At 46.0% G+C, this 1,134,668-nt stretch overlaps 41 protein-coding genes and 3 long non-coding RNA genes across 68 annotated transcripts; 28 read left to right on the forward strand and 16 right to left on the reverse strand.

The window, feature by feature from the left end:
* Positions 1–4,903: 4,903 nt before the first annotated feature.
* Positions 4,904–8,095, forward strand: LOC131556899 (interleukin-8-like). Its single transcript, XM_058803818.1, has 4 exons — positions 4,904–5,061; positions 5,850–5,985; positions 6,738–6,821; positions 7,386–8,095. The coding sequence occupies exons 1-4, from the start codon at positions 5,001–5,003 to the stop codon at positions 7,414–7,416; spliced, it is 312 nt and encodes a 103-aa protein (XP_058659801.1). The 5' UTR covers positions 4,904–5,000; the 3' UTR covers positions 7,417–8,095.
* Positions 8,096–17,720: 9,625 nt separating this feature from the next.
* Positions 17,721–19,382, forward strand: LOC131557198 (interleukin-8-like). The gene is made up of 4 exons (XM_058804259.1): positions 17,721–17,788; positions 17,928–18,054; positions 18,143–18,226; positions 18,580–19,382. Exons 1-4 carry the CDS (start codon positions 17,734–17,736, stop codon positions 18,596–18,598), a joined length of 285 nt encoding a protein of 94 aa, XP_058660242.1. The 5' UTR covers positions 17,721–17,733; the 3' UTR covers positions 18,599–19,382.
* Positions 19,383–24,934: 5,552 nt separating this feature from the next.
* MTHFD2L (methylenetetrahydrofolate dehydrogenase (NADP+ dependent) 2 like) lies at positions 24,935–50,247 on the forward strand. Of its 3 annotated transcripts, none has more exons than XM_058803412.1 (8): positions 24,935–25,068; positions 27,348–27,532; positions 27,827–27,949; positions 32,525–32,677; positions 33,384–33,491; positions 37,142–37,234; positions 41,212–41,337; positions 48,653–50,247. In XM_058803412.1, exons 1-8 carry the CDS (start codon positions 24,935–24,937, stop codon positions 48,763–48,765), a joined length of 1,035 nt encoding a protein of 344 aa, XP_058659395.1. In that variant the 3' UTR covers positions 48,766–50,247. The 3 variants fall into 3 exon arrangements, with proteins under 3 accessions (XP_058659395.1, XP_058659396.1, XP_058659397.1); XM_058803413.1 differs by lacking the exon at positions 24,935–25,068 and adding an exon at positions 26,607–26,790; XM_058803414.1 differs by lacking the exon at positions 24,935–25,068 and adding an exon at positions 27,024–27,044.
* Positions 50,248–52,038: 1,791 nt separating this feature from the next.
* On the forward strand, positions 52,039–59,880 carry EPGN (epithelial mitogen). Of its 2 annotated transcripts, none has more exons than XM_058803415.1 (5): positions 52,039–52,436; positions 52,937–53,026; positions 57,375–57,495; positions 58,222–58,374; positions 58,659–59,880. In XM_058803415.1, exons 1-5 carry the CDS (start codon positions 52,400–52,402, stop codon positions 58,711–58,713), a joined length of 456 nt encoding a protein of 151 aa, XP_058659398.1. In that variant the 5' UTR covers positions 52,039–52,399; the 3' UTR covers positions 58,714–59,880. The 2 variants fall into 2 exon arrangements, with proteins under 2 accessions (XP_058659398.1, XP_058659399.1); XM_058803416.1 differs by having other exon boundaries at positions 57,378–57,495.
* An 18,254-nt stretch (positions 59,881–78,134) lies between these two features.
* On the forward strand, positions 78,135–85,904 carry EREG (epiregulin). The gene is made up of 5 exons (XM_058804194.1): positions 78,135–78,251; positions 83,616–83,699; positions 83,846–83,969; positions 84,534–84,680; positions 85,544–85,904. Exons 1-5 carry the CDS (start codon positions 78,206–78,208, stop codon positions 85,602–85,604), a joined length of 462 nt encoding a protein of 153 aa, XP_058660177.1. The 5' UTR covers positions 78,135–78,205; the 3' UTR covers positions 85,605–85,904.
* Positions 85,905–100,326: 14,422 nt separating this feature from the next.
* AREG (amphiregulin) lies at positions 100,327–107,993 on the forward strand. The gene is made up of 6 exons (XM_058804087.1): positions 100,327–100,456; positions 100,635–100,811; positions 103,408–103,591; positions 104,043–104,201; positions 105,715–105,817; positions 106,732–107,993. The coding sequence occupies exons 1-5, from the start codon at positions 100,414–100,416 to the stop codon at positions 105,800–105,802; spliced, it is 651 nt and encodes a 216-aa protein (XP_058660070.1). The 5' UTR covers positions 100,327–100,413; the 3' UTR covers positions 105,803–105,817; positions 106,732–107,993.
* Positions 107,994–168,695: 60,702 nt separating this feature from the next.
* On the reverse strand, positions 168,696–193,952 carry USO1 (USO1 vesicle transport factor). 5 transcript variants are annotated; one of them, XM_058803524.1, is made up of 25 exons: positions 193,533–193,952; positions 191,804–191,890; positions 191,619–191,683; positions 188,272–188,351; positions 185,049–185,149; positions 184,054–184,156; positions 183,845–183,900; positions 183,525–183,645; positions 182,081–182,259; positions 181,506–181,646; positions 180,654–180,742; positions 180,011–180,165; positions 179,563–179,774; positions 178,821–178,841; positions 177,059–177,169; positions 175,680–175,798; positions 175,292–175,473; positions 174,315–174,436; positions 173,585–173,723; positions 172,749–172,912; positions 172,440–172,529; positions 171,622–171,708; positions 170,173–170,271; positions 169,525–169,740; positions 168,696–169,141 (listed from the first exon to the last, which is right to left on the reverse strand). In XM_058803524.1, the coding sequence occupies exons 3-25, from the start codon at positions 191,651–191,653 to the stop codon at positions 169,034–169,036; spliced, it is 2,730 nt and encodes a 909-aa protein (XP_058659507.1). In that variant the 5' UTR covers positions 191,654–191,683; positions 191,804–191,890; positions 193,533–193,952; the 3' UTR covers positions 168,696–169,033. The 5 variants fall into 5 exon arrangements, with proteins under 5 accessions (XP_058659507.1, XP_058659504.1, XP_058659503.1 ...); XM_058803521.1 differs by lacking the exon at positions 193,533–193,952 and adding an exon at positions 192,126–192,330 and having other exon boundaries at positions 179,563–179,768; XM_058803520.1 differs by lacking the exon at positions 193,533–193,952 and adding an exon at positions 192,126–192,329.
* Positions 193,953–194,125: 173 nt separating this feature from the next.
* On the forward strand, positions 194,126–217,036 carry G3BP2 (G3BP stress granule assembly factor 2). Of its 3 annotated transcripts, XM_058804401.1 has the most exons (12): positions 194,126–194,321; positions 200,995–201,113; positions 203,129–203,210; positions 203,834–204,007; positions 204,950–205,040; positions 205,968–206,070; positions 207,603–207,783; positions 208,747–208,845; positions 212,574–212,676; positions 212,936–213,064; positions 213,249–213,367; positions 214,128–217,036. In XM_058804401.1, exons 2-12 carry the CDS (start codon positions 201,019–201,021, stop codon positions 214,395–214,397), a joined length of 1,446 nt encoding a protein of 481 aa, XP_058660384.1. In that variant the 5' UTR covers positions 194,126–194,321; positions 200,995–201,018; the 3' UTR covers positions 214,398–217,036. The 3 variants fall into 3 exon arrangements, with proteins under 3 accessions (XP_058660384.1, XP_058660385.1, XP_058660386.1); XM_058804402.1 differs by lacking the exon at positions 208,747–208,845; XM_058804403.1 differs by lacking the exon at positions 203,834–204,007.
* Positions 217,037–221,373: 4,337 nt separating this feature from the next.
* On the forward strand, positions 221,374–228,168 carry LOC131557303 (uncharacterized). The gene is made up of 3 exons (XR_009274726.1): positions 221,374–221,972; positions 222,179–222,263; positions 222,378–228,168. It is a non-coding gene; the product is annotated as an uncharacterized LOC131557303 (long non-coding RNA).
* On the reverse strand, positions 225,114–501,099 carry ANK2 (ankyrin 2). The gene is made up of 52 exons (XM_058804381.1): positions 500,921–501,099; positions 344,032–344,133; positions 336,942–337,040; positions 336,328–336,426; positions 323,499–323,597; positions 320,192–320,377; positions 319,720–319,743; positions 317,777–317,875; positions 316,514–316,612; positions 308,302–308,400; positions 307,479–307,676; positions 304,554–304,652; positions 304,282–304,380; positions 301,746–301,844; positions 301,334–301,531; positions 298,302–298,400; positions 297,681–297,779; positions 296,137–296,334; positions 295,034–295,132; positions 294,827–294,925; positions 292,122–292,220; positions 289,825–289,923; positions 284,555–284,627; positions 283,063–283,143; positions 277,813–277,957; positions 273,405–273,492; positions 272,000–272,103; positions 268,555–268,596; positions 267,618–267,653; positions 261,518–261,742; positions 260,035–260,133; positions 258,664–258,818; positions 257,714–257,925; positions 256,696–256,900; positions 255,927–256,023; positions 253,517–253,745; positions 252,086–252,211; positions 251,160–251,282; positions 250,337–250,366; positions 248,331–248,352; positions 240,105–245,846; positions 238,640–238,714; positions 238,120–238,251; positions 237,601–237,747; positions 236,228–236,507; positions 234,254–234,533; positions 232,705–232,797; positions 232,201–232,284; positions 230,991–231,155; positions 229,785–229,967; positions 228,812–228,903; positions 225,114–227,327 (listed from the first exon to the last, which is right to left on the reverse strand). Exons 1-52 carry the CDS (start codon positions 500,990–500,992, stop codon positions 227,144–227,146), a joined length of 12,012 nt encoding a protein of 4,003 aa, XP_058660364.1. The 5' UTR covers positions 500,993–501,099; the 3' UTR covers positions 225,114–227,143.
* Positions 501,100–511,447: 10,348 nt separating this feature from the next.
* LARP7 (La ribonucleoprotein 7, transcriptional regulator) lies at positions 511,448–533,750 on the reverse strand. Of its 3 annotated transcripts, none has more exons than XM_058803769.1 (13): positions 533,644–533,750; positions 530,045–530,253; positions 528,994–529,094; positions 528,803–528,886; positions 526,013–526,177; positions 525,420–525,528; positions 524,565–524,939; positions 523,890–524,019; positions 521,304–521,452; positions 520,326–520,444; positions 517,755–517,914; positions 515,707–515,798; positions 511,448–511,777 (listed from the first exon to the last, which is right to left on the reverse strand). In XM_058803769.1, exons 2-13 carry the CDS (start codon positions 530,250–530,252, stop codon positions 511,697–511,699), a joined length of 1,773 nt encoding a protein of 590 aa, XP_058659752.1. In that variant the 5' UTR covers position 530,253; positions 533,644–533,750; the 3' UTR covers positions 511,448–511,696. The 3 variants fall into 3 exon arrangements, with proteins under 3 accessions (XP_058659752.1, XP_058659751.1, XP_058659750.1); XM_058803768.1 differs by lacking the exon at positions 533,644–533,750 and adding an exon at positions 533,302–533,386 and having other exon boundaries at positions 523,890–524,016; XM_058803767.1 differs by lacking the exon at positions 533,644–533,750 and adding an exon at positions 533,302–533,386.
* A 443-nt stretch (positions 533,751–534,193) lies between these two features.
* ZGRF1 (zinc finger GRF-type containing 1) lies at positions 534,194–551,288 on the forward strand. The gene is made up of 29 exons (XM_058803937.1): positions 534,194–534,342; positions 535,075–535,190; positions 535,300–535,380; positions 535,495–535,551; positions 536,003–536,188; positions 536,627–538,691; positions 538,992–539,074; positions 539,733–539,831; positions 540,162–540,335; positions 540,598–540,703; positions 540,782–540,882; positions 541,091–541,235; positions 542,597–543,252; positions 544,309–544,447; positions 544,829–545,013; positions 545,131–545,318; positions 545,817–545,956; positions 546,034–546,180; positions 546,778–546,892; positions 547,001–547,254; positions 547,721–547,880; positions 548,473–548,550; positions 548,680–548,827; positions 549,098–549,225; positions 549,487–549,610; positions 549,857–550,033; positions 550,149–550,283; positions 550,383–550,644; positions 551,061–551,288. The coding sequence occupies exons 2-29, from the start codon at positions 535,170–535,172 to the stop codon at positions 551,174–551,176; spliced, it is 6,270 nt and encodes a 2,089-aa protein (XP_058659920.1). The 5' UTR covers positions 534,194–534,342; positions 535,075–535,169; the 3' UTR covers positions 551,177–551,288.
* A 5,208-nt stretch (positions 551,289–556,496) lies between these two features.
* NEUROG2 (neurogenin 2) lies at positions 556,497–557,186 on the forward strand. The gene has a single exon (XM_058803954.1). The coding sequence runs from the start codon at positions 556,497–556,499 to the stop codon at positions 557,184–557,186; it is 690 nt and encodes a 229-aa protein (XP_058659937.1).
* Positions 557,187–562,554: 5,368 nt separating this feature from the next.
* Positions 562,555–583,021, reverse strand: ALPK1 (alpha kinase 1). Its single transcript, XM_058803953.1, has 14 exons — positions 582,904–583,021; positions 579,673–579,827; positions 572,306–572,504; positions 571,385–571,444; positions 570,664–570,750; positions 569,891–569,967; positions 568,849–568,944; positions 568,360–568,464; positions 565,996–567,997; positions 565,598–565,751; positions 564,948–565,110; positions 564,671–564,857; positions 564,208–564,411; positions 562,555–562,770 (listed from the first exon to the last, which is right to left on the reverse strand). Exons 1-13 carry the CDS (start codon positions 583,019–583,021, stop codon positions 564,218–564,220), a joined length of 3,597 nt encoding a protein of 1,198 aa, XP_058659936.1. The 3' UTR covers positions 562,555–562,770; positions 564,208–564,217.
* An 11,995-nt stretch (positions 583,022–595,016) lies between these two features.
* On the forward strand, positions 595,017–598,484 carry TIFA (TRAF interacting protein with forkhead associated domain). Its single transcript, XM_058804158.1, has 2 exons — positions 595,017–595,296; positions 597,065–598,484. The coding sequence occupies exons 1-2, from the start codon at positions 595,031–595,033 to the stop codon at positions 597,678–597,680; spliced, it is 882 nt and encodes a 293-aa protein (XP_058660141.1). The 5' UTR covers positions 595,017–595,030; the 3' UTR covers positions 597,681–598,484.
* A 250-nt stretch (positions 598,485–598,734) lies between these two features.
* Positions 598,735–612,908, reverse strand: AP1AR (adaptor related protein complex 1 associated regulatory protein). 3 transcript variants are annotated; one of them, XM_058803496.1, is made up of 10 exons: positions 612,744–612,908; positions 609,990–610,038; positions 609,345–609,371; positions 608,864–608,889; positions 608,358–608,454; positions 607,541–607,639; positions 605,638–605,702; positions 604,651–604,724; positions 603,760–603,888; positions 598,735–601,552 (listed from the first exon to the last, which is right to left on the reverse strand). In XM_058803496.1, exons 1-10 carry the CDS (start codon positions 612,818–612,820, stop codon positions 601,302–601,304), a joined length of 894 nt encoding a protein of 297 aa, XP_058659479.1. In that variant the 5' UTR covers positions 612,821–612,908; the 3' UTR covers positions 598,735–601,301. The 3 variants fall into 3 exon arrangements, with proteins under 3 accessions (XP_058659479.1, XP_058659478.1, XP_058659480.1); XM_058803495.1 differs by lacking the exon at positions 612,744–612,908 and adding an exon at positions 612,467–612,628; XM_058803497.1 differs by lacking the exon at positions 607,541–607,639.
* A 1,196-nt stretch (positions 612,909–614,104) lies between these two features.
* Positions 614,105–622,524, forward strand: CDKL2 (cyclin dependent kinase like 2). The gene is made up of 13 exons (XM_058803480.1): positions 614,105–614,370; positions 616,257–616,451; positions 616,718–616,896; positions 617,021–617,133; positions 617,290–617,429; positions 617,699–617,787; positions 618,304–618,430; positions 619,058–619,329; positions 619,503–619,593; positions 620,412–620,496; positions 620,612–620,718; positions 621,024–621,116; positions 621,584–622,524. Exons 1-12 carry the CDS (start codon positions 614,203–614,205, stop codon positions 621,081–621,083), a joined length of 1,626 nt encoding a protein of 541 aa, XP_058659463.1. The 5' UTR covers positions 614,105–614,202; the 3' UTR covers positions 621,084–621,116; positions 621,584–622,524.
* A 203-nt stretch (positions 622,525–622,727) lies between these two features.
* RCHY1 (ring finger and CHY zinc finger domain containing 1) lies at positions 622,728–627,442 on the forward strand. Its single transcript, XM_058804314.1, has 10 exons — positions 622,728–622,980; positions 623,354–623,616; positions 623,718–623,837; positions 624,483–624,598; positions 624,663–624,741; positions 624,997–625,041; positions 625,147–625,205; positions 625,535–625,561; positions 625,862–625,982; positions 626,197–627,442. Exons 1-10 carry the CDS (start codon positions 622,728–622,730, stop codon positions 626,323–626,325), a joined length of 1,212 nt encoding a protein of 403 aa, XP_058660297.1. The 3' UTR covers positions 626,326–627,442.
* A 3,297-nt stretch (positions 627,443–630,739) lies between these two features.
* PARM1 (prostate androgen-regulated mucin-like protein 1) lies at positions 630,740–641,516 on the reverse strand. The gene is made up of 7 exons (XM_058804315.1): positions 641,416–641,516; positions 640,174–640,301; positions 639,920–640,076; positions 639,766–639,869; positions 632,375–633,040; positions 631,593–631,671; positions 630,740–631,069 (listed from the first exon to the last, which is right to left on the reverse strand). Exons 1-7 carry the CDS (start codon positions 641,514–641,516, stop codon positions 630,985–630,987), a joined length of 1,320 nt encoding a protein of 439 aa, XP_058660298.1. The 3' UTR covers positions 630,740–630,984.
* A 909-nt stretch (positions 641,517–642,425) lies between these two features.
* On the forward strand, positions 642,426–647,708 carry BTC (betacellulin). Its single transcript, XM_058804143.1, has 6 exons — positions 642,426–642,526; positions 645,155–645,250; positions 645,501–645,618; positions 645,755–645,901; positions 646,199–646,306; positions 646,400–647,708. The coding sequence occupies exons 1-5, from the start codon at positions 642,454–642,456 to the stop codon at positions 646,302–646,304; spliced, it is 540 nt and encodes a 179-aa protein (XP_058660126.1). The 5' UTR covers positions 642,426–642,453; the 3' UTR covers positions 646,305–646,306; positions 646,400–647,708.
* Positions 647,709–649,437: 1,729 nt separating this feature from the next.
* GC (GC vitamin D binding protein) lies at positions 649,438–653,930 on the reverse strand. Its single transcript, XM_058804031.1, has 12 exons — positions 653,822–653,930; positions 652,629–652,698; positions 652,062–652,194; positions 651,764–651,975; positions 651,452–651,584; positions 651,278–651,372; positions 650,915–651,044; positions 650,622–650,824; positions 650,221–650,353; positions 650,038–650,135; positions 649,765–649,891; positions 649,438–649,686 (listed from the first exon to the last, which is right to left on the reverse strand). Exons 1-12 carry the CDS (start codon positions 653,928–653,930, stop codon positions 649,633–649,635), a joined length of 1,497 nt encoding a protein of 498 aa, XP_058660014.1. The 3' UTR covers positions 649,438–649,632.
* Positions 652,055–655,198, forward strand: LOC131557036 (uncharacterized). The gene is made up of 4 exons (XR_009274676.1): positions 652,055–652,220; positions 652,585–652,724; positions 652,844–652,973; positions 654,472–655,198. It is a non-coding gene; the product is annotated as an uncharacterized LOC131557036 (long non-coding RNA).
* A 2,572-nt stretch (positions 655,199–657,770) lies between these two features.
* Positions 657,771–660,470, forward strand: DCTN6 (dynactin subunit 6). The gene is made up of 7 exons (XM_058803873.1): positions 657,771–658,033; positions 658,168–658,232; positions 658,328–658,433; positions 658,988–659,076; positions 659,273–659,320; positions 659,409–659,551; positions 659,643–660,470. The coding sequence occupies exons 1-7, from the start codon at positions 658,011–658,013 to the stop codon at positions 659,739–659,741; spliced, it is 573 nt and encodes a 190-aa protein (XP_058659856.1). The 5' UTR covers positions 657,771–658,010; the 3' UTR covers positions 659,742–660,470.
* Positions 660,471–661,976: 1,506 nt separating this feature from the next.
* RBPMS (RNA binding protein, mRNA processing factor) lies at positions 661,977–675,477 on the forward strand. Its single transcript, XM_058803614.1, has 9 exons — positions 661,977–662,073; positions 667,964–668,041; positions 668,241–668,279; positions 668,388–668,450; positions 669,174–669,324; positions 669,933–670,063; positions 671,753–671,822; positions 673,104–673,209; positions 673,807–675,477. Exons 1-7 carry the CDS (start codon positions 662,011–662,013, stop codon positions 671,813–671,815), a joined length of 588 nt encoding a protein of 195 aa, XP_058659597.1. The 5' UTR covers positions 661,977–662,010; the 3' UTR covers positions 671,816–671,822; positions 673,104–673,209; positions 673,807–675,477.
* A 6,791-nt stretch (positions 675,478–682,268) lies between these two features.
* Positions 682,269–702,885, reverse strand: GTF2E2 (general transcription factor IIE subunit 2). Its single transcript, XM_058803684.1, has 8 exons — positions 702,832–702,885; positions 702,100–702,266; positions 692,677–692,768; positions 692,176–692,283; positions 691,443–691,625; positions 690,896–690,989; positions 683,800–683,915; positions 682,269–683,147 (listed from the first exon to the last, which is right to left on the reverse strand). Exons 2-8 carry the CDS (start codon positions 702,260–702,262, stop codon positions 683,028–683,030), a joined length of 876 nt encoding a protein of 291 aa, XP_058659667.1. The 5' UTR covers positions 702,263–702,266; positions 702,832–702,885; the 3' UTR covers positions 682,269–683,027.
* SMIM18 (small integral membrane protein 18) lies at positions 694,360–698,080 on the forward strand. The gene is made up of 2 exons (XM_058803685.1): positions 694,360–694,412; positions 697,524–698,080. The coding sequence occupies exon 2, from the start codon at positions 697,574–697,576 to the stop codon at positions 697,868–697,870; it is 297 nt and encodes a 98-aa protein (XP_058659668.1). The 5' UTR covers positions 694,360–694,412; positions 697,524–697,573; the 3' UTR covers positions 697,871–698,080.
* A 109-nt stretch (positions 702,886–702,994) lies between the features above and the next one.
* On the reverse strand, positions 702,995–731,505 carry WRN (WRN RecQ like helicase). The gene is made up of 35 exons (XM_058803266.1): positions 731,388–731,505; positions 730,878–730,980; positions 730,038–730,153; positions 728,962–729,107; positions 726,121–726,269; positions 724,196–724,345; positions 722,618–722,690; positions 721,590–721,698; positions 720,914–721,319; positions 720,693–720,773; positions 720,219–720,357; positions 719,399–719,474; positions 718,909–718,976; positions 718,629–718,737; positions 717,053–717,121; positions 716,475–716,557; positions 715,887–715,993; positions 715,001–715,188; positions 714,716–714,893; positions 714,014–714,195; positions 713,247–713,348; positions 712,795–712,887; positions 711,304–711,445; positions 710,374–710,547; positions 710,199–710,293; positions 709,866–709,941; positions 709,640–709,713; positions 708,831–708,909; positions 708,409–708,521; positions 708,119–708,233; positions 707,427–707,552; positions 706,414–706,576; positions 705,762–705,976; positions 704,004–704,144; positions 702,995–703,321 (listed from the first exon to the last, which is right to left on the reverse strand). Exons 2-35 carry the CDS (start codon positions 730,965–730,967, stop codon positions 703,199–703,201), a joined length of 4,350 nt encoding a protein of 1,449 aa, XP_058659249.1. The 5' UTR covers positions 730,968–730,980; positions 731,388–731,505; the 3' UTR covers positions 702,995–703,198.
* A 330-nt stretch (positions 731,506–731,835) lies between these two features.
* Positions 731,836–753,473, forward strand: PURG (purine rich element binding protein G). Of its 2 annotated transcripts, XM_058803712.1 has the most exons (3): positions 731,836–731,892; positions 732,815–733,658; positions 752,893–753,473. In XM_058803712.1, exons 2-3 carry the CDS (start codon positions 732,828–732,830, stop codon positions 753,157–753,159), a joined length of 1,098 nt encoding a protein of 365 aa, XP_058659695.1. In that variant the 5' UTR covers positions 731,836–731,892; positions 732,815–732,827; the 3' UTR covers positions 753,160–753,473. The 2 variants fall into 2 exon arrangements, with proteins under 2 accessions (XP_058659695.1, XP_058659696.1); XM_058803713.1 differs by lacking the exon at positions 752,893–753,473 and having other exon boundaries at positions 732,815–733,940.
* A 3,492-nt stretch (positions 753,474–756,965) lies between these two features.
* Positions 756,966–765,275, forward strand: PPP2CB (protein phosphatase 2 catalytic subunit beta). Its single transcript, XM_058804417.1, has 7 exons — positions 756,966–757,205; positions 761,477–761,686; positions 761,860–762,033; positions 762,246–762,335; positions 762,956–763,117; positions 763,929–764,047; positions 764,523–765,275. The coding sequence occupies exons 1-7, from the start codon at positions 757,104–757,106 to the stop codon at positions 764,593–764,595; spliced, it is 930 nt and encodes a 309-aa protein (XP_058660400.1). The 5' UTR covers positions 756,966–757,103; the 3' UTR covers positions 764,596–765,275.
* A 66-nt stretch (positions 765,276–765,341) lies between these two features.
* On the forward strand, positions 765,342–769,938 carry GSR (glutathione-disulfide reductase). 2 transcript variants are annotated; one of them, XM_058803616.1, is made up of 13 exons: positions 765,342–765,499; positions 766,245–766,271; positions 766,507–766,595; positions 767,036–767,105; positions 767,249–767,396; positions 767,513–767,567; positions 767,653–767,752; positions 768,193–768,279; positions 768,467–768,628; positions 768,731–768,842; positions 768,924–769,055; positions 769,225–769,358; positions 769,481–769,936. In XM_058803616.1, the coding sequence occupies exons 1-13, from the start codon at positions 765,371–765,373 to the stop codon at positions 769,628–769,630; spliced, it is 1,395 nt and encodes a 464-aa protein (XP_058659599.1). In that variant the 5' UTR covers positions 765,342–765,370; the 3' UTR covers positions 769,631–769,936. The 2 variants fall into 2 exon arrangements, with proteins under 2 accessions (XP_058659599.1, XP_058659600.1); XM_058803617.1 differs by lacking the exons at positions 768,193–768,279; positions 768,467–768,628 and having other exon boundaries at positions 769,481–769,938.
* A 5,282-nt stretch (positions 769,939–775,220) lies between these two features.
* On the forward strand, positions 775,221–777,255 carry LOC131557170 (uncharacterized). The gene is made up of 3 exons (XR_009274698.1): positions 775,221–775,663; positions 776,276–776,480; positions 777,196–777,255. It is a non-coding gene; the product is annotated as an uncharacterized LOC131557170 (long non-coding RNA).
* A 5,593-nt stretch (positions 777,256–782,848) lies between these two features.
* SLC4A4 (solute carrier family 4 member 4) lies at positions 782,849–908,835 on the reverse strand. 3 transcript variants are annotated; one of them, XM_058803472.1, is made up of 26 exons: positions 908,720–908,835; positions 880,082–880,155; positions 868,825–869,004; positions 836,461–836,596; positions 832,619–832,779; positions 829,977–830,156; positions 823,170–823,246; positions 817,508–817,665; positions 813,016–813,103; positions 811,717–811,871; positions 811,335–811,448; positions 809,779–809,953; positions 807,908–808,041; positions 804,631–804,902; positions 802,450–802,520; positions 801,933–802,121; positions 800,826–800,939; positions 800,307–800,468; positions 798,365–798,543; positions 797,677–797,749; positions 794,240–794,308; positions 792,827–793,000; positions 790,769–790,930; positions 788,229–788,325; positions 786,329–786,408; positions 782,849–785,595 (listed from the first exon to the last, which is right to left on the reverse strand). In XM_058803472.1, exons 1-25 carry the CDS (start codon positions 908,800–908,802, stop codon positions 786,365–786,367), a joined length of 3,321 nt encoding a protein of 1,106 aa, XP_058659455.1. In that variant the 5' UTR covers positions 908,803–908,835; the 3' UTR covers positions 782,849–785,595; positions 786,329–786,364. The 3 variants fall into 3 exon arrangements, with proteins under 3 accessions (XP_058659455.1, XP_058659456.1, XP_058659458.1); XM_058803473.1 differs by lacking the exon at positions 908,720–908,835 and adding an exon at positions 898,332–898,612; XM_058803475.1 differs by lacking the exons at positions 836,461–836,596; positions 908,720–908,835 and having other exon boundaries at positions 880,082–880,123.
* A 25,402-nt stretch (positions 908,836–934,237) lies between these two features.
* Positions 934,238–940,962, reverse strand: DCK (deoxycytidine kinase). Its single transcript, XM_058803874.1, has 7 exons — positions 940,808–940,962; positions 940,016–940,134; positions 939,401–939,594; positions 938,622–938,769; positions 937,628–937,743; positions 937,065–937,164; positions 934,238–935,452 (listed from the first exon to the last, which is right to left on the reverse strand). The coding sequence occupies exons 1-7, from the start codon at positions 940,875–940,877 to the stop codon at positions 935,426–935,428; spliced, it is 774 nt and encodes a 257-aa protein (XP_058659857.1). The 5' UTR covers positions 940,878–940,962; the 3' UTR covers positions 934,238–935,425.
* Positions 940,963–943,836: 2,874 nt separating this feature from the next.
* Positions 943,837–965,651, reverse strand: MOB1B (MOB kinase activator 1B). The gene is made up of 6 exons (XM_058803317.1): positions 965,440–965,651; positions 951,322–951,488; positions 948,753–948,846; positions 947,585–947,718; positions 946,315–946,478; positions 943,837–946,036 (listed from the first exon to the last, which is right to left on the reverse strand). Exons 1-6 carry the CDS (start codon positions 965,646–965,648, stop codon positions 945,959–945,961), a joined length of 846 nt encoding a protein of 281 aa, XP_058659300.1. The 5' UTR covers positions 965,649–965,651; the 3' UTR covers positions 943,837–945,958.
* A 4,136-nt stretch (positions 965,652–969,787) lies between these two features.
* On the forward strand, positions 969,788–977,038 carry GRSF1 (G-rich RNA sequence binding factor 1). Of its 2 annotated transcripts, none has more exons than XM_058803246.1 (10): positions 969,788–969,968; positions 970,061–970,205; positions 970,859–971,014; positions 971,317–971,457; positions 972,025–972,154; positions 973,856–974,016; positions 974,142–974,269; positions 974,816–974,951; positions 975,166–975,238; positions 975,920–977,038. In XM_058803246.1, exons 1-9 carry the CDS (start codon positions 969,798–969,800, stop codon positions 975,222–975,224), a joined length of 1,227 nt encoding a protein of 408 aa, XP_058659229.1. In that variant the 5' UTR covers positions 969,788–969,797; the 3' UTR covers positions 975,225–975,238; positions 975,920–977,038. The 2 variants fall into 2 exon arrangements, with proteins under 2 accessions (XP_058659229.1, XP_058659228.1); XM_058803245.1 differs by having other exon boundaries at positions 975,166–975,243; positions 975,920–977,029.
* RUFY3 (RUN and FYVE domain containing 3) lies at positions 975,954–1,006,871 on the reverse strand. 5 transcript variants are annotated; one of them, XM_058803239.1, is made up of 18 exons: positions 1,006,641–1,006,871; positions 990,406–990,579; positions 989,586–989,703; positions 988,001–988,102; positions 987,775–987,898; positions 987,510–987,571; positions 987,359–987,424; positions 987,186–987,255; positions 986,176–986,268; positions 985,655–985,735; positions 985,083–985,250; positions 984,266–984,363; positions 981,563–981,682; positions 980,403–980,505; positions 979,654–979,730; positions 978,696–978,723; positions 978,361–978,435; positions 975,954–978,054 (listed from the first exon to the last, which is right to left on the reverse strand). In XM_058803239.1, exons 1-18 carry the CDS (start codon positions 1,006,849–1,006,851, stop codon positions 977,911–977,913), a joined length of 1,914 nt encoding a protein of 637 aa, XP_058659222.1. In that variant the 5' UTR covers positions 1,006,852–1,006,871; the 3' UTR covers positions 975,954–977,910. The 5 variants fall into 5 exon arrangements, with proteins under 5 accessions (XP_058659222.1, XP_058659223.1, XP_058659225.1 ...); XM_058803240.1 differs by lacking the exon at positions 1,006,641–1,006,871 and adding an exon at positions 1,000,950–1,001,559; XM_058803242.1 differs by lacking the exons at positions 975,954–978,054; positions 978,361–978,435; positions 978,696–978,723; ... (2 more) ...; positions 981,563–981,682; positions 1,006,641–1,006,871 and adding exons at positions 981,868–983,922; positions 993,984–994,037; positions 1,000,950–1,001,559.
* Positions 1,006,872–1,010,359: 3,488 nt separating this feature from the next.
* On the reverse strand, positions 1,010,360–1,012,061 carry UTP3 (UTP3 small subunit processome component). The gene has a single exon (XM_058803796.1). The coding sequence runs from the start codon at positions 1,012,029–1,012,031 to the stop codon at positions 1,010,412–1,010,414; it is 1,620 nt and encodes a 539-aa protein (XP_058659779.1). The 5' UTR covers positions 1,012,032–1,012,061; the 3' UTR covers positions 1,010,360–1,010,411.
* A 3,805-nt stretch (positions 1,012,062–1,015,866) lies between these two features.
* JCHAIN (joining chain of multimeric IgA and IgM) lies at positions 1,015,867–1,021,120 on the forward strand. The gene is made up of 4 exons (XM_058803701.1): positions 1,015,867–1,015,989; positions 1,018,410–1,018,545; positions 1,019,728–1,019,808; positions 1,020,021–1,021,120. Exons 1-4 carry the CDS (start codon positions 1,015,926–1,015,928, stop codon positions 1,020,220–1,020,222), a joined length of 483 nt encoding a protein of 160 aa, XP_058659684.1. The 5' UTR covers positions 1,015,867–1,015,925; the 3' UTR covers positions 1,020,223–1,021,120.
* A 3,753-nt stretch (positions 1,021,121–1,024,873) lies between these two features.
* On the forward strand, positions 1,024,874–1,037,476 carry SDAD1 (SDA1 domain containing 1). Its single transcript, XM_058803443.1, has 22 exons — positions 1,024,874–1,025,006; positions 1,025,096–1,025,200; positions 1,025,351–1,025,449; positions 1,025,559–1,025,669; positions 1,026,190–1,026,261; positions 1,026,351–1,026,451; positions 1,026,722–1,026,779; positions 1,027,642–1,027,716; positions 1,028,086–1,028,187; positions 1,028,419–1,028,488; positions 1,028,884–1,028,987; positions 1,029,641–1,029,698; positions 1,030,232–1,030,290; positions 1,030,602–1,030,678; positions 1,030,995–1,031,092; positions 1,031,490–1,031,566; positions 1,031,925–1,032,057; positions 1,032,954–1,033,051; positions 1,033,517–1,033,713; positions 1,034,215–1,034,299; positions 1,034,696–1,034,857; positions 1,036,375–1,037,476. Exons 1-22 carry the CDS (start codon positions 1,024,917–1,024,919, stop codon positions 1,036,423–1,036,425), a joined length of 2,082 nt encoding a protein of 693 aa, XP_058659426.1. The 5' UTR covers positions 1,024,874–1,024,916; the 3' UTR covers positions 1,036,426–1,037,476.
* Positions 1,037,477–1,038,227: 751 nt separating this feature from the next.
* NAAA (N-acylethanolamine acid amidase) lies at positions 1,038,228–1,047,194 on the forward strand. The gene is made up of 11 exons (XM_058803841.1): positions 1,038,228–1,038,429; positions 1,038,564–1,038,728; positions 1,040,239–1,040,365; positions 1,041,115–1,041,205; positions 1,042,947–1,043,023; positions 1,043,477–1,043,649; positions 1,043,960–1,044,022; positions 1,044,571–1,044,637; positions 1,045,123–1,045,151; positions 1,046,036–1,046,132; positions 1,046,875–1,047,194. The coding sequence occupies exons 1-10, from the start codon at positions 1,038,260–1,038,262 to the stop codon at positions 1,046,109–1,046,111; spliced, it is 1,038 nt and encodes a 345-aa protein (XP_058659824.1). The 5' UTR covers positions 1,038,228–1,038,259; the 3' UTR covers positions 1,046,112–1,046,132; positions 1,046,875–1,047,194.
* A 6,026-nt stretch (positions 1,047,195–1,053,220) lies between these two features.
* On the forward strand, positions 1,053,221–1,066,395 carry PPEF2 (protein phosphatase with EF-hand domain 2). The gene is made up of 16 exons (XM_058803283.1): positions 1,053,221–1,053,281; positions 1,056,394–1,056,521; positions 1,057,062–1,057,119; positions 1,057,607–1,057,782; positions 1,058,802–1,058,916; positions 1,059,754–1,059,800; positions 1,060,202–1,060,368; positions 1,060,452–1,060,488; positions 1,060,573–1,060,722; positions 1,061,399–1,061,719; positions 1,062,456–1,062,641; positions 1,063,264–1,063,406; positions 1,063,926–1,064,032; positions 1,064,954–1,065,117; positions 1,065,670–1,065,757; positions 1,065,988–1,066,395. Exons 1-16 carry the CDS (start codon positions 1,053,221–1,053,223, stop codon positions 1,066,167–1,066,169), a joined length of 2,130 nt encoding a protein of 709 aa, XP_058659266.1. The 3' UTR covers positions 1,066,170–1,066,395.
* Positions 1,066,396–1,067,672: 1,277 nt separating this feature from the next.
* Positions 1,067,673–1,079,723, reverse strand: NUP54 (nucleoporin 54). 2 transcript variants are annotated; one of them, XM_058803285.1, is made up of 13 exons: positions 1,079,567–1,079,723; positions 1,077,849–1,078,010; positions 1,075,812–1,075,895; positions 1,075,566–1,075,709; positions 1,074,699–1,074,928; positions 1,072,444–1,072,631; positions 1,071,796–1,071,992; positions 1,070,975–1,071,029; positions 1,070,301–1,070,394; positions 1,069,725–1,069,832; positions 1,069,236–1,069,355; positions 1,068,786–1,068,896; positions 1,067,673–1,068,457 (listed from the first exon to the last, which is right to left on the reverse strand). In XM_058803285.1, exons 1-13 carry the CDS (start codon positions 1,079,616–1,079,618, stop codon positions 1,068,329–1,068,331), a joined length of 1,674 nt encoding a protein of 557 aa, XP_058659268.1. In that variant the 5' UTR covers positions 1,079,619–1,079,723; the 3' UTR covers positions 1,067,673–1,068,328. The 2 variants fall into 2 exon arrangements, with proteins under 2 accessions (XP_058659268.1, XP_058659267.1); XM_058803284.1 differs by lacking the exon at positions 1,077,849–1,078,010 and having other exon boundaries at positions 1,079,567–1,079,716.
* A 953-nt stretch (positions 1,079,724–1,080,676) lies between these two features.
* On the reverse strand, positions 1,080,677–1,097,584 carry SCARB2 (scavenger receptor class B member 2). Of its 2 annotated transcripts, XM_058803568.1 has the most exons (13): positions 1,097,418–1,097,584; positions 1,092,495–1,092,652; positions 1,089,080–1,089,227; positions 1,087,906–1,088,094; positions 1,087,205–1,087,296; positions 1,086,846–1,086,965; positions 1,085,876–1,086,054; positions 1,085,593–1,085,711; positions 1,084,874–1,084,947; positions 1,084,047–1,084,098; positions 1,083,306–1,083,464; positions 1,083,079–1,083,149; positions 1,080,677–1,082,040 (listed from the first exon to the last, which is right to left on the reverse strand). In XM_058803568.1, exons 1-12 carry the CDS (start codon positions 1,097,532–1,097,534, stop codon positions 1,083,120–1,083,122), a joined length of 1,437 nt encoding a protein of 478 aa, XP_058659551.1. In that variant the 5' UTR covers positions 1,097,535–1,097,584; the 3' UTR covers positions 1,080,677–1,082,040; positions 1,083,079–1,083,119. The 2 variants fall into 2 exon arrangements, with proteins under 2 accessions (XP_058659551.1, XP_058659550.1); XM_058803567.1 differs by lacking the exon at positions 1,083,079–1,083,149.
* An 11,401-nt stretch (positions 1,097,585–1,108,985) lies between these two features.
* STBD1 (starch binding domain 1) lies at positions 1,108,986–1,110,580 on the forward strand. Its single transcript, XM_058804078.1, has 2 exons — positions 1,108,986–1,109,223; positions 1,109,334–1,110,580. Exons 1-2 carry the CDS (start codon positions 1,108,986–1,108,988, stop codon positions 1,110,134–1,110,136), a joined length of 1,041 nt encoding a protein of 346 aa, XP_058660061.1. The 3' UTR covers positions 1,110,137–1,110,580.
* Positions 1,110,581–1,134,668: the final 24,088 nt, after the last annotated feature.

Genomic DNA, 1,134,668 nt, shown 5'->3' on the forward strand with positions numbered 1-1,134,668 from the left:
AGTCACTGTAAGCCTCAGGGTAAAGACTGCGAGCTCAGGGCTTTCAGAAGGGAGCAGCTAAAAATAGAGACACTACATAAAACTCTTGTTACTTCTGTTTGTTGTGCTGCAGTTTTCACTCACAGACAGGAAGATGCAGGCAGAAAGACACACATACACATATATACCAAGAGAAGTTTAGAAGTCATCTTTCCAAAGAAAAAACCCACATTATTTACTTCAATATAACAGAAAATATTAGGTCAATATTTTTCTCTCATGTTAGTTCACAGATTAGTCTGAGTTGGAAGGAACCCAGAAGGATCATCAAGTCCAGCTCTTATGTGAAAGTCCAATATGGGGATTGAACCAGTGACCTTAGCATCATGTTCTATCTGACACCCTAACAGACCACATTTTTTGTTATATAAAAGGATTTTGCAGCTTACATATTTATTCTGTGGTGCTTTTCCAGGGTCACGGTGAATGGTTATATGGCTTAACATTAATGTTGATGTGTCAATTCCCATTGATTTATTGTTAATTTTTTCTACAGTCAAAAAGATGTTTTGTCTTAGTGACTTGCTTCACACTGTTTATGGCTGGCCATATAAATCTGATTTCTGAGGTAGAAAGCGCTGAAGTGCAGATTCTAGCAGCGTTCATCAGACTAGGCACACATGGTGAGAGTGATGGAGGACTCAAAAATGCCATGAGTGCCCTGTGGGGGTCAGTTTTGTTAGCCCCAGGGTGGGCGGTGGGGTTTGAAGTTTGACCCCCAGCAGCCCCCTTGTGGAAGCAGCTTAGGACTCAGATGTGAATCCATGAGCTGACTGAACACCTCCACTGTTCCTTCCTGCAGCTGCACCACCAGGCTTTGGTGAGCAGCAAGGTTTTACCTGTCCATCAGCCTGAGATCCATTGGATCATCAAAGTTACATATTACAGCTTTTACACCAAACAGATCTCAGTAATGAGAGTCAGAGATGAGGGTGTGATGTGTGTTATGGCCACTGACCACCTCTAATTTAATCAAAAGTTCCTGGCACAAACTTCTTCAAGCTCACCATGTGTTTCCTCCTGCCACTTCCCGGTCCTACTTGCATGGTCAGAAAATGCCTCTGGCCAAGCTGATGAGGGGCAGATGCAAGATAAGCAATAAATGCAGCCTTATAGGGCAGGTAAAGCCCAGGTGGTGGTGCCTAACAATTCTCTAGGTGGACTTAGTATCTCTTCTGTTCATAGCACATAGATAAATTTTATTTGTAGTAGGTATATTTGTTAATATTTTCTAGTATTTTATGTTAACACTACAGGTGATACTAATGCATCCTTTTCTTGTATTACTTTACACCTTATATTAATATTTTCAATGCATTTTCATGTTGAGTTAGAGCAAATTAAGCGTTTCATGGAATGCACAACAATTTTTTAAGTGGAAGTTACAATACAGAATTGAATCTTTTCAAGCACAGCTGAAACACATATCAAAAATGAATATGCAGTAACATACTACTGTTTTTATAAATACATACATTAAAAGGCAAATCAACCTAAAAGCTGTGCTGCTACTTTGTGATTCCAGAGCTATTCAGGAAAGTCCAGCACTTGCTGTGATCTGACTAAGGCTACATAACCATCTATATTTAAACATTGAAGTTTGAAAAAACTCCACAAGCTGTCCTAAACCTTTCTCCTTTCCTTGCTATCACTTCCCCCATAGCAATTCTGATGTCTAGCAGATATTTTGCTTTTTGGGTGTCTGTTCCCTAACCATTGCCTCATTGCAGACTTCCACAAGTGTTTGCACAACACTGGGCACAGCTTCTGAGCAGCGGAAGCGATTGTTTCCCAGCTCCTGTATTTGTCCCTTCAACCCTCTGCAGCTCAAGTAGAATGGCAGCTGAATGCCAAGGCCCTTGAGGACAAAGGAGGTAGTTTCAGAGGCCAGAGTGAGATTTTCCCTGGGTACAAGTGTAGCTGGAACAGAGGACACACAGGAGGCAGGAGTTGACAGACCAGCTGAAACCTCATTGCAGCAAAAGCTTGGCTCCTGGGCCTCTGGGTCTGTTTGCACAACTTCTCAAGGGAGAGGATGGAATTTGCCTAAAACAAGACAGACTCTTAACTTTCTCAGGGCAAATTTATCAGCTCAGGAGCTGGAGCATTCCTCTGGACCTGGAGCAACTCAAACAGTTATGGACTGAAGCTCAGCCTCAGTACACCAGAATCCCCCTTAGTGTGTCCCTTGTGCAGGGGCATCCTTTGCTACATGCAAAGACTAACGGGTCCCAGTCAAGATCCTAAAGATGCCCTTTTGACTTTTGTGCTTATTAGATAAGCTGATGAGTCACAACAAACCACTAGTTTCCATCCTGCAACATGGGGAACACAAGCTATATCCTGCCTTAGTACATAGGCACGGGAGGTATTTGCTTCCTTTTCAGCAGTCTTTCAGTAGTCAGACTGTTGTGTAAGCGCTGTTTTGTTCCCTGCCAGCGTGGTTTTTCAGGGTTTAGCCTGGAAGGAAGGTTTCTGCTCACGGCAGTATCAGCTCACTCAGTGACGCCATCCTTCCAAAGGAGCAGCAATTCCATTTGCACAAGTCATCTCTGATGGCTGGCAGGGAAATGAGCTGCCACAATCCCATAATGGATTTGCAGTTGCCATGACAAAAGCCTGGATGAGATCCTGGGCACAGTGCTGAAGGGATGTAGGGAGAGCTTGGGCAAAACATGGCACTCCCAGAAACACAGCCTAGGAGTGCCTGGCCTTTGGGCTCGATCTCATGCCTCAACGTTTTCATACCTCAGATTGTCTCTCTTACTCCCCCTTCACACAGTCCCAGTGAAACTGCAACTTTGGTGAAAAAGTGCAGGGATTTATATTCCATTACAAACATCTTGCTCTTTTAGACAGACACTCACTCTTAGTTCAGGGCAGGGCTTATCATAGGTGGAGCAGGCTCTTGGCTTCAGTTCTGCCCTGGGGATTTCTGCAGATCCGTTACTGCCACATGCAGGAAATAGCTGAGCCTGGTGGTCATGAGCACAAGCACTCACTGATTTCACTTGGGGATTTGAAGGGGAATTCTCTTTCATTTCCTCAGATATTGATAACATTTCAGCACACATCAAAATTATATAATAAGGCTGCAAGTAGTAACTAAGAAAAGTGTGATCTCAAATCAAATGTTAATTTAACCTCTGTGTGTATGCATACATATGTGGAGACGCAGAGAGAACTCAAAGAAAAAAAAAACAGCAAAACCTTCCAAGTAAACTGGTTAAAACTCCAACATCTACAATCTGGCACCAGTGAAACCACACAACATATACATCATAACAACATCAGCAATAAAATACAACCCTAAGTTCCTAGCAAAACGCTCTCCTGATTCACATCTTCAGAGAAGTAAATGTATTTTTCATTGAAGTTGTCTAAGAGACACAGCTAAGGAGCAGCACTATCAGGAGTCAGTATCTTTTGTCAACTTAATAGTCAGTAAGAGTTAGGAGAGACAAAGATGCTGGATCTTTTTCTGGCATAGCCCATGCAGTGATCGGAAACAAATTAATTTTTTATTACAAAGTTCCTCTTATCAAGTTAATGATAAGTGGTACTGGAAACTACAATAAATTATGGGCAAACAAACATTCTTACTGTAAATAAACTGCAATGCTTTACATGCTAAAGACGATTGAGTTTTTATGACGGCCCCGGATCTGGGGAGAAGTGCCTCATTCAATCCACAGATCCCAAAACCACAAAGCTTTGAGTCTTAAGACTACAAGCAGCAAAAGTCATCATGTCAAAAGGACGGTGTTTTTACTGCACGGAAACAGAAGGCTTTCTCCCAATCACACACATTCCAACTGGGTTTGAAAATACAGATCTTAATACAAGTAAAAGCTCAGCATTTGACCCCATCCTCCCTTGGAATTGTCTCCCTTGCAAACTATTATCCCCAGCCACAGCAAAGAGAAGCTCAGCATTCATACAACAAGGATCCCCAACAGAAAACTCTGTACAGTGTCATAGCTCTCATTCTTGTGTCCCTTTACTAGGACCTAGGGTTGCTGTCACTGAAAAGATTTCAGAAAATACTTATTAAATATGTCTGGAATTATGGAGGAAACAAAATCAGCTGTGTTCAGCAGGTCATGCTGTTTAGCTTGCATATAAAACTTCCTCTGTTTATCATCCATTAACACATGTAACAGGAAAAGTAGAGGCATGATTTTCAAATCCATTCAGAATTGAGCATCTGCTTCCAGCAGAAAGCTTTGAATACTGCAGCATTTATTAGACACAAAGAATTAGTGATAAATTTACTTTGAACCATGCCCCTTGAACAGAGGAAGAAAATAACTAAAATATTTTATGTCAAAATAGTGTTGAGGTAAAATCATGACTCAGTAAAGAGCTTCTCAGTAATTTCAGCACTGCCTGAATTCCACTCTGGTGGCTTGTATCAGGTAAGCAGAAGCTGTCACCATAAGTGGGAATAAGAAATTCAGTATCTCAAGTATAGACCTGATACATCTACAAAGAACAGTTATAACCCAGAAGAAAATAATAATAAGTGACAATCTATTATTATTATATTATATATTATAATATTATTTTGATAAATGTAACTGAAACCATTCTAAAGTTGCATTATTAAATAAGGATATGCTTTAGAAAAAGCACAAAGTTTACAAGTCTACCAAAATAATTGGAATGTGTGACTATCATAGACATATTTTAATAAATTAATGTATTGTATTAATTGTATTTGCAGAATAATTCCTCGTCATCTAGGAAGAAGTTTCACAATAGTCATGTGACTCATTTTTACTGCATTTGGGAAATTCCTCTAACGCAATCTCTGTGCCAGCAGAGTACAGAGGCTGGGCACAAAACGGTATATAAGCAGGAATCAACAGTCCCCACACACAGCAGGAATCAACAACCCTTTGGGACTCCAGCTCGCAGAACCAGACCTAAACAGGCCAGCAAAAAGCTCCTGTCCAACCATGAACAGCAAACTCGTAGCTGTCCTGGCTCTTTTCCTGATCTCAGCAGCTGTGTCTCAAGGTAAGTAAAGCTTCCCAAAGTTCCCCTGGCTGCAGTTTTGCCGAGGCATCGACTGAGATGCTTGTCCTTGCAGGGTACCTTTCTATTTGTCTCACTAAGTTAGTCTCTTTTGAGAGATTTTCAGCACCTCTCTTCAGTCAGAAATCTACCATGTAGACCTCAGACTGAAGAGTTACTGACATCTTGTGGGAAATAATATTAAGGGTGCAACTTGCATTTGCTTTATTTCTGTTTCTATTGAAGTGTATAACCTAGAAACAGGTTCTTCTGTGGCTAGAGACAGATTTTTGTTCTGGAGTGCTTTAATGTTTCTCTCCCTTCCCACACAAATAACAGTTTATCATCTCATATTTGTTGCTTAGTGACCATGCTGCCTCAAGCAAGTAATACATAGTTGGAAAGGGAGAGCAAACGATTTGAACATAGAACATGGGAAAACCTCCAAGTAATGACCAAATCTAGGGCTCTGTCTTCTGCAGAGTGGCCAAGATTTTTTATCCAGATATTAAAACAATGCAATTAACCATACTGTGCAGTCAGTATGGTTAGTAACTGCAAAATATGTGGGTTCATTCTTAAAAGATTAATTAATTTAGTTTCCAATGTAGTTGGGCATCAGTTCCCCTGGAACCCAAGTAACCCTCCCCATAAGATGAGGATTTAGGCAGCTTGGACAAATGCAGTGTTTTAACTGAGAATGTTGTTACAATAGAGCAGCTGTGCTTTACGTCTGATACGTGGACCATAGGAGCACCTGCCAAACCCCAATGTGCCTTTTGTGCTCACAGGGAGGACCCTGGCAAGGATGGGAACCGAGCTGCGGTGCCAGTGCATAGCCACTCATTCCGGGTTAATTCCCCCAAAGTCCATTCAGGATGTGAAGCTGACACAGAGCGGCCCCCACTGCAAGAACGTTGAAGTCATGTAAGTAGCTCTGCAAGAGGTTCCCTCCCCTTCCCCTGCACTGCTGCCACTGCTGCTGGGCTTTCAGGCTTCACAGGCACCACAGTCAGCATGCTGACCTCATGCAGCCAGACTTGGCTTTTATTTTGGGAGGGATAGTTTTAAGTGAAACACCCTGTTTTTCACCATCACTATGACCTTACATATTGCTGAACTGACCTTTGTTCAGCTGTCAGGGACATATGAAATATTTCTAGTAGTAGAATGTGAATTCCATGGACTTGTCAGCTCTTAGTATACAAGGTAATGATGTAGTTTGAATCCTGCATTTATTAGGCAGGCAGACTCAAGGAGAAAAACTGAATTCCAGTAAGCAGATTTAGGGAAACAGTGAACCAGCCTAACCTGGTCTGAACAGCGCAAAGGAACTAAAATGTTAAAATTTTTATTCTGCTCAAACAAACCTTTTCACCACTGGAGGTTTCAATAATTGTGTAAGAAAGCTTTAGTAACATAAATACATCTGAAACAGGTATTCATATATAGAGGGAAAGATTTTTGGGAATGCGTGTCTGCTTTGAGAGCAGACACAGAGACTCACAGCTCTGGATGGTTCTGGTCTCTTCAGTTGTATAAAGCAAAACAGCCAAATCTAACCTGGAGTAGCTGGGATTAATTGATACTATCTGATCTAAAAATGCAAGATTACATTCTGTGAGTAAAATAAATCCATATAGTAATTTCCTGACTTTTCTTTATTCCCTGTTTTGCAGAGCTACTCTGAAAAATGGCAAAGAGGTGTGCTTGGAGCCCACTGCTCCCTGGGTGCAGCTGATTGTAAAGGCAATTATGGCCAGGTAAGTCCCATTACCTTTCTGTCTGGGCAGCTGAGTGGCAAACCTCCCAGAAAACGCCAGTTTGTAGGATTCTATGGTGATACTTCCCATTCTTTCTTAACCAGATTTAAAGAACAGAGAAGCTTCCTGCTTAACTATAGAATCAGTCTTAGTTTTTCTGGCTGTGCTTCAGGGTCCTTGCTCAAGCTGATATGTCAGTACTAAACCTCTGACTACCAGCAACTCTGTCTGCAGGGAAGCACAGAAGTGTTTTTCTCCCTTTGAAAAAATAAGGCTTAAAAAAAGTCATCTTCCCCTTACTTAGTTGCTATTTTTAAGCTAGTGAGGTTCTTGCTGTCAGGAACTCCAGAAGCTTGTGCTGCAGAGCTTTCCCAGGTGTACACCAGGCATGCACACAGTGGGATTTCAGTAGTTGCTTTCGAAACATCAACTTTATTCTCCCTGTGCTTCAAGATAGCACAAAGAATGGGAAAGAGACTCCGCACCCTAAACTGTTTGTGCTATGCTAAGCAGTGGTAACTTGAACCTTCTTTTAAATTATCCTCTTCTCTCACCTCTTAACAGGGCTCAAAAAAATTCTGACTCTCCTCTCTAAGAAACGCCAGCACAGAAAAAATCTGGGAACTGCTTCTGCTCGTTAGTCAAGAGAAATATTTGGGAAGAGCGTCATTGAAGCAGTGTACAATCTTCCACATGCTGCACCCGTGTTATGATGTCAATGCTGGATGGTTTTATTTATTTATCTATTTATTTAACTCTGTGTATTTAAGGAAGTCTCACTTTGGTCAGTGTTGTCCATGGGACATGCTGCCCTGACACTGAAGGAAAAGTGGTTTGCTGAAGGACATGGAGAACCCTCGGCAGCCACTTGAGCCAAACATATGCAGTGAGGTGCAATGCACCTGCAGCACAGCTTACTCACACTAAGCCTGATCATTTTGCTATTTCACCAGCAAACTGATGAATCCTCCTGCTCCCCTGGAGCGCACCAGTATGTTGTGTCAACAACAGCTTCCTGAACCACAGTCAGCCTGTGGCCAGACTGTGAACTGTAATGTCTCACTTGAAAAACCTAACATACAGAATGTGTAACGCTCTATTTGGTATTTATGGATTGTGATTTCCGTGGTATTTATAAATGTATTTATTGAGCAGTTTCTATATAAGAAAGAGAAGTTATAATTTATTTAATTTTTACTGGATTTTTCATTCCTGCTATCTGTTTGTGGAGAAATATTCACAATCTCATTACTCTGTACTTGATTATATGTCTAATTAGCTACTCCATCAGCTAATGGAAAAAACTGTATTTTACATACCTAGAGTTTGATTATGAGAGTGTAATTATTCCCAAAAATGTACTATTAAAAGTTTTAAATAAAAAAAAAAAAATTGTTTTCTGCTTGATCTTTTAAATCTTCATTTGCTTTATTTGAAAATTCTACTTTATTTTTGCCAGCCTGATTTCTGAAACTTAAATGAAAATTTTTAAGTCCATGGTGCCATAACTTTCCCTGTTATGGAAGCCTAGCACTCCTGACTACACTAACACAGACTCTTAAGGTGGGCTAAGTAGCTCACTCTCCTCTCTTCAGGCTGTTCCCAATCCATGGGGACTAGTGGGCTCTAGGGCAAGGCCCCTTCTTTAATTCCCTTGCAGATAAAAGTTTTACTCCCAGATGCCTAAACACCACTAAGTGTCCACTTCAACCTCACACTTGTAACTACTACAACAAAAGGCCCCTATCTGACCATCAAAACAGGGATTTGCCACCTTTACTTTGGGTATACAAAGAGCAAGCACTTGTCCTGGTGTAACAACTGCTTCCTGTTCTGGTCCCTGATATGCAGTGTGCTGAGCACGTGACTCTTCCCTCTCTTAAAAACTTCCCAGAAGGAAACAGGGAATAAGAGAGAAAGGGCATAAGTTTAAAGACTATTGTTTATAACTAGAGTATAACTGGTTTTTTTGAGGGATGTACACTCTTATCTCACTTTTATCTATAATCTAGATAGTAGTAAAACAGCAGAGAGATTTTTGCTGGGTAACTTTGTGATCATAAAATAAGACAGCTGTCTCTGGCTTGTTTTTTCTTGAAGACCCTTCTCAGTAAGCTTGATGCCATTCCTCTCCTTCACCATTGTTATTTTGGCATCAGCCAGAAGAGTTCTGCCACTTTAAACAATGTGTCCTGTGGCCCTCCAGCTATCAGGCCATGCCGAAGCCACGGGGGAGAAGTGCACACTTTGGAGACATGCAGAGCCTTCAGTCAGTGTCTGTCTGGGTACATGTGCATGTGTAACACAGCAGGCAGCTGGCCAGCAGGTGATTAAGGGTCAGATGTTTGCACCACAGGGAATGGATGGACCATTTCCCTGCAGCTAACTACATGCTCTTGTCCATCTCCTCCTTTTCCCAATCCCATGAAAGTTTCTGCTCCCCTCGGTCACTTCATTTAGCATTTAACTGTCTTTCTACAAGACTGTCAGAAGACCATTCCACTTTCCAGCTGCTGTGTGCATTCATCACCTCCCTTTCATTTCAGTGCCTTCCATGTTATGAAATGCAGCAGAGGTGTTTACATATCCTTTCTGTCCTCTGCTATTCTCTTGGCCCCTTTACTTCACCTTCCCTTCAAACCACTTTTATTTTCTTCTTGCACCAACAGGTTAATTTGGGGGGTAAGAGAAGTGGCAACTATCAACTGACCAAGCCATGACCTCCTGTCATTTCTCTTTCCTCAAACTCCCCTTCCAATGCCTGGTTGCTGGAGGTCTGCTCTTGTATGAAGAAGTGCAATTTGTCCCCTTAAGTGTCTATGATTGCTGTCCTTGCAATAATGGAAGTATATTTCTCTCAAATGTATAAACACTGCAGACTATAGAGGAAGTCATGAGAAGAAATACTGGAAAGTCCCTGAAAAATACTCCTAACTCTTCCTTAGAAGTACAGAGAATGCAAACATGAGTTTCTCGGCCCCAATGTCTCTGTCTGTGCTGAATATTGGCTAACATAAACATAATGTTGGCTAACATAAACATCCTGGTTTTGTGTTAGGTGACAAATGTGCTTAACTTGCTTTTGGTTATGGACTGCTTCCCATTCTAAAATGATTGTTTTTCTTATGCTCTTATCACTTAACAAGGGAAAAACCCATTTTTCCAGGAAAATTATGCATAGGATGGACTTAAATTGCAGATTTGTTTCAGGAATTTATTCTTGTTTATGACAAGATATCATGAGCAACTCTACAGGAAATGGATCCTTTGGAAATTACACAAACTGCCATGGAAACTTTGGGATCAGCAAATAGGCATTTTGTTTCTGAGTGCACAGGTGAAACAAGAATTTTGCCACCTATAAAAATAAGCCTGAGATCTCTGCTGTTGGAAAATGTCATGAAAAATGACTTTTATATTACCTGCAGTTAAATTACTTTTAGTAACAATCATTGGTGTCAGTCAGTGCAAAGACTACTTCACAATCCCTGTGGAATTCTGGAGAGGGAGATTCTGTGGAAGAATCAGGAAGGTTATAGGTATAACCAGGCTCACTGATACTGTTTCCTGTGCCCTTTCATGAAACAGGCAGCAGTGTGACGTCTCTACAAGCTTCTGTGGGCAGATTTCAACATAGCTATGCTGAATAACTTTTCATCACTAACAAATGTCATTTATTTTAACAAGCATCAACCTCTGATACACCCAATTATCTTATTCCATGGAATTTCAAATTCATGAGGTACGTGATCAACACTTTTTTGAAAGAAAAGGGTTGCACTAGGTTTCCCAGAACCCATCTCCACTGACTCAGCCAAGAACTCTAGCAGAAAAGTGAAGCTAAGACTGCACCACCCAAAGTGCACATTGGCAACTCCAGTATCAGTCTGTCCATTTCTCCTATTCCTTACTAGAGGACAGGTGAACTTGGGAAAATTTTAATATTTTTTATCTTTTGCAGAAAACTTTTTGATACATAGACACCTTATAAAAATCTGTGGAAATAAGTTCTTAGGCAAGTGGCTTGAGAACATATTCGAATCAACTTACCTGCAAAAGAGCCTTCAGTTTTCGAGAAGGAGAGTTAAGCAGCTTTTCTGACTCAGCTAAATACAAAAATAATTTTTAAGCATGAAGTAACATTCTTGCTGCACTCCTAAGATTCAAAATTTCTAGCTTTTTCCTTGAAATAATTTTCCAGAATGATGAAAGTTTCATAGCTCATAAGAGAAGCAAATTAATAAGTCCACTCTCTTAGCCTGATTGTTTTATTAAAGACATATATAATGTTTGCACTGAGATAAGGAGACTTCTAAAATACTGACAATTCTTTTCCTCTTCTGTTTTCAAGGTCACACTTTTTACAAGTTTGCAATCAGACAGGAGAATCAGAATTCAGCTGTTGTGCTAAAGCCAAAATGTTAATAAAATTGCAAAAGCTTAAGGCACCATTTCTGTGTGAAGTGTGTCAAAGCATCAGCGGCAGATTTTATGAAGAGTGAGACAGGACATGTGAATGAGAGCATGGACCACATGGGCTTCTTTTTTACTTGACGCAGAACTTCTTGAAGGAATGAGAATGTGTGCAAAAAGTACAGGAGAAGCAAGATATACTAAGCCCAGAAAAGGACCAATGAGCTGAACTTGGAACACCCCCCGCATTTTCTTGCTATTACTGAAAAGTAAGAGTTTGTCCATGCAGGTGTCAGACCTTTGTGTGAAAGGAACTTAGTAACTCAATACAAACAGTGAAGAGCAAATGACTTGTCAAAAATCCTGACTCTGAAAGCTTTGTGTTTGACTTATCAATAACCAATGAAGGAATGCACAGCCACCCAGCTCGTTCATTGCTGAGCCAGACATTGCCAGTAATAAAGCAAATAAATCTAGATTTGCTGACTTACTGCACCCCTGTAGTCAAAAATTCCATCAGTTCCTCATTTTTTTCTGCTTTCTTCTCTGTTTGGTGCTTGCCTCTGAGAGCAAAGCCCATGATCCTGCAAAGGAGAAGCAATTGACGTAAGCACTGCTCACCCTGAGCACAATCTCAATGAGAAGAGCCAAAGAAAACAGGCTCTGCTGTAGCTGGTTCGTGTTCAACACTGCAGCTTCACCCACTCCTTGTTACCACCAAGCAAAACCCAAGAGGTTTTTGCATACACCAGTCTCACCAAGGTCAGCAGGAGACTCAGCTGAGGAAGGAACATGGGAAAGAGCTGTCAATCCACCTGCACACACCTGACCTGTTGGCGAGCCAAATGCTGCAGTCATTTGCATGTTGAAAAGTTCTCACAATACTATTCCTGCTTAGAGGAAAGGATGAGGGAGAGCATGCAAGGTCTTCTGATACTAAAATAACCATTAAAAAAAGAAGAAAATGCATGAAAAGTACCTTGTGCGGTTTGTTTCAAATGGTGTGTACCAGGAATACAAGCCAGAGCATCCAGATGGAAAGGCTGCTGGTGGAACAGTGCTCCCTTAGAAAAATGAAGATTTGAACAAACCAAAAAAACCTCATTAGAAGGCAATGATTTTGTCAAATTCAAGCTTGTTTTCAAGAGCTAAGGGCAAAGTTCATCTAAATTAAACTAATCTTAGCTCACATCAAAATAATATTTGAAGCTAAGCGAAATTAGCATTTTCAGTCAATGTCTTGATCAATTTCATTTTATGGGGACTTTCACTGTCTAGAAGAAAACCAAAGGTAAAGATGCTGCATTTCAATGAAATCAAATGTTGCTTTTTTTCAGTAGCCAGTTTTTCATGGAATGCTCCTAGCTTGCTTATTCTCTTGCCACCTCAGTTTACTCCTGACAGCAGCACTCACTAGCAATTTTAATTTCTTACTTCTTAAGAAAGAAAAAATGCTTTCCTCATGTTTGTTGCCACAGCTTTTAGCACAATGTCTTGGCATAGTCCTGTACCCTGCATGTACTGAAGCAATTCGGAATCACACTATCTGGAAATTTTAAAAAAGGAAGGGAAAAAAGAAAGAAAGACAAGATAATGGGGAAGAAAACCATTGACAGTAAACTCAGTGGTGATCACATTTACCAAGAATGTTACCTGTGTGTTTCCTCCAAACATCTCCTTCTCTAAACACCTCCCTATAACAAGCTGAAAGGATGCATGTCCCTCTTGCTGCTTTGTAGGCCATTTTGGATAATTCAGTAACAATTAAGCAAATTCATTGGTATTATTTTTCCTTCCTTCCAACAAATAGCAGCCATTTTTTGTTGCCAGGAACAATCTAATTCATTTTACTACAGAGTCCAAGTACTCTGGAGACTAAACCTGCACATGGCACCCAAAGGGCTGTAAGGAAGCATTCCCTGAGATGGCAGCTTCAGTGTCACCTAGGGTGCAAGTCAAGTATGACTTCTTCATTTTTCCTTCATTGCAACACAAGCATCGAAAGTAACAGACAGGACTGAAGTCTGAGGGTCATGAGAGAAGACTTCAAATATTTTGTGATTATTCCAAAGAGTGTTCCCATTTTCTTGTGGTCAGATGTCTCGTGTCACTGTTTTCCCAAGTGATGCCATCACTTTAACCAAAAGACCACAACTATTCAAAGCACACTCCCAAAAATTACTCAGCTCCACTGAGTCCAAAAACTGAAATTGCCTCAAGCCATGTTGGGGGGAATGTTGATTCTGGGACCATGGATTGGGGTTTTTTGGGTTGAATAGCTCATTTTTTAAGCGACTCATACTTTCTTTACTTGCAACTCTCTGCAGATGGAGCAAATTTTATTGTATTTATTTCCAAACAGATAATTTCTAAGTTGACTGAAATCTTTGTTATGAAGTTCACACAGATCCAAGGACAAAAGCCTGCAGGCAATTCGTAGGATGAAGAGCGTTTTCTGCTCCAGGTAAGGCCAAGAGGAGCTCTTTCTGTCTTTCAGAAGCTGTGATGACCTCAAAGGCTTATCAACTGAACAACTCTGTGGGGATGGAAGGAGTCACACAGTTGTAATCTTTGTCCAGGATCATGCCTGCCACTAAAAAGCCAGGAGATTTTTCCCCCTCAGCAGAGGTAAGATCAAATTGCCTAAAGAGTTGGATCCCAAACTCAAAATAAAGCCCCTCTTGTCTCCTTATATGTTAGGTGTAAAATACCAGAACCAGCGAATCCACCACCAGTCACTCACTTTTTGGGAATTGTTGTGTGTCCAGGAGTCCCACTTAGTAAGGTGACAGTGAAACCACAGTCTCTGCAGTCCCATCAATGATCTCAGAAAAGGTCAGCTGGCACCTGAAACTGAAAAACAGAAATGATGGCCAAACACATGGATTTCAGAGCCAACAGGTTCTGTTTGCCAAGGTAATGCCTGAGTAATACAAACACATTCCTTTCAGCTAGCAACAGTGTGTGTGTGTGTGTATGTTCACGCTCTGATTCCCAGCAGTGGGCACAGGTGAAAAATCTCTAACTCTGGTGAAGGGAAAAAAACCCCTGAGGGCTCCTGAATGTTAAATATAGGTGAAGATGCAGGAAGGCAGGCAGGAAGATACTGAGCATCATTTGCTATAGATAATTTTTTCAAATGTGAATTTTCACATCTCAAAAGGTATTACAGAAAGGAGCACACAAAAACATGTGATGTGGGCCCCAATGCAGCTGGCAAAATGGAGCTGGGGTTATCCATGACACAAGGTGAACACCAGGACACTTCTATCTCTTACATCTTCTGGTATTATTTTCAAGGGCCTATGGACTGGAAACATTTCAAAACTTGAGAAAAACACAGGGAAATTGAAGGAAATAAAACATCTGATAGATATAAAACTTACCTTGCACAAAACTGTAGCTTGAAATTTGGTTTCTGCCTCCAGCAAATATGTTTGTACTTCATGACAGAGCTGGATTCACAGGAGGAGTTATAGGTGCTAGGGTGCAGCACCTCATATAGACAGGGAATACTATGAAACATACTGCTATAGGTAAAAAAGGTAACATAATGAAGATGAGAGGATATCAGCAGTCCATACCCTCTGACTTCAGTCTGTACTAGGTAGCAGTGACTCGACATTTTACAGATCAGAACATTTTGTTATTCCTAATAAAAACCTTGGAGGAAATAAGACTGCTCCTTCAGAGATTGGCCATGTTAAATGGTTTCTAGGCCATGATCAAAGTTGACCTTAGTCTTATATCTGGGACACCTCCTCCAAGGTAATTCTCGTGCACTTAGGAGAAGTTCTCACTTGTTGAAGTGAGACATCTCTTGTTTAATTGTCTTGTAGCTCTCCTGGGCCTCCTGCCAGTGAATGGCTCCCACTACAGGTGCCAATCCAAATAAATACCTGCTGTGGAAAGGCACACAGCCAAAGTCTGAAACAAAGGAGTCAAATCATTTCCTGCATGTAATGAATTAAGGACTGGATAATGTGAAGGCAATTGAGCCATAAGGTTTATTGTCTTTATGTACCTATTCAGGGCTTGCCTGAGCTGGGAGTGCTTTCTGTGTCCCAGTAACCCCAAGACCCAGGATAAGAACACTGAGAGATTTCACAGAATCACAGAATCCTGGCGTATCTTCACACAGCAGCTTCTGCTAAAGAGCTGGGTGAGTTGAACGGGAACTTCAGTGAGGCAAATACAAACCTTGTGGTGAGCTCTGTCCCAGCTACACTGACACCACAACTTAAAATAACTAATTTAAACTTAATCCAAAATTACCTTCAAGGTCTCTTTCCAATTCAAGCCATTTCATGACTCTATTTGTTCCACCTGCACTCAGTGCATGGCAAACATCTATAATGAAAGAGGGCAGCAGGCAGGGAAAAACTCAGCTTTCTGAAGTGATGCTGTCTGTTCCCTATCTTTTCTGTACTTGCTAAAGGCATTTTGTCAAAGGTGGTGAAGGGAAACAGGGCAAAGGTTACAATTGAAGAGAATTACTCTGCAGCTCAGCTTTGTTGCTGCTGTCATCTAGACTGAAGAGATCTTACTCACATTTCCCCACAGAAGGGAGCTAGAAGCAATCTGAAGTCTGCAGGTACAAAGCCTTGCTCAGGCAGATGGTCTTGCATGTTGAAATAGCTCCAGAGACACCCATTTCCCTTGTTCCAGGCCTGTTTGTGCAAGCCCTGAGTCAGAGGACCAGGCTCTGTACCATCTGCTGCACCACAGCATGTCCATGACTTGACTGCTGCTCTCAGGGAGAGCTGGCCGCAGAGTTTCACACATTGCTGCCCTGTGTCTAAAAACAGCTTCACACTCCAGACCCCAGGAGACATCTGGAATTTCCTCAGCAGTAACCACTGTGGAATGAGGCTGATGGGTCAGTTCTTGTTAGCAGTCATGCAAGCATAAAGCCAAGTGCTGTCACGTAAGCTGTCCTTACTCGTGTACTGTCCAAGAGCAGTGTGTAATCTGACTGCGCACGAGTGACAATGAGGGATCTGGATCTGCCAAGGATAATTGCAATGACCCGGAGCAGATTGTGCACCTTCCTACGTGCTTGTTGCCTCAGTTTGCTGCAGCTGGGCAAATCCTTCTTGCTGCAAAGAACATGGCACTTCCTTGGGACAACCATATGGGGAACTCCCAGTCCAAGGCTTGTGTGGCTGTAACCTGGAGGGAATGATGATTCCACCTCCATCATCTCAAGGGATCTCAGTGAAGGTTTCTAATTAGTGGCTGCCCCTAAGCTGACCATGTAGCTTCCTTTTAAGACCAAGCTAAAAGCCAGATGCTCCCAAGGATGTCGTTACCAAACTGCATCTGGATAGGGGTCCAAACTAGTCATTAGATATTTCCTGATAACATGGGTCAATCACCATTTGCTTGTGACATAAAATCTTCCTGCAGGGCTGATCTCCTGAGGGACTAAGCCAGTAGCTGTATGAAACAGCTGAGCTGTAGATCATGGAGCCCAGGAATGAGAGTCTTTGTGTCCCATCAGCTTGCTATCTCCTTAATCCCTTTTCAGGACTGCTTTATACACTGTATCTTATCTGGTTTGGGTCCTGACTTGGTTTTGTTCTCAGACAGTTCATCTAATCTAAGGCATTCAGGCAAATGGGGCAAGACACACGGCTGCCTGATCCTGGAACAAATTGATTTGCTGAACCCCACTCATGCTCACAAAAGTCTGTGCAAGAAAATAGATTTGCTAAAAAAAAAAATCATCCAAAACCAAACCAACCCAAAACCAAGACAAATAAAGTGCAATATTCTATTTTGTACTAAAACTTATTACAAAAGAAAGTGTGCTTACCATAACTGATCTAAACCTGTGTGTAAATAAAATGTAGAAAACCTGTATCTCGTTTTCATTAAAAGCTCATAGGAAACTATCATTTTGCTTCTTTATAACTGAACTCAGCAAAATGCCTTGACAGGAATGAAGATAGTGACCTCTGTATGTGAAGGAGTGGAACAGAAGGCTGTCAGTAGTAGAGTGTATATATGGAAATCCGAGGAAAAAAGGGTTTTCAAAAACTAGGTGAATGAAGGGGTGCTCAGGAGAACAATGCCCACTGAGTAAGAGTGCGTGGTTGCACATGGTTCGGCAGCAAGGCAACCTCCAGAACCCAAATTCCCCTTTGGCGCAGCACCCTGCACCCTGCAAGCTAACGGAGAGCCCCCACAAAAAGCCGCCGCTCCTTTCGGAGAATGGGGTCCCAGCAGACGCTGGGCGGTTCTCGGGACGGTGCAGTGCCACACTTCCCTCGCTCCCGGACCTAAAGCAGCCGCTGTGCCGGGAACGGCCGCTCTTCTCTCTCCGCCCTGCTCCTTTAGCTGCACACACCCACCGGTGGAAAGGGGCCAACGGGGCACTGCCCTCTGGCTACACTCCGGGAAATTCCCCGGCAGCTCCCGGCCGGGAATAAAAGCACGGGAGTGAAAGGGGGCCGCCTCGCCGGCTCCTGCACCCTCTCCGCCGCCAGCACCAGCCATGAACCCGCACCTCTCTCTCCTCCTCCTCCTGGCCGCCGCCGCTCTGTGCCAGGGTAAGCGACCGAGCCGCGGTTACCCATCCGTCCGCGGCCGGGCCTCGGCAGGGGTGCGCGGGGGGCCGGGCCCGTCCGGGGGCCGGGGGTTTCGGGGGACCCCGGAGCCGAGGCTCAGAAGGCTCCTCTCGCCTGCCAGGTGCGCCGCTGGCCGGGGAGCTGCGCTGCCGCTGCGTGCGGACCGTGTCCGAGATGATCCCGCCGCGGCGCCTGGCCCGCCTGGAGTTCCTCGCCGAGGGGCCGCACTGCGCAGTGCCCGAGGTCATGTAAGTGCCCGGCCCCGACCCCGACCCCGACCCCGGCCCCGGCCCCGGCCCCGGCCCCGGCCTCACCCCCTCCCTGTCTCGCCCGCAGAGCCACGACGAAGCAGGGACTGACGATCTGTCTGGACCCCGTTGCTCCCTGGGTCAAGCTCCTGGTCACCAGGATCCTCCGTAGGTACGTGCCGGGCCAGCTGTCACCAGAGCTTGGGACCAAACTTACCTTCTTAAACACAAGAATAACGAGCCACATTCTGTTATTGATTCCTGTAAGGAAATCTGGTTAGTTACTCCAAAAATATGTCCAGAAAGTGGCTTCTGTGCTGGGGAAGAGACAACCCAGCAGGCTGTCAGGGAGAGTATCCACAACAAATGCCTGATTAATTGCAAATCTAGCCACAGTGCGTTCCATCATCACCATCAGGCATCTTTTCCACACATCCTATGGGATTTATTATCTGGTGTATGCAAAAAAAAACTTATGGAAAAACTTCCTGGCGGGTTTTACAATTTGAATTCTGCCTATTGCAGTTCAGCCAACAAGCTGTGAGTGAGGAAAGGAACACCTCGGAATGAAGTTACCTGTTTGCCACAAGATCCCAGGAAACAGATGCTGTGAGGACACAATAGCTCAACTCTCTAGTTTTGATGGATTTGTAGATCAGATGTTCTATGTTTCATTCCCTCTCCTCATAGTTGTTATTGCCTAATCCTCTGTATGGTTTTATTGACTGAGACAAAATGATTGAATCCATTTGATAAGACAGTGGAAGCTTTGCTGGACACCTCTCAGCAGCCTTCTCAGAACTTGCTCCACCTTTGTGCAAACTCCTTCTTACCAAATTCTGTTTGCCAATAAATTCCTATAAAATATTAATATCTGAAAAGAAGATGAATGCATCATGAAGATGATTTTGTAAACGTCTGCAGAGAGTGTGACAGGAGAGGTTTGAATGGATTGTGCTGATATCCTTGCATCAGGAATAACAAGAGTGCTGGCTGGCACTTAACATTGCAGTGCCTGTCCAGGATTACATGGGAATAAAACCTGGTTCAGGCAAGAATGTTTTGCTGAATCTCTTTTTCCTACTCCAACTCTCCAGCCTCTAATACAGAATGCCTTGGACCTTTTTGCACAATGTGCTGTCTAATGAAATCACAAATTTTGCCCCTGAAGTCTTTTTCCCCTATTCAATACTTAGAAGGATTTAATAATTTCTATGAAATTGTGGGGGTTTGTGCCATGACTGGTTTGGGTTTTAACCAGATAATGTTGAGGTTGGTTAGCTGGTTTGTTTTTAAATGAGTTTACATTACAATATTTGGTATTTATTTACAAGATCTAAAGGAACAGTAAATGTTCTGGAGAGACTTAGACATTTTATGTCTACTTGTATGACACAGTGTCATGACTCATAAAGAATAACTAATATTCATTATTCTGCTTTGGAAAATTGTATGTAAAGAGGTGGATTTCTCATGATAATGTAGTGAAATATATAATGCAATAAAAATGTTTTCCTGTTGAAAAACATCCCGGGTTTTTGTGAATTCCATGTTAACTGGAGCTGTGTACCTGTGTCAGTTGGGCCAGTGGGATGCAGGGAAGCAGCAACCTCTGTGTACCCTGGGATTCCTGGACACACCTGCAGACCAGCTCTCTCTGAAGTGTCAGGGGCACTTTGTGCCAAGCAAACGTGTTTCTATATTCAGAGGCACATTACTTGAACCCTCTGATGTGAAGCTGATCTGAACTGCTGGTATGAAGAGACATTAACCCCAGGATGGATGGATGGAACCCAGGCACACCCCTGCAATCTGCAGGAATTTCCATTCTTGCTATTCTCCAGCCCACCTTGAAGTGGGCTGTGTTTAAAGTTAAACGCATTTTGCTGGGTGGGAAGGAGTTAACAGTGTTTGCTATGGTAGGAAACAGTAAAAGTTTGCAACAGTAAATTTGTTTCCAGAAGAGAAATGGTTCGGGTCCCAGCTGTAACAAGGATCTCTGGCTCTTCTGAAAGCCAAGAATCCCCTTGTCTGGATTCCTCAGTGCACATTTCCAGGACAAACAATCTCTTCTGTCACTAGGTACATGGTACTTGTTTAGTGACAAATCTAGTGAAATGAAATGAAATGAAATGAAATGAAATGAAATCCACATGAAATCCACATGAAATCCACATGAAATTCGACAAAACCTTATCTGAAAGCACACCCACATCGTGGCCTTGCTGACATGGGGCAGTCATGAGTGTTCTCCTGTGACACCTGAGGAAAGCTGGCTCATCCCCAGAACACGGGACAGACAAATGAAGGTAATGGAAATCTGTCTCCTTTACACACCTATGAGTGGAGAGCATGAAATGTTCTTCTGTTTCCTTGTGAATTTCCTTGCACATTTTTTTCCTTGCAAAAATAAAAAGGTGATTTTTTTCCCCTGCCATTTAAAGGTGACCTGAGACTGTTGCTCCCTCTTCAGAACCTTGAGAAAGTCCTGCCTGCCCTGGCCACCTCTCAGCAAACTCCAGTGTGTCTGCACACATGATGGCTTTCCCCCAGGGAATGGTGTCTGTCTGAAATGACCACATTGCCCTGTTACACCATGTCTGTCTCAGGAACAGCCCGGACAGCTTCACTTTACCAGAGCAGCAGACATTTGACAAAATCCCAGGGCAGATTTTTCACCTTCCCTGCCTAGTACACACCAAAGACCGTGACTAAAATACTAACAATAACCAGATTCTTTCAAAAACTGAAAAGTATAATTTACCAGCAGCAATAGATGCCTATTTAATATGCTCTTTTTGAAAGCCATGGCTCAGTAAAAACTTCTATACTTCTTCCCTTGTGCTCTGTGTCATATGTTTTTCTTCAGATGCAAGTTAATCAACTAAAACAGCAATGGAAGTATCTTGTGCAACTCTGGAATGTACTTTCAGCAGGAAAGTACATTGCCCAAGAAAAAATGCTAGTAAAACAGGACACATCAAAAGCCTCCCAGGTTTTTAAAGTCCTCATGAGGTCCGAGAATTGTTATCATCCGTTCTTTGAAATTGTCAAGATGGTAAGCATGAATAAAGTTAATCTTCACAGCACCCTAAGGCATTCACATAAGTGCCTGTAGATAAGTCAAATGTACAAAGTCACAGTAAGCCTATCATTGCAACTTAAAACTATGTTTTACACTTGAAATTGTTTGGGTTTTTGTTTTGTTTTTGTTTTGGTTGGCTGGTTTGGGTTTTTTGGTTGTTTGTATGTTTTTCGTCCTGGAATTGAAAAGAGAGTTTGGTTTCCATGTAAATTTCCAGCTTTGAGTAAATAGCATATTTTGTACTAACTGGTAATGAGCTTGATGAACTGAAAACACTTATAAAATATTTGAAGGAATGACTAGAAAATTACTTAGTTCTCAATAGCTGCAGACCATAGAGTCAAATGCTTTCTTGGAGAAAATAAACATGCTTACTCTGCAAGGGTAAAATTATGAAAATCAAAAATTATGATTGTCACCATCTGAATAACATGTCAGTCGTTTGTAAAGACCTCTCTAGGAAGGCAGGAAAAGTCCTTGAAAAGTATATTCCATTTAACATCAAAAATAGAGGAACACTTCTGCAAAAACCCAGCCAAACACCTTGTTCCGTGGACCTGAGCTCACTATTCTCTTCCATACAAAAACAGCACACTCAGAAGCTATCACCCTCCAAGACAGCAACAATTATTATAGAGCTTGGGGGTTTTCACCACTACTATTTGATTAAAGCGGCTGAACACATTTCAAATGAAGGCGCTACACTTAAAGGGTTTCAACAGAAATAAAAAGCAGATTCTTCTGCCCTCTGCAGAAACGGCTTGTCACGAAAAGGAAATAGCAGACAGGTTTTCTCAAAGCTCCCCTACGGACTGCGGAGATTTACCTTAAGGATGAGCTTCTCCCGCCCTCAGCTCCGCCCACCCCTCAGCCCCGCCCGTCCCTCAGCATCTCCCGTCCCTCAGCCGCCACCTGGATCTCTCGGTCTGTCCCCAAGCGACGTCGCTTCCACCTGTGGGGTCCGGCCGACATGGCTGCGGCCTCCTCAGGGCTCCTCATCCCGCTCCACGCTGCTGCTCCCGGCCTGGGCGCCGCTGAGGGGCTGGCGAACCTTCCTTCGCCTTCCTCCCGGCGCCCCGGGCCAGCTGCAGCGCCAGCAGCGCCCCTCGCAGCGCCGCCAGGTACGCGGCGCCCACCGGGGAGGTTTCCTGCTCGCTCCTTCCTCCTCACCCTCCTCGTCCCCCTCACGCTGAGGCGGAAAGCCCGCGGCGGGCAAAAAGGGCGGGAAACGCCTGAGGGGACGGCGAGGAGCATTTGATCAGCGTTTGGTGAGGGGACCGAACGTGGCACAAATGTCCTGGTTTTACTTTCAGAAGACGCAAAAGTTCAACCAGGGAAAGGTAGAGACTTTCAAATTTCAGGCACAAACTTTGTGCTGTTAAAAAAAACCCCAAAACCAAAACCGAAAAAACCAACCAGATTCAAAGAGTCGGTAGCTCTGCAGGTGTGGGACATTAATGCTACAGCGTGTCTAATTCCCACGAAGAATATGGTAATATTGCGAAGGTATAGAAGGGAATACCAACAATATGTGCATAACTCTTTGGAGTTTATGCAACTTTCAAGAGGCTTTGGAAAAATACACTTTCAATAAGGAAAATGCCACGATCTTAGAGAGGCTTATATAGGTGACATCAGCAATGCAACACGTTTGCTGAACTTTTAATATGAAAAGCACATTGAAAATTGTGACCTGACATAAATTTTCTGGGGCTTTTTTTAGTTATGTGACTGACATGGAGAGAAGTTAGTTTCTGGGATTGTCTACAAATGAGTGTTATCCCAAATCTTTAAATCATCTGGTGAGTGATCTATCAGAACCAAAGTCAGTTGAAGAATGGTTTGGCAAGTGACAAGAGGACAGACATAACAGGTATGGGGATTGCTGTGAACTTCGGTGTGGGTTTGATTTGTTTTAAATTCACAAAGACATCTTTTGTTGACTTCAGTAGCAGCGCTAATTTCATCTGCATACCCAAGTAAAAAAAAAAAATAAAGTGCTGGGTTTGTTTTGATGATTTGTTATCAGAGAAAAAGAACTTTAATGTGTGATTTTCTTCCCCCTCCCCCCCTTTAATAGAATAAGCTTTAAGGTGAGATCCTCATGAAGATCCCCTTACCACACAGAATTTGTAATGCATGCTTAGACTACACACTAGAATTCTTGGCAACATCTGTAATTCTTAATCATTCTTATAGAATAACCCAAAAGACAAGTTAAACCAAGTTATGTCAATCCAGCTTAAGAGAAGCTGAAAATCCCTGTTCTCTTGCCTAATGATGAAAACCAGTGAAAAAGTCAAAATAGCACACACTTCTGCAAATATCTGACAGAATTTGGAGACTGTCACTATATAGAAAGAATTGTTACTACTTCTAGTAGGAATAGTTATTATTGTCTATAACTTATTTTGTAATATGGAAACTGCTATTTCAGATAAATCGTATTGTTTCTACTTGAAAACAAGCATGAAAAATGGGTCTAAATGATCCAGTAATATTTGTGAATGGCATTATTAATGTTTATCGCTGTTTTTTCTGTTATTACTTTCTAAAATTATTGCTTTTCTAATGCTATTTTCACTGTTATTACTTTGTAAAAGCAGTACCAGAACCTTTGTGCCGCGTTCGGTCCCCTCACCAAACGCTGATCAAATGCTCCTCGCCGTCCCCTCAGGCGTTTCCCGCCCTTTTTGCCCGCCGCGCGCTTTCCGCCTCAGCGTGAGGGGGACGAGGAGGGTGAGGAGGAAGGAGCGAGCAGGAAACCTCCCCGGTGGGCGCCGCGTACCTGGCGGCGCTGCGAGGGGCGCTGCTGGCGCTGCAGCCGGCCCGGGGCGCCGGGAGGAAGGCGAAGGAAGGTTCGCCAGCCCCTCAGCGGCGCCCAGGCCGGGAGCAGCAGCGTGGAGCGGGATGAGGAGCCCTGAGGAGGCCGCAGCCATGTCGGCCGGACCCCACAGGTGGAAGCGGGGTCGCAACCGCGGGACGAGGGGAAGGGCCGGGACAAGCAGCCGAAGCGGGTGAGCGGTGGACGGGAGATGCTGAGGGACGGGCGGTGCTGAGGGGTGGGCGGACAATGGCGTGTTTTTATCCAGGGTATAATTTGATAAGAATAATATTTTAGAAAGGGCAAGCCATTAAAACCCAGCATGCACATTGTCTGTGGAAGCACCTGAGCCACAATGCTTTTGGAAACATTTAACTTGTCAGAATCCTTGCCAGGACCATAGCAGAATATGAAGCCTCACTAAGTTGACACATCCTTCCAAAGCTTTTCCCAGCTTTATAAAGGAATTTTCCCGCTGTCAGTAAGCTGGTGGGAGTGCTGTTATTTTGGCATGCTTTTTAAATGCTATTTCAGATCTTGGTTTGTTTGCTCCTTCCGCTCTGCACAGGCGATTTTTTTACTATAAAATCTGCCATTGAACATGACAGAAGTCACCAATATGCAAGCTGCAAGCGATTCCCTGAGTTTTCCCCTCAGAAAACACGGGGGTGCGGGGAATAACTATAAGGGGCAGCAGCGATGCTTGTCCGTGGAGCTCTGTGTCTACCCAACCCAAATTGCGACGGGAACAGCAGCTCACGGGAGCCAAAGGCTGCAGCCAAGCCCATGTTTGGGGCATCTTTTGCGCGGCTGCTGCTGTACCCTGAGGCTCCAAATCCCTGTCACGCAGATTCCTCAGCTCCCGCCGTCCCCGAGCTCCGCCCGCTCTGGCCGCGATCCCGGTGCCGGCGGTGGCCCCGCCTGCCGTCGCTTGGTTGCGGCGCCGCTTCCGTCGGTGGGGACCGACCGAAATGGCGGCGGCCGCCACAGCCTTGTCCCTCTCCTCCACCTCCTCTGCCGCGCTGCTGCGCCCGGGCTGGGCACCCCTGAGGCGGTGGCGAGCCCTCGCTCGCAGCGCCGGCAGCTTTCCCCGCAGCGCCGCCAGGTACCTTGCACCGATCGGGTCTTTTTCCTCGTCATTCTCCTTCCTCCCTCTTTCTCATCCTCCTCATCCTCGTACCCCTCATGGCGCGGCGGGTCCAAAGGGCGGGAAACGCCTGAGGGATCAGCGGGCTCGGGCCCCCCGCGAACGCCCTTCGGGACGGATGCCCTCCGATCCCCGCTGAGTTCCGCGGTTCTTCCCGGGGAAACGGGGAAGAAGCAGCGGGAGAGCGGGGGGCGAGCGGGCCGTGGCCCTGGCCTTGGTGATACATTGGGGATTTAAGCGGTGCCCTTGAACTTGAAGAAACCCCTCGCGATGTGACCTTCCTGCCCCCTCCCTGAGGGGAGTCTGCGAGTTTGCTTGCTCCTGATACCTTAAAGAGCCTGTCAGGGGATTTATACAGAATTGCCGTGTATGTTCATCATTTAGTGGCAAACAGGGCATGCTTTGTAGCACTGGGGATCGGTGTCCTGACAACACTCACCCCCTGCATTTAATTTATTGTGCTGTCTGCAAATGGATTCTGGTGTTGGTTTTGCAGCACTGCAGCTCTGAGCTCTTGCCTGGGTCTGCGTGGGAGGGTCTGTTTGAGCTCCTGCTTATGAACCTTTTCATGAACATGTAATTGTGTTAAGAACTGTCTGAAAACTGACTAGAGGTTCAGCACGTCACAAGTGCCAATGCTGAGAGCACTGTCTTTGTGATTTCAAGAATGAAAAGATCAGTGAGCTGAACAGCCATTGAAATAAGCATCTGACCCTTGAATGTTCTGTGTATTGAGTATTGATTCTGTCAGTTTTGGGAGAAACAGCTGTATTTCTGGACCAGTGCATATTCTACTTCTGTGCTACGTTGCTAGGAACTGTTTTTTCCAGTTCTGCAAAACGTAGATGTCCCTGCACCCCAGGTTTTTATGGGGTGTGGGACATGTCCTGTTGTGATGCTAGATGCGATCTCAGGCTTCTGGAGTACAAATTGATCTAAAATAGCAGTGCAGATCTTAGTTTGTGTCATGGCCTGCAAGTCACCGGGTTCATAAACAAGAAGAATTTTCTGTGGTAAATCCATGGTGGGTTCAGAGTAAGAGCATCCCTGGGTGGATGGGATAACAGTGGGACAGGATGGTGCAGTGACACATATTAAGTCTGTCATTTTAACTTGGTCATGAAATCTGTCACAAATCTATATTAAACCTGTCGTTTGCCAACACCTGGTCAATGTTTTAATGTGTGTAAAATTTACAATAATAATTATTCATGACTTAGTTTCAATGTCTTGAATAGCCTGCTGCAGTGTAAGCTTTCTGTACAGGCAGTGATTTATTTGTTCATGCAGTTCTTGTGTGATATAGCCATCAAAGGACTTATCTAGGTTCTAAACCTAAGAAGCATCAACATATTTCAGTATTTGCTATTTTTATATTTTACAGATGTGAGAAGTGCTATGTACTGACTCCTTTCCCATCAGCTATGAAGTATGAGAACTACATCTTTGAGGCTTGGACAAAAAATTGTGAAAATAATGCTACGTCAAATCAATTTTTAGGGAAATTTGAGGAGGGAAATGGGTAAAGTAAAACTTAAGGGAGTAAGACCATCCTCATATTTTATTCCAAAACGCAGGAATTCATGTACATTTATATGGCTGGCTCTGTGTGTTGGGAAATGAGTTGTGGATGGTGAGCTTCTCTTCCAAGTGCACTGATGGCACATCCACACTCTTCAGGTAAGAGAGTGGATGTGGGCACACAGTTTGTGGAATTGGGAGTGGGGCTGTGGCTGAGCCTCATCCCCAATGGGCTCCAGCTGTGAGCAGCAGGTGATGGTAACGAGCCATGGAGTGCCCAGGGGCACTGACCAATCACCACAGGGAGCAGAGGGCACACAGGTGCAGTGCATAAACAAGAGGGTGTAAAAGGTTGAACAAGAAAGAGCAGAGGCTTGCAGCCTTCTGGAGTTGTGTGCTGTTACTCTGTGTAGGTAAGGGCATGGAGTCATCTGAAGAGCTATGGTGTCACTGTGTATGGATGAGTGCTGAAAGCCTTCTGAAATTGTATGGTGATACTTTGTGTGTTGTGGTCATCTCAACTGTGACAAGTGGGAAAGCACTTCTTGTCCCGGGTAGATTTGTAGTGTTTTAGTGTTTTTGAAGTAATAATTGAAGTACCACTACATGAATCAAAACATTTGGGAGTGTTGAAAATGGTAGAGTACACACTTGAATGTGCCTTCTTCCTGATGCAATTTTAGCCCTAAGTACTGTGTACCTTTTTATCTTTGTAGTGATGAAGCAGCTGTTATCTCAGGGACGAGGCTTGCACACCAGGTTTTGAAAGAAGTTCGAAGGGACGTGGAAATGTGGATATCTGCTGGCAACCAGAGGCCTCACCTCACTGTCATATTGGTAGGAGACAATCCAGCCAGTCACATCTATGTCAGGAACAAGATAAAGGCAGCTGCAGCTGTGGGTATGTCATATGAGTGTTCCTTTAGTAAGCTTTAAAGAGAAAAAAATAAAGCAGGAGGAATCCCCTTAGTGTCTTAATTTTGCACCAATTTCTTCCACATGTTTTCTGATGCACCTAAGGAATTGCATGGATGTATGGAGAAAGTAGTTTTAATGTGATTTGAATGGGTGCTGAAAGTTTCATTTTGTGTTTGGAGACAGTTCTTAAGAATCAGACTGATTTTTGGACTAAATGACTAAGCTGATCACTCTGTATTCTTATTCTGATGTGTCCTCTGTCTTTTGTTTTTATCAGGCATTTCTAGTGAGATCATACTGAGGCCTAAAGACATTTCACAGGAAGAGCTCTTGGATATGACAGCAAAACTCAACAAGGATTCCAGAGTTAGTGGCTTATTAGTTCAGCTGCCTCTCCCAGGTGTGTGACATCTTTGTCCCACTCCTCATATTACATAGTCCATTTAAGAGGAAAGAGTTGAATAGTTTTGGGTTGCAAGTGTACCTTAGGGCCATAAGAAAGTCTTGAAAGAGGATCTGCATAAGGAAGGGTAGGGTGAGGTGTTTTTTGTTGAGTATGCAGCTCATTTTAAAGAAAATACTGCCATATGTAATACTTGTCTTTTTTTAATGATCTATCACAGGGGTGTTTCAAGGCATTTCACTTAATTTATCCAGTTTAATCTTCTTTATTTTTTTGCGATTGTTGCACTGATTTGCCTTGAATTTTATGCTTTCATTCTCTATATCATGCAGCATTATGATATATAGCAGGTGATGCTATAGCCTTTCTCATAGCGATTCCAGGTTTTGCCTTAAACATTCAACATTTGTTTTCATTGTTGGCCCTAATGTTCCAGGTGAGCATTGTGCTAAAAAGCCTTGACTAAATTTTTGGGGTTTTATTTACCTTCTTTTAATTTATAATAAAATATCACTGAAATATCCCTGGGGAGTAGTTGGCCAAGTGGTATTTTTGCAGGGATGAAACTTGCAGAGAAATAAAGAACTAAACTGAAAATGTTTTTTATCTATAAAACAGCCAAACTGAGCGTTATGAAGGAAAAAATGCTTTGGCTGTATTTGTAATAAACAGCAGTGCTCATGGTGAGGAGGGTTTGCACTTGGCGGTACACGAAAGCTGCCCAAAATGCGCCATGTAGTGAAATAAGTTCGCCACAAGGTGGGAGAATAACACAAATCAGGAGCCACGTCCTGGCCTTCAAGGTAGGAGCTGATGGAATGTGGACAGTTTCCTTTGGAGGAGCATCTTTCCCAGTGACAGAGATTTGCAGCAGCAGGTGATGTATTTACCAGAGTTTAATTGCAGCCATGAGAACTGTAGAAGATGAAGCACCAGCAGCTTGGGGATGGGATTCATCCTGTCTGATGCCTGTAGCAAAGGAAGCAGGCTTGTACACTGGATTCCCAGTGTTCCCTAAAAATGAGAGGTGTCATGTGTCTTGCTGGTGAGGGTACTCAGGGGAATGGCTAGGTACCACTCATAGAAATGCATTTATCAGGAGAATCAGGTTGCTAAAGTCTGCTTTCATCAGTGCACAGTTCAGAACTTCTTTTAGTCTCAAAATATAGTGAGTTTAAACCTGGTCAATGTGAGGAAAGAAAAAAGCATGATGATAATTCTAGCTGTGTCAGTTGAACTGTTTGATGCTTCTGTGCTGAAATGCTCAAGTCCTTAAGTAAGGATTAATCCTAAAATTGTTTGGAGATTCCTGCCCAGTGACACAATAACTACATGAAGATTAATTAGCCTCCCTCCAACCTATCACACAGGCATAGCTGTTGCTTGTGGTAGGAAAAGCTTTAGAACAATTTAATCCATAGCAGAACTTTGTCAATATTGCAGTGTCTGTATAGTAAAGTAAAATGTGCAATTTGTCATGAACTGGAAATATTCAGTAAGCTCTTGCTGTGTTAAGTAGTTTTTTTTTTTCTTGAAGGAACTTAATAAACTAAAGGGTTAAAAGCTAAGTTAGCTCGTTTTCCAAATTTTATCTTTATAGTGACTAAGATGTAATGGAAGGAGACAATGCTCAGAAGTTGTGAAAACTGTCAGTGGAGGCTGCTTATTCCAGAACTGAGGTTGTGGTGTGGGGTTTGGGACTTTTTTGCAATAAACTACATAAGGTGTGGCTTTTGATCAATTTTGGGTTAAAAAAGGAATCAGAAATAGCTTTGTTCTGTTGCACTATTGTAAGCTGGGGCAATTTAACTTTGAGGATTGTAATCTTTGCCTCAGGAGAAATTCTTTTCTGTGCACTTTTGAGTGCATTTCTTGTGATAGTTTTCTAGAAATTTTCCTTTTTTATTGGTTTGAGTTGCCTGGGAGAGGGCCACAAAATATTAATGTATTTGGGACAGAAGATGAAAATCCATGCAGTATTTTTTTCAAATGCCTTTTGTGCTATGTTATTATTTTCAATACTCTTCCCTTTTGAAAAGCAGCCTTTATTTTCCATGTCCTAGCACCAGAGGCAGTTGTTGTGTAAATAGGAGTTTCTCTGTGGGCAAATGCTTGGCCAGTGATGCCCAGTGTAGTCCTGCAAGTTCAGCCAAAAAGGGAGAGGAGGAGTGCAGGGAGTAACTTGGCATGGGGAGTGGCTTGTAATGACAGCAAGGAAATTTGTATGGGTATCAGCTCATGTTTTATGAGACTGACAGTAAGATAATTAAGAAATTATTTTGTTCCTCTGGAAATTAAGGCATGTGGGAGCTTCTTCTCTGGCTCACAGCTCACTTGTCCCCAGCTGTGCAGCAGCATTTCCTCCCAGTACTGTAAACCCTGTTCTGGAATTCTGCAAATCAATTTTGAGTGTTGAAAATATCCATGTAAGGCATGATTTTTTTTTCCCTTTAACATAATTGTGTCCATTATCTGTCAGGTTTTGGGAAGCTAAAGACAGACTGTGTGGAGGAGGTGTTTTTCAGAGCAGTGTTCTGCTCATCCTAGGCACAAGGAAAAAGCATGGCTGCCAAGTTTGTGTTGGAAGAACAACTGACTTGCTTAAGGGTAACAAGTTCTTTTGCAAAAGTCATTTAATAGGTTACTCCAAGTTTCTTCCTTGGTTTTGTTTTCCTTTTTAATTCCCAAGTTGACATGAAAACAGGGTTATGGTTGCTTTCAGTCTCTGTGAGGCAAGTTTCAGTTCTGGGAGACTCTTTCATCAATGTACTTAATATCTTAATTTCTGCAGTCTTTTCTCATTAGGATTCAAAAGCAAACTTGCTCTCATCATAAAGTGGAGAATTAAACTGTAAATCTTAGCAGCCTGGTTTATCTGTGGGGGTTTTCTAATTGGAAATCTTACAACAGGAGATTAGTATGGTTTAAGTTCTACAGCATGCTTATCTTTTAATTATCTACCTCCTTTTAATGGAAAACCACAAAACCCTACTAAATTAAAACATCCTGTTTAGGTCTTTAAAATATTTTACTGGCAACATCTGAATTTCCTTGTTGATGCTTATTTTCCTTTATTTGGTTTTTTTAAACCTCCTGTAGTGCGCTCTGACTTGGACACTGGGACATTTTGCCACACAGTTGCAGGATTCTGTTCAGGTTGTGAGTCATGTAAGGGATGCAAAAAGCAATTGCTCTGAGATGGAAATGATAAACCCTCAGCCTACTTGTCAGGTTTAGGGGAAAGTACTTTGGTTCACTCTTGCTGGTGCTGGGGAGGAACAACCAAATTCCCAGGAGGTTCAGTAACAAACTGGTCATTAACTCATAGAGGGTCAGTGGCTCTCGCCCCATCTACCTGCTCTGGGGTTCAGCTTGCCTTTCTCCCCGACAAAAGCTTTCAGCAGGTCTGGGTTACTGCAGGCCCTGGGTCAGTCAGTGCCATTATGGGGCTCTCAGCAGGCCTTGGGTCAGTCATTAAGCCCAGTTTGCTTTTTGGATTAGTATGGGATGTTTTGTGGAGCTGTTCCTCTGTGGTGTTATGTATTCCAGGTTTATGCTTGGGTTTGTAACTCTGCAGGAAGAGCTCTGGCAAACACTTTTTTTCCATAATCAGTACTAATGTTTATGCTGTGTAAGCTTTAAGCAGTTACAGAACTGTCTTGTATCAGTGCAAATGAAAAATATTTAGTATGAGTACATATGAATACAAAATTTGTGCAGGCAATGCCATTCAAGCCATATTTAATGTTTTGAGATCACCAATATCAAACAGTTTGGTGTCTTCTTGGTTTTTTTCATGAAGTACACTATGTTTTGGTCCTACTGATGAACAGTTGACTAAAAAAAAGCATTGTTGGAATAGGAAAGCTAGACCTTCAAAGTTCTTCAGCTTGAGATTTCCATTGATTTGTTTAAAAATTAGCTCATGTGTCCTCTGTGGGCTTAGAAACCAGAAAAATGCATGTAACTGTTCTCCTGTGGTTTGCTGGGTATTGTACTCATATTGCTGTTATTATATTTCTAGAGTCCCATACCTTATGAGCAGTTCTTCTCAGCAGTGTTGTTTGTTCCTTCACAGTCAGGGCTCCTCCAAGGCTCTCCCTGATTGGAAAGCCCACCCCCTTTTATCCCAGTTGCCTTCATGAGCCACAGCTGCTGCCCAGTTAAGGACATCACAGCTGTAGCTCATTTAGAACAACTAGGATTGGGGCACAGCCACTTACATAGTACATATATTTTACAAGGACTCCTACTACAGTTGGACTTTTTGAGTCATTCCATGTTTTAAGAATTCTATGTTGCAGAAATGACTTCCTTGAATATTTCCTCTAATAGTTACTGTCCTCATTCTCAGCTGCATACTGGGTCTGTTGTATCAACACTGTAACAAATGGCTTAACCTAATCTTCAGTAAAGTGTTTGTTTGAAAAGGTAAAGCTGCCTTTAGGGGCAGTGTAGCTGGTTCAATCAAGAGCAGTAATTGATTACCCTGGCCAGGTTCTGGGCTGTGATGATGCATTGATGGCACCTGACAAGGGAAGGAGCTGTAGCTGAGGGCTGTGTGTCTCCTAGATCACATAGATGAGCGGACAGTCTGCAATGCCATCGCCCCTGAGAAGGATGTGGATGGGTTCCATATCATGAACATTGGGCGGCTGTGTCTGGATCAGCCTTCCATAATCCCTGCCACCGCTGCTGCTGTCTGGGAGATCATCAAACGGACAGGTAAGAGACTCTCCTCTCCTGGAACTCTTCTTGTCCTGGGAGGTGACCAAGGGATCAACTCAGGTGTGAGCTAAAAGGTCAGGGTTCTCTAAATGCGTTGGGCTGATTGAAGAACGAACATTTAGAGTATTAATCTGAATAAGGAGCTGCCAAGTAGATGGCAACTTGTGCCATTAGCACAGCTATTATTTAAGTGTAGACAGTAGTATTTGGTGGAACACTTCAGTAACTTTCTGGGTTTTGTAGTTTTGCAGGAAATTTTTGGTGCTGTTGTTGTTCTATTTGTCAAATAAAAGATGGGATGTGTAAGCTCTTGTAGAGAAAGGAGAAAAACAAGAACCAAAAATGGGAGCACTTAATTCAGTACTGGAAGGGGGAAAAATGCATATGTTTTCAATAGTTGTAATTTTTTATTTACAATGTACATGTCCTTACTGGTAGACATTCTGTTGTGGCTGGACTGAGGAAATTAAGTCCTTGCTAAGGGTGATTCAGGTACCCTGAATGAGCTCTCAGTTTTCTTTCTCTGAGGTGAAAGCTGAAAGTTTTGTGGATTCATCCCTCAAATTCAGCCTTGTGGATTTTCAAGTTGTGTTGATGTCAGCAATCCACAACCATAAATAATTCTGTTGTGGGGATTGAGAAGAAGGGTTTAGATATATCAAAATACTGGAAAATAATTTTTTACTCTTTTTTCCCCTGCAAGGAATACAAACATTTGGAAAAAATGTTCTTGTAGCTGGAAGATCCAAAAATGTTGGAATGCCTATTTCAATGCTTTTACATACTGATGGAGAGCATGAAAGGCCTGGAGGTAAGTCCAGGAATGTTATCCCAATGTTTTCATTTGTGAAGTCCTGAAAATAAAGCTGGCTAGAGGACTCAGATTTAAGAGCAAGCTTTCCACACTTTTGAATACTTTTGACCAGACCAAGAAAATAAATTTGCTCACACATTTCCTGCCTTATTCTCAGGAGAGCAGTTTCTGGACTTGACTTTTTCTGGTGTTAAGTTATCACTTCTTCCTCCATTTGAAACAGCTACTATTTCAAGTGATCCTTGAGCGAAGCCTTGAAGAGCTGCAGAGGCTCCCGTGATGTTTTTACAATGTAGCTGTTTATATGCTTTACCCTCATGCTTGTTCAATATTGATTTTGTTGGTCATGCACCAGTGAGCACACATGTACACATATGCCTACATGTACACACACAGATTTAAGTATGAATAAACAAAAAATTGTGGCATGACCCTTGAGTTGTGCTATGTCAGTGAGGTGTTGCTTATAAAAGTACCTGAATGACCAACCAAGGAACTCTACAGCGTGAGTACCATGATTACTTGTTGGCCTGGGGGATGTTTCTGCAGTGCAGTTTATATCGCCCTGGAAATTGAGTGCTGTGGTGGAAATATTTTTAAGGAATCCTAATTACAGAAGCCTACATGTGCTGCTATAATGGTGCTGTAGAAATTAAAACAAATATAGCTTAGATAGAATGCTGCCCTTTTGCTGCTTCATTTTGATGTTAGAAACTGCTGTGGTGGTATCCACAAATGAGGTGAACGTGGACATTTAATTCCAGGCCTGTTTAATTGGAGCGGAGTGAAATCTGTTATTAATATAATAAAACACTAAAAGCTTTATACTAATCATAGAGTTGTTTTTTCCATTCAGCCTCTGTGGGAAAGTTGCTATTTGGAACTTCTCTCAGTGCCTGGATTGTAATTACCATTGCTGCATAGTTCTGGTCTCATCCTCATTCCCACGGAAATTAGTAGCATTTTTGCCATTTGCTGCAAATATTGGGTGACATTTGTTCTTGGCAGTGCAGCTGATGTTTGAAGTAGGCTTGGTAGAACACGAGGTCATGTTACGAACTACTTACACATTTCCCACCTGGAAATGAGGGGACCTAGTGACCTGTGATGCTTTCAGCAGCTTGTTGCAAAACCCTCAGCAGCTGCATGGGCAGTTTCTAGCTGTAACTAAATACTGTTTGCAGCTTCCAGCTTTTGAGTGGATTGGATCCACGGCTCAGTTTTGTTGTCTTGTATCCTGGCTTTCTAGTTCCTGTTTGACTGTCTGGTAGTGCAGCTTGTTTTGGGGGGTCAGTCCATGAGATTTTTGTGGTGCTTCATGGTCTTCTGCCAAAGTTGTGGTTCCTGATATGTCAGAAGACTTTGATTGAAACCCTGCTTGTGGGCATTGCCAGTGGTTCTAGATGTGTCACATATTTGGTGCAGGGACAGAAGAATCTTCATAGTCCCTTGCTGACACTGGAGCCTGGATACAGAAAGCGTTAACTCATGGAAGTTCTTTGCCTAATCTGAAGAAATGGATTTATTTCTCAGGTAGTTTCATAGTTTTCCAGTCTGCTGAGTGCTGGCACACAATATAGAACAGCTGGCAATGAGAAAACAAAAGAATGTGTATTCCTCTGATAATGAGCTGGCATTAAGTGTCTATGTGCTGTGTATATGATGGTAAATAATTCTGTATTTGGGGTAATCTGGTGGAGTTTTCCTCCCTGACTCACAGATGGGGCTCTCCTTGAAGTTCATCTTCTGCATTTGGGTTTAATTTCTGCTTTGAGCAGTGAGAAATTGGCCTGGATGGCATGTGAAAAGGAAGGGGGGGCCAGGCCATGGTTTCAGCTTTTTTTCCTTTTTTGAAACTCGGGAGGATAGGGACTAGAGAAGAACTACAGTAAGATGCTGAAAAAACTTTCTCAGGTTATCAGTCAAGAAAGAGGTTTTTTCATCAACTGGGCTGATTTGATTAATTTTTTTACAATTAAGAAATGATGCAAGGGGTGGGTATACATGGTACTACTTTTTGTTGTGCATTTTGGCTGGTTTTCTTCCTAGATTATGAACAAAAATTACAAGTTGGGGACTGTCATAATTTGTGACGTTTCATATGTAGATGCACTCATGTCCTGCAGGTGGCAATATCTGATCAGATGGAAAAGCTATGTGAACCCTTTCCAAAATAGATACTGTTCTGTGTAGGCAGGTCAAGAGACTATCTCTGTTTTGTAAGCTAGGGAATTGGCTTGGGAGTATGATGTGGAATCTTAATTGTTAAATATATTCCTCTTCTTTCAGCAGAAGTAGCAGTGTAAAAGTAGTTGTTTATTTTCTGTTTGGGCATGATCACAAATAAATGGAAAACCTCCCCTTTCTGAGGTGTCTGTAAGCTTCTGGACTGCTATTCTCAAGGTAGGGGCTTTTTTCCCCCCCCCCTTTTTTCTCCTTTCATTTTTGGTAGTGAAGGCAGTTGCTTGGTTTCAGGAGCTGACTACAGACACATTAAAACTTTACAGACAAATTAGCACCAATTTTATTCCTCAGAGATAACCTTGTAACTTTGGCTTTTATCCATTGGTTTTTCTCAACCTTTATGCTGAGTCATGATTGTGGTTTTGGGTGAGACATACTACTTTTGCTTAAAGCAGATATTGGAAGACTTCTCTATTTTTTTCAGCCTGTACTTTTCTGTTTTTGTCATCTGCAAATATTTTGATCTGCTTGTCTTTGAGGAGATAATGTGCACTGCAGAGCCTGAAGAAGAGGCATAAAAAATGAGGGGAGAGAGCAGTGAAGCCAGGGCACAGAAAGGTTGAAGATGAGATGCCTGAGAGAGATAATGAGAGGCACAGACTAGACCAGTCAGACACATTCCAAAGGAAGCAGATGTGATGGTCATGTCTGAGAAGGCAAAAGGCTTCAGTTTAATTGCAAATAACATAACCTAGGTGTCTGTGATGAGTGGAAGGCAGAGATTGGGGGTATGTAACACCTGAACACTGCAGTAAAAATAATTACAGAAAGGGTTGGCAGCAGTCTTCTTGGAGAGCTGTTCTCTCTGCTGCTTGCTTGGGCAGCCTTCAAGGGAATACCACACTGCTGTTGGATGCAGTATGAGCCTTTGGACCCTCTCCCTGTGACTGCTGATGTTGTGGTCTCTCCTCAGTGTCTCCATCAAACATCACAAGGGTTTTCATGTCTTAGCAGGAGAGTTTATTATGTGTGCTTCTTGTCCTTCTACTGATGGTCTTGTGTTGAAGTTTTTGTGTGTGGCAAACAGCTGAGGCATGTGGCACCCTCTACACACTGACCTTGGTAAAACACACTGGCTTCTGTGCTGGGTTTGTTTTGTGGAGTTCCACTGAATGTAACAAAGCCATGGAAGGTTTTCCCTTCCCATGGAAGGGAGTTGAGCCCACAGTATATAAATGAATTCATCCTGTGAGACCTTTTAAGAACAAATGTTTTTTCATATGTGTGAGCAGCAAGTCTTGTGAGTGTTCTGCCTATGCTGATATAAAAGTCACATCCCAAGACAAATCTGATCTGTTCTGTTGTTAATGTACCAAAGTAAATAATTTGCGCCTGAGGGTAAATGCTGTGCTTTTTATAGTATTTTACATCTGACAATTCATTGCTTTTCTCTTCTGTTTCAGGTGATGCTACAGTGACCATTACTCACAGATACACCCCAAAAGAGCAGCTCAAGATCCATACACAGCTTGCTGACATAGTAATAGTTGCTGCAGGTAATGCTGGTTGGTGCTGATGCTCCAATTGCAGTATTTCAAACCTTCCGAAAAGAGGACTTTGCAGTCTGTGTCTGTGGCACTGGCTGTTTCACACTTCACTGAATAATCAGTGCTTGCTGAGGGTGTTGCAGTAGGTAGGATTTCTCCCTGTAGGAAGAGCAAGTGATTTGGCTCTTTGTTCTTGCCCTTCACATTTGCAGACTCATAAACTGCTTCTTGTCACATGTGACACCTTTCCCTTAGGGAGACTTTGGAGTGAACTCAACATTGGGAACCAGTCAGTGCATAGTTTATACAGGTGTAATTATGTAAATTAAAACATTCTCTGTGCCATGGAAAAATCATGAGTCATTTAAATTTTGACAGGAGGGTTTCTTTAAATCAGCTGGAGCCTGCATTCATAAACCCACAGTATCATTCCACCACTGTTAGAATTAAGGCCAACCTTGCCAAATTAACTGGAGGTTTGGGTAAATGTTAGTAATGGCTGGGGCTTTTTTTTCTTTTACAATTATCATGTCAAGAGAAAGACAATGGTAATTGCCTAGAGGAAGGGGACTGAAAGAGCAGTGTCTGTACTCTTAAAGCAACATAAACTGAAATACTTGGGGTTTAACTAATCTGTCCCAAAGAAACAAAAGGAACTCTGCTTCTAAGTGGCCTTTATTTGTTTACAGGTATTTGAAGTAGAATACAAATTAATTTAAAAAAAATCAAGTGACCCAACTTAGTATGACCTTGGTAAAATTCTGGGTCCCTTTGCAGCTCAGGGGTATTATCCTTCTCTTGTACTGTTTTGTTGGACTACAAGAGGATTGTCTTTCCTCTTTTCTGCTCCCTTTCCCCCTCTTTCTCATCCTGAAGACCCAAGACTTCCTTATGTATTTTCTAGATGAAAATAGATGGACAGGTACCTGTCTAAAGCTTGTCACTTCATGTTGAAGTGAGATGCCCTTGCCTTCAGGATTTAACTTCGCTGGCAGGCCAGGATCAAGAAACAACTTATTTATCCCACATCTAATTGTTCAACTGTGGGCCTGACCAGAATTCACCACTGTGAATAAAAGACAGCAATGGTGTGCTAACTGGAAATAAACCAGTGGCATTTCATCCAAATTCAATGCTTCCAGTTTAATCATTGCTTCTGATTTCTGTGCTGAACATGGTTTGTCATTGTTTATGCTTGGAGTTAAATGGTCTGGTAGCCATTCAGCCACGTTTACCTTTCACATTATTTTCCTTCTATAATTTGTAACAGGAGCATGATACAACACTCATTACACAACTTGAGATATACTTGGAATGATGAAAAAACCTGGGGCTAGGTTGTGCAAACAGGACTCAGCCCTCCCTGGTGTGTGCTCTGGGGAAAGTTGTGTTTTAGAAAGGTGGAATCACTTCAAGCTTCCTTTTATTACATGAGAACTGTGCACATTTTACCTCTGGGATCACACACTCCCTGGAAATGGGTGATCTGTTGAGTAAGTGTTACCTTTCTTGCAACTTGTACCTTGCCAGGTTGGAACAGCTGCTTTTACAGGCCACTGCAGAATATGTGCAGAAGAAGAGAGCTTTTTTTGTGTGTGCCTGCATTGGAAGACCAAGGTTCCTTTTCCTGTGTGGTACTTTTGCAAGAGCCATCTGCATCCTGGCTCCTGATTGGTGACTTGTTGCAGTGAGTCCCTTCTGATCTGGTGCTCCACATCTGAGTGCTTTCGTGTTCACTTGCATTCATGGTTTTGGTGGTACTTCAAATCAGGTGCTTCTTTTCTCTTACTCCTGAAAGTAAGAAGATCTGGCTCTGTGTGCTGTCTCATTTGCCCCCAGGCTTGGGGCACCAATTTTCCTGATTTGGATTGTAACTATCCATGCAGTTGATTCCTTCTTATTCCTACCCAACTCCTTGCATCTTAAATTCCAACAGGCGGCTCTTGTCCAGCCTGCCCCTCCCTAAAATTTCTTTCAATACCACACAGCTTTTGGATTTCTATCTAAGGCATTGTTTCCTGTTAAGCACACCTGACACTTTGTATCTCGCCACAGGTGTTACCTCTCTTGGCCTGCACTCCCTGCCTGTACAGACATCCCATGGAATCTGTTCTTTTTGCCATCAGCCCAGCCCCATGGCAGCAGTGCAAGTGCAGCTTTACCCAGCAGCACTCCTAGAGCCACCTCAGGACAGGCAAGGCTGTGATGGAAGCAGCAGGACTCTGGAGCCAGTCAGCTTGCTGCTCCTGCTCTCTGGGCTTTCCAGTCTGCTGAGAGAAACAGGGCTCATCTGCCTGCCACGTTTTGGAGGGGGGATAAACAGGGAAAGTAGTGACTGTGTCAAATTCCAGATGAACTTCTGCTTGGACTGCTTGTGCTGTCCCTCAGGACATGATCTGTGGTCTTCTTGTGTCAGAAGTGCTGGTTGATCAGACCTTTTATTCTGGGCAGCTTCCTTGGAAATTCACAGTTCTTGCACCTAAACTCAGATTAGGTAGGGCCTTGTTTTTCCTTTGTTTAAAATGTGATTCATCATTTTCTGCAAAAATTGCCAATGAAAAGTTTTTCCATATTCTTCAGTGAGTGCATTTTAGGAAAACCTACCCTAATGTTTATCCTTTCCTACTTGGTATGTAAAGCAGGCTTAAGTAGCTAGATATGCTCATTTGGTTTGGGGGTTAGTTCATTTGTTGCTATTAAGTATTTGGCTTATTATCAAACCATTTTACAAAGCATGTAACTGTGCAGCTTCCATTAATATACTTGCAGCCCTATCACACACAGATCATTTACCCCCATAAGGCTGAAGCATTATCCAATTACCAGCCAGGTTACCATGGATTACATCAGATTGGGATGAAGGAGATGCAGTCAGATGTTATCAAACAGGGTAGGAAAGAGTTTGAGATCTTGGCTTGCTCAACATGAGAAGCAGAGTTTCAAGCAAGTATCTTATGGGGGAGTGAGAAATGGAGAGCAAGGAGTGTCCTGGTACTGTCTGTATCCAAATGACTGTGTCAGTGCTTCAGCACTGCACATGGAGCCAGAGCCTTGTACACCAGCCCTTCCCTCCAAAAAACTGCAGTTTCAACCTATATGGATTTGATTTCTTTTCCTTTTTGCCTTCTCCCCACCTGAGAGAAAGCTGCTTTGATGGGGAGAGGGGAGTTCAGACTGTCTTTTTGGAGGTAGTTTAACATTGCTTTCAGAACAAAAAGCTGATGGCATTGCTCAAGAAGCAAGGTGAGTTGTAATATTTAGTTTGGAAATTCCCACTACTGAAAGTTGGAGGTTGCACGGTAGGGAAGAAATTCCTGACAGGAGTCATAGGGCCATGGATATATTTCATTAGCTAGACTTTGAAGTGACCTTTTAGGTTTTCTGGGTCCCCACTGAAGCACATATTTGTGATGAATATCAAGAAGCTTCACATTTAAATGTGCTGGAGAAAAATGGTGCATATGAAAAAAGATGAGGTGGTTTGTTGTGGCTCTTTCAGGTGGAATTTTTCAATAGCCAAATACTCCTACTCCAGGACCCCACACAGAGATGAAGAAGCCCATAAAGTTTGCAGTGCCCAGGGTGGGTCTCCCAGGACAAGTGCAGAAGCCTCCCAAATTGCTGTAAAGAGCAAGAAATGGTCTGTTGTCCCTGTGGAAGATCAGTGTTGTCTGCTGGGATTACTGTAACAGTTGAAATTGCCTACTGATTGAGTGTGTTTCTTGACCCAAAACAAATCCCATGGCACAACTTCTGATGGGATGTTTTTTGTGGGTTTTTTTTCCTCTTTACTCTAGTAGTAGTTACAAACAGTGTGCAATTGATAAATAGTTGTGTTCAGTGTGGGGTGTACCAAGAAATATTCAGTGTTGTAGATTTCTATTCTGTGCATGCATAGCTGTGCATGCACACCCCTTGATATCATTCAAAAGTGATAACTTCAGGTTGCCTGGCCAGGGTAGTGAAATGTGTGTTTATGATTCCAGGTATCCCAAAGTTGATTACAGCTGATATGGTCAAAGAAGGTGCAACTGTGATTGATGTAGGCATCAACCATATCCATGATCCTCTTACAGGAAAAACCAAATTAGTTGGTGATGTGGACTTTGAAGGTTAGTGAAACACACTTTATATAAATCCATTGGATAAATATATTGAAGCTCATAGCATTCACTCATGGTAAATTTTTGGACTAGGCAGTGTTTCATATAAGACTGTTTTCAGGAATTTTTTTATAATGTGTTTACTTAAATAAGAACAAAAATCTATCTGCTATTAAGAAATTGCTTGTTAGTTAGGAGACAAAGTGTCACTTTTAATTACAGGTACTAGCAACCCCTAAGAGACACAGATGAGCTCTTTGACACTGGTGTAGAAGGTGCTTGTGTCCAGTTCCTTTAATCTTTTGAGTTTGTGGAATGTTTGAAAAGTAATCAATGAAAACAATTTCTGCTCTTTTTCAAGCATAGGGTCTCCTGCTGTTCATAGCAACTGTTATTAAACCACAGCTTCTTAAAGCCTCCTTTTGTTCTCCTCCTCTACACTTGTCTGTGAAAATGATAACTTGGCTTTAGAAATATGCTTTATGCTAAAGTTTAATGTGTGCTCGTCTAAAGTGCTTAACATCTTAGTCCAGGCAAGCCTAACAGATAAATTGTTGTTACATATTGATCTTTTTATGTTTAACTTGTTGCAGAGCAAGTTCACAATGTAACTTGATTAAATATCTCTGCTCTGGAGGAGCTCCAGACTGGAATAGCAGGATTGTTGTACTTATTGGCGGGGTTGAGTGTGGGAAGCTTAGACAGCATTTACCCACATTATTAATGGTTCTCAACAGTTCCTTGTTTTGATAAGTATGAAAATCACCACAGGTTTTTTTCCACAGTTATTAACATCTTGGCTGGCATAATGTTTCAAAGCTTAATTATATTCAGAATGGTTTTAGCCAGCTGTGTGTATTTCTAATTACATCGCTCCCTTAGTTCCCTGCTGCTTTTATTCATCATGCATGTTACCTGTCTGTTAAAGTCTGTGAAATTACCTGCATGAGTATAGCTGAGCGACTGTCTTGGAATGTGTTTGGAAATGTGTAACTGGATGTGTGCAACAGGGCTCCAGGAAAAAAAACCTTTTGGAGGACAGCTTGAAAAAAAAAATTCCCCCTTATCCTGCCTGGATTTCTGGTATCACAAAGAAAAGGTTCTATTTTCTGTTTTCAGAGCTGAACTAAAGTACAGACAGTTTCCAGGTATTTGGTTAGCTTTAGCAGGTAGGGGAGTACAAAAGCTGTAACTTTGGGAACGTTTCACGTGAACCTGCATCCTTCTTGTTTATCTTTCTTCAAACACGGGACCTTGTGCCTGCAATAAAGGTGTAGATTCAGTGGCAAGGCCATGATTCAGAGTTTCAGCAATGTGCTGTATCTGTCTCATCATGTCTGCTGTGGGTTGTTCTTGAGATTTCACCTGGGGGGAGGGAAGATCCAAAAAAGAGGGAGGAACTTCAGCTTGGATTATGCCACTGCAGTTACAAGTAGCATTTCTCTGTGCATTGCCAAAGGGAAGCTGTTGTTGGTTCATTGGTATCGGTGAAAGTTTCACTGAATCTTTAACAACAACAAAAATCATCCCAGTGTATACAGTTCTGAAGACTAGCAAGTACTTGATCTGGCAGTTAGGAAATGGAACAAGCCAGCAAGTTTGTGTAGCAAATAATTTTATCCTTTTCCCCTGTTTGATCACTTGGCTGGAACTCTATTTAAGCCTGAGTGGAAATGGATTTTGCAGGTTGAGGCTAGGCACATAAATGGCTGTATTGAGATGTGGCCCCTGTGTAACATCACATAGCCCACCAGTATGTATTGTCTCTTCATCCACTTCAGGAGAAAAATCCAGCTGTGGAGAGAGAGAGAGGTTTAAGTGGGCAATCAGAGTTCAAACTTCGTTTACAAAAACTAGAGGGAAATGTCTTCCTTCACCAGGTCATCTGGCTGAAATGTTCCTGTAGTGGAAATTAATTTTCTTAGGTGGGTGGAAGGTGTTTTGATTCAGTTGCTTATCTTGCAAGTACTTGGATCCCATCTTCTAATCTCTGCAAGGTAGGTGAGAGAGTTAAGTTTATTTTTATCTTTTTAACAACAAAAGGATGCATTTAATTTCTTTTCTGTGTCTTTCATTGTTAAATTCAATGTACACATTTGTGAAATTAACAGAATGCCTTTAGTAAGCAGTATTTGTGATTTCCTATTTTCCCACGTGTCCTCTTTATTTTGACACTCCAAACTGTGTGCACATCAAAAACCAGTTGTTGTTTGGTCCAGAATAGTTTACTGTGCAGTTCCCAGGTATCTAAAAGAGCAAGACAGAAGAACACTGTGCATGTGGAGGTCAGATGCAAAGCACTGAGATATCCAGCCTGATACTGCAGGGATAAATGGAACTGCATGTGCTACTCTTCATGTAAAACTACCACAGCGTATGGAGAATCCCTGCTTATGTTAAGAATTCTATGCTCTGGGGAGTGGCTGTCCTCCCTTGTGGAGGCATCAGGAAGAAGAGTGAAGTGCCAGGAATGAGGAGAAGCAATGGCATTTTAGCTGCTTTTGGGCAGCAAGTTTCAGTTACAGAAAGGGAGATCTGTTTCTCTGAGCAGCCTAGTGCATGTGTGGGTGCACTTGGCCCTGTTTTATACGCTTTTGTTGCCACAACTATAATGCCAAGGGAGGAGGAGGGCTACAAGGACCAGGAACATGAAATAAAGCAACAACTTACCCAGAAGATTTAGCTGAAACAGCTCTTTTGGGTGGAGCATCATTTCCAGGAGTAACTGGTAGAGCAGGCTACTAACACGCTGCAGTAGTGGTTCACCTTTGCAAGTGGAACTGGAAATACCAATGAAACTGAAGATGCTTGTATTTCTTTACAATTCCTTCCAGATTTTTGACAAACAGCAGTGCTGATTGTTAGGTCTTGATTAGATGCCTATGTAGAAAAGGTATCCTTTGTGTGAGATTTTTTTTAGGTGATGCAGTTGTGATGTGAGTGGAGGGCTTTACACATGAGAACTGTTTTTTCTGACTGGACAGTGTGAAAGATTGTGGAGAATTGGTCCCACCATGAGCAGGGAGGGATTGCCAGTGCTGAAGAGCAGAAGAGGGAGCTCCAACAGGTGATTGATGTGGTCTGAGGTGATGGGCCTATATTATGCGTTTTCCCTGAATAGGATTACCCACCATAATCTTCAAATCCAATTAATTGGTGGAAGTGGTGGTCCTCAGGTGTGCCTTGGCAGCAGTATGCAGGAAACCTGGCCTCTGTGACAGCCACTGCATCTGACGGTGTTTGCTGCCTCTCCGCGTTCATTGCAGTACCTGCCTGGCTACAGGCTGCTCCTGACTCCTTGAATCTTTTCCAAACTAGCTCCCTGTGCAGCTTTCCCAAACAGTGGTCACGGAAACAGAATGTGCATGTTCCAGGTGCTTTTGCTGTAACTTTAGTTAGTTCCTTTCTCAGTTGATTTCAAAGATCTGGCATTTATTTTGCCATGGAGAAGAGCCCAGTCTGTGTGATCACATCACCACATCGCTGCCCTGCAGACCTTAGGGGACCCGTTGCCTGTTTTGCTCCATGACTGCAAGGAATGAATCAGAAGGTTGGTGTTAGGCTGTGACAGAAGCCAGAAGGCTGCTGGCTAACTGGGGTCAGTGAGCTGCTGCATGGCCTGTCAAGGTTCTCCTGCACAGAAGAGGGTCTTGTTCAGCAGTGTCACTGACACACACTGTTGGAATTCCAGCACTGCACTGGAATTCCTTAGTTTTCCTTTATATTGCAGTTAAAATAGCTACAATAAGAGAAACAAGGATGAGAAAAAGCAGGAACTCTGAGAAATGGGGTAGATGCTCGCTGGTTGGTGTCACACAGTGCATAGTGAGAAGAATCCCAGAACATGTGGAGCAGAACATGGGATATCTAGTGTGGCTGCTGAGCATGTGATTTCACACTTGGGCAGTGCTGCAGGGATCTGGTGTAGCTTTACAGGGACTCGTAAAGCCGTGTGGAAACAGTGCTTAGGCAGGAATTACTCTGCATCACTTAATGCAGATGCACAGGACCCAGAACTGCCTTCAGGTTGAGACTTGCCATTGGTTTGTGTGATTAACCCTATTAGGTGTCTGATGTCCTCAGCTTTAAAGGAACCTAGGAATGAAGGGCTGTCTCCAAAGCAGTGGATCCTGTTTTTCAAGGAAACAATCTACATTTCATTTCTTCTGAAGAATCAAAGGAAGATTTCAAGGTTCTACAGAAGCTGCAAAACAGCAGCTCCTCCCCCATAGGTGTCTGATTTGCGTTTTCCAGATTGTCAGGGGAAGGCCTGGGAGACCAGGGCCCATCTGGAGAAAGCAGGAGAAAAGCTGTGGACTTTTTTACTTTGAAGTAACTGAAAGTTACTTCATTCCTGAGAAGCAGAAGCAGGACCTGATGGAACTGACAGCACACTAGCTTGCCTGCCTACATGAGATCAGTCACACATTTACGTGGTGTCTGAGAACTGTGCTTGGGCCTATTTCACTTGACCAGGAAAGTCTATTGACGTTTTTGAGGCCAAGCTATCTTCCCCCTTTGGTTGCTGGCATTCATCTGGAAAATTGCACTCACCATATCTGTATTTACTCTTACCAATGGAAACTCATCAGATGGCAATTTCCCCAGCACAGACACCTGTGTGTTCCAAAATCTGGATCAGCTTTTGTGCATGAGCTATCTGGGTGGTTTTATGCTAACTGACAAGAAATTTGGCTTCTGCCACGCCCCTCCACAAGGATTTCCATAATGGTATAATATGGGCAGAGGAATTCCCCAACAACTTGGGAAAACAGTGCACTGTGTGTTTCCTGCTGGGTAGGGTTACTAACACCACAGGCAATGTGTGCTGTACCTGATAGTGACCTGACAGGCATTGAAAGCCTTTCTTGAGGAAAGACAAGGTCTGGTTGTGGGTTGTCCTCTTTGTAGGTCAGGTGGGAGTAGTTTGAATAACACCACAAAAAAGGGTAGGTAACATTGCCATGAAAACCGTCATATTTCAGTTTAAAGTGCCTACAGTATTTTCTGTGTGAATGGCTGTGTTTTCTTCAGATGCAGGTACATTTCAATAATTATGACATTAATCTGAAAACTCATAGTAACTGTATTAACTCTAAGCACCATTCTGAAATGGTATGTACTTCAAAATAGTATTACTATTAAAAAGGTTAATTGTTTGTGTTTGAGAATATTGAGAAGTAACTGTCATATGATATCTTAATTAAATTTGTTGAATTTTACATCTGAAGAAAAACCACATTGTAGCCTGATTGCCTTTCCATATATTTTAAGAGTATATCTGGTGGTGCCAGTCAACAGGGCAATTAAAACCTTCCTGATTGTATTTACCGGCTCTCCTCAATGAGGGTTGATCTTCTGTTCTTTAATTCAGTGAGATATTTGCTGTTAACTTGGCAAATGCTCTCAGGAGTTCCCTGCCATAGGGGACGTTCAGACAGCATTTTATTAATTTCATTTATGTCTGGCTCCTCAAATCTAGTGAATATCATTTCCCAAAACCCCCAGTGTCCAATTTTTCAAATTCTTTTGTAATATTTTTTGAGACCTTATTCCTGACAGTTGAGCACCACATAGATTCCAGAGATTCAAGATAAATGCACTAAAAGCAGTAGCAAGTGATCTTGTTTGTTCCAAAGCCAGGTGCCTAGTTTTCAGTCTCTTAACATCTTCTGATAGGCAGGCAGAGTCTGATCTGTAGGGACTTCAGTGAAATTGAATGTGTTTCTGTCAGTTATGCTGGTTTAGGTGTCTCCTGTGTGTGAGTCTTTGAAAAAGCAAAGCTTCTCTAAGTGGGGAATGATTTACCAAGAACTTATTACTAAGCAAGCCAATAAAGCCCCAAACTAACAAACAAAAAACCTCTCATGGTGGTGCCCTAAAAAAACCCTGACTCTCAGTATTAACAAGGTGAGCTCCTACAAAGTTGAGCAGAATTCCATTGCCAACAGCCTGTAATTCTGATCAATGGCATTTTGCACAGTAGATAAGAAGATCAAGCCAGGATTTATTCCTGTGTTGTATGAATTCCTCATACAAACAGGTTAACTTAAATGTACTCAAAGTGTACACTGAATTTCAATAGTCTAACATGACTAATGGTTGGAGCTACTTCGGTAAGATTTTCCTTTGTGATACTTCACAAAGAACCTGCTCCTTTGCATCCTGGTTTAACCTAGGCACCCTAGTAAAACTGATCTTTAAAAATGTCTTTTCTGGAGGAACTGAGTGTTTATGGCTGAAATTGCAATGGGAATTCTGCCACTAGAATTGTTTTTTTTTTTTTTCTTGACGTAAACTCTTGTCCTTGTCTATAGTGTGAATCAGAAAAACAAATCAAACAGAAAATTGTACACTCTCTCTCTCCAGTTTTCTTTCCATGATCTCAGGGTGTCTTTATAGCTTGTGGTGTAGGAGAACAGATTATGGGACTGAGGGAGTGGGGCTGTGGCTGAGTCTCATCCCTAATGGGGTGCAGCTGTGTAAAACAGGTGAACATCATTAAAGGAAAATGAGCAGGGAATGCTGAGGTGCATTGACCAATCAAAAAGGAGTAAAAGGCCACACAGGTGTTGTACATGTGAGAAGCAGGGTAGAAAAGGTTGTACTGGGGAGTTTAAAAATGCTGATGCTTGAAACCATTTGTGGTGTTGGTTGTGTGCCCTCTGTCACGTGGGGGACAGAGGCTGACTAGGTGACTTGGCTGCTGCTCTGCTGTGGATGGCAGTAGTTCCAGCAATCTCCTGCTCTGCGTGCTGCTCCTCAGGAACACAGAATTGGGGGGGGGGGGGGTCACCTCCTTACCTACAGAATGGCGTCCCCAGCTTCCATAGCCCTCCTGGATATTGGAGGTGCGGTGTCCCAGCTGACAGATGGGGGTGATGCACATCCATGCTGCTCTCCTGGGCTCATCCTGACCACCTGTCACACAGATGTTCCTGGGACAGCTGGTCAGCTGTGTCACATGGGCAGAAATTGCCCCTTACCAAAAGAATTCCTTGGGATTAACGTTCCATCTGTCTGAGCACAGGCTGTGTGAGTGCCTGTGCTGCCATGGGGAGAGGGCAAGGTGCTGCAGGTAGATCAGCTGGAACAGGTTGTGCAGCCCTGGCCCAGAACTAGCCCTGGGTGATACATTCGCATTAGGAGAAGAACCTTGCAGCCCCGATGCTGGCCCCGTTCCATCCCTGCCTTGGCTGCAGTCAAGCTTCTGCCCTGGCTGGTCCCTTCCCTTCAGTACCTGCCAGTCACAGCCCTTCCTGCATATGTGGGAAAAAAGGTTTGGAAGTGTTCTTAGTCAATGCCTTTTTCTCTTTTCTCTTAGAAGTGAAGAAGAAGGCTGCCTTTATCACTCCGGTGCCGGGAGGGGTAGGACCTATGACTGTTGCAATGCTTCTGAAGAACACACTCCTGGTCGCTAAAAAGCTCATTTACTAGAGCAAATGGGTTACCTTGGAAGAAGAATCTGGGTTGTTCTATTTATTGATACACAAAACACTTATTTTTTACTATAAATATATTTATTTCTACCTTGTATTTATTTTTACATGTCAGGTATGTTAAATCTGATGGTTTATAAAATGTTCAGATACTTTGTCTTTCCTCCTACTGACTTATTGTGAGCAAAATCGACTTGGAGAATGCAGCCTACATGGGTATGTTGGTGGTGGTGGCCAATTATGTGTTGGAGAATGAAGAATGAAGCATAAATTACAACTTCACCTATGTATTGAGGCAGTTATCAAGGTCCTGTAAACACTTGGGACCTGTTCAAACAATATAAAAACTAAGACATGCTAAATATCTTTCAAATACATGGTTTGGGTTCTGAGGTCACTAAGCACTCTGGATGTAGTTCAGGGTCTTTAAATACTTTTTTTGAACGAGTAGAGCCAGCAGTGGCCAGGCAGCAATGTTGACATGAATGCAAAGGTTCAGTAAATGTTTTAAAAGAGTCAAGCTTGAATGCTGGTGAAATTCTGACTTGAAACATCTGCAAGAGGTAAGCGTGAATAAGTAGCTAGAATTGAGACTGGAGTTATTTTTTTTCTATGTCTGGGCAAATTGCTTTGGTGCCTAATACTGCCATCTCATAAAAACCCCTCAAACCTGGCCAGTTGATTGGGCTGAATTTGATTGAAATTGAACGGAATGGAATGAAATTTATTGGAATTGAATGGAATGTAGTTAAAACTTCTCTACATGTACAACATATATGTGTGGCAGGAGATGAAGAGGAGGAGAAAACCAAAGCTTTATCCCTCATGAAATATTTGTGTTAGAACTTTAAGCCATTTAATTATTCTCTTATTTTTCAAAACTGCATAAAGAGGGCTTTTTTTAAATCCAGGTTGTAAGCCTTGCCTTCAATGGCCACAGTATTTTGCTGGTTAGAGAAGAGCACATGGGATGAGATCAGCATGCCTCTATTCCCAAAGCTGTTTCTTGGATGGATCTAGAACAGTTACTGCTGAGATGCCAGTTCAGCTGAATGTGTGCATGGTGACGTTCCCACTGAAGGCACTGGTAGACAGTTAGGATGTCTACATCTGCACCAGGATTACTGATTTATTTTCATCAGGAGCCATAGGTGTTTGCTATTGGGCTATAGTTAACTTGGAAGGGGAAGGAAAAAGACTGTGGTTAAGTTCCCTTGCTGTTAAAGGGGAAAATGCCTTTACTGTGATAAGTCAAGGTGGAGCATCCTTTCCATGCTCACTGTTCTTGTGATGGATGTTGAGTTTGCTCTAGCACAGTGTTTGCACATATTTGACAGGATTATTGCTAAATATACAATGCCAATGGTGCAGATGCTTGTCTTTTTAAATGTAGGTGGTAATATAAATTTATGTGGTAATGTAAGTGGTAGGAGGATGAAGGCACTTATGGAGACTGTACTTGGACTCATCAACCCATGTCTGAAAGATGGAATAAAACTTGTTTACTGTTACCTTGGTCTTGCTGGAGGCTGTTGATGTGGTTTGGGGCATGGTTGTGTTCTTCCTTTGTTTATTGTGTTCAATCATTGCTGTGTCCATCTGTTTGCACTGCTGTTTGTTTTCTTTGGTTTAACTGTGATCATCTCTGTGATTTTTGTCAGAGTAGCCATTTAAGGCATGGTGCTTGTATTCCTTGAGTGAGCCTGCCTGTGTCATGCCCTCCAAGCAGGTCACTGTGCATGGTAAGCCTTTCCCTTGATCCCATGGGAGCTGGATTAGCATTACAGCACAGCCTGTGGGGCCTGGGCTTGGCTCCACTACATGCTGTCTGCAGAGCTGCTGGAGGCTTCCATGAGAGTGCTCTCTGCTGGGAGAACATCCAGAGGGAAGGGCCCATTAGACAACCCAGAAAGCAGGCTGGTGTGCCTGACCTGGTCAAGGTTTGTCCAAGGACAAACACCCTGCGGCAGGACGGAGCACAGCCTTGCCCATTGCAGCCTTGTCCCAGGCCTACCGCACCCGCTGTGCTGCCTCATGACAAAGCCTGCCCTTGGATTCAGGTCAGATTAAGCTGCCATTGTGCAGCTGAATGTTGAAAGCAAGGCTCACCAACCTCATCCCTGCTTCGGACTGATAGTAGAGGTTATCCAGGTAGGCATAAACACTCCTGTCCGTCCAGGGAGTGTGCAAGTCGCACTCAATCAGTGTGCAGGCATGCAGTAATTCAGGATAGCAAAGGAAGGGAAAAACCTCCTGGAATGCAGTCCATGAGCAGGAAAGGGCATAATTAAAATATGCATAACTAGCTTGTGTTTTTCCCTGAACATGTGAAGTGGTTGGATGTAGTCCTACAGATCACTGAGGAGAATGCCATGGAGAGGGAGGATGTGAGCTGATTGGAGTTACCAAGGCACTTATTAAAAGGCTTTGGGTTTTAAAATCTAAAAATTGTGAAATGTCTTTGCTGCTTGGAGCTCACAGTTGAGGAAGTGAGAGTTGTTGCTGAGGTGAGCCATGTACCGCTCCTTTGGTCAGTCAGGTTGTGGATGTCTCAGTGTGTTACTGAACTGGGATTTTCCAATTAACTGCTCTAGTCTGGGCACATCAGTACCCTTCACAGAGACCAGTCCTACTTGTCCCAATCTGCCTGTGACCAAGGAAGCTGTACAGTGTTTGGAGTTGTGGAGAGTGGTTTAGTACAAGAAGCATGTTTGACAGTTCTGTTCTAGAGACCCTGCAAACACTATGTAACAAGTATGAGTGTTTGCATTAAGCACAGTCACTTCTTGGGGAGGTGGAGATGGGCTTTTGTGGCAGAAATGAAGGGCTCTGCTGCTATGGGAGGCAGCAGTTTACCTGCTCTTTCAGCCTGTGTCGCTGCTTGTGCCTGGCCAGGTCTGGACTTGTGCCCTGCAGCTCTAGCCAGCAATCCCAGGCCTGGCACCGGCCAGTGGGCTGCCTGGCTTCCCGGGCTGTGCACAGCCAGGCTGAGTGGAAAGTGATTAGCACAGCCCTCGGGCTTGCAGGGCCTGGGATCAAAGGCCTCCCGCTGGCAGCCACTGATGAAGAACACCATCCATTATCTTTGTGCCTGATCGCTTCCTAATCTCGGCACTAGCTGTTCCCGCAGTTCCTCTTCTGGATGGCAGGGACTGAGAGATGGGAGGAACAGGGGAGCAGAGCAGGGACTGGTGTCTGCACTTGAATTCCAGTGTAGCATCCTGAGGGTGAATATCCTTCTGGAAGTAATAAAAGACCTGTATTATGAGGAGAAAAAACCACCACACTTGCAGTTGTGTTTTGTTTGGCTCACCTTTGGCTGTTTTTTTTGTTCTTCTGCACTGTCAGATTCTGGGTCTCGCTCTAAAACTGCACCTTTATGCCCACAGGTAATAGGAAACCAGGGTTTCAAAAGAAAATCTGATGCCATTGCAAGATAATAGCAGTTTCCTAAATAAATGTGTGGTTGCCCTGGGGGTTAGGTTGTTACCAGATGCACCTTTTCTTGATTGGTGAGAACAGGAGATGACGCTTCCTGGAGTATAAGTGCAAGAGAAAACACGGGAGCACAGATAAGCACAGCAAGCAAGCCACCTGGAAAGAAGACCTGAGAAGGTGTTAAAGCAGCTGCCATGGCGTTTGGAATGCTAATCTATATTTTGCTGAAAGGTAGGTTTGGAAGAGGCTTTTCTGTGTTGTGAGGTGCCAGGGTTTGTTAAACAGAAACAAAGCCTTTCTCCTTCTGAGATAGGTGGTGGGGTGGGAGGTGTGCAGAGATGTAGGAAGCAGAGCTACTTCAGCCATTTGAAACCTGGATGAAATTTTAACTGATGGGGTGTAATTTAGACTCTGAAAATAAGCTGCTTGAACTGGTAAATAGGTGTAAGGTTGTACTATGCTACATGTATCTATGCTGTAAATTGTGCAGGATAATAGAATGGAAAATAGGATGAATTTGTGTTTTGGGACATTTGCAAGCCATCATTTGTTGTCCCACAATCATAATTATGCTGTGTTAAAAGGAAGTTTGAGGCAAGAGTGTTTTAAATGAATTGTTATTATATTGCTGCCTTCTCTGGGGTTTGTATGAAGTGCTTTCTGGGTGAAATGAACCTTGAATAGATACACTGAGTTTTCTGTTCCAGTAAGCATCTATTTGCATTACACAGCAATGGGGGCACTGAGTGAAGAGTCCGCTATTACTGCTTCATCCCTCAGCACGGACTTACGGATTAATTGGACAAAAAACAATGCTGAAGGTATTCGTTTTTTGTTCTGTTTGTCTCTGTTAATCTGTCAACTGGGGGAAAAACCCAACCAACAAAATAAAACTTCCACCAAAATCTGTGATGCTCCATCCCTTGGACACTGTGGGATTTGTGAGACAAGCTGATTTCTTCATGGAGCCTTTGAAGCCTCTCTGGAGTAAGGGCTGCCACCCAGCTGGGATAGGCTCAGCAATGAGCAGCTGAAGGATCATTGAACTCAAGTTTAGTCATGATTTGAAGGATACATTTTAAGGCTGATGTCCAATTTCTGTTACTTTCACCTGGTGCTTGGTTTCTGTCTGTCCTCAGCACGCACCTGAATGCGCGGAAGTGAGAAGGAACAGGCACAACGTCAAGCAATGCCTGTCATGAGTTGTTACTCAGTAGTTTCTGTCTTTGTTGCAGTTTTGCTTTTGGCTGTCTGGGCTTTCATCTGAGTGCTGGCTCTCTCTTCTTCCTTTCTCTTTCCTGACTGAAATGTGAACTCAGGCTCTTTTACCTGCCAACCTCTGAGAGCAGAGCAGTGTTTATCCTGCCAGCTGCATTGATGTTACCTGAGATGCTGGTGATGTCATTGCTTTTGGAGAGCTGTGCCACCTGGGAATGAGGTTTTGGCAGGTCAGTAAAGGAGGAGAGGAATCTAACTGCGATACTTTTTAGTGTCTCTGTACTTTGAAAGGCATATAAACCTGCATACAAATAATCTGTCAATTCTAAGTCATCACAGGACGTCTTCCAAGCCTTTTTTAGTAGATCCATAAGCTTTTTATTATGTTCTCATAACAAGTCCAGCTGTTTTGTTTTCATTTCTGATCTCTTGTAGTGGCAGAGTGTGACATATACATTCATCCACACACATACTTTATGTGTGGGTTCCTTATACATATGCACATAAAATATGGATACACACACTTGTATGCATGTGAAATAGGTAAGGTGTTGGGTTTTGACCACAGTACTTTGGTTTATCAGTGCAGCACTGTGGTCTGGTTTAGTCTGTGACATGATTCTTGCTGAGCTGCCTACAGCAAACAGGAGGATAATGAAGTGGAAATACCCTGTGGCTTGTTAAGTGCCCTGTTAGTGTTGTTTCTAGAAAGCAGGAGCAATGGGTCATGTTTCAACAAAGAGGAGGCATATTTACAGGGTCACAGCCATGTCTGCAGTAGTCTGTGAACCTTTGTTGCAGCTGGAGCTGTGGTAGTCAACTGGACACCAGCATTTTCCTTTAAGAGAATTCCACTCAAATGTAGTAAAGGAGGCTCTGGAGCTGGGACTGAGCCCTTCCCTGCCTCCTCCTTCCCACTGCCTTTCCTCCCTGATGCACCATACTTGTGGACTGAGCTGTCATGGTCTAACTGGCTGACTCCTTTTGTTGCCAGTCTGTTAGTTTTGGCAAGCCCAGGCTTCCAAGTACCTGTAACCCTGATTTCATGTCAGGTCTTGCCAGGTGCATCTCTTTGAATGACTCAGTTGCAGGCAGCTGTCAAGTGCTTACATGGCATGTTTCTCTCTCCTCATGTGACATGAAAGGGCACATGGACCTGTTTATTCAACAGCTTGTTTAGGATCTAGGCGGGCAGTATGATAGGAATTAACATAATGCTCTGGGGCAGGCTAGGAAATCATCCTTTTTGTTTTTGAGACTCATTCTTTCAGAGGTAATTTGTGCTTTTGCAATGTCAAAATAATTAGCTCACGGAATTTTTGTGTGTAGACTTAATAGGTGATGTTACCCACAATGGACCAAGCTGTTCCTCCTGACAGCGAAGAAGGAATGTGCTGGTCTGTGGCAAGTGCTTTCTAGGCAGGCTGCTGCTCTGGGCTGACCTGGCTTTCTAATGACACTGGCACTCAGGGAAAGGGGTTCCTGTGCCTGTGCAAAGCCAGGTTTCCTGCAGGTGTGGGTAGGTGGAAGTCTGCCACCTCTCGGCAGAGCTAGCATGAGCAAGGAGAGATTTTGGGATGTGGCAATCCATCTGGTCAAAGTTGGGGTAGAGGTGGCTGGGGATTTTGTGCCTCTGGGGTGTGAATTTGTACCTTCCTCATGTTTATTTTCTTTCTTCCCCTCGTGGAAGAAATGGAAATGAAAGGCTAAACCTGTGCAAAAGACACCTTCTCAGGGCCTAGGAGAAGAGCAGTACTTTGGGCAGTGGGAAATGCTGGCTGAAGTCTCCCATTGAAGGATATTTTTAGTGGTTTTCCAGTGCACTTTGTGCTGAAATGGTGATTCAAAACAGTTGGTGCCTGAGTGTTTGAGGAGGCTCCTGGAAAAAGCGTGCATGCGCCATTATCTGTTTTCTGAAACTCTTCTGTGGAGCTTAGGTAGCTGTTCTGCAGGTACTTTAGACCTAACCAGAGTGGGCTGTTGAGAGTCTCTGGCACCCTGGATCTCCTTGGCATGCTGAGCCCTGCAGCTCTGCTGCCCACATGCTTTCCTTTGTGCTTTCCTCATCAGAGAGCAGTGTACAGTTCTCCTGTGCAGCCAGTAGGGTCATCCATCTCTTGCCCCAAAATCTATCTTTTCATCCTGAAAACTGCCGTTTCTTAACTCCTTCCTTAAGTCTGTCCCACTAAGGCCTGGTCCTTGGCTGACTCTGCTCTTAGCCAACAAGCCTGTCTCCAGAGATTGTCAGCAGCCTTCCCAGAAGCAGCCCAAAAAGACCCAGAGCTGGACACTAAACTCCTGTTTAGCCAGCACCAACTTTCTCACTTGCATTGTGTGAAGAGAAACTTGGGGGTAACTTTTTCTCTGTGGAAGGATGGCTAAGATGCCCTTTTCTCAGCCATTAGAAGTTCATTCTGAAACAAGGGATGCTTCTCCCACCTCTGTAGCTTTTCTGAGGAAGTGCAGTGAGCCAAGGTGTCATTTTTTCAAGCAGACCTGAATTGTCACTTGTTCTCTCTAGGTCTCATGCTAAGCTGGGAGTCTGGTTACTCTCTCAGCTTTGAGAGACACTGTTCTCAAAGGAATTGTTAGATCTGAGTGTCAGTGATAGCATCATGCCTTTTGGGTGTCCAAAGCACATCATTCACAGCTCAAGCTGAGCTGCTCTAGTGAGAACAGCTGTTTGCCATTGCTTGTCGCCTCGGATAAAGCTGTAGAGAGGAGAAAGGAAAAAAACCTCAAAAACTACTTAGAGGAGCACACAAAGGAGGTTCCTGCAGTTAGATGGTTCAGACTGGAATTTGGGAATTTAGGGGATTGGTGCTGTTAATCCTGAAAAGTGTGTGGTGGGCTCACAAGTTGTCCTCAAGGAGGCTTAAGGCTTGTGTGTGTGGCAATGATTCCATGATTGTACCATCTTCAGACCCTGATTCCGCGCTTAGTCAGAAAGGAAGGGTTCTGCTTGCTGTACCTTTGAGTCACCTTTGTTGGGTAGACCTTGTCACCTTGCTGCAAGATGTTATTTTTGTTGTGGTCGTAACTGAAAGCTGCTGTTGACATGCCCTCTGTTAGGAAATCACCTTCAGCTGTCACTGATGCAGTCCCCTGAAATAGCAAGTCATTGCTTGGACACCCCACCCCACTAGTGATTCCTGGAACTGGGTAGAGAGACCAGTTGGAACAGATGCCTGCAGTGATGGCAAAGCTTTGGAGCTTTCTCCTCACCTGCTGCACCCCTGTTCCTGTGACTTCTTTATTCCCATTTGAACCACTGTGAATAAGGAAATAAGATAGTGTTTTCTGTGTGAGAAGTGTGCTTGCTGACCCAGTTGTGTAGAATTCAGCACAAGTTCACAACCTTGCTGGCCATGGACTGTGCTTTTGCACAGCTAAACCAACCAGGCAGTCTTGGCACCTTAAAACTATCCTGGGACACTCAGCTAACATTGAACCATGGAGAAGGGAGGGGAGGGAGGAGTCCCACCATTCATCTTCACCCAGAGCTGATAGGCAGGAGCACCAGAAGTGCAATAGTTTGTCTTGGGACAAGGAAAAATTAGCTATTAATTGAATCCAGCCTGGGAAGGATACTGAGAGTAATTCAGTGCTCTCCTTGTGTCCTAAACCCCTGTTATTACTGGGGAAGTTTTTCTGATTGCATTGCAGATTGGATAGTGCTGATGTTACCCTGTGTGAATCTCCCATAGTAATTTCTGTACATGTTGCTCAAGAGCAGATGATTTATTTGCAGTTAGTGCTTTCTCAAAGCTGTGCTGGACTGTCTGGGAAGCTTGCTCTGTTCAGTGCTTGACTGAACCAGCTCACGGGACACCACACAGTAAATTGACATACAAAGTGTTTGCTGCACGTTGTCTGTTCTGCTCCGGGTGTGAAAATATGTTCAAACAATATTCTGTCCTAAAAGTAACATGACTTTGTTCTGTTTCACAGTAGATTATTCAGAGCAGCCAAAGCTCTTGAAGCTGATGCAGACCTGCCTTGAGGAGCACCACAGCTATTGTATCAATGGGCTCTGCGCCTTCCACAGTGAGCTGAGGAAGCCCATATGCAAGTAAGGAATGCTACCTGTTATACTCTTCTTCAAAAATGGCACTGGCATTGATTATTCATGTGCTGCATGTGCAGCTTCACAGTGCCAGTCAGATATTTGCAGGATTAAACTTTGTCACAGACCTGAGTGCTGTGGTGTTTCAGGACTGCAAACAAGGCTGCAGTACTGTGCTAGTGGAAAACTGAGGAAGGGAGAGGGGGAATTCACAGCTTTGTAGGTCACTGCAATGGTGGCATCTCAAATCACAGCTGATACTGGAATTAGTAGTAGAGGAATCAATAGATGTTCACAGTGAGTATTAAGAAGGGAACAGCACCTTCCAACATATCAGCTCTAACTGCCTTATTCCACAACTCCATACCAACCAGAACCATGATGTCCTTATAGTTCTCTAGGATGCTTAGTGCGCAGCCTTGGCCTCTAGAGACATAACAGCAGCTGAGGATCTGCAGAGCATCGTGCTCTTGGTCTGCACCCTGCACAACCAGGGGATGTTTAGACTGTGTTGCTGCTGTGACTGCGGTACTCAAGTGAGCTTTAACCTAGATAAACTGGGACAACTGGTAGTCTTGGTGGAGGCAAGAGGTTCTTAGTGAGCAGCAGGTTCAGCCCCTCCTTGTTTAGACTTTTTGTGATATGTTAGAAACTGATGGAAACTAATGTTTCATTTTCTATTTCAAATACACAAGCTCTGAATGATTTTTGCGTGATGTATTTATTTTGTAGGTGCCTTGCTGGTTATAATGGAGAGAGGTGTGAACATTTAACACTAAATTCATATGCACATAATTCTTATGAGCGCTACATTGCTGTGGGGATTGGGATTGGAATACTGACCAGTGGAATACTCGCCATCATCTACTGCTATGTAAGAAAGAGGTATGGGAAATCTGGAGTCTTCTGATTACATTGATCTGAATTTCAGTGGGCAGAGTTTTAGGGGCACTGGGATTGTGTCCTCACCTGCTACTAATCTGTGGTGTGATTTTCAAGGAACTAACTCTCTATACTTCTGATTTCTGATCTACCAGTGGTGCAGTTGTCTGAACTGTGGGGCTCCTCTGGGCTACCCAAGTGAGTTAGGGGACTAGATTTTGCTTCTGTGCAGGCTGCTGCAGTTTCAGGTTTGGCTGATGCAAATCACATGCTGGTATCTGCTTCAGATGCAGGAAACTGCAATCCCCCTACAAGGTGTGTGTGGGTGAGACGGCGCTGTGAAGCCCTATGCTGGAGCTCTCACCGGTTTGCCTGCTGAGGAGGAAGGCCCCCGCGCCATGGGACAGGTGCCCCAGCCTTGCTGAGGAGATGAGCCCGAGGAAACGGCGGAGGAGCGTGCCAAGGGAACTCCTGCAGCACTGACAGGCTCTGGGTGTGGTTGAAGAAAGACTTCCTCTCTTGGGTGAGGGTGGATGGTCCCCAGGCCCAAGCAGCTGAGGACACTGCAGGCATCTCAGCACTGTCCTGTGCCTAGTGTTTGCTCTGGGGGAAGGACTGGTTGGTTTTAGCTGTTTTCAGTCATTTCAAGCACTCGTACAGTGTTCTGCTTTGGTCTTTCGTGTGTTCTGTTTGGTTTTGTTTTCTTATTTTTTCTCCTCTGGAGGATAAGCACCACCTCCCTCATAGTGGAGCTGTATTCTGGACATCATGTGCTGACCACTAACCATTTGGGTTCTGATTTTGTTGTCTGCTGGCTGTGTGTGGATAAACAGTCCTCTCCCAACCCAATGGTTACCCTTGGTGGGCTGGGCCACGTATGGGCTTCTGGTGCCATAAAGGACAACAAATGTTTTGGACTGAGGAAAGTGTCTGGTTCTCAAAACCATTCTTAAATTAAAATATAGAGACTAGGCCATTCTCCTGGAAAATCAGACCATGACACCTCTGGGCATGGCATGTTCTTATTGTTTTCATAAGCAAAGCAACAGGATGCCTTTCTCAAAATGGATTGTGGAGTGTGATTGTGACAAAGAACTGTCTGCTTCCCAAACATCCTACAGCAGGTCCTCAGTTCTGTGGAATTTCAGGCAGAACATTGCCTTGCCGCACCCTAATTCCTGCACAAGACTTGAATTCCTAGAGAAGCTGGAATTTTGATATGAAACTTCACTACAGTTTTTCCCAGGAAACAGACTTTCTCCATTCCATTTGCACATTATGGGGACATTGTAACCACTCAAATAAAAAATTATTTTAGGGATTCAGTTCCACCCTGGACTAACAGATTGCATATCGGATGCTTGGTTCCATTCATCTTATCTACAAAGAGTTGGTAAGGTACAAAGATTTGGTTCAAGGAAAAGGGAAGAAAATTGGTTCTGAAGATGATGGCACTAACTGGGATGTCTCACAGACAGCTGGAGTGTTTGCCATGCTGATGTGACTAGAGATGGCTTTCAGACATTTTCATTTCAGCTGTTGCACATTGTAGACTCATCTGCTGTGCTCAGCCATCTACCAGCGAAAGGCAATTGGTACTTTGAAGTCTTGTGGAGTCATATTGGCTCCAAAATTCAGGTGCCCTGCTGAAAGCTCAGCTTTTTGGTTATGTGAGTTAATTTTTACAAGAGGGATGCATGTTTTTGGTTGAAAAAACCTGTGTATTTGTGAGACTACAGTGACAATGCGGAAATGTGTATGAAAGGTGGGGTTTGAAAGGGTAAAGGTGCGTGTGGCTTGTCAACGGTCTGAAGTTCAGGGGCTTCTCATGTAGGCATCCTCATCAGTAGCTGAGCCATCTTGGCTCTGTGATACCAGTGAATAAAACAGCACATCACACACTGCTTGGAATCCCGTGTAACAGAGGGAGCAAGCAGCATATGCACACACAAAAAGGATTGCTGGTGAGAAGTGGATGGACACCACTCCTCTGCACATTGACACCATTGTATTCATCCCTCAGCCTTTTTGTCTTCATCTCCAGTCAAATCTTCAAATCTTTGCACTGCTTCCTTTTTTCCATTCTTCTAACCTTTTCTTAGGTTCCACTGCTGGGTAACTTGTGCTCGTGACTATCTTCAAGTCAGCTTTTAGTAGTGGCCCTATCATTTTGTGTCACACATATGTGGTGAGAGGACAATTAGGTATAAATTAGTCTGCACATCCTCACAAATGAAAACACCCTTCACCCATCTCACATGGAAATGGAAGATGTGCATGTCATTAGGAAAACACAGGTGAGAGATCCTGCTTGTTGGTCTCAGGAGAAAATGGTGGATATTTTCTCAGCTGAATATCCAAAGGATGAAAAGCCTCAAGGTTTTTGTCACATGAGTGAATCTGCCTCTCCCCAGTGAGTTGTCTCTTGTGCTCACACTGCTGGTGTTGGATTCACTTCCCAAGGACCAACCCCTCTCCTTTGCAGAGGCTGTCTTGGAGCAGACACGCACCCTACAGAACTGCCTCAGGGGGTCTGTGCACTTGGCACACAAGTTCTAAGGGCATGAGTTGGAACATCTGGACTTCACCTTGCCCAAGGAGTACGTACTGTTGGAGAGATGCATTTTGATTGCACGTTCTCTTACTGATGTTTGTTACACCTTTTGTGTACCAGAGGCCATGCAGGTGCCCTGCAATATGTGCAAGTGCCTTTTCACTGGTTTTACTCATTGCAGTGAGCCATTTTGTACCTACAGCAACATACTCTGATTTTTTTCAGGTTTGGTTACTCGTAAGTGAAAAGGAAGGTCTACTTAAGGGCCACAATTCAGCAGGAGACTACATAGTGAAATGTTTTTCTAGTTGTCTTTCAGGCCCAAGGAGGCTTTGGAAGTGAGAGTTTGCTGGTATTTTTTTGCTAGTGGAAGGTGAAGCACCAGGTAAGCCTGTGCAATGCAAAATGAGACTTGGTGTCAGGACAGCATGAGAATAAAATAGAAAGATGATGATGGGAAGAAGGCAAGGCAGGAAGGAAAAGAAGGTGCTTGCTTTATTTTAGTTCTCTTTTTTCCAAGTGGAGTCATGGCTTCCAGCAGAGTGTTCCTCACCCCCTGGGTGCTGTGTGCCCACCCTGCAGAAGCACAGCCTCAGAGCAGGCCCCAGCTGTGTGTGAGGCATGGCTGCCTGACTGACTCACGGTGCACTTGGGCTGAGGGAATCTGCATGGCCTCACATTGCTGCAGGGAGTCAGCCCTGCTGAGCCCTTCCTTGATAAGTGACAGATGCTGCCAGCCTGGAATGGTATGCTGCTGCTTACGGTGCTGAATTTCCTGCAGAACTGGCCTGTCAGAGGATCAGGATCATCTTTCCTAGCTCATTTATCAGGCTCACTTCTCTTTGTGTAGTGGCATAATTAAGAGAGTCATAAGCTTCTTCTTCCCTTTCCAGCTGCACGTGCCAAAAACTGTCATTTCAAGAGGAGCTTCTGCTTTATGTGACTTTTAGGTAGGGCTGCTTCAGCTGTGGGAGGCAGCAGCTTAGCAGGGGCGGCAAACTAGAGACATCAAAGACCAGGATATTCCTTTCTCAAGGACAGAGCACTTGCCCTGTGAATGATCCAGGCTGGTGGAACCACACTGGCTTTTGCTGCAGCATATCTCTCACGCTGGGTTGCCCTTAAGCTACCCAGCCCTGAACCTGCTCCACTGGCATCTGCAGCCACTGTGCAGGTGTGCTGGGCTGCCACTGGAACATCTTCCCTGCTTTCAGCTCCCATTTTCTGCTCAGCTGTGTGGGTGGCCTACAAGTTTCCCTGATTCCAGCAAGGTCTGTTGCAAACACTGAGATGTAAGCCTGGGGACAAGATGGCTTTAAAGACATTTGATTTGGTTTTGGAGGGAAGTGTAAGGAGTTGAATTGATGCTCTGAGTGCACAGTGTCCCTGTCCCTCCTGCTGGCTGGGGCACGCTGGTGGCTGGCACACAGGTAAGAGACAGTTTTCCTTGGAGGTTTTCTGTTATTCTTAGTAGCCCACAGTATATTTGGAAAATGACACGCCAGGGTTTGTTCTCCATCCCACTTACAGTAAAAGTACAAATCTCATTGGTGCTGCTGCAGCAGTGCAACCCTGTACTAAGAACCAGCTGTGAAACTAATCGCTTCTAAGTGACTCTCAACTTCATGCAAAAAAAACCCAAAACAAAACTGAACCCTCCCCCAAAGAACTCACTCCAACTCTCCCCTCCACCTCCAACAAAACCCCAAAACCAAAATCAAACCCAAAAAATCATATTCCTCTTGGCAGAAGAGCTTTGTAATTCTTTGTACCTGTTATATGTTTTGTTTCATTTCTGGTCCATGAAATACACTGTAGCATCCCACAAGGAGAAGGCTAATTTGGTAAGGCAATTGATTTCATAATTAAGTTCAGAATAACTCCTGTCGCCCCCGAAGGTTGCAGTTCTTAATGGATTGCCTTTAGACCATCCCTAGGAAGCAAGGCTTTGAGAATGATGTTCATTATTCTTCTGTGAGTTCTTTTAAGAAATGGTGCTTGGGTAGATCAGTAACACAGTAAGTGTTAAGAGACAGGAAAGATGGGTCAGATTTGGTAACATGCAAGTTTGAGGGCAAACAGCTAGAATTTCTTTCTGAATATTCATTTCAGTTCTCTCTTGTGTGATATGAGTGCAGATTTACTATTTGTGTTTTAACTTTTAGAGCTATCCTGAAAAGTATCATGGCAAAGTGTAAGTGTTAGAGAGCAGACAATGTGCATGATAAATAATCTGAAGGATTCCGATTCAGTCAGCTCCAGCCTTGTCAGAGGCAGGGTCTTCATAGCCCTGCTGATTTCAGTGAATGCTGGCACGGAACCCAGAGCTGGCTGCTCCCTGGTCTGTGTGTCACAGAGCTCTGGTGTGGCTGCTCTTACCTGTCCTGAGCCTTGCTTGGAGAAGGGAAACGCCTGTAGAGGTCCCTATTGTACTGCAAATCCAGGAAACCGCTTGGGACTCCTCCTTTATGACCCAGTTGAGGAACAAAGGCAAAAAAGTGCAGGTACTCATTAAAATCTCAGTGTAAGTAGTCATTAATTATCATGACAGCAATAAAATCTTGTACTGTGACTAGACTTGGGGCTGCTCCTACTCTCCCTGAACTGAGTGGAAGGGAGAGCAGGTTCTGTGAGCAGCAGACCTGGCCGAGCTGGAGGAGGTGTGGATGAGAGGGGACTGTTCACTGGGCTGCTCTGCGAGCTCTGCTACTCCGGGCCCTTTGGCTCTTGGCTGTGCAGGGAAGAGCTCCCTCCCTCTCTGTGGCTGCCAGGGTTGGGAGCTGGGGCACAGGCTGGGTTTGGTTGAGAGCAGGGTTTGACTTGGTATAAAGCCCATGGCCTGTGGGTAAGCAAGCCTCTAAATGAGAGGTTGCTTGAGTCAAATTAAAATTCTAATTCCGTTTTTCATAAGTATAAACATAAAAATAGCCCATGAGACACAGTTTCAACAGACAAATTAGGGTTAAAACTGCTCTAAATGCTTATTCTCTGGAGCAGTTTGGGATGAGCTGAACTTGGTAGTTGAGGTATGTCTTGCATAGCCATTCTGGGGGAATTTTCCATTTGATGATTTGGGGGTTTTGCCCCATTGTGGAATTAGGGCCATCTGTGAATGGTCACCTGCCTTAGCTCTGGGCTCAGTTTTCTAGTTCATAAAAAGGTTAAAGGTACCCAAAGGCGAGGTTTTGATTCCATGTCTAAGGCCAAGTCACTTAAATGCTAATTTTTAATCAAAACTTCTTGTTGAATTTATCTGGTTGGTATTGGCAAGGAAGTTTCCTTGTATAGATTCCCCAGTGCCATTTCTTTGCCTTTCTATGAAGGTGTTTTGTCCTTTAATAAGCAGAAACACAGTTTACTGCATTTTCAATACCTGATATTCAAATGCCAGCTGTGTTTCCTGGCTAGGACTGAGCAAAATGTGGCATGGCAGCATTGCCCCTGTTATGCTCTTTGCATAAATCTGTTATGCTCTTTGCCCTTTTTATAATTGTTATTCAGGGTTTTTGGGGGGCACAGGGAATGCAAGAACCTTCCTTTTTCCTCCTTCTCCAAGGCTGTTGTGCAGAGAGGCCTCTCCACAGCTCCCTCTGGCAAACAGCACAGCCAGGCTCGAGACACCAGAGGACAGGGCTGAGCTTTGCAGGAATGTCTGAGTAACTTGGGCAAAGCTAATTTGTTTGACATCACTTCAGTACGTAAGGCTGTCTGTTTGTGTCCCATTGTTATGGCAAATCCCGCGATGGATGGAATTTTATTGACTCGTGCTGGCTGCTCGGCAGAGCCCGGCAGCGGGTTTGGCCGGAAGCACTGTTCCTGGAGCTGCCTTAATAGGTGCCAACACTGAATTCAGGGGCTGTGTGGCAATGTAGGGGGATAGAATATAAGAAAATAGGGTAGAAAGTAATTTTACCCCTAAGGAGTTGCAGCTGGGCTAATTAGCAAAGACCAGGAGCAGGCCTGACTTTAACAGGCCACAGCTGTAACCAGTGAGAAGAAGAGTCTATAAAAGAGTGGGGTGGCTGGTTGAGAAGGGAATTGGAGTAAGGTGGTCACTTTGTGAAGAAGAAAGAGTCAGTGCTCTGAGGAGCAGCCCATGAGAAAGCACCAAGAAGGTCTGAAACTTTTGTGATAAGGAGACAACAGTATGGAACCCCTGCAGTAAGATGACCACACAGCCACAGCGGGGCCTCGCAGGGAGCTGTGGCAGCCTCGCCACAGGGAGGACCCGAGCGCTTCTCCTGAGTGCATCCCTGGTCTGCCGCCTCTGGGCAGGATGAGTCAGGAACACGGGCTGGGAGAGGGACCTTCGCTTATAGGCCGTGCCAGAACATGCAAGATGGGGCTGACAATTTTCTGCTTTTCCTCATATTTTTAAGTGGCTAGGGCATTGCATGTTCATGGGCGTTTCTTGGAGGGATGCTCTTCCGACAGGCAAACTCAATGAGGGCCTCCAAGTGACCTTGTCTGTGTGATTCTTGGAAACTCAGCATCTCAGGTACCAAGTTTTTGGGTGCAAGTCTATGTAGTTCTGACACAGTAGTTCAGGAGCTTAATCTGCCTTGTGTCTCAGGATGGATGACTGCTACACTGCCCTTTCAGGTCGTCCAGGTTTGCCAAAGCAAACCAATGCCCTGGAACACAGGCAGGACTCCCAAGGAGCTGAAAGAGGAAATTCTCCTGCCCTTTCCCCTTGCCTTGTTAATGCTTCTCTTGACTTTGGTGTCGTGTTCACAACATGTCTTGTGCAAATAGATATGAAAGTTCTCCCTCAGGCACTTCTCAGCCGTCTCCTGAATTCCTTTCTCCATCACTAACAACGTTTTCCATCAAGATTACAGCAGGAAAAAAATGTTCTCTATGGGCTAGGTGCTCCCCTTTGCATGAAAAGTGTGTGCAGGAGCCAAGAAACACCCGGAGTTTCTTCCTGATTGTTCCCAGAAAGAATGGAGAGTGACGCAGTGGAAGGGCACGACCTTACACCAACACACACACTCCAAGACCTGCACAGAAGTGTCCATGACCTCAGCACGACAGTGAGGAATTTGGGGTGCCCTGACCCAGTTGGGTGTCCCCTTGCATTCCTCCCTGACCTTTTCCTTCTGGCCCAGCAGAGTTCCTTTCAGGGTCATCCTTCCTGGTCTACCCAAAAGAGGTGCCTCCCAGGCAGGAGGAGGTGTCCTTGTGTAATTCAGGTGCCACATCCAAACTTGCAGCCTGAAAGGACTTCAAAAGGTTTGTAAAGGTGATTCCTAGTAAGGGTTGGTTTGATTCCTTTTTAAACAATGAAGCATTTGTGAAATGTACTGGTGGAATGGCTCCACTGAAGGCTTTTCAAGACAATCATAAAGTAGGGCTCTGTGATTTTCCCAGTCAGTTCTGGCCTAACTCCAAGCCCTGCTGCAGGCTGTAATAAAGCATTTGTTGCCTTCAGAGGGTGCAGACTCAGGCTACTTGCACTGCCTTCAGTCTACAGGTATTTAGGTGTTTATGACTTTTGAGTGCTGTGGGATTCTTAAAAATTCCTATTTGTTTGTGGTGATTTCTTGAGTGAGAAGCACCATGATAATCAAGAACAAGGTGAGAGATACAAGCCAAGATGACAACAGTAAGACAACAGTAACAGCATGTACTCTGAATGCTACTTGAAGGTTAGAAACCCTGGGTGCGGGAGGAAACTCAGGGGCACTTGGTCCCAGTGTGTGTGTGTACATAGGCACATTTTGGGTAAAGCCTCTTCAAGTCCTGGTCTGCCACGAGGTTTCTGGGGACTGTGCATTGTCCATAATTTCAGTGAATTGAAGTGAGACTGTTTCTGTCAATACAAGTAGTCCTGTGTATGTGCATTGAAAGAAAACATGACACAGATGGGAAACTAGTTCCCTTTGTCTTCCAAACATTGGAGTACATTTGTTTAGGATTGTGCATTGCTTCATTATTTGCACATCCTTCCTTCAGCACTTAAGCTGTGTGCTGAATTCCTATTATGCCAAAGGATATTTTCTGTGATCAGTGTCCAGGTGACATGGAAAAGCATGGTCAAATATTGACCGGAAGTGCTCTCTATGTGTCTGATAAAAAATCTCAGACTTTAATGTGCATACCATACCTTGTGCTGATGAGGAGCTGAGGCTCTGCCCTAGTAGATATCAGGTGCTTCTGTAATGTTGAACAAGTTAGTCTTTATTTCTCATAAGAATAATCTTTGTTGACCCAGAGCTTGGGTTCATGCAGATCAGTACATATGCAGAAAGCCCTGCAGAAAGCATTCCGTTGTCCTTCAAAGAACTCGGGGAAACCCAAATCCCACCACTGTGGGGTAGAGTTGGAGCCCCTGTGCCCCCTGCCCTGTCGTTCCTGTGGCCCATGGAAGGTTTGGAGTGGGGGGCTCTGCCCTGGCACAGGGGGCAGGTCCGTATGCAAAAGGTGCAGATCAGGGCCTGCTCAATCTTCTTATTCTGCACCAGAGCTTTTGTCCAGCCCTATCCACACTGAAATTCCCCTAGGGTCTATGGTCCTGTGCAGAATGCAAAAATGATAATTGATAGAAATTAAAATTAATATAAATAAGACAAATTACACTTCCATGTGATTTAATGCAAGCCACTGCCAGAGAAGTACAAGCAGAGCTTTCCACATATCACCAAGAGTGAGATGGTGCAAAAGCAGCTTGATCTGCTTCAGGTGGCCTGTTAGTTCAGAGGCTGGACTGAATGTGGTTCCTATCTCTTGTAAAGCAAGAAGCTAGCTGGGCGCCAGGTAGGAGCAAACACGGATTTAGCCAGTGCTAAGGGTGAGCAAAGGGAATAGCATGGATTGCTGGGCTGAGCCTGCCGTGCAGAGGTTCTGACCTGTCCTGGAGGAAGGACACCCAGGGGACAGCAGTCATGGCATGAGAATATAATGACCTGATGGTTTTCCACACCTGAATTTCTCTCTGTGGTCACATTTAACTTTGCCTTCTGCAGTATGGATCAGGACTGCAGCATCAGCAAGAGGAGCCTGGGAGGCAGCAGTGCTGCTCTGGCTCAGCATCCACAGAAGAAGTGATCCATGAGAAGGGCAGGAGTGGAGCACAGGGACAGAGGTAGGAGTCCCTACCTCTGCACGTGTTAGATAAGTTGCAGACCCTGTGCTTGCCTCCCTGCTGCCATCACACAAATATCCAGATAACTACAAGGATGCCACGGGGATGAAAGTGTTACAGCCTTTGGAGGTAGTTCAGAGATGCTGGGGCATGGTAAACCAGCACTTAGTCCATACCTAACATTTTGCATCTGTAGATGAAAATGCAGCTTTGCTCCCAGTGTGACCTCTGGGGGAAGCAGACAATGTTGCAGTAGCCAGCTGAAATTATCCAGCTGAAATGATCCAAAGCCTCCCTCGGCCTGTCACGCCACAGAGAAAGCGGAGCCTTCTCTGCCTCTGCTTTTGCTCCTTGCCTCTTTCAGCCCTGCCATCCATAAACAACTGGGGGGAGTTTCGGGTGTTACTAATTTTAATAAAGTGGTTTTAGGAATGTTTTGCCTCTCCAGAGCTTTCATAACATACAGTAATAGAGGCTTTTGGCAGGAGCAGTAAAGCCAATTGCTCCCACCCTCCCTTAGCATGTGGTAAGCTGTGTGTGTCCTGGCAGCCACGTGACTGAAAGTCGGAGCACAGTGCAGCACCTGGGAAACTGGGAATGCCCTTGTGGAACACACAGGCTGCCTGTCCTGCACACAAGCACCAACCTGTGCTCTCCTACACTTGCTGGGCCCACGACCTCTGCCAACTGGCGCACTTCTCTGGAACTGCTTATTTTGGAGATGATGGGGACTGTTCTGTCACTGGGGATGCACATCCTTGCACCATGTTTTACTCTAAGCCTTAATTTTCTTTGCTTTTGAGGGCTTGCATCAGACTGTCAGGCACTATTGAACAGAGGCATTTGTGTTTATCTGCCTACCTGGTGAGGGGAAGGTAAGCAATCTTTATGCTTCAAATGCCTCTCATATCTCCCCAAGGGCATTTAGTTATCTGGCTCCTTGGCTGTAGGTACACTTGTAGTGGGTGTAAGTTACAGCTTCCTCCTGCTCTATCTGCAAAGCAATCTGGATCCCAGCTGAGTTCATAGTGCAGTATGAAGTGATATACCTTAGAACAAGTGGGGTCAGGACTTGACATTGCTTCCTTTGCCCCTTGTTTTAAATAAAACCAGTTCCTGATGATTTCCTTTCCAGTGAACGTCTATTGCAGGTGCGGCTGTTGCTGTCCCAGTGGTGCTAATGATGGGTTAAAGGGGTGTAACACAGGCCTGACATTTGCAGGTGACAGTAGGGATGTCACCAGAGCAGTCTGTGCCACTCACAGGAGCAGAGAAGAAAATGGTGTCCCTCTGGGAAGGTTTTGGGAACGCCACTGAGGTTATGCTGGGAATCAGACTGAAATGAGACTGGTTCTGGTTTTTTCTGGCTTGTGACATAGCATTAAAAGTCTTGTCCTTTTAGCCAAAGTCAGGGGGAAGTAGCTGAATGCTTTGCTGGCATCTGATCTGATGCTACCATGATTGTAGCCTGGAGTTACAGTTCTTCAAGGTGCTTGTTTTTGTAGCTGGGGATGTCCTGTCAGACTTCTTGGCATCAGCATACTCCCAGTAGTGGGTTGTTCACATGCGAATGAGTGGTGACTAAACTTGGTGCTTCTGCTTCTACACCAAGAGTTCAAGTAGTTCTTGCTCTTCTGTTTTCTTCCAAGCTGGAGCTTCCCTCTGCATGAAAGCAATTCCTCCATCCCTCAGAGCTGGCTACCCAGTTTGTCAAATATGAGCCAACCAGGAGAGGTGTGCCTTGCTTTTAATAAAGTATTTGACTGACAGGGAACTTTGAGCTTCTCTCTAGCTCTGCTAGGAGGTTCTGTCCTGAGATGCACTGCCAAAACAAAAGAGTTAGGTGTTATGATTCTTTTTGAAAGCTATATTTGGATTTACTGCAGAAAATTTACAGATTAGAGACAGGTATCTAATTATTGACCATCAAAAAAACCCATTTTGCAACACTGAAGAAACTCACAAGAAAATTTAGGTTTTTCTCTGTGTGTCACTTTCTTTGTTTAGCTGGAATGGATTGTTTATATGAAAGAAAAAGAACCCCTACCTTGAGGTAAAATGTAGCAGCAAGCATTCCACCAGTGTAACTCCTGGCTTTCTCTACCTGAGTGAGAGCTACACAGCATAAGCCTGTGGGAAATAATGCCAACAGTAATGTATCATTCCTTTGACTTAAAATTCCCCAGAAAGCGCTCTCCAAGTGCACCAGCTCTACAAACAACTTGTAGAAGCCACGAGGTAGAAGTCCTGGTATGTACCATGAGAGGCAATGCGTGGTCAGTAGGGGTTGTGCAACGTTACCAGTGAAGCCATAGGGGAGAGAGGCAGACTCGCTGCAGACAGGCATGCATCAGCAGCTGAGGGGCTTCTGACAGGATATTTACAAATGGGTGATATCCTGTTTATGGGAGCCATGTAAACAATCGAAGGCCGTTGCCCAGGGGCTCCACTGTTACTCAGACGTGCGTAAAAGGCAGTTCTGACATGAGCAGCGCAGCGGGTGCTGCGATGGTGTGGCACGGCCATCAAAGCTGCTGTGCTGTAATTAAACATGCTCAGCAATGCACAGCACGTTGCATAAGGTGCAGTGTGAGATGCTGGGAAAGGGCTTGCAGAGAGACCTCTGGTTTAGTTTAGTTAACCTGTGCGCCCTTTAAAGTGGCTGCTTTGGAAAGATGGGTAATGAGCTTTGTGTACTGTAGCTCTTCCTGGAAATCTCTCTCCTGGTTCACAAAGGGGACTGTTACGGGAACAAAACGAGGGGGAAGGGTTGAGGAGGCAGGGTGGAGACAGAAGAGCAGAGCTGTGTTCTGGACAGGCTCTCAGGTCTGGCATGTTTCACCTGAGACAGACCTTCTGTGCTGGCTTAATGGGCTTCAGGCTGATGTCAGGCTGCTTGTGTGATGGATTTGGAGGTTTAGACAGGGAGGCTTAATCTGGGTGTGGAGCTGGAAAGGGAGTGTGTGATGCTTGAGGGGGTGACCTCGGCTGTAGGCACGCTGCAACTCAGAGGCCAAAAGTGTCTCATCCTGAGCATCTGATGTGCAGCCTCACAAAAAAGGGGTTCTCAGGGATGTCTGTTGAAAATCCTCTAGAGGAACTATTGTTGTTCAGAAGCTTAATGAGGTTCAGAGACCAAATTTGTGGTTGGCAGCCTTGGCCAATTCATCCTTCTTCCCTAGCCCTTCATTTCCTCTCTGAAGGACACAGACCCTGCCTGCAGGAGAATCAATCAAGAACTGCCAGCCATAGCTCAGTGCTGTTGCTAATTTAATAGCATCACTGATCTAATTGAGCCCAGCCCTGGCCTTTGTCCTGTCCCACTTGATTTACACGCATGCGCTCCCGGTGTCATAAAGGAAATCTCCTGCCTCTCTTAAATAACACTAAGCTGCAGGAACGAGGACGAGGGGGTGGATGTGTAGATACCACATCAAGGAGTTATGTGGGAAGTGGCACAGTCAACCACTGCCACCTCCCCCCCAGGACATCCCATGGCAGATTCCTGCCTTGTCCTATCTCCTACTTGCACCTCAAACAACCAGCACCCCCTGTACGCGTGGATGGAGAGACAGACAAGTTCCCTGGGGCTGGGGCCTTCGCCTCCACTTGGCCTTTGGGCAAACCCAGAGCTCCTTGCTGAGAGAGCAGAGAAACATGCAGGCACTGAACACCTTTTATTTTGCTTTTTGGTGTGGGAGGAATCCAGGCTGCACTCTTGAGATAGGTTGGAAAACAGCCAGCTCTGACCAGAGAACTGGGGTCTGTCTCCTTTCCTGGTAGCTGACAGCAGCCTGACCTGCATAAATGAGAGAAAAAATCAGCACTGTAGGCAGATGTTTCCACCTGTGCAGGAGCTCTCCCTGCCCTTCTCAGCCCCACAGAGGCCTACAGTCCTTCCCTGTGGCTTCCAGTCAGTACCCAGTTGGTTAATCCGTTTCTTCTGTGTGTAACCTAGGAACGGTGTCCAGGGAGACTTGGATACCTGAGATGATGTTCAGACCATTGATGGGAGGAGAGGGTGACTAGATGATTTCACGTAGTCTTGGTCATTCCCAAACCAAACCCCAGAGGTTTCCACATACCATGTGACTCCTGGACTCTCAAGAGTTGGTGGTATTGAATTCATTGGAGATCAAAGAATATGGATTTTATAGCAGTTTGAGCCCAGTGAGGGAAAACACCGAATGGAAATGTCTTGTTGGGTGTTGCTATGTCAAGGTATTCCTGATCAGCTTCTTTCCCTTCTACCTGCATCTGCCCGCAGGCAGAGAGCATAATATCCAGCCTGGCTCCCAGCTGATGTGAGCTGGAGGGATTATTTTTGCTGGAGTTGTAGGAGATCTTCATTGGGGGCCACAGTGTCCTAGTTTGAAACATGACTACAGCAATGATTTGGGCACCTGTGTTTATGGGCTCCCTAGGGCAGATTGTCTCATCACCTCTGCATGACAACAGCCGGCACAATAAAGGCCTGATCCTCACAGCCTTTTTTTTTTTTCCTTTTTGTTTTTTTTTTTTTTTTTTGTCACTTCAGTAACAGTAATGATTAACAGTAATTATCAGAACAGTAGTGGGAGTGTCCCATAATGCTAGTGGATGGGGGAATTCCAATAAGTGCATCTGCTACAGTGCTTAGTGCTGGTTACCAGGCCAAACAAATACACCAGAGACCTGTGGCTCTTTCCTAGATTTGGTTTCTGGAACATGTGCTGGCTGAGCTGGTTTCAGGTGGATTGCTATTTACTCCATCATCCTTAATGACACATTGCTTCTGCCAGGGTGCCCCAGCTCCCGTGTGCATGGCTGGCGTGCAGGTGACAGTCACTGCTGTGCTGCAGCCAAAACGTGGAGTCTGTGGACAGCTGAAGTGCCAGTGGTGGAGCAGGGCCTGGGGTGAGTCACAGCTCGGTGCTGCTTTGGATTCAGCAGGCCCAGCGCAGGCAGGGAACAGCCTGCTAGTCAGCCCTTCCTCTGCTCATATATGCTTGAGGTCTAACAGCAAAATATTTATCAAGGGCCAAAATAAACTTGCCAAAGGGATTGAAGCCAATGCAGCTGAGGCCTGTGACAGCCAGGCTTCCCAGATGGAGCAGTGAAGAGTCAGGGTCTCTACTTATGGTGTGTGTGCAGCACATATTGCTCAGGCTTTAGCACAGGCCTTAGAGGCTGGTGCTGTGTTTCAGCAGGTGTGCGCTTCTCATTGACAGTGTCTTCCTCTTGTCTTCCCCAGGCTGGCACCAGCTGTCCTGATAGGAGGTGCAGGAGAGGCATGGAAGGTCGAGATGGAGAGCCCACAGCTAGGAGAGACTGCTGTGCAGATAACCTGAGAGCAGCTGGTGAGTTCCCTGTTGCAGTGGGCTTGCTATCATTTCACTGTCCTGAGGGGGATGTCCGTCTCTGGGCAGAGCCATCGGGTGGGTGGGCCATGTGGTCATCCACCAGGGGCATCCTGCCATGTAGGAATTTCATTTCTACTGGCCACTGATCAGAGGCATGAATGATGCTCCCCTGTGTGCACATGGTGACTTGTCAGAGAAGGCAGTCTTCACCTCTGCATGTGTTCTGCCTCTCAGTGGTTAATCCTTGTCCTGGAGAACAAGAAATTCTGTGGAAGAGATGACTTAATAAACTCAAAAGAGCTGCTGATGGACAGAACAGTACACAGGACTCATGGGTAAGGGGCTGGTGTTCTCCCAGCTTGCTTGCTCCCCTTTGTTTCAGGCTTTGTTCTTCTATTATTCTGTTCTATGTAATTGTTGTAAACAGTTCAGCCAAAACAAGGAGAAACAATTAATATATATAGGGACAGTGATATGGGGGGGACTTGGCTTGATACCACTCTCAGCAAGGGCATGGGTTTGTTTATCACCAAGTAAAGGCAGAAACCATGGAAAGACTCCACAAATTAGAAAGGCTTCAACCCCTCAGAGGCTAAGAAATCACTCAGCATGGAGCACTGGGCTGTAATTAGGAAAGGGAAATCACCAGCTGAGCATTAAGAAGCTCTTGCTGTCCGTGAGATGTGTTGAGGCATTTAGGATTTGCCCAGGGGAGAGTAATGGCAAAGTCATACAAGCCAGGAGAATGAAGTTTTAAAAACTGCCCTTTAGGGAGGAATGCAGCATGAACTGGGAGACCTGTCTCCCTTTTCAATGCCATCTTCTGAGATGGATGAGAATTAGCTGCTTGGGTGTTTTTTTTCCTTTCTTTTTTAAATTGCTGGTTAATGCTGACCCAAGAAGTTGGTAAAGAAGTCAGTGAATTTGGGGAATTGTTCTTTATTTTTAATAGCACAACATCTTAGTTGTCCGGTAACTTTGACCTTGTGCTGTGTTTACAGGAAGAGGCATTGGCCACTTTCAGCCCTGGGTGCAGAATTTGAACTCTCATAGTTTATAGGAGAGAGTGGTTGTTTAATTCATCCCTTGCATTCACGGCAAATTTGAATCTGACCTTTAAACGGAGTAATTTGGCTCAAGGTTTTTCTCTACTCCATTTCCTCCAGCCAGTTGCGTCTACGTATTCCAGTTAAAAATACTTTCCCTTCTTAGGGCATTTGTCCTAAGGGCATGTTCCCATGAGTCTCGAGATTTTTACCATTTATGATTTTCACAAAATCATGGAACCTTTTGGGTTGGAAAGGCTCTCTAAGATCACTGAGTCCAACCATTCCCCCCAGCACTGCAAAGCTCACCGCTGAAGAGTGATTTCAATTGCACATCTACTTGCCTTTTATATCCCTTTGGGAACTTTATATTAACCTTGTATAGTTCAAATGAAAGTGCTGTCAAGATTGAAGTGCATTCCAGTTGATGTCTGACCTTCTGAGAGTATTTCTTGAGCATCTCTCATTTTGTGCAATGAAAGCTTGCTCTATGTAAGTCTGCTAACAGATGTACTGACTTGTGCACTCATGCTGTTTGAAAAATTCTGGATGATTTTCCCAAGAATTTACAAAATTGCTGCTCTTTGTTACTTTGTGTGGAACAGTGGTGAGTGCATCAGTGCAAGGCTAGGAATGATTTTCTTTCCATTGCAAAAGTACTTTCTAGCAAGAAAATATGTTGATTCTGCAAATTTGTCTTGTTTTCAGGAGATGAAACCGAGGCAGATCCATGCCCACAGCAGCAATGCATAAAACCAGGTACAAACCCTACAGAAGGCAGCTAAAGTAAGTGGTACAGACACTCACCATGTATGGTTTTAAGTATGTAAAAACGCACAGATAAAGTTTTTACATTTTAAATTGCTGTGAACACATGTATTCTTCTACAGCGAGTCACCACAGAAAAATATACATTTCATCTGTGTTTTTTCCTCTTTAAATCAAAAAGGGCATGTTGTTCATAGAAAGCGCAGTGCCTCATCACTGATGGATACACTGACAGACAACGCTCAGTCAGTACCCGGGAAATGATCACTGCTGTGAATCTGCTGCTCTGTCCCAGAGGGGGAGGTGAATGCTTGAGACATAGCAAGAACTGAGACAAGCTGAAACAAGGACTTCAGCTGAGCCTCTGTACTTTGTAAAGAGAGATTTCTTTTAAAGGTGGTTATTAAGGCAGTGCAAGGTAATAAAAGCAAGCAACTCTTTCGCACAAATTCTTGAGGTACTTCCTCATATCCTTGTTACACTTGGTAAAGAAAAAAATCCCCAAATGTCAAAGCATTCAGGGGTGGTGAATGCACCCCACACTGGTGGGGTGCCAAAGGGCACAGATCCTGGGGTGCCTTGCCCTGGGTGTGGCAGTTCACCCCGGCAGGAATTGAGGCCAGCATCAGCGGCGATGCACCCGTGATGCTCTGTTGCCCAACCAGCGCTGCCTCCCAGCATTGCACAGACTTGTCGCTCCTACTGGCACCTGTGGGATGCAACGAGCCTGCCTTACAATGACCCCATTGATGCTGCAAGGCCTCTTGGAAAACTGGCTCTTAAGGTGCGTGCCAGCCTTACCCCAGGAGGCATCCTCCACGTGGAGGAGGGGAAAGCCGCACGCGGGGATGCTGGATGCGAAATCAGGCGCTGTGAAACAAAGCACATTACAGAAAGGTGGGACAAAGATGTGTCCGTGATACTTGTTTTCCACATATTCAGATCTGAAAGAGGAAATTCCAATGAATTGCTCCAATTGTGTCAGCGTTACTTGGTATCTGGGTACCGGTACAGGACTATAATTAAATGTTGCCCTTCAGAGGATAAATCATGCAGGAATTTAAGGGTAAAATTAATTATAAAGTGGAAGTTCTTTTGTGATGCTGCTTTTTAAGACATCTGTAAGCCCACACACAGAAACAGGTTGCTAATAATTGCAATTCCTTCCTTTACTCATTATGATCCCTGAAAGAGCAGACAATAAAATCCTTAATAAGGGGGAACAGCACAAATTAAGGAAGCAACAAAAACAGTCATGCGGCATCAAAAAAGACACCATCTACATGGCATGACTCATTAGAGGGGAAAAAAGGGGACTTAGAAAAAGATTCCAACTGTATCATGAACCACTTGCTGGGGAGGGCATCCTTCTAAATGCTACTTTCACACTGAGCTTTATTACTTTATCTTGCCAACTCTCATACCACTTAGGTAATTAATAAGTGGTGCTGACACACAATTCTGTAGCAACACACTGCCTTTTTTCACTTCAGCATCTCCATGCCACTGTAGACCTAAGAAAATGATCCGAAAATAAGGAGTATTATTAGTTAGTACCAGATCTATTGCAACCCCCTGAATGAATGTCTTCACTCCTTAGAACTGCATTCTGAACACAGAGTTGTGAAATATGGAATTCTGCAGTGTCCAGTATGTCTGGATTCTGCAGTATCTGCAGTATATCTTCTACAGTTACCTCTCTTCAATACTAGTATCAATAACTGCTTATAAAACAGAGAAACTAGGGACACTTGAGTTACCAGCTGGTGCAGTGCAGCCCAGTGTCAATTCTCGGATTCCTTTCAATGTGAGATAGGCTTATCAGTGCCACAATAAACTGGGTATCGATGTGCCTTTATGGAGAGCGGTAAGGCAGGGAAAGATGATTTCTCCTTTAAAAGGAAAAGGAGTAAACCATCATTGCTCTCAGCAGCTTGTTGAGATGAAACACACTTCACATTTTAGGCAAATGCATGCAGTAGGGATTTGGTGGATGGGATCCCTCGCTCATCTGATGGTGGGATGTAACTGCTGAATGAGGTTTTGCCTAATATAGCAACAGAGTGCGTGGGCTTCAACAGGATGCTTGAAAGGAATTTTTTAAAAAGTAGCTGTTGGCTGCTCTTTCAAGGATCTTATAACTGATAGAGATGTTGCTTCCAGGAACTGCCTGGGCTGTGGTGAGCCAGGGGCTTGAGGGGGAACATGGCATACACATCCCCTGAGCTCAAGACCATTGTGGCCAGCCCAGGTGCCAGGTGAGGTGCTGGCATTCCTGGTACCTGTGCTGTAACCTAATAAGCCATTTCTGCCCCTAGCTCCAGGATTCCCTGGCAGCTGCTGAGGGTCACTTCAGAAATGCCAGGAGGTGGGAGATTCGCCCAGCAAGTTCCCAGCTGCCCACCCTGGGGTGTTTCCCAACCCTTGGTTTAGGCACAGGTGCTGTTCATGGCAATGCAATGGCCCAGTGGTCCCTTGTGTGCTGGCAGGGGCTACCTGGGCAGCTGGCTCTGGGTCTGCAGGGCCTCTTTCCATTGAACATCACGTGGATGGATGCTTTGAAAGCAAGCAGAGGCAGCGGTCCTGAGGTTGTGCCGTAGGCATCCACAGCCCCGGGAAGTCAGCGCATGGGCTAGACTGCTCAGAGGGCTCGGGTAATTTTACGGCCCCAGGTACTATTTGCAGTGCTACTTGCTGGAACCAGGGACACCTAATGTACCCGGGCACCAGCCGACGGCTGGAGTGGGCAGAGCTGCCCCCTGCTCCGGGCAAATGGCTGGGACAAACCGGGCCGGGGGTGCTGTCGCTGCCCACTGTCGGGGCACGGCCCGCGGGCAGAGCAGGGGGCGGCCGGGGGCGGGGGGCAGGAAGCGCCGAGGCCGAGCCGAGCCGCCGGGCCCCGCCTCTGCGTGGGCACATAAAACTGCTGCCGGCCGGTCGGGCGATTGCACACCGCTGCGCCGCTCCTGCCGCCGCCGCCTCCTTTCCTGCCGCCTCCTTTCCTGCCGCCTCCTCTGCTCCCCGGGCACCGAGGGCGATGGACGCCGGCTGCCTGTGGGCCCGCAGCCTGCTGCTCTTCCTCGGTAAGCGGCGAGGTCCCCGTTCCCGCGGGCAAGGGCTGGGAGGGCATCGGGTGCTGCGTCCTGGGGCATTCTCTGGCTGCTGGAATATCTGCGTCAGAACATAACGTTCAGGTTGCCTTCAGGTGAGGCTGATGGGTTTCTCTCCGAGATGAAGTCCCGGGCACTGACAGGTGTACCCGGGTGGATTGTATGAGCTGAGGAGTGGAGCACACAGCACACTTTGTGGTGTGTTCTTACAGGATGTTTTGTTGCTTATGCGATGCCCAGGTGTGTCCTGTGACTGAGTGAAGGTGGACATTCTTTCCCTTCTCACCAGCTCTGCTCTCAGTGCAGTCTTTTCCCTTTCACCTTAACCTGTCCTGTTTGTAACCTGGTCCTGCTGCCTTCTCCCGGGCCATGCTCTGGGTGAGTTCAGTGGGTGAATCCTCACAGCAGCAGAGACTTCCTGATCATAACAAAACAGGTTGTGGCCTCCTTCTGCTTGACACTTCTCCACCTCCTCGCTGTGAGTGTGTTACTCCATTGTATGACATAAGCTACCTGAAAGTCTTAAGTGAACACGTGTATCCTTAGAGCATCAAGAGTCCTGGGGCCTGGGTGTGCTGTGATGCAAGAGCTGATCCTTGTCACACACCTTCATGGGGTGCTGGCAGTGACAGGTGATGACTGCTGAGAGCTGACCCTGCTGGGCAACTTGAGCTCTGTGGGCAGCAGGTCCTGAGACCTGGCACACTCACACCTTGCTTTAATAACAAAGCATGTTCTTGCATTCAGGATGTTGGGCTCGAGGTCATAGTTGATGGACAAACTCAGTTCTCAACACTTCTCTTTTGGGACAGATGTTTTCCTCACCTTCTGAGCCCACTGCAGTATGAGCTTGTGTCTTTCCTCTTAGCTGGGTCTTTCCATAACAATTGATGGAGCGGGTGCTGCACAGCATCTCACTTGTCAGGACAGCAGGCTAAACGTCTTGTAGTCTGTGAGTCAGCCGTGCTTTGCACAAAAATGACACTGGTAGGAACTGGTATGTCTTCATGGATCTATATATGAATTTCTTTGTTTCCGGGGCAGGCACAACATCTAATAGTAAGGGATGGGTTAGTCATAGCTAGGTGCCATCATAACAACTGCTATGAGCACTTTACTGCCTTCCCCTCCCAGGGCAGGACTGTAAGCAGAACTTGATGCTTCTGGGAAGACTGGAACTGGTGTTATGCCAGACTGGAGGAGGTTCCCTGCTGAATGGCTGAAGCCCTACTGAAGTGACAGTCTCCTTGCCAGGTTCATTTCCTGGCTATTGTGGGCTTGGAGACAGCAGCAAGGGAGTGGTGAGATAGAGATGTCTCTCACTCCTAAGGGGACACGGTGCTATGCCAGCCACATGTGGATGTGGTGATGGTGGGGACAAGCTGGGGACCTGCCTTTTGTGGGACTTGTTGCAGGAGCCTCGGCACTGATCCCCTTGTGCTCCCTGTAATGCCCACTCAGAGGGGAAGGCAGGAGTTGGACCTCGGACTCACTGGACAGTTCCAGGACCTGCTGTCCTTATGTTTTCCTGTGTCACATTCTTCTGGCTCTCAGCAAACTGGCTCAGCATAAAGACTGCTGCATCTGAGGATGGGGCAAGTGTTAGTGGCCGATGTGTCTGGCTGAAAGTCATAAGGGATTGCTGCTTTTGTGGCATAGGGACCTCACCCCCATGCAGGAGTTGGGAAGCAGTGTGGCTGAGGCACAGGGGCAGCACCTGAGTAAGATCAGTGGTGTGCAGGTCTCCAGAGGGATGGGAGCACTACTGGGATGATGGGGTGCACATGACTGCATTATCTCTGCCCAAGGGTAAGTCCTGGCACGATGCTGAAGATGATCCTCTGGGCCTGTAGCAGTTTTGGAGCACCAGTCTTCCCATGATAGACTGGTGTTTCCAGGGCTGCCTTAGAGCTGCTGTGACCTGATCCTGGACATCCACAGCTGTGAGTCTGTGGCTCTGGAATTAAACAGTGGTAGTAGGGATGCTCACAAAGCCAGTGGGACAGACTGGGTAGCTTCCATGTTCCCGCTTAGTTTGCCCTAAGAAGACAGAAGACAGTTAAGACATCCCCTGGATGTCCAAAATCAAGTGGTAGGGATGCAGCTTGGTCTGTCTTTGCAGTTAAAAAGGGCTGAGATCTTTCAGGTGTGTGTCGCCTGGGCACCTCTGCTTTGGAAGTGCAGCCCATGGGGAGGGTATAGGTGCTGCTGCTGTGGCAGAGAGACCATAGAGATGCCAAATGGGAGGTAGCACCATTCAGGTGAATTAGTACAGGACTGGCAATCTCAGTGACAGACAAAGGCAACTCAAATAATGATTGAGCTCTCAGAAACTTGACAGTTCCCCAAGTGTAAATCCTCCACAGAGCAGTCCTCAGTTGAGTGTATCTTGCCTGTGCATCCTTCATCCTTAGCAGTCATCCTGCCACTGGAAACTACAGCTGGCTCACAGTGGGCAAACTGATGATTAAGCCTTGTAGGTAATCTCTGATGGAGGTTGCAGGAAGTGAAGGCATTTGGTCACTGGCCCTTATTTTCCTTTCTTCCCTCATGGAAGGACAAGTAAGCAGCAGCATTATTCCTGTTCCAGTGAGTGCTGTCAGTGTGAACCTTGCAGGAATACCTGTGAAGCTGGATGGGATTATGATGTAGGAATACAACTTGTAACACTCACATTACTGCAAGACACAGATGAAAATCCACCACCTAATTACTCTTATCTTGTACCCTGTGTTTACTTAATGAACAGTGAAGGAATAAAAATATAACCTCTCCCAGGTGCTGTGTTTAGTATGCATCATCTGATAAATATCCTGGGAAAGGCTCTCCTTTGCCAGTGCTGTGTGCGGATCCCTTATCCTCCCGGTGATGTCAGAGGGGAAATATGTGCACGGGGGAAAGGGCAAAACAGAGCAGTGCAGAACAGGAAGAACTTTGCCCAAAAGCAGCAAATACTGCTGGGTGTCAGCAAATATCCACACCTGCAGTCCAGCCTTTCCGGCCCTGGAGTCTGCAGTCAGGTGAAGGAGGCACCTGCACATGGCTGGGACTGGGAAAGCCCTTGGGCAGTGTTGGAGGAGGAGGTTATTTTTAATTTGTGCCCCATAGATGTCTGAGTTGTAGCCTTTAACTGGAAAGCCATGCTCCTTTCTGGAGCCAAGAGGAGAACTAACCTGTCTCTTCCATGGATCTTTTGGTTGGAGTTTTCTTAGATATGAAAGCCAGGTTCTGCTAAGTCTCCAACTGAGAACTCCAGCTTAAAAAGCAGATGCTGGGGTTATGCCCAGGTCAAGGAAGTGAGCAAACTGTGACAGAAATGTGTAGGCTGCATGAGATCCTCAGCTGGCTTAATCCATCTGCTTGACAAGTGGGTATCTCAGATACCTCTGGCAGGTGTAGCCTTGACTTTTTTTCATTTCTGTCCTTAATTCTTTCTGTGACATGATGTGTCCTTAGTCGGACACTGCTGTCTTGTACCATAGCTCCTCCCTTACAAGGGAGCAGCTTAGTCCATGGAGCACTCCTCAAATGTCCCCCTAGTCCCTGGGAAGAAGAACTGGCTCGCTAAATCTTTTTCCAGCATCTTTTGGGACCCCACATCCCTGGGCTGCCTGTCTGATAGCTGGTGACTCTCCTTTCACACACTTGAACTTATGTTTTAGCAACTCAGATGGGCCTCACAGAAATGTTAAACTGCTGCTGCTGAGGCAATCTACTCCGAGCACACTGCTACTTAAAAAAAGAAAATCCCACCCTGAAAGTAAACTTGCATGTCCTGCCCCATTGGAGGGAAAGGCAGGTCCTGCTGAGTCATGCCAGTAGGCATAGGAGTCTCCAGCTGGTATAGGTGCTGGCATCATGGACCTGTTACTGTTGCTCTGGCTCTGAGGGACCTGGGCTTTGTTCTTTCTTCTAGAGCTTGGTGGAAATCTGGTTTATTAACTTTGCAGAGGGAGGTAAGAAGGCGGAATGATGTTTTTAAAAATGCAAACACAGGAAGAAGCCCCATCCCTCTTAGATATTCCTGCTGCTTTGGTGTGTAGCTGGAATGAAGGATAAAGGAAGCCTACCTATCACCCAGAAGTAGATGAGGTGCCGGAAACCCATAAATTACCACTGCTAGATTTAACCCTGAGATGTAATGACACTTTCTAATAACTGGAGTTGAATTAGAATGATCGGGAAATTATGGAGGCACACTCCCTCCATTAGACATGCATGACCTGACAAGTTAATAGAGGCAAACAGCCCAAAGACACAAATTACAGACTTCCGTGGAATGGGGCTGATGACTAAGCAGTTCATGAGCAGGTTAATTTGTGACCACAGCAGGAGTTTTAGCCAGGTGGATTTCATGGCCAGCCGGGTCAGACATTCACTATTCCTCATGGACTCACTGTAAAACTACAGGCACCTGGGCTGGCTTTCCAATCCTGCTTGCAAATGTTTATTTAACTACTGGAATAGCTGAAAGCTGTGCCTGTTTCTTCTGGTGTTCTGCTAGGTAACAGTGGCCCAGGGTCATAAAGTGGTCAGTAACCTCTCCAAGCCCATGGGCAGATGAGGAGTGTTTGGTATCTCATGTTAGTGGCTTTGCAAGCGGGCCTTTCAGCAAGGAACTTGCAAAGGAGTGTCAGTGCAGGAACTGTCCAGCCCTTCAGCTGTCTTCAGCAAGGAGAGGGCTGAGCAAGTTATTTGCTGGTAAAGAGCAGCTTTTGTGTTAAGCCTACCCGGAGCAGTTTGTGGTCTCTGAAGCCAGTGGTGGGGTGCTGAGCCTGGCTCAGCACTGACCTGGTGTGCTGAGTCACCAGCTGCACTGACTTGCAGATTCCTAGGAAATTCTCTTCCTGTGGGCTGTTGTGAGTCAAGGATATCTTGATTTTGATCAGCAAAAGGACTCCTCCTGTGATGAGTGCTGGACTGTCATGCCTAATTGTGGAAGCCTGGCTATTGCCCTTGCACAGGTGGCATGCCAGACCAGTCAGAAACCTAACACAATCATCAAATGGCCTAATTCCTGCCTCTCCCCATAATCTCTCCAAGCCTGTTCCTGCCCAGTTTCACTCACAGTGTGGGCGAGAGGTGGTCACAGACACCAGGTTTCTGTTGAATCTTTTTGTTCTGCCTTATAAGTTTGCATTTAAGAGATGTTTCTTTCGGCTGCTTTATATAATGTAGGCAGCACATCACTCAGACCTGTAGTTTTTCAGCTTTCAACTACAGGTCTTTCCTACCATGATGAGAAGCTTCTGTTCTTCTTGCATTAATTACTACAGCAGCTTAAACAATTAACTCAAAATGCATCTAGTTTTGACTGTTGTTTTTATTGTCTTTTAGGTTACCTATTGCAAGCAGTCCTGGGCACAACAGTGATCCCGTTATGTGGGCCTGGTGAAATGGAGAACTGCACAACAGCACTCAGTAAGTACTTCACAGCTCTGTGTAAATACCAGGCCTTTGGTTCCCATCTTCCTTGGGCTGGCAGCCTCACTGAGGTGCCCTTGGGAGTCATTTTTCTCTGAGCAGCATTGCCCACATCCTGAGGCGCTAACAAAATATCTTTGCAGTCCAGACAGAGAACAGCCCACGTGTGGCCCAAGTTGGGATAACAAGATGCAAGCCTGAAATGAAGGACTACTGCTTCCATGGGCAGTGTGTGTACATCATGGACTTGGATGAGCACTACTGCAGGTATGGACAGGCCCCACTCATCCTGCAGGTCTCCCTGGGGTGGGCTTTGAGGTGGACTTTGCTCTGGCTGCCATTGACACTTAGCTGAAACAGCAATCCAGCCAAGTATTAAATGCTCACAAGAAAGTGAAGAGGAGCACCACGTCTGTAATGCTCAGCTGCATTTAAAGCAGTGTTAAGCACATGTGCTGCCTCCAGTGATCTCTGTGAGAGTCTCAGACACCTGAAATTAGTGACCAACCCAGCTTAGACTTGGGACATTCTTTCTGATGTGCTTCCCTGTCCATTTGTATTTATACTAGTATGAGATCCAGAGCTCAGGCACAGCACCAAGGTCTCTCCTTTGATCCAACCTATGAAATAAAGATGCTTTAGGCATTTTTAGGGGTATTGCTCATTTACCTGAACAATTTGCAGTCGTCTCTAGGGCCACGTGGCCTTGAGTTACATCAGTTTAAGTGTTTGGTCCCTGAGGAAACAGCTGGCCAGCAACCTGGGATGCTCTGTGAGCTGCTGAGGTGTAACTCCTGTGCCACATGTGTGACTATGCCTCTGTCCCCTCAGGTGTGACGTGGGTTTCTCAGGGGTGCGCTGCGTGCACTCGGAGCTGGTGCAGCAGCCCCTCAGCAAGGAGTACGTGGCGCTGACCGTCATCGTGGTCCTGCTCTTCCTCGGTGCCCTCTCCCTCGCCGCCTACTACGTCTGCAGAAGGTGAGACTTGTGCTCCTGGTGGCTCAGGAGGCTGGCTAGCTGGGGGTGGCAGGCATCCTCTGAGCCCCCCGTGTAGCCTGGAGCAGCTCACTCTCTGGGCAGTTGCACACACAGCCCTGCTCAGCTGCGCCTGAGGCGCTCAGGGCAGGCAGCGTGCTGGCAGTGTGGCACAGGCCAGGCTGCAGGCCAGGCAGCAGCACTCCCAGTGCCTGTTCACCCTCACTCTGGGGCTCTGTAGGCTGGTTCCTATCTGGCTTAGAGGGTGTGTTGAGCTCAAGGAGAGAGCAGACAGGGAGTAGGGAAATTCTAGTTCTTTCATTGGTAATGCCATTCCCTCAGACATCAGGGGCAGAAGAGCAGTTGAATTTCTATTAGCTGATTTGTTGATCTGGTAGGTTATTGTGAGTGTGACATCATGAGCACTATCTTATCAGCTTTACTATGGGGGACAATACTCTTCTCCATGAACAGATCCAAAGCAGCAAGAATCCTTCTCCAGCCTAAAAACTAATGGTAAGCATTTGTCAGAGAGCTGAGGAGATGGAACAAGTCCAGAAGGAGAGCTCAGCTTCCCAGATCTGGTAGGCAGCTAGATGGTAACCAGCAGGATTTCTCAAAGACAAGCCTAGTACCAGCAGGAAGACTTTAATGCAGATGCGGAATTGTCAGTGAAGAGTTGAGAAAGGAGACTGCATTTAAGTGAAGTCAGACCTGGAAATGAGCACAGACAGAGAGAGCCCAGCTGCTAGAGATTTTAAACAAATGTGAGGAGCTGGTACAGCTTTTTTCCTTTGCCCCTACTCCCCATCACTCCCCAAAAGCAACTGGCTTTCCAGAACTGACATTTCTGTCTTCTACTCCAGGTACCGCAGCAAGAGGAGACAGACAAACGCCAGTGAATACAAGGAAGTTGGTGCCCTATAGGAGAAGCTGTGGCTTCCTGCAGTGTTCAGTTCATCTGGATGGACTCACCACCTACACGTCTATTTAAATGTTATTTTTGTTAATAATATTTACAATATTTATAACCTTTAAAAAATTTCAATTGTTTGGTGATTCAATAAGCATAGGTCAAGCATTTTATGTTCAGTGTTTTATTTTTTTATTAAATATTTCCTAAAGGGAATCCCACCTAGGTGGTTCTTTGGGATAGAGATATATTTTTATAAAAACTCATCTTCTTGCTCTGGAGAGAAGAATTTTATATTTATTCTTGTGAATATACTCAAAGCAATTGTATTCCTTGAAATAAAACTTCTAGACAAAGCCAAAATGTCTGCTGATTCCAGCGAGTGGTGGTGGATGGAGTTACTTCTAGCTGGCTGACCCTTGCTGGGCATGTTCCCCAGGGCTCAGTCCTGGGACCGGTCCTGTTCCATATCTTCATCAACAAATCCCCATGAAAGGAAGGATATTGAGAGCCTGGAGCATATCCAGGGAAGGGAGGTGGGGAAGGGTCTGGAGCACACTTCTGGGGAAGAGCAGCTGAAGGAGCTGGGGGAGCTAAGCCTGGAGAAAAGGAGGCTCTGGAGGGAACCTTCCATCTCTCCACAACTCCCTGGCAGCAGGGGTGGGTCAGGGGATCTGTTTCCAGGGAACAGGGACAGGACAAAAGAAAATGGCCTGGGGAGGTACTGATTTACCCCAATATCCAATCAGTACCTCTCCAAGCTCTGCCTGGGGAGGTAGTGATTGGATATTGGGGTAAATTTCTTCTCTCTAAGAGCTGTCCAGTCCTGGCAGAGACTGCACAGGGCAGTGGTGGAGGCCCCATCCCTGGAGAGGTTTAACAGACACAGTGATGTGGCTCCTGGGGAGATGGGTTATTTGGTGGGTTTGGCAATGCTGGATTAATGCTTGGACCCTGTGATGTCAGAGTGAAACCCAGCGTGGCTTGACTGAGCAGTGTCTTAGAGGCCTCAGCAGTTATTCTTGGAGAGAGAAACCACAGTGCTATTAATGATTGTGTCAATTCACCTTAGTTCCAATGGATAGTTTTAACTGGCACAGCTGTAGGAAGTCTCAGAGGACAGCTCCTAGTGCAGCATATCCAACATGGACTGCATGACAGCAGCAGGGATCTTGTCTCATCCATACCCTCAGGAAGGGTGTGCTGTCTGCATTTTGGATTTCAGCAGGGAGGCACAAGCCTGATGAGTAGCACAGTAGCACAAGCTGATAAGCCTCTGTAGCTGAGCACATGAACATGTGGCAGCTCAGGGTGTGAGTGTAGCTACAGCAGGACACCTGCTTTGGAACCAGCATAAGTCCTCTCCATAGAGTTTCTGCCACAGCATCCATTGTACAGCTTGGAGCAGGGCAAGGAAAATTTTTGAGTTTGGCCATAAATATTTTGTTGGCCTAAAACAGTAATCAAGTAGCCTGCTGAGGTTTAGCTGAAGAACCCTAGGTGTTGGCTCTCTGTGAACAGGAAGGATTCCTGCAGCACCTGAATCATCCCTGCTAATCCCATCCCTTCTCACACTTTCAGAAGATGTGAGAAAAAGCCCAACCTTTACATCATTCCTGGTCACTGCCAGACATCCGGGCAGGCTGTTTTGGTGGGTGTGAGATGGGTGATCCCTTGGTTTATGCAACAGTGGGTTATCCTGTAGGGATTATGCTCGCCCTGCTGGGTCTGTGCAGGTAGCCTGTGGCTACCTTCTGCCACCTCCTGAGGTGACCTAAGTGCTCATTGTTGGTGGTGCTACAGGGCTGTCTTGGCCCAGCCCAGTCCAGGTCAGTCAGTGGTTAAGATGAGTTTGGTTTGTGCAAAGTTTTCCCTGCTCCTTCTAGACCCTCAGCATTGAACTAGAAGAGGATTGTTGGTCATTCCCGGTTAACTGGGTTAACTCACAGGGCCCTCATTAGCTGCCCTTCAGCTTTTCACTTCCTCTCTCCTTCTCCTGTAATCCAGTTGTGACACAGGAACCTGTTCTACTGCCTAACTGGTGACAGCTAATGGCAATCCCAGCCACAGCCTCGTTGTTACACAGCCTTTCCCAGTGGGAAGATGCGGCAAAAATCGATTCTTGGAGCCTCCTTCCATTCTTGCTGTGACCCAGTTAGGATATGTGGTGACACATCCTTTCCCCTTGAGGCTTCCCTGCCTGCCTGTGAACTACTCTGGCCTGTCCCTGTTGATCCTCCAGAAACTTTTCCTGGACTCCTGGAGAGGCTCAGCCCAGAGGCCTGGCCCCCAAACACTGACCTTTTTGCTCCTCTGCTCCGCTTGGCAGGAGAATCCCAGAAGGGGACCTGAGCAGCCCCTGGAGCTGCAAATCAATCTTTCTCAAACCCACACACCCCTTGCTGCTCTTGCAGAAGGTTACAAGTGCAGTAACAGCAGCAGCCTGGCATTTATTGTGCCCTATACTTTCGTCAGACACATCTAACAGGAGCAGTGATGTGGGATCTCATCACCTCAGGACTGATGTGCAGAGTGACCGAGACCGCCCTTGGGGGGCTCGGGAGTCCTGGAATATTGACAGAAGTGTCTGGTGGCTGGACTCTGATCCTGCACGGGAGACGACACCTGTATGAGGATGGGAGGATTTCACTGGGGTAAATGGTGAAGGGATAAGTTAATTAGAGTGTAAGACACAGGGTTTAGGATTTCTGTACAGGGGGGTCTAAAGAAGTAAGATGGAGGAATTGGGGCATGTCCTGTCCTTCTTCTTCTTCTTCTTGGCCTCCATCTTCTGTGGTGATGTTGGCACTTTGGGATTGGTTATTACTAAAAGTGCACTGGTTAATAAGGGTAAAAGGTATTGGGGAAAATTGATAAATATTGTATACGTAATTTTGAGTATAAAGATAGGTGACCGCCCCGGGGGCTCGCAGTGTGCTCATGGCTGGCTGCTGTGCAGACCTCTGTCGGGCCGAGAGAAAATCTTTTAGATAAACAACTAATAAACACCGAGACCGAGAAAAAAAAACCTGAAGCCTCTTCTCGTCCTTTGAAGCACGGGCTGTCCAAGGCCACCCCGGGCCTTTCCAGGTTATTTAAACAGCCAAGAAACCGACAAGTGGCTCGACAAGTGGCTCGAACCGACAAGTGGCTGGGTGGGCTCGAACCACCAACCTTTCGGTTAATTTCAGGCCTGTGTAGGATTTGTTTGGAGTTTTTTATCTGTCATGACTTTCAGCTGACTGTCCTGATCTGGCTTGGGCTTTCTCCACCTATCCTATTGTTCATCCGACTCCCAGCCCCTAGCAGCCCTTCCAGTACCTGTGTTTTTCTCACTCCTGCACATGATTGAGAAACTGCAGAACTTAGGGCCACATACCTGCTTGCCATCTCAACAGCTTGTGCTGGCTGGACGGAGATTGCCGGTCCAGCAACCACACAGCCGGGTCCTGGGGACACACCCCAAATAATTTGCCTCTGAGAATGAGCCTCCCTCATTCTTTCCATGGTTTCTGCTGGCACCACCTCTGTCCCTCTGGTGCAGCTCTTCCTCACCTGCACCACCCACTGTCAGAGTCACCTTTGGCTGCCTCTTTCCTGCAGTGAGAGCACCCGTGGTGTGTCTCCCGGGTGGCCCTGCCAAAGCCTTCCTGACACAATGGCTTTGCCTGCTGCATGAGTATTACAGGCCAGGCCAGTTTTTCCCTGCCTGTGACAAACTAATTCACAGCACAGGGAGTGTGGGAGGGTGGAAAGGGACTAGAGGCTGGTGCTGGAGAAACCCAGCTGATGACCTATCATCACACAGGTGGGTGACAGGTGGCCATCAGCCTGTCCTCAGGGTCACCAGCAAGTCACTGTGCAGGGTTTCTGCCCAGGACATTTGTTCTGGCAGCTCTCTGGAAGACTGAGCAACCGCAGCTCCCATAGCTGCAGGGGGGCTCCATTTGACATCTCCCATCCTTTTCAAACCTGTCTCATCCCAGATTTGCCCTCTTTGTAACCCTGCCCTGGGATTCCTGCCCACAAGACTGTATGTTTTATCTGAAACTCATTCCAGCCTCTTGCAATTCAGGCAAATGCCAGCTGATGCTTGTTTTCAGGCCTGGGGCTGTCTGACCTAGAAAGCAACAGCAGCAACTCCTTCCTGGTGTCCTGTGGAAGGATTGTGCTCGTGTGAAGGCTCACTGTAAACCCTCCAAAATGCTCTGGCTTTGTGCAGATGTCACTGGTGTTGCTTCCCCTGGTCACCACATGGCTGACTTGTTTTAAGAGAGCATTAGAGGAAAGACCTTTCCAAAAGCAGCCACCAACCACAGAACTGCAGAGATCAGAGTGTGAGTCCTCACAGCAACGTAAGCCGCCCACCACCTCATCACTTCTTGAGGGACAAACGCGTGCAGTGCCTGTGCCGTGCCGAGGCACCAGAGGTGGAACTGCCATTGGCACGGTGTCTCTGGCTGCTCGAGCGTTCCAAAGCCCCCCTGCAGGGCTCTCTGCAGCTGCAGCCCACGGGGCAGAGCTGTGCTCAGCTCCAGAGCCGAGCCTGCTGCCTCCAAGGCTGCTGCCCTGGCGTGCCTGCCGGCTTGGGCAATCCCGCAGCGGCTCTCCTGGGAGTGCGTCAGCCGCGGAGCTCAGGAAGCCTCGCTGAGTGTCCCGCTTACATCACACAGGCGGGGGGCGCTCGGACAAATGGTCCTTGCCCTCGCTGAGGCAAGCCTGGGATTGCACAGCGCATCTGGCACCTCGTCCCGGGGCTGCTCGTGAGAAGGGCAGGGATGGGGCTCAGGGAGGAGAGAGGAGCTTAAGTGGGCTGGGAAGACTCACGGGTCATGTACTCATCGCATATCTGACCCGGGTCAGTGGCAGTCATCCTTTGTGTCTGCACTGAAGAAAGGATGGGTGGATAGACCAATGAACGGATGGGAGAAGGGAAGAAAGGACGGACGTAAGGAAGGATAGATGGAAGGTGTTTCATCAGTAAATGTAGAACTTTAGTCTTGCACAAATAGACATCATTATTTTAATAAAGCCAGTGCCAAACCTAAATTACCCCAACACTCCCATGATATAATCCCATCCTATATGATTAAAAGATTTCCCAGCAAACTTGGAGATTAAGAAAGCTGATCAAAAAATATTGAGAAATCTCTGTGCCCTACCCTGATGGCTGCTAGTCTGATCCTTCTGACCCTGTCACCAGAGGGCTTCAGCCTCTTGAAAATTCAGCTAGAATTTAGGAAATGAGATACGGTAGTGAACAGACACCAGGCAGAATTTGGAACCCCCGTTTGTCCATGGATATTTGTTCCCAATGGTCCTGTGACAGTGGCTCTTTCTGGTCTGGTTTGTTGGGCTTGTTATTGATGGCCTTCATTATAATGGGAAGCTGAGGAAGTTCGAAAAGCCACATGAAGAGGAAGAGACATCAGTTCAGTTGCCTCTCCCAGAGCTGCTGGCATTTGTGCGGTACAGGGAAATGGAGGCTAATTTAGGAAAGAAAACTGGCTGATGGGAGTGGATATCCAGATTCACACAACAACAGGGGAATAAGCCTTCAGATCACTGCTGAGAGGGGGACAATGGAAACCTGAATGAGGAGTTGTAATAAGAGGACAGAAAATCAGAGAATAGAGTTGCAGTGAGAGCAAGAAAGGATGGTGAGGGTTTTGACAGCAAAAAGGATATAGAAGCCAAGTCTGGAGGAACCAGGACTCAGTACATCACAAAATCAGAGCACCTGTGACCTCCCAGACACATGGAGCTCACTGGGGGTCAGCTCCTCCAGCCCCTGGGAATGCTCAGCAGGAGGAGTGGAGCATTTAAAGGGGGAAGGGTAAATATCACAAATCAATCTAGTAATCAGTTTCAGGGTTGTTTCTTCTCCCAGCACATTCACCTATTGATTTAGATTTCCTTTCTGCTGTGATAACTGAGCTTGGGTATTTCATTCCAGCTGCTTCATCACTGGTCAAAACTTGGTTTTTCCCAACTCGGCCAGGTTGTTTTGTTTCAGTGAATTCGTATCAAACAGACGAGGAAAAAAATCTGTCTATCAGCTGGTGTTCCTGACAGGTTCGGCGTCCTGTGGCGTTCCTAGCGCTGCTTTCGTTCCCATCTAGTGGCCACCTGGAAGATTACACTCCCTGATCCCCAGCTCTTGGCGGGAGCGTCATCCCGTGCTGGCCGCCGTGAGGCTCGGGCATCGGGACGGAGGAAGGTGGGGGCACAGCCTCCCTGCCTTGTTTTATGGCAGGCCATGGGAGAGTAAGCTGGGAAATTTCCTGGAGAAAAGCAGTGGTTTATTCTCATCCTAAAAAAGGCAGAGAACGTTCTGAGATTAGGAATACTGATATTTTTGTGTGCATCCACAAAAGGGTGGAAATAAGGGAAATTATGGTGAAAATCATTTGCATTTTCTTAATGCAAAATTTGGAGCACCTCCACCCCCAACATGGATAAAATAATAATATTTCTAGCATAATGGGTTTTGGATTAGAAATGGAAGCTGGAAAACCACACTTCCCAAAGGGGCACATGCATGGCCTTGGTCAGTCCTGGTCTTAAATGCAGAGTTTCTTTGGAAAGTTGTCACCTATACCTGGAGTGATTAAGCACTAATGCAAGTCTCAGTTTCCTGACATTTTTGGCAAAGTGTCCCTATCTTTGCAAAGCAAAGGTGAGCATCAGCTGTCTCAGAGCTGTGCAGCCACCGAGAGCATTTGTCAGCCTCATCCCTGACTTCTGCAGGAGTCCTGAGCTCAGCCTGCCTTTGGCAGAGGCTGGAAGCCATGCCGAGGTCTGTGATGGATTTTATTCACCTCACAGCTGCCCTTCCTGCAAATTCATCACCTTCCAAAGAAGCTGCTCAGGCTCACGGTCTGAGAATGCAGGAGTCACCACCATGCCCTGCCAGGGTTTGGGCAGTGAGCTCAGCCAGCCTTGACACACTGAGCCCACCGACGGACACCTGGATCTCTGACTGCCACAGTGCTCGTCTGGCAGTTGTGGTGGCAAGGAAATGCAGCTTGTGTCTCTCCTGGCAAGGAAATGCATCTTGTGTCTCTCCTGGCATGGGCTTTGACCCAGCTCAGAGAAGGCTGGCCCCTGGCCTCCCCTCTCTGATGCTTTGTCTGTCTGTCTCCTTTGCAGGTTTCTGCCCCTGGCACAGCATGGAGCAGAGGTCAGGAGCTGAGGAGAAGCTGCCTTTGTGTCCCACTTGCCACACCAGAGGTCTGGGATGGCCTGGTGGGAACCAGCCAGTCTGGCAGTGCCACAGAGCACAGCAGCAGTGAGGTGGGTACAGCCCACAGGCACAGTCCTTCAGGCTGAAAAACCTCTGGGAGCCTGCACTGGCTTCTGAGGAAGGGCTGCAGGGATACCCCCAGGGCTATGGGCACAGGCACGCTGGGAGGATAAGGACCCTGTGCTCGGCAGTGGGACTGGGACAGAGCCAGCATACCTCCCTTTTGTGGAGGCATTTTAAGATTGAGCATAAGGCTGCTTTTTGAAGGCCAAGAGAGCCCTCAGCAGCTCTCCTCCTCTCAGTTTCTTCCAAACCAAAGTGTTTACTTCCTCTGTGGCTTCACATGTAGTGCCTAACACCTATGAAATGAAGAATTTGCCATTCACAGGGATCAGGATAATTGAAATGTGATTCTTATGTTGTCACTGTAGGACCACTTCTGAATTTTCGTACAGTCTTATGCATTTTTTTCAGTTCAGCTCCTTTTAAGGGGTTTTATTTTATTTGCCACCACTCTGCTAATGGGAGGGAAAAATGGCTGTCTGGCTGCAATGCTTATTTTGTGCATGTTAAGATAATTTGTCTTTAAATCCTGGGCTCTGGTCCAGAGGGGCAGAATGTGCCTCCTGCAGTCGGGCTTGGGCGGACCCAAACATGCCAGGATGGCATCATGGCGTGCCAGTGTAACCTGGGCCCTGTCCAAGGCCTTCAAGAATAGGGTTTTTCCTGCATGGAGGCAAACCCACCTACAGGAGGAAATGAGCCTGTGCCTAGGAAACCTCCTTGGCAGCATGAGTGTGCAATCTTTATGCAAATGAGCCCTTACTCACGCGGTGTCTCAGCAGCCCCATCCTGGGAACACGCTGGCCCCACGCTGCCAGGACACACGTGACACACGGGCGACATGGGGATCAGGTGACACGTGGAGAAAGGGGGCACCAGGTGCTCTCCCTGCTCATGTTCTGCTGACAAAGGGAAGTAGTTTCCAAAGCCCTCACTGAGCTGCCATGAACACTCCAGCTGCCAGGACTGACTGATTCCAGCAGCACCTTTCTCCTTTGCCAAGTTTCATGCCCCTCTGCTGGCACCCTGGCACGGTTCAAGGCAGCTGGAGTCATGAGGGCACAGCACTGGCAAACGCAGGCACCACCAGCAAACAATGGGATTTCCAAGGGAGCATAACTAACATGCCTGTGAAATGGAGTGTTCTCCTGAGCTTCTTTGCTTGCTCATGGCCTGTGAAAAAAATCAAAATCCAGAGTGATCTACGTAATCCTTGTTGTGCGTAGGAAGCCTTGCCTGGCCTTTGTGCTAGGGAAAAAACTTAGCTATGGCAAAGGTGAGAGGAAAGGAGTTGCTAATTGCTGTAGGCTTCTCCTGTGATTCATTCTTTCTCCACATACCAAATGACTTCAAATAGGTGAAGAAAAGTCACCACCTGATGCACCCAGTGGGAAGGCACTAGGAAGATCTCAAAGCAAAAAGGCTAAGACTGAAGCTGCACTTCCAGGAGAAAATTCCCAAACAATCCTCACATGTCCTTTATTTCTCTGCTGCTCTGGACATAACTGGAAATAATGTGCAATGCAGGGGGAAAACATCACAGCCTCTGTCATGTGCTCCCAGTCCTTACGTGGGGTTGCATTCCCCAAAACAGGCAGTACTCTATAATTTGCTCACAGGGTCTGTGCTCTCAAATGAGCTGTGATAGACATCTCCCAGGTGACTTCATACCCCAAGGTGAGGAAAGGGACATAACAAACTCAGTCAGAATCCCTGCTGCAGCTCCCATCAGCACCAACACGCTTTAAGTCAGCCAGAGTTCCACGGCCAAGACCCTTAAAGGCAGGCCCAGGTTGTTGCCACTCCATCTCTACCACCAGACAGTGGCAGTTTGCTTTGGGGAGGCTTCTCTTAATTTGGAGGTTTGTGCTCTGACTCTTTTTCAGCTCAGTCTCTAAGACACTGGGCCAGACCACCTCTATTTTCCCAAGTATAGGCATCATTTTTCAAGCAGCCACCCTGCCCACATAACTACACTTGGTCTCCAAGTCAGTGCATCCTGGGATTGAGCTGGGAGATCTCCCAACTCAATGAACAGTTGTCACACAGCTTCTGCTACCTTGAACACGCTTCACATTTTAACATGTTTTTCTCTTCTTTTTAGAATGGGGACCTCTTGAGCCCGTGCAGAGTGATCCAGTGGTTCCATGCACCTTTGGGAGGTGCTGAGCTGGGTGCTCTCCTCTGCCAGGCACTGTTCTGTGCTGCAGTATGGAGATGTTAGAGACATGACTGGATGATTTTCCTCATCTAACAATGGTGTGGTAAGCTGAATATGTACAATAATGTGCACTGCAGGTGGAGCACTATCATTCTGAAGGTGAAGGGCTACAGTAATGTTGTCAGGTAAATGCGTGTAGGCACTGGCCACAGCAGCTGAGCCTCTGTGTCCTTAGAGATTCCTATCTAAAGCACCTTGCCCCTTCTGTCCAGGGGTGCCAGCAGGGTGGCTTTGCCCTGGGGTACCACTGGGGAGCCTGGCTTGGGCTGCATGTGGGGATAGCCACGAGCCTGCCCTCTTCAGAGAGTCCTGGGACAATCCTGCCAATTGCCTCAGGGAAATAGAAGGAAGGGCAGCAATTTTCAGTGCAGCATGGCAGGATGTGGTATTTTAGAGAAGAAGATTGCTAGCTGAGGGGCAGCTCCCCATTCTAGTGTAAATCCAGTATTGCCTCATCCATGTCCCGGCTTCAGGCCCTTAAAATTACTGCTGGGGTCAGGATGTGCCCCCAAGCATTTACAGGCTGAGCTATTGCACAAAAACGAGTGGGTGAGTGCTGGAGGATGTGTTTGGTCAAAGGAGAGCTGTTCAGTGCACACTGTGTGAAAAACAGCAGCTGAAGCCCAGGACAGTGTGCTAACAGCAGACAACTTCCCAAAAATCTTCCTAGCAGGCATCGGGATGGCTGTCCTGGGCAGGCTTGCAGCACCCCTGAAGCAAAACCACGCTGGGCATGTCCTGCTGAACTCTGCCTAGTGCCAGTGAGAGGCAGTGACTGCAGCCACAGCATGGCACAGGGCATTTTGCAAATGATCAGGCTGTGCTCCCCACTGCCTGCCTTTCAGGAAAGCCTGTGGAAAGCAAGTGTAAAGCCCCACTGCTGTCATTTGGTAGCATCACACTCCGTAGCACTGCTGCGTGTTTCATCAGATTAAGCAAGGGTGCTCTGGGTCCCTGGAGTTGATGTTGTCTGCCTGATTTTCAGGAGGGACCTGAAAAAGGCACCATTTTTCCATTTGTATTAATATAAGTGACAGAAAATTCCACAAAATCTTGTCTTCATAGGGCCAGCAGATTCTGTTCTTTTTGTTTTTTCTTCTTAGACATGCTCCAAAAGACATGCTCAAATGTGAAGGAAAATACAGAGCACTGGGCAGACTTTCCTGGGAGAACAGTGCATAAATTCTCCCCTTTCTGGACATGTTTTGCAACCCCTGCTTCAGTCAGGTCTCCAGGGAAGGAGGGGAGCACAGGGAGAAGTCACCATCTTAGGAATAGGATTCTTTGCTGAGAGCTTTCTCGGCAGGGAGGCACAGCCACCTCAACGCCTGCATGTCTCAGAGGTCAACAAACTCCACCAATATCCAGAAAGGCAATATCCAGGCCTTTCCCTCCCTTTCTCCCCAACACCCTGGCTATGCACTTGCATGCTCTTTATTAGAGCAATCTTGATTTACATCAGCAGGAGCCGGAGTCACACATGCCTCACTTCAAAGCTCCCTCCCTGCCTGTGAGGGAGCTGCTGATAGCAGCAGATAGTGGTGTCTGAAGCTCACAAGTGAAGTGAAAGTCTGGTGAGCTTCCCAGACAGACACCACTCTGGTTTGAGTCATTACCCTTTTCCACCTGTTCTCAGCTGGATGGATGAGAAAGGATAACTCATGTTCAAATACCAGGTCAGCTCTGCCCACCCCTGCAAAATAAACATTTGATGTCAGTGAAGAACATTAATGGGATGGTATTTCAGGTACTCCCTTTCCCTTCACGCATTTCTCAGGGGTTTTATCAAAAGTAAAGAGAGTGAATAAGATCCCAGCAGGCACTCAGACTCTCCTGGAAGCAATGATATGCCAAGGACAAGGCCCAGCAGCTGTCAGCATGGGCGGCACTGCTCCTCCACAAGCCCATGCCTATGCCCTGGATTATCATGGCACAGCTGGGAAGTGATGGCTGTGTGCTGGCACCCCCTGTTCCACAAACAAGGACAGGGATCCGAGGGACAAAGAGATGTCACCACCAATGTCACCTGCACTGGGTGCTGCCAGGTGCTGTCTGAGCCCAATCAGTGCTGAAAGTCTTCAAAATGATTGTCAAGGCCCAGGGAGGACTGGCCAGGCTCCTGAGCCCATCTTGTCTCCCTTCACTGCCAGCCTATGGAAAACCAGGTCTGGCTCAGGGCAGGTGCCAAGAACTGTGCTGAACATGCAGCCCCTTGCATAGATTCCCTGCTCATCTGTAAGCTGAACCCACTGGGGCTCACCAGCCTTTGGGGCAGCTCTCTGTCCCCTGGGACGAGCCCCATGGAACAGCCAGGGCAAGGACTCTCTGAGCAGCAGCTCCAGCCTGGGTGTCCTGCCAGAGAACCCCTGGTGCTGCCGGGAGCGAGCGGTGGCTCAGTAGGTGGCACTCTGCATCCACAGGAAACCAGCGCCTTCCCAAAGGGGAGCCCTGCCCTTGCAGCCCCAGCAACTCAGCCCCAGGCCCTGCTGCAGTGGGGCAGCCCAGGGGGCTTGCCCACTGCAGCCCCCTTAAGGCTTCTCCTCCTTGCACCATGCCTGGCGATACCTTCTGGAAGTTCATCCTGGGGACAGAATCCAAATGTCCTTCCAGCCCTGGAAGAGAGCAGTGGCCAGGCTTAGTGCCTTTTTCCTCACAGCACACAGAAAAGCTGGGGCTTGTGGCAGATCCCATCCAGAATGTCCTGAAATGTGTGGCTCTGGAGGATGTTCTCTCCAAGAAACAGCCAAGCAGGGCTTGGCCAGGCAGCTGCCATTTGGGAAGTGCTCCCCTGATGTCCCTACCAGAACCTCTCCATGAGTAACTGGGTGCCCATCACCATCTTGCTGCACTTTCTGGACTCTGAGGAGTTGTGCTGGTTGATGCCAGGCCGCCCCTTCTTCTTCAAGGTCACAGGGAGGACTAGCAGGAGGAAGCTGATGAAATGACCAATTCAAATCATGGCAAGCCAAATTCCTGGCTGCTGGCCGTCAGTGAGATAGAGCTATCAGCTGGAGACTGGAGAAGAGAGAGAACATGGTGAGTCAGCTGCTGGATATGCAGTGTTTGGTCTCTAAACAGAGCAGGTAACACGGGCAATTGCACTTGGGATGGGACATGCAACCTTTCCCCCCCCTCCCCACTAAGCCTCCTCCAATTGCTCAGCAATTTGCCAAGTGCAGCAAACGGGGCAGGAGTGTTCAGTGCTCAGTATATTTCTCAGACTGGACTTAAAAAAATTATTTAAATGTTTCCAGTGAACCTCTGATTTAAAAAAAATGGGAGAAATATTTTGTTTTAACAGCTGAAGAAAAGAAAAATTTGTGGGGGGAGCTGTGGTGCCTGGCTGAGGAAGCCAGCCTTGAGCAGAGCAGGAGGGAGGATTCCTGGCTGACAAACCTTTCTTTTGCCATTCTCAAATCACCAACCCCATGTTTCATCAGAAGAAACTCCAAACCTCAAAGTCTCTGCCTCTGGAGAAACTCCCCTCACATGCAAAAGATCACAGAGTGAACTCCAGGCACTGAGACTTACGGAGGTCTTGCAGGAAGGGAACTCCAGTCCAAGGGGGAAAGGAGGAGCCCTCTGAAGCCCCTGGCTGTCCCCCAAATAGCCCAGGACCTGCTTGTTGACTGCCTGCAGAGCTCTCTGACATGGGGTTGCAGTAATGAGTGGGATTTGTCTTTTCTCTGCTGTCCCTCTGAGGACAGGCAGCGAAGGGGAAACATGACAAAACCCCCAGAAGTAAAGCTGTCAGCTCCTGCTCACTGTTTCAGACAGTTTCAATTGCACAAAAGGGCTGTCAAAGGTTTGCTGGAGCTATCTGTGTCAGCATAACATCTGAGTGACTGATTCAGCATCTTCTTTTCCAGACCTCTTGCGCATTGCTTCTCAGGATTGGCATGGCATGGCAAAAACACCAGGAGCCACATATCATGTGTGCCCATCGAAGAAGGGAAAAGGTTCAGTGACCGAACCACTTTGACCCCTGCCACCTTGAGCAAAGGCTCCATCAGCTTCCTGAGCCGTGAGTAACATGCTGTCCTCTTTCAGTTAAAAGTCCAAATCCTCCTTTCCCAGTGGAGCATTGCCACCAGCTGCCCTCCTAGCTTGCTGTGCTGTGGGACCGGAGCAGGGGGACACCACTCCCTTCATCCTCGACCCTCTGGGCTTCTCTGGGTTCTCATGCTGTCCCAGTTCTTCTCCTCTCAAAGCAGCAGCTCCCGCTACAACTACCTGAAAGGAGGTCGTAGTGATGTGGAGCACCCAGTCTCTTCTGCTGTGCCTGCAGTGAGAGTACGAGAGGAAATGGCCTTAAGAGGAGACAAGGGAGATTCGGATTAGATACTAGAAAAATGGTTTTTTGCTGTTTGGGTGCTCAGGCACTGGGATAGGTTGCCCAGGGATATGGTGGACTCACCATCCCTGGAGGTGTTCAAGACGCATCTGGATCTGGTGCTGGGCAATGTGGTTCAGGGTTTTAGGGGTTACAGTGGCAGTGCTGCATTGAGGTTGGACTCGGTGGTCTTACAGGTGTCTTCCAACCTTGATAATTCTGGGATTCTTCAGCAGGTGCTACAACAGCCCGGAGAGGTGGCCATGAGGAGGTGCCCTCCAGGGAGCTCTCCGAGGCAGCCGTGAGTCGCAGTGCCCCCGAGGAGCACATTTGTCCCTGCCCGGTGGGTGCCACCGCTTACTCAGCCCTTACTCATCCCCGCTCAGGGAGACGTAGCTAGCTAGGCGGAGAGGGGGGGGAAGGGGGGGGGGGTTGATGACCGGGTTTATCGCTGGAAAACACTCCTGTGGGAGATGCGGGGACAGCAAGGAGCAGACAGGTGTGTCCGCAATAACCCGGCTCGCTCCCGACTCGCGGGATCCAGGTTGCCCAGGGAGGCTGCGGGTACCCGATCCCTAGAGGTGTTCCAGGCCAGGCTGGTTGGACGGGGCTTGGAGCAACATGGTCTTTTAGAAGATCCCCTTGTCCATGGCAGGGGGTGGAACGAGGTGGTACTCAATGTCCCTTGCAACGAAAAAGCAGTGGGAGATTGTATGCTTCTATCGCTCTGGGACTCCGTCATTCTGTGATTCTGGGATTCCACGATCCCGCCCCGCTCGGCCCCGCCCCTCTTACGTCGCTCACGTCCGCGCCCCCAGCTCCAGGCGCCCATAAAGTGGACGGCGGCGGCAGGCGGCTCCTCATGGAGAGCTGCGCGCCGCCGGCACCTGTTGTGCTACGGCGACTCCTTTTGCCCCGTTCTCTCTGTATCTCTGTCGCCTCCCGCCGCGAGTACGGACGATGAGGGCCCTGGTGCTGATGGCCGCGCTGGCCGTGCTGGCAGGTGCGTGAGGGACGGGACGGGGGAGATCGGGACTCGGCCGAGCCCGCGCTCGCGCCTGAGGCGGGGGACTCGCGCCGCGGCCGTGGGCGGGAAAGCGCTGAGTCGAGTGAGGGACTCCGCGCTCGGTGGCGACCCCTCTGCCCCCCTGCTCACTGCGCTGTTTGCCCTCCTTCAAAAGCGAACCGTGCGGCCGCCGGGTCGTCGCCCAACGCCACGGAGCCGCAGCGGCACGAGGAGCGGGAGGCCGGGAGCCGTGAGGGCGAGCCCGTGCCGGGTCCTGACTATGAGGAGGATGAGGAGGAGTATGAGGAGGCGCCGCCCGTTCACCAGTACATCGTGGACGACTTGATCCGAGGTGAGTCGGCGGCTCTGGGATCTTGCAACTTGAGAGTCCCAACTTACGCCTTTTCTTTCCTGTACACACTGATGTGCTTAGCTCGTGGAGTATGGAGCAAAAACGTGCTTGTGCTTGAAGCTGCTGCTTTAGAAATAGCTGTCGGGGTGGAAACCTAGCTTGAATGTGCCCAGGGTGAGTGGAAGCTGCAGGCCAGCCGGTAGCTTACTGTGCATAGCTTTATTTCCTGATAAACCTCACAGGATGACTGGGGTCAGATGGTGACCACCTCCTTAGTGTAGAACTATCAGTGGAGATTTAGGTGCTGTTTGGCCCTAAAGGTTTGTTTTACATCAAGTTGTTGGTCTTGCTGCAAGAATTTTTCTGGATAATTTCTGATGGTGGCCTATTTGGGTTGGAGTCAACTGAAATTTTGTTGGGAAAGCAGGCACTTAAATCCTTTAAGTAGCCACAGGAAAGTTTGCTAAACATCTTTAGGCCAGTGCTTCACTGTCAATAGGTATTGGGTGTATTTATTGTAATTTGCCTGCTTGCTGAGCTGTGAGGAGATCTGAACAGTCTGCCTTACTGTGGGAACGGGAGCATTTTGTTGGTTCTGGGCTGAGTGTAGTTGCAGTACAAGCCAGGTATCTGCAAGTGATTTGAACCTCAGTAGGTGTGAGTAGGCTGGTCCTGTTGCCTCCGGGGTGGATCTGACTACTGATTTTCCTGCAGAAGCACCCTGAGACTTGAATGTGACTAAAGGACCTATTAAATTAGGTGGGACCATGCTCATTGTGGTCACTTGAGGGAACTGGTGGACTTGTGCTTAAGTTTCCTGTGAAGATCTCTGGGGGAAACGCGCCTGTCGGTGTTGTCAAGCAGTTTAGCCTGTCAAACTACTGGCTTGATGACTGAAGTGCTGTCTTAACTGCACAGAAACTAGACTTGTTACCTAAGGTGGTTGGTTTGTAGACCAGCTCTTCTGCTTGGCGTGAGGTTTATCTGTGGCTAAACCTTGAAGCTGTTATGATTCAGCTGCGGATGGCTTTCCTGGCCGTGCAGCCTGCAGACAGGGACACCGAGATCGAGCTGACAAGCTGAGCCTGGGAGAGGGAGGGAGGGAAGTGGCCTCAATTATGAAAGCGCGAACCTAAAGATCAAGTCAGACGGGACAGAACAGGGGCCTTTGACTGTCAGCAGTGAGCTCACACTGCCAGGCACAGGAAACCTTGCTGCAGGAGCTGTGTACCTCGTTTACATATTAATATAGCTCATACGGTTTTAATCAGACTTCTGGTTGCTGAAGGCATTTTTGCTTTTAAGTAACTTCAAGCCAGGCTTGTTGCTCTAGAAGTGAAAATGATCAGCTGTCTAGACAACAGTGAGCTACACCTTGTTTCTTTGAATGGGCTCTCAGCACCAGAAATACAGGGTTAGGAAGTAGTTAGATCCAGTTGTGCCCTATTGTGGTGATTGCCTGTATGCATAGAACTGTGGGTAAAATATTAATCACCCAAAAATGATTTTCATCAGGTCTTCAGAGCACAAGAGCAAAACTGGAGCTTGTTGTAAATAGCTTTGCTGTTTCCTAGGGCCTATTTAAATCCCTGGGGTAACTGTTACTCCTGAGCAGCAGTGTTGCGCTGCCAGGGCCGCTTTAGGGCTAGCAGTGCAGGGGGCGGGCTCTTGCTGCGCCAAGTTATTTCAAACTAGTGCTGTTGAACTCGGATTGCTGCATGGGGCTGCTCTGGAGCTTCTGATCCTCAGTCAGTGGCTGGTCTGCTCTCCTCAGTGAAAGGAACCTGTTTGCCCTTGCCTCAATTCAAGGGCTACTAAGTCACCAGGATTTTAAACCACACTCTTCTAGAGGTTTGTGTTAATTGAGATAATGAGGGGCAGCAGTAAGCGGCAGAGTAAATAGGCTGAGTGTCGCGGACTCTGGCCTTCACTCCTTCCCTGCGCTCAGCATCTCTCCCAAAGCAGGAGAACTGGAAAGGAGTGCTCTCCTTCTGAAGACAGCACTGCAGGTTGTTTAGGAGAAACAAGTATGCCAACCGGGACTGCAAGCTGCTTTGCCTCGGCAAGTGCCCAGGACTATGTAGCGAGTTCCAGTGCCTTTCATCACCGATGCAAATGGAGAGTTTAGAGAAATGGAGCTATTAACCTTGTACCTGTGCCCATGTAACACTAGAGCATGGCTGGGCTCAGCATGAACTCCCTGTTCTTTACAGGCCTTTGCTTGAAACTGTGCTGTTACTCTCAAGTGTCTTATGAAATGTTTCATAGCACAGCAAGTGCTATGAAATGCTGCAGTCCTGCATCTCTGCTGCTCTTCATCTTTGGTGGCTCTTGGCTCATCTGCTTCTTCTGGCTCTGGTCTGCATGGCACAGGACTTAAGTGTAGCAGAGTTGTGCTTCAATGTGCTGCTGAGCTTGCTGCCTTTGTGCTGGGTGTGAGATGCCCAGCAGCATTCTCGCTTGCATCCTGTGCTTCCTGGTCACAGATTCTCCTGTGGTGGTGGTCCTCCTGGCTCTCATCAAATTCTTTAATTCAATTTTCTCAGAATTGTGCTTTCTAGCACTTTTACACCAAGGCGTCATGTCCTTTTTTCAGTGGAACCTGTGGTTAAACCCAAGCCAGCAAAGAGGGGGGGAGAGAAGAATGCTGGCAAATCAAGAAGGAAGAAGAACAGAGGGAAAAACAAGAAGAAAGGGACTCCCTGTGAAATGGAATACAAAAACTTTTGCATCCATGGAGAATGCATTTACCTAGAACATCTCCAGATGGTGACCTGCAAGTAAGTTACTTATAGCTTGTGAGTTAGGTGTCAGTGCCATGAGCCAGTGGCATCCGAGGGCTCAGAGGAAAAATCAGGTATCAGTTTGGTATAGGTCCATCTCCTGCAGTATTTTGACTGAGAATCCTTCTGCCATGTAGATTAAGTGATGATGGAATCTGAGATGCATAACAAGCCACTGAACTCATCAGTTGGTCATAAACTCAAACCAAAAGAATGAAAAGGCGTGTCTTTCTGGAACATCACACCCAAACTAATCTCGACTTGTTGAAATGCTGACAAACCTTGTGCTAGAGCAGTGACTGCATTTCACGAACCTGCTCTGAAGTGAGCACCTTGAGATTCATGGGAAACTCAGAAGATGTCTAAGTCAGGTTTGAGTATGTGTGGGTGTCCTTAGCTCCAGACAGCACAGGAGCTGATAAGAACTTGTGTTAATATTTACTTGCAGGTGTCATCAGGATTTTTTTGGTGAGCGCTGTGGTGAGCAGTTCATGAAGACTCAAAGGAAGAATGATGTGGCAGACTACTCAAAGACTGTGCTGGTAGTGGTAGCTGTGCTGCTCTCGAGCATCAGCTTCATTACTGTACTTATCATTGTGATAGTGCAGTAAGTATTATCCTCTTTGGTGTCTGTCTTCCTTAAGTGTGAGCAGGGCCTGTGCCCAATAACACCTGAATGTGCATGGCTCATCCGAGTTACCTCTGTGAAAAGCAGCTGGAAAGGATGGGTTCTTATCCCAGCTTGGGTATGTCTGGAGGGTAGAAGCAAGGTCCGTGACCCTTACATTGTAAACCAAGAGCCTTCCTGCTCTTGCTACAGCCAGGGTAGTTAGAGTGCTGCAGAGCAACAGCAGGAAGCCCAGGAGGAACATTAATGCTGACACAGGACTGCGTTCCCTAATCCTGGTGGAGAAACCTGCAAGCAGCCATGTGATAGCCTAGTGCATGGCTGTTAGCCAACAGCTGCATGCACAGGTGGAGGGTACGAGATGGTGCTCTGAGAGTCCATTTGTTAATGGATGTTGCTGGGCTTAAATGCCGGCACTTGGAGGGGAAGCAAGTGGGGAGGCAAATGCTGCTGGTCCCAAATTCTGCTTGCTGTTAATAGGAAGGAAGCACTATTTCAGCTGAACCAGCCCCTGCAGTTCAGTGTGGTGGGTTGTCATAATCTGGAGTCCTGGTGAGAATTAATTCAAAGAGCTTTTCTTGGTACCTGTTTCAAACCATATAACAAACAGAAATACTGAAACAGTCCTGCAGTTCTCTTACTGCTGCTCCAGCACTGTTAGGGCCTGGGATGTTATAGTAACTCCAAGGTTCAGTCTAATTTTAGATCTAGATGAAGCACATTATCTGAGTTGGGTACGTGCTGTACCTTTTTCTGCAACTCAGGAAACAAGGTATGCTTTGTCATTTCAGTGTTGCTTCATATTTAACTCTGAACTGGAGGAATGCTGGGATGAACACTTGTTCTCTGAACACTGCCCCATTCCTTGCTGCTAGGAGAGGTAACCAGTTCTGTAGTGCTCTAAGAGCAAATGATTATTGGTAGTTGATGAAGTGCATTTGCTTCATGTTCTGAACTCTCACAAGGTGAATGCACGCTAATCTGTACCCTCATCCAGAGAAGCTGCTGGGAGTAGTCACTAAAAAACACTGGAGAAATCAGTAAGGGACTTCCTTATTATGTATTCAAGAGACAGGGACTAGATTTGAAGCCTGCAGGGCTCTGCTGTGGAGTGGAGGAAGGCAGTGTGGTCTCTGCAGATATAAGTTCAAGCCACTAGGAAATCTGTCACCCAGAATGTCTCCTGTTGCTTTGCTCAGTCCCAGCAATAACCTCTCTTCATCTTGCTCCCTAATCTGGTTTAAGTCAAGAAGCTCAGTCTCTGTGAGGCACAAGTGTTGACATCTAGTTCAGAGATTCTGTGATTTTACCAGCAGATACTGCTTGATGCTGAATGCTTAAAAACTTGTCTTGCTTGAAACTCCCTGGTGCCAAGGAGTTGCTTGAGGACTCACAGAACATGAGTCCAAATGCTGCAGAGGATAGGGAAGCTGGTGACAACCGGATGTGCATCAGGGTTCAAAATTATCTCTAACATGCCATAATTCCACAGGGTCAGGAAAAAGTGTCCTCAGTATGAAGAGAAAGAAGAAAGGAAAAAACTGCGACAAGAAAACAGAAATGGCAATGTTGGTGTGTAAATGGGGAGAAAGCAGGTATGAATGCTGACTTCAAACACCTCTCAGTCCTTCCAGGCTGTATGGGAATTGCATGCTTGTTTTGCAAAGCTAGTGTTTGCTTTTCGTGCTCCAAGTGTCTTGAAACACATAAGTTACATGTGAGCAGCTGGCTTGGTTTTCTGGTTTCTCAAAACCACCTTGAATTGTACAAGTTGTTCAACAGCTCTGTTAAATTTCTGGCCGTGTTAAAGACCAAGTGAGGATGGGAAGCTGTACTGAGATAAGTGGAGCTATGAAGAGGAAGTCCTGAGTATCTGGAAAGAGGCAGATGTAGTGCAGGAAACAGTGGTAGACTTCAGTCATGGAAGATGGTACTAGAGCATCATCACCTCTTAGAAGAAAAGTACTGAGCATTTTCATATCTTTCCTGCAAGGAGAGTTTCAGGAAGTTTCTGGTGCTCAGAAGCTGTGGACCAAAAGGAAGCTGCGAGTTCTGTGAGCACCACAGCCTCTCAGTCAAGTTGCATACTGTCACAGCAACTGAGGCCCAAAGCTCCTTGGCATGTGTGGATTGCTTCTGGGAGTGATCTAGTGGATTTTACTGGGCAGGCAAGTTGGTCTTTTCTGAGGCCAGGCGTAAGTAACAGCAGACTCAAGGACCATTACTGGAAAGGAGTTACACTATGAGCTGAGGAGGAAGCCTTACAAGATAGTCCTGCAAAATTCCAGCCGACTTGTCAAGTTTTGCTTTGCCACATGTCGGCTAGCTTTGTCCAGTGACAGTTGGAGGGTTTTGCTCAAAGCTTTCTTGAAGCTGAAGAGTATCTGGCAGTGCCCTCAGGCGTGGGCACATCCTTAGCTGCCTGCTTTGCTTGGTGGTTTGCCATGGTGCTAGCACAGGGTGCTTGTGTCTCGGGTGCTGATTAATGTGCCTGGTCTGCCTGTTACAGAGCAATTCTGAAGTGGCCATGGCCAAGCTGCGGGGTACCTCTGGCTACCTGTCACATCCACCTGGACACTGTGGGCTGGAGCTGTTGCCACTAAGCCCTGATTCATCCAGAGAGAGGCTGCTGCCAGGAGATGTCAACAGGCCACTTGCTGCTGAATCACTTGCTGAGGACACCAGTTATTACTGCATCTTGGCACAACGATGTGGAAGGAGCTGGCTTGTTGGGGGACAGTACCTGCTGTCAAGACCTGCTGGAGACTACTGCTACTAAGCCTCCTCTCTCCATGCTAGAGCTCCAGTCTTGGCTGTTGTGTGGATGGACTTTGTTCTCTTAGCAATTCTCCTTTGGCAGCTCTAACTCTAAGGGGGAGAACCTGTTGCTGCTTTCAGGACTGGATGGAAGGGAGGATATTCCCTTCCTTCCCTCTACAAAAGTGAGAAAGGGAAAGAGGTTGGGATGGCTTTTCTCCCTAGACCTCAGTGGATGAAAAACCTAATTCTGTTGTCACTGTGCTCCCTGTCCATATTGGCTTCCAAGAGCTTCATCTGTAGTTGTGACTTGCAGGGCGTTGGTGACAGATCTTTGTCAGCCACACCTGGGCTCTGTTGCTGTGTGTGTGGAAGTAATCCCTCCGAGCTGTGTGGGACTCATGGTGTGAGTGGAGCTATCCATTTGCGTGTGTGCTAGCCCGAGTTCAGATTTGTCTCCTAGGATGCTGAGACAGTGGATGCAAGACCTGAAGGTTTGCATCTAAAGGAAAAGATCCGTGCTCCAACCAACTGATAAGGCTGGATCCATCTCTTCTAAACACAAAGCTACTTCTGTTAAACAGATACTTGTTGCTGCTTTAAGCAGTGCTTAAATATAAAAGACATCAGATCTCATCAGTTTAACTTGACTACTAAGAACCCTTTCCTTTGAAGAATTTAATTCAGGCACTGATGCTTTGCAAGCAGTTGTCTCTTGTGCTCTACGTTCAGGTGTGAAGAACTCATCTTACCTCAGTCTTTTCTGACCCAGGTGTCCTTGGTTTCTTAACTGTCCATGCAGTTTTGAGCACAGAATATTATTTGAGTTCAGTTTCTTCTTGGAAGAGTGTTTGTGTTCTATATAAACAGAGCAGAAATCTTCTGGTAGCAGAGAAACAGCATTAATTGTCAAGTTGTATCTGTAAATGTGTAAATATTTATTATTGTATTTAATATTTAATGTTTCCATAACAAACTTATTTATTTTATAATTAAACTTTTTACATAACCTAATCATGGTAAGATTTTTTTTCTTGCTCTCAGGAATACATGTAAACACTTGAAATTAGAGCTTGGTTTCTCCTCAAAGCAAGAATTTCAACACTTGGGAGCACAAAGTACTGCTGTGAGGAACTGCAGCCATGTGTCAGGCATGGGCTTGGTGCCCTTACAAGAGTGCAAACTGTTTGTAAACAAAATGTACAAATGCAAGTACCTGTTTGGGTAAGAAATCCATTTCATTCAGCTACAAGGGATCTTCTAGTTCCTGAATTATTGTGAGGCTAAGTCAGCTGTCTCCTTGGCAGCCAAACTTCAAACTGACATTTGAGCAGATGTAGCCCTTTGCACTTGAGTCAAGAGCTGGAATATTGAATGGCAAGAGCCTTTCATCTCTGCAGAGAGAATTTGGACAGCAGCTTGAAACCTGGTCTTAAATGAGGAAAAGCAGCATAGCCTCAGGCCAGTTACTCCCTGAGCAGAAAGGGAGCCTTGGCCTCCACTGTCCGCTTGGAATTTCTTCTCTTCCTTGGTGTTTATTAGTCCAGCTATGTATTAATGTTCCCTCTAAGCACTTGTAGCAGTGAGCTGGGGTCTTAAGTTCAGAGTTGCCTAAATAAAAAGTTTCAAGGAGGAGAGTTTGGCTTTATACAGTTAAAAAGAAGGGGATGGAGAAGATGGTTTTGGGGCCCTTTTTTCATAAGCATCTTCAACAGGTGTTGATGGCTGGGACTTAGCTCTGCTTCAAGTTGAAGAAAAGCCCCAGCCATCAGTTTTAATTAGGATGCAGGTGGTGTATCCAGGATAGGACTAGGGCTCAGTCCTGCCTGGAGTTGCTGAGGTGCCTTGGCCTTCTGAGCTCACCAGGGAGTTCTCAGGCTCTGAGAGCAGCCTGTTTGGTATGTAGCTGAGGTACAGGTAAGGTATTGCAACACCTCTTGGGAAGATTGCAAGACTTTGTTCCAGGGAACTTGCTTCATTACCAAAGTAAACAGCATTTCTCCAAGTGGCTTTTCCACAGACATTTGCTATTAGAGCTCTGGCAAGAAAAGGTGTTTCTGTCAGTCATGCCAAGATTTTTTTGCTTTGGAGTAAACAAGCTTGATCTCAGTGGTAACCAAGCCATGGCCTAGTGAGACTGGGGATGGATAACTCCCTTTTAAGAGCCATTAGACTCTTTTCTAGAAACTTTTCTCTCTCTGGTCACCATTTTGGGGAAAGTTAGAAGCTTTTTACTTGTTAAGCTATATTAGCACTAGTGTGGGAAACAGCTGTTCTCCCTCTTTCCTGCCCAGCTTCTAAGCCTGACAGGAGTGAAGCTACCAGTGTAAGTTGTAGATTCCATCTGTTGTGTATTTTTAATACCCTGATTACTGAGTGGGCTGAAGAGTATTTTCTGAAAGTAAGGAGCTGGGAACTGGAGAGGCAACAGCAGAGGTCAGACTTCATAGAAGACTTTATCCTCTAAGGATTTAGGTTACAGGTTTTCTGGGAGGTTGTGCAGCCAGCAACTCTACTGTAGAGTTCTTGTTTGTGCTTTGCCCTTGGTCAGTCTCATCCAGCACTGCTGTAGCTCTTGCTAGCAGAGCTTTGCTGTGCCTGAGAGATGATGCTGTCTCATGCAGGGCAGGGAGCTGCCAATGTTCCCTGTGGTGGCTTGTTGAGCACTCAGAACTGCTTTCTGTGTTTGGGGAACTGAGGGCAATCTCACTGTCCATGGATGGCATGGGTAATTATAAATCCAGAACTGACGTATGTAAGAAAGTAAAAATTCCCTTCATTATGCTTTAATCAATTACAAGTTCTGGCCAGCAACTATGTGTTTTTTCTACTATGGCCCTGGCTAATAACAGCCTGCTACAAGCTTCTGAATAGAAGTGTGATGCACAAGCACCATCCAGACCTGCAGTGTCCAGTGGGTTGGTTACTTAAAAGAACCCACGATAAATGGGTGGAGCTGTGTGTCTGGAAGTCTCTTGCTGTCCAAGGATGCTGTACTTGTGTGACAAGAATATCTGATTTGCTCCAAGGCAAGGGCAAAGATAATTTTTACTGTTGATCCTGCACAGCCAGGTCTAGTCTTCAGGACATACATCATCTGGCTTTTGACCTCCTCCCCTCACTGTGGAGTTACCTTGGTTTCACTGAGAATGCATGGATTTCTGGTCGCTCGTCTTATTAATAAGTAATGCCTCCAGGTTTTTCTTGGCCTTCCATTGACAATGCTTCTTTGAGAGGAGCACATCTGTGTCCTTCTCACTTGTAGCTGCTTCAGGTAGGACCTGAGGGAGGAGCCTGATGTGCTTGCACAATTTTCTGCACACAGGGCTGATTTGGCAAGGTATTTTTGATATCCAGATCAGTATCCAGGGATAATGTGATGGTCATGCCTTGTTGCACAATTGCTTTGTCTCTCCTGAACGTTTTGTTCTCTGTGACTATTGTAGAAAGAACGATAGCTTATCAGGGTGTTATCTATTGTGTACTTAATGGAGCTTTTGAATATTTGCAGTTGTCTCTGACCAGGGAGCTTCCTGTCTGCTTCTGGACTTGGCTTCCCTCCTCCCGCCCACCTCCCAAGATGCCCCTTTTCTCTCAGAGCAGTAGCAGGGGTTAGTATGAACTTAAGAAGTTTTCCTTGGTAAATTCAGATGTACATGGACGTCTGAAAAGGTGTTTGGACTGTCAGTAATGCCAGGTAGCTGTGCAGTGGTTTGCTTCACCCACATTTGAGTTGTTTGATGCCATTTCCAATAACTGTTGTAAAGGTTTGAGCCCTTAAAAGACTCGGGGTGTTCTTGTAGTAAGTATATTGCTACAAGTATAGGACTACTGATGCCTCAGTAAACTCCCTGAGCAAGCACGCCTGAAAGCAAAGCTGTGAGCTGGGACAGGTGCTTGTCTGTCTTTGGAGGGGATTTTTGATGTGCTAACAGTGTGTTGTGCTTCAGAGAACAGTGCTGCACTCACCTGGCTCTTGAGGCGTTCTTGGATAGGGAGCCATGGCTGTGTGTCCTTGGTGACTGCTGCATGCAGAGAGTGAGCATGTGCAAGGAGCATGTGCAAGGAGCAAGGGCTGCTTTTTGCTGTTGCTCTTGGACTGTTCACATGGGACAGATCAGTGGGCAGAAGGGTCAGACAGTCCTTAGTAAGCAAACCTAGCTGCCTTCTCATTTTGTGAGTAAAGATGTGCATACCTATCGTTCCTCTGCTGGTTACACCTTTCCTGAGCCAGTAATCCTCGTTTCCTGCAGGTCTGGCTTTGTCTGTGACTTGGGAGTTGCTCAGCTGAGGCAGCTACACCTGAGAGATTCAGAGGGAAACAACTTTTGTTTGCTTTCTCTAGAGGCCCACAGCCAAGCAAGCAGGATTTGTACCTTCTTCAGCCAAAGAAGACCTCAGAGGTAGCACATTCTAAGTCCTAAGTAGGGAAATTATTTCAAAGTGCCTTTTCCTAGTAAGGACTGTCAGTGCATCTTTTTTGAGGAAGAACAGTTTTCATTTATAATTTTTTGTGTCATTAAGGTGTATCTTTTTGCATATGGTTCAGAAAACCAGTTGTCAGCTCAGCATTTTTTGACTGAAATAATGCAGTCTGCTCTCTTTGTATATTGGGACAAAAAGCAAAGCTAAATAGCCTGGGAGTCTGATCTAATCCAGCATTTCCAATATGTCTTAACCCAGATATGATACCCTCATTCCAGCACCATGCACCCAAAGTCAGACTGTCATCACTTCTAACTGCATTTGAGTTCCTGCCTTTTGATGCTTTGTTCCAGACCTTGGAAAATAGTTTCCTTCTTTGGGTGCTTTTTCCTTACACTGCTGCAGTGAATTTGTATTTGGGCATCAGACGGCAGTCGGAGGCTGGATTGGTTTGTGGGTGGTGCTGGAAACCTGCTGTTCTTGCAGAGGATAAAAAAGTGCTGCTGATGTTGTGCCATTAGTTAGATTCTTTTTGCTTAGGAAAGGAAATATTTTCAGCACTGCAGGTAACAAGTTTAAAAAAAAACCCAGAAACAGAAATTACTTTTAGAAGTTTAAAGTGAGGAATATATTTTAAAATGTTTCTGTTACAACATCCACAGCTCTTGTCAGTGCAGGGTCATGTGGGGGGATAGAGTGTAAGAAAATATTGCAGAAGGTAGTCTCACACCTGAGGAGTTGCAGCTGTACTAACCACCAAACATTAGGAACTGGCCTGCCCTTAATAGGCCACAGCTGTGTCCAGTAAGAAGACAAGTGCTACAAAAGATGGGTTAGCTGGTTGTGAAGTGAGTTGGAGTTTGTTGGCTGTGCTGTGAAGAAGAAGGAGTCAGTGCTGTGGGAAGCTGCCTGTGAGAAATCACCAAGAAGGTATGGGAGCTTTGCAATATGATGACAACGGGGTCATAGCATCTCAGCAAAATCTCAGACAGGCCAATGTCTTGTCAGGTCTCCCTTCCTCTCCTTGCATCCCTGCTGGGGATGGTAATGTGAATTGTTGGTGGTTGAATAGGGGCTGAACCTGGTAGCTGTCCCAGGTTAAACACATAAGACCACCCTTTTCTTGCCTTGTTTGCCCTCATGTTTCTAAGTAGTGTCATTTGTGTTCAGAAATTATTGGAGGTGCACACAGCAAATGCAGGTAAAGAGTTTCAGATGAAACTTGTAAGTGTAATTTAGGTAGGTACAGTGTTCGTGTGGCTCCCATTGATACTTGTCTGCATTACTTTCAGACTGTATCTGGCTCCTTGCAGTTAAAAGGCACTTGCCTACCTCATGCCTGGGGATGATTACTGTTGGGGATGAAAGGCAGACACCTCCTGGGTGGAGCAGAGCACAGCCAAACCAAACCAGGGCTTAGGGCAACAAATGTTCTGTCAGGTCTTGGTCCCCCTCATTTATGATGAAAGCTTTTCAAAGACACGCGCAGTAGTGACGTGTGTCGGTCCTGTGGTGTTCCAGGGAAGTACTATAGCATGTTGCCTGGTAAAGACAGCAGCAGTTGGGTTTTCAGCTGGTAAGAGGAGTGAGGTGGAAGGATAGGGTAGCAGGGTCGAGCAAAGTGGGCCAGAATCGGGACAGGGTTTGAGCCCCTTCTCTCCTACCACAGGCATAGCAAGGAACACTAAGGCCTATTGAGGCGTATTAAGGAATGACCCCTGTGCTAAGTGCACATCAAAGTGCCAGGGCATAGCAGTTCCAGGGCCTTTGGCAGGCTCAGCAGGAAGCCTCTCTTCCCTTTCTGCACCAGGGGAGAGACTAGAGGGAAAGCTGATACAGTGCTGTGTCAGGGATCAAGCCAGAAACCATTCACAGACCTTTGGGGAGGTTGCCTTAGCAGCAACAGGAAGAAAATGATCCCCTTAGCTTGCCCGCACACTCATTTTTCTCGGTCACATTTACAGTCTTACAAGGTTATGAGACCTGACATAGCAAAGATGTGGTGCTGTTAGCTATGTAGCCATGCCTTTACAAGATAAAATTAAGATTTGAAAGAAGACATGATGTCCGTAGACAAAAATGCTCATTGGTTTTTCAAGCCTCTAATTAGGTACCCAGAAACTGCTTTTGTAGGTGCAGGCTTGGTGACAGTATCTGCAAAAAGATAGATGGTGGAATTTTGTATTTGGGAAGGTCTTTCTGCTTATAGTGGAAGACAGGCAATGACTGATTTTATGCTTGGTCCTTGGTTTTCTATTAAAAAAGAAAAAGGAAAAGAGAACATTAGCACTTCTCATCTGTTCTGTGTCCATCCCAGCAATGCAGACTGGAATTGAACTGGTTTTTCTCTGGGCTGACACAATTTACATAAGAAATCACTTACTGCAATGCTAATGAGCAACTAGTGCAAGACTCAACAATGCTGTCTGTTAGCAAAACTGTCACAGGAGCAGTGGGTACAGGGGTTGAACAGTGATGGTGGGGTGCTTGGTCATCGTCAGCCCTATCTCACCTGGGTCCTAGGAACATCAGCTGGGTTTTGTAATGGATTTAGTGGGAACTAAAGGAAAACAGCATGTTCAGAGGATCCCATCTTTTTGCTGGGGTCTGAAAAGTTCTGCTTTAAGACATGACTAAAGCATTTCATAATTCTTTTTGTTGAGATGATCTTGGCTTGTGCCAAAAGGATTTTTCATTCAGAAGGAATCCATAGGTAACTGAGACCTTGTTGGTGCCTCGAGAATATTGTTTGAGCACATGGCTTGAGTTTGCATCCTTCTCTCTGCTGAAACCTCATTTCTGGTTTTATCTGGTTCTGTGTGTACTAAACAGTGTTCACTGTTAAGCTGTTTCATCTTCAGGATGTGTTTCAGTCCCTGTTCTGGTGCAGAGCATGTGACATAAAGCTGTTATACATTGAATCCTGAGTGGGAGTAGAGTGAGTGTTGCCACTGAAATAACTCTGCTTTTCTGTCTCACGCCAGTGTTGCACAAGAGTCTCCAAACGAATCCCACTCAGACATCCCAAGCAATTGCACTATGGTTCAACACTATGATTCAACATCCATGGCCTTGCTGGTGCTGGGGAGATGCTCCACAGAATGGTAAACGCACAGCAGAACAAGGCAGCCTTCTTGGGAGGAGACAATTAATAACAACATGATCTTCATCAAGTGTTCCCACCTTTAATGAAGGTGGAAAGCCTCTTGTCCCCTTGCTCACATTTCATCACAGCCATCCCCTGGGCTCGGTGTGCAAGCCAGTCTGGAGGGAGCTCTTTGGAAAGCAGCCAGCTGGTCCGCCAGGAGATTGGATCCATTGCATCAGCATGGGAGCAGGAATGCTCCCAGGGCTGGCAGCACCTGGCCTAACTGGTTTTCCAAAGCTCCTCCCATAAGAGCTCCTGAAAGGACATCTACTTACCTCACCAAAACCTGGATGATCTGACCATTGTGGAAGTAGAGCAGCTGTTACCTGGCAAAAGCAGAGAAGGTGAACCTTTCCCTGGGCTCCCAAGCTGAGGACAGCATGAAGTGATAAGTGAAACAGCACAAAAGGGCTGTCAAGCCGTACTGCCTTAACTGTAGACTGTCACAGACTAGTATCTATCAAAACAAGGATGAGCCAGGCCCTTGTTTAGTAGAAGATTAGATCAGTTGGTCTGTGGTGATTAACAGCTGATGCTGCAGATAATTTTATGGAAAGCACTCCAGCCTTTTAGAAGGGCTGTCTCGGACCGACTGCTTTGTGCGGGGTTATCAGTGCTCATGACTTTACTGTGAACCTTTCTATCAGCCATGGTGCTTCAGTGAGGAAACAGTTGTAGCTTTTGGTCTTTTATATGAACAATGTTTTGGTGTGAAGCTTTGTGGTAGCTTGAAGTTTTGGGTTTTTTTACTTGTCCTTGTGCATGTCAGGTCTGAGTGTGTACAGTTGCCTGGTATTGTGAGGCGCTCCCTTCAGGGGCCAGTCCCTGAGATGCTTTTTTACACAAAGGACTGGCTTATTTACACAAAGGACATGGAGGCATGGCCTGGGAACCTGAAGTTTCATGTACCTCTTTGGAGCAAGGGCATTGATGGCCCCTAGGACCAGTAGGGATGGAGGTGATGGAGTTCAGTGTATGACCTAAATATTATTATAAAGACTTCAGAAAATAGCAAGACTTAACTTTATTTCCTCTCCTAATTTTGAGTCAGTGTCATGATTTGGGGGATCTGTCTGCCAGCTGTAGTGTGGCTTAAGCTGGGAACCAGGGATCATGAGTGAGAAGTCAGCAACAGCAGCAAAGTTTCCGTCTCTCATCTAGGCAGCACAGGAGCAGGATATGGGCTGACATTCCAGCCCAGCTGATATCTTGTGCTTTGAAGGAAGTAGGACAGGCAGCAGACAAACCCTCAGGCCTGTTTATGAAATATTCCTGTACAGTAGCTCCCAAAGTGAGGTGCAGGGAGACTCACAGTTACCAGGGGAGAGGGGAGCAGGAAGCAGGGCTTGAGGGGAGGCTCTTAACTAAAGCCACGACCTATGCAAAAAGAAGCCTGACAATTCCTTGTTCACCCCCCTACCTCACTAATGACTGCTGGAAATGCTCACTCCAATGCAAAGCATCTGGGATGACTTTGTAGCACTGTAGAGAGCAGTGATTAAACAGATGGTATCACCCACAAGCATGGCTGAGCGTGGCTTGTACATGTCTTGGGGAGAAACAGGATATGCCACACAAGAGAGTGCTTTGCATTGGCTTGCTGTGCCCACACACCTTCTGCATGACCTGGTGTGGCGTGTCTGCCGGGCTCACATGGCTCACTGCAGCACAGAGGCATGACTACTGCCACTGGGGGCACCAAGCATGGAGACACTGGGCATGAAAGATGCACTGGAGGTGGTTTTCTCTCTGCTGGGAAGGTTTCAGCCTGCTTAGATTGTAGCCTCCTGGTATCTCTTGTTCTTCTTTCTGTCTCTCTCTGTGGACACTGTGTGTATGTATAGCTGTTCCCCCCAATACACGTGCCCTGTGTTTCCTAAGGAACCCTGACCTTCTGCTTTCTCTTCCCTAAGAAGCTGAGATTGTTGATACTTGACACTTCTAATGATTCTTTTTCTCAGCACCCCTGGTCAGATCTATGAAGTGTGCTATACTCTCCCAGAGAATCAGAGCAGCTGAGTGGGGAATTCATCCTTGACACAAAGACCTGATGCTTGCAGGATATCTCATGAGCCTCAGGTCTGTTAGCACGTGATTAATTTGTGGCCATTGAGAGTCCTGTTAGTGTAACAGCACTGCTCTCATGTCCTGGCTCAACTGCAATGGGGTGATGATGCCTCTCCAGGACCTCTTTACTGTCTCCTTCAGGATAGTGCTCTCTAAGCTATTCCTGGCTTTTTATCCAAAGCTGTGTGCTTTTGGATGTTGTGGTGAGGCATGTTTGGCTGGAGGTCCCAGCAAGGTGTAGGCAGTGTCTTGCGGTGTCTGAGACTTCTCCCCGTGGAGCCTTTCTTGAAGAGGTTGAGCAACCAAGACCTGCAACAGGAGTGCTTTGTGACCTCCTTTCAAAGCTGTAGGAAACCAGCAGCAGGGCAATGACCATTGCCTCGTGCTTCTGTCAGTCTGCATGGCTCCATGGTGCTCATGGAATTTATAACTTCCAGTGCATAAACCAGTACTAATCTCTCCCCTCTAAGCAGTATTAGGCTGATCAATTATTGAGGCTTAAAGGTTTTTCCAACAGAATCAGAAAATACTAGGAGTACAGGAGTTTGTCTGGAGATTTGACCCTGCTCTGCATAGCCTCCCAGAAAGGTTTCTATCTTCTTTTGGCCAGGTGAGAGCCATATTCTCTGTTAGTGACATGCCTTCCATGCAGAACTGTTCCTTCTCCACCTCCCAGCAGATGAGGTGTGAGCTGCAGTGTACAAAGGAGGCACTGAGCCAGGCTTGGGAAGCCGACCTCCCTGTTCGTATTGTCTTCCTGATGCAATCCTTCCTCCCAGTGCTGCTGCAACCAGAGTATGGCTGCCTGCTGGTCTGAGCTGTATTCATTACAAAGGCCCAGCTGCCTGAGTTGAGTCCCCAGAAGAGAGAGCCCAGGTGAAGGTCTCAGTCAGCTCTCCTGCAGCCCTGTGGGATTTTTGGTGAGTCACTGGAAAATGGGAGGTAAAGGGAATTTGCTCTGAGAAATGCCATGCAGTCATCTATTCCTAGCCTGCCGCTGTGGGTTTGTTTCTCTCTGTGCTACCAGGACAATGTGTTGAGGCTCTGCAACTGGTTCGCACCCATCCACTATTTCAGGATCTAGGTGTATCTACTTAGTAGCAAAAATTTATATAGGTTAATTCCCACACTCCCAATGAATGAATCATTAAGGGAACAAAGAAAGGTGCCTCCTTTAAAGTATCACTGCCACCTGCATTATGAACATACGCCCAGGTTTGCCTGTATGTGTTTAACCCCTTATCAGAGCAAGTAAGTGACAGTCAGCTCTGGCACTGGCTGCACCCCTGTCATAGATGGCCAGGAGGAAACCTGTTCTTGCACTTGGAAGTGATGTGCAAAATGCAAAAGAAAGCTGAAAAAAATCCTCAAACGCCCATGTAGGGATGTTTGAGTATGAAACTACACCTGCCCAGAGATATGTCCCACCTCCTGAATGCTTTCCAGACATACTGAGGAGGAGGGGGGATACCCTGCATCTGCTTAGCATCTGCTGAAACTGAGCTGGAAATTTGTCCCTCCCACTAGGAAAGTCTGAAAGCCTCCTTGATAGTAACTGATGAGTACTTGCAGGGGTGTAGCTGATGGTCCATGCCAAAGGATGCAGTAGCTTCCCAGTAGAGCAAATTGTTTCCTCCTGGATGCAAGTAAGAACAGCATCCCTTTCAGCTGAGAGCTGCATTTTGGCTCGAGCTGCAAGGGGGAGGAAGGGGGACTGCTCTATCTCCTGTCTGTTTTTCCCACTTGGTTGGGTTGTCAGTGTACAGTCTGAAAGAGGTGTGCCCCAAGGATTCGAAAGGAGATAAGCCACTGAACTCTATTAGCACATGAAAGAAAAAACGGTGGGAGCTTCCAAAGGATGGCAAAGATTCAAAACTTGCTCACAGAAGCAAATAGTTGTGGATGATTAGTGCAGCACACTCCTCCAGCTGGAGGCGTGGCAGTGTAGCATGAAATGAGAACGGAGAACAAAGTGATTAATGCTACTGCCATTCTTAGTAAGGAATCCTATTTTTAAGACGGATTGGCTTGGAATATGCATGGCTTTAAAATCAAAGAGCCACTGAAAGGAGAACTCCAGAAAAAGGCACCAGCTGCAGGGATCAAAGTACGGATGACCCTGAGACACACAATGGCAGATGCTGAATGGTGTAGGCCCTTTGGTCCAGTGCTCTGTACTGGTGCTGTGCCATTCCCCTTCCTTTCAGGCACTATTAGGGGTGGGATCCTGGGCTTCTCTTTTGGCCTCAGTATTGTGCTTCTAAGGGACTCCAGCACTCAAATGAGAGCCACATAAATAAAACAGGTACTGTCTCTCACAGTGACTCAGAAACTGATAGTTTGGCTGATGGTTTGTATGTGTGTTGCAGACATGGCTGTGATTTCTGAAGAACTAGTGCCCTGACTCACCTGTAGGACATCTAGAAATCCTGGGCAAATATCCAGACACCTGAAATTCTGCGTGGACACCATTTTGCAGCAGAAGAGGAGGAACAAACTGGAAACCCTGGGAATCAGTGGCACCTACTGTGCTCTAGCTGCTCGGACTGTTTCACTTTGCTTCAGTTAATCTAGAAGTGACTTTTCCTCTTCTGCTTTTCATAGTCCTTTAGCATAAATAACAAAAAAAAAAAATCTCTTTCCAATGTCATATTGAAGCATGTCTGAGATCCAAGGCACCTCTCAGAATGGCCTTTGCTGCAAGAGCCTCTGTTTGGATGTTGAAGGTAGGGGGATCTCAGAGGTGGTTGGGTATCACTCTGGAAAGTCTGTGGTGGAAAGGGATGGGCTTGGGGTCTTCTTGTTTGGTTTTCCCTTTGCTGTACAATATTAGCAGTACCATTTGGGTTTTCTCTTCTTTTCCAGTTTTGGGACATGGCACAAAATTAGAAATGGCAGCTACAAGACCTGTAGGGAGCAGAGCCGGTGTGCTGTGCTGCTCAGGGTTAGCAGCAAGGACCCCAAGTGACCTCCCTGCTGTCAGCACACGTGGCTGAGGGAGACAGTGAAGTTCACGTGAGAAGGTTCAGGTATGTGAAACAATGGGTGTGATCTGAAGGCTTCTGTGTTTGTTTTGAGGCATAATGTTTGTGTTGTTTGTCTTTTATGATTAGCACATAATCTCACATGGGGAGACTGCAGGGGAAATTCTGCCCTAGGATCAGCAGTGAGGGTTATTGGTAAAGTACCCGGTTTAGTAAAGTAACTGTGGCTGCTGGTCTGACTGTGATTACAGGTGAGAGGCTTTTTGGGAACCATGCTGCTTTCCTTTCATCTGATCACAATGGCTGTCTAGCACATCTGGGAAGTTAGTCCAGGGAAAAAGAAATGTTGCAGTAAGGTCTAATTTCAGTCTTTTCAATACTAAATCTTGTAATTATTTTTTAAATTATCAGGTTTTAAATGTTATTTTTCATTTCCTGTAAATGGAAAAAACAATCAGTCACAGAGTTATTTGTTCTGAACAAAAGATAACATTTTGTTTGACCTGGAGTTTTGTGTTTGGAAGTGTTTTCACTTGGCTGAGGTCACAAGAGAATAACTACTGTGAGATGAGAGTTCTCCAGGATGCCTGGTGGGGACAGGGAATCCATGTATGTGTATGCAGGTTCCTGCCTGCTTGGCCTCTGCTCTGCAAATTAATGAAGATATCTTTGTTTGCAGTGAGGTGACTTAGGTGCCTGGCTTTGTCCTTGCTGCTTACCCACCCAAACACACCTCAAAGTACAATGCAAGGGACTATAAATAGTTTGGGATCCTTTAAGGCAAAATACAGGTGCAGCGTAACCACTTTGTTTGGTCCAAGTTTCATGGATGACAGCAGGAGTCCTACTGAAATCTACACTTGGTTTTCCAAAGCCAGGAACACACCCTGAAGTCACTAATTGTAGTGTTTCCCCATTGATCTCCACAGGGCAGAGTTGGGCCCATGCTGAAGACTTCTGAAAATGCTGCTCTGCAGTTGTGGATCTGGTGCCATCACCTCCTGTGAACTCACTGATGTCTCACCACTGTAAGAGACAGCAAGATCTGGCAGCTCTGCTCACCTCCAGTGTAAGTGCTTAACAGATACCCATTGGAAACAAGTGTTCAGCATGGCTGCAGAAGGGGCCCCATGCTCTTACTAACAAATATTGGCAACATTTCATGAAGTCCTTGTTCTCTGTGGGGGATGGAGGGGAATACAGGTAGTTAACTGCACTCACATTTGGACACTTTGCAGCCTACTGCAGCCTCATGTTTGTTTGTTCTTTGTTTCCCCTGTGGTGTGTCTGTGTGCAAATCCCTGGGGTTTTATGATGTACTCCAGGAATGTGGAGAGTGAGAGGACCAAGCCCAGCTAGGAGGACCAGAGCAGTTTGTAATGAGCTCTTGGTTTCAGCAGGAGACAGTGAGGACCTGCCATGAGTTTGGGTGTGGAGGAAATATACAAGACTCTGAGCCAGGGCTGGGTGCCACTGAAAAGTAGGGAAAGCAGAAGTAGAGTTGGTATGGTCTTGGTGAAGCCACCTGACGAGTCCATCTGAGGTGGAGCAAAAACAAGCATTGTAAGGCCAGCCCACAGAAAAGGAAGGAGTAAGGTAGTGGAGAGGTGGAGATGGCAGAGATGGGCAGAGTTAGGAATGATGCCTCTGACTGCCAGTGCAAGGCTGCTCTCGTGCAGCCCAGAAGCTGGGCTTTTGTGCTGGCTTGAACTTAGGAAGTGGAAGGAGAAGGTGTTTTGTGCACAAGCAAGCTCCATCTGTATATGCCAAAGCATTCAGTTTATGCTGTACTAACCTGGATATGTCAATGTTGCTGAGGTGCTGCCTGACCATCCTCTGCTCTAAGGGTTAAACTATGCAGCCAGGCTTTTTTTGACAGTACTGCAAACAGACAGCTGTGAGTGGTCTGAATGTCTTGCAAGAAGGACATCAAAGGCTCTGTGTCAGCCCAGCTTCAGGTGGAAATAAGGCCTTGGTCCTGGTTAAGCAAAGCCATTTGATTGGGCTCAAACTAACCCCAAACAAATATTCTGGGAACATTAACATATTGTGAGGCAGTGAAGCAGTTGTTTGACTTCCTTTTCTTCTCTCCCTCCCTTGTCTATATGCAAAAGAAGATCTTACTCAGAAGAAAGGAATGAGGAAAGTGTAAGCCAGGATCTCCTAATATTAATGACAGGGCCCATCGTATAGAAAGACTCATGCTTTTCCATTGGAGAGGTTGTGTGGGTCTTGGAAGAATGAGTTAGTAATTGGGGCTGGGGCTAGGCAAAGAATGAGCTGTGAAACCCTCAGCCCCTTTGCACGTGAATGGGAAGAACCCAAAACTTTTCCTAAGTTATTGAAATGTGTTGTGAAGTGAGAGGCCATTCAGAGTGTGGGTGATGGAGCAGGCAGGCTGTGGAATCCTGTTTAAATGCAAGTCTGTGTACAGGAATTTGGCTCCCTGGGACCTACCTGAGCTGTGCAGGTAGGTACACTTTGCTGAAGTTACTTGCAAGTAATGTGTGGGTTTTGTTGCTGTTTTACTTTCCCAATCCCAGTAGATTCTGTGTTGGCCAAGGACTCTGCAGTTGTCCAGGTTTTAGGCTATTTTCTCTTTCTGAATCTGAAATCTGTCTGCAAGGAATTTGCATGCAGTAGCACCTCTGTATCTCAGGATGCCTGCATGCACTCTCCCTCACCTATCTGCACACATGGCTTGTCTGTGTCACAAGCTGAACCTGGGGATGGAAAGGCCCTGTGTGTCCTGTAACAGCATGGACACTTTCCTGCCCTGTCATGCTTCTGCTCCTCTGCCAAGATGCTGGCCTTGCTTACAGAGCATGAGCAGGGAGGTGTGTGGGGACTGGTCAGCCTCACCCCTCCAGAACAGCCCCCAGGAGCCTGGCAGAGCTGTTGCTAGCTCCAGTGAACAAAATCAGGAACAGGTCCCTGGGTTCCTTTATCCTGTCCTTACTGAGATATTTCAGGCATGCATGATATAATGACAGTGTGCTGCAGCCCAAAGGTGTGGTGGAAAATCTGGTTAAGCATGCTGGCTGAGCTGCTCTGTGGATCCTCAGCTGGGACATGCTGTAAGGCACAGCTCAGCACTGTTAGCACAGGAAAGACAAGAGCTGCTCCTGTTTCACTTCAGCCTGAAGAAACCGCATTTTTCCATTTTGATTTTTCCATCAGCTCTTGCATCACTACGTAAGTGCTTGCCTGTGTGTTTGTATTTCTAGCTGTTAGGTGCTATTTCATATTTTTACTAAGATCATCTCTTGAAGGCCCATTTATACAGATCCACATGTCTCCTTCAGATGCAGCTTTTGGAGTCAAGTCATTCTCTTTCAGCTGCACTGCCTCTCTAGGCACAGACTGCTGTGTCTCACTCACCCCAACCTGACACACTTCAGTGCAAGTCAATATTAAGCCAGGTTTTCCCACAGCAGTACATGCTTTATGTGGCTTCCTATCCTCTCTGACCCAAGGCACCTGACCACAGCAGTCATAGGGTCCCCAAAATCACATGTTCCCATGCTGTACCTTGCAGAGGGATTGGCAGGGCTCAGTCAGAAATGTTGCCCTCCAAGGTGTATTAGGGATGATGGAGTTCAGAGAGGGGAATGAGGACTTGCCATGTTATTCAGTTAAAGCAAAGTCCAGCAGAAAATCCAATGGCTTAGTTTGCTCTGTTGGGTAAAAGTTCAGAAAGGGAAAAAACCTGTTTTCTTTTTCCAAACTCATCAGTTTGTGATTTTTGTGGAAGAATGACTTGTGAATCTGCAGAACTGCATTTGCAATGACAGCTGCTAAAACTTAAGGATTTTACATTTATAACCACTAAGAATTTCTGAACAGAGGAGAATAAGCAAAACAGAGAGAAGCTGAACGTTACAGCCTTCGTGCCTTGCAGTCTGACCTGGGGACTGTTTCCTTTCATAATGGCTGCAAGTGCAGCGTGGTTTGGTGTTTGATTTGGGCGAGGGAGTGAGGCCAGCTGTGCCAGAGACACACCTGCCCCCGTTCCTGCTGCCTGCCCTCTGCTGTCTGGCAGCTGGGGGCTCATTCCCAGAGGGCATGACGGAGGTGCATGGCATCCCCGCAGACAGGGCTGAGTGGGGAGATCAGAGATCAGAGCCAACTCAGATAAAGATCACAGGTAGAGCTGACTCCAATAACTTCTTTAGACTTCTTCTAAAGACTGCTGGGTCTCTGAGGCGCTGTGTTTTTGGGCTGCTCCCCCATCTCGGAGTGAGAAATCCAAGCATCCTCTCTCCTGGCACTTGGAAGGAGTGCTTCTTGTTCATGCTTGTGATTTTCCACGCACAAAAACCTTCTGGAGGAGGGGAAGCACAACTGCCAGGCCCACTGGCTGGCATAGGTTTTATTACTCCTTTCGGCTTCCTTGTTGCCTCAGTTTCTGTGCCTGCAAAATGAGATTAATCATCTTTGTCCTGTAAGCTCTTTCCTGGAAGAGGAAAAGGATGAGAGTGCAGAGAGGTGTTGGTGCTGGAGTAACACACCTGCTGTGCAGCAAGGATGCAGTTACTCCCAGAGGCTGTGCTGGGACACAGGAGTAGATTCCCTGTGCTGCCAGATGCTGGTTTCATATCCATACCCTAAGAACTACCCCTTTTGCTCTCTTGCCCTAGGAGGACTGTCTCCCCCTTTGTAAACACACCTAAGTGCTTGCACGGGAGAATGGCCCACATCAGCATTCCTGACTGTGTGATCTTTCTTTGGATTTGCCTTAATATTTCTTTACCTTCCTCTTCTTGAGAACTCAGGGCTCTTTTCACCTGGGCACTGTGAGCAGTTCATGCAGAGGTGTTCATGCTCTTTATTCTTGCTTGTCTTTACTTAAGCCACCAGAGTGAACACTTGCATGGGTGACAGGAAAAGGGAAATACAGTACCCAAGCTAGCAAATGAGGCTTGGAGGAGGACAAATAGCCCCACTTGTTGTAGTTCTGAATGCACACAGGCCGATCTGTGTTAGGGCAGCATTACCTGGTACTGGGAATCAAATGTTGGCAGGTGGAGCACACCAAAGGCAAGCCTCAGAAAGCCCCAAGAAACCCTGTTTTAGTCAAAGGGCTTTGGCTCAGGCCTGACTGCAGCATGTGGCAGGAACTTAGAGCAGGAAAGGCCAAGGCCAGCTGTGCTGTGTACAGCCCAAGGTTTGCCTGTACTTGTACCTGGGCAGAAGTTTCTACTAACGTGAGCAGCAGGGAGGTGATTAGTGGTACCAGCCTTTGGCTAGAGTCAAGTAGAACAAAACCCCAGGGTCTTCTTCTGGATTATGTGCAAACAGGGACATTTTCCTGAGCTTAGGTATTTGGAGCTAGGAATGTGCTTTTAAATAAGCCACTCAATACACAATTCAGTGACTTCAGCTATAAAAACTTGATTGAGAACTCTGAAACTGTGGTATAACTCTTAGAAATTTGCTTGTGTGATGATTACAGGAGTGGCCAGACTGATGGACGTCTGCTCCTTTGTATTCTGTTCTGGAAGTCACAGTTCTTCCATCATGACAACCATTTCTATAGCAGTGCATAAATGAGAGCTTCTAGATTCATGTTAAAAGGGAAGGGTATGAACATGCAGGCTTTTTACAACAAATCCTGTGAAACAAGCCCTCTGAGCAACCACTGGTAGAGCAGACACACAGAAGGGTGGTTTCACAACCAGGAGCTGCATTCGTAGCTTAGGAGCAGATAAATTCTAATCTATTGAGATAGATTTTCAGATCTGTTGAGGCCTTTTGTGGGTCTGCCAAGCCAGATCATTGAAGTTACTCTCTAACCACATTCTTGTATCCTAGTGCTGATGATCTGGCTGTTTCAGGCATGGGAGTTGTTCAGAAAAATATCTCATTTTGGGTCGGTTTCTTTTAGTTGAAATTTCACTGAGGGAACAATTTATATGTGACTCCATGTCACTTAACTCATCATACAATGCCCCAGTACAGGGGAAAGGTCCGTGTGCCGCTTGTGACAAGAGCTTCATTGTGTGTTATTTGCAGATGGCCAGGCACAGAAACTTTGCTGTTGTTTAATTCTAAACTTTGGGTCACTGCTTCCTCTATGTAGTCTTTACTAGGCTTAGTAAACATCATAAAATCACAGAATGGTTTCGGGTGGAAGGGGCCTTGAAGACCATCCAGTTCCAATTCCCTGCCTTGAACAGTGACGCTCCCTCTTGCCCTGTCACTCCATGCTCTCATCCAAAGTCCCTTTTCTCCCCTCTTGGAGCCCTTGTAGGTGCTGGAAGGTCTCCCTGCAGACTTAAATCCTATATCACTAGGAGGAATAGTTATTAAAATCAATAATTGGATTATTATAGCCTCAACAACATGAATTATACTTGCGCATGGAACACCAGTGTCATATTTACATACAAATGAATTTATGTTGTTTATATTGTGTTGTTATTTACTGTGAGCAGTGATAATTGCTAGGCTGGGCTGAAGCTGTGTGGGTCATTTTGAGCCTGGATTCTGGAGGAGGTGAGCCTGCACGAGTGTATTATCTGTCTCATCGTTTATCAGTCTCCTCTTTAATAACTTTTTAAGGCATTGACTAATTTCATCTACATTTGACACAGGGGCAGAGGTTTTTGTGGTGGGGAGATTAAGGGACAAAGGACAGAGGCACTTGGTGAGCTAGAACTCATTAATTCTTCTGCTCAAAAAACAGCTTGTTTGGAATTAACTTCAGGAAATGCTCTTTCACTGGATCTAAACCTTCCTGCAATTATATGGTGATTATCACAACATTTTACTGAAATCCTGGGGATCTTTCTGTTTCAGCTTGCTGGACAGGGATGTTTGTGTTTACCTTCCAAAGCATGTTTTCACTTAGATGTTTGTTAAGTTGTGAGACACCAAATCAGATGAAAATTGATGAGCTGCTTCAGAGAGGAGAGTTGTGAGAGTTGTGCTCTGAGGTATTAGAGGAGGAACATAGGAAGGACATCTAGTCTAGTCCTCAGGATAGTGCAGCCACACAAACTCAATTTTGTCTTTAGAAACTGCTGATGCTGACGGCTGTTTGTAGTTAGACAGAACTTGTATGGGCGCCATCCCTCCAGATCAAATGCAATATTCCTCATTGTCACTTTGGAAGGTGCAGGTATTCCCAGAGCGGTGCTGCAGAGCTACTCCCTGCAGTGGCTGTTGGGGCTGAGCTGCAGGATGGTGCCATCCCTGCCCTGCCCTCCCAGGTGTGGAACCAGCCCTTCCCAAGGCTGGGACCTTGGCATGGACAGGCCAGCTGGAGTGAGATGCCTCTGGATGTGAGTAGGGTAGCCAGAATACAGCAGTTCATGCTTGCAGCCCCAAGGAGGAGGTTCAGGTCACATTGCAGAGCAGTTTCTCATCTCAGGACCATGCAGTTGTCCATGGCCATTAGCATGACAGCAGCCAATCATATCTCTAGACCTTTTCCCTTTCTGTAACTCTATAAATTCCCAAATAAATATGCCAACACTGTGGCACTCATGAAGTGGAAACTGAACAGAAATAATGTGAAGTACTTGCTTTTGAATGCCAGCATGACACATTTGGAATAATTTCATGCAGCTTCTATGTGAAGTCCAGTTAGTGTTGGTCGCTGCACAAATATCAGGTGTGTATCTGCAGAGGATAAGGCAGGGGTTTAACTTCACGTGGCGGGAGCAGTCCACCCTTGAGAGAGCACTGCTCACAAAGTGACAAGAGTCACCACATCCTCCTGTGGGAGCAGCAGAGTCAGTTATGCTCAGATGCTGCTTGTGCAAAACTGCTCTCAAGGCAGGAGTGGAGTGAAACTTTTCCTGTGATCCCACTGCAAATGAAGAAGGATCTACATGGTCACTCCCTGCAAGCTTGTAGCCTTTTGTTTCTCAGTCAAGTCCATGTAGCCTCTTTTCCTCCTACTGGATGTGGAAACTCTAATCCTTCTGTAGAATCCTTTATCTCTCTGGCTGTAGATGGGTCAGATAAATAAGATAGTTTTGACCAGAATAACTGTAGTGAATAAGGTAACACATCTAACAAAAAGACTTCTTTCATGAAAACCTTTCTGCACACACCTGACATAGGGCCAAATCACTTTGTTAGAAGGCCCATGACAGTGCACTGGATGGTTCAAGTTGATTTTGTTCTTTCAAATTCAAAACGTAAACTCACTTCACACTTTTTCTTTATAGCTGAGTGTCCTTGTTTCAATTTCTAGTATAAATAGCAGAAGACCAGAAAAAATTCAAAATGAGGCCAAATTACATAAGGGGAGGAAAGCAAAAGAGGGGAAAACAATAATTTAAAAAAAACCACCTTATTTTCTTTCCATGAAAATATTTCAGTGAATTGCTTTTCCCCAACACTGATGTGTTCCCCATGATGTGAGGCTGAAGGAGGGAAGATATGTTTTACAGGTAAAAATTATGTGAAATAAGTTTTATAAGTAAAATTTATGTTAAATAGTTATTCTTTAATAACTTGCTGCTGCTATTTTTGTGGGCTTCTCAAAGAGGAGATTTGAATGGGGACCTGTAACTAAATGAAATCCTCCCAGAAGTGAGCCTTTGCCTTGTACTTCTCATCAGCCTAATTCCAAGGAGTGTGAAGTCTGTTATTTGACATTGCCTCGAAGGCAAAGTTTTATGCCAAATTTGAAATAAAAGTCTGTGATCTGTATTTCCTCCTTTTCATTAGGAATAGGGAATATGCAAATGAAACAGACCTTCCTGTTTCCAATCTTCCAGCAAGTGCATGTTTCAGTTTGTCTTCCTCTCCCATTGCAAGAGGGGGAAAAAAAAAAGATGCACTTGAAAAAAGATAGATACTTGCCTTCATATTATGTCTGCAAGAATAAGAATGGAACATGTCTGGACATGAGAGGGTCTTAGCCAGAGCTTTGATTCACAAGTCGGAGCACTGTGTATTGGGACAGCTGTTGTTATTCCTGCCTGAGCTCCCAGCTCCAGCCCTCAGAGGATCCTGCCTCTGCTGCAGGGGTGTCTCGCTTGGTCACAGAGCAGCTGAACTGCCACACTTTGTAGCCAGAGTAGCACCCTGCTGGTTTCACCGACCTTACAGTGTGACCAGAGGCACAGGACCTTCATTAGTGTCGCATCTGCAGCTCATGAATAGCCCCCTCAGACTTCCAGTAGACACAGCTATTCTAGTTACACCAGGTGAGTATCTGGTGCTGGGTGGCCCACCAGCTACCATGAGGAACTATGCAGAAATTAGTTGGTGTAACTCCTAGTGGAAGATGAGATTGTGAGAGAGTCAGTGTTCTCAGCTGTCTGCTTCTTCACCACTGTTGAAGGCACACCATCGTGCTAGGCCTTTATTTTGGAGGTGGGATACCAGTTGTAGTTCTCCTGGGTAAAGGCAAAGTGCTTGGACACTCAAGGTCTAAGCTGAGCTGCCTGGTTTTTGGAGTGTACAGAGACAGAAACATGAAGCATGATTGAGGGGGCCAGCCTTGCAAGAGAAAAGCAGCACCAAATGTGACCAGGCCTTGTGATTGTCACAGCCACAGAAGTGGTGAGGATCTCTCTACAGGGTGCCCTGCAGCAGCGGAGGATCAGCAGGGCCTCTCAGTGCTTTCAGGAGGAACCATAACTGATGTGCTGCCTCTTGGTTTTATTTTCTCTTGCAGCCATCCTTTGTCACAATCCTGAGCTGCAGAGTTTCTAAGGTGATGTGGCCAAGCCCCGTGGGGTCCCTGCCAGGCTCTGGCCTTGGTGGCACATCAGCTATCACCTTGCAGTGGGTCCCACTGCAGTGTGTCCCGCAGTGCTCCTGTCCTCCACAGTGCCCTGGGGCAGGCATGCCAGGGGCTGCCAGGCCCAGGATAGCTGCTGCTGCTGCTTCATGCCTGTCCCAAACTCCAGTGGGATGTCTGAGCTGCCCAGCCAGCTCCCTGTCAGGCCGTGCATTTTGGTGCAGCCATCAGCAGTAGCATGGCTAATAGGCTGCTGGTTAAATGGCTGTAATTAGGCTTCAAAGTAACCATTATGATGAAAGGGGGAAATCTTACATTCCTCTCCACTCTATCATTTCAGGGTGTCTGGCAGCACCCCAGAAAGACAAAAGTGCATCACTTGATACCACCAGAGCTACCCGTTTGCAAGGAATGCCTCACCTTTGCTTTATGAAGACCCTTTTTTCCAGGAAAAAAAAATACATTCACTTGTGAACTCAGTACTCTATTCTCTCCATTCCTGTGGGTTTTTATCTACCCCGTGTGTAAGCACTTTGCAAATATTTGACTGGAAATTATGAGAGATAAGACAGGTCTGCCCTTGCTGCAGCTGGCAAGCACCTAGCAAGCAGAATAGGAACTGCAGGGATACATTTCAGCCTATCATATCCTAGAATGAGTATGGTGTTTACTGAGAGACTGCCTCTTCTATTTGTGCATTGATCCACTTCAAATTGTATTTGAATATCTGAAATGCTGGCATTAGTTTATTACACTGCTCCTCTTTGTCCCACTTTCCATGTTTCAGACACTGGGTTGTGCAGGAGAAATGATAAAGGTGATGCTGCTGGTGTCAAATGCCAGCATGGGTTCAGCACTGTCTTATTCCAGAAAATGACCTCTCCCTTACTGAGCCTTTCTGCTCTGGGAGGAGAGCAGGCTGGAGAGTCCCAAGTGCAGTCCTCTGCACTGTGCTGTTTGTTCCAGCTCCATTTTGGAGCATATTAGCAGTTTCCATCGTCCTCCTAATTGCACTGCCATAAAACATCCTTCTTACTCATGAAGCAGAATACCTAGATCCACCTTCTTACCTCCTGGCTAATTACTGTCATTATCTGGCTAGACAAACTTGTCATGAGATTAGAATCTCCTCACAAAACAGGGTCATCTCAGGAAGTTCTTGCTATCCGGTTTTGTGTAAATCAGTCACCTCTGCAGCTGAACAGCAGCTTGGATTGTTGAGAATTCACACGCTCCCAGGAGGGGAGCAGAGGAGCATTTCCACACAGGAGATGCTTCAAAAGAAGCTGGGTGTTCCTACTGACATCAGTGGGGCAAGCCTACGCCCACTCTCTTGCACCTGCTCAAGGAGTTATCCTTTAAAGACACTGAAAAGAACTAACCACTTGCAGTAATTGCATTGCCTGGATGGATCACTGCTGTAATAAAGTTGTTATATTCTACTTAGTGTATCCTTCACCCCTGTGTGTTGGCCGTTCACCTCACCTTAACTCCGTAGCAAGCCTCAACATGGACAGAGTCCAGGAAGAAGCCACAAATCAGGCTGGTCATCTTCTTGTGTTTTTTAAGGCTTCAGGAAATTCCAGCTGAAGATGCCAAAATAAAATAAATTCAAATCCCCATTTAAAACAGAAACTGAGCTTAGTGTTGTAGGCACTGGATGCTTTGCCCTCAGCTCTGCAGGGTTTTTCTGCAGAGGCTCTTGGGGCTGGCTGTTTCCAGGCGTGGGGAATGTAGGTCTCCTTGTGCTTAGGCAACTGGAGAGCCAAGCACCTCTTACCCAATGCCCTTCCTACGTAGGTGAGCACAGCAGGAATCCTTGCTCCCATAAACCTCTGATGACTTCACTTTGCACACTAGCCCACACAGGGCCTGCCATGCCAGAGAGTGCTGTCACCAATGCACTAAATAACTGTACTGCATTTTAACAGGCCTGTGGCAGCAAGGAAACCTGTGTTACCCCAGCAGTACTCCCCAATGGAAATGTGTGCAGTTATAGGTGACTGTAACCCTGGCTACAGTTAAACAAAACACTCCCTTCCTCAGCTATTGTAGCAACTTAAATTGCAGGTGGGTCTGGCTGTCTGTAGGCCTGTGATGCTCCAGTGATTCTCCTTCTCATTCTCTAGTGAGAAACACACAGCTTTGGTGTAAGTTCTCTCATTTTCCATGTGAATGTGTCTTGAGGCCTTGCTGCAATCCACCCTTCAAGTGGTACCCTGCAGACTGAACCAATGAGATGGTTCTTGAGCTTTTCTGAGCCCTCCACCCCTATGATAGCTGTGTATTTGGCAAGTCTTATTGAAAAACTCAGAGACGCTGCTCCATGTAGTACAGACTAAACTGAGGCTGGTAACACACTAAGCTTAAAACCAAACCCATTCCTTCCTTTCAGTGTCCGAGTTTGCTGCATTTCTGCAGGACCACTGCAAGGCTGTGCAGATGGACATTCAGAAAAGGGGTAAGTGCACACATTCTTAGTGAGAAACCCTCAGCAATTCTGGTTCTTTTCTTTGCACAGCAGGGCAGGAGAGCAGCCAGATCCTCAGGGCAGCAATTGGTTGCCTTAATCCTTCCTCTTCCTACAGTTTCCTGCTTCACTTACACACTATTGTCCCATTTCAACGGATATTGAAGCTGGGATGCTGCAGACAGTAGTGCTCTCCTCTGATTCATCCTTGGAGCAGGCCCTGTCCTGTGTAGGAAAGGAGGCAAAACCACAGTTTTATCTGTGTGTGTAATGAGTCTGTTTCATAATATATTCACACAGGACAGCCAAATGAGGGCTGTACAGACATGCTATTTCCAAAGGGTACCCAAATAAATGAAATTTTCTTGCTCTTTAAGGGCCCTATTTGGACAGATTTGTGAACAGCCAGTTCTGGGGTGAGTCTAGGGTATGCTTGGCAGTCCGTACAGCTTGGGAATGAACACTATGGGTGAGGGTGCTTGTGTCAGACTGGTGAGCCATTCCTCAAGTAGTCATACCTTTGTCTGGCAGTGCTGTGAATTGTCCCAGAGGGACAGAACTGAAAAAGCCTGGACACTAGTCAAAGGATGTGTCAGGATAAATTTGGTCCACCCTATAAAAGACTTCTTCCAAACCACTTGTTCTTAAATCTAGCCTGGATCGTATCAGCTGTAGCAGATGTTCCTCTAGGTTAATCTCAGTTAATATCACTTTTTCACACTGTAGTAACTGGTCTCCAATGTACTACCAAATGTGCTGGTACAGCTGAGTGAGAACAACACATTCTAGGCAACAGGTGGTGGCTGCAAGGATTGCCAGTCAGCCCTCAAGAAAATGTCCTTGGTGAGGTGCAGACTGAGGCCTGAGCTGCCTCCTGTTCCTGCTGAGGACATGTTTATCTGCAGACTGTTAAGGCAGCAGGAGCCATTTCTACATCTCCTCTCCTGTTGAGGTGCTTCTGCTGTGTGAGATTTGAGAGAGGCTCAGGGTCACTCCCCAGGGTAACTTGTTAGAGCAAGCTGTGCCATGTTCCCTCAAACCAGGGCCACATGTATCTGAAGTGTTCCCCTCAGCTCAGTGATAGTGGAGAGGAACAGTTGGACTGGGAGACGGTCTCCTGAGAATGCCACGTCTGTGAAAGGAGCGGAATGGTCCTGTCCTGTGGTGAGCAGGGACAGTGCTGGCTGTCCTGCTCCTGGCAGCTCTGTTGGGCTCTGGAGGTAGAGAGGTAAAATAGACCACTGGGCACCTATGGGTAAGGGCAGCTCCAGCAGAAGAGTCTGAGGGGAGAGAAAAGGACCCAGTTCACAGGCCACTGATCTGGGCACCTGCCTGAGATAAAGCACTGCTTCCAAATCTTGTTCTGCTCGTTTTGGGTCTCAAGTGTTTCATCTCTCCCAGAGCCACCTCTCAGTGTCATGGAGCTGCTGACCTCCCAGGCTGTGGTGCCTTTCCTCTGTGTGACCTCCAGCTCTTCTGTTGATACAGTGATACCATCAGAGGGGCCAGGGTTTCAGTGCTGGCTTCTGCAGTGTGTTGCAACTCCCAGCACCTGTGGGCTGTCAGGGCAGCAAGGGCAGCTATTTCATCCTGACAGGGAGGAAGAGGCCCTTGAACAGTGCACCCAGGGAACGATTAAACAAAGATTTGGCATCTCTGCTTAGCCATGAGGGGAGACAAAACCATGAATTTTAGTCTCCCATCCTTCTTTAGACTTCTGCTAGCAACATCTCTTATTCCCTCTAATTAGCTTAGGATGGTGAAGGAGGTAGAGTAAGTGCCTGGTGCTCCAAGATGCTTCAAAGTGACCTTTGTCAGAAACCTCCGACCTGTCCAGCAGTCTCCATATTCTCCATATTGTATCTCATGATCCACACAGCTCTGTGACCATTTGGGAAGTCTGGCGGAGCATAAACAAAACATATTGATATACATAGCAACCAAAACCACCTGTCAGATCAACATGTGGGTTTTGCATTGAATATGTAGAATAAATTAGACATCAGACTTGTGGTGCTGGGTGCAAAGTACTCAGGGTATCAATGAAGCTTCCTAGATGTCTGTAATAATCTTGGCTGTGACATAGCAATAAAGAGAAAAAGAGATCTGGCATTACTTCATGTATGTTTGTTTGTGCAGAGGTCTCTACTGGCCTTCCAGTGAAAACAAAGCAGTTTCTTTTGTTTGCACACCTCACATTTTGTGGATAAATGAGTCATTTTAGGGTTTGCTTGTTTTGTTCAACAAATGCAAAGTAAAAGCACTCTCTAATTCCCTCCTACCTTTCTGGCTGAGCAGGCTCATGCTCACCTGAGAGCCACGAGACCTTGACAGGAAGGTTGCACCCTTCAGCTGCCTTTGCTCCTTCTCTATTGACTCTCGCCGAGGAATCGCTGCCTTCTGCCAGGACCTTTTGGATTTGTGCTGGGAAGCAGCGCCCCAGCACAGCCAGCCTGGTACTGCACCTCCTGCATTTCTTGCTTGTCCTGCGCACTGCAGGACCTGCTTCCCCGCAGAAAAACCTCTGTGGGTGTTTTCCCTCCTGCCAGCGGGACCTTCTTACTGCAGTAGTGAAGTGACTGAGCCGTGCTGAGTGCTGCAGGGCTGCAGCACCCGCAGCTGCCCCCGTGGCCACGGCACAACGTCCCTGTGAATGTGCGGATTGTTTTGTCCTTCAGCAGGTAAGGGAAGCAGCAGCGAGTCCCCTCCTCTCACTGATGAGGCTTCTCTGCTGCATCGAGCTGTTCAAGTAGGACAGGCATTGCAGGTCCTTCACAAAGCTCCTGTGGCTGATTTGTGGCAGAAAGCTCTTCCCTCACTCCCATTTCTCTTGCTGCTGTGGTAAAGAACAGCTTTGCTTTCCAGCACTGCCTCACATAAAACACTTGAGGGTCTTATGAGGTTTTCTTGGTTTTGGAATGCTACTTCCTTGTCCTGTCTGGAGGATTTCAAGTTTTGCCCTGGGGCAAGCAATCTCCATGTGCACTTTCCTCCCTCTCTTATCACTTCCTAAAGCGAGGCCCATCTCTGCAAACCCATGGGACAGTGATGGGGAGCAAGGGATGAGGAAGAGTTAATGTCACTGACGTAAAACCAAGTGTCTTTCAGTGTTTATTTAGTATTTCACAAACTATAAACCGCTCTGTAGGGGTGCTGGAAACAGAGATAAATTAGTAACTTAACAAAGATCCTTGTTGATTTTGGTGGGTCTGTGAGAGCCCTCTTCTGCACAGGAAGCCGTGTTGCCACACAGCAGGTAGCAGCTCTCCCCTGGGCTGGACATGGGTGTCGTGTGTACCATGGATCATTTCTGGTAATGGCCTCTCCAGTGCAGAGACAGTGGTCAAATGTTTATTAGTTTATGTATCCAGAACCAAGCACATTCCAATGACAAGGTCACATGCCTTTATAGTGATCTGCAGTACTTGAAATCCAAGATACACTAAGTTGAAAAATAAAGAAGGATCCAATGAACAAAGAAAAACTTGCAACCCTTAGGAAACACTTCTGGGGCTGTGCCCACCTGTTTGGGACAATGTATTCTCTCTATTTGTTGTCAGTCCACGATCCTGCCAAGCTTTCTGGTACCTGGAAACATGTTTTCTGGTGAAAAACATCACATCCTAAAACCTCACTGTTAACTCCTAACTATGATGAAATGTAGTTACACCCTGTTGCTGAAAGGCAAAGAAAAGGAGCCATCTCTTCAAGCCCAGGTCTAATACAGAAAACCTCTGTGGCCCAGAAGATGGTGTATAGGTTTAAGAAAGGAAAATAATTAGGAAAAAAGAGAAAACAGAAACAATAGCATTACATTCACACCACTATGTCCTCTAGACTTTGATGATCTGTCTTTGAATTCTTTCAGGTAGGTTTTGAACCAGTTTATACTTTTGATTTTCACTTTGGGCAGTGGCAAATGGTGGACAAAAAAGGTGAAAAAATGCTGGCTCCAGTGACCTCTTTCAGGCAGCAGCCTCAGAACACATCACTGGATGAAACAGCTCTTCCATTTCACACTTGCAGTCTCATAAATACAGTTATTTTTTGCCTACTTCTTGTATTACAGGACAAACTGAAAAATCATTCCCTCTTCACATTCTTTGCTTCACTGCAGATCCCCAGCATGTTCCCTTCAGTTGCTTCTTTTCACGTGAAAGGGGCCTCATCTCTCCTGCTGCTACAGCCATTTAAAATGTGTCACCTTTGAGTTCCCTAGTTCTGAAGGTAAAAAAGAGCAATGGGATGGGTAAGACTGCAAGTGGATTCAAGATAGTACCCCATTATCAAAGCACATTGTGGCACAACTGGGTTTTCTTAATACCTTCTATTTTCCTCCTGGCCTTTTGTACCTCTGCAGGACACTGTGAAGGAGGAGGGAGACTTATGCTGCACCATGCTACACAGTTCTAGGGAGGTCTTTGGGGTTTACTGCCACAGTCTGATGAAACTGCAAAGGAAGAACAGGCAAAGCTTTGGCAGCTTGGAGAACAGCAGTATCTAAGGGCAGAGGGAATTCTGTTCTAGGAAGACATTTGGGTGAAGTTCACAAAGAGGAGGAGTTAAAAACTGAATGAAGCCTCTTTGGTTTGGGCTAAGGTAGGGGCTGAGCACAAGAGCTTGAATGGGAATCAAAAGCTCAGGTGTACCTCAGGCTCCTCCAGAGGCCTTGAGTAAAAGCTGCCCTCCCAAACTGTCCTGTCTAGACTATTGCTGCCAGAGCACAGCTTGGGCCAAAGAGTAAGGAGTCAGGACTCTCAAATCACAAGTTACATTTGCATTTCTTTGCTTGTAAATGAAGTGTATTTGATAGGAAATTTCTAGGACAACAAGCATGGCTGTCTTACAGCACAGTGTAACTAAACCCTCATACTCAGAAATCACAAGTAAAGCCCTTGAAAAACCCGTAGGCTTGGTATAAACTTGATGTAATATGGTATCTCAGACTAAATATTTTGCACTGCATTTATTTGCTAATCCTTCTGAATTCAGGGGTCAAACAGTTCAATATCTTTCTATCTTTCTGAAACCCTGTGGGCTACCAAGGTATTTCCCTTCTCTTTCTTTCCTTCCTTAAAATGAGAAGTGGTAGTCTCATATAATTGCTGGAGTTGCAGCTGTAAAAAGGGGGAATTGTCACTAAGAGCACTGTCACCATAGCCAGTGACGCTACAGACTGTTTTCTAGGAAGTGCTGGACTAGGCCCTTCTTCATCCTTCTGGGGAACATAATTCCTCTTTCTGATTTTGTTTCATGACACTTCTCTTTTGTGTCTGGAGCCTGTGTTTCCCACCCCCCCTGAAGCTGATAACAGTGTCAGCCTGAGATGTGGGGAGCAGCAGTAGGCACCAAGCAGTTCAGCAGGCACCCCAGTCTGTGTTCACTAGCTCTGTCTTCTCTGGCACGAGGATGGATCCTTTCCTAAGGGCATCCCTTTAGGCTGCCACATGGATGTACTTTAACCCAGTGTCATTCCTGTCATTATGATACAAGCCTTCAGCCCAATACCCAGGGCAAGCATGTGTCTGTCCAGGGTTCCTTCTCTGGAGCAAATGAAGCTGCAGACCCACCTCCATCCCAGGGAGATGTCACCCTCTGGGAAGGTGACATCTGAAGCTTCCCTGGTCATTCAGACAGCTGTCTTGCTGTTTCTGACCCCTCCCCAGCCCCACAGCATGAGGAGTTTGTTTCCAGTTCCTCTCTGTAGCAGAGAGACTTTGAGGAGCACGAGGTGGGATGTGTTCTGTTGTCACACATGCCCAGCACCTTCTGCAAATGGGCAGTGAGAAACTCAGAACAAAACCAAGGGCCTGAGGCTGGTTTCTCTGCAGACAGACAGACCTGCAGTCTTGCAGAGCAAAACTCTTCTCCCTGTCCTCTCAGTCAAACCCGAGCTTCCTCACTCAGCTCAAACTTTGCTTTGTACAGTCAGAGTGACCTCTCACCCAGGGCTTGCCTGCCCAATTTGTAAGCCCTTTAATAATGGTAATCCTTTATCCTGCTTTGCACATCAAAACACATGCAGGCTCCTCCCAAACAAGAGAACTTGGCAGATGAGCCTTGGGTAAAAAGCCCAGTAATTTATACAAATTATGCTGTTCAAAGGTGTCATTTCTCTTTCTCCTTAGCAGAAGGAAAAGATTTCTTCCCATCCCAATGTTACAGAAGCAGTGTTTATAATTAATCACTGCAGTATTAGGTTTATCTAGGCACAAGACCACTCTGCTGTGGATGTACCATTTACTGAGGGTGCAGCTGGCAAAGCCTCAGTGTCCCAGTGCCTCTCTGAGACCAGGGCCTAGAGAGAGGGTCTGGGTCACCTTTTCCCTTGCTGCAGCATTGCCTGTGGTTGTCTGCACTGCATCATGGCCCTTTGTAAGTGCTGTGTTTTGTTGCTCTCCAAAGGGAGCTCGTGCTTCCTGTGATTATAGAGCATCTCACACAAGAAGTCTCTGATCTGAGCTGAGGATTATCTAGGTGTCTGTGGCAAATACTTCAGGGAGAAAATGAAATCATTGTAATGTGTTCCAGCTTCTCTAAGAGGTGATGGCTTCTGGTATCATTGTGGAGGGGGGCAGTGAGCTTGTACACTTGGCATGAACCACAAATAATGTTTCTGAGAGCTTCTTCACTCCTGGGAGCGCAGGAGATGCAGGCAGAGCAGGCAGTGGATGTGCTGTACCCTGCCCAGAATGGGGATGGATTGTCACTGCAAACATGTGGACCTTGCTGCTCCATCCATTGACACAGCTTGTCACTGCCACAGAGAAGCTGCTGGCATCTTTTAGACCTATGTAAATTCTGGTGTTAATGAATTCAGCAGCTTCCTCTTGAAAACCTTTATTGGGTGACTTTCACACTGCCCCCACAGAGCCCTGTTCCTTGAAGTCAATGGGAGATCTGGGTGTGGTGAAAAGTCAAGATCAGACCTGTAAATCAGATGATAAAGAGAAGTGAATCAGTAGGAAATGCTTTTGAGTAGCAACATATTCCTCTCCCATCAATTAAAAGTGCAGGGAATGGCCCAGAAAGAGCTTCCCTCTGACATGTAAGGGACTGCATTTCAACAGCATAATGTTCTAATGGGGCTTTCTGGTAGGCTGGGGACATAAAAGCACATTTGTGCCAAATATGTTGTTCAGCCCATCTTGTCAAATCCATTTCTGAAGAAGGATATACAAATCTGTGTGGTTCTTGCCAGGATTCATTGAGACCACCTTGTGCAGTCTTCACATATCCTGTGGCAGAGCCCAGTCCCTGGCAAACTGACGTGCTACGTGCCATGGCCCAAAAATGTTTGATGTGGCAATACAGACTCAGCTCTAGGAAACATATTCTGCTGGGTCCAAATCCCTTAGGTACTCTGAAAGCCTCCCTTATTCACTGGCCCCTCCTGAAACATCTGTGGCAGCTCACTGTGAAATTATGTGCCACTTCTGTCCTCTTGGTTGCTGAGTTTATTTAATTAATGTTATTCCAACTTTCTTCCTGACTTTCTTCTTCCTTCATTGTTTCATAAGCCAGTGGTACCTAGCCTTCTGTGGGTCATAAGTCATCAAAAGGTTGCCTCTGACATCATTGCAAATAAAATTAAAATGCATTAAAACAAGCCTGTGCATGTACAGAGCCCAAGTGCAGAGACAGAAAGGGCAAAGGAAGGTGCCAGCTTTCAGTGCTGGCAGCTGCAGTGCTCCTGGTGCCATGCTGAGGTGAGCTGTGGGGGCAGAGGGTGACCCTTGGCTTGGTCCCCAGAGCATGAGGTGGACTTCCACAAAAACACAGACTGGGAAATGCATTTGCCAGCACTGGACATCACCACTCCCACTGTCTGTGCTCATAGCATTTCCTGAGGTACTCCCTTGCCCCTGCATCGTGGCTCTGCTTCTGCCACCACCCCATCCTGGCACTTTCAGTGCTTCTGGGGCAGTGCTGGGAGCTGAGTGCCTTTTCCTGAGCTGTTTTGTCCTGTTGCTTCAACCTCGAACAACAGCAGAGCTAATAAAAGAACTTTTGAGTGCTCTGCAGATGGAACATGTCATAGTGGGAAAATCAATCCACAGATCTGCTCTTTGATGGTATCTAGCTGCAGGCAGATGCTTTCATGTGAAGCAGCATCTTCCCAGACAGATTATTTCCTTGCTCACATTGTGTACAGACGTGCAACTCCTGGCATAAGCAGCTTTGCGCTGCAGCACTTTTCTAAACACAGCCAGGAGTTTCTTTCTCATGCAGGCCCTTCCCTTTAGGAGAGTTTTGGAATGGCCCAAAGAGAAAACAGGCTGGCTGTGCATCTGACTAGGTAAATGTAGGCCCAGGAATAACAAGTGGCAATGCAGCAGGGGATCACAGGAGAGCTACAGGCCCCCCTCCAGTCAGCCTCAGCACAGTGCACAAATATCTGGCATGTCCAGTTGCTCAGAAGAAAAGGCAGGAAGTTGGTCTGTCAGCATTTCCATCTCATTTCCTCAACATTTTTAAAGTGGAAAAAAAAAGTACAGGCATCTCCATGGCAAGGAGCAAAACTATAAGGATCAGCTGGGAGCTCTCTTCAGACAGCTGTGCAGAAATGGTCTGGAGTTCTCAGCAGATGAGACACACATTGAAACATGTTGTGATACTTTGTTCTATTACTCAGTTATTGCATTTGTACCTAGAAACAGCATGAAACTCCCAACAGGCCAAGTGTCCCACATGGCAAACTTTAAAGAACCTCCATAAACAGAAAAAAGGCTCCCTTTATCCGTACACTTCTCATATTGCACACTGAAACCACAATAAACCCAACCTGTGAACTTGTTACATTTTTACTTGTAAAATTTTACATATGGGGCAGGTGTTTCTTTTTAGTGAGATTGTGTTTGGTGTCCAATAACTGAAACTAGAAATAGTAAATTGCTGCCTAATCTAACCTTGCATGACTCAGGTGCTTTCTTCCAAGTCTGTATGGTTTTTATCTCCATGTCAATTATTGACTGGTAACAGCTTTCCACAAGACAACTTCTAGCCAGGTCCAGGGTGAGCACAGGAAAATGCAGTGCAGTGTGAGGTCTTGTGAACTTTGAGACATGAGCTCACACAACCTTTTGGAGCACCTCCCCACCCCTTCTGCTCTTGTAACGCCCTCCTTCCCACCCATAGTTGTCCTAAACAAACCTTGTGGCAATATGAGAAGTCATGTATTTACATGGAAAAGCAGCACTGGAATAGTGCCAGTGTGTTCTGCCTTTGGCAGGAAAAGCAAGTGGGTTTTGTCCTTTAAAAAATAAAAAGTAATTTCTTTTTTTAACTTTTGTGCCCTATTTTACACCTCACAACATGTTTTTCTCTCTCCCTTGCAACCCACAGCCTCAGAAGCTGGCTTCCATCAGGCAGGGCCACTGTGTCTTTGCTGAGTTCTGGCTCTGCTACACATCATGCATGAGAAGGATGGCTAAAGAAAGACAGGCAGAATGAAATTTCACTCAAAGCAGTTCATTCAGTCATCCCCGGATTTCCCTGTAAGTCTTGCTTAGATTTACTATTTGGCAAATCTGGTTGTGGGGCACAGCACTATCTATCTATCTATCTATCTATCTATCTATCTATCTATCTATCTATCCATTTTTTCTACACAGCACTTCAGTGACTTCCTCATAGCAGATTGGTTTCTTATTTGTTCTGCTGTTCATTCTTCCAAAGTGCAGAAAGGTCATTCTGCCTCAGATCTCAGAGTTAATGGCAGACAAAAGGAAGTGGGTGTGAAGTAGCTCATATGTACACTGTGAAAATCTGGTGCCCTTTCTATTTATAGCCCTGCTCGAACTTTCATTCATTTAGTTGCTATTTTGGTATGGCAAACATTCCATCTCCTGGGGAAAGTACGTTAGCAGTGCACGTGAGCAGGAGGGAAAACACATTGGTCATGCAGGCAAATATTGAAAGGCCTGGAAACCAGTGCCATTCCCAGAAAGCACATAGAACCAAAGTGATCCTGGAGGGAAGCTCATTCATTCAGCTGACAGGCACAGCAGTGCTTTGAGGTAAACCCAAACCTCTTATTGACCTCATGTCTTTTATTCCATTTTAAATCCAAGGAATTGGTAATGTATCTCTTCTCAGTGGTAGAGGTTTGATGAAAGGAACACCCTTGGTCACTAATCCTCTGCTCTGCTTTCTGGGTAGAGAGCTGGCTGATGAACACTAAAAAACCTCAGTGGGGCTTTCTAGTGCTGGCCAAGGGAGTTTCCTCAGCTGGGTAGGGTCTTACATCTGTCTGTTACAGAAATGTTTTGTTCTCACCTCCTTTTCTCTTTTTTATCTAACATGAGTTGTACCTACCAATACAGACTTTGTGCACAAAGTCAAATGAAGCCCTTTGTGGATTTCACTGATGTACAAACCTGCCGATTGTGTAAACAGTCTGGCCACTGGCTTCAATTAAAGCAAACTGATGAAGGAAAGTTCTGGGCATGGCCAGGTGTAGGCTATACTTTGAGATCTTCCATGAGGCACTTGTGCAAGGAGGCAGAATGAAGGTTCACTATGAATTGGGAGTGCTTGGTGTGACAGCCTTCTTGTGGAAGGCTCTTAATAGTCAATAATTGACATTGAGATAAAAACCAATAAATATGTGTATTGATACCTGGGGATACTGGGGACACAGATGGAAATGGTATTTACTTCAAGCTATTAGGTGTTTAATAAAAAAGAAGTTGGATACACTCAGTGTATTTGAGCCAGAGGAGCTGCTTTCTGTTTAGCGAGGATATCCCAGTCATTCCATGGGACAGAACAGCTATGCTCGGTTCCCATGACCACTGGAAACAGTGAAGCCACGAGTCTCATGTTGAAGAAAATGGAGAACCCATTACTTTGACCTCATTCTAATTGCAGGTGAGTTTGTCTGAGGAGGTGGAAGGTCTTCCAGTAGATGGAATAATAAAAGAGAATTTCCTTAGTCCTTCTCTGAATTCGGTTTGCAGAAGCAAAGAATTTTGCAATCTTGTTGTTCAACAGGCACGGTGCTTTCCCTCTGTTCTGGGGTTAAGATCTGAGGGCAGCAGCAAGCACCAAGGAGAGTCCTGTGACTATGAAGGAAGATGTGTGTATTGATACTGACATCTCCTCTGGCTTGAGTAATCCTGGACGTGGGGCGAGGTCATTCACACTTTCATGTGCTAGCCAGCAAGCTGGATTCTCACACCCTTATCTATTATACTGGCTAAGGCGTGCTCTGTTTTCTCTTCTATCTGCATAACCAGGTGTTGAGCAACTGGAATGTCATTCCAGAAATTCTGACTGCCTTGGGTGTGTGCTCCTCGCAGGAATAACTTCTGGGAATCACTTTGTAGGGCCAAACAATATGATTTTCGAAAATGATGTTACTGTGCAGTGTGACTTTAAATGAATTATATAATTTACCAAGCACCATCCCTCTATTGCAGAGTAGCAGACTTCTCTGCCTGCTGTTTCAGAGGGTGATCCAGCTCCCAGGATGTGGATATGATGAATATGTGTGCTATTCACATAGTTATAATGTTTATTCATACTGCCTATATGTGCCAGCAGGGAATTGATATTTATTTCATATTTTCTGTTGTTTTAAATTTGCAGCCCCACATCTTCTAAATTCAGCCTCATTATTCATTTCACCCAGTTACAATCAGGACACATTCCCAAAGGAAGTGACACTGCAGAAGGCACAGAAACTGGGAGGAAGCAACCTTTAACACAGCCAAACACTATTTGCTATGGCTCTGGGCAAAACCCTGGCCTCCAGAGCAAAAGGATGGTGGCAGTAAGAGCAGGAAGGCTTGGCAAGCTGGGGAGCCACCTCCTGATGAGCCCTGATTTCAGGGGCACATGTGTGGCAGAATCCCCTGCAAGGTCCACAGTCAAGGCAGGCTCTGCTACAGTGGAGGGCAGGATAAATCCCACATCCCTCTGGGCACCACAGTGTCATCAGAGCCAAAGAATCCCCTGCAAGGTCCACAGTCAAGGCAGGCTCTGCCAGAGTGGAGGGCAGGATAAATCCCACATCCCTCTGGGCACCACAGTGGTATCAGAGCCCCCCAGACAGGGGGAAGGTAGGGAGCAGCCAAGTCTGTGTTGTGTGTAGTTGCTGCACTGTGTTGAGCTGGCACGGTCAGCTCAAGGGTCAAGACACAGACAAGTGTCTCCTGACACACTTCTGTGTCCCAGCCACACCTTTGCTGGCAGTAGAAAGCTGATTGCTATAGAAACTCAGGGCTAAATCCTGCTTGTGCATACAGAGCTCCACTGGCTGTTACCTGATGGCCCTGGGATACAGCTGGCCTTGGATTTGAACTGTGGTGCAAAGATCCTTTATCAAAAGTCAGTCAAGGGCATTTCAGTGAGGCTCTGGCAGAGGGGGAGAAAGAGAGCCTTAAGAAGACATATTAACATTCTCATAGCAAGCCAGCTATGGATGAGACAGCTGCTCTGGGTGATGGGAACTGACCAAAGCTGCAGAATATGAAAGAAGGCAGCTCTGCACCTGTATGCAGCACACCAGGCTATAGCAGTTTTTGTAAAGGTTGAGGTTTCCATTGTATCTCCATGCTTTGGGGCTCCCTGAGGGTTTGAAGACATTGTGCTATCCTTGATACTTGAACTCCCTTTCAGTTAGATGCAGTGACTGACCGAGGCCCTTCTGGACATCTCCTGACGTTTTGCTCCTGAGGTTTTGCACAGAGAGCAATGACAAGGTGAGCTCACCTTTCCAGACCGTGGCTGCTCATGCAGCATGTAAGCAGAGAATTGGCAGCACAACTTTTTGATATCTGGAAATTTGGCCTCTCCAGAGCATTTATAATCAAAGATAAATTCAGCTGGAGTGGCAAGGAAAGCTGCCCATTAAAAACTTTTCCTGGCAATGGTACCTTGTGTAGCTGGGATATGTTCTTAGCTGCACAACCACATTTCAACTGTGCATTATGCAACTGCTATTAGCATTAATGAGTTACAAGGCTCATATACTGATACTGTTCCTAGAAACAGCCTGCACAGGGATGCACTCCTTTAGATTAATTTGGGGAGTTAGATGGAGCAGAGGCCCTGTGTACTTTGGTTCTCTGGTGGATACCTGGATCCAAACCCAGAAAAGGATTCTGGTCTTCAGCTCTTGTTTTCAAAAGTAAAAAATAAAGCTGCCTCTGGAGTAAAATTTGGGTTCTGGTTAGGAATAATATCTCCCAGATGCTTGTGATATCCAGCCTGATATAAGGATCAAGGGGACAAAAGCAACTATTTAAAACTTACTAACTAAAAATCAAAATAAAATTAGTCCCCAGACCATGAAGATAACCTACCATGGAAACCTTATTAAATTCTTATTTTGAGTAAAATGAAAATTACTGTCAAATACTAATACTTCTGATACTGGTATATTGAAAATACACTTAGAAGAAGGCAGAAAGATCTGCAGGGGCTCTGAGTGCAGCTTTACCCGTCTCTAATCGATCACTCAAGTCAAGAAATTAGCATTGATTTCTAGTGACTGAATTTCTTACTTGTGTTTGGGCTAGCACAGTACGCCTCAGTTATCTGGGGCTGGCAGGCATGAGGTTTGGGTCTCAGGTTTGTGTTGTCTCTCCAGAGGCTGTGCTTGCTCTCACCAAGGACTTTGTGCATGTCCAGACTGGGCAGTGATGCAGCCATGGACTTAGCACACAAACTAGTACTGACTTCACTGGTGCAAAACACAAACCCCCTCAATTACCCATGGAAAATCCTGGCCAAGGCTTAAGATTTGTGATCTGCTCGGATGTGGCTCCTCCTACGGTGTTGCCTGGCACCTGTGCAGGGCTGCCTTGGGAGCCTGGAGGAGCACAGGGAGAAGATGGTAGGTGCAGTTGAAAGGCAACCGGATCAAAGGCGAGTGATTAGCATCAGGACAGTGTGTGTGAGCACAGCCTTGCCCTGGGTGGCACCCAGAGGTGGGTCACTCCTTTGTTTGCACGCAGCCTGTGCCTGAGGGTCAGCCTGTGCATGGGGCACACAGTGAACAGGCACACACAGGAGCCCAGGCCAGCCCCGTGGCTGGGACCAGCAAGATGCCACTGGAGATTCCCAGGATGCTCTGGGCCAGACACGAGAGCAGGAGATAGAAGCTAGGGTTCTCAAGCATGTAAACAGCAGAAACCACAGAACAGCCGCACTTGCTCTGGAAAATGAGACTGCACTTTTGGGGCCAACAGCTGGCGAGATGCTCCAGCTTGAAAGGCAGTGACTCAAAGCCAGTACCAGCCTGGGATTTGCCGTCTTGCATCGAGAAGCCACGACATCCTCACAGCTGTCAGAGAGAGGTGCTGAGGAGAAAATTGCCCCATTGTCTGCATGCCAGGCTGCAGTGCTGAGCCTAATGCTGATCTGTGGATATGGATCAGGAAGAGCTTGGGTAAACTATTCCAGAGTAAACTGGGAACAAGGAAGAAGTCTGCAGACTTCATTCATGCGTTCTCACGGTGTTTTGCAAGCCTGAGCATTCCTGTTTCATAGCCAGACGGCAGAAGCACGTTTAGCTGCGTACACATAACTTGATCTGTGCCACCCAAGGACCCTGGGCTCTTTTGGGATGTCTGTAGAGATTTAAGGAAGAAGGAATAGCCAGGGGAGTCTTTGAAACACCAGAGCAGGTTAGGCACTCAGGGGTTCACAAAAGGCTGTCTGCCACATCATGCTAAGAGGAAACTCCCTGAGTCGATCCACTGCTTCTTGCTGTTCCCCTTGGGTTAGGAGAAACATCTTCCAAAAGTCATGCTGTAAGCATGGCCCCTCAGGTCTGCCTTTCTCCAATGACCTGCTTTAGGCCCTGAGGTGATAGTAGTCTTTCCAGATAGATATTTAGCTGTTATTATAAATGTGTTGTTGGCCTTAGCCACATTCTGCCACTTGGTGTCACCAACTGCCCTGCTTTAGGGGGGTCAGTGCTGGACCACTGCAAGGATGGAGGGAACTCTGCCCTTCGTCACCACCTTCCCCAAAGCTGATTGCCAAAGCATTTAGTGGACACCCCACAATTTCCATACCTGGCACTCAGTGTGAGGAGCCTATTCTGAGTTGCAGCTTTGAGTTTTTCAACCTGTGGTGGCAATAGAGGGATCCCAGGCAAATCCTACCACCCCTGTTAACTTCAGGCAGCTCTTCACAGAAGTCTCTTCCCTAAACCCTGCCCATTTCTTGAATGCATGGTCTAGCAGTATCACCACTTTGGGGCCTGAGCAAAGGCCCTTGGTTAAATAGCAGATGTCCTGTGACTAAGCAATCAGCTGCAATTTTGGAGTGAAAGTGTTTTAAAGATTAGGACATGTTTGACTACACGGAACAAAGACAAGTGTCTCCTCACTCATGGACTTAGCACTTACTGAGCTGCATGTGACAAATTCTTTTGCTTTGTGTCTCTTGTTTTCTCTTTCATGGTAATAACTGGGCATGAGCTTGTGGGTTTCCTTGTTTGTTTTTAAAGGCAGTGGATGGAGCAAAAAAAGGCAATGGCAAAAGCTTTCAGTTTAGGAGGTCTGAGCCTATTGGTTTAGCTCTGAATAAGGGGATTATAGTGTCAGAAACATGGGGAAACCCTGTTCTGGTAGATCTTGTACACATTCCTTCAGACTTGTTTTGGCATCTCTCCAAAAACAATGATAAATTATGTAAGATGCTGTGAGAGAATGGCAGGAGCATGAGTATACATCTGCCTTTGGGTGAGAGGGGAAAATATGCTTGCTATTTCTTTCAAGCTCACTCAGAGGGAGGAAAAAGGCAAGTGGGCATAACGCCAAATACTAAGGCAGGTGTTGTCAGTATCCACTGAGGAAACCAGGGTGCTTTCTCTTATTAGCAGGGGCTCCTCCTCTCATTTTCAGCTTGACAGTACCTGAAACTGTAAGAGCTCTGGGAAAGCAGTCCAGTATCATAGCTCAAAACAACAGTGCTTAGGAACACCTTGGGTTTGCAGGGATGCAAAGGCCGAGGCTAGGATCAGCTGGGCCATTCCAGCTGTACCACATCAAGAGGCTTCCGCCCCCTCACTCAGCCCTATCCTACTCAGATGGCGGATGCTGGTCCTCACCAAACTGTTCCCTTGGGGCTGGTCCCTGTTCTTGGCTCTAGGAGGAGGCAGGCTGAAATCAGCAATTTCCTTCACAGTCAGGAGCCTGTCTCACCTCTTCTGTGGTCAGATCCCACTCCCCTAGTTTCTCCTTCCACCTTCCTCAGAGAGTGAATGTTGACTTGCATGGTGAAGGTGTTTCCCTCTTTGTGGGCTTGTGAGTTATATCCACATAAAACTCTGCTGGGTTCTGTTTTTTGCCCAACCTGTCTCTGTCCCAAAACACAACTCTCATGGGTTCCATTTTCATCCCTGTACCAAATTTGCTCCCTAAAAATAGGGAAAGACTAAAGACTACACTGCTCCCTCTTGCTTACCCTATGAATGAGCAGTGATTCTGCTGATCCACATCTCTTCCAAATTGCCAAACCCATTCATTTTGTCTTTTTAATTGCATTGGTTATGCACAGAGATCCTTTGGAGCACACTATAGTCAGACAGGCAGTACCTCCTGGGCTGTCAGCTGCAGCCAACCCACCTCTCAGTTGTCCAGGAGGTCAGTGTGCTCTGTGCCCAGCGATCCCCCAGCACCTTTCTCAGGGTGACAGATCTCTGCAAAGCCAAGGTGAAGACTGCCACCTACTGAGTCCCCAGAGCTGCTCTGGGGACACCTGGCTGTGCCTTTGAGGTTTCCCAGCTGGCACACTCCTGGAGGGAAAGATCTCAGTCAGGGTCCCTTGGATCTGAAGTTTTCACAAGTGGCATCAATCTCTTTGACTGTATTTTTATTTAGACTTATTGTGTTTGGATAGCAGGATTTTGGGATGAGTTTACTCAATGCAGTGTTTTCTTTTAATGAAGAATCACCTTAAAAAGCAACCCAAGGGTGTTTCTCTATATTACCTGTTCATAGCATAGGACTCCCCCAGGAACTATTGAAAACTGCTGCTGCTGGGAACAACTAAATTGGGTTTGGTGCCTGTCCATTCAGTGGGTAAATATAGGGTGGGTGAACATGGTGTTAATTTCTACAGGTAATTCAGTACTTCAGAGCCCACTGAAATAATAAAAAAAATGACTTCAAGGGATGGACTGACTGTGTTTAGCAGCAGAGATTTAGCAACAGAAGACTAATAGGAGTGGCACTAGAGGCCAGATTTACTAGAATCACATTCTTAAAGCAATTAAGATCCGATTGTATAATGAATGAATTGGAGATCACCACAAAGCTGCAAGTTTCCCACCCTTGATTCAAGTTGCAAAGACCTGGGATCATCTGATTTAGGCATCTGTTGCAAGTACAATTTCTCGTGCTGCTGCTGGGAGGATGATGATAAGGGAACAAAGCTGCAGAGTGAATTAATTAATGGAAGTTGGCAGTGGGTGGGGAGGTTTGGAGGCCACAGAGTTCTCTGGCTACCTTTTGCAGGGCTCCTGTTGCTCTGGAATGTGCTCCTGGCTGATGCTCTGAGGTGGGATCAGCTTTGATGTGCAGTCACAGGCCTGCTCACAGCCAGTGAGTGTGTTAGTGCTCCCCTGTCAGGCTTGGTGGCAGCAGCAATTAAACCCCATTTCTGTAGGAGAGAGCCTGGAAATGAGAGAAGCCAACACCCCAAAATCTGGGTGACATGGCCAGCACTGGGCTCATGGGGTGCCTGGAAGGGTCTTGGTCTGCAGCTCACATTCATGGGGGAACACACCCCAATGCTCTTTGTGTTAACATAACGTGTTGAGAAAAAGATTGTTTTCCTTGTTCTCTCCAGTGCCCATTTTTAATCAATGATTGAGTATGCCCAGATGAGTTTTAGATTCAGATGAATGGGAAGTTTAGTGTGACTAGCTGCTGACACAGGCAAGGCTGCAGAGCTCTGAGTGACAGCACTGAAAGGGACTGATAGTGAGGTACTGCCTTCAAAAACTTCAAACACATCCCTTTATCACAGTGTGATTCAAGGCATCATTCAGCAAGTTGCTACTGGTGTAACTTATCATTTGAATACCAAGCACATTCCAATAACTGCCTCTGAAACAGGAGAACACATTTCTCAATATTGGTCAATGTTACATCCTTCCCCTTTTGAACAGATGGGAGAGCTTTTTTGCTTAGCAGAGGTGATAGTCATGGGATCCTCTGCAAGTTCAGGGAATTAGCAGCAGTGTCTAGCAAAAAGAGATCGGCATTTAAATATGTGCCTAGTTGTTTAGAAAAAGAAACATGGAATATTTGCAAAAGCTCCAGCAGTCCAGTGAGGAGTCTGGAGTTCCAGAGGCAGAGGGGAGCCACGAAAACTGCTTCCTCATGAGTGCATATGGACTGGTTTACTCCCTGCTCCCTTGCAGAGCAGTCTCCTTGGATTCAAAGCTGAACTGACCAGAGAGGGAGCCACATTGGATGGAACTGCAAGCTCACTTCAGAGAGCCTGCAGGCTCCAGCTCTAGACACCAATCCAGAGGAAACCTGGGCTCATGAGTTCCTGAGGAGCAAGTCCTTTAAACAGGCATGGAGGGACAGACAGACAGTAAAGCAGATAAGAAAATTGTAGGATAAAGCCTTTCTAAAGCTCAGCCCATGCTTCCTTCATTCTTGCTCTGATCCCAGTGTTTATGCAAACAGGGTGATAAGGCCCAAGAAGCTGAACCAGTTGGCAGTTGCCATGAGCAGCTGTCAGTGCCCTGTCTGAGGGCACCCCTGCTGTCAGGGGGAAGGTCAGTGTGAAACCAAGGGCTGCTCTCACACACCTGGCCTGTGCTGGCTGCACCAACCAGAGGCAAAGCCAGTGGAACTTTTCTGGTCACCTGTTTTATTTACAAAGCTCAGGCAGCTCATCTCAGCTGCAAAGCACTGCTGAAAGAATTAAAGCGAGCATTTAGCTACAGCTTTCTGTTATGGACCACACCAGGCATGTAAAAAGATAAATGACTCAAAATGTTATCCAACTAGCAACACCTGGAAGTCCTTGGTTTGGAAAAGTTTGGAAAAGTTTGGAAAAGCACCTTGGAAAAGTTTGCATGGATTGTGCATCCATGTAGTTAATGCTATGCTAAATATTTTATCTCCTGCTCCAGTTAAAATTTAGTGATGCCTGGAATAAAGCTGCCTGCACATCTCAGCAAAGCTGCTTCAAACATGGCCATCAAGTCCTCTGCACCCAAGGCCTGCAAAGCGTTTAGAAGTAGAGGCTTGCCAGCTGCAAAGGCTCTAGAAGTAGATTGGTGTGAGGTACTTCACCAAGCAGCATTAGCTCTCCAGTGCTTGTCTGGAGAAGGTACTGGAGCCTTGCTTGCTCCTGCTGACATACATGGAAACCCTTGAATTCCTGGAGCTTGCCAGTAGAGGCAGATGTTCTGGATCAAGGCTCTTGTCTGTTCTTCTTGTCCTTCCGATTTGTGAAGAGCAGAAATCAGCAGCATTCAAACTATGTATTTGGTGGGCGTAAAGGAATGACTCATTAGCTTAATGGAGAGTTATCTGGGCAATAAATGCATGAATAAGGATTGTGACAGTGAGTCACTGATTGTATGCCTTGGTAGAACAGATGCAGGTACCATTTTGCTAGGGATTGGTGTAGGGCAGAGTTCAAGATGGGTTCTGGGGAAGTAGGATGCTGTTTTCAGAGCTTACCTAAAGACTTAAACTGTAAAAAAGTTGTCAAGCTTCACTGGAATCACACTTCCCAAACAGGGTCAGTCTCGCTGGATGGAAGGTCCTTGGAGCTGCTTAGTTAGGTGTGCCCTGTAGGGACCATCTGCAGGATCCCACAAAGAAAGCCCAATCTTGTCCAAAGCATGTCCAAAACAGAACCAGCTTCCATCAGACCCTCGCTGCTCAACCCTGTGTGAGCTTCAGAGCCTGGCACGAAGCTGAGAGTGGCTGTGCTTTGGTGTTGCCATAAGTCTGTCGGCACTGCCAGGACCTGTAGCCTCTGCCACAGCCCTTGAGCGTTCCTGGGCTCTGCCCCTCGTGCCTGTGGCACCGCTGCACCTAAAGCTTGTATGTGGTCCCACAGCTGAGGGAAGGTGCATCCCTGAAGGGATCTGGGCAGGGATCTTCATCTGGGGGTTAGAGCTGACATTTTGGTTCAGGAAGATCTTTTGTACCTCATCTTGAACAACTATTAACTTCACATCACAGCCTCAGTAGGGGCTCTTGGGGTGACACACAGTTTTGGTGTCTGTTCTGAGGGAAGAGGTTTGGAGAGGAGGGCTCTGCATGCCTGGTGAGGTGCCTCAGTTGAAATGTTTAGCAGTCATAAGATCCTAAGTTATTAGTTGCTCTTTAAAGCTCTGGCCTGGAATTTCTGATGGATGGTAGATGCCCAAAAGTGAAATTGCTCTTTTGATCAAATGAATCCTCCCGGTGTGTGAGAGAGTTACAAAACTTCATTGGCACCATTACACAACAAACAATTGCAGCTGGTTTGGGGAGAAGAGTTTCCACCCTGAACTATGGTCTGTACCACTGCTCCACTCACGTTTTTCTAGGGACAGAACTGGATTTGCAGATGCTTCTCTATGTGAGGCCGTACAGTAGTGGGGGCTGCAGCTGACCGGGCTGAGTTTGTGGGCCTTCTGAGAAGAGGGCAACCAAACCTGATGATGCAGATGTGGATGTAGCACTTCAGTCCTGTAAGGTTACTTTGTATTTCTTCCCTCAGGCTCACAGCTGACTTGTAGAACCCCATGTGTAGCCAGTACCATGGGCCGGGATGTCTCCTGCCCCGGTGCTGTTATCCAGAATCACTGTGCTCCCCACATCAACCCCATATCATTTATGGACATCCTTCCCGCCATTCCCATTGGTGCAGAGACATCTCCTGGGAGGATGATCTCCCCCAGAGCCCCGAGCTGCCTGAGTGCCAGCAGGGAATGAGCAGTCACACCATCTCCGTGTTTGATGTGGCTCGCGTCCCCAGGCCAGCCAAATTCCCACCCGCCACAGCTTGGGAGTAACAGGACAAACAAGCAGCACCACACGGCAGCCCTGGTGTTTTGACACCAGGGAGCTGGAGGAGTTCACAGTGGAAAAACAAACAGCACCAGTTGGAAAAAATACTTTTGCCCTCTGTCTAACAGCTCTGGAAAAGGCCTCTGTCAGTCCAAAGGGCCACAAGGGTGTTAGGCCTTGGTGATTGCATGGAATCATATATGGCCTCCTGATGACAGGGCACAGCAGTCCAGGGGCACATTGCTCAACCCTCTTGGCATCTGTCTAGATCTGGAGTGGCTCCTTTTCTAGGGCAGACTTGCCAAGGGTATCTAGCAAGGAAATGGCCACGCTAATATGGGTTATTGGAGTGAATGCCTTCAATCCAACCTCAAAATGCAGGTCAGCATCTACAGACAGCAGTCCTGTAAATTGTGATGTTAGTGTAAATATCTAATAAGCAAACTTTGCATGCAGACAGTTTGATTGTTCCCCTCTGTGCCACATCCATGCAACATCCGGGGAGATCAAGGAGCACTTTTCATAGAGGACTTAATAAGTATTTTTGTGTAGGAATACAGGACTGGAAAGTAATTCAGTGCATCAAGTCCAGGCACTGGCATGGCAAACTAACACCTTATGTAATCCAGTTAATTAATTTATCACACTCCAGTTTCCAGCACTTAGTTTCCTGCCCCAGCTTCCCTGGCTGAAGGATCACATCAGGTTGTCAGTATGCATCCCTGCTGAGTGCCTGCACTCCTCTTACTCTCTGTTTGACTGGATTTGAACACAAGTTTGGTCCTTAACATATTTCACATCACCTTGCTGGTTTATTATGGACTCATAATAAACTTCAGAAAATTTGAGCTTAAGAGTTTGGAAATCCCTTCAGGAAAAAAACCAAACAAATAAAGCAAAACTGTACAGGCCACAGCAGCCTGTAAAATTTGACACTCATGCTTATCAGAAATTGTATTCCAGTTCTTCATTCTGTTTTTGTATTAAACTCATACTTCAGAAATGAAAAAAGACTCATAGCAAAAAATGAAAATCATTAATTTCTACCAAGCCAACAGTTGGTGAAGGTGAAACAGTTTCTGGCTGTTGTGGTATTTTGCATGAGGCTGTGCCATAAACAATCTCTGAGTGACAGTAGCCACCAACAAGAACCTGCAATGTACATATATATTAATGTAAAATAAGCTTTTCCTTGTCCCCTGGGATTGTGAGCCTGAAAGCTCAGTAAATGTTGTTCTTATTTAGAATTTTGAGTATAAGAGTAATGATTCCCCTGAACAGTCCTGCTCTCCTCTCCAGATCTGATTTTCTAGCTGCTTTATGTCTGTCTTTCATGATGGTCCCTTGTCCCCTTTGTTTGGCAGATCATGAGCTAATTGTCTGTAAGATGCTTGGTACTGAGAACACAAAGTACATGAAATGCCTTTTTTTTTTTGGCAATTATTTGGGAAATAAATATCCTCAAAGCAACAGTGATAACATCAGTAGACTGCTAGGGAGCAACAGCATGTGATGTCTGCCACGGGGCTGGTTGTGAGTCAGGGTACAGCTCTCCTGAAAGTCCCTGCAGAGGTCCCCACTCCCCCCCACAAGGGTCAGACCAGATGTTTAGTTCTTTTCTGAAAGAGCAAGACCAAGGAGTGTTTTGTGAGGAAGGAGCAACGCAGGGACAAGGTATTTGTTTGTGCACACAGCTGCAGAGACACGTGCTGGCAGAAGTAATTACAGGTTCACATGCAGCTGCTGCTCAAGTGGGCATTTTCCACTCAGGTTAGGACTTCCTTGGGAGATCCAGCATGGGTCCAGCAGACAGTCTCCCATCTGCAGACAATCCCATTTCATTCACCCCTCTGCCCTTTCTCATGTGCCACAGAGAGGCCAGGAGAAGGAGAGGGAGAAGCAGAGAGAGGGAGAGGGGCTGCTTGTGTTGTGAGCATGTCCCAAAATCTTTAGCAAGCCTCAATAACTTCAGGCTTCTCTTGCTGTCAGTCAGGCCCCTCTTCACTGAGGTTGGTGGGCACACAGCAGCCCTGCAGTAGCAGATGCAAAATAAAAATCAGGGCCCAAGTCTGAGGATTAGTGCCCTTCCCAGAGGGGGAAAAAAAAAGAGCTCTCCCTGTGCTACGCCCTTCCTTTCCAACCTCTCCCCTAAAACCAGGTTACCCAATTCCAGTATGATTTACCTCACAACTGCCACTTTGCAATGCTTTCCTCCTGTCATCCTTGTCTACCCGTCACTATTAACCACTCTGTCACATGCCTTGCATTGCATGACTTAATCATTTGAGACTTTGGACTCAATTTACATATATAAACAAATAAAGAAATACACACCTGCAGTGGCTGTGGCCAGCTGGCAACTGCTGAGCAGTAGCTAAATTCCTAGATCATGACATTGAACAGGGACACAGATGGGACTTGCATTAAGTGCTCCTCACTGAGAGCCATTGGCAGCATCCAGTGCTTTGCTCCCTGTAGTCCTTCTCTCACTAAATCCAAATCCAGCCAGGTCTGTGCCTTTCTGTGCAAGAAGTTTGCATCTGCTCCAACACACAGCCCAGGAAGTCCAGCCAGGAGTGAGGGAGTGGTTGGGAATCTCTATGCAGGAGCTGAGATGCAGCTGGGTCCTGGTCACACACACAGGTAGCACACCAGGCCTGGTCCTCAAACCTCTCTGTCTCCATCTGACACCTTGCAGTGGGAAAGAAGAATTGCAAGGGCATGATGAGGGAACAGATTGATGTCAAACCCTGACTTCCTGTAAATAATGAGCAAACCTCCCTTTGCCTTGTGCATGTGAGCAAAAGATGGAAGCCTTCATACAGCTTATCACTGCTGTGAGCACTGCCAAACATCCTGATATTTTAGTTTCATGTGAAAATGTCAAAGCTTAGCTCTCATCTTGAAAATTTTGGCAAAAATAGTTCTTGATATTACAGACCCCAGCTAAAGGTGGCTCAGAGAAACCCAAAAATTCTGGGTACCTATTGCCCTGACAGAATCCACACATTTCTTCCTTTAAGTCCTACTGGAAAGAAGAATTTATTCAAAGCCCTGCTTTGTCTCTCAGGCACATTAAATACTCAGCTCTCCCTGTTGAGGGATTTTGGATAGGACATGTGAGGAACTAAGGTTAATAAATGGTCAAACATGGTTTTAACAGTTAACATTTCTTGGCATTGTGTGAAAACCATTGGTAGCTCCTGTGTCAGGAATGAGAATGCCCACATGTTGTAAGTCAGGCATGTGTTTAAACACTTGAGTCAATTAAAACTCCAGGGCAGCACAAGTTTCATTAATAATGATCCAGTGTTTCACCACAGGATACTCTAATTGTTCCTCGTGGGGATCCCAGGCACAGAAGATTAACCTTTTAAGAAGCTCAAATGATAACTTTCAAAGCACTACTCAAAATGATAATGAATTGCCTGTTCATCTTGTAGACTTTGATGACAGCAACCAAAACAATGTACTTTGGGTAGCTGGTTTGGGGGGCAGACTTCCCCTGGATTACAACAAATTTTTGGATAACAATTTATCACGGTCTAATATGTCATGATACATCACTTTTCCAATTCAATATTCATAAGACCCTTGGGAACTTTGCAACCCAATAATTAAGCCTCTCTTCTCTGTTGGGAAATAAGCAGATAGGAGCAGCACAGCCTCTCAGCATAAGCCAGGAAAAACCCAGATGATTGATGTGATTTGAGAAGTCCCATGTTTAGATGGCCTTGGTGCCTAGTCCCAGGAGGCAGCTTGGAACTTTATCCAATGTGGGCCTCCTTGCCACGTGATAACTGTGCAGGAGGCACTGCCTGTGGAATTAAAACAACAAATTAAAGCAACAGAGATCACCCAGAGAGATCAAGGCTGTGTCAGAGACACCTGAGGAACACTTTGTAAGTCAGGATTTGTTCTCTTCACCTAACCCAGAGCCACCCTGGCCTTCTCTCCACACTCTGCCCCTTGTGGCTCAAACACCTTTAGCCAGAAACCATGCAGGACAGATGTCTGGAGCCAGTGTGCAACCACACAGGAGACCAGTGTGTGGAACCCATGGAGCACTCACCGATCCATGGCACCAAGAGAACACTTGGTGTAGCAACAGCTGGAGCTTAGCAACTTAGCAAAGTCATTACCTCTTTCCAAAATTCATGATAAGCACATGATAGAAGCAGATAGGAGCCTATGTGACAGAAAGCAGATGAGACAGATGCAGTCTAGGTGAAGGGTGCTCATGGGATATACTCAGAGGGGCTGGCAAATGGTCCCCTTTCCATGTGCTGGTCAGCCCTGGTTTCCATGGGCCATGTCACCCTGAAGGAAGAGGCCTTCCTGTCCAGCCCTCTCTAGGATCTGTCTTTATGGGTGGGCAAGGCCAGGAGCAGTTGAATCAGAAGCTGTCTCTAGAGCACTTGGGCTGCATCCAGCGGAGGAGCAGCTGCCTGCTGGGTGCTCATAATGGGAGGGGCAGCCCCTGGAAGCGGCAGCAGCAGCACCTCAGCATGTCAGCACAAAGCAGCTGGGCACCTGGCTCTGTTGACTCACCGTGACAGCAAACTGCCCTTCTGCCCTGAGAGCCGCTGTGGGGACTAGGCCCCAAAGGCTGTCCCCAGGGCCACCCTGCCTGCTGCCATCCCTGCCGGCAGGAGGCAAGAGCCTGCATGGAGCCAAGCGCTGCACGGAGCTCTGCCTGGGCTGGGGCTGCCGCACCAGAGCAGAGACGTTATCCCGAGGCAGGGTAAAGCTGGACAGAAAGTCAGCATTACATACAGATCCAAAGATAACAAAGCTCAGATTTCCATCGATTTGCTTTGCCACATCATTCGCAGAAGCACTTTGATCTCCAGTCATCTGTTGCTATAATTACTGAGTGATGCTTGATGCAAACACACTTCCCACCACGGCTGGGTCACTGCAGCGAGGGCTCCCTTGCTCGAGCACTGACCCAATCCTGTGTTGCCATCCTTCTCTCCTCAAACGGCTCCACACTCAGGGACTTCTTTTCTTTGGAGGTCAGAACTTGCTGACTGGCAGTCAGTTAGCTCTCTGCCATGTGTATAAAGCAGTCACCATGGGAAGAGGCTCTGGTACGAGGACAGGCTGTAGGGGAAGAGCTCGTCGCGGGCAGACAAGATGCTGAGCTGTGCCTGGGGGTAGCTCAGGATCAGACAGTTGGGGTGCTTATCTGTAGATGATCGCTTCTACCTTTGATGTTCCCTGGCTGCTGTTTGGACAAGCCCATTGGGGAGCTGTTCCAGAAAAGCCACTCCACTTTACGGTTTTAGCAGAGTAAGGCAGGATCTGATCCTTGCTGTAAACATGCCTTCAATAAAACAGGTGCATTTTATCTTCTGCAGTTCCCTGCCTCCAGCAGCCAGGTCAGTCCTGTGTGCCTCCAGCTGCTCCCTCTGCTCCGTCTGCTCCCTCTGCCTGTGTATGGCATTCCAGGGACAGGCCACAGCTTGCCCTAGGTTCCTTTGATGCTGCCTGTGCAGGCTGCTGAGGACAAAATGCTGCTTCATGGAAAAGGGAGAAGGGAAATCACTGGGAGCAGGCATGACAAGAGAAAAAGCCCTTAACCTCATGAGGACAAGAGGGAAAGGAGGGACTTTAAAGATGGTGTCTCCCCTGAACTTGCTTGCAGGCATGCAGGGGCAACTGGGATGCCACTGCCTTCCTCTAGGCCAGTGGGTGACATCCCACTCATTTTAAGTGAGAAGCTGCCTTGGTCCTACGTGAGCTTTCTACCCTTTCTTTCTTTTCATGCCAGTAGCAGGAATGACCTCAGAGGCCCTGAGTCATGGACAGCCACATCAGCCCAAACCTGTGCCCTCTGGTCTTTAAAAAACTCTTCCTAGAGCAGGTCTCTCATCCATATTTAAAGGCCAGTTGAAGCTAGTGAGCTATTGCCAGTTGGACAGGACTTTTTATTGCTTTACCAGTTTGCACTTTACCAGATCAGTGATTTCCATTTTCACTTACTTGTCCTTCTCATGCACGGAGTTCCTCTTGCTCCTGCAGCAGTTACAGTCAGCTTCCCTATCTTAGCAATTGCCACATGGTGATTTGACTTAAACAATTAACGTAACAAGTAGAGCACACAGGAAATGAAAGGAGAAAATATTTATGAGAAATGGAATTTTTGAGGAACAGCCACTTAGTGAAGTTTGACTCAGATGCTCTGCTTGGAGGCTCTTTTGCTTATATGTCACAATTTCTTAGGCAGGGGATGGAGTGATTTCCTTGTACATGTAACTCTAGATTCTTTATAATACTACCACAGAAGGGGGTCAGATAGGAATGCTGACTTTGAAAGGCTAAGATTTCAGGAGCTGAAGATTAGTGTGGGAAGTTCCAAGTTAACCTTTGCTGTTGCAGTGGTGATACAAATTTAAACAAGAGGAGACTTTTCCAGGTTTCTTTTGCAATGGATCAAAATCTGACTGGCTTGTTCCAGTAGGTCACAGTCGAAAAAGCCTGCAGTTTGTCCCAGGCCTCCAGACATCCTTGACATCCTCAGCCCTGAAAACCAGTGGTGCCCAGGCTGGGTGCATCTGCTCATCAGCCAGCCTTTTGGCTTCCCAACCACACTCCTGTGCAGAGCATTCTCCCTCTTTCTTGCCTTCAGTTTTCCTTTACAGAGGGACTGCTCCCTTACCCTTATCATAACTCCAAAAGATACCTGTAATTTTCATTGATTTCTTTGTGTTGAAATTTGTTTGCACAGTTATGTTTATTACCATCCCATACGCAATACATCATTACTTCCTTTTGACAAAAAAGGTATTGTCACCATTGTCAAATTGAAACACACATGTTATGGCAACAAAGCAATTGCATTGAGACAACATGTTCTTTGGGATTCCTCTTCTATTGGAAATTGACACTCTGGAGTTTTGCTCCTACCCAGCCATGGAAAAAGCTACAAAGTACTGCTGACTGAAAAGAGTCTCAAGTGACTATTGATACAAATCATTCCCTAGATAATGGGAGGTACTTTCTGGAAGGAAGAAACACCTGAGAGCTCTCATACCTGAGCATAACTCAGTGTTAGCATCACTGAACTACTGAGGCATTCCAGGCTATATCTTACCTCTGTCCCATCAGCCTGGTTACCATCTCCTGGGTGGGAATGCAAGTGGAAAAGTACTGCCGAAGTGGACTTCCCTCACCTCCTCCTCAACAGCCAATGACAACTATCCTGCATTTCCCAAGCATGCCTGGTATACTGCATTTCCCAAGCATCCTCTGTGCTAGGGAGGGACCTCTAAGATGTCTGCAATAGATGGAGCTGATAACGTGTGCCCACGGCACCTAGGAGGAGTAGGTCACACAAGGCATGGCTCAAGATGGCAGCACCAGGAATTCTGTCACATCTGGTTGATCCACCTTGATTGCAGAAAGGATCTAAGCATCTATAAATAGTTAAAGTCACCTGTCCCCTTGTGAAGGACTGGAAGGAATACTGGGGTTCAGAAAACAAGCAATTATGTGCCAAGAGGAAATTGCCCAAATATCTGCAGTGCATTGTTGCTTTTCTTAAGTTAAGCTTCACGGTGCATCAGTTTCAGAGGGTCAATCATATTTCCAAAAGACACATGTTTCTGAATTGCACTGTGTGTCCAGTTAAACCAGGATGTGTCCTGAAATCTAAGCCTGACCCTGGGGAATATGGTGGCTACAGGGACAGCAGGTCAGGAGCCCCTGGGTGTCCTCCCTAAGGCCTGATTTTCCTTGCCTGTGGTTGCTGCTGTGCCCTGGGAAGCAGCACAGCTTTCTCAGGCTGCCAAGCCTCATGCAGCTTGTAGTGGTCCTGCTTCTGGAAGGAGTCATACTGAGTGGGAAAGAGGTGATAAGCAGCCCACTCTGAGCCCCTGCCTGCAGCCTTCTTGTATTTCTTGAGGCTTTTCTGGTAGGAAACAAAGGGAAGAGAAGCCCACCTGTGGGGAGAGTCCTGATGTCAGGAAGGAAGTGATTAGATGGTGACATTCAGAGCTCCCACTCGTAGCCAGCCCTTCCCTACCAAAAGGAAGTGCTCCTGCTTTGAAGTTTATTTGGAAAGCTTTAAAAATACTTACTAATTGAGGAACACTTTGCAATGTAAATATGCTCCCTTGGTACACTAAGAATTAGATAACAAACTCATAGCTCTTTCAGGAGCATAGCTTGTCACTGCCAGAGCCTCCCTCAAAAGCCTTGGGTTATCCTTTTCCCTTCATTGACACTGAATGGTTTCTGAGCTGAAATAATGCCATGTGGAAGTGTGTATGCTGGGTGTCCCTCTGACCAGTTTAGTGTCCCATCTCTAGCACCAGTCAAAGAACTCCACAGTTCACCCAGCACAGTCTGCCTTTGCCAGCAGACAGTTAAAATGAGTTCCCATTTCCCAACAAAAGCATCCCTGTGGATCCAAGGAGTTGCTGGCTATTGTTGTTATCTTATTGTATTTCATATTTCTGGAGTCCCATCTTAAAGTCCATACCTTCTTGCTGGTCCTATTATGCAGCTCCTCTCTGCAGCACAGTTCCTCATGGCTTCCACAGGGGCTCCTTCTGGGCTCTCGACCCACCCCTTTTATCCCAGTTATCTTTGCAAGCCACAGCTGCTGCCCAACTAAGGACTTCACAGCTGTGGCTCATTTAGAATAGCTGGGACCCACTTATCCAACACATAGATCTTACAGGGACTCTCTCCACAGCTGGCCAGTGGTGTGACAAGGTCCTTCCCTGCTGTATTGGAGGGCCTAGCTGAGGGAGCTGGTGCTGCTCTGGAGCTGGGAGCCATGGCAGTGTCTCCATGAGGACATGGAGGTCACGTAGCACAACAAACCCTAATGGAGCCGTGTGCTAGATGGGAGAAGGTCAATAAACCACAAAATGGAAGTGATGGATTGTTTCTGCAAGATAAATATGTGTGGAGTTGGCTGGAGCCAGTGTGACCTAATGGGGGCATGCTGGGGCAGGAGAAGGGTGGGAATCGGAAAATCAAAAATTGACTAGTCAAAGTAATGAGTGGGGTTCAGAAAAGCTGTGCTGCTCAAGCAGAGATTCAGGCCTAGTGAAATGGCATGCCAGGGAGAAAAGCATGGACCTGTTGTCCCAACCAGCTTCCTCCTTGTGAGCCTTGTCCATATTTGCCTTATCTATAAAATACCCACCTCTAGGTGTTGCCCTGTAATCTTTCCACAGGGAAAGAAGTGAAATCTTGGATCTCTGTGGAGGAATAGTAAAGGTGGGAGCAAACATGTTTTATGTAAGCAGCAGTCCTTGATGCATCCCACTCTGGTTCTAGCAATAAATTTAACCTTCCTTGCAGCACATGGACTTAATTCCCTTAGCACATTCCTCAGCCAGTCCAGAGTGCCCTGTGTCAGACTGTGACCCAGCTATAGAGAGAGGCTGGATGGCAGCAGGGCTCCTCTTTGATGCTTGCGTCATGCTGCAGTGACTCAGGGCGTCAGGAGCAGGTCTGCAGAGAGCCTACTCCTCAGAGGAAACCGGTGGCAGGAGATAGCAAGGGCTGGTTCTTCACTCATTTGATAATGCCACTGTGGAACTAAGAATGAACGTAATTCACATCCAGTCATTTGCAAATAATCAATCTAAAGTAAATCGTCCAGTTGCTTTTCCTTCAGGTGTAGACAGCTTCCAGGTCCTGGCTGGGTGGGGGATTTCCTGTCTGCATTTGGTTTGTACCTTTTCCAAGGCCTGCGGTTTGCCAGCTGGTTTGTGCCTCCCATTAACACCTGCTGCATGTTTAACTCATTTCTAATTGTATGACCGGGGGAGTGAGGCCTACCTCTGCAACTGGCAGGATTTGTCCTGGCAGCTGAGTCTGTCTGTGCCTTCCTCTGCCTGCTGTGAGGCCAGAGGTTTGCTCAGTTTTGTTTTGCCAAAAATTACCTTGAGAATATAGAAAGGGAAACCAAATAGAAAGAAAGGGAGCAACATGGAAGCACAGCTTCCAAGTTTTCTCTGTTCAGCTGCCAGCAAGCCATGCAGAGCCGTGCATTCCTCTTGAGTTTTCTTTGCCCTTTGGTCTCTTGGTCTGTCACATTTTTGAGAGAGAAGCCATCTGAAATGGGGATTTTCATGGCTTTCTTTCTTTCCTGAGGAGTCTGGCAGAGGGGACTGCACATTAGGAGGGGCTTTGGGAAACAGCTGCTCTCATTCTCTCATCTTCTCAGAAGTGGACGAATGTGCTACATCGTCCATCCTGTTATCCTGACACTTCATTTGGGACATTCTTCTGGGAAATACAGCCAAAATAAATATAAAAATCTGCAAGTAACAAGTATTTGTAGACAGGTTAAACAGTGTGTACCTGGGAAGCAAATATTTGGGCTAATGTCCTGTTGCATTCCCAAGCACAAGGGAAGAGGGAATATGACAGTCACGTTATCTGCTGAATCAGAAGTCTGCTCCTCTGATGAGGAGCTGGGAGCACCACCAGGAACATTCAAACAGGAGTTGAAGGTTGAAGAAAACTTCTGCATAGCCGCCCCATTGTAAAAGCCGAAATGCAAGGGTAAAAGCAGAAATGGGGTGAAATTTCTCCCTTGTTCTTCTCTGCCCTCTGTTGAGGTCAAAGCAGGAGATTTCTGGAGCAAAGGGCAGAGTGACTCAAGTGTACATGAAACATTGCCGGGAAATTGTCTCAAGTCCCACAGTAGTGACATCAGAGCACTTCACCCCGACCATGGGCCCAGCTCAGGCACTCACACGCTCTGTGTGCTGGGCAGGGGCACTCGACTTTGGGTGGCCAGGTCAGGATTGTAGGGATGATGCAACCAGCCTCAAAGTGCACAACCAGTACTCAGCTTCGGCTAAAGGGCGCCTGACAGAGCTGCACTAAGGCCAGACACTGCAGAGCACACGATAAAGGAGGGCAAGTGGCAGTCCCTGTGGCTGCCTGTTTCCCTCTCACAGGAAGGGGAGCATCTTGCTGGGTGCTGCCAGCATGAGCAGGGAGCAATGGGGTGCCTGCAGCTGAGGGTGCTCAGAGCAGAAGCCTTGCATTACTTGCCTCACAATTGCCCCCATGGTTCCCAGTGGAGCACATAGCGTGTGAGATAACATCAGCTGCAGACAGATGATGACAAGGGGAGTGTAGGTGTCTGAGAGATTTAAAGAAAACAACAGAGAAAGTTTGTTCTTATCCAAGCGGATTTCCTGGAGCGATGAGTGAGCCTGGCATGTTTCCACTCTACCTTTGGCATATGCCTGTACATCTGGCAGGCTGACACAACCTCATTCATTTCTAGTGAGAAAGGAGCAGTTGCCCTTAAAAGTACTGTGTTAGAGCCTGCTCTGTCCCTGCCTCTGCTGCAGCAGCCCCTGGTCTTGTGCCCCCTCCAGGGCAGCTCAGTGGGCGGGAGCAGGGAAGAAGTAACCTCCATGGGAGCATCTTGCTGCTGTCACCTTGGTATGCCCTGCCTGCCATCTTCACTTGCTGCTTTGGGCCTAAACTGTCTCCTACCACAAGCAGATCCAGTAAGTCAGACCCTTGGTAACCCCTCATATTCCTGTGCTCATTTGTGGCTGTGAGAGGCCACACAAGCCTTTTGCCCTTTTGCTCATCACCAGGCATCCTAATAGGTCTTCTTTGCTTTAGCCACCTCGGAAAATGGTTTTCCTTTGTTTTAAATAAACTTATGTCCTGACACTGAGCCAGCTGCTAGAACTATTTTAGGATGAGGATTACCAGGATTAGATAGGAAGAGAGTAAGTTGTATTATAGCTGTTTGCTGACAGCTCTGTTTAAAACCAAAAGCAGCCATCTAGTTCGCTTGGAAACCATTCCATTCATGTAACCTCTGCATCCCAAGGCTTTCATTCCAGCCTGCAGCCGCCTGGGTTTGATCCATCCGTGAGTAAAGCCTGACACCTGGTGGCCGCACTCGAGCTTGGCAAACTAGGACCCCTGGTAGCAAACCGTTCCCAGGGTCAGTGGCAGGTGGTGATGGATACAGAGACATGCCAGGGGATAAACAGGGGCTAAATAATTACCTTGGCAGCTTTCTGCCTCCTAGCTGCACTCATGTCCCCGAGCCACTGGGAGGAGAATGCAACCTGGGGCAAACCTGCTGGCCTGGTCTCAGTTTAGGGAATCTGGGGTCAGCATGATTGAGAAGGGCACCAGCACCAGCTCTGTCTTTGGCCCCAGCATGGCTCCAGTGCAGAGCCAAGAAGCCCAAAAACAATCTGGTTTCCTGATGTGGATGCTGAACTTGCCTTCCTCAGGATCATCACATGGCTCCCTGCTGTAAGACAGGGTGTTTAGAATTTCCTGCCTTGCCTATAGCCCTGCTGCACCTGACAAACTGTCAGGGAAGCTCTGGGAGTCCTCTTTGGTGGTGGAACTCAGATGAGAGCCTTCCCACTCTGTGTAGTCCTCTTGTGCTGTCTTGGATGCCCTCAAGCACCCCTGAGTTGCAGGGAGTGCAGAGCCAGGCCCATACCCGTGCTGCTCTGCTCATTTTCATCGGGACATTTCGAGGCACAGCCAGGGACTCACACAAAAGCCAGGCTGTCCTGCCCTTGTGTAAATGAAGGCACAGCAAGAGGGGAGTCAGCAATGGCTCGTTCCTGCAGTGTGGGGCTGCTGCTGTGAGCTGTGTGCTCAGTGCCAGCCCTGGCCATTGGGAAGCACGTCTGTCTGTCTGTCACGTAGAGAGATAGGATCTGGCTGCAGGGGCTGCACCTGCTGACACGGCTGGGGTCCCACTGTGCTGTGCCTCAGGTCTCACTGTGAGCAGGGCTCATTCATTTCCTTTGGTGCTGAACTCATCTGTCACTGCTGTCCCAGGGTTGCTGTGAGGCCACTCTGTAACACTGACCCCAGAGCACGTTTTTTCTCAAGGACCTTCCTGTGTGTAGAGGCAGCAGCCCGAAGAGCCACATCCCTTCTTGACTGGCACTGCTGATTGCAGCATTTCCCTGCAGGCAGGAGGGCTGGCTGCCCTGGGGTCTGCTACAGCAGTGCTGCCTGCCAGCAGTGGTAATGACCCCTGACTGCCCCTCCTTGCCCAGCAGTGACACTGGGAGCCTCAAGGCACAACACTGCACCAATGGTATTTTCAGCCTTGGCCTGACCTTCACATCAGCCTCAGCTGATGCCATTGCAAAGCCATTGCATCACCATCTGCTCCCAGTAGGATGTCCTTTATCAAGAACAGTGTCATGAGGTTATTAGTGTCTTATAGAAGTGATAAGACATGATCACAAGCTTGTTCAGACCCAGTTCTTGTTTCTGAAAGGTCATTTCAAATAAATGTCATGTTCTAGCACCTGCTTCATGGAGAAAAGGAGCTGGATATGTACAGTAAAATCCAGAGCCTGCACAGCAGAGTTATAAAATTTGCAAAAAGCAGCTTGGAAGTACCACAACTATATGTCTAGTGACAGATTCACCACCTGCCTCCACAGAGAGGCCCTGTGGGTTTTCAGAAGTCATTTTAGCTGGCTCAGCATACCAGGTGATCACAGAGACTGGAGCTGTAGGAACCACTTCCCCACAGCCATTTCTGCAAAGGGACACATTGAGGCTGTTCCATGCTGTGTGTTCCAGCAATGCCACACAGGTGTGAGGTACAAATGGATCCAGTGACATGGTAGCCACATCTTCAGGAGCAGCTGAGAGGGGCAGGCAGCTAATGAGCAATCTATTCACAGCAGAACTTGGCTTTAGACGCAAAGTGCAAACCTGGCCCCTCACAGGGGCTCTGCTCTTGTTTGGTGGCAGCTGTCCTTCTGCTGCTGTCCATCTGCACATAAATGCACAAAGCTGGGGTAACCCAATCAGCATGCTATTTAAAGGAGGTGCTGCTTGCTGAACACTTGGGCACTCATGAGGAACAGCAGGAAAGGTCCTGATTCTCCTCCAGCTCTCTTAGGGGCTAAGGGAGGAACCCTGCAAAGGGACAATGGCAAATGACACTGCAGGGGTACAGGGGCCCCTCACCTATCCCAGGAGGTGTTTGCCAGCATTAAATCCCCCTCAACCACCACTCATGGCACTGACAGCTGTCCCAAGGGCTGTTGTGGATAGCTGTGTTCTACAGACCCCCACACCTGCCTCACCCAGTGCCACACAGGCCAGGGCTGATTGGCTGGCAACCAGTTTCCCCCTCAATTAGTCTCCAGTCTCTCCCCATTCAACCTTCTTCTCATTCCTATGGTTTAAAGAAGGGGAGACAATCTTTCTAGTAAAGTATTCACAAAAAGAACTATCTCTTAGGCTTGTATGCACTGCTGAGCCCTTTGTCAAAAATAAATTCTAGGAAAAACTTCACACAAATAAAGAGGGTTTGGAAGTTTATGAGCTTGCAGGAGACCAGCAGCTGGCAGAAGCCAGTAACACAGGTCAGGTAACACGGGTCAGGCTGCTTTTGCTTTCCTGAAATCCCTTTTTTGCAAACAACTGGTCCAGAAAACTGTGTAGCATCTGTCTTAAAGAAATGAGAAAGCCCTCCCATGTTCAGACTGAGCAGCACAGGACTGCTCCTGGAAACCCATCATGGAAAGGGTGGATGTGAAGGGACTGCACTGCCTGGTCTGGAGATGCTGCTTAGGCCCCAGCTGTGCTGTTGGGCACACCCACATCACTTACTTGCTCCTGCTCTTCTCTCCTGGTGCTCTCTGCAGCTCAGCACCTCCTACTGTTTCTCTGTATGTGAGCACACACACCAAGCAAAGGAGAAATCTGTGATGGATTTCCCTTCCTGCTGACAGCAGCTGCTTGCTTTGACAGAGACCCTGTGCAAGGGATCTGAACACTGTACAGAGTGTGAAAAAGGCCCCTGTGTTCATGATAGCCCAGTCACAAAAGGACAAGAAAAGACTCCAAAGAACTAAGAATAAATCTGCTTTGCATGACACAGCCAAGAATGCAGACAAGTGAATACCTCCCTTTGACAGTAATACAGTTATGACCAGACATGTCTCCTATGAGCAGGAAGACAGACCACTAGGATGGTGCAATAAAATAATGCACAGAACAGGTTTTCTAATTGGGAAAGGCATTTAGAACAGGCTTTTTTACAACCGGTTTCAAACCAGTTAGTCTGTCTCCTGCACTCCCTACCCCCCACCTCATTATCTCTTCCTTCCTTATGATTTTAAACATTTTGAAGTTGCATCCAAAAGGAAGAACTTCCTAAGCATAACACCGCAGAGGACGGCAACAAAAACTTCATTGCAGAGTGCCATCTGGACCAGAGTCCAGGTCTGGCTGCCAGATAAGCCAGTGCCCTAGAGGTAAGGCCAAAGCAGCACTCACATGCCTTTTGCTTTGTAAACAGTACGTGGTGGATTGTCATTGCCTTCATCTATCAGCGTAGACTGATTGTAGATGCTCTTACACATATTAAAATGTATGCAGTTAAGTTAGGATAAGAGAATTAAATAAGGACAAAGTAGACATTCTCTTTATTACCAAAAAGAAAAAAAAAAAGAATTTGATGCATTTACCATTGTGTTTTCTTTTAAAATTTCATCTTTTATTTACTCATAAAGAGCCAATAAGTTATATAAATCATAGTTTTCATTTCCTTACTGAAGTAGTCAATAAGATTTTAACTTGGATTTATACTGACTCAGTAGCACTAGCTCAAGTGTACTAGTCTTGGTTTTCCACAGCAATTGTTCACCCCAAGGCTGTATCTCCTGCACAGCTTCCAATGAAACCTCTGCCACGGTGCTAGCAGAGCTCTGGTGGCTCCCCAGGAGGAGCCAAGTGCAGCCAGGGCAGTGTCCAGGCACACACCTGTGTGCAGGGCCCCTGGACCCCCAGAGCCAGACCCTGGGCTGGCACAGGCCACACCAACCCTTGTGCCTCCCACTGCTCTTGAGAGGAGGCCACAAACCACACTGAAGCTCCATGCAGAAGGCAGGAGGAATGACTCCATGTGAGAGATGTTAAACCAAATACTTCTGTATTTAATTATGTTAAGAGCTCAAGGAAGTTAAAACCATAGACAAATGCACAGAACCGTCAATGACAATGAACCAAGGCAGTAACATTGTCATTCCCTGCTTGAAACAGTGTGTGAAGCAACTTCTAAACAAGTACAACCTGGGGTATTCATGTAGAACTGAAACTGTGATTTCTGTTTGCTTTACCTAGTACAAAGGATTTTCCAACACTTGAGTAACTTAGAACTAGGCCCATGGTTGTCATTTCCCCATCTGCTTCCCATAAGCAGATGTTTTCCTTTGTACACCAGTAATAGACTTCTCCCCAAAAACAATGCAATCTAGTTTTCTTGGTAACACACCGCAGCATTCTCATCTTGTTCCTCTTCATCTCCATCCTCATCTTCATCCCCCTGATCTCCAGATTCAGTATCATCTTCATCTTCAACCTGAAATACAAGATCTATTGTGAGCAGTAATACCCCTTATTCTGATCCAACCTATTGAAGGCAAGACACATGCTGAGTGCAAATAAGCTTAAAGATAACCTAAACCAACAATGCCACATCAATTAATGCTTATTAAATGCGACTGTCGTCTTACCATGTCCATAGTTCTTTACTTCTCTGCTGAAGAGAGAAGTGGCTGACCACTGGGAACAACAGGCAGTGGTCAGCTTTCTCTGATGGCTGCCAGTAGTAGTTGATAAAGTAACTGATGGATTTAACTTGCCTCTATAGAAAGGGGCATCCCCAGACTTTGTGGATTGAGGATTACCATGCCCAGGCCTGTCTCAGACCCAAGAACTTCCCAGGTCCATTCCTTGGCTTACCGCTACACCAAAGTCCTTCAGTTTCATCTTCTGTGCAGATATTTTCTGATCCTGGTCAGCCAACAGCACTAGGAGATCATCCTGTTCTTTTTTGGATTCTGCAACTTCTCGCTCCAGCCTACTGTTCTTGTCTTGCAATATAGCAACTGTGCTAGTGGATGAGTCCAGCTGCTGCTTCAGTGATTCGTTCTCCTCAGAAAGGGCCTTGACTTGACTCTGGCAACAGGGGAAATCCCACATCACAATACAAGCACAGGTAAAAGCTGAAGCCCTGTATCCTTCAAACACATCCTGTACACAACCTTCAGCAGCTCCAGCTGACCATTGGTTCCTGTGGCCTTGTTCCCATACACACACATCCTTACACAAGCTACTATAGCTTGGATAAAGCAGGAACAAATATTAACAGTGGTTACTGAACTGTCTCTGTCACAGTAAAGCTACACCCTACACTGTCCTTATCAAGGCCTTAAAGACAGACAAATTTTGATTTCCCATGTGAAAAATGAAGGAGACATCCAGCTTCCCTACCAGAGCCTGAGGATGCTGATGAAACAAACCACTTGCCCCAGCCCTGGCTACTGCAGAGGCCTCCTAATGCAAGGCTGAGTATCCAATGGCCGGGTTTGGTGCTCACCCATTACCCACCTTCAGCTCTTTGATTTCTTGCTCTAGTCGTGCCTCCAATTCTGAGCTCATAGCTGCTGGTGCACCACTGTCTCCTAACATGGGATCTGCAGCTGTGTTCTGTGGACAAGGAATTCTCTCTCAGTGTTGCACATATTAAGAAAGCAAGCTGGGACATCACAGAGTCAGTTTCTTAGAAGCATATTCTCTTTTTACAGCATAGCCAAGGTATGGTGATGACATACACCCCATGCTGCAAGGCATCAGCAAACAGATCTGTGCTTCCTCGGGTCTCAGACCCATACACACATGTACACCCCAACAAGAAGACAAAGCAAAACCTTTATTTCCTAGTAGCTGCACTTGAAAGACTTGGAGTTTTTTTTCCTAGGCAGATCCTATTACAGGCAATCCACCTTTGATAGTATTCAAGTGCCACAGAAGTCTTTTTATTAGGCTAAACATCCAATTTATTAGGCTGAAGTTGCAGTTCTTTGTATAAGGCTACTAAAAATATCAAGTTTCATCTCAGCCAGCCCTACACAAAGTCATTTACAAAATGCAGCAGCTGCCTGTCAGCTACAACTGCCACATGGCACAAATTTGAGACCAATGCCTCCCAGTTGGAGCACACTTAAGCCAGTCCTCTAAGGAAGGCAGCAGTAGGATGTAGGATGGCCATGAGGTGGCCTGACAGCTGGAGGGACACCAGGACACACCTCTGCCTCCAAAGGCACTGTCACAAGCACACATGGGCAGCACATGAGCAATGGCATCTTCCCTCCCAGCAGCTGAGTCTGCCTCTCCCAGACCCTGTGTACATTGAACACTTGTTTGTCAGCTGCTTCTAGGCCCCTCTTCCTGCAGCAGGATTTAGCTGTTAGCTCTGCCATGGAACTGTCTGGGGAACACCTTCAGACAACTTGTTCAGGCTCTGCAGCCCAACATTCCCTTTCTAAAGCAGTTTATCAGTTTTGAAGACAGACAGATTTACATCACAAGGCTTTACTGCCTCATCAGTTCAGTTCACAGCCAAAAAACCTCTGCAGCATTTGGAGGCCTGCACAGACAGATGTCCCTATCATCTGCCCTTCAACTAGACATCAACCTTCATATTACTATCCTCAACTGCTTGTAAGAATAATGATCTCTCTCATGTGTATGGTATCACAGTCGTGTCTCACAAAGGCTATTACTTTAATTAGAGCTTAAGCTTGGAACAGCCAGTAGTTTATAATTGTTTAAACTAGTGCCATCAGAGAGAACTAACTTAACTAAAAGTTCTCTCTATGCTCATGAAGGATTTGTCTGGGTAACTCATAAATTAATTTGAAACACTGTTGGAATCATTTGCTGATGTGTGCACTTAAAAGGAGCTTTGTTTAGGAAAGTAGCTACAGACAGTAGCAGGAAGGCAGGTCTTGAAGATTTAGGTCCCATAGACAGAAGAAAGAACTAATTCACCAGTACCATCACTTGCAGCTTTTGATTCTCCATCTGAAGCTTGGATATTTCCGCAGCCTGTAGCTGTAACTGACTCCTGAGCATTTCTAACTCCTTTGGGAAACAGAGACAAAACTTCTCACTTAATTTGATAAAACAACATATTCACATGAAATTTTCCTAAGGTGAAATGCTCCCAGACTAACTGCTTCACACGAGGAAATGTAACAGGAAAGGTGCCTCAGTGAGACCACAACAGCTTTTCCCTTAATTGACAAGGCTCGACCGCAACTGTCCACTCTGCTTTTCCAGCCCCTCTTCTGTGGAATGGCCAGCAAGGCACTGTCTGAGCCTCAGTCACTTCTGTAAAGGTGTTTCACACCACTTGCACTGCCATTGGTGTCCTCTGCACTGCCCCTCTCAGTGCACAAACCCATGGTGCCTGGGTAATCCAGGCACCATTAGTTCTCCAAACAGAGGAACTCCAACAGGTATTTCTTGAGCAACAGCTACCTTAAAGAACTGAAGGTCCAGTTCTTTATTCTGTGCTGTACATCTAATACATCTAACCTCATATCAACATTAAAACATACATTCTGTACTGGTTAAAACCATTTTGCAAGTCAGTGCAAGTATCTTCTGCTGGCTCAAACCTGCTTAGTGAAAACAACCAATTAATTTTTAGATGCATAAACTTGATGCTTCAAGATTAGGATCATCACAAAGATGTCTGATGAAAAACAGGAACACATTCAGGAATCAATGTTCTTCCCTGAACACTAGAGGTCTCTTCCCAACCCAAGCCACCACCCCTGTTCAGCTGCACTGAAATACCACAGGTTCACCTTCTGTAGCTCATTACTGTGCTCCAAGCCACCAAATCTGCTGGTCTGTAAAGACTGCTCTGTAGCTCCCATCTCTAACTGGGAAGAATTCTGAAAGAAAAATGGGGAAAAATCAGCTTTAGTACTAGAATTCTAAATGTAGTCATGTTGGCAAAAAAGTCATAGCTGTTCTTGTATTACCAAACTCCCAGCAGAGGAGCTACAAGCAGGCTGAGCAATGCACATCAAAGCTCTCTACTGAGAGCAGCTGGTTGTGTCCTCTGAGGTGAGTGCAGAAGCAGCTCTCACCAGTGCAAATGCAGCACTTACCAATTTTTCTATCACTGAATCCTTTTCCTTTAACTGCCCTTGCAGCAGCTCATGCTTGTTTTTCCACTCTTCCAGTTCCTCTTTCAACTTGCTCACTTCTTCTGTCTGAATGCCATTCATTTGCAATGTGTCACCATGGGAATTATGATGCTGGGTGTCCTTTCCTAAACAGCAAGAGGTTACAACCAAAGTCAGACAAGCAGTTCCATAACTTGGTTTCCAGGAGACCAATCAAAGTAGTTGTTAGCCATCCTGCTCCTGCCCCACAAGCCCTTCTTGCCATTCCTTCAGCTATGTGTGTCACCTTGCTGCTTCAGCCATTCTTTTCATCAAAAATAATGGCATGGACAAACTCTGAAGGTGACTGATTCATGTTTTTAATCATAAGTAATGATGAAGGCCATTTGGGTATTTTTAATCATGTCATGTATACCTTATCAGGCATTTTGACCCTGGGATAAGGAGAACATACTGCCCTGATTTACACACTAAATTAGCAATTTCTCTAGTGACAGTAACAGGCTTCATCTTGCACAGATGCACACATCAGCCAGACCATCTTCCCCAGCTCATGCTTGCATTCCAGACCCAAACTTCAGCCTACTCCAGGGCCCATCTGGTCATGTTCTGAACCTGGACAGGCAGTAACTGCTTTGGATTGACTTGCCCCGAGGCAGAGGCAGCCTCTGCCAGCAGCTCCCTGGCAGCCAGCAGTTCTCACAGCAAGGGTCAGCTCATACACCTGCAAGGCTGTCTCTGCTGGAGCTCTGCTGCAGTTTGCCAGAAGCCACATCTCTGCACAAGCATGATTTTATATTGTCACTCATGCAGCCCACCTAGCTGTACTTTGAGGAGATTGTACTGGTCCTTATGCTGTTGGATCTGGGACACTTGCTGTGTGACTGTAGCCTGGAGCTGTTCATTCTGAGATGTTAATGTGCTGATTCGCTGCTTTAGTTCTTCAAGCTCCTGGTCCTGTGAAAGAAAAGAGGCACCATACTAGATACATACAGTAATCATATATATAGTTATACTAGTAACTCTTGAATACAATTCTGTCAGGAAGGTGAAGGAAAGCACCAAAACCTGAGTTCCACCACTCAGTACTGCCCAGCAAAGCCCCCTGCAAACCTAGCAAACTATGCCAGAAAAAACACCTGGCAAAGACAGCAGCAGCCTATCACACCAATAACAGGAGGAAAAATGGAGAGGTGGGAAGGTGGCTGATTGTAATTTTTATCTAGCATACCAAAGCCTGCATTTGTTTTGTCTACTACTTCAGGAGTCTTGAAAGAAATCATGGTAACTACACGTGACATGTTCAGTAAAGCCTTTGGTAGTTCCAAAGCATCCTTAATGCCTCATGTACCCCATGCTCTGATCTCTGAACACAGAGCACCTGCCTCAGTTTCCCATTTGCAGTTTAAATTCATTAGCTTTGTTCCTCTACTTCTTCATCTAAGCTGCAGAAACCACACAAGTTAACTACCCCTGGAAAAAGGTTTTGAGAGTCCAATCCCAGCAGGTATAGCCAAACTTGAGGCACATGTCTGTGCTCCCTCTTACCTGTTCTCTAATGACTTTTTTGTAGTGAGTCACAATGTTGTCATGCTGTTCCAATGTCTTCTTGACCTCCTCTTCCTTTTTATCTTCCTCACTGGACTTGTAAATTGCTTTACTTATGACACCTGTCAAAAACAGTTTCTTTCAGCTAGAGCTCAGTTCACATCTTTGTCCTCAAACCAGTCTCACAGTGTGAGGTCACTGCATTACAAACTCAGCCTGCACATTGAAACAGGGATTGTCACAAAGGCTTAACAGAAATGGTGACTTTATTGCAGTGTGCACATTTACTGCTTTTCTCTGTCCCATATAAGTAAATGGGTGTTTTGAGTAATTCCTAAGAAAAACAGCTGTGCTCTACTTGCACTATGGCTCCACTACAGCTGCAGCCCAAATCATTCTGCAAGTAAGTTAAAGACTTAGTCTGCAAGAGCAACATGCAGATGAAATTGCTTGGGCAAATCCATCTTGACCACTGCTGCTTTAAGGATTTTTCTTTCTCTAGACTGATTTAAGTTGAGATGAATATTAATAAACAGGACACAAGTGAGATGTTAGATTGATGACAATCGTGAAGCACACACTAAAGCAAGTGTCCATTTCCTAACAAGCCAAGAATTTCAGCATTGATTTATCAATTAGAAACAGCAACTGTTTGGATTATGTACTTCAACAAATGAAGTTCCTATGACCATGGAATGTGCTCAGTACTTTAGTTTCTGTGTGAGCACAGGTCAACACCTCTAGGCCAGTGTGCTAACTCACAAAATCTATTGATCATCATTTCACTGAAGAATACCAGGTAATCCAGTTAGAGTATTTTCACTTAACACTTTAACTGCAACTTGGTTATATGATTACTTACAGCTATTACCACAACCTCTGGTGTTATCACACTACTTTCAGGAGTAACACAACATGGTGGGTAGCTCATCCATCAGTACATGATAAAACCTAGAGAAATGAGGATAACATCTCACCTTCCAATTCCTTCACCAGCTTTGTAAATTCATGGTCAAACATCATGTGGTCTGGACTAGAGAAACTAGGCTGTGGTTTCTGAGCAGCTCTGGAATAAAGTTCATGCTTGCTAATGAAGCCAAGCTTCTCAATGAAGTTCTCCCTGCCAATCCTCTTCTCAATCAGCTGCTTCAGTTTCTCTCTACAAGGAACAGACAAATCAATGCCAGTGCAACAACAAGACAAGAAGAGAAGAGAACCCATCATTGTATCAAGGTGAGTTCTACAAAGAACTCATCTGTCTCAAGTCTTAATCCCCCTGCTGTCACCCTTCAAAGCCTCTTGAACCACCATGTGCCTTTCACAGAACCTTTACCTGCAGTCCTGTTACTTCTCCATCATACTTACTTCCTGTAATTCTCAAGGGAATTGTCATTGTAGTAGATGGAAATGCCAAGCAAAAGCGCACACAGGCCTTGGACAAGCTGCTCCTCTTCCCCAAGGTTTTCAGCTATCTGCCCTGTGAGCTGGAACTCTTGATAAGGATATTGGAGATAGTTCATAATCACAACACATGTAACATTTCTCCCTGTACACACTCCCTTTTATTTACACACCAACCCAAGCTTTGTTAGGAAGCAAGACAAAAGAGCTGACAAAACCCTTGCAAAGTTAACTCCTCTTTTGAAAGACTCCGGTGATCAGTGGTTTCCAATAAATTTCTCAGTAGCTGTCTGTTTAGCCTGAGAGATTTACTTGTTCCAGAGCACACTTGCAGTGTAGATAAAGGTGGCAGTTTAGCCTTACGTGCTCATGCACTTGACTAGTTTTTCCCTGAAAAGTAAGCAGGGAAGTTAACGGAAGTACAAAGCATTCTCCTTGCCTCTTGAGTGTAAGTTTAATTCACACTAATAACACCAACAGGCTTGTTGCACTGAGAACTCATTTAGCTGGCAGACTGAGACTGTTTTCCACACTGCTTTGGTATGTGCATCTTACACACAAGTCAGTGTACACAGAGGACTGGCAGCTAAAGGCTGATTTGGTCTCTTGGCCCAGGGCATTTTCTGTTTTGCAGAACCCCCACAAAGTGACCTAGACAAACCTTTAAGCTGACCATGAATAACCCAGCTCTGGCTAAGCAGGGGTTCTGTCAGTTTCTCGGCTGTTTTGATGACCCGGGAAGGCTCGGGATGGCCTTGGGCAGCCCGCGCACCAAAGGACGAGAAGAGGCTTCAGGTTTTTTCTCGGTCTTCAGTGTTTATTAGTTTTTTATCTAAAAGATTTTCTCTCAGCCCGACAGAGGTCTGCACAGCAAGCCAGCCATGAGCACACTGAGAGCCCCCGGGGCGGTCACTTATCTTTATACTCAAAACTACGTATACAATATTTACCTATTTTCCCCAATACCTTTTACCCTTATTGACCAGTGCACTTTTAGTAATAACCAATCCCAAAGTGCCAACATCACCACAGAAGATGGAGGCCAAGAAGAAGAAGAAGAAGGACAGGACACGCCCCAATTCCTCCATCTTACTTCTCTAGACCCCCCTGTACAGAAATCTTAAACCCTGTGTTTCACACTCTAACTTATCCCTTCACCATTTATCCCAGTGAAATCCTCCCATCCTCATACAGGTGTCATCTCGCGTGTCCAGCCACCAGACACTTCTGGCAACATTCCAGGACCTCCAAGCCCCCCAAGGGTGGTCTTGGTGACTCGGCACATCAGTCCTGAGGTGCTGAGATCCCACAGGGTTCCACTCTGCCAGCAGGCCAAAGGATACAAAAGGCACATTGGCTGGGTTGTGAAGGAAGTGGGTGACAGCAATGGAGCAGTTGCTCAGCCACGTACAAAGCAACATCAGCAGTCCAACTCTGGTCTGTACTTTGCTGCCCTGTGAAGAATAAACACCCCTGTCATTACCTTTCCACAGAGAGGACTAAAATACAAACCCAAGCTGTATTGGATCAGAACTCACCTACTTCCACCTTATTTTTTCCATAAACTGCAAGTCATGTCTTTCTAAACACCTGTTTGTTAGTTATACTGAACAGCTTTAATGCTTGGATAAAACAAGGATCAAACCAGTCACATTGAACTGTTCTCAGAGCAAACCAGCAAGCCGCACAGGTGTGAAATATTACTCAATGCAAATCAGCACCAATATAAAACCATAACCTGTTAGTTTTGCATTTTTAATACAGGGGTGACATGAAGGAACAAGGTGCACATTTAGTCATACAAGGATTCCCTGGAAGATGCATCATCAAGACCTAGCCTGCTGACTTTAAAACTGCCAGGTGTTCCTAGTATTATTTTGAATACAAGAAGAATAGTCCTGTAATGGCCTTTGGTTCAGACTATATGTACATTAAGCCAGCACAGCAAACGCTAACTGCAGCCTTTTATTTATCCTAGACAGACAAAATCAGTTTTCATCTCTAAATCAGCTGTTACCAATTGTGTCTCAGCTGCAGGTATTTGGGCCCAGCTGAGCGCACCCATTTCTTCCAACAGTCAACATTCAGATGGCAACCAAGGAAAGTGTTCCCTCCCCCACTTACACACACCGGCTCTAGCTGTCCCAGCAGGATTTGCCAGCCCATGCACACTGGGAATAACCCCTGTAACTGGCAGTGGCCCTATGGCACATGGCTGTACCTCAACCTTCTCCAGCCTTGCTACCTGTGGCCCTTCCTTCTTGAGAAACACAGAGCTTTGTTTCTGCAACCCACCACTTCAGCATACCCATATGCTGGAAGCAGCTGCAAACCACATTTATTCTACAGCCTGCCTGCTGTTCAGAGGTCAAACTGATGTGCTCTGCCAAGGATTTTCACAGAGCCCTAAACATCCTCTCTAAAAAATCAACTGTGTTCTAGACATACCATGATAATAACACCTACTCTGACAGATGACAGCCCCCCATGGTTACTGTTCCACAGTTCAGAGCTAGTAACAACACTGACCTGTGACCAACACGGTAAAATAACATTTCCACAGCAGAAATACTTGCTTTTTGTGCTGCCAATAACGAACTCAGCTGTGTTTTAATAAACAGCCTGGAAACCAAACAGCTCTGCAGGGATCACGTGCTCATAACGAGATCCCTGCTATTCACAATTAGGCAGGCTAAATGGTTTTTCCTCCAGCATCAGGACATCAGCAGCATATGCCCACTTCTGATGGTACCCTTGTTTACTACAGGCCCTTCAGGAAACACTGTTTCTAACAGTTTTAGTTTTCCTTAGAAGGAACCCCACCTATTATGTGAGCAGATGGTCCATTAGTGTGACCCCCCAGGAAAGAAAGCACCAGTGCTGCCCAAGGTACACATCCCATAGTTTTGTGAGTACCCCCAGAGATTCCCCTGGAGGCACCAAGAGTTTGTTATGCCAGGGAAAACCCAAACCACTGCAACACAAAGCTGTAAGTGGAAACACATCAAAAAGCAGTTAAAGAAATTCTCCCCAGCAGACCCCAGACAAGAGGGAAAGGCCTGCTTTTGGCAGGAAAACGCACAAGCTGTGCCAAAAAATACATACCCGTCTGTCGATCTTATCACCCTGCAAGTTACACACAGATTACTTGAGAACCTTCCAGTGCAACATTTCAGACACATCCCCCCATACCCAAGTCCCTTTTGTCATGTAGTGCTGAAGAATCACAAGCATTTCTACTGACTCAAATTTACCTTACACAAAAATTCCAGAAACAGGATAAAAATGAATACTGGCTATTTTTAGCTACAGCAGGAGAAAAGTCATAGGATCAAGTTCAAAACTCCAGTGTTACTTTCACCTGCAAAGAAGTCTAATTGCCACCAGAGTTAGCCTGCTAGCAGGGAGCTGGTTTTCTCCCTGAGTGGTTCTAACACAGGTTAATGTCACAAGGAGGCACGGGCCATTATGTCACTTAACATTTCCCAAGCCAGGTATTAACATACTGAACAAGCTCAGAAAAGTTTTATCTTTGCATAGCAAACCCAACCATCAATACATGACAGCCTGTTTTTTTCATGATGTTTCCAATTAGCAGGTTCAGGGTAAACACCAAACAGGCACTACTTCAGTAAAAAACATGAGTAGGGATTCTGCCAGTTAAACTTGGTTTGAAGGACAAGGCTAAGACCTGGATGCTTTGGCACCACCTAAGAACAGGCAGCATCAAGGAGTAATGTGATGGAAAAGTAAGATTTGCTGCTAGCTGTGTGCCTGCCATGCCATGCCCTGCCCACGAGTGCCCCTGTGCCTGTCCCCGGAGCTGCAGTGGGCAGCGGTGCAGTACCTGCGAGAGGATGTTGGTGCACTGCTGCAGCAGCGACACGGGCGGGTTGCCGATGCTGGTGGCCAGCTGCACGCGCAGCAGCTGCTCCTTGAGCGTGCCGTTCTCCTGCAGGGCGTGGGCCAGCGCCACGGCTGCACACCAGTTGGACAGCGAGTCTGTGGAGAAGAGGCCCCCGCACAGCAGCTGGCCCGCTGACACAGAGTTACCTGTAGCTACCAGAACGGCCAAGAGGAACAAGGGGGGTTAACACAAGCCACAGAAAATATTTCAGACAATACAGCTAAAACACAGAAAAACCTAACTAGTGACATTTTAGACAAATCTAAGCCAAGTCACCCTGCCCAGACCAGTCACTGAACAGCAGATAAATAATCCCTCATGAGACACCAGGTGGTGAATGAACAGGTGCTAGCTCAGAACCCCGTGCAGAGATGCTGCCCTGGCCTACCGTCAATAGTGGATGGCAGGAGCGTGGAGACGATTTCTCCTTGTCCTTTTTGGTTTTTGTACAGAAAGCACTGGAAGCAGTAGAGAACAGCACAGCGCAGCACGAAGGGCTGCCTCTCATTCACCATGGACATCAGCAGCACTACTATGGCAGGCCTGTGGGACAGCAAGGAAAAGCTGAGAACTGCACTGAGACTGAAAACAGCTGCAGGTACATAATACGGATCTACTTCATGGATAAGGAAAGCTACTGGGGCCTACCACTACACCTATTACTATTTCAAACAAGGATATTAAAACCCAAGGTGTTATATGTTTTCAATTATTTATACACAAAATAAGAGATTGATTATTCATTTCCCTTTCTTTAGACTGTCCTCTGGCTGACAGCAACAGCAGCTCATCCTGATGAAGGATTTTTCGGTCATTGTTAATTTGTTTTTCAGGTGCCACACAACATCAGTTGTAGGCCTCATCTCTCTGCAAACACACCCAACACCTTAATGCTGTAGCCAACACACCCTATATGAACCTGAAGCCGTTACTCCAGATCATAATTCCAAGTGTGGAATTAAAGAAATCTTCTGGAATCCCATACCACTACCTTATCCTCTAACAAAGTTAAAACACTTTTCTTCCTCTACCTTGGTGGATTAGAAGGTGCATTTACAGAGGCAAAGTAGTCTTGATTTGTCTGGCATCCTCGGATGACCTCTGACACAGTATTAATGGTCTGGGGAAAGGGCAGAGAAGAAAGGTAAATTCATGTTTAATCTGAGCCATGGTCTACTACCTAGAGCTTTCAACACTACTCCAGTTTACCCTGACAGTTCAGTACTGAAAAGCACATACAAAGTCTCAGCTCAGAGACTTAAGTAAAACCAGTGTGCACAAAATCAAGGCATTTAATAGCTGTAAGAGATGCTGAGCAAAGCTTAAGGGACACAAAGCTCAGTCACCTCCAGCTTAACTTTGTATGCCAGATCAGTTTTTCTATGACAGCAAAATAACAGCTAAACTGCACATCTCTAACAAGTGAAAAGCTGAAGCCTTTTAAGAAATTATCAACTGCAATAGAGGCGTCCACACTCCACACTCAATTGAAGCACATGGATTTATCAAGGGAAAAATCCCTCACCCTACATTGCTAGCAGGGCTTTCTAGAAGCTAAAATCCCTCATTACTGGTAACCTATCAAATTAGAATATCTGTAGACTCTCCCAAAAAATTAAAACAGCAATAAACCCACCCCCCAAACCAGGAAAAGTCATTCACCAATTCAGCTGCTCTGGGAAATGCTGAAATCTAAAGAAAAAAAAAGGCAAACCCAAATCCTTCCTGGTTGCAGGACACCAGAAATTCAACGTAAATGACTCTTCATTTAGGCTGCCCACAAAGGAAGCTGACACCTCTGGCATATGAAAGAGGTACTTAGCAAATACTGAGTGAGCCTCTGCAGCAGCTGCTGATCCCTCCCTCCCCTCCAGTCCCCTTACTTCCGTGAGGATGTCAGCAGGAACACCGGTGGCCATGAGGATGGTGCAGAGCTGCTGCAGGAGCCCACAGTGGAACATGGCCTTCTGGCAGCTGCTGGTGGCACCAGGAGGGTTCGTGGGGGACACCAGGACCCGCACCAGCTGCAGAGAAGGAAACATGTCAGGGCCATGTGAACAGAGCCTGGCACCTTCTGAAGGCAAAACCTAACTTATTTGGGGTTTCACTGTCAAACAGAATTGCTTCTAAAAATGGACACTGGAGACAATGAACAGAATGCTTATTTTATTGCTACCTATGGCTGCTTGGCTTTCAGCTTTATACCAGGGAATTCTTTACATAGAACACCCCTAATTATGTTCTTAATTTAAATCTGTTACATTGCAAGTGACATCAAGTTATGCGACATGTCAGCCATCACACACTCACCTGTGACAGGGCTTATGCTGAAAGCAGCACAGCTCCAGAGCACTGGTAGCTAATTCTGAGCTGAACACCTGGATCTCACAGTTGTGACAGTGACACAGCACTGCACAAGAGCTGACAGTGGTAATTAGAAGCTGTAACAGCACCTTACCTGCAGCATCAGGTGAAGATTAGTGACCTTCTGTGCAGACCACCCACAGTTGTCATCTCCAACCTCAAACCAAGGCTTCATACGCTGGATGTAGGAACCTTCCTTGAAGAAATTCTGATTGGAATTATTGTTCTTCAACAAGTTTTGCAACAGGAGGAGACAGTCTTCTACTACAATGCCTGAGGAGACAAAGTATCACATGGTGAATCAAAATACACCACATGGAAACAAATTAGTTTGTCCATACGCTGAGGGTGTTCTAGACAGAACAGAGCACACATTTCTGAACTCTTCACTCTTAACACACATTAGGCTTAGATCAATAACTATGAACCTTGTGAACCCATACCTGTTTTTCTTCCCCAAGTCCAAAGTAAATTCCCAAAGCATGTACAGCTCATATCAGTTAAGTGGGTAAATGGGAACAACTGCCAACAAAACCTCACCATCATTATGTGTGCCCAGGTTCACCTGTTCTAGAATCAGACTACACTGCCCCTATGAAATGTACTCAAAGTTTGTCCTGAACTCCATTGTGATTCCAAGGCAGCACCTCCTTCAGGCTCACATATTCATTCTCTACGATTACTGGCTACCATCTTCAACTTATTTCTAATCTACTTTTTAGTTTTCAAATTACACTCATATGAAGGCTCCTCCCATCAGAGGAACACAAGTGGCAGGGGGAAAGCAGAGAAGTCTTAGCACACAGGAATTTACATAACAAGTCTCCTAAAAATATTACCTGCCTAAAAATAGCAGCTTGAAATCAAAAGTTTTCTGAACACTCCCATGCCAGCATACCTAGAATAATACAGCTGGGAGAGAAGCAGTAACTGCTCCTGCAGCCCACAGAAAGGTCATGGAACAGCAACCTGTCATGCTACTGAAATAGACTGTAGTAAATGCATCACATATTGCTAGTAAAAAAACCAAGTCCTCAGGTGCTGAAATGTTTTTTTCTCCTTTTTAAAATTATTTTCTCCTCCCAACAGGTGACTGACTCCTCAAAAAGCTGACCAGAAAACTGAAGTTGTTGGTGCAGCTGAAGGAACTGAGCAAGCTGTTACTTCCAGCCACTCCAAGCATCCAAGGATCTCGTGGGAAGAATGCAGATGCTTAACTGGGTAAGTGACAAATGCAGCACACACACGTGACACTGCCATTCCAGGCAGATACAGGCACAAGCCCAGGTCAAGCAAGAGCCACTAACTCCTGCACCCTCAGAGGAGTGACCTGGTGTTTTAAACAAGTACACTAGCTTTTCAAAAGACACTGAAACACAGCTACCTGGTCAATCTGGTCTTGCTTATTTTGTTACAAGCAGTCTGCAAGTTGTGATCCTTTTACCCACTGAGCAAGCTTTAACCACCCCTAAGGTAAGCCTGGCAACATCAGCTCACAGTTGCAGAAAGACAAGATTAAGTCTTAGATTCTGCTGTACCTCCATCGCTGTTTCCTTCCTCTGTTATGATATCCAGAAGCCTCTCAAAGGCATTTTCAAAGGCAACAATCTTTTGTATGGCCGCATTGCTTTTGGTCAACTGCTGTAACAACAGGACTCCCTTGACAGGTGGAGGAGAAAAGAAATCAAACCTGGGTTTTAATAGAATTCCATTGCTTTTCACAAGTCCCAGCTGCTGTGAGGATGCTGAATCAGCAGCATCATCCTCAGCCAGGATCAGAGGCACACCCCCCATGGGCAGCAGCTCCTCAGGCACTGACACTGAGGATGCCAGGGCCCTGCAGAGCCCCTGCACTCACATCATTGCGGATCACCTCCCTGGAGTCTGCCAGCAAATCCATCAGGCGGGACACACCTGCAAGGAACCATTTCTAAATATACACAGGAAAGGGTGCAGCTTTTCCAGGCTGAGGTCTTCAGGACACCTTGCTTGAGACCCCTCCAGGCCTCTGCCATGCCTGCTGAGCATCAAGCTCTGAATCAATCAGCAGTGGATTCAAGCACTCACCCATGGGGCTGACCAGAATGATCTGCTGCACTTGAGGCCCCTGCTGCTTTAACAGAGATGTCAGCAGCTTCACTCCAGGCCAGCGAACATGGAAATCAAATTCCTGAAAGGATAGGAAGGAGCACATTAGGTAACCAACTCCTCAGTATTTAACTCAGATACACTGGCACTTCCTTCATACTGCTCAAAGCATGACATGGGTTCCACACAGGAAAAGTAGAATATCATGTTTCTTACTGAAGTTGGACTACAAAGCAAAGGGAAAAAAAGAAGAGAGTATTGTATTGTTCTCTCTCAAACACAATCGTGTTCTTAGTTTGGGAACAAAAATTTTAACAGCTCCAAGTAAAAAGCAGTCCATCAGGACAAACCCACTGGAAAATAAGTCAAGTATCATGCTGCTGGAAAGCAGTTATCCTTTCCACTTGAACTGCATCTCAGACATAACTGTGTCCTGATGCTTTAATCATCATCTGAAAAGTAGTTGTTGTGCAAGGGACAACCACTGCTGTTTGGGGAGCAGTAACTTTTATTCCTTCTAATTAAGTAACTAAACCCCTTTCTCAAGTAACAGTATGAGAGAACATGGCCACAAGGTGCACCAGGGCAAGTTTAGATTAGCTATTCAAGGAAATTTCAAAAGGTGGTTGGGCATTCCAAAGACTGACCAGAGCAGCAGTGGAGTCATCCCTGGAAGTGTTCAGGAATCGTGAATGTGGCACTTTGGGACACAGCTTAGCAGTGAACATAGTGATGCTGGGTTAGCAGTTAGACTATGATCCTGGAGGTATTTTCCAACCTAAATGGTTCTGTGATTCTCCTCCATGTCCCCCTGCTTTAAAAGCTGCACCAGTGGTGTTCATCCGGGTCACTCCTGACTCACCTCCAGCCCCACCTTGACTGAATGCTGGCACACCTCACCCCTGACACCAGCTTCACCAGGACAAAACCATGGCTCTCTACATTAGCAGCCTCAACATGACTCAGTTACTCACCTCCACCAGAGTCAACAGCAGAGTGACATTTTCTTGCTGTTTAATGAAAATCTCTGTGAACTGACTTCCCAAATCATCCACTTGTTTTGCTGAGTTTTCTTCTGTAACAGTAAAAACCAACATATTGCAACACAACTAGAACAACATCAGCAGCTGTGATTTTTATTCTTACTAAAATAAGGCCATGGTTGACCAGAAAATTTTCAGTCACTGTTATAAATGTTAATTGAATTATTCTCAAAACAAACACCAAAATAAGCTTTTCACAAAACAAAACCCCTACATTATTCTAAATGTAGCTTTTGAATCTCAGCAGTTACATTCCCATATAGCTCCACTAAGCCAAGACAGCAGCCCTTCATGAGTACCTACACTGATAGGCAAAAGCAAAGTCCATGTCACACCAAGAGCCTTGAAGGGTAAGGAATATAAATATCTAAAGCTAACTGGCCCAAACATCTTACTCTATTGGGTTTAGCAATAGAAAAAGACCTGAACATCAGGAAGGGAAAAGAAGAGTCACCCAAGCATCACAGCCTCTCAGTCTAGGAATCTGAATTGATTTTGAATGTGCCAGAATTGAGTGCCATCCCATTCTTCACCCTCCAGTTACATAGAATTGGGCTAGCACATGAGTTGTCTTACAGATTTCTTTCATGCATCACTTGCATGAACAAAAAACAAAGGCTAAAGTATCCACAAAAATCAACAAACCCCATGCAAGCAACATCTCTGTACCACTGCTATTTTTCTAGGCTGAGTGACAATTTACATAACTGCTCCACAAAATAGGGGCATGTAGGTACTACTGGTTGACATAATTAAGCTGAAAAACTGAGCAGGAGCAATTCTAACTCAAAGGGAAAGTGTTGGTTTTAATAGAAAGAAACAGAAAAACAGTAAAGCAATTCAATTTCTGACTTGGGATTTTCTCCTCCAAAACCCACTCTGCTTTAAATTTCTGGCTGTAGAAATTACAATATATTACAAAAACAGTTAAAAGGAAAGATTGACCATGTGCAAGAATAGCTCTAGCCCAGGCTGCCAGCACCTAACAGGACCTAAGTCCTAGTGTGACCTGCCTGAAGCTGAGGGTCTTAACTCTAGGCCATTCCTGAACTAACACATTCATTTACAGAAATCAAGGTTAACAACTCCACACAAGTTCAGCTCCTGTACTTGCTGCTGTAGAATAACTCAGCCGGGAATCACAGAAGGATTGCACATCCTGTAGCTGGATGCAGGCCAAGGAGAGTCCAGAAAACCTAAACATTTTGACATCAAAATTCAGCCAAAATACTTGACTTTGACTTTTCCATGAGCTGAACATCCTTGTCCCACCCTCAGCTGCAAACAGCAAGTGTTTCAATCTTGCTGCCAGCTGCTGCCCTTGCACAAGCTCCAGTGCTAAGGCAACCCCTGAGCAGCACACACAACTTGCACAGCCTCTCTCAGGCTGTAGTTGGTTTCCCTTACTCCAGCTCAGGATTCTTCTATGAAAGGGCCAAATCACATTTCCTCTGTTCAAGTATTTCTTCTAGTAGGTTTAATAAAAAACTAAACAGCAAAGGCAAACTATTTTCCACTTACACCAGAGATCTTGCAACCAGCCTTCTACCCCTAATAGTTCCTTAAATCTATACAATCCCAGGGCTATCTCCAATGAAGCCAGCAGCTTCATCTAGTAAGATCAGATCAATTCACTACCAAGCAGCACAGCAGACTAGAATTTAGTTTAAAAAATAAAATCAGTTTCAAAAAGAGAACATGCAAAGCATTAGTGGTAACCTAGGGTGGAAGTGAATATTGTGAATATTTTAACATGCATTGCTTAAAAGAGACACTGTGAAGGATGCTCCCATGCAGCTGATGCACTGGTGTCCAGCTCCAGGGCAAACAAACTCTCTTCACCAACTTAGGTCTCCTAGAATCCTACCAGTCTGGGGCTGCACACGTTCCACATCCTTACCAGGAATTTACCGTCACTGCAGTCTCTGGGGATCTGCTGGCATTCAACATGCCAAACCACAGGAGAAGTCAAATTGGAAACACACTTGAGCTCCAAAGAGTAAGGATAGAGCAGAAGGCAAATGCCTTCCTTCCCTGAGCTCCAGTGCAAGCTCCTACAGTGTCCTTTTTAAACAGCAGCAAGTGTTACCAGCAGGAGCAGTGACTAGGGCTAAAACTAAGTGCCATATTATACAAGTAAAGGTTCTTTTACCTTCAGAGTCATCTGGCAGTGCAGATAAAATAAAAAGAAACAAGAGACAGGTTTACCAGTTGAACAGCTTTCCACGCAGCACAACCAATTACAGCATAAGCTCAGGTTTGCAAAGCAGCCATCCCAGCTTCCTACAGCAGCTGGACTCCTGTGGGAAGTTCTTAGGGAAGGGGTCAAACTGAGGCACCCCAATAACCCTCACAACCCTGGTCATCTCTCACACAACTCCAACTGGACAAGTTTGAGCTCTTTGGAAAAACCTGCCAACACTTTCCTCCAGTCCATGATCAAGGCCTCTACCACAAACATGAATTCACCAGTGCTATGAAACCCTGATCTTGTTCTAAAACTTTTAAATCAAGATGGGGAACTGGAGGAACATGGAAAAGAAAGCCAAGCACAATTTGAAACATGGCTTAAAATAACATTCATTGGCCTTGGAGACCAGTTTAATAGCCTTCAAAAAAATCAAACAGGTAGGAGTGGCATGGATTTTCACAGCCCAGCAGTACAAAGACAAGTAGAATCTTTTTAAGTCTTTTTATCCACTGCCACAGCAGGGTTGAAAAAGGTTTTCACACTTATATGTGGCACCTTACTGCAGGTACCTGAGATTTCACATCTCAAAATCCTTGTTAAATCAGGAGATGGTAATGTCTCATTTGGCAGTAACACCCAGAACTGTCCTTTCCCAACAGCAGAGGATTTGATTCTTGATTTACAAACTAGAAAAAAAGTTACCCCACTCCAACCTGGCTCCTATTCAGAGAACAGTCTTTTTTAATTTATAAGCAAGAGATTCACTGTTACTTTAGTGCAAGCTGCTTACAAGATCTTTAGTGTTAACTTAAGAGCTATATACAATAACAGAGCAGGTCTAGGTGAGCATTAGTAAATCAGTTTTACAGCTGATAACTTGAACAAAGCACCAAAGAAAGCAGTGCCACAGTTAAATACTACTATTAGCCACAGTTAAATACTACTATTACTACAAGGGCTTACCTTGCTCCTCCTCTTCTAGGTCATTGGATATGACATTGTAGAGTGTGTCCAAAGCATAGCCAATTATTTCAGAATCTGAACTGCAAATGAAAGAACCACTTGTCTTTAATGACTTATTTCCATCTGCTCTTACAACATTGCTCTCCTGCCAGGCAGTTCCCCTTGCAGCACTAGGCCAAGTAAGCAGCACAGATTTATTGCAGCACCACATAACCATGAGCTACCTGCTCCCTGAACAGGGTCAAGCTCCTTTTACCAGTTCCATTCCCTCAGGTGAGTCTCAGAAGTCTGGTGAAACCAGATGACCACAGGACTCTTCACTGTAGTTGCATCTTTAATTTTCCAAGTCACTCCCTCCAGCCTGCTCCTGTTCCAGCAGAAACCCCTAGGAATACTTCAAACTTGCCACAAGAACACCCAGTGAAGATGCAGACAAGCTTCAGCATTTCCCAGGTGGGACCCTCCCTGCTACACTGTCAGACAGAACCAGAGCCAGACCTCAGAGCTGCAGGGAATACAGCTGTGAATTCTGACAAACAGGCAGCCTCTGTGTCACCAAACCCACTAAAGCTAATTATTACAGGGTTTTGAGCTCCAGCATGCCCAGGAGTGCAGGGAAGCCCAAAGCATTAGTTCACCTGCTCACACCCAGATGTCTCTCAGGAAATACCTGTTCCTTCTGCATTACCAAGGCTGAACCATCTCTAAACCCTACGCTACAACCAAGACAGCACAAAATATAACTATATCATCATTTCTGCTACTTGCTTTCTTGCTCTTAAAACAAAAGAAAATGAAATCAGTTGGTTTAAAAAAAAGGGAAAATCAAGGCTAAAACCACAGAGAAAGGTGTATCCAAGTGCAGAAGGACACACCTCACAGCATTTTCATGACTCTATCAAGCACCTGAAAAGAAGACTGAAAAAAAGTCTCTCACTCCAGCTTCTAAGTACTTACTCACACTGATCTCCAAGGCATTCCAAGTAAGGCCTCCACAGCAGAGATGTATGAGCATTTCATGAGGCTGCTAGGCTGGTTTATAGCAGAGGCCTGAACAACCACCTACCCTCTTAGTCCATGGAAGCAGCCTCATCCAGCAGGTATGACCACACCTCCAGCCTGCTCATGCTTTCCCTTCACTGCCCTTTTTGTTCTTCAACACACTACCACAAAGTCTACACTTCCCTTTTCAGAGAAATTAAACAGATCACACCTGAAAACACACAGAAAGCCTTCCTTGGAAAGCTGAAAAGCAAGGCTGCAGCTTGGTGGGTTAACATCTCTGGATAGGGAAATGACAGCAGCTCCAAAAGAATAAACACATTTAACATACACATGATTAAAAGCAGGCCTTGTTTCTCTGCTTGAAAGACAGCACAAAATGAGGACAGCAGCATCCCACCTCTGCTGTTCACTGCCTTGCCACCATCTGCTGTTCAGCACATCCCATTGATTATTCTGTTAATGCTGAACTGCCCAGCTCTTACTGTACAGTAAAAACCATTCAAGAAACAAGACTTCCCAGGCATCCATGAGAGGCAGCCTTTGTGCAAGGCAACATTCCAGCACAAGGCACCTCTCTTCCTAAGCAGCTGCAGGGCAAAATCCAAAAAACACAACAGGCCGAAAAGAGCATTTTCCCCTTCTGCAGAAAACTTCAGGGCATTTCAGGTGGACATTGGAAAGGTTCAAAGATCAGACCTATGGGTACACACCAAAACAGCAGCCTCTGTCACACCAGCAGCCTCCCACACTACGGGACAGCTGAGCCTGTGACTCACTTATTAACCACTGAATCAGTTCAACTGGTCTGGATTGCCATTGAGAGAGTCCAGGAAACCTCACCTCTACCATTACTGACAGCAAACAGTACCAGGAACTCCAACAAGTAACACTGCACTGATCATACACAGAGACTACAACTCTGTCTCCAAGCAGCCACAGCAACCAAAAACTGTCCCAGCTCCTGTGCTGCCCCACCAAACACACAATAGCAAATGACTCCAGCAATACCCCAAAGCCAGCATTTCTTCAGCTGAAAACTCAAAAAAAAACCCCATCTATTTAGTTATTTCCTTTCAACTGCAGCCTGAGTCACACAAAATGTGCACAGAACCCCAGCACACAATTTCTAAATTATCAATTGGAGCCCCAAAAGCACTGAAAAGCCTCAAGTTCCTGTCCTTCTCAACAGGATCAGTACAGCCCCACCTCCCCTCTCAAAGTTCAAATCTGCCCTCAGAGCAGATAAGTGGATGAAAGTAGGCTCCTTAACCTAGTTTTTTTAAGGGCTTTCCCTCCACATCCATGACAGCTACTCCTATAACCTTCCCTTTCACTGTTTACACCAGGTCAGACATTCAATTTTAACTAGCCAGCCCACAGAAAAGCAATAACAGGGACTTGCCTAGACAGCAGCCTCAGACCTTCCTCCTAGCTGGCATAACTGGCCAGGCAAGAAAGGCCTTCATCAGCAGAGTTTCACATCCTAGATCCATAACTGGGGCAGGAGGCCTTGCAGACACTGAACTGCAGCTTTCCTAATTCTCCTCAGCACTGCCATCAAAGGACATGCTCCTCCTTCCAGTGGATGCACAGCTAGGTATTCACAGGCTCACAACTGGCTCATACAAACTGACCAGCCTGATGTTCAAATCCACACTGAATGACTATCCCCATACATCTGCCTACCTATATACCAAGTATGTGCAGTATTTGAGGCTTAAATCCAAGGACTGCAACCAGGTTCCACAGTACAACATGTGGGCACTGTCAGCAGTGATTGCAAGGATGGATGACAAAGACATTCCAAGCACTGGTTGTCTAAGTATTAAATTCCAGTCCACACATCGCACTCAGACTCATGCCATCTGCCCCAGCCTCAGAGTCCTGCTCTCCCATTTGCCTGAACCCAACTTGTTTTTTAACACACATGAGCAAAACCACACCCCTGGTGACTTGACTATTTTTCTTTTAATTCTATCTAGCTCACCTTTTGCCCAACAACAGCTTGATCTGGGTTATTCCAAACAGTGCATTAAGTTAACAGGATCTGTTTGGACTCACCTCTCTGGAGTAGTGCAAACATAGCCCTAAGAAGCATTAAGACACACTTTGGTAGCACCTTCACTTTCTGTCCTTCATCCTGGTTCCTGGAATTCTGTTCTTTTTACCTCCAAACAATCTCTGAGGACATGGACCAGCATAAAAAGCCAAGGTGGCAGAGGAGTTGTCAGAAAGCCACCTCCCTCCCAGCTCTGTCAGTACAGGGCAGCAGGTGTACATATGCTGCGTCAGCAGCACAGCAGGGTCAGGCCAGCAGCGCAGAGCAGCTGCAGGATGCTTACCGGTCTGTCTGGAGAACGTGGATCAGGTGTTCCATAGCCTGGATGCCCACCTCCAGCCGGTATTTCTGTTCGGAAAACAGACAGACGCTTAATGGTCGAGCCCAAACACCGAACAAAGCCTTTTTAACAGCACCTGACAAAGCTACTTCAAATTCACGCTGCTGCTGAGGAAGTTGGCCACGTACCTTGGATAAAGACTTGAGAGCACGTACGGCATCCCTCCGGTCATCCAGCAACGTGGACGAAGCGACTCGGTCACAGAGCTTCTGGATCTGGAAGGATAGGCATAACACACACACACGGGATAAGCCGGGGGGGTGCAGGGGAATCCCCCGGCACCCGCCTGCGGCCCGGGCCGCACGGCAGAGCGGCTCCGGCCCCGACCGGCACCGGGCACTACCCGGGCCTGTCAGCGGCAGCATCGCAGGCGCCGGCCACAGGGCGGCCCCGGCCGGGGCTGTCGCGGCCGCCCGGCCCTGCCCCAGCCCGGCCGCGTCCCCCGCTCACCGTGTCGGCTCCCGAGGGCTGCGGGCCGGCGCTGGGGCCGCCCATGACGCCCCGCAAGAAGTTCATGGCGGCTCGGGCGGCCGGCGCTGCCGCTCCCCCCGCCGAAGGAAGCGGCCGCCGCGCCTGCGCTGCCACGTGGCGCGGCAGGGCCGGGGCGGGGCCCGCTTCGGGGGCACGCGAGCCGGGCCCGCCGCGTTCCGCGCTCTACGCGATCGGGATCGGGCCCACGGCGCCGCTCGCCTTCCTCCTCAGGCCCGAACAGCCCCGAACCGCCCCGAACCGCGGGGCAGCGCGCAGCGAACAGTACATCCGCACGGGCTGGGGGCGTTAAGCAGACCGAGAATAAAAAAAGCACACAACTTTAACACAGCTCCCCCCGCGTCTGTGCATCCACAACAACCCCTAAGCAAACGCTGCGGCTTGGAACTCCGAAATTGCTTTCATTTCTAATGAAGAAACAGCAAGGGAATAGCTACCCTTAACTATAAGAAGAGAAGGTCCAAGCACTACTCAAACTGAGTCACCTCAGTGAGAATCAGAAGCTTACCTAAATAAGACTGATGTTTCAAGTCCAAGAGCACCACGAAGTTCTTAAATTGCTTCTAGATGCTGAATGCCCCCATTAGATGCTACTGCAACATATTTGGAATTCCTGCTGAGGAGCAACAGCCAAGGACCAGAACCTCAAACCCTTCAGGCACTGTACCCACATACCAGCTGCCAGTCTGACGGTACCCTCCTCATAGTTTCTGGTAGGGTTTGGCAGTGCTTGGCTTATTCTACATATCCAGCCAAAGCAATTTTACTTGCAGCCACAGCACATGGGCACAGAAAGTGCCAATACCATCAATTCATTTCATTCCAGGGAGACAAGCCCTCTCACATGACAGTTTAAATCAAGAGCTTTGAGGATTTAATTTTCCTTATCAACTACAGAATGAAATTAACCACCCAGCACGTGGTCCAGAGAGTTTTTAATTTGTTGGGCAACAAATAGCCCTTCAGTCAGGTTTGGTCACCAAATAACGAGGCACCTATAGCAACCATAGCCATGTCAGCAGTTTCCAGATGCAAAGGAGGGAAGCTCCAGCCTGCAGTCACCACACAGCCCCAGCTTCACTGAGCACAGTCACGCATGCCCGAGCTGTGCATCCCTGACTGCTTGCCTGCCCAGCAGCACGCCAGTGCTACAAAGCCCAGCTGGAGCTCACTCACAACAGCCCTTGTAAAGGCCCAGATGCTCCTAGACCTCATTGCCCACCAGCTGCAAAACAAGGCAGAGAAAAGAAAAAAAGTCTTCCTCCTAAACTGAAGGTGTTGAGATATTCAGAGGTTAGGAATGGTTCCTCCCCTTCCCCACAGTGAGGATTCCAGGCCCATTCTGGGCAGACACACAGCAGAACTCACCTGATATGTTCAAGTTGCCATAGCAAGATTCTGGTCCTTGGCAAGTAAACAGGAAACGACCAACACCAGGTTCCTCCACAAGCCAGAATTTATTTCAGTATTTGCATCCTCACATACACAACCCCAAGAAACAAAGTGACCTGCTTCCAAAAGCGATGTCTGACACACTCAAACTGTCCTCTTGGAGATGCAATACACTCCAAGGGACAAATTCTGCTACCCAGTAAAGGAATTATCTGGTATTCAACCTGCAACCACGGATAGTTCTTTATTCCAGCACAACTCGAAAGCGTTTCTATTTCCACGAGAAGCTGTAAAGTTCTAACTGAAGGACGCTCGAGAACAGGCACAGCAGGAGCAAAGAGCGGAGCCGGCCCTGCCCGCGGCCCCGCTTCCGCCGCCGCTGCTCGCGCACTTTGGGACCACTTCCATCCCGGCCATGGTAAATATGCGCGAGCCCCTGACGTCACCGCGCCAGCCCGCCGCTGATTGGCGAAGAGCGCCGGGGGACGCCCCGCCCTTCCCGTGGCTACCCCGCCCGCCTCCCGGATCTGCGCAGGCGCGCGCGCGCACGCAGGCACGCACGGGAGCCGCGGTCGCCCGCCCTCCCCCGCCCGCCCGCCCGGCTGTGACACCGCCGCCGCCGCCGCGCCCGGCTCGCCCTGTGCTGCCCGCGCCGCGGGACGCGCCGCCCGAGGGACACGCTCGCCGCGCCCGGCTCCGCGCTGCTCCCGGCGGCGTGGGCGAAAACGCGCCCCGGCCCCGCGCCCCGAGACTTTTGTCCCTTAGGTGAGCGGCGTGGGGGGCGGGGGCAGGGTAGGCCCCGGCGCGGGCTGTGTTTGTGTGCGGGGCGGGGACGGCCGTTCAGCGGCCCTGAGGGAGCGGCGCGTGAGGGGCTGAGGGCAGCGGCGGGAGCGGCGCGCGCCGGGCTGAGGGCAGCGGCGGGAACGGCGCTGGGGCGCTGAGGCGGGCAGCGCCCTGGGGCCCGGCTTTGCCCTTCGCTGCCCGCCCCGGCCGCGGGCTCCCGGCTCGGCTCGGAGCGGGGGGGAGGCGGCTTTTGTTCACCGTCACCTTGGCGGCTCTTCCGCCTCGCCCCGGGCGGCGCGGGGAGGCCGGGGAAAAGCGCCCCCAAGCCCCGCGTTACGCGATGCTGGCTGTGATGCTGGGCCCTGCGGGCGCCGCTTCCTGTCTCATTTCATGGATCGATCCCTGTGCAGGGGCCTCCAGAGGTACGCGGGATTTGGCATAGGCAGGGTGCTGCTGCGCCGGCCTCGGTCGTGCTGCTGACGCTCCCTTAGCTCCCCACCCTCTGTTCCGCGGGCCCCTCAGTTCTACAAGTTAGCACAGCCGTGGCAACCTGGTTGTGAGGGCTGCCCCAGCTCTGCAGACCTCACCTTTCTGCGCTTCCCCTTTCCTCAGTCGTAACCCGGGCTGCTCTGTTTGCACATGGAGTGATATTGCAGAAGTTGTTGTGAGCTCCTTTTATTCTGCAGAGCTGGATACCTTGAGTAGATCTTTTCTGAGCTGCTCTCGTTTGTCACCTGAGTTGAGCTCTTTGGGTTCTCAGGCTTCTGCCGCCCACCTCGGAGGTCACCGCAGTTGCAGTGTGGGTGCCCAGCAGCATCTCCACAACAAATCTTTTAAATCCCTTGGGTAGCTGGGTGAGCCTGGATCTTGATCTTGGTTCCAGCGACCACTGCATAAGAGGAATATCACAGGAGGGAAGGAGAGCATATGACATTATTGTTAGTTTCAACCAGACAGTCTCAGTCAGTTGTATGGATGTTGTTTTTGTGGCCTTCCATGCTGGTTTGGCAGCTCCGAAGCCTTTCTGTGTGTTCTTCAGCTGAGTGCGCAAATGATCTGCATTTCTTCCTGCAGAAAGAAGTGTAAAGATGCCCAAGGTACTTGGGAAGAGTTGAGAAGTAGTGGAAGTTATATCGCTCTATACCCAAGTTCTGAATGTAACATGGCTCTGTTACTGTAGCACTGCAAGCGAGCATAGGATTTGTCAGCTTGGATTGGGAGCTGAGAAGTGGTTGCTGACAAACTGGTGTTGCTTTACTTCTGGCCTTGACTTCTCGTGCGGGAGGCATTTCTGCGTCCATTGTGGGTGTGGGTACAGGGCCATGCCTCCCCTAGAAAGCTTGTCATTCCTTCTTGTGAACCCTGGTTGCCTCGATGTCAGAAACATCATCTTGGTTTGCCTTTGGAAGTGTTCTTAGAATCGTCTGCTTGGCAGATGTGGGGTTGCTGTGTGAGATTATGATCTGTATTTGGTGATTTTTTCATAAATCTTTTCTCTGAAAACTGGCTTTAACTGAAGAGAAAACCAAATGTCCATCAACCATGTAACTGCTGATGTCAATAGGAGTGTTTCTGAATGTAAAGGAATATGGAACTGAGGATTCAAATTCAGCATCTATTCTCATGCTTAAGGTTATTTCACAGCACTGAAAATACAGTGAGGAACCACCGTACCTTAAAGCACAGTGTTGCATTTGAGTCTTCTGCTGTGGTAGTTGTAGCGCTGGATGCCGCTGCTTTTGAGAGCGTTTAACAAATAAAGAATGTGTTGCAACTCAAGTAGCATGAGAAGATGGGTATGTCAGACTAATAGATGTATCTGATGAGACACTAGGAGAAAGGCACTGAAGCTGGTCTTGGGTGGTGACACAGAAGTGGAAAGGCTCCCCCAGAGCAGATCACTGTTGTTATTGCTCTTTGGGTGGGGCTTGGCCCTTTTGGGCCAATTTTGTGCAGCTAAATGGCCCAGAGGATGGTGCCCTGTGACAGCTGTGTGCCTAAGATACAGGGTGCTGTTAAACTCCTCCCAAAAGCCCAAGCACAAACCAAAACTAAAGCAGCCTCTGAGGAGAGCTTGCTTGGAGAGAGCTGCATGCTGTGCCTTCAGCTCAGCCAGTTCAGGATGCAGCACAGAGGCAAAGGAGATCATGAAGCAAAGGGACTCTGGTAGGTGACACAGGGCTCCTGGTCCTTGCTGCAGATGGAGGATGCTCTGGGTGCTGACTTGCAGAGCATGGCACAGGGGTGGTACTGGCAGTACTGGGGTGTGCTCTGGGACTTCTCATTGCCCTTGCAGGATATTTCCCGTGCAGTTTGTGCTGCTTTGCCTGTCCATGGACACCTGCCAGGGCAGTGTGTGGGATGCCCTGCCTTGGGCCTGCTGGGCCATGGGTTTGGAATTTCAGCTTTGTTCCAGGCGTGGCACCCATGGCTTCTCAGAGGTGCACTTATGGATTGCAGGAGCAAGCGCGCCCTGCATGGCATTAGATTTTGCTTGTCTGCTTGTAAGAAATGCAGATTGAAACTGCTGATCTGGGTTCAGGACAAACGTGTCCAGGATTGTGAAAGCTGCTATCCCCTTCCCTTCTGTTGTCCTTCAGCTCCAGAGGTGTGCCAGGTGGCACCGAGTCCCTTGTGCCTTTGCTTAGTGTGCCTGCTGTGTAGGGAACATCTTCCTGATTTGCAAGAACATTTTTCTCAAATTTATTTTCATTTTAAGTGGTGTATTCAAACCTGATTAACGACTTGGACAAGAGTTGCAAGCTTATAGATGTACAAACAAGCCATGCTGTTGCTGATATCTGTAAAATGATAGCTTGGTGTCTGTGTGCCTGTAGTTATGAACAAATTGATCTATGGATGACTAGTTCAGAAGATGAAGTTTGCTTGCCAATAAAACAAAATTTTGTTTGCTTATATATTTTTTTTAAAAACAACTGGTGAAGCCCAAAGCTCTCTGGCAAAGCTTAGAAGTTTCTCTTGATGGAGGTTATGTTCAAGTTGAGGTGATACTTTCTTCAGCTACTGTTAAAATTCAGTTCAGCTTTGTTCTGGTTTGTTTTCTGTTTCTTTTGCCCAAGTGCAAACTAATGGATGACGATTTGAATTTGGTTTCTCCTTGTTTTTTTTTCATTCAGTTAAACAAGAGACAAACACAGCTTAATAAAGTTTTGTGTATAAAGCTGATTACAGGTTGAATGATTTTGCATGCTCTTGCTGGAGTGTGGACTTGAGAAGTGATTGTAGTTGATTCTCACGTGCTCCAACACAATTGTCTCTGTGTGGGCTGTACCTCATCCCGTCAGCCCTCAGCAGTTTCACCTTGTTGCAAAGGCTGATTCCTTGCTTTATTTGTCATGGCCATTGGAAGGTGTTAGGTGAATTTCAGTATTGTGCAGTTGTTCTTTGGAGGAAATTATCTTTTCTGCTTCTGTTTTTTGCTTATTTTTGCCTGCATATAGCAAATAATTCCTTTCTGTGCCAGATCTCTCATTGTTTTTGTTCTCCTGAAAGAAATCCTGCCTGTAGGCTGAAGTTATTGTTATAAACTTGAGTCACACCAGTTGAAGTGGCAAGGAGTGCTTCACTGGCGTGTGTGTGTGTGTTCTTTAGTTTTGGAATCAAGTTCCTCACCTCTGGGCCTTGGGAAGAAAGAGATTCCATGTTGCATTGTGCCTTTCAGCTCGTGAGTGTACTGCAAAATATTTTGTGTGGCTCCTGATTCTCCTTGGTTGAGGAAAGCACTGGAAATCCAGTGTGCCTTCCTGGTAACAGAGGAATCAGAAGTAGTGCCTGAGGTGGAAATGAAACCTTGTCCATGAGTTATTATGTCAGCTGGATGTAGGTAGGAGTGCCTGTGGCTGAGCAGCAGCTGCCTGGCTGTTCCTGGTACCCTGTCCAGGTGGCTTATGGTTTTTGGCCATTGTGCAGGGATTATTTTAACAGGACAGTTGTACCATAAGGGAGCCAGCAGATAAGTGTAATTGATTTCTGGTGGGTACCACCTCAGTGCTGGGATCTCAGACTAAGAACAGTATTTTGTTTCTGGCTAGTATGTACCTGAGTGCCTTGAGCCATAAGTTCTCATCTCTCAATGGCTGCTCAGGCTGATATAAGAGTGTGGCTCATGACATTCAGCTGAGAAGAGCACTCAGAGTCTTCTTTCTTAGTTTGTTGTTCACTGACTCTTAAGTGTGTGCTGGTGGAAACTGGAAGTGGAGCTTTTATAGTGTTGCTATCAATGGGACTTCCCTTGGTATCTGGCAATCCATGGACATACTGTTCCTTGTAAATCTGGCCTGTTTGAATTGCTGATGCTCATGCCCTGACTTTGGGCTTAAATTTCACTGGTGTGTTTACCTCCAAACCCTTTGGGCCTGCTAAGGCTGGGGTCCTTGACTTCAAGGAGGTGCTGTACTAACTGGGACATGTGGAGATTTTAATCTTTGGAAAGCCTGGTTTCATGGCACCCATGTTGCTAGCAAGGAGTACCTCTGATTTTATTTCACTGCCTTTTAATGACCTGGGAGACCCAAAGAGTTCGTTAAGGCTCTGCTATCCCTATTGAGATCTTTCAGGAAATAATGAGAGGAAATAACACTGAGACCAGTGAAGGATTGTACTGAGACATCCTCTAAAACTGAGTGATGGTGTCACGTGTGTCAAGCACCGTGGTGCTGTCACGTGAAATGTGGAAGAGGTGCTTGGTGAGCAAATAGGACAGCTTCCAATGAAGGCAAGATGCAGTGGGATACAGATCTCCTGTAGTGGAATGGCTTGTCACAGATTATTATGTTTTGTACCCTGAGACATTTTCAGTCTTCATTGAGGAATGCCAGAAATTTGTTAACAAGTATGCTTTGCTTCTTGCTATATTCATAAGAACGTGTGGTGGCCATCATCTGCTTTTCAACAGGTTCTTCAGAATGTCCTGATGAGGCTCCATCTTTGTGTATTCTCCCAGGTGCTCAGGGTGTAGATCCTGTCACCAATTTTGTGTTCATCATCTGCCTGTGAGACAAGGAACTAAAAAAAAGGATACTCTCACCTGTAGAATGTGGGAGATGTCCTTGTTTTTTAAGGCTGGTTTCTAAGTAGAATTCTTAGAATTCATATTTTGCTTTCTTTCCTTTCCTCCTGCTTTGGAAAAAAAACAAACTCCAGTGTTTTGGTTAGTTCATTTCAGGGTGGTTTTTTATCTTTTCAAAGCACCTGTTCTGTAAGGGATTTGTATCCATGCACGTTGACATGTCTGTGTCTCATTAGCATAATTACTTCCTCTGGGGCTTCCTGTGAGGCAAAACTAATGCTGTGTTCCAGAGTTTTGGTGACTTATATCTAAGGGTTTGTTTAAAACCCCTGTATTATGGTAGGATTTTGGATAACCCTGTCATCTGGAGGTTCAAGACTTGTGTTTCAGGCCTTGCCTTGTGCATTACCTGCATGTTTTTGAGACTTGTTTCAGGTGTGATTCCTGACTAACTGTATTTGGGGCTGTTTCTTGGTATTGTCTTGTGGCTTGGATTACTGACTTGAGGTAATTTGGGTTGTCCATGAAGTGTAAACTATTGGAGCCAAGTATGTGGGCTTTTTTCTCCAGAGTTCAGTTATGATGCAGGATCTGACTTGTTCATGGCATTGTTCCTGTGTGTCTTCTGCCTTTATTAGAGGCCCTTCCTAAGCTGAGGTTCTTCTCCCAGTTTCACTTCATGTGCTTTATGTGCTGTCTGTCTGTAACTGCAAAGTCTTTTGTTTGGCCCTTGGTTCAGATTGATGGGTCAAGGTTATTTTGGTTAAAAGGCAAAAATCTTACTCTAGGATTACCTCCCAAGTTGGAAACTTGGGTTTTTGACTTGGTCTTCTTTGCCTGTTTCCTTGCATACACAGTAATTTTTGGAGAGAGAAAGTAGATTAGGCATCTGTGTGAGAACTGGAGGGAATTTCGTGATCACAGACAGTGATAGTCTTAAGTGAGCTGGCAAAAGCAACATGTTGGGTACTGGCAAGCCATTAAAAAGTGTTTTAGAGTACTGAGGATTATTTTATGACATGGATGATCTGTAGGACAGTATGGATAAGTAGGAGCATAGCAGGTGGAAGCACGTGGCCCCCTGGAAGTCCTTTCCAACTTAGGAGATGCTATGACAAAAGTGAAATGCAGTTGGGTTGGACAACCAGTACCTAAGTCTTCGGTCATCTCTGGGGCACTGAGGTTTCCCTTCCCTGTCCTCATGGAGTGTGGGTCCAGCCCACATGGTTACTTCATATTGGTACTCTGGCTTCATCTCACAGATGTGACAGTAACCTTCTGAAGCAGAGCTACCAGCTGCCTTAAGTAAGTGTGTTCCTGTTTGCTTTGCAGGGCTGTTGAACTGAGCTTTGAAAACATTCATCAGCCAAAGGGATAAGTAAATGGTGCAGGAGATTTTAACAGGGTTTTTGTTTGTTCATTTCAGGGTGGTGAATAGACTGAAATTTTATTGTTTTTCCAAAAGAGGTGGGAGAAGCTGTCCTGAATTGGTTGAGTATTTTCTAGTGAATTAAGGCCCTGTATGCATAACTGTTTCAATCCTAATATCACAATGTTCATCCTTTTATGGGGAAGTTGTGATTCATGGGGGTGCCTTCCAAGTAACATGAATGTTTTCGCTTCCAGCGTTTGACACTGAGTACCAAAGAAATGGTGATGGAGAAGCCAAGTCCCCTGCTCGTAGGGCGGGAGTTTGTGAGACAGTACTACACCCTGCTAAACAAAGCTCCTGACTTCTTGCACAGGTAACACTTGCACTCACCAAGTGATAATGTTTGGGAACAAAAGCGTGTCCTGATTGATGTGAATCACACATTTGTTTCTGAGGATGGGAGAAAAGAAACCTGGCTAACTTCTGGGCTGTTGGAAAACTCTTTCATCTTACTGCTAACTCCCTAGGCTCTAGAACCAAGTCAGATCATGTGGATGTGGGGCATGTTATCAGGTTATTTCTTCTGTGGAAAAGTGTGCTGCTTCTGAGGGGATAAAATGGTAATGTGGACAGGTGGCAGAAATGCCTGTGGAGGATGGATAGATACTCTTGAGCATCTGCCCTGGTGCTGCAGGTTTTACTCTCTGCTCAGGGACATTCTCTGTCCACTTGAGAGGTGGCACAAGTGTCATTCACAACAGCAGCTGTGGAATTTCTCTTAACTACCTCTGCAGAGAAGAGTCCAAGAGGTTTTGATTTGGTTTGGTTTAATCTTACTCAGTTCTGGAGCTGCTTGTGTGAAATGTTTTTTAGCCCCTTGCAGTCCCTGCCACCGCTGCCCCTTTCTTCTGTTCAGGCTCAGATATGGATATTTGCCTTTGTGTTTTTTGGCTGCACCTTTCTTCTGAGTTATATCCTCCAGGGAGGGCGTCCTATGCTTCCTCTTTATCTTGCTGTTAGTCTCAACAGCAGCTTGCTCTCTGCCACAGAAAGATTTGGGTTTCCCTGTGGTCCTGGTGCTTGATGTGCTCTTTGCAGCAGTGAGGGATTTAGGGCAACAAGTGCTATTGTTTCATCCTACTAAAAGCTTGAGAAGAGCACAGAGGATCCTGTTGCTGGTCATTATCTAAAGCTTGCACAGGCCTCAGAAGCAGCAGAGATCAGTTGGCCCTCTGAAGGGGTGTTACTCGATGTGGTGAAAGCCTGTTGCATTTCAGTTGAATTTGTAGGGCTTTTCTGGCCCCTTGACCAGAAGTCTTTAATTCCATTTAATTGGGGGCTCTGCCACCCAGAGACTTTGAGCAGTTCCTTAAAAACTAGTTGAAACTCTTGGTCCCCTGTGAAGGCCCTTGGTAAGAGCTGCTGACTTTCAGAGAGATTGCTGTGGCATTTAGAGGGAAATGTTTTAGAGGAAAGATGTTTTCCTATCTGCTTGTGCTCTGCTTCAGCTAAGTTTCTGTATTTCCTTGCTGTTAGGAAGTGCTGGACCATGCTCAAAGTCATGATTTTGTGGTTGGTACGAAAGAAAACAATCTAATATTTCCCAGAATCTTTCCTGGACATAGTCAAGGGAGTAAAAGTCTCGGGTTTTTATTTCCACAATAGTAGGACTAAAAAGAGTTTCTAAGTTCAGTAGAACAAACCATTGTTGCCACTCTTGTGTGACACTGAGTTCATCAAGGTACTTCATGACAGCTTTATTTCCTATAAGCCATACAAGGGTGGATAATAAAGGTGCATATTAGCATCGGTACCTCACGGCTACCACCCCAAGGCAAAGCATGCTCCTAAATAAAAACACAGGGTGATACAATGTTTCTTTCTATTAATATAAATGTACTGAAAATATAAAACATTTGTCACGTGCTTTATAAGCTGACAGTAATAATCCAAATCAAATCAGACAATTGTAGGCTCAAAATGTGGAAATGGAATGAAAGTGCCAAAGGATCTCTGAAATATCTGAAAAATACTGGGAGTGAGTGTACAGAGTTAAATGTCAAAGCCATTCTCTCAGTGCTGGCCAAGGATGTGCAGAGAAGAGCATTCGGAGGAGTGGCAGGAGGGTGGTACCTTGCAGGGCAAGGCAGGGGCTTCTGAGGGTGAGGAACCTTCCAGCCAAAGTGGCCACCTTCCTTAAAGGAAGCAAGCCAAAGGTTGAGGTTGATGTAAGAGTTTGCAGCTACACCTGTTAAGTTTATTTGTTCTGGAGCCTCTTGAATCTGTGAAATTTGTGAAGTACTGAGCTCTACAACTTTTGGCTAAAATTCTTTTTGGATTTGGTTCTATCTTTTCACTTCTGTGATTTTTACATCTCTTTGCTTGCAGGTTTTATGGCAGGAATTCTTCTTATGTTCATGGAGGACTGGATGCCAGTGGGAAACCACAAGAAGCAGTGTACGGTCAAGCTGTGAGTATTAAAATTTGTCCTGTAATCCTTGTTAATGTTCAGAATAAACAAGGTTTTTTCTTCACCAGTGACTTTGACTTTCTTGCCTGGTGAGTAATGGATTGTGATACTGTTTCTTGTTCAGAGACAGATAGGAATTTGTTAGCTTGAGGCATTTTGTTTGCTTATTTCTGCCTTCAGTGGCAGTTGTCTTTGATTCTTCAGCTTTGCATCTGGGCTACAGAATACACCTTTAGGATGGGAAACAAAATTGAGATGTCCTGATAGATTTGGGCTACAAATGTATCTTGTTTCAGTTAGCAGTAGTTCCTCAGGAAAGGACTGATCTTTGCGAGTTTCATTCATTCTTGTGTGAGCAGAGTTTTGTTGAAGTGGAACATAACTATGTGAAGAAATGGTTTGACTACTCTGATAAATAGTTGAATCCTAGTGAAAAAGTTCAGATTTGAAGTTGAGAGAGCTCAGGAAGACTGTTCTCAGTGAAAGACGCTTGTTGATTCCTGTATGTATGTTTTGAGCCTCAGAGGAGTGCTCTTTTGGGGTTAGTTGAGACTCAGCGAGGTAGAAGGTGTAAAGCTCTGTACAAAATTCAGTGCAGCTGAACTGTGTCTGTCTGTTTGTAGGAGATCCACAAGAAGGTGATGTCCCTGCAGTTCAGTGAGTGCCACACCAAGATCCGTCACGTGGATGCCCACGCCACTCTGAGCGATGGCGTGGTCGTGCAGGTCATGGGAGAGCTGTCCAACAACGGGCAGCCCATGAGGAAGTTCATGCAGACTTTTGTGCTTGCTCCAGAAGTAAGGATATGTGAGATTGTGTCACACTTCAGATAATGGTGGAAAAATCTGACCTCACCTGTAGCTACCATTTGTCATACTGGGACAGAAAATAGGATAGGCTTTAAAAATAAATAGGATCTGTATCTAAAAAAAATAGGATCTGGCTTTCAAACTTGGTCTGGAGAGTACCATTAAATCTGTCACAGTGTGTGAGTGCAGAGAAACTAGTGTATTGGACCCATCCTGAGCTGTTTTATTTCCTTGGACTTGAAATGTTACAGCAGTAATACAAAGAAAATTGAAGCTTGCATTTGGGAGCTGCCATTGGCACAAATAATTTCTTTGAAAAACAAGATTCAGCTCTGTAGATCAAATCTCTGCTGTAGTGGTGTAGTTTCATGTCTAATGGCAAAGGGGAGTATGGGATGCACAAGTTACTGCTCACATTTAGCTCTTGGTGAGAGCAAAGCTGTGCACAGGTAGAAGGTGTCTTGTGTTCTTTCTGCTTCTTTCCCCCTGCTGCATCACGAACTAATGTGTGGTTGGAGAGTAATGTTTTAGGTTCATGTTGAATTTCTTCATTGTTTCCCTGCACAGTGCTGTAAGAGTATGGCCACCCTGTGGAAGTTCAGGGTTTTCATTGCAAAGTTTTTGTAGTAAAGACAATTGAAATTCCTCAATAAAATTCAGGGGCTGTACACTTAGTTAAAATCTATGATTGCTGTGACTTAGCAGAATTAGCAGATTTTATTCTGCTTCAGACTTCCTTTTTCAGTTGGGCAGAAGCTATTGTTCAATTGTGTGCCTAGAGAAAAAGAAAACAGCTCAGAAAATAACTTCAGTGACATAGTCCTATTGCATAATGTCAGTGTGTACCCCAAAACTTAGGTCTGTGGTCCGTCCTTGGGTTGTCTGCTGATACTCCATGTATGCTAACCACTGCATGTTCCTCTTTTACAGGGATCTGTTCCAAACAAGTTCTATGTCCATAATGATATCTTCAGATACGAAGATGAAGTATTTGGGGATTCAGAAGGAGAACTTGATGAAGGTGAGAAGGACTCGTGTGTAGGGTTTGTGTCATTCTTGTTCCTCTCTCTGTGTGCAGAGCTGCCAGAAGTGTTTGTGGAGATGTTGGAATGCAAACTGTGTTGCCTGCTGTGGAGCACAGAGGTGGTGTTACTGAAGTTCTGTGGTCCAAAATGTTCTGGAAAATGAAGTCCTGTAGTAGTGCTGTGTTCCCTGAAGGGCTGAACTGGCTCACAGAGGGTGAGGCTTGACAGAGAATCGAAGCAGTGAGCAGCAGGACTTCTGCTGCCATAGCTGCAGCAGGCACACTTGTGTTCTGTGGTCAGTCAAATTTGTGTGCAATTTGAAGAAAAGTCTTTACTGGTTTTCAGGTATGACACATAGTTCATTTTCATGTCATCCTCCCACTCAGTAATTCATTGCTACTTTAGGGCTGAAATGGACCCGAGTTGGGCTTTTTCCCCTCTGTTCAATGAGACACAGCAAATTACAGTGTAGCCAGAACATGTGTACAGGTATTCACTGGGTGGTTTCTCGAGTTTGTTCATCTCATTTCTGTGGAACAAAGCATTTTAGGCAATCATCCTTGTATTTGAGCTTCATCTTCTTAGTCTGAGGCACTGAGATTTATGAGGTAATAGTGCAATTTTTCTCTTTCACTGCCACCATATGAAAAGCACCTGCTGATTTAAAAGAGCCCCAAACCTCTTCCCTGAACTTCCTAGCAGTAATATGCCTCTGGCTTCCTCTTTTTGTGTAAATCATAAACAGCCCAGCCTCTTGACTGAGAGGCAGCCTCTTCCATTCTTTTTTTGCAGCTCACTTTACCATGTTTTGTTGGTGAAGCTTTATTTTGATTGCTGCTAACTTAATATGCTTTTATTTTACTGCGGCTTGTGTATGCATGTGGAGATCCATAAGAGATGACAGGTTGGTTTTTTTGTGTCAGAATCTGAGGAAGAGGTGGAAGAAGAGCAGGAGGAAAGACAACCATCACCTGAACCTGTGCAAGAGAATGCAAGCAGTACTTATTATGAAAACCATCCTGTAACGTAAGAAGTCCTTTTTATTATATGAAGTTGCTTTCTTAATAAAAACCACAGACAGAATTGCTTTGGCTTTAGGTTCTGTATGTGATTTAACTGGTTGTTTAGGAAAATTCACTTAGCTTGATAGGGATCTGTGTTAACATTACATCATTTTGAGACATTCCTTCTTTATTGAAGAGAAGAAATGGGGTATTCTTTAATGTTTGTTAGTTATTTTCACTTCTGGTCTCAAAAGTGAGATGAAAAGGGAGCCACCCCCATGTATGTACAAACTTAATGGAATCTTTGTAATCCAGACTTGGAACAGAAGGTTTGGTATGATGTGACTTAGGTCACAGGTACGTTAACAAAAGGATGGTTGATGAAACACAGGCTAGTTTGGGTTGGAAGGGACCTTAAAGGTCATCTAGTCCAACTCCTTGCACTGAGCAGGGATATTTTGATATGTTACTCAGATTTGGGGATCACTTGGAGCTGAGAGAAGGATGTACTTTTTGAAAGCCTGCTGTTCATCTTTCTTGGAAAAATAGGTCTTTGTCCTGAGTGTGTGCAAATCTAAGCCAGATCAAAGAAAAAAATGTATTTATGGTTTTGTAAGAAAAATACAACCAAATAACTGCCCACAAATACAAAGAAACAAACAAAACCAAACCCTGTGCTTTTTATGAAACATAGGAGTGGTGTAAGGACGGCCAGATCTGACTTTCTGGTTCCCCTATTAAAAAAACATGTATGGCATCACTAGACAATACCTGCTGAGTGCATCAGTGGTAATACTAAACACAAGTCATTTAATGCTTCTCATGAGAAATATGATGGAAAAGTGGTGGGATTCTGGCAGGGGTTTGCTCAGGATAATGCAGTAAGTTTTGGGTGCCTGAGGGCACAAAGTCAGGTCTTGTTTTGGGGTTACTGTGTCATTTGGAAAGGGGCTGTAAAGGCATTGATCATCATAGAGTCACTTGGGCAGTGGTGGCCTGCAGCTGGAGCTGCATAGACAGAGGTGACTGGAGATAAGATAGCATTCTGGGTGGCTGGAGAGAGGAGATGTTCAGATCCCCTACCTTTCAACCACGCAGAGCACAGAAGTTGTTGCATATGATTTTCTGTAAATGGGACTCACAGCTGCTTTGGTAAGGAAGCTGTGTAGCATTTTGGTAAAGGAACAGTAGGTTTCATTCCAGAATTGGCTTTGTTTATGTGTGTAGCTTAATCGTCCATTGGTCCTCACTGTGTTCTTTTAGAAGCAGTGGTGCTTGAGTTGAGCACCTCTTCTCCAGGGTTAAAAGGCTGTGTGATTCTCTGCAGAGAACTGTAGAAATGTCTTTGCTTCAGTGGAAGTAAAATTTGGTTTTGTACCCAGCAGGGGAGTACAGCTTCACTTCCCACTGTATTGTATACGTACAGACCCCGTTGTAGCAAATGGAGACACAGCGATCTTTTTCATAGCAGGGCTGTTGCTATAGCACAGCTTACATAATGTGACAAAATGCAAAGCAATTGATAAGCTCATCAAATGCCTTTGGCTATTGTAGCAATGGGATAGAGGAGGCACTGGAAGAATCTTCTCATGAACCTGAGCCAGAATTGGAATCTGAAACAAAAGCTGAGGAGCTGAAAGCTGAAGTGGAAGAAAAGACCCTTGAGGAACTAGAAGAGAAATCTCCATCTCCACCTCCTGTAGAACCTGTTTCACTACCGCAAGAACCACCAAAGGTTAGTTACAGGTCACATCTGTGCTACTAAGTGCAGATGAAAACTGGATGGGCCTTTAAACTTTGCCTTTTTGGGTGCCTAAACTGATACCTCTCTTTAGTGTCATGCTGTATGAACAACTGGGCTTGACCTTTGAACTTGTAAAAATGTGAAGTTTCACTAAAATAGAAATGTTATTTTTAAGTGCTGCTCATCACCTATGGTAGATGTTAAGCTCTTCTTGTAAAGTGTGTGTGTGGGTATATGCATGTGTAGACATTTTTAATTGTGCAGTTAACATGTTAAGAAAACACTTGTGGCTACCACTGCCAAAAATCTCATACAATGGGAACCGCTGCTCTTTCCTTGAAAATACATGGAACACACTGATGCTTGTGGAATTGCTGCAGCCTAGGTTCAAAACCAATGTGGGGGCACTGAGTGTCTCCTGGAGGCAGAATGCCTAATCTTAGAAACCAGAGTGCACACGGTGCATCCTTTGGTCTCTGGTGTGGTTAACCCTGCGGGCTTGCAGAGTGCTGGTATCAGCCAGGGAGAGCTGGAGACAGGTCATTTTCTAGCTCCAGCATGTCTCCCATATTTTTTTCCAGTCCTTTTTCTCTTCTCCATTTTTGATTGTAACTTCAGGCATCCGCTCCCTTTCTTCATGCAAAAGACACTGAACACTACAGGGTTTTCAGCCCTAGGTTTGGTTACATGATGGAAAGCAGTTGTCTGGGAGTGCTGAGGGCACTGGGCTCACTCAAGTAGCGATGGTGGGCACGGTACACACTTGTTCCATACCATTGGAATCCACAGACAGCTGGGACTGCAGACCCTTCTGTACCTCCATTGTATGCTTGCACAACCATTATTTAATAGTCAGATATGAACCAAAAGTGTGTTTTTAGCAGCCAAGTTTCCCTGTAGGAATGTCAGTGGTTTGCCGTGATTAGTAGCCTAGGTTTGTTGCATTTCCTGCAGGCTTTCTCTTGGGCTTCAGTGACCAGTAAAAACCTGCCTCCTAGTGGTACTGTTTCTTCCTCTGGAATTCCACCCCATGTTAAAGCACCAGTCTCACAGGTAACCCATCTGTGAACACCTTGGATTGTCTCATTACTTCTGCAAACTGCTTCAGTTTTTTAAATTAACAGATCAACTTGTTTGACTTAAATTGCACAAATTAATTGTGTGTTAAATGTTAATGCACTCACCTCCTTGTCACAAGTAAAGCCACGAACGTGTAACTGGTGGAACTTTGGGTGATGGTAATGTTAAAATCTGGCCTTGTGGAAACAGGAAATCACTCTTAACTTAATGTAACTTAATGGCTTGGTTTAAAGGGGAAACACCAATTCCCAACAAAATGTTATTTTTCTGAAGTGCGTTTGAAAAGGGCATTGGTGGAAGTGGCCCAGCAGTAAAAAGAGAGTGCATCATTTCTGAGGTGCAAGATTGCCTTGTAAGGCTAACATCCACAGGACTATGCTGGATTTCATTATCCATGAATAATCAGCTTATCACAGAACCCTGTACCAACTTATGACTGTGTGAGGAATGGAAGGATTCTCATTTCCTTGCCTGGACAATGCTATCTTCCCATTCCTAGGTTGACTGGGTGAGGAGGGAAAAGAGGAGAGCGAGTTTGACCCAGTGGCAACTCATGTCCTGCTCATGCCAAGGTGGTGTGAGACCTTCTGAGACTCTCAATTCAGCTTCCTCCATCTGTATGAAAGTGCTCAAACCAGAAAATATGTCCTTGACCCCGTGCATTGACAGGGTGTGCTGGAGTGCTGTATCTTGAGTTGCTCCTGTCCACCCTTTGTGTGAGGCTGCAATTTTCAGTAGAATAGCTGTGTTGCTGCAGCTGTTCCTCTGGTTTCTTCTCAATTTTGTGGTAACAGAGATCTCTGTCTAGGACTAGCCTTCATGCTTTAAATGCATGTTAAAAAGGAAACAGGGAAGAAAAAGAGAAAAATGTAAGAAAATTAACCAAAAAAACCCAACACCCTATGTGGTGTTGCTTCTGGTCTGCTGGGACTATCAAGGACATCAAATAAAGGCTATGGAATGATTTGGGAAGTCTGCTGTCTTCAACAGCTTTGAATACCTAGGTGGTATTTAACCTGTAAAAACTGGGTTTTCTAGTGCAGGATAGATTTTCCTTACAAAAAGCCAAAATTGGTTTTAATTTATTTGCCACAGAAAAGGTGGATGATTGTAATGTGGCTGCAAAAATAATTTCAAGTGATCTGTCCAAGAGAGCAGGAGATAGTTTATAGATGTCCCCTTAAACTCCTCTGTGTTGCCTCTGTTGCTTGTTGGGCTTTGTGCCTTTTGATTTCTCTGTCTTTGACTTTGTGTTTTAAGTAATGGTGTGTGGAAGTTTCTGAACAATACTGACATGGCAGGAATTTCAGCTCTTCTGTAGCTGGAATTAGTCAGTTCTGAGCTCCTTTTCTTGAAAATATTTTAGACACAGTGTGTAGAAGTCGGGTAGAAAAGGCACCTGAACAAGGAGTTGCAAATCAGTAGCAGCTTTTTCCTATTTTCAGGGATCCATTAGTGCCAGACACTGTGCATGTAAACAAGGACAGAAGATGCCCTGGTGGGTGGGTGAGTGGCTCCTTTGAGATGCTGTTGTAGCTGGTGTCAGTGGTGTTACAGAGAAATAACTGCTCTGCTCACTCTTTTCTCTGCATCACTCCAGTTTCCCCCCCCTCTGCACTATTAAGTTAAAAATACAGCCCCTGTAGTGTTAACTCCTCAAAGGACTGCACATGGGCTGTTCTGGATACAAACTGGTTCAGGGCTGTTTCCTTACAGCTGTGGAGTAAAACAGGTCAGCATTTCTTGCTCTTTTTCTAATTGTAGATTATTAGAAATCAGCCTGCCTGCATTGATAAACTAGAACTTTTCCTTATAGCATTTTCAGTTACTTTTACTTCCCATTTTTATTACTGCATTGTTTGTCATAGAGCTGCAGAGGGGCAGGGGTAGGCAGGGCCTGATTCTTGTCTTTTGGGGAGAGTCCCTTCCCCTCCCCATGTGAGCTCCTGAAATGAAGAGACAAAGCCACCTTTCTTTAATGGCTGTCAAAGCTCTGCTAGGCTGAAGTTTGTGGCATTCTTGGCTCCTGTGGTAATTGGGGTTTCTTGAACTCCTTACTCAGTGTCCTTCCATCCACTCTGCTTGCTGGGACATGCTGGAAGATGTAAGTTGCAACGAGCTGCTGCTTGGGCTGCAAATGGTAGCCCTGATCTTGTGGTGCTGCCAGTTGTGGCAGTGTTTTGGGGAGCAGAGTTCTGTGCAAGGGCTTTCCTCTTGAGGCACTGAGGCAGCCTTTTTCTGTGGAAAAGGATGGGACTCCTTAGAAAACAACCAGAGAGATCAGCTGTTTGTGTGCTGGCTGAGAAGATCAGTGGCACACAAAGCAGGCAGGTTCAAGGTTGCTGTTATACTTGGGATTTAACAGCAGGACATCAGTGACTTAGCAGGAGTTTAAGCCTGATAGCCATGAGTATCCAAGAAATGGGGCTCTGAAGGTATCAAGTTTTGCTCTTGAGGTGTAATTTATGATGTCCTCAGGATATATAAGTGAAAGATGGCGGAGGAGCTCCAGTAACTCTCAAAATAGAAGGGAGCAAGATTTAACAGAAAGACTGATTTTCCAAGCTTGTTCTTAAAAAGTGATCCTAGAAGTGTTGTAAGGACAGACTAATGCCTACCTGCATGGAGCACAAGTGACAGGAGGGCTAAGACATTTGTTGGGTGTGTAACACTTGCATGTTGCATGTGAAATCCAGGTTTTTTTCCCCTGGGAAGTGCTCTATCTGGAGCTGCCAGCTGTCCTGAGTCCTTAAAGGAAAATAAGGGAGATGTTTAATATAAACTACTTCTCCCCAGCAGTCTGGGCCTATAGCTGTTCACCTTGTGTTTAATCTTACTTGCAGGCTACTTGTGTATTTTTGTGCTCCTGAGGATAATTTTGTTTTTTGAGATAAGAACCCAGCAAACCAGCAGCTGCTTAACTGTTGTACAGAAATGGAATTTAAAAAATGTTGGGAATTGCTTCAGTGACCAGTAGTCTGCATAGAAACATTTTTATTGTTCTGTCTATTTTTCATAAAGTAAATTTTTAGCTTGCAAAAAATGGGAATGGGTGTTCTAGTACCTGAATATGAAGGGTGTACTTTGAGCATCATGGTCCTGACATCAGGAAAGGTGAATCAGGTCCTAAGAGGTAGTCTGTAGAAACTAATTTCAGGAAATACTTCCAGGGGCTTTTGTTCTCCTCCTTCTTTTTGGTAGTTTTCATACAGCTGTTCTGCACTGGAGGGAAATAATTCCTTGGGGACTTAGACAGAACTTTGATATGTCTGTCTCTTTGTGTTCATCTTGGACTACTTCCTAATCCATGAAGTTTGAGCTTGGCTTGAGGAAGCTTAATGCCCTCTACAATTTAAGTCAGGCTGAGGGATTTGTGAATAATGGAACATTGGGGTCTCAATGCCCTGTCAAACATTCCCCTTAGCCGTGTTTTGGGGAGATGCTCTGATTGAGAGATGTTTGCTTTGCACCTTTTAACAGTGATAAATGAACACTGCAGTCCTGGATTGGTACAGAGGAATTTAGACAGGTGAAAAAAACACTCCCAAACACATTGACACCGATGTCTATCTTCCAGAGTTTGTTTTGTGCATGCCACTTACCCATGTCTTGTGTTGTGGGGGTTTTTGTGAGTTTGGGGTTTTTGTTGTTTTTTTTTTTTACCAGCTCAGTGTTAAATAATGCACATTCTCCTCTTTTAGCCAAGAGTGGAAACTAAACCTGAAGCTCAGTCTCAGCCTCCTCGCGTTCGTGAGCAGCGTCCCAGGGAAAGACCGGGCTTTCCACCACGAGGACCTCGGCCAGGTAACGTGGATGAGCTTGTGTGACTGCTTGGGAAGAGTGAAGGAGAGCTGTCTGCTGAGGCCTTGTGTGTACCTGTGTCTGCCTGGCTGATCGTGAACTGCCTGTGCCTGCTGCCTTCAGCCAGAAATGAGGGAGCATGATTTGGAGTCCAGGCTGGCTGGAGGGAATATGCTTGTTGCTGCCCCTAGATGTGTTCATTCAGGTTTACACACATCTTTTAACCTCCGTGGTTTTACCTTCCTCTTTGTGTTGATGGTAGGAAGGGGAGACATGGAGCAGAACGAGTCGGATAATCGTCGGATAATTCGCTATCCAGACAGCCACCAGCTCTTTGTTGGGAACTTGCCACACGATATTGATGAGAGTGAACTGAAAGAGTTCTTCATGAGTAAGTAGTGATTCCAGCTGCGGGGACTAGGATGGAAAGCTGGGTTAAAAAGTCAGGTAACACTGATTTGGACTACATGGGTAAGCTGTGACATAGAGCCACACTACAGATGTCTGGAACAAGCAGAGGGTAGAGCTGGCACTGTGAGTTTTCATAAAGTGTCTCTTCCCTTGTGTTTCTCCAGGCTTTGGAAATGTGGTAGAACTTCGCATAAATACTAAGGGAGTGGGAGGAAAACTGCCTAATTTTGGTTTCGTGGTGTTTGACGATTCTGAGCCGGTCCAGCGAATTTTAGTTGCAAAAGTAAGTATTGGCGTTGGGTACTGAGTATCCCCTTCCAGGGATGGACCAAAAGGCCTAAACCTAAACAAGTATTCTGGGCCATCCTAGTTTGCATTACTATTGGCTCTGGCATTCAAAAACAGCTCAAAGAAAAACAGTTTTGGCATAGCCATTCTGTCAGGAATGCTGTGTAGCTTTAAAAGCTTTGCCAGTGTTCCTCAAACTGCACCATGTAGAATTTGGTGTTTTTACCTCTACACAAGTGCTCCATACAGAGCTCAGAACTTACTTTTAGAGAACCTTTAGCTGAAATTGGAACAGGTAACCTTTCAAAGAGCATCACATGGATCTCTGAATTCTGCACCCTGGGGTTGAGAGGAGGGAGCAGGGTTACTTGCAGTTTTGCTTTGAGGAGCTGGAGGGGAGAAAGCAGCGGTTTTCATTTCCATGGTGTGGGAGTGAGACCTAGTAGAGCAATTCTTCAGGAACTTGGACCCTGAAGTGGAAAGACTAAAGCTGGCAGTGAAGAGGCTAAAGACAACGCTGCTTCTGCTTGAGACTAGCCCTTTAATTCTTTGGCTGCCTGAGTGAATGTAAGAATGGCATTCCACAGGGCTAAGGCTGCATGCTGCAGGGAACCCCGAATGGGTCGTGTTTGAGTTGGGCATGCACATGCAGGAGGGCTGGTGCCCACAGCCAGTGCAGAGCGTTCATGTGCCTTGCATGGAAGGGGCTTAGTGCCATGGTGACTAACGTGTGCCTGACCGCTTTTCCCCACAAGCCCATAATGTTCCGCGGGGAGGTGCGCCTGAACGTGGAAGAGAAAAAAACCAGAGCCGCTCGCGAGCGGGAGACGCGCGGCGGCGACGAGCGCAGGGATCTCCGCCGCAATGAGAGAGGCCCGGGGGGGCCCCGCGGGATAGTGGGCGGCGGCATGATGCGGGACCGGGACGGAAGAGGACCTCCTCCACGGGGTGGCATGGCACAGAAACTTGGCTCTGGACGAGGAACCGGGCAGATGGAAGGCCGTTTCACTGGACAGCGTCGCTGAAAGTCTCCACTGTGGGCAGACAGTCGTGGCAGTGGTACATTACCCATCGTGTTTGCATTCTTGTTAATTTTTTTTTTAGCTTTGGAATGTGACACAGCCCTTCTGATCATTTCTTAGATGTGAAAACATCCTTTGGTTTCCAGTTTAAATTGAGGTGGACATTTTTTCCCCAGTTTCACAACAGGAATCACACTCTTAATTTATAAATGTATACGTGGAGAATTGAAGACTAAAAAATAAAGAAAAAAGAAAAAGAAACAAAAGAAAAGAAAAGACCAGTTAACTATCTGCAACAGAATTTGAACTAAAGGACATGCCCAGTAGAATTCAGGTCCTTTCAGTCAAAAACCCTCTGCTGCACATTTTGTGTAAGTGTTACCGTTTCTGCCTACTACTGTTGGAAACACAAATAGTGCAATTTGTGCAATTGGAGAAGCTTGCCTTTTTTTTTTCCTTCTTAGAACACTCGGCTCCAAACAAACTCGTGTTTACGCACTCATCAAAATGCACTAATGGGTCCTCTGAACTCATTTATACTGACAGCTGCAGGAGGCATCGGAGGGAAAACCTTCATCCTCTTACTCAGAATAGCTTGGGGAACGATGCGGGCATCTGCTCTGCTTGCTGTGACCAACCTCTGTACACACACAAACCTTAATAAGACTACACCTTTGTTCCAGAAGGAGTCCAGTTAGCTGTAACCAGAACCCAGAGTTTCCAAGTCGTAGCCCTGAGTATGCAACAAGTTTGATAGCTCACATCAGATTTTTCTATCTGCCCCTCTTCAGTGCAGGGATGGCTGCTCAACACACTCCTCCTTCCCCTTCCCCCTTCGAGAAGCGTTGTACAGTGAAACTTGTCTTGACTGTATTTGAGTTCTCTGGTAATGTAATAAGCATGATGGTGCCTTCTATGAATACATCATTCCAGTCTTGCTGGTGATTTTGTACAGTATAGTGTATGAAGTACTGTGCTGCAAAGCCAAGCGGCTGCAAAGCATTTAAATAATTGGAAAATTGTATTTAAAAAATTGCAGTATCTTTCAATGAGTAAACGTTGCTAAAATGATCATCCACCTTGCTCTTCAATTAACAAGTTTGCCTGGTTTTTTTGCAGTGGGGGGGAAGGGAGGATGAAGGCATCCAAGTTGTCTTTCAGGTTGTCTCTTTTCTTTAATCAGTGTCAGAGTTAAAGCAAGTGGAGTTCTAATCTCTCTTGGACCTGAATTTCAGAAGTCAGTTGAGAATGGTGGACGCTTCTGGCCAGCTCATAATGGGTAGACCTAAGCATCCTTTGTGAGGGTGAGCTTATCAAACGGGGATACTGCAATTTTCAGAGAACTAAACAGCAGCTCTTACGTTCTTGCATTTTCCAGTTGCACTTTTTTAAAAACTTGTACTCATTTTGCACGTAACTCTCAGCTGATGTTGATGCTGACGTGGCTCTGGCCCTATGGATAGAAAGGAGGCTCTTGTGCAGTGTGACCGGTGGGTTCTCTGTGGAGAGGTGTGGGTGGCTGATGTCCCACGTTGCCACAAGCCGCCGCTGCAGCAGGCAGTGCGGGCAGGCCCAGTGCGGCCCCTGTGCTGAGCCATGGCTCCGGGCTCAGAGCAATCGCGTGTCTGTGCGTGCGGCCAGGCAAAGGTGGCACCGCCAACAGCTGCTGCTGAACGTGGAAGGCTTCAAGCTAAAGAAGAGAGGCAATTTCAGCAAAAGCAGGGAGGACATCCTGGCAGTCTGGCTCTGGATTATGCAATAATTTGCTGGTTTGGAGTAATGTGGAGGATTTTGCTCATTTTTTCTGATATGCTAGGCAAGGGGAAGTGGCTTCTGTGTCTGTTCTCTCCCAGACTTGAGGTCTTCTGTGTTCCATGGTAAGTCTTGCACTATTTTCATACACTTTCCTTTCTGGGACACATTTCTAGCAATTGGCATTTTCATATTTCAGTTTTTTTGTTGAAGGTCTTGCCATTTCAGCTGTTACCTGGAAATCTGTAGTACTTGAACTGCTTGCCACACAACTCCACTCCTTAGGTTTGAAGCCCTCGGACAAATTGCTGTCATCAGTTAGCAATTTGCCACCAGTGTGGTTTGTGTAGCCTGGAGGTTCTTTTTTCCTTTTGTAATGCTGTGGTGTTCTGCTGCCACCTAATTCATTTGTATGGCAAATGGCACTGGAAATAATTGACAACAGAAACGGAGTAGTAAAAAGAGCTCCTGAGCCATTCTGCTTTTTGGCTTGCTTCTTGTTTGAGTGACACGAACCATTGGAACATCATCCAGAGAAGTTTACATGGTGATAGCTCACCTGCTGTACTGTGGACTCTTACGTGTTCTTGACCCTCTCAATAGTAAATGTACCTCTTAGAGCAAAGGAAGGGATTCACTGACCATAAATGTTAGTCGCTGATTTGTGAATGGTGGGAGTATTTTGTCATTACGGTTCTACTTCAACAAACTTGGCTGACCATCTTGACTTTAGTAGGTATTCGAGACAGTGGATTACCATCTTTATTGCTGTAACTTGTCGAGCATTATATGCTACTAGATTCTAGTTTCATTGTTGCAGGTGGAAAGTATTTTTACTTTTAAGTTTCCATTCTGAATGTGTTTTGACTAAACATGCCAATAAACTACTGATGTCTGCAGCATTTATCCATGTCCCTAATTCTCTTGCATGCAGGTGGCTGTAGAGCCCTGGCACCCCTCACTCACAGAAAAGATTGTAAGAGCATCGTTGCTGACCTGGCCGGGGACAGTGGCAAGCTGCAGCAGCCCAGCACCGTGTGCTTTCAAGTGTTTGACTTCTGTGGTTTCTTTCACCTTGGGGGGTGTGTGTGTGTGGCCCAGGGAGGCTGTGAGCTCCTCTGGGACTCCTCCCAGACGTGTCCCAGCCAGGATTCCTCCACACCCTGCCAGGCTGCAGCATCTGGCTGCAGGATACAGCTTAAACGGTTATTGCAGTGGTGCTGGGAGGAATGTGAGCTGAGCTGTCTTTAAAAAAACAGACTAGAGTTGCTTACTCTCCACTGTAGTGTCATTGAGTTTTGATGGTGCAGAAGTGATTGCCCCCAATTTCCTGGTTTTTTACTTCTTGTGTTTGTTGGCAGTTACCCAAAAAGCTTGGTAAAAGGGTTATTTTTGCACTGTTCATAGATAAGGTGTGGCTGAATCATGGAATCTCTGAAGTTCCTGGTAGTTGCTGTTGGCTGTGTCTTGTTGAGGGCATGTCTTGCCTGTAATATTTCCTGATGAAAGGCAGTTAGGAAGTGACTGAAAAGTAATACAGTCTTGTGAGCTGGAATGCTGGAATGAAAAACCTGGATCCTGTAGAAGTCCCAGAGTCGCCAAAAACTCAGAGGAGCACTCTCCACAGCTACAAGATGTGCTGATCTCCAGAGATCTCCAGAGCCAGCAATGAGGGCCTGCAGCTTTCAGACCTTGGTGCCTTGAGTTGTGAGATAAATTGTGCTAGTTCATGTTATCTGGGGCTGAGGGCAAGGGCAGGAGATAATGGTGTCTCAAACTCCACAGGGTCATCCAGGACCTGCTTTCGTGCCACGAAGTCTTGTGTATTTCAGATTGTTCAAGAGCACCTTCCATCAGCATCGGAGCTGGCGTGACGGCCTTAGTGCAGGTAAGAGAGAAAATGCCAGGCCAGCTGAGGGATGTCACACAGCAGTGACCTGCTGGGTGCTGCACAGGCCTCTGTCACTGTCACACAGCAGTGACCTGCTGGGTGCTGCACAGGCCTCACCCATTCCCTGGCAGTGCCCACGCTCTGGTACATTTACAAAGCCCAGTGCTTGCACAGCAGCCTTTGCAGTACAGTGACTGCTGGGCTTTTACATGTCATGGAGAACTCCAGCTTGGAATGGTGATTTTTTGGACATGGTAAAGGAAGATAACAGGCTGCCTGATAATCCTTGGGAAAGCCATTGATGTCTGCTTAAAGCTTGGCTTCTTGCAAGGAGAAGAAAAGCAGATTAGGAAGTCATTTTCCCTTTGGTTTGTGCTCTGCCTGCTGTTCCCCGGGCCTGAGCTGAAAGGAGACATCTTGGTAACAGTGGTGCAGCGCTTGCTGTTCCCTGAGAAGGGTGGGAACTGTGGGAAGTGCATTGTGTGTGTGTAGGAATTAAAGCTGAGAGCAGCTCTTGCAGACACAATGTTCCTCTTAGCTGCCTTGTTGCAGTAGGGGCTTCATTGCATGCCTGTCCCTTACTCTGGAATCCCTGAGTGCCCTGAGAGGTGACGCTGAGTCGTTAATCCAGAACTGGTCCAGCGGGACACCAAGGAGTGGGAGTTCCCTGCCCTCAGGAGCCCATATTGCCCCGCAGCCCTCACAGCCAGCAAGTCCCAAAGTGCAGCTACACAAGGGCTGCTCTGGGCAGTGTGTGGTCACATTTGTCCTAAGGGACCAAGGACACACATTTGGCTGTTGTGTGACCTCCTGGTCACTGTGCCCTGCCAGAAGCCAGTAAGGAGTGGGTGTGCTCTGCCTGGAGCACATATGAGGGGTGTCTGTCTGGGATAGAGTGGGTCATTGTGGGATCAGGACCAAGTCCCTTCACTGGCTCAGACCACTCCTCAGCAAAGAGGAAAAACACGAGCCTGTCAGGGCACGTGCAGAGCGCAGCAACTCTGCCAGAGCCTCTCCTGGAGCATCACAGGGGCAGCAAGAGCTGCTGATGTTTCCCCGAGAAGGAGCACTTGGACTTTGCCTGGCATGTCGGCCTCTGCTGATCTGCAGGCAGGCATTGCTGTGCTGGGGGCAGAGGAGGCTGCTCTGTGCAAAGCTGGCTCAGTGCCCCCGTGCTGCCCCAGGCCTCTGGCTCCATCGACCTGCTTACAGGAAGGAATAAAGATTCTGCAGGTAAGCATCGACCAAGGATCGGGTTCCTGTGCAATAAAACATGCTGCAGAATGAGCCTCTTCATCACAGCGGGCTGCAGGCTGTGACACCCGTGTGTTGCTGCTGGGTTCCGGACAGGAACTGGTCTGGTGTGAAATGCGGCTCGGCTGCCCCCTCTCCACGCCGGGCCTCTGACAGCAGCGGCCGTTCGGGAACGGGGAAGAGCTGGGATCGCTTCTTACCGGGAATGATCAGGGACCAAACCTGGCTGCCGTGTGGGTGACACGGGTCCCGTTCCGGGAGCGGGCAGGGCCCTACAGGGACACAGGGAGCCGTAGCTCGGGAAGCGCCGCCGTGGGGCCGCAGCACCGGCTCGGCTGCGTTGGGATGCGCTCGGGGGCCGCTGCCTGCAGTACCGGGGCGCGTCCCGCAGGGGGCGCCTCGGCGGGGGCTGCGGGGCGGGGCCGGGGCGGAGCGCCGGGGGCGAGCCCCGCCCGGGGCCGGAGCCGTGCGCGCCCCGTGGCCTTTTCTGGGAGGGCGGCGGGGCCCTGGTTTGGCAGCGCCTCGGGGAGACGGGCACGGTCCCCGCGGCCGTGACTGGGCTGTAACGGGGAGCCGGACGCTGCCCGGCCGTGAGGTCGGGGCTGGCTGCTGGCAAAGGGGCCGGGGTCCCCGCCCTTTCCGGGCTGCGCTGTGCGCTTGGGGAGACCTTTGGGTGTCTGCGGGCATGGACGGGGCGTTCCGGAGCTCGGGCCCAGGGTGAGTACGTGCTCTCCCAACTCGGGGCTGTCCCGAACTGCGGTTCCCAGCCGAGGGCAGGAGCAGCCGTGCCGGGGCTGTGTCGGGAGCTCAGGGCTGCCCCGGCCTGGGCCTATCCCGCGGCAAAGTGTGACATGGCAGAGAAGGGAGTCAAGGGTGCTCTGGAACTTGGAACCTACACCAGTGTTTTCCAAACATACTCGCAGGGGTTCAGCTCCGGGGAAGCTGCAGAGAAGGCTGCCCGGCACTGCTCCCAAAATGGACCCTCCCCGAATGGGGTCTCGCAGAGGATGGAGCAATTGCAGCCACCCGGTCATTGCTGTGAAATTCGGTCAGTCTGGGGAAGGCTTTCCTGACTGTCCCTGTGTCCGAGCCAGCTGTGCCTTGTCCAGCGGCCCTGCCTGGGCAGCCGGCTCGGCACAGCTGGGTCCCTGCTCCCAGGCTCACCGGAGGGAGGCAGAGCCACCAAAGGAAGGGGCAGGTGCGGCCTGCAGCCACGGCAGGAGGAGGGAGAGGAGGCAAAGCCTCTGCACCCGCCCTGGGCCCAGGAGAAGCTTCTGAGAGGCAGCGGGGGCTCGTGTTTGTCCAGAAAGCTCAGGAGCTCCAGGGAGGCTCAGGGGGGTGCCCCGGGAAAAGGAAAGGGGGCAGGTGAGGGTGCACAGGGGTCGGCTGCAGTCCTTAGAAGCAGAGTCTGCTTTCACCACTGCGTTGTGCTGCCTGCAGGGACTTGTGGTGTGCATCGGGAGCTCCTGCTGGGGCAAAAGCTTTGTTTTCCAAGGGGCAAAGCTGCAGCCTCTTCCTCACCAGGGACTGCCTCCATACAGGAAGCAGCACAGGGGACTGGCCGAGGGGCTCAGCCTGGGCACGGCCCCAGCAGGAGCAGCCCTGGGCACACTGGCACAGGAGGATGAGCCCAGGTGAGGAGCACGGCCCCAGCGTGGCACCAAGAGAGGCTGGCACAGGAGGATGAGCCCAGGTGAGTGCTCTGACCTGGGCAGCGAGGGAAGGAGAACGAGAATAGGGGAGCAGAGGGGTAGGTTAGGGCAGGTGGGGAGAGGTCGGGGTGCGCAGGGCAGCAGGGAACGGGGCTGGGGGGAAGGCAGGGTGGAGGAAGGAGCAGGACTGAGGGCAGGTGGGGAGAGACGGGGAGGGGGAGTGGGCGGGGGAAAGCGGAGCAGGGAAAAGGGGAGAGGATCAAGGTGGGATTGGGGCTGGGATCGGGACCGGCATCGCCGCGGGCGGTAAAAGCCACTCCGGGACAGGCGCTGCCGCTCCGGCTGCGGCCGGCGCAGGGCTGGGTCCTGCCGGGGCTCCAGGCATGCTCCGGCTGCGGCAGCAAGGAACCGGTGCTGTGCCAGTGCCATGCCCGCCAGGAGGACGACGCTTCCCCGGAGCAGCCTCTGGATCGCGGCCGGAAGCGGGAAGGACACGGACACCGCCCGTCCGGGCCCCGGGACCCCATCGGTATCGCCGCCCGCCCCGCGGGGCGCCCCCTGGCGGACACGGCGCCGCCCCGCAGCGCCCCCGGCCCGGTAACCCCGGGGGACACCGAGCCCCCCCGGCCCGGTAACCCCACGAGCACCGCGCTCCCCTATGAGCCACAGCGCCCGCAGCCCCTTCTCCGTGCCCGCACCCCCGGGGCTGCAGCGCCCCGGCCGGGAGCAGTCGCTCTGGGACGGCCGCTGGGGCCGGGGCGTTGCTGCTCCCGCTCCCATTGTGCCTGGTGTGGGACTGGAGCCACAGGGAAACGCGAGGGAAAAACCCCCAGTGTTAAAAAACCAGTGCCAACTGTTTGCTCTTTATTTCCAGAGCCGTGAGGATCATCGAGTCAAATGCTGAGAAGTGACCGGCCCAGCTGCACATCGAACACAGAATTTTGGCCTTGCAGCACCCTGATCCAAACACCTGGGCCAATCCCAGGGTTGTTCCAAAGGTCCTGTGTGGGATGGGAATGACTGCTGCCAGTAAGAGACCTCCTCTACAAATGCAGCTCCTTCCCTTCTGCTAATGCTGCTTTACACACCAGCCCCTGCAATGGCTGTAGGGCAGAACTGGCTGGCACTCACCTGTCAGCACCAAACTCTTCCCCATAACCCTGATTGTTCTGCCCTTTCCAGGATTTACCCAGCAGCTGTAAATGTGCTCACGCAATGTTCCTTTGTTTCCCCAGGAAGAAGCGAACAAGACAAGTCCTGAGGGTTGCCCTGCTCCGTGGGGAAGTTCTTCTGGAGAGTGGCAGGGAGCGTTTCCTGCAGGTGAGCGTTGCCAGGCCAAAGCGCCGGTGGCTGCTGAGGCCGGGGCTGTTTCTGGGCCCAGAGGCCTCGGTGTCTCCTGCTCGCTGCCAGCCGTGCTCCTTGGTGTTCCCTCAGGGTGTCCCAGCTGGCTGGGAGCACAGGGCAGGAGGAGCCAGAAGCTCCTGAAGGCATCAGCCCCTCGTGTCCGTGGGATCTGCAGGAGGAGCTGTGCCTGCACCGTGGCTCCTGGGCCAGGGGCTGCTCTGAGCAGGCACGTGGAAATGCTCCAGCCCACACAGAGCACCAGGAGCCCAGAAGAAACCCAAGGAGCAGCTGGCATTACCTGGGAATGGAGGCAGGGCGCCCGTTTGCACAGGGGCTCACGCAGCAATTCCCGGTTCAGAGCTCCCACACAGCTGCCAGCTATGTCCCAGCCACCCCAAATCCCTTCCCTCCTGCCCAGCCTGAGGCCACCATCCATCAGCAGCATTGAAGCCAAGGCAATCTTTCCCCACAGACATTAAATCCCAGGCAGTAGCCCTCAGAGATAGCTGAAAATCAGTGGGATGGAGTTTGGAATTTTTCAGGGATCCAGCTGCAAGTGCACAAGTGGTGGAAAGCTTTCACGGGTAGGTCCCACTGGAGGTGTGCTGAAGACAGAGATGTGCATCCCTTTCCTGAGAGAAAAGAATCTGTAGAGGCCACTGCTGAGGCTCTGAAAGGAGCTGAGCTTCTGCAGGGAGAGATGAGTTGCCTGCTCTGTGTCACTCCTGGCCTTCCATAATGCTGCTTTTCCCTTACAGGATCAAATAACCCCTTGGAGCATTGTGCTGTTGAGCACATTTCACCAAGAATCAATTCATTTATATACTTACAATTCATTTTTATCCTTCTCCTAAGTGTCTGATTGTATGGATCACATTTTTCTTCTCATTCAGATACTCAAGGCCCAAATTCTTAGGGTCCTAGAGCTTATGGTGGCATTTATATGTCCCCTCCAGGGCAGAGGCGGTGGCATTTCAGCAGCATTGGAGGAAACAATAGAGTCTCTGATTTGAGGGGCCAAACCCTCTTTCATGCTTGGCTCACACATTTACCAAACTATGCTAGGCTTAACGGGAATTAAGGGGGCTAAACTTTCATTTGATTGTCGAGGACATCCGAATGTCTTTCTGGCATACAGGGGCTTTGGAAAAACGAATCCGGATGAGAGGGCCATGGAACGTGATGGAGTATCAAACCACCATCTGATTTGGACTATGAGCTCTGCCTGTGCCTGTGTAAGGCAATATAAACAAGTCAATAGCTGTTTGGGAGATGCTGAAATTCTGGAAAGATTCTTCCCTGTGCAGTTTTTTGGAGGGTGTGTTTTCTAATTTGGAATTTGATCCCTCTGAAACTGTCATTCTCAGCCCCATGGGCAAAACCTTGGTCCTAGCCAGTACACATGTCCTTACAAGTGAAGAATCTGAATGTACTGGGAATGCAGAGTCAGCCTCTGAGTTGATGCTGCCCTAGCTTTTAAGAAACCGCAGGATGCTGGCTGACAGAGCCCATCTCCAACAAGAGGATGGTCAGTCAGCTAAAAAGCTGCAGAGTGTCTGTAGGACTGTTACCTGGAAGCTGTGCTCGCCCTGGTCTGTGCACAGGTTCTAACCAGGGCAGGAGCAGACACAGTTTCAGGCATGAAATGCTATGCCTAAAGTTGTTGCAGAAACACGAACCGAGCTGAGAATGGCCGACTCTAACAGGTGAAGCAATGAGCTGTGGTTTCAGTGCTGTGTCTCCACAGCCCTACAGTGTGCACATAGAATGAAGGTTACTCCTCACCCCCTTCCAGTACATCAGAAATGTGTTTGCTCATAGCCCACCTTACTCCCTTTACCTGCAGAGGCCCAAATAACTCCCCCCATGCTCGATGGGCTCCTTGATGTATAATCCTCTCCTGATGGCAGAGGTGGGAACCAGAGCTGGCAGGGGGAGCAGAATGGGACTGAGCTATGGGTGCTGCCGCAGCTGAGGACAGGGTTGGGCCTGGCAAGACAAGCCAGCTCTTTGTAGGGGACTGGAAAACACGGCAAACGCTGAGAGCAGAAGCTGCTCTTTCTGGTGTTGTCACTTCACTGACAAGAATCACAGCCAGTGACTTCTTTACCAGATCTTTTGAGACCTGACAACTGTTGTAGCTTCAGGTGGTTCTCAAATGCTGCTTCTTGTGCCAATTGCAGAGTCAGACCTGGGATATGGTGAAGGTTTTAAGGTGCAGGTGAAGCCATTTGGACTTATTTCTTTAGGGAAATCTCCTGGATTTGGAAGTTGCCCGCTATCAAAGGCCTGAAGTTATAGGCTGTACTGTGTGGAGTATATGGCTTATAGCTACAAAATCCACAGGTAATCCATGGCATGACCTGTCAGCAGAGAATTCAGTCTGTCTTTGTTTTCCAGCTGATTCGTCAACTTAAAGTTCACTTCTTCTCACAGTATTCAAGTTCTCTGATAACACAGCAAAAAATCAAAATAAGAGGTGAATAACCATTATGCTGTTACACAGAACATCATCTGCACGGCAAATAACACAACAGAAATGCATTTCTTGAGAACCCCATCCTTGAAGACCCTCCTGTGCTGTCTCTGACAGTCAGGACTTGTTTATACACAGTTGTCTGTCATTGCAAAAGGAGGAGGAAGAGAGGAAAGAGCATCTTTTGGCTTAGGTGGTGCCCTTGACGAGGCGTCACTGGGTCTGTGACGAGCAAGCAAGCTGGGCACAGAGGGACTGTGACTCTGATGGTGCCACTGAGGTCCCCGCGCGGGCACCATCCCTCATCCCACCATGCCAGCAGTAAAAGCAAGCAAGCCACCATTGCTACATTTAACACTTGTACATTTTTATTTAGTTAAATCAGCCATTGTACACATTGCAGCTATGTATTGTTAGTGTTGTATCTTTTTAATTTTTAACTAATACATGCCCTCATAGATATATTCAATTAGTGTTATCACCATGGGAACAAGATGCTGATTCGTCAACTTAAAATTTACTTCTTCTCACAGTATTCAAGTTCTCTGATAACACAGCAAAAAATCAAAATAAGAGGTGAATAACCATTATGCTGTTACACAGAACATCATCTGCACCGCAAATAACACAACAGAAATGCATTTCTTGAGAACCCCATCCTTGAAGACCCTCCTGTGCTGTCTCTGACAGTCAGGAAGCCATGATGCGCTGTGAGATGTTTCATCAGGGGTCTCATTCGATTTGGCTGCCAAAACACTTTTTTCTTCAAGTTTCTTTTCTTGCCTGCCCAAAAAGTGTCAGCACGGCACCTATTGGTTCTGCCCACAGGAAGCCAGAACCCCAGAGGTGTTTTCATGCTTTTGGCATTGTTACCTTAATGAGGAAGTGCCCTTGTTCTGAGCACTGAGTGAGTCATTGAAAAAAAAAAACAAAACCAAAGAACCCTATAATTGTAGAAGGCCAGATAAGCTTGGACAAAGGATTGCTCCTAGAAGAGAGGGTTGGTTTTACTCTGGTGCTGAGTCTACTATTAAAAAAATGAGATAGCTGTTTAAAAGCATTAAGTTGGTATGTTTGTGTGTATGCGTGTTATGCTAAAACCCTACAGAGCTTCCTCCACTAAATATTAAGGTATAGAACATCCAAAACATCAGATCCTTACGTTCCCTGTGTGGAAAATAAAAGTGCAGACATGCTAATGTGGTTTTCAGAGGGTCAATTTAGAAATATATATATAATATATAGTTACATAACAAAATATGAACAGAAACTGGCTGCTGAGGATTGTGAGCACTTGTTCTTTAAAAAACACTTAGAAGATAAAAACTGCTCGCTCAGTGCTAAGAGGGCCAAGAAGCTGACATGGTTCTAGGAGGGTTCGGTTTTGACCTTCAAATGCCACATGCGTGTATCGGCTAAGAGGCAATCTCGATAAAACACGGTGAATTAATTATTCTCCTTGTATAGTGGGTAAGTCTTTGTCCCGTAGTTATCTACAGTGCAGTGGCCTGCAGGAAGCACCCCCAGTTGGTCAGTGAGGTCGGCTAAGCAGTGATGGAAATGGGAAACTATCAGAGTTAGGATTGTTTAATACACCCTGCCACAGGTCCAGATCTATAGGCTTGAATACCATATGTGAACATGCCGCAGGTAGAGCTGCTAGCAACTTGGGTACCTAGTGGGGAAGTTTTCTTTCTTTTTCTTTTGGAAATGTTGCAGTGGCTGTGTGAAGGTGACTGCACAATTAATGGCCACAGTCAGCTGTGATTCACGTGAACAGCTGCTTTTTGCCTGACTCGCACAGCCTTTGCCTAGACCGGATCTCTAAACAGTAACTCTTAGTACTCGGTAGCTCTGCGGCGCTTCCTCCTGGGCCAGTCAGCGTCTGTGGTCCGGGTGGTGCCATTCCGTGATCTGTTGCCATTCTGCAGGGTCACTGCACCTCAAAACCCACGATGCCCATGGGCAGTGAGTGTTCTGCAGTCTTGTGAGTTCAAATACTCTGCTATTTACAGTTTACACATCAACTCCTTTGTACGGTGCATGTACACAGTCAGTGGAAGAGGCCTGTCGATGAAGTCTGCTTGGCAAGGGCCGTGTCGGTAAGCGAGCGCCAGAGCAAAGGGACAGGGACAAGTGGTGACACTGACAGGGCGCCAGCATGGCGGATAAATCATCCTGCCTGAAGGATGCTATCTTTGGTCACAAATTAGCATACAGGGTGAAAAATCATAACAGCACAAAACGCAGCTTGGGATGGGGAGAAATGAAGTCACTGCAGCTGCAGAGGTAGGAGCGGCAGTGACGGCTCTGCTACCCAGGGACGGTGACGGCTGCATATGGGAGGGGTCACGTGGCGCTGTGCAGGGGCGGCAGCTTCTCACTTGGCCTCCTGTGTCCAGTCCTCTTGGCAGAAGTGCCTAAGAAGCTGCTGGAGGTCATGCTGGAGGTCATCCCTGGGGAGCGCTTCTGGGGTGTCTTCCAGCTCTTCTATGTGAACATGTTTTCCATAGCGGTCCTTCATCACAGTCCTCTTCTGTGTGCTGGCTTTACTTAGTATTGTCCTGGAACCAAAAAAAATGAGACCTGACTTAGAAAGGCCACGGTTCTGGAGGTCTGAGAGAATCATGGTTTTCAGGCTTTTCCAAGGCAGAGTTACACATGGCGGAGAGAAGGCACAGCAAGGTTTAATTATGATGCAATAGTCAGCTCCTATGGATTTTTATCCTTTTTATTTTATATATTCTCTGTATTCTTTACACATCTGTTTGTAGTCCATTATTATAACCTAGCTTCAGTATTTTCTTCGGCAGAAAGAAAAAAACAAATTCCAGGACCCCTATGCTATCTTGGTATTCCTTAGAAACCAAGGTTGAAATCAGATCTTTGAGATATCTTTTTATCAACAAAGCTGAGTCCTCATCCAAGGAGGGGTGGATTTAGAAGGTACTAGAGCTGGGGCATTACTTCATTGGGTGTGCTTTTAGTTGGGGACTCTTGTCAGGTACGGTAATTTGCAAAATCAATAAAAACATGCATCATGCAGGGTGTGCATCCTTAGCATTTTCCAGCTGAGGATCCCTATATAAAGGTAACCCTGTTTACCAGCCTGTGTCTGCCTCTTATTTCTAGAACCAGAGAGAAAGGCATCCAAGGGCATGGAGAATGGATGATGGATGCAGAGTGAAGGATAGATGCACGGAGAATGAAGGGTGGATGTATGAAGCATGGATGACAACTGGAGAAAGGTTGATGAATGAAAGGAGACTGAAGAATGATGATTGGAGAGGGAGTGGATGGAGAGTGGATGAGCAATGTATGTATAGATGGATGAATGCTAATTAAAATTAGCAAATCAATAAAGACTGTACATGTGTTGTTCCGGGTGCGCATCATTGGCATTTTCTACCTGAGGGAAAGTGCACTTAAGGATCCTTACATAAAGGTACCCCTGTTTACCACCTTGTGTCTGCCTCTTATTTCTAGAACTAGAGAGAAAAGCCTCCAAGTGCATGGAGAATGGGTGGGTGGGTGGGTGGATGGATGGATGGATGGATGGATGGATGGATGGATGGATGGAGAGTTGGAGCATGATTGGATGCATGTATGGAGAATGGATGACGAATGAATGAGGAATGGATGTATTGAGAGTTGGATGATGATTGAAAGGCTGTATGGAGAGTGGATGATGAATGAGGAATGAAGGTTGCATGGATGGAGGGTGGATGATGAATGGAGAGTGCATGATGATATTTATTGATCTCTAGCTATTCTCCAGCCATTCATTCATTCTCCATTCAATTAGAATTATGCTACTTTGCTAAACTTAGAAACTGTAGAAAATAAAGACCAGCCTTTGTATTAACCCCTGTACCCATGTTGTGTGCAAAGTGCTTTATTTCAGTGTTCTGTATGCCGTTGCCACTGCCAGGTTAGTCATTGCTTTAGTACCACTGCAAGTAAAGCTTAGCAGGCACTCACTGCAATCCACTCCTGTGATTGGGTTAATTTGTTTGCAGTAATACTTCATCAGCTTGCCAAGCCAAACCTTTTAATTACTGATCCATCATTTTTCTTGATTTCTTTCTCTACCAAAGCAGGGACTTGCACTGTCATGTGGTGACCTGTATAGCTCAAAGCCTCCAATGAAAACATAAACCTTAAATTAAAACACCCCCAAAACACCTGGAGCTCTTCCTACCTTAGTCCTTCATATTCACACAGCCCAATGCTGAGAAAATGCTGAACAGGCACCTGTAAGAAGCAACTGCATCCTTTCAAGCATCCCTCCCTCCTGCAGACACATGACAGACAGTGTCTCCTAGGGGGCAGTTTCATTTCAGTAATGATTGTACCAAAGCATGTTGCAGTAGTTGCTCCAGATGTGTGGATTTACTGAGACAGTTGCTGGGCGCTAAGTGCTCCTTCCCAAGCAGTCTCTTTGAACTTTTACCAGACAGCTCTTGCCCCTTGTTTGGCCTCTGTGAGAAAAAGAGGACCAGGCTTCTGGTCTGGATTCCTGGTCACAAAACCCAAAAATGCATACCCACGTCACCTATTGCTGCACAGCTTTTATCTATTTATCTGTTTTTAAGTATTTATTTCAACTTCTAAGACATGCTAATAAAGGGGACGAGAGACAGGATGGAGGGGAGGAACACATCCATTTACCCAGGGTGGGGGCTTAACTGTAGCCACTTCTGCAATAACCTCCACAGTGATAACACAGGAATGAACTTTAACTGCACTCACACTCAAGACTTCTAAGAATGTCCCACAAAGCCTCCATGATGTTTTCTTTTTGTCTTAGCAAGTGCCTTTGCTAATTCTGCAATGCCAGCTTTCACTACACATTGTTTATAGATGCATATTTTTGTAACACTGCTGAGTATAAGAACAGAGTTACCCTCAGCTTAGGACTGCTGAGCCACTGGCTGTGGTCCTTCCAGGAGAACAGACATTGTCCCTGGGGCTGTGGCCACACTTGCTGTACTGCTGTAATATATAAAAGTTGTTTTTACCTTTTCAAAGTCCTCTTTGGCTGATGGAAGATCAGAAGCCAGGCTGGCATCCCCCAGGTGTTTCTCCGTCCTCTCTCCATGCACTACAGTGGTCTTTATGACCTTGCTGACTTTCCGGCCCTCCACTGGCTCAGACTGGAATTTGGAGGCACTAGAGAGAATGGCAGGTTCAGACAGGGTCACCTGCAAGGTTAGAAAACACAAGTGAGATGGAGATGAATTCCACACTTCATGATGTGCACTGGCCAAATTAACTGCTGTGTCTAGGAGCTCCACAGGGTAAAGTGTAGATCTGCTAAGGTCAGCTTACTGGAAAGAAAAAGAAAAAAAAAAAAACAGGAAAAAGAAAAAAAGGGGGGAAAATGAAAAAGGAAAATAGAAAACAGGACAAAAGAAAAAATAACAAAAGAATAGGAAAAAAGAATAAAGAAAAGAAAAGAGGAAAAAGGAAAAAATAAAAAATTAAAAGGAAGTAATGTAAAAAGAAAATAGGAAAAAAGAAAAAAGGTAAATAGAAGAAGGAAAACAATAAAAAGAATTAAAAAAACAAGAAAAGAAACCAGGAAAAAAGCAAAATATAAAAAAAGGAAAAATAAAAAAATGAAAAGAGGGGAAAAGAAAAAGGAAAAATAGGAAAAAAGAAAAAGAAAAATTAAAAAAGGGAAAAGAGTAAAAAAGGAAAAAAATACATAAGAAAAAAATCTTAAAAAAGAAAACAGAAAATAGAAAAAAGGGGGGAAAAAAAATCAAGGCTTTTCTTTCTTGTTACTTTACTCCTAAAGAATTACTTCTGATGAGTAATTCCTGCAAGCAAAAGTATCCGTGATGTTTTTTACAATTCCAATAACTGCTTGCTGCACCTTGCTTTTGGCCCAGCATTGCTGAAAGCACACCCATTGCCAGCTTGTGGCCCTCCCTCACAACTTGGTTGTGCTGATCCAATTGCCTGTAGGGCCAGACAGTGAAGTACAGCAGGAAGGCACTTATCTTTTCAGACTGTATGTAATTACCTGGCTCTAAAACAGTTTTTCTTTAAATCACAGATGTTTTTAGCCTCTTCAAAGCAAGAAAAGACCAGCAAGGTAAACTTACTGCAGCTATGGGGTTCTAGGACTGAGTGGCAGAATGAGCACGCTAAGCTGCAGTGGTTAAGAACCCTGCTGGGGTGGTGCTGCTCTGTGCCACGGCAGGCAAAGCACACCCTACCTCTGAGTGCTCACTGTCACTCTTCAGCACAACTCGCTTCACCACTTTGGAATAACCATCTCCCTCTTCCACAGAGACAGGGGCTTGCGGTGCTCCCTGCATTAGCACTTCCTCTTTTTCCATGCCATCTGGAGCAACGTACCGCCGGATGATCTTCCGAGTCACCTGAAGGAATGGAGTTTAGTCCCCAAAGATGTAGCAGTAAAATATTCCTCTTTGTTCTACTCATTTGAGTAGTATTCGTCCAAATGCTACTCAAAGGGCATTTTGTCCTGCATGACAAAGAACCTGTGTAGATGGTTCTGTGTTCTATTCCTCATCTCCTACTCAAGAGAGTCATCTGGTGCTAAAGCTCTCGAGGCACTGGCTGGCCAAAGCAAGAAGAGAATTACAGGGTCAAGATGTGAAATTGCTCAGGAGAATGGGTGTGCATCCCTCTGTGGATGACCCAAATCTCTGTGTGGCACAGTTCAAGGCACAGACCTATCTGTAAGAATCGTCACACTCGCCTCTGTGCAATGAGACCAAGGAATCTTCCCCCAGTGAGAGGGGAATCTTTGGCTGGGGTGGTTTATTATTCTACCAGGAACTAAACAGGTTCCAGAGACAGCCTATCCAGCTGAAGGGGTGTGATGTCTTCCCAGAAGACAGAAGATGGAGTTTGCCACCATCCCTGCTCAGCCAAGTCCTAGACCTGGAGCACCAAGTTGTCAGGTAAAGAAAAGAGCACAGAAGTTCCCCTTTCACTTTCATGCTGTGCAGAATTCGTTCTTCTAAGCATGATCTGATTTTGAAGATCTAGACTCTGGGTTTATCTGACTTTTACAGACCCAGCCTTCCATTGCTTTCATCAAGACAAGCAAACAAACATCTCAGATAAGACTGCAGTGGAGTGGATTTTTGGTGGGGTTTTAAAAAAAGAAATAAACAACTTCTTACTAAAATATGTGGATCTATGCAGAATTTTCCTTGGCTTTAAATGAAAGTTAAAATACATCCTGTTAGGTTGTACACTGTAACAGAACAATTTTGAGAATCTAAATTATTGTTCAAACTTTGGTATCTCTCATGAGATGAAATTCTCATTCCTTCCACTCTCTACTCTTCAAATCATGCCCCTTCATAGCAGAAAGTCCGGCATTTCTGTAGATGTTTTTTTCTTCCTTTTACAGGGAAGAAAGAAGCTAGCAGAGGGCAGAACTGACAATACCTTCTTTACCACTGTGTGGCCATGTTCATCTGTGTACTGCTCTTCTGTGACTGTTTCTGGTGGCATTTCAGGCATACTATCAGCCTGTATGACAAAGAAAAAAGCTCTGTGAAGCAAGACCTTCATGTGGGTCTTGAAATAAGTCACTTCAACGTCAGTTAATTGGTTAGGGAATGGAAAAAACCCAGCAACGTTAGGGGAAAAAAACTATTCTGCAAATAAATCCTTAGAAAGGCATGCACAGAAAAGTGATGCCACAGCATCACAAAGATAAATTATATTGTTATAACAGCCTTGTTGTTTTCGGGGCTGACAAGCCTTCATCTTATCTTCCTCTTACCGAGGCATCTAGGGAGTTTAGAGAGGGGTTAGCAGTGTTACTGTAATCATAACGTTTATCCAGTGGAGATGCATTATTTGGGAGCATCCCAGCTTGAGGTGCAACACAAACTCAGGCCTAAGGCAGCACAGGCACATTCAGTGCAGTCCTCGAACACTCGGTACCTGAATGATCACCCGGCGCCGAATGACTCTGGTAGTGACCATCTCGTCCTCATCCGAGCTGAGCTCCAGCCCACCTAACTCCTCTGCTAACTCCTAGGGGAAGCATGGAAGCAAGATCTGTCTGTGGCACTAGCAGTGGCTACAGCTTCTGTCTTCCTACACCAGCTCTGCAATTCCTACATTTTGCATATGCTTGGTGGGTTAATTACACAGAAAAATATACAAAAGCCTTTTAATCCTGAGGGGGAAGTACAGAGGGCAGGGTACAGACAGCAGGACTGAACAGTTTTGACAAGAGGACAGTGTAGCAGTAGCCTCAGAAAGATCAGGAAAAATTAGTAACAAGTGCTGAACTTGTCTATCCTGCATAAGGAAGAATTAGAAGTTTAAACAAACACCTTGGATGGCAAAGAGAGGCAGGAAAGAATCCACTGGGAAATAGCTGTAGTATAAAAATATAAAAGGGAAAATAAATAAGGGGAGGTGGTGGTACCAGCTGCTGTTGTTGTTTCACTTCAGTGAAAGAATCAGAAGGAAAAAGCAGTACATTATTTTGAGGACAGCTTTCCTCCAGCTGTACTGAGCCCTGCTGTAGATACCCTTTCAATCATCTGATACACTTGAAATTCCACCTTTCCCCGAGATCCCAGAGGCAGAGCAATGAAACCCTTCATTCTAGAGGTGATACTTTTGGTCACATAGTAGCCAAGAGAGAAGGCCTTGTTTCTAACAAACACAAAGGTGAAACAATTTCTGCTTCAGTACAGCTGCGCCTTCTCTGCTCTAACTTGGCTTATAAAGCTAATTTCCTACCCAAGGATGCCTTCTTCTTTTCTTCCACTTAGAATGGGCAAAGCAAGCTGTTTATTCTTAAATCTTCATCTGCCAGGGAACTTTAGTTCTCCACTAAAAGTCATATGGTTTCTTTCTTTCCTTGCTGGTGGATGTCTTCCCCTCTCTGAATGCTGCCATGAAGTCCCTTGTCTCATACAACCCAAGACCTACCCTGTACAGTTTTTGATATCCTCTTCACTCTTCTGTCTCTGTATCTCTTTACTTCCTGTATGCTACACAAACACCATTCTTCCAGTACATCCTTAGTACTCTGCAATGCACAGCTGCTGTCTCTTTTCTGTCTCACCGACTTTAGAGACCTTTCACACCATTTCTGATGCTGCTCTGGGCTAGCCTTGCCTTTCTTTTTGAGCTTTACTGGTATCACTTTGTTCGCATTACATCTGTTTTGGTTCATTTCTGCCCCTGTTACTGACACTCTTTCAGGCACTGATGGAACTGTCATAGGCCAAAGGACAAAGAGGGGTAGAGCAGAACCAGAATTACCAGCCTAGACTTTGGGATCTGGGGTTTGCTTCAACTTCGAAAATCTCAGGAGAAAAGCTTTTACCTGAACCTTTAAACCACAGAGGGAAGGAGGAAAAACTCAGTGCCAGACGCAAATTAATTACAAATATTCTTATCTTAAAGAATCAGCGAGTCATAAAAGTTAGTTTATTGGATCAATTACATTGAGGCAAAGTTGTTGACTTACCTTTTCTAAAGATTCCTCTTCAAAGCCCCTTCCAGACTTCTCCATTTGCTCCTCAGTGGACTCCACAATCACGAGACTAGATCTCCTTGGACAGAGGCTTTCCTGGTGGAGCTGGGGGTCCTCAGGCTCTTGGATGATGGGGGAGTCCCCTCTCTGCACTGGGGAGGGAGGCTGAGGGGGGCCTCTCTGAGCCTCTCCCTTGGCCGTGCTTGAGTGCGCAGATTTTCCGCTCGCTGCTTTTCCAGCTCCCACGGACTGCTCTGTTCCTGGAGTTGTGGCACTGTGAATTACAGGTCCAAGTGAGTTATTAGTGTGCAGTGCTTCATAATTTCCAGCAATGGAACATTAGGCAGTGACTTCATATTGTTATGTTACCTGTTGTTTGGCAAAGTCTAGAAATAACTGATATTCCTTGACAGGAACTACAGAGCAGTCTGTCTGGGAATGCCACCCATCTTCCTGAGCAAATCTCCAAATGGATATCCAACCCTTCCATGCAAGTCTGCAAAACCTGGTATTTGTAAAGTATTTCAGAGAGCTTTGCTTTCACTTTTGCCCTCACATCTCTACATACTACCATTTAGGTTTTTTTGTGGGAGAGCCTGGATTGCTAGAGAAGGATGTGAGGCACCTACAACACTGAGCACAAGCTGTGCAGCTGCAAAGTGGAAAAAACAACTTTCATGTAGAATTCTGGAGCTTTAGCAAGCAGAAATTTAGTAGAGGTTCAGGTTTTCTTTGTAATGGCATTTTTATGGTTGAGCCTGATTCATGGTTAATCGCTGCCCCAAGTCAGTTGAACTTATTATTATATTAGTTACTATGTAACACATTTATAAAGGAAATACATTAATTCCAGCAAATGTACATTCAATATTGTATATTTCCTCTTGGAGCATGTTCCTTACATGTTCCTATTTAAATCTACCCTGATTTTCCACCTAGTTATAATCAGACCTGCAGTGTAGTGAAATTTCCCTGTCTTCATTACTCTCATGTAGTGTTGGCACTATTGTCTCAAAGTATTCTCTGTTCCTCAAAGAAATTAATTTCCTGATGCAAATCCTTAGGGAGCATTGGTATTTTTGCCTAACATTGCAACAGAAGATTTCCTAGATGGTATTTTCTCCCACAATCTCTCCCAGCACATCCTGAGCAAAGGAATCCCCCTAAGTCCATGTGGTTGACTCAGCTGTCCTTTGAGTGCTGGGAGCTGCATCTCCGCATCAAAGCTAATCACCTCCAGGAAAATCACTTCTTTGAGTAGGGATTCTTGGTATTTTGCTGGCTTATTAATACCTGACTCTACCCTGCAAAGAGGTCTCAGCATGGGCACATAATCAGGGAAGCTGTGGAGAAATAAACATGATCTATTTCAAATTCCATTCCAAATGACACCAACCCCACTGACAGCCCCACCTCAGAATTCAAGTTTTTGCTGCACAGGTCTTCTGTGTGTACTCTATCACGTGTTATTCCTGTAAGTACTTGTGTCTTGCCTCTGTAACACTTTGTTTCTGCTCCTTTGGCCATCTGAAATGCACTTTTAGAAGTCCAGTTCTTAAGAGGTAGTTATGAGTTTTGTAAGTAATGATTAAATTGAAAAAAATTGCCTCCATTGAAAAAGCCATCCAGAATCTGAAGAAAGATTTTGATTACTTTCATTAATATGTCATCACTTGTCATCCAAGACATGAGTACTGAACATATACATAAAACCCCCTTCACTTCTCTACTAACCTGAATTTCTTTCCTATGTACCAGACACAGTTATTGCTTTGTGCTCACAGTGACGGACTGACTTTCTCCCCTCAGCCTTAAGGCTTCCTCCTCATGGATTAAAAAGTGAAAACCACAACTGGAGGAAAATTCTAGTGTGTTTGTAAGTTTCAAAGGCAACTGTAAAATCCTCTCATTACACAGAGAAAAGAGAACCTGTTCCCTATGGCTTCATCCTGCTCTTTTGGCACTTACAAATATTCCTGTTGTGAAGCAGATGGTTTCCCTGGCACATCTTGGGGTTTCCCTGAGAATTCAGCTTCTACTTGTTCCTTGTGTGCTTGCCTCAGAAGCTCAGCCATGGACACTTCGGCCTCGCTCCTGGGAGTACTGTCCTGGAATGGGGAATAACTGACAGACACGTCTTCCTCAGAGACCAGAGGGGGGTGCTCGGTTGGCTCGCCATCCTTAGATAGTCTCTGCTGCTCCTGCTTGTGTCTCGAGCTGTACACTTCCTCTTGCAGTGCTGAAAACCCTTGCCAAGACAGAGAGATGAGAAATATCCTTACAAGTCTGACCAGAATGCAGAGGTCCTTCCCGTCCTCCATGCGCATTGGAAATTCCCAGACACAACACGTGACCTGAAGTTCCTGAACACCTTGAGTGGGGGGGCACCTGGCCTCTAGGAGTAGCCCAAGGCATGCCAGATTGCCACTACTATAGCCAGATTTGGACAGAAACAGGCAAAATAACATTTACCCAGGAATTTACCTCAATTTACCCAGATTTTAGTGACTTTTCCCTCCATATCCGTTATTTATCTGCTTCTGGAAAAATTAACTGTACAAAAAAAGATGAAAACGCTTCATAGAGGGCTAGGTGGAAGAAGCAGCTCATTTATGTACAATAGTCACTGGAAACCTAGTGAACTCTGAAGAACAAATTGGGGGGAAATTACAAAGCTTGTATTGAATTTGAGCAGGACAGAGAGGTTAATATTCTAAAACCAGTGATATGAGAATGCTAATTGTAACAAACAGCCCTCTAGTCCTACATTCTCTTCAAGACTGGGACTTTTGCAGCTGTCTGATATGCTTCAGTATTGAGTTAGGCACCCAAAAGTGTCACTTCTGGAAAAGAGGATCTTAAACCAAATAATTTGGAGGTGTTTCTTTAGTTTGTAACCACTGGATCTAATCCACTGAACTTCCAAACTTAAGAAATGCAATAGCATCCTAACAGAATTACAATATCCTGGATACTCAAATCCAAAGGGATTTTCTATCAAAGCACAGAGTAGTTTCCATTTTTAATATCTTGGTCAAATTCTAATGCTACCTTCTGAACTTTCATGAAAGCACTCGTATAAGCAAAAAAACTAAACCCCAAGGTAAACGGGGCAAACGTTGCTGGCCACAGTGTTTACTTCTGAAGAAAGCTCAGGTCTTCTACCCAGTGAAATGTGACCCTTGTGATGCCATGCTTGCATCCATATACACTGTCCATGCCTTCAAAATGGGATTCCAGTGCTCTGTCATGAGAGCAGACAGATAAGCCTGGGCCAACACTTCAGAGCAGAGCGCTGCTTGGAGAGGTACCCTAGGCAGTTTGGGTCAGGAGCCACTTACCTTCACTGTGGTCCAAAGCCAAGGACTGCTCCGTGTCTGCGTAGGTGCGCGTGCCGTGGCCCTGCACGGGGTCTATGCCGCTGGTCTCCATCAGGTGAACAATGTCCATGCGGTTGATTTTTGTGAGACATTGGGTCAGGTTGGTATCTGTGCCATTGGAAGGACACCATGCAGCTCAGTTAAGAATCAAGCACACTTCCTCCCTTCTCCATAGGAAGGACATATACAGGAGACTGCCCGGTGTCATATATAAATTATAGATACATTTAGAAGCAGTGCTATGTAAAATCTAAAAAGAACCAAATGGCAGCCTATAAAAACTAGCACTTTGGGTTTTTTCCTTTTAACAAATTTGTTGAGTTACTGTGTTATACAGACAAGACTAGAAACAACATTGAGTACAATCCATGGTCATTCTTTCTGTAGTCTAAATTTTCCCCAAATTTTCTTTGTGATTACAACACACCTGTCACCTCAGCTAGCAGACTGGAGACAGTTACACACAATAACGAGACAAACCTGTTGCATGTTTCCCATCCCTTTCAAGCCAGTATTTGAGGAGTGCATGGCTTTGGTCTTGAAGAGAATTGGGATTTTCAATTCGGATCTGGTGAATTTGCTCCTCTGTGAAGTCCAGTTCTCTTGCTAGCTCTGAAAAAGAAATCCATCTCTGTAATGAGGTCTGCTAATACCACTACTACTCCCCTGGTCTAACTTCATTCAAAGAAAAGTAAAAGCCTGTGAAGTACCTGAGAAAACCAAAACCTGAGAAAACATTTCCATCTCATTCCATGTTACTTTCACTTGTCCCCGCTACCATTTGCTGCCTCAAGTCTATTAAATGCACCATATTAAAGTGACCGTTCAGAGCAGGTTCCTTTGGTGTCCATTTAGGATTCTTGGTATCCCAAACAAAATAAGCTTCTGAAATATTTTTCTAAAATATCTTTAGTTAATCAGAAAATCATCCAAAATAAACATGAGAGGAGTGTGGACCATTCCCCTCCCTTCTCTCTGGAGCAGAAAGTGTGCACTTTACCTGTCCAGCTGAATCCAAGATGATCTGCAATGTGGGCCAGTCTTTCCTCTGTTTTTTCCTGATCATCCTGTTGATCTAAAGGTCAAAGAGAGCTGAAAGTTGCCTTTTGCAAGTTAAAAAACATTTCTATAGGAGAGAGAGCCCAAGAAGGGAAAGCACTGCTTTTTCCTAGCTGCTGTGCCTAAATGCGGACAGACTGCGTATTTCAAGTGAAGCTTGTAAATCCCTAGGTTCAAAATGAAGCCAAAAAGCTTGGTTTTTTGAAAAGCATAGGACTATCTAGTTTTTCTATTTGGAAATCAGATGTTCATGTGAAAACCTAATCTAGGACTGAAGTACCTACTATGCCTATTTTGGCCGGGCATTTTACTCTAAAACATCTTTGTAAAGTCCAGCTGAAGACTTTGACTAAGTCAAGAGCTATAGTTTTTCATGCCTCCTTAGTAAATGCCAGGGTTGAAGAATTCATAGGGACCAGTGCTTCTGATCATGTTCTTTGTGTTGTAAGGCAAGTTTAGCTCAATCAGTCCATACAGCATGTCAGATTATAGTCTGTATTTGCGAGACTGTTAATTTTAGTGTCTTTGACCCTTTGGACAGGGAGTGAGACAAAATACCAACAACGAAGGCAAGGAAAAATCAGATGGTCATTCATCAGTCCTCATTCACTTCACTAATGGTGAGAATGACAGCTCCTCCCATCCCCAAAGCCAATTTTAGGATGGTGGAATTTGAGTTTTGATTTTCCCTGAATGCACATGTGAACTGTGACACCTCTGAATCAGGAAATTGCTTAGGGTTCGAGATATGCACATGTCATTCCGGCTCCTGATTTCCATTAGGGCTGCTCACTACTAGCACACAAGTAGGCGAGAGGAAAACCAAGCACCAGAGAATGTGTACTAAAATAGTTATTGGTGACTCAGAGTTTTCCTCAGACACAGACTCTCAACAAAAAGGAACATAAAAAGCTTCATTATTTAAAACTCCTGCAGTTCTCATTGTGTACCAACTCAAAAGTCTATAAATTTGCCTGTCTCACTTTCAATTGATGCCTAAGCATTTCATTATTAGTAGAAGTTAATAGCTAGTAGGGTTAATAGGGCCAGGGAAAGTCAAAAGCCAAAACGTGCATGACCTAAGCAATCAGTTTAATGACAAAACCATACATATCTCTAGAAGTGTTTTTGCTTATTAAGATAACACTTCCCATAAGTATTTATGGTTTGCAATCTTGAGATCGTTTCACAGACAAGAACACAGACACAAGACAAAAAAAACCAAATACAGCTCACAAGGGAAAAAAAAGCACAACTAACCACCAAAAGCTGAAAAGAAAATGCCACACGCATTACACCAGTGCACAAACGCGCACACACACACATACACACCAAAGAAAACAAAGAACAAAAGATTTTAATTCATGACATGCGTCGCACAGGGAATCCCAGTCGTTGGCAAATACCTTCAGCACGGTCATGGACATTTTCATCAGGGATACGTTCAATCTGAGTCTCTACAGACTCATCCCAAATGGGTCTGATGTCAAAGATGTCTTCAGGAACTGACTGCTGATTCTCACTGGATGGCACATTTTCAATAACTGAAACTTCTAGGGCACTACTGCTTTCATCATCTGAAACTAATTCTTGTTCTCTCTCTGACTGCGTGAGTCTTTCCACTAATTTAGACGCTTCATCACTAATTTCTTCAAAAAACTCTATGGAGTTTTTGTAAAGATCAAAAAAATTGTCCTTACTCTCTTTTGTGGGACTAAAAGCACTGCGGGAGCCTGTAGTGCTTCTGCTTTTAACTGGCAATCGTGAAGAAAATACCTTCGATCTTGCTGCTGTTGCCTCATCTGAGTCTAGCTCAAACTTCATCTCACTCTCCCTCTCCCTGGCCTCTGCCTCTGCCTCAGCATAACTCCTAGCTTTGATGGAACGTTTGGTCTTTGTGTCCACGGGACTAATGGCATCAGATTCAGATTTACTGCGGCTGTCTGGCTTTGCAGGGACTGCACTTGTCACGTCGAGCACTTTGGGTGACTCTGGCTTGCGGACGGATGTGTCTGCGTGTGAGTGTTGTGGTTCAGCTTTTGGGAAAGTGGATTTCACAGGAATTTTAGACTTTGGTTTTGCTTGGTCATCTTTTCCTTCACACTGCGAACTGTCCAGGAAGTCATCTGGGAAAAGGCTCTCATTTTCCGATTGTTGCGAGGATTGCAATGCGGCAGCAGCTGTTCTTACAGGGATTTTGGATTTGCTTTCACAAGAAGGCACACTCTCCATTAGAGCAGTGGGGATTTCAATCACAGATCTCTGTTCCTCTGGGGAAGAGTCTGGGCATTCCTCACCCTGTTCAGAACTAACTAATCGAGTGACTTTAGAAAAATCTAATTCATCTTCTACCGCACACTGCTCGGGAGAGATGGGGCAAGGCACCTGACTGCTATCAACCGTGTCAGTCTCCATTCTGGAGAGGGGCTCAGCTTCAGAGGCAGCAATTTCTTTCTTTGGTGATTTTGAAGAAGCTGAAATACCCATTTTAATTGGAATTCTGGATTTAAGATCTGCTTTTGCAGAGCCTGTGCTGGCACCTTCACCCATCATTTCTTCAGATCTATCACTAGACTCAGGTGATGGGGGTGAATATTTCAATGCATCTTGTTCTTGTATATCTGACTCCTCTGACTCTGACGGTGCAAATGGGTCCACTGACCCCTTCAGCTTTGAAGATTCCACCTCTGCTGCTTCTTTCACTTCTTCACATAAAGAAACTTCTTCCTGAGGCTCCTGCCCCACCTGGAAGAAGTGAAAGCTTTCATCTGGGTAGTTTCTTTTGGTCATGTCAATGGCTCCACTTCTAGTCATCTCAAACAACTTGCCTTCCTGAAAAAGAAAAGGATTTTGTTCACTGAGTGGTGTCCCTTCTTCGGTGGGTGTCCTGGCTGGTGTCGTGTCAGGGGTTGTGCCTTGGGATCGCCTGTCTACCATCAACCCAAATATCTTCTGTTCCTCTTCTTTCACCCGAGCTTCAAAAGCTTCATCGTCTTCACGTATTTCACTCCACATGTCAGAATCCACATCGGTTCTGGTGATGACAACCTGACCCACAAATTTCTCTGTTTCATCTCTTATATCCTCAAGGGCAGATTCAGATATTTTTGCTGATTCTGAGGTTGGAGACCCTTGTGATATTGTCTGAAATCCATCCTCTGTTTTGGGCTCTATTTCCATGTACACTTCCTCTGAAGAGCAATATTCATTGCCCATGTCTCTGCTAAGTAGAACTTCACCAGTCTGATCTTTCTCTTCTGCAATAGAATAGGTTTCCCTAGATAGCAGACTTCTACCAGATCCTACTTCAGTTTCAGTGTCAATGAAGAAATGTCCAGAAGACACATTTTCGTAAGGGCTCACTATATACGGAGCACTACCATCAGCAGCATCTGCTGCACAGCTGTCAAGTTCCCCTGTGTCAGTGGTTAGGGATGAATACTCTGGCAAGGGCTCCTCAGCATGAGCAGCCCTGTGAGATGTCTCACAACCTGTATCTGTTTTTCCCAAATCCCTTGCCGAAGCACAATGGTCAGTGGTGTAACCTTCGACCAGTTTGCCATCACATGGGACAGAGTACTCGGTGGTACTGTGTCCATGAGAAAGACCATCTGCCTCTTCTGACACAGCTTCCATAGAAATGAGATCACTGCGTGGTAACAGGGCCGCAGGCTTGACACCTTTGTCAGTAGCATCACACTGCCCCATTGTTAGTGAAGACTCAGTGTGAACCTCTTCTTGACAACTGCCACCGACAGAGTGACAGGGAGTAGACCCAGATCGTGTGACCGGGCCGTTGGGACTGACCATCTCACAGTCACCTGTACCATCACAACATTTGGATTCTGCACTTTCTGCTGATGCACAACCATTGGAAGGACAAGTGCCCATGGAAGGCTTACAGCTGCGCCCAAGGATAAGCAGCTCCTCTTTGTCACCTTTGCCCGGTGCTTTAACCTCACCTATCCCGACAGAGCATGGCTGGGAATCAATGGGTTGGAAACCTGCTTCGTCAGGGCTAGAGCTGGAGTCAATACTAGGTGGTAATGGTGAGGGTGGCTGTACTCGGATCACAGGCTCCATTAAGAGGCCAGAGTCGGCTTCTTTTTTGAGCCGAGTCAATTCTGGCTCGCTTTCTGAAGAGGAAGAATTCTTTCTAGATTCAGCAGCAGGTGTCACCACCATGGGTATGCCTTTTTCTACTACAGTAGTCTGCTCTGATGCTTCAGCCTCCCGTGAGGCTTCTGAATTGGCAACCACAGAAGATTCATCTTGTTTACAACTCCTTTTATAATCTCTCTTCTGTTTTGCTTCTTGCTCCAATTCATCAAACATTTTTATTTTGGTCACCATTTTAAACATCTCTTCTTCAGGGGTGAATCTCTTCTTCGGTTCACTTTCTGAATCGTCCTCTGGTTCTTCGTTGACTTCAGGGATGGTGGCTGACTTTGGTATGTCTGCCATTTTAGGTGTGATTTCATAGCTAATTTCTTCTGAACTAGGAGTTTCAGGGGAAACAGGGCTTTTCCCTGAACTCTCCATGAGGGATGTTTGCTCCAGGCTGTCATCATCGGCACTTCCCTCAGGGTCACGGAGAATCCTGGAACGCACCGATGCCAGCTCTGGGCAGGCTTCTGCTTTGCTATGAGCAGACGGAAGAGGACCCTGCCCCAAAATACAAGCCTTCACTGTTGGTTCTACGGGGCTGCTTTCAAGGGAATCGCGGCAGGGGGACTCTTTCATAGGACTGGGCTCCAAAGAGTCGGGCGTTTTGTGTGATGAGTTATCTTCTAGCACTGGGCTTGCTTCCAGGGAGTCTTTATGACTTATAGTCAAAGAGTCATCTGCAACTGGGCTAAAGCCTTCACTATCATGGCTAGCAAGTGCAAGTTCCAATTTCTGGGGACTTCTAACTGTAAGACGGCGTTCACAGGCTACATCTTTTTCTTTCTCTAAAGCAGTGTCATGTGTTTCAGAAGACTTAGTGAAATGTGCAGTGGTTCTGGATTCTTTATCCCTGCTAATATCTTTCACAATGGAAGCTGAGCTACTTTCTTTAAGTTTATCAGCCTCTTCTTCAGAGGCTGGAGGTACATGCTCTTCTGATAAATGGTCAGAATGAGACTCACAAGTCTCAGTAACAGCATCTAGCTGCCTCTCGGTAATACCTTTTTCATCTTCCTTTGAGGAGACTTCCTTCGTAGAACACGTTTCTGCTGTTGTGTGTACTTGAGCTGCTCCTTTAGCGTCTTCAATTTGCCCATCAGTTTTCTTTGGTGAGAATGAAAGGCTCTCTGGGCTCGTTTCAGGGGTCTCTGCCAGACCCTCATGCTTGTAACTTTCCTCTGAGCTGATCTGAGGGGTTCCATCAAGTAGGCTGCCTGGAGAGTCAGCCACACCTTCGTGTTTAAGGCTCTCTGAGCTCCCATCGAGAGCAGCACTTTGCAGAGAAAGAGCAGGAAGGAATCCATCTTTCCCATACTCTGTGGGAAAAGCAGCACCAAAAGGACTGGTCAGTACTTGCTCCAAGTTAACCTCTCCCTCCTCTGTCACTGAGAGATGTCGGAACTGTTGGTATTTGTCATTATCCTCCAGTTCTTCTTTAATGACATCAGAAAAGTCTGTTGAGGTTTTCCTGTCAGGGCTGATCTGGAAGTCAAGATCCCCCTGATCATCAGAAGTCCTGCCTTTCCCAGCTGCCGTTTCTTTGGCACTTTCAGCAATCATTACCGGAGGGAGAGTTTGGGTTGGCTTTTTGCTGCTCTGCTCTTTTACTTGGTCTTTGCCACTAGCTTTTTTGGCAGTTTCGATGGTGGAAACTTGAGTTTTTCCTTTCTTTGATTGTGGCTCTTTCTCTGCTTTTGACACCAAGCTTGGTTTGTCCTTCTGTTTGTCTGTCTTGAGATTTGACACTCGCTTAGTTTCACTCTGCAAAGGAATTGTTTTCTTGCGGGGAGTTTCCTTCTCAGGGGCCTGTTGCTTCTGCTTGACAGATTTGTGTTCAAAGAGTCCAGAAATATTCTTGGACGGGTCTTGCCCTGACTGGAAGGCTTTCATTAGCTCCCGAACTGACATGGTCTCTTCAAGTCTCTCTGTCTTAGAAGAAGGTGAGACAGGTGGCTGGGCTTTTTGTGCTACTGGCTTTTTGACTTGCACTGATTTTTTAGGTGCCTTTTCGGCAGGGCCTTCTTTTGCCTGAACTCTGACAGGCAGTTTTGAGCGTACTTTTTGCTCATCTTCCACTCGTTTCTGAAGAGCTTTCACTTTATCCTTTATTGAGCCAATGGGAGTTTCCTCAATAACAGGGGACACAGCTTTAGGCTCCGGAGTGCCTGTAACCTTTAGGCCAGGCTCCCCAGCCAGTGCCTCATCTGCAGTGAGCTTAGGCAGTCTCAGTTTCTCTCCGCTGCTGAGTACCTTGCCTTCCTTCGGCTTTGGCTTTTCTCGTAGTTTTGGCCTAAGGGGCTTTTTAACTTCCGAGGCTGCCTTCTGTTGCTCTTGCGAGGTTGGTTTCCCAGTTTTTGGAGATTCTTTTCCTTTTTTTTCAGAATCCCTACTTACTGTTACAGCTTTGATTTTCTCTTCTACTACCTCCTTTTGTAAGGCCCGTGGCTGTCCCTCATGAAGAGAAACGTCTGTTTTCAAATCCTCTGCTAGGTAATCCACCGCTCCTGTCATGTCTAGCTCCCCTTTTTTTGTTGTCCTTTTGTCTACCCCAACTTCTCTGTGGCTTGGCTCTGTGACTTCTGATGGAGCATTTCTCCTGGCCTCTTCAATTTCTTCATCACTGACAATGATCCATTCTTCTTCTAGGGCTTCTTGTCTGGAAAGGGACTTCTGCAAAACATGTTCTTCTCTCGTGTAGGATCCGCCTCTCAGAATTTCATTTACTTTTTCTAAGTCCTCTTTCACTCTTTCAACTATTTCAAAAGGTTCTCCTGGCTCTTCTTCAGTGGACTTTTCAAGATCTTTCACCTTAATGGAGCCTGATTTATCAGAAGGGTCACTTGTCAGGATGGCAGTCATTTTGATCAGATCTTGTTTCATCTCAGAAACTTCAGACAACAGGTCTGGACTGGCTAGTACAGGGACTTCATTAACCAGATGGCTTTTCAGGACAGATGTTTCTGTAGATTCTGTCTCGTCATCTTTGATGCGAATGAAAAACATTGAAAGTAAAATGGAAATCAAAAATAGAGATTGGAAAATGTAATCAGGACTGAAAATGACAGTCTTTGGCTGTAGTGGTGGGAAGGTCAACAAAATGGGCTGGGAATGGTGGATCCACAAGATCTGAGGGTACAAGAGCAAAGCAAAGCTAACAGGGGGTGGAAAAAAAAAAAAACTGAAAAGGAAAATGGCAGGAAATAACTTGCTTCACTTTATCTCTAGAGCACAACCACACATACAGTATCAAAGCTGGAACAAACCAAACCAGGACACCACTAAAAAAAACCCAAAACAACAACAACAAAATTTCAAATCAAAACCAGAAGAAACACAGTGAAGTTACACAAAGAGAGGCATCTCAAGATTGTTCAGATGTTACAGATCAATGTTCAAATAAAAAGAAAAACAAGAAAAAAAGGGGAAAGCATTAGAACTGATTCAAAGTCGATTTCCTCTAAGAGAAAGCCAGTGTTAGCAAACTGTCAGAATAACATTGGGTTAACAGTTTTGTTTTTCTTAATGACCAAAATAAAAAGCAAGAAGTAATTCTGCAGTAATCTAAAATATGATCAAATATGTGGAGATCTGAATCAGCTGCAAACCGGCATTTCATCTAAGGGGATTTCACACCTACACAATGAAACAAACAGGCTTTTGTTTTAAGAGGCATGATCCTTTCCTTGGAACATCCTCATTGACAACTAATGAACTGACTGAGGAAAGAGAAGACAGAGAAGAAAAGGAGAGATAATAAGAAAAAACTGTGAATCAACTTAGAAGTGATTTCAGAGTTTTAAAAAATGTAATGTATGGCAACCCAAAGTCACAGACAGTCACACTAGACACATACGTACAATTCATGTAAGGCAAGTTATTTCCATGCAAAGCAAAGGTGTTGCAAATGCTGCTGGGTATGTAGCTTAGGTTATTAACAAGAGCTCTAAAAATTATTCATATAAATTAAAGGTACATGAAAATACTGTAAACATACTGTGGTGAAATATTTGTCTAATCTGGCAATCAATATACAGGAAGGTGGCTGCAGATAATTCCCATTATGCCATAACTGCCTGTTGGTAGTATTTCATTTCAGCAAGGACTAGCAGAAAATGGATTTTGAACAGAACAAAACACTGGAGAACTGAAGCAAGTTACAAACAGAACACAATACTTAGGAATCACAGATGGACATTTTTCCTTTAAAGGTAGCATGTCACATGGAACTGCACATTTCAGCACCCCAGAAAGTCAAAGAACTAATGCAAATAAAGAGACCTTAAGCAACACATAATTAGCTGTCTTTATTTGTAAAAAAGATCCATTTTGCTACGCTGTTCTCCTGAGTGTAACGAACATTAAATATTTGTGCTGCACATTAATTAGAGCCAGATTGCTGCAGGGTATTGTGGTGCTGAAAATGTGGTCTTTTGGTGCTGCTGCTTTACAATGAATGGTCTGGTGCATGCTGAAATGCCAGCCAGTAATTTTGTAAATTTTTAGTATGTACTTTCATAAATATCAAATGTATGACTCTTTCACTGGCCAATAATTGAGTTAATCAGCCTGAAGCAATGCAACTCCAGCGGGAAATAAATTGCAAGTGCTATCCAGACAGTGTGTGGCTGGAGCAGGAACACTGCCTGGCAGAGCGGGCAGTGAGGAAGTGGCAGGAGGACAATGCAAGACACTGCACTTTAACTGCAGAGGAGGCAAGATGTTGCACTCCAAACTGGAAACAAGTCAGATGTCATGCTTTTCCTGAACAGATCCAATAAATGGCTGCATTTGGAAGCAGCTCTCATTAGAGACACTCCTGTGTGTGTTGAGATTCATTTGATTTGCCTCTCCCATAAAGGAGATACTTGTGAACCCCTCGCCCATGGTCTCATGGTCACAGCCTGATTGGGCGTGTACAGAGGGTGTTTGTGCTGTGCCAAGCTGTCAGGTCAGATTTCCAGCCATATTTCACCACAGTAAAGGATGGGGCAAGGGAGGGAGGGTTAAACAGGCTGATTCCTTTGGACAGTATCACTTTTTGGCATGGCTGTATTCCATGAGATTAACAAAATAGATTGGAGTCCTCATTAGGTTTTCATTAAAAGTGATACTGTCATTTGTCTCAAATATGAGGCAAGAATGTGTGTCAACAAACGGAAAGAACAAAAAAAACGGAGGGATGAGCATTCATTCAAGCAAAATAGCAATAGCAGGTTCACTAGGGATGTCAAAGGAAAGTAAAGGCTTAGATGAACGGTTTTTAACTGTATTACTTGTTAATTTACATGTTAATTGTATTGAATTGGATAGCTGCTGAGATATTAAATTGGTTTTCATTATGTATTTAAAGTATTGATGTTATTAGCAATAGCAGTTAAAACTTAGCTTTTTCATGCTTATCTTTACTCTTAACATCTCTCATACAAATTGCATTATAACATTCTCAAAGAAAAAAAAAATCTTACTTTTTTCTGAAGTCATATCAACCTGGAAGAGGAAAAATCAGGAGATTTAAAACTTCAAATACAATTGCCGTACAGAAGCCACAGATGAAATGCTAGGTGTATAGAGATGCATGGACTTAAATGGAACCAAGAATGCATATAAATAACAGTAAAAGCAGTAAAATAACAGTCAAAATAACAGTAAAAGTTAATTTATTTTGGGTCTCTAGTACCAAGAAAATGGTTACTTCACTATAGTTATGGTCAACAGTAGATGCTAAATGTTGCAGTGTATTTTCTTTAAATGCTCTTAGCAAGCATAGAGGACCTAAACTTTTGCATTACCAGGTGTGTAGTTACATTGCTCTTAATTTATTTCTTTCTGTCTAAAGTAAAATAGTGAAGGCATTTGGTCCATCTGGAAGGCAATCAGTAGGTTTCATGCATTGCGTTTCCTTGGACACATTCATTCTGAGCGCATGAACTGCATTTTTGCCTCTGTGCTCAGTGATGATGAAATGCAGGTGCACCAATGAGGGCAGAACTGCCCAAGGCATGACATGGGGCTGGATGCCACTAATGGCTATTGATACCTTTAATGGAAGCTGTGATGGCCCTCACAGGCCTCTTTTTTGATTTTTCAGAATTATGTGGGTACATCAAAAAACCTATACAATTTTTCTGTTATTCAAAAGATAACACAGTCTTTGTCAAAAAAGAATTGAACAGAACACAATATCAGACCATGAAAATTGAAGAAGCAAATTTTTGAGGTAGCTTTGTAATTTCAGTTTATTTCAGTTCTGCTAGCATTTGTCCACACCAGTACATGTTGTTTAAATTTGGCTTTGGAAAAATTTGCAAACTCAGAAGTAGCATTAAAGCTTTAATTTCCTATACAAACTTGTGGTAGGAATAGGACAACTGTGAAGAATGCAAATCAGCTGTGCAGTACTGCTGGTACAAGATACCATACATGGTAAAACCCCCAAGGTTTTAGTAAGTGCTGAAAGGGTTTACAGAGTTCAAACTATTCTTTATAAAAATAAATACAATATGCTGTCTCAGTCAAGATGTTAGAAACCCTTGCCTTTCCATGAGCTGACACTGAACAGAAGGAAATCCCTGGCCATACGTGCGTGTTCATACATGCCTGGCAATCCTTTAGGCTCACATAATTACAACTCACAGCCAGCAGTGTGTGTAACATATCTGTAATAGCCTGAATTCCTCTGATGCACACATTGTCCTACATTGCCTACCCTGCATCTCTAACATGCCCTAGCTTCCCTCACTTTCAGTTCTTCCAGATCAGTCCAGATTTATGTCAGCATACTAATTAATATTATTAACATATAAATTAATGAAGTCAACAAAAATACTTTAAAAAGCTTATAGCCATCAATGAGCTTGTCTTTTTGTGCTTTAGTTTCCTATGAAAATAGAAGTCATATTTACCATAGGAGTGGTAAATATTTTTGTAATGATAATAGAGAACTGCAAGCCATGCCACAGAGCTGCTGAATCTGTTGTGCAGTGCATGGGAAAGATGTCCATCATCTTTGGGGAGCTGGCTAATCTCACAGTGTTCCCAACAGCTGAACACCATCAAAATGTGAGGGCGCTTTTCTAACATTCCTCATCCGTGTAGGGGTCACAGCTTAAGGAACATCTCTAAGCACCAGACCAGGCTGGGAGCTCAGGGTGGAGCTGATACAATTTAGTTAGTGCTAAAGATGAACATTCTAAACCTTTACTTGTTACTTCTGGGTTAACACTGATTTTGTACTGGATGTCCATCACCCAGCTCAGTAAAGTGTAATATCCATCTACTGGATATTATAAATGGAGAAGACTGGCCATCTTAACATAGGCAAAATTCAAGTCTGCCCATTCCCAAAGTGAGTCTGTGCAAGGCCCTCTTTGCTGTGTCTGTAGCACTGAGCTAAGGTCAGTTCTGAGTTGTGCCTGTTAGTTGTGTTTGAGCAACGTGTGTAGGCAAGAACATGCTGATTTAGCAACATTACCTCTTCTGGTTCTGGATCTGAATCTGATTCCTTTTGGTCCCAAAGCACCATGCAAAAAGAGAAAGGGGAAACAGAGCAGGCAAAAGGCAATTTTTTTTCAGAAGAGAATAGGAAAAAGTAACTTCCCACAACATTTAACAGAAAAGAGGAAAATGCAGCACATTTCTGCAGTTGACTTCTTATGACAAAAAGCAGCAAAACTGAATTGTCAATTTAAACACAAAAGGCTACAGAACCAAGCAAAATACAAACTGAAAAGTTAGATGTCTAGTGATCCTTTTTTGTACCAAAACTTTAAATGTATACATGCTTTTTTACCTATAAATTAGCATATATAAACACTTAAAATATTCAAGAACTATTACCATTTCAAGTCACAAAAATGTTGAGTTGCTTTGCTTAAAAATTTTGCTAAAATGCTATAATAAAGATTTACTATATTCTAAAAGTGCTGAGAAGAAAATGATCATCATTTTGGGCAAATACATCTCTAAAAGGCATGCAGCTTCTAATCCAACCAGGAAAGGAAAAAACCCCTAGTGTTTTCAGAGAATAAACATAAACTGACACTTTCTAAGGAAACAAGCGTTTACTCTCTGAGGGCACTCCCACTCAACTCTTCTGAGATCTCAAGAAATACCTGATGATGTCTCCCAACACTGGCATTAGGAGTACCAAACTCAAGACACCAAAAGCCCTTGCATGGAATTTTTTCCTTTTTCAAGCCCCTGCCCACAAAGCTTTACCCCTGTTTTGCCCTACTCCTCATTTCTTGTTTGCATGATAATGCTGATGTCTGCAGCTGGGTATAATTTCACAGTACCTTTGTGTAAATGGGTAAAGTGATGTTTAAATTACATATGGCTTGATGAACGAGGCCTCTGGTAGATTTTGGCTCCTTCATGAACGATAATCGTCCGCAGGGCTCTTGAGTGCTATCTCGGACCTGGCACAGGAAAAAGAAACACATTTAACCTGCTGCTCTGCTGTGTGACCTACTTGTGTTTCCCAAAAACTGTTCAGCAGGAGGGACCAGATGGGGAGAAAAAGTCCACTGAGGCAAAAATAATGTGTTTTCACTTTTCCCCCTCTGTTGTTTGTAAATGCACATATGGATGTGTTTGTGTATTCAATATATATTGAATGTTGTTGGTAGAAAATTCAGCAGGGTGAGCAATCTGCAAAGCCAAAGGAAGGCAGTGGCACAGATAAAGGTGTAAATTAAAATAAGCTTACAAAATATTGCTGGTAAGGAGGGAGAAGGTTTAAAATTTGTCTAGCAGCACACAGCAAAAACAACACAGTGACAGTGGGTTGATTTTCTCCACTTACTGGAAGTTTCCATTCATAAATCATTTCTCTATGAGTGTTATTTATATAACAGTAATAGTTTTCTTCTTTGTAGTGGGAATTCCTGGGTAGAAGGAAAAGTCTGTGGAAGAGGTTTCCAGTGCTCTCTAATCTACCTCTCAGAAGAGGTGGTGATGGTGCCTCAGTGACAGCAGCCCTTCTGACCACAGTGGGTTAATACATTACTTAATTTGAGAGGAATGAAGGGTTTTTACTTTGGCTTTTATTTTACAAATTTTCCTACTCATAAAAAAAAGTTTTTTAAGTGGAATAGTACAGGGATAAAATTAGGTTCCAGTTGTGAATTTATATAAATTAAGTAGTTTGGCTTTCCTTTGTTCACAAAAAATATGGTGAAGCGATAACTTGAAATATCCAAAAAGGAGCCAGCAATATTACCTTAACAAACAGAGGAAGTCTATTTTCTTTGAAGGCAAAGAAACTGAATATATGGTGCTGCCCACTCTTTGTGAGTGGCACTAGATTGCCAAAGCAGTCAACGTAGATGGGTTTTCCTTCTAACACCTGTTGGAAAGGAAAAAAAGCAAACAGTTAATTAATCCTTGGGAGGTGATTGGGATTGCTTCTTGCTCTACAACAGTACAAATCAGTTTCTGGAATTGTTGGGACTTGTCAGCATTTGCAAGATTTGTTATGTACAGTGACCTAGAATGTGTGGAAACATATCCGATTATTAAATTCCAAAGCAACCAGATTGCTAATTTAATAACAATAGTGCAGTACTTTAAATGACAACAGTATATTACTCAGTGTCATAAATCCAGGGAAACTTTTAAATCTAGATTTTAGTTTTGATTTTTGATTGACTCCAATTTTAGCATACTTTGCTAACCTGGCCTCATCACCACAGTCAAATAATTATTCTCTTCAGCTGTCAGAACTCAGAGTGTGTGCCTACTGAGTCCATTTATTTCAGCTGGATATGCAGAGGCCTAAGAGCTTTTGAAAGGCAGACTTCAGGTAAATATCTCTCTGAAATCTCTCTATAATGGCACTGCTTGTATCTTCAGATCGCTTATTGTTATGGCCCCTCCACATGGTTGAATATCAGATCAGCAGTTTGGGAAATGTTCCATTCAAACTGCAAATCGATTTGTGGCTCATCCTTACTTCCCAGAAATTCAGCCTTGTCATTCAGTTTGATAAGCTCATATTTTATCTTGCTGATCTGCACAAGAGATACCTGTCAGAGCTTCAGGAGCAGCTAGGACAGTTCTTTTAAAGGTGGGATTCTCATGGAAAAGAGACAGAACTAAGCAGCATGTGCCACGTAAGTTAAAACACCTTCAATTTGTCATCCTTTGAAGGAAGCTGACAGAGTCAGAAAAACTGCATGTAGCGGGCAGTTTGCTGAATTCCACATAGGAAAGCTTTTGCCTGCTCAGCAACAGATTTAATGTAATTTTATTTTCATAAAGCAGAATATTAATCAAACCTGTTACTTGAACTTCTTGGTATGTGAATGTGCTGACAAACAGTGATCTCTGTCAGCTGCCTTTCTGGTTAGTGATGTGCATTGATGGGGTTGTTGGAAGTCAGGATTTAGACACCATTTTTGGCTCCATCCCTCTCCCTTTAGCCCTGTGGGCTGAGTTTGTCTTTGCCCTCTGGGAATAGGATTTCCTCACTACTTTTTCCTTACACCTGACAAATGTCCAAGTTTCCATCTTATCATGGCTGCTGATACTGCATCATGACAGTACTTGTTGACAGATTATTTTTCAGTCCTTGTGGCATATAGAAGGTGGAAAATACTAGTTCAAAAGCAGACAGTAGAAAATGGAGAAAACTTAAAGTCTTGTACAGTACCTCTACATCCCTGCTTCTGGCAACTTCAGCAAAGTTTTCTTGTTGTTCTAGAGTTTTATCAACCTTGTCATCTGTCATGCAGAAACATCTTAACCGAGCTTCAATGGGATCATGAGATTTGGCAAACACCACAAATTTGGCCATGTAGGGGACACAGATAATTTCTCTGTATACTTGGGAAGCAAAAGTAACAGATTCTTGTGTCTGACGACAGTCTATCAACCAAAATCTGTAAAAGAAAATGAAGAGTTGAGCCATCAGCAGAGAAGGTTTTAAGAAAGGAAATTCTGTGTTTTCCCATCCTGGCAGCACTAGCTGGCAACCAGAGCAATGGGAGATAACAAGTCAGAGGAGAAAAAAAGAATTGTCACTTTTGGTTTTTGTCTCCCACCCAACTTAAAGGAAATAGCAGCCAATTCCTTACATACAACAGCAAAACCTGAGGTCTTCAGGTGAACATAAATTACTTTGTCCACTGTGCAAAGCTGCATGCAAAATAAGAAACTATTCCTATGTGAATTTAGTCACCAAGCATTTTCCAAGGAGTAACACGTCCTGCCTTCTTTCCCAGCTACCACTTGAGTTTCTCTGGAGCTGATGCCATTTCTATTCAATAAAATCCACTGTGTGGGTGGAAAGCTCAAGTTTCCCAGCTGGCGGATGAAGGCGGAAGTCAGGAGGGGTCAGAGACAGCTCAAAAGCTGCTCTGATCCGTAGGGATGTTATTCCTCACGGTGGATTACGTGGCATTAGAACCCCAAAGCACACCTTTGGAGTGTGGCTTACTCATCTGCAGCTGAATAGCAGCAAATTCCATGCTGTGCTCATCTTAAGAATACTTAACAAACACACTGCCCAAAACCCCAGGCTGCTGACATTCGCAAGAGGGAAAGCATGTGTGCCACAGAAAGGCTCTGCATACTGATCCTTTCCTTTTCCTGTGTGGGAGAACTATGCTGCGCTGGGCTACAACTGGAGAGGCCACATCCTCTGAGAAACCACCAGATGCCTCAGTGATTTGCTGTCAAACACCAGGGGCTAAAAGGCCCCAACAGATATTAAGTCTTTTAAAAGCTGCAGCTCAGGAAATGGAAAACAAACATTGTGCCTCCAAGTCTTCAGTGTAATTCACATGGCAAGTATATCTCTTTCCCAAGCTCGTCTTGGACAGAATTAGTTTTATGAACGGTAAAATTGTTGTCCATCATTAATGCTTAACTAGACATTAAAAAATTACTGTGAATAGCTAAGAATCAGAAATCAGATGAAAAATCCCCTTTTTAAACTGTACCAGCATTTCAAATCATGTTTGGGGCAAAGTAGATACTTGAACATTCATTTGGATTAAAATGAAGAGGCAGAATCCATTAAAATCTCTACATGGAACCCTGCCTGTATCACAGAACATGAACACCAGTGATCAATTTTCCTGTCATCATCAGGATTAAGAAAGATCTACTAGAAATATGAATTGTAAGACTATACAGTGTCTGGCTATCACATGTAGTCCCCTGCTGTTGGGGACTTGACAGTTTTAGGGATCTGGACCTCTCAAACTCTGTCTTGTTTCCACAGGGGGTTTTTAAATCAGCCTTTAATTCCTGCCTTTGCACAGACATCTGCAGCAGCACTGAGCAGAATGCACTGTAAGATCCCCCTCTTGTGGCTACTTCTGCTACAGTGGAAAGCTCAGTTACCCCCAACAGAAATGTGCATCAGCAAACAGCAGGGGGAAAACAGCCCGTTCTGAACTGAGAAAGGATAAAAAAACTAATACTGTATTTCACCTAATGTTAATCTGGAGGTTGGACTGCATTTTAACACTGAATACACTATTTCAATAAATAACAAACCTAATTAGCAGCAATAACTGCCCCAGATACTGAATGTTTGCATCATGAGCAAGTTATCCATGATTTTTTTAACTGTTTGCTGGAATACACAGCCTGGACAAAATATTTTGTCACAGACTGCATCTCCTGTTACAGAGGAGGAGATTTTGGGGCATTTCTGTGATATGCATCATGAACACAAACTAAAATACATACCTACATTCATTTATATTACTCTTTTTTTTTAAATGAAAATCTGTTTTCAGTAAGAGAGCAGTTAAATCTCATTACAAGAACAGATGTATGGAAGAGAGGCTTCTAGACCCCAGTTTGGCACACCTAAAGTCCCTTTCTGCCTGACTTCTCAGTTTTGGATATTCCAGAAGCAATTTCTCTTACAAGATGTATGTGTAAGGTACCCAAATAAGGGATTTCTGTTTACATGGAAATTTGAATAATAATCAATCTCTCTGTTCGTTCTACTCTCCAAACCAAAATCATTTAACAAAAATATTTGTGGAAGAAAGGCATGTATTTGAGAGTATTCCTGTAGAAGTCCTGTTTGGTTGTGTAGGTACCTGGCAGACACATTTGTCGTGAAGGAAACACATTCGTTAACAAAGGTCAGTGGTGTTGTCCCAGTGATGTCTTCCCATTGGGCAGGAGTAGTTCCTCCTGAAATGATAAAAGTTTGAAAATAAAATCAAAACCATGCACATCTGCAACTTTTTTGCTTCTAAGAAATTCTTTACAGTTTTTAATTGCTGTGAAAAAAGTAATAATCCCGGATATACTTTCTCCTTGGATCTACAGTCTTCCACTAATGCTAGCAGGACTGGATAGGCTTACCCTGAAAATACCAAGTATCCAAATGATTTTTAAGTGCTGAGCCCTGTAGCACAGCATTAAATTAAATTAAATTAAATTAATTAAATTAAACACTTGCGGCTCATTTCTGTCTCTTAAGGGAGACTGAAGGAGATGCTAATCACTTGGGAGCCATGGCAAGTCAAGTGTTTAACTCCAGTATTTTCCTCCTAAGCTGCAACAGTAAGCCTGCACTACTCTTACTTTGTCAGGCAGAGGTATGTTGGTTCTCAAGAAGCAAAGTGTAAGGAAAATGCAAAAAAATCACCAAACCCCAAGTCTGTGATTATATTACACATGTCTTGTTAGTGCAAACAACAACTGTTATTTCTGGTATAAAGGAATTGTTTGGAAAGTAGCATATTTTCATAGCTTCTCGCCCCATCCAGCTTCCCCTGGGTGTAATCAGTTCAGCCTTTGCAGCCCCAGGGCCTGACAGTTTCAGGAAGATCAAGCAGGGCTCCAGGACTGGCATCCCACCTGTTATGCTGCACAGTAACCTCAGCGTGGGCGTGTCGCCTCCGTAGCCGTTCATGAGCCCCTCGCTGGAGGCCTTGGGCACGGGAATTGTCATCGTGATGGGCTTGTGGAACTTCCTTCTCCTGGGCTCCAGCGTGACTATGGGACTGAAGGTAGCCTTGTTGCCCAAAATCTTCTTGGTAAGTTCAGTGTGCATAGGTTGTGCCTTTCCAAAGCAACAGGAGATAACAGAACAGTTACTTGAAAACAGTTTAATGATGTGTAGAGAACTGGGTCTGTATACTGCCCACAAACCCCTCACCTTTTCAAACAGCACAATTTCCTATGAAAATCCGCAGACAGAAGAACTGATGGCCAGTGAGAAGGGGAGACCTCACTTTTTTAACTTTCCCATGCCTGCCTCTTCTTCCGATCTCTTTTCTTTTTGCTTATCAGATTTTTACAGCATTAATTTAAATTCACTTAACCACTAGCAAATGATAACCTGGTTACTCCGGCTGTTTCATGGTGCTATTCAGCTAGTTCCAGGATTTAAACAACCACAGTTTCCCGGAAGAAGTAAATCATGGATGCATGCAGCAGCAGGACAGGATGGAGATAGAGGAAAGACTTCCCTCTCTGTGGGAAGTGAATTGTTATACTAGTTCATTCATACTGAAAATCTGTACATTTAATAACAGTTTAGCATGTTTAATTATTGCAGCACTTTGTACTTCTTTGATGCCTTTCATAACAAGTATTTAGGAATTTCTATGACCTGACACTAATATCATCATAATCACCAAAATTTCTTCCCAAAGTTATATAGACAGTTAATAGACAAGACTCTGAACTAACTGGAAAACCCAAAGCTTTACCACTTGCTTTGATTCTGCATGGAATTTTTTCTTTTATTACTTTTACTGTAAGTGTTGTAGGTAATGCACAACACGACAAGCTGGATGTGCTGGTTGTCCATCCAAAAACGGTGATTTGTCACCAAAAATAAAACCAAAACTCTGTGCATGCTTCAGTGTACCTGGAGGCCAACGCGAATTCGCTTGGTGAGCGCCCCTTCTGGGAAGACAGCCTGCACCTGTGGGACCACAGTGCTGCTGAGCACACCTCCCTCGGGCCCGATGAGGTTGCTGTCCTGCTTGATGCGGGACACCACTGCGAAGTACTGGGGGAAATCCCGCGTGATGATGCGGCAGATCCGCTTCTTCTCAAGCTCCTCTGGAGTGTCAAGCACTGAGGGCAGAAGAACAGAATTTCACAAAAACAATACAGCCACCTTCAAAATGCACTCAAGCTTTTCACAGTTTTGGGCAACTTAGGCAAAGAATTTTGTCTAGAAATAATGGGAAAAGGAAACACACCCCTGTGTTCAGCTAAACCAGAGCAATCAAGACAGAACAGACAGATAGACGAAGACAGCAAACAGAGGACATTGGCAACACCTCCAAAATCATCAGCTAAACAAGCAAAAGGATTGGTTGCAGCCCCTTCTCTCTCACCTATGTCCTGAAGTAGCATCAATGAAACAAAACTTCAAAACACTATCAAAATATGGGTTCAGTTTTAATGCTGTGAGTTGTCTTGTTTACTTTGGGATTTGTGAAGTTTTTTGCAAAAAAACCCAAAACAAATTAATAACAACTTTTGCAGCTCCTAGACAGCCCAAGGCCATTGTGTTCTCTCAAAAAGCAAGAGTACCCATGACTGACATTTCCTCCCACACATGGGAGCTGCTCTGAAAGGATCAGTATGATAATTGCCTTGTTTTGGAAAGTTGTTTGCTGTGGAAGCTTTTTGTTTAACACTATGAGAAAGTACAGGAGAAAACACAAGTCTGGAGTCTATTGTCAGCTTCATGAAGGGAGACATCCTGCCCCACTGCTTCAGCAAGGGAAGTGAGCACCATGGTAAAAGCTGCTACACCCAGGGTACAGAAGGAACACAGGAGCAGGGTAAGGAACCACTGGATACCTTCATCCATCCCATTCAGGATTTCATTCAGTTCATCCTCGGTGTATTCACAGAAATGCTCCTTCCAGCTGTCCCCGTTCTCGCTGCGCAGGATCACCAGCTCTCTCTCCTTGCCACGCAGGGCAGCAAAATGGGGAATCTCCACAATCACGGGCCTGGCACAGCAACACAGCGCATTAAATGCACACAGGAGAGAGGAAAAACAGGATTAACAGCAACTCTATTCAGTCTGCTACAAAGTGACCTGGAATTCTACCTATTTAGCTGGAATACTTTGGCAAAATCCTAAACTATGTGGTCACTAACACAGACTAGATTGTTACAGGGACCCAGTAAGTGCTGAAGGACAGATGAGAAAGTGCATTCACCTCTTTCCACAGTGTGAATGAGATTTGGTAAGATAATAGTGCTTATCTGGAAATTTGGTGATTGTTTTTGCAAATCCATTAAAAACTCATGCTCATTTTATTTGTCACTACTGTCTGGGTTAACCTGTGCAACTTCATTTCAAAGAGAATCTACTGTAATGTATAGGAACAGTGGGACAAATTCTGATCTCACTTATACTGGTGCAAATCAGAATAATTTCATTGCAATTCAGAGGCAATTGTGTCCTGTGCCAATTTCACTTTGTAATTCTATATATTCCAATGAATTTATTCCTGATTCACACCCTGGGAGAGATATAGAAAGTCTGAGGAAATTGATTGGGTTACTATTGCAGTATAAGAGATAAGAATTTGCCTTGTTGCCTTAGAAGTCAACATCTGCACCAGCATATGCACTCATATATATATATATATATGTACACGCACATATACAACACATATGTGTACATATAATATATCTGTATTGAGATATACATATACATACATACTCTTAGAAATAAGAGAGAATATATAAAGATATTTGTAGATACACTTCTCTAATTAGACAACTCACACAGGTTACCAGGTATGTAGTAAATGCCATGTGTTCTATCACACTGGTGGTATCCAACATAAAATTTATTGATTGATCAGTCCTTGATATAAAAAAAAAGAGTTTAAAATTTACAGTAGATTCTTTTTTTTTTTGTGGTCCCAATCCAGGTTGCTTTGCTACAGACATCAAGCACAGAACTAGGAAGATTTCATGCCAAAACAAAAATGAAGGCCACAGTACTTGAAGAAAAAGATACAAACATACCACCAAAACAAAACCACAAACCACAAAGGTTGGAAAATGGTCCACTAAGGGTTAAGTGTACAAAATTTCAAATGATAGAAAGGGACAATATCATGGGCATAATGACATAAAAAAATCATATTGCAGAAGGAGGAGAAGAATGGGGAGGTCAGCATCCATCAATTTGTTTCAAGTCTCTCCTACCCAAGGAATTTGGTCCCAGGAGGCCCCAGCTGAAGGATTCGGCTGACCAAGCTTTCTCCCTCATTAAGTGGGGGAGGAGCCGTAGGCAGATGAAGTTTACTGAGTACATCCAAAGCAGCAGTGAAAGAAAGAACATAAATAAACTTTATGTATTTTTTGTGCCAGAACGCCAGTGCCACTGTCTGGTCCACAGAGTGGAATTAGGCTGTACACTGAATAAGGTTCCGTCCTAGCCACGACAATTTGGTGACCCAAATCAGAAAATCAGATTTGTTAATTTAGGATCTTTTCTTTCTCATGGGGGTTTTGGCCGTGTACTCAATGAGAGCAGGATCTGGACCTTAGAATGCACCCCTGCAAACAGTACAGTGAATTTTTGATCTCACTGCCAGCACAACACCTTGGAAAAGGCTTCCAGGAAGGGCACAAAGATCTGAGAATGAGTAAACTACACTACATGCCTGTCTTGCAGGGGAGACACTCTCATCAGATAGGGAAACCATTAAAAAAGAATGGGAGACATACTTAAAATCCATTTGTGTGTGACAAAGATAATGGGAAGACTGAATGTGACAGCACAGTATTTCTTCTGCTTTTTAGATTTCTTTCTCCTTCTTTTTAAAAATGATCAAGATGTGAAAAGAATAAGTGGTAGCACTAACAAAGATGGTGATTCTGATGACTGCCTGTTATAAATGGATTTTAAAGCAACTGAGTTGTTTCCAAATGGATTTAAACTATTGGTGTGTCCAGCCACTTTTTTTACAGGTTCTGAATGAAGTTTTCTACTGCATTAGAAGGGGTTCCTTCAGTCATCCACTTTTGGATGTCACAGTTGATAGGGCAGAATAGCTGGTGAAACAAATTTTCAAAAGTGCAGAAAACTGCCGCTTTCAGCCAAATATTGCTAAAGTGAGCTCAGTAGCAGACACAAATCTGATCTTTCTATGGGCTTTTCAGGGTGGGAAGGAAGAAATGGCCAAGAAAATCCAGAGTTGTCCTATTGTTTAATCTACCAATTTCAACACCAGAAAAATCAACAGCACTGTGCTTCCATTATAGTCCAAATTTCTGATACCACAACACAAGACTAAAATAAACTCCTGGACCTTGTGTTGTGTAGGTAGCAGGCTTCACATTTGGGGGTTAGATCAGCACAGTGCTATTAATTTTTTAAGTATAGCATGAGCTGCCATTTTTGGCTGCAAAAGTCTTTTCCCACTCTAATATCACAACACTGAGCAACAATTATATCCAAGGAAGCATATTAACCATGTTTGAAATACCTGTGTTGAAGAAAAAAGGTGTAAAAGCTTTGAGACTCATTCCCTGCCAGCTGCCCTGCATTTCACACAACTGCTGTTTGTTACCATGTGCTACAGAGATCCTGTCCAGCTCAGCTTTGCCAAAGGAACCATTTCAGTGCAAGGCAAACACACAAAGAGGCTGAAGGTTTCCCTTCGGGCCACGCGGCCCCCCTTACCCAAGGAACTGAGCCCCAGAGGGTCCCACTTCGATGAGGCGGCTGGCCAGCCCTTCTCCCTCCACCATGGGCGGCATGGTGGCCAGCCTGTGGCGCTTCACCAGGCGGCACGTCACGCGTGTCGGCGCCGTGCACTTGCGTGGGGGGATGATGATGCGCAGCCCGTTGTGCCGGCAGCCCCGCATGGCACCGCCGCGAGCGTCCACCATGAAACTCACCAGGAAGCTGCAAAATCAGGGCAGACAGTGAGACCCAGAGCACACCACCAGCTCCCTCGGTTACGTCCCACATACGTACAAACGTATGTTAATAGAGCTCTTGCTCAAGAGGTACAATGAGAAAAAGCCTTTCTCCCATGGGAAGCACCACATCATGCTGAGTTCACTATTAATTAAACTGGCAACTGCTATCCAACAGTTCTTGACAGAAAGTCTTATGTCACAGGGCTGCTGTTGGTAAAACACCAGCAGACGTTAATAAATGTGAACACGTGTACCTATTGCAAAGTGCAAATGTCACTACTCTGTACCTGCGAGAAGCTGTATTTAAAGTTGGCACTCTTTAAATACTTCACAAGTAAATATTATTTATGAGTCAAAAATAAAAAGTCAATTCTAATTGGATGGCTCAGGTTTTTTAGTTTTTTGGGTTTTTTTAAGATTCTCAATATAATTTTCTAGATATTTGATAAACTATAATTTCTTAGAAAAATGGGTTTGGATATTAAAAAAATAATCAAATTTCATTCTGGAATTCATAGTCCATCAGTGGGGTTATCACCAATTTATATAAACAAACCCCAGCATGTTGTTATGGTTTGAAGGCAAATTTGGGGTTTGGTCAGATGAGAAGAGCGAGGGTCACTATATAAAAGGTTTATTTATGGATTTTGGGTTTTCTGTGTTACCTTGCACAGCAATATATTGGGAAAACCTAGAGATGCAGAAAGCCATCTACAGGGAGCTTACTTCTAGCACAAGGTAAATAATTGATTCCTTTTTTTTTAAGAGGGATAAAAACATTTCATTTTGTTTGGAACTTCTCTTGTGCTGAATTCTTTGTAGCTCCACATATACCAACAGGTTGATATTGGGGACATTCTTCTGCACCTGGGAAAGGTGTAGAACTACTTCCAATTTTTTTTTTTTTTTTTTACTGTCTGATTACAGGATCATGCCTGGTGTGAGATGGTAATGTCAGGTTGCTGGAAGTGAAAATAAGAGTAGATGAGACAGAACGGTGTCAGGCCTACTTCTAGTCACTAATAAAGAACCAGCACAATGGGGAGTCGCAGAAATGCTACTGAAGGACCTGCAATAGAGAAAAGCCCTTATAACAGGAGTAACAAACACAGGGATTTTTTCACTGCCCCCTTGACCGTTCTGTGCAACAAACATTGCATCCATTCATTGTCCACACAGCTACAAGAATTCCACATGCTGTAAAAACACAACACTCGACACACCGTGCAGGTCAGAGATGGACGATGGGAAGGAGCCACAAGTGCCAGTCGGAAGCACACCATGCACCACGGATGCCAGTCTGTCTCACACATGCAGGCTCCTAGTCTACTGCCATTCAGATACCTCTAGGCTTTGCTTAGGGTAAAACTCTGGGTAGAGTACAACCATTAGCTCATTCCTTAGAGGTTGGTGTTTCTGTGGTTTTAACAAGGGGGAAAAAAAGAAAATGAAAACATTTTACAGCTTCGATTGTCTGGGGATTTGTTGAGAAAAATGGGAGCTTCCTTCACAAAATACATTCTTTGTACATATTAGAGCACAGATGAAAGAAGAGCTTAAGAAACACTAAATGCTCAATTGTTGCACTAATGCTCTTGGCTTGTGCTGCAATTGCCCCTGAAGTACACGAAGCAGTGTTATCAAAACAGTTCTGTGTGATGTTTCAGAGAACGTGTCCAAGTCTCCAGTACAATGGGTGTGTTTGAGGCAGTCAATGACACTGCTGGAAGAAGAGTTTCTCATTTTAAAGCTACTGCTAAGAGCAACACAAACACTCCCCCACAACTCCCAGAAGCTAATGAGAGCTCTGACTGAATTACAGCAGCATTCACATTCCTCATTGTGCAAGCTGTCATAAACACACTATTTAGGATTAAGTTGTTTTCATTATCGACATAATACTCAGGATTGCATTCTTTAACACCAGGATCACCTTTTTTTTGCTGTCCATCGCTAAAATATTAGTGCTGGGTCACCTGCTGTCCCAGGTTCTCCTTAGCTTATCTCCCTGCTTGCCTCGGTAACGTCAAACCCACTGTTCACTGCTAGAACACAGACAAACCAAAGGGGAGCATCCAAACCAAGTGATCTCCCTTCTGGCCCTTGTGGGTTCTTTTTTTAGTATGGTTGCAACTCCTTCTTTCAGTTTGAGTTTACTGAATGTGCCTGGTGGGTCAGTAAATCCATCACAAAGTCTATGTCACTTCAGCCCTCTCCACTGGAACAACCACAGCTCCAAGGAGTGGAAAAACCGGCAGAGGTAAATCTCACTGGGAGGTGGACACAAAGATAACAAAGAAACAGTGCTAGGATAAAACCAGTAGGATATTATCAAGATTATCTGTAAAAAGAGCTGTTTCTATCATAAAGAAGAACTAAGGTTGTTATTCAGACAGCACAGAAAGATTAGTGCCAATTATCACATTAACTATGGAAGAGCCAGTTCCCAAACCCAGCCATAGAATTCTATGGAATTGCTGGAAAAGGGATTTTGGAGAACTAGCATGAATATAAGTGCAAAGGAAAGAAACTGAAGGGGAACATTTCTGAGCTTTAAGTCTGTACCATAAAATCCTGGAAGGACAGAGCACCGACACAGGCTTTGCAAACACAGAATGTAAAAATACATCTTTTTCCACTATACCACTCTTCTTCTTTCCCACCTTTTTACTACATTTATTTTTTCATCCACTTATTTAATCCAATTTTTTTCATCTTTTTTTTTTTTTTTAATCAGCACATTTCACATAATTTTGGCTATACAAGAGAGTGAAACAAATAATTCATAAGAAAGCTTTCTCTGAATCACAGCAGCCTCTTATTCTGCCTATTTGCTACATAATAGGGCATCTGGATGGGGCCACTGCTGTTCCAGGACCGGAAAAGCCTTTGCCTTTTGAAGGAGTGTGTCTATCAATACACAAATAATTCACACAAAACTACTGCATGACATAAAACATGCTTTCTGAAGTGGGCATTTAGGAAAGTGAAAAAATTGTATGACTAATATAGAGTAAATGTAAAATTCAAACTAATTATTTTGTTGCCCACGCACACAGATATTATTTTTCCTCTTCCACCTCTGTTACCAAGTGTTGTTAAGTGACGTGACTGAGAGAGGAAGAGATTGCACTCAACAAAAAAAGATTAGCAGGGATAAACGGCAGATGAAGCCATCACTCTGGGAAGTGATACTTTATCATATTAAATTCCCATGGCCAAAAAGAAGCTAGTGCATAACACTAGCCCATGAATAACCCTAACATTCTATATACTCCCCAAAGCTAAGGAACAAACTCGGACCTTACTCCATGTTCCAGCTGCATGGAACACTACTACAGCACTATCAGCCACATACATACAGGGAATAAAGGGGAGAGGGATCATTAAAGAGAAACACAGATGGCAGAGAAGAGTTCAAAGGGGGGGGAAGAAGGAAAAACCCAGTTACTAAAAGGGATTAAATGAACTTAAAATTAAGTGATGACTCAAAGTCAAAGCAGATTGCAGGTTAAAGCTGCATCTTTCTCAGTACTAAGACAGCCTTTGAGTAAGGTTCATTTTTAGTTTTAAAAGTTCTGTTAGAAATGAGGCATGACACAAACATGTGACCCAGGCAGTCTTGAAAGTTGGATCAATACTGAGGTGGTACTACAATATAAAAGCCAGATCAGGGAAACAAATCAGGTTTGGGGAAATCATCACCTTCTCTCTTTTAAAGAGAATGAAGGGAAAATCAAAATTATTTTTGTAAAGAAAAAATAAAGTACAAAAGCAATTCTCTCATAGGAATCAGTTACAGACTGCAGGGGAGTCTATACACGCTTCAGTTAAACACAAAGCAGTCAGCTCAAGCATCATCCATTCTTTCTCAATTTAGCAACCTTAGTCATAAATTAGAGAGGCCATGTCATCCTCTTCAATTTTAGAGCAATTAAGAGCTACATGCTTGCCATATGAAAGATATATCGAATAACACTGGCTGTCTTGGCCTTGTGGTGGAGTACACACACAGAAGGCCCCTAGTCCTAAATCCTTCAGGCTGTTTCCACACCTTCTACAGGGAGCAGAGCAAGAAGCTGTTGGGGCTTCTACTTGATCAAAACACAGAAAAAATATATGCATTGGCTAGAATGGGCAAAAAGTTGGGGTGTATTTTCATGAAATATTTGTATTTTTGATCTGAGCCTGAGTTATTCCTTTTGCTGCTTTTATTAATATGGAAATAACTTGGGTTTTTTCTGTACCTATCCTCATGTGAAAGATAACAGCAGGAAGAACAAAGACTGGAAACTGAATGTGTCAGTGCTGGAGGGGGTGAAGGAAGCCACTTGTGTGCTTTGTGAGGAGTCCCTGTTGCATCAAGGGCTTGGCAGAGGCAGAGTTTCAGGTGGCCGTGACCGCAAGCGTGGGGGCACTCGTTCTGCAGAGTCACCAGGACAGCCATGCAAACCCAGCAGGTCAGGGGCTTTCTAGGACAGGCAACAGCTCTTGGAACACACAGAACCAAACTAGACAAAGTCTCCAGCACCACTCTCATACTCTGGGCTCGGGTAGGGTTCTCTTCCCAAGCAGCTGGGCAGGCACACATGCGCTCGGCAGATAGCAGGGAACAAAGCTCCAACCAGAGCACACCCGGTGTAGACACAGTGAAAAACTTCTCAGCACACATTATGTCCATTTATCAAAGAAACTGGGAAACAAGGAGATAGCAGCATTCAGTGTTAGTCGCAGTGTGAAGAAGCAGAAACAAACAATCAGGGTGCTTCAGCCATCGGAAAGTGTTCAGCAGGAGAAGGAAGCCGGAGAGAGGCTGAAAACTCAGAAAAAAGGCCTTGATCCAGCTCCCACTGAAGTCAACAGCAAAGTCATTCAACTACCTCAGAGTGCTTTCCAGCAGGCTGTAACTATGCCATCCAGAAACAAGGCAAAATTCACATTCCAGGAGGACAAAAAACATGATCCTAACATAGGAAACCTCTACTATATTAACTTCTGACATCACTCTTCACTGCATTAGTCAGCTGCTGAGAAATTCAGTGACATGACCTAAAAGGATGAGTCTGTAGTTTGGGGGTTTAATTGGCCACTTTACAATTTTGCAGAGCTTAATATTTAAGGCAATTTTCACCTTTCTAGGGTTAGGCTGAAGAAAGTAAACAGGTACTGTGCCAATTAACATTTATTTTGCCAAGGGAAGATAACCTCCTTTGGGATGGTTCAGCTTCAGGTGTCCTGTGCAGAATGTAATGTGCCAGTGGTTCAAGCACTGACTGACCATCACACAAAAAATATGGGTAGTATGAAAAATAAGATATACTAAGGTGGGCTGTTAATCTACTAGTTCAAATACAGTGGTACAGTTTGGAAAATGCGGCTAAGAGAGTGGCTCTGCAATATTTTTTACACAGACAAGTGAGATAAAAAGCCCACTTACTAATATAATAATTTAATAATTACAGTGGTTTGTGTTGAATTATCTGGGGAGGGACTACTTCTTTAAATATGAAAATTAAACCATGCCACCCATAAAGAAAAGCTATGGTTAAATACATCAATGGTTAAAACAAGCTAGGATGGTATAAGGAACTTTGTTAAGACTTTTTGCAGTGGGCTTATTAACAATTCCAGAATTGTTTTGTTATAGATGCCAAAGCAGATGGGAGAAAGTGGACACTTACTGTAAAAGAGAAGTCATGCTACATATAACTATTACTGCTGGTTAGATTTATTTTTTTCTCTTGGCTAATGGGCACTAACAAAACACTAAAGCATCCTGAAGTGAGGTAAGAGGGGAGGACAAATAGGGTGGGTGAGAAGTGCAATGTAATAAAGAAAGAAATTATGCAGAAGTTCACCTGCTGTTGTCAAGATCAAGACATGGAGAAGAGCATCTGCAATAGAATAGATGGTTTAACATCAAAAAGGAACAGAAAGGGGGGAAAAAAAAGAATGAGTTAAATGAAATACTGAAATACTGGAAAAATGAAACAGATTTCTAAAACAAACACATGAACATATACATATATATGCATATTCCTCACAGGTGGGAAGGTTGAAGTGAGTATGGAAAATAAGCCTAAGTAAACAGCCTCAGTTCCAAGAGGCCACTACCTGTACAGCAGTGAAACTGGAGGGATCTGCTTTCTCTATGGACACCCTGACACTTCAAGCCAGACGCCTAAAATGCACAGTTGGATTCCAAGTAAAACTCTCAGAGGCAGAGAAGGGGAGATGCTGCTTGGTTTAGGTATCCACATCTAAAATGTGGACTGTGGGATACCAAAGGCTAAGGCACCCAAGGTAATTCCAGCCAGCACTCCTGATAGCACAATAAATCATGTTTGTCTTTCCTTAAAATCCTCTATCAATATATTGTCCTCTACTTCCTTCCATTTCAACATGTTTCTTGTCCTCCTTTTGTTCTACAAAATGACAAATTTCAAACTCTCATTTTGACCTGTTTAGGCCCTCAGTAATCACTTAATGTCACATGGACAATTAGTTTTCCAACTTCCCTTTTTATTTTATGGATCTCCATTGCCATTTTCTTCCATTAACATGCTTTGCTATTAATGAAACACTCTCACTCTTTTTCCTCATTGTAACTTTCTGAACAAAGGCCATAAAGCTGCAGCATAATTTGAAATCACGTAGACTTTCAGATTTAAGAAATGACTATCAGCTGGTCGCTGCCAGGTCCTGTTTCCATAACGATTTCCAGGAAATCAACCTCACATTGGGAAAAATATATTATGGATTCAAAATACAACACTTGAAAGATATTTTGTTTACCTTGTTAGCAAGGATCCAGCCTCCTTTTTTGCAGACATGCAGCTAAGAATGATAATTCACATTATTTATCACAGTACGAGCTGCCCAATCCCTCATCTTTTCATAGATGGAAACAATGACTTCCAGCAAGATAAACTCACTAATAGTATCCCAACTGTGTCATTTATTTCAAGATATAAGTAATGACACACTGTGTTCATCCATTAGTCAAACAGGGACTTCTTCAGCAAATTATATAAAAGAAATCAGGATTTTTCATGAAACAGGAGCATTACAGTGAGTCAGAGTTGGAAAACCTGCAGAGCTGCTGTGTATTTGCTCTAGAACACAATACCAAGTTCATATCATAGCATGGACCCAAAGCTCCTTCCTCACAGTGCCATGATCCTGACAACACATCAGATTTGCTCTCTTATCTACTGTGACTCTACACAACTGTCAGGAAAATTCTTAGAAATATAATCTATACAAATAATTCCACTGTATCACCAGAACACAGCTAAGAAAACAATATAGTTTTGCACACCACTGATATTTCAAAAATCTTACAGTCACTCTTATCTTCACCATTCATGTATATTCTTATGGAAGATAAAAATATGGTACTGACGAGCAATATCTAAATGCTGCAAATCTTTCACTTCAGTGATTTTTTTTTTTTTTTTTGCATAAAAAAAATACACAGGTTCTTCCACAATAGGATATTGTGTGGTATGAGACTAAAACTGTGAAGCATATTTGCATTTATGTAGGCACTAGTTCTGTCTCTCACATTACAGCAGGAAATTATAAATGACATCCCATAACTTCAGCAGTAAAGTCATACAACTCTATCTTATTGGATGTTCAGCATCCAAACTTTTTGGCATACTCAGAGATCCTTAACTTTGCTCAACACTTAAGATCAAGTAGTTCTATGAGAAGAAGAAAATCTGATTTGCTTGAAAGGGAGTTTAAGTGCAGGAATTAATACTTTTTTCTTCAGCTGAAGTTGGAAAATATCTGGAAACTGTCAGCTGCATAAAATGTTGAGATTTTGAGCTCCACAAGAGTGTTATCTCTTAGGAGAGAAATATTTTTGGGTTTCAAAATGTTTGCAAAAAACTCTGACCAAAGAACTTACTTTTTCATCCTTCCTGATGAAATTATCAACATATTGAATGAACAGTTATATTTAAAAGTTAAACGGATGGTTAAAAACTTTTCCCTTCTGAAACTTCAGACATGGCAGAAGATTCAGGTAGTTATGCAAAGGTTGTAATATGTGCCTGTGACGTTCCACATTGAGAGAATCATTCCCTATGAATTTATCCCTTTGCCTGGGGGTGTTACACTGTGATCCACAGGAGCACTTCCCTACAATGGGAGATCTGTAAGAACCCTACAGCAATTTGGGCTTCACCACTGGAGTGGTGCAGGGAGAAAAGTGCAGTTTGTCTCCTCAGATTGTACAGAACACTAACTTACCACATCTGTGACAAATAAATTACCACCCAATACTGCGCTGATGTGTTATTTCTCAAAAACACCATCTGAAATCAATACATTTTCAGTGTCTTGAGCGAAACCAAGGCCACACCCTTGCATAGGACCACTGATAGTGTTTATCTAGGATTTCTTTCAAAATTCTACTAGTTTCCTTTCGTGATAGATAACTACTATTTCACTGCATGCCCTAAATGTCAGCCTGCTGCTGAGTCATAAGAAGCCACTAACAGTGTGTGTCTGCATGTGGAGAGGAGTGTGGCTGACAACAGGGTTCTGAATCACAAATACATTTGTTGTTCCAGCAGAGTGAGTGAGGCAATCATGAACTTCTGCAACTGTTCCAATTTAAAGGAAGGTCTTAGAAGCAAAACTCTAGTAGTCAATGTACTTTTCTAAGAAAACATATGCACCCCAACAGTTTATGACTCAGACCAATCTCAACAAGATAAAAATGAAGTGTTGTACAGTCTTTTTCAAAGGCTGAGAAATTGTTATCAAAGCTTTCTTTCTTACGATATTTAGTGTCAGTTTAGTGCCTATATATAAAAGAAGAACATAATTTGACTTAAAATTCACTATTTCATGCAAGGCTGCAGAGAGTGTTGCTCCTATCAAAATCAGATATTTTATCCCACCACTAGCATCCTGGTCATCTCAAAGATGGGAATATCACTCATACTTTTTAAAAGAAAACCACAAAATAATTGCACATCCAATAAATAAGTGCCACTCTTCTAGAAAGTACTTAGTTCATCCTCAGCAATCACAGGAAAGACCGACCTTTCAGAAAGGGCAAATTAATACATCCTTTGGAAAAATCTGTAAGCTTTCTAGGGTTAGAATAAAGCACCAAAGCAATTTTAAAGCTTTCATACCAAAATATATATAAACAGACACACACTTTACATATTAGGCATTTTCATGTCATCTGTTAGTTTTGGAGCTCATGAGAAGAAAATCCAAGGAGTGCTGGTCACAGATAACTATCCTACAATCAGCTAACAGACAGTATTCTCATCTATGTCACATGAGTCAATCTGGCAATGTTGTCCCTCCTCTAGATCAGGACTGCCTGTCATTCCAAATGGGACTCCAGTGCTAGTTTTTAAAAATACAGACTGTAAGATAATAGCAAACTCATTTGAGATTGACAAAAATAATCTTTCCCCTTGTGCTGTTCAGACATGCTGTGTACACAGCCCACAGAGATTAAATGCTTTTTGATTACTCCACTTTATTCTGAATTCATCTGCACATTCCCCATCCAATCTGATGGCAGGACACAAATGTAGAATTCAGTGTGAAGACTGAAATTACTTAAAACACAGTAAGGAAGAGCATTTAAAACAAATGCAGTCACAGATTTTAAGGCCAGCTGGGATAAGGTTTGTAAATATGATCTTGGCTGGGCCTGCATTTTGACCTGTGTTATGCCATGACAGTGATTTTGTCTAAATGCAAATGCTTACAAGGAGTCAGTTGGACATGAGGACAGTGCTCAAATACGTGCAAAGCACGTGATGTTTATGTTGCTTGTCTATTCATGTAATTTAGAAGGCAAACACTGGAGCTGGTGCTCACCTCAACTACTCCACCAGCACAGTAAGTGCTGACCATCTGGAGTGATTAAGCACTTGGTGTCAATTATTATTAACACTGAAAGGCATTGTACTTATGTCTCAATAAAATGCACAGAAATGCCTGTGTGTATGTGTCATTTATCACATTCATTCCCCTTGAGCTTGACTGAGGGCCCACTGACTTGCAGTGATTTCAGTGAATAGTCTTGGTACTCGGCCTTGCTTGGTTGTCAGCTTAAAAGATCATAACAATTTATTGGCAGCTCCAGGAGGCAATGAATTAAAATACAGCTCCTAGTTAAACATTAGTTGAAGCTTGAGCCACTGCAGGTACTCTGTTTCTCATTTTGTAGTGTAATGCTAATTGATGCACTCACCCTGAATGAATAGGGCTGGAAGAAAGAGCCACATTGTCCAAGATTTCAGGGCCCAAGCTTAAGCGATATGAATTCCTTTCAGCTTCTTTGGCCAGAGTTGTTACCTTGGGAAGAAAAATAACCCCATTTTACTGCAATGAAATCCATTATTGAACAAAAAAAAAAATGTATTTTGCATAGTAATGCCTAAAGCATTTAAACATTTTCTTTTAAAACAAAGGAGTACTAATAGTATTAAGATACTAGAAACCTTTATGGTAACACTTAATATTTCCCTAAAGTAATCCTATGTTAGTGGTCTCAGTGAAAGAATGCTGTGATTTCACTAAGAAGGCATTTCCTAAATCTTTTCTTTTTTAACTACAAGCATGTTTCAAGACAGTAGTTTTTAGGACAATGGCTATGAGTTCATTACATCCCCTGAATGTGTAGCACGATGTCTATTAGCAACATTCAAACATCAGTTAAAATAGAGAACATTAACAACACAGTCCCTGTGCTACATTCACACAGTGTATTCATCTTTTTTGGAATAGACTTCAATACTGCACATCACAGTACGCCATTAAATATGCCTAGAAAATAGAGATGTTTGTATACAAATGAACCAAGCAGTCTACACCACCCAGTCTCATCAGAACAATTTGCAGAGCAGCCTTTCTCTGTTCTCTGATCTCCGCAGGCAAGGAGGGGCTCAGAGAGGTTTACTCATGTAAACCTGTGTTTTCATGAGTTTTAGTCATGTAAACCTGGGTTGACTATACAATGCTTTTATCTCCAATCGTCTTGTTCTGTTTATGCTGGATAATAAGTTTTGCACCCTTAAGACTTGTTCCAGAGAGTGAAGGGGGAGAGAAGAAGCAGCAGTTTGTTTTCAGACACTGCACTCACTCCTCCACATTCCTGTTCCTGGACTGTGCTGTCTGCAGATGGACAGACAGCAGGACGGATGTCTCCTTTGCTTTTAGTTAGTTTAGCTAGCTGAGGCAAAGAAGTTCCCTGGACTGAAGGGGTTTTTTTATCTTTTTCCTTTTTCTTTGGACCTGTTCAAACCTGCTCTGGACTGAACACCAGCAGAGCACCGGCAGCTGCACCTGTGGCCCACCGGGGCAGGCCTGGGCCACGACATTTCCAGCACCGGAGGGACTGATCAGAGACTGAGCGAGCTGAGCTGTAACCTGGGGAGGGGACTTTCTCAATTGGTCATCTCTTTTGGAGCAGCCAGGGGTTTTATTGATTAATATTGTTTAGGTTTTATTGTTTAATAAACAGTTTTTTTCCACTTTTCTCCAAGGAGATATTTTCTCCCAGACCAGTTGGGGGGAGGGGCCGATTGAATCTGCTTTCCTGGAGGAGCCCCTTTAGGGGTTCTCTTCCAAATTTGCCCTGAACCAGGACAACTCACCTGCTGGTTGGGGATGAGCACGGTGTCATCGATCATGGCGCTGTCGCGCAGGTAGGAGGCGTGGCTCAGCGTGTGGGACCTGTCGGAACTGAAGGACCGCAGGCTGGGAGGTTGGTAGGGTGCCAGAGCAATGCATCAGCAGCACACAGGATGTTGCAAAGGTGCCATGACAGATCAAGTGGGAGAATGAGAAAAGCGTGCTATTAGCAACACCATGCAGCTTCCAGGGGCAGCAGAGCACAGTCAAGGGAAACACAGCTTTGCAGACCTGTGTTGTTGTCTGACCACAGGCCACAAAGCCTTTGCACTGACCTATTTGCTTCCAAATGCAAAACCTAGAGATTAATCTAGATATACTCACAAATCCTTTTGATTTGGCTTTGTGGCATGATGATTTCCTCATAACAAAGAGCATTCATTTCTGTTAAGGCTCTTTGGAGAACTTCGCTGCTGCATCACACAAGCAAACAACTGTGGAAAACCAGTCTGCTACCATCCTTAAGAAAAGCTGGAATGACTCTTTCTGAAGCTTTGTTGGGACCTACTCCCTCCCCTTCAAGCAGTAAGCCTGACATTGTCCCCTGGAAGGTACACACAGCAAGGCGAAGTGTGGCCAGCCACAAGCTCCCGTGTAAAACAGACCCTTCTTCTGAATGCCAACAGCATCTGCAGGGAGACAGCCCCAGTGTGAGCACCGACCTCACTGTAAGTACACACGGCTCTACAGAGCACTGGTTGCTGTAGCAATAAGAGGTGCAAGGCAGTAAATAAGCTGCTTCCAAGCACTGGCTCAGAATGTAGCCACAGTATCCAGCAGTGAAAAGCAAAAAAAAAATCGACAAATACAACACCACAGAAGGACATATTGAGGTAAATGGGGTTTCTGCTACCAAATAGCATGAGTTTTCTCCTTGTTATGTTCACTAGCTGCAGTATGACAACAGTGATTTTTAAAACCAGATCATCCACCTTCAGATGTTGTGCGTGTACTCTGTGATGTTGATGTAGACCTTGAGGAATATCACATTTCTAACTGAAGGAAGCAGTTTTGCATTCCTGGCTTACACATCCGTGAGCAGTGCTCATAATGACTAACATGCTGGATCAGAACAATGGGCCATTTATCCAGATGCACTGAGTTCTAAGGGATAATTCATTTTCAGCAGTTAGCAATAAAAGTCACCGGTTCATTACAGACATGAGTTTCAAATGCTTTAAGTGCATATAATCTGATTCAGACCACAGCCTTTTTTAACAATAGTTACGTGCACTCAGTAATTTTTGATCCATTTATAGAAGCAAATGGTTATCTTATTTTTATTAGAAATGTATGACATTGAAGAACAATCAGTGCTGTTTATCATTAGCTTATACCAGTGGCCTGTTCAGCATCCCAGGTGGACTGTACAAAACTGGAAGCAAAGACAGACTTCAGAAAGACTTGAGAAAAAAGCAAACCAAAATTTAACACTTTTTCTTTGATTGAGGAACAAGCCTCAGTAGCAGACCCCATTTGCCATCATTATCCTGTGTTCATTTCCATATTTGACACTTCCAGAACCACTCTGCTGAGCCATGCAATGCTTGTGAGAGAGTCACCATCCAAGTTGTAGGTTCTGCTATTCAGCTAACACCACGTCCTGGATAGACACCGAGTGAAGGGAAGCCTGAATTGCATTTGGCTGGTTATCCCTATGGTGATCCTGTCCATCCTCACTGCTACTACCACCACTACAAGTAGCCCAGTGCTAACCACAGTGTGGTACCTGTACATCAGCTCTAATAAATACAAAAGGGAGCTGGGCTTTATCTGGAGAGAAGATAGGCACATTCATTACTGAGTTCTGCAGGTAGCTACAATAAAATTACATATTCTGATATAATATATAATTATATTTAAATTCCCTGCTACACTCAATTTCAAAAGTAGAGCTCAGATGGCACTGCCCCATCTGTGCACTGGGCCAGCTCAATGAAGAGCAAACCAGGAGTTAAAAGGTATGTGCTGCTCAGACTTAGGAATAAAGGTATTGATTGAAATGACAGTCCCCTTGAGCAAGGGATTTATTGTTTATTATTGCCATAAGTATTCTGGGATTCTATGAAACATAAAAAAGCCTACCTAAAGCAGACACAAGACCAGCACTTAAATGCAGATCCTTCTTGAATGTGTTTGATAAATCTCATGTCTGAAGGCTTGTGGGACCAAAAGCACTCAGGCCCAGAGACAGAACTGTGGAACCCAGGAATGCTGCAAAGCTCCTGAACCTAAGACTGTGCCTTGCCTGTGTGCACAGGCACACATCACTCACCTCTAAGCCCCAAATAGGGCCCTGGTGGTATCCAGAAATTAAGACTAGCATCCCCAATGCCAAGTTTCTACTCTGCCTCACTGACAGACTTGCAATGCACACTCACTTCCCAGCCTAGACAGAGACCTAATGAGCTCCAGACCAGTTCAGCATATCTCTTGTTTAGATCCCAGTCTATATTTGCATATGTTCTTTCAGAAGCTGAGAAAAAACCCTGGGGTCACTGAACACTGTAAAAATGGACCTCAAAAATGTTTCTCAACAGCAGCATGGTTCCTTTGGTTCTCCAACTCAATTTTCTACATACAGCAGGCCTCCAAAGTAGATGAACAGAGACAGGTGCCATAGGAGGAGATAGAGACAGCAGGTGTTCATGCTATGTAATACCTACCTGGGCATGATGCTAATGAAAGCATATGGAAAAGAAAAATGAAGGGGAGAGAGAAATAAAATAAATAGGGAAGATGGTTACAAATGAAAAATACATGTTTGTAAATCAAACTGTTTAATGTATAAGATCATATGAGTCTAGAGTGCTAATACCATCTTGCTTTACTGAATTTTCTGAAAAACCTAAGTCATTATAATGCAATGAAAACCACATTCAAAGGAAATGCAAAACAACTGAAGCAGCCTCGGTGAAAATTCTTAAAATCAGTAACCTGAAGTAACCTGACAGAAAATGAGATCATGGAGTTAGAAAGATGTCCTTCTTTCATTATTTCTCCCTTTAGAATTTTGCTGCATTTCAGTATAATTTTGCTTGACACAGGACTTGAAATAATTTTCATAAAATATAAATGAAACCATATCAGTGACATGTCACTGAGAATCTACTGAAATCCACTGAAAAGACTTAAAAGATAAAATATTCTAAATGGGAGCCTAACTTAAACTGGGGTAACACTTGCCTGCACAATCATTTCTATACAACATCTTAAAACCTAAAAAACTCCCAAACATTGTTACCATTGAGAGAATGAAAGCTTTTGATTTTAGGCATTCTGATGTAGTGCATAGACTTCCTCTGAGAGTCAAAAAGCTACACAGTCACTTTGTCTTCAGTGGACTCAGTGTCTAAAAACCAACAGAGATTCCAGGCTTGCAGGACCTGAATGATGGGATTTACACATGCTGTGAGGCAAACCAAACTGTTTCCTGACATCTTTTGTCCCAGGAGCAATTCCCAGCCTACTCAAGTAAACAGAACGGATCCTACTGATTCCACCGAGCTTCAGAAATGCTGCCAGGATAACAACCAAGACTGGAAAATGAGGTAGCTTCAAAACTCTGTTGCCAAGGTTTCAACTTTTTTCCTTTTCTTCCCTTTAGTGCACCCCAGTTCTAAAGGCAGTGAGTTTGGAGACATTGCTGATTTCACCCAGGAATGCCTGGGTGGCTATTCTGAACTAGAACTGTGGGGGTTAATCTGCCAGCTTGAGCCTACACTTATGCACTTATGCTCACTAATGAAGTCTTTCCTTTTGGGAAGGGAACTCCATATTTTTTGTAGAATATAACAACACTCAAAAAAAAAAAAAAAAAAAGAAAAAGAAAATTAAATCAAAGCTGCATGCATTATTACTCCACAAAGAGATCTAGGCTTAAGTTCAACTTTTTAGATATAGGCAAATCAGTACATTGTCTGGACTGAACAAACTAATGTTTCTATTATTATTATTATTATAGTTGTGTCAGTAGAAGGGCAAGTATTCTGTGTCCTGCTAATTCAACCATGAGGAACCAGAAAGAGTGGAGGTTCTTGCAGACAATACACTCACTGCCAGCCCAGTGCAGAATGACTCATTCCATTGCTCCTTTCCTGGTACCTTGAGCCAGCAAAGCACTCCAAAAAGTCAGCTCACTTGATGCTCAAAGCCCCTGTCCACCCATCCCCTGCTTGTGGCAGCAGGAGATGGGGGTGACCACCCCTTCCTCCTGCCAAGTGGTGACTGCCATGCTGCTACAGTGAGTGAACAAATGCTGAGCAGCATACCAAGCAGAGAAATACCCCACAGAGGGATTTCACACACTTAGAGCAAAACGAGTTCTCATGCAGAAGTAGCATGAGAAAAGTTCCATATCCAGGCAAGTACCTGTCTGAGCGTCCTCCTTCCAAGCTGTACCTCAGGTAGTTCATTCCATCTAAGAACTGGCTGCTTGGCAAAGAGTCATCTCCCAGCTCCCGGAGGTCTTCTGGCCTAAGGTACTCCCCTCCATCTCCTGTCATTGTGTCATCACCTGCAAATCAACCCACAAGCCATAAGTACACACACAAGTTTGATTCCATTGGCACCTCAGGATCTAACAGCTCGATGGCACAATGAACAGGAAGGCATTTTCCACTCAAGAAACACTGCAAACCACAAGCAATTAATGTATTTAATCAAGCTGGCACATCAAGCAAGATATTTTGAAAAGTAAAATTAAAATCAAGGTGATTAATCAATTAGATTTCATACATTTCTTGCTGTTGCACACACTGGCAAGGAGCACGCTTCTTTGCTATGCTCTAAAGTGTGGTCTTTCTGTTCTTCAATCCATTTCAGTTTTCTGGGCACAGCTATGCTGCATCCCAGCCTGACAGTTTATGTTAAATATCACCACCTATTTGATTGTAATCTACATGTATTCAGACAAAAACTGCCTTATGCCTTATAGTTGCAAAGGTTAACTGAAACTCTCTTCTATCCAATCTTCACATCATACAAGGCTCTGTCACCCATATTCCAAGATCTCTCTGTAATCAGCAACAAAATCCATGTTTCTAGAACATGGCAACATCCAGAAACTGGAAATAAGCTCACTTGCATAGATGGGAATGATCATAATTCATAATGAATCCCAGGCTAAGTGATCATTTGTTATCTGACACAGTAACCTTTATCCATATACTCTGAATAATGAAATTTAATACTTTTTTTTTTAGGTCCAGCATTCTTTTCCCCAGGAAATTCTGTCTATATGAAGTCACAGTTTGCTTTTCCCCAGCAGACTAACAAAACAGATTCCATTGCCAAGCAATGTGTAGATGTTTCTTTTCATTCCCACTTGCAAGACGCTTCCTCTCCACAGTTTCTGCCTGGATATTTCCGTCATTTTCCCTCTGGTAAATCACTGCAGTGTGAGCCTGCCAGAGGCTTGGTAACCCACAGAGCCACACAACACGACCCCAGGCCACCAAGAGCTTCATGCCTTCTCATTTGCTGGGCTGTGTGGGCAAACTGAGGCTCATCTTGATACTTATTTTCACAAAGCAAATCAAGCTATTTTTTCTAGATGACTTTTCAGCTAAGAAATAAATAATTTATTATTTATCATCTAAAACTAAGTAAACTTTGGAGGGTTTAAGATTTTTATGCACACACAAATATTATATATAAAAATGAGTCTCGAATCTTTTCAGTATAACAACAAAAACTCTTGAAAATTCCATCAACCCACATTAAGAGGGAGAAACTGGGCACAGTTTCACAGAAAACAATAAAATGCATTTAATCACTAAATGTTTCCTGTCTTCTGACAGACGATGCCTCCTGTTTCCTGGGAATGTCACATTAAAAAGCACAGGGCTTAGTGAAAACTTGGAAGATATTAAGGCAATGCTGTTAATCAAACAGTAAAGAGAATTTCAAGTTATATTTCAAATAAACTAGATAATGATAATCATACCAGATATTCCATTTATAATAGAAACAAAGGCAAAACCTTTACCACTTTCATCACGCCCACAACTTAAAAAAAAACCAAAAACAAATCCAAAGTCTAGTCTGATTTCAGCTTTGGCCTCTCATCTGAGAGATGTCAATAGTGGGGCTAAGTCACAGTGTTTGATGTGATGGGACATCTGCAAACAGTAACCAGACCATGCACAGATATCTCAGAACAGCCAGCAGGGACTGAGGGAACTCCCCCCACAGCCTGTGCCCTCCATCTTCCTGTCCTGAGATGAATGCCCCAAAACCACAGCACCTCCTAGCATATGGAGAGAAAAAATAGGTGTTGAACTCTAAATGATTGCATGTTCAGCTGACCAAGGGCTTCCTGACACAGCAGATCTCACCAGATGGTTGCTTTGTGGCAATACTGGAGCTGCCCTTTTTCATCATGCCAGAAACAACCCGTCTGCCATCTCATTCCCCATCAAATTAGTGCCAGGAACATTTCCACCACTTACCAACCACTTTGTGACAAATATAACCCTTGACATTGATGGTTTGCATGCTCCGTGGTTTGCAGTGGCCATCTATGAATTTGCAAAATTGCAAAATACAACTGCTGCATGAGAACTGTTCTGGAATTTTTTTCTCACAAAATATAGAGTAAATACAGAGAAAACTTTAAAATAAAATAATAAAGGAAAGGGAGCTGTGTCAAACTGCCAGAAATGGCTTTTAATAGATGTTTTTAAAGCCAGATACAGTTATAATGGTTTGCCAAAATTATTGTTTTCTCTGCAGCATGCAGATAAGTCTAAAGCTCATCACAGAAGCGCTGCAGATGGAGAGAGGACAACTATGGCAATAACAATTTTTATGGAATATATATTCCATAACTGCAGAGTTTCTCTGACGTTTTGTTTGGACACTTTCAACTCCCCGAGTCAATCCTCTGTTTAGTGGCCCACACTAGAAGCTTCCCTGGATTATAGCTTAACTAATGCTTTAACTTTGTTTCTTTTTAGGCAGCCAGAAAAGTGGGGTTTCACATATGGTTTCAGGTATTGATACATGACTTAAAATTTATCATCATGCCAGCTGTTGGGAGCTCAGGGCAGCACTCAGAATGGCATAAAGTGAAGCAAATTTCCAAAGAAGCGCATTTCTACTCCCAAGGACCTCTGGGGAGGGAGAGACACCTTGATTTTGTTTTCTTGCCTATTAACCCATTGCAAAAAGAATTCCAGTTCTTGACCTTGGTATTTAGGAAGTTGCTGAGTTGGATCTAGGTAAGAAACAATAAAATAACAAACTACCCCTACATCCTTAAGCCACCAAGACTTTGCTTGTGTAAATCAGCATCCTGTGGCTACATTTTATACTACTGGATACAAAGTGCTTTATTTAGAAGGTGAATTAACTCAGCGGTGCTATTCTAAATTTACTGTGTTTCAATGTGTAGCAACAGCAACCTAAGTCTATTAAGAACAATTCCTGTCTGCAACTTTAACTTCCAGGTTTAATTAAGGGAATTAAATTTTCCACTAATTCAGGTGCTTCTTCAGAGGAATTATGTGTGTGCATAACAACAGTGGATTCTGCCTAGACTTAGCTGCTCATTTCTCACACATATGCAGCAGCATTAGCTACTCCAAGGCCATGTGTGGGGGCACTCAGGAAATTTGTTGTTGTATTTCAGCACTGTGTGGGATTTTCTTTCTTATTAGAAATCTGATGCAGCCAGATATAGGATCAGCTATGAACTGCTTCCTGGAATCCAAGGTCACTACGATGCAGTAGTTTACCGACACCTTGTTCATGAGCTCTTTGCACATGACAACCTTTGTCCGTCCCTTCTCTGCAATTGCAGTGTCAGCACTAATTACAGTTTGGTGCAAGTCAACTTTTCTGGTTGCCATCTCAGGCCATGCTGCTCCTGACAGTGGTGTTTCACCCTCTACTTCCGCCTTTCTATTCTCTTCTGCCTGCAAAAGTTGTCTGGCTAGAAAATAACTTGTCAGGACAAACAGATTCATTTTCAGACAGATCAGTTCTCTGGGCTGGGTCACCACATGGTGAAATGTTTGTCCTGCAAGCATGGAGGATGTGGGCTAGCATGGCTGGAGCTTGACAACTTCTGCAGCAGCCAGAACTTTGTCTCAAGCAGACACTGAAACAACAACTTTTGAAAATTAATTGGTGATGAGGAGGCTCAAAAAGAAACAAGTGAGATCTCTTGACCATCCTGCTTTACTGGATGTATTCTCTCTCTATAGCACTACACTTACTGTGCTATCTCCCATGGGAGTCTCAAAGATGAACCACGGTTGGTTTGTGCAGCTCTTCTGGCACAAAAAAAAAGGCATGGAATGGATACAGAGGTGCATATTAATATATGGGGAAATAAGAAAGAAACAAGGCTCCTGCCTTTTCTATATTTTCTTCTGTGTTTACACAAACTCAGCCCTGATAAAATATTTGCTTGCACTTAACTTCACTAATTCTGTAGACTTCATTAAAATACATTTCACAAGAGGCTTTGCAGTAATTTCCCTTTACTGCATAAAGGATCTCTCAGGTGCAAAATGCTTCTTTTGTGGTGACAGGTTTAAAGCAACTGAACTTAGCAGCAATACAGCCAATGCTGATGCAAAGATAAAACCTACAGAGTTTTTAGTGCAACTTTATCCACACTGAGCATTTCTGCTGGCACGGGTACATGTTGCACAAACCACATCTGTAGTGCAATCCCCATATGCAGGGATTCAATGCCATTTTAAATAAAAAATATACTGTGATTCTGTTCAAAAAGAAAGATTATGCAGGTAACATAAAAAGTAAAGAATTCTGAATAAAACTTCAGTAGATAAACAAAAAAGGGTGCAAGAAAATTGAAGATGAATTAGTGGCACTCTGTCCATTCAAGATATTTTAAAATAGGTTACCCAGAGCAGGACCTTCCACACCAAGCTGAGCTATCTGACAGATAATTGTCTTTTATTTTATACTGCTCAGACTGTATGTTAACTTTGTTTTAGGAATACAAATGCTATATTAACAACATGACAGCATACAATTATGCAACATAACAATTTTCCAAGCAAAATGCAAAGTACTTATCATCGGTGATGAACATGCTCCACTATGGGATCTGAAATACTTTGCTCAAGTACTCTTGTGTTCAACTTGATAATTATATTAATACAGCTGGCAGGTTTGCAGCAGCACATGGATTTATTTCAGAACATATTGAGTTACTTCAAAGAACACAGTACCACAGAAACCTTACTGCTAGCCTCTTGTGAAGCTACCCCACCCCTAAATGGTTCATCCTCACTATAAAACAAGTTCTGGAGCCTTCCTGTCCCCAGCTATTTAAAGTTACTGTGACAAGCACCATCCACATTAGGAGTGCTTGCGATGAATGTTAATTCAAAGCACAGGAGAGCATTACTCATGCAGGACAGCCCCTTCAAGTTCTGCCAACACACTCAAGATATAGGTAATAAATCTGAGATTTTCTGGCTTCCCTTCTTCCTCCCACCTTCATGAAACACACAGTCAACCACACTTCAAAAGTAACAGAGAGAAGCAGTGTTAGATACCCAAATTCTGCAAACATGTGTAGTTACTACACGAAAAAATAACAGTCTCAGTCAGACAAAAGAGAAAGTCAGTAGGTCTTACTCCATGAACTCCTGCTAACAGCACCTGTGCCACTACATGCTTCCCCATCACTGAAGGGTTCCTCATCAGAGTGTTTAAAGGCTGTACAACACACAAATTGGTTTGAGAAAAAGGAACACACTGGATTGATCCAGTAGAAGCAGTAAGACATACTAGGCTTAGTGAATTTAAAGATCAATGGTAGATCAAAAGACTGGGAGAAAAGTAAACAAGGTGAACATAAGGCAATAAGCTGTTTAAAGGTGATTCAATATAATAATTACACAAGCAGTTGAATGCTTCTTAATCAGAGACAAAGTAGCAAAATAATTTCACTGGTCATGATGCAGCAGAAAATAATTGATTTTGAATCACACTTGATTGTTTTTGTATTTTAAAGCAAAAAGTTGCATCTGGAGCCTAAGCATCATATTTTCTCAAGAGTGTAACTCATTTATCAGCATAATTCCCATTTCTAAAAGCAATACAAGCACTTATAATTAATGGATGCCATTAACTTCATGCACCATTTAGAACCACAAGTGCATCTGTTTTCTTTGTAAAAGAAAAGTACCAACCCTGTAAGCTGAGTTTCCAAATTCCCAGGACTTCTGGAAACTACTCACTCCACAAATTATTTGTGTGAAATAATAACAATCACCATAAAATGGCACACATGGATTATTGTAATATTGACACTCTCAGGCGTAAAAAGGAACATAGAAAATCCTTCCAACTGCATTTTTATTTATTAATATTGCTAAAATTTCTAAATGGAGTAAACCCAACCTTTTCTAAGGGTTTGCAAGTGACTAAAATTTCTAAGAAGTCACTTGCCAACCCTTAGAAAAGGGTGGGTTTAGTCCATTTCTGCAATTCTGAGCTGTATAAAAGTGTGATACCTTATCACTGCTCCCAGAAGGTCAGAGAAATTCCTAAGTTAAGAGGTGGGATGCACCTCCTATCTGTGTGTGCAAAGGCCTTTGAAACCCAAGGGCTGAACTTATTGTGTGTTGTCACCTTGTATCACACCCTGTGTGTCCCTGAGCTCCCCTGCGTCAAAAACTCCCTCCAGGGAATGCTCTCCTCACCCTCCACCTTATGCATCTTCCACAAATGTTTCCAATTAGGCAGAACTCTTGGATATTTCTATCTGATACAAGTGGCACAGATCCAAAATATTTACTGCTCAGACTCCTCTTTATGGGAGGGTCAAAGCCAACTTTGGGACAGCTCTACAGTGAAATTGTAAAGCCTGCAGCTGGGAAATGGTCTCATTTGCCAATTTGGTTCAGATAAGCTTTTTCTGGAAAATACATAGGGGTCCAGGATTTTACTTGGTTTCAAATTTTGGCATCTTTTATTTAAAAATGCCATGATGATTACATCATTTAAAAGAGAGGTTCATTACAGGCACAACAAAATGAAGATGTGAGAGTATTCAAGCAGCTTCTTGAGCCTATAGAACAGGTTACATAGATGATATGGAAGAGGAATTTACCAAATCACTCACCTTCTTCATCTGACACATCCAGGACCTCAGTCATTGTCTCGGGTACATTTAGCTTGTGCTTCTCTGTTACAGTCTGCAAAGATAGAATCATCAGTCAGGGGAGCAAAGTCTACAGCAGGGCATTTTCAACAGACAGCAGTGGGACATGCTGAAGCATTTCATCACGTTTCCCCTTCTCCTAACTTGCTTTTTCATCTTTATTCCAGAAACTCCTATTCTCAGTGCTGCATAAGGTAACATTTCTTCTGGTAGAAGAGTACAAAAACATAAGATAATGAGCTGGTCAGAGAAATAAAATTTATTTATAAATGGTGCATGTAGAACAATTCAGCTCAATGTTTCCAAGATGATTTTAAAATGAATTAGGTAATGTCTACAGAAGAGCTTGAGAAAGTTGTATGGGGCATATGGAAATTATTAAATTGTAAAACATTTGGAAATGAAGTTATGATGTGAAATTCCTCAACTAAAAAAAGATGTGAAGGATTTACACAGATCACTTGAAACATTTCTTCCCCCTCTCCAGAAAAAGGTGACTACAGTGCATATTAATTATATCCTTTTCATAAATCGTGTATATTCCCCCAAGCACGTACACATCAGAGGGGAAAAAAAAAAGTTGCTTGAAGATTCTGAAACATCTTGTGCACCTAAAAGTACAAAATATTGTGAATCAAAGCAAGTACGGACTGAGGAATAGTGGGGGGATTCTGGTTAGACATAAGAGTAGGAAAACACTGGAAGTTTGTTGGGGTTTTTAAAATATAATTTTATCTTATGTGAGCATAAGGATAGGTAGGATGGTGGAGGCTGATGACTGTATTTGGATAGGCCATATGGCTAGGGAATGTACATGGATAGTATTATGCTTTCTAGACATAGCAGGGCTGAGATTAGGTGGGTTCAGTAGAAGGTTAGGCCTGGGCTACTTAGGGTGAAGGCTGAGTAGAAGCTTAGGCAGAGGTAGGACAAAGAAAGTTGTAGGGTGGGAGCTATAATTTGTGGAGTCAAAATCAACCATCTTAGTTAGACTAACTTTCTGTTATTCTGCTCATTCTAATCCGCCTTGAATTCATTTGTAGACTAGTCCTAGGGTAAGGAGGAGGATGAGTGAGGTTCAGGCTAGGGTGCTGAATTAAGAATGGATCTTTTTATCATCTAGATTCGTACTGCAGAAGGAGATGAAGAACATAACAAGAGGAACTACAGGAAGTGCAAGTTGTCTGGAGGGAACTCTTCAGTGTGCTAGGATACAGGGGACAAAATGCCAAGGGCTTCAAAAGGAGCAGTGCTCAGAACTACCTTGGTCACAACCAAAAGGTAGCCATTTCCCTAGCTCCTCCCAGTGAACTGGGGAGCTGCGGAGGGCAGCTGGCACACGGCCCTTCAGGAAGTGCGGGAGCACAGCGTCCCTGTGGCACGGAGAGCAGTGCCAGGAGGCCACGTGTCCCCCTGAGCAACCCCGCTGAGGCAGCGCTCCCTCCCTGCTGCACACACCGCCTATCGGGCATACACTAACATCACGTGCAAAGGAGCCAAAGGTTTCATGGGAGGAATCATGAAACCAGCCAAACCCTGAGTCCCTTATGCAATATTCTTTTGGGAAAATGCCTGCTGATATCAAGCACTGAAGTCAATATCAGCTTTTGTTGCACAAAACTTACTAGTTATTTCCTGATCTTGTTACGTACTTCTCTGTTTCTAACAAACTGAAAAAGCTTTCTCGTTTATTGTAAAATACTGCACTTTAATAAATAACTAAGTTACCAACTGTGTAATTACTTCGGAAATTAGTTTTCAAAGTCTGCTTTACGTTTCTGAAATCTATTTAACTCTGACAGCAGTTCCAGTTTACCCTCCTGAGGTACAGGGAAAGAACAATGCCCTTTGCCTCAACTGGCAATCCTAATTAGGCTCCTAAATTCACTCTTCCCCATGAGTAAAAACAACTCATTATTTCTGTTGCAGCAGAACACATGTTCAGGTTTGCAAATTAGTTTATATTCACCAAATGGCTCCACCACCAGGACTGACTTTTCCCCCGTATTCCCATGGCTTTCCTGGGATAGAAATGTCAGGCAGCAGTAGGGTGACAAGGCCAGTGATGACAGATGGGGAGGTGCTGTCATTCAGGTGGCACTGACTTTGTCTCCTCAACACCAGAATTAACAACTGAGTTGAACAATCAGCTAAGTAAAAGCACAAACTGCAGGTAGAGAAGATCACTGTCCACCTTTTTATCTCTCAGGTAATCAAGGTTTATGGACTACTACATCCATCTATTTTTCACTCAGGACTTTATAGGCCTCCATATAAAAATCTGGTCTCTAAGGCTTGCAGATATTATTATCTATTTACATAAAAGTGAGGATACTTTACTAACTTCCTGGCTTTCTCAGCAGTAAGAAAAAAAAATTCTTCATAATTTGACAATTGAAACAAAATTTGGAAAAGAGATTCAAAAGAGTGTGCATGCATATGCACATTACAGAACAAAAAATATTCATTGCCAATTTTGGAACACTGAACTCTGTAAGAAACATTAATTCTAATCCCAACAACTTCTGTTGGGAATTAATATTTTTAAAGGAACTTCTAGTGTGACATTAGAATTTTTTTAATTGATAGCACATCAAATTCTCTCAAAATGTAAAATCTATATCTAGCCCCATGAATGGTCCACATGGAAGTTTGCTCAGTGTGTATTTCTCAAACTCCCTATGTTTAGTGGGAATACCATGATGGAGTTTACTTAAGGCTTCTGTATTTGAGCCTTTCATTGTAAGGCCAGATTTCACTGGGTGGCATAGAATAATTCCAATATATAATTCAGGTATGTAAACCCATATATGCTTTCAGGGATGACTTAGTCAGAGCAGCATACTGCAAACAACCTGAAAGCTCCTCATATATTCATCTGTCCACAGGAAGGCTGTGCTTGTTTGTATAAATGGCCCCAAACTTAATTGCATAGCAAACCTCTGAAAACCCAGTTTATTCTCATTTCCTATTGCCCTTTAATCTTTCAGTAAAAAATGTGCACTTTATTCTCCCTATTGCTACATATTCATGTGGCTCCCCTAATAAGAGCATTAATGCAAGTAAGAGGAAGGTTTGTTCCAAGATAGAGCAAAGAAAGGCTTTGGCACTGGAGATCTTTTCCTCATCTTGAGCGGCAGTGACTTGAATATCAATCACACATGGGGCTGTGTACCATCCTCATGCAGGGCTCAGCCCAGCCTCACAGGATGAGGTAGCCATGGTGACAGCACCTTCTCTCAGGCTCAGCACTGCCCTCAGCCCTGGCCACACCAACCCCACCATCTGGGGAACCTGACTGCAGGGAGCACCTGCTATCAGCCTTCCTTTGCAGGACTTGTTCTATGTTGTGTTTAATCAACATCCCCCCCAAAACACCACCATTCCATACATCCCCCTAAGGTACAAGGGTTAGATGTGTTCCTAGCTGGAGAATGTGAGTTATGGAGGGCTCCCACCTGACTTTCCAAGTGTGCAGACACAGATCAAGATTTCAGATTTCTCTTCTGTGCGAGCACTAAAGGCCAACCCTGCAAGTACGTTTCAGTACTTGATTCAGTCCTAAACCCCAGACATCAGGGACCTGGTAGAAAATAACATTAATCCTCAATGTTTAAAGAAATATGTATCCAAAGTTAATAGCTCACATGTGTCCTTTTGTTGTGCAATTCCTATTATTTCAAATATCTAACACCTACATAAGACAAGGTCCAAGGCTGCACAGTGAAACATAGTGGAAAAGAGCAATAAATTAAAAACCTGTGCTAGGACACAACACAGAATATGTGACAAAGGTATCCTCTCAAGCTTAAAAATATAAGAACTAAAGTTTCTCAAAAAAATTTCCCTAGGTTTTATTTTCCTAAACTTCTGGTTAGATACCCATGTGTTTATGCACATACATATGTGATGTGCTGTAGGATTAAACAAGAACGTGAAGTAATAACAACAGAGACACACAGTCTTTATTAAGAGACTTCTGGAATTACTCCGGAATTCCTCTTCCAAACCTGACTCAGCCTGATCTTTGCAGGTCATTAAAAAATTATGACTTATTCTATTTGTAACCTTATGCCATGTTATCTTTATTGCATCTTTCTTCGTTCATATCAAGTGGGATTTGCTGTCAGCATGCAACAAAATCAAAATTATATTTCCATTTCTTTACAAGTGATTTTGGACTTCTCCTCTTCTAATCCTCTCCATGACTGAGTAGTGGCATCTTTTTAGTAATCTACAGATTTTTACAGCTCTGAGCCCCTAAATGTCATCTAGAGCTGATGGGGTTTCTAGACTGTTAATCTTGCATAAAAAAAAAAAGCACCAAATCAAATAAAATGAAAAAGCATCACCTTACAGCAGTATTTCAAGATAAATGCAGTAATCAAGACAAATAAAATCTAATTTCTTAAATTATGCACTATTTCTAATGTTCTCCCTTACTACCCGCTATGGCATTTGTAGATGGGAGGTAAAAGTGCAAGAAGAGAAAACCTTCTCCTCTCAGGGTGTCCAAATAGATCAGCTTTTCCTGGCTTAAAGCTGCAGTACCACCTTGCTGATTTTCAGCACACACCGTTGACCAGCCCTGATGTCAAAATACAGACTCCAAGAGTGTGGAGCACTGAGAGAACTGAGCCTATAAGGAAAGATTCCTATGCATTTTGGAAAACAGGATCTGTTTGAACTGGAAGTGACTTAAGTAAGAAGATGATGGATGTGATTCACAGCCATCCAGTGAGCATCCATGGCTCAGCTCCAGGCCATGGCTGGTGTGGTCCAAACGTAGAGATGCTGCAAGGATTGAGTCTCAGGATGTGTCAAAAGTGTGGAGATGTAAGGCCAGATGGGAAAGGAGAGGTGAAAAGCCCAACAGAGAAATGGCAGGATCTAAACAACAGCACAAAAACTTCAGGAAAGTTTGGGTTTGCAGCTCAGACCCAGGTCTAGAAACAAGCTTCACTCTGAATTGTTGTTTTCCATCGGTGTGCACACAGATTTTGCTCGCTAGCTCAGGGGAGCCCATTGCCGTGCACACACTTCCACATGCTCATAAGATACGCTCAAAGCACTGTAGCAAAAATGCAACAGAAAGGGAAGGGGAGGGGGGGGAGCTAAAACTCCCCAAACAAAACAGAAAAGGAAAGAGGTGCACAGAGAGCCTGAGGGAAGAGCAGAAAGACAACACTCTGAGTAAAGAAGAGCCACATCTGAATGCATGTGCGACTCACAGTTGTGGTGGTGGTGATCTCCTCTGTGACAACCTTCAGCGTATCGACCACAGAAATGTATCCCAGGCGCCTGGCGATGGCTAAGGCTGTGTTACCATTCTGCAGGGAACAGAGAGGGGGAGAGCGCTGAGAGAGAGGGAGGATTGTGATGTGAACCAATGAGATCACTCTCCACGCTGCATGAGCCAGCATTTCCATCCAAAACAAGGCACAGCCTAGGAAAATCACGGCTTTTTACCGTTACATCTGACTCTGTCTTTGTAACTTCTTTAAGACTATAGCCCCAATTGCCATGGTAACACAACACACTCACATCTGCCAGCGATTCCAAATACTACAGCGCTGTATGGTTTAACCCTTCAGGGCTCACATTGCACTATGCAGCCTGCTTGCCTGCATAAGTCTGGGGGTTATTTTGCAGAAACACTCTTCTAGAAAGTAAAAAGTATTTCAACTTTTTACAGTTTCACTTCCCAGTTGAAACTGTTACACCTTGACCAGGTATAATTGCTTATCTGGGGAATACAAAATTCCAGCTGTGATGTCCACATATACTCCTATTCCTTCACACGACAAGAATGTACTTCCATTAACAGTTCACAAAAGTTAATGATTTAACAAATACAAGTCACAAAAGGCTTGGGGGTGAAGAATATAGTTCCATTTAAATACATTTATTTGCAGTTTGACTATTCATAACATGTCATTTATCAAAAGGACGTTAAAATAATTTAGCAAGAGTTTAAGCCTATTTATCCCCATTTCATCTCCTGGAACACTGGCAGTCCACAGTCCCATGTCACTGAGCTCGGGGAGGGGAGGAAGGAATGTGTTCCATGGTTCTTTGTAAAGAGTTCTACACAGAATTGCTCCATGCTCTTTTGCACTGAACCAAGGGACAACAGGCTGGTCTCCTGCGGAATCATGGACTGTCACTGTACCACTCTTTCCACAGAAGTGATTGCTCTTGTGACCCCACTGCACCATGTGCAGGATTTATCAGCCTGAGGGCTCTCTCTTCTTCAGCAACAACTTCAGTTATCTATAATTTAAACTCTTCTGTATTAGTCCAGCTCAGCCACCCTGAAGCAACACTGAGTTTGTGGATTAGCACAAATGAACACAAAATGAACAGATTAGCATCTTCACAGCACAAATAATTTGACTGTTACTTCACTTGCACATTAGTTGCTCATCCACCACTCCCATATCTCCCTGCCGTATGTCTCAGGTTGAAATTTTCTTTTATCTCAAGCCAGAGGTTGCTCTGTGTGGACAAGGACAGCTCAAGTAGGTGAGGAAGCAGCCAACTGTGCAGCAAAGACACACCCCTAAGGCTGCTTGGACTTGGATTAGGCCTTGGCATGACAGCCCCAGTGTGAGGACTGAAATCAAGTCAAGAAACCCTCAGCTAAACACCCCAAGCAGTGGGAATGTTTAACTGAGCAGCCCCAGAAGTTGACTGCAGTGGTCTCTCACTTGATGATCCAGTGCACAAACTGGGATTTTGGATAACTTTCACACAAGATTACTCCACATGATTGTTCCAGAATCAAACATGGTGCCAGTGCTGATTTAAGCACACACACTAAAGGCTCAGGGAAAACTGATCCACTCTAGGGAATGACAAGAGTTTTGGACACTCTGGGAGTGTTCTAACGATTACTCAATTAGAGGTGACTAGTAACAACATCAACATGAAATAGGACAGTCGCGTTCCTGGCTGGCTGACTGCAGAGAATGAGCTGTGCCAGGAGCTATTGACACTCTTTGAGGAGGTATTAACTTCACTGAGTTCATTGAGGTGAACTCACTAAGAACCTGAAATCAATTCAGTGGACAGAGGGACAGAAATCTGTGTCTAAAAAAAAAAAAAAAAAAAAAAAAAAAAAAAAAAACCAACCAAACAAAACAAAACAAAACCTCAAAAAAACACCACCAGGTTCTGAACTCCCCTTGATTTTTAAGGAAAACTGCAGCAGATACCAATTTCCAGAGAGAAGTGTTGAGGCGAAGGGAAAGTGAAAGTGAACAAGCCTGGCACAGAAGCTATGGCCAGCCAGATCCTGCAGCTCAGAAATCTGCTTCTCTGCCTCACGTTTAGCTTAGGGCACAGCTAGGTCAGACGTGACTACCTTAAGAGGATAGGGAAGAGCAGAGGAAATTACATTTCCACATATGACAACCAGCTGTGTGAGGAATACTTTCACCAAAATAACAGCCTGCTCTCGAGCCCTAAGGAAGGCAAGAAAAGAACTGTCCAGGGAAGCAAGTTTGCAGTGGCAGGTCAGCCTTACCGTGGTGATGGCGTTGGGCTTGGCCCCGTGCTGCAGCAGAACGTTGATGATGTGAGTGTGGCCTTGCTGAGCAGCCTGGTGCAGAGGGGTGTACCCATTCTGTTATCCATGGCGGTGACAGCAAAAGCAAACAAAGAACAAGAGCCAATCATTAGCTCAGACATTTCACTTTGCTCCGTTCTGCTCCTTTTGAGATATTTCAAACATAAATTGTGACACAATTGACCCAAAAATAATAAACCTTCAGTAATAATAATTCTCCTTCCCCAGAATAATGGAAATATCAAGGAAGGTAATCTTCTTTTTCAAAAATAATTTCTCTCACAATAAAGGAAATCCATGAAAAGACATTTCTCCCGTATTTTCTAAATCGGAGGAAGGAACAGTGAGGAACAACAAAGTTAAAAGGGGCAGGTTGAGGGCATAGAATCATTGCTGAGGCAGAGAACATTCCTCTTCCTCTCACATCCTAGTTTTCAACAGAGGGCCCAAGGTTTGCCTTTAAAATATCTGAGTCTATTAAAAAAACACCTCATTTTTAACAGCAGTGATTAAAGCCTGTTTGCTTTTTAAAAGGCTAAAAACATATACCTATTACAGATGTCAATCCAGTTTAGCTTCACTTTGCCTCCAAGAGGCTGGACCAAGATGTAATTACACTTAGGAATTTGTACCGCATGTCTGCCTTAATCAACAGTCTTAGTTCAAGATACTCATCTGCTCCAGTGGTTTGTTCTCGTGTCACACAATACAGAAACATAACCAAAGTGTGCTTAAGCTGGCTGATCTGAGATGGTATTGTGTGAGTCCAGTCAGGCAATTGATTTACAAAATTATTCGCAATTGGATTTGAAAGCAGGCAGAGAAGGAACTGGAAGAAAACCTTGGGTTGATCACACTGTACACTTAGGTAAAGCCTGGGGCAGGCTCTGAAAACATGCTGAGAGAGTTATCTCTGCTGCAAACAAACAGATGCCAGTAATGCTTTGCACTGCTGATTAGAAGGTGATCATCCAGAACTGTTACAGTTCTTATACTGACAACGCATACAGTTCTTATATGTGTGGACTGCTAAAACTACTGCTTCCTGTAGGTTCTAGTGGAAAGCAGATTCACCACCTTTGCTTGAATAGTGTAGTCCTTCAAAAAGAGAAGCCATGTGTTCCTTGCACCAAGCATTGTGCAGGCTTTCTCTAGTGAAAGCCCAAGCTGCAACAGGCGTTATTCATTCTTTAACATGCCTATCCTGAATCCAGGATTTATTCTTTAAACTGAGTCCACAACACCAGCTGACAGATTGCCAGTATTTTTAGTGGTCCCTAGGTGTGGAGATTGTGGAGAACTGCTTCCTGATACAAACTTGCTGACTAAATGAAACTATTCTAAATAAGTAAAATACCTGGGTGAATGGATTCATAATCTGTCCCAGCGGTCCTTTAAACAAAAAGAGAGACCTAATCCTAAAGACACAATTTTGTCTCTCCCTTGAGTTAGCCTCCAAATACCTCAGCTGAATGTCTTGGCAGCTACAGTTTGGATCCCACTAGTGTCTGCTTTATTAATTCTCTCACTAGCTGTTTTTCTAGCAGTGTTGCCTGTCCTTTTGGAATCCCTGAGTTTAGCCCATTGATTTTGGGTGATCCCATGAGGGATGGGCCAGAATCTTTAATTAATTTACTTGGATTTTTCTTACCACATTGAGTTGTGACCACAGTGACAAAATAATGCTACTTTGAGAACTGAATAATCCCATAGGTCCCAGCTGGGGACAGGGGAGTTGACCAGAGGAACAAGCAAACTACAAACCCGTGATTTGGATGGGATTTTAAAGACACTCTCAGTGGGCTGCTTCCTGTTGGTCCCAAGACATCCCCCTGAATCCAGCAGCCAGAAATTGCCTGAAGTCAGCATTAACCAAGCTGGAGCCCTACAGTTCCTGAGTTAGCCTTTTCTTTCTGATAAGGGTGACGTGATGATTTCTGGGATGCAACACACCGTTGCTGCCATTAGAACCTTTCTTTGTATTCTCAGCAGTTACACAGCTTTTACTACAAAATGCATCCCATTCAGCTGGTGTGCCCACCAGTTTATCCCTGGAGAAACTGTTGAAGTCAGTGGGCTTTGTTCTGACTTTGGCTTTAGGCAGTCAGGCCCATTTCAGTGTATCTGGTCAGATTTCAGCATAGCCAGATTCCCCTCAGAAAACCCCAAACTTTCCTTGAGTAAACCACATTCCCTTACCACAGCTGCTTCCTCTCCCAGAGTCATCCCACCCACACACTGAACAGCGGTAACTCTTCCCACTCTTCTCCCAGCATATTGGAGAGAACTGGCATCACCCTGAAAGTGTCTGAATTGTTACCTGCTATTTGGCAGCACAGTGGTATTACAGTGCTGTAAACCATGTGGTTTAAAATGAGATCAGGAACCAACTTTAATTTGTTAGTTTGCAAGTAATAAGAAAAAGAAAAACCAATGAAATGGATTGTCTGTGTTGTTTTAACAGAGTTATCTGGCTTTTCTTTCCTGAACACCACACCATGAGATGGAGCAGACAGAGGGCATTCCATTACAGCTACTACACGTTGATACCTCCCATGCCATGGTTTGAGCTCCCAAGGGTAAAAACACGTATGTCATGTAGGAGTGCTGTGTTATCATGTTCAGAATAAAGAGCAAAAGCAAAGCAATGGAAAATTCTTTACCTTTGTTTTAGCATTGACATTTGCTCCGTGCTTGAGGAGAAAATTCACCATTTTGATGTTTCCATAGTGACAGGCCACAATTAAAGGTGTATAACCAAGCTACAGGAGGAGAACAAAGAAGTAAAACTGCAAGCTCAGTGGAACATTCCTTGGACAAGGGTAAGCACCCTTTGGCACGCTGGAGACAGCAGCCACTCTGTGATTTACCTTTGTCTGAGCATCCTGGTTCGCACCGTGTTTGGTGAGTATCTCGGCTACATTCACTTTATCCTCTTGAGCTGCAAGGTGTAAGGATGTCAGTCCAGCCTGGAGATGGAATATAACAGGTAAGTAAACTAACAGATAAAAGTAAGAATAAAACCCTACTTTACATAAGGAAAAATCTAGACTTCCCCACCTCTTCATCTTTAAAACATGATCAGATCCTAACTGTAGCTTTTGAGTATGGGTGGTGGTTTTAAACAAAGTAGAGTCAATGTTGCTCCTGTTCCAGCTGACAAACAGCTCCAAACCAATTACATCACCACAACCATAGAGGAAAACTTTAAGGCATGAATGCTCAAGATTTGCTACAATAATGTAATTTGGGAAGCTGAGAATCACATTAATAAAAAGTGCTTCCCACTCTTCAGACAGAAAGAGGAACCTTGACAGCTGCAGGCACAAGCCAGATGAAGACATTAACTCCAGAAATAGATCCCATTCAAATGCCAGGGAAAAGGATTCAGCCTTTAACTGACAGCTCACTGGGATCACATGCAGTGCTTTCCTGTGAACAAAGCACTGAACAAATTTTGTAGAAGAAATTAAAATCTCCTTGTTTCTATTAGCAGAATATAGTTACTCCATGCAAGGAGATACCAGAGTCTTCTATTCTAACTTGAGCAGAAGCTGCCGGCTTTTCACCTGCATAAGTAAGATTTGCAAATATCCCTAGATAAACCAGTGACCCATGAAGATTTATGGTAATGGTTTGGGTTTTTTTTTTTTTTTTTATGACCTTGTTTTCTGTACAAAAGCTGTTAGGCACAACAATTGAAAAAAATTTGGAAAGGTCTCCCATAGAATTTTTCTTAGTCTACTCCAGTAATATGATTGTTTTCTTATTTGCCAGAGAAAGTAAATTTCTTCACTTACCACTGAAGGATAACAACATGCAGAAAAGAGCCTTTGCAGGTAAGAGAACTGAATTATTTCAGACCAGAGCTCTCGGGTTTCTAGTACAGGTTGTTAAACCCACCCACGGACGCAAACATTGCATCTTACTGGATACTCCCACCCATAGTACTTTGTTTCCAATTGTGAGTTACCTTTGTTGCCACATGGATGTTGGATCCTTTCTCCAAAAGTAAAGTCACCATGTCAGTGTGACCTTCCTGGGAGGCCAAATGAAGGGGGGTGACTCCCTGCTTGGTCAAAATGTTGGTCTCAGCCCCGTAGTTCAACAGAGTGGTAGCTATCTGCATCTGGTTTTTCTTGGCAGCGATATGGAGAGGGGTGTATCCATTCTGACACCAGGCAGGAAAAAAAGGGAAAATAAAGTTACCACAACAGCCATGTAAGCCTAAGAAGTCAGGCACCATAAACCAGTATTATTTGATGCTATGCCTGTTATTAGAGATGAGAGTTCATTAAATTTTCAAGGCCAGACATGTCCCACATGGCCCTGCTGTTGTGTTGCTTTGTCCATCTGTTATTTTCGCTGCCTAAACCAGAACAAAGCCAGCCCTCACCAGGATGGGCAGGACTGTTCCACCAATACCTTCAAATTAGTCCAAGTTCGACACCTACATTTTGTACAACCAATGTTGCAAATAATCCCTTTTGAACAGTGAGTGACATTGCCCATGATGACTGATGGGTGCACACCCTTCATCACATTATGCTTTTTTAGAGCACATGAGTAGAGATGTGTTTGCATATGAAATTTTGATACGCATGTCAGTCACAGGCTGGAAACAGCAATGGGGTGGAATGGTTTTGTGATTAATTCAATCATTTAAGCATAGAAGAATGGCACTTTTCTGGCAATAAGACAACTTCCTAATTGCTTTATAACACATCGTGAGGGGAAAATGCCAGGTGCTAGCACACAGGTACTGTGGGGGATGCTTGCTTGGGTTGTCCTGTGGCTCTTTTGCTGTGTTTTTTTAAGTTTCCCAAACTATCCTGCTTCCCATGCACTGCCATGGAAACTACATTCCCAATACAATCCCTGAGCATTTACCGAAAGCCTGTAGATCAGCAGCTTTGCACAGGGCAGGACACTATCTGCTGTTGCACCTATCTGGTCACCATTTTCCCCTTATAGCAGCTTTTGCTTTACACAGCAATAGCACAACACCACTCCTAACCCTGGAATGATCTGTGTGCATGGTCAGAATGCACAATTCTAAAGTTCTTGCTAATATTATGTAATAGTGAGGTGACTTCCAACTGCAACCAAAGCTTTAACAGAGCTGAGTCCCCTCAGGGCTCCCCAGTGTCCCTTCAGAGCTCCCCTCACCTGCACAGTGATACCACACCAACACTCCTAACGCCGGAATAAAATGCTTAATGTCATTGCTAACATTGCACAATAGTGAAGTGACTTCCAGCTGTGACTAAAACTCTGGTGGGACTGACTCCCCTCAGCGCCAGGGCTCCCCTCAGGGCTGCCCTCACCGACGCAGCGATACCGCGACGCCAGTGAAATTAATTCGAAATTAACTCCCCTTGTGCTCATTCCCCGTCTGCCTGGCCAGAATATACATTTTTTACGCCGTTGCTACCGCTGCGCAGTGATAAATGGCCCGGCGGCCTCGTCGGGGCCGGCTCCCCCCGGGCTCCCCTCACGGCGGGCGGGCGGGCTCACCTTGGCGGTGGCGTGAGGCGAGGCGCCCTTCTCCAGCAGCAGCAGCGCCACCTTCTGGTTGTCGTAGTGCGCCGCCACGTGCAGCGGGGTCAGGCCGTTCTGCAAGGGCGGGGACGGCGTTAGCGCGTTACGGGACACGGGGACACGGGCCGGAGGGGACACGGGGGCGGTGGGACGGAAGGGTTGGGGGGAGCAAGGGACAGAGGGGACGGGGGAGAGGCAGTGGGGATGGACAGCAAGGGCATGGCAAGCAGGTGACTGTTAGTGGGGAGAAGCAGCGCACCAGGCAAACCACAGTGGCAGCTGCTGGCTTTCATCACCCACACCAGGGGATGTGGGGCTTTGTCCCTATGTTTATCCATTGGGAATTTAGGTAGCTTGATGGAACCCGTGCTTCCTGAGCCAAAGACACACATCTGCCCTCAGAGCAGCCATGCACCCTCGTGCCATGGACCCAAACTCAGCGTGCTGGGTAGCAGCAGTCAGCCACCATCCAGGGGAGACACAATCCCAACAAAGCCACAGCCACCATGCAAAAGAAGCTGCAGCCTTCTTAGGGTGCATATTTCACACAGTTCTTCCTTAAGGAAAGGCTTCTGACTTTTTCTTCCCCAGCAGTACCTTGCCAGCAGAATCAGGACAGGCACGGCGCTGCAGCAGGAGCTTTGCCACTTCTAGGCTCCCATATTTGGCTGCCACATGCAACGGTGTGAATCCCTTCTGAAAAATTCCAGGAGATAAAACACAGATGTTTGTGTTAAAGGTCATGCTGACATCTCATGTCTAAGAACTATGTGTTAAGCACCTGCTCTTCAACCTCAGAATTGATAACTGAACCTAGAAAGAGCAGCCTCTCTTGAAAGCAATTCGAGAAGCACAAAATACAAGAAAATACTTTCCCTTTTATTATTCTTCCCTACTTATGTGCTCTTAGGCTGGCAGACATTTTATCTGATTTTAGCAACACACACTGCATGGGGGCAATGAAGGCACTTCTTCAAATTTACACCCAAAACCAGCTGCATCTTTTTTCGTTCCATGATGACAGCTTTACAAGTATTTCTTGCATCAGTCATTGCCAGTAACAATGAAACACCAATAAAATTGATTAGATAAATCCTCCAAACTCTAATTCCCTTCCTCCAGAAGGGTTAGGTGAAAAATATTTTGCACTTGCATTTGTGTATTCATACAGTCACAAAGTTCTACTGAAGCTAAAACGAGCCCTTTGCTTTGCCTGTTTTAATTAAAAATTTGGTAAGGAAAGCTCATGGATGTATGACAGTAGGTGGCAGCCTGCACCGCTGCCTGACAGTAATTTTGGGAAGCTGCAATGACCTAATTGCCTGGCACATAAGTCATGTTTAATGTTTATTATCATTATCATTTAGTTCCATTAATCCCACCTCAGAGTTTATATTGGGTAATCTCAAACATTTTCAGTTCACAAATCACAAGTCTATAAAGATATTATCTAGTGGGCTCCATCTTCTCCTATTCATAATTATAGAATGTTCCTGCAATACTAATTGCCATCAAGCAATATGGGAAATTAGGAAAGTATTTAGTGTATTTTTAGCCATTCTAATGTGATTTAACAGCTGGATAAAAGGAGAACAGCAAGCCCTTCCAGTAATCCATGGATCATAATTTGAAAATTGCTGGTTTAGTCTTTTAAACCCTGGAAGACACGTCGTTGTTCATAAACATGTTTTAAGCTCCAACTGTAAAACCAAGGGTACTTTTATAAATAGCGAAAATTACGTGATTCTCACTTTAAATTTGGAAAAGATATCTTGATATATCATTCTCTTCACAGCTATCTACTATCTTACATATTCATCTCTCTGTTAGTAATCTATTGGTACCGTTTTTGGCTAAAAAACTCACTAGTGATTCTGGAGAGCAATTATTTCACAATTCCAGACAAAATGGCCTGTTGTGTCACATGACATCTCATTTTAGAACCACTGAAAATAGATCCAGCATTCGATGAGACTGGGCAGATGATGACTTCTGTGTTTTAGGAACATTCCTTTCAGCTAGAACAGGGCAGAATTATTCTGCTATTTAAGTTAATAAGGTATTGAAGAATAAAAGGAGACCTGTTCATAAAAAATATATTATTGCCATTCCCGTTTCTTTTTTGGAAATTCTGCCAAAAAAAAGCTGTGCCTTTAAGGGAAAGGGAGAAACAAGGACATTTTAAACCTGCCTTTGGCTTCAGTGGCAACCAAACCCAATTTTAGATTACAGCAAAGTTGAAATTTGATTAGTGTGGTGGTTTGACCAGGAAGAAGTGGGAATTCTGGGATGTTGTGGTCAAACCAATGGGTGCTTGGATTTTTATATTGGCACCTGGTGTAGCCAGTGGGTTTTTGGACACACCTCTGAGAACACACAGGGGTTAAAAGCAGAGCTTCGGCCCTGGGAGGCTCTCTTGGGACTTTGAGGGACGGAGGTCGGATCTCCCTTCCCCTGTCCAGCTGCTGCTGCTGGGCGGGGGAGGGGCAGCCATGTGGTAGGCTTGGGCCTGGACAGAGATGGGGGGTGAGGAGGCCCTGGAGGATGGAAGGGTGGAGGAGCCCCAAGAGACAGCAGCCATCCCCCCCGCCCCCCCCCCCCTTGGAGACAGAGAGAGAGAGAGAGAGAGTGCAGCCTGTGTCGTTATCTTGAAACTCAGTAAACATGTGCTGGCAGCAGGCAGCCCGGCTGAGGAGATGGGGGAGTGCAGCCAGGAGTCCGGCCGCCTGGAGGAGTTTTTAACCCTTTTTGGACAATGAAAACCTTACAGAACATTAACCCTTCCTAGATGAGTGATAAGAGTGGAGGAGGACGAAGGAAATGAACGAGTGATGGAGGTCTGGACCAGAGAGAGAGTGAGAGATGTTGAAAGAATGGAGAAGATGGAGTGGCATTTTATGCTGGACTCTTTTGTGTAGCCATGGACAGAGCCATGTTTCCGTGTGATACAGAGACTGAGTCCAGGGGGAGAAATGTCCCAGTGCCAAAGAAGATTCGGTGTGGGTACCCCTCGGCCCCAGGGGGTATATAAAATATGGGGGGGACAGATGTCCCAAGGGTGAGAAGGTGAGATACTGTGCTTTTCTGGAACTGGACAAAGCATCCTTAAAAAGACAACCCTGGAAGCAGTCCTGATCCCTGTTCGGTGATGAGAGCACCGGAACAAGGACGGAAAAGGCCACCACGACACATGGAAGGACTCCCTCTCCTCTTGAGGAACTGGAAGTTTGAGCAATCTAAAGAGTGGTGTTGGACCCAGAACTGGTGATTTTGGAGGATGTATTGTATTGGGAATTTAGGGGGGAGGAGGGGGAGAGTGTTTTTTGTGAGGTTTTCATTTTCCTCGTGTTTTCTTTTTTTCTTTTGTGTGTAGTTTAGTAATTGTTTGTGTGTAGTTTAGTTAATAAACTTTTCTTTATGTTTAAGCTGGAGCCTGCTTTGCTTGTTCCTGGTCACATCTCACAGCAGACACCGGGGAGAAGGTGTACTCATGGGGGCTCTGGCTTTGCCAGGCCAAAACCATAACAATTAACTTGTGATACGTCACTCCAGCCTACTGGATTGTTGCCGATCAAATAAGAAGACAACAAAAGGGCCCAAAGTGCTTCAGTTCCTCAGTTTAGCCTTACCTTGGTGGACATGGAGTGCGAGGCGCCGGCCTCAAGGAGCACGGAGGCGACATCGAGCTGCCCCTCGCGGGCAGAGATGTGCAGCGGGGTGTAGCCGTTGGTGGTGGCGGCGTCGGGGTGTGCCATGTGCTGCAGCAGCAGCTGCACGATCTCCGTCTTGCCCAGGCGGGAGGCGATGTGCAGCGGGGTCTGTTCTTCCTACAACTCAAATCGAGTGGGTCGTTAGTGCTAGCGAGCCACCCTGAGCCCAGCATCCTCCTGGGTCCCCACACACATTCCTATGCATTTCTCTTGCAGAGTCATAGGAAGCGATAGCAGAAAAAATGGAGTAATGGAGGAGAAGAGGGTGGTGAATGATTCCTTCAGCTGTGGTTTTAAAAGGAAAAGAAAACACTATAAGCAGAACACCTACCCTGGCTCGGGCATCCACCAGGGCCCCATTCCTCAGGAGGCAGCGAACCACTTCCACCTGCCCGGCACGTGCTGCCATGTGCAATGCAGTTTCTCCACGCTGCAGGAAAGCAAAAGCATTTCAGTGTCCTAAACTTCCATGAAGAAAGATCATTGCCAGCTCCAGTCCCAACCATGACAGCTGGTGCTGAGACCCATCCTTCTGCCAGCTGAGACTCTGGCTTCTGCCACAGGGCAGGGTGTAAATACATGTGGCTGTACCTGGAATGCCTTGGTTTGCCATCTGGACAATCCAAGACTCAAGCACTAAGAGACAGAATGAAAATCCTGGCTTAGGAAAAATTCTGTCAGATAGACTTGCCCTGGTCACATATGCCCCTCAGCTTTCTACATAACAGAGCATCAGCTTGTGTGCTGCACAGGAGATGAGAGTACACTGAGCTGTGTCTCTCTAGGGATTGCACAGCACAGGAGACTCAAGATGGAAGAGGATAATTTTCCAGATGGTCCCCTCCTGCACACTGTGTGGAGCTGGCAGCATTAAGAGGCATGAGCCTCTTGCAATGGCTGAGCACAACTCAGCCAGCACACGGAATGTGTAAAATCTGTACTCAGCAGTGTGGCTCTGTCTCCAGGCTGTGGAATCGATCTTGTTTCAAGCCTTTTGTAGCTCTCAGAATTTGAAGGATAAGAAATATTGGAAAGCATTTTCAGATCAGGAATATTCAAAGCATTTACTTTTTGCATAGGTCTTCAAAAAAAACACTGAAATGAGGATTCCTTGAGGACAGCATTCCTAGTTTAATTGGGCTCTGTCCTTTGAGTGCAGTGTCCCAAAGTGGACTGAAATGGTCCCTGGGCAGCTCACCAGCACCTGGTGCATCAGGTCTTGGGACAGCTCTGCAACCTGAAGCTCTATTCATCTCACGTTATATCATGAGAACACAGCAGGACCCATCATTTCCTTGTGTTACTTGTTCATAATTCTAACACCAGAGCTGGAGAATATTATGTTGTAAGGCCTTTCTCCCCTTGACTACCACTTAAACTGCAACTGCCAAAATGAGCACCCGAGTCAAGACCTTTTACATCAGAACAGGGAATCATGTCCTCTTGTCCTCATCTAGATGAGGGAAAGAAGTAGCTTTAGCTTGCCTGCTAATAGGGATTTTTACTTACTACAAACCCTCTTCACCAGGAGCTGACTTATCTTGTCATTCTTAAATTAACATTGTATTACCAGCTGTGATTAGTAGGTATGCAAGAAAAAAATCCCACAGCCCTAGCTAAAAATCTTAATCATTCCATCTATATATAAAGTTTATTACCTGAAGAATAAGCTGTTTAATATGTGAAAATACTCTAAAGATCAAATTTCTGCAATGACCCTTTTTGGTTGAATTAGCAAAGCAATTTAGGTTTTGGAAACAGTAATTCAACAGGGAAACTCAGCTTACCAAGTGAAAGCCAAGACACCTGTGTAGCAGAAATTGGAAAGTGTTAAACTTTGCACACAAATGCCTGATAACACAATATTTTTAACTGCTTCCACAAGGATTTTGTGTTGGTTTTTTATTATCAATAAAGTTCTTACATAAGGATTGCTTCCATAATAAAGTATGGAAAGTCTATTTAAATGATTCACATTAACAATTCTGCACGCTAACCATTTCACTGGGTTGCATCTAAGATTTTTCTAGCTGAGAAAAAATAATGAGTACCAGGATTACTAAATTTTTGTTGTTTTTGCTGCTGGGAACACTTACCTATAACCTTATGTACTGAAAAAAGCTGCTTCCCAAGTACAGCAAGGTCCTAAGTTGAATAACAAGGTGGTCCTAAGTTGAATATTTGTTTACGCTGACAAATTCAAACAGTAAAATATCTTACGAAATACATCTCAGAAAATGATAATGTTGTTTTTGTTAGTTCATTTTTTTTCCCCCCTATTTTTGGTAACTAGGCTGTTGGTATACAAACATTGATTTCTATGGTAAGTCAGGTTCTGCATTTTGTGTTACTTCCCAAAGGTCACATTTTCCAGATTTAATCACCGATTCCTGGAATTTCCTGTCTAAGAAGAACATCCTGAGTTTTCCAGGTTTGTTTTTTGTTTAATCATTGGGGTTTTAAGCATTTCATACTCTTTCACTGACAGGAATGACACAATTTCATGGCAGCCAGTGAAGTCATGCAGGCAGAAATTAGAGCCATTTGGACTTGAATTTCATCCTTCAGAACAGAAACACAGACTTTGTGGGATTTGGCTTATAATCCATTTTGGATGGTTTTGGTGTGCTTTGTCTGTTTCTAAGGAAAACTTTACCTACTTAAGCATTGTTGCAGATCGCATGAAACCAGAGATGGCTTGTTACACATGCAGTCATCGCTTTCCCCTCTTCACTAAAAGTGCTACAATAACTTGCACTAATATTCAACAACGTGCCATTAAAATGTGACCCTTGGGCTGAGCTACACAGTAACCAGGGACTTTCTGAGGGTCCTGAGCAGAAGGTTCTAGTGAAAGCCATACTCACAATGTTAGTGACATCAGGAGAGGCTCCGTTCTGCAGCAGGAGGAGGACTATGTTCAAGTGGCCCATAAATGCAGCCACGTGTATTGGTGTGAGGCCCGACTGCGAAACAAAGCAAGAGCAGTTTTACTCCTCTGCACGGCTCAAGGGATGGGCTTCTTCATTCAAATCAAACATGTAGGAAAGTGAGGTGGGACAGGAGAGACAGGAGGAAGAAAGCAAAAAAGGAGAGACAGAGAAGGAGTGTTTCTGCAGGACATGAAACATTTTGCTACCTCTGTTATAGCCTGGATTGAAGCCCCATATTTCACCAGGAGTTCCATGACTTTGATGCGATTTTTCTTGCAGGCAATGTGCAGTGGAGTAAAACCATTCTGTGCAAAAGACAGTGGTGTTAGTCAGAAACATGCAGCTACACTTCCCACACAGCTCCATGCTGCCACACCGGGAGCACAAGGGTTAGGCTACCACAAGTAGCTGTTCTTTAAGCACAACAGGTTATGGATAACAGACATCTTCCACTATCTGAGGCACAACAAAGCAGTGCTGCTGCTTTCTTCCCAGGCCTGGGAGAGAAAGGAACCCTCCAACTCCAGACTTCACATACAGACACATCTGTACTGCCTGCCAACTGCACGTATGTATGTGTGTGTGTGTGTACTTCCTGGGGCTGCACACACGTCTGTGAGGAGAACTCCCAGTGCTTCCCAAGACTGCCTAACACAAGGGAAATGGAAGAAATTACGGTGAACACTTCAGAATCAGCACCTTTACAAAGCATTTCCTGTTCCTCCCTAGGAGAATTGTGGAAGGTTTGGGTTGGAAAAGCCCATCTTGTTCCACCTCCTACCATGTGCAGGGACACCTTCCACTATGCCAGGTTGCTCCAAGCCCCATCCAACCTGTCCCTGGAGATTTCTACCGATGGGGCCACCACAGATTCGCTGAGCAACCTGTGCCAGGCCCTCCCCATCCTCAGAAGGGAGAATTTCTCCCTAATCTCTAACCCAAATCTACTCTCTTTCAGTTTGAAGCCACTTAAACTGAGAAAAAGAGAGGAACAGAGTGCTTATTACAGGTTCCCCCTTAATCTGTCATTTTACTTGAAATCTAAGGACCTGTGTGTATTTATTTTTACATTTATACCCTAAGCTATAATATCCATGTGTGTGTATGTTCTGATGTGCCTTAAATAAAGAACTACCCCTTGAGCTGTGGTATCATGATAGTCTGATGACAGTTAATGCAGGTTAAGTGTGTCTCTGAAGCTGAACCAACACATTATTTACCACATGTGAACAGTTTAGTGAAAAGCACAAGTAACATTTTTTAGATAATGTTGAAAAATTGGTAAATTTTCTAATGAAGAGCATCAGTATTGCCAAACAATCAACCAGTAGTAACCAGAACCTTGCAGTGAGATCTTAGTTTATGGGAAAAGATAATCATGTAACAATTGTTCTACAGGCTGCTTCTGTTAAAGGAATGTTAATCACTAGTTCATTTGAAGGTGCTTTAAAGCATAAAGACATTAAAAAAGCTGAGAACTCACATAGTGCTTGTATCCCCAAAGCATTTTGCAAACATTAACAATTTTTTAAAGTAGCTGAAAAAGCATTCTTTATAATATTTATTCCATCGCTGAACTCTGCTGAATATGATTAACTGTTTCTCTGATTTCTAAAGAAATAATCAAAACCATTTGATATTTTACCTCCCATACATCTCTCAATATATTTCACAGGGAGTTTTACTGTTTCAGAAGTTTCCATATTTTTCACTGAATTTCATTGCCTCAGTTGATTTAATTTTGCTACTTCGATTTAAGTGAGGAACAGTTTGACAGGGGAGGGGAGAAGGCAGAAAAAAAATCAATCACTAACAGAAATTATGAGCTTCATTTAATATATTAAACACTATCAACAAGCCAAAGGCGACAAGTCCCTGATGGGAGAGAGAAAATGGGGGGGGTAGTGGGGAGAGAAAATGAGTTTGGTGGGAAGGGAGCAGAGGCAGCAGCCTGAGGGTGTTCTCCTTTTGTTTCAGATGTTTCACAGGGAGGGAGGCATGGAGGGAGGGGAACAGAAGATATATTTCTGGTCATGGAAAGAAAGAAAGAAGACGTAGGGGGTATTTGTGAGTAGCTGGGCAAAGTGCAGGTAATCAGAAGACTGGCAAGAAAAACAAGCAAGGATAAAAACAGCGTCAACAAAAATCACCCAAGTGAGCACGGCACTGAAAAAAGCAAAGCAAAGGAAGTATAAGAGGAGGAAGCCAAAGGAGCTATGGGATTTGTGGGTATGGAAAGGCCAAGAAAAATGAGGGGGCAGAAGAAGACGGTATCAGTTCCAAGGAAGCAAAGGACAGGGAGAGCCTACACAGAAAAACAATGGGTCCTAGTGTGGGCAGGAAGCTGGGGAAGGCTGAGTGCCCACACTAGGTGGGGTTCTTTAGAGGCCCCCAGTGCAGCTTGGCCATGGCAGAACTCTGGCCACACAGGAAAACCTCAAGTGTTCACAAACTCCTTCTCTTCCTGACAGAGTGCAATATGTTGGTACATGAACTCCCAGCCAGCTAACAGTGCCTAGTAGAGAAAATTGTAATCTTGTCCGGCTTTGGATACATTAAAGACTCCAAATGTTTCCAGAGTCAAATGTGATGTTTTCCTCACTGTTAGGGGCAATGGTTTGATCAGTGAGTAAAAGGAATCATACCTGCTGTCCTGTAAGCATAAGAACTGTTTTTTGGAAAGAAAAATGGCACCTAATAGAGGAAACTGTCATCATTTGATAAATGCAGAAATATTAGCTTTCCAATATGTTTTGTCTATGCCAATTAACTTACTAATTCAGTTGAAAGTCCAGAAATTGTGTATTCTATCACCCGGTATGGAAAACTGAGCCATTAATTCATTAAAACACCAATGTATACATCAACATCAGCCAGAACCTGCTCTGATTTTAGGGACTCTGCAGAGCTTCCATACCTGACATACCATACCATACAGCCACTTGCCAAGGGGTGTGTTCCATGACCAGGCCTAGGCACACAAGGCACACGACTGGTAACCAGCAAGTGTGACACCCCTGTGGCTACTGCATCTACTTAAGGCTGTGGAGTTTGCTGACAGTTCTCACTCAACTTTCCTGGCAAGAGCTACCAGGCAGCTTTGTTCCATGACCCATGTGGGACAGCTTTACCAGGGCACGGGCGTTGGGGTTGGCTCTCTTGTCCAGCAGGAGCTTGGTGACACGGTAGTGACCGCAGTGAGCGGCCACGTGCAGAGCAGTCAGGTAGTCCAGTGTCACATCATCCACAGGAGCCTTGTGCTGCAGCAGGTGCTTGACACATTCCACATGGTCCCCCTGGGCTGCCATGTGGAGTGGGGAGAGTCCATTCTGTGACAGAACAGAACAGCAGCTTCAGTAATCCCCACTTAGACTGTGGTACATGTAAGAAGGACATTTTTTGTTGTGAGGTGCTGCTCAGTGGGCTCTGCTATTATACAAATATCTTCCCATCATTAGTTTCACCAAAGAGACAGAACTTGTTGCAAATGCATTTATTTTAGATGTATGTTTTCCAGATGTGAGGAAGAAGACACTGAAATAATTTTCCTACTCTGAAATAGTTGGAAAAAATAATTAGGAGAAACTGTCCTCATTATTGTATGTGATGGGTCAGAAAATGTGTACCAGGAATCACCTCTCAGGAGTGACTGACCCAGCTTTCACATCTCTGTGTACTACAGGCTCAGGAAGCAGCACAAGGGAAGTGCTGGCAGTAGCACTCCACATCTTGTGTTTAGTCTGATACTAGAGAGACGGGCAAGCAAGTGTATGGTTTTCATGCATTTGGAAAGGATTATGTAAGCAAACCTTATTTTGGATCATTCTTCCCATTAATACATCTCCTTTGGGAGGACAGTAACATTGCTGTCTTCCTCCTTGTCCTCTCAGGGACACTGTAAGCTCTGTGGAAGGTTACAGAGGTGTCCTATACTCTGACAGAGCCCATACACACCTTGGTCCGTGCGAGCAGGGGGGCACCTCGCTCCAGGAGCAGCTCCACAACCTGGTCGTGGCCACTTCGTGCTGCACAGTGCAGTGGGGTGAGTCCATCCTTCAAGGAAAAGGAGAGAAAACAAATGAACACATCCTCAGTTATTTGTCCTGGCACTCTGGGGAACAGCCTGCCAGGAATACAGCCCCACACATGAGAAAAAGCTCCTTTTTTGACTCCTAACTGCAGCTGGCTCCACAGTGTGAAGTTTCATCCCTGTTCTTGCTTGCACCAGTAAAGGACACTCTAAGGTTACTGTTTGAGGGAGAAAGCTCATTGTGTGCTGAAATCTCTTCTCAAAGGATAATGTGAGGGTGCACTGCCTCCTCCCCTCCCTGGCCACTGCATGGCTTTGATACAGCATTGCCTCTCCCTGGGTTGAGGGTGCTCCATGAACCAACCCATGTCCTTGGATTGCTTTTGATGCAGGGATGAAACAGGTGATGTTCATACCAGAAAATTTGCTCCAGAATTTTCTTTTGCTTTTAAACAGGCATCAATATAAAGAAGATTTTAAAACAAGAGAAAAAGAGACAAACATAACCAAATCTTTCACTTCTGAGATTTAGGGGTGAACACAGAGCTAACAATTCTTTTCTAAAATTGCTGTCACACCACCAACTCCACAAGAGTTTTTTCCATTGCAGAACACCATTCTGTATCAAAAGACTCACTCAGGGTACTATTAATGATCACAGCAGTAGTAGCAAAAGATATGTTCATGAACTATTTGGATGGGAGAATGAATTCTAGCTAGCTTTTGTATAGTTTGGACTTAATGCAGAAAAATAAATATGAGGCTGGAAAAATGGTTATGAAAGAATATTAGTGCTGAATGACAGAAAAAAGGTAACACATAGGATATGAAAATCCAAGTTTTCATCTCCTCAGCCCTCAGCATTGTTCAAGCACACACTCAGAGATGTCATCAGCATTCACTCAACAGAGGTGGCTTTACCAAGGTGAAACAGCAATGTTTTTAATTGCAAGAAAAGCCTTCTCCTTTTGAGACATGCCACTCATCTTGTGTGACATCTACATTGTTATTCCAAGGATCCCATTGAGGAATCAAGAAACAGCTTGATTAAAAGGATAATATGCAGGTCTGAATTCCACAGAGGCTAAAAAAGTAGCAAAACTGCCAAAACATGGCACTAAGGATGAGTTGGTGACCCTGCTTCATACACAGATGGACTGTTTACCTTGTTGGGGGTTTGGAGGAAACCAGCATTACTACACTTTTAAATTAAAAGTAGCTCTAGACTACACAGTGCCATTGCAACTGCAAGCTCATTGTGGCAAACCCTTCCCTATAACACCCTACAAAAGGCAGTTCCAAGAAGCAGAGCGTCTCTCATGCCCAGTTTCCAAAGCACAAAGCCTTTTCCAAGTGAGCAGCACCACAAAGCTCCACAGCTGCAAGGGGCTGAAGTCTGCAGGAAGAATTTTTCTCCCTTACTTATCTCCTTTTTCCAGAGGCTTTTGTGACACACTGACAGGGTTAGGTGTGCCTGGGTGCTCACTGTGTCAGAGGCATTCCTAAATCCCACAGAAGGTTTGCACTGAAATTACACAGGTGAAAGATCAAACCCAAAAACAGAATTCATGGCCTTCAGCACTGATAGATGGGGTCAGTGAGAAGAATTATGTGGAAATAATTTACTTTTTTTTATGCACTGAAACTTCAGAGTCCTCTGAGCCCAGTCTTTTTATGACCAACTGAGGTATGCTATCTCATTACCAGAGGGATTCCTACAGATAACTCCCACTGGCATTACAAAGGTAAGAATATATCCCAAATGCATTTCTAGGGAAGGTATTTATCTGGTATTTCTTTCCAGTTTCTGGCCTCTTGTGCTCTACATTTTTAATCAATGTGGGAGGCTCACTTTCTTTATTTGCGTGGTGGCTTTGATGTTACTCTATTTAGTAAAACAACAAAAAAAGAAAAATTGCATGAATCCTTGAACAAAAGTAGGACAAATCCCAAGAGGGAGAAAAAGAAGAAAAATATAAGCTAAGAAGTGCATCAACTCCTCAAGAATGTCTGGCTAAAACAAAAAAACTCTATATAACTTCAAACAATGATTTCTTCTTTGTTCTTATCTACAATTCCCTTTCAAAGCAGAGATAGAATTTTGCTATCCTACTCTACTCTGCCATAGGTGTTTTGAGGACCTCCTACAGAACCCTCTTCCCTTTCCTCTTTCTGCTGTGATGAAAACATCATGTATTGTTGCCATTATATTGCAAGAATTCTATTGTCACTATATTGCAAAGGTTCCACATTGCTAGAGTTTGGTACCTCCTTGATGTTTCTGATAGGCAGCTCCTCTCAGCACTGACTCTTCCTTCTTCTTACAGCAACCAACTCCAGATCCCCTCAACCAACCAACCCACTCTTTTATAACTCTCTTCTTATTATTGGCTATAGCTCTGGCTTGTTAAAGTCAGGCCTGCTCCTAATCTTTAATAATTAACCTGGCTGCAACTCTTTAGGGGATAAGATTACTTTCTATACTACCTTTATTTACTTATATTCTATCCCCCTACAATGTATATTTAAAAATTATTGTATATTTAATACTTCTAATTCTTTTGCTAATATCTTTTGTTTAAAAATGAGGGAGATTTCAAAGAGAAAGCTGTTGTAGTAGCAGAATCGGTAAAGAAAACAATGCAGACAAGCTGACATGAGCCAACATGAAGAGACACACTGGCGTACCAAATAAATCCTTTTTTGCACCATTACCTATTTGCCATGAGCCTCAGTGCTCTCAAAGTGGCTTCAGGAGCTGGCCTAAGTACTTTGTCAGTCATTCCTTTGCTAATTGAAGGACACAGAGTGACCAACACATCAGGCACATCACTTGACAGGACATCCATCTCTGGATCAGAGGGACACAGACTTTGAAGCACAAATAATGGATATCCCATCAACACAAAGGCTGCCATGTCAGGAGACAAGAAATTCAGAAATTTGATGTTTAGAGAAGTTTAACAATTATCTCCTTGCCCTGGATTGTGTGGAATGAAGAGTTAAATGTTTGTATCTTCCCACTGACATCCCACACCTGGTACTCTGCTGTTCCCAAATGTGGTACTCTCCTAACACACTCTGTGATGTAACCAACAGCTGGGTCACCCTGAGAAATGGCAATGCAATCCCCTCTGTGTGCATGGAAGGCAGGAAATTCCATCAATCCTAATTCTCTTTCAAATACTTCTCAAAATATGAGGAAAACTTGTGCTTTTTTTTTCCTTGAAAATCAATCACTGGTCATTTTTAACCTGCAGAATTAATTCTGAAGGCTGTGCATGACTCCTAACTGTAGGGCTTCCAAAGATGAATTATTTGGTCATTTCACAAATGTTTTCTTTCAGCTTAGCAGAGACACAGAGACAAAAAGAAGCTGTGCTTATGAGGGATTTTTAATGGGAAATGATGTGGGCAGCAGATTCACAGGACAGTTGCTCACATTCAGCGCTCATTCAACCAAAAACTATAAATAGAAATGAGCATCAAAGGCCAAATTATCAACGAATTATTCTAAACTGCAGTTGTATGTTCTCATTTTCATAAGGGTGAAGTAAAGTTTTAGTATTTCATATGTCAAATATGCAAAATTGTCTAAATTTTCTTGACAAATAATGGGACTTTAATTTGTTCATTTTTCATTATGACTAAACCTAATCTCTTTAAAAATGAACAAGGCGAGCCTCCCTCTTGCTTTAAGCTCTTGCCATAATTAAACATGCTGTAAAGTATTCCTCCAGGTCACCATTCACAGCACAAACTTGAAAAATACAGCAAAAAATATACCATGTGCTTGCTTGAATATTAAGATAATAACATAAGTAACTCCAAATAACCGTCATTTTCTAGATAACTTGCTTACACAATTCATACAATACACCTTCCCACTCCCTTGTAAACATTATATGGAGCCACTAATTTTTTTATAGGAAATATCTGCATTGTGATTAGATATTTATAATCTGACAGAGCTTTAGGAACAGCAAAAGCTGACAATGAATTATTAGTGCTCTGTGCATGTAAGAAGATGAGGAGAAAATGTCACAGCAGCATTACTGCAGGAACAAACACTGTACAGAGCACAATGCCAGGGCAGGGCCAGGATCCTGCTGCAGTGGTTACCATGTGGAAATAGCAGAGCCAAGCCTATTTTGTCAGGACACAGATGTACAAAAGAAGATTTATTAGTAATAATATTTCAGTAGGTTTCCAGAAGGAGTGTTAAGGGGTGTCTGAAGCACATTTCCCACAAAAAAAAAACCCCAAACCAACCAAATCTGAGTTGTGCTGCCCAGTTTCCTTCCTTTTGTTTTCCTATTCACATGAGTGACCTGCCACTCCTCTGAGCTCCAGCTGAGCTCCTCCTTTCTGTGGCCCTTCTCCAACCCCAATGGTGCACCAGACCTTGTCCCACCACTGCCATGCCTATCCCTGCTCCAGCTGCCATGCTGCGGGCACACAGCACACTTACTGCCCCACACAATAATTTTGCCCTTCCAAGACCGGATGCTCTCCTTCATTCCCTGGATTTTATTCAACTGTAAATATTCAGGATGAAAACCTGCAGGAGGAGACTTAAGAAAAGTCCCAGAGCAACAAAAATCCAATTTCAATGTTGGCAAGATTGAATAGGAAGACGACAAAGTGTGTGACAGCTTCAGTGGTTGAGACAGGTGACAGTGTTCCTCCCCCTCTGAAGGGTGTTTCCTTACTCCCACAAAAATGGAAATTCCAGTAAGGCGATAAAAGCCTGTGAATTAAACAGCATTTTAAAAGAAAAAAAGCATGCAAAACCAAAACAATCTCATATTCTTGTTTTTTTTCCCCATACAATCTATAGAGAGAAATGATAGAGATAACACAAAAGCTGCATTCAGAAAGGATATTCCTAAAACCTTGTAATAGCCAGCAACATTTCCACATTCTGAAGGTGCACACTCTTATGATTCTATTATATGAAGACTCCATTTTATAGAAATACATGAATTTTGGCCATGCTAAAATTGCTTTTAAATTCTGACAATAATTCCCTGTAAGAATCCTTAGTGTGTTCCAGGAAGACTGTAAATGCTGTGGCCCTGGCACTGTGCTTCCTTCCCTCAAAGTGAGAACTGGGAATTGCCATGCTACCCTTGACCACCTGGCAGTGAATTAAGCATAAATTAAACTTTCCACCATCTTTCAGAGAACACACTTCTGCACAATTTCTCTGACTCCCTAACTCTAATCATCAGGATCTGCATGAGTTAGAATTTTGGTCAAATACTAAAATTTTAAATAAAATGATGCCACTTAAATTGTTACTAATGTAAGAAAATGTAAAGATAACATAGGATTGAGTAAAATTTTGAATATGAAATATTTTAGGATAGGTAATTTTACTCATTAATTATTTCATGAACAAAAGTCCAGAGAAGGCTTGTATGTAAATGGAAGTTGCAAAACATATAACAGATATTATATAATAATATATGTTAAAATAATATTTTAGTATTTTATGATAATATAATAATTATCTACTGTTACAGATTATATTTTGTTATAATATTATAATAATATTTCTAACAGATAGTAGTAATAAAAGTATCCTATTATTTTAAGAATGGAGTTTCCATTTCTGCTTTGGATGTAATATAAAAGATATTAAATTTCACATTTTAAAAACTTAGGACTTGATTGAGAAAAATGGTATGACTTGCAAAAAAAAAAAGTAAAATATTATTTTAAAATATGTACCGTGTCAAGAGATTTACCACTATGTCTACATTTTTATGGCTTTGTGAGAAATGAGATAAAATTTCAGCAAACACATTCTGAAATGTATAGAAAATAAAAATACTAATTTCGGCAGAAAGCAGAGCTTTCCTTTGACATGCTGCATTAACTATGGAACAGCAGGACAAATGCATCATTTACTCCTTTTGAGGAATAGACATTTTAATTTATATTTTTAGGCAACACAGGGGCTCCTAAAGAATCACTCTAATGGAAGATTTTCAAACATAGAAAGCTTTCACAGATTAACTTTGCAAACCTGAAGTACTGAATATCATCTGCAATCCCCTAAAATAAGCTTTTGCATCTTAATTTATGCAGCGTCAGATTTCATGTAACAAAGCAAGCTAAAAATAAACAGAACGAAAGCAGCGAGGGCTCCTTTAACTAAAGGGTGTATTTTGATGCGGTGTGGAGCACAAGAACTTGGCGGTGAAACATCGCAGTGTTTTAATTCCTCTGTTCTGCAGTGACTGTGACCTGCTGGAAGGTGGCAGGAGTTCCTGGGGAGCCGAGAGAAGGCAGCAGGGAAGGCGAGGTGTGTTAGTACTGCAGCGGGGCAGGCGGGGTCTGTGCCACGGACAGAGCACATCCCGCCTCCTCACGCCGTGCGGACTCACAGCCAGAGCCAGGCACTCGAGGTGAGTGGACAGAGCACAGGGAGAAGAGAGACACACCCAGATAACATCAACAGCTGACACAAAGCATGGACAGCAAAACCAAAGCTCTGGAATCTTCCCCACCATGAGGCGCACGCCATCGGCTGCCACCGCGAGCCCCGGAGCAGGGAAGAGGCAGAAGGTGAAGGTGACAGGAAGAGGGACCCTGTGCAAGCTGGAATATGTGTGCCTTAGGATACCTGTACGGGTTTTCAGGGACATTTCTGTACTGACATTTTGAGCCCATGTAGCAGCTGACACAGGGCAGGGAGCAGAGACAATGACACAAATCTAAAATTGGTCCCTCCCACCTACGTTGGGCAAATCCTGTTCTCTCACATTCATTCACAACTGCGCTCAACGTTTGCGGGTGAGCAGGGATGGGAAAACACTTTGACCTCATAAAACCCAAAACATCCCTCACAATCATCTGTGTCAACTTGTCTAGAACAATATCTAAATACTGAACAGGAAATAGGTGAATTCGATACTGCCATTCCAAAGGCCAGATGAACTATTTCTGTATGACATGCTCAGGGGCATGTGGAATATCCTGACTGAAGGGTATTATTAGCATTTCATGCCTCTTCTCCATGAGATTTAGGTGTTTATTGTGGAAAATGTGAGCAGGGGTGATTTGCTGTACATCTGCCTGAGAGATAGCTTTTTCCATCAGCAGGAGTTTTTGAAAAATAAAAGAAAAATAGTGAGATATCATTTCATAATCAGAAACCAAATCACAGTCACATACAGAGTTCACAATAATTATGACTGGTCTTCAAAGTTTATGAAGCAACAAATGGTTGATGTAATTAAAATCCAAGTAACTGCAGAGGTTGAATCAACCCCAAGGGTAGCTGACTGTAATATCTTCTACCTTCCTATCAGGTTAAACAAAAACTCTCATGTCCAGCTCTAAGCTTTGTGTTCTAAAACACTCTTGATCTCTTGGACATGTAATTTTGCAGATCAGCTACCTAAATATCAGCAGCTCCTAAGAAGGAGCCCTGTGCAGCTCAGTCTGAATAAATGACAATGTTTTCCTAGATGATTCCAAAATCCCATTTGAAATATTTAACCCTGCCCATATAAAATGATGGGGATTTTTTTTTGCCCTGAATGACTGTGAAATCACCCATAAATAAAGGGCAGAGAGATGATGTGACATTTCAATAGGACAACAGGGAGAAGGAAACCAGTGAGAGTCACCTAATTACTACCCCATACTTTGTCTGGGGAAGAGACATGTGGCTCTGAGGAGGTTGCTTGCCTCTGTATCAGCTCTCCAATTAAAATGGACTGAGCTCAGTAGAGCTTCCACAGGGCATACTGCAACTAGCATGGACATTTAGGGATCAGGGGACTGAAAGGCTTGGATGAGTCTAGACCTTCCATTTCCTTTTGCTGTGCATCACATGTGCTGTGTCATGTCAAGTTGGACCAAATAACAGGCTTATTCCCTGAAAACCATCAGTTTCATCAGCTTTTTCTTGTATGATGTAGGCAGGTTATGCAGGAGACTAAAGGAAATAGCATTTCTGCCTCCTACTGTCACTAATACCAGCTGTTCTTGAGTCTGATACCCTAGAAAACAGTCTACATAAAATTAAAACACAATAAATCCCCAAAAGCAAGCAAGGAGAAAATCCCAGTCCCTTCCCCATAAGGGACAAAATCATATTCAGGGAATAGAAAGACTCACCCTGGTTTTGGCATCGATCTGCCCTCCACGATCCAACAAGAGCTTCACCATGTTTGTATTTCCCCTTTTGGAAGCCACATGCAGTGGGGTGATTCCATTCTACACCATGAAAAGAACAAACGATGAGCTGGATGGATCTGAAGGTGTGCAATGGGGGTGAATTTGGGTTCAGATCACAATAAATGAGACCATCACATAGTAGAGAATAAACAAGAATGTGCTAGAGCATCAGAGCTAAGCACACACCATATAAGCTAGAGTTAGTAATTCCTTCCTAAGCAAGAGTCCTTCTCCATTGTTTTGGGGTCCTTGAATGAAGGAAGCAGTGCATCTGCCCAAGCAGCAAGCATCGCAGCCCCAGGGCCAGACAAATACACAAACATGTATCAGAGTCCCAATGAGCCAATAGTCACAAAACACTGAAGCATTTCAATCACTGCAACGTACACAGAGGACACAAATGCGTCACTCCTACACAAAGGAACCTTCTTGTGTAGTGCCAAGAGCATAAAGGAGTGGTAGGCTGTGTAGGCTGTGTAGGCTGAAAGTCCTTGAAAACACTTTGGGTGAGGCAAGAGGTAACATTAGCAGCTACTCCAGATTGGAAGCAGGAGGGAGTCAGTCTGGAAGGCAGAACCCTGAGGTAATTCAAAGCGTGTCTGGCAAAATCAAACAGCAAACTTGTGACCTGGAAGCTGGGTTGAGATTACCAGAGGTTTTCATGTCAAACTACATAATGTGCAACAGCAAAGGGACTGGACCATGTAACTCTGCAGTTGTTTACCATAAAAGAGTAGTCATGATTAATTAGTTCTTTTACTGTTGAATTTGTATAACAGCCATATACTTTACTTTCTGGTTTTGAAAAAGAGTAACACGTGAAAACATGGAATTCAATCAGTATAGCAAATATCGAATACCATAAAAGCCAATCAATCCTACATCAATTTCCTGAGTACATCTAACAAACAGAAAAGCCACAGGGAACAGACACATTATAAGAGCATCAGCTTTCTGGAGCTGCCAAAGGATCATGCTCCCTCCAGCTGGGAATACTGGCTGTTACACAACTCCCAAGGCCTCCAGGACATTGCACAGAGACAACCTTTCAGAATTACTGCAAAAAAGACAACTTTGATCCCAACAGAACTTCAGCATTACTTTGCTCCTTTCTTCACTCAGCTCTTGCCTCAGAGTTGCCCAAAGAACCCCCCCATTTCTGCAGGCCACTAGAAGCAGGCAGGTGAAGGGGTGAGTCCGTACCCTGGCGGTGAAGTCGACGGCAGCTCCGCGGTTGAGCAGCAGCGTGGCCACGTTGACGTTGCCGTAGTGCGCGGCGATGTGCAGAGGGGTGAAGCCACTCTACAAAGGGAAACAGCCCTCGTTACACACATCTTCTCACACAAGGTCAGCTACTAAACTAGAGCCTGAGTCCAAAATGCTGCCCAACTAACACATTGTGGCAATTTTATCCAGACTGTGAATAGCTATTCTAGAGCACAGCCTTTGGGCAGAGAAGTCAGTTTACAGGTGGGAGATTATCAAAAGTGCTTCATTCTTTCATTCCCCAACTCAGCCCCCTGCATCAGTGGCCAATAAGATCAGTTTTCATCACAGAAAATATTAATGTATTAGCCATCCTTAAAGAAAATAAAGCAAGTTCCTTATTACCATTTGGAAGCAACATGGGTCTTTTAGGCTGGGTATATTTATTGGGGTTCAAAAAATGATCACAAAAGTTGCTGGACTCTTATTTTACTCCTCTTAGAAATAGAAATATGGACAACATATTTCATATCGGGCTTTTGTTTGTTTGTTTTTGTTTTTCAAAAGCAGTAATTATTCAAAATGCAATTAAAGAGTTTGGTTTACATGAGAAACTACTTAGTAGCATAGTAAAAGAATCATAATTATTTATATACAATTTGGATGGCAAAGGAGCTGAAGAAACCTTGCAATCCATAAATAAAAAACCCCACACTTTATTTGTTCTGTTTTGAATACTAGAAGGTGAAACCTGCTCCAGCTATGAGATGTACAATCTCTTGACAACAACATGCAAAAAGATTAAATTTTCAGAAACTAGGACAGAGAGCAAGCTTTTCTTCTCGTAAGTAATTCAAGTAGAAAGGGCCTTGCTTTTGAGGTTTCCCTGAAGAGCTTTACACTGATTTGACTGGATCTTGCTGATAGTTATAGAAAGGGAGGAATACTTCTGGCTTCTTGACTACAGCATGCTCTCAGCTGGGTTTCCTGCCTCTCAGTATCCAAACCACCATTTTAAGCTACTCCTGGAACAAAGGAATGTGAGCACGTGCTGCTCTCCTTCCACAGGCACTGCAGTAGCCCTTGCCCTTTCCCTCAGGGAAGAGCATGCCCCATGGAGCAGGTGCCCAGGGAAGCTGCCACCCTTCAGTTCACATCACTGCTGCCTCCTGGCAGCCTGCTCATGTGTGCACACACCAAGAGGGAAGCACCTTCCCGTGGGCATGTGCATCCATAATTCATTCCCTCCTCCAGCAGAGAAACTCCATTATTCAAAAGCAGGTATTGAAACAACAATCTCATCCTTGGAACTTTTTCTTTCTCCTAAAAGTGGCAATGATCTTTTGGGAAAATCCCAGTCCAAGCCAATCAACCTCGTGATTTTTAGTGGAAGTAAAATCCATATAAGAAATGTGTTATTTAGTGCAGGTAAATTCTGAATATATACTGTCCCTGAGGGCTTTGCAAAACTTTATGGAAAAGATTGTAATAGGAAGAATGGTAAAAAGAAGCAGATGCCCTGAACAAGTTTTTACCCTGGGGAATTTGATTATGTTTATTATTGTAAGAGACAGAAAATTAATTTTACCATTATTCTTGCTGAGCCAGACACCCAGATGTAGTTATGCCAAGTGAGTGCGTTTTCATAATTAATGAAATTGAGCTAAAAAGCATCTTTATCCTCTTAGCTCCATTACTTGCTTCAGACTCCTTTGGACAGATGTAAATTCTCAAAAAAGTCCTTCAATACTGACACAAGTAAAAAGAAATTCTAAGACAAAGGATGAATAAAAATAGGTTTTGAGTCAGAATTTTCTATGTATTAAAAAAAGAATAATATCTTCACTTCTATTGCTAACTAATAGGGAAATATTGGCAAAGAGCAGTGAAAATAATCATAAGTAACAGAAAGAGTAATTAAAAATTGTTGATGTCGGTACCTCAGTCGTCCTATTCACCATCATCTGATGCAGCATGGTTTGGGAAAAAGAGGAACAATATTAAAGACTGGCCGCAAAACGAAGAACTATGTTGCTTTTTCTGAAATGAGTTATGCTGTTAATTATGAGAAAAGCCATTCAAGCATGCATTAACTTTAAACACAATCTATGCTCCCGTGGGCAATAAACCAATATCCTACTTCATAGGGAAGCAGTGATTCTGCTTCCGTTCCAGTGGCTTCTGGTTTGCAAATAATGAGAAAAATCTGGTTACCAAAGAAATAGGAGGCAAACCCAAAAGTGAAAAAATGAGCACTTTGTAATTACTGTGCAGCTTAACACCGCAAACTTATGGGTATTACTGGCGATACTGGTGGAGCAAGTTGTCCTTCCCCACCAGAGCAGTTCCGTTTCCCCGTTAGGATGCAGGGATTCGAGGTGCTGTCCCCGGGCCCGGAGTCCGCCCCGTTACCTTGGACTGCACGTCGGCGTTGTGGTCGTTCTGCAGCAGCAGCGCCGCCGACTTGGTGTCATCCTTCCTGGCAGCGATGTGCAGTGCGGGCAGCCGCACCTTGCCCTTGGTGTCGTTCTCCAGCAGGATGGCCACAGCCTGGTTGTGCCCCTGCTGCAGTGCCACAGCCAGAGGGGTGAAACCGTCCTGGGGGCAGCAAATAAGGGGTGCTCAGCACGGCCGGACAGCCGTGGGGAGCTGCACTGCGCCCTTCGCGCACACCGACCTGGGGAGCATGTTCCCAGCTGTTTTCCACCTCTGCACTCCATCTCCAGGGACATGAGATTGGAGACACAACATATTTTAACTTTTTCAAACACCTTCAAAAGGCTTTCCAATATTTGAAATGCTTTGAAAGATCTTTCACACTTCAAAGTAATCTTTTTTTAAGTCAAGTGCAAGCAAAGAATCATTCTACAGCATCTCTCTTAATTACTTCTCATCTTAAAATGGGCTACAAAGCCTATCTTTAGCAAATTTTTGGTAAATTCACCGAGCACTGAACAGTGTCAATGTGAAAAATATAGACAGAATATGTTTATGAACATCTCACATATCTGCAAAAAGGAAGTGTATCAAATGCGTTTGCTGCTGTTCCTGTTCAAAGTTACACATGAATCATGAGTCAAGAAATCCAGATCATGTTTAGGAACATGATTTGAGGGAGGAAAACTTCACATTATTTATGTTTCTTGTAAAAAGAATATCAGAAAATCAATCTTTGCTTGTCATAGTTTTAGGTTTGTTTCTAAATTAGTTTAAAATTGTCTTGTTCCTCCACACGTGCCTGGGAAGGCCAGGGCTTTAAAATCCATGATAACAAGATAGCAGCTTGCTCTCCTGGTTTAAGTAGTACAGGCTACCAGATATTCCATTCTGATTTCAAAGTGAACCCTTGCTCTGATCATGCATCCTCCCCAAGCACAGGTGCTCTGTAATTACATGAGAGATGGGACAGCTTTGCTTTGGAATAGAAATACGGAAAGATGAGAGAAGAATAAAGGCCAAGTTAGGAAGGAATGAGAGCTAACATATGTTGAAAGAAACATCTGAAGAATTGCCAAGGCAATTTTTCCCCTCAGTAATCTAATAACTTTCTCTCCCTTTTGCGTCGAGCTGTGGGTAGGTGCATTGTAACAGCGATACGGCTGTGGGTTCTGCCTGTAATAGAGATTAAATTCTGTACAGTGAATTAAAAAGGGGGGAACAGCTGACAAAACAGCTGAACCGTAAAGATTATTCTGAGATTGGGGCTACATAAGGTGTTGAAATGGCTTAATGCATTTGCCTTTTGCCTATGGGAACATGAGAACAAATCCTGGATTAGAGACTCTTAAACTGAGCTCACCCTTACTCTCCTTTTTTATCTGCACATATAGAAGTGTGAGAGGAAATGAAATGCATCCAAAGGCAGGGCAAATTTCAAGGCTTCAAAGGTAAGTTCATCCATTTGATTTGCACCATTTCCTCATGTACCCTCCTCTAGAAGGACACAACTCTTTCTGCATTCCCCCTCCTATTGCCTCTGGAAAGCATGGCTGACCAAAGGTTGGAGACAACTTTTCATGTCCTCACCTCCCATGAGGAGGGCCACTCTTTGATGCTAAACAGAAGGATCTTCTCCCTGTATTTGAGTGACATCCACAGTTCAGGCTGTCATCCCACCTTACGAATGTATCATTTTTTCATCCTATTCATGAGGTGAACTCTGGGCACCTATGAAAGTGATGGTGGCTCAGGCCTTCCTTCAGGAACACTCACACAATCATGGAAACCATCCCCTCAGCAGGACCTGAACCTAAAACTGACCTAGTTAAGCAGCAAAGAGATCAACAGCCTTTACTTTACAAGCTACAGAGTGAAAACTGATCTTTCTAAAGGCACAAGATAAATTTGGAGTCAGAGTCAGAGTAGGAATATATTTTATTTTTTCTCCTTTCTGCCTCTTCTACAAAGTGGCACTACAGTGTGTGTTCTGTCAATGTCTGCACTCAAACAGAGGCCACATGAATTATAACCATCTCACCCTCTCAATTCCTGTAAACTGAATGAATTCCTAGCCAGCAGAAGCTGCTGGAAGCTGGCTGCCAGCAGGTGACTGTGGGCTGCAGCAGGGCTGGGCTCCTGGCTCCTTCACAAGGAGTGTGTTTCTGCCTCGTTGCCTGGCAATCATTTGGGATTTTGTGTTTCAGAAAGCTGACATGTAATGTGATCACCACATCTATGAAGGGATTATTTTATGAGCTGTCATCAAATAGTACAGTACCCACTGAGAGGAAGGACAGTAAGACAGCTGTTAACACTGACAGGTTTGAAGGGAAGGAGAGGGAGCATAAATGCACCAGCATTTCAAATTGATCCAATCAAATTGATCTGGATTGTGAAGACAATCCAGAAAGGGAATGTTTCTGAACAGACTAGAGAAAACAAACAGGAACAAAAGCTCTGGCCAGAGAGAAATTTTGCTATAGCTACTTCACATGTCACACACATAGAACAAACAGGAAGATGACACACTTTGCAGCACAGAGCCTATTCACTCACTCTCTTGGCTGGAATAAAGAATATTTGGCAGAAAGAGGAAACAAAATGAGCATAGTCCTAATGACCAAGAAGTTTTCTCCACTGCTCCTAAACCCCCTCATATGTGGAAGGAAGCTTGTTGGATTCAGTTCCTCTGGAGATGGAGTCTCCTCTCTCCAACTTAGGCATCTTTCCTGCTTGCACAGGAGTTACTGCAGGTTTACAATCCATACCCCCAGTAAATATCATCCTTCTGCCTATTTACACCCATGAGGCCCAGCAGTAGAAATAAAGTGTCCATCAAAACAACAGCCTGCCAAGCTCACTGATGCAATCCTTGTTAGTCATTTGGTTTCCAGTTTACACCAGTCAGAGCCAATAATGAACACTCACAAGTTACACCATGTCACAGGAGAGCCTCAGAATCAGAGTAACTTAAGGGAACAGCAGCAAGAGGCTGGAGTAGGTGACCTCCCAAATGGTTCTGTGAACCCAGCACCACAGAGGGCCTCACCTCTTCTGAATTCAACTGAAATCCCAAGACTCAGGTGATGGGTTCATGGTGGGACTCCATCTAGAGATCTTTTTCAACCTAAACAAATCTGTGATTCGAAAACAAAGCTTGCTAACAATGACCTGTTGGTGCCAATTGACACAGACAAGCCCTCTGGAGACAGCCCACACAGTTCTGACTTCAAGTGATCCGAATACACAGGCAAAGAAAAATGTGAGAAAACCCCCTCACCTCGGTAGCTGTGCTTTGGTTGGCTCCATTCTCCAGGAGATATTTCACCACCTCAATGTGGTTCTCTTGAGCTGCCATGTACAAAGGAGTAAAGCCATTCTAGGAGGGACACAGGAGAAAATAATGTCACATTGAAATGATAGGTACCAACAATAATGAGCCACAAGTGGATACACATCTAAAAATGCATTTGTGTTCTTGTAACTGAATGTAAAAAGAACAACCTTGTATTTTCCCCTTAATATAGTCATGTTCAATGCCATTTAAACCCAGAGAACTCTCTAGGCTTTCACACTCATTTTCTTCTGACATATTTTAAGGAAGCAATGGACACACAAATTATTAATACAGCTATTCCTTGCTGATAATGCGCAGGGATGTAAAGCTGGCAATAAAGTTTTATGAAAGCTGACAGGAAAGCAAGAGTTTCCTCCACTTATTACATTTACTTAAGCAAAAACATCATCCCCTGGAGACCATGAAGCCCATACCTTCTGACTAGCTCAGTAGAAATGGCAAAGGCTTGGCATACTACGATAAACTTCTAATACATAAAACATTGCAAAGCATCCAACATAAAGGAACTCAGCCTTGCTAAGGAACAGCTGCATTTCTGACCATACAGCAGGTTCAGTTATCATTTAATTAAAAACTTAAATTAAAATGACCTAAATTTATTAAAATAATTTGCTCTGAATAAAATGTAATTTTAAAAAATTATTCTAAATCTATCAGCCTACAGTAGAAAATCTTTCTCTGCAATAAAGTAATTTAATGAAAACAATTGTAATTAATTACCTACAAAATCTTGATGAAAGAAAGGCATGGAATTCTGTCTGCCTGATCAATAATATATAAGAATTTTTAGGATTTCTAAGAAGACCTTAGAAAATTCTTCAATATTCTGTACATTACTATGTAACATAAGAGGACAAAAATCTTCTGGCTTGAAATGTCACTTTAAGCTAGAAAATAAACCATAAACCAGACTTCAAACATGCAATTTATTTGATTTTTTATTATCTTGTGTGCTCTCACACTGAATGACAGGGTTGTGCATTCACACAAGCAATCAGAATCAAAACAAATACAATGATAATCAAAAACCTTGTTTCAGGGAAGCCAATATTATTCTTTCTAGGAAACCTGCTGTGGAGGCATTCTAATAATTTCCTAATGAAATAAAATCTCATTTTTCAGTCACTAGATAACACAAAGATTGTAGAACTGATGTCTTTACAACCTCCCTCTGTGTTTACAAATGTAGAGGACTTTTCAAGCAATAAACCTAATTTATGTTGTGGATGTTGTATGATATCTGCCATAAAAGTTTTAGCAAATATTTGAATGCTGCTTTGCATAATATCCTGGCATTTCCACTGACAATCTTGGGACACAGAATTAAAAAATGGCACCCAGAGAACACTTAACAGCAGTTCAGTGCCAAAACCAGGGGGAAGTATTTTGAGTGGCTTTGCACAGGAGTCAGTTATTATCCAATATTCTCAGAAATTATTCAAATTATGGACTCTTATAGTCACAGATAATATGACTAACATAGTCTGCAAGTCCATCACATCATAGGATCATCATTTGAAACCATGGTCAACAGACCTGGAAAGGTAATTTAGTAGGGACAAACACAAGTTTCTCTCTACAGCTGGGAAAATAAACTGTCCACACAGAGAATGATAAGTAAGACAAGAATTCTGCAAAAAAGGCCCTAGAGGTCACAAATGTCTTCCAGAGACTGGTCACTGGTCAAGGAGCTCATTCTGCTGTAATAAAGAAAACCCTTGCACTGGCATAAAAATGTATCTCCTTAGGGAAGTTATCTTTCCTTGAGAACAGGCTAATAAATGGTGGTGTTCTGGCTGGAAAGGTCAAAGTGAAGGAAAACAGTCTTTAAAGGGAAGAGCTCTGTTCTGCATATCCATGACAACTAAAACAAGAAAGCAAAGTTTACAAGGCTGCTGGAGGGAAAATTCAGGTAAGACACCAAGAAAAGCCTCTTAAAAATAAGGTCAGGCTGATGGGAAGCTTCCTCTTCCCAAATCACTGCAAAGACCAGGCAGCAAACTGGAAGCTCACAGAGCCAGCCTCTCCCATGTCCCCTCCTGGGGCAGGAGGTGGGGAGTCAGGGAGCTCTGGTCTCCCAGCTGCTCCTCAGACAGCTCTTAACAGGGAGAGGATAAGGGATCCCATCATAGCATAAAATAATGGAAGGCTGTTCACTGAGTAACTGGGAAGGTGAACAAGAGGCAGAGGCAAGAGCTGGCAGAGGGAATTAGGAACAGATTGGCTTCTTTTCCATTGCAGTTGTAGGGAACAACACAGAGGAGCCTGCAGGTAACCAAGCTGGCTCACTGTTCCAGCTCATTCCCATTCCGGAAAGAACCAACGTGGCAAACTACGAGGGATAACTCATAGTAATTTTCCACTCGCCTCATCAGCATTTTCATGGCAAAGTCTAATCCTTCAAATGTAATACATGCCACTTGTAAAATCCTTCTAGCTTGGAATATTACAAGGATCACACTGACTGAATTGGGTGAATATGACAATTTTCCAGCCACAGTAAATCAATTTGTTTAAAAGCTTTGAAGAATCTAATTTTTTTAATCAACTCAACTCCCTGGTTCTGGAACAGAACTAGGACAATAAATCCTGGATTAGGAGACTAAAAACAACACGTACATGACTTCATGACCTTTTAATACCATGAAATACTTAATGGTTTTCTACACAGAGATCCAGAAGAGTGTGCCCATTCTATCATACTTGTGCTATAATCACCCCTGAAATTACAGAAATTAGGAGAAAGAAAATTCTCACACAGAAAGACATAGTATCTTTGTTTTCCTTCAAGCTTCATTTATAGTCAGAAACTACTGTATGTATTTTGTTGAAATCTGGCTCATTTTGGGAATTACAACATGCTAAGAGCTACGTGCAAAACTGCCTTTACCAGACATGCTGGAAAACATTCCTCTGAATTTCTCCCCCTGGCAAGGTCAAGCCTGACTTTGTCTGCTGGCAGGGAGAAGTCTGCTTTCTCAGTGTGCTTTCAGTGAAGCTCTGGTTTCAGAGCTTCTAATTGCAGTGTCCCCAACTGCAACAGTCCTGGCCCTTGGCCAGGAAACTCCTATTTTAGGATTCCCAATATGCCTGCTCCCCTTGGAAGAGCTGTGCCCAGTGGGATTAAGTGCTAGCCCTCCTGGAGCTCTTCCTTCTCCCCTGGCCACTGGAGCCCAGATGTTCCATCTTCCTCCCAGCCCCACATGGTTTCTGTGATCTGTCTCCTCCATAGTGAGTTTCTCTCTCTCAGCCAGTCCTGCACTTCCTGAATGGAAACACCCACAAAAACCAGACCCTTCTCTTCACTTCCTTTCCTTTTGTCCATCTAAAATCCCCTTCCCAGTTTCTCATCTTTTAGATGAGCGGCTCTCTACTCTGCTTCTAGAGATATGTCAAATCTCAAGTCCCATAGCTTCCCAAACTAAAGGAAACATTTTCCCTTGACTTTCGTTTCACTGTCCCCAAATGTCTCCTGCTGTACCCATGGGAAATGATTCTCTATGGCCATACTGCAAGGGAGACTGACCTCTCCCCTTGGCACATGGAATGGGACTCTGCAAGTTTATTGGGCCACTGGTGAGCACTGTTTATTTCAATAAATTTCCATGCAGTTTATGATCCCATACTGTCCAGAATTAAAGAAAGAATACTGACTGTGACCTGGAAAAGGAGAAATGAACTACATTTTTCTTTCCTGTTAAGCTCAGCTGTGCAATCTTACTCTGTCTGTATGTTTAGATTTGGTGCATCATCTGAAACATCGAAATTAATTGTGTAATGACATATAACATTCATTTCCAAACAACGGTTTCATCAGAGTATTCATGGTGAGAACAGAATATGCCAATTTCATTACCCCCACAAATGTGTACTGCAAGATGTTTACTGCTATAATATAAAGTCAGAATGAGAAATTATCACTAAACAGATTATATTTCATACTCTGTTCTTTCTACTACATTCACTGATTTACTGGCTAATTGGAGAAAATTAGTAGCTCTCAAATGATTTTTCAAGCTATTAATGTAAATTGGCAAGTCTATATATGACTCAGAATTTGTATCATTAAATTGTCCCCGAGCCCTAATGAAGAACACAGGCTGAAGAAGCAGAGGGATTATTAGGGTATTGAGAAAATCACACAATTCTATAGCTTGGTGGAGCTTTATTTCATGGCAGGCTTTCAAGGAACTAAGGCTCCTCTTCGCAGGCAGTACTGATTTGTTAGCTGTGGACTTCAGTGTCAATATACATATTGTATCCATATACTTTATCCATTTATCCATATATTTTTTTAATACTGATACAGAAAAGAGAGAAAACAGAGGTATATAATCTCTAGATTTTGCCTATTTGAAGAAGATTCATGAGGGTTAGCAACATATCCTTTGACTAAATGGTTAGCATAAACCCACATGAACATAACTATTTTGTATTATTTTATAGGCCTCCAGGAACTGTTTAGGACTGTATTGGATGACAGTGATTATCAGGAAAGAGAAGAAAAACCGGCATCTCATGCAATGGTTTACAATCAAGTGCTCATATCTGCTTAGTTCTACTCAATAAAAACAGATATTGACATGAAGGATGAGATGAGAGCGAGACAAGCTTAGATTATTCATCAAACAGCTCACACACATTAGCATATCTGTGTGTCATGGTCCTGTGCTAAAATAGTGCTTTATGCAGTAAGATCATGATCATTTGGGGACCTTCAAGTTCAAGACCTGTTTGAAAGTGTTATCTGTTCTTCAGAATGTTGCTCAACTTCAACAACAGAAAGATCCTGATCTGAATCTTTGTTCAACAACAATCTTCCTGTTTTCCCCATTTTCCACCAGCACCAGTCTAAACCAGTCTAAAAGTGACTTCTATGCCTCACCCTAATAGTTCTACCTTCAGGTGCTGCTTCCCTCATCCCAGCTGCCAGAATCTCTACAGGAGAGGAAATATCTCCAGCAGGTTATTCTGTCTCAAAGGGGAGAACGTTATGCAGGGAAGGAAAATAACAGAAGAAGTGGGAACAAACTTTTGGGCATCACTTTTTTACTTTGAGGGGGACCAAGCACTGGCACCAGTTACCCAGAGAGGCTTTGGAGTCTCCTTCCTTGGAAATACTCAAAACCCAGGAGATGTTCCTGGGCAGCCAACTGTGGGTGATCTTGTTCAAGCACAGGAGGGGACAAGATGAGCCCCACGGGTGTCTTCCATCCTCAGCCCTTCTGTTACTCAGTGAAAAATCCTCCAACAATCCAAGCAATAAACTAATTGTAATCAATGAAACATGAGGGTGACAAACGCAATCTGCAAACTAAATTCAAAGTACACATCTTGATAGAACCATCAATTTCACAATTCTGGAAACTTTGCTCAGTGCATTATGCTCAGAGCATTATTTTCAGTCAATCTATAAATAAACACTCCATAAGAGGATTATATCTGAGCAGGAGAGATTCTGTGTATAAAAGGGTGAATTAAGGATAGATTATGGTACTATGTTAATTTTCTGAAGTCTCTTTTTTTTGTTGCTCTTAGCTTACATCAAAATCCAGCATTTTAACGTAGCAGTAACTTGAACAATTATTCACCTCCACATTTCTTTTCCATTAAAATATATTTTCCATAAAACATATGTTTTTTAATGAAAAATAAACTCTTTCATTAAAATCTCATAAATAATTGAACTATGACATCTATATTTACATTCAATCTAACAGCAACTGGGAAATTTGTGAAGATCAGGGTATAGATAAAGGGATAAGATAAAGGGAAATTAATATAATTTAATTATAAGGTGCCTAATGGATATCACTTTGCCATACTGTCAACAGAAAGCGGCCTACTCTGAAGAAAGACTGGGCATATTCAAATCAAGAACTCCTATATCCACATTATAAGAGGGACTCAGTAAAAACACCTTTTATATACATCCACAAACAATTGAAATGCTGTGGATTTCTGATGAAAACATCGCATGCTTTCAGAACAGAAATTTTCCTCCATGCTTCCCAGCAAGTAGTACCTTATATATTCACTCACCTGAGCTATCATTTCCTTTTATAACAAAGCTGGAAAGTGCTAGTAAGGATGTCACAGAGATTAGATGTAAGTATCTGTGCACACAGAGGTGCTGGATGTAGGGTGGCACATCCCCAGGGGGAAAGCAAGCTGCTCAATTCTGACCTGCTGTAAAATGCCCCAGCCAGCGTCAGCCAATAATTTAGGTGACAATTCTTGCATCCATGACACATGGCAGATGCTGAGGCCTGCAGAGTCCCATAGATTCAAGATGAGACAAGTAGTCAGGAACACGATAAGAATTATTTGATTTAGGGAGGCTCGTCCCGAAATTGGTTCAAACATTTAAACGAAAAACCCAAAAAAACAACAGCCAAAAAAAAAAAAAAACCCTAAAAGATTATTTACTGGTTTGAGAAAACACATTATAAAGTGATTTGTAATAAATATTTCTTTTTTAAATGTAGTGACACAGAAGCCTACATGGAAAATAGCACCACCCCTTCAGCTGTCCCACTAATTCCCTAGTAATATAAATAGTGTTTGCCACTCTATACTTACACCACAGCAATAATGACAAAGCCTATGGATAAATGATGCTGCCTGGGCTGTGATAAACTTGGCAAGTTCATTCATGAGGAATCACCCAGGACTCCAAGAGAAGTACTATGCATATGACACCTGCTGCCTCCCCACTGCAAGGCCCCTCTCTAGGGAAGTGTGAGTTGAAGTCACTTCTGAGCCCAGATGCTGAATGTAAAGAGCACAGATATTCTATTTCAGTAGCTTCAAATATCACAGTATTTTCCTCAAGAACAGCAAAGTAATAACAGGGCCTGAAACACAGCCAGTCAGAAATCAAGATGCTCTATGCTCTGGAAATAGCATTTTTACACCAAGGGAGCCTGCAATAGAAATGGAGCTGATGGAGAATAATGGGATGAGAACAGATTGGTCATGTACAAGAAAACACCACCCTGATGCTGGGCATAGGTGAGGGCCCAAAGGCTTAGTCAGGGAACAGTCTCAGATTTTAATCAGGGTGCCCATCTGAAACTGCATTTGGGGTTTGCCTTCTGAAGCATGGCAAGGGAAAAGCAGTCCTGAAAGAATCCATTTATTTTGTGTGGCTGAGGGCTGGAAGGAGGACAATAATGAAGTAAAACCAAAAATAAGATGTGTCGATTTATTTGGTTGTGGCTCAGTCATCCCCACACTCATAAACATACATGGCCAACACTCGCACTGCCTGGTTCTCACAGTCACCAGCTGGGGAGGAATATGGTGTGATGGTCTGCTGAGCCCTTACCCTTCCCAATGGCATGTTGAGTTCCTGCAGCCTCCTAAAGCTAACATGTTCTCAGAATAAGTATTATTGACTGAAAAAAACACTTCTTGTTTCAATCAGAATATTTCCATCTGGACTATTTATCCTTTCATAGCAGTAAAGTCAAAGAATTGGCTAAGACATATACTGTAAGTATTTCCAGTTTGTTTTCAGTCTTTGTTGAAATATTTGGGTTTTTTCATTCTTCTTCATGTATTACTTTTGTTTACATCTCTCAAAATCCATATAATCCTCCAGAAGGCATTTCTTCCCTTTTTTCCCTACCAGTGAAAAAATAATGGGTCTGTACCTTTATTACATTTGACATGACCAGCTTTGGCTAAATGACTCCTCTTGATACACAGCAGCTAAAAATCTGCCTCTCTAAATATATTGATATAAAAGCAGAAAGCACCATTGGTGGAATTAAAGCCTTTTGTCATAATGGAATAGCAAATTGTGCTCCATTCCAAAGGTTAGATTATCCTCACAACCCATGGGGGGAGCAATCCCTGGTAAAGCAAATCCTAGGGCATCCTGACAGAGACAAGCAGATCACTTATCTGACAATCACCTAAATCCCCCCCTTTGCTTTTGTAGTAACACAGAACGTGGATGCTCACAGAGCCCTCATAGCTTCTTTTGGGAGCACGCATTAGGGCTGGAAATGTGCTGCCCTAAGGATTGCTTCCATCTGATAAGAAGTCTGGATAAGAGCTCAAGCAGTCAGAACAGCCTCTCATGTATATTGACCTAGGAAGTGGTGGCTGTAACAGGGGCAAACTTAAGCAACAATTTCTTGGCTAATGTGTTGCCAATGCGCTTAGAGCAGGATGTCAAGGAAAGGAAACTGGAGGGCTTTTAAATAACAAAATCAGCTTGGGGGAGGACTGATTTATCTAATCCTTGCTCTCTGTATCTGGGTCGCTTTAAATAATCTGATGATTAAAGGGTAGCTCCTCCTCCTTTCAAGAGAGCCCCTATACAAAACAGTGGTCAAAACATAACTGCACTAATGGGGAACACATTCCCTTGTAAACTCGGTGGCAGGAATTTTAACATTGAAGAGTATCACCTCTTTCTTAGGTGTCTCCAAGGTGTGACAGTTCCCTTACCATCCCCAAACAGGAGCAGATTGTATTTCTTCATTTTGCCTTCTACTTTTCAACTTTGTACCTCAATCACTCGTCATTTGTCAAAGTGCCTCATCCTGGCAATGTCAGTATGGACCCATTCCCTAAGGAAGGCATGGTCAGGACAGCTCAGCATCACTGCTGCAGGGACAGTCTGCAGGTACACTCAGTTATGAGGATTGCTGCAGTCAGGCTATCAGCACATTTGGAAGGATGATTTCCAGTGTTTGGACATCTCTGATGCCTCTGCATGAGTCAGATGGTCCAGGATGACTTAAAGAGAAAGCAACAGGAACAAAGAGTAATTTGTCAAAGGAAAGGGTTGGACTGATTAAATATGGTGATATTTCTTCCACCTGGAAAAAATTCAAGAAGTCGTGTAAGAATTCCCAATATGTTGAAATGTAATCTAATTGAGAGGAAGAGCACAAAAAATAGTTACTTTTCTAATGCACAAGCAACAACTAGTACTAGGTTTGAGGGGAAGAGATGATGCAGCTGTGGAAGAAGGGTAACACTGGACTCAGTGAAGGTGTGTGATGGGGGCATGAGTGTGGGTGGATGTGACAGAAGTGAGTGGCCAATTCCACTTCCATGAGTCTGCCATTCTGCCAGACAGAACATTCCAATGCTCCCTGAAGACTTTGCCTGAATGTCCCACTGAAATTCCTAAATACCTAGAGGATCACCCACCCAAGTGAATACATAGTTCACCATGTATGGCATCAATCATCAATCCATGGGATAGACCCTCATCTGTTGCTCAAGGAAACACAAAGCTCAAAGGAACACCTGGAACACCCCAGTGGATTCATTACCTACTGTGTTTTCTCCTTCACACCATCCCTGTATTATCAACAAGTGCAGCCTGGTCAGATCTACACAGGACCAAAATAATGGTCAAATCAATGAGAGAAATTGCAAAAATTGAGTTTTCACCTGATGATACCTGTCTAGATCCGCCCACTGAACTATGTATGGAGTCAACCACAGGGGCTTATAGATACTCATTATATAAATATATTTACTATTTAATATTTGTAGCAAGAGGCACTTCTAACTGAGCCAAAAAAAATCCACTCTTGTCCAGTTCTAGGTGGAAATATGCCAACAAAGAGCAGCATCTTGTAGATCTTTGGCCATTGTGGGTGTGCCCTCGTGCCAGCCTCTGCCTGAAACATGCTCCAGGAAGATGTGAGCTCCCAAACGGCACGCACACAACTGGAAGTGGAGTCACTCAATTAGTAATCACTGTGCAATTAGGCTTTGCATCAAAATAGAAATTACTTCTCTAAAAATAGCAGTGATGACATGTTAGCTCAAAAGGAACAGAGTTTTTAAAAGAGGAAGATGAACAAAATAACATCCCTGAAGGCCAACATAAAATGAAGGGCAAAGCAAAGTAATCTAATAGAAACCCAAAATCTATAAAATCAGAGCCCAGAATGCTTAACAGCCTCAGATAGCACAGATGGAGTTTGTAAACCCAGTGGTTTCAGTGGGTTTAATAGCATTTCCTGAGATAATTCTGTTATAATTTTGCTGTTGCAAGGAACTGGAAAATGAGTGTGGTGTTTCAGATGTCATTGCTTGTAAGTTTTGATGAAGGCCAGTGTTTTTATGCCATTTCATCAAGAAAACTAAAGAAAAAACAACAAACTGAACAAGCTCAAGTTGCAACTACTCCTTTATCTAACTGTTCACCCTCAAAGAAGAAATTCTGTCACTATGGGAAATTGTCATCACTGAAAATGAGAATGGCTTTGACAGATACTGAATTCTTTAAAGAAAAAGTGATGCTGCAGCCAGAGTTACTCTGCTGGCACTAAATCACTACCAGCAAAGGGCATTTCACAGGGGCCTAAAAAATACAAAGTGTGAAATAACAGAGATACCAAGGAGAAGATGCAGTATACCCTTAATAGCAACAACTGCTGCTAAAAGATTTGAGGGTGACAACAGGGCACCTATTTTTAAAAATGGAATTGAGGAAAAATGTAAAAATTAGAAGTTGAGCATTTCAGTTATAATTTCTCACTTTCTTGTTCTATTTTACCTATAATGTGTATTTTTGTTCATTTCTCACTTTCTCAATTGAGCTCTTTCCTGATACATTTTTCTTCACCTTTTTTTATCAGTGACATCTTTTCAGACAAGAAAACTCAAGTTTTTGAGAACTCAAACACATTCTGTTCAGTCATTCTTTTTCCTTTTTTCCTATCTAACTTCATATTTTTTTGACCAGCTGTAGTTTAAACCTTGCTTCATCTGTTATCAAATCACATGTCTATTCTTTACCCATTTCAGAGTTTCTGTTTTTTCTCTGTAACTTTTGTTTTCTATGCCATGTTATTCTTGACACATCAAGAGCAGAAAGGCAGCATTCATCAGCTTCATTCCATTCATGGAGCATTAAAAAGTTACTTTGTAATTAAGGGACACCTTCCACTGGAATGTTTCCCTTGGCAGTGGCAACAAGAGCCTCTGAATATCTGCCTGAAGCAGTTTTACCCATGTCATCCATCTCTTCTGGAAAAGCACAGCAAGGCAGAAAGACACAACCCAAAGGCCCCAAAGCTGGATGACACCACATTAAGGACTCCTGCTCCCAGTCAAGTCAACAGGACTTGTTTAATTGAGACAGCAAGGCACAAAGGCAGGACATCTGCAAGCCAGCAGTTCCAATCTGTCCTGCCTGGAGGAAACCAGTGAGCAGTAATGGGGAAAATGTCCTCCATCAGATTAATTCCATTAAGTCAAGTAGCAAATGCCTGTTAACAGCTCTGAGCACCTTACACAAACCATCCAGTGCTAACAATAAAATGTCTTCAAAACTAGAATACTACAAAATGTAATATCCACAAACACATATTCCAGTTCTAATTGGATTTTCTTTTTTTTTTCTTTTTTTTTCTTTTTTTTTTTTAATTTAGAAAACCTCATTTATTTTTTCAGCATAAGGAAAAGCTATCTGGGAAGACTTTTTAGACTTTTTGAGGAATAGTGCTTCATGACAGTATTATTTTTAACAATTATTTCTCTTACCATGCTCAAAACATTAAAGACTTTTTCTTCTAATATACATAAGAAGGCTGGTAAATATATGAAGAAATCATCCAGCTTGTTCATTATGAAAGGAGTTTGCTAAATTTTTGAACAAAGGAACTACATTTCTCATCTTTAATGGGAACAGAGCATGGGGAGCAACCGACCATCAGCTGTCCTGAGAGAGTTGTTCCATCATTTTGGGGCAAAAAGCATAATAAAGAAAATATTTTTAAAATCTTGGAGTTGGGCAACTTTAAGGATTTTTCAATTTTTTTCTCTTGTTTTAAAATGTGCTAAAGGAATAGACAAACATTCATTCTGTAAAGCAGTTTATTCATCTCCTGCTCTCCACTTACCTTACCCTGTCCATGGTGAATTTGTAACACCAAGCAAGAGGAAACGCTCCAGGTCCCAGTTTCCCAGGTCTGGGCAAGCAAGGTGTGGAGCTAGTGCTAGGAAATTTTTTTTTTTTTTTTGAAGATGTCACCAGCCAAGTGCTTCACAAAGATGCAGTTTCTTTATAATCTATACCACCTGTTCAGCCCCTTATAGTTACAGACAGTTGCTATAATTAAGGCAGCATTTATGAACATTGATCAAATTATTCATTTGATAAATGGTTCTTAATCCTAATCAAAGGAAATCATAGGTAAGGGACACCACCCTGTCCTCTGGAGTGTTTTAGAATACCAGACAAGTTTCATGCCAGTGCAAATAAGAGGGCAGTTTTAACAGTTGATTTTCCTGCCAGGACAAGAGGATTTTCCCCAGTTCAAATGTACATCACAAGCTTTTGATTGAAATTCTCTCTGATTTGGAAGGAATTCAGAAGCCTAGAGTAAGTTATCTGCAACCTTTTAGCCAAAAAGTAACCATAAAAGGCAATGGTAAAAATCAAGCCCTTGAGAAATTATTTTCTTTGTTACTGCTCACCAAATTCCACTCAAATATTTATACCCTTTGGAATCTTTTAGTAATTCCTAGCTTTCTTCCAGAAATTGTTTCAGAAATTTTTCTATCACCAACCACAGGAGTTCCTGTATCACACAATGAGAACATAATGACTTCTATTCAATATTTACTTTTATTCTATTTATGAGAGAATGCATCATTTTGCTTGATTTGTCAGGCTTGGATGTTTAGAAGCGGTGTCTAATATCTCAAATCTTACAAGAGCTCACCAAATAACTTTTAGAAGTGAGAAAGGAAAAGAGCATCATACCTGAGATTGTGCATTGATATTGGCTCCCTCCTTCACCAGAACTTTGACAACTTCAGCTTGTCCTGCTAAGGATGCAATGTGTAGGGCTGTATTCCCTTTCTGTTAGAGGGAAGGGGAAAATACAAGTTATAATTACCCTTTTTCAGGAATCATTTCAATCAGCAGGGTTTTTTTATAGCATTCATGTGCATGTGCCTGGCTGTGAAAAGGCTAAAGGGAAAACAATTTATCCCACTGGTGTTTTTTCCATTGTGCCCATGGGTAAAAGACACTGGATATTATAAAGTCAATTACTGATTTTCACAGATTTGAAAAAATCTACTGCTTGGAGCTATACTAATTCTCCTTAAAATAAGGAGGACATGTCACTGGAAATAATGAAAACCTGACATTGCTAAAAACTTCTAATGCTTCCCCTGTGTTACACCACAAATTATATTTTCCTCTTCATTTACTACCAATGAGTTTCAGCAAAGCCATTTCCCAGGCCATAACAAAAACAATAGTTTAAATATCGATGCAGTATTTACATTATTCTCTTATTTTGTACTTTTTGGGGTTTTGTCTGTATTTGCCATATGTATTGGATAAACTTAGAGATGTGCATCAATTACCTTAGTGGCAGAATCCACAGCCGAGCCTCTTTCCAGCAATTCCTGTACCAGTCCCACGTGGCCCTCCTTGGCTGCCAGGTGCAGAGCATTGAGCCCATTCTGTAAGCACAAGGGCCAGATCCATTACAAATATCAGATACACATTCCTACCTCGCCCTGGGATCAGGAGAAGCTCAGGAGCTGGAATGCTATTACATCTCTGAGCTGACTGTCTGCATAAGTCAGATACTTTGGACATGGCTATTTAGGCTGAGGCTCTGTGGGACAAACTTCTCCCATAACATTTTTCTCATAGTAACAAATACATCAAACCAAACTGCATTTTGTGAGTATCCAAAAAAGATTACTTATTTTCTAATAACTTCTCATTACCACAGACTACTACCTTGGGCATCTCCATGGAGCCAAGTATTTCAAACCTTGATTTTTCTGCCTCACTTTGCTGTAACCTTATCCAGCCCTGCTGAGATTTTATCAATACTGAGAAATCACAGGACTTAGCCAAATTTACATGGGATGTGTCTACTCAATCAGAGTTACTCCATACTGATGTAACCATCCTGAACCCTGCTATCTCCTCTGGGATAACTGGTATCAAATGAAAACGCACAAGCACAAACAGGCCCAAATGGCTGTTGATCACTTTGACTTGCAAACTGATCCTTGATCTGGGACTTCTGCTCATATTTGATGAGCAAGTCTTCACTAAACTTCAAGGTTTTCTAATCTCAAAAAGGAAAAGAAAATTAATTAAATAAATGCAAGGATTATTGAAAAGGTAATCTAAGAAAGTCAGCATCTAAATCCTCTCCACATTAAACACGAACAGGATACTTTACCTCATATAAATTCCTGCCATGGAAACTTGATCTCCTTCTTCCTAGTATCCCCCTTCCACCCAAGGAAAAAATTAAATTACAGTCTATTGTAGCTGAATTGCCAGCCTGTTTTTCACAATCCTGAGGTATTTTTCATGCTACATCAGGCAGGTGACAGCAACAAACACTGCCATTCCCTCCAGCATTCTCCTAGTTTCCATATTGCAGGCATCAGGAGCAATACTCAGGTGTTTGAGTAACCAGCAGCAAATTCAGCACTGTGGAATTTTTATCATTTTACTCGTCTCTGAGCAGTTCAGAGTCATTTCAGTTGTGAAATAAACAGGCAACATTCTGGCTTTTATTCGCCCATTCACAGAGGCAGCTGGAGCCTGTAATTTCCAGTGGGATTTTAAAGCACTTAGCACTTCACAGGAGGTATTTGATGGCAATTTGTCCAATGGCTTCAGACACAGCAATGTAAACACATTTCAGCACGAACTCCATTTGGTTCTGCATCCATGTGAGCAGCACAGGCAGATTTTGTGGTCAAATTCAGAAGTGGAACTAGGAGAAAAGCAAAGGAACTAAAGGAAGGCCATGGTCACAGGCTGCCAAAAGCAGAGGAACACCCTTCTGCAGCCTGGTAGTCAGGAAATGTTAATGAGAAATGTGGTTTCAAACCCCAATACGTGGGAAAAGCTACAGCAGCCAGAACATCCTTATTCCAGAGGAAACACTCTTACCATGGAGTTGCAGAGCCCAGGGATAGCAGTAGTGCCATGCCCTGGTCAAGGATAAATCCTTAGCCAAAAATATGCAGTGAGGCTGACCATAATCACAGATGAGGAATACAGTCTGTGGCAGGGAATATTTGCAGGCTGAACATGTTTCAGAAAACTCTGGTCTTTCTTGGTTTTTAATCTCAGCTGAGTATCAACAAACCATAATTGCTACCTACAGTGGCTGAGAGCTTTGAGCTAGTATTTTGTTGGAAAACACAGTGTTCTCCTCACTGTTTAAGAACAAAGACCTGTTCTGTATCTGATCTCACAGATTCTCTCATCAGCACTTCCTATGGGAAGCTGAAGGGCAGCTTGTCCTCCTCACAGTGTACACAGCTGATGTATTGCTGCAACATGTCATTAAACTTTTTCACTCTTTAGGAACAAACAGCAGAGAAACTGCAAAATTCATGGCCCATAAATGCCTCTGAATACAAAAGGATGAGGATAAGCCTCTGTTTTAGTCTACTATGTGCCAAAATATGGAGAGAGCAAGGCTTGTCCCTGTGCTTAATCTCTGAAAATACTTGTATTCCTACCTCTGAGCCACATATCTGTTGATGTCATGTTAAGCCCCTGAAAGTTGATATTGCTGCATCCATTGAGTTTCTTCACAACACAGTACTTGTTTTTAATGCATTAAGACATGAGAAAAAGGTATATTTGAGGTCCAGAAAAAGCTTACAGGAACAAACTCTAGCTTAAAAATAGGACTATAGACATTCAAATTCCATAATTCCTTAAATAAAGCAAGCTGGGGTAAGCAGTAGCAAGCCCTGCACTTTAAATGCTGAGGACCAGCACAACCAAAGCCTTAAAGCAACTTTTGTTCTCTTTCTCCCTAATCAGAACCAACGCTGCAATTATTTCCCAGCCCACGTGGCTGATCCCTGCTACTTCTGATGATGGAATCTCAGATTTAATCAATGCAACTCCTCCGTTCCTGTCAACTGGATTTTTGTAGTTCAGAACAACAAAGGTTTCTGACATGTCCCTTTTTCTCTCCCCTGCCCACCAAAAAGTTGGGGAGGGTGAAATTAGTTGTCTGCTAAGCAAAACTGTGCCACATAAGGACAAAGCCTGCATATGCCACAACTGCCATTCTTTTGGAGACTCCTTGGTGATATTAACTCCCATAAAACAACCTAATACTAAGCCTTCCAAGCTGGTGGCTCTTTACAAGTGTTTCTTCCCTGCTGTGCCTGATTCCCTCAATTCCCTTTCTCCTCTACCACCAAGGCAGAGACGTCAATGCTCTCTGTCCCATGGAGTGCTACAAATGTGCATGTACCACTAACTGCTCACACCACTTCCTGCAGAGCCACCCTTGGTATTTTCACTGCACTAGAAAACTTCAGGGGTTTCTTGGACATCCTAAAAATCACCAGCCTACACTTATTCCCCATAAGACAGTCACTGACACTGCTCTTGTCTGGAAATCACCCAGAAAAATTCCCTGCTACCTCTGCCTTTGTGTTCAGCTGCCTCACAGAGCAGTCCTCATGCAATGGAAGCTCTTCCATCACTGCCTGGTTCAGCACCAATCCTGCTGTGCCATTTATTCCTTCTGGAACATCACCCAGATCCCATAGCTTCTCCCATTCCCACCTAACCCTATTGTGCCAAAGCCAATTGACACCACGGAAAAGCTGTGTCTTGGCAGTGCATCAGATCGACCTGCAGTTCACAGGACATTCTAAATCAACCAAATCAATGTTCTGTGGGCTTTTACACCCTTCCCTCTAAGCTCAGCTCTAACTGACAGGTACAGACAATAACCTGGCAGTCCTAGAAAGCTCAAGTCACCTTCTGCTGATGAGAATTAGTGAGAATGATAAAGAGCTTGAAACATAGAAATGGGGCAAAGGAAGTATTTGAAGGAAGTGGGGAAAAGGTTCTATGATAACACCCAATTGCAAAGCGTAACTTCAAAACACAATGAAAATTAAAAAGCTTTTGTGATTAACACTGTATGGTGGCACTAACTCCTTTTACCAGCAGAAGCAGAAACTAGAAAGAAGTACCACAGTCTTTGTTAAACTCAAATACTTTTCTGTCTTTAATAGACAGCTCTGCAAAGTCTGTCCTCTGAATAAATCTCTCAGGGAAGTAAAATGTGCATGTGGCAACCTCTTTTCAAGAGAGATTTGGGAAAGGGTACATTAGAGAGCTGGGCATGGCTTTCTGAAGTCCTAATGTTTGTCGAAGTTCTTCCTAAAAATATCACAAAGAAATTAAGTGGACAGTGGGGAAAAAAAAAGAAAAACATAATCAGGTTATGAAAATTCTCCCTTTATGTTGCTTTATAGTCTAGGAAGTCAAGAAACTGAATTAACCTAGAGAGTGACATCAAATGTGGTGCTGCTGACCTCATTATGCTGCAGTGCTCCTTCAGACCATAACTGGCACTGCTGGGAGAGGCAGTGCCTTTCCTCTTGGAAGGAGGGAGGGAGGGAGTAATGAACAGCTGTGCTCTGCCTCTCTGTCACCGAAGGAATAGAGACCAGCTGAATTAAAAGGAAGCCAACAGAGCAAGAGCAAAAGCCAAACTGACAGAGATTCAAAAAGCCTTGGAGATGGAGGCCCCCAGAACAATCTCACAGTTGAACCCTGATCTGTTCAAGGCATTAGACTTCACAGAGGAGCACAGAAGACTTGTTCAAAGCTAATGCCAATGCCCATCACATTTTTCCTTCCAAGACATCACCCTGAAAACTGACAGGTCTCCCGAGACAAGATGGAGAAAAGTTACTTTATGCTGCCTTTGGATCCCCAATTCAGTTTCAAAAATCAGCAGGCAGCTGATGAACTCAGAAGAGTCAGTCTGGGGTCTAACTTCTGCTGGAACCTTGGGCTGCACAAATGCACAGTGTAACATTTGTTTTGCTAAGAACATTTTGAACAAGATGCAGTACCAAGTAGCTTTCTCTTGCTATGTTAACTAGAAACAGTAACCATATCCTAAAAAACTACATTTGTAGCATAGAAATGCAGCTTTAAAGGAAACATATTTACAATTGCTTTTGGTTATACATCCTATAAAACACCAGGAATTGGATTTTTTTAAGGGACCCCTCATAAAACTGGGGAATTTTGTCCCCTAACGTTTTTAACTCTCTCCAGAAATAAACAGAGTTGATTTATGATTTTCAGAAGAGACGACAGTGTTTGAATTCAGATTCAAGTAGGCAATACTATAATAGGTGAACTTGTTATGATGGTAGCATTCAACAAAGCATATTTAAGTCATGTCTAATTGTTAACTATATAATTGTTTTATTAACTACTCTGTGTTCAGTATATGCAGAAACATTAAGCTCCATCGTATTTTGGCAACAGCTACACTGGGAAAATACTTGGATTATCTATAAAGATATATTGCTCTGAAAACTCAGGATGTGAGAAAAAAACATTGAAACTGAAGAAAGAATCTCCTGGTGTTCTTTCCATTCAGGGAAGCTTATCTTTAACATTATGTATGGTTTTCTTGTATGAGATCTAATCTAAAAATAGCATTTTACTGAGGAAAAATATCCTGCACATACAAAGCTCCATTTTTAAAAGAGCCTTGAGATATCTCACTGTTAAAAATAAAACACACCCTGCATTTTGCACAGACTGTGTTTGCTTCTCCCCTCAGACAGCTGGAACACAATGATGCAGACACCACTTCCAAACCCTGAGCAGGAGACAAAGGAGGAGGAATAACTTCAAGGCTACTCAATATTCCCTGACCTCTAGCAGAGGGAGTCTGCTCCCACTCCCAATAAAATTTACAACACACCAGTGATGCTTAATCACTGGAAGCACTGAGGGTCTTGGTTACAAAAACCTCTGTAAGCAATTTAATATGGCACCAGAACTGGAGTCTGCCAGAAGGTGAAGTGCTTGGTTGTGCTCAGCGGATGGTGAAAGCTTTCATCTCCCCTACATGGCACAAGTGGAGCTTTGTCACCAGCTGCAGGTGGGAAGCACTTTCCACAGAGGATAAATGTGCAGCAACTTTTGCCATATTCCTCCCATAACCAGCAAGAGAATATGAACGCTGGGAAAAAAACCTTGTAATGTTCCTAAGTAATTATCATATTAACTGTGCTCTGTCTTGGGGGTAAATCTCTTTGTCAATATTGGTGCTTATAACAAAGATGGAAAACTTGTGGGATCTATTTGAACACAAGAACTTGAGTATAGCTTTACTCTCTTCTAACTGGGAAACTTGAAGTTTGCCAGGTCACATCCCATAAAACTCAGCAAGTTTTCCTTCACAGTAAGTATTTTAAAGGAAACTTTCTCCTAGACAGTAAGATGAGAACATTCCTGTATGTTTTCAACAAGCAGAACATGAAAAGCCTCAGCTCTTATTCTCATCATTAAATTCCTTGGCACAGCCAACAGATCTGCTCTCACTCCTGTGCCCCAGCTTCCATTTGACACATGCCTTCATGCCTTCTTTAATCATCTGCAGCTTTCCTTCAGCAGGGAAGGTGAGAGCACCAAACATTTTAGATTATTTCACTCCTGATTCCCCCAGTTAGTTTTTTTTTCTTCACACCCCCCTTCCCCCCCCCCCCCCAAAAAAAAAAAAAAAAAAAAAAACACCACCAAAAAAACCAAAAAAGAAACAGTGGTCGCAATTCTGGGATTTTACTTCCAAATAGCATAACCACTGTCCAGTTAGTGGTTACTCTGATCAAATCTGGCTAAGAGTTAGGGGAAAGCTGGGCACCATAAAAGCCTGAGCTGTCAAATTCCCCATCAAAGAAACTGCAGTTGTTTCACTAGAAAGCCAAGACACTTCCCAGAACTGATGCAAACACTTACTTGCATATTTAAGTCACAGTTAGAGTCTTATTAAACTTGATGGTTCTAGTCACTTAAATGCTGCAAATGTAGGTCCCTAAGCTATGAAGCCAAAGTAATTGGATTTCTATGACAGAGCTACAAAAGACCAAGCCAAAACATTGTGTCACATTACAGTCACATCAATGGTGAAACTTTAACAGTGTACTTTTACAGCAGTTATAACTTTCTTGAAAGGAGAGACAGCATGTTAAGTACAACATTTAAGTATCTTTTATGTTATATTGTAGATATTACTGACCAGTGATAACAACACATTTAGTTTTGTGGAACAAGGTGAAAGCCCATGGCTACCCCTTCAGCCATCTGAGAGTACCCAGAACTGCACTGCCAGTGCAGGTGATTGCCAAGGTTTTAATCTGCTTGGGCACAAATTATCTGGGCAGCTACAACTACATCCACTCAAGTGCTTACCTACCCTCTGAGACCTCACAAAAACAACAGGGGAAGCCTCAGACTCCCACACCTGAGCTCTCAGGGGATCAGGGGCTTCACGTGGGAAGGCTAAGGAAAATCCATGGGCTGAGCATGTCACACTCAGCAGGATAAAGAGATAAATCACATCTCTACAGTGCCCAGGTGTTTTGCAATTCACTCTTGCAAGCTTGTATCCATGAAATATCTTACCTGATTACAGGTGTTAATGTCTATTCCACTTTTCAGGTATTCCACGACTTTGTCCAAATTGCCAGCTCTGGCAGCTCGGAGAAAGCTTGCATTGCTGTCAGACTGTAAAAAGAGAAGAAAAAAATTCTCCAATTAGCCCCTGCTTAAACCGGAGCAGAACCTCATCAGTGTAAGGTTTCCACATTTTATGCTACAGGAGAATAAAGACGTGAAACAACCGAGTTTGAATTGTATCTGCATTAATTAGCATATTTAAATTAGACTATAATGGCATAAAAGAACTGCAGACCTGTCAGAGTGAGCAAAACAGAGCAATAATTGCTGACATTCAAAATTTAGCAAGAACCAGAAAAACCAACCAACGAAACAAACAAAAAAACCCCAAAACCCCAAACAACCATAAATCATAGTAACTGATATTGTCAACAAGAGAAACATAAATGCATCAACTTGCTCATTGTAGTTTTCTGGAGAATTACATATAAATATATAATCTCTTTATATATTTTTTTTTCTGTATTATTTATGTATTTATGCATGTTGTTTATAGATGTGTATAAATGTTATTTACAGATTTAGATCTATTATTTTTAGATGCCTATGCTCAAAGTGGGCAGCACTGCACATGTAGCTAACCTTAGAACAAAGCGGATGAAGTACTCAAGGCTGAGTATCCAAATCCAGGATCATGCTGCAAACATTTCCACCCCTAAACTGCCTGCTCTCATTTAAAAAAAAAAAAAAAAAAAAAAAAAAAAAAAAAAATTTAGAAATCCTATGAAAATAAACTTTCATTTTTCAGCCAGGTTGTGGGACGTACTGTTAAGCAACAGAACGTGGAATACCTCAGCCCTCTTGCCTTTGTCTATGACACAAAACAGAGCCCAGAGGTAGAGGACAGCCCGCACTCCCTCGGGCTGGGACTCGCTCCTTCTCATCATGAGAATATCCTAAACCCCTCCCGCTTCCAGCCACTTATTTCACTTGCCCAATCCGTTCCAATACTTTCTTTTTTCGTCACCCTGTTTATCACTCGCTTCACAATCCCCGATTCCAACCTATTTTAATCTGCAACAGATGGATGTCATCAAAATCAGCCTCCATACAACTGTGCTACGTGCCAAGACAAAAATATGTCTATGGGAGCACATCCTTTCCTGGGATCAGGATATGCTCATAAAGACATCAAATTATGTTTTAATATTTAAGGATCTTTGAAAAAAATCATGTCTTGGTAAAAACATTAACAAACGACAAATATCTGAGAGCATGAGGGGTAAAACTGGACACACTGGTTGGAAAAAGCAGCTTTGCCCTCAATAATGGACGTTTTACCTTCTTTCTCCCTATTTTTTTCCTGCTTTACTACTACAACAATCATTTACCGTAGCAAAACTACAATCATCAGCTTTATACTTTTAAAAGGTTAAGAAAGAATGATGCAACAAATTACCGTCTACAACTTAGGGTTCTTAGGGATGAATCAATCGGTTTTTTTTTCTTTCACACAGAATAACAAAAAAAGCTAAAAGTGCTGACATCTCAATTATTGCTGGAACCTCAGATTATAGCTAAGCCCACACAACTCTGTCATTTGTTTCTGGCTAACAAGACACAAGCAATGCTTTCCAAGCAGATTCTCATTTCCTTGATTCATAATTTTATTACCTCAAAATCGAATTACTGCAGTGTACATCACTTCCAGTCGCTTCAAAACACTTTCCATACACCAGAATAATGATCATAATTCAGAACATTAACTTCTTGTCTGCATAAAGAATATTTCAGCAGTCCATACACTTCATATATAAATTCCCATACAAGTACAAGAGACTAGCCACGAAACATTGAAAATATTTTGCAACATGTTACAAGGATTAGAAGACTTAGAAATTGAGAATACTCAGATTTTCCTTCCCAGTTGGTCAAATCTAATTTTTCAATAGGTTGTCATTAGTTTCTCCTTTGTCCCATTCTCTTAATGCTTTTTAAAAGCATTTTTGTCAGCACTACTCTCTCAAACATTTATTCACTTTAGCACACTTCAAATTCAAATGCATTTTGACAAAATCCCCCCAGTAAACAACAGCAGAAGTTTCCTGTAGTCTTACCATGTCAGAGAAGACAATTAATCTGGATCTGTCAGCTTTTCCAACAGATTCCGTAATCTCTTGAAATATTTTGTTACACAGCCCCTCACAGTCTTAGGAGCTCCTCATCGCCCTCAAGTCCCTCATGGCCTCCAGAACCACTTGCAGCCCCTCAGAGCCCCTCATGTCCCCTCAGAATCCCTCACAGTCCATCATGGTCCTTTATGAGCCTCCCAAAGTCCCTCTGAGACCCTCATGGCCCTTCAGAGCCCCTCAGAAGCCCTCACAGCACTTTAGACCCCTCACAGTCCATCACAGCCCCTCATGGCCCTTTAGAACTCATTATGGCTCCTCAGAACCCCTCACAGTCCACCACTGCCCTTTAGAGCCTCCCAAAGTCCCTCATGGCCCTTCAGAGCCCCTCATGGCCCCTCACAGCCCCTTTACGGAGCCCCTCAGAACCCTTCAAAGCACTTCAGAGCCCCTCAAAGTCCATCACAACCCTTTAGTGCCTCTCAAAGTCCCTCAGAGCCCCTCATGGCCCCTCACAGCCCTTTGGAACACCTCATGGCCCCTCGCAGTACCTCAGAACACCTCACAGTCCATCATGGCACTTTAGAACACCTAAAAGTCTCTCAGAGTCCCTCATGGCACTTTAGAACCCCTCATGATCCCTCACAACTCCTCACTGCCCCTCAGAACCTCTCACAGTCCATCATGGCCCTTTAGAGCCTCTCAAAGTCCCTCAGAGACCCTCACAATCCCTTACAGCCTCTCACCAATCCCTTTAGAGCCCCTCAGAACCACTCACAGAGCTTTAGATCCCTCACAGTCTCTCAGAGCCCCTCAGAACTCCTCACTGCCCCTCATAATCCCTCATGGCCCCTTCGAGTCCCTTACGGCCCCTCAGAGCCTCTCAAAGTTCCTCAGAGACCCTCACAATCCCTTAGAGCCCCTCACAGTCTCTTAAGAGCCTCTCAGAATCCCTCACAGTCCATCACATCCCCTCATGGCCCTTTAGAACCCCTCATGGCCCCTCACGGACCCTCTGAGCCCCTGACAGCCACTCAGCCCCTCAGAGATCCTCAGAGCCCCTCACAGCCCCTTTAAAGCCTCTTAAAGTCTGTCAGAGACCCTCATGGCCCTTCAGAGCTCCTCACAGTGCTTTAGAGCCCTCATGGCCCTTTATAACCCCTCATGGCCCCTCACAGCCCTCATGCCCCATAGCCCCTACACAGTCCCTCATAGTGTTTCTCACTGGAACCACCATATCCATCTTTATAGTTTGGTGACCGGTGAAGAAAAGCTGTCAACAAACTGTCATTTGAAGGCACTTTCTTTACAAGAAAGAAGACAAAAACACAGACCCAGCGTCCTGTGCACCATATGGTATTTATCACATCCCCTCCTCCTAAGCACACACCCCTGAGCGGTTTTCTTGAGAGTTTTACACAGTTTTACAAGTAGATCATGCTTGAAAGCATGAAACACTCTACCAGTGAGGAAAGGAAAGGTTTACAGGAGAAGAGCTCACCGTAAGCAGCAGCAGCATGTGAGCACAAGAACATGAGCGCCCTGTAATTTGGGAAGCCCCAAATCCAACATGGTAATGTGCTAAGTCCCAGCTGGCAGCTCTGCCCTCCAGCCTCAGCCCAGGCAGCCAGAATTAAGCTTCACGCTGTGTACATGCAGGCCCTAAGGTCAGTCAAATCTATACATTATAGACATGATATAAGAATACGGTGTGAGGGATTAGAAAATACTGAGATGGTATTTTATAATATGGGTTGAAATCATCACCTGTGGATTTAACCAGCTTTTTCTAATGCGCTGCTCTCAATACATACACAGTGACAGAGCATGATAAGTCCTCACTAACTACTTTTTTAAAAAGAAATTATGTTTGCAATGCAGTTCTAGTACACAATATAGATACAAAGGTAAATTTATATTAGATAACATAAGAAATTGTTCCCTGTTAGGGTGGTGAGGCCTTGGCACAGGTTGCCTGAAGAGGCTGAGCCTGCCCCATCCCTGGAAATGTTTGACAGGGCTTGAAGCAACCTGGGACAGTGGAAGGTGTCCCTGCCTGTAACAGGAGGTGGAACTAGATGACACTAAAGGTGCATTCCTAAACCTATGACTTTTGGGAATATTTGGTTTTATTGGACCTTGTAGACATCTCCTATATTTTAACTTTTCTTATGAACTTTTGACTGAGGATGGGTAATTCCAGCTATAAATAAGAATTGTCAGATCACTAGGAACAAATAAACTGCAATGTGAAAAACATCAATATAAGTACGCTCACAGCATGGACACAAACATTTCTTTATAACTACCTAGCTGTCAGATACTGCATAAGGAAATACAAGAAATTATCAAGTGACTATATGAATACACGATTGTGGGTTCTCCCTCTTTCTTGCTAATTACATTGCTGCAATTTAACCTGAATTTGAAACATATATTTCAGGGAATCTCAGCAAATAAATCATATATGGAAATCAGTATCTTAATCAAATAGACCTTCCCTTCTTGTTCCTCTGTCCCCACTCCAGCTGCCCTTCCTATTTTGCATTATGTACCACATCACTTACTGCACACAGCCTGTTTCTCAAAGACATTTTAGAGAGAAGTGCAAAAATAAATCCTGAAATCATATGCTGTACCAAATCCATAAAATATTCAAATTTGCTAGTGAAAACCAGCTTCAGGCATAAGAAGGAAAGACTGGGGGAGTAGAAGCCTTCAGTTTTCAAAGGATAGCTTTCATCATAACATTATCCAACAAATATTTGTTTTAAATTGTTTCTGTAGAAAACCTATTCCTACAGGTTGGATTTGGGTTTTTTCCCCTGCAAGTAAGTTGAGTGACCCCAGTATGTCCAAAATCTGAAATATCTCTGTGAGAGAACAGAGTCCAGCACTATGGGCATCCGAACAATTCTCATCTACTAAACACTGTTTCTTAATGGAATGCTGGCAAAAAGATAATTCAAAACTCAAGCCCAATGTCCAAATAGGTTAAATTAAGGTGCATTGTTTGTATATTACAATGTGTATCTGAGTGGCAATAACCCTTTCTGTCTTACATTTCAAGCATGGGCTTGGGAATGCACTGCTTTGATTTTATGGAGAAAAATTTACTCAGCTCTAACTTTTGAAGGTATTGTCCCTGATCAGGACATGAGTAAAACCTGCTTTACATAAATAAAAAACCTCAAATTGTTATTGGTTAAAAAACCTTCGATGTTCAAGTGAATCCTGTGCTATCACTGCAGGTAAAGCCAGCATTAAGCCACAATTAATCAATATGGCAGGGGTAGGTGATGGTGTTAATGCCATTTAAAAACTTCAGAGTTGTGAGGCACTGTTTGTACAACAGCTGTTTCTATAATTAGCAAAATGCTGATAGCTTGTGAACTCTTCCTCATTAAGAAGCTCCTGAGTGCTGGCTCATCATGTTAGTATATCCAGGGAATGCCTGGAGTTGAGAATTCAGCTCATGGCAGAAGGAAAGTTGCACCTTCTAAACTCACATTTTCATGGCTTCTTGATGCTATTTAGTACTTAAAGATGAAAATGGAAAAATAGCAGGTATGCAAGCACATATTTTTCTTTTTTTTATTCCCTCCTTTCTAATGTGTCAGTTTAAGCTCCCATCCTTGAGACAACCACTACATTTTGTCCCAGTTGGCTTGGCTATTCTCTGATTTCAGGAACCATCTGTTCCAACCAGCCATCATTTAATTGGGTGCAGCTCTAGAAGTGGCACAGACCAGGTGTTACCATTACCCAACTCACTCCTCAGATACAGATTTTTGCTCATTAAGGAATCTTCCTCCATACCAGCATTCAGATGCAAAGATGGGAATTCAAATAAAATGCTTTTCCTCATGGAATATTTTCTGTAAAACTTGCCAGCAAGTTTATCAGTGGCTCACATTTTATCTACTGTACGCTGAATTTTTTTTTTAATTCAGCTGAAAGTGCTGCTGATCTCCAAAGGGCATCACACCAGAATAAGGAGCAATAACTGCAAAGAGGCAAAGGGTTTCTTACATGTTTAGCTTTTAATTAAACCCCCAGAGCAGAGTCTGAGCCTGCAGTTCTGATATACATGCCATAATGAGAGCTAAATATTCCACTTGTGACGGCACAGGCTCAGTAATCTAACACTGATAAATTATTTAAATGAGATAATAACAGCTATAATGGACACATATTTTCCCAGCCCTTAATGAAATAACATTCATCTTCTGAAAGAAAAGAAATACAACAGTGCTTTGCTTTCAAAGCCACTTCCTTTGCCCATAAAAATGTATGTTTTCATTCATTTCATTTACTGGGAGCGATGAAGGAAGACAGATTAAATCACAGATCCTAAAGAAATTTCAGTGTCTAAATTCCTGGATAAACAATGGGCCAAATTTTCTTATTTCAATATGAAAACAAGAATTTTTATCACTCAGCTTTTGCGATTCAACCATGTACAGGCATTTCAGATCAGATTCATCCTGCTGTGCACCTTTGTTTGTATGGAATTTTTTCATAAATACTTGAACTGAAAATCCCACAAATGTAAAATAGTAGCTTTCACTGAACAAACATCATGTTCTCATAATCTAGAGCAAGTTCTTATCCAGGAAAAAGACACAACTGGCCTTACAAGAAACTAAAATTTGTTAAGAAGAATCCCAGGATTTGTGAGATGTGAAGAGGAAGATAAGATTTCAGAGGTAAGATATCTCTAACAAATTAAATATTCTCTGTCAAGATGGAGCTAATAGCATCTAGTAATTAATTATTTTAAAATGTCAAAGGTCTGTCTCCCTAGGTTGATATTGATGGTTATAAATCAGAAAAATAAAAATATTCTTTAAAGCACATATCATGAACCTGAATAATTTAAGGAGCTTGGACTACTTAGGCAAATTAATCATAGAACATCATGAAGGATATGGAAAAGCTGGCACTGTTGCTACTTTTTCTGGCACTGAGCTGAACCTGTGGCTGGAGTTGCTCTCACCACGCTGTTGCAGACATTTCAAATGTGACCCCACACTTTGCCATGGAGATTGTGGATATTTTCAGCAAAAAATATTTTGTAATAACAAGTGGGTAAAAGAGGTACAAGAAGAAAGAATGCTTGATTCAAACAATCCTTGATTTCAAATCAAAACATTTTTAAACACAGAAAATTATTCCCTGGCCCAGAAACCTGGGATGGCATTGACCAGATTCCTTCCAGTATAGGCTGCATTCCTCAGAATGAATATTGTCTCATTAGCTCTGCTAAGGGATGTGTGGGAGCCCAAATCACGCACTGCCAGAGCAGGTGGGAAGGGTAATGCTGTTTGCATTTATTATACATCTTGGTAAGAGCTTTCTTGTGTCAGACAAAGAGGCTGCAACCCAAAGGAGACACTGCATGCAGCAAGATTCAAGATTTAGTGTGTTCCTCAAAAAGTTGCTTTCATTGGTATGACTGGAGATGGAAAGAACTATGGCAAAAAAAGAAGCTGAGAAAATAAACTAGGTTAAGTGATTTATGATTTATGCACATTATAAATAAAAAATATATTACAAGTCCAACATATATATATTCATCAACTTCTGGGGGTTTCAAGATTTGCATAAAACAGTTCTGTGGCAGTTTCATATCTTTTTATGAGACTGTTCTCAGAAAGATGCATTTGAAATTTAAGAAATTTTTTTTTGCTGCTATACAATACCAACAAACATATTTCTGAGCAACATAAGGAGAAGGAGGAAACTGCCCAGGTAACCCGGGCTGAACACCAGTTCCTGCACCAAGATTGCTCCAAACAGACACAACTGAACAATTGGTAATGCTGATAGACACTTATAATTTTTACTAGTGGAAAAGCCAGGCTTCAGCTATTCCATCTCTTGTTATTGATAGGAAAAATCTTAATTATTCATAGGGAATTACTTTAATTTTAGGCTGCTTGTTAAATTTTGACACCTTTGACTCTCTTGCCAACTCTGTGAAATTCCAGAGCTTGCAGGATACCATCCAGCCACTCTTTTCTCTCTGCTGGAATACACAAATGCCTGATCAGTTTGGCTTTGTTTTTAACCAGGAAAAGAATAAAGGGATATTTTGGAAAGCCACTTCAAACCATGCTTAATTTTTACCACATCTTTAGGTCTAATTGATCTCAAACTAAACAGATTTAAGTTATTTGCTAAAGGGAAGGTTTAAATGCACACTTAACCTTGTTCCTGAATTTGTCCAACATTGGCAAATACAGTAGCAAGAGGAGAGGAAGAGAAAACTAATGTAAAATCACCCCTTCCTCAAGCCAAGAAGCAAATGCCTTCTATAAACTTTTCATGATTCTTAGCTGCCTCAGACTTCTGTAGGAGTCCTCCCACTCCATTCATTAACTTGCCATACTGGCCTGGCTGCTGATTGTACTGTGTCAATGAAGGATTTGTGAGAACTGAGGCAAAACTGCATAGCTTTCTATGGAAAAGAATGGAATAAAATCTTTTGCCCAGCTGCATGTCCCTTCCAAAGGCAGTACTTGAAATGACAGATGTTATTTTAATCCATGCTGATTTTACAGTAAAAGCAACCTCAGTTAGCAGGGTTCTAACAAGGGACAGTGCATCAGTACTAGCTGAACTTGAGGCATGTGTAATCCCTGTCCTTCCCTTGGGCTATTCATCTTCTCCAAAACAAACTTTCTGCTATAAATCCCAGCTTGGAAATCCCATGTGGGTGTCTGAATTATCATTGGCACGAGTCTAAAAAACAGACTCTCAAATGCACCTGGGAAACAATCTTTGCATTTAAAAAAGAATAAAGAGGAAAAAAAAAAAAAACAAAAAACAAAACCAAACCACCCTGAAAAACAACAAACCAAGCACATCACAGGATTTTGGCTTTGAGAATCAAAGATTTTCTAGTTTGATTAATAATAAAAGCTAGCAATCTCTTCATTACTCTAAAAAGCAGAAATGTATAATCCTGTTGTTTAATTGAAACATTTCTTGTGCTGAAATTTGAGACAAAGTATCATTTAGTCATATCCTGAAATGGTAAGGATTTGGGATACCTTCAGATGAGCCCCAGGATTAGTCTTGGTTCTCCTAGTTGACACACACATTTACTCAAGTCTCTTAAATACTGATATGAAACCAAGATCTCCTCTAGGGGAACTGAATAATATTAAAGGAAGGAAAAATATTTAGCAGTCTCTGGATACCATATATTGAGATGTTGAGGTGCTGGTAACAACTGTAGAACTTGGCAGGCATCTAAATGGTTTCCATGGCAAGTTTCCATCACTGATGGTGTTCCTAAACAGAGGTAATAATGCTAGAACACCTCTAGAAAGAATTAGGATGCCATTTCAAACCTTATCTAGCAGGATAATAACCAGGCTTAACAAAAATCCAGGTTGTAAGTGAAGTTTAAGACAGACTGTTGACAGATAATCCTATCACTCTCAATTTTTGATTCCCTATGGCCAAAGTGACATTTCCTAATAAAGAAATGTGTGAATACTGTCTGTGCTAAAGGGTCAAACTGCTCTACCCACCCAAACACCATTAACCGATCGCCCATTGATTCAAATGTACTGGTTCCATAAAACTGAGAAAAACATTTCATGCTGCTTTGAGATGGGCTAAAATAGCTGTAAATAAATGGTGTTACCACAGTTGCTAATTCAGCAAGACTCATCGCACAGATCTTACTTGTACAGAGAGGTAAAAGGAACACTCAAGTGGTAAATGAAGAACCTTGTAATCCTAGGCCTAAACCTTAAACAACTGAGCTCTGGCTAGCAGAGAGAGGCACCAGTTTCACCTAACTTCACCTGCAGAAAAGCAACAATGATGTTAAAATCCACCTTGCCACCACTTCTATCTTGAGCAGGGAGGAAAAACTCCTATGAATGCTGCAGTAAGAAAATCCTGTGCTGCAACTCAGAGAGCAGTCTGTCCCAGGCAATCTGGGATACCTGGTTCTGAAGCAGCAGATTGCATTTGATTCTTAGGTTAGACAAGATTAGATTAGCAAAGCAATTTTGCCATCTGAGTTGGCTGAATATCAGCTGAATTGTTCTGAACCTCGTATCTGCTACAAGGCTCCTGGAACCATCATATTCAGCTTGATGTGGCAACTCTTTTTAATGAGCCAAGACAGGGAGCATGGCTACAGTTACATAAAAGCAGAGGAAATCTAGAATAGCCAACAGGGTACTGTGCTGGATACCATATTCCTGTTCAGGGGAAAAAATAGATACACAATTTCTCCCTGCAGAACAAAGCTTTATTGACATTTCTAATTTAGAGACACCTCTTCTTCTTTTAACTTTTTTTGTACAGAATCATAAAGATGATAAGAGACTGAAACATTCTTAGGGAAATACAGGAACTTTCTTTTGTAATCCCCCAAGCACTGTAAACCTGAATCAAGACAGACATTCTAAAGAAACTTGTCCAGTCCCTACCAGGGTCACTAAAGCCAAGATTTTATGATTGAACACATCAAAGACATTATCAAAGTTCCTGATCTCTGCCTTCTCTGAAAAGCTGCGTAGGCTGAATGAAAAGTATCCAGAAAAATGAAAAGGAAAAGAAGCCTCAAAGATCACATGCTGCTCACTCCTGCCTCCTCTGAGGGCTGACCTTATGCCGAAGGGCAGCTCAGAGGCTGGACGTGCCAGGAGAGCTGTTTCAGTTTGCTTGTTTGTGTCACAGGGGCTTCCATACCTTTGCTAACAGCTTCAGGGAGATCCTCTCATGCCCACTGAAACCACCCTCAGCAGTGGAGCAGGCACATCCTCCCCCACAGCCCAAGGAATCCCACTGGCCTTCCCCCTGACTGCATGTTTCCCATCACAAACACTGGAGATTATTTGTTAATTCAACCAAAAACTGCTTGGTAGGAGGAAAAAAAGCCTGTCTGTATCCTCTGTATCCAAAGAAGTAGGTTACTTTCATGTTTTAGCTTGAAGAAAGTTTTATTTCAGAGGGTTTGGAACTAGATGATCTTTAAGGTTCCTTCCAACCCAAACCATTTTGTGATTCTATGAAGAATGGGTCCAGCTGTGTTGTCAGTGAAATACAACATAAAACTGTTCAGAAAAATCCAGCCAAAAAAATATGCTACCAGAAATCCAATACATCATCAAAAGTGTTTTCTGGGACATGCAAAACTCCTTGTGAGCTGCTGCTGGGAGTGCCTTGGGTCTCCTCTTCCCCTACAAACACTGGAACTCAGCTCACCTGCTCTTCTGAGCTGCACTGCACTAACTGAGGCATGTGCAAAGCACCAGGTCAGATAGAACAATTCTAGTATACATCAGCTGCAGACCACATGAGATTTGGATACACTGACACTGAAGGTTTACTGATCTTCCTGTGCTGCCAGAAGTTCTGACACAATATACTTCCATTGCCAATTTTGAAAGAAATAGCCCCTTAATGAATTTCTCAAACAGAATGAGAAATAAAGGGGAAAAGAGAGAAGAGACACTTCATTTACCATAGATACCACAAGCATCCACATCTTAATGATTTTCTTCTGGTTTGCTGCACAAATGCTGAGATTAGTGGCATAAGTGGGATCCCTTGTCTGTGCCTGGTCCCACTCACTGTAACCCTCATCTACATGAGGATCTGTGTGGCTCTGTCTCGATTGCACACAGAAAACAATATGCAGTGGGCAGGCAGCAGGTCAAAAGTAAATTACTGACTTCAAGTTTGGAGAAATATCAACACAGGATCATTCCTAACAGTTGTGCAAACCAGGATAACTAGATAACATCCATTCATTGCAGGGCTTGTTTAACCCACAGGGTTCTCTCTTCACATACCTCAACCTCCTGGTAGCTGACAATGCTTGGAAGCCACTGCACAGCTCAGTGACAGCTGCTTTTTAATCACAGTCAGGGCAGCGAAGCAAAGCTTCTGCATGGACTAGTTTAGCAGACCCCTCAGTACTGCAAGCTATCCAGTAAGGTTGTGAGCAAAGCCATCCTTTGCAAATGCAACATGCACAAGCCTGATCTGAATTTTTCCATGTGATTCCTGTTTTCTTCAGCCAAACTTACCAGGGCTTCAGGCTCTTTACTTTCTTCACTGTTGTATCCATAATAATCGGGAGTTCTATCCAAGTCCTGTATGTTCCCCTGTGTCCTTAAGCCCTTCTCTGAATGACAAGCCTGGCAAATGGGTGCATTGCCCATATCAGTTCTTCTGCTCCCTCGGAGCAGGGGGACGGCTCTGGCCCCGCAGCGGGTGCCCGGCACTCCCGGAGGACGTGGCACCGGCCGGGAGGGGGGTCCCGCCCGTGCTCCGCTCCTCGGCCGCTGCTCCCGGGCCCCCCGAGCCGAGGCGAGTCCCGCAGAACCCGAAACCCCAGCAACTGCGGGCAGCCCTCGGTGACCATTTCCAATTCAGGCGCTGCCCGGCTATTTTTACACCTACCAGGCCAGCTATGCATGTCAATGGCGTGGGGTGGGCCGGGGGCCGGCTCTCCAGCACGGAGCCGGCCGGCCCAGCTCGCAGAGTTAAAGTCCCGCTGGGTGGAATGCCCTGCACACACTGGTTATTGAGTTACCCAGCTGCGTGCCTTTCAATGGTTTGATTTTTCCCTGCCCTGCTTGGTCTCACTGTGCTTACATAAAGCACTGAATTTCTGAATGTCGCCAATGCCTTCTGAGTTTCTAACTCAAAAATATGATTTATTCAAGTCTATCATTCAACATCTACTTGATATTTACCAACCAAGACAAAGTGGATGAGCATAGATTTCATGACCATTTAATTTCAGTGATTCACACAGTATTTCATGTTGATGTAGCCTATAACTGTGATGAGCTTGCTTTGGATTGATATGTCCCCTGGGTATGATTTCAAATGAGCTCAAATGTATCCAAAAAGGACAATATCTGTTGTTACATCACTTTTGCTCCCATCTATGCCACGTTTGGGATTTTTATTGTCAATTTGGTTTAAGGTTGGTGTTAATCTTTTAGAATAGTTATGATTTAAAACCAAGGAAAAAATCCCAAACAAACAAAACAACCCAAAGGAAAATAAGAACAATCCCACTTATTACTTATCATGCTTGCACCCATTAGGCTAAAAGCAATGCTCAGGATTGCATGTTGGAATCTACCTCTTATCCAGAAGAAGCTCAGAGCAGAATTAAAAAACACTGACACCACACAACCAAAACCCAAACAAAACAAAAGCGAAAAGATAGTTGAGAATCAATTTTCAAACATGACCAGCTGGGGACAGCAGAGGCAGAAGGGACAAAGCGTCTGCAGATACCAAAGCCCTGTAGAATATACCACCCTGCACACCCAAGCCTAGCAGAGCTGGGCATCTGTTTAAAAACTTAAGCCCCAAATTCCTCAGAAACAGAGAGATCCTCAAAGAATTGCAACAACCAGCCAACTCTTTTCCCTTCGAGTTTCAATCCATAGCCAGTATGGCAGCCCACATCAGCAGGCAGCTCTCCATGGCAGCCAATTGATTCCCACCCAGTTCCCCTCCACAGCAGCACCAGTTATGATTCAAGAGACCCAGCTCCCCCCAGCCCCCCACTATTGATGGGGTTCTCCTTTTTGTTAATTATCCTGAGTAGATTTTAAGGGGCTCTGTAATTGTCTCTTGCTGATGAATGCTCCAGGATGGATCACCTCAGGTGCAGTGATGGATACATGCTGGATAGACACTTGCACAGAATAGTTAAATTGTTGCTTTTGCCCTTTTGACATGTTTGCCAGCACTTGGCAACTGTTCCAGAATGTTTGTGCAAGGCTCACTTACCATAATTAGCTGGTAACGAGTTCCTTCAGCTCTTCCAAATCACCACCCGTGACAATAAAAAGGTGTGTACACACTGCCAGAACTTCTTAATTTAGTCATCAAAATAAAAGGATGGAAGAAGGAGTCCCACTAAATGCTTGACTGGACCAAAGTTCATCTAACCAAGGTTCCAACATAAACTGGAACTACAAATCTCTGGATAGAGCAAGCTATTTAATATGCAAATAACTTACTGGAAAACATAAGGCACTACTCCAGGGGAAAGGGTGGAAAACTTGAGTAAGAGGCATTCCTGGGAAATGCTCCTTGTGGAAAGCAACAATCTGTGAAGCCATCACAGGGAGAACAGGGGAGAAGCTTCCTGCCAGAGCCTTTCAACAATATTACTGTTGTTTGTCCAAGTGCCCCAAGACTGTAGGGCAAATTGCTCAGAAAGCAAACACGTTCATGTCCTGCCAGACCCAGGGCATGGTATCCTAACACAGTGCATGTTGGAGGGAAGCCTGTGTGGGGGAACATGGTGCTGTATCTCTGCATTCCCATGCTCCTTGCTGTCTTGGTAGGGCTGCAAACCCACCCCAGGCAGCAGCAGTGAGGAAACCAAATCCAGCCCTCCTCAGCAGCCCAAGAGGCCTTTTCACAGCACTAACTCCAAACCTCAATTACTCCCTGACCTAGGAAACCTTCAGAAACTGAATTTAAAGTGTCTGCAAGAAAGAGAGCTGAGTATCCCATGTATTGAAGAACTGGTGCTAAAGCAGGGTCCCTCTTTCCCCCCAAATGGGGAAAACATTCTGCTCTGAGTGTTTCTAAGCCTGCAGCATTTATGATTGTCAGCTTTAGGGCAATACAAACCAATAAAGCCCTCAGCAAACTTTTGGGAATTGCAACTTTCCCAAAGATTCTCACAGTAAATGTTGCAATGGCTTGATACTCTCAGTTTGTTACTACTGGCCATCAAAGAAACTTTGCAGTGACTTGCAGAATCCCAGCCAAGACCTCAAAGACCAACAAGTGAAATCCAAGCTGCAAGCTCATCTCCAGAGGGAGACTTCATTTGTTGGGATACCATTCCACATCCCAGGAATGGCACAGCTTCAGTATTGTAAGATAAAACACGACTAAGGACAGTCACACACACCCAGGTAGGCAGCAACAGAAGAAAAACTGCTCTGCTGTCAGGATAAATGTTTCTTTATCTTTTTTTTTTTACCATTACTAGTAAAAGGGAGAAAAAAAACCCAGCAAAAATGTAGAGAGAAGAGCTCCAAGTATCAAGGCAAATAACAATTGTTAGCAACATAAATCCCCACTTTTATTATTGTTAAATCTCTCCCCAGAGAGCCATTCCCCATTTAACTTGTATGGTTAAATATAGTAATTAAAAAAAAAAAAAAAAAAAGAGAAAAAGAGAAAAGAGACTGCACTGGGACCTATATACTTCTAGATCCCCTGAACTTTGAAATGATTTGAAGTCTTTCACTCCTGGGGATTTTTCTATGGGAAGGTCAAGTACAACACAGCTCACTTCTAGCAATTATTTTGGGTCAGATCTTGAGCTCATGTAGACAAACTCTGATGAGTCATGACTTCATATCATTTATGTCCACCTTTATGCTTTACAACAATGTCACTGATGAGATCACTATTTCCCAAAAATTCAGCCTTTTCTTCCTCTGGTTACAGAGACCACAATAAGCAATTCCCAAAGCCTAAGCAGCCTTTACAAAGGGGCCATTATCTGCTCCAGAGAACCTAGCAAAAAAAAAATCCTCTTTGACTTAAATATTTTGAGTCCAATCAATTGCAAAAATCTATTTTGTGCCATTTATAGAAGACTTGTTCTGCTTTTGATGGTGAATCATTTGACACATTAAGCCTAATGATCCTCTCTGGACAGCTCTTAATCCAAGTGGCACCATATATATTTTAGCCACTATGAAAAAAAGGAATGAGATAACCTGAGGTTTAATCACTGCAGCTACAGATCCTGTTGGCACTGGAACTCACAGATCCTGAAAAAATTCTTTAATGGATAGGAAAGTATGAAATAAATACAAAAAGGGGCACCTGAGCCTCCAGCACTGCACAGATAAAACACATCCTTACTTTACAGATACAGGAGCTTTTGGATTACAGGTGTGGCATAAGAAGGCAAAAACAACCCCGGATTTCACAGAGATGCCCTCGCAGGCACAGGAGTTTATGTATCACCTATTTTTCTGACAAAAATTGCAGCTGATATTTATTTTCTCTCTCAGCCTTGGTTCCACCTCATGGACAATGAAAGGCACACGTTAACACAAAACACTGAGCAACACAAGGGAAATCTTACAGGCATTGTTGCCTAATCACTAAAAATCAATGCACAGAGAAATATTCAACATTAGCCTGAGAGTAAAGGGTTAAGATGCAGTTCTGGGCCACCCATGTCAACATAGCTATAAAGTAAATGATTGCTTCTCATGCCCAAAATAGCTTTTTTGCTCATTTCAACAGAACTAAGGCATTCTTTGAGTATTTCATGGTTGTTATATCCTCCTGTGGCACTAAGCTCTAATTGGTGGCTATTTGTATCAGTCTAAATCTAAACCAAATCTCTGGCCCTTTATTAGCTCTGATTTTTCTTCCTTAACACAGACCAGATACTAATTCTGCCTCTAACCATCTTGTAGGATATTGCGAAGCTATCACATTCTGAATTTGGAATATCAAGTAAAGCCTCAATTCTCCAAGAAAGTAACTCAGTTTTCTCTTCTGAATACATCAGCAGGAGCTCACTGCTGATTCTGAAAAACCCAAGTCTACTAAGCTCTTGTTGCTGAAATGCAGAGGTTTCTGAAGTTCTCACTTCTGTTGGACTTCTTATGAGTTTGACACAACTTTCAAAATTAAATATTGCTATTTTAATATACAATCAGTTTGTGGGGGGACCACATATTTCATGTATAACATATAAAAGACAGTTAGCCTCATATACATAAGAATACAATGTATAAAGTTTGCCATGTGTTGCATCTTTTCCTTTACTGTAGCTTAACAGAATCAATTAATTCAATGAGGAATGAAATATCATTGTTAAATATGTAATTTTTCCATTGCTAAAGAGCACATTCTCAGGAATTCTCAAAGAATTGCATACTTTTGGTTAGTATTGTGCCCCGACTTGAGCTTTTCCTCACCCATTGTACCAATGGCTGTTGTCATGGTGCATCATTGATGGTAAATGATACAAAGTGGTTCTTCACAGGTTCTTAAGCAAAAAGCCAGAGTTCATTTACTTGGTTTCTGTGTTATTTTGCACCTTGTGCCTGTCTGTTATCTTGGGGCCCATTAAACACATCTGTTAGAAATAAGAGTTGCTATAATTCACATTAGAAAACCATTATATCTTGAATATTTGCTTTAATGACTTGCTCTTGATGGTTAAACTAGAAACATAAAGAGAATATTTGTGCCACTGAAAATAAACTAAACCTAATGCCCCAATTCCCATACCAATCTGAGTTAATGCATACTGATCTAGGTACAGGTGCACACACACACTGAATATACCTGTATCAATGCTTAAAACAACCTGGCCATGCCTAGTGCACCCACATTTAGTTGAAGTGCAGCCATAAAACTGCAATTTTTCTATTATTCAATATCATATCCATGTTTTATGTGCTCAGCTAATGGCACTGTCAGCTACTTGGGAAAACAAAACAGAATGCAACATTACTGACTCCGAGTCTCTGCCTTTAACAAGGCTCTGGTACAGATGAACACACATCCACTTTGGAGCAAGCTCCAAAGGCTTCATCTGCCCAATTTTTGAAGAAAGAGTGAGTCATGAAAGGAAAAAATTATCTGCTCTATTCGTCACATGTCAACAAACAGTACTTGAAAGCTTGGGTTTGTATCACTCCTGTCTAATATTTTGCCTTTCCCCGCACTGACAGAGTTGCAGTAGATGATAAATAAAAGATTCCAATCTTCCAAAAGCAATTCCCTCTGATCAAAAGGGTTCTAACAGAGTACAATCAAGAATTTTTGTTTCTGTAAGCAAGCAATTTGTGCCTTATAGTGACATACATCATCCAAATGAGGGCCAGAATAGCATGAAAAGCAAATAAGTCTGCTGAGCAAGAGACTGAACTTCATTATCACAGCCACACACACAGTTCTAAATAGACAATTTGAGATCTTGTGATTGAAAACACACATTCACATCAGTCATCAGCTACTTAAGGCCTGCCACCCTGGGGAAAAAACCAAAACACCTCCATAAAGTTGATAGAAGCACCAAAGGTCATCGGGAAGAGCACATAGTCTGCAAACAAATCTGCATCAAATTCTGCTGTAGTTCTGAATAACGAATAAATTAGGAATTGGGAGATTATGACCAATTGACAAAGCAAGTGCTTGGGCACTGTAGTCTCTCAGGGTTGTTAAAACCAGCAGTGCCTAAAAATTAGAGAGACCCAAGAAAGGCACAATGACAAAACTGAGCCATTTATCTGCAGAGAAATCCTAAGAGTGCTGTAAAACTTTCTCCAGCTGCCATTCCTAAGTCATGATATTGCGAGATGCACAATAATGGTGCACATCCTGTGGCTGCTAAACATGAGGCAAAGTAACCAAGGTTTTAATAACTTCACATTCTTATGAGAAATAAACGCATAAGAAAGAGATAAACATTAGCTTTGTAGATAAAATATTGGAAAATTCAGGGAAGCATGGAACAGAACAATACCTTTCACCAAAAAAAAATCCCACAAACTTTTGAAGTCAAAGAGGAGGACCTTCACATGTTGTCTGCAGTTCTCAGTAGCAGCCAGCAGATGGGATTCACACAACAACTGCCCTCAGGGACACAAGCCCAGATTTAAACTGCACTGCAAACAGGAGTTATCCCTTCTCAGTCTGGTACCTCTGAATTGACAACTAATGAACAACACTCATCTGGCTTGCCTGCAAGCCATAAGTATGGAAAGGAACATGCTGCGTGAACAGATCCACACAGAAAAACTGTTTTCTCTCAAAACCCAGCAATGCAATTTTAAGAAAAGCATAATTACATAAGAACCAAAATTAGGTGTGAGTAAGGTCCATTAAAGGAGCTCAGTTAAAACAGACAAACCAGCAAAAATCCCAAACATACATAAACCCACAGATTTACTGCCAGCAAGAAACACAAAAATTTACAAAATAATCTTGCATTTACTTGCATCAAAAATGTACTAAATAATCTTTCCAAATTTTCAATGGCAAGAAAAGGGCTACAGCATTTATTGGAAATTTTATGCTAAATTATAACTGTAACATTTGATCATTACCAAATACATTATGCTACTGAATTCTCCTATATACCCTACAGTGTCCCAGGCACTGAGAGAGAACCCTTGGCCATGACCACTTCCCCACCCATCCTTAACAAAGTCTCAGGACTTTGTGCCCAAGACAGGCAGGAGAACTCAAGTAAGAAGCAGAGAATGACATCCCTCAGGACATCCAGCCTCTTCCAGCTGGGAGTACCTTTTCCCATCTGCATTACCTCTTGCCAGCCCCACTCTGTCTCTTTTACAGCTCATTTATTTGGCCTCCATGGCCCCACATCAAAAATTGGCCCCAAGGCAGTGACAAGATGGAAAATAGGTCAGAACCTCCACAAACCACTCCCTTCTCCAACACCTTCTCTCAGTACTGGATTTCCATCTTTCCTCTCTGACAGCATCTTCCCAAGACCAACTGGGACAGAAATATGTAAAATTTCAATGACATGGAATGGAAAATTCATTTACTTCCTATTAGGTAATAGGCAAGATCAGAAATAGATTCCAATCTATCCCAACCTGCCTCCTGTTACCCTTCCTTTGTCAGAGCAGCACCTTCTCCTACAACCTGCCTGGGCTGGGAAGTCCCATGGACTTCTTTAAGTGCTCATCAACAGAAAAAAAACTCTATACTGCTCCTCAGTCTGTACTACAGTAAATAAGTATTTTTTAAAAACAGGGAAGAGGAACCAAGATTCCCATCTCATTGGAATCAACTCCCTATTTTGTAGAATGCAGCACTAAACTTATTCTTTCCTACCAACTTGTAGCTTCAGAACTCAATCCAGATGATCTGTCAGAACAACAGCAAAGTAAACTCTGTATTTGAGATACAAGTGCCTTTAAAGCAGTCATATGACAATGCAATCCAACACTGATGAAGTGAAAGAGTACATGCAAAATTTCAGCCTGAAATCATGAAGGCAGCCACTGATCAAGCCCCACATCTCAGGACTTCATCAGATTGAGTAAAAATAATCTGAATTTACAATTTACACTCAGAATGAGTAAAAATAATGGGGGGGGGAGGGGAAAGGAATTTGTAAGCTAAACAATAGACAAACTCCCAAGATAAGTAAAAGCACATCTATTAAGCAATGAAGCTCTAAAATAAAGCAATTTTGTATAATAAAATACTTGAAGAGGCTACCATTTCCCAGGCCAAATGAATGTTAAGTGAAAGACCTCAGGTCCTATGTGGGAGCTCCAAAAGTCCTGCTGCACTCACAGTGACAAACGAAATTCTTTATTACTGCAGAGATGACTCATTTGTGGGGAGATATCAACACCACAGGGGAAGCAGCTGTCTGATTAGATGAGTATTTGTCTATTCTTATTCATTCTCCATGAGGCTGCTCTAGCAACCACTGAAGTGAGCCTGGCCTTGGCCTTTGGATCACAGTAGGATCAGTTTATCCCAGGCCAGGAGGTCCTCCCTCACTGCTCCAACTCCCTCCAGCACTAAAGAACAGTCAAGGATGAAAATCCAAGTAAATAAACCCCATGGCAGATCTGTCAGCCAGATTCTCTACAAGCCACAGCCTCATTGATCAGCCACAGAATCATGGAGTAATTTAGGATGGACAAGATCCAAGTGTTCCCCCAGCACTGCCAAGGCACCACTAATCCATGTTCCCAAGTGCCACATCCACACATCTTTCAAACCCCTCCAGGGATGGTGACACCACCACTGCCCTGGCAGTCTGTTCCAGGGTCTGACAACTCCTACATGGCAAAACTTGGACTCTTTCTTGCCTGATCAGCAACCATCACCTGATGCTGCACTGTCTTTGCACAGCAGGAAAGCACTTATTTTTAATTTTTTAACACTTTCACAAATATCCAAGACAAAGACACTGATGCCCTGAAGCAACACTTGGGAAGGGAAGACTTTTGTTCATTCTCTGACCCTGTTTTTCACTAACAGGGGTCTCCTACCTCCACAATCTCTGAGGAGATTAAAGTTCCACCAAGCTTCTGTATTAATAATCTCAAGGCATTACTCCTAGTCCCATATATTAAGAAGTAATGGGAGATTACAGGATAAAATAGACAGCAAAACATATTGCAGATAATCCTTACAGAACTGAAAGGATCATAGATTGGAACAATCTCAGTTGCTGCAAATGACTGTCCAAAGTTAAACCAGAGAAGAATATTTAGAACTTCTTTCAGATGGGCTAGAATGCACTAGATGCTTTGCAAGGAAGCATGCTTGCTCTGCAAAAGGCACATGGGCATCTCGAGTTCCAGCTGTTGGGAAAAACCACCTTCATTTTACCCCTCTGCCTTTGCAGATTTGTCTCCAATTCCATTTGGGATTTTCCAGTGCTTTCTGCTTCTCTATTTATTTTAATAATTATTTTTAGATGGGTATTAAATTTATAAATAGTGCCAGAACACCAAGGTTCTCCTCGTGCCAACAACGGGGTGATTTGAACAGGAGGGGTCACAGAACCTAAGAATTACGTCAAGAACATTTTGGACTTCAAGGTACATTTGCGTGACATTATTTCCCACCATACATAATCTGTCCTTCAATCACAGAGCTGTATTACAGAAAGTGCACACATGTTTAAAAATTACATTGGAAAATATAAATCACTAAGATGGTTATGTAATAGGAGGTGAATTATCTCCTGGCTGAAATCATCTGGAAAAAACCAAAATCTCCTGAAATCATTGGCAAATCTTTCAGGGTTAAGTTATATTAAGAGTTAAGGTTATAATATATGGTGTTATAAAACCAAGTGCTCCTTTATAACCTTTAATTACAGTTCCCTATCTATAAATTATCCTTCTCCATCTCAAACACCTCTTCCAGAAGGAGGCTGCTTCCTCTCAAGCCTTCTGCTTTTGTATCATTAAGCTTGCACATTGAAGTTGGTTTAAAAAGGATAAAATACTCCTTCCTGTGTTTCACACTTCTGGGTAAATGATCATTATTACAACTATGCAGAGACTACAACATAATGATGGTTTATTGCCCAAAATAATGGAATGTGTGCTGCTAAACCCAGCCAGATGATGGTTATAAAGAGAAAACCGGTGTTAATTAACCTTTACAACCACCTGCATATTCAGCAGCTGTAGCACAACTGGTTCCTCCTAAGCTGCCCTCAGACAATTTCCTTCACTTCTCTGCTTTAATGAATTCCCAAGCACTGCTCAGAGCAAACCCACCAAGGCTGGTAGCAGGGCTCTGTTCCAGGGCTGCAGGGACAAATGGAACTGGGAGGGACACGGAGCCCTGTGCTGGCTCTGCAGGGCAATGCATCCCACCTGCCCTCCCACCGGCACTGCAGTGCCACCCCGCAGGCACCGGGAGCATCAGCAACCCCCAAACCACACAGGTCCAGTGCTGGGCTTCCTTAGAAACCCGGGGAAGGCAGCCAAGCACGTACTTCCTTAGGCTTGGGAGAACTCGTGCTGCAATGCAGAGCTGGCTCTGGGCACAGCTATTAATTATTTCTGCTTTCACTTCTTTGGGAAACCTTTTCCAGGGCCTCATCACTCACCAGGCTAACAGCCTGCGCCACTTGAGGGTGCACAGAGCTGTGTTGAAGCACCCAGCTAACACCTGCATCCCAGGAAAGGAGAGGTTAGTACATCAATTATTACCAAAGGAGTGCCTGAGTGGTTTGTCTACCATTCAGACAGTACTGCAGGCTTTGTGCTGTCCTCACCCAGAAAAGAAAGGAAAAAAATACAACCTGGGGGATTTTTCATGATCCTAAAAATACCCCTGGTGCAGACAGTGGCCAGTGGCTGCAGCTGCCATTTGCCAAGCCCAGCTGGGCTGTGGGGGCAGTGGGGGATGGCTGGATTCTCCCAAGAAAACACAGCAGCAGCATGGAGAATATAGCACACGTCTCATCTAGTTGCTATGGAGTCTCCTTGCATTTCCTCAGGAAAATTTAACTATGATACAGCAGTTGCACTGACCAGTCAAAATATTTTTTTTAATCTGTATCACTTTTTGTCTCCAGCAAATGTCAAATTTTGCAAAACAAATCCATGCTCATGAAAGCCACCCTGCTCTGCACATAGCAGTTTGCCTTGGCAATTTAAGGCTCACATCAGCATTTTAGATTTTATTCAATTCATCCTGCTAAGTCATTCCACACCACCAAAACACTTTCAAATGGTGTCTGTTCATAAGCTTTTCCACAAACAAGATAAAGAGAAATAGGTATAATTTGGAAAACTACTGGTTTTCCTTTTGCTGTTACATAAAGTTTTGAGGTTTTAATGTATATCATGCAAGAGTGTTATTTCAATAGCAAGGGGAAACAGCTTCACACTGAATGAGGGCAGGACCAGATAGAATAACTGGGAGAAATCCTCTCCTGTGAGGGTGGGGAGGTTCTGGCACAGGTCACCCAGAGAAGCTGTGGCTGCCCTATCCCAGGCAGTGTCCAAGGCCAGGTTGGATGGGGCCCTGAGCACCCTGGTCCAGTGGAAGGTGCCCCTGCTCATGGCAGGGAGTGGAATGAGATGGGCTTTAAGGACCCTTCTGACCCAAACCCTTCTGTGATTCCCTGACTCCCAGCAGTAACTAAACAGAGCTGATATTAAATCCATGGACACCCTGTGGAGAGGCTAAAACAGAGATAACTTGCACTGTTACCTGAATTAACTAAGCAGAACTGAGTCTCCCTGGCCTAGGAATATGGATGGCAGCAACAAATATTTTTCTTTGGGTAGCTTTGATGTCCAGCACCCTGTTCATCAGCAAAAATAGAAAAGGTTTGCTGAGCTTAACTATTCTCCACTCACGTATGGGGGCCTTTTGGCATATCTTAGTTACTGCCTCCTCTTGCTCCAGCAGTGAGACTAAAATCAACACAATGCATGTGATTTCATCCTCTCTGCTGCACTGGTGCCTTTAAAAAGAAATGAAGCCAGGGAACAAGAAGGCCCCAGTGGGTCCAGGCAGTCTCCAGTAAATCACGGCCTGAGCAGCGAGGCACAAAGTGGCTTTTGTCTGCTCCAGTCTCCTGTTGCACCAGCCTCACTGGTTTTGAGCAGTGACATGTCTCTGTTAGACATCCTGCCATAGCACAGGCCAGAAATAGTAAATAATTTAAAATAAGCTTAAATTATTCAACCTAAAACAGCTTAGAAAGGCTTGTAATTATGGTTCTATCAGCTGAAATAATCTTCTACCAGCCTGGGGAAATAGGAGTTACACTCATTTTGGGTGAACACCACTAGTCAATGCTGCCTTATTTCACATAAAGGAATAAAGAGAAGGCAGATCTAAATTATCAGGGCAAAATAAATCCACACCCCTCTTTAGGTCACGTACAAGAGCAGCATCCCATTAATATTTGCTAAATATGAAGCACTGTGAGTTTTTCCTGACCCAGACAATCAGTTTGACTGGGCTATTTGAGAGCACAGGCAAACAGGGTAACTTAAAATCTTGTGTTACTTCTCTCCCCTTCCTCCTTCTGCTCATTCTTAGCCTATCTTCATCAGAAAAGGATTCTGCTGGAGGACAAAAAACTGACCTTAAACAGAAATGTGTACTCTGAAACCTACTTAGGCTCACCCCCAAAATGTCTCTTTTCCAAAGCCCTAAGCAGCTAATGAACCTGTTAGATTTTGGGGAGGTTAACATGCTAAATCCTTCATTAGCATAAACAAATAGAAGGTACTTACAGACATTTTTTTAATTGCAGCCTTTGTTTTCAGTCACTTATAAAAGGGCAGCTAGCAATTAATCTGTATCGATCCGTATGTGGAAGGCCTTAGCATAGAAATGAGCATTAACATGGTTTTGAAGCAACTCTGAAAAACTATAAGCAACACACTAAATATATTTACAATACATGGGACTTCCACAAACAATTCCCAAGGGAAAACCCTTGAACAGCACCACCTGTGTGAACCACCTGAAATTCACTTAATTACATTCCCCAGATTTCAGTTATTCCTATTATATGCTCCAATACTACATATAACTGTGTCACAATGGGGAATATCTAAACCTACTTGGACAGCTCCATGGAGTGAGCAGGGGAAAAAAGTTGATTTTTGCCGTCTAAGGCTAAAAAGACAGGTTGCTAACAGGCACATTCATCAGGATGTATGGAAGAGCTCATCAGATGTTCAAACAAAACTACCAGTACCATGAGTGCACAAAGGAGCTGCACCCAGAGAACAGGAATTCTTTTTTACACAACCTGAGAGTAGCACCTTCATTCCCAAAAAGTAACCCAGAAGATGTTTTGTGAGCAGAGCCAGGTCATAAAGTGTGACAATCCATCAGCCTGCCAGCTGTAGTGTGTGGCACCATCTCAGGAAGGAGGTGGTGCCTGAATGGCAGCACTCCTGCTCCCACCCTCTGCATGCACTATAGATTGGCAATACATCCCCCAGGCATGGCTCCAGCTTTCCCCATTAAACTATCAACCCAGAGCTCATATGCTGCTCTCACTTCAGGTGCCAAACTTTCCCCAGGAGTTCAGTGGAAAAGCCTGAGGGACTAAAGTACAGAAGCCGGATTTCAAAAAGCTTGACACTTCACAGTTTAACATCTGACATCCTTATTAAACATTTTTTTAATTGCTTAACACAAAGCTGCCCAAACATCCCATAATAATTCTTCCAGTGGTGCAGGAAAAGTAATGAATTTAAAGGACACAAAACATTTCACAAGGAGGTCAACAAATCCATCCCCAAAGCAAGAAAAGTTTATCATGGATGATTTCCTACAATGTGCAAATGCTCTCTCAACTTCTTTTAATCATTCATGCTAAGTTAAATTTGCAGAGACAGGATAGGTGGACAGTTACTGTAGGCAGGTGGTGACATTTCTCCTCTCAGTTGCTCTTTTAAAAGCTCAGCAGAAGTTCTTTACACTGATAAAAACAAAGGGAGAGATGGAAACTTGGGCATTTTGGACACTTTCATAACTTTTTAGAGACAATCACATAATGAGTTAATGCTGCTATAAAATCCAAATTGTCTGCCATGACACTGGATTGCACCCACAAGCTTTACAATGCAAAGGGATTTAGCATTCCAGGAACACATTTTCCTCCTCCTGCATCCAGTGGCTCACACAATAGAGCTGACAGACCCTGTTAATCTTTTCCCCAGTACTCCAGATATGGATTAATTCAACTTAAACTTCTGAAGAGGCACAGTCACCCACAATACCAAAACCACATTGAGATAAATTATCTGTGTTTTGAAATACTGCCTACATATGATTTATTAAGATTGAATAAATCTTGTGTTTCAAAAATTACCAAGGAAATTAACTGAAATACCACATATAAATCAAGGAATGATTAGACAACAACATAAAGGTAAGCAAATTTAAACTTGAAAATTGCTCATTTCCCATCAGGAGCGAGGGAATTGGAAATCATCAATCTTGCTTCTCTTCAGAACACCATGTATTTGTGCCCATGCACATCACACCCCTCAAACAGGATATGGAGAAAATGAAGCAGCAAGTCCCAATCTATTCTGAAGTGCAATGTCATCCAAAGAAGCTCCACTTCACAAGGAAGCAAACCAGCAAGGTATTATTTTCATGCCCAGAAATAGCTCCACAAGGAAAATATTACCTTGAGATACAGAAGGAAAACGCTCAAAGGGCATCAGGAATAGGCACCTCCTACGCAAACACTCCATCACTCCATTACAAAACACCAAAAAGGTTTTTTTCATGGCTGGAGAGGCATTTGAAACATCTAGAAACTCCAGTGAATCACAGAGACGTTTGCCAAGGCAACGAACACAAAACTGAACAGACAAGACATAGTCAGTGCTAAGGAAAGAACAGCGGGTTAAAGCTGCAGTGAACCTTGAAAGCTCCAGCACACAGAGGTCAAGCAGCGAGAGACTCTTTCCCTTCCTTATCCTGACACGAACTCCACAGGGATCCCACAGCAGGTTCACACCAGGTGAGATAGAGGCTGGCATCCATGAACCACACAAGAGTGTCCAAGAGCAAAGAACTGGCTCTCTGCATGACTTCCTCCTCCTCAGAATGCCTTTTTCTAGCACACCAAGCACTCCTTAGTGCTCCACATCCTCTTTCCTCACTGAACTCTGGCCCTTTCCAAAGGGATGAACTGTGGGGCTGCTGGCCTCAGTGCAGAGCCCATGTACCCAATAACAAACACCCACCCTCCCTGCCAAAGATGTGCTTGAAATTCAAGTGGGCCTGGATTTAAGACAAATCTGACAACATTTTCTAGAATGTGAGAAGTCTCTTATTTTCTTCTTTTGTGAAAAAGGAGATGGTAATATGAAACAATGTCTGCTGTTGAGGTAAAACAAAGCAAACTCATTTCCTGTCTCCTGCATCTCCATAATGGAAAGCACTTAGTGGATGTTGACTCTTCCCCACACACACTGGAATTCTGCAAGCAGCAGAATCCCTCCATCCTTGTCTTTCTGCAGGTATTGTCCAGCAGTAGCTCTCTGTGAGCTTCAGCTGTGCTTAGGGTGTCAAGGGAAGGACAAAATTCACCTGATGCCATTGGTTGTCAATCTCTTTTAGCAAACAGTGATGGATATTCCAGATGCTGTGGAACATTTTATGCTAAGAAGGCTGCACTCATGAATCTGGCCTGAAAAAAGGTATAAAAGTTATTTAAACCTTTTAAAAATACTAAATAGAGACCCAACTACTGCCAGTACAGACCAGATGTCAAACTGTCCTCATGACTGATGGCAAAATGGTAGCAGTCATAAGCTAACCACATATATAACATTCAAAAACCAGTTTCATTTGGCAGTAGAATCCATTTTTATAACAGGCTTTTTCTTTGGGATTTTATGTGGGTTTTCAAAAATCTTTTCCACACTTGTCACATGCAGAAACAGGAAGCTGTGTCTGCTTTCAGAAGTACTTTAGACAGGGAGAAGCAAGCATGTGTTACATAGAGCCAGGGGCTAGGCAGCTAGATTCCCAGGCTGTAATTCCAGCTTGGCTGCTGACTCAGTGAGTGACCGTCACAGAACCACCCCGGTTCCCTTGCCTCACTCTGCAAAGGGTGAGCCACAGGCAGCTCTCTCCAAAGGCATGAAGAGGCCAGTGGAGCTGGGCCTTATGTATCCTGGATTTAGGCAAAATGGAATTAAATTGCCATAAAATCCATATATTTGAAGCTGCTCACCTGCTGTGCTATTACCTGGGTTTTAATGTTCTTGACACATTTGGGTACCCATACAATTATTCAGAAGGTGGGGGGCTGTTTACATACACGTTTGCACCAGTACCCTTACACACTGCAAGAAAAGGTCAGACCTGCATAGAAGGGAAAATTTCCAACTTGGATGCAAAATAAGTAGAGCTATCTCCTGTCAACTGGTTTTTAAAATCAAATGAGTCAATCTCAAAAAGAACACAAGAGAAAGTCTTCAGTGTGCAAACTCCTTTTCCCAGTTTTTGAGCATGGAATTATTCTGTTCATCCTTAAAGAACCACTAAGGCTGGCCAAGAGAGGATGTGAGCAGCTCGCTGCTCCTGCTGGCCAGGGGCCTGTGAGGGCCCGGGGCTACATCAGGCAGCAGCTGTGACAACATCTCAGAATGTTCTGGTCCCAGCCAGCTGCAGCCAGTTTGCAGTGCTGCTCCCAGACAGGTGATGGTCACATGGCAAAACACTCAAGAGGCAGAGGAATAACGAGCCCACACCCTGCAGCATCCCTGGGAGCCTGGAGAAGCGTGGCATGGTACTAACAGATGCCCAGCATCCTACCAGAGTGGAAGAGCTAAAGCCATGGCCCTTCATTTATCCTCTTTTGCATAATCAGGATGTTCCAGGGACACAGGAAAAGTTTCTATCATGAGGCCAAACGAGCGCTTCATGCACTCAGCACATATCCAAGTGAGGGTTGGGAAAGACAGCCCACAGCACCTGACACATTCCCCCACTCCAATGATCCCTCCACAAACAAAATGGATCTCCATTGTAGAGAAAATCCACTCACTGCAGTGCAAGGCCTTTCAAAAAAATCACAAAGTTGGAACCAGATTCCCCCCATGCAGAAACACTGCAAGTGCTGAGAGCAATCAAAAATATATTTATTTGAATTTTGCCTCTCACGGACCTGCACACCTAATTTGTTCCTAGCCTCCATTTTCCAAGAAAGTCAACAAGAACTGGGAGGGCCCTTACTAGGAGATAATCCCATTTCACAGTAAAACCATTTATTGCTCTTCAGGAATTAAAGTGACAAGCACATAAATATCTCACAGATATGTACCTCACTTAAACTGATGATTAAATAAAAAGACTTTATGTAGCAAATATTCTCTATTTGGGTTGGTATGTGTGATGGGTGTGCATACAAACCCACATTTCTGCTCTACACCCTGCACTGTGCACAGCACGGGCATGTACAGATACAGACATAAACAATTCATGGCTGTGCTGCTGTGTGCCTCATGCAGCAGCAGCAGGATGGAAAAGCCCAGGCTGACCCACCCCCGACCATCTGACTGAAGGCAAGTTTAGGGTGCAGCCAGGCACTTGTTTATGTAACAGCAAGGTACAGCCGCAGTAGAAGGCAGCCAGGAGCAGGGGTGGAATATTAAAAAGGAGGAAAGGCACAGAGCACTGGAGTGTTCCCTGTGTTTCCTAAGCAAAGCCTGCTGGTGATCCCTGGATCCAGCAATCTGGTGAGGAGCCTGCATCAGCACACACGGTTACCAAAAGGGATGCGGCCTGAGCCTGCCTGCTGGCAGCCAGGGATATGCTGCACTCTGGGAACAGGAGGGGCAGCATTAATTCCATCCAGTTTTAATTAAAGCAGTCCAACAGGCATTGCAATCAAACACGTTGAGGAAATAGGACTTGTGACAATCGGGAAAAACAATGCACGCTGCAATTAAGTAACTGAGATGGGTGCTGGGCAGACAGGAAAAAAAGCCCTTCCAGCAAGGACATCTACACATTAAGTACATTTTTTAAAAAGGCTGTTTTGCAGAGGATTCCACAATCAAAAATGTAATCACAAAAACTACCTTATGCTGCAGTGCCCCATTTAAGGGATTAGGAGAGTAATCACAATCTGCTCCAAGCAGCCCTGCCCAGCATCCAGACACTGCATCCACGAGAAATGACATTCCTGGTTTTCATAAAGACAATTTGGATGCGACTTAATGAACTCAAAGCAAGCATTTGAAAATGGGAGATCACACCCAGAGGTCCCAAAGGCATCAAATGGCCTTTGTCATTTTATTTAAGCCATGCAGTTTAGAATATAAAAAAACCTTAAGACTGAATGCAAAACAAATTCAAAACTGCCCAGGTATGCCAAGGGAGCAGATGGCTTCTGAATTCTAGAGATCTGCCAAAAGAATCTGTAAATTCAAACATTACATGGCTGAATTCTAGGCATTTATTCTCACAGATATCTGTGATTACATGCAATGTAGCAGAAAGGGGAGAGGGGAGGGGGGGAATTGCCTCTTGATATTTTCCCTTCCAGAGAAATTCACAAAGAATGCATAAAAACACAGTGTCAGGGAATGGGTTAATGCATATCACAAGCTACAGAATCCAGAGATGGAAGGAAAGAAACAGCAATGAGAAAGCATTAACACAGGCACTCCCCATGTATCACACTCCTAAAGCTGAGATTAACAGAACCTTCATTTTAGTATTTTCGCCACTATTGTATTTTTGTGTCCTTGGAAACTATAGAGTGATTGGGCAAACAAATCATCTCTATTGATTTTCTTATTGTTCTCTATTTTTTCATCCCAAGACAATGAGAGATATTCCCTCTAACACAAGGAAAACAACAATTAATTATAAAACATAAGAAACCTCTCCAAAATCAGAACCATCTAAAGAGCTATACCTTAAGAAAACTAGAAATTGCCATCAGTAACAGAGGCAAACCCATCAGATTGCAGACTTGTGCGCCAGGCCCTGCCTAGACAAATATACCTGCAATGTGCAGTGTAAATACACTGAATCACAGCGGCAAGCCCAGAATCCTTTTTGTGACACCCAAAAACTGCAACACAGCTCAGCTGATGCTCCCAGCACTCCAAGGCGGGTCCTACACAGAGCACTGAGCACTGCTGAGGGGATGGGAAGCGGAACTAAAAATGGGAAATGGGGGAGAAATGCTGTTGTGAAGCAGAGAAATGCACCTTGGCACTGCAAAGCACAAGCACAGCCACCTCCCTGCCTGGAGAACTTCTCCAGATCAGCCAGGGGCTTGGAGCACCTGGCTGGGAACGATGGCAGGGAGCTCCAGGCCTTCTGGGATGAAGGGAAAGTGGAGATACCAGCATGCCATCTTTATGTGCATGTTCCCTGCATGACTGTGGGCTGCCATGGCTGGCGGCACTTTAATCTCACTGCAGATGGGCTAAGACCACAGCAGGGTTCCGAGGAGATGGGAAGGGATGCAAAAGGGAAACGTGATGGGAAAGGTCTGGAAAATGAAGGGGAGAGCATTGCACATGGCAGCGAACACCTGTCAAGTGCTGCACAGACAGAGGAAGGGTGGGGGGAAAGGGAGAAGGGGGCTGGTTTCCCCCTCATACCTTGCGTTTCCGATCAGCCCTAGAGATTTTCCGCTGCCTTTTCCTTTCCTTCTCAAGGTTTCTCTCCCTCTCCTCGATTTCAGACTCCCGAACTTTTTTAATGGAAGCGGCCGCATGAGCCATTTTGGCGAGGAGAAGCCCAGCCCCAAGGAAGCTGTCCCCAGCACACGCGGCTATCCAGGTGATTTATTTTTTCCGCAAGGGCACTGGCTGCGAGCCACAAGTTCACGGCGTAATCCACTCTTCCTCCTCGGGCAGCCCAGGAAAGGTCACGGCTCTGCCCCAGCCCCTGCAGCACCCATGGCTGGGGAGCAGCAGAGCCGTGGCCAGCACGCAGGGTGCCAAAGTGCCCGCAGCCACACACACGCGAGCAGCCAGAAAATCCCTCCTAGCAGGCTGCAAGCCCTTCAGCTTGGCGGTGCCTGCAAGAGAAGGCGGGCTTCAGACTCAGTTGGGAAGGAGGGAAAAAAAAAAAAAACAGGGAGGGGAAAAAAAAAAGGAAAAGAAAAAGCGGCCTTTAAACACACATCACCAAATTGGGAAGGTCTTTTGGGATTCCTCCAGAGAGACTGCGTCTTCTGTCTGGGAGGAGGGCTTCACTTCAGCATCCCCAGCGAGAGGGGGAGGGGGCAGCTCCCGTCAGCTTCTCACATCGCCTTCACGCAGGGTGAGAAGAAAATGGTGCAGTCTGACTTACTGACTTGCTGCTGCTGCCACCGGCTGTGCCGGAGCCCGGCACACGCCTTGCTGCTCCCCTCCTCCTCCTCACGATCCTCCCTCACTGCCGAGGCGGTCCGTAGGAAGCCGGGAGGGAAATGCGCGGGGCTGGGAGAGCCCAGGCTCAGCCTGCTCACCTGCAGGCAGTGGGAGAGACGCCTGGAAAGGGCTGGCAGTGCTCAAATCCTCATTGTGCCTCTCTGCAGCCACGTGAGGCTGCATCAAGAGAGCTGCATTCAGCAGCGAGGAGGGACAGCACAGAGCACGCAGCGTAATCTGGGCTCAGCCTGCCCCGCTCGGCTCAACCCCACCAAAGGAAAAATAATGCCAGGGGTGCTGCTTGTTGTTTTTCAACCCCAAAAAGCTGCTCTCAGGCACTTCCTAAAACAGCTTCTGACGGCCTGCCTTGAAGATGGACACTGCTTGTACCTGCAGACCATCAGCGACCAAGAGAGACAGTGACAATATGTCTCTACTTAGTCACTCCCGTTCCCCAAATATCATTCGGGTATGGAACACCAATTACTGGCACTAATATCCAAGACAGATGGGTCTGTCATTTCCTCATTGCTTAACGCCCGGCTAAACCAGCACATCAAAATTCTGCCCCCGCCTGCTCGGGTAACTCTTATCACTATCAGCATCAAGCTTTTATTCATCAAAACAGGCCCCGGGTAGATCAAAAGAGGCTTTGCATTGGTTGCTAGCAGACAACCGATCCCACTCCACTCCCTCCAGCACCACTGCTCCAGCCTCTTCAGGCAGGTGCTGAGGGGGAGGCAAGATGGGACTCCCCAATGCAGCAGAGCCGTCTGCATCCCTGGCTTAGTCACCACCCCAGAGCCACAGGGATGCAGCAGCTCACTGACACCAGCACTAAACCCCACCAAACCAAAGAAACAATTCCCTGAGTCAAGCTCCCCCTGCAATACATCCCCTGACTTCAGGGTACTGTACTGAATGGTCCCTAGAGCCATGCACCATGAATTCCTCTGTAACATAGTCCCACCACAAGTGACAGACATCCTGAGAGCTCCTCATGTGACAGCAGCTCATAGATCAGCCTGAACTCCCCCCTCACACTGCCCTCTACTACCCCACAGAACTTGGTGGTCCCCAGTTCATGTGAAGCAGGATCACTGATTGTCACCATGGAACTAATTCTCATTGATGAGTTCTATAGTTACTATAAGGTTTCATTTTGAAAATATCACAGACCAAATTTTCACAAAGGATTACATATGAAAACTACAGAGCAGTATAAAAGCATCTTTAAAACAGGGATCTATTTTGCATTTGAGCCAGTGATCTGTGCATTCAATCCAAAACACATTTCCCTAGTGGAAGGAGGCATGGGATAGGGCAGGAAGTGTCAGCCAAGCTTTTTCTGGCTCCTCTGTTCGTACAGGCTTTCTCCCAGTAGTTCCATTTGTAGAAAACTAGGCTACACAAAGCTATGGCTAAAAGACAAGTGGCTGCAGTAACAGCCACCATAGCACTGAGACAGGTGGAGGCAGCCGTGGGAATAGAATAAGGGGGAAGATTGGGATCCCTGATACGACTCTGGCATGCCTTGTCCTCTTCACATTGTATGAACCTCACAGGTACCATCACTTGTAAACCAGAAATTAACAGCTGGTAGTGTAGAACTGAACTTTCCTGATATCTTTCCAACCTCTTAATGGGATCTTAAACAATAAGTTTAAAAATAAGACCAAATCACAAGGCACCACACTTAAAAACCCCAGATTAGGATTTCCCCAGACCATGGTTCAAGGTGTCTAAGCCACTAAAAGTTTAAATCCTGCAACATAGTCCACACAGTAGGGTTTGATACACAGGAGGGTTTATGGCAGTCATTATTATCAAACAATTTGTCATCTTTTGATGATTGATACACACAGGCTCATCACCTCAGTATCAAATTATTATTCTTTCAGAAAACTTGCTTACAAGTTAACCAAGGACTTGATGTACCTTTTAACCCAGGCCACACAAGAGAAAAACATCAGACACTGGAACTGAACAACTGGTGCCCAGTAAAATGAAATAAGATAGCAAATATTCTTTTAGGATTACTGGCAAAGAAGAACTTCAGGGCAGCTCTATGAGTTCACTACTATGTACCACAAACATTTCCTCCCTAACCTTAAAGAGACATAAAAATATGGAAGGAAAGAAAAAAAAGTTACTTTTGATAGATTATTTTGGAAAGAGTATATCTTGTCTGGGGAGAAGAACATAAAGTATCAATATTTGACACAGCTTATGTCCCTGCTGCAGGAAAGAAATATTCTTAGACATATTTTCCTAAAAAAAAAAAAAAAAAAAAAAAAGAAGGAACCGGCTTATCATCGCATTATGGATAGAGATCCTAAGATAAACAAATTCTTCTGCAGACATCAGTCTGAAGATTACATTTTCAAGTAAAAATGGAGACTGAGCAATTTCCCCTAAACATAGAAAACGTATTGTGGAGGTGCTACATGAGAAGAGCAGAACATACAGCGATGCTGTCACAAACCATGTGTGGGAGGGGAGTGGGAGAGTGGGCAGATGCACAATAACAGAAGAACACAGCTCCAGAAAAAGGGTGGGTTTTCTCTGAAATGCATGTATCATCCTCAGCTCAGGATGTAGAAATACAGAACTCGTGAGATTCAACAAATTCCCATTTGGGATAACAAAGCCCATAAGGTTTCAGCATGTCCAGAGCCCTGTGTGATCTGGGAGCAGCCTCCAAGTGATGAACCTCACTAAGAGATCTCCCCCTTCTTGAGACACCAAGATGGGGATGCTGCACTGGGGTTCCAGCTCCTGTCTGCCTGTTCCCAAGCTGGCATTAAGCATCAGCTTCCTGACCTGATGTGCTGATTTCACAGTCCCCAGGTTCTGTTCTCTGGCCTGCCCCACCAGCTGAGACACTCAGGGCTGGCACTGCAGGGCTGCAATGGCCACAGCTGTGACCAGCACTAGGCTTCACCTGCCAGCTTTCAGGCAGACAGACTGGGTTTGCTGAGCAAATCAGTATTTGCAGTCTATAAAAACCTAGTGGGTGAAACCCAGCAGTAATTGAGTACAAAAAGAGAGGATGTACACAAGTGATTCTCTCCCCTGAAGCATATCCACTGTCAGGGGTCCAGCTCACAAAAATGAGCTTCTCTCCACATAAATCATGTGGGTAGTGCAAAAACAAAGTTAAAACCAAGCCTGGGAGCCATGCTGAGGAAGTGTGACTCCAAGTTGTTCCCAAACATGCAGAAAAAAAGGAAGGCATTGATGGAGTAGGAAAAACTTCATAGCCAGAATGGAGACTGCTGTTTCCAGTTCTAAGATCTAGAATATTCAGGAAACTGCCTGGAAATCAAAACCAGTTTCAAACAGGTAAAAGTTGGAAAAGGCTGTCCTAGGCAATAGTTGGCCAGGATGAAAACTGGACAACTCAGTATTTTGTCTACTGTCATGGCAAACTCATTTGGACAAGGCAGGCTATAATTCTCTAAGGGAACTAGGCTCCCTCCAAAGCAATGCCCTGTGTAAGTTGTACACAATACTGCACAGGTGCACGCACAAGGTATTTCACAAAATCTGCAGCAACCATCATCCCTGTTCCTACGAACTGTGCACCTATTTAAACTTCTGCTCCTTGCTGAGAGGCAGGACAGGTTAGGCCAGGCTTGGAGGTGGGCACACAGCTCTGAGTGGCCTGGAAACCAGAGAGCCCTGGCTCACTGAATTAGCTCACCTCCACCCACAAGCACAGGTAAAGACCTTCCCTCTGCAACTATTTAAAAGTATTCCTAGGGATTGTGTGTATTAGCATACCCAGCCATTTCAGTACTTACAGGACTATGTTTTCCTAGAAAAGCAGCAAAGTAATCCTTGCAGAAAGTAAAAGCACAAAGCTAACTATGGAAGCACAGGTTACAGTTATAAATTGCCTCCTGTCTCACTGTTTAACCTACACCCTTAGTTACTAGTCACATACTAGTTATCCTATAGGTATGTAGTTCTAAAGGTACAATAACACTGGAAGTAAGTTAGCAAGCACATATCCATGCTGTATAGGTTTCATTTTATATTTCCTGAGAGAAAATATACTAAGGTTTAAAAAAAAAGCTCGACATTCTCTCATTCTTATTTTACTCGATATGCAAAACCAATGTGGTCTTCTCAAAGTTCTGTGCTGGAAATTAGTGACACTGAACTAGAACAGAGAAGATGATATATAAAACTATGTCCTGACTTGTTCTGTACCATAAGTATATCTATTTTATTAACTGAAAAGCAAGCAATACCAAAGAAATGAAAAAAGGCAAGTTGAGGTAGGAATGGACCTAAATCAGACCAATTTTAACATCTTTCCCTTCTTTTCTGTCAGACCACCAGAGTATAGATCACAGCACTGCCACCTTTAGTGGTCATCACCAAGAATATATCACAGATGATACAGCAACATTTCAAATACCACCGACACACAGAGAGCAGGTTTCTGTCTTGAAGGTCTTCAGTTCAATAGTGACAAACAATAAATGCAACTAATAATTAACCCCGGGGAGAAAAAGAGACACTGCTTAGCTACCTTCATCTTGGGAGAGTTACTGAAAATGGTCATCTGCTCTTATAAAATTATTTTTCCTATATCATAGACAAATAAAATGAGATAATATGTTTCTAGTAAAATAAGAGCAGTCACTGTGGGATAAGACCAAAGCCTTCTGGCTCCAATAGGGGTCAAAATTGGGTACCTAACAAAGAGTAGAAAAGGACAAACATGGATGATAATTTCAAGCACTCCAGCAGGTTCTGGTTGTTTCAGACTCCTAGGCATCTGTGCCAGGCATTTCCAGTTACACAGCCATCCACACCAGCTGTTTTCCAGGAACTTGCGCAGCCTCTCTCTGAACCTTCCTGAATTTCCAGCACCCACAACATAGGAAGGCCAAGTTCTGCTGCTCAACTAATTACCCAAAGTACCACTGCCACAGGTGAGTGCTTACAGACCAGCAAGGAGCCAAGATAAGACAATTCCCATTATAGAATCATGAAAATCCTTACAGTCAGCCTTTGTTGCTGCCCCAGTTGTGCCATGGCAAAGAAAGGCTTTGCATACACCAACAACTTCCCTGACACCAAGAAAATGATGTAGAAAGGCCCTGCAGAGGCCGATGTCTCTGGTTTAAAGAAATACCCCAGTTATGAGGTAGAGATATCCCACCTGCATCCAAGCTGGCAATTCAAGAAGCATGTTTGTTTCATCAGAATCCTAAATAAAATACAGATAGGTATTTCTAGCAAGCACACTCATCCTGTGCTTTTCCAATGATCCCTAAGTTGCATCCAACTATTGCTCCGCTTGTATTTGTTTTCATATTAATTGAAAATATTGATGTCACATTCTAACTAAGTCAAACAGGGCCTCCTGCAATGGCTCACTAAGGGCAACAGCAGACATTTTATTGATTTCAACGGGTTTGGGAACAGGACCTTGATCATTTAATCCAACATTGCAATGTGCCTTCCCATCTTCCTCCCTGCCCTACCTGCTTTCACCTTTGCTTACTGTGTTTGGTTCTGGCCCTGTGAGGGCAGAAGCTGCTGGTAACACAAAAAGGATCCAAGGGACCATTGTGAAGGTTCTTCAGACCTGCTGGGTGTGATCCCCAAAGGGCAGACTGTACTCCCCAGGCTCACTCCTGGCATTCCCTCACCCCTGCAGTTACCTGGCTGGACCTGCTGCAAAGGGGCAGGGCTCCAGCTGCTGCAGGAGTGGCTTCCCAGCCTGGTGCCTGCTGCACTCACAGCACCTGGAATGTCACCACAGCCACCACCACAGAGCAGGGGAGCTTGCTGGGCTCTGCTTCCAGCCTGCTGCTCCCCCTGTGCCACCTGGTGCCACAGACAAGTGCTCCAACAGCCTGAGGGAATGCTCCTTCTCTAACCCTGCATCCTGATACAGCACACTTTCAAGCTTAAAGGTAATTATCTGGGAAAGAGCCACAAAAAGCAAGTTTCACACTGAAAGACACCTGCATATATGTCACTTGTGTCCCCAACAGATCAATCCTACCACTTGTAATTTAAAAGTTTCTATTACCTTGTTTTCCCAAAAACAAGGGGAATATTGCCAACGACCAACCTGAGGAGTGAAAAGGAGGGCTCCCCATTCTTACCCAATTGACCTCCCTGATGAAGTAGCTTATTTCATTCACAAATCATCCTGTTACAATAATACGGCCGAACTACAGTGCTGGGTGTAGTATAAAGAGGTTAACAGAAACATCTGTTGATCTATTGTAAACAGAATTCTATTCTCTCAAAGCCAAGAGGGTGATGTAAATAAATATAATTTTATCAACTAGAAATATATGAAAAAATAATTACACCAGGGCAGCAAGAGCTTGTAGCAGGAAAACTGACTTGTTTGCCCCTGGAAGCCTTAAGCCAGTGTGACCCACATCTCATCCACTTTAAATCCTTTCAGTTGCAACCTTGCTGCTGCACATAATCAGCTCTGCTTAAGCAACCTTGCTGTTATGTGTAGTAGTGTGCCTGCACTTCAGTGTTGGACCAGGCAACACAAGTTCATGTTTGAACGGGCTCTGCCTGCCTCGAATTCAAAGGTTACCCACCCACAGCGACCAAATCAAAAGCTTGACTGATTGCCACTTACACAATTATTATTTAGTATGTACAGACATGGATTTCCCCACTGTTTCTAACAAGAGAAGACCTGTCTGCTAGTTGTTTATAAAACCAGAGGATAACATTTTGCACTAAGGATTCTCAAAAGATCCCAGACACTATCTAAAACACACCCCAAATATCAGCCATAGTAAACACAGTAACGCATAGAACATTTTTTCTAAGCCAGATGGTTTCCACTTTACCTCACCAAGGAAAGAAGGTGAGATTCCTTTACTTTTGGAGTCTCTTCCCCCACCAAATAATTTCAGTGGTCCCAGTGTGTGACCAAACCAGTACAGACACAGCATTATTGGCTATGGAATACTGAATTCCATTTACACAGCCAAACGGCGCCTTTAGCAGGCATTTCTTTGGAAAGGACGGTAAAAGAACGAACGGAATTTGCTACAGAGTGAATCCCAAGGCCGAGCGCTGTGTGCTCCCCTCGGGCCCTTGGTGCAGCACCCTGGAGAGAGCCCAGGACCCTGGAGAGCGCCTGGAGCGGGGATGCACCAGGAGCGGAGGGAAACACCAGGAGCGCAAAGCCGAGGGGTCAGGAACCGCTAGGGACCCATCCTGGTCCCCCCTGCAGCCACTGAAAAGTCAGGTTTGTACATCTAAGCAAGGCAGATGTGTTTCCGGCGGCACGGGCTGGTTTCTGCTGGAAACATGGAGGCACGGGAAGCGCATCCGAGTTGTGCTTCCCACCAGGAGTGCCCGAGGAATGGATGGCAAACGATCCCCCTCTCCTGGCCAAGCCAGGCTAAAGCAGCCTTGGATTCACACTTCGTACAGCTACAGAGCGATTTGTGTCTGAGGCACCTTAGAGCTCATCCAGCCCCATGCCCTGCCAGGGGTAGGGACACCTTCCACTACCCCAGTCCGTTCCACTAGCCCCGTCCAACCCAGCCTTGGACATTTCCAGGGATTGGGGCAGCCACAGCTTCTCTGGGCACCCCGTGCCAGGGCCTCAGCACCCCCACAGGGAAGAATTTCTCCTGGATATTCACTCCAAAACCACCCTTTTCTCAGTTGTTGTAGCCCTGCATGCCCCCCTCCAGCAGTCCTGTAGCCCCTTTGGGCTGAACACCCCCAAGTCTCCCAGCCTGGCTCCAGAGCAGCGCTGCTCCATCACTGAGCATCTTCATGGCCTCCTCTGTGCCTGCCCCAACAAATCCAAGTCTCTCCTGTGCCCGGCCCCTCAGGGCTGGAGGATCCAGCTGGGGTCTCACAGGAGAGGAGCAGAGAGGAACAGCCATCTGCCTTGACTGCTGGCCACAATTCTGACATGCCCTATGACAGATATTTCAGCTTCAAAGCAGCCCAAGCACAAAGTTTTGGGATAGCTGAAACACAGCCGTGGTTTAGGGTGAGACAGAACAAGACACTCCCTGTAGCACAACCACTGTGAAATCCTTGGTATTTCTGTGAAGTCCAAACAAACAGACTACAGGGAAATTTCTAGAGGAAGCACCTGAGAAGATCCAAACACCCAAGGCAGCAGAACTGAAGACATTTTTCCCTGCATGACAGAAAAAAGCCAGAAAGTCAGATCTCAACAGCAAATCCACCAAGACACCTGGGCCTCTGACCAGGGTACAGGGCTGAAGGGCCCTGCCTCCTTCCTGAGCTTCTGAGGGTCTCTGAGCCATCGTTTACCTTCTTCAGCAAGCACCTGCCAGGTGACCTTTTCAAAGCATTTCATAACCTATTACAAATAACTTTCCTAAGTAGTACAAATTTTAAAAGGAATTTTTGAGTCAGCTAAATACACAGATTCCTCAGAAATCACAGAGGATGTAACTTGTTATCCTTCTATGATTTAAAAGTGTAATGCAAATCTCACTTTCAAATACTGGTTTTTTCCTTGTCCTTCTTAAAAGTAATACTGCAGTATAATTTTTAGGTTTTGGCTTCCAGGTCTGTGTTTATGGCACCATAGACTGAAAAACTCCTCAAAGACACACACACAGAAATATGTATTTGATGCACAGCATTTTCTTTCATTGTGAACTCATCAGGTTTAAGAGCTTGTCCATGCCAGTACACCTTCAGCTGTGTGAAACAAAGCACTACCCAGAATCAGCAGATACATCTCACACAAAGTACGTATTACCATGAACCTGTTCCTCAAGTGCCTTCCATTTCCATTCCTTCCTGGGGAAGATGAGGATGAAGAATATGTCTTTTCAAACAACTAACAGGAATGGCTCCCAATTCACAGAACAGAGGCAGTGCTCTGTCGAGATTAATCACCTTCACTTTTGAAAAGTAGTATCTTTCTAACAAGAACAATTTCTGAAAAACACTCAGTGACTTCTCAGGAGCCTTGGGAATAAAGACCTTACAAAAAGGGAGCTATCTGAACCACTATTCCAAACAACCTCTTACTATTATGAAGACATGAAAATGCACTGCAGAGAACATTACCAAAAACACCTCCTTGCAAAAGCACGCTGTAATCTGACAGGCCTGATGTAACTGGGAGCCTTGCTGGAACTCAGCTGTGTTCATCACTATTCCTACAACACTCAGTGACTTCACATTTCACCAAGACAACAGCACTGAAAATGATGAATAAAGACTCTGGCAATTTACCCATTTCCTTGTCCTTACTCTGGAAGTCACAAAAGAGATGCTCTCACTTGGAAATCAGACATCTGCCTGACTGGGGCTAAATTTGTTGTGTACTGAGGTGGACCTGGGCTGGAAATACTTCTGCACAAATCTAAGCAAAGCTGGCCCTCAGCTGCCAGAGGTCCAGATCTGAGCTGGATATACCATTTGTACATACGTGGCAAAAAGGCAAATGATTCATTCACATGTGTTAAGGCTGAGCTCTGCATTGGAAAGGGTTAAAGGCAGCAAGTGGAGACTTAATATTACAAAGACAGACAAAAACATCTCAATCTAGACCAAAGACATACTTCATCCCTGGCTTTCCCTCAGTTTATCATCCTCAAGCTCTTGCAAAGAGCAAAGAAGCTTCTATCTCCACAACAGCCAGTACTGCATTACAACAGCATTTTAATTCTACTCTGCCCTCTTCATGCACCTGAGAGCAGAGTGTGTAATAGAGGTGATCCTCCCTCCTGGCTCACAGAGCTGCCAGACTGAGAATTCCTTTCAAGACAGAGGATTTTTTTCAAGACAAGCTGCTGGCACAATTGCACACAATGGGTTTTCACTGTAGGAGTTAACTGGCCTGTATGGAAAAGGCAGAAGCTAGACTTTGCAGTGAGAGATAACACAGACACACACTAGCTAACATTTAACACATTGCCAAGGATGTGAGAAACCTAGATTTAAAATCCCAGGTGTCCTATCACCTCAATGAATTAATGGCCCAATTAAAACACTTATTTATGTAAAGTAGAACAGCTCCCAAAAAAAGAAGGAACAAACTAGTCAAGCACTAATATATTCATCTGGGACCTCAGAAACCTCTCTGAATCCAAAATCTCCAAGTAAAGCCACAACCACTAGTCTTTTGACAGAGATTTGACACTGTGCAATGGAGCAGGCTCCCAGAGCACTGAGTCAGCCAACACATCCCCATGGCAGAGCTCACTGGTCAGGTGTAAAAGCAGCAAAGGCACCTCAGCACTTTGTGCCTCATCTTTCAGCTGGGTTCAGTTGTAGCCTTGTGCTCTCATGCTTATCTGGTCTTTGTTGGTGCTGGCTTCAAGGTCACTGCATTGTCCATCATTCCACATTGCAGAGATAGCCTGAGACATCATCTTTTCCAGTCTGAAGAGAAACATTTGCAAACTTTTCAAAATCCTAAGTAGAACAACACAATCCCTAGGATTCACCCCTCTGTAACTGCAACCAGCCAGCAGACAGGATTTACAAGTCCCTTCCCCTCCTTTAGGCATCTTTTCTCTTCCTTGAGGACACAAGGATACACAGCAGAGGGCTTTCTTAACAAAAATCAATCTTTAATTCAACATCTGAGGAGAGGGAAGGTGTGGCAGAGAGGAACCACTAACACTGTAACAGCTCAGCATCCCGTGCACTACTGCAGGAGTGCAGAGGAGCCAGGAGTGAAAGAGCCAAGCAAGGAGAAAGGAAAGGTTTCCTTAATTCTTGGGGTTTTTTTCCCCACCACTGATGTTTTCCCCGAGTGTATTGGCAACGCTGGTGCTGAGCACCACACGGTGGCACTCCAGCCCTGTCTGTCCCCAGCCGCCCCGGCTCTGCCCGTCTAAGGAAAAGCAGGCGCCTGATCTCCGGGAGCCAGCACTTCACTCTGCCTTGAGCTGTGTTCTCAGGCTCTGACACAGGCAATACTGTTTAATACTTCAATGCAGTTGGGAGGAATAAAAACCTGTCCAGTGGGCAACTGGTTTTTACTGCTTCAAATAAAAAATCAACTACTTTGCCACTAATTTTAAGCTTTTCTTGAGAAGGGTGCCCTCCATGTTTTATCTCTTCCAGAGCAGTGAAATGGCAATTCTGCTGTCCTGAAACTGCTACAACCACTGATCCCATTCTCCTCTTACCATAACCCTGGCAGACAGGTGCCACCAGTTTGTGTTCTGCCACTTTGGAGCAAGCAGGAAGAGGAAAACAGAACAGCAAACCACCCTGAGTGCCTCCTTACAGAAATACTACTGTAAAACTAAGGAGAAGACCTGATGATGAACCTGATGTAGTTGACAACATCCCTACTCATGTCAGGGGGTTTGAACTAAGAGGCCTTTCAAGTCCCTTCCAAACCAAAATTATTCCATGATTCTACAATGATAACCAAGGTATTTTAACAACTAATTTTAAGGAAAATCTGCAGGCAATGCCCTGACTCCCTGGTATTAGAATGGTGGTGCTGTTCTTCCTGCCTACTGCCCAGAGTTCTCTCTGCCTGGCAACAGCCACCCAGGGCTCCCCAGGTGCTTTTCCTGTCCAAACAATTCCCACTACAACAACCAGAAACAGCAGCCATCCCTTACAGTGACCCTAAAGTGTTAATTGTAGTGTGAGAGGTGCACACAGACACAAACAGATCCTATGACCCTGACATATGTGATTTTACATTGCATTTAAGATTAACCTCTCTGCTTCCACCACTCTCTGCAGTACCCAGGACAGAGCACAGTGCCTCTTGCTTTTTTGCACCGTGATACCTTTCTAATTTCTCCAAACTTGCTGCTCTGATGTGGTTCAACATAGGAGGAGGTTACATCATACAATCTATGGTGTAACTGCACACAGTGCACAGAGAGTTTCCCCATGGGAGAGAACAACACAGGATTTCTCACCAGCCCTCCGCAGAAATGCCTTTGGGATTTAGTGATCCCTTTTGACACACAAGAAGGACAAATCTTTCACATGCTAAATAAGTTGGTTTTGCCATAAACACAGGTGCCTTGGAGAACAGTGTTTTCCACAAGCTCATCGTCCCCCAGAGGCAGAGAGAAAACTGTACCCAGCAAGGACAGAGAAGTAAGTAACCTTTGCAAAGTCTCCTGCTGGCTTTTGCTCTGTATGATCTCAGATAGCTGCTGCTATGCAGTCATGTGTAAGGGGACTGTTGCATGTGTGTGCAGGAATGGTGACTTCAGCTGCCAGTCTGTACAGGAGAGTACAAGAAACCTGATTATTGCTATTCTGTCCTGTTATTTCTTCTCCCAGATTGATTCACTCTTGCTGCTTTAACCTGTTCTTATGCTGGGAAATGGAATTTGTGCAACAAAAATGTGTTTGGCAGGATTCTACATGTGGTCTCACCTCCCACAACATCCTAAATGGTGAGATAGGTACTTAACCTTGCACCACACAGAAATGCACTCAAGGTGAGACATGTGGGGGAAGATGCAGCTGTAGCCTAGGAGAAGCGTGAGGGGGCTGTGCAAGAAAATGCTACCAGATGAGAAACAACACGAAATCCTTGTCCTTTTGAGGAGCACAGAGGCACACCTAGCACCATTTCTCTTCTCTGATCTCCTCTCGGGAGTTTGCCGGTTATTGCAGCCCTGAGATAAGTGAAAACTGTTTCATCGCACACATCCGAAGAATGAACTGGAGTTCTTCAGTTTTCGGTCTCAAAGTTGTTTATTTTATCTTATCTATAAAAGTTTTTCTCCTGTCCAGCCGAGGTCCGCTCAGCAGGACAGCCAGCGGCACTCTGACTGCCCTTGGGGCAGTGTTGTTCTCTTTATACTACAAACTACGTATAACATGTTTACAATCACTTTCCAATAGCTATCACCTATGTTAGACAGTGAACTTCTATTCTAAACCAATCCCAAAGTGCCAGCATCACAGCAGAAGATGGAGATAGGGAAGGAGAAGAAGAAAGGCTGGACATGCCCAAGTCCCTCCATCTTGTCCCCAAAACCCCTATTCTAAAAATCCCCAAAATCTACTTTTTCACCCAGTGATAATTTTATTATTACACTACTTAAACTTCTGTGGCTTTCAGGTCTTCATACAAAGCTGGCAACTTGCTCCATGGTCATAATCAAACCCACAGGTGTTCTGGGCTGCGTGCCAGGGTCTTCAAGCCCTCAGCAGGGGTTCCAGCAACTCTGGACACCGGGAGGGATGTAGTGAGTTCCGACAATCTCCTCATCAGGACAGGCTCAAATAGGAAATTAACCCCTGTGATCTGGGAGCTGAACACTCAGTGCTCACTGTGCAAAATGATGCCATGAGGAGCCACGAGGCTCCTTGGTGAGACCCCTCAAGCTGCTCTTGGCTGCTCCTTCTTGGGAGCTTTTCAGCAAGTGCAGGGAGTCAACTGCACCACAAAAAATCTTGGTGAATATCAGATCCAAAGAACACATGCACCTCTTCACTGCAAAGGGTATTGCTAGAACAGCTTGTTATTAATAACTATTTCTTACAGATTAATACAGGCACTAAGAAGACTCACACTTTTACAATCATGGCATGCATACATGTGCATAAAACAGTGCACAGTGTAAGAACATTTAGGTTGCAAAGACAAGCACTCAAAACCTAAAAAACTCCTAATTAATACCATAATCTTTATTCAGCCCCATTAAACACGTGTCCTGTGAGATAGCCTGTAATTAAGGATCACTCACTACATATTCGTGTGACCTCTGCCCCCTTCAGTGAGTAGGCCCAGGCAGCACACACTTAAAAAACAGCTTTGAGCAGTTATTATCTCCTTGATGCCCAATGGGGGGGGGCAGAATGGCTTTCATTCAGAATGATAAATCTTATTTCTGATGATTAAATTATTAATTCCCTTATAGGTCTTTCTATAATTCTCCCTCTTATATATATATATATATATATATATATGTACATCTGTAATAACTACTAATGCATTTATTTTCAAGCACAGCTTTGGGACATGAAAGGCACTTCATCTTCAATTTATAAGGCCAAATGTACTCTCTGATTTTGTCTGCATCAACCAGAAACACTTTGAACATTATTTTCCGCAATACATTCGTTACATGCAGCATTTGTACTGCAAAAGTGACACTTCTATGGGCTTCATTTGCCACCATGGATGCTCAGAATTTGTCCAGGTAGACCATGAATCACAAGCCAAGCTGTGATTGGAGGGAACACATAACTGCTGGCTGTCCTTGATAAGCCAAATTTTTGATGTGAGCAGCAGTACAGGACCTCTGAGTAGAACAAAGTCAGAATCCACAACTCCAGGCAGTGCTCAGTTGCCTAAATGTGCAGTTTTGCTCCATTCCTCATGATGCCTCATCTTGGACATCCCATTTCCAAACCAGCCCAACAAGAACACTGCCCTTCCCTGCTGATTAAACTCACGTGTAACTCAGGTCTAGCTGTGCCCTGTAAAAGTCATATTTATCATAGAAAAATAGAGCACAGTGTCACCACCAGAGGTCTGCATGAGAACACACCCTTATTTCTGGCACTTTTTCATCCTTATGCACAACTGTCCTCAGACTTACTCCTGGGAATGTCTGGATGCTCAGAAATGCTGTTGTACTACTGTGTCACCAGCCAGCATCAGCAGTGTCACCATTTGTGCCTGCACCCGGCTGCATCCAGGAACGGTGAAATACACAATGTGCCTTAGATAAGACAGTTTAAAAAACATACAGGAAGGGAATAACCTCCCATCAGCAAGAGCTGTATGTAAGGCCAGCTTGGCATCTGTCTTCCAAATCAGCTCCTGGACTCAAGGGTCATCTACTGACATCTCCTTATGCCTTTTGGCAGCAGTCTTCACCATCTCTCTTCCTCAGTGCTTTGCCCTTTGCCCCACAGCAATATTTCCCCATTGCCCTTCTCCCAGCCCTATTCCCCCCAGGGTGTCCCTGTCCCACCCTCCCCTTGGCTTTTTGATAGATGTCTCCAGGCAGCTCTTGGTGTTTTGCAGACCATCCAGAAGCTCGGCTGCAAAGCAAAGGCAGGACAAAAGGCAGGAGGAGCCTGCGAGCCCAGGGCACGGCCGGGCCGGCAGGGATCAGCGGCGGGGCTCATTCCCTGCCCGCGATAGGATGGCAGCGTTAGGGCGGATCGTCGCTGCCACTGCGGAGAACCCCGGTCCCCATGGCAACACAGCCTGCGATGCTGCGGGATTGACACGGGATGTGCCACAGAGGCTCGCAGGATTCCCAGACTCCAAGGACCTGCGCACCAAACGCTTTCCCACGTCAGTGTGCCACACCTACAAATTTTGCAAACCTGCCTCCCGCAACAAACACCAGCGTAGGATAAGGAGTAAACACAGCAGTCCAGAAGACGAGAGGGAGCAGACTCTTGCAGGGTTTTTCTGGCTCATCTGCTGATTTTCTATTTTTCTTCAAGCAAAACATTTTCAAATTCTGTAAAAATGTGTAGAGTGGTACATTCTCTGTGATTTTGCCAAGCACTCTGACAACCTGAGCAGATAAATATGCCTACAAAAGTAAGAAACCTCTGACACCAGATATGTTACTGTATTAATGCACACAGATAAAAATAGAAAACCAAAGTTTCACACACCTACCATCATGCAGATTAATTTTTTAGCAGTAACCTCCACTTCCCACCACCCTTTTTTCCCCCTTGCTCTCAAAGTGGGGGAACAAAGTGGGTTTTCCCCTCCATCCACACATTCCAAGGCATTACAGTACTTACTGCAACACCTATACAGTACAATAAACTGGCTACATTTCTTCTCTCCCTTGGCTTTGCCCACTTGCTCACCAGCAGCCTGAGCTATCTGAGCCTGAGCTATTGAAACACCATAAAACAAATTGCTACATGGACCCTGAGTAACACAACATTTTTTTATTTTTCCCCCCTAACAAAAGGCATGCAATTCCTGGAAACCCTCCTGGATACTACATACTGATTTAGACTTCTGTTGCAGTCTGGATTCTCTTGTCTTAAATATTCTTCTTTCTTTACTCATAGAAGCCACTTTCTGTCTGTCTATACACACATAGACATCAGTATTCACATTGACCTAAAACCTCTGCTGAATTAATCACTGATCAGAGTGAAAAAAGTGCATTAGAGAGATGCAGAAATTTCTGAAGGATGTTGCCTCCCCTGTTCTTAACAGGGAGTTTGCTTGTCCTGTCATGGACCCACCCAAGGCTGAAATACCCAATTCTGCAAATGTTGGGATGGATGAAGATCCATCAAAGAGTGGCATCTTGAAAGAGTTTAAAGAACAAGACAGTTGGTGTGCAGGGCTGTTGTAAAGTACAATAGATAAGTAGGCTTATTTCTAATTGACCCAGGGCTCAGTGCAGAAGAAAATGAGTTCTTGCAGCCCTACCATTCTTATTAAACTCTATTTCTACAGAAGCCTCCGGTAACAAGAGTCTTAAAACGCATTAGTAAATTATAATTAGGGATTTCTTATCTCTTTTACATGCTTATAAATTAAAATCCAACTAAGGCAAAGAAAGGCTTCCATTGACTTAGAAGTCTTTGGAGAATCTCTTTACAATTTTCACTGATGGTAGCAGGAATTCTGTTTGTAAAGGAAAAATAAGAAGCTAATATTTTGCCAAGTGAAAACGACCCAGTGTTTTTTCCCCACAAGTGGGGAGTTCTGGGTGAGCACCATTTTGTAAACCAGGAGAGTGTGGGGAAGAGAGACAGTTTTGTCTCACGGCAAAAAGCAAGGAGAAAACTCTATTTCCCAGTAATTAGTGACATGGGAGCACAGAGAACTCAATTAAAGCCAGTCCCAAAGCAGGCAGGTCAAGCACAGGCTGTGCACAGCCGTATCACTCACCTGGAATAAACAACCTGCCCAGAAGAGCTGGCTTACGGTGCTTCCTAACACACACATTGCCTAAGCCCATTTACCTTAACCATGAATGGCAGGACACCCACACGCACTCCAGTGACCTCAGCGTGGCCCAGTTCTTCAGGAGAGAAAGAGTAAGCCTCACATTTTGCAAATGAAATCAAATTAATCTTTTTTACCATGATAACCACTTTTTCTAACTGTGATATACTGCATGGCCCAGCAGTGGAACTGCTGACCAAGATCTACCAAAAGTATCATTGCTCAGTCTCTGCAGGATTTCTGTGGTGTGACTGGACACAAAGTCAGTTTAGTTGTGTTTTTAAGCCAATATTATTTTTTTTCTAATTTCTCCGAAAGGCACATATAGTATTGAAAAGTAAAATTAAAAACTAAATGCATGCATCTTCTGACTCTTCTTACACTTTTTGAAGGAACCACCCAGAGCTGTTTTTGAAACTTAGACATCTCTTTTAATAACAGTATTCCACGTGGATTTTTATTGTATCTCTAGCAACAGGTGTGGGATCGCTTCAGTTAATTTATCTGGTTAACAGATAACCCCTCTAATTTACAGGAATGTTTTGTAGCAGTCAGCATTGGGGTACTGAGCTGTCAGCCCCACGGAGGTGGAGAAGAGACTCTGTGATGCTCAAAATACATGTCCCTACCTAGGGACCCAGTTCACTGCTGGGTCCTGGGTTCTTCCCTTGGGACTCAACAGCTCTAGAAAATCCTACAAAAACCACAGAATCACAGAACAGTTTGGGTTGGAAGGGACTTGAAAGGTCATCTGGTCCAATTTCCCTGCAATGAACATAATTTAATGGAAAGTCAGATAACTAAAGACCCTATCTGCTTTTAGCCTGAATTGCACTCAACTTATTTATTCCATCTAGCAACAATTAAACATACTGATTCTCCAATATCAAGGGTAAATATTATAAAAACAGCAAGTCATTCATTACAGTAAACAACCTCTTGCTGCCTGTCGAAGGCTCCAGCAGCACAAACTGACAGCTCTTCCAAACACAGAGAGAAACAAGCATTTCTCAGAACAGAACCCCAAGTCATTGGTTTCCCACCCCTGCCTCCAACCTGACACTCCCAGCTAAGCCAGAAAACCAATCTGAGTGTGAGGCTTTTAGTGCTGAAGGAGAAGCAAATTGTGGGTGCTTGGAATGGGGATTTGCAGCCTGTGTGGAACTAGATCAAAGAATTCCACATAGAATCTCAGCAGAGTTTTTGGTAACTTGCACTGAAAACATCTGTCTGTGGTTACAAAAAACTTCTAAGAGAAACTTTTTTGGGTGCATAATAGCTTGTCAGAACAACACTCTTGATGAGGCATCTTCGCAGATCATAAAAATATCTAGATTCCACTGCAAAAGTTGCCTTTGCTTATTATAGATGGGGAGCAAAGGAAAAAGAGAGAGAAAAACACAAGAAATAACTTCCACCCTGCTGAAACACTTCTGCAGAAAAAACTCTCATTTAAAACAACAATCACTGTCACTCAGGACTCAAAATTAATGAGGAACCTGGGGATGGGGAAAAAAAAATCCCCAAGCTAAAACTATTTTTGGATGCTAAGCACCAGGCAGCACTCAAGAGAGCAGTCTGTACTGGGGTGTAAACAGCCACCCAACCTGGGAGTCAGCTCACCTGCAGGCTGATTAACCTGATCTAGATCACCTGCTGTGATGTTCTACCTTGATTCGACTCAGGACATCTCTATAAAAAAGTGTAAAAACCATTCCCACACTTTTCCACTGAGCTACCATGTCACATCATGGACAATGATGCCTCTGGCTGCAGTAAACATGCTGAGACACCACGAGATGTAAGGTGCATAATCCAGCTATTTTTTGTATTTATCACACAATTAACATATCTACAAATACATATATATGATTTACATACATGTACATGACATTCCAAATTAAATTCCAAGGTGAAGGTACATCTCTAGGTACCTCCAGAGCAGGAACTCATTTGTAAACATCACAGCCTGAGTGGCTGTCACTGGTGTGACGTATTTTTGCTTTATTTTAAAATCACACTGCACCAAAGGTCAGCCCTCTGTTATCACCTGATGTCTATTAGGTGGACAAGCCAAAGAAATCATGCTGATGAGAGCTTGGTGAGGCCCTGTCCTTGGAAATGGTCCTACAGAAGCAGGAATGTGGTAATTAGGACAGTTCCTTTCCATATAATTTCCATCCTCTCTCAGACCCATTTGATCACTTACAATACAGCACCTTATCAATTTTCTTCCACCCCAGGGTGGTGACATCACTGATCCAAAAGCTGGCCACGCTGTTCCACGAGTCTCAATAGCTGTCTCTGAAAGACTGGGCTAATTACTATAATCCCCTGCAGTGTCACTGAGGTGACAAAATCTCAAGAGACTGGAACTGCTGATGATGGAGTGACAATAGGCTTAGGGACAAAGTTCCTATACTGAAAAACTGGCTGTGCTCAGTACCAGCAGATGCTACTAATATTGATTGCCCTTGTTTTCCTTTCTTTTTCTTCTATTCAGAAGGTATAAGTAACAGTAGCAGTCAAAGAGGTTGCTAACCAAACCGTGGAAAACAGTTAAAATTTAAAAGCAGCAAAAGGTTGCATTTTGTGATTGCTACCAAAGTTTAGGAAAAAAGAAAAAGGAGAGGGGGAAAAAAAGGAAAAGTTAAGTTCTGGAACAGGATGCCCAGGGCAGTGGTAGAGAGTTCATGGAGAGATTTAAAAGATGTGCAGACGTGGCATTTGGGGACATGGTTTAGCAGCGGAGGACAGTGCTGATCTGTGCTTGGACAGTGCTAGGGGAACAGATGGACTCAATGATATTAGAGGGTTTTCCACCCTAAATAACTCCATGATTCTATCCAGAAGACACCAGTGAAATAAGAGTTCCTGGCTGATCCACCAAAATTTTGATACCTAGAAAAAGACTTTAAAAAAAAGAATTGATTTAACCAGTCAAAGGGTAAGGGTTTTGAGCAAGACCCTGCTGCCCTGGCCAGGACTGTTTCTGCCCTTTGAGATCCCAAGGACCCAGTGACTGTCACGCTCCCACAAGCCCTGCTCTGGCTGTGTGGCCCCGGTGACACCTGCGTGGCTCAGCAGCACCGGGACTGCAACTGCAAATGGCTCCTGTGACTGCATCACAGGGAAAACTGGATAACCTTCACAGAGCTACACTGAGGGCTTCCAGAACAATGGAGTAGCTCTGACATAAAGGGAATAATGACCACAAGGAGCAGACAAAGTCAATTTGTTAAGAACCTTATCATGTCAAATAGATTACAATTTCTGGGGTGGGTGTTTTGGTTTTTTTTAATAAGGTCTTTCAAACAGACCTGCATAAGCAAACTGGTATGGAATAGAGGGAGATAAACCTACAAAAATAAGGTTATTTCCTATTGTTTGCTATGCATCTCTGAATTGTAAGTGCTGGAGATGAGATACTGGATTTGCAGAAATTTCAACATCTTGGAAGGTAAAACACATTTGGGAAGCACCCTCAATGAGAAGAGGAGGAGACGGACTCCGATTTTCCCTATTCATCACACTGCCCAAAAGCTGGTTTAAACTCCAAAAATCAAAGCTGGGTAAAATTAGACCAAAAATTTAAAACAGATCAGTCAACAATTATACCCATCTGAGTGAAGTTTTTCTGGTTTTCTGCCAGTGCAGATGACACAGAAATACGGCTCTGCACTCACACATTTCGTACGTTCTTCTGTTCTAATTGCTACTGTTCATGCAGTCATTTACTAATTGCATTACTTGTTATTTCCAACACAAACAGAGATATCTCCTTATTCCATTTGTCTCTTCAAAAGCATTGCCTGGTTGTGCAAAAAAAAAAAAATCTTCAGAGGAAAATAATCAGAGGAAAAAATTCCAAGCCTGCTGCAGATAATGCTAATTCCAATGTTCATCTGAGTCATGAAGATTTGTCTTTGATTTGGACACTTGTTTCAAGAAATTAACATACAAACCAGAAATTGTCATAGATAAGATAAAGTATGAAATTAATTTTAAAATCACTGCATTTTGGGTTTTTTCTACTTTATTTCAGTAAAAACGGGGGCTGGCACCTTTCAAACACCAGCTACGAATTTGTCAGGTGAATTTTGGTACAATCTCAAGTGGTCTTTGTCCTCCAGCATAAAAATCAACCACCCCTTTGTTAACCTACTCCCATTCCTTTGTTGACACACAGAGGGTGTAACCAAATCACAGAATTATAGAATGGTTTGAATTGGAAGGGACCTTAAAGATCAAAGACAGCAGCAGAGGGTCATTAATTTTCAACCAGTTATGCTTTTAAAAGCCTAGTGAGAAAGTAGGTCTTCCTAGTCTGAAACATGAGGGCTTGGATCAAATTATATGAAATTATTTCCTGCTAATTCTGTACATGTTATTCAAATTACTAAAATTTATCTCAGTAAACCACGGAGCTGATAGTATTAATGTTCATTAAAGTACTGCACAGAGAGAAATGCTTATTTAAAGCTGAAATTCCCCACTGTGAGATGCACATATGCACCTACAGGAAAAAAGAAGACACACCATCCCCACACTAAACATGTTTTTTAGAAAAACTGTTGATTATGTCTTAACATTCCTCAGCCTTCCTCATTTGTAGCTTCCATTACAGCCATCTGAAGTCAACCCCTCCACCTCTTGTCTACAAATAATTACTAAAATGGGTACATTCTTCCTTCACTGCAAAAGTCATTAATGAAGAACAGAGTTTATCTCCAAGATTCACTTTAAAAGCAGCACTACTCATACTAAAATGGCACAGTAAAAGCCCTGAAATGCCTTTTACCAAAGGGAATTATAAGATTGCAGCCTGGGATTTAAGAAAGTCTCAGGGACATAACATCCTTTTAAACTGGCTGTGATTAGCAGGTTACCCTGAACATTCTCAGCACCTTCAACTAAACTTTTCTGAGGTGACACACACAAGCTCATACTGACCTAGGAATGTTTAAATAAATGCAGCCAAACTGATACAAACCCTTCTGAAAACACTCTTGCAGGCTTTTAAATATTAGTTACTTTTTTAAAATGTAAACTACAAGAAATAAATATGTATACGGTTCCAAATTAATAAACAAATGCAAATACAGAATAGATGACATGAAGCTCAAGTGTCATGCCCAAGCTACTCTGAACAATAACACCTTGAGAGTTCCAACACAGAAAGAGAAAAAAAACTAGTGAACCTGAGAGAGAATTAGATATATCTCAAACTATCTACTCATTAAACACCAAAAGATCTAAAATACCATGCTGCTTTAGAGCCTTCCACTTTTTTTAAAGCAGCAGTCTAAATTAAGTCCAATGTTATTTGCCCTCTTTGGCATGCCTCAAATACAACACCACCTGGCTTAATAAAGAATGATTGAAAATATAGCACTTATTGTGGAGGAGCTGAAACTCCTGTCACCAGTGCCAGGAGGACACAAGAGTCTGGAGCTCCCAGACTGAAAGTTTTGTGAAAACGTACTGCACAGGTCATTGAGGGTTCATTTCTTTATATTCTAAACCAAAATGAGATCTTTTTTCAAGGAGACAAGGTGTGGGAATGCACCTTTTCTGCTGAAGACAGGGAAGGTGGTGGGGAAGGAAGCTGCTCTCATTAATCTTGGCCATGCCCAGGCTGCCACTGCCTGCTGTCACACTCCCTCTCAGAGAGCCCAGCACCTGCACAGGGGTGACAATGCCAATGGCATAAGGACAGGAGCTTGAATAAACTCTGAACAAAATGCTTGGCTGGCAGCCAAGGCCAGTGAGACAGAAGTTTTTGGCATATTCTGTAAAAATATCAAAAGAAGAAATGAAGGAAAGGGGTAATAAAGAGCATTTTCAACATATCTATACAGTAGAGAGATGTTGATAAACCCCCTGTATTTACTAGAATCAAAACACAATTCTTTTTCCAAAAGTTATTCCTTTTTGGGTTTCCAATTACTTTCTCTAAAACCTTTCCATAATTTTCTGAGCCTCCATTTTATTTCACTACAACAATATTACATGCCAGCAATCCAGTTGTGAAACCCCTGCAGTTAATAAGTTCCCAGAGGCTACAGAAACACTTCTTGATTTAGAACAGCTAAAGAAATAGTTCTTTATTTGAGGAGACAGATACATGGAAGGCATTTAACAACCTAAGAAAAAAATCCCCTGAGCACTGCATGAAGTGACAGTGGCTGGAGTGGACAAAGGGCTTCAGCAACCATTTGAACCTTTAAGGCCAAACTTAAGATTCAGATCAACTTTAATAGAGATTGAGTGAGATCTATGTAAAGAAATTATGTTTCTTTCACCTCTCTCCCAAAATACTTTGTAATACAAAAAGTAACGAAAACAGAATAAATCCCTAATAATCCCTGCTGTTATTTGTAAGGGCTTTCTGCACCCAGAATTTTGTTTGTAGTTCTCCTCTATCAGGAGCTCATCCTCTCCACACTCATTTCATACTAATAACTGCCTGCATTGCCCTCCCCACTGCTCTGAACCACAGCCAATAGGAGATTGAAATTCTGGACACCAAAAACATGTGACACTAAGTAAATCTTAACTGTATTCTCTGTCAGCACATGCATCCAATGACATCGTCCTTACCCCTGGACATGACTCCTGCACTGAGAGAAATCTGTGCCACTGTTCCCAACAATCTCACAATTCATGTCCCCTCCCTCTGTCCTTGGAGCACTGTGTTGATGTGCCACCTCGGCGATCACCCTCAAGGCTGCATTGCCTGCACAGCAAAACTCTGGGGAAGGCTTCCAGCAGTGCAGACCAGCGCAACAGCCCGAGTGAAATCACCTTCCAAACCTGCCACAGCATGGGGGCTCTGTCTGATCTAACAGGGCAGTGCCAGGGTGTTCAGATTCAAGCACAATAAAGAGGAACTTCACATTTTGGAAACAATGACGCAAACTGATTTGCCGGAAACTCATCCTGATTTCCAACAGTACTGGGAGGCTTGTAGGAAACCAGAGAAACAGAACTCTGAAGGTTAGAAAAAACAATTTAAAAATAAAATAAAAATCAGTGAAAATAACTCTCTCCAGAAGAAACTCTTGTAATGCTACCTGGAATAATCCACCTATACATTTCACCACCTGAAAGCAGTATGGGATGGACTTACCCAACCCTCACTGCTGAGATGCAGTAGGTCATAGCTGAGAACTGCCTTTAGAATTTAAAGGTGAATTGAAATGTTTCAGGAAGAGAAGAAGCTGCATGTTTTCACAGGTATCTGCTGGATTTTATGGCAGACACTGGGACACAGACTGGTAGTACTAGATCTTTTCCACAAACACCAATATAGACTAATGGCTGTCATTACTAGAACAATAAAACCAGCCAGTAATTTTATTAGGTAACAAGGAAAAATTTTCCAGAGAAGGATTAAACACCTGGACTCAGAATTTATCATTCTAAATTCTAAGTATATTGAAAATCAGTCCTAATTCTGTTATTCATGTAGCCATAAACATCAAAGGTAAACAAGAAAATACTCAACTTGTTTCTGATGTTATGAATCCCAAAGCCACTAAAAAGCAGTCAAAATTACTGAAGTTAATAAAATCCTTCCATAAAGTTCAGCAACCTTTGATTCAGGTTCTAAAAATGAACTGTGGGTTTTATCTGAACATAGCTAAGGTAAGGGTCTATGGCACATCCAACCTGAATGAGTTCCTGAATACTTTGAGTAATCCCTGAGAAAAGACTTTGGGCTCAGGAGGTCTTTGGGTGAAAACTAAAGGGCAGGAAGAGCACAGAGAAGAGGCAGGGTTTTAAAAAGAAGGATCCTCAGCCTTGTTTTGGCACTTGCACCTGAGGCTGCCTCAGGCAAACCACTGCAAAGTAACTGCCTGCAGTGATATGAACTTTCTCCTGTAAAGCACATGAACTGCAACAATGAAAAATGCTGTTTGAGAAAATGAGTTCATATTAATATCAACACCATCAGAATGGCAGCCCAATCTCACATGGTCAAACCAGGCACTACAGCAATATAAATCACACTCTGCAAATTACATTTTAGACATTTTCAGAAAAAAAGCACTAAATCATTACCTGCTTTTCAAGTTGTACCAATAAAAGGGTTTTATAAGCACAGAATAGTGAAAAAACCTCTCCCTGATGATCTAGTCAAGCACTGAAACCCTCACAAAAAAAATCAGCCTCACCTTTCTCTATACTCTCTGCTGCCCATTTCCATCCCTTCCCTCCCCCCCCCCAAAATATGCTGTACAGGGCAGAAGAGTGGAGCTCAAACCCAGATGAATTTCTGACCCTTCTTCTAAGGAAGAGCATTCACCTGGTGGCAGAGCTGCCTCACACCATTTGTCTAACTGTGGCCTCAGGCTTGGAACACTAAGACCCAAACCCATAACTTGATCACCTTCGGAACTTATTTTTAAACAAAATTACAAATGCCACAGCTGCATTATGGCCTTTGGAGACTATAAGACTTCAGAGGCTTCTAAGATTGCAATCTGAGGCATTCGGTCTCCTCTGTATTAACTACAGCTTTTATTTCATGGTGATCAACTACATCCATTTTCTCAGAAATTTTCAGTAAAAGCTTAAATGTTTGTTCCCTCCTTCAGGAAAAACAAAATAAAACAAAATTCAGAATCACATTATTCCTCCCAAGAGGACAGGTAGGACAAAAGAAAAGAAGATCCCAGTTCAAATGTGCCTTTTCATGTGAATCACCCTTAACTATGGGTTCCAGCATCAACATCCAACACATGAAGCTTCCCTTACTCCAACTCATACCAAACCAGTTTGTAACCATATCTCCATCACTTAGGTTATATCAAAAAGGTGAATTTCTTTAACTCTATTTACCACTCACATTCAGCAATTGTTTGGTTTGGGTTTTTGAAATGCATCCGGTTCCCATTTAGATGAAACTACAATGTGCACGAGAGACTTGCAGCTGGAATTTTTTCCTCAATCACTAAAAGAAATTGGGATACCATATACAGAAGTGCTGTATAAGTACAATCCAGACCATATTATTTCTGTTCAGAGATACTACCTGGGCTTTACAATGATTTCTAGGAAAGGCCTGCTGTACATCACTATCCTAATTGCTGTCAGCCACATTTGGAATGGGCCACACTCGTAAGTTCCTTCTGCAAAGGAGCAATCTTGACTCTTAAAGTGTATGTTAGTGCATAATGAGCTCCTGGCAGCTGTTTTCCAACTGAAAGCCATCGCCTGCTGCTTCTGTTGGGGATGTGGCGGTGAAAAAAGCAGTTCTGCTGATGAGCAGGGGGGAGAGAGACATTTACCAACACACAGCATCACGTATAATTAACCATGAGCCTGCACACACTTACACCACCAAACACAACTGCAGTGGCTGCAAGCTCTGCAAGGACCCTGCCTTCCTTGAGAAACACTTCCTGCACTTTACAAGACATTAATTAGAAATGAATGCAACAACAAAAGCCTGGCTAGTCTTTCAGGTGGGGCATACAAAGTACAGGAAGGACTATTCACACCTTCCCCCCCAACTCTGAGGGTAACTGTTACCTGGCACAACACGTCACAGTGGGGATGGCCATGATACAGGGAATATCAGGATAAAGTTTCCAAAGGTTTCCAGCATCCGCCCATACAGAGCAACATCATGCCACCTCAGAAGGCTGCAAGTATCTGCTCCTTCTTGCTCTTTAGCCCAACCTTTTATACCCTCTTGTTCATGCACTGCACCTGTGTGCCCTCTGTTCCCTGTGGTGATTGGTCAGTGCCCCTGGGCACTCCATGGCTCGTTACTTTTAATATTATTCACCTGTCCTGCACAGCTGCAGCCCATTAGGGATGGGCTCAACCACAGCCCCACCCCAAATTACCATCAGCTGTGTGCCTACAGTTACCAAAGGAAATTATTCTACACTTGACCCATCTAACCTGTATTTCATACCAAATAGGAGGCTAACAGCAGATCCAGATCCAAGGGCTGAGTGGGAGGCTGTGTTCTTTAACCAGGGCAGTGACCTTTAGACAAGGCACAGAACATGTTTCCTTCTTTCTCTTCCCCTTGTTTTCATGAGTGCTGCAGTCATCATTCTGTCTTCAGCCTGGGCAAAGCAGTTAAAGCACAAATGGAAATGCCAGCTCATAAAGCGCCTTTCTTCAGTGTTTCAAAGCTAATGAGCATGAATCACAGATTGATTGGAAAATCTGTGCCCATTCCAGAGTTACTGTTTCTCATGTTCACCCCTCTCTGCTCTGTCAGAGGTGCACAGCAACAAGAGCTCAGCTCCCCAGCTAGCAGGGCCCCAATGGCCGTACCCAACCCAGGGTGACCTCCAGCACAGACTGGAGCTCAGTGTGTTCTGTTGCCATGCTCAGGGAAAAAACACAAACAGGCTGGGACACAGCACCACAGCACACACCCAAGTGTGCACACACACACATCCCAGGGCCTCCTTGTCCTGGTGTTTATGCCCATTCATTCACTTTCTGATTAGATCATACCCATGTCCCCACGAGCACAGGCAGACAAGGTTTCTAATAGCTCACGCCATGAATAAGTACCACTGTTTCTTGACATTTCTAGGTTGACATCTGCTCTCTGATACTGAAAGCTGCCAGATGTATTAGACTTCTAAAAGGTTTTTAAAAGGAAGACTACCAGTCTTTCGATCAGAGGAAAGCAGCACAATTTTTAATATAGGAAGAGATTCTATAGAAGGGTGCAAATTGTTTATAAACACCAGTTCCCACTTCTATTCATGTTCTTCAAAACTATCATAAATGCTCTTTGCTGCCTCCACTACTCTGACACACACTTCAAGCCCTGCCTTATAAAGGAGCCCTAGGAGTGGAGCAATTATCAGATTTAATTGATCATGAGGCTGTAGTGTTGCAGGAATCTGTGCATTCCTTGGTGCCAGTTGAAATCCATAGGCTCTGCTTGCTGAGATCCAGTAATAGTGTAGCATAAATGCACGGCAGCCAAGCCTGAATGGAACAAATCAACCAACCCCTTCTGAACCACTCAGCTTGTGGCACAAACTTGTACACTGTTTAACCTAGAAAATCACTTCCAACTGCAATTACTGCCATTTACTCTATCCTTTCCTTCAGAGCTGATCCTACTCCCCAGAGAGCACTTCATTCATGGGCTAAATTAGTGTGCGTGTGTATGAGTGTGTAAGCTAAATCCAGAGAAAACAGAAGTAGGTTACGAATTGTGCACCTGCTTGTAACCCAAGTGCAGCCAGCTGGAAGGAGCACAGAAGAGGTGCTAATGTGTGTTGGTGCCTACCTTTGCTCTCCCTAGACTGCTGCATGCCCAAGGAACATTTTATTTCAAGAAAGCTTGAAGAAGACAAACCAATTCCCAAACTGACTCGCAATGCCCAAAAGGATACACTGCCTTTTTTGTGTAGTATTACGTCTTTACCTTTTACATTTTCCATCCCCCAAATTAATATTTAAAGTAGAGAAAGATGAATTTCACAATCAGTTGCATGGCCTTTCAAATATGATTTTTTATCAAAACTGACCTGAAGTAATTCACTGTCTCCCACACAATTTTATAAACTGCTCTGAGGGAGCCTTAAACATTGGTCCATCTCCGTCTACTTTTAAAATATTTTTCCCTTCTATATTTGGTGCCAGAGAACAATTAAACGAAGTAGAAATAAATGAGAAAATGAAAAACTATTAGGATCCCACTGAATGAATAAGAGTACTGCAAATTTCTACTGAAAACAGAAATACTGGATTATTCCTACACAGTGGAGGCATAATGACAGGAAGTTCAAATTTTCAGCTCAGCAATTTCTGTCACTAAGACAAAAGAAGCCTACTTAATCAGCTAGGAAAGATTCTGAAATAATTAATTCCTGAAAATAAATGAGAATGGAACAGCCTCTGGCTATCTTAGTATTTTTTGGCCTCCCTCTGTTCCTTGCATTTCAGAGCTCCAGGGCTCCCAGTGCCTAACCTAAATATCTACGTGCTACATATGTCAGTCTCAATTTGTAGAGAGAAAAAACATCCCTAGCCAGAGATGTCATCAAAAGCATCAACACAGCACGGCCAGTGCAGGCAGGGACACGGCACCACAAAACCACAGCAGCTCTGACAGGGACAGCCAGCTAAGACAGGTGGATGCCATGAGGGCAGAGGGAACGCATAGCTGCCTCCAGAGTGGCCCCCACATCCCCAGAGAGGCAGGACAGGCGGGTCTAAGCCCACCTCAACCCCTGTCACTGCATGAACACGTGACAAGGCTGCGAGATGCGCGAGGGCGATGCAATCTGTGCAATACTTGCCGGCCCCAGGCACCCTGCAGGGAGAAAGGGAAGCTGGCTGGGGAAGAAGGGACTTGGCTTCTCTGACTCACTTGATGTTTGCCAAACATTGGTGAAAATGAGCAAGAGCTGAGAAAGATAAATCGGGAGCAGGCGGATGCAGGCTCAACCAGCCACACCGTTCCCTGTAACGGCCAACACTGATCCAGATCATTTCCTCCTTGTTACCCTCACAGACTTCACCTGACTTTCACCTGCGAAACCCAGCACTGGCACAAATCTGCTGGTACGCTACAACAACTCCATCCCTTTGCAGACTCCCACTACTCTGTTACAAAAACAAGAACATTTTTAAAACAATATATATATTTTACCTTTCAAGGCCATAATTAACAAAGTTAACCTTCCAAGTGGTTGTGTTAGACCTAAGACTTGTTCATTGTTCATTGCATTGATACTGTAGAGCAGAGTAATGGCTGAAATGACCCGCTTACACTGGAACATACAGACCTAGAAAAGCCGGGCCCAGACCGTGTGCACTCTGTCTTAACACACTCTGTGATGCTAAAAAACAACCACAAAGCCACAAAATGCTCTAGAGTTCAGATATTCAGCTCTAGCACACAATTATTTTCCCTGTCTCATTGCTCTAAGTAAATGGAAATTATTTCTCCAGAGTGTCACTCACCATGGAGCTGTTGTGATGGGAGCACAGAGTGTTTGCTGATGCAACCAAAGACAGAGGTGGGGCATTCTATCCCATAGTGGGAGAAATACACATCATTTTTGGGTTGTTACCACCACACATAGCAACTAGAGCTAAATACAGCAAAGCATTTGCAGCTACAATCTTAGTTTTACACCTGGCACAAAATGTGCTGGAAGACTCGTGATAGGAATAAAAGGCAAAGGGAACAAGCAAATCGTGATTTCAATAACGCAAGAATAGCAGTGGAGTTGCATCAGATGCATGATAGTGCAAACCATGTTAAAGCACAGGGTAGACATTGAGCAGTACAGCAGGTTTGACTCTTAACACTCATAACAAACCTGTCCTTGACTTAAAAAAAAGTTGGTTTTTTCCTCTCTATGTAGTTTCTTCTTTACAGAGCAAATTCTAGAACCATCTATCTGCCTGTTTACTTAAATGTAAATTGGATTACAGCTTTTTTGAAAGCAAAGCAGTTCCAGTTCTCTCCCACAGCTGAAAGAAGAATAAGACCTTCCAGCCTTACAGCAGCTGTGCTACCAGTAAAATTAGCAAGATTGAACACCAGTGAGTTGGGTTAACTTGAAACTACCACTTTTCCTTTGTGACAAAGTCTTTTAGATATCTACTGCTGAAAGAAAGAAAAGCCTGTGGGTTTCCTCATTAGCTCTTCTCTGCCTGTTCAATTTACTGCTTATTGACCGCAGGAAAACCTTCTTTCCTCTAAAGCTAGAGGATGTGCTCTCTGTAAGGTGGCACACTGGCTTCATTCTGGTTGGATCACCAAACAGAACAGCCAAGAGCAGAGTGGCCACAGCTATTTTTCTGTCACCAGTAATCACAGCAGAGTGGGGCAATGAGCAGCAACAAGGGAAGGCACAGTGAGACTTTGTAAGTGTGGAATGAGGGCATTTCATGGCATTCAATTTTCCACTAAATTTGGTAGTTGCAAGAGTGAAATAACTAGGTAAACACGTATTTAAAAATACTTAAGTAGCTACATTTATCACCAAGTAGAGTGCTGTGTAATACTATTATGACACTGTAAATGACACAGAGGAAAGCACAGAAACATGGAAGCAAGAGGGACCTCCTCGAAGGAGTTGAATCCAGTCCAGTGGAACTTTAGAGAAATCATATCTCATACATAATTAAGTTTCTCTTGGCTTTTTATCTGATTAAACCTATTAGAAGGCTGCAGAAAAGCCTCATTTCCTTTTCCCCTCAGGTTGCCTTGGCTTGAGCACACTAAAGCCAAGCTCCTCTGGATTCTTCGTAGGGCAGGCTCATTCTTCTGGCAATCCCTCTCTGCATGTTTTGTGTACATTGGGATTCTTGTTCTTGAACCTAAGTGACCAGCATGATACTCGTATTCCAAAATACCTTATGTCTTAATTACCTTATGCATGGAATAAAAAGTCTTAAGTAATTGAAATTAATTAAAAGGATTAGCTTGTACACTGTAATGATTCCATTAGCAAGCATACAGCTTCCACTGGAAGTACTTCACATAATGCAGCCAATTTTATTTAAAAGAGGAGATTATGATTAGTTTAGAAAAGGAAGTCTCATTTCTGTTCCTTTAAATCAAGATTACAACTTCCTGCAAGTCTTTTCCACTATGGGTCTGAGTCCAAGATTTTAATTTTCCTTAAAGAATGAGCAATATAAGTAAACAAGATTAGAATTTTGCAAAAAGCCAAAATGGATTATTTCTGCATTGATCCATCAGTGAGATTTATGAACAACCTGTAAGCTCAGGAAGAACAACTGGCTCCTAGAAGTCTCTTTACCTTCAGTGCTTTCAGTACTAGATATAGGAACATGCTTCCTTTTTCACATGATGACCAACAGTAGCTGGTTTTCACCTGAAACACTCTAGAATGAAAAAAGCATCCTTGAAAGGAATTCTAGGAATTTAGTACTTGACCCCTTTGCCATAGACTTGGCAAAAAGACAGAAGGAAAACATGAATGTATTACAAACTCCAGGGCACTCACTTGCATTACCCCTTCAACACCAATCTCCATCAAGTTACACCCACCACAGAACAAGCTCTGTCCACGACTGCATCCTCTGCTCTCCAATACTAGAACTGAGTGAACATGGACTTTCTTTCCAGAAGCACAAATCTGATCATTTCTCAGTTATCACAGGGGCAAAATACACAGGAAAACTGGACACAACCCTACCATTGGATTAACCAACAAATTGAGGCAGCCCACTTACAAGAACACACAAAGCCACAACCATCAGCACAAGGATTAAATTTGGCTCTGCATAAGTAGCTATTTTCCCCACTCCATGAAAATTTTGATTTTCATAGAATCAAAAGCAAACAAAAAAAATTGATTTTTCCCATCCTGGACAAGGACAAAGCTGAAGCCTTCTTGTTTTAAAGTGCGCACACTTTTTTTTTTTAAAGGGGGTACAGGTCAAAATGAGAGAAAATCACCCTTGGCTTCCTGGCCAGAACACTGTCCTGGAATACAGAAGATCCAGCTCAATGCTGAATCCAAGAAGAGCTGCTCTCCATCTCCCCCAATACATAGATCAAACTCATCTAGCTCAATTAATATTTAATTATCCACACAAAAGGGATCAACTTCCACAGAACAGATAGAGGGCATATTGGCTGGTGCAATGCAGCTTTGCTCAGCAAAGTAGTTCAGGACCTGAAAACAGGCTACATTACTTGGGATTTTGGAGCTCTTGCACATGGCACTTCTGTCTCCCTTCCCAAAATAAATTGTGCCTACCTCATCAAAACACAGAGGAATTCAACCTGGAATTCTTGTACTCTTGGCTATTCCAGGGTCTATCTCCCTCATCAAGAAAGTTACCAATTTTGAGGTTTTCAGAAAAATTTGTAGAATTTTAAAAGAAATACCAAACCCAGCTGTATTTCCTCATGAAGTCACTAAGGGTAAAGACTGGTGAGAGCTTATCTAAAATAAGATCTGATCCACCAACACCGAGTGAATCCAACCTCAGAGATTAACAATATTTTTGGCTTAATACTTGTCAACTGAAAATGCCCCATTAGTATTTTCTAGTTGTAAAAGACTGATAGTTGTAAAAGAAGATACCCAAGCATTTATTATGCTTTTGAAAAATGAAGATGAATCAGCTGTTGGAAGACTCTGAATATGGAAACTCAATGTAAGAGATGCTTTCCAAGCATTCATCTGGCAGTTGTCGCAACCTTGAAAGGCTGTGGGCTACTTTACTTGAAAAACAACGGGAAAAAAAGAAAGCACAAACACAGATATTAAAAAAGAAGCAATCCAAACTCCCACTTTGACTCCTTCAAGCTTCAAAACCTCTCTCCTAATACGATATTGTTTCCAGATAACCCAACAGTGCAATTAAAACATTGGCTAGGCACTTCATCTTTTGATTCTTGCTTCCTTATATGGATTTCCATACCCCCACAAATACACCTTTCAAATTCAGAGGTGACACAAAGCAGATATCCTCTTTCCTCCTAGATTCTGCTCAAATATAAGGCCAAGATGCTATATAAAATCTCTCACTGTGTGGGGATCCAGGCGATATTCCAAGCACAACAGGGTGGGGTGAGGGTGTTTTTGTTCCAATTCTCGTTTAGACTGGATTCCCTCATTCCCTTGTGGTTGTAGGTACAGAATCTGCCCTCTGTGATAAAAAGGGCCCTAACAGCATCACCTCTTGCAAAAGAGCTTTTACTTACCAGGTCCAACCCCATACACAAGTCCCCGAACACATGTCCGCGTGTTATTATGATCTGTAACAATTTGTCTTGCTCATGAACAGTGTTGGTTAAAATGCAAATTCTATGCAAAATGAGGGACTGAAGAACTCATCAGTGTATGCTGTGTATGGATTAAACAATTCTTCTTCATCCTGTAAGCAATCCGTCACATTTCAGCGTGATAACTCAGGTTATAGCAATTGACAAAAAAGAAGGGGAAGGCAGACTAAGGGTAAACCCATTTATGTCATAATTATGCAGCACCACAGGCATCTCTCCTCCTAAAGGGGAGAGAAAACCCAAACAGAAATAGATAGCTGCCTGCAATTAAAGCCACAAAGCCGTTAAAAAGAGATTACCTCAAGCGTGGGGTCGAAGCAGTGGGTATGGCAGGCTACACCTTGAAAATCAACCATTTGTGACAGAGACTGGACACACAGAGAAAGTGCCCTGGCAACTGGGTGTGGCTGGACTAACTCACATTTTTACCCAGGTATTTGTCATTAGCATCACCGAATTACCACGGATGCTACGATGGCCAGCAATGGATCTCTCTATCACTGTTTACAACATGACCTTAAGACACATCTCCAGAAAATAAACCAAAGGTTTATAAACCTCCATCTCTCTAGCTCGAAGGAAAAGGGATGTGTGGCAGCACACGAGCCAATACCACCTTCTGCCAAAACAAACCACCCGCTCTGTTAAAGGGCAGCCGAGGGAAACCTGCGCTGAGCAGCATCCACTGCCGAACGACACCAACTTCAACAGAACAAAAAGCACAGAAAACCGCCTCGGCTCAGCCATCCGCCTCGCTTATCGCAACGCTTTCGACTCGGCATAGAAACAGACGGGGAGAGCCCCCCGCCCTCGGAGGCAGGGCAGGAGCATCCCCGCGGGCTGCAGGAGCCCCGGCACCGCGCCCCGCCCGGCTGCGCCGCCGGTCCCGCTCCCACCTTCTTGGGTCTCTTCCTCCGCTGGCTGCCGCCGTTGCACTTCTCGCCGCCGTCGCTCTTCTGGGCCGCCTCCTCGTTCATCCTAGCGAGCGGCACTGCCGGCGCCGTGCCGTGCCATGCAGGCTCCGCGCCCAGCCCCAGCCGAGGGTGGCACCGCCGGGGCAGGGCCGGGGGCGGGCACACACACGGCGGCGGCGTTGCCGTGGCGGGGCGGGGACGGCGCGCCCGGCAAGGGGGAGATGCTCGGGGGAGAAACGCTGCTGGAATCACACAGTGCCTGGGGTTGGAAAAGACTCTCAGAGCTCATCTCCTAGTTCCAGCCCCCTGCCATGGGTAGGGACACCCTCCAGTAGCTTAGGACAACCTGCCCCGTCTGGCTTTGGACACTTCCAGGGATGGGGTAGCCCTGCGGCACCAGATGATGCTCACACACCTTCCTTGTCCCCAAGCCCATTCACCACAACTGTAACATCCAAGAGATGATTCACTGTCACTACCAAAGCAGACAATGGCAGCCGGATTGACACAGCACACAAGGCGTTAGTTTGTACTACTAAATTAAATCACCTCCTCCTTGTGTTGGAAGAACAACACAGCAACATTCACATGCAAATGTATTCTTCTATTTCTTCTGATGAACGCTTTAAATAGAAAAAAAAAAAAAGATTTACACTGTTCCACTTCCAACTGAAAAAAACCAGCCCAAGTAAGTCGCCCTCCTTCTCAAACAAAAGAAAAAACTCCCTTTAACTGCTTACTCAGCAGAGGAGAGGCTGGAGAAAGTGGAAAGGACGCAGTGAGGCATGAATTCACTCTCCCACAATCGTGCTGTCTGCAAACACAACGAACATCTGCAGCACAACAACAATGTGAGCAGTGTAACAACCTCAAAACCTTTTCTTCTTTCCCTCACTTTGAGAGCGACTGCTTTGTTACTGTGAGCAGTAGTAAATTCTAGACTAAAATGAGAAAACTCATGTAGAAGTAAGGGGAGCTACAGATCTTGAAGAAGCCGGGTGCTATACAACACTGCATCTGTTATGCCATAATTAGAGCTGCAATCACAGTCACAGCAAGGATTTTGGGGAAGACGTACAACAGTCATTTGTTATCAGTGTCAGACATCCACAGAATTCATTTGGGGAACCTGTAGAGAAGCAGCTATTCTTCTAATTTAGAAACACAGATGTTCATTTTAAAGAGAGAGGTCATCATCTCCCATTTCTCATTTTAATCAAATTTTTGCACAGATTAATCCCCCTGCCCAGCCCTTTCTCGTACAAAACTATGCCATTTACAATCTTTGCCTGACATTTGTTTATTCCCAATTAGTGATTCTTGGGGTATGTGGCAATTATGTATTATCTATTTTCTTCTTACAATGTTTCTTGCAGTATTAAAAAATTAAATCACTTCTATTTCTGAGAGTAAAGATGATGTGAATGCCAATTATACCTGATGGTTCTCGTCACTAACAATCATGCATGATGGTTCTGAAAACCCAAAGATGGTGTGATATTGCAGTGATGTGAAGGGGATGAAAAATAAACTATCTCACTCTGCCAAATCCATCACTTGTCCCTCTGTCCCTAGAGATGGGCCTTTTTATTATATTTTTATTTCTCTATTTACTTTCAGTCTTCAAACTGAAAAAATAAGGAAACAGTATTGCCAGAGACTTCCATGATAGCCAGGAAATGAGCAGATTTTCCAGAGACACTTAAATGATGGAAGGCTTGATGTCTGTTGAAAGGAAGAATTCTCTGGGAGTCACTGTGAGGAGCAAAAGGGCAGCACTCCAGGGAGGCAGCCAGTGCTAAGTGCAGGCTGGAAGGTGTGAGGGAGGAGTGAGACACACACAGTTTGAGGATTTGCAATTTCCTTCCACATTTCTCACCTGACCTTTCCATCTTTTCTGTGAGTGCATGGGAGTTGCACTGTCACACAGCTCCCTGATGAATCAAGGGTACAGTGTGACAGTGCCCACAAACAAAATACCGGAAAAGCCTGTTGTGGCAAGTATTCCAGCTACAAATCCACCCCAAATTCACAGGTACAAGTTGGCTGAAGGATGACAGCCTTATTAACCTGAACTACTCTTAGCTCCTCTCCCCAGATCCTGGGCATTCACCTTTGGCAGTACAGCTTTAGGTGTAGACAAAGACAACAAATGCTCTTGGCTCAGTAACAACACATCAGTACACTTCATTTCCCATGATCCCAGAAATCCAGCATGAAACCAAACCAACCTAACCAGCCAGGGAGTGACAGCAGTGGTCAACTGACAACAGGTCTAATAACAACAAAAAATCAGCCCTAAGAACCACACAAACTGCCTCCGAAATGCCCAAACAGTCGAGCAATTCCTAAATAGTCAGAAATGCTGAAGGCATTCATGCTCTTTTAAAGAAGTTAGGAAAAAAATTATAGCATGTGTGCCTTATTTCCTTGACAAAATTTATTAGCTGAAAAAAAATATGTAGACATAAACTTCCAACCCAGGGAATTACACAGAAAGCAATTTTTAACTTGCTTGAAACAGGGCTGCAGTCACATACCTGATCAGCCTTCAACAGTTTAGAAAGAGGATATCAGATCTCCAAACCATATCTGTGCACCCAAAGAACCAGGAGCAAGGGCTGGTGCTTTATGACGGGACAGTGCCCATGAATGAGGGTTTAGGTGAGCAAATGGATTTGTGTGTGGAGACTTCCCGTGGATATATCCCATCAGTTCTGTTGTTTCCAGGCTGTATTCATTTCACCTAAGTCCAGCTGCTTAGCTCACCTTAATCCACCCCACATTTGAACCCCAGCCTCATGTAACAGTTTAAAAACACACAATTACCTCTCTTCAGACAACTTTCATCAATGGAATTTCACCCCAGCTTAAATTTACTGTACAAAGCTGAAAATAAATCATGCAGAGGTGTGAAGCAGCTCCCTCAAGGTCCTTGAGCAGCGTGTTGGCCGTTCTCTCTGAAGCAGTGCCAGAAGCTTACTGCAGTACATGAGCATTCAGGGCAGTGGTACCACAGGAATCCCCTTAACTCACTAAGTGCAGTCAGAGGGGCTTCCTTGCCCAGTTTTGCTTGAGTATTTTCCAAAGCCTCGCTCCCAAACTCATTGCTATTGCCATGTAAACCCAAGGCAAAGGAGAGTGTCCCTGTCAGAGCTGCTGGCAGGTGGCTCCAGCCTGCACCAAGCAGTGTGATGCTGCAGCTGGGTCACGGCTGCTGGGCAAGATTGCAGGCTTATCACTACCTCAGCCGTGTCTATACCATCAGTCTGACATGATTTCCCAGAGTCATTCCCTATATCAGCATTCCAGGTGGCTTCTGCAATTAAAAATGTAATCCTACAAGACCAGCTCAATTCCGGATGAATTTAATAGCAGCAGATCCATTAAGATGTTTGTTGTAATGGTCAGAATTTACACAATGAAAATTAGAACTTTATATTCTAATTGAACCACACACTCTTTCTACGTCCAGATTCTACTTCATATTCTGCACCTGTACTACCTACATATAAAAACCATTGAAATAGTGTTGTCAGCAAGTCAGGACACTGCCATATTCACATTTTGGAAACTGAAGACCAGGGGTATCTTATCAGTGTGTCATATACAAATGGGAGAGAGTAAAGACCAAGACAGGCTCTTCTCAGTGGTAGCCAGCAACAGGCACAAATTGAAATGCAAGTAAAGAAACACTTTTTAAGTAAAGAAATATATTACCTAGCCAGACTAGGAATTCTTAATCCTTAGAGAAACTCAACATTTTACATGGCATGGCCCAAGACAAGGAGTGGACTGTGATCTCCAGAGACCCATCTCCACTCGGCCTGTCCTAAAAGCAAACCCTCTGCATCTGTCACATGATAGTAGTTGTTAAAAGCATTAAAATACTCAGCTATTCCAGCTGAGTAATTGCAGATACTGCAATTGTTAAAATGGTGACACCTATATTCTCTCAGTCCCTTCAATGCTTATAATAAAGCCCCCTCTAAATACCACATGTGCTAAGTGCTCTGTGTGTACTCAGCAGTGCACCACAGACAATCACGTGGGATTTTATCGACCCACCACGGCAGGAGTTTCTGCTGGTTACCTTGAAGTGAACCTCAGCTGCCATCTGGCCCACCCTGATAAGAGAGCAACAACACAGTAAAGCACAGGAGGGTGAAAAAGCTGCCTATGGTTTACCACTGAGTCATTAAACTGAGCTGTAACAGCAAAGAGATAAACTATGCATCTATTTAATTATATTTAAAAATCTGAACAATTATTATTCTGATGAAGAAGTAAAATAACATTTTACATCACCCAAATAAGCATCCTAACACATGGCTACGTAAGTGCTCCTTTTTTTTTTCCTCCTCAATATATAAAGGACAAACACAAATTGCTAATAAGCAGATTCCTCCAACCCCATGATAGCTTTCCATTAAAAATCACAGAATTCTTACAGACCACCTTGTTCCAATCCCCCAGTCTTGGGCAGGGACGCCTTCAACTAGATCAGTTTCCTCCAAGCCCCATCCAACCTGGCCTTGGACACTTCCAAGGATGGGGTAACCACACCTTCTCTGGGCAACCTCCTGAGCCAGAGCCTCACCACCCTCAGAGGGAACAATTTCTTACTAACAGCCAATCTAACCCTGCACTCCATCAGTTTGAAGCCATTTCTCCTATTCCTTTTCCTTATAGAAAAAGTGTTTAAGTACTGGAATGGAATACTACAGACTTTGAATCTAAAACACAAAACAAGGTGATGTTTATTTAATCTGGATTTCTATTACACAGCCATGACTGTGCAATAGGACAGCAGAAGAGCCAAAAAACAGGCAGCCAACTTCTAGGAAATACATCTGATATGTCCTTCCAATGTTTCAACAAATCATGTTTGAAAAGGAAAACCAGTAGGAATACAATAAATGAGGAATCCCAGCCCCATTTTACTCCTTATTTCTGAAGAAAGTAGTTCCTCAGAAGTCTCCAGTTCAGCCCCTGTGCTTGGACAGCAGGAGGAGCTGAGCCCCTCTGCCTGTGCCAGGCTGGAGAGGGTCTCAGGGGATGGACCCCTGACACCTGCACAGCACAAACACCTGACGTCACTGGCTCCCACACAGCACAGGGAGAGCAAATATTTCTGTGCCACACACACTTGGGTGACTCATTTCCTCGCAGGAGTATCTGTTGCTGATAGCAACCTCAAAACAAAGAGGATGTCTCTGCATCCTTGTGTAAAGGACAAGAGGAAGTAGTACCCCGTCATCATCAGTCACATCTGACACAGCTGACAACATACAGTCATATGAAAAAGTGTGGATTGCAGAAAAGGTTCTTCTTTCAAAGCTAAATAATTCCAAATAATGAAAATTTAACATCTGAGTTTAATACTGTTAGCTACTTGTATATGTGTTTAAAATATGCATATTTAATGACTTGGCTCAATTCCTTGTTGCTTCTGTCCTCTAGCAAAGCATCATTCCATGAAAACAGCAAGGAACTATCAATATTTAACATGTTTTAGAGGGATTCTCAACAGCCTTTAAACACTGGTGAAAGTCATGTCAGCAGTGCTATATGCTGCAAGGAATCAGAGGCTACCTTTCGCGATATCCAATAAAAATTAAGTCATGCAGAATGCAAATTGGACATCCTTTCCAGAAAGAGTGTCCTTTATTTTTTTCTCCCCATTGAAGCCAAGCTACTACATTCACTAGACACAGGGAGCAAATGTGAAAATAAAAAATTACCTTAAAACAATGGGTTATTTTAATGAAACACTAAATGACTTTGTCCCTCAATATTAACACCTCTGAGTTGCTGGGACTCTGCTGTACTTCCACATTAAAATTATCAGCCAAATTCTGCAGAAGTAGGGCTGCCTGCCTAGCTCAAAATGCTCCACAAAACCCATACACAGCAATCAGTGCTACACAAACAATGGCCAAAAAGTAGATTTAAAATGTGCTGAACCACGGAGGAGAAAATCCTGCCCTCAGCTGTGGCGTGCTGCAGATCAAACAAATGAAAATCCAGCAACTGAACGGGCCATTTTCTGCCCAGTGGGAGCCGCAAATTGATCTTTTGCATTGTCCATCCATCTGGGAGTCAGGATTGTGGGGATGTGACCTCACATAGCACCTCTGCTGAGAGGACACCAAACCTGGGCAAGAGGAAAGGCTCTAAAGTCCCCTGCAATTGCCATGCTGGTCACGTGCTCCGTGGCGATTGCTATAGTAACCAGACACTTGCAGGGAGACTTTCTAGCTCAAAGCATTCTTCTCTTATGCCTTCAATTATTTTTCTTCTGATAACTGTTAATTTTTTTTTTTTAATTTTTTTTTTTGGAGTAAAGGAATTGACAATTTTTTCTTGTGTTCATCTGGTAAAGAAAAGACTACCAGAAACAAAATCTGAAATCAGTTATAACAGAAAGGAAAATTAGAAAAGAGCTTTGTGTCATGGGTTGATAAAATACAGCATTTGTATTATTTAGCATACACAAATTACAAGAGAAATGCGACACATTTTTAGCAGAATGTAACAAAATTCATAATTTCTTTTTTTTTTTGCCAAGTACTCAATAGAGCCTCTAAGGTTGCCATTGCTATAGGTGTGGCTGTTAGTTATGATTCCTATACAGAACCTTCTCTCACTAGGTAAAGTTTTCCTGTTCTTGTGAAATATTCTGATCAAATTTCCATTTCTTGAATTTAAGGTTTTTGATACTGTCTCAAGATGAATTTGAAATGTTCACCTGAAAGACTTGAGCTATTAAAGGCTTTATATCCACAGGTTTTGGATCAAAAAACACCAAGAGGGTAACAGGATCGCCAACACTGTTGGAAAGAAGAAGAACCAGGACTGAATCTGGGAATGGTACTGGTGGCACAGGAAGAGTAATTACCCTGGAGGATGGAAAAAGGGAGATGGACAGAAGAGTCAGCGCTTCCTAAAGCTAACATTTTACTAAACCAGGCAGGAAAAGGTAAACAGATGGTTGTCTACTGTTCCAGAAGCAAGGAACACCCATGTAACTTTAGTTGTATCTGTATTGATTTATATACTCTAATCATATCATTTCAAATCAGTTCCTTCACCAGAGCCACCTGGCTCTCAGGGCTGAGATGGCCACACTAAGGAATCCACAGGAGATTCAGAGCAAGGGCATCTGTTGCCTGATTTGCAGATGGATTCAGAGAAATTGGCATACATGGTGTAGGACAAGCAATGGGACATTGTCTTCACAGCCAGAGCAACCCATCAGCACAGCAGGTAACAGCACCCATGCTGCTCCATCTGTCCCCTCCTCATGCTTCATGCAAGACAGGTGCTTAAAAACAAGCTGTTCATACAAAGTTTCTCATTTTGTTGGATACTCCTCATCCGCCTTGTGATCTTTTCCTCCAAGGGTTAAAAAGGCTCAGAGATAATCACAGCTGAAAGGACAGTTTCGACATCAGATCAATGAGATGAAATACACTAACTTCAAAAAAACCCAGATCCCTGTTTTCTCCAACTAAGAGCCCAAGCACTCAAAACTTTTCAGTATTTATCTCCCTGTCTTTCAGCATTCCATCCACTGAACAGGAATAACTGTGTCTCTTCACCTAACAGAAACATAATGAAAATGAATTCTTTTCCACACACTGCATAGGACTTTGATGAGCACGATAGATGAGCCCCAAGGGACTAATAATTTTGTCTTCAAAGGGATGTTTAAACAACATGTTCTAAATAAGGCCTGGGGCCACAAATTGAGCAATGAGTGGGAAACAAGCTGTGGAGTAGCTGCTCATTAAATGTGTATCATTAGTTTGTTCATCGAATGCAGCAGGACCTGTGGAAAAAGTATTAGGGGCATGTGTAATTGAGGCCTGTATGGTGATGTTGGGACATGACTGGGTCAAACAGAGGCTGCAAAAGCCTCTCCTAACTCTGCACTCTGCATTAACTCCTTCCAGTGTAGTTCTGAAGTGTGTGTGTACAGGTATATATGTACAATGAGTAAGGACTCAAATATGGGATAGGATCAGAGTGAGGTTTCCTGATTTGACAGCCCCTGCCATTTCAGTGATCTCATCTCTCAGGTAGCAAATGCCAAAGCCATCATCAGGAAGCTGTTCAAAACAGGAAAGGGCTTGCAAGAATTACTTCAGAAGCAAAAGAAAAGGTTAATTAACTGAAAATACATATTCCACAGGCAAGACTGAAAATACATATTCCACAAGCTCTTCTAACTTCATCCAGCACTGACACCAGCTCCTTTGGCTGTTAGCAAGAATCACCAGAACCAACCCCTGGCACTCCAGCAGTGTCATATACCCATAGCTGAGTGCAAGTCACTACAACCTGATTTTGTGAAGGCCAGAGAGGAGGATGAGCACAGAACACAGCAGCAGTTTGAGTCCACCCACAAGACAAGGAAATGATCCACACAGTGGTCACTCACAGCACAGAGCTCTGTGCAGCAGTGGGGACCTTCTGCTAAGTCACAATCTCTTAGAAGATTTTATTACTTTTCACAAGGTTTTATTTTTAATTATTATCATTATTACATCACACATTCCTTCAAGCTGTTCCATAGTCCTGTTTCTTCAGGCCCAAGGAGAAATCACAAAGTACTGTGACCTTGAACGATGCTTGCCCCCTAAAAACTGCAAATTCTGTGCCTCACTATACTGGCATCTCCCTGCACCCCATTTTTTCCTGCCACAATGTTCCATTTTGAAGTGTCATAGTTAAATATCTGGGACAGTTTCTTGCCTTGAGTGAAAAAACACTTCCTCCAACTTCCAGAGAAAAAACTGCATGTCTATATATTTAGCAACAAAAACTGGAGTAACGTTTAACAAAGAATTTGTTCTTCCCTTACTGTAAAAGAGCATTTCAGCTCATCAGGCTGACATTCTTCTACTGAAAATCTATCTTGTTAGAAAATATTCTCTTTGGAACTGTACCAATATGTACTTAATGAAATACACATTTAAAAAATAGGAGTTGCTTCCTTTTTATTTTCACCCACAGGTGTTGTAGCTTGTAAAAACTATTTTTAAAATAACCACTTTCACAATATTAGAAAAAAAAAATAAAAAGGAGCTAGAAGATGCCCTCTTTGTGTTCAAATAAGACACTCAGTGCGCAGAACTGTTTAGGCCCTCAGTGCTGGACTGAAGACAAGCTCAGGCCCAGGCTGTGCTGGGATTTTCTGTGGATGTGCCTTGGTCATCCAAGGCCATCAAGAGATCTCTCCCAGTCCTGAGGCTGCTCTGGCAAATGACACAGGAGAAATTGAGTTTGAGATGACCCTTTTGCTCTGTCCTCAGCCAAGCATCACGTTCAGTGATCTTTCAATTCAGTGAAGCATTTCATCACATTTAAGTGCTTTTACATATCACCATGTTCTTAAAATGCATGCTGGAGGGGGTAATTATAAAATAACCTCCCACAGCAGCCTCTAAGTTTATCTGTCTCCTGCAAATTACAGTGTATAACAATGGCACATCATTTCTTTGTAGTTTTTTTACCTTGATGGAATCATCTTTAAACCATAAATGTTTTTAGGTCCAAATTCTTAAACAGCATAAAACAAATGCTGTTCCTGCTTTCTAAGTTACATTGGATAGGCAGAACTTACTCAAGATCTTGAACAATTTACAAGTAAATTATATTTAATAATCAAACCAATGATGAGTCCTAAATAAAAACATCAGCTTAGCATCAGAACATGCTGCCCAATAGTGAGCTCCATTATGGAAACATGCTGGAAGAGACCATATTTCATAGCTGACACTTCCTTCAACAAAAATTGCTGCACGTACCAGCCTCTCTCAGATTCACCTTAAGAAGGTGACATTGCTCTTACCATGTGGCAATTAACACTCCCACAGTGAGTAACAGGATGAATCACTCCAACAAAAGCAAAAAGCCCCAAATTTTTCAAGGGAAATGGCTACACTGTCTATTCTGCTTTCCAACAGGTCCTTCCTTCACACACTCTACTGTGAACAGCCCTGGCACATTTGATCTTAGAATCACTTTGCTGTTTACAGCACCCTAAGCCAAAGCAATGAATGCCTTCATTTTTAACTCTGTCTCAATAGGAAACTCTGACAGTGAAGAGCAAGGACAGTCTCTGGACTACTGTTTATTCCAGAGCCAAGCCTGGGGGTGGTGTGGGACCCCAGCTTTGGGAGACTGCCAGTCTGGAGCCACAGCCCACAGCAACCAGAGATGATTTTCACATCATCTTCCTCCACGAATGCTCTCCCCAGAAGCTGTGATGGTGTCACTGCTGCCCACACAGGTGCTGGAGATTACCTAACCTACTCTATGTGATCATTTCAACTACTGGGGAAATCTTCTTGTGTAAAATAGGAAGGGGAATCACAGGGAAGAGCAACACCTCTGCTGAGAACCAGGAGCTCACTGCAGTTTAGAAAATAATAATAATTTTTAAAGTAACACAAATACAGTGCTGGAGAAATGTTCATCTGCCCAGCTCTCGAAGATGAAGGTCATCTAGAAAATGTGTACATGATGTAGGATAAATTTGCCCATAAAGAAGTTCACAATTGCTGTGCTTTGAGACACCTGCTCTGGGAGATAGAGGAACAGAGCACAAACCTGGGTTGGTTCTCAGACAGTAGGATTGAAAAGCTTCCCAGAAGTTATTGGTTTGTGTGATGAAAACCCTTTCACTCCACAGTGGCAACAACAAAACAGACTCGGGGAAGAAAATGTTATCAAAATATTCTTTCAAACACACCTTTGGTTTGCTGAGGCCATCCTTCATCCAAAAAGAGTTCATCTGCCCACAAAAGCATTATTCTGCTGACACCTACATTAACTCAAGAGCAGGGACAGTGACCTCTCCTTTCTTATTTTTGTTCATCATTTTGCAAATATGTTCTTTGCTTCCAAACCATTTGCTAAACTTATTGCATTATAAATAGCTTTCAAATAAAAAAAAATCACATTTTTGGGTAACAAACCCAAAATGTATCACCAAAAATGTTTTACTAAATCATACATGTCTTTGTCAATTAGAAAAAAAACCCTCTAGAACATCTCTGTCTTGTGAAGTATTGTCAACTTTTCTTTAAACACGACTATGGGATAGTGACTGTCTTGCCACATTTCTGGTGGTATTAGAGCAGAGTGAAAAGTCCAACTTGAAAGTCTCTAGAAATAAAATCCGGGAAGGAACAAGGCCACCTGAAGAGCCTCATGGCACAGGGACAGTGCTGCCGCAGCCACAAGAACCTCTGCTACACTTGACCTTGAGACACGAGGGAGAAATTCTGGGCTCAGTCCAAGGACAACAGGAATTTTTCTACTGGTGCAAAGAAACAAAGAAAATAGAGAGGAAAGCAAATAAACCCAAGGAAGGCTGTCTACCCTCATACATAATTGATAAGACACCATGAAGCTGGTGAAATAAATGAACTGCACCCAACTTCAGGGTGGATCCAGAAAACTCTGTACAAAGATCTTTTATCTGTGAACTGTGGGTTATAAAGACTATTTCCAGATCCGCAATTAACGTATGCAATTATCTGGGAAAAAGCCTGAAACGTTTCAGTCCAACAACAGGAGGACACAACAGGCAGCAAATAAATTTGGATTATAATACCACAGAGTAGTTCTCACTGAAATAGGCAGTATACATTTGGTATCTGTTTTGCTGTATTTTTATAACAGACATGTAATAATAATGGATTCTTTTGCTTCTGCACTAAAGTCAGGATTCTTAATGAGCACAGACAGAGTACAGAGTGGCTTTAGCATCTCTCTCCAGCTACAATAGCACAGAATTTTGAAACCCAATCTGATTTAAAACATCAGAGGGAATAGAACATTTAGGAAACTGATTATTTTTACCTCTCTGTAACTGCAATCACAAATTTTCATTCTGGAAACACAGGCAAGACTTCCACATGCAGAATAATAAGGAAAGATAAACTAAACATTTTATGTAAAATAAATGGATGCCTTATCCTGCAAAGACTTGAAAATCTTTCCTGTTGCCAGCAAAAATACTCATAAAATTTGGAATGTGAAACAACAGCTGGGAACAGTTAGCTACAGGACAACCAGTCTGGTTTGCAGTCATTTTAGAAATCAGCGCACAGAGTGGCAACCATAGGTTTTCATTTCCTTTTTGATAAGCCTTTCAGAGGGAGAAAATTCAGCAGTATTTTTCCCTGCCATACTTTGAAACCTACTATGAATTTCATAAGCTCTTATTTAAAGGGTCTAAAGCAGACTTGAAAGCACAATAGTCAAAACAACCTGGAAACCACCGTGCAAGGGATCAAAAGGATCCCTAGCCATGAGGGAGCACAAAAACAACCAGGGAGCCCAGGCTTGGCCCACAGTCACAGCACTCACTCTAGGCATCTTTTTACTGACTGGCTTCGTGATTCCAGCAGAGTCAGAACCAGTTTGTTCATCTGCTGGATGAATTTCCTCCTGCAGCAGATGTACATCTTGTCTCACACGGCTTTTTCACTCTTTGTTTCCACAAACACATCCTCGCTTTTTACTGCGCAGGATGGGAATCAAAACCTGGTACAAGAAGAGGACTTTCAATTCCACAAAAACAAGTACACAGCAAATAAGCCTCATTGGTTGTCAAAAGACAGGTTTGCTTCCTACCAAAGAAGACAAACATTATTCAGATATGTATGCCCACAACTGTTTGCAGATTCTCAGCACAGAGACAGAGAATTGTATTTGAAATATGAAGACATTAAAAAAGCTAATGTCAAATATGCAGACTTTGTTCCAGCAGAAAAGCTTTCATTAATTTTTCACTTGATAATGAGTTTTTGTTCCTTCCCTGCAGTATTTGTAATGTTAGAAAAACACACTGTATTTTGATAACATTTGAGAAACACAAGTCAATTTTGTGACTCTTTCTAGTTTTCATTTTTAATGGAAATATTTGCACTGCTGACATTGGCATGAAACCTAGTTAATGTGTCAGAATGGAATAAAGGCTATGGTGAAAAATTGTGAAAAGTAACTGGTAAACGCCATTTCTTAGTATAGAATTGGGCTTATTTTACTTTTAAAATGGAAAACTAGCTTGGGCTTTAACACATATGACTGCATTATTCCAGCTGCATATTACCATCAACAAGAAAAACCAATTAATCTCACACAGGGCTTCTAATACAGAAGTAAAAGTGTTCACTTTAAAAAGCATATATTAAGTTCAACAAAACTAAACAATGCCTTGGTGAAGGCTTTTATTTTTTCTTTTTCAGCCATCCCTACAGCTTAGTGTAATCTGTTGAATCAACCATACATGAAGGCAAACTTTACATTTTTATATTGTTGTCTATTATTTCATAAGTTATATGACTTATTAAAAGTGAAGTCAAGGAGACTGATGTTTAACACAAGAGGAAAATTAAACTTCAAGTCCTTTCACTAAGGAGAAGGATCCCAAATACAGATAAAATTATTATCACTACATATTTTTATCTCATGTTAATACACAGAGTTTAACCACACCAAAGACTGAGATTCAAACTGCTGTTATTAGAGGCCTGGAATGAACTCACACAAAAACCACTGTCAGGTCAGTTCTCCCATATCCAGCTCTATATTCTAACAGGATCTCCTCCCTCCAGAGCTGCTTTCTGTTGCTGCTCTCTCCAATCAATAGCACTTCAGATCATAAACCAGGTCTGTCTCCCTGCCCACAGCTGCAAAGGTCAAGCTGATCAGAAGATCAGTGTTTTAAGGAAGAATGGATCCAGGGATTTTGACATTGGAGAAAAGGAGGAGCTCCTGAAAGAAAATCCACTTGCAGTAGGCCTGGCTCCACTGAAGGCAGAGGAAGCCCAAGCTCTGCTGGGGCTCTGAACAGCCGTGGCTCACACTGACATGCAGAGACTCAGCAGGGCCAGCCTAGAACTGGTGCTGTTCTCCAGCACATTTCCATGAGCATCATACACTTTAAAAACAGCCTCCAGAAAAGTATGGGACACTCAAACCCAACAAATTCTTTCAGAAAAAAGGCTGTAGAGGCCAGGGTTTGCAGGGACACAGGAAAAAGTTTAATTCTCTCAAGAAGATGGAAAACTGCCTTGATATTTCCTTCCCACATTATAGCACCCTGTTTCTAAACAGTTGTATAGTTGTCTGCTGCAATTCCTCCCTTGGCTTGTAATTTCAAGTGTTTTGACTTATATCTAGCTCCTCCTGTCCTACATATAATTTTTTCTGTCCTATTTTTTCCCCTACAAATTCTTCCCTTCTTTCCCTCATTCCATTCTCTTGTGTTTTCTTTTCACAATTCCCCTTTTAGCTAAACTGTATCAAAATATATATGTGTGTGGGTATATATATGTATGTTTATTAATAATAACACACTGTGAGTGTTTACCAAGCCTCCTGCAATTTATTTGTTCTAGGCCTTCTGTTGTCTCGTGTATGAATCATCCATTTAGGCACAAAATTCTTCAGGAAAAGGAGCGCTTGTTGTTCTAAATTCATACAGTGCCTAGCACATACAGCCCCATTCTTATTTATTATAATAACTGCACCAGTGCTTTTGGTTTCCTCACTTCTAGAACGCTGGATGCTTGCTTTGTGCACCTTCACTTCTCTAACAAACCCTTAAGAGAAAAACTACAGCAAGAATAGCACATGTGACACAGCAAAGCTTTGTGTTTGACATGGAAACTCTGGCAGTGGCCAAAACAGGTCCTGCCCACTCTCCCTGCACAGGTCATCCACAGCTCCCAGCAGAGCCTCTCTTCCTAGAGAAATGCACAGTCCCTGTGAACATCCACACCAATTTCACATGCACTTTGCACTGTGCAAAATGAAGCCCTTTGCACACAGGCATGACCTACTGAAATGCAGCCTGGCACAGGGGCAGCAGTGAGAGGAAGGAATGACATGTTCCTGCTCCCAGACACTGTAGGACACTCTGAGCACTGCCTTCCCTAACAAAAGCTTCTTTTCATTAAAGGGTGGAAAAAATCCCCTTTTATTCTCTAGCCTTTGAAGGGCTTACATCATCGCTTCTTCAGTTTCAGGATTTCAGTGAAAACAAGCTTTCTGCAGGGCTGGTCAAATGACAGTTAACTAAGAATTCCTGGGAGTGTTTAATCTACACTCTCTATTAATTTATCATTAAGGCGCCTTCTAATAATGACTCATCTAATGAAGAAACAAAAACACAGCAGAAACCCTCTCTGCTCCTACAGTATTAGTTACAATGAACCTGGGCATCTATCCACCAAAGCAATCACCATCCCCTTTTTTTTCCCCATCCCCCTATTAGCCCCAAGGCTTCCAAGCGAAAACCACCACCATCTTTATATATTGCAAAGAAAATATTTTAACACTGGCCTTTCATCACACACAAAAAAAGAAAATTTCATCATCAAGGCTGTGTCCAACAGCTGCCTTTAATGTGATGACAGGAATTATTTGTGAATAGGAATAAAATTAATAAGGGAAAAGGCAGTTGCACCAGCCTTGGATGGTTTTTCCCCTTGCATTTAATTCAGAAAAACTTTTTTTACCAAAGATCTTTCTATACATGGGCCTGTGATTAATTCCTTTTTGAGAAACTCCCATGTAACCCAAAGTAATATAGATTTGAGAACATGAGCACATATTTACCCTTCAACTGGGTAATCCTGTACTGAAGACTGAGGGAAGCTCTAAATTAAGGAAAATTTGTGTTTTATTAGTAACAAATAAGTTGTACTAGTGATTTTCAACAGCAGGCTGTAAATGTGATTCCTCCCACAAGCCCTTCCACCTCTGTTTTACTATTTCCACAGCACATGCTGCTTCAAAGAGCTAAGTGTACTCAACAGCACCAAGCCAAGGCAAAGTCATTACTTCACCTACTTTCCCTATCACCAGGCAAAGAAAATCCACTTGGATTTAAAAGCTATTTTTTATACCTCAAATAACACAGGGCCTTTAGAGAACTAATAGCAATAATTTTAAATTTCAGGCTAGATGCCGTGCTCTTATTTATGGTCATCCTGAAACCTGAGAGGGAATTACACCAATCTCTCACCAAGCCTGGGCAGCAGTTTCCATCTGTCACCTGTAAATAAGCTAACTTCATGAAAGGCTCTGCCACCATGAGCTGTTTGCCTGCAGTCAGTCTTTGTCTTGACCTGTGCATTCATCAAAACCACCTGCGAGCCATTCCTGACCAAAGGTTGCAATGCACTCAACTGTGATTTGCTATAAGAGCTTTCAACAGGACCCTCCATAAATCCTGGGCTACTTTTTTAGACTAAACAAGTGTCAGTTCTTGTGGGTGACACAAGAGCCTGGCACAGAGCAAAGCCAGAGAGCTGGCACAGAAAAGGCCCACCACAAGGCACTGGGCTGCTCACAGTTGTTCTCTGCTGTTCAGCTCACAACTGCAGCACCACACAGACTTGACCAACCAGATCTTGACAGATCAGACAGATGTGTCTTGGAAAGGTGGCCATCCCCAATAAGCAAAAAGAGCCACAGAAAGAAAAACTATGTGTAAAAAGGGTGAGAGATGCATCTGCATCCTCTGTTTTGAGAATATGTACCAGTAAACAATGAAAGGTCACTGGCATAACATAGCAGAGTGCATTGATCACAAGATGTGAAATACTTGACCAGTTAGGTAATTGCTTAATCTACAGGACACTCACTAATTCATACCAGCTATGATTAAATTTAGCCTACAGAGTCATATAATAAAAAAAAAAGCAAGTTAACTTTCACAGACACAGATTTAGACATTCTTCATATTCATCACAGATTTAAACATTCATATTTTGTCTGTGAAATTAAATTGCAGTATGAATAGTTATCTGCAGTGAAGCAACACAATTTCTTACAGTTTGTGTGCTTATTGTCACACCCTACTCACAACCCAAATCTCTCAGTGATAAACTAGTAAAGGAGACGGAACATAAAAAGGACCCAAAGGAATCTGTAGCTGGAAACAAGCCTTGGTCCAAAACCAAGAGGGACTTCCTTCATCTTATCACCTGGAATGAAAAACTTATACATCCAGCCAAGGAGTAACACAAATGCAACCTAATTATTCACATGCTTGTCTTTGCACATGTGTCTCTAACCTGGCCCCTCAAGCATTCCCTGACTTCACACAGACGCTTTCTTTCGTCTCTGTACCAGACTACTTAGCACATAGAGAATATGAATCCTTAAGGATTTAATAAAAGATACCCTTTGAATCAGAAAATTGAGGTTGACTTCCCAGTGCGTCACAGGTAGACCCTGGTACTTATGAATTCAGACCGATTGCAGGCAAAGTTTCTCATCCTGGCAACACTGTTGCCATAGAGACCCAGGCTGATCCGATATTCTTAGCAACCGCTCCTAACTCTCCATCCCCAGCACTCTTTGCTTTCCTCCAAGGCTGAGCTGTGTAACCTCATTTCCAAAACCCCCTGACCATCAGCAGAACCACCAGAGCAGCATGAGCTCACGAACTGGAGTGCCGTGCCCATAGGTGCGTACCTGATACACCAGTACAACAAGCTTTGCTCATGAGAGGATGTGGGAAGCACACTTGCCCTCAGGATCCTGAGCAGGGGACAGAGTCATGCTGGACCTATTCTGCTAATGCTTTCAGATCCTGGGGACACAAACAGGAAAGCAGTGATGGTCTGTGATGTTCCAAGACTACAAAAATCCACCTTATTATTTCACACACATACCTAGTTCGCCATCCTTCCTCTGGGCTAAAAATAATATTTGATAAAGTCAGTCTGAAGTTGTGTAATTGAAACCACAAGAGAACACATCTAAGACATCACCTGAGGTTTTACAGCACACAGCAACGGAGCAGTTAATTATTACACTATTAACAAGTGCCTCTGTTGCACAAAACCAGGCACACCATACCCCAACAGGCTTCAGAGCCAGCTGAAGATAAATCAGGAGCTAGCAAACCACAACACCTGCGTTACTCCAGCTCCACACGCTGTGTTTGGCAACCGCCCTCACTTCCTGCTGGAGGCTGCGTGCTGCCACTGCTGCCTGGGGCTGGGCTTCCCTCCACCAGAGCCAAAACAAAGCCTGAGTTCTCACACTGATCCGTGCAGGACCGAGTGAATTACAGCTCCTCATGCGAGTAAAGGTATATGGACTTCACCTGGGAGTGCAAAAAGGAATAGTAGAAGCTACCACTCTAGTGGAGGTGGAGGAGGAAGTGCAATGGATAGAGCAGCTGCTGATTAAACACAGGTTTGGGCCTGCTAGCCAGTACCAAGCCCAGATGTGCTACCAAGAGAAGCACTCAGTAGTGCCAAGAGCAATGAAATTGATGTGGCCACAAAGCCTGATGACCCAGCTGCTCTGTTCTGGACTACTACTCACTAAACATAACACTCTTAAGATCTGCAACAAAAAATAAAAAGCCTGCTTGAAACAAATAATCCACTACAAAACATTAACCACGTGCCCAAGAAATGAGAGAAAGGATTTTGCAAGTTTTAATACATGTGTTAATGTTTGGGCTCTGATCTTAAAGGTCTTTTCCAACCTAAATGATTCTATGACATAGAGCTCCAGGAAGGTCGTTCCAAAGGGAAGGTCTTAAAGCAGCAGGCAAACAAATAGAAAATACTATGTAATGGCACATTCTGAAGTAAGAGCACCAAACTACAAAGAAACATCATTTAGGTCTTTGTTGACTCTCTTTCCAAAAGCCAAAGAATGGCCATTTTCAGATATGTTCTCAGTGTCAGATTACATTTTTTCTAGCACTATGGTAAATTACAAGTTTCAACTAAGATTAAGGCCTCTAAAACATTCACACTACAAATGTGGAATAAAAGACTGTCACTAAATGAGGTTATTCTGTCTTCCTAGACTAGAAAGCTCGTGATAAATTTTTGGCTCCCTTCCTAAACAGAATTCTGAGTGTTCCCTGCTGTAATAATGAAGCATCCCTAGTTTGACACACAAAATCTACAATTTGTGAGAAACATTGCAGGAGGACAACAGCTGCTTGGCAAACCTCCTGATCTTGACCCCATACCAACATGTACCAAGGACAATTTTCCAGAACCACACTGGCTTGCCCTCAAAATACTGGTATAAAATGGAGATTAGCCTGGACATTTCAGTTTTGCTACTTTTTATCAAGTGCGAGATAAACAGAATTCTGCCAGATGCTTATCTAACACACAGGCAATTTGCTAAATATCAGTTAATGTTTAACTTCTCCATTTCCTGCATTTTTCTTCTCAGAGGGATCCTGGGAAGAGGCAAGACCTAGCATTGCAAAGTGCCCAACAATGTTGTATTTACTTGGACAGATTTTGTAGTCTCTTTCAAGTATGCTATATATAGCTGATTATTTTGCTTTCTAGTCCAGAAAAGGAAAATCACAGCTGACACAGATTTCTTCTCAGCAGTTGCCTGCCAGCCCAGGCTGCAGATCTCCTCCCACAGCACAGAACAAGCAGCAGAGTCCTGCAGTTGCAGGTGCTCTGAGCATACACTGGACATCTACTGATGATGTTTTCTGCCCCAGAATTAAGCACAGATAACAAAAGGGAAATGTTAGAAATACCAGTGCTTCAGGTCAGTTACCTATTTATTGTATTTGCAATTTAATGCAGCCATCAAACAGATTCCACAGAGAATATCATATTAGCCACTGGGCTTAATGTATTCTGGAATCAAAGATAAGGCTGCATATATTAAAGTATCCAATTTATACACACAAGCTTTTTTTTTTTTCCTTAAGACCAAAGAAATGCCAATTGACAGCTTTTCACAATTATATCACTTTGATGGTGCTGAGCCAGAACCCCCATGTGAGGAACCCTTACATAATTTATTCTGGTCATTTTCATTTTGAATAGGTGAAAAGAAATGTTTTAAAGATCCTACCTTGAAGACAGAAAATTTCCCTTTTTTAACCTTTTTTAAGTGCTTTTAGTAAATAAAAAGAAGTCTGATTATACCACAGTCTACCCAATGTAATGTTATCCTCTTAACTTTCAATAATCTCCTTAAAAATCTCTGTTTTTCAAGGTGAGAAAATGTTAGGAGCTCTCCATCAGTAGCATATGGTGCATTAAACAAATTTGCTCATGTCATACTGAAAGAAACGGTGCTAAAAGAACATCATGACTGCAATTCCCTAAACTCATGCAGTAGGAAAGCCAGAATTACACAGTTTAAATCTGCCCTTTTGTATATAGCAACATTGTTTATCACAATACTATAGAACAGAGTCTTTTTTCAATAAGATCCAATAGTAATTAGGGGATGCCTCATCCAATCACCATTCCCTGGCTCTATTTTTGGCCTTGTTCTTTCTCTTTATCTGTTGTTTTCTGTTGGGTTTTTTCCTAACAAAGCGCCTTTGTCCCATGTCAGAGCTGCTACTGCTCCTCACCCAGCCCATGTGTGCCTGCTCTCTCCTCACCCACTGCTGGCTCAGAATGCCCAGACCACTGTCCCTCTCCCAGCTCCACCCACCAAAGGATGGCAACATCAGGCCTACCACTCACCCCAGGGGTTTTAGAGCATATTTCATTCATGCAAAAGAGAAGAACCAGGAAGGGAAGATTCTCAAACCTTCAGCAATTCATGCGTGACACAGCGAGGCAATGCTGTTCCTATCAAAGGTTATTTGGAATTTTTTGAATATGAATCCAGCAATCCCAGCTCCTTCTCTACCTTAACATTTCACACATGAAAATCAGTGCCTGGTTCTAGGACCATGTTCAGAGTGTGATCCTGCAAACCTGCACAGCTTCATGCTTTGCCTTGGAAGACACACACACTTCCAAATGTAGCTCCATCTGTTATTAGTTAGCAAAGAAACAGACTTGGGTTGTTAAGTTTTATCCCTACTATCACAAACCTTAAGCTGTAATAAAATAAGAGGTATAGAGCTCATAAGAATTTCTCCATAGACTTATAACTTGGAATCAATATTTAAAACTGGACAGAAGGCTGAGATTTATTCCCTGGACATTCCATGTTTGTAAAAAGACAGTAAGTGACCTAGTTATTGGATTTTGTGCAGGCAGCTGGGGATGGTGATGCAAGTGTAGAGTGCTTCAGTTAAAAGAAAAGGAACCAAATCAAAATCCTATCCTGTAGCACCTGATTAACACTTATTTTTAGACTATGCTTCCCAGAAAACTAAAGGGAAATAACAGGGTTATCTCCAGGCTTTTACATGGTATTTTTTCTGTGCATTTTAATTTTCAAGATGTCAGTTTTTCAGGAGCCGTTAAGCCTTGAGCTCTAACCTAAAGTCAATAAATAAATATACAAATACAGGAAGGTTTTTATGAAAACCCTTTTGGGATATGCCCTACATAGCTGAGAGAGGCCAAGATTTTACCCATATGTAGATGAGTTACTCTAAAATCTCCTAGATAACAGAGATGCAGTGCTGGCCTAGGCACTGAGGAGGCTCATGGCCATGGCACAGGAGTCACAATGGAGCAGGCAGGTTCCAAGGAGAAACCAAAGCATTGAGGCCATGACAGGAGGGGGGGGGAAGAAGTAAGAAATGGAAACACTTGTCAGAAGGACAAAGAAAATCAGACAATAACAATAATTGAATGGAACAATTAGAGGTTTACAAAGCTAAAAAAGAAGTTGAAAGACTAACCCTGAAGAGAGGAGGTATGAAATGAATTCTCAGGAGACTGGCTATATGCTTATTAAACCACATATAAACATCTGAAAGACAACTCAGCACTTCTGCAATATTTTTAAAACTTCCAACTACTAATAAAATACATTCAAGGGAAAAAAGTGTATTGCCTTTCATTTTCTTTATATGGGAAATCCCACCAGGCAAGCAAAAGCCACATAACTGCTATTCCATAAAATACTTGGTAATGAGAATATTCACTAGTTCTATTATCAACATCAACAAGCTATAACTCAGACAGCATAAATCCTAACAGCAATTCAGTCCTCATGATGGATTTGTTGTTTCCTCATACCAGGCCACTGTTTCTGATTATTTTAATTAGTTACTACTGGCAATACTATATTTAGGAAAATTTGGTAATAAATTATACAGCTAATCATGTGGTCACAGGAATCATATAAGTGTCATATTACTATGCCTAGGAAGCTGCCTGCTGCTCTGCTTGGAACTTAAGTAGAAAATGAATAAAACCTGTCACCAGGCCAATGAATGTTGGTTTTATTTTACCATGGATGCCCTGCAGGCAGGACCTGCTGAGCTGCCAGCTCGTGGCAGGGGTAGCTCAGACACAGAGACAGCAAAGCCAACACTGCAATCCAGGTCAGCAGAGACCCCACTGCTGCACCCCTCGGACAGTGAGGAATGAGAGAGGATCTGGGGCCTCCTGTCCCAGCACTTCCAGCCTTTTTCCCTTCTAGATCCATACTAAGCCAGAGTCTCACCAAATCTCCCTCTGCTTACCCATTGACTTTCCAGGGCTCATTGACTCTAATAACTCAATACAGTAAGCCAATAAAGGTGACAATACTTAATTTGTGGGTATTAACTGTGATTACAGGGATCACATCTCTGCCACAGGGCAGAACTCCCTTCCTACCCTGCCCTAAGATGGAGCTCTTTTAAGGAACTGTGCAGGGAAAAAAAAAAATTCATCCAGTTTGTTAGGCCCTGGTCGCCCTCCCCCCAGCTTCCTCTTCCCACTCTAATTTCCCTCAAGAATTGAAAAGGCTCGTTGAAAATACAGCTGAGTGGGTGATATAGAATATCCAGGTTTGGTTCACATGAGATTTGACTGGGTCAAAAGACTCCTTCAGTAAATTTTCATTTCCCTTGCAGTGAGATGTACATATTAATGGGGAACTCCTGGTGGTTTTAAGATGAGAGAGATTCACATTAATGTTATTCCTTTTATTTTTGATGTACTCTTTCCACTGAGTTGCAGCAGGGAACTCAGGGAAGAAAATGCTGTTTAAAAGCAGGGGGAAATTTTGCAATCACAGAAACACAGAGTAACTCCTGAGAAAAATGCAGCTATTTTCCAGTACTCCACTCACTGCAGACTGAACTGATCCTGAGCCATGTCAGTTGTCAAAGGACGGCTCCTTCAGTTATACATAAATAACCTGAAGGCTGATCAGGCTGTACTTCAACAATTTCCAGCTAAAACTTCAACAGCCAAGTTTGCCAGCATGTTCTGTGATGTGTAACTTAAATTTGCACTGCTCCACAGAACTAGGTCAAGGATGAAATTTACTTGTTTCTAATTAGTCCATTACATTGATAAAAAATCTTCCTGCAAAACTTTTTACTTGAAATATGTCTATGAGGCAACATTATTTTAGCCATTCTAGTCTGGTGTTAAGTTAACTGAACTTTGGAATTCCCATCCAAGTCCAAAGCCAAGGTGCTTGGAAAACAGAAACCTGAGCTGAGATCATGAGAACAAGCACTGCTATAATGATCCCTCCTTGCAAACAGAGCGCACCTCTAATTATTTGGCTTATCCACCCATGGTACATGCCATAATCAATAGCTACTGATTTACCCTCTGGTGATACAATCCTACAACCCTTTAGGATGAACAAGACAAACTTTCACTGAGCACTGCCAAGGCCACTGCTAAATCATGTTCCCAAGTGCCACATCCACAAGCCTTTTGAACAGTTCATTAATTCTGCCAAAAGGAGTAACCAGCTAAAATTAATTCCACTTCCAAATATTAAAGCATTGTCCAAATTGGCTACACTGTGGAATGCTCCAAGCTTTGCCATGGCTCTTCCTCCTAAGAGGAGGGCCATGTGCAAGCTACTTTTTATTCATGTTAAAACCAGCACGGCATAAGATATGGCATAAATATACACAAATTCCAACCACTTATTCCTCAAATTCAGCACATCTCATTCTGATGTTTCTTTGGCCAATGACATGACAGTGAGAGATACAGAACATTTTCTATATTAATTTGTAATTAATTAGTTCATTATTAATAAAATACTCATAATAACACACCACATTGTTACAATTTTTATATTATTGGAAGTTTATTAATTTATAAGTATTAATTTCAGAGTTTTATCTAAAATATATCTATATGAAAACAATAATGTAACTATCCTGCAACCATGAAGAGACCCTCTCTTCTCTTCTATTATCCTTACTTCAAGAAGTTCACAACCCTAAGAACTCTCAAGGAAAAAAAAGTGGAGTGATGAACATCAATATAAAGTGTGTAAGGTCACATTAAAAAAAATCCAGAACAACAAAAGCCTAGGAGATATTAATAATGCACAGCTAATAACAAAATTCAATGACTTGTCAGAAGCCAGGCAAGCCCACGTTAATTTTTCAGAGATAATAAAAAGAGAACAACAGGGGTTTGTTTGCAGTGACAATAAACCTATAAAATGGCAACACACAAAATAAAAATATGCCGCATAGGAAAATGTAAGTAGATTAACAACGTTTCAAATTGCAAAAAAAGAAGAGTTTTTATACAATGCCACTACATAGCATCTAATACTGCTGAGTGGGAGCATCAACAGAGCAGAGGAAAAGATTGAGGGCAGAGAAAAGGCTGTGGTGGGTAAATCACCCAGCTCCTCCTGACAGCTGCACCCCTGTGCCCTCCACAGGCTCAATGTGTTAGAGAGAGCCAAAGAGATAAACTCAATCCCCTCCTCTAAGCTCTGCTAAAATCTGAGGAGCAAAACTTAGAAAGCATTGCTCTTCCATGCAGAAACAAGGTCTACTATGTGTGACAAGTTGGTTATTCCACTAGGTTAAGGCTGGAAGCCTGGACTCAAATCTCCTAAATGTAAGATCAAAAAAAACTTAACAGGTTAAGATTTCTCAAGCCCCTCTGGAATGATCTTGTACTGAACTAAAGCTGTATTACTTTTCTTTCCCCTGTTTTTATAGTTGTTTACATTGCTGGGTTGAGGCAGCCAGTACACACATCCTTGCAGAGTTAATACACATAAATCTGTTCTCAGAAAATGCTTTTTCTTTAATTTTTAATTAATTGTAATAATACTAATTCTAATTTAATTAATTCTAATAATCATGTGTCCCAAACAATATGCCACAATGGGAATTCAGGGACACCTGTATTACTCAGAGGCAGCCCTAATACTGGGTCTACTCCACCTCTCAGACCTAATCTTTAGGTGGTGCATTGTTATAAATCCCTCAGGGTAGGGGCTCTCAGCTCCAAAATCGTTAGAAACTGCTGGGCTGGAATTCAATGCCTTGTCTCTCTACTCACTGGGCATATGCCAGTACACAAACTGTATTGACAGGTGAAATGAATGGCAGCCAGGAGCTTAAATAAACTCAAAAACCCAACTCCAGCAGCACAGTGAGATGCTTTATCATACACTGAGATTGGGAGCTCTAATAGAAAGGCACATCTATTAAACTGTGTTCTCAAATTCTTCATTTATCTTACACAAGTGTAAAGACCAAATAGCAAAAAGCAAATTTATATTGGTTTTACACATTCCTATTGGAGCATGTACGTCAACATGAACACAAATAATGGTCAGCACAGCATGTTGTGGTGTAGTCAGAGTTGACATTCTTCAACTTAGTTATTCCATATTGCTTTTAACACATCTGTTTCTCTCAGCTGTCAAACTTGGGGTCAACTTTCACATACTGGCCTGTGCTAATGTTCCAAATTAAAACAAATTATGAGCTCCATGACCTGGTATTTGCTTTTCTCCAGTCAGCTCATGGCACAGCTCAGTGTAGAGTGGAAAGTGTGTGGATTAAAATCCAGTGAAATGGAGCAAATCTAAGTGGTCTATGGTAAATTAATTTTTCCCAGGGTGGACAGACTGCTTAACATATCAGATTTTTTTCTGCTGACATTTAAAAGTATCATATTGCTTTGTTCTTCAGGCACCTGAAAAGCTCACAAGGTGGGCAAGAAGAGGTAAGTCATGTTCTAAGTACCCTCTCCCAAATACACAATTGTTTGGTCTGTATATCCATTTCAATACATACATTTACTTACTGGATACACCAGTTTTTTTAAAAAACCCTACAATTCTGCTAAAGTGGTAACACAGAGTTCAAACCAATGTCATCTTCAATTAACTTGTCTTTTAAGTCACTCCTTGGTAATTCAGCACAAATCTACACCACATTTAAAGTTTGCTTCAAGCCTGCTCACCAAACAGTTGGAAAATGGTGATACACAATGAATTATTCAAAGTTATTTCTACTCCTTTGTTTTCTTCACAAACATAACCTAGAAAGAACATTTTTAATGAACTTTTTTCAAAAAACACTTTCAATCATTTATTTCTTTTTTTAAACTTTAATAATTTCTCTGAGTGGAAGCATGCTACTGAATATAATACAGATTTCTTTTATTCAACTTTCAAGTTTGAAATAAACGTTACTTCCTCAAAATACCAGAGCTAAAAATAGTTTAGAACCCTTCCTACTAAGTACCTTCTTTTCCACAGTAATCTCCAGTGTGATGATGAAATGAGACAAAAACATAAGGGGAAAACCATATGATAAAATATCAAAGCAAATGGTAGTTAAAAGGTCATAAAGTGACAGCATTATTTCACATAGAGAACAAAGATGAAAACAGAATCAGACCAAAGTGAAATAGAAACTCTTTCAAATCTTCTATCAAACACTCAAGTGATAAAATGTTCAGGGTAGGTCTCTGAAATGGGTTTTTAATAATTTGTTTATTTCATTTCTCCTCTAATGGTGTATATATTCTCCACATGATGAGTGAAATAGCAGAGACCTGTCAGAGCCCTGTTCATAAGCAATCTTGCAGGACTAGATATGAACATAAAAGAGCCCTGGAACAGAGCAAGTGTCAAGAGGACACAAGCTGGGGGCTGATTAGCTGTTTTCATTCTCCATCGACAGGATCTGATCCATTAGCATGAGGAGATTAGAAATCACTCTGCTACAGCTGTGGTTCTATTCCCCCTTTTTAAAAAAAATTATTATTTTTAAACTTCAGGTTAAGTTCTAGCTGATCCCCGAGTCCTCAGCTGCAAGTGAAAAGGCAAAGCAATAAAAAGAGAATTGCTCTAATAACACAGGGACACATGGAGGAACCCCAGGAGTTAAGAGACCCCTTAGTCCACCTACAAATTAAGGAAACCAACAAAGCCAATCCAAACAACAATGCTCAGGAGTTATTGCATTTAGGTTTCAGCATCAGGAGAAATATTATTTATGCAAAATTAATAAGAAACTTGGTCTCTCTGTGAAATGCTACAAGGGAATTTCTTTTGTGCTGCTGATGTAATGGAATATTTATGAGCACTGGGAATCAGGGCAGTCAGAATTACGACAAAGAGAGGTCACAGAGGGTAGGATTGCAAGGTTACATCAGTTGGGTTTTTCTTTATGTTTGTTTCTCACTGAATTTGTGCAACATCCCTCTTCACAGATATTTAATTGTCCTGAATAAAAAAAGAAGGCATTGTTGTGAATTTGTCTGTATATGACCTGGATATATGCATGGCAATACCCATTTTTATTTCTTTTTAATAACTATCTCCATTTGCACCAGTTTCCCAACACACACACAAAGACTCCACTGCTCCAATGCATCTCAGTTTTACCCACAAAACTTCTTGAAGGTAAAAATCAAAACTAAAGAGCAACAAAAGGATAACACTGAGCCAGGCACATTGGAAATGTAGAAAGGGGAGGTGGACACAACAGTAGTCACCACAGGAGGAGTTTCAAAGCTCTTTTTGATTCTATGTAAAGTTGCCAAAAACTTGAAAACAGCAACCAAAGCAAGAAATTTCCTTTCAGATGCAACTTGCAGGGCATTAAATCATATACCTGCACAGAACACAAAAATGCCTTGACCTTCAGCAATCCTTCAATGTTTTGTTCTTTCCTTTGTGTCCACACAAACAATTTAGCAGGGCACTGAGGGAATCTCTTCAGATGGGCAAAGTTCATGAAAATATTCATAGGAGGAAAGGTATGCCATTATCCCTAGGCTCTGCCGACTGGATTTTAATTATAAAGATTCCTCTTTCTTAGCAGATGGGTCTCCTGGCCTCTTTCCAGTCTACACTTCATGTTGTCTATTGTGGCAAACCAAACTGTGAAGGAAAGAACTAAAATAAAGCATTTCCTGATCTACCTTTGGACAGCACCCACTCTGATATGTGAATAGGATTTTTTCATCTGTTTTCAGGAAGAGGCACAAAGACTCAGTAAATTGCTAGCTGCCTATAGGATTACCCAAACAAGAAGAGCTGGATCAGAGCTCATTCAGCACTGCAGAGACAGGGCTGTTATTCCATGACAAGCTGGGGATCTCTCTCTAATTCCTCCAAGACAAGGAGCTGTCATAAGAAATACATGTACAAACACAGCCTTTGTCAGCAGCCCTAGCAGGAAGATCAGACCAGAACTGAAGGGCCTGTTCACTTCTGTAACAGCTTGGCCAAGTCAAAGCCAGCCTGGAAGCTTGTACCAGAGCTATCTGCTGTCCCAGTAAACAGAAACCTTCCAGGCTGTTCAGCTGACCCTAATCACAGGCATTTTCTCCCAGCCCCACCAAACAAATGGAACAGAAAAGACACTGGTCCTGTTCTGTCTGGAAAGTAGCAAAATAGAATCACAGTGCCTGTGGAGAGCTGGCTAAGAAGAAAGGACACCATACCAATACCCAAGAAGTACAGAACATTTTTAGGAACATAGCAGCAGGCGCAGTAGAAGTGGCATCATACAGCTTTGTGTGCTGTTTGAGCAGCACTTCCCCAGGGAACTCTGAGAAGAACCAAGCCCTGCATGAAAACACAGCTCAGAGTCCAGAGCCTTGCTCTGCTGGGTCTGTGCAGGGAGCAGGGCTTGTGCAGGGCTTGTCAATTACTGTGAGCTGTGGAGGTGATCCCAGACACAGGATCCGGCTGCTGCAGCTCCCCAGAGCCCCTCAGGCTCATTTTACACTGCCTATTAGGACAGCTATTAGATGGTGTCAGTTTTCCCTCACTGTTACAGCTGAACAAATAATGAAAAAAATTACATGCAAACATCCCCACCATGACTTCTGTATGATTCTGCTCCAACTGTGTTCCCCACATTTGCTGTTGGATTATCATGGACTCAATATTTTGAGGAGTTTGCTCTCAGCATCCTCCCAGGACCACAAGGTAAATCTCACTATCAACAGCAATTTTCATGGGAGCAGGGGGGATTATTATGCACAAAATTATGATTAATAACAAACAAGTTTCTTAAAATTGCAATCTGTTTGCAGACAATCTGCAATCAAGAAAGGAGGCTCATTCATCAAGCAAATTGTTACTGAAAATTGTCCTCCTCAGCTATAATCACTTACATACCCAGAGCACTTGCAAACAGAGGTATGAGAGTCCTAGAACCGATTCCTGCTTTTATCTGCTTGTCTCAAAATGCACATCTAATTTAGGAACGTGGTGTGTGGAATGAGTACCACGGAACATGCAATCTCAAGTAATGAACTGCAGCGCTAACACAGCACACACCCACTAAAGGCTCAGGCCTGTCATACTTATTTGGATTCTGCCAGAGCTTCCATTAACACAGCTACTACCTATGAGACTCCTACTCTGCCTTGGAAGCTGGAAAAAAGCTTCTGGAATGATTTTGGAGGGAGATCAGTCATTTTGGCACCATCGCTTCTGTCTGGCATATAATTAGTTTGCTTGGGGAAAATCATTTGCTCCCTATTCGCCCACGAGCTCTGCTGTGTGCACGGAGCATCCTGAGAGGGAAGATAGCTGGAGGTTAAAATTAGCAAGGAACGCAGATGCCATTGTCTCCTCTCATTGCCTCCTCCCACCAAGCACGTCTCACATCCAAACCGAGGGGGGCTGGAAAACACAAATCTAAAGCAAAAAGAAAAATTGAAGAACGTAACAAAAATAGTCACTCTTCAAAACAACAGATACATCAGACTTCTCTGGTCAGGGACAACTCTGCAGATAATTTTCCAAGCAGTAATGACAGAATATGGCATCATTAGCATCTTAGAGTTGTACTTGCCATAGCCTCATGTTAGGATTAAATTCCATTATCTCAAGACAAGAAAATCAGGAGTACATGACAATTAACACTTCAAATGGCTTGAAAGAAAACAAGGAATCTTCTGAATAGTCTGTTTCTAGGATGACATGCTGTAAACAAGAATGTCAGCACTGACTTCAGCTCAGCTGCCACAGAAAAAAAAGCATGTTTTTCTTCTTGGCAAATATTGATCACCACTGATACCTTCTCATGAATTTGAGATGCACTTACACCTTTCAAAAATATAATTAAGGCAAAAAAAGTCATTCCTGTGGCCACATGTTCACAATTTTCAGAGATCTACATCTAGCCTGACAAAACAGTGAATAAGACAAATGAATTCCAGCACCTTAAAAATATTTCTCCTCAGAGGATCCCCTCTGTACAACCAGAAAGCAAATAATATCTGGGTTTAGGACATTGCTCTTAGCTGTGTGCAAATCTTATCCATGTAAAACATGACTAGTGAAACACTTCTGAAATGCAGACCAAATGATTCGCTGATCCATAATTTGCAGTCATGTCAGGTCATATGTTATTGAGAAAATGGGAAAAAACACACACATTCAAATTTTAGATTTGTGTGAGTATAGAGAGAAAAAGACTGGCACCACTGCTGTGGTGAAACTAATTCTAACAGATTAAAGTTATTGTATTTTCACCCAATATGCTAATTCTGTACAGACCTGCTAACTGGACTGGCTGGCAAGCAGCTTTCAACAACACTAAGATAATGTTTCTAAAATGTGTCAGGAGCCTTAATAGTGCAAAATATTATGAGTCAGTTCTTCTATCAAATGTCTGACAGCAACATAAAGGATCAGGGTCTATACACACAAAAGGACTCCTCTTGAAAAATGACTCAGCCATCTCCTGCTCCCTCCCAACCAGCAACCAAGAAAAATGAGGCCTACATTGCTCTCAAATAACCCAAATAAGCAGATCTTGGCTTACCCAGAAGGACTTGAGATGCTACCAAAGGAGAGGGGAAGAAAAATCTTTATTAGAGGAAAATTAATGTAATAAAGATATGAAAGCAAGCAAGCAAGCTCCTGACCATAAGGTTTACCCAGAAATGCATAAGCCTCCAATAACATAAATCCTATTAAAAAATTATAAAGTTGTGGTTTGTTAATATAAGTACTTCATTAATAATTAATTAATTACAAATTAACATATATAAAGTGTTCTGCATTTCTGTAAGCCTCCAGTATCTTTAATTAAATAAATTCACAGAAATTTCCTTTCAAATCCAGCAGTACTGCCTATTCATAATTTAAAAAGCAAGGGAAAAGATGCCATTCTTGGATGGCATCACTTCATACCACAAAGGTGTTTAACACAGTGTCACTGGCCATATACATTCTTGGGTTATCACAGATTTACTACCAACTTAAACAGAGTGGGAGCAGACCCCATATTTTTTGTGGAAAAGGCTCCACAGAATAAGGTAAGACAACATCTCACCAGATTCCTTACACCTATTTGAGTGGTGGTGCAGAGAGAACAGAATGGGAAGCCATCAACTTCCCAGAAAACAATGTTCCTGGCTTACACAACTGAAGTTATCATGTAAGGAACAACCACAAGATCATTACAAATTCACTTACTGGAATGAAAAGTCCAGCATTTTCAATTCTAAAAGCTGACACATAAGAAAGAACAGCAGGAGATTTGGACAGGAAAGAAGGAGCAATAATACAATTAACGATAAAACATTTCCTTTTCAATTAAAGACTAGAACTGCACAGAAATTGAAAAGCAGAGATATGTTGGGATTATGACCCCTGAAACTATGTACAGCTTAATGCCAGGCTGTGAATTGAGCTACTGCAGCCTCAAAGGGACATTCCTCAGCTGGCTGGGGTTTAATGCAGCAAAGGGATTCCACAGGCATTAGTATCGATGAGAGGATGTTATAAAGCACGTGCTCTCTGTGAGTAAAAAGAGCAATGAAATCATGGAGCTCCATTCTTCCCCTGCCCTCAGCAGATCCTGCAGACTCATTATCAGTGCTTTTGACAGCTGGGAATCCACCTAGGGCCTGGAATGTTGCACTAGAACATGCCAGCTCTGTGGCTGAAGAGACACTGGATCTGTACAAGAGCAAACACTGACTTATTTCTAACAGGGGCTAATACTGGCCATTAGCTGTGGTACCTGAACATCTGGAAAGAATGCCAAACTCAGAGCTATAGACATAGAATGGCCACTGGGACACAATAAAAAGATGAGCACTTGTACACAGCCCCATTACACACAGAGTCTCCTAATGGATTTCTCTACTTGCCCAGAAGAGCTTGCAACATGATTTTCCACGCTGCCAATCAAGTCAGGAGTCACATCTGTGAAACTGGGGAGCCATTTCCTTGACCTTCCCTCACACAGAATGAAGAGTGCTCGTGCTAAAACACCAGGGAATAGGTTTGTGTTCTAACAGCTGATGGCAGCTGAGTTGCCATGGTCACTTTCCTGCTGACCTTCTTTCATTCATTATCCATAAAGCACATTTCCCAAAGATACAGATTAAGTTGGAAGTTTACTGTTTATCACTTAACCAGGATGCACTGACCTTCACCTGAGGGAACATTCTAAAGCTTGGGAAAAGATTCCAGTACCACAGCAAATCTTAAATTATTCCAAAGTGTAAATTTGCCTTTGCCTTTTATGTAAGGATATGGTACACAGTTATCCCAGGCACCTTCAACTCCTGCCACAATGCACTGGCAAGCAGGACAAACCTTGGTCAACCTTTCCCTACACCTTTTTTATTCCTTTGTTTTCTCTTATCTTGCCTCACTCTTCCTCACCCCATTCCTACCTTTTTTCCCTCCTCCATTTCTGGTGTTTCTCCCTTTTCCTTGATTAATTCAATTCCCAGCTCCATGCTCCTAAGTCAAACACAGCTCTAATGCATCTACCCACTTGTCACAGCTTGTTTTGTCCAAAGATGACTGAAGGAAGCCTGTTCTTCCCTGCACTTGCAAATAGCTCCAGAAGAGTCAAGCACAGGAGGAGACCGAAGGACACAGCCTGGGCAGGAATGGCCATTTAACTCCCAACACAACCATGACTTGTTGAGGAACCTGGTGCACATGTGACAAGACCTGAGGTGTAGCTCAGACTCCTCCACTGCCAGAGCTTCCCCCATCAGACACACACAGTCCTTCAAAGCTTTCTGGCAGTGTTTCTTATCAGCAGCAAAAGACATTCCACCATTTCCACTGAAGGGAAATGTTACCTCAGTGCTCACTGAAATAAAACCTGGATAAATGGTGAAAACTTGCTGCATTTTAGCCCCGGCTGATCCAAAAACTCCAAGCAGATGTTCCATTCTGCAGCTGATACACAACAGCTCTGTCCCTCACTCCACAAGGACCTTGATTCAACCTAACAGGCTGCTATCCCTGACCAGTATCCTGAGGACATTTCCATTCTGTTGGATAGACTAGAAGTTAACATTATTAGCCAAACCAAGAAAAACCCAATCTTTTCCAAGCCTCAGTGCAAGAGCATCATCCAGTGTAAACTAGCACAGGAACAACACATGTGACTGCTGCTGCTACAGTGCTCGGGGTAGAGCATGTCCTGAAGGAAACCAGAGGGAAAGCAGAGCTACACACAGAGCTCCAGGCAGGCTTAAATCCATCTGAACATCAACAGTGATTAATTTAATCTCAGCAGGCCATTTGAACATCCTCCTTCAATTTTAACCCTAAGAATCTGCACGGCAATTGAATTAAGACACTCAGTCTAAAGTTCCAGGCAAGTTCAGCCCCTGAACTTGCTAAATCCTCCACTTGTCTGCTTTTTCCTTCATTGCCTTCCCAAAGAGCTCAGGAGCTGTCACCCAACCACATGCCTGTTTCTTTTAGGTCCTGACCCTGCAGGGTTAAATGCCAGGACACTGAGCAGCCAGCTCCTCACTCCAGTTCCCATTATAAGCCACCATCTTGTTCTGCAGATCACAGACACTTCTTTGGCAAAAACAGACCCTGCCCTTGTCTGACCTTTGATTTCTCCATGCACAAAATTGCAGCTGGGATCAGCCTCTATGACATAAAGAGGGGAAAAACCATCCCCACCAGCTCCTTTTGGAAACAAAACAGCAGAATCCAGTTCTGTGCATCTGTACAGCAAATTCAATACAAAAGAATGCCCCACACATTGAGACAGACAAGTTATATGCAAATTTTCTATACATCAGCTGGCACTCAGGTTCCCAGAAACAGCCAAAGTACTGATGAGCTTTTGATGCTCTATCTCCTCTACTTCCTCGACAAAAACTTTTTCCCAAAGTAGTTAGCAGAATTTCATTATGTACAGGTTTGGTTTTTTTCATATGATGCAAAAGGATTCTGCAACTTGAAATCCCCATTTGTTCTGCCTAGATAATTATGAGGAAGTTTTCCAGAATCACTCAGATACGCCCTGTGGAAGTGCCCAAGCAGACAATCAAGGACAGGAGGCCTCAACGCAGTTTTCTGACAACTTGGATGAAACAACTTGACATCAATGTGCCCACAGAAATCCCCACAACACATCAAGCAGACAATAACTAACAAACTCTCCTGCTTCTGCTGAATTGCACTGGCTCCGTTGGAGTGCAAAAAACTAGTGTTACACAAAACCCAAAAAGTAACAGGGCATTTGGGAGTTCCAGTCCATGGAAGCATCTGACACGTGCTGTAGCTCCAGACAGAGCCCAAGTTCCATCCTGCTATTTTCTTGCCTAAAAGGCAGACGTTACATCAGAAGCAAAGGTGACCCTCTGTCATGCAGTGCTCTATTGAAATGCACCTGCACGAAGGAAGGTTTAATATGCTCTAACAGAAAATGTCAAAGCTTGACTAAATGTCAAGATATCATTACACTCTGCAACAACCACTTACTGAAGAATAGTTGCAAGTCAGATCAAATTTTTAAATACATTTATTGATACTAAGCTGGAAAACAACAGAATTTTTTAATGGTACTAAAATACAGATTTTGACAAAATTTGAAATGACACTTTGTGATCCCCTAGTTATTTTACACTGGCCTCAATCCAATTTGCAATTCTTATGCCTTAAGAAGATCATTTCAAATTACCAACTAGATGCTGATGAGGCTGTTATCTAGTGAACTATAAATCAAAATAAAACAATAGAAGTTGACATCCAAGAAATGCCAAACTTAAATTTCCCAAGAAGGAAAACAATGAAAACTAAAGGAGGAACTCCTGAAAAAAATGCTACTGTCATAGTATGAAAGCTAATACAATAACCCCAACAAGTGGATGTGTAATCACAATTTCTGATTGTGTTATTTTGCACTATTTATTAACACAGGTAAAGCACAATGCATTTGGGAATCTGCCATTCTGCCCTATATCACATACTCCCTGATAGCTGGCTGGACTTATTTGTCCCACAACTCTGACTTCAAATTCTCTATCCTCATGAACGGCAGACAAGTGTTAGTGTTGAGCGGACAAAAGGAACCTGCCATTTATAGCTTCTAAGAAAGAGGGGAAGAAGAAGAAACAACAAGTGTATGATGATACACCTGCTTCCTTCTGTGGATCTCAGTGTGGCAAGTTTCAAGGCTGATTCCCTTCCTATCCAGTTCTTCTGGCTAAAATTACCTGTTAGGAACATCATCAAGTTTCCTCTGCTCCCTCTGTACCCTGAATTTTACTAGAGAATGAATATGCCTTTCAGCTATCATTTAAACAGCACATTATGTCCAGCATTCTAAAATGGACAGAGTTTTACCAGCAGCATCACAAGAGAGCTGATATTTTTCTATTTCTCTCTTCCTGAGTTTCTAGTGGAACAGTAGGCTGTAAAGTCAGTGTTTAGGCAATGGAATAAGTCATAAATGCCAAAAGGGTAAACGTTCAGGGGAACACTTCCCAGACACCACCAAGAAATCTTCAGAACAAATCAATGCACTTTAAGTAATCAATTCTGATTCTACAATTGCTTCTATTCCCTATTAAAGCATCCAAAGGCTAAAAATTACTCCCAGATTCTGCAATTCACAATGCAATAAGCAAATATTGATGCTTCAGTTTGTGATTTGTGAGCTTTTAAGGTAATGGAAATCAGACTGAGCTGCCCTGTGCCAGAGAAAAGGCTTACATGTTAGTTTTTAAATTGATGAAAACTATCATTCATTTTGCTATGGAAGATATTTTCCTTGCCTTATCTCAGCAGGGCTTTGCATTCAGGAATCCAGAAGAGAAACTGACATTTCCTTTAGGCACAGTTTCCCTCAAACACAAAAATCAAATGTCATGCCTAATGCAAGTTCCCAGGTGCAACACGTGCTGCATCACGAGCACAGTGGCAAGATGGATGAGCAGAAGGTGGCAATAGAGCACCAGACCCAAGCCCCTATACACTTCATCCCCTTTATTCTTTTTATTCCTCTAAATCCATAGATACTTGATTCCCAATTAATGCTCGCTATCACCGCCGCACACACCCTGTGTGTGAGTTGTGTACCTCCACTGAAAACCCAGCATGATATAGGTGTCATTTCTTACAGCTGCATCACTCCTGGGTAAAAGCAGATGTGAAAAGTCTCCACTTCTCCTCAGGTAGGTGACATAATTACAAGACTTCCACAAGCACTTCAGTGTGCTGCCTACGTGGCTCCTTGCATCTATCAGAAAATTACAGGGAACAGCTTGTCCATAAAAAGTTATTATAAACCTATGTACCTCCTCCAGCTGAAAAGCTAAATTATAAGCACTTATCTTAAAGCTAGAGTGGAAAAGTGTGATTACATTTTATACAATAATATTCCCCTGTATGGAAAACTTCCTCCTACTCTTTCCAAGATTAAGAATACTTGGGTGTAGCACTTGACTGTTAACCAGGTAACCACAGAGAAATCTGGCTCATGCCAAGTTTGTAGCCAAGCCTTTAAGTTTCACTCAGAAAGAGCCATTCCATACAGGTTTGTAGAGACTTCCCAAATGCATAGGGATTCTCTGAAATGCTCTTTTCCATTATAAGCATGTAGGAGGCACTGAGGAAGGCAGAGACCTCCCTCTTTCGGCCAAAGGGAGGTGAAGCAGGCACCCACTGCCTTGATAAGAGATTTTAAGGCAAATAGGATTGGACTTATTCCCCCACATTTCTGACGGAGACAAATAAAACAGGATGAAACAACAAGGAGGGAAAAAAATTTCACTGGTGTCACATGTGCAATATTCCCAAGTTGCCACATTTAACATGAGAAGCAATGACTGATCTTCCTGCATCACAGAAAGCAATTTTTCTCAAATTTGACTTGGCATTATTATCTTCAAGCTCTGCATAGATTTTCCTGCTTTCAAATCTCTTGAAATAAACACATTTCTTAGCATGACCATGGCAGTACAACAGATTTTTTCCTGCCCTGCCTTTCCCTGCTGGAGCCCAGCAAGCAACAGTACCTGCACCAAGACACTGCCCACAGCTGAACACCAGTGCCAGCCCTTCAGGGTTTGAAACTACCCCAATCTGCCCTAATAAGCCACAAAAAATTAAAGCCCACAGAACCATGCTGACTAGAAATTATTTGGTTATATATAAAATAATTATATTTATAATAATTTTGTTATTCCTGGCCTGTACTGCTGGCTGGGGAGCGGGGCAAACATCAAGCTATAAATACAGCCTCGGATTTGGTCGCTGCTCACCCACCACTAAACGGATCCTAGGAGCAAACTTCTTGCTAGACTCATCATTTTCTCCAGCACTGCAAAAGATCAGGCTTTAAAATACCAAGAGAATGAAGCAAATTCAAATAGTCAAGCTATCTGACATCCTAAAAAGCTTTCCTGACTTACATAGGTCATCCAAAGTTACCCAAGCAGCAAAGTGAACCAAACTGGGATTTCAAATTATTTAACATTCCAGTGCATCATGTGAAGCTGCCTCATGTACCTGAGAGCAGTCATTAAACAAAGATTTTATCAACTGACCCTTTAAATGCCATGAAAAGACACACAGAACAAGCAGCAGAGGGAAAATGAACATATAAAAAAATGCCACCGTAAGGTACTCATATATTCCGCCAAAATAGTAAAGAAATCTCTCTCAGAAGCTATAATTTCAGGGGTTTTAGCATAGAAATTGTCTGATAAACACTCTTCCTCCGCTGAGATTAAGGAATTAAAAAAAAATAAATCATGGCACAATGATCCCCTCAGCAGCAATTAATAAAATTATTACTAGACACTTTCTGAATGTAAGAGTCTACTTTGCTTAAATACTAATCACTTTTTATTACTGAGCAAAAAGAAGCAATTCAAGTGTAACAGGAAATAAACTGTTAACTACATATTGGCTATTCTTTTAAAACAATGTTACAGGGTAAGCTACATAACAGAGCCATCAACACTTAAAATGTCTTCATTATCAGTGTTTTTAAATAACTTTGCTTCACTGCTGTCCCAGCTACAGCTTCCTGACTGGTTCACAGAGAAAGAAAATTATTTCAATGCTATTTCTTGCCCTGGCTTGTTGCCTGGCTTAGTGACAAGAGTACATGGCCCCCACTCTCCAGGAGGCTGGCAGGGCACCATCATTGCCATTTAACCTTCATTCCAGAACACTGGCCTTTGTCAGAGAAATGCTGCCCTTCAGTCCTTAGAAATAACCCTGCTTCCCCTAGAAACTGCAATTTGGGCATGCTTTGGGCCTTAACTGCTTCTTACACACTATAACTACATGAATATGGGACTTTAGGTGAGGGAAATGAGGAATAAGAGTTTGTTCTTTGGTGGTTGGCAAGTATAAAGTACATTAAACAGCACAAACTCATTAAGCTTTTTTCTTTTGTTTAAAGACAGGTACAAAGGACATTTGGTTTAAGAAAAAATAAAGATTAATAACTCCTAACTACTGTTTTTCTTAATTCTTTGTGTCCACACCTCTTAATATGTTATAAGTGACTGACAGGTCATGAAAACAGTCATAGAGCCGAAAATAAGCTTAACAATCATCAACCACACACCCCCCAAACCTTGAAAAGCCCTAATTTTCAAGCTGATTCTATCCCAACAATGTAACCAAAATAACCCCATAACTGATACATATAATGTTTGGAGAGAGCAGCTCAGCTTTGAGAGAATATCCCAAAGACAGGTAGCATGAGTTTTAAAGGAATACTAAGTGATGGAAGAATCACTGTGCTACTTAAATATCTGGACTTGTATTTAAAGCAAAGATACTGTCACTTATGACTCAAATTCAATTCCTCTTAATATACAGATGCTTTTGGCAGTATTTATTTTAACAGCAATTTAATACTATGATGTGCTGAACTACTCCAACATCAATTCAGCTCTCTGCATTTTCATAATTCCACCCACCGGCAATTAAAGTAGAAAAAGTTTAAAGAACAGAAAAACATTTTCTTAGAAATGTCCCTGACTAGGGACTGGACAAACCAGAATAAATTCTTAGACCAGCAATTGGTACTGCTGTGGTGCAAAAAGCAACACTTGCAGACTGTCCAGTGACTTATAGCATCAGGCATGGTGCTTCTTATTATACCAAATTTAAAACCCTCCCAGTGCTTGGCATCTATCTCAGGCTGAGAGTCTACGCCTATAAAAAAACTGCATGTGCAGAACAGCTTATTTTAAGAAAATTCTCATCACCCTTTCACTGAAAACTTGTAGAATATTCATGCTTTGGAGCACAGCCTTAAAAATCTGGCTGCCATATCAGCGATAAATAGGTTTTGTGCTATGCCCAAGAGAATTCATCCAAAACTGAACAAGTCACAGGCCTCTATAACCCCAGTTTACATTAAATGCTACAGTATCCTAAAGCCCAGATGTGTCCTGGTGTTCCTGGGTGTACTGTGAGGAGGGAAATAGGATGGAATGTTCTACTGAGCAGCCCTGCCTCACCAGGGACCTACCCAAAGGGAACTGACTCCATGGAATAAGGCCAAATCCCCCATTTTTTATTAATTTTCTAAGTTTCTGTACTTTAACAAAGCTACTTTAAAATCAGGAAGGTGCCCAAAAAATAGGGGGAAAAAATCATCAGCAACATCTGAAATGAAAGACAGAAACAACAAGTAATGCCAAAAAAAAAAAAAAGAAAAAAAAAAGAAAAGAAAATCAAGTACATTAAAGTCTTGTGTTATGAAATCAATAGCAGCTTTTTTACAAAAGTCCTGCATCACTCAGCACACAAAATGGATGGAGCTTCCTATTTTATCCTCCCTTTTTAAACCCAGCTGTGACTACAGTTATTCATTTCCTGATGGCTTCCTTTGGAAACCTAATATTTTATAAATAAAGCCATACTTAGGAGAGCAAGAGAACTGACAAGACAAACAGTCAAACACTGCCAAGACACAAATGCCTCGTCATTTGGATAAGGATTCCTGTCTTTGGTACATTGTACTCTCTTTTTAAAATGCTTTGGGTTTGTTCTTGACCATATGCCTGCAGTCAAAATAATATTTCAGCTGCAGCAATAACTATTCATATTCTGTAATATGATTACTCTCCTCTTTAAGCTTTGTATTTCTTCTCCCTTAACCTAAGAACACATCCTATATTTTAGGAGAGCAGACTTCGCATGTCCCAGCCCAGTGGCCAGAACAGAGGTGGTGGCAGGAATTTTCCCAGGGTAAGGAGTTATCTCACCTCAAGGAGGGACAAATTAGTGAAAGAGAAAACCACTGAGGGTGATTAAATCACAGAGGCAATATCCAGCTCAGGAAATCATGAGACAATACCAGCTGGAGGCCAGGAGATTATTTAGGGCAAGTATCAGATATGCTCCCCCTGTTGCTGTTCTTCCCCAAGAACCAGGCTGTGGATATTGTTGAGGAGATAACACTGAGAAACAGACCCTCAGGTCTGATCCTGAAATGCAGCTTTTATGCACGATAAATGTGGTTTGGATCTGAATGGCCAGACAAAATTTATTTCATTGCAGGTTTTCAGCCTGTCTGAAGAACAAAGCAGGCAACAGGTCAATAATTAATGGCATATTTATGGTTTCAATACTATCACCAAAGTAATCTTTAAAACAGCATTCAACAACACTGAAAGAGGATTGAGAATGAAGTGTTACATAATATTTTGGCCACCATAGAGCTCAATATTCAGCCAGAAAAATTGGTGCAGAGTTATGAGAAGATATGGAGCAAGTGACAGCTCCCAGCTAACTTTCCTAACAGGAGGATATAAATAAACATTATTAACCTTTTTCTTAACAGGAGGATCCTCTCTTCCTCCCCTGCAAACACCCCCAGTGTTGTGCTGGACAGTGCAGGCCTTCCTTGGGAAGTGTCTGCTCTGTTTCTGATACATTTTAGAATATGTGTCCAACCTTGACTATTATTTATAGAGGATCCACAACACTGTCTTGCTTCAGTATTTTTCAAATTCTTGAGCAAAATTCAGGTTTTCCAGCTGCTAATACATTTCAGCTTTTGGAAGACTAGTGGATCAGTCCAGAAACCATGAACTGCTGTTCTTGAACAGGTATTAAATGTGGATCCCAGCAGCCCCTTCCACTGCACTTTGCCTCACATTTACCCCCAAGGAAGTCCTCAGTCAGAAGGTGCAGCTGAAGGCTCTCTGAAATTCCATAACCACCAACCTCAGCTTTACAACATTCCAAAGGCCCTGCTGAGCAGTTCTGATTTCAGTCCACAATTTGCATTTGATTAAAAATCTCTTCTACAACAAACTGCAAACAGACTCTTTAGAGTCTGTACCAAATGCCCATCTAAAAAATGTCTGTTTATGTCTAAGGAGAAAAAGCTAAATGTAGCAGAAAGTGTCTATTATCTACCCAGGCAGGGTTTTATCCAAGGGCCTTGAGTTTTTAACACAGCTACATCAGCCGACTCCCCTCAGAGAATTTCTTAGTTCATTAACATTTGCTAATCTCAAATCATGAATATGGACTTTGTTTTATTTAACATACACTTACACACTCTACACCCACTCACATGCAGATATACTTATACACACACGCACACACTGATATTTTCATTAGAAATGTTTGGGGAGAATACTGATTGCACAGCTTTGATACATGCAGCTTCCTCCCTATCATTTTGTGACCATTTCAGTTAACATAATTACCATTACAGCAGATCCTAATTTGTTCTCATGGCTACAGATTCATGAGACAAACTGCTGTGATGCTACAGCCTGATCAAAACAAGAGCAGGCAGCAAAGCAGTCCAGCTTCCACCAGCTTCTTCAGCTGAAAGGCTCAAGCACAGAAAGGAAATCAAATTCCCTTCCTCTACCTTTGGGTTCCCACCTCTGCAGCCATGCAGGGTTCTTACTAGAGGTGTTAGAGACATTGGTGGCTGTGACAACTACAGAGCAGGTTTACAGTGTTTTTTAAATATATACAATACACACCAGCCCTTCTCCTCCTTCCCAGAGAAACCAGGACAATGGATTTGGTGGAAGAGTACACAAAAGGCTTACCTGGACAGTTCATGAAAAGCTTTGCATTCCTAACCTAAAGTATAACTGGAGGGAAGACTTTGGTTCACTTTTAATAGAAAAATTGGGGTTATTATAATGTTTTAATTATTATTTCATGCCATTGTAGAATAGCTTAAAGAAGCAAATGATTTATGAGAACAGGTGTATTAACTACATGCCACTGATACTTTAGGAAGGAAAAAAACCCAGGCCTATCCATTACAGCAAAAAGAGTGATGAGATTGACCTCATTTGCCCTCAATGGTGTCTGTGGAAAACTTTCTACCATTAACACTTGTATTCAATGCAAATCTCACTTCCAATGGATTTCTCATTGACTCCTGAAATGGAGCCAATGAAACTAATCTTCAGAGAGAGCAGAGCATGCATGAAACACTCAGACTGCCGCAAGATTAGATGTACATTTTTAAGAGGCACTTAAAGACTTAGAGTGAAAATTCTGCCATGCACAAACACACTTAGAAGCAGGCACAGGCTCAAAAGGATGACATTTGACACTCCCAAATCTTTGGTGTTGTTTGAAACCCTGGCAAGGATGTGTACCTTGGCCCATCTTCAACCTCTACCTGTGCCAGAAAGAGCACTGGAACACGGATGGAGAAAAGCAAAAGCAACAATATTCTGCATTGTGTCTTATCTGAGATTGTCTGAAACATTAAAATCAGGAGAATATCTTTAAAAGCAGCTCTGCAAAGTGGCCAGGCCTACATTTTCATCTCTTCTGGCACAATAAAGAAACTGCAAATGCTGCATCAGAATGAAATGTTTTCTCAACAAATGTTTATAAACAGAATGTAAGAAATTTGTCTGGCTGATAAAAAACTACCCATTCTCTCATTGGAAAAACAAAGTCCTTTTGTCTGCCATGCTTGTGGTAAAAGAAAACAAATAAGATTTTGGCGGAAAGGCTAATATAGACTAAAAAAATTTGGCAGCCAACCTGTTGCTCTTTGCAGTCAACGCTTCACACGTCAGGTTTTACTTTTTGTCTGGAAAACAGGCTGTGGGAAAGCTCAGGACCATGTGAGACACTTTGTCAGGATTTAGACTCTGGGCTCTTTTTTAAACAAAGTCACCTTGGGAGATTTTAGCCTATTTTAAGTGACTTCTTCCTTCTCTTTTCACGCCCAGAGAAAAAGAAAAGGGAAAAACCCCAATCAGAAGAGAACAAGCCACCAAAGAGCCACACACAATCTGCTTCTTAAACCGTAACTGCTCTGAGCAAAAGCTGCTTTCCACCCTCATTTCCTTCCCAGGCACTAAAGTGGAAGCAGTTTTCAAGCCTGGCTACACAAGCCCGTGGAGCAGCGAGTTCTGAGTCAGCGAGCGAGCGGCATTCAGCCCTCGGCTCCTTCTGGTGCGGCTCTAGCTGCACACTGGTGCTGGACACTGGAATTATCCTCCTGCCTTCACGGCCCATTAGCTTCAATTGCTGCTGGAGCAGCTAATTGTCCCAGCATCTGAGCTCATTCCATGGGAAAATCAATAGCAAACCTGAAATTGTTTCAGGTCTTCATAGAGACTCTGGAATTTCTCCCATTTTGTACTCACAGACCTCAAGAAGGCAAAAAGTAAATAATCCTGATTTCTCTCTGCTCATTTTGGTTGCCATAAAAATAAAGCTTTTCCTCATTTTTTGTAGTACAGGGGAGATCATGATGGATTAAATTAATCACTGAGAAAATCATGGAGCCCCTTACAAAGAAATACACAGAGGCAAAAAGCAGTGCAAACGTACCACACACCATTCCACTCTTGTTTTGAAGGAACAGCCTAAAGTCAAAGGGTAATTTATTCATTATGCCCATTTAAATTTTCATGTCCTCTTAGGCTGCCAACAAAAACACCACTTAATGTGAAATGCAATCCTGCTTTTTTTTCCAGATGTAGATATCTGTTCCTTAGAAAATCCAAACAGGCAGACAAGAGCCACAACTATAAATGATTATATATCTAGAGAGAACTTAAAAATATGTTTGCACATACAAGCATTTCTGACATTTCACATAAGGATGCAGCTTCACTTTTAATGTGCGCAAAGAAAAAAATCTTTTAGTGCTGCATCTATTTTTTTAAAGCAGAAAAATATTATAAAGCTGCAACATAAGAGCCTTCTAACAGTTCTTAAATTTCCATTGCTCACTAGAAAAATAAAAATCTTAACACACACGTCCTCCACTTACAGCCTTTTTCATTACTATGACAAAGGAGTTACCTAAAGGAAAAAATGCCACTACCACAGTGTGGGACACCATCAAACAGCCAATGACTCAGAATCAGTTTGGGTTAAATAGCAACTCAGGCTCAAGAATATTTGGTAAACAGATCAGCTCTTCAGTGTCTGGAAAAACAAGTTTCCTTTCTTGGGACAACTTCTTTACCTACATGTCACCACTACCTGTCCTTACAAAAATAAAATCACTTCTCAGATGCTTATTGGCATCAATATGAGTAGTATATTGGCAAGCTATAGAATGTGTCAGATGTTTCAAAAACCAAAAAGTCACAGCAAACACACAATGTAAATCATAAGACACAATAAATATCTCCCAGTCAGCAGATCCCAGCCAGTCAGTTACTATTCACAGAGATTTTGGTTCTCCAGTACTAAAAATGATATTAAGAGACCCCCAGCAAGTTCTCTGGTGAAGTTGGATGTTAAACCCCCCAATCCAGTCACCTCAGTTTTCCCAGGAAAAAATACTGCTTCTCTCAGCATTTTATCAGGGGCTGAGCAATTCCCCGGTTCAGGACCACCACTAAAAAAAAAAATGTGGCTATTTACAGAGGAGCCAGAGACCAAAAAGTAAAGGATGGATGACACCTGTCCTGCAGCCCAGCTCCATGGAAAGCTGGGGAGACCAGGTGCCAAAAATGCACAAGTGCCTTTCATCAAAAGTTTGCAGAATAAAAGACAAAGCAGCATTTCTCTGCTGCATAGCACAGCACTTGTTACCCACCAAAGGCAAATAAACACATTTTCATCTCTGATATAAAAACAGATACACACACAGAGAAGTTTGATTAACAGCTCCTTAGTACATTGGAAAAAAGAGAACACCTACCTCTTGAGAAATCTGTGTGGACACGGTCCATGTTTCCACTGGTACCTCCATGATCATGCAGGCTAGAAACTGTGATGTTAAAGGCAAGGCACAATTCCTAGAGAACCGGGAAGCTTAGAGGATTCTGACTTACCTTTGTGAATCCCTGACCCTAGCATGTTGTTTGGCCTTTATCTGAATTAAGTGACAACATGACACCGAGATGGTAAAGTCCTTTATTGACAGCTCACACTCACACATATGGCTTAACAGACTAAAATGTAATGTACCAGCTAAAAACAGAGAAACAAAAATGCATCTATACTTCAAGAATCAATATTGCTCGAGATAGCGATGAGGTAGCCCACAGAGCAATGCCTGGTTTACTGAGATGACCTCTGAAAACTTACCAAGGCATAATATTCATATTCCCATGAAAAAAATAAAGGAATTTTGTATTCCTCAGCAGCAGAGTCTCTGCTGGCTTCTGATAGAAGGTAGATAATTACAGCAGCTACTGATGGTCATTAAGATAGACAGAACACGACATGTTTCCAAGAGAAAGCTTCTAGTTATGTTTCAGAGACCTGATAAGATGTCAAATGTAATAAACTAAATTGCCTGAAACAAATCACTCTAATTCCATCTTCTCATACCATTATATCTGTTTCCCCACAATGTATCCTAGTGTAGCCCATGGGACATAAATGTAGCCAGGACCAACTTGAACTCATTTTACACTTGGCAAATACATGAAGCACTTAGTAAGCCTTGCACCAGATCTGATACTGTTGCTTGCTATATAAAACTAGTGCACAAGTAGTTACTGCTGATTTTATATAAATTTTTATCAGTTCCAAGTAACCAAGGGTTCTTGGTGCTCAGAACACCATGTGCAGAAAACAATGACTGTACTGCACTGTGGGCTTCTCCTTCATTCCCAAATTTCTGCAAGGTTTGCCTCCCCTTCATAACTGAAGGGTTTTTTTAAAAGTCTGGCTCCTCAAAAAAAAAAAAAAAAAAAAAAAAAAAAAACCAGAGTGGCCACAAGCAGCAGCATTTTGTTTTAATGTCAGCCAAGAACTTTCTCTTTTCAAAGGCTAAAATGATGTTTTGGAACTCTCTGGGGAATAGAAAAGACCTTTTAGTTCCCACAAAGGCACTTACTCACTGATAAAAAGCAGAACTTGTGCACATTGATATATCTGTGCTTCTGTTCACAAAGACCTGTGAGACAGTATAACTGCAGCAAGCTTCAGGAAAGAAACAAATTGATTTATTTTCTTGCTCGGCTGCAACATGTTTGTACCCCATCTTTCAAAATACTTCTTATTTAAAATGCAAATCAGAATAATTTAGCGCAATCAAAGTTTTAGTTGGACACATTTGCTCTTAAACCAAAATTTTCCCTAACTCAGGTCACTAACAGCTACAGGTGAGCCTTTGTTTCTCCCTGACGTTTCTTTGTCAACTAAATCCCAGACCAGACAAAGGAAAATCAGGAAGAACAGCAGAGAAAGATAAAGTAGTTCCATGCAGCCAACAGTGAAAAGTCTTTAAAAGGCAAAACCAGCATTTTTCAGCCAAAAATCTTGTCAGAGAATACTTAATTTTTGTGTCCAATATAGTCTGGGATTTTAAACTCAAAATTGATGGAAGGAGAACAGATAACAATCCATTAGACTCCATAATCTTTTCAGAAGCAGGAAATTCAGGGATAAATCTCTGTTCTGCCTCACTGAAATCAGAACTTGCATCTGTCCCCAGACATTTCCTAATCAATAGGTCTATCTTCCTCTTGGCACCCTTTTGTCAAAAAGATTAAGTATAACTTTCACTCTAATGGAAATAATTAGGAAACACTGACATTTTTGTAAGCCAGAATCCTCTTCCTTTAACCTCTGTGAGTATTCTTCCAAAGAGCTTTGCGTTACCATCCCTAACTGGAATTAACAGGAATTGCTCTCTGTAACCATGGCTGTCCCATCAACCTCCACCCTCCTGAGGGATTTCACAGAGAGCAACATGACAACAAGCATTCCACAGAATTATAATCAATTTTCAGCCATGTGAAAAAATCATCAGCAGGAGAGTCACTGCAAATGAAATAGAGCTGGGTTTTCTTTGGTGCTTCTGTGGGGGTGGCACCAGCAGAAAGTCCAGCATTTTGTTCACAGCATATTTACAGATGTAGATTATTTCCCAATGCAAGATAAGACTTCACATACCTCCATATCCATCTGGCTGACAAGCAAGGAGCTGTTTAGGGATCAAATCCAGGTTTTGCTTCCTTACAGTTACTTAGTGCTATCATGTCTAAGAAATCAGATGCAATGCATCTATCACTTTATAATCAGCATGTAAAGCAGACTTTCCAGTGGTCACAAGTGCAAAAAGAGATTTCAAGAATGACAAATATTTCATTCATCATCACCATCCCATTATTATTATTACTACTTTTATAGCAAGTAAAATAATTTCAGTCAATTAGCTGGACCCAGGTTCATTAATTCCTCTGCCAAGACAGTCTCAATAGAGCAAAAGAAAAAAAAAAAAGGAGGAAAATACTCATAAAATATGTACTCAGATTAATTATTTGCACATTTCTTATTGAATCTGAATGGAAATACCTTTTGCAACATGCTGGCCATTTAAATGTCAATTCTTCATGTCCCCTTCAGTTACTTACCTAAAAAAAAAAACAACAGGAAAAAATACATTAATTTTCCATATTCTCAGATGTATCATGAATATCTATCTTCCTCTCCACTGCTCCCCAGTAAATTTTCAGTGCTTCTAACTTAGGTAAGACAATTAGGATAATGGGGTTTTGTTGTTTTATTAGTTTAGATGACATGTTCCCACTTGGCCTCAGCTAAGCATCCCGTAATTGAATTAAAGATCTTTTTCCTTATTATTGCTTTTTTTCCTCCATCGTACATGATTTCTAAATAAAAGCTACTTGATGCCCTCAACAATTTGATTTTCATATTCTGTGCATTTACTCTGGAAAAATTCATAATTGCAGTCACAATAATGTAAACATAAAACATTCAGCAGAAGAACCCAAATGCAGTCTTCAGTACAGACATTTGTGCAACTTCTTAGCAGCTACTGGCAAAACATATTTTGGGCAGATGGAGCCCAGGATAGCACACCCTGGACAGTGCTATATCCCAAACCATAACAGAAGTGTGTCTTCCAGTTGGGAACAGCAAGGGCAACATGGGCACAGCAGGCTCACCATTCACTTGCACAGAAACATGGGGTTTACACCATCATACACTGCATCTCTTTTCTGTAAAATCTTGCCAAACCTGAAAAAACAGGCAGGTGTGAGTTCAGAACTTGCTAGAGGTCCTGTCCTCTCCTGTTCACCCCCAAGCTCCTGCCTAGGATCTGAGCAGATGGAAAAACCTGTGGCTCAGCCTGGCAGCAGGACCCTGCAGGCTCCTTGAGCACCCAGAGCCCAGTCTGGGTGGTGGCACTGCCCTCCCCCATAGCCCACACAGGAGGCTGGGCTGCAAGCACACATGCCAGGATCTGCCAATCTCAAGGGAACCTCAGCTCCTGTTTCTCTCACCCACACACCTTCCAGCACCCTTCTATGGCTGAACTGCATTTATCATTATTGCCTTTCTATACTCCAGATAATTGTAACAGTTTACAATACATCCTATAAATAGTATGACAGACTGAAATGGTCCTCAGCTACCAAAACTATACCCCAGAAGAGAAGAAAACCATTTCACATTTCATCCATACAAACACTTTTGCCATATGCCAGTTTTTTAGATGCTTTCTTAACCAACGCAAGTTGAAAATTATAAAAATGCAGGTAAAACTTGTAACAATCAAACACCTTTCATATTCAGTGAAGAACTCATGGGAATTTCTTTAAACTCCTTATTTTCCAGCATTAAGCTTGCCCAGGCTTTCTGATGAATTTCAGATGGAAATATCACTTATTCCCATAATGTGCTCACACTGAACAGAGTGTACAGGCTCAACATTCTCTCTGCCTGCATGCAACTAACTTTATTTTAGACTGAATTTTAAATCCCTGCCAAATTCAGACATCTCCTGAACAAGTTCTGCTGCTTCTACCTTCTGTCAGCCTACTCTGTGATGCCTCTGAATGAATGTTTGCTTTTTTCAACCTGGCAGATCTCTTATTATCCTCCTCTTTCAAAGCAGCACAATTTGCTCCTCTAGTCCATATGCAAGTTTAGCCTTTTTCAAGGGCAGCCTAAGCTCCAGCTACAGTTCAGAGCTCTCCAGGATATGAACCCATTTCAGAATACATAACACCATTGTGCTTCAGCTACAGGAGTTACTAAGCTGGGTTTAACATGTGCTACTATAGATTCTTGTCCTTAAAATGACAACTCAAGGTATAATTGCCATCTGACTAGAATTATCTGATGAGTCATGCCAGTTGTCAGGTTTGGCTCATTTTCCTCCCTTTCTCTTTTAAAGGGAAGCATAATTTTCATGGTTAAAGAGAAAAATTGATTCTGTTGATCATAGGCACTCCCATGGCTAGTTTTCCTACAGTAGTTTGTAATGCTTATCCACATACCCCTTCCACAGGGAATTTTGAGTTATAATCAACACTTGACTGACTTTTTTTCAGTGCCTGCTTTGGAATTTAAAAAGTTGTGAGGGTCCACAACAAGTACATGTTAAACTTCAAGTGCTACATTTAAAACTTAGCTCTGAGGAAAAATACCTTTGTGCTTTGCCATTTGGCAAGAGTTACACTGAGCCATTTGCCCAGGGCTTTTAGAAAGGACAAAATGAAGAAGTCCAGCACCCCTTGGCGTTCCTTAAGATCAACCAGCAGGAACACCCATCCTTCTGCTGTCCTTTGCCAATCTAGATGGGATCACAGCCTTCCACTCAACTGACATGTATGTTTCTCTTTCATCAGTGAAAACTATGACTAGACAGACTTCAAAAGAGGTGACTCATTGGCAGATAATGAATCCCATTCCACTTCTCCCACATAACAGCCTTCATTTTGTGCAACCCAAGGCATCTCAGGCTGTACAGAGTCAGGAACCACAAAGTAAAAGCTGTTCAGACTTCATTCGGCATCCCAAACAATTCCTTCCAGAAATACCCAATAGCAGGTGCCATACCACCACCTTTATCCATGCTTATCCTCCAGTTTTAGAGGGGGACAAAGATGCAATAGTTACTGTCAATCAGGGAGCAAATCTGTCTAACATTTAAACATTGAGCTTCCCGTGAAATAGGATTAGCACTAATGGATGAAGCTGTCTCCCGTCTGCCTAACAAAAGAAATGATCCTGCAAACTCCGACCAGAATTGTATTAACAACCAGTTACAGATATAAATATAGCTAGGAGACTGAAATCACATTTTTCCTGCTGCTGCAGAGGACTTGAAATGAAAATAGTTCCATCCAAATCAATATACAGCCATCTGCTCTGCAAAACGCTGACAAATCTCCTTCCTTCAGGATCTGTGTCCCCCAAATTAGATGAAGAAGTTGCCTTGTCTTCACAGTGCTCATTCCAAGAGTCAGCAGGGACTGGTCAAGTTCTGCTGTCTTCCACTGATGCCTGATAAGTGCTTTGGCTCATCCCACATCCACCAAATAACTGCTTTCTTTGATTTCCATGCCAGGCCCTTGCATCTGCTTAGGGAGCCTCATGCAAGAAGCCAACACTGTGGTTTGCTTTTCAAAAGTCACTTCAAAAAGCCATTAACCCAGAGCAGGCTGAAAGCCAAACCAACAGCCTACGAGAAGAGAGAGTAATTTTATTTAGAGACTGAATGGATGGTCCTTGGTGGAGCTGTATGGAGGATTTTTCTTATTGGCATCAGATGCATAGGAGTAGGGGTGCATTAGCTGACAGAACCTTTGCTTCATATTTCCAGACAAAGCCATAGCCAGGGAGATTTAACTGAGCACAGCTCAGTTTTTAAAGCATTTGCAGTGGTTCAAATCCACACCTGGTTACCACTTCTAACATAAAAAGTAAAATATTAAATCCTGCAGAGCAGTAAACATGGAATATAAATCTCCATTTGTGTCCTGAGACCATTATACATTGCCTAAAACTTAAAATTAATGTATTTTTGTGCTCAAGCACTTGCAAACCAGCTGCCCCTGCATCCTGTATTACAGCGGCCTGAGTGGGTCGCTGCTGGTGAGAGAGAGACGGTGAATCTTGTATCTTGATCAGAAGGCTGAATTTATTAATATATGATACATTATAATTATACTAAAAAGAATATAGAGAGAAGTTTGCAGAGCTGCTAGCTAAGCTAAGAATAGATAGAAAAGGATCCACAACAAAGTTGTGTCCAGGGACTCAGTCCCCTGGCTTGCACTGATGATTGGCCCTTAATTATAAACATAGAAAATGAGCCAATCAAGGTGAATCCTATTGCATTCCACAGCAGCTGATAATAATTGTTTACCTTCTCTTCGGGGGCCTCTGGCTCCCGAAAACACAGAAATATGATTTCTGTGGAGAAATGTCTGCGACAATCCTGCTCTTCAAGAGCTGCACAGCGAGCTCCTGATCTGCAGCAAATGGTCTGGGCACACTGGCCATGCACCAATTCCCTGGGGTCAAGGGGAAGGGAACAAAGCTGCCTTTGTGCACATTCCCCGGATGGCAGCAAGAGCTTGGTCACAGATGCAATACCAGCAGGGACAGTGCCAGTCCCAGTGTGCCCAGCCACTAAAGCACTGACAGCACTGACCCTTCACTGTGACAGGCTAAGTGCATCTCGAGATTATCAGTTTAAAACATCCTCCCAAAAACTGTTCACATCTAACTGGAACTTTAACATTTCAGAGCCCACTTCTGCAAACTCTTTGAAGCCATACGGGCTATTTCTAAGACTAGCAACTCTGTCAAAACAGTAATTTATTCTCTCTTCCTCCTAAGCCTAAGGACCACTAAAGAGATTTTAATAGGTTTTGAACAGTTTAAATCCACTGTGCTCATGCAGCTGTTCTATGTTAACAGCAAATTCATGGTCTTGCAAATGCCAGTTAAATCTTGAGGGTGCAGTGGCAACTCAATATACCTTTTTATACATATGCACACTACCTACATAAAGCTACAATGCAGTATTTTGTATTGGCTTCATTTACTGCCATTACAGCAATCTTCTTAAAAGCACTAAAGTGCAAGACTAATATCTGAATCCAAGCTACCTCTGAAGTCAATCTAGGCGTTCGCAGCAAAGTAATCTATTTAATCCTTTAGGGAAAGGGAGATAGCTAATAAGTAATGGAAATACAACCAAAGGGAGATCTCCACAAAGCTACCCAGTCATAGAAGATGGGGCAGTAAAAATGTGTAATAGCAAAAAACTCCATCTGCCTTGCTGCCCTGCTGCAGCCCTGATCCCTCCCACAGGCTGGCTTCCAGGCTGAGGGGGAAGCAGCAGCTGGCTGTCGGGTCACAACACAAATCCCACACAGAGAGGATCCAGCAACAGGTAGTGCAACACAGCTTTTCTTTGCCTACGATACAGAGTGCAGAGCTTGGCCTGTGATCCTCAACAAGAGAGAAAGGAGAGACAAAGAACAGAGGGAACAATCAATCAATCTGACACCCCTCACTTCCCTGAGCAGGTTTAGAGACTACAGATACTCATTAATGGCCAGTAATTAGATAATTGTCCTCCATAAATACACACACTGAGAGCATTTCAAACAACTCCTAACAGCCATGACTGCTAACTCAATTCCCAGTTATTGATTAGGTAGTTTATAGCACTTATGAGTTTTGACACATTTTCTGAGACACGTCAGCGCTTCCTTGCTCCGTGACCCAAGAAGATCTTGTTACTGTCTCTCCCAGGACAGGCGACCTCTGCTGACCGTGCTCCCAGCATCACAAGGGACAGAGTGACAGCACGGCTTACCGTGACATTCACCGGGTGCCAAGCTGCTTCCGACGTCAATAGATGGGCTGGAAACTGAGCTGAAGGACACACGGCTGGAGCCCCAACTTGAGAGATGAAATTATCTCAGCAGTCAACTCCTTGGCGTCCTTCCTATTTTTCGTGCTACGTGTTCAAGAGGCTTTAGCTAACAGTCTTTTACTTAATTAATTTTAAGATACTGATCTAATTTTTTTTAAAAGAAAGCAGATTGTAAATGTGGCTCGGGGGGGAAAAAAATTTGTCTTCATTACTGAGCCTTGCTAGACTTGCAAGTTCCTTCCTGGCCTGTGACAAGAGATTTTAGGGGAGCAGGGAGGGATGGCACCTCACAAAGCAGAGGGGGTGATAGCAGAAACAACTTTTTTATTTCATTTACATTATTCCCCCAAAACTGGTAGTTCTAACAATTCCTGAACAGCTGTAGCTCAAAATAAACAGAATGGAAAGTCACAAAGCTGAGAAGAAATGCCAGCCATTAAGATGCCCTTGCTATATTAAAGACCAAAGAGGCCTTGTAATGCCCTTTTAGCTGACAGGCCTAAGCTTTTCATTCCTCTCACCAGTTACTGAGCCATTAGTGTGTTATAAAAATACATCCCTGAGGAAGGCTCCACACCACAGTTGGAGGATGAAGCCACTTCGGATGAACATTTCCCTGTTCAGTATGAAAAGCCTGATGAAGGAGAGCTCCCTTACAGTCTGGGGAGGTGTAAAGGGTGAGGGCCGTGGTGCAGAAGCACTGATGGCAATTGGAAGCAAACTTCAGACTGGTGGCCACAACTCAAAGATGGGGCTGCTCCCTCTCCACCTTCCAGACATGAAACATCTGAATGGGGAATGGGATGGAAAACACACAGAGAAATTCTTTTCTGCTTGACTTGGTTTTAAAACAGAGGCTTGTATTAGCAGTCGGACTTCGCTTGTATCTAGTTAAAAACTGATTCAGTGACTAAGAACAGCCCCAAAAGGAAACGCCAGAACGCACTGCACTGGGCATGGCACTTTCTGTGTGAAGTATAAGATGCCCATTGGGCTTGAGATTAAGCATAAATTGGGCATAGCTTTGAGGCTGACCTATAATATTCCAGATTAAAGAGTCCCAAACAAACTCCAATTCAAAAGCCATGTATTCCTACACAGTCATTTAAGAAAAACAAAGAGCTAGTATATTACACTCCTTTCTTCATGTATTCAAAGAAAACAAGGAATAAAATTTTAGAAGCATAGACTCAGAAATATCCCAATTTCTCAGTGGTAGAATAAAACTCAGAGAGCACAAGAAACTCAATAGCCAGGACCATGCCAAAGACCCAGGTGTCATTTTCAACCTCAGTTCACTCTCATATTTTTGTTTCTGAAGCAGAGCCACCAAAGAGCTTTCTTCAAAGCCCCTCAATACAGCTTTTCTTCTAAAGATAATTAATTATTTTTGCAAAAAATTAATCGAAAAGCTACATTTGTAAGCAAAGCATCAAAATTCAAAATATCCCATCTTGCAAATGATACAGCATCCTGTAACGTGGCATTGTCTAGGCTTTCTTGAGAGCAAAAGACAGTATTTTTTCTTATTGTCAACTGCTAACAGATGTTCTCCCCTGTGTTGTTAAACAAGTCTTGATAAAACCACACTCGTGTGTTAATAGAACTGGATGTACCCTGAGTGGGTTTCCCATTTGATCTGCTGTACGGCTCAGAGGCTTTTTTGTCTGCTTGTTGTAGCACAAAGTGTGTTTGGTCCCACAACAGTGACAGCTGACAACTGTTTTTCCTGTTTGCAAAAGCTTTACCGTTCAACTTGAACCAAAAGCATTTGTCATGTTGCATGGCAGGGAAGTAGATTTAATCAGATGTGGCCAGGAGCATTGTCAGTGCCAGGCTGAAAGAATTCTGCAGGACAAAAGCTGGATTTATCTCTCTGAGAGTCTGTGTGGGGAGCAGCAGTGCATCTTTGTGAATGCACAAGGGGCCATCTCAAGAGAAGAAGAAAATGAACCCAAGAGAATATTTTCAGTGCAGTTCAGCCAAAAAATAACTGTTCTTGAGTGACCAGCAGGATGCTCCTTCCAGCCAAGAGCACTGCTGTGAGAATTTTGACAATGTAAAGTGAATCTCCATGTAAATCTTTCAAATGTCACTAACACAGAGGATCATGCCTTCTGTGCTCTATCCCTACATAATTCCACTTCCAGAATAATAGGCATCACTTAATTTTTTTGCAGGTTGATTGCTGAATGTGAACAGATATTATTTACAATGGATGACTGTTCCCAAACTGCAGTGAAAATCCTCCAACATAGTCTTACAAAGCATATGCCTCTCCTAGATAATGTCACACTAAAAAAAAGCCTATAAAAAACAAACCATTAAAACAAAGTCTTCATCATTTTACATAGCCACCAAGATAATATTTTATACTCTTTTTATCCTTTCGAATGATCAAGCCTTTCCAGAAGATTTCCACAGGTAACTTAAGCGCAGAAGAAAAAGAATGAAGCCATATATGCAAAAATCAGCTCAGAGGCTTGCAGCATCTCCAGCCTCCAACAGTGAGTGCAAAAACAGCAGCCCCACCTTAGAGGCTTTGCCAATTTACAGCACCCGAGGACGGTCTCATCATGAAGCCTTGCAAAGAGGATGCTGGTGCTTTCCAGAGAGAGAGCAGGAAACAAAATACTCTAAGTTACCAAGAGAGTGAGCACTGATCATGCTGCCTCAATATTCCCTTCATTATTTTAAAGGGGCAGCTTTAATGTGCCTGAGCAGCTGCCAGGGGTCAGAGGAAGAGGTGTCTGTATTTCACACAGGGTGTGCTGGTATAGCCAGGCTCTCCAGCATGGCACAGCCTGGCCTGGGCATTCCTATGGAGAGGGAGAGCTGCCTGCAGTGCACCCATGAATTGGAGCTCAGCCTTGCATGAAGTGTTCCAACACTCACTCCAACCGTGCTAAAGCAATTTCCCACTTGTTTTTTTCCACTAATTAGAGAGCCACTGGGACACAACAGGGCCTTGTCAGAGTGCAGCAGGCCCTCAAATTCTGCTGAGTCAGGAGGGGGGGGATATTTTGATCCACTCAGGAAGACAACCTTCAACTCCCTAAATGAGGCTGCAAGCAGGACAGTAGCTATAAATGTTAGCTAAGATTTACCACCTATAGGCACCAACATCCATCTAGACTTATTTAATCCTTAATCCAGAAGATAAGGCAGCAACAGGAGCTGGTGATTGTACAGATTTTTATAGACTTAACTCATTTCAGTAGATATCTGCCTCCACACCTGAAGCAACTCCTCAGAAGTGACTTGTAGAAAACAGGTGTGTAAAAAATCTGTTATAAAGACTTGATGCAGCATTCAGGTGCCTGCAATCTCACTGCACCTGCAGACTGTCCTGCTTCTGAACCCTGGTCCACCAAAACAGTGCTCACATTTATAACGCAACAAGCTCAGCAACTCTTACATGCTTATTCTTGATTTCCAGCTGGAGATACTGAATGTTAAGAGATGCCAGAACTGCCTCAGAAATGCTTTGTCATTTAATGTATCCCGGATAGACAGAAAATCACTGAAGAGCTGATAATTTTAATGTAACTTCAAAGAAGTTGAAAACAGATGCCTGTATTCTCGTGTGACACTGCCTCCACGCTTCACTTACATCCAAGGCTAACACCTGCTGTGCTTCAGGCATGCAGAGGCACATCTCTGATTTCAGCTGTGCAGCAGGTGAGTCAGGGGATCAGCAGCACAGGGCTGAGGGTGTGATCCTGCTGCCACTGGAAATCTCCTGCCAAAGCAGGTGAAACCTCCCAGCAGTGCTCAGCAAACGCTGTTCTGTCAGCAGAAGCAGGCCCTGCTGCTCCTCTGCTCCTGGCTGTGCAGTTTGCATTAAGCAGCACTCTCAGGAATGAGCAGAGCACATCAACCACAACACATATTCAGGATACTCAAAGTATGATAATCATAATACTGATTTATTTCGAGGCTTTCAGACTGAAAAGCAGCCAAATTTCCCACTTCTTTTTACCCTTGCAACAACAACAATAAAGTGCATTATAACAAAAATTTGAAGTTTCTCTGTTGGCTTGCATTGATGTTTCTCTAAGTTAAATGTGATGCTTTATCTGAATATTATGACATAGAAATAATAACTAGTCAATAAAATTAGCACTACGAATTTTTACATAACATGCAGAAAAATTAACACAAACCATTTTGACTGAGATTACTTATCATGGCTCAGGTGCCTGACCTGGTATTTGAACAGTAGACTTCACTTCTGCTGCAGTACTAAACAATAGTCATTTGTAAGCCTCTTTCAACTTGATAAAATTTTAGAAAGATCTTACATTATTAACCACTTTGAAGTTTCTGAAAGTGCATTTTTTTCTAGAAGATAATAGTGGTCAGCTTAGTGGGGAGAAGAACTGAGGCTGAAAGCTGAATTTCCTCCAGATGTTAATAGTAAATTGGCATCAATGCCCAAAAATGCAGTAGGCTCCCCTCTAAACACCTTCCAGGCAAGACATGAACTGAGATATGGGATGGGAGAATCCATGAGAGCAGGACTTGGCTCAGTAAGGTACTGACAACTGCAACCACATGTCTCCTTTGCATACAGGAAGCATTTTATTTTCCTCCTGTCCCTATTATAAATATTTGCAGTCAGGTCAGGTTTTGTAGAATTTCAGGAGCCTCTTCAGAATGGAAGCCAAAACCCCATGGCCAGACCCTGGGGAATCTCAGTGGAAAGTGATGTGAGGGGAGACTGAAAGCAAAGATGGCAAGTAAGGGCAAAGGAGGCCGGGAAGTATGAACAGCACTGTGCCAAATAAACCCCAGAGGGAATAAAGCTGCAGTATTTTATTTCCCTTGAAAAACAGAAACCAGGAGCAGTTCCACCTAAGTCACCAGCTGCACCAACCAACCTGACCAAGGCAGGCACACCTCCAAACTCACTTGCATTCAGTGTTTATTTCCCACTCCCCCTTCTCAAAAATACACTATTTACTTCACACTTTTAAAATCTTTCAAGCATCCATACAGAATAAATCTAAAAGAATCTCCTCTTACACTAACACTGCAGACAAAAATACAACTGAGAACACAATTTCAGAGCCGCTATAAAAAAATGAGAATGGAGGATATTCCTCTACAACACATTCCCCATTTTCCCAATATTTATCCTTCAGTTCTTTTTACATATTTTTTTCAGCACTGTGGAAACAGCTGGGACTTTGAAGTACAGCTGCTTTCCATAGTGTTTCAAAATTTTAATTTCTCATCTGTATTGGCACAAAAACCCACCCAAATAATCAAATCTCATCTTTCTCCAATGTAAAAAAAAAAAAAAAAAACACAAATGACTGTATGTCTGTCATATCAGACATCTTTCTTTGAATTCCTTTTCTTAAAAACAACATCCATTTTAATTTAAAATTAACAGTTGCTCTTTGTTTAATAACTCTTGATACTCAGAAATCTTATAGGAGTTTCATTCCCAAGTCCTGAGCACCTCCCTCATTCTGAGGGCCAAAAGGTGATTGATTCCAGCAGGCAATAAAAGCACAAAACATACAGGATAATCTTAATACATGCAAAGATCACAAGTACTTGTGTGTCCTTGTGAGGACACAAGGTACCAAAATAGGAGACTTTAGTTCAAGAAGAGAGTCCTGACAGAATGACCACAAAGTTTCCATTCTATCCCAAGAGATCACAGCAATTCTGAGTCTTCTGCATCTTAAACCAATGTCCCAATCCCAGGTTACAGAAATCAAAGGGTTAATAAGAAATCCCCCTGTTTTCCTGCTTTTTTCACTAAATTAAACCAAGTACCTAAAATCTGAATTTAACAGATGTTAATACAACTCTTCTATTCAGTACAATGTTTTAGTCCTTACAATGTTTTAATTAATTTTACCCTTTAAAATGCATGAAAATTTCACATCACCTTTAAATATTTATTGACAGTTTAGATGAATATTTCATGCTGATTTTAAAGAATAGAGAACATTTTCATAAGGTTTCTCTTAATTCAAAATGGCAATTCTACACTCTCAGATATGCTTTCAGAACAGTGAAAAGCAATTTTTAAATCTTGTTCAAAGCACACTATAAACACTGGCTACAGCAGAGAAATAAAAACATCAAGGACAAGTATTTTTCAAAGCTACTTAAGTGATTAGGGAGCCCACACAGCTCCCATTTACATGAGTAGCAACTGCATGTCTCAATTTTTTGAGCAAATTTGAATATTTCATTGGTCTATAAAAGATTCTCCCAGTTAAGAGCAGTAGGTTGGGAGTAATTAATTGAAAACACTTCACCTGATTCTCACAGCACGAGTCAGTATCTTAAGATGCTAAAATTGACCACAAAAGCTCTACAAACATGGGACCACCAACCTGTTGAAAACCAGCTGCCTCACTTCTGCAGAATGCCTGTCTTCCCTTTCAACTTCCCATTTTTCTGCCTTTTTGGTTTTTTGAGAGGCCTTTTAAAGCTGCTGGAGATACAACTGAGGAAGAGCACTGTGGTGGGTCAGACTGACTTAAGGAATTTGGGGCCATAAACAGCTGGGGCAGCAAAGGCAAGGCAGGTGCAAGTGCTTTCCCTGATGTTGAAACAATCAGTGCAGTCAGTGTTGGTTGTTCACACACAAACAGCCCTGAGTATTGAAAAAAATCCACCTGGTTTTATACTTAGTTTAAAACAACTTTTCCTATTGCCACAGAAGGTTGTAAATATCTATAATTCTAGTAGCCAGGTGTACAATGGGCCAGAGAACAGGCGCTTGAAAACAAAAGTTACATCAGAAAACCAAAAGTTAAAGTTGTAACAGCAGCTTAGCATACATAGAAATCAATATATTAATTTACAAAATGCCTTGCAAACATATTGCTCCTTCAAAAAACTTTGTCATTAGCAGAATCTTTGCATCAGGTGGGTGGGATTCCAGACTTCAGTGGTTTCTATGCTAATTCTGCCTGAAGAAATATCAAAAACAGGAGCTAAAATCTTTTAGCTAATGCAGAATACTGATACTCGCTTTCCTTTGTTCTCAGGAAAGACTAAAAAGTTGCCTATATTAAGGATATTCTTACATTTTGTAGTCCTAAAATGGGTAAAAAGGCAAATGACAAGCATCCAAATAGAGGGGTAGAATTAAGCACAGAAAACTATGATTTTTTTTTCAGAAACTGAACACTGTGGTTAGAATAAAGCACTTGAATATGCTCTGCCACAGCCATCATTATCAACATGCTCATTAGCATTAAATTAACATGGACATGAAATACCAGGATGTAAATTAACAGCAGATGATGCTGTGAAAATGTAAGAAATTACTGTTATTTGCCAGTAATTCAACTAACAAAAGCAAATTCTGTTTATCACATGTAAACTCCAAAGCTGTGTTGAAGTGTTTTGGTTTTTAACTAAATTCAACTAACAAAAACAAAGAAACAAAAAGATGTTACCATTTCACGTTCACCTGCTGTTTGGTACTGCTTGTGTTGGGCACTAATTACATCAATGATCAAATCCAGGCAGCAATTCAATCAGAATACTAGACTCAGTTTTACAGAAGTAATTCTAATGTTTAGCAGAAACATTTTCAAATTACTTTCAATTAGATCTTTGCTAAAATGAAATATTAAAGGACCTGGAAAATATTACAGTTCAGGTCTTCAGGGAATAGAGCATTCTCTGCCAAAGTGACCACAGCATTATGATCAAAAACACATTTTCAATAGTTATGCCCTAAATAGTTTGCAGCACATCCATATATTGACTTCCACTGCAGAGCTCAGATATTCCATAGTAACTCAGAATTCTGCAGGTCCCTCTCATCCATGGCAGGGTATTTCATGCCATGAAGCCTGCACGGCCTTCGGGAGCCACCCCAACACCCACACCAAAGGCTCAGTCAGAGCAGGCAGGTGGCAATAATTAGAATGAAAATAAGCTGAGGTGACAAAGTAACGAGAGCACATCAATTACTGCCTGTCACTCAGACCAGGGACAATCTCAGAAGATGGACTGATAGCACTGTATCATTCCCTATTATATTCAGATTTTCTCTCCTTCATTTCCTTAAAAGGGAAGGTCACCACAACACCATTACATTTTTTAGTACAAGGCAATTTTTTATCAATATTTATTGTATGCACAACACAAATGTTTGGCTGTATCTCACAGGCTGCACACAGAAGAATGCTGTGATTTCCAAAAAGTAGGTCACATGAGGGTAGTGGCCATGAACACTTGAAGAGAGAGGTGATTCCAGCATCATTTGATAAGGTTTTTTTTCCCCATATAATTTCTTATATTGATATTTGTCTTTTACCTTCATATACACACAGATATATCTAAATCCATGTCTCCATTTTGAGAATTAAGTAGAGGCACTGTATTTAAACTCCTTAAGGGGTAAGAGCAAACACACTCCCAAGCACACAGCTTAGTGCTGAGTTACCAGCAAGAAGTGAAAACAAAATAAACCTAATTTTGAAACCGCGAAAACTCTCACAGAACAGGTTTGCCATCCCTTCCCTCTCTCTGCTGACCATCCTATAAATAGGATGAGAACTCATGAGATGAGAACTCATAGGATGAGAACTCACATCACCTAAGATCCAGCTGCTTTACAATTCAGTAATTCTTGAAGTCAGTCTTAAGATGTTTCTAAACTTTTTTCCCCACAGGATTTTATAACCAATCTGTCCAAATGTATTTTTGCCTTTAAATAAAAACAAAGCAAAATTAAACTCTGGCTTTAGACAACCAGTCAAACCACCTAACTACATGATTACAAAAAAAGCAACCCAATCTGATGTATACACATGGCATGTAAAAACTTGCAGCCATCCTTCCTTCTGGTGATGCTGCAGCAACCAGGGCTCAAGGACCAGGACAATAAGATGAGAGGTTTCCAGCCGCAGGACAACAAACAGGGGGCTGGCCAGGGACTAAAACACCAACTGTGCACAGACATAATCAAGTTTAGCTTCCATAAAAGAGATGGAGGTCAAGAGAACCATGGCTAAGATGTTTTTCCTCACATTTCATCCTGGATTTCAAAAAGTTCCTTTTAAATCCAGACAGCTATTGAAAACGGACCATTTGCAAACAACTGCATTGAGTGCAAAGTGCTGTGGCCACCATTAGAGCAGAGGGTTGGTGCAAGCACTAATCTTACACAGGAAGATTCACCTCCCTTTTTTGCACATCTTCCATCAGACAGAGGGGCCACAAGTGCACATCACCTTTTCCCTGCTTTATCCTCCAATAACACTTTCACAGCCAATGTAATTCCTTGTGTTAATTAGCAGTGCAAAAACTCCTCACAAACAATAGATAAGGTCTGTGAAATTCAATGGTGTCAAAGATGTTTTTACTTGCTACACCATAACCAGTCTCTTGGGATAGCAAAAAGAGGCAAGGAACAGCAGGAAGGCCCTGAAAGCCATTCCTGGCTTGCACACACTTCTCTGCTGGACACCCCTCAGCCCATGTGCTTTGTGCTGGGCTGACAGCAGGAGGCCTGAAGGTAATTTAAGAGGGGATCCCCCATTATACTCTCCCTCTCAGTTACAGCACTGCATGGAAATCGCAGCAGAAAAGATGGGATATTTTCATATGCCTTGGGACAAATGGAGCCATCTTCTGCAGAGGCACACACTGTGGCATAGGAATTCCAGTACCTCTGCTCTGTACTATCAGTGAGTCATTTCAGAGATTAGAAATAGAAACCTTTTAAGTGCTTGTACACAATTACCCAATATTATTATGGAACACTGACAGCTGAACACTGCTCATCTCCCAGGAAAAAACCCTCTTTTTTCAAAATTAAACCAATAATTTCTTCTATAATACATAATAATTGTTTCATCCATGTGTGCACTCCACCTATTGCCTTTCAATCAATTGTTCAAAACCTGTTTTATGTAAGAAAAGACAGACCTGGAATGCTTTATCTTCCTGAATAAGATCTAGTCAAGAACCTGATGTGCCAGCTGTAGGAAGCCAATGAATGTGTGACACCTGGGAGTGGTGAGCACCTACGGCAGGGGAAGAGGCAAGGAACGTGCCTCACTGAAACAAGTCTCACCAAGAAAACTTGGATTAATGTGTTTAACTGCATTTATAAAGATGTCTGCCATCACTCTGAATAAGAGCAGCATGCTGATGAAATCTGAGGAGCACCACGGAACACATCTTCAATGCCACCTTCCTTTCCAGACATTTACCCGAGCCCAGTCCCCGCAGCGCGGCCTCAGCAGTTCCACCCCACACCCTTCACTCCCCCAGGGGATGGGGGGAAGCACACAGAGCATCCAGCAGGGCTGAGAATTCCACAGAGGCAGGCAAGAGGCTGCATGGTTTTGTGTTTCTGAGCATCACATCCACAAAGCAAAGTGTGGTGTGAAATGAGCCCGGCTGCTCTGCTGCTCAGGGCTATAACTGCCCACACTTAAGATTCTAAGTCACTATTTAAAATGACTGAGAAATCAAAAGAGCTCATGATGACATGTTTGCTTCAGCTCAAAGCATAACATTGATTTATTTGCTTACAAACAAACTCCTGAATCAATTAATCTTGTTAAAAATGGATAAATACTTATTTCTAGTAGTCATCAACTTTCTGTTGAAGACATAAATAGAAATTGAAGGTCTCATAAATAGGTTCTTCCTGTTTAAGATCAAAACCATGCTAAGAACCGCACTTTCTGTACAAGGTGCAATACATTAAATTCCTTTGCAGCTGATTTTGTAGTTTCCCTCTAGGTAGATTATAACTGTGAAGCCACAAGTGACTTAAATCATCTCCATGTGCTAAAATCTCACCACTGCCCTACATCCTTTCCCAGAGAAAACCAAAGAAACAGCATTAGGTCTTGTCTCCACAGCTTCAAACAGCAGATGGGACTATACCTACTTTTTTGCACAAGTAAAAACATATACTGCCATCTATGAGCTCAGGAACTGGAGCACAGCTGTAGGACTGCTACAGCCTCAAAACTGTGCTGAGCCACAAAATAAAAATCCCAATAGAGTTCAACTATTGTTCACTATAGTGAGTGGTGCATCAGTGCACTGTAAGTAAAAAGAAACCCAAGGGATCATTATTTTTTGCTTATCATGTGCAAAATGGCTTTACATTCAAAATAGTCATCTTGATAAACAGTTTTCAAGACTCCAGAACATGGTAGAAAACATTTTCGATTAACTACCTTTTTTAAAATAATGATGTATGTTGCTTGTTTTAAAAAGTCCTCCCTCCCTTACTTTCCAAAAGGAATTTTTAGAGTGAGCTAAGAGGTGGTGAGTCAAATTTTCTATTTTTCTATTTTACTGATGTATGTACATGTGTATGCATAAATTTCTTAAATATAAATAGATATTTTTCTAACTTATTTGCTTCTTCTCTCCAAACCTTGTTACAAAGTTGGGGAAAAATTAAAATGAAAGCCTCTTTCAGGAAAAATCAAAAGAGTGGGGGAGGATGAAGATATTCTAAAAGACATTGAAATTAAGTTTTAGAAGCAACTTGGAAATAATTTTCAGGCCAATCATTTAATAAGAAAAGACTTCCTCAACCTAAATTGAAGCAAATGATATGAGAGTCTTTGGAATTTAACCCGTGGGCCCAGATGAAAGCCAAAGAAACAGCACAGGAAGGTGGTCAATTGACAACTTCCAGCATCCACTTTCACTGCAAAGGTTGAAGAAGGGATGCAGAAGAGGTGCTGGTTGGGGTGGGAAGGCAAAATGTGAGTCTGGAGGTGGAACAGGTGTTCTGCTGGAAACTTAACCAAGAAAAACACAGAGCTGGAAACTTAGCCAAGAAAAACATGGAGCACCAAACATGCATTTCTGATGTTCTTCCAAACAGGCCCTATCAAAAAATTAACTAATTTTGAACAATGGTGACAGCAGACTTGTCTGAAGGGAGACACAGCTCATGCCTGTTACAAGGGGAAAACACCACAGAGCTGGTGCTGCTGAGGAAGCTGGGGGAGCCTCAACACTGCACACCCCTTGGGCTTTTGGGAGCCTGGCACTCAGACAGACCCACACCCATCCCACCTCCTGCTCAAAATGCCCATTCCAAGTGGAAGGTTTCCCTCCGCAACAGCCCATAGCCAACAAGGCTGAGCTTTGTGACGTGCTGAAAAGCAATGGATACAATAAAAAAGCAAGGAAACATATTTACATGACCAGTATGCATTGTTTATGATTGTAAAACCCTAATTTATAACTGTTATATAATATGTAAAAACACCTTTAGCAGCTTTTGACCAGTTGCTATACATCATCATCCATTTAGGATGGCTAACACAATTAAAACTGCTGTACCAGAGTTTAAGAACTTTGTTCTGTGTCATTAAACCAGCCTTGATGAAGTTGTTCATGGAACAAAAATATTTGGCATCCAAGACGACATGTGTCCAAAGATCCCAGTATCTTGTTGGTTTATTCTAAGGAAGGGCTGAGGTTGTGAAGCTTAAAATCTAAGTTTGTATATAGGTGTTAATTTGAAGGATCAGAGTTTACATAATTTAAGATGCCCAGACCCTTTACACTTGGCCTAGCATTCCCAATGAATGGGACTGTGCCACTTTCAGGAGTTAAATCTTCCAAAGTGAAATACACAAATAATTTTGGACTGCCATCAGCAGCAGTTGCTGGAGGAGAGGTTTCCATGCCATTATCCCCAGCACACGGGAATTACATATTTAAGTCCTCATCAGAACCTGCATTATCTTGTCATTGTCAGTACACAACGAACTTCAATGTTGCGTTTAACAACTGGAACAGTCTCAGAACACTAGGTTGGAATTGACAATGAACAAAGGCTTTTCTCATAGTTGCCCCACAGGATTTATTGCCAAAATTAAAACATAGGCATGAAAGTATATTATAGTATGAAGTACATACACAGGCTGGTTTACAGACCCAGGTATTGTGTAGTTATGTACGAGGCACGCACTGTTCAGATGTGCTGCTTGATATTGTATTTTGATTTATATGATCCCCTCACAAATGGATCTAACCCAATAATCTTCACACACCCTGTGAAAAAGCAGTCGGTACCACCCTACTCTACTGAAACATTTAATGACTTGCCCCAGGTCACACAGGAAATCTGCGGAGGCAAAGCAGGGAATGGCTCTCCTGGGATCTCTGAAATCCCATCTCAATATTCTGGCCACACTGCCACCCGTCCTCAGCCGTACTTAATACGACTAAATTACTGATGGCAACAAATAGCAGAATCTGACTTTCAGATGAGCTGATTCGTACAATGAGTCAATCCATAACTTTTGTCTCCTCCAGACACTTAGATCGATGGGCTGTATGCCCAGCACGTTATAATAACCCTGAAAAGCTTTTGGCTCAGCCTGCAAACACATTAGCATTAACTTAAATCTGCTGCTTTGTTTACTATACGAGATATCTGCTCGTGCTCTATGCCCGAGCGACACCAATTAAAGAGACCCAAATACAGAGCTCACAGAGCGGTGCAAGACTAGAGCTACCCATGAACACAAAATTTACTAAACTTTAAATGGTATTTATGCCTCCAAAGCATTATGATCTGACAGCCACATTTTTCTTTTCTAGTCATGGACTTGTCATGATTTACATTCAGAACCTTCCCCAAAAAGCGATTCAGAGAGCTTTGGGAACTGGCTCCCGTCCCACTGCTTCCGAAATGGATTAACATGACTCCAGCCTTGGATCCACAAGACTACAAATTACAGTGAAGCCACCCCTGATTTAAGCTGTTGGAGAGCACAACAGAATACTGCTTTCAGCTCTTTAAACCCATTCATTACAGAGTCCACAGGGTCATATAGGTACCAGAGTAAATCACTCCATGGGAGAGGACATCACCAGTAGCAAGAGGCTTATTTCCTCAGAGGAACCAATGTAGCAGGGCCAGGAGGGGTCTAATTACTCTGAGAACACCCAAGAAGCATTGGAAGTGATAATTTATTGACCATATCAGTGTAGCTTAGTGCACAGAATGAAAAGACAAGTCAAGGATTGTGTCCACACCACTGAAATGCCCACAGTTTGCCACGGTAGGCAGAATGATGCAAGCCAACCAAATAATCTGGCAAAACCCTAAACAAGATTTATAATAGAACCATACTTAGCTTTTTACTGGGTTTTAGCAAAATAACAGAAAGGTAAGACTTGATTTTCCTATTTAAACATTTAGAAACAATTTTGGGAATGGGAGAGCCTGCTGAAATCCAGAGTCCCTAATTATCCAGATGGGCAGTTGGGAAGCTGATCCAAAAATCTATCCAGGTCAGCAGAGTGTTTTTTATCAATCACAGCAGCCACCAGGTGAAGCCCTGGAACACCAGTACTAACCTGACTAGTACCAGTACTAGCCTAGCCTTTAACTCAAGCAATAACCAGCCTCCAGTGCCAGCCTCTGCACGGCTCTGCCCTTCTGTGAGCACAGACTCTGGAAATAACATCAATGCACAATGCACCAAAGTCAAACAGAAAGGCAGAAGAACTTATTAAAAGTGTTTCCTTGCTCTTCCACACCAGCCCACTCTCCCATCTTGTGCTACCAAAAAAAAGGAAAGGATTTGGAGTGAAAAGTGCAACAGATTCACACACACATTTTCCAGCAGCTACAACATCCTACTCTCCAGTAACACCTCCTCAAAGCTCAAGCCCGCTTTGCAGAAAAATGAAGAAAGCAAACAGCAACAGGGGAATTTCACAGACACAACCCCATCCATGTACAGTGACTCATGGCTGCTGAAGCATGTTCTTAGGATGGATTGTCCCTCCTCAACACCCTAACAAAAACAAAAATAGAGGAACATAACTAAGAGTAAAATGGGAAAGATTAATTAACATCTCTGGTAACACCTTTTTTCCTCACCTGTACAAAATGATAGGAAGGTGGGAAGAAAAGCAAAGGTTAAATCAATCTGTCTTTTCAAGAGGTGACACACCCAAGGGCCTTAGTCTAGGCTCCATCCTTGGCTCCTGCACAGTCACAATCTGCGCACTGCTGCCAATGGAGCCTGGAAATCCTTTGGTGGAGCAGCAGACATGAACAGCTTCTACATTCAGATGTTTAGTATCAGAAACGCTCACTAGTGTTGCTTGATTATATCATGAGAGAAAATTAAATAGGAAACAAGGATTTAGCATGCATGTCTGATAGTCAGGCTTCTCGAGGAGAAAGAAAGGGAAGGGAGAAAACCTCAGGAACTGAGGACATTTGCCTTCCCCTGAGCCTTCATTCATTCCAAGACAAGAACCAGAAACCCTGACCATCTCCTCTAGCAATCCCCTCCCATAACATTGAAGGGAATTTTTTTCTGGACAGCTCTTTACAGAGGATACAGAAAAAATTGACCAATCTCCCTCTGCTGTTTCTCACCTGATGACTGCAGAAAGGCAGAGTTTGCACAGCTGAGGCAAGCCCCCCTTCCATGCAGCTCTTCCACAGATGCAGCAAGAGCACCTGTGCCTACCAGCACTACCCGGCTGTAGGATGGCACAGACAATTCTCTCTGCACCCAACAATACCAACGGGGGCTTGGTATTGGCATCCCCTCGTCTGCCTGACATGTTATTTTGGCAAAAGGCAGACTTCCTGCTTCTGATGGAAAACACAAATTTCGATAATCTCTGCCTGATATTTACATTTTCACAGTTCCATACGCAGGACAAGCTCTGCAGTTGCCATCGACAAACACCGACGGGAAACAGAAAACCCACAAAACCCCACCACCCAAGCCACAGGCACGAAACACGACACCCTCGCACGGCCTCTTGGATGGCCAGGGACCCCGGGTGACTTACGGGTGTATTCCTCCCTCGGCTCCGCGTCCCTGCGAGCCACCCGTCCGAGCGCCGGTGCTGCCGCAAGCCGCGGGCGCTGCCGGCCGCCCCCCGCCCGTGACAGCGCCGAGCAGGGAGCCCTCCCTGTCCCCTCCCTCGGTACGTCCGAGCCCGCTCACGCCAGATCTGGCACAGGAGCACGCAGGACGGCACGGAGCCCGCTGCTGCCCCCGCCGGGCGGCGGCCACGGGCGGGACCAGCCGCCCACTCGAGAGCGGCGGGGCGGAGGCTCCCGGCCCTCCGCGGCTCCCGGGGAGGCGGCCCCGGCCCCGCGCCGCCCCTCCGCCCGCGGCGGGGGAGGAACCTGCGTGGGCACCCTCCGCGCTCGGCTCTCAGCGGGGCGGAATGGGCAGCCAGACTGCGCACACACAGCGCTGTGCTCGCTCTCCCGCTTCCCCCAGGAATGGACAGAGGGGATATCTGGGACTGGGCAGTTACGGACAAACCAAGCGCCGAGCTGTGCCCGGAAAAGGGGAAACTAAGCAAAGCAGCTGCTTCAAGACAGCTTTGCTGAGCCACACTGGGGGCAGCAAACAGTGCTAATTGTGCTTTACTGCTGCATGATCATATACTTCTGGGAGTACAGCTATGCTCAAATAATCATAGCATCACCAAACGGCTTGGGTTGGAAGGGATCTTATAGATCATCTCCTTTCAGCACCCCTGACAAGGGCAAGGACAGCTGCCACTGGACCAGGCTTCCCCAAGCCCTGTCCCACCTGGCCTTGGACACTGCCAGGGATGGGGCAGCCATAGCTTCTCTGGGAAGCAACCTGGTCCTGCCTCTAGCTCCACCCAGGGCCACACCACCCTCACAGACAATAATTTCTTCCTAATATCCAGCATAAGTCTGGCCTCTCTCTGCTCACTCCATGCCCTCATGACAAGTCTCTCTCCGTCTCTCTTGGAGCTCCTTTAGATACTGGAAGGTCTCCCCAGATCTTCTCATGGCTGATCAACCTGTTTGAGGTGCAAAGCTGGAGTGAGAAATTAAGTCTGAGCCAGTACTCCAAGGGACATCCAAAGGCAAAATCCTGGAAAAGGAGAGGCTGAGATAACTAGGGACAGAAGGAAAGGCATGTCATGGCACAGGGCTGGCAGAGAGCAAGCAGCATGTCAGCACCTCAGGGAGATGCAGCACAACACAGACCCCTGCTGCAACAGCTCTGTGTGCTGACTCATGTGGTCTGACATGTTCAGCTGCATGAGGACAGTGGCACTCAGAAAATATCAGCTGGTTCCAAGATCACAGCTAACACCTCATTCTCCTCCTATTCTACCATCACTTAGACATGGAACAGGCCAAGTGTTATGCTTTTACAATATTAGGGCTTCCTCAGTAAGGGGAACCTATAATGAAGGGCACCAGGTATTTTCCATAGCTGTGCACTGTGCTAAAAAAGCTCAATAATTAAGCATATAAAAATCTTGTAGTGCAAACACATTGAAGCCTCAATTGTTTCAGCCACGTAAGGTTTGATAATTTTAGTAAGAAAATATTAACCCACACATCAAGAAGAAACACAAGATAGTCTTGGATGTGCTGCAAAAAATCAGGAGATCGGGGTTAAAGAGAACAGGAAATATGGAGAAATGCAAAAATAGAAAGAAGCCATTCTGTGAATCTGTACACAGCTCTTGTCAGTGCTGTCTGGAACCAACACGGAGAGATTCAACAGTTCCCAATACTCCCATTAAAACTGTAAATGAAGTTTAAAAAAATAAAATCCAGCAACACTACCTTAAGAGATCTTTTTCTGTACATTCCCTCCCCCTTCAAATTAATTACATTATGTTTCCACATCTGACATAAAATGACTAATGTGACCTACAAGATCATTCTGAGACCAAAGCAAGCAGTGGCTGTGTGCACAGCCTGATGGGGCTGGCCATTCTGAACCCTGCAGCACAAAACACACACTAAGTGCAACACCAAGGAACTCAGGAATGATGAAAGTTAGGAAATTGCTGCATTGAAATATGTGGCATGAAACATTCATTTGTTTTTCTCCATTCCTCCTTCTCTCATTTTCCAGATACATCTAAGTTGTTTCATTCATAGCAAATGCAATCAATAGTGCTTTTAGCTCCAACTGCATAAAGAGTTCAGCATAATACTGCACCCACTTCAAATCTAACCCCTTCTGGAATTACACAGGAGCAAATCCCAAGTGCAAAAGAAACTCTGGAGCAGGCCCAGCACAGCCAAAGAGGAGAGTTTTTTACTAAGGAAACACACATATATACACATGCATTGGAGCTTTGGGAAGGAGGAGGAGAGCAGCAATATTTCAGTGCTGTTTAGTAAATTGGGTGTCAAAGCAGCTCTTAGGGGGAGCAGGTCATTTCACTAATGAAAGCTGTTCTTCCATGTTTCATTTTCTGACATTTGAGCAGTCCAGTTGCCTTGCCACAGGCAGAACAGAACTGAGCTCAAGCCAGAGGCTGATCACTTGTGACTCAGCTCAAATTAAAAATCCACAATAAAAAGCTAAAGTGACACCTTACTGCCCAAAGATGCATCCATATCCACTGAGCTTCAGAATGCCTTATCCAATATGGAGTTAAACTGTCTTTCTTACCTAGCTAACAAAAAGGAGTGGCCAGAACAGCTCCTTGTTCTGCTGTTTCATGACAGGTTTTCTCCTGCTAGGAATGTTTCACCATTAAATAAGTTGTCTGCACAGCAACAGGCTACTGAAGAAAAATATTCTCTCCAGCATCGATCTCTTCAGATCGAAGTTCACAAAGGCCAGCTGTGAGAAAAGCCCCTTGTGGGCCATCTCCTACACCACTGAAGGAAGGACAATTGACACCTTCCAGGCAGAGCCAAGTGCAATTAGCCCAGGGCTACAGCACAGCTTTGGATGACTGGAGACCAGAGCCTTGTGTGTTTCAAAGGCAACATGGTACATTTGGGGGGTTTTAAGTTGCACTTTCCATGACAGTTACTTCACAAAGGCAAGGGCAGCAGTGAGCCAGGAGATGCTTCCCAAAAGGAACTGCTCCTGAAGGGATGGACCAGAAATTCTATAGAAGCAGATCCATATTCCTCCCAGGAGAGGCTCCACCTGCAGGGAGGACTAGATAACATCTACCCACAGATTTGGGTCTCCACCTTAGCTATCTATCACTAACCCCAAACCAAACCCCCAGAATCACTTTGACCAAGGAAAGGGAAAAGCAAAGAAAAAGGAGAGTGCTTATGTACTTGACTTCTGCTTCTAAAACCTAGGAGTTTTGAATGGAAACCCATCAGGAAACCTCACACAGCCAAATTAGCAAGTGAAGGATGCTGGGGAGTCATTTTTTGCTTCAAAGGATGACTTCAAACAATTGGTCTACACTCTATCAATTTGTTTTCCCACTGTTTTTTGCTTTCCCTTTCCTTCCCCTCAAAGCCTTACTGGTAAAGGAATCTAACTTCATTTAGAGAGCAGGCAAAAGGAAGCTCTCTGGTATTGGTTCATTTCCAGCATTATGTCTTCCTAATTAAATTTCTGTGCATTTCTGTTCAGCATTAGGGCCACAAGTGAAGGAGGTGTCTCCTGCAGTTCAGCCACCAGCATAAGCCAACCTAAGTCTTTTTTCAAAGCTCTCAGCAGGAACAAGCAGCTTTCCAACAAACCTAGCAATTCCCTGCAGAGCTTGAACCACAACAGGGAGCTTCCATCAGCATTCCCAGAGATCACCACACTCTAATCCTTACACCAGCACAGATCCACAGACTGCACCTACTCTACAGTATCCAGAAAAACTTAGATTCTGATTTTTCCCCCAAGACAAACTGTAGTCTCATCACATCAATTCATCCTATGGCCTGTGGAAATCAGAGCTACAGTGTTCACTCACTGAGATAAAATATGCTATAAAGCACAAACTTGGAAAAATCACATTTTCCTTAATTGAGTACAACTTTTCCTCAGGCTTTCACCTACCCACAAGGGATGCTTATTATCTTCTGGGATTAAACACACTGCAGAAGCCTTTGGAGTGCACCAAGAACTACTTACTCTTGCTCATAGGCCATTCTCAAACAAAATTCATTGAAAATACTTTTCCCACTGCACCTGAGGGACAGCTGGGAAAAAGTGTGTTGAGGAAAATGAGGAGAGCCTGAAGTCAAAGAGTAAGACGCTGGCAGGAGGCAGTGTGAACAGGGAGGATTTTTATAGTGTCTCCTTCTCCCACTTGAAAATAAAAAGAGTTCAGTGTATTGAGATACACCCCCTCAACCTACAGATGAATCTGAACTTCTAAACAAAAGCTTCTTGTTAAACAGCAACAATTAGAAACAAAAACAACCTTTGCACATTATATATTTTAACGGAACCGTCCTTGACGTGCAGTATGAAGGCGAACTCGTTTCCTGACAGCCTGACTCAGCCTAATGGGCTTGGAGGCTGCAGTTTTTCCACTCCTCCTAATGACTTGTTGCAATGGAGATGAGTGCTCTGCGTACAGCAATGCCATCTTCTGGCACAGTTCCTGTGAGAAAGGCCACTTGCTGAATACCACTGGAAGAAAGCTCCTGTTTCAGGAAAACACAAGCTCAGACTCCACAATAAATCTGGAATATTTCCCCTTTCTGCTGCACTTGCTGTTGGGCTGTAACTGTCCAAGGGCATGGAGCGAGGCAGGGGGAGCACACACAGCAGGGCTCAAGTGTCTCCTAAAGGCCAAGTGCAGCACTGAGAGCGAGCATTTACAGGCTGGAAACAGGGATGAGCTCAAAGCCATCCATGGAGGAGTCTGGCAGGGAGGGCAAGCAGTCACCCAGAGCCAGCTCTGCATATCCCTGGGAAAATCAGCAAACACTTCACACATCAGACATTTTGACTTCTGTATTCCCAGGCAGAGAATCTATACTAAGCAGCAGCAAAGACGGAAAACACGTGCTCTATTTACACTGAGGAAATAAACTGGCTGGCAATCCATGACTTCCCCACCATTCTCACTTGCTCCTGAACAATCTCCATTTGGCCTATGAAGGTGGAGTAGGACAGCCTTAGGACAAGATTTCCCACAAAATTCAATACTTGTGCTTCTTTTTTCCCCCCACAAAATTTGCAAGGTATGCATGTTACCAGTATGCATTGAGAGTACAGATTTTAGACTGAGAAAATCAGATCTTACATAGTTGTAGCCAGAAATAATACCTGAGAAGAAACAAAACTGAGGAATTGCTGTCTGCTGTGTCATTTGATACCAAATGCCCTCCCTGGGAATCAGATACACTGCAAAGGTACTAACCTGGCAATCTCAGCCAAAACAGCCCATGCTCTGCTGCCTCTAAGATACCTACAGCAGTGAGGTGATGAGCAGACAATTTTTATTCTGCAACTCATCCCAAAATCTCAAAAAAATACTTTGCACAGAACACACATAAAACACCAGTTTCATTTTCACTCATCCCATGAAAAAAATAATTAAAGGAATTGAGTTTTTGACTGAAGTCAGCCACTTTGGTTCTCAGATATTTGCTCATTAAAAACTAACCCCTTCATACACGTGTTTAATAAAAGAAGAGTACATTTAAAATGTTTACACTTTCATGTACGAGCAAGATATTTTGGGCTGCAATTTGTCAACAGTTGGACAAAGCTCAGTGTTCTGCTTTCATTTCCAATTGCTTTGATGCCTTCCATTGTTTTTTCTTTGCTTCTTTCCCACTGTCAGTTTTGTTTACCTCTCTCCTGTCTATCTTTCAATTTCCCATAAAAGGGGCCTTCCCCAAGGTACAAAAATTATCCCCTTTTGCTGTTGCTCTAAGTTAAATGCAGTTTTCACAGAGGGCCCCCTCTGTGAAGAGTATTGCCTCACTCAATGCTTGTAATTTATCTCTTAACAAATGGTTTCTGCAAAAAACAGTAACCAGAACACATTTATTTTAGAGAAAATTTTACCAGTTACTTTTTAAAGAAGAGTTTCATAGGTTTTGGACTTGAAAGCAGATAAATTACAGATAGCACCAAAACAGTTTTCTCAGACCTTCAAGTCCTAGATTTCTGTCTTATGCTTATGGTGAGCAAGTTAACTGGCTGTCACATCAAAGGCATAATTTTTTTAAAACCCTAACCTTTCCATCTGAGTTTCCAGTGCTGATGCTCACAAAACCCACGTTTGTTTTAGTCTCAGTTTTAAAGACTATCAGAATCTGTCAGCATCTTGGCCTGGCATGACTCAAGGCTGTGCCCTGACAAAAACACCTTCCAAACCACACTGCTAAAGCATTAGAAGGAAATAAGAGGAAGAAATGCAGCTGTGGAGCCATCAAAATTGCTCTAGGAGATGCCCGAATTATTTGAACATTAAAGTTGCAACACAAGTGGCATCTTAGGAAAATGTGTATGGGAAATGTCTGTCTGCAGTGAATTCTTAGGTGACTAATGAAGAGAAAGCTCTGAGTAAAATGCTTCCCATAACAAGTTGTGTCTAGATGCTCTCATTCCCATGGATTCCAATTAGACCAAGGTCAACAGTTCCAGATATGCTCCATTCTCTCAACAATTCTTGCTGGTTGATAATAATGCACTATCAGAAATTTTATATCTCATCTTTGACAATTTTCAATGTGCCCAGAGGAAAATGCTTTGATCAAGCTTCTCTGCTGACATTTTGGCTGAAAGAAGGGACACATGTATGGAGGGCTGGCTTACAGCTCAAGTGCATTTTTCAAAAACTATTTTCATTTATCTGGTAGACCATTCTATAAAAACACAGCCAGCCAGGCACTTCCAAGAAAACAACCCTATTACTGGAAATATCTTTGGTGAAATAGAACTCAGCCTCTGGACACATTTACATACCAGCCACTAACACTGGCCCAACATATGTAGGAAATGGAACAAACAGGCAACCACAATCACCCAAAACACAAGGCTGAAGAGCTGACACAGTCAGGTCTGAGTTTAAGGCCCTTTAAGCCAAGCATCCTGTTTATTTCTCCCGCTGTGGGGGAGACGAGTCATTCAAAATAATATTGCTTGGGACTTGCCGCTGAAATTCTCAGTCACTGCCTGATTTTTCTTTTTAAGAGTAATTGAATGCTGAGGTTTTGCAATCATCAAGCAATACAGCCAATAGCACAGTTATGTCTAGAAAATACACAAAAGCTGTAGAATCAGCAATACCCCCAACAGTGCAATCAGTATGAAAATGGTGCTACTGACATTTTGGAAGCTGTATATTTCTTTTTCTTAAAAAGCTATAAAAAACTAACTTAAAGCTGCCCCAGTATCTCAGTTATTGATGCATTAATACACGTGAAACCAGGATGAAAGGCTCATTTTTTTTTGATCTTACCCCTCCATCTCACCAGCAGCACCTGGAAGTTAACCACACTTCCAACACAACTGTGCCTGCAAGCAGTTGATAATCCAGCAGGGCAATTCCAGAAGTGAGGATACAAACTGTCATGCAGCTGTTTGAAAGCAAAACCTACACCCTTACCTCAGCTCTAGCAACTTTCTCTGTGTGAGTGAACAACAGGCTGCCTGACAAGCTTTTGCAGAGACATGGGAAATCCAGATCTGGTCTCCAATAGGTATAAATTCATCCTCTCACAAGATAAAAAAAAATTATCAACAATGAAGAACACATTGCTAATTTTAAGATCTCAGTATCTAAGAGTTCTTAGCATACAGGTCTATTAACAGGTCCAAACTTTGCTCGCTTTGGCAAACATACAGTAAACAAAGACTTACAATACCCAACATATGAAAAAGCTTAAGAAATACAAACCAAATTGAATTAAAAAGCACTTATGGCCCAGTGTAATAATTCTGCAGCTCAGTGACCGAACATGATGGGCTTTTTCCTACTGGGTTATCTCTTCAGAGACTGCCCAGCTACACAAGCCAGGCAGTCTTGCCCAGGACTCTTGACCCAGTGCAGGTGTTTAACTACAGTCCTTCCTTTGCAAGGGCATTTAAAAAACCTGAGGACAGCATGATACACAAACATGTTTGTACACAGGATATCTGAAATGTGTACACTGTTCAAATGTTTGGCTGGTTCCATGACTTTTCTTCTCAAGTTTGTGCATCTGGGCAAACACAAGCATTTCCCATGTCTGCTGGTGTCCAAATTCCTCATCAGCAATCCCAACAATGTAAATTTGGAGTCAGAAGTGAAATATTTGTCATATCTACTAACACACAACAGCAAAGTGTTTGTCTGGCAATACAGCCAAAGAGTGGGCTCTGATGGCAGCACCCAGGCTGGGGGTCTGTTTGTTTTAATAGTTGTAGGGGTTTTCCCCTCATATTCAGGGTAACACCAACTGGTCTTTAATCCCTGCACTCTGAAAGTCAAGCAAACCCAAACAAGGCAGCTCTTTGGAGTCCACATTTGGGGTCACAGATGGTGTAGCTGTGACTCCACACCACGTTTCAGAGCTGGTTTGAGGCTGTTTTCTTTGGAACCAGAGCTCAATGCCAGCTGAGCAGGGCACTTGTCAGATAAAACAGGATTACTGGATGTTCCTTCCTCAAGAAGGCAAGACATGAGTGCTCATGGCAGGGAATCATGACTGATGACAACTCATCTCAAAAACCTGAGACGGGCTTCTAAATTTTTTTATTATTATTTTAAACTGACATAGATGCTGATCTGCCCTTTAAAAGCTGACTTGTATTCTATCTCCTGTGGGTGACACAGACAGATAAAAAGCTGCCTAAATCAAGACAAAATAACTTTACCTGCAGCTTCCACTTAGAGAACAGAGGATACCCATCTTGACCAATACCTTGTTTCCAACTGTTGTAGCCACCAGAGTAAAATTTTGACACGTGTTTTCCAGCTTCACAGCAGAAAAATTTCCCAGTCCAATGAGCAGTGTAACGTAACCAATGCATCAAGATGCAACAGTGCTTTCACTATTGCCAGAATCCTTAACAGAGATATTTAGTTACAAGCAAGAGATACAATTACACTTGCACAGGTTTTCCAACCACAGGAGGGATGGAAAATCAGCACAAAATGCCAAGAGCAAATCCTTGTCCAGTGTGTTCATGTTAGAAGAGAAGGATTTCTCCAAATGTGCACTGGTTTCTATATGCATGTTTACGTTCACCTAAATGTGCTACTTGTAGTGCATAAATTGTATAAATTATACATTAAATGGGCTCTGAGTGAAATACATAATCATTAACAGAATTAAAAATGCAGGAGAAGTGTTACCTTTTATAATTATTCCGTGGCTTCCACTGGATCTTAAGTATAAAAAAGTCAATGGCTCAGCTGTCATAATCTATGTTACCATGGAAAGTGTTCTGCCATACATAATTCCATCTGCCTACAAACAGGGACCAAGAATACACATTTGTGTCATCTCTAAAGAAGATTATGTTATTTTTCACTCCTATATCAAAGAAAACACATCTATATTGGTAACTGCATTTAGGTCAGGGTTATTTTATGACAAGTACAGTCAATATACCAATTACAGATATCAAGAGCTTAAGAAACATTCTAGAAACCACCCATTCCTAGTCAGGAATTTTTACTGTATTTGATTTCTCAGTACTTACTTTTCATGCTCTAACCCTTTCAGTTTCCTGCAATATGAAAATGTTTCTTCTGAATGTACCTACCTTAAGCCACTATTTTCCTATTTTTTTGCTTCCAGTAAAGTGTGTCATGATGTGCTATTCTTGCTATCTAACTGGAAAAATAAAAGTCAGGAGGGGTCACCACAATTTCTTTACAAAGTCTATGATAGATATGCTGCCTAGTAGATCTTGAAAAACACATATTGCCACAGCAAAAGGACAGCATGGAAACCTTCAACTATCTTTCAACAAAAGGCAGTTTCTCTTTGGAATAAGACATGAAATAGCCTTTTTTTACAACACTGGACATTCTACAAGTGAGCAGCTGTGTCAAGTACAAAATAATTTCTCTTGGAAATGGTTGAACAAAGATAGCATATATTCTGCAACAATGAGCCACCAGGCACTTGCAGATTAATTCCTCAGGTTGCATGTACAAGCCTTAGAAACCTTATTTAAAACCCATCTGAACTAAAAAGCAAGATGATGGATATTGATACAGTATTACCTCTCCAACCCCTTACATGCATTCAGTTCACATCAAGACCTTGTGTTGCAACATCAACTCACTTACTCTAAATAATCCTTGGCAGTGAATTTCAGAAGTAGAACTTAACTGAAAAGTATTAAAAATCTGTTCTTTACACAGACCTGAAGTTGGCTGTCCCTAAGTGAATACAGATTTTGTTACTTCTGCAGAAGCAGCAAAGCCTAAATAAAGGATTTCAAGCTGTAGCTGAAACGAAGGTGACCAGCTCAAACCTTTGTTGAATAGCAGCAGGACTGGGCAGACAACTGCTTTATGCTCTGGGCTTGGTTTGTCATAGCAACACTGCTGGAGGGTTCACTAGAAGCTTGTTTTTACAAAACATGGCATTTCCAGGATTTCTGAGTGATAGATCATAATTAGGATCACGGTCATCATGACATTCTATTACTCACTTTTAAACAAAAAACAAAACCTACAATGTTGCTCAGCAATTTTCTCTAGTCTGCAAAACCTTGATGAAAAGGGAAAGAGAAATCACAGATGCAATACAGCCACACTCTGAGGGGGAATTGTTGCAGGGAAGAGAGGCAGACTGCACTTACACACCCCACAAAGCTCAGTGCCAAAGCCCCCACAGACACCACTCAAATTAAAGCTCCATGGGATAGCAGCAGTGGAGACTGGCTTTGCTGAGCTTCCCGATGCCCCAAAGGACAGCTCCTCAGAGAGGTTTGGATAACTTCCCTCTGCAGAACACAAAGAGGTGAGCAGCTGCCCTTCAGACGTGTGGGAGGCAGCTCCAGGTAAAGGTCTAGGTCTGTGTGCACCCTCCCAAACAGGCACAGCCAGAAGCAGGCTGACAGGTGCACAGAATACCAAACTAAGTTTAGTTGCAGCAAAGGCTGTGTCAGGTCACATGACAGATAATCAGAGCTCTCTTCCACCCCCAGCACCACTCTTGGAGATGCCAAGGTTTGCCCCTCACCTCTGCACTGAATCATCAGCAATCAGGTGTTTTTAAAAATACCATTGCAAAGGGTTTGTCAAGTGGTGAAGGGTTTCATCAAGGGAGCAGCAACAGCTTAGTTCAAACATGAGTGCCAAGAGCAGGGTTAGTCTGGGGGATGAGAGGTCATCACTCATTAGCCCATGCTGAGTATGTCATTGATTAAGTAATTCCACGTTATAAAAATAGAGCACCAATTGATTTTCTGCAATGCCTGCGCCTTGTACCAAATCTCACCACCACCACCTCCAAAACCTGTCACACAAAACACTTTGATATAGATTTCATACACATTTGCCTTACTAAATATAGACTCCCTTCTTCGAGCTGAACAAACAGAAGGGGAACTGGCAGCAACTGGAGCCAAAAGGAGTTTAGCAGAGGTAATTTTACTTCTATATATTTATACCCAACTCTTCTGGCTCCCTGCTTGCTCTGACTTACCCACCTGTCATTCTGAGAACCATAAGGCTTCACCCTTTGTCATTTTAGTGTCACAGAAACTTAAAATCATCTGTTCTTCTCATCCTTTTTTTAAAATAAATAATTTTCTCCAATTGCATCCTTACAATAAAGAACTTAAAAATCAAGTTTCTTGTTTGGGGCTTCTGCTTGCTTCAGCAAGTGATCCATTGGGATGATTAAAATAAAGCCAAGGTTTGCTGAATATGAAATTCCCCCTCTAATGGTGAAGTGACACACATAACAGCTTACTATTCCTGTAACAGGAATGGGATGAGTGCTCAAATAGCAGGAGCCTGGGCTCCCGCTCCAAGCACCTTCCTAAACCAGGAGCCTGGGCTCCCGCTCCAAGCACCTTCCTAAACCATGCTGTTTGCAAACAAATGCACATGAAATCTATCAACTCAAAACAGGCCATTGTGAAACTTTCAGCCTCAAATTTGCACATTGCTTATGCAAGGCTCGCACCCAGCAGGTAGAAAGTCTATTATCCATTGCTTTCAGCACTCTGTGACCCCTGGGAACAGCCTGTTCTTGCCCTCAGTAAAGCCTGAAGAAGGTTGTGCTGACACTTGCTTGGCATAGGGGGTAAAAATAGGACTGCAATGGCATCTTTTCATCAATTATTGTCATCTGACAAATCATGTGTGCTCTTGGTCCCTGATAAAGGACCACAGTCAGAAAAATTCAAACAAGATTAAGCAGCGTCAGCTCTACATTCTGGTTTCCAGGTACATCCCAACAGTGTTCACACAAAGAAAAAGCTTAAAATTATTTGGAACATCCTCCTAGTCAAATACCAGCCAGCCAGGAGAGAACAGAAAATGCACACACCAAGACAACAAAGAGCCCAGCAGGGATGCCAGGTAAAGCATTTCCAGTGCAAGCCTCCAACTGTGACAGAAATAGCCTCATTAAAGGGCAGGTTCCGATACAAGGAGCTATTTATAAGCAATCTAAGACTAAATTATTAGTGACACGCTCCGGATCTAAAAATTCCCAGAGTTTGCAGTGTTACAGGAGCTGTACATGCAGCACGTGATGCCCCTGAGCACAAGCCCACAGGCTTTGGCTCCAGTGCACCGAGCAGCTGCTGCTCCCGGCAGGAACTAAAACTGCCCTGAACCGAGGCCAGGCTATTCACACGCAGCAAGCCCGAGTTTTCCAGTTCCCAGAGAGCTCCTGAGAGCCGCCACGAGAGGTGCACTGCTGGCCAAGGCCCGCCAGCTCCCGCCACCCTCTCCGGGCGCAGATCCGAGGGCAGGGCAGCCTCCATCGCCCGGCGCCGCTGCAGCCCGGAGCGCGTTCCGGGCCCAGCAGCAGCGGGGGCCGCGGGTCACTGACTGCTGGCAGCCGTCCCACACCCAGAGGAGAGGGAAAGCCAGATTTTGGGAAGATAAAACTACAAACAAAAACGTCTCTGAGTACACTCGCAGAGCCTACAAAGGATACTTCAGAAGGGTTCTGCTCGTGGGATCCGAGAGCCGTTACTGGCTTGGATCACATAGCAAGCACTCCGCAATTAATAGCAAAGTTTATTTTTTCCCCTCAGAGTTGCATGTGTGGGAGCGCATTCAGGGAGAGGGGGCAGTTGTGCTGTTTTTAACTCAAACATTTTAGGTACAAGCTATTTGTGATGGTATGGAGGAGCTGTAAAACACTAACTGCCCTCAGTTGGCTATTTTCTGAATATACACATATAGATACACAAATAATCTAGAATTATTTTTTTTTTTCCCCTTAAGAAAAACAGGAACCACAACATTTAGAAACAGTGCAGAAGATGAATGAGGTCTGGACACCCTCCATCTTTTCAGAGATAAGCTCATAAAACAACACTTCGCCCTCTGACCTACGATAAACGACAAGGGTATTTACAGCACCGTGTCACCCGCTCAAAGCCAGCCAGTGTGAATGCTTGAAATGCATTCCCATCCATCAGATGGCTGTAAGCATCCCATCAGCTTCAAGTTCTCCAGCAGGGCTTGCAACTTATGCCAGGACCTCTCACAACTTTTGGAAGATTGACAGGACTTTTGGTTGCACACCATTTCCTCACACACATGCTGCTTGTGGCAAAGCCTGTTTTCTACCCCAGAAACACGACCCTCAAACACCCAGATCATCTTAAATAAAGCTCAAATGAAGCAAGGGATGCATTTCATAAAGCTTCTCACCAGTTTTCAGCAAGCACAGCTTTAATGCTGAAGGAAACACACAATTGGTCAAAGCAGCACTCAAAGAGAACCTGCAGACAGGTCAGCAGTTTCATCTCCTGCAGCTGCACCTTCATTTGCACCAGCAGAGCCAAACCCAAAGGATTAAAATGGCAAACACCCAACATTTTGTGTAGGGCAATGTTGCTGAATGAATCCTTGTTCATAAACAAAGATTCCTTTACTATAGGAAGTCTGAACTGCCCCATGATATCCTGTGCTCCTACTTCTCTTCAGGTTCAGTCAAGTTCTGCAGATAAATCAAAATGCTTCCAGACCAGATGGCCAAACCAAGCAAAAAAAAAGACAAAGTAAATAACCAAACTGCATACGCAGAGACAACAAATAATGCCCCTGAAACCTTTTTTCCGTCCAGGATTACTTCTGACGCTTGCAGTGAGCAAGGTGCAACTTTTGGTCCTGAAGCTCTTAAGAAGAAATTTTATCAGACCGTTTCAATCAGATGCACAATAGCAAACCTTGCGCTATCTGTGCATCAACAATGGATGCGGGATACAACCTGCAAGTTCTTAAATCTCCAGTGGGCAATGCACAGCCATTTCTAGCTCACATTCCCCTCTCCTTTCCCTAAATGCTTTTATTTTTTGAATACAGTTACATCTTGAAGTCTGCATCCTGCTGGATACCACAGTTGTTTCTGTGTTCCCAGCTGACTCACCATGCCAGTAAGGACAATCAGGTACTTGAGAAAGAAGGATAAAAGGGAAAGGACAGACAGAACAGAACATATTGTGTTTTCCCAACTCCGTTAGTCAATTCCTTATTAACACTCAGCCAGAAGGATTCTACAACCCATTTCCCAGGCAGTGTTTACAGACAGAGAACAACCTCTTGTCGTTTCTGTAGCCCTCTGCAAAACCAACTTTGCAATAAATACTTCATGATAAGACACCAAATACAAGCACAGTATAACGTTCATTGAACAGTAGGACTGCAAAAAGCCCTAGAGTAACTTCACAAAGGTCTCACCTCTACAGGCAACAATGCTACAGACATGAAGAGCAACAGGCTGTGTTTCCAGCAGAAATGTGCAGCGTCCAGCACGGAAACGCTCACCAAGTATTTTGAGGCTTTTGGACAGTGTGGGCATTTTTGCATGTTTTCCAGCTTTTTATTTACTCAGAAGTACTACTCCTTCAATATTTAACAGCTTAATAAGCAAATCCTCTAGAACAGGAGGTGGGCAAGTCACTGCTTTTTGTCAAAGCAACCTTTGCTGCTTGTTCGCTCTCACACCCCGGTGCACCCCAATCAGAAGAAGTGGCTGCAGCTTCACTACAGCTCCCACAACATGGCGGGCAGCCCCCTCCCTGCACGACATGGTGAGCAGCTCTCACCCTACACAACACGGTCAGCAGGCCCCTCCACCACAACCTAAAGATGAACAGCCCCACTCCACACAAAAAATGATGGGAAGCCCCCTCCCCACACAACAAATGGCAGACAGGGCCCCACACACAAAATGGCAGCCAGCGCCCTCCTGCCCCCCACACAAATTGAGGGGAAAATAGAAAAGAAATTGAGGGGGGAAAAAAAGAAAAAAGAAAGAAATTGAGGGAAAAGAAAAAAGAAAAAAAAAAGAAATTGAGGGAAAAAATTTGAGGAAAAAGGAGGAAAAAAAGGAAGGAAAAAATCAGAAAATAAAGAAAATAAAGAAAAAAAGACGAAAAACAAAAACAAGAAAAAGTGGGAATATTTAAAAAAAAAGAAAGAAATTTAAAGTATTTTAAAAATAGAAAACCACCCACACAAAAGAGAAAATAACCAAACAACCCAATAGTCAAACCCTCTACTCTTCCCTGAGGGCACAATCCATCTAAAACAGAACACCTACCAACAACCTCAACATCCCTCACGCAGAAATAAAGCAGAGCTGACACACAAATCAGCACTAAATTACAACCCTCACTTCAACCTGCTCCCTCAGCACTTCTACAACAAATAAATATGGAAAATAAATAAAAATAAAGCATTAAAGCTCAGAGCAAGCCCCTACCTGTGCTTCGCAGGAGGAGCCCAGCAGCCCGACTGAGGCGGCGCTGGCTTCTGGAACATTCCAGCTCCAGGTGCTGCCAATCTGGGTGAAAAGGCCCTGCCCAAGGAGCAGCAGCTGCCCAAGCTCATGGAGCCCCTTTGAAACTGCCCAGCCCATCCATTGCTCCTCTTAGAAAGCCAGGGAGCAATTGTAATTGCAGGAGCTTGCCTGTTTCCCATCCCACCTGCGCTGATCTGGCACAAACAGCAGAGCAGCTGAAGCTGTTTACTAAATTAACTTAGTCTGCAAACCCACCTGAACCTGCTTTTCTTTCCCCCTTTTTTATTTTGCTTTTCCACTGTTTTTCAGCAAAACCCACAGAAGACCTAATGGGAATACAAATTGAAAACTTTTAATTCTTCTCTTCCACTGCTGGTAGCTAACAGGGTTTTCATGGAAGTGGTAAAGCTTCATATGCCTAAATTCTATTAGTTTATAACTACTTGGTGCTTGATTTTGCAACCGAAATAACACCGTAGCACACTAATTTTTATATGCTGTCTCAACACACGTAGTCATTTGTGTCCTAACTGTAATTACTTTTTCCTACATTAGGCCACATCCATTATGCAGCAGGTTCATTATGTTTTATATTTCATCAGTTCAGTTCAAGGGGAAGAAATTTTCTAGCAGCCTTTTCCCTTGGATATGGCAGGCAGGGATGGGTGGAATAGAAATGTTCAGTTTGATGGATGTTGGCTTTACTAAGCAAGTGCTTCACTAGGCTGATTTTTCAAGCCATTCTAGTTGCCAAAAAATTACTTCTAATTCTTTAGGGTAGCAGAAGGTAAAACAAAAAAATAAGCTTAAATCAAATTGAAGTTCAAAGGAGCCTTGAAAATGTGGATTTCAAACAAAGCAAATTTTTGAAATTATGGAAGTAGAATCAGCACTAGCAAAGACGTGGAGGTGAACAACATGCTGTCCAAAGCAAAGAGGCTGGGAGAGGCATTGGCCTAAATCACCCATGAAAGAGAAGCTTAAAATATCCTCAAGTCTTGCCAAGTGTTAGTAGGGGACAAAGTACATCCCGCAGTAGGGAAAAACCTGGGCAGTGGATTAGAAAAGGCAGAAACAGTAGCAGATGAACAGTCATTGCAGTGTGAACAGCCTCTAAGACTGCAGTAGCTTTCAGCAAAAAAAAAAAAGTATCAAAGACAGCATAAAAGAAGCAAAATTCAGCAGAGTTACAGAGAAACTCCTTGAGAAAAGAAAATAAAAATAAGAAAACTGGTTCCTGCAGTCCCACACTGATTGAGGAAGAGATTTTTGTCAAGGTCTAGGAGCAGATTTCATACTGACTAACACACATCTATTAAGAGCTCATATAAGCGGACAGGCTGGAAAATTGTAGGATTTGAGATGAACTGGATGGATTCACAACACAGGGCCTTTTTGCCACATGAACACCCCTGGAGAAGCAGAATGCCAGGAGCTCTGTTCTGCATCTTCCCACATCCACTCCAGCACTCTTCATCTGGACACCATGGTGTTCTCTCTCCAGTTTAAATTCTTAGTCCAAATTCCAAGTTTGGAATCCCCAAAATATCCACCCCCTTTTGGATTTACAAATACTTCAAACCATATTTCAGGGAGGGGAAAAAAATAAAAAAAGAACAAAGAAAAATCAAAAAGAAAAAAAAAAGAAAAAAAAAAGAAAAAAAAAAGCTGGAACAGGAAAAGGACATCCAGGCAGACAGATGTCATACCAAAAGAAAATTAGACAGAATAAAGGGATTTAAGGGATCAATAAAGCAAGACCACAGGACAATTACCATGTACATTGCTCCATGATAAGGAACTTCACCAGAGATTAGTTAAATTACTCTGGAAGACACTCCTGCACACTTTCTTTCCATATCAGAAAATGGATTAGGATCGTTGATTTACCCCTGCATGCTCAGAAGTGCAGTGGGAGAGCAGTACCCAAGAGTTACCACATTCCCATGCAAGACACTATTTAGTTTGCAAATTTTATTCAAGTGAGTGTATTTTTTATTGTGAGAAATGTTTAAATTTCTTTTTGACAAGTGCAGCACTGACAACTAAAAGGAAAAACAGTAGAAATAATTCACTTGCCTACTGCTAAGAGATACAACCTCCATCCTATTCCAAATACAAGGGTCTCCATCATGTAATTTACAACAGCTTGGTCTTTTATACGGTACACTCTTGATCAAGATTTATATCACAAATGCCATTGGTACCTTGACTGCAGTACCTTTAGCCCAATTAATATGTAATAACACAGGTGTTTCAGGTAAAATGCAGTTCTTGCTAAAACAGGTTCTCAGATGTAAACATTATCCTCAGTTCTGCAAAAGCCCTCAATACATATTTCAAATAAAAGGCACATTTAAAGATGTCTTAGATGGACTGAGAGACATGGTAAAAACTCCACAAATACCAATTTGTTTCAAACAACTCCTTCAGTGAGTCTTACTCTCAGGCTGCAAGCCAGGACTAACCTCAAGGATCTCCCAAAGGTACCCGTGTAACGGGAACTCAGCACATTGCTAATATCAATTTCCATTCAGCATTATCACAACAAGTGCAATGTGATAACAAAAGTCAGTACAACAGCTTCAGACAGACATGTTCACTTCCCTTCTGTTTGTACTCTTCTCCCTTCCTAAGGATACAAGAAACGCTTGGTAAAGTGGGAGGCTGGTAATGATTTATAGGAAAACAGATTGACTTCTGCCAGTGTTGTGTTCTTTACCTCGGTCTGAAGCGGCTTTGGGAATTTATTCACAGAGTTTCCCACTCCTGTGAAGGTCACCCAATAAGCTGTGTATATGATGTCTTATTGAAGGGCAGCAAAAATTTAAATAAAGAAATAAATAAATGAACATCAGACTGTACCCCAGCCATAGTTCAGAGAAACATGAGCGATGAGTCATTCCTTTTAAAATGCAATTAAAAATAATTTTAAACATAGAGTGGACAAAATGCAGAGGAAGATAGTAAAACGACCACAGTAGCCAATTTTTTAATGAGTAATTTCTGCCTACTAGTTCAGGATGCTCGTTTCTTCCTCATGCAAAATGAATAACCCCGTGAGAGGCCAATTCAGAACGCTCCGGAGAACGCAGCAGTCTGAGTTTGCTGCTGGACATGCAGCAATAAATAATTGGTAACCTTGTGTTTCCCAGCTGCTGAGGAGCAAACCAAAGGTCTTGAAACAACTGAAACAAAGAGGATCGCAGAAAAGGAGCTGTCTCCAAAGGACCTGGTCACTGCTTGGAAGGATGCTGCTTACCTGGACTCAGTGAGCACACACACCAAGTTAGAGGCAAATAGAAGCCAGGTTCAATAAGGATCCCCAGTGCTTGGGGTCCTCATCCCCAACTCTTTCCTCCCCTACCTGGAACTTCTTTTCCATCCTCAGCACTTCTCATCCTGCTGATCACACCTACTACATGTTGCAATAAACTGGAGTGATCCTCACTGGTCATTCATCCTCCTAAAACCAAACTTCAGAACTAAAATCACTTTTTCTTCTGGTTTGCAGCAGGGAACAGAACAGGAAGTGCCAAAATACTCGGGTCGAGGGGGCAGCTGTTCTTGTGCCATTTGCAGCCAGTCATCAGCACACCCACACAAAGGCCTTTTTGCTGGAGCTGCCCAGCCCAAACTTCCGGCGTGTAAGGGACTGACAAGTTTAAATATTCCCCCAAACTCTCAGATGTCTGTCCCAACTCCAGACTCCTGAGATTTCCTCATCAACGCTACCGCCAAGGAAAATGGGAGGGGGGAAAAAACCAGTAGGATAGGATTTCTTTTTGGATTTATATTTGAGTACATACATACTAATCTGATTACGCACGGGGAATCCTCCTTTACAGCAGCTTTTCTTTTATTGACCTTATTTTCTTTATTAATAACCGCCGTAGCATTAGAGCCTTAGCAGGAACATGCAAACTGAACACACGGGCACCGCGTCCCTCCATTCCTGCCTCTCCCATTTCCATGGGGCTCACGGAACGAACCCCGCAGACACCCAGCAGCAGCTCGGCCTCACCGACCCAGCCGGGCCAAGAACGTCAAACAACTCCAGCGACCAACTTCCCCATTCCAAATGTAAATTAATGCAGCAGCCGCCGCTAAGAGCGGAGCTCCCGCCTTGCGCGGAGACAGATGCCAGCGGAAAAGCGTTGCATGCAGCTGGAGCGGGAGCAGCCTCTGGGAAGCTGCAGCATTACATTAATTAAGATTTTATTCATGCCTTCGGAGCCGCGCTGCCACGGCGGTGATGCAGCACGACACGCACCGCGCTGCACCACTGTGAAGTTACACACGCGTGCCTGCGCTCCCCTCTGCGTGTGACGGTGCGGGCACACCTGGGCAGGTGCTGCCTGCGATGCTTTCGGGATAGGGATGGCATTTGTGGTTTTGTTATGGAAGTGGTTTTTTTATTGAACAGAACAGAAACCATCCCCGGCTGCACCATCCACCTGCCCACCTCAAACTGCCGATGCACTTGCGGGCCGCTCGCATCCCTGCCTCCCGCGCCCCTCCGCATCCCGCGGGCTCCGTCCCCCCCGCTTTCCCCGCTCCGCTCGGGGACTCGCCCCCCGCCCCTGCCCGCCGGGGAGGACCCACCTGGCGAAGGCGAGGCGGGCCGGCGGGGGGCGAGGGGCCGCCTCCCGGCGCGGGGGGCGCGGGCGAAGCCATCTTCGGCTCCTTCCCGCCGCCGCCCGCCTCCTCTCAGCCCCCCGCGGCCGCCACCATGCCGGGGACCCGCGGGTGACCTTGGCGGCCGCTGCAGCCGTGGGTGGGGGCGCGGGGGGTGCGGGAGGCAGCGGCCGCGCTGCCGATGGATGAGCTCACGGACACATCGGCGGCTGCCGGCGGGCGGCGCGGGCGGAGGACCCGCCTCGTCCCCCCCCTCCCCCGACACACACACACACCCCCGGTACACCCCACCCGCGATCACACCCCCCCACACACACATAAGGCTCCTGCACGGCACCCCTCCCGTGCTGAGCCCGGGGGTCTTTTGTTTTAAATGACAGCGGAGTGCTGCACTTTCCCCCTTCGACTCCAAGTGTCAAAACGCAGGGATACACCCGGGTCTAGAGAAACGCGGGTATCCCACAGCTGTGCTTGTCCTCATATCCCACCCTCCGCTCGCAGGGTTTTAAATCCCCGAGTGCCCTTCGGACGTCATCTGGAGGATAATGAACGAGGGGGAATTCTTCCCTGTTGCCTACATTCAAATCTTTTAAGGCCAGGGGGAACCCTATAATCAGAGAGCCTTATCTCCCACATATGACAAGAATTTCTGGGAAGACAATTTCCCTCGAAAACAAACCCCCGAACCCTCGAACAGCTGGTGAAGCTACAATATGCACACCAGGAAAGCGATTTAAAATAACAAAGTTAAGATAAATTCACTATCCCTAGGCAAGTGGTTCCAATGACTAAGGACACTAATTTAGCCCCAAATTTTGACCACGGGAGCTCACTACACTCCTGCCTTCCTTTTTGCCCGAGAAAACCTTCACTCACTCACATTTAAATGTGGCACCGTGTCACAAATCCTCAACAAAATCCCTGTCTCCTTAACAGAGCAATCTGCTATTAAAACAAATGATCCCCTTATTCAGCAGAGAATGAATTTGCTGCTTCACTCAAGTTCCTTTCCAAAAATAACTCGTTCTTTAGCACGAGGTGTTGGAAAGCTGCATTTATTCCTCTGCAAAAGTGGTACGGATGCCGTGTCCCAGCCTGTCATCCCATCAGCCTTCCCGGATCCCGGTGCCATCAGCTCAAAGTAGCCCTGGGAAGCACAGGCTCCAAAGTCACCATGATTTCCAGCGCATTAGGGAGATGCTAAATTTATTCCAACCTGCTAATTACTTTAACAACGACTTAGTCGCGTTTGCGTGGGGATTCAGCCAATACCTTTAAGTCCCACCTCCGGCTACGTGTCCCTACATCCATCCCCTGCTGACGCCTTGGCAGCCTTTTGTAACACCTGGCATGTCTTTGGCTGAACAGGAGCCACCGGCTGTGGGAAGGGAAAGCACCGGTATTCCTCACTTGTGGAACGCTGCAGGTGTAGAGGACACTTCTCCAAAACCATCTAAAAGCAAGGTTTCACCTGCTTGCCTTGTATCTCCTCCTCAGATCCCGCCACAATGCCTTGTGCATAACCCACAGGTTTATTCCTGGGAAGTACCAGCACATCTCCAGTGTGCTCCAGGCTGGCAAGAGAGCTCCAGGGCCACAGATAGACTGGATGGATCTGGATGACAAAGAAGGCTGAGAAGCCATAAAAACCAGTAATACGTGATGGGAATTGGAGACTTGGTTATCAAGAAGGGTGGAGCAGAGGGAGCGAGTTGAAAACCAAGCCCCTGGTGAGAGGAAAGCAATTTGGCCATGACCACGTGTCCTGTATTTTAATATTTTGTTGGAGGATGTCTCCCAGGGAAGCTTGGAATACTGTTCCTGCTCACACTCAGAACTGGGTTTCCCTTCTGGTTTCTTCCAGATCAATTTTACCACTTACTTCCAAAAAAATCAGGTTTTGTTGCTCCTTTCTTATCTCCCAAGCCTTTACCAGGTGACGGGCTTTCCTTACCTGTGCACTCAAGTACAACTCATTCTAAGAATGAGCTGCTGGGGAAGAAATCAAGGACATAATAAAACTCCCAGGGGCTCCTAGGAGGGTAATCTTGTCAAGAAAGGCTCCCCGTGGTTCCCAACATTCCAAACAGAACACCCTTTTCCACCGCTGGTCTAGCTTAATGTTCTCACATTAGAGGTACAAAAATGGGCCAAAATTGAGAGGGAGATATTCAGAAGAAAAAAAGCAGCTCCAGTTCTGAATGCCCCCAGCAGGGACAGATGATCCCATCTCCTGTCACCACCAAGGCTGTTGAATGCCATGTTTCCAAGGTCCTTAGCTTTGGCTTTAGCCACAGCTCCGTGCCAGCAGGATGGCACAGGGAGAGGAGCAGAAAGGGAACTAGAAGTTAAAAATATGACTGAAAATAAGTCGCATTGCAGAGTGGCTGTAATTTTCAGGACAGCCTAAAGGACTTGGATGACCAATTCCTACTTAATTGGGCATTATAATTTCCTAGGCATCCTTGAAAACCTCTGCCAAGACTTGTGAACAGTTCATTTCCATGTTCAGCTTTGGGGAGCAGCCCATTTTCTCCCAACACCCAGTACAAGCTTAACCTTAATGAAGAAAACAATTTTTCTGCTCCAAGAATTGAGGTTTTGTGATGAGGACATCTCTTTCCAAGCCACCGTTGTATCCTTGAGGAGATTGTTTCTATATTTTGATATTAACTCCAATATTGTTCCATTTCTCATATATATCTGCAGGTCCCGGGTTAAACTTCATTCCTGTGCACAGCCTGCTAACAGACCTCCAGCCTTGTTCCCACCAATTACTCTCCCCTGTGCCTGGAGTTAGAATCCCAGCCTGGGCACAGCTTTGCCCTTTCGCCTACTTTTCCACTTGGGCAGTGATTTTACACGCCACTTCCTTTTGGATGAATTTCAGATTCACGGAACTGGTTTTTTCGCTGAAATATCCCTAGTATCAGGCTTTAAGCACTCTACTGTGATCGGCGTTTTCCCGAGGGATGCTATCCCCGGGCATAAATTCCTGGGGCCAGGTTACTCAGCCTCCTGACTCTGTACCTCACATAAGGACCAGGAGTTCCTCCCTGCTGATGCCGTTGGGGGCGGGCAATAGTCCGGTATCAGAACAATTAGCAGGGAATTAACAGCGAGATAACAGATAAAGGAGCTCGACCTCCCCAATGCCAATCCCGAGTGAGGGGAACGATGCTGTGTAGTACATCTTCAATATTTGAGTGCATCATCTTCAAAATCTGAGCGCTGCAGCAAGCAGCATGGCTGCTCCTCTTTGTCATGCCTCTATTGCTCTTTCATTTTACAGCAACAGCCCCTTTGGGTAAGGGCCTTCCACTGACTTTGCTAAACGTGACAGGCCAAAAGCTGAGCAGAATTCTCATCTATAATCACCCAGTTCTGTTCAAAACCACCAATCCATGCTTCCCAGATGTTTGCCAGCAGCCAGGCTGCGGGATGTGTGTGGCTGCCGCCTGGCAGCTCTGCAGCACGGGCACGCAGTGCGATGCTCCGCCGGGGGAAAGCAGCCGGAGCGGCGCGGTGGAGAGGAGAGCAGCCTGCAGCCAGGTCTGCACACAAAGCGGGGGCACCATGGAAACTGCCGCAGAACAAAGGCGCCGCAGGGGGGGTCGGGGCGGCGAGCCGTGCCACGACCTGCCAGCAATGTCCGAAACACTCCTCTGTGCCTGCTACCTTCACCTCCCAGAGCTGCAGCCCCCGCCACGCAGCGCTGAACTGGGGCTGCCCAGGGAGCGCAGCGGGCTCTGGGATTCGCTTCCTCACCTCTGAAAGAAAATTAGGAATCGTGACAGGCAGATTCCGCAGAGGACTGTGTTTTCCATCACCAAGGTGATGATGTAAAGTAGGGCAGCCCGCAGGGAATACACAGAAAAAGCATTTACTCTCCGGTAAGGACTGGAAAAGAGCCTACTAGAAGGGATAATAAGCAGGACTTAAAAGACATACTTTGCCCTCCAGAGGCTCAGGAGCTATTTCAGGGAACTTTCAGCATCTGTTTTTTCCCTTTTTCCCCCCCTCCCCCGTATTCCAAGTGCCAACTGCTGGAGATGTGTGCTGAGTTCAAGGAAACCTCAGTCCCACTGGGTATATGGCTGCTCTGATTTGTTCTTCGTTTGAACATCTGCTGCTAGCCAAATCTTCATCTCATTTGCTTTAAGACAAGTGCATGGAGTGATACCAGCACATTGCAGCTAAGGGAGTCCCCACTGCATGCTTTTCCTCTAGTGGTCGTACTGTACAGCAGGATTCAGACTGTAGCAGGGGGAAGCTGACACATCCAGCTCAACATCTATCCATCTTCCTCTAGTTCAGGAAGAGCTGAAACACGATTTTGGTCTGGAAATCCTGATGGATAACAACAGTTTTTACTCCTAGGATGGAGTGGTATTTACAGATCTAGTGGGCTTTCCCCCACATCACATTTGTGTGCCCCTGACAAGCACCAGGAAATAACCCTTAGCAATTCCCACACTGCCTGTAATGATGTTGAAAAACCACAGCATGACATTGCCAGTTCTTTTTCCTCTCCAGTGGCTCCGAGTCTCAGTGACAGATGAATACAAAACAGATGGGATGGTGGCAGAACCTCATCAGATGGACCTGATGGGCCTCAAACTGCCCATGCAATTGCATAGATTAGTGTCACATTATGCTGGGCTTTGTACTTTGATATTGAAAGCCACAGACTGGCTTTAGCCTTTTATCTTCTCCTGTCCAAATGTTGAGATCCTCCTTCTGATTTTGATATTATGCACAAGATAGATTTTAGAAGCTGCATCTATTCTTGTGTGCATCGACTTTCTGTGCTAACCTTTGAAATAGCAAAAGAGGCTCTTGTGCTGCAAGAAAAGGCTTCTTGAACTGCTGCACTTAAAAAATCAGACCAAAAAACTCTAAGCAAATATTTGGTCTCACTAGATTTTTGTCATGCATGCTTCTCAGATTACTATCATTGCATCTAATTATTAAATAGCCATATTAATTGGAAATATCTGTATTTGGCCACATCAACAAACGTGACAAGGCCACTCAGCCCGAGAGATCCCTGTGAGCTGTACTGTGAGCAGCTACAGCAGAGCCATGTCACTGAAAAATAACATCTCTCTGTGACACAATTGCTCCTTGCCTTTTGCACAGCAGACAGGGGATGTTCCCAAGGGACACTCACTGCAGGCACACCATGGAGCCAGCTTGCTGAGACCAAGAACATCAGTCAGACTCTCAGTGATCCGTGGCCACGTGTGCAGCCCCCTGCAGAAGGGTCTGTCCTGCCTCTGCACAGAGCCACCATCATGTCCTTGTCAGGAAACACTGTGGCATGCTAGGAGAGGTGAAGAACAAAAACCTGAGAAGCCCATTTCATTGGGAAGCAGAGCTGCTTGGTCAAGCTGGCGTTGGAGGGGTCTGGCAGGTCAGCTCCTCCCGGGAGGTTTCCAGTCGAGCTTTAGGCATGATGCAAACCCCAGGAGAACAGCTCCCCTGTGGCACCTTGTCACTTCTCATCCCCATCACAGCTAAAGCCAGACAGTGCTGAGACACAAAGGAAAAAAATGGTTTTAAAATTAACCCTCTGATCATGGGTCAGGACCTCTCTGGATGAGGCAGCCACGGAGGTTTGGAAAGGCCAAAATCAGAATCACTGTGGTGAGACAGGTTGATGAACATCTGCCCACACAGCAGGACACACTGTCTGCCATCCAGCAGCCTTCCCACCAGGAGAGTGCAGAGAGAACATTTTCTGGGCAAGCTGTCTCCTCCCAGTGCAGGATGCCAGCTCCCCTTGTCCCTGCCTCATCCACCACCAGCTTCAACAGGAATAGCTCCATTTCCCCCCATGAAGTGCCACCTCACATCCAAAGGACAAGTTATCCTCTCCATATATCATGTGACCACACTCAGCATTAGCTCTCACAGCCATACCTTCACATTGTGGAAGTTCCAGCCACCTCTTTCCAATAAGAACTCCTCAGGAAGTTTCCCAAGGAAGGGCTCTCTCTTCTGCATGCACCACTTCCCTACCAGTTGCTTTGATCCATTTGAATTTCCCTTAAAATTGTTGCTTTTGCACAACAAAAGAAGCTATACATATATAATTATATACACATAATTGAGGACAAAATAAATAAGAAGTTCCCAACCAACAATATAAGACAATAGATGTTAAAAAGAGTGGGCCACACTGTAAAGGCAAGATTCCAACCCAGCAACAAGCTCCATGCCCACGGTAAAACACTTGGACAACAAATGGGCTGTAAAATACAGCACAGGTGTGGTAATGAGGGCACCTGAACCAGGGGATATGGTGCCAAATTCGGGCTTAAAAGCTGCAAAGTGGCTCTGGGTGTGTTTCCCTGCTGGCAGCTGCAGATGACCAGCTCTCTGCTGCAGCTGTACCTATATTTAGTTGTACTGAGGCCAAGAGGTGGCCATAGAAATACATCTCTAGCTGCAGACTAAACCCAGTCAGGATACGCAGCTGCATCTTGCAACACCCAAACAATTTTCAATATTTTGCCCTGAGTATAAGCACGTTTCCATCAGAGGAAGAGCGTGCAAAAGGACAAGGATCAGAGCTGGAGAGTTTCAGACATGCTGATGGGTAAGGAGGCAATGAGATGGGAATTGGAGGGAAAGAGGTTCACATTCCATCTTTATTTTTTCAGAATACTGACTGTGTCTTTTCCACAGTTCTGCTCTTACGACAAAAATTACTTTGGTGCCTGAACCAACAGGTCAAGTACACTTTGTATTTGCAGTTGTGGAAAAGGCTTTATAGGCTAAACCTTGCAAGGATTTACCTATTGAGGCACCAGATCTGAGAGACTGGCTCTATCCCAAAAATATTCACTGAACCAATATTGTACAACGTACTGCTTTTTGTAACAGAATGTTTCTGTGTGTAACAAGCAGCAGAAAGAGAAGCACCAGCCACAGTGGGGGAAAACAAACCAAAACAAAGAAGATTGCATAAGGCACGGAGGTAAAAAGGTGTTGAACCACATCTGCTCCATACCTCATTCAGGGGGTAGGAGAAATGGAGCATTCTTCTTGCCCGAAATAAAAGTACACAGCTTCATCTAGACAGTCCAGCTGTTCCCGGCACTGTTTGTGCCTCCAGCCCAGGACAGCTGGAGCAGCTTTGCCCTCTGCTGGTCCCGGGAGGGCTCTCAGCCCAGCCCAGCCCAGGCAGCAGCCTCCCTGTCCCATGGACACCTCCTGGGGATGTCACCCTCACCCCCGGCCTTCCCAGGCCCAGAATTAAATACAGCGCAGGACTTGAGGAGTTGACAGCTTAGTCAGGGTAGCAACACCAGAGAGGGAATGAAAAGTCTGGGAAAAAGAATTTTAAAAACCCAAGAAATTAAATATGATGGAGCAGAAGTCCCTGCTCCAGTCCAGAATGGTAAAAGGGGCAGTCAACGGCCCTAATTAAATCACACCACACTAGAAGGCATTTCCCATCAGACTCCTCACTGCATTCCAAGTGCTTTCTTTCACATAAATCACCAGGATTGCACACCACAAGGAAACATTTGGAAACAGCATTCCTGGCAGCCAGCTGCCTCCAAGGGTGCACAGCGCCAGGAGAGAGAGACCCCAGGTAGCCCCTCTGCCCATAGAGACACCACTCACTCCCAAGTGCCAGAACTGGTTTGTCCCTTCCCTTCACCCCTGTCCCACTTGTTTTGCCTCTTGAGGAGTTTGTTTGGTTGCACTCAAAATGCCACAAGGCTAGAAAAGCACAGCAGTGTTTGTCCGGCACAAACCCAGTCACCCTGGCAACGGGCAGCAAAGCTTTCCCAGCCTCTCCTGCTCCGTTTTCTCCCGGTTTTTGCCGGCACTGGTGTGACTCGAGTGACAGCTAGGAGTGCCAAGTATGCCGTCAGCACCATCCCAGCAAGGGCAGGGATGAATGCAAGAGCTGGCCTGGCTCTGCTGGAAGCCAAGGGACACTTGTGTGCTGCCAAGCCCCTGGGAGCTGGCAGCTCCCTAACACCCTCCACAGCAGAGCCATCCCCTGTAGGAAAGGTAACTGCATCACTTACTGCCTCACTCAGGCAGTCTCAAAGTCACCCAAGCATAGCTGATCTAATTATTTTTGCAGCCCTGTGCAGCATTATTGCCATGATTTAATCCTGCCCGGGATCATTAGACACCGTGGTACCGTTAAGAAAGCAATTATGACACTGACCCATGTTTTCAGGGAGCTGGGCAGGCAAGTGCCTTTGTCATCTATCAGAAGGTAATTTTCTAATGTGATTTAGAGCCTCTCTAGAAGAAGATAATGTACTTACCTGCTGCCTTTCAAGGATGCCTTCAATTCTGAATTAAACTAGGGTACAGTGAATATCTTAGGGGGAAAAATCTCCCAAAACATAAGTGTTAGCTGTGTAAAATAAAGCAGGCAGAACAGGTTTGCTCCAGGTAGGATGAGGACAGTCAAAAAAATATTAACCAAAAGTTCAAAATCAAGTGTAAAAAGGCTTTTGCACATTGCAGGGACAGTGGAGTGGGATACTATGCTGAGTGGGGGCACTGAATACTGAAAAACAGGAGGTCCAGTCATCCTGGAGTATCAGGCATGTGTTCCACTAGAACCAGTCCTGCTGCTGCCATGCACAGCCTGCAACTCATGGAAGAGAGGTAAAAATATGAGTGCTAAAAATAATTTCAGCTTCAGCCCCGTGCTGGGTCGCAAAGAGCAGAATCAATGCTGGGTTCTGCTCCAGGCAGATGGATGGCAATGGAATGATGCTATTCAAAACACTCAGTCCAGGGAGACAGAAAAATCAGCAACAACAAAGGAGCACTCCAAGGTTAACAACTCCTACCGTTTTACAGTGTCACCCTGAATTTCTAAATTAAATGTACTTATTGGGGGAAAAGAAAGGAAAATGTCAGTGTAGGAAGCTCCTAGAGGTCAAACAGAAGTTGCTTTAGGGATGCAATTCTTGGGCTGGTAAAACTCAGCCAGATGGGGAAAGACAGCAGCAGCAATTAATTGCCATTTGTACTTAAAAGAAAAATACACAAACCATTCGGGCACACCTGAGAATCCAAGCTTCTTTTGTAAAAACATCTAGGTCATCCTCTCCATTCCTGACTTCTGAATTAAGTGGCAAAAATTCTGTTATTAACTCCTTGAAGAAGCATTAAACACCAACTGGCCTTCCCTGCTGGAGCAGATTGCTGCACTAGTTTGGAAAAGGAGAAAAAGAAAATTGATGTTTAAGTGTAAGGAATTAACCTGCATAAATATGGAAAGAAACAGAAGGGTGACTTTTATGTGCTCAAGTTAGGAATTATTAATAAATGAGCAAAACTCCCAAACTCACACTTTTGCAGTTCTGTTCCACTCTCCACCAAACATAAAACGTCTGAATCATTTATGACCTAAATTATTTATAACACAGATATATTTTTGACTTAAATTAATTTCAGCAGCAAAATCCCAAGCATTTTACCCAGGGTAGGCTGTGGGGTAAATTTTTTCCCTTCGCATTACAAAGGGAAAAAGGGAAAAAAACCCCTCCTGTCTTTCAGGCTGGATGCTTAGAAGACATTAATTGATCAAGTGTTTTCAGAGTTGGGTATGAAAACTCCTCTCTGCCATGTTACACAACTTCGCACCTACCCAGGAAGAGAGGAGTTAAAGATCTGATAATAATAAATTCAAAATGCTGCAATTGGACTAAACAGGAATACTGCAGGAGTGCCTGGAATACAGGTGAGCTCCTGCTCTTCCCCTGCAGCCCTCTGGGAGGAATCCTCACACACCATTTCCAAGAACCACCAGCAAGCTCTTCCCCTCCAGGCCCAAAGCTGATCCCTTCTCTGGCCTCTTGCTATCTTCAGTCTGATCACTGCTATTCTCTCTCCATTCAGACTCAGCCAAGCAGAAGTGAAACCTTGTGGAGAATTCCAGTTTCAGGTTTGATTTTCCTCTTTTTCAGATTGCTGGTCCTCCATGAAATACCTTAAAGCCATTAAAATCATCATCCTAACTTGTGAATTATACAACTTGAACACTTATCTACAAGTGAGTAACAAGATGGAGATGTACCAAACACACTCTTATTTCTTCTTCTGAAGATTCCTCTAAAAAATAAAAAAGTCTAAATTCAGTTTAGTGTGTATTTATACAAGTAAATTTCCTTCCAAACTCCTCAATGGCAGATTTCCTGCCACCCCTACCACTTGAAAATAACAGAAAATTATTTTCCTCAATTTTCAAACCAGCTAGATGGACTAAAAGGAGGCCTAGAGAGGTTTATGTAGCATTTACCACTTTTATTATTTATAGTCTCATAAAAAGCAAATGGAAGAATTAGAGATACACAATTGAAATTCTCAAGCATTTTATTTTATAACCTAGTGTATAAAACATACAAAAAAACCAAAACAAAACCAAAACAAACAAACAAACAAACAAACAAAAAAAAAAAAAAAAAAAAAAAAAAAAAAAAAAAAAAGAGAAAATCCCAACAAAGTGGAAGTGAACTAAAGGAAGATCTCATAATACACATGTTCCAAAAAGCTTTACCTAAGGGCTCAGAAGCAGTAAACATTCAGCCTAGTAAAAATGGGGTTCCGAACCAATCATCACACTTGCAGTCTGCACAGCTCTGGCTCCAAGGGCCCGGGCTGGGTTGCTGGAAGCAGCAGTGGCTGTGGGGGCTGGTGCTGGATGTTTTGTCTGGAACAGCTGCAGTTCACTTCCAAGCCACATCAGCCCTGTTAGTTGTCATCAGTGAAGCGAATGTGTTTGCTTGTCTGTTGGGTCTTCTCCAGCCGCATCCTTTCAGCTTTGGCAATCAACTGCAAGCAGCAAAAATGATGGGAAGATCAGAGGAAAACCATACTGTTAGGATTTGACCTTATAATCATAATATATTCTATTCCTCCTTCCTCCCAGCATGGTTGAAGACATCGAAATGGCAATTCCAAAATCCTAAAATACAGCCTCATACAGCAAGTTAAAAATTCTATCCTTTTATTAGATTCATTTGGCTACTGATGTAGAAAAAACAAGGTCAAATCACAAAAAAGCCAAAAAGAGTGCTTTATGAATATTGTGGAATTTTAAACAGGAAAAACCCCCACATATATCCCCAGCACACCAAAGAAACTCCACACAAACGCAGTGAAGAAAAACCACTGAAGCACAGAAACCACAAGAAACACACACAAAATAAAAATCCTCATAAACCCCATACATGAACAAATACACAAACACATTGAAAACACACACAAAACTCACATGTCATAAAAAATCCTAAACCCAGGCAAAAACATTGACACTGAAACCACAAACTCCTATAAGAACATGCACAGCCACCACAAAACCCCTAAAACCCACACAAGAACATGAAACCACAAACTCCCCTAACACCACAAAAACACACACACAAACCACAAAACCCACAAATCAACACAAGAAAGTACACAAAAAAACTCGCGGAGAAACACCACAAACCAACACAACACCACAATCTGAGGGCACATAAAACCCCCACAGAATCCAACACAGGAACACTCAAAGGCACATTCAGAACACACAACTCCCCCCTTAAAAAAAACCCACCAGGCTCCCTAAAAATAACAGAAAACAACCCAAACCCACTAAGAAACACCAAAACCAACCCCTGAAAATATATAATCTGCCAAAAAAAGATACCCAAAAGGCAAAAAATTACCAAAACTCTTCCAAACCTCTCAAAACAACTCCAAAGCCCCAGTACATGAAGAGAACTCTAAGTACATATAAAATCACCAAATCCCACAAAAACAGCAGGCAGAGGCATGTACAGAACCCACAAAACCCACCACAATATACACAAAACCACACACACAGGAACCACAAACCAACACAAGAAATCACACAAAAATGCCGAAATACCACCATTTTTTTTTTAAAACCCCCACAAAAAAAAACAAACAAAAAGTCACCATCCCCTCAAAAAAAAACAAACCAAATCAAAACAACAACAAAACCAAACTAAAGCCCAGAGCAACTTCTCTGCTGGGGACTACTCAACCATACCAGCTGGAGTTATGAGGTCACTTGCGCCCAGGCAATCCAGGGTGCCAGATTTGTTCACATACAAATCAAATTATTTATTACTTCTGCATATGGCTGAGTCCCACACACAGCATGGAGATGGCACCCTGTGCTGCTGCACTCCCTGGGGCAGGCAAGATTTGAGGCTTTCCCAAGCAGTTTCCAGCAATGAAACTGACCTCAAGATGGCTAACTTTTATTCTCTGGTGCCTAAAAAAATCCAGTTTAAAACAGTTCAGCACTAAGAGTAAGCAGAGTACAGTGGTGTAATCCTTCAGCATACAGGATGGAGAGTGCCAAACGTGGGAAGGGAAGCTCAAAGACATGAGCTGCCCAGTTCATATTGCTGAGTGTTTCTATCAGAAAATTTGCAAGAGGATTTCCATTTCTAGCTCAACAATCCAGTAGCAGCACCTCCGTGTAAGCACAGGGCTACTCCAGAATGCAAAGAGGGATCCAGCTATTCCACAGACACCAGGGAAAGGTTTCACTTCCACTGGCACAGTTCCCATAATAAACCGTATGTCCAAAAGAGATAGGATATCCCAAGGCCCCTCAGAAAAGGCCTGGCCATCCTTTGGAATGAAAAGGTGTCTCTGTCTTCCCTCCAGGCCTGGCAGATTGTCACCAATATTTTTGATTGATTCAGGAAGTGAAATCTCTACCACTTGGTTTGGTTTTGGGCACTGCACCAGCTGTGTGCTGCAGTGATCCTCAACCCTTATCCTGAGGAAAGCAAAATGGGCCTGGATGTTTTAGAAAAAATGGAATCTCAGACTGCCTCAACTGTCCATGCACTTCAACACTGATTCAAAGAAAATATAAGATGCCTTAATTCCAATCATAATGCAGCTAACAGGCAAAAAGTTCCACTTCAAAATGGTGTAAGGGATTTCAAACGTCATCAACAGAACAGAAAGGCACACTAATGGCACATTTTATTGAGTATGTTAAATTATGAATTATTATACTGCTTCTTTCTACCTTTGAGACCTTCAGAAGAAATCATCTTGGAAGTACTAAGGAAAAATTTTCAAATGGGAAAATATTAATGAACAGAAAAATATATTTATATTATCAGTCGGTATTTCAGGAATACAGCCTGTGTAAAAGAGACGAAGGGGTTAAAACTTACTGACTGCAGCGAGGCATTCCTGTCTTGATGTTTTGCTAAACAGTTTTAGCATTTAAATAGAATTCCTTGGCTTTGAAGTTCACACCTCCCTGTGTGGCAAGGTGATGGGCAGGGGGAAGGAGCAGGACTTTGCATCCTTGTCCTGCCAATTGTTAGGCAGAACCGAGACAGTTTGTATTTGCAAGCCTAGATGAGGTACATTACTGCCCAATTTACACCAGCTTGGTCAACAAATACCAATCTTCAAAAGATGAAGAAGAGAAACTTGATAGCAAGGGCTTCTACAGTCAAAATTAAAGTCAAAGGTCTCACTGGCACCTTTGGTTTAAAAAAGTAAAAGTACATTAAAAAAAAATCCTGGCAGCAATCAGAAAAATGTTCTAAAGTTGTGGTTTTTAAATTCCAAATTCCCTTTCTGCTTACATTAAAGAAAAATGGCTCGAATCAATGCCATTTTCAGGCTTTCATGAAAATTAAATTAGACATTCGGGCAAATTCTTTATGCACATCTTTGTTTAAAAAAAACTCAACTCATTTGTCCACAGGATCTCTGAAAGAACATTCACACAAACAGGATAAGACATGCAAAATATGCCTTGTACAAGATAAGGTTTTGGCCTGTATGGCTGCTGCTCCTTTAGGTCAATTAAATATTTATTTTCCATTTTATGTGGGACAGGATTCTTTCCCTAACGTCCAGGAAACAAAGAGTCTCCAAAGTCAACAACAAATAATTAAGGTCAGATGATTCTGAAGTTTTGCAAGCCACAGCAAAAAAAAATTCAGGCTAAAGCCAACTCAGAAACCTTATCTGGATTGTGTGTGAAGCAAACCTGGCAATAAAACGTCTGTGACATACTCTCTGGCTCCTCTCTGTCAAGTCAGGGATCTGCCTGGCTTAGTCAAGGAACCCTTCATGCTGGAAGGAGCTGCTGGGGCTGCAGCAGAGGATACAAGTTCATTGCAACACTCCCTCAAGCCTGCAGCCCACAGGCACAGCCAGGAGAAGGCTGCAGTGTCCCAGTTTGGAACTGGAAGCTGCACAGCCATGGATGCTGGCAGCAGCAGCCAGCTTTGACTGGGGCAGAGCAGGGGCTCTGGGAACACACAGGATTCACCACAGCAAAATAAAACTGTATTAATGGTGAGGGAAATGAGATTCATTCTCAAGAAAATTATTTTCTGGATCACAGTAGAGATTTAAGAGTGCAGCACTAGACTTGATTTCACTAGAGCACATCAAGACTACTTAACTTATTAATGAGCTCATCCAGACAGGGTTTCAAAAGAAATCCAGCTTACAAATGAAGTTCAGGCCTTTAGTCATTAACTTTCTCCAGTTGTCCCTGCAATGACAAGCCTTGCACTTGTCAGCTGCAGCAGGACAGCCACACTCTGTATTTTGTGGCTGTAAAACCCTGCTGCCAGGTCAGTAGGAAGTGATTTCTCAGAATTAAATTCACAGAGTGTCAAACCACGTGGAGCAATGCAGAAGCAGGGTCGTGTTTTCAGCCCTGGCTGCAGAGGGAAGAGCTGAGATTTGCAGGTTACCTTCTCTGTACCCCGCTTCTTTTCTCGAGGCTGGTTCAGCTTAGCTTGTCTGTCCACCAGAATCTTCTGCCAGTAACGCTGCTCGTGGTCACCTTGGGGGAAATGGACATGGAGCAATGTCAATAAACACAGCCACCAGAAGTGCATCCACTTCTCCCACTCATTAAAACATTTGTTAGGGAAACCCAACAAGTATTTCAGAAACCCAACAGTAGTCTTAAATTTCCTATCCACAGAAGCCATATAGAATTGCTGTCATCAGTTTTAGCTGAAGTTTCACCACAGCACACACAGACCCCTTTGATTTACTGATGTACTCAACCTCTGACACATTTTAAACAGCTACCAAACAGGAGACTAAAAAAAAAGTAATTACTGTAAGAACAATTGAGACTATTTTGTTTCATCAAAACCATTGCCTGGGGACTTCATGAGCTGTCAGGAATATTTGAACATGGACAGCAACACAAAAGAAAAAATTCTGCAGCTCTTCTCAACAGCTACTTTGCAAGGAAGCAGCAGTTTGCCACTGTTCTTTCTGGTTTGTGATGTAATTATCACAATGGGAATTTTGTGATATCATTTTGCATGGTCTCAGGGTTCATCTTCAGCCACAGGGAAGTTTCAGAATGATCTCAGAAGAGATTCCAGCAGAAGTTGACATCTCAACGTGATCACAGATGCTTGCCACCTTGCCAGATGCCAAGCTGAAGATACTTAAAGTCAAATCCTGAAGAGTAAAATACTACTGGGAAATCTTTAGTCCCTGCTGTAGAGAGCATTAAGGATTCTTTCCTTTACATCTCTCACCTTCTGCCACCAAGTAAAACAAAATTCCTAACTGTGAGTCCTTTGTGCATTCCTGGAAAGCTTTTCCATTCTCATTTCAATAAGCCAGTTAGAAAAAAAAAATCTTAAGACCATGAATGGAATGCTCCTACAATGTAGTACTTACTCCTAATCTCCTACTACACTCTGATGTAAGGACACTTAACCAGAGACAAACAGACAAAGAGCACACAGCTGTAGAACACAAAATTTGAGGTTATTTCTGGATGTCTGAAACAGAGAGCACACAGGAGACAAATCTATCTCCAAATGACATTAGCAGCACTCACTGAGTCTCAAGTTTCAATTAACTTTGATATCATCATGAAGGTTAATGCTTCCATCAAAGCTTCTCCTCCTGCAATCCTTTACTGGCATCTACATCCCTGCACCCAGCAGACTGAGTTCTAAACCATGATTTGGGCAAGTGTGGGGTGAAATATTTAAATACAGATGAGGCAGTCTCATATTGACTGTTTAACCTGTTTGGTTTTCTTTTTTCCATATTACAGTTTTTGGTGCATCTTTCAAAGACAAAAGTTTAATGAATACAGCAAGTTTGACAGGCTTCCTCTTTATTTCTATCCCTCAATCCCACAAAGAGGGTTCTCCACACTTGGCAAACTAATCCAGTCTAATACAAAATACAAATTTAGAACAGCAGTCATTTCAGAAAGAAACAACATACATTAAAATGAAGTTGAAAAGTAGAGCCCTTCCTATTCTGGCCTAAATTATTCAACTTCCTGAAAAATAAAGATCAATTAGTGGGTAAGTGCTAAAACCCACTTTAAGCATATCTGTGCTGTTAGATCCTTGCCATGTCATTTCACACATATGCTCAGTATTTTCAACCAAGTCTTCCTTTAAAATTCTTTTGCATTATCAGAATGTTCTATTCATAAAGCTGCAATGTGAATTAGGCTCTATAGCCCTTTGCCACTGAAAGTGAAGCAAATCCATCTAAAAAGAACAAAATTAAGTCTGCAACAGCAAGCAAAAATCATCATTTTGCTCCGAATGATGGCATAAAATCCCTTCTTGTTTTATCAATTTCAGAGTAATTGCAAAACAAGAAGACTCCCAGAAAATAAAACTACTAAACATGCAATCTTTTTCTCTTGAGACATCTAAATATAACCATAAATTCATCAGGAATGATCCCTTTCACAGTAATTAAGGCTTCTTCCATACTTTCATGAAAAAAAGAGAAGTCTTACCAGTGAGAACTTCGAATTTCCAGTTGTTTTTGATCTGTATTTCTTTGTGTGATTTCATGACAGTCTGTGCATCCTCAGGAGTCTTGAAACGGACGTGGCATTCGGTGTCCCCCTCCAGCATGTCAACATAAGCCACCTCAGCCAGCACTGCCAGAGCATCCTGTCAGAGCATGACACAACACACACCATAAATCAGCCTTCAAAAAGAGAACTTAAAAAGAGAGACTTTTGACCATTCCATTTGGAGGTCGTTAACATTTTCAAGAAGGTCATGAAGTAGGAGGCAGTAACTGAACTTTGTCATTTAATCGATCAATCCCTTGTCAAAAGAGTTTTGAATTAACATTTTTTCCTAAGAAGGTTATAACTGAATTCTGATTTATGAGCCTGCAACATCTTCCCATCTATCTCTCATCCTGCCCTCCCATTACCAATTTAAAGCAGTAATTCCTGGAAACCTTATGGTATCATTTTACTAATGGAGCATCACCCATTTATTCCAACGCTGTATTGGATTTTTTTCAAAAGTAAAAACTGTGCACTAGAACATCGATTGATCTCAGTCTACCAGAAAAATATCAGACTTGATTCTACACATTAAATGCACAAAAGCAAGCTCATGCATGGCAGAGGATTTGAGAAAGGAGCAGTAGTAAAACAACTCTATCTTTATGAAGTGACCTCTGCCTGAAAATTTTCAGTGACAGCAGAAGGGAAAAGAGTCACAAATGCTTTTGCAGATGAAGCACTTCACTTGTAATTCCTGCTGTTAGGGAAATTAGGTAGGACCACACATTCCTAGTCAATTTTGTTCACAGCAGGCAGCTCAAGTAAGATGCTTCTATTCAGGAATCACACACTGCTTTTAACCCTCCACTACCAAGGGCAGCCTTAAAACACAACAAAAATTAAGTGACAAAGCTGTTAAGATCATTTGAGAGCCAACAAAAGCTATTTTCAGCTTTATTCTGTTATCCCAAAGTCATCCTTTCATGGAAAACTAAAACAAACCAAAGAGTTCCTTGGAGCTGGCAAAAGTGAGTAGCTCTGAGGAGCACCTTGAGGGCAAAACAGGGAAGCAGAGAAGTGTAAAATAAGAACATCAAAATAATATTTTAACTACACTGCAAAGACTTTCCCAAGTAGTGTGACATGCATCACTGCTTCCATGCATAGAGAAATGCAGCTCGGTTCTGGAAGTCTGAGGGGGGAAAGGGCCTGAAGCAGGGCTTGGTGGCAGTTTGCTGCAGCTGACAGCCCAGAAACACAGCAAAGTCACATCTGATTGCACTTCTGCCTTCCACAAAGTTTGGCCAAAAAACAAAACAAAACAAAACAAAAACAAAAGCAAAAAAAAAAAAAAAAAAAAGGAAAGAAATATCACAAGAATTTAAGTTTTCTGCTTTTTGAATACTAAGCTTTCCCACTGCCCACAGCCTATCAGGATGTGACACAAACTTAAAACCCAGTGAGGAATATCCTGCAGTCCAAGAGGCCCTCAGAGGTTACAGGAACAACTTGTGCCATTCTCTCTGTGTCTCCAGCACTCAGCTGCCTTCAAACACACAGAGAAAAATGAAACCCCAGCACCAGTGATGAGGGTTTCAGTGAGAGAGTCTCCCATGTTGCTTAGGTTCATGCACACACCAAGCCTCACACACTTGCAAGCAGCTGCTGACTCAAAATGGCTTCCCTAGTTACAAATGTTTGATAAACAGTATCAGAGATGGAATTGTAAACCATTCCCTCACTGTTCTGAGTGGGCTGGGTATGTGTGTGCACCAACCTGAGTTCAAGTTGTTCAAAGTCTTTGCAGTTGTTACTCATCCTAAAGTGCAATTTGGGAAAGAAAATGCCCTGGGTAACATTAATGGAAAATTCAGGATCTGGAAAAAACCTGTTATTTCCTTTGGAAAACTCTTAATATTTCCATTTCAAAAGGATGAAGCTTAAAAACTGGTATTTTCCTTAAAAAGAAATGATGTGTAACTTTTGGTTTGTGTCATCGCACAAAACTTGCATTAGGAAAAGTGACTGGATCAACAAGTTCCACTCCTGTCATTCTCCCTGAAATGGAGTTTTTGTCATTGAAAAATTCTTTCTGAAATCAAGAAAACTGGTGTCTCATGCAGAGAGCATTTTCCTGCCCCCAAATTCCTGCTAATGATAAAAACACCATAAACTTTTCAAAGCCTCCTGTCAGGGTGACTGGCACAGTGACAAACGCAGAACACTGAAGAAGTCCCCGGCTCCTTTTTTTAACTGGAAAGCACCAGAGCATTGCTTAGTCTCCTCAATATTTTCATGATAAACTTGACATTGCTCCAAGCACACTACAGGCTTGGTTTTACTGTGAGACATCCTTCTTTAACCTATTTTGCCACTGAAAAATCCACCATTTACAGACACCAAGAAATTTTTACTCAGCTACCGGCCAAATAGGCAAAAAAAAAAGACAAAAAAAAAAAAAAAATCAGTGAGTCTGGCTGAAATGGTATTCCATATTCAAAGATTTGGGGGGCAGGGTAGGAGGAAAGGCTAACAGCTACCCTGAGGTTACAAAGGCATTACCTTGATCTGCTTCCTGCCCGGCAGGGGCTCGCTGCTAATGATCTTCACAATTACTCCGCTGACAAACTGAGGCCCCATTGTGTTGGCCTTGGCGGGAGGGGCACAATCTTCACTGGTGGCTGGAGAAAAACCAGAAAAAGTTAAAAACAGGGTGGGGGGAAATAGAAAAAAGTTTTTATATTTATTAGGTTGAAAAAATTTAACATTATGAAAGCACAGAAGTAACAGAGTAAATAAGCATCAAATATTGTTACTGCAGTTTGAGGTTTATTTAAAGAAGGTCAAGATTGTCCAAAGGTTCAAGCCAATTTTAGTAAAAAAATCAGCTTCAAGAAAAAGTCTTTGAGACATTTTTAAAGTCCATAGGGTTCTTCCTACAAAGACATTTTATATTGTACCAATAGTAACCCCGCAGTTATAGAGTGATGATTAAAAACATGCAGAGGGCCATTGGAACATCAGTGTGGACGTTAGTGAAGAGACACAAAGAGTATTCAGAGGAAATAAAATAAAGAAGAATTCTAAACCAGAAAAAAAAAGTAGAAATTTATCTACAAAGATATAATTTCGGAGCTCTTACCCCTAGAGCTAATAAAGTCCACTTCCAAGCTGGTCTTTTAATACCTCTGGGACAGTTAAACCCAAGCTGGTCTGGCCCAAGATGCTGCACCAAGACAGCTGATTATGCATTCACTCTGAGGCCTAATGACGACAACTCCCTAAATATATCTATAAGCCTGGGAAGTGCTATATGCTGCAATATGCTGAAATCACTTCAGTATTTTCTTACATAACTCCTTAGTACCAAATCCACCAAAATATAGTCAGGGGGTAACTTTTACTATGTGACATTTTGAGAAAACAGCAGCATTTTACAAAACAAAACCTTCTGCAAGTGTTTCTGCAAGACCAGGGTCTTGCACCACTTCTGTTTGCATACAGGAAACACTAAGGAAAAAAGACAAAACCCAGGATTACTTTTGTCATTTTCAGATTTCTGCACACCAGACTCCGTCTCCATTTCTCCCACGGGCTCAGGTTTGATTTGAGACATGGTTTTCTTTAAGGAGGCCATACTGGCTTTCTGCAGAGCCAAATATTCCTGCTTCAAATCCATCCATTCGGTCCTAAAAGCAGCAACACAGGCACAGGATGTGAGTTGCAAACAAAAACTGATGTTTAGAAACTTACAGGTAATTGAATAGGTTACAAACAGCTTCAGGTGGACTTGCTGAACAGTGCAGACCATTCTGCCACCAGAGATGTCCCTGCACTTTGGTCAAATTCAATTTTTTCCCTAACTCAATCTCCCATGGCTTTGCTTTAGAGAGTTCCAGCAACATCAACCTATCATTTCAACAGAGTGGCTTTCAAATTTGCTTTAAATTCAGACAGCATTGAGAAGAGTTTGGTGAACTGTGGTTTCCACTGGACCTACACAGAGCACAGGCACCAAATTCAGAGTTAATTCAGAGACAGTGAACTCTCAATTCAGTGAATTAGTTCAGTGAACCCACTCCTGTGTCACTACATTAAGAATCAGTCATTCATTTTCGAGAAAAAAATCATTGCTGGAAAATCAACAACTGGTTAAACTCACCAAAAACCTACCGAGATAAGGACATTCCTCCTTATTCAAATGCATTTTGGTTCAAAAATCCTCCCCATGGAAGCAATTTCTATATTTACATACATTTAACATGGAGATGTTCCTGCAAACAGCCAGAGCTTTGCTCCACAGCAACACAATGCCCGCAGTGGCACTGTGAGAACGACTCATTGTTACCCTAATCTGTGCTATCAAACAAGCTGATAGAGGATTTTTAAAGAGGAGGATATCTTCTGGTAATGGTTTTAGCTGTTAACACTGACAACTGTATACTTCAAAAAAGCATCCAGACTCGCCCAGGATCATACATTCTCAACGGAGCAAAGGCATTAAAATAACAAAAGAGCCACGTAATGATTCTTGGAGATAAAAAGGCAACACCATCTCATAGCAAGGTTTGGTATAAATACGAGCTCAAGGAGGAACTTCGTGAGTCGCCCAGCCAAAGCAGAGGAGATGATGGAGCCTGAGCCAGGCAAGTATTTGCAATGCTTATACTCTTTAAACATTTTACATTTTACCCTTTTGCTACAATTGAATAACCTTTAACCAAAACTCTTTGTGTTTGTTGCAGTTTGCTCAGAATGCCGACGGCAGAGGACAACCTTTTTTTTTTTTTTTTTTTTTTTTTTTTTTTTTTTTTTTTTTTTGTGGACCCCTTTTACTTTAACATGGAGGTGCTTTCTGTGATATAGAAAAAGTAAGTGCTTCCATGTTTTAGTAGAGGTGAATCCTGATCGCAATCCTGAAACTTCATCCTGGATTACATGGGATTTTTTGGTTTTTTTTTTTTTTTTGACTTGCACTTCGGTTGAAGATTATTAGATCCTAAAGATTTTTAGATCTGGGAAAAAATAAAGCTGTGAGCAGATCTTTTTCTAAGTGCCTAAAGTTCATTTGAAGCGATTTTTTAATTTTGAAGGTCTCCCTTTGCTTTAACATGGAGGTACCTGCTGCCTAAAAAAGTAAGTGCTTCCATGTTTCAGTGGCGGTGGATCCTAATGCTCAAAGGCGTTTACAGGAAATGTGCATAAGTGTTTTTTGTTACTGCAGTTTAGCTTTAATTTTTTGGAGTTTTTCCCTTGAAGGACCCCCACAACTTAAATGTGGATGTGCTTGCTTTGGTTCTCAACAGTAAGTGCTTCCATGTTTTAGTGGTGGTGAATCCTTTTAATCTCCACACTCTCTGAAAATGTATCAAATAATAAAAGTGTTTCTAAATAAATCAAGATATTGCAGCAGGAGGCGCCGAGGACCCCCTCTACTTTAACATGGAGGTACTTGCTGGATGCCTAAAAAGTAAGTGCTTCCATGTTTTAGTTGTGGTGACTCCTAAAAGCCCAACACTTTTAGATTATAAGGTTGGCAGAATTCTACACGTCAATCTATGAAAATTCAACCTGGTGTTTTACTCTTCTTACTACAGGCTAATACTGTTGCTAATATGCAACTCTGTTGTATAAAAATTGGAATTGCACTTTAGCAATGGTGATGGACTGTCAGACATACCAAGACTTCAGGAAAAAATAACATTAAATGTTTGAAATATGGTGAATTAAATTTTTAAGCAATAAAAACTTAATAAATTTTACAAAACGTGGTTTAAATTTCCTACAAGAGACTAAACAGTGCATACTACAGAAAAACATATCCATTCAAACATTTCAGAAACATTAAAAATGTGGTACCACAAGTCAATATTAACAACATCCCCGAGGTATATATATAAACAGCATTAACTGTTTAAACACTGAAGAGGCCAAACATAAAACGAGATTCAAAACCTGTGGGTTTATCTCATAGTTACAGTAGGTGTGACAAGAATCAAAAATTGGGGGATTTTGTTCTCATTTAGGAGGTTTCTTAATCAAGCCAGCCACGCATTTCCCTGGTACCACCATTAGGGAAAAATTAATCAGTGGTAACACAGAAAAGGGGTTATTTATTTCACCTACTTGGAGAGTACCCGGAGGGGAATTACTTCTTCCTCCATTTTGTGTCTCTCTTTGTGTTTTTTCTTGTGTTTCCTTTTAGATTTGGAAAGGGATGTGTCTTTTTTGTCTTTGTCTTCTTCTGTAGAAACTTCTATATCAAAAAAGGTCAAATGAAAAAAAATATGTTAACACGGATAGTTAAACATTGTATTACAATAACATCACATTCAATATCTACTGCTTCTTTGTATTAACTGCTTCTGGTCCATTTAATTGAATACCCAAGTTTACTTTACTTCCTCACACCAAATCTCATTTCACTGCAGCTTTTCTTATCTCATGCAACAAATGCTTTCCCTTTTGTATTCTAATTTATTTATCTAGATTCCCGGGCTGTGTCATTTGCCCAGGCTGTCTGTTTAACCAATACTTTACAGTTCTATTGATATGAACTTCTTTGAAGTATTTTGATTTCTGATTAGATTTCCCTACTTTAGTGTTCCCAGTTCTTCCTCATTCCGTGTGTAGCTCCTCTCCTTGGAGTGGCTCCTAACAAGGTTTAATTTGAACTGCAGGGAACACTGATATGCCCAAGCTGATCTAATGCTTCCACTCTATCATTCATAAGGGATTTCTACAATTTAATTTCATTCTTGCATAGAAATTATGATAATTAAAAGCAGCAAGAATTTTTACCATTGGAATCTTTTGGAACTTCTGTTGTTTCTTCTTTTATTGTTTCAACTTCATCTTTTTCAGCAGTTTTCTTGACTTTTGGAGCTGATGTCTCACCATCTCCTGAGGTAGTTCTTTTTCTCTTTCCTGGCCTGCTTTCCCAGGTTACCTCGGAGCTCTCTGTTCTGTCCCATTTCCTCTTTTCCTTTTTGGAGGGCTGCTTGGGGGGCTCAGTTCCCTCCATCTCAGAACACTCTGAGGGGGTTCTGTGCCTTTTAGACTTGGGTGCTGCCTCTGTTGTGTTGTTAGTGTTGGATTCCTTTGGCTCTGCAGCTGCCTGTGCATTACTCTCTTTCTTGATTTTAGATTTCTTCTTTTTCTTCTTTTTCTTCTCTTCTGGAATAAAAACAAAACGTTTAAAACTGCCCATGATACAACACTAGATTAGATTAGATTAGTTTGATTTATTTTTTTTTTGGTTTTCACCTAACAGTTGCTGGTATAATAAAGATTTGGTGATAATCGTGAGGAATATTAATGTGATTTATCATCAGTCTTAGAAAAAAGAAGGAGGGTGTCTGAGGGATGGGAAATTGCATTACAACACCAGAAATGAGGGAAAATGAGGTTTTAGTGATGAAGTTGCAACATAAATCTGGGATACTGGTTTGTAAATGACAACAGATTTTTCATACTTCAGCCCATGCTGGCCAAACATAGCAAGATGAATTGTTTTTATGAAAAGCTTTTAAAACACGTGAAATTGAACTGCAGTAACAGAGCAGGTGAGAATTTTCTCTTCAGAAGCTGAGGCACAAAACTGACCCAAGAAACTGAATAACACTTCCCTGATACCAATAACTTAGCACCACTTACCTACTACAGTGGTGTCACTTGAATTCAGTGTAGGAACTGGTTTATTCTTTACTGTTTTGGGGAAAATCCCAGGTTTCCGTGGTGCTTCTTCTGGTGGATTATTCAAAAACTAACACAAGGAAATTGAGAACCACAAAATCATACTTTCTTTGAAAAGTCTGCATGGAAGTTAAAGTTAAGACCAACAATCTTTATCACACTTCAATATATAAATACTTTCAAATCACATTTCAATACAGAAAATTTGGTATGATTGTGCTTGCTTGATGAAATTTAAACATCTTTCTTTTTTTTTTTTTTTTTGTTCACAGAGATCTCTTTCTGTAAAAGATGCCAAGAGCAGCCAACCAAATTACTTACCAAAAAAAACCACCATATTTGAAAGTTGTCAGGTTATTAATATAATTAAATCTTTAAAGACTTGTAGGTCTGGGAGCATGAAAGAAGAGCTAACTCCTGTTAAGTGAAGCTTTTAAAAGGTGATATTTTGGGAATTTCTCTAAGATTCAGTGGGTGACCTAGTAAAGAGCACAGCGTTCATATCTCAGTGTGTCTCCAGGAACAATGGCAGCAGCAGAGGCAGCAGCACTCACCTCAATGGCTTTCTCTGCTTGTTCTTTAGTTTCAAATTCGACAAAAGCAAAGCCCTTTGGATCCCCAGTGCTCCTGTACCGGGGGATACTGACGTAAACGACATTGCCACACTTCCCAAACACCCGCTCAATCCAGCTGTGATTGACGTTCTTGGGAAGCAGCTCCTAAAGGAGAAAAAAAATATTGAAGTTTGATATCAAAACGTTGAGAGGCAAAGTGTCCAGGCAGCAAAAAGTGACCTGAGAACAGATTTCTGAGCATTCATATTCTATAACAAATACATTATATATTTCATTTACATGTTTCTCCTCTTCACATGACAGATAGCAAGAGCTCACCCGCAGCTGGACTTTGCACCACAAAATCTCTTGGTAAATTTCAAACCTTGGAGGAAATACCAGACTGGCTTGTCTCGAACTACCCTCTGCAAAGCACAAGTTAATTTTTTTAATTGGTGGTAAAGCAGGAAGGTATCACAGAAAGAATTCCTGCAGGCCAGTAAAAAATCACTACTGATAAAATTTTTACCAGGAGCCAATATTTTCAAGTTTAATCCGTCAGATGAGCAGAACCTTTTTCAGCAGCTTCTTGGATGACAAAATTGTCTGATTTTTACTTCTATAAAGTCCTTAATATAGCAACACGTTTTAGCAGCTTGCAGACACGGTGTCTGAGTCCAGCATTTCCCCTCCCCAGCCACACAGAAATCGTGTCACACCAACATCTCACTAGACCCAACAGAACTCTTTAAATTCCCACTCTCAAATTCATTCCTAAACTACAACAGAGTTGGCACTATTTCACTTCTTTTTCACAAGTTACTGCACTAAAAGGTTCTCCTTGTAGGGAAACACTTATCACATTCAGATTTTCTTTTTTCATAAACTTTGCCATCCTCAGAAAAACATTTTATTACAGTTTGGCTTTAAATTGAAAAGCCAGTTACTTCAAGTTTTTTTCAAGTTTTAATAGTATAATAGTCTGCGGTAAAGCATATAAAATGCAGTACCTGAGCTACTTCTACTCTCCCCATTTCCACATACCAGTTATTTACAAAACATTTGGTCACACTCTTAAGCTTTTTATGGACAATGTCACTCAAAACTTCAAATATCTTATCTAAAAATGATATAGACAATGTATTTCAGAGTTCTAAGCAGTCCCTGTAATCATGCCAGGAAAATATTATGTCTGGCACATTGTATTTAAAAAAAACAAAAGCCAACCACCTTTCCCGGGCTTTTGTTAAGGAAGGAATCATCGGAGCAGATCAGCTCCTCCTTATCTGGATGGGCTGGCATTCTGGCCATGATTATTGTGTATGTTTATCAGAGAAAACTCAGCGCTGTCTGGAAAATACTAACTCAGCTGCTAACAGCTACAGGTACACAGCAAAAATTGTACCTGTCATAAAAAGCAAATAGAGACAAAGCAAATAGAGACAAATCAAATCCCACAGTGAACTCAAATCTGGTAAATAAAATTGCCCAGGGTTTAAATAAGCAAAAGCTCAACCACCAGACTTCTTTCCAATCCACCACTCAGTTGGCTCCACAATGTAAGAGCATTTCACTCAGACTGGGCTGAAATACCAAGGTGAGATGCAGACTTATCCCATCAGCACAAGCCATTTTCATTTAAATTAGGCAGTCCTACCAGTATCAAGCTGCGCTATTAGGAGGATAGTTAAAAATTTTCAGGTATAGTCTGCCTTGAAAAGAATGGTGTTTGTGTGTGTATAAAAGCACAGGCACTTACAGTATCAGACCTTATAAAGAGATAATGCTGTTTAAAGTACCCTGATAAACTTGGGAATGCAGCTAGATCCTGTTTGACGAAGCTAATTTAGTTGTTATTAGAAAGCTTCAACTACATTAATGCAATTAGCAAGTATTTCTTAATACCACCGGTGCACCTCTAACTGCATTTTAAAAGCCCAGTGAACAGAGCAATAGCTCAGTGCAAGGAAACTGCACCTTTCCAGCCTGGGAAGCAGCACCTAGCTTGGCATTCAAAACCATTTAAGTTGGCACGAGAAATCCCTGCACCAAACAAAGCCCTTTTTTGCCACTGCCACTCTCACTCTTGCTCACCTGCCTATGCTGAATTAATTTGTTTTACCTGTGCTGCACTGTGAAAAATGCATATTTTATGATTGGCTTTTTGCAAATATTAAAATGAATATTATATGTGTTGTGTTAGAAAGCAATGCTGTATTCATTCTCTTAAGTAGTGTGTTAAATATAGTTTTAGGTTATAAAAAAATGTTAAAATAGAAACGATGCTATGCAGGACACTTTTTAAAGAAAGGACTTGCAGCGAGATAGCACCCACAGCACACCTAAATCTTTCATTGATTGCCCTCTTATCAGCAGAAACGAACTTCTTCCCGCCTTGGAGGCGCTGTAAGGATTAGAAGGAAGAAGCTGACAATGATCAGACAGAATCCTGTGTTTGAATGGAATTTATGCATCATGTATGAAGTGTACGAATATGCAACGGGCTGTTGCTTTTAAGGGCTCGTGATGCCCAGAAAAAGGCACCCGGAGGTCAGTAACTCTTTGTCTCTATTGTCTCATATTGTCCTAATTCAAATTGTCCAAATTATTATTACTCTATTTGCACTACTATTTTTATAACCATTTTATTATTATTAAACTTTTAAAATTTGACAAACAAGTGATTGGCGTTTTTCACATGCACAATGAGCAGCAGCCAAGGAAAATCCTGATGCACAGTTTCCATAGTTAGGAACAAAGGGACAGGGACACACCCAAGGCCAGCCTCACCACATAGACTGTCCGACTGTCCACGTCCGTGGGGCACTCGCCCAGGGGCTGCCGTCTCCTGATCCTGGTTCCTTCCAAATCCAACTGAAAGCAGAGAGAAAGAAGGATTTTCCATGAGATTATTGCTGACTTCAGCACCCCAGCAGAACTCTTCCAGCACCAGCAAATCTAAAGGGTGAGATGTTCAATACCTCTACAACAGATGAACTTTTAACTGCCCGAGCGATCAGCTTGCCGTCAGTAGTCAACTTTTTCATCTTGTTGAAAGAAACAAGAAGTGATATGTCAACATCTAGGGAAAAAAAAGTGTAATTATGAAATCAGGTGACGTGCTCTCCTGCACTTGTTTTCATGTGAAATTTAGTTTTCTTCTGTGCTAACCACTCACTATCAAAGGAATTTTTTTCTTTTACCTCCCCACTGATAACTGCTGGTTTTGAAAAGAAAGGAAGAAAATGTCCTTTTCTGACGTAGTTTTACAGCACAAAAACCAATTTGCATTGAAAATATGCCTGTCCTTCGAGTACTCATCGAGTATTTAACCTGGTGCTGCCAACACAGAGCCCCTGCTTGCACCTCAGTTTTAACCAGTCGTGATGCTAAAACCTGGACAGAAAATAATGTAGCACTAGTCTTAATAAAAATTTACACATGCCTAGTATCTCTAGAAAATGCAGAGTGATTTTTATCTCTTTATTACTTCAGTAATTATTTAAGGGGGCCCTTAGAAGAGCTCAACCAACCACAAAAAATTGTCTGAAGAGACTCACAGTAACCCTAGAAACAAATACACAAGTTCTCACCAAACCCGTAGAGAGAAAATTAACAAAATTCCTATGCTTAACAACATATTCGAGTGACATTTTAATTTCTGCATCTATCTACCCTGCAAGACAAGTTCAGTACCTCTGAGGGCAAAATTACTCTTGTTTCATGCCTTGTTCTTAAAATTATGTAAGAATAGACACTGAAAATCAGGTCTCCCAAACAGTCATTTCTGCCCTGGCAGATGTCTTTGACTTAGGGTTGACAGGACAGGAGGAGAGCAAAAACAAATGAATTTTTTTAAATCTAGTACAGGTTCTACCTCCTGGGCTGCTGATGCTGATTCCCAGCATGGAACTCCTGCCTTTCCCAGGAGAATTCACACACCTCAAAATAACCTGTCACTGGTGCCAGCAATACAGGGAAGGACAAAGTGAAACTCAAGTGTTTACTGAAATATACTGAAAATAAACTTACACCCATCTCTGGACTTCTCTATTTGTTCTCGAAGAAATCTGTCTTTGTGGAGATTGACATCACCAAACCAGAAATCCACTTGCTTGGCTATATCTGCCAGCACCTGCTTAACTCTTGACCTCTTCTTCTTCTCTCTTTCCTTCTTCTGCTCGGTGCTTTCTTCTTCCATGGCTTTGTCTCTCTCTGTTTCAGTCTCCATTCCTGTCATTCTGCCAAATGAGACATCAATATAATTTTAAAAACACAAAAGGGTTTTTTTCAAGGAGTAAATGTTCTGGTTTAATCTTCTGCCCTGTCATCAGAAAAGCAAGTTACTTGCCAAAAAGAGTCTACAATAACAGAAGCTGAAAAGCAGCTAATTTCCCTCCTCATAAACTTGCTTTTCTAAGAATTGAAAAAAGATACACAATTCTTTCTCCACTCCCCTTAACTCACACTACAAACCACTAGAAAGATCACACACAAAACCCAGGAGCACTTCACACTTCAGAGCTAACCTTGTATTAGCCTGGATCGTGGCAGATCTGCTAACAGTAAGGCTGGTTTTACAAAACTGTCTTTATTATGTCAAAATGCAAACCACTCACTCCAGCAGCTACCAAAGCCCTGCCCCAGAGCAGTAGGTCAATGAAGTGTCCCCAATGGCAACCTCGGGTCTGTCACAACTCCAGAACAGGCCCCTGGAGAATAAACCCTACCTAGAACCAAGTGACTTGCTATACAGATCCATCTTGAAAAACATAAAACCGTTTTATTGCACCGATTCATCCCTTTGTTCGTGTTTCAATTCGCTGTAGCTGAGACCTGCCAGTCACCACTTCAGTACCTCATTTCACACCGGCAAAACAATGCAGCGCTGCCAGAAGCAGACAGCTTTTGGAAAATTAAATGACCACAAAAATTAAAGCCATTAATGTCGCAATCACCATATGAAAGACTTCAGCAGCAGAGAGGGAAACAGAGCACAGCCATCAGAGAGGAAGCCCACCTCGACAGCAGGATGGCAAAATGGAAATGGCCCCCAAATTCTTGTGCAAATGAGGCTTCCTCGGCCGGAGATCAGCTTCTCCCCCTCTGGGAGTTGCCGACTCCAGATAGCGAAAGGTCAGCAGTCCCCTTGGAAAGATAAGCCAGGTAAAACGCTCAGCAAGTTCAAGCTCCACTCCAGCCTACAGCAGCGTTTTCAGATTAATAACCAGCAGGCAACACCTTTAGTAACCGGCTGAGGGCTGCACTGAGGCGCCTCACAAGTGTAAAATGTCACTACGGGCTGTCTGTCCTGGCTGAATAGCGTGCAGGGACCACAGCAACACCTCAGTGCGACCCAGGACAGCACAGCTTTGTTTTAAAAAGCATTCTGAGTCACTCAGCTCGGGGACTTCCTTCCCAGAACAGGGAAAAGCAGTTGCAAGCTGCACTCCATGCTTTCCTCTCACTTTGTGCTTTCCAAACGAAGCTTTGAGGAAAGCACTTCAAGCTGCTCCCGAGTCAGAGCAAATATCAATGATTAATAGGTACATAAAACCCCAGTAATTAATCCAGCAATGCCCACGTGCCCGGGTGTAAGGCAGCCCGTGTTCCTCACATGCCAACTCTCACACTACCAGCACTACTGTGATAAACAAATTAAAATCAGAGCAAAGCAAAAGCAGGGGCAAAACCTCACACTGATAAAGCAAAGAACATTCTCCCCAAAAGAAATAAAATCGCAGTGCCTGTGTGTGCCAGAGTGAAACCAGAAAAGAGGGGACAATTAAACAGGAGGAAGGAACTTCAGGAAAGCGAAGACAGGACGTAATAAATAAACAAATAAACAACACAGCTGCACACTCATCTACAGACTCGATAAAAACCAAAGATTTCAGTGCTAACCTACACACCACCCCAGTTTCTATTATTATCAACATCTGGAAAACAGAATAAAATTCAACTGTAATACAAGGCCTGGAGGAAACACGGTGCAGATATAAAATATAATTTATTCTTTTAAGCACGGATGCAAATGTTTCTTTGCCTCAGGTATTTTAAAAATTAAAATGGGGTAAAAGGGGATGAGGGAAAAAAAAGAGGAATTCAAAATACTTTGTGTACTATGAAAATGTTTTTGTGGAATCACGGGCAACCCTAGGGATGTACTGCAGAATAAATGCAAGTATTCAGCAAACCTGAATCTACTTAGAAAGACACATCCTGAAACATTTGACACCAATACAGACACAGGCAGAGCTGCAGGCTGAAGTTCCTGCCCTGCCCTGAAACGTCTCTCTATGCAAAGTAAGGTTACAAAGGACAGGAGTTAATACATGGGGGCCAGCAAAAATTTCTTAACCTAAAACCAGAAAAACTTCTACTTTTCCCCTCCCATTTTACAGAATGAAACCAATGCATTATTTTAATCTGCAGTTTTAAGGCATTCCATGGATTTCATGAAACTGGTGTGCCCACAGGCAGAAAAGGCTTAGCTTCCACTTGACAGTGATGAGTGTTAAAGCTGTTCCCACACCTAGAGAGATCCCTGGGTGCTGGTTGTGCCCTTCCCTCTGGCACCTCAGGAGGGGCAAAGAGGATTTATTCCTGTTCAAGACTGGACGTGGGACTTAGTGCCGTGGTCTGGGTGACAAGGTGGGGATCGGCCAAAGGTTGCACTTAATCTCAGAGGTCGTTTCTGTAGTTATAATTAAAATATTTGCCCAGCACCAGACTCTGATTGGGTGGATTCACCTGTACGACACCAAAAGGACAGCCCAATTTCTTCACAATATCTCACCCTCAAGAAACACAAGTGAATTTTAAGAACTTATTTCTGGTTCTTCCCTGTGGTGACAACCAGGTGATTAGGGAACTGAACAGGCAGCAGAGCTGCTGGAGGTAAACAGAAGGAATAAGTACATGGAAGCAGAGTGGAGGTGGTTACAAAAACCAAGCGTTCTGCGGCCCAGGTAGCTGCTGCATTAGACCAAAACCACTGAAAATCTATGGGAAAACTTCACCTTATTTACTCCTCAAGTAAGGGGCAGACCACAATGTGAAATAGATTTTTCTAGCTCTGACTTATGCTGAGAAGCCTGAGCACCACACACTTACCAACGACCAGGTACTGACCACTGCAGGTGTAACTGCTGAAGGGAGTTACAGATTATACCGACACAACACTTAAAAAAACAAGCACAGACTAACTCTGAGGGGCCCAAAGCCCCCTCAGCACGAGTTCTTCATTTCACCAGGCGCCAAGACACGACACCACGCACAAGAGTCACCTGCGCATCACTTGCGGGCAGAACCACCTCAGCGCCCGGGGGCAGTGGCCAGCCCTCAGGAAGGCGCCTCACAGGTCGGGATCGGCGGGCACCGGGAGAGGAGGATGCGGGGGGCGGGCACAGCGCGGCTCAGGGCTCCATTGCGGTGACCTGAGGGGTCCCACGGGCCCGCCCCGCCCCGCCCCGGCCCTGAGGGGAGCGCGCGGGGGCGTCAGGGAGTGGGGGGGAGCTCCGCGCGCGGGCGGGCGGGCGGCGGGAACGGCGCTGGGGGGCCCACAGCGCCCCCTGCCTGCGCCGCCACCGCTGCACCCGGCCAACCACAGCCCCTCCCCGGCCGCTGACCTGCTGCTGCTGCTGCTGCCGCCACACCGGCTCGGCTCCGCCCGGCCCGTCCGCGGCTCCGGCTCTGCCTCCGTCCCCGCCGCTCCCGTCGCGAGACGCGCTGCGCGCTCCCCGGCTTTCCAAGGGAAAAAAAAAAAAAAAAATAAAAAAAAAAGCCCCGCGGCGGCGCCCGCGCGTGCGCAGCGGCGTCGGGGGCGCGCAAGGCTCTGGGCGCACGTGACTTCCTCCCGGCGGGGCGGCGCGGGTGTGGTGACGTCACGCGGGCGCGGCGGCGGGAAGTTCGTAAAGGCGGCGGTGCCGGCGCCGCCATCCCCGTCCCGCTCCCAGTGCCCGAGCCCGAGCCCCTGCTGGAGCCGCTGGGTAGGAGCGGGGCGTCCGCCCGGCACACCGGGAGGGGTGGCGGGCTGCGGGCCCTCGGGGCATCCCGCTAGGAGGATGGTGTGGAGTGCGTCCCTTTGGCTGTGTGGAGGCAGCGCCGGTGACAGCGGCCGGTCCCGCTGCCCGCGGCGTTCGTTCCCCGGGAGCTCCCCAAGGGCTCGCGTCCGTCCGGCTGCTCTGAGAACTCGGGGAATAAAACTCTGTCCTCAAACCGGGTCCAAGGATCGCCACCTTGTGAAGCGCCCAAGGAGCTGGCAACCATAAGAAACAGCGCGAATCTTTCCCCTGTCCGTCATATAAACTGCTCCTCACCCATCCAAAGTATATATATCATGTTATATATTGATATATCAATATTAAACATAATATATTTATATTAAAATATTAAATCAGAATTGCATCTAAATATTATATATAATGTACTTAAACATTAATTCTAAATATTTTATGTAATATTTATGTATGTATTATATATAATCTACTTAAGTATTAATTATAAATATTTATGCTTATATATAACATTTATTTAATATTTACATAAATATATAATATACTTAAATATTAATTCTAAATATTTATACATTAAAAATCAATATAGAAATTTACTTTAAAATATCTCATGGTCTAATTTCAAATATGCAAAGAGGTTTGGCTCCACGGGAAGTCAGTTATTTTTGCATGAGCAACTCCACACCTGGGACAAAATCATTCTGGTAACAGCTTCTCTGCTATTTTGGATTTGGTTTTTTGGGTTTTTTTCTGCAAATAAACTTCTGGAATTTTATTTCAAGTAATTCTGAATTATTCAGCGATGCCAGCCATTCATTTAAATGAATGAGCTTGTCTAAAAGCTGGAAAATATCTTGACATGTATTAAAAAGATTTTTTTTCTTTTTTAACAGCAGTCTGTTAGATTGTTTTTGAGGCTTCTCTTTAAAATGCTCACAGCAGCTCTACTCCACTGGTTTGTTATTGTCTTGCATCTAATTATCTTTTCTTTTTGAGGAGAAAAAGTAAGATTTTTTTTTTTTTGTCCACACTTTTCCTTCACAGCTCTGCTGCATCCTGGCCATTTCCCTGTCTCTCTGGCTGTGGGAAGGTGTGGATATTTGTGAAGTAACCTGTTGGGTGTCTGTGTTGCCAAAGCAATGGCCTCTCAAGAATTTACTGTGAGTGATTTTTAACACTGTGGAATTAAGTTTAAAAACTGTAGCTGCTGAAATACTTGAACATTTTCTTACTTCTTGTTTTTTTCAATGTTTTACATATTTAAAACAGGTGTTATACACTCACCAAAAGATGAAAAAATCAAAAACATGGCAAGATGGAATTCTGAGGGTTAGAACTGGCAGAAATCAGGTGAAAATTCAGATTTAACACTATTGGATTTAATATCTGCTGCTGCCAGTGGCAGTCTAGTTGATTTGTGAAATAAATGTGTGGCTTTTTAAAATGTTATTTTGTATTTTGCAGGCTACCTTGTTTGATGATAAAGGACAATGTCTGGAGAGTATTTTTATAAAATCTCAGGTATCTTTTGTTCAGAGTTGTTTTTATATCTGCTTGTAGTTGGTCTTTCAGGCAGCATTCCAAACACTTGTTTGGTAGCCAAAAGAGTAATTTTTCTAGTGGCTGATATGGAACTCTGCTACAGTGCAAATAACGGAAAGGGAAAACAGCTTTTACTAATTACCAGATCTTACTGTTTGTCCAGAAGCTTTCATGGAATTTTTCTTCCTCTGTGGTAAAAGCAGTATATTACAGTGATAAATGAAATAATCATTGAAGCTAAGTGCTACTGCTTTTTACAATATATGTATAAATAAAAGTATTATCTGGCATTTGTGATATACTAGGTGTAAGCAGCTGAATTTTTTACATACAAGTACTCAAAAGACTGTATGTTTTTAAAAATAAAGCTATATAATATTGTTTCTTGTACAGTACTATTAGGTATACACTGCTGCTCTCCCTTTTCCAGGTGACTCCTGGAGATGATTTGGAAAGTGAGCGATATTTGATCACAGTTGAAGCAGCCAAAGTGAGTGAAAAGCCCTCTGAAGAGCAGCCAAAGCAAGCAGAAACTCCAGCAGTGGACAGAAATGGTGTCAAACCTGCTCTTCTACCCCCAAGACATCTCCCTGTTGGCTTGAAAAGGAAGTTTACAGTGAGTTTTTGTTCCAAATTTTATGTCTCATGTTTATATGCAGTGTAAAACACAAGGGACACATATTTGCATGAATGGGAAATATATACGGAATTTCTTCCTGCCTTTTCTTTTCTTTATATTTTTCTTTTTTTTCCCTATTCCCTCCTTCCTTCTCTTCCCTCCTTCCTTTTCCACTTTTTCCTTTTTTTCTTTTTTTCCCCTTTTTTTTGAGCTATAATCCAGAATGTATTTTTTCCACATTTAGGAGATTTGCTTTAGCAGGATGGATGTTGCCTACAGTAAAAATCACAAGGGCTTAAGGTTGTTTCTGTGCACCTGTGGAATCCTCATGGATTTGATCAGAATACATTCCTAGGCCACTTGATCAGAATGCAGTGTGCTCCATTTTCAGCATCTGATTACAAAACATGGATTAATTGCCAATTTCTCTCCCAGGGGTTCCGAGGGCCACGCCAAGTTGAGAAGAAAACACCAGCTGTGGAAGATGAAGGAAAAGCAGCAGTGTTGCCCTCATCTAAGGGGTGTCAAGGGAGTTTTCCATCCCAGTTTTACATCAGCTCTCCGTTGTTTTCCACGGTTTGCAGGAAGGATGCAGGAACATATCCCTCTGCAGGCAGTCAGGAAGAGGGGTGCAGGGACAATGGCAGAGAACAAATGTCTGTGTCCTCCCTGCTTTCTGCTCCCTTCAGTGACAGCTGGGAGGGGACAGAGAGGCAGAACTCCCATCAGCTGGCTGGGAAGCAGGAATCTCCTCTCCTCACTGGGCACACTGGTGCTGGGGCAGTGTCCCACCACATCAGGAGCACAGCACAGATCATTGCTCTGCTCAAGTCCAAACCAGCACAAGGACACCACAGAGAGCAAACATCTGGAGCCACAGGCTGCCTTTCCAGGGTTCAGGCAGCACAAAATGCAGGTTTATGTGACAGAAAAAGCCCTGTCCTGCCTGCTCTTTCAGGTGACCCTGCCCAAGGACTCGTTCCAGATAGCCAGCACCTGCCTTTTGTGCAGGGAAATGTAAATGATACAAAGGACTGGAATGTTCTAGCACTTCCAAATTCAGCTGAACAGCCTTGTGGTGAAGAAGTCACGGGACACAGACAATACAAAAAGGTAAATTATTTAAGTCAAGATTTACAAGGTGACTGCAACACAAGTAGTTACTTCCTACTTGAGTCCACTGTAAGTAGAATGAGTGACAGTCAGTTTGTCCCATCCTCAGGTGACATTTCACCTTCAGCAAGTCCAACCACCTTTGAAAGCCATCCCTTTGGATACAGGGAGCATTCAGGGACTGACAGGCTTAGGGAGAATTGCTCTGTGAAGATGCAGAGTGAGCTTCAACCAAGGCAAAATTCAGGGGGACTGTCTAATGACCCAGAGCTCTCTGGGGATGTGGCATTGGCTGAAGCTGGAGTTGGGAAGGAGCAGTTGAGTTTGCAGGGCACAGACTGTAGTCCTGATGGGGAACTGATGGAGGTTAGCTTTAACCTAATGGAGGCTTTTGATTTTAATGACATGGACAATGAAGATGTGTGTGAGAGAGAAGGGAAGGGATTCCCTGAGGAAGACACACCTTCATGGAGCCCAGGCAGCTCCCAGGGAGGAGATATAGCACAGGGTGCTGCCTTGAGCCCTCATTGGAAGCCTCATTCTTGCTGTGACGTAGAGACACAAAGCAAAAATGAAATCAGATGTTCCAAATCTGATGGAGAGGGGGGTCCACCACCCCAGCTTTGTGACAGTGATGCCAGGAGAGCTGCAGAAGATGCTGCAAACCAGACCAAAACCCAAGTGGAACTTCTAGGGGATGGACACAACATAAAAGAGATCAGTGAGAGTCAGTCAAGTTTTGAAGGCTCAAAGCAAGAGGAGGATCTGGATGGCTGTGCAGCACTCACCATCAGTGGCACATCCTGGGTGAAAAAGCAGCTCTCTGATCTCCTGCCTGGGGACACCAGTGTTAATGAATGCCACCCTGAAACCAGGCTGTCTGAAGCCACTGGAAGTCTCACAGGTATTTCTCCCAGCAGAATAATTTCTCCCTTGGACCAAAAGACTGAGGGAGGAGTTACACAGCTTGGATGTGAGGAATCCCCAGATGTTGGCTCAGAGCACTTCTGGGCTGCTAGGAGTGGTGACATGAAACCAGGCAGCCCTCTGCTGGCCTTGTCACAGAAATCAGATCCTTTAGGAGGAGGTTGTTCATCTCCAGAGCAAACAGCAGTAGGAGGAACTGTGCTGGAAAATGCAGAGTGCAGAACTGCTTCTCCTGAAGCCTGCCAAGGAGAGACAATAGGGGTGGATTGCCTGAAATGCACAGCAGTGGCTGAGAATTGCTCAGGATTCCCTGATTTGGTGAATGACATTGCTCTTCTGAGAGCTTTGACACAGCATAGCACAGCATTAGAGAGCTTGCAAAGGATGGAGGAAAACACCAGCATGTGCTGTGAAACAGACCCTCCTAAGGAGACACTTGAACCCCTTGAGAAGGATCAAGGTTAGGTCAGCTTCTATTTCAAACTGGATTCTGTATGTCTATACCTGTTTGATTTCTCTCATTTCTCCTCATTTAGCAATACTTTTATTAGAGTGCTGTGTTAGGTAGGTTCCCTCGTGCAAGTTGTGCTGTTTAAAGCAACATTGTGAGCTCCAAGTCTGTTTGCTCTCATTCAGTTAAATCCTAACTGTGCATGGGTTGCATGGGTAAGGTTTGCAAACCTGTCAATATTCAGATGTTTTCATGTAAAAAACCCCAGACTATTGACTGTAACTCATTGTGCTTTTCCATCTCTTGTAGCTATAAAAGAGTTTACGGAAATGCCTTACTCAGAAAGTTTACAGGCATCTTCCTGTTCATACTTTGATTCTCCTGCCCTGATGGTAACCAATTTTTGACTACATATATTTATCTGTACAAGATAAATTCATTTTCCACCTGGCTCCTGGAATAAAATGCTTGGGTTAGAAACCATAAAAGTTGAGCTATAAATTGCTTAGAGGCATTGTTTATGAAGCTGGTAATAAATAGAAGATATCATCTTGACAATATTCAGGAGGCCTCATGTATGACAAGATACTTCATGAAAAGTGTGGTATTTAGTAATTTTTAATATCCGATCAATATGTCTGGTAATTCTCCTTCCCTACCCCATCTTTTACCACCTTTTTTTCCCCCACTAGCTTTTTAAATGCATGGCTCTCCTTGGAATTTTAGCATTTAGGTTGAAATACACTGGGAAAACTGTTTGTGTTTGTTAATTCACATTGTTTTTTATCCTGTTATGTAAAAAATGCTTTTAACAGCCTTTTTTCCTTTTCAATCAATCTAAAGTTTACAGAAACATTTTAGAAATCTTCTTTTTCATGTTCTGTTTGAAAAACATGGTTTCTTATCCTGTCATGGATGGCTTCCAAATAAAAAAGCTGTAACTGAAAAGGCTTCCTTTGTATAAATACAAAACATTTCTTAGCCTAAATTTTCACTTTAAATGGTTATTAAATTGTTAGACTAACTAGTTTTTGGTACCTTCCTGTGCAGCCCAACTGTGTGGACAGTTTATTACAGAAGACAGATGCATATATTGTACCAATAGCAGCAGCCCAAAGGGACCCTGGGCCATCTGACTGGCAACTAAAGGTACCATTGCTGTGGAACTCAAGTATAATTAACAGTGTTTCCTAAATTTCAGTTCAATGCTTTGCTAATTGCAATATATTGCACTAAGTCCTAATAAAATTTTAGTAATAAAATTTGTTATTTTTAGTACAGTTCACTGTACTAATGTTTTCAGGGAGAGTTTAAAACTCAAATTACAAGGGAAAAAAAAACCCAGATCTTTTTTTTGTTTCTCTTCTGCAGAGTCAACAGGTTATTTTTGTTGTATGTGTAACAAATACCTGTTCTGACTGTAGCTAGTTGCAGAGCAGTTTTTCCTTGCTGTCAGTGATAATTCCATGCATTGTGCAGCCTGTTGCCTTCCAAGGGTACCAAGTGAAAGGATCAGCAGCTAGTGAGGTGATGCTGAGAGCTCCATGCTCCCAGCACGGATGGCAGCAGCACCCAGACAATGTGGACTTGGCAGCTGAGACATTTTTCTCACCCCTCTTTTCAAGGCATTATGACCTTTTTGACTTGAGACAGGTAAAACTTTTTTTTTGTTCAGTTATCCATACTAACCTTAGTGCAAGAAAGTATCTTGTCAATTTAGGATAGAAAATAGTTCATTTTTAAACTGCTACAATCATATAAAAGCCAATTATTTTTACTTACCTTTGTCATAGAACTTCACAATGTGTCACTTTGTTTTTTCTGCTCCTTTGATCAGTTGCACTTTGAAAAAAAGAAGATAAGCAGTTTAATTTCTACTAAGTTTTTGCTTAGGCTTTTTTTTTTTTTAATGAAGTCTCCAGGTTCCAGGAGCCTTCGTAAGGATGATGTTGACCTTGTAAGAGAAGGGAATTTTGAAGTGAAGCCTGATGTTATTGAAGAGCCAGGAATAAATCAGTCCTGTAAGTGAAAGTAAAAGGACAAGGGCAGTGAATGGCCTCAGAATTTCTGCATGACTTCAGCTCTTCTGTTTTTCCTAGCACTGGCACTGGATGTGCACCCTGAAGTGCCACCATGGACAGTGTCACACCCACCCCCTGACCTGAGACAAGCACAGTGGACTGCCTGGGAGCCTGGCAAGGTGGGGATTGACTGGCTCTTGCAAACATTTTTGGCTTTATTTCCTGTGTGTTCGTGGAAATTTCTTACTTTTGGAGCTGTTTTATCTCATCTCTGAGAGATATCTCATTGTTTAGAATGATGAGAGAGAGAATGGTGATGAAAGAGCTGTAACCAGGGATTTTTTCAGTCATGTTAATTAACCTGCCATGTTAATTCTTCACCTGTAGATTTCACCAGAAGTGACTTCCCCACTTGATCCAGACTGTGCAATTTCTCCACCTTGGGGAAATGAGGAGCCTGTTGGAGACATCCAGGAGCCCCTGACACATGGGCTCTTACCCAGTGAACCACAACTCACAGCTTTCTTCTTCAGTAAGAATTTACAGGGTTATACTGGCACCTCACATTGTTTTAGCTGAAAATCTCTGAGAGTTCTTGAAGCACAATGAGTTGGGCCATCACAGACAGTTACTCTGCCAATTATAGTCTCCTGAAGGAGACTTGAGTAGAGGGATTTAGTTTTATAAAGAAAAATCAGCTTCTAGTTTGGGGGCAGGAAGGCTGTAAGCTAAGTTTCTACATGATCCCTATGTTTTTATTTACCTGCTTTGAGTTTTCTTCCATATTCAGCTGTCCTCTGACCCTCTCCCATTTGACACCTCTCTATAACTGTCACTAATGATAATTAATGTAGTCAAAAGGATGCCTTTTGGTAGTGAGAGCTTATTTATCTGTGTTGTTCAATGTTAATTTGTAGGTTTGTGGGTTATCTTTTGGAAAAAAAGCAAATGTTAAAATGTTAAATGTTTTTTCTAGTTGGCAGATGTCAGTGACATCAGATTAATGACCTCCAAAATACAACCATGTTTAATTTAATAGTAGGTCTTTTATACAAGCAGAATGGCTACATAATGTGTTCTGAATATGGAGATTTCAAAGAAATTTTTTAAAAAATTATTTTCAAAGAAATTTTAAAGAATCAAACAAACTAATTAAAAGAATCACACAAAGTCCATCATTTAGTGTAATACTGCACAGGAGCAATCCAGAGAGCTTCCCAGCTGCAAGGGGGGGTGTAGAAGGAAGAATTTAGAATTCCTTACTTTTGGTACATCAGAAGTGCCATCTGACTGGCAAGGGGGGCTCTTTACAGACGGGGCTGCTGTGCAAAGTGCCTCGAGCTGTTTATTTTTCAGCATCAGTCTCATTACATGGTTATGACAATGGGAAGATGCTAGCAGCTCACATTCCAGGCAGCAGGCCAAAAAACTTAATGTTACAACTTACTTTATAAGCTTCTTGACCAATCACACAAAGCAAAAACACATTGACAGTAGTTCTATCTAATCACCATGAGCACATGTACCTTTGGTTAAACAATGTTTGCTTATTTCAAATAAAAGACCTGTTTGTAAGCCTTCAAACACAATGCACAGAGCTCCATTATTAAGCTTTAACCTTCCTAATAGCTTGCTAGATAAACTTGCTGCAGCTTAGAGAGCTATTCAGACAAGCATTAATACACAGGCCATTGTTCTATTTGCCCTTGCTTTTTCTACAGTTGAAATAATTTTCTGCTGACTTATCTCATGGCTGCTGCTTCAGCTCTACTTACAGTTCTGCTGTATCAGAGGCCTGCCTTTTGCAGCTTTCCCCAAAACCCTCTAATTTTGTGTATTCCCACACCATCCCTGGGTGCCCCAGGTTGCTTGTAAGCTGTATTTTCCCCACAGCCCAGGAGAAATCCAGCCACGCACAGGAATGCAGCCTGCCAGCACTGAAGCCCACAATGAAAACACGAGCCCCCTTTGTCACTGTTCCTGCCACCCACGAGATTGCTGCCATGTTTTACCCCTCTGAGAGTGAGCATTTCCAGCAATCTTTGGACTCTTCAGGAGGCAATCTGTGCAGCCAGTCAGTGGCATTTCCCAGGAGTGCTCCCAGCCCCCAGGACAGGAATTCTGACACCTCTGTGTTCGGGGAGTACACGGAAGGTGGACGAAGGGGATCTGTGCCACCAGTGCTCCCCGATGTGACTGCCCAAGGCAGACAAAGCAAGTGGCTGAAGTATCAAAGCAGTGCTCAGAGCGATTTGATCCCTGAAAACAGTGCTGAAGGGGAGGAGGAGGATGATATCTGTGCCCGGAGCGTGCTGGGAATGCCGGCGGCTGAGCCAGGAGAGAGCAGAGCCGCGGATCCGAGCGCTGCCAGCCCTGCAGCGCCGCTGGCGGCCGGGGGCCGGCCCGGGGAGCGCTCCGGGGCTGCGGGAGCAGGTCCGGTGCCGCCGGGGAACGCGCCCGCCCTGCACTTTCCGCAGGCACCGCTGGCTGCGGCCGCACAGAAGGTGTTGAGTCACCTGAGCTGCCACGGCGGAACTGGAGAGGGCCAGGTGTGTACCAGGCTGTCACTGACACTGACACCTGCACGGTGCTCTAGCCACAGGAGCTGCATTTATCTCATTGCCTGCAGATTTAGTCTGTAGGATTGCATAGTGACACCAAAAATGTCTTTAATTTTTAATGTATTTTTTAATTTTGAATGTATTTTTAATACATTAGTCACATGCCACGACTAATCCTTTGTAAAGGTAGTTCAGTGCCAGATTTAGATTTTTAATCTGATTGTCAATGGCAGGAAGATGAAAGAAAAGATGCTGGGCTGTTTTGACATCTCTGATTCATAAGAAATTGTGGGTTTTTCTTAATTGTGGTATCAGCATCATTTTAATCAACACCAATTTTTGCTTTAAGTCATAGTCTCTGACTTCAAATTATTATAAATTCCTTCAGTTTTAGTCGTGTAAAAGTCAAGTTATGGCATTGAATAAGCACCTAAAAACTTAGCACATGTGTTTGTGATCAGTAGGCAGATAGAGCAAATTGGGCAAATTGAAGCACCAAACCAACCACAAGTTAAGTTTTTTAAGTTGTCAAATGGTTTTGAGAGTTGAAGAAAATGTTGACTCTTTTTTTCAAGTTTTTTTGGTTCTATAAAACTGTCCACTACAGTATTTCTGTGAAGCAGAGAAAGGAAATAACTAAGATATTTAACATATACATGGGTATACACATTGTGTGTGTTTTTATACAAATATATACATGTGTAAAATCCCTATACCAGACTTAAAAAGCTTATGAAGACACTTATAATTCATTTATTTCTGTGCAAAAATGGTGTTGAAAATAGGGTTTGTGTGCTCCTTCCCCATGCCTAGTGCTGAAAAACATGATTTTGAACTACATAATATTTATTCTAATGCCTTTGGAAGTATTATGTGTGTTATTATAAATGCAAGCTGTTTGGCAAGGAGGAAATTTTAACCTCATGGTGCATCCTAAATGGCAGCCCAAGCTCTAGGGAAACTTTTAGTATTTTTTACAAATCTGCAATTTCCTCATTCAAGGTCTTACAGTTTTTAATGGTTTATTTTCCTGGGTCTTTTTAGGACATAACAATTTCTGAGTTGTCTTTTCCTCCTGTGGATAAAGTGAAACACACCAATCTTCCTAAAAGAAAGATTTCCATCCCAGCTGTGTTTCAGTCTCACACTCACTACAAGCAGGTTTTTAAAGCTGCTCTGACAGGTCAGTCTCTGCTCTGTGAAATGCTGTCATTTTAAACATTGCCTATTAAAACAGCAGGGTGCATTTCATTTTTTTTTTTATATTTCTACTGAAATATATTTAGTCTATATTCAAAATTGCAGAGGCAAGCCAAAAAGTACACACTGTTCAACTCTGTAACCTCAGGGCTGTTTTCCAGTCTTAAGATACCTAAGCCTTTTTTTTTTTCCTCTGGAATAAGTGGATTTTTCGGGTCACGTGGTTTCTTTTAGGACTCAGATGAAATATTTTGATTTGGGATGGAAATTTTCCAATGGAAATACATTTGTTTGGATTTTGTGTAGCTGTGTAAGCATTTTAAGTGTGTGCTAATGATTCTGTTGTTGTCCTTTCCCCACCAAGAGCAATTGAACATAATGCTGTTTGAGTTGGCCCAGAGGCTGCACCATGCCCTCTCCAAGGTGGACATATCATTTTACACTGCGGGGAAAGATGGGCAAAGCCAGGGCCAAGGAAGCTGTGCCCCACTCTGCAACCACATGCACCCTGCTAAGCTGGTGATGGTTAAAAAAGAAGGTCAAAACAAGGTGCTGTTTATTCCTTGTGGTTTTTACACTTTGGGGGTGAAAGTATCCATTGCTTTCTCTTTTTTTTCTTCCTTGTTTTGGTGCTCATGGACTTTTTTCCCCTTCCTTCCCTTGCAGGGTCGTTTGTTCTATGCCTGTGATGCCCCAAAAGCTGAGCAGTGCTCCTTTTTCAAGTGGATTGAAGATGTGAACCCCACACAGACAAAATCCAGACCTGGTGCAGTGCTCCATGACACAAAAAGTATTGGGACATACCTCAGGAGTCAAAAGATTGCTGTTTATGAGGAATGCCAGCTTTTGGTGAGGTATCCTCAAATGCTGTGCCACTTCAAGGTTTATGAATATTCCAGTAGCCCAGGACTTCAGCAGGATTTAACACATTTTCTCTACATTTAAAGAGTCAAGATTTCTTTCTGTAAAGAAGTGCAAGAGCTAAATTACTGAAGGAAAAATATTTATAGCAATGGTATTTGTTTTTAGCAGGAATCAAAACTGCTGACCAGCAACGTGATCAATTGCTTAGTGTCAGAACTGTTGCATTTGGACTTTGTTCATTTAATCCTCAGTAGGAGAATTTGATTTCTTCTCTTCAAGATTCTAATTTTAATGCCAGAAGTCATCTCAAAGGCTATTCTGTGCTGTTTAACTGTAGAGGAAACAATTTAATTGTGGCTGGATATGAGAGGATTTTGCAGTCAAGATAAATGGAGGTTTCTTACTTTTGGTGCTGAATCCAAAATGTGCTGATGGTTTTACATACCTTTTTCCTTTTTTTTTTTTTTTTTTTAATTACAATTTCCCAGGAAAGCCTTTGAAATTCCAACACAGAGGTACAGTAAGTTCAAGAAATTTATGAATACACCTGCCAGCTTTGATGGTGACTCCAAACCCAAATTATACCTAAAGCTAAGCAGAAAGGAGCATTCTTCTCTCTACAGCAAAGGTGAGCACACCTTAAACATCAGATTTCAAAGGTGGCAGTGGGAGAGGCTGATGAGGACTCTGTATTGTTTTTGGCAGATGACATCTGGGTTGTTTCCAAGACTCTGAACTTTGATCCCATTAATACTTTCATTGCAAGCAGTGCTTTCTTTGGACCATCCTCCAACAATGAGATAGAATTGCTACCACTGAAAGGCTACAGTCCCTCCAACTGGAGATCCAACAGTGAGTTCCACAGCCACATTGAAAACTGTGGGAAACAACTAAGGAAAAATCCAGCCAGCAATGAAGGATAAGCTGCTGAGAATTTGAGAATTTCTCAAACCTTGCACACGATTTAATTCACAGTATTTTTTTTCCTTGTGTGTTTGAATATATAATTTGAATACATTAATTAATGCAGTTAAACCTGCAAAGTAGCTGGCAAATTGCAAATGGGTGGGGAAGAAATGAGAATAATATGAGGAAAGTAGTAAATTATGTAATATGATGTACAATGCAAGTTGACTGTCAAAGTGTAAGTAAAAGGAATATGTTTTTACTGTCCTTAAAAAAAAAAATGCAGAAACCTCAAACAACTCACTGGAAAATTAATTTTTTTATAAAAAGCCATGTATTAAGTCTGTGACTGCAAAAGTTTCTTGGTTTTGTTGGTTTTGCTGTTGAATTAAGTTAAAGCTTTGGGGTTGTTTTGTTTTGTAAATGGAGAAGATAAAATCAGTTAATAACTCTTTTGGCATTTTATAATTAATTTCTTCAGCTGATTTGCAATTTCTGCTCTATTAACTCCTTTCTCCTTTTGTTTCTCTGTGGCCCTTGCAGTGTGTGTTCATGCCTTGCTGGTGTGTAATGCCAGTGGTGAGCTGGCCTCCCTAAGGAACATGGAGGAGCACTTCAATCCATCCACATTACCACTGATCCCATATCTCCTGAAAATGTGAGTTATTGTCCTGGGATACTGTGAGCAGTCCAGTGCAGGAATATCAGAACCAGGAGATACAATTTGTATCATATCACGACTTCTGGGTATTTTTTGTTTTCCTAGGAATTTTGATTCTGAAAATGCTACAAAAAGAGTCAACAAAAGGAAATTCACTCCACCTGCCATGAGTGTGAAGTGCTCCATGTCTGGCCCTGTGAGCTCTCAAGTGGCAATGGGAGTGGCTGAAGAGATGATCCAGAGGTTCTCCCTGAACCCAGACCAAGCAGCATCTCTGATTCACGTGGCTCAGATGATGACCTGTGAAAAGCCCAAAGGAGGGGAGGAACATCAGAGCTTCCCCATCACAATCATACGTGGTACACAGCCAAGAGTTGTGATATTTCCTGCTGTTGTAGCTTTGCACAGATGTTGATTATTGGTAAATGCCACCAATCTAGAATGCCAGAATCAGCCCCTCTGATACTGTGTCATTAATACATCCATTCTGTCAGCACAGAGCTTTTGCCCCTTGAAATTAAATCTAAATTAAATTAAATTTTCGCTCTGCCTTTTCCAGGATTTCACTGAAGCATAGGAGGTTTTGCCTAGAAATACCTATACATAAAATCAGAATTATTTATTGTCTTCAGTTTTTTTCTTTTCATATGCAAACCACTTTTTATCATGTATTAGCTGCTTATTAATACAACTATATATTGTTTTTGTAAGTGTAAGCAAGCCCATGCAATTATTTTCGAGGAATCACAGCATAACTGAAGTTAAAGCAATTGATTTCTAGGAAATTCTCACTTGTAACTTGGGCTTTTTCTTCCAAAACCCCAGGTGTTTTTGGAGCTGGCAAGAGCTACTTGCTGTCTGTGGTCATCTTGTTCCTTGTGCAGCTCTTTGAAAGCAGTGAAGCTACAGAGGGTCCGAGGGCAACTCCATGGAAACTCCTCATTGCTTCTTCCACCAACGTTGCTGTGGACAGGATCCTGCTGGGGTGGGTTGCTGAGGCTTTTATGGTTCTTTTTCCAAAACCAATAATGCACTTACACTGTAGTGGTAATCGTGCTGGTATTTCCTGTAAAACACATCAAAAAGATTGATTTGTTTCCCTAAAAAGTGGCACACACAGACTTTAATTGTACCTCAGCTCTTTTGCACAGTTAAAAGGGTGAAAGGTACATAAAACATCTACAGAAGACTACTTTAGGCTCTGCTCTCATCAAATATGCTATTAAAATCCATCAGGACCAAGTAGTACTGCTCAGGGATCTTTGGGATGGATGTACCAGTAGGGGAAGGAGGAGCAGAGGGGATCAGATTTGTGAAAATTTAGCATTAAATAAATGCATGGTTTGGAAGGAAAAAGGAAGGGAAGATACATATGGAAGACTATGAGGAGAATCATCAAGGCATCAAATCATGATGAGGTAGTTTATTTTGATTTTGTTGAATTTCTGAGGTACTTCATCTCAGTGATCACTGAAGTTTGTGCTCCTGAGTGTTCTGATGTGTCTTTTGAAACCACTTTTAAAGTTTTCTAAAGATTTCATCTTTCTGTAATGTTTATCATCTCTTTTTCTTTCAAGTCTGCTCGAGCTTGGATTTGAGGATTTTATAAGAGTGGGAAGTGTAAGGAAAATCACAAAAGCAATTCTTCCCCATAGGTAAGAAACCTCTTTGAGGGATCTGAAGCAATTTGGGGTAGGTTAATACATTGTTATCAAGTGTGGTTATTTTTCCAAGCGCTGCTGTTTTCGGTTACTGCAATGTATGTTACAAAATCGTCTTTGAAGTTTACATGCAGGTTCAGGAAATGAAAACGAGCAGCTGAAAGAGCTGCTTGCTCTGTTGAAAGAAGATTTGACTCCAGCTGAGAAAATGTATGTCAGGAAGAGCATTGAGCAGCATAAACTGGGGACCAATAAAACTATTCTGCAACAGGTACAGTCAAAGAGATGGGATGGGAAAGCAGAGATTTGCTGTGTCTTATCCACAGGGCTGAGCACATGGAAACCGGGAATTTATAATTCAAAACTCCTGGTTTTGAAATACAAAGTGAACTTTAGGTTTGATTGCACAGATATAGCTTAGTGTCCTGTTGATAGAAAAAAATTTAGCTGTATTCTCCTGCTCTAGTTAGGTGCTGCACAGAGATGAACTATGAAATGATTTCAACTTTTTGCCTGCCTGTTTTCTCCTTGCTGCTGGCAGGTGAAGGTGGTTGGAGTGACGTGTGCTGCCTGCCCCTTCCCCTGCCTGAAGGCGCTCAGGTTTCCTGTGGTGGTGCTGGATGAGTGCAGCCAGATGACTGAGCCTGCCTCCCTGCTCCCCATCGCCAGGTACAGCCCTCCTGTACCTGAGGGGCCTCAGCAGGGGCACCAGCTCCCAGCAGGGCCGCACTCCACACCTCTGTGAGCCCAGGAACACCCCAGCAGCAGGAAGAGCGATTTCAAATAGAGGCCTGTCCTTAGGTGTTATTAAACTGGAGTGGAGGAGGGAGGCTGATGGGAAGCAGTGTGATACAGAAACAAGCACACACTTTGGTTACGAACACTTTAACATCCTTTTTAGAACACTGGTTTTTTCACATTCTTATTTAGGTTTCAGTGTGAAAAGCTCGTCCTAGTTGGAGACCCCAAGCAACTGCCACCAACTATCCAAGGGTCTGAGAGTGTTCATGAGCAGGGATTGGAGCAGACCCTCTTTGACAGACTCTGCTTAATGGTAGGTGCTGCTGAACACACCTTTGGAAATGTGGAGAGCGGAACTGTAACTCCCCTGAGGTTACATGGGCAATTCCAGGTGTCAGAGGATCAGGGTTTCAGCACTGCAAAATACCTTAAAATCACAGAATGGTTTGGGTTAGAAGGGACCTCAAGGTCACCCCCACCACAGAGAGGGACAGGTTCCCCTAGCCCAGCTTGCTCCCAGCTCCATGCCAGCCCTAATGTCTGTGTCCTCATCCTTCAGGGCCACGAGCCCATTGTTCTCCGGACGCAGTACCGCTGCCACCCTGCCCTCAGTGCCATCGCCAACGAGCTCTTCTACAGCGGGCACCTCATCGATGGCATCTCCCAGGGGGACAGGGCTCCTCTCCTGGAGTGGCTGCCAACGCTCTGCTTTTACAGCGTCCATGGCATGGAGCAGGTGAGCTCCTCAGCACCGCTTGTGCAACCAGTCAGTATTGTCATTTTCCCTCCATTCCATTCCTTTTTACATTTTTGGTGAGAGCTAATTTGGGAATCTTTTTCCCTCTTCCCAGATTGAAAGAGACAACAGCTTTTACAACATGGCAGAAGCTCATTTTACAGTCAAGCTCATCCAGTCTCTGATTGCAAGTGGAATAGAAGGAGCTGATATTGGCGTGATTACCCTTTATAAATCACAAATGTATAAGGTTTGTGTCATAAATCAGTAACAAAAATCAATAAAGCCCTTCTCTTAAATGTACTCTGAGTAGCCAAACTCACCCCCTTCCCTGTTTCTTTGCCCCCAGATCCAGAATTTGCTCAGTGGGGTTCACTCCGAGGCTTTTGAGGTCAAGCCTGTGCAGGTGTCCACGGTGGATGCATTCCAAGGTGCCGAGAGGGAGATCATTGTGCTGTCCTGTGTCAGGACCAGGCACTTTGGGTTCATAGACTCGGAGAGGAGGATGAACGTGGCACTAACGAGGGCCAAGAGGCACCTGCTGATTGTGGGGAGTCTGCCCTGTCTGAGCAGGAACAGGCTGTGGGGGAGAGTAATTCACCACTGCAGAGGTAAGAGCTTCTTTGCTGGGCTATTTGAAACCTGCACCTTGTTATCTTTAATTACACTATGTACAATACACCTTACAATGTTTATAATAATATATAAAATATATGGTGTGTACACTAGAGCAACCACTATATTCATATCAGTTTATGTATAAACTCCAATGTTTAATATTACTCTCAAAATCTAATATATTGCAAGCATGTGCAAGTTGCACAGGTACAGTTTACAACTTTGCCTGCTTGGCCGACATCAAATAAAGCATCTTGGTGACTGAACTCCACAGAGCCATTTTCCAAGCAGAAATATCACAGCCAGGCAATACTCTTGGGGAAATAGATGTTGGCACTGCCAGGGGCTGGTTCCATGATGGATGCTGTAGAGAGAGAGATGTAATTACTCTGTCTATTGCTGCTTCTAGGATGGGAAAATGGCTTACAACATGCAAGCCAGTGTGAGCAGCAGCTAAATGACATTCTCAAGTCTTACTTGGAGAACCAGGAGGAAGAAGAACAGTGCAAGAAAAAGGAAAAATAAAATGTGTTGATTTTATGAACAAAACCTTAATTGCTTGTCTATAGCAATAGCTCTGGTAATTTGTAATCTAATATTTATTTAATGTTGGGGTATTTTTGTTTAGCTCTCAGTGCATTGATACATCTGTTTGACCTTGTGGTCCTAAGACTAAAAATTATTAAAGTGCCTTTATTTGGTTGATAAATAGAGTGACTTTTTCTGCTTGAGAAATGAAATCCTTTTATGCTTACAGTGTAGTTAATGATATTTATGGTATTTCACTGTTCTTCAGATTAAAACACCATGGTATTTTAGAACAATTCTGTCACCTCTCATGTTTACAGGTAGGTGACATCCAGGAAGAGCTTGGCTATAACAATTAAAAGGCCCCTTCTGCAGCTTTTGCAAACATCTTAAGCACCATCCAGCGCCTCTGAGGGCTCCAAGGGAGCTGGAGAGAGACTTGTCACAAGGGCGGGGAGTGACAGGACGAGGGGGAATGGGTTGGGGTATTGGGGATGAATTCTTCCATGGGAGTACCAGTGAGGCACGGGCACAGGTTGCCCAGAGGAGCTGTGCCGTGCCTGTACGTGTTCGAGGCTGGGCTGGACGGCGTTTGTGAGCGGTGCTGCAGTGGTGCCCGACTCACCGGGAATTCCCGCTCTGCTTCCCGGTTTTCCCGTTCCCCTCAGGGCTCCCGCGGCTTCCGCCGCCGCCAGATGGCGCCGCGCGCCCGGCGGAGGGAGCCGCCCGGGCGGTGATGCGCCCCTCCCGCCAGCGCGCCACTGCGTTCGCAGCACCGCTCCGCCCTGAGAGGGCAGCCCTGGCTCCTTCCGCCGGGGGAGGGCTGAAAGGCGCTTTTAAATTGCTGCTGACACCTCTGTCCCGGCTCCCTAAAATCTCAATCAACAAGCCATTAGAACTCAACGGGAGTAAAACTAAATCCTCGTTTAAGTGTATTTATCTGCTCTCCTTTCTCTCTTTCAAATGCTAAATCCATTTCAGCATATGCCTCTTCTTTCTCTCGCCTTTCTCTAAAGACTGGCAGCCTGCACTACTCTTGTAAATATGAAAGATGCTAATCATATGACATATCACGTCTCAGTCGGAGCCTGGAATAAAGCCTTGAGATTTGGGATCATTGCCTCCAGACAACAGCTTCATCAGCCGGAAAGTTGGGTTTTTTTCTCCTTTCCTTCAACTCTCAATCCCTTCTTTGTCTGGGGGAAAATGCAGCCAACTCGAGCCACCCTGGCCATATGGTTCACTCTGTGTTTTCTTAGTTGAATCCTGAATTGTTTGTGACTTGCGAAAGGTTTTTTTTTTTGTTTTTTTGGTTTTTTTTTTTTTTTTTTTTTTGCAAGTGTGTATAAAGACATAGAGGAGGCTGCCCGGATCGGGGCAGCTCTGCAGAATAACTCCATGTTCTTCACGTGTTTGCTTTCAGCCACCTCACCACATAGACAAAAAGTATAAACCTGCAGACACACTTACACCAATAACCTGTTACAGGTATCTGGTGTTTTTCCCCTTCTGGGTAAAAATAGCCAGGTGCTTTTCCCTTTTCTGGATGGAGCTTCCTTCTTGAAACACCATTCATGTCTTTACTCAGCTCCATAACACAGTTATTGCTCACTGGCATATCCCATCTAGAAATGCCTTGACTAAGAGAAGCCCTGAGTATTTTGAGTAAGGAAAAGTGGCTTTTTAGACCTGGATAAATTAGGAGCTGAGTGAGTTTGGCACACCTGGGTTTGGCTATCCCCCTGTTTGATAGCCAGGCTGCCAAATTTTCTTTCTTTCCTTACACCCCCACCCCCCCTGCCCCCCAAAAGGCCCTTTCACCAAACCATTAAATTCTACAGAGGTGGTCAAGCTAGTCCTGCTTTTCAGGCGTTCAAGAAAGAAAAGGGTCCTTGAAGTTTAGAAGATGCCCAAGGAAAACTCATTGAATGACATCAAAAGAATGAGTTTCCATAGCTGTTGAAGCACGAGAGCCGTGTAGCTGCACAAAGGCGGGTTGGGGCAGTGGGACTGTCCCACTGCTCTATCCCAGCACAATTGGGTCACTGAAATAGGGAATTAATTACCATTGGAGAGTGGGCAGCCCATTCACCACTGGCTGAGTTTTATTAAACGCCAATATAAATAACAAAACAACTCTTGTGGCTGCACTATTCCTACACGCCAAAGGAAGGATTATGTTGGGGATTAACATCTTAAAGTCTATGAGACTTTCTGACTCAAGGCTCGGAGCTGGTAATCGTATTTGTCTCCTGGTTCAGCGATTAGTGCTCTCCCTCGCGCACCTTCGCCTGGATGGCCAATGTCCCTTTTTGCAGGCACTGGGTTTTTCACACAATCGGCTGTTCTTTTCCCCACATCTATAGAAAAGAATAAGAAAACTGAAGCGTGTTCACGCGATCCTCAAGCTTCTTCTCTTCTTCATGGGAAAGGAAGGCACCAGCAGCCTTTTTTCACAAGGGGGAGGAGGCAAACCCTCTTGGTGGGGCGGGGGGCCAGCACTGCAAAATCGCTCTGCAGTCCTGCACCTGCCATGCAAATCCGCCGGGAACAATCGGCCCCCGACAAGGGCCGGGCTGGGGGGAGCAGGGAAAGATGCCGGGACAGAGCTTGTGGGGGGACCCCTCTTCGCCTGGATCCCAGAACAAACCCAAAAGTGCTAATACAGCTTGGGAGTTGGGGGACTGCTCCTCATCGTGTCCCTCCATGTGGCGCTACTTGCTGCAGCGTGCATGGGAAGGACCTGGATCAGGATGTGGGGGATACGCACCCCAGCAATTTTGATTGCTTCCCTCCGCAGAGCACCCCAGTACTCTGCTGTGTGGGGACATGTTCTCACACCCCATTTAAGAGCAGAACCACCCCACTCTCAGGGTTTGTGGGTGCTTGACCCCGCAGGGATCAGGACACCCTGGTGTGTGTGGGCAGCTCTAGGACCCTGAACCCTCAGGACACCGCAGGGTATGGGGGAGGCAGAGCTGGGAGGGGTCGGGCCACCCTGTCCCCACAGCTTTGTCCCCGCATTTCCCGGGATGTGGTGCCCCTGTTCACCTGAGGCAGGCTGGCCATTAAGGCTGGCTCTCAACTTGTGAGGTCGACGTGTGGATGGGCTGTGCCCAAAGGTCTCTCAGCAACACAGACCCTAAACTTTTAGGGCTATCGGGTCGCCTCAGAGTTCAATCTTCTTACAGCAAACAAAGCCCTTCTGAAGGTCTCCCCCTCTTCCCCACACGAGCTCAGCGTCCTTTATTTCTGGGCTGTGTGATAAGCTTAAATCATTGTGCTCCCATTTCTTGATCGTTGCCTACTTTGGGCTTTTGTTCCCCTAAAGTAGGATTGAGTCTGGCAAAGGGGCTGAAGTTGAACAGTTTGACCCTTGGAGGACAGTTCAGGCGGTGGGCAGTGGCAGCAGCATTCCTGCTCCTGATCCCACTCCCTCTCCCCCCACCACCTCCTCTCCCCACCACTCTCGGCCGAGCAGCTCTGCCCTCACTGCCCACAGACCACACAAGCGCCTGTCCAGAGCTGTGGGGATATGGAGCCGACCTGTCCCTGGTCACGTCGTGCTCAGCCCTACAGAAAAAGCCGCTGCACGGCAGGGCCTGGCAGCAGGAATGGGACCGAACCCCAGAAAGGCACCGCAAAGGGTGCCTCACCTCTCCGGTGCTTTGCACCAGCAATGGAAGCACGGAAATCTCGGCAAGCAGGGTGGGGACAGAGGGATGGGCCTGCCCTGTCACAAGTGTACTCTGCTTTGTGCCCTTAGAGTACAGAAAAAGAAATAAAGTCCTTTTAAAAGCGTCACTCTCCTGGGATGCCGAGGGGAGCTGTGAGCCTCTTGCACAAGGAGTCACAGAGATACTGACTGAGGCACCCGCCCGGCCTCAATCGCTTCCAAAAACCATACACTCAGACTGAGGGACTGCTTTGGGTGTGAGTTTGTGCTGTGCTGAGCACGGCTTCTGCACAGGTTTCAGCACTTTCTTAAATTTTGAACTTTTCTAGCAGTTGCAAACAAAATTCTGTTTCAAATCCCAACTCATCCCAAGTGCCTTGCTGACCGTGTTTCCATATGGAGAGGAGAGTGTTCTGGGGTTTTAGTTTTGTATGTTCTCACTGTCATTTCTTTGCCAAGGACTTGGAGTGACAGGCAAGAAGGGAGAGCTTCACACTGATAGAGGGCAGGGTTAGATGAGATCTTGGGATAAGTCCTTCCCTGTGAGGGTGAGGAGGCCCTGGCACAGATTACCCAGAGAAGCTGTGGATGCCCCATCCCTGGAAGTGTCCAAGGCCAGGATGGACAGGGCTTGGAGCAACCTGGGATAATGGAAGATGGTTTGTGGAGCAAAGCCATCCTGCCAACTCCACGGGCATGTCACCAGGCTCTGCCATGGAGAGAGGGCTGGAAGGGGGAAGAGGGGTGAAAGGAATTAAGGTTTTCCTGGTGCACTGACAAATTGGTGTTTGGGGGTTTTCTCAGGTCTCCTCCAGCCTGTGAATTATATTTGAGAGCACGGAGCTGCCCGGCGTTCCCCCATTTCGGGCTCGGCCTGATGCGAACGGAGCAGCCGCTTGCCCGGAGCATCTCCCCAGCAAGCCACGCACGGAACTACGCACCTTTACCACAGCACCAAGCGTCCCCAGAAGGCGAAACGCTCCCGGGGAACGAGGCGAGGGTGAAGAGGAGCCCCTCTCCATCAATCCCTCCCTTTCCCTTGCCGGGCCCGCCAACGAGGAGCGGCTGGAAGGGGAGCCGGCCGGCCCTGGGCGCGCGCGTGGCGCGCGGGACGCGGGGATTGGCCGGCCCGACGCCTCGCGCCCCCCCCGCCCCCCGCCCCGTGCCCATTCATTAATAAATTAGCGGCACGCTCCAGCCGAGCGCGAGGCGCCAATGGGGCCCCGCCGATGGGGCGGGCGCGGGGGGGAGCGGCGGCGGCGCCCCCCGACAAGAGTCGCGGGCGGGGCGGGCAGGGCGAGGGGGACCCCGGGGGTAGGTTTGATTGTTCCCCGCGGGGTATATAAGGGGTGTTAAGCAGGGTCGTGTGCCAGACACGCAGCCTGACCGGGCCCCGGGCGCCGCTCCCGCCGCCGCCCGCCCGCCCGCCGCCCCCGGGGCGCGTGCCATCGCCGCGCCCCCGCCGCTCCCCCCCCACGGTCCCCCGCGCTTTGCCGACCCCCCCCCTCCCTTCAGCCTCAAGACCCCCGCCCCGCTCCGTCAGACCGGCGAACCGTCACACCGCCGGAGAGGCGAGGAGAGCGCGCCCGCTGCTTCCCGGAGCTGCTGCCCGGTGCGGCCCTGTCCGGCCGCCGCGCAAGGATGCTGGTGAAGGCGGAGGTCCTGGCGCCGCCCGCCGAGGACGAGCTGCTGCTGCTGGGGCTGGGCTCGCCCGCCCCCTCGCCCTCACTGCCGTCCAGCGCCGAGGAGGAGGAGGAAGAGGAGGAGGAGGAGGAGGAGCTGCGCGCCGCTCCGCCGGCTCGGCCCGTCGAGGCTCCGGGCGGCCGCGGGCTGCGGCGGGCGGAGGGGAAGCGGCGGCCGGGGAGGTCCCGCGGCGCCCCGCGGGCGGCGCGCACGGCGGAGACGGCGCAGCGCATCAAGCGGAGCCGGCGGCTCAAAGCCAACAACCGCGAGCGCAACCGGATGCACAACCTGAACGCGGCCCTGGACGCCCTCCGCGACGTGCTGCCCACCTTCCCCGAAGACGCCAAGCTCACCAAGATCGAGACGCTCCGCTTCGCCCACAACTACATCTGGGCGCTCACCGAGACCCTGCGGCTGGCCGGGGCGGCGCGGCTCGGCCCCGACGGGGCGGCGGCGGCGCCGGCCGAGGGCAGCCCCTCGCCCGCCTCCTCCTGGAGCGGCGGCGCCGCCAGCCCCGCGCCCTCCGCCTCCCCGTACGCCTGCACTTTATCGCCCGCCAGCCCCGCGGGCTCCGCCTCGGATCCCGAGCACTGGCCCGGCCGCTTCGCCCCGGGGCCGCCGCCGCCGCTGCCCCGCCGCTGTCTCTAGCCCGGCGCGGCGCTGCCGGGGCTCCCCCCGGGGCGGCGGCGGCGACAGCGGCATCTGCCCGCTTCCCAGGGCAGGGCGGGCTGTGGGAACGGCACCTGCCAAACCAAACTTTCCGTCTCTCTTTCTCTCTCGCCGATGTGCACTTTGTCCAGTTTTCCCAGATCTGTCACCGCGGGGCTTTTGTGTGTGTGTCCCCCCCTTTCCCCGCTCCCCTCTTTGCCATCTGTCCCTTATGATTTATAGGCGGGAGGGGGGTGCAAAGCGAGGGGAAAAAAAAAAAAGTAAATTGTTTTGTTAGGGGTCCAGGTTAGAAGTCATTGTATAATTTGTAGGCTTTGTGAGGGCTGAATGCAAGCGTGGAAATTTAGGCTGAACTCTCTATCAAAAGGGAAAAAAATCGGGAGGGGGAAGTGGGGAAGGATCTCCTCATACATTATTTATTTCGACCTTTAGGGGACAAGGAACTCCCCCCTTCTTTCAGGAGATTAAAAATAAATCAACAGACTGAAAACCTCAACAGACACGGAACATTACAGCGATCAGCCACACACGTGTTCACATTTATTTATTATAAAGACAGATTTCATGGAAAATATGTATTTTTTGTATAATTTACAGAGTTTATTCTAGTATGTATTTACAGCTGAAGAGCAAAGGGATTGTCCTTGCGATAAATATAAATAAAAGCTCTAATTTTCGTAACTTTGGGGTTGCTGCCTTTTCTGCTTTATGTGCCAGCGGCTGGGAATTAGGCGATCCTTGTCTCTGGTGAAACCAAGGTCCGGTGGGGCCTGATGTCACTGGGTCCACGGGCAACTGTTTCTTTGGGAAACAGCATTAGACAGAGAGAGAGAGGGGGAAATTCAGTGAAAGTTCGCCTTTAGCTCTCAGTACAGAAGATGCTGACAGCAAATGTGGGATGGATGGATGGATGGATGGATGGATGGATGGATGGATGGATGGATAAAGACTTGTCACATTTCAGGCCGATGGATTTCACCAACAAGGCCGTAGGAATTAAATGTTGTTGAGCTAACAAACCAATCCTGGGTTTCAAGAGGTAGAATTTGCTCTCTGTGTGGGTCAGATGAATTCCAGGTCGCAGGCAGTTCCAGGGGGTTCGGTTCGGCGTGCACAGCACACTGCCAGGCATGTCACCGTGCAGGGGGGTGCTGGAGGCCGCCCAGGCCCTTCAATCATCGTCCCCGGGCTCCCGGGAACACTTTGTGACTTCTGGGTACAAACGCTTGGAAATCATTAAAAAGCAGCAGAGGCGCCTGGGTGTATTAATTAAATAAAACGCTTAGCACACGAATCCAGCCCGGTGCCCTCCGGATCCTGGGAGCGTGAAGCCCGGCCCTCGAAGCGAAAGGAAGAGGGAGGAAAAGAGAGGGGGGGAGGGAAGAAACCCAAAATGTGTGAAAAGAGAATTAGTGAAATTAGGTTAGGCCAATAAACCGCGCGGGGGTCCCCCCCCGGCCCCGCAGCCTCGGGCGAGCAGTGCTATCTAGCCTGATCTATTGTTTCCCCCCCTGGCAGGGGGGTTATTGTGTGATAAATAATTCCCTAAAAAAAAAAAGAAAAGAAAAAGTGGGAGCATTTGCATAATCACTGCTTTGATGTGGCCAGCAAGATGAAGCTGTGTTCCCCCAAATCCGCCACGGGCCAGGAGGGGCAAAACAAGGGGGAGCCTTTCAGGGCGCTGGCGGTGCGTGGGGCAGCCCGTCGGGAGCGGGGTTTTTCACTCTCACCCGCTTTTAGCGACCCCTTTTAATGGCCAAACTCCAGGAACGTCAAAAAGGAGCCAAGCGCTCTCTCCGTCTTTTCTGGTCGGGCCTCATTGTCCTTCCTGGCTTCTCTCCCTCTCTGAAGAGGCACTGGAGTAGGTGCCTTCGGCTCTTCAAAAGGCCGGGATGGACTGGATGCGCTCCTCTGTCTCTCAGTGCTGGAGCCACGCAGGACCAGGAGGGACATCCCGAGTGGCTCAGCACCAGGATGCTCCCCGCAGCTCTCATCGGGGAGGGACCCTGCTCCTTGCCAGGTGTGTCATCCTGCAGGGATTTCCCTCCATCCCAGATACAGCTGGGATGGGGCTGTGCCAGCGGGAACCACCGTGGGAAAAGGCACACGGCGGATCCGAGGGTGGAGGGGGGGTTGGGCAGGGGTTTGGGGTGGGAGCCACGCCAGCCAAACCTCCCCTGTTCCCTGGGGGAGGCTGGCCTGCGATGGAGATGCCCTCGGAGGAAACGGGCCCGAGAGGGGCAAGGTTGGCAGGGGGTGGCAGGACCACGCTGGCAAAAGCTGAGTTGGAGAGGCTGGATTTGTCACCTAACCCAGTCACCCTCATCCTGATTTTTGGTTTGGACGTGGCATGAAGTGTTTATTTCCTGTTCTTGCCCCTTAATTTGAGTTAATTCCTCTCCTTCGTTTCCTTCTTTCATATGTTTCCCTCTTCTCTCTCAGAAGACTGAGTTTTGGAGGTGACGCCAAAAGGAGATGACCCCAGAGCCAACTACAGCCAGCCTGGAAGCAGACCAGGAGATGGGAGATGGGCAAACACTTCCTTGGGTGATGTGAGGAACCTGGGGGTGGTTTCCATGGCAGCCCCTTGCCCCAGAACATGTGTTTATGATCCTTCTGTGTATTGTATTTTGGCATAAAAGCTCCTCTGCGCCAGCAGGGCTGGAGGGGCAGCCTGAAGGCCCCCGAGGGTGGGGGGTGCTTTACAGCCCTCCTTGGCATAAGAATGGCCACGAGGAGCCAAACCAGCAGCCCAAGGGCTGCCGCACGCCGCCTTTCATGGCAGGCATAAATCTGTCCAGCAGTGCCGCGGTTAAAGAGCCCTCCCGACACGGCTCTCAGCTGGCCGGCGCATTTCAAACCCGCTCTTCCTAAAGCCTTACTCCAGTGCCTCAGGTTGGGCTTCCCCCTGTCCCTGTATTATGCATGGGTTTGGCCCAGGCAGCCCCGGTTGCCGTTCACCACGGGCAAAAAAGATCTCAATTATCTATCATACAGCCAATCCCCTGGCACAAGCAGAAATCCCAGCGGGATCTTTTTTGTGACCTGACGTAGATTGTTGTCTAAGTGCAAGGCAAAATCTTGTGGTTTAAAGTCTGAGACAAACTCTTTTGCTCTGACAAGCAGAAAATGTAAGGATATAAAGATGTAAAGATTTAAAAATATAAGGATATCCTGCCTTCTACCTACGATTCTGCAGCAGCTGTCCAGCAAAATTCTGGCAGTCTGCTCATCCCCGTGACCTCTCGTACTGAACTGAGATTAAGGAGAGGCAGAACTCCTGCCAGATTTAAAATCAAGCCTCTAAAAACTGATTGGAGAGAAAAAAAAATCCTTTGAGGGTCACTTTGCGGCAGCCAGGAGGGAACGGGGATGGTGTGGGGCGGCTGTGACACATCCCTTCTGCCTCCCCTCCTCCTCCTCCTCCTCCTCCTTTTATTAAAAAGCAGAGAGACCGGCCCAAAGCTGATGGCATATTTACCTTCATGAGTTTTAAAAAAAAGTTAATTACCGCTCGGAGCAAGTTGGTCGGGCTGTCCTGAGCTGTCTTTTATTAGTAGTCGCCTTCATTAATTTCCCTCGCTGGATTTGCTGCTAATAGCTGCCTGGTCGTGGGCAGCACAAAGCAGCATCTGTGCCATTGAGCAGAAAAGCGGGAGTCAGGCAAAGGGGGGCACTGGGGCGGGGGGGTGACGCCGTTTGCAAATCAACCTCTATTAACGTGATGTCCTGCTCGGAGGGGACAACGGCGGCCCCGGTAGCCGGCACGACAGTTTGGGCTGTGAGCGAGGCAGGAAAGGCACCTGCTGCCTGCCGGGGGATCCCGCCCTCATCCCGCTGCCCCGGGCCTGGCTCTGCCCCCGGGATGCCGGAGCTGCCCCTGCCGAGCTGAGCGCGGGATGCTCGGCCCCTGCGTTAAACAAACCGCTCGTAACTCGGTATCTTCTGGAAGATACGCTCTGTGCCTCAAGAACAGTTTGGCAGAGAAGTTCTGGATTAGGGGATGGGATTAGGTTCCGTAGGGAGGGGGCAGCGGGCGGGCACAGCGGGCTCACACGAGCTGGGGCAGCGGGCGGGCGGCTGCGGAGGCCAGCAGCCCCATCTGCTCCGCTCCGCCAGGGGACAGGGGACACGATTTCATCCAAGCGGAAGAAAGGAGGGTGGCGTGTGTCACTCCCGAGAGAGAGGGGCGAGAGCGGCACGCTGCCGCCAGCTCCCCCGCAGAGCTGGGGGAGGCACCGTGTGCCGGGGCTCCCCTGGGGCAGCAGGTGACAGCAGCACGCACCAACCAGCACCTCGCTGCCAACACCCCGCTCTGCTTAGGGGGAAGGAGACGCCGAGGAAGCTGCTGCTGCTGTGTTCTTCCAAGCAGAAGAGATTGGGCAGCCCGGGCTGCGGTTCTGCCCCTGCCGGTGTGAGGCTTTCCCCTCGTTCCCCATGAACAGCCGTGTCTGGGGAAGGAGCCGTGCCGAAATCCAGCAGCTGGGCTCCGGGAGCAGCTGATGTCGGGTTTGGGTTTATGCTGCCTCGTGTGCAGGGGCTGCCTCACAGCTGGAGGGGTCAGCCCGTGCCCGCTCTCTGCCAGCCGGAACGGCCCGGGATGCTGCGGCTCCGAGGGAGAGGGAGGGAGGGAGGCAGGCTTGGCTCAGTCCTGTATTGTTGGGATCCCTTCCCACTGCATCTTTTCTAAGAGAAATTCCCCGAAGTGCTCCAGTTACCGACGTTATTTATGAGTGAGAAAATCATTCTACCTGTTAGCAGGCTTTGGTTGCATCAGCTTGTTCCCTGGATATCAGATTTACTAACTTGGATGCACAGGCACGACACACAGCCAACAAAACTCTGGCCTTTCACCTGGATACCTGCAGAAAGGGAAGGAGTAAAAAGCTCTTTAAGCAAATACCCTCCCTGAAGGACAGGAAAGTGTGTCACCGCTGCCACAATCAGGCCGGTTTCGTGCCTGACTTGCAGCAGCACTTACACAAGTCCTTACACTCAAGTCCTGGAGTTTAGGTGACAGGAAAAAATGTTTCATGCTTCCTCAAGTGTGATGTCCCTACATCTCATATTTCACTGTGCCAGCACGACACAGCTCCGCTCCTTTTGTAGAGCCTGGCTCTCACTGGTTATACCGAGTACTTAGGTTGGAATTTGGAGAGTACTACAATTAATCAAGCCCAAAAATCATCTCAGTAGCAAGTTACTTAACACAAACCACTGGATCTCCAATAAAAACTTCCAATTTCTAATTTAAAAAAGACAAAGTATTCCCGATGTCTCAGCTAGTTCAAATTACTTTATTCTGATACCAGAGGAAATAGCAGCATTTTTTGTCAGTATCTCTGTGATGAAATTTATAGCCAAAATATTAAATTCTCCGTCCTCAGAGTCAACTATTTATTTCCTCAATAATCCCCTATTTATACCACAAATTGCAGCCAATAACTCAAACTGTGTGTTTGGAGCCATGTTCATGAAGAGCCCCAGCTCTTCAGGCAGTGAGGTCATAAATCCACGATTTCCAGTATCCAAGCCCCGGATGAAGAGAGAGTGCCTGATACACCTGAAATTGTGAAGAGTAAGAATCCTGTGAAGAATAAGACCAGTAGAATATGATTCCATGTCTGTTTTAACAGGGAACTGAACAAGCTGATCCTCGACCCTAGCTTTTACTTGTGAGTAGCCATAACTTTGGCTGAGGTGGCAAAATGTCACCTAAACCAACAAAATAAACAAGCTGCTAGGTGGAAATACTAGGAAGAAAGCAAAATATTAAAATTCCATAGGGATGGATTTATTCAGAAGCACGTCTAAATAAATTTTCTTCTCCTCCCTTCGAGCAGGAAGGAGTGGAAAACGCAGGACTGGTCAGGGCTCCCAAAACTGCTTGTGCTGCCTGCTGACAGCGCATTAGGACACTTTGTTGTGCAGGGAGTGTCCGAGGGGTTTTGTTTTGGTTTTAATTGTCCCTACAGAGCAGGAAAGCTTCTGCAGAGAGGCTTTAACACAGCACCTCGGCCGCCCATGAATTCCCGGGATCCTGCTAACTAGCTTTGTTCGCCCCCCGGAGCCCGGCTGCGCTCGCTGGCCGGAGCACGGAGCTATGCAGGCTCGTCACTCAGCTCAGGCCAGCATTTCCCCACTGCCGAGCGAGAACAAGGCCGGCCTTTATTGGCTGCACAACAAGATAACGGGCTTAATCTTCCCAGTAACACGTGAGCTTCCATGTATCACTTTAATCTGCGAGACACTGGGGCCGAGTGTCCCGTCACATGCCGATTTCACCGCCGTGTCAGCCGGCGACTGCCCAGCTCAATGATGGATTGTTTGCTGGCTCTTAACAACAGGCAAGATGGTGAATGCCCCGGGGTGACAGACAGTGTGCAATGGGAACGGCCGCAAATCTGATGGCCCGGTTCAAGTTCACCTGACAAAGCTGGAGCAGTCTGTGAGCAGAGCTCGGGAAAGGATTATTCACACTGGCATTATATTTTTGAATGCATTTTTCTCCCAGCGCAGCTGCGCAGCTCCCCAAGACTGAAGGTTTATGCACCATAATAAAGAGATTTAATATTATTTTTCCCCCTCTTCCTTCTCCCTCTTTACACCTAGTTCTAATCAGTTGGCCCAGGGATAGGGCATCTTTCCAAACAACTCAGCACAAACATCACCTAGAAAACAATAGCATTGCTAAAACGCTGGGACAAAAGCCTAAAAACCTCTGCTGGCTGCAGAAACAAAAGGGGATGGTTTTGTAAAAGCAAAGTCTGTTGGGGACCCATCTTTTTGTGGAACTTTGATGCTGTGCCCCCTTTCTCATCAAGGAAATCTCCCAAAAGAAAGGATGCCAGTGCCTGGGGGCAGTGGGACATGGGGGCTTTGGAGGGGAAGAGGAGAATAGGAAATGAAGGCAGCTTTTCACTGTCTTGTTGGATGAGTTGCTCCCAAAGATGTCTAGAATAAAACAGTGTCCAGCTCATGGGTTGTTCTGTGGACTGACCTGTGCCAGTCTAGGCCAGCAGCTCCACGGAGGGCCTTGTCAAGGATAGGCAGCTACAGATCTCGTTGCACTCCATGTGTTGATCATTAAAAAAGTAGTAAATTCCTTTCTTCCCAAAGTTGGAGCGTGAGTCTTTGCTATTGAGGGAGTGAATCTGGGGGTCTGTGAGGTAGATGAGGCCTTTCCCGTTACCTGTCACCCAACCTGTGGAAGAAATGGTACATCTTGATATCTTGTTTATCTTGATAAACACCACAGCCTTTGTTTTAACACACTCAGGACTCTTTGCCTGGCATGGCCCTTCCTCTCTTCCTGTCACCTCAGTGACTCCCAGTTTCCACCTATGGCAGCAACAGCAGAACCCTATGAGACACACAATGAATTTTAACCAAATGAATACCCCAAAGACACCTGTGGGCCAGCAGCTGAGTGTGAGAGGCATAAACATCACTGTCACACACACCTTGAAGGTCAACGACCACGTCAGTTCCCTTGGAGAACTCGTAGCAGAAGTGGCCGTAAGCCAGACCATACTCCGTGGCCTTGTACTCATTCTTCACCACCTTGGTGTTGTTGGAGAGCTTCACAAACTCCCCCAGGATGTAGGGCTCCACACTCACACATCCTTTTATAATTCTGTCTTCCAGAATCTGAAAGGAGACAGCCCCGCTGTTGCTGTAATTGACGCAAGACACCTTTCCTCATCAGGTCCTTGGGATTGCTCAGCAGACAGTTCTTACCAGGAGGACTGCAGAGGGGATGTAAAAGATTTGGGTAGGGACCTTCTGCTCATACAGCCTCTTGTTGAACTCTGTCACGTAGTACTGGGCTGTCATCTGTCGCTCCACGTCACTGAAATGATGGAGGAGTCCTTTTTCCTCTTTGTATTCCTTCCCAACATACCTGAACAAAAGGAGAAGGATCTGGAGAGGTGTTTTTTCTGGGCGCTGTGATACAGAAACATCACTGCAAAGCAGAATGTGTCAGAAGCAAATCCACCTCTGGGTGGTGCTTTTAAAATGGCTGCCATCAAAACTGGGTGGAATTCTTTTCTATCTCACAGACGTGAAAAATTATCCATCAAATCCTGGGATGGGAGTTTGACTCAGAGATATTAAAATATTGCTCTCCATCCAGAATAATGAATAAGCTACTCCTAGCAATGATCTGAACTCTGCCATTAGCTCTTAGAAGACAAGAGTAAAGCAGCTTTTCCTCCGGGAAATTAAAAGCTAGAGTTACATGGAGTGGTGGGAAAGACTGCCAAAATGTCCAACACATTTGGACAAAGCCATCAAATATTCCTGCTACAGCAAATCTTACCAGACAGTTTTCATCCATATTTACAAACAAGCAGCATTGATGTACATTTTGTTTCAGAAATCCATACCTTCCCAGGCTTTCTTCTTGGTGCAGGAAGTGTATCCAAAAGGCATTTCTCTGCTTGCCCTCCTTGGCCACGTTCAGGTAGTCCCCAATGAACACAGCTGTCTCCTGGCCTGTCCACAGCCCTGATTTCTTGGAGTATTTCAGAAGAAGGGCAGCTACAAAAAGGAGAACACCACAGATAAAAGGGAGAAATCCACAGGACTGCTCTGAGCCTGTGCTGAGGACTGGCTGTTATTTATGATTAACATAATGATCATTATCTTAGTCAGATTTCAGGGATGGCATGTGGAATCTAAACTCAAGTAATGGGGTAAAATGCAATAAAAAATTAAATCCTGACTAAAATATTGAGTCAAGCTTGCTCTCTATGGAGGCACAGGTTGCTGTGTGGGAACTCACAGTATGCTTTGCGAAGCTCTTTGCTCCTAAAGATCCCAGTAGGCATCAGTCTCTGGACAAGCCAGTGATGCTCCACCCCTGCCAGGAGCTGCCTGTAATCATCATCCCTCAGAAAGCGAGCATCCAGGAGCTCTTCCTTCACTCTGCCAGGCATGAAGGCAATGCCACTGCCCCTTGGGACTGAACCTGCAGGGCAGCTCGTGGCCATCAGTGCTGATGTGATCCCTGAACTCAGAGAGGAACTGGACTGTCCCCTGCTGCCCAGCACATCCTGAGACTTCTCTTCATCCTCCTCTGTAGTGGCACAGTCAAAGTGCTTGGTTGTGGGTATCTTTCCCAGGGAGGGCAAAGCTGTTGGCACACTGGGAGTTGCTCCATGCTTTGGAGCCAGTGCTGCAGGATAATCCTTTACCAAGTCTCCCAGGCTGATGATCTCGAATTCAGTGTCATCCATTGTTTCTGCCTGGGTGTCAACCTGAGGCACCTGCAGAGATCTGTTCCCCAGCATGGCAGATGTGCTCAGCCAGCCAGGCACAGAGGAGTCACTGCCTGATTTCAGCCTGATGTTTGTTGATGGTGCAGAAGGGCTCCTGTCCTGGGGGGGCTGTGCCTCAAACGAGGGACCCTCGGCGCTGTCTGCAGGTTCTCCCGAGTGGAGCCACTCAAAGCGACCGATGCTTCCCTCCCTGCTGCTGTCCTTGGTCCTGCAGCTCAGCTCGGCACAGGAAAAGGACTTCTCCTCCTGCCTTGTAGGAACAGAGTAGAGGATGGAGAGGGAAGGAAACTCATTGTTTGAGCCCTTTGATTTCTCTTTTGAGGAGCTCCTGCCACGGTGCCTTCCCTCCTGCAGCTCTTCTCTGCAGAGAAGCTCCTTCTCCACCATCCTCCCTGCTCGAGGGGCACACCCCTCTGAGGAATGCTGAGGAGACCCCCCAGAGCCACGGAGGGGCTCCTGAGGAGCAGGATGCCAGGCTCTGGGAGGTAAGGAGCACAGGGGCATGTCCTGGCTGCTTCCACTGGGCTCTGTGGTGCAGCACTGCTCCTCCACTGAGCTCTTCTCCCCTTGCTGCCCGTCCCTGAGAGACTCTCTGCTGCTATTACAACTCAGCTCCTCCCAGCTGGAAGAGTAACTGCATTTGGACAGCTTGCACCAAGAGTTCTCAGAAGTAGTGCTTTGGCTCCTGTCTTGCCCTCTGCTGAAAACATCTTTTTCACTGTTTATTTTCATTTCTAATGGCTCCATCTCTTCTTCAAAGGAAATTTTCATCACACCAGAGCCAATGTCTTGATTTCTTTGGCCACTGAGTCCCTCTGAGCTGTTTCCTGCTGTTGGTGAGCCCAGAATTTTCACAGCACCACTCCTCTGCTGAGCTGTGTCTTCAGCAGTACACAGGGTGTCCATGGTTTTGGTCTCTGTTCTCAGGGTTGTGATACAAGCTCCCACCTGGATCTCTCCCCATGCGGTTTTATGAATCCTGCAAGTTTTTTCAAACACTTGGCACACTGACAGGTGGTGCTGGGAATGCTTGGCAAGGATTTTCTCAAAGCTGGCTTCCCCTTGCAGGACAGGTTTTCGTACCGCGCCTTTATAACTGTCTGGGACGTAAGACCTGGTGTCGGAATTGGGGAAGCCTCCCACCCGCAGGCGCCTCTTCACAGCTGCAACCAGAGACATGATCTCTCTGGCAAGCATCTCCTTCTCTTCCTCCTCTGGGAAGGAGGTGCTGTAGGAGTGCAGCTTGCCCAGGGCTTCCCTGCACAGCTGGGTGACCCCATGGAGCTCCTGGCTGTCCCCGTGGAGCCAGCGGTGCACGGTGGCCAGGCAGAAGGAGGCTTTGATGAAACTGTGCAGCTCCTGCCTGCTGGTGATGGCACTCTGCTCCTCCTTGGTGAGCAGCCCCACCTCGAAGGATTCTTTGGCTGCAGACAAGTAGAACTCTCTCTTTTCCGGGGGACAGTCCTTGGAGTGGCTGTAGGACAGCAGACACATCCCACGGATGTTCTGGGAGGGGATCAAAGAGGAATGAGGGAATTAAAAACACATTTCTTTCCCTGACACAATTTGAAGCAAAGCTCGGATCTAACCCCCTGCTGCTGTGTTTCCTGGAGGAAATAAACTTTCTCTATTTTTTTTCCTTTAAAATACAGCTGTAGTTCTAGGAGAGGCAGCACTGCCAGGGCTTTAAAGCCCATCCTCACTCTGGGGATAGCTTTCCCTCAATGTATACCCCATATAACCAACCCAACCCTCAACACAGACACTCTGTGTGATGCACTGCTTGAAAGCCATGTCAGAGCCAAACTGAGCAGCCCGGGCTCTTCCCCTGCACAAATCCCCCTTCCAGAGGGAGGAGTAACACTCACCACGGCCGTGAGGACAAACAGGGGGGTGTACTGGCTGTAGGCAGCTGCCAGCTTGCAGGCCTCGGCCGCCGATAACAAGCGGTGGTTGAACTCCTGCAGGAGGCTCTGATGAAAGACAAAAAAAACCAAAAATGAGGTAAAAACCTCAACTCAAGGACTTTATCTCCAAATATATGGTGCCTGATAGGCAGGGACAATCATATCTTAAACAAGAGTCTGGTTTGTTTCTGCAGGACCCTTTTTGCTAAGGTTCACCATGGATGCAGCAATTTTGACTCCATAAATATTCTAAATATATACACTCTATAACATATTCTTAATATGTTCTTTTTCCTGAAGCCAGGCATTCTGCCATCTAGGTGCTACTGAGTTCTTTCACTGGGAGCAATGGAAGTTTCTGCAGCCCTCTCAGCATGGGAGAAGAAATGCGTGGGTGAATTTGAGACCACCTCAAGCACCCACACACACAAAGCCCAAACCAAGTCTCACCAGGTCAATGTCAGCATTGGTTTTGAAGCGTGCATAATCCTGCTCATCCATGGAAGCAAAGATGTCTGCCATAATACCCAAGGATGTGGCAATTCCCTGAAAGAGAAACTAAAAATTTTCATACGGGGGTTTTTCCCCCCCTGTATTTTGAATTTTACTGCTCTGCTGCGTAGAACATGCCAGAAAAACAAGCAAACAAACACACAAACAAGATCCACAGAGAAGCACGGCTAAGAAATCCAGAGATGCTATCTTGGTATGGTTTTATTAATTTCACTTGCAGGAAGTGCAGTAATCTGGAAGACCGGATGCCACCTAAGGGCCTGCCTGGCCAAACAATTAAGAAACCCAGGTATGCTTTCACAAAATTCACCGCAGAATCCCCTGCTGCCACTGAAATGGAGAACACAGAAATGTTCTGAGCTTGAGGTCAAGCTTTAAGACACAGCAGACAAGAGGTGACAAGGTCTGGGTTTTTGGGATATCTTGTGCTGAGGTCCAATTACAAATCCTCTGTGAGCATCACCCCGGGACTCACCAGGCTCAGGCTCACATTCCTGTTTAGCTACGGACACATGGTGTGACTGCTGCTCCATCTCCAGTGGGAGGATGAGGGCTGCTTGCCTCATAAACGTGCCAAGGACAGGCAGGGGGGTTCTGTGAGGTGCTCAGGTCCTGCAGGGCCAGGGGAATCCATCACCCGCCACAAACGTGCTCAGGGGAAAAAAAATTCCCTCTAATCCTAAGAAATAGCTAAAATCTGTGGCTGCTCTCTGGAATTAAGCTGTCCTTGTAGGAGGTACCAGAGGCATCCTCAGGGATGGTTTCACTTCAGATGGCTCTGCTTAAGGGAGTATTGCTTTCATCCCCCTGCAGGAAAGGAAGCATGGGTGAGGCGGTGCATGCACGCGGAAACAACGCGGAATACAGACTTTGTGCTGCCTGTTAACCCTGCCTCAGGTGTGTCAGAGAGGGAAACAAAAGCTAAGCAGGAGTGCTTCCTGGGCTGGCAGGGAGATGCAGAGTGGAAAGGAGATGCTACCTTTTTATCTGGCTGAGGAAGTTGGAAATATCCCACGATGGAAGCCCAGACCAGCTCTGCTGCCTCATACCACATCCCTGAAATAAAGCAGAAAACAGGCACTGAGCAGGGGATGCCAGGGATGCATTTCCACAGCTTATTTCACACCTTGGGTCCTCAGGACAGGATAAAACCATGATAAAACCATAAAACCAAGCAAAACATAAAAGCATGTTCTGCTTCAGTGACTCTGATCATTTATGAGTTTCCTTCAGCTTTTGGCTGTGCATGAACACCCATTTTATCCTCACAAGAGGCTTCAGCTCCACAATCATGGAAGATTTGGGATCTCAAACCAAAAGCACAAAATGAAGGCTGTTGCCTCAAGTGCCAAACCCTGAATACAAAAGCCCATACTGCTGAAAATCAGAGATTTTCCTGTCTTGAGAGAGGACATTGCTGGGATGTCCCTGTGATAAAAGTACCACCTGCCTTTGGGAATAGTGAATTTGGGAAAAACATGGAGTGGCACAGGGAAAAAGGGAACATTTCAGATTGTTTCTTGGCTTCAGGTGAGATTAGTAATAAAATGTTAACTCCTGCAAAATGTTTGCTTGGCACATTGTTCCAGGCCCTTGCTGCAAAAAGATGGGTGTGCAACTCATCCTCTGTGCCTGTTTTATGGGTACAGGGCGTTCACCACCAGCCAAAATTCTGACAGGTGCCCAGTGTAACATTTTAAAGGGGAAAAAATCGGGGAACCTTGAGTAGAAGCTCCCAGAAGACAGCCTTACCAAGCTTTTGCAGGATCTGTCCCCTGATTTGCAGGCAGACTGCCTGAACAAGAACCCGATCGCTCTCCTCGGCGTATCGCCACGTTCCTGCAGGAGGGGTGGGAAAACTCGGCATAGAATGAAAAATATTCCTGTCACTCTCAGCCTCCAAGGGTTACCTGAATCCTAGCAAACTGCCAGGATTCTCCTCCCTGCATGGAGGCCCTTTCCATAGGAGAATCTCAGCTTCCCAGGGAAAACAGACCAACAGAACCCTGAACTGCCTCAATTTTCAGAGTCGTACAGCAACCTGAACATACCCACTAAAGAAACACTGAACAAAGGAAAATAAAACATAAAGAATAAAGTATTTATTTAGTCTGTGAGATCAGTGGGAGTTTAGTCTGTAAGATCAGGCTGAACACTACTCCAACAATCTGGATTTTTGAGGGGATAGAGTTGACTGAGTTTCCTACATCACTCAGTTCCTTGAAATTGCTCTACAGGTTAAACTTCATCCAGGATATTTTCCCACCCAATTGAAGGTATGTAAGGATGACTGAAAGAAATTTCAAAAATAAAGTAATGTTCCCACATTTTAGAAGGGAATGGTGAAGGAAAGTGAAGTGTGATGTAAGGAATCATTACTGGGGTTGGTTTTGGCTGGTGTAACTGTTAAAATTGGGATCAAGAATCACACCAAAATTGCAAGTATGAAATTGGAAAATAAATTTACACATACCCGTTGCTCCGTTGTCATTAATCAGGCTGCTCAGGATATATTCAGCTTTTAAAAGTTTCCCTGATTGAAAATCAAAGAAAAAAAAATAGAAAATGAACATAAACATGTATTGTGGCATGAGGTGAATAAAACTGCTCATCAGGTATCACCTGCACATAGAACTGCTGCTGTCCATAGCCAAAAATGCAGGTGCCCCACATATACATGAATGTTACATGTGGTTGTACAATAACATGAAATTGTGAATGTATCTTTTTTATTTTACACATCATACATTCCTGGAAGAGTGTTGGGATTCCCAGCTCTTATTCCCACTCCTCAGAAGAAAGTAGTTTAGCCTGCTTCCTTCAGCAGGAATGCTGCTGGATTCTGCCCCAAGGAAACGTGGGCTTTGGAAACCCATTTAGGTCTCTCCATGGAAAGCAGAGCCACAGGAAGATGCGTTAAAAATCCTTCAGGTGCTGTCCATGTTACAGGAATGATGGAATTTTAATTTTTTATCCTGGAAGAATTGTAACCTGCATTGTTGGCATAGTCAAGTCGCCCCACTGAAAAATAAAAAAGCAGCCGGGACAGTGTAGAGAAAATGCTAGGATTCTAATTTCCTTTTCTCAAGGCCCTTGCTCGGGAGTACAGCAATTCAGATATCCCCGTTTGAAACCAGCGGGGAAGATTTGTTAAGGGACAAAAGCCCCAATTAGCATTTCCCACACCCTTTCACAACTTTCTCTCCCTCTTTTGGCTCCGAAGCCCTCCACACCGGCCCCTTTGTGCTACCGAGAGGAGCCGGCCCGGGCTCCAGGGGGCCGGCAGCGGGAAGCGCGCTCGCAGAGGCGGCACCGCCAGCGTGTCACGGCACGGAGGGGACCGAGTGTCGCCTCCCGAGTCAGGTGGGGCCCGCAGGGCTGAGGAGAGCGGTACCTGCGTTGACGGCGAGGCGAGCCTGGCGGATGAGCAGCTGCGGGCTGATGGGAGCGCCGGGATGCAGGCGGTGCAGCCCCTTGGCCAGCCGCAGCAGCCGGCTGGAGGCGTCCAGCCAGTACAGGAAGCGGTCCAGCAGGAACACCACGGCCGTGGCCGTGCTGCTGTCCCGGACCACGATGGAGGCCTTCAGAAAAGCCTGGGGGGGGGGGGGGGGGAAGAAAAATCCACAGGCAGCCTCAGGAGCGCTGGAAAATCTTCAGCTTCACCAACCCTGTTCCCCACCCCATTTTCATGTTTAGGATAGGGAGAAGCCACCTGTTTATTCTGTTTGAGTTGTAGATGTAATTGCGGATTTATTATCTTTTTTAATTGCCTGATATTTGGAACTGCAGAATTTGGTGGTCTGCTGATGGATTTAAGTCATGCCCAGCAGCAAAGGGGGGAGGTAAGACTGGGAAGGCTGGAAATGGTCACTATGCATTGTCCCACTTGGAGCTCAGGCCACCCACTCCTCTGTACACCACAAACAGGCAAACAGGCCGGGAATCCAAAGCTTTTCCCCTGCAGGCCATCCTTAATGACTCCTAAGTGCCTACGGACTCTCCTGGATTGTAAGTCCTGCCCACAGCAGCACTTACACGGGGAATTGTCAGAATTCCTGAGATCCTTGCCGTTAGCAGGACAGGAGGCCAGCAAAGACAGCCACGGGACACGCACAGCCTCATCACAGGTGCAGAATTGGGGACTTTTTTGCCAAAAGCCTGTCCCTTCCCATCTTCCCATACTGGGCACGGCCTGCTATGGGCATGGCACTTCAACAAGGCAAATTTGTACAAATTTACTTTTTTTCCTTTTTCTCTTTTTTTTTTTTTTTTTTTTTTTTTTTTTTTTTTTTTTCCCTTTCCTCAGCCCGAGTTGGATTTTCTAAGAGGATGGCACTTGAAAAGGATTCCTGAAGCTCGGGCAGGCACAACTTCTGCCAACAATGGAGGAATCCCCCTCTCCAAGCACCTGTAAACTGACACTGCGAACCAACCATTCCAAATGCTCATCAACAGGCCATATATTTAAGCACAGAGCATCGCCTAATCTATTTTTTTTCCTCCCCTTCTTCCTTTAATAGATCGGAGCACAAAAGCCTGAGAGAGGGTGACCTACCAAACAAAAGGGCCTTTGAGTTCCTAGGAAAAGTAGACTTGGAGGAGGATGGAAGGAATCCAAGTGGCCCTATTATTTCCACTTGCACTAATTAGACATTTTTCTGTCAGCTATTGAGCACTGCTGAGAGGCCAAACTCACTGAATTCATTTCTAAAGTGTTTACAGAAGTTTGCATCTGTTTGTGTCTCTTCAGGAGGAAAATAAGCACTTCAATAGCATTGTGGAAAATCTAAACGAAGCATCCTATTCTGAAGGGCTTGGCAGTCTTGCAGCTGCATAATTTAACTCCCCGCTCAATGCCGAAACCTCTTGTGTCCCTCTCCAAACCCAAATGGACGCAAAATGTAGAAAAGTCAAGCCAGGGGGAGAAACGAGGCTAATTTTTTTCCCTATTTTTTTTTGGGGGGAGGCATGCTGTGTGGCACACAGCGCCACGGCTCCGTGTCAGCGATGTCCCCTCCCCGCGCCGAGCGGGACAGCGAGGAGCGAAGCCCCGCTCCTTTCATTGCCTGCCAGCTCGTGTGGCTGCGGAATTCCTCAGCACCTCCAGCGCACCTCCGGCCGGGACAGCGGCTCCCAGAGCCTGGGAAACGCCTCTGGCTCCCGGGATGCCTCAGCCTGCTCCATCCCAAGCAGAAGCGGGCAGATTTACTCACTTTCTCTGTCGCTTTAGATAAAGGGGGGGGGGGGGGGGAGGAAAGAGCGAGGTACGCTCGCACTTTGTTTTCACATCTGTGCCCGCGACGTGAAATGGATCTGCCTAATTGAGTTTATGACACAAAGGGAAGCTGGCCGCGGCTGGGAAGTGGAATCAGGTGGCGGGGGAATTAAATTTGCTCCAGATTTCTATACAGGGACCATTGGGGGAAATGCAAAGCAGCCTTTAGCGAGGGGCTTTCGCCTTGATGGCGCTGAGCGGGAGGGTGTGCGGCTTGCACGGCTCCTCCTGAAGTTCGGGTCCCGGCTTTGGGTTCAAAGCCACGACGCCTCCTCCGCATTGACAATGGGGGCCGCTCCCAAGAGAGGGGAGAAGCTCAGAACCGGGGCCATCTGGCACTAGGACGGGCAGGAAAGCGTCAAAGGGAAATTATTGGTGCATAGTAAATGAGGATGAGGAGGAGGGGAAGGAAATAGGGGGAAATCTTTATGTGGCAGCTGATGTAAGAGGAATTACAAGCCCAAATAAATTAAATATTGATTTAATCCACTCTCTCGGCCCTCTTTATAAAGCCAAGATCCCAGAGGCAAGCCCTCCTCCATAGCCTGCGGGCTCAGGAGGATCCCCTTTGGAAAAACGCCTCTACAAACAGCGTGATTAAAAGCAGGGGAAAGAAAGATTTAATTTTCAGCATCCTCACATTTTTGTGGGAGCTCTGGACTCCTGTGTTGGCTGATACCCACTCGTCTCAGACCAGTTCAATCCTAGTTCCACTTGTGACGGCAGCCAAGCTTTAAAACCTTTTTAAAAAGCCACAAAACTGAGAGCGGCCAGCAAAGAATTTCTAATTCCGTGCACAAGACAGGAGAGTCAGAGGCACACACGTACTTCCAGGTGCTTCAGTCCTCTCCCAGGAGCTGCTCCTAGTTAGCACTCCACTGAACCCTAACAAATTGCCCTGTTTTCTTTCCCCTGTCAGATTAAACACAGAGCCACAGTGCCGATGGATGGGGCTGGAGCCGTTCCCCCTCTTACCCCGTCCTTGCCAGAGACCAAAGCTGCTGTCACCGAGTGGGACTGCTCTATCAACCCCTGCCTTTCAGCTGGCAATCAGGGCCCTCTCCATAAGCAGCAGGGAATTAAGCCTCCCACCAGGCCGAGGATGGCAGGAGAAAGCGTGGCTGGAGGTGCAGGCTGACACACGGGACGGCCACACACTGGATTGCTGCAGACTGAAGAGTCCAGGCAGCTCCTGGACACTTCCCTCTTGGCTCAGAGCAGAGGAGAATTCTGCCCTGCCCTGAACCTGGTAATTATCTCAAGTTATTCATCCTGCAGGCAGAGGAGAGCTGGGAATTCAAAGGCAGCAGCATTAGGTCCATTGGGGCAGTTCAAAACACCACAGACTGGGGCAGCTTTTACAACCAACTTTACCTCGCTTCAAGACTGGGAATAACTCCTGATTCCCTCAAGGAAAAAGAACAGCAGCATCTTGTGATGAGGACAGAAGGAGAACTCTTAAAGTGCCCAGGGAGCTGCTTGAAGGGGTGTTCCTTTGGGCCTCAGATCCAACAGGGCAGCAGGGATTTGGGGGACCACGGTCACATGCAGGGTTCCTGCTCTTGATTAGTACCAAAGATACAGAGGTGCCACAATCATTTTGTGGCCCTGGTTTGTTCTGGATCACTTATAAACTATTGTGGCACATTAAAAGGAGATACATTAATACTTAAATACAGCAACATAAGAGACAGAACACCTCTGAGGGAGCAACTGCAAGACAATTATCAACATCTTAAAATATGAGAAACTTCCCTGAATCAAAAACATCCCTCTTCCCTCAAAACATCGATCCACTTGAGGAAACACATTTAAAGTTGTAAATATTCCAAAAAGCTGCCTCTGGCAGGAGTAAATCCTACCCATGAGCAAAGAGAAGTGATATCCCTACACAAACCCAGGATCCAGCTTCTCTTTTTTTTTTTTTTAAATGTATGGTCTACACAAATTCTGCTGTAGTTTTGCCACACAAGTTTTTGTACACAAGTTTTGCCACACAGTCAGCAGAAGGCAGAGTGCTCTGCAGCACCATGGCAATCACCCCCGGGAGCTGAAGCTCTCCTGCCTGCACCTCATCTCTGACACTTCTCACTTACAAAGCCCCTGAGAGGCTGGGGTGCCGCGATTCCCGATTCCCGGCTGGAATTCATCCCTCACATCTCTCTCCGTTTCACTGGGATCACCCAAGAAGGGCTCTAAAGGAGGCAGGTAGCAAAAGGTCAGCCTCAACCACCGAGATTTAGGGCTTTAATTCTTCTGTTACCACACCTACTGTTAGGAGGAGGAGAAAACGAAATCCTCAGCCCCCAGCTTTAGTTATTTTTCCAAAGGCTCTCAGCTCCTCAGTGCCACACACACACCCACAGTTAGGGCACAGTCCCTTGGAATGGGCTCCCTAATGGCAATCCATCAGCACCTAATTAGCCAAGGGCTGCAGGGCCTTATTTTCCACTCTTTTCAATATTCCCATTAAATCCCAGGAGATCCTAGTGCCAGCAGGGCCAGGATCCGAGCTCCCCCACCCACAGCAGGGAGCATGGAGTCAGCCTGCACAGCTCCCTGCAGAAGGACCAGAGCAGCCCCACTCCTGAAGGCTTTTCCTTTTGCATTCCCATCGTGCCCATCCCAGCAGATCCTGCTCCATGACTGGAGGCAGGAATTACTGATAGGTGTGATAAAAATGAAGCAAACCCCACATTACCACCATGGGTTTGCAAACGGGCAAAAAGAACCAAAAAGGAAGAAAAAACCCCTTAAAATATTAATGTAGCATGAATCATCCCACAAGAGAACTCTTCAGCTGAAGGCACAGGAGGTTTTTTGGGATCAAGGCTTCCGTGGACATGGACATGTTGCCCTCTATTGGCTGCTCACCGAGCATTAGGCTAATTCCATCTCTTGGAAAAGCCAAGACCTGCAGGAAGGGCAGCCCTGGCAGCCTCCCTTAGGGATCTGCAGAGCCATTTCGAACCCCACAGCCCACCTGGTATTCAGGGAGGAAAAACAATCCCTCCTTCTTGATCCCTGCCAGCAAGGACGCTGTGACAATTCTGACTTTGCTTTGCCCTGTTAAAAATATAAAATCCCAGTGTTTCCCAGTTTTGGCTTTGGATAGAGATGCTGGCTATCACCTTTTGGGCCTTAGATTCCCACCACGGGGGCTGAGGGAAGGGCTTGGTTTGCTGGCTGGAACCTGATAAGAAAACATGGAAAACCTCAGCATGTTGAACTTGTCTAACTGCTGTGGCCTTTGGGTGGTGAATCCTGGCAGGAAAAAGGAAAAAAAAAAAAACACCCCAAAATTCCAACCAAACAGTGCACCTTCTCTGGGATGCAGAGGGGCGCTGAGCACCCCCCAGCAAAGAGGAAGGAGAAGAAGGTGGCTCTGCCTTCCTGACGAGCCGGCAAGGCGGGTCCAACTTGTTTTAAAAGCTGGAGAAGGCCGAGGCAAAGCCTTGAAGCCGCAGCCTAATCCTCTTACTCCCTGTGCGGGTCTCATGGAGCTTTTGAGCCCGCTCCCAGAGCGAGCCGTCCTCGGGAGAGCGGCGCGGGCAGCGCTGCCCGCTCCAGCGCCGCCAGTGTGTTATGGTAATGAAGCGCCTTCCATTCACCCATCTCAAAGCACTTCTTAAATGTAATGAATCACGGTTTATGAACTTATTCTAAGCATGGCAAATTAAAATAAACAGAGAGGGAAAATTTTTTAAGGGTTTTTTTTCTTTTCTTTTTCCGAACAATAAATCGATAAAGGCTAAATTTTTTTTGTGTCCCCTGGGGAATTAAATTATCCTTCTGTCCCTCATGCCAAAAAAAAAAAAAAAAAAAAGAAAAAAAACTTGCTCAGACTTTTATCTTTCCTCATCACACTGTAATCACTTCTCTTCAGCCTCATTTCCCCCCCAGCTTTTTATTCAAAGAACTGAGGCAGCCTTTGCTCTGCCTTGAAATTTTATTTAAAATAAAAAAGAGGGGGGAGAAGGAATGGATGAAGGGGAAAAAAATCCCTTTTCCTGACTAATACTAATAATACAGGTCAAAATGTCAGTCTATCTACAATTAAATGGAAAACAAAAAAGGTTTTCCCTTTTTCCCATGGTACAATGGCGCTGGAATATAAATTACCGATGAAGATGAAATAATACTTCAAAGCACATGGGCAAAGGCAGCACAACGTTTACAAAGTATTTTCCACCACAGGATGAAACACTGGAGACAACGGCAGCCAATGGACTTCAGGGGGTGTGGGTGAATAGCCCAAAACTAGCACGGAGGAGGATTTGAGGTCCCTATAGTCCCTGACCCCACGATAGGCTTTGTTTAACAAGGGCAGCTGCAGTTATCAACAGATGTTTCAGCAATAAATAATTGGTATCATCCCAGAAAAGACCCATCTACCTGGGGAGAGGGCATAATGCAGCAAACACTGCCCCACTATTAGAGCCACATTAATCTCCCATCTAGCCAGGTCTCTCGGGGAGCTGGCTGCAGGTGTTTATCCCGGGAGGGAGCTCACAAACGCTCCCAAGTTACAGGGAGCTGAGCTGGGATTGTAAAGGAGGTCAACCTCCGCCATAAATTTCTGTCTGAGGCCACACACACCAAAGGAGGGAGAAAACAAATACCCGAGAGCGAGCAGCCACTCCCCGCCCTCCCTCCCGGGAGAAATCCAGGAGCCCCGCCAGGACCTGGGGATGCTGGGGCTGCCACTTCCCAGCCCCGCAGTGCCTTTGCTGAGCTTCTCACTGCTCCACAAGGAATCAAAGCTGTTCCCAAAGAAAAGCTGCTGGCCTCACTGAGGCAGGACTCTCCGGGGCAGGTGAGACCTCCTGGCCACCTTGGAGTTTAACAACAGGCAGGAATGGGATGGTGCTGGCTTCAGGAACAAAAAACACCCCCTACAAAATTCACAAACCTCCCCTTTATTCCTGTTCCAGCAAAAGGATGGCCCTTAGCCCAGATATTGCACTTACCATGGGAAAAAGGTGTCCACTATTTGCCACATGCCTGACGTGCCTCCAGGAAAATCAGAAAAGCAATTTCTTGCTACTTTCTAATCTTTGAGCTCAAACTCATCACCTTAAGGGATAGGATCCCCAAGGACCCTTGGAATTCTGCTGCTCCTTACACAGGAGGAATTTCTCGCAGGAGAAATAACATTGAATCCTTGCCTATCCTGCCTAGGTTTTGGCCAGCTTTGGTCCTCAAAGGGATTCTGCAAGGTAATTTTATTGGAAGAAGAGCGGGTGAGGAGTTGTGCAAGCCCTGCTAAAGTGGGTGATCCTCACGACCAACTTGCAGAGCAGAATTAAACAAAGCACAGCATTCTTGTCAAATTAGTGGGTTTTTTAAAAAAACACTGTGTGAACATTTTAGTGTTATTATAATGCCAGGTCTTCAGGGAAGAGGGAAGCATCACCTTAGTGGAGACAGACCCAGAAGTGCCCTGTGAAAGCCCCCGAGCACCACAGCTGTGTTGAACTTCATACCAGCAAGTCAGGCAGCCTGGCGCTGATCATATCTTGCAGGTTTGTTTTGTCTTCTGGGCCCAGCTCTTGTTTGTACTGCCATCTCTCCGGCACAAAGGGCCACTTCATTTCCTTTGCCTCCTCCAGCAGTCTCCTCAGCTCCTCAGGAAGCAGAGCTGAAAGGGTCAAAGAGCAGGTGAGGCTATTGCAGCAGGTTCAGCCATGGCAGCCCCTCCAAAAGGCTTCTCCCAGTTGCTCCCAAGGGCTCTCAGCCTGGTGGGGAGGGCATGGGAGTTGGCCTGCTCTCAGTTCCCCTTGGCTGCACTGCCCTCCAGGGAAATGGGAGACTCCAGCCATTAAAAAGGCTTTTAGCAGGAAGTCCCGCCGGCTGGTGGCTGCCTGGGCGTGAAGAGCTGCTCCGAAGGAGGCAGGAGGGAACCTGTTCCCGTGTGAGAGAACAATGGGGTCAATGGCACAGAAGATCTGTCCCCCTTGCTCAGGTGACAGTGGCAGAGCCATCCTGGAAAGCCACTTCCAAACTGGGAGATAAACCTGGACCGTAGATGGCAACCAGACAGAAATCTAAAGGGTTATAATGAATATTAAGCACAAGCTCTTGGGCAGTTTGTCCCTCCCTGCTCCCTCTCCATACCGGTCCTAAGCCACTCCATCAACTTTGGGTGGATCTCCAACCTGATCCAACTAAGGAAGCAACTGCTAGGAGCACAGAGCCAGAGATTTGGGCTTGGATCTGTCCTTCCCTTTCAGCCACAGCCCATTTTCCTTTCCCATTTCATTTTCCTTGCAGCAGGAGTGATGTGGATGTGCTGTGCTGTGCTAACCACTCGGCTGGGCAGCCTCTCTGGCCAATAAAAGTGGATTAACAAAGATTATTGACCAGATGGGGTTAATGGTGATCATCAGCTGCAGATCTGGCCCCTTCTGGCCATTAATCCCCCAAAAAAACCCTGCTCAGAGAGCATTGCTGCTTTAGCGAGGCAACACAATAAATGCATTGCTACAGATTTTTTAATCAATCCTTTATGCAGGGACTGTAGAAAATGAACTTCATCAAAAGGATATTACAGGCTTGGGCTGCAGCACATTCACAGGTATGGCTTTCCTGGGAAGAAACAGCAAGTTGGACATTTATGGTCCACCCCCAAAAAGTCAAGTTTACTATCTTCCTGCTTTTTCCAGCCCATGTTTTCTCACTTGTTGCCATGCCAAGGAAATGTGGGGTTTGGAAATCTTCCTGTTACACATCCTGGCTTAAAGTAAAGCCCAATTTCCTTATCCTCCTGAAGTGGTGCCTAAGGGGCTCAGCGCTGAACGCTGAGGCAAGGTGGCCAAGTGCCAGGGCTGATGGGGAGAAGAGGCCGTGCTCCCACCCTCACACTGGAAAATCACTGCAGGAGCAGAAATATCCATCTCAGCACGGGGATATTCACCTCATCACAAGGAACAAATTGTTGGACAGAAGGACTTCTCTCCCATGTAGAATTGCCTGAGTCTTTTCCCAAGGAAGATCCAGCTCCAAGGACAAGAGTTTGCCCTCATAACAGAGAGCTGCTCTCACTGCTGGCAATTTAAACTCATTCATTAACCAAGGCTGAATGGTCACAGAAGTGGACTGCAATGATTTCTAGCCTAAAGAAGAAATAAAGAAAAGATCCAGGCCCACCCAACACCCGTTCTGCCCTCTAAAGTGAGACCAAGATGTGCTCCTCCTCTCCCCACCATTTTTACGGATTTGGCCTTCAGTCCTTCCTGCTGCAGGTCTGGGAAAGCCGGGGGGGACGGGAACAAAGGCAGCCCCAGGAGGAGAGGGGGGCCAGGAAAGCCCCTCGGCCCCAGCGCAGGGAGGGTCCCCCGAAGCCGAGAGCCGCCGAGCCCCAGCAGTTATTAATGTCGCTGTCACCACCCCGCTGCTGGGTATTTTCCTTCCAGCTGATGGGAACACGGCCCTGGAAAAGCCCGAGCAGCACTCGAGGCTCTGATGGCCCATTTCCTGAAGCAGTTTACCTGAAGGACCGTGTCCAATCGAGTGATTATAAGGGCACTGATTCACCTTATCTGGAACTAAACTGATTATTTCTCATACTTTGTGGTATTTAATAGGAGAAAAGGAGGGAGGAGGAGGAGGGGGGAAAAAAAAGCGCTACCTGATTAGGGGTTCAAGAGCCTATTCTACGGAGCCACAATAAAACTTAAAAGAATTTGCGACGAGGAAACAAAGTGCCCTTTGTTGGGAACAAAAGAAGAGGAGAGAAAAATCTTCCAGTATCCATAACAGAAACCTCCACGCCACCCTCCAGCGCAAACAGACTTAGGTGCTTCAGGAAAAGGCAGCTGACCTCCCAGCAAGAACAAGGATGGTCGGAAAAACATCTTCTCAACGGCTCCGCGCCCCGGGACAAACAAAGGGCTTTAAGGATCACATTAACGTTTGGGCCGAGCCACTCAAGCACGGCGAAAACGAAACATTATTAACACCGAACTGGGGAACGGGCAGCGCCGCAGATGCGGCACGCAAAGGGAAACCTTAATGCCGCTGGAGTGCAGAAAGGATAAATCCTCCCTTCGCGGCCGTACCAAAATTGCTGCTGGTTTTCAGCAGGTAACGCCAGCATTGAAACAAATGAGGAGTCCTTCTATTATTTATTTAGCCCTCGCTAAACGCTGCTTCCATTCCTGGTTATTTATTCCAGCCTTTAGCCAGCTAGCCAGCATGGATTTTCCTTTCAAGAGGCATATTGCAAAGGTGTTTTTTTTTTTTTTTTTTCCCTTGGACACCACTTAGAGAGGTCACACACATTTTACAAGATAAAGACTCGGGCAATGAGCTCTTTAATATATGAGGAGAAACTGACAAACACAGAGGGCCCTCCCCCAGTTCCTATGAAAGGAGAGGAAATATGTGCCCTTATTCAGAAGTTGCATCCTTTTTTTTTTTCCTTTCTGTCTCTCTCTTTTTTTTTTTTTTTTTTTTTTAATAACTGAAATTTATGTGCATCAGCAAACTTTTGGTCATTGTTCTTCCCAAACTAAACTGTTCCTTACAGCCTCATGTTTACTGAAGCCTAAAATTAGAACTGACAGCAATTCACTGCAACAAAGTGCACTTCTTTCCCTGCCTGCATCCCATTCACGGCCCCGAAATCCAGGCATCTCTTGACACTCACGGAGACGAAAAATAGGGCAGGGCTGAGCGCCGGCGGTGCGCTGCCGCCTCCCCCGGGGAGAGCTCACCTTGGCACCGCCGGTATTCCCGCTGCTCCGCCTCTCCCGGTGCCCGGGGCAGCAGCTCGGTGTCCAGGGCCCGCTGGCACTGCTGCAGCAGCGCGGCCACGGCGCTCTGCCCGCTCATGAGCGCCCCGGCCCCGCGGTGACCAATTACCCAGGAGATCCCCGTGGAAAGGATCCCTTCGAGGCCGAGGTACCTGGCAGACAAAGGAGGGGGAAAATGATTAACTAAAGCAATATCAAATATCCGAAAGGCTCAAGCAGGGGGAGATAATAGGGGGAAATCGAGGAAAATACGTGGCAGGCTCAGAGGACTTTATTAGAGGAGTGTGTGAGATCACCGCAGGCTCCCGGGGACAGTGTGAGGGGAGCATCTCTGAGGGCCAGGGAGAGACGACGGGCTCGTCAGTGGAGCCATGACGGGCTCGTCAGTGAAACAATGACATCCCGAGCAGGGAAGTGACTGGCGGGGCTGTGCCAAAGCCCTCTGCACAGGGAGGCTCGGGCTAACCGGGATGGAGTGGCCGAAAGGAGCGTGCTGTGTGCACTCCCCAGACCACAGAGACCTTCTCTTTCACCGCGGGATGCCATCTCGTGGGTGAATGTTCTCCTCCAGGTGCTTAGGACGTTGCCAGCGGTGATGCAGGAAATCCCCACCATTCCCATGACAGGTATCTGCCTCAGTACCTGCCAGAATGCTCAGGCAGCTTTCAAAAATTAAGCACAAGATAAAGACTTAGGGTTTGGAGTTTTTTCCCCCATCGACTTAGAAAACTGTTCCTGCAGCTTGAAGCAATAGTCAGGAGCAGCCCCAGTGAAAATACATCTAAAACTGGGAAAACATTATGGCAGTGAAGGGGGGAGTGCAAAGGACAACACACACACAGGCACAATTTGCTCTGCTGGCTGGAAACCACTCACATTTCAGCAGCTAAAATGTTTCCAGGCAGTTTTTTTCCCCTTTCTGCTGTGGCTCTGGGATGGCTGGATGCTGGAGCTGGTGGCAGATAGGCCGTGCTCTCAAGGGCACTGAGCAGGAGCAAGCTGCCAGACTGAAAAGCAGAGGGCAAAAGAGAGGCACTCATGCGAAAGCAGAGAGGATCAGAGAGCCTGCCGTGGAGGGCAGGTGGAGCAGGGCAAACCATGGGATTCAGAGCAAAGAGCCTGGAGGCAGGAGCTCCTCACTGGGGCTCTGACTGCCTCTGCAGATGCAAATGTCACAGAAAGGAGGATTTTAAAAAGTAGCTGTGAAAGGGAGACCAAGGGAAGGAGCACGAGCACCTAAGAGAAGCTGGGGAGCAAGTAAAAGATCAGCCAGAGACAGAGCCATGGATAGAAGCAGAAGGAAAACCTAAAAGCCTTGGACATCTTTTTAGCCCCAAGTAAGAGCCACTCTCTGCAGGGTTGGAGCCAGCTGAGCACGGCTGGATGCTGGGAGCACATCCCTGTGGATGCACCAGGAATGGAACCCAGCATGGTCCACAGCCCACCCAGGAGATGGGGCTGAATTACCTGTCCCTGGCAAAGATGAATCTTAAAAAAGGGCACAACAATGGTGCAAGTCCACATCCCAGTTCACAAAGGTGCTCTCTCCCTAAGGATCTGTCAGGGACACATCTGTGAGCCCAGGAACAACAGCCAGAAAGCAGAGTCCTCTGCTCCAACCTGCCAGGTCTGATCCTGTTGCTGGGTATCCATAAGGGAAAAGCGTGGTCACACTAACACACCTATGCCAGCGTGGCTTGCTCTGCTGCACTGACATCTGCTAATTGATTTATCTGATTACCCAGCCATGTGGGAAGGAGTGTGCAGCTGTCCCAGGAGTACCTCCCAGGTTGGGATGAAGCCTCCCTGCCATCTGGCCCAGACTCCATTCCTTTGTGTAATTGATTTCTCAAAAATCTCATTTTCCAGGGAGCCTACTCCAGTGACTCCCAAGCACACACACACCTGCTTTGGATCTGCTATGGACAGCAGTCCCGGGAGCCTGGTAACTGCTTCAGGAGTGTGCAGAAGCACACTGGAGAAAGCCTGTGCTCAGCTGCCACCTCACAGCCTGTAAATAAATGCTCATAAGCACCATTTGCTGTGAAGGTGCACTAAAGCAAGCAAACACCGGGTTATTTCCCTTTACAAAAAATACCATGGCTCCAGGAACATCCAAGGGAGCTTGTGGATGTGCTCCACTTCTCTGTGCTACAGCCCAGGCCTTAAAGCCCAGCCTTCCTCGGGTCTTTACTGCAGGCAGGAGGGCCCCGTGGCTTTGTGAGCCACACAGGCTGCCATTCTCACAAAGAGCTGCCAGGGCTTAGCAGGGAAGCTCAAATTAGTGTGGAAGTACAGCACTTGGCTTCCTTGAATTTGGAGGATTTAACTCACCAGGAAACTGCCGGGTCCCTAACACTGATCCACACATGTCAGCAAGCCAGGGATTTCTCTTCAAGTACATGTTTCCAAGGAATTGAATAAACAGCAAGGACACAGAGTAATAAAATAATGATTTACAGCAGCAGCACTGAAGTGCTGGGAGCACAGAGAGAAGTGCAATAAACTGTACATTAGTGCTCAGGAGGTGGAGAGCCTTTTGAGACCCATCACTGGGGACAATGACTCGCATCATAAAATCAGCTTAAGATGCACCACGGAACCCTAAAGCACATCAGCACCCTTCACACAGATGCCACTTTGCAAGTTGTGCTTTGTGACAGCTGTGGCGTTGAGTGACAGCTGGGAGGGGGGAATAACCAGGCAGGCAGCTTTCCTGGGGAAACACAGGACCTGAGCCTAAAGCCCAAGAGCAGAACAGCAAAAACTTCTGGAGGCCTTTAGAAGCCTCTCAATGGTTGCTAATCAGCTTTCTCAGAGTTCCCTTAAATCCTAACAAGTGGCACTTTAAGGAGATGGTTTTGAAGTGGTGAAAATTGCAGCCTGACGTGCTGCAAAACTGCCCGGGCAAAAATGTTTTCTAAGCACGTACTTAAAAATGCTCTTTGAAAACACATAATAAAAAACAATTTTGCATCAGATTGAGGATTTAAGCACTCCTTGGTGACAAGAGAGCTGCTTTACTCCTGTTTCAGGCAAAACCAGCTTTTAAATGCTTGATATAATTGTTAGGACACTAAAACAGAAAGGATGAGAAAAAAAAAATCAGTGCCATTTCTGACTGGAGTCTGGATTAAAATAATTCCTTGCATCAAATATGATGAAAAAATTATTACAAAGGTCTCAGGGGACAAGAAAATACATTTCTTTGGTTCCCTCTAATTGGGGCTGGGGTTCAGAACAAGAGGGATGGAAGGAAAGATTGGGTGAGACACAGAGAAATGATCTCTTTAATAAGAAATGGGCCATACTGTGACATTTCAGAGCCCTTGGGCTAGAAGACCAAAAGATCTGTCAAGAGAAAGGAATTTTAAGTTCTGCCATGGGTGGAAGGAAGCCTGGGAGTCAATCTAGCCGGTTTAAGACTGCAATTAGCTCTGAAGGCTTTAAGAAAAAGAAGATGTAATTGCTGCGCTCAAACTTCAAATGCAGCAAGGATAACAAGCGCTGGTTTCTCAGACAACACCGTTTGGGAAATTTTCCGCAGCATTATGGTCCTGAAACACAAATTAGAGATCACCAGGCCTTTTCTCTCTGAAAATATATTATCCTAATTTTCATCTTATTCAGGGTACCTTCTAGCTCCAGGGAGACTAATGAAGAGGAAGCAAAGACCTGATGAGTTCCATGTGGAGACTACATTTATGGATTAATCCCAACAGGGAGCAAATAAACCTTATTCCCAGAGCTCTCGGTCGGGACTCCACACAATCAATCGAGGAATGGATAGTTATTTATGGCTGAGGCTGTTTTGACTTTCAAATAAACATTTTAATTATTTTAAGTGTTACGCTGGAACTTGGAATGGGAGCCCTGCTTTCATGGCACTGCCTTGCTCTCCTGCCTCCTAATCCCAAACCACTCTGGTCATTATGACACCGTGCAAACCACACCGGTCTTCATGCCTAAAACATTGCAAAGGTAAAACATGTGGGCCTGGCAAACTAGAGAAGAGGGAGGAAGAAAAGGGAGGAGGATAAATGAAAGAAACACTCTCAAGATACACTGAGCCCGAAGAAAATGAGGTGCCCAGCTCTGAAACCCTTTTGCAATCAGGTTGGCACATCCTGATCCATCTTTGTGCCCTGCTCTCCCCTGCCTGCCCCTACGAGCAATTTTAATAACCAAAGTGTTTCGGAGCGTTTCTTTTCCAACAGCACATTTTCAATTCAGTACCTGCACCACTTGCACTGCCAGCTTTTCCCTCCAGCCTAATTTGGTGTGCTGTGGCCTTTCCACTCTGAGATTCTGAAGCCACACTCATTTTCAGGGAAGCTCTTTAGAGTCCTTTGCTAAGTAAAGGCAAGGGGTGAAATCACGACACAGATCTGTTGGAGTTACAGTCTCACCTTCACTCTGTATTCTGGCATTTCATCTCCCTCTGCTTTCTGTAGGGAGACTGAAAAAACTGCAGGAGGTTGTCCTTGGGAGAGCAGTGGAACATTTGGGCTGGTGTTTTCACCTGCAGCAGGTAAGGGGGAGCATGCACACCACACAGCACCCTTGGCTGCTCTCCCTCCCGTGGATTTGTGCACGAGCCTTCTGGAGCCCTTCCTGCCACTCCTGACCAAAATAACAGGCTCAGCTTCATGTTTGGATTTGGCTGCTTGAGGGATTAAAAACTAAAACAGGAAAATAAAAATAAAAAAACTCATTCTCTTAATAACTTAGCAAAAGTCTCAATAATTGAATTGATATCATCTCCACAGAAGGCAAATTCAGTTTCCCCAAACATTTCAGTGCCCACATGCTTGTGTTTTCCTAGAGCATTTACCTTTCTTTGCAGAAAGATGGTTTTAAAAAAATAAATAGATTTGCTGGGGGCTTTATTCATTTAGTTAGCTAGTTTACTTCTCTGGCTTAAAGATTAGATGTTTTCTTTTGGTAAAGCTGGCTATCCCAACTGGCTGTATTAAAATAAGGAAGAATCTTAATCAAAAAGCCTCTCCTAAGGCAAGCTTTCTTGTTAATATGCACCAACATGAAAGGGTTTCTTTTCATCCTATACAACTACAGTGTGTGTAAATTGCAGGGGGCTCATTGGCATAAATCTTGGCTGTGACCTCTGAGGTAAACTGGATTTACATTACTTTCTGACAAGAATTAAATGAAGGCCTTGTGGATATATGAACAGCCTTCTAGACTGCAACAGATGGGCATGAATGTGCTCCCTAGGCAAACTATCAGTGACATCTGTGTCCTCCAAATTCTGGTGGTCTCAGCCAATTAGCAGGCAAAAGGGGAGAGAAGAAAAAAAAAAAAAAAAAAAAAAAAAAAAGAAGCCTGCCCCTGCACAGTTTGCCCAGGCAGAGCTGAAGCAGAAGTGCTCTTCTGTTTGGAAATGGGATCAGGAGCAGCCTCCAGCAACAAGGAGGTGCTTTGCTGGCTGCTCCAGTGCAGAGGTAACATTGCAGGAAAAGCTGAGGTAATTAGGTAGAAGAGATATTAATATATTAATATTAACACAGGGCAAATCCCAGCCCCACCTGAGGTTGTGTGGGGCTGGGACAATGGGCTACCATCATGGATTTCCACTGCTGCAGCCAAGGATGGAGATTTGTGGGTCCTAAAAAGCAGAGGAGGGGTGAAAGTGAAGCCCAGTGCCTGACAGAGCTAAGGCAGGAAAAGCCCCTCTCCTGATCCATATTCACACCCCCACCACGGCTCCCTTTCCCTGCAGAGAGCTGGAAGGGACCCAGAAAGGTTCCCAAATCCTCTCCAAAGGGGATTCCCATCCCCTCCTTGGGCGGATGGGCTCTGGGGAGCCGCACACTTGATGGCCAATGCACCTGCCTGCTCCAGAGCTCAGAGCTTTGCATCCTGGGGAGAAAAACCTTTCCAGTTTTGTTTGTCAGAACAAGGTTTGGGATTCCTTGGTGCAGCACAGCCACAGAACAGAGCCAAAGCCACACAGCAACTGCTCAGCACACAGGGAAGTGGCCAGAGGGGCACCAGGGAGTCAAAACTCCATCTCCAGCCTGCAGCAGAGCCATGGTTTCAGGCCAGTCGTAGCACAGGAGTGACCCAAAATGTGAGGCTCACTCTCTGTCTCCCAGATTTGAATGGAGCTGCCATGGTAGGAGCAGGCAGGACCTCTGGCTAAAAGCAGAACATGGAACAAAAGCACCTGTTGTTTCGCCCTGGTCATGACTTTTCAGAGAGGCCACTTGGGTGCTTTTCCCCCTCATCACTGCTGTCCCAAGTAATACTGGAGGATGTAGAAAAAAAAAAAAGGAATAATTGAGGGGCAGATCAATAAATTAAAAAGTTCTAAAAAAAAGAAAGAGAAAAAAAGGCATAATGAATTTGGTACAGCACATATTTTTAGATCAAAGATGCCTTTGAAGTGACAAACCCTTAATCCATAAACTACCAAAGCACTTCCTTTCTCTCCCAAACTACTTGTTGTCAAATAAAATGGAAGTTAAGGAAATTATCTTTATCTGAAAATGGCCAAAAGAAGCCATCACCTAATGACAGCCTTGTCAAAATGACAATTGGGGAAATTGTTAGGAAGGGGAGGCCTGATGACTGGAGGAATAAGCTGCCTGTTTGCTCTAATCTGGTCAGGCAGGCCCCACACAATTCCAGTCAGCTTGCTGTGTGAAACAGCTAAGTCTTTGTCAGAGCAGGCAGGGGCTGGAAAGACTTCTCTTTCATGAATATGTATCACCACCCTCCACGTCTGCAGAAAAAAAACCCCAAACCTTCCAAACAGCAAAATAAAATAAAATGACAAAGCCCAACAAATACCAGAACAAGAAAATCCTGAGATATGGAGGCACACGGATGGAAAAAGCATCTGAGGAATGAAAGTGCACGTTTGGGAAGTGCAGCCAGGAGGAGCCTCTTCCCAAAGGCTTTCTTTGCACTTTTATGCCCCAGCAGGCTGGGATGAGACACTTCAAGTGCACAAAGGCAGAAGGGCCCATCGGGGTATTTAATGTCCATCACTGTGCGGTTTAGATTTGGTGCTGGTGGCACCAAACCCCACAGACACACACGGAGCTCACAGGAATTCCTTGTGCCAGCAGGGAATCACCCCAACAGGTCTGAACACTTCCAAGGGCAGGCACAGAGGCAGCTTTGGATCAGGGGCAGAAATTTCCTGTGAAGCCTCAAATATCATCCCACTGAAATGATTTTTCTGAGAGATGTCCATGACATCTGTAAATGAAACCCTTCACAACATCTGAAACTGAAACTGTTGAAACTCCTGTAAACCCAAAAACGGTGTTTAAAGCAATGATGGGCAGATGGGAAGAGAACACAGGATCAAACAAAGCCCATCTCTGCTGCAGAAAACCCAAATGAAGACATTTTAAGCTGTGCTGGGTTTTGTCTCTGTTGGAGAACTACAGCATCAATCAAAGCACAATAATGTCTGAAAAGTTACCTTCAAGTGCTTGCTGCCATCTTTTTAACTTTGCTTGTAAAACTGCACACCAGATCTTGATTTATTACAGAGAGCTTGTGGTGATACCATAAACTTCAGTTTTTCTCGAAACAACGACCAGAACATGAAAGTTTGGCTCCCAGCAGAGATATCAAGACACTGGGCTCACTTCTGAGGTTGCCCATATTATGCAATGTTTGCTGTAGACATTTCCATTTCATTAGCATATTCTGCTTTACAGGAAACCCAGCAATGAATGCTGGCCCTGATCTGAGGCTAATCCTCTTTAAAGAGCTACAGGCTATATTACATGTGGCCACAGCCACGGCTGTGCCAGGCCTGCAGCACTTTGAAGCTGTTGAACAGTGCTCCCTTGTGAGGCCATACACAGAGACAGAAAGGGATGCTCCCTGTGCTCTGAAATCCTGCTCTTCCCACCTCCAGGAGCTCCTCTCAGGGACAGAGCAGAGACACCCAGCTGCCCTCACCACCCTCAGTGCCTACAGTAATAAAAATCCCTTTTTTTCCTAAACCTCAGCAGCAACTGCCCTGAGGGAGGGCTTCCAGAACAATCAAAGGTGAAGAGAACCAGACAGCTGCTTCCCTGAGTAGGAAGGAAGCTGCTTGAGTAGTTTGGGACACACAGACATATCTATCTTGGAAGTGAAAAGAGAGAAATTGTCATGGATGTACCTGTAAGGCTGCATCTCTCACAGCTGGGTGCCCCTGAAAGCTGTAAACTGAGATAATGGAAGTGTGTTTTTATTGCCACACGCTGTGGAATCTCCAACACCTTCACAACTACAGAAATTTAAAGGGGAAAAAAATTACAAAATAACAAGAAGGTCACTATGTTCTTTGGTCCTGCTACATATCAGCAAAATGCAGCTTATATTATCTTTAATTGTTCAAACTTACTTTCTTCATTCAATGAAGGGAACTGGAAAGGCTGACTCTGCTCAGCCTGCAGTGTGCACATGAAATTTTCTCTGTCTGAATGGCGTCAAACCAGACAAGGAGAGTGGATTCAGCCTCCACAGTAAAATGGGGGGCCTGGTGAAGGCAATGTTCAACTCCTTGCTATCAAAATAGCCACAAAAATTATTTTTTCCATTGCAGCAGAGGGAGAAAGGGTCCAGAGAAAAAAACAAACACAAGGTGGAGGGAGTAGCAAAGGGAATAGGAAAAGTAATCAGGAGGATGGTGAGAGGGAAGAACAACAGGCAACAGGAGGGAAAGGAAAATGGAAGAGAAACTGAGAAGGAAGAGAGAGGGAGAAGCCAGACAGGCTCTGAAAGAGGACCAGGGGCAGACCATGATGCAGAATGAAAATGAGAACTTGGGAAGGGACAAAACAAAAGTTCATCTTGTCAGGAGTACTTCTTACCAGCCAAGATGAATATTCCTCACCAGTTTATTCAGGTCACATGAGAAGAAAAGAGGAAGAGCTCTTTCTCCTGAGTAAACAAGGATCAAAGAGGGAAATAAACAGAGGGAATTGTGCCCTCTCCTCCTCCTTTGGAAGATCTCTCTGCTGATGGAGTGGAGCTGCCCTTGGCACTGGGAGCTAAAACTTCAGGGAACACACATCCTCTCCTCCGTGTGACACTGACATCCAGTGGAATACAGTGGGATATCTCTGGAGCACACCTGCCTTGGAGAAGGGCCTGTCTCTTTTCTGTTTGAGCATGAGGCACGCGGTTGCTGTGCAGTAATAACTCACTGCAGAACCTCACTACAGGTTGTTGCACACTCCATCAGGCCTTTCCCAACTCCTGGAAGTTCTCACTACCATTATTACCAATAACTTACAAGCACCTCGACAACTCTTGCACTATCAAAATTAAATGTCCGACTAAAAACTAAAAATAAAGAAAAAGGAAAGAAACCCAGCAACAAACGAACAACTAATTAGCACAAAACAAAAAATCCCCCCAAACGAACCTTGTGTTCCCATGTGTGGTCACAAACTGCCACCTACTGGCTCCCACTCCTGTTCTCGGAGTGCCTGGGTGGCTCGGAATAAGAAAAGGGCTGTCAGCAGCCTGGGCTTTATGGTCCAAATCACTCAGCTGTCACCCAGCTGCTCCTCAGTTACTTGGCAGGACAAATTCAGGTCACCCCTGTGCCATCCCGGGACAGGGCAGGTACAGCAGCACTGTGCCCAGGCTTGTGTGGCAGCTGACAAGACACAGTGAGGCATTTAACACCAGGGAAAGCCAGCAAGCAGGGCTGGAGGGGACAGACACCCACCTACTGCACCCTTCTTGGGCTTTCTGAGCCCAAAAAAACACGGGAATTATACTCACACACAACATTTACACCTGAACCCACATGCAAATCCGAGCACCACATCGACAGTTTTGATAACCAGGTGTAAAATCTGACCTTAGGAGAGAAGGGCAGAACTGTGGAAATCTCAGCAAGCAGAAATCAGGCCAGACTTCCTGCTGATTCAGCAGGGTCAGGAAACTTTCGTGGTGTAAATTTCAATACAGAGACAAGGAGAAAGTTTCAGACTGGTCTGGAAAGGCTTTTATGCCATAAAAGGCTAAAACTATAAAGGACTTTTTTCCCAAGTGTCCAAGAAATGTCACCACAGCATTGCCAACTCATAAGCACTTCCTCAGATGATTAAGTGACTATACTTCCTATAACTCTTCTGACCTACCCATGAAAATGCCAGAAAGAGCAAGAAGCACATTTCCCCTCACTGACTCCTGTTTCCTAAGCCAATTAGGACTGGCAGCAACATAAAAGTTCCTGGTATTTTTCCATTTCCCAGATTAATCTATGGATTTTGCTCTGAATTTAGAGGAGTCAGTTGCCAGAAGAACAACACACTGTCACAGCCACGGCAAAACCACCTCAGTCTTCCAGCCTGGAAAACACTAACTTAGCCCAAACACCACATTTATCTGCAGTTTCACTTTTGACCAAAGAAAATTCAACAAAAAGAAGTTATTGTAATACTGGAATGACCTCTACTACAGAACAGAAGAATTTCAGCAGGAAGATCACCCAAAACCCCCACAGGCACAGGGTGCCTCCATATATTTTTTCCCTCATAAAGGACAAACCTGGAGCTGTTTTCCTGAGCTGGCAGCGTTTCAACTGGCTAGAAACTTATTGAAGAGAGAAGCTGTAAATCCAGTTCCTGCCCTCCCCTGTACAAAATCACACAGAGCTATACTTAAACCATAAAACAATAAAGAATATGCAGCTAATTTGACGTTACACAATCCTAGGGGAAAACGGGAAAGGTCTTTACATACCTCAATAGATACAAGTATCAAAATAATCCCATCAGAAAAGTTGTCTGATGACCTGGGACTCAGCTGTTTCCGGAAACAAAGGGCTGACAGGAATTATAACCATCGACAGATGCAATAAAGAGCAGGATTGCACAATTCTGGCTTTTCCAGAAGGCAACAAAGTATTTCATTTTTCTTGTGTGTGAGCACACAGGCCCAGCCCTGCCGGCTGTAAAAAATGCCTTCACTCTGGGAGAAAGTTGGAACAATCTGTTTTTCTTCTCTGCTTTTCAGCACAACTTCTTGCAAAATACAGTTTAATCATTTTTTTTCCCCCTTTTTTTTTTTTTTTTTTTTTTTTTTGTCAGGGAGAAGAGCCCATGGAACAGCCCTATTAGACTGGATACAGATGAAAGTTATTTCATATGAACTACAAGGGAATTTATCAACCCACAAGTCATTGACCTGTTTGTTGAAGATGTGAAAAGAACCCACAAGTGAAAAACAGTTTGTATGAAGCAAGGCAGAATTTGATGGCCCATGCCAAAGCAAGGAAGCCCTCAGTACTTGCAGTGCAGGCACAGAGAAGGGAGGACAGGGAATGTTTGGGATCAGGATGGAAAAGGAACGGGTTCACTTTGCCACTTGTACTGGGCTGAGAGGGTAACACAGGTGAACACGGAAAACCAAGCCGCTGGATAAAGAAAAATCCACGGCTGTCTCAGGATTTGTAAAGGGAAAAGAAAAAAAAGAGAAGTGAGGAAAAGTTTTCAGATCAGTTTAGACCATCGGCCAGGGCAACATTATTTCCCAAAGCTGGTGCAATTAACCTGAACTCTGGTTGCTTAGAGCAAACAACCAAACATTTTAAAAGAATCAATTTAAGAACATCATCAGGTCAACTGCTATATGCCCACAGTGCGCTGCTTCCCAAAGCATTTTATTCCTCAAAGCGTTCATCTGGGGGTTAAACCAGAATTATTTTGTCTGACAGCTGAGCCCGTGGACTTGTGATCCCTGACACGGCTCTGAACACACCCTCAGAGACCCCGGACAGACCTGTGGCTATTCCTTTAGAGTTATCCACTGTAATAAATAATTTAAATTTTTTTTTTCCTTTATTTTTAAAGACGTCCCACTTCCGGCCCCACGGCGCCCCCAGAGCTCCCCGCCCCGCGGTGCCCTCTGCACCGCCCGTCCCGGCTCCTCCTGCTCCCGCTCCTCCCGCCCCAGCACTTCCCGCCGGCTCCCTCAGGACTTACCGGGAGTCAGGAGCCGCCGCAGCCCTCGGCGGCCGCCGGAGCCCCGCTCCCGGCAGGTGAGGAGGCGGCCGGGCCGTGAGGGGAAGGAAGGGGGCGGGATGTGCCAGGCAGTGCCCATGGGTTCCGTCCGGGAGATCCCGGGCTGGCCGTGCTGTGGTGTGGGTAGGTGGCACCGAGCCTGCTCCGGAGCCGGAGCCCATATTCTTAGGGCTTCTCGCTCTTCTGCTGCCTCTGGAAGTGGGGGTGATGACACTCGCTGTCCCCTAGGAGAGGATGATGAGGTGAGAGCACGGTGCCGAGACGGACAACAGCGGAGCAGTGGCTGCCTTAGAGCTGCAGAGAAATCTACAGAAGGTTTCTTCCTCCTGGCCAATGCACTCTAGTAAGTAGAAGCTCCTTTTAAGTAGAAACTCGTCAATTTACGTTAAGGAATATTCGGTGTGCTCGACCTCGGTGAGCTTTGAGGCAGGACCGGGCGGCTGTGAGGGGATGCCTGAGGTGATCGTGGATCCGGAGCAGGGTCTGTGGGAGCTGCCGGGATCCAGGTTGATCAGGGGGAGCTGCCGAAGCAGTGGGAGGCTGTTCTTGTGTTTAATTAATGTAGCCATCTGTAAAACTCAGTAATTTGCACTGAAGTTGTGAGGCACAGAAGTGTCTCTGAACTGCAAACATAATGAAAGTGCCTGGTGGTTTTTCCCTTCACCAAAGATGACCTCATGTAATATCCCCTTCTGGTGCACAACAAGGAAGGGCAGAGCTGGACATGGGGACAGTCCCTCCTGGCCCACAGAGCTGCTTCCAGCGTCCCAGAGAGAGCTGGGGAATCCACAAGGAGGAGGGACTGGCAATGGTGCCACCACAGCTTGGCTCACAGATGGCCAAGGAGTAACCTGCTATCAGGGTGTCTGTCTGCATTCCTGCCAAAAGCACAGATGATATTTCCTAGTTGTTTTAAAGGGAGATCTGCTGGAAATTCTGTGTTTCACTCATCATCTGTGCTGTTGTAGCGTGCTTCACTAACCAAGCTGGGGCTGCTGAGCTGCTGTGTCAGAACTGTGGCTGGTTTTGTGTTAAAGGTGCAAAGGGAGCAGTTTTGAGGTTTCACACAGAAAAAACGATGCACTGATACACCACCATGCACTATGCTTGGTGTTTGGGTGCAGTGTGTAAAAACCACAAGTCAAGTCCATCATCACAAACCACAATCATCACTTCATGGCAGTGATGATTCAGGTGCTCATAAAGCTCTGGATGGAGCTGGTGAGCTCCAGAGCTGTGTGAGACACACTGGGAACTCACTGCAGTCTGGATGTGGAAACATCTGCACTGTGTGATACCAGTTAAATGGCTGTTCACATGTTTCCCTGGTGAGTAACTGGGAACTCATTTGCTGGTTTCTGCTTTCAAATAGCAAGGCTTTTCTTTTCAAGGCTCAGTTTTAGTGTGGAAAGACACTGGCCTTGCATTTAGAGAAGCAGACGGCAGCCTTTTCTGAGCTGTCTCAGGTTTTATTAGGATGCACTGCAGTTGCTCAGGCTTTGGAACAGAATTTGTTTCATAAGTATGTGGTCTCTGTGCTGAACATAAAGAACTTTAAAAAACAACACAAAACTACCAAACCCAAGAAAAGTAAATGTTTTTAGTGCTTCTGGAGCAGCAGAGAGCTGGGATTTTCCAGCAGACAATGGGGAAATACCTAGAGGTGGTGACAATTCCTCTTTTAGGTCATATGGACAGTCCAACTTCTTAAATTCACTTTTTATGCTATCCCAGCCATCACTCACTAAACACTTTGTCCGTGCAAGAGATCAGTTTGGAGAGCCCAAGGAATGCTTTATAAATATTTGAATTACCACTGCCTACAGACAGAGTGTTGGTAAAGATCTCTTGATAAAGAGCAGAGCACACAGGCCCAGCCAGTTCTGCCTAACCCCATTTTAAGCCTATCAAGCAAATCTAACTGCTAAATGACATATTTCCTGCAAAGATAAATCTGCCTGGAGAGGAGCTTGCTGGCAAGCAGCGCTGAGTTGTGGCTGCTGTGCTTCCAGGTATCTGGAACCTTCCAGGTGCCTGGAGGTTCTGTGCAGTGAGTGGAGAGGAGCACAGGGAATATCTCAGTGCTGACACCGATCTGTTGGGTTCTGCAGCCGCTCTGTGCCGTGGTTTTGCCGTCTCCTGGCTCCAAGGGCTCCTCTCGCCATGAGCGCCTTCGAGGAGGCCGAAACAGAGGAGACAGTGACGTGCCTCCACCTGACCTTCTACCACCCCGGGCAGGCTGAGAAGATGATGTTCCGCTGCCTGGATTTCTGCCGGCGGCAGCAGCTGCGGGCGGACGACACGGCCAAGTTCGGCCGCGACTCCAGCCTGTGCCGCTACAGCCTGGTGGACACGCGCGTCTCCCGCATCCAGTTCTCCCTGCAGTTCTACAGGAAGCTCCACAGCTCCGAGTACACCTTCGAGATCAAGAACCTGAGCAAGAAAACGAAGCTGACCGTCAACCAAACAGAGCTGGGTTACTTGAACAAAACCGACCTGCCCTGGAAGAGCATCATCTGCTTCGGGGAATACCAGGTCCTGGCGGAGATTCAAGAAGGGGAGGCCGTGGATTATTTTGAGACTCACTTGCACTTGGCTGAAGCACCCATCTTACAAGAAAGGTGCCTGCCATCCCTGCAGCCTGTTCCTGATAATGGCATTTCTCCTTCCTTTCCTCCTGGCCAAGGCAAAAGCCCCACAGAGATTGATGAGAACGAGATGTGCTAGCGGGGAGAAGGAGGCTGGATCATGTTTTCTAGCCTCCAGCACACACAGCTCTCACCTCAGCCCAGTGTTCTTGGTGGTGCTCACTGACTGCTGCACATCAGTCTTCTTTACTTGCTGTTATGAGCACAGGCATTCCAGAGCACTGCTCCCTCCACAGGAATGGATTCCTGACACTGCCTTCTTGGAGGGCTCTCTGATGCCCAGAAAGGTGTGGGAGACAAGGAGTCACTCAAATCCACAGAATCCCAGAACTGTGGCCACGTGCCTTGGAGGGATATTTAACAGGCACTAATACAGAGCGTGCACAGCAGGGTTTTGGTCCCAGCCAGGGGGTGACACAGTGTCTTGTTGCATATTTTACTTTGTGCTCTGCTTTGCACACCAAATCCCAAACAGTATTTTTTGCAAGCCTACGTTGTGACTTCACAGATTTTGCAACTTAGAAACACTTTGTCCTTTTATGTTTTTATTAGCTTCAAAGCAAGGTTTCTTTTTTATTTTCACTTATTTAATTAACTTTTTTTTTTTTTTTGCAAGTTAACTACTTTTACTTGTGACATAGACAAACATGTTGCACCAATGATCATGGTCTATAAAAGTCCACAATTATTTTGCAATAAATACATTTTGTTCCCTAGTAAGGGTTTGCTCTGTTGTATAGCTGCACTCTAAAAGAATTTTTGGAGAATAAAATTATTTCCAGGACCATCAAGATAAGAGATTGTCACTGGGCTTTCCAAAGATGCCATGGCTCCAAGGTAAGAATTTACTTAAATACTTCCAGGAAGTTTTCTACCTCTACTCCTCTACCCAAACCTCTCTGATAATTTTCTGGTCTTTTAAGTATTTCTCAGATTGTTTCAGTCAAGTTTTTCTTTGTCAGGGGCTCAGCTTTTCATTGGCGTTTGGCTTTTTTATTTTGGCAAGGATTTTAGCTTGCTTGAAAGACACACTGGGGAACAATAGGAGTTACCCACTTCATCACCCCTGAATATTAGGATGCATTTCAGCATTAATCATTCCAAGAAAACCATAATTATAACTGAGGGGAGGAACAGCTGGGATTAAGGCAACCAACCACGAGTGAGAGAAAGTCACATGGGAGAGGCAATGAAACTCAAACACAGGCTTATGCAGGATTTGCCTGTTCATCTCCTCTGTGACAAAATTACTTTGTTGCCATGTTTTCCACTCTTGGAAGCCGGCTGTGGTTTCCAAACAACAATCACTTGCTCAGCTGTGTTTACCTGAGGAAAAAATCAATCGTGTAAAATGCATATTAAAAAATGGATTGTCTCCTATCATTACATTTATCTGACCAGAAGAAGGTGATTTACACAAGGAAGGTTATTTTGCCTTTAAAGGGTGTGGGTACAGCTGCTCACATCCAACAGGAGAAGGGCTCCATGCTCCAAATTCCCCAGGTCTTCTGCAACAGGTCCCCAGAAGGGACACTGTGGGATTCAGCAGAGCTCTGACATGGCTGCCACAAACCCAGCAACAGATACCACACTGCCAAATGTAAGACTTGCTGAAAATTTTAATGACTCTTGAATTTGTACAGATAGGCATTTTACAGTACCCTGGAACTGCTTCACATGAGCTGTTTGTAGAATCCCTCCATTTCTCAAGTACCCACAGAGATGGAGCATCACTTCAAAAGTCACCCAGCGTGGTGCACTGAGCTCTACAAATGTTATCATCAACCATGGCTACAGAACATGCCCATCACAGAAAAAGCTGGAGTCAGCCTCCTTTTTCCTCAGTTCTTGTTCATCCCAAGGGCAGGTCTGTCAGCTAATTCCTCAAGGCATGGTCAGGATGAGGTCACCTCATGTTCCCTGGACAGGAGGAGCAGTGACCAGGGAAGGGGAGGAGACAGTTTCAGCAGGTAAAAAACATGTTATTTACATGTGGAGGAAGTTGCCTTCCTTCCCACAGGAATATACTATACAAAGAAATATCCAAGAGAAGTCACACAGCAGCAGCCTAGGCCAAACCCAAATATACATTTGATGTGTACAGGTCTTTAAAGCTCATTACAAGTATTGCAAATGTAAATAATAGTAGTAAAATATTTCCAGTGACGTGGCTACAACTGAAGAGATGAAATGTTACCAACAGGATTTATCTGTTCTCTCGTGTTACTTGTACACATTTAACCCCAGTGTGCAGGATTTCTGTTCCTTATCCACACTGTAACCACCCAAATATTCCAGATAGCTTCAGATGAGCTAAACCACATTTTTCACACAGCTTTCACCAACAAATTCAGTTCTGATGATTGACAGAGCAGGTTTCTTACTTACCACAATGTGTTATTTTTACTCCAAAACAAAGTTAAACCCTGTCACCCTTTTCCCCCTGGAAAAATGAGACAGCTGCACAAAATAATGGCAGAGTAGAATGGCTTTACTTTGAAACTTTGGGGAAAGCTTGAGACCTGCAAGAACTTTGCAGGTTCTCTTTTGTTAAAAAGTAAGATTGACATGGAATACTGGGGGAGACCACACAGCACAGGACAGCAGCGGTGCAGTCACTGAACACCTCCTTGGATTTCAGCCCGTACTGGCAGGATTAACCATCCACTTGAGAGGCACAGGAAAGGCACAGCACTTTAACACACTGTTAAAACATGAATTTTTCTTCTTTCTTTTCAAAATGCAGTTGTAAAAATTCAGTTTTTAGGTTCTTGTTCTTCCCACCCTGCCAGCAGCAGAGCCATCATCCCTCCCTGTTTGCTCACTGGATGTTGCTTTTCCATAATTGTTCTGGTCCAGTGCAATTATAAATTTTCCACAACTGAAGAATTTTAAGGACCATGTAGTAACAGAGGTTGGTCTGTTCAGGGGGGCTGGGAAAACAAGACTTTGGTCCTCCCAGTTCTTCACTGGTTAAAATTCCCATTTTATTGACACATAAATTCCCATTTTATTGACACATACAGAGAATTTATATTTTAGTTTTTCTTTTCTATCTAGCACACGCTTACTAAGTCTGGCATATTATTATACAAGGCAGTACCTTACCTAACCTGATGAGTTTTACTGTGTTCATTGAGGTTAACCGTGCTTGGCATAAAGCAATTAAATAAATAAAATAAATGGAAAAAGGACAACAGAAGACTAGGAAGGCTTCAAGCTAGACAGGGGAAAATCTGCAAATTTGCCATGTGTCAAATTTGTTTTGCAGCTCTAAATAGCTGAAGAGCAAGTCAAAAAGCACAGAAATAGAAATATTTAAAAATTATTTCTCTATCTTCAAGTATTAAAGAGGACTGTATTAAATTATAGAGGACTGTTTCTGAGATAAATATTAGGCCAACGATGAATTTTAAAACAAAATCAATAGAAACATCATCCAGAAAAAAAATAAAAGGCAAGTTAAAATATAGACAAGTCAAAGCTACGAAGCTCCAATTTAGTGCAGATAATTTTCTATTAAATCCAGATACCCAGAAATATCCACAACAGTTTTCACAAAAGTGGAGAAGGTAGACGATAAAATTGCACTTAGTTCTGAATTCAGACTGTCAGGAAAAGGGGAGCAGGTGACAAAGAGCTGAGTGGCCTCGTGGGTTCCGTTCCCTTTGCAGCAGCACTGGGGACACGCAGGGATGCACTATCTGTCCTGGCGCTCGCACTCCGACACTTCCAGCACGGGGTTCACGAAGCCGGCGTACTCGGAGTTGCCGTTGTCGTCCAGGGCGGCGGCGGCGCTGACGAAGTCGTTCTCCCACTCCAGCCCGTTGGAGTCGTCGGAGGCCGAGGCCGGGTGGCTCCCGGGCTTCCTGCTGTTGAACTTGAGCGCCGCCCGCAGGATGTCCTCCTCCGTCCGGGAGCGCTCCCGCACCGGGATCATCCTGTTCATGCCTGCCGTTTTGGAAGAGCTTCAATGAGAGATGCGGGACTCCAGGGGCTCTCTAAAATGCAGTTTATTCTGTCTAAGAGCTTACAGCAGTCCAGGGTCGTGGGTGACAGAGCTGTGCCTACAGCTGTCAGCTCCAGCTGCAGGCAGGCCCCTGGAGACCCTTTGGTTTTGGTTACAATGCATTATATACTTTTCTTTGCTGAGCATCTAAATGCAGTATGTGAAAAACCCATGTATTTTATGATTGCCTTTTCGCAAATATTAAAATGAATATTGTACGTGTTGTGTTAGAAAATAATGCTGTATTAATTTTTAAGTACTGTGTTAAATATAGTTTTAGGTTATAAAAATTGTTAAAATAGAAACGATGCTATGTAGGATGCTTTGTTTAACAGAAAGGACTTGCAGCGAGATAGCAGCCACAGGACACCTAAATCTTTCAGAGAAAGGGAATTTATTGCCTTCTTATCAGCAGAAACGAACTTCTTCCCGCCTTGGAGGCGCTGTTAGGATTAGAAGGAAGAAGTTGACAATGACCAGACAGAATCCTGTGTTTGAATGGAATTTATGCATCATGTATGAAGTGTACGAATATGCAATGGCCTGTTGTTCTTAAGGGTTAATCCTCTGTTCAGGGGTGTCCTTTTTCAGCTCGTGATGCCCAGAAAAAAGGCACCCAGACATCCGTAACTCTTTGTTCTTATTGTCTCATATTGTCTTAATTCAATTTGTTCAAATTGTTATTACTCTAATTGTGTTACTATTTTTATAACCATTTTACTACTATTAAACTTCTAAAATTTTAAAAACAAGTGATTGGCGTTTTTCACAAGTAGAACCAATCTATACCTTAACTTCTATCTATAGCCTATCATAACTCCTGTAATTCCCATATTCATGTTACTATTCTGCAATCGCTACAAGTTAGTACATTACAGTTTAAGCTACAAGTTGTTTTTCTGTTTTCTTGCAGTGGAAAATTCTAAGACCTTTTTTCTACTTGCAACTTTTCTGACTTGTTTGCCTGTGTTATCTTTCTGCTTGGTAAAAACATCTTTTTGTTTGAGGTGGGTTTATCCTTTGCTCTAAGCCATAAAAACCCCTTCCAACTAACATCCCCTTTGCCTCCTTGGTTAGCCAGCAAGACTGGCTCAGCAATTCTTTTCTTCTATATCAAAACTTGCTTCCATCTCTATTCCTTGATCAGACTCAACATTTAAAAGTCTTTCTGCTAAGCATACATATCTGTGAGACTTTCTTGTCAAACTTTCATCCTTCCCAACACACACACACACACACACACACACACACACACAGAGGAAACACTTGAGTTTCACCTAACTTTTATGTTTCTGCCAGGAGAAACGAAGGTAGAATATGGACAGATACTGGTAGTCTAGGAAAACACAGACTCAGTGGTCTAGAAAAGGTCTTCAGTTTGTTTAATTCCACACAAAATAAGGTTCTGAGCACTGCTCAGAGACATCTAAGATTTCACTGGGTTTATCAGTTATTACAGACATTAATCACCTATCAGATTGGCTAAAAAACAAACCCTTGCTTATTTTTGGTGAGCCTTTTGATAGCCAAGGTCTCAGCATTTTGGATAAACTTTCAACCAAGAGTTTTTGCAGATTTAGTAAACAAAAGAAGAATATTGTGTGCAGAAAACACCTGTAACAGCAGCAATGTTCCTGCTGTATCATTGCTATACTCCTTGGAATGCAGATCCAAGTTCCCAGTGAATGTTACAGTGCCAGTAATAATAATAATTATAATAATAATTTTGGGTTTTTCCCAAAATACTGAAGTCAGACTCCTGACCAACCACCACATTTTGAAAGGAAGAACAAGCTCTTCCTTCTGCTCCTGGCTCACAAGAGGGCAGCATTTCTTCACCATTACTTTTGTCAGGAGTTTACAAGTCAGTTCCACAAAATGCAGGAAAATTAATTCATTTATCTATTGTAGTATCCTAATAAATGAATTCATTTAGTAGGGTTATCTCCACATTTATCAAAAATAAAGAACTTGTCTTAGTAAAAATAATTTACAGTTTAACCATTACAAACTTGTCAGAAACTCCATAAGAAACAAGTTTAAAATCACCTTCCCTTTTGAAAATGACAAATTTACAATGAGCACAGCTTAAAGTGACAAGATCTTTAACTTTTGGGTTCAGGATGAAGCTGAAATTCAGGATAAATACCTTCTTCATCTTCCCACTCTAAATCCAAGGAGGTGCTGTCATCATTCCCACTCACTGATTTGGTTTTGGTCATCAAGTCACAACTGCTCTCTGTGTTGGGTGTCAGCACTGTGGCATCAGATGAAAGCCCTATTTAAAAAAAAAACAACCCATAATGTATTTTTAATTTGTAAATGTACTTGAATTTCAGGTTAAACATGCAAAAGTAAAATTTTAAATTAAGCTTTCATCATGCTTTGTGGCCATTTAAACCTCAGGCATGCTGAAAAAGGTACTTCATCAGTTCAAAGAGTAATCAGTAGCTTATTAATAGTCAGTATCACTAGGATATTACCTAATTACAACTAGAAAGAAATTTAATAAGTTGTAAGCTGAGCTTTATGAAGACCTGTAAAAAAAAAAACAAATCAAGCCTCTCCTCCCCAAAAAACTAAACTACTCACACAGCCATCAGTCCTCCACCTTAGTGGGTGTCATGTACTGTCACCAAAACTAACAGATACAAGCTTATCATATTGTTGTCCTCTAAACTGGTATGATGGAATTTTTTAGTACAGGCAGCCAAATTCACCTCTTGCATGTCATTAGGAAAAAAATTAAACATTAATATAATTCTAATTACATTGCCAAGGGATGATTTAAAAAAAAAGCTATAAACACACATCTGCATCTTCAACTGGTTTTACAAGAAATGTTCACCTCTATCTCTTATTTATCAGATAAAAAATTATCAGATGTTTCAATTACAGATACATTTATGCACATTTTGTATTTGTGTGTGTAAACATAAAACTAGAAATAATCTGTGTTTATCTAGAAAAAGAAGCAGCACTCTGTGCCCCTCAGGGCCCCTCAACATGTAGAGATGTGCCTAAGGAAAGGCAGACTTACTGCTGCTTCGGAAAGCTTCATACTGGAATTTTGTATTCCTCAGGAAAGGATCGAGGTCCTCCTCTGCCACACAGCTGCAAGAACACAATTTTTACAGCTTTAGAAACCTCCAGGGCTGCCATCAAAAATATGTTAATCCACATGCCCCCAGCTCTGCTACAAAGGATATAAACACTGAACTAAATGATTTATAAAATCATCTGCAAAATGTCTTTCTGTTCCTGTTCATCGCATCCTCTCCCAGCCTGTGCTTCTGCTCAATTTTTATTAGTATTTTCAGTTAAAAATTAATTAATTAACTCAAAACAACTCCTCCCCCTTCATCACTTTAGATAAAATCTCCTTAATTTTCAGTTCATTTTTTTAAGTGATGAATTCAAACCCTGCTCCTGCAGTCCTTTGTTTTTGAAATCTGGCCAGTTCCTACTCAGTTTTCTCAGCTCCTATTCTAACTGTGCTTCCATAGCAAAATTCTTCCTGCCCCCCTTGCTTTCTGTGCATGAACTTTTTCTACAATCAAACACCATTCCAGTGTAAATTTCTCCACTTTTTTTAAAGCTTGTTTTTCCCACCACCACCATCAAACATGGGAGGTGGGAATAAAGAGACTTAAAATAAATAAATACATAAAATATTTAATAAATAAATAAATAAAATTAAGAATATTAATGAAGGAACAGGCAGACTCTATAAACCATTTAAATAGTGTGTTTCTATTGTGTTTAAAAAAAAAAACAGGGTCCTGAACAATAAAAATACTTTATGTTAGCTGAAATTTTACATATAAACACCTTTCTAAAATAAACCACAAAATTGATTTTGTGTGTAAATATCTGTTAGCAGCTGGGAGTAGCACTGTACGCAGCAGTCTAATTACTCCAGCAACAACCAGAATTAACCCAAAATACCCTCTAGCTTTCCAGATGAGGAACAGGGCTACAGACAGTGAGGACTGTGAGTTATCAGGAATAAAGTTTGTTCTCTTACCTCTGGAACTCTCCATTGTTAACGGCATGTGCTCTCTGCTGTGTTATCCTGTGCTGCCTACGTTGCTATTAAGAGAAGCAAATAATTGAAAAAGCTGAACATTCAAAACAGAGCTCTCAACACTTTACCCTATTTTATGCACCCCCCAAAAAACCCATCAGTTTTTAGAAACCTCAGTCAGGACTGCACCTGTCTTGTCTGCTGTCTTCTTAAAGTGTTTTCTGTGCACAACTAACACCTGGGTGATGCTGGATTTCTTTTGCTCCATGCCCAGGAAGAGCCACCCTGCCATTTAAAAGATAAATATTTCCTACAAATCCTTTCATCCCTGTGCAAAGCAGTGCTGCCATCTCCTCTGGCTGTCTCCATCAGCACTAAGTGCTTCATCTATATTAATAACAGCTTTGCTGCCTTGCAGGGCCAAAAGTATTAATAACTCTGCTAATGTCAACTTCATCTGAGAGCTGCTCTTTGCTTTGGGTGTGGGGAGGTAACTGCACTGGATCTTGTGTTTTTCAGTCCCAGGAGGATGATGGCGGGGTTGTTTTCTGGCACACTTTGCATCCTGGATGTTTAAATTATAATAATTGCCAGTGGAAATGTGCAAATGGGGAGTGTAGAGAAAAAAAGTGGAAGCAGAAATATCACTTTGTGGTGGTTAGAGGAGAAAAGATTCAAGAACGGAGAAAGAAACAGACAGAAATTTGGCACAACACAGTCAACAAATCTGTCAAAATCAATTATTGACACACACAACCGTTTTCTTTCAGGATTCCTATACCCACATAATGCCCAATTTAGATTATCTCCCTGTTTTGCCAGGTCACATCCCACTATCCAGCACTGCCTTTTCCTGGACACACACACATTAAAATTCCCTGCTGTTACAGACCCTGACATTTAGCAGGGCAACATCAGCAAGCCAAATGAGCTTTGAGAGAGGCCACACTTCCAAGGAAAAAGCCATTTTCCCATTTGTGCCCACAACCAGCAGGGAGATGAGTGATGCATTCCAAAATAGCTTCCAGTTTATCCAGAAGGGCTAAGTGCTCGATGCATATCTGGACAAAAACTCTTCCTTAAAATCCTTATAATCCTTATGGGTTTTGAGGAGGCTGTTTGAGTAGGAGATAAGTGGTGCTAATTTTACACCAAGAGGAAATTAAAATCTCTACAACCCATTCTGTCTTAGGTCCTGACTACAAGAAATGCATATTAAAAATACTGAGAGACAAGAAATACAGCATTTCTTGCACAGAACTTCTATAAAAACCAGTTAACACCATTTTAAAAAAATCTACTTTTGTTGGCTTTCTGTAGATCATAAGTGGTAAGGAAAAAAAAGCAGGCAAAAAGGTCAGAAAGAATTAACCCTCCCACACCAAATGGCAAGGGGAGAGAATGAAATGTGAAAGGAGAGCTATACTTAGTGACACAGAAATTAGATGAGTACTCCAGAGCAGGGTCAATACAGAACACAAAGATAAGGAGCAATACAGTGCACAAATATAAAAAGTACATTTTACAAATCTAAATGATGCCTAAATTAAACATGTGCTCAATTTCAAGGTTTTTTTTTACCCAAAAGACACCACAGATCATTTTTACATTTAAAATCAGTAACTTCTACATATTATATAAGAAGAGTGTGAAGCTAATTATAGATTAAAATTATAGCTCATTCGAAATCTCTACTCGGTGACAGAAACTGTTTCAAACAATTATGGTGATTTTCAGCTGCTCCAACCAGCTGCACTTCCAAATCTTGTACTTCTTTCTCTACTTTGCAAGCCAAAGCCACCTCCTTGTCAGGTCTCCTGAGATGGAAAGGGTATCAGGGAAGTCTGCATACATAGGGACAGGACAGAGGCTCTCATAAATATTGGGGTCTTTTTCCCCTCACCTCCAAGAGCTTTTTCTGCTTTGCTGCCCTGGCTGCTTGACGTTGTGCAGCATATAAAGCCTCCTCTTCTAGTCTTAACTTCTCCTCTTGTAAGGCTAACTGTGTATGAACAAAACAGTAATGGTTAACAAAAGCAGAACCTATCTATCTTCCTATTATTAAAGCCATAAGTGCAAGAAAACAAAAGAAAAGCAGCTAGAAAAGCAAAACAAAACAAAATTGACTGCAGCTAAAGCATTAACTGGGTTTAACAGCTTCCCTCCCCGCAAGCAAACAGCCCAAGAAATTTAGGTAACTACTGAGAAAACATTTATTATTTGTGAACTAATAATATGCTGCAATGCTTTTTTCTACTTTACTATGGACTGCACAGCGAAAGATTTAAAGATTTTCAGTTCCACAGTTCACTGGCACTTTAGATCAAAGTTCATCCAAGCTCTACATTGTATTCCACTTCATATTCCATTAACTGCTGCAGCACTAAAACAGAATAACAAATCATGTGGGTTTTTTTCCCTTAAGAAAGTTGTGGAGAAAATTCAACACAGGAAAAGTTGAATTAAGAATATTCCCCATTTGGTCTTGCACTGAAAAAGGATTCAATTTAAGAGATCCTGGTCAGAAACCCAGCCTATTAATTCCATTTTTTCAGCTAAGAGACTGTTAAAAAGAAGGAATTTGTGCACCTTGTAGGCTAAAAAATACAAACTGCTGAACAAAACCCAATTGCTCCATGTGAGTGCAATCTCCTGGTGTCCATGGCTGATCCTAACATTTTTGGAGGAAAAAAATTTGTACTCTCACTGTGACCACTTACCTCTGACTGAAGCTTCAGGTCAACAACCCTCTGCTTCTCAGCAATGGAGTCGTAGTGTCTCTCTTTCAGGTCTGCAATTTCTTCCTCAGTCAGAGGCCTGGGGAAACACAAAAAAGCTCCATCCATTATTCATGCATGACAACCCTTTATTTGCACTTTGACATATCTGTGTGGTCTGTCCTGACCAGTCCTTTAATGCACATCCAACAGGCTCTGCTTGTGGCCTGCTCCTCCTGAAAGCTCCAGCTTGTTCAGGACACTGCTGTCTCTCCTTGCTCTCACAATTTATATTATTTATAATTTATATCTTTACAGAAAGCATATTTTCAGAACCATCCCTGCTAACAGAACTACTGGAACAGAACCATTACTGTCACTGCAGTCCTAACCTCACTTATTTTTTTCCTTACTTGTTTTTGTCCCTTGTTTCTTCCTTACTCGGTTTTGTTTAGTGTTACCAGTGGGACAGCAAAGGGAAGGAGAGGTCCTCAGTCTCAAAGTCTTACCTGTGACTGCTTCCTGGGCTCTCCCCCTGTTAAAATAAATAAAAAAGTCTGTTTTTTTGTAAAGACAGAGCACTTCCAGAACTTCCCTTAGCAAAGCAACTCAGGTCCATTTTTGTTCTCAGACTGAGGGCACTTGCTGAATTTTATAGAAGAGTTATACCAGCAGCAAATTCTCCTTTGAGTCTCCCCAAACACTCTTTTTCCTCACACCTCTTCTTTTCTTTTCTTTCTTCCCAAAGTCCATAGTGCCCCCTTCCTTAATGGGTTATTTCCCATACTCCCCAAAACCAATCTCTTAGATCTTTATCAAAAGTCTTAAATTCATACCCCTAGTGCAAGGAAAACAGAAAGTTAAAAAAAAAACAAAATAACCCTGTGATTTAAGTCTACTGCTCAGCTTAAAGCAGGAGGAAGATGCAGATGTCGGAACCATTTTTAAGGCTTGTACAAGCAGGTTTCACATAATGCCCCAGGTACTCACCTCATCACTTTCCACCAGGTTCTCAAACTGCAGAGGAAAATAAATAAATCATTTTCACAACTCAATATAACAAATCACTAAAGACTCATACAGTAAGTATGATTGTATATTTTATGTGTCTTGTAAAAACACCACTCCAGTTCTAACAGTGGGACTGTAACTCTACTTTCAGAGGAATTTTATTTTTAGAGGTGGACCTTCTTAGCAATTCTCTTCCTAACAGGAGAAGAGTCCTAATTAAAAAAGAAGCATTCTAAGCTGCACAAACTCACTCTTCTGTAGCACAACAGATTTCCCCCTCTGTACACAACTTTCTGGACAGCCCAAGCATTACCTACAATAATTAATGTTATCCTCAGTAAAGGGGGCAATCTGGCTGGCCTAGGACTTCCAGAACGCTCAGGGAAAGTAAACCAGGTTATTCCTGGTTAACCTTACACTACCCTTGGCAAAAAGGATTTAAATCTGGAGGTTGGGAAAGGACCTCTGTGGACTACAAATACCACAAACTATAAGGTAACCCAAATCTGGGCTGGAATATCCCAGAATATTTCAGTGTTCATAAACTGCAGAAAGTGTTAAAGGCATTACCAGGATTCAGCTTTTCCCACTTTTTCTTAAATAGCTAAAAATGTAAATGCTTACCTCTATAGTGAAGTGTTCTCCTGTTGAACAGGTTCTAAAATACTTGGATCTGGAAAAATAAGTTTACAGTTAGACTGCAAAAGACTTTTCCATGCACAGCAGAAGGTAAATGAAACTGAGAATGTAAAATAGATTTTAAAATATGTTAACTATAAAATAACAACAAAGTCTTCATGTATTTAGCACACTGACTTATTAACTACAGCAGGGAGAGGCAAAAGCATGGAAGTGCCTTCTGTAGAACTGGGGGGAAAACTACAACCCTTGTGAGATGAAATCACTTGTCAGGATGCTGGACTTGACATTTACAGACTATTAGCACGTTCTGCAATCCCTTTAATATGTTTTTCCTGGAAAAAAAACATTGTTCCAGGCAATTTCTGAAAATGCTGTTGCTCACCATGGCACTTAACTCTTTCCTGTATCTTGCACCTCATCAGTGCTAAACAATACATTTTATTTTGACAGCTTGGCACATTCAGAAGGCTGAGCCTCAGGGAAAAATATCCAGTAAGAGGTCAAGGCAATACTTTTAAACTAAAATAAAAAATTAAATTCACACTCTAATTTTATACAGGGAATTGGTTTCTTCCCTGATTTTTATTCAGAATTCTTCCTATTTTATTTGAATTATTTTACAGGGGACAGTTAGCCCTGTCCTCTACAAACCCTGACACAGTGTTAAGTTCCCTGAATACATTTCTACCTAGCCAAGGAGGTTTGGCCACGGTCCAGAAGAACATTCTAACATAAACACTCTTCAGTGCAACATCCATTTCATCGAACTGTTTCCAAAACCAGGGTTTCCAGTTGCAAGTGCTGACTGGTACAAGGAATTAAGCAGGGCCTCAGGGATTTCTCTACTTGCATGAAAAGATCCTTCAGCACTTGCAACCAACACCAACACTGTGACAATAATAAAAGCAACAAGCAGCCAAAGCCTGAATTATTTTAACCGTATCAGATTTCATCTCCATCTCATTTTTCTTTGGAAGCCACTTCAGGGAGCGTCTCCCCTGGCAACTTGTTGCTCTACCCACTGGTTCCTTATCACACAACCTTTCCTGCCACTAAAGAACCTTTACCAGAGGATTCACTGCTGGGAAACCAGAGAGGAAAGGCCACTTTCAAGGCAACCATGGAAGCCTGAGGTCATTAGGGACACTAACAGAAGACCCATCAGCTTCACCCCTGCACAAAACTTCAAGTGAAGAATCAGCAACCTATGAACACGTTTACGCAACTTACGATCTTCCAGGATATTGAAACTTACTAAAAACTCTATACTTAGTAGTTTAATTAGGAGTTTGTCTCTTACAGGCAAATCTTGGAGCATCTTAAAATAAAGAAGCTGGGGTTGGGGGAGGATATGAGTGATTAAAGTAATCATTAAGTTGATAAGCTACATTTTTACATTATGGTGTTCCAGAAACAGCCAAACATGGACAAGGTGATATCAATCTAACTTGCAAACTTTATAATGCACCACATTTTACAGTTTTGGTTTTAATAGAATTCCCTGCTCAGTGGAAGGAAAATAACATCAGCACTGTGACACCACTCTGTAAACTACCACCACCACCACACCCAGAAAACAAATCTGATCTGAAGCACAGAGGCCAGCAGTCCTCTGTACATTTTATATGCCTCAGACTTTCACTGCAGATTGTGCAACACCTGAACAACTAGACAATACAGCAGCAGGCAGGAAGATTTGTTTCACTGGCCAGGACAGCCTGGTATTGGACTAACAGATGCAGGGATTCGCACTAAATTTTTTGTCACTAGAATTGTCACTAGATTTGCTGAAAAAAGGGGTATTGGCCTGTGGAAGGAGACTCAGCAAAACACACAGGAAGGAGAAGCTTTCAAGTTGTGCAGGAAGAAGCTTTCAAGTACTGCCTGTCGTTCTCAAAGCACAACAAAGTGCTACTTCAGTGCCAGCTGTCAAGGCATCGGAGGTGTTCCCATCTCCTCTGGCGGAGCACTAAAAATACAAGCAGGTATCCTCTACATGCACTGCCCTGGTTTTTCACCCCTGCCTCTGAGAAGCAGCTCGTCTGGAAGGTGAGACTCGCCTGCCAGAGCTGGTGTGAAGCAAGAGGCCACGAGATTGCATCATGTAAAATGCCCAGCATATCTGCTGAGAGCGATTTCTACCCCAACACATCGAAAATAAGTGATAGGTAGGTATCCAGTGCCGGCCAGGATATGGGAAAAGCCCTGTTTGCACTGTGCTTTTCCGTGAACTGCTTGTGGCAGAATGAAACAGGCTGTCGCACGTTTCCAAGAGATAAGGATTCCTCGGAACCATTCTGCAACAGACATGAGTTCATCCGAACCATTCTGCTCCTGATTTATCCCAGCAGCGGCTCAGCCTCTGACTCACGGCGAGGACGAGATCACATTGCAGAAAACCGAGTGTTTTTCCATCGCTCCCACCAGCACGGCCGCCTGCAAGGCTTTTGACAACTGACCTGAAAACCCTCTCTGGGCACCTCCTGCCGGAAAAACACCGGGGCTCAGGAGCCGCTGACCCTGGAAGCGCATGAGCCCCGACCGCACAAAAACCGCACCGAGCCCGGCGGGCTCCCGGCGCCTCCATCCATGCCCCCGGCACGCCAAGGAGCCCAGACCCCGCATCCCTGCCCACTCCGCCACCCCCGGTGCCCCACGGGGAAGGCGGAGCCGGCGGACCCGGCACCTCCCCGCCCCGGGGAGGGGAAAGGGGCAGCGGCGCTGGATGCTGCTCACCCTCCGCCGCGCTGGATGCGGCCGGCATCCCTCCGCAGGAACAGCCCGCAGCACCACTGCGCCCAGCAGTTCCCCATGGCATCCTGCTGGCCGCAGCTCCCGCCGCCTCCCGGCGGCCGCGGACCCCCGGGAACAAAGGGCCGGCACCGCCGCGTGGCTGCGCAGGGCCGGGCGGGGCTGCCCCGAGCGCCGGCACCGCCCCCGGCTCGGCATCATCGGTGACATCGGCCCTGCCCGCCAGAACCATCCCGCCCCTAGAGCGGCTTCCCCCGTGGCACGGCCCCGTGGGGTCATCGCCCGTGTTCTGACATGTGAAAAATGCCTATTTTGTGATTGGCTTTTGCAAATATTAAAATGAATATTATATGTGTTGTGGTAGAAATGTAATGCTGTATTAATTTTCTTAAGTAGTGTGGTAAATATAGTTTTAGGTTATAAAAAATGTTAAAATAGAAATTATGCTATGTAGGATACTTTTTAAAAAGAAAGTACTTACAGCGAGATAGCAGCCACAGGACACAGGACACCTAAATCTTTCAGAGAAAAAGAATTTATTGCCCTCTTATCAGAAGAAACGAACTTCTTCCCACTTCGAAGGTGCTGTTAGGATTCAGAGGAGGAAGTTGACGATGACCAGACAGAATCCTGTATTTGAATGGAATTTATGCATCATGGAACACCTTTCTTTCCGCAGTGCCCTTAGTTGTGACCTAGAGGCCACCAAACTGAGGCGGGAATCTTGGGAATATTCTCATGGAATACCTTCGTTTCTGCAGTTTGTTCCTGGAGCTGTTTTCCTGCCCGTGTCCTGCCGTGCCGCTGCTGCCCAGAACATGAGAAGTCAGTGTCAGCAGAAGGCCAGACCGTGGGTTGCTACATCCATCACAGGATGGAAGAAGGAACAAGGGGACGATGGATTAAGAATGTGTTGGCTGAAAATATTAGTAAAGCCACAGGGATGCTTCAGCTTTCCTTCCCCTCAAAGGGAGCAGGTTCATGCACGGTGTTACATTGCAAATAGCACGTGGAGACAAGTTTGTAAAATGAAGTAAAACCAAATTATTCACCACTGATCTTTAGCAACATCCACAGCCTCCCATCTGCACATGGAGCCCTCATTGCATGGATTCAGGCTGGCTTTTTAACACTCAGCCCACCGCACAAGAGATGAGGTTGCTTAGTACGCTTGTTGAAGCCCTACCGGGCTTTAAAAGCAACCTTTATAACATTTTACCCTTAAAACATTTTATGAGGCCTTTTCAAGAGCCGAGCGAGCTTCCGGCCGCCTTTCGCGACAGGCGGGGCGCGGCCGCGCTTTACGGCGGGCCGTTGCCGCGGTAACGCGGCCGCTTTGGGTGGGAGCCGGCGGCGGCCGCGGTGCCGCCATCCCGGTGCTGTCCCCGCGTCCCGGCCCGGCCCTGCCGCAGGGCCCGGGCCCTCCCGCCCTGCCGCCACCGCCATGGACAAGTACCAGGTGCTGGGGCTGGTGGGGGAAGGCAGCTACGGGATGGTGACCAAGTGCAGGAACAGGGAGAGCGGGCAGATCGTGGCCGTCAAGAAGTTCCTGGAGAGCGACGACGACGCGGCGGTGCGGAAAATCGCCCTGAGGGAAATCAAACTGCTCAAGGTGAGGCCGGCGGCACCGCCTTTTTTCTAACGATTTCGTGCTTAAATTGCAAAGCAATTTGTGTGTTCAGTCTCCTTCGGCTTCCCCTCACAGCATTCACCAGGTGTCACCGACACATCCCAGGCCGAGCGAGACTCGCCTGGGCCCTGCCGGGATCTCCAGGCGCTGGATTTAACGGAACCCTCCGTGCTGTGGCCTGGCGGAGCCGCGGCTCCCTTGGCCTGAGCGCCGGGCTGGATGCACCTGGCGGATCTTGGGATGTTCTGGCGTTGCCAGGGGATGGTGCGGTCTCTGTTGCCTCCTGGTGGTGGCTGTCCCCCTGTCCCAAATGCCTGGCCTTTCCTGCTGGGGATTTGCTGGAAATAGAAGGAACGCTGACCTTTTAAAGCGCGGGAGTGTGACCCTAAACGGGCTGGGGGCTGCCGGGGTCACCTGAGACAGTAAAACACTTCTAGGAAAGTTTTCCTTTATTTTTTTTCTATCCATGGCACCTTCCTGGCAGGAAGGACTCCTGTGGGATTCCCTGAACCATGTGTGCACTGTGTCCTTTGTTGTTGGAGTGTGGGATTTGCCTGGTGTTACTATTGTGGGAAAGGACGAGGGGGAGTGGATTCAGACTGAAAGAGAGCAGCTTTTGACTGGATATCAGAAAAAAATGATTCCTTGTCAGAGTGGTGAGGCACTGCCATGGGCTGTCCTGAGGAGCATCCCTTGTCCCATAGGAATGTTTGTCCCGTGTACAGTGCTTGTCCCTCTGCATGGGCACATTGGGAGTTTGGAACACTGGGACCCAGATAATCTGTTTGGTGAAAAAAAAAGAAGGAAAACCTTATTTCCAGGCTGCTCCAGAGGTGGGAATACTGGCAAACCTGGGTCCTGTCCTTTTGTCTGCCACAAGTATCTCTTCTTAAATCTGCCAGCTTATGGTTCCTGTGCACTGAAGAGGGGAAAAAAGTGGTGTTTGCCTTTACTACAAGAGTTACAGAATTGGAGTTCATAGAAATGCATGCAGCTCCAAGCATTATCCCTTCAAACCCTTCTGAAGTGGATCTCTGTGAGCCTGGATTGTCCCTGCTCTGAGCAGCACCCAGGTGTTCTGGGAATTAACTGCTTTTCCTATGTGAAAACCTTTGCAAGGAGAATGTTTGCATATGCAGCTCAGGAAGGGTGGCCTCTCACAGGGGAAATAAATACCTGGAGGTTTATTCTCTTTGTAGTTCCTTTCCTTCTTCCCTGTCTATCTTTGGTTTTAATTTTTTCTCCCCCTCGAGTTTGGGCAGAAATTTAATTGTGTCTGAAAACAGCAAAAACCTCTTCAGGTCTCTTGTGTGGGGAACAAATCATTCTTGGAAAAAGAGCTTTTTCTCATATTGAATACCCTTTAAAAATTCTTCTCTTGTCAGACCTTCTAAGAAATCTGGGCAGGCACAGGTGCAGGCTGGCTGGCACTGCCTCTGCCCCAGCAGAGTTTCCCCTGCAATTCCCTGTGCTCTGCAGTCCTTTTGCATCTTCCTGGGTCCCACTCCTGGGCTCTGCTGCTGCCTCCAGGCAGCCTCTGGGGATGTTTCCCTGCCAGGTTCCAGCTAATAAATAACTGTGCTCTGTAGCATGGCCTTTTGTGTTGGTGCGTGATAAATAAATGTGTAACAAATGGGAGGTGGAGCCTTGTCTGCTGGGGACACAAAATAAACAAAAGTATACATGACAAAATAATTGGAAAACACAGCTGCTTTTTCTTCCTCTTTTTATTCAAGGTGCATTTTTTGGTACTGTCCCAGCAGGGCTGCAGTTAAAAAAGTTAACAGCAAAAATTTTTTTTTAAACATTTCCCTTTATAACTTTTAGTAAGTGTTTTCCCTCACTAAACATTCCCTGTTTCTTGACAGCAACTGAGGCACGAGAACCTGGTGAACCTGTTGGATGTGTGTAAGAGGAAGAAGAGGTGGTACCTGGTGTTTGAGTTTGTGGATCACACGATGCTCAATGACCTTGAGGACTCTCCCAATGGACTGGACTTCGAGAGGGTTCGGAAATACTTGTTTCAGATTATGAGAGCAATTGCCTTTTGTCACAGCCATAATGTAAGTATCTGCAAGAAATCAGCTCTGCAGCTACAATCAATAGATACATATTAGAATAGAAGTGTGTATTTTTGTATTTGTACGTCTTTGAACTTAGAGAAATAGAAAGGAAAAAGAGATACATAAAATAAATGTGTCTGAAATTAGTGGTTCTGTGTTTGCCTGTAATTTTCTACTTGCATATGAGAAAGCTGTGCTTCTTGCTGAGCCAATCAGTTTGCTATGTACACACAGAGAGTTTGCCTGAGTTCATTCTCTCTGTGCAGATAATCCATCGGGATATTAAGCCAGAGAACATCCTGGTTTCCCAGTCAGGAGTAGTGAAACTCTGCGACTTCGGGTTTGCCCGGCCCTTGGCCACTTCTGGGGAAGCTTACACGGACTACGTGGCCACCCGCTGGTACAGAGCCCCGGAGCTGCTGGTGGGGGACAGCAAATACGGCAGGTGAGCCTGGCCTGCCAGCTTGGCAAGGGCTCTGGGGAGCGTGCAGGGGCTGCTCCATCCCTGCCTCAGCCTTTGGAGCCATGGAGCTGTGCTGAGCTGGGCTGCTGGTGGTTTTTCTCCCCAGGCCTGTGGACGTGTGGGCTGTTGGCGCCCTGATAACAGAAATGCTTACAGGAGAGCCCCTTTTCCCTGGAGACTCAGACATTGACCAGCTCTACCATATCACCAAGTGCCTGGGTAAGAAGAGCCCCTGGGGCTTGCTCAGGAGTGAAGGGCTCAGATTTGTTTTGATGGGTGGAAAGATAACAAGCCAGACTGTAGCCCTTACTAGCATTTCAGCCTCTCACATGTTTCACTGTCCTGTATTTTCCACCTTTGTTTGCCTGATTCTAGGTAACTTAATTCCAAGACAACAGGAGTTATTCTATAAAAACCCCCTCTTTGCCGGCCTGAAGTTGCCTGAGGTGAAGGAGCTCGAATCCCTGGAGAAACGCTATCCCAAGCTCCCTGCTGAAGCGCTGGAATTAGCCCAGGTAATTAACTGTTTCCTGTGAGTGTTCCTCTGTTTCCCTGCCCTCCACCTCACAACTGAGCACAGGGATGTTGAAGTGCCCTTCTCTCAGCTCTCCAGGTAGTGAGCAGCTTGGGTTGGCAGCTTGGTGGGGGATCCCAGAGCTCCAGTCCAGGGTGATGGGGACACCCAGCTCTGCAGGGCCAAAGGGGTCACTGCAGGGGTCTTTTCCTCATGCCAAAGCCTTTGTTTAATTCCTGCTGTGTTTTTGTCCTCCTGCTGGTTTGACAGGAGTGCTTGCAGATTGACCCAGACAAGAGACCGTCCTGCGCCCAGCTCCTGCAGGGCGATTTCTTCAACAAGGACGGCTTTGCTGAGAGGTAAGAGCTCCTTTCCTGCTCACTGCAGGCTCAGGTTAGAAAGAAGTGAAGCAGTTGTGCTTGGAGACTGCACACTGCTGGGTTTGCAGAGCTCACAGCTGCTGAATGCCTCCGTTTGTTTTGGCTTGACCTTTCTGAAAATAGAGTTGGAAGGGAACACATTGCAGTGGCACATTTACCTTGTTGTGACATTAATTCATCAGTGTCACCCCACATTGGGTAGTACAGTCTTACACTGTGTTCACTCACTGCATCTGCACCAAACTGGTGCAGATTTATTTTTTATTGCTGTATTGCTGTATTTTATTGCTTTATTGCTGTATTGTGAAAAAATGTGTGCAGAAGATTTTATTTAATGTATACATTAAATTTGTCTTCTCATTAGTTAAAAGGCACAGTTTGTTTGACTGTTTAAAAGTCTATAGGAGCCTGGGCTTAACAACTGATGATGCTATTAAGATAAACAGAAGCCCTTTTATTATTTGTTTCTTTCTTTTCTCATTATATGGAATGTAGATTTACTCAGGAGCTTAAACAAATAATCCAGAAAGATACCAGAGACCATCAATTTCAAAAAAAATCTAAAGTCAATAAAAGGGACAAAGATGATGTTTCAGAAGAAAGAAAAATCATCAGTGTCCAGGTTGGTCCATCTGTGTTTTCCAAACCTGTATTGTTTTGGGGTTTTTCTCATGTTTTGTATCATTATTTTTAAAATAGGTGCAGCAGTTTGAATTCCTAGGAAATAGCTTGGGAGTGTGCAGGGGGCTCTTGGGCCAGTCCCTTTCAGGTGAACCATACAGACCTGTGGTGCAGTTCCTGGCGATACAGAGCTGGAGGGGAATCACTTGGGAAGCATAAGTCATGCTTTATGCTGCTGTTAACCTGATTTAAAGCCCTGTCATCAAAAATAAAAATTTTCCTTTCAACTGGATACCAAGGGTGCTTCAGAGTGACTTTGAGGTGACATTGAGATGAGTTTTTATTTAATTTCTTCAGAAGAGACACAGGATACAGCTGGTTTTCCTCTATCATTTCTGATTCCAGTCTCAAGTGACTTATTTACAGAGAGTGCTGGAACCCTGACAAATTTTCTCCTGTTTGATGGAAAGTAGAGATATTCTACCAAAACCAATTCCATCTCCATTAGATTCTTGCAGAATCATGCACGTGTAGGCTTCTGACATGTTTTTTTTTGCTGCATGCACTGCTGTAAACTGCTTTTTTAACCATGACTGTAAGGAAAGATGATGTTTATCTTCCCAAACAGGATTTCAGCATAGGCCCAAGGAGCAAAGATGGGAAGCTGATAAAGACCAAGCCCTCTAAAGCTGATGCAGAGAAAGCAGATCGATCCTCAAAGCTGAGCTTCCTCTATGACAACACAATCCACCCATTGAAATTGAGCCCTCAGACCAACCTGAAAGATTCCAGCAGCAACTTGGACTATGCTAAGAACCTGGGCACATTTATCCCTCCCATCAACCAGAACTTTTCTCCTACATTTGGGATGGGGTCTGGGCCTGGGAGCCTTAATTACAGGTAAGGGAGCAGAGCTAGGGGAGCTCCTATCCATCATTCCTGGGATGCCCTGGGAGGGGCAGGGTGACAGTGTGGGAGCACCAGATGTGGGGTTTGGGACACCTTGCATTTGGTGATTTATATTGGCTGTGTCAGCCCAGCTCATACCAGCTGTGGGGCATTTCTGATTACAGACTTGATGAAAAGAGTAAAAAATACTTGAACCCCTTGCTAAAGGCACGGAAGCCTTCTCCAGTGGGGCGTTGCAATGTCAGCCTGACACCGGTGAGTCGTCTGTCTGTCTGTCTTCCTTGGCCAAGCAAAAATTAATTCAATCGTGTGTTGTATTCTCAAGAACTCCATCTGGTCCATCTTTCACCATAACTCCCACTAAAAATACTAGAAATACTAGAATACTAGAAATACTACTTGTTTTGTTACCCCTTTTTCCCTGCAGATTTTGCATTCAGTATCCCTCGCTAACAGTTCTTAGATAAAATATATTTTATGTCAGAAAGAAATTTTTAATGAGGGGAGCAGTCCAGTACAGGATATCTGTGAGATTTGGAATATATCTATGGCCTCCTGCCTGGCCAGGAGTGATAGACCATGTGTGCTGTGCTGCTGAAGCAGAACCGAGGGTTTGGATTTAATGTGGCCAGGGCTTTACTTAGTCATGTCATAACTGCATTAAAAATTGATAAGGAAAACAAGTGAAATGGAAAGTTTTCCTCTTCTCTCACTACCTAGGCATGATGATTACTGTGCCAGCCAAGAACACTTGCGTTTTTCCAGATAACTAATCCCAGCCATTCTCCAAGGGCTGTATTTTATCTCTCCAAAAGCAGCCTCACTTAGATGATTGTTTTTATTTTGCTGTAGCTTTTCCATTGCTTGTGTATAAAAAGCACTTGAGCAGGTTGAATTCCTTCACACACATCAGATTCTTTTGTCTCACTCTTGGACAAATTCCAACTGCATCAGAGCATTGCTGTGCCACTGCTTTTTTTAAGCTTGAAAATAGCTTTATTTTTGTCTATATTTTCATGAGCTGCTCCATATGCCCTTGACTATAGGTTACTAACAAAAAACCTATCCTTCAGGCAAGTAAGAAGAAATGGGAATTCCTCAAGACAAATGTGCGTTTGCCAGAACTAAATCATCTCCCTGAGCTGAGGGGAGCGGAAGGTAGGAACTTTGAGCTCCTCTAAATAGAACCTGGGTACCCAACAAGTGTCACGAAGCTGTGTGTCAGCCTTCACTCCCTAAACATGGCTCTAAGCACCTTAGTTGTGTTTTGCAGCTCAGCATCCCAGATTTCTGAAGAAGGAAAACAGAATGTTTGCAGAGTCCCGAGTCCCCTCCCTCGCTGCTATCGACCTTCATAACTCAAGTCTGCCTTCACAGCAGGTAGCAAGGCAATAAAGTGGTTTGTGCTGCTCTGTATTTGTTTGGTTTGCTTTGGTTTTTGGGGACTTTCTCAACAGCATGGCCCACAGAATTCCAGTTTGACTCCTAAAGGAGCAGAATTTGCCTCGGGGTTGTTAAGTCATCCACTGTGGGAGCATTTTTGAAGCCTGATTTGACCAAAGAACAGATTTGTTTTGAATTAGGTGTTGGCATTGCATGTGTCTTTAGAAGGCTGTTTCTGATTGTCTTCTCTGTTGATGCTACACTTGGAAATTGATCCTGTCTCTTTCTTTCCCAATTTACAGCTGTCAGGGACCTTGATGCCGGATGCATCAGAAGCCACCTTCCCCAGGGTCGAGCACTAGCCCTGGGGAGATGGTCACACCTGCCTGTAAAAGGTGGGCTTGCATTTCTGCCGTGTAGCCTGCTGGGGGCTTCCAAATGCATGGTTTCATGAACAGTCACCTAGGGATGGGAACTGCAATAGGAAAATTATTTTACACTTCACATTCTTGATCAGGACATGCAGCTATGACAGACTTCTTACAGTACACAGCTCACTGTGCACAGTAAATAATTTTCCTGAGGTGCTGAGCATTGGGGCTGGAAAAGAAGCAGCTCACGGAATTGGGGGGCTGAGCAAGCTGGTAGAACAGCAAAAAAAGGGGAAGCTGGCTGCCTGCATGTGGGGAGGGGAAAAAACAACTCGAGTTTTCTGATCTGTGAAGCACAGAGGTGTAAATGCATAGCTTCAGCAAGGTAAGGATGTGTAACAAAGCAAAATAAAGGAAGCCTTTCACCAGGGAGCACCTTTGTGTTTTGTTAGTCTGTCCAGAGTTATTCTCCTTTTCTCCTCTTGATGCAGGTGACTGAACAGTGGGAACAATCCATCTGAGTTTGCAGGGGCTAAAGCTGCCAGGTGTCTGCAGGGGAGAGGAGGATCCCTTACTCCTGTTGGTGCAGCAGACTGCACGGAAGTGGCTTGGGTCCAGGCCAAGGATGGAGCTTGCATTGCCTTTGCTGCTGGATTTCTTGCATGCAAACAGCCCCTGGAATGTTGACTTTCTGGCTTAGGGCCAAGTCTTGTCTGAGAAGAGCAGTGGTCATTGGTGTGTGACAAGGGCAGGAGCTGCTTTGGAGGACTCTGAAGGAAGCTGGGCTTTCACTTGTCCAGCTGCTGCCTGCCTGAGAGGTTTGTTTTTCAGTGAATCCTGACGAAAGCAGCTGTCAAAATTCTCATGTATCAGTGGGCTGCCTGATCTGGATCGAAAAGCACCTTTGCCTTGACAGTGAAGAAAACATCTTTGCAAGAAATACAATATCTAAATGTGCAAATCTGCAGCTGTTCCTCTGAAACCCTCGCTAATGCACTTGTCACTTTGGTTTAGGTTTTCTCTTCACATTTTTGACCCCACATCTGGGCAGTTGTCTTTGGGGTGTTTGCCCTGGCTATGTTGTCTGGCTAGTGTTGATAGTGAAGGAAGGAATATCCCTGTGGAATACTGAGCTGTGATGCAGGCGGCACGTGGAATGTCTCAGTAACTCATTGTTCCTTTAGATCCTCTAGGAGAATGGGACAGTAAAACTTGACTGTTTGGAAACAGTTTTTGCTTACTTGGCCTTAGTTTGTCTGTGGTCAGTTTTGGGCTGTCCCTGTCTTGCTCAAAACTTTTTTCCATCAGCTGTCACAACCCACATGGTGTCATTAACTTTGGAACTTATTTTTCCACAAAATACAGCCTTTCCCATCCATGGATCATGAGAGAATATGGTCTGAGTTCATTGTATTTAGGGATTTGTCTCTATGCTGTCTCTTGACATGTACATTTCATTTGTAAATAAAAAGATCTTCCAATTCTGGGCTTGACTGTCCCCACAGTGGATGCTCCACTTGGCCACAGTAGTCAGTCAGGTAGCCATGGGGAGAAGGTTTGGGGAGGAAAGAGTGGAGGTTTTTGGGGGAAAGCTGGGTTTTTGGAGGAGAGAAAGGTTTAAGGGGAAGGTTTTACATGGGGAAGAGTGTGGCCAGCAGGTCCAGGGAGGTGATCCTCTGCTTGGTCCCAGTGAGGCCACATCTGGAGTGCTGTGATCAGTTCTGGGCTCTACAGGTCAGGAAGGACAAGGAGCTACCAGAGAGGGTCCAGCAGAGACCAAAGATGATGGAGGAGTCTGGATCATGTCTCTCAGGAGGGGAGACTCTGGGAGCTGGGCCTGCTCAGTCCAGAGAAGAGAAGACAGCAGGAATCTCATCAATCCATACAAGTATCTCCAAGATGGGTGTCAAGAGGATGGTGCCAGATTTCTGGTGTGCCCAGCAACAGGACAAGGAGCAGTGGCCAGAAACTGAAACACAAGGAGCTCTACCTCAACATGAAGAGCTCACAGAATCTACTCAGTTGGATGGAACCCGCAGGGATCACTGAGCTCAAGGAGTGTTCGGACAAAGCTCTCGGGCAGCTTGGTGGGATTGGCGGGGTTCAGGGTCAGGAGTGGGACTCGATAATCCTGACGGGTCCCTTCCTAGTTGGAATATTCTATGATTCTGTGATTGGTCGTGGAGTTCTCTCTGGTGACATTCCCAGCCCGCCTGGACGCGGTCCTGTATCACCTACTCTGCGTGAGCCCGCCTCGGCAGGGAGCTCGGACGGGACATCTCCAGAGTTCCCCTCCCACTCGAACCAGGGTTCAGCGAGAAGGGGAACACGAGGCTTCCAGCCAGGGAGCGGGGGGAGCCATTCTGAAACCTCCAAATCCTCCGGAACTGGCTGTGAGGAAGCGGAAGAGGTGGAGCGGGACCGGGCAGCCTTGGCGGCCATGGCCACGGCGGGGGGATCGGAGGGAGGCGAGCAGGGACGCGAGCAGGGATGCGAGCACTACCGGCGGGGCTGCCGGCTGCGGGTGGGTGAGCGGGGGCCGTGCCGTGCCGTGCCGTGCCGTGCCGTGCCGTGCCGTGCCGTTCCAGGGTGGTGGCCGCTCCATGCCGTCTCCTTCGTTGGCAGGCCCCGTGCTGCGGGAAGCTGTACCCGTGCCGGCTGTGCCACGACGCAGCCGAGGAGCACCAGCTGGATCGGTTCCAGGTGTCCGAGGTGCAGTGCAGCAGCTGCCGGCTCCTGCAGAAGGTGCGTTCGGGAGGTTATGGCCTTCTGTTGTGTCAAGGGAGGTTTAGGATGGATGGCAAGGAAAATTCTTGACCCAGAGGCACTGGAACAGGCTCCCGGGGGAAGGGGTCACGGCCCCAATACTGGCACAGGTCAGGAGGCATGTGGGCATTGCAGTCAGGCGCCTGGTGGGATGCTCGGAGCACTCCTGTGCGGGGCTGAGTGTTGGACATTGTGAACCTTGTGGATCCCTTTCCAGCTCAGGATGTCCTGTGATTACAGAGCATATGGCACAGGACTGTGTCCAGGCGGTTCTGGAATATCTCCAGTGAGGGAGACTCCACAGTCTCTCTGTTCCAGGCCACAGGAAGGAAGCTCTTCCTCCTGTGCAGGTGGAGCTGCCTGTGCATCACCTTCTGCCCATTGCCTCTCGGCCTGTTTCTGGGCAGCACGGAACAGAGGCTGATTACATCCTCTTGGCACCTTCCACATCCCTGCAGACATGGCTTCGATCTTCTCAGCCATCCCTTATCAGGGCCCAGCTCCCTCAGCCTGTCCTCTCCACTCTGTTGATCACTTCTTAGCTCCCAGCCTTGCTCCAAGAGCTCCACACCCCTTTGGAGCCTGGAAGCAGGCACAGCACTCAGGACATTTGTGTCCCCTCAGGCCCAGCAGCGCTGTGAGGGCTGTGGCAGCCTCTTTGGGGAGTACTACTGTGACATCTGCCACCTGTTTGACCGTGACAAGAAGCAGTACCACTGCCAGGAGTGTGGCATCTGCAGGTGCGTGTGGGCAGTGGGCCCGGCTCCGCGGGCACCGGCCCTGCCCTGACTCCTCTCTCCACAGGATTGGCCCCAAGGAGGATTTCTTCCACTGCTCCAAGTGTAATTTGTGCCTGAGCCTGAGTCTCCAAGGAAAGCACAAGGTGAGGATGCAACACTGACCTCCATATCTTAAAAAGGAGTGCCTTGAACATGAAGCTGAATGTGCCTGAGCCCCATCTGAGGCCACAGGAGCAGGGAGAGCAGTGGGTTCTCCTTCTCTAAATTCACCTAACAGCAACACAGGTGCCACTAATTGAAGACATAAGAAATTTTACCTATTGGAGTTTTACAGTATAGAAAAACACAGAAAACTACACAGCAGAATAATGTTTTCTTCTTTTTTTCCATTTGCAAAGTGTATTGAAAATGTCTCCAGGCAGGACTGTCCAATATGTTTGGAGGTGAGCAGCCTCTTTTCATCTCCTGGATAACTGTGTGTGGCCCCTGTTTCTGACTGTGTGTGAATTGATTTTCTTCTCTTTTGTCTTATATTTGCCTCCAAACAGGATATTCACACATCTCGTGTTGGAGCCCATGTTCTGCCATGTGGTCACCTTCTTCACAGGTAAAGCAGACACCTGAGCAAGGGAAACACCTGCTGCATTGTGTTGAGTGTTTATTCAGCAGCGTTCAGTCTGTACCAGCTGCTTACAGCTGCTTTCTGAGGCACCTGCATTGTGGGGACAGTCTGTTTCTCCAGGAGGTATTTTCTTTAGGGGGGTTGTCTTCCTTCTCAGTCAGGTTTAACAGTGTGAAGCTCTCCTGTTACTTGGCCTAGGGATGTTTTTAATTTCTGCCATGGGGATACCTGTGTGGTTGATTCCCTTTGTGCAGCACAGGTGTGTTCCCTGTCAGTAACTCAGTTTTTCTGACTGACCTGTGTTTCATTTTCAGAACATGTTACGATGAAATGCTGAAGGAGTAAGTATTTCCAAACATCTTTCCTCTCAATATTACCCTAGTCCAAACATATTTCTTCAAGAGGTAAAAATCCTAAGTTGGTGCCAATTCTGCACCATCTGACTTAAAGACAGCTCCTAAAGGGATGAAGGGCTAACTTAAAGGGATAAAGTGCATATAATTTCCAATTCTGTTTGCCAGAACTTGCTGCTTCGTGCTGTTTGTTTGCCTGATACAATGTGTAACTTGTCCCTACCAATGGCCTTGTTTCATGGCCTCATTTCACCTTCTAATTGAGACGTGTCCCCCTCTTTCTGCCAGAGGCTACAGGTGTCCCTTGTGCATGCACTCGGCCTTGGACATGACCAGGTACTGGCGCCAGCTGGACAACGAGGTGGCACAGACTCCCATGCCCACCGAGTACCAGAACATGATGGTGGAGGTAAGAGGGCGCCCTTGCCTGGCTTCCCTAGAGCTGTGCCTCGGACTTCCTGGCAGCAGAGGGCACTAGGGACGCGTGCTGCATCGGGCTTCAGCCCAAGGGGTGGGGAATGCTGAGGAGCAGTCACGTGTAGGCGTAGGATGTTGTCATTGCTGTTTATATACACCCACCGCTGGTGCTGCAGCCTCTCCTTCCCTCCCGTGTGTGCCTGCAGATCCTTTGCAACGACTGCAACGCCCGCTCCACAGTGCAGTTCCACCTGCTGGGCATGAAGTGCCAGAGCTGTGAGTCCTACAACACGGCCCAGGACGGGCGGTGCCGGCTGTCCTTGGAGGAGCAGTGACCAGGGCAGGCTCGGCCGGGCCCCGGCAGAGACTGGTTTGGGAACAAAGCAACTCTTGTGTCAGTAAAAATTCCAGTTTTCCCAGTTCAAGGAGTCCTGTGCTGCGTTGGGGAGCAGGCAGGTGAGAGGAACAGCACGAGGAGATGTGGCGAGCGGCCGGCGCAGTGGCAGGAGGAGTTTGGAGGCAGCTGAAGGGGAAGGGAGGTGGAGAGGCAGCTCTGGGGGAAAATGGGTCGCTTTGAGAGGCCTTTGAAGCTAGTGCCAGCATCCACAGGGCAGTGTGTGGGGATGTTGTGTTCCCTGGGGATGACGTGTGTGCCTCCTGGGAATGATGGACAGCGGGCAGCAGTGGCATCCTCAGCTCCCTTCGAGCACTGTCACCTGTGTGTACAGAATTCCCTTGAAACAAGGGAATTGCCCTGCCTGCTGGGATGAGCAGCTGGAAGATCCAGGTGCAAAGCCCCCCGTTTCCCCCTGGACACCCATCCTGACTCGCTGCTGTCTCTCTGCTCAGATTCCTTTGCCAGCTGCAGTCACTTTTTCCCTGTTTCTTCCTTGTTTTGCGCTGTTCACTGGCAAAGGCTGAGGTGGTGTGGGGTTTAAGACTCATACATAGCTGGATTTTGCTGGTTAGGTACCTAAAGTGAAACACATCCTCCACATCAGGCTGAGCCTGGGATGTTCACTGAAATAAAGCAGCCCAGGGTCCAGTTTTCTGTGGTTTTTTGGTGTTTGTTCATGGTCAAACTTCACTGGGGGGAGAACCACTGCCTTTTGAAAGAAATAAAAACCCCAATTCCACCCTCTTTCATGTAACAATCTGCCTGAGGTGTTTTGCAGTCCTAAATATTGCAGGAAGTCCTCTGTGAATTTCACATGCAGATACTTCACAGTAATAAGATGTAAAAAAAGGGTTGGTTCCTCTTCAGGTTATAATTACTCATTTTTAACTTGTTCTGTTGTAAAATGAACTTTTCTTAATCCAGCAGTGCCCGTTTTCTGTAGGGAATATTTAGGATTTGGATGGTAGCTATTGTAGCTTGCCTTGACTGGGGTATCTTTTTCTGGAGCACTTTTCTCACTGCTATAAATAAATGTAAAAAAGGTCTCTATTAAAATAAACAAACTACACTGAGCGTGATGTGCTCTTCTTTCACACACGTACTCCCTGGAAATTCCCAGCTGAGTTTAAACCATGATTCAGTGCTGAAAAATGGTTGGATGTGGGGAGGTGTGAGGCCCGAGCCACTGTCAGGAAAATCAGTGCTTTATTTTTTACAAGCTCCTGTGTTTTCATATTTTTGTTCTGTGGTACAAGCAAGACTCCCTGCTGCTTTGGTTGGCACCTGGTGACTCCAGCTCCTTCCCTGGATGGAGACCTGCTCCCAGGTAAGCCTGAAGTGCCAGTGGGGCTCCTGCCAGCCTGCAGGAGTTATTCCAGAAAACTCTGGCCAAGTAGCCTTGGAGTGTGTGGCTAATGGTAAAACCGTGCTGGTGGGGTCCACAACCAAACAGGCTTGCTGTTAAATGGGAAGCTAATTTTATTCCAGTTATTGATTGGAAATATTCTTGTTTGGGTTCCAACCACAAGAGGAGGCTGAAACAAAATTCTAAGTTGAGCTGAGCTTAGGTGTTCGGAAGGGAAATTATTCATGGTACGGGATCCGGGTGATTTTGACCTTTTGTTCCCCTGTGTTTGGTGTTTGCCTCTGGAAAAAGCACGAGGGAATGGGAATGCTGAGGGAATGCTGAACCACTGTTTGGTCTGTTTATCTTGGCACCGAGCCCTTAACTCCCTTTCCCAGGGAATAAATGGCAGGGTAGGAAAAGGAATGGCATTTTCAGGGGATAAAGGGTGTTGGGTTAGGGGGGATAGAGACAGGCAAAGAGCTGCTTTATGGGATGGGAGGTGCTCTAGGGAGCTTTGCTGCCCTGTCCATGGAGGTGCAGCTGATGGGAGCGGGAAGGATGCTGGGATCGGGGCACTGGGATGATCCAGGGATGGAACCAGCAGCTCAAGCTCCCTCACTTCCTGGCACCCGGAATCCTGCCTTGCTCACCCCTCCAGGCCAGAATCAGGAGCAGAAGGGATTATTGCTGCTTTGTGGGAAAAAAGTGGAGTTCCAGCAGGCTCAGGGGCCGCACACAAGGTCACAGAGCTATTAATAAAGGCAGGGCCTGCCAAGCTCTGCGGAACATGGAGAGGCAGCAAGTGGAACAGTGCAGGGCTGAGGGGCTCAGCTGATAGGGGTCCCCAATTTTGGGCTGGTTTGGTGCCTCTGGTGTGGTTTTGGCTTGCTCCAATAGTATTATTTGGGATGGAAGTGGGGGTGTTCTGTGTTAAACCTCTGTTCAGCCACCCCCTCCTGGGGCAGTCTTGCCCCTGCCCAGCTGCTGGGAATCCATCTGTTTTTAAATTTCCAGCTGGAAGTGAGGGAAAGGCTCCTCATGTTGTGCTGTTTATTCCTCAGAGGGGCAGCATCTGTCTCTGCAGGGCTCAGCCCAGGGGTGTGCTGGGACCTCCATGCTGGAAATGGGGCGGTTTCCTTGGATTTTCTCCTTTGTGGTCCCAGCTGGAGTTGGCTTCTGACACCTGCAACCAGGAGCTACTCACTCTGGTAACTCAGGCTTGGAAAGGTGGCTGATGCATGGGAATATTCACCAAACAAGAGCATCGTTAGGGAGGCCAGAGGGAGTCTGGAAGCTGGGATGAAGCTCCCAGCCAGTGAGGGAGAGCCAGGGCAGGCTCAGGGGATGGGATGTTCCACACCACGGAGCTATGCCAGCTATTTCTCTTTCTGTATAAATAAAATAGCTCTGAGATGAAATGGAGCCAAAGGGGGGCAGGGGGAGGGAGGGAGGCGAGGGAGATGGGAGAAGGTGGAATTGAGCCAGGCTTGTGCGAGCCTTTGGGAAAAATGGGAATTGGCTGGTTTTGCAAATGAAACAAATTGGTAGCAGGGTTAACCCTGTTAGTTTTTAAAAGAGAAGGAAAAGGGCCTTTTTTAGGGCATGTCCTAGCTGCTTTTCCCCATTTCCCCCTGCTATACTGGTGTGGGATAGAAACCCCTCAATAAGCCAGAGAGTCTGAGGTGGGAATTTGAAAGGGGTGTTTGAAGGCATTGCCTGGAACACAGGTATCCTCCCTCTGAGGGCATTACCCCCCAGAATAAAGTGCTTTTTCCACTTGCCACACGCATCTGTTATTCCCTAGGCTGCCCTGTGCCTTGGCTTGTGCTGGCAAACAGTCCTGCAGATGGAAACACATCGTCCATGTCCACATCATCCATGTCACTGGGGATGGTGTCTGGTCCCAGAGAGGTGAGGAATCTGTTTTCACCCTGGGATATCCCCAAAAATATGTACAGCTTCTTCCTTACATTGTAGGGTAAGAGAGAGTAGTTCATTTTGAGGATCCAGACACAGGGTTGAGCAGGAAAGCTGACACCCCATTTCTGTTCTCCTTTATGAAAAAGGAATTTATTCCCTTGGAGTTATATACTTTTAATTGAAGGGGATGGCTTTTCCTCTCCCTTTATTCCCTCAGTTTGGCAGCAGCAGCACAACACCCAGTTTATTTCCAGAGAAGAAGGGTGGTGGTTTTTTAACTCAGTTTGTGGTTTTTCTTAGCCAAGGTAGCCTAATTTGCTGCTTCTTGGTTGCCGAAAAGATGAAAAAGAATTTTATTCATCCTAAGTATGTTCAGGGCCTGTGCTTCCCTGTGCATGCTCCCAGCCCCAACAGTTTTCCAGGCTGGCTGTGGCTGAGAGGTGCAACAACCAGTCACAGGTTTACTTTCTTGTTTTCACCGAGGTCTGAGGGCTTTGCTTTCCATTGCCAGGGAATTTAGCCAGAGGGAGAAGCTGCTGAGCATCCCCTTCCCAAACCAGCTCTGCCATCAGCCACCCCCAGCCTTCCTACACTAAAAGCTGAACACAAGTTGGGGATGAAAAGAACACTCTGCTGTATTTTAGCAGCCAAGTTTTTTTGAGGAATGGAAACAAAGCTGTGGAGTGAGCAGCCACGTGTGTGAAATGGATGGTCAGTGCATCTTCCCGTGGGCTCCTGGGCTGCTTTTGGGACCAAACCCCCCACAATTAAATGGAAAAAATTAAATTAGGAACTTGTGCATGGAAGCACCTGCAGGAAAAGAAAGGGAGCAGTGACTGAGCAGCCCCATAGCTGTTCATGGTTCCTGGGGAGACAAGGCAAAGGATTTCGTAGCAGGGCAACACAGGGAAGTGATTTTAGGGAAAGGGACATGTGAAAGCACAGGAGACCCTGGCACACTGCTGGCTCTGGCTCAGCAGCCCCCCACTCCCCCCTAGATCACAGAGCAGCAGCATTTCAAAGGATGCCACAGCACTGGCTCAACCTCCATCCCCTCCCTTGACCTCCCCAGCCCTCCCCCCTGGGCAATTTGGCTTCCCTTGTCTCCAACAAGTGGCTGGCCTGCCCCAGGACCTGGTTTCCTGCTCAAAGGCCAAAATTGAGGTTTATTGTCAGCACTGCCCTCCAGTTCCTGCCATCCAGCAGCCCCGTGGCGATCCTGCCTGAGGCAGGGGCTCCGTGCCCGGCATCTCCTCGACAGCGGATGCTCTGCTGCAGAAGTGCTTACTTATAAATTAAGGGTTTTTGGGGTTTTTGGCTTCATCCCTGCTAGGAATCATCGTACAGGGGGTTGTTGTAGTTGCCCCAGGAGCCATAGTCGTGGTCATCCAGAAGCCTTCCATAGGAGGAGTGCCTGCCAGGGAGAGCAAACCCGAGGTTACTTTGAGGATTTGTTACTTATTTTACAATAGGATGAAGAAATATTAATGCAAAGGCTCCCTAGGTCAAGCTTTGGGGTGTTTTGAGAGGAAGGACTGGGAGAAGTGAAGCTCAGATTGAATTTTGCCCCCGTTGAATGAGCCTGGCCAGGGAATTAAAACCAGACCTTTGCTCATCTCAGCTGTCAGCAAAGGCTCATTAGGGATGCTCAGCACTGGGCTCTGCTGCTGTTTATTGTCCCAGCTTTCCCAAGGGATAATTACTGGATATGACTATGCTGAGCAGCATCCCTGGCATTTGAGCAGGGCTGTTGCAAAATGAGGGATGCAAACTCTGCTTTCCAGTACAGGAGTGGTGAGAAATGGAGCCCTGCTGGCACCAGAGCCCGCACATTGCCCTGCCACACCTGGGGACAGCATCTTCCTGCCACTTGGCATCATCCTGGTGATGGTAAGAGGGAGCCTCAGGGAGGGGGGCCACCCCAAAACCAGCCTTACCTGATCTTGAGGTAGGCAGCTGCCCCGAACACCAGCACCACCACCACGATGACCGTCACGGTTACGGCCACAATGCTGCCTGTGCAGGAACACCGGAAAGGAAAGCGTTCAGGGTTCAGCCTCCTCACAAGTCCCAGCTCCATGGCACACATCCCACACCCCAGCTGCTCCCAGCCATCTCTGATGGGGGGAATATTCCCTCACTGCTTCCCAAAGGGGATGCCGGGCCCCCCTTTATCTTGGCAGTGATCCCCTTGCCATAAGTGCAGAGCAGGCATGTGTGGGGTGAAACACAGCTTGGGCACTGTGGTCTCACTCTTTGCTACTGCTCCCAGCACTAGGCAGCATCCAGTGCTGAGCCAAGGCTAGGAAATGCTCCAGGTCTCCCCTTTTCCAGACACGTGGAGCACTTTTAAGCTGTCTGTTCTTGCACAAGGGGTCAGGGAGAAGCTCGTGTCAGCTTCCTGAGGGCTCCAGGAGGGAAAGTTAAAACCTACACCATCCTAGCTCAGGCTGCACCCACCATCCAGCCGCTTGTTTCCTCTCATCCTGAAGTGTTTCAAGTCAAGTTTAGAACTGAGCTTTTTATCCGCATCTCCAGGCAACCGAGATTTGTTATCCACCGCTCCTGGGCTCTGCCAGTGCATCAGATGACACGGGCTGCTCCAGGAATTTTGCAGAGTGATGCTCTCAGGAAGCTGAGCACCTCTTCCCTTCCAGTTTGGGGGTTTGCCTCTCCTACCTGAGCACCCTGACGTTCTGTGTGCACACGGGGAGCTCACCTGCACTCAGGGCACGTGGTACCTCCTCCATGGTGACCCCGGTGGTTTTCTCCGAGGCCGTGGCCTGGGCTTCCGTGGGGCTCATCACAGTCACTGGGGGGGATGTTGGCTCCGTGGCCAGGCTCGGTGCCATGGCCAGTGTCCCCAGGGAAGGGACATCCTTGGCCAGCAGTGGTGGCTGGGTCACGGCCGGGCTCTCCAGGACGGGTGTCGGGGAAGGGCCCATGCCGGGGGCTGAGGTGGGCTGGCTGCTGGGAAGGGAGGGGGCAGGGGATGGCACAGCCAGCTCTGTGGGGCTGGCAGCTGCCCCCAGATCCAGGGTGCTTCTTGCCACGCTGGCAGGGTTTGCTGTCCGGGGAGCCTTCGGGGCAGCTGGCACCGAGCTGGGGCTGGAGGCCACGGAGGGACCTCCTGCTGTGGCCGTGGAGCTCACAGGGACAGGAGCAGGGGACAGTGCTGCCACTGGGGTGCTGGCATTGTGGCCATCCCCCTCCAGGGGCCTCGAGGATGTCCCATCTCCGGAGGGTCCCGTGGCCAAGGGCAGCTGGGGCTGGCCTGGAGCCAGTGTGGGGCCATCCCTGGAGTCTGGTTTCACTGGGACACCCCCCCAGAGCAAGGGAGGGCGGATGGGGATGAGGGGTGGCTCTGGGGAGTCATGGCCCAGTCCTAGGAGTGAGACAAAGAAAAGTTAGTGACAGAGCAATCCTTGGGGCAAGCTGGTGCTTGGGTGAGTGCTAAAGGGCTTGGGAATTCAGCTGGAAATAACATTTAAAATGGAGAGAGCCATCTAAAATGAAGAGAGGGGAAATACAGCTGGGTGCCTAGAGGTGAGGCTCAAACCAGACCAGCTGTCCTGGCATCAATCAGCCCCGTTTTCCCCCCAGTTTGAGATACTCCTATCACCCCAATCACCCCCTCCATCTGCTGCCAGCAGCAGGGGAAGCAGCTCCTCCTCAGAGCAGCCCCTGTGCAGCTGGGAGTGATAACACAAGACATCTCTTTCTCCTCTCCCCCCATTTCCTTGTGCATTCATTCATTTGTCTCCATTTCTTAGCACGAGAATGAGTCATTTCTCCCTGTGTCCCCACCAGCTGACTGCTGGGGCTTTTTTCCCCCTTTCCAGGGGGGGAAACTCAGCACTGGTCTAGCACTGGCCCCCTCAGTGTGGCTGGGATGAGGGAAGAGTGTGCCAGCATCGTGTGACATGGGGAGGCATTTTAATTCCATGTATTCATTTATTTACATCCCCCAGAGAGAGCATCCCAAGCCCAGCACTGGGCAGAGCAGGAGCTCACTCCAGCTGCAATGAACTGATCAGGAGTGGGGAGGACAGAAACATGCAGTGCCTGTCTGCAGGAACAATGGGATCTGGCACTGGTGAGCAGGGACTCGTTAATGCAGCCAAAATTGCTTTTTTTGGTCCTGTGGATACCCATGTGGAAGGACCTCATTTTCCCAAGGAAAGGGGTCTTGGAGGAGGGACTGAGGCTGTGGCTGCTCTGCTCTCCTGAGGACAAGCACTGGGAGATGGCTCTGGGCTGTCGCCCTGCTCAGGCCGAGGATACAAACCATGGCAGAGGGAGGAGGAGAGGGATGATAAGCTGGAATCTGGTCACTGCAGGGAGGCCTGGACCAGGGACCCTTCACACCACACGGTTCAGAATCCATCTGTAGGTCAATATTTTCACCCCTGGAGCTTTCAGATTTCTCCAGCAGGCCCCAGCCAGCCTCTGCAGCCCAGCAAGCAGGATCCTGCCAGGACCTCAGGAGTTTGTTACCTCTGAAAGTGCAGATGCTCCCGGTCCCTCGGGACACAGGCAGCTTTCCACCTCCCTGCAAAGCCACCCTGATGTCCCTAAGTGCTTGGGGTCAGCAGAGCTCCCATGATCTGCTGCACTTTGGAGGCAGACCGGAGCTGGCAGTGCTGCCGGCCGGGATGAGTCAGGAACTTTCCGATAACATCTGAGGGGCATAAATTCGGAGGCTGAGCCAGAACTGGAGGCAGGAACAATCTCTGGCTGCTGGCTGAGAGCTCCCAGCCAAGGAGGTCACAAGTCACAGGGACTCTTCCCAGGAGAGCAAGGAAGCTCAGCTCTGCCCTGGTCTCCCCTGCCTCTCCCTACGAGCAGCCCGTGCCTGTGCTGTGCTGTCCCCCGCCTCCTCCTTGGGGAACTGGGATCCACCCAGAGGAGACAACCCCAGAAAAGCCCTGCCCTGATCCCAGAGGCAACACAGGCTGCTTCTGAATGGGGTTAGGATCGAGGGACAAAAGGCTTGAGGGCTCCCTTGGCTGGTGCTCCACATGTCCCCATCCATGTCCCTGCACCCAGCTGGTGGGGAGCCTTGTGTGCACATCCTGTCCTCTCCCCAGTGCATCTGAAAGGGAAAACTGAAAGGAAAACAAAAGCCAAGCAGAGTTTTTCTTGGTTTCCCCAACACCTGGTTTGCAGGAGCTGCTGCTGGGGGACAAGGGACAAACCAGACAGGCACAGCACTTCCCACAGGACCGTGTGGCTTGGGAGGCTGAAGCACCTCCAGCAAGAGCTGTCAGAGGGACTGAGGGATGTCAGCTCCCAGAGGATGCCCAGCATAGCTCAGCCCTGAGGAATTTGCTCATCTAATTCACTTAGGGCAGTTGACCACCCTGCTGGAACCCATCAGGGAGCAAGGCAGGGGCCTGCCAGGATGAGGTGACTGCCCAGGAAAGCAGCAGTGTCACACTCCAGGGCCCCAGAGCAGCTTTGCCAAGTCCTTTTCCTAGGATTTTCTTACTAGGAATACAGAAAACAGTCAGGGAAAGAAGACCCCAAAGCTGTGTCAATCTAATATCCTGCTCTTAGGGGAAGGGGACATTCTTAGGGGAATATTAGCCCTAATCACATGCCAACCTGAGGAATTATCCCTCTCTCCTGGTGAATTATCGCCCTCTCCCACTGCCACGATGCTCTCCTGGCTCCTGGAAGGCACAGAGAAGGGCAGGTCTTGCCCTTGCAGAGCTGATTGATGCTCATGCTCCTCTTGGGAAAGAGCTGCTTGACCTGGGCTGGCAGCCTCTCCAGGATGCACTTCCCAGGCACTCCAAAAGCCATTGCAGCAGATCCTGAAGTGCTCTGCCAGCTGAAAGGCAGCCTAAAAGCCACCAGAGAACATCTCCAGCCCGAGTGAATGACATCAGGCCGGAGCTGCAAACAAACATCCACTGATAAAGGCAGAGATGGAGCTTTCAGCCAGGCTCACTGCAGAGCTCACGGCCTCTGGCAGGAGATGCCAGGAGCAGCCCCAGTTACCTACAGCCCCCAAGCCCCAGCTGCAGCCAGGGGAGCTCCCCCAGCAGCCAAGGCCAAAGGGATAATGCAAGTTTCCACAACACGGGTGTTGTTTGCTCTGCCTGCCCTTACACAAGGAATCTCCCCAGCTGCTCTGAACAAGAATTACAGCAGCAGCAGGAAAACAAGGAAGGCTGCTGGACACACACTGCTGCACCAGCCTGGGTGCCACTTTCTGTGCCAGTTTAGCAGCTGGCAAACACCCAGAAAACACAAGTAACCAAGGCCATAGGTAAGCATCACTGCTCTTTAAAGCAAAGCTCTGTAGAAACCTGGCTTTAATCACGAGAGTGAGAAAAGAAATACCTTTTGCCAGTCCTGTATCATGCTGCTCCTCACCAAATGCTGATGACAGAACAGCCCTGATTCCCCTGAGCGTGCCTTGGGTTGTCACCAGGTTAAGTGATGCAGAGCAGTAAAACAATCTAGATGTAAATATAAGTAAGGATTTCCTGCCCGTGACCTCATTGGCTCAGCTTTGGTTTCTGTGGATGGGGATTCCCATAACTTGGTGCTGGTTTTTGGAAGTTCCCCTCCCCCTTGTTAATGCTCAGGTATGATTGTCATTGTATTTCTTTGCTGTAAAACCAGCAGCATCTGGCTGTGGATGGCAGAAGCTCTCCTTACAGCAGCTAGGACTAAGCCAAACTGGTTTTTGCTTTGGGTTCAACGAGTTTTTCCAGCTGTTCAGCCCTGCACTGCCTCCCCTTCCCTGTCCCCATGCTGGGATCTGGGGATGTTCAAATCTCCCTGGCTGGGGGCCCCACCTGCAGTGCACGGGGCTGTGACTGAGCCCTGTGCTGACGTGGGGACGGGAGCACAGAGGATGTGATGGCTGCTCTGGGCCTTTAACTTGTGTCTTTCTCCTTCTGGGGCACTGCTGTGGACTCTTGCCTCTTATCCCAAAGAAACATGGGTGATGGGGAGGTCTGGGAGCAGTTCTGCGGGCTCTGAGCTGTGTCTCACACTCTCTGGGATTTTGATCCACCCAGCTGGATCAGTGATGGGAAATGGTGACTCCTGGGGGTATCTCCAGCTGGAGGTGTGCAGCAGAGCTCCAGCACTGCCTGTGAGTGCTGGTGACCCCCAGTGCCAGCAGCAGCACCCCTGCCTGACGTGCTGCTCCGCTCCTTGCTGCTCTGTCCCCTCTGTTTTCAGTGCCAGGGTCTGCTGGAGATGGTGTGAGAGCAGTTCTGAGAGCAGGAGGACACCAAGGGAGAAAAGCAGAGGCCAGAAGCAGCACCAGGTAAAAGGCAGAGCTCTTCCCTGCCCGCGAGAGGCAGCCAGGGCCATCAGATCCAATAAATGTGCAGTTGCTGTGATTTACTGGCAGGCCGAGCTGGCTTCCTGCATGATTAGTTTTATTCTGCTGCATGCTCGTTAAGTGCCTGAGCTCTAATTGCTCTGAGGCTTTCTGTAGCTCAGAGAAACAGCTGCACAGCAGAAATCCCTGTGTCCGTGTGTCCATCTGTCCTAGCCCTGAGGCCTGCACACCCTCCGGAGCCTGAGGAATGCTGCTGTGGGCAGAGTCCCCTTGAGGAGGCAGGAGGGAAGCTCCAGCACCCTTACCAGCTGCAAACAGATTTTTTTTGTTGTTAAATTCACGTGGCTCCCTGCATGCTGCACACTCCCTCCTTCCTCGCCTGGGGTGGGTGTCCAGGTTCTTCCCTGCCCCATGATCCCAACCCAGAGGCGAGGACTGCTGGGGGCACAACAAACCCAGCCAAGGAAAACATAGTGATTCCCCCACAAAACTAAGTGTTGCTCAGTTATTCAGCTCTTAAGCCCTTGATGCTGATGCTGCAATGAAATTATAGCAGAAAAGGAGGTCAAGAGGAATTTTTAGGTGATTTTTTTCCTCCTGAGAGTGGCGAAACACCTGTCAGCCTGTACAGCCAGAGGTATCTGATGAGGACCTGGGGTGGAAAGCAGTAGCTGACAGCTCCAGCCCCTTCTGAAATGATGTCTTGCTTGTTTAAGTAAAAAATACATTAGGTATTTCAAGTTATATTCTTGAAACATGCCAACAGGTGTTATGCTGTGCTGATTTCCCCTGGGGAAGGGGAATAAGAGATCCCATGGGATGCTCTTTGCTGTCTCCTGGGGCTGGGAGCTGGCAGATGGACCTGCCTGCTGGGCACACCTCAAAATATTTTTTCCCATATCTTGGATATACCTCTGGAGCCAGCCAGGACTTTTGCAAGAAGCAGCTCTGCCCAGGTGACTACTCCCCAGCTCCATAATTTTCCTGGCTGGCTGCTAATTAGTGATTCCAGGTGCAGCTTCCAACGTGCATCAGTCCCATTCCAGCCCCTCCCAGGAGGAGAAGCAACTGGGCTTGGCAGAGGAATTTTGGAGCATCCCCTGGTATTAGAGCCTGATGGCTCATTTGGGCTGGGAGAGGGGCTAATTCCCCAGCTCCCCTGTCCTTCAGCTCATGGGGGAGCAGAGTGCCTGAACATTTGCCTCCTCAGTGGCAGAATTAAACAGCCCATGAGGCTCTGAGAGCCCAAAAAGCAGCTCTTCCAGCCCAGAGCCTCCACGAAGAAGCACTCAGAACCAAGATCTGCTTCTAAAAGGTGCTTGAAAACATCCCAGCTGGGGCACAGGGGGAGCTGCAGGACGGGAGAGTGGGCCTGGGGCTGGGCACCAGGTCAGGAAAGCAAAACAGGTTTCGATTTCCATCCAGAGGAAGGAGTAATAACAGGATAAAAACTTCCTTGTGCGAGACACTGCTCTTTCATTACGTGGCCAGGCAAAGCCCAGAATTATTTCACTCCTGGCCAGTGACGTCCTGGCTGTCATCTGGTCCTGAAGAATGAGCCTGGAGCAAATTTAAATCGTGCTTGGTGTTTCCTCCCAAGTGAGATTATATATATATATACATACACATTTTTTTTTCTTTTTTTAAAAAATTATTTCAGTGAGGGGAAAACTTTTGCAGAAAGCATCTGAAAGATGCTCGAGGGCTGTTTGGGAGCAGCCTGAGGGACGTGGGACCAGAGTCCAGGGAAATCTTTCCTGTTTCTTGTGCCAAGCCTGGCTGGCGTTGGAGCTTTGGAGAGGGATGGTCGTGGGAACAGCTTCGGGTTTGGCCGGGGCGCTGGGAAAAGCCCGCCCCGACCCCAAGGCTGCCTCCCGGCAGGGACCGCCTGCTCTAGGAGCACTTGTGGGCCCGTGAGGGAGAAGAAAGAGCATCCCCAGCATCTCAATGCTCGTCCCCATCCCTCCCGAACGCATTTTCTCGGCAAGCACAGATCGGGAGCTCGCTTGCAAACCCCCCTTTTTCAGGGACAATTATCCATCCCGCTCTCCCTGATCCGGGGAGGATCTCGCGAGGTCCGGGGTGATGGTTGGGGGTCCCGCGGCTGCCGCTGCCTGCGGGCTGTGCCGGGAGCTCCCTGGGGCGGCTGTGCCGGCAGCGATGTGACAGCGACATCCCCGCCGATGGATCTCGCTCTCCTCCCGCGCAGCGTGCCCGGTTATGCAAGTGTGTTTTCCATGTTCCCGGGCAGGCGGCTCCTCGTGTTTATTAAAAGCCCAGCCTGGGCGGGCGGGCGGAGGGGTGACCCGCGCTCGCTGTCGCATCAGCCGGGGACAGAAGTGTCCCCGCCGAGCGCCTCGCGGGGGGAAGGTGCCAGATCGGGCAATTTCTGTGGCATGGGGACGCTGGTGGCCCGGGGGGAGACGCCAGGGGCTGGGGGAGTGCGAGCTCGGCCCAAGGCCAGGGAGAGCCACAGAATTCCCTGGAAGCAGCGGCCGCGGGGGGAAGGGACGCGCGGGGCGGGGGTGACTCCAGCCCGGCCAGGGGTGGCCGTGGGGACGCTCGGGTGGCCCCATCCAGGCGCCCTCCTTGGCGCAGCCGGGGACTCCGCTGGGGACCCTCCGAGGGGCGAGGAAAAGCGGGGTGCGACACCTCCCGCACGGCTGTCATTGGGGGTGACCCCTCACACGGGGGTGTGAGCGGGACCCGCGGCGGGGTCCGGGAAGGAGCCGCGCTGTCCCCGGCAGTCCCGAGGCTCCTCCGTCCCCGCGGGTCCCCGCCGCCCATCCCGCTGCGCTTACCTGCCGGGAGGAGGAGGAGGACGAGGAAGAGCGGGCGGCAGCAGCAGCCCATGGTGCCGGCGGCGCTGGCAGCCGCGGCGGGAGGGACGCAGCGCCCGGCCCGGCTCGGCCCCCGCCGCCGCCCCCGGCCCGCCCCCGGCCCGGCCCGGCCCACAGCGGCACCTGCCGGCACCGGCACCGGCACCGCCGGGAATGCGGGCACCGGCACCGCCGGCTGCCAGGGACCGACCGCGCTGCACTGGTGCGCCTGTCCCGGGATGAGGCGGCGGGGCTGGATGCCCAGTGCCACACGCTCCCGTGGGTGTCACACGCTGGGGACCATGCGGTGCCAGCCGGTGGCACCCACTTGAGGCGCTCTGTGTCACTGATACTTGTCCCTCTTCCTTGCCTGGGATCCAAGTTCCTTGCCTGCGTGTCCAAGTTCTTCCCTGCGCCATGATCCAAACCCAGAGGTGGTGCCTGCTGTGCCAGCTCCTGGCTGTGTGGTGGGGATGGCCTGGCACGAGCTGTGCAGAGGAGCTGTGGTTGTCCCGTCCCTGGAAGGGTTCAAGGACAGGCTGAGCAAGTGTCAGAGCAGCCTGGGCTAGTGGAAGGTGTCCCTGCCCATGGCAGCAGGGTTGGAACACAAAGAGCTTTAAGGTCCCTTCCAATCCAAGCTGTTGTGTGATCCCGTGATTCTGGACCTCCCTTGGGATCCCCAAGCCAGGTATGAATCCAGGGGAGCCAGGCGCTCAGGATCCTGCCTTTCCATGGTACAAACAGCTCCCAGAGTCCAGCTCCCGGTGCTCCAAGGACCCAGCCAGGAGACAGATACCTGTGGCACAGCAGGAGGTACAAGGACCATTTTTTCAGCTCTTTCCTTCTGGGAAGAGCTGTGCTGCTGCGGGTGAAATATTTTCAGGCTGAACTCATCCTCCCCAGGCTTTTGCATGCTCACAATGGAAAAGGATTTTCAGAGCCCGGGCTGTGGCCGAGCTATCTTTACCCGGGGTTGCTCAGCCCTCTGCTCTGCTATGTTGTGTGGCCTTTTCTCAGGATGGATCCTGGCTCTGGGCCTGAACCAGCCGGGCACAAAATCCAAGTCAGCTGGCATTCCATTCTGGACGGGCGCTATCAGCATCTCCGCTCTCCTTGAGCTGGGGAGGAAGGAAAATAATGCTGCTGCTGCTGCCGCTGCCGTGGGAACAGCGTGATCCTCTCCCTGCTTCCCTTTTCACATCCCTGTTGTTTTTGGGTGCTTCCATGGCAGGAGTGTTTTGGGGGACGGGGCCGGGCGCAGCCGCCGCCCCTCGCCGCGGCCCCGGGTGCGAGCGGCGTTCGCGGTGCCCGGGCCGGGCTGCGGCGATCCCGGAGCGCCCCGAGGGCCGCCAGCCCCGGGCTCCAGCTGCCACCTGCCGGTCACCTCGGCTGCTCCTCCGGCACGGCCTCCCGGGAGCAGGGAGAGATCCTTTTTTGGGGATAACTTTGGCCATCTCTTTCCCATTGCTGCTGGTACCATCTTCCCCGAGGCTGCAGCCCTTTAAAATCTCTTTAAAATGCCTTTCCCCCATCGGTTTTATCCAGATACGAAGGCAAATTTTTCTTTTAGTGGGCATGAGGATTTTTAAATTTTTTTTTTTTTTGCCTGCTCCCTGCCTTTGCCCACCCCACCGGGATGAAGCCAGCTCCTCTTGGGTGCCCTGTGCCACATCCTGTGCCAGCTGCCAGTTTTGCTGGTCTTGCCCAAGCCCCCAGCAGAGCTTTTGCGCCATCCTGGTGGTTTCCGACGCTTTGCCTGTTTTTGGGGGGCGCTGGCAGGGAGCCGGCGTGGCCGGGAGCCGAGGGCCCGGCGCTCCCGGTGTGCCGGAGCCTGCAGCAGGAATTTTTGGCTGGCCAGGGCTAGGGGAGCTTGCTCACCCGCTGGTCAGCGGCCAAATGGCATGGCTGGGCGGCTGCCAGCGCTCACATTAATAGCTGCCAGCTTGCGGTTTGAGGTCACCCGTTCTTTCCAGCCTTTCATTTCCACCTCCATCGGCGCCCGGGGGCTCCGCGGCCGCTCCCCGCCCCTCTCTGCCGGGAGAGCCCCCGAGCCCCGCTGGGAGCCGGGACAGCGCCGGAGCATCCCTGCCTTCACCCCTGTGGGTCTCCTCTGTTCCCAGGATGTCACTCGGGGAGCGGGAATGCCCTCCCAGCACACCCCGAGGGAAAAATCACCCCGCGAAGTGTATTTTGCGAAGGCACAGCCCCTTGCAGAGTAATTGGGGCTGCCCTCCTTGCCTGCCAGGGCCCCTGGGAGGGTGAATTGATCCGCCTTGCCACAGCAAGCTGGCCACGGACAAATGCTCTGGGGAGGCGGGGCTGGACTGGGACGCTCTGCCCGCCTGGAGAGGGGATGCCCAGAGCCCCGCCCGGAAGCCGGGCAGGATGGGGGATCCGTCCGGCTGCCCAAATCCCCAGGGACCCGCGGCGAGGCGTCTCCTGGCAGGACGAGGTGGGACACGCGTGGGTGCGACACCCGGGAGGGGACACCGGGGAGGGGACACCGGCACGGCCGAGGGATGGCTCCGGCAGAGGGAGCTGGGAGCCGCGCAGCTGGAGGAGGAGGAGGAGGAGGAGGAGGAGGAGGAGGGCGGTGCCCGAGCGGCCGCCCCCGTCCCGCCCCGCCGCAGCTGCCGGGCACCGGGCACCGGGCGGGCGGCGGCGGCGCGCATGGAGGCGGCGGCGGCCCCGGCCCCGGGCGGCGGCCCCGGTACCCTGCTGCTCTGCCTGGCCCTCGCCTCCGGTAAGCACCGGCGTCCCCCTGCCCCGCCACCTGCCCGCCCCGGGATACCCAGCGGCTGGCAGGCTGCTCCTGCCCGTCCCGGCCCCGTGCTTCCCGCCCCTGCACGGCGCTCCGCGTCCCTGCCCGGTGTCACCTCCGCTGTCCCAGCCCGGTGTCACCCCCTGTCCCGGCACTGTCCCTCTCTGTGGTGCCGCCGCTTCCCGCTCCCGCACTGACGATCCTGCACCTGCCTCCCGGTGCCATCCCGGTGCTCCCCCGCCTGTCCCGGTGCTCCCCTATCCCATCCCATCCCATCCTGCTGCTCCCCGGGTTCCTTGCTGCTGCACCCTTGTGTTCCCGCCTCTCACACCCCATCCTGGCGCTGGCCCCGTCCCATTCCAGTGGCTCCCTGTGCCCCCCTGGACAATCCCATCCATGCCAGCCATTCCTCTATGCCCAGTCCTGTCCCTGGCCTACCCCTGTGCCCCCAGGTCCCATCCTGGATCTCCCCACCGTTCCAATCCAGTGCTCCCTTAATGCCTCTGAATCCCTGAATCCCTCGGGGCCAGCGTGGGGGCCAGGATGTCCTGGCTGGATCCTGGAGCAGGAGCGGGATGCTTTTGCTACCTGTTGTTGAAGGGACGCTGCTGACGGGTGCCCGAGTGCCCTCGGCCATCCTTGGCAGCGCTGGGAATGTGGGATGCGGGGCAGGGGGGCAGTACCTCTTCCACAAGTGTGTGAGCATTAATTCCCGGGTTAGTTCCTAAGTTTTGGGGAAGCAGGCAGCTGCAGACAGGTGTATGCTGATGGCTGCCAGGAAATAACCACAGCCAGGCTGGGGAGCTGAGACCCTCCCTGGCAGGGAATCCTGCCTGGCACTGGGATTTCGGGGAGCCTTTCTCTCCGCAGGGAGCAGCTTGGGTTTGGCCCTTTGGCAGGGCTGGTGACAGCGCTTGGCCAAACCTGCCGAACCTGTGCTGGCAGGAGGAAGCCGAGGGTGGCCGACCTGGTTTGGGGCCGCTGTGTCCCCTCGGAGCACGGCCCGTCCTGGCTGGCTTCTCCCCTGCGCTCTGGGCTTTCCGGGGAGAGCGTAGGGGTGGTAACAGCAAAACAATCCAGCGCTTGGGATGCTTCCCTGGGTTATCTCTGCCTGCTCGGGAGAGGCTGCAGCCCGAGATAGCGCAGCCGGAGCATCGGGGAGCTGAGGGTGCCGTGTGCGGCCGTGGGTGGGCACAGCCCCTCCCCGGGGCTGGCACTGCCGAGGGGCTGCCAGCCAGTTCTGGCACTCCGCATCTGGATGCAATAAGGGTGGGGAGCTCGGCTTGGTGGGGATCTTTCCATGCCGAGCTGTGAACTCGGTCACCGCGAGTGAAGTCAGCCTCCCTCCCTGCCTGTCCCGGCTGTGCCCACGCCGCCCACAGCTGCATCCCGGGCTGCAGCCGCCCCATGGCTCATCCCTGGCTCTGGGCAGGCAGCTCCCACCCTCTGGGTGGGGCGGTGGGCTCCCTTTCCCCGCCGGGCTCTCTCGGGGCAGGCGGTGCTGGCTATATATAGCCGGGAGGGACGTGTGCGCCGGGAATGTCCCCGCTGCGGGACGGGGGGGACCTGGAGCCTCGGGGCAGCTCCCGCCGCTGTTGCCAAGGTGCCGGATGAGGACACAGGGAGCGGGACACCAGGCTGCCAGGATCGGGCTGCGCGAACTCTCCGCTCCCTGGGAAGCCTCCAAGTGCCCCCACGCGGGATGGCGCAGCCCCGCCTCGGAGCCACCTCCGCGGGAGCCTCCCGGGCCCTGCCCGTCAGGCAGGACCTGTCCCCGCTCCCTGGGCGCCGCCTCGGCCGGTGAATCCCCGGGGAGGGCCGGGCGGGAGCGGGGCCGTGCTGAGTCAGGCTGGTATGCCAGCGATCCGGTTACCGCCGCTCCGACGCGCCCGGCTCGGTTTCACCCGCGGGGCCACGGAGAGAGCGCGGTGCTCCTGTTCCCCCCCGTTCCGCTTTCCCAGGCTGTGCGGGGCTCCGGGCAGACCTCGGGGCACCTCGCGGCGCCTAAAGGGGAGCCAAGGGAGCTGCAGAGGGACTCGTGACAAGGGCACGGAGCGACAGGACAAAGGGGAAGGGCTCCACACTGACAAAGGGCAGGGTTAGATTAGATACTGGGAAGGAATTCTTCCCTGGGAGGGTGCGGAGCCCTGGCACAGGTTGCCCAGGGAAGCTGTGGCTGCTCCATCCCTGGAAGTGTCCAAGGGCAGGTTGGACAGGGCTTGGAGCAGCCTGGGCTAGTGGAAGGTGTCTCTGCCCGTGGCAGCAGGGTTGGATGAACTTTACAGCCCCTTCCGGCCCAAATCCATCAGTGATTCCATGAGCCCTGATCTCCCTGGGGATCCCTCCCTGCATCCTCCCCGGGCAGAGCAGCAGCTGGCCGGGCTGTGTGGTCCAGGACCCACCGGGCTGGCTCGCAGAGCTCCGTGCCGGGCGTTGCTGGGTGGAGGCAGCGGGCGGGAGCGGCCCTCCCTTCTCCCGTCCCTGGGGAAAAGCTGATGCCGCCAGCGCAGGGGGGCCGCGGGCCCAGCTGCAGAGCCCGCTGCCAGCGCCCCCCCTGTGCCTCTGGGGGTGCTGCGGGTCCCCCTCTGAGCTGCCTCCGCTGCCCTCCAGGCTTGGCGCTCTTCAGCTGCGTGGGGGCCGATACCAACGTCACGGCCGGTCACGGCACGGAGGGGCTCAGCTGCGGCACAGCCAAGGCATGCACAGGTAAGGGCGTGCCGGGGGCAGCCCGAGGCCGTGGAAGGGAGCGGGAGGGAGGACCAGGATGGCGGATGAGCAGATGTTGTGTCTAGCGTGGCCGTGTGGCATCGCCGTGCCAAGGACACCCGTGCCACCCCCGCTGGCTGCGGCCGGGCGGGCTCGGAGCTGCTGCGGGGATGCGGCGGCTCAGGGGCGCTGCTGCCTCTGGGCAGAGCTGTCACCCCTCTGGGGCCGCTCTCCGTCCTTGTCACCGCAGGGAACGGCACGCAGCCGCGGCGGCAGGGCCACTTCTCGCGGTGCCCGGAGGAGTACCAGCACTACTGTGTCAAGGGCAGGTGCCGCTTCCTCGTGGCCGAGCAGGCCCCCGCTTGTGTGTAAGTCACCCGCGGTGGGGACACGGCGACACGGAGCGGGATGATGCGCCCGTTCCCCCGGGAAAGCGGCGTGAGGGGGGCATGGGCAGCGCGGCAGCTCTTGGGACCGCCCTGTGCCTCCCCTGTGCACGGGCAGGTGCGAACGAGGCTACACCGGGGCTCGCTGCGAGAGGGTGGATCTGTTCTACCTGCGAGGGGACCAGGGCCAGATCGTCATCATCTCCCTGATCGTCGCCATCGCCGCCCTCATCATCCTCGTTGTTGGCATCTGCCTCTGCAGCCAGTATGTGGGGGAACGGGGCGGGAAGGGAAAGGGAAAGGGAAGGAGGAGTAAATCCTGCCCGGCTCGCCTGGCTTCGGGCAGGCTGAACTGGAGCTGTCCCAGCCTGGTGGGACATGGTCCTGCAGGTGCTGGGAGGTGCCTGAGACATTCCTTTGGGGCTGGAAAGCAGGTGTGATGCCCTGGGGATCTTCTGCAGGGTAAAAGCCGAGGGAGAGGGAGGAGCATCACTGCCATGTCCCCTTCTGCCTCTTTTTTGTTTGTTTGGTTGGTTTTTATGATTTTCCTCCTCCTGTCAAGCCACTGTCGGAGGCAGCGTAGGAAGAGGAAGGCAGAAGAGATGGAAACGCTAAACAAGGATGGACCTTCCAGAAGTGAAGATGTGCGGGAAACGGGCATAGCGTGAAGGTGCAGGGGAGCGGGGGGGGCGACCGAGCCGGTGCGACCGGAGCCGCTCATTGGGGTGGATGCCGAGACCGACAGGCTCCGCTCTCTCCGCAGGAGCTCCCGGTACCTGCGGGCGGGTCCCGGACGGCAGCAGCGGCTGGCTGCATGGGCGAGGGCTAAAGCGTGCGGCGGCTTGAATAAAGGGGTGACGGAAAGTTGTCCCCAGTGGTGTCGCCGAAGTCCTTGGGGCGCGGGGGCTGCGCTGCCGCACCGCGGCCTCCAGACGGCGACACTGAGCTGAGGCGGGGGCGGCCCGCCTGCAGTGCCCACAGTGGCCACGCGAGGGCGACACAACCGCGGCGCCTCCGCCCCGATCCCGGTCCCGGTCCTGCTCCCGGTCCAAGGGGCTCTGCCGGGTTCGGGTCCCGTTCTGGGCGGCCTGGAGGCTGTGCTGGAGCTGCTCCCATTGCTCAGCGTCCCCGGGCGCCCTCCCGGTTCCCGACAGCCGGCGGGAGAGGGGAAGGAGCGGGTGAGGGAAACCGGGCAAAACCGGTGGAAAACAGGTGAGAACCGGGGCAGAACTGGGTGAGTCGGGGCCGTTGGCTCCCGTAGCCCCGCGCTGCGGGCTGCGGGGCCCGGAGCCGCGGTCCGGACCCCGCCCGAGCAGGCACCGGGGACTGCGCTGCCGCACCGCGGCCGCCAGACGGCGACACTGAGCTGGGGCGGGGGTGGCCCGCCTGCAGTGCCCGCAATGGCCACGCGAGGGCGCCACAACCGCGGCGTGCCCGCTGGGGTGCCCGTGTCCCCGGCTGTGGGTTTGGGCACCGACCCTCTGCGGGGGGACCCCATCGGCATCCCGGGATGGGGCCGGGTGTCCCTGGCGCCACCCAGGCGGTACCGCCGGAGGTGGGGACGCAGTGGAGCAGCGGGGCCCCGGCAGCTCCCAATTCCCGGCACGGGAGCGGCTCCCGCTCCAAGCGGGGCCCGGTGACTACCCCGGCGGCGCCAGTCCCTGGGAGGTGTTGGTGCCCAGGCGATGCCACGGGGCTGTGGAGGGCTCATCCCCGTGCCCAGGCAAGGAGCACGGCCCCGAGGCGCCAGGGGACATCGTTTTGGGCACCTGCTTCAGCAGGGTCCAGGGTGGGGAGGTGGATCCTCAATTCCCCGCAGCTGCCGGAGGCGCTGGTGTGAGCTCATCTCTCCCCCTCCTGTAAAAGGCTCTTTATCCCCGGGCTTTGCTGGGCCTGCCTGGGGGGAGCCAAGCCAAGAGGAAAACTGCTTGCTTCTGCTTTGGGAATGTGCTGTACAGTCTGAGAGACCAATAAAATGAAAAGGAGGTATGAGACTTTTTCCTGTTTGTTTTTTGGGGGGTTGGAGCTGATGGCTGCGCTGCTGCAGGCCCAAAAGGGCTGGGAAAAGCAGGCTCTGGGAAGTCAGCAGCCCTGCAGGTCTCAGAGGTGGATAAAACACTTTCAGGTTTGTTTATAAGGCTTCATGGAGCACTGGTCAGGTGAATGTTGGAGCTGTTTTATTCAGTGCTTTAGGTAATCCTCACTGGGCTTTTCCCATGGCAGCCCCACATTCCCTGGTTGTAGTGAAGTGATGCTTCCCTGGATGCCACCCTGGAATTCCTGCATTGCCACCGAATTCCTGCCTTAACCTGATGAGTTCCTGGAGAACAGACAGACTGGACAGGAAGTGTTGTGCTGAGCACTAAGGCTGGGAATTAAAAAAAAAAAAAAAAAAAAAAAAAAAACCACACAACCAAGTCAGGAACTTTGCTACTTCCTTTACATTTTTGGGAATGGGTTAGGGAGGTGGTGGGATGAAAAGGCAGGAGGTGAATCCACCTTGTGTCACCGGGCTAAGGGCAGGAGGAATGAGAGCTGGGAAAGAAAATTGCTATAAAAACCCCAAATATAAATCCCAGCTAGAACACAGAGTGGGAAAGCCAACTGGTTTATGCCCAGGCTGGCAAGGACTGGATGGAATCCCTGGGGATTCCAGGGATTGCTGGCTGGCATCAGGCAGGAGCAGCCTGAACTTTCCAAGGAATCTGGTGGTTTTGGTAGGAGGATTATTATTTGTGTTGTTTTGAACAGCAGCTGAGTATTTTTGGGTGGCTTTTCCCCCCATAAGCAGTGATGGTGTCACCTGGCAGAGATATCCTTGGCTGGCTTCATGGCATTCCCCCAGTTTTCCTTGGAATCCCACAGGGTCACTGGAATTGCCAGCCCTTACCCTGCACATCTGGAATGTGAAGGATGCAAACCTGAGCACAGGAGTGAGGTCTGGGTCACCCACTTTCAGAACAAGGTGAAACCCAACTTATTAATTGGAAAGAATTAGAAATAATTAGCAATTAATATTTTGGAAAACAGATGCCAAGGGCTGTGACATGAGGGTGGTGGGTGGATCCAGTGCCTTGGCATCAGCAGGCACTGTCCCAGGCCAGAGGGATCCTTGGGGAAAAAGTAAAAGCCAAAACCAAACTAAAACCAGTTTCTCCTTTCTGCCCAGGTCTGTATCCCACGATAAGAGGGGCCCTGGCAGGAGATGGACAGGGATGGTGCCTGCCAAATCCATCTTGTTTCTCACATTCCAGGGCAACCGAGCAGTGATCCAGGGACTGCCAGTGCTCCCCAGAAAAGGGACAAGCTGCCTTGAACAGGGAGTTCTTCCTGGGTTTGGCTCTGGTTTATCGCTCTGGCTCATCTCTGCACACCAGGTGTCCCCTTGTCCTTCCCTTTGCTGCACACAAACCTGCCACATCTGCCCTCGGGGGATTTTCCTGCTTTCCTGGGCTGGCTTTGCCATCCTCCTGCATCCCAACCCGGGGCTTCTTTGCCTGCAGCACCCCCAAAATCCGCCCCCCTGTGCTGGGGAGGGCTCAGCTGGGCAGGTGGGGGTGGGGGTGCCCAGGGTGCCCCTCTCTGGGTGCCGATGCTTCCACGTAGCTGGATACTCCAATACCCAGAGATTGCTGTCTTTAGGGGCATTTGATGAGACTTTTCCCGGGTTTTCCTTAGTGTTTTAGAGCTTTACTGCCCAGGATCAGGGCTGGGACCTGTTCCTGCCTGCGGAGGCGAATCTGGACCCCTCTCCCACCCTCTCCACAGCCCCGAGGGTGCACAAAGCCTTTCCAGCCGCACTGCAGGGCACTTTTGATTTTATTTTGGCTGCAGGAGCACAAGCTGTGGGCTCGGTGACACCTCCCATCTGCTGGACGTCCTCCAGCCCAGCACCCCGATGCTCCCTTTGGTGTTCCCGGTGTTCCCGAGCTCCGCCTCGCGTCGCCGCTCCATCGGTGCACGATCCCTGGAGAAGCGATCCCTGCGGCCGGCAGCCTATCCCAGCAGGCAGGAATCCCCCTGGCACAGCTCCCCCAGCTCCGAGGTGACCTGGGGAGGGAGGGAAGAGCCGAGGGGCAGCCCCGGAGCGGCTGCGGCCCCGCGGGGGCAGGAGGGGCCCGGGCCTACCTTGGAAGCGCAGAGGAGCAGCGGAGCGTCCGGCAGGCAGCAGGAGGAGGCGAAGGATGCTCGCTGCTCCAGGAGCTGCTCCAGCGGCGCCGAGCTGGGCTCGGACTGGGCCAGGCTGTCCCTCAGCCTGCGATGGGGAGCGCGGTTACAGCGGGAAGCGGAGCCACGCGGCTCCTGCTGCATCCCGGTTCGGCATCCTCAGCATTATGGATGGATTCTGATTGCATCCAGCTACCCAGGCGGGTTTTTTGTGGAGGGAAGGGAAAGGCTCACCTCTTCTTGAACTCAAGGAAAGGCAGCTTGTGGAACTGCCCGCAGAGCTGGTCGGCCTTTGTCAGGAAAGGGAACAGCTCCGCTGCGATCCGCTGGCGCTGGGGGCAGAGGTGGGGAGTTACCAGGATGGGATTTGGGGGCACTGGGATGAGGGGGAACAGGATGAGCCCCCACAGCCCTCACCTTGCTGTCCCAGCAGGCAGAGGGGTCCTTGGAGGAGCAGCATTCCCCGCGGAGTTTCCCGGAGGTGTCGTAGAGCTTGGCGAGGACGGCCTCGGGGAGGCTGGGATGCCTCCGGGCCACCTCGAACAGGAACCTGGAGCGGGAAACGGGAGAGCTCAGGTGAGTTCTCATTGTGGCTGCTGCTCGGACTGGGATGGGGCTCGCTTTTGGCATCTCTGTGCTGCCTCTGGTGGCACTCAATTCCCCTGAGGGAATTGAGGATGTTCCCCTGGTTATCCCCATAATAACCTAAGCACGGAACAGGGTCAGGAACTGGTGGGACTCGGTGATTTTAGGGATCTTTTCCAGCATAAATGGTTTTATTCCGTGACTGCCCCCTGTCTGCCGTGGGTCCCGCTCACCTGGTGGCGTGGAGAGCCCCTTCCTTGGCACACAGCTCCTTGTTGGTGGGCTCTGGTAGCTCTGGCAGCCTTGTAGCTGGGGCTGGGGGCATGGCCAGGATGCAGAAGTGGTTTTCCATCAGGTTTTTCCCCTGGCAGCAGGCGGCGAAGCGCTCGTCCCTCACCGACAGCGCCGAGCAGACTCTGGCCGTGTGCTCCAAGAGCTGCAGAGAGGGAGCAGGGCCTGTGCAGGAGCCCTCAGCCCCCTGAGCTCCTGCTGGAGCTGCTTCGGGCTGGGCTCCAGCCCCCCCTACCTTCTTCTGCATGCAGTCCTCGGCCATGGAGTCACAGCACTGGCAAGCCACCTCGGCAGCGTCCTCAGCCAGGGGCAGCAGCTCCTCGAAGGAGGCAGTGGGAATCTTCTGGGCCAGAGAGGTCAGGGAGCTGGGGAGCACAGGGTGAGTGGGGCTGGGGGCTTGGATCCCCCTCCCAGGAATCAGCTCGGAGCAGGGTAAGGGAGGGAGGGGATGGGGAGCGCAGGGATTGCTCTGTGCCTGTGCTGTGCAGGGATCCACAGCAGAATTCAAGCTTGTTTTCCTAAATGCTGCCTGCCAACAGGATCTGCAGCAGGAGAGAGGAACCCTGTCCCAGGATAGAGAGCCCATTTCCCCCCGTACCTGAGGGTGGCTTTGTCCTTGCCATAGGCCGAGAAGCGGGAACAGATCCGGTTTGACGTCAGGGTGAGTAGGGAGAGGGTTTTCCTCTCCCGTTTCTGCCACAAATAGAGGATGGGAGTGGGAATTGGCACAGTGCTTGCCTGGCTCCCTGGGCAGTGAGGATGGGGGTCTCACCTCCTTCAGGAAGCAGGCAGTGGGTGTGGGGGAGATGCAGCAGGTGGAGACCATGGAGAGGAAGGTGGTGGTGGAGGCCAGGAGCACAGGCAGGGGAGCCTGGCTGTAGCTGCTGGCATACTCATAGAGAAACCTGCGGCAGAGACGGGGTAAGGAGATCCAGCACCTCCGGATCAGGGAATCGGGAGTGTAAGAGGGGTTTGGGGGCGTTGAGATGCTCCAGGGATGGGAACCCCCTCCAGGCACCCCCTCAGGCTGTCAGCCCATGCCACAGGCCGGTGCCAGCACCCGGCCGGGCGCAGCCTGGCTCACCTGTCGGCGAATTCCCGGGGCTCCAGGCGGAAGGCGTGGCAGAGCTCGCTGTCGGAGGGCTGCAGGAAGCGGGGCAGGGGCTGGGGCGGGTGGCGCAGCGCCGCCAGGCACAGCTTGCGCTCCAGCCCCTGCTGGCCGCAGCAGCGCGCCGCGCCGGGGTGCGCCGGGAAGGGCGAGTCGGCCGCGCAGGACTTCTCCGACAGCGCCGTGGACTGCGGGAGGGGGACAGCAGGTTATGGCCACGCCATCGCCCACCGCCCATTTTTGGGGTCTGTTGGATGGTTTGGGTCAGGCTCACCCCGGCGTCGTAGCAGGAGGGGTCGGCCCCGTCGGCGCAGCAGGTCTCGGCCAGGGAGACGATTTCCCGCACGAGGTGGCCGATCTCCTGGAAGGTGCCGTTGGAATATTTCCGGCTGGTGTCAATGATGGTTCTGGCAGCAAGGACAGGGAGAGCCAGGTGAGCCTTTATCTTCAATCAGAAATCACCTCCCAGGACTGTTCTGCCCAAATGGGTTTAACAGTGCTGGCCGTGGTGCAGAGAGAAATCACAGCATATTCCTTGGAAAACAGCCAGGAAAGAACTGGAACAGCTTCCAGGCTGGGGGCTGCCACTTACAGGGGACTGTGTGTCAGCTCTGTGAGAATTCTTAATCACTTAGGTGCATAATTGATTTTTGTGAGGAATTCAACAAGGAATCAAATTTTCTCCTGCTAAAAGCAATCAGAGCCCAGGGGTTGAATTGCATCTCCCCTTTTTGATGGATTGAATCCATCTGCCCATTTCCATGATTTTTATTTACTGTTTTCTGTTCCTGGCTCAGGTGTCAGGGCTCCTTGGAGGGCACCAGCAGCAGGAGGTACCTACAGGGTTCTGAAGTTCTCCTTGCCCAGGATCTTGTACTCCTGGCAGACCTTCTCCCGGACATAAGCTTTCCCTGAAAGTGCAGGAGAAGGAGGAATTGTGAGTAAGGAGCAAGGAATGCTCTGTCACCACGGAACACGCTGCTTTATTCACTTGGGGTTTGTTCATTTTTTTCACTCCATTACTTCTTTTTCCAATTTTTCCACCACTTTTTCCAGGTGGTCCCTGGGGAGATGTTGTCACAGCCAGGCTGGGAGAAGCACCCCTGGTGTCCAGGCTGCTGCTCCAGCTCTGCAGCCAGGGAAAGGGGCAGGGAGAAAACCCTCTCTGGAGCTGGGAGAGTTACAGGTAAATTATATGGCAGGTTTGGAGTATGGAATACGTGGGGTTGGATTTTCTGGCAGGGCCTGGAAACCATAAGGGCTGGGAAACCATCTGGGGCCAGGTCCACGGGGCAGCCAGGAGTGAAAACATTCCCAGCAGTGCTGCCCTCCCTGGAAAAACAGGATCGATTCCCTCCAGACTCTGTGGGGCCAGACCTTGGCAGCAGCAGGGTAAACACTGATCCCAGTGTTCCCTGGGATTGCAGCCTGGGGCAGGGTCACCTCCCCAAAACCCGGACTTTGGGCCATCACTCTAAGGGTCACATCCCTCTGGTGGCAAGGGAAGAACAGGGTGAAGGCAGGGGCTTCCAGAATAGGAGAAGCCATGGAAAAGTTGTGTCTCTTTGCCACCAGGAACATCGGCTCCCAGTCCCAGCTTGTGGCATTTGTGTTCGCTTGTACAAAGCCATGTGGGAGAGGTAAAGTCTAGGTGGGTTTTGGCAGCTGGGGGATTCCCTGTGGAGCTGAGAAGGCAGCAAAGGATGGCAGAACATCAATCCTACCAAGAGGTGAATTTTGCACAGGAATGGTGCTCCCCAAGGGGGGGTCAGGAAATCCTCTTTTCCTTTAGAAAGGAAAACGCCAGTCCCGGTGGCTCTGTCCTCTCCCCATCCCACCTCCTCCAGCACCACCCCACAGTGGCATCCTGGATCCCAACCCATCCTCCCAGCCTTTCACTTCCCTCTCTGCTCCTGCCCAGTGCTTTGGCTGCAGGCTGGGAGAGGGGAGGCCACTGCAAACCTCTGGAATTGAGGCCCCATCCCCGTGCCCCTCATCCCAGGGCCAGCAGAGCCCCGGGATCACCTCCCTTACCTCGGTGTAAGGCCTGTGCAGCAGCCAAGAGTGGCAGTAGGGCCAGGGCTGCCCTCATGCTGGAGCTGGCTCTCCTCCTCCTGCCGGGAAGCGGCACCGGGAGTCCCATGCCAGGGTTTTTATGGACACAGGGTCAGCAGCTGGGAGAATGATTAACCCCAGAGGGCAAGCAGCATCCTTGGCCTGCCCCCTGGGGCCTGGCTGCCCGGGCCTCAGAGATCCAGACAGTTTGAATCATTAACTTGGACAAAGAGGGATGGGTGGCCCTGAAACCTCGGGATCTGTGAGGGATTCTGGGATGAACACGGGCGACAAGAGGAGGAAAAGCACTCCGTGCACCCCGTGAGTGGAAAGCCCTGTGTGCTTAGGATACTATCTGATCCTCAGGAAGGAGATACACTTTTTTTGGGATGTCAGCACCCCAAACCTGCTGGTGCTGCTGGGCAATGCCAAGGTTGTTATCCTTGGAAGCTCAGCTCCAGGGTGCACCTCAGTTTTCATTCCTGCCACTGCTGTGTTGGGGTCTCTGCTTTGCAGCCCCATCCCACACTTTTGCTGGGAGTGTTGTAGAGCTCTGTGGGGGCTCCCAACAGTGCAGCTTTCCCTTTGTCCCTAGAAAAATGACAATTCAGCATCTTATCATCCTCTAGGGTCCTAAGAGAAGCCGAGGAAGAGGAGAAGATCCAGCTGAAGTGATCCTCACTAGTCCTGCCTGGGCAATTGATGAGAGGGAAGCAAAGAGGGAAGGATGGAGATCCAACTGCTGCAGTGAGACCCTGTCCTAGGGTGACGCTATGATGCTCATATCCCCGTCCCTGTGTTCTGTTTATGCTGGATATCATGTTCTGTGCCTTCAAGAATGGCTCTGAAAGGTGCAAGTTTTGTTTGGGTTTCTTATCAGCTGCTCCCCCACGGCTGGCGAGACACCACGATGGGGCAGTACATGGTGCTGCTTTTGCCTTTCGCTTTGCTCTCGCTCTTGCTTCTGCTTGCTCTTGCTTCTGCTCATTAGCTAGTTTAGCTAAACAGTCCAGATTTTCCCTTCTTTGGAACCACTCGAACCTGCTCTGGACTGGGACCTGGGAACACCGAGAGTTTGCACCGTGTGGCTGCAGCAGCTGCCCCAGTGCCGGAGGGACTGAGAACAGAGCGACCATCCAGAGAGAGACTTTCTGAATTTGTCATCTCTGTCAGAGCGGTGAAAGAGTGGTGTCACCCAGTATTGTTCATTTTGTGTGCTGGGGGGTGCTGTGCCAGTTAAATAAACAGGTTCTTTCCACTTCTCTCCAAGGAATTCTTCCCAAACCAGCCGGGGGGAGGGGCAGTGTGGGTTTGCTTTCTGGAGAGGCCCCCTTTTGGAGATTCCCTCCCAGATTTGCCCTAAACCAGGACAGACCCCTGACCCCCAAATCCACCCAGCCTCCACACATACTCTGCACTCCCCCTGAGGTAGGATGTTCCCTCTCAGACCGCATCCCTTGGGATGAAGACATAGCTGGTTTTTACGGAGATCCCGGGTTTTTCTCCCAGGGATCTGCACTGACAGTGAGCTGCAGCTCGGGACCAAATCGTGCCGATGCAGGAGATAACCACGTCCTGTTCTTGATGGTTTATGTGTGAAAGCTGAAAATAAATGATTAGCGACTCATGGAATGGCCTCCTCTCCTGGATTAACTCTTCCTTATCAAACTTTCATGTCACGGCCGGGGCAGCTGGGGGGCGGCGCCCACGGGCCGGGCGGACCCCCGAGCACAAGGTGCTGGTCGGAGCCCCCGCCCCGGGCCCGATCCTGGCCGCGGTTCCTCGTCTGTACCGGGGAACGGCTGCCGCTGTCCGCCCCGGTTCCCCGCCGCTCCTCCGGGGCGGGAGCGGCGGTGTCAGATTCGGTCCCAACGCCCGGCCCGGAGCGGCTCCTCCCGCCCCATACCGATCCTGGTCCGATGCCGACGGGGGAGAGGCGGCACCGCCCGGGACCCCCGGCAGACCCAGGCAGCGCTCGGCCCCCGCACTCCGGGCCACGGTCACGGCCCCGTCTCAGCGCCCCGGGCTCCGAGCGGTCCCCGGGGGGAGCAGCCGTCGGGCGGGGCTCGCACGGCGCCGAGCAACGGCCCCGGGACCGGGGAGGACAGGGGGGCGGGGCCGACACGGGTGCGAGGGGCGGGGCCACGGGGCGCTGCCACCGCGTTAGTGGTGGAGAGCAGAGCGCCGCTGGGGTGTGCCGGGCGATGCCGCCTCTCCCCCGTCGGGCGGATCCAAGCGGCACCGGGCCAGGGATCGGTTTCGGGCCCGGGATGGCCGCGGGCACGGGGCGCTGCCGGGTGCGGGATCGCGGCCGTTCCCCGGTGCGGGCGCGGAGCCGCCGTGTGGTGCCGGGACCCCGCAGGGCGCCCTCTGGCGGACACGGAGCGCGGTGCGAGCGCGGCGCCCCCGCGTGGCCGCGGGACAGCGGTGCGGGAGGCGGGGCCGGACGACGCAGGGGGCGGAGCCTGAGGGCACAGGGGGCGAGACCAGGGGCGGGACCTGACAGAACATGGGGCGGTGCCAGGGGCGGAGCCAGGAGGTGAAGGGGGCGGGGCCGGCCGGTAACAGGGGCGGTACAAGGGGCAGTACCAGCACAGGTGTGCAGGGCGGGGCCCCAGGGCGGCTGCGCGGGGCGGGCCCAGGCGATTTAGACCCGGGAAAGCACCTCAACCGGCATTTGCTCACTCAGAGCACGGTGGGGACGGGAGCTTCCTGTGCGGGCTCCGCAGGTAAGGCGCGGAGGCTTCGGCCTCCCCTTCTGTCCCTCTCTCTACCCCTGCTTCCTTCCCCGCGTATTCCCTTTCTTTCTCCCCCTTCCCTCTCCCCCTGAAACGCTCCTTTCCTCTCCTCCCAAACCCGACCCCCCCCAGTCCTTGCCGTCCTATCCCTTCCCCGCTACTCCCTTCTATTCCTCCTGTCTCCACCGTCCCTCTTCTGCCCCCTCGGCCTTTCCCCTCCTCACTCCGACCCCTCTCCCTCCCCGTCCTCACTCACCATCCCCATCTCTCCTGTCTCCCCGTCCTCCCCTCTCATTCTTCCCTCGCAGCCGCGGGGCTCGGGGTGCCGGGCAATAATAAAGCCCTGAGGGCCGGAGCCCGGCGCCCCCGCCCTCGCTGGGGTCCCCACACGGGGTCGGAGCCGCTCTGCGGGTCCCCCCATTGCAGTTCAACACAGCGCCCCACAGCGCCGGGGCTCCGGCTGTCCCTACATCACGCTGGGGGGGTCCTGGGGTGGGAGGTCCGAGTAACAGGGGCCCCCTCACTAGGAGGGGATCCCCCTCCGGAGAAGGGGGTCTGGGGAGGGGGCGAGGCCTGGGAGGAGGGAGGGGGGCGGGTGACAAAGCCAAGCCTAAAATTTCCTACCTCGTGGTTGTAGAAGTGGCCATTGATAGAGAACCTGTGAGTTTCTACTTCTGTCCTGGCGATGGTGGGGAGCTTGGTCCTCCTGCGCACGGCCGTGGCATCGCTGTTGGTGCGGGGCAGGGTGGCACAGTCGAGCTCCTGCTCCCTCCTGGACCTGAGAGTGTGACTTTCATAGCATGGATAACCTGGACAGAAGAGAACCACGCGTCCTGTGCAGCTGCCAGCACCCCAGAGGAGGGAGGCTCTCAGTGAAGGGCTTCATTTACTGTTTACTATTTGTTATTTTTGGGGGGCAGGAGCAGGAAAGGAACAAGGCAGAGGCATACGATGAAGAACAGGCTGCTTGCAGGGGTTGCAGTTTGCTGATTTGTTTGTTTCACTGCCCTGACACTGCCCGCGTGGGGCTGGCTCCACTTAAGTGCCAACATCGCGGGACTGGGAACTCCCCCGAAAAACATACAACTTTGTCTCCACTTCTGAGGGGCGAAAAAAAAAAGCCTTATTTATTTATTTATTTATTTATTTATTTATTTATTTATTTCAGTACCCTAAAGCGGGCCAAAAGAGCCCGGTGCTCTTTTGGGGGACTCGGTGTCTGCTTCTCAAGCATGAACACGCAGGACGCTCTCTGAGCCCCTGAACACGGGACTCACTCTCTCTGTCCCGGTGCCCGCCTCAGCCGAGCCCCTTTCCGAGCCGCTTTCCTCGCCTGGGGCGGTCCCGGGGTTCCCGGGGGAGCGGCCTGGGCCGGGCCGGCCCGCGCAGCCCCGGGGCCCCGCCCCGCGCAGGCGCCGCTGGCCGCGGCCATGGCGGAGAAGGCGCAGAAGAGGTGAGTGAGTGCCGCTCCCGCCGCGATCCCTCCCGGTCCCTCCCCGATCCCCCTGCCACGGCCACCCCGGCACGCGGCGTCCCCTCCCGGTTCGTGGGCGAATCCCCCGGTGACCGCCCCATCGCTCCCCGCAGCGTGAAGATCGCGCCAGGCGCCGTGGTGTGCGTGGAGAGCGAGATCCGCGGGGACGTGACCATCGGTAAGGGTCTGTCCCCCGGCCCGGCCCCGGCTCCGGCCCCGGCCCCGTCCGTTCCGCCGGGGCGGGCGCGGGGTGACACCGGGCTGTTCCCGCAGGGCCCCGGACCGTGATCCACCCCAAGGCCCGCATCATCGCCGAGGCGGGGCCTATCGTCATCGGAGAGGGGAACCTGATCGAGGAGCAGGCGCTCATCATCAACGGGTCCGTGCGACGCCCTGGGGGGGCTTAAAAAACCTGGGGAGGTAGAGTTTGTTAAAAAAGAAATCACCAGACGTCGTGCTTTTGTGTACATGTGTGGCACTATGGCATGGGGGGAAGCCACAGAGTCACAAGGCCTGTCCAGCCTGGCCTTGGACACTTCGAGGGTTGGGGCAGCCACTGTTGCCTCGGGGAACCTATTCCAATGTGTTACTCCCATCACAGTAAAGGTTTTCTTTCCTTTATGTAGCCTAATTTATCTCCTCTTTAAGTCCGTGCCCATTACTCCTTGTTCTGTCGCTCCAGTTCCTGACAGAGTCCCTCTCCAGCTTCCTTGAAGGCCCCCTTCAGATACTGGATGGTTTCTACGTCCCTTTCTAAATCCTTCTCAGGCTGACAGAGTAGAAGAATCCTAATCCAAAGCAGTCTCAAAATTCTGACAGTTCAGCTCAGTTGGGTGGGATATCTGTGGCTTCAATCTGTCACAAAGTTGAGCTGCCACACAGAGCACTGTCATGTTTATCTCAGATGTGGAAATCTGTTCTTCCTTCCCGCAGGTACCCAGAAAATATAACCCCAGAGAGCGAAGATGTGGAGCCCAAGCCCATGGTCATTGGCACCAACAATGTTTTTGAGGTTGGGTGCTGTATCCTGGCTGTGCAGTGACAAGCCATCTGGCACATTGTGCTTCTGGATCTCACCACGGGGGGGAGACATCTCTGGGGCTCTGTCAGGGTTTAGATAGCCCATGGCTGGGTGGTGCTTTGAAAATGGCATCAGGGTTTTTCACCTGTTGAAAAAAAGCAAAGTCTGTTACAATTTTACTTAACACAGACCTGTAGATTCCCAAGCGATGAAGGTGGGAGACAACAACGTCATAGAATCCAAAGGTAACTCTGGGCTCGGTGCCTTTGGCCCTGCTGTAAATGCTGTGGGGACAGCTCTCACAGAGACTCCTCCCTCTGCTCTCCCTGGCAGCGTTTGTAGGCAGGAACGTGATCCTGACGAGCGGCTGCATCATCGGGGCCTGCTGCAACGTGAACACCTACGAGGTGATCCCGGAGAACACCGTCATCTACGGCGCCGACTGCCTGCGCCGTGTGCAGACCGAGCGGCCTCAGGTGTGTGGGTGTGGGGGGCATGGGGACACGCTGGCTGCCACCTCCTGTCCCCCTCGGCTGTGCCCTCACCTCCCCTGCCCTCCCTTTCCAGCCCCAGACGCTGCAGCTGGATTTCCTCATGAAGATCCTGCCCAACTATCACCACCTGAAGAAGACCATGAAGACCGCGTCCACCCCTGTCAAGAGCTGAGCACCCGCCTCACGTTCCAGTGCCTGGGAATCACTACACAATCCGGGAAGTGTATGGTCTCTACATCCCTCATTCCATCAAAACATTTCTTCCTTCTTTGTGTCATTTATTTATCTTCCACCGGGAATCTCCGACCTGCATTGAGTCTGTTGTCTCTCATGCATTAACTCTACTGTTCGTGCTCTGTTTCGGGAATAAAATACCTCCTGTTCCTGTGTCCGAGGGAACCGCAGCCCTTGGACTGTGCGGGGTGCTGTGCCTGGGTCACACAGGCGCTGGCGGGGCGGGGACAGCCCCGGTGCCACCTGTCCCGTCGCGCCGGCAGAGGGCGGTGTGACCCCGCGCTCCACGGGGGTCCCGGCCCCGCATCCCGGATCCACGGGGGCCCTGGGGTGGGAAAGGCTCTACGCACTCGGTGCCACCCTCCGCCCATTTCCCCGGAGGCTGCTCCTGCTCGGGTTCCCTCCCGGAGGACCCAGGGCAGAGCTGAACCTTGTCCACTCGTTCCACTGGAGTCTGGGGACTCACTGTGATTCCCAACTGTCCCACCAGAGTCCCCAACTGTTCACAACTTCCCCTTCTGTCCCTGTGTGACACAGTCCAGCGTTGTGTCCCAGCTCAGATGGACATTGATGCAGCAGAAATTCCTGTAGGAAAGAGAGAAAGAGGGTACAGGATGAGCAACTACCACAGAGGAGCCCCAATTTTGGTGGATATGGGGTTTTGGGATCGGGGGTTTCAAGGCAAGGAAGCAGTGCAATATCTCCTGGAGCAAATTGGATTTTCTCCCCAAGTCTACTTTCATGGGTACAAAAAAATCCAAACCTCCCCTTTTTCTGGTTTGTGATTCCAACCTGGGTTCCAGCGCTGCTGGGGAGCTGCAGCTCTTCCCCAAAGCTGAGTCCAAATAAGGGTTGTGAGGATTGTCCCACCCGCTGTCCAGCCAGAGCTTTTTGTGCAGATGCCTGTGGAGGGGGAAAACAAAGGGAGTTAAACACATCTCTAAATTCTTATTCTATTTCTCCCCTCGCTGAAAACCTACTCCAAAAGCCAGAGGCTCTAGCAGATCTGGGTGACTACATCAATCCCTGTGCTCTAGATTCCCTCTGGGGTCAGCTGCCCTTGTAGCCAGACACTTCCCACTCCCCCAAATCCATCTGGTGCAGCTCATTTCCACCTACCTCCCGGCTCAAGAGCTTCTGCCCTGTGAATCGCTGCTGCAGGCAGGCTGCGAACCTGTGGGTGGCCGGGCTGTGTCCCCTGGGCAGCCGGCAGGACAGGCGGGCAGGTGCCCCAGGGCTGTTTCGGCTGCTGAGGCGCAGAAAGGCACGCGGTGACCTTAAGCGCTCGTTGGGAAGGAGCCCTGTGTCCCGGGCAGGATGTCCTCGGTGTCACCTGCACCTGCAGCCCCGGGCACTGTGACTAGGCGGCGCCTGGGCTGGACACAGCTGCTGGTCCCCACCCCAGGGTCTCCGTCACGCTGCTGCTGCGGGGGGAACACAGCCCTGCGGGAGCCCGGGGACTGAGCAGGGCTGGAACGACCCAAAACCGAGCTCCAGAACGAATGCCAGGCTCAGCAAAAGCCCAGCCTAGGCATGAAGCCTAAATGCAGTCCCCGGGCTGGGCAGGGAGGGGTTGAGCCCCCTGATGGGGCTGGTTGAGGTGATGAGCCCCTGCTAGTCCTTCTACCGCCCCCAGCCCTACATTGGGTGTCCCCAGCACTGTCCCCTCCTTGCCCCACAGCCGTGATGCATTCATGTCCCTGGGACTGTGCCCATATCCCCAGCCTGGTGTTCTGTATCCTCAACCTTGTGCCAGTGTCCCCAGGACTGTGTCCCCTCTGCCCAGCCCTCTCCTATACCCCAGCCCGTGTCCCATGTCCCTGAGGCTGTGTCCCTCTCCCCATTCTTGCTCCCCGTGTCCCCAGCCTTGTATCCCCATGTCCCAGACTGCCTTCCATCTCTCCAGCATTGTCCTGTATTCCCAACTCCGTGTCTTGTGGCCCCAGCTTTGTGTTCCCGGCACTGTGTCCCATGTCCTCGGCCCTGCGTCCCGCGTTCCCATGGCCCTCCTCCCGTATCCCTGTACTCCTCCATCCCCCCGCGGCCCGGCCCGGTCCGTCCCCGCCGCTCCGCCGCGCCCCCGCCCCGTCCCTCCCCGGCCGCCCCGCCCCGCCCCGGCCCCCCCCCCGCCGCCGGGACCAGCCCCCAGCGCCGCCCGCCCGGACGCGGCTGCCGCCGGCGGGACGAGGAGCCTGGCCGGTCGCACCATGAGCAGCGTCCCCGCCGACAGGGAGGGCGGCCCCGCCGACACCAGCCTGCCCGAGGAGGAGGTACCGGGGGGACACACGCACGGGGATTTGGGGCGGAGGGGGTCCGGCTTCCCCTTCCCCACCCGCGGTTCCCGGGAGCTGCCGTCCTCGGGTGCCCACGCACCCCCGCGGGATGGGGGGTCCGCGCCGTGGGGCTCCCGCCGGCTCCCGGTACCTGGGGCTGCCGCAGGGGGGACATGGACGAGTGGCGGGACCGCATCCCCGCTCCCCGGGACGCATCTATTCTCCGCCCGCATCCCCCTGGGGCTCGCCGCAAGCGCTCCTCCGCCTCGCCGGAGGGAACCTGCGGGCGCGGGGAGCCCCACGCGAGATACGGATCGCCCCGCTGGGCGTGGGGGATAAACCAGGCTCCCCCCGGTCCCGCTGCCGGTGCCTGGTGCTGCCGGTGCCCGTGGGTACCGTGCATCCAGCGGCCGCGCATCTCTTTCCCACGGGTCTCACCCCAAAAATGTCCGAAACGCTCCAATCCCCACGGGAGACCAACCCCACACCCCACCACGGTGAGAGCTGGTTTCTTCATTCCAGCCGCAAAGTTCCTGGTTTTGCCCGTGACCTTGAGATGGGAATTTGGACTTTGTGAGAGTGAGAGCGGGAAGATTCCGATCTGAGATCGCCTCCTCCTCTTCCTTAGCCTCCACCCGGCTGGGCTGCTCCAGCAGCTCCCTGCTGAGCTCCCTGCTTGGTGGCCAACGCTGGGATCGATCACCTCAGCTCCACCGCCCGCTGCCGCCTGCCTTCATTTGCTTAATTCCAGAGGGGGCTCTGGCTTCAAACTTCCCAAAGATTCCTCAAAAACGGGGAGTTCTTTCCCCTGGAGGCCTTGCGGGGTGTGTGGGAGATGATGCTGCGGCTCTGTTGGGCATGGCAGAGGGTGACACCCATGGAGGCCTGTTGCCTTTTCAAAAGCATGGAACCGTGCACCGGGCAAAACCAGGGCAGCCCTCGCTCCGCTCCCGCCGGATCCGGAGGGCCCGGGGCTGGCTGGTGCATCCTTGGGGGCCCCCTGACCCGGTGATGCCGGACAAGGAGAGCACCCGGAGGGGACGGCTGGGAGGTGCCGGGGACACACGAGGTGGGCGATGCCCGCTCCTCCCTGCCAGCCGCGCTGCTCCAGTGCCAAGCAGGTATTTTCCCTGCAGGACTTGTTCCAGCCCAGGCTGGAGGAGCCGGTGCTGTCCTATTTGCTCAAGCGCAGGGAAAGGGTTGTCCAGCTACTGTGCCTCACCTCCCCCCTCCCAGTGCTTGCCTTCCAGCCTCCTGTTCCCTCAGAAGAGGAGAGGGAGAGGTCACTCAGGGTGCTGCCAGGTGGGAGAAGCCCCCACTTCATGCCCGCTCCCCACTGGCACGCCGGGGGCTTCCCCGTCACTCTCGTGCCCCCCCCTCCCCCCGTGCAGGGGAGCTGTGGGCCAGGGGCTTCCCCACGGAGGAGCCAGAACAATTTGGGAAGGCGGTCACGTCACTCTGGCCGGGCGAGAACGGCATGTGAAAGGCTCGGCGGAGGCCTTATTTGGTAGCGGAATGGCTGCGGAGAGCCCGGCTCGAGGCTCTCGTCCCCATCCCATGCCAGATCCCTCATCCCGGGGGAGCCGTGCCATGGGGAGGGGACCCCAGGGATGCTTCCCAGCGGGAATGTGCCCAGCGAGTGGATAAAACCTGCCCCCGTGGCCCCTGTGTTGCATCCCCCCGTGCTCCTGCTTCCTTTCCTCCTTAAAGCGCGGGGTCCGGAGGGTTTGGAAGCCAGCTCCAGGCGGGACAGGGACGAGTGTGACCCGCGCCTGATCCCGCCGCTCCTCCGCTCTGTTGCAATCCCCCATCTGCTCCCTTGGCTGCTCACTGCCTTTTCCTCTGCCGCTTCCTCGTTCCAGCCCCGGCAGCTCTGGACTCGCTTTTCCCCAAGGGCTGTTTCTCTGCTCCCGTCCTTCACCGGACGTGAGAGAACCGCGATTTTCCAGCAAAGCGGCTCCGGGTGGAGAGGCCGGAGACGTGTGCCGCTCCTCCCGCATCCCCCGGGCGGAGGAACCGGCATCCCTCGGCCTCAGCCTTGTTTATGTCGGGCAGTTTTGCGGGCTCAAGGCATGCGTACACACAGCCCGGCAATCTAAACCCAGCCGAGGAAGACGCTCCATTAGCCAAGAGACTATTTATGCCAGGACTAATCCCGGCGGGGCGGGAGGGCACCCCGCAGCCGCGGGGGAGGCGGCACCCCGCTTTGCCGGGAATGGGAGGGAAGCCCTGCCGGCCCGGCTGCACGGCTCGATGGCAGCCCCGTGGCATCGCCCTCCCGCTGCCGCCGGATCCGGTGCCTCCCCGGCGAGGCGGCGGGCAGTCAGGCGGATCATCGGCTGGTGGAGCATTAAAGCGAGCCCCGCTGGAAGGGGCGCACGCACGGACGGAAGGACGAGGGATGGGAGTTGGGCTGAAGGAGGCGATTAAATGCCTCGTGGATGAATCACCCGGACGCCTCCCGCCTCCCCACGGCCTGTTAACGTTTACCGGGGCTGGTCTGGGCAGGGCAGGGCAGGGCAGGACAGGGGACCAGGATGGTGCTGGGATTCCTCTGGGATCCCTCTGGGCACTGCTGTGTGATGGGTGTCCAAGCCAAGCAAATGCCCCCCTAGTGCCTCCTTACCTGCAGGAGACAAACCTAGCTTGTGGCTTCATGTGAGGAAGAGGAGGAGGAGGAGGGCTGCTGGTGCTCCATCATGGACCTCTCCATGCTGGGGTCATCCTTGATCCATGCTCTGGAGACCCCAGTCACCTCCTGGCCCAGATCTTTGTCTCTCCTTGCATGTCCTCGGCCCTAACCTCCACAGATCCTTTCCAGCGTCCCTTAAACTGACCCAAGATGAGATACAGGATTTCAGGGACAACAGACTGGGATATGGGATGCAAAGGTGAGAGGGGACAGGCCAGGCATGGGATGGAGATGATTTCCAAGAAAGAGGAGAGTAGCACAGACGAAGGGCAGACTTCCTGCAGGAAAAACAAAAAGCCAGGAGGGGACATATCACAGGCAGAACTGTGTGGAGCTGGTTCTCCAATTCCTTCCCAGCTCTCCCTGCATTTTGGTTCGGGGTTGTTTTTTTCCTTCTCTTTCATTTTCAATGTAAACATAGGTAGGATCCAGCAGCCCTGAGAAATTTGGGAGCTGTGGGGTGCAGCAGCAGGACAATAGGAGTAGTGTGGAAAGGGACTTGGAGCAGTCCCATAGCTGCCATGCCCATGGAAGGAAGTCAAGGTGGTCAATTTTGAGCTCCTCCTGGAGCAAACATTGGCATGCTGACTTTTAAAAAATCTTTGGTTTCACCCCAGGAAGAAGGAGAGATGGAGAAATACTCCACCAAACAGAAACTGAAAGATGTTCATACAGTAGAACTGAAACAGCTCAGGCTGTCCAAAAATACAGTGGGGTTTAGGCTGGGGGAATCCCATGCTCCAGTGCCCTTTAATCCTTGCTGGAGAGCTGTCAGTCTGGCCCTGTCCCATGACATCCTTGGGAGCAGATGCCATGCCTGATCCACCTCTCTGAAGGAGTAATTCTTCCCTGTGGAAGAACAGATATGTGCCTGCTGCCTGGCCATTTCTCTGATAAGGTTTTTTTTTTTTTTCTCAGGGAAGGATTTTGCCCTAGGAGTGTTTCTGTTAGAGGATGGGGACTGAATCCCTGGGATTTCAGCACAAAAAAACCTGGACTACCTCCCTGTGGGCCAAAGCTCCCCTTCCATTTAAGGGCAGGAGTAATATTTCTGTCTAGAATCTTTCCCTTGGCAAAAGGGCATCTGTGCAGCCTGCTGGGATTATCCCCAAGGATGCTCCCTTGCTCTGCCATCCCACCTGCTTGTTACCCAGCAAAAGGATGCTGTTCATGTAGGACCTACTCCAACATCCCTGGGGCTGGGTGCATTTGTGGGGCGCAGATGAGGAGCACCCAGGAGCTCGTACCCATCCCCTGTCCTGGGCCCCAAAAACCCTTTTGGGGCTGGAATCCAGCTGGGGGATCCTTTAGAGCCCTTCTCCCTCTTGCCACTGTATAATTTTGCAGATTCAAACTTGGCCGACCAGCATTTGAACTTGCAAAGAAAACAAAGTCATTACAGAGGAGAAGCCCTTCCTCTGTGGGGCTGAATTTTGGAGGGCTCCTTGGGATCTTTCATCTCTGTCTCTCTCCCATGTGGCTTTGGGGACAAATGGTCTGGCAGGCTTGGGCATGCACGGTTTGGATTTCAGGGATGCGAACTGGCAGCGGGTTCCCCACTCCCTCCCACTGGTCCCTGGTGTTTCCTGAAGCTCCCCAGGGAGAGGAGAGGCAGGAAGCCAGGGATGGCTCCAGGGATGGCTCCAGGGATGAGGGAGACAGAGGACACCCTGCAGGGATGCTCAGGATGTAAACCCACCTGGGAGGGTGCATGTGTCTGGAGAGCCGATTCCCTGAACAGCAGCCGTGCTCAGAAGGACCTGTGTGAAAGCCAGTATTTTTCACCCTAGGAAAGGAAAAGGTTGTTTTCTTTAGGTTGAATTTCATGGACACAAGGGGAGATCCTCCAGGTGAATCCCTCCCTAGCCCCTGCCAGGAGAAACTGGGGCAATGTCTCCACTGGGGGACGGGGCAGCACTGAACACTGTGGGATGCTCCATCACTCCCTGGTCCCAGCAGACAAGCAGAAAGCTGGCAGGGGTCCCCTGAGGAGCTCTGGGGGATGGTCCCAATAGAGGGGACAGGCTAGTAGCCCTGGCTCAGGAAGAGGTGAGGACACCCCTTCTCTGCTGATCTCATCCAGCCTGGATGCTGGTACCCGCAGGGATGATGATGATGATGGTGATGATGGTGATGATAATGCTGGCACCCAGGATGGGTATCACCGGGGCTGTTGACACAAGGGCTGTGTGCAAACAGCTGAGTACCTTTTGTTATTTAATAGATATAGGTCAGCCAGAGGTTTTGTTCCACAAAGCAGGAATGTTTGCTGCTCCCAGGCTGGGAGATGGGGGAGATAGCTTATCTGCAGGAGAAAGAAGAAATGTCAGCAAAGAATAGGCCTGGGGTGGCTGTTTCTGGCTGTTTCCCATGTCTCTTTCCCAGGGAATGGGGCAGGCAGGGTGCCTGGACAAAAAAATGAAATAAAATACATGGAGGTTTTCCCCTTCAGCAGCCCAAAGTGTTAGGACGAGATTTTGGGGATGAGGAGAGGAACAACAGATTCAGTTCCCCACACTGCTCTCCCGGTTACAAGCTGGTTGTAAAGCAAAACCATCCCAGCACAGGGTTTGCCCATCCTGGAGGAGCCCCACATCCCCCCTCAGGGTGGTGGGAGCAGAATTTCTGCCAAACATCCCAACGCCCCTTTGAGGACGCTGCACCACGATAAAATTAGATCCACCTAAAAAGGGTTAAAACCCCTAAAAAGGTGACTTTTACAAACCAGGCACAAGTTGTTTAAATCCAGCCCTCTCTAAACCAGGGCTTTTCCTCCAGGAGGAAGAGCTCGTGTTTGCTTCTCCCAGTCCTTAATGAGCTGCTGCAATTAAACTGAGACAACAGGCATTGTCCAGGATCTGCTTGGGATGATGGGAGAAATCCTGTTGGCCAGACAGGGTAGGAAGGTGCTGGGATTCTGTGAGCTTTTTAACCTGGAGAGAACTGCTGGGGTGAGGACAGGTCCCTGCTACCTTTCCATGGTGCCTTAGCAGCTTCCTCCATGGCCACATGAAGGATAGGGCCACCCCTCCCAAAACCTCAGCATCACTCAAGTGTGATGCAACACCAGCACATTGGCTTAAGGCTTTTGTCTGCTCCCCTTGGGCTGGCATCGTCCCTCCGGCTAGAGGGAGCGTGGTGTATCCCCAAGTTAGGGACAAGAGAGGGTCCCCAGGAACCTTTATTCTTTTCCAGGTGAGGACACTCTTTGTCAGCGGGTTGCCTCTGGATATCAAGCCCCGGGAACTTTACCTGCTCTTCAGACCCTTTAAGGTATCACTCTGGGGAGGGAAAGGGGGGCTGAAAGCATGGGTTTGGCCTCTGCCCCAGCCCCATGGCCCCAGACCACTTGGGAACCCATCATCCCACCATCTGGCAACCCACTGAAGTCTAATTCAGTCAGTTTATTCAGTTATTAGTATTTAATTGTGGGGATCTCCACCAAAAACCTTTTTTAATCCTTTCCTTACAGGGGTACGAAGGGTCGCTCATCAAACTCACCTCCAAGCAGGTAGGAGCTGCCCCACATGGTGTAACCATCCCACCATTCCCTGGGGTGAGGGGCTCTCCTCTGGGCTACCCAGGAACCTGACTGATGGCTCTTGTCCTTCCTCCACAGCCCGTGGGCTTCGTCAGCTTCGACAGCCGCTCCGAGGCGGAGGCAGCCAAGAACGCGCTGAACGTGAGTGTGCCTGGCTCAGCCATTCCATTGCTCCATTTTCCCCTTGCTTCCCTGTCCCCAGAGGCTCTCTGAATTCCTCCATCACTAGGATGTGCACCTCCCATGCCAGCCAGCCCCATGGCATCCCAATCTTTCCAGACAATCTTGTTTCTCAGCTGCATCCTCCCTCCTGGGGGGCTGTGTCACTCTCACCTTTCTCAGGGCCATCCAGGAGGGCTTGAACATTCAGGACTTGAGCCTTAGATGCAAATGAGAAAGAGTATTCCCTGTTTATTCAGCAGGAAAAATCCCAGCTAAGTCTGCAAAAGAAAAAAACAAATTTCACTTTCTTTTAGCAACTTGTGAAGTTACCTGAAAATAATCACAGGCAGAACTGTGTGGAGCTGGTTCTCCAATTCCTTCCCAGCTCTCCCTGCATTTTGGTTCGGGGTTGTTTTTTTCCTTCTCTTTCATTTTCAACGTAAAACTTTTTTTTTTTTGGCTCCACTAATCCCTCTGGATAAGAGCTCGGCCTTGCGGGATGCCGACTGCCAAATATGGTGCCGATGCTAAAGATGCCGGAGGAATGTGAGCCGCCTCGGGGCCCGGCAAATTAGCTCATTTCAGGGCTGCAAGTTGAAAAAAACCCATAAATAACGGGGAGTTATTTTTGCTGCGGGGCCGGCACGCGGCGGTGCTCGCCCACCCGCTGCGCCTCCTTCCCTCCTTCCCTCCCTTCCGCAGGGCATCCGCTTCGACCCCGAGATCCCCCAGACGCTGCGGCTGGAATTTGCCAAGGCCAACACCAAGATGGCCAAGAACAAGCTGGTGGGCACCCCAAATCCCAGCACCCCTCTCCCCACTGCTGTACCTCAGTTCATCGCCCGGGAGCCCTGTGAGTACCCCCTGCACTGCCAGCAGGGCTCGGGCTGGCAGGCACCAGGGATATTGGAACTGGAAGGAGGGAGGACATCATGAGGGGGTTGGCCAAGGGGAATACCAGGTGCCATTGGAAGCATTGGTACCTGCTTGCTGTGCGGTGGCACGTGCTGGGGGCTCCCAAAGGAGAGGACCTGGCACAGGTGACAGCCAGCAGGGTGAGGTCTCAGGAGAGACCTTGGAAATGCCCTGCTGTGAGTGCTCCATGCCTGTTGTCACTTCTGGAAGAGCTTCTCTCGTGCAGACTCTGGCTCCTCACCCTGCTGCTGCACACAGGCATGAGCTACACACTCTCCTCTGCTGAATCCCTGGTTTTACTAAACCTCGTGGAGACAAGGAACCCAGCCCCAGCTCTCTGAGTGACATCCCCAGCCCCATAGCATTGCTCACCTCATGTTATCCCAGTGGGAGAATGCTGTTTTAGTTTTGTGAGCCAGCTCTCAGTGGTGGCACCTCACAGTTTTCCAGGGGCAGCTCTGCTCCTGCATCAAGGGGAGAAGGAAGGATGCAGTGAGGGTCACAGCCCTCTGGTCACCATTAACTCTCCCTCTTCTTCTCTTGCAGATGAGCTCACAGTACCTGCACTTTACCCCAGTAGCCCTGAAGTGTGGGGGCCGTACCCTCTGTACCCAGCGGAATTAGCACCTGCTCTACCTCCTCCTGCTTTCACCTACCCCGCTTCGCTGCACGCCCAGGTAATTCCAACCATCCACCTCCACTGCTCACCCTCCCTCCTGCCCTGGCCCCCCCCTTCCCCTCGGTGCTCACTGCACCACTAACTCTGCCCGGCTCACAGGCACTCACTCCCCGCTCCCTGAGAGTTAGGGACAGCTCCCAAATGGAGCAGAACGCTGGCAGGGGTTCCTGTCTTTCCCCAGACTCCTCTCTCTGCCTTCCTACTTTTGCTGGTACCTGTGGTGGGGCAGGTGGTGAGGGAGGAGGGAGAGCTGGGGATGCTCCCAAGCCCATGGCACTGAACCATCCGGCTGCCAGTGTGAGAGGGGGCCTCCAGAACCCCTGGCTGCCCCTGCAGCACGGCTGGGATGCTGCTCATGGATGTGCTGCTCATGGGGTGTGAAGGCAAGCAGCTCTCACGGGGAGGAGAGGGAAGTGAAGCACAAATGGAGGGTCCATCTTTTATTGACGAGGAGCTGCCTCGTCACAAGCGCTTTCTGCCGGCTGCTGCTGGCCCCCGGTGGCAGCATGGGCTGTTAAAAATTAACCATCCGCCTGGGAGAGGAGCAGGGGAAAGAGGAGGAGAGGTGGAAATGGCGGAGGAAGAGGATTTCTTTGCAGTGCCAGCCTTGCAGCATCATGGGGATGCTGGCAAAGGACCCCTGCCACAAGGGGGAAAGGGCACCTCCTCAGCATCCATGCTGGGCAGCACCCTGGCTTTTGCTCCTTGCCGTGAGCTCCAGCTCAGCGATGAACAGGAGGCAACAAGCACATGGAAACAGATTTGCCAGATAAACTGCATCCAAAAGGCTTTTGGCCTTGGCCCACCAGGATTGAGCCAGGTTATCCAGAGCCACCATCACTGAGAGCTGGAGCAGCCAGAGGCTGGTTTGAGCAGAAGGGTGATGAAAAGTGCTCAGTGTGCAAATCATGTGCAGGCTTTGGATGAAACTCCAGCTTTCTGGGCCCTGCTGTTCATAGGAAGAGTGTTAGTAAATATTATTGCAGCTACGTACTTGCCTTGTCAAATAACTGCTAACAGGCAGCACCTGCCCTGCTCAGGGAAGCGCACAGCCAAGGAAACAGGCATACAGAAGCTCTGAGGGTCCCTTGGGAAAACCCAGGCTGAGACCTGATGTTAGACAGAAGCAACATTACCTGATGTGAAATATCAGCCTGCTGGGGAGGGTGCTGGTGGTACCTTCCCATCCTCCTGTGCAGCTGCTGGGGTTGTGGCTTTGCTGGGTGGGGGCTGGAGACTGGTGCCACCATCCAAACTGGAGCTGCTTTGCTGGATCCTGCAGACAGCAGCGGGACCAGGAACTGCAGGATGGACAGTGGGGCTGGCTTGGAGTGATCTGGCAGAGCACTGAGTGCCTGCATGCCAAATTTTGGCATCTGATGTTTTCCACCCTGTTTCAAGCGGGCTTTGCAGGAGCTGAGAAGGATGAGCTCACTCCTGCTCAGTGGGACCATGGTGCTGCTGTCCCAGCTCCATCCTGCTGGAAGCAGCCATGCCAGGGGCTGTGCCTCAGTGTTACTGTTGGAATTGGAGCTGGGATGGCTGTACTGCTGTTCCAACCTCCCTCCACCCTGTTCCTGGGAAAAGCTGGGAAAAGCCAGCAAAAGGGAGCCCAGCCACAGCCTGATGTTGCCAGGCTGGGCAGCCAGCCCCCCTCTCTCACCTTGTGTCCCCCTTGCCTTGGCAGATGCGCTGGCTCCCTCCCTCCGAGGCTGGTTCTCAGGGCTGGAAATCCCGTCAGTTCTGCTGAATGCCGGGTGAGTGCCGCTGTCCCATCCTCCTGGGCCACCTGGGGACCACCTCCACCTCTGCCCTGAGCTTCCCCACTGGGACTCCCAGGCTCTCCAGCAGCTCAGGGTGGGCGGCCACTTTCCAGCAGACACCCCAAGTCCAGTTGCCCTCCTTGTCCCCAGAAAGGGATGTCTGTGCCATCATTCACTTTCCCACATGTCCTGGGGCAGGAGGGAATGGCAGCATGCCAGAGGGAGGTGTTGTGATGGAAAAGGCAGCCTTGACACCATCACCTCATTAAACCTTAAGGAAAGCTATCCAGGCAGCCCGGGGTGGTGGGGGTGCCAAAACAAGAAGCACAGCCTTACCAAGCACCCAGCTGCCCGGCAGGAAGGAGGGATGATCCCATTCCATCTGGGACCCCTTCGGATGGAAAAAGCCTTGCAAGATACGCTCTGCAAATAACTTCGGCCTTTGTGGATAAATAAACAAAGGGGACTCACACAGAAGAGGGAAAAGAGCCTTGGTGGACACTGAGCACTGCTTGCCCTGCAATCCCAGCCTGCCTGGACCACCCTAGCCAGAAACAATCCCTGCTGGGAAGACTCCTGCTTCCACATCTGCTTGTAGAGAAATGCCAATGGATCCAAAGCTCTGGCATCAGCTGCCCATGCTCACATGTGACTGCTCTGCCCATCTGCCTGGCATCTGCAGCCCTGGAGGTCACTCAGCTGGGAGGGCATGAGGCCCAGCCCCAGCTGCAGCTGGCCCCAGACTTGGATCCATAAAGAATTCACTGGCTATTTTAGGCCCAGCAGATAAAAATAGGGAGTAGCGAGGCTTTGGGAACCAATGGTTCTTCCAAAATATGCAACGTGCCAATGTTTCCAGATAAAATGTGAGCAGAGATGCTTTTGGGAAGGGGAGATGAGCAAACCCCTTGAAACAGGTCCACCAGCCCAAGAGCCACAGTGGGTGGTGAGGATGGAGGGTCAGGGACCTCCTGTTTTCCTTCCAGGCTCCTCCAGCTGGGAAGGGCACAGAGGGCTTGGCTGAGGGCCCGGCTCTCCTGCCTGCATCTGTCTGGATTTGCTGCCTGGAGCCCATCATGGCAGGGCTAATCCCACAATCAGTTAGGTTGGAAAAGACATCTGAGACCACCAAGTGCTATCTTTGGCCCAATAAGCTGCAAGCTGTCCCCTTGGGAAGTGCCAGCTGTGGTCCCTGTGAAATCAACCCTGCCCTCAGCAAACTGACCTCAGTCCCCAGTGCCAGCGTCCCTCACTCTCTGCCGTGTCCTCCCACAGGTCTCAGGTGTGTGATGGTGGCCTACAGTCAGTCTTGTGGGTATTAATGGAGTCTTCCAAAGTGGCTACTGGGTTGGTGTGCTCTCCACAGGACCTCAGTGTGCTGGTAAGGATGCCACCCTGCGGGCTCAGCTGCTTCGGGAAGGGGCAGAGGAGTGAGGAAGTCAACACAATGATGTCCCTGAGGAACAGGCCCTGAGGTTGGCAGGGCCCTGGGGTTGCTCCAGCTACTGCCCTGCAGAGCCATGGCCCTGTCATTCCCCTGGATGGCTGTTATCTGGGGTGAGAGTTTCCACAGCCAAGGAATGCCTCTCATTACCCTGCTAATCTCATCTCCCTCCTTGCTTCCTGCCTTGGATCAACAGAGACTGAATTCCTCTTAACTGCAAAACTCACACTTAACTCCCGGCTTCCCACTTCCAGCCCCAGGGACTGCAGCCAGCAGGAGGAACAAAGTGGGATCAGTGGGGTTCTTTGTGACAGGGATGCTATGGTCTCTCCCTGCAGGCAGGTCCCACCTTGCCCTTTCCCCGCTAAACAACTGTCCTTAGAGCAGGGTCCTGACACAAAATTTCCAAAACAAGCCTCCCTCTCCCCCCTACCTTGCTTCCTTCCTTCCATGAAGGAAGAGAGATTAACCACAGCCCTTTTTCCTCCATCACAGCTGCTCTTTTTTTTTTAACACCTCTCTTTGTTGTTTCAGGCTTGAAAAAAAACCTCACACAAGTTTGGATTCCTCCAAGACTTTCCCACAGCCTCTATCACACATCTGCTCTCCTAGAAGAAAAAAGAAAAACATACCTAGTAATAATATTTTCCTCTTTTACACTGTATATTTGTAAGGAAGAGTGTGTTACTCCTGAAAGCATGGTTTGACAGGCATTGCTGTAGTGTTTGAAAAGCCTTTTCAAATGGAACCATAGGAAAGCAGACTACAAAAAAAGAAAAAAAAAGAAAAAAGAAAGAAAAAATAAAAAAGAAAGTAAAAGGAAAAAAACCAAAACAAGAACAAGTATTTTTGTACCAAAGTTCCTCAAGAGGACAATCTTCCACCGGGTCGGACCACAGGCTTTGTGCTTGACTTTCGACGTGTGTAAAGAAGAGTCCTATTATCCCCTGGCCCTGGCAGCTGCATGTGGAAGGCACGATGTTCACAAGCGTGAGGATGTCGACACACATGATGCAGGTTTGCAGGAAGTGTGCTCCCCTGGCACAGGAACTGTGCCAACACTCTGGCTGTGTTGGCAAGGTGTCTGCAGACACTACAGTATTACTGTTCTCTTCCCAGTTGCACCAAATGACCAGCAGGCAGGACGACCAGGAACTTCCTTCCCATGGTTTTTTTACCTTGGGGCTGTGTTCATAGCTGCTGTGCAAAGCTTCAGTGGGGTACAACAGCTCAGATCAGGGATGGGCAGGCAGCCCACACACGTAGCAAGGTGACAATTTGCCTCCTCCTCCTCCTCCTGCTGCTGCCATGACTGCTCCAAGCTGTTACAGGCAACATAAACTGCTGTATAAAAAAACATACCAACAAATCCTTGGTTTGTCAGCTCCCTCCAGGTTGGACATGAGTCCTGAGGGGCTCCCCATTATCCTGAAGCACTGGCCTGGCCTGGCCAGTGTTTGAGTGCCGATGTTATGCTGGCCCAGCTGCTCTCTGTGTGGCATTCCCATGTTTCCATGTGCAAAGATGAGAAGGGAGGCTGCCAACATCCTTTACAGAGATAGAGTACCAGCAGAGAGACTGCTTGACATACTAGTTCTCCTTCTCCTAGCTCCAGGAGGAATTTGGAAAAAGAAGAGAGCAAACTGACTCAAAAGCTCTATCAGTTTCCGTTTCTTGCAAAGGGAGGTGCAGAACTTCTCCTTCCATTGCGTTTCCCCCATCTCCATTCCAGCTGCAGGGAACACTGAGCTCAGCTGCTACCCAGGCCTCACTGTAGCTGGTTTTTCCCAGCTGTTCGTGGCCTCGTTAAACATCATCACCTTTTCCTTTCTCCTTCCTCTTGTCCTGTGGGTGGGCCACAATAAGATGGCTGAGATTCTGGCCATCGGGGTGGGACAGGGGGAGGAAAAAATGGGGTTTTTCACCATCAGAAACTGTCCCGTTGGGGTCTTCTGTAAAAAATGGGCCTGATAAAAGTGATGTGAGAAGAAATCAAATCCAAGACAAACCTCAGAGCGGCTCCAAAAGGAACGATACCAGTGTTCCCAAGCGACGGACTAACTCTTTTAGCAAACTATTTCCTGTACTTTGTCTCGTGGAGAGGAGAGAAGCTTCCACATTGTCTACTCTGCTTTTGGAAATATGTTTAAAGGTACTTTTCTATTGTAATTTTTTAAAAATAAAACCGGTGATTATTATAAGTTACGCGCAGAGCGTCGCTGTGTGCTGTGTATCCGGCTGGGAACAGGGAGAAGGATCCCAGCACACCCCGCAGGGCCTTGGCAAACATCAGCCTGTTTCCTCCCTCGGGAGCAGCTGAAAGCACTGTCAGGCTCCTGGGTGATTTTTCAGGGTAGATGCCATCGTCCTGTTTGGCTCTCTTGGATCTCTAGGAAAGCTCCAAAATCCAGGCTGGAAGGACCAGCAGGCTTTAAAGAAATGACTCCAAGTTTACAAAGATGTTATCGGTTAGTTTTAAACCTACTAATCTTGGCACGGAGCACGGGAGCTGGGAAGCAATTTTCCATGAGCTCAGCCTCGGCTGAGGCAAACGTAACCTAGAGACCAAGGGCCAGATTAGCTCTGTATTTTTTTTAACATGCTGGGAATTTTGAAAAACTCCAGTTTGTAAGCCCAACCGAGAAATTCCTCCTCCTTTCTTTGCTCTGCTCCCACCCTGACAAATGTGACCAGCATCCCCAGGAGCTTCAGCCAACACACCAGGCTTCAAAAACAAAGTGCCAGGAGCAAGCTCCAGCTTAGCAAAGGCAGCCTGGCAAACGGGGTGTAAAGGACAGGATTAAAAAAGCTACAAGCTCCAGGGTGGAAGGAAGAGGCATGACAGTTATTTGAAACCCCTGGCTGGCAGGGATGAGTTAAACCCTTAATGTTGGATGTTAATCCCGCTGTGGCCACCTAGAGTCACAGCTTTCACAGCTTTCCTTCTGAGCTGCATCCAGCAGAGAGTTTGTTGGCAGGCATGGGGGAGGAAGGGAAGGGAAGGGAAGGGAGCCACAACACTGCTGCTCAGCCCAAGAGCTGCTCTGAGCAGCAGCAACTGGCCAAAACCTCTGTCCCAGGCACCACTTTGAGAGACACACAGATGGTTTTGGGAGCGGATTAAGCAGCAAACATCCTGCAGCTAAGAGAGCTGTGAAACATGCACACATCCTGGACTTTGCCTGGGCATTGCATCTGCTCCCAGATCTGCCCTGCAACAGGAAGTGGGGCCTTGCCCAAAATATTTAACCTCTTGACCATTTCTTTTTTTTCTAATTTCCCCCAAAAGCCAGCCTGTTTTTGTCTCTGTGCTGATGAGCGTTGCCCTAATCAGCGAGGGGTGGGAGCAGTACGGCTGCTGCTCGCCTGGCGTCCTCTTTGCCCGCGGTGACCTTTCCCCCTGCGGCCGGCCGGAGGAACATTCCTTCCCTGTGACCACTGGGGCACTTACAGGAAGGCCCAAGCTGCTGGCTGACATTGGAGAATTGCAAAACAGGATCAGGGACTCCCATGCCAGAGCTGCCATCCGATACCAGGGAAAAGTCCTGGGGGATATGAACAGGCAGAGCTGGAAAAACCAAAGCGAGATTTTGCACTCTCATTGTTTCTGTTTTCCCAAGTCTGTTTGTTCCCATCCCCCTAGCATAAGGCTAAGCTCAGGGAGGGGGGATGCAGGCAGCTCCTTCCTGTGCATCCCTGCACAGGGGCTGGCTGACCAGCAGCAGGCTGGAAGTAGCTGCAAAGGCAGGGAACAGCTTGGCAGGGCCTAGAGAGAAAACACAGCGCTAATTCCCCACGTCAGATGGACACAAGTGAACAGCAGAGAAATGGGAACAAGGTAGGAGAGGGAGAGCCACATCTCAGAGGATTTGGGTGGATGGTCAGGCAGCAGCAGAAGGGACAGGGGTCCTGCCACAGGAATGGAGATGCACCAGCCAGGCCAGGGAGGGCAAAGGGCAGACAGAGCTGGCGCCGAGGCCGGCAGCACCCGCAGCCCGGATGGGGCAGGGAGGAGGAGCAAGCCCAGGGCCGCTCCTGGGAGAGGGGGAGAAGGAATAACAAGACTGGGAGAAGAGAGATGTGAGAGCACCAGGGCTTGGCCAGGCAGCTTTAAAGGCTGAGACACAGGCTGTGAGGGAAGCCAGTGGCTGAGAGCAATGAGATGAATGGCTTTGTGAGGATAGCTGGGGCCTGGCACAGCACTCAGCACGGATTTGTTCCCTGATTCCTGAAGGGAAAACCGAGAGGTGTCACTCTGCAAGGGTCACTGCACTGTCTGAGAGCTGCCAGGCAAGGCTCTGTTCTCCCTGCCAGCACAAAAAGGAGGACATTCCAACCCAGGGGCATGAGCTGGGTGCTGCAGATGTGATCTGCCCCGAGAGCCAGGCTCCAGCCGACACCTGAACACTGCTACCTGCCTCACTCAGGGTACAAACCGAGATGACAGCGGGGCTTAAAAAAGCAAAGCTGAGAAATACCATTAGCAGGTCCCTGAAATGCTGTCTCTAAAACACTGGGAAGTCAACCGTTAGCAGAGTCTGGACTTCATCTCTGCAGTCTCCATAATTAATAACCAGCTCAGGAGGGAATAGAGAACACAACCAAACTGATGGAGGCAGGAAGAAATCGCACAAGTACTTCGGGCCTTGGATGCAAGCCCAGAAGTGCAGGTATATAGTCAAAAAATTAACTTAATGGCAGGACAAGCTCCTGCCTTAACCATCCTTTTCCCCTGCTGTGCTTGTACTCTGCACAATGTCCAACCCACGAGGCTGGAGCTGTTCGACACGTGAATCCCAGCCACAGAAGCACTGATGGGCTTTCAGAGTCATGGCTGCTTTTCCTGGGCTGTTGAGTAACACAGAGGCCACTGCAAGCCAAAGCAGCAGAAAGCAAGCTGGGGGAAACAATAACTGCTCTTACAGCATGCCAGGAGGCACCAAAGGAACCAGGGCTCAGAGCCACAGGTGGGTACAAGGGGCTGCAGGAGGTCTCTGATCCAACCTCCCTCTCACAACAGGACTGCTGCTACCAAGAGACCTGGGCAGCCTGGTCTTGTCTGGGCAATGCTTGAACCCTCCATGGATGGAAACATCTCCCCACCAGCTGTTTTCCTCCTAATATCCAAGCCAAACTTCCCACATTCCCCTATTATGTTATCTGCCATAGCTGCCAAAAGCATTTGACCACATCATCCTCCTTACTGCCCTTCACACTGCTGTACCTTGTGATCAGATACACCCTCAGCCACCTGCTCAACACATTCAGCAGTCCCAGCTCCCCACCCTCCTCCCAGACCCTCTGCCCCCAGCCCTGACCAGCCTGGGAGCTCCAAACAGCATCCCTGGGGATGGAGGGGTGACTGAATAGATGGGGAGGCCTAAACTGGACACAGTGCCCAGATGGGAGCTCCCTGGTGCTGAGCAGAAAGCCAACTGCTTCCCTTGCTCTGCTGGCCCTTGCTGGAGCGGTGAAGGCTGCGGTCACCTCATTTGGGAAGGGAGCAGCTACAGCTATGCAATGCCAGGGAGCCTTGCTCTGTCCAGGCAAGCCCTCTCTTCTGGGGACATGCCAATCTTCCTGATCTGCATGGCAGGGATGTGTCCAGAGAGCCTGAGCAGAGCTGACAACACTGACACGGTCAGAACACACTCACAGAGCCAAAGGATAGACCTGAGGCACAGTGCCAGAGCAGACCCTCCCTCCCCTGGGAAGAGATAAAATCCCAGAGCACCTCCTTTGCTATATCCCTGACTTTGCCAGCAGACGGAAGCCAGCACCAGCAGGCTGAGATCCAAGCTCTCCTCTCCCTGATGGCTGCCAGTGGTTAGCCTTGCCATTCTAAACCAGCCAGCACTGAGCACTGGCTCTCCTGGCCATCCTTCCCCCAGAAGCAGGAGCTGCCAGAGGCCCCCGAGGCAGTAACACACAAAGGGGCCTGGTACATTAGCAATAACCTGAAAGTGAGCAACAAAGCTGGAAATAATAAGATGTCAGCACCACGGCTGCTTTTGGTAATCTGCAAAGGCAGCCCCTCCTCATCAGCAGGTAGCGGGAGCGCGGCTCTCCCTGGTGGCCTGGCACCGCTCGCCTGTGCTCATCAGAAGTGACAGCCCTGACTGGCTGCAGGCACGTGCAGGGCCTCCCTTCCCTTCCCAGGGCTCCCTGGCCTCACTCTCCTCCACTCCCTAAAAGCCTGGAGTGATCATGATGAATTATAGATGAGCTCTCGTACACATCGCCTCATGTCAGTTTTCTCATTCAACCATATGCCACCCTGCTGCTTTCCATCCCCTTCCAGAATGATCTTCTTAAGGGAGGAGGAGGTGGAATAACTCTGCAGTCAGAGCAACTTTTAGGAGAGAAGTTAGTCAGTAGAGATCTATGTGACACACCTGGGCTACTCAACTTGACTCTTAAAAAAAGAAAAACCTTGTTGGGATCAACCCATCAAATCCTGGAGCGGAGGGAACACAATGTCCTTGCTGGACAGGAGCCCCAGGAGAGTGGAAGAGGCTGGGAAAGGTATAGACAGCACTGAGATGGGTTTGCCAAAGAACCTTCCTGAAATGCACAAGACCAAGGTGCCTGCCACAACCCACTTCCATCTGAAATACTCTGTTCTATGTTCTCAGCCCAAGTGCCCTCATCTTCCTGGTTTGCAGCAGATGCTTCCAGGGAAGGAGGAGAAAAGTGGGATAATGGCCCAGGGCTGCCAGGACAGGACAGCACATGATGCCTCTCAGCAGCCTCTGCAATGCCAGCCTAAGGGAAGAAGGGTTTTGCCAAAGTAAGCAAGCTGAGGGCATGGTGGTTTTGGCCACTGGGAGAGTCATTCTGCCACACACAGAACACAAGAGAACATGATGGAGGAATATGAAGGAGGTTTAAGTTTTTAACAGCTCAGCTTCAGCAAAAAGCCTGATCAGGATATAATGCTGTGAAGTGGACTACAATGGTACTAAAATGGTCTCAGCAAACAGACTCATGCTCATACAGTCTGAGATGTTTTCTAGTTCCACCATCTGATTTTTAAGAGGTCTTGGGAAAAAAAAGGAACACTGGGAGCATCTTTGGAAACAAAATCCAGCTCCTGAAGTCTACAGAAAAGAGAGGAGCTCACGTTTCTGTTCTTTTTGACAGGCTCAGAAAATTGGGTCTGGTCACCCTGGAGAAGAGGAGGTTGGATGGAGACTTCACAGCCCCCTCCAGTATCTGGAGGGCCACAGAGGGAAGGAAGCCAGAGAGGGACCCTTTATCAGGGACTGTAGTGACAGGACAAGGGAGAATGGGTACAAACTGAAAGAGGGGAAATTTAGCTTAGATATATGGAAGAAAGACTTCCCTGTGAGGGTGCTGTGGCCCTGGCACAGATTACCCAGAGCTGTGGTTGCCCCACTCCTGGAAGTGTCTAAGGCTGGCTTGGAGTGGGTTTGAAGCAACCTGGTCTAGTGGAAGGTGTCCCTGCCCATGGCAGGGGCTGGAATGGGATGAATGGGATGGGATTTAAGGTCCCTTCCAACCCAAACCAGGTTGGGACTCTACAATTCTGTGCTAACTGTCTGAACTTATTTTCTCCACCACTGCTTTCTATAGTCCATGCCACCACTAACAGGCCAACATGAGCTCTCCTTCAGCTGTTTTTCAGATTTTACCCTAACAAGCTATAAAACTTATTTATGCCCTTTCTGCTACTATTGCAGAGGAGAAGGCATCCACCAGTGAGGCAAAGCATCTAATTCGGTCTTTCCAACTGGACACCACCTGGACTCTTTTGTTCCTTTGAACACTGGAGCCTGACAAGGCCAGTGCAGCACACAGAGCTCACAGTCACTTTCCCTTTCCTGCTCTCCTGTTTTTTTGACCTAACATATTTTTAATCTTTCAAAGTAGCTGGAGGCATTTTCTTTAGACTCAGACTCTATTATCCTAATCACTTGAGCAGAGAAACAAAGCAGGTAGCCTACCTTGCAGCCAGCTTTGGTTCACAGAGAAAGGACAGTGTTATGTAAGATAAATGGGAAGTTACTCCATGAGACTCCCCAAAGGCAGGAAAAGCAACTCAGAGCTCTGCTGTTGTCCAAACACCATCACCAAAAAAAAACACTGCTCAAAAATGCAGCAGATGGAAGGGAATCTTTTCTACCTTGAGTGAAGATGACAGAAGAGAGGTGAACAGTTTTGCAAGTGTGCTGCAGGTACTCAAAGCAGAGCTGTAATGCAAAACTAAAAAGCGCCAAAAGGAATTGTTTGTGCTGACCTGGAAGATATAGGAAAGAAAAGAGGTTCAAAGCCATCTGGAGCAGCACACTTTTATATATATATATATATTTAAAAAGCATGAAACATATATATAAAAATAATAGAAGAAGCCTCCTAACAGCATTTGCCAGCTCCTTAACCAGGGCTGACATGTGCAAGGCTCGGAGCACTGCCTGTTTCTCAGAAGAGCAGCCTTTCAAACCAGGAGGATAAACGCTGCACTTACAGAAGCACGTTTCCCCAAGCTGACAGAACTTGTTCAGTGCCACAGCAACAAAGCCTCATTCTTCATCTGCTCACGTGGCCGCATCCGACGGCCTCTGCTCCGAGCAAGACCACAGCCTGAGCTCAGGCAGCAGTGATGTGCCCTCGGTGGGGAGCTGCAGGCACCTCTTTTATCTCTGATCCTAACCCTGGAAGAACGCAGGAACAGCTCCTCTCCTGCAGGGCCGTGCAAACAGGATCAGCATTGACCAGCTCTGCTTTAGAACACAACAATAAGTTATGGAGAGGACACGGTTTGGCCACAGTCCATGTAAGGCTGTGCTGCACACAACACCAGGCATTGACAGGCAGCTTGCATTTAAGGTGGTTCCTCCCCTCTCCCCAGCCATCATTAAAGAGATGACAGTGTTAGCCTAGTACAGTTAAGTCACTGAGAGGATAAAAATATAGCAAAGATTCCTTTACCTCCATGAAAAGGAAAACGCAACAAGCACAAAAGTTGCCGATGTTCTCATTCTTTAAGGAAGCAACAATGGAAACCTCCATTGTAAATTTATTACTTAAAAGAAAAAAACACTTCAGTATTACATCGTCGTTTTATTTCCCTCCTGTGCACAGAGCAGAAGGTGCAACACACTTGTACCCACAACAGTGAGGAGACATTGCCGAGGGCAATTCCTAATTACCATTAGGAAGCTCTGGCTGCATCCCATCCCACAGCCTGCTGGGATTTTGGGAGCGGGGTTTTCTGAGTTTGAGTCTCAGATATCACCGCCTTTCAGTAAAGCTCAGTCCCGTGGAAAGGAAGAAGCATACAAACCGTGGGTGTATTTGACTGCGAAAGAAACTTTGCCTGCAGTGATTTTAGGAAAAGGTTTTCCTGAAACAGGTAAAACAAATGCTGTATTCAATCCCACTAGAAAGCCCCTTGTAAGTAATTCCAGGTAAATACCCACTAAGCAATGTAAAAGCAGAGTTAAGCACTGAGCAGGAATTCCTGCATTACATGCTGAGCACCATTTATGCCAACAGGCAACTAGTGAGAACCTCTTACTCAAAGACACGTTTCTCATTAGCTAATTAAATTAACCTCTAAATTTAGTAGCTCATACTTGCTCTTAAACTGACCTGTTTCACCTCTGGCACTTGCTGGGGTGGGGGAAACACATCACATTATTATACACAGTCAGTCCTTGTGTGAGCAGACACCGAGCCCCAGCAGCAGAAAGCCCATCTAGAAACGCGCATTTGCTCCAGAATTCAAGCGCTCACTGCTTGCCAGGAACCACATCAGAGTAATCTTTTAATACTCCAACCAAGTGGTCATTGTGAGTCTTAAACCGGCGTTTCTTCTGAGAAGCAGGTTTCTTCCTCCTCTGGATGGGAGCCTGCAAGAAAAAACAAACAGCACTCAGAAGATCTGTGACATCTGACCTGACGTGTGACACCGTGCTGGTCACCATTGCTGAGAAAGATGAGTTCTGCCAGAAGGAGGGGTGGGCAGGGAAGGGAAGTGCTGGCTCCTGGAGAAGCAACAGCATCCAATTCCAATGCAGGCAGGGAGATGAGCCTGGGGACAGAGCAGAGCCATGGTATCCCAGGCACAGTAGTTAAGTTGGCACTCTTAAGTGCAGCTACAGAAGCAGGTACATGTCCCACAGTTCTGTCCACAATCCCATCAGGACTTCAAATCTCTTCAGCAGAAAAGGCAACACACACCCCCCACCACCTTCCTCCCAAAACACTACTACTCTTGATGCATTGTAGAGCTTCAAGCAGAATCTTCCACTGTGGAGCTCACGGGGATTCCTGGAGTTTGCTCTCCTTTGATGCTGCTCGGATTAATTACACCAGCTCTAACAAGTCATAAAAATCACTGACTGCTGGCTGCAGCACTTGGTTTTTCCAGTTTTTAACACTGGCCACGCTCCCCCAAGCTCCATAAAGTTGTACATAGGCTCACCAACACATTTTGGAATTAACACTGAGGGATCAGAAAGGGAGGGATCTCCTAGAAGACCTAAAATTTGTATCTCTTACTATTCTCTTTGGTCCGGTTTCTTGCATGGAAGAAATACCCTGTCGTTTCAGATACTCTTCTATCTTCTCCTCATCCATAGAATCCACAGGAATGCTCCTCCACAGCTTCTGGAATTCTGAAATTACAAACTCGGTTTTATATCCCAGTGAGTAAACCCTGGGCAAAGACCCCACAGGAAGGGAAGGAGAGAGACTTGATTTCAAACACTCCAACATTCTGGCACGTCAGTCTGTCACCACCAGCAGGCACTCACTCAGCACAGCCTTCACCCTCTCCAAATGCTGATGCACAGCCAAAAACACCCAAAACCCGAAAAGATGAAACTCCAACCAACAAAACAACAACAAAACACCCTCAAGCTAAACTGCACTCGAGCATCAGGAGCACCCGGAGGCAACCTGTGCTTTCCGTGTTCATTTGCTATGGAGTCTCTTTTTGCCTGAGATCTCCAGAACTCTGTAGGCTGTGAATGAGTTTCACAGATCCCGATGAAGGGCAATCACTAACCAGAAATGGCAACTTCATTTACACATCCTCACCTGCCACTGACTTGGGAGACTCCTCATCCCATCCCCTAATTTATTGAGGGTTCGAGACATCGACTTCAGCGGCTCTGAGCCCGTTTATCACTGCAATACGATCCACACCGTGCTCTACAGACAACAGAGTACTAAAATTCCTCTGGTGTTAAAAAGAAGAGAGACACCTTAAAAACCACAGCAGCAGGAAAACAGACAGAGACAGTAAGTCTTAATTAGAGCAGCTGCCATCTGCCTGCACACTTTCTGCCTCACGTAAAGTTTCACAGAGCCTCTGGAATGCCTTCTCCAGGCAGCGGCTGGTACGATCCTACCTCCCTTCATTCCCCATGCAGGGAGTTAAGATACATCCTGTCAGCAGGTCTGGCTAACAAACTATAAATAAAACACGAGGCACACATAGCAAGACTAAATTTTTCCTTTTATTTCCAGATAAATTTAGTATACAGTTGTCAAAACAACCACAACCTCTGCATGCTTAAGGATGTGTCCTGTGCAGCAGGGGATGGGACGCTCCAGGGCCCGCTTGCCACAGGTATCCTGGCTCTGGGCACACTGCAACCAAATGGGAGTGTACAAAACCAACCCGGTTCCTGCCCTTGGAACAATTCCCTGCCTAAAGCACCTTGTTTTTCTATGCAAATACATGCCTTGAGTCTCAGGTGTTTGCTGCCAACAGTAAGAGACTGCCCCAGCTTTTCAGGAAACAAAAGAAAGGAATTTCACCACTGAAGAATGACAGTGTTTGTTTTGGGTAATGCAGTGGTTTTGAAGAGAACCAAAACCTGTCAAAACACCACGTTTGGTTACAAGGGACATAGCTCACAGCCTGCTTCTCACAGAGGCTATCCAGCACCCTGGGATCAGTGTGCACATCCCTTAATGCAAGGACTGACACTGCAGTGAAGACATCCTCCATCTGCTCATCCATTCTGAGGGGCTTTCCAGGCTTTCAGCACAGCTGCCTGTGCCTGCTATCAGAGATCATCCCTCACCCCATCCAGCTGCAGCAGGTGGAGGTTTGTCCTGTTATTCATAATATCCTGCTGCAAACAAATGTGTCTCCTCATTAGAGTTCAGGATATATGGATAAATACACCCTAGTGCAAAAAAAAAAAAGAAAGCCGAGGATAGGTGCTTAAGGTCAAACCGGTCTACATTCTTCTGGGGAACAGAAGTGAAAAATTAAACACTAGAAAATAAATGGTCAGCTCTTCAGGGATCAGCATGCACAGAAGTGCAGATCACAGTTAATATCTAACTACAGTGGTCTGCATTTCTTGTAGTGCCACGGTTATAACATCACTCCAGCTTCACATCCACCTTCTAAACTCGGCCAAGAAATACAAATGGAACAGGCATCAAGATCCAAAAGTGCAGAGCCAGAATGGACTTTACATACAGACAATTTAATCCACTAATTGGCCCCACCAGAGTCACCATATCATATTCTGCAACTCCATTTAAAAACTCCTCCGTAAATCAGGCTGCTTTCAGCACTACTGCTTTGATTGCAGTAATTGCAAAAGAAACTTCTACTCATTCTGGAGCTCCATGTAGGGCTTTAAAATAGTCCACTGCCCAGGAAAGAGGGAGTCACAACAACATGGAAACACTCCCTACTGGAACAAAAAGCACGGGATAAAGGTGGAGAAGCACGGGGAGCTGCCACCCTTCAGTGCATACAAGTTGTCTGCACTTGGTGTGTCACCTAGAAGGAAAGGGAGATCCATCCATCCATCACCTCATCACAAAACTGACTTGGTGTAACACCAGACACTGGGCTAAGTGCAAGGTCTGAAGGAAGAGAGCAGCTGGATGGCTGGCACTGAACCATTTACACATTACCTGTCAGGCTTTTAAGTCTCCAAGGACCATGCCCCTGTCAGCCAGGGAAAGTTTAGACCTTGGGAATACACTCTCTGAATTATTGTGACATCCTCTCTGAAATATGAGAACCTGTGGGAAAAGCTGGCAATAACTGCAGCTCTCAAGAAACAACCATCTGCATTTGTAGCTGTGGTACTTCTGCACCTCAGAAAATACACCCTTGAGCTGACACAGGGAAAGATTCAGCCTGGTTTCCTTGACAAGAATCCCTAGTGCTGTCACCCTGGCCTTTGCTGTGTGTCTGAAGAGCAGACAACAGCAGCAGAAGGCAGCTCCTAGGGCAGACTTCAATATACCAGATCCATTTTTCACAAGGTTTTTCTTTCTCAGGGCACAAGGAGCTCAGCGCTGGTGTGAGGGGATGGCTGGAGCAGGAGGCTCCCCACATGCTGGCCTGCTGCAGCCAGCCATGGAGAACAGGTTGGGATGTATGCATTCCTGTGGTGCCTGCAGCCATTATGATGACACAGCACATTCAATTCGCCTGTTCCATGCCCTGCTCACTGCTGGGTGATCCTGACACCATCACAGCACAGAAAAGATGAGACTTTTCTCTCAGAGCTACTAAAATCTTTCATCCATCAGCCAGAATGAAGGTAAAATGGCTGCAGGAGGATAAAAAGACAGCAGGGCAGGCCACACTCAGGCATGCTGACAATCTCTGCAGGGCTTAGGCTGCTTTGACAAGGCAGAGCCCAGAAAAAATCCCCAGGGGAGAAATCTCCCAGGAGTTTCTGGTCAAAGCCATGCAGGTGCTTTGAACCCTCACTGAGATTTGCATTTTTCACAGAGCTTTCTGTTCCGATTCCAGTGCAGATCTTCCTGAGAAGAGGCACAAAGCTGTGATCCCAGTACTGAGGCAAGTGTCATGAACAAATCCTATACACAATATCTGGCAATCTGATGACGGAAAGATGTTAACTCAGAAACTGGACAGAATCAACACTACTCACAGGCTGCCTCCTTGCTCCTCCAGAGAGCTAAATTCTGGTCTTCTGAGTACTGAGAGGAGGAAATGAGACCAGAAGCTGGTGAAAAGCCAGTTTAGATGTTTGCTGACATCTCTAGCAACATGAAGTTAAAGCTCAAAACAATGAGCTCTGACCAGCAGGAAACAACACAGAGCTAAGTTGAGGGCAGCATAATAAAGATTTTGCAGACACCTTCTCTCTCTGAAACACCCAAGGGGTAAGGATGCACAGTTACCTTGATTTTACAGCATCACGAGGTGCCTCATAGATGAAAATAATTTGCACTGACATTCCCTGAGTGATTATACTCTAACCCACTTCCTTTCTGTAAATGCTTACATTTGGGGAATGAAGTCATGGGTAAATGACTGCCTGGTGACTTTGGAGAGGCTTATCCAGCACTTCTGACTGCCTCACCTGCTCTTGCAGAAAGGTTGAGATGGTTGTGGAGATAAACTGATACATCACACAGCTAATAAAATCTGCCAGAGATTAAAAACAGCTTAAAAATCCTCAGTGAGCCAAGCCAAAAGCTGAGCAAAGGACAAAACTAGACAATAACAGTGTAGAAGGGAAGAAACAACAGTCCTAGCAGTCCCAGGGAATGCAGCACTGGATTTATAACAGAAGGAAAAGGTGCTTGGTGCTAAATCTGTGCTGTCCCTGGACCACCACAGCTGTAAATCAGCACTGATCCCATGCAGATTTTACAGTGTTCAATTTAAGAAGCTTTAGACATTCCGTAAAAAGCCCTTCAAAAGTGTCGGAAGAATTTAAAAATAATTAAGTATCTGAATTTTTCAGCAAAAAAATACTTCCTGTAGTGCATTCAGCTGGGGAAGATACCATCTCTAGCAGTCAGGCAATCCAAGTGGCCTTTCAGCATTCAGCACGGGGGTGAAAGCCTTGTTCACATGCAAAGAACAGGCAGCCTCGACTTGGCTGAAGCACCTGAAATCTGGCCCTGCTTTTATAAACACTTTCAGCTCCACACCACTGACACCAGATTAATTAGCCAGGAAGTCCAGAAGGAACACATGCAACCTGAACCTTCCTCGGCTAATCACATAAAAGGAAGAACAAAAGCCCTTCCTTGCTGCTCAAACCCCCTCCAGTACCCTTGAGATCTCGATATATAGGCAGCGCTCCGTTGCTGCGATACATTGGGATTTATTTTCACAGGGGGAGAAAGAAAAGCTTGTTCAGCCATCAAGGGCAGAGGCAGGCACTGCCAGAAAGGAGGTCCTCCCACTGCTCCAGGCAGAGAGCTCCACAAATTGCCCTGGCTCAGGCAGCAGTGGGAGAGGACCCCACTTTTCAAGGCTATCACCCTCAGCCAACATGTTCTGAGCTGGGATGTCATACAGCAGCACTGAGGAGCACAGAGCCCTTATTTCTGAGGATAAACATTAAACTAGAAACATATTTTGAACTGTCACCGGCTGCTAGATCAAAGAGTCTGCCAACACTTCAAGGCTTATTTTGCAGCCTTTTTAAAAACTTCATTTGAACGTTGCCAGAGATAATGAGCTGCAGTAGCATTGCTAAGGCAGAGACGTGTCATAACTCGTCCTGTGCACAGACAATTCTGCCAGAGACTCCCTAAGAGACACCCTTCTGCTGCTCTGGAAAGAATCCTAAAGCAAAGCTGCTCAGGGAGGGTGGCTTTCCTTCATCACAGGATAACAGGGCTCAAAAAGGGACCTGCTCCAGCTGCAGTGAGTGAGTGAACATACTCAGGGATGTTTCCAGCACTGTGGCATACTCAGGTGGATCACAATATTCACAAAAGAGAAAATATTCTTGCCCCCTCTCAGAACAAAGCATCAAAAGGAAAACCAAAACCAGCAGGAACAGAGCAACAACAAAACATCACTTCTGGCTGGGATGGGGAGCTGCTGCCACCTGCGGATAAAAGGAAGCAGAGCCACCTTGAACTACAAACACTGCTCTAAGGATCCCTTCAGGACACACACTGCAGCTTAAATGACTTCCTTCAGCAGGAGGCCAGGCATTTTAAGGAGTTTTTTTAACCTCTTCCTCCCTCTGGGAGCAACAGCTCCCTCTGTTTTGTGTAAGAGGAGCCCGGGATTTATCCTGGCTGCCTGATGCCTCTGTCTACATCTTACCAAAATGGGCCCTGTTATGAAACTTGACAGCTAATCCTGGAGTTATTACAAGCTAATAGCAACAGGGTAGAGACTTCCCTCTGATCACTCTTTTATTATGATTGGGTTCCTGCTATCTGGAAAAAATTGCACAAGAAAAAACATTCATTTAGCAACACGACTGTGATACAACCAGTGGCTAAAACTTAAAAGGTCTGTCTCAAAAGTTACTGCAAGAGCACTGATTTCTAAATGCTTTGGCCATGTTCAGGCCCCCAAAAACTGTGGGCTGATGGACTGAAGAGGCACTGTCTCAACAGAAGGACAGGGTTCATGGTAAACTCCTAAACATTTGGAAATCAGAAATTTCCCAGAGAATCCATTCTGCATTTTGCATATAGTTGCATTGCCCCTACCAAGAAATGACAGAAATCATCGTTAAAAAAGAAATTCACTTCAACCTTTTGAGATATTTTTCAGTATTATTAAATGCTGTAGATGCCACCTCTGCTTAATCACCTTTGTGAAACAAAGCTATCGTTACTGAGATTACAAGTGTGTACTCTCAGTACATAACTAATAGTTAATGATACACATCTTTAGTTGCTAAATTCTATTGGAAATAAAGATTCCCCTTGAGGTAGGCAAAGAAAGAAAGATCTTTATGCATCCTACTGTGGTCCTGGAAATAGAGCAGTTCAAATTGTATCAAAACTCATTTTTTTACCATACATAATGTGACGCTGTGTGACGCAATGGCTTTATGTGTCATGTTACAAGAACAATACATGAAAAAAAGAAAGCGTTCAGTGTCACTGAGTCATTCAAAATAAGATCTTCTGACACAGACTGCCTTCCCTTTTCTGCATTTACAGACACCTCATGCTGACATTTATGTCCTTACTGGAACACATCCTGATTTCTGTAATTGATTTCTGTGCATAAAATGGCACCAGAGGATTCTACCACCATTTGTGACACAGCAAACACACCGAACTTGTGAAGCCCCAAATCCACTCCAGCCCTGGGCAGCAGCACTGCCCCCACACATCTTTAGTTGTCTGTGCTCTCCTCCCAGCTGTAACCACCCTCTTCTCAAGAATTTTGCTCACATCTCATCCCTCCATGCTTCCTCCTTCTGTTCCATTTATGGCTTCTTGCTGCATTCACCAGTAAAAGGCACATGGTTCATAACCAGGCAAAAAACCCAACAAAAATCTTGCACCCCCAAATCATTCTTTTGGGTTTTTTTTTGGCTTCCCCTTAAGCAGCAAAATCTTAGATGCCATTTCAGTCACAGTGAGGTAGTTTTTAGTCTCTTCTGTACTACTACTCTTGAAGACAAATGGTGGATTCCTGGTGCCATGTTCCAATGCAGCCATCATAAAGAAGAGGATATTACCACTGGACTCACTTGCTGGTCTCATTAGCCTCATGTTAATATCAACACTTCCCTCACATCTGGACACACCTAATATTTTATTATCACCCTAAAAGACTGCTCTATCTGAAGGCTGCTTATACACAGATGTCCTTAAGGCGAATTCAGATCAACTGTCATGGAGACCCATGTAAAACAACACCTACCTTCATCCACAGCAAAATGACAGCTCTTGTCGTTGTAGAAAAGAATTTTCTTCTTATCAGGTCGATTAACGAAGATGATCTGGTCCCCTAAAGCCTCAAAAACAAATACAAAACAACAACTAAAAATAATTTATTTTCCAAGCTGAAGGCCTCCAACCCCAACAAAGCCAACAAAGTTGGGCTAATAAAAGCAACAACAAACTGGAGAAGCTGCAAAGTAACTGGCCATGAAACACATGAGCACACTAATAAATCAAAAAGGAGATTCAGAGGACTGAGGTCAAGGTGTGAAAGCAGAACTAAATGCCTGCAGTTGGAACATGGGAGATCAGGAGTCTTTTGTGAGAAAGAGCTCTGAGAGCTGTGCTGAGACATCAGGGCAAATCTGAACGTAAAGGATGAAATACAGAAAATGCCACAATATCAGATCTGCTGAAATGCCACTTGAGTTATCAAAAGAACAGCAACAGCTCATGAGAAAGCTCTGTCTTAGTGTCTCTCTTCCCTGAGAGAAGTGAAAGCTGAACTGCAGCCACGTGTTGCTCACCTTTATGGCTTTCTGTGCATTGGGCAGCCCTTCCTCGATGTCTTCCAGAAGGATTCCTCCCAGGCCTCGCTGGTCGTGCTTGTCCAAGAGCCTGAGCAAGGCCTTTTTGTCTTTCAAGTTGTACTTGGGTTTGAAGGCATACTTCCCATCCACAACTTCTATTTTTGGATTGTTGACTAGAGCCTGTAACAGGGGCAGAAATCTCAAACCTTGAAGCAGTGCAGACACTTACTACTTTTTTCCTGGTGTGCTTTTGAGCACATGAACCACACGTTACAGCTGCCAGGCTGGAGCTTTGAGTTGAAACAGATTTTAAATCCTTGAATCCTATAATTCACCAAGACACACAGCACCTCTAAGAAAGAAGGGACCCAACTTTGGTGTGCTGCAGGGTATTTGTTTACCTTTTTTCATCTGGCAATGGCTCAGGGATAACTTTATATACGCATCTTGGGAGGAGCTCTTCCATTCCATTCTGATATTCTGGTTCATTATGGAAGAAGCCTGGAGCTACTTTTTGGAAGACTGCAGCAAAATCAAGCTTCCCTCACAACCAATGCTGCCAGAGCAGAGGTTTCTGCTCCCCAGAATATCAGTATTGTCAGCAAGGAATGTTACAGTCTGACTTAGTAGTTTCTTGAAGAAGGGATTACATATTAATAATTTAACAAATGTGTGTAATTCAGCTTTATCAGAATTCTTTAATGAAAATCAGAACATGTGTTTTGTTTACCTCACTCATTAACCATTGTTTCTGCTTGAGTCCAATATCTAAATGCTGTGTTTCATCCAGTATCTCCTCCAGGGTTAATGGATGTGTGTCACCACGCTGGTGCCGGGTCTGCAAAAGCAAAGAGCATCTCTTACAGCTCTGTACTCACTTTATTCAGCAACTCAATCACCAAAAAGTAGCTGAGATTGGCACCAAATTACACTTTATTTTGATCGCTAGCTTATGAATCCCAAAACCTGACAGCATCTTGAAATTCCAGCAAATAAACCCCATTATTTTGGTTGCAGAGTGACCTGGGATAATCAGGATTTCAGTTATGGAACAATATGCTAACAATTTCATTTACTGACAGCACTTTGAATTTAACAAGCAGTTTCTTGAAATTCTCACTCTTGCAGTAAAAGAATTTCAGGGGTTGAAACATTCAGCATTTTCTAGCCACAGGACAAGAAACAATTAAATTATTTAAAACCAGTATTATTTTACACCAAAACACCATACCTTCATATAATTCACTATTTTAGCAAGGACTCCAAACTTGTAGCCAGAGCCTCCCGAAAGGGCTTTCAAGTTAAATGATCCATTGCTGTGATCTACAAAGAAAGAAAACAAACAATTAGAGGGTGCTTTGATAGCTTCCTGTTGGCTCTGAGCTCCATCACAAACAGGAGTGGCAGAAGCAGCCACCCCCAGGTGAGTCCTTGCACACATCTTGATCCAGACCCAGGGACTCAGAGGACACAGCTCTGGAGCATTTCTGCGCAGAACTCCACAAATAAAAAGTTAAGAAAGCAGCAAGTGACTGCAGAGTTCCTGGCACAAGAGAACATGTTTAATTTGGTGGCTTAACATCCCATAATCATTTACACTACATGAATCCATGCTGAAATAACGCACTGCTTTTGCTCCACCAATACCTTCCTGCTGCTGAGATGGGGGCACAAAGCTTCCCTTCTTCCCCAAAGGTACTCAGTGGTTACACAGCAGGTGAAGGAAGGCTGTGACTTAAAAAAAAAAAAACTGTTTCAAGTGGTTCTAGTGGAGAATTTATTAAACAGAGCCATACAAATGCAAACCAATTCAACCACTGGAACAACAACTCAGAACCCCCTCTGTTGTCAACTCTGGCTGTCTTTATCATGAGGTTTGCTATCACTTTGTTTCAAAAGTTCTTGCAAGGTTGTTAATGACCATTTAATAACCGTCAGCTCTTAGCACAGCAAATTAAACACAAATATCCACAAACCACTATCACAAGCCACAGGCTCATTACCAGCACAACATTGCTCAAAACTAATGGCAACAGTTTTCTGGAATTTCAGCTACTCCAGAAAAAGAACACCATCTCTTTGTCACCACGGGGATTGTTTAATCCTCTGGTGATTTCTAAGCACATCTGACAGGACAACAGATATCTCAGAAATATGGAGCTCCTATTGTTTCTGTGGAAAAATCAGTGTAGCAAGAGAAAAGAACAGAATCGTCAAACTGTTACATGACATCAAAGTCTTAAAGGCTTCATACAGCACAACAATTCTAAAATTAACATAGAAATATCACTGTAGCTACAGAGGAATATTTTATTCTGGTTACTAAATTAAAAGAAGGAAAATCAAAAGCCAGCTCTCCCTGAAGATGTAGCCCATAGAGATTTTTCCCTACAAGGTTCCCTTTAAAGATTAAAAATTAATGTTATGTAGGACATTTTAGAAATAAATAGAAAAATCATAGATGCAATGAGAGGTCTGAAGTGACCAAAATAAATTCAGAGGTACAACAAACAGTTAAGACAATTTATCATGTTTTTGTTCTGTCAGATTTGAATTGAATCAGGAAGATAATCCTGTTTAATCTGCCTGCTTGCAGTCGATGACAAGAGAATCTAACCCCACGGTGCGGCTGGAAATCTGCAGATATTAACACTTCAAACGTCACGGTTTGATGGCTGATCCGAGCACAAAGCAGAGCGGGGTCGTGGCCAACCTCTGCTAACGAGCTCATTCCACCCCAAAAAGCAAGATCAGGGAGGAATTTGCTTCTCATTCCAGACAGTAAAAGTCACATTTCTGAATGATTTACTCCTGGGGTTGAGGGCTCGATGCAAATGAGCACAAAGGAAGTTGTCAGCAGCATCGTGCTCTGGCCAATGGAAGGAAAGCTCCATCTTAGCTGTGCCATAGGCTGCACTAAAAAAAGGGACCAGAACGGCGCTCTCTCAGCATCCTTTCACACAAGAGGTAGGTGTGTATCATTTTATAACATTCTCTCAGGTTTATCTTGATTACTGAAAGAAAATATGTCTGTAAGCTGAGAACCTGTAAAAGCTTCTTGGAATCAGAATGATTTTTCTCTAGGCTGAGCATGGTTTATCCTGCTGAATGTGGAGGAGCTTGTCTTGCACAATCAGACGAGCACTTTCACCATCTGTGCACTAATGGAAAATTGATGACCACTCCATCTTACAGCAGAGCTAACACAACCAGCCAAGATTCAGTAAACAAAATGGATTTCGTGCTTGCAGGGAGGTGGGTGGTTTCCTGCAGCCTCATATTCCTGGTGATTGATTCTATGTGTTTGCACAGAAATGACAGCGAAAGGGTTTTCCTTAAAACAAAGGCAGCTCCAGCTGAAATGTGAGCAGTGTTACCTCCCAGGGGGTATTCCGTAAATTAGGCTGCCTAAAAGAGATCTGTGTGTGTGTGGAGGAGAAACCTGTTCTAGAAACAGGCAGGGAGAAAATCCCTGTGCCTGCTGTTACCTTTGGAAACACTGGAGCAGCCATGGACACAGGGCAAAGAGCCGGGTTAGAATGCACCTGAGATTTGTAAATGCTCAGTGCCTTCTTAAACAGGGCTTCCTCAGAGCTGCATTAAAAGGATTTTCTGCCAGTCATTTCCCTCTGCTCCATGATTTCAAATAAAGCTGGTCCTCTGCAGTGCCCAAAGATGCTAATGCTTTTAAATTAAAACCTAGTGCATTAAATATTTAACTCGTTGCATTTTGGATATGTACAACTGCTGACTTGATTGTAAATCAGACTGGCTGATGATACGAATCTGACCTCTGCCATTACAAAATAAGTACAAATGCAGGAAACCAGCCCATTTTTGACAGCTTTCAAGGACACTAACCTCATTAGTGCTGTTTCAATTCTGAACAGTCAGCAACAGCTACTTCAGCCTAGTATTTCAATAATTACAGCAAAGAGTAGCTGATCTTTATCTGCCTCGCCCCGTGGAGAGATCATCATCCTCCTCAAGGAGCATTAAATTCCATCTCCTGGCATAAAGACAAACATGTCTCCACTGTGCAAACTGCTGCCCTATGGTGGATGTGGAGTGGGGAGGGAATGGCTGCCCTGATGGAGCTTGTGGAGCAGAAAGGGGTTGGCTGTGGAGTGGGAAGGGAATGACTGTGGAGTGGGGAGGGAATGGCTGCTGCACTGTTTTCTGGCCATGCCATGCTCAAGATGCTCCTCTCCTCGTGGGAACAGAGCTACTCCCGTGGCAGAGAGCTGTCCTAGCTGAACAGTGCAAATCTGACCAATCCCTCCAGGGGCCACAGATCTTGACCACTCAGAGCAATATAAATGAAAAAATCCCACCAAAACTTATTAAATTTTGCTTCACAGAAACAGTCTGGTTTTGTGCTTGGTGTTTACAGAGCAAGCAAACTTACGTGTAACAGATTCCAACAAAACCCTCAATCCTAGGAATCTGTTTACAAAGTTCAAAACAAAACTTTTCTTTCCCAAAGGTATCCTTTTGCCATTTAAAACACACAATTAAATCCTGCTTATTTTAATTACACACAATTAAATCCTGCTTATTTTAATTACTCCTCAAAGGGGACTCCAAATCTTTTTATTCAGCTCCCCCATCTCTCTTTGTCTCATGGATTATTTTGAAATAAGTCTTCAAGCCACCCCTTCAAAAACCCTCATGAGTTTTAGCCCCATAACAGGTTGGCTGAGTTTCCTTCTCACACGGTGACCAAACCAAGCCAGGACATGACTCAAGCCAGGACTATTTTTAGCTAGGATTTGCTCTGTAAACTTTTGTTTAAGAAAAAAAAAACAAACAAAAAAAAAAAACAAACAAACCCACTAACAATTAAATTAATCCCATCCATCTCAGTTATATACTGTATATTCAATTACTAATTTGTGTACCCAGCTACAGATTTAAGTTACTGCAACTGCTCCAGTAAATGTCTGTGTGAAACACTAATGCCAGGGACCTTCCCAACAACAAAGCTCTTTTGTTTCAATTTAAATCCACTGAAGATAAAAGGATAAAGAACAAAATGTAGAATATTAGAACAAATAAATAAGACATAGATCACAGGCTGGTTTGGCAGCATGATCCTGGTTTCCACCATGTCCTTTTCTTTAATAATTTCACAGAAATAAGGACAGGTACTCAGACTGCTTTAGTAGACACCATCACCACCATGTTCCACCTAAAAACTCCTTGCTGTTTCCTCAAAGAAATATGGAGACCTGACTTGATCTCCTCCTCCCACACCCAGTTTTTAACTGCCTGAGGGATTCAAAGGTTATTATGACATCCTACAGCCACAGCAGATAACCAGAAGTTACTGTAGCTCCTTGGACAATTTTTATTGCATTAGACTATTGAGCAAAGGCAGATTTGCTGGAGTCAGCTTCTTGCTTCATCTCCCCCACACCACAGAGCAGCCTCTTCCTCTGCTGGGTGCCAACCCAGGCTTAGGCAGAGTTGAAAATAAGGAGGAAGAACTCCTCAGGAAGGGTTGGGTTTTCCTTGTTATCCACCCCAGTGACTACAGCACCACAAACAAGATTTCCAAATGCTTCCCAGTGCCATCTGGGCAGCCAAATTTCTCCAGCACAAACTACTCGGTAGGGGAAGAGCAGGGGAATGAAGAGGTCAGGAAATCTGCCCTCCTGAAGTCCAGAGAGTTTTGCAGGTGAACAAGTCTGTGCTGACAGGCAATTCCAAAATAATAAGGCCTTTCACACCACAAGACTGACGATGCACAGATGATTGAAACCACTGCACACCTTGAAAATCTAGTTTGTAAGCTGTTTGTGCATGTAATTGAAATAAAGAAGCAAAGCTCTTTCATTCCTGAATCGCTTACACCACATCATGCATGCACAAACCAGACACTGCCAAAATAAATGTTCCAGGTCTATCACAAACTTACACACGTGGAGTTTGACATTTTGGTGAGCAAATACAAGTATGTAACAATCCATGTTAGTAGAAACTTTGAGCACTTAGTCTAAGTAGCTCCAATTTGTGATAAATATCACAGTGTTTCCTTGATTGACAGTTCTCAACAGCTTTGTTTTTGTGTTTCAGCTCCCAAATCTGTGCCAGTGAGCATACCCAAGCCAGGCAGGTCCTCAAGGATGGCAACCCTCAACAGCACCCATTGGAATGAAACTACTACATCCATCTCCCAGTATCTGGGCTTCCAAGTGCAAAAAATTTACCCTTTCCATGACAACTGGAACACTGCCTGCTTTGTCATCCTGATCATATTCATCTTCACTGTAGTTTCTCTGGTGGTGCTGGCTTTCCTGTATGAACTGCTGGACTGCTGCTGCTGTGTGAAAAACAAAACTGTGAAGGACTTGGAGAACGAGCCCAATCCTGTCAGAGCAATGCTGAACAGCTTCAGGAAGCGAGACACAGAGGTGGTGTAGGAAGAACTGAGCAACTGCACTTGGAGAACTTGGTTTGACATTTGACACCTGGAATGAAGCCTCCTTAGCTTACAAACAAGCAAGTTGTGTGCTTTTTTCTTTTGGATTTAAATATCCACAGTGGCAATTTTATCTCTGGATGTGAGCTGGAATAATTGGCAAAGGTTTTCCAAGTGCTCAGCAGAAAGACAATCTACTGCAGTGTTATGGGAGGGAAAAAGATTGTTGTTTTTAGATGAAATGTTGCTGTTTATATTGAGTGACTAGCATAGAATTTTGTCTACCTGACCGAACAAATGCTGCCTAACATGCATAAAACTGTTGCTTAACTGAAGAAAACATTTATAAAATGTCCAACAGTCTGATCACATCCTGTGCAAAGACAGCAGTGTTGTCCCACCGAGTCAACCACACAGGGACAGGACAGACAGACAAGGGGTAAGAAAAAAGTTGGGAGAGGAGGGTTGGAGGGCAAGAGACCCTTCAGGCAGGAAAGGACTGGGTGCATTCTAGCCTTTGGCAGTGCTTTTTATTAAGGGTTTTTTGCTTTTAGAAGAGAGGGTGGTGGGAGGAAGACTAAGCCAACAAGAAATGTATCCCTAAAATGGTCTCTTCTAGATCTCCTAAGGGTAGGTAGTTTCTTCTCCAGTTCCAGGGAGCTGTTCTCCCCAGTCTGGCCAACAATTTCTGGGTGTTTACACCTGCATAACCCACTACCTTCAGAATATCTGACCCTACCCAAAAATACTGCTGGAAATGAATAGGGACAATTCTCTGCCTCAAGGCTGCTGCTTCTGTGGCAACCACAACACTACAGGGAACGGGAGACACTGGATCTATCACCCCTATCCCAAACTTTCAAAGTCAAACTGGAACTGGTGGAGTTCTTGCCAAGAGCAGAGGGAGATGGGCCACAGACCTCCCACACTGAAGAGGGGGATGGCACCCAGCCCAGGTGCAGCTTTCAGCACTTGCACAAGAGAATCTCACTTGACTCCATCTGCCTGCTGACACATCCCAGAGTTCACACTCACCCCTTGTTCATGTCCTGGCCACAGGACTCTCACACCTCTGGCTCACCGCCCCCTGTAGCTGTGCTGCGTCAGGGGTTTTTAAAACCATTCAAGTTTTGCAGTTACAAATGACAACTGTAATAAAAATGTCCAACAGTGTAGCCAACAGTAACTCCTGGCAAGTCCTCCACCCTCCTGAACCCCCACAGAAATGTCCCAGAGCAAAGCTACATGTCGGACAAGTTATTTAACTCCAGAAAACATTCCTGGCAGGGAGGAAACAAAAGCCACCTAAATGGCCACAACCACAAGAGACCTCACAGTCCATCCACGTCTGAAAAACCTTGACCAGTACCTATAATGATCTTTTTTTTAATATATATATCAAATCCCCCTCTCAGGCTGAGCATGACTAAGCTCCAGAAGATCTGAACACAGTGAAAGACTTGCTAATTGACACTCTCCATTGGGGAGATGGAGTCACAAAACACCCAGGGCAGGATGAACTAGAGTACAGCTAGTCCAGTGATTCACCTGGAGAAGCAAACTCCCTCCTGCAGTCACAAATCCCCACAGACACACTTCTTCAAGCCCAAAATCAAAAGCACAACTGATGGAAGCCACTGCCCTGAGCACAAGATCATTTAGGACTCACACTGAGATGGATGACGGAGATAATGCCAGTGGTGATAAGGATGACATGCCACCTTCTGCTGTGTGACAGCGTCAGACTGGGAAGCCCTGCTCAAGAGGCCAGAGTAGCCATCAGGATGCACTGAATTAAATCCTGGCTCTCTCCTAAAAGGAAAGGCTCTGGACACTTGCAGCATTCCCACAGTGCCCATCAAGCTGCACACAAGAGGGCAGTGTGTGCAGCACGCCAGCCTCTGCTGCTCTGGCAATGCCTTCCTGAGAAGCACATGGAGTGACATATGTTGGGACTCATCCCAGCTTTTTATTTCACAGGTCTGCAAAGGGGAATGGGGGTGGGCACCAGGAGCAGAAGGCAAAGGTGGCCCCTTGCACAGTACCAGAGAAGACTCAGGATGATTCTTTTCCACAAAACAGCCCCTGAAGATTCTGGCTCTTGACAACTGTCAGCAGAGACCACTGAGACAAAGGTCTTAAGACAAAGACCACAGCCACAATTTACTATTGATTAATAAAATGAAACAAACAGATTTGATCCATTTCATTTATTTTCCAGTTCCTGTTCTAAACTGAGCAAACTAGCTTTGAATTTTTTCAAACAACTTGTTGAAACAATGACAGTAATGTCTGCATAACAATCACTGTAGGAGCAGTGGGAAGCTTAGAGCCAGACTTCACAGACAGGCCAGACTTAGCTGGACAGTCTCTTGAAGATTAGCATGGTCTCCAAACCTCTCCTCCCCCAAAAAGTATCCAGGGCAGGCTCTCTGAGCCACAGAACCACAGAGCCAGGGAGGCACTACACACCCAGGGACTATCAGCGCCAGCACATAAATAATAAGGTGATAAAGGTGACTCCCTTCATCACCTCTGTGGCCACTGCACTACAAAACTAGGACTGACCACCCTATTTTTGTCTCTTCAGGGAGGTGGGACAGGGATTTCCCAACACCAGGTTGTTACTCCACCTCCTGTCTCTGACACCCACATATCCTGACAGGCATCTGCCAATCTGGCAAGTGAAATAAAAAGTGGGTTTTGAGGCAGAGGATTTTGACTCCGCAGCATAAAAATATTGTAGAAACCCTGGAACCTCTCTGCTACTGCCTGGAACGCAGCCAGCAGCATAAAAGATGAACTTCATCTCCTCAGAGCCACCTCGGGTCCCTGTTTGTGTAAGTGAATTGTCTGACAGCCACAACAGCACTTAAAGAAACCCTCAGCCCACAGAAACCACAGAAACAAAATGAAACCTTCTTTATCTGCTCAAATCCTCCAGATCAGGCTCACATTTGTACCCTCTGCCCTCTTCCTGACTCCCCATCCCTTCTTCCCAGCAAACCTTGCTCACCCCAGTGATGCAGCCTAGGATATTCCACGCAGAATTTTGTTTTATTTGGAGAGTGTGAAAAAGGAATGAATGGAAACCTGGCCTCCCTTGATTTATTTTAGAATGTCTGGCTGATACTTTATTTGGTGCCTGAGAAGCTGCAGACACATACCCAAATTCCCAACTCTTCCCCTGGGAGAGAAGATGCTTCCCCTCCTCCCAAACTCCCTGACATTTTTCTCTGCTGTTTTTAGCTCTATTGTTTCTCCTGGAGTTTAGGAGAGAGCCACGTGGGTATTATTCAAAATATGAGCATGGACTGAGTTTGCACAACAGGGTGTTTTGTGATGTAGTAACTCCTGGCATTTGATCTGACCTTTAAAGTGCACTTGAGTACTGCCATGGCTTTGGGAGCAAATCCTCTCCCCGGTGCTGCACTTTCCACACACTCCCACTATTTTTGGTGCTGCTTTATTAATTGTTTATTTGATACTAGGAGACTCATTATCAATGCCACCACCTCAGGGAAATGCCACAACTCCCCAGAAAAACAGGCAGAAAACCCTGGAATGCCTGGTGCTCACGAGCAAAGCTTAGCTCCCAGGTGAAACGAGACAACTGCTAATTACAACATGCAAGCCAAACAAGAAACACCTGGCAAATCCCCTAAAACAAAATCCCCAAACAAGATACACCTGGAAAAATGCATCTTGGGTATGAACACCCTCCAGCTTAGAGTTATCTAAATGTTTTAGGTACTCTTTTGCCAGAAATAATCACGGAACAGGTTGGGAAGGAAGGGAGCCTAGAGATCATCCTGTTCCAGCCTCCTGTCATGGGGACACTTTCCCTTAGACCAGGTTGATCCAGGTCCTACCCAACATGGCAAACAGAGAAAATGAATGGCACTGCCTGTCCAGAAAGCACTGAAACTCACCATTTCCAAAAGCACATCCAAAGCACGGTCTCACATCAATCATTTTGGCAGCACAGATTCCTCCAACAGAGCAACAGCAAACGAGCCACGGGATGAGGCTTAACACACATGCACAGTAGGGAATGGGTTTTTCACACTGTGCAAGTGATTTTCTTCGCAAAAGTGGTAATTGAAGAGAAATTGACAACAGCCACCAGCAAAACTCACAGATACAGCATTATTCACATTAATAAACCACGGATTAAAGGTAAACAGCAGGAAACACCAAGCAGCTGCTGGACAGGAGACTTCCACCCACCTGTGGTTTGTTTTGAGCTGGAGGAGCCCCCTTGCTCTACCTTGGCCTTCTTCTTCTTGGAAGCAGAGGAGTCGGAGGAGAGCGCTGGGCGTTTCTCTACGGCGGGCGTGGAGAGGGCTCGCTTTTTGAACAGCTCCCGCTCCCGCAGCAAGGTGGGGTCCATGATTCTGCCACGGGGAAAAGGCGAGAGAAGGGTGTCAGCCTCACCGAGGTGTTTAGGAGCAGAAGCTGCTGTTTACCACGGAATGTGCTGAGCGCGATGGGGTCCCAGCACTGAGTCCGACTCCCAGCCCCACACAGGACAGGCCAAGAGCCCCTCCCGGGCCTGGCGGGGCTGTCCGAAGGCCCCGTGAGCTGCGGCAGGATCGGGGCCGTGACCACAGCCCTGGGGAGCAATTTACTCCTTGTGTGCTCCTCCTTTTCCCCAACACGGACGTCAACAACACATTCGAGGTGTCAGAGCACTACCGGAACCTTAAGGAATGTGAACAGCAATGCCGAACAGGGACAGGAGAGCCCCGCACCGGCTTAACGAGGCACCTCACGGCAGGACGGAACAAAGTGGCAGCGCGGCGGGCGGAAACCCCCGGCCGGGAGATGCCGGCGCCTCGCCGCCCCTGCCCCCGCGCACAGAGCGGGGCGGCCGCTCCCCCGTCCCCCTCTCCGCTCCCGTCCCGGTGCCGGTCCCGCTGGGGCTGGCCCGTCCCCTCAGGGCGACCCCCGCCCGCTCACCCGCGCGCCGCCGCCGCCTAGCGAGCCATGCCGCTCCCGGCAGCCCTCGCGCGCCCCGCACGCCACGCCCCGGAAGCGGCCCGCCCGTCGCCATGGCAACGCGGCCCGGCCTGCCCGCCCTCAGCTCCCCCACACACAGTAACATACACATGAAAAAACTCGGTTATTTATTCAAATCCTTTTATTAACATCCCGTTTCACACAGTGAAAAAAGTCTCAAAAGTGCTGCTTGAGCAAGAGAGGAGGCAGCAGCAGGAATAATGCAGAGCAGGGGCAATTAAAGCCCCTGTGAAGCAACAGTCTGTGCAGATAATGCTTGCAGTCATGGGAAAAACAAGTTAAAAACAGATCATCTTGATTTCCACATTCAACTGAAAATCCCTTTCTTGGTTTCCGTTTTGCATTTCTTGGTCTGGGTTACAGCTCCAGGTGGTGCTGCCGAGGTTCCAAACCATTCTGGCACCCTCCTCTTAGCAGGGGGATGCAAGCTCTGGAAGGAAACAAAGGCACAAATGTAGAAGGACACACACAGCCACAGCCTGCCCCACTGGCACAGCTCTACTGCTCTAATTCATGCTCAGCTGGAGCCACAAACTGACCAAACTGTTCATGAACATGCAGCAGTTAAACCCAACACCTTATTCAAGAGCTAAACTCCGAGAATCAAGGCTGACAAAGATATGCACTCACAGCAATATCCAGCTTCAAACCGAAACGAAGGTTCAACAAGTGGTGCTGGTCAGGGACAGGAGCTCCCTTTTAAATAAGAACTCTTAATATCTGCTCATACAGCTTGTGTTCCTATAGACACCAGGGGAAAAACCCTTAATGTGATGGGCACAGCCTCACAGTACCCTGTACTTCAAAGGGAAATAAAGGAAACAATTGTCCTCTTAAAATGTTGGAAGCATCTGCCACGAGAGAGCTGACAAAATGTACTGGAGGAAAAGTTTCTTGTAGCAGTCTATTGCTGTCCATGGGGGATATCTGGACACAGCAAGGACAACAAAAACAACATGGCACCACTGCCTCAGGGGTGTCAATGAGAGGAAAGGGCTGGCAAGCCAGGCCAGGGTTTTAGACAGTCTGGGAGCCAAACAGAAGCTGAGAATTGGGTTGTTGAAGGTTCCCACCCTCATCAACAGGTCTGGGCTGTGCTCCTGCCTTCTCACCTTGGGCTGAGAGTCTGCCAAGAGCTGCTCCTTTTGCTCAGGATGGAGGGCAGGCTGGTGGGAGGATGCCACGGTGGTGGGCTTTGAGGGGTCTGCTGCTCCCCTGCTCACTGCCTGGCTGCCATCCACACTCCCTGCAGCCTTCCAGGGAACAAAAGGAAGCACAGGGTTACCTGGGTCACAGTCCCTCATCAACAGCGTGCCGGCACCTCTGCTTAGTGAGGGCACCACCTATTGCTTATTCATTTCACCATAACAAAATCTGAGCAAGTGAAGTTAGTGCATTTCAAACACAGCAAAATTGTACTTGGCTTTTTTTTTAAGTGGAAAAAACCACTTGCTCCATCCCTATGGCTCTGAAAACTTGAAATATTTACTTATGCCTCCCAAGTGTTGTATTTTGAAATGTGTTTTCACAGCTAAAGTGTCAGTTACAAACAGCACAGTGGGCACAGAGATATAAGCTCATGTTTTTTACACCATCCTGCTGGCCATAGGAAGCAGCAGTCACACTGACATTTTTGCATCAGCCACACATCCCTGTGTTACCAAAACCCTCACTAATGGCAGTTTTACCACATGCTTTATTAGGGTGACAACAGCTGTTTACCCAAGCTGAAGGCACCACATGCAGATGGGTTTTCCCTGCTCCTTCCCTGGCTGCTGGATTGATCCACTCCCCTGTAAAAGCAGCAGCAGTGTCAGGCCATTCAAACCCAAGAACACCCATAAAGAGATTTAGAATTGCTTAATACAGAGAAGAATTAGATATTCAGCATATTTTCTGAAGGAGAAGTAAATAAAGACTGGATTAGCTTTTGGATTTGCAGTCTGTTCCTTTGGATTACATTAATTTGATTACTAATAGCATGTCATTCCACTATTAGCTCCAGGAGCACAGAAAAGTGTGACAAGAGCTCAGGCAGTTGCACTGTCAGGAGGTCAACTGCAGGGAAAAAAGGCTGTGACACAGATATTGTAGAAACAAAACAACACTCAGGGAAGCAAGAAAAATCAATTTGGCAAAATGGCAGTGGCTTGAAAAATTGTTTGAGCCAGTGTTTAAGAAATCAGCCCCAAGCCCTGTAAGGAGCAGACACAAAATCCCAGCACAGGTAGCAGGATTTGGAATATGCTGTTTCTTTTTGCTATTGCCACCAGATGCCACTCAGTGCAGGGTGTCCTTTGTACCAGGTGCTGAACTCGGACATGGGGTCAAAGGGCTGAGACTACTCTGGATTTTCTCAAACAGCAACAAAGAGCTCCTTGTTTTCCAACATTGGTCCTCCAGGTGACACTTGTTATCAGGCTGTGCCCAGCAGTTTCAAGTAATCTAAGGACCCAATTCCTGGCTGGAATTGCCTCTGGCTTTTTCATCCTCTTAACCTTCCTGCCTAGTAGGAGAACTTCTTTGCCCACATCCCAGTGCACAGAAAAAAAGCCAGGGCACAAGCTGGATTTGGCTGCTATGAAGGAACATGCGCATCCCAATTTTCATACTGGGAAGAACTTGCAATTTGTGTAATAAATCACTGCTAAGCTGCACAGCTCTGACTTCTTCCTAGGTCAACACTTATCCCAAGAGAATCCTCAGTTTCTGCTCTGAGCATTCCTCTGAGGAAGAGGCAGTTCTGTTCAAAACTGATGGAGAGATGGATTGGGAAGATGCTGGAAACACCAAAACCATTCTGTTAGTCTGTTCCTACACAGAAAACATGATTTTACAGAAAAACACTTTTACAACCTTCTTTTACTAACCTGTGTTTTATTCCACAATGCACCTTGCCTTCTTGCTTGATCTGCTCCTGTTTTTTCCTGCTGCCCTTCAGGCCACACCAACCTTCTTTTGAAGCCCACACCATCCTGAGATTTATTTCTATTCTCTTTCTCCAGTAGTACAATCATCATCTTGATCAGATACAGCTCAATATTGGCAGGAGTACGTTTTCTAATTTCTTGAAGTTTGGTAGTGTCTTGGAAAAAATAGAAATATAACGTTAATTCTTTAAGCTCAGTTTTCTTATATTGTACAATACGTTTGTTGCACCTCATTAAAGCACGTAATGGATTAAGGCATAGAAAACGTAAGAAGGTGAAAATGCATGGGTTTGACTTGTGAGATCATGTGATAAATTCCCACTGTGTTTTCTGAGGATGCCAGTACTTACAGCAATACTTTGTCAGTTTTTTCCCCAAAAACATTTCAGTAAACACAGATTTAAGAGGGATGTCTCAAGAACCTACACACAACTGAGTCAAATGACTTGTAAAAGTCAGCCCCATTGTTATGGATCATGATGAAGTTACTTTACAACTGAACCTGAAAGGAAAGCAGTCTGCCCCAGCCTTCCAGGACTGCTGGGGGGTGTAGCTGGGAGCAGCAGCTGCAGGTTAGGTCAGTGATGCTCACCTGAGAGGATGGGAGGGCTGCAGATGATGTCCCTGATGAGGCTCTGCACGTCGGGGGTCAGACCCGCACGCTCTACACTCACCGTGCGGCCTGCAGCCAGCGCCTGGGACAGGTGGGTGCCAACCACTGCCAGGGGCAGAGATCTGCTCTCACTTATGGCCCTCTGGTGAAACAAAGGCACAGGGCATGCACAGGGCTCAGGTGTCAGTCCCAAAAAACAATCCAGAGTCACCAGCACATGGTAGCGCAACAAAGCTCCCCAAAACACTGCTTTATTCCTAATACCTATCTCATTTCTTACCCAGCTTGTCAAGTGCATTTCTCCCTCAAAACCTCACAGCTTAAGTGCAACACTTCACCTTGAACTTAGCTGAGATGAGGGAGCTGTGGTGCACCTGACTTCTCAGGGGCCCACAAACACCACAACAAATTCCCCCCTCATTTTCACACATTGGATGAATTCTCCTCCTAAAGCATTTGCCTTGAAGCAAAGCATCTTGAACTTGATTGACCCAAACTTTATTTTCTTAAGGACAGGTCTCCAACTGGAATCTGGTACTCTTCAAAAAAGCACACTTCAACTTTCTACTCATTTCTCCACAAAGAATACACACACTGTGCATTTCAGCAGGATTGGTGGATACAGCACATCAAGCTGCCCATTAATAACTGTACAACTATTTCTTGTTAATTCATCTTTAGGTACATTTTTAACTCTGGGACCATCTGCCCCATACTCTTGGGACAGGCAAAGTAAAAGCCAAAGCAACTCAAGTTGCTTCCTCTGGAATTAAAACTTCACTGTATAGCACCTCAGTTTTCCATACCACCACTTCAGAGATAAGTAAGAGCATCTGCCACTTCCCAGGAAAAACACTGCCTCAGAGGTTTAAAGCAACCTATCCAGCACCATGCAGAGGATTTAAGAAAAGTTGCACATCCCCCTCTTCTAGACAAAGCCTCTCTGCTACCAGTTTTCAGCAAAGCAAAAGCCTCCACAGCCCAGAGCTTACCAGAGAGTAATTTTTCTCCTGGAACAAGATATATGTGACCTCCTCTGAGGGAGAAAGGGCTCTAGCACGTTTCCAGGGAGATGCTTCTTTCTGAACCTTGGATTCAGTGGCGTGGAATGTGTCGGTCTGAGTGAGATAAAGCAGAATTAAATTAATTTTATCCCACTGGCAACCCACTGATCACCCTCCCATTATCTGAAGTTATCTGACAAAGTAACCCTAACAGAACCATTCATCTCTCTGGAGGTTGATTTTGACTCCAACTCCATGTTCTTAAAAGTAAAGGGAGGGAACACTAAAGCAAGGAGGGAATCCAGATGGACATCCGCATGTTCCCATCTTACTAAAACCAGCACAGCATCATCCAAGGAACTTGGAAAAGAAAACCAGCCAGAATAAAGTGCCCAGGCCAACACATCATAGGTATTCCTCATTCCATATGAAACTATTTCACCAGAACAAACTGTGGCATTCAGTCTGCCTGGGACACTTCTCAATTTGAGCTCAATTTTCTCAAAACAGACCTCCTGAAAAGAACTACAAAACTAGACATGCTTTTGATTCCTATTGCTAGATGAAGCTTTTTTTTTTTGTGAAACAGAAAGACACCTCCATGGAGTTGTCCAATAGCTGCAGAGCAAACTCCATCCTTAAGGTTCCTGCCAAGGAGAAGACACTTGATTTCATCATACCTGCAAACCATTTGCTTGGCAGAAGTCCTTAATCTCAGCCAGGAGAGGCATCAACATGGTGGACTTGGCTTCAGACACACCATCAATTTTCTTCAGGTTCTCGATGCTCGTAGGCCTGATTTAGGATGAAGAATGCAACAACATAAGGCAATCCCAAAATATTGCTGCCTTTTGGTAGCTGGAGGAGGCACTTCAGATGCCTCCATTCCCCCAAGAGAAGCAGCAAAGGGATTTGTGGCTTGGCTTGCAAGCTCCCCAGTTTGTACAACACGTCTGCATGCTGGCTTTACCTTATCCGGGCCATCTCCACCAGGATCTTATTGGTTGCCAAGACAGCTGGAGGAATTTCCTTCTCATTAGCTGCCTTCTGTCTAGCAGTCAGCAGCTTGCCATATAGAGCAGTCTGGGAAGGAAGGAGCCAAATTCTCAGGAAGCAGCTCTACATCACTTGCAAGTACAATTGTTACAAGAACAGAAGTTATCCCCTCCCTGATCTTCTCAATAATACACAAAAACCCCACCATCCATTAACCCCTCTTTGTGTATTTCAGTCCTATTCTGGTAGTTCTGTTTAAAACAACCCAGTAATTTGAAGTAATTTTGTGGCTTTAAGTTAATTTTAAGTAATTTTGTTCTGCCCAAACACAGAACAACTGTGGTTTGCAGGCTGACTGCAATTCAGAGATATCCTCCCAGTCCCAGCAGAGCTTACCTCAAGCTCTTTTTCTCTGGATGAAGCACTTGGTTGTTGGGGCTTCAAAGGAGATTTCAGTGGTGAGCACCCTGAAACACTACCAAAAAAAAATAAATCAAGCATGAAGCAAGCCTTGCTTTAGATCACTTGAATAAAGGCCCAATTTATGTTGCCAGCTCTGCACTCAGGGCTGGCTGGGGTACAACCAGCAGTATCCAGACTCCCACTGAGTCCATGAGCTCAGGGACATGAACCCTTGACTGGACTGCCAGGACTACACTGCAACATCTGCCAGCACACAAGTTGGACTAAGAGATTCCTTCCCTAAGCACAGTGCAAAATAGCTTGGTTTTACAGATTTTAACTGTCCCTAAAATAATCTGTCTTCACATGGCTGCAGTGGCAACTATTCACCTAACTCATACAGCCTGAAGGGGGGATCCACTTAGAAACACAAGGTGCATTTAATCCGAAGCAGCACATGAGCCAGGAAAACAAATTACTTGGTCTGCATTTGCAAGAGGTTATTTGATTTCTTTTGACCTGAGGGAGCCTCAAGTTGGTCTCAGTCTTCTCCAGACCAGTGTGGAAAGGCAGAGCCCTCCATGCTCCCTGATGTTAACTGTGAAATCTTGTAAATACAATATATTTTGAAATGTAATAATGCAGTGTGCAGCAAGTTTTAGGCACTTGTCTTTTTTTAATGCATTAAACATTTCCACGCCCCTCACACAGGAAAGTGCTCATTTTAATGATCCCCCAACAAGCAGTATCCCCACTCACACTGTCAAAACTAGGTAAAGCTGGTTTAATTCCAAATACTGTACCTGTTAACCATGTTAGCGTTTCTTGGAGGAGTTTGACCTTTTCTGTAACAGGAGAACATCTCATATAGAGATACCTATAAAAAAATGAGAACAAGACAAATGCTGATTTACCATCTTTTCACTGAGTTTGCTGTTGATAAAAATTAACGTGGACTAAGCTGGGTTGGATTTTTTATAACATGGGCAGGGATGGATGACACAGCAGGAGGGTTGTACTGGTACAGACCTGCTTGCCTGGTGACTGTGCTGTTCCTTTTGTGCCAGGGGAGCGCTGCTTGGCGAGCAGAGGCGAACGCCTGCTGCTGTAATGCAATTAATTACATCTTAACTCCATTGTACAGTGAACAAAAAACAACATTCTGCTAAATAAACTGATTTCCAGTCAGTACAAGGATGCATTTGGCAAATCAAGTTATTGATTAATTATTAGAATTGTTATTCAGTGCAAAAAAACCAGAACACTGAGGATCTCAAAACCTCCTCCTGTTCAACCCTGCCCTCTCCAAAAGCAGGGTTCAGAGACAGATCTGATTCAAGAGAACACATGTGCTGCAATTACCTGGCAGAAGGTCTCTGCAGATTCAGGTCTTCACTGGACTGTAACAAAAGACTTGGATTTGGGGCAGATCCATCCTTGGACAGCCAATTCCTACCCTGTAGGAAACAAACCACACTGCTTAGCTGTGGGTTACTCAGGAGGAGCTCTCAGTGGGTCCTTTCACTACCACAAGTACCTTCTGGGTGAGCACACAAATGGTTGCAAACTTGTTGTTCTGGGCTGAAACCTCTTTGAGGAAGCCTTCCATGATGAGCTGCTGGCAGAGCAGTTTCCACCAGTTCTCTGGCCACTCTTTCCCACAGCCAAAGAGAGGGTGCCTGCGGTACCGCTCCGGCAAGCGCTGCGAGCACTGCAAGGTTGGAAAGATCCTGTCACATTTGGGCACTCCTTGCACAGGGAAACTTCAAACACAACCAGTAAACCAAAAGCCCAGCATGTGAGGAGCCTCCTCTGAGCTATTCCACTCCTAGTCTACTTCCTGCCAAGGCTGTGGCAAGTTCATTTTTCCCTAGATGCACTTGTGTGACAACCAGCAGCTTAACTGCAATAAAAGGTTAAACAAGGAACATAACTCACCCTAACCTCCTCAGTTTGTAAGCATAAAAAATATTTTGTTCTTTTTCTAATTTATTTCCAGTGACTTTCTTGCTTAGCATTTCAAAACAATTAAAATTAAAGGTGTATGGAAGTTAGTTTATACTTATTCTGGTACACTACTTCAGTACTCAAAGTCAGACAGCAACACTAAGATACAATGGTAGCCATTCTTTGTTTTATTTAAACATAAGCCAACTAATTGAGCCAAATGTTTATCCTGAATTCTGAAAAGGCTGTTCCTTTCAAGATAATCAAAATTATGCATTTTCACAAAAAATTAGAGGACAATCCCCTTGCTTGCTGCATGGGGAGTGGAACTGAGCAGCTTCCCAAAGTCAAGACTACCTCTCTACACAAACCTCCATCTCTCCAAGAAAAATGGTACACACACATGGACATGCATGGATATCCATGTACTGATAAACAGATCAATTAAGAGGATAAATTAAATGAGGCTGTCACAGCCCCTCCCCTCAGAACACACACAAGGAGTTGCCCCATCACTTACAGACCCTCGAAGAAGCAGAATTGGCATTCTGGTCCCAAACTTCTCATCCAAGGCGCACACTGCAGACAGCAGCTGGTGTGCTTGCTTCCCAAAGTCCTGCAATCCACCCTCAAAGTCACTGGGGACTGCAAGGCAGGAGCCACTGCAAGGCACAAAAAAAGCCAGGCTTAACACAAACAAACCAAGTCCCCTCTCCCTTGCTCCAAATGCTGTCAACCCAGTGATTAAAGAAATAATTAAATGAAATAACAAGTGATTACTTGTACCTAGTCTCTAATGTCAGTCCATGTTCTATACATCTAAACACATTTAATGATTTGCATCAGTGTAACTTCAAGACACATTTCTATTTCTATTCATGTAACTTCTCAGACACCTGCCCAACCCAACAGGAAGTTAATATTGAATTTTTGGAATTCAATATCAAAATATTTGCATTGGTTTAGGCATGGCCAACATTTCTTTAACTACACTTTAAAGCTTTTTCCTGTTTCTTTAAGAACATAAAGGAAAAACAAAACCAGGAGTAAAGAGCAACCCCACTAAAAGCTAGGTAAGGTTTGTAAATAGGAAAAACAAAACCAGGAGTAAAGAAAGACATAGCCCTTTAGTGGGGTTGCTCTTTCTTACTGCCTGAAAGAACACACTGAAACATTATTGGCACAAACCACTTCTAAGGAGAAAAAACAAGCATTACCTACTACAAGTGATTTCAGTTCTGCAATACAAATTCACAATCTGGCTCTTTAGTAGCACTGCAAGGTGACTGCAAAGAGGGCAATTATGATCTTTTAAATTCTTTAACTTAGCTGTAGTAGAGGCCAGGCAAAGCTGTCCTACTCCTTGACATACAGAAATTCAGTAGCTAAACTGGTAACACTTCTCCAGAAAGCAGCACAGCCTAACACCTCACCTGGGATCAGAAAGCATCAAGCTAAGAGCCAGAGCAAGGAATGCTTCACTGTAACTTCAGGGAAAGCTTTATTGTAACTACAGAAGGAGGTGACAAATGTGTTTCTGCTCACGCCTCCCTGACTATCAGCCTCCTGAGTCCCCCTCAGCACATCCATGAGATTATTAGCAAGGTTAAAAGAGCACATGTCAGCACAGGAGAACAGCTCCCCGGACACTGGGGCAATTTAGCCTTAGACACCTGGTACCACACACCATTTGCAAGTGTTGTCCTTTGGGATTAATCACCTAACAGGCCTTAAACTGATGAATAGAAGTGTTTTTCACTGAGTGGTGGTCTAATCCCCTTTTAGGAACTGCGATCCTGGTCTGCTTCCAGGCTTTCCCACAGCCTCACTTGGAGCTTATCATAGTTTGCTTGACTCACTGGAAAAGGTTAGGGAGATGCCCAAAAATAAACCTGAGGCTGAGCAGCTGCCAGATCAGATGTGTGAGAGTCAATTCTTTTAGATAATTTGCCTTTAAGTCAGGCTGAGAGAACATAACCTCTAGGATCAGCCTTGAGGGAAGAAAGCTTACCTGGACCTGCAATTATCACAGCATTCTTCTGTGCCCATGATGCCAGAGGAAACCTTCCGGAGTCTTCTGTCTTCAAAATGAGACAGGATGATTCTACCCAAGGGAACAAAAAGAATTCAATAAAAGACCAAGAATTTACACATAAAATTTATTGCAGAAAATGGAGTCAAAATCAGCATCATTAATTAATTCACTGGGGAACCAATTATTTAGCCCTGATTCCTCTAAAGAAAGTATTTTTTTAAAAAAAGCAAACAAGGAAATGCATAAATGTGCTGAAGGATGTACTTTTGATACTGCTTATTAATACAGAATAGAATGTTCTGTGCTTGTGGAACACATTGTGAGCCTGAGCTGCCTTCTGGCTACAGCCCCCAGCTGTGCCTGAGCCCCAGCAGCTCTTAGCAAAGCTGCCTGCAGTGACACAGCACTAAATAGCTGCCAGCACTCACTTCCTCCTGCAGCCATTGGACACCAGATACTTCTCCATCTTGGCCAACATCTTCAGCTTGTACAGCCGGAACCCCTCATCACGGATCTCACCCAGGAGGCGCCTGAGACAGGAGCAAAAGATGTACAGCCCTAAATGCTGACCACTATTAACACATCAAAAATGAAACATGCCGGACAAAACCCTCCAATTCACCAGGATGGCCTAGAAAAAGTATCCTGCTAAAACCAGACCCAAGCTGCCTGCCTGCTTCTGCACCATGGGGGATACTCAGGAGAGCACTTCATTCATATTCTTCCCAACATAATCCCAAAGAGGACAGAACAGCAGAGAGACACAGAGGTTCTTCCAAGCCCATGGGCTACTGTCACAGCCATATTTTCTGAAAAATGCCTTTGCCCAGGATTTTCTCCTGGGAAGCTGAGAAGTCTCAGAGAAAAAGGAAAACAAGTTCTTATCTCATTTGCTTCTCCTGTGTTGTACTCACATGTGGAATGTGTCTGGAGATTATTTCACTGGTTTCATATGATTTGACTTATTGGCCAATCAGGGTCAAGCTGCCTTCTGTCTGTATCTTCTCTGTATTCTTTAGTATACTTTAGCATAGCATTCTTCAATATGAGTACCATAAAATAATGAATTAGCCTTCTGAGAACACAGTCAGATCCATCATTCCTTTCTTTGTCGGGGCACCCCACAAACACAACAGGCTACTGAAGTGTAGTGAGCCGTGGCCAAAGGGCCTGAGGAGGGAGGGCAGGGCTGTACCTGTTGGAGGCCAGGTCAGTGGCAGCCCAGAGGACGTGGCAGGCAGCAGGGAGGCCGTCACGCCCTGCCCTGCCCATCTCCTGGTAGTAGGACTCCATCTCCTTGGGGGCGCCGTAGTGGATCACCAGCCGGATGTCGGCCTTGTTGATGCCCATCCCAAAGGCCACCGTAGCCACAACGCACTGCAAAACAGCAGCCACGTGCCAAAAAAACAGGCCTGGCTTACTTCACACACGCTTGGGAATCTTCATCAAAATCCAGCCTGAACTACACCAGCTTCATGCCCACACCCTCTGGCCAGGGCACAGCCATAGGATTGTAACCATGAGAGGGATGATGTCCTTTGGCAAATGCAGGAGTGTTTTCAAGAAGCTGTTCTCAACAGGCACAAAACAGGTCATGAAAAGGAACACAAGGAGTCCCAGGATATCTCTGCTGCCCAGGAAAAAAGCAGCTCATAGAAGCTGTGCTCCTGTTCCAGCTATCACCATTTTCCCTCAATACCACATATCTTTAAGGGAATTACTACAGAAATCCAAAAGATAAGCCTGGAATCTTGTTCCTGACAGCACAGACCAGCAATTTCTTCACCCAGAACTGAAGAGAGAGGACATGGCTAACACAGGTTGATATTCCAAAATTTTCTTCCACCAAAAACTCTGCAGTTCTAAACAGGACTCAAGAGACTTATTTCCTCCATACCTGAATTTCATCCCTCATGAACTGGTGGTGAGTGTCCCTCCTCTGCTTGTTCCCCATCCCAGCATGGTAGGTACCACAGGTCACATTGAGTTTTTTCAGTGCACACACCACCTGCTCAGTGGCCTTTCTTGTAGGGCAGTAGATAATAGTGGGGCCTTCAAACTCATACACAGAACTGCTGAAAGTATCAACAACAACATCATGTAAAGACACAACAAAAAAATGCCACCTGCCTGTAAAAAAAAAACCATACCTGAGGGATCAAAACCAGGCTTAAATTCTTACCTTCCTTTCCTAGTCAGAAACTGCTTCAAATCCCTACAGATGTCTCCACTTTGCTCTCCAACCTCCAGGTACAGGTTAGGTCTGTCAAAGCTGGTGCAGGTGACCTGGGGATTCCTCAGGTCCAGGCATTTCACTATGTCCTCTCTGATCGAGGGACTCGCAGTTGCAGTCAATGCAATAATGGGGATCTGCAAAGAGATGTACAATAACATTCATGACCTCTCACTGAGCATTTTCTACAACAAAAACCTCAAGAGTCTACTAATTCAGAACCTAAACAGGCACTTTAATGTGTTTATCATTGGATAGATTCAGTCATTTGAAAAAATATAGTTAATACTGAGCTTCTTGAACATTTTCGACTGAAGCTTTTGAGAGAGCAGACAGGAACACAACAGTTGAAATGCCAAGTTTTATTCTGAATGCATCTTCCACAAGACCCCAGTATTTCACTGCTGTGATTAGCTAAATTTAGGGAATATAGAATGACACTGACAATAAAAGCATGTTAAATTCAGGTCTAAATTTCTGAGCTTATGCAGTAAGTGCTTGAGGAGTGTCCAGAAATCAGTGGCATGCTCCTACCAGCCACTTGGTCAGGTAAAATAAAATCCTCCAATATGAAACCAGGGGCTTAGGGACATCATCTTCCTCAGCATAGGAATTCAAAGCAATTTTAACTTCTTAAGTTTTGGTAGTCCAAGTTTAGAACACCCTTTGTTTAAACACTGGGAGAACCTACAAAGCCCAGTCACTGAAAGGGATGCTCCAATTCTCAACCAGCATGGTCAGTACACCCAGAGCACAACATGAAAAGGGTGGTATTTCCAAACTACTACCCAAAACTCTCTTCTTGCATCAGAAACCCAACTCAGCCAAACCTCACCCAGGGCAGAGTCTTCTTTAACAAGCTTAAACTTCTGAAGGAGCTCCTGAAGTCGTGGCCCCACTCAGAGATGCAGTGAGCTTCATCCACAGCTATGAGGGTGATACCTGGAGGACACAAAACCACAGCAAGCTCCAGCTTTCCTGAAACCACCAGCAGGGCCTGGGTTTTATTCCTAGAATGCTTTCTGTTGCACCATCTTTAGGGTCTTTCTCATAAAAAAGGCCCAGGAGCTTTTACAGTCTCCCCCCCACCACAATCTAAGCTCCATTCATCCAACATCCCTCATACGGCTCAAAATCTCAAGTTAGCTCCAACAGGAGCTTTTCCCACTCACTGCTTCTCAATCAGTCACCAGTAAGAATTCCAGATGTCATTTGTTGTATTTCCTGGATTGTAACACAAAGCCTGATGGTCTCAGACAAACTCATATGATTTTTTTTTCATCTTGTGTGATGAATGGGAATGAATGGTGTCACTACTCTCACCAAGAAATGGGTGAAAAGTCTCCAATTACCAGAAAGGCTTAAACATAATGATCAATTTAAGCTGCCTGGCAACTCACCCACAATCTTACCTTCAACTTACCAACAGTTCGGTCAAGGTCCTGAAGTAACTCTAAGTTCCCTGAGCAAAACTCTGGAGTCATGTATATGACTCTGTACTGACCCCTGAAAGATCAGAAAAAATACACTGACACAGAAGAATCCAGACAATTCAACTCAATAAAATCATGATGGCACTGAAAAACAATGAGAACAACAGATTTCTGATGGCAAACAAGAGGAATTGCGTGAAGTCCACAGAAAACATTCCAGAACCACAGGAAAGCAAGGCATTGCAGGAGAAGTAATTTGCCAGCCATTGGAATAACAAGGGACTGTTGTGGTGCTGACAGATACAGGCCTAAAACCTGACTAAAATCAGGTATAAATCAGAATACAGCAGAGTCATTAAATTCCATTTCCCCAGCCAAAAGGCACTGGAGGGTGGCTGTAGCCTCCCACACTCTCAGCCTGGGTGAATGCAAAGAATATCCTGAGTGCCAGGTCCCAGGGCTGGGCCAGAAGCAGGAGTTTCAGTGGTGATGGAGCAGGGTGACATCCCACCCCCCCAGCAGCCCTTTGTCACAGCCCAGAGTACCAGAAAGCTTGGCTCAAACTCACCCTCTGATAGAATCCTTGACCTGTTTTGACTGAGCTGAACCAAGGAAACAAGCTGGAATCCCTGTCATTCTGCAGAAATAAAAAAGCACAGTCATGAACAGACTCCCTCTCCAAGCTTTAGCTTCCAGCCTGTGCCAGCATTTCTAAAGGAAGTTCAAGCTGTGAGGTCAGACACTGCTTTCTTCAAGGATCTTTGTGTGAAACACCTTTTGAAAAAGCAGGAGTGGTGCATGGCTCTTCCTGCCACCCAAATGCTCTTGCACTTCCCCTCCACAAGACACACACTGGATTAATAGGAATCAGAGAAAGGAAAGCCATTTTCCTTGCACAAGTTCACAATTAAAACACGCAAAAGAATATGCTAAATCTATTTTCTTCAACTCTTCACTGCAGCAGCTCCTCACATTTGGATATAAGCCTAGCTAGCCCACAGTTTTTTACCATGTTCCATCTTTTGTGAGCTACTGATGCTGCATCTGCTTGTTTTAAATCAAGTGGCTGCTTTTTAATGACATAATAAATACCAGCCCAACTTATTGATATTTTACCTCTTAGCTTGGTGATTTGCTGCATTGTCTCATAGCCCTTGGTTTCCACAGCTGCTCAGTCCAAACTGCAGCCAGACTGACAGACAAACTGCTGCAGTTTGTACAAATTCAGTCTCCTCAGCCTTCAAAATGAATTAAGGCAGTGAATAAACCCTTTCCACAGAGGAAAACAGTGGAAAAGTCAGAGACACCCTGCTAAGCAATAGTCAAAGAGCTTAGGCTGTCCAGCCATTCATCTGCACACAGCCACAACATGCAGCAGAAAATGCCACATGTCACTGGTGTTCTTCACTTCAAAGCACCTTCATATCCCCTCTAACACAAAAAACTCCTTTTCCCAAGGTGGAAAAAGCAGGAATGAACCACACAACTCAGCATGAGTCCCACAGCTCGGTGCAAAAGTGTCAGAAGTGAATGGCTCTTACAATAGGAAGTGAATACATGTGGAGAAAGCATTATCAGGTATTAAAAATCAAAGAGATTTATCTTGACAACACACCTAGAACCACTCATGTCAGTGATTTGGTGTCACCCACAAGTTCCCCCCTCAGATCTCTGAAGAAGTGAAGAGGTCAGGTGTTGGGAGACCTACTACACTGTCCCTCTTGAAAGCCTGTGCTGCAGCTTTGATCTGGAGCGCCAACAGCTCCCAGCTATACTGGGTTCAGATGTCACCCCTCTGACCCAAAGCAAACCCTGAAACGAGTCTGACAGCCTCAAACAACTCCCCCACCACTCTGGTCTGACATAAAAAGCCTGTGAATCCAGAAATAAGTGCCTTCAGAAACCTCTCAGCAGCATCTATCCTTTGCAAGCTCAGCCTCTGGTTCACCCATGTGGCAAACCCAGGGACGTGAGACTGCTGACAGTCACACAAGGGCTGTGTGTGCTCCCTGAGACACACAAGCCCTGCAGCTGACACCCCAAGAGCCTGCTGCAAATGAAACACCCAGCAGGGGCACAGGCAGCATCCCTGTGTGCCCAGGGGGCAGCCAGCAGCAGCCTGGCCCTGCCACCATGTCACTCACGTCAGCTGCAGCACCTGGTCCTCCATCAGGGAGATAAGAGGGCAGATGACAATTCCTGTTTGTCCAGTGTAAACAGGAGGAAACTGGAAGCACAAGCTTTTTCCATAGCCTGAGAGGGGAAAAAAAAAAGGAGCAGAAGTGAGACACCATGCTTTCTATGCACCTACAACAGACAATTCTGACACTCCAAAAAACCCAGCCATGTTTGTTGTACTGCTGTCCCCCAAAAAGGGAATGACTTTCTATTGTTTCTTAGGATGCAGTGGTAATGGTAACTCACCAGTTGCCATGACAACAAGATTATCTCTTCTGTCTTCCAAAAGAGAATTGATCACTTTCCACTGGACCCTTGAAATTAAACAAAGGGGAATACTTGATTTTGGCCACCACAGATAACAAGTGAATTGTATGGAACTGCATATTTTGCTGGATTGTGGGTTAAAGGGACCCTTGGGGCTCCCTCAGAGTGGTGTCCTTGCACGCTGCAGCCACTCAGACACCCAAGTACTGCAGGCAGGGCCCAAGTGGGGATCTCTAACAGGACTCAGGCAGGCAGCACTTGAAGCAGGAGATCACTGATCTCAAATAACACCTGCAGTTTTCACAGCATTTGTGGATCACTTATCTCCAATTCAAGAGAGTGTGAAAAAGACCTGGATTTGTTTGTTGCCACTTTTTTCAAGTGAATGGTAATAAAAACATCATCCAGGTTGGAGGAAGGGCCGGAACACCTACCCCAGAGTGTCCATTTCAACAGAAAACACACTCACGGTTTAAAAGAAGAATGCCCAAAATAAGTCTTGAGACACATGATGTGGCTCTCTGCAGGCTCTGGCAGCAGTGGATCTTTAGTGGGAGAGAGGAGAAAACACTCTTTTAGGATTGAATTTTAAAAAGATAAAGCACTGTCTCCACAAGCAACAGTCTGCTCATGCTTTGTCATGCCCAGGGGTTAGAATTTGGACAATTCCAGTGAAAAGAGAGATCTCAAACTCCAGATATTTTCAGGCTGGAATGAAGGATTAAAAAAAGCAAGGAGGCTCCTCAGAGACCCTGCATGAGGAGAACATATGGCTTGATTAATGAGATAAAGCAATAGGACTGCAATGCATAACTGCATCATCTGGAACAGCATCACCCTTACAAGACAGCTCCTCCTCACATTTCAGCTGCTTTTCCCCATTTCATTTGTCTCCACAGGGACAACCCCAAAGCAAGTCAAAACCACCCCCAAGGCAGAATTTCTTCACAATTCTGTCATTCAGCAGCAACAGAAGAGCACAGGCAGATGGGAGGTGGCACCTCCCCTGTGCTGTGTTCTGAGCAGGTCCTCCACACCCCCAGGTCAGTTTTACTCCATGAAGCAGACATCAGCTGACCAAGGCAGAACTTCACTCTCTTCTGCCAAGCACACCTTTGTATTTGAATCTTCATACAGTCCAAGCTCCCCTTAGAAATCCAGGCAAGCTTGACCTTCCCATTTTGAGAAACCCATCCCTAAAAGTCACTGTGCTTACAAGGCTGCTTCTACAGACAGTGGTTTTTAAAACAATGATTTCACCATGCACTAATACTTTCAAAAAACCATACCCAAATATTCCTCCTCCTCTTCCTCAACACCTTCATCTTCATCACCATCTGGTGCTACAGCCACTTCAGGACTTTTCCTGGCTTTACTGGACTCTCCTTCAGGTAGAACTCCTTCACAATCATCTACATCTTTTAGAGACTGAGCATTTAAGAAGAAAAGTTATTTTGGAGCAGGGAAGGGTAGATAAAACACCTCTCTCAAGTAATAAGATATGGGAACCAATTTTTAATCCAGTTATAACAACTTTAATCTAGCAGGCAGATCAAGTCCAAGCTGGTGGAGTAAAGATGACAAAGGAGGCCAATGGTATTCCAGTCTAACCCCAGCAAATTGAATTCTTTAGGTATTCCTGTGTTTATTCTGTCCCTCTTCTGCAAGCAGCACCTTTCTGCTTCATATTCCCTCCCATTAACTGTGCTCCCAGAGCAGCATAATTATAAATAAAATTTTAAAATAAACCCTCTGGCACTCACCTTGAGCATCTCCATTTCCAGTTCTTCATCACTCTCAATGACACAGGACACATTTTGTTCATTGTCTGTGGAACACACCTCCTACAAAATCAACAGTTCTCTTAGGAGCAGAGTAATTTCTGAAAATTCAAGATAATTAAGCTCAACATTCAGCTCTGAGGACTGTCCATTAAAAACAAAACATCTGATAGAAATATTTGGAGTTAAGGAGTGTTCATTACCTCGGGTGCAGCTTCACTTCCCAATTCTTTGGCAGCCTGACACTCCAAGACCTGCAGCTCTTGCTCAGTAATGTCCAGGGACATGAAGTCATCCCTGTCCTCTCTGTCTGTGACCCTGGCTGCTGGAGCCCCACTTTCCAGAGCAGTGTTACCTCTCTGTGCCTCCTCCCCACTCATTTCTTCCTCCCAGAGGACAGCCAGGGTAGCATCAGAGCAGATGTTGAGGTCACTTTCAGGCTGCTCAGCACATTCTGCTTTCTGTGCTTTGACACTTGCTGACTTGGCTTCCCAATGTGTTCTGTTTGCACCACAGCTCCTCTCCAGCCCAGAAGGGGAACCTGAGCAAAGCAGGGTGGCTTTCAAGGCACTGATGTTCCCTGATATCTCTGCTAGTATTTCTGTAGCCCTAGGAGGTAAAATCAAAAAAGTAAAGCAAAATTACACCAGCAGCTATTACACTTCAGAACAAAATTCAGCCAAATTCAGGGTCAAATCCCTTGCAGTCAGACCAGTGAAAACACGTATTCCTACATATAAAAAAAATGCATTTTCCTGGAAAACAACAAAAGGGTAACAGATACCTGTTCAAAGACATGTAACTTTGTTGTATGGGACCTGGGGGATCAAAAACAAAACACTGATTGTGGAGGTAGAGACAAGTCAGCACAAAACTGACCTCTGCAAGTTCTCCAGTTGTCCAGAAGAGTCAGGGATGTGAGAAGCCAGGTCTGTTATCTCTGCAGCCAGGGAAGCCAAGTGCTTCTTCACACCCTCAGATGTGGCATCTGTAACAAGCACAACAAGTGGTTATTTTATAACAATTAATTTGTAATAATAACATCCCTATTTTAAGAACTCCAGCGACTGCATCCCTACAGCATTTACAGCCGCTAAAACAGCATTTCCCCAGGCTTAAAAAAATCAAGCACAGAGAATCAGGCCAAGCTTCTAAGTATTCCAGCATTGCATCTCTTCCATCACACAAGCTCAGGGAAAACAGGTACACAATGGGAACAAAGCAATCCCTCCAGCTCCTGGAAAAGAGCTGCTAACACAGAGGTAAAACAAGGCCAAATCCTGCACCTCAGATCAAGGGGACAGCACTGCCACTGCTCCTTTTGGCAAGAAATTAAAACTGAGCCAAAACAAAAAGGAAACTATCCCCTCACCACCTCTTTTTCAGCCTTAAGCTAACTGTAATTTTTTATGAAACACAGAACTGAACAAAACACTAAGATTTTAAAATCGTCTCTGGCCAAGTAAATAATGATAAGCTGCCCTGAAACATTTAAGTCCTATTGATGTGCCTCAATAAAAACATTACTTCCCAACATGGTTTGTTTTGTGGCCCTATTTCATCTTAAATTAGGTATTTGTCCCTGCATCAGCAGCACTGAAATTAACTCACTCAAGTGTTTCCATAAACAAACTGGAATGACAGCGGGAATTCTTCCCATCCCTGTGTACAGCAGAGACAAACACAATCACCCCGAGAGCACCTTCCCACATCCTATGGAAAACAGGCACTGAGTATGAGTACCCCGGGCATCCAAGGCCTCTTGCTCCCTCTGCAAGTCATGTGGAATCACCAAGAAGCCAAACAAACCTGGCACTATTTTAATATATATATTGATTTCCCTGCTGGGAAATGCAATATGCAATTGTAAATGGGATAAATTCCTTATGCCTGGATGGACAACTTACCTTTGTTCATGCTACACAATTTCAGGTCACTCTTATTCATGTTTTTCAGTTTTTCATAAACAATGTAGCCAGCCTAGGAGGGAAAAGAAACTATTGGTACTCTGTACTCCTGAGAGAAAAAATAATAAAAAAAAATTCATCAAGAGTTAATCAGGCAAATCATGGCAGCAATGCAGTGTGACCAGCAGAAATCCAAACTGGAATATGGCTCTCATCATACTAATTACCACCCTGACTCCACTGTCCATCAGGACCAGGTTACATGCTACAGAATGCTGCACTAAGGGCCAAGTGCTGACTTGGGACTCCCTCTGAAATGGATCCTCTTACACAGATCCCAGAGTGGGTCATCTCAGCTGCTGGCTGCACATAGAAAGCTCCTAGTGCTCAGCTCCCAGGGCCACCATCTGCTCACCTCATTCAGATTTCATGCCCTGCTCCAGGAGAAGAGCTACAAACACACCAAGATGGATTCAGTGTGTTTAGTATTTCCCTAGGTATGAATAATGAGTTCTAACAGAAAAACACAGCCTAGAGCCAGCAATGTGCTAATTAGGCTACATGTGTTGAAAAAGAAACAAGTTACTCCCTAATGTTTTCATGGGAGGCTCCAAAAGGCAGGCCAGGTTAACAAAGCAAAGTGGGAAAGATACACTGCCTGGAAAAAAATGGCTACAAACGATGAACCAGGCATAAAAAAAATTTGAAATATTTTCCAGACTGTTAAGGATCTTGACAGAGGCTAAACCCCACATGGCAGAACTTTTAACTGAACTAGAAATCAGAAAAGAAACCACTGTCCCACTTCCCTTCCTCCAAGCCTAGAAATATGAGACTAAAAGGATTTTTTCCCTTGATTTTCTCACAGGAAGCAGGTGGCACCTGGTAGCATATTGGCAAAACCCTTCACAGAACTGCAGATAAACCAAAATTCATCCAAATGACTGAAAAAACAGGGACTTCTGGAGAAGCACAAAACTCATATGCAACTAAACTCTCCCTGACAATCCAGATTGTGGTTCTCTTGTATTAGCCACCAGTGAAGGCTGTGCTTTTTCCAAGTTTTGAATTTCACCTCCCATACTATATTTCACAAGGTTTGGGTTAATTAGCAGCTAAGAAATATGACAAAACCAGAAGGAAATGGATCCAGAAGTGGTAACAAGGGACTAAAAAATACCCAGCAGCTAGGAGCACACAGGAGAAGGAATTCAGTTCCAGAGGCTGGAATGCTGATCCCCTGTGGTACATACATAGGCATCTGTGGCTGCATGGAGCTTCTGCTCCTTGTTGAGTGCAAACTTCTCCCAGTTGCTGCAACTCTCCCTGACAATCCATATTGTGGTTCTCCTTTATTACCCACCAGTGAAGGCTGCGTTTCTTGCAAATTTTGAATTTCACCTCCCATACTGTATTTAACAAGGTTTAGGTTAAGTAGCAGCTAACAAAGACAACAAAACCAGAAGGAAACACATCCAAAAGTGCTAACAAGGGACTAAAGAAATAGCCAGCAGCTAGGAGCACAGTGGAGAAGGGATTCACTCCCTTCTGAGGAGGCTGGAATGCTGTGGTACATACATAGGCATCTGTGGCTGCATAGAGCTTCTGCTCCTCCTTGAGTGGAAACTCCTCCCAGTTGCTGCAGCAGACAGACGGATCCTTCAGCAGCTGCCTGCCAAAAAGGTGCTTCACCAGGCCATTCAGGCTCCATGTCTCCTTACACTTCAGCTGGGGAAAAGAACCCAAACAAAACAACAAAAGCAGAGGATATGTTTATAAAGGAAAGCATCTGCACCTCCCCAAGAAGAGCAAAGCATACTCAATCTCTTGTTAGCAGCAAAGAGCCCTGGGTTAGTCAAAGCATACTTAGTTTTTCAAAGCAGTGCTGTCACAACAAAAATATGAGGCATCTGTACAAAACAACCTCTGGGTTGATAAAATAAAAGCCCGGGACTTAAACAGCACTCTCTCTCTCCTCCAGGATTTTTCTGCTATTTGCCTTTCTAATTAGAAAAACCCAGCATCCAGCAACAGGGATTTACCTAATAAAACCACAGGAATATTAAAGCCTGCCTGTGTGTGGTGGACATCTTGTGTCAGGCTGAAGCCAAGCACAAAGCAGAAAAGCTCTAGCCCAGGACTCCCAGGCCTCCAAAAGCCATCCCAGCATGTGCTGCCTCCAATTGCCTTTGCAATCCTTTGTCAGCCACAGTGGCTGCACCCTGCTGTCCCCAGAGCCAGCCTGGGAAATTTTGCTGTGGTGCCCAAGGATCCAGGCCTCATGGGCACAGTCTGCTGCTATTCCAGCCTGGAAAATGTGCGCAACTGTGGAGCTGAACAGCAGCAGTGCAGCATTAGCAGCTCACTGCCTTGAGTCTGGTATTAAAAAAACCCTCCCAACTGTTCTTTTTAGGCTCCCCCACCCCTTCCCCTCCCATTGTGCCATTATATATAATCCTGTTCTCCTGTTCTCTTTCAAGTTTATTTTTGGTTTGTTTTCTCTTCAGCAGAAGCTACTATCAGAGATCACATTGCTCATCCTCATAACAAATTATCCCGAGTCAAAAGACAGAATTAAAAAAAAAACCAAAACCAAACCGGGTGACTGAGGAAACTTCAAGTTGGAGAAGTAACAGCTCCTCTTGTTGCTTGAGCAAAACAGTTAATTTGTATCATTTCCAATCCCAACTCCACAGGGGCTCCTAGGGAAAGCACTGAGCTGCACCACAGAAGGAATGAGAAATATGTGGAGAGACCAAGCACAGGTAAGGTGCACACAGAAAGAAAAGCTTTAAGGGATGTGCTAGAAATCAGAAAGATTTGGAAAGCAATGAAGCTTGGGCTCCCTTCTTTAAAAGACAGCACAGGTGGCCCTGCATCAAACCATCTCTGACACAGAACTGAAATTCAGGGCATGCCAAAGGCAACTTGTAAGCAGCAGCTCAGCAGGTACTGGAAGCAGCACCCACGCCAGAGCTGAGGGGACACCAGCCTGAGAATCACAGGAATGCAGATATTCCTATAGGAAATCCATTTCCAGACTGTGTTGCAGAAACGCCTCTGCAGGGAGGGCTTCAAGGAAGACCTTGAGCCTCCCTCCAAGAAGCAGGGCTGCCTCCTTGTAGCCTGTTGATGAGGCTCAGCCACTGCTGGGACAATGCCACCACTGCCAGCAGGACAAGCTGGCCATTTCCATCACCAAAAATTAAAGGAAAAGCACCTGCAGCTGAATTTAAAAAGTACCTCTTGTAAACACTTGAACAAACCTGAGAGGACACAGATGTGGATTAAAAACTGGCTCACTGGAAGACAGTAGTTAGTTCTGCAAGCTTTGAGAGGTGTTTTTAAGCAGTTTCTAAATAAGTTACAATAGATCTCTGCTTTACTCCACAGAACAGGTTTGCTGTTGGAATTGAACTCCAACCAAGACAAGGAAGCCTTCCTTTGCATAGCAACACCATAAGAAGATTCCCTCCCACAACAAAAAGGTTTTAGAGTTTTACTTTGTCATTAGCAATGTCAGCCAGCTCCACAAAGCTCTTCAGTTTGATCTCAAAGTCACTCATCAGCTTCCATTGATCTCCCTCAATTCCTACGCCAACCTTTTTAATTGTTTCATCTTCGAGCAGTCTTTTGAGTCCCTTGGGAAAACCTAAAATAGATTAAGCCCAAACATGAGAAACTAAATAGTGGAAGATGCTAGAAAGTCTAATGGAAATTACAAAATCCAAGCAAAAACACCATCTGCAAAACCCTGCGCTTCTAAAGGAAAAGCCACCAAAGTTTCTCTGTTTATTTGATTTCTCCCTGGAATGACTTAAACTTCAGCTGGTTGTGATGGGTCATCTGCAGACAAGCAAGAAGGAAATACACAAATCATCCTGCACCTTTGTGGAAACAAACCAAGTAAAAAAACACAAAACATAATTGGTCTTTCTGATTGTTAAATCACGCAACAAAAACCAACCCCGCACTGGAAAAGACACTTTATCTCTCAAAACTCAGTGTTCATTACATAAAATCAAACATTATTTTACTATTTTCCCCATGATGTCCTCACAGTTTTTGCTATTTCACATTTCTGGGCAAGAGTTGAAACCATAAGCATGGGAAACCCCCAGCAGCACAGATTTTCTGAAGACAAACTCACAGCTAAGGCTGGGCTGCTCCAACAACAGCATTTGGAAAACAGAACCCACCAACCAGCTGCTGTGCCAAGCCCAAACATGCCAGACCTGTCAGCAAGCAAAAACCCACAGTGTTCAAAGATGCACACAGATACTCAGTTTTATATTTTGATTTCTCCCAAACTGATGGCACAGCAAACCTGGATCAAAGGGTATTTTCAAGCTTACAGAGCTGAATTAAAGCAGGCAGCTTTCTCATCTCTTTCTGCAGAAAGAACAGCCCCAGACACTTCATCCTTGAACAATAACAGCCTTTTACTCCCCTGTGTGTTTGCTCCCATTTAAAATTCAGAACGTCTTATTTAAATCCATACCTTCAGGACCCCACAGCTGGATACCCTGAATTAGTCTCAAAAGTGCAAATCTAGTACCTGCAAACACAGAGCTGCACAGGCACACTGCTCACCTGCCTTGGCTCTCATTGCAAACACCACCTTTTCCCAGCCCTGCAATATGCATTTATGTACTTCAACAAACACTTGGCACCATTGATTTTATTTGTGCACAATTGTCTCTGCCCTTTGCTGGCTGCCATTCTACATTTGCAGCCACAGCCAATTTCCTGTGCACTGCAAAAACTGCAGATCCACCCCAAAGCTTTAAAAAAATAACTGGTAAACCCCCCCCCAGACAGCAGCAAGCTGGTGCTGTGAGAGGCAGACGAATTACAGCATTCCCAAAGCATGTGAGCCATGGGAAAATATGGAAAACCCTCCACAAATAAAGATAATTCAACCAAATACAAGCCTGCATATGTGCAAGGGGTTTTCACCTAAGGGAATCATCACTACAACCTTCCAGGATGGGCACTCCCCAGTCAATGAGTCCTGCCCCATTTCCTAGAAAAGAGAATTTTCTGGTTTTTTGTTAGTCAAAGTTGAAGACTGTGCAAAGGCCACAATCTGAGAAAACAGACCACAGTTTGAGAAATCTGTAAGGAAATTTTTTAAAAAACACTAAAAAATGGAAAATGGTGAACAGTCTTCCTAATAAATAAATAAACATGGTTTTGCCATTTATGCACAGTCCAATAAGGCCCAATTCCTCCTGCAGGAGAAAGCTTTTCTGCTAGGACTTGCTGTTTTTTTCTTCTGGTTTGGCCAGATTTCCGCAGATCACATATACTGCCATAAGAAGCAGAAATTGGCTCTGGTCCCTGCCCAAGTCACTCAGTTCAAAGTGCATCCTCCACTGGCAAAAGGAAGCACTTTGGAAAGCCATCCAGAGGGAAACCTCCCCTTTTGCTGTACCACAGCAGCCGCACAAACATCTCCCCTGCCAGAAGCGGAAGCATTGCAGTTCTTTATGGCTATTGTTCCCTCAGCTTCCTCTCCTCACATCATTTTCCTTTGTGCTCTCCAGCCTCCCCGATGGAAGAGCCTCCAGCAATTAAATTTTCCACCCCATTTGCTCTAAATGACAAAGGATTGAACACCAACATTAAAATTATCACTATTATACCTCAGCATGAGTCCCCCAGGGAAATCAGAAACCTCTCCCAGGCATATTTTTAATCTAACATTTTAAACCAAAGGTTATAAAATTGCCATCTCCCTCCCTTATCCCTATTTTCCCTATTTGGAAGCTTTTATTCACATCCATAATGAATTCAGCCTCTGCTAAGCACACCCCCTTCTCTCCCCACAGCTGCATCACACCAGGTACCCAGGCCTCTTTCCCAAAGCTGATGTCACACAACGCAGGAATTGGGAACAAAGCACAACAGCCATCATTTTTGAGGCTCCTTGTTGAAGCCAAATGTAACAAAAAAAAAAAAAAAAAAACAACCAAAAATACCAAAACACAATAAAACCCACAGCCTGCTCTATTTAGGTTCACTGTTTATTTTGGCACTAAACAGGAAACTCATTAAAGGAGCAGAGAATTAAATTTTTAAAACTGGAATAAAACATTCCCACGTAGAAAAATAATCAGAACCCACACCCTGTTTTCAAGCACATCTAAGATTGTCTTAATATACAGTCATCACTCAATGAATAAATCCCTTTATTTTAGGTGGGAAAGGGGAGGAAAAGGGTGGGGTTTTACTGTCCCATGTGGTAGGATATGTCAGCCATTGCTCAAGGCTTCAGTTCAGAGATAACCAGGAGAAACAGAGAGCAGTTCATGCCCCAAATAAGAGAGGAAGCACAGTACCTGCCATGGAGGAGACATGGAACAAGTAGCACCTGTCCTCAGCCACACACATCTGGATTACAGCTGTTCTGGCCATCTTGCCCTTGGTGTAGGATGGGGGCCACTCGATGTCAAAGCCCACAGCAGCCCCCTCTGACAGGCTCTGCCTGGAAAGGAGCAGAAATTCCCACATTTACCTGCTGCTCCAACACCTGCCACTGACAGCAGAGGTTGTGTGACACCCCTATGTCACACCTGCAGGGCACAGAAAGCATCCCACAGCTCTGAGCACTTGGTGCTGACCCACAGAGCCCCTGAAATGCTGCAAAACCCTGCAGACCTGCCTGCAAACACAAATACACATTGTTAAAAACAGCTGCAGGTGGTGGGTGCAGAGAAGGACACTCAGCAATTACCAGCACATCAAAATTAAACTGATTTCCTACCTGATTTCCTTTCCAGTCAAATCAGCGCAGGGCAATGGGAAATGAAACAAGCTCAAAACACCTTTCCCACACCACTCCCTTCTTCCCTGGACTCCCAAATTTCCCACCTCTTCTTCCTCAGCACCACAACAGGGACAGAACCTTTAATCCCCACTACTACAACTTTGCCACACAGGCCTCAAGGACAGGCAGAGGAAAAAAGGAGTAATTTTTATTCCTGTAAAGGGTTCACCCTAGGATCCCTTGAAAGACAGTCCTTTATTTATCCCACAGCACTGGAAGTGTTGCACACAACTTTTTTCCCCCAGCATCATGAGCTGTGCTACACAAAAAAAAAAGGGGGAAATAATAATGTACTTGCACTACAAATTTACTGTATTTTCTTTACACATACACTCCCAATTAATGGATTAATTAGGAACTAACACTCATCCATGAAGCCAAGGAAGCACATGGAATGACCCATCCTGTGAAAGGCACTCAGTCTGCACTGGAGCCCTCACAGCCTCTGCTCTGAGGAACAGAAAGGCTCAGCAATGGCATCTCCCACCAACAAGGCCAAATGGGAAACTATTCCCAACAGCTGAGCCCCTTCCAAAAACACAGGAGCACTCAAGGGAAAGATGGAAAAAACTGAGCGTGAGCTGTTACCTGATATCTTCTGAGAGGAGGGAACAGTCACTGGCTTCATAGCTATAAACAACAGAGCCAGAGAACTCCAAGAAAGGCAGCCCATCCTCCAGAACACTCCTCTGGGCACCAGGCTTCTGAGAAAGCAAATTTGGGAGACTGGTTATCTGCCACTCCCCTCCTCACCAGGGACACCCATCCCAGCCAGGCTCACACAGCCCCATCATCAAAACATTTGGGTTCCTATCCCATCTTCCCTAGTGAACAAAAAGTCAAAATTACTGTTGTTTCACCTGATAACTTTTAATAAACACCTACTAATCAGCTAATCATTTACTCCCACTTGGTGGAATAAAAACTGCTGAACTGCACCTTCTGCTCTCCCCCTCCCTCATTAATGAATTAATTATCTAACCACTGATAATTATATATTAGTTATCAACAGTTAGATAATTATCTAACTAAATAATTATATATTTACTAATATTACATATTTACTAATACAATACAAATATTATCTATTCTATTTTATACTTACATTTTATATTATATATAAATATAATATAAAATTTTATATATTTTATATGCACAAATGATATCTATTTTAATATTTATATCATATATAAATATTATATATTTACGAACTAATTATCTAACTAAATAATTATATATTTTATACCACTTGGTGTAATAAAAGCTGCTGAACTGCACCCTCTGTTCTCCCCCTCTCTCATTAATTAATTGATTACCTAACTATTGAAGCTGTTTCAGGGATGGTCCCTCCTCATGGGCATTTTTACACTGAACATTCATTCACACATTCTCCAGAGCTGGGTTGCTCTGCAGTGAGCCAGGACCCACCTTTGTGTGCCCCAAGGAAGCTTCGTCCTGGCTCTCTGTGAGCATCCACTGGGGATACTTATCCCGCAGGCCAGCAGCTATCCCATCCATTTCTGGCACATTTCTAGAATTGATAAAGAGAACAAAAAGAAAACAGAACAGTCAGCTACTACATCCATTTCTGGGACTAATAAAGACAAGAAAAAATTAGAACAATCAGCAGCTCATGGGGAAGTCAGCTGTCACTATCATCAGGTCTAATCAAGGTTATGAAAATATCTTCATTTTTAATTTATTTTCAAGGCTAAGCAGACTTTTCCCTTGGTGTACAGCAGCACAACCAACACCCCCCTGCATTTCAACACCAAACAAGCATTTTTACACTAAAGCACGACAATAGCCACGGCTAACACGCCTGACTTGCTACACGAACACTGAACGCCCTCAGCGCTGGGCAGGCCGCCAGGGCCCCCAGGGAGCGGCTGCCCTGCTGTGCCCCAGTGCTCCCGGGCCCCCCAGCAGCGCACTCACCGCTTCAGCCGGTGTCCCCTCGCAGCCCGCCGCAGGCCGGCAGCAGCTCCGAGCGCGGCGCGGGGGCCCCGAGCCCGTTCGGCCGCCGCGGCCTCCCCGCGCTCCGGTCCTTGGGAGCGGCGCCCGCCCTCACGGAGCCCGAGCGCACATTACGCGTCACCCCGCGTCGCGCCCTAAATACGCCACTGATGGCGCCCCGCCTCGGTTCGGGTTACCCGAGGTGACGCGCACGCACGGTACCGCGGCGGCCGCGGGGCACTGTGGGTGTTGTAGTCTCGCCGTCGTAAGGGCCGCGCACCCCCCGGCGCCCCCCGCGCTGCCGCCGCCGCCGCCGATCTCGGCCGGGCGGGGCCGGGGCGGGCCGGGGAGGGCCGGGGCGGAGCGGGCGGCGGGGGAGCGCCAGCCCGTGGCTCTGCGCGGCAGGGGGGGGGGCGGCGGGGCCGCCGGCTGCGGGCGGTGGCGGCGGCGGCGGCTGAAGGGCAGCGGCGGCGATGGGCGCTGCGGGGTGAGTGACCGGGCGTGGGGAGCGCGGCTCCGGGGGCCACGGAGGGGCCGCGGGGCTGCGGGGGGCAGTGATGGGGCCGGAGATGCTGTGCCGGGGGACACTGGGGGCGCTCGGGGGCGGCGCTGGCAGCGCTGGGGGCACTTTTGGGGCGTTGGGGGCAGTACTGGGAGCGCCGGGCGGCACTTTTGGGGCGCTGGGGGGCAAGGGGTGAAGTTATGGGAGCGCTGGGGCTGGAGGTGCAGTGATGGGGAGCACTGGGGCGCAGTAGTGGGGCGCTGGGGGCTAGGGGAGCACTACCGGGGGCAGTGCTAGAGGGCTCTTAGGGCACCAAGGGCCGGTACTGGGGCCGTGAGGGGCCAGAGGGGCACTGGGGCACTACCGGGGGAAGGAACTGGAGGCTGGAGGGCACTGGGGCAGGATATGCAGTGGCGGGGGGGCTCCGTGGGTAGCGGGGGACAGGAGGGCAGTGCTGGAGGAAACCCCAGTGCAGCCCCCGTGCCCTGGGAGGAAGAGCAGAGGGGGTGATGGAGGGGGAAGGCAGCGGCTCGGGGATAGACCCTGCAGAGGGGAGCCGCAGCCCGGGGAGAGGGGTGAGTGCTCCCCGAAACAGGGCACCATAACCCACCCCCGTGGGGTAGCTGGAGGGTCTGTGGCACCACAAGGCAGGACAGGTGGGCTGCAGGGCAGGGAGTGTTGCCGGGGAGTGCCACTAGAATCGGGGCTCCCTTGTCCGGCAGCCGGAGCACGGGAGGGGAAGAGCGCCCGGGATCCTCGGGCTGCTATGCTGCGTGCCAGTGGCAGCGGAGAGGGATGCAGGAGCCTTTGTAGGGAGAGCGGCGCCGAGCGGAGCCGCCGCCGAGGAGCTGAGCAGGCCCCTGGTGCTGATGTTGTTATCTGTGTCTCTGTTGTGTATTGTTTCCAGCTGATCGGTAAAGATGGAAAGAGGGAGAGGAGGAGGAGGAGGAAGGAACCTGGGAGGCTCTGGCCTGCACAGGAACATTTATTCCCAGTCCCAGCAGCAGTACCACTACCCGGCCTCCTCCCAGGGGAGCTGCATGGAGATCCAGGAGCTGGCCTCCAAGAGGGTGGACATCCAAAAGAAGCGGTTTTATCTGGATGTGAAGCAGAGCTCCCGTGGCCGCTTCCTGAAGATCGCCGAGGTCTGGATAGGAAGGGGCAGGCAGGACAACATCAGGAAGAGCAAGCTGACCCTCTCCCTGTCGGTGGCCGCCGAGCTGAAGGACTGCCTGGGGGACTTCATCGAGCACTACGCCCACCTGGGCCTGAAGGGCGGCCATGGGCACCGGCACGAGCACAGCAATGACAAGGATCAGCATCCCCGGAGGCGGCCGCAGCACCCACCGCCCTCACCCCCGGCCTCCGTGGGCTCCGAAGAGCCCCCTCACAGCGTCCTCAAAACGGAGTACATCGAGAGGGACAACAGGAAGTACTACCTGGACCTGAAGGAGAACCAGCGCGGGCGCTTCCTGCGGATTAGGCAGACCATGAGCAGGGGACCTGGCATGATGGGCTACTTCGGCCATGGCTTGGGACAGGAGCAGACGATCGTCCTGCCGGCGCAAGGCATGATCGAGTTCAGGGATGCTTTGGTGCAGCTGATTGAAGAGTATGGTGAGGGGGACATAGAAGATCGCCGGGGGGGAGGTGAGGAGCCCCCGGAGCTGCCCGAGGGCACCTCCTTCCGAGTGGACAACAAGCGCTTCTACTTTGACGTGGGATCCAACAGGTACGGCATCTTCCTGAAGGTAAGTGAGGTGAGGCCGCCCTACCGTAACACCATCACAGTTCCCTACAAAGCGTGGACACGGTTCGGGGAAAATTTTATCAAGTACGAAGAAGAGATGAGGAGAATTTACAACAGCCATAAAGAGAAAAGAATGGATGCCAGAGGGGACAGTGGTGAAGAGCAAGAGGGTCTGGAATAGAGTGCATTGGACGATTAACCAAACAAAGCAAGCAGAAATTGGTGAGAGGGACTGACCTATAGTAATTCCAAGTTGCCCCAGTTTTTTGTAAAGTCCTTTTCTGGTAGTTCTTGGTAACTCCAGTATATAATGTTATAGGAGTCTGGCTATCACGTTAAACTATGCCCAAAACATCTCCGTGTGTCTTAGAAAAGGACCAACCTCCCAAGTCCATATGAGTCAGCTGCTTCGAGTGTTGGAGACTGTGGAAGTATGAGTATCAGCACAAACAAAATCCGACACCCTGACCTTTAAATAGTCTAGAAAAGGCTTGTGTTGCACTTAAACACGATACAAAAGTACCCCTGCCCTGAACCTTACCATGAAATGTATCAGTTTCTGCTTATCACCAGTTTTTCAGGACTGGCTTCTGCCCGTGCCCGGTCTGAAGGCCAAGCAGCACTGTTGTAGAGCATTTATGGCAAAAATCGGCTCCACGTGAATCTCTGGTCTGTGTGTGAGGAGGGAGAGAGGTTTAAAAGTTGACATCTCCTGGTTGTTGAGTTGGAAATGATAGTCTGTTTATGGGTAAAGTCCTGATAACCCATCAGACCTCAGTCACATGCCAGTGAAGGGCAGAAGAGCTGTCGTTCATCCCGTAGTTTTGTGCTGACCAGATCACCTGAGTACCCCAGGACAGCAGAGTGCTCAGCCTCCTGAATTATTGGCAGTGAATGATAACCACTCCTCATCTCCATGTTCTGCCCCTTAGAGGCTGGTGATCTTTTTTTTTTATTTTATTTTTAACGCATTTTGTCCAAAATTTCAGAAGGTATTTTTGTATTAGGTGTGGAGCGGGTGTTGGGAGGTGGAAGGAATGCCGTGGCCGAGGCTCCCGGCTCCTCTCCCAGATTGACGTGGTTCGGGATGTGACCTGGGCGAGGAAAGCCTTTGGGTGTTTTCCTCCTCCTGCCATGGGAAGACCTTTGGGGTGTTGGGTGCGCCACTGGATTCGTGTAGAAAGGCATCTCTGTCACACTCGCTCGTGGCGCATTTTGGAAGCTGTGGTGGATGCCCCATTGGTTTTTCTGTTGTGCTGGTTGTGGGTGGTGCTGGGGAGACAACATCCGTGCCCTGCCATCACCACCTTCCCCCCCAGCTCGGAGCTGGAGCTGTCCTTGAGCTGCTCCAGTCCCGATCTCGCCTGCCTGCCCCAAGGTTTTGCTGTCATCCTGGAGTCTTTGTGATGTAATTTTAAATCTTGTGATATTAACTCTCTGCCTGGAGGGAGAATGTGTGCAATTACCTGGTTGGGAGGTTGATGAAAGGTTCTGTGTTTCTTAAAACATGAATATTTATAGGATAAGAGGCTTGCCCAGCCTTTGGGCAACCAGCTTCTTCCCCCTGAACCAGCGGGAGTTTGACTGAGCTCCAGGTACTTCTAGTAGTGCGTTGCTCACCTTTAAGATTGTTTTAAGCAGGCTTTACCATGTCTGATCAGATATTTGTAATCACTCAAATTGTTTCATTACAGAGTGGCCTAGTGTGCATGTGGACCAGCTGTTTTTCCATGCAGCCATGACCTTTTTTACTTTTTAACCTTTTGAGAAACATCTTTATCTCCAACCAAGACTGTTCACCACTCTGAGTCTGGAGCCACCTGCACACTGCATGGCCACGCTCAATCCAAATGCTGTTGCCTGTTAATGTCATAATGAGAAAGGTTGGGGAGACAGGGTTGGGAACCAAGAGGATAATCTGGATTTTAGTTTGGGAACTAAAACTAGTTAATCTGTTTTAATTTTAAAAAAAGAAAAAAAAAAGAAAAAAAATAACAGCTTGCACCAAAGTCACCAAAGAACCTTTAGGAAAATGTTACAGTTGTGACAAGAAGTAAGAAAGTTAATTTCACTGTTTTAGGTGATTCCCCCTTTAAAACCATATATAGCAGTTACAGCAACCAAGCCTTTGGCTTAGTGTCAAAAACTCCCATCCCTTTCTCCATAGGTTGCTCTTTCAGGTCCCTTTTCAAACCTGGAAGAGGTTCCTCACTCCATCACTCGAACAGCCAGTGGACCATGATGAATCAGCGGGCGTTGTGCGGGGTCCTGGTTCATCAGCGCTCTCGCGGCTTTCGTCCCAATGGTTTTAACAGGTCAATTAAAAAAATAACCCCACCAAACCCCACGTTAAAAGAACTCCACATCCTGTTATGGTGTGAAACCAGAATTTAGTGAATGAGTCGTTGATGCGTACATTAGCGCATCGCTGACTGCTGCTGCCCGTCACAGTGCCTGAGGTAAAAAAATTCACTTCTAGTCCAACAAACCGGAGCTATGAATGTACGAACTTTTTATGCTCTCCTTCCCTGTGTGTGCTCGGCATCTCCCATCCCTGCCCACCTCTGCCTCAAGGGATCGTAAAAGCTCCTGGGTTGGAATTAGCCTAAGTGGCTGAGTGTGTTGTAAGTGCTACTGCCTTCCCTGTGTTCCTGTAGCATTGGTGAGGAAATTACTCATGATTGGAAAGAGATGTTTTCTTCACCATTTTATAAGATGCAAAAAAGGATGCAAAATTGCTTTCCTTCTTGCTGCCCGTTTTTAAAAAAAACTCTTTTTCTTTTGTTAGTGAATTGGCCTTCCAATGCCGTTAGTTTCTTGTAAATGTCACCCAGGAATCCAGCGACGGCCAGCCTTGGTTCTGGCATGCAGGTATCCCATAGGATCCGCTCATGTATTTACTCCCCTGGCACAGGCTGCACCTTAGTATCCAAACCTGGCTCGGGATCTTCACGTTCATTGCCGATCTCTCATGGGTAGAGCAGCAGCTCTGGGTTTCCATTGCCACGGGAAGCACCGGTGTTGGGTTGGGGGAGGACGGCTCTCCAGGCGATGGGAAGCGGATGTTGGGCTGGAGAGCAGTAGGGATGCACTCGGAGTGTAGCAATGCAAGACTTGAATGGTGAGATTCGGAAACGGGTTCCTTTGTATTTTTGGCAGTGCGTCCTCAGCTTCCCAGAGCAGTGACCGCTCGGGCTGCTGGTGCCCAGGAGGGCCCAGCGAGAAAGCTCTGGAACGGTGAATGCCTGATGTGTTTTAAGTGTTTGTTCCTGACGCCCTGAAACTGCCATGTCCCTTAAACTTGAGAAAACACAAGCTTATTTGCACTAGAAAGAACGGCCAAAAACAATCCTTAGGAGGACAGGGTGAAGAGCACCGGTCTGAACCTCTTTTTCTCATGAGAGAATTTCCTATTCAAGCCCTCACCTCTGTTTCAAAATTCTATGGTCCCGGCAGAAAGTCTGTCAGTTGAATTATTAAATCCTAATGCACTTTATATTGTGTAAATAATGCTAGGAGCACATTTCTGCTCCCGCTCCGGTAAGGGGATGCTTTGGTAACGTAGTCTAATGCCGAGAGAAGCCGTCTCCTGCATGCACACCTATCTGTTAGAGACCTGTTGATCCTGCTCAGTCCAGCTCTGCTCGTGTGTTAGAGGAGGACAGGCACTGTATTGAGGATCCTCTCAAACCACCAAGAGTGGGATGATGATTTGGTTTTTTACATTGCAATGTTGCAGAGCTGCTGAGCGCCTTCAGCTCCGCCGTCGCAGCGGCACCTCACCCCTTCCGCAAACTGGGCCCCCCATGTTGCTATCAAGGCTTAAAGCCGAGCTTTGCTCTTGTAGTCTTGACAAAACCAAGTCCAGCAGCTGCCCCGTACCTGGCTTTCCCTGCTGCTGGCGCCAAAGGCGGGGTGGTCCCTGCAAAGCTTATCCCAGATGGAAGGGGCTGGGGGGCTTCCCCTGCCTTGCAGATGGGGGAACGTTGTGTTGGGTGCGGCCCACGGAGCCGGCTTTCCTGGTAAAGTACAGAGCTATGGAAGGGTTGGGAAGCATTTTGCACTGGTGTGGAGAGGGCAGAACCCTTCCTCGTGGGCTCCCTGCGTGCAGCCTGGATGGACGGTGGACTTTACCCAGCGAGAAGCTGCAGTGGTTATTGGTATCTACTCGTCGTCGTTAGTGTTTCTTATCTGTATCCGATATATACCGATTCATATCCACGTATAGGCATTACTATATTTATGTGAGTATATTGTAGCCTGTAGTAGCTCGTAGCGAAATAACCTTATTTATCTGAAGTGCAGTCTGAGGGGGGGACGTCTGCTCCCACCACCGGTCTGGATAAACACGTTATTCCAATCGGGCTGAGTGTGAGCTCCTGGCCGCAGCCCTCGGAAGAATCCTGTAGGTTTTCAGCAGGGCAGCAAGGGGAAGCGTAGTTAAAAGAAGGCAAAGCTCTTCCTTGGAGGCGTCATTGAGGAGAGGTGAGAGCTGTAAAGAGGCAGCTGCCAGCCACGTCATGTCTGTGTGCCATTTTACAACCCCTGGCTCTGCAAATCTGTACTGCCATGTTCATAAAATCCCAAGCAGAAGTATTATAATCACGTCCTTTGTACAAAAAAGAACCCCCGAGCAATTATCAAAATCAATGTCAGCACTTTTTTTTTTCAGCTACAAATGTCCTAGTCTGATAATTGCATCATTTTTTTTCCCCTATGGCCTATTGAAGTGACCTAAACTCCCAGGGAAGTGAGCTGCTGGTGGTTAGGAAGCCTTCTGCTTGCGTGACTTGCAGTCTTGTTTTCCAATTCTAGTAATTTTTATAGTAGAAAGGAGTTTATTATTGTGTATTTTCACTGGGCAGATTTTGCACCAGGTCAAAAATTATCTAATAAGCTTTTTCAGTTTCATGGCATTCCCACTTTTGCTGTACATACACTAGATATATGCAATTTATTAAAGAATTCCTGAAGAAAATTAGACCTTCTGTTTAATTTTCTATGCTGCTTACTCCAAAATTAAGTTGCCCTTTATTTTTAATGATTTAACATGATGTGATGTCTAAAATTCACCTTTTCCTTCCTTTGCTTTCATGTAAAGGTTGTGTTTGAAATTAAGAGTTTATTCAAGAAGGAGTGCATATAAAGGCTGCACCATAAGCTACACCCAAGCGAGGCTGTCATGGCCACAGGAAAAGAGCCCCAGCTAGGGGAGAAGGTGCTTCTGGATTTGGGGGATTTGGAAAAAGCTAAAGCCAGATCTTTTGCTGTTCTGTTCCTCCAAAACCTGCGGAAGCCTTCATGGGCTGACATCAATTTTTCTTCCTAATATTTTGTCAGCCTGTGTTCAGTTCCCCACCTGCACCTCAATAAAGGCAACAGTATATATAAAGCATTGAGGTGAAGTAAAATATCAAGAACTCCTGATAGATGACATGGATTAAAAATTGGTTTTCCAGAAATGTCAGAGCGTAAATTGAGGTTTTATAAGGCGGATGTCGTTTTGGCATTTCTGTGATGGATGTAATTGGATCGCTCCCTCCCCGTGCGGAGGGAGGCATCACGCGGAACCCGGACCCGCAGCCTCGGGGCTCTCTCGTGTGCACCAACTTCTGGAAAGGTGCAGGTGCCTGCTGGCTTTCTCACGTGTGGGGAATGTGGTGGTGTTCCTACTAGCCTGGCCTCCAGGGGCCTGGCTGCCCCCCCCAGTAAAACCGTCATTAACGACTTGCTAATTCATCTTCTTAATTGCTAGGCTGCACAGAAACGCTTGGAGTGCCACATGGAAATTGCTAGCTCTGCACAGAGCCGAAACTTGAAGAGGCATATTCTGTCTTTTTGGGGGTTTTAGAGCCATCCAACACACCAGTATTAAACTGTGAGGGGTAACTGCTCCTGCCCTGGAGGTGTTGGTTGGACACACAGACAATCGGATGGATTTCTTACCACAGTGGAGGAAATCCATCCGGCAGGCGGGAGTTTGCATTTGCTCTTGGTCCTGATCGTTTGCCATGCAGAGATTAATTGGAGGCAGAGATGGCCCTCGGTGGCGGCTGCTGGCAGCCGGAGAGAGCTGAGGCTTCGTGCCCAGCCCCACTGGCACAACATCTGTCAATTCATATGTGGGCACAAATGAATGCAGAGGCGAGGGAGAGAAGAGTATTAGAGATAGATATGCACGGGCATATTGCAAATACTCATTTCCCCCCTGTTTCCAATAGGTCCTTCCCTTGGAGACATTAAACAGACTATCTGTCTGTTCTGTTTCCCGTATTGGAGATGATCAGCGTGCCATAGGAACGAGATGGGTTTCACAAGCAATATCAACATACTCTACTACTAACCTTAAATCTTTACACTGCAATAGAATCTGCATTTCAAAACAGCAGAGAGTATGTGGGATAAAAGACACGGGTTAACCCCAGGCTCTTACAAGTATTCCCATCTGGTTCTTGTTGGCTTGTTGGGAGCACATGTTGTTGGCACAATGCAGAGGGAGAGGGGGAGTAAGAGCAGAGATAAGTGCTTCTCACCAAGGCAGAGGAACAAAAAGGCAGGAGGGGGCGGAGGGAAGCGAGGACAGGATGCGTGCTCCAGGGAATCATAGAGCATGGTGATGGTTGTATCCCTAGTAGGAGGAATAGGCAGCACCTTCAGCACTGGAGTCCCACAGAGCTGGGGAAGGAGACACAGAGCCTGGATCCTAATGCTGTACTCCCTGGGGACCAGGGTGGTTCTCTTGGGCTGGTTCTCCTTCCTCTTTGGGATCAGTAACACGCTCTGCAAGTGTCTAACCTTGCCAACCATCCCACCGGGGCCAAGTGTGTCCAATGGGTGGAGTTACTGCTTTTACAGCTCGCTCTCGGAGGCTCACGTGGCTGGGCTCTTGCTGGGCTTGCCCAGGAATACAGACAGAAGCTCAGAGGAGAACTCAGTTGTTGGTGGCCTGTAAGGTTTGCTGGTGCCTGGATGCTTGTGTGTGCTTTTCACCAGAGCCTTGCTCCACATCGGCTGCCTCCCGCTCCAGAAATGAGTGATGGAGTGTTGTGTGTATCCGTGGGGCAGCTGCTCTTTTCCATTTCCAAGGAAAGGAGTTGGTGAAGTCTGGAGTGGATCAGAGTAGAACAAAAGTGGCTTTCAAGAACAATCTCATGCCTTTGCAAAGGGTTTTGTGTGGTTTCTAACAAGACTCTGAGGATGATCACCACTTGTACCGCCTTTGCTTTCCTGGGCCTGCCACTCTGAGGGCTGAGGTGCATCAGGGGTCGGTGTCAACAGCTGTTGAAAGCTGTGCTTTGAACCAGTGAAGTGCTGGAGTAATTGTCTGGACTATGGGAAAGCTGTCAGTGTGTGGAGCTGGGCCTCCTGATAATGGAGATGGGATTGTTTTGGCTTTATCCTGCCTGTGCCTGTTCTCCACCACTAAAAGGGGGTGGATGACACCTTCCTACCTCAAAGCAGTGCAAGAGTTCTTGTGATGGTCTGATGCTGATCAATACTGATGGTATCCGGAAGCAAGACAGGGAGAAATTTGGGGTGAAATGTAGTGTTTGGAAGGTTTGGAACCTACCTGACTCTAAACTTGAATTTGCCAAGTGCAAGGATGCCTCTAATGTGCATTTCAGGGCCGGGTACAGAGCAAACAGCATTCATATTTTTCCCAAGTTGAACAACCTGGAAAAAATCTGTTCTTTTAAATCTCTCATGCTGGATACTCCCAGCTCGACACTCCCTCCCTAAGCTATTTCACCCTATTTCCTGTCAGATACTTTTCCTGCTGTCCAGTCCATGTCCCTTGCTTTCAACTTATTCTATTGCTCTCTGCCTTACAGGTCATGCTCTCCAGAGGAGTTATAAAAACAGTTTGGTTTCTTCTCTGCTGCAGCTCTTACATATAATTAAAGGCTGTTGTCAGGTCTCTTCTGCATCCTTTCCAAAGGAAATACAGAACCTTCCACATGGGGTAATTTTTAGCCCTGGTCATGTTCTTGTTGCTTTCTGATGAGTCTGTTCAAACACAAATGTAGGGAAAGCACAATAAATGACAATATAAGCTCCCTGTGCCAGCATGTTTGGAAATACAGGTTTTCCCTTAGATTCCTAAATCTCCTAGGATAGTGTGTCAAGAATCACAGAAATACTGGCATGAACTTTCCCTCAGTAACATTTTTAGTGTGAGGAGATCTGGGAGTTCTGTGTAGGTCCAAGGAGAGACAAGCTCCTGCTGTCCCACAGTGCCACCACTGCACATGAATGTATGATGTATATTCATCCTAGCAGCTTCCAGAGGGGCACATGTGTCAGGCAGCTATTTCTTCCCTCCTCTTCCTAGGGAAAAGGCTGGGTGTGCCGATGCAGCCCTGGTATTTTGAACATAAATCAATTATCCCTGCTGTTCCATGTCCAGGGGGGATCTGGAGCACATTGTGTGCTGGCAGCAGCGACCCCGCCGGCTTTGAGCACAAGAGCAAAGCTCAGGGCTCCCAGGGAGTGAGCCCAGCCTGGCCTTGGCAGTGCTCCCACTGCTTCCCTTGGCAACTGGTGCTGAGCAGGAGCTGCTCTGTCTCTGCACGTTCCCCCTGGACCTGTGGCTGTTTTGCAAATTGTCACTTTTGCTTTGGGCACGGAGGAGGCTGCTGTGCTGCTGCCTGGTTGGGAGGTACCTGATGGAAAAGGAAGCTGGCAGGGGGAATCTAAGGCCAGAGACCTTAGGCTCTGAGAGGGAGGTGATGGAGCACTGCTCTGTAGTAAGTGCAGCTCAGTGTGCAGTCAGCAGGTAGATGGGTTTTCTGTTTGGGTTGTCTTCACCACGCTGCTTGTTCTTTCCTCCTAGATGTTGGAACACTTCTGAGATCTCTATAGGGCTGCCTAGAACAGGAATCTGTGAGGGAACTGAGTGGCCTCCAAGGACAGTCTTTCTCCCGAGCCTCCAATAAGCATGGCAGAGTGTTTGAAAAGTGGAGCATTGTGCTGGTGGCACTTTGAAAAGAGTTTTTCCCAGGTAGATATCCTATCAGGGGTGAGCAGAGGCTACTGACAGCCAAGAACAGAGGGCAAGGGTATCATCTAGTTCTTGGCAGTAGCATTTATCCTAGATTCAACAACTCAGTTTATGAGCACATCCCTGTAGTAAGTGATGAAGTTTTTTAATTTAAGCCTTTTTAATAATCTCCCCCATCGTGGTAAAATTAGGGAAAGAATTTTCTGGCTGAAATGTTTACCAGTAAGCTGAGAATAGGCACTGTTTCACAAGGTGAGCCAAACTTCTGTGCCTCTTACCTCAGAGCATATCCTTTAAGCTGGCATTACATTTCTTGCTCCATCTGGTTGCCAAACATCAAGGTCACTAAAGCAGCACAGGCAGAAACCCCTGTAGGTGTTTATATGGCTGAGTGCATAGGGACATTCTCCTCTCACTTTGCTGGCAGTGCCTGATCCTGCTAGTGTTGTCCCTTTTTCCTGCTCGATCACAGAGTTCGTGTCTTGTTCATGACCTGGCTTGAGGGCCCTAAACCTCTTTTTTTCTTACAAGTTCAGCATCTTTTCCTTAAGCTTTCATTATGAATCCCTCTGGAAATGTTGTGCAAAGCCCGAATGTGCCTTGGTTCCCTCCTTCACTGTGCGTTTGCTGGCTGCTGCAGCCAATGTAGGACAAAAAGATGTGGAGCTGGCTATATTTTTCCCAGACAGTCGTTTTGCTCCCTGTCTGTTTTGGTGTGTTTTGGCCTCAGCTATTCCAGGGATCCTGTTCCACAGCTCTCACGTGCTTCTGCAGCTGCTGCATGGCTGGTGGGGCTCTGGCAGACGTTACCTCTGGACTGGGGCAGATTCCTGGGGTGAAGCTGCAGCAAAGCAGGAGTTATTTAACCCTGCAGCCAGCCATTCCCTCAGGGATGGCTCCCATGTGGAGAGGGCTCCATGGAGCAGTTCCCTGGGGCAGATCTGGAGCTGTGCTGGTGGCAGACTCCGAGCAGCCGGCGCACACCATCTCGCTTGTAGGCAATGTCTGACAGCTTCCCCAGGGATGAGCTTTGCTGCATCTGCTGCAAGTGCTGCTCTGAGCTCAGGCTCTTCCTTCCCACCACGGCTCAATGGCATGCCTGGATCCTTTGTTATGTGTAACCTCAATTTGGTTTCTTTGAGCAGTGCCAGGATTTCATTCTCCCCGGGACATTTAAATGGGGTGAAGAGTAATTAGAGTCGCTTTTCTCTGCATGTGTAATAGCAAATGCTTCCAAATCAGTTTGGGAATCGACCCAGGGGTTTGATGTGGGTTTGTAAATTCAGGCACGTGGGAGGAGAGTGCCCACAGCAAAGCATGAAGATGTGGAGATAAGAGCTGTGCCTCTGCCAAGCTCCTGTCTCTCTTTTACAGTCCTGTACTGACTCCGCTTGCTGCAGTGGGAGCCACCAGGACCAGGGACCACCAGAGCCTGCCCATAGCACCTGGGTCAAAGTGGCAGCAGACACCTGAGCTAGGCAAGGGACCACCACCCACAGGTACTGTGTGTCCTATTACAGCTCAGAGGGAAGCTGCCAACAGCTTTTTCCTGGATACCACAGGAGCCCAGCTCTTTCATCCTTCCTCTTCTGCCTCTGGTGCATCCTCTCTGGAGAGCCCAGAGGCATGTCTGTCCTGGGATCAGTGTGTGCCAGCATGCAGTGTGCACGTAATCCTGCTGCATCCCGGCCCCCTCTCCAGAGCAGCATTTACTGCTGATGTCAGCACAGTCATCCCTCAGTGCTGCCAGGGGTAACCCTTTGAGCTAACCACTGATAAGTTCCTTCTAGCTGTCTTATTTTAAAAAAAGAAATTAAAAAAGAGGAGGAAGGTGCTGCAGTCACCTGATGAACATTTTCATGGATGCTGCCAGCTTTTTACTGTGGGTTACCTTGGTGAAGGCATATTACAGAGACTTTTCTTTTAAAGAGAGCTTAAAACTGTCTGCTTGGCAGTGTGTGTTTTATGCTGATAGATGTGAAATCCCAAGAAAACCCCCAATCCAGACCAGGAAGCAGAGGTGGTGCCCACTTAACTCCTGCCTGCAGCATCAAGCTGCACTTTAACCTGTTGCTTTTCACACCTCTTTCCTGCTCTTAGGAGACACCTTCTAAAGCTGGGATAACCTCCCTAAACCTCGCTCCTCAGGCTCTTCACAGAGGGAAGTTCACTCTCCTGCTCCCTTCTGCAGCCCTCGAGCTGTTGCAATAGCCCTTGAGGTGCTCTCTCTCCTTGTTCAAAACCCACGCCAGCCTCTTCCTCTCAGCGAGGCTGAAGATGTGCAAAACAAGCAAGAGGGCACAATATGGGGATTTTTCACTTGCCTCAGCCTAAAAACCAGCCTCCTCCAGGCTCTCAGTCTTCCAAGAGCTTCCCACCTTTCTAGCCAAGTGGTTTGTTTGCAAGAAGAAAAATTGGTAGCTTTGTGCTAGCAATAACCGGAGTCCTCTTTCACTAGTGCAGGCATTTTCTCCTTTGAATTTTGTCTGAATGCAGAAACTATTGTGAAATGAGAGCAGTAATATCAGGAAAGGGGAAAGCAGAGTGCTTCTCTGGATAGGGTTTGATACAATTTGAAGCTGCTTGTGGAAGATTGGCTGGAAGGTAAACTAATTTGGGCTTAAAAAAGATGGTGCTGGTAAAGTGTGTTAGTGACTCTTCAGCAAATGGTCCAAAATAGCTTTTTTATGGTCTCTGACCTCTAGGAAAGATAACCGGATTTTTGATCTTAGATTGAAGGGGCAATTTCTGCTGGAAGAAACTTGTGTTCTTTAGAAACCATCCCAGGCTGGCATTTACTGTCAAAAACATTTCATGGGAGTGGACAGAAAACAAGCGAAAAATCACACATCTGAGTCAACCCCAGGAGAGCCTTGCAGGATGCTGTGGCTGAGCTATATCAGAATGAGATCAACCATCCAGTATTCAGGATAGGTCCTGTTGTCATCCATCCTCCTGGTGGTCCATGGCCACCAGAATTTCCTGTGAGGGTGTGATTAGTCAGGAGCTCCTGGTTTTGCAGCATCCTGGACTGCAGAGGAGTTGTGGCCCCAAGGAGAAGCGTTCCACTCTGACATTCCTGCGTTGTGTGGGAGCTGCAGTGCCCATATCAGGTGGTGGTTGCTGAGGTGGGTATTGAGTTACAGGGGTACCTTTCCAGAGCAGTGCTTGGTCACCAGCTGTTGTCCAGGTCACTGTGCCTTTTGGTACAGCAGCAAAAAACCACACCTTTCTCTTTGAATTTCAAGTCAGGGGCCTGTTTTCTGCCAAGCTACCCCCCACCGTTTCAAATGTATTTTATTCTCCTTTTCTTTGCACTGGTCCCGTTCCGCTCCGCTCAACAGCTGCTACATTTAATCCCAGAAGCTGCAGTTGGTAGGGAGCAAAGTGATCTCCATATAACCTCTCTGTTACTCATAAGCGTGCATTATGAAGCTTAACCGATGGTAATAAAATGTTTTGCTTTCAACATGCTGTCCCTGTGGTCCAATGTTCCCGTCTTCAGGCTCCATCATTGCGGCGGGGCGGCGTACCGGAGCTGTTCTGCTGCTCCCTGGGAACGTGCCTGGGAATACTGGATGTAGGCCTCATGGATACCCAGCTAGGAGGGATGGAGAAGGTGGAGCAGAGTCTTTTCCATAGGTAGTGGCACCAAGCAGCTTTTGGAGGAAGATTGTGTCTTGGCTGGGACCCAAGTGCAGGTTCCCATCTCCCTAAGATTGTCTGGCACTGCAATCTGCTGTGAGAGGCTCTTCAGGGAGCAGAGGAACAGATTGCAGTCCTGCTGCTTGGTTGGGTTTTCTTCATCCCTTTCACAACCACTCTGCAGGTTCATGGCTTTATTTGGCTTCTTGTGTTTCCTGCATACTAAAAAAGGGCATTTTCATGCCATCCTGCACGATGGATGTTTTTGTCCAGGGGGGAAAAAGGATGTTTCTCATCCACATTTAAGTAACCATACAAAAAGTGGAAAGTCTGCTTTAGGAATTTGGGTTTTGTTTACACACCATTGATGCTTTTATTAAAAGCATCTTTTCACATATAAATAATTTAGAGGTCATATGATTTTCCTGCTCTAAAACGAAAGCAGGGATTTCAAAGCAGGGATCTCCAAGCATCATTTCTGTGTCACGGTGGGTTGCATTAGCCCTACAGCTGCCTTTTGTTGAACAGGACGGGGTTCTTCCATATTTGAGGTTTGTGGCATTGGGTTTCAAAGAGGAATTTTCCAGACAGGGCCCCCCAGAAGGTATCAGAATATATGGCTTTGTCAGGCAACGATAACAGCCTTTTTCCTAGAGATTGCCATTTTGTAAATAAGCTTCTTCTCCAGCAGCACAGCTACAGCTAGGAAAGATGGATGATTATTTCTTCCCAGAATGGGTCTTCCGCTGCAGGATCTGGTTTTTATTGCGATAATTAGCATAGAATTAAAAATGGCCCCACATCTTCAGTTTGCACTGTAGTGTCTCTGGTACCCAGCAGCCTGGGCTCGTGTTTTCCTTGGAAATAGGCTGTGTCTGGGAATCGCTTGATTCACCACTGAAAACCAGTGCACAGATATCTGCAGCCTTCAATGCAGCAAAAGCCTCCGCCTCCAAAAAGAAATTACTGCTCCTAATAAACTTTCAAATCAGTTGTTTTTTGGAGACTGGGAAAGTTGCTGAGGATGTTTAGGTGAAAATCTAGATCAGCGGCTGGAGCAGTTTTAAAGGCATTTATAAATGCCTTTAAAATCTGGAGCTTGGGTTAAAGGTGAGGTCATGGGCAAGCAGACAGCTTTTTCTCCTAAAAACCTGTAATAGCTTTTCTTTTTAAAAATTTAACAGGGTTGCCACTCCAGGTGGAGGCAGAATTATGAGGAGTGTCACACACAATGACAATGTATCTGTAGGAGAAACTAAAGCCGCAGAAATGCAGCACCACGCGTAAACTTCCTGGTGAGAGCCGTGCAGGAAATTACTGAGCAATTGGACACGGTGTCCTAGCATTAGATTTATTATCCACTTCCAAATCATCTGCCAAAAATCCTTTCCATCGGAAGACAGGAAAGAACGTGTTATAAAAAGACCTGGAAAAGGAGTCCTTTTGGCACGGGAGTTTTCAGGCTGGTAATTGTCCATGCCTTCAGTGTTTGGGTTTGGTCTCAACATTGAGGTCAATGCTACTTAAACCAAATGTGATCCCAGTGCCTACATATGGCACATGCTGAGATGTGCCAGTCTTGCAGGATCACTCCTGGAATACAGTCCTGGAAGGTGCTTCTTTGCCCAGTCTATTGCTCAGTGATTGCTTTTAATTCCACAAGGCTCCAGCATCACTTAGGGAAGGCTGGCATGCTTTTCCCTTTTTCCCCCATGATGGACTTGTTCCTTGCTGGGTGGCAGGGTCATGGCCACATCCACATGCTTGTGTACATTCCCCTGGATATATCATTCCAGAAGTTTCTTGTCTGGATGGTGGACTGAGATGGTGGTGGTGTTTCCCCACCATGCACCTTGTTGCTCTCCTCACTGCGGGGCACTGCTCATATCACACTGCACTTCTCCAGCTCCCACATCTTTTCCTTTCTTTCCAGTTGTATGCATCGATATCCCCTGTATGCACAACCTTGCTCTTTGTTAAATCCAGCTCTTTCTGGCAGTAAGGGAAACAAGTGACGTGAGTTGGTAGCTCTGTTTTCACTCCTGGGATATTAGTGTTCCCTGCTGCTGGAAAAGCATCTCCCTAGTGCTAGGTCTCTGAGGAGAAACATGTCTGCAGCTGTACCTGCAGCATCCCCCACAGATCCTGCCAGCTCCAGCAACTCAGTACTTTTGACTTAAAAAGAGCTTTCTCCATAGAAAAGATCCACATCCACCTTGGACGCACCAGATGTTACACAGCCAGATGTTGCCTTCTACAACACTTGGGAGAGTTGGTGGTCCTGTGGTGAGTTTTTTGGGGTGCTTGCTGAAACACAGTGAGAACTAAAGGTTCTGCTTTGTGTGAAGAGGGATCAGGCTGGGTGATGGGGCAGTTGGTGGGAAGTGTGTGTTTACCGAGGGAAAAGGGAATGCCTGTCATCTGTTGGGATGAATCCTCCTTTCCCAGCCTCTCCCCAGGAGCGTGCTGATTCAAAGTCCTTCTCTGGAGCTTTGTTCCTCATGAAAACCAGTGTTTACCAGACCGCCTTCATCGTCTCGTCCTTGTGTTCGTTGTCCTTTGGCAGGTAGGGTGGTTAAGAGAAACAAGCCAGCTTAATGCATGGTCAGGAAGCTGCAATTAATGAAGCAGACCACAAGTAAATAGGTAAATAGGCTAAGCTGTAAGATAGCGTGTAAGAGGAGGCAGTCTGCCTCTGCAAAGTGCATGATAAGCATCGGCCAAGCTTGTTGCAGACACTGGGCAAGGCTGCTTTCGCTAGACTTTGAGTATCCTAGTTGCAAAGGCTCGTCAGTGTTCCTAAAGGCTCTTGGTTTTGGAGTGGGCTCGTCCTTTGTTTTCTGTGCGCCGTGACCGCTTGCTTCCTGAGCGGGTTCGTAGTGATGGAGTTCATGGAGCTGTTCTTTATAGTAGCCTAAAAGGTGTCAGTTGTTTGCTCGTGTGTGTTCACAAGCTGAGCCGTGGTGTGATTTGAAGCACTTTTGGTGTGGCATGTGCAGTTGCAGTGCTGTCTGTTTTTAATTTCCCCCAGGGTAGCGTCCCCGCCTTCCCCCGTGTTTCGGACACTGAACCAAACCGATGCTGGGACTAGCACTTTAAGTACTAGCAGTCACTTTGCTTCAGACTAAACTGAGCACTGCACTTTTGTACCTACTGTTAGCACTGAGTTTTCAACTCTCTTCTTTTCCCCAGCTATTTCCCCTCCTAGGCACAGTGTTAATTATGTAGGGGCCATCAGAAGAAAATTTTGAGGTGTGTTGGACCACTGTCCAGTGCCTGATTTTCATTACATATCCATTAGCCACCTGAGAGTAGGGAATTTACCCATCCAAGTTTGTTTTACACGACAGCACCAACACCTACAGGCAGACGTGGTGGTTGTTGTAAACTTCGAGGTCACATGCAGACCCAAGGGCATGGCTTTTAAAAACACCAAAGATGCAGGAGAAGTCTCAAAAGGGATTGGGATGGTGCAAGATCATCTTCTTGGCACCTGGAACTGAGTGGAGCGGGAACTCTTGTGTCTGGTATGGGACCCCGGTGAGTCCATGGGACAGCGCAGGCCAAACCAGTCTGAGAGCCTGGTGCCAATAAAGGCTGTGCTCAAGCCACTGCAATAAAAGCCATCATTGTGCCTGCACTGAAAGTGCTGTTGGGATTGGTCGTGGGCTTCAACTGCAAAAGGCATTTTGAAGTAAAAAAGATTTACAGACCATTTGAAAGATGGAGCACAATAACCCTGGGGTTTGCTGTTGGATTTGAAAAGTGTTGTTAGGAGTTGATCAGCTCTCATGTTCAGAGGCAGTTCAGATGTGCTATTCCTGTTAAATTCCTGTGGTATTTCCATATGGAAGGCCAGGGATCAGAGCTCCCTTGCCAGCAAGAAAGCAGCAGGGTAGAGTTAGTAGGAAACATAGTCAGAAATCTCTAGGATTTGGAATGGTGATCCCTGGGATGCTGAATAATCTGGGTTTTGCTGCCCCAAACCACCCACTCCCAACCACCTGGTGAGGTTTTGCTCCTATAAAAGCCCCTGTGGGTTTTCCACAGCAGCAAATGAATCATGGTGGGTATGAGAGCCCCATGTTCCCTTCATGCCAGGGTACCCACAATTGGGACTGCTGCTTATCATCCTTGATGAGCCCACAGTCAATCCAAACCCTTCTCTGGCAATCCTCCGTGATGGGAGTTTCTCCCCGGTGACACTTGATGGATAAACCCTGCCAGTGCAGCGTGATCAGTGAGAATGCAGAGAAGGGAATTAGGGCTTCTCCTTCACTGCTGCTAGCAAGGGGCCAGCATGGAAATAACCTTCAGCAGCAAAAAGAAATGGGTGTGTTGGGTTTCCCTGTTGCAGCAGATGGAGGAGTTTTCCTAAACAGCTCCAGTTTTAGTGGCTGGTTTTGTTGGCTTCCTTCTTCAGGGGCTTGGATATTCATTGGGAACCCGAGGCGGTTAAAAACCCCAAATCTTGAGCAACCCCAAGTATTATGCTCTTGCATCCTCTGTCACGGATGTAGAAACAGAAATAAAATCAGCATTTTGGGTGGGGTTGGTTCTTTTTCTTCTTCACCCCCCCCCCCCATCCCCAGCCAAATTATCCCTGCAAATTTAGCTTTAAAGAAATAGCACCAGGCCATGCTGCTGCTCTGTCTGAGCCCCCAGAATTATAGTGGCTGAGGGAACAGCCCTTTCAGAAAGTACCCTGGTGACTCAGAGCCCACATCCTGCTCACTGTCACCAGGATAAAGGCAAACCATTTGGAAAATCCCCCCCCCCCCGCAGCAAGCCCACCATTCTCACTGAGTCCTTGGAAATAAGCTTGGGAGAAAGGGGGATGTGGAACAGGTATTTTTTTGTCTTTTTTTCCCCCTTGGGTGTAGTTTTTTGTCCTTTGGAGATGGCATCTCATCCTTTGGGAAGGTAGAATTAAGTGTTTTCTCCTGCCTGTCACATTTGAGGCCTGAATGCAAATCCTAGCACAGCACCTTTTGCTCTGGAAGGGCCTTTTAGGTGGAAAAAAAGGATTTTTAGTTGTTTGGGTTTTCAGATAGCTTGTGGGAAGTGCATTGTAACAGCACACAGGCAATGCTTTACCAACCTTTTCTGTTCCTCCAAGAGAGACTTTTTAATTTGCTTCAGTAGTTTAGAGTTTGTTTCCTTGAAAGTCTTTTTGGACCCATGAAAATGCCCTTGAAATGAGTCAAGTTTATCAAAACAAAATTGTGCACACACCCATGCACTGGCCCATGTGTTCGTGCTTGTCTCCCTGGGTGTGTATACACTCAGAGAAATAGATTACTTCCCAAAACATTCTTTTTTAAATTTTTTTTTGGGTTGGTTTGGTTTTTTTGGGTTTGTTTTTCCCCACCCCCAGGATATTAACCAAAAGGTGTTTTAAAGTCATGGCATGAAAACTCCTAAATGTAAATCTGAGTACCTTGTGATGCTAATTAACAGGTTTTCTCCTGAAACTTTATGTGATGCTTAATATTTTCCTTAGGAGTTTTTGTTTAATGTTAGATCATTGTTCTGGAGGATGTTGGTCCTACTGGCATTAAACTAATGGAAATAAAATGCATGTGTTACAAGTGTAGAAACGGTGAAGAATTAAGTGTGAACGTACTGTACGATACCGATTCTGTTTTCAAACAATCTGTTTTGCTGTTCAATAGTTGACATATGGAAATGCCAATGTACTGTAATTTAGCACTTTTCCAATGGACCCTGTTCTCACTATGCCTGAGGGAAGAAGCAGCTTTGGCTCGAGGCCGACTGAGGGCAGCTCCTGAACCCTTTTCTTCGTGTTTTGGCACCAGAAGTGGCCAGGTGGAGTGTCAGTTTGAGGTTTTCTCATCACTTTGGTGGCTGCCACAGGCCAGAGTGGGGTGGCTCTTCCATCCCCGTGGCCAAACCAGGGCCATTGTGCAGCTTGGTCTGGTGAAAAGGAGGGTGGAGTTAGATGATTTGTAAGGTCCCTTCCACTGTGGGATTCTGGGATTCCCTGATTTGGGAGGATGGGCTGGTGGCACTGTGCTCCACCAGTGCATCCCCCGGGAGCCAGGCTGGGCTCGGGCTGTCTGAGCTGGGGTGGGAAAGCGGCCAAAGCAATCCACAGTCCCTGAAATCCAAGGGCAGAAGGGCCAGCTCAGCAGCCACCCCTCTGCAGCCCAAACCCTCCTTTCCTAGTGCTAACAGGGTGCAAAGTGTTACTTGTCATGTACTGTACTGAAAGGGTTAATTGATCAGTGACTGTATTGTACTGTATGAAAACTCATGAATTGCCTTGTATTGTTTCTAATGGACTGTTCCATGTGTCCCCACTGCCCCGTTGTTCCCAAAGGACTTTGCATGTGCTCAGTTGGCTCCTCCAAACTCTCTGGTGCTAACTCCTCCCTATCTGATGGTGCTCCTGCGGACACCAACTGACCACATGCCCGTCCCCAGCTTGAAGTCCACCACGTCTTTCTCGTCTGTTTGTATCACACACACACACACACACACATATGAGAAAAATTAAGGATAAACTTGAATTTGTTTCAAAGCCTCATTGACAATCTAATGTTTTCTATGTCTGCTTTTCTTTTAGGATGGTTTTTCTAGAAAGCAGCTCGCCAGCACCTTCACCCTAGGAGGGGATTTTGCCCTGTTCACTCCTCTGGCATCTGCAGTGAGCTGCTCCCTCGCTGGCTTTTCAGGCTCAGCCACTGGAGCCAGTGAGGAAGAGGAGGTGCAGGTGCCTTCAAAGCTGCCCAACCCTAAAAAGCAGCTGGGATTCTTGTGGCTGCTCGGTCCAAACATAGGTGGGCGGGCACTGAGGGTCTTGGAGGGGATGAGCCTGCCCCTTGCTTTGTAGCAAAAATTGGCTTTTAAGGAGAATGGAGGTGGAAATTGAGTCCCAAAGGTGCCTCTGTCTCCTCCCAGCATCATTCCCGGGCCTGAGGTTTTCCAGGTGACACCCACCTCGGATGGCGTGAACAGGGCCACCCCCTCCAACCCCCCACCCTCATGCGAACTGCTTTTTGGACAAAATGAAATCTGACTATATTTTATATCGATTTGAAAACAAAGTCTGATATTTACCCCTGTTCTCAACTGAATTTGCATATTGTTGTTTGCCACGATATTTGTTCTGTCCTCAAATAAATTTGCTTACTTGTGTAGTCTTAACTGTCTGCTCGGATTCTTGCCATCAGATTTACCCCTGCTCCAAGGTGCCTGCACCACAGCTCTCCTTTGAGCGCTTCCCAGGGAGAAGAGAAGGAAGTTTTTCCGGGAGGGGGAATCATTTCAGGCTGTAAATGTTTTTCTCTCCCTTATCTCCCATTCATCTCCCCGGGGCTTTTCAATTTGATGCCCTTTCCCCCCGCAATCTTCCATCATCGGCTCCTTCTATCCGGGTAAGTGCGCGGCAGAGGAGCGGCTGTGCCTCAGCCCGCTTCATCTGAGCGATAGAATTGTTGCTAACACATTTTTTCAGGGTGAGGCATTTCCGACGGCAGTGTTTTGCATTTGGGAACGGAGGGATTTACGGCCGCGAGCTGCGGGCACCGCCGGCTCTTCCTGCACATCGCATTAGCGAGACGCTGGCATCAGTCACCGGAGCCGGCGCGGCGGAAGGCAGTGCCCTCCGAAGGCTGCAAACCCGATTTGCACATGCGTTTCCAGGGAAGTAATCAAATCAGCCGGCAGGCTCGATACAGGGAATAGGCTAATGTTCCAGATTCGCCTGCGTTTGCAAACAGAACCTGTTGCAAGGCTTGCAGGTTTTGAGGTTCCTCCCCCTCCCCAAAATAGCTGTTTGGGGATTAAAATTGTTCCAGGCTGCTGCAGGAGGACATTTTTTATTCCCTGAAAGATGCAGCTGTGTCCGAGAGGAACATTTTGGGAGGATCCTTGTGAGGGTTTGGCTACTCTCCTTTCTTTCAGAATCCATCCCTGTGCATACATCACAGCAACAGAGTCCATTTTCAGAGATTCATCCCCCTTCTCCTGGCAGCATTCTCCCTCTCTTTGCCTCTTTCCTCCCCTCTGACTTCTTCCTGGCTTTTGTTCCCAGTTTACCAAGATGTTGTAATGTTCCCTGCTGCTCCTCACAGTGCTGCCCATGGGGATAGATGCCATCACGGGAAGGAGGGAGACAAATTCTGTGGGGAAACCCTGGGAGAAAGAATCCAGGCTTCCACAGAGGCTGCTGCCAGGTAGGTTTGCCTCCCATGCACTACAAAAATGCTGTGTCTGCACCCCAAAATGTGTTTTAGGGATCTGTATCCTCGTGCCACTGGGAGGTCCAGTGCTCCCCTGCACCCTCACAGGAGGGTCAGGGGCCCTTGGTGCAGCTCCCACTGGGTTTGTGCACCCTCATCTGCTGGCAGAAGGAAGAACTTTACTGATTTATTTCATTTATTCACTGTGGGGTGGGTTTTTTATCCTCTCTAAAACACAGGAGTCCAGCACCCTTTGGGAAGCAGTGGATAAGCCCAGGCAATGCCTTCCATAGGCATTGCTGTTTCTCCTGTGTTCTGTATCGCACTCTAAAAAAACGAGTTTCAGTGGAAAAATCACAAGAATAAGAAAGCAAGTTATCCCATGGGGGAGTTTAATGTTACACAGCCAACAGTAATGTATTTTTTAATAAAATGGCCTTTTATGCCACTTTACCAGCATTGCCTTTTTAGAAGGTTCTAGCAGAGAAATGAAGAGATTTTTAGAGAAGGTGGTGGAAAATCCTGCCTTCATTAATTCCCTCTGGGTGAGGCTTGTCAGTTTTCCCTGCCAGGGAGCCTGATGAATGTCCCCACTGCTGCTGGGAGACTCTGCAGGCTCCATCCCTGCCACTCCTTTGCAGGAAAATCCCCAGCTGATGCCACGAGCTGCCTCTTTCCAGCAAACCACGTCCTGTTGCTCTGGGGATGCTCCTGGCTCAGGCTGTGGGGTTTTGCCAGAGCTTTGCTAAGGATCTGCCATTGGATCGATACCTCAAAACCTCTTTATTCCTGACAGGGAGCCAAGAGAAATATCTCAGAAAATACCTTTCCATTTAAGCTTCCCCTATTAAACATTTTAATGGTGGCAAGGAATCAGTAAATAGAAACTTAGCACCACAGCATGCATGTCCATGTGGGCTTTGTTTGCTCAAGTTAAATCACGAGGAAACCCCCAGAAACTGAAAGATGGGATAAAAGTTGCTTTTGGTTAAAGGCTGACCTCCTGAGGCTCAGGATGCCCTTTTTTGGGTCATTTTGGACAAGGCAGGGGTGTTTTTTATTGGGGGTGCTGGATGCCCTTTTTTGGGTCATTTTGGACAAGGCAGGGGTGTTTTTTATTGGGGGTGCTGGATGCCCTTTTTTGGGTCATTTTGGACAAGTCAGGGGTGATTTTTATTGGGGGTGCTGGATGTCCTTTTTTGGGTCATTTTGGACAAGTCAGGGGTGACTTTTATTGAGGGTGCTGCTCTCCTGTATGCTTCGGACTGGGAAGATTTATTGTTCCCTGCCACAAGGCTGGGTTTGCCTTATTCCATGGCTGTTCTGTGCTGCAGTGTCACAAACATGGGCAATATGGTCAGAAATGATCTTCTGGAAAACAAATCAAACATCCAGAGGAGTGTGAACCCTTCCTGGCAGCTATCTTTACTGGGAACTGGACTGGCGAGCAATTGTCATCTATAACAGTAGACACAAGGTTGTGTTTTATGTAAACTGCTCTCTTTTACTTTGCTAGGTGGTTTTAGTTAGAAAATTTACTTCAGGGATGTGATGTTGTGAATACTTTCATTTTTTTTCCCCTCAGTTCAGGGTGAATTCCTTAAATCTGTCTGCTTTACCCAGCGGAGATGAAGGGAACTGTGACTAGCACGAGTGCTTCTGGTTGGACAGCCTGAGCAGCTCCTCAGCAAAGCTCAGCCTTCCCATCTGGCATGAACAAACACACCTCATGGACTTGATCTACCTTGTCCTGCTAAAAATCCCAGGGAAATTTCCCCTCAGAGGTCTCCCAAAATCCCAGTTCTTGCTCTGTGGACACTCCAGATTGTGGCAGTGTCACACCCTCAGTTGTTGCATCTCTGTCATGATATTGCTGCTCCATTTGGCTACAGGGGAGACAGCAGAACGAGTTCAAAGGAGAGAAATAAACAGTACTAGGTAGGAATTCGTGCAGGTCTGTCACACTTTAAAGCTGAGGGCAAGGTGACTACAGTGCCAGATTGTAAGTAAATATATTAATTTTACTGTTTATATTCACTGATCGTGTATCATATTTGGCACATCATCGTACACGTGATGAAACAAAAAAACCCCTCCAGTTGTGATTATTGTCCCACAGTATTTCACGGGAATACGGCGAAAGGAATGAACACCGCACATTCACTGAGGGGCAGACAGGGACTGTTACATTCCCAAGCCCTGCTGTCAATGCTTGCGACTCGACACGCACAGCGAGCGCAAACGCGTGTGAGGTTATCCTTTTTCCTTAGAGAGAAGGGAGCAGTTAATTCCTTTTTCCTCCGCCGAGTGCAGCCGCCATAGCCTCACGCAGCCGTGAAGGGGGGCGGGGCCGAGCGGAGGGGCGTGACCAGCGGGAGGGGCGTGGCTCTGAGGCCGACTCAGCGCGCCGGAAGCGTCGGCGCGCGGCGCGCGCGGCCGTGGGCGTGGCCGGAATTGCGCAGCAGCCGCGGCAGGCGGGGGGCGCCGCCATTACGCGGAGCGGAGCAGACCCGAGCGGGCCGCGCGTCCCCGGCCGCCGCCGGCACCCACAGGCGGGCCCGGGCCTCGGGGGGCCCGCCCGGCCCCCCTCGCCATGGAGGAGAAGGGCTTCGCCAAGGAGCTGGACCAGTGGATCGAGCAGCTGAACGAGTGCCGGCAGCTGAGCGAGAGCCAGGTCCGCAGCCTGTGCGAGAAGGTGAGTGCGGGGCCCGGACGTTGGCAGGGCGGGACGGGGCCCGCGGTGTGTCCGGCGTTGGCAGACGGGCTTGCGGCCGGGGCGTATTGGGCTCTGGGGGGCGGCGTGCTGCCTGTGGAGCACCGGGCCTGGCGAGGGCGGGTGGTGCCCGCGGGATATCGGGCTTTGGGAGGCGGGGATGCGCCTGGCGGGATATCGGCACTGGGAAAGCGGCTGGTGCCGGTGGTTTTGGGGTGAGCGGGATGGTGCCTGTGAAGTATCCGCCACTGGATGCCTGGAGCGGTTTCTGTGAGATTGGCGTGGCCAGGTCGGTGTCTCTGGAGTATCCAGCGCTGGGACACCGGCGTGGTGCCAGAGGGGTACCCGGCGTACCGCACAACATGGAGGAGCCCCGCGCTGAAAAATCGACCCCCACTCAGTGACGAAACCCACTGGCTTCGAGGTGGGACCTCGGGAAGCAGAGATGAGACCCAGAGAGGCTCCCCGCCCGCTGAGAGGACCAAAATAGAAAGAGGAATGGTTGGGTAAAGGACACTGTTGGCTGTTCTGGACAGGCCTTGGCAAACCGTGCTCGGGTTTGTTTAGTGGGGAATGGGAAAAGCCTTTTTTTCCCATCAGGAGAAAGGTCCTCAGACCTGTGCTGGGTATTGTCTGAGTAGTCTCTCAACGCTGCAGTCTGTGACCAAGGGAAGATTTTCCTTGCCATATTCTTCCAGCAGTGATCCTAGCACTCCTTAACGCCCAGACAGCTTCTGTTTCCTTCCCTTCTTTTTCATTTTTTCAGTCCCATGCTAGGGCTGTCTGTTTGTTTTTTGACTCTTTCTCCAGAGCTCCCTCAGTTGTGAGGGAGCTGTGGCTGTTCGGGAAGCTGGAGTAGTGGCTGCTGTGTTTTGGGAAGCAGATTATGGCTGGACACACAGGAAATAGGGAGAAGCTGGGTGGGAGAGCTCAGCTGGAGGTGGGGAGGGTGTTTGTCCTTCAGGAGGCAGATGACAGGGAAGTGTGTCATCTGTCACAGCACCTCGTTCTTCCAGGCTGCTGGAAACTGATGGAAACGACTGGGGCATGAAGGAAACGCTGTGCCCTGCACTGATTTGGCTTAAGTTTTGGGGAGTGGTTGTGTCACCCAGGAGAGGAGCTTACAAAAACCTCTGGGTGTGCAGCCCTGCCACAAAGCTGGTTTAGTTGGTTTCCTTGAAATTATATTCGGAGAAATCCTCTTCTCCCGAACACTTTGTAGCACTCTTGTGTTTGGAACTGATTTCAGAGGGGCCCAGTGCAGTAGTGCCTTTTGCCTCAGGTTTCAGTGTGTGGGTGAACTGAGTACTAAAACAAAAAATCAAAATGAAGTGGGGGGAAAAAATCTAGAAAAATCCGAGAGTTATTTGTGTGGGTCGTTCTTGGTTTACGTACTGGCATAGTGGGCAGTGATGAGGGAGGAATTGGATGCAGTGGAGGTGTGCCTAGTGACTGTGTACGCTTAAAAGTTGTTGAAATTTGCAGCTGTGGAAGTGGCGTTCTGTCCTCACCTGCCCAGTGGTAACCTCGTTAGGGAGCTGATCTGCCCCTGTGGCTCATACAGGGGTGAGGCGAGGGAGGTGCTGTTCCTCACTGTGATAATGTTGTTCCTATTCTGTTGGTGTTCACAATGGAAATTAGCTCAAACCCCACAGAAATTCAGAGGCTGATAGAAAGATTAATTCCGGTCACTGCTGGAGCACACAGGTGGGGGAGTTGAGAGCCACCCTGCTTAATCCAGGTTTTTCACCAAGATGGTGAAATGGGCTATGGAGGAAGGCAGGGAAAAGGCTGTCTCCTGAGTTAAACAAACAGCCATCCATGGCCATCCCTCTCCTTGCAGCTTTTCTCTCCTCTCCTGGTTCTTGGGATGTGTAAGAGGGGACACGGTCCCGTTGCAGGCAATTCCTTGTGCTGTGTTGTGGCTGGCAGTGTTTTGTCTCTCTGTTGGTGCTGCTGGTTCAGGAGCCTCTGGGAGCACCTGGGCGCCTTGGCAGAGGCTCTGGGTGTCCCCTACTGCCTCATTCCTGAAGGGTGACACAGGTCCATCCCTCCCATCCCTCTGACTCCCATCCCACTTGGCTGGTTCTCCTTCCAGCCAAGCTCCCTGAGGTTCAATATCCTCAGCCCACTTGGTGGTACAGTAGTTTGGACTGTGGACATTGGTGGGTTTGAGGTTCAGGTGAATTTTGATCCCAAACTCCATGCCTGGCTTTGGATTCCCAGAGAACAAGCCTCTATCGGTCAGACCAAGCTGAGGCAATGAATCCTCCAGAAGGAAAGGAGTTTTTCTTTTCTCCAAGGCTCTTGAGAAGCACCCAAGAAGTTGAGGTGATGGGCAAGCTCACAGCCAGCAAATGGGCTGCTCCTCAGAGGCTCTCTGAGCACAGACAGGCAGCCATTGGTTTGGTTTATTTAATACAAGGGAGGTTTATTTAATAAAAACACCTAAAAGCTGCTGCTTTTTATCCTGACCTGGATATGGTTTTCATCCAGCGCAAGTGGGACAGATGCACAGGAAGCTGATACCATTAGTCACTGTTTTCTGCAACAAAGGTAGCTAAATTTTGACTTCTAAGTCATAGTTATTTATTAGCCTCCTGGATTAAGTGAGTGCTGATGATGCCAGGCAGCCTGCTTGCATCAGAGGTTTTCATTTTTACTTTGTAATAGTGCTCTTTATTTTAAGTCATTTGATAGCAGTGTTCACACTGCAGGCAGTTAGTCACTGCTTTTCTGGGGTGTTTTTATTGATGCTGAGCATTTTGAGAGTCTTGTTCTGCATTAGAAAATGATCACGTAAGGGCAAACTGGGGCTCCCCAGCCTGATGTAAACGAGCTCTGCAGAGTTCTGATGACAGCCTGGATGTGTCCACGTGTACCTATGAGTGTCCTGCCCACAGGGTGAGCTAAAATGGGTGCAGGGGAACAGCTGCTTGGCAGCACAAGGAGTCGCTCCTGTCACCTGCTAGCTCCTCCTTCCTCATCAGGGGAAACTTCTGGGTTCTCCTGGCACTGACATTTCAGTTTGTGGGCTGGCCCCCCTTCCTGGGATAGGTTTGAAGGGAGCCTGTTTGCCCTGTTCCTGTGGAAAAGGAGCCCTGCTGAGCTCCAGCTTGGAACGAACCCCTGCCTGTTGCTTTGTGCAGCAGCCAGAGCACAGGGAGCAGCTGTTTTGTGGGTTTATATTTGTCTCTCCCAGAGGGTGGAAGCTCTCCGAAGGTGCTGTAAATGCTTTTAAAGACATGTGAGCAGAATCTGAGTGCTACTACTGCACTCACGTACAACATGTTCAGCAGTTCCCAGGCACAGCCCATCTCAGCAAGTCCATGGGCAGGAGGTCACTTTAAGGACCCCTCAGGTTAGGTTCTGTGCAGAGAGCATGCTGGATGCAGTCCAAACTGTCCAAACTGCTTGGGGTGTAGTTATTCCTTCCAGATACATGTTTTTCTGAAGAGAGGCAAGGCAGAAAACATTGGAATGGGAATGCAGATGTCCTCAGAGGGTATCCTTGGGAAGCAGCTCCCTTCTGGCAGCACAGGGTGAGCCTTTGCTCATCCTGAGCTAAGGGATATGGCAAGGAATACCCAGATCATCACCTGCCTGTGACTGCTCAGTGCTGGTGATCTTCCAGCCCTTTTGTTTGGATCAGATGGAGCCATCCTGTGGGTGTTCCCTGTGCCTCAGATGTGCCAGGAGCGCTGATCAGCATCAGTCAGTGAGCTGCAGGCAGCACAACAAACTTGGTATTTGATAAGGATAATGAGGTGGTGCAGATAGGCTACATGGCATGGTTGTAATTAGCAGAGGAACTGCTGGGTGTGGAAGAAGAGATGACTAAATCCAGGGATGCCATCCCTCCATCTGTGGTGGTTTTGTTGCCAGCTGGGTACAGCCAGGGAAGCTGGTTGTGGCTCCATATGTTCCAATTGCCTCTGTCTTTGCTTTCCAGTTGTATGTGACTCGCCTGTAGAAGTTGCTGAACTGTTGTGCTTGGAAGAGGATTGGAATTTTGGTGGGCAAAATGTGCCCTGGGCAAGGAAATCTAGCCTTGCTGTAGTAAACCTGCTCATCCCCCTGCACTGGGATTTGGGAAGCATCCCTTGTCTGTGCTCACCCACCAGACTCTTTTCCAGTGGTCATCTTGGGCTGTGGGGATGTCACCAGTTTCCTGTGGGAATGCAGCAGAATAACATCACCTGCCTCTGGAGGAGCTTCCTCCTTTTGTGTCCTAAATGTGCTTTCCTTGCCAGGCTAAGGAAATTCTTACCAAGGAATCCAATGTGCAAGAGGTACGCTGCCCCGTCACCGTCTGCGGGGATGTCCACGGGCAGTTCCACGACCTCATGGAGCTCTTCAGGATCGGTGGCAAGTCTCCAGACACAAACTACCTGTTCATGGGAGACTACGTGGACAGAGGCTATTACTCAGTGGAGACAGTGACTCTACTGGTGGCGCTGAAGGTACGGCTTGGGAGACTGGGGATAGGACCTGGGAGCCATTTTCTCCTCCCGGTGACGCTGCCGTTGGCTCGGGCATGACAGGTGTAAATGGATCCGTGCTGGGCTGCTGTGGGTGATATTCCATCACTCCTTGTTTCCATGCCTCTGCTAAGGGAGGTTCTGTCCGCCCCCAGGTGCGGTACCCAGAGCGCATCACGATCCTGAGGGGCAACCACGAGAGCAGGCAAATCACCCAGGTGTACGGCTTCTACGACGAGTGCCTGCGCAAGTACGGCAATGCCAACGTCTGGAAGTACTTCACAGACCTGTTTGATTACCTGCCTCTCACAGCTCTAGTAGATGGCCAGGTGAGTGTGGTGTGAGGAAAAGCCTCCCTTCCCTCCCTTTCTGCAGGCTGTGTTGTGTGACATCCAGAGGAGCAGTCCCAGACAAGCTCCTGTAACTTGTGATCCCAGGATAAGATGGCTGGGGTTGGGAATGAGTGTTAACAGAGTTAGACCCAGCTGGTTTGGAGGTCCTTGCTCCCACTTAATGGATTGCTCTTTTCTTTCTGGAACAGATATTCTGCCTCCATGGTGGCCTCTCTCCATCCATAGATACACTGGATCATATCAGGGCTCTGGACCGCCTGCAGGAAGTTCCACACGAGGTAACAGGATTCAGAAACTTAAATATCTGCTGGTGGAAAATGCAAATGTTTTCTCACGTTGCAGTCCATTTAGACATGTGATTACACATGGATTATGGCCTTTCCAGGAGCTAGAGCAGATGAACATTTGGGCAAAACACACATAAGTCAGTGTGCTTTGATTACAGCAGCCTGCATAAGGAGAGCTGTGGGGGTTTCACAGCTGTTTTCCCTTGAATCGTGGGATTTTTGGGCTTTCAATCTGACTCAAAGAGCAGGATTTGGCAGGGGAGGGTGTTTACTATCTTCAGCCTCCTCGCAGAGGTGGTTGTGAACTGACAGCCACCATGTGAAGCCACATTGTATCACCATCCTTCCTCCCCAGCTAGCCCAGCCTCCCTCCTGTGGTCTTGCACCGTGTTGCAGCTTCCTGGGGCATGAAATCTGAACTGAAATCCACCTTGGAGCTCCGGGGGCAGCTGGAAGTTTTGTTGGGAGTGGCTGGGGCTCACAGATGTGTGCTCAGTAAACTCTTCACGTGCCTTGCACTGAGCAGGATGTGCTGGCAGTCTTGCTGCTGTAAATAAAAAGTGTTTAAGCACCTTTCCAGTGGTCTGACAGAGAGCTCCTAATGTTCCCAGGGTCCGATGTGTGATCTGTTGTGGTCGGACCCGGATGACCGCGGCGGCTGGGGCATTTCCCCACGTGGTGCTGGCTACACCTTCGGGCAGGACATTTCAGAAACCTTCAACCACGCCAATGGTCTCACACTGGTCTCCCGCGCTCACCAGCTGGTCATGGAGGTAGGGCAAGCACTGCTAGCCAGGGCTTCCAACACCGGGGCCCATGGGGTCTGCTCTGGGACACCTTCCGCTCACAGGTTTGTTGGCACCTTTTACATAGGTCAATACCAAAGAGAGGCTTTAGTCACATGGAAACAACAAAATAAAGTGACGTGCTTTGACCTGCAGCCTAAATAAGGGGATGTTCTGGCCTTTCCAAGCAAATTGCCCCCTCCAAGTAAATTGCCAGAGGGGCTGTGTCACACCCTGTTTGTGGCAGGAATAATCTTTTTCCATGCTGGTTTGTTCTTGCTCAGACTGCTGCTACATCCAACAGCCTGTCCCATAGTGCTCAGCAGTCAGATGTGACAGGGATTATGCCATTTTTGGCTCTCTACAGGCTATTCTTGGATGTCTTGCTGGAAGAATTCCAGGTGGGTCAATGGAGCAGATGCCTTTTTAAAATCTAGTGCAGGTAGATCCCTTAAGCAGAACTGTGTGTCAGAAGTCAGTGGCATTCAGCAGGCAAATTGTCACTTGTGATGGAGGAAAGCTGAAGGCATCCCTAAAAATCCCAAGGCTTTTCAGTGGTGCAGTCCATAATTTACAAGTGAGGAGGGGATGATCTCCTGTAGGCTGCTTGAAGCTGGTTTTGTGAGGTACCTGCTGCTGCTTCTTGTGGTAAAGCATCTATTTTGAAATGAAACTAAGTCAGTTGGAAATACTTCAAGAAATCTGTATTTTCGCAAGTGCCTCAGAGAGTTTCAGGCCTGAAGAGGAACTTTGGAGGGGCTGAGGTTTAACAGAGACCTTTTGTATATTTCCCTGGCAGGGTTATAACTGGTGCCACGACCGGAATGTGGTGACCATCTTCAGTGCCCCCAATTACTGCTACCGCTGTGGGAACCAGGCTGCTATCATGGAACTAGATGACACTTTAAAATATTCCTTGTGAGTATGCTGCCTTGGGCTGGGCTCTCCTTCTAGCCACTCTGTGAGGAATGGCTGTTCATTCCCAAAGGGGTTCTTCCATGAAAAGCCAGCTCAGACCACTCTGGAATTAATGTGTGCTCTGCCTTAAAGTAAGCAGTGAGTTAAGCTCCTAAAAGCTTCTCTTCCTGGCGGTCTGGAGAATTGGAGCTTTTGCCCTTCAATCTCTTTATTGCCTAAGCTTGATGGAGAGAGTAAAAACACATGGCTTTATCTATTTGTTTTCATCTTTGGTAAGATGAAGGAGAGGGTCTGAATTGTGCTTTCAGCTGCTCACCTGAGAAAGTGGTGACAGGCTGCTGGGTTGCTGATGAGTTTTAACTCTTGTTTGGGGCTTGGAATGTTACGTGCAGCAGGAGAACAAGCCTGGTGTTTATCATGGCAGTGGAAAGTGACTTGTGGAGGAGGGTAAGTGATCCCTTTTTGTTTCCTGCAGCCTCCAGTTTGACCCAGCACCTCGTCGTGGAGAGCCTCATGTTACCCGTCGTACCCCAGACTACTTCCTATAAACCTCTCCCAACCTTTGTAGAAGGAAGTACACCTGGCATTTTAAAAAAGCAACAATATTTACATGTTTCTGTAAGAAATCAGGGTTCGTCTCAACTCAAATCCCCATCATGGACCAAAATGTGCCATACAGAGGACGAAGAGCATTTAGCACAACTTGAGACTGAATTCCTTACGACACTCTCTCTGTCCCATGCCCATCAGCCTGAAAGTCAGTTTGCCTGCTGTATTTGTAGTCATTGTTTTCCTTCTGGACTGTTCAGAGAGGAAAAGGTAACACTCTAACAACACTCATCTCCTCTGACGCTTCTTTGTACATTTTTAGTTCTAGTGTTTAACTGGCATGAATTAGAGTTTGTTTTCCAGGGAAGTGCACACTAACTTCATCCCCCACCACTCTTTATTTTATTGGAAAGACCGCTCAACTTAACTGGAGAAAGGAAGTGATTCCTGCTTGGGAGTACGTTGTCATAACCCAGATAAAAGCGTTCCCTTTTTAGCTCTATTCCCGTTCTGTGCTGATCCTGCCCCCTTTTTTTTTTAAATTGTTTTGGGGTATTTTCTTTATTTTGTTTTCTCTTTTGTTATTTCCCACCCCCACCCTTCCCCTCTGTATATTTGTCCTGGAAGTGCTTGCAATCCTCCTCGCTGTACCTGAACCAATAAACTCGCCGTTGTCAGCCCCAACATGTGGTGTCGTGCAGGGCCGGGCGGGACCGGGGCGGCACCGGGGGCGGTTCCGGGGCGGGGCGGCGGGGCCAGGCCGAGCCTGGAGCGATGGCGGCGGCCGCCTACGAGCTGCTGGTGCTGGGCGGCGGCTCCGGGGGGCTGGCGGGGGCCCGCCGGGCGGCCGAGCTCGGCGCCCGGGTCGCGCTGGTGGAGCCGCAGCGCCTCGGCGGCACCTGCGTGAGTCTCTTGGCGGTGCACCCGCACCCGGGGCGGGGAGGGACGCGGAAGGGGACGAGCGACGCGGGGCCGGTGCCCTCTCGCTGACCCCGGTGACTCAGGGATGGTGGCGGAACCCCCGGGGGGTCGCGGTGCGGGAAGTGGGAGAGGAGGAATCGCCCTCCCGGTGTCCGGGCGTTGTGCAAGGACCTGCCTTGTCAGGCTGAAGCAGGACGGATCCCAATCCCCCATCTCCACCAGCTTCTTTCCGGCAGTTTCCAAGCCGTTTGCAGGATGCCGATGGCTCCTGGATCCTGTGTAGCGCAACTGCAAGGCGGTAAAGCAGAACTCCAAAGCATGGTGAGCTGGTAACGAGCCAAAAAACAAACTGGTTCCTCAAGCAAGTGAGGGACAGGCTCTAATTTTATGCCCTAAATGCATTCTGCTGGGAAAATTAGCATATTAGAAGTGCAGGAAAAGGATGGCAAACACCTTTCTGCTAGTAAATAATTTTTACAGTCTGAATGGAAAAAATCCCCTTGTGTTTGAAGGCCCCACCTTCCATATCATCTTTCAAGGAAGTGAAAGAAAACGAGCAAACCGCAAGACCTTGAGCCTCCCAGGGCGGTTACACCCCTCTTTTTCCAGGAACCCCTAATCCTGCCTTTGTTTTCCGGAGCAGAGAGCTGGGATGTGGAATGCTCTCTGGAGTACAGCCTTGGGAAAACTGGGCCTTGACACTGAGACTTGTTCTTATTCCCTCCAGGTCAATGTTGGATGTGTGCCCAAAAAGGTGAGGCTGTTCTGCCACCGGCTCCAGTGGCGTGGGCTGGGTCTGCTGTAGGTGCCTGCCAAATTTTAGGGAGGTGCTGGCACAGGGTGTGGGGAGGAAGCAGGGCCTCAGAGGCTGTTGAGCCATCGGGCTGCTGTGGGCACTCCGGGCAGAGGTGGGGAATCAGGCAGCCTGGCAGGGGTTTTCCCAGAATGCCAGCAGTGCTCCTGAGCCAACCTGGGGTTTGTGTGGGCAGGTGATGTGGAACACGGCAGTGCACGCAGAGTTTGTCCACGACCATGCTGACTATGGCTTTGAAACTGCGGGTGTCAAGTTCAACTGGAGGTAAGAACAGGAACCAGTTGGGAATCAGCATCTTGCAGTGAGTGTCCCGCAGGGAGCATCGCACTGTCTACTGCCCAGGGGTTCCTGCCTGCTTCCAGGCTCCCTGGGCTGTGCAGAGCTGCTTACAGGGCCAGCTGTGTTTCAGAGAACAGGGAGCCAACCTGGCTCTGGGAAGGACAAACACAGGGAAGGCAGGCACAGAAATCTTGCTTTGGTGGGGAAAGGGTCATAGGGAGCCTCTTTATTTTATGGCATGGCTGTCCACATGCCAGAGGGATCGCGTTCACAGAATCACGGTTGGAAAAGACCTCTGAGGTCATCGAGTCTAACCTTTGACTGATCACCACCCTGTGAACTGGAGCATGGCACGGAGTGCAAGGTTCTTCCTGAGCTCTGAGCTTCACCTGCTGGCAGTGATGGCATTCCCTGCTCTGTTCCAGGACCATAAAGGAGAAGCGAGATGCCTACGTGCGGCGCCTCAATGACATCTATGAGAACAATGTGAAGAAGGTGAGCATGGGATGTGTTTATCTTGCAATCCCAGTGGCAGAAGTGATGGATTTTTGGCCACTTTTTCAGTCCTAATGGGTGTCCTCCGACTGTGGAAGCCCTGCCTCTATGCCGCTGTTAACCCCGTAACTGTAACCCCTAAGGCTCACATTAACATCATCCGGGGCTACGGCAAGTTTACCGCTGATCCCGAGCCAACCATCGAAGTGAACGGGAAAAAGTACACGGCTCCTCACATCCTTATAGCCACGGGAGGGCGCCCGGCTGTCCCTTCCGACAGCGAAATTCCTGGTGAGCCTGATGAAATCCCCCGGGCTCCCAGGCTGGGGAGAGGTCTGCCCAAGCAAAGCAGGCTTTGGGAGGGAAGGGGGACAGCTGAAGGGTGCCAAAGCATCTCTGCTTTGCAGGTGCCAGCCTGGGGATGACCAGTGACGGCTTCTTCGACCTGGAGGAGCTGCCCAGGTAAAGCGGGATCCATCTCCCGCAGCCACCGGCGCCATCTCCAGGTGGCTGCACACGGCGTGACGGCGTTGTCACTTCTCTGCAGGCGCAGCGTTGTCGTCGGGGCCGGCTACATCGCGGTGGAGATGGTGGGGATCCTCTCCACGCTGGGCTCCAAGTCCTCGCTGCTCATCCGCCACGACAAGGTAGTGCCACCCCCTGTCCCCAGCTGTGCTTCCCGCCCCACTGCCATACCCCAGCCCTGGTGGCCAGAGTGATTTCTGGCTGTCAGTTCCTGGTGAAGGAGGGTCTCAGTTGGCATGGGAGTAGTGATGCAGGGGATGGTGGCGTGGGAGCTATGCAGAGGATGGAGGGGACGTGTTTTAGCAGCACCCACCCACAAGCCCGGTGTTTCTGCAGCCATGCGTGTCACCACATCCATCCCCTTGAGCTTTATTTCAAGTCACAACTTGAAAAGAGGAAGAAACGAAAAGAAAATAATGGAGAAACAAACAGAAGTTTGTTAACCACAAGCATCCTAAACCGCTTGGGTTCCTGGGGCAGGGAAATGCCGGTGGAGGGGCTGCCAGGTGGTGCCTTTGCCTGCAGACCCTCACCTGACAGGGTTGGGGGGGTCCTTGCCCAGGTGCTGCGAACCTTTGACTCTCTGATCAGCTCCAACTGCACCCAGGAGCTGGAGAACACCGGGGTGGATGTCTGGAAGCACACACAGGTGGGAGAGCACAGAGCAGCCCCGTGCCTTGTCCCATCCCTCCTGCAGAGGCAGTGCTGGGAGAAAGCTGCCCTTTTGGGTGCTGCTTGCTGAGCCATGGTTTTGGCAACATCCCTGCTTCTGCAGCATGGCTGCTGTCTGTTGTTGCAAGGCAAAAGCCATCTGCACCTTCTCCTGCTGCCCTTAGGTTAAGAGGGTCACCAAGTCTCCGTGTGGGCTGCTGGATGTGACGGTGGCCTCGGTGGCACCCGGCCACAAGCCGACAGAGGCAGTGATCCGGGACGTGGACTGCCTACTGTGGGCCGTGGGGCGGGAGCCCAACTCTGACGGGCTGGGCCTGGAGCAAGTGGTGAGATTTGGGGTTGCCTTTGGTCTCCAGAGCCTGTCACAGGGGCCCCACAAGTCCTCCCATCCCTGCTGGAGCGTATGTGTCTGCTGTTTGCTATGGCAGGGCGTGCGGATGGACACCAAGGGCCACGTGGTGGTGGATGAATACCAGAACACCACCAGGAGAGGGATCTACGCCGTCGGGGATGTGTGTGGGAGAGCCCTCCTCACCCCAGGTACTGCAGCCCTGCCCCCTCCCCTGCTCAGCCCCGTGGTGCCACGTGGCTCAGAGTCCCTGTCTCTCTCTGTCCCTGCAGTGGCCATTGCAGCTGGTAGGAAGCTGGCCCACAGGCTCTTCGAGGGCAGGCAGGATTCCCGGCTGGACTACGAGAACATCCCCACGGTCGTCTTCAGCCACCCGCCCATCGGCACTGTGGGGCTCACCGAAGGTGGGGACACAGGGACACAGGGGCTGGGGACACTGCCTCAGAGCTGCTGCTTGCATACTGGAGATGCTTTGATCTCTAGCAAGTGAGCCTTGACCAAAGGGCTTTGACTGTTCTTTTGGCATGTCCCATGTGCATCCCTCTGACCCCTGTTCCGTGGCTTCTGCTGCAGAGGAGGCCATGGCCATACATGGGAAGGACAAGGTGAAGATCTACAACACATCCTTCACTCCCTTGTACCACGCTGTCACCCAGAGGAAGGTGAAGTGTGTCATGAAGCTGGTGTGCACTGGCAAGGAGGAGAAGGTGAGTGGGGGCAGCTGGGAACCATGGCTGGCTGTCCTCTTGTTCCCTTGTGGTCAGCTCTTGGGCTGGCATCCAGCTCCCCAAGCCTGGGTCCCACCTGGCCTCTCGTTTCTCCTCCAAAGGTGGTGGGATTGCACATGCAAGGGCTGGGCTGTGACGAAATGCTGCAGGGCTTTGCCGTGGCCATCAAAATGGGGGCCACCAAGGCCGACCTGGACAACACCGTAGCCATTCACCCCACTTCTGCTGAGGAGCTGGTGACGCTGCGCTGAGCCTGCGGGCACCGACACCCCGGGGATGGTGGCAAAAATGTTTCACGTGTTTGCAAAAGTGCCTTACTGATGGGCGGGTGCCTGGAGGGTGTGTCTGTAGGGTGGGTGTGGCTTGCTGTGCAGCGGGAAGTAAACACGCTGATGCTGGCCGGTCTCTGCCCTTTGCTCTCTGGTGCCCGTCTCCCGCCGTGCCCAGCCGTGCAGGGCGCTGGCATGGCCCATGGATGTGGTTTGGGAGAAGGCTGGCAGTGGTCAGATTCCTCTTCTGCAATCCCTGGCCCTGGGGCTGGGCAGGGAGCAGCAGGAAGAGTAGGACTCGGGGGTCCTTGGGGTGTTCATGGGTGCTGGGGTATCCTGGATGGGCTCCATCCTCCTCTTTATCTCATGTCCCAACACCACTGGCTCTCCAGCCTATCCTGACATCTCAGGGGGAGTTCAGGCTGGGGTTTCAGGGACCAAATTCCCTGTTTCCAGCCCCATTTCCAGCAGCTGGAAGCTCCAGACCCAGCTGGGAAAGAAGAGGCCTGAGTGGGGTTTTGGGGATCAGAATGGGGCTCCCTGTGGTGAGCCTGGGCCAGGCACCTTCATGTCCTGGAAACAGGGACTGAGGCCTGGGTTTGGGGGGCAACAGGCTCATTTGGCCAGTTTTATGGTCCTGTAATAAATAAATCAGGCATTTTCTTTGGCTCAGAAATGAGGCAAGTCCCACGTTGCTGGCACTTGGAGCCAAGGCCGTGCGGGCAGTCTCAGGGCTGTGAAACAGACTCCAGCCCTATTTGGGGAGTGTGAGTGGGGGCTCATCCAGGCACTTTAAGGCTTTGACCAGAGAGCCCAAATCCTGTATTTAAAATCAGAGAGCCCAAACCCTGCGTTTGGGGGCTCAGGGCACACCCCAGACTGGTGAGACATGGCAGGAGCCGGGGTGGAGCGGGGCAGCCCCGGGCTGCGGAGTGGGCTCAAGTGTGCAGAGTGGAACTGGGAGCATTTGCACCCCGGGAGTTGCTCCCCTTCCTTTTCTCTCCATGCCCCTCTATCACCCAGATGCTGTTTGCAAGTAAAAAATAGAAATTATGCCACGGACAAAAGCATTGACAGCAGAACTGGATATACCTGGGCAGTGTGAGCAGTCTGTGGAAGTCAAACCAGTGACCACACAGAGGGATTTTAAATCAGATACTTGCAGGTTTCATTTCACAGGAACTCAAATTTTTTTGGCACCTCTTGCTTACATGTTTCCCTGTTGGAAGAGATCAGTTAGTCTTTTTAATGACCAGATTAGCCAGCACAGGGGAAAACAACCAGCATTCCCTGAATACCTCCATCACTTCCATATCCATCTGCAATCAGGGGCCAATGGACAGCAGCGTGCCCTGAACAGGCTCTGAGGTGGGACTGGATGATCCTTGAGGTCCAAACCAAACCGTTTTGGAGTTCCATGGACAGTTCCATGAGCTCTCCTCGAGTTTATTTCGCATCCTGTCCTTCCTTCTGCTCCCAGCAGATGGAGCCGCCGGCCTTCCAAACAGATGGAAGCGTCCTGGGACACGGATCGGCCCTGCCGCTCACGGAACCGTTTTTAAAACTAAAAGGACAATATTCTGCAATGAATCCGTGATGAGGATTCCATGCTGATGTTCCACGGGGAATGGGGGAAGCAAAAAGCGATTCCCTGCAAGCCTCAGTTCCCTGCAAGTCTCACTTCCCTGCGATGTGGATATTTTGTTGCTTCCATGAGTAACACTTGTTCATCTGAAGCTGGTTGGATTACAAAGGGAACTCGCCGCCTTTTGGGCTTCCAGGCAGAGGGAATGTGAATATAGGGAAGTGATGGGGAGACAGAACTGCAGCAGTGTGTGTGTGTGCAGGGAGAGCTGGGGTAGGAATTCTAGACAAAATCTTCTTACCTGTATGCAGGATCCTCTCTTGGTCTGAGGTTTCTCTGTGGCTTTTTAGTGCATCCAGCTCCAGGCTCCCAGTCCAACATCCTGGATTCTGGGATTCCATCTGCTGCATCACACAGGGCAAAACTGCCCTCACTGCAGTGTCTGTGTGTGGCTGGAGCTTCTCAGCCTCCATTTACAGCATGTGATGATGCCACACAGAGTTGTTATAATTCCAGCTGAGTTATGCTGGAAAAGAATTTGTTGGTTTCAATTGATATTGGGATATTTGCTTGTTCTCTCAAATTTAAATGATTTGTTGAAGGATTAATTTTTAAAGTATGCCAGGAATCAAAAGGGGAGTGTAAAAATAGAGAATTTATTCTTATTAAGGAATTATTCCTACGTCTATGAAATCATTAGTTGGAAGCCTGTTCTCTTAGAATCTGTCCTTGGGATGCTGCTTTTCTTTCCAGAAAAACCTGATGCAGAGGCAGGTAAGGCAGGACCTGTCATTTCACCATTTCAACTACAGGGGCCACCTGGTTTCACCTGGGCCACACAGACTGTTGTTTTGGGTTTTTTTCCCCCTGAGTTCCTGATGTAAAAGCTGGAATCTCTGGAGAGCCTGGGCCTGAATGCTGGAGCTCAGCAGGTAGGAGCAGAGTCTGGGAGATGCCACTGTGCTGGGAGCACTCGGAGCTCTGGGGGAATCTGGGTTCTGATGGATGGGGGGTGGCAGGGGTGGCACCTGCAGAGGTAGCTGTGACTTCCTGACCCTTGGAATGAGCTTCCCAAGGCCGAGGGATGCCTCAAGCAGAGCAGGGAGGCTCTGCAATGGAACATAGCCCAGAAACTCTTCCAGCCGGGCACCCCCAAAGCCCCGGGGCTTGGCACCTGGCTTTGGGCTGGGCTCCCTCCTTCCTCCTGTCCCTCCTCCCTGCCTGAGGCAGGAGCCGCAGGGCTGCGGGAGCGGGGGCTGCAGCCTCGCCTCGCTGCTGCCTGCGGAGCCGGCGGGGGAGCGGAAAGCGGTGTAGGTACCTGGGGGGATCGGGGTGGGGCTGCCTTCCCACGGGCAGGGCTGCTCCTGCCTCCCTGCTGCAGCTGGGAGCTGGGGAAAACCGCGGGAGCTCGGCGAGCAACAGGTCTGTGTGTGAGAGAGAGAGCTGGAATGCTGCTGCTGCCACTCCTGGAGGTGCCCTGGTTGGCAGGGGGCACAACACTGCCTGCCCTGGGATCCCGGTGATGCCAGGGACCTGCCGGCTGGGAACAGCCCCCCCTTGGGCTGCCCGGGGTGGGCAGGGCTGGGATAAGGAGCGGTTTGGGATGGAGATGGCAGCAGGTGCCCTTGAGCAGGTGCCCTTCAGCAGGTGCCCTTCAGCAGGTGCCTTTGGGGTTCCAGCCCCCGTGTTGCAGGAGGGCCTGGGCTGGGAGCTGGAGTGCTCTGCAGAATTCCAGAATTGGAGAAAGAAGATCCTGGGGCTGTTTGTTTTGTTTTGTTTTTTTTCTCAGTGATTAAGACAAGTTTTATTTTGCTCATTTTATGAGAAGACATAATTTTATTTTGCTCTTCTACTCTTCTATCAGTAGCAGGTACCTCCAGTAGGAGGAAAGTGTCTGGAGCTTGAAGTAATTCATGTTATCATTTAAATCTGAACCTTTCCAGGGGCTGCAAAGTCTGAAATGCAGTGAGATCAGTTTGGGGTGTTTTGCTGGGGAAAGGGGTGTAAACAAGTGTAACTCTGAGCATTTCCTGAGGCTGGTAGGTAAGATGGCACCTCATCCCAAAAGAACAGATCTGTGCTGCTGGGTTTTTTTCCAAAAGAAAATCCTAGCAAGGAAAACTTCCTTGCAGTCCTTGCTGTTTGGACTGCTGTGGGTTGCAGCTGTCATTTGCTGAGCAGAATTGGCTTCAACTGGAGTCAAACCAGGAGGTTTCCCAGGTAATCTCTCAGCGTGTCAAATTCCTGACGTCAATCAGAGGTACCTATCCGTGTTATCCAGGTAAGGCTTAGAATTTGGTGTTAATTAAAATTGAGTCACCGAGGCAGCAGCAAATGGAAATTCAAGAGCACTAAAAGGATTCAAATCCTCAGAGCAGGTCATGGGAAAAAAAAAATCAATGATTACCTAAAATGCCTGTGTGCATGTGGATGGTGATGTAAAGGGAGCAGTCAGAAGGTAGGAAGGTGCGGGGAGAGTTCAGCCCTTCCACAACCATCATCTTTCTGCAGAGGTGACAGTGCATTTAAACCTCTGCTGTCACCCTCACAGCCAGTTCTTCTCCTGTGCACTTATTTAAGACTAAAGGCATTGTCTCTGGGCAAATCCAGCATGGGCTGAGGTGGAGTGTTCAGGATCCAACCCCAGGGTGCTGCGCAGGGAGCTCACCTGTCCTGCCCTTGGGCCAGGCAGGCTGCTCTGCCCAGTTTCTAGTGAGACATAGTCCAATGTTCTGCAGCCCAGGAGCTTGGGTGGGGGGTGAGAGGGTGTTTATTGTGACAGGCTGTAAGTCACGGCGCCCTCACTGTGTGACCAGGTCGTGGGCTGTCTGCTCTCATGCCTGTCTCACAGAGGGCAATGGCACTTCTGTGCCAAAAGAGATGGAAATGAAACAATTCTGTGGCTCTGGCTGGTGCAAAGAACCCCCGTGGTGTGCTCTGTGCCTTGGGATAGGTTTGGATTTTCTGGTCTTTCACTTGGCAATGATTACAGGATCCTCTGTGCCCCCCATTTTGGGGGGACACAAACTGCCCACTGGCAGAGCTGTCTCCTGTACCTGCTGCATTAGCCCTCACTGGCTGATGGGGCCCTCAAACACTTCTGTTGTTTGCCAATCCTGTCCTCCACTGAGACTCTCTCATGATTGTCCCACTTTTCAGGGGTGTTTTTTACCTCTATCTACCTGCTCCCCAATTACTCCCCTCAGCTTCAGTGCCCAATGACAGGGCTGTCAGGGAGTGACTCGTGAGCGCAGGCTGAGCTGAAAGGTGCAATTTAGGAGGCTCATGTCCCATTTGTGGGGAATTTAGTGCTGCCAGGAGCCCAGCAGGGATCATTGATTTAGCTCTTCCTATAGATCAAACCCCAGCACTCACTGCTGAACTGCTGGAGCATCTCTCCAGGGAAAAAGCTGTGGCCAGTCCAGATATTCTGTGGGGTCCCTGCCCGGTTTCCAGTGATGGATGGGAAACTGCTACTGCATCCCAGGAGAACTTGAGTAATTTCCTACTGAAAGCTTTTAAAACAGGGACTTGCTTCCAAGGTAAGGCAGCTAAAATCCTATTGCTTGCCAGGCTTCTCAATAAAGTGGTGGCATAAGTGTGCCTGGGTGTGGAAATCTTACTTTAACCTGATTTCAGGGAGCAGTTGGCTGAGATTTTAGTTAAGATTTAAAACAGCCTGTGATGCATCAAATAAAAAATATATTTAGAAGCTTAAAGGTTGACTAAGCATGAAGTAAAGGGGGAAAAAAGGATTATAATGACAAGAAATAGGTAAGCAGCCTTGGTTCTAATGAAGCAGGGTGGAAATGATATATAAATATATATATATACACATATATATATATATATATATATATATATATATATGTATAAAAATACAGAGCCATTGCCAACTTGCTGTGAATGCCTCACCTGCCATTTGCATCTTCTGATTTACAGTTACAATTTGGCTTTGGAGTGAAAGGTTTTCTATTCCCAGCTCGAGTGGATGAGTAATCCACAGCTAAGTCTGCTGTTTATTCCAGTCATACTGCTGATAGCCTTGTTCTCCATCATTTGAAGTTTGAGATCTTTTAAAAAGAAACACCTATTTCAAAAAGCAATACCTACAAACTATTTCCTTTGGCCCCAGCTCAGCCTATGCAGATAAATGACTCCGAGGGAAGGATAAGCAGTTGAAGTTCATTGAGAGGAGATGTGTGTGCAGCTCTGAGATTGGCACATCTGCCTGGGATTGTCCATTTCAAAATGAGAAATTTGCTTCTCAAGGTGCACTTGTTTTTCTTTATGAAAATAAATGTCAGTAAGAAAGAATTATTTGATTGCAACTGGCTATTTTTAAGGGTGTATTTTCTTCCACAGCTCCTTTCTCCCAGCTGAAAACTTACTAGGATATTCGGGCTTATTTGGAGATGAACCACTCTGAGGTATGTCATATAAAATAGGATGGAAATATTGATGGATGAAAACATTAAATACTTAAAGAGTAAGTTCTATTACCTTAATTCACAAATATCCCCAGAGTCCCCAGCTCAAGCCCTGCATGGCCCAGACCCAACACCTCCTGCACCAGTCCCTGTGGAACTGGGAATGGGGGGTTTGGGGTGGCTGCAGCTCCCCCTTACTCTGGAAGAGAAGCCAAGAGGAGCCCAGAATCCCATGGGCTGTGCACAGGGTCCCTGTGGAACAGTATTTCAGGTTTTTAATCAGTGGCTCCCTTCCTGGTTCCCTATGGCAGAGGATGATCCATGAATTTCTCAGACACTCACAGACCAATGTCCTGTTCTTTTTGCCATCCTTCAGGGGCTGTGTTTTGCCCCTGGGAATTTCTCACTTTTCAGCAGACCAGGGATCATTTTCCAAAGTGGGAAACCTTGGGAACTGGGAGCCCTGGGAAGCCTCTGTTCTTGTGCCATTACTAAGCTCAGGACAAGGGAAGAACAAATTTTTTAGCACTTACCACACTGAATGTTCTTCATGGACAGCTACATGCTCCTGCTGTTCCTCCTATCTCTGAAGTCTCCTTATTTTTGTTTCAGCCTCAGAGGATCCTGTGAGGGTATTTCACACATAAAAATGAAGACATCAGGATGACAAACCCAGCAGGTTGTGCACAGGGGTGAGGCAGTGGTGGCTGCTCCAGGGGATTTCTTCCACGTGCCCAACATGAAAATAATGGCATCACTTCATAATGGCTTGGAACTGCTGCTCTAACGAGGGAAAGCTGAATGTCTCTACCCAGAGGTACACAATTGTCCTGGTCAGGCTGTGAGATGTTACATTGTGTATTTGTCCATGGAGGCTGTGTCTGAGATTCCAGCAGGGAATGAGCCTCCTGTGCTTGGGAACCCACTGTGGGTTGGGGCAGTTTTCACTCTGGGAGCCTCCCTCCCACTTTATTCCTTTGCAGATTTTCTCTGGTGTATTAAATGAAGGAGGGAGGCCTTGCTCTTATCAAGTTACCATGTGGAAGCAGATTGCTGTTATTCATCATCTTATACCAATTAGGTATTGCATAATTTTTTTTCTTTTCTTAGATGAAATGTCTTGTCCTCTGTGCCTCTCTCAATTATTTATCACTGCTTGTTTTAGCAGGCAAGGCCCCTGTGAAAACACAAGGCACTGGCTTAATTTCTCCTTCCAGCCAATCCTTCTGCCCCTCAGCTTCAGGATAATAGAAATCCATGGAGCTTTTCCATTTCCTGTCATCTGCAGTGTTTGCACAGCCACTTCCCTATGCCTGCACAGCCAAAATTTCATTAGTGCAACTGGGATGAGACTCAGCTCCAGTTTTGCCTCGAGGCTGTTTACAACTTCTTGTTTACCAGCTATGGACAGAAACTATTCCAGAGATCATTACTGAAGTGATTAGAAGCTGCTGCCTCACAGCACAGTGTCAGAAACCGAGAGAAAACACAAAATATGTATCCAAAATAACCATTATTCCTCCTGCTTTTAGTGTGATAAGGGACAGCCCTGTCATGGCGTGACCAAGAACTTCTGCCTCGGATCATCAGAGACCCCTGGAAAAGCCAAACTCCTGCAGGTAAGGGAGGAAAGGCACCTCTGGGGACAGCCCAGGGACAGCTGGGCATGGGGACTGGGAATGTGGTGGGAGCCTAAAGCCACCTTCTCCTGGCCACAGTGTCTCCCTAAAGCAGCTCCTCTGGGAAGCAAAAGATTATGGCAGAAAATTAGTGGGTAATAGCAATAATAATAGTAATGTGATGAAGAGCAGCAAAGGGAGCAACAGGAATGCTGCTTTTTAATGGAGAGACCATCTCCTGGGATTTATAAAGCCCAGCTCCAGGTCTGGGATTAAAGGAGCAGTGTAAACTCATGTTGTCAAACATCTGTGTTGGCATTCTGTCAGAGTTCCCCACCTTGAACCCAGGTTGGGGTGCAAGAGCACCAGAGCTGCTTACTTGAGGGATCAGGAAAATGGGCATTAAAGCTCTTCTCACAAGGCTGACTCTGAGCTCTGTCTGGGGAAAGCATTTGGCACATCAGACATCTCAATAAAATCACCTCCAATGATTTTGAAAGCATGTTGAGTAAAAACTAATCAAGATAAATAAGCCTTGGTCTGTAAGGACAGCCCCACAGAATGTACAACTATCCCTACCCTTGTTCAAACCAACAAGCAGCTGGTTTTTGGTGAGGGACTCCAGATTTTTGTCTCCCTGCCTGGCTGTGCAGGCATTTAATAAGTTTGTAAAATACAGACCCATTAAGACACTGCACTGCTGCTGATTTCTGAACAGGCATAAGAGAGCAGAACATGATGGGTTTTCACTGCTCTGCTTGTTCCAAACCTGAGGCACAGCAGAATAAATACTTTTTTTTTACTGCACTTGATTCTTGAGAGTAAAGCACTTGCAGAGGCTTTGCTGAGCTTTCATACAAGCTCATCAGGATTCAGATAACTTGTGCCTAAATTTAAATCCCATTTCTATTAAGAAATTTGGAGCATCTTGAAAGCACCTGTGCTCACACTTTAATTTCATTCCTGCTACCACCAATTCATTTTGCCCCCTGCTTCTTTAGGCATCCTCATCTGGGAGACAAAATATATGTGGAAAAGAGTTTGGAATGCTGCCTCCAAGTCAAGTTTGCTGCTTGGAAATGAACCCAGCTCTCTTGTAGCTCAGCATGTTTCAGACACAATGTGGTCCTTCTTGATTGCAGCCTTGGAGTTAGGTAGCTTGACTAACAGGGAGCAGGGAATTAAATCACCCAGCTGCACACAAAACCATGTCCATGACATGGGGCTGGATTTGAATACTTGCAGGCAGAAGGCTTGTGCCACTTGAGAAAGCTTTAATCCCTGTTTTTCAGTGCTGGAGTTAGTGACTTTTTAGTGATTATTGTTCGGCCTGTGGGATGAGGCTGGAGAGAGCGAGCAGAGGAGCAGCCTCGGGCTGGAGAAGGGCAAAGGGACCAACATGGTGTCACCAGGGCACCTGTGAGGAGCAGAATGGACACCTGGAGGCCACGTGGAGGTGAGGAGTGGATGGTTTGGGGCAAAGTGTGAGTTAATCTACAGGGAAATAAGTAGGGGATATTTAGGAGGGAAAAGCTGAGGTGATGAGCTCACCCACCCTGGCACAAGGTGTGTTTGCACAGGCTGGGGCCAGAGGTGAAGGTCAATCCAAAGCCAGCCCTGCTCAACCTCTAAATCCCAGGATAAGTTGTACAGGCTGCCCACTGAGGGATTAAAACTACATAAAAATGAAACCAAGAGCATTGATGAGATTGCTGGGAATCCCATTAGCTTGTTGTCAGAACTCCAAATACAGTTTTGAGCTTTGATGACAAGAATGCATTTCTTTATTTGGATTATCACTGTGTGGGATATGGGATTTATTTGGATTTTAAAGCTCTCATGGTGGCCCTGACACTGCTCAGGAGCTGGTAGGAAAAGCAGAGCCAGAGCTCCTGGCAGGCACAGGGTGTTTTCCCCCATAGTGGATTGTGGAGGAATTGTCTGAGATCTGGATTGTCCCTCTGGGTGATGCCACTTGCTGTGATTTGTGTAATTCCATACATTTAATTCCCAAAACTTCCCAGCCCAGGGGGTTGAGCTGACAGAGCAGGACAAAGATTGTTCTCTGTGTGGTGCCCAGATTTGGGGTTCCCTGTCAGCTGTGCTAGTTCTGATGAATTATACCCAGAGCCCCAAATTCCCTGCTCCATTCCCACTGCAGTAACCTCCCAGTGCCCCATGGAGTGTGGGCATTCCCATGCAGAGCTGCTGCCTTGGACAGCAGCTGTGCCAGGAGCCAGCAGAGCTTCCAAGGAAGCTCAGCAGCAGCACAGGGACAAGGACAGGGTTATGTGGCACAGAACTGGCATTTATAACCCTCCCCCCAGTGATGTCCCTGGGGGCACTGGACAGAGCTGCCTGGAACTGAGCTGGTTCCACCCCCTGAGCTCCAGGATGGAGAACATCCAGTTGGTGTTTAAAGCAGGAGAAGGCAGTGGCCAGATGTGCTCCCAGCCTGTGCTGGGGCAGCCCCTGTGCCCAGGGGTGAACATCTCTCCCTGCAGAAGCTCAGCTCCTCTCAGAGCCTCAGCAGTGGCCTCTACAGATTCTTTTCCCTCAGGAAAGGGATGCACATCCCTGTCTTCAGCACACCTCCAGTGGGACCTACCTGTGAAAGATTTCCATCACTTGTGCACTTGCAGCTGGATCCTGAAAAACTCCAAACTCCATCCCACTGATTTTCAGCTATCTCTGAGGGCTCCTGTCTGGGATTTAATGTCTGTGGGGAAAGATTGCCTTGGCTTCAATGCTGCTGATGGATGATGGCCTCAGGCTGGGCAGGAGGGAAGGGATTTGGGGTGGCTGGGACATAGCTGGCAGCTGTGTGGGAGCTCTGAACTGGGAATTGCTGCGTGAGCCCCTGTGCAAACGGGCCGTGCCTCCATTCCCAGGTAATGCCAGCTGCTCCTTGGGTTCCTTCTGGGCTCCTGGTGCTCTGTGTGGGCTGGAGCATTTCCACGTGCCTGCTCAGAGCAGCCCCTGGCCCAGGAGCCACGGTGCAGGCACAGCTCCTCCTGCAGATCCCACGGACACGAGGGGCTGCTGCCTTCAGGAGCTTCTGGCTCCTCCTGCCCTGTGCTCTCAGCCAGCTGGGACACCCTGAGGGAACACCCAGGAGCACGGCTGGCAGCGAGCAGGAGACACCGAGGCCTCTGGGCCCAGAAACAGCCCCGGCCTCAGCAGCCACTGGTGCTTTGGCCTGGCAACGCTCACCTGCAGGAAACACCCCCTGCCACTCTCCAGAGGAACCCTCAGGAGCTGTCTGGTTCACTTCTTCCTGGGGAAACAAAGGGACATGGTGTGAGCACATTTACAGCTGCTGGGTAAATCCTGGAAAGGGCAGAACAATCAGGGTTATGGGGAAGAGTTTGGTGCTGACATGAGTGCCAGCCAGTTCTGCCCTACAGCCATTGCAGGGGCTGGTGTGTAAAGCAGCATTCACAGAAGGGAAGGAGCTGCATTTGTAGAGGAGGTCTCTTACTGGCAGCAGTCATTCCCATCCCACGCAGGACTTTGGAACAACCTGGGATTGGCTCAGGTGTTTGGATCAGGGTACTGAGAAGACCAAAATTCTGTGTTCGATGTGCAGCTGGGCCGGTCACTTCTCAGCATTTGACTCGATGATCCTCACGGCTCTGGAAATAAAGAACAAACAGTTGTCACTGGTTTTTTAACACTGGGGTTTTTTTCCTAGCGTTTCCCCGTGGCTCCAGTCCCACACCAGGCACAATGGGAGCGGGAGCAGCAACGCCCCGGCCCCAGCGGCCGTCCCAGAGCGACTGCTCCTGGCCGGAGCAGCCCCGGGGGTGCGGGCACGGAGAAGGGGCTGCGGGCGCTGTGGCTCATAGGGGAGCGCGGTGCTCGTGGGGTTACCGGGCCGGGGGGGCTCGGTGTCCCCCGGGGTTACCGGGCCGGGGGCGCTGCGGGGCGGCGCCGTGTCCGCCAGGGGGCGCCCCGCGGGGCGGGCGGCGATACCGATGGGGTCCCGGGGCCGGCACGGGCGGTGTCCGTGTCCTTCCCGCTTCCGGCCGCGATCCAGAGGCTGCTCCGGGGAAGCGTCGTCCTCCTGGCGGGCATGGCACTGGCACAGCACCGGTTCCTTGCTGTCGCAGAGCGAGCAAATGCCGGTTGAGGTGCTTTCCGGGGTGTAAATCGCCTGGGCCCGCCCCGCGCAGCCGCCCTGGGGCCCCGCGCACCTGAGCTGGGCCCGCCCTGCACACCTGTGCTGGGCCCGCCCCGGTATTGCCAGGCCCCGTCCCCTGCACCACCCGGCCCCGCCCCCTCTTCCCCTCACACCTGTGCCGGCCCCGCCTCCCGCACCGCTGTCCCGCGGCCACGCGGGGGCGCCGCGCTCGCACCGCGCTCCGTGCCCGCCAGAGGGCGCCCTGCGGGGTCCCGGCACCACACGGCGGCTCCGCGCCCGCACCGGGGAACGGCCGCGATCCCGCACCCGGCAGCGCCCCGTGCCCGCGGCCATCCCGGGCCCGAAACCGATCCCTGGCCCGGTGCCGCTTGGATCCGGCGACGGGGGAGAGGCGGCATCGCCCGGGACCCCCCGGCAGACCCCAGCAGTGCTCTGCCGTGGCGGCCCCGCCGCAGCATCCCGTGCACGGTGCGGTCCCCTCGGTAAGCCCCCGATAGGGCAGCCCTGTGGCTTCCCGCTCCGCCCGCCGCCCCCCACCCCCGAGAGCACCGCGCCGCCGGGGCAGAGCGTCGCCCGGCTCTCCCTCCCTTCCCCGGGGCCGCAGCCCCGTGGGGCTCTCGCCCGTCGCGCGTGCCCCTGTGGAACCAGCGGGGCTGGATGGCCGTGAGCGACCGGGACCTTCCTCTCCTCGGTGTCCAGCTGCTGCATTTTGCCCATGCCCATTGCCTGCTTCTTCAAATAGGTGAGACCTGTCCTACCGCTGGGCTCATCTACGTACCCGGTACCCAGGGAGCTGCCCACTCTGCCCAGTACTTGCTCCAAAGCTTCCAGAGGCACCAGAGCTGACCAACAAGGAGCTGAGTGGCAAGGAGGTGGCTCTCCCTGCCACCAGGTGAGTGGTACTGCCTTTGGGCAGGTTACAATCCCAAAATAAAACCATTTGGATTGGAAAAGACCCCTGAGATTGATCCCGGTCAGTTCCTGACCCTTCCTTCTCCCCTTGGTTTGGTGATTGAGGACATGGTCTCTCAGTTCCCTCTGGGGTGCAATCCCAGGGAATCCCAAATTTCACCACAGTCCAGCCCAGCCCTTCCACGAGGTGCCTTCACCTCCAAGTGCTGCCCTGTGCGCCGGCCCCGTCTGAGCTCAGAGCTGGGGGAGCCCCGGGGGCAAGCAGGGATCCAGGGGCCCAGAGGGCAGTGCCTAGTGGGGGCCCAGCAGACCCAGACCTTCTGGCAACTCTCCACATCCAACCACTCCCCCAGGTATCCCAAAATATGCTTCAGTGGGTCCAACACTAGGGTGTCAGGGAACCCCTTTTATCATCACCAAACTGATTCTGGGATCTTGGTTCCATCAGACAAGACTTGGCACATAATGAGGGAAAAACAGACATGAACTCTCCCATGAATGCATAAAGTTACTTTATTTTCAGTATACATTTATTTAATTTTGAAAAATATAAATGCTAAAATATCTCATCATCTTCATCTTTTGATTCCATAAAAGTCACAATAGAAAGCTTCATAAAACTGTAAAATACTATAATGTTATAAGGAATTTCATTTTTTTATATTACTGGAAAAAATCACTTTAATATGTTTGAAATGTTTTCTGCTTTTTTTCCTTTTAGTTCCACCATCTGATCCACTTCATTTCATCCTAAGTCCTTGTTCCCTCCTCCAAAGAAAGCACGGACTTAGGAGAATTAAGAACAAGAATAAAAGTATCTCAAAGTGCGACTCGATTCCAACAGAGATACAAAGGTGCGGCAGCCCCGGGAGGGGGCAGCGCAGGCCGGCTCCCCGCGGGCTGGGGGCTGGCATTTGCTGGGGGAAGGTCATTTTTGACGGCTGCCTCTGATCTTGGAGGGCTTTGGGTCAGTCTCCACACTTATTCCCTGAAGCGCCCACCCAGGCTTTTCCAACAAAACACCTAATTTGGATCGAAAGGACGTTCTGGTTACTCTCCAAGGCCTGCAGAAAACCTTTGCTGCCAGAGGGCGGCGCTTCTCATGCAGAGCCTTTGTCCTGTCGGCAGCGCTGCCCTCAGCGCAACACAAAAAAACACAATACAGAGAGAGAGAAAGACCTAGAACAGCAGTCAGGACACACGGTTCAGAAGAGAAGACCTCATTTTGGGGAGACAGGTCACCAGGCAGCAGCAGCTGGAAGCTGTGCCCATGGAACCGAGCGGGACAGCCCCTGTGACCCAGCTGATGGCACCTCTCCTGTGGGATTGCTGCACATGCACGGTCTGGGCAGGATGTGCAGCAATTCCCACGCAGCTCCTGTGCTCCACAGGCTGTGCTCCAGCCTGTGTCCCCACCGGGTGCCAGCACTGGTGTCCACCAAGGGATGGAGAGCATTGGCTAAGCTGGCATCACATTTCCCAAGTTACCTGTCCTCCAGCAGGCAGGAGGCATCCCAGAGCTGCTCCTCTTCAGGCCTTTCCCAAGTTTCCCCAGCAATTTCAGAGCAGGTTTCAGCTGGGTTCCTAAGACACCCAATACAGATTTCATGGAAACTGAAGGGGAGACCCCTCAAGGGCGAGCAGGGGCTATACAGAGGTGTGGGAGCAGATGCTAAAATTTGGCATTTAAGGTCTCAGCACCATCAGAAATTCCTCTTGACTTCACCAACCCAGACTTTGGTTTCACAAGGACCAAGTGGCAGCATGTGCCCATCCTCTGTGATGGGATTGTCTCCATCAGGAAATTCACCTCGAGAGCTGGGGTACTTTTGCTTCTTGTTCTGTTTCTTATTTTTGGACGAAGCTTTTTGTGTGTTCCCCATGTCCTGGTGAAGCCCAGTTTCCCAAAGATGCCTTTAGATGCACATACCAGTATGAACATGCTGCAGAGAGGAAAACCTCTCTCCTGATGTGATGTCCACTTGCTTGGTTGCACCCCAAAATCCTGGGATGCCCATGCCTGGCCTGCTGAGTCCTGCTGCATTGCTGGTGTGGGGCAGAGCAGTCAAGGTGCAGGGTCAATTCTTCAGATGGTGGAACACAGGGCTGGGATGCAGGAGGATCTTTGTGAATCTGAGTGTCAGGATGAACATCCCAGCAGGCCACCTTCATCTTCCTCCTCGTGCACTGTGCCTGAGGCACACCTTGGCTCTTCTCACTGCACACACAGACACACTGGTGTTCCAAGAAAACCACAGAGCCATCCCAGGTCAGAAATCAACAACAGGGATAGAACCAGCAGCTGTCCATTCAGGGTCTTCTAAGATCACAAGAGATTTAAGTCTCTTTCACAGCAGGGATCGCTCATTACAAAAAACTCCAAGAACCAACTTAACCCTAAGAAAAATAGATGCTTCGGAGCACAAGGTGTTAATTGAACTGATCCAGCCCTATGCCACATCCTGGAGATTGCAGTGTGATGTCGTGGGTTTGTTTCTTGTAAAAATCACATTATATATGGTACAATACATTTTTTACAGAAAGCCTGGCATCTAGAAATAAGAGGTAGAACTACTCATAACTATATGTTTCCTGCTGCAGGAAAAAAATTCATTTTTCTTTACAGTAATTAAAAAAAGGTTAAAAAAATTGTCACAAAAAAAAAAAAAGTCATAGGTTAGGCCCCCATAATTTAAACAAAATAATCTAGGAAAATAACACTCTTCCATGTACCTGACGGATTAAGTCCATTAAAGTGTTTCTTTAAAAAAAATTGCATAGGAAAGGGACGTTTCCAAACATGCTACAGCGATGGCAATGGTCTGTCTGTGCTGGGAGTGAAGTACCTTCTCTTTTACCTACACGAGGGTTAGCAGCACGTTCCAGCAGTGGGAGCAAACACGGAATGAGCCTGGAGGTCAGCTGGGCTCTGCAGACAGACAGACAGCGGCTCCCGGCGTTCCCGCGGGGCTCAGGCGGGCCCGGAGCGCTGCTGCCCCCGCAGCCAGGCAGGAGGGGTCCGGGAAACACCGAGGGAGTGGGCAGGGAGGGGCAGGCCGGGCTCCGTTACCTTCGCCGCTGGGAGCAGGGAGCTTCTCAACATTTGGCTAGTGACAAAATGAATTGGTAAAAGACCGGACAGACAGACAAATTACAAAGTAGTTTCTGTTCCCTTGCTCCTCCAGAAATAACCATTGTCTTCAGGATCAAGTTCTATTCTAATTTGAGGCACAACTTTTACTGGAGTTCGTGGAGGGCTGCAAAGAAGAAGACAGACAAAGTCAGAGCAGCACAAATGCTGGGCTTTGGGAATGAACAGCCAGATTTCAGGTAAGGCCTACACACAGATAACCTGAATGAGCTGCTCTGAACACTGCTTGGACACTTCCAGGGATGGGGCATCTTGATGCTCCACCCCAGGCTGTGACAACATCTCTCAGCTGCCACTGAAATAATCCAGGCATCGCTGCTGGGATGAATTTCAGTGCCTGTCTAACAGCTGTAAGCACAGACACATCTTTGGCATTTCAGAGGAATAAACTTGCCTTGCTCCACATCACAGTCCTGCTGCCTGGAGGCCCAAGCTGGCCCCAAGGGACTGGACTCTGAGCAATTATTACTTGCTGCAGTTTAAGGTTATTCTTTACTCTGTTTTCCACCACAATATGGAAAAATGGATTATTTCCCCTTGGCTACAACTCTCTGGGCTACCCCAGTAGCTCCACATCTTTCTCCTGGTCTGATTCCCAAACCTGTTCTCAGTGCAGCAGCCAGGAGGCCAGGGAAGCTGCCAGGTCTCTCCCAGGTTCTCCACTCCCCATCCCCAGCCCTGCCAGGAGCTGGAGTAACTGTGGAATCAACTTGTTCGTGACCACCTTGAGAGGCAGCAACACAGTGCAGGGAATGTTCTCCAAGTGTTTTATTTTAAGAGTCCCCTGGAGGAAATCTGCTGTGTTCTGAGGGGGCAGAGGTGCATTTTGGGGTGCTTACCTTGGCATGGCGTGTGATTGAAGGAAGGGAATTGTATCAGCACGATGTGTGGCGTTCAAGGAATGTTGGTGATTTTTCTCCTGGGGGAAGAAAGTCTGGGTGTCACTGCTGCACACCCACTGTGCAGTGCCTCCAGCCCTGCCTCAGCTCCCCCAAATCTATGGGCCAAGCTCTTTTCCTGCTAGCTGCCAGATGGATTTACAGCTTGGTGAGGAAGCTCTGCATTCCCTTCTCTCCTCTGAGGTAACATCCCTGCGGTGCCAGCAGCCCCATCCCCAGGAGTTCCCCCTGTTTGGGGCCTGACACTTACCTGGGACCTGTCCCCCTGGGCTACCCCCCTCTGTCACACCCACGTCCTTGGGGGACACAGGGTGGCTTCCCTCTGCTGACCCTGTGGGAGCCACGTTCTCTGGGAATGACAGTCCTGTTCCTGCTCTTGCTGCAGGAAAGCTGCTGTCAGTGGTACTGCCAGGAATGTGCCCTGGATCACAGTTACACTCAAGCACAATCCCACAGTGGTGCTGCATTCCAGTTGGTTTTTTTGGTATTCCAGTGGCCTGATATGTTTTAATTTTTATTTTACATTGCTTTTAATTAGAAAGCAGCAAATAAAATACTGGACTATAAAAATGTATAAATACACAAACCAACTACAGTTCAGCCCATGGCTGATTTTATCTGTTCCATCTCCAAGGGCATCCCAAGAACCAGGCTGATGCCACAACTAACTTTTCCTAACTATTTTAGCCCTTAAGATGCTGGAAAAAAGGCATCTGATCCTGAAATCCTGAGTAACAATATTTAGGATGCAGTTTGTTTTTAGTATCAGGAATGCACTAAATAGATGGAATGAGGAGGATATGAGGTTGCCTGTGGCTGATTTTGGATGATGTGCTGACATCAGCAAAACATTGAGGATATCCAAATAGCCAAGAATATGCTTCCTTTCCAATGCTTTTATTTTATATCCCAAACTCTGAGTGTCTCTGTATATAAAAGCCACAGGGTAAGGCTTACCATTTCCTGAGGGCTCTATATGCTACCAAAAGGAAAGGAACCTGGCTCCCAGTTCCTAAGATCCATGGATAATTTAAGGATCTAAAGATCAGAGGGGTTAGATCCTGCTCCTAGGAAGCACTAGCCAGGCAGTAGCACTAATTTATTTAGTTTGTACTTCTCCCCTCCCACCTCAGAGGAAAAGGGCATTTGACACCCTTAGTATGTTACAAAGTCATCCCAAAGGCAAAACCACCAAGGTCAGCTGTGATTCCTCACTTAAAAGAGGAAAATGTAAAGTGGGAATGACTGAAAATAAAGATTAAATTCAACAATTAGAGCTATTAACATCAGAAATGAAATCCTAAAAGAAGAGCACAAACCACCTAAGAAGGGAAATATGTTAATGGCCAACTGATCTCTGCCTGTGCAGCTTAATGACACAAATAAATAATTACTCTGTTAAATGTTGATTTTTGCAACTGCTTGGCACCTAGGGGAACAAACAGTGACAGGACAGCGCTGCAAATCCAGAACACAAAGCTCAGTGGAAAAAAAAAATAAATCCCACCATCAGCAGGTGGTGGGAGAGGGAGAGGAGAGGAAGAGAGAGTGGGTGGCCAGGAGACCTGTCAGGAGCTGGAGAAAAGCACTTAAACTGGAGGCACCAGAAGGAATAACATTGATTTTGTAACCAGCAAAGAAAATAAAAGCTCACAAAAGCAAAATCTGTCATAAAGCAGGGGCCTGGAAATTAAAAACGAGGGGGAAAAAAAAAGAACAAGAGAATACTTCTGAAGTAAAAGGAAAGATTAAAAATTTTAAAATCACTAAATAGACATAGATATAGTTTTGTAGTGCAAGTGAGAGTCAAGCAGGCATGCAAGAGCTTAGTTCTACTCACTGTCAGCAGGTTTGCTATCACTTAGGAAAGGTTCCTGCTCCATGATGTCCATTGGTATTTTAATACTTGGGACTTTTTCTGAGTAGGGGCAGTCAGACTGTGAAAGAAACGTGTAAAAGGTCTTAGAATATTCCCACTGCTCTCTCCCTCATCGTCTCCCACACATTAAAATTATCCTTCACACAGATCTGTAGGAACAGAAGAAAAGAAGGGAAAAGAGAAAAGCATCCTCCAGCATAGCTGCCTGATGGATTCCACTGGTTCCCCACTGCATCCCACTTCCCTTGATTACCCCCATACTCCAAAAATAAAACAGAAAAGAATCATCCTGTGGGATTGTAAATTGTAATACATCTCCTTTCCCACCCCACCGTCATAAAAGACACCATCCCCTTCTGCCTGGAGTCAGCTGCAGGAAATAGAGATGGAAAATGCATTTGTGGGCAGACACAGCAGGCTGCTGGAAAAGCTCCTCCAAACCCTTCATCCTGCTGGGATTCTTGTAAAAGCCCTTGCTTGTTCCCAATTGCTCCAAAAGGCCCAGATATGACAGAGGCTCCTTACATCAGACTGGCTCAGCTCTCTCTTTAATGCAAGTGGAGTCAACCCCAGTCTCAGTTACACCTCTGGTTCACCAATTCCAGAGCCCTTGGAAGAATTCTGCAACCCTGGCCCAGCCAGAGAAACAGCAACCAGCTCAGGATGGGGCACAGGGAAAAGCTGGAGTCCCCCAGAGTTGGGGCACCAGCAGGATTTCACCCCCGCTGCCTTCTATCACCACCTGCTTCTGCTCAACAGGAGTGATTGGAATTGTTTGGCTTTTTTAAAAATAAAGGGAACTCCTCAAAGCCAAGCAAAGGCTGTTACTGCCTAAGTTGGCAAAGGCAGGAAGGTGGGATTTGCCAGAAATGTTGGGACATCTTTGTTTCTGAAAAGAACCAGACCCACAACACCAGGGTAGAGGGAGGAGACCTTCCAGTCAGGGCAGGAAAACACTACGGAGGCCAGAGACTGGCTCTCCCTGGATTATTATTCTTATTTTTAATTTATTTTTTAACATAACTGATATCCAGTGCCTCATTTCATACTCCAACATCAAGATGTTTCCTCAAGACTATTTTTATGAGGCTGAGGGACAAGCAGAACTCAAAGAAAGCACAACTGACACCCAGCAACTTCCCTGGCTGAACTCAGATCCATGCATTGCTCCCCAGATCCCACAGGATTGACTGGATTGACTCTGGGGGTGGATATTTCTGGAAGGGAAAGGGTGAAAATAATCCAACCAGTAAGTGCCCAGTGCTGTATGTTCAGGAAGCTAGGAAAAGCAAGTGCTGAAAAAAACCAGCAAGAGTTAAGGACCAATATTTTGCATAAAATATTTTACCCATTAGATTAATTACTGTACCTGGAATTCAGGGAAAGCCTGGGAAGAGAGGAAATATCTTAAAACAGACAGGAGAGAGGGAAGCCATGGCTGGGCATACACTGCTGGATTCACACCAGTCAGGAGGAGGGGATGGAGCCAAACCATTGCTGATTCCTCAGCAGAGCCCCTTTTACTCTCATCTGGGTTTGCTCAAGGGTGCTAAAGAAAACCCTGGGAGCTGGAGCAATGATGGGACAGGGCAGCTTGCTGTCTCAACTAAAAGCCAGTCCTCCCAGCTGTTTTTCCTGCTGTGCTAAAAGGGGATTCTTTCCCAGCTTCAGGTGACCTTACCTCTCCCTACAGCCCAGGAAAGGCCCTTCTTCATGGACATGAGCAGAAGAAGTGACACCATGCTTAGAACTCACCACGGAGTGTGTTTAGCACTTCAACATAAATTTAAAGCATTTGAGTTAGACCTGAGCAGGAGAACATTTAAAGGCACCAAGACTACATTTCTTCTTCTTACATATACAGGAGGAAAGAGAACAGTCAAAGGCACATGAGTGTGGCCTAGCCAGGTCACTTTTCACTATTTAGGGCATGCTGCCACCTGAGGTAGGACCAGAGTGCACTGCAGAGGGCACGGATGCTCAGGAAACATGGAGGTGATGAGTTTTACCAACACCAAGCAGCTTTTTCTGCAATATGACAAATCACACCTATTTTGTGCTTTCCAAAAGAGCCATTACAAAAATACTTGAAAAAAAAAAAAGAAAACCAGTAGGACCAGAGCTGCTGGTAAAAAGTATTCTCCTCCTAAAATGTAAGAGACAACAAAGGGGAGAAAGGTGTAGGAGGGAAGCTGGAGGAGGCAGGGTGATGAGAGGCATTCTAGCAAGGGGCATGAAACCTCAGCAGGTACCTGGTGCTCTTGGAAAGTGTAACCTCACCCCTAGCAATGCACAAATCACTCACCACAGGCTGGAAAAGGGAAGGCTGTGTAGGAATTAAGTTTTCTTTGGGACTCATTAGCTGCAGCAGTGGCAGACCGAGCTGTCAGCTCCACAAGTGGCTGGCAAATGTCCAGCCTCAGCACTGGGCAGGGCATGGAATGTGCAGGGGGTTAGCTACCTAGGGAGGAGCAATGTGACAAGAGCAGGAAGCTCCTTACATCATCATTGTCACTGTCCATACTGCCCTTCTTCTTTTTCTTCTTCTTCTCATCCTCTTTCTTCTTCTTGTCCTTTTCTGGAATGACGTCGTCAAGAAAGCTTAAGTCATGCTGGGAAAAGAGGTAGTCCATGGCTTTTCTGACTGCCACCAGGGCCAAGATCTGCAAAGGCAGAGAGGGATTCCCAGTCACATTTTACCTTTCACTTGGCACACTGCATTCCTCTCAGTTCTGCTTCTAAGCCCACACTCTTGAATTCTGGCTGTAAATGAACATACAAAGAAGGTGGTGAACACCCAGGACATCTCTGTCAGCTTAAGAGGTTGTGCTGTCACTGCCTCATGTCAGAAAAAATCAGAAGCAGTGGAATACTCCTGTATTTAACACTCTTGTATCAGGAAATAAAGAGCAAACAAATGAGCATTTTCATTTACTTTTGGAGGCAGGTTCACAGGACAGCCTGAGTAATAAAACCTTGACTTATTTCTCACCACTTGCCCAGCTGAACTTTTAAGAAATTAGACAAGGGCCAATGCACGCCCCCAGAGATTGCAGAATAAAGTTTACTGGGATTGTGGCAGCAGGAAACTGGAGTAAAAGCTTGTTCTGTGCAAGACTGTAACAAAAGCACTGGGAAAGAAGGAAGGGACATGTCTGAAATGGGTGCTTACATGGACACTGGGCCTGACAGCCCCAGCAGAGGCCACTGAGATCCCACACAGGCTTTGCAGAGGGTACAGCAATGGGCTGGGAGCTGTATCCTATTCCCAAGAAGCTGCCTTTAAGGACAGCTTTGTGCCAGGCCATCCTGATGCACAGCACAAACAATTCCCAGGAGAAGATCTCAGGCTCTGACTTGCATAACCTGAGGGGCGATTACGGATGTGAGGAATTGGTCAGGGGAGAAAGATACCACACAGACACTGTGACCATCCCACTGTGGATTACTGTGCTGAAAATGCCTTTCCTCCAAATAAACAGGGACTTGGCCACTGGCTGAATCCTCACAAACTGAAGTTTGTGCTTTTTTGCTCGTGAGTGCAGAAAATAGAGCTTTTTGCCATCATATCCAGCTCCATCGAAGCTGTGGCTGTGCCTTCCCTGAGTCTGCACCATTCTAACAAACTTGGTCAGTCTTGGGTTGCAATCAGATTCTAGCATGGGCAAAGAAATTTTACATTCAGCTTCCAACATCAGTGCAACACAGCCATGGAGTTGCGATGGAATGCCACATCAGTGGGAATTACTGATTTTTTACATCTTTCACAGGAGCATGTGTCTCAGCAGGAACATTTGGAGGATTTTTTAAACTGGCATAATCTTCTCATTTCACCATCTTGTTCTTCACCTGGGTTCTGCCCTCCCTCCCTCTCTCCCTTACATAAGCACTGCAGCTCCTACCAGCCCCCACAACTCAGATTTTACATGTTCATAAACCTGAAATTAAGTGACTTGGGACCAAGAGTTATTCAGGACTTTCATAAAACTTTGCCTTTTGCACAAGTCATACCCATCTCCAAGCCAGAGTGCCTAGCTGTGTCTATAATTCCAGTAATAATATGAATAGTCACCCACAGAGGGTAAACAACATTAGTGTCTTTTTACTGGAGTCCAAGGAAAAGAGACATTCCCTTTCCCTCCCTTTGACACCTCTCTTAGCACTGAGCCTCCTTCTTGGTTCTGTCAATTTGTGCTATTTAAAAGCCAGGGAGACATTTTGCATCTGGTAGCTAGTGTGGGCTAAGCCAGAAACTCTGCACCTCTCCTCGGTTCATGCAGCTCAAGGAGAAACCACAACAAATCTAACCTTGGCAGCCAGGACTGGTCAACACTAACTACACCTTCCTGGGAAAAAATTAACTTTCCAGGCTCATTTTCCTCCAGAGGATTAATGGAAAGGCAGCCACAGTCACACTGAGCCCCCTGAGTGCCACGAGTGGAGCTGTGAGGCACAGACTCGCTAGGGAGAGGCTGGATTTACACATGTACAGGAGTGTCCAAGGGGGAAAGGAGCAGGCTGTGGGGAAAGGGAGGGCTGGAAAGGACAGCAACACCTACCATGACAGGGAATATGATGGCAGCCACGGTGGATTTGAGGATCCAGAGGAGGGCCAGGCACACCACCTGCAGGAAGGTGAAGAGGTGCACCCTGCGCAGCGGGACGTGGCGCAGGTAGATGAAGTCAGGCTGGTGTTTTAGAGGCATCAAGAGCAGCTTCAGCCGATCCATGAACTGGAAATGAAAAGGAAGAGATGTTGAAATGAAACACAGGATGTACAAAAAAAAAGAGAGAAAACAAAATGAATGCCCAAACCAGGGTCAGCATCACACTCTGGGGATTTTTTGCTGTCCTCCCTTTCCCTGCTCCTGCCAAGGAAAGATATTCAGCCTTTAGAAGCTGTGCTTTTGTTTTCCCCAAATAAATCAGGAGCAGAGGTCAACAGAGGCGAGGGCAGACATTGCCTTGCCAGAAAACAGAACAGCACCTCACCAAAGAGCGAGGAAGATGGGCAGCTTTCCCAGCAGTGTCCCTGTGCCCTGTGCTGGACCGGATGGACTTGGAGCTAAACCAAAATGGGGATTTCTCAGTGAGTACAAAACACTGTTGATCCCAGCCCCCCCACCACCTGGGTCGGGAGCAGGGGAAATCCCCTGCAGGAGAGCCGGCCCCGGGGCAGCGGGACAATCCCCTCGTTGTCCCCTGCCGGAGCGCGGGCTCACTGCCCACTGCCGGGACCAGACGGAACCGCGGCACTGAATGGAAGCTGGAGCTGTTTTACAGAACGCCTGAGGGAATTCTGGGGCTCACAGGACAGGCAGTCCCTTCCCCTCAGGGCACAACCCGGCACGAAAAAGAAAGGCCTCAATTAACAGGGTGCCAGAAAGCAACAAAACCACTTCCAGCCTCCTTGGGCCAGCTACAGGCGCTGGGCATGAGAGTGGTTCCTTATGTAAGATTTCCTCAACGACAAAGAGAGGGGAATGGCTTCCCCTCCCTGGAGAACAATGTCCCTGCTCCTCAGCATTGAGGAACAACCCCACTGCCATAAATCATCCTCCTTCCTTGCCTTCAGTCTGTGGCACAGGACCCAAACTACCCTGGGAGCGAGCCTGAGCTGGGGCAGAAGCCTGTAGAATCCTGGAATGGTTTGGGTTGGAGGGGATCCTAAGGGGATCCTCTTGTTCCACCCCTCTGCCATAGGCAAGGACACCTTCCACCAGACCAGGCTACCCCAAGCCCCATCCTGGTTGCCAAAGATGGACCCAGGTCTTCACAAAGCACCCCGGCACTGCCAGTGCCCACTTGGCCACTGTCCCTTGGTCTGCCATTTCAGGACACCCGGGGTTGTGGCTAAGTTTGCCAGCAGCTGCCACCCTTCATGGGCTTCTTGGGAAGGAGGAGGAGGCAGTGAAGGAGAAGGGTGAAGCTGGAGGGCTGTGGGAGAAGCCCTGTGCTGGCTGATGACTCACCTGCACGCCATTGAGGGATGCAACTCCCATGTAGAGGAAGACACCATAGAGCACGGGCATGGGAATGAACTGTGGGACAAGAAGAGCAGGAGAGCCCAGGTGAGAACCTCCCTGTATACCACACACCATTAACACGTGGTGGGACAACATTCCCAGCCTGTCAGCCATCCAAACTGCACCCATGGGGGGATGACAGAGAGGAATGAAGCCATGGAAGTAATAAAGCTGAAGAAACAATATGTAAATATGTAATTCATAAAATGAAGCTGAATAAACAATAAATCCTCCTGCTGTGTTCTGAGAGACACAAGGACATTTGTGCAATCACACTCTCCCAGTTCACCAGGACTTGGACATCTTGTCCAGAGGGCACGATTCCAGTCACTCAGCAAGTCAAGGAACAGGTGGGCAGATGTGTTCCAGTGAGCTTCAAACTGCCTTTCACCTCTGATTTGTGGTGTGACTAGAAACAGAAGGCAGAGAAGAAGGAAAGGCAGAACAATCCTGTAGTTTGTGGTACACCGTGTTTTCCCAGGTAACTCAAGTTGTGCCAGGGGAGGTTTAGGTAGGATATTAGGAAAACACATTCACAGAAAGGGTTGTCAAGCCCTGGCACAGGGTTTCCAGGGCAGTGCTGGAGTTGCCATCTCTGGAGGAATTTAAAGGCAGCTCCTGGGGACATGGTTTAGTGGTGACTTTGGCAGTGCTGGTGGAACTGGGTGATCTTAGAGAGCTTTTCCAATTAAAACAATCCTGTGATTCCATGTCCAGTCCAGCTCAGTAAACCATGCAAATCCATGCAGAAAGGATGTTCTTTGGAGTCCCACCTGAGCAACAACAGTCGTGCCAAACCAATCTCTTCCTGCTCTCTCACACACATTAATCCAGAATTACTCCCAAATACAGGACTGACTTCCTTTCTTTGTTGCCAGGATATGTTCTTTCAAACATCACTTTCTGCTCCCTCAAAGTGCCAAGTGCTGCCCATACCTCCACATGGGGCACACCTCCCTTTGGGAGTGAGGAAGGTGCAGGGGAGCAGCAGACAGGCTGCCTGGAATGAGTCTCTATCCCTCACCAGAGGAGTGGGCAGCCTGCCTGGCATGACAGGAACAGGGATGCCTGGAACAAACCACAGGCAGGAGCTGAGTACCAGCCTCTGTGGGATTTACTGGTGCCCAGGGAGGATGGAATGAGCTCCGAAGGACAGTCCCTAGTGCAGTGCCAGGGGACTACCACTGAATGGCAGCCACAGCCAGGCCATGGCACCCACTGCTCCAAGCAGTCCTGTGCTGGGAATCCTCCCCTTCCAACCCCTGCACTGAGCTCATCAGAGAGGCAAACAACACTGCAGCTATGCAGTGTTTTCGCATATTCCCCACCACCTTGCTCATTGCTTCCAGCAGGCATTTCCCTGGGGCCACATGAGCACCAAAGTCACCCAGCCCTATGCTGTCCAGAGCCTCCCTGCCTGCATTTCTCCTTCCTTCCTGAGTCTCACTGCCTGTCCCTTCCTGTGAGCTTCTGAACTGCTACCTCATCCTTCTCTTGGGTTTATTTGCTCCCTTGAGTGAGCCACACTGCTGTTTCCCATCTGAAGGTAAAAGTTTTTTCTGCAGCTTTTTCTGGGCTCTGCCAACAGCTCTGCTGTGAGAGGGACAGGGACCCGGCAGGGGCTTCACAAAGCTGTGGGTGATCATCATCCCTGAGATGACACACAACACAATACAGTAAGCAAGAGCTGAGCTTGCCAGCTCATTTTCACTGCTCTCCTCTCCTGCCCTTCTATTTATTTCCATGGGTTTTTTTAAAAGTAAGAACAATTTCAGCATTCCATCATGATTAATCCTGTACATTATCCTGAGGTGAAACCTCAGTACCTGAGCCTGCAGAGCAGCAAGTGGTGCTGTCATTTTGGAAGACTTTCTCTTGGCAAAGCATTCCCTAACAATGGGGGTGCTGGCTTTGGCCCCCAAACAAAGCTGCTGCAGGCCAACAGGACTAAAACTGTATTTATAGGAAAGAGCCTGTTACCCTCCCAGCAGGACCAAGGATGTTTCTGTGGAGATCTGCCTGGGCTGAGCAGAAACACCAGCACCATCCAAAACCAGCACAACCACCGCAAAGACCTCAGCAAACAAAGCTGGGATTATTCCGTGGATTGCCTGGTTTATTAAATTTGGGATTGTCAACGTTCAATTTGCCGCTGGCAGGAGAAGACTGAAATGTTCTGCAATGCATTTAACAGGGCAGCTCTCTCCAGCAGGACCCTGCCACTGGAATTTGCTAAAGGTCCTGAAATCCTGCCAGGTCCTTCCCTCTGGCACATGGGCCAGCAGCATGCTGACTTATCCTCAGGCGTCCTCCAGCGAGGATCTTCCTCACACATTGTCTTAGGGGAAGCACAGACAAAGAATGAATGACTGAAGCAATAACAGGGGAAGTAACAGACCCCAGTGGGATAGAGGAAGAGGGATCTTGCAGGGAAAGGTCACAAAAACGAACAAGCAGGATTATCACAATCAGGCATTAAATTAAAGGCATGGAAATGCCTGATCGTGTGGAGGTGGAAACTGTTACCTGAGACACCAAAATTCGAGCTGTACAAACAGCCTTAGAAATTAAGAACAGGAACACACTGGCATGGAAAGCTACTGTCTCCACTCCCTCCACAGGGAGAGTCACTGTTCCCTGCCTGCCTCTTCCCCTCAGGCTCACATCACACTGTGCCTCACTGGCCCTGCAGCCTCCAAAATCTTCTGTGCAGCCTCCACAAATGCTCTTCCAGACACCCATCTGCTCGGTGCTGTGGTTACAATGCACAGTGCTGCTGCTCTGACATCTTCTGCTCCTACCATAGGCCTATGGATCCATGGGTAAGGGCTCCTGCAGCTGACACCTCCTGCTGGACAGTATGTCCATGCTTGGCACCACTTCCATCACTATCCCCAGAGAAGGCAGCATCCTCCACAAGACAGGTTCTCCAGTTTCCTTCTACAATCTGATGATCCACTAAGGATGCATTTCTCCATGGCTACATGCACCAAATCTCTGGTCTTGGAAAACAACAACCTACCTAAATGCAATGGTCCATCAGCAGCACATCTATCCAGAGCTTTGGCTAAACTTACAGGAAAAAACCGGTTCAAAGACTAAGAAATGCCATTTAATTGGACTGCTTCCTCCAGAAACATGTTTTCCATAGTCTGAGCTTTATCCAGAACATGTTTTCCATAAAAGAAAGAGTGGAGGTATAAAAGAAAAGGGAGCTTAACTTTATGCAAACATGGAGAAATAACCTTAAAATGAAAAAGACCACAGTGCCCAAGAACCCCAGCCCTGAACTTGGTGACTGTTCTAGCACACTACAACCATGTTGGTGTTTCCTTCCAAAAGGTTTGGATTCAAGCCTTCAAAGAACTGCAAACAGTCCTTACCTTCAGGATGGGAGCCATGAAGACAGACACGCCGGTCAGGATGAAAACGATCACACCAGTGACTCTCTGCTCCCTGAAACAACATCACTGAGTCAGGACCCCAAGTACTGAACACCAACAGGAATCCCCAAAACTCATTTCTGCAGCCACATTTTTCATCCAACAGCCTCAGGCAGGTGGCTGGATCCTGAGCCAGACCTCTGTTTTAAACCTCAGACAGTTTTGTTCCACCATTGGCCCTCCACACCCAAAAACACCTCGGCCAGTAATATTTCAGAATGCTGAAAGACATGCCATAAAATTTCCATCTAGTTACCTAAATAAGCTGCCTGATTTCCAGGAGTAATCCCACTGGAAGCACTTCAGACCACTTAATTAAAGCACCCAAACACATGAAAAAGATGCTTCATTAAGTAAAGCTGCTTGCACTAGGTATGATAGGTTTGTATGTTTGACCATTACATTTGCTAAGGAATTTGCTTCATTTCCCTGGATAGAGAAGCCTGCAGGAAATTTATTTCCTTTAACACAGGAACACTGCACCTGATGTGGCCAAGTAAACTTTGGAGGAGCCACAAGGGGGCTCGCTCAAGGACCTGGCTTTGGAAATAGGGAAAAGGCAGCACAAAATTCTTTGTGCAAAAGGATTTTGCAAACGAAGTAATTGAGACTTCCTGGTGGGACATACCTCACTCCCAAAAACTTGGGCTGCTCTCCAGGGGCTGAAGTCTCCGTCTCCATCTTCAGGCTGTCGATGTGAGCGATGGAGATGACGGTAGCAGCCACGTACCAGGGCAGCCCCATAAAGGAGCAGACAATCATCAGAATGGCCACCCAGAACAAATCCAGATGATATCCAGCACCTTTCTGTGGAGGGAGACAAACAACCTTCAGCTTAATTATTCCAAATGCCTCTGGAGCAGGGCAGAGGAATGCTGGACAGGCAGCATTTCCTTCTGCAGCATCCTGGCCAACAGACCCAAACACCAGAAATACATTGGATCCTGTGAACAGCATAAGGAAGCATCTCCCTCACGACACAATGCTATGCTCCTTCAGGAGTGCAACAGGAACAGCTGAAGCCTCATTCCCTACCCAGGGGAGAAAGCTGCCCTTGTTCCTGACTCCTTTTCAAACACCTCTGATCCTCTATTTTCAAAATCCTGTAATGAAATAAAACAGGAATTCCAGCAGTCACAAGTGCCAAGAGAAGAAACAAAAGAGCCACCAAGAAAAGGGATCTTCAGAAAAACAGTGGACAAACCTCTAAGGTTTGCTATTTTAAAACAGATTAACCTTTTTAAAATCCCATTCAGCTTGATTTTATTGGAAAAAAGAAAATGATCCAGGCCTAGGATGACCCAGGAGGGAGGGCAATCCAGCTTCTCTTGAATAGTCCTCACTGTTTTCCTGACACGTGCACTGCTTACCTTGGCTGGCTGGTGGCACCGGGATGAGCACCCAGCAGTACCGTGCCAACACTTCAGCAAGGGATGAGCAGAAAAAAACATCTTTTTCCTACAGCAGATCTTGTGTATAGAAGTGTTTTTTGGTGTGGAACAACAAGATGGGGCTTGTGAACCCTCAATTCCACAAAATACCATATTCACACCATAAACAAAGGAAGCAGGGAATACATTTTTTACATCAAACAGTACTTTGGAGTACTGGAGTGTTTATAACTTTGTTGCTAAAAAAGTACAGCCAGTGCTGACAGCAAAACCACATTCAGCGGTTCATAAGCTGCAGAGATGAGGGGCCTCTTCCTCATGAGGGAAGAACAGTGAATATTTTCTTACAGTGCTGAAGAAAATGCTATGTCTGCTTGGTCAGGTACAAGAGACAGACCTAAAACTGCTTAGCCATCTCTGAGGAACATGAAGGCCCAATATTGAGTTTATCTGCTCAGATCCAGGTAGCAAACAAGGATGTTCTGAGGGGTTTTTTAAATCATCAGCCAGCAGTCATCACTGTGCATAAGAAGCCATTCCCATTCCCTGGTACTTCAACTCTCTCCTCCAGGTTGGGCTCAGGATGGTCTTAAATTACACATTACTTGTCTAACATTTACAGTGACCACATGAATTGAAACATCCTCCTCTTTTCCAAGCAGAAGCTCCCTTCCCATTTCCAACAGCTCTCCTGATAACTGATAAAGCAGGTATCTAAATAATGACCCACCCCTGCCTGTGTTTTGAGGGAGCCATTACTCCCACAGGTCAGACCACTTGAAACATGCCCTGTGAGCAGGAAGAGACAATCTTCTTTCACAGGAATTTAATATTTTCCAATAGAACTGACCATGCAGGGGAACAGAAAAAAAACCCTACAGGCATGAAAAACTGCATACCACTGGTCTGGAAAGTTTGTTTTAAAAACATGACTACATTTTAGGCTGTTACATATCAGCTCTTCTTTAAATAACATCCAGCTGAGGCTATGCCCTTGATATGTCCCAAATCTCTCCAGCTTATTGCTGGTATTTGACAGCACCGTGCAGCTTTGGTCACAAAGCCACTTTTCCTGCTTAGAAACAGCAGCCAGTGCCAGGGAATAGGCTCATGTCCATGGGGAGGAAGGTGGCAGGGGGAAAAGCCCCTGCCTATGCTCCAGGCACAAGGCACACCCACCTTGAGCTTGTGCTCCTTCCTGTTGACGATAACGGCGGTGATCTGCTGGTCCATGAAGATGAGGATGGTCACCAGCAGGGCAGGGATGGCTGCTGCCAGGTACACCCACCACGGGTTCCCTCCAAAAGGTGGGATAAACCAACCCCTCTCGGGACTGGTTGGCTTTGAAGGGCAAGGAAAAGAAAGCTTGTGTTAGAGGCACAGTACAGGGGTGATGAAATCCTAAAGCCAGGTCTGCTTCCAGCAATGGAGCTCCAGGGAGACACTTCAGGTTTGTGGCAATTTCATCCCATCCATTAACATCAGTCAAAGGCTCCAAGTATGGAGGCAGAATTTAGGAGATAAACCAGCCAATTAAAATGATGCTAACAAAAAGCCTCCTAACCCTAAGCCTCTGAGTAAACAGGCCCTTTCCAGACTGCTGACTACATTCCCATTCTGAGGGCAAGTCACACAGGGCAGGTGCAAGGGAAAAGGAACCTCTTCCAAAAGCCAGCAAACAAGCTGACAACAACATACCTTGAATTCACTTGGCACAATTAGTTTTGGTGTGTCCACACCAACCAGGGCATCAATTCCACAGAAGATCAAAATGGACAGGATAATGGCAAAGTCACTAATGAGCTTCCGGGCCTGAAAGAGACGTGGTACCATAACCACAGGAGTTAGCACCACAGAACAGCATTTCACCCTTACTTTAGTGCCCACATGGCAAACACTGGCAGGACAAGCTCATCATTCCTTCCCCCACAAATATGGCCACCATCATGTCCAGTGTCATTTGCCACACATGCCTTGGTACTTTACTGTGCTCTCTGAAAGCCTAAATGGAGGCATAGAAACAGCACAAACTTCCACAAATGAGATACTCTGAAGGACTGGCAGAGATGACACTGTTTGCTGTTCAAGTAATAAGTCAAACTAAGCAGACAAGAAAACAAACCAGGCTTCCCAGCTAAATCCCTAAGACTGCAGCTCTCCTGAAGTCACTGGAATACAACAACTTAGAGTTGCCAGTGATCAGACCCCAGAATTTAACCACACAGGAGGCACTGTGCTAGCCTGGAACTGTGTGAGCTGTTCCTTCCAGGTTTCTTGGGTTTGCATGGTTACAGATAAATTGAGCTGCATTCCAGTCCGGATGGAATTTGTTTCCTTTGTATTAAAAATAAGAGAGGTTCAATTGTAACACAGTGGAACAGTAAACATCCATGCAGGATAAATCCCTGTGTGTCAGGATGCCAGAAACGGGGCAGTCTCAGAGAGAAATGGCTTTGGCTCACACGCCTGTAGCCTGGGAGCCTCACCAAGGGACAAAACAGGCAGATGCACCTGAGACGTGCCTGAAAGCTTGGAAGGGTTGCCTTCAGCACCTTTAAGACCCCTGCCACATTACCCAAGCAGGTTACAGCTCCTCTTGGCTCTTCTGTTGCCTTACCTGTGTTCTCCAGATGCACTGGGAGCAATCCCAGACATCCCTCTGATAACCAGATCCAGCAACCAGCTGCACTTTTATCCCGACTGCTTCCCTGCAGAGCATCCCTCCCTGTGTGCAGGACAGCAGCTCCAAAAGGAAGGCTGAGCTGTGCCCTCACAAAGACTGATAGAGTGACAGGAGATACTTACAGTGGTGGGAAAGTAGCGACTGGTCTTGAATTTCTTCAGGGCCATGGAGCAGGTGTAAGTGCCAAAGAAGAGGATGAAAGACATGAGGGTGATGTCAGGGACATAGTCACAGTTGTTGCCCACAAGCTGACCCCCATACTTCAAGCAGTCCTTGGCTGTCAGAGCTGCCCAGTCAATGGTGCTGTTGGCCTGCAGGAAAAAAGGGAATGTTTCCATAAGGATGTGGATACTTGGCCCATGGTGGGACAGGAATGGTGACAGAGTATCTGAGAGGAACAGGGAGGCAGCATGCAGAAGTTAAAATCACTGAAGCACAGAACGGTTTGGGTGAGACAATTTTCCTGCTGGTGTTTGACTAAAAGAGGTTGTTATTCTGTGCCTCAACTTCCTTCCCCCACACAGGGATGTGATCCAGCAAGCTCCACTTCTTTCTCCTTGCTATCCAGAGCTTGCCAGCAGAGTGGCACCACAAGACTCTGCAGGCCATGTGATCCCTGCCTTCCCAAGGGGAACTCACCAGCTCAGAGGAGGGAGAGACCAGCTCATAGTCTGACAGCACCATGGTCCTGTTAAGTAATGAGCTATTAACTGCAAGAGAAAAGAAAACAGGCAATATGGTGAGCAGGATGCAGGAAACCGTTGGGAAGGAGAGACAATTCCAATTATTAAATAATTTCTCTGTCAAGCTGTTTGCCACCTCTTTGCTCCAGAAAAGTGGCACAAGTGTTTCAGAGAGACTCAAAAGCCTCAATCATCAATCACTCACAAAACAGAAAAAGAAAAGGTTAATTGAAACATAACCCAAAACCAACGGGGATTATATTTTGAGTTGATGGTAAAAAAAAAACCCACAAAAAACCAGACAATATAATATTTCATAGCTTTCCAATATTTTCCTAATGATTTCTGGATTAAATTAAATACCTACAGAGTATTCCTAATGATTGATTTCAAATGCAAGCACAACGCCAAAGATACCCAGAAAAGCAAAATGTGATTCAGTGTCCAGCATAAACACAGTTTTGAATTAAAAGAAAGAAAAAAGAGAGCAAGAAATTGGAATCAACAGGATGGAGATAACTTCTTTGAAAGAAGGAGCAGCATTCCCTGTGGCTTCTGAAGCATTAGGAATCATGAATTTGAAATTTCATTTAGAAATGCAATCCTTCCTGTAAATGGGCTCATGGCTGATTGAGGTTTTGCATAAATAAACTTTTTTCACTTGGATGTCTGGAGAGCCACAAGTGCTTCAATGGGAAGTGGAGACTTCCAATTTGGCATTGACCATTCCCATCGTCCTAGTTTCAAAAAGGAATTCACTCTGCCCTTCCAGCAGAGGCAGAACCAGACTGTGCTCACCAAGGTCCTGTGTTAATAGGGAAGGCAGGCACCCAGCCCCAGGGAATGGGCTCTCAACACCTGCGAGGAGCAGCCAGCAGCTTTTCCTGTTGGACAGGTGTGCCAACATAACCTGCAGTTTGCTCTGGGCACAGATCAAGTTTCTTACTCACTCCCCATTGTTTGTGGGATCCTAGGAGTGGTCCTACTTCCCTAATGGTACAGCCAGCCTCTCTCAATTTGGATTTGGGTTTTGTAACCCTTTGTTCCCAGAGCAATAGGTACACTGGCTCTATCTGCCATGCAGCCCACACTCCAGAGATAGGCTGCCCTGGGGATACACTTCCCGTCTTGGAAGGGAGGGAATTGTTTGTGCTTTCCCTCTCATCTGCGCAGCCAGGAGGTGGGAACCACCCACGTTTGGGTAACGCCTTGAATAAATCCAGCTCCTGAAACAGGAGTGGCCTGAGCTCCATGGCAGTGACCCCAGCTGCACAGCAGTGACCTGGCCACCACTGCTGCCCCTTCATGGCATTTGGAATACCATTTGGAACGGGGATGCAAGGAGACAGGGGTGCAGAAACAGCTTCTCCACTGGTCATGATGCTCTCTGGAGGAGTTCCAGCAAGGCCAGCTGTAATGTGACATGTAGGTGTAGAAGAAGGGATTACAGGTGACTCTGCCCCTGTCACAGTTGCACTAATTACCAAAGAAGAGGAACAGCCTTATGACCCTCAATGGGTCATAGTAACTAATAAAGATAAGTGTGACAAAAGGGATGGGTTGGCTGCTCAGGGGTGGACCTTGAAGAGGAGGACCTGGGTGACCCCTGAGGAAGAAGGAACAACCAGGAAAAACTAGAGGATGGACAAAATAAGGCAGAGAGTTGCTGCTGAACAAGATCTGTGGTGAGGTTTGCAAGGGGCCTGCTGCTGGAGCCTGCAGTCATATTCCAGCAGGAACGGCCCGCAGACTCTGCAAACTAACACATGCAGTCACAGTCAAGCAGGAATTAGCTGCAGTCAGAGTCCACCAGGGAAGCCAATAGTAGGAGCTTGCTGTAGTCACAATCAGGATGGCTCAGTTGTAGAGAAGAATAAACTGGGAGCCTTTTCACATCATTGAACAAGAGTCCATGTCTTGGCTCACTTCTACCCGCAATGAGAGGTCTGCTGCAACACTGACATTCCACTTGGGATGAAATGTACCTCTCAGCTTCTAAGAGACTAAAACAGGATATCTGAACGCAACTGATAAAGAAGGAATAATCTACCTATTATCTGGGCTGCAGCACAAGGGAAAAGGAGAGCAAAGGCCACCTCCTGTCTACAAACTGGAGAGGTAATGAACACTCCCTTACCTGGATCTAGTGGTTTACAGGCACAAGAGTAATGAGTGATATAGTCCACCTTGAACTGGGAGTTGATGGGATAATGATCTGCCAGCTTGATCATCTTCTTGAAAGCATCATAAATGAAGATGAAGCTGATGAGGGAGGAAAACCCTTCCTCGGTGAAGCGGGTGAAGTACTTGACCAGGAAGCTGGCGTCGGTGGCCACGAGAATGAGACACTGGAAGGCTGACCAGAGGCCGATCCAGAGGCGGAACTCCAGGTAGTCAAAGTCATTGTCCCTGCAACGAGACAAGGGGGGCAAAAAAGGAAAACATTGGGTTAGATAAGATCAGGAAGTAGAAAGCAGATGTTACATGGAACAAAGCTGAATCAGGGGATGTTGAATCACAGAATGACCAGGTTGTAAGAGACCTTCAAGATCATTGAGTCCAACCCAGCCCCAACACCTCAGCTAGACCATGGCACCCAGTGCCACATCCAGTCTTGTTTTAAACACATCCAGGGATGGTGACTCCACCAGCTTCCTGGGCAGACCATTCCAATACTTTATCATCCTTTCGGTAAAAAACTTTTTCCTAATATCCAGCCTATACTTCCCTTGGTGCAGCTTGAGACTGTGTCCTCTGGTTCTGTCAGTGCTGTCTGGAGAAAGAGACCAACCCCACCTGACTGCAGCCACCTTTCAGGGAGTTGTAGAGAGTGATAAGGTCACCTCTGAGTCTCCTTTTCTCCAGGCTAGACAACTCCAGCTTCCTCAGTTGTTTCTCACAGGGTTTGTGTTCCCAGCCCCTCTCCACCCTCACTGCCCTCTCTGGATGGGCTGAAGGGTCTCAAGGTCCTTCCCAAACTGAGGGGCCCAGAACTGGACACAGTGCTCAAGGTGGGACCTCACCAGGGCCGAGTACAAGGGAGATTGACCTCCCTGTTCCTGCTGGCCACACTGTTCCTGGTCCAGGCCAGGAGCCACTGGCCTTCTTGGCCACCAGAGCACACTGTTGGCTCATGTTCAGACAGCTTTTGACCAGTACCCCCAGGTCCCTTTCTGCCTGGGCACTGTCCAGCCAAACCATCCCCAGCCCATAGCATTGCAGGGGGTATTGTGGCCAAAATGCAGGACTGGGCACTTGGATTTATTAAACTTGATTTTACTGGAGTCTGCCCATCCATCCAACCACTCTGGGTCTCTCTGCAGAGCTCTCCTACCTTCCTAGAGATTGACTGAGGCTGGACATAGAGTAAAAACCTTCTCCCAGAGGGTGGCTGGACACTGGAACAGTCTTGCCAGGAAGCAGTCATGGCACCTAACCTGATGGAGTTCAAGGAGCATCTGGACAGTGTTATTGGTCATATGGTTTAGTTTTAGGTAGTCTTGCCAGGTGCACAGAGTTGGACTTGCTCATCCTTATGGGTCCTTTCCAACCTCGGATATTCTATGACAAACCCTGGTGCTGGGAATGGCAGGGGATGGAGAGCCATGCACCCAGCTGCATCATTCCTTTCTGGGGACAATGCCCCCCATTGTTTGCTGCTTGAGGCTGAGGTGCTGTGCCAGCACAGAGTCCAAAGGTGGGCTTTTAGGAATGAAAAAGTGCCTCAAGGGAACACTGGAGCAAATGAGGACCTGCCAGGAAGGCCACAGCCTGTTCTGGAGAAGGAAGCAAGAGCTGGTGGGACTGGCAGGCTCAGGCAGCTGCAATTCTCTGGAAGCCAGAAGCCCTGACCGGGAAGAGGGCAAGGAGCAAGTAAGAAACAAAATTATTTAGAAAAAGAAAAAATAAAAATAAAAATACAAGACCCAAGTGACAACTCTGAAGTATCCAGAGTCAGTGCCTGAGGGGGCAGGAGATCCCATCCATCTGAAGGCAGCTGGCAGAAACCCAGCTACACTGACTCCACACCATTCAAGAACTTCAAAAATGTTAAACTATATTATTTTAGCATTTACTTCTCAAATTCCTGCAGCACTTCTGAAGCTGACAGAGCAGGTGGAAAAGCACTGTGTCCTGCAGGATTGCTCCTAGCAGGGAACAGCATGTTGTGAAAATGAACAACCACAAATGCATTACTGAAAAATCAAAGCACTCAATTCCAATTTCCTTGTAAGAAAGGCCTCCTTTGAAAAGGTCTTCCTTTCTGCTCTGGCAGGTTGTTAGGACAATGGCTTTTACAACTGCCACCTCCTCCTCAGGTTAACAATAACCACCTTCTTCCTTCCAAAACAGTACAAAGTGCTTTTCCATTTCACTTTTTTCCTGCTGCCTGCTGCACCTGGGCTTTGTCATGCTTGCCAGGTGCCAACAGGTGCAGTGTGTCCATTCCTGACTCTATTCATTGATTCCAGATGAGGGAAGAAAAGAAAGGTGCCCACCTCTTGCTCCACTGTGCAACTCACCCTTTGGTAGTTTCCAGTTTCCTTCCCTAGGATAATCTAACTTTCCAGCCATTTTTTCTAGCCCCCATCCCTCCCTACATGTAGGAACACAAGTCCTGCACAACCTGCCATGCTGAGAACACAGACTACAAGGGATTTGGGGTGTATTCTGTGTAACCTAAAATGATCTCCTTGCAAAACACCAGCCAAAGGGTCACCAGCCCCATGGGTGAAATCATCCATGACACTGCTGATTCCTTTAGGGACTCCAGTGTATCTTCCTGATATTGCAGATGTGGGAATGGTAAATGATCACCCCTAACAAAATGGGCTCTCTTTAGCTCTGGGTATCAGCTGTCAACAAAGTGGAGAAAGCAGAACTTCTTTATACCAGTTAAATGGAAAAAATGCAGGAAATTTCCTTTAAAAGCAGAAAAGCTCCCCCATGGAATTCTGGGAGCTGTTTCTACCAGAGACACTTTTGCTTTCATAAATAATAGTAACTATTTCAAATGGCCACTGGACAAATTCTTGGCAACCTTGAGACCCACAGGATTTTGTTAGTGAAGAGCAGGATTCATTTCCTTGTTCCTATGGGAGACAGAGAAGCAGTGATGGGGAGAAGCAGCACACTGCACCGAGAGCAAATTCCTCACCAAGGACTGAAGTGGCCAAGGCTGTTTTTGTTTCAGGAGGCTCCACAGAGACAGGCAGCCACACACTGGGCAGTGCCCTGGGACATGCATGCCGGGACAATCCCTGATGTGATTGCACTGGGTCTCAGCAAGGAACAAGACCTTTCATTCTGTGCACTAAATCCCCTCCTTCCCCAGCAGCAAGCAGCTCATTCCCTGGCTGGATTTCCTTCATGTGGGACATTCCTGTCCCCACCCTCTGCCACCACGTACTCACTTGCTGAAATTGAAGAGGAGCCTCTCAAAGACCAGGACAGGTCCTGTGCTGCTCAGAATGGTGAGGGGCTGGCCAGCCAGGAGGCAGAACACGGCGCCGGTGACAGCGGTGCCCAGGAAGCTCTCCAACACACCCTGCAGGGACACAGCACAGGAGTCACCCTCTCTGAAGGAGCACTTCTGTTGTGGCTGCATGTCCCTGTGCCTGTGACCAAGGGGACAGCATCCTCCAGCCCCCCCTGCAGCTGTCACCAAGATGTTGGTGCCACACAAGCCACAGTTACTTGGGACAACCCACATTAATGTGCTGAGCAGCCATTAACAGCACAGGCCAATCCCTCCCTTCCGCCCAGGCAGCAGGGATGCGGCTGCAGCTCTCCTGACTGGTCAAGGGTACTGCAAGAATTGCAATCCAGTTTTGTGTCTCTCTTCCTTCAGAAGACATGAGTTAGTGTTTTCACTGAGGAAAGCAACAGGCTGGCTGCCTTTGGGGGACTTGTAAGGCTGAGCCCAGTAATCCCAGGGCAAGGAGCAGCCTTCACACAGCTGATCCCCTCCACTCCTCTTGTATTATTCATGGAGAGGGCCCTTGTGGCCAGAGCACCTGGAATCTCTTATCCCTGCGTTCTTCCACTTGTCTGTAGCTAAGAATAGCATGTTTTCTCAGAAACAGAAAACTCAGGAGCAAGCTGTGAGGACAGTACTGGCTGGGGCAGCTCCCAGGACAGGGAGCAGGGATGGGCCACGCTCAGTGCCTGCCCCAGCAACAGTCACATCACTGTTTACAACAGACAAGACACAGACACACAAACTGTGATGTAGTCACCCCAAAAATACTGCTCTCTGAGGGTTTTTTTGCTACTTGATAGTAAGCTTGAGACTTCTGGACACAATGAAGTGTTTCTCAATTTGAACTAGATTTGGAATCAGGTAACATTTCCCCTTCCTCCTGTAATTTAAAGACTGAACCTTGTGCAGAGCAGACAGGCTTTGCTGTGCTACTCCATAACAGTCCAGTGTTGCTCACTGGTGGGACCTGGAGACCTCTCCATTCCTGACTTCCCTGGAAAAGGCAAACTGTTTGTACAGAAGAGAGGGGAGCTGGGCACTGCACAGGCTGCTGGATCTTACTCTAGCCTGTAATTCATCACAGGGAAGTGCAGGGTTCCAGATATGTGCCCTCATTTCCTATGTTTGACTTAATTAAACCTGCATAAATTAATAATTCAGCCATTATCATTATGAGCTTGATTATTGCTAGGAGATTTGAACTGGACTGGCTAAACCGAATATATCTAAATATAACCTCCTACTTTTCCTATTATTCCACTAACACACAGGACCTCCAGCACTGTTAACAGAGAATCCCTTCTCTTTAGCCTGAGCTAAGCCATTGATCCAGCCTGTCCATGGATATGTGCCTGGTTCTCAGCTTGTGCCCTCCCACTACGACAAAATTCATCTTTCTAAAGATCTGACATTTCTCTCCTGTGTTACTCATTTTCCTAATAATTTTGGCATTTTCTTTTCACCAGAGAGGCCAAAGCCCAGGTACTGTAGGAATCAGGCAGAGGATTCAGAGTTAGCAAATTGAATTGGACTAAAATGGTACAACTGAGAGCAGATCAGAGGAGCTTCTCAGTACAGAAGGAGCAAAGACCTTCTCTGTTTCTTGGGCCTGCTTTTATTCACCATTTAAGGAACTGCTGTACAAGCTGTCAAAGAACACCACAGCAGCAGAGAAAGCAGTGAAAGCACAGAACACCTCCATTATTGTACCAAGAATTCCAGCTTTGCCAGTGCCCAAGCACTGCTCTGACTGGACAGCAAAAGGCTGGATTTGCTGGTTCTGAAACTCTTGCTCTTGCCCACCTGCATGTTCTCCGTAGCATCCCCAAGCAATCCCCCAAAAGTGATGGCATTGGTGACAGTGGCCAGGTAGATGAAGAGGATGGCTGAGAGGGCCTGGATGTTCAAAGCGTCGTAGAAGTCGCTGGCGAAGAACGGTGCTTTCCTCTTGATGTCTTTGATCAAGCCCCCGCAGAATCTGCAGGGACAAGCAAGAGGAGACTCAGGCAAGATGTCTCACAGTGAAACTCAACACCCTAACCCTGCAGAGACACTGCCAGCAATGAAGTATGATCTCTAAGGAGTGAGATCAGCACGTTGCAAACAGCCTTATCATAGCTGTGGTGGTCCAGGGATCTCAGAGAGAATCCTGTAAGGAGAGATAATATCTCAAACTTGTGATGCAGCTGGAAAGGGACAAATTGCAGGACTACAAGCCACGCTTCTGCTGAAACAGACCACTACCGTTTGTATTTCAGGAAGCTCATCTGTTGTTTTTTTTCCCCCAAATATATTAGTTGATGTAATAAAACAGATTAACTCTGGTCTAAGTCCCTGCCTGAATTTTTCCACATAGCAGACACCATGGCTGGGCGAGCCAAACAATGTGCTACATGGAAAAATGATTCAAATTAATAACCAGAAAAAGAACTAGAAGCAAAAACATAAGGGAAACACTCTCGGATGACAAAAGAACTTTCTTGCAGATATCCCTTTTTGTATGATCACAGACAAGACAGTACTTAAGTCTTATAAACTCCACATGGCAATGCCACTGCCAGCATGAAAAATGTTTGTTTAGCCTCTGGTTCCCCTGCTCACAGCTCCCCACCTCTGCCAGGACTGCACAGACACTGTGGCAGACAGGTACACACCACCTTCTGACCCCAAATCAGGACACTCCACTGCCTTGTACACACCAAGGCAGTGTGAAGACTTTCAGACTTTCCCTCTAGAATTTAGACTAGAACTAGAACTGAAAAAGACGATTCAGAGTGGGAAGGAAGGCACAAAGCCACCATGAAGCCCTGTGCGCTGATCTTGAAATGCTGAACCCGCTGTTTCATGACCACCTGAGCTGTATTCCCACTCCAGTGGACTTTAACATGGCACAAAGCAGAGTAATAAAGCAGAGAGTAGGGCCTGGGGCACTGTTACCCTCTCTCTTTCTATCCAATAAAAGCCTTTAGCTGTGCAATCCAATTGCAACACTAATGTCCAGAAAAGGGAACATCTCTGCTTTTGGCTAAGGCACCCCTTCAGCAATCCAAATGGATTAACTGAGGCTTGGACCAGCCATGTTTATGTTCCGTACAGCTCATCTGACTTCCCAGGCTTCCAACAGGAAGCACCTACCTGGGCCTTCTGTCCTTTTTAATGGCTCTTTATCATTTACTGAGCACCTGATCCATGACCTTCTGCCATCTGCTGAAGCCGGATGTTCTGAACCCTTCACACAGCCTCACACTGGGCAGGAAAGGCCCCCAGGACACATTCTGGGGTCACACCTGAGCCTGTACAGACAGCCCACTGGGCTGGGGATGCTTTGGCAAGGGAGGCATTGCAGGGGTGTCACCGACCTGCCCGTGCGCTGCAGCTCCTCGCAGTCGCCGTGGCCGCCGCCGCCGTGGCCGCCGTCATGGGGCGTGTCGCCGTTCATCTGCACGTTCTCCCCACCCGAGTACATGTTCTTCCTAGGCCAGGACACAGCATGTCAGAGCACCAAGAGGAACCTCAAAGAGCCCAGAAAACTACCAGCTGTGTTACTGTGTGCCTACATCATCATCTCAAAAGGTACAGACTTCCAGGAACATCCTCCCTCCCTGAAAATATCTCCAGGCCTTTCTAAATAGTGACAGCCAGGTGCAGGTCACTCCATAGACCTGGCACAACCAGAACACTGCCTCTTCCCATCCCCTCATGCCCACTGTCCCTGGCCAGCAGCCCCTCTCCTGCTATTACCTCTTATCTGAAGAAGGGAGAGACTTGGGGGGCTCTATCCTAATGGCTGGATCCCATTCCCCAGGGGGGAGCACAATGACTTCATCCAGAAATTCATCGATGCCTGCAATCAGGTCCTGACGGTCCTTGGCTTTATAGGCAATGTCATGGAATACCTGCAAGGAAAAGAGACTCCCCGTGGGAAAGGTTTGCATTTTCTGTGGCCCTGGCTCCAGAAGCAGCTGCTGAGTTCTACAAAATCAACTTAACTCCTTCTCAGAAACCTCTGAGAAAGTATCAGGACATGCGCCACAAGGAGGTGTGACCCTCAGAAAGCCCCTTCCTTTGGCTGGATAACCACAGAGATTCTTTCCTTTTAGGCATATATCTAATTTTAAGAAAACCATTTATTTCTAACCTTTAAAAATGTTAGTAAAGCAATTATCTATATCATTAGTGCAAGAAAGTTTTCTTCTACATAAGGACTTTCAATTACACTTGTAGAAGACACTTTGACAAAGTCACCTACTTCAGTCTATCAAACCCAGATTCATCTTCACCCCTGTGACACAGAACTGATAACAATCTTTACTCAAAAACAATATCATAAGCTGGTTTTAGTGAAAGGCCTGGTATTAATAATGAAGAACAAATGAGAAAAGGTGGGGGGAGGAAAGCATTAATGCTGAATTTTATAGGAATCTTCTGGACTGTGTGGAGAGGAGGTGGATCAGTGCATGTGACAGACGAGTTGGTGGCAGGAAGGGACTCTGTGGGAAGCAGCCCAGTGAGTGACAGACAGCTGGAGAGCTGGGAGTAACTGAGCTGTGATGAAGAAGCTGTAGGGAAGAAAGGAGCTGTAAATGAATCCTGAAAGGCTGTCCATGGCAGCAAGGAGGGGCCAGCTGCTCCTGGCTACACATGAACACTGCCAGTGCTTGGGACACAGTGCCACACGCAGCACCACATGGGGGAAACGGTGCTGTGGGCATCACCTGCATATCCCTGGCTGTGGGATTCTGGGATGGCAGAATGGGACACAAGGTGCAGACCACAACAGAATAAATTCAACAATTAATTCACAGTTGATATGAAAGAGTGATCACTAGCAGGACAATACACACGGCACACAAACCTCTCCTAGAGTCACACTTTTAACAAACACAAAGTCAGAGGCAGTAATTTTGTCAACAGATGGAATTAGGAGGTAACATGGGTATTTCAGTTGTATGTGAATGCTCCTTCCTGTTGACCAGGCTGGAGGGAAGGATACTGTTACTTGGGAAAACCATTTCCCACTGGAGATGCCAAGATACCTACCTCATCTGACATCAGTGTGGCAATGGCTCGGCCGATCTCATGATAGGACTTGGCTTTGCCCTTTGGTCCCAGCAGAATGAAGAGAAATCTGACAAAACCAAGAGATTGTTCCCACTTAGGATAGCAAAATCAACTGCTTATTACCTATACAATACCTAGACATAAATCTGGCCTGAAATTTGTGGTCCTTGTTAGAGATCTGGAGGCTGCCAGTGGCCTCAAGCTATCTTTGGACCAGAGGTTACACCTTGTGGCCCACCATGGTCTGTGCACTACGAAAGCCTGTCCACCTCCATGGGGATTTGTTTCATGGAATCACAGAACAGTGTGTGTTGGAAAGGATCCTAAAGGCTATCTACCCCCTCTACTAGCCAGGTTCCTCCAAACCCTGTCCAACCTGGCCTTGGACACTTCATTTTCCACATGATCTCTTTGGGCAGCAACTACATCCAAGTCACAGCTGAAGAGTTTAAAAAACACCATGGTATGAAATCTTTGGAAGTGCAAACATACAGATGAAATAACCTCACCAGAAGCACCTATCCCCTTCCAACAGCTGGATTAAATATTATTTTATCTTCTAACTCATATATGATGAGGTACTAAGTTGAATGGCTTATGAGGAGTAATATATCCAAACAAGCACTTTCTGTTCAAGAGAATCTAGAGTCCTAAAAGAAAAAAGGCAGCAAGTTAGTAGGACAAGATCCATAAATACCTACTGATTGGCATTACTACACAACACTTCTTAACTGAGTCCTTCACGAGGTGTTTGAGTGTTTTACTGGAGGTTCACAGGGAGGTGAGTAAGCCACACACACCCAGGTCATGTCCTCTGCTCTCCTCCCACCTCCTGGAACTTTCCCTGCTTTACCAGTTCTTACAAAATAACACTCAAGAAAAACTGTTCCTCAGTCAACTCTTTCCAAACTCCAAGATGCAAATTAGCCAAACATATTAATATACTAAAAAAGGAGGTTCATAACTTCAGGAGCTGCTGCTTGGCATTCTCCTGGTTTTCCAGGAGAACCAGACACTTCCATAACCCTCTTCTGCAATAACCCCAACCAGCTGGCTCTTTTCCAGCACAGTGCAGCAGCACCTGAATGCTCCTGCACTACTAAAACACTCCTGAAAACAAGGAGACTGTGGCATTTTCCAAATTCTTTGTCCTAATTCAGCTCATATCTGCCTTCAGTGGGTAGAACAAGATCCTTTCACAGGCCAGACATAACAAACACAAAAACACTAATGCATTTTAGTGGCTGTAGCATTAATAGGCAGACAGGACTGTTTCTTCAATGCAGAAAACAGCAATCTTAATTGTATAGGCTATATTGTATAGGATTACCAGAAGACACTGTGTCAGATCTTATTGGTGGACAATACATTGACACTTAGTTTATTGGTTAGTACATGGTATTTTGCATGTCTATCAAACTTCTGTATTTATAGGTAGTTTACATATTTTTTCTACTGATTTCCATGAGACAGATCTTATTGTTTATGCAGGTGCTAGCTGTTTTTCACCAAAGAATAAGTTGTGTTAACAAACCTTTCATACCTAAGATTGTTTTTGGATGGGAACTTGCAAATTACTCAGCTGCACTTAGAAGAAATGACAGGCTAGCTATAAATTTAACAGAGCGGGCCTGATTTGATGAGGCCTTTCTTCTATAATTCTTTTACCTGTCTACAACAAGTGGCCTGAACTACAGTATGTGTGCATAGATTTATTATAATTTAGTTATGAACATTTCCAGCCACAAAAGCCCTCACTCCATGCTGTGCCATACTTCTCCTCTTCCTCTGCTGAAGGCCACTCAAGAATTCCTCCCTGCTTCACACAATACATGCTGAGTTATCCAATGCCCATTTCTGACACCTAACATTGCTAATAATGCTGCAAGGCAGGGAATGGGAGGTTCCACCAAGCTCAAAGTCTCTCAGAAGTATTAATAAAATGCAATGTTTTTCTCAATGCACTGCTAGAACAGCAACTCCATAAGGGCTGAAGGCACCTATCAAAAGAATCTCAGCCAAGTCCTGGAGTTAAAGTACCTTTGCAGTGAAAAGCCTCCACTGGGAGGACCAGATCTGCCCCTCGCTCTCCAAATACCTTGGACAAGTTACCTCACTTCATTTGAGACCTGCAGACACCAGCCTTTCCCAACTCTGCACACCAGACTGTGCAAGTCTGTGCAGCTTATCTCCAAAAAACATCTTCTCCTGGCTCATTCCTCATCTTTCTTCCCATCTTCACTGCATTAAACAGCAGCCTTGAACACACGATTGTGCGTTGCTCTGATGAAAATACAAAGCCATTCCCAAGCCATGTTGCCAGCTCAGGGCTTCCCCAAATGAGGAGTTCCAAGCACTGTGGGATTAAATTTGACACAAGAAAACCAAAGGCCTTAAAGGTTTTTTCAATGTGACCAGTAAAAAGAAAACTCAGGAAAGGCTGGGATATCTCTGTTCCAACTGCATATCCCTGATGTTTCTATTCTAGCCCCTGTGCTCTGGAACCAGGCTGGGAGAGCTGGGGGTGATCAGCCTGGAGAAGAGAAGGCCCCAGTGAAACCTCAGAGCTCCTTCCAATGCCTAAAAGGGCTACAGGAGTGATGGAGAGGGACTTGGGACAAGGACCTGGAGTGACAGGACAAGGGGGAATGGCTTCCCACTGACACAGAGCAGGGTTAGATGGGATATTGGGAAGAAATTCTTTATGCGAGGGTGGTGAGGCCCCAGCATAGACTGACCAGAGAAGCAGTGGCTGCCCCTGGATCCCTGGAAGTGTCCAAGGCCTGGTTGGACAGGGCCTGGAGTAACCTGGGCTGGTGGAAGGTGTCCCTGCTCGTGGCAGGGAGTTGAAACAAGATGGGCTTTGAGTTCCCTTCCCTTCCAACCCAAACCATTCCCTGCTTCTCTATCTGCAGTTGCTGAAGAGCAGGAAATGTTCACCTAACACAGCACCCCAGACAGAGGGACTGGAGACAAAACCTGAGTGTTTAACCCCCGCCTGCCCTACATAAAACCAAGGAGAGAAGCACACAGGTCACACTGGCAGTACTGAGAGAGCCGGTCCAGTTCCAGAGGCTCCGCAGCATCCAGCTGGCACCCGCACTTTTACCAGGGAATCAACAGCTGAACCAAATAAAAGGAGAGGCCCCACAGGACAGAAGGCTGGGTACGCCAGAGGCTCCAGCATCCTGCAGTCTGCGGGCTGTAAGTGCAGGCCCACGGCAGGAATACCGCAGCACCAGCACCAGAGATGTTCCATCACAGCTCCTCCTGGCCCTGAGGGGATTTCCTTGATTGAATTTCCTAGGATGCAGCCATGGCAAATGGCTCTTCATCACTCATGAAAGCCACCTAATGAGGCTTACTGCTTTGATTAGGGCCAGTATTTGCTTTGGAGAACACCAAATGGATAATACTATTTCCTGGGAAAAGTGCTGGCAGGGAAGGACATACTGCCTTTATTATTGCTACTGAGTAATGAGGCTGCCCAGCAATCCTGGATCTAACTTCCTGGCTCCCACCACTACAGCAAGCAATACCTCATCTTACAACTGCTGAAAAGAATTTGGAGATATGTTTAAAAAATAGTCAGTGGGATTAGAGTGGGAAGCTGAAACACTGAAGCACACAGAGGCCAGGAACACTGGGGAATGAATAACCTGCTACAAAATGAAGCCACATCTGGGTCCCCACACTTCTACCTGAATACCCAGAGTGTACAGACACTCTGGATGTGGCTGTAAGAAACCACTTGATGAAACTGCAAGAAACACAACACTGCTACTACCACTAAAGAGCAAAGCTAGATGCTCTTTTCCCTTTGTTTGGTACACAGAAAGAGGCTAGGATTCCAGCAGCCATCTAACTTCCAGGGCAGCTTAGACAGGCAGGCATACTCAAGCAGTGACTTCAAATATTTAAGAACACGAGATATATTGCTGTTTGTGAGACTGAGATTAATTTGCAACATGAGTCATAATAAATAAAATATTTCTCTGACATTTTTCCTTGAGCCATTATGCATTATAAAGCAACAAGCCCCAGTAGAATTGTATGTCCAAGTTCACCTGACTTTTTTTTGCCCCAGAAGGGCCAGAACTGAATTTTCCATCTCTTCTGAGCTGAAGAGGAATAATATGTACAGCAAAAATGTGCAGAGGGAATCTGGGATCCGTACAGAAGGGGCAGGAAAAAAGCCTCAGGACTTCAATTCAACACTGACAGTGCTCTTAACAACGGCTGAGTTGTTAAGGCAGTGTGTTTGTGTAATGGTTTACTCATAACCAAACTCAGGAGCTGAAAATGATGAAGCAGCTTCAGTGAGTTTTGTTACTTTGCACCACCAATACTGATGGTTCTGCATGTCACAGCATGGAAGGCATGGAGAACACCTCCTGGCCTGCTGTTTTACCTTGGCCAGGTGGAAATGCAGGTGCCTGGGTGGTGCCTGCCCGGGGCTGGCTGTCCTTACCGTGTGGGGACAGGGACCTCGGTGAGCGCTCCCAGCATGACCGCCTGCTGCAGCCGCACGAAGGCAATGAAGGGGCTCTCCAGGAAATCCACCTCCCCCACCAGCACGTTGGAGGCCTCAGCGTCACGAGGCAGCTTCTTCATGAATTTGTTCTTCAGCTGCAGCAGTGCAAGAGGAGGGAAAAGAAAATTAAGTTGTGCTGGGCATGTTCTTCTCATCTCTGCACCTCTGTGCAGTAACTGTGCACACTCGTGGACCCTGCAGTGCACCCTTGGTCTGGATCCAGCCACGGAGAAATGTCCAGGCTCGAGGGAGACCTCAGCTCAAAGTCTCCAGGGAAGGGGAAAACACCACAGCAGCAGCAGGAGCCCCTGGGTTCTAAAACTCAGCCTCTGCAAGACGCCTTTGTTTGAATTTCAGCAGCGACAGAATTAATTTGAATGGAAGGCTTTTTGAAAAGCCTGCCCTCAGCTGGTTCCAAATCTGCCCCCTCTCCCTGGGTGATCTCTGGAGATGTTCTGTGTGTGCCTGGCAAAGGGTGAATGGAGAGGGAGGATGTACTGCCAGGAGCACCAGCAAGAGGGGGGCACTGAACTGGGCTATGAATCCCTAATGAGCTGCATGAGGTGACTCAGGAAGGAGGAAAATGGAAAAAGTCTCCAGAAAATACATGAATTGACTGAACAGGAAGAAAACTGCTGGAACTATCCTACCCCTGCACACTTCAGTCAGGATTACCACCAGAAGAAACAGTAAATAAGCATCAAGGAGCATCGTGGAGGAAGTCTGGAAAAGCCCTACCAGTTCTTCCACAGACAGTTTTTGGAAACACAGTGGTGGTAAAAGAATAATGGGAAGATGGCAAATCCACAACAAACATTTTATTTACCTCACCAGGCTGGCTGTGTGGCTGAACAAAGACCATTCAGCAACACCAGGGCTGGTTTGGACACCTGACCCAAACCCAGGTGATTCTCTGAGGCAGAACTGATCTGCAGCATCTCCTGTGCCCACTCAGCTCCTGAGGCCAAAGGCTCCAGCCCCTGCCTCCTGCCCAGCACAGCAAACCACTGTCACTATTTTGAAGAGCTGCCATTATAGTGGGGTTTTTAATCTCCAAATGAGTTTTGCAGCACCACTCACCACTTTCTTAAATAATTTATGAGACAGGTAATGAGTGCAATCAGCACTTAAAATCCATTCTGAACCATTCCCCAAAGAAGCTTTGGAAAGATCTGACTCCTCAGCAGCATCCAGGAACATGGGAGGGATGAGGGAACTTCACTTTCCCCTGCCAAACTGAAGATCATTCCACCCCAACCACTAATGTTATGTTAAAAGCCACAGGTCTCCAGCACTGTATTTGCAAAAAGGCACATCAGCCTCAGAATCCCAATTTCCTTAAATGTACTGGAGCACTCGGATCATCAACACCACTCTGGACTGACTGGTAATGAAAGCAGCTCCTGAGTACACACTCCAAAGTAGCACTTAGGGAAGGTTAATTCCCCTGGAGCTTGAACCTGTCTCTGCCTCTCTGTTTTTCTGTATCTGCTCACACAGAGGTTTAAGATCACCTGATCACCTTCCCACAACTTATCCCTTGAACACCTGCCTCCAGGGGCACCTTCCAGGTTCCAGGCTGCTCTGTCACGCAAGGATGCTTTAGAGGGCCACTGTGGATATGGGGAGAAACCAGGCAGGCAAAACTGCCCTCTGCATCAAGAAAAACAGCCAAAGTAAAGGAAATTCCAGTTAACTAAACTTTCTAGAAGCTTCTCCTTTCCTCCAGTAGGGTGGCATTGATTGTACTGGAAGACAAACATTTTCACAGGAGCTTCGTGGAGTGAAAGTACATCACCCAGGCTGACAGACCTCAAAATTGGGAATGTCTGCTTGCAAGTGTGGAGATGAGAAGATGTTCCAGCAGGAAAAGCAGCAATCACTCCCACAATCAATCCCAATGCATTCCCAAGAATGGGATCCAGCCAGCGCTTTCCTGTCCACAGGTCCCCAGGAAAGGCATGAGGGCTTCTCTAAACAAGGCCAATTTCTTTTTTAACTCCAGCACTGGCTTTGGCACAGATTCCCTGTTGACATGGAAACACTGGGTTGAATACACAGTGTCTACACCACAACAAATAAGAAGGGTTTTGTGCCTCCCTCTGACTGACCACATTCATTCAGAGCCAGGCTCGTCCCACATCCAAGCCCTCTGGAAACACAGATAACACCAGGTCAGGAAACTCCCCTTATATCAACATACATTCCCTTGCTTTATGCTGTTGCATCAGCTCAGGAATAGCAGGTCCCTGGGAAAACAGATTTCCTTTTGTGTCCCCTTTATTCTACATGTTGAGCCCTGAAGGAGTCCTGGTGGTGCAGCCACTCGGAGCTGCCAAGGACATTCTAATAGAGCACAGCCAAGGGCTTCTTGCAGGGGGCAGGACTGGAGTGGGAAGAGCAGTAGGAACTTCTCCAGCTTCCTGTGCTCTGCTGGCACTGCAGCACCAGAGGGGCTGAGAAAGCACCTACTTGACTTTTTTCAGTCACTCTCCTTCACACATAAGCTGGAAAAAAGGGTTTACAACGTTTTTTAGATATTAAGATGTGGCTGCCCCATCCCTGGAAGTGTCCAAGGCCAGGCTGGACAGGGGTTGGAGCAGCCTGGTCTAGTGGAAGGTGGCCCTGCCCATGGCAGGGGGTGGAATAGGATGATATTTAAGATCCCAATCCATTCTGAGATTATGGAATTCTATGAATATGTTGCTAGTGAAAAATTTGATCCAACAACTTGATATTCAGGAGCTGGAGGAATTCTCCAGCTGTGAGAGGCCCTAGGTTTATGGACATAGCTCCAGCACCGCTGGTGTATCTAGCAACAGAGAGCTGGGAGCCCAGGAGGGGGCAGGAAGTCTAGATGCTCATTTATTAACTGCTATATAGAAAAGAAGAATAAATTGTCCCAAAATGCCACTGCTTGTCTCTCCAGCTGCAAATGCCCAGGGCATTAACTGCAGCCAACAACTCCTAAAATACGACAAATGAAGGCAAGTCCCTTCTCTGTGCTGCCACCTCAGGAGCAGTGCTCTGCCAAAGCAAACACAATGAAAGGGAATACAACTCCTCTTCCCTAATTACCTTGCTAAAATGCCAAGCAAGCTCACAGCACAGAACATGACAAAAGAGCAAACCCCCAGTCTGCGGGCCCTTACTGAAGCTGTTTCTCACCAAAGTGGTTTGGGTCAGGGCTTCTGCAGGATCCTGAGCCAGCCTCTTTGCCATCCCAGTGGATCCAGCCACCATTCCCATGGTAGAGAGAGCTGGCTGGTGCAAACTGCCTGATTCAGCAGGCAAAAGTAGCATCCCAGAGCTGTCTGGGTCCTGGCAGCAGGGATGAATGCGGGAGGATTCTCTGACAGATCACATCTCTGACATGCACGTGAAACCTGAACCTTTCAACATCCAGAGAAAAGGAGCAGGAATGCTGCAGATTAGAGGAGTATGCTGGCTATGAGCTCCCTAGATTATTAGTTGCACCATTCCAAATAGCACTAAAGGTTGCAGAACTGAATATTAAAGATGTAGGAAGACAGGAAAATCACTGAAGGTACAAAGAAGTTTGGTCAAAGCCTTTTTTCCTCTGAAACATGGGCATGCAATCCTCTACCTGTGTAAAACCAGGGATTGATTAAGGATGCAGGAAGGCAGTCCTGCTCCACACAGCTGCTATAGACTGACCTCACCCCTCACATTTCTTACAGGCACACAAATAAATAAAAACTGGGATGTTCTGTGTCTCCAGCACTCCCCTCTGCCTGTATGGCCTCACTCACTGTCCAGCTTCCAGATGGGATGCCCAAATAACAACAGCCAGTCTCCCTGCTGCCAAGGCAAGTGAACCTGCTTCCTTTGCAGCTCCTGCTGTGGTAACATGATGGATTATTGCTGTGCCTGTGTATGGCACACTGAGTCCTGCTCAAGGAAGCTGCCAGGCACCACCACAATGCCACAAATTCAATCAAGGCAGGACTTTGAGTTGATCAGCCATGAAAACTGAGCTCTAAGGTGATGTCTCAAGGTGCAGGAGGACAAGGCTCCCACTTTGCGCAGAGTTCATCAGCAGGACACGGGCTAATTAACTAAGAGGATTTTTGGAACTCTACACTTAGCAAGAAATAGTTCTCACCATCAAGAGCCAGACATTATGTACACTGGAAGTTAAGAACTTTGGAGCCTGCTCCCAGCTGCATCTATTAACAGATTTCCCTATCAGTGCTACCAAAACCATCTATTTTTATACCTAATTCTCCACAAAAGTCCATTATCTGAATTCCCTGAGAGAGAAGGGGCAGTGGAGACTGTCTGCACTGCTGAGAGCTGCAAAGCTGCAGCAATGCTCAGCCCCAGCTTTGGGCTGGTCTAAAATTAAAATCACAAGTACAATGGGATTAAAAATGTCACACAGCAGTTTGTCCAATGACAAAAAGCTATTTAACAATCCTCCTTCTTCCCCAGGTGTGGCTGTGTGTACTAAAGGAAACAGGTATTTTGGAAACACAACCAGTACAGGTGATACTAGAACATACTACGACACTGCATGACTCTGAGATCAGTGCAAAACACACTGCTCCCCTTCTCTTTCCATGGAAAGTGTATTTCTTTAGGCAAATATCAATTTCTTTTTAAAATGTTTAATTAGCCTGAACTCACTATTGTACCTCAATTATGTTGTTGTGTCCCTTTCAGGATTTACAGAAAACTGTGACCAGCCATTGTTGAAGGATGGGAGCCATCCCCAACTGGCCAGCAAGGCTTTGCTACCCAAACAGGTTTCCAAAGTGACTCATTTGCATTCAGAATCACCATGAGACTAGGGAATGCTGGAAGATGCAGACCAAAAAAGAGATTCTCCGAAAGAAACAGCCAGGCTTTGAGAGTAACCCACTTTTTGAACCCAGACAAAAGTTTTTTGAAACTTGCACAGAGACCTCATTCAGACACCAGTTTTTCTAAGAGTTGGAATAAACTCACTGTCACCCCTCAGAGGCGGCAGCCTGGGGGAAGGATGGAAGCACACACAAAGGCAGCCCGTATGCCATACCACAAACATTTCCCTGGGCTAGCAAAGAGGTCAAGGCATGGACATTTGTCACTGGAGGCCAATTTTAACTCTATTACTGACTGCATTTTGGAGCTGCTCTCCCACATCACCTGTGAGCACAGCCACCTTCCCATTAGGATGTGCAAGGGGAGGTGGCACCTTTGTTCCACCAGCTGCTGCAGCAGGGACACATTGCCCTGAGTGCTCCTGCTCTACCCCATACTTCCTGTGAACATTCAGCCCAGGGTGCTCCTCTGCAGACCCTTGTAATCCCTCAGCAGGGAGAGGATCCAAAATCCATCACTCCCAGAGTATTTTACCTCCTTTCTCATGGGGATCAGCAAGATGCCATCTACGTGGTGTCACTTGATTCAGACCTTGTAAGAGATGAATCTGCTGTTTGCATGAGTTGGTGCTAAAAGAGTCCAGGAACTAATCACAGGACTCAAAAATACTCACTCCTCTTGTTTCCAGGGCTAAGGTACAGAGGAGCCTTTTGCCCAACATCCAGCTCCTCTCCAAACTCATCCCCAAGAAAAGGCTGGGCCTGGAGCTTACCTGGTCCTTCTCAGGCTTGTCTGAGATGTCGTTGAGGCTGGTGGAGGTCAGGTTTCGGTGAGCCATGGCTGGGCTGCCTGGAGGAACAACACCAACAGCAGTTAAAGCACCTGCTTGGATCCAGTCAGAACACAGAGGCTCAGGCTACAGCATCACCTTTCCTTGGGAGGCTGATGCGGGGAATTCCAGACCCTGACAAGCTGCTTTCTGTCACTTCATGTGGCACAGGGGGGGTTTAAGACACTAACACTTTGTCACCTCTGACCCTCCTAGCAGTCCAGTGACTCCAAGGACAGCAAAAGAGTCCAAGAATTTCCATAATTCCTGCCTGTGGGAGATAAGCAACACAGCACCACGCTGCTGGCCAGCTCACCCAGGACCCACCACAAACTCATCCCTCCACAGAGCTGGGACCTTCCACAGTGTACAGCCCTGGCCTCAGCCCCCCTCAGCATCCCATGCTCTGCACACAGCACAGGCAGAGAGGGGGGGGCAGCTCCTGCTCCTTTGAGACAGCCCCTAATGAACGCCTCCCTCGCTCTAAGCAAGCTCATTAACTGAGCTCAGGAACATCTCACAGATTAAAACAACGTGAGTGCCACACCGATGGGCCAGGAGTCAACAATTCCTGACACCATATTCTCCAGAGAGGTGAAGAAACTCTCCAGAGACACAGCACAATAATTACATTTAAACCAACCCAAACAAACAACAAACTAATAGTAAACAAAGGCTTCTGGGACGGATACAGGATCAGAAATCACAGTGGTCATTATGAACAGTAAAAATTATCCTGAAATGTTCCCATCCCTTCTCATCACATTTGCAGGAACCTGAAACACAGCACCAGGAGCTTTTATCCCAGAGCTTCTGACCATGAACTTCATTGGAAAGGGAGGAAATATAAAGGAAGAAAAAATGGCAAGGAAGCATCTCCCAATTGAGGCTGTGTTTTGAGACCAAATTTATTTTATATTATTATAAGGAATGTCCAAGTTCTCAGTGTTCATCAGCTCCCAGCACAAACAAACTCAATAATAAATCAGCATCAGGAGCTGGGAATAAAAAGGAGCAGGAATAAAAAACTCTGGACTCTCCAGAGCTGGGTTTTCTTTACAACATATGTGGGTATAGATTCAAAGTAGCTGTATCTGCTGTGTGTTACTGCCACGTCCAGCAACACCAGCACAGCCAAAGCTGTTTGGACAAATTAGACAAATCACATGCCACAAAGGGAGATCCCCAGCTCCAATTCTTCCTGCTGTTATTTAAGACCCCATTTAACTGCTATTTTTTCCAGATTACATCACTTGTTTGCTTTGTTTATTGGATTCCAAGCTGACTGTTCCCTGAGATATAATGACCCTTCTCCCCAGAGGAGGAGGCTTTGTGCCTTTCTCTCCCCTTGCCAGCAGCCTCCTTCTCCTGCGGAGGTCAACATAGCCACACAAACTCAGAGCAGCTCCAAACAAATCTTCTCCTAATGGTCTCCACATAGCCACACAAACACAGAGCAGCTCCAAATAAACATGTGGAGTACAAAGTTTTGGCTGCTGAGACGCCTGTGGAGGACTTCTGGTCCATGACATTCACCCTTATGGTGCTTGCTAACAAAGGATCATTTCCTGATCCAGGCCCAATTCCCATTCCTGTCTCTCTGGCAAAGGTGACCTGAGCCTGTCCATGGCTGTGCTCAGCCAAGGACTCGTGAGGGAAGTACAGCAGGCAGTCCAAACCCCTCCATGCCATTACCTATAAATCAGCTCCATAGTCATCTGGCAAGGGGAATACCCTGGAATTCAGACTTCAGTCACTTGTCATGGTCACCACAGAACACTTCTGTGCCACCACTGCCATAAGCTGTGCCCTCCTGGGAGGAGCAGTGCACTCCTCTGGGATCAGCAAGGCTCCCTGACACAGGGAATCAGACAGGAGCAGTGCCAGAGACCTGTCCAGCTCACCCCAGAGAGATCAAGCTGGCAGACTATTTCTGAGGATAATTTATACAAAAATTACAATATTTAAGGCCCTTTAACAGGCAAAGGATACTTCAAGAGACAAAAAAAAAAGTGCCAGCAGCCATTCTAGACTGCCCTTGGAAAGGGAGAATGGCCTGACCTACCTGCTTCATCCCAGATGAAGGAAAGAAGGCAAACAGCATGAAACAGAGCGATAACAGGAGCAGCCAGAGCAGCACACTCCCCACAGAAGGCACCCACGCTCTCCCCACTGTTAGGTTAACGCACCAGCAAGCATTAGAGCCTGGCTGTGGCACTGCCTGTCCCCCCTGCCCTGCTGGCCCAGCCCCTCTGGCACTGCCCACACTTACTGAGCCATCCCACGCTGGGGCTGCGTGGCACTCCCAGCTCATCGTCCAGCGTGCGCGTGGCCAGGCAGGGCACCGAGCTCTCCAGCGGGCTGCGCGCTGGTGCCGGCCACGCGGGACACGGCAGCCGCAGCAAGGAGCAGCAAGAGAGCAAAGGGGAAAAGTTAAAAGAAAAGAAAAGAAAAGAAAAGAAAAGAAAATTATGGCAGAAAGAAAGGCTCAAGCAGTGGTACAGCGAAGCCAGGCAGGACAGAAGGTTGGAGCTGCACAGTGCGGTCACTGAAGCCCACTCATTTAGATCCTGACTTCTCCTCCGCAGCTCCACCTCGCAGCCTTCACTCGGCAGGGCTGGACACAGCTTTCCATCCCTGGTGTCTCAAATTCAGGCATCTTTGAAGCAGATCTCATGGAGGTGAGTGGGCAGCTGCAGTGCTGGTGGCACTGAGCAGTTTCAGGCTGCAGCACCATCAGTAACAATAGGTTTTTGAAAATAAAGATCAGGTCATGTCCCAGGAGCCAACTTTGAGCATCCTGCTCCCATCTGTACACACTCAGGCACACCAACCCAGACTTGGAAATGCTCACCTTAGTCTGCCATGCTTCCAATGATGCCAGCATACACATTGATAGGGATTTTCCAAGCATTCTCAGACACCACCTCATTTCTGGTATTGTTCAGCTGATGCCACTGTTCAGCTACAAAGGCACTGAGGTCCCAGTTCATGTGAAAAGCACTGAACTGATTAATACTGAACCAGAGGAGCCATGGCTGCCTCATCCCTGAAAGTGTCCAAGTGACAGGGCTTGGAGTAACCTGGGCAAGTGGAAGGTGTCCCTTTCAGTGGCAGGGGGCTGGAACAAGATGGTCTTTCAGCTCCCTTCCAACCCTAAGTCCTCTAGGATTCTAAAGTGGGATAAAACCTCTCTCCCCGCCCCAGCCAGGTATCCTCCAGTCTGTGCCTCAGCTGACAGCCTGCTATTCCCACTCAACTGTTTCCAAATCATGCTGCCAGCACAGTGTGAACAAACAGTGCTCAGGAGGTGTTTAAGCAGCACCCACGCAGTGATGGGACCATGCCATTATGGTGGTTAAACACACACACTTAAACACATCACAGTTTTCTACAGTCTCTGCCAGCTTGGGTTTAGCAGCATTTCATCATTTCTCACTTGCCAAAGGCTCCCACAGGTGTTAAATTATACAAAACGCTGGCAGGCACAAAGCTCTGAAAGAAAAATCTCAAAATGGAAAGCAAATGTCATCACAGAAGGCTGGTAAATATTGGTCAGTCCTCCAGTCAGGCACCTGCAGAAGGGATGGGCACCACAGATCCCATGTTATAGCATGGCAAAGCTCAAGGTGTGCCAGCTGGAGAGCTGCTAGCCCAGGTATCATGTACTGCTCCAGGGGTGTAGGACAAGGGCTGTGCCAGGAAGGAATACAAAAAACTCTTCAAAAGCCACTCAACAAAATGAGACACACACAAAAGCCTGGCAAAAACCCCTGCAGGAGTCTCATCAATATGTAACATGGAAATATCCTTGCTGAACACTTCATACAGTTCACCCTTCTACCAATGGAAGCAAGCAAAAGGGCTGTCTTCACAAGGTAACATGGAGGAATTGCTTAGTCCAGCTTTGTACACCCAGAATTTTGGCAATCATCTTTTTCCCAGACAATAGACAGCAATGGAGTGCTGTGATTTATCCTCTTCCATCCATGGCACACAGGGAACTACCCTCTTTGCCCAATTCCTTTCCCAGACCAAAGGGATTCCTGATAAAACATCCTGCCAGAGCAGATGTCAGAGCACACCTTGGCCATGTCTCTGCCCATCTGATCACTACCTTGCCTTCAAACAGAGCAGTGACATCAAAGATGGGGGCTGAGGATGACCCACCCAGACACCACAGAGCCACCCCCATCCCTAGGGAGGGTTGGGAAAGGATAGAGATGCTCCAGGATCAGTTATGGCAGGGAGATGGGCAGAGACATCTCTCTTTCTTAGGTTCCTGAATTTCTACAGGCATCTGGGATAACTGCATGGGGCTCATTCATCTCAGAAGTCAAAAGTAAGAATATTTTGGAGGCCCTAAGACTTCCGTTAATTAAGCACTCTGAACCAAATGAGATAGAGGCACCACAGGATTTTTTTGAGCCATGGCCCAGGGTGTATTTCCAAATTTCAGATCTAACAAACAGATCCCACCCCTGGAAATGTTCAAGGGCAGGTTGGCTGGCTGCAGAGGGTGTTCCTGCTGAGCCAGTGAAGCAGGGGGCAGCTGCACCAGGCTGTAAAGCTGTTGTGCAGAGGGCAGGCGGATGCTCAGACCTATTGGATGGAAGTGTCACTGACACTGAGATGAAAACAAACACCTACCTGGAAAGAAACTCAAGGGGAATTTAGGAGTGCCTGGGGCTGGTGGCACAGTCATTAGGGTGATTAGCTATGCTAAGAGACAGCTGCATTCCTGTTGGCCTCATAAAATTTTTATCTGTCTAAAGGACACATGAGACACTCACTGAATCCAAGGTATAACCTGATCAAATACATTCTGTAGTTACTTCTCCATTAAAGTGTAAATAATAAATAACAGTAATGACTACACATCAGGTTTTTCCCCCATATGTCAGTCTTGCCCTCCTGAAGTCTCAATGCATTTGTACTGTCATGGAACAGAGTGTGTTACACATCCTCAGAGCACATCAATATCCCAGGAGGAAGAACAGAGACAGAACACCATAACATGAGTGCCTGAAGACCAGACCAGGAAAGAATTCCTGGAGAATCAGTCCAACTGAGCCAGGACCTGCACAGCCCATTCAAACAAGAACAAGAAATGAATGATATTGAAATCACTTAAAATCCAAGCAAAGAAGGCCTTTAGCTATGAAAAATAAGCAGGGGCTGAGTGAGACTGTGAGGAATGTCCTTTGTCAGCATCACTCTTCCTGGGATAAGCTCTGCCTACGTGCAGGAAAAGGGGTTTGCAGCCGAGAACTGAGGGCATCCCCTACAAGAGGTGACTGAAACACTTGAGCACCAAGGCATGTCTGTCCGGGGTTCAGCCTCCCACACACTGTGGCCACAGGCCAGGGTTCTGCTCCCCACAGCAAACCCGACCATCACAGGCCCAGAAAGGACTTGGGTCATGGAGGTGGTACCAGAAAGCAGCTGCCTTCCATCCAAACCATGGGGAGCATACCTTGGGAAGGCATCCAGAAGGCCAGGCTGGCTGGGGCTTGTAGCAATGTGCTCCAGCAGAAGGAGTCCCTGCCCATGGCTCCTCCAGCTGTAGCACTCATCTGGCCATGCTGTCCCTAAAGCTGTCATTTCCTCCCAGTGCTCTCCCCAGAGCCCAGTCCCTCTCTGCTCCATTGGCCTCCTGCAGGGATGTTCACTGTGAACACTCCCTTGGTTCACGTTACTGCACCTTGCCTTACTCCCTCACTCACCACCTTATCAAGGCACAGACATGACTGTTCCTTCCAGAGCAAGGAACAGTCTCCACACACATACACACTCCTGCTGCAAAACCAAAGGATGATCCAAGGTACGAAATATTAATGAAGTGTGAGAATAGGTTAGGGAGGAATGTTAGGGTGAGTTTTAGAAGCCAAACACAGCAAGCTAAGAGGCCTTTGGTAGTGCAAGAAGAAAACAATTTTCTTCATTTGCTCTTATTTCTGGGTATTTTAAAATGGCAACTTTTAACCCAATTTCCAGACTGTCACAGGAGACAGTCGAGAGAACTCCAAGGCATGACAAGAGGCATAAAACTCCTCTTTTCTTTATTACCATGAGCAAGAAGATCCCAAATCTCCACCCAGGGGCAAGCACTGAATCAGTGTCCAGGCCTCCATAGCTGTCTGCATACACACACACACACACACACACACACATTTAGGGATACCACTACCAACATGGCACTACCTATTACACCTTTTTTAGAGAGAACAGGACACATATTCACAACACATACCACAAAATTATTCTAGGAGGAATAAAGCAGGATGGAAATCAGCTTTACCCCACTGGACAATGATTTTATTGCAATAAAATGCAAGCTAGGTGTTACTGCCAGGTCATTTTTGATTCACAGTGCTACTGACACTGTTACAGACACAGAATGTGCATGGAAGCTTTGTCTCTGCCCAAATAATTCAGATGACCAGCCTTTTAAGGTTCAGGCCCCACCAAAGTTTTTGGTAAATCTCTCTTTCCTATCGTTGCTCCTAAACCACCTCCTAGACACCAGCTGTGAGAGCACCCCCTGCCTTCCAGCCTGCCCCTGGATCCCTGCCAGTCCAGTGAAGGTGTGCTTAGAGTGCTGTGCCAGGGCCAAGCAGCTGCAGAGCCCCCACTGATGCGCCATCAGCACGGCCTTGCTGCTCCTGGGGTTAGGAAGCGGGGTCAGGGCCACGCAGTTAGTTCTGGGCGGGTGGGCTGCTGTGACAGAGAAGGCAGCCTCTGCATTACCATTATCGGGGTTGGAAAACATCCTACTTGCACTGGAGACGGTCTTTCCAATGTCAGCCAGCGAGCGCAGGTTGGATTTCTTGGTCTGGTGCCGGTGCTTCCTGAGCAGCGTGTAGGTAACCTTGTCCTTCAGGTCGGGTTTCAGCAGCCCCGTCTCAATCTGATTGTCAACGATCATCTCTGTAGCCACACGGGAAGGGGGAGGGAGGGGAGAGCAAAATTAACCACAGAGCTCAAAACCACTTCCAGGGAGAGCAGAGAGAGAGGGCTTGGAGGCATTTTCACCCTGCCTTTTTGAAGGCTTTCTCACCATCTCAAAGTCAGCTTTTGTTTCTATGAAAATCTCTTTTAGACATTCCTCTTGAAACAGGACATAAGCACTTCCATCCAGCATGAGCCACTAACACACAGCTATTGCACTGAGATTCCCTTCTGCTAGTTCCTACATGCCATGGAGCCTATTTCAAAGACCAGGGTAAGCCAATTCTTAGCTCAGAAATGGAATCCCCTCTCAGCCTGGACTTTCTTAGAGATACTACTACTCTATGGCAAGTTCCATGATGCCCCCATAAAGCACACAGAAAATCTTCTATCAGCTTCAACAAGGCCTGAGTTCACCTTGCAGGCCCCCAGTAAAACTTAATCTAAAGATAGGAAGAAATCCTGGAGATGAGCCACTAATTTAATCATTCACTTGCAGGACTGAAGTGATGGCAACTGCAAGCGGCAGAACTTGCTCCAGTTACCACAGGACGTATTATATAGCTTTACTTTTCATGGAGTCACCAGGAGAAAAGGCCCCCAGCACCCTCAATGCCTGCTCACTTCCCATCAATTCCCTCCTTTCTCCTCCCTTATCCCAGAGGAAAAAGGCAAAAAGGTGGCCAGACTTATGAAGAATGTCCCCTGTGAAGTAAGTCTGGCATGAAGTTGTTCCCTTGGTAACTTGAGTTCACACGCTGTCCCCTGAGGGCAAGTGGCAGCTCATATTTGTCTGCTGGTAACTTTTATTTGTGCTAATAATAAAAGTTATGGCAAGGGGGAGGCAGGACACGCATCACATTTGCTAACTCAGTGAGTCAGAAAGTCATCCTCTATGTGCTGCTCAGAATTAAAGCCTCTTCAATTCCCCAAGGAAGCACCTAGCTCTTCCTCTCAAATTAAGACAGGGTAGGCAGAAGCACGTAGGTACTCTTACACAACATGCCTGGCAAAAGGCTGACCTTTGCTAAGTGTTACTTTAATACAAGCTTTTCTGGCTCGTGGTTTTGGTTAGTGAATTTTGGAGTATTTCCTTCAGAACCTACATTCAAGTTTTATCCTTCTCTATCTGGCACTTCCCTTCCCTGTTGCAGATAAAACACAAACAACAGAGAGAGTTTTTCTTTGGAGTTTTCCTTTCCTTTGTGTCACTACCAGACACAAGCCAAGTGACCATGATTAAATCATCCTGGAAATCCAGTCCTGTATATCCCTACCTGTCTGATTAAGGGTCTGGACCAGCAAAAACACCCCGCTCAGGACAGTGTCACAGTGTCACAGCAACAGCAACCACCAATGTGTAATTTAATCTCCTAGGAATTAGATTTAATTTGGGGGTTGAAGAAGGAGATTGAAGGTGACATCTCGAAGGGACTTCAAAAGAAAATTTAATGTTTGAGGGTTTAAGGTTTTGGACCATGAACACCAGCTTCTGAAGCAGGTTAACATTCAGCAGAAAACTTGAGAACTTCTTGGGAGGTTTATTTTGTTAAAACTTTGCAAAGCTGTGCATTTGGATACACAGACACAAAAGCAAAGGAAGATACATGTCACCATAAGCACAGGCAAAACTAAGTTCAAATCTCTGTATTTAACACCAGAAACACCTGTAATTCCAAGTCTGATGATCCAGTGTATGGGAGAATTCAATGCCATGATAATTTTGACCTTACTTCCTGAGATGATCATTCAAAGCACTGAGTTTTGGCAGAGAAAGTACTTAATTTTTCTCTTTTAGATCCCCTCGTGTAATGGCTCTTAAACTCAGCATTTTGGTTAAATGTCCCTCCACTGTATGGCTCACTTGGAAAATTTATTTTCCCTAAGTTCTCACACACCATGGGCAACATGATCTGGCTCTCAGCATGTCAACAAGCGTCACCCTGGGCCACAGCTGATTTGACCATACAAAACCTGCCCTCCCACTCTGCAGAGCAGAGCACCAGCTGGTGCTGGGGTGCTCTCCCCTCTCCCTTGTTGGGGATGGGGAATATCCCATCCTAAACACAGCCCCATATGCCCTTAGTGGGCAGCTGAACACCTCAGCCAAGAGCAGCTCCTAGCCCGAGTTGTTCTGCATAAACAGTACCTGATGGGTGTCTCTGCTCCAGACACATGGCCCTTCCATTTTCACCTTTTCCATAGTGGACATAAATTAAATGGATGTCTTTTTCCTGCACTGAGAAGGACTCTTTTAATCTATCTGTTATCTCTTTCCAGGTACTTTCTAGTTTTTCCCTCTTATTCCTTTTTCTTTAATTTTTTTCTCTTTTATGGGAAAAGCAGTGCTTTTTCATTAAAACCACCCATAAAGCCATACCAGAGTTAATAAAAATTTGTGGGGAAGTGGTGAGAGAAAGAACCAAGGCAGGTGTACTTACCCACCACCTGTGGGAGGGAAGAAGCCTCCATATCCAGCATGATGGAGCCCTTCTCTATGCATGTCCTCAGCTCGAACAAGCTGTGCAGGGACAAGGTGGCCACGTGCGGTTTGCTCCATCGCTCCCCACCTTGCTCTACCTTCTCCTCAAACTTGATCCACCTGCAACAGGGCAGAGCAATGACATGGGGTTAAGGCTGTTGCTTCCTTGCAGGGAAATAAATCAGCATTTCTGGAAATAAGGCAACTTGTCCTTCATTATCTGGGCAGTTCTGGTTTAATGGTCGGACTCTATCGTCCTGGAGGGCTGTTCCAAATGGAATGATTCTGTGATTCAATTTCAGGCAATAAAATATGGAATCAGCCACTGCCAAGATGGAGGCAGCGTGGAATTCTGCTGTCCCATGCCCACAGGCTGACAAAGATGGGAAGAGAGGAGCACAAGTTAGTCATGTCTGAAGGTGCTTTTAGAGAACAAATGAGCCACCAAAGGAGAAGGCACAAATTAAGGAGCTCATTCTTTCCCTCCAGCTGCTGTTTAATGATTTAACCAAGCAGGTTTGAAAAACCCAGAAAACTTATCTCTAATGGAAGGTGAGAGCAAAGGGTGAATCCTGGTTGTGCAAAACACTCTTTATACCACTAAAACTACATCCCAAGAGCAGAGAAGCAGGAGGCTCCCTGTCCCTGGCATGCAGCCCATCCCCAGTTCCTCCTGTAGCCTTGACCCTGCCCTTGGCCCTGCTGTGCCCAGCCCAACAGCATGCAGGGATGGGCAGTGGGGATGGAGCACAGGGCTCCTGTGGGCCTGGGGGATCTCAGCTGGCTCATACCTTCTTCCTCACCACAGCACCCAGCAACAGCTCTGCTGTAAACTGGGGGTGCAGGAAAACGTGGTCCAGTACGCCCTAATGGCAAAGCAGAAATGCTTTTTAATCCCCTCTTGAGACACCATTTTAATATATGTGGAAAATGAAAATTCCAGTGACTAATATAAAGAGATTATTAAGAAAAAGGTAAGGAAGCTCATAAATTTGTTCAAAAGAATATTATTAACAGCAAGGGAAATTATCTTTAATCCTGAAAAATGTATTACTTGAGGATTAATCAATTATGCTTCACAACTGCAATAATCTCTTTCTGAGACTTTGTTTTTTTAAAGCTGCTTTTTAACTCAAGATAAAAGACTGATTTTCATCTCCAATTAATAAGGTCCTTTTAGTTCACAAAAAATAAGTGTTTCCTAGGACACCTGAGGGATCTGGGTGGATGCAAGTCTGTGCACTTCAGGGGCTTTGCGTGGAGCCACATTTACCCTGTAACAGCAGGAAGGCTGCAAATTACCAGTGTTTGTCCTTCCAGGGAAAGTGATTACTCACAACTATCAATATTTGCTTTCTGTTTACTTTTCTCACTGCAACCCACAGTCCCAACACAATACACCAAACGTTAACTTGCAAACCTGGGTGAACAAATGCCTGCTGGATTCACACCACCAGAGAGTGGTGTGGGTTGGGAGGGACCTCACAGCTCCCCTAGTTCCAAACTGCTGCCATGGGCAGGGGCACCTTCACTAAGCAGGGAATGCCTGCATTCCAGAGGTGGTCACAGGATACCGAGTGAGGCACAAAAAGGAGAAGACCTGCAGCAGCTGGAGGGCCCCAGCCTGTTGTGAGGAGCACTGAAGTATCTTTGGGGACCAAGACATGCCCAGCATAGCGTGGCGATATTCTCTCTAAAAGGCAGAGAGATGGCAGGAAGGTGATGGGATTACAGAGAAAAGGAATGACAGTGCTGGACTGTGGGATGGTGGATATGGGTTTTTTGAACTTCTGTTATAATAATTTTTGTTCTATAAGCTGTCCCAGGAATTACATTTCTATCCTTCACAATTTTACACCTGATAATATCACCACAGCTTTCACGGGCTTCTGGGAGCGAGGTGCAGCAGACAGAAGGAATGTGTAGGTGTCAGAACAGAGCAGGAAGGAGATGAGGAAGGTAATTTGATTGTTTGCTCTCTCAAATATGAGTGCAGCCCTTAGCCCTGCAACAGCCTGAAGCCAGCATTGCTTTCCCCAGCTGGGAGCTGTGCAGTTCTACACTGGGCCAGGGGAAGCATAGACACTACAAGGTCTCTTCTGTCCTCTCCTCTCTCCTCCACCCACACAGCCCTGCACTTGCTCCTGTGATCAGTAGCTGCTCCTGCAACTTCCCAGCTGTGGGAGCTGTTCTGCAGGAGCAGATGTGAAACAACCCCAAAACAGCTGGCAGACCCTGTGCCCACTGAAGCACAGCACCAGCCAGCTCTGGATGCACTGGGAGATGCTCAGGAGCTCTCAGGAGGATCTATGGTACAAGATTAAGTAATTTCAGCAATGTACTGAAAAATCCTGAGCAATCAGACACTTTGTAAGATCACTATCCACAAAGGCAGGAGGTTGGGTGAATTTAGAAACTTAACAGCACTTCAACAGGGTGCTTTGTTACATTCTGTGTCATTTATACAAAGAATCATGGATCCATTCAGGTTGGCAAAGTCCTCTACGATCATCCAATCCAAACATTAATCCAGCAAAGACAAGGCCACCACCAACCCATGTGCCTAAGCATCACATCCACACATTTGTTAAACCCCACAGGAGATGAGGACTCCACCACTATCCTGCACAGACAACCCTATGGGTGAAGAAATTTTTCCTAATATCCAACCTAAACCTCCCCTGGCACACCTTGAGGCTGTTTCCTCTTGTCCTGTGGTTTGCTACTTGGGAGAAGAACCCTGCAGAGAACCACCCACACAGCTCCATGCTGCACTCCTACCAAAGATGTGTAACAACAGCTGCATCAGGAAGTGCTGAATTCATGGCAAGAGGAAAGGAGAGCAATAAAGGGAGAAAAAGGATGAGCAACAAGTCAGAAGTTAGAGAGTAAAAGGTGAAAAGTCATTAAGTAAGTTTCCCAAGCAACTGAGAAGCAAAAATAAATTAAGATAAGAGGTAAAGGGGTAGGTGGTGGAGCAGCTCATTAAATCACAGGTAAAGAAGATTAGGGTGACCAAACAGGGGCTAACTTTAAACAGACAGTGCCCTTAAGAGGGGAAGGTGGGGAAAGAACTTAGCCCAGCCACCATAAAGAAAAGGAAAAAAAAACCCAGGCTCAGTGAGGGCAATTGGGAATAGGCCAGTGGTGTTCAGATATAAACTACATGTAACTTGTAGCAGCCAGACCCCAAAAACATCCCAGCTTTTTTCTCATGGCTTTTTGACCAAACTAACAGCAGCACCGAAGAACCCAACCAAGGAACTCAAAGCAAAGTAACCCCATGCAGCACTTAACATGCACCTTGAATAATTTCTTCACAAGAAAACAACTTTAAGCTTTTTTTCCTATTTAAAATTAATTCCATCAGTAATTCAGGAGGACAGGGACAGCCTGTCCCTGTGAGGTGGGACCAGGCTCAAAAGCCACTTTGGGGCAATAGTACTGAAGCGCTTTTGACTCAGCCAAATTGGAATTGGCAACTTCTGCCAATTCCGGCTGAGATGTGTCCCCCTTTGCAAAGCACTACTGAGCCCATACTTTTCTCTCCACAGGCAAACTATTGCAATCTATCTGGCACTCTCTTGTTCCCCTGGCTTTTCTTTTGGAATACCTAAACAAACCCTAAAATTCTCTCATTTACCAAAGAATGGCAATTTGAACTTCGCAGGCTCCTTTCTGCAGCTTCCCCATGCGATCCTGCAGCACAGCTATTCCCCAGTGGAATGCTAAACCAGGAATCTCCCATGGAAAGCACTGCTGGCTGCCCTTCCCTTCGGGGGTAAAGGAAAACCAACCCACCTTGCAGTCTCCTTCCACTCCATCTCCTGTCCATCGACAGCCAGAAGCTCGTCCAGCTCGGTGAAGAGCTGCGGGGGCGCGGGGCTGTCATCTTCCTCTCCGAGGATGAAGCGGATGCGTTCGGCGGCGGGGGAGACTGCAGAGGTGAAAATACTGCGGTTAACGGCCTGTGAGATGACCAGAGACGTGCGGCTCCTCTCCTTGCCCTGCTCCCCAAGGCCGTTCAGCTGCTTCTCCAGGCTGCCTCTGCCATCTGACATCCTCGGCGCTGCGGACACGGGCCAGGAGCGAGGTTGCCTCTATCTCCCTCTCTCCCCTTCCTTGCCTCTCACTGAACTTCTTACAAGTTCAAGCTGGGAGTAAAGTTCAGGAAAACTTGTCTCTTCCTACAGACCTTGACTATGTTACAGCAATTTGCAGTCCTTGTGAAAAAAAAAGCACTACGGCGCTCTGTGGCGCTGCCTGAGGACCGGCCGCTCTCTGAGCAGCCCGGATCCTTCACCCCCTTTTTTATATGACCTAAAACCAGTTCCAGCCAAACCAATTGGGGGCTTGCTGGCACAGCATCCCACTGCTGGCTTTCCCCTCCCCCTCCCTGCCAGCCAGGTTTGGGCTGCCATTGGCCTGCAAGGGAGGCTGGAACCTCCCCAGCCCACCACTGGAAAACACAGGAATACTTAACAGAAGGATTGTCCTCCTCTATACATGAAGAATGCAACCCCATGCATTCAGTCAGGCACCAATGCACTGAAAAAAACCAACTGGTCTGGGTTGGAAAAGGCTGCCTGTTTAGGCAAAAGAGCTACTATGTTCAAACACACAGCACAAGCAAAGCCTGTTTGTTTTATAAGCTCAAGAAAAAGGACAGAAACCCTTTCTTGGCTAAGGGTTCAAAATTCAAACCTGAGAACATCACTGTACCCATCATCCCAAGGCCCAAGGGCATCTCCTAAAGGTAAGTGGAGCCCACACCACCAGAGTCACCTTGCTGGAGGGCTCCTTGGGGTCTACAGCCTTTTTCTCAGCATATCACCTTAAAATAAAGGTGTGACCATGTGAAATTTTAAGACAGACATCCTTTCTGCTGGATGTTTATCAGCATTAGAGATACACAGCAGACTATGAACTTTGAACAGTTCCGCTAAAAACTCCTTTCTTTTCAAAAGATCAGCTGGCTCTCTCTTGCAAAATAATTAATTACATCAGGTGTCCAACCACATTGATTTTTCCAGGGTAAACAGACTCTCAATTTGCAATTGGGAAAAAAGAAACCAGTAAAAAACATGCCCTTTACTCCTTTTTCTTTTCCTTAAATAAACTTTGATAGCTTTCTTCCTAAGTTACTCAGAGTGATGATGCTTCAGTGATATAGATTTCCTTTTGACTGAAAGTATATCGGTAATCATAAATGCCCTTGGAATTTCCTGGGAGCCAAGGACCTTGCCCTGCTGCTACGGCAGCCTCCCCATCATGAGGCATTCAACTTCCTGCAGGCTTCAGGAGAGCTGGGGAGCGACTTCTGACAAGGGCCTGGAGTGACAGAAAAAGGGGGAAGGGCTTCCCACTGACACAGGACAGGCTTAGATGGGATATTGGGAAGAAATTCTTGCCTGCAAGGGTGGTGAGGCCCTGGCTCAGGTTGCTCAGAGAAGCTGTGGCTGCCCCATCCCTGGAAGTGTCCAAGACCAGGTTGAACGGGGCTCGGGGCAACCTAGGGTAGTGGAAGGTGTCCCTGCCCATGGCAGGGGGCTGGAGATGCCAGACACATGCATGTTCAATTGTCCTCTCCCTTCACCTACACTAATGAATCTCAATAGCCTTTCATATTTAAATGGAATTCAAATATCACAGCTAGAAAACAAATAAAATACATGCCCATCTTATTGCTTCAAAAAGCAAGATGGACCACAGAAGTGGCTGCTGCTTGGAAGAGGCTGTAAGAGAAGGGACTGCAAAGCTCCTTGAGCTGTTGAAGGCATCCACTGGAGCCAATGGGAAAAGTCTCTCTTGAGTCACTCTGAAGTGGCTTCACTATATGAAGTGTTACTCTGATACCGACAGCCATAACTCGATCACTCCACAATATTTTGCACACTGAACCTGGGTGCCCATCGTCAGTCACCCCCTCTCTCTTGGCTGCCTCCTCTCTGTGTTGCTAATTACCCATTACCTGCACTTAGGGCTGATGATAAGGTTCACAGCCCCATTAGGGCCCTTGCTGGGTCACAGGTCCCGATGCTGGCCTGACCACACGTTCCTGATTGCCATTCTGTGGGTTAATGGGCCGTTTATGGGCTGTTTATGTGCTCTCTTGAGCAAGGAGAACATATTTCCATTCTCATCTCCAGGCGAACACCGTGTGCTCGGCGTGGGCAGCTGGCTGAGCCCCGGACTTAGGGGCTGGGGAGTCATTAACCCGGGGGTGACCCCTCAGCCCCTGCCTGCCCAACCTCTGAGCACCACCGGGCCAGCCTGGCCCGGCCTTGGCCACCACCTTTGCTTCCAGCCCGGCCATCCAGCTCGGGAGCTGCTCAAACCAGCATCCCTGACGCCAGGAGCAGCTCAATGCTGCTTTCCTTACTGTCTTCAAGAGAACAGCCTGATGGTCAGCAGACATTTGCAGCAGAAAAAAGGCTCATCCACAAATTTAGATGGCTGAGGTTATATATTAATTGCAGAGGGTTGAATGTTCCTACACAACATGGATACAGAGGCAATGCCATCCATGGGGGATGTCTCTCACTTGCCTCTCTTCCCTTTCCTGTTCCATTCAGTCTGAGAGGCAGCTTATAAAATGATAACTTGCACAAGAGCAAACACATCAGCAGTTTCTCCAAGTTCAGCTCAGGCCAGTTCTGAGCACAATACATACCCTTGGGTTCCCAAAGGCAAAAATCAATCTCCATCAAGAGAGAGGAATCTCAGGGAATTCGGAAACAGGGAGAGACACGTTCTCGCACAACGTCAAATGGGGCATGCCTGAGCTTCCCAGCCCTGCTCCAGCAATGGCTTTGGTGGCAGCCATCACTCACTGCCTGGTGCAATGGCACAGCCACACACGGAAATGCCAGAGGGCTTGGTGGCACTGGCCCCCTATCCTGAAGTCACCTCCTGCTTTGGTGCTGAGGGCCTGGCTGGTGGTGGGTGGAAGGCAGCTACAGCCTGGCTCTCTGGGTGTACAGGGCTGCCTCAGGATGGAGAACAGGGGGTACCTGTGTTGATGCACAAGTTAAACAGCCTGTTCTCCACTCAGCCAACATGCTTTCCCTCCTGCTTTTCCAGCTGGCTGCTATCAGGGACACTTCTGAAGACATGAAAAACTTAGTTCCTTATCAGGAAAATGCTGTTGAACAGGTTTGTCTTTGAAATCAGGATTTCTTTGTTTGTGCTTGCTTCAAGAATCAGAACTATTCAATCAGAACTCTTCTTGTGTTTCTACTTTGGTACAGATTTTCAAAGGTATTTTAAAGCCTTAAAGGTAACATTAACTAAATTTAAGATAAACCAAAATTACCCTCTTCACACAGCTATAAAGGACTGAAAATTCACACAGATGAAGTAAGTCACTGGAGAGAGATGGAAGAAAACCTTTTATTGTTTTAAATGGACAGAAGACAGCCACATTTCCTTCAGCAGGGTTTCCCTTTACAAGGAGAAGTTATGTTTTGAACATGTTAATGGCATGGCTAGCTGCATAACAAACCCATCCTATCTCCTCCCGGCAATCCTGTAGCAGTCTGACATTGACTCCAGTGAGAACAGGATTAAGCTGCAATACATTTTTCAAAGAGAGAGCCTTCTGAGATATTTTGTTGCCAGAACCACTGCTGATTTTCCCATCTGGCTGAAAATAAATGTAAAATAATTGCAGAGAGTTTTGCTGAGTGACTAGTTAGTAAAAACTTACTCCTATCTTGCCCTTCAATTCAACCCACACTTCTTGAAAAGACTATTCTCTCCGCCTGTTCCCACTTGCTTATGTCTTCAGTACTTTATTACACTGAGGACCTGCACCTCAGTCAACTGCTTCCTCAATCTGAGGCCTAAGGGACCATCAGATACAAAGGTGTCTGTTACTTCTAAGTGAGTTGGCAGCTACAGAAATCCCTGAGAGACCTGGTGCAAATCCCTCCCAAGAGCCTGTGGAACCAGTACCAAGGAAAGTGGTTTGTCAAATGTGCATTCCAGGCAGGCTTATTAAAATAGGACATGATCACACTCCCCTTCCTTTCTGGGGCTGCCCTCCCTCTGCCAAAGCCCAGGTCAAACCCATCCACAGCCAGAGCAGTGACACACTTGTGCAGACACCTGTTACAGACTTAAACTTGTTTCCTTTCCAGTTAAGCTAAGTTCCCTTCCAAAATTCTCTATTACCAAAACCAATTTTAATTGTGTGTCACTGTCAACACAAGACACCAGCTAAAGGCACGTGGGGAGGCTTTGGTGGCCCACAGTCCCACCAGCTTCCTTTAAAGACAAACCTGAATAGAATTCCACTTAAAACCAGGAGATGAGAAAACAATCACCTGGGACACCTACTTCTGGAAAGACTGCTCTGAGTTTTTGGGAGCACTGCTCCGAGGCTGCACCCTTGCTTTTCCCAGGGTCCCACAGAAGCAGCCCTGGGTGATCTGCTCCCCAGCTAATCACTCTAAGCAAGTGTGAGAATTTCTCCTTGCTTGTTTTGCGTCTCTGCTTGTGAAGGATCACTTTTTGACCCCATGCCGGGGCAGGCTGGCTGTGAGGCAGATTAGACTTTCCACAGGCAACACTTGGCAGCTGGGAATGCTCCCCACAGTACCTGAATCCCTCCCCAGGCCACTTCTTGCATGATTGTGGGGTGCAGAGAATGCTATTTGAGGTACTTGCTCTATTTTGGAGCAAATCTACCCTATATTTTCAGTGTCCCTTACCAGACATAATGAACAGCACTGACTGTCTCTGGAATAATCAATTTTTTGCTGGACTTTTGGACTGCATGATAGTACATGTTTTGCTGTAAATTCCTCTGCAGCAGGGGGCATATATTAAGTGTCTGATCTGCAAAAAATCTTCAGTATTGGACAAATTCTTACTAATAGTGTGTTCTGTCAAGTGCCAGAAGAATGGCAGTATTTACATAATCCCTTGCTGGGCATTCCCAGCTCCCTTGGTCTTTGGTGCTGTGCCTACAGACACTTTGTTAAAACATTCCTTGGAGATGCAGGGAGAGAAAAAGAACCCTTCTTCCAAAAATGTTTCACATCAACTCGTCATTGGATGCAATATGGATAATCAGTCTGGGAAACTTCTAAATAAACCCAGCACCATCTCATGAAAATGTTGTGAGCCTTATCCTAAAAGGCAGTTCCTATAAAAGAAGGCAGCCTGCCAATCCCATCCACATGGCTGTGATGGAGAGACCACCACATGCTATATCCCAAGTCCCATGATGAGCTTTTTCCAGCACTGCTCCACTCTAGGGAGACTCTGCCTTCAAAGACTCTTTTTCCCAGCTGCAGCCAAACCCAGTAATGTCTACACAACCTGCCAGAAGCACAGGCAGCTGCAGAATCCCAAGGAAATGGGAACAGATAGCCTCCCACAGACACACAATGAGCCATTTGAGCCAAACTAAGCATTTTACCTATTATCAATGTGAGGCTCTGCCTGCTCACATCAGTGCCAGGCTCCCCTGATTCCAAGGGTGCTGAATTGGGCATACATGAACCATGCAATTCCCCATGGGTATGCCACAGCTAGATGCTAATCAACAGTGACTGGCTCCCAAACATATAGAAAAACAGGAAATTTGTCTTTTTACACCACATTTAAAAATTTTTCTAGGTTCTCAGAGTGCCATTCTTAATTGCATTAAAGGCAGCAATGCCTACGACACTTCCTTTTACAAACCAGCTACTCCACAGTGACAAACCATACTGGTTATAAATCCTGATGTAAAACATAGCACAAGTAATTCACTGCAAAATATGGATAACAAAAGTATTTTTGGACCAGTCCTGGAGGTCAGCCATTGTACCTCCAGTTGTGTCAGACTGCTACAGCAGCACATTTTTAAGGAGCGATTCCCAAGCAGTTGCCAAGAAGACTTTAATAAAGAAAGAGCAGCACCTAGGGAAAGCCTGGCTTTCTCCAGAGCTCTGGAACATTTCCTGTTGTCACACAGACACAGGATGCTGTCTGGCATCACACCTCCATTGGATCTGAGCAACAGTCAAGTCCCCAGTGAAACAGCAGAGCAGTGGCTGCCACATAGAACTGAGTTCAAAAATCATTCCCTCCTTCTCATTATTTTCCTTCTTTGGCTTTTCTTGGTTTCCCTTTTCAAAGAAGTGTGGCTTTCACAGTCTCCTTCCTGGTGCTGTCCACCTCTCTGGGATTCTGCTGGGTCCTGCTCTGGTACCTTAAACACCGTAAGCACACCATGATCACACACAGCCCTTCCACACCTCCATCAGTATCACTGCACCATGTGCCCACAAAGCAACTGCTCATCATAAGCACAAGGGAAAACTCCCGCTCCTCTGGTGAACCAAAAAAAAAAAAAAAAAAAAAAAAAAAAAATCCTTTTCTTCTTCAGCACTGAAATGTTGCTCCCCAAAGATGGTTTTAAAGCAGTTCTGAGGAGCTGCAGTCCCTGTAAGCAGCATTGTTTCCTTGCACCAGCCACAAGCCCTCCTGCCAAACTCTAACTCAGTCTATCACTGCTCATTTACCTCGTTTAGGTAACAGGGAGGGTACAGGGACACTTCTAACGACACAGCCATAACAACTCTGAGCTCTCCTCTTGGATTTAAGCTTCCACACAATGACAAGAGGAAACTTCCTCTCTGCCTCCCAACCAGCCCTCCGGCTGCAATAGCCAATTTTCTGCCTATTAAGTTCTTCTCACAAGCAGGGTTTCATCACTGTCTATTTGTCTCGTTCAATCAATCTCCACAGCTGACTGTTTCAGCACTTCTGGAAGCCTCCTTCAGCAGGGGCTCAGCAGGACAGAGCCCACTCACAGAGGGAGGAAACTGCGCACGTGTGGGTGAGGATTTTCCATAGTTATTCCCACAGTTTCCGAGCACACCGAGCCCTTTGCCCCGTGTCTCCGGCTGCAGCAGAGCCCACCTCTGTTGCCAGGCAGTTTTTCAAGGAGTACTGAATGTTTCTGGCATCCACACTTTTTGCTTTCAGCTCTTTTCATTCTGTCCCCTCTGTTTTCCATGTTGCCAAACACCTCATCCATTCTGGGCACAGAGGGAGCCGTGCTTTATTATTCCTCACCATCCCTGGAGAAACCAACTGGTGCATGAGAGCTCAAGGCACGGGCTGGGGGGTTCTGCAGGTTGTTATTCCTTCCTCATCACCTGTCCTGCTCCAAACTCCACATAGGAGAGGGAAGCCACAGTGTAAATATGTATTTTATGGAATCCCACACTGGTTTAGGTTGGAAGGGACTTAAAGATCATCTTGTTCCAACCTGCTGCCACAGGCAGGGACACCTTCCACTTAGCCCAGGTTGCCCCAAGCCCCATTCAACCTGGTCTTGGACACTTCCAGGGATGGGGCAGCCACAGCTTCTCTGGGCAACCTGAGCCAGGGCCTCACTGCCCTAACAGACAAGAATTTCTTCCTGATATCCCATCTAAACCTGTCCTGTATCAATGGGGAGGCATCCCCCCTTGTCCTACACATACTCCACACTAAAAGCACTATCACAGAATTACAGAACTGTAGGACACCAGGTTGGAGAGACCTCAAGGATCATCTACTCCAACTAGCTCAGAAGCCAGAGCTCAGGAGGCCACTTCACCTTGACTCACAGCAAGGTGAGGAAGGCGGCACCCTCCTCTGAGATGCTTTGGAAAAGGCTTTTCTATTTTCCCACCAGCTTCTGAACAGCTCTGCTCAGTGACAAACTGCCCTTTTGGCTTACAACAGTTCACAGCCGCTTATGTAAAAAGCTGTAAAGCCAGCCTGAGAATCCAGACAATGCTTCCATTGACCAGGAGAGCACCAGGATTTGGTCTGACAGGGTGCTTACAAAACCAGCTGGTTTCACATCTGGGTGCTCGTTTTCCTCACATTTCCCTGCTGCTGCAAAGCAAGCTCCATCGGGTGGATCCACCCCTACAGACCTGCCTCTTTGGGTGCCTGCATTTACTCTGTATGTTAAATCCTGACCAACACCACTTTCCTCCCTTTGCATCCCTGGAGATGGTAGCACCATCCTGATGGAACTGTCCCACCAGTTAGCAGCGTGGCGAAGCAAAGCTCTGGGTAAATCACCTCTCTGAAGGCATTTTCTTTCTCTCTCTGGGTCGAGTCAAGGGAACTCGGAAAAGGGCTCTTGCAATGGCATTTGGGAGCAGAAAGACCCTATTGAGACAAAGCCACAATGAGCAGTTTTGGACCTGCCTTTAAAAATTAACCACCATTAACTCCGGGCTTGGCAGGGCTCCAGGCTGCCAGCAGCACACTCCTTCCAAGCAGCTTCCCAGAAACTCCCAATTCAGCTCCTTCTCAAAAGTCTGCTGACATTTGGGCAGCTCTTGCTCTGCACTGGTTTCCCCTTGCAACAGCAATTGAAGTTCAAGCTTCTGCCTCCTTTTAACTCTGAGCTTCACAGACTCACCCCCACCTCCTACACAAGCTCCAAACCTCCAGGAAACACGACTATGGTGGAAAAAACCAGTGGATTTACTGGGGTCTCATCCATGCTGAAAGGTAGCTTTACAGCTTTAAGCAAATTTCTGTAGTTCAATCAAGGAAACATAAGTATAAAATATTTCCACTTTCAGGAAAGGAACATGACCAGGATCTACACTAGTAAAACTGTGTACAAGAAAAATAAAAGACCATTATCCAATGGATTTATCCAGGAAAATTAAGCATGGGTTGGCTTTCAGTAAGTGAATGCACTGTAATGAAATCAATACACTCTAGAAAAGGCTACTACCAAAACTGAAGAAGGAGGAAAGCAAGTTCAAACAAACCCAACTTGTTTTTTCACTGAAAAACGAGAAATCTGGTATCTAGAGACACATTTGGTGACTCCTTATGGAATGCAACACGAGCCACGCAGAGAGATACTTTTACCAAAACAACAAAGAGGCTCTAAGGCAGCAGTGAAGCACAAATACATAGAATAAGGAGGCAAAGCCACACTTCACTGCACCATTTAGGAACATCTGGGTCTGACACAAGCCCAGGTGAAAGGAAAACTACCAGAAATGAAAGATTCCACTAAACACTGGAGGATAAGTGCGTGAGGCATACAAGGAAAATGAATTATTTAAGACCATTAGCAGCAGGAGCTTGAGAAGCAGTGGGTGACCTGGACCACCTTGGAGTGAGACAGCCAATTAAAGGGATTAAAATGTGCAGGAAAGCAAAGCAGCCTCTTCGTGTGAAACCCCAGCACACAGGTGGGTGCACAGGCACTCAGCCTTTCCCAAAGGGTAATGTGGGACGAGGCAGGTGTCTGCAGAACAAAGAGGAGAGGATGGAAGTAAACCCAAGGAGTTCACAATGAGTGGCCAGGCCCTCTGTGCTCCCATCTCACCAGACCCGTCCAGAGCCAAGGCTTTAGTCAGGTCTGAAATGTTTCACACAGCCTGAATCTGAAGAAAACAATCATCAATCCCCAGAATTACCTGGCACTGCTATCCAACAGGATACCATCTACCATATTTTTACCATTTCTTTCTAGACTCCAGGCTGGGCCCTTTGGAGATTTTCCTTGCAGTTTCCAAAGGTGCACAAGGTGACTATGCCTTTATTTTTCTTACCCAACTAAAACCACATGGGATCTAAACTGCCCCAGCCTGCTGGGACTTATCCAGACCGGAGGGCTGCAGTTAAAAACAAATCCATTAGCAGAGTTCTCCAAAGTGCTCCTTAAGCAGTTTTTTTTTTTTTTTCTTTCTTTTAAGCTCCTAAATGCAACTTTAGCAATTATTGGTTTATGTAATTGCCTAACATTTAATGTTTACAGCAACATTTTACAACTAATTTACAGGCAGTTCACTAAATGCTTTAGGGTTAATTGGTCTTTTGCTGTGCATTAAGCAGCTTGCTAATGATTAGACAATTGGGAAGAAAACATAAGTAGGAGGTCAGTTTGGGGATGGCTTGGACCAGGGGGATGGCTGGGGGGCATTTTTGCAGAAGTATTGACCTTCCTAATGGTCAGGTCCCAGCCTCAGCCCCAAGTGGCAGAGATAGTGTCTTTTATAGGGTCACATCGTTCCCTTTGTGCTACCTGTGAGGAGGAGGAGGAGGATACCACAGCAAAGGAGAGAGAGAAGATGCAATTCCTTGCACTTGGCAAGAATAATGTTGTACTGCCTGTGCTTAAAGGGAGCCCCAGGAGACCCAAGTATTCCCTGTCCTGAGCATCCAAAGGTATGAGGATGCTTCCAGGAGTAGGAAAAGTTACAGTGTGCCTCCCTGGGGCCCTGTGTCACTGCACTGCCATCTAAGGACAGAGTGCTCCAGACATGATACCACAACTGAGAAAGCCAAGTTAATAACTTAATTACCAAGCTGGCCTTTCTTTGAGCAGAGGTTGAGGCCCGCTGATGGCACCTTCCAACCTCATTGATTCCATTTTATTAGCGACCTTCCCAGATAGATGATCTCCACTCCAGCTACCCCATCTGCTGCCCAAACATGAACACTTTTGCCACGGCTTCAGGGAAAGTTCAGTAATGAAGAGAGACTGGAAACCCCACGCTGGGTTTAATGATCTGCTTGGCATCCTGGCCTGGAGAACGGGAATAGAAAGGAAAGTAACAAAACACCAACTCTGCATCAGAAGATACTGGCAGACTCTTTGGAAACAGCAAGGGCTGCACCAGCCCAACCAAGACCAAACAGGAAAACAGCAAAACAAAGTTGAACTGCTTCCTTTGCATTTAGGGAATCAACTGTGACCAACCCAACAGGTAGTCAAACTCTACTTTTTAAATCTTTCCCCAAGCACAAAAAACTGGCAGTGGGATCAAAAGCACTGAGCAGCTAGCTGGTCTTAAACATTGTCCAGGACTTAGGAAAAAAAATTAAGAAAAAAATAAGAGGGGAACAAATCAGCCAGGTACTACTGGTAATCTTTTAAACAACTTAGGATGGAAAGAGCAAAGCAGAATTGAGCAGTGTTTTCCAAACTATTCCATCAGAACAGCACTGCCTCCAATGTGAATCTCTTCACAAGCACTGATCTCCTTAGAGTCATTAAATGCCATCTTTATTTCTTTTTAACTGGTCCCACTGCATTTTAAATTGCCTTTTAAAAGTACAGCTGGAGCATATAAACATGATGTGTTGAAACACAGAACTGTTAAAATACAGGAAATAAATTTGAAAAGTTTGTGGTTTTACTGGTACTCAAATTTCATTACCCAGAAATAAGGAATGTACTAATTTTAAAACAAAAAATATTTGACTATTAAGAAAATCTCAGTGTCTGGCAAGTTATGGCAGATTATTAATTATTGCAACTCAGCAAGGGGTGCTGCTGCTTTCCTTCTGACCCTGCACACTCTCCAGGTGGGTTGAAGAATAGCAACAGCACACATCACCTTTCCCCACTTCTATTGTCTTCCTGCTCCCACCCCTTCAGCCTCCTGTTCCCCCTTCCCTGCTGGGATCAGGACTCTAGGCTTGCACTATAGCAAAATCTGTTTTGCTGATTCAGCTTAGTGCACGGCCACAAAATCAGCTAGATGGCCCTTAAACCTGTCAGATGGACATGATTTTTTTTTACAAAGAGGGTGGAAAACCATTGGCACACAGCAGTGAGGGATGCCCCATCCCTGGAAACATTCAGTGCAGGTTGGATGGAGCTCTGAGCAATGCAGTCTAGAGGAAGGTATCCCTGTCCATGGCAGGGGCTGGAACAAGATGACTCTGAAGGTTCCTTCCAACCCAAGCCATTCTGTGACCATTTTTATGATTCCATGAGATGGAATCATGAGATGGCTACAAAACCAGTTAGGTGGCCACAACAGCAAGAGGAGGGAGGAACAAAGGAGCTGGGGTGAGGTGGGAACCTCACCCAGGAGATCTGCCCTGACAAAAAACTGAAGTTAGGGATAACCCCTCCATGGAGCTGCCCAGATTCCCAGCCCAGCAGCTGGGCCAGGCTCAGCTAAGGCCGAGGATATTCAAAGGGCCCTGTCACCGTGCCAAGCACGCAGCTCCTGTGACAAGGGTCGCTTTGTCTTGTGTCCCCTCCGCCTCCCAGCACATGGGAAACTTCAGAAATTCCCTTGCTGAGGAGAACAACTAAGCTGAGTAACTTGGAATTACAGGCTTTTAAGGTTAGTTTGCTGCTGGAGCCAAGACATATTTCCAGAGCTTCTCAGGACTGAAAACAACCTCCTACTTTTAATGACTTGCCTTTTATCTTTAATAAGGGATTAGGAGCTATTTTTCCAGCTAATACCTTAAAATCCAGATAATCATAAAAGCAATCAGTAATACCCAATATATGTTAATTACTCATTTTCTTCTCGTCTCTGGTTGCCCTGCTGTCACTCAGGGCCATTAATTTGTCTATAACAAGGCTGCAAATCAAAACCAACAAAAGACTTCAGGTCCTGTGGGGAGTCACAGGTTCGGACTTGGGGGATTAACCACAGATTATATCAGCAACAACAGCAAGGAAAACAATATTATGGCCAAAGAGGTGCTGAACTATCCCACCAGCCATTTACCTACGCCTGGACCTGCTTATTCCCACAGCAGTCAAGCAAAGCAAAAAACTGATTTAAAATCAGTTAACAAGCCACTGAACAAACTTGACAGCACTAAGGGGAGCCAAAGCTGCACTCACCAAGTCATTCCCAGTGAAATGTGACTAAAATAATTTTACTTTCTCCACACGAAGCTACACTGGCCTTTCCAAAGGGAATTTAAAGGAATAGCAGGTGTAGAAGCTTTACATTCAAGATCTGGTGCTGGAATAATGCTGCTGATCAGCACATTGCTCAGACAGGTAATACCTATGACTGCTCACAGAAGAGGGATTCACAGTTCCTCGAATGCCATGAATTTGAAGGATGCCTTGGATTTACCAGAATATTATTAAGGTGATATGGAAAAACTGAAGCAGGAGCAAAGATGGATGTACCTACTTGGAATTCCATCCAGCATTTATGCTCTGCCCTCCCTGCACAGCCATTTCTCCCATTTCTGAGTCCTGAAGAGCTCTGCAGGGCCCTGAAAGGAGTTTAATCCCTCGTGCCTCAAATCCAAACTCTTCATCACATCCATTACTGCACCTCTGGGTTTCAGGACGATCTATTGGCAGTCCCAGCCCCCTTGCAAACACGCACGTCCCACACAGGTGATTCCTGACACCCCAAACACCTTCCCCTAATCTCCAAAGCCACAGTCACGTAACACCAGCCATTAGCTGCTTCTCAGCTCTATTAATAGAGCCCAGGCTGCAGCCAGCCTGGTGGCCAGGGCTGCTCCTGGCTCACGTAACACAGTCTGTGGCTCCTCTGTCCCAGGAGCACACACGAGATGTCAGCACCCACCAGTGCCCCACAGCCAGCGACCGAGGCTCTCACAGGAATACAGCTTTCCATCCCTGCTTCCCATCCCTGCAAGTGTCCTAAGCCAGGCTGCACCAGCTCAGAGCTGCCTGCTCTAGAGGAGGGTGTCCCTGCCCATGGCAGGATGGAACTGGATGGGCTCTAAGTTCCCTTCCTGCCCAGGCCATTCTGTGATGATTCTATGAACAGAGAACACAAAGTATGTGTTTGATTCTGAAGACCTGAGCAGATCAAGTTGCTTCATCCAAACGAGAATCAAAAGCTAGTAATTTCAGCCAAGACTACACAAATGTGCTAATCCAGTTTTTCCCAGTGGCATCTTCTACAGGGCAGAGGGAATACTACTGTCAGTTTACATTAATTAAATTATTCAGTTCATTAAAGAAATTAATTAAATATGATGTGACAACAGGAGAGGTTGTTCATTTTTTCAGAATTCTCAGCTACAAGAAGGGGTGGGAAGATGAGATCTAAGGAGAAGAGGGAATTTGGCTGGCTCATTAGTTCAGATAATGCTCCCTTAATCCCTAAAAGGACTTCAACTGGGGAAAAAACCCAAACACCAAGTAGCTGCACCATTACCAAAAAAGACAGCCTTCCCCTTGGATATTTTTAATGGAATTTCAATCTCCATCCACATGGAATTTGAAAAAGATGATCCAAAAGGAAGTCCTCCCCATCTCCAGGTGGATACCAGCATGAACATCTGGCCATCCAATGTACAAAACTCAGGATGCTGGATGCCTGCACATCACAATGTCAAATTACACCAGGTATTATAGAGTGTGACTTGGCTACCAAAAGGGAACAGTAGATTCAGGGTGAAAGAAATCCTAACAGCAAATGAAGGAAATAATGACAATGATATCACCAGATTAAATCCATTATTTAAAATAAAGTTCCTCACTTGCTGATTCAAATGAAGCATGATGTCTTGTACACTATTTTTTTTAAGGCAAACATGAAGAGCTGAGGAAGTGTCCCATGCATTACTTCACCCACTGAGCTAAACTCTCCATAGTGAGGTGCACATTTTCATGGCTCCAGGGAAAGGAGAACCATGACCCCAGTGAAGAAGGTACACAGCAATCTGGAAGTGCAAGGCAGCACTGAATCACAGAATCCCCTAGGTTGGAAAAGACCTTTAAGAACTGGAAGCTGCAGTGAAGCTGCATTATGGAAAGAAATTCCCCAAGAATGTGTAAAGCACAAGCCAAGGCACACATGGATCCTGCTCAGCCATTCTGATTGCTGAACTGTAACTGATTTATTTGTGTACACATACCAAGAAGGGATTTTTGTATTTCTTCTCAAAGACCTGGCTTAAAGCCTCCTGAAACTGGGGAAAAAAGTGACAGGAATACCATGTTAAGAAATACACAGGTGATTTTCAGGGAAATTAAATTCCTCAACTTCTGCCTCCCTGTTCCAAGTATTCTTTTAAAGCCCTAAGTTAAATCAAAGTGCTGAACAGAGAGATCCATCTCCTCCTTCCCCAGTCCTCCACCACAGAGCACTAGGTACACTTTGGTGGGATGCAGTTGTGAGCAACAGGAACACATGCTCCGAGAATCCCTTTTCCAGCAGCCATCGATCGTGCCCTGCTCTGTCACTACAGTGAGCAAGTTCTGAACAAGGAAAATGAACTTGTCAGGGGGCTCCATCTATTTCAGAGCAAGAAACTCCATCATGTGGAATAGTAACCCCAGAAGAACCAGGCAAGGACTGTTTGCTATATACTTCCATTAAATGCATGAAAGAAAAGAAGATGTAGAAACAAAGACTGGTTTTCCAGGTGTTCCTCAACTTTGTGGCACTGGAGAAGCTACGGAATAGAGAACAGCTCTTTCATATACAGCTGATCCCTCAACTACAACCCAAGGTTTTCTGCTTAATTTTGAGATGAAGTCAAACCTCTGCCTACAAAATCACATTGCAGATGAGAACAGTACAATGCACTGATTTAGATAAAATAGCTTTCCTTCAAAACACTTTTGTTTTTATCCCCCAAAGAGACAGGAAATTGTGAGCAATAAACCTCAAGGATGTCTTTTCCAAGATTTGAAAGCTGTTCTCCAGTGGAGATTCCCATTTTAAGCACATGCTTTGCATAACTGAAAGAAAATACATAACCTTGATAGTAAGCAAAATATTCCTTGCAAAACATTTACTCTTTTTCTTGGTGTGCAAAATCCGTCTGCTCTTCCCAAATGAAGGACACCAAACCCACATTCCTCAGAAAAACATCACACCAGATTTAACTGGAGGAAGGTGTTTTTACAAGTTCAGCACTGACCTTATGTTTCTGAAGCTGTTAGCTTCCAAGCAAAGAGCATTTTCCCTTCTGCAATATTTGCTGCCTCGGCTGTGAGGGCTTTTCCAAAGCCACAAGGATGTTCTTCACTTCCACATCAAGGGCATCTGATGGAGCACCAAATACCACCTGACATTGTCCCCATCCCTAATAACATCTCAAGAACTCAAAAAGTATATCCAGGGTCTGTCCTCTTACTACCTTAAGCTACAGGAAGAGCAGTGTCCCCATCATAGAAGCCCAAAATGGTTTGGGTTGGAAAGAACCTCAAAATTTATCTCATTCCAATCCTTGGCCATGTGCAGAGACAGCTTCCACTATCCCAGGCTGCTCCAAGCCCTGTCCAACCTGGCCTTGGACAGTTCCAGGGATGGGGCAGGCACAGCTTCTCTGGGTAACCTGTACCAGGGCCTCACTGCCCTGCCAGGGAATTAGCTTTTCCTGCTGCACCATCCAAGCCTGCCCTGTCAGTCTGAAGCCATGATGAGCCACCGTGCAGGAACGAGTCACCAGTGGCAGTGGCTCCTACACACTCTGTGTCCGTGTAGAGCTGACCTGGCAAAATCCTGCCTGCCTCTGCATTTCCCACAGGCACCGAGTTCAAACACCTGGGAACACTCCACAGCAGCAGTGCTGATTCCAGACACATCAGACAAGCAGAGGCAGCAAGAGGAACTGCTCACAACGAATCCTAGGTGCCTGACCCACAGAGATCAAAAAGATGTAAAATTCCAGCAGATTTCCCAGGCCAGATCACAGATGCCACAGCCTTAGACAGTTGCCACTTCCAAAACTTTCCCGTTGCAACCCCTTTTCCAGACGAAACCTCAGAGGAAATCCAAATCCTTATTTCCAAAAGGTGCTGAACACCAGCAGGCTGCAGCCAAACAGGAGATCAACTTTTCAAGTCTCCAAAACTCAGAGTAAATACTGTACTTCTTCATTTCAAGAAAATGAGTGAAAAGAAATACAAATGCTTTTCTAGTCAGTCTCAGCCCCACAATGCCAAAGTTATTGTAACACAGTCATTCCCAAGGGGCTGAAAATAAAGAGCCACTATCAGCGTGTATCAATGGAAGTACCACACTGCATTCCTGCCATCCATGAACACGTAACCTCTCTTCCCTCCCAGCCAGCAATCTTCCCTGTAGCTCCTTATATCTGCATATTAATATTATTCTGCCTTTTCTGTCTATCTTCAAAGGCTTCCAAAGCAGCCACATTCCCTTTTGACAACAGGAATTAACAGGTTCTCCCCCAGAGCATCACACCTTCCATTTCTTTGCCCTGCTCACGCCTGTCCCAAATTCCTTGGCAAAAACAGCTATAAACATGGGAACTTTGATCAATAGGGTTTTTTAGCACACTTATTAGAAGTGTGCAATAACCACTGTGGAGGAATGAGGCAAATGTCCTGGTATCTTTCCATTTTTAGAAAAGCCCATAATTACATTAACAAACAACAAAACTATGAGATTAGTCACAGCACTGCAGCAAAAAGAGCCAAGTCACCAACCCTGCATTATCTGGAGATGTAAGGAAGGCAAACTAAATATTTTCCCAACCCCAAAATAATGTTCAATTGAACTTGAAGGTGATCTGTGGTCTTCCAAAGCATTTGGAATCCTCCACAGAGAGAGAATTAATTGCCTAAAAAAGGTCTGCTTTTAGCACAGAACAGCAGGTTTGGGAAATCTAAGGAAAGGATGCACCAGACAATTTCTGACTGCAAACAATTTATCTCCTCTTGTGCAGAAGGGCAAAGAAAAGTCCCTTTTGTTGTTCACAGGTATTATATCCACTTTGGGAAAGAAAGGAAAGAAGACATCCCCAGCCTCCTAAATGCTACCAAGTCTCAGTTACAAGCCTACAGCTCCACTGCTGTGAAATATGGGATGTCCTGAAAGCCAACCCTTTCCAAGGCTGGTACCAGCTGAGAGCTGTAACAGGATGCAAGTCATCTGCAGGGCTTGGTTTATCCATAAAGAATTCACAAGGATAAGGTTTGCTAAAACCTATTCTGCTCTAATGACTGAGGAAGGGCATCAGGCAGAAGCTGGGGAACAAGATCTTCATTCACAAACCTTACACAGCTGCCATGTTTTTCAGCTTCTTAATATTGAACTGTCCTATAATTAAGAAGCACCATAAGCATGAAAAACACTGTATTCCACAGGCACAGGTTTTTGGACAAAAATCCACATGTGTTACCACTCTCACACAGAAAAATAAAGGTATTTTAAGACTGGAAATGAAACCTGAATGCAAAGAAAATGTTTCCTGGAGCAGGACAGACACAGCTGTCCAAGGCAGCTCCAGGAAAAAAAGGTGAGCAGGTTGCTGTGACCACCAGCAGCAGCTCTTGACTGACATTTTCTACATAGGATACATGTCAGTGCCTGACCTCCCACAACAGGTGGGAAGTCTGCCTCAGTTGTAACTCAAGGAGAAGGTCTGCAACTGAATCACTACCAAAGGGGGAGTAGCTCCAAGGGGAACTCCAAAGGGAGCTGCTCATCTCCCTAACTCTGACTAAAGAAAGATCCCAACCCAAGAGAATGATCCCTTTTTTATGAGCCCATTTTTACAACAGTTGAGAGAAACTACAAACACACCTGGCAATTCATTTAGTGACAGCTGAGCTGGCATTAAGGCAAGTAAAAATAATTGGGAAAACGACCATGTTCCTCCTAAGTACTGCTGGGGGAAGAAACCTTTTTTATGTTACTCCACTTCCAAAGGGACAGCAGGACAAGCCATAGAGAGCATGCTGGCTGCTTTCCCAAGAAGACTCATCCTCCTGGGATCAGTTTACAGTAAAGCTCAGCGATGGGACAGCTCTGAGCAGAGCCACACTTTGGGAAAGCCGCACAACCCCTGGCTCAGCCCGGAGAGTGGGCAGGGAACTGCCAGTCCAGCTCTAGTCCCCTGTGCTCCGATTCTCCCACTGGTGACAAAGAGAACAGATACCAGGGATGGTCATCCCAGCCCAGCAAGCAGCTGAGAGCACTCCCTGAATCCTTGCCCACTGCCAGGTTTCCCCACGTAGCCAGAGCAGCTCCAGAGCGGGTAACTATTTATATCAGCAATCCGCCCGGCACTTCAGCAGATGCTCAGCCTTAAATATGGCTTTAAATCTTCTTGCAAGCAGCCAGGCTAAATATATGCCTTGGGTTAAATTTGTTCCTGGTGCTGTCCTGGGTCACAGCTCTCGCTCTGCCTGCACTGTTCCTATAGATAGGGGCTGGCACAAGGTGTCCTGGCAGCCTGTCCCTGTCCCACCGAGGTCCCTCCCAGCCTTATGCCAAAGCAGGACCAAACCTGCGGACAAGGTGATGCTGGAACATCCAACCATCAAAAATTGCTCACACTTAACCCCAAATGTGGTTTTGTCTGCAGCTGGAAGCTTCTTATTTATTGCCAAAGCCCTAAAGGAACCCACAAGACAAAGAGCACTCTCATTCCAAAGGCAAACAATTCATTACAAAATACTGCTTGTTTTGCATATACACGCATATGTATTTTAAGCAGACGAGGCAAAAGATTTGGAAATCTTCCCTCTTCACCACTGAATTAAAGTCACATTGACACAGCTGGAACAAAAACCAGACTGAGCTCAGTACAAAGCCCCCAGCACCATTTTTCTGGGCAGATCCCAAGGCATGCTGCCCATCCCTAGACCTTCATCAGTTTCCTGTTTCCCCTTCCCATACCCACACATGATATGCATCATTGGGAACTGCAACATGCTGTGAAACCCTTGGGCCAGGCCAAAGGAAAATCTAAATGACTCCAGGATTAGTCTAAACTGGGAATTTAGAGTGCAAGTTTGATATCTGAACTGCACAACAGACAAAATTTAACTCTAAAATAGCCCATGTGAGTAACTGTAATCACCATGGTCTGTGGTTCCTGAGCTGCTTCCTTTGCTTCCAACCACCAAATAGGATTCTAGAAGCTGTGACAGTCACTTTATCTAAAACAGTCCATCCTCAAATAATCCCCATTTCTTACAGTAGATATGAAACAACTGGATGACACTATTTTCCTGTCACTAGGAATGCAGAGCACGTTTCAAGCCCAGTTTTAATGTTAAGCCTAGACTAATCCACCCCAAGAGCTTTAGGTAGGCTTTGCCAAAGGAGCAATTGCTGCCACTAAATGCATTTACACTGTTTGATGGTGAGCAGTTTATTCTGTACAGTGAGCTCCCATTTCCATGATGAAACCCATGCTGGAATGAAATCACTTGAGTGAACTTCTATTTTTGCTATAGACTCATCCTTCTGAAGTTTCCCATCCTTGGCAATTTACCTTGGAACAGGCTAGGACAAGAAAACCATGATATACAAAGTAGGCAGAACAAGTCCCACCCAGATAAAGGGAAACCCAAATAAGAGCAAGTCCAACAAAACGGGGTCAGGCATGTTCTCTAGGAATACCCAAAGCACAAGGAAGAGCCTGTGCTCAGCTGAGCAGCCAAGTCAGTACTCTGCCTGGGAGCAAGGAGCAGGCAGCAGCCTTCTCTTCAGGAGGCTGACAGCTTTGCAAGATGGCCCAGAAAGCTTTGTGAGGCCCAAGGACAAAACACCACACACTGAAATTCTCCCACATCATGCAACTCTTTTCTAGCCTCAAAGCTTCCATTGCTTTCATGGACTTGAAACCAAGCAGTTTCAGGTGACTTCTGTAAACACATTTCTTCAGGAGCCCCTTTATCTACCCCATCCCACCAAAATGCCCCCAAATAACTCCAAAACTTTGTGGATCCATCACTTGCCATGTCCTCAGTTTGCTGTTTCCACACAGCCTGCTCCACAGGCAGCATGGAGTGTTTGACTCTGAAATACAAGCCACAGGACATGGTTACCACCCTCCTACTGGGACGGTACTGGCACACCACAATCCAGCCCAGGGAGTGTGAATGAAGGTGCAACGTCTCCACAAGGGGTTTCAGTATGGCCAATCTGGAGCTCTCAGAGAGGGAATACACAGGACCTAATCTATCTTGCAGAGAGACTCACTCATCTGGACCCCAGCCCATGGAATACTTTCCTTTACCTCCTCCCAGTCTGAGTGACACCCATCTCTGCCCAGATTTGGTGCAGAACACTTGCTAAGAGCCTTGATATCTAAATCTTGTGGTTATCTAAATGTTATGGTTTCAGAAAAACTTCCCTGCCCTCTCTGCACTGAGCACATCAAGTTTCACCACCTCCAGCTAGCTCTTTCTGCTGCTCTTGCCTGTGAGTGGTGCTCTTCAGTCGTGTCCTTTTCTCCTGACTCACATCCTAGGAGCTCCTTACGTGTCTGAAAGCCACCCCCAGCAGTCCCCCAGTGCCATCAGCACTCCCTGGCCAAGAACCTGTGGTCACAGCCCTGCCAGCTGCTGTCCCCACTCCCTGTACCATGCACACAAAGCTGATCCATCCTCAGTGCCATCCATCCCCTGTCAAACCCCACGTGCTGGCTCCCAGGGGCAGGCACTGTGAGCAGACTCCTGTGAGTGGGTTTCCAAGGAGGAATGTCCAGGTGGCCCAGGGGGAGCCAGCAGGGTTCAAATCAATCGAAAGGGATTTGACACCTAGGCTGTCTGCCTCCTTCAGCCCCCCAGCTCCCATCCACTCAGTGCTGCTTGCAAGCAGGAAAATTTGGTTCCAAGGAAGGAAAGCATGGATTTGATCTCCTGCATCACTTCAACACAGAGGAGCTGGGTTATTAATGACAGCCTGAAGGCCAAGCCTGTTGCAAACTGCCCTCAGAGCAGGAATACAGAGGGGAACTGCTGGAGGTCTCCACAAGTCAGGATGCTCAGAACACCCCTCCTTTCCTGCCAGCCATGCAATTCCCAGGGTATTACACACCCTCAGCTCAGAGCTCAACCAAACACCCCTGCTCCATCAGATGAACTCAGTTCCCATTACTGTATTTAAATATCAAGGTCTCCACTTGGAAGCAAGACTTGAACACATCCCAGTACCACATTCAGGCTGGGACTAGTCCATTCCTAGGCTTCCTTACAAAGAGCAGGAAAGGCTCTGCTGATTTATGCATACTTTTATTTCCATGTAACTGCTGAGGCCTACAATGCCCTTCCAGGGGTATCCAAAGAGAAGGTAAAGGCGCCACAAGGGCTCTGCCTTTTCTGAGACATAAATCCATCCATGCAAGTACAAACACATCTATGCAAACCACTTACATCTCAGCTAACATCTGCTTTCCTCTTTAGCTTGCAGATGACCAAGTTCTTCCTACACATAATTCTGATGTGCTTAATACCATTAAAGTTCACTCAGTGGGTAAGAAATCAGCAAATAAATCCAAGCAAAGACTCTCCCCTGCTTGAACAGATGTCAGATCAGGATTCAAAGCTGAGCAGAATAGCCCACAGCTCTCAAGGATTTTGTTTCATATATCACACAGATTTGTTTTAACAAACACACAATTTTTCTAGGAAATGGCTGACACTAACAAAGAGAAAAGTAAATTATTTTAAATGATCAGGTACTAGAGCTGAGGCTTCTCTGCCCTATCTTGTTTACTCTTCAGGTTTTTGACATGGAAATCTCAATTTCCATTTCCTTTCATGGTGGCCCTTTGGCTGCCAGTCCTTCACTCACAGCTAAAAGAGCCAATTTTGGCTCATCAGGAAGTCAAAGAGATAGAAGTCAGAAGAGATAGAAGGGCACCTCATGCCTTTCCATAAGTTGCTGTTTCTTCAAGGCATAAACACATCCACAACACAGCATCTGCTCCAAACTTCAAAGCAAGATCACTACCATCATTTCCCCAGAAAGAGAAACCCCAGAGTGGGTCCTTGGAAGGAACAGCCTGAACACAGGCCTTGCCTCAAGAGCATTTGCAAGGACACACTGAGGTTTAGTGTTCCTGAACCATGACAAATGTATTTATTTCAGGGTTCACTCTTACACAAAATCCATGCTGGAGCCATGTCCGTAGGGGAGCAGGGAGAGCCCTTTGCTATCAGCTCAGTAATCTGTATGAACGGATTGATTTTTTTTTTTTTTTTGAACACTCCCTTGTGGTCATTCTAGCCTGCTGGCACTAGAGTACAGCAGGTTTTTGGCCTCAAGATCTCTGGTTCCCCCTCCAAATGTTTCTTAATCATCTAATTCCCTAACAGCTTCCCTGCGCAATCAAAGTCATCCGCATTGTCATTGCGCCAGCTCGAACTGGAGGAGAAGATAAACTGGGGGAGCCAAGTGAAAAGGGGAAGGGCTCAGAAAGTCATTGTGTCTGGGAGAAGGGAGCAGCCCTACACTCCCACAGACACCCTGCACTGCTCTCCACCAATCTGCTGAAACCTCAGTGGTTCCACTCATTAGATCAGCATCTGCTGCCATCCCAGCACTGCCATCTGTGCACTCATTTCCCAAAGCCACAATCCCAACTGGAGGTTAGTAGGTCATGGACATAATTCTCTGCCCCTCCTGGGATGAGAGGAGACTTGGTTCCAAGCTGCAGTAAGCACTGAGAGCCCCCCTGTTACCCATCCTGACCCTCTGAGGCCTCTCCTGCCCCTTGCTGAGGGCGGAAGCAAGAAGTGACTGGCACGCCTACCCCAGCTCTGCTGATGGGCGATTTACTGACGAAAGAATAATAATAAAAAATAGACACCACCTTCAAGAACAGCTAGACCAAGGATCAGCATCTGAAATGGTACCAACAGGAGAAATTCAATGAGGTTCACAAGAGGCAACTGAAAACATAAAGAAAGGAGGGCTCAGAGACGAAAATCCAGGTATTGGTTATACTGGCAGTAAAAGATAAACCCCTGTTTACATATTCAGAGAAATGCAGAGCTTTAGGATGGCTTGTTCCCATACTATCCAACAGATTTGCATGGAGTGTTATCCAAAAAGGGCAGCTTTGCAGTGCCAACCATCACATCCTCAACTCAGCCCTTCTCAGCTGGAGAAACAGCTCTGGCTTCAAATCAAAATGTTTCTAAAGGAGATTTTTTTCCCCACATGGTAAATTCCTTGGACTTTTCTGCCCCTTAGCAGTTTCACGTGAACACAGGGAACAGAATTAGGCAAAGCATTAAGGTGGCTTAAGTAATTATAGTGGCACATGCTATCATCAGTTCAAGACACAAGATTAACACAGCAAGCTCCAGTTAAAGCAGGTCTTCCCCACACTAGGAAAAGAACCAGCCTCTCTTTTGCTCTAAAACATAAACAGCCTATCCTGATAAAGTGGGAATAAAGACCCCATAAAGTCTTCCCAAAGGCATCTCTGCTGGTATCTGTGCTGAAACACAGAGGAAGTTTCAAGCTGAAGCTGAAGAATCACTTTCAATCCACCAAGTAGTTACACACCCTGTGGCTTAAAATACCATGTCAAGGTTATATTGAATTATTTTCTTCTACATCTACATGACTGTGTCCCCTTGGGCCAAGGGAGATTTCTAAGAGAATTGCCTGGTCAGGAAAAAAGCAGCGAAGACCATTCTCAATTAAGGAAGGCTGTCATAGATCTAAGAAAACATGCAGTTAATTGAGGCAGAAGTGACCAGTAAATTAAAATACTGTGTCACTTAGACCTACCCCAAAACCAAAGGATTCTGAGACTAAAGCTGCCTTAGAGGACAATTCCTCTGTTTTGCCCAGACCCAATTTTTCAAATAACTCTTGCTATTTTACCTCAAACTTTGCCACCATTAATTTAGTATTAACTAGCTGGGGTTTAGGAATTTAACTCCTCTCCCAAGAACAGGTAACAGCTATAGAAGAATCTTAACTTTGACTCACCCCAAAATTATTTCTATCAGTTCTTGAAATTGTAGAGGAGACTTAGATGTGTGGCAAGAGGGCAGCAGCATTCAGGTGTGAGATCCAAAAGGGCAGCAAGAAGTGTTTGTACTTCTTACTCAAATTCATTTTTTCACTTCAGAGCTGTGGATCTTGATCACTTCAAGTTGACAACAACCTAAGTGGAATTGCTCAACAGCCCTGCTGTCTGCATTGGTGTCACTGCCACGGCAACTGATGTGGCTGTTTTTTAAAGATGGAAAGAGTGGAGGCAGGTTTTAAAAGCTCTCTGAAGAGCTGGCACTGTGCCTTTAAACACATTGCCCCCAGGAATAATCCTTACCAAAAGCCCATTATCATTTTATCATTTCTCCATTTCATTCCCCCTTCCTCCCCCAGGGGCTGCTCCTTTCAGACACATCCAGACATCCCTGAAGAATTCAGACCTGAACAATTTCATCCTGCTCTCTGCACAGGTGGAAAAATACTCCCCTCTACAGCCACAATATTCCATGTCCAGGCTCTTGGGACAGTTTCACATGGCACATGACAGCAGACTCCTTTTCACTCCCCAGCACCACTCTGACATCATCACAGCCCAGGAACACTGAAATCCTAGGAATACAAGACTCCTGACAGATCTCCATGACACCTGAGGCACCCAGCAGCCTGGCTGCAACTGGAGGGGACTGACAAACACTGAGTGACACAAGCACTACTGGAGACACAGTGCACAAGGAACAAGTCAAGCTGGAATTCCAGGGAATTTCAGCCTGCACTACTGATTTCTTTTGAGGAACCATGCACAATGGCAAACATAGGCCTGGGCTGGTTTATGTGGCTGAACAGTCCCTTCCAAAGGGCATCTGGTGGCACTTCAGAGCCTGGGGAAGGACAGAAAGACAGAGAGCGTGGGGAACAGTGCTGCATTAGGGTGAGATGCATTTTCACCTGCACGAGGCCGCTGACATAGCTGTCCCTCTGAAGACCTCCAAGAGCAGGTCCCAGGAGCAGCCAAAGGGCAGCTGGTGGCAGGGGAAGTGCAGATGCCACATGCCACCTCCGAGCACATCCGCACATGGGGGCTTCTGTCACAGCATACGTCACAGCTGAGACTACCACAATACGGAGTGCCACCACCCCTTAACAGAGCTTCAGCCCATACAGAGCAACACCTTACCACATCAGAAGGCTGCAAGCATCGGTCCATCTTGTTCTTTAGCCCAACCTTGTACATCCCTCATGGTTCATGCACTGCACCTGTGTGCCCTCTGCTCCCTGTGGTGATTGGTCAGTGCCCCTGGTCACTCCATGGCTGTTACCTTCAACAAGGTTCACCTGCTGCTCACAGCTGGAGCCCATTGGCGATGAGGCTCAGCTACAGCCCCACTACCAATTCCACAAACTGCGTGCCTACAGACTTTCTACAGGTACCTGAGCCATGCCCATGGGTTTAGTGATTTAATCAGTAAGTGCACATAACTCATCCAGGGACAACTGCTTCTGCTCTCCTACCTCACTCTGAAAAACAACTTCAAAAAAATCCCAACTCCCAGACTTTTCTGGGCTGGAAAAGAATAAATCCCTGTACCCGAGACACTCAGCATTTGTCTTAATAACAAGATTACTTGCTGGTTTTACGTTGGGAGCCTCAGGACACACCTAAGGCAGGAGGAAGTTTAGCTCTACCTTTTAGGACGCCCACCAGAAATCTGGAATTTGCAAGCAAATAAAAAAATCCAAACTTGACCTCCTTTCCAAGCTGTCATGAGCAAGGAATGAAAGCTCCATGCTCTATGTTCTGCATTTACCTAAAGGAGACGGACAGTCAGTGTAAGGGAAGTGCAAAGGGTTTTACACAAACAGAAGTGCTTGTAACAAGTCCTGATGTGACTGGCACATGCACAAGTCAAAGTAAAAAAGAAAAAAAACTCACAAGTTTAGGCAAGGATTGTTGCAAAAAGAGCATTTTTTTTAAAATTAGTTGTCCGAGTTGAAAGCCTGTACTCTTGCCAAGAAGAAAAGGAAAGCCTTTGTCTAGGGTGATGGATCACATCTAGACCAAACCTCATATCAGCATGTCCCTTCATCCTGCCCAAGCGCCTCAGTGGGAGGTGGGGCTTTGCAGTGAGGCCACAGGAACAAGAAAAATGCCATCCTGACCCTCCCCCAGAAAAAGAGCTGGAGTAAGCAAATGGTGAAGGTAACCAGGTTTAGCTGCTGCTGAAGCACCCCTTCCAGCATGAGCCTCTTCTCTGTCACTCCCACACCTCAACAAGTCCTAACTTCCACCACCGGCACCCTCAGGGCTTCACACGGCCACAGGGCGGGGTTAGATTAGATACCAGGGAGAAACTCTTGCCTGGGAGGGTGGGGAGGCCCTGGCACAGGGTGCCCAGGGACACTGCAGACACCCAATCCCTGGAAGTGGTCCAAGGCCAGGTGGGACAGGGCTTGGAGCAACCTGGCTAGTGGAAGGTGTCCCTGCTCATGGCAGGGGCTGGCAGGAGGTGGGTTTGAGGTCCCTTCCCGGCCAAACCCCTCTGAGCATGTGGCTCTCAGGCCCCTGCCCACCATGGAAGCAGGATGGGCAGACAGCAATCCCACCAGTGCCAGGATCAGCGTCGCTGTGTGTTACGCAAGCCCTCCTCGGCAGGGTGGGAATGGCTGCACCGAGGGCTGTGTCAGCACCTCCTCAGCTGCCCTGCCCCAGCCTGCCTGCCCCAAGCACCTTCCCATGGCCTTTCCCATGGACACTGCCAGCTGCACCCTGCCAGTGCCCCAGCGGGCCCCAGCTACACAGAGGGCAGTCTGCAAGGCAAGCAGTAATTAGCTCTGTACTTAACTCACCTCTGCACTTGCACTACAGTGGACCCAAGCACTACTGGAGGGGCAGAACAAGGCCTGTTCCAACTGACCCCAGCACCTGGGACCAGTCCAGAGTCTGCTGTGCAGTTCTCAAAGACCAAACCAGCAAAATTCCCTCCTACTCACAGCAAATTTTCCTCCTACTCACAGCAAATTCTCCCTGACCACTTTCCCTATGCAAAATGCCAATACAAAAACAATGAAGCTTTGGCCATCCTACCTGGTTTTTGTCAACTACTGTCAGTGCTCTCACTGAGGTGAGCTAGGCTAAAAGCTTTTGGAAAATCCTACCCCATGTCTTGAAAAGTCAGGAAAGAAATTGGATGGCTGAAAAATCCAGTAACACGAACAGAAAGAGAACTCTTGGCACAGTCCTGACTGTGCTGCATCTGCTCTGCTAAGTAGGTTCATTTATTTCCATCCTGTAGCTCTCTCCTGCTATTTATAGCATCTGCCTTAATGAACTTTCAAAGTAGACACCCACCTTGAGCATTCCTAAAGAGATGTCTAAATATCCTTGTTGAATTAATTTGATCTTTTTATGAATGGACCCTTCCAGTCAGACTGGCATTCCTCACTGGGAATCACAGAATGGTTAAGGAACCTTAAAGATCTGCTCATTCAACCCCGTGCCATGGGCAGGGACACCCTCTACTACCCCAAGTTGCTCCAAGCCCTGTCCAGCCTGGCCCTGAACACTTCCAGGGATGAGGAATCCATCACTCCTTTGGGCCACCTATGAAATGGGACATTGTCCACAATAAACTCTTCCAGCAAAGCAGGCACTCCAAGATGGGAAGCAGGACCAGGAATTTACCTGCTTCCAGTGCAAATCTGATCCATCCAGCCAAAACCTCACCTTCACTGGGAGAGATGCACTCCATGTGGAATGGCAGCACAAGCCTCCAACTGCACCTTAATGAAATTACTCCCTGCAAACAGGAGAAGTGCTCCTCCAAACCCACATCTGAGGGCTCAAGAGAGGATTTTTACTAAAACCTTTAAGAACTATTGCTGCTGGGTGCAAGAGGAATTCTCTGAGCCAACTAGAAACCTTTAAAAAGCTCTCATATGTCATCCTTCCACTCTCTCTTTATATGGGTCCTCTTACCCCTGCTTTTAGGTATTCCAAAATTTAGATTCTGCAGTTATATTTATCAACATGGCAACATTCTGACACCTGACAAAAATCAGGTTTTGCTCTCTTCAGGGCTGCAAGCACTTAGAGAATTCTACTCCTTGGAAGTAAGAATTTCTCAGAACCACAAGGGGTTTTAAAAAGTCAGTAAAGTATTGCAGCACCTGGGTTTGGGCCAGGGAGGTGAGCCAAAGGGACTTGGAGAGCAACCAGACAATGAGAAAAAACCCCTTCCCAGATCAAGTGGAGATGCATTTCCTCATGGGAAAATCTCTGCACACCGGTAGTACAGAACAAGGAAGAGGGAAATAGACTCAGAGAAACTTCATCTGCCCTCCTTGTTCCTCCCTTGTGTCATCCCTTGCAAGTAGCAGCAAACTGCACCATCCTCTTTGTGCTGACACAAGCACCAGCTGATCCATGAGGCAGAGCCTAAAAAGCCTTTGCTCCTGACTGGCCCTAAATGGAAACCAAGGCTAGGGGGTTAAAGGAGGTGCTTTTAGACCAGAGGTGCTGGGATGTTTCACCTGGAAGAGGATTTGTCATCGTCTGCAGTCCTGCCTGAGAAGCAGGGCGTGAATGCCAAAGTTCCCTGAGAGCAGAGACAGCCCCGCAGGCCTGGAATGTCCTGAAAGGGCTCTGCAGAGGGAACATTGCCTTCCTGCCTCCTCCTCAGTCTGTCAGAATATCCCTGTCTGGATTTGTGAAGGAGGCATGGTTCCCAAGCACTCATTTCCCTAGGATAAAACGGATCTATACATGTTCCACCTGCCCAGCTCTCTCCAGATGGGAGAGCTGAAGGTTGTCTAGAACTACCAGAGTTTGGCTCAGCTGGACACAGGTTAAAAAAAATATAAAGGGCTGACATTTCCAGACTGCACCAATTCCCAAACACAGAGGCACAGATAGACTGGTTTGGGACTGGAACAAAACTTTCCTAGGGAAGATTTATATTTCTGGACCTGTTTATTCTCTTGCTGGTATCAATGGACATGTTCCGTCAGGTTCAGCTGCTGCGAGCAGCTTGACCCAGTGAGTCAAACCCAGACTTGGTCTAAGTCTAATTGCAGAGTTTTCATCCAAGAAGCTGAGAAATCATTTTCAGGTAAGATATTGAAGCTTAGGCTCATGGTCCTTAGGGACAGATCAAGAATTCCAAGTGATGTACCAAATCACAACTGGCTTAAGCTTTCTACTCAGGAAAAACAAAGGTCTCAATATACAGGACAATAAAGTTGTTCCCTGAACTTCTACAGATTATTTTAACAACTACATTAATAAAGATTTTGTAAATCAAGCTCTATATACTTGTCCTTGTATTAGAAGAGACACTAAATCACCAGTTGTATACCCAAGCTGAACTGACAAGTGTCTAATACTGGCCAAGGTGATAACTACAAAATCAACAAAGAGAAGGAGCTCTTTGTATAAATTAAGGATTTCTTAAAATGAGATATGTTGGACCAAAACTCACAGTGCTTGAGATTTCTTCATGTCAGACCAGATTTTGCTTGTTTTAAACCACACAGCCCTCACACCTATTTCAGCATCTGATAGTCCACACTCTCTACTGACTGCCTTACATATACGTAGTACAGCTCATTTCAGCTTTCTTCCAATTCCATTAAAATTGCTCTGCAATATTCCCAGCTCTTAGTTTCTAAAATTCTTTTGAAACTGAATTTGAGCCACCCATCCCTCAATCAATGCCTATTATGGGATGAAGATTAAAACCCCAGGGTTGTAACTGAGGTTTCTTGCCGGGATTGCCAGCACTGGACACCAGCCTGAACTGGTACATGCTGCCCAGAGAGAAATGGGCTTCTGTCAGACACACTTGTGTGACACAGCTGGTGGGGAGAAAAGAAAGGCATCTCAGAAAGCAAAAGAAAGGGTGTGAAACACAAAATTCAGGTCAGCTCTGAAGACAGGAGTTTCAGAGGAGGAAAAAAGCCCAGGGATATGAGGTAACTTGTAATTCAAGACAGTAATCTGAACTACCCCTCTCCTTTACAGAGCTCCAAGATAACTGAGCCAGCTCATAAAAAGATCTGGCCACCAGCATGAAACAGCAGGTCCCTGCAAGGACCTGGAAAAGTATCCAGATACCTGAGCTGCTGAACAACAGAGAAAAGGGCACAGGGATGGGGTATGAATGCTACTGCATGGGACACCTGGAATATTTATGCAATTCCACTCCAAAAATCTGCAGTGCAAAGAGGTCAGGGTGGAAGAGCCTATGGGAAAACTGCAGATGGAAAGTGATGGGAAGACTGCATTTTCTTACTTGCAGTAATATGTTCTTATCTGCACTTACACCTGCATAGAAAAAACAGAAGAGAAAAAACACCACAAACCCCTCCTCAAATGTCACAGACACAATGATGGGCAAAATGAAAACCTGATGGGACATGAAAATCTGATGGAAGAAATGGGTTTTCAAACACAGGCACACTTAGCCCATGGAAACAATTCCCCTAGGATATGATACATTCAGAAGCAAAAAAGAAATTTCTACAGGCCTGGTAACCTGCATGCTAAAGAACAGAGGTGTAAAAATAAACATTTTATGTTTAAAGTTTAAAACATTTGAGTTCTTGAAGTAATTATGTCTTTTGGTGTTAAACCAACTCCTGGTATCTGAACACTGACAAAAAACCTTCTTTGGGACAACCAGGGAACAAGAGCTGGGAAGAGCAAATGGAATCTGTGACTTGCCTTCCTTTCTAGATGCTGTTCTCTGAAGATGGTAACCAGGCTAAAGACATGACCGATCTGCCTGCCCCATGTTACTGTCTCTATCTATAGCAACTACCTAGCAACGTGACTTCAAAATGAGAAATGAATGTATTTCTTCAATCCAAGATGCAGTTGTATGGATCTCTCACACAGGAAGCATTTTTCCACTTAGAAATGAAGCTCCAGCCATCTGGAATTAGCCTGAATATTCTAAGCTATATCACATCCTGGCCTGGCCTGCTATACACAACCCCATCAGCCTTCCCATCTCCCCCCTGCTCCTACCAAAGCAGCCATCTCCCAGATTTCAGGACAAGTTTGTGGCCAACAGAGAATACAGCAAGGGGAATGCAACCCTGTGACTCTGCACAATGATGGCACCAGCTAAAGGTCACTGTCCTCTGCATAACAATTCTGGTGGGAATAGAGGCACAGGGGATCCAAAACAGATCTCACCTGCCTGTCAATATTTAGACATTCAATCTCTAAAGATACTCAAACATACAGCAAAGCTCCACTTGAGTCTCCGTTTTGTTTTCAAAACCTAAAACTGGTTAATTACCAAAAGGAAAGAAGCTGTTAGCACTGCAAGTTAGTGACACACGAGGCTGAAACCATGGGGTGCTGGAATTCCAGAGCATGTGCACGTCCCAGAGCCAGGGCAGAAGCCGCAATAGATCCACCTAGGCACTGCTCAGTCTTTGCCCTTGCTTGCTATCTCTTTACACACAGTGTCAAATTGCTTTTCAAACATTCAGCCTGTTCCTGCCTGGCATCCCTCAGGGGCCAACTCAGGTGATACAGAGGGATGAAATGTCTGCTCTGGGCTGTGCCTTTTCCAAGCACAGGAGCTGGGTAAGACCACTCCAACCCTGCAACGTGAGATCATTGTTTTTGTGGCTCGAGTTCCATCCTCCGTGAGCAGACCCCCTAGAGAACAAAACATTGTAAGGACAGACAAGTGGAAGCAGTACTCACTGAGTGGTTTAAGGATGCTGCTGCTTGTCTCGTCAGTGTTTTCTACATCTGATTTGTCCGAGTAGTTCTCCAAGATTTTCTCCTTTTCTTTCTTTTCTTTGTGCCCAGCTCTTCTTCTGTGACGCCTCCTCCGCCGGTAGCTCTTCGGCACATGGACCCCGATGTAAATGGTGTGGTGACCTGGGGAACACAAGCACACCAACATTAACTTCAGCTCTGTGCAGTGTGGGCACCACGGGCCAGCACAGTTCACACTGCATTTCTGTCAATCCCACAATGGTTTGGGTTGGAAAGGACCTTGAAGCTCACCTCATTCCAAAACCCTGCCATGGGCAGGGACACCTTCCACTAGCCCAGGTTGCCCCAGGCCTCATCCAACCTGGCCTTGGACACTTTTAGGGATGGGGTAGCCACCGTTTCTCTGGGCAGCCTGTGCCAGGGCCTCACCACCCTCACAGGGAAGGATTTCTTCCATATGTCTAACCTAAACTTCCCCTCTTTTGGTCTAAACTCATTACTCTTCGTCCTATCCCTGTTTCACTCCAGAAGGCAAGTGAGATATCTCTGTTAGCTGGCCTAACGTTAATTAGTCCTGTTTTTCTTGTCTCAGATGTGAGCTTGGAGCTCTGTAGCTACCGTTTGGAGAAGTATTTTTATCCTATCATTTCTGAGAGCACATGCCAGTGCAGACTCTGATAACTGTTGTCCTTGTGACTCATTTAAATACAAAAATAAACCCCACAGAAGGCCATCATACCCATTCTGTAATATTGAACAGAGTGCTTTTCAAACACATTCTACACTAATTTTTCCATTTGTTTTACCAAATACACTGGCTGAACTTAACAACTACCTCATGCCAAATGATTCAGTTTAATTGAAGAGCTTAGACCAACAAAATCTACATCACTTGACTGTGCAGTCCACTGTATAACAAGTGCCAAAGTACCATTAGGTACCTTACACAGGGGCCACTATAGAGGTCCATGCTCTAAGTACCATTAGGGTGTTGTTATAACACAGCAGAGGAGGAAGGACTACTTACACAAGCTCCTATAAACTCCTACTTGACACTTTCTAAAATAAAAATTAACAAGTAACAGAAGAAGTGCCAAATCTCATATGTTGGCTGTAAATCCCAAGGATGCCCTTGCACTGAGACTGGGATTTCAAACCAAAGCACTTCAACTACATTTGCTAATGGTTGTGTCTATTTGTGTCTGATAGAAATGTTTTCTTTTCAGGGCTTTCTGCACTTCTGCCAGCTCGGGATGAATATCCTGTGCTTACAGAAAGCACTTAGATGTTGTCTTCTCTGCCCAGATCATTGAGACATCTCACTGCAAGCTATAAAAGCAGCTCTTACAAAAGTAACTCCTGAGAAATGAGAGCTGGATTCCGTACTTGGGACCAAGTTTGATTTCCCCATTTCAATCCCAGAGTGGCCGAATGGAGAGTTTCAGATGAACAGACTGAGTAAACAAATTCATCTGAATCAATGACCCACAAACTGAACATGTGTCTCTAATTCCTCTTTATGATAAATAATGACTGAACAACTGAAAATTCAGGCACAAAATACTCCATTTCTGTAACTAACCGATTTGCCAATGAAAAACAACCCTGATTTGCCATTTCAAATTCCACACACTCCTGAGGCCAGCTGTGAGGCCTTTATTTTGCATGTTTGCTCATCTTGTTCCAGCCCCTGCCATGGGCAGGGACACCTTCCACTACACCAGTGTGCTCCAAGCCCCATCCAACCTGGCCTTGGACAGTTCCAGAGATGAGAGAGAGAGGATTCTGGAGCTGAGCAGGGTTCAAACTCAGGCAGTGAAATAGTGACATAACAGGGTCCTGTGTCTGCTGCCTCTTGTCAGAATGGCCATCTCCGAGGAATGGGATCACAGTGCAGAGGGAAAGGGCAGAGCCACAGAGACATCTGCAGCAAGACCTCCCAGACAGACACGTGAAGATCCAGTTTAGCTCTTGCGTGCCAAAGGAAACCCAGAAAGCTCTTCCAGCAACTGGAAACATCAGCTTTAACGTGGCAGATGGCCTGAGCACAGGGAAGGGGAGATCTTATCTGAGCACAAGCAGGAGTTGGAGGGTGGGGGTGACCTCAGACAGACAGGGCAGTGGTAGCCCTTCCCAAGGGATTCTCACACCCAAGACTCCATCCAAAAGCCTGATGCAAAAGGCATCTGTATTAAACAACATTCCCCTTTGAATCACTTGAATTCTGTGGTCAGCTCGATAATAGAAACACATCATAGTGAGCCTGCAGTCTTAATACTTTAATATGCTGCCAACAGAACTGGACAATCTCTTTAATCTTTGGACCACGTGTGCACAGCACAGATTTTGGTAATATGAAACTCACTTGTATATATGCAGGCAAACATCTGCATTACTTTGCTGCTTTCCCCTAGTCTGAAGGCAGAGACTTATTTAATGTTCCTTGCTGTGCCCCCACCCCCCCAACCGTTCAGGGTGGCCAACCAAAACACTTTCCTTCTCCATGTACTTGAAGTGTTTGGCATCTGTTTATATTGTTCCAAATGCTGAGATAATCTCCAAGGCTCCCTTCTCAAAGCGCCTGGGAGGAAACAATTGACACATACTCTCAATGCTCTGGGCTCCTGGGAGATTTCCGACTCACCGGGGGAAGCCAGCCTTTCCCATGAGAACCAGTGCCTGAAAACACGTGACACACAGGCACTGCAAGGATCCTGCAGCTGGGGAGGACGGGAAAAACACAACGTGACACACAGGCACTGCAAGGATCCTGCAGCTGGGGAGGACGGGAAGCACGGAGTGCTAAACTTCAGGTAACCCAACCCTGCCCTCTTGCACACCCAGCACGGCTCCTCCTAGCCCTCCCCAGGACACCCACACCCTCTGTGTGCACTGCTGTGTTACACCAGTGTCTGTGTCACAACACTCACACCCCACCTGTACGAGGCACATGCAGAGCTGCAGGTCCCGGTGGCACCTGCTCTCTTCTCAGTGACAGTGGGCTGGGTCTCTTTGGACTTACATGGACTGTAGCTGAAGTCTTTGACTTTTGTGACCACACTAAGAGCTACTGAATAAGTTCACGACTGAGCACCCAGATTTGGAGTTTGGGCATGGGAGACTCCCTGAATCAGCTCTACTGATGAAAACCCCCTTGTGTATCACCCAGCTGAGGTTCTGTGAAATGCAGGACTCCCTCCCTGCCTGCAGGAATATCTGCTCATCATTATCATCAAGGCCAGCTTGGATGGGGCTTGGAGCACTCCGGTCTAATGGAAAGTGTCCCTGCCCATGGCAGAGGGGTGGAATTAAATATCCTCAAGGCCCCTTCCAACCACAACCATTCTGAGACATCACTTGATTATGATCCTCTCCATTTTTAAGCACTAGCTTTTTTTTCAAAAGGGTACTAGGGAATGGTTTTTGCTCAGCAAAACCAAAACTCAGTCACTTGGAGGCAGGAGCTGAAAGTTATGGAATCAAAGGACAAAGTCTGCTTGCTGCATCTCAGAAGGAATCCTTTCCACATGACTGGATTCTTGAGACTCAGAGCGTGGTAAGACCAGCCCATAAAGAATCTCACGCTGGCACCTTAGAAGAAAACAAGATCAAAATCTAATATTTAAAAAGGTATAAAGGACTGAAAATAAGCTGAGCATTAGCAGTTTTCACCCAGCCCTTGTTTAACCCTTTAAAGCCTCCTTTGCAAAGAACAGGGAGAGTCACATTAAACCTCATCAGACTGCAACAGGCCCATGTGGTTACTGACGGTCACAAAGCCAAAATCTTCCCCACCAACTCTGGCCAGATATTTTGGGCCACCTGAAAAATGGACTCTGCTCAGGATGCCCCAGCCATGTCACTTAGAGGCTTATGGCATGGGGTTGGAATGAGATGACCTTGAAGGTCTCTTCCAACCCAAACCACTCTGTGATTCCATGAAAGGTGAGACCTTTTCAGCCCATTTTTACAGCCCAGCCATCAGTCTTATTCCCAGATGGAATGGAAAGCCCCAGGTGCCCCCCCCCTCCGCCATGTAACATCTAGAGATCTGCTCTGCAGTCACACCAGAGGGGCCACATGCTTTGTCAGCAGAAGATGGCACAGTTTTGTGCCCAAGGAGGTGCCAGCACACAGCCAAGCCCACAGAGAGAGCTGGCACCAGCCAGGACATGGCCAGGATCACAGCCAGGTCAGTGTGCTTTAGAGCAGCTGCTTTTCCAGCCTGGGGTTCGTGCAAAAGGCGCTTCTCATTTTGTGTGAGAATCAAAGAAAATTAACAATACAAAAAAAAAGCCCACAGCTCAGAAGGACAAATAAATCAGGGGGATGATCCATTTTAAAGGGGAGATACTAAAAGTAGCGCTAATGAGGTCCCAAACTAAGCCCTGCTTAGTTTCAAATCAGCTCAAGAAATAAGAACAAAAGGCCAGGCCATCACGTGCCGGGTGCCCTTAGCTCTACCTGGTTGTAGAGGGCTTTACAGGTGCTGGCAGAAGCAGAGGGGCAGCACTTGCACCCCACCCAGCTGCACCTTCCAGGCCACAAGCTGCTCTGCGCTCCCAGGATGGGATGCACAGCCAGCAGGACACCCCACGCTGGAGAGCCGTTCACACCTTGGCAGAAACAGGGAACACAAGGACCTCCCCCAGCACTGTGCAAGAGCCATGTCCTATTCCCATTCATGCACATGGACACAGACACTGAGTCTCCAGGGAAAACCAAACCTCTAGACAGGCTGCCCAAGCACAGTTCCCCCAGGTTCACCCACCAGTCCCCACAGGATTTTCAAAACATGCTGGTATTCCAGTGACCAATTTTCCATGCAAGAAAAATCCACCAGTCAGGGAAAATGCAGAAGGATTCACTGAGCACTTTTTGGAAATCTGAACAAAACTGAATGCACTAGTTGGAGACAGATCAAATCCAAATCCCATCTCCTATAAAGAACAGTAGTATGCAATTAACCAATTCTTCTGTGTTCTGGCAGTTTGCCAAGGAGAAGGGTCAGCATGAATCCATCAAGCCATGGGAACAACAACCATAAGGCTGAGCTGCAGGTTCACAGACCTGTGATAAATGTCTCCTGATAAATGCCATCAGGAGATGAGCCTGCCATGAGGGAGAGACAGGAAAGGGCAAAACATAAAACAGAGGCTTCATGAGAGACAATCCTGAGCTACTATGCCACAGAAAAAGGAAAGAAGACATAACAAGATTAGAAGCATCAGGGATCTCTTCCAGTCTACCAGCTCCAACAGAAGAACCCCAAATTCATGGCTTAGATTCAAGCGAGGATCACCATCAGCAAGGAACAGGCAGTTCCTTAACCAAAGAGGGAACTTGTGCAAAGATCATTTCATATATTTGCATTACTGCCCTTTCATCTCTTAACCAGTAGTCCTTGACTGAAATGCCTATGAGGGGAGGGAATGAGCTGTGCAGGGGAACACAGCGGGGAAAATTGGAGACCTTTTTCTCTTTTTCTGTAACACCAGGCTTCTAGCACTTCAGTATCTTCAAAAAGGATTTAAAGCATTAGCATGTAACAAAGCTATAGTTAGACAGAAGGGAAGTCTACCTAGCCATTTGCCTAAAGCTTGCACTCCTCTGTTCCAAACAGATGATCCATGACCCAGACTGGACCTGCCAGATTCCTAACAAGATTCAGACGCCACTCCAGCAAAGATGAGTTAGATCTGAGCAATAGGATGGCTCTAAAAGATGAAGCTCACATAAATTCAAGTAAAAAATATCTAAACAGGAAAAGAAAATAAAATTAGGTCTTCCATTTTCTTCCTGAAGATCCTAGAAACCCTGCTTGTGCAGATGGAACAAAGTCATTCGGGGGGGGTGGCAATGAACAAAGGGGTGGGCATTGTTCAGACAGAACAATGAACATGTGGTGGGGGTATTCTCCCTGAGCTTTACATAAGCCACTGCGAGACTCTTACCCACAGCCCTGTAAGCTGCTTTTCTTTCTCTCTTCTTTGGAGCTGTGAGAGGTTATAAAAGCCACTGAACCTGTCCTGCTGTGATCTGATCTAATCTGGCCAGAACTACTTGGCTTCAATGGAGAGAAGAGTTGAAGAAAACTTGAAGAACAGAGGGCTCCGAGGAAAAGGGCAGAGAAGGGGATCTGTGCTGGACTGTTGGATTTAGCTCTTGGGAAGCACAGTATCTTTGGATTTTCTGGCATCCTTTAAAATCATGTTCCCTTCCAAAATGTTCCAAATGACCACTCAAGAGAACTGATCTTGGCTGAAAATCTTTTCCTATTTCCATCTCATTAATTACCAAGACTGAATGAATTGAGTACCAAGCTGTACTCGACACTCTCAGGCTTTCTCCACTTCTCATGCTGGCACAGCCAGCTTATTGCTGCCTTACATCAAGTCATTTACCAGCCTCTGAACCCAGACAGCAGCTTTTCTCACTAAGCATGGAGAGGGTGGCCATCAAAAACCTCCTCAGCCTACCCAGCACCCTCAGAGCTAATGCTGATTGCTGACAGCAGAGCAGGGACAGCGACATGACCAGAGCAATATTCCATGCAATGACCTGCTGGACACTGCCAAGAGTAAGCACTCTCCTGAAAAGTGAGATTCCATGGAGAATTAAAGCTGGAAAGGAAAGAATATGAAGACCTGAAATCTTTCATCAGGGTGTTTCAAAGCTGGGAAGATTTAAACCACCTTTCTTGTTTTTACTTAATTGTGTGGAGCAGCCCTGCGTTCCAAACTCCACCTGCCATTCCCAAGTTCATAGAAGCACAGAATGGTCAGGGGCAGAAGGGACCTTAAATCTCATCTAGTTCCAGCCCCTGCCATGTGCAAGGACACCTTCCACTATCCCAGGTTGCTCCAGGCCCCATCCAACCTGGCCTTGGACACTTCCAGGGATGGGGCAGCCACAGCTTCTCATGGCAACCTGTGCCAGGGCCTCACCATCCTCACAGGGAAATTGTGCCAGATGCTGGTTGCAAAGAGAGCACAAAGGCACTGCCTGAGTCCTCTGAGTTTGGCTTTTGCAGGAGTAAAGCCCATCTCAATTTTACTGAAGCAAAACACAGCCTGGTTTGCTTCTACATATAAATTAAGGGTACCAAAGAATATTAATGAGCACATTCTGTGATCAGATTTTACCTGATTAATTTTTTAATTACATTTCTTTCAGAAGCAATTAAAGGCTTTGATATGAAACAGGTCATCTGGTTACTTCTGAAAAGGAAGGAGGGTCTGCCTACAGTCACGGATCAGAAACAGAGGGCAGGGATGAGAGGAGAAAAAGAAATGCATGTATATGGTCAAATACAGCTCATTTCTCCCACTGTCAGCCTGTTGTTATTACAGGTAAAGATGTTCACAGTTAGCTCTGCCCTTTTAGCCTCTCTCCTCATTGATCCAACCACCAAGGACTAATCTTGGGCTTATGGCATCACACAGCTTTCTACCAGCAAAATGCAATGACACAACCGGGTTGAGAATAGAAAGCAAGGAGGAGGAAAGTGCTAAAATGGAACAAGCAGTTATGGAACATTGTTACAAAATCCCTGGGTTAGCCACTCTGCAGAGCACAACAGTAAATGACACAACCATAACAGGACCCAGAAAAAGTTTCCCCTAACAGCATATTTTCCTGAATTCACTCCCATAGCAGTGCTGAGAGGTGCTATGGAAACCTTTACTTTGCTATCATTTGAAGGCAGGACAGGTATGCTGCTCCCCATTTCCTAACACGTGGAGCTGGGGTGCTCCTCAGGCTTTGCAGTGGAGTCATCAGACTTCAAATCCAGCATCCTCCACCCCACCACAGAGCCAGGGTGGCAGCAAGCCCAGGGGAAGTTCCACTCAGAGAGCCAAGAATACCTTATCTCGCAGGATAAGGTGGGGCTTTACTTTTCCCCTCTTGCAAAATCAGTTATTAAGTAATGTGTTTATGTCACACATACCAGCACTCCTCACAGGGGCATTACAGCAGCACAGTGTTACCTTCAAGGAAAGGAACTTGCAGTGCTCTAAATGAATGGGAAGGGTCCTCTCTCATGGCTCAGGGCAGTGCCTCTTCCTGATTTCCCCCAGCAAAGCCAACTGGTACTTGCTTTCTTTCATGCTCTGCCCTAGACCCAGGCAAATCCCCTGGCTCGCCAGGTCACGTTTCTGGGCACTTCTAGCCAAGCAACTCCTCCTAACTAACATGCACTGAATCCACCTCCAAGCCCTCTTATGGATCCAGGCAGCAGGGAGGAGCTGAAGTGGGAGTAATTTCCAAATGTCAACAGCTGATATCACAGCAACACATTCCAGTGTAGGACCAGGGTGAGGTGCCACCTGAGGGACGGACTAAACACTCCCTGGAAACAGGCCCAAGGGACATAGTTCTGTCAGGTATGAACAGTTTCTGTTAACACTACATTTACTCAGTGAGGGCACAAGGGACAATTTTCTCACCCTGAAAATGTCTCAATGGCTTCCCAAGTAGAAATGCCCTTTTTTATCCCTCCTTAAAAAGCCAAGTCCTTCCCTCTCCCCCACACCACTACATAATCAAATTGGTGGGTGATGAGGTTGGAGTTGCTATCTCCATCCCACAGACATAACCTGTGAGCATCACTGACAAAGTGAGCCATGCTCCTCTCTTTTCCCAAGGAACACACCAAAGAGGGATGCTCAAAGCACCTTCAAAATTCTGTCTTCGCCTCTTTGAACTCAAAGCAACTTAAAAACAGCAAAAGCAGCCTGGTTCCAAGGCATATTTTAATGATCTGCTGGAGAGTCTTTCCATTCTCTCCTGCTAACTCCTGCTGCCCTATCTCTTCTGATAAAGGTTACAGCTCCCCTTCCCCTCATGGAAGGAAAAGAAACAATCTCCTCTCTGCTCACTTTCAGTGAAATTAAGTCTCTTGACAGACATTCTCCTTCCTTAAAACACCCCACTGTAACTGCAGGAATCTAACAGGGACTTAAAACATCTGCACCAAGTACCAGCCAAAGGTCTGCAGCCTGATATCTTCGCCCTTCCACTGGATCTTACACTAACAGAAGGCAGGGTGAGATTAGATTAGATACTGGGAGGAAATTCTTCCCTGTGAGGGTGGGGAGGCCCTGGCACAGGGTGCCTAGAAAAGCTGTGGCTGCCCCATTCCTGGAACTGTTAGACAGGCCTTGGACCAACCAAGTAGAAGGTGTCCCTGCCCATGGCAAAGGGCTGGAATTGGAGATCAGTTCCAACCACAACTACTCTGTGAGTGTCAGCTGATCCCACACATGCAGACCATGACTGCACCCAGGGTGCACATTGGATACACACACTCATTACACACACGGATCTCTGCAGAGAGACAGATGTAGCCGAGGACACACAGAGAACTGCAGAAACAGTGAGGCTGGAAACATGGAGACAAATAAGATCTCTCCAAAGTGCCAAAGCCTTTAATGCCTACAGGCACTTCTGCAGTGCCCCAGATTGCCAGGCACGCCAAGAATTCCAGGCTGTCCCACTCAGCACAGAGCAGAGCGGCTGAGCAGCAGCTCCCTGGCTGACCCACCCATGCACCACACGTGCCCTGTGACCCTGACAGATGCCTCAGCCTTGAGTCCTTGGGAAATTTAGCTGGGCTGCTCCCAGGAGCCTGGCAGGAATCACGGGCTGCCTTCAGCACCCCCGAGGGAATGAGCTGGCTGCACAGCCCCAGGGCTCTGCGGAGGCTCAGCCCAGCAGCTCCAGCTCCCTGTCGAGTACAATTAGAAGCGCTTGTTTCACCTCCGCTCCTCATTCCCCCAGCTGGTCTGTTAGCCCAGCTAAACCAAATGAGGATATCTACATTGGAACAAAGGATATGAACACACCACAGCCACAAATACTACTTCAGGCAGTAACCACATCCCCTGCAGACAGTCAGAAGGACCCTCCTGCGCTCATCACCAACCACCACTTGTATTTTACTCCGGGAACATTACACGTGGCCCTTGCGCCTCAAAACAACACGTAGCAACATTCAAGACAGTAAAACATTAAAAAAATATCCTCTCTCTCCCTCCTCAAATGTTTCCGCTATGCCAAAGTGTCAATTATTCCACAAGCAAAAGGCTAATACAAACCTGACCCTGCAGACAGCAAACAGCCTCATTAAACCCAATACGATGATTTATAGTGGCTGAGCACAGATTACTTCATTCCAGACAGGAAGAAAACACAGGCTTTTTGGTGGAAACGACTGGCTTGGTTTGCTGGAAGTGCTCTAACTCCTCTTTATAGAGACTATTTCCTCTCCTACTGCTGGATCCTTTCCTGTCCATTACTGGTGACAATGACATGGCTGTAACTCTACACCTTTCAACACATTTTCAATTGAAAAGCCACAGGCATTTGTTTGCAAATAAAGAAGTTAGAATAAAAGAATACCCTGAAGTCAGGAGGGGAAGGATAGTTCTGCAAGGTGAAATCCTCTCCCTTCTAGGTTAAGTCCTATCCTATCCTGTTCTCCTCCTTCCCCCTTACTAGTTCATCAAGACAACAGACAATAAATCCTCAGAAAATGAGAAAAAGAGAATTTGCTGCCATTAACTCAGTCCTATCAGCTTCATCATTTTCCATGAAGAAACTTGAAGTAAACTCCTTTAAATTCTTTTTACCTTTGGGATTTCACAACATTTTTAGTTAGAGAAAAAGCAAAAACACGTCCAAGGGAGTCTACTCTTTCCCTATAAAGTGAGGAAGTTGTTTTCTCTGTTAAAAAATTCTCCTTCAAGGGAAAATCATTCTCTTTATGCCTCCCAAGCATAAAAAATAACCCAGGCAAATGCTCACTTCCTGCCTTAAGAGCACCCTGACACTTGGTACAAATTCTGCTGGATTTCCCACTTGGCTTCTCCAGCTGCCTCCACATTTCCAAGCTCACAACTGCAGTGCTGATAGGCAAGCACTGCCAAATAGCTCTATTCACAGAGGAAAGCAAAGCAAACAGCTCTGGTGCTTCCCAGCCATTATGCAGGGCACAGCAACCAGTACTTTGGGGGAAGAGGAAGCGTGTGCCAGCAGCACACAGCAACGTTCGCTCCCCAAATGGAACTGAGGATTTCTCTAAAAAGTCACCTCCGCCCCGACCAAGCCTACCCGTGTTTCAGTCAATTTTAGGATGAAGTACTGGGCAAAACAAAGGCACCCCGGGTCTCTGCCCTCCTACATACAAACACCAAAGCAAAGGCACCCTTCCTCCCCAGCAGTCCAAGTCTCTTACCTTCCACTTCTTCTTCATCACATACATGTTTAAGGAAGGAAGCCCCTCTATCCAGTACTGCCTCGTCCTCCATCCTATAGTAATAGAAAAGAAAAAAGGAATGCTCAGACTTCTCCTGGAGGGAGCTGTTTGAACCAGCCCAAGTCCTGGGCAGGTTAACTTGCAAGCTGTTGTTCATGTTCCTGTGGGCACTCCAGTCCTCCTTCCAGTGCCTGCTGTTCCTTCATAGAGCTCCTTTCACATGGCGTTCGCTTTAAGCTGGCCTCACGTAGCTCCGATTCTGACCTTGAGAGGACATCAGTGGTGACAGGTGTGAACAAGGTAATCCCAGCTACAAGTCTTTGGGGGCTTTCCTGTTTCTTGTGTCTGGCTTTTGCCCCCCCTCCTCTTTTCTCCAAAAGGTACAGCCACACAGGCAGGCTTGGGGCTGTCTATGCAAGAGCCAAGAGTTGGTGGGATGGCAGTTTGCCTCTGATGCTGCCCCAGCGGCAGAGGGAAGGGAGCAGGCACACTCCCCAGGGCCACACGTTCCAAGAACAGCCCCTAATAGCAGCAGCACAGCACACTTGTCTGCTGGGAGCCCAGCTTGTGTCACATGCTGGCCTTACAGAAATCTGACATATGAGGATTATCCCAAGACCGAGCTACAGTAAGTCAGATCATCACAGCAGTCATTTATGTGTGTCACCCATTCATTCATCCATTTGGGGAAGGGTTTTAGTGGTTGCCCTCCTTCCCCTCCCCTTTTCTCTCCACCTCTGATCTGCCTCTGTGGACAGCAGAGACTCCTAATTCCACGCTTCTGCCATCGCCGTGCTTCTGCAGAGCTGCCCACAACTCCTGCTGCTGTGGCTCACCCACAAAACCAGACCCTGCCTGCGTTCCAAGGGTACATCTGCAAATCCACTCTTGACAAGCAAATGCAAAAATAATAAAATAATAATAAACAAAATTGGAACTGTGTTAAATAATCTCCTTAGAGGCTAAGTACACATTTGCTGCTCACTACTGGGCAGTTGCCATGGGAGCTTTCCATCCTAATACAGCTGAGACCAAGCTGGTCACTTGTTTTCATAGTAAAATCAGCCATAAAACAACACCTTTTCCTTATATTTCCTCAGGGGAATAGGGACAAACTCAGTACAGAGTGAGACAAGGCCTTCAAAAATTCTTCCCATCCATATGCTTCCATTCAAGATCCTCTGAGAGCTGTAGCAGCAAACACCTGCAGATTTTCTTAATGGAATATTCAAATTCAGGAGGGTATAAATGCTGAACAGATGAATCCAAGAGTCCAGAATGCCTTAGGGTGTCTACCTTGCATGCCCAATGCCTGGCTACCTAACTAGAAAATAAAAAATAAGACTCAGCCACAAAAGGAAGAACCAGAGTCCCATTTCACGAAAGCAGTACCTCAGTAGCCACTCTCCCACCTCTGTCAAGTTTTCCTTCACCGCTTTAGCCAGCTCCTCCTTCACACAGGCTGTTTCTGACTGAACTCCAGGAGCCAGAGGATTTGAAGCAGAAATTTCCCTGAGCTAGGAAAGGTGCCATTCCCCAAGCAGCTGCTGGCTGGGTGCAAAGGGGTGGGACGTGCTCCCTGTCAGCACAGCACACCAAGCCAGCACTCAGGCACACACCAGCCTCCCCTGAAAGCTCCAGCTCTTTATTAAATTATTTAAGGCTATTTACACATCTTTTCTAATGCAACAAAAGGGAACATATCCCATGGATACCCTTGCCTGTTTGCAATGATTGTACAGGAGCAACCCTGCATTTTTTAAATTATTTTTTTCTACAAAGCAGCACAGTAGCTCCTTGCTAGATACTCAACTGGAAACATCTGGAATAGATAGTACTGGATTTCCAGACCAAACACAAACTACAGGACTAGTTTATTCCTCTGTAAAGTCTGTACTTATCCTGGCATTCAGCTCCGTTCCCTGGGCACCCACACACATGCAGGTGTGTAACACACCTGTGTGTCCCACAGCTCTGCCTAAACCCTGTGTGTCCCAAGGCCAGCTCCTCCAGCCTAGGCAGCATGAGCCCAGCCATGGAACAACTGAGAAGGAGCAACGTGGTAGAGCAGAGAAAGGCAAAGGAAGGGACTAATTTCCACTGCATGCAAGGGATACAGGGCTGAGAATTCACCAGTTGCCATCTCCCTGGCCAATGTCTCCTCATCCTTCCCATGACAGCAGAGCATCCTCTCAAGCATCACTACAGCAGTGGGAATGTCCTCCACTTTCCCAGAACATCACTGTGCCAGCCTGGAATGGGTTTATCACATTTAACAGCCATGCTTTTTTAGCTCCAGAGGGCTAGAAAACTGCTCAGCACGGCTGATGCTTTCCCTGAAACATGTATCCAAAGAAGCTGGGGGGTTTAAAGGGCCAGGAATAGAGCTTGGGTCGCCTTGGCACAGTGCCCCGGCTCTAATCCACAGGAGTTTAGTGATTAGACTCCAAGCACCACCTCCCTTGACTTGGTCTTTTCTGCCCTTCTCAGATTATCACAGGATTTCTGTGGGCCAAAATCTAGCAAGAAAACATCCTTTACTGATTTGCATGGGGAAATTATTTCAGTCTCCTGGAATTTTTCAAATACCGTGAAATGGGAGTTGCAAATGAAGAAAGAGAAAAAAAAAATAGTGATGTGGAACAACAAGTAAAGGTTCCCTTGAATCTTCAGGGGGAAGTGGCAGGCAGACTCCTGTTCGTGAAGCACTGCAGCAAGACCACTATCCCATGGAAGACACACATGGACTGGAGAGAAGAAAGCATGGAAAAAATTTTAGGGCCTCTGAAAAGAAATGTGCCTTCAGTTAAGCCTGGTTTACCAACTCCTTGTTGGAAGGTAAAGGAGTTTCCAGGCATTTCTTGTCTAGATCCACATCCTTGTGACTGCTGCTGCAACATTTTGGAAACAAACCTAAAAACAAATTTAAAAATATTGGGCTTCTATTTTCAGGGTCTGACAGAATATGCTCCAGTGAAAAAACACAAACTGCTTGAGTAACTGGCCTCTCTGGGCCAATGATTAGATCAGTGCCAAACATTTTTAGAAATGATGTTATGTGTCAATAGCATTTGATCAAGAGTCACACACGGCCAGCAGCAACTCTGCTCTGCCTGAAAAGCGCCGGCAGATCCAGCTCACGGAAATATTCTGCCCAGCTACTCAGCAAGAGCAAGACCAATTTAGTACTAGCAGAGATCCTGGACTTGCTAATGGATGCGCTCATCTGCCAGCATCTGTTCTGCTCATCACAACATGAATTCTTCGCGCGGGTCTCTGGCTGCAGCACCAAACACTCTCACCGCATCTCCCAGGCAGCGCAAAGCAGCGCGTAACCTCGGAGTTAGCGCTCTCCGCGCCAGTCCCGGCAGCGGCCGGCCGCCAGCTCCCCCGGGAGATGGAGTGCTGCCACCGCCCGGCTGCTCAGCTCCACAGCTGCCAGACTCGGAAGGCTGAGGGCAGGAGAGAGGGAAAGTGGTGTTTGGCGTAAATAAAAAAGACTGATGTGGCAACACGAGATGTTGCGCGGAGTCACAACTCGCCGCCGTGAATCAATGCCTGACGGAGCTGTGGAGCCAGAGGGGAGAGTTACTGCTCACTGATAAGCTTTTACGATTCTGCCCATTTCCAACGGCTTTTGCAATCAGGAAGAAACCCCAGCAAACTCTGAACTGCACAAGGAAAAAGAAATGGAGCCAGTTCCGTAACTGGAGCAGCGTAACACAGAGCCGTGAGAAAGTCACATTAGAGAGCAGCCCAGCGAGCTGGGGCGTGGAGGGGATCAAGGGGCTGAGGGAGGAGGGAGAGCTCCAGATCCCAGAGCAACAGCACGGGCAGCAGGGCTCCCGGCGGATCGGTGGGAGCTGCCAGCCCATAGGGGGCCTGCCCAGCACAGCACCCGCTGTGCCACAGCTCAGCCAGGCAGGTGTGGGGAAGCTCTCCACTCTCCCGGGAAAGGCAAGGGAAGAAAGATCTTCCTGAGCGTGCAGAGTCAACCACCTTGTCTGTTTCACAGAGCACAGCACCAGTGACCTGTCAAGACTGACTGTTTTCCTCAGAAAACTACCACAACCAAAGCAGAGTGGGAAGGCATGGATTGAGATGCTGCGGGAGAAAAGACAAATCCAAGCGGATGGTGCACGGGGCATCGTGGGCTGAGCTGTTTAGCAGGCCCCAAATCCCACAAGGTTTACCCCCAGATCTATCACATACTGCTCCCCCACACCACATACCCCCAAACACAAAAGGAGAGATCTGCTCTGGTAGGAAACATTCACAGCCCCACACTGCTCCCCTCAGGTGTAACCAACACAACTTGTGACAACAAGCATCATCCAACCTTCAACCACAGATGGATCAGCCAGACCTGAAGGCTCCCATGGACAGGACCTGGACCTGAGCAGAGAGAAGAGCCACCAAAGGCTTCCCTGCCAGTGACACCCAGTGCCGTCACCAAGCCACCCAGGTTAGATGCCAAGTGCAGGAATGAGTCAGCAAGCCAAACAGGCTGCTTCTGTCAGCTGGCTGGGGGGAGACAGAGATAACATTATTCCTTCTCTCTGCAACCTGTGAAGCATTCAGACACTGCAATTGTAGTGGCCAAGTAAACAGGAAACCAGGAAGGAGACTGGGTCCCAGCTGATGCTCTCACAGCCCATATGCAAATGTGTGAATAAACAGACCTAATGTGACCAATTCCTTTTAAGGGCCCTGATGTGTTCTGGTTTTCTCACATACCTGCATATGGGCTTTATCACATAGAAAAAAAGAGCTTCTGCCTACACTCAGCACAGCCTGGTTGATGCACTTTTGGAACATGTTGCCAAATTTATCCTGGATGCATTTTCCCCTGTCAGCTCTAAAGCTGCATTTATTTACAAGCTTTCTCAGCAAAAGGCTGTACTCACCCGGAGCAAAGCAGGACAGAACCCTCTGCTTTGCACACAAAGAACTTGCACCCTAATATTCATAAACCAAATAAATTCCCGATTAAGTCATCTCATTAGGTGAAATGTTTCCCTTTATGGAGGTGTCCTCAGGGATTGAAATTAAGTCCCGTGACAGGATTTAAATAGGAGTCTCAGTTCTTGACCAAACCTTGTTTTCAAAAACTCTTACAGACTGGAACGTCAGGAACTCTAAATGTTTTATCTCAACTCACAGGTGAAGTCTGTGAGAGCACCTTCCTGAAACCAAGATAAGAACCATTTTAATTCATGATGGCAAAATAAGTTCCATCACCTGGATTTCAATTTTGATCTCTGACAATTTCGGAAGAACTCCTGAAGCTGGCTATGTTCCAAAAATTAAGTAACTACTAGGAAAAGCAATTAGGAGTGAATGAAGTTGCAGCTTTCTTCTGCATAAGTAATAAAGTAACACTATCAAAACATAGAGGAGTACAAGAGGAACTGTCACTGAATGCAGGGCAGGTGTAACAGTTGAAGCCTTTGTTTCATTGTGATTACATGACTTACCATAAAATGACATGACTATTTAAACTGGTGAAGTCAGCTGCCTCTTCAGCTGACTTCTGCAAGAACAAGGCTGCCTTGCACTCCAGCTTCATTTGAGAACTGCAGGATCTCAGTGCAAGCCCCTCTCCAGGACAGGGTGAGCCTCTGCTATCAAGCACCTGGCTCCTGACACATCCATCTGCTGTGTTTCATGGAGCTACAGCCAGGAAAAGGTACAGAGACAGCCTGTAAGGAATTCGAGCTTGCTCTTTGGCAGGAGCTTTGGGAGATGGAATCAAATGAGATGAATCCACAGGAAGAAGTGATTCTGGACTGCAAATATTATGAATGTATCTGCTTGAGGATAACATAAACCATACATTTTTGTAGCTTTGTTTTCTGGAAATAGAAATCACCAAAAAAAGATTTCTCTAGAGGCAGAGAGACATCAGGTTTTAAACCTAAAAGCAGTAGTGGATTTTTCCTAAAAAATATTATTTCAAGCCAGCCTGTGGCATCTGAACTATTTTTGGCTATTTATTACCGTGACAATGTCATGTCCTGCAATATTTTTGTTGCAGTTTTATGCCTGAGAGGCAACTTCTTACTTGACTGTGCATCTATCTGAAACTAGGGCTGGTTTGTACAGTAGCTGCTCCTTGTTCCAGGCTCCTGTAAGAGCTCTTTTTGAGGAATCTGTGACTAAGTGTCCTGTGTCACACACAGGAGCAAGTACCATGGGCTAAGAAGCAGAGCAATGTTTCAAGTGTGTATTTTACATCAGCTCAGCACACAGCTTCCAAAGTATAGGAGGTCTGGATACACCTATAGAGAAACCTGGACAAAGAAACAGCAACTGCAGGAAACTTCCAGCATCTGCTGCATATTGCTCACCTGGAACCTCCAAAAGCAAGGCATGGGAAGCCTGATCCTGAGGCAAATTCCCAGCTATAAATGAGGATGTTAGAGTGGGCAGCCTGGTCCTGTGACTAAAAGCAAAGAGTTATCTGGACTGGGTGGTGCTGGGTTTAAGTCCATTTCCCACTGAGCAAAGGAACAGGCAGTGTGTACAATGAGGGGTGGGGCAGCACACACTGGCACCACTCACCCAGAGCTGCTTTTCTCCAGGGAAATCAACCCAGCACACTCAATCCTGGCTTCCCAGCAAGCACCTAGCTCCTGCACTTGTCCTCTCCTGTGACTGCTCTGGGGGGGAAAAGTTCTCCATAGCAATCACACCACACAAAAGGTGTGAGACCAGCCCATAGCTTAATCTCTGGAATTACAGTCTGAAGCTTTTCCCTTCCCTCAGGCTTCAGACTGTCAAGTGCACAACTCCTGGAGTTGCATATTGTCCCACAAACCACTTCCAAGATGCTGAAGCCCCTCTAAAAGCATCACAAATCTCTGGACCACTGATGGTAACATGGGCACAGAGCATGTGCTGGCTTCCTGCTGCAAGGAGGACAGGCAAAACCTGATCCAGCACAATCCAGACTTGAGCTCTGGCTGGCAGAGGCAGAAAGCCTGGTTGTATAAAACATTTTGGACACATCTGAAGCAGCCAAGGGAGCTAATGCACTCTCAGCACTTCCCAGAGTGCAGGCACAGCGTTTCTGATCCAGTTCTTGGCATTCTGAAGCGATATGTGGATTCACAATATGCTGGTTTCAAAAACATAATCCAGCATCAAGGATATTTTTAACATGGATCATTTTGGGAATCTGCTTAACCACTCGCATGGTGTTACACAAGCAGGAACTCCTCAAAGTGCACTCATCCCAAATTATGCAAACTTTACCTGGTTACTAGATGATGGTCTCTATTAAAACTGCAATTCTTCCACCTTGGAGCAGTTGTTCCAAAGTAAGAAGGGATGTGATACCACTTGAGTTCACCTCCAAAGGAGTGTGGACAGAGAACACAGCTGTAAAATTTAAACAGAAGGGCAAAGCCATCCAAACCAAATGTCAGCACACACACAAGATTCAGGCAGAAGACAGGACTCCAAAAATATTAGACAAGGAAAAAAACGGTGGGCTTTGGACCTCATCCTCACTTGAGAGCCAACTGCTCTTCCAGAAGATTTCATAGTGACTATTCCCAGGGGTGATGAGACAAAATCTCTGCTGAGGAAGGTCACTGGCATTGGTCCTGGTGTATGCATCAAATCCTAATTCAATAATAGTCACTCAAAACTAATGCAGACCTGAGAGCCAGAAACACAAACAGCCAGATTTCAAACTAAATGCCCTTCTTGCCTTCACTGGCTGCACTGGGAAGAAAAAAAAAAAAAAAAAACAAAAACCAAAAAAACAACCAAAAAAAAAAAAAACCCACACAAAACCAACCTAAACCCAAAGGAAAAAAAACCAAACCAAAACACAAAAAAACCCACAAAACCACCCCAAAAAACACAAGCCAATGGAAGCTTACTGAAGATAAAGAAATGTTTCCTGACAGAAAAGGAGAGAGGGAAGTGAACTGCAAAACCAAGTTATTTTATAACTTGAGGCTGAACTGAAAAAAAGAATTTCACCACTTCCACCAATTTAAGGTCCAGTCAGAAGAGCGTCAGTCACAGCCCAGAGCAGCACAGACCCAGGTTGTCATTCTGTCTCTCAAGAGTGCCAAATGCTCAAGAAAACACTGATTACACCAGCACAAGCCACACAGCCAGGAGTATACAGATCCTTCACAAGATACCCACAAGGATCACAAGCAGAAACACAACTTCAAGTGACAATTCCCTTCCACATGGCCAGAGATGGCGCTCCTGCTCCCAGGAGAGCATCTGCTGTTGGATCAACAATATGTGTGGCGCCGGGCTATCACTAACCAGTGACATTACATATTTTAGCTACATGCAGGAAAACTTCCCCTCCTCCAAATTTCAAGTGGTACCAGAGGGGCAGGTTGGTAGGAAACAGCTGTTCCAGAGCGCCAGCATCCACTGGGATATGACAAAGTCTAGGGGAACCTCACTGCCATGGCCACTAGCCCACAAAGAGTTCATCCACACAGCCACACACTTGAGACTGCCTGCAGAGACAGCAAAGGGGAATTTTGTACACTTCTAAGGGAACAGGTCACCGGAGCATGGAGCACAGCATCACCTTGGGGTGGCCCTTGGCCCTGGGTGCACGCAGCCCGTGAGAGCAGGGCGTCGTGCTGACCCACCCGGCACCTGAGCTGGGGCGCGTGACGGCAGCGAGGAACAGCCAGCCTGTGATCCCTACACCCAGCCCTGCAGACAAATTAGCGATTAATAAGAGCCTGGCCCAGAGCACGCAGGGCACATGATCGCGTTCTCATGGCGTTAGTCAGTAGCGCAGCGACACGGGCTCCTCCAGCAGGACACCGGCTCCAGCAGCACGAACATGATGCAGCATAAAAACACGCTGCTATGAGCAGACAATGCATGATTCTGCATAAGGCAATCCATTTAGCAATGTTCAACCCACCTCACCAGCAAAATGTGTTTGCTTCTGGCCGGCATTTTGCTCCATGGGACAGTCAGGTTCTTAATTTGGTTCTCAGTGCCCTAAAGCTGGGTTTACTGTATCTTCCAACCACAGCCAAGAGCACAGAACCCAACTGCTGAGCAGGCAACTCCCAAGTTTTAACAAGACTGTCCTCTACATGACATCCATTTAAGGGCAGCTCAAAATAGACTTATTCATTTCAGCCTAAAACAAGACTGTGAAGAAAACAACAACCCAAGAGCTGAAAAGTCATCTCTTGCCAGAAAGTACTCACAGCTACTTCTTCTGAACCCCTTCCTTGTGACCCATCAATGTTGTCTGGAATAAAAACTTGTGGGACAGAACTGGTAGGAGCACAGCAATGCTGATAAGCAGCGCTGCTGCAGGACGTCCTGTGGTTTCCAAAGTAACCTAACCATCAGTATAAAGGCTACCGAGTTTGGACAAAAAATCAAGCAGACTTTTGCAAGGGAAGAGAAAATGAGACTTCAGCATCAGTCTTTCTTTCAGGGTCTGGAAAACTTCATCTGTCCTAAGGATGGATTATGAAAAAAATCCTTCTCTGGACAGATAAAACCTCAAAAATTAAGAACACTTGCATCTTCCTTTACCAAAGGAAGGCTGCTCAGCCTCCTCTGCTGCCACTTACACAAGTTTGTCACTGCAGTGAGCTGCTCTCCCTGCATGGCAGCTGGCTCCTTCTGACTCCAGATCATTAGTCCATAAACATGAACTTCCCAGGCATTCCTCAAATGTTCTCTTCAGATTTCCCATGTGCCTGTACAATTCAGCCCTTTACCCATTAGGGTTTCAAGCAATAGTGTTTTGACATGAGTGGTGCTATAAAAAATATTTTATAGGTCCCATATTCTCTCTCCTCTTCCTCCAGAACTCTGTATAAAGCAAGTGTTGCTACTTCTGTTTTAGGAACTATAAACTCAAAGGCATCCTCAAGAACCACAGCGAATGTAACGTTCTGTGCTGCTCTGCCTGGGGTACAGCTCATTTTCTTCTCAATATCTAGTAGGGGGCTATGGTTTGGATTTGTGCTGGAAACACACAATTCACAAATGGCAGTTGACCAGTGTTATTGTACCTGTTGTAGAAGCAAGCAAGCAGTGGTACAGCTGGGGTTAAATCAGGACACTCCTTTTTGGTGTCCAGTACAGGGCACAAAGGGTTCAAAATAACGGCAGATTTGACTGGAATGTGCTAGGTGGAATTCACAGCTGTCATAGCTGTATGGATACTGATCAGGAGGCTCCTGCCTTGCCATGGGCACACTTGTCTGGCTGCATGGGGTGCCTAGAGGTTGTCAGGGGCAGCTTTTGCTTTCGGTGCTCCCGTGGTGCTTATCAGGCTGCTCTGCTGGGCCTGGGAATGCTCTGATAACAGCAGTGACGACAGCGTGCCTGGGCTGACGGGGCACAGCTCAGGGCTACTCTGCTGCTGTCCTGGGGAGGCTGCAGCTCCAGTGGGAGCTTGGGCCAATGGGCTGTGACCTGTGGGAACACCCCAAAGGATAACTCCAGGCTGGAGAAGGTACGTCTCAAAGGATCTGGCCAGGCCCACGCTGCAGCAGGTACACCTCAAAGCATCAGTGGCTGTGCATGAGGACATGCTGGAGTCCCTCACAGCTCATGTTGATCACCCACCATCTGCTTTCATCCTCTTTTCCACATGCACCTAACGCACTGCAGGAAGTCATTCTTTCAGAAAAAGTCTCTTTCTGTAACAGGCCTGAAATAGTTTGCTTTGGTAATAGATATTCATAAAAGCACAAGCAGTTTTTCCACTCCTTTTTAAGCTGTCAGGGTGACCACGGCTGAACCCAGACACGGTCATCAGTCACGCATTTCTTGGAGACACCTGTTAACAAAGAAGGGCTTTATGCCCAGCACCTAATTGCAAAATGGCTGTTTAAAGGTAAACGGGAAATGGGCAACAGTAATATTAAATCCCAGTTATCTGCATCCATTATCTCGCATTTTTTTATTGCTAAGCCGAATGACTGGTCTGGGAACAGAGCCAGAAAAGTTGGGCTGATACTACAGATCAAGACTTCATAGATATTTCTGAGAATTACAAGTTAAGGGCCACATCCAGAACTGAACAGACTGCTCCACAAAAACCCACAGGTACCTTGACTGAATCACAAGTCAAGCCTTTCCAGGAAAACAGAGCTGTTGGCAACCCAAGGCATTACTAGACCAGGAATACGTAATGCAAAGGTGTCCTACTCACCACTTAGAATTAAAAAGGCAGAAACAGGTTCGTTCAAGAAGCATTGCCCCATTCATAGAAAAGTTATTACAGAAGCTTTTAGAGTTCACAGCAATCTCTACACTCCCACATTTGTGAAGATTCAGGGAACATCCAGGTTACTTGCTGGGAGAGACATTGAGCTTACATTGTTTTTTCAATGCTTTTTAACAAATTAAGTTGCATAGCTAATGTTCAGTGAACTCGGCTCCTTTAGCTTGATCTTTAATTCGAGTAATTATTTTAAAAGCTGGAGACACCATCTCCCTTTACTCAGTCTCTGGAGAGGATTCTTACACTGGAACACACAGTTGGGCTTTTATCACAGGGCTGTTTTGCAGCATATTCCCTTTCAACAAAATTTATACACTGTATTCCTGGCAAAGGGAAGAAAGCTGTGATCCAAGCAAAACTTGGGAAATACAGAGGTATTCCTTCTGCAGCAATTCCTGCCATTGCACTGTTGTTCACAGGTCCAGAGTGTCCATCCCAGGTTAAATTACAGCCCAAGGATGGCAGCTACATGCCTACTCCTTCAAGTTCTACTGCAAACAGGAGCAAGCCATGAGACTGAGCACTGAGAGCATCCTGTCTGGAGCTCTGTGCCCACAGCAGCTGAGCAAGGGCGCCTGGGCTTGCCTTGCCGACAAAGCATGAGCCTAAGCCCAGGCTCGAGCCCAGGCTTGCTCACATTCCTTCCATGCTAGCAGGCTCTCAGGCTCAACCTCAGAGCCCTGCCGAGGTGGCAACACAGAGCCCAGAGACCCAAAGGTCAGCAAGGTGCCTCGTACAAGCCAGAACCCGGCAGAGTCCCATGACTGGAACCTCACGCCTGCCTCGTCAGGCACAGTGCAAAAGCTCTTCCCCAGGCACGGGAAAGCCCAATGGGCACAGAAGGCCTTCTCCAAGCTTGTATGACACGGGAGTTGTACATCATGGGAGACAGCCTGCCTTTGCTTCTAAAGCCCAGCTTCAGTATAAAAATTGATCATTCACCAGTGATTAAAAGGGAGAAACATACTCCTTTATCCCAAGTAAGAAGCACTCACATAGTTACAGAGAATCATTGCATCTATCACGTTCTGGTAGGAGCAGTTCTTGCTCTTGGGCAGCAATAATCTCCTTTCTATGCCCATTCCAGTGATATGCCAATAACACGACAGAGATACAAAAGCACTCTGAAATGGAGAGCATTTCAATATCCATTCAAGGCATCTTTTGCAAAAGTTCACTGATGTCATCCAACTGGTGAACTGGAACTGAAAAGATAAGCTAGGCAGGTGGACAAATGACAACTCTAATTTCATTCCAACACTACCCTAAATCAATACTCTATTCTACAGCTTCTCTCTAACATAACCCTCCAAGTGCCTATCAAAGATGCACTCAAGACTTTGCACTGGTCTTTCACTGATTTCCAACCCCACCCTGCAAGTAGCTCATGGCTGCAATCCAGACTTTGTCCCTGCATCCCTCTGGCCCCACTTGATGAATTCTCCCCATACACTGTCCTATCTCAGCACACATTTCTTCCATTCATGCCAGTGGAACTACTCATGCAGGACTCACCCCAGCACAGCACTTCAGCATGGCCTCAAAGGCCAATGAGTTGAATTGCCTCAAGGCCAGAAGTCACTTGCACTGAAGATTTTTGTGGGACTAAGGCAACAGCTCCACATTTCCAAACATTCTCACTGCACCGATAGAGGTGTTACTGCACTGACACTCCATCACCAGCACTACTGCTCCCATGAAACCCCGCACTGACACATCTACTGGGATGGTACTGCTCAAACCCCATCCCTGCTCACCTAAGAGATCATGAGATGTCAAACAATGAATGTGGAACACTCCCATGGCACCACAGGCTGGCTCGCTGTGCCATCAAGGCTCTGGAACGGAGCTTTGCTGGGGACACAAGAGAACAAAGCCCCATCTATTTTCCCCTGGGGATGGTTGTTCCTGCCCAGAAGAACACACAGGCAGCTCTGTTGAGGAGGGCTGCTGGTCTTGAGCCGTGCTGTGTATCTGCTGAATGCACCAAGTGTCAGCCAGGGAACTGAGCTCAGACTAGACAAATTTAACAAGAATTTAGGTAACATCTGCTTCAAGATGACCGCAATTGCTAACTCTGAGATCTCAGCAAAATGTGCACCTCCAATTCCTGTGTGTAAGAAATACACTTCAATCCCAGTGCAATAGACAGGTTTGATGTGCTCAAATGCCACTTTTCATTGAGCTAGTGAGCAACTATTTCCCAGCTTCATTCTTATTAACCTCATATTTAGCAGCCTTGATGAAAAGACCTTTACGCTTACATTGAAGGGCTGACAATGTGTCTGAAGTGTTATACAGCCACTACAGGTACAATAAAAGCAATTAACTTTTGCAACCTTCTGTTCAAGGTTAAGAGTTTAAATGAGCTCAGTAAACCTTCAAGATGTGATTAAAATGAAGTAAAAACTTTTTTAAAAAACTTAGGAGGAAAACACCATAATATTCAAGTTGCACACACCATTGAAAAACAAGTTCTCTTTCTGCATCTACTGCACAAAATAGAGAAAACTGAAAAATTTTAGTAAAGATGAGTAGTTGGCACGCAAGACTTCAGTTGTCATTTTTGCCATCAGATTACACATCTGCACAGTCATCAAAATCCAAGTGTTCGCATGTTTCGCTCAGAAAAAGTGGCAGAAAAAGACAGAACACACCACAGGAAAAACTCCTATGTTAAAAAAGCCAAAAATTAGTTGGACATGCAAACCACCAGGACTTCTTGCATAATACCAGCTCATTGTAATAACTTTCAAAAGAAAGTAAAATTCAATCTCCCCCAGGGAACAATCACATCAAATATCAGCAACTTCACAGATGAGCAGCAGTCACCTCGTAAAGGTCAAAAACAGAGGTACCATAGCTCTGTATTATTTATAGATTATATGTAATTTTATTATTAATAATATTATATTACTAACTATATTTTGAATAATATGAAAGAGCTTTTATAGTCACCATTAATAATAGAATGAAGCAATTTGAGTAATCCTCAGTCTTAAAAGAAGTCATGGAACAATTCCCACCACCAAGTTCTTAACTCACTTTGGGATACCAGAAGTATGGATCAATACTTATGAAAGGAAAATTAAGGCTTCTTTCAAGACAGAATTAATACAGAGTATTTAGCAAGTATTTATTATATGCTAGCAAAACAGGAATATGATCCTGTTCCCCTATAAAGGCAGTTATATAATACAGCTAGAATTTGAAACACTTGGAAAATTCTCTTCCCCCACTAAAAGAATTTCCTTAGGAGTAGAAAATATATAGATCAGCCATATTGTCTCTCTCCATACGTATTTATATATATAAATAATAAAGCTATTTTAAATCCACCCCTCAGTCTCTGTTTTACTTTGGCAGCAGAATGAACTTTCCTAATAACACACATTTCTGGAATGCAGAAGCTCAAAGTTCATTTGCGCTGCAGATTCAAAGAATTCTGATATTGGTGACATGGAATCAACTCTTCTGGTTTTTCTGGTGAGAAAATTCAGATAAAAATTGAGGGCTGTGTGCAACCTCCTCTGCTGTGCTCAGAAGGCTCAGCCATACTCCAACAGCATGGCTCTACATGCCTACTGAATTTGGACAGAAATCCACTGTTCCAAATCAAACTGAACGCCAAGAACTGAGATGGAGCTTTCTCTGATTTTCAAATTTCTCATAAATCTCCATGCAGCCTTACTGCACTTGCCAGTCCCTATGGCAAGTTCAAATATGTTCCTTATGTGAAAGACTCATAATTGTGTATGTAATTCAAAGACATTTTATTTCTTCAGTTAATGTAATTAAGCCATTGAAAAGCAAGAGCTCTGCAGCTTTTTACTTATGCTACGCACTGTTTTATCACCCAATTATGGGTGCAGTCATTGTCTTTGACACTGTCCAACAGCAATAAAAATCATTCCTGCCACAAACTGCGCACAATCCTGAGCAAACTCAGGAGAAACGTGATGCTACAGTGACTCAAAGTTCAAGGGCAGGGAGGCAGAAACCTTGCTTTGAGTGGTTGTGGGGATCCACTGCAACCTTGACCATTTTATAGCTGTATCTCCATTTCAAGCCCGGCAGTGTGAGCTAAGAGAAAGACCTCTGCCTCCCCATCCAAGCCTTTATGTTTTGAGGGAGCACAAAAGAGGAGCTTTCCTTCCACCAGATGCAGCACAATGACACAGACATGCACTCCTTTATCAATATTAACCATAAACTGCTATTACTGGGTTTTCAAAGAGCACTCCCCGCTCTTGTGAGCCTTCTAAGTGGATTTGAAGCCGGAAGCAGCTAATTGACTTGGAACAAGGAGGAGTTACCAGTACCCTTTTAATTTGCTCAAAGCAAGAGTTCAAATTCTGAACCTAATGCACACAGCAGATATGTGTGAGGTGGGTCTCTGGAGCGTGACAAGGATGCTCTCGCAGTGGGGCCATGAAGGCATCTCAGCGGGACCCACGGCGCCACTGCTGGCAGCAAAGCACCCCCAAACCCTCCTTCCAAGCCCTCTGCTTCTCCCAGCCCAGGGGAGGAACTGGGGGGCACACCAGTAAAAGCCATGCTATTTTGATACGGACGTGTATAACAATGTCACGGCATAAAATCCACAAAATTAAATTAAAGAAGAGAAACTGGTTTACTAGCAAATCTGCACTGATGGATGGCATGTACACACACAGGAGCACCACTTGCTGAACCCACAAGGCCCATTTTTGGGCACCCACCTCCCAAAACAGCACATTTCCCCCAGATTTTCCTTTCTCAAAACAACACCTTTCCCTTTATGACTGCATCTTTCTGGCAAGGCAGCACCTCCGACTGCAAATAGCTGTTTGCACACTTACTGGCAGAAAAATAAGAACAGGTTTTTTTCTTTAGCCTCTCACGCAGCAATTTTCCTTCCCAACCTTGCCCAAAACCCCTTCCAGCTTATTAATTACAGCTGTCCAGAGTGGCAGCATTAGAAAACCTTCAGCCAGAGACACACTCAGCTCCTCCACCCTGTCTGATAAGCAGGTAGATCTGAAAACAAAAGGAGTTACAGATTTTTCCTTCTCACAGGGATGTTTTTCTTTGAACTGCACTTTGTGCATAAATTCAACCTTTTCTTATCAGCTTAAGACATCGGTAACCGAAGCATTTACCTTACACTCAACACATTTTAAAAGCTCCTCTTAAAAACCTGTTGCAAGTGATACCACAAGACAGCACCAGTACATGAGGCTGTTTTCTGGCTGCAGAGAAGTTTCAAGATCTAAAATTGTAACATGGAAGTTAAAGGGAAAAACCTGCACAGTTCTGAGCTGCAGAAAATCCTGCCAGACCTTGCTGGGAGCAAACTGGATGAGTGCAGGGTGTTACCTTGCCAGGAATGCCCTGTGCACATAAATGAAAGCTTCATCTCTCCTCCCCACAGCTGGAAAACGAAAGAAAAGGAGAAAAAAACCCCATAATTCCTTCTCACCCCACCACCATACCTTGCTCCCTACTCATCTGAGGTCAGCAGTCTACAGTTGCCAGTCCCTTGAAATCTCGGGAATGCAGGTCCCTTAGTCCAGCAGCTGCTTTTAAAAATGCAAAATTAACTTACCCTGAGCTCAGCAAAAGCAAAGGGTAAGTTACAAACAAATCCTCCTAGTTTTTTTGGAACTTCAAAGTCTGTGTTTCCTTCCTAGGAAGCTGAAGAAGCATCCTTGCAGATTGCACTTGCATTTGCCCTTCCAATCCCACTGACCCTCAGCAGCAGGTGAAGTTGATGAGAGCTAAAATCACCAGCTGAAACCAGGCTTTGCAAAATTAACTCTTCCATCACCTAATCCCGGTGTCACCAGAAAAACTCTCTGAGCCTGGAATGGCAGTTCAGGAAAGGACTAGGACAGATCAGCTTATGTACCATGCTCTGAACAAGCACAGATGCAAACAGTCCCGTTTAATTACTTGTCACAAGACTGGAGATTGTGAGAACAAAATGAAGTCCCTCATTTAATAGTTGCTGGGGTTTCGGAGCCTGAAGGTTGCTTTGGTCAGGGGGCCTCTGTACAATTTCCTACTGATCTCAACCAGAATAAGAACTAGGTGTATTCCTGCAGTCTATCACACCAACACTTAGCAACATATTCTGTCCCACACACAATATATACAGCTTGGCACACTTTGTTAAATCCAACTAGTGAAGCTTTTGTCGTTCGGTTTTTGGGTGGGTTTTTTTGGTTGGTTGGGTGGGTTTTTACGTTGTTTTTGTTTTTTTAAACAGAAAGTATGTACATTATGGGAACAACCAGAACAAAGTCCCTAAGCAGCTGGGAGCACACGCACAGAGTCAAGTTCAGATGCACCTCTGACACAAAAGGAGCAAATACCTATATACAGCACATGGAGCAGTTCCCCAGGGGAGCTGCTACTGCTCGGATCTGCCCCAAGGCCCGACCTTGCTCCTTTACGCGCCCAACTTTACTAACAGGAGCAGCTTTGCGGAACGACTCCACGGAGCTGCCGCCACGCACCCCGAGCCCCGCTCTTCTGGGAGAGCACAGTGCCTTTTTCCATCATGTCGTGGGAGCTCCCTGCACATCTGAGTGTTCCTCCTCGGAACAGAAGAAAAATCTGTTAGTAACTTACGCCGTACAGAAAAAAGGAACAAGCCTCAAGATGGTTAAATCCTCATTTCCTCGTGTGCTCTCGCTATGGATGGCAGCGCTTCACAGGAAGCACAGAAAGGGCAAACAAACAGGTCTTGGATAATAAAACACTCCATACAACCATACACCAGGTGGATAACTGGAAACCGGGGAAAGACGAGGCTGCCTATTCAGTGGCTGCTAACAACTCACTGAAGATGAACTGTAACGGTAAAGAAAGTTTTCAAACACCATGAAGCGTTTTAAAAGTTGGCTCCAGCAGAGCTAGGCACCGAAAAAGACACCGAGGACGGAGAAACGCAGCCCGGCGTTTCCACCCCCGCTCCCGCTCACTCACCTCCGGGGCTCGGGTTTGCGGCGTTCCTCCAGCTTGGCGGCGGGCGGCGGCTGCGGGGCAGCCGGGGTGACGGGCGGGCGCTGCGGACGGGCTGCGGGCGGGCTCAATGGGGCATGGCGGGGGCCCTACACCTGCCCCTCCGTGTCTGTGCCCGTGTCCGTGTCGGTGAGCGCCCGCGGCAGTCCGAGCGAGCGGCGCGGCTGTGCTGGCGGCACCGGCCCGGGCCCGCATTTAAAGCCGCCGGCGGGCTCGGCCGTCCCCTCACCCGCTCCCATCCCGGCCCGTCCCGTCCCATCCCATCCCCGGCCGCCGCTCGGCGTCACGGGGCCCGGGGCGGGGAGCCTGGAGGAGGAGTCTGAGGGCCGGGACTGCGCTTCCCCGCCCCGAGCTCCAAGCCGCGCCGGGGCAGGTGCGCGCTTCCACGGCTGGAAGCGGAGGGCAGGGGCGGCAGCGGGAACCCCCCGCCGGCTGCGAGTGGGGCTGGCAGTGGGCACCCTGTGCCTCAGGCCGGGAGATGCCAGGCCCCCGAGCAGGGGGATGCTCTCCCTGGGGGCACAGCCGCGATACTGCCGCGGGCTGCCCACGGCTTCTGTCGCACGCCCAGGGCAGGTTCCCTGCCGCTGGAAACGCACGACCCACGGCGCTTCCGGGCCAAAAGCACGTAGCACTGGAAAAAACCCAAGCAAACAGAATCCAACCAAACAAAAACCTCAAAAACATTAAAAACCCAACAAGAACAACAACCAACCCAGGAAAAATACAGAAACCATAATTTAGTCAGTTCATTTTAATTTTCCACGGAAATAGTACCTTATGTGTTGCTTCTCCTTAACTTCGAGCATCGCAAGGTTCACCTTGCTTGCCAGCCCAGTCCTACTTCCTCCTCTCTCTCCTACACAGACACTTCCATGGACACTCATCACCCTTTCATAGGTTCCCTCCAGACTGCTGTTGGACAAGAGAAGCAGTGCCAATATCCCTCATCTTGTTCAGTCAGCTGTAGCTCCTGCACTCAGCTTGACTGTCCAGGCCAAGGTGATGAGATCCATAAAATATTTTTAAACCATGGAGTTCTGCAAAAGGCTCACAAAGAACATGGCAGAACAGCAATCCATCATGGGAAGTACACGGACTCCCAGGGGAACAAAGGAGGCTATTGTAGCTCCATAGGGGGAAAACTCCCCTTCTTCAGCAAGGTTTATGATTACCACACAGCAACTGCCCCTTCAGCTAGCTCCTCAGCTATCAAGCTCCACCTTTGTCACCCATCCAAACTCTGTACTAGGGAATAATACGCAATCCATTGGCTGGGCAGAAAAAGCAGCAGCAACAGAAACCACAGCACTTGCAGAGCAGAGGGAGAGCGCTGCAGAAGGATCTCTCTGCCAAATTCCTCCTCTCCTTTCTGCTGCTGCCACCCCTGTGCTGTCCCCAGACACTGAGAACAGAAGATTGGCTTTAAGTCACTGTCCCCTCATTCTGTTCCATGTTTTCCTGGAAGATCTCAGAGCCACAGTCTGCACATGAATGGGTCAGGGCTTGGGCTCCTCTGTTCGCTTTAATAAAGCCAGCTTTTTAAGAACCAGTTTTTCAACAGCCAGTGAGTTTCCAATGGGCACAGTGGTGCCTTCCATCACTTACAACTGTATTTCATTTCAGTTAATGACAGTTCCTGTGTTAACAGAAGCAGAGCACCACATCAGTTGAGAAGTTTTGCATGCTCAAGTCCTAACCCAAATAACTGTACATCTTCCCTCTTCCAAAGGCTCCAAAGCAAGACTGCTGTCTCCATGCCCTAAATCCCTAATGATATGCCAGTTAGTCCGTACCTTCACTTCACTTCCTTTTTAAATAAACTAGGGAGCTCCTGAAGAAAAGACACATTAGCTACTAGAGAAAATTGCTGTTGTTTTTTGCCACTTCGATAACTCATGGGGGTTTTGGGATCCCTCCAAGCATCATGATCCCTCAATGAAAGCACCTCATGGATGCTTCTCAGCAGCTGCCTCTTAGCTCGCTGTTTCAGAAACAAACCTAATTAACTGTACCAATTCCAGTTCCTGACAATTCACTGTAACTTCAAATACTGTCATTTTAAACCTGTGCATTCAATTTTCTGGCTAAAAAAAAAGGTTTTTTATCAGGATGCCTGATTCCAAGTCAGTCTTTAGATATCACACTGCTGCATTTAATCATCTAAAACGCTACGGGACCCATTTCCAGAAGTCCTTAAATCAAGAGCCAGGCAGTTGTCTTGCAAGTTTAAAAAGGAGTACGTTCTCTGTGCAGAGAAACACCCATAAAGTGCACTAATAACCCTGTCTGTCATGGTGACTGACACAGTAAATCCCGCTGGCTAGAGTGGGCTTGTGCGGCGCCTGTATGTGTGTACATTCTGGCACTGCCCTCAGCCCTTGGCTCTCATGTCCCCTTGCCAAACCTCCTCAGTCGTCTCCAGGATTTTTCTCTGCTCCATTTCATAACCAGAGAGGAGCTCATCACTCAGCATAACAGCCTGCTAGCTCTGCCCTCCCTGCACAGGCCACAGAGAAGCAGCTGGATTTGGGAAGACTTTGGCTGACTGTTTGAACCTGCCTTCTGAGCCCGCTGGCTTCAGTCCCGCTCACAAAGCTTTGGTGAGGAAAATCTCTGCTGACAGCCTTTGCCGACATCCTGGCCAAGGCAATGCCTCAACAGGGCATGGGACAGGACAGCACCTTCACCCAAATGCCTGCTGCTCTACAGCAATTTCTGATCTGCCTTCTCATCCAGCACACACACATTTTCCTCCCTCAGCTAACTCAGGAACTCGTTTTTCAGGGAGGTCACACAAGGTATCACTGTCATTGACAGTGTGTGACATGTGTATAGATAATGAGAACAGGCAAAGTTCTGATGGTAAAGATTAGAGAACATATACGTGCGCATGCTCGGTGGAACTGCTAGGGTAAAACTTTCCCTGTGGGCAGGTTATTCCATAAATACATCTTGCAGCATTTCTGGTAGATTCCTCGGAAGCCGCTCATGCTGACCACAGCATTGTCAGTCAGAGGTGATGCTGAATGAGATGGAAACTGGCAACTCCTGCACTTCCAGGGGTTTGTGCACACTACCCAGTGATAAAATATTTGCATTGGATTAAGTCACAAGTAATTCAACCTAAGTCAGGAAGTTTCAGAGGATAAAGACTGCAATGGAAGGATCTAGGTGCAGAGAGACCGCAGCCACACTTATCACAGAGGCTCTCAGCATTTTTCCTTGGCTGACAAACGTCAGTGCCAAGTCATCATGACAAGAGCGGCTCACCCTGAACACACCTGTGCATGCAGCAAATCCTATGTACACCAACAAAATCCCTCACACACGTTTTCAGGACTCAATCCTCCATCACAGCTATTCCTTGTGACCTTGAGGTTTCAGGGGTTTTTTGGTCTGTTTTACATAGACATGGGTACTACAGCCTTTTAGCTGCTGAACTCAACAAATTCCTGCACTGCATTCCTTAGTATTTCAGCTGAATTAGCACTGATTTCCAAGGGAACCACAAAAAGCAACTCTGTAGCTCCCATATTTGCATTCGAGTCACCAAGAAGCAGGACTTGTCTGTCCTTTCCATCCACTTCCCAAGAAATCTAGACAGAACATGGCATCTCAGCAAGCACTCCCTGATAGCTGACTAGCAATGGTGTAAGGTGATCAAACCCATTGCTTTTGGAAGCTTTTCTAACAGTGCTGCCTCAGTTAGCAGTGAAAACAACATGCACTGGGGTGCTGGCTCTCTAAGAGTACCTGCTCAGCCCTGCCTGCCCATTCCCTGGGAAACCACTGCAGGGCCCTTGGAAGAAAATCTGCCAAATTCCCACTGACTTCCCTGCCCTGGCTCACTCATTTAGAAGAGGCAGAAACAGCAGGTGCTGAAAAACATTAAACTGCGGTAAGACCGAGCAGAACACCAGAGGGTTAAGGGGGTTTTTGTGAAGTGCTTGATGCGCCTTTCATTAATAATGCACCATGTCTGCTTGAGAGCAATGAGCCATCCTGAAGCACTTGAAGACCCACCCAGGTCACAGCACTTCCTTCATTCAGGGCACAAGAGCCTGGGGATTTCATCAGCTGGGGCTATTGCTTCTGGTGCCTTGCAATACTTCTGCTAGCTCCTGAAAGCATGGTATATTCACCTCAAGGGCTTAGAAAACACAAGTTGTGTTCCACTCTTCTGGGAAGCAACACAGGTTTGGGCTTTGCAGCCCTGTGAGCAAGCCTTGCCAGTCTCCTACCAACTTCCAGGACTGCACTCAAACACCCCTTATCTTTCCAGCAAGAGCAACTCCTCCGAGAGAACACTGAACTGCCATACTTTGTGCATCCCTCTCTACCAGGAGCCCCGGAGCTGCTGGGGCCAGGAGAGGGAGCCGGCAGTGCTGCTCGAGGGCCCTCTGCTGGGAAGCACCCCTGCTTCCCGTGCCCCCCAGGTCCGCAGGCAGCCCCAGACACAGTCCCCCCGAGGGGCGAGCTGCCAGTGTCCCCTCAGCAGTGATCATAGGGGCAGCTCAACGCCCCGGCCCCATGGAGAAAGCAGATTTCATTTGCCTCGAGTTGAGTCCTGCTCTGTGCTACAGGGAACGAGGCCAAAGCAGCCTTTGGTCAGGGCCAAAAACGCAGGGCTTTGTTAAAATAAAGTGAGTTTGTTCCTACACCCACAATACCCACTGGAGGGTAGGGCCCGAAACAAACACTTCCACCACTTCCAGCTGTTGGGACACTGAGACAACAAATACTCCCCCTCTCTGGAAGAGAGGGCTTAGGAAGCAGCCCAGCTGACTGAAGCTCTTCTGGGCTCTCAAACACATCACCTGCTCTCTGCGTCAGAGCAAAAGCAAGTCAGAAGGGACACAGATCCTTTCACTTCTCAGGCTAGGAGGGAAATCCAAGGCTGAAGTCACACCCCTTGAGCACAAGGCTCATTGTATCCACATAAAAATGGGGTACAGACCTGACAGGGGTGATATTGATGGGCTGCAGTGGGACGAGCAGTATTTACATCAGAAGGATTTCCTCTTCTCCCAGTTTGTCCCCAACTGTCATTTTGATGAGTTTCTTTCTCTTCCTGATTCCTCAGCTATTGGAATCCTGTGCCAAAAAAAAGTCACCAGGAAAGCTCAGAGGGATGGGCCAACAAGCCCTTCAGCCCTTTGCAGAGCACCTGTACTGTGACCCAGACCAATTCTTCTGAGCACCGAATCCTTACAGCGCAACTAACCGGTGTCTTCACCAAGATCCTCCTCACCTCCTGAGCACCAGCTCAGGAAGGCTTCTAATATTTTATCACTGACTGGAAGGATGAGGAGGAATCTCACCCACTCTCAGTGGAAGGCCAAGTCCAACAACATGACTAGTACAGACAAAAATTACAACCTGGAGTCCCCCAGTCAGCCTTCTTACCCTCTGGTTGGAGATAACATCCCACAAGCAGATGGTGACAGGCACCAGGACTAGAAATGCTTTCCCTGATGTACACTACTTCTTGCCTGCTTCTCTAAAATTGAAACCTTGCCTCTACAACACAGACCATCTGCTCTTGAGCACCTAATATCCTGAAGGAAAAAGCAACTTGAATAGCAGGTCACTGTGATCCTCTGAATTCAAGACTACATCTTTTCCTGATGCTAAGAAATGCCATGTGGGACACCTCCACAGGGCTTTGCATAAGCCAAATGTTAACTGCAGGAAATCTGAAAAACACCATCAGTAACATCACAGATAAATCACCGATGTTTCTACCTCATCCAGCCATATACACACCTGAGCAGTCTTCTCATATAATGCCTTACAATGGATACTTGGGAAATGAGCTATCCAACTACCACCACAGGAAAGTACACAGTAAATCCATGGACATCTATATTGCTCTGCTCCAGACAACCTACCATCAATTGATTTAGAGTGTCATTTAGGTTACTGTTCTTGGAACACTATTTTCCCCTCACTGTGCCAATTTAAACAACAGATACTCCTCTCAATGTTTCTTCTTTTTCTCACTTCATCTCAGCTCTTTGCATTTAACCATTTTCCTGTTGTGATAATACAGACTATATTCCCAGTGAAAAATGCGTTTCCACTGGTTAACTTTTCATGTCTTCCCTCTGCTGGCTCTCTTTTGATATGGAGAAAAAGGCTACCCAGGAACAGCTGGTACTTATAATACATTGTATTTTCCCTTCTGTCATTTCATTTCTCAACTCCTAATAATTTTTCAGGACACAATTTGTGATGCCACACAAAGTTTGACTTTTGTTGTTTTGGGTTTGTTTTTTCCTTTGCCTAGGGCTTCAGTTTATTATCCCATTGTCTATCCTGGGTCATCAGAAATGTTTTCTTTTCTTTTCAAATAATTAAACAGCAGCATCATTCACAGCTTTGGATTTTCACATCTCTTGTTCTGTCTCTCATCTTTTACATCAACATTTCCTAAACAAAATATCGAAAACCAAACACTGGCAGGTCACATTTAGCCAGAAATTTGTACTCTATAAATAAAGCTTTGAGGACTTAACGACTTTAAAATTATTTGTTAGGTAATTCCAGCAGAAACAGTCTAGTTTAGAGCAAACAACAGTTCCCTGAGAGCACATGTAACTCCAAAAGGGCTTTGCCACTTAAGGGCTGTTTGAAGAGCAAAGCATTCTAGGAAAAAAAAAATCTGAGTGAAAGTGAAACCAGAGAAATGTGTTGTCTAAGCCAAAACAAGGCCAAAAAAATAAGGGAAAAGCACCCCTGAGAGCTGGCTGCTCTTTCAATGCTCTTTCCAGCTCTGCAGCCTTCTGCTGCAGAAGCTCCTGGAAGTGCAGGTAGATGAGGAATACCGCCTGCATATAGTCCCAGATCTTTGGGATTCTTCCCAAAGAAAGGGACAAGCAAGCTGACCTGAAACCTTCCAGAAGCCACACACTCCACCGGAAAACCTTTGGATAGATACCCTGTAGGTATGAAAATCTTGCCTGTATCACTGAGCTGTGCATTTTATATGAGGCAGCACCAGGAAGTTAAGATGAGAAACCTGCCCACAAGACCTGTTGCTGAAACCACCTATTTAAATACCTCTTGTGGTTACCTCCAGCAGCAGTCCCTAGCGAAGGCTGCAGCCAACAACCCACATCCAAGCTCCTCTCTACAGGAAGGAAGCAATTTGTTGAGCAGGAGTTGAAGGGCAAGGAGTGCCTGCTGCTCTGGAAGCACTGGGAAGGGCAGGCAGTAGAACTTCAGGAGCACTGACCTATAAGAACAGACACAAGGTCCAAACTGCTACATACAAGAGATGAAATGTCCAACTGGCCTCAGCCTCTCTGGCCTTCCAGCAAGCAAAATAAATCCGAGGCATATCAGCTTAAGACTAATAGAAATTAAGGCACTGTATGAAATAAAAATGTGCAGAAACAATATCTTCTGCCTTGAAAACTAATAAAGTCAGGCTTCACTTCAACATTTGTGTAGCAACAGGAGATGACTGCTCTGAGACAACATCCCACTCTGTGTGCTTTAGGGCTCAGGCCTGACGGAGTATCCACAGACATTTGGGACAGCATGTTCTGGTGGAGCGCTTTAACAAAATACGAGTGCTGTCAAAGGGCAGGCTTTCATTTTATGCTTGTTCAACTCAAGAATAAAATATTGCCTTTGGAGAATCTCACATATCGTTTGATTAATACAAGCACATCAGGACTATCTCCATTTGTCAAAGCCTTGAACGTTTGGCTGTTTTCCCCCACATGCGTGGTCCCACCTCAAAGCTCCCATCCATCCTCATCAAGGGAGGGGACATCCTCAAGGCCCCTACCAGCTCATCCTCTGAGGCCAGAGCATTCTCTTACCAAGCTGCATTGGAGCAGGCAAGAGCTGCTCTCTAGGGCATGATGTCTTCATGTACAGCCTTGCTTGTGGTGGAAAACGCAGCCTGGGGCACTGACATCCTTTGTTTCTCCCCTGCTGCAGAAGCAGCATAATTCATGTTCAAGCCCTGGTGGTATCCCTAGGCTGAATGTGTAACTATTCCAGGTGCCCTACCCATGATAGGGACAGAGGCAGTGAGGATACCAAGGCAGCAGAAGCTGAGGGACACTTTATTCCCATCCCTCAAGACAATGTCTTCTGGCCTTTTCTTTCTCCTTTCCTACCTATCTTTGTGAGGTTACATTCCAAGACTCCTCACTGAGTTGCTGGGGATATTCCAAGGGGTATTAATTGCTGCTTGAAATGACTTCAAAGGATCTTTTCTCCATCTTGTATTAATAGCCAGAATGAGGAAATTGGTTTGGATTTCATACCTACATCTGCTCCCCAAGTCTCTGCACATTTCAAAACCCCATCTTAACCCAAACCTCCTGCTATTAAGGGCTCCTACTCCATGCAGGCACTCACACCCATCCCTTTCCACTTCCCCACTGATCTACAGCCCTACATTCCAATTGGCAGCCAGAGGTACCAGAAATAACCACAAGAAAGGCTGCCATGAAACCTCCAGCCAAGTTTTGAAAATCCAGGCCCTTGACACAAGCCTCCATGCTTAGAGGGCTTCAGCTGAAAGCAACCTGAACTCAGACTCAAAAGGTTTGTGTAGCAGGGATCAAATATCAAAAAAATGTAAATGCAATTACCTTTTTTTTTCCCATAAAAGCATGCAGGATAACAGTTGTTCTACAAGGCTGTTAGTGCATACTTGTAACAGTCTGCTGCTGCTCCTGCCCCTCCGGTACTAGCTAATGGCTGGTTTTCATTCCTAAGTGGTTCCCCCAGCCCCCCCGCCAAAGTCTATGCTACAGTGATTTTGGAAACTGGGTCAAAATGCAATTACTGCATTCCCATGCTTTGGGGTGGGGAAAGAAAATAAAAGGAGGAAGAATGGCAAGAAGCGATGGCATTGGCAGCGAGCCACTGCTGTGCTCCCCACCCTGTCACCTGTGCTGCAGCCCCAAGTGCTCCCACAGCCGCTCTTGTCTCCCAGCATGGGCATCAGGGAAGTCCCAAGGCAGGGTCTCCTGGAGAGACGCTGGTCATCCCTGCCCTCATGGCTATGCTGGAGGTTGGGAGCAGATGGAAGATGCAGCTGGGGATAGGGAAAAGACCCTGAACCAGGCAGCAACCCCTGCAGATGACAAGCAGTGTCTGCCTTGCAATCCTTGGGGAAAGCTGTAGCACCCAGATCAACTCTCCAAAGCTCTCCCTCAAGATGCCATTCCTGCCTTTTCCCTTACTATGGCATAAGCAATATATCCCAGCACTTTGGTTCCCCTGCTCCACTGCAAACATTGTCCACGGGAGAAGGAAAATAGTGTGTTTAGACATGCCCTTACTATTGTCACACTTAGAGCACAATCTATCATACCTTATCAAATTGCACATCTTCAGCATGCACATGGTTTGCGACAACACATTTACGAGGCTTTTCAGTACGGAAAAGGAATCACTCAAAGACTTATTTATGCCACGTCTTCCCAAGTAGGTCTTTCTGAGAAACACAGAGCCCATTATACACATCCCTGCCTTCCTCTGTCCCTCATTGTTCCTTGTACACACAGTTATCACAAACCAATTGCCTTTGCTGCTCCTCTCCTTGGCTTTGTTTTGCACAGTTCTCAGAATATCAGCTCCAGCTCTGCAGCATTTGCTGGCTCTCCTCCCAGTTAATAACTGCAGGTTAGAGTTGGGTCGTTATGGCTGCAGACTAATGCAGAAAAACATTCAACAGCTTCTGAGAGATACAGAAAGACACACAACCTTTCTCTTCCTGACACGGAATGTGGTTTATCTTGCTATCCCAGTGTTCCAGGGAGATGTTATACCACTTGTCTGAATGATTTAAACAGATCAAAAAGTTGGCTCCACATGAGCATCTGCTGCTGACAACAAGCCACAAGGCTGATGTTATCCAAGAGGTAACTGTATATGCTAGCACAGGCTAGACAGATCGCATGTGGGATAAAAAAAATAAATTTTCATGAAATCAGTCAGTCTTCATCCACATACCAGCAATTAAACAAGCAGGAACACAAGGCAAAGTGACAGGTTTCCACTGGATACCTGAATTCTTTCAGACTTGTTGCAAGGCACAGGATTGTGAAAACCCCAGAGCTGGCTTTCTGAGGGCTCTCCAGTTCCTAATTTCTCCGGAAAGCTCTCCTATTACAATAACAGAACTGGTGCAAAAGACCTTGCCCCTGAGAAGAGTCTTATGCAGGTCATGACCCATATCAACAGGAGAAACTTGGTGAAATACCAAGTCTGGCACAGAGAGAAAAGGCGGAGTTATGATTTCAGACTGGAGATCATTGTACCCTCTCCTGATCAACTCTGGCTCCCAGCGTCCCGCCCCAAACCAGGCTGCCCAGACCTACCTCCAGTCCCTCCACAGATCCAGCTGTCCCATGGGCTCCTTGAGCAGGAGAACCAAGGGCTCGCAGCAGCTCGCCTTCCACATTTGCTCCAGTTCTGAGAGGCAGAGCCCAGCAAACGCTGTCCCACTCGAACAGACACTCCAGCTCCAGGCCTGTATGACATTTACTAGAACCCACTTCTTCCCGCCCTGCTGGCCCCCCAGAGAAAGGGATAAAAATAGTTTCCCCCCCGTGACATTTTGCTTCATTGCCCGGCAGGCTGTGGGAGCGTCTCCATTAAAGCTTCTGCAAGCCAAGCAAGAGCAGCAATGCCTGCCACCCCAAAGTGGGGGACACCCCAGGAACACCCAACCTTTCCGCTGCAGGCACAAAGGGCATGGGGTCCAGGACAAACTGCAGTATGCCTCTGCTACAATTTGCTCTGCAGATGCCACAGGTGAAAGGCGAGCTCTTAGCCCAGTGACTCTGTAAGTAATACGTGTTGGCTGCCTGTCTGTGGGACAGACTGCCCATCTTGGGACTGAACCTGAGCACCTGACCCTTCACCCGGCTCACCTCGGCCCATCCCTCCCCTCATGTGTTTTTCCTGGAAACATTGTGCCTCCACAAGGCAGCCCCACGTCCTGCTGTGTGCCCTCCCCACACTGCTGCTGTGGGACCCCAGCTCAGGGTAGCATGCACGGACGTGAGGACACGGCATAACCGCGATCTCATGTTTCAGCTCCAGGCTGCCAACAAGCAGAAGCAACAATGAGAAGGGAAAGCTGCATCCAGTTCCAGATGAAGGCCAGATAACATCTACCACCAAAAGGGAGAGCTGGCACTGGGAGCCAGGATGTACATTTTCTTGATGTACAGAAGCACTGAAGACATTGGAGACCTGTGGTTCAGCAGTGGAATCCAGTGTTCCTCCCTTGTGTCACTTGGGTTACTCTTCACTGCACTTACACTTGCCCTCATCCTGGTTCTCAACCCAAAAGCAAAGGCTTGACTACCCATTCAAAAGGCAAAATATGCCTCCACAAAACCCTTATCTCAGACACTAAGACGGGTAAAATTTTCTATTTCTATTAATTGTCCACAGCCAACTCTCTTGGAGCATAGAGTACATCTTCCTTCCAGTTGTACCTAAACCCATCACATTCCTTACTCCGCAGTTACAAGCAAACAGAGCTATGCGCCTCCCTTTTCAAGGCAAGCATATGAGATAAAACACCAAACCCAAAGGAAATCCCTTTTCCCTCCATCTCAGACAGTGCCAGTCTCTGGAAAGGCATGACCTGGCAGTGTGAATGAGCTCGGGTCACGTATGGCTGAAGCAGAGTTTCTGCTCTCTCTTTGAAGTCCTGCAGCAGGCGTAGCTGTGGTAACGCCGGCTCGGCCGCGCTGTTTGGCGGCTCCTGTGCAGCACTGCCAGCACCCTGCTTTGCCCCAGAGCCTGCTGAGCTGCACCAAGGGGCTCACAGCCTCTGCTCCCAAATGCTTGGGATGGAAGCAGACCAGGCACACGGGGAGGTGCTCTCACCTGCCACAGACACGTACAAAGAGGAATGCACTTATTCATCTGCCATCTCCAGCATGGAAAAAACAAACCAGTTTAACCCCACTCTAGTGCCTTTCCCATTTCCTTCTCATTTCAATGCACCTCCAGGCAATGGAAACTCATTATTAGCCTCCAGTTAAGCCTCAGAAGAGATTTTCCTTTTGTAATTAACTCTGCACTACACTCACTTTTTCCTGCTACCTTTTTGCTAGGACTTCTGGGAAACAACTCTGAAAACATTTTAAAACACAATTGATTTAAGGAATGGTACTGAGTGATAGAAATGAGCATGGAAATAAATTCTAGAAATAAGATTCAGACCAGCATATTAATTGTGCAGTGCAGAAAACTTAGCCAGGTTTTTGTCCCCTGAGTTATCCAAGGACAGTGTCCACAGGAAGATGTATTCTGATGCATACTGGTTTAGGAAGCAGAAACATGGCAGTGTTTTCATACCTGGTCTAAATGAAGTCAGTAGTGCTAAGTTACCTGGGAACATCCAAGTCTGGTACACCTGAACAGGTAATCACAGCCTGACAACCAGCCTGTCAGGTTATTCTGTTTTGGGTTTTTTTTACCCTTTGGAAAGCTGGATTGTCACCCCCTTAAATTGTATTTGGGAGCAAAGTCAAAGCAATACTGCCCCTGCTCCAAGAACACCTAATGAAGAACTGAATCCTGTTCAATTCAAAGGCACAAGGTAGAAGAAAAAGAATGAAAAGACAGAAAAAGAACAAAGTAGAGTATCCAGCAGTTATTTCTCTTTTAAATCTTAAGGATTTCAGTACACTGGAAAGAACTTACTGTTGATGTCATTAAAACTCTGTTTGGAAGGGGCAATGTTCCGAATTCAGGGTGCAGCCATTGTAGAAACCAGGAGAATTTTAAATTCTTCAGCTCCATGGAAATTAATACCAGGTAGGGGAGGGTGATTTATAACAAACCAAGCTATTTTTAACTGCCTCTTAAAATGTACATTTCTGGCTTCTACAGCTAGCACAGGTGTCAGACAAGTAATGGGTCATACTAAAACACACTGCGGTACTGAACATTCCAGATGTGCCCTTAAAGACAAGTTGCAGAAGGACAAGTGAAAGCCAATTCTTTCTCTGGAGAGCCTGCTTCCAGCACAGGCCATACAAAACCTGCCTCTGCTCAGCAGGGCACACACCAGGGAGCCAGTGCAGAGCTGTGACAGGAATACACTCCAGAGGGGGCAGCTGATCACCAGGACCCTAAAAAGGAGCAATGCCAGACTCTACTCCTTGCTCCTTGTCCCATTCCTCCTTTATCTAAGGCCTTTTTTGGAAAGAGGAGCCTGGCCCCATCCTCTTGAATCCATCCTTCAGACACTTATATGCACTAATTAGGTTCCCTCTCAGTTTGCACCACCCCATCCTGCCAAGTTTCTGGACATCCTACCAGAGAGGTTTGGATCTCTTTCACAGGAATGATGGGCAAGTCACATGAATGACAAGTCACATCCCTGCTCAGGCCAGATCAATCCCTAGCTTTCACCACTTGTCTGTAAGGTCCTCTAAATCCCTACTGAAAACATGAAGAAGCACAAGATGCTCTTGGAAAATACACAGTTCAGTCCCAAACATGTTTGTTTAGAAGTGTTTCAGAAAGAAAAATACATCTCTTTTATCTGTTGAGTTGTTGAGGCAGCATTGCAAACATCTTTAAAATACACTATTCCATCCATTTGTTAGAAAATTAGTAGTTTATATGGATCCTGTCCACAAGTCTGAATACTTGTACTGTGCCCTTGCTGAACATCTTTCTTTCATCTGATTTTTGGCCAGTATTGAGGGAAAGCTCTCAAGAGGACATGTTGCCACTTCAGATCTCTCTCTCTTGGGGTTCTGAGGTTTAGCAATTCTGTATCTAACACTTACTTACTGTTACTTTCTGGCTGTGCTGATCGTCTCCTTAGGAAACCGATTTTTTTCACTTGTATTGCTTCCTTATTGGTGGAAAGGTATTGGTTAAATCTGCACAGAGCCTATCTTAAACCAAGACTGTCATGGACAGACAGAAGAATTATAAAAGAAAGAACTCATCAAATCAGGCCTGCTCTGTTAAATTTATAGCTAGCCTGTCATTTCTTCTAAGTGCAGCTGAGTAATTTATAAGTTCCCATCCAAAAACAATCTTAATATGAAAGCTTGTTAACATAACAACTTATTCTTAGGTGAAAAACAACTAGCACCTGCATAAACAATAAGATCTGTCTCATGCAAATTAGTAGAAAAAAATATGTAAACTAACTATAAATACAGAAGTTTGATACACATGCACAATACCATGTACTAACCAATAAACTAAGTGTAAATATACTGTCCACCAATAAGATCTGACACAGTGCCTTCTGATAATCCTATTAAATATTACCTATACAATAAAATTCAGCATTTCTATATGAAGAAACTGAATCCCATCTATATATTAATGCAACACAAGACAAGCCCCAAAATAAACACTGGTGAGGAAAGAAGAGGGGAAAAAATTTCAAAGAACAGTTTTGCTGCTGTCTGTAGAATGAAGATCCTAAAGAAAGATCCTAAAATCCTCTTTGAAGACATTTTAAAAACCAAAGAAGAAAGGAATTAACTTCTTTCTCTTATTAACTTCCCTCTTGGTTGATTTGCCAGTGGGACCAGTGTTAAAGACTCTGACTTGAATTTCAGAAAACACCACTGACTCACCCAGAACCCTGCTCAGGTTTCTTAAACTTCTCCATGCTTTGATCTCCACAAACGAGAAGCCAGGAGAGCTTCCTTCTTAGGGAGCCTGAAAAGTGACAAGCACAACAGTCCTTGAAGTGAAGGGAGAGCACTCACAGCCCTGCATTTCACCCATTCCAGAGGGAGTGCTGAGCTTAAAGGTCCAAGTTTATTTCCTGGAAAACTTGGCTCAATTGATCCATTTACAAGTTCAAGGCTTTCAAAATGAGGGCTCATTTTAATTTTGAGAATTTTCCTGTTAACAACAACAAGTCATCTGGTTCTTCAGTTACAAAATGATTTAACACTTCCTTGGTGACAGAGGAAATCACAGGAAGAAGGGACATGGGAGACTTACAGCTAACCCCATGTCCATACATCCTGTCCAACACCTGCCTTACAGGAATAACACCATTCACTCCTGTGGCTAGTACTACAGGAGGCACGGAATGGACACATTGTTTAACCAGGTAATTTTGGGAGACCTTTTATATAACAGTTTCCTAAGAACGATTTCACATTCAGGATACAGAGTGGCTATTTGAAATGGTTCCCACTCTTGTGTCAACAGGAGTTTAATAAAAAATTCCTGCTTTGTTAGCTGCCTCACCAAGCTCCCACATCAGCAGAACACTTACAGGCCCATGTATTCCAACACTTCTTTGGGCTTTATGGTTTGGGGCCATACCTACATGCTTCACAGAGACGTGTCCCTGCCCATGACAGGGGCTTGGAACCAGATGCATTTTAAGGTCCCCTCCAACCCAAACCATTCCAGGATTCTATGGGTTTGGCTGCAAAGCAGCACTCATCTCACAGAGTGTGTGCATCGCTCACTTAAAATTTCTTGTAGGGGTTGTTGCAGGATCTAATTAAAAGTGATTATAATTAGCTCTGTAGTATTCCCCCTCACACTTTTGCATGAGTAATCAGCTGAAGACGCCAAAACTCAAAACACAAGGGGATTTATCTGGGATGCAAAGACAAGGAAAAGGCTCCTTCCTCTCGGACCATATTCCTGACAACAGAGCTGACACCCCGTTGTCACATTTGTAGAACTGCCACCAGAAGCCTGTAAAATATTACGTGCCATGAATGTCACAGGCTGAAATAGCCCAGCCTCAGAAAATAGGGTTCATTTGTCTGAAGCCAGGGAACTTGACCACTGCTTCATTCTGTCCTGCTGTGCATTATTAAAAGGTCACCAGAAACAAAAGCTCTGAAATGGTCTCTGCAGTTCTTTTTAACAGGATCTTTCTCCTCCTTCCTGTATTGAAGACAAAGAAGTTTTTACCTCAATTCAGTAAACATTATCTCCAAGTCAGAGTTGGCACCCAGTGAAATCAGTGGAAGAATCCATTTCTCTTGAAATCATTTGAAATTCTTTGCTAACTCAGACAAACACCAAGTTGAAAAATCTGCCAAAGCTTTTTCTTACTCATCAACCAAAGAGTTGACATTACTCCATCCTCCTTCCCTTTGAGTGGTTGGATATTTTCCACAGCCATTTAACAAATAGCTTGTTGGAAAAATCCTCCCATTTCTGCCAACCTGCCAAGTTCTCTCTCTGATGACCCTGAGAGCACAGAGCAAAGTTAAACTTTTTACCAGAGCCCTTTTCCTGGGTGGGATGGAGTAATGTGCCTCTGGAAAAAGAAGAATAGGCAGTTGGCCAGCGCAGGAATGCTGCCACAGGTGTGAGAGGTTTACCTTCTGTTTGATCCCTTCTGCTAAGGGATGACAAGAATGGACTTAATAAATCTGCATAAACACATGAAAGAAGCACAAGTCTGGAGTGATTTGATAAGCCAAGACAACTCTGATGTCAGCCTGGATACTCTGGCATGGTGGAATATTCATGTTATAAAAAACATCATTACAAAGACAGCAGTCATTCTTTTAGGATGAAGAAGCTCCTAACTAAGCAACAAGATGGAACAAAGTAAGAAAAATTATTCAAATTTTTAAATATTTCCCATGACTTTTTTGGTAGAAATATTTTCTGATTCCTTTGCATGGAAAGAAGAAGAAATCCTTCTAAGATACCACAAGATCAGACTGAAGTACCAGGCATGGAGCTTCCTACAAACAAGAACTTTCACTGCTGTTTTAACTAGGATCTCTGTTTCTTCCTGCCTATGTGGCTTCAATGCTGTTTCCAGCCTCAGCTTTCTACCCCTCCCCAAGTCTCTACTAGTGCCACAATTACTTCCATCCCTTATCTCTACACCTTACTTGATCTCTTTGATGAGTTATGCAATGTTTATCCACCATTTGATCTTCTCAGATTGTTTCATAGCAACAGACAACAGTGTATGGTGGATATTGTGTGAAAACACTCCAGCAGAACGTGCCCATGAGTCCTGCTGGTTTCTTGGAAAACTTTATGGTCTCTGGAACAATGCTGGCTAACAAGTTATCTTAATTTTACGCTAAAATTAGAGCAGTTGAACATTATTTATTTTGAGTCCACTGGTTTTAGTGAATACCAGGAAGCAATGAGAATGTGCCCCATGCACTGCAACCCACACAACCTCAACCATGACACTCATGCAGTGGCACTTGAAAATCGGAGCAGAAAACACTGCATGGCAACTACACCAAAGAAAACTTCAATGTGCCCACCACATTCCTTGGACTGAATACCTTTAGTAAAAGGGAAAACCCAAAACCTTGGGACTTGGATTCAAAAGATCTTCTCAACGTCATAAAGAAAACCACATTCAAAGACCCCCGAGGTAGTACGGGAAAACACAAAACCAAATTCCTCCAGCTAAGTCTCCAAGTGTTGCAGTTTTGGCAGCTGCTGCCTAAACTCCCTCCTGTGCCCCAGAACAGGAAGCAAGCAGAGCAATTCAGGCATTTCTTACCATACCATGCAGGTAGGTAAAAGGCTTAAGTAATGTTTAGCACCCACATTTATTCTGTGACCGAGCATTCCTGAAGTGCCTGTATTTGGTTTTACACGGAGAAGTGCCTAAAAGTACAAAAGTGTCCTGACTTGGCAGTTTTGTAACCTTTCCTGGTAAAGTCTCATCAACTGCTAAACAGCATATTCCCTCTCCCTTGGCAACTGAACCATGTCCTTCACAATCCCTGCACAAGCCTCTGCTTACAGAAGGGTCCCTGAGTCTTTCCTGTGGGCTCTAGGAGAGATCCTGAACTTTGACTTTGTAAACCAGTGCCTTTGTCCCTCACTCTGTAAGGACTTGCCTAAAGTCTGGCCTCTATTTATGATGTCTCTTCCCTAAAATCTTTTCCAATTTACACATCACCAGTCATTTTCTCATGTCCAACAAGAGAAGTGAAGGTTTTGCAATATAAGACTTGACCAGTATATTCAGATTTCCTGCTGCTACTTAATTTGACTTGTTTGAATACGTCATTGACTTCTATATTTATATTGCCTGTATTACAAATGAAAATGCAGTGTTCTCAATTATTTTTCAAATTAGCTGCTAAGATTTTAAAACAGAAAGGCTCAAATATACAAAATAACCAGGCACACACACGTTCACCCATTTAGTTTTTCAAAGCACACTTGGTTCACAGGGTAAGGCCACCCATGAGATTCCTAATTTACTTTCTTCAATATGGATCGGCACACAAAGTAAAAAATGCACTCCTGATCACCCTACAAATAATCTGACAGATTTCTATGTCCACTACATCATTGTCATACTATATAATATGGAATAGCCCCCCAAAATTAGATTTCACACCACCAATATTTACAATTTAATTCTTGCTAAGAAACAAAGGGTGAAACCATTCTTTCTGGCAACAGTATAATCTCAGATAAGGAATATCCCATTCCCCTTCCATCTTCCGTTCTGAGATCTTATGCCATCAGCACACAAAGGGGAAGGAAAGGTACGAACTGTTCAGATACATAAACTCCTTCTTACGGGAGAAGCCCTGGAGCTTCCGACCATGTAAATAAACACCTGACTATTAGAGAAGAGCAAGGACCAGAAACAGGTTCTCTGACACATTTCAAAAATAAATGGGGCTGTTCCATCCCCATTATCAGATGTACCTGATCTGAGCCTCAGCAGGGGCCACTTGTCTGAGCAAGCAACATCACAGCTCAGGATGGCAGAGCTCTCGTGACCTTTATTGTTATTACTGTTATCAAGGACATCACAAAACACTCTTCCTTGGAAGTGCAGTTTGGCTCTGATTTTCTGCTGGAGGAAGGATTCAATTTTTCCTTTTAATTGTTTATTGTTGTAGGAATCAATGCTTTTAAGGTGTTTCATGTTACAATTTTTCCCACAGAAATAGATACTGACTCACTGGAAGAAAACAAAAGCTGAGGAATCTGAAAACAGGGTTCTTGGTGTTCCTAGCTACATTCTCCACCACCACAGCCTACAGATGTGGAATTCTAAGGCCTGGAAGGACTTGGTTCTCATGTTAGGAAACCCTTGCTTTCCACTTAACAGTTACTCTGACCACATTCAGCCCTTCAAACCAATAAATACAGGGAAACAAGGGGAACTTCCTTCTCCACTGGAAAGAGCAGACTTAGTTCCAGTGCTAAGGAACTGTTGGCTGCGTTTTCCCTCCTGTTAGAAAGCTTCACTTTAAAGTCTCAAAAAAACACTGAAGAGACACATTCTCTAAACAAGAAAGCAATTTTTACAAGTGACAAGACAAGGCAAATGGCTTCAGATGGACTCAGGGAAGGGTTAGATATTATAAAGAAGCTGTTCCCTGTGAGGCTGGTGAGGCCCTGGCTGCCCAGAGAATCTGTGGCTGCTCCATCCTTGGAAGTGTGGAAGTGTCCAAAGCCAGGCTGGATGGGGATTGGAGCAACCTGGGCTAGTGGAAGGTGTCCCTTGCTCTGAGGGACTGTGAACCATGAAACCAGAGACAGGCCAGGCTGTGTGAGGGAGGCTATGTGGCCTCCCAGGTCCCCCCAATCTGGGGAGCTGCCCCCCTCTGCCATTCAGCAAGACCACTACCTTGAGCCCCAGCTCAAGACCCAGGTCTGGGTCAGGTCAGGTGTTTCTGTGTGAAGCATGTGCTGACAAACCCAACCCTGCAGGGAGCACCAAGATGTCTGCATTGCCTTAAAACCTTATTTCCATTTTCCACAAGTAACAGTGTCACAGATTCATTGTAAGCTGTTTTCCTAGATCTCCTCTAGGTTATTTCCCATTAAATGATACTAAAGGAGGTGTTAAAGGTAGGATGGGATGTAATACACCTTAAATATTTATGGCCTTTGTATCCTTTGTATTTATTACAGACCTCAGGCCTCCTATACAATATGTGCCAGCATCTCCATTCAATGCCAAACATTATCAACATTCCAACAGGAAGAGTTTATACCTACCTCAAGTTAATAAATCAAAATTACCACATTAGCCTATAGATTTCTGTCTAGTTTAAAGGGGCTTTAGAACACTGTGCAAGGAAGAGAAAGTTCCTATTGCTAAGCTGGGGAGTTTATCTACTGAAATAGAGTCAGTAAATAGTTCATTAGAGAGAGGCCATTCTGGAATGCAGTTGGCCAGAAATGAAACACCACAATTAGCAGGAAATTCTAATGGTTTGGTGAGAGTGCTCTGCATCACACTTGCAGAAATAGACCTCAGCTTGCATTTAAATGCCAGCCTGATTCTCAAAACCAGGCAGTGCTGATGTCCTCATCATGTAAGTAGATTCAAAGCTAATTCTGAGCAGAGTTAAAAACAGAAAGCAAAAAAATTAGCCATTAGCATGGAAAGTCACTTTCACTGCTGTATTTTTATATTCTGTCTCTACATTTTTGGGCTGCAACTTCATATTAGAAGATATCAGCTGCTGAAAATCAAACTTCAGCACAGCACTCTGTCCTTCCTAAGCCCGTCCTGCTGCTGGAGAGCTCTCTCATGTGCTCTCTTCACTTGCAGTCAAAGCTCAGCAAGCAAGCAGGAATTTGGGCAGAAGAATTTTCCTGCAGCTTACACAGCAGAAAGCCCCAGGTTAACCTTCCCCATGACCCTCCCACACACCTAGGCAGGGCACAGTTAGACTCTCAGCTATGTGACTTCTATTCACGCTTTGCCCAAGTGTTGGCTAATTTGGGAGCACGAGGCCAGCACTGGCAGAAGGAGAGGAACTGTTCTGGGGAGCCAGCAGGTCTGCAGACACCTGCCAGGCAGAAATCCCTGTCCCGCATGGCTGGCATCATTCCCCTTTTCCGACTTGGGATTAGTGTGTCATTTGCGTGCATCAGCTCTTCCCACCCAGCATCTCCAGCAGCTGTCAGAGGCTCTACCCAGCCCACCAGGCAGATGGCTCTGTGGCTGGGATGCCTATCCAGTGCTAGGCACTGGCACTTCGCAAGTGTCTGGAATCCCTCAGCAGGACTATAATAAGCACAGGGCATGACTAAACCTGAAGTGCTGTTTACTTTTCCAGAGGCATCGTGCCATAACGCATATGCTACAAAGAACTTGAAAAAAAAATGCGACCCACATCCTCTTTCAATTCCTTACCCCTCTCCCAGCAGCATCTCATCACCCACAGCCAGCAACCCAAGCCCTGGGGAGCTGTTTGGGAGGCAGTTCCTGCTGGGACAGGGAGGCCAGTGTGTGGCCCACGACCAGCACACAACAGGGAGCTCAGCCTCATTCTGTTCAAATAGCACCAAGCAGGTAGAACTGCTGGGAGCACACTCTAAAAGCCTCAATAGAGTGACACTTTGCACCATGTCACTGTCTACTTTCACCACTGACTCCCAATAGTTGTCCTAATAATCCTTGCACAGACATGAATAAGGAAGGCTTTGAATGGTCAGTCAGGAATTTTTAACAAGGACTACCAGGACTGTGAGTTGGAAGGGCAGGGTTAGCTCTCCCCTGAATGACAGGGGCCAAATCGGCCACTTGTGACATCCTTGCACTTTTTGCAGTTGTAGGGATCTATTTTTCCTCTTCTTTTTTGCAAGCAGAGGAAACAAAGTGCTGGATGCATAACTGCACCTGAAATGGTACATCTCAGTCAACCCTGAGCCACTCTCAAATTTCTGCAGTAAACACTTCATTTTCTTTGGAAACAAGTAATTTGCAAATATTATCCCAAACTGGCGAACAAAAATAAACAAAGGAGACAAGTCACAGTCCTAAAAGCAAGGTACTCTGACAGGTGATTTTAGAATCCAGAGATCCCACCAGCAGTATCCTAAACCTGTGCCCAAAGTGCTGATGCAACACACACATGCACATGTGCAGGCACATACACACACATCCAAACTCTTTTTATGAGAAGAGCAACCAAGTGAAAAGAAAGGAATTTTTCCTTTCTGAACTCACACACTTTATTAAAACTGGATTTTGGAAGCATTCCAATTCTAATTCCTTCCTCTGAAAGAACTCCGTGTCTTAAAAATACACAGTATATCATAAGCACTATTTCACTTGTACTTTTAACTCCTAACCAGGCAGGCAACTACCAAAAGCCTGTTTTAAATGCATGGAAAAAGGCAGATAAAATGGTCTGTTTCAGTTTAAGGAAGCCCAACAGTCAAGTCAAACAATACACAATCTTTCTTTTTAAAAAAGCCTTCAGTAGTGAAGGTTTTCAGTAAGTTTTGAAGAGGTGTCCTCCTCTTTTTCACTTATAGAAAGAAGAAAAGGTCAACCCTTAAAGCTATTTCTGACTGTGTGCCTGTAAGCACTAATCATATTAAAATCCCCTCATGACCAACATCTTTGTCACAAAACTAGGGCAAACACCATTTGGAAATCTTTCTGCTAAAAGCACTTCCCTTCAGAACACAGCTTCAAACCATCACCTACAGCCAAACACAATCACATGACCTTCTCTGACCCCTCACTCCCTGCAATCCCCACTCCCAACAGAGTCAGCCTCAGCAATCCTGAGACTTGAACCTTGCAAATCTGCTCCTTCCAGCCAACAACTGGATTGAAGTTGGACCACCCATCTCCATGGGAGGACAGGATCATGTTTCTCTGAAATGCTTCAGTTTTGATGTCAGTAACTACATGAGCTGCACATACATGTAGCTTTCTTTCTGGATTTATTACCCCCTTACATCTGCAAAACTGCTGATTTTGGTGAGCAGCTTATTTGCAACCACAAGAATTTGGCTATGAAAGCTCAGAGCCACCAGTTTAGACCAAATCTTCACCTGGCACCTTCCAGACTTGGGTTTTTCCCAGATTGGTGGTGGCCATACCTGTTTGTCCACCTTGATGAATGTGGTCTCTCATATTTTCACAGCTAATCACACTGCTTGAGTTTTCCCTTCTTTACCAGGAGGTGTGGGTTTCTCATAAAGCAACACAGCATTATCACATGTCACCACCGTGCTATCAGACTGGAATCCCAGCCCCTTACCTTGTTCAAGGAGTGGATTTCTAGCGGAGCTCCTCACCGGTACAGGTCAAGCCTCTCAGGTAACCAGTGGTGGCCAACCACAGGACGAGAGCTCCATCCAGTGGCCCCTTCTCCAGCCAACACTTACCAGAGCTGTGAATTCATTTTGTATGTGCCCCTTTGGAGACTCTCAGAAACTCCAAGGTGCTTCAGCTCCCCCAGTTCCCATCATGCAGATAATTTCCCATTAGAAATTGGGCCTTTGTATCAAAGGGGATAAACCCCAACATGGACAGCCAAAACAGATGGTAATTTCTGAAATGTTACAGGTCTCCTGCTTTCAGACAGCACCGAGATTGCTTCCCACAGATACCCATCCCATGTGTATTCTCCTGAGCCCTTCAAGCCATTACTTAATACAGATCATTCCAAGCAAAACTGCTGATGTCTTAGAGCCAGCATGCTTCCTCAGCAGCTCCAGAAACCAGAGTGAGAAAGGACATGTTAAACAGCAGTGTGACTTTCAGAGCTATCATTGTTTCTACCTCACTGTTTCTGGGACTGTTTTGCTCCAAAGCCTGGAGCAGTGGGACAACTCCTCCCTCCAGAAGGCAAGTCTGCTCTGAGGTCAGCCAGACCTCTCCCTAGTGTATCCTCACAGTGTTTCTGAGAAGGAGTAATGCCAGCTTGCTTCTGCTGTTCCACTTGCTCTAATTTACCTGGGACAAAGGGTTATCTCTCTGATCTTTCTGTGGATGATGTAACAACATGTTGAAGGAAGACAGTGTTAGACTGAATTCCTCCTGGGTGCCTTATAATTAGAAGGCACAGTCAGAACATTGTGGCAATAAGAGAGGTTGGCTTTAAGTAGCTGAGCCAAAAGACAATTTTAAAAAATGGCAGTTGTATAAAAGGCAGAAATAAATACTGTACACTTGTTGTGGAAAGAACTGGCATGACCTCATCTCTAAAGGGATTTAGGTGCTAAATTGCCTCTGCAACCAATTCAAACATTAAAAATTCCTGAGCTTGTGAAGGTATGTTCTTTATCTAAAAAAAGACTGTTTTGAAAGTCATCTGTAATTAATTGCTGACAGGACTCCAAGTTAAACCCTTTGTAACAGCAGCAGTGCCCTGTTGTTAACACCACATCTCACAGTTGGCAGGGACCAGTTTTCCCTTTCTTCTGTGGCATTACTCAGGCATGGAACAACCTGAGAGTCTAATCCCACTTTCCCTTAGCTTTGCAGGACCTCAGAGGTTCTTCCCACAAGATATTTTCCCACCAGCCCAGGGCACACTTGCTCAGTCCCATTCCAAAAACACTGGACAATGTCTGTTTACTTTGACACCAGAGAGCCAGTTGATATTTTTCCTCTCTTCCCGTCATATAACCATAAGCTACAAGTGCCCAACTAAAATATTAAGTCACGTGTCCTGCTGAAACACACACTGGGTGTGGCTCAGGCAGAAAGATGCACTACAGCTGTGGCCATGGGCTCCCCCCTTACCTGTGATGCATTTCTGCTCCTTCCTTGTGCTTCAGGAGAAAGTCCCTTTTCAGCTTCACAGCAATGCACGATGGAGGACTGGGAGAGTCTCAGATACTGCCAGCCATAACAGGAGCTGCAGGGGTGCCTAGAACAAACAAAAGAGATTATTTGTCCTGTGCCCAGATGACTCTGAAAAGGCCAGGGCCACGCTGCAACAAGAAGAGGACTGTTAATTGCTGGGTGAAACAGTCAGCAGTGGGGCTGAGCCAGGCTGGACCAGGCTCCAGCTTCCAACATCTCAATTAGCTGTGCAGGCCCTGAGGCTCCGCTGCAGGTGCATTCCCACCAGGACACCAAGACCAGCTTGTTAGCACAGAGCAACAAGGGTTTTTTTCTCTCTGTAGCCAAGGCAGGCAACTGTGGGACTTGAAGAAGGCACTTAGTTGGCTATTGTGTCACAAGCTTTCAGCCTTCTGCTCCTGTCCAGCCTTGCTTATCCAGCAAACACCTCTGTCCACTAATGAGTGGAAAAGGGAGGAAGGACTCTCTAGGAGGTAGATAAAATCAGGTGCTTTGACTACTGAGGCTAAGGCTATTTTGGCCATCATTAAAGCATCAGATTAGCGAGTCCATTTCTAAACCACACTCAGGGGAGAAAGGCAAAAGTCAAAGACAAGGCTGCAGTAGGCAGTGAGAACAAGCAAACTTCCCCACAATACACAAACACATCCCCAGAACTGTTAACTTGTGGGCAAGGCTGGGAAATCCTGAAGCTGAGCACCACAGACAATTCTCAGAAGGACCAGTGTATCAGTACAGGAATGATTTCCAGGAGCTAGCAATGACCTGGGTACAGAGCCAGGCTTTTGCCACTACACTGGGTACTGTAAAGACCCCCCTTCCAAATCTACACAGTAATACTGGCCTTACATGGGCACTCTGACACCTGCCGGCCCTCAGCCACCTGGGCTGGGCAGGCCAGCCTGTTAGACAGAAAACTCTCAGATAATCTTCCCAAAGAAGAAAGGCAAAACCCAGATCCCAGGTGCTAAGAGATTACAGGAACAACAACCATGAGACAGCAAAACCCAAAGCCATAACGAGCTGCAGGGATTGCTGAGCAGTAACTGTGCTGTGTGTGTTACAAAGCAATACTGTTTGGAATCACTGTGACTGCACACTCTGGCTAGATACTGTGGGCACTTTTTTCCCTAGACACTATTAAACCTTGAAGCTGCTCCTAAAACCTATGCAGGATGTGGCAAAATCTGTCAGGAGTTTAGAAGCCCTGCTCCTTTTCAAATCCAAGCACCACTGAGAAAACAGAGTGACAGTTTACAGAGTGAGGTGTCGGGAGAGTGAGGTGAGATCTCCTGATGACAGCAGGACATGGGATTAAGCCCCATCACACACAGCCCTCTAGTGAGAGTCAAGAATGGTCCTGGGCTGCACCAGGTTACATTGAGTCAGAGGGAGAAATTAAATGAAGCATGTCAACACAGGCTGCATTTTCCTTCTAGGGCAGATAAGGAGAGTGCTGGAGGGCTCTCAGCAGGGAAAGAGCATAGCTGGCTTCAAAAAGTTGTGAAATCTTTGCCTATTTCTAATCAGTGCCTCAGTGATGGGAAAGAATGAGCAATCATTCCTGGACTGGGAGGAAAAAACAATTAGCTTTCCCAAATCATTATGGAAAATAAACCCAACAGTAAGTCATACAAAACCACCATCTGCCCAGCAAACCTCAAATGACACAGCAAATTTGGTGAGAATCTCATGAAAGGAAGCTCCTTTTGCTCCTTTCCAGCTAGTACCCAAAGAGCTGGTGGAGTTACTGGTGAGTCACCCAAATCCCAGTTACACCAGTTCACCTATAAATATAAGGAAGAAAAATCTGTTGTGAGGAAGGGTTCAGTGAATCTCTTGGCAGATTCCACACTTGGGACCATCACACCATCGTTATTTAGATAGAGCCCCTTCACTCCCAGAAGCCAAACTCAATGAACATGTCAAGCAAAGCCACCAAGTCATGGAAAATAAGGAAAATACTGGCAGTGGGTAGTTTTAGAAGAGGTATTTGGAAGGAATATATTCTCTGTGGGACTGGGGAGGCACAGGCTGCCCAGATATGCTATGGATGCCCCATCCCTGGAAGTGTTCAAGGCCAGGCTGGACAAGGCTTGGAACAATCTGGGATAATAGAAGGTGTCCCTACCCAGGGCAGGGGCTGAAAGAAGATGATCTATAAGGTCCCTTCCAATTCACACCATTCCTTGACTCCATGATTCAGGAGGATGGAGATGCAGAAGAAGATTACAAAGGATGCAGGCTCCCTTTGCAGCAAAAAAGACAAGGAAATTTTTAATTTCTTAGCAAATACAATTGCATATAAATAATAAATTCTGTGCCACTAATGTGTGGGAAACTCATTCACTCAAGCCAATCTGTGATCAGCCCCTAGCTCTGAGACTGTTTTGATGTGGCCTGTTCTATCAAAAGAATTCCAGTGTTCAGCAAAGCTACTTTGAAGTTCTTAAATAACCTTTTAATGACTCTCTACTGCCTCCTAACTTCTTCCAGCCACTCAAAAGTCATGTATCACACATCCAGCTTCAAAAAAACAAATAGATGAACACTGATGCCCAATTTAATCAGAACATTGCTGCAAATCCCTGGAGATGAGGTTGTGCAACACGCTGCCAGGGGCAAGGAGCACACTGCTGTGGTAAGCAATTTGTAACAGCAGTCAGGACAAGTGAAGAAATCAGCAGTGGGACTGGGGTGAGGATTTTCACCAGCCTCCAGAAACACTCCTTGCTCTACATGAATTATAACCAAATGCCTTCCTCATAAGGAAGTCATAACACCGTTTCCTTTTCTTAGGTAACATCTAAACATGCCCAGTTTCTTACCAACAGCAGATAAGCAAAGAGCTCTGGGGTGAAATGGATCTCTAAATACTACAGCAATGCCAGCTTCACAGAGGCTGTTTCTCTCCATGTTATTTATATTTGCAGTATATTTTTCATCTTACTATCCCAACAATACTGGTTTTACATTCCTAGTTCTTTTCTTCCAAAGCAGTAAAAGTCTCCTTGATGCCCCTTCCTGCCAAAGCAGAACCTGCCTGTGGGGTGAAATCAACTTTCTCACAGAAAAGAACTTTAGACACACACTTTTTTGAGCAGCTGAATGGTACGTTAAACATCTCCTGTCTCCATCTCCCATCAGTGACTTGTAAAAACTGAATGCACTTGGGCTCCAAGCCCACAGAATTCAGTTACCAAGAAGGGAAAAAGGAAGAGAAAAACCACACAACTTGTATCCAAAGGAAAATGCAAGTATTTCACATTTACGAGTGTCAGAGGAAACTACCACCCTAACTCCTTTCATTAAACATTGACAGAGTGCTCATCTGCATATCTTAATCTCAAGCAAACAAACCCAAGTTTGGAGTCAGGTGTGTTTAGCTGGATTAGAGATCACTTTCCCTCTCACCCCGCCACATTTAGGGCATGAAACAGAGATGAGAGCCTCAAAAACACCATCAGGTTTGGGACTGATGGCTCTCTCCCAAGTCCTTTCTCAGCATGTTTTCCTGACTGGGAGATGCTATTAAGAAAACAAACATAAAACCTATAGGCTAACTTGGTGGGTTCCTCTTTGACAATACACTGTGTGCCAGGGGGAAAGGAAAACAACAAACCTTCATTCTCTTACAACATGTGCTTAGCTAAGCCCCAGTTCAAACAGTTGTGCACAGACCTTGCTCTGGGGGCAAGCCTGCGCCATGAGCTCAGCACACCTCCACCTTGCCTGATGTCAGCAAAAGGCTTGTAGGGTGAGCGCAGCCTTTCCTGTTGAAAACTAACTCTTGCTGCGAGAAATTATTCCAGCTTTTCCAGGCAAAACCTGCACTGACAGAAAAAGCTTTTTAACCAAAGCAGCCAGGCCAGCAGAAGACAGAAGACAAAAGAGGCTGCCAAGTTTGTAATGGCCTTATTTACTCGTTAACCTGTTTACTTGGCAGAGAAAAACCATCAGCAGATCCCCTTCAAAGCAGTTCTTATTCACTGGCTCTGTGGGGATGTAAAGACCTGACCCCACAAGCACCAGTGGAGCTTTTCCTACACACACGATCCTCGAGTGGCAGCACTGCCCTGGGTCTAGACAGGGAGCTGATGTGGCAGAGCATGACTGAATTCATCACCACTGTAGGCTCACAGTAAGCCTCCTCAGCCCCATCAGCCGTCATCTATGCAGAGCAAAACACCAAACAACTCTCTTGGGAGGTGGCTGGGACATCCAGACCTTCTAGAGAGAAAAGCAACAACATTAAAATTCCTTGAGGGACTTACCCTTGCCTTTGTTCTGCCACTGTTGCTTCCTTACAAGTCCAGCAAGCAGGAGCAAGCACAGAGGTTTTGCTGTGTCACTGGCAAGGCAGGAACTCAGCACCTGCTCTCTGAGTGCTGAAGCTTTGGCAATCACTCAAGGTAACAGGTTAGCAGCACGGAACATTCCTAACCTCCACTCTGTCCCTCTTCCGTTCCATCAGATACGGCTGGGAAACTCCACACACTGCAACAGCTCTTCAGGCATGTCTTCAGATGACATTTCCCACCTCTCAGTATAATTGTCAGCTACAGAAAAACAGGCCTGTTTTTATCCTTCCCTCCTTTAGAAACAACAAAAATCCCTTACTGCTGAGCAGACCTTTCAGCGTTGTACTTCCAAACCTGGAAGTAAAATTCCATCAATCAATTCACTCCTAAAGTCTATAAACCTGCTTGGTCCAGTCCCTGCTCACCTCATTCCCTCAGCACGTTATGTGACGTATTCTGCTGTATTCAGGTCACTGCCTGCTCCCACCCCTCACTCGGGCATTCCAGTGAGAGACACACTGCAGTTCAAAGCAAGAGTTCCATCTGAGCTAACTTCAAGGGTGAAAGGATTTGCAAAAGCTAACAGAGAAAGCTCTCAGAAAGCTGACATGAGTTCCATAAAATCATCTCACTCCTGTAAAAGTGGTCCAGTGCAACACTAAGAACTAGTAGCCCACAAGTTTCAAATTTGACAGTTAACCTGGGCCTCTAAAAAAAGCTGAGAACCCTCATTTTGACCACTGAGGGACCAAAAAACCCCATGCTGTGGATGGAAGTCTCCTGTGGTCACTGTGCAAAGCAGAGGCACTGATGCAATGCTGCTGTTGGATGACAGCAATGGGCCCAGCACACACTGCTGCAGGAGCAGAACCAGTGTTTGTGACCCTGCTGGAGCACGGCCCTGCCAGCCCCAGCCCATGTGTCCAAGCCACCCCAGCCTTCTTTCCCAAGTGGATTGTGCACAACAGATCTTCATGGATTCTATTTAGAAAGAGCCTACCTCAAAGCCACCCTGCAAGTACCTCAGCTTCACCCCAGATTAGAGCTGCACTGCTTCCTGTAAGGACTCAAAGCTCCCCCATCTCTATGATCTGTTTTCTTGGTTTGATTTCTGTGGAACTACTTTGAAAATGAAGCTTCAGTAATGAACACGAGCCAAAGATCCAGTCCAAGGCATCTCATTCTCATATCCTGCCAGATGAGTAAAACTGTAGGAGCCATATCAGAAGAAAATCAGCTCTACCATATGAGCATCTCCCCGTCCAACATCTGTCTCATTGAGAAGTCTATTTCCCTTAACTTCTATCTCAACCTCTGCTCTTTAATAAACAGCAACTGACAATTTCTCTCTAGCTCCTGCCATCCTCCCCAGCCACTTCCACAGCAGCTAAAAGGTTAAAAATACAGCCCAGCTCTCAAGGCACACTTTGCTATCAGCAGTACAGGTGCTGCTGTGACTCATGGTCACAACAACAACATGTCCAAGACCTCACACTGTCAGGCAGTCACCACTAGAACCAAGGACTCACAATTACTGACAGTTTGGGTATTATTTCAGATTAAAGTTCATTTTTACAAACAGACCACAGTCCCCTTAAAAGTAAACCCCCAGTAATAACAAAAACTTAAGCCAAACTACATACTGTAATTTTTTAACCAGATCAGACAGGACACTGAAAGGTTTTGGGTGTTGTACTGCCAAAAAAACCAAACAAAAGTCCCCAAACAAAACATCCTGAAACCAAGGAGCAGAAGTGGAAATCAGTACTTACATGAAGATGCCGAGAATTCTAGGGTCTACATTGAATTTCAAGACTTAAAGTGCTTCCTACTGAAAGAAAAGATCATTCAAGTAACATCCTATTCCAGCCAGCAGGAAATGTCGTAGGACAGATCTAATCCCCTACACAAATGTCTTCCAGGACCTGAAGCAACTACAGTTACCCAAGACAAGGATCAGAATGGGAACGGCCAGTACTTGGCTAAATATCCAGGCTCAGAGATGGGAAGGTGAAATGACAGCACAGTGCAGGTATCCCCATCCAACACAGGTACCAGTGTATGGAAATGAAATGCAAAGGCTCAGTCTGTGGGCAGCGGCTGATAGACCAGGAAGGAAAACTGCCTTATATTCCAGCACCAGAGACAAGCAGAGGAGATGAGAAAAACAAAAACACCTCAAAGGCAGCACAGAAAATGCGGAGACAGAAAATTCACGACAAAAGTGGCTAAAGGGAGGGTTCCACAGAAGGGCTTTGAAAGATCCAGAGATCTTCAGCCCCTGCTGCACAACAAGCAAACACAATTGCTACATTTCCAGCAGTGCTTTCTGACCTCCTGCCAACATGATCCCAGCTGGATTGTACCGGCGATCCCAGAAGCAATGCTAACAGCAGTCTTTAAAGCCAACAGTGCAACAACATGCTGGAGGTGTCCTCATCTGAGGGCAACTGGCAAGTGCAGACCGTCAATAAAACATAAAATGCAGATGCATTATCACTTTGAGTGTATCATGGGTGAGCAACCTTGGGCCAAAAGGAAATTTTCAGACAGGAAGAGCTAGTGATTCATCTCCGGCATGGACAAATTCCATCAGTCCCACTGCAGGCACAGGCTAAGTCTAATTCACTAAGAGATCTCAACAAAGGCCATTATTTACATACCTAAGTAACAGCAAGCATGTATCACAAGAGTTAAAGCATGCAGGACAGCCCTGACACTTGGCAAACACACTAAGAATTCCTTCTGAGAGTGTACTGTGCCATAGCATCCCCAAAGCTCAGTGCCACCTATCCTAAAATGCTGAACAGGCTGGGAAGCCACCAGCAGAGGAAAAACTGCTGTCACACTGTCCTTCCAGGAAAAGGCTCGTCCTGTGCACAAGCCGTGGTTATGTCAAAGGGGAAGAGTAAACCTCAGCAGGAAAGAGCTGAACTGTGAGATGAATCTGTTCTCCACAGCTGAAGGTCTAAGAATAGCAGGGGCACTCATTAGCCATAAAAACCTGAGTGTAAGTGCATGTACAACAGCACGAGGAACGCTGACAATGGAGTGCATGATGGCTCCCAGCCTCAGGGAATCTCCCTTCACTCTTTAACAGCTCAGACTGCTCAGTTCCACAGAACAGAGCTATATTCCTGAACCAGACTGGTTAAAGCAGCACGAGCTGCACCAAAACCCCCACTGGAAAAAGCTCTTCAGTCAGTTGACATGAGCCCACTCTCTAGACAACACACAGCAGAGACAGAAAAGAAACTTTGGCAAGGACAAGCACACCCAGAAAACCTACACAACTACACTGGACGATTGCAGGAAACGCTCGGGAAAGCAGCACCACTGCAGATCAGCAATGAGACCTAAAAAGCCATGTCCTGCTCTTTGTGACTGCAGGCGCTCTCCTCACGAGGCACAGCACAGGCAGGACACAGGTGACTGACCAACAAGGCAGTCAATGACCTGAGGCCACTGTGCTGGGCTGAGGGCTCGGGGTAAAGGCCACGAGTCGCAGCGAGGACAACACCAAAGGTGCAGTGGAGGCTCAGCAGAGAACAGCTATGGCTTCAGCAAAGCAGTGGAGGCAAAGCTGAAGGGAACGATGAGAAAAGAGGACACAGTCAGCACACATCCATAGCTGGTGCTGAAACCAGGAGGAGATAGGAAAAGCCCCGGCAAGCAGATGGGTTAACTCAGCAGAATTACTCAGAGAAGAGGACTAGAAGACCCAAGACAGCCAAGAGAAGCAGGGCAGAAGCCACACACTCAAGAAGGCTGTCAGAGTCAAACACTGCAACACTGGCTTTAACTTGTCTGTTACAGCTTGTATGAGATCATGTTTCTAGCAGTTATTAAAAGACAAGTCACAACAACTTAGAAGGAAATTGGAAAGAAAAGTACAAAATACAGGACAGGAGAAAGCACAGGATGTCCTCTGAAAAGAGCTGCAGTGGCAATATTTTGTAAATAACTCCCAGAAACCAACAGCTTTTTTCCAAGCCAGGCAGTACGAGCCAACAAACACCCATGGTGCAAGCTGGACAACCTTGACTTCCTGGAGATCATATATGGCATGTCCAGCCTGCCCAGGACATTGTGGAGAGCAGTCAGCAGAAATCCAAGAAGTGAGCAATAGCCTGCAATCTCATTCAGCCTCAATCTTATCTACGCTGCTCTCATATTCTCTATTCCCATGGACTGAAACTCAGACCCAAGAAGAAAAGTCACCTGCACACAGGAGCCTCCAGTTTGGGCTCTGAGCATTCCATTATACCCACCTAAGTTAAAATAAATCCCTGCACTGCTTACTCCCAGTGTGGAGTCCACACTCCTTGTCACCGCTGGATTTCAATTGGCATTCTGGTGAGGCACCCCCAGTTCAGGTTGCTTGGGCACAGTAAGCACTGTGCATAGGCTCAGTTAGCAGAGCTGCTAGGTGTTTTACTTGGCAGCAGGCTGCCAGCATCAGCCCTGCTGGGGGCCGAGGGCAGGTGAGAGCTCAGCCCTGAGGGCTGCTATGGCTCAGACCCAGTGGGATTAGCGTTATCCATGTGCTAACGTTCACTCCCAGCACATCAACAGCTGGTGGCTGCACAGAAGGCCTTCTGGTGACCAAACCCCTGCCATTAGCTCAGCCTTTTCTAGTCATTCACTTAATCCAGCAGGGTTTGCTCTACTCAGCTCCCTCCTGCCAGAGAACAAGATTGATCTCACTCCGTGCACTATTCATCCTCAGGCCGAGTGAGGGACGGTGACCTCTTCCTTCTTCACCTTTTCCACAGCCATTCACTGTTAAAGCCCAATGCTCCTCTTGCAGCCAGCCCAGGGACTGAGACACAATGACCTCCAGTGGCAGATTCCTGCATGGATTTCTCCCCTTTATCGCTAGCCTACAGGGACTGCAGCACACTTTTGCCATCAGTTTGTATTTCAAAACCAAACTTCTCCTAAGTTTCCTTTCCTCACTAACAGTTACAGCTTTCATTTTCCTAGGTGAACTAACACAGCTAATATTGCACCGATGGCTTTTAATATCTTTTAAAGCAAATAAATAACTTCCATTGGCCACGAATCTGGGCCAATGGCATCAGAACATCACAGAGCAAAACCTAAAACCAGGCCTGCCTTCCATTATTTAATAGCACACTTCAGACCTACAAAACAGCACATACATTTTAACAAATGCCTTCTCCCGGGCTCCTGAAGGCATGGGGAGATATCAGTATTTTAAAGACAAAAAGAGTGAAGCTAAGAGTGATTTATTTACTCACAGTCACGCAGAGAGTCTAAACAGGAGCTGGAAAAACCACCTGGGAGCCCATATGCTTGGTGATGCTGAAACCTCTTGGCAAGAGCACTTGCACACTGTGTTTTCCTAAGATACACCTCATTACTGCTGCAAACACACAGACTTCTCTGGGCTAGGCATAACAGGTCAGTCAGTTTCTCCTGGGTCATTTTTATTTCACAAAGATTCCTGAGGATCTAATTATTAGAAAAAGAGCAAAACCAATTCAATACTTACCACATTTATACACAATTCATTATGAAGTCTGCTTAAATAAACAGAAAACAGTACTAATAAGTAACTGGGACCAAATTATAGAAAATTAGGTTCTACCTACAAAACTGGTAGCTGTTTTAAGAAGCACCTAGAGATGAGAACATGAACTTAAATAAACTTAGAAGAGAATTTAAAGTCCACTATATAGAAAACAGCCACAAGGACTGAGAATAAAATGAGGCAGTATTCAGACTATTACTCACACAGGTACTTGCATCACAATTAAAATTCTACTAATCAACTAATACTTCAATCTGTTTTTGAACTGGAAAAAAAACGGCATCCCAATTTTTTTCTTGATCTTGATTAAAACAAGCAAACATTCCTAGGCAATTCCATCAGAGTATCTCTTATCCAAGGGAAGAGAAAGGGACACAATACCCAAAGGCTGAAAAACAATCCTCACCAAACAGCGGACACCAGTTCAGAAACTTTTCGCATCTCTAAGAGGCAAAAGCCAACACAACAATCCTGGTTTGTGGTAGCCTGGGAATAGATGCAAGCAAAGGAAATACTGACAGGTTCTGAAGGCTGAGGCACTGCTGGAGCTGAGGTCTAAGCCGAGGCACAGGCAGACCAGTCTCAGGCCATCTCTGCTGCTGTCTGTCCTACATACAAATAACTGCAGCTTCGTATGCTTCAGGCCAGACACTTGCAGGTCCCCCAGGAGCTGGGGGGCCAGTGGGGCGTGTGTTTGGGGTTTGGTATTGTTTTTTCTCTGCAGCAATTAAAAACATTCTTATAATTGGTCATGACTTTGCTCCTTCCAACCCAAACTTGGCAGGCAGAGATTTTGCAAAGCTTTCTGGAACGGGCTGCAGATAACCTGCCACAGAATTTCTGTGTGCTCTCTGTGATGGGTTTCAAAAGAAGTCTTTATTAGAACTCAGACATGTTTACTTCCTCGCAACAAGCACTGTCATTCCAATTCCTGTAATTAAATCCATAATTTTGACAGCTGAAACTGTAGAAATAATTGCACTGTTAGTCAAAATAAGTTGTTACTGTTCAGACTCTTGCCAAGAATGCTTTAAAAGCTTGTACTATGTGTGTCAAGTAAATCTGAACTGAATCTTCATCCATTCCACCTCACTTCCTTTCTGGAGCAAAGATCTCAAAATATTTCCTTTTACTGTGCAACCTTCAAGTCCTGCACAAGATTTTCTGCCAGACTACTGCTAGTTTCCATACAACATAAATATTACACAACGCTCTTGTACTGAGCACCGTCACACACACAATGCACTTTTATGTAATCCTGTGTCTCTGTCTCATGAGTTCATTTTCCACACGTGAAAAAAAAAGTGAAGTCAGTTTCGCAGAAATCTGAGAGAACTTTTTTACAACAAATACACCTATTGTACCAGTATTACAAACAAGCAATCCACAGTATTACTTCTTTTATGAGACAAGAAGCCAACGTTATTAAGCAATAAAAAAAGTCTTTCCAATCACTTTTATTTTTAAGCCAATGGTTAGGGAATACCAGCACAACTCCAGCCATAAAGGAACAAATCTCATCTCCAGCAAGCAGGTAGCAGAAGCACCACAGTAGACAATGAAAAGCTTTACAATAAAATTTTGCCTTCAAAAGCTGAATGTGCACTCAGGAGTGTTCAAAGCAGAACAAGGCAGCTCACAAAACCCAGCACTTGAGATGGGCAACCTGAAGTTTGTTTTCTGCACCTGGAACAAGAGGCTCAGGCAGCAGCTACTCCACACAGGTCTCCACGCCTTCCTCCAAGCAGGTGAGACTGAAAAACCTACTTCCAACAGTGCAGGATCTAGGAGAAGCACCCAGAAGGCTCAGTGAACACATGGAGCAGCTGGAACAAAGGCAGGAAGCCACCTCTCACATCCCTAATGCGATTATGGGATGGTTCAGCAACACGTCATTTACAGATGGAGGCCATTTGCAAAATGCCCTTCTGCCCAGTGCAGTGCCTAGCAAGCAAACATATTCCTCTCCAGGAGAAAAGGACTGACCAGCAACACACACAGCACTCTTTTTGGAAAAGCTAATAAAAACTGGTAAAACAAAAAGCCTCAAATATCCTAGTTTGCAGTGCAGAAGTAGGTATAAAAATTCATTTGCTATATAGGGAATTTCAGTCACATTTGGCTTTAATTCAGTGTATTCTACAAAGAACTTCTTCTATGAAAAGATCAGGAAACATTTTTCTGTACCTTAAACCATAAAATTCTAGGTTATCATAAAATGCCCTCAGCAGCAAAAATGGTTTTTACCTTTCACTTCCTGGGAACAAGAAAACATCCATTACAAATCCATGCGGCTAAAAAAACAATGAAGATATCTAAAAACCAGCTACCTTCTTCAAAATTAAACAGTAGTTGGGCACAAAATAAATTAAAAACACCTACAAAATACTCTACAACTCATTGGTCTGATCAAAAACTGGCATAGCATTTGGCAATGCTTAGAATCCCTGTCTCTTCAGAATCTGTGCATGTCACTTCACATAATACTGAACAGACGTACCCATTTATTTAATAATTCCCCTATTCCCAAAGTTTATTTGTTCCTCACAACCAAATCATCAGGACTGAGTCTTGCCTCTCCAGAGGCCTCCTATAAAAGAAGGAAGAAGCTGCACTTGGAATCACACAGAAGTTTGGAATGGTTTGACTGTCTGCACTTCAAAGAGGATTACAACGTGCTCAAAAATTCCTTGACCTGCAAAGAGAAACAAATATTGTCAATCACACTAAGTGTTTATCAACAGAAATAGGTAGCAAGTGTATTTACCTCTCCTCTGTTTTATGTTTTGCTACAACCTAAAGAAACAGGGAAAAAGCAGCTCTGGCTCAGCCATGCCATTACCTGTCCACCAAGACCATTTCTAGACATGGTACCTGTAATTTAGCAGATGCAGGGATGATGGGATGATGCTCACCCCTCCTGCAGTCCTGAACTAGAGCCGTCTGTCCCAAAGGACTGCATTACAAGCAGGTGTCACCCAGACAGGAGGAGGATAATGGCCACCTCAAAAGAGCTGTCATTTGGAAACCATGGAGTCACACCCACTGCCTGCACACCAGCTGGATTTGACAGTGCTGAACAACCATGGGCACCTATCCAGGATGTCCCCTGGAACCTGAGTCTGGCAAAGAAATAATGAAGCAATACCTACCTAAACCATGCTGCTCGGAGAAAATCCAATACTGGAGATCAATGCCAAGCTCACAACTCCTGCCTTTAAGTTTCAGGAACATCCCAGGAACTAGGCTGTGATACAGCCTGAAATGGGAGCATTTTCCTCTGCCCACTCAAGCCAGGCTACTCCACAAAAGGAATTCTTTTCTAGAGGACATGATGCTATTCTTTTGGCAAAGGCTCTCCTACACAAAGCCCATATGTAAATATTCTGTCCAAATTCTTGATGTGAAATGGAAACAGATCTTGGATCACACTCTCCGACTGTGACCCTTCCCTTCCCAAGTCAGGGCTCAAAGAGGCGGGGAAAAAAAGAAGAGGTCAAATCCCTTCCTGTAGAGAAGGGAACACGTAACTGTGCCAAGACTAACTTGAAAGGCACCACAAGAAAGCCAAGCTCTGCTTCAGATAGTAGCACCAGTAATCCTGCATGAAAAACCCCGTCAGGATTTACACACCAGGCACAGTTTCAGGAAGAAGGAACACAGGGGTGTCCCCACACAGCACACACCAAAGCCCGATGTACCCAGCCTCATCAAGTGTACCCCTTCCCTGGCTCCATTTAGGAAATGCCAAAAAACAGGACCAACACAGGGCATAGGCTGTTGCCAGATAACCTGATGGCTACCCCAGAGAAAACTCCTGCAAAATCCATACTAAGTTGCCCGAGCTGGGCCTTATCTTATCTTGTGCAGATGGGAAGCAGGCTCCCTCCACAGCTGCCATCTCCGGTCATTCCATCGATTAACAAGCTCAACCAGGAAGACTGGTTTTAATCAGGTGAACACTTCCACTCCTGGGTGGATCAATGGAGATCAAAGGACAAAGCTGCTTTTCTTGTGAAGGAACACATAATTTCTGAAGAATGGAAAACCATGTGCAAACCACTGCTGAGGTCTGTAAGCCATTGCAACCACCCAGATCAAAGTCAAGTTGTCCTTGCTTGACTCCCACTAGGATTCAAGTACCAAACACCTGAGCAGTTAAAGGATAAAGGTTTGTCCTAGCTTTAAAATATGCATTGCCGTAGGCTGTTAAGCTCTTCCTTACCTGAGTGGAACTCTGTGACTTAAATATTTTAGCACGATGATCAGAGTGTAAAGTGTATTTCTAGAGCAGTGTGAAATTTTACCTTTTCGATCATGTCATCATATTTGTCCTTTTTGCCTTTGAAGTCTTCGTTAACATCGAGCGTTAAAATGGGAATTTCCTGTAGATAGTCAAAATCTGTTCTGTATTGGGAGACGAACAAAGCAAATATTAACAGCTGGAGATAAAGCAGAGAGCAGTCAAATCCCTGTCAGCATTTCCATTATTAAGAATCCCCCAAGAAGAACTGCAATGATAAACTGCAGCCAGGAATTCTGAATTTACAGCATGGCTCCTGGGATACAGCAGTGATTCACAGACATTGTGCTCCCCCATCACCGAATGGAATAACAGTACTCTGTGTGCTACAGCCAGCTCAGCTGAAGCCTCTGCTGCTCAGAGCTCTGCGTGAAGAGAACTTGGAGCATGCTGCAATTATGAACGTGCTGGAAAGACACTACTCCTAAGGAAACACTGATAGAAATGTGCCTGCAGTTCAGATTTTCACATCATAAGAGAATCAGAAGTTTCACTGGTGGAAAAAGCCCCACAGAACACCCTTACAAAGATTTACCCATCCTCAAGGAACCACTCAGCAAAACCTACCGCAGTGTCCTGTGCTGGAGCCAACTTTCATGCTTGTAGTGAAGCTTCTCCAGATATTCAATGGGGATTTCTTGTTCTTCATCTCTTCCACGCAAGTAAATCCTATTCAAGCATTTCTAAAGGCAAAAGACAGTAAATAAAAATAAATAAATTGCTGTATTGCATGCAAAGAGCACAGAAATATCCAAATTAAAAATAATCAAATGTTTAAAATAATTTGTTCCCATCCTGAGTGCACCTAAAGCCTCAACAAGCCAAAACTGTTTAAGTGTTGTACTTTGTTGTTTAAATATACATTCTTTTCTTAAATACAAAACCAAAAAGCCCTCAGAGTTACTCCCGCGTGTTACATTCCAGTTTTTTCCAACCATAACAAAACTGAAGGCATGGAAGCTGGAAGCAAGGAAATATCAAAGTGATCTGTAAGCTCATTAGAGCTCTTTTAATCTCATGTTTTTCTCTTGTTCGAGCTAATTTCACACTCAAAGGAGGTATTTTGTTCTCTCCTTTTAAACAGTGGATGGCCCAAGATCAAAGCAGGGTCATAAGGCCTCGCACACAGGGTGTGCTTTCACCTGGCTTAGCTCCAGCTCCCCAGGTGTAGGGGCGTCAGAGAGCATCCTCACATCAGCTCTATCATCACTGGAAACTATTTGGACCCATTCCCTGTACAGCTATAACCCTGATGTAACAGCTATTCCTACAGGGATTTTGTACTTTCCTGCAGCCGCTTGCTTTATTCCAGCAGTATTTTCTGGTTTACTGTTCTCATGTATTCTGGTTTTAAAATGAGAAGATCATTACCATCACAGCTGACTTTAATACACACAGTCTACATTCGAAAGAACCTTTTTTCAAGTACTTCCAGACCTAGTCATAGCTCAAGCACTGCAGCCTCCAGGGGCAAAGCACAGCCTGAGCTGAGCTCTACCCATGAAGGGCAAGGCCAGGAACACAGAGTTGGTTTTGGTGCTGTCACATTCATACCCCTCACCTCAGGAGTGGCTCGGAGATAAATGATCCCATCCAGCGCCAGCCTTGAGCCAAACTGTTTGTTCATCCAGCCGTGCCAGTCCTGGTAAATTGTCCACTCAGTCTCATTCATGCAGTCAGACTCGTACAAATTAGCAGCAAAGATGTACCTGTGGACATTGAAGAGATGGAAACAAAATTTCCTCAGACACAGGAATCCCCTGGTTTGCCTCAAATACAGTAACTGGAGAAGAAGCTGAGTGGTGACACTGCAGCATCTCTGAGGATCCCTGGAGTGGAATAAACAGCTGGTATTGTCCTCCTGGAGTTGTGTGCATGAAGACCACCAACGTTTGCAGGAATAACCCACAGAACACAGCTGGCTTGTACACCGGGTGATTTATTTACAATAAATTAAAACACACTAATTTTTGCAATATATTACAACAGGGGAAGCACCTGAGGACTATGGGATGGGATACAGTTATCAGGTTTCACCTTCTGAATCCAGAAACACAGGATGGGGCATTTATTTAAACATTTTCCTGTTTGCCATAAACTAAAGCACGAGGAGTTCCACCTCAACACGAGGAACGAGGGTGGCCAAGCAGCAGCACAGCTGCTTAGGGAGGTCACCGAGTCTCCCTCTGGAAGCATTTCAAGCACATGGATGCGCTCCTCTGCCACCTGCTCAGGGACACCCTTCCTTGGTTGGGAGTTTGGACTGCAGAGCTCCCTTCCAACCTTGGGAAGGGATTTGACTTGGGAGAATTTCCCCTGGAGGGCTGCAGCCCCACGTACCTGTCGCTGTAGACGGAGCGCTCGAAGAACACCACAGGGTTCTGGGCACTGCCAGGCTTGCGGTCCAGGGCGCCGAGCTGCGCCCGGATCCTGCTGAGGCACGCGTACGTCTGGAAGGTGAAGGCCCAGCGCTCCGGCTTCTCGTACATCATGCGCAGCACGTTCCCGCCACTCCGCTGCGACGTGCTCAGCTCCTGGGCCCAGGGGAAAACAAACACACTGCTGCCCGATCCTGGGAAACGAGCCGAGGAGAAGGCAGCACCAACGTGTGCCCGGTCAGTTTCACACCAAGCTCACCGAAATGCACCCTGCTCTTTGCCACAAAGTCTAAAGAGTCTAACAAAGATCTCCGGTCCCTCAAAAGCCACCTGCACGGGAAGTCATGGCTGGATTGCCAATGGAATTACAGTAAAAAAAAAAATAAAAATCCCACCTTAACACCAAGTGAGCAGCAGCTACTACTTTCAGATATTACATCCAAGAGGAACTCAGACCTTGTAAAAGCAATCAGCAAAAGTGTTGCTATCACATAGAGTCTGAAAAACACCCACTCCATTGGACACGCTGGTATGCTGACATCAGAGATTCGTTTGACTTCTTTTCCCCCTCTTTTACCTCACAGTCATCTCCAGAGCTTTGCTGGACATTGCACCATCTAGCTACAGGCTCGGGAACCACTTCCCACTCCTCATTGGCTTGTTTCAGAATGTTCACAAAGGTGGATTTCCCTGCAGCTGTAGGAGAAGTATCCAGGAACAACTTCAGTGAGAAACCACCCACAGCAGTGTTATTTAAGTAGTGTTCAACTCTGCCTTGCACCTCCGTAAACCACTCTCCCACACCCACCATGAGGCAGACCAGTTAATGGAGCAACAGGGTTTTTCTTTATCTGAATTTAAACAGGTTTGACAAGAGGCACCTGGTGATACTTTGAGGTGAGCGGTGCAAGGCCAGGAACGGGATTCAGAGATCCTTATGGAACCCTCCCAGCTCGGGAAATTCCGTGATTCTGGGTGCTTTACACCACAAACGGGAAAGACGTGGGGAAAACCTTACCAGTTAAAAAACTCTAATAGAAAGGTTTATTTTCCCTGTTGCCCCGCTCTGCCGTAGTGGAAGCCCTCAGACAAGGGAAAGGGGGGAAAGGGGGAGAAAAAAGGGGGTAAAGTGGGAAAAGGGCAAAGAGGGGAATGAGGGATGGAAGGGAAGAGGTAAGGAAGAAGCGGAAGGGAGGAAAGAAAAAAGACAGGAAGAAGGCAGGCAGGGGTGAAGAGCCCTCAGAGCTGAGCCTCTCCCGGACACGGCCGAAAGCACCGAGCGCCGCGGAAGCCGCCTCTTCCTCCAGCCCTCGCCAACTCCCCGTTCCCCATATCCCTTTTCCCGCGCAGGCGGGAGGCGCCGACTCACCGATGTTGCCCTCCACGGCGACCTTCTTGATGCGGCCGTCGGGCCTGCCGCGCTTGGGCGGGGTGGCCATGGCGCCCTCAGGGGGCGCGAGACGAGGCCTGAGGGGGCGCGAGAGCCGGACCCGGACCCGCGCGCGCCGCCTTCAAATTTGGCGCGCGCCGCCTTTAAATTTGGCCGGGGCTGCTGCTGACGTCATCGGCTCGCGCCCGCAGCGGAGCGCATCGGTGGCGCCAGGAGCTGCTCGCGCTGCCAGCGCGCGGGGACGAAGGGAACCGGAAAGGGGGACAAAGGCACCCGCCGGTCACCGAATGCCTTGAAAACCCTTCCGGGAATGGCCTGGCACGAGAGCTGGCTCTAAGGACAGCGCCGGCACTTGAACTTAGAAGGCTGTTACTGAAAATCATTGGGAAGACATAGCCAACTTCAGGAAGGAGATCTTTGCTTCAGGCTGGAATTCTTTACTTCAGGAAGGCAGGCCCTGGCACAGGGTTCCCAGAGCAGCTGTGGCTGCCCCTTGATCCCTGGAAGTGCCCAAGGCCAGGCTGGACAGGGCCTGGAAGCAGCCTGGGATAGTGGGAGCTGTCCCCTTGTCATTATATTGCAAGAGTTCTATTGCCATTACACTGCAATGGTTCCACATTGCTAGAGTTTGGTACCTCCTTCATGTTTCTGGTAGGCAGCTCCTCTCAGCACTGACTCTTCCTTCTTACAGCGACCAACTGACTCCAGGTCCCCTCAACCAACCAACCAACCCACTCTTTTATAACGCTCTTATTATTGGCTACAGCTGTGGCCTGTTAAAGTCAGGCCTGCTCCTAATCTTTAATAATTAACCTGGCTGCAACTCTTTAGGGGATAAGATTACTTTCTATACTACCTTTATTTACTTTTATTCTATCCCCCTACATCCCTGCACATGGTAGATAGAGGCTGGAATGGGATGGGCTGTAAGGTCCCTTCCAAACCAAACCAAACCAATGTGGGATTCTATCAAAGCCTAAAACCTCCCAAACAGACACCGAACCCAAAGAGAACCAAGGTAAATGGGGAAAAAACCCTGAGCCAAAGGGATGGGTGCCAGCAGCAAGGCAGTTATGGCCCTCTGCTGCTGGGCAGGGCCAAAAGTGGAGTCTGCTGCACCTCCTGTGGCACCAACCAGCCAACAGCACCATTGGGTGGGTCCTGGTCACATGTGTCCAATGCAGAGGGGAGGGGAAAAATCTATTTCCAAGGAGGAGACCACTGAGGAGAAGGAAATAAAGACAGTCATGGTCAAACATAGCTATTTATTTTCTCTTATAAACAGCCTTCAGTTTCTTATTGAAAAAAAAAAAAACCCTAGGATTTAAATATTTTGCCCCATCACATACAACCATCTGTATACATTATTTACAACTCTCAAATAAACACGGTGTGGGTTTTCAGACATTCAACTTATTCTTTTTGAATCAGAAGCTGTTTTTGTTCAGAACTGAAATCTCCATCAGTGACTACAAACTGAAGCGGTATTGGCACAGTTAGCTCACAGTAAGGGTTCTCTCCTTGCATTTTACACATTACACTGAGTTTTGTCCCACATGTTTCAGGATTCTCAAGGAGGAGGAAAGGTTAGTGTCGCTTTCAGAATTAATTTCTCTTTTTTTACCTTCAAAAGTGGCCTTTTACTGAAGCCTAGTTCATTTTTACTCAAACCTCGTTGGTTTTCATGGAAATCTTTTTATTGCATCCTTCTCTCTCTCCCAGGGCATGTGCCCCTGCACCACACAAGCACAGCACTCCCAACAGCCACGACAACAAACGTCCCCTCCGCGACACGGCTCGGAAAAATTGTCCCCAAGTTGCAAACGTACAAAAATAATGAGTATAGTTCAGTGGCTATAAAAAATTAATCTCCCCTAAAAATACAATATTCTATGAACAATCTGGGGAATCGATTCTCCCGACAAAATAAGGTAACTGGGTACTTTCCTAGGCTGCAAACTGAACCTGGCAAGAGGAAACTGTAAGGAAAGTGGGGGAAGAAGGAGGTTTAACACTGAAAATCACCAAAGTTAGTCTCATGTTAAAAGAGAAGATATCCAGGAAAAAAGAATGGGCATCCATAAAACTGCCAGTGGTTTCAGGAGTGAAGGACTGGAAAAGAGACAACTGCTACCAGCAGTGAAGGAAACAAGATCTGGTGCAGAAGGGAATACTTGAGTGGGGAAAAAAAAATCAAGGAATCTCTGCTGGTGCTGCAGCTCCTCAGCTAATCCAACCTAAAGGGGAGTTATGTACAGGAACAGCACTCTGGCAGGCAGGAGAGGAGGAGAGGGCAGCAAGGAAAAACACAGCTGTCCATAAGGATGTATTTATAGCAGAACTGTGTCCGGTGACCCAGGAGAAAGGAAGAGGGACGAGAAATAGAAAGGAACAATCTGAAAGGTAAGTTGAGTCCATAGCAGCAAATAGGTGTCCTTACCTGGTTACTGAGGGTCAGGGACACTGGGAGAGGGCTCAGTTCCCAAGGACTGAGTAAGGGCACTGCTCCTCTCCATCTCCACAGAAAAGCAGAAGTTCAAAGCTCTACATTGCATAGTAAGCAGGAAAAGAAACTGAATACTTGCAGATGGGCTGCCTGCCCCTCAGAACCTCTTTTGTCCCCTCAGCCACCTGCAGCAGCAGAAGGCAGTGGCTTGGTTCCTCTTTGCTGGAGTAACTTGTATCCCTGACTGGGACTGGAAAGACTTGGACACACATCCCATATCCATCCACCCCTGGGCTCGGCCCTTCGCAATGCCCAGCTCCAGGGAGGAGCCACCACCCAAAGGCCTGACAAGATGCAACGTGCTGGGAGCAGCAGAGCACCACAAAGCACAGGAATTTGGGACCCCACCAGACTGGAGGGCCTGAGGCAGCACTGGAAGCACAGCCTGGTTCAACCCTGCCGGCACTTTCTGCTCCCCGCGACCAAAGCTGGGAGGTTTGTGCCCGAGTGCTCCTCACCCCTCAAAGTCCAAAGTGGAGGCCTGGAGCAGAGCAGGGTTGGCCTCTCTGGGGTTTATTTGGAGGGGCAGGGGGTGGCCCCTCCTTTTCCTCCCCTAAATGCACTATTTTATAAACACATTCACTCGATCCAGGTTCCTTTGAGTGGCATTTCCATGTGCCCTTACTCCAAGGGTGTAAACACACGTCAACTTCTGGTCCCACAGCTTTCAGAAGCAAAACAACAATGAAAAGCTGCAAAAAGAAACAGCACGGGGACCTAAATCCCCACCACTGCAAACACATCCTCAGTGATGTTCTTTTCAAGTGTTGTGGAGTTAAAAAATGTGTTCATACAGCTGTCAGGCAAATCATGATCTCCAAGCTTTTATTACGTGCCTAGAAACTATTTGGTCAAAGACTTTCTACTGCCAGATATTGAATTAAAAAAAACACACTATCCACCTAGGACTCATTTTGATACATTCCAATTCTGATGAGCTGAACTGCAGCAGATGCCTCTGGATTTCTAGAACTGGCTGTTCAAAAGAAAAAAACTGCAACAACAACAAGAACTAAGCCCTCCTAGGGCACAAGTGTGCCAGGAACATGAAACCCTGCACTGCCAAGTCCACACAAACCCTCATTTCTACACCTTCATCCTTTCTGCTGCTTGCTGGCACAGGACACCAAACCAAGGAGCCACCCTGAAATAAGAGGCATCCCCTGTTTAGCACCTGGGAGCTCCTGCCTTGCTTGCTCTGTGTCCAAATGGAGCAGTTTGGATTTGGGAGACGGGTGGCTCTGACGCTGTTGTGTGGATGGTGGCACAGGAAAAGCCAGAAGATCAGGATCCCTCACTGGAGCCCAGCAGCTCCCAAGTGAGTCACTTCTGTGCTTAACTGTTCCCTGCTGCCCATGCCAATGGCCACTCACCTCTCCTGCAGGCTCCTGCATGCCAGCTCCATCTTTACTCAGTGTTTTTGGTCGAGCCAAGGTGTGCAAAACAGAAGCTCAACCTCTCTGCCGTGTGCTTACCTTGGCCTCCCTCCCCTGCTCCTGCCGCTTTTCCCAACAGATGGAGCTCCCTCAAGATGGGCAGTGGTTTTAAACAGGAGAGAACACCATCACAGTAACAAGACTACAAAGCAGCCCCAGGAATTATCTCCCCTCCAAGACACATTTCCTCCAACAGCAAACATTGGCCACCAGAGCCCCTCCTCAGAGCCAGGCTTTGCATTCCTAACTTAAAAACACCTTTCCAGCAGTTATTTTTCAAGCCAGGTTTTCCTTATTATTATTACTACTATCCCAGTGCAATTTTTTCTAGGGAATATTTTCCCTAATTGTATTTGTGCAAACTACCTGTTCATTTGGCAATTACTAAGAGAACTTAACACGCTGGCTGACCCAACTGATGCTCTCCTGCTAAGAAAATAAAAGCAGCTGTGCCAAGTGCCATGGCACAGGCATGGAACTACTTGCTAAGCACAAGGCCTGTGTAATTTTGACACCACCTTCACTGTTTCGCTTTAGCGAGCACTTTGCTTTTCTTCCTAAGAAGTAATCTAGCTTTGAAAAATTCTATATTCATCTCTAAAAAAATAAGACAAGTATTTGTATTAAAAGCTGGAGATCATTGATTTCAGCAAGTTATGGCTTTTTTTTTTTCCTTAGTGTAAGCATAGATATATATTTTTAAAACAAATTTCAGTAAGTGTCTGGGTGTTAGTACATGTTTTCTGTTTCCAGCAATGTTCAGTATTGTATGTGCTTTGCACCTCAGAAGTGAGTCTGCCAAGGCACTTAGAGAATGTAAGCAAGTCTTCCAGGGACTTCATGAGAATGGGCTACCACTGACACAACACAAGAACCCATCCACCAGCAGAGTCAATCCCCCAACCAAGCACGTTTCCTTAATAAGCACTCAGCACCTGCTAGAAATTCCACAATGAATAACAACAGTAAAATAATATTAATTAAAAAAAAAGCTATTTACCACATATCACTAACAGAGAAAAGATTTCCCCTAATAAAAGCACAGAAAAGTAGATCTCAGCTGTCACTGGTAACAGCATAGGGGGGTTGTTTTGTTGTTTTTTTTTTTTTTTTTTTTTTAAATTAACAAAAAACAAATACCACACGCTCGCTTAAAGAAACAAGTGACTCCAAGAAGTCCTCTTCCTTTTATCTGTCCTTGGAGGTGAGTTTTTCAATCAGTTCTTGAAGTGGTGCAAGTTCTCTTCTATCAATAAGGTTGAATTCCTAGAACAGGGATGAGGAGAAAAACACAGAGTTCTGTAGGTATAGCTGAGGTGAGAAACCTCATTAGCCAGAGCTCATCTGGCACTCAGCCGTCCAAGCCCAGGCTTGGCCACTGCATCCTCCCCTGCCCATCTGCCACTCGCTGACCCCAAGTATTCCACTGCCTGAAGCTTTTTCTTCTTAAAGGAAGGGAACCTAAGAAGATGCCGATTTTTTTTGCATAAGGGAAGGGGGATAATGTAGCTTGGAAGGGAGAACACCATTTGCCATGTCCTTACCTGAACAAAGAATATAAAGTGCTTGAAAGAAGTGTTAAGGTGTGCCTCCTCCTGCAGCTGGATCACTGGGTCGAAGTGCTGGTGGTAGATGTGGGCATAAACTCTGAACAGACGCTTGAGAATTGTCTTGGCCACTGACATGAAGTTCTTTGGGAATGGTACGCCTGGGGAGAATGAAACAGAGGGCTTATTCTCCAACTGCCAGGCATGTTTGTCTGCTGTGAAAGCCACTACAGGCCAGGGCAGATGGAATCAGTTCCAACAGCAGACCTTTGTCACTGCACAGGTTTTACTGCAACCGGCTGTAAAACGGCAGGTGGCTGCTGGGAGCCATGAACTCTTCAGTTGTCACTTCCCCAGGCTAAAAAAAGATCTGTATCAACCCTCTGAAAAGAGGAAACTTGCCTAGCTCCTCCTCACCTACCAGTCTCCCCAGTCAGCTTAGCTCTCCTGCAGCCTGTCCCCAAGTCCTGCCTGAAGGCCAGAGGCTCTGGATGCTCTGGGGCCAGTCAGGACCTCCCCAGAGCTTGCAGGTTCCACCATCAATGCTCTCATGTTCCTGCTGCAGCCTGCCCTGCACACATGCACATGGCATTTCCTCCTCTGCCTGCTGCAGCACACGGGAAGTTCATACTTAGCTGCTTAGTTTGTGGCCTCTGAATCTCTCCCTGAAGGCAGGGTTTTGTCTAAAGAAGCTTAATGAAAATGGGTCTAAAGCCTCAGAAACTATTTGCAAAGTTAAGGCAACTAAAAGATCCCCCCACCCCGTTATCTTTCCCAAACTGTTGGTTGGTCATTATTTCCCTCCTGCTTTTCAGAAGAAAGCCTCTTTAAAACATCTATTTTTTATCTTCACTTCAAGAAAACCAAGCAAAAATAAATCAACTTAAGATCAAAGCTGCAATTCAGCTTCTTTGGAGATAAGGCCTGAAAGTTTGTCACGACAACCAGATATCCCTTCTGTGACAAAAAGCTGCCAGTTACTGGTTAGAAGGGTCTGAGACCCTCTGATGTTATTCCTAAACAAAATGAATATAACACCAGATATACTTCTGGACCCAGAATTGTGACAGGTGTTTATTAGGAGCACGAACAGATGGGTCAGAGTTCATGCATTATAACACACCTTCAAAGATAAGTGTGTGCAGACAGATAATGTAACCTCCCAAACCTGCCCCACACATCAAGCACTGAGAAGACCTTTCACCCCTGGAGTGTCCCTGTGCAGGTGTAACCCGAGTGCCCTGCTCAGCTGCAGTTACCCCCTCACCTATTTTGGAAGGAAAGAGCGTTTCATCGTCCAGCTGGTCCTGGACCCAGGTCATCAGGTAATCGATGTACTTGGGTGCGGAGCACTTGATGGGCTTCTTGATGTTGGTGCCATCTGCCCAGTGGTACTCGTACCTGGGGTGAGACAAGGTGGCCTTGAGCACCAGGGAGCCACTCCTGATGGGCCTGCACATGGTGCATCACCTTGGAAAGATGGTGCTAAAAACCCCAGCACACCCAACACGGGGAGTGTGACAACACCAGCTCCCGGGTGAACCACAGGGTTTGTATGCTACAGATCATACACGAGGTTTTATGCAAGCTTAGCTGATAAATCTGTCCTCTCAATTTGTTTAGCAAATTTGGTTTTGTCAGAACAACTGCTGGGAGAATATTTGCACCATAAACAAATTTGATGAGGGATTATGAAGGTGCTGCTCACAACGGGACAAAAAACCCCCCATTTTTCTAACAGCAACAAATCACAGGGTCTGAAAGCATTTTAAAACTGTATGCAAGAAAACATGCAAAAATCCCAGACACATCAAATGGACCATTTGTCTGGATTTATGAAAAAGCAGGATTTCTCACCACCCAGTAATGCCCTAATACCAAGATTTAAGTGGTATTCATGTAGGAAAAAGATCAACACTTAGCTGAAATGCCAGGATTTTGCTCTGGTGCCAGAGCAAAACAACAAACTGAATTAGAGTAGGAAAATGCAGAAACACTGGATGTCTCAACAAAAGCATAAGCAAAAATCCAAGAAGGGCACAGGGATTCTTATTCAGGCATCTACTATTTCTACAATACCTACGACGAACATTTTGGTAAGCCCCAATGGAATGCCTGCATATAAAACCTTTAAGTCTTCATTTAAGAAGCTCTCATTAATGTTTCAGAAAAATAAAAAAGGGGAAAAATAATTTTGATAATTAATTTACTTCCCAGGTTAAAGGAAAAAAACGAACACCAAACAAATATGAACACAGACCAAAAAATATCAACTTGCTATTTCCCACCCACTTAATAGACATTCAAATCCTTCTTCTCTTTCACACCCTTGTCACCCAACCCTGGCACTCCTCTCAGCTGGTCTCAAGCTTTTACGTGAAAAATCATCTCAACAAGTGCCCCCAGTCACCAGTGTGTGAGAAAAACATTCTTACTTGGGGCCAGCAGACATGACAGGGCAGCTTTCCTCCGTGCAGAAGTCCGTGATGGTTCCATAGAGCATGTTGATCTGGTTGAAGAAGTCAACAGCTGGAAAGCATGGAAACCACCTGTTAGCACTCTGCAGCACAAGATTCCTACAGCCCAGGCTGTAAAGCACAGCTTCTGGAATGGTTTTTGGGAAAAAACTCCATTGTTGTTGCTTTTTTAAGATCCATTATAAAAGAGATGCAGAATGCAACCACTGACTTTCTGGAATAGCTTCCAGCAAGAACTATTTAATTGTTCACTGCAGCAAAATCTTCAGTTGGAAGACAAAAAAATAAAGGAGAAAACCTTGTCATTTCCTTTCCTGAAAGTTTGGTGTATTTTATTACAATCCCAAATTCTACTGGCAAGTGTGGAATCCAAGAAAGATTTCCAGCATAAGCTTTCCAACTAGAGAGAGCAGGTACTCGTTAGGTGACAGTGCCTTCCCTCAGGCTTTGTATTCCCAAGGCACACCTTTCCCAAAAACATCTCATACAACCCCAGACTACTTCGGGTGGGAAGTTCCACCATCCAGTTCCACCCCTGCCATGGGCAGGGACACCTCCTGCTCTCTCAGATGGCTCCAAGCCCTGTCCAACCTGGCCTTGGACACTTCCAGGGATAGGGCAGCCACAGCTTCTCTGGACAACCTGTGCCAGGGCCTCTCCACCCTCACAGGGAAGGATTTCTTCCTAATAGCCCATCTAACCCTGCAGTTATAGTTACTCTTTCAGTTAATTACTCCAAACTCTTAGAGAAGACAGTTCTTTTTCATTCTGTCACAAGGAACTGTGATCACTGCAATCAGCTTCTAAAACCCACTTTATCTACAGGTATTTTCCAGAGGATAAACAGCCAAGATTAGGCAGATGTCACTGGAGCAAGTCACAGCTACTGCTCAGCAGATGCAGGACACCAGCCCTGGCTTTTCCAGTGCCCACAGGAACTGTTAATTATTCCCTGCTCCCAGCAGAAACCACAGCCCACTGCTTGCTTTGAGGCAAGCATGTTCAGAAAACCCACACAGGCTCCCACAGAATGCCTGATTATGGCAAATCCTACATGTGGAAGTCTCAAAATCCACAGGCCCATCAAGTCATTCCCTAAGACACCAGTCAGGTTGAGAGCAGAGCAAGAAGCAGCAGCAGGGCAGAGCATGTTTGTTTTTGGCTCTCAGGGTCAAGAAGGGCAAAAGCAATGACTTGAAGTGACACATTTTGTCTCCTGATGAGACCCCTCTGTGAGCAGATGGAGCTCACAGCTACTGCTGGAGCCTGGCGTGGTGCAGGGATGCTGAGGGAAGGGAGCCCCTCACCAGCTCACTGATTACACTAATTGCACTCCAGCTAGTTCAGCAGTCAGGTCACTCGGGAAGGGAGGAAACTGCTGCCATGCAGGAAAGCAGACACACAGAATGCAGGAACCACCAAAAGGGAAGGATGCCAGCAATACATGAGGCATCTTGAGCAATGCTTACTCACACAAGTGGGCTGGCTTTTTTCTCTAGTCTAGTTTTGCAATGCAGTGTGAATTAACTTTTGCAAAGGATGGTGTCAGCAATTCCAGCCTGCCCTGGAAGCAGTGGCAAGTGGAGCACCAGAGCACTGCATGATGGGCTGGGAACAGGAAGGTGAGAGTCAGTGGAACAGTTTCACTTCCCAAACATCTCAAAGAGCAAGAAGAAAAAAGGCAGAACCACAGAAACAACTGGAGAACATTTAAATCAAGCAATAATTTCTACTGCAGTGCACAATCAATCCTGTACCACACTGGAGCACATCAAGCCTGAGAGGCAAAAGATGAGCAAACACCAGACAGGGCCCAGAGCTTGTGGCAGCCAAAAGTGCACAGTGCGAAGGGAGACTCCATGCTCTAGGAGCAGAGGGCAAAATCTATGCAGCAGGGAGAGGGAAGAGGAGGAGGAAACCAGGTCAAGCAATCAGAAAACACTAATTTAGGCATCATTGTTTAGCCTGAAAGCACAGAGTTTGGACAAACAGCTTTAGAGGAAGTTAAAAGAATGACATCAGAGACTTACCAGAGCAAAGGCTCAAAACTTGGTAGGAACTAAAGGAACTAACTTCAGGAAAATTACAGACCCCATCAGAACCACAGAACCACTCAGGCTGGAAAAAGACCTCTGAGATCATCAAGTCCAAGCTGTGGCTGATCCCCACCTTCTGACAGCCATGTCTAGCTGTTCCCTGGACATCCCCAGGGATGGGGACTCCAACACCTCCAATGCTTGACAATATTTTCCATGAAGAAATTCTTCTGGACATCCAACCTGAACCTTGAGGCTGTTTCCAGTCACCCTGCCCCTGCTACGATAAACTTGCCAGAACTGCTCCCAGGAGAAGCAGTTCCCTGGGAGCAAAGCCCCACCTGGCTGCACCCTCCTGTCAGGAAGTTGTAGAAAGCAAGGCCCCCCAACTCCCCTTTTCTCCAGGAACAGACAGGGACACACAGCTGTCCTGCCCCAAGTGTCAGCCCACTTCCAACAGCCCTGTGATGAAGAGAAGGCCAGTGACTCACTGTTAACTGCCACCCACTCATTGAGGTCCTCCCCCTCTGGAAGCATCACGGCCATCCGCAGGTTGCCGCTCCCCAGCGTGGCCTCGGCATGTTTGAGCAGCTCGTACTGGTGGGACCCCTCAGGAATATTCTTCTTTGGTTTGAAGGTCTTGGAAGAGCGACTGCCACTGCAAGAGAGAGGGGAAATCTTTAGAGACCTTTTGGAACAGGAAGCAAAAAGGAAACAAGCACACTAGTCACGGGTAAGGACAGGATTAACATGAAATACTTTACCCATTCACGTGTTTTCACATTGCAACAGGGTATTTACCAACAACTGGGATGCTCACCTAGCAGGGATTCTGACTTGTTTGAAACCATTTTCTGACCTAATCACTTCCTTACCTAAAATTCTGTTTGGAAGAACATGGACTGGCTTAGGAAAAACGTTTAGACATTTGAATTTTAAACCATGGCAGTGAGCCTGGATGGCACACAAGCCCCTAACATGTCAGAAATACAACATGTAGAATTAAATATTTGCAGGGAAGTGTCAAATGAGTCCGTATTTCTGAGTATTTTCATGTATGAGCTGAGAGAAGAGTTCTGTCAGAATGGGCAAACTGAGCTCTGAATTCCAATGCAAGTGGAAAGCTGCGAAACCCACACAGCAGAATTCTCATCACAAACACTATCCAGATCTCATTCCTTGATATAAAAACTTGGCCAGTGTTTCACCATCTCTCTAAGGACCAAACAATTTTTTACTGGTGGGGTGCAAGGGCTGTCTCTCTTCATTTGAGGTCCCGGCACAGGATGCCCAGAGAAGCTTTGCCTGCCCCTGGATCCCTTTAAGTGTGCAAGGCTAGGCTGGAGGGGGTTTGGAGCAACCTGGGCTAGGGGAAGGTCCCTGTGCCTGGCAGGGGTTTGGAACAAGATGGGCTTTGAGGTCACTCTTAACACAAACCATCCTGGGACTCTGTTCCATGGTCCCAGAGCTGCTCTGACTCTCAGGGCTCCAAAGGAACAGCAGCATCCTCCCCTTCCCACAGGCCTCTGAAGCAATCCTGGCTCCTGGGGGCTGTGAAGAAGGGCTTGGCTGGAATTCCAGGGATCCTGGGATAGTAGAGCTGCACAGCCATGAGCATTGCCATGGACACCCCAGCAACAGCAGCACAGCCTGCAGCTAAATGCAACCAGGAGCCAGAAGGACAAGGAAGGAACGTCCTGCTCCCATCTGTTCTGTTACAGGACACTTCTAGCTGCTCCCAGGCATCTGCACCTCACCCTAAGCCAGGATACCAGACACAAATCCTGAATTAAATAATTGCCTCCCAGTGGGAGTGAGAAGCTTCTGTGGCTCAGGGAGTTGCTGTCACCTCTCACCCCTCCAGCCATCTGCATGTGGTGCCAGAACAGACTCAAACCAGCTCTGAACAAAGAAGAAACTAACAAAAACCCAAGGAACAAAAACCCCAAATCTCTTGACTGACTACTTTACTTAAACCCAATTATTGTCTTTTCAGGAACAAAGCCACTTCAGAGGCACTTGGCCAACATGAGGAGTGAAAATACAACCTAAAACATCTGGAGAGCAGAAGAGACTAGGACCACTATCTTTCCATGTGTCAGCATAAGCAGAAGGAACCCAGCACGAGCTAAATACAACCTGGAAAAGGTTATGAAATAACTAACCCAAGCAATTATTGTTTGTATTTTAGCACTAAAAGTAAGCCCAACAAAGGAACGAGGGTTTGGGAGTAGGGCACAAAGAAAGCATGGTGAAGGAATTCCCTAGGCAAGTAGTTTGTTCAGACATTCTGGGTAGGAATTCACTGTACCCACCCCAGCCTGTGAGTCTGCCAGCCAACAAACCAAGTCACTGCAGATCTGCTGAACACCCTGCACAGATCCACAGTCAAGGAAGCAGAAAATGCAACATGTTGGAAAAAGCTTTAGGTAGCATTTAATCCCTGCTCCCCCCTTCCCAGAAACAGGGGTATTCTTCCCATAAGCTGCCAAAGGCTGTAGCAACAGAAAGAAGTACTGCTCTAAGGCAGTCCTTCCATCTTGGCCTCCAACACCTTTCTGATCCCTGCTTCTCCAATGCAGCACAGGCACCCTAAGCCAGCAGGAAATGGTCTCACAGTCAAGGCAGGCAGGCATCCAAAAGGAAAAGCCATTAGGGTAACTGCAGCCTGGTAGTTGTCACGTGCTATGGAAATACCTGCAATTTTGGCAATAAATTGTCAGAATTTCATACATTTATGTAGTTCACCCAAGCCAGTTAACACACTCCCTGAGACACAGCTCAGGGACACCCTAATGCAGCCTCCATCTTGACAGGATGTGGTTTTTCTTGGAAAGTTTGGTTAAAAATATTGCATTACTAAACAGTACTCTAATTACCTTATTAGTCCAGAAGCTCTCCTATTATTTAACAAGAAAAAAAATTACTTTTTCTTATTATGCCGATCTGTTTGACGTGGCAGATTGAGAAAGTTGTCTTGACCCAGGTCTATTTCCTCAACCTCTTGAGCAATTGGTGAAAAAAGTTTAATTTTAAAGAGTTCTGCCTGTTGGCCAACAACACACAATCATCCACGCCTGGGTCACATGTGACATTCTATTTTCAGCCACATTCCATCATGGAATCAGCCAGCTCTGTAGAGGTTTTCAAATGCTTTAGGACAGTAGGCAGGACCTGCCTTTTCTTGTTAGGAGTCTCTGAGCTCTCCTTCATCTTAACACAGAAGTGAAAGGGGACAGAGAAACCAGTGAGGATGCCATTTTCCTTGGATATAAGGAGGCTATGAAACATGGAGCAGGTTGCACCATCCCCACAACGTGCCACAACCAATATGCAGCCTCTCAAGGAGAAGGGACTCCTCAAGGTATTCCAAGGACGCTTTGCTCCCTTCCCTGCCACATGGACTGCTCCTAGCAAGTGATTTCTCCCTTCTATTCCTGCAGGGATCTGCACCCCAGCAGTGCCAGCTGCAGCTGGGCCCAGCACTGAATGACGAGCTGTGGCTGAGGCTGTGTGCAGGGCTGGCAAGCCCTTCCCACCAGCAGGAGCCCACGCAGCCACGTCACCAGCGAGAACACCACATTTCCTCCAAAGCTGCAACTTGAGCCACTCATCTGCTGGCAGGGGGTGGGCTTTGTGATGCACCTTCTGCAGGCTGCTCTGTCTCAGGATGGTAAGAGGATGTTTCCAGAAGAAAGGCAAAATGTGAGGTGTTCTGCTCACCCCACACTGCCTCAAACAGCTCATCTCAGCTTCAAAGGCAGCACTGGCAGATGTTCTGTGCTCAAAGCACCTTCAATACCCAGCCTCAGCTACGATAAACTTGCCAGAACTGCTCCCAGGAGAAGCCCTTGGGCTGGCCTAGCTTAAACCCCCTCACTCCCAACCATTTGTCCACAGACTCCTTCAGCAGGGATTTTTAACCATTTCCACCAAGTCTGACGCAGATTTGGGGAAACCTGAATTAAACCAGGTAAGTTTAGGCAACACACTGCCACAGGCTAACCAGTGAGTTTATCACAGAAGCCCCCAAGTTTTAGCTGTGCACTTCTTTGTCTCCCTTCTCCCGCCATGCCTCTTTTTAAACACAGAAACACTCCAAGACAAGACCCAAATTCCAGAAAACCAAACATTTCCAGCCTTTAAACAATAATACAGGCCTTCAAATGGTAACATCCTGCTAAAAATAGGAACATCGGAGTGAGAGCGGTTTGTTTCCACCAGCCAACACATCCACATAGAAACTAAAATAAAAGCTCGAGCTACTTTTTGACAATGCAATCAATAGGTGCAGCCTTCAAACACCTTTTCCCTATGAGAACCACAGCATCAGAAGGACAGCAGGTAAAATTAAGCTGAACACATTCAAAATCTGCACTGATGAGACTGAACTTGAGCACTGTTATCTATAAAACTGAATAGTCACAACATTTCTGTTCTGAAGAGAGACAGTGCGAGGGCAAAGCGCTGCTTCCTTCAGTTCCTACAGCACCAAAAAGTCAACTTTTTCCAATCCAATTGTCATTCACTGCAGGAAGCCTAAGTCCAGCCACTTGAATCTGCAGGTAACAAAAGCAAGGCAAGAATTCAGCATGCATTCCATGCAGCAGCTCTGGGAAGCAGCTAGGAGCTGCCAACTCCTTACACAACACAGTTGCTCTCCCAGAGTGTCAGGCAATGGTTTGAAAACAATTCCAGGCCTAGAGCTTTTGTTTTAGTTTAAGGAGGAATCATTGGCACCAAACTGAAAAACTTCCCCAGACACATGGTCATTCCTATAGGAACAGAACACATGGGGCTCATTGTTTATTAGCTACACCACAGAGTAACTTTAATTTTCTGGAGGTTTTTGAACCTGAAGATGCTTCTCAAAAGGGGTGTGGTATTTCCTCCTTCCACTGGAGTACTGACAGGGAAATCAGTGTTTCCATGAAATTTTTCATTCTCTACACATCAAGGTGGGGACTGAAATCTGGCCTCCCCTTCCAGGGAAAAAAGCTGTCTTCAAAGACTGGACATCCCTACAGGATGGCAGATGGAAAAGGCTCAAGCTCATGAACAGCTCTTAAAAAGCACAGGTCGCACTATACACAAGACCTGACACTTTAAAGGAGCAGCTGTTTATCAGATGATTCATATGCAGGAAAGAGAAAGTTATTTAAGGTAGCCCTAAGGAACAGTTTTTGCTTTTGCTTGCCCCAGCCACCACCCCTCAGCGTCAAAGCCGACATAACCCTTACACATCCACATTCTTAAAATGCTTTTTTTCTGCTGTACGCACACAGTTTAGAGCCAGTGACTTCGAGCCAATGTGGGATTGGTCCAGCAAAACTTTTACACCCACCAGAACACCCCTGAAGGGAAACCTCTGCTGGCTGAGCTGTGAGCAGGGGACAAGCTCAGCGTGTTTGGAGGGCGGTGGTTCTGCTGCGCCGTGTGCCCTCACTCCCCCTGCAGCTGCACATTGTGCCAAACCCACAAGGACGTTAGGTGGCCACAGCCTGTTTTCCAGCCCAGCCAGGTACCTACACTTCCCCTGCCTCCCTTTTCTGTCTGCAGGCTGACAAAGTGCCTGTAAACAAGGGGGAGGTGTTGTGCTACAGCACTGGTGAGTGTTACAACTCCACCCAATGGCGTTCCTGCTATTTACCCACTTGGATGCAACCCTTCTCCCAAGCAACCACAATTCCCAGTGCAAGGAACAAGCGAGCATCCAGAACCCCATCCCATGACCGGGAAATCATCATCACTTTGCTATGCTTACAACCAAAATAAATTCCCTTGTTTCATTTACAACACATTCATTTAATACACTTTCATCTCCTGGAAAACCCTCAAAATAAACAAAGCAAGACACAGTTGCCCTCCTTGGATACTACCAGAGCCCTGTCTGTGCACTCCAAACACAATTAAACTACTCCCAAGGCAGCCAATGGCTGCGGAAGTGACTCAACCTCTCCTGCCCTGTTCCCTGCAGCACTAACACAGAGGGGCAGGCCAGAGCCACGAACAGCAGTGTCCATCACAGAAAAGCCTGCATCTAGGTTCTCCAGGCAGTCGTGCCCTCCTGACTTGCAGGGACAGGCAAGCAGACAGGGGGACAGCATAGGAACTGGAACATTTCCGTGGCACTAAAGCTGCAGCCTCCCCAAACTGTGGATGCCACTGCACTGCCACTCTCTAATCTCCCACAGACTTTTCCCCAGACCTTTAAGACCACCAAATTTGAAACACATTTTCACCCCAACTAGCAACAAAGAAGCTTGCAGCAGAGACCCAACTACCTGTGCACATTCTCCTCCTCCTGACAGCCATTTGAAATCCTGTGGCATCAGAGGAATCAAGATTATCCCAAATATTTTGTTGCACACTCCCAGGAATCCAGTGACTACCCTGAGGCAAACAACACTGTCTTCACCCACAAAACTTCAAGCTTACCACAAACAGACTTGATCTTCTTAAGAAAGGTGAGCACTAGTCTTTGCTGTTCTGTTGGGTCCTTTCAATCAGACTGAGGTTCCTCATCTATTTCAATATTAACATTTACTGTGTACATACACACACACCTCGTGGCAGTGTAAGGAACAATCCAAACTAGATATATTTCTTCTAGTATCCTAATATTCACATAGTACTTGCTTAATAGCATGGGCTGCTGGAGCTTTGAAGAAGGCAAACATGAAGTACTTCTCCAACTCTTGTTTTATCCTACGAGATGGAGTTCACTATTTTGGACATTTCAGCCCCTGATTAAGCTCCCTGCAAGCTAAACAGCACAATTTCCCCACTAATGTTCCCCTCCTTTCTCAGGGATCCCTTATTTCTGTAAATTAGCATCAGCTCACTCAAAAGGGAGGGCACAGCATGAACTCCAGCTTAAGTCAGAACTTCACCCAGTAACATTCCCAAGTTTAGTTTCCACAAAGGTTCAATCCTCTTTACTGCAGGAATCTACCTAATATACCATTCAGTGGGCACAACCACTTTTTTCTTTTTCAAATCTACCCTTCCCTGTGTACAAAACTGAGCAACTCATCAAAGAACTATAAGGAAATATGTGTGATACTCGTGATTCCCTTACTCCAGCACTTCTTCCATGTGATGAGCAGGAAGCAGCATCCCACACCAAAGGTGTCTGCTGCTCCCCACAGCCAGCTGCTGCTCCTGCCTGGCAGATTTCCTGAGGTTCAGCTGAATTATCTGTCTGCCCATGACTAACACAACACCCTCTGCGTCCCAAGCTGCTGCTAACAGTCACACCCTGTAAATACATTTACAAGTAGGAAGCAGAGCTTTGCAGAAAGCCATCCACAACCCGCTGAGGGTGATAAATTGCAGTAATAAAAGCTTGGCTCTAGCATCAAATTAGATGATGTAGATCCTTACTTGTGCACCAAATATAGTGCTTGGAGAACATGCCTCAGAACATGGATGGCTTCCCAAAATGCTGATCAGTGCTTTTGGAAACCAATGCTTAATGAATGACAAAGCAAATCCAGTCATACTACCTAAAAAATCCCATCAGGGCATTTCTAAAGGAACAAAAAAAAAAAGGCTTCACTCAAGAGTTTAAGACAGTCTTCAATCCCTTTAAACACAATAAAAAGAACCATCTCTTAATGTGCTTAGGGAATAGGCAGTTAAAGGAGAAATTTAACTAAATTTCATGGAGAAAGAGTCAGTTAACAGTTTGCAAAAGGCTGCCCTTTACTGTAACCCCCAGGCAAAACAGGCTGAGGACAGGAACGCGGCAAAGGACAAACACTCGGCAACTTCCCAACAGAAAATCTCCAACAGAGACAGAAGGTTACACTGACACTTGGATTTATGGGCAAAATGGGGTCTGCATCCAGGAACTAACACTCACTAGAGGCAAGAAATAACACAGAGAACAACAGGAAGAAGGAATGGGCAGGAGGCAGCAGTGAATAATCTAACAGCTTTCCAAAAATACACTGCATTATCTCACCCCCAAGTATTTCTTACACAACCCCCACATTTAGTAAAATCCTGTATGTTCCATGGGTAACTATCTTCAGGAAAATTTGCTTATCTCTTCCAAAGTATCTTATCAGGAACCCCCCCCCCCCCCCCCCCCGGTCTGAAGCATCTGAGAGGGAATGACTGCTCCTACATAGACAGGACCACATTTCTTTTGAAGTTATTTAAGCTTAAGCATTTGACAGTTGAGCCCAAAGTAAGCTGAACTGTGCTATGAATTTAAATATTCAGACTTTTTTATTTTTCACACTCCCATTGCAGCAAGGAATTTTAGGAAGAGCTGTCAACCACAAAAGTTAGCAATGGGACATTAGAGATGCTGTTTTTCCTAAAAGGTACACCTCAGCATTTGAAAAAGTAGTATTTTGTGGCCATAAAATAAAAGACAGAATAACGCCATTCTGATTCCTGGATCCAGTGTCCCTAAAACAATTAATCCATTCAAGCAAAACCAGGCCTGTGCTACTGAAGGTGGGAAAAACACAAAGTACCAGCTACTGAAACAAAATACAGGTTATTTCATTAAGCTCAAAATAGAGAACCCACTCAATCATTATTTGGGTTGAAATGATTTCCATATCAAAACTCAGTTGTCTCCATTTCCAGCAAAAGAGGAATTTACCAAAGCTTACCTAAGCTCATTTGTTCCCTTTGTCATAAAGAAAGGAATTAGACTTGTGATAAAGACAACAAATCCAGGCATTATGAGCCCTTATCTGCAAGATGTTCTCCTTCAGGTGGGGAAGGGATTAAGATTTTGTACGTCAGCATCTCAAGGACACAAGCAATTAACTCCACAGGCAAGTGACCACACTGAAAGATGAAGTGGTGCAAGGACAGACGACAACAAAAAAACCCAAGCAAACCTCAACTAAAACTCAAGTGGAACATCATGAGCTGGATCTCTTCAGGTACTTAAGAGCACAAAACGGAATGGACTCCTGCCAAAGATCAGCTGTGAACTGGACAAGGAAGAGAAGAGAGGGTGAGCAAGGCACAAGCATCCTCACACACCAGAAAAAAAAAAGCCAGAAGCAAAGTTGGAACAAGCAGCTAAGGTCACAGTTGGATTTCGGGGGGAAAAAAAGACACAAGAAGAGTGAGTGAATTCGTTTTCACGGGCTGCTTTTAGAAGCACCAAAGTACATTTGCAAGGCAAAAACTACTGTTACCTTGATGAATTCTCAGGGTGGGACTGACACACAAAATTACCATCTCCTCTCCGTGCACTGACTGACTGCTGACTCAGGCTATGGATTTGAAATGGGAAGCCAAGCCCTGAAGCAAACAGACAGAGATGCACCACGCTTTGTACCTAAGCTCACTAAGAAATTACAAGTTATTTCAAACTTATTTTCCAGGAACCAATTGAAGCTGCATGGATACATGCAAATCCTCAGATCTCGTTCCCTTCTTTCACATCCCCTCCCCAAAATATCTACTCAAGCAGCAGTGCCCTGGGAAAGCATTTGGGAGGGATCTGTGTACACAGATGACAAAGCAAAGCACTGGATCCTCAGAATACCACGTCATGACATGTGAAGGCTGGAGGAATTTTTCCAAGTCTGTGAAAAGAAAGTGTTATACTTAAAACAGATTAAAAAGCAGCTGAATTTATGACCCACAGGCTCCCTGTGTATTTAAAAGGAGTAGAAAAACCCAAAAACAGAGCAAAAGCCAAGCAGTCAGTTCATTGTAGCTCGGCTCCAATAGGAAGTGGCTTAGTTTACAAATGCTAAAAGCATCACAAAGTACATCCTGCGGTTTATTTAGGCTGATTTGTGGGTCACAGGCTTATTGATAGCTCTGGCACCAAGATCTGCCTTACTGCTTATGAGGGAAGACTTAAAGTGGCCAAATTTAATGCAGTTATTTACTTCTCCAAGAAAAACAAGCAGCTTCACTCTGTCAGCCTCTTGCAACCCTCCAGCCACCCACTGCCTGGCAGACAAATGCTTCCAATATTTTATCCTTTTTCAAACAAGATAAAAAAGACTATGTATGTGTCAGGTGGAACTGTGGCCACAAAGAGGCCCAAAATCCAAAGCCCTGTCTGCAAAGTAAAAGGTGACAAAGGCGTTTGATAAAGATGAAAATGCCAGCCACTCTCCAGCACATCAATCACCCCCAAAACCTCGTTGCACCGCTCCTCCCTGCAAACAGCTAATGGCATTGGCTCACTTACACACAGAGGGAAGGACAAACAAGGGAAAACAATCGTGGCATAAAAGCAAACAATTAGGAAGCAATTAAGACCGGACATCTCTGCGCTGTAGTAAACACAACTTTCACACTGAACAATGCCTTTCTTCCTAAGCTATTTTTTCCATTACAAACGAATCTTTCTATCTGAGAAGGAGCTATCTAACAACATTTAGAAGAGACTATCACTCACTTCACCTACTACGCGTTCCCAAAACACAGCAGCAGGGCCAAACGGTGTTTTTCCAAGCGCCAGGCCAAGCGCAGACATCTCCCAGCCCGAACTGGTCTGCACACTCTGTGACTCCGAGGCAGACTCAGTCTTGCAGAAATAAAAGCCAGGCAGCAGCTTCCTCGCTCTCTGCCTCCGAGCTCACTGATAAGGCGGCAGCACTCCATTATGTGACACCCTAAACCCCACGTTTTACTTGGCTGTAAGCTGATTGTCACAGCTGATTCCGTTTAAAACCCACCGCTACAGAATACTTCTGCTTTCCTCGAAACTCAAAATTAATGCTACCAAGGCTTTAAAAAAAATATTTGGGAAGAGGGCAATAGCTTTACAGCTCTCTCTCCAATTTATTTGTGGGAAAACTCGAGAGACTTCTGAATCCTGGTACTTGAAAAAACAAAACAAACAATAAACAACAACAAACAAACAAAAAAACTGAAAAAACTCCACCAGGAACTGGACACAGCAGTAAGGGCAGCAGTCAAGCAGCTGATTTTATGTTAACGCATCCCTGTGTGGAGAGCTTCTGTCCTGATCCCACTGTAGCCTTACACTCCTCACGACAAAACTGAAGTAAACAAATACATTGAAACACAGCAGGGGGGAAATACCTGGATGTCCCCTGTATTTCCCATTTCTAACAGTCTGCAAATGCCTACACGCTGATTTTTCCATGAGCAAATTCCAGTTCAGGAGTGCCTACCGGTCCTCTGGGCGAGTCCTTGACTGAGAGGAGATAAACACCTCTCCCAAAGCACGGAAGGAGCACTCACAGAGCACTCAGATGCTACACTGCCCACGTTGGACAAGAAGCAGCTACCTGGCACCTCGGGAAGCTGAGGAAGGGACAAAAACAAACAGCCCTAATGTTCTCCAAGAGCAGCAGCAGCCTGAGGAATTGGGAAGGCCCCACTATCTCAAACCCAACAGCTCTGATTTTGGTATTTATCTCCAAGAGATGTCAGGGGGGAAAAAAGGTATTACCTCACTGCACCTTCTACACATATATTTACACAGAAAGTATGGTTTCAATTAAAATAAAAACAACAACAAAACAACAAACCATGTGGAGCATCAGAAGCAGCTGCCAGGCTCCACGGTGCTGTAGAACAAGGCAGTGAAGGAAGAGCACATCTTGCCCCAGTCTGGTTTACAAGTTAACTTGGCCTTCACTCACCAAAATACGTGCCCCCAACAACAGCCACTCACTCCCCTCACCTCCAGCAGCTCCTCGTCCTTCCAAGGCTGATCAGGCAACAACTACTTAAATCAATCTCTTGATTAAAAAACCCTGTGCTGGAAACCTCAGGGAGGGATTCACTAATCCAAAGATGGGGGCTCTGTGGGGTTTTTTTAAAGAAAAGACAATTTCAGAACTTCAATAATAAATCTGAATATTTTCCTTTTATAAATAAATGGTTTTCATCTAGCTTCCTTTTTTATGTAAGTCTTGCCAGCAGAGGATAACACAAGCATGTTACCATATGGCACGCCCACCAGAACTATCTTTGATTTTTTTTTTTCCTTGGAGATGTAAGCTACCTGCAACTATGCTGTAATTTCCTTTTAGAGAGAACTCAACAAGCAGAGGTTTTTTGGAACTGGATATATTTTCTAGTCCAAGTCCCATTTTTAATTTATTTTTAAAGACTCGGGATAACTTATTCAACTGCTGGAGAGGTTTACAAAGTCTTTTCAGAAAGGAAGAAACAGATCAGAAAGAGAAAACCGCGGCTCTGAAAATAACAATTGCTGTCAAACCCCAGTTGTATTAATTCAGTGACTCGCCTCACAAGACAGTCTTTTTAAAATGTTCCCCATAAGCAGAGAAAACAATGGCTCCCCTTGATTTTATTCCCCCCCCCCATGTAGCTTTATATATCACTGGCCCTAGCAACAGGGAAGAACACGCAGGGATTTGTCAGCGGACAAGGGGGGCCCCACGCACGCTGCGTTATCCCAGCACAATCCCCCTGTTCTGGGACAGCGGGGAAGCCTGCGGGAGAGCGCAGCTTTGGCACCGTGCTGGCTGTCACACTGACAGGCCGCAGCCCCGAGCCGAACGAGAAACCTGTGCCACAGGTTCGCTGCCACACAGGAAACCTCGCTGCTGCACAAGGACAATCCAACCCTCACAGCCAGCCCCAAACTGTGATCAGCCCGCTGAAGGACAGCAGTGCCACCGAGGCAGGGAACAAACACTGCTGGCACCTCCTCGCCAGTGACAAAGGGGTGAAAAAGTACTGAGAAAGACTATGCTACAAGTATCGTGCAAAACAAACGGGGGGTTTGCAACTCAAAATGCAAGCTGGCATTATCAATAAAGCTGCAGACATCCACGCGCTATCTTGGAGTAACTCTTGTCAAGCCAAAACTCCAGTCTGACAAAAGGTCATGCTAACTTTCTGGATCCCTAAAAAAAAAAGCCAACCAATGAAAAAAAGCCCCACCAAAACTTCATGTCAGCATCACAGAAAGTTTCCCTGGTCACCTCGAGGCCTAGCAGGCATATTTTCAACTTTTTTTTTTTTTTAACCCATTTCTAGATTGCAAATGAGCAAATTAGGTGCAATCTACAGCAGTCTGCCAACAACAGCTGAGGCAAATTTGCCAACATTTCTAGCTTTGCCACGCACTAACTCAGTCTCCATTTCTATGTTTCATCCACAAGGATAACTTGGAACAATAGAGGAGGGGATAAAGGTTTGCTATCCTAGGTTTCAGAAAAAAGGGTCTGAAAAAAAAGAAACCATCTCATTATTGCCTGTGACAGAGGGTGGAGGGTTTCATGCTTTTCCATTCCCAGTTAGCCAAATGCCACGGAGAGAGAGGCTCTCTAATTTGCAAACCAGACTCCCAGGACACTCGAAATCCTGTCCCCCTTTCTCCATCCACCGTGGCAGCTGAGAATGACGAAGGAGAGGGACAGCTGGGCTCCTCATTAGGAGCACGGCGCCTCCATGCACGGACAATCATTTGCACCCACCTCCTGTCGGTGGCTCCCGGAATCCCTTCGGGAGCACGATCGGCCAGCGGGATGGGGACGGCAGAGTTAAAAGATAAACACAAGGCAGGGACTGAGGAGGAAGCCAGCGCCAGGGTTATTTGTCTCCATGAGAACACAACTTACTAGGGCACTCCAGCTCTGAGATAAAGTCTCTTCTCTAAGCCCAGGCCACGTTTACATCTGCTGGTTATCAATGTAAATCTCTAAGAACAGGCAAATATTCCGGCAGCAGTCCCAGGGAAGCCGGAGTGTGCGGGAACACTCAGCGGAGACAAGGCCCTAATGGAGCTTGGCTCTTCCGGGGTGCCTTTTTCGGCCGCCTCGATCGCCCTTCTTTCCCTAGAGCGCATCTTCGCCTTAATTAATAAGTCACTGAACCGGTTTACGTTAATTGTCACAAGTACCTCGTCTTTGTTTCCAAGGGGAGGGACCAAAGTTCATTCGGTTCTTGCCCACGAAGCAAAATTTCAAGAAGTGGGGCTCTGCTCGCACGTGTCGCCCCCGACTCCCGAGGGAGCTTTTTGCCTTTTTCCTGCCGTAGTAAAGCCCGGCCAGGTCCCGACCGGGGCTCCCCCAGCCCGGGAGCCCGGGCCGCCCCATCACCTGCACCGGGGCTCACTTCCACACGCCAGCTCCTGACCCAGCTGCGCCACACCACGCTACGGCACCATCCTCTGCCCGCCAGAAACGAGAAACCCGCATCAAAATATCATAAAACCTCGGGGAGACCCCTGGGGTGGGTGTTTGGCCCCAAGCCCCTTCTCGCCTACCCAGCGACACCCCTCCGCCGGGGAGGTGCCCGGGGCTGGTGATCCGTGGCTGTTTTCAAACTCGTATCCGTAAGGGGAAGCCGCACGGGAAGGGGAAGCCCGGCTCGCTGGCTCGCCCGCCCGCCCTCCAAACGCCCTCACGGCGCGGCGGCGGCGGCCCCGCCGCTCCTGCCTGCTGCTCCCGGGGCCGCCGGGGAGCCGGGCACAAAGGGAGAGAGCGGGGAGCGGACAGAGCGGGCGCCAGGCCGGCGGGGAGCGGCGGGGAGCGGAGCGAGCGGGAGGGCGGGCGGGCGGCGGCCGCGGCCGCTCGGCGGGCTGTGCTGCCCTGCCCTATCCTGCCCGACGAGACGGCGCAAAGCAAGAGGAAAGGACCCCCCCACACGCCGCGGCTACTCACAACAAGAAGCTCATGGCGATGGCGGAAGAGCGGGACCGGCGGCTGCCTGGGCTCGGCGCGGCTCGGCTCCCAATGGCAGCAGCAGCGGCGGCGGAGGGCGGGCGGGTGCGGGGAGAGCGCCGCGGGGCGGGGACACGGCCCGCCCGGCCGCCATCGCCCCCAGCGGCCCCCGCGCCGCTTCCTCCCTCGCAGCTGCGGGTCTCCGGCATGGACGCGCTCCTCTCGGAGCCGTGGGGCTCCCCCTCAGGAGTCCTTTCATGGCCCCAGGCACGGGCGTCCCCTCACAGCCGTCCCGCCGTGCCGGCCCCTCAGAGGAGCCCGTGTGAGTGCCCCCAGACACCTCCATGGAAACGAGCACCCCCTGCCCCTCCAGAGCCCCCCTTCTCCCCTCAGGACAAAGGGGGCCAGGTACCAGCCCACAGGTCACCACCACCACCACTACCAGAAAAAGAACAAAAAAGTATTAACGGCGTTTCTGCCCTCCTTATCGAACTGTCTTTTAGCAAAACGTGACAAAAGGTATTGTAATATTTCTTAATGTTTGTTAGCAATTTCTAACTGGGCTGGTGAGGGTAAGCGGTGGGCAAAGGAGGGATACCCCTCAAGTGACACTATGGGCGGCTGAGGTAAAAAAATAAATAAATAAACTGAGGTAAAAAAACTGCATTTTTTTTTAAGAAACCCTTGGCAGGCAGATACAGTCACATCCCAGTGCGCTTTATGGCAGAAATTGCAATCCCAGGGTATAATTTTCACACAAAAATCTGGCTCTGTTTAGGTGAGTAAGAAGCCAGATTTTGGAGAGGGTGCAAGACAGGCAGCATAACCTCCAGGGATTCCCTTCTGCTGCAAGAGGAATTTGCCATCCTAAAAACCTCGCACTGCTGCAGGTAGGCCAGAAAAAAGTCTGATGACTTTCAGATCTATCACGAAAATTCAACACATAAAACAGGCTACAATCCTACACAACACTAACTTTCCATCCAGAATGTCAGGGGTTTCAGCTGTAAGGCCTTAGGTGGCCACACTTGACAGTCATTTGCTTCCCTCACCTCACATTTTTAAATGCTGAAACTGCATTTTCCACTCTGTCCTTCAGACTAAGTCAAAATGTCAGGTCAGTGCATTTCTAAGTAAATTAAAATGACACTATTTTTTTTAGGACACCTTTAAAAGCCAGTGTTTTAGTGGGCAGCAGCGGTGTAATTAAAAAGCATTTCACGACGTTTGCAATCCTCCTTTTGCCTGCATTAGCCAAAGCGTTCAATGGGTCTTGGAGCACTTTGTCACAGATGCTCAGACTTACGTTGGCCACGTAAATCAAACATAAATACATCACTGATCTTTCTGGCACATTCCTGCTGGCACATGCATAACCTCCGTTCCCACCGCTACACTTCCTCCTGCCCACAGAACGTTTCATTTTTTAAGCAGCAAGTTAAAATTAAACCTCGGTTGCTGCAGTAGGAAACACTTGGCCAGGAGAGACGCTTATGTAACGTGCAGGCTTTATGTCTCACATGAATATTGGGCTGCTGGGGATGGCTGAGGGTCACATGAAGGGCTCTCCTCGGCCCCAGGGGCTGGCAGGGAGCTGCAGCCTTACTAAGGGGGAGGCACGGCCCTGGCCTCGCCTCTGTCATCTCCCTTTATCCAGAGCGCTGCAGAGCCTCAAGAATTCCTCTGGAAGGGCCCTCGGGCTGGCAAAGTGCTTCAGTCCTGGGCTGAAGTTCTTGGCTTTTCAGCACAGCTCGGTAAACACAGAGCACTGCAGCTGAAAGCAGTGCAAAAAAAAGATCACAAAACTGAGTATGGATCAGGAACAAAAAAAAAGGGAAACGGTGTTTTGTTTTTAAAAATAACACAGTGTATAAATAATTTTGGAAAACATTGCAAGAGAACAGAAGGTCAATTTTTCTTGACAGCAGATTACACAGAGGGATAAGGAATGTTTCCCAGTATAAGCACTTGTCTTAACATCACATCTGATGATTTTCTGATCAGACTAAAGAATAGCTGGAATCGATTGTTCTTAACAACAACAACCTGTTTAACATTCTTTAAGAAAAAGGCATCCTGCCAGGTAGATAAATTCTCCAAGGCAGATACATTCTTGGTCCACAGCAGTATGGAGGCATCTCCTGAGATTTCCTAGTTTTGCAGAGGCAGATTCCCTCTCCTAAGGTGACTTCATTCCACAGCAGCTCTGTCAAGTGAATAAATGCAAATTCTCTTGTCCTAGGGTGACCTTTATAGTCTCCCATAGGTGCAGAGACTCTGTTCCGACATGTAACTAGGGAAGCTCTGAGATTCCATGGAAACCTCAGTGCCAGCAGTTGCCCAACAACACAGTGCCGGTAACTCTCACAAACCTGACAAGCTGCCAGACAAGCAAGCAGCAGTGGGTGTTTCTTCCTGTACTTGGGAACCAAGCAAATCAAAGGAAAAATGGGTGCAAGATGTGCGTCCCTTCATGAGATTTTTCCTTGCAGCCTGCTTGGCTCATAAGAGAAGAATGCCTATAACATTACCTCGGTCCCTAAGATTTAGGGATCTGCTTATTCAGGAAAACTGAAAGCACAAAAGCCAATCTAGATAGAGATAAGTGCTCAAGATTAATTCCTATGGTTATCTTAATTTTTTTTTCTCCTATAACATTTGCCTGCTTATTTAAAGAAGGTTTTGAAGAGAAACCTGGCAAGTAGGCCATGAAAGACTGGAATGTGAACCACTTGGGCACCAAGGTAAACATTCCTCTGAAAATGTGCATAAAACATGATTTACCTTGAAAACCCAGAAGGGTTGAGAGTGCTGCTGTCAAGAGGCTGTGCTGTTCTCAGGGCTGGAGTCTGTCATATGAAAGGCTGTCACAAGGAACAGTTTACAAAAGCATCAGCCAGCAGCAAGAGGGTGACATAGAGTAGCTTGTTCGCATTTTCAAACTGGTGATAAGAAATGTTCAAGGCTTCTGATAAATGAGCGTGTTGGCAACACAGCAAGATGAAAGACTTGTGCTGGAAAACCCAGGATTGTATTTTGGGTTTGATGGTCTGCAGTTGAAATTGCAGCTCTTACTTGGTGACCCTGAGGCTACAGCTACAGGGTGCTGGAAAAGAGAGGAGCATGCTGGCTTTCATGGCTCTCGTGGTCTTCCTGATCCAGCTGGGGTCCTGCTGGGCCTGGCCCATCCTCCTTCTGGATGCCTGCCTGAATACCCTGGATCTGAGCCTCCACATTCCCTCCCTGGGTTCCTCCACTGTTGGGATTTTGGATTCCAGCTTGCCTTTTCCTACTCATTTTGCTTCATCCTAAAAAATTTTTTTCTGGGTTCAGCAGGATCTACTTTCCCCACATGTGCACTTAGAAAGCCAGTGCCAGCTCTTTCCCCCTTATCCCTCTTGGATGCAGCAATGACAGCAGGACTGTCTTCCCAGACCACCTGGAAGGTTCTGCCTGTTGAGACCTTCAAGCAGGGATGGGAGTGAGGGGCAGAAAATCATCTCTCCTGGAAAATCAGTCTCCTGGGAAGGGGTGTAAAAGGCTTGTCCATGATGAAGCCCAACCTAAAACTTTTTTATTGCAAGAATCCATGTGTGCCTTGGGCTCATCCCCACAGTGTGGACAGCAGGGGAGGGGGGGATTCCTCCCCTCTGCCCTGCTCAGGTGAGACCCCACCTGGAATGCTGCATCCAGCCCTGGGGTCCTCAGCACTGACAGGATATTGACCAGTTGGCACAAGTCCAGAGGGGGCCACCAAGGTTAGCAGAGGGAGGGAGCACCTCTGCTGAGAGGAAAAGCTGGGGAAATCAGGATGTTTCCAGCCTGGAAAAGCTGCAGGGTGACCCACTGGTGGCCTTCCAGTGCCTGAAGGGAGCCTGCAAGAAAGATGGACACTGCTTACAGGGGCCTGGAGTGACAGCACAAGGGGGAATTCCCAAGGACAGAAGAGAAAGTTAGATGGGATATTGGGAAGAAATTCATCCCTGTGAGGCCCTGGCCCAGGCTGCCCAGATAAACTGTGGCTGCCCGATCCCTGAAGTGTTCATGTCCAGGATGGACGGGGGGCCTGGAGCAACCTGGTCTAGCGGTACTTGTCCCTGCCCATGGCAAGGGTGGAACGGGATGATCTTTAAGTTCCGTTCCAAGCCAAGCCGTTCTAAGCCAAGCTCTGTGACAGGAAAAGCCCGCGGTGACACCCGCCCGTCCCGGCCCGGGGCACTGGGCACAGCGGCGGGCACCCCCAGCCCCGGGGGCAGCCGGCGGTGCCCGGGAAGCGCTTCCCGTGCAGCGCCTGCCGGGAAGGAAGAAGGGAGGAAGGGAGGAGGAAAGGTCGTAGGGGCGGAGCCGCGATCCCCGGCATGGCCGTGGCCGCCGCCGCCCGTCGCACTCTGTGCGCGCTGCTGCTGGGCCGGGGCCCGGCGCCGCCGCCCGCGCTGCGTCTGCCCCGGCCCGCCCCGGTCCTGCTCTCGGCCCCGGTCCCGCTCTCGGCCCCGGTCCCGCTCCGCGCCGCCCTCCGCGCATACAGCCAGGTACGGCCGCGCGAAAATGGCGGGCACCGACCCCCGCGGGGAACCGCGGCCTCCCTCCCTCAGCCGGGGCTCTTCTCGTGTGTCCGCGCCAGGTCACGGATGCTCCGTCCCACGAAGGTCGCCTGTCAGAGGAGAAGCCCGCCTCACCCAAGGCGGAGAGCGACTCTGTCTACCTCATCAGGGCAGAAGGATTCCCGTTCTCGTGCACCGAGGAAGATGTCCTTACCTTCTTTGATAGTATGGGTGTTCACTTTCCTGGCTAACTGTTCTGCATGCTGGTATTAGCCCATTAGCTCATGCCTGCTTAACAGAGGGAAAATATAGAGATCGTTACCAGAGAAAGATGAGGTCTTATTATTGCTGCAAATTTATTCACAACTGATACATATAAAGGGAATAATAATCAACATCCAAACTGCTGGACACTGACTAGAAGCTCATCCTTATGGTCTCTTAAATTTATTTGCACAAGTCTTTCTCTTCTTAATCAGTGTCTCCAGAGCAAAGGCAATCCAAATCAAAGTGATGCTCTTACAGGCCATTATGGCTGGCCCAAACTCCTCTCTTTTTAAGAAACTGTAGGGTTTTACTAATTAGTTCAAACTGCAGTGTTGTTTTCTGATCCTGATTCATAGCTTCTACATACCTTTGTGGGGCTGATCCTCTCTACTGTCAACAGTGCTGCATCCTCCCAGGGGCCAGATGCAAGTTTTAAATTACTTGCTAGCCTGCCAAACTAAAGCAAGTTAGTGTGACGTTAGACTTCATGTTAGAAATGCAAGTGTGCTGCCCTTTGTTCTGCAGTGCTGAGGGGATGAGCCTCCAGCCCTGCAGTCAGGACACAGAGATCCCCGTGTCTGATGCAGAGCTGTGTGTCCCTTGGTTTGCAGGCTGTAGAATTCGGAATGGCGAGAATGGGATACACTTCCTCTTGAACAGGGATGGGAGGCGCAGGGGGGATGCCTTGATCGAGCTGGAGTCCAAAGCAGACGTCCAGAGAGCCCTGGAGAAGCACCTGAGGTACATGGGCCCACGCTACGTGAAAGGTGGGTTTGGAGCAGCAGGAGTTAACATTGCAGTGGAATTTCCCAGGGAGTGAATGAGAGCTCCTTGGGTAGTGCAGAGGCGCAGCCGGGGAGCAGAGCAGCGGATCAGCCACCATTGGGCCAAAATGTCCTGGGCTGGCCAGGAAAAGCAGAGGGGCAGGAGCACGGAGCATGGGCTGGGGGAGGAACCAGCATGGAGCTTTGCAGGGGGGAAGGCTGCCTTAGGAGAGGGAGGGAGTGCCTGCAGAGTGCTGCCTTGCAGTGCCCTGTGGGACAACCCTCCATGGTTGCATTCCTTGCAGTGTTTGAGGTGCACGACAGCGACGTGGAGGGCTTGCTGCGCAGCCTGCGCGACGAGTCGCAGGCCATGAGCGACGGAGTGGTGCTGCTCCGAGGCCTCCCCTTCACCTCCACCGAGGAGGACATTGCAGATTTCTTCTCAGGTAACTTAGCCTGGGCCATGCCCTTCCTTTACCAGGCATTCACTTCCTTAAGTAGATGCCGTTGTTCCTCACGGGACAAGGCAAAACATGTGCAGCCTCAAACACCTTAAACACCCCAAGGAGTTGCTGTTCCCCAAAAGTCACACAGGCTTTCTGAGCACCTTGGAGAGTTTCCCTGCCCCTCTGACCTTGTGCAGGTCTAGCCAGGATCAGTACTTTCAGCACTCTGATTTGGGGCCAGGAGGAATTAAGGAAAAAAACTACCGTAATAAGACAAAATTTCAAGACCATTTGTGCTCTGGATCTACTTGTCCAGAAGCTGGATTCACTTACTTGAAACCTGAGATTGATTCCTCTTTTAATTAGTCTTCTATTAAAACTGCCTTAAAGCAAAAAAATGGAGTTTAAAAAAGCTACGTAGACCATCATGAGCAGTTGTTTCAGAACTATTTAGCTACCTAATTAGCTTGTCAAAAACCAGAAAAATAAGAAGGAAAAAAACAAAGACTGAGCTGTAGCACAGATTTCTGCCACAGTCAATGCTTTTTTCTCCCCTGCCATCTCTAGGTCTGAAAATCACAGACATTGCTTTCATTTACCGGGGAGACAGAAGGACAGGAGAAGCTTTCGTGCGGTTTGCCGCTCCGGAAATGGCAGCTAAGGCCCTGCTGCGGCACAGGGAATATATGGGAAGCAGGTAGGTGCTTCCCTGGACTTCAGGGGCCAGGAGAATGTGGTGAGGCACCTGTGGGACTTGGAGCTTCCTGCTGGGTGAAACAGCTCATCTCACACTCACAGTGTGATTCAGGGGGGCCTCCTAGAAAGTCTCCAGATTTTCAGGTATTCCTGAAGGCATTCTCATCCCAATGAAAAGGGGAGACAGACTCCAGAGTGGGGAACGCTAGATAGACACAGTCTGCCCAGGCCTCAGTGCACAGGGATCCCGTGCCTGCTTCAGACACGTGATCCTGCCAGATTTGCAGCAGGTTCCTCTATGCTTTGGGCAGTTTTGGCAGCCGCCCTCCTGCCCTTCAGCCCAGTGCCCAGCACAGCCAGTGCTTCCTCTCAAGGAATGTCTGTTTGAAGCACCTGCCTGGAGTCCATTCCCAGCAGGGACTGCTGGCCAGCACTGCACCATCTCCCACCTCTTGGGTGGCCACATCCCCTTGGGAACTACACCATTTTATTCAACTCAGCCCTGTGCCACACACTTGCCTCACAAGAGCCTCTTTCCTCTCAAACAGAAGCACAAGGCCACCTTTTCCCAGAGTCATAATATAACTTAGGTTAAAAAACCTTTAAGATCATTGTGTTCAGCTATTAACCTAAACACTGCCCTGCCCAGCCCCAAACCCTGTCTGTAAGCACCACATCCACACAGCTTTTAAATTAGCTGTGCTCAGAAAATAAAACCCAAACAACCAAGGCTGCATTTCCCTGCTGAGTTTTGTGACTTCAATAATCTATAAAACTTTATCTGGACCCCACATATTAAAAGAGTTTTCCAAACCTTACCTCTCCCCCTGCACACCAACTTCCTTTTATTTCCTTGCTTCCTGTTTCCAAACTGCATTTCTTTGTGTTTGTCAATCTCCCTGCTCATACTAAAAGCAAACAGCTGCTCCACAGGCAGAATTTGACTGATTAATTACTTAATTGATTTAATAGGACTTGCCTTCTCTTGAGTAGAGCCTAATTCCAAATCTACTGTTCATTTTTTTTCTGTCAGAACAAGAGCTAACCTGACTTATCCATCTGACTCACACACCTCAATTTCCATGAGATTAGCCAAGAAATTGAGGGGTTTTCAAGTTTGCTGGCACCTGGCTCCCATCCATTATTCCTGGCTTTATCCAGAGCTGGCCTCTAGCAGCATCCAGTGCTGAGTGGGGACTCGGGGGTGCTGAGCTGTCAGCCTGTACCTGGGGTTACTTCCCTGACTCTGGCTGCTCCCTTCAGGAAGGGTGGAAGGCCCCCTCCCTGGGATGTCCGTATTTCCTTTTCATCACACTGTTCCTTTAGTGCTCTGGAAACTGCCTAATTTAACACTGCTGGTGAAATCCCATCCATTTCATAGGTATATAGAAAATTTAAGGGCTCCACTGAAGTGTTCCCTGTGACTGTGTGCATCTTGTGGCTCTGCCTGTTCTGAGACCTGTTTTGGGGCTGGGTAGGGTGATTTGAGGTTTGTAGGAATCAGTGCAGTTTGCAGAAATGCAGCGAGGGAAAAGCAGCCTCAAAGAGAACAGTGCCAGTGAAATGAGTTAATTCTTCGGTGCCTTGGCAGAGCTCTCACCCCCAGTACCTGAGCAGGGCCAAGGCAGGACACAGCTGGAAGGTGCTTTCTCCAAGGCCTGAGTGCCAGGTGTGCCATGCGCTCTCTCCCTTTGGGCTGCAGGTACATAGAGGTGTACGTGAGCAGAAAGCACCAGATGCAAAGGCACATGCCCTACAACAGGCAGCTGACAGCCTATTCCAGGGCCAGAAGAGAGTATGAGTCCATCTCTGAAGACAGGGGCTGGAGAGACACTGGAGGCTCCCATGCCGAAGGAGAAATCAGTGAGTCTCTCCCTGTCGTGAGTGCTCCTTGAGGGCCCTTTGTGTCACCCCACATGCCCACGGCTTTCACATGAGGGAGGGGTGCACTGCAGGCACTAGTGATGGTTTTTCTCTCCATTCCACAGAATTGAGCAGGGAAGGAACAGAAAGCTCCAGGAACGTTTCAGAGTCTGAGATTGCCTCATCACCACCACAGCATTTTGTCCACGTGAGGGGTTTTCCTTCCCAAGCTAGTGCCCAGGACATAATAAATGTGAGTAACAGGCTATGGATGGAGTGTGGCTCTGTCATTACCTGTGCAAACCCTCAGGGATTGCAGGCTCTTAATTGGTGTCTGCTAGTCCTCAGTGCCATGTGGCTTTGGACAGCTGTGGCCTTGGGCACAACACGGATCTGCTCCTCTCCATGAAAAAGAAAGAATTAGGGCTGGCTGGGATGTCTCAATATCCGTCACTGGGCTTGAGGAGCCCTTGAGAATCTAAAGCAAATTTCAGAGTAGCTGACTGCAGAGAAATACTAACAGTGTATACAGAGCTGCACTGGTGTGTACAGAACACGGGTGCAGTGTGAGGACTTCTGTTCCTGGCGGGAGTTCCTATGCCAGGAGCTCACAGCGGGTGGGACAGGTGGCTGGGGAGTGCCTCATCTTCACTCAGATGGATCAGGGAGCCTTTTACTGCTCAGGAGCTCAGACCCCCCTCCATGGGTTGGTGGGTTTTGGGAGTAAAAGCATTGAGTTTCTGGGGAATAGGTGCATTATTATTGTTTATTTCTCACCAAACTCTTTTCTGCTTTTCAGTTTTTTGCTCCACTGAGGCCCACAAGGATCTTGGTGGAATATAACTCCCATGGAGATGCCACAGGAGAGGCAGATGTGCATTTTGAGAGCCATGAGGACGCAGTCGCAGCGTTGGCCAAGGAGGGGTCACAGATGGGTAAGTCAGAAGAAGAGGGGGGGTCCTACAGTACTGGAATGGAGACCTCAGGGGGCTTGGCACAGCTGGTCCAGCTGCCATTGTACACTGTGCAGAGGGATCACTTGAGTGTGGCTTTCCAAGTTGTGATGTGCCATGGGCATTGCAGAGAAAAAAAATCCAATGTAACACATGCAAGTGTCTGACCTCAGCCCACCTCTCTTCCCTTGCCCAGAGTGCAGTGCCATTGAATTGTTCCTGAACAAACATCCCAAGGGACAGGAGAACTGCTAGTGACAGCAGCACAGGTTTGGTGAGCACATCCCTCTCTGTCCTTCGTGCTCTCTTTTTAGCAATGCATGCCCCAGGCTCACAACCCAAAGGGTAAAACATGGAGGGGGCTGAAGGGAACCACCCCTGGCCTGACAGCAGGTGTCCAGTCTGATCCCACAGCCTGCACCTCTAGATTCCACAGGTGCCAGTCCTGCAGCAAGAAAAGCAATTGGTCTTTTGGATGGGATGGGGTTTGATATCACCATCAGAGAGGGTGGACAGCTTGTTCCATGAATTCCCCTCAGAAAGTGGGAATTGGGGGGTGGTGGTCGGTGCTCCCCAGGTCCTGGTCCCTGCAGCAGGGAGGGCAGCCCACCCATCCTGGGTTTGTAATCCAGGACAAGGACAAGCCCTTGGGGCAGGTTCAGGATGTGCAGTCCAACCTCTCTCCTGCATCCCACGCTTCTTTGGCAGCTCCGTTGTGTTGATGCTTGTGCTGGGGGAATTAAACACCCCCACCCCGTGTGCCTGTGCTGCAGCCCCACCTGAGCACATCCTACCTGGAGTCTGGGGTATTTTACTATTGCCAAACTGCTCTATTTCATTCTAATAGAGAATTAACTGGGAATAAAATGCAGTGGGCATTGGAGAAAAAAAGGAAAACATGCACAGTGAGAGAGTGAATGATATCTATTTTTCCTCTCCTTTGTTTTCAGGCCAGGCGAACACATTCCGTGGATATGAGCGTGAAGATCAGGTCCAAGTGTCACCAGTCAGCAAGGGGGACAAGCTAAGATTAGATCAGCCTTATATAAGAGCTTGTAATAAACATGATGGCTGTGGGGAGCTGCACCAGCTGCAGTGGGAATGGCCAAGGCTCCAGCGTGGAGCAATCCGGGGCTCCAGATGCATCAGGCTGCATTAATAAAACACCAGGATTGCCAATTAACAGCTGAGTGATCTAAGACCTCACACAGGTGCACACTCTTGCTCTGAATCCTCTCATACCTAGAGCCCAAGAGGAATAGGATGGAAAGACCACTCAGGAGGCAGGATATGAATGATCAAGGTGTTTTTTTTTTTTTCTGTGCAGAACAAAATTAACATCAGAAAACCTGTCCCCCCTCATTCCCAAGGTCCAGGTGTGAGCCCACCTGGATCACACAGAATACCTGAGCACAAAGGGAGCTGGCAGCCAGAAGAGTCCTGCTCCCACCTTCCAGAAGGCCAGGCCTATGGCAGCCACCAGTGCTGGAGGGGCTCAGCCACCTCCCTGCTTCATGGAGTTCAACCCTCTATTTCCAGTTTAATGCTTCCTCTGCATTGCCTGGGTCTTATTTTGTCCTCTGAGGATGAGTCACACTGGGGTTGGGTGCAGGAGTTCACACTGCTGGATGAGTACAGTAGGTACTCAAAAGTATTGACACTAAATTCAGTGTTTTCTCCATCCACTGCCTGCGTCTCACCCCTTCTGAGAACTCAGGAATTCACTTGAATTCCAGGCTTTTGGTATTTCGGCACTGTTTAGAACTCCTGCCATACTTTAGGGGATATCAGCAAGGAAATGGGTCAGGAAGCTGCCGTGGGGGGCAGAAGAGTGGAAGTTGGGTGGCTGAACATGCCAAATGCTAAAAAGATGGAGGAGAGATGTTTCCTGGTAGAAAGCAGTACCAACCATGTCAGTACCTTGGCTCCAAGAGGCTTTTTAATGTGGTTCCAGCCAATGTAATGACTAAGGAATTAGTCATTAGTAAGGAATTAACCACTGCCCCCTAAGCTACAGGACATTCTGTGGTCTCAGGGACTGCAGGAGGTGCCAGTAGGAAAAGGAGTAAACACTCCTGTGACACCAGAAAGCCACCACCGCTTTTTGGACTAGCAAAATCCCTTGAGGGAACAAAGTAACAAAGAATGATGTGGCACAAACCACAAAACCTCTCTGAACTGTATGTGCAATTAAAAATTCCAGCAGGTGAAAAGTGTCCCCGCTTGGTTTTGATCCAACAGAAAGTGAAATGCCAAGTTTATTGTAACAATATTTCCATGTGCGCAAGGCGGAGAGGTGGATCCAAGCGGCCCTAAACCTCCGTGTGATGGGGATTGGGCCCAGCCCCTAAAGCCCAGAGGGGGAACAGAACATTCACAGCTTGGTTTGGGGTGTCCCTATGCAGACTAAGCCCCTGGGTCAGAGCCCTGAGCCAAGGAAAGGCAGGGAGGACGCGTTCACTGGTTGCCCACCTGCCCTGCTCGTCACCCAGGGTTCCCAGGATGAGCCAGCCTGTCCAGAGCAAACGGGAAAGGAAAAATGGGATTTCAAGTGCAGCCAGATGTGAGGAATACCCACACTCCTGTTGGGTTTTGGGGAGCCTTTGCTCAGCAGCAGCAGACACCCACACCACACACGTGAGGGTGAGAACACTCCCGACTTTTGCATGCAGACAACAGCTCTGGTTTGGGCAGGGTCCTGAGACTGCTCAGGCATACCTTAGGGCTGCCCCGTGTGACACTCCCAATGGAATTCTCCACAGCACAGGCTGATTTAAGGGCTCAGACTGCTGTTTTAGTAACAGGAGATTCTAAACACCAAGAAGCTGCTTCCCATCCAACCTCCAAAGCACATGGGCAAAGGTATTCACATTCCTCCTGAGCAGCTCCAGAAACACCATCAGGCACAGCCGCTGTTTGTCACCTCTGTGCCACCTGTTCCCTACAAGGGGCTGCTGGAATACTGCTGGATGAGCCTCTGGTGGCAGGGGTTGCAGACACGCTCAGGATTGATGCTGGACGGAAGGGGCAGCTCGTGCACCGAGCAGGCTTCACAGAAGGTGCCCCCACAGTTCTTGCAGATGTTCTGGAGTGCAGGAAAAGGACAGAGTAAGAGTCAAGGAGAGCTCCAGGTCTTGGCATATCAACTCAGGGAAGAGCAAACACTGAGCTAAAGAAGGGAAGAAGCTGCTACAGGGGAGGAAAACGAAAACCACTGAACAGGGAACCATCACCCCATCAGCACTTAACAAAATTCTGTTGAGGGCAGAGGGGCCTGCAAAGGCTCATTTCTTAGGACACCTCACCAGCAGGAATCTGATTCCATAACAAAAAGCAGAGGGAACTCACAGTCACTGGGTGTGGGAGATGGCAGGTCAAGCCCAGGACTTGCCTTTCTTTGGCTCCGGCTGCCCTCCTCCTGGCAGAGCTGGCAGATCTCGGCGTGTCCAGGCCCCGACAGCTGCTCCTACAGCCCAAGCCAAAACCAAGAGATTCTGCTTTATACAGCTCCTGTGGCAGAGCTTGGCAGCAGCAAGGGGGGAGTTAAACATTGGGAACAAGCTGGCAGCAGTAGAAATTCCCAGTGGACAAGACAGCACAAGGCATCCCAGTGGCTCTCTGGGGGTTTGGCTGTGCTTTGCCAGGCGCATGGAGGAGAAGGAGAGGATTTTGGTCCAGCAGATTTACAGAAAAAGAGCAAAAGCACCAAGAAGGAGAATCACTCACCTGCTCTTCCTGTGTGCCACTGGGTGACCTACAAGGGAACAACAGCATCACTTGGAGCAGGCCTTCCCTCACCAGAGCCTTTAAATAAAACAGCTGTGCTATCAGGGAATTCACTCATCCCGTTTTTAAAACCCTCCCCAGATTTTTGAGTAGCAAAAATTGAATCTGGTTCAATGGCAAAAGCAGAAGAAGAAATTGCAAAATGCATTCAGGAGAGCAGGAAGACAGGGATCATGAACACAGGAAAGCACTGTTGAGGTGCTACAGCACAACAGTTTGGCTTTAAACACAGGCCTGCAGGTTTGATCCCTACCCCTGCTGTGAAATAAAGCACCACAAGGCCTGTAAACCATCAACCTGACCCTCACTTGCTTAAACACTCCAGGTAAAACAGGGGTAAAAACAATCTCAGGCCTGGAAGGTTTTTAATATCTGGCAAAGCAGATTTGAACTGCTTTATGCTATTTTAAGAGGATATTTTCCTGATTAACTCATTGATTAACTCACTGATTAACTCAATGGAGAGTGCCTCAAGGGCACAGCAGAGCCCTGACAGTCAGAGCACTTCCAATGGGCTGTTCCATCCTGAGCCAAAGCCTCAGCACTGAGCTGTGCCCAGGGGCTTGGAGAACACCTTTTATCTCCAAAAACCAAAGGATTATTGAGTTAGAAAAATTAGTAAACAGCAGGTTTAGATGGAAAAGAATTCAAAGGTAAATGGGAGAGACACAAAGCTTTTCCCATCTGAAAGCACTGATGGCAAACAGCAGAACCTGCTCCTTCCCTTTTGAGAGCTATGGAAAAGCAGCAGAGAACTCAGCCAAGGGCATGAGGTTAGAAATCCTTCTTAAAAAGGGAAGTTGGACTATTCCCAACTCCCTGTTGGCACAGAAATTGGAGAGGGTGAAGCAGGACTTGGGAAAGGAGAGGCAGAGATGAGATTTGTTTCCTTCCTTACCTGTGTGGCAGGACACTGTTCTCTCTCAGCGGCTGCTTCAGTTTAGCATTTTCTTCCTGGACTTTGAGCTTCCCATCCTGCCAAAAGGAAACACTCACCCATCAGCTGCTCTAGAGGAGAACTCCAGCTCCACTCCTGTCACACTGCAAGGGGAGAACTGGCACTGCTATTTTGGGATACTGCTCTGCCCCTCCTTGGCACAGAGGGGTATCTGGATCCCAGTTTCCCCTGGGAGCAGCTCTCAGGGCTCTCTCTCTCTGTGCCTCTCAGAGGTGGGCAGGGGTCCCATGACCTCCTGTTGCCAGGAGCCACAGCCACCAGTTCTTATTTGCACAGCAGAGGCTGAGAACGAACATGGGCTTAAGAAGTTTTGTAAAAGCTGACCAGAGACAAACTTTCCCATCCAGCAAAGAAAAGAATCCTCTTCTTCTCCCCAGCTGGGTCACAGCTGAGCCATGAGCCCTACAGCACTTCACTGAGATTGTGTAATACTGGTCAAAAAAGACAAAATGGTCTGCACCATTCAAGCAGACCAGAGAGAAGCAAGGAAATGCAGAAGCCATCTCGGTTACTGCACAATTCTTACTGCAATTCAAACTGCCTGTCCAGAGTGTATAAAAATCTTCCCAAAGCTGCTCTGGTTGTGGCACATGAACAACAACCATTTACTGCCTGAGAAAGCTCAGTAAAAGCAAAAAAGCCCAGGGAAAGTGTACCTCAAACCCGAGCCAAAACCCAAGTCACATTACCTGTCTGAGCAAATTCTTTGGGCCTTTTTTGCTTTCTTGGCTGCGCTGGTGACTCTGAGACCATCTGTCTCTTTCTCGCCTTAGCTCCAGTTCTAGGTGGCTCCTGGAATGCCAGGTGGAATTGTGAATAAAGGACAGTCTGGGGACACTTGGCATTGACAACTGATGAGCTGTTTGACCCTTTGTTCGCACCCCTAACTCAAGAGCTAAAACTGCCGCTTGGAACCCAAGGCTGCCTCGCAGTGTGTTTAGCCATAATGTGTCAGGATGAAAAAACCTCCAAGTCCTTCATCTAATTCTGGCACCATTCAGCATCCAACTGATGCAATACCAGACCCATGTGCCCTTGTCCTCCTGAGCTCATCCATGCACACTCAGGACCTCGCACCAATTGCTGACCAAAGCCACTTTGTGCTTGGCAGAGCGGCTTTTGGAAAAAAGAAATAAAAAGCTGGGCCAGGAGAGAAGAAGGGACAAAAACCTCCATGCATCCAGCAATGCTCCCACAGAGTTCATCCCAGTGACCTTGCAACAAGCCACAGATGGGTCAAGGCTGAAGGAATGCTCTTCTCTTTTAAGGAAAGAGATTTATCTGTGTCCCCGTCACTGCTCAAGTGATGAGGCTGCAGGGAAGAGGTGATGGCTTTTGACAAGGTCTCTGTTTGAGTTCCAGCAAAACTAAGTGCAGTTCCAACAGGGAAAAAAATCTGTGTTGAAGTACTGTGTGTCAGATAAGATAACCAAAATCACTGTCCTTGCTCCAGCACCTTCAGTTTGCTCCAGGGAGAGACTTGGCTGCTCAATCCCTGCCCAGGAGCAGCAAATTGTTAATGTTAGCTTTGATTTCCCAAATATCACAGAATCACAGAAGGTCTGAGTTGCCAAGCACCTTACAGACTATCTTGTTCCACCCTCTGCCATGGGCAGGGACACCTTCCACTGCATCAGATTGCTCCCAAGCCCTGTCCAACCTAGCCTTGACCACTTCCAGAGATGTTACCAAGAACTTCCCTCCCTGGAGTTACACCTCGTGCCATCTAACACACAACTTGCCTCACTCCCTTCTCCATCCCCTGCTGCCCTCTGCCACCATCCCCCCTGCTCTCCCCTGGCCACAGCACTACCAGCCCAGAAAAGAGGTTGGAAAAGGGTCTCTTCACCGCTGCCTGGAGAGCTCTTCCACTTCCAGCTGGAGGCTGTTGATTTTGTCCCCAAACTCCTGCTTGAAGAGCCGGTTGTCCTGCAGGGCCTGCTGCCGCTCCTTCTCTGCCTGTCGCAATCTGGATTTGAGCCACATGAACTTGTGATAAAAAACAAAAGCCATGGTGGGGAGGAAGACTGAGTTTAACCAACAAATAAAAAACCCAGTGAAAAGGTAAAGCAAAAAAAAGAGAATGGTAAAAACAATGGAAAGGAGGAAAAAATGTTCAAAGCAAAGCAAAATGTAGGTGAACCAGGCAGAAGCTCTCATTTTCAATAGTTTTTATTCTATCACTACAGTTTACAGCCATTAGATGAGAAACAGAAAACATCACTTTTATCCAGATTCAAAGCAAACCTCAAGTACACAGAATTTTAAGTCCAATTGGAGTTTAATGTACGTTACATTTTGGCTTTGCACAGGTAACTGGAACTTGGAACATAGGTAGTAGCTACTCTATTGAGAATTAGTGCATATTCTTGGTCTCTCCCATGGATGGACACTTGGGCTCAAGCCCCAAGCATCAGTACACCACCACATTGCCACTTGGGGCCTGACATCAGAAGCAGCCAGATCCTTAAATCTGTCCGATTGCAGCACAGATCTCCCCATCCAACCCCCTGTTCCTACAGCAGAACTGTGCCAAGGGGCAGGGGCTTCCCAACCTAACCAGCTGTTCACACTCCTTGATCAAAGCTTCCACCTTTCCCTCAGGATTACTTGTTCTGCAGGGAGTTAGGATGAGTTTCTAGTAGCAGGTTACTGAGGGGTGAGTTTATAGGTTCAAGCATGCAGCTTGGGCATAGCAGGGAAGTTCCCAGCAGGGCTGTGCTGGGAGCCTGGAGAACAAGGCCCACAGTGGCCCACGCTCACTTCCATGGGGTCCAGGCTGAGCGCCCTGGAATTTTGGAACATGAGGTGTTCCCTCCTGGGCTTGTCACATTTGCCAGCCACAGCCCCAAGGAGCACTGTCCCACAGGTCAAAGGGAGGACTGGCACCAAAGAACCACTACAGGCATCTCACCACAGCAAAAAACCCTTACTCGACACAGAAACTCCCCAAATCCAACCTTCCAAAAGAGAAAATACCTTGAGGAGCACTTACATAAAACCTGCCAGAGGCCAGCACAGGAACTTCAGTGATCAGAGAATGTTAGTTTATAATAGTTCAAGCTACAGTTACTTCAGATTTTGCACCTGGGTTTTAAACTGACAATTATTTTTCCTATTAAGAGGCATTTCTAAGCTTTAGCTCTTGTTCCATTAGCAAATTCCATTTGTTTTGAGCAAAGCAAACTCACAAGAAAATGCAACAAGTGTAAAAGGCAACTCTTTTCAGCCACCAACTACTTGGACAAGTAAACTGCAAGGACCAAATTTCCATCTCCACTCCTCACTGCTGCACACTGAGTTCCTTCTCCTTTTTTTGAATGTGTTTTTGCTTCCTTTAAATAAAGATCAGATTATTTTTTCTAAAACTGGTAACTTCCCTTTCTGGGAAGGGGAGAGACCTCCCAAAACACCTCTCTTCCACTTCCTTGGGTCAGGAAGGACCACAGGGTTCATCTGGAGGGATTCCTGGCAGAGGTAGAAGTAATGCAAAGAGAAGGAGGTTTCCACTGAACTTACCACTCTATCGTGTTACTCTAAGACACCTATAGCTACTAATTCTGGACACATGAAGTTTAAAGGAATAAGGATAAGTCCCCACCCTCCCCCCAGGTCCCTAAGGCAGAATCCAGGCAGGCTGGTTACGGGAGGGCCGGCGTTCCCAGTGCCGGGCCAGCGTCATGCCTGCTCGGCTCGGACTCGGGGCTGGACCCACGGAACAGAAGAGAACAGGGAATGGCTTGGGGCACGCACACAACTACTGTCAACAACTTCCAGGGATGCATTTCTCATCTACTTCACAAAAGGGCAATACAGAGAAGGAGCTGACTGTCCCGAGCTGGCCACGGCCCCATGCTGCCACAGGCGGTGACGGCAGCGGCCGGGCACGGCCACCTCGGCCACTCCTGGGGCGCTCTCGGGCCAGCTCCTTGCTACTGGTAAATGGCAGGGTTGGGGATCCTTATACCTGACTACATCTTGGCAGAAAAACTCACTGATTTTAAAAACTCAGCAAATTCCAAATCAACTTTGGGTGACAATTAACATTTGAACAGTTGCTTTTAGCAATTCTCAAGTTCTCTCCTCATAAATGAGTTCTGATGTCAGAGCTGTGAGGTGGCCAGACATAAAAATGTCTAATGATGCTTCTGGATCAGTTTGTTTGCTGCACTATTTAAGGTTTTTGCCTGTTTCACCAAATCCTTTTCACTGTATAAGTAAGTCAGAATGAGGATGGTGAGAAAACAGAAAAAATAAGAACAGCAAGAGAAAAAGAACACATGAATTAGCTGAGTAGGTATCAGGAAACATTTTCAAACACAAACTTGTTTTAAAGAAAATCACCCTGTCTACAAAAACCCTAAAATGAGAGCACCCAATGGAGTGCAATGCACTGCTCATTAACCAGGTCCCAGAGGTGCTACTCCCACTGCTCCCCTCAGGCAGCTCTGTCTAACAGAGCACTGGGACTCTCCCCTGGCCCATTCTGGATCCATGGGACACTACATTAAAGGACATACCAGTGGATCCTGGCTCAAGTTTCCTGTCTTACCTTTGTTCCAGCTGTTTGATGGTGGCAGCCATCTGATTTGTTTTTTCTTCCAAGCGGCTGTTTAATTCACTCTTCTGTTTCACTCCCATGTCTGAACTCTGGGAAAAGGAGCAGTGGGGGTTGGTGTAAGGAGCTGTAAATCCCAGATAAACCCCCATAAATCATTTGGCACACAAAACAACAGGGCAAAAGGTAAAGAGGCAGTAAAAAGTGCTGGAAAAGCAAATGCCAGGTCAGTATTGCAAGGACAAATGTCTTGCCGTAGAGGTGCAGGCTCCATCTGGACCCTGCAACAGGGCAATGCCACCATCCATAAAGCTTCCTGCATATGGACAATGCATGATGCAGTGCCTGCCAATACCCAGTATCTTAATATAATTCAGCTGCTTTGAACAAAGCCATTGGCTCAAGGAGAGCAGAAGCAACTCTTTCCAGCTGGCAAGTTGATTTTGGGATCTATTCTGAGCATTGGGTTGCTGTTTGGAGTCTGCTTGTCACCCCACATAAGTCACACCAGGGGCCCTGCACACCAGACTCTGCTGGAACACAAGCTCCCACGGCTCTATTCACACCACAAAACCACCCAAAATGCTTTCCCTGTCTCTCACAAATTTCTGGACCATGATGGATTTTGTTCAGAAGAAACTGTCTTCACCTTTACCCTCCATCATGTTTCCATGTTCTCACAGAAAGATAGGAGTGCACTGCACAGCCTGTGACCCTTACACACCCAGTACCTCTCCAACAGGCAGGAGGAATAAATACACAGCAGCTCTCACTTCCATCTGGAATTCCCTGCATTTCCATAGCTCCCTACCTGCAGCTTGAAAGACAGTTCATGCTTTAGAGCCCTGAGATCGTCCAGCTGCTGCCTGAGTGCCACCAGCGCATCCTGCTTTTCACAGACATCCTTCTCCAGCATCTTCATGGCTAGCTCCATCTCCTGCCGCATCCCGATCTGTGCCTCCAGCTCCTTCTCCACATCCTGGAACACAAGGAGCCCTCAGCATCTCCAGGAGCTGCCCTCATGACTCAGGGGTATCCACCCTTCCCTTCTGCCTACGCAGTCCCTACCCACAAGCGTGCTGCTGCCATAGCTTCAGAGTCACACGTCTGACACGTGCCTTAAGGAGAGTAGCTCCCCAGTTTTCAGTCCAGTATTACAGCCAGGTGTGCAGCATGGCTAGCAGAGAGTCAGGGAATTCTGCATGGGCCTGTCTTTAGGATGGAGGGGTCTAAGGAAAGACTTTATTTCCCAAAGCAGAAATTATTTCCTTAATACCTTGAGGCCAGGCATTTTTTTCCCCACGCATGTATCAAACAAGAGCTCAGCAGGGCCGTGACCCTCCACAGCCCTGTGGGGAGAGCCCCGAGCCCCCCAGTCCTCACCAGGCGCAGCTGAGTCTCCTCCTTGAGCTGCTTCCGTGCCTCAGTCAGTGCCTGCCCGTCAGCACTTCTGTCCTTGGTGGCCTGAGGTAACAGACACAGTTCACTTGGCATTGGGTAGTGCCAGCCCTCACTTGACCTCATTACTGGCTTTTCCCCAACACTTGGAATTCTGCAATAATTCAGGACAAACCAGCACAACTCCTGTTTCCTGATTTGCCTGTCCCCCCACACAATAAGTCTCCCTCCTTCCCCTGAACGCCTTGCCCAGTAAGCTATAAGCTGTGGGAGCTCCCGGCTCCACGCACGCTCCCTGCTCCATCCCTATGGGCAGGCAGGACTCCCTGTGGCAGGGCCCATCTGTTCCCTCTGCACAGGGCCCACCTGCCATTCCCCTAATCCCCTGGGGGGTTTGTCTGAGACAGGCAAGGAAATGAACTCTGTTCCAAACCAGGCATTCAGGCTGGGCCTGCCCCAGGGCTCAGCCATCACACACAAACACACAGCCACACACGCACACCAACCTTCCGGCTGGACTCCAGGATGTAGGAGCTTTCCTCCTTAACCCGCTCCATCTCTTCCTGCAGTGTAATGATCCTGTTGTTGGCAACTGCAAGCTGGGAACAGAACACAATAGTTAACGCACCAAAAACACACTTGGCTTGTTTTTTTTTTCTCTCCTGACCCCAGCAGATGAGGAAGATTTGGCTGGAAACAGAGGATGAGCAGCACACAGCATCCTTAGGGATGAGACACCTGGCCCAGAGGAATTCCCAGGGATGACAGTACTGCAGAGCAACAGATTAATGTAAGTGTTTGGTCAAAGGCAAAAGGAACTTCAGAAACCCCTTCTGGCTTTGTAACTCACACACAGGAGCAGCTCAAAGACATTCCAAGGCATCAGCCATACTGTCCTGTGACAAACCCAAACACAACTTCTGGATGGGAGTGTGAGTCCTTGGCAGAGCTCAGGCCCAATACACAGGGCTGTGATGTGTGACACAGGCAGGCACTGTCACCATAGCCTGCTCTGCACATGCTGCAACTTCTCTTGGCAGCTTCATTACCAAACCCCAAAACCACTGCAGGCACCACTGCAATTCACCTCCTGGTACCACACCAAAAGGCACTCACTGTGCCAGGTAAGACCTCCTGCCACTCATATGCCAGGGAACTCACCCCAAAACATTTAAATGACATTTATGCCATCAGTAATGAGCTGCAGATCCACGTTAAAACACAGACTGCACCTATGCCTCATGTACCCACTGTTTCTCATGCTCACCCTGGACACCTCACTTATAATGACATTTTTTTCCTTTACTTTTTGCAAATTTACATAAACATACAGTTGATTTTCCAACTTGTGCTCAGTAATGACAGCCAGTGAAATTCCTTGGCAGGTCAGCTATCCCAGTTCCATCGTTTAACACTCCTCATTCTGTACACCAGACATCTGAAAGGAATCCCTCCTCCCTGGTTAATCTCTAACTCCCAAAGGCCAAAGCACCTAGTGGTTTTTCATGATACTTACCTCCTCTGTCAGCTTTGTGTTGGATTTCTCCAAGGCATCCACCTTGGCCTGCAGGTTGTTTACTGTAGCACTATTGAAGAGAAAAAATCCTACAGTAATTCCTTCATTTTTAAAAATGCTGTTTTGTCTTTTGTTCTACAAAGATAATAAAGAGCCAAGAAAAAATGTGTTACCTTAGATGTCTGTTGAGCTCTTCAACATAGTTCTTCTGGTCCAAAATAGCAGTTATCTGACCATCTCTGGAAAAAAGAAACAGGGCAGCCTGGAACACCTGAACACACATTCCCAAGAGGGGAGCACGAAGACAACTGTGTGTGCACCTACCCTTCGCTGCCTTTCGTGCTGTTCCCATCTTTCAAATACATGGAGAAATCAATAACTCCGACCTGGAGAAGGAAAATTTGCATTTTGCATTAAACACTTGGTTTCTAAAGCCAACGCACTGTTGCCAGGTGTGGAAGTTCAGAGTTACAACATCAGCACCTGCTGTACTTCAGCAAGGGCTCATTACATCAGTAAGCTATGCAAAACTGATGATTTTTTTCATTTTAAATGAGCAGAACAAGCCCATTAAGTGAACACCCAGTACCTGGGAGTCCAGGTCCTCTCCCTTCATGCAGAAGTTGGCATCGATGACATTCAGCCCTACGAGGAGGCCAGCAATGATGGCACCTTCCTCCTCCATCATCAGTGCATTGGGCTCATAAAATTCACTGTGGGATGTAGGGAAGGAGATACACAGCAGTGAGATGAGAAAGATGATCCAGATCTTACAGGAGAGCAGAAGTGAACCTGAGAAGGAGTCCAGCACTCACCTGAGAAGATCCTTTCTGTTAATCAAAGCTTTCATGTACTCTGAAAGTTTCTTCTGCATCAGAGCCAGGCGAAGCCAAGCTCTTCCTCTGCCCACAGGTGTCCTGCAAAGGCCATACACAAACCCTTCCAGACACCCTGCAAGGCACAGTCACCAACAGCTCTCATAGCCCCACCCTACCTCAAGTTCCTGCACTTCCAAGACAGAGCTGGCACTGGTGCAGAGAAATACAGGGTACGTAAACACAAATAGGTGCAGACCAATTAGGCTGTCACTGTCTTTTAACTCATGATGTTTTTCTTGCCATACTAAAAAGACTTCCCTGGCTTTATCCCTGCTGGATGCTGCCAGACAGATCAGCTGCTTCAGCTCATCACCTTCTGAGTCACAACCAGTTCTGTCCTAGTGACAGGAACATGCACAGACCAGCACAGCTGCCCAACACCACTCCTTGGGGTGGGTGGAGCTGGATGGGAATGTGGCCAGGCAGCTCAGAAACACCACCTCAGTTCTTTCTCCTCAGGTGCTTTGCCCCTGAATGCCCTCACAGGATGCCATGGGCTCGAGTGCCAGTCCTTGCTCTCTTTTCTCCCAGCCACAGGGAGCACATGGCTCTAACAGGCTGACCTGGATGTCTGAGCTCACCTGGCACAAGCAGCAGCAGCCCAAGGAAGCCACGGCCAGCACTGCCCACCCCTGACTCACTAACAGGACCTGGCACTTCCCGAGGGTCACTGTGAGCACAAGGTTTAGAAATGCACCCTAAAACTGTTCTTTGCTTCCATTCATTTCCTATTGCAATGCTCTACAACAGGAAGAGGTACCAGGAGCTCTGGCACTTCACTGGTCCTGTCAGCTGCTGCAGGAGTCCTGCACACACCTCCAGGAAAAGCACCTGTCTGTATGAACATGACTAAACACTAACCCAAAGTAATTTTTTGAATTTATCCAACTATTCTTTCAGCAAAGATGACTCCATCCTTAGTCCTGATCCTCATACAAAAGCTTCCTTACCCATTTTTTTCTATTCCAGGCTAAAAGCTTCTTACAGTTTCTCTTACCATGAAATAGGCAAGCCTGAATGTGATGTCTGAAATTCCTATGAAACTTTTACAAGTAATATATGCTTGCTGTGGCTTCTTGCTTCCCCTCTTGAATACAAACTACAATCCTCCTGCTTGGTGCCTAAGCTTTCCTCTCACATACATTATACCTGAAGTTATTTACAAGAAGAATTGCTTACATCAGCCTCAAAACTATTTAAACTGTTATAACCTTTCTGTTAATTCCCCTCCTCTTGAGTCTGACTTCATAAATGCTCAATAAAGGCTGTTCCCATGCCTGAGGCGCAAGCAGTAAATGCACTGCTGCCCATAAGTTGCCACGCTCCTAAGAGAGCGAGAATATATCCTGTGCTCTCCTGCTGCAGATCCTTGATGGAGAGCAAGAGAGCAATGATCCATTTTTACCTGCAGAAGGTGGCAGATGCATTCCTGAAGGTTCTGTTTGCCCTTCCTTCTCTTTTTCAGGATCCCTCTCACAATAAACCCATATTACGTACTCGTGCAATAAAGGAGTGTACTTACTTGAGCCCTGGAAGATCCTTAACACTTGCTGTAATCTCTGCAGCCTCAGGAACAAGTTTTTCTACTAATTCTAGAGGTCCCCAAAATGACTTATTTTGCCCAAGAAAAGTCTTTTTGGCTAAAAACAAAAAGAAATAAAAAATGATCCAGTTAGACCTGTGCTGATAGAACACATTTTCAAACAAGTGAACAAATCAGCCAAATCTTGCCAGAATGGTTCCTCTGGGGCTGCTGCTGGACAGGCACTTGGTATCCTGGAATCTCAGGATGGTTTGGATGGGAAGGACCCACCATTTCCCACACCCTTCAGCTTCCCATCTCCAGCTACAAGGACACAAGGACAGCACCTGAAGGCCAGTCCATACTTGGCCATTTGAGCTGTGACTTCGGATTTCAGAGTCAAGCACATGCTCTGCTTTAAAATCAGCTTCAGCCATGAGCTGCACACAGCCGGAACCCTCTGTTTAGAGAGGGCTGTTGAGAAAGGAGCTCTGGGGTTGCAGTTCCTCTTCCAGCAAGGGGATGCACTGCTAGAGCACAAGGAAGCGCAGGAAAAGGAGCCACAATCTTGCCAAAAGCCAGTTGAGTCCCTGATCACTGACTTACACCTGGGACAACTGAACTGCTGTTTTTAACACGGCAAGCACCTGCCACAGCTCAGCCTCCCCTCCAGCAGGTTCTGTGCCTTGCTCTGGCCTGCCCAGTGCACTGTGGTGACAGCAGTGACCGTGCCAGCCTATCCTGTGTCCTGTGCACGCTGCAGAGCCCTGTTGTTCACCCACTCTGCTGCTCTCCAGGGCGGGCTGTGCCCAGGCTGTACCTTTGAGGCCGTGCTTGAGGCAGTGCTCCATGACCACGAAGAACTGCTGCAGGGGGGCGTAGTCCGAGTCCAGCGTGCGGCCCAGGTTCAGTGCGGACTCAATCAGCCCCTTGATGCTCAGCTTGGCCATGTTCATCAGGTTCATGCGCTCGTTGGCCATGAGGTAATTGGGGTCTGCAACAAAGCAGGGAAACTGCTGCTGAGCAACAACAGCTGCCTTTATTACACTCAACACCCCACCTTGCTCTTGCTTTTCCTCAGCTTTGAAGGCATTTTTGGGGCAGTGAGTTTCCCAGGAGGCACTCTGCAGGCCTTTTGTGGAGAAAAATCAACACCAACTAGCAGTTTAGGGCCAAAGCCACAGTGGCATGGCAATAGACAATGTATCATACTGAGGGAGACTTAATACTTCAAATAACTACAGCAGCTCCCTGCTTTCACAAAAGACACATTTGGAGCCTGGTGTTCATCCTGTGCTTGGCACCTTGACAATGTGTCTCTGACCATCACTTGTTCCAACTCACATCCCCAGCTACAAACCAGTAACAATCCTGTGCTTTGCTCTTCCATCTAAGGATCACACTGGATCCTCTCACACTTAATCCAGCAACATGTTTCTCTATCCCAACTTGTATCTCTCTTCCTCAAGACTATTTTTTTAAGCTCAGATGTAAAGTGGAGCCAATTCCCACTTTCCTCTCTTGGTTTTAACACTGCCACTGGTTTTCACCAGTGAGGAGCTGATCTTCATGGCTCCTGATGGGTCACACTAAACCCCCAAATTCACAGATGTCCCAGGATTATATTCTTCCTCTTCCACATTATAAACATCCAGACCTTTAGGCCTGCTACTCACACCCAAGTTTTGAGCTCCAGTTCTCAGGTACAGGCAGTTTCATCCCTGTAAATCCCCTGCTTATCCAGGGCTGCTGCCAACAGCCAGGGACCCTTGAACCAAGCTGCCACCTCAAGTTAATTAACTACTCCTGGCAGCAGAGACCTGACCTGAGGACAACTCAGACTACAGATCTACGCAAGAGGCACCTGTCAGCATCCACCAGCCAGAAAGAGAGCCAAGAGTCCAGCTAACACACCCACACCCGAGTGCACCTTACTGTGGGCTGGGAAAACCCAGCACAGGCAGGGGGAAGAGCCAGGGCAGTGCCAGCATCCAAACCTAAGAGCACAGCTCATTTGTTCAGCCCTCCAAAAGCAGCTCAGGACAGCACCTCTCTCATTCCCCTTCTTCTTCAGAGGGAAGCAGCACCACATTTAGAGAAGTCTCCTTCTCTAAATTGATTTCGATAGTTTAGAGAACTTCCAAGGACTCATTTAGGAGTGCAACACTCAGAGCAGCACTGGACTGCAGAAAGATTGAACTTTGTGAGGTGTTTTCACTGCCTGTCAGGACTATTGCTGCCTGAAGATGATGGCTCTGGCTGCCCTGGAGGTACCCTGAGCTCGTGAGCTGCTCTGGATTTCCAATCCTTTTTCTGCCCTGCAGTGTAGCTAACAGTCACCATCACTGGGAATGGAGACTCAGGAATGAGTCAGGCACAGGACTGCCAACACAGAGACCTCCTCCTCATCCTCTCATCGCATTTCCTCACTGGCCAAGGCTGCTGCTCTGCTGGGTAGCAAGTTATCCACAGTGACTCTGCTTGGGAGGGAAAGCCATCCCTAATACAGAATTAGAGGAACTGTACAAGAGAGAACCAAAGAAAATGCTCCTTTGGCCGTGGTTATTGGCTAATTTCAATAGAAAAGTATTTTCACCATATCACACTAATCCAAGGTTTCTGCTTCCTTAGTCTGCTCTGAGCAATTGTGCTCTGCACATGCAGTTTATCCAAGATTCCCATCTTGAAAACCAGTTAGCTCATATAGTGTGAAACTGGATAAAATCCTTAAGGTTTGTTCCAAAAATTAAATGCTAAGTAACTGATACTCTTGCTCTATGTACTGCCCCACGCACAGCTTTAAAGAAGGCAGGGTAGGCAGGCAAGACTGACTTGTACATGGTAAAACTGTCAGGCTGCCTTTAAGCTGGGACAAGTGCAATCCTGGTGTGCTCCATCTGAGCTGGTACCTTCTCCAACTTCCTTCTACCTCTAACTGCAAAACCTTTGCCTGGCCTTTCCTACACAGCCCACATCATAAACTTAAAGTAAATCCCCAGCCCTTGAGCTTGGCTTTCCACAGGGTTTGGGTTTCAAACAAAGGAATGTCCTCTTAGGACATTTTGGTATTTAAATATTGCAGCTTCTACAGAACAGACATCTTTTCTAACCAGCTGCTTCCATGAAGATGTTTCCAAAAGCATTCGAGAATCCTGTAATTTGTTTAAATGGTACAATCTGAACCCAGGAACCTGAAAGTCAAGAAAGAGTCAATGCAATACAGGATCTCAAAGGGTTAAGCTGTGACTGGTCTTGGTACTTCTCACTTGGTGACAATAAATTTTATCACTCCTCATACTTACTCTAAAAGAAGGAAGAAGCAACTAAAATGAAGCTAAAACTTGGATCAACGGCAGGGAACGATGAGACACTGGAGAAGTGAACAAACCCACAGCAAGCAATGCCAATTCACTGGCATTTCATCACTGTTCTCCATCTTACATCAGGAACAACAACTTAAAGTAAATTTAACACGGCTGCTTCCGTGTGGCAGAGGAACACCTCTCACCCGACAAAATAAATGCAAAACAACTTGTGCTATATTTTGTGAAAAAAAAGAAGTCTCAAGCCCCTCTTTTTTCCTAAAAGCCTACCTTAGAAAATGCCCTTCTCTGGGAAGCAGCACGGGCTGCTGTGCCAGGAGAGGAGGACACTGCCTGTGGCTGAGGAGGCTGTGGGCAGCACCAGGCACAGAACCAGCATAGCAGTTAAAGGCACCATGGTGGAAGATGACAGCAAGGACCAGTGTGCTCAGTGCATGACAACATCAGCCTTTTGTGCTGCAAACACCTGAAACCCTTGCAGGAGCAGCTGTATTTAATCATCAAAGTATCAATCTGATTAACCACTTGCTACATTGGGAATTCAACTATTTCATATTTGCACAGTTTCTTAAAAACCAAGGAAAAAGTGCTATAAATAAGTTTGTCGTTTAGTACTTTACAAGTTTTTAAAAAATTAGCAATGCAAGTTTTAGAATAATTTTTGCCAAGCCTTGGCAAATACTGCCAGAAAATCTGAAGAATCTAGACAGAAATACTGCAGAAAACCTAAAGCTTCAGAGTGATTTCTGAAATATTTTTTTTAATTCAGCTCCCATATGTTGCTGCAACCTTTTAAGCCGTGCTTCTGCCAGGCTCAGGAAGTTACTGCCTCTGAAAGCATTTAGGAGAAGGCAAACAGCCCTTGTTGATCTACTTCTCCTACCTCCACTTCAGGTCAAAATAGCAAAAAACCCGCACACATTTATTTAAGCAACACCAAGGTAATGCAGGAAAGCCACAGCTACTGGCACTGGAAAGGGAAGCTAACTGCATTTTGCACTCAGGCTCAAAATAATAGTGCAGAAGCCAAGGATTAGCACAAACAAGAGCTGTGAGATGTGGGTGTGGAACGCACCTTCGGAATCATCGCGCAATTGCTCCACCACATCTGTCAAATCCTCCCAAGAGTCTTTGCAAACAGCAAAAGGAAAGGAAAAGAAAGAAAAACGTCATGCAAGCCGTGATCTAAAGGAAAGATTCAAAATCAAGGTGTAAGAAAAGCATAACTGAAAGGGAGATTTGCATCATACAAGACTTAATTCATAGTGGCAAGAGATCTGCAAGTCAAAAAGGTTCATTAGTCTGCACAAAGCAATAGAGCAAAGCATTTTTCTCCCAGAGTCAGACCAGGGCAGGCTTCCGAAAAGCTGCAGAAGTTTTGTTTCTGCATTAACACAAGCAAAATTTTTGTAAAGCACATCCTAAAAAGAAAAGCAACAAAAGCATTACTTTATTTATAAGATAAAAGCACTAAACTTGTGATACTTATGCAATGTCAGCTTTTCCTTCAATTTCCTCACATCCAGCCGCAAGAGGAGCTGCTGGCAGGGACACAGCCACACGTGGGAAGCAGGCACGTTCAGGGAAAACACACACTGAGGTCATTTTAGAGGTTCAGCAGAGCCTAAACTCTGTTATGACCCTCACCCCAAATGACAGATCCCGCAGAGGCGACCCAGCCGAGCCCTACATGGGTCCCAGGCTGATGACGATCCCCAAGGCCTCAGTCAGGGGAGCACCTCTCTCCTTGGCGGGGCCAGGGAGGTATCCTGGGAGAGGAGCAGGCAGGACAAGGAGAACTGGTTTCAGCACGCCCACCAAGTCCCTGCTCCAAACTCAGAGAGCCGAGCCAGACAAAGCCCCGGACCCTGGACACTGTTGGCTCCCTACTTACGCACTCGCGCTCCCCAGCGCTAACCCGCCATCGGCACAACGTCCAAAGCCCGGCAGAACTCCGGCCCCTTCCCCAGCCAACTGTGCCGACGATCTGAGCAAAGTCCGGAGGCTGCCCGGCCCTCCTCCCTCCCACACAGCGCCCGCCGGGAGCCCCAGCGCCGGAGCTGAGCCCAGAGCTGAGCCCCGTGTGCTGCACGGCGCTGCCCGGCGGGCCCCGCAGCCTCACACTGCGCTACGGAGACCGAGCCCCAGCGCTGCCCTGGGGATGAGCGCTGCTGCAGGAGCAACAAGCACCGTCCCTGCAGCAAACCCCTGGTGTCTAAAGCCAAAGCCCGGGTGCTGCTCTCCCCCACGTGCCACAGTGATGGCTGCTGGTCTTTCATGACAGGTGCTGCAGCTTCCCAAGGGCCAGGAGACTGAATCTCACTGCAGTGCACCAGTCCCTGACGCTTCCAGGGACCCCGGCACTCAGATCCAGATGTTGATCATCCCGGAATCCCTCCCTGCACCCAGTAAGGGAAGCCACACACCACCACTGCAAGGTCTTTTATCTAAAATTGGGAGGTTGGATTTTTTTCTTAACCCAAAGCAGGGAAGAACATACAATCATACAATAGGGAAGTCTTCTACAGGGAAGAACATACAATCAAAACCAGATTTATCAGTACCTGGGTAACAGGCACTGAGACAACTGACAGGCTTAATTTCATCTTTCTCATTTATTTTTAACCCTTAGCAAGTAACCCACGTGAAGCTCCCAGAGAAATATCCAGAGGAGTCACAAATATTTTCTTCTCTTCTATCTCTACAAGCCATAAACCTGTCTTCCTCCTAGCAGGAACTGCATGAATTTAAACTGGTACTATGGCATTTGCATAGGTTTAGAGGCAAAAGCACACACTTAATTAGCACTTTCTTTCCTATTTTCATTCATTCTACATGCATCTAGCTGCACTTTGCATAGAGCTCATCTCTTTCACCTTGTGTATTTTCCCACTTGTCTGGAAATTCCACCAAGCAACAGTGGGGGAGGAAAAACATCTTCCCACAGAACAACAAAGACCTGAAATTCTATAGTTTCCATGGTCTTTTGGGGAAAAAAACTCAATACTTTTGATTATGATGGAAAGTATTTAATTCACTATGTAGGAAGTTTAGATAACAGGATAATCAAGGCTTTTAAGTCTCCATAACACAATTAACTCATTCCAACCAGATTCCCAGGAAAATTAGTATTATGGAACTGAATATCCCATTGGAATGAACACTCAAGCCAGTTCTTCAGGAAGGGACCGGAGAACTTGTCTCTAATACATTAATCACAAAAATCCCATCTGTTATTTGGACAACAGAGGGGTTTGCAGTCACTCTCTTGGCTGACACAGCAGCAGTATCTCACTGAAGGAGAGGCAATACTTTCCCAAGCCAAAGAAAGCTTTTACAAGTAAATCCTGAGAGAATGGAACAGCATCAAAATTATTTCACAATGCTGCTCAACATTTACTTTGTTTTTAAGGGTTGAAGTTATTGGGCTAAAATAGAGGTGGGAGTCTAAGCCTTTCTGAACTAATGAACATCATCTCACACACAGCCTCTGGATATCAAGTTCCTCCAAAGACAGATTAAATAAAATTACAGAATCACAAACTGCCTTAGGTTGGAAGGGACTTTGACATTCATCCCATTCAACACCCCCTGCCTCTGTCCCCTGCATGGACAGGGACACCTTCCCCTATTCCAGGTTGCTCTAAGCCCCAACCTGGCCTTGGACACTTCCTGGGATGAGGCAGCCACAGCTTCTCTGGGAAACCTGTGCCAGGGCCTTACCTGGGAAGCGTTTGTTCCATCAGGAAAAAAAGGTCACACATTTTTCAATAGGTCAGGACTTCTAAAATTATTTTTAAGTACAGAAATTTTAAACAAACTCATGGGGAGAGACTGAGCCATCAGTAAAATAACCTAAAAAAACCCAAAGCATCAGTTTTGGGAAATGAAAACTGAACTTGATACAGAAAGTCCTGAGTGATGCTGCCCAGTCAGCCCTGCTGCTGGGAAAGCCTTGGCCCAAATCTGGAGAAATATTCCTTTATTATGAAAGGGGCACCTCTGGTAGCATTACTACACTTGAATTGCATTCTGATATTCTTTACCTTAGGAATATGTTGAACAGCAAATAAAGAGGCCAAGGGAGAAAATTAGATAGATGCTGTTCATGTTATGGGAGGTACACAACTAATTCTTTCAGGTTAGGTTTGCCAACATGATGGATCACTAATTGTTAACAAAGAAAAGGGATCTGCAAAGGGTTTCAGCATCATACTCTTAACACCCTGCAAGCCCAAAATCGGGGAAGTCACGGGCTGTCTGCAGCCTGGAATGCTAGGAACCATCTACTCAGGACAAAAAACCATTTCTTTTAAAACCCCCTGCACAAACATTCCTTCTCTAAATAAACACATATACACAGAAAGCCTTGCCTACAGAAGAAAAGAGCAGTCTAAGATCTGCCAGAAATCAGAAGGAAATAAAGAAGTACAGACAATTTGGAAATTCCCAGCCCACTCTCCATTACACCTATGGGACAAACAAACAGCCATGTGCATCACATGAAGTCACAGCTTAATCCCACCCTGAGTCTTACTCCCATCCACACATGATTGCCATCAAATAATCACCTGATTTCTCTATGTTGCTGCTGTATGGAATGTTTCTGCACAACCAGCCTGTTTTCAGAGGGAAACACATGACTAACTGCTACGGGAAATTTCTCACCCTATGTTAGTCCTTGACAGTTTACACCAAGAAAATAAAAGCCCAAACCCTTGGGGTTTTTTCCCCATCTTTCACTTCCCAGTTCAGCTGACACCCAAGTGGTTTCCCTGCAGCACTTGTGACTCGCCACCTCTGAGGGACAGAATCCTGCCCCAAGCTCCCCAGCTCTGACTTCAGTTAGACTGACACAGCTTAAAAGAGCAAAGAAAATAACTCTTAAGAGTAATTTCTGCATTGAAGTCTGGATTACATGACCTAACTGCTATTCCCAAGATTTATAACCACAAACACACTGTAATTCATCTAACTTGCATTTACTGACTTCACATTTCTTCTGTTAAATCACGTCTCCAGCTCCTTCAAACTTCTCATCTATTTAGGGGTTTCTATCACCAGATGCGTTTTAAGAGGCTTTTTGCAAATACAGTCATCTCACATGGGTTTCTGTCCACATCTGAAAGGATCTTGCCACTCCCAGTACAATTCAGATTTATTTTCTAATGGGAAAGGCCCAAGGGACAGAAAAATCCCACCTCTCCCATGATTTTACTGTTACTATTCCACACTACTGGAGAAACCCTAAACCCAGGTTAACTGTTGCCAGTTAGCACAACAAAAGCATTATCAGTAAGGTTATGCTGCTTCCCTACATCATTTTGAGGTACGAAAAACACTTGGATAGAAAATGGAGAAAAAAGGTAAAATCTGACTGATGATTCAGTAATCAGTGCAACAGATTAATGGGCAGGAGGTTTTAAGAACATTTGCTTTTCCTGAAGATGTCTGTAACTTCTTGTCAGGGCATTCTACACAAGCACATGCCAGAAACTAAAACTTTAAAATTACTGGTCAAAAAAGAAGAAAAAAATCTGACATTAGCTTCTGCCCTATAGAAAAGATAATTTCATCTTCACATATTATAAATTCTAATTCCAATTGCTGCTCGTAGTGCAAATCGAGGAGGATTAATAAAGAGAGGAATACTGTAATTCCTCAAAGTTCTCTCAAGTTAGCACATGTATTCCTTCTGGATGCTACTACAAGGTGATCTCACGAGGACAAAAATTTCCACAGCCCTTATTGTGAAGCTCCTCATGATTATTCAAGATAGAAATTTAACATCCAGTTAAACAGCCTAAAAAAAAGCCATTTTGTGGAACTTCTCCCCACAGCTGAGAGCAGTGTTCAATGCCATCCATACACACACTCTGTTCAACATTAAACAGAATTACAGTCCAGGTGGTTTTTACCTCCATCCCTAAAGCTGACTCCAAGACCATCACACGCACTGCAAGCAAACAAAGTTAACAACCACCAATGTCACATTTAATTCTGAGGGGCCTGCAGAGGACAGTAAGGTTCTAAGAGTCTTATTAAGAATACAGCCTGTTTTAAAATATTAGTTCTTTCTCTAATCCAAGCAGCTTTACAGTAAGCAGCAGAATCTGCTTATTTTCATATACACACAGAATTGTTTCAACCAACTGAAAAAGCATATTAATTGCTTTTATTGTTAAATTGAGTGGCCATGCTACAGGTTATATGGAACATACCCAGTTGCAAGCAACTCAGTACCTGCTGTTTTTAATTTGAAGAAAAGTTTTGCTTAGCTGTTCTCAAGCTCCAGCTCTGTGCAGACTGGAATTGTTGTGACTGAAGGCAGGATGGTTGCTCGAGGGCTGGGGGCACAGCAGATCACAGGGTGAAGAGAGGCCAGGGACAAAACTCTCCAGAAGCAGCAAGAGCTGAGGGACAGCAAATGGAAGGCTTCAAATCTTAATCCAAGAAGCTGTTTGATTTGGTACTTAGTGCAACATATATTTTACATCTCTTGATTTCTAAGGAGAAAACTGTCCCTCTTTGTTATGCTTTGGAAGAATTCCACAGCTTGTTTTTTCCTTCTTCATAATGCCTACCTTTGCACATCAGTTTTGTTTTTGGAGACACTCCCAGGGACACAAGCCCACGCTCCTGTCCCCCTGACCTGTGCACACCCTGCAGGCACAGCAGCAGTGCTGATGCAGGAGCACCAGACCAAACACCAGGATACAGCTGTGTCAGCTTTCCTATTGTCAACGCTCTTCCTGACCTTCTCTGTTCAAAATACAGCTTGGAACTAAATACACTCCCAAACAGCCAACCAGCAACCTTCATTTACCAGGAAGGTTGTTACAGTGCTGCTCTTTTGCATTTATTTTTGATACTTGACTGTAATTACACCTTGAAAAACACAGGAGTGAGACCAAGGAAGGTCTCAGTGTAACACACAAGAACATGGGAATTGGAAGACAACTGAATTCCTGCTCACCCAGTACTCACCTCCCTGAAGCCCTGGGATATGCTTCAGAGGGAATGCTAAATTTCTCCCTTTGAAACTTCTGTCTGGTATCCCACTGCGTGACTAAGTACTTGGCAAGCCAAATCCAAACCCAAGGGCTACTGTCACTGAAAGAAGCTGTCAAATGGAAATGAAATTATCCCTTGGAAATTAAAGCTTAAATCCCCACCACAATTTCACTTGCCTTATTCAGCAAGACAATATAAGACACTGCTGACTTAACTAGGTAGCATCAAACAGACCAAGCCAGACTGCTTGGTGGAGCGGCATTTCAGGAGTTACTGGAAAAGGGTCAGGCATAAGAAGCTGGGGCCTCCTTGCTCTAAAACCAAAAGGTGCATCCAGCAAGGGCACTCAGAACCTCAGCATCTGCAGAAACTCATCACCTCTCCTTCTTCCCCATTTTTTATTGGCAGAGCACTGCACAGATGTCCTGTCAGGCTTTTAGTCCTCAGTGCATTCAATCCTTGTCCTCCTATTAAACTGTTTATCAACCCAAAATCCTTTTTCCAGGGGAAAGCAAGATGTGCTACATCCCCACGTTTCAGGCTTCCAAGCCATTACGAACAGCAGCACGCTCATCAGAGGCGAGCTGGGGCACTGTGATGGCATCGTCACCTGACAATGGGCACCGCTGCGTAATCGCTGGGGCTTTCCAAATACTCCCCACGACCGGGCACACGCTGCGGTCCCCCGGTACCAGCCGGCTGCTCACTAACACAGCTATCAGCCCCGGGTTAAGGGCAAAATCATGATTAAACGGTCTCACCGAGCACACACCACGGTTTTCTTCCTTCCTGAGATACACAAACTCGATACAGCTAAAAAGAGAATGCATCACCAATCCGCCTTAAAGGGCTGGGTTACAAATTCGGAGGGCAATCTGAAGCAGCAGCCTGGCTCTCTGCTGTGCCCACGGCTGTCCAGGCTCCGCAGGCAGGACACGAGCGTGTGGTCCCGGAGACGCCCCCTCCCAAGCGGTGCAGCGCCGGAACAAAGCCGGCCCAGGGCTCCCGGGGCACAGCCGGACCGTACCTTCGTGGGTAGGCTCGGGGTCGGGTGTCAGCGAGATGTCATCCAGCTCGCGCAAGCACAGCCACTCTCCATCCATGGACACGCGGAATTTGCAAAGGTAGATGGTCTCCATGGCAGCCTGAGTGATCTTGTCTGTGGTGGGGGTTGGCATGTCGCTTTGAGGCGTCAGAGCAGACATGATGACTCAGCTGGTACAACAACAACGGGGGCAAAATAAGGACTAAAAACAAAACCTTTCTGAAGAAGAAAATCAGAAATACCTTGCGATTAAAGGACAGATTGCTCAGGATCACAGAGGCTGCTCTGGCCTTTTCATAGATCAAGCAAGGTAAAAACGCTGCTCCTTCCCGCTTAGCTCTGCCTCCCTCCTTTCCACCGACTGCCGTCGTTCTCCAGCTATTGCTAGAGGCTATTGATCCTCAGCATCCACAAAAACCTGGCTTCTCCACCAGAGGCAGCAGGGAAAAACAAGTAAAAAATAAAAAGAAAAAAATAAAGAGGCAGCAGAATCAAAAAACAGTGTCTTCCTCTGGTGATGACCCCAGAAAAAAAAACAAAGGACGAGCGGAGAGGCAGTGTCCCGGTGGGCGAGCGGCGAGCGCTGCTCCCGTCTCCCGTCGCAGCCCGGCAGCGAGTGCCGCCGGGATTGGCTGTGCGCAGGGAGCAGGGTGGCGACCAAAATGGCTGACTAATGAACAGAGCTGGAAATCCAGGCTCATGTGATCGCCTGCGATTCCCAGGATGCTGCCGAGACGCTGCTGATGCGGGGCCGGCAGTCAGGCGCTCCTGGGCACAGCAGCTCCCGGCCCGGCTCTGCCAGCCCGCTGGGGAGCGAGCGCAGCACCGCCGCACCCCCACCCATCGCCCCCGGAATACAAAGGAGCAGCGCCAGCAATACAAAGGCACATCTGTATTCCGCTCACATCCCTGCATGCCACTACAGGAATTCAATCGGCATCTTTGTTTTCACGGGAGGTGTGCAAGGCGCAGTTTGGTTTTTATTCGCGGGGGCACCTTGGAGCTAGAATTTCCCACATACAAAAAAATGTTAGGATGGATTTATTGTCTCAGGGAGGAAGGAAAAAATTATCTGGCTCTAAGCACTCCAGTGACTGAGGATGAAGCTCTTTTAAGCAGGGCATGTGCACATGGGAGGACAATAAAGGAGAACACCACCAACACCATGACCCAATCTTATACTTTAAAAATCTCCCCTGAAAATTGTGCTGCTCAGCTGAGGCTGACAAAGAAATATTATTACTCAGCAGGAAGAGAAACAGGCTTCCAGGCTCTCAACAATAATATAATGATAGTATTTTATAATAACACCACCACATTCCCTGTCCCTTCCTGACTGGCTGAACCTCACCTGCATCCCCAACCCACAGGGTCCTGGTGCTGGGGGACAGGAGGGTTCCCAAAGTCGCTAGTGTCACCACCCACTTCAACAACTCTATCAGGCACTAATAAATGAGCTTATCCGACTTCATTCCTGTGTGGCTCCAATGTATTTGGGGAGAGCAGATGTGTAACACCCATCTGAAATGGACAGACAGTCAGCCTTGGAGAAGGCTGGCACCAGAACAATATATTGATAACACATGCACAATGTACAGGACCTTGATTACTCTCCCTGCTTTTTGTTCCCCTAACAAATACTCAGAGGGAAGCACATGTTTCTTGGGGATGTGAAATGCCAAAACAGAATGGTGGATACAGAATTCAGCATGCCAATGCAGACAGCTGTCAGGAGAAAATGGCACCATCATGTACATAAAACTGGGCAAGAGGATTAAGTGCTGCTATTTTTGACTGGCAAGAGGAAGCAGTTACTTTTGGTGAAAACTTCCCGCTCAGTGCAGCGCATTTTGACTCAGCAGCTCTTTCCCCATTAGGCCAAACCCAAGCAAGCACCAGGCAGCCTGTTCTGCCAGCGACGCAAAGGGCAATTATCTCACACAAAACAAGAATTACTATTGTTTCTTCTCCCCAACAGAACAGAGTTCATAAAGCGTGCTGACAGCATCTTAACTCCTATATTTATATACCCTTTCAGCAGTCACCGCCTCTAGCTGCAGCACCCACATCGCACCACCCCAAATTCTCAACAGTGACAGGGCCACGTACCAACTGCTACAGAACAGCTGCTGGCCCTGGCTAACCATTGGACAGGGTCTAAACAAACGGCACATGCTCAAAACAAACCCTTTAGAATCAACATAAGCTATTGCTCACGTTATTATCCAACACATCTCACTACAGAGAGTTTAATTTCTTTGTTTTCAAAGCAATTAGAAATATCAAAGCACTGGGTGTAGCTCCCATTTCACAACACGGGTGTTCAGCTGAACTCAGCACAGGCAAGTGCCCTGCACATCAGGATCACAGGGAAGGTCTGCTAAAAAATCGGGAACCATTCAACTTCCACTGGTTTGCTTTTAACACGCTGAAAGAACAGAAGCCAGTAATTGCCTTCCAGCTGAAGGGAAGTTCTATTTTCAGGCTCCTTTATGCAATGATCCTGCTGCAAGTACTCCACAGAGATATTTAAAGTACTAGGAAAATGTTCCTAAACTTTGACTTATTTCCAAAGACCAAAAAAAACCCCAAAAAAACCCCAAACAGGAGGCGTTTAACTTATGACTTTTTATCTTTTTATCACCACCTGAAAACCATAAGACAAGCTTTTCCCTATCCCCATCCTGTGCCCTAAAGTGATTAAAAGCAACAAACCATGTCATGAAGAAGCAAAAGAAAGGTATCAAATGTAATGTTCCCATAAAACCTTTCATAAAACTACCAGGCAACTCAAGGGCACCTGATAAGGCTCCATCAGGGTTCCAGGATGGTCATGGACCAGGAAAACCCCAATCACAGATAAATGCAGAGGAGGTTCTTCAGGATGAACCACTTTCTCCATCTCAAACCAGTCAGGCAGCCTTGACTGGTCCTACAAACCCTCCTGTGAGCTACACTTTGGCACAAGCCCTTAAAGGCTTTGGCTAGATTGCAAAACACAGCAGGAGGCTGCCAAAACATTTTTAAGATTAAATAATCACACGCTGACAGCAGTGGAATTTTCAGACCAATTACCTGAACACCAAGCACTCCCTCAGCCACCAGTATTTGGGAGGTCAGCTGTACTGCAAAGTACTTGGAGTTTCAAAGCTGAATGAATTAGAATAATCTACACAAAGAAACCCAAACAAATTGCCAAAGCACCCTCAGGACTCCAGGGAGCATCTTTGGGTGCATTTCTATTTTCAGGGCCTGCACAGGAGCAACCCGTGCTTCCATCATTAGGATAAAGATTTCCCCCATCACTGCATAGAGATTGCAAAGCAAGAAGGACAAAGCCATCTCTGACATGGAATGTAATCTAAAAAGATAAAATTAGCAACACAGCATCTACACAGCAAAGTCTGCTTCTGACTCTTTTGCCAGGACAGATATGCACATTAGCTCAAATACCAGCTACTCCCAACCCTACAAGCTCAAACAGGAATGGGCAAAAGGAGGTTTAACAATCCAAAAACCAGTAACAATTTCTTAATTAAGAAGTGACAAATTTTTCTTTACCTACTGTGAAACACGGAGATATTATTTAGGGATTAAAGTAACTCTCATAATTGAAGAAAATGGAAGGAAAAGTCTACTTCAAGTATCATGTTATTGAGTAGGCTTTCAGTGAGAACAAGCAAAGGTCTGGGGTTTGGTTTAAGGTTTTTTTAAGGACTGCCTAATCTAGTTGCTTTTATTCTGTTCTAAGGTTTTGCTGCAGGTCAGCATGTTTAAGTACATCACCTTGTTCCTTCTGTCTGGAGCCACCTGTAACAAGTAAGCAGGTGCTGCTGCCATGAAGAGCTTTTGCAGTCTCCTTCCATAAGCAGCTCTGGCCTTCACCTGATGTTTGGAATCAGGTGAGAATACAACAGAATAGTTTAAGGATTGAGTTGTAGCAGGGAAAAAAAAGACTTGAAACAAACCTCCAAAATATTGTGAAATACTTTTTGGTGTAGTGGCCACTGCCTCCCTGTAACACTTTGCAGCAGAACTGCTCCTGCTGCTCTGTGGGAACAAATGAAAGATGCTCTTAGAAATGTGAGAACTGGAAAAAAAAAAAAAAAAAAAAAAAAAAAAAAAAAAAAAAAAAACCCACAAAAAAACCACAGCAAGAAAAAAAGAAATGGTGGGAAAAAGTGATTTACTGAATTTACTGACAGAGTTTGCCCCAGAAGACAGAGTTCAAGACACCATGCAAATACATGCTGATTCCTGCTGCCTCCAGACACTGCATCAGTCAGCCCCTGAGCAAGCTGTGACACTGGATACTGCACAGGCAGCTCCACCTCCATGGCTCACAAAAACAAGGGAACTTTTATATGCATCTTGTAAAGGTTTCTCACAAAGCTTACCTGAACAATCACTGCAGAATAAGGCTGACACAAGATAAAGCATTTCTCAACCACTGAGCTTCTCCACCAAGTCCCTGCACACAAATGTGCTCATCTCAATGCTTCAGTTTCCCCAACGTCCAGATAAGAGCTCCTCACAAAGTTTGAACAGCTACAATTAAACATTTTTCTCTAAGTCTTCTTTTCTATCAGAAGTAGCTCAAGCCCTTGCATGCATATCACAGGGTTTACCATGGGTAAAGATCTCCTGATTAGGGAAAAATTACAAGTAAAACTGAAGGTTTTGAAAGGGGCCTGTCATTCCAAATAATTTTACATAGAGGGACTTTGGACATAAGTTGGCAGTCACAGACAGTCCTTCATAGAGCTCAGAGCAAAGTCACGGCATTTCACCTCCTCTTGGCATTACAGACATGGACTTCTTACCTCACTGGTTCTAGCTCTGCTGAGTAATGCCTTCAAGCACATCAGCTTCCAAAGGAGAAAATCCAAACAAATCAGCTCCTGAGTGAGCGAATGCTCACCTGGGACAGGAGGTGACAAAGCAAAGGCCAAAAGCTCGGTCACACACACTCTTGGCAGCAGCCCAGAGGATGAAGCTGCTGGTTATTTTTAGGATGGATGGAAAAGAGAAGATCTCTTCTGTATGCACCCATATGTGTATTTCTTATTTGATTTTAAAATACACCCAAGTACTTCAGAGTACTCCAGCTTCCACAAATACACCACAAGAACATCATAAAGAATCTTACAAAGGAGAACACTATTTGTCACCCAACACGCCCCACACAGCGATGCACTTCAGCCTCTTCAGGGTCTCCAGCGCGCAGTGCCCTCGCTACAGATTTATTTTCCGCACCAACACCAGGAGGAAACCCGAGAGGGTGTTCCCCAGTCCCTAAACTACATCCCGCGTGTCCAGGACAGCCTGTTGGATTTCCAAGGGCGGCACCGATGCTCCTCAAAGGGCTCTCTGTGGGGCTGGTTTTGCTGAGCTGCTGGGCCAGCACGGCTCACGTGCCGCCCCCCCAACCGCCTCCTTCCGAGCCCCCCGCCCTTCCCACCGCCGGGAGCAGCCGCGTCCCCCCCGCAGCCCCGGGGTCACGGGCAGCTTTGGGGCGGCTGCCCCGAGCCCGGGCGCGCCCGTAGCTGCGAGCGCCGCACCGCTCGGGGCAGCGGCGCTCCGGGAGGGCAGCGGCGCCCAGGGACCCCCGGCCCGCCGCCCACCCCGCCTCGATGGACGCTCCCGGCCCGGGAGCAGCCCCGTGGTACTCACGGGCTCCGTCCGGTCCCGGGTAGCTCAGCACCAGCACGGGCAGCTCGGCCCCGCCGCGGGGCGCCGGGGGTCTCCACAGCCCGGGCGGCGCGGCCGCGGCGCCGCCTCCATGGCCGGGGTAGAGGAGGAAGAACGGCGGCGAGGCAGGGCGCGCCTCCTCCTCCTCCTCCGCCGCTGCCGCCGCCTCCCCGGGCTCGGGCCGCCGCTCCATGCCGGGGGGCAGCTCCGCTTCGGCCCCGTCCCGGGAACTTTCCGCCGGTGGCGCTGCCCGCTCCGCCTCCGCCATCGCCGCCCCAGCCCCCGCCCCGCCCCGGCCGAGAAGCGCCGCGGCCGCCCCAGCCTCCGCCCCCGGGGCTCCCCCCGCACCGCCGGTGACAGCCGCCACCCTCCGATGGTGCAGGGGCTCTTACCCGTGAAACGAAGCCGGGGCACCATCTCCTGCCTCCCCTTGGCTTTCCCCGGCGTGAGAACTCATGGACAGCTGCGTTTTGAGATCCTGGGACAAAAGGGGACAAAGTCCAAGTATATTCTTTAGTATTACAACTGCCAAATACAGCGTGCTACTGGGAATTTCACTTGGGACAGTCTTTCAGAAGATAAGGCAATTAATGTGGATTGTGGTGCTGTCAGCAGGCAGGAAGCACAGAAATCTGCCAGTTTTTAAAGATCACCCAGCCTTCTGTGCACTTGGGTTAAACTGAAACACATTGCTGGTTTCTTTTTAAATCTCACATTAAAATTGCAAAAGCAAAGCTGTAAAGGCTACTGATTCATGGAGACTGATTTTTCAGCCCTGCCCCAAGGCATGCAACATGTTGCAAGTAATTGAACAGATGCTTTAAGCCACTTCACAAATTGCACAGCTGAATGTTTGAATTTCTACGTGCTAACAAGAGTAAAACAATACCCAGACTGTGTGTGATGGAATACTATCGACCACAGCTAGGAAAACCCACACAGCTAGGAAGAAACCTTGACAAAATCTTAGGCAGCAGCAAATGTATTTCCATGTGAGTTTCTCAATATATTTTCATTGCCCTGTATAAACAGAAATTTCAGGTGGTGATGCAGAAAGCATTGTCCCCCTCTCTGCCACTGTACTTTTCTGCTCTGCTGCTTCCAAAGGCAGCCAGGCTTACTCTGGATGCTCATCACCCCTCAAGGATTATGTCTTCCATGTGCAGAAAAACAATAGCTCATACCTTGGAGCTTTTTACACTTTGCCTGTGTCAGTTTAAATATGAATTATTCATGTGCAGGTGTGGCAGGACTGACTGTCCTTTCCATTACTGTGCTCCAAGTGAGCGGGTGGAAAGGACTCAGGGCAGGTTCTTCCATTGCTGCGAGGGTGATGGAGGTGAGACAAAGCTGTTACCTGAGGTGAGTCCCACCTGCTTTAGGTGCTGCTGAGGCTGCCAGTCCTCTCCAAGCAGGGCCCTGGCAAGGACAAGTGCCATTTCATGGCTGAAGCATTTCTTGGCAGTATCAGCACCTTCCCCAGAAGCAGTACTGGAAAAGGGAAAAGGCAGCATTAACCAAGACTTTGATCCACTCCTTGCTTCTTTTCCTGATCACCTGTGGTCCTTGCCTGTTTGCATATGTCCATTTTCTCAGGAATTTTCAAAACCACCTGTTCACCACCAGGCATTTCCCTTCAGCACAAAACATTACTCCAAGTATTTCCTAGTGACACGCTACAGTGTCCCCCCTCCCACAGCATTAATAATCACAGCATTCCCATTATCAGCCATACAAAAAAGCAAATGGGAATTATGTTTATGGCTTTGTCCAGTCTCTCAACTAATCAAGTGGACATAATGCCTGGTTAATCTTCATTAGCCCAGGAGCTGCCATCTGCCGGCAGGCAGGGCCGGGCCGCTGACACGCAGCATTCTCTCCAGCCTAACCCCAGGGGGATTAGGAACGTATCTGTAATGGCACACCAATTTGTTGTTCCCCTTATTTACTGCTCAGGTAGAAGTCACCACAATTGTGCTTGCCAGCTGCTAGGAGCTTTCCAAGGAAGCACAAAGCCAGAAGGACCGTTAGCCCTTCATTTTTGCATCAAGGGTGAAATGTGCACAAGGAGGTTCTGTGGTAATGAGATCAGGGAGCATCTCTGCTGGCTATTTTCCACACCTCGTGTGATGCCTGTTACACAATACCATCCCTCCCCAAAAAAAGCACCTAAGCTGCTTTTTCTGCCCAGCATCTTACCCCTTATTGACCTCTTGGCAGAGCCACCAGGGCAGAGCTCAGCATTATCAGTAGCAGTCTCCAACCATTATGGCAGTGGGGAGTTAAAGGTGGGCAAATTTTGCTTCACTCCTCAGCAAGGCTGAGCAGCAAAGCTGCTCCTTCTCCCTGGGAAGAAGGAGCAGCTGACACTTGCTCATAGTAAGGGCAGGTGAGTAAGCACAGATCTAAGGAGACCTGTTCAGTGCACCTGAGACAGGACTGTTCCCATCTGTCCAGCTTAAGTACTGTGTTTCTACCTTTCCCTTCAACAAGCAGCCTGGAAAATGACCAAAATATTCTCCAGCGAACAGTATGTTCCTGGGAGAAACAGGGCTGGGTTGTTAAGGTTTACACAAGAACCCCAAAAAAGCACATTTCACTTTCAGAGCACAAGCAGAGCACCTACATGCTTGTATTACCTGGCCTATCACTGGATCAAGAGCACACACTCGTCTCCTGGCTTCCCCCAGGCCCATCACAGACACAAAACACCCCCATAAGATGCAACTGCATTACTAAATAAAGCAATTATTCTCCTGAAATAATTCCATACAGAAAACTAATACTTTTCAGATGGTATGGTACACAAACCAAGGCATGGGCTCCCTGAAACCTGTCCCAGACACAAGTCCAGGTTCTACCTGAGACAGTTTCTGTTAAACTTCAGAAAAATTATCACTCACTTTCCCTTCACAGCCCAGATTGGAAATGAACTGACTATTCACAGTCAGCTCCTGGCAAGCATTTCAGTGTGGGGTTAAAATGTATTCACCAAAGGCATGGCAGTAATCAAAACACCCCTGAAGTTTACCTGCCCACTGAAGACATAACACCTTAGCCATCTGTAAGGTGGTCCTGCAGCAATGCTAAGTCCTGTAGCAGCAGACAACATTTAACATTTATAATAGGGGAAGTTAATATGGTTATCACATATATGGTTATAAAATCCAGACAAGTCCTTGCTTTGCTTCTCACTAAATTTAGGAAGGGAAACAGTACTTCAGACTACGTGGAACTAAGTAATTTAAAAGAAGTGCCCATACTTTAGGTGTTTAAGAGCTAACAAAGGTGTTAATCAGAACAAAAATTAACTACTATTAACCACGTCTCTGCAGCTCAACACAGGAAGAGGATGGACCAGAACTAGACAGCAAAACAGAGCAGGCCAGTGATACCTGCTGAGCCCCTTTCCCAACCCATCCTCAAGAGGTTCATCCAATCCCATCTCCTCACCAGTCCCGCACAGCCCATTTAATTCCCTTTTCCTGATATATTCCTTGCAATCTCTCAAGGTTTCCTGTTGAGGGAAACTCAACAGCATGACAAGAGAGGAAAATACCTTCAGACATGGGTGAGGTGTGGAAAGGGCCCTGTGCCACTTGGAGACAGCACCTTCTAGAAAGCCTCCTCTGAAAAAGAAAACCAAATACCACCCCATGCCCAGTTTCCCTAAGAATAAACCCCACAACATGGTGTATAAACTTTTTATTGGATGCAGTACTGCTACTTGCAGCTCTGACAAAAAGATGACCATCACTTGAGCTTCCTGCTCTTTTTAACCCCGGCCCGAATGCCAGATAGTTCCCCGGCGTATCTGTGCAGCTCCCTGCGCACCTCGCGGACCTGGCCCTTGCGGCGGATTTTGGCTCGCCGGAATTTCTCCCGATGCTTCACCCGGGGGTTGCGGTCGATCTTCCTCCTCTTGGGTGTGAGGCCTTTGTTCTTGATCATCTGATAGGTCACCCCTCTCTTCTTACTGGGATCCTCTCCTTCCGACACCGCTGCTTCTTCAGGCACGTCCTCGTCTCCACTTCTCTTCCTCTTGAGTGCCAGCTTCTCCTCCATCATCTTGTAGTACTTTAGGGCAGCCTCCTCATCCAGCTCTGACTCATCCGACGACTCAGCAGCAGCAGCAGCAGCCTTGCCATTAACAGGTGCAGAGGCACGTTTTGGTTTGGTTTTGTTGCCATTCATGGCGAGAAACACCGAAAACTTGTTTCCCTTCCGTAGCTTCTCTTCCTTCTTGTCATAGTAGTTCCTCAGCAGCATCCGGACCTGTGGGGAAAGCTTTTGGTCTATAACAGCAAGGTCGTTTATGATATTCCTGTACTCCACCAACCGCTCGATGACCGGGTGGCTGTGAACTGGCATCCTCTTGGACTTGAGAACCAGATAGAAACTGATATTGGCACAGTAGTTCAGGTAGAGATGATACTTGGTCTGCAAATAGCGGCTGCCCTTCCCGTGGGGGATGGTGCCGTCTCTGACCATTTGCAGCAGCGGGTGCAACTCATCCTTTATCTCCATAAGCTTCACCTCAAAGTCCTCCATCAGCTGCAGGAGCTCTGGGGACTCCTGCTTCAGCAGCTTCAGCTGCTCCTTCTTGGAAAGGGCCTGCAGATCCTTATCAATTTTCTGCCCCTTGCTATCGTGGGTTTTCTGCTGCTTAGCCAGGTAGCCCTGGATCATGTCCAGACCATAATCATCCTCCCCCAAATCCCGCACCAACCGTCTCTGGATGACTTGAGCCTCCTGCTCCTCTTCCTCCTCCTCAGCATCGATTTCTTGCTGGGTCCGCTTGCCTTTGGCCTGGGCATCACTCCCATAGTCCGTGTCATAGTAGAGCTGCTTGCGCTGGCCCCAGGAGAGCTCATGAGGGAGCTTGGCTTCGGGATGACGCTCTTCCAAGTCGCTTTCCATGGACAGGTCCCCCTCTTCATCCTCAACATCATTTTCATCTTCCTCACCTCCTTCCTCTTCTCTGTCTTCAACATTTTCATCTTCCTCACCTCCTTCCTCTTCTCCGTCCTCAACATTTTCATCTTCCTCACCTTCTTCCTCTTCTCCATCTTCATCCTCCTCTGCGCTGTACTCCACAAAAGGATTCCGATCCTGAATCTCATCCTCCTCCTCGCTGTCCTCGGGCAGCTGCAGACCCAGCACCTCCTCCTCCTCCTCTTCCTCGCTGTCCCCGGCCTCGTCGCCGCTGTCCAGGGCGGCCATCACGGCGCGGAACTGTTCCTCGTGGAAGCGCTCCACATCGTCCGCCAGCTCCTCGGGGCCGGCGCGGCCGCCGGGCACCTCGGCGGGATCATCGTCGGGCTCGGCGGGCTCGGCCCGCGGCCGCAGGACGGTGCCGCGCCGGGTCCGCATGGCTCCTGATGCCCCCGCCGCGCTTCCCCTTCCGTTGCGTCCCTTCCGCTCGCTCCGAGCCCTTCCTGTTCCAGGGCCGCAGCGTGGGCACGCCCCCGGGGAAGCGGGGGATGCCCCGCGGGGAGGTGGCGTTCCAGCTGGGGCAGCGCTCAGCAAGCAATGATGCCACGTGGGGAAAAAAAAAAAAAGAAAATAAGAAAAAGCCTTTTGTTTCCTCCTCAGAGTTTTTTCTTCCTCTAGAAGTCCAGCCAGTACAGCTGCTGTCTGTGCGGTCATCTTACGGCGAGGGAAAAAACAGATGGAGAACACACCTTACACCTGTGCCCTTGTAACCAAAACTTGATACTCCGTTCCCTAAGACCCGATCAAACTCTGAGAGAAGCAGAAGTATTTGCAAACCTCTCCGGACACCTCCGAGGTTTGGACATGACCTGTCCCGTCAACGAATCGCACTTCTGCTTCAGGCTGCACAGCTCGGCAGCTGCTGCTTGATCACCTCTGCACTCCTTGAATCTATCCCATTATGCCAAGAGATCCTTGCGTCCCAGAAACGGAGTAATTCTGATTTTTCAACACCTGGGGATCCCTCCCTAAGAGAGCTCAATGCAGTCTGTACTTGCTCACCTCTGCATTGTCATCGTGTGTTTTTGTGTCTGTCAGCCACAGCAGAGCACCAGCCCAGCCTCCCACCCTTCCCAAGGGAAAATGACATTAATACTGACCCACAGGGAAACAATCCGCTTTTATGAGCTGCAGGGAACCCTGCCATAAGAAGAGAGTACTGAGACACAGGAATTAGTGTAGGCCATTTATCAGAGCCTGATAAATCAGGCATGCACACCTCCCAGCAAGAGCAGTTCTGCGTATGAGTGCAGGGGCTTTTTTCTCACCACAGAACAGGTGCAGGTGCATTTATAAATGGTCCTGCCCACCTTTTTGTAGAAAAAAAACCTGGTCAAACAGATATTCAAATTAGCTGAAACACAGTGGGGAGCTTTACTCACTTTTTGGTGATTCATTTGGATCCTGATCCATCTGTTGGCAAACAGGTCTCAGTTTTATCTTTCTGACACACTCAACCTCTTCACATGGTCACCTCTGGATCAAAACTTTCTTGCACAAACACAGCTTTTGCCTCAGACCACTTTTCCGAATCTGTCCCTGCCAGTTTTCAGCCATCACCTTCCTGGATACAGGCCTGTAAGAAGAAAGAGCAACAAGAGTAACTTCAGTCTGGAGATACAGCATTCACTACATTTGTTGGCCATACCTCGATGGAAATCTTCACTTGGTACTTGGACGTGTGCAGCCAGATCCTGCCAGGCTAAAATTCCAGCTCACTTTTGCAGCTGTGACTTAGAGAAACCCAGGCCTTGCTCATGTCTCTGACCTTGAGAGTTTCCATCTTAAGTGTCCTAATTTTTTTCAAGTCTGCCCTTTCAAAAATCAGCATACTAACTTCCACTTGGACCACTTGGACTCTCTAGGATTTAAATGGTACTGACATGTCCGCCAACACAAAGTTAATTTCCAAGAGCAGGAAACAATCCGTGTCTACTCAAACCTTTGCCAGGACTTAGTGAAAACATGAGTTCCTTCTGGAGAAGCTGGAGATGATCTCCAGCATGAGTTAGTTGATCCAGTCAACCAGGAGCTGCTCAAGCCAAACCAGTTTGCTGTAGGCAGTGTGGGATCACTGCTACCAAGACAACAATCAGGGACTGCTGCTGGTCTGTTTATGCACCATTCTGTTGGCTTCCAAGTGAGAAAGGAGGAGCAAACAGAAGCCCAGGGCAGACTGCTTGTGGATGGTGTTTTATGTGGAGAGAGAGGCCCTGAACCTTGGTGCTGTCCAACTTCCCCTGTGCAGCAACAACAATTTCAACCCACTTCACTTAGGCACCTGCCCAGCTTCTTACCTGGAAAATCCTAGTTCAGCACATCCAAGGGCACCTGGAAACACAGGACATGTGAACAGAGACTGAAACCACAGGGCTGGTTCCAAATTCTTTTCCAATTCTCAATTATTCCACCTCTAGCTTCTGTCCTGCAGGGAGGTTGGGAGTCCAGCTCACCATGCAGCGCATTGCCAAACACCTGCTCACCCAGAAAAAATTCCAGAAGGCATCCAGTAAAACAGGGGTAATCCATGCAAATAACAGTCTAGAACATAAGCCTTACTCTCAAGATCTAGCTAGAAATCCCCAGAGACATGCAGGTGGCTGAAGGGGCTGAAAATAGCTCTCCAGTCATCATATCCAGACCAAGGGGCTGTACACACAGGTGTACATTTAGCAACCGAAATCCAGATATGCTGAGTGCCGGCAGCCAGGGAAAACCACCAAAGTTAACAGAAAAACACAGATAGAATTCAGCTCAGTCTCTGCCTTGACATTTGAAAATACTCTCCTTGCATGTTCCCAGTGCCGTATTTTTGTTATTGCAGCTAGGCAAACAGATCAGCACCAGCCTCCCTTGCATGTTGTTTTTCTGGTGCTGGCATCCTCCCTTCTTGTATAATCCTAGCAGAATTCTTGCAAAAAAGAGTGACTGAAACAAACAGTACTTTAGGCAGATATCCCTACCAAAACTGGTGAGCTAGGTTTATTTAAAAATGGGGCACAGGGAACACCTTGCCCCTGTCTCAGAGAGAGGGCTGCATAAAATTGTTAGCAATGCTTTCTGGGATGGGGAAGGGAAACAACCCCACATCTTGTCTCTGCTACAGACAGCTTCCTAAGGCAAACACAAGGTTTGTAAAGAACTGTGGAAGAGCCCAATGCCCTGCGAGGGGTTGGCTGTGACCCATCTTCCCCCCCTCCCCCAGTCCCACGCTCTCCTTGCACGGGCACTGCTGATGTAACCTGAAAGCTCATTGCGTCATGCAGCTGCAGGGTGAAGGGTTTGTGCTTGGGGAAAAAGCTCAGGGCACACAACCAGGGACTTGCAACAGTTCTGGCCTTATGGACCCAGCCAGCAGGGTCTGGAAAAAGGGAGACATCCTGCAAGGTGACAGGAGCTAGGATGCTTGGCAGCATTGCCAGAAGAGCTCAGCCTCTTGAAGAAGCCTGGCAAGAACAGCCAGGCTCTTGCTAAGCTTGGGTTTCCCTTAAAAAGTGGCTTTTTCTGTACAAGACACATGCAAATGCTACAGAGACAGCTCTGGCCGTTATAGGCTACATTTGCTCTTCAGAAGTTAAACAAATGATCCCAAATCTGGGACCAAAAAAAAAAAAAATCCCAGGCCCTCTCCAGTACCAGCCTCCTTCAGGAAAAGTCTGCATGCTCATTACTCCAGGGTTTTCCTGGCACCTGACTCAGGACCACTTGTAAACCACAAGTCCCATGGAGTCCCTTGTCCAATCACAAGAAGATGAACTCCTCAATGCAGTGGGCAGAGCTGCAGTGGCTGTACCTCTTTCAGCCCTGCCCTGTCACCTTTCCTGCTTTGACTGAAGGCTCTCTGGGGGCAGGTCCAGCCCTTAATTCAGGTTTTCACCCAGCTGGTCTAAAAACAACTGTGATTATGAAGCCTGAAGTGTTTTTTTAATAGGACTCAAGGGATTTTTAATCTGATGTCTCAAAATTAGGAACCAGAGCTGTGACTCTTGGACTTTCTTACCTTCCATTAGCCCTGATGGCAAGATGTCCTTGTACTCAGCAGTTCTGTTGCCTGCTGGTGAAAAACCAGAAAAAGCACAATAAAAGTGCAACCCCATGCACCCTTCCCCTCCGAAAGCCAGAGGTCTTGGTGCATTAACACACCTGCTTTCAGTTCCCAGCCACATTTTCCAGTGTTGGCCAGGCTGTTTATTTTAGGAAACCCATTTGCACACGCCCTTATAGGCAGAGTCAGGCTCTCCACTGCTATTCTTCAAAAGAAGGGAAGGCAAGATGAAGAGCACTTGGTCGCTGTGTGTTGCCTTGGCTGTCTCCTTGGGGATCATCCTTGTGGCAGGTAGGTGGACAATGAAAAAATGGAAAACTGGGATTAAGACATCAATGGCAGGTTTTGTGTCATTTACCCTGAATTATTCTAACAGTCAGGAGTCAAATCTCAAAACCCACTCAAGCAGCTGTGCTTCAGTGGTGCTTGGACTGCTCAGGATGTTTCTGCATCAGAGCAGTGGGATTTTAATTGCTGCCTGGAGGATAACTTGATGACTAGCTCCAAATTTAAGATAATTAGGCATTTTTCTCTCAGGTTCCTGAAGCAATAAACTGCAAATGTGCATGCTTGTTTTTCTGCAGTCCTAGGGAGCTTAGCTGCTAGATCTAAAGACTTCCAAAATTTTCCTAGTAATCCTGCCATACAGCTACAGCCAACTTATTCTGATTAAACTGTAGCTTATCTTGTGACTCCACTGAATTTCTTGGAAACCCTTGATTTCAACTGAGCTCAGCCTGTCCTTCCAGCACATTGCTCAGTGTGGCTCTCAGGTCTCTGGAGAGTGTGAATCCATCATGCTGCACATGGTGGATCTGGCCTGCAGGATGGAGTCAATGTTCAGGCATAATCATCCCAACAGCACAGACAGCTGCATCCCTGCATTTCCTGCAGCTTTTGCAAGAGGGCATCTTGCTGTTTACCCCAGGCAGTTCTGTTGGGCTTCACAATGTATCAAAGGACAAAGCAATAGTGGATGCTGAGAAATTTTGTCCAAAACACAGTCACATAAGTATTGAGGAGGGAGGGAACAGCTCAGTGCAGTAACTCAGGCATCAGGAAATCCAACCTGAGGACATTTAGAACAGCATTAGCAAATCTTGCATTTAAATACCTTCTCCCCAAGAGACTTCACTGGGTGACACATGGAGATACTGCAGGTAAAATCACTTTTTTTAGCATTGTAATCTTAAATAAAAAATTGATGGAGCACCAGTAACTTTAACAGTGAAGCCAAGAGCATAACACAAGGAATTAAATCAGGGCAGTATTTTTAGAGCAGTCAGCAAGACCTGCATATGCATAAGATTTTGCTAATCTAATTTTAGAATTAAAGCCTGCTCTGAGAGGTTTTGGGACAACCCAAAAGCCAATAGGATCTGACTTGAACATTGGCTTTGGATGAAGGGTGGGGAAAGAACTGTGCATGATGTTAAGTGGAATGCAGCACAGACAGCAGAGGAAGAGCTGTGTGATGGACAAAAAGCCAGAGACTTCCCTTGAGCTTTTCAAAAGAGAGGCCAAGACAAGGAGCCAAGGACTAGAGAGGCTTTTCTGGGAGGCTTCTGCATCAGAGCAAAGAGCTCATGTGGAATGATGAGTTGGCAGAGAAGAAGCTTGGAGAACAAGTTAGAAAAGTGATTTCCTTCCCAAGCTAGGAAGTCCATAGAGAATCATATCCAGCAGGTCTACTGCTGCCCAAGGCCACAGAGGCAGCACTTGTAACCAGCAGGTGAACTCTAGGGTCACTGAGGTATAATTTTACACAGTAACCTTTTTCACAGTTAGGGTGCCTGTAACAATCTCAGAAACCCTGGAATGAAAGCAGATGAGACCAGGATATTACAGGGGAAGGAAGGACCAAGGCTTTTAAGTCCAAGTAACTCCAAAATCCTTTATAGACGTGATTAACCCAGGTTTTTTCAGCCTATTTCTTCTTTCTCTCTCTGATTAAACCAAGAGACAAGCAGAGCAGGCAAGAACTGAGATCCACTTGAGTCCAAAACAAACTGTTCTCATATGACAAAAATCACTGGGTCTGGTACTTGTAAGCAGGCTGAAGGTGCTGTAGCAAGAATGATGCAACATCAGAAACATGCCAAAAGCCTCTGAGTGACACCTGGCATGTTTCAGCTTGCTTTGACTGAGTTTCATATCGAGTAGCATGCTAGAAGAAGCAGTTTGGAGGGGTAAATCAGGACTGGAGTTTCCCCTGCAAACCACAAGCATCATCAGGGCCACCTGCTCTTCCCTGCCACGTCAGGGGACTGCCTTCTTTCTGGGTCCTCCTGCTTTTTGGCAGCTGTTCCCCCAGGAACCTGAAGGACAGGATACCACACAAGGAAAACTGACACATTGGCCACATTGGCAAGGTCAGGGACATTTGTTTAGCGATCAGATCCAAACTGGGGTTTGGACTGCTCGAGCAGTTCTGGTGCATGACAGAGGAATCACATAACCAATTCCTAGTAAATGAGCCCTTCAGTCACCAGTCCCACCACCTGTACACACAGCAGCACACTGAGCTGAGCAGGAAGACAGCTGAATACATCTTTGCTAAGAGACTCACTTGCACCTGCTGCAACCTCAACTTAAACCAATCCAGGTGCTGTAATGGTGCATTGCTGGCATTTTCATCCCTTGGCTATCTTCTAGAGCAGCTTTCAAGGATTTTGCTATTGATTCTGGGATTGCCTATCCTGTGCTTGCAGGTTATCCAGTGGGTCCCAGCGATGAGGAGTACGTGCTGGTCAATAATAAGTGTCAGTGTGTAACAGTGACCTCAAAGTTTGTCCCCTCTCAAGAAAATCCTCAGGAAGAAGTCCTGGAGAGAAACATCCGCATTATGTAAGTGGCAGGTATTTCACAGAGATGGTGAGCAGGAGATGCAGTGTTATACCAGTTTTGTTTGCATTGTTTCTGATGTCCCGGCACTGGTGAAGTGAATAACTTTTCATGTGGGCTGCTTTCTGTGGTATCCTGAGTATTTCACTTTGCTAGGTGCTTTTCTGCCTCACATGAACCTCTCTGGTGTTTGTCACTTCAGATACAAAAAACATCTCCATGTTTTACGCAGACCAGTAGTAACTTCACAAAATAGGCTGGGGAAGTAGATAATGAGCTGTCAGAAGTTGATCTAACTTGAAACCAGATTGGGCCCATGACACTGGATTTACCTTCTGACCTGACAGAAAGCCTGGGAAAATAGTTAATGCCTAAACTGATCAACTATCAGTTAATGCCTAAACTGTCTCCCATAAGATAGAGCTCAGTTCAAGAACAGGACTTTGTCCTGTCCTCTCCTATAGTACTTACAAGGCAACCCCAAGCAGGAAGAATGATGCATCTGACTCCACTGTATCAGAAGGCTAAATAATTACTTTATTATACTATAACTATTTTATACTGCATTACACTAACAAGAACTATACTAAACTCAAGAACTCGTGACTGTCTGATGACCAGTCAACACAGCTTGGACCTGCTAGGCTAATTAACATAAACAATGTCCACCACAATCCAATCAAGCAATCACCTTCAGGTAAATCATCTTCCAACACATTCCACATGTTCAAAAACACAGGAGGAGCAAATGAGACAAGAATTGTTTTGGTCATTCATCTCTCTGCCTCTCTCTGTTTAGAGGGCATGTGAATACCACATTCTCCACTCACACAAACCTAACAGAAAAGTGTGTGTCTCTGGGAAACAGCTGCAGGAGTGCTGTAGAGCTCACAGCAGGAGAACCACTAATTAAACATCCCTGTCCATCAGCCTCAAGCATCTGCTAGCACAGAGTTTAACAAAAATTAACCCTCTCAGCCCTGTCACTTGCAAGTAGCACTTACTATCAATTGCTGCAGTCCTGTCGGGGAGGGTTGTTGCCTTTGAGGGTGCAGAGGACCAAGATTTGGAGAAGGGTCAGAATGTAAATAACCTGAAGAAGATGAAAGTTTAGATTTGCTCAAAAGAGGGCAGACTGTTTAAAAAGCAGCTTTCATGCGAGTGACTCTCTCCCCACCTTTGCAGAGTCCCCCTGAAGGCTCGGGAGAACATCTCGGACCCCTTGTCCCCACTCAGGACCACTTTTGTCTACCGCCTGAGTGAACTGTAAGTAGTTTTAGTTCCTAACTTCACTTGCCAAGATTTAACCCTCAGCAGCTCTAAAAGATGTCAGAGGGCCAGATGTTCCCCTGGAATACCTACAAATGGCACAGCACTCTCCTGGCTCTACATGCAGATGAGCAAGAAAGATTGGGGGTTCAGCAGGGGCATATTTTCACCTATCTCCTCACACTTGTTCAATTTTCCATCTCTTCCAGATGCAAAAATTGTGAACCCATAGAAATTGATCTGGGCGGGGCCATCCACCAGGCCCAGCAGGGCAACTCCTGTGAAGAACCTCAGACATGCTACACCTATGACAGGAATGAGTGCTACAGCTCCCCTGTGCCCCTGCTGTACCACGGGGAGGTGATGCAGGTGCCAGCAGCTCTGACCCCAGACTCCTGCTTCGCCCAGTAGCTCAGCCCTCTGCTGTGCCAGAGCCTCAGAGCACCCCTGTTCCTATCCCTAATGTATGTAGAGCACCACAGCACCTGGATGGCAGCACCCCAAATGCTAGCCCCTGCAGTAACTCAACTTGTCTCTTCCCATTTCCAACCTCAGCCTCGTGCCATCTCCCAAGAGCAGCTCCTGGCTTTCAGTCTCCCTGGCATGCTGCAATGCCATGCTGTGTCTCACACCACACAGACCAGACCCCCAGCAGATACAAGGCATTCCCCTGAAGTCAAGGGAATTACACTGATTTACAGCTCTGGGGAAGCTGTCCTTTTCAGGCTCCTGCGTGCCTCCCCCAGACATCAGCAGGAATGTCTGTGCCCTTCCCTCCTTGAGCAATCTGAAGTGACCTTCACACAAGGCCTTTGATGACATTAGCAGCATTTATGCCCTTAGAAGACAGTTGTAAAACCATAGTTGAGAGAAAAGATGAGGGACCCTTCTAGCACTTGGACATCTGCAAGCTTCCAGTTCTCCCAGATTCAGAGAAGATCAAAAGATGCAGCTACCCTGAAGTGTTTTGCAAAGTTGCCAAGCCCTCAGCTGTGCCAGGAATACTCAACTCTTCTGGGAGATGTTGGGCATTTTACTTTCCCCACTGCTTTACTGTTACTGCTGCCTTCTTCCACCCCTGCTCCTGGTTCAAGTGGTGAAAGGAAAAAAAATCAAGTAGGCTCAAATTTATTTACTTTTTCCTTCATCATCTTGCATTTAAATCCTCAAAAAATTCTATAAACGCAACACAAATTGCTAGAGCAGGACCCTCATCCAGGGTTCAGAATTGGAGTGATGAAACAGCAAAACCTTATCCCCACAACTGTAGGTTTGTTAGTCAAACATTCAATAAACTTTTTTTCTGCAATCAAGCTGTGTGTTGTATTCAATTCAATAAGAAGGCATAAAAGGAAGCCAAACCTATAATAATATTCTTTTCTCTTTCACAATTAATCAAACTCTCCCTAAATAACTATTTATATTTACAGGCAAAGTCTCCCAAAATACCAGAATAGAAATATTTCCATGCACTTGTAGAACCTCTGACAGATTGAGGCTGAACTGGTTTATCATTTTACGATCAGATCTGCATCACTGAGCTGCTTTGATTCCCAATCAGTGCAGGATCTGAGTCTCAAAATCCAAACATCACCTAAATTAACTCTTGAAAGTGCAATTCACAGATCAGAAGTTTTCACCACTCCTGAATAGAGTACTTTTAAGACAGGTAATCTGGAGGATATTCATTCATGTGCAAGGTGTCTGTCCTAAAGAAATAAAATCATGTGGGGCCAAATTTTGAAGAGCAAAGATATAAAGAAGGATTGACACAAATTATTCTGATGTTATATCACAGTTATGAAAAACAAACTTGCAAAAACACCATTTCCCCCTCTCCTTCATGCAAAAATAAGCCAATCCAAAGAAACACCAGGAGCAAAGGGCCTCTTGGCAGCCTAAGTATTGCAGTGGGTATGTATAACCCACCAAAATATGTCTCAAAGACATTTTCATTTTCAAAACCATTCCCCAGTCTCAGAATGCTGTGATGTTACAAGCTATTAGATCACAGCTATGAAGGAACATCTCAGAGGGAGAAATTAAAGGTCTTTTCCATGCCACCTCTTTACTCCTCCTAAGACATGAAAAGACATTAAAAGGTTTTAATTCAAAACTAATAGTTTGGGGGTACTCAAGCAATGCTTAGGAAACCAGTCTGTCTTTTCAAACAAACCTCTGCTATTCAGTTACTGCTATACACGTGCTGGGTTCGACCTTTGAATAATGATGTGCAACAATTCCTCCCCTCAGAGAAAGAAACATTTTTGCTGCAGGCAAAGAGATGCCACAGCAAGCAAAGGTGAGGCTGAAAAGCCTCTGCTTCCACACAAATACCTCACATCAGGACCATCACACCATCAGCTGGACTGTTCTTCTCCCCCTGGAGCTGCAAGTGACTGCGTTTCTCAAGCCATTACAGGAACATCCATCCCCCTGTTCCCTTGAACAGAACAACACAGCTCCTATGTCTCAAATCTGCAAATAATTTATGAGCCATGACCCAGAAATAAAGATTTCTGTTGGACTTAGAGATTTGATTTTTTAAAATTTCGAGCTTTTTTTTAAGGAAAAGAGCATTGACCCTGTTCTCAGTTACAGAATTACAAATATTAACTCCAGGAAGACAAATTCCCTACAGCCATTACGGCCAGGAACTGACATGGAGCTTAAATGAAATGCTGGCAATCAAATACATTAAACATGTTCAAATAAAGCCTCCCAAACATTATAAAAATTCCAGCTCTACAGTTCTTAATGGGATAAAAAGCTGGGGCTGATTACAGCAAAAGTAAAAGAGAGCCAAGTCTTGCCCATCTCCAAACTCCCAGGCTACCATCACGTGCAATTCTACTCCATCCATGAACTGTGCAGGCCCAACTACTGCTTAACTGATTGACAAAAAATAGAAATACAGAGCAGAGAAACACCTTAGTGCCGTAATAGCAACTTCAGTAACACCTTGCCCTTTTTTTCACTTTCTAAGAGAGCCTAATTTACCTTAAGAACAAAACCCATTCTTTTAAGTTTGAGTGTGTTGGTTCTCTGTTTTGCTTCTTTTAGAGCATGCTTAACCCATGTATCAACTGGGCAACAAAAGGAAAACCTTCTAATACACTCTCACAGAAAAAGTCCCTACAAAAGGCAATAACTCCATACTGGAAAACAATTAGTAATGAAAATCAGCCCAGTGTGCCAGAGATAACAGGCTTGGGGCTCACACCAGGGCCCCCATTTTTTCACTTAGGAGCAATAAAGGTGATGGTGAGTTAACTTTTGGTATTTTTGTTTAATAGGAATTGTTTGTTTGCTATTGGGTGGTTAGAAGCCAAAGATGCTGGCTAGAAGCCAAATTAATTATGAAGTCTAGTTTTATAAATTGATTTTATATAAGAATTGGATGTTAATATTTATAGGTATTTGAGTTTTGTGGCTTCCTAAGTAAAAAACTTTTATTAAAAGCCCATAAAATTGGGTTTTTTTTTTCATTAAAAGCACTACAGAGAATAATCTCTTATATGCTGTTTGTTTAATAATGCATCTTTTAATATTAAAAGAGTAAAAATTGTTTAGGAAGATGATTTTTATTTGTGCTCTATTTGTATGTAATGAGACTGAATTAATTTGTTTGTCTAACCTTGTTAATTGCCTTCGTAGAAATCCAAACAATAGCCTTGCTCCTGTAGGGATAATGAGTATTTATTGTTTTGCTTTGGAGTGTGGATAAGGCTATTTTGCTCCCTGCCTTTCTTAAGTAGTGTGGCTGTTCCTCACTTTAACTGCAAATGTGTTGTAGTCAGTCAGTGACATAACTGTGTTGGAGCAGTGGAGTGTGAAGCTGAGCACTCTTTCTGCTCTTTAGGTGGAATTAAGCCTATGTAGTGGTGTTTAGGTTTTGCAAAACTTTGAGCTGTGGGTGCTGAAATAGGGATGGCCCATGGAGGTTATAGGCTCAAGTGGGTTCCTTGGCTGGGTCATTTAAGGGCTGTGCTGGAGGGCTCAGTAAAGTAAAGCTGCCTCAAAGTAGAGGCTAAAGCAAATGAACCAAATTAATAGCTGGCAATGTAAATGTATTAATTGTTAATTTCACTCTTTTGGTGATGGAGGGCTTGCTGTTGTTCTATGCATGTGGTAACAGGTTTTTCTCTTACATTTGCAGTAATTTAGCTCTCTAGGTGATGCTAAACGGTTTTTTTTTTTTTTTTTTTTTTTTTTTTTTTTTTTTTTTTTTTTTTTTGTGGGCTGTGTAGGTATGTTGAAGGGGATGTGCTTTACTTGCTTTAAAAGGTACAGGAAAGCCCAAACTCACCTGAGCTGCTCCACAGTAGCAGACGTGCTTAGGTGGCTGCAGCTGGCTCTGAGATTCTGGCCAACAAGGTGAAAAGCTTGCCAGTGAGAGAAGTGCTGGAGACTTAAATGGGCAGTTGTGTCCATGGTTTTATACTGTACTCCATTTATGCCTTTGCTACTCTGGTAGATGTTGTCTGGCTGAACCTAAGAGCATTTATTGAACCAAATTTATTTACTACTGTTTGCTAAGTAAACTGTATCGAGGAATGACAATTATTCTACAGTGTAAGTAAGTAGGTGTCTAAAGAAAGTATAAGCTATGCAAATGAAGAGGTCTGCTTTCTATTCTCTTGATCAAAAGTTAAACTTAAAAAAGACTAAACACGGATTAACCCTTTCTCCTCAATGAGAATTACTTTCTAATGCTGCTTCTTTAGTGACCATTTGAGACGTACTGAGAAGCGTTTTCCCTCCAAGTAGCTGAGAGGGGAGGAGAGCCAGCGCTGCGCTGGAGCAGTAAGACCGGGGTGCTGCGGCTAACTGCCCGGGGAGGCTGCAGCGGGGGCAGCTGCGGTCCGGGCCGGGCCCCGCTCCGTGGTTAACCCCTCAGGGCTGCCCAGGCTCCGCTCTGAGGGAAGCGGGGCCGCCCAGGAGCCGCTTCTCCCCTCTGACCGTTCTGCCGCCAGGGGGCGCTTTGACGGAGCGCGCCTCCCGCACAGGTTTGTCCCTCGGCGGCGACCGTCGAGGGCGGGATAAGATGGGGGCGGCCTGCTGAGCCCTCGTGTGCTACGCTCCCTGTGCCGGTGCCCGCAGCTATGTCGGGCCGTCAGGGCAACAAGCTGCCCAGCAACCTGCCCCAGCTGCAGAACCTCATCAAGCGCGACCCCACCTCCTACACCGAGGAGGTGCGGACAAGGGAGTGGCTGGGCGGGCTGTGGGACGGGCACGGGGTACGGGCGGGTGTTGCTCAGCTGCCTCTGTTCTGTGTGTGCAGTTCCTGCAGCAGTACCACCACTACCAGTCCCATGTGGAGATCTTCACCTTCCAGCCGGACAAGCCCAGTAAGGAGCTGGCCGAGCTGCTGATGTTCCTGGCGCAGGTGAGCCCCGGGCCCTAGCCCCGCAATAGGCGCTGTGGCAGCCTGTGCTTGGTGAAATACAATTAAATGTACAGCTTGCGTGCCCCTTGACAGCCCTGTGAGGGAAGCGCAGGTGTGCTGTAGAGCTTTCTCTTGCCCTGTCCCTTGCAGGTTGCCCACTGCTACCCTGAGCACATGGCCAGCTTCCCGCAGCAGCTGAAGGAGCTACTCTCCTACCACCACACGGTCCTGGACCCCGACCTGCGCATGGTGAGACCGACTTGGGCTCGCCCTGCTCTTGGTGTGAGCTGAGAGCTTGGGGTTTGTTTGTCAATGAAGAGAAGCTGGAGAGGGATGTGAAATTTGGTTTCTCTTGCAGACTTTCTGTAAGGCTCTGATCTTGTTGAGAAACAAGAATCTAATAAATCCCACGAGTCTGCTGGAGCTCTTCTTTCAATTGCTGCGGTGCCACGATAAACTGCTACGGAAGGTAAGGTGTGCTGACAAAAACCTGCATCTCCAGTGGGTTTTGACCAACTTGTGGGGTAATGGCAGAATAGGCAGTTCTTCTCTGCTTGGTTGAGAAAGTCAAGTTTAAAATAGCTCAGCTGTTGGAGCAGTCAGTGCTGGAGGCAGGGCTCCAGCTCTGTGTTGGAGTAATGACAGTTTTGCTGCTGTAAACACCTTGCTGTTGTAGGTTGTAGGTTCATCCTGTTTGGGATTGAGCAGTTTGGTTGTCTCTGCAGCTGGAAAACCTGGCTGTCAGAACAGGCTTGAATGAGGCAGGGGCAGCATTTGAAGCAGTATTTGATGCTGTTCATTGTCCTGCCTTGCTGTACTGTGAATTCAGTATGATTTTGAAATCCACGAGTCTCCACAGGATGCCTTCCTGTGCGTTTTCCTGTTGTAAGCCAGTGATGTTCTCAGAGGTGATCAGCTGGGTTATGTCAGTGCTTGGGCACAGGGTGTGTGTTCCTGTGTGTTACTCCCTGTCATCTCTCCACTTGCAGACCTTGTACACTCACATTGTGACAGACATCAAGAATGTCAACGCCAAACACAAGAACAATAAAGTGAACACAGTAGGTGCCTTGGCTTTCTTGTGTACTTTGAACTGAGCTGCTGCTGTTGTGGAAGACCTCTAAAGACATGTTTTCAACTTGTTCTGTAGGCACTGCAGAACTTCATGTACACCATGTTGAGAGACAGCAATCCCACTGCTGCCAAGATATCTCTGGATGTGATGATAGAGCTTTACAGAAGGAATATTTGGTGGGTCTGGCAGGCTTGTGTCCATTTGCCACTTACTGTGGGGCACACAGGTGTCCTTTGTGGCACATAGCACAACACAATGCAAGTCACAGTGACTTAAATAGGTTTCCTACTTGTGCCACAGTGGAGCTGTAACTTGTACCAAAGAATTTAGCTGAGAAGAAATAATGTCTTGTGTGAAATGAGTTACTTAAATAGTTGCTGAGAACTAATTTTCTGAGAAGATAAAATTGCCAGACTTGAAATAAGATATGGCTTGTTTTTTTCCAGGAATGATGCCAAAACAGTCAATGTAATCACAACTGCCTGCTTTTCCAAAGTGACCAAGGTGAGGACAGAAATCACTCATACACTGGATGTTACCTTAGCTACCTTCTTCATGTGAATGTAACTTAATATGCTGTTATAGCAAACAAACTTAATTGATTTGTCTGTTGCTTGTTTAGTTCTCAAAATAACCCTCATAGGAGGAGGTGGAGCTTGGCAGCTTATCTTGTAACAAGTGCAGCCTGGTGCTGGGAGTGTGGATGTTCTTTTCACTGCTCTTCAGAACAGACTATCAGGATATCACCTCCTTAATATGAGCACTGTGAGCCTATGGTTAACTGAGGAGAGCAGCTGACCTGATTGAATATTGGGCCTTCTGCATTGGCTCTGGAGGCTTTAAAAATTTGTCCTATGGCTGGAGACAAGTTTTTAAAGTTTTTAAACCACTTTTGAACCTGTGAAGGTCCAAAAGTGGTTCCATTTAATAACAGTCAGCCAACCAAGACTAAAAACCTAACCAGCAAAATTACCTGAATTAATGCAGGATGAGAACTCTGAGCATCACCTTGGCTCTTGCCTGTGTAGGGGCTCCTGACAGTGTTGACATGGAGCAACTGCATTGAAATGATTTTGCAGGATGATAAGACAATTGGCAGCTTTGAATTTTGCCTTGTGGCAACTCAGGTGCTCTTTGGTTCTGATTGCCTCTGAGCAATGATGGGCAGCTCAGGTTGTCTGGGTTTGTAAGACGCTTGTGGCTCTCAGGCTGTAACTTGGTTTATTTTCTGATCTTTATTTTCAGATCTATGCCTATTAAAAAAAACTGGTTAAGTCTTTGCAGGCTTAAGGTGTGGATGTTGGGTGGTTATAAATTCTGGTCATGTGGGTCAGCTTGTTCCACATGATCTCATTTTACTTTTCAGGTGTTAGTTGCTAGTTTGAAGTTCTTCCTTGGGAAAGATGAGGATGAGAAACAGGGCAGCGAGTCGGAGTCTGAGGTGGGTGTTGTGACCAAATATTTCCCTTCTCTGATTTTCAGACCTGTTATTGGTTCTGTTATCTTGGTGACTCTGGCTTTGCCAATCTGCCTTGCTGCTACTCACTGTCCTGTCTAGCTGTCACCAGATGTTTCTGTGATTGACAAACAATTTCAGTGTCTGACATCTGGTCCCAGGATGTCTGTCTGTCTCTCTGTTAAAAGAAAAACACTAAGCTCTTTTTTTTTTTAGATGCTGGTACCTATGTGTTCTGAAGCTTAGTAAGGGGGATAGTTTTCAGAGTATGTGGTACTGAAAAATATTTGTAGTTTGCTTCTGTGCTTGCCATTTGGAGCCTGGGTCACCTGAGTGTTGTGTTCCTTCCCCAAGGATGATGGCCCCACGGCCAGGGATCTGATGATGCGCTATGCCACCAACAAGAAAACCACCAAGCGCAAGAAGAAACTGGAGAAAGCCATGAAGGTCCTCAAGGTGAGGAGATGGCTGTCTGACTTCCCATCACCCTGGATTAATCCTTCTAGTATGGAAGTCCTGTTGTTGCCCTGCTTGTTTAGCTGCAGATGGCAGATAGTGCTTATGGTTGAAAATAGGGATAGTTTTTAAAATCTTCTTCAAGAGGCAACAGTCTTTTGACAGCAACCTTGAAACTTTAGGACTTTACTCACAAAAAGAGAAATGTATTTTACTCTTGTTTCCATGCAGAAGCAGAAAAAGAAGAGCAAGCCAGAGGTGTTCAACTTCTCTGCCATTCACTTGATTCATGATCCCCAAGGTGAGTGTGCAGTGAATTCTCTTAGTGCAATTTGGTTAATCTAACAGCACTTGATTTGGTTGTCATCTGTTCCAGTGAACCTCTGGGGATCTCATGTTCTCAGGTCAACCCAAAATGCATCTAAACATTCAGTTTTCAATGCTGACCCTGTGCTTATGGTGTTGGAGAACATCTGCTGGTTCTCTCTGCTGAACCTGTGCACAGCAGGCCTTTTAGGCATATGAGAAGGGAAATAACCTATTGGAATAAGTGCTTTGGTCACCTTGAATTTCTGTGAAAGGGTGCTGGGCCTTGAAAATAAGAACAAATCAAACTGCCTCTTGTGACTGTAATTCCATTTGAGTTCTGAGTTGTGTTCATTCAGTTTTCTGCAAAACCATTTTTACCTCTTCCAGACTTTGCTGAGAAACTGCTGAAGCAGCTGGAGAACTGCAAGGAGCGATTTGAAGTGAAGATGATGCTCATGGACCTAATATCCAGGCTTGTTGGAATACATGAGGTATGCACTTGGATAATTCTAGGGTGGTCTATTGGTAGCCAGCCTGGTGTGGTTGTGGCAATGCTCTGGCCTTGTGCCTCTGGAAAGTAAGCTTTAATTTTTCTCTATGTCCAAAAGTGTGTAGGGATGGTCAGGGAATTGCCAGGAGGCATAATGCAATGGTAGTGGTACAGACCTTGTGGGACTAAGTAAGCACTCATAGAAAAAGCTATTGGTCTGGAATAGAGGAGCTGAACCTAAAAAATAGAGAACTTGGTGCTTCAAGACCTTCCGGGGAAGCTGCTCATGCTGACCATGGAGTTTTCAGGTGGTGCTGAACAAGAAGGAAACTGCACTTGGAGGATTCTATGTGGACTACCCAGTAATAAAGTATTAGCGCTGAATTAAGTGAAGAGTAATCCAGTGCAAGTTGGGCATTTAAGGATTTAAGTGATAAGGGCTAGGTGCAAAGGGACTGCAGCTGTATTTACCTTGGTGCAGTTCATTTCCTTGTCCCACAAATATGAAACTCAACATAGGAGACAACATTTTGCTCTAAAATCTGAGGCATTTGGGGAGTACACTAGAATGAGATGGTTTTACCATGTATCAGTTTATGAAGGTGATCTCGAGTTCTAAGACAAGAAGATAATATGTTGCAATTTGCCTTGCAGCTGTTTCTTTTTAATTTCTACCCCTTTGTTCAGAGGTTCCTCCAGCCCCATCAGAGGGGTAAGTAGCTACTCCAGGTACTGCTGATCCCTCATGTCTCATGTACAGGCAGTTGATAGAAGTGGCAGTGGAAGTGGACAGGTAGCAGTGGTTTGGTGGGAAGCAGGAGTAGTCCAGTGTGGACGAAGGAAGTACAAGTCCCTGACTGCGAGAAGTGCCAAGTGATTTGGACTTCTGTGGAGGCTGTGTGCACTCAGGGCTCCTTACCTGAGGATTTGAGCAAAGGAATAAAAGCAATCTGAGTCCCTAATCCTGACCAGCTAAGCTAAGCATGGTGGCCTTATGCTGCTTCCTTTTACTGGGGTTTGACTGCAGTTCTGGAGCATTTCCTTTTGCTTCAGCTGGCTGTTGTGGAGGCCACAGGAGTTCCTAATGCTTGGTGGGAGAGGAGAAACAACTGTCCCAAAGAAGTCCAGGCTGAATAGTTTTGGGCCTGACTGAGCAGCTTGTTGAGTTTTAAAGGATGTGTTTATTGGCTGGAGCAAGCTGCAGCAATATGTTTTGGTATCTTCTTCCTCCTCCTTTTCTTCCAGAAGTGACAAAGATTCTTCTGTTTGCTGCACAGGCTTCACATCAGCTGGTACCACCTGAGGTCAGTGTTCTCCCTGTGATGGATATTAAATGGGCAGCATGGAAATGCAACCGAGTGTGTATGTGGGGAGGGGGAAGGGGAATTGCTCAGATTGGTTGGAAAAGCTTACGGTAATTACAGCAATTTTTGCAAGTTCTAAGGCATTGTTTCATAAAAGGGGGGAAAAAAAGTTGATTTTCTGCAAGAAAATTTTAGAAAATACTTGTGGGCTGTACTGACACATCCTAATGTCTTTCTATGAAAAAGGATGTGTCTGTTAATAACACCGAAGTGTGTTTTGATTAAATATATGGGGTTTTTTTTATTTTCAGATTATCCAGTCAGTGTTGATGACCATTGCCAACAACTTTGTCACAGACAAGAATTCTGGAGAGGTCATGACTGTAGGGTGGGTACAGAATTGTATGAGTCATGTCAAACTCCAGATGTGATAAAATACATGGGTTTTTTAACCAATTGCTGCTTATTCCTTGTTACTGTGCTATGTTACTTGTGCTATGCTTTCAAGAAGCTGCTTGAGTTAAAAGTATGTTAGCTTCAATGTTCTGGTTTTTTTGCTGGGAGTATTTGATGGTTTTCTCCTCTTACACTGTATGTTGTATAAATGCTGTATAAGGTTCTTCAAGTTTCAGGTAATTAATTCTGTAAATGGTGCTTTCTCCTAACTGGTGTTGAGAAAATAACTGATTTTTCCTTATTTTTAGGATCAACGCAATAAAAGAAATCACTGCAAGGTGTCCCTTAGCCATGACTGAAGATCTGCTCCAAGACCTTGTTCAGTACAAGACGCATAAAAATAAAAGTAAATATTACCTGGATACCACTTTAAACTCTTTCTTTTTTTCTGTCTTATGTGATCTTCAGTTACAGCCTTCATGGAAGTGCTGTCCCAATTGGTTTTTATGGGCTCAGACCACTTTCAGTGGTTGAGGTCCATCTCTCTATTTGGAGTGTGTAGCCATGGGAGACAAAACAGTCCAAGGGTAGAGGAACTAATTGACAAAAATAAAGCAAGGGATTGTTAAGAACAGTTAGCCCTGAGGAAGTGCTGTGTTCTATACCAGAGAAATCAGAGGGAACCATAAGTTCAGAGAAGACTTGAGTCAGTTGTAAAATCTCCACACAGCTGGAGATCTGTGTGGGCTTTTGGTTTGCTCAGAGTTCTGTTTTTTTTCCTGACTGTCTCATTTCTTGGGCAGATGTGATGATGTCCGCAAGAACTCTGATACACCTGTTCCGCTCTCTGAATCCAGAGATGCTGCAGAAGAAGTTCAGGGTAAGTGTTTCATGTGTTCTGCACTCACTAAAAACTGATGTGCTCAAAAATGATGAGAATTGGTCTCAGTATCCTTTTGAGAAGGTGGAGTCAAGTCTGTGTTGTTCCTCTGCCTGCTGCCTTTGGACATGGTGTGCTATCCATGTTTTGTTAGTTCACATTCATCTAACTCATGGTTAGGTCATGCTCCTGAAGTTGAGCTGTTTTCCAAGACACATTGACCTTCAGTTATTAAACTCTGCCACATGGAGTAAGGGAAGGTCTTTGGCGCCACACCCTCCTATTCTTCTAGGTATTTTCATGGTTGGATGGATATTACAATAGCAGCCTGCTCAATGTGTGTTTTGTTAATGTACAGGGTAAGCCTACGGAAGCCTCAGTGGAAGCCAGGATTCATGAATATGGAGAACTGGATGCCAAAGACTACATTCCAGGAGCAGAAGTACTAGAGGTGGAGGATCAAAAGGAAAAGGGAGGAACCCAAGAGGAAGGTTGGCCTTTTTTCTTTAAAAATTCTGGTTTGGGCATCACTGTCACTAAGATTTTATGTGGACATGGAACCTGGTGTTTGTGCATTTCATTTCCTGCTCTGCTTTTTCTTGCACATGTCTGTCCTTGGGTAAGTGCAGTTTGCCAGTGGGGTTTGGTACTATGTTGCTTTTTATGATACACACTGAGATGGGAAGCAGAGGGACAGACAGTACAGCTGTGAACTTTGTGTTCAGCTTCTCCTAAATAAAACCTTCTGAATATTGTAGAACACCAAAACAGTAGTTGGGTATTATATTTGGCTTATTGAGTTCAGTTCCTGTGTAAATGCTTTACACACCCTGGAACCCGTGCCTGAGTTGGAAAAGAGATGGAAGAGTCTTTAAAAGCAAAGCAGAGTTTGGTGAATGAAGTCTGAGCGCCTTGAAGATGCTGCAGGGGCTGGAGGAATGTAGGCTGTGTAGTGATCACTGTAACACTGGGCTTGGCTGCTGCAGCTGCGAACTTTGGCACTACAGCCAGCACGGCAGTGAAGAGCCATGCTTTGACTGTCTGAACTAAGCCAGCTATAAACCACAGTACTTCTCTTGTTGGGTTGGTTTAGGTGGCTAGGAGTGGGGAACAGTATTGCTTATGAGGTAATCAGCCTGTTAATTCCTGTGGTGCTTCAGGCTGTCCCAAATGCACCTTGTTTTCAAGATCTTGCCCTGGAGGTGAAAACTGAGCTTTGCAGAGCATAGTATGATTTTTGTCCCAGAACAAAATGAAGTTGGGAGATAAGTGAAATAAATGAAAGGCAATGAGAACAGGCTGATAACTGATGGCAGCATCAATTATTGCCAGTTGGGGTAGTAAAGGTGAGTTTGTATTAACAGCTCTTTACTTGTTCTGTGAGCAGATGGCTGGGAAAGTGCTAGCCTGAGTGAGGAGGAGGACAATGACGATGGAGAATGGATTGATGTGCATCACTCCTCAGATGAGGAGCAGCAACAATTAGTGAGTTCCAAGTGTCTTCTATGCCAAGTACATATGAGTCTTGTTGATCACAGAGCAGATCCTCTTGCTCTTCACCCTCATGGAGCTGCTCTTAAATACCTACCCAGGCCTTCAGAGCAAGCTGTCCTGAAGCAGTGAGGCTGAAGTGCTGTTTAGCAGTGCTGCTGAAGTACACATGCTGTTAAGGGTGGGAGGGGAGAAGGAGGAATTATATCTTAGGGCTCAATGCCTTCAGAGCTGTGATAATCAGCTGAGAGCTTGTACTCCCAAAATCTGGTGTGCATGCACTCCATTCAGACACTAGATGTTGGATATGAGACAAGGAAAAATCCTGACATCTGGTTGTAGCATTTCCCAACAATATTGCCATTGCATGCTTTGTATTTGGGAGGCAAGGCTCATGGATTGTGGCACAGGAGTGGGATGCAAAGCTCTGATTGTTTTGTACCATTTTCTTTTCCAAAGGCAGAAAAAGTGAAAAGCATGCCCATAGAGGAACGAAAAGCCAAAGCTGCAGCAGTCAGTACAAGCAGGCTGCTAACTCAGGAAGACTTCAAGAAAATACGTCTTGCCCAGCTTTCCAGAGAACTTAATTCTGCACCTGGCAAAGCTGCAAAGCGGAAATATATTGAAATAGATGATGAAGAGGAGGAGGAGGGCAGGTAGGATATGGGCTGTTGAGTGCTTTTTCTTACTTATCCTCTCCTGATGCAGCTGTTCATTGCAGTAGGGCACAGAGCTCTGCTGCTGATCAGTGTTCCCTGGTAACAGCCAGAGCCTAGAGTGGATCCTGGGCTTGGGGGTTGGCTTATACCTGGGAAAAACATCATGAGGAGCTTGTGGAAGGTCTGAGACTGTTTTGTTTGACTTTTTCACGCCTAGAGGTGTGAGAGGGGGTGTTTTGTAGCAGTAGCTGCCTGGTTGTAGCTCCAGTGTTTCTTATACCTGGTGAAAAAAAGTAGGACTTGAAATATAAGTGGGTGATTTTTGTAATGGATATCCCAAGCATGAGGAGCATCCTGAAGGGAACAAGAAGTGTTTGTGTCTAAACTGATGGTGAGACAGTGGCCTAGGATGGGTGAGAGACAAAGGGTGAAGCGGGCATCTCGTTTTCCTTGCCAGCTGAAGCTTTGTGTAGTGACATTTATTGGATTTGTGTGTAGGGGGGAGTTGCTGTCACTCAGAGATATTGAACATCTGCATAAGAAGCCCAAGTCAGACAAGGAGACCAGACTGGCAACTGCAAAGGTGAGGTACTGGTGCGTCCTGTATCCTGTCCTTCTGGGTCTGGGTGTGTCTTCTGCAGGAGGAAATGCTGAGGCTGCATATCAAAGGTAGGTGCCAAGCTGCCATGTGGGTTTTGAGAGGCGATTTGTTTGGTTCTTTGCTGTTGCATCTGGGCTGTGACAAATACGGGGTCCTGATGGTCACATGTGACCATGAAAGTGCAAACAGATGCAATTTTCACTGTGACTTAAGAAAGTGAGTATGGAAGCCAGTATGGGAGAAGCTATGTATGAACACAGTCATGCAGAACCCAGATTTGTTGTTATTGCCATAGAACCTGTTACCATCAGGCAGGTGATGTTGATAGTAGGTGAAGGAAAATGACCCCTTGTTACTCTATTGCGCTGTCTATTCTAGGCTGGAAAAACAGACAGAAAAGAATTTGTGAAAAAGAAAACCAAAATTAACCCATTTGCCAGCTCTTCCAATAAAGAAAAGCAGAAGAACAAGAACTTCATGATGATGAGGTACAGCCATAGTGTCCGGACCAAGAACAAGCGTTCCTTTAGGGAGAAACAGGTAATGTTTTGTGATGGATATGGATGGGGCAGTGTGAGCAGTGATTTGTGGTACAGGTGTGGTGTTCCCTACTTTCTGGCCTGAGGTGCTGTTCCTGTAACTCTGAGAAAGCCTGTGGCTTGGCTTGCCCCACTCCTGCCCCAGAGGAAGAGCTGCTTTGCAGATTGTTGTTCACTCTCCATAGTCTGACCTATCACAGACTCATCTGTTCTGGCATAGAGGTCATCTAATAGCTTGTCCTAAATGTTCCTGAGGAATAGAAGAAAATGCTGTTCAGTTAAGCATTAGTTTGACATTAATGCTGCTCTCAGTGGTGAAGCCCCTGCCAGTCTAGGGTTTTACAAGGTGTTGCTTATTCAACTCATCCAAATCCATTCAAGAAACTTTACAATAATCCAGTGGTCCAGTTGTTTTTTTTTTTTCCCAGGTGGTGTTTTGTGCAAGTGTTTACATGCAGCTTGAACTTAGAGTTGTTTCCAAGATCATACACTTTATCCAAATGATATTTGTCTGCAATTTCTTGCCTTAGAAAGGGCAAGGCAGGAACTATTAGTAGACTCAGTAGAGAATATCTGAAGCTTTTCTGTTGATCAGGAACATGTAGTCTAATACTAGTACACGTCCTCTGTACATGTTTATTTGGCATCATTCTGCCTCACTTCAATTAAGGCTGACAACATTGAAACCAGCTCTCAAAACACACACAATAGGCTGCAAATGAACAATCCAGGCACTTCAAAAACCTGCTGTTTACAGTTATACTTGGCTCAGTTATTCTAAAAAAACATCTTGAAGCATTTTGTCCTCACTGAAGTTTTAAATTCAAATGTAATGCCTAAACAGCATTTATTCATACTTTTTTTCCCCCATGAAAGTTAGGCTGCAGCACCAGTCTGTTAACCATGAGTGTTTTGGGTGGGTAGGAGGATCTTAGTTGTATGGCACTGCATTCTGCTGTGCTTTTTGGTGCTAAGATAAAATGGCCTGCTTGCTATAGTCCAGAGCTAGCTTCTCTACTAGGAGCTACTACTGCATCACAGTACTACTGTGTTTTAAGTACTACATCACATTACTATATGTTTGAAGCTATTACTTAAAACAAGTTGTATGTACAGTAAGATCTCTTTAGGGTGATAATGACACTTGTAAAAATTTCTCCTTCCCCCTTGAAAAGTAATTTTGTAATACTTCACGAAACACCAATTTTACTTAACATCTCAGCTGAATTGTAACTTTCTAGATATCTTGCTCAAAGTGAGTCAGAGTAGTTTGTTCTCGTCTTCATTGTGTAGGATCTGGTCATGCCTAGCTCTTTAATTGTACTGTGGAGTTTAGGTACATAACCCCAGTGTTTCTGCCATTCTAATTGTTAGCATTTGCATTGCTCCCTGTCTGAGCTGATGAGCTCCTAGTGTTTTTATCAGAGGTTAAAGAAATTGAAAAGAGTTCTAATGTGGTAGTGTTGCTTTTTCAGTTATGCTCCTTACCTGAATATTCCCCTCTTGTTTTGTGGTTAGCTGGCTCTTAGAGATGCACTTCTGAAAAAGAGAAAACAGCTGCTAAAATAAATGCTGGAGAGAGCTTCATCACCCTTGGAGAAGTTGCCCTGGAGATGCTGATTTGCACCTACCATCACCCTGGGGGAAAGGAGGACTGTGGTGCCTTATGGATTTAGCTCTGATCTGTTTGGAAATGCAAATGGAACTCCTGCTAGCTGGTGGATGCTGCATCAATAGGACCCAGGCCTTAATCCTTGGAGGATTTTGATTTTGTTTTAAAGTGTTCTAGGGAAGAAGGCAATTATATTTTTATTTCATGTAATTTACTTACAGTGGGTTTAGTATGTGTAAGTATTAAAATACACAACGGTAAGGTAAAAATTCTACCTGAGGCAATTATTGACTAAGACACAGAAAGCAAAAATATTCTGGTCAGTCAGTAAAGCATGTGGGTTTAGTGTCTGTGCCTGTCTTAGGGGACTGTCTGTACAGATGGAGTGAGCTGTTGTCTGAGTAGCTGGCTTTGACCAATTTAATAATACCAAGTTCAACTGTGATGCAGCTAAAATTAGTTCAAGCGTTGTGGGGAAGAACAGTTCATTATAGCTTACTAAGAAAAGAAAAATACAAATAGTGTATTGGGAGATAAGGGGGTTTTGTTGCTATTTAAATACAAAAAAAATCACATACCAGAGAAAAAAGGAATGTTTTTCTATTATGGTGTGCCTTCTGGTGGGACTTGCCAGTGACTCTTGGCAAGTACATGCAAAAATCACATTGGTGTCTGAATTCTTTGTCTAAGGTTGAACTTGTGCTTTAGCCTTGACCTCTGTTGGGACCATTAATGGATTCTTTGTACCTTCCCCAGCCACCTGTTCTAATGGAGTTGATCAAGTATTTATAATTTGATGGAGTTATTTATACTATCCTTTTTCCAAGTCTGTTAGAGATTGATTTATTTGTGATGCAGAAACAGGTCCCACAGGCACAGTACAATGGCAATGCATTTGGTGGGGTGCTTTTTTCCTGTCTTTTTAGGAAGCCAGATTCATGTTCTTATACCATGTAGGAATTCACTTAACTTAGGTATTGGTTTAATATGTATTTGTAATAACTTTAATTCTTTTGTATGGATTTTGTTTGTTTTGTCACACTGCTTCCTAGAACAAAAAAACCTTAGAGAAGCTTAAGGGAAAGAAGGACAGAGTAGGGTGGGGTTTTTTGGTGTTTTGTTTTTTTTTTTTTTACAGCTCTGTTTTATTCCAATTGTACGTTCCTGCTGAGGGAAGGGCAGGGATTGGTACTCAGCAGGGAAGCGCAGTGAGCTCTCAGGTGGAGGAGCCACCTGTAGCTGGGAACCAGAGTGCTGTTGGGATGGAGTGTGGAGCAGGGGCTGGAGCCAAAGGTAGCGGGGAGGGGAGAAAGCAAGTACAATCTGTACACCACAGTTGTACTGCTAGGGACGTTTTTTCTGGTGAGCAGTTTTTCTTGTGCATGTGTCCAGAAACTAATACTCTCTGGCACTGAAAGAGAGTGGTCATTTTTTGCCCCTGCTGTAGAGGACCACGGTCTAGTCTCCTCTTTCCCGGTTTCCCTCTTGTTTACAGCTTTGCTGTGTCAGCTAGCATGCTGGCTGGGTTTGTCCCCTCTGCCCTCAGTGTGGAAACGACAGTGTTGGACCGGCTTTGATCAATGTGGCCCAACAGCAGCAGCAGAGCCGGGTCAATGCACAGGTTACCCTGTACCATGTACCTGCTGCTCGGTCCCGTGTCTCACGGGACGAAGCGGGCTCGCAGGCTGCGGGCGGCCGTGACGCCTTGGGGCGGGCAGGGCCGGGGCGGGCCCTGCGGCGCGGGGAAGGGTGGGTTGGCCCCGGGGCGCCGCTGCCGCTCCATCCTGCGCCATGGGCTGCGGGCCGTGGGCGCTTCTGGCGCTGCTGTGCGGGGTGGCGGGGGCGGCGGCCCCCCTGCGCTGCAACGTGAGCCTGGACAGCCCGGCCGAGCAGCGCTGGCTGCCCGTGCTGCGGCACTTCGAGCCCGCCTTCCTGCGCGCCGCCGTCCAGCGGATCATCGAGTGCGTGCGGCCGGGCGGGCGGGGAGGGGGGACGAGCGGGGCGGCGCCGGGAGGGCTGGTGGAGCAGCGGAGGGCTGCCAGCTGCGAGCCGCTGGCCCGCTCTCGGCTGACCCCTCCTCGGCTGTGCCTTGCAGCGAGAGCGTACCCAAATGGGTTCACCAGGTCATCCAGCCCATAGCAGCCGAACTGGAGCTCTTCATGCCCCAGCCCTTCGCGGGAGAGATTGCGGGGATGTGCAAAGCACTTGGAATCAAACTCGGAGATGGAATCCTGCTGAACTTTGCCTACGAATCCACTGCGTAAGTGTTGAGTACTTACATGGTCTCGTACAGGTGAGCAGAGAGCTTCAGTTCAGCGTGGGGGAAGGCACGTGTTGAGTTATTTGCACTCTTGGTTCTGAGACCACTTCATCTGTTCAGCCAGAAGGTTTCCTTCTCTTTTGGCAGATGGAATGCTCAATGGAATGAGAAATGGTCATGTTTTCTATTGGGAAGTACAACTCCTATCTGTCGTAGTTTTGTGTATGTACATACATACAAGCATATGTACATATATATAAACGTATTAAAATATAAAAATCATTTTTGCTGGTAAGGTATATCCATCCAAAAGTAGAGACCATTTATGTTTGAAGGGGATGTAGTGTTCTCTGACACTTAAAAATGGCCAAAAAGGAGGCTACAGTAATTAGGTGCTCTCTCATTAATCTGAGATAAAGTTACTACTAAACTACTTTCTGGATGAAAGGTCACCATGGCTGCATAATCTCACTTCTCGATTTGAACAGTGGAAAATGACTTTAGTATATTTATGGCAGCAAACAAAATCTCAGTGAAAAAATACTGACTTTTTTGTCTCTTTGCCCTAGAAACAGTGTGCAGAAGAATAATCAACACTTGGTGTTGCCTCTGGGGAGCCTAAAATATTTCTCCATATACATTTTAGCCAATATCAAGGCATATGGCTCCTTGTTTGCATTTCGATCATTTTTTTCTTAATGTGTAGTACTCAGTGATAATTTTTTTTAATAAGGACTAATATTGAATATGATATATTTAACTGCTGGCTCTTTTAGTGTTTCACAGAGGATACTTGCCATACTTTGCCCTGGTGAGGCCCCTGAAATTCAGTTTCTTGGCTTGGATACTAGAAAACCCCCATCAACTGGGAATAGCCTACTTATGTGAAGAATTGTTTACCTTTATTTTTGAGAGGCAGAGTTATGCATCACTGAAATGACCAACTCAAAACTACAGAGAACTACAGAAAAAAGCTAATTCCCTGCCAATGCAATATACTTTACCAAAAAAAAACCTGTTTTAATGAAACTGAACTTGCTACACAAGGAATTAGAGCATTCTTCTTGTTCTAGAGAGTAGTCTGTTATTGAAATGGCTGATACATGTACCAGTTTTCTTCAGTTTTATTGCTGGGACTTAATTTGAATGTATCTACTCATGATTAAAATTATAGACAGTCCAAATGGAAATGAAACCATCAGAATTAACTGCAGGAAGTGTGACACTTATGGATGCTTTCAGATGTTAGCTTTTCGTTATGGCTTACAGAAGTGAAATGAAATAATGGTTTTTCCCAAGTTGAAGTGCTGCTTTCTGCATGCCCTTTAATTTCTGACCTGCTGTGGACTGTGGAGTGGTATTGGACTCCTCTTTGTATGGTAACATGAATAAAACACTTAGCAGAGCATCAACTCAGTTACTTCTGAAAGGTTGAGCTCCTGCAGCTAGGATATCGCAAGCAGTGCCAGAGCTGTGCCTTCAGTCATTCCTTGTCCTGTTCTGTTGGCAGGTTCTGTACCAGCATTGTGGCTCAGGATGACAAAGGCAACATTTACCATGGTCGGAACCTGGATTACGCTTTTGTCGATATATTGAGCAAGATCACACTGGATGTGCAGTTTATCAAGGGTGGGCAGGTATGGTCTCGGTTGACATGGCTGGATGGTGTTCTGTGAAGAATGGGACAGCCCCGTATCTGCTTAGATGGGGGGGTTTAATGTAGGAATGGGGTTCTCATCCCAATTCTACTGAATTGTTAGAGCAGCACAGTTATGCTCCAGCAGTGTGGGATGAATGCTGATTCTCTTTCCTTTCTGGGCATCCAGTTTATGGTGATGGATTGGACAAAGTAGAACAGCTTAATCTGGTATTCAAGATATTATTTCCAAGAGATGCTGAAAGAAGGAAATGTCAAGATGCTAAAGAAGAAAAGGGGTATTAGGGAATATGGCAAAGAGATCAGTTTTGGTAGGAACCAATTCTAAGGTGCTTTTTTTCTTTGGATCTTGTGAATTTCTGTGACCAATAAGTGTGTCTTTAGACAAAGATTTTCAAAAAAGAACTAGCTATTAGTGCAGTTTTGTGAGTCTGATTTTTTTTTTCTTTAAATGCTCATTAGTCCGTTTTTTAAACAGAAAAGTTGTTTGTTGCTTGGCAGTTTAACCTGAGCAAAAGTCTTGTAGCTCTCAGTGATCACAAACAACTGGAATGCTGTGAGTTTGAGGCCTCAGAGTCACTTTACAATTTACTCGGCGTGTTTTCTTGCAACTGAAGGCACAGTGTGCTATACTAACGTAGGTGTGAAAGCTATAGAAAGAAGTACAGGCTGCAGGTTCCATCTGTGTGCTGTTCTGGAATGCTCAACTGCTCTCCTTCCTGGTTTCAGGTTGCGTACCAAGGCACCACATTTCTTGGTTACGTCGGCTTATGGACTGGGCAGAGTCCACACAAGTTCACCATCTCCGGAGATGAACGAGGTAAAGGGAGTGTCTTCCACAGTAGATGTTGTGTGTTTTGTTGATTGTCACCTGCCTTGGCCTTTTTCTCCCAAAGGGAGCAATGCAGTTAAGGTTGCCAAAAAGGACCTGAAGTGGAATGCCTTGCCTTGCCCTCAGGGAGTGAAAGCACACATGCCTGGTTTTGGATACTGTGTAGGGGAAGGTATTTGTCAGCAGTGTCACCTGAGCTGAAAGTGTCAAAGGATGAGGAAAGCCTTGACAATGCTGTAAAAGATGTGGTCTGGTCAAGAGCCAGCATTAGAGGTGGCAGAAGTGGGGGCTGAGATAGCAAGATGCAGTTTGGACAGTGAAGAAACTGCTCCTTTGCTGGTTCTGCTGTATTCCATTCTTGCCTGGCCTCATAAGGCAGTTGGAAAGAGGGGGAAGATCTAGGGGAAAGGCAGCAGACCTTGAGGGAATGCCAGGAGACACCAGAAAGGCAGTTAAGCAAGGTCAGTAGTAGAGCAGAGTTGAGAGATGCCACTACTGAGAACTAAAGTTTGTAGCAGTGGGGAAGGCAGGGGGAAGGTCACTGCCTTGTTCATAAGGGCTTCAGTTTCACAAGTAATGACAGTTATGTCCAACTCAAAGCTTGGGAAATTGTCTCCATTTCTCTCCTCTTTATTCCTTTTAAGAAGCTGATACTGTGCTCTTCTTTATTAGGTGACTGTTAGAACTGGCAATGATGTATTCTCAGAACCAACATCTAAAGCGTTTATTTTTCCCTTGTGATGGTGATAGGCTCTTTTTTTTTTAAATCTTGAACAATCTGTTCTTCAACTCCTTAGCTATGCAAACAATATTCACTCTGTGTTCCACCGGTACATTCTCTCTGAGTAGGGGTTCTGTTATGGAGCACTTGCACCTCTTGCTTCCTGTTTGCGTTGCTCATGCTGCCTTGTTGGATTCACTAAATTCTTTCCATAGTTTACATGCACATTGCTTCTGATTCCAGAGTAGTTAGTTAATGCTTTCAAAACTGGGGTGTCCTGGGCTGTTAGTTACTGGGGAAAACCGCCCTTTTAGTTCAGCTTAAAGGCAAGTGTTACATGTTTATTGAGTCTCTTTGAAAGGCCTGATTGACGAAAGCTTGTGTACCAAAGTCCTGTGTCTCTCCACATCCTATGTTCACTCCACACATGCTGCAGTTCTGTCCATGGGCTGCTGCTGACTGCTTGCTGGCTTATCTGAAGTGAAAGATGTTTTCAGTTAATTCCAACTGAACTATGAATTGAGGGAAGTGAGCATGTGGCTCTTGGGGAACCAGGATGACTAAATCAGGATCGGGGTCTATCAAGTGACAAGCAGACTGATTTTTTTTTTTTTTTTTTTTTTTGCTTTGCGAAGTGTGTTTAAATAGCAACAAACTTGGCCTTCTGGTTTTTGCACTTTGCTTATTATTCCCAGTAACACAAGCACTATCACTACCTCTTTTTTAGCTGTTTTATTATTTCTGTGAAATTCTTCCTGTTCTAATATTTCAGGAAGGTGAGTCATGAGTTGATTATTATCATTCCAGTTGTGACAGGTCTGAGATGGTTTCTGCGAAGCTGCTGTGGCTGACTGTCAGTTGGAATTGTGTTGTCTATATATATTTCACGTGAAGGTTGTGCTCCTTGTTGGCACTTCTCCCGTAAAATGTTGGTACTTAGTGCTGATAGGCACCTACCCTGTTTCACTGTATATAAATTACATGTATAGTAATTTTTTTTCTCCCCAGATGGTGGTAGATGGTGGGAAAATGCTATAGCTGCTTTCTTCAATAGGAATTACCCGGTCAGCTGGCTTGTGAGAGATGTAAGTGCAGTGAGTTGATCTTACATTTCACAGCTGTGCCACATTTGCCCTTAAACATCTAGTAAATTAAAATCAGTGGCACAGAAGACTTAACAGCTTGATAAGCAAATGAATTTCTCAGGAGAAACTAAGTGTGTACCTGTATTTAGTAGTGAGGCAATTCCAGCCCTTTGGAGGGCAGCCTCCAGTGCCAAAGGTCCTGGAGAAGCTGTGCCAAGGCTTCCTTCCTAGGGAGTGTTTCAACTAGCTGTAACTTGTGTCATAACCAGTTAAGACAGCTGTACTCCCAGATGGTGGATACCTGTGCCAGGGGTTATCTTATGCTATTTGTTATGTTGTTATATTAATATTTTCAAGTAGTACTTCAGAGTCAATTAGCTGGACCTTCATATTTTGAAGATGTCCCAGTACTCGTTTTTGTGCTTAACCTCACTCATCTACTTTTTGTGTTAGACCCTGAGCCAAGCAGAGGACTTCCAGGCTGCTGTTCTCAGACTGGCTGACATTCCCATCATTGCTGAGGTTTACTATATTGTGGGAGGTGTCTCACCCAAAGAAGGCATGGTCATAACGAGGAATAGAAGAGGACCAGCAGATCTCTGGCCTCTCGATCCCTTAGGTGGAGCGTAAGTAGGAAAAAACTGCTTGGGTTTTGCTTTTCATGTTCCCTTCTGAGTGACTGGCTTAGTGGCACAACTTTCTGGAGAGAGCCAGGGCACCTCTTGGTCATGGTTACAGCAAGGGATTCCCTCCTGTGTGCCATAGTTCATGGTCAAGGCTGTTACAGCTACCAGCATGGGGCCTTTGGGCTTACAGAAGTGGAGGGAGTTGCCTTTTGAGGGAGTTTTCTCCTTTTGGCAATATAAGGATACAGATTGTTGGACTTTATGCATTATCTACTGAGTCACCTTTTGTTTGCTTATGTGCTTGTTGCAGGTGGTTCCGTGTGGAGACAAACTACGATCACTGGACTACCCCTCCTCCTTTTGATGATCGCAGGTAAATTGATTGGAAGCTCTGTGGGGAGAGAACATGTGTTTTCAAAGTGGCTAGAGGTATGGGTAGCTGTTTGCTTCTGCAGCAGGCAGCTCATTCAGCTCCTGTAAAGCCACTCTGAAGGGAGTACATATGGTGTAGAGCAATACTCACAGATGAAAAGGTGTGAGACAGTGATTAGCATAAAGAGAAACTGCAAAGATAATGCTTAGGCCACAAACTTGCTCAGAAAGCAAAATTTAGTAGGAGGTAAATGACTTAGATCAACAGTGCCAAAGTGGATGGCACTGGGAGGGTGTTTGTATGGGATTTTTAGGCTGTGTAGTGTGCAAAAAGGGATTGGCAGATTGCTTCTTGATATGTGCTCAATGGAATAGTAACAGGAACTTCAATACTGTGAGATGAGATCCAGTCACACAACTTGGGGTTATTTTAGACCAAAGCAGGCATTTCAGTGTTAAGGCCTTTAGTAAGAAGGTGTTTGTGTTGGTGCTTTGTAGCCTTTGAAACAGACAAGTGTGTTTAATTGATAATGTGTTGCTTTCCCATAGAACTGCAGCCATCAAAGCTCTCAATGCTACTGGACAGCACAACATCAACTTTGATACACTCTTTAAGGTAGTTCTCAAATTCTGCTTTATGAGTTGCTCTTCAAGTTCTTTGACAAAACACAAGTGTTCTTTCATCAGGGATGTAAAAGCTGTGCTTTATTGTGGGGAACAAGGTTTACTGCACAGCTGTCTCTAGGGGGGGTTGAAGACTGAAAGTTGTTCCAAATGCTTCTGGACTCCTATTTAGGCATTTTGTAACAGTTGACCAATTCACATGGCAAGTGTGGGAGATTAATCCCATCATCTTTGTGCAGTTTCTTATTTCAAGCACAGGCACTTAGTGTTAGACATGGTGACCTTTGGGAATTGCAATGTCTTTCAGAGCGCTTGTTTTGAAAGTACTTCAGTAAAATGGTCTGATGTTTAAAAAAGGTGGGAAGTTCTTGACTTTATATTATTCCTTTCATAACTTCATCCTACTGCTGTTTCTAAATAGCCATTTACTTCCCTCTTTATCTCCCCAAATGACAACTCTTCCAACTTTCTGTACAGGTGTTGTCAGTGAAGCCAGTCTTAAACAAGTAAGTATTAGATTGAGAGATGTTGATTGGTGCCTCCTGCTGTGCCTCAGGCCACTTGAAAGCACACCACAAACTTCTTTAGGGTCTTCCTTATGTGTATGAGTCCTGTGGTTTCCCAGCCTAGATTTTGGCTTGCGCTCATGACCCTCTGCTTCCACAACACTGTTCCTTTTGGGTCTACCACTTCAATTAGGGAACTGCACTTATTTGGGCTCAGTCTGGTAATGGAAAATTGCATTGGAGTAGTGAAACAAATGGCTCCTTTGGAGGAGCAGCTAGATGTCACATGGACTCCTTTGCCCATTTTTGGAAATTTGGGCTTTGTGATAACACTGACAGCAGCTTTTTCTGCATGTTCTGATGAAGCTCTGATTAATTTGTAATAAAGGAAGTGGGATAAAGCTTTTAGATGTCATTTACTACATTTTCAAGGGATACGTTTCAGTACACCATTCTTCTGTGCTGTTCCAGAAATTGCACTTTTGCAAGTTATCATGTTATCAAGTTTTACTTTTACGTGGAGCTCGATCATATTCTCTGTATCAGTCGTTGTCATTGGAGCTTGGCAGTGGCTTCCTCTACCTCTGCTCTGCCTTGTCAATGTGAGGTAATGGGGAAAGGAAAAGGTTCATCTCAGCTATTGTGACATAGATACAGTATCAATTGTTTAATACAGTTCCTCTCTTGTGCTGTGTAGGGGAAAGAACACTAAAAATTGATGCCAACAGTCTTTAATTTAATCAGTCTCTTTTCCTAAATCCTTCTGTACCTAAGCCGAATATTTGTTTCCATAAATACCTGTCCTGCTGCCTTGCTAGCTAGATGGATTCCCCCTCCTGCCTTTGGGATGTCACTCACTCTCTCTGTTGCTCTTTCCCTGCCAGTAACACAGTGTACACTACAGTCATGAGTGCTGCACTTCCAGATCGGTACCAGACATGGATGAGAGCCGGGCAGTGAAGAGATGGAAGTGGCAGAGGTGTAAGTGGCATCTGTACTTGCACAACAATTGCAGCTCCAGAGTCACTGAGGGCCAAAGCATTGCACTGGCATGCTGACCCAGTCTGAATTCCTGATGCTGCTTGTTTATTGCCCTTGGATAAATACCTTCCATTGTTTTAGAGGGAGTTAAATATTGACTCTCCTAGTGAAACTCTTGGAGAATATATTAGGGTTTTGATCAGAGAGGAAGGGATGGAAACTGCAACCTAAAGGTAGAGGTTGCCTCTGGGAATGTTTAGCCTATTTTTACCAGCCCCACTATGAAACTTGCTTGTCATCAGGTGGATGATGACAGGAAGCCCTGCCAGAGGGAGCTAAATCCCAGCAGGAGGGGATGGTGCACTTAGCACTAAGAAAAATTGAACTTGATTGGTAATGGCTGCTCACAAGTGACTACATGTGAGCAGCATCCTTTGGAGGATCTGTCCTGTGAATGTACAGAATAAGCTGAAGTTCTTGAGCTCACAAGGTGCCTCATGGGGACAGCTTCGGAGAGATACTATGAGAATTTCTATGCCAAGAAACTGGTTGCATGGCCTTGGCAAGAGCACAAGAAGCTGTATTTCAGTTTAAAGAGGTTTTAAAAAATACTATTGCTATTATATTTGCAGCAGTTCTGTCAGATCTGATTTTAGCAAGAATAATTCTTTCTAGCGATTGTGTAGAACTTGTTTTTCACTTAACTCTGGACAAACCTGTGCTCTCTTGCCTGTTTTTCTAGTTCAACACACTGAGTGAGAAGCTGAAGCTGTGCAAGACTAACATATGCTTTTAAAATCACCCCTGGGAGCAATACAGTGGCTTTGGTTCATGAATGATGTGCGCCATTCAGGAAACAGTGATTTGTTAACTCTTCAAAGTGTTGCAGGTGATCCTGTTGATGACCTGTAATGGAAGTTTGAAATTTCCTGTAATTTAATTGATGCTCTAGTAGATGTTGATGGGTAAAAATGGCTTGTACTATTTTTGGTATGAGTTGTGCAACTGCGATGTACTTCTGTGCTGACTAATAAATACATTTTGTAAATTACATAGCCTGAAAGTCTGAAGTAATTAAATAAAAATATTCAGCTCATAGCTTGATGTATGAAGCCTTGTGGGATTTTACTTCTAGGTCCTCATCCTTTTCCCTCATCTGTGAGGAGTTGTTGATCCTGGGCCTAGCAGGGGCAGATGCAGCAGTCAGCAGCATACACAGCTGTAGACTACAGATATTTTTTTTAATCAGAAATCAGGAGCTATTTCAGGAACAGTGGTAATGCACTTTTCTCCTTGGTAGATGAGAGGAGGTTGTGTTGGGTAGCAGGGAGGTTAAAAACCAGTTACATTTGTTTTTGTACATTCAGATCAAATTACCTGCAGTAAAAGTTAACATTTTGTTTTACAGTGCAGAGCAGTGGGGCTTTTGTCAGGTTGTGCTGACTGTATATTGAGTTTAGACACTTAAGTGTGCTCCAGAGATACCGAGGGAATTGAAGAGTCAAGGTAAGTGGATACCTTCAAGTAAAGCTGGCAAGTGCCCTTATTCACTGGATAAAATGTCACCTGTATGAAGGTGACAGCACCACTTGCAGATCCATGCCATGCTGGCTGTGGTGGGTGTGCAGTGGTTATGCAAACTGCTCTGAGAGCACCTTCTGGAGCTGAGGGCCCTTTATCTCCTTGTGCTGAGCCTTATAACCTACTTACCTGCATACTCTTCCCTTGCCTAGATAAAAGTGCTGCAAGCTGTGCCTTGACCCAGTTTAGACACAGATGTACAGCAGGCAATGAAAAAGCTGAAGAAGAGTTCCTGGAGCAGGATTTTAAAATGCTCGCTATCTTTGCAATTCCAGAAAATGCTATTGCTTTAATTCACTGAGTAGGCACTGATTTGTGATCCCACCAGGTTTTCTTTTAAATAACAGCTGCCCACAGTTACAAGATCCTTACAGGTGTGGTTTTGTGTAGTCATTCTGACCTCCACAGCATTAGGCTGATGATCCTCTGACAGGGGTGTGCCCAGATGCTCTGGTATATAAATTTGGCCCAGTGTTTGTTTCAATGTGTACAATATGGAATGTCTAAGTTGTTAGTACCTAGGAGTATTCAAGAAGCAATTTGCTTCCACTGTTGTGTCTGTGGCTGAGCAGCTGTTTGGGGTTATGTGGTTTAAACAAGCAAGGAATGTAGTTTGTTTTATTTTCCTTATAAATTACTTTCTTGAAAGCCTTGCATTTTCTGTGGTAACCAACACTCCAAGAGGCTGACTGCCAACCAAATAAAGCCTTTCTGCCACCTTGAATGCTTTTCTGCTAACCCACAGGATATATAACTTCCTGGTTTTAGTTTAATGACAAGCTAAAAATATAAATACTGATCAACTGCTGAGTGATATATCTAACCCTAACCCTAAGTTGTAAGATACTTAACCTGTGAGTAGCTAAGGTACTTGTGATAAGAACTGAAGTTTGATAAAAATGCAGAGATGTGTTAATACTTTAAACAAAACCATCTTAATGCTGGAAACATTAAAATGTAGCAGTGATTGGGTTTTTTGGGTAGGTTTGGATGTTTTGTGGGAGTCTTTGACTGGACCAAAACATCCTGGAAGTATTTCTGTTGCCTGGTCTTCTATGATTTTGTGGACATTGCTTTTTCAAAAATAAAAAAAAAGAAGTGGATCATTTATAGGTATTTGAATAGATTGCTGGTCATATATCTGTGTGAGATTTCATCTGCTCTGTGTGTGCACTTTTTAAAGACTGGAAAGAACAGTGATTTTCCTGTTTTCTCAAGCCCTGGAATTGTGAAGGAATAAAACAAGAAAAATTATCATTGCTTTTTCCACATCCTTTCCTTTCTGCTCTATAGATTCCCTAGCTACGAAGCACCAAATACTTGTTTATCCCAACACAAATAAGGGGTGAAACTTGGAATTATTTTTCCTCCAGAAGCTTGCATTTAGCAGAGGGCAGCTTGCAAGTGTGTAAGAGCTGACTCCGAGGATGAGAGGCCAACATGCTGTAGTTCTCATTCATAATCCCTTGAGTAATCCTAATCCAGTTGAGATCTGTAGCCTTTATTAAGTGTCACGTGGTAGAGGGTTCTTAAGTCTGTTCATAACTGGGCAGTAAATAAATCAAAGTGTCTGCACCAGCTCTGGGTCGCACGTGCACAGAGACATGGCCTGTGTTGTGCTGCCTGCCCAAGGGAACATGTTACTTTGCTATTTGGATTCTGAGGAGGAGATTTTGCATCTGTAACTAAAAAATAGCATCAGAAATCAGCGATCATTTGGGTACCGAACACAACCAAAATTTATTGAGTGAAGAGCTTCAGTTGTGTTTGTCTCAACAAATCCATAAATTAGGAATTGGCAAGGTAAGTTGCATTTTTCTTTTTGATTCTTGGCAACAGGGTTTTGTGTTCAGAAGTAGCTTAAAGTTTAAGATAAAATATCCTTTTTGTATGCCAATGTGTGTATAAAGCTGCATTTGGGAGTTTGGTATCTGCAATTCCCCTTTTTGGCACTGCAGTAACTGTGTGGTTGTGTGTTTGAAATAAAACACACTTCACCATCTTGCTTGCAGCTACGAGTGGTTCCAGGTCTGATGTGCACGTGGGCCATACAGAGGTATTTACTCTGAGGCAAGGCAGGATCATCACTTTCCCTAGTGCTAGCTAGCATTGTTATCCTTGGGAGAAGTATTTGGTTTTTAAATAATCTGTAGCTCTTAAACTCTTACTGTTTCTCTTTTAGCAGAACTTAAAATTTATTTCCCTCCAACATCTCTTTTAGCTTTTTCCCTAGTAAACTTTTTAGTCTGTTATGTCCTCCTGTTGCCTTCCATTTTCTGCCTACCTATTCCTTCCATTGCTGGAATATCTATAGAACTGTCAGGTTAGTGGGCATTGTGTTCATGATGCATGAAATGTCACCTTTCCTAGGAGCAGGCTTCACATTAGCTGAGTTATTTCTGGCAGGTCTTGTGGGATGAGCACCACATTCTGCAAAGATCTATGAGGTGCACAAATACCCAATGTGTCGGATTTGGTTCAGAATGCTGTCCCTTGCTTTGGTTTCGGAGATGTTAAAATAATTAGGCTAAGCCAGGAAAAGTACCTAGGCTTTTGTAGTTTGGGTTTTGGGGCATTTGACTCAAGTGGATTTGTGTAAGGTTTCTTTGCCTGAATTTCATGGGGTACCAGATGGTGTTATTGAGCAAGTCCTCTGTGTTTGAAGAGGTGCAAGAACGGTGTTCCCCAGTGGCTCAGGAAGTGCATGGATTCTGGCTGCTATGTCTCTCTCTTGCCTGTGAAACATTACCTCCTGTGGTAGGGAATGTGTATCTTCTCTGTGTGTGCGTGGCCGCCTCCTGAGGCCCTGTACTTGGTGTTCCACTGGTTGTCTGTGTCCATGTGGGGCTCTCAAGTCTGTGTCTCTTTAGTGGTGGTTTAAGTGTGTATGGTGGCTTTTGTCACATAGTTTTAGAATGTGGGTGTTTGCTGGCAGGTGCTCTGTGCCATGGCATGTGTCAGGGACAGCTCAGTGCAAAGGAGGTGTGAGGAAAACCTGTTGCAGAGGCCTCCTGATTACACCAGAGAAAAGGAAGTACTTCTGTGGGAGAGGAGTGGCAGGCAAGAGCAGGATGAGGAAGGAGTGCTTGGTAGCTGGCTGTTTCCTGGATGAATCATGTTTCTCACCTGTAAGTTAAGACAACCTGTGTCTGAAGTGGTGCTTATGTTCAGTTCATCCACTCTTTGAGTCTGTCCTTTGATTGGTCTCTGTTCCTCTTCCATTTCTTAGGTGCAGGAATTTAGGAAGGGACAGGTGCATGTCACTGCTGGGGGGATGAGGAAGGATCCAAGGTGCTGAGCAGGTAGACTGGTTCTGTTTCTTCCTCAGTCCTTCCAGCCCTGGAACAGGTTTGATTCCATTGGAGCCTGATTTATTCCTGTGCGCTCCTTTGCTCAGGTTGTGGCCCTGACAAAAATCTGAGGGCAACACATGAAGATCATGGCTCCGGCAACTGCTTGGGAGGGAGCTGTTGATAAGCCTTTTTATGATATGATAATTAGGGCACACTAACACTAGGCTGTCCCTCGCTACGGATGGCAAAAATGTGTTTAAAGTAGGGCTGCCCAAATAATAAATGCCTGTTTGTTTTGCAGGGAGAGAAGGAAATAAGAGACAAATTGTTCCCAAAGGTGACTTCAAATCCATGGTCATGTTTTATCAAAGCAGGCAGGTGGTACCCTGAACACATCCTCAGCAGGCAAAGTACTAAACACCATACTTGAGTGTTTGCTTCAGGTTTGTTCTCCATTGTTTTCAAGGTTACATAGAAGTGTTCTAGTTCTTGGGGAAGGGGCCAATGCAGAATTAATAATTTTTACCATTGCTTCTCTGGAAACCTAAAACTTGTTGAAATCCTCAGATCTGTGTTATTAAGTGAAATTTTTGTATAGGCCAGATGGGCCTATGTTCAGAAGTTCTGAACTTCTTCCTGAACTCTGGTTTTCCTGGCATTGGAGGTTACAAACAAGAGCTATAACTGGTGAGTTTTGTGTGCAATTGTCCCTTGGAGTAGTTAATAATCTGGAAAGCTGGAAAGAGTATTTGCATTGTTTGAGCACAAAGAAGGTAAGGAGCTAGGTAAAACTGGGTGTCATTTGGCAGTGATTTCAGGCAATCTGTGCCATTGATATAAAATGATGCTGTTAGAATAAAACAAGAGTGTAGGTATTTTGCTAAGAGCATTGTGATGTACCCTATTGCGTCACCTGCTTATGGCACTGTGAGGATGCCATTGTACAGCTGGGCATCCTGGGCAAGGGAGAGAGAGTTGCAGGCTTTGCTGTGCTTTAGAACCTCCCGGTGCTGCGGTGTGGCTGAGCAGGGCTCACCTTCCTGAGCCAACGTGGATCACTCACCTTACACAACACCGGACACGCTCCTTCAATTACTGTTTGTGCGGATCTGAGCTATTTTGAGAGGAAAGACGTGGGTGAGGTGGAAAGAGATTGAAGGAGGCAAAAGGATTGCAGGAAGTGAGGAAAGGAGGAGGACTTTTCCTTCCCCTGGGCAGAGGTGCCTCTGTAGTGACTCTGTCCTGACCCTCCAAAATACTTTGAGCTATGTTTTCCTGCCAACACCAGCCTTAACATTTCTACAAGTGTTTATTTCTTTCCCTCCATTTCTCAGCTTTGTCTTCCCTGAATTTCAGGGGAAAATAAAAACCTGTTGAATTCTTCAGTGATACAGCCTGGGGCTGCTTTGGCAGTGACTGTTTATTTTCCAGAGGGAAAATGTCTGTGAATGACATTCTGGTTACCCTCAAAGTGAGAGACTTCAGAGTCTGACCTAGTCTTCCATTAGGATCTGTCTACCCTGACCAGAGCTTCCACAGCAGTGAGCTTACTAAAGTCTGGATGTCTGTTGTTTTATACTGGCAACTGATGGCATAATACACTCTCACACTCAAGCAGATGCATGAGAATGAAGGCAAGCAGTGTTTAACAAAGCTGGCTATTTTCTTCTGATAGCTAATTGCTATTTTAGACTTAGCTTCCTGCTAGTTATGGTTAGATTAAATATCAGGTTTGTGTTCATCCCTCATAATAAGCTATCCTTTACAGCACACTTTATGAATATTTGTCTACACTACAGAATGTCTGTCTGCACATACTACTTCTTAATGACTTTTTAGTAGTTCCTGATCATTATTGAAAAGCTTTTTATATGTTTGCCAAACAATCACAATACCTATTTTTATGCAGGTAGCTAAAGGTGCTGAACTGATTCCTGTTTATAAAGCTCACTTGCAATGTGAAGCAGTGAGACAGAAATCCACATCTGAATGTTTGGGAGTAGCTGCAGAAATCTGGTAGTGTAAAATGTACTTGGGCATAAGAGAGGTCTCTGATCATTGATATTAAGTGTTAATATATTTAATTGTAGATTCTTGGCACTGTGAGATATGTTGCAGCTGTTTTGATTCTGACCAAATGGTCTTCCCTGCATCTCTTTTGTGTTTTTGGTGACACTGGGCCATTCTGCAACGTTGGAGCATTGGTTGGACAACATGGGATCTAGTAGTTCTGTAAATGTCCAGTACAAGCACTCCCTGCAGAAGTCTGAAAATGGTGAGTGGTTCTTAGAAAAGCGATCTTATCCTGTTTTCTCCTGCATGTGCTGTTGGGAGGTTGCATTGAATGTGTTTCTCCTCTGAGTGTTCTTCATATCATTGAAGTGAGGCTCTGTCTTTGAGTATCCTGTGACAAGGATTCTTAGGTGTCAGGCAGAAGACAACAGGCTTGAGGAAATAACAGCTATTTAGACAATGAGTGGGTTAAAATCCACCCAAGCCTAACTAGAGAAGAAAGCTACAGTTAGCACCAACACCTGCTGGATGAAACACTTGCTGGGTAATGCAGCTGTTATGTCTGCTGACAGTGAGACAGATGTCCCCTGCTGCTTCTCCTGGATTATTTTCCAAGGCTCTTGCTAGTGCAGCTAAAATAAATCTAGTCCCAAAGAAGGTGAGATGGTGTGGCTATGTAAAGCTGTCAAGCAAAAAGTGTGTACTTTGTCAAATTACATCAGCAAAGTGCTCTTAATCTCTTTTAATCATCCAGATGTCTATGGCTCTCAAAGTTGTGGTGATTTATGTTTTGAAGCCCTCTGTAATGGGATTAATTTTGTGGGTGTGTGCCTGTGTCTGCTGCAGAGCAAAGGGAGTTGATGAGGAAGACCTTAGATATAAGGAAGAGCTAAAAAGTAAATAAACAGTCTTTTCCTTGTTTGAATCATGCAGTCATGAGCATGGCAGAACAGCAGGATGGGGCAAACTGATTGCAAGAATTTGGAGAATAAGGATTGGAAGTGGGGATAAGGTTGTGACTCACACTTTTGTTTGCTACTATCCACTATTGAAAAACTCTTTTTATTTAAGTTAGACTTACCTGTCACCCATAGCACCAGAGGTCCATGGACTTTCCCAACAAATTCAGGGTTATTTTAAGATGAGCAAGTGTAACACAACACTAGTTACTTATTTGAGACTTTATATTACATCTGATAGCAGAGCAACAGTTTCCCACAGCAGTAAAGCCTCTCTGAATTTGTAGACTTTGGCTCTCAACATGCCTCAGATTTGGCCACTTGCAGTAGGGCAGCTGCTTAGGACTTGGGGCCCAAATGCAGCGTGCCAGATCTCATCCCTGTCCCCCCTGTCCAAGGTCTTTGAAAGCTGTTTTCAAAGGACAGTGTTGGAGCAGAGCTGTTCAACTGGCCCTGCCTTGGAGGGTTTAAGCGCTGCCACTTTGCTATGCTTTCAGCAGCTTATATGATACATGGTTTAGATCATCATAAAATGTGGATAAGTCTTTCTCTTCTCTGTTCATTTCTTTTTCCCAAAATGATACAAACACTGCCAGATATAACTCACCCAGGTAAACTGCTAAATTAGAATACCTGGCTTTTTCAATTGCACAGTCAGTCTCCATAAAAGCAGAGTAAAAACCAGTGCCTTGCCTATCTGGGGCTTAAATGCTGTTAATGGTGGTATTTATGTTAACTGTGCACTTGATAACATGTCTCTCACAGGTGTAAGTTTTTACTGTTTCTAAGATTTTGGTTTTCATTGGTATGTGTAGAGTTATCACAAGGAATTTTTTCACAGCCCAGCAGATCAGTAAACATTTTCTCAGCAAGAGAGAAGGCAAAGAATGCAGAAGTTATTCCCGAGTTAAGGCTTGCCAAATCTTACCTTCTTGCCCACAACTTGAGGTTCTCTCACACCTCTGCTGAAGAGCAGCTGTAGGTCTTCCTTCTTTGTGCTCTGCAATTCCCAGTGCTGAAAGTGAATAATGATTTAAAAGGATTATTATTTTCAGTGTATAATCCATTGAGATACCTTCATTAGGCAAAGGTCGCTGTCTCCTGCTGAAGTACTTGGAGGGCCATTTGTTATGTAATTAATGCAAGCTGACTGAATTAATATTATTTCTCAGTATAGAAGCCTTTGGGTAGGGGGTGAGGATTTTTCTTTTTTTAATGAAGATTTTCCCACACACCTCCCATTGCTCTCCCGGCTTTGGTGAGCAGGCCTAATTCCCTACCTGTGTTGTTTCCCTTGGGTTTTGAAGCCAGCTTGTGGATACAGCAGTCATCCCTTCCCACCTCAGCTAAAGATGACAGAGAAGCAGTGTTAGAAGATGTTTTAAGTGTAGGGCTCACGGGTGGGGCCCCAGAAAGGAACAGGAAGGGATGCAGTGTAATCCAAAGAGAGATGTCAAGAAGCAGAGCTGGTCAGAGTGGGATCAAGGACAGCTAAGGAGGATGAGAGATTCTAGAGGTAAAATTTTGTGGCAGAACTTGAAAAACAAAATGTGAAAGTACACCAATGTACTTCACTTGAAATATGCACTCACCCCATCTGAAATAATTTTTGAAGGGAACACACTGGAACTGGGAGAATACAGAGGCTGTGTTTAAAAGATCAAAGGGCAGATAGCTATAATTTGGTGGGAAGCATCTGATGTCAGCACTGGCTGTGGCTTGAACATCAAATAGGTACCTGGAAATTTTGGCATCTCATTAATTCTGTGCCATTAATGGCCAAAGTTCTGCCTCCCCTTTTTCACTGTGGGTGTAGTTTTGTCTTTATTTTATTGTAAGGTAATGGTATGTTGATATTTATGCTAGTGTAGAGTCCTTCTAAAGCTTTTCCACAACTGCAAAAGCTGAAGTATTTATTTGGCATAAAGAGAGATAGAAAATCCCCACATTTTTAAGGCTCTAGAAGGAAACTTGGTATCTAGTCTTCCCCCAACTTTTTGCATGGCCTCAGTTAAATTTCTGGTTTCCTGAAGACCCAGCACCTAGAGATGGTAAGAGGGACATAAAAATGATCAAGGTAGGTAGAAAGGGAGGATATTGTCTAATAATGTGGAAGAACATGTTAGGGCTTACAGACCTTAGTAATTTGTTGTTAACACTGGTGCTGAAGGAACCAGCAGCAATGGTTGGAAGTGCTTCAGAGGTCTCTGGGCAGGCAGGGTCAGGTCAACCTCTTGCAAGAAAGAAGGCAAAAAGAGATTTTTTTGCCCTTAGGCACAAGAATACAATTCCTGGTAACTTTTTCCTGAAAAGGAAAGGTTCTCCTTCATGTTCAGAGGTGGGGAAGAAGCTGCTGCAGGTGCCTCAGCTGCAGGCAGTGCTGCTCAGAAGCTTGGTTCTGTTCTTGTCTCCCAGCTTTCAAGGCAGCTGTCTTGATCCAGCAGTGGTATCGGCGCCACGTGGCTCGGCTGGAAATGCGCCGCCGCTGCACCTGGAGAATCTTTCAATCCATTGAGTATTCCTGCGAGCAGGATCAGATCAAGGTATGGTGCTGAGGAAAAGAGCAGGTAGGAAAACACATAGCAATGTGGTTTCTGTGCCAGACTCTGCCTTTTTGGGTGCTAGCTGGTCACCCTCTAAGTGCTTCAGTGGGCCAGGGACTGGGTTTCCTGCCCCTTTTTAACCTATTAATTCCCTGGCTACTTGTGTTGCATAAAACAAAGTAATGAACCCCAAAAGCAAGCCTCAAGAGCCATTTAACAGAGCTTTTCTGGAGTCTGAACACAACAGGCAAGTCTATTTGGTTTCTTATGTTTTAACTTTGATTAAAATTCTCTTATATGGCTGCTTTGCAGGGAGAGGAAGGGTTCATAGCATACTTCTGCCTGTGGCTGAAGGTAAAGCCGCTGTTTTGACTTCATCTCAAGAAAGTCAAAACTTAAATTGGTACAGTGAGAGTTGCTGTATGTACCAGACAGCATGAGGAGGGCAGAGGTAAAACTTCCAGAAAGATGATTATGATAGGTTGCTACTCTGTTCGATTTCATTCTGGGGTGAATGACGGGCTTTCCCTCTTCCTGCAGCTTCACAACTTCTTCAGTTACCTCATGGACCAGTTCACACCAAGCAGCAGCAAAGAGAGTAAGTTTGTGTGCTCTTTGTAGATGTGGCACCTGCAGCTCTGAAGGCTGAACCTTGTATAATTCATTGCCCAGTGCTGGGCAATCTTCAGGATGGCACATGTGGCCAAGTCCCAAGACTGACAGCATCAGGATTAGAGAGTGAATTGTCTGGAGACTATGAGCTGTGTAAGGGATGTGGGGCAATGCCTGCTCTTAGGAGCTGGAAGGAGGCATAAAGGTTCAGTATGTTGTCACAGAGTGGCAGAACGGTGCACACTGCACATGGACATTTGTCTCTTGCAGCCTTTCCCCCACTGCAAGTTTTGTAGCAGTGCCAAGCAGTACCCAGCATCCACGGCTGCAATTGCTCCTGAGTGCCAGCCTAACTAAACAGCTCTTCTGTAACAAATTACTAGCATGGTAGCTGGAGCCAATTAACTACTTTTTTGTGTGTTTCTCTTTTTTTTTTAAATTTTTTAAATCAACCCCATAAATCTGCTATCCAGGGGATTTTATCAGTCGCATGTTTGTAAGTGGGGAAAGTTACAAAGAGGCAGAGCTGGAAAAATACTGTGACTATGAATCCATAGAGGTGCCTGACTCCTACACCGGACCCCATCTCTCTTTCCCACTCCTCCCTGACCATGCCACAGCCTTGCTGGAAGCTTTCCAACAGAAACAGGTAAGGATCCCAAAAAGGTACCATGCTCTCCCCTTCTCTGAACAGGGTTGTAGGATAGATAATTTGGTCTTAACTTTCTTACCAAGCTCAGTTGACTGGAGTATAACAAGCTGGCTGTTAAACAAAATGGGGTTGGAAACTATATGGTATTTCCTAATGCCATAGAAATGTTCTTCCTGATAATGTACTCCTGACAAAATGGAACACTTTATGTAGAGGTGTACCAATATTTACCTGAATTTCATCTTTAAAGGGAGAAATCAGCAACAGCTCATGTTGAGACTTTTCATAATTTTTTGTTCAAATTTCTCAATTTGTAAATAGGTATAGGATGGCCCAGAGGAAAACAGCCAATTACAATGTTTTGTGTTATGCAACTTGGACTCTGGTTTAAAATGTAAATTGTGAGTTTTTTGATAAGGAAGTTGAGTACCACTCCAGAACTAACAAGACAAGCCTTCATACAATTGCAGTGTTCTGCTGCCATCCCTCAGCTGATATGCTGAACCGCAAAATAGGCCAAAACATCCCTACTCCAAAGAGAACTTCTAACCCAAAGGTATCTCATGTCCCTGCTGTATTAAATGCCTATGCCCTGGCTTTGAGCATATCTATCACTGCAGGACAAGTGGAAACTCATAGACTGGTTCAATGTGGAAAAGCTAAGAAAGATCTAGAGGAGCAACTTTGTTACCTGTGATGTTGGACTGGAATTTCTGCTGCTCCTGGAGGTGGTGTGGCCTAGTGGGTATAGCCTTATCCACAAGGTGCTGAGGCTTTAGGGTTGCTTTGCCAGCCCTCTCAGTGCTGAGGCTGGGCTGCCTTGTGCAAGTGTCTGCCATCCTGCTGTTTCCCAATATATCCTTCATCTTGTTTGTAAGCCCATAGGTCAGTACAGACTGGCATTCCAGGGAGAATTTCTACCACCCAGGCTATCCTGGTGGAGTCTTTACAGCCACAGTGGTGCTGCTCAGAGGCCACTGATTTCCTGCTTTAATCCTTTTACTTTCTCCTAGTAGCAGCTCCATGCTCGCTATGTCTTAAACCTCCTGCATGAGACCAGGAAGCACCTCAAGCAGTTGCCAAACATCAGTCATGTCTCCACCTGCTACATCGAGGAGATCACAGTGTGTGGTGGGTCTCTCGCAGCCTCCGGGGTGGAATTCTCCTATGGGAGGGTGGGGCAGAAAGAGAGTGATAGCGGGACCACGATGCCCCCCTCTGTACTGAACGTGGAACAAAATGCTCTCTATAAGCAAAGTGTGTGGTGCCTTGAGAGGCAGCTGGGTCTCTGAAATACCCAGATAGTCTTTTTTTGTCCCACCCCAAACTTTGAGTTGTTTTACTAAACCACGGAAATCACATCCAGCTGAGAACTGGTCACAGCACTTGGTAGTAGTCTGATCTATTCTGTGGTCTGGGATTATTTGAAAACAAAATCCTGGAGCCTTTCTGGGTGAGCACCAGCGCGTGCATCCAGATCCAGAATGTCAACGCATCTTTGCATCGTATAAGTAAATTTGAGACAAAGCTTTTTACTTTTTTCCTACTCTAATGTTAAAATGTTGAGATATTTCTGAAAATACATAGTACAGACTTTTGCATGCAGTCAGCCTCTGGAAAACAAACCCCTCTCTCCAATATTATGTTAAATGACAATTAGATGGTAATTTTGAATGCTAAGCTTCCTCTCACATAATGACAATCTTGTGCCAGGATGTGCCATCACAAGAGATAAATGACCAAAGCTTCTAAATCAGACTTCAGCAGATGGTGTAGTTTTTTTTTATTGTCCTTCTCAGATTTCTGCTCAAGCCTTACATCATGTCCTTTTCCTCTAGGCTTGTGCTTCCCAAAGTATTTCTGTGCTGATTAACTTATAAAGGACCTAGTTCGTAGCAAGTTAGGTATTGGGTGTTTTTTTAAAGTCCAAGGTAAACATATTGTGAATCATCTCTTTGTGCCTGTCAGGAGACTTACACGGCCAGCTGGATGACCTGTTCCTCATCTTTTACAAGGTAGGCACCACACTTAGAGAGGGAGGATGTCCAGGCATTGCAATGGGTATCCCATGGGTCATGTTGAGAAGTGTTTGCAGAATTGGGCCATTCATGTGCAATTCCGCAAGTCAATTGGATTGGTTTTAAATAGCTTAACAAATCAGTAGCTTATTCCCTTGCTGACTAGAAAATCTGATATCCATGTCCATTTTATTAGTGCCAATGGGTGTTTTTCTAGTGCTTATACCAATGACAACTCTTTGTGACTGCCAATTTCACTGCTGGGGCCCACAGTATAAAGATGAGCAAGGGTCTGTTGTAACCTAGGACAGAAGTGAGAGGCTGCAACTGGGGGGAGGGCATATGGACACCTTGGAGAGGCCTCTCTGGTGACATCCACCTGTTCCTTGCTTTTACAGAATGGCCTTCCTTCCCCTTCCAAGTCCTACGTGTTCAATGGGGACTTTGTAGACAGAGGCAAGCAGTCCCTTGAGATCCTTGTTATCCTCTTTACCTTCCTCCTGATCTATCCCAAGGAGGTTCATCTCAACCGCGGGAATCACGAGGACCACATGGTGAACTTACGGTACGGCTTCTGTGCAGGGCTGAACACCATATCAAGGGCCTTGTGCAAAATCCCACTGAGCTTCCTTTCTCTTGTTCCTTTAGCTATGGTTTCACCAAGGAAGTGATGCAGAAATACAAGGTAGGCCTATGTTTGTGTCTTCTTTACCATGTGAGATATGCCTTTAGAAGACTGGATGCTTTATCTCTTTTTTCTTTCTCTCAGGTGCATGGGAAGAAAATCTTGAGGATGTTTCAGAATGTCTTCTGCTGGCTGCCCCTGGCCACCCTGATTGATCAGAAAGTCCTCATTATTCACGGGGGCATCTCTGACACCACTGACTTGGATATGCTTGAGAAAATTCAAAGGAACAGAGTAGGTTTTATTTTCCAGTTATTTCAAGAGACAACAGTGTTGCTGATTTGTGGTGAAAAGCTCATTTCTACATGCCAGCTTAGCTGTTGACAAGACAAATCTAACAGATGGTCTTCCTAGACAAGGTTGTGTTTAGGTATAGGCTTTGGTTAGTGTGCGTGCAGGATCTGTGAAGCGATGGAGCACTGTTGGTTTCTGGAATATGTGCTGCTGCTGAAGTAAAAATGCAGTGATGATGAGACATTGTCCCACAGTTGCTTAGCCTGTTTTTACCCCTTAGACTTCCAGAAGGAGTTTAATAAATCATTTAACTTGCCTCTGCCTCACTCACTCATTTAGAAAATACCCCTTTCCTTCTTCAAATAAAATCACAACTCTTGCATTAGTCATTCATTCATGCTTCCTTTGCTCTGCTGCATAGTTCCCATTGCAGATGAAATCTGTATGCAGGAAATCAATGAGGAAGAGTGAGATGTGATGCGCGTGAGGCCCAGCTGCAAACCCAGGATGGCTTGTCTAAGAGAATGGCACTAATAGTTTCCCATAGTCAAGGAGCAGTTGATGGAAAGAAGGGAGTGAGGCTTGGATCACTTGAAGTCTACCAATGGAAGACATTAGAGCTGGAGGTCTGGGTTTCATGCTGTGTTATCAGCTCCATTTCTCTCATATCTTTCAGTTTGTTTCTGTGTTAAGGCTGAAGAAAAGGAAGGAATCAAGTGGAAAACCACAAATCCAGGCCATAAATGGGGAGAGCGAATCAGGCACTGATGCAGCTCCCAGGTTATCCCTGCAGCCCCAGTCAGCCCAGGCTCCCAGCACAGCCAACAGGCGGGAGTTCTCCAGGTGGCTCCGGCAGACGGTGCAGGAGCAAATCGACACGTGCCGCCGGCTGGTGGACATCAGCGAGTCAGAGCCAGAGGAGCTCACCTATTCCAGCATGGTCTCCTTGAAGGATGCGGATGAGCCATGCTGGACTCGCCAGGAGGAGTGGAAGCAGGTGAGGAGTCTAAGCAGGGTCCTGAGCTGGATGTGCTGTGGGTGCCTCCTGCAGCAGTTGGTCATTCAGTGGTAGGTGGCCAGGAAGGGCTGCTCTGTGAGACCGTGGGGATGTTTCGTTGGTACCTTTGTTACCTCCTGGGAGGAGCAGCTGGGGACTTCCTTTCCTTGTTTTTCCAGACTGGGAGTCTCTTCTGTGCACTCTGAAGCCACTGTTAGTTGGTTGACATTACATGTGACCTTCCAGTGCTGCACACCTTTTCTCTGTAGCACTGTATACTGAAGTCAGAGTTAAAGGGATTAGGCCTTAATCCACACAGTGGTTACTGAGTTAGCACTTGTATTTCTGCAGGCTATGGAAGGACCTGGCTAGAGAACAAAGGCATTTTATACTAAGCCTACTAATCTGGATCTCAGGATCTGCTGGTTGTTCTTGCCCTGGGACTTGTGCTTTGGGAGAAAGACAGGGAAGGCTCTTGGACATCTTAATGCTAGCAGAGGTAAAGCTTGTATCAGGCTTGACTAATGCACATCCCTCTTTCCCCAGACACTTTGGATGTGCCTGTAGCTCATGACCAAGAATATTGCCAGTTCTGAGGTGGCCCAGGTCTGTGACAGTCTTCAGCTGGAATGCAGGAAAAATGTCTGTTCCCTTGCACTCTGGTTATAGCAGCAGTGTAGGGAGGGATTCCGAGACTGAGCTGTATTTTCTTAGTGAACTTTGCCAATCCTTTCAGGTTTTAGACATCCTCTGGAGTGACCCCATGCCTCAGGAGGGCTGCAGAGAAAATAAGGTGCGAGGTGGTGGCTGCTACTTTGGGCCTGATGTGACAGAGAAGTTCCTTGAAAAGTACAGCTTGCAGTTCCTGATCCGCTCTCACGAGTGCAAGCAGGAGGGCTACGAGTTCTGTCACAGCCGCAAGGTCAGCTGGGGGTGGTGTGAAGGGCACTTGGGTTTCCATCCTGCCACAATGGGGTTTCTGGAGGGGGGTGGCTGTCTCAGTTCTGCATTTCTTCCAGTGGGGCTTTAAGCACGTGCAAAATCCTTGAACAGGCCTATTGGGAGTTAACTGAAGTGTGGGGACATGGATGCACAGGCAAACTGTGTCCTTGTGTGTGGTGCTTGAGAAAATATCTGAACCCACTTGTGCCATGGCCCCCACTTAGTGCAGCTGCTCCTGCAGATGAGCTACAAAAGGGTGCTACTGAGCTGCTGCAGCCAAGTTCTGTTTTCAGAAGATGCAGTCAGATCTGTGGCTTCATCAGGGCACTCGGATTTTGGAGAGCAGAATTGCTGGGAAAGAGCACAGGAAAACTGCAGAAGCCCAACATGTGGCCAGATCCACATGTGACCAGTGCCACCCACAAGGAACTCACACCTGCATGGCTTCCAGGCCAGCTGCCACCTGGCTCTCCCTCTTCTCCCTATAACATAGATGCTTTCACAGTCTGTGAACTCTGGAGGGGATTGGGTGTATTGTTTACATGTATATCAATATTACAGGATGAATGTACTGACTGCAAATGCCCTTTTTTTGGGATTAGGTGCTGACCATCTTTTCAGCCTCAAACTACTATGAGATTGGCAGTAACAGGGGAGCCTATGTGAAGCTGGGACCAGACCTCATCCCCCACTTTGTTCAGTACCAAGCAAACAAGACAGCCCATTTGCTCACCATGACCCAAAGGCAAGGCTTTCTAGTTGCTCTATTTGCCAAGTCAAAATTCCCTAAGGGAAAATTTTGTGAGCTTTTAGAAAGTTTGACTCTGGAGATGAAGTTTCACAGCTTGATTTTTCTAAAAAGCTCTACAGGAGGGATTACACTTTGTACTTGAAGTTACTGAGGAAAGCTCGAGGGTTGAGAAGGGATTATTAACAAAATTCCAAGGGGATTTTTCTAAAGCTTGCTGATTTTTTTCAGCTCCTCTTTTCCATGTCAGGTTTTAACTTTTGACCTTTGATGAAGCTCTCTTTTGGGTTGTTACTTCACAAATGAATGCAGGGACTCGTGGCATCAGCTGCAGGGAACTGTGCCCTGGGCATGTAGTGCCTTGTCACAAGCACTGAGATGCAGCTGTAGCTGTGCAGAGCAGTTGTGTGGGCAATCCATGGACAAGCCAGGTAGAGCACTGGGAGGGAAGGTGAAGTTTTTCTTGTGATTCAGGGCAAGTCCTTCAAGTGCTTCTCTCTGTTCTGCATCCTCCAGAATCAGCAGAGTAGAGGAGTCCGCCTTTCGAGCCTTGCGGGAAAAGCTCTTTGCTCACACCTCAGCCCTCATCAGTGCCTTCAAGTCCTACGACAGGGACAATACAGGTAACCCAGAGCTGAGGGATGTGCGAGTTCATTGCCTGGTTGGATAGGGCCGAAGAGACTACATTGAGTTTGTGGCTGGCTCGGAGACTGCTCACTGACAGGTGTCACCAGCTGTCATGGGGAGGCTCTATCAGACCTTACCAGAGGTCATTTGCTGTTACTCAGTCTCTGTGGATGTCTTGGAGTGACACCACAAAGTGGGGATGCTGAAAAAGCAGGACGTCATTAGCCTGAGGTGCAGTAATGGAGGCTGGTCCTAGAAGAACTCCTTGCAGCTGAAGTACTGATGAAGCCTGGGGAAAGACGACCTGGAACGTGTCTGTTGTGTCAGTTGAGAAGGGCTGGGTGGTCTCTAGAGCCCCTTCATCCCTGAAGTCTAAAATCACCGGGAAGAGGAAAACAAGGGATGTCTTCCATGGCAGTTGTCTTTGTCAGAGCCTTAAGGAAGGAGCTGAGAGTTCTGACCTCTGTGGCAGACAGGAGTGCTATGTTGATGCAGTGACCAAGAGATGTTGCTGAGAACTGTCCACTGGTGGGCAGGGGAGAAAAGGGATATGGTGGCTGGCAGAACTGCTCATGGAGAGAACTGCTTTCTTGCTTTCTTCCCTGGTAGTAAAACTGTTCATAGGAATCCAGCTCGGTTGTTACAGCTGCTGCTAAAATGGGCAGTGGGCTGCAAATTTCTAATGAAATACCGGAAGTTAGTGTCCTGCATTTGTTCAGATGCTTGCAGCATCATAAGCCTTGATATGTTGCAATGATGAAAACCTTGCTGAGGCTGGGGTAGGAAGTGCCTGCACTGCAAAATAATGCTGTGCTGTCAGCAGCACCTAGACTGTGTGTCACTGTTTTAGGCTTTGTCTTTGCCTTCACGTGCTTTCCGCCGCCTGTGTCCCAGAGGTGTCTCCCTTTTGTGTACAGGAAAGATCACTCTGAGCAACTGGGCGACAGCAGTGGAGTCAGTGCTGCGGCTGGGACTGCCCTGGCGAATGCTGAGGCCGCAGCTGGTGCGCAGCACTGAGGACGGCATGCTGGAGTACAAATCCTGGCTGGATGACCTGGCCATGGAGCAGAGGAGCCAAGAGGTAAGCACTCAGCCCCTTCCATCAAAGCATGATGTGAGCAGCTCTCACCAGATCCCTGGTGCATACAAATCAATTGTAGTACAAAAGGACAGTGGATTCTCCCTGCATAACCTGAAATCACACTGAAGTTGATAGGAAGTTTTGCCTGAGCTCAAATAGTCCTGAGGCACCCAGCCCATTTTTACAAAGAGATGATGGATGTGAAATCAAAATTTAGGGATACTTTGGATGCAGGCTGGTGAGTAGGAAAACTGTATTTCACTCTCCAAGTAGCAGTTTCTTAATTACACCCAGCAAATGCAGCTCTGCAGTGGTTATAAAATGCAGCCTGGTTCACTGTTAGCCCAGAAGAGTGCCAATGGGAAGGGACAAGTTGCTGATGGTCTGTTCTGCAGATGCACAGAGGGTCCAGTCATCACACTCCTGGTTGATAAGGCACTGCTGGCAAGTTCTTGAGAGCAAAAAATATACTTGCTTGTGGAGACATCTGCAGTAATAACTCAGAGACAGGAGAGGTGTTGTCAGGATAAAAACTGTGATCATGTCTTTCAGCACATCCAGTCCAGCTTGCTGGAAGTCATTTATCGAAACAGATCCAACTTAGAGACCATATTCAGGATCATAGACAGAGACCATTCAGGTAAGCAGGTGTGCAGGGGCTGTTGATCACTGCCTTCTGTGATCCCTTCTGCTTTGGAGTTTGCTTTAGTATGTACAGAGGTGTTTTTATTTAGGCTTGGGTGGTCCTGCTCCCTCCCACACTTCTGCAATGTCCATTTGTATTATGCCTCTGCTGCTCTGAGCTGTGTTTTAGTCAGTGTTCTCCACATTAGGAGATGTAGCTGCAGCATGTTAAATGTTCCTCTGCAGGTCTCATCTCCTTTGAGGAATTCCAGCAAACCTGGAAGCTGTTCAGCTCCCACATGAACATTGAACTCACGGATGATGGCATTAACGACTTGGTTCGCAGCATTGACTTCAACAAGGATGGGAACATTGACTTCAACGAGTTCCTGGAAGCCTTCCGCCTGGTCAGACAGTGCCCGTCGTGAGAACCTGCCGGGAGCTGCCATGTCCCATGCCTTGATTTCTACAAAGCCAGGACTGTCCCACCTAACCTAGAGTGTGCCTGCAGATGGCAAGCAGGGAAAGGGGAGGCAGGTGCCCAAAACAGACATCACTGTAGGTGACAGCTGTGACCCATCTGGGGAGGCTAACAGGTGAAATAGATGAATTGCACTTCAATTCAGACTGCTTTTAAAAGAAGCTGTGTTTTAAATAGTTTCCTGCTCAAAGGGAAGATGCAACTTAGCTTCTCTTGTCAATGTGAGAGGATGTTACGGGTGTATTGAAGAGCAGTAAAGTGGAAGTCAGTGTATTACATGTAGGCAGTGTTTTAATGAGGTAGCACCTGTTTGATTGCAGCTTTCCTTTTAATAAACCTTTTTTCCAGACTGCTGTTGCTTGGCTGTTTATTTTTTCTCTAGTTAACTCTGTGAGCAGCAGTGCTGTTCCAGTAATGACACCTACTTCCCTGCTGGTGTTCCTCTGCTGTGGTAAGCTTGCTCTGGAAGTTTGGAGCTACTAAGAACACACAGTAGAGCAGAATGTTGGAAAAATACCTCAAATGTGCAACATTGTCTCTAGCAGGGGGACTTGTTTAAAAAATCTATTGAGATAATTTCATTTTCAAAGCCCAGGGCAGTAGATCAAGTAGCTCCCTCCTAGGGAGCCTATGCTGCAGGTTTGTTATTTTCAAAGCATGGTGGGATCCAGCTTGTGAAGTGGGGTGGAATGTGAAGAGTTTGCAAAACAAGAAACAATGTGGTTCTCAAATACAAGCAGCACAGTCTAGCAGGGGCCCCATGGCAGAAGACTCAAGACTGCTACCCCAGCCTCCAAAACAGAATTCTAGCCTCACTCAATTTCTTACAGAGCTCATTGCCCAGTGCAGACAGTTTATTAACTGGAACTATGCTTCCAAAAGGAAACTAATCCTGTTCCCCCTTAGCTAGAGCTCCACATATGCTTTTTCAATTGTAATGGAATCATGCTTCCACAAACACTCTCAAATGCACAATAGGGGTCCCAGCATATTGCAGCTGTATTTCTATTTTTCCATCCTTCAAATTTAATTAATGGAATTAATTTTGATGGCTAATGAACAAACTGATTTTGCCCCTTCCATGTTTTTTTCTGCTGTACAAACTCCAACTGCAGAACACTGTTTTTTGTTTCAGTTATTTTTGGTGACTTTGGCACTGAGGGGAAAAGCAGGTCTCTCTCCATGACATGGGGTGAGTAGGTACCTGCTCTGCAGCGCTTGCTGCCCGGTAGGATCTAGGAGCCACACCTTTCACTTTGGTTTGGGGACTGAGGCTGCCATGCAGCTCTGTGACACTGGGTGACAGCCTGCTACCTTGCAGTGCCTGGAGCAGAGTGAAGTGCATTACCTGGAGCCGGGAGCAGCGTCATTGCTTTGCCGATGTCACTGAGAGCCAACACCACACACTGCTTATTACAAATTCAGACTGAATTTATTACTTTTGGGTGATTTTTAAAAAAGGCAGAAGACAACGTCCAGACATACTGTTACTTGGAGGGGCAGCAAAGCTTTGTATAACTCATATATATAAAGTGATCAAAACATAACCTTCAGATCCTTGCACTCCAAAGGAAGGACAGAAACTGGAAACATGAACTTTCTGCAGCTTGCCCCAGTAACTGACTGGTATTGCAGAGAACAACATAGTTACAGCAACAAGTATCTCTCTAATGATTTAAGTTAGCTGTTTACACAATGGTGCTACTTGATTGTTCTGACAGAAACATGGAAGCAGGCTAAGCTTTCCACAAACCGAGTCATTAGTGAAACAATCCCCTCAGCACTGCATTTTTTAGGACAATGCTGTTGTAAAAAAAGAAGAAAAAAGGAAAACAAATGTACAATAGTACATATAGTTTTGTAGTAAAACGGTATCTGAACAGATTCAGTTTTCCTTCTTTTGTTAAAGCATGTACAGCTTTATAAAATATAAACCTTCCAAAGGTCAATTTTAAAAGCTTAGAAGAGGCTTTGCTAATTCTAAAAGTAACAGACAAAATACCATTTTGCTCCTACAAGACATGTGTTTTATTTTACCTCAACAGTTTTAGCCTTGGAAGGTGAGCCATGAACTCCACTACCATGTTCTGTGTAAACCTCCACCAGTCAACTGAAGACTCCCCCTCGGATGGGAATGCTCTCGTTCAACCCGTGTTCTATTAGCTTGATGTCCTCCAAATCATCTTTGATGATGCTGATTAGGTGACTCAGCCCTTCTTGCTGCTGCTTCAGGTGCTGCAGATAGTTCAGAAACCAGTGTGAGTATTGTTCAACTTCACAACTTACTAGGTAATATTTCTCAGAAGTGTCACGACTGGTGGCATTGGCACATTGATAATCCTGGCATCATTTCTCTGAGGAAGGAATAACAGCATTTTCTGTGCTAACAGCCTGTCTCCACAGAGTGGTTTTGTACAATAGCTTGGTGCCCCAGCACTGAGACCAATTACAAGGATGACTTGATCAAACATGACAACATGACATTCTAGATCCAGTCAGTGTGTGTCTGGCTTAAATGATCAAGCTCAAAGAGTAGGCCAGGGTTCTACCCAGTAACACTCACTTGCTTGATTTCCCTTAAGAGGTCAGCATCTATGTAATAGCGCTCTTCAGCCCGCACTGCTCCAAAGTGGTTTTGCATCCTGATCTGGGACATGAGCTCATTCAGTCTGCCCTGGGAAGAGAAACAGGCTTAAATCAAACACAACTCATTTACAGCTGCCACAACTCCAGCATCTACCATTCCTTGAGTCTCCAGGGCTGGAAACATTGCTGCTCATTCAATTTTTAGATGTTCTGGAAGACATGCAAAGGGTAAGCGACTCCATGATTTCCAAGAACTCAAAACTACTGAAATACCTATTGGCTATTCAGCAAAGAGCACAATACTACAACCTATCACACCGAGACTGAAAGCCTTCCACAACTAATATACACAATGTGTTTTGGAAAACTGCCATGTTTTCAGTGAGGAAACCCCAGAGGTGTTAGCCAAATGCTGTCAGCCACTCACCTTGAACTGCGTGGGTGCGTTAAGTTCACACTGAATTGTATCCAACTGTACACGAAGCTGCTCCTCATCTGCCTGAATGGCATAACCACTTTTCCTTTGGATCTCCTGCTTTATTAGCACCTACAAAAGAAGCCTTTGACGTTCATTAGAGAACACTTGGCCCATACTTCTCCCCACCAGCCCATCTCTACATATTTTTGCCCCTCCTCCAGCCTGTTTCTCACTGCATTTGTTGTGTCATTTAGTCTGCTGCTCTAAGACCTCAGAGCAGCCCTGTGGTTTTGGGTAGGTGAGAGAGAAGGTTCCCCAGTACAGCAGACCTGAGCTTTCCCTGACAGCTCTGCCTGGTACTTAAATGAACACCTGTTAGCTGAGGTCAGAATAATTTTCAGCACTGGCCTGCACAAGATGGAACAGGTTCTTCTTCCCTCTGAGACTGCTTGTGGCACTGAAGCGTGTCAAAGGACTCGTTTAGATTATCCTTGTTACCTGCAAGGTTCTGTGCGAAAGCGCCATCAGTTTCCTTTTGTATTGTGCAATTTTTGCCATAGTTGTCGTTTGGTTTTTCTGCAGCTCACTGATATCTTCTGATATTATCTGCAGAGGAGATGGGAGTCAACTAGAAGCCAGAGAGTTTTTGATAACAGAACAAGGTAGGCCTAATTTAAAACTGGAAGCTTCATGACACTACACCACTTAGCAACTTGGTGTCCTTGCCCCAGATGATTTTAGAAAGCTTTCTTCTATCTCTACTGTTCTGCTTTGTATTTATTTTCATACACAACTGGGATTTTCAGAAGGCACTGGAAAATTGGTTGCCCAAAGTTAAAAGTTTCTGCCAATGGACTTAATGGAGTGGGTGTGGATTAGCCTGTAACAAAACAATAAGCTGGAACCTCAAACAAATGAAAGCCAAACTACTCTGCTCAGTTTTTGGGCAAAGATCTATTTAAGGGATATATTAAGACAATGGTTCATGTTTCCATTTTGAACACACAGGGCTAGGTGCATTTAATAGTGCATCCTTTGTCAACAGCAAGTCACGATAAAGATGAGCAACCTTACATCTAATCGAGTTTGATGCTGTTTGGTCATCTGATCCTGGACCTTCAATCTTCTCAGCAGCTCCTTGAAACCCACCATTGGCACAGGAATAAGCCTAGGAGAACACAAATATTTCTTACAACATGTTTCTATACTGGACACATCAAACATGATAAGGATTAATAATTATGAAACAGAATCTAACATAAAGTCACAGATTATGCTGATCTTTTATAAATTAATATATAACCATATCTTCTTTTGCTTAGTTTTAGAGTCCTAACTGTTCCCCATAACGTCTTCCTTTTTCATAAAGAAACCAGCCCAATTTATCTGTAACCACTGGAGGGTACAAGGGCGCAGCACCTTCAGCAGAAAAGAGAAAAAACCATAAGGGTTGCAAAAAATAAATCCCAATAACTAATCCATGTAACGGAGGACACCACTCCTCTAAGGAACCCAAGTAAGACTCTTTCTCTATCCTGACAGCTCCTAAGCGCCTAAATGGGTAACAGGATTAAGACAGGCACCTCCAGTAATCTTCACTGCTTTCAAGGGGATCAGCACTTGGCCAAGTTGTACTCGAGTAACTTTCTCACAAGTTATCTGAAGGGTACTATGCAATTATTATCTCTTTCTCCCCTGTCCAAGCCTTGTTGCAGTATTTCAATACTTGAACATACTATTTGACTTACTTATCAGGATCGGGATTATCAACTTTGGCTTGTTCCCATATAATAGGATCAACACCTAAAAAAAAAAAAAAAAAAGGATTTTTCGTAGGGCTATCTGAGAGATATTACAGCTGCTAACTGGAAAAAATGCTGTGCAATACACAAACCCTATGAACTATGCTAACCCAAATGCCTGTTGCACAAATTAAGGTTAATTAAACTAGGGTAGTCCTTTAAATCTCCTGGTCCTGAGCAGAAGCAGTAAATTCAGACCCAAAAGCTGTCAAGGACTGGTTTGAAAGCAGGGGAAAAGAATAACCCATAGGTGCTCCCATTGGATAATCCATACTTTAAAGGCAGAAATTCCTACTGTTCCCATTATATGCCACACTTGGGTCATCTGTCCTTTTGAAGTTGCTTATTGTGTGAAACAAACAAATATTTAAAATATCAGTAACTAAGTGATCAAAGTAACAAATCAGTTGGCAAAATAATCTCAGTAGGAGTTAGCTCTGGCTTTTCTGCAAGACTAGGCCAAATGCCTTTTCCAATCCAGATTTCATAACCTTTCATATCCTAAACATGGACATATATAAAAGCTATAGATACAAAGGTAAGTCATCAAATTACATGAAAAGCCCTTAACTACTCTAAAACAAAGCTATATGTGCAAAGCTGTCTGTGGCCACACAGGCAAGCTAAGAGAGCCATCTGAAAACTGTGAGTATAGGACATGATTATTCTGATTTTTAACTTTTCTTTTTTTCTTATTATTTTCACAGGTGTTTTCCAGCTGACACCAGCTTTTTTCCTGGAGAGCACAGAAGGCCCAGCCCACGCACCGGCAGGAGGGTTCTGCAGGAGCTGCTTGACTTGTGCTGGGGACAGCTCTGTCCTGGCCATGGACAGGCTGACCCCCAGCTGCTGCAGGGATGATTTGATGTTGGCTTGCTCGAAGTGGGCATAGAGGGTCGTTGCAGGAACTCTCCTGGAGGTGCCGTTGGGGGAGCGCTCCACAATATAAATGATCACTTCTGTCCTGAGCGAGGCAAAATGCAGAATGTCAGGAAAAGGTCAGCAGCACGAAGGAGGTAACACAATACACAACCACCCAAAATCCAAGCTATCACTTCTCCCAGCTGACTTTTAACTTCTTTACTAAGTGAGATGTAAAGTACCAGTAGCTGCAGGGTTTAACACAGCAAGGGAGAGAGAATGAAAAACTGTAAATACCATTACATTCTCTGCTCCTCCCGGTTTTACCAACCATATCCTATGGTGATACTAGTACTACATTAAGAATAACCTAAAATCTCTGAAAAGGCACTGGACTCAATGTTGTAAGAAAAACTATATGAAGGAATAAGAGATACAAATCAAACTCGGGATGAAGAGATCTAAAATCAAGGAGAAGGGGAGACAGTAGACTTAGGCACCAACCCATTCTAACATGCAATATAAATGGGCAACCCTGTGGGAAGTTCACGTACTGGTCATCGGGCATTGTTTTAACACCTTCGACATTGACAGTGAGGGTCTGGTTTCCTCCCAAAATTTTGTGTAGCGATTCTACGAGCTGCTGCTGCTGGCTTCGAATATCTGCTTCTTTTCTGTTAAACACCAAGACCACGAGGCCATCTTCATCTTTGTTGTTGGGCATTAAACTGTAACCCACAGCCTGCCAAAGAACACATGAAAAATGAAGGTATGTTACTTAGCAAATGCCTATCCTTGTGGCATGAAGAGGAGGGCTAAATCCCTCTGTTTTTAGAGCAACTGGTTCCAAATTTAACTCACAATTTATTCAAAGCTGCACAAACATGAAATCAATCCCCTTGTAAATCAATCTCTCACACAGCCATCAGTACAGCAGCTTCTGAAACAGTTTGGATTTTTACAAAAAGTTCCTAAGTATCCTTTTTCCATCAGGGGAGTTGCCAACACAGCAGAGCTGACAGCAATCAGGAACATTTTACAAACTGAGCCTTTTTCCAAATTGCAAATGGAACCAGAGGATCAGCCTTATTACAAGCAAAAACAGAGTGGCAGCTTTCACCTCCTCTTGCCTATCAGCTGTCACCCCACGCTGGCACTGGTGACAGGGCGGAGAGTAAGGGCTTGGTGAGGCCCTGACACTGTACGTGGGTGGGTGACCTGCACCTTTCCCCTCATGAAGAGAGAAATGAGTTGGGGATGTGCCCAGGAGCTCGGTTTTGTCAGCAGAGGGTAATCCCCTGCCATAGTGAGCCTCGCAGAACCAGCCATCCTGCCATGGAGCACAACAGTGACAGCTAAGGAAGAATTTGTTTTTAAGCACATGACACCTCTGGTACTTCTGTTTTAAATAAATAACTTCCACAATCTTTTTACGCAACTCAGCAGTTTCAAACTAGAACAGATGTATTTTACTTCACTGTGGTACTTCAAACAGCAGCCTGTAACACATAGAGCAGCATGCATTTCTTGGTCTGGAGCTGCATGCTTCTCATGCATCCTAGAGCTGGAATTGTGTACAAGTGGAACCCTTCATATAATGCTTCTTTCTTATCTGATGCCAGGTGTTTCTGTGGCAATAACCAAAATAGCTTATGATGCTCTGCTCCTATCCCTGTGCCACCTTCTCCTCTATTTTTTGCAGGCATCTTCACTGGTGGCACAGATGGAGCTTGTCAGTATTTCACTTATGGCACGTGAATTCATGGCATTAGAAATGCTCCAGTCACAGGGACAAGACTAAACCTAGTATCTGGTATTTTCTAACCTGAAGACTCTTCTTTTTAGTAAATGAAACTCTAAAATAACTGATTTTGCGTCACACAACTTATAATGGGCAATTTTTCAAAGCTCAGAAACAGTGAAAGCAATTCAGACAACAACTTACAAGAAAATAAGCTTTCAGTTGCATTGCTAATAAAATGTTCAAGGTAACACTGAAAACGGTGATGCAACAAAACCAAACATTTTTTAGGCAGGCACAATTGCTGCAAAAACGTTACAGAACTCTCATAATGTACATAATCAACACTGGACTTAATTCAGTATTAACCTACATTCAGGACACAAAGTTCGCACTCCAAAGGATCAGCTTTGGAGGTGTCGCCACGCCTGCCCCAAATCCCCTTACAAGCCTGAGGCTTAGCAAGACAGTCAGCAAGGGCAGGATTTGTGGAGGATGGAGAGCCACAAATTTGTCAACATGAGAAGCAAGATCTGGAACTGCTGACGAGTCCACACAGGGAATGGAGTCAGCATGAGCACTGGCAAGGATAAAGGCTGGTGGATTTTAAACCTGGCACAGGCCAAGTTCATAGAGGGTTATTTTAATCTAGACAAAGCAAGGAAGAAAGACCCTAAAGTTCTTATTCCAAATGTTCACAGTTTCTTTCAGACAAGAAGGTTATTTCAAATTGTTTCTGTCTTATTGTAACATACACAGACACACATTAAAATTAATTTCCATAGATCTGTTTGAAGTACACACACACTAACCTGAATGCTAGTACATGAAATTGTTACTTTCATGCTCCACATCTGGACTCATTATCTAGTCCCTCCACACCACCCAGATTTCCAGCATCTTCGTACCTTTTAATGAGTATGCATCAGAATTGTGCAGATTACCTGGAAAAATACTGTTTCAGAATACTCTTACCAGTGACAAAGTCTGGTTTAACACCCATGAGCTGCTCAGCCTCAGCAGAGTAATGGATTGGCGCCCTCTGCGGGCAGCTGAACCATGCCATACCTTAAACCTGCAGAAGGGGTTTTCCTGCGTGAACTCCACCGGAGCGATGTTGTTGTTGAAGTACCCTTTGCCCGTGCCCCAGAAGGCCTGGAGCTGGTTCCATTTGGCCAGAATGGCATCCCTCTCATCTCCCAGCAGTGTCGGGGCCGAGAGGGCGCTGGCTGTGTTGATGAGTTGGTTGGACTGAGCGGGGGTCTGGGCAGGCTGGTTGAACAACCCAGTGCCTAATGCTGGGTGGGATAAAGAGAAACAAATGAACCCCTTGACCAACTGTGACCATGCTATCACCTATCACTAGCATCACTTCTTATCAGACTCTGAGAAGCAAAATAAAACCAAACAAATAAAGGAATTAAAATCAGATCATGTCTCTTAAGTGTCTTTTTACAGCCATTCATCATCTACCACAGAAGCTCCTGAACAATACATTAGAAGAATTTTAGGGGTTTTTTTAACAAGACACATGTATTGATCCATGTCACCATCTATCTGGCACCCTCAATATCTAAATCTGAGAGGCAGGCTGGCTGTTACAAATTCAGTGGACTCGGAGCCTGAAGCTGCTTATTATCCAGCTCCCATTTAAATTAACCTCAATGCCTTTTTCCTCCCCTTTCTAGTAATGCTGTGACTGCAACATCAATTCTCTAACTACATTCTACCAGCATTAAACCAAAGGGGTAAATATTGTTGGAAGCTCAAGGGTGAAGCTCATAGACTTGCTTGAGTTCTAGTTTAAGAGTTTGAGTGTTAAACCACCTCCAGTTACTACACTAATACACTTCTGTCCTACTACCGCAGCAACAGAAGATGGCAGTCTTGTGCTTTCACTGCTAAGGGATGGGTAAATCCAAAGGCCATACTCACTGGTCTGCTGCTGCTGCTGCTGCTGGGTTCCAAAGCCTCCAAAGCCTAGCCCAGTTCCCAACCCACTGCCCAAGCCAGTTCCAGTTCCTGTGCCAAAACTGGTACCAAATCCAAAGCCTTTGTTCTGGGTACCACCAAAGAGTCCTGCGGAAACAAGTACATGGTTACCGAGAAGAGCACAGCAGCCCTGCAACCCAAAGCACTCCTGGATCTGCTCTGCGGGCAGTCAGTCCCTCAGTCCCTTACCGCCGGTGCCGGTGTTGGTGGGAGCAGAGAAGCTGAACGCCGGTGCCGCGCTGGTGGTGGTGGTCCCAAAGCCTCCAAAGGCACCTGCCGAACACAGACTGCGGTCAGGCAGTGGCACACGGCCCCGCAGCTGGGCACAACACCACAACCAACCGCATGCCTCGGGGGTCACGGCCACAGGGGCTGACAGACGGATGGCACATGGCACAAGCATGTAGTTCACACTGAGCATGGGCACTGAGCTCATCGCCCAAGGAAATGGGGGAGAAAACACGGATCACAAAGCCACAACTTGTATGGTGTGTCACGAAAGTAAATAAAAAGGCAGCAGAAAACTGACATCTCGGTCCTTTACCAGAGGGATGTGCTTCCCCTAGTGACAGACACAACTAACAGGACTATTTCTTACATTCATTCTCAGGAATACTTCTGCTCAATGTCACTACTAAGTGTTTAATAAACAACTCGATGTTTTGTGAACTTTACAAACAGTCCTAACACCTCAGGAAACCTGAGGCCAGATACACACAGTCGTGTAAATTTCTACAGGGTCATTTTTTTTTAAGCCTTGTTCCCAATGATCATTCCCGTTACACCTCATTTAGAGGTTCAACCACTAGTATAGGAAGATGGATGCAGAAGCAATCGGCCTTCCACAGATTTTCAGGAAAAGCAGCCATTGGCCAGCAGGAGAGGACCCAAGTGAGCACCTGAGCTCCAGTGCTGCCAATGGCACTGGCCCAAGGTGCAGCCTGTGGAGCACTGACCTGCCTGGGAAAGCAAGGTGTCTGCGTCTCATGCTGCTTTTACACGTGCTCAAAAGACAAAAGACAGTCTGCTACAAAGGATTTGTCACAAAGATGCTGCCTCTCCTCACTCACATGATAATAGCAAAAAAAAAAGATCTATTACACTCACAGTCCTCCTGTCCACAAATCAAATGAAAAGCATAAATCAAAGCTGATATGCAAGGGCACTTTATTTCCATTCAGCAAACACTTTGATGTGAGTGGGCACAAGAAATTGTTCCTTGTAACACCCATGTTTCAGTCCTGCCAGCGAGCAGGACACCCTGGCAGGAGCACCAGCAGATAACACCATTTTTAGGTACCTTTGTACCCACTGCAAATTTAGTCATTCTTTCTTGAAAAGGGCTGAGACTACAAATTCAGTACCAAAGAATCAAATTAAATATCAAATGGACTATCCGTGGTCTCTTCTGTGTCTTCTCAAATGAAGCCAGTGAAGAGTGTTCACAGCAAATAAACCCAATGAGACCGCTGGAGTGCACAGAACAGATGAGAGGCGCAGACACAGAGAGCAATGACACTGTGGGATGGACGGAATTCCTATACGAGCAGCAGCAACCGGACCCCCTGGCTAATTCCACACCTACACAAGCATTAGAAATCCATCCAGTCCAAAGTTTTCATAGGGAATGGGAAATATTTGAGGTGAAATGACGTCAGCTGATGGCTGAGATCTGATGGATCTCCATACAAAGGGCTTCCTTGGCCACACCCCAGTGCCCCCATCCCGTGCAGGCCTCCCTGGAGCACGAGCACCCCTGGAGAGCTGGAGCAGGGCGGTGTTGGGACACTCGGCGGCTTTGGGAACGGGCCACAGCTGGCTCTGACTTTGTGCCGGTCGTATACAATTCGTTTCTGCACAGAAACTACTGAGGTGTGGTGTGTTCATGACAGCCAACGCAAGGCCGATGAGGAGACACGGGGGAAGATGGAAACATGACTGCAGTAGTCCAAGAATCTCATGTCAGGAAACAGGGAAAAGGGACCAGCTCTGGGATTGTTCGGGATCACCTGGATTCATTCCCATTCTAGAGACTTTTGCCTACAGGGTTATTTTTCCTCAAAAACTATTCCTCGAGAATTTAACAGGCTAAACCCCTCCCATTCCATTTCCAGAGCTTTTATGGATATGAGGATTAGTAGCGGACACAGATCCCCAGTGAGGGATGCAATTCTTGGACCCCTGCTGTAACATTTACCACAGAACACGTATGTACGCATTATCTACCTGCGCTTGCCAGACTGTTACCAAAATTGAAAGCTGGAGTTGAGGTAGTGGAAACACCGAAATTCCCAATGTTAAAATTCACCGCGGGATTAGCAGTTAATCCGAAACCCCCAAAATTAAACCCACTGGCAGTGGAGTTTGCAGTTTCAAGCCCACCAAATCCTGACGAGCGGGAAGCAGAAAAAGAGCAAGGCAACATTAGTTCTGAGTGAAAGGCAGGTTCCAGGAGAGAAAAGCTGAAGCATTTTTCCATCACCATAAGCAAGACAGGCAGAGTTAGACACAAGAGTAAAAGGTATTAATTGGCATTAAACATTATTTATTGGACACAAGGAGAACACTTAAAAGCTCAACACACTGCTGCTGTGAAGATATTATTTTTTAATTATACTGTGCATAAAGCACCAGCATTTCCCCACCTTATTTCAAAGCCTTATCTCTGTGATTCAATATTCACATTAACAGTCATTTTTAACAGCCTAAGACTGCTCAATATAGCTGCATCTGTGTTAAGTGTAACAGATAATGTCAAAATCAATTTATAAACTATCAGGAAGGCAAGAGTAAATCATCTTCATACAAGTAATACACTCAGATACATGACAGCAGAATAACCATAAAACTCAGCTCCAGCACATGAGGCACCACACAAGTCTCAGCAACTCCAGGGCAGACTTATGCAAGTTCTATTGCCAAAATCTGCCCACCTCAGCCTTGCTGGATTTACTGATGCACCCAGCACCCCTGGGATGCAGCTGAAACAGTTTCATGTTAGACAGACAACGGGAAGTCCTGAGGAGTGATCCCAGATTTCCCTCTGACATTGGTCTGTGAATGTCATAAACCTCACCACAATGTACAGGCAGCACAAGGCAATGCTTTACTTTCAGATGGGGCCAGAAAGAGTGTTTGTAAAAGAGACGGTAAAATTCAGGCTAACTAGAGCAAAGATGAGTCCCATCCAAAGGAGTTTGGAGTCAACAATTAATTATTTTACTAACTGAGGGCAAGGAAAGCTCTGTCTTACATTTCACCATGACTGACAGTGACCAAAGCAGAGGGGGAAAAGTCTAACTTTACAAGTTAACCGCTATCTTTTACCTTGCTCAAAAATGAACTTCCAAGGGCATCTCGTCCAAACGATGAATTTATTGCAAGAAAATACTGATCCGAGGGACCTGACTACCTCATCACAAGCGCCTCAAGAGCCGCTCCCGGACCCACCGGGGGCCGCGCGGGGCGCGGGACGGCGCCTCTGAGGCGGCCGCGGCTCCCATTGGCTGGGGGGCACGCTCTGCCCGCCACCGCCGCTCCCATTGGCCGCAGGGCACGCGCGGGCCGCCGCCGCCGGTCTCATTGGCGGGGGAGCACGCGCGGGTCCCTCAGGGGGCCGCGATTTCAATTGGTGGGGGGTCACGCGCGGGTCCCTGAGGCGGCAGTGATTCCCATTGGAGGGGGGGCACGCGCTGCCGGCCGCCGCGGTTCTCACTGGCGGGGGGGGAGCGGTACGAGGGGAACACGCGCGAGCCGCCGTCACGATTCCCCATTGGCCGGGGGGCACGCGCGGCCCTTTGAGGCGGCCGCTGTTCTCATTGGCGAGGGGGCACGCGCTGGCGGCCGCCGCGGCTCTCATTGGCCGGGGGGGGGAGGGGCACGCGCTGCCCGCCGCTCGGCTTCCCCCGCCCCGCCCCTCCGCGCCCCGTTTCCCCCGCGCTCACCGGTCGGGTTGGCGGCCCCGGCTCCCGCCGTGGCGCTGAAGTTGAAGGCCATGGGGCCGATTGTGGGACGGCGAGCGGAGGCCCCCGCGGGAGGCGCGTACGAGCCCCCGCGGCGGGTCCGGCCACAAACAAAACCAGCCGCACGCGCCGCTTTTCCGCCGCCACCAAAGCGCTTCCGGGTGGCGCAGGCGACGCGCGGTGACGCAATCGGCGCGCGCCAGCGGGCTGTACCACTGCGGGCAGCGGGACGGGGGCGCCGGGAGAGGCTTAATGTCCCAAGGGAAATGAAGAACAAAGCCGAGCAGCTCTTCCGTGAGGATGGCGGGCATTCCCGGGATTCCACAACCCCGGGATCACAGAGCCGCCGTTCCTTTGGGTGTCCCCGCTGTAGGAGCTGGCGGGCAGGCGGGGACATTAAATAATTCCTTCCCAGTGAGGGCTCCCACGGGCACCCCACAGCCGGGTGGAACGGCTTCCCTCCATTTTCCCAGGATTATTCCCAGAAAACAAGATTTGGGGTAACAGTTTTGTCACAGAATGCCAGGAGGGCTTGGTCTCGAAGGCACCTTCAAGCCCATTGTGCTCTGCTCCCTGCCATGTGTTGAAAATGACCAGATAATACTGGCTTTTGCATTTATGTATTAGCCTATGCATGCTGTTAGTGATAACAAGTATTTAGAAATAGCATCAACGATAATATTTTTTAGCTGCATGTTAATAAAATATAATCTATGAGTTTAAGCATGCACTGTGATGCTTAGAGAAACAGTGGTGTAATCAATATAGTATCTGTGTATCACTCATGGAAATAATGGTGTGATGAATGTATTGTGTTGTAGATCTTAGCAAAACATAAGATGTTTTAAAAAAGGGGCTTTTGTGTAACTAAAAACAGTGTAAGGCCATGCACTGACCAACCTGTCCAAGAGATAAGATAACCCTGACACAAACCAGAGCACCGGAGGACAATTAGAGAATACCACGTTAAATTTAAGGAGCACACATTAAATCCTTATCAGGGGATGTGAAAGAGCAGGATGGAGGCACAAGGAGAAATAAAATATATTGACCTGACAACCAGGATGTCATTCAGATAAGCTGGATGGTGAAGTCAAACAAAGGAGTTCCCAAAACATCATAAAGTTCACAAGAATGTTTGACTAATGCAGGAAACACATGAATATGCGTGTATCTCAGTGATGTAACAGTATAAAGATAACACTGTCTGTATACACCCGGGGTGTTCTTTGGCTGTTGGTCAGGAGCACCCCAGCCCTGGAAATATGGTCCTTTTTAAATCCTATTATTATTAAACTTCTCAAAATTCTAAGCAGTGAATTCTGCTTTTCACAGTGGGCAGGGCCACCTTCCACGATCCCCGGCTGCTCCAAGCCCCATCCAGCCTGGCCTTGGACACTTGCACGGATTCAGGAGCAGCCAGAGCTCTCTGCAGAATCCATTCAAGGGCCTACCCACCGTCACAGGGAAGGAACCAAAGCAGCAGCCAGGAAAAAGAGCCCAAACCAAGCCCAAGCAATGCACACCCCAATGCTCCTCTTTAGAAGACAGTTACACACTTGGAACACACAGCTCACTACCTAATGGAAACATTCCTCGAGGAGAATATTCTTTTAATTGGGAAGGGGGGGAGGAACCTTGGTGACGTTTAACACAAGTTTCTGCTTGACAAGTAAAAAAGTGTCAGGAGTTCTCAGGACCCTGTCCATAACACGGAGGGGCGCTCTCATCCCACACACGCCAAGTCTGCATTATTCCCAGCAAACCCCCAGAGCACCACCCAGCGGCTGTGTCTCCTGCAGCCCAGGAGCACGGCTGAGCTGTGGTGCCTGAAGCTGCAGAACAAAGCCCACACCCGAAGGATAAAAGCCTGGCTAGCAAGCAGAGTGGGAACACCGAGGTGCTCTGCATGGAGAAGCACTTCCAGCCGCTGGCTCTGTCCCACGCAGAGCTGCAGCTCTGGGGCAGGTAAGCTGCATACTGTGCTGTGACAGGAGCAAGGACACCAGTGACAACAGTGAGGACACATCATGGACAGAGCAGCACCCAGCCCACAGCCTGTGTGTCCCTGTCCCAGGGCCATCCAGGAGCCCGCTGCCATTGGCACTGCCACCCGTGTCACTCCCATAGGGAACCGGGCTGGTCCCCGGTGCTGATCCTCTGTGGCAGCCAGTGTGGGTACAAACAGAGGGCAGGGCTGAGAAAAGCAGGATCCAGAGCAGTTTGCAAATGGAGTTTGGAAGTTGGAATGCAGCTGAGAGAAAAGTCTCCTCCCTGGCTGCCAGTGCAGACTCCCTTCCACCTCTGTCCCACCAAAAGTGGCGCTGGACATAAGCGTGGCTCCACAGGGGACAGCTGGTGTTAGGTCAGCTCTAATCGCTTGCTCTCCAAGCTCACAGGGGGAATGAAACCTACTAAGACGTCCTGATGAGTGGGGACCTCTCTTCTTCCGTGCTCTGCAAGAACAAAACCACAGCAAGTGAAACATGGCCATCAGAGACCTTCCACCATGGGAAGCCTCCAAGCAGGGAAAGGAAAAGCTCCTACTTCTAAGGACAATTCCCTCAAGAGAGCCAGGGTGCACAAAGGAAGCACCAGAGGGTGGGTGGCAGCTGTAGCCCCTGACACAGGAGGGAAGGCCAGAACCAGCCAGGGAGCACAAGAAGAGCTGCAGACTGCTGGATGAACTCTGCTTGCAGAAAAAGCAAGAAAAACCAAAGCAGGAAAAGCACAGAATGCAGGGGGTCCTTTGTCACTTTGACCCCGGCAGAGTGTTCCAGCACATCCAGGAGAGCTGGTTTGAAGCTGGGCATGCAGGGTGGGGCAGGAATTCCCAGGACAGGCCTTGGGACACCCTGGCTGAGCTGCTGACAGCACAGGCAGGCTCAGAAGAAAAGGAAAGGAAAAAGGACCAGTCTTCTCCTGCACAGGAAACTGAAGTGCATGGGGATGGGATGGCAGTGGGACCCACTGATCCAGAGGGCTTCCCCAGGCACAGAAGGAAGCTGTAAGACAGCATTTAGGGAACACCAAACACACAAGAACACAGTAAGCCCACAGCAACTATGAGGAGAAAACAGCCTCCTAGAGAACCCAGGCTATTCCTCTAACCAAAGGCTCCACACTGGTGCCATCTGAGCACTGTTATGGTGAAATGCTGGCATCAGCTTTCGCCCTGACAGGCACCTTAATGCTAGCGTGCTCATAAACAGATTTACAGGCTGTCTTGTAAATAGACAATAGCGGAGAATACTTCCTGCTGCTACTGCTGTCTGTGCAATTTATCTGTTCTTTGACCACAAATTTGCATTGTGATTCTGGAAAATAACCCACTGGCACAGTGCAGTTCTTCTGCTGAGAACACTGACACCAACTAAATCTGTCCTCACATATGGTGGAGGTTTTGCATCTTATCCTTCAGGGTCCTCTAGACAGGCTGATTTATTTCACTTCTGTTGGCAAGGGAATTGGCACAGAGACAGGACCTGCCTTACCAGGCTTCTCGGATTAACTCCGCTCCTTTGCTTTGGCGCGTTTATTCTGAGTCTATTAAAACTTCCCCTCCCTAGAAAGGTCATTCCCAACAAAAACAAGATAAAAACACGTGCAGAAAGACACCAAAAGATAAAATCAACCACAAACAAAAAAAAAGAAAAAGAAAAAAAAAAATCAAATGCAGGCAGATGGACAGCAAGCAAAGTCAAATGCAAGTGCTGCTTACCTCTTCAGTTATCCTCTGGGACCTGCAAGCCACCACAATGAAAACAATCCCAAACACAATCCCCAGAGCCATGATTACAAAGGGGATCCCAGTCACAACACTGGCTTCCAGCAGGACATGCCTGAGTTTGCTGGCAGATGCTTCATCAATCAGAACACTCTGGAGCAGAGAGAGATGAAGAGGAAATTGAAAAAAAAACCCAAATCTTTATTTATTTCTGTGCTTTCTATAAGATCACTTTTGTGAAGGGCAGGGAAAATACACTCCCACAATTCTCCACCACTGTTTCACTGCTTCCTGACACACTTTCCCCCTAAAATTCTTCCAGGAGGCACAGGGATTACCTAGTCTATTTCAAAGGAAAATAGGGATTTTTAAGTTTTGGTTTAGGAATGGACGAACACCAATTGATTCAGTGATCTGACTACAGCACAGGAATATTCACAGCAGATGACTCAGGAAAAGGTGTGATCTCCTGAAGTCCTGCCTCTGTCTGAGCACACCTTTTCCTCATGGCCAACTCCCTTCAGTTTAAAAGGAGTGTCTGACTGAGAGTGTTAGGGAAGGCTAAAATTAACAGTACAACAAACAGCAGGAGGGTGTTAGTTAAGAAACAGCAACAGCTTCCTAGCTATTGCTGTACAAACAAGAAAATCAGCATTTTCTTTTCTGGCTGGCTCAGAGGGTATTTCTGCAAGCATTAACATGCCACAATGCTGGAAAGACAGCAAAACTATTTACCTCATTTATATACATCACTGGGAAAATCAGCGTTCGTATGTTGCCGGTTTCACTGCGTGGGAAAAAAAAATTACGGGTTTGGACTTTTCCACCTGAGGGTTGTGAAGACAGATTATACAAAACCAATGAAAGAGGAAAGTGTCCCTAAAAAACCTCTGGGCTGTTCCTTTTTGCTGTGTATTTTCACCTCCCTGCTGGAGTAGGACAATCTCAATCTCACAGATGGATAAATTCTGATTCGGGAGTAGGGTGTATTTTGGGATTTGGTGGGCAGTGAAAGACAGGGATCCATCCAGGGCTCATTAGTAACTGAGTGACAGATTTGTGCCAGGCAGCAGGAATTGAGCTAAGCTGATGTACTGAAGGTTACTCCTACTTGTAAAACACAGGAACTATTGTCCGAGCCACATGGGCACAGCAGCAAAAATCCCCCAATAGTTGGCACATGTGGAATCTCAGCTCAGGCAGGAGCTGTGTTACTGTGACTGCTTCTGGGCACTGGGAAACAAGCCTGAAGGACACCCCTGAGTCTCCCAAGGGGACTGGGCAGATAAAATACTTGTGCTGTAGTTATTACAGCCAAGCTGCGCTAGGAAACATCAGGAGCAGCAGCTGCTATTCAGCATTCTTTACTCTGCAGGTGGAACTACAGAATCTGCTTGATCTGTGAGATGGGAGCATACTGTCCCTTAGAACTGAGATTTGATTGCACTTCCCTCTCTCACACTTGCTCTCTCCATCCCATATTCCATCAAAACACTGCAGAACAAATTATGCTGAACATCAGGTTAGATATGAAACTCCACCCAGAAGCAGAGGGCACTCACAAAAATTCAGGTAATTTTCGGACGTGAACGTTGACCTGCATCCGCTTGGCTGCCTGCAAGACGAGCCCTGTCAGCTGGGGAATAAAAGAGATCAGTGTTAAAAAACCCAGTGAAGGTGAAAGAACAAGAACTGTGAGAATGCGGTTCTGGTACACAGCATGCAGCAGGATCTGCACCGGGCCTGAGAGCAGCTGTGGAATTTCCTCCTGCTTTAGCTGCACATAACAGCCCGGTGAGTCAGAGCACTGTTTCTGTAAACCAGGCAGGTCGTGACTGTGCTCTTTTCCTTGACCCACATTTGTCTGTGGGGGTGTAGAGATCACTGCTGTACTGGTTTTAGCTGGGAGAGAATGGATTTTCTCCACAGCAGCTGGCATCAGGCTGTGTTTTGGAGCCCTGATGAAAACAGTGTGGGTAATGCAGGGATGCTCAGTGATTGCTGAGCAGCCCTTGCACAGCTCCAGGCCTTTTCTGTTTCTCACACTGCCCTGCCAGTGAGTGGGTGGGTGGGGTGTGTGAGACACTGGGAGGGGACAGAGACAGGAGAGCTGACCCAAAGTGCCAAAAGGGATCTCCCACTCCAACCAGCATCACAGAACTACTACAGATTCCTTGAGGTCAGTGGGACTATGCCAACACCCACCACGCAAGGAGGTGACCTGAATGCAGGTGCTTGGATCCATTCACCAACAGAACCCTTGAAAAAAGGCTGCACTTACAGGATTGATGTCCAGAAATGTCTCATGGTATTCTTTTTTGGGATGCATGCCCTCTATGTCCTCTACAAACTTTGGATCTGCCTGGTAAAAATGTGGAGCTGACAGAAATATTGGAGCACCTGGAATGCAGGAACACTGAGTCACCACCAAAACCAAAGGCCGAGCAGGACCTGGGGAAGCCCTGGAGGACCCCACAGCTCTGAGCTGTTTGCAGAGAGGGGAAGGGGCCCCTGTGCAGCCCCCAAGCCCCAGGGGCTGTGGGGCAGCCAGGGCTGGGCCGTACCCTGCTTGCAGACGCTGACGTTGAGCACGCCGGTGCCGGGGCAGTTGCCGGCGGGCACGCAGAAGCCGGCGTTGGCTGGGTTCACCGAGGTGTTGGCAAACACCATGGAGGAGGGCACGAAGCGGAACGTGGGCACCCCAGCCACGGCTCCCGAGCTGTCGTACACCAGGAACAGGGACCTGCGGGGAAGCAGAGCAGGGCCAGGCCTGTCAGGCTGCAGCAGCGCTGAGCCCAGCCGCATGTGTGCCCCTGTTGATGCCCCAGGTTGCGGTCCCAACCACGCTCTGAGCAGCAAACACACATCCCAGCATCCTGCTGCTGCACACAACAGACAGTCCTCACATCACTGCTGCACGTGGTGTGAGTGCTGGCACCTCTCCTGGGAGGGACCAGGAAAGGAACACAGTTGTGGAAGACAGAACAATCTGACAGGTTCTGAATTTAGCCCTAACATGTGTCTGTATGGATTTAAATAATTTCAGCTTGGGTTTGTTCTTCATGCACGAGGAAATCAGCAAGAGGGGACAGAAGGTGTTACATAAAGAAGGAAAGGCCAAGATTTCCTTGCTACATTTCAGACAGCATCACGTAAAGTCATTAATCTCTGAAGAGGGCAGCCTGGGTACTCTGAAAAAGCACAGCACAGAGGAAGACTTTGGAGGAAAGAAGCTTAAGGAAAGCTCATATAAATCCTTCCATTCCTCTCACTACTAGCCTTACAGCCAAGTCTGTCCTTGCAGTTTTTGTCCAAGTTTTCACCTCATAAATCTTCACTTTGAAATAACACATCCTTAACTGCAGATTGGGAGGGTTGTTTGTAACTCTCATGTTCCCATCACAAATAAATGCAGAACACTGTGAGTGTTAAATGAAATCACAGGAGGAGAAGCACCAGCCTAACATGACACCTTGAGAGGACTGGATGTAAACACTCTGCTTTGAAGCCTGAGTGCCACCATCTTCTCCTCACCTGCAGAAATCTGAAGAAAAGATGTAAATGTTCTCATCCTTGCTGATCAGCGGGTGAAAGGATGTCCCATCTGTGCCATTGATCATGTTACATGCCTCTGTTGTCCACCAGCTCAAGGACCTGAGGAAAGGGAAGAGGGCAAGGGCTAAAAGATGTCCCAGCAGCAGTCAGGCCATGCCAGCTCCTGGCCCAGGCAAATGGGAATCAGACCTGTACAGAGCCAATTACTCCTGCCTCAGCTCTGCTAACAACAAAAGCAATTGAAATGGGTTTAAGTTGCACTTGCATTCTCTTTAAACTGGCACCAGGCAGGCAAGGGGCAGATTGTGACAGAGGCAACATTACACTGAGAAACTTACTCTTTTCCTTTCCACTCCACAATCCTGGAGAAGTTTAGGTAGTTCGTCTCCCCACTCAGGAAAACATATTCTCCATCATCAGTTCCGTTCATCTGCAAACAGATGCAGAAGCTTTCAGTGGCTCCACTCCTCCTGTGGCACCTGGCTGCTCACTACAATGGGGTGGCAGGACTTGAAGCTGTCACCACTCCAAATCCACCCCGGGAGTGATGGACTGCCCCTGAGAGCTGTGCAGTTCATTGAACTCCACCCTGAACAGGAATGAGGTGGAAGTGACTGGGAAAGATCCTTACACCTCACAAACAAAGGAAATACAACACCTGATGAGCCTTTTCTCCCTTTTAGGGCTGCCCCTGACTAAAGAGTCTTCAGGAAGAAAATAACCCCACAGAAATAACCTCAGCACTGCAGATATCCCCATGAAGCAAGGACTCCCCTCAGAACAAAATGACATGGAGTGACCAGAAATACTGTGCAAGCCAGGAATGGCTCCAGCACAGAATTAACATCCAATTTCAGTCAATTACTAAGGAAATCAGGACATTTTTCTGGCAGTTTGCACACGTGGCCCCACAAAGCCCATGTTATTCAAGCAAGCACAGGCAATAGTGGAGGATGCTGTCCTTGGAAAGCTTATCCATCCCTCCCATGCAGTGCCATCACCCTCAGGGACAACAGCAGCAGGTGTGGCCACGGGTTACCTTGCTGAAGAGCCCGAAGACGGGATCGATCTCGGGGTGCAGGACGTGGATGGTGGAGAGCAGCCTGTCCTTGTAGCCCCAGAGCAGCTCGTGCACGCTGCGCACAGTGAACAGCGACTCCTGGTACAGCAGCAGCAGCACCTCCGTGGCAAACTGCAGAGGGGTCGACCTGGTCCACTCCATGGCAGTCTGCAGGGTATGGGAATGAGGGAGCAATGGTCACATTTGCTGGGCAACAAACCATCAGCTGCATCCAGGCACAGGCACTTTCCACCGCTGCACACCCATTTCACCAAAATTCAAACATTTATTTCCTTTCCAGCTGACAACAGGCCTTTAAAGAGGTCATAACAAAAGGAGGGCATTCCTTTTGGGCTAACCGACCTGTGGTTCTTCTCATACTGCCTGATACAGTACATCACAGCCAAAAACGTGAAGGAGAGATAATCCTTACCACCACGAGATGCCTGGGAGGAATTGAAAACACAGGGTCTGTATTGTCTGCAACTTTCATTAAGCTGAATCCTATCTACTACTCATACAGGGCATTTCTGGATTCACTCATAAAATCAGGCATTTTTGGAAATGCTGGGGACAAAGTTGAAATGAAGGAACCCTGCAAATGAAACTAAACCAGGATGGAGAGCAAAGGCTGAACGACACCCCCAAGTATTTGAGTAGAGGCTGACTGCCTCTGTGACAGCTTGGGATCTGCTTGTTCTCATGCTATCACTGTATAAGACCAAAATAATGGTCTGCCTTTGATCACCATGAGATTCTCTGTCACCTAGTTAGTGCAGTCTGGGGGTGCATTTTTTACTTTAATTTCATTCAGCTCTGTCTGGAACTGCTCTACTGTACTTTGTTTCTGGTTTGAGAAGCAGACTTGGAGGCAGGAATATCAGGCAGGCCTGATTTCCCCCTGTCCCTGGAGAGTGTGTCATCTTGCAGCACCACGGGAAGGCACTGCAGAGATGTGAGGACAGGGAGGAACAAAATAAGCCCCCCACAACAGTCCAGCCCCAAAGTGAGACCAGCATCTACCCAGGACACAAGCTGCCTCTCTTGTTCTTCCATCACATTCACCTACCACAGAGAGTCAGGATGAAGCAACACACTGCTCCTTCTGAAGTGTGTCAGGATGAATTCCAAGCAGGAACAAAAGAGAACTCACCACTGCAGGGATATTTACTGTCCTGATCAGGTCCACTTCAGGGTCTCCCACTGACTTCTCAGGTTCAAATACATAAGTCTTTGGGTTTAAGGCAGACACTTTGGTTCCATTGTCCAAAAACTGGATGTGCACTCTTGGCCTGTATTCCCTGAAAGACAAGAGCTTGTTCTCTGACTGAGTTAAACAAATAGAGCATTAGTCACAGTTAACTTACGGCTGTTTTTCTGCTTTAAGCAGGAAAGGGTGGCATTTTCAGTTCTTTGGAAGCAGATTCCCTCACTGACACAAGCTCCCTGCTGTGTCTGCATGAGCTGAGTCAGACCTCATGGGGCATTTCCAGAAATGCCACCCTGTGTGCTAATTGCACTTTGTATTTTTGCTTCATCTTTAAAAACCTCAAAGGAAGGACAATATCAGATGGCTCAGAAGGACTTAAAGGCACCATATATGAGATTGCCCTGAAGTACAGTGTGAAAATGAAACTTTTGCCTCTGCTGCAGGCAAAATCCACTTCCAGAAAGACGCAGGCTGCGTGTCATGGGCCTGACCCAAGAACCCACCAGAATCCTTCTGCTGCCTTCAGAGCATGGGGCTTACATGTGGCACAACCACAGAACAAGCCTCATTTTAGTTCTTCTCCTTTAATTCTTGAGCAGGAATCCTGGGCACAACAGAAATTCAACTGAACTTTTGCTTTTCACTACCTGGAAGGTTGCTGCTGTTCCTGTCTAAGCACTCAGACAGCAGGATAAAACTCAGGATTGCTGACAGACCAGTCCAATTGGCAAGGAACATCAAATGCGACCTGCTGGCCTGACAAGAAGTCAATTTGCATTGCCATTAGCACTTGACCAACCAGGATTCTGCAGCTCTGCTGACACACACTCGTTGCTCCAACAAATCCCAAAAGGGAAATGGCAGCAGACTGCTCACTGCCTGGCACACGCAGGAGGGGAAACTCCTCCTGTTTCCTCAGCCTGCAGTGACTCAGGAGCCTGTTGACTTTCACATTTGCCTGGGCAAATGTCAAGTCACAAGACGTAAGGGAGAATTGTTCTGCCAGATGATGTACTGTGATGTTCCGCATCCAGTTTGGATTGAAATTCTGTCCTGGCTGCACTGGATCCATCAGTGCAGCTTCACAGCAGGCTGCATTACTCTGGCTCAGCTTTCACATCTAAAGCAAACTGGAAAAGCCTGTGAAACTACTGCTATCAGAAACCAGCCACTTCCCATCTTCCTTACCCTAAGTATCTCTACCACTCTCCACCATCCCTCCACCCAGGAACATTTGGCAAGACCCACTTGGACAGCAATCTATTTCATACCCCAGGGCTGGAACTGAGGGGATGGAAATGGACAGCTGTGAAATGCCTTCCTAAAATAGGCCAGGAGTAATCTGAGACACCTCTCCAGCTCTGGAGAGGAAATAATACTCTCTGATGAGGGATATGAGTAGGATGTTACTAAGGCTCTAAGATGTTGAAGTTAAAAAGTTGTAAATACATGCAAGACCAGACAATATTCCAGTGCTCTTTGGGACTCAGCAGGCTTGGGCAGATAGGCAGTTTGAACTTATTTTTATTTTATTGAACTTATTACTTATTTTACATGCTGCCACTTCAACTTCCAGGATTTAAAAACACCAGCACTACTATGTTTTTGTTACAGAATCTGCCTGAAGTGCTTTACAATGTATGCTGGTGAAAAGTCTGAGCTGCAGAATGAGACTCTCTGGAGCCCTCCCTGTCACTGACTGGATTTTTTCCTCTCTGCTTGTCTGGCCCAGTTCACTCCCAGCCCTTCCCCAGCCTTTTTTTTTCTAAAAACACAGAGCCATGCACTTCACATTAGTGCATTTTGGGAGTTTTGCCACGTGCTAAGGCTAAATGAGGTTTCAGTGCTTTGCCACACAGGGCCTGTGGAACCAGCTGGAATGTGCAGCCTCTTCCCCTCCCTCTCTGTCCCCACCAAGAACACCTGAGGGAGGGCTGGTGTCAGGGACCTGGTGGCAGGCAGCCCTTGGTGTGGGATGCAGGGAAAGGCTTTCCCAGCAAAGCAGCAGCTCAGGCTGGGCCTCCCCTGGGGCAGGGCCCAGCCCCACCCACCCTGCTGAGCTCCTCCATGGACAAGGTGCAGCTTCCCAAAGCAGCCTGTGTGGGACACCCAGGAGGCACTCAGAGCTAAGGAAAGGGAAAGAAGCTGGCAAAGAGGACTGAATTCCAGCCGGTGTGAACCCTGGAGCTGGTCCTGTTCATCTTCCTGACACTGAACACATTGCTGACTGATGCCCAGCATTACACTACACTACACAGACCTGAAGGAAAGCTTGAGAACTAGAGAGCTTGTGACTCCAGCTCTACTGGCTCCTGTAATGGCAGGGATTTTGCCAAAATACCACATGGAGTTTGCCAGGACTAAACAGACACAGGTCTAAAATGCAGAGGAGACAGGGGAAGGGACAGTAGGCAGGGGGAGAAGGGAAGCTGAGCTGTGGGAAGAAGGAAACTGAAAGGCAAGAGATAACACAGAAATTGAGGCTACCACAAAGGCTTCTGCTTTCATTCCAGGCCTTTTTCAAATACCAAGAGATTCTGATAATTTTGCAGCTTAGGTACAGGCAGTTCCTTCCAGCACTGAGCCCGTGCCCAGCCTGGATGAGCCTGTGTGACCAGAAGTGAGGCTGACAGTCAGGAATCCACCTTCTTGCCGTGGGGACGAGTTCCCCATCACAGCAGGACTCCCAGGACCACAGCCCTTCCTGCCACAGGCCTGCTCCTGGCTGACATGGCTGCAGGCAGCTGAGCACATCACAGATCTAAAGGAAAACTCGTTTGTAAGGGAGTCAAATCTCTCCGTGCTATACAGGACAGCTTTAGGAGCTGGACAGTATTTAGCATTACACGTGGCCTCAGTAAATCCATCAGTAAAAATGAGAGATAGGTTTAAAAGCTAAGCAGGTGTTCCAGTGAGGGTTGGCTCAGGAAGACCCTTTTAGTACCACCCTAAGTGTTTTTCTGGCCATATTTTACCCATGTGGGATGGTGCAACTCCAGCTAGGAACCAATTCCTGAGCAAGCATGAGTCACACTTTTGCGCAACACTCCACTCTCTCTAGCCTCCCAAACATCACCCAGCTCACAAGACAGCAGGCCAGGATGCATTAACTTCCTCTGTGTCCAGCAGTGAAGAACAGCAGCAAAACTTGGCCCAAAATCTGACAGAAGTCACTGGCCTCATCTGAAAGCAGCTGCAAGTGTCAGTGCTGTCTGTGTGGGCTGTGACCATGCTCCCCTGCATAAACCTCCCCTCACACATTAACACCTAGGTTTTCTCCCAGAATGGGACCCCAAGCCTTCTGGATTCCTCACACAGCAGAGTTCTTGTGGAGTGTGGAACTCCTGAAAGGTCTTACCTGTAGGTGTATGGTCCTATCTCCTCCACGAGAGGAGTGGCACCTTGGAGCACTTCCAAAGGATTTGTCACATTGAAGAAGTAGAACTGCATGTAGACTGGGGGGGGAGGGTCCTCCCAGGCCTCAAAGGTTTCTGTGCCATTCTTCAGGACTGTTCCCTGAAACAAGAGAAAGGCACATCAGCTGCTGGTGCTATCATGCTGCATGGCACTGACAGGAGAGTGGAATTCCATGCCCTGGGAACAAGCACAGGCAGTAAGACTCGAGAGAGACTCCAGTTCTAGATCTGCTTTACTTTGGAGCAGCTCACTCAACATCAACCAAGCCAGGCACCTGCTCTCCTGGCCACAGGCCAGGGGCAGCACTGCTTGGTTTGTAGTTCCACTCCTCCCCACAGACAATTGTGCCTGGCATTTTTCAGAAGGGAGACTGACCAACTACTACTCAGCAATCCTGTCTCCTTTCCTGCATCAGTAAAAACCTCCACCTGGTGCAAGACACCACAAAACGTGCCAACATTACAGATAAAAGTACAACTCAGTGCTGGGAGACCAACAGAGTCCTGGCCTTGATGATTTCTTTGCCCAAGAATGTCAGATTCCAACACAGCTGTGAGATTCTGTCTCCAAACCAATCAGACTTTATTTTTCAGTGGCCTGCGAGCAAAACTGTGAATGTCAAATTGCTTTCACATAGGCACTCTAGGATTTGTGCCTTTCCAAGGTCTTGGAATAGGGGAAAGATTGTTCTCCCTCTGTCTTTAATTTCTTTCCTACAGCCGTGTCAGCACCTGCATCTTCAGACCCATAGTGTGTCAGTCTATTTGGTAACCAAGCTATAAACCATTACTTATAACAGAAGCACTTAGGAAATGAAACAGTAATTCCCTTACCTCAGTGATACCCCTTATCAGTATATACACCTTACATGGAAAGTCACAACCACACCTGTCATGTAGAGCTCTGCAACGGAGGTCTCAATCTCTCACTTTATTACTGTTCCATTTTGGATTAAATTCACCCCATTTATAAAACATCTCCACCACCAAAACAAAGGCTTTTCATGTAGTTATAACTCTGAAACCGCTGCAGTGGTCACATAGAGAAATCTGGCTGGCAGAGGGAATGTTCGGGAGTAAACACAAAGAAAACTCTATCTTGAAAACCACATCACCTGTAGGCGGAAAAAAGGGAGGAGGGAATGATTTGCAATTAAATGGGTCTCATCAACACTCATTCTTTTTATTCTTCTGAGAAAACAAGTGAAATATTGTGAGTGGAAGCTCAGAAGCAGAGCAGGCTGGACAGATGCCAGCTTGTGGTCAATGTTCAGGGGCTCTTATCAGTCACTCTTGCCTCAGGACTCATTCTTGGCCTTCCCACTTAAGGAGCTGTTTTCTCTCCATGTAGACTTTAATTCTGAGGGATGAGATAAAGAAGACTGTTTCAAAGACAAACTTGTTGGCAGGAGCTTGGCATGGCAGCAGTAATGCTGAACAACAGTGAGAGCCAGCGCAGCTGGTGGCACTTTGCACTTGCAGCATGCTTTCCCCATAGGATTAAATCCCATTTATTCTGTGTGCACCTCAAAATTTAATGTGTTTCAGACACGCTTGAGGAGCTTGGAGCATTTGTCTGGAGCTACCAGTATCTCATATATACAATTTCTTACACAGGCTGATGCTTTTGATCCTGATTTCTTATGATTTATGCCAAGGACACTCATCTCTGTATTCACTGGTCATATTCATTCCAGATTTATTTCTTGGATTGCATAGCACAATTTGCATCTCACACAGAAATTAAGTGTCTGTTTATTATACAGTGACAGCAAACTTGCGAGCTGGATTCAGAGAGACTCCCAAAAACTGACAAGTAACGAAACATGGTAAGCTCTTTTCTTCTGATTTTCACCAAATGTTACCAGTGGTATTTCAGTCTATCACAGGATATTACAAGGACATCAGAGCTTCTCCTTTCCAAGCGGAGTCCACACTCATTTCCAGTGTTCCAAAGCAGCCTTCCTGCTGACTGTATTTATCAGCCAGCCCTGAACCCACAGCCCTCTCATTTGCTGCTGTTTCCTTGCCTTGACTGTGCTTTACACACTGGAAATAAATAGGGAGCTTTCCCTCCCAAATATAACAGCTACTGGCAGTGATGGTGGGAGTAGGAAATTGTACTGAACATTCCTGAAACCTACACAGAAAATTGAATTCCTTTATTTCATTTTATTTCTTGGAACCTCTAAACATTTTAATTCAAAGATGCACTTTCATGCGTTCATCTATGACAGAGTTGAACTGCACCTTGTTAAGGTGGTGGGCTAAGTGTTCAGACCAGCATGAACAGACCTCTCTGGGAATGGCCTGCCCCAAAGGAGCCACAATGGATCCTTCAGCTAGGCCTTCGTACTAAACTCTCCTGAGAGCTCCAGTGTTTTGCATTAAACAACAACAGCAAAAAATTATCAACACATCAGCTAAATCAAAGGAGAAAACATCTTCCTCATCCTTTTGGGCCTGAAACATTCCTGCCAACTCAGCTCAAGAGATGGCTGATGACAAGTCCAGTGGAATTTCAAGGAGTGTGAAGAGTGTTTTCTAAAATTCTCAGCCTAAGGGATGTGGTGTGAAGGAAACACCTGGGCCAAAGGACTGACTGACTTCCAAGTCTGAAATGAGGAGCATAGCTCCAAGATTGATTGTGTGTGTGCATATATATACACATATATATATAATATACACATATATATATAAATGTATATAATATTAGGTTGTATTCTCAATCTGCACACCTATGGCAATAAATACATCAGCATCTCCCCATCAGAGAGCACAAAGCAACACCACTGACAGCTGGAATGCCTTTCTCCTGGGGAAGATTCATCCTTGTTCATTACTGATTTTTCCCATGACTCTCTAGAGTTTCAGGTGCTAGGCCCTGATAGCAAGCAGGTTTTGGAATTCTGCTTGGGATGGCACGTTTAGTTCACAGAAATTTTAAAAAATTGCAAACAAAGAATAAGTTGATGAGATTTGAATGTCTTCTGGGAAAAGTGCTGCCAGTGTTCTTCTCACAACACATCTGCCCACTGATTTCCAAGGGGATGTGAAGTCTGACAGCAGGCTGGATTCCCGCTCTTCCCACACCTTCTCTGTATCCCAGACCCTGCCTTTGGCTGGAAAGGCTGCTGCACACAACCCCCAGTGAAAGCAGAGCCATCCTCAGCCGTTCCCAGGTGCTGGCTGTGGAGACACAGGCACTTCAGCTGCTCCAAAACGGCTCTCCACTCCAGCTGCACTTGAGACTGCAAAGACAGCCGTGCTCCAGGACGCCTGGAAAGCCCTCAAAGGAACAGGGACTCCTTGCAAAAGCTCAGGTCTTGCCCATTCCAAAGGCAAATTTAGATTTGTCTATTGGCACAAGATTTTCTAAGCCACACATGCAGTTACACAAGAGACAGCAGCTTTCCCAACTACACACAAATGAGGGGAAGCTCACGTGGGATGAAGCAAATGTGGAGAGCAGCCAGCTCAGCAGAGTGACAGGGAGCAGCGTGCTGTGGGGCTGTGCTTCCCCAGCCCGGGGGTGTGGCTGCTGCAGAAGGCGCACCGGGGAGCTGGCACCCGTGGCAGGGAGCCGGGCAGCGCATTCCCTGCAATCCAGATGTGTGCCAGCACGGGCTGGACAGCAACAGGCAGCAAAGAAAGGCCTGAGCTCTGGAAACTTTATCCTGCATGACTGCAAGCCTGCTGAGCGAACAGCAAGCGGCTCTTACATAAGTTGCTGCGAGGAAGGAGCAGGCGGCCGGAGATAATGCGCGTAAGGAGGATCACGCCTAATTCCCGACAGTCCTGCTCCGAAGCACTGCTCCCACCCCGCTAAACAGCAGCGAGAACACTTGGAAGCAGAACTTCTGGGATGCAGGGGAGGGCAAACTCCTTCCCAAGGAGAGCCAACATCAGGGGGATGGAGCTGTGCTTCCAAGTGGCACAACCTGCTGTAAGCTCAGTGCCAACCTAAACCAAACCGATTTGTGGCAATGCAGTTTCCATGGTAGGAAATGCTCCCTGTCAACAGCCCAGAGGAAAGAACAGTAGGTTAGGAGATCACAGATAATCTGGTCACCACTTAGACAACAGCTCTGGACAAATCCCTTCATGGGTTAGCGTTCCTGGCTTCTCTGTCAGAATCAGAGCTAAAATAATGTTCCTCAGATAGATAAATAATTGTTCATTACAAAGGAATTCCAAGAGAGTTACTAACACAGCTGACCCTTCCCACTGGGCCACTGCATAAATGCACAGAGCCACTCTGGAAGAGAAACAAAAGCTTAGGCAGGGCAGGAGCAGTGCAGGCCTCTGCATCCCCAGCAACACCAGGATGGGTGTCCCCGAGTGCGGAACAACCCGGTGAAATGCCTGGCTGCCATCACCCAGCCTGGGGAACAGGCTGGCAGACACCACGTGTTCCAGCCCACAGCACCTCTGGCCTTGCTCCAGAGGCACCCGTAAATGGAGCAGCAGAACAGGTATGAAAGCTGCAAGCAATTTATGATAGAGATGTCAAAAAGAAGAGGTGCTTCAGGTGTCCCCTGCTCCTCTCAGGCACTGCTGCTCTGGAGAGGACTCCTTGCTACAGCTGCTGCCCCACAGTCAGCAGCTGCCTCAAGAAGAGACATTTTTACCCCATTCTCACCCGATTTTTACTCAGCCCAGGGACCAGTGCAGCCTGAGCTCCATTCTGAGCCCCAACCCAGCCGGGTGGTGCGGGGCAGGGGGTTCCACGGCCCAGGGATGCTTCTGCCCACTCACCCACCGCCGCTGCAAGGAGGCAGCCAGCCCCCTCCCTCCCTCGGCTATTTTGAGAAGGAATAACCCAGCAAACAAGGACCGAGCCGGCAACGCGGCAATGCTTTTACCTGCTTCACCTGCAGATCCACCACTGTCTGGAAGACGTGCGCGACCAGCAGCGAGATGCTGGCGATGAGCAGCGTCATGGCCAGGACCCCCACGGTGACCAGACACAGCGACTTCATGGCTGCTGTCGCCGCCGCTGCCGAGCAGGGAGCGCCGGGGCTCCGCCGGGCTCGGGCTCCGGGGGCGGGCGCACCGGGGCCCCGCCCGCCAGCGCCGGGAGCAGCCGCCGCTCCCCGCCCTCGGCGCCGCAGCCGCCGCCGCCCGGCCGGGGGTGCTCTGCTGTCCCGGGGGATGCTCTCCCGGCTCGCCGGGGCCGGGACAGCGTATCCCAAAGGAACGGGGCTGGTTCCTGCCCGCAAGGACTCCTGGCACAGCCGGAAGGCTCCTGCCCGCTGGGGATGGCGGTGCTGGAGCGCCCCGCTCGGTGCGGCGGGCAGCGCCAAAGGGCGCTCTGCAAAACAAGCGGAGCAATTCCACAGCGAGGTGAATGCGGCAAAGCTTAGAGGCGCTTCACGCTCCCTTCAGACTGAATTAGGCATGGCGGGGAGAGGGTTCTACCACACTTCAATGCAGTTCAGTTGTTTAACTAGGTTAAACCGCTCTTGAAAAAAATCAATCACAACAATGTACCTGCTTTTTCAAAAGCCAGCGTGTGAGATGCAAAGCTGTGTTTCGTGTCAGGTACACAGGCGACGTGTGTATTTGTGAATGCGAAATGTGTGGACCCCGACAATGGGAGAGCTGTGAATTCTAATAATAACTGAGGAAAATAAAGCATGGAAAAAGGCCTTTGAACCTATCTTTTGTTTGCAATTAACCCTGGTTGATTTAGGAGCATTGGAATTAAGGTGTTAAAGATGTTGCTTTTTGCTTGCATTTAATCCATAAAAAGCTCTGCAATAATAACCTTTTGAAGTATAATTTTAGAATATTACTTGTATCCTTGAAACTATAGTTTGGAATATATATAAAGGAAATATGATTATCTCACACCTTATTGAAGCAGAGAAAAACAGCTTGAGAAAGGAAGATGAACATTACCTCAAGGATTTCTGGTTTCGACCAAAGGGAAGCTGGACATCACTGTTATGAGATTTATAGTCTCTGCAATTAAAAGATGGACACACATCTGGGGAGCTGGACCCCACTAGATGGGATTCGTCTTTCTTCTTTCGGAAACTGGACCGTCACCATCTGGGGATACTCCTTTGAGATACATCCTGAGAAATTAAAATCACAATAGTGTATAGAATTGTGATGTAATAGTTTGGAATAAAAATTGCTGATGAGTAAAAGATTGGAAATAGAAACTGCAGAAAAAAACTGATGGGTACCCCTATAAATACCTGTAACCATCAATTATCGGCGTGCAGTTGGAGGGAAAACTTCCCCCACTGTACCCAGCGCTGTATTGCTCATACTTTACCATATTAATTAATAAATTGATTGCTACTTGAATATTGGCCTAGTCAAGCTTCTCATTCATAACAAGCGGGATGTTCTGCTCCACTTCCCCACCCAGCACTGCCTGCAAGAGAGCGATGGATGTCATGCCAGCCCCCGTCCCCCACGGCTTTCCTGTGGCACAAGAGGAAGGCAAGCCCTGCGACATGGCACTGCCATCCCACGCCCCATCAGCAGCACCACTGTTCCCCCAGTCACAAGTCAGCTCCCTGTCCAAGCCACGAGGCTGGCAGCTCCCAGCTCCAGCCTGATCCCACTAATGCCTTCCCGAGCAGGAGGGCAAGTGGCCTATCAGGTGCATTTCCTGCTAGAATGGACTGAAGCATCTTCCCTTAGAAAGGTTTCTTCCTGTAATTGTGATTGCAGCAACAGTGTTATGTTACTGTGTGCCCTTTTGGATATTTTTGCTTATGAGAGGTTCTGAGGTCACATGTCACAGCTGTTTGGAAAACCAGAATTTTTGTAGTTCCACCCATACAGTTAAATTTCTTTCTTTCTTTTTTTTTTTTTTTTAAAGGTTGTTCTGGCAGCATTCTTTCATTTAGCTTTTCATTCCAGAGTGGTGTTCTCAGCCCTGTTTCATCACCATTTCTCCAAAAACCAAGAACCAGAGTACATAATTAGAATCTGGTTTTGAAGATTAATTTAACTAGAGCAATAAAATATTCCCCTTAGAAAGAATTCCCACAGAAGAGTCTTTCTCTGTAAACCATAAATGTTCCCTTCACTGTAAAATATTTTAGCTGAACCCTGGCACAGATATTTATAGATCAAGCAAAGACTCCTACAGAATTTTGGGTTTGGTTAACTCAGCTTTTTGGCTTTTTCCATAAAAATCTACCCATGTGATGCATAGAATCACATTGTTTCTCCATACAGATTTTCTAGATTCTCAGTGTGAATTATTTTCTTTATTTTGGCAAATCATTTTACCTTTGGAAGCCAGGGAAGTGCTCAGCAGCCATGATACACTGCAAACACTCCCTTGAGGAGTGGCTCCAGCTCTGGAGTGCAGCCTGGGAATGCAGTGGGTGCACTGCTGGCTCAAGGAACAGTTGTGTGTCATAATTCCAGATCCCTGAAACAAGCAGAGGCACATCTTCCCTTCCCAGGACCATGATGGTGTTGCTGAGACAAGAGGCAGACAAGGCCCATTCTGGAAAGCACGGATACAGTGAAATTGTCCTGTCCCATGCACTGGGAATATCTTGAATAAACATAAAAAGCCAGATTTACTGAGGTTGTGATGTGGCTCATTCAGTTTGTGCAACACCAGGTGCTCGGCTCCTTGGAGCCTATGCAAAGCAGGAAAAGCTTGTAAGGGAAGGAATTAGGAAATCACACAGCACAGTGTCAGCCAAATCAGACCAGATCCCAGAAGTCCTTAATCCTCTTCCTGGGGGTTAGCAGCTGTCAGACATTTCTCCAGAGGATGTTTGATGCTGCCCAAACAGGGCTGGAACAGCACTCAGGAGGGTGGGGTACTGCTCCTGGTGTCTCTGTGTCCATCCCTGGCACTTGATGGATCTCTAGGCTTTGACACCTGAGATAGGAATCGTGCTTGCCCTTACTTAACCACCTGCCACTGCTGACAGACCTGTTCACACCCTGTGTGACTGCTTCACACCCAGGCCCTGCTTCCTCAGGAGCTGTGACCTCAGGGCACACACAGACACCAAACAGCCTCTCCAGGACCCAGAGCAGTTTCACCTCAACACTGAAAATGCAGCTGTAACAAGAAAAGTGCTTTAGCTGATAAACACTCGGCCAGTTTCTGTCTCATCTCCAGTTTGGATAGGTTTGTCCACTCGTGTCCTGCTGTTGCATGATGTCTGCAGTCTGCTTCCTTCTATGGCTCTGTGGTACCTGGCTGCCCACCTCATCCACACAACATAAAACAGGGAACCTGCAGGTCCTTCTCTCTCCCAGTTTGCTGACAAACTGAGCCTGTGCTGGCTGCAGTTCCACAGCAAGGGCCAAGAAGGACACAGCACAAGCCTCGCATGCAGGGCACACTCCCAGCCCTGGAGGAGCAGCTCTTGGGAAACACCAAGTGCATCAGTAACACACAAGGAAAAGCTTTCCAGAGGCTTTGCCCTTCTGCTTTCCCTGCACGGCTCACACATGTCCTTGTTGCCAAACAACTCTCACACACTGTGGGTATCTAGTACTCTATGCTTAATTAATAAAACAACATAATAATATCCATACTACTACTGCTGCTGCTACTACTACTACTACTACTACTAATTTAACCTAGTTATAAGATCCTGATTTCAGCTGAGAGTTGAGACATTTCTGAAAGGTTTGTAAGTGGGTAGTGATCACATTTCACTGTCTCAAGCTTCAATTTCTTCTTCCCAAAGAGCAAATTAATTGCTGGCAGGAAAGCAGTTCACTGTAGGGCAGAGCTATGCTGCAATTACTGGGTCCGTCAGCGACCTTGGAAAGGGCTGGGACTAAAGTTGGTGCTTTTTTTAAGAGCAACCTTTGCTCTTGGGTTAGAAACTGCTTGATTTCCAGATTTGGGACAGTGACCTCCCAGGAAATGAGACATTTGCCTGCAATAGCACTTAATTTAGCTTTTGAGGAAGTTATTACTTTTAACTGTTGTGAGATTAGCAGAAAAGTGGTTTTCCCTCTGAAATCTGGGCCTGTCCCTCATGTTTTTGACACTCCCCAGCTAAATAACCACAGCCCTCATGGATTGTTAGCCACTCACACACACCTGCGTCTGGTAATTGATATAGGCACATTTTATATTCATATGCACACAAACATATTCTTCCTAACTTCAGCTGTACCAAAACTAGCAATGCAGCCACTCACACCCCTCAGCTACTTCTGGCTGGGGCTGCTGCTCCCCTGACTCAGCTGCTGGTGCAGCAAGAGCTCTGTGACTCAGGGGTGCCAGGCCGTGCTGCCAGTGTGGCACCGAGCATCGCTCCAGGCCACCTTTTCCTCTGCACCCAGACTGCTGCCCTCCTTTTCCAAAGCTGAATCCCTCATTCCAAACACTTCCTTCCCAGCACTGGCACACAGCAGAGCTGGAGCCCTCCCTGCTGAAGCAGGAAATGCCTTCTGGGCTGGGAGGATGGCACCAGTGGCTGTGGAACAGAGACCTTGCTGGGAAAGGAAGGCAAGGATGACTGGGAGGCTCTGGCAAATGGCACTGTCTGGGTAACTCACACAGGTTTGCTGAGGGCCTGGCTTGCAGGGCCAAGCCCATCTCATCAGTGAAGCTCCCCCTGCCAGAGTTTTACTACCTTAATTCAGGTTTTAGCTTCTGCAATGCAGATTGCAACAGGAAGAACGCTGTCTTTTCAAGTGCTTGATCTGATACTCTTGAGTGTTGCCCACAGAGACTGACACAGTTTTCCAAGCCCTCAGTTTTCTGTACAGCCCTTGAGGCAGCTCCAGGATGAACCAGGTTTACTTGTTCTGCCGCTGCTGAGTGCTGCAAACAGCCCTGGACTACTGGGAACATCCTCTGCACACCAAGGGATAAACACAGGTGTGGAAGCAGCCAGGGAGGAACCAAAACCACAGCTGATAGGAGCCTATGCTGTTCCCAGCAGCAGAGCAAAGGAGAACCTGGCAAAAAAAGCCTGGAAAAATGCAAAACCAGACCAGGATTGTTCTCACTCTGGCCTTACAAACAAGCAGACAACAAAGCCCAAATCACCATAAAAATGTGTCTCTGTTTTTGTTCTAAGAGAGCTCTAAGGAGTGGGTAAGGTTTCTGACACATGTGACTAAAAGAGTCAGGTTAGTCATGCAGGCCAGGTACTTTTTATCAGTCACACACTTCCCCATCAATGTCTGACACTGCAGAGCAGAGACTTGACCCTCCAGCCCTGAAAACCTCTCCTGATAACCCTGGACATGACAGATGTCATGAAGAACCTCTCACTCAAATGGAATCCATGGTGAACGTGTATTTTTTCCCCTACAGTATGGCACGCATGCCTCCTAAAAAGGGGAGGATTGCAGTCTACAACCCCCAGGGATGGACACTCCAGCCTCTGGCCCAGACCTTCCCCAAGGGAGGGGGCAGAGAGACACGTTACATTTATTTGCCCCACTTGGGACTTGGAATTTCAACCTGCACCTAGTTTTAAGGGAACTGCATGTTCTAGGGAGGGCACATTTAAAATGGGCAAACCAATGGCACAAGTTTCCCTCTTCTGAGAGTCCTGTCCCACATAAGTGCCACTCTTACATGCAGAGGTGAGGGAAGCTCCGTAGCAGAAACTCTAGGAGTCTCATTTTCACCTTTTTGTATTCTCAAAATACAAAAAGCCTATTCTCAAGTGCTTTTTGATCTGAAAGAGTTCAAGAGCAGACTCCAGCCCTCTGCATCAAAGCCTGGATGCACACTACCTCTGCACACAACTTTACTGAGGAAAAGGGGAGCTCTTGCACAGAGAGCCAGGGATTTTCATGGTCTCTGCTGACTGCATTTGAGAGAGGCTGCAAACCTACAATCAGAGTCTGCTTTGTTCTGAGCCTGTCTTATGCCACAGACTGAGATCTTCCTCCATTCCTAAAGTAAACACAGGGATTGAAGGCTACAATTAGATGATCTTGCCAGCCTGCATCACATTATTATTTATTCAGGCAATCAACTAACTCTAATTAAAAATCTGCAGTGTAAGTATCTTCTAGCTAGCAGCACCAGTGGCTCCGGAGCAGCACAGCTGAGCTCTCTGAAGCCTTCCCATGCACAAAACCTGGGGTGGCTGTTCTTAAAGTGCACCAAAATCACTGCCACAGATGAGGAAAGACCAAAGTCTCACATTGGAAGCCTCTCCCCGATTCCCAGTGTCCACTGCACTTAAATGCACACTTGGTAGGCCTGGAATGAGTCATCTTTATCCCGCAGCCCCTGGAAAACAAATGCTTTGTATGCCAGCCTGGATACAAACAGCTCCTGTCTGCCAGCTCAACAACGGGGCTGTGTGTGGGATAGCCCTCAGCTCCCACCCCGGGCCAGGGCAGCACTGCCCGAGGGCATGGCAGCCACCAGCTCCTCTGGAAATGTGCCAGAGGCACAGCTCCCAAGCGACAGACAGGTCGGGAGGAGGATGAGGGAAATGCTCTGCAAAAGGGTAAAGGAAAGAAGGGGATCCTAGGGGTCTAATCCTAGCAGGGAGGCTGTGCAATCTCCTGTCTTAGGATCTGTTTTCCCTGTACCCCCCAGCCCCTGAGGACAGTGCAGAGCCAAGCTGCAGCACGTGGCTCTGAATCCCTGCAAAGGCAAAGCTCTGGCCCCACGATGTGGGTGTTATCCCAGTGCAGTAAACAAAATCCCAGGACTGTTTGGGTGGGCAGGAGGCCAGGCTCCCTCCAGGACAGCTGCTCACAGCTGCTGACTTCAGAGCTGCCTTCAGCTGTTTGTGTCATCTGCTCAGCACAGAGGGGCACTGAGGAGAAAGGGAAGGCAAACGGTGCCTGACAGCAAAGCCAAGCAACCCAGCACCCTTGGGCTGTTTCTTGGTCTGTGCTTCTCCCAGAACCCAGCTCCTCTGTCCCCATTCCCTGCCAGATCTCAGGCACCAGCCCTAGTGCCCTGTTGCACTTGGGTGCCTGCCAACCTCAATTCTGAGTATTTAAAATCCTAAGTATAGGCCAAAAGCAGAGCCGGGCCCTAGGATGGGAGCCACTAGGCTTCAGCACAGTCTGCAATACCTTGTGTAGGCCAGCTGTGTCCCTTGGCACTAAAGGGAGCACTTTGGGGAAGCAAAAAAGTGCCCCTGCCACAGTTCTAGCATGTGACTCAGGCCTTGGGATGGAGCCACTGCATCAGGTGCTGGCTCAGGGCCCGCCCTGCCCTCTGCCAAGACTGTGTGGGAAAGGACTTCTTGCTTTCCCCTGTCACCAGAGCCAGGCAGCACATGACTCAGTGACCAGTGACATCCCCCTCACACACTGAAGCCAGCAAAGGGGAACCAGAGGGGACAGATTCAGAACAGGACCCACAGATTTGATGGCAGAACAGCACTTCAGGGCATACTGAAAATTCTGGCTGCAGTCTTGTATTCTATCCCTGGCTTGTAATTCCAGGGAGGAAAAATATCAACCACCAGTGAAGGCACCTCCCTGCAACTCTGTGATGCCAGACCAGTAATCAAACTTATTCAGACCATGAAGACAAGCACTACCATTAGGGCTTACAAACCATTTGGTAGAGTTCTTTCCCAAGAATCTCCACAGGGTAAGCAGCCAGGCAACACAGAAAACAATAAAAAAAACACCCCTACTTTGAATTAAATAATGTGATTTATAAAACAATACAACTTTCTTGCAGCTTTCAGGAAAATAGCACCTAAAATATGGAGGCATATACATCCATATTCAGAATTTCTAAAAAGGTTTGGCCTAAAACAAAGAAAGAATGTAAAATAATACCACACTTCACCTGTCTGTCATGCTGCATTTCCTATGGGCCTGGCAACATAAAGAATCCACATGGAAGTCAAAGCACGATGTCTCCAGGATGTGCGACAACCATGAGAGGCTGTCAGCAGGATTTTGCTGGGAAATCTCATTTATGATTCAATTTCTAAGAGCTGCTGAGTACCACAAGTTCAGTGAAGTCTGAGATGAGACAATTTAGCCAAATGTATTGTACTTTGGTTTATGCCCGGGAGGATGTAAAAAGGAACAGGCACCAACCACGAAAGGGGACCTGGAATGCAGCTGTACCAGCTGGGGAAATGGAGGATGAAGAACCACAACGTACAAAGTGAGACTTGCACAGACTGACTAATGAACTGAAAAAGCTGGCAAATAATGGCTCATGGGAAACAAACCTAGGAGGAAAAGGGATGTAGGAAAAGTTGTCATTGACACTACTGTCACAGCACAGAAATCCAGAGAAAGCATAGGAAATACAGTAAGAGACTGGCAAGGTCCCTTTTAGCTGCCTTCCAGATTTTCATGGCTCATAATGGGAAGCAAGTCTGGATCTGGGGTGTCCTCATCACTAACCAACCACTTCTCAAGAAGTTAATAGCAACTGAGAGAAAGACTGTCCTCTCTGTTTAGGAGGGAAGAGCTTTTCCTGCCAGCCATACTCCTCCTGTGCCACCTACTGACTGCAGTGCAACGCTGCACAAGTGTCCAGTGCTCACAGCTGGGATACTACTCCAAACCAAATGGGGGAGGGATGGGGTAGAATGCCAGTCAGGGTCATGGTTTCCTCCAAAGTACATGAATACTTTGCCCTTCCCATTTTAGTACCTGCTTGGGTGGGGATCCAACACAGAAAGTATCAAACAAAAGCCCGGAAAACATCCACGACATCAGTCTTGAATTTTAAATTTTAACCTGGCTCCCAGGGAGGCTACTTCAGCCCAAGCTCTGGGGGTTACAGATGGGAAAAGGTGATGTGACATTGCTCCTTTTAACACCTGACTGTTTCCAGTTAAACTAGGAGAGGAATTCCTCACAATCAGCAGTGCAGCAGAGACACTTGGCATCTGTTCCAGCAAGAGCTGCCTGTGGCACTTCCAGATGAGCCCACAGCACAACCACAGAGAGCAACAGAGCTCCCAGATTTGAATTTCTTATTTACTGACTCACCTTTCTGTTTTGTTCTGTTGCAGAACTGGAGGAAGCATCTTACACACACAAGGCTTTAAGAGCATTCTCTCCCCGGGATCAGAGGGTGGCCAGCCTCACAGGAGCTCCCCAAATACATCTCCCCAAGTGCCCCTGTCAGAGCCAGGAGAGTGAGACAGGAGCACACGGGTCTGGCTGAGCAGGCTCTCCGTTTCTCCCTGGAGATCCCTTGTCATCACGCTAGGTGGCACAGCTGACAGAGGAGCAGAGCTCCTGTGAGACGCTGCCCTCCCCAACACCACCTCTGGCTGCTGCCTTGCTCACAGGGCTGGGAGAGCAAATACCTGCCCCCCTCTTTTGGTTTTGGTTCTGAAATGTGGAAAGGTGTCAGGCTTGAGGCTCCTGATCTTGGGGCAGCCAGCTGGGAATTCCACAAAGTCACGTGTGGCTTTTCCAAATGCTCTCCTCCTTTCCCAAGGCTCTCCCACTTGCTGAGCAAACAATGGTGCGACAGAGCCTTGTTCACAAAACACTGCTCTCCAAAATAATGTTACATCAGGAATGACTGAGAGAACAAATGAAGTCTTGAATTAATTAGAACCAGAATTATGGCCCTGAGACTCTGAGAATTTGTTTCCTTGTCCCTCTGTTGTAACAGACACCATGTTTGATTCTGATGAAAGCCTTAAAAAATACCTCAGTTGCATTTTGGAGCATTTCTGTTTATCTGCTTTGTAAATCCTCTAAGGAGACAGAAGTCTCCAAGCTGTACATGATATGAACACTTGAAGAATTCCTAGAGGGGAGGGAACCAAAGCCTTCAAAGGGATAAGTTACTGTCTGCCATGGTCTGTGCATTTGCTTCAGAGGAGGAACCTCAGCCCCCAGTTCTTTCCTGTTCAGCTGTGCTGAGGGCTGGCAGGGGGATGCCCTTTTAGTGTACTGCTACAATAATGAATGGGTTTTGCCTGCTGTGCTGCAGGGAGGTGACAGGGAAGCCTAAATTGCAGTGCACACATAGTACTTACAGAACAGCAGCGTGGAGGTGCCCAGACTGGCAATCCCAGCTCAGCAAGGTAGTGCACAGACACAGAGCAGGGAACTGGCTGTTTCGAAGGCCAGGAAAAAAAGGAATGTAAGTGAACAGCAAAAATATCACCTACTCTGCAAAGTTTCAGTAGTCAGCATGGGCCATTACAGCAAGGGTTAATTCTCAGCACCAAGCCTGAGGAGCACCTTGAAGCACCAAGAGTGGTAAAAGAGAGGGCACTCAATCCCTCAGTCACTGAGAAAGTGCCTGGTTCCATAACTCTTTCTTTCCCCTGTGTCACCAAGCAGGAGATGTGAGCAGTGCACTTTCAGCCCATGCCAGGACAGCCCAGTACCAAAATAGATATTTTGACTTAAGCACCAGCTCAGCACTTTGCTGGAGGAGATGGTTCCTCAGCTACTGTGGTAAGCAAAGAAAGGGAAGATATTTAGATCATGAATTCTGTCTCTCTGCACAGCCACCCTCCTCCATGCCAGCCATGGAGGCTGCACACTTGTGCTTCTATAAATTCGAGTGACATTTACTGTCCCGTTAAGCTGAGGGGGCGCTGCTGGAACTGACACTGAAAGATAAAGAAGTTCACACACTGGAAATAGACTTACTGCGACATCCACTTAGCCATTCTCTTCTCTAATGAGATACTGGGCAAAAGCTCATCAGTGGGTTTTAGAGAGCCAGTCATGACCACACCTTTGGTCAGATAAAGAGAATGGATTTTAAAAAGGCAGCAAACAGAACCGAGTGGGACTGCCTCCCCCACTCCTTCCCTGCTGGTAATCTTCAGCGTTATAAACATTTTCAGAGTTTGTCACTCCAGAACTGCCAGTTCAAAACACAAAGCCCCAAAGTGCATTTACTAAATTTCTCGGGTTTCTACTAAGATTTATCTGTATAACCTCTCAATTCTGAAATGGAGTTTGACATCATCACTTCAAGAATAGTAAAATGAAGGTAAATTTAAGTAAACATCACATATCCTCTGTATTAATGGACTCTGAGCTCCTGATAATCCAAAAAGCTTCCTGAGCGTAACGCAGAAGCAGAGCAGGACAATGTTAAGGAAACCACTTGTAGTCATTAGAGTATGATGAAGAGGTTACAAAATCAGTGAATTCATCTCACTTCTCAAAGATACCAGAGCAGGACAAGATTGTTACCAGCACAAGCATTAAAATTATCAGCAAACCAGTTCCCCTCAGCACATCCCTGTAGGAGCATCTAAGCCCACCAGCACTGCTAGAATTAAACCTGCCCTATGTGACCCTCTTAACAGGCAGGCTTGGGCTTAGATGCTCTCCAGAGGTCCCTTGCAACCCAGGCGCGCGAAGACTGGAAAACTTTCTCCTCTCTGACTTTGGGAGCTCAGGCCTTCCCACCGCCTCCCGGCCCCGCCCGGCCCGCGGCGGCTCCTCCCCGGATCCGAAGCCCGGCTTAAAGCGGCGCCGGGGGGGGCAGCCCCGACGGGGTCCCGCTGCAGCAGCGCCCGATCATGGCCCGCGACCGCGGCCCGCCCGTGCTGCGGCCGCCCCGCGCCGCCGCGCTGCCCGCCGAGCCCCGCGGCTGGGGCTGGCTGGGCGCGGGGCTCTGGCCGGCGCTGCTCGTGGGGCTGCTGGCCGCCATCGTCGCCTGGTTCTGGTACGGCGACAGCGACGGGCGAGCCGAGGCGGGCGGCGAGGAGGCGGCGGCCGGCAGAGAGGGGCCCCGGCGGGCGAGCCCGGTGACTACAGGTAGCGGGATGGGGAGGCGACGCCGCGTCTGTCCCGGGCTGCCCCAGCCTGCGAGGACTTGGGTTTGCCGGCGCTCAGCTTAACCCGTTCTCCCTCAATGTCTCTTGCAGAGGATGCTGCGGCGGGCAGGGAGCCGGGGTGGCGGGAGGTGGCGGCTGCTGCCCCGTCCGGCTCTTGGAATCCGGGAGAGGATCTGGCGGCTGTTTCAAGGGAAGAGCTTAACCACGTCCCGAGCGGTGCAGTTTTGGGCGAACCCGTGGAGCTGGAGGAGCTGATCCCGAAGCGCGGTGCCACGAACCCGGGGGAGCATCCAGCTGATAAGGCCGGCAGCCAGGCAGGCGAACTGGAAGCCCAGGTGGGACAGGCAAGTGACGGATGGTGCGTGATGAACTTGGCAGGGGCCTCTGACAATGAATGTAAGGACAGAAGTGAGGAGCAGCCGTGTCAGCCAGCTGAGAGGAGGGACTTGGACCATGAAGAGTGGGAAGTTGTTTCTGAGCACCTGGTCGAAGGGAAGGATGGCAGCATGGAAGACTCAGACAGTAAGGAATGGGAAGCAGGAGACTGCTGTGATGGGGATTCAAAAGCAAAGCGAGTTGCAGCCGTGCCCCCCATGTTCCAGAACATCCACGTGGCTTTCCGAGTGCACTACATCACCCACTCTGACACACAGCTCATCGGTGTCACGGGGGACCACGAGTGTCTGGGCCAGTGGCACAGCTACGTCCCCCTCAAGTGTGACAAGGATGGCTTCTGGTCCGAATCCATCAGTCTGCCCGCGGACACCAGAGTAGAGTGGAAATTTATCTTGGTGGAGAACGGCAAGGTCAGACGCTGGGAAGAATGCGGTAACAGGACCTTAGTGACTGAACATGAAGATCAAATTGTTCATCAGTGGTGGGGATACCATTAATGGGAAGGTGGAAGCTGCTGGTCTAATGGCAGGCCTGCCTAGGTGAACCACCGAGCCCCTAAACCTTAGGGGGGCTCCCCTTCTTCTTTAGGAGACCCTCTTGAGTGCAGAGCTCTGGAAATCCCGTATTGAACCACGTAAGCAGCAGATCTCTTTAGGAAATCTTTTGGCAACCTGAAGAATCAACTTTGAGTGCACGCTGAAGAGACACAAGGTAGGCTAAGAAGGCATGAGCAGCATTCCAAGCACCTGCTTGTCCAGGTGGATCTGGACCCTGGACTCAAGTGTTGCTTTGAGTGGGGCTATGGGAAGCATCTTGGTACCCACTGCTTGGGCTTGGGAAGCGTACTGGGAGGTGTGGCTACCAACACTGTAACAGGAACTTAAGTGTTTTAATTTATGTAATGTATTAAGGAAACAATAAACATTTTCAGATTGACAGTTCATTATCAGTTGACCAGTGACCTCACTCATTTTGGTAACTTTGATCTAAGTGAGCCACTTGACCTGAAATCTTAGTGCTAAGCAAGTGCTGAGAAGTGGCCCTCCCTCTTGGAGTAACAAAAGGTTGAACCCCAAAATAGTTCATTCTCTACCCCCTACTGTCCAGCAATCATCTCGGCTCAAATGAAAGGCTTGGCAGGCAGCTCCACTTCTGCTGAGGGGAGAGCAAACGTCACAAAGGACTGTCACAGCTTAATGAATTACTTTGTCAGGGTGTGAGCAGGCTTTAAAAAAAAACCTGGAATGCTGTGATGGCCAGGGATTAGGGTTCTGGCTGGAACAGAGAGGGGTGGCATACTGATTAACAATACCACAGTATTGTTAGCAAATACTTGGCTTGAACTTGTAAATATTTTTTTAAGACTAAGCTTTTCACCTTGAATTTATTTTAAGCTGTGGCCTTCTAGTAAGCCAGATGAAGTAGTATGCTTCCAGCATCAGCTAGGTGGTATCTTTATATGATAGAAGCAGAAACCTGCCCTGCTTCCCTGCCTTTTGTATTTTTAGGTACAAATACATGCTGCCACTTGGGCAAGCTCCTCTCTCCATAATGCTGAACCAAGCATTACAAGACCAAGCCTGCAAACAGCCTTTGCCTTGAGTGAGCTTGGTCTCGGAGAGCAGAGTTTTGTAGATCTGCAAGTATACAAATTACAGCTTGGAAGAGGTACTTCAAAAAGCACATCACTAAATGCCTCTGCTAATTCCTTCCTGCTCTGTGCAGTGGAGCAGCCTGGATGTGTGAAATAGAATGGCTTTGGTGAAAGACTGGAAGATGAACTTCAGAGCTGACCTCCTGCATCTGGTGGGTTAATGGGTATCCAGTCGGTGGGACAGTGTTGGGAAGAACAAGTGTTGGCAAAGTTCTTACTGGGACTTGGATACCAGCTGTTCAGTGAGGGAGGGTTGAGCTGCCTGCTTCTGCAGACCTGGCCACAAAATAGCTCAAGGAAAACCTGGGAGGGTATTGAGGGGAGGGTGAGGAGGAAGAGAGACTGCCAATTCCAACCCGCAATTTGGAATTTTCATTTTTTATCCAGCAGAACAACTTCAGCTGCATTCTTAGCACTTGGCTTTTCTCACAAGAAACTGAAGTGGATACTATAGGTAATATTCAGCAGCAATAGAAGGTGATCTTCAGAAATCCCTGAAGCTGCCGCCTGAGCGTATTCAGACACACGCCTGAGGCTTGTCTGAGGAGATTAACTGTGCTATTAGATTAAGTTATTCACCAGCAAGCTACTTAACCTATGCTAGAATAGATTCTCTAATGCAATGGTGAACATGTCAAACAGACCAACCCCAAGAACTCTTTTAAATTGAGAACAACTTAATTTTTTAATTAAGCACCCTGCACTTTGATCCCACAGACAACACAGTCCTCATGATTGTATCACCTTGCTGAATGATCAGCTAGGGTTTCTACCAAGACCTGCACTGGGCTTTTGCTAAAAAAACCTCCAAGTTATTATGATAGTCCCAGCAGGACCTGTGGTACATAAATTAAATGGTTTGGGTATGGTGAAAGAAAGAAGTCTGGATTTCAGTTTTTCTGGAGGAACCTATTAGTATTTTCTCCAAGTTCACAGGTGTGTTTTCTCATTATTGAACAATATTTGCTCAAAGGTAAAGGCAGATTTAAACAAAGTTGCCTTGCTGCATAAAAAAGATGCTGCTGGAATGGCTGATAGCTGTCTAATACAATGTCCTGGCTGTGAGACCAGTGCAGCTGTATGTGACAAACAACTTATTGTTGTTTGGATCTAACAGCCAGTGGCTCAGGAGATGTCCAAGCAAACAATAAACTGCCTCACTCATAGCTTGGCAAAGCCTGTAACCACAGAGCTACCTTTAAAGTTCACCTGCTCATACCCCTGACAACCAACTTCTGTCAAATTAGACAGAATTTGATTGCTTTAATGTGAAACACAAACTATTCCTTTTTGTCAAGTAGTTTGTTGCACAAATGCTGAATGCTGCAGCTGGATGGTGAGCTGTGCAAGCAGCCTGAGGGGACTGGGCATAAGCCATTTTAAAGTCCCCTGCTAAAACCTTCCCTGCAGCTATTTTGCTTTGCAAAACCCACACCCATCTCACATTGTCTCTGGGAGTTGAACTCACCCTTTGGAGCCTCTGCACCTATGAGCCCTGCTGTTAAATTTTCTCTCCCAGGGATTGGTTGCCATCTGTGGTGTCCCTGCTGTGGGCAAGCTTGGCCCAAGAGTCCTGCTGTGCCATCCACCTGCAGGACATGGAATAACAAGTGCTGTGAGGCTGCATGCATTCAGCTGCTCTAAGGCTCATGTGTCTATGAGCCTATTCCTTGCCTACTGCTGGTGGCAGGGGGGAAGCCCAGACCTGTCCCCAACTCTCTGGATGCCAGCAAAGTGATGTTAAGCTGCTGTTTTGTACTGGCAGATGTCCCTCCCTTCTCTCTGACCCCTTCATCTGCCCCCTGCCCTTGGCACACAGCTGCAGCTTCTGAAACTCTTTTTTAGCTTGGCTCCTTGAACACAACTGAGAGTACACTTAGCAGTGACCTTTCCTAGGGGTTCTTATTCTCTACATCTGACTCTCCCCTTGAGAAAATTTTGGAAGATTTGTCCAATATTTGTGGCAAGTCCAATCTGTGATTCATGTGCCATCAAACCAATCCTTTCATTTTCAATGCAACTGATTTCTAGGAAAGGGGAGATGTGTTTACTAATCTTTTGTCCGAGCTTGCAACACTGGTGCAAAAAGTATCTGAAACAGTGCAAAAAAATTATTAGGAAAACTAAAAAAATTTCTCCAATTAAAATACTGTTGGCAGAAACTGAGGATAGCTGAAGCACAACTCAGTAATTTCTTCTCCCCACACAAGATGCAAACTAAAGCTGGGTGAGTCCATTCTCCTTAAATGAATCACGGTACAGTGTGGAATTCAAGCTTCAACTGGAAGAATTTAGCTTAGACACAGGGAGAAATTCTTCCCATTGAGGGTGCTGAGCCCTGGCACAGGATGCCCAAAGAAGCTGTGGCTGCCCCATCCCTGGAAGTGTCCAAGGCTGGTTTGGATGGGGCTTGGAGCAACCTGGGATAGTGTAAGGTGCCCCAGCCCATGGCAAGGGGTTGGAAGGAGATTAAATTACCCTTAAAGTTACTTTCTGCTCTGTACTTCCTGCTAATTTAAAATAAGAGCTATAAACAAGAATTTTAAAATTGTAAGGGCTTTTTATTCTTTTATTATTAATATTTAAAACCAACTTAAACACAATGGATCTACATGAAAGCAATAACTAATGCATACAGTGCCTTCACTTGAACAGCTTTCTCTCCTTTTCCTTGCATTTCTTTGTCTTCACCTCCTGAGTTCTGATCATTGGAGACGTGGCTGAAAATAGCAGAAGAACAGATTAGCTGAACACCACCTTATGTTCCAAAGGCTGAGGTCTCAGGTGCAGCCAGCTGAAGCTTCACAGAGTCCTCCCATAACAAGTTATGCTGTACCTATAAAGCCCTTACAAATGCAGCCTCAGTTTGCAATTCTTTATGTGACTACATACAAACCACTGAGGATATTAATGGATGGCAAAGAACAAAAATGAGAACACTTAGCTCTGACTTATTTATATAAATAACTTGATTAGTTTTACCGACATCAGGTCACTTGTATGTCCCTGACACAAATGCACTGTGTGATGAGGGGAAATAATTTCCCAAAACTGTGCAATGAGACTTAAAGGAGAAAAGGGGAAGAGACTGGAACATGCAATAAGAAAAAGCACAGAGAAAATAAACCCCATCTCATCTGGCATGCCAGGAGCTCATGCAACTAAAAGTTTTGGAAATCTTGCAGTTTGCATGAAAGCATCATCAGCTTGTCAAAACTTCCCTGTAATTGGCCATGACAGCACACGAGGACACCCCTGAGCAGCTGCCATGTTTGACATGTTAAGGATCCTGAAGCTTATTAGAGGTAAGGGGCATTGTGGAGTTAATCTAATTACTCCACCAGGAGCAGGATAATGCACAAGTTAAACTAGTGTGTGCTAGTAAAAGCACAGGTAGTGCTTCAGCAGGTACCAACAACAGTTTCTGGAGAATGGCTGTTTTTTCAATAAAACAGGAATATTTTTGGTAAATACTGGCACCTTGGTTTTTTATCTGAGATGATTCCACCAGGTTTTGCAGGCTCTCCATCTTGTCCTGTAGCCTCTTTGATGTGGGCTCACTAGTTCCATGGGCTGAGAAACTAGAGAAAAAATATTATCATCAGTAATAATAAAAAAGCCCATTATAAATTACCTAAACATTCCCTTTAAACTGAAGTTCTTATGAAATAAAATCTACACCAACATTTTCAGTAAACCCCAGAACTTGACTAAATGTGTTACAGGAACCACAACAACTATTACAAACATTTTTTACTGCAAGTATTGATGTCAAGCATCCTTACAGCATTTTAATTTGAATAAAGCAACTGAACAGGCCTTAAAATTAGTGGTGCATGAAATTTATATTCTGACTATGTAATAGATTAATTAGCTGCTATGCTTTACTCAAAATTCATTTATCACAGAATTAACCTTCTGCCTGAACAGAACTGGGAGGGGGTGTAGGCACCCTGATCAGGATGTGGGATTGGACATACCTATTCCTGTGGCTGCTCCCTGGGGAGAGCTAAGCTTCCCTGGGACTGGGCTGGGCTCAGGTGAGGCAGCAGGGCCAGCTGCAATCTCATCAGGTGGGGTGGTTAAGAGCAAGTATCCAAATAAAGAACTCAAGAGGCTAAAATTTGGGCTCCAAAAATGTGACAATGCTATGGATGCTAATTACACAAGTAATTGGAAGTTATCAATTTTGGGTGTGCTTATGTCAGCCTCTGAGGAGCTGCTTTCTAACAAGATACAGATTTTGGTAGGAAGTGCAACACCGTCTTTGTAATAGCACCTGGTAAGAGGTATTTGAGTAAATTCCTAGGAAAAAATACTGCATTGGGACTACATATTCTTCATAATATTCTGTAATGCTCCAGTTTGACATCAGGGCTGCCAGGAAAACTTACCAAGGGATGTCAGGAGCAGGGAAACACTCTGGGACTCAGGATCTGCAGGATGTGAGCAGGAAGGACACCTGAAAGCAAAATAAGGGCAAAACCTGCATTCTGGAAGGGTTATGCTGAAGTGTGGTCATGCTAGCCAGCACCCACAGTGAGAATGTGAAGCTCTCATATGGAGTCTCCAGGTCTTAGCCATGGAAATGAAAAGCAAACAATATAAATATGTTTCAGAGCTCTTGCTTAGAGGGATGAAAGTGACATGAAAGCTTTGTTTTATAATTTCCAGGAAGCTCTTAGCATTATGACTACAACAATACAATCAAGCTCAGCATTGGGGCTGTATTAAAAAAGCCTTAGAAACTGAGCCTCAAAGGAGTACTGTGAGAGGCAGGTTACTCAGCTAAGTCAAAGCACTTCTCACTGTCCTAAAATGTGCTTTTCCACTGTGCTTGCAGCAGCAGCCTCTCCAGCTGAAGTTTTGATTTTCATCAAAAATCATGAATTGCATTTTTTTTAAATGAAGTATGCATACGGTCTGGATTAGAAACATCAGACTGTGTGCTGTATTGATTTTTCAACTTCATCTACTTCATTTTTTTTTTACCAAACACATGTTATTATAATGTGTTTGGTAAAAACAAAAAAATCCGGCATTTGGATATTTACATATGGCAGGAAAAGAAGAAAGGAGCTCTGAACAAAAATAAAAGGAAGCACTAAAGGCAAATGGTGTCATCATCTTCTATTTCCCTTCCACCTAAAGCATCTGAGTAACCTGGCAAACAACAGAAGCTTTGGAAGCTTCCAGGTTATCTCAAGTTTATGTGTAAACCTGACCTTGCAAAAACACATCCCACACTGCTCCTGAAGCATGTCAAGAGCCAGATCCCAGTTTCAGAGGGCATTGTAAGTACACAGCACACAACAGAAATAAACCTATTATTCTTACCCTGCATTCCTCATGGTTGTTAAAAGGGATTTTCTCCCACCATGGCTGCTGAGATCCACAGAGGGAAGTTCACTGTCTGAGCTTGTTAATTCTTAAAGAAATCCTCTTCAGATCCTGCAATGGTTCTTCCTTCAAAATGTCCAGCTTGGTAGGCTTCTGACATGAAATAACTCAGTTAAAAAGTATTTGCAAAGGCACTCTGTTGTCAGTTCTTGCCTCAACTAATCCAAATGCATGTATTTTCTCCCCCTTGACTCTTGTTTTGTCCTTTTTAACCTGTGACCCCAGATATTGCTGGGCTGAAGGGAGACACAGGAGCTCCTGGGGGTGTTTGCCAGGCAAACTCATTCCATGTTTGCCATGTGAACTCTGCAGCAGCTGAGCTGTCTGCAGATACAAACTCCTTCATCGCCACAGCCATCGTGGACATCAAGTGCAAAATTATTCTCATTTTACTGCTCAGGACTTGAGGCAAAGGCCTGGTTCAAAGAACCCTTTGTTTCAGTGAAAACTGGATTTTTCACTGCTGAGAACTGGATTTTTCAGCATTTCACATGTTCAAAGCACTAGTCCCACTGACCTTTGTTCCACTGGGAGATGGAAAAACTTGGAACTTTGGAAAAACTTTGCTACCCTATTTTTATTTTAAAATAAAGGTAATTTTTAATGTGAATACACTGGTTTCAGCGGGGCTTATATGGGCAACAAATCCTCAGCTTCATAATGGGTTAAAGTGACTTTGAGTCAGACCAAATCCTCCTTTTCCACACTCCAGCTAGGAAACCAGACTATCACCCGGCAGAGTCTGTCTCAAGTGTTGCAGCTGCTTCATTTTCTATAATAACTAATGATGCAGGAACCAGAAGATTAAAGTAGACTTTGATTCAAGTGTTCCTGCAACCTGTTGGGTCCTCACTGTAGTGTTAAATTAAAACTAAGTCCTTTTTCCTTCTTTATCTTCAGAAGTATAAATTGATTAACTCTGAGAAGAGAGAATGGGAGTGCCTGGTGCTGCAGGGATTTCACAGAAGGAACAATCCTTTGTTCCTTGATGGAAATATTTGCCACCACATCAGGAAGCAAACCAGAAAATCTTCCTGAAACTTGCCTGCACTAACTTGTGGCCTCCTGTAGGTTTTGAGGCTGAAATTAATGAAAATACCTGGGAGAAACATTGAGTCACCTCAGGAGATTTACACAAACACTATGAAGAAAGTAGCTAAAGAATTTTTTTATGAGAGGTTAAAGTTGATGTTTTCTGTAATGAAAAATCAGTGTATTTTATTTCAATCTAAAGGTAGACGTACAAAATCAAAAGGAAGAAAAACGGTGTGGATAAAACTGATCAAAATCATAAAAGCCAGGTTGGAGGAAGATTCAAATATCAAGCAGATGATTAAATGTTTCAACAACTAAGCACAAATCTATTTTCACTGTCAAATGTGATAAACAGCAAAAAAAGTGAAAACTGAACCATTTACCTTCAGACTTAATAGTTCATGACTTAATAGTTCATGAATGTTATTTGTGGTAGAGGTAAGATAAACTTAGCACAGTCTATAGGATTTTATAGTTGTCACATTGTTTTTTGCAACAAAAAAAATCTGAAAGGACCCAGCACATGTGAAGCTACAGGAATTATTTCACCTTGGGCGTTAGGAATTTGCTCTCAGATGCTCTGAGCAGGTGCTCTTCCCTGAAGAAATTCCATGTTATTTTTGCTGTTTGGGACATGCTGGTGTCCATGCTGAGGCAGGCACTCACCTGGGGGGCAGAGCTGGGCAGGTGCAGGGCATGTGGCCAGACAGCAGAGAGCAGGTGGGACCGAGGCACAGAGTGCTGCAGCTTCCCTGAGGCAGAAGCTGAGGAGTAGCCTGGGCCCTGCAGCTCCTGGGGAAAAACAATAAAAATTACCCACCTTGGTCATTCATCCTCTGAAGCACTTTTTGTATTGCTTATGTAGAATTGTATTTTGAATATAGCACTCTGTTCCTCTTTCAAAGCCAGCAGCTGGGGCGGGTCACTAAAATGAACGATAACTTCTTGTGATAAAACTGCTGCTCTCAAGGTACCCTTCCTTTAGAGCAGCAGCCTCACTGCTGCCTGAAGAGTCCATGGTTAGAAATAAGGCAAAAGTAAAAAATATCCTCTATTCATCTAAGGAGTATAGACAGGGATTGGACTCCATCTAATATTTTGTTGTCATTACTGGAAATAGCACTCCAAAAACCTGGAATTATGGACATGTGCAGCACTGAGGAATTCCACACAGAAAAGGGTTTCAGAACACAGACTTTTGAGAGCTGTTTGCACAGAAGAGGTTAAACCTAAAGCCAGGCCCCAAAGCAAACGAAGCTGAGGCTGGGCCCACACTTCCCAGGAAGGCACTCGCTCTCACATCCAAGGTGTGCTGCAGCCTGCATGGCTTCCTGCTCCTGGCATTGCACAATGCACTGGCACTCTGCAAACTGCAGGGATGCCTGCAACAGAGCACACAAAGGGCATGAATGTGCTGTGCTAACCTTCTAGGGATTGCACTCTTTGCTGTCTTCTCTCTAACAAAAACAAGGTGCACACAGGGATGCTGTATTCACCTCCTGCTATCAGCACAGAAATACTGCAGGATGCCTTTGCTGACAGGCTCACAAAAGCAACGGCTTATACAAACCTGGCAGCCGTAACATGCACACCAAAATGTCCCAGAAGGGGACAATATCCTTCCATGCTTGCAAATTTGCGACAAAACCAAGTTGCACTATAATGTGGCCATAGATAGTTAATGGGATCCAGTACTGCTGTTACATACCACTCTTGAAAAAAGGGTCAGGTTGCTATTCTATGATTTACTAGATCTGCTTTTTTCATCTCCTGACTCACCCAGTTTTAAATATTTTTGCTTATAGTGAGATGGGCCATTAAGATTGTGTTCCCCCCCTTCAGTGCCAGAATCCCACATAGCTCCCTGGAACAATCTGACCATCCTGGGCTGGCAGGAACCTCATGCTGTACCAGCAGCCATATTTGGATTCAGCCAGCAGGCTGCTCTTTTATTTTTAACATGAGCCCAAATTAGCAGCTGTGGGAGCTGAGCTGAGGCTCCCTACCTGCAGGGCCAGCTAGCTCCCTCGGGCCAGCCCAGAGTTCCTGCAGGAGATCATCTTTTTCCAGTTTTGCATCATTCAGTGCCTGGAGCCTCTTGGTGCATGTGCTAACCAGTTGAACCTTTTCCAGCTCCAGTTTGCTCAGCTTGGCCTCCATTTCACATATTCTAGCTTCTTTCTCATCCTTGACACTCTGCTTACATAAAAAACAAGAGTGTGTAATATACGTAATTATATAAAATAACCACAAAGATGTATGGACACCACTACTTAAAATCCCAGTTTAGGGCAAGAAAGAAAACCAGAGTGAAACAGACCAACTACTTGTTGATAGCTGATGGCTTTAAAGAATAATTAATCTTACCAGGTGTAGCTTATGAACATGATTGCCATTCTCTTGTAGCAGCCCCCCCATGTGCACTCAAATCCCTTCTCACCAAGAAGAATTAAATGCTGTCTGGAGTGATTTTTCTTCTCAAGATGCTGACCTGCATGGGGCTTCCACGTCCCGTATTTCCTGTCTGAGAAATAACACGGGTCCTCAGTTTGGAATTCTGAGTGCTGCCTGTCTGAGCTTCTGCTGTCTCAGAATGAGCTAGGTAGAACTGCTTCTCAAGGTCTTGGACCTAGAAAAGGGCAAATATTCATGATGAGTTATCTTAAAGCATTCTATTTAAACAGTAAATTCCATTTCTTCCAGTTTGCTTCCAGGTCCTACTTGACAGAAGCACAAATGTTATCTTTTGGCCCAGCAGAGTTATTCCCTGGGTGTACTCCTAATTGTGTTGCCTTATTTTAGTGATCAAGCTCAGTTTCATTTCAGAGTTAGCTGAGGTTCTGGAAAGCAAGTTGGCTTCCACCCTGATCCAGAGCTCTTCAGAAGACCCTTATCTACAATATAAATGCTGATTGGAATGGTAAAATTACACTTCGGGGAAAAAAAAGTCCTTTTTTCACCAAGGACTATTCCTTTACTATGGCTTCATTCAGAAATCTCCAGGCAAACATGTTTTGTACCAAGCAGTGTTCACTTTCTCTGAAAGGAGGCAACTTCTGCCAGTTCATGAGATGATGGACCAGTCTACAAGGCTATTAAATAAAGATACTCTTATGTGCCAAGTTTAAGTTAATGAAATTTTTCCTATTGTCCAGACAGTTTTTCTGAAACAATCCCTCATCAAGAGGCTTCCCTCATGTCTTTGGAACATTTCAGATCTGGCACCAGTGCTAACAGGCAAATCCATACATACCTTGCTTTCACAGATCCTCTTCACTTCTCCCAACTGGGAATAGAGCTGACAAACTGTGGATTCCAGGTGACAGATGTGATGTGGATGCATCAAATTCAGGGTCCTTTCTTGTTCTCTATGAGAAGTTTGAGGTGGAAAAATTAGAAGCTGTAAGAACCATCAAAGGAGAAGCAGCCTCAGCCTCCTCATTCCGAGCCTGCCTAACACATGGATGTTTTCTCTCTCCTCTATATTGTGTAGTTTTGTAGTGTTTCTGTTTTTATCAGTTTGCTCTTCATTTCACCGTCTGTGCAATCAGTGCTTCACATAAACAAAAGAAGCAAAAGAATAGGGCAGAGAGTGGAGTATAGTAGCAGATTAAGCTTTTTCTCAAACTAATGTTACTTGTAACATTTCCTACACAACAATCAAACCCCAGATTTAACAACCTGTCTCCAGCAGGCTTTGGCTGCAATTTGCAAGCTGCAGGCAACTGACAGCTTTACGAGGTGGTGCTGCCACCTCGTGATCATTTCTGAGCTGCTCAATTCTCCTCCCGAAAGAAAACGCTGGCTATTATTTCCTCTTGGCAAAAAGTAACTTCTTTCACTTGTCACAAACACAGTAATTTCGATGTTCTGTTATTAAATATCAAGCTATGGATTTTTTTAAATTTGAAGGGGTTACTGTGTAACTCAAGTGGACGGCGGGGCAAAAATTAGGACATCACAAACAAGAAAGGACAAAACTCTTAGTGAAACCAGCAAGAAAAACTGATTTAACCACCAAAAGTACTTTCAGTCTTTTCTTTTAATGGTGGAACTGATGTCCCAACAAATTCCACGTGTCCACCTAAGCAACACTTCAAAAAGTAATTTTCTTCCAAAACAGAATTTTTGTGGCAGTAACTAAACCAGGAGACGATCAGCGTGGAAGGAAAGAGCAGCCGAAAGTCATGAACAAATAAACATCTTTTATTGGAACGATCATTAAACTCCTCAAAAACATTGCTTGCTATTTCCTAGTCACCCCAACCCAAGGAAATTCTCCATGGAACATGTGAAAAATGTCTGGTTATGCTTTAAGAATAAAAAACCAGAGATTTTCTGAAAGAAACGGTAGAATAAGAGGAAAGTTTGGTTATCTAAAACCCTGATTACAAAAGGAAGGAAACCTGAGCCAATTCACACTGTCTTATTTTACTGGAATTGATCAGGCAATGGATTATTTACTCCATTCCTGAGGGTGTGGTGTCAGTTTGACTCATAAGTCTGAGTCAATCAGTAAATCAAATCACGGTTTGCCATCAATTTTCAAACTAATTTACGACCCTTCTGTGGGAGAAACTTTCAAATCTTAGATATACAAGTGTGTATGAAAACCACTAAATTTGAGCACTATCTTCTGGGAAAAAAAAATAACAACACATAGCAGGAATAGGAATTTTCTAATAGCTAACAAATCCCGTGTACTACCTCAATTCCTGGATATTTTTGTTCATTGGAACAAAAGCACCTGCGAAGAAAAGATATGCATTTACTTTTTAATCTATTAAGAGGCAACTTTATGTAACAAAATTAATTCTGCCCACCTAACTTTAAAACTGCAGGAGGACTTTAAGGTATTTATGGTGAGGTAAGTTTCTCTCCTTTTCGAAATTCTCTGGTTTGTTTTCTTAGGACAGATCCAGATGCAGGCAGAAGAGAAAAAGAAGAGAAAACAGAGAAAACGAAGAGGAAAGAGACAGAGAGAAAGAAAGGGAGTACGAAAAAAGACAGACAGAAAGAAAGGGAGTACGAAAGGAGAGGAACGTGTTAGTGACAATTTTAAATCAGTGCATTTTTAAATCAGATGGTATTGACAGGTTTCTTGTTCTGTTTATTTGGATTTTCCTGAGTTACTCGTCCTCTGGAGCGCTGGTGACTACACCGCAGGCCAAGAGGCCCAGCAGCACCTGCCGTGCTATCTAGCTAATTTAACACCTTCAACAAACCTGACACAGCCGCCCCAAAGGTGCTTCACTGAGGAGAAAGTTGGAGCCCTTGGTTCCGGAGTCCAACCCTGAAGGGCCAGAAAGGCGAACAGAGGAGAAAAGCCCCTCAGCACTGCCATGGCAGGCACAGCAGCTCCGAGGCACCGCCAGGAGCTGCCTGCCCTCAGGGAGGCCAGGCCCTGTCGTTTTCCCGCCTTCTGCTTCCCGCCTCTGGCCGTGAGGGGCACCCGGGCAGCTCCATCCCCTCAGTGTGCTGAGACACAGCATGCAGGGGCTCCCCGCACTGCTGCCAACCCAGCCCGCCCCGGGGAGAGCCGCCAAGTTCCTCCCCTCGGGAGCCATCCCGAGCCGCTGGCTCCTTCTGGAAGACCCGCTGGGATCAGGGATCTCAGCGCCAAGCCCCTCAGGCCCAATATGGCCGCTGTCCCCTCACGGCATGGGTGCCATTTTGTGGTCGTGGGTCCCAGGTGGTTTCGCGATGCTGGTTCTTGAGGCTTGAAAAAAAAAAATCCCCTCACAGGGGTAGGGTAGGGCTTAGATTATTTCCCATATGATATTTGGCCAGTAAGGTGGGATATTTTGGAGGGGTGACCGTGAGCTGATTGAAGGCAGGAGTCGTGTGAGGGGACTTAGACTTTCTCCCGCCAAAGAGAAGATAAAGGGTCAGAAGCAAAAGATTGAAAGGCTTCTGTTCAGTTCAGTAATATGAAAAAATTCAGTTCAGTAATACAAACTAGAATATTTTGAATTTCACACAAATCTCAGCAGAGAGGACAAGTTCCCGTGTTCCCTGGTATTTTCAAGGTGAGGGAGAGGGTGTAGATTCAACAAGTAATCACTTCAGCAAAGGAAATTACATTGTCTGACTGTGCCATTTTGGATCTCAATTTCAGGAATGAACATACTGGTGTCCACAGGTTGTCACTTATTTCAGATTATTCAAAAGACAACCTTGATACAAATTTCCAAGGACAGGTGCATGAACTCAGCCCAAAACAAAATCCTCAGCTGGAGAGATGAAGACCAAGAAAACTCAAAAGACAGAGAGGTATGATAATTTGTTTAAATATCTCACTAAGATTTAAAACACATAACTATTCCTCAAGGGTACCACACAATTTTCATTTACAAAATAAAAAAACCATCCACCTGGTGCTGAAAGACATAAAAAGGAGAAAAGTGGTTTTATATTAACTACTACAAAAGTAAGAATTATCCAGCTGAAAACAGACCTCAGCTCTCCATTCTACTTGCTGCACTACAATCTCAAGTAGAAAACAGCTCAAGGAAAGGACTTCTATTGCACCATGCAGAAGAGGCAGCAACAAAAATATTTTCTTACCTATAGGAATAAGAGATAAATGAGTGTTTAGGTAAATATTATGCCCTACAATATCCTGAAGCTCTATGATATCCTGAAATGATATTTTAATCCTCCAACAGTCCCAGGTGTTAATAAAGCACAAACACTCACCTGGGAGGGAACAAGCACCTACCTCTGGCAGGCAGTTCATGGACGTTGTCTCTCTGGGATTTGGGATGGGACACTGGGGTTTTGCTCCTCACTGTGGGGCTGGGAAAGAAGGGAGGCACTCATCACCCCGCCTTTGCTCCTGGCTTTTCCATGCTGCGGGCTGCCAATCCAACTCCCCAAGCCCTGCTGGGAGCCACCTGCTCCTTACTCCACCCTTCTGCTCCCTTGGCAGCCTTGGGAACAAACTCCTCCCTCAGCAGCTGATCGTGTGCATGATGGAGAGCCAATAAACTCCGTACCTAGGGCTTGATTTCTCCCCCAAGTGTCATTCAAAGCCTGGCTTTAGTGGGAAACTTGATATCTTTTCCCCATCAGGATCCTGGCAAGGTGCTTTTTTGCAGAATGCCACTTGTCTTGACTGCAGGTGCGTTTTTTTTAATCCCTTCTTTCCCGGGAGTCCAGGTCTGGAGCACCCAGCAGCCCCTGTCATTCTTTTAACAGAATAACTCTCTTAGGATCAAATTCCTGTGTAACTTTCCTCCTATTTGGGAGTGCCTCTGAAAAGGTATCAAGATGCAAGTATCAACTGCTTGTGTTTAAAATAATCTCTTCCTCCCTGAGGGGGTAGAGCTTCAGAGGAGGGGATTGGGGATTTATGCCAGCAGAGACTACTCACATAGCTGGGCCATACCCACCAGCCACTTCACAGTTGGTTAAACGTTGTCATCTTACTGCAGGGGTTCCATACTGTCATCTCCTTATTGCAAAAGTTTCAGACCTTCTTGGTGCTTTCTCATGGGCAACACCTCAGAGCACTGACTCTTTTTTCTTCACAAAGCAGCCAACTGACTCCAACTCCCCTCTCAACCAGCCACCCCACTCTTTTATAGACTCTTCTTCTCACTGGTTACAGCTGTGGCCTGTTAAAGTCAGGCCTGCTCCTAGTCTTTGCTAATTAGCCCAGCTGCAGCTCCTTAGGGGTAAGAGCGGCAAGGGGCAGGTGGGTCTGAAAGTTCTACCTCCTGTCCCCAGGTCGGAGAAGGTTGGCGTGGTGCCCGGAGGCAGATGAGAGGAACACTATTTGCATTGTAGAGGCAGAGGGCACAGTGGGAAGCGATCATGGCTTGTTTGCTGTGGGGAACAAACATTCCTAGACCCAAAATGAGGATTGCTGGGACAGCTTCTATTCCCCTGCTGCTGGCATGTCTCAGTGATTTTAGGGAAAGGAAGCGTTTGGTCACCCATTCTGCCATTCCATTGGCAGTGTGGTGCCAGGCTGTGGGAATGCAGAGTCCACCTGGCGGGCTGGGTCTGGGCTGTTGGGCTTGGGACCCTGGACCAGGGTCCCCTCTTGGCCTTCTGCTTGGTTTGGGGGTTTTGCTTCCCCTTTCCGGTCCTGGGCCACCTTTCTATGGGCCAGGTCTGGGGTTCCTGATCCTTCCACATTGGCCAGGGCTCCACAGAGCCTTTCTCTGGCTCCAGTGCTGCTACTGCTTGTCGTTCCAAAAAAAACCCACCAAAAACTAACAAACAAAAAACAAACAAAAAACCAAAACCAAAAAAAAACCCAAACAAACAAAAAAAAACCAAGAAACAAAAAAATAGCTGGCAGCAGCACTGAAACATTGAAGGGCCTAAGGTTCAGCCCAAGTTGTTCAATAAAGGGCTCTGACCAGGACATTCCAGAAGTTGTCACAAAATTCTTTGAAATTCTTTTGTGACTGCCAATGGACTTTTGATAACTACTTATGGACTTTCCTGCAGCAAGCCTGTTTCAGGACCAAAAAGGAGTTTCAAAGATGGCAAAGAGGAACATTTTCAGTCCATGGACTTTTCCTGAAACCCAGCTGCTTGGACTTGAATTTTCTTTGTGTTGTTTTTGCATTTTCTTATATTGTGGGATTATCTTGGTGATTTGGTAGAATTTTATGTTCTACAGGTGAAGAAATTCCCTGTTCATTCCACACCAGCACTTGAGTGAGGTTTTGATTTGCAACAGATAACCAGTCAAGTGTTTGTTCTTTCCTCTGCATGAGCCCAGCAGAGAAAATTACAAACACATTTCTTTTTAATTTAACTAAATAAAAAAGGTGACATGTGGCAGACATCTTTTCATTAAAATCCTTTCATTAGGATTTTTCCTGCTGAAGCTGAGAAGTTTCAGCAACAAATATAAACAATGGTTATCTGCTGCTGTGGAATGCAGCAGGTGGATCTGTGATTGGTCTCCTGTGGATGTTTTGATTTACTGACCACTCACAGCAGAGCTGCTCTCCCTCGCTGCCAAGACACAGATCTTTGTTATTCATTCTTATCTATTCTTAGCTTAGCAAGCCTTCTGAGAACGTTTTACTTCTATTTCTTTTTAGTATAGTTATAATGTAGTATGTATACCATAAAATAATAAATCAAGCCTTCTGATTATGGAGTCAACATTTTCATCTCTCTCTCATCCTGAAAACCCCTGTGACCACAGTGACAGGCAATGTTGGTAGGGCAGCTGATAAGGTATCGTGGGGAGGTATAGTCCAGCAAGACATTTCTGTCCTGGCTCCTTCTGTGTAGGAGCCATTGCTGGACAAAGTCAGTACCGGACGTGGTATGCAACTTTTGCTTGGTAAGTTCCTGAAGGAGAACAGCAATGCTTTCTCATGGGAAGGAAAGAACTTGGCCCCAGTGTTGGAGGTGCAGATAAGAAGCTGTGTCCTGCAGCTTAATGGCAGCAGCAACTATCTATCCTGGCATATTTGGTTTGGAAGCGCTGACTCAATGTGTACAATCATGGAGTCGATATCCATCTTTGGAAGGCAGTCTCCTTTCTGAAAGAATACATTTGGCATGTGTTTTCCACTTCCTCGAGGCATCCTTAAAATTCTGCCAGCACACTTCTTTTGGACAAGGTAAAGAGCTGCACTGGGTCCTGGTGTGCAGCCTAGCCAGTGCCCCGCGCAGGTAATGCCCAATAGCAGTGTTCTGACACCTTGGTATAGGATCAGGCCCTGGATGTTTTGGATTTTGGAGGAGGGGACGTCATTTCTTTTGAGATTGGCTTCTAGTTCCTCCTCTCTTTGGCAAAGTTTGGATGGGCATTTTGGGTGGTCTCAGTGAATTGAAAGGCATTTCCCAATAGGCAGTTCTCTGGGTTAGAGCTGCTGAACTGTCAGTGGGAATGCAGAGGCCAGGCCTCTATAGGACAGGTTTTTGTCCCTTGTAGCCTTAGGGACAAGTGTGAGCAGTGCCTGGTGCAATCTCATTTGGATCCTGACTTGGAGAGATTGGAGGCTTACAGTGCTACCTAGAGCTGAGAAGGAAAGTGGCGATAGCAGGGTGTGTGTTTATAGTTTGATGGATACAATTGAAATCTTAGGCAGCAAAGAGCTTTCTCCACCAACAGTTTTGCAAGCTCTGTTGCGAGCTCGGCCAATGTTTTCAAGTTTGTTACCAGACTCTACCAGAGAGAAAAGTTTGTTAGGGCAGAAGAGCTGGTGTTGGCCTTTGAGTGTGGGGCAAAGAAGAGTATCCACTTGGAATGGGAAGATGGGTGAAATCTTTTTGTCCCGACACAGTTGATTGGAGAGCAGGGACATTTCTGACTTGGCTGTGTCCTGGGGGTGGTTTCGAGCAGGGCTCGGTGTGTGTCCTTGTTTTGTGGGTTGACAATGCTGTGGTGTGGTTATTTAGGTGAATACTGACAGTGCCCAGGAAAAAGACAAGCACTTTTCTAGCCCAGCCCTTTTGTGTGGGAGCAGTGTGGGGGCAAGAGCTCTGCTGTGGATCCAGGCTCTTGGGCACTGACAGAATGGGATCCTGTGTGTAGCAGAGAAGGAAGAGGAATCATTTCACTGTTGGCTGCACAGTTTATAAGCTTCAAAATAAAAGGCAATTGCAGCATGGTCTCTTCATTTTCAAACGTTTTCTGGGCCATCAGCTGCTCAACATCTAACTCTCACCCAGTGAACTGCATCCAGCTCCCTCGAGATATGCACTTTCCCTCAAGATCTATGTACTATCTTGCACTCTAACGCTTGAAGATCCCAAACGGCTTCAAAATGTCCAGCAGCTGCTCTCAAAGAAAAAGTCCTACAACAAAAAGGCAGTGCTGGCCACAGCCCCCGGCACCCAGCGGCGAGGGGCAGGGCGCTGGCTCGGAGGGTGCAGATTTTGAGAAGGTGAGAGAAAGTCCGCGACATCTTCAACACGCCACTCCCAACATGGCAGCCAAAAGAGGACCCCCCCCCGCCCCCCCGGCACAAAGAGGCATTTACTCAGATGCCAGTCAGAAACTCGCCGAAATGCGCCCGCCCGCGGCCTCCCTGAGCCCACAGCCCATGTCGGATACACTTGAAACGCCACAGAAAATCCCACCGGGGCCGCGCTGGCGTCGGTATTCCATGCAGGCAGTTCAGTTATACCCACCGGGGTCCTCGACTTCCCCGCCCTTTTCGCCACCATCTTGAGAAGGTCAAGCGAGTCCGCGCCATCCGCGACACGCCACTCCCAAGATGGCGGCCTCTCGGCTGCCGGTCGGCGCAGGGCTGCAGTACCGCGCTCTGCCCACAAGGCGGCAGCACTGCCGCCCGCCCCAGCCGGGGCTCAGCGCGCCTCGGGGCTGCGGGCCGGGAAGGCGGCAAAAAAGAACAGGGGCGACGCCAGCCAAAAACTGCTCCGAAATAAATGCCAAAAACCTGCCTCTTACCCGACAAGAGCCAAACAAGCCCCCTTGCTTTAAAACCATACTTAAATAAATTTTATATTTCTATTTTCCGTATTTATATTCACATCCATATTTATAGTGGACATTGATGTAGTATGTAATTTATATGCTATATTCTGTCTATTCCCATTATTAATATTTATTTATCTTTTGTGGTTTTATAAATATTTTTATATATTGATTGTATATTTCTAAATTTATAATAACATTCCATAACATTTATATTATTTAAAATAAAAATCCCATCTCTAACGAAATAAATACAAAACCCCCTTCTTTTAAACTATATTGAAATGTTTTTATATTTATAGCTTTCATGACTATAGTCACATTTATAGCTATAGTTTATATTGATGCATTATATGAATAATTATATATAATATGCGTCACATTCAAATATTTGAGATAAATTATATTTTATATTATGTACCATATCTATCTATACAAATTAATTTTTCTTATATTTTTAATTTTTATAGAAAGATTTATGTATCTATGATATATTTCCGAACTTAAATTTCTACATTTATATTATTTGTATTTATAATTTTTATACTAAAACCCCTGCTTTTGCCAAATAAAAAACAAAACCATCCTTTATTTTAAACTTTAAAAATATTTTAATATTTATATTTATCATATCTATAATTGGTTTTCTATTACATAATATTGATATACTATATCTATTTCTATTTTATATCTATTTCTTATAATATATTAAATAAGATATAGACAGTTTTACTTGTACTATGCATTGTATCGATTTATGTTATTTTATATTTACAATTATTAGTAATTTTTTATATATCTGCATATATTTGCAACACATTTCTATATTTATATTTCAGTTTGGCTTGTGTGTATATTTAGCTTCTATATTTATATATCTATAAATATACACAACACTCTATTAAAAATAGAATACCTTATTATAATATGTAATGACTTATGTTACATGTTACATTTTGAAAATAGACCGAATATGTAAAAATAAGTGGTTTACTCCCATTTCTACACACCTATTTGTTTTGTTTAAATATAGTTATAATTGTACATGTAAAGTCCAATTCCTAAATAAAATGACAAAACAAACAGCATTGAATTCCCACCAATATCTTCCAAAAACATCAACAACTGTCAGCGAAAAAACCACACAACACTCTTTTCAATAACAATTCTCATCACGTCAGAAAAATGGAACCAAAATAAAAGAAAACCCTATAGAAACACACACAGCAAATCACAAAAACTACTGAAAAAAATGAAACCAGCCTAATAAACTCCAAACAGAGCCACTGAATGTCACTAAAAAAAAAAAAACAAAATCCTAACTCTACACTAACTCAAAGAATAACCAATACTCTGTAAAAATAACTTTAAAAACTGAGCTAATTAATGAAATAGAAAAAAATCTCAACCACTAAAAACTAAGAAAATAACTAGCCAAATAATAAACAAACAAAAAAAAACCTTTAAAAACCCACTATATAAATACCCATGTTCCCAAAAACCACTGGATAAACAACAATCAAATACATGCAAGGAAAACAAAAAAAAGAAAAAAAAGAAAAAAACCAACAACAAAAACGTCTCCAAAACCAAATAAACTTAAATTTACAAGAAAAAAAATTATTCCCAACTGAATAAACCCATAGTGCCTCAATCTATCAAAATAAAAATACCGCCTAGAAACAAACACAAAGCCTAAAGACAAACGTAACCATAAACAATGTCTCCCAAATGATCCATAAGAATAAAACATACACTACAATCAAACAAACCAAATAAATAAAAGCTCTTATCTTCATCAGGGAACAGTGTAGGGCCTCTCAGAGTCCCATGCAGGGTGTGGTGGTGTTCTCTGTAGCTTAAGTAAAGCAGTTTTAAAAGTCATTCATGGAAACATTTAAGTAATAAACTATAATACTTCACACTCTGACACCAGTTGTCCATGCTCTCTTCCAAGGTAAAATCTTTAAGGAAGCAAATTCTGTAATTTCAAGGACACCTGTGAAGCTAAACTCACACCAGAATGAAAATAAAAAGCAGCAAAAGCCAATTTACCTTGTTCAATGCTGCCTAAAGCACTATGCATACATTCAATAACCAGCTGGCTGAAGAATCCTTTGAATTGATTAAAAAACTGGAGCAAAAGGAGGATGAGGAATCACATGATGTCACACATGAAATATTTCTTCTTTCCAACTAAGACAACACAAATACAAGGGTTAATGTGGCCAGCAAATACCACCCATCATATGCACTTCACTGCTTTGTAGTCTATTCATCCTACCTGCTTAAAGGGTTAATTAAAATTCTCCTCAACCCAGAATTTTTTTTGTAAGAAACTCCAGAAACTAGGTGAAAATTGTTCCTTCATGTCAATCAGTGCATTTTCTCTTGTTTATTCTTGGTTTTGGTCTGCATTCCACAGCAGGAGATAATTGTTGTTATTATATTTTTAGAGTCCCGTACCCTCTGGGCAATATTTCTTGGGGGCAGTTCTTCACAGCACAGACTCCTGCATGCTGACCCTCCCTCATCAGCCTCCTTCCAGGCCCTCACTACCCAGCCAAGCCCACCCCCTTTTATCCCAGTTATCTTCACTAGCCACGGCTGCAGCCCATCAAGAACAACCAGGGCTTATCAGGGCAAGGCCAATGTACAGATATTCAAATACAATACTGATATTTTACCGGGACTCCTACTATAGATAATCAATGTTTACATTTTGTTCCTGAGGCCTCTCAGCTCCTCAGGAGGAAAAATCCTAAGGAAAGGATTTTCCATAGAAGATGTCTGCGACACTCTGCACTCAATGAAGGCAGCCTCAAGCTTTGTCTCAGAGATAGCTGGCAGCTGGACAGTAACTGGAAAACAGATCCATGACCTGAAAACATCAGGCATATGAGTTTGTGAGGTTTTTCCCATTCACAAATAGGACATGAAATAAATGACATGCACAAGCTGAAACGTCCAAGATAAAAAGAAGGAAGTTTATTTCCAAACTCCAATATTTATAGACTTTCAAAAACACCCGTGGATCGGAGGATGAAATTGACACCTCTCCAGCCACACTGGTCAAACCAAGTCCATCAAATTTCTCCTCCTCCATAAAGGAAGGCAAAACGATCATTATTTACATGAAAAGAGCGTGAGAAACTCCATTACAAACATGTAAACTCAGAAGGCTTAGAAAACGTAGAAGAACAGGGCCCAGGGCTGTGTTTTTCTGTCAAATTCCACTCTTTCTAGCTGAGGGAATAAATACATGCAGAGTATTTGTAAGCAATGCCAGCTCTGCCCTTTGCTGGACACCTCACCTGGAGATGCAGAGGCACTTCATTTATCCTGCTTGTCTCAGGATTAATTTTATCCTTAATTTTATTTATTATTTTATTTTTTAAAAATTATTAATTTTTAATCTCAGGGTTAATTTTTGCAGCAGCCAGGAAGGGCACGGCCCTGCAATTATTTGATGCCCCCTCATGCCACGGACACAGGGTGGTGGTGGTGGTGTTCCTTTGGTGGTGCATGGTCACATCACCCTGGATTCCACGAGGTGAGCAGTCACAGGTTAATTGTGCACCGATCTGCACACTCTGCTATTGGTACTGTGGTTACAGTTTTTCCTATTTCTTTGCCTTTTCTAGTAAATTGCTCGTCTCAGATTGTTGTGCCTGCAGTTCTCCTCTCTCTCCTGCTGCACAGGGAACGGAAGTGAGCAGTTTGTGGTCTGGGGTGCTACAGCAGGAACACCAAATTGTGTGGTGAGCAATCACATGTAAATAGTTTGCCTATCTTTTAACTCTCTTATCAGTGTCTTGTTGCTACTCTTAATATTTTTATTCCATTGCTATTTCTAGGAAATTGCTCTTATTTCAACCTGCGATCTTTAGCTTTTTGTGCCTTCAATTCTCCTCTCCATTTCATCGCAGGAGCAGCAGAGAGAAAGGGAGCAGGCAGCACAAGGTCTGGGGTGTGTCAGAGGGAACATTAGATTGGGGAACACCATTCCAAACCATGTCTCAGGACCTGAAGATGGAGCTGGTCTCCATAATGACTCTCAGCCATTTGAATGAAGGTGACAGCACAGGAGGCACAGTTTCTGCCAGAGGCCATAACAACTGAGAGTGGTGCAGCCATGCTGTTTCATGGGGACAATCAAATGGTCATTTCCTACATTCACCAGAACAGTCAGTACAGCAATTACAGAAGGTTTGGTGATAATGTGAGCTTGGCTACCACCAGCAGCCAGACAAGCTTTCAGTCAGTTGTGGTGAGTGCATTTTTCTTCTTGCATATGTCTGCCCTGCACTGTACAAAGAATAAATGCTTCCAGAATTTCTATATCCTGACACCAGCCCAGGATGCTGCCCGTTGACAATGCCCTAAAAGCCCAAGCTGGAGTGAAAATCAGACCTTTGCCTTGCTAGACTTTGGATCCTGAATGGCACCACAGGAGGGATGCTCAGTTAGGTCACGGATTGCCAAGCAGCCTTTCCCCTCCAGGACACACATTCAAGCCTCACTGGAGCTGCTAATGAGCAACCACCCCGGCTTCACTGCATTTGCAAGCGTGGGTTTTGTTTCACAGGTTGGCCCTGTGCTGCCTTGCTGCTGGACTGGGCTACTGGGCTGCCTCTGAGCTGCCCAGACAGTCCTCCCACTGTGAATTTTAGCGCCCAGGGCTTGTTGTCCTTCTCAGGAGGAACTTTCTGCTAACCTTGACTCAGCTCAGTGGAGGGGAAATGGATTTAGTGTCGAACAAGGTCCTAATCTCCTGAGATGAAGGGTCTTTCATAGGGCAGTCTCTGCTCCCTTGCAAAGGACAAGTTATTCAAAACTGCCCCTTGTCCACCCAACAGACAGAAGTACTGAAATTACCCCAGAAGTGTCTTTGGGGCTTTTCAAATATCACATTCGTGGATCATCTATTGAACAACTCTTTCACTGTCCTCACCTTGTTCATCACAGAGTGCATCCCTGCTTTATGTCGGGAGGCCAAGGATTAAATACCATTTAATTTCAGCAGGATCCCAGAAGGGTCCTGGGCAACACACCAAACAGCCAAGAGATAATGAAACCAGTGTTTCTTCAGGCCATTGCTGCCCTGGAGCACTTCTGTGGCACCAGTCAGAGCCAGTCACGGGCTGCCTGCTCCGTGCCACACAGCCAGGAGCAGGAGGAGATGGAGGTGGCACCTGCTCCAAAAGCCAGCTCTGAGCTGTGGTGACACAGGGAACCCCAGGGAGGCAAAGCACCAAAACAGGCTGGGGAGAAGCTGTGGGACACTGACACGTGGCAGTGAAGAGATGCAGAAGACACCCTGACAGCTCCCTGAAAACAGGAAGCATGCCTTGCCAAGCAGAGAGATGTTTCCACCCTGCAGGGATCAGCTCCCAGTTGGACTCTCTCTGCAAACTGTCTTCTGGACTTGGAGCTACAGAAAGTCTGTTGGGAGAGCCCTAATCAGTTCCCTCATATCCCCGGGATAGAGGTGAAGCTAGAAGTTCTTTCAAAAAAA

The sequence above is a fragment of the Ammospiza caudacuta genome, chromosome 4, assembly GCF_027887145.1.
Source record: "Ammospiza caudacuta isolate bAmmCau1 chromosome 4, bAmmCau1.pri, whole genome shotgun sequence".
NCBI classification, from domain to species: domain Eukaryota; kingdom Metazoa; phylum Chordata; class Aves; order Passeriformes; family Passerellidae; genus Ammospiza; species Ammospiza caudacuta.

Excerpts from the sequence above, each read along its gene's own strand:
- LOC131556899 (XM_058803818.1), top strand. The coding sequence starts at position 5,001 with ATGAACAGCAAACTCGTAGCTGTCCTGGCTCTTTTCCTGATCTCAGCA. Across the intron at positions 5,062-5,849 it reads CTCAGCAGCTGTGTCTCAAG|GGAGGACCCTGGCAAGGATG; the intron begins GTAAGTAAAGCT and ends TTGTGCTCACAG. Across the intron at positions 5,986-6,737 it reads TGCAAGAACGTTGAAGTCAT|AGCTACTCTGAAAAATGGCA; the intron begins GTAAGTAGCTCT and ends CCTGTTTTGCAG.
- LOC131557198 (XM_058804259.1), top strand. The coding sequence starts at position 17,734 with ATGAACCCGCACCTCTCTCTCCTCCTCCTCCTGGCCGCCGCCGCTCTG. Across the intron at positions 17,789-17,927 it reads CGCCGCCGCTCTGTGCCAGG|GTGCGCCGCTGGCCGGGGAG; the intron begins GTAAGCGACCGA and ends CTCGCCTGCCAG. Across the intron at positions 18,055-18,142 it reads TGCGCAGTGCCCGAGGTCAT|AGCCACGACGAAGCAGGGAC; the intron begins GTAAGTGCCCGG and ends TCTCGCCCGCAG.
- MTHFD2L (XM_058803412.1), top strand. The coding sequence starts at position 24,935 with ATGGCGGCGGCCGCCACAGCCTTGTCCCTCTCCTCCACCTCCTCTGCC. Across the intron at positions 33,492-37,141 it reads AGAGCATGAAAGGCCTGGAG|GTGATGCTACAGTGACCATT; the intron begins GTAAGTCCAGGA and ends CTTCTGTTTCAG. Across the intron at positions 41,338-48,652 it reads TGGTGATGTGGACTTTGAAG|AAGTGAAGAAGAAGGCTGCC; the intron begins GTTAGTGAAACA and ends CTTTTCTCTTAG.
- EPGN (XM_058803415.1), top strand. The coding sequence starts at position 52,400 with ATGGCGTTTGGAATGCTAATCTATATTTTGCTGAAAG. Across the intron at positions 52,437-52,936 it reads AATCTATATTTTGCTGAAAG|CAATGGGGGCACTGAGTGAA; the intron begins GTAGGTTTGGAA and ends TGCATTACACAG. Across the intron at positions 57,496-58,221 it reads CTGAGGAAGCCCATATGCAA|GTGCCTTGCTGGTTATAATG; the intron begins GTAAGGAATGCT and ends TTTATTTTGTAG.
- EREG (XM_058804194.1), top strand. The coding sequence starts at position 78,206 with ATGGACGCCGGCTGCCTGTGGGCCCGCAGCCTGCTGCTCTTCCTCG. Across the intron at positions 78,252-83,615 it reads CAGCCTGCTGCTCTTCCTCG|GTTACCTATTGCAAGCAGTC; the intron begins GTAAGCGGCGAG and ends ATTGTCTTTTAG. Across the intron at positions 84,681-85,543 it reads GCCTACTACGTCTGCAGAAG|GTACCGCAGCAAGAGGAGAC; the intron begins GTGAGACTTGTG and ends CTTCTACTCCAG.
- AREG (XM_058804087.1), top strand. The coding sequence starts at position 100,414 with ATGAGGGCCCTGGTGCTGATGGCCGCGCTGGCCGTGCTGGCAG. Across the intron at positions 100,457-100,634 it reads CGCGCTGGCCGTGCTGGCAG|CGAACCGTGCGGCCGCCGGG; the intron begins GTGCGTGAGGGA and ends CTCCTTCAAAAG. Across the intron at positions 100,812-103,407 it reads CGTGGACGACTTGATCCGAG|TGGAACCTGTGGTTAAACCC; the intron begins GTGAGTCGGCGG and ends TCCTTTTTTCAG.
- USO1 (XM_058803520.1), bottom strand. The coding sequence starts at position 192,191 with ATGAACTTCTTGCGGGGCGTCATGGGCGGCCCCAGCGCCGGCCCGCAG. Across the intron at positions 179,775-180,010 it reads CCTGCCATCCACTATTGACG|CTACAGGTAACTCTGTGTCA; the intron begins GTAGGCCAGGGC and ends CCGTTCTGGTAG. Across the intron at positions 171,709-172,439 it reads ACAGTAATGAGCTACAGAAG|GAGTTAGAAATGCTCAGGAG; the intron begins GTGAACCTGTGG and ends TGTTTCCCAAAG.
- G3BP2 (XM_058804401.1), top strand. The coding sequence starts at position 201,019 with ATGGTGATGGAGAAGCCAAGTCCCCTGCTCGTAGGGCGGGAGTTTGTG. Across the intron at positions 205,041-205,967 it reads AGAAGGAGAACTTGATGAAG|AATCTGAGGAAGAGGTGGAA; the intron begins GTGAGAAGGACT and ends TTTTTGTGTCAG. Across the intron at positions 213,368-214,127 it reads AGCGAATTTTAGTTGCAAAA|CCCATAATGTTCCGCGGGGA; the intron begins GTAAGTATTGGC and ends TTTCCCCACAAG.
- ANK2 (XM_058804381.1), bottom strand. The coding sequence starts at position 500,992 with ATGGCTTCGCCCGCGCCCCCCGCGCCGGGAGGCGGCCCCTCGCCCCCC. Across the intron at positions 317,876-319,719 it reads TGGTGAATAGGACGACTGAG|AGTGGCTTCACCCCTCTGCA; the intron begins GTACCGACATCA and ends TTCCCTTTGTAG. Across the intron at positions 257,926-258,663 it reads CCTGAATGGGATGGATGAAG|TGCTTGACACTCCAGAGGAG; the intron begins GTATCCAGTGGT and ends TTCTGCCCTCAG.
- LARP7 (XM_058803767.1), bottom strand. Across the intron at positions 528,887-528,993 it reads AAAGTTCATCTGTTGTAGAG|TTGGATTTGGAAGGAACCAG; the intron begins GTATTGAACATC and ends CTCTGCTTTCAG. Across the intron at positions 524,020-524,564 it reads AGTTCCAAAAGATTCCAATG|AAGTTTCTACAGAAGAAGAC; the intron begins GTAAAAATTCTT and ends TTTTTGATATAG.
- ZGRF1 (XM_058803937.1), top strand. The coding sequence starts at position 535,170 with ATGGCCTCTCAAGAATTTACT. Across the intron at positions 535,552-536,002 it reads GTATTTTTATAAAATCTCAG|GTGACTCCTGGAGATGATTT; the intron begins GTATCTTTTGTT and ends TCCCTTTTCCAG. Across the intron at positions 550,645-551,060 it reads AGTAATTCACCACTGCAGAG|GATGGGAAAATGGCTTACAA; the intron begins GTAAGAGCTTCT and ends TGCTGCTTCTAG.
- NEUROG2 (XM_058803954.1), top strand. The coding sequence starts at position 556,497 with ATGCTGGTGAAGGCGGAGGTCCTGGCGCCGCCCGCCGAGGACGAGCTG.
- ALPK1 (XM_058803953.1), bottom strand. The coding sequence starts at position 583,021 with ATGAGCGGGCAGAGCGCCGTGGCCGCGCTGCTGCAGCAGTGCCAGCGG. Across the intron at positions 571,445-572,305 it reads TCGCCTCGCCGTCAACGCAG|GGAAACTTTTAAAAGCTGAA; the intron begins GTACCGCTCTCC and ends ATTTTCAATCAG. Across the intron at positions 569,968-570,663 it reads ACAGATCCTGCAAAAGCTTG|GGATGTGGTATGAGGCAGCA; the intron begins GTAAGGCTGTCT and ends GCTTTATTTCAG.
- TIFA (XM_058804158.1), top strand. The coding sequence starts at position 595,031 with ATGGGTTCCGTCCGGGAGATCCCGGGCTGGCCGTGCTGTGGTGTGGGT. Across the intron at positions 595,297-597,064 it reads CTCCTGGCCAATGCACTCTA|CCGCTCTGTGCCGTGGTTTT; the intron begins GTAAGTAGAAGC and ends TGGGTTCTGCAG.
- AP1AR (XM_058803495.1), bottom strand. The coding sequence starts at position 612,594 with ATGGAGGCGCCGGGAGCCCGCCGGGCTCGGTGCGGTTTTTGTGCGGTC. Across the intron at positions 610,039-612,466 it reads TGCCCAGAGAGGGTTTTCAG|ATCCAAGTATTTTAGAACCT; the intron begins GTCAGTTGTCAA and ends TTATTTTTCCAG. Across the intron at positions 607,640-608,357 it reads ACCTGAAGCTTCAGTCAGAG|TTAGCCTTACAAGAGGAGAA; the intron begins GTAAGTGGTCAC and ends GTTCATACACAG.
- CDKL2 (XM_058803480.1), top strand. The coding sequence starts at position 614,203 with ATGGACAAGTACCAGGTGCTGGGGCTGGTGGGGGAAGGCAGCTACGGG. Across the intron at positions 614,371-616,256 it reads GGGAAATCAAACTGCTCAAG|CAACTGAGGCACGAGAACCT; the intron begins GTGAGGCCGGCG and ends GTTTCTTGACAG. Across the intron at positions 619,594-620,411 it reads GCAATGTCAGCCTGACACCG|GCAAGTAAGAAGAAATGGGA; the intron begins GTGAGTCGTCTG and ends CCTATCCTTCAG.
- RCHY1 (XM_058804314.1), top strand. The coding sequence starts at position 622,728 with ATGGGGAAGAGTGTGGCCAGCAGGTCCAGGGAGGTGATCCTCTGCTTG. Across the intron at positions 624,742-624,996 it reads GTCTCCAAGGAAAGCACAAG|TGTATTGAAAATGTCTCCAG; the intron begins GTGAGGATGCAA and ends CCATTTGCAAAG. Across the intron at positions 625,206-625,534 it reads TGTGGTCACCTTCTTCACAG|AACATGTTACGATGAAATGC; the intron begins GTAAAGCAGACA and ends TTTCATTTTCAG.
- PARM1 (XM_058804315.1), bottom strand. The coding sequence starts at position 641,516 with ATGGCGCAAAAGCTCTGCTGGGGGCTTGGGCAAGACCAGCAAAACTGG. Across the intron at positions 640,077-640,173 it reads GGAAGAACTTGGACACGCAG|CGTGTGACACCCACGGGAGC; the intron begins GCAAGGAACTTG and ends CATGGTCCCCAG. Across the intron at positions 633,041-639,765 it reads CCTCCTCCTCCTCCCGGCAG|GACTGGGCCATGACTCCCCA; the intron begins GTAAGCGCAGCG and ends TCTCACTCCTAG.
- BTC (XM_058804143.1), top strand. The coding sequence starts at position 642,454 with ATGGAGGCGGCGGCGGCCCCGGCCCCGGGCGGCGGCCCCGGTACCCTG. Across the intron at positions 642,527-645,154 it reads CTGCCTGGCCCTCGCCTCCG|GCTTGGCGCTCTTCAGCTGC; the intron begins GTAAGCACCGGC and ends GCTGCCCTCCAG. Across the intron at positions 645,619-645,754 it reads GAGCAGGCCCCCGCTTGTGT|GTGCGAACGAGGCTACACCG; the intron begins GTAAGTCACCCG and ends GTGCACGGGCAG.
- GC (XM_058804031.1), bottom strand. The coding sequence starts at position 653,930 with ATGGGACTCCCGGTGCCGCTTCCCGGCAGGAGGAGGAGAGCCAGCTCC. Across the intron at positions 651,585-651,763 it reads CCCCGGGAATTCGCCGACAG|GTTTCTCTATGAGTATGCCA; the intron begins GTGAGCCAGGCT and ends TCTCTGCCGCAG. Across the intron at positions 651,045-651,277 it reads AAGGACAAAGCCACCCTCAG|CTCCCTGACCTCTCTGGCCC; the intron begins GTACGGGGGGAA and ends TGTGCTCCCCAG.
- DCTN6 (XM_058803873.1), top strand. The coding sequence starts at position 658,011 with ATGGCGGAGAAGGCGCAGAAGAG. Across the intron at positions 658,034-658,167 it reads GCGGAGAAGGCGCAGAAGAG|CGTGAAGATCGCGCCAGGCG; the intron begins GTGAGTGAGTGC and ends CGCTCCCCGCAG. Across the intron at positions 659,552-659,642 it reads TGCAGACCGAGCGGCCTCAG|CCCCAGACGCTGCAGCTGGA; the intron begins GTGTGTGGGTGT and ends CTCCCTTTCCAG.
- RBPMS (XM_058803614.1), top strand. The coding sequence starts at position 662,011 with ATGAGCAGCGTCCCCGCCGACAGGGAGGGCGGCCCCGCCGACACCAGC. Across the intron at positions 668,042-668,240 it reads TGCTCTTCAGACCCTTTAAG|GGGTACGAAGGGTCGCTCAT; the intron begins GTATCACTCTGG and ends CTTTCCTTACAG. Across the intron at positions 668,280-668,387 it reads TCAAACTCACCTCCAAGCAG|CCCGTGGGCTTCGTCAGCTT; the intron begins GTAGGAGCTGCC and ends CTTCCTCCACAG.
- SMIM18 (XM_058803685.1), top strand. The coding sequence starts at position 697,574 with ATGGCAACCCTCAACAGCACCCATTGGAATGAAACTACTACATCCATC.
- GTF2E2 (XM_058803684.1), bottom strand. The coding sequence starts at position 702,262 with ATGGACCCCACCTTGCTGCGGGAGCGGGAGCTGTTCAAAAAGCGAGCC. Across the intron at positions 692,284-692,676 it reads AAATAGTGAATTATATGAAG|ACCCGGCACCAGCGTGGTGA; the intron begins GTATGGTGTTTT and ends TTGCTTTTGCAG. Across the intron at positions 690,990-691,442 it reads ATGCACAGAAAGCCATAAAG|GCTTTAGGGGACCAGATCAT; the intron begins GTGAGCAACACG and ends TTTGTTTTTGAG.
- WRN (XM_058803266.1), bottom strand. The coding sequence starts at position 730,967 with ATGGATGGGATAGCTGCTGGCCTGCGGGATAAGTATCCCCAGTGGATG. Across the intron at positions 715,994-716,474 it reads GGACCTTGACCGAACTGTTG|GTATCACCCTCATAGCTGTG; the intron begins GTAAGTTGAAGG and ends TGTGTCCTCCAG. Across the intron at positions 709,942-710,198 it reads CTGCAGAGACCTTCTGCCAG|CAGCAGGCGTTCGCCTCTGC; the intron begins GTAATTGCAGCA and ends ATTGCATTACAG.
- PURG (XM_058803712.1), top strand. The coding sequence starts at position 732,828 with ATGGAAAGAGGGAGAGGAGGAGGAGGAGGAAGGAACCTGGGAGGCTCT. Across the intron at positions 733,659-752,892 it reads GGTACGGCATCTTCCTGAAG|GATGGTTTTTCTAGAAAGCA; the intron begins GTAAGTGAGGTG and ends CTTTTCTTTTAG.
- PPP2CB (XM_058804417.1), top strand. The coding sequence starts at position 757,104 with ATGGAGGAGAAGGGCTTCGCCAAGGAGCTGGACCAGTGGATCGAGCAG. Across the intron at positions 757,206-761,476 it reads TCCGCAGCCTGTGCGAGAAG|GCTAAGGAAATTCTTACCAA; the intron begins GTGAGTGCGGGG and ends TTTCCTTGCCAG. Across the intron at positions 763,118-763,928 it reads CTCACCAGCTGGTCATGGAG|GGTTATAACTGGTGCCACGA; the intron begins GTAGGGCAAGCA and ends TTTCCCTGGCAG.
- GSR (XM_058803616.1), top strand. The coding sequence starts at position 765,371 with ATGGCGGCGGCCGCCTACGAGCTGCTGGTGCTGGGCGGCGGCTCCGGG. Across the intron at positions 768,629-768,730 it reads GGCTGGGCCTGGAGCAAGTG|GGCGTGCGGATGGACACCAA; the intron begins GTGAGATTTGGG and ends TTGCTATGGCAG. Across the intron at positions 769,056-769,224 it reads CACTGTGGGGCTCACCGAAG|AGGAGGCCATGGCCATACAT; the intron begins GTGGGGACACAG and ends CTTCTGCTGCAG.
- SLC4A4 (XM_058803472.1), bottom strand. The coding sequence starts at position 908,802 with ATGTGGAAGGCGAGCTGCTGCGAGCCCTTGGTTCTCCTGCTCAAGGAG. Across the intron at positions 804,903-807,907 it reads CTCCTCTTCAATTTCAGCAA|GGACAATGACTTTGACTACC; the intron begins GTGAGTACGTGG and ends GTCTCGTTGCAG. Across the intron at positions 802,521-804,630 it reads CTGTAAACCACTAGATCCAG|TTAATAGCTCATTACTTAAC; the intron begins GTAAGGGAGTGT and ends TTTCTCTTGCAG.
- DCK (XM_058803874.1), bottom strand. The coding sequence starts at position 940,877 with ATGGCCACCCCGCCCAAGCGCGGCAGGCCCGACGGCCGCATCAAGAAG. Across the intron at positions 940,135-940,807 it reads CGCCGTGGAGGGCAACATCG|CTGCAGGGAAATCCACCTTT; the intron begins GTGAGTCGGCGC and ends CTTCTCCTACAG. Across the intron at positions 937,744-938,621 it reads ATCTCCGAGCCACTCCTGAG|AAATGCTTGAATAGGATTTA; the intron begins GTGAGGGGTATG and ends TTTTGCCTTTAG.
- MOB1B (XM_058803317.1), bottom strand. The coding sequence starts at position 965,648 with ATGCCGGAGACCCGCAGCTGCGAGGGAGGAAGCGGCGCGGGGGCCGCT. Across the intron at positions 947,719-948,752 it reads GTCATGTCTGCTGGCCCCAA|GTACGAGTACCACTGGGCAG; the intron begins GTAAGAATGTTT and ends GTCTCACCCCAG. Across the intron at positions 946,479-947,584 it reads GCTCTTTCCTTCCAAAATAG|GCGTACCATTCCCAAAGAAC; the intron begins GTGAGGGGGTAA and ends CATTCTCCCCAG.
- GRSF1 (XM_058803246.1), top strand. The coding sequence starts at position 969,798 with ATGGCCGTGGCCGCCGCCGCCCGTCGCACTCTGTGCGCGCTGCTGCTG. Across the intron at positions 972,155-973,855 it reads AGGGAATATATGGGAAGCAG|GTACATAGAGGTGTACGTGA; the intron begins GTAGGTGCTTCC and ends TTTGGGCTGCAG. Across the intron at positions 974,017-974,141 it reads CCATGCCGAAGGAGAAATCA|AATTGAGCAGGGAAGGAACA; the intron begins GTGAGTCTCTCC and ends TCCATTCCACAG.
- RUFY3 (XM_058803239.1), bottom strand. The coding sequence starts at position 1,006,851 with ATGGAGCGGCGGCCCGAGCCCGGGGAGGCGGCGGCAGCGGCGGAGGAG. Across the intron at positions 987,899-988,000 it reads AACAGAAAGGATCTTCTCAG|TGAATTTTATGAGCCCAATG; the intron begins GTGAGTGCTGGA and ends TACATCCCACAG. Across the intron at positions 986,269-987,185 it reads ACACAAAGCTGACAGAGGAG|CTTGCAGTTGCCAACAACAG; the intron begins GTAAGTATCATG and ends TTCTGTTCCCAG.
- UTP3 (XM_058803796.1), bottom strand. The coding sequence starts at position 1,012,031 with ATGCGGACCCGGCGCGGCACCGTCCTGCGGCCGCGGGCCGAGCCCGCC.
- JCHAIN (XM_058803701.1), top strand. The coding sequence starts at position 1,015,926 with ATGAAGAGCACTTGGTCGCTGTGTGTTGCCTTGGCTGTCTCCTTGGGG. Across the intron at positions 1,015,990-1,018,409 it reads GGGGATCATCCTTGTGGCAG|GTTATCCAGTGGGTCCCAGC; the intron begins GTAGGTGGACAA and ends CTGTGCTTGCAG. Across the intron at positions 1,019,809-1,020,020 it reads GTCTACCGCCTGAGTGAACT|ATGCAAAAATTGTGAACCCA; the intron begins GTAAGTAGTTTT and ends CATCTCTTCCAG.
- SDAD1 (XM_058803443.1), top strand. The coding sequence starts at position 1,024,917 with ATGTCGGGCCGTCAGGGCAACAAGCTGCCCAGCAACCTGCCCCAGCTG. Across the intron at positions 1,028,988-1,029,640 it reads GGCTTGTTGGAATACATGAG|CTGTTTCTTTTTAATTTCTA; the intron begins GTATGCACTTGG and ends TTTGCCTTGCAG. Across the intron at positions 1,033,052-1,033,516 it reads ATGAGGAGCAGCAACAATTA|GCAGAAAAAGTGAAAAGCAT; the intron begins GTGAGTTCCAAG and ends TCTTTTCCAAAG.
- NAAA (XM_058803841.1), top strand. The coding sequence starts at position 1,038,260 with ATGGGCTGCGGGCCGTGGGCGCTTCTGGCGCTGCTGTGCGGGGTGGCG. Across the intron at positions 1,041,206-1,042,946 it reads CATCTCCGGAGATGAACGAG|ATGGTGGTAGATGGTGGGAA; the intron begins GTAAAGGGAGTG and ends TTTTCTCCCCAG. Across the intron at positions 1,045,152-1,046,035 it reads GTGAAGCCAGTCTTAAACAA|TAACACAGTGTACACTACAG; the intron begins GTAAGTATTAGA and ends TTTCCCTGCCAG.
- PPEF2 (XM_058803283.1), top strand. The coding sequence starts at position 1,053,221 with ATGGGATCTAGTAGTTCTGTAAATGTCCAGTACAAGCACTCCCTGCAG. Across the intron at positions 1,062,642-1,063,263 it reads AGTTCTGTCACAGCCGCAAG|GTGCTGACCATCTTTTCAGC; the intron begins GTCAGCTGGGGG and ends TTTTGGGATTAG. Across the intron at positions 1,064,033-1,064,953 it reads CTACGACAGGGACAATACAG|GAAAGATCACTCTGAGCAAC; the intron begins GTAACCCAGAGC and ends TTTTGTGTACAG.
- NUP54 (XM_058803285.1), bottom strand. The coding sequence starts at position 1,079,618 with ATGGCCTTCAACTTCAGCGCCACGGCGGGAGCCGGGGCCGCCAACCCG. Across the intron at positions 1,069,833-1,070,300 it reads AGCATCAAACTCGATTAGAT|ATAATATCAGAAGATATCAG; the intron begins GTAAGGTTGCTC and ends TCTCCTCTGCAG. Across the intron at positions 1,069,356-1,069,724 it reads TTTCGCACAGAACCTTGCAG|GTGCTAATAAAGCAGGAGAT; the intron begins GTAACAAGGATA and ends CTTCTTTTGTAG.
- SCARB2 (XM_058803567.1), bottom strand. The coding sequence starts at position 1,097,534 with ATGAAGTCGCTGTGTCTGGTCACCGTGGGGGTCCTGGCCATGACGCTG. Across the intron at positions 1,092,653-1,097,417 it reads TGGATCTGCAGGTGAAGCAG|GGAACAGTCCTGAAGAATGG; the intron begins GTAAAAGCATTG and ends CTCTTGTTTCAG. Across the intron at positions 1,088,095-1,089,079 it reads CAGTAAATATCCCTGCAGTG|ACTGCCATGGAGTGGACCAG; the intron begins GTGAGTTCTCTT and ends CATACCCTGCAG.
- STBD1 (XM_058804078.1), top strand. The coding sequence starts at position 1,108,986 with ATGGCCCGCGACCGCGGCCCGCCCGTGCTGCGGCCGCCCCGCGCCGCC. Across the intron at positions 1,109,224-1,109,333 it reads GGCGAGCCCGGTGACTACAG|AGGATGCTGCGGCGGGCAGG; the intron begins GTAGCGGGATGG and ends TGTCTCTTGCAG.